This window comes from Motacilla alba, chromosome 17 (genome assembly GCF_015832195.1).
Source record: "Motacilla alba alba isolate MOTALB_02 chromosome 17, Motacilla_alba_V1.0_pri, whole genome shotgun sequence".
Lineage (NCBI taxonomy): Eukaryota > Metazoa > Chordata > Aves > Passeriformes > Motacillidae > Motacilla > Motacilla alba.
The window spans coordinates 3,076,798-4,230,230 of record NC_052032.1 but is presented as its reverse complement, the minus strand read 5'-3'; the positions used below and the strand labels follow the sequence as shown (position 1 = coordinate 4,230,230).

The 1,153,433-nt window shown below is 47.5% G+C and overlaps 4 protein-coding genes and 4 long non-coding RNA genes across 11 annotated transcripts in view; 1 reads left to right on the top strand and 7 right to left on the bottom strand.

The window, feature by feature from the left end:
• LOC119709173 overlaps nt 1–14,666 on the bottom strand; it is a 17,260-nt gene extending 2,594 nt beyond the window's left edge. The window contains exons 1-2 of the long non-coding RNA XR_005259293.1: nt 10,940–14,666; nt 3,990–7,660 (exon numbers count right to left, since the gene is read on the bottom strand). This is a non-coding gene — a long non-coding RNA (uncharacterized LOC119709173). The remainder of the gene's footprint in view (nt 1–3,989; nt 7,661–10,939) is intronic.
• Nucleotides 14,667–56,672: 42,006 nt separating this feature from the next.
• Nucleotides 56,673–88,349, bottom strand: LOC119709172. The gene is made up of 3 exons (XR_005259292.1): nt 82,239–88,349; nt 65,887–66,043; nt 56,673–57,247 (listed from the first exon to the last, which is right to left on the bottom strand). It is a non-coding gene; the product is annotated as an uncharacterized LOC119709172 (long non-coding RNA).
• Nucleotides 88,350–88,580: 231 nt separating this feature from the next.
• LOC119709171 lies at nt 88,581–95,142 on the bottom strand. The gene is made up of 3 exons (XR_005259291.1): nt 95,040–95,142; nt 93,100–93,428; nt 88,581–90,976 (listed from the first exon to the last, which is right to left on the bottom strand). It is a non-coding gene; the product is annotated as an uncharacterized LOC119709171 (long non-coding RNA).
• A 208,685-nt stretch (nt 95,143–303,827) lies between these two features.
• Nucleotides 303,828–311,046, bottom strand: LOC119709082. The gene is made up of 3 exons (XR_005259276.1): nt 310,851–311,046; nt 306,830–306,973; nt 303,828–304,833 (listed from the first exon to the last, which is right to left on the bottom strand). It is a non-coding gene; the product is annotated as an uncharacterized LOC119709082 (long non-coding RNA).
• Nucleotides 311,047–343,170: 32,124 nt separating this feature from the next.
• Nucleotides 343,171–352,083, bottom strand: TLR4 (toll like receptor 4). The gene is made up of 3 exons (XM_038156623.1): nt 351,880–352,083; nt 350,906–351,072; nt 343,171–349,629 (listed from the first exon to the last, which is right to left on the bottom strand). The coding sequence occupies exons 1-3, from the start codon at nt 352,075–352,077 to the stop codon at nt 347,373–347,375; spliced, it is 2,622 nt and encodes an 873-aa protein (XP_038012551.1). The 5' UTR covers nt 352,078–352,083; the 3' UTR covers nt 343,171–347,372.
• Nucleotides 352,084–439,446: 87,363 nt separating this feature from the next.
• ASTN2 (astrotactin 2) lies at nt 439,447–763,132 on the top strand. Its single transcript, XM_038156713.1, has 23 exons — nt 439,447–439,789; nt 493,746–493,933; nt 520,810–521,194; nt 537,045–537,194; nt 545,608–545,715; nt 559,621–559,767; nt 572,309–572,476; nt 581,277–581,361; nt 581,502–581,576; nt 582,004–582,141; nt 611,594–611,744; nt 624,055–624,221; nt 627,400–627,588; nt 645,390–645,514; nt 645,861–645,965; nt 647,397–647,576; nt 669,836–670,101; nt 681,427–681,560; nt 682,673–682,821; nt 732,755–732,896; nt 755,027–755,127; nt 756,342–756,525; nt 762,204–763,132. Exons 1-23 carry the CDS (start codon nt 439,447–439,449, stop codon nt 762,439–762,441), a joined length of 3,918 nt encoding a protein of 1,305 aa, XP_038012641.1. The 3' UTR covers nt 762,442–763,132.
• TRIM32 (tripartite motif containing 32) lies at nt 653,113–660,659 on the bottom strand. 2 transcript variants are annotated; one of them, XM_038156307.1, is made up of 3 exons: nt 660,024–660,659; nt 658,842–658,954; nt 653,113–657,995 (listed from the first exon to the last, which is right to left on the bottom strand). In XM_038156307.1, the coding sequence occupies exon 3, from the start codon at nt 657,926–657,928 to the stop codon at nt 655,994–655,996; it is 1,935 nt and encodes a 644-aa protein (XP_038012235.1). In that variant the 5' UTR covers nt 657,929–657,995; nt 658,842–658,954; nt 660,024–660,659; the 3' UTR covers nt 653,113–655,993. The 2 variants fall into 2 exon arrangements, with proteins under 2 accessions (XP_038012235.1, XP_038012234.1); XM_038156306.1 differs by lacking the exon at nt 658,842–658,954.
• A 7,243-nt stretch (nt 763,133–770,375) lies between the features above and the next one.
• PAPPA (pappalysin 1) lies at nt 770,376–950,724 on the bottom strand. 3 transcript variants are annotated; one of them, XM_038156308.1, is made up of 23 exons: nt 949,881–950,724; nt 923,068–924,136; nt 899,015–899,160; nt 894,138–894,431; nt 889,693–889,885; nt 883,530–883,651; nt 877,520–878,027; nt 860,295–860,423; nt 858,621–858,712; nt 846,173–846,369; nt 828,757–828,870; nt 828,219–828,354; nt 824,408–824,621; nt 814,990–815,161; nt 808,296–808,479; nt 805,459–805,669; nt 804,692–804,863; nt 801,158–801,305; nt 798,461–798,570; nt 791,804–791,875; nt 787,504–787,602; nt 776,528–776,631; nt 770,376–776,096 (listed from the first exon to the last, which is right to left on the bottom strand). In XM_038156308.1, the coding sequence occupies exons 1-23, from the start codon at nt 950,275–950,277 to the stop codon at nt 776,039–776,041; spliced, it is 4,941 nt and encodes a 1,646-aa protein (XP_038012236.1). In that variant the 5' UTR covers nt 950,278–950,724; the 3' UTR covers nt 770,376–776,038. The 3 variants fall into 3 exon arrangements, with proteins under 3 accessions (XP_038012236.1, XP_038012239.1, XP_038012238.1); XM_038156311.1 differs by lacking the exon at nt 949,881–950,724 and adding an exon at nt 949,475–949,546; XM_038156310.1 differs by having other exon boundaries at nt 770,376–776,631.
• Nucleotides 950,725–1,153,433: the final 202,709 nt, after the last annotated feature.

Here is a 1,153,433-nt window from a genome sequence, read left to right as displayed (position 1 = left end):
ACTTCACTTCCAATCCCTGAACGAGGCCAGGGCACAGAGGAGTTTATTATATCATAAATTAGAACATGAAAAGCTAATACATTTTATACATTTGTCAGAGAGGGAGAGAGAGAGGAGGAAAAACCTTTGCTGCCAGGTTCCTCATAGCAAATCTGTCACGCTGGAGAGAGGCTGCTGGAAGGGAAGTATTTACAGACAGACAGAGAGAGCCCTGGTGCAGAATAGCAAAGCTCCTGCTAGATGCTCCAGGGCTGTGGCAGGAACCAGGATGAAGTTCTCAAACCAAACCACACACAGCCCTCCACAAGCACCTCAGCTCTTCTTGTGTGGAGATAAAATGATGCCCCCATGGGGAAGCTCCCTGTGGCTGCTGGGGGCTTTGGGTGGCTGAGGAATCACGGGGTGCTGCTGGTCTTTGTGTTGTGGGTCTGAGTTTACCTGGTGCTGCTTTACAGAGAAAAAGGGGGGAAAGCATATGCAGAGATGGGCAACAGAGCTGGGGAAGGGGCTGGAGCCCCAGGAGAGGCTGAGGGAGCTGGGAAGGGACTCAGCCTGGAGAAAAGGAGGCTCAGGGGGGCTCTTGTGGCTCTGCACAACTCCTGACAGGAGGGGACAGCCAGGGGGTCAGGCTGTGCTCCAGGGAACAGGGACAGGAGCAGAGGGAATGGCCTCAGGGCAGGCTCAGGTTGGACATCAGGAAGCATTTCTTCCCTGAAAGGATTTTCAGGCATTGGAACAGACTGCCCACAGTGATGGAATCACCATCCCTGGAAGAGTTTAAAAGGCATGTGGATGTGGCACTTTGGGATGTGGTGATATCAAGAGATGGACTCAGTGATCTTACAGGTCTTTTCCAACCTTAATGATTCTCGGATTCTAACTCAGATCCAAGTAGATTTATACAGAGGAATTTTCTGGGAAATCTGTTCTACCTGCCAGGCACACATCCCTGTGGCTTTCTTGCTCTGTGTTCATTTCTAGGTGGATTGTCTCATTTTAATGGAGCTTTGGCCCAGTCCCACAGCACCCCCAGTCCCTGTGATGTTGCATTTCTGCTGCCTGGCAGATCCAGTGACGATGGGCTTCATATCTCTCCTTCCACAATCCAAAACTCAAGGCAGGAAGGCGTTTCCCAGACATCATCTCCCTTGAAACTCTCAGCAAGTCAGACTTAATTAAGACAAAGAACAGCAAAAAGCAATAATAATTAAAACTTAGAGTTGCCTGCACAGACGAGGAAGTAGAAGGAGCTCATGCTGGCAGGAGCATGGTGTCTGAGGCTGGCATTCCCCACAGCCAGGTCCTTTATCCACAAGGATTCACAGAATCACTGGGTTGGAAGAGACCTTCAAGATCATCGAGTCCAACCCAGCCCCAACACCTCAACTCAACTCTGGCACCCAGTACCACATCCAGGCTTTGTTAAACACACCCAGGGATGGTGACTCCACCACCTCCCTGAGCAGCCATTCCAGAACTTTATCATCCTTTCTGTGAAAAACTTCTTCCTAATACCCAACCTAAATTTCCCTTGGCACAGCTTGAGACTGTGTCCTCTGGTTCTGTCAGTGCTGCCTGGAGAAAGAGCCCAACCCCAGCTGAGCACAGGCACCTTTCAGGAGCTGCAGAGAGTGATGAGGATGAAGCATGGGAGATGGCAGTGGTGGTGCCCGCAAGAGTTTAGCTGAAATTACCCACAAAAGATGTTTCTCCTGGCTGAATTGTCCCTCAGGCAGCTGCTGAACTGGTGAGGGAAAGGCAGGAGTTGTTGCTTTGGTTATTTCAGGCTTGACCACCCCCAGGCCTCAGGACCCAGCTGGAGGCACAGCTGGAGGCACAGCTGGAGGCACACCTGTGGGACTGTTGCTTTTGGGAGCATTAATCTCTCTGGGGTGAAAGGTGCACTGGGACACAGCACTGGTTGGAGGAACAGCCAAGGAAACCCATCTAATCTGCACCGTGTCCTGACATCAGCTGAGAGCAGCACAGCAAGAGGGAAAGCGTGCAGCAATTCTTCCTCTGAATGCTCTTCCAAGCCCTGTAAAAGCACCTGGCAGTGGCTCCCTGAGCTTTTGCCACCTCTGGTCCTTTCTGGGTCCTGATTCCTTGGCTCCTGCCATGGCTGTGGGTGTCACTGCATCACAATTCTCAGATCCCTGCTGCTGCCATCCCAGTTCTCTTTGCCCAAAGCAGTCTCTTTTTCACAGAAGGATTTTACTCTCTCCACCCTTTAGACTCCCTCCTTTGCTCCTCTTCCCCAGCCTCTTTGCTCCATGTGGGAAAATGATCATTGGTAGTCCTGAAATTTGGGGCAGACACCAAAACACAGAGCTCAGGAGAGCAGGTGGAGCCAGGCTCCACTATGGTCAGATCCATCTCCCTCCAGAGCTTGGCTTGGCCCCCAGTGTTGTGTCCCATCTTCCTTGCCAGGGTAGCTTTTCAGGCACTCACAGAAGCTGTCAGACAAAACACTCCAGATTAATCCCACTCTCTTCCTCTCTCTTTTTAGAAACTTTTAATTAGTCCCCAACTCAGTACCATTATTAGTATTTGTTATTAAGTATTAAAACTGCTCACCCCCAGCTCCTTCTCCCTCTGCTTCCCTCTTGCAGCCCTTTGTTTTAATTGTTATATTTTTTCATCAGTGATCAGCCAAGCTTCCCTAATGATCTAGGCTCATTTAAAGGGTTTATAACTCCGGCACAAAACTCCAATAAAAAAGCGGCAGCCTTGCTGGGAACCTCCTGGGGCTACTCAGCAGCCAGGAACACAAACTCATTTAACACTTGCCTGTTCCCCCCTTTTCTTAGTCACCACCACCCCTTCTGTCAAAATATCTTCCTCTGCATGCACAGAAACCTTTCATTTTTCCTTTTCCACATCTTTCCCTCTCAATTCTTTTTCTCTACGGATCGAGACAGGAGAACTGGAAAAATCCTTGATTAGGCATGTGGTGGAGTTAACAGCAAATAGACCAAACCCACTGTTCCTCCCAGCCTTTTCCCTGCCAATGCTGCATCCCTGTCCCCTCTCAAGAGGAAAAACACAGAGAGTTGTAGTGAGGCTGAGGAAAGAAATGATCTGGCTGTATTTCTCCTGAAGTATATTTAGCAGTTGCAAGTTACCCCTCTAGAGAGCTTAAAAGCCTCTTTTACAAATCTGCAAGTTGGCACTGCCTTTCCCTCCTTGCTCTTCTCCCTTTGCAAGAGGTGTAGATTTACACACCGTAGACAAAGGCTGGCTTGGCAAACTCTCAGAGTCTTGGCCCAGCTTCCCGTCGAGTACAGATGTTGCTTCCAAACCTGTCTTTAGCCTTGTGCACAGCCAGCAGGAAATTCGTGGGGATCCAGGCAGGAGGAGGAGTGCAAGCTGTTCTCCAGGAACAGAGACCATGACCTAGACTTAGGTAGGCTCTAATGTGACCTACTGGGCTTCTTGCCCATGGCCTTGGGCACTGGGCCATTAGCCAGGGTAAGGGGCAAGCCAGGAGAACACAGTGACCTCCTTGTAGCAAGCTTTTTGAGGGAAACCTCACAAAAGCTATTCCATCTCTCTAATTATACAAAAAAACCCCTTCTGAAATGAGGAGGAAAGAAGGGGCTGTGAATGGTAAAAAGGAAATGAGTAGAGCAAGGCACGGGGTGGATTTATGTCACCTGCCTTTAGCCATCTGCCATGCGGATACTTCCATCTGAGCTGTCACTGTGCCTCTCCCTGGAAATGCCATAGGGAAAATGAACACTTTTAACACCCTGGTTACCCTGCCCTTGTAAACCAGTGGAATATTGACCTTTTTATACTGAAAAGACCCCCAGTTCTTCCAGCTGACTACTTCCCAGAGCCATCCATTTCAAAATTATGGAGCAAACGATGCCATTAAATGGTCTTGCTTTGAAGTCACTGTTGCTCCCAGGACAACATCACACCTGCAATGACCATGGGAGTCACAATTGCATTGATACACTTTACAAGCAGCCTTTTGTTCTCACTTGAAAGGAGCTCAGCTGAAAGGCCCAGCAATGTGTTCAGTCATCTTCAAAAAGCCAGAATCATTTGGTGGGAATAAACAGTCAGAGCTCCTCAGTCAGTCATTTGAAAAGGACAGCTTCCCAAGGAACTGCAGCACTATCCTCCCTTGTCTAGCTGCTGGGCTCCTCGGAGAGGTGATTTCTGTAGCTTCTTTGACACACATTTATCATCAGCAGTTTGAGTTTTGGGGAGAGAGAGAAATAGCAAAAGAAACAAATCAACCCACTGAAATATTTAATGAAAGGTGGGGGGAAAATCAGAAGGTTTTGGGGTATTCAATAGTATTGGGTTTTCATCTTGGGCTGAAAGGGCAGCACACTAAGTAGGATCTGTGGAGGATGCCTGCAATTAGAGACCTGCTTGGTGATACAGAGCTGTATCCTCCTTGTTTCCAGCTGCTACATTTAATTAAAAGAAAGCTAAACAATCCATTACATTAAATTACTTTCTGCACATTACTTTTCCACATAGACAACTGAAATGGTTGCCACAGGGATGCTATCTGACCGCAGGCTGGAAAGGAGATAAACCATTCTCAAAATTATTCTATCTTTGCTTGAAATATCACCCCAATGACCTGGTCAGGAGCCACTCCTGACTGTGTGAGGGCCTACAAAACTGGTGGTGATTCACTAGGAATGTGAGAGGCATTAATGGACTGTAATCCCAGCCTCATCTTGCTTATTCCTGCATCATGTCACAAGATGATAAGGATGCCAAATCACTCTAATGTTGTGGCAAACAAAAGGGTTTCTTTCATGTTTCCTCTCAGTACTCTCTGTCACCTTCACCACGGAATCTGCAGTAAATAAAATCATAACATGAGTTAGTCTCTACCTCAGCTGCTTCTTCAGAGTTTCTAATCAGTACCAAACAGTCCATATACCTTGTTTCACCTTCTAACTTAAATAGTCCTTTGATACTAGAAGTCAAGTATGCCAGAGATATCTTGAAATATCTCGTGGAAATTAATTTGTAGGAAAACTCCTTGTCCCTGTGGGCTTTTTGTTTTCCTTTCAATTCTTGTCAAAAAAGGACAAAAATGTTTGGAATCTTCCTCAATAATCCATTAGGCCACAGAGCAGCCTTTGCCTCCTGGAGAGGAGCTCCCTAGGAGCACAGCCCGAGTCTGCAGGCTGTGCAGCAGGGAAGGAGATGCTGGTTAAAGCCCTGCTCTGACAGCCCCTGTGTGCCGCCACCAAGCCCCTGACTCACCACTCTGCCATTTAAAAAACATTTGGGTCTTAAAGCAGCTCCCAAAGCGTGACCAGTTTGAGGCAAAACCAACCTGGACTGGCTTCAGGAGGAGAGCTGAACAAAAACAACATCCTGGCTTGCCTCTGTGCCACTGTCACAGCTCTGCCCTTATTTTCTGCACTCCACGCCACTTTCCCTCTGAGATAATTGTTGCCAAGTGGCTATTTGGAACACGGTTGAGTGCAGATTGTTAAAGGAGAGATAGGCTTCTGCTTCTGTCTTGCTGACTATTTTTGCTTTATTCCCCATCTCAGACAAAAACATTCCGAGGGTATCTGTTTACTGTTTGTGCATAATGCATTATGGTCGGCAATGGTCTCTTCCTCCCTCATTTTACAGCATTTGCACCTCATCCTGGGGTGACCTCCCAGCAGCAGCACAGACCTTTATGACCACAGAGCTCCAGCCCTATCACTCTCTCCCTGAGCCAGCCTTCCAGAAGGAGGATGCCACTGGCCTTGGGTTTGGGCGCACAGTGGGAAATGTGTTCACTGGCTGGACCGAGGACAGCCTCACTCTGTCTCACATTTGCCCTATTTGAAGCCTGTGAACTGCTAGACTGGGTTTGCACTTACAAACATCCTCTTAACCCCAGCAGCATGAGCTGAGTCGTTCAGCAGTCTCATCCAGACAAGCACCTTACTCAAATACCTTGGGAATTATCCCATCCTCTCTCTGAATCTGAGGTCACGGGGCATACGAGGCAGGAATCACAGATTCTGGTGATGGCCATGAGAGAGGAGCTTTATGAAAGAAGGAGGAAGGAAGCTCAGGCTATGTCTACTTTGTCATGATCATAGTAAATACCAATATTTTGGTTTTAAAAGAAAAAAATATTGTCAATTAATCGCCCCCTGGAAAGCATCCTGCTTCACTCCACTATGTCTTCATACAAGGAAGTTATTCCTGCAGCTTTATGGAATGAAGAAAACCACATCTCACACTGGGGACCTCTTCTCCACAAAAGACCCAGAAGCCAACCAAAAAGGCAGTAGGTCAAACACATTAACAACTAATTTGTATTATATGTAATATATTTTCTCTCTGACTGTTTTTAATTCTCCCCTAGCAGCATAAGCTATTCACCCTCAAAGCTTTCAGCCTCTTCTGAAATGTCAGTGGTCATCTCACAGGCTGTATTTGTATCTGTAGGTCCCCATCAGCGCTGGGCAAAGATGGAGTGAAAAGAATGATGTTTTTCAAGCCCTGCAGTCAGGTCCTCAATGTTCCCAGCATCTGACTCTTGCCTGCAGAGGTGTGAATCAAATTCTGGTTTCCCATGTGGTCACACCAGATGGTTGGCTCAAAACCCATCATTTCTTTACAGCAAAACTCACTAGACACAGACAGTAACCATAAGATATGTTGGAAACTCGGCTCTCGTATAATTTAGACTGCTGACACCCATACAAAGGATCCTTCACCCGACTCCTTTTGTCAGCTCTTCAAGAATGGTTTCTGTGCTGAAAACATCCTGAAACATTTCGAGGCAGCGACAAAAATACATTCTTATAGTCAGCCTGCATCCTCTCATTCTGAAAGGTCTTGTTGTTACTTCTGAACTTTGAGTGTCAAATAACATTCAAGGATCATTTCAGATGCCCCAGAAGGCAGCACTGCTCCCAAGGAATCCTTGGAAGCAGCTATGCAGGACAGCAGGTCACATTCCAATATTATTTCATTGTCTGTGGTCCATTGCAATGGGTTCTGGAATTTACTGGGGGTGGACCCTTCCAACCACATCACACTGTGCCTTCTACAAAAGAATTGGGAATGCTGAGTAAGTCCCTGCCCTGGTGAAATTGTGAAGGGAGCACTGGAGAGAACATTATTCACTAAAGCAAATAAAAATCTCGGAAGGAGACTGCGTTGAAAACGATCATATGCTTGGGAAATCTGGCTCTGTGTGTTTAGTGACCACAAGAGGTCAGGGCATCAGTTTTCCATTGCATCTTAAAAGCAACCTCTCAAAGAGCCTGGAGCTAGGATACTATTTTAGCTGAGACTGTTCAGCTCAGAAATTTCATCTCTAAACATTCCTTAACAGGGGTTACCACAGGAGCAGCAGCCCTTCTTTTCTTTGCACTTGAGTCTATCAGGATAATAGTCGGGTTTGTCTCTCTTTATGTTCCAGGTCTTGCTCCACAGTTTGAGGGTTTACACAAATATTATATTTTACACTAAAAGCCACAGTCAACACCTCCATTTCCTTGCCACAACCAGACTTCCTTCATTAGGAATAAACCATGTTGGTGACGAAGCTGTCCCAGGTGTGACCTCAGGTGTGTAGAGTTTCCTCCTGCAGAAGCTTTTAAGCATCAAAAGCCTTTTTCTCCCTTCCAAATCCACTTCTTCAGCATGAGTAAAGGTCAGTCTATGAGACAGAAAATGCATTACATATTTCAACTCCAAATTAAGACTATTTCTGCAAATGCAGTTCTCCATCTATGAGAGGTCAATGTCAGGCAGACAGAGGAAAAAGGAGATGTATAAAATGGTAACATATTCTTGACATATATATATATATGTGTGTATATATATGTATGTGTATATATATATAAATAAAACTATAGGAACCATGTACACACTTGCCCTCTGAGAACCACTTTCTGTGGCTCCTCTTTTTACTAATGTAGTTTTTCTAGAGAGTGTCCTGTCCAGGCGCTAGCTGGGCTTGACCCAGTTTGGTGTATAAAAACAGACATGATTGCTGCCTGGGATATTAGATGATGAATTTTTCATATTCAGCCTCGTTTCACTGCAAAGTCCAGCCTCAGTCCCCCCTCTGTCTGCAGCACGTCCCCTTTAGCAGGTCCTGCTTTGTGAAATTGCATTTCTTTGTTTACTCTGCATGACGCCAAGAAATGCCTTTCTTTCCCTTCTTTTTTTTTTTTTTTTCTTTTCTTTATTTTTGAAGTGAAAGTTATTAAGCTACTTCTGGCATAATACCTCTAAATGCCGAGTTCGTGAGAGGGAATTTTAACTTGGTTAATCTGACACAAATGAAAAACTATTCAAGGCTTGAGATGACTGGAAAGTTTAGTGTCATGGCTTTTTCAGGAGAAAAAGAGGGTTCTCAGCAAAATTTCATTTGAGCACTTGACGTTATTTATTTCCTTTAAAGCGTTGAGCATGGTTTAAAGACACAGGAAAAACTGAACTAATGGTTCTGCTCGCTGCTGGGGGGCACATGGGGCAGAGAGAAGGGCAGAGGGGATGGAGAGTGTTCTCCTTATTGATGTGGGACAGTGGGTAACTGCTCCCACTGCGAGCTGGATCCTGCAGGCTTGCTCAGGGCTGGAATGGAAATGTCACTCTCTTAAAAGTTAAATTTCAACTGCCATCATTTCTGTGACTATTAGCAGCTGAGGAAAATGGGAAGGAGAGGCTCACTGTGATACAGAGACCTCATAAGTCTGAGATCATTCCATTCCTTGTTCAAAGCCATTACATCTGAATTAAAGATGTCTTGGGATGATCCTCATTCAAAAGTTTTTTCCATTTTTTATTTGCATGTCTTGGGATCAAAAAGAAACAGCATCTGCCAGAGTTAGGCTATGCCAATGCTCAGAGGGGAGGTCCCAGGACAGTGGATAAACTTCCATGTCTGGGGGGACAACTCTGGAGATCTGAGGACCATTTTCAGAGCTGTGCTGTGAACTGGTGGAGTCCCAGCGTCTTTCCCTCCTGGAAGGAGGGAGTGGGGTGTGTGTTTGAGTGTTGCCTTCACTCCTGAGCAGTAGCTGGGATAAATGGGCTGAAGCTTCCCTCTACTTTTTGCTCCAATAACCATGTATCAGGTTTTCCACAGAGCTGAGCTGAAACCATGATTCATAATCAGTTTCGTTTGCGAAATGTTCTTCTAATTGATCAGACGGAGACCAATTTCAGTGTGGGAAACTGAACCCTGAGAAAATTAATTACCCGCCAGGCTAAACCCATTTCCTTTGGCCCAAGTACAGCTTATTGTATGTTACTGAGAGATGACTGGCTGTCGAGAGAAAGGCAATGCTATAATTCTTTCTAGGACACGCTACATTGGAAGCAGATAAAGTGCTGCTGGCTGAGGGCACTGCCTATGCAGAGTGGGGAGGTGGCACAGGGAAAGGGGAAAAGGGACAGTAAATACATGGCAAAAGGCTCAGAGGGAGTAGAGATAAGTGGAAGGAGAAAATACACCAATTTTAAAATCCCAGATTCTCCTAGGGATTAGTCACTACAGAGTTTGCCTTTGGGGACAAGGGGTTTTAACATTTCCTGTGCCTCCTTGGTGCTCATTTTGCACCTGTGAGATATGGAGGGATGTCACAGACCCTGGGCAAAAGACACAGGCAGAGAGAGATTTTTTTTTTTTTTTTTTTTTTTTTTGCTGTGATGCTCCAGTAATGAGGGTAGTGAACTTAGCAAGGCTCCACAGCCTCGGGGCAGGAAGGCTTAGAATAAATGCTGTAACTGAGCAGAAAGCATCAGGGAGTAAAAGCAGGCTCTCTTTCCTCCTTTAGGCTGAGGAGATGAGGAAGATCCAGGGGGTCACAGGTGGCTGCACAGGAATGTGAAGGAGGGTGTTGCATCCCTGCTCCCAGCACGGGAATTGCTGCTCTTGCAGCTGACTGCCATCCCCTTCTCTTCCAAGGGCTCCTGGCATCAGGATCCCAAACTCAAAGCCCTCCAAGACAGGAGGCATTACAGATTTTTTAATTAAAGCCAATTGGGTAATGAAAGTAGCAGGAGTATGTTCCCACTCTATGAATGGGTAAATGAAAGCTCCCAGCAAAGACGGCAGACACGGAGTCTGGGTGGGGAACAGATTTTAGATGGAAATTCTAACGGCTGCCATCTTTAAGCTAATGACATCCTGCCCACACAATTGTGCCATCTTCCAGGGTAGAAAAATAACCTCAGAGGGAACATGGATCTCCTTCTTTTTAGACTGGGCTTTAACAGTGAAAAACATTAGTGTTAGAGGATACTCAGGCTGCAATCCCCTGACAGTAAGAGCCAGCTACTCTCCAGCTGCTCCAGGTTAATAGAAATACTTCCTTGGCTAGACCCCAGCACAAAACAAAATAGGATTTACAGCCAGAGTAAAGCTAATCAAAGAAAAAGGACAAAGGTTTATCAGCAGCCAGAACTTTTCAGAAGCAAAGAACTTAGTGATGTCTGGGTCAACAATGTTCTTGTGCTTCAGAGAGCCCTCAATGCAGATTGCTTGGGGGATACCTTGCCTTGATGGGAAGTTTTAACCCTTTGGCTTTTGAAAGGACACGGTCTAGGTGTATTTATTGGAAAACCTCAAATTCAAACAAAATAATCTCTGTGTTGCTGCCAGCCTTTTATCAGCGTCTGTGTGAAGGTGCTCTCAGGAGCTCCGTGTAAATGCGATGTACTTAAGAAACAAAGGTTGAGTGGAATGACCTCTTCAAATGCAGATGTCAGGCGTCTTTAAAGCCCTGGGGTTCAAAGATCACAAAGCTGGGTTAAGGCTCCTACTCTGTTTTCCTTCCTATCCACCTTCTTCTTGCTCTAAGAAAGACGATGGCATAATTGAGAGTCAGGCTCAGTGAGATTCTCAGGGGAAAATACAATTCTACAGTAATTCCTTATGGTACATTGTGGAATTTATTTTTAATACAGGATGTTCCTTCTCACATACCCTGCATCAGAGACCTCTGTTCCCAAAATCTGGAGTGCTCTAGGGCTCCATCTCTCTAACAGGTCATCTGGGAGGAGGAAATACTCTTCTGTGGAAGAGAGAGGGAAACCTGGGAGCAGGGAAGAGGTGCAGGAATCAACATGTGACAGAGAAAATTGAAAAAAGTGCCCACTGAATTAATGATATTGAGATAATTGCTATTCTATTTAGGACCTCTTATTTTGGCAGTGACACAGCCAAGGTGCAATACAGCTGGAAATCAAAATGGATGGAAGTTAATCCATTGAGGTTTATGGCTACTGTTAGTTTCTGATGGATCCTGATAGTCTGCTAAGCAGACACCTCACTGCCTGCCTCTTAAACCAGAGTTCACAGCTCCTCCAATCTCTTGCAGCAGGAATACTTTTATTAACCCTCTTAGTGGGTTGGAGTAGACCCTTCTCCTGGGGGAAAAGCCAGAGCTCTCTGAAGTGAAACAGCAGTTTTGAAGGGGCAAATTCCATTGATATTGTGACTGTGAGCCAGTATTTTTACAGGCAACTATGCAAGTACAAAACCACTCAAAAAAATATTGGTCAGCTAAGTCAGTTTAGCATTTTCCTACCCATCAGCTGAGCCACTATAAGAAAGATTGTGTCCACTCATCCCTTAGCTCTTGGACCAACTGCAAAACTATATTGTTTGGCTCTAGCTTTTTTCCCCCTTCTCTGCCCCTCCACTCTTCTGTCTTTCCATAGGGAAATAAAAATAACAAAAATAATTAAAAAGACAAAAGCTATTTTCTAAATACTCATTAATTTTAACACCCAGAAAAGACTGATAAAAGATCAACATGCACTTGTAGAACAGAAATTCAGGAGAGCAGCGGGAGGTGAGCAGTGACTCTCCTGGAGAATGGTGCTGCTCCAAGTGCAGCTCACCTGGCCATTCATTCAGTGCCCACTGAGGGGGAAAGGAGATGAGATATTACTCCATTATAGTCTGAATGTATAATTCATACAATGCCAATGAAATAATGATAAATGACTGAATTGTTCACAAAGGCCATTCTTCACACTTTAGCCCATTTAAAAAAAAAAAAAATCTTTTATTCCTCTCTTCTAAACTTTCTGTTAATGACTCCCCTCCTTGCCTTTGCTTCTCTTGCAGCCACTTGGCAGAGATGCTTTCAAGAGGCAGAAAGAGACTTGTTGGACAAGACATAGAGAATTGGATGAGTGGATATTGGGAACTTTCATTCAGTGAGGGTGTGAGGCCCTGGCACATGGTGCCCAGAGAAGCTGTGGCTGCCCCTAGTTTCCTGGCAGTGTCCAAGTCCAGGTTGGAGCAACGTGGGATAGTGGAAGGTGTCCCTGCCCATGGCAGGGGGTGGAAAGAGATGATCTTTGAAGTCCCTTCCAAAGTGTTCTGTGATTCTAAATCTCTCTGTCTCAATGTGTTCCCCTGAACATCCCATTATACAGCCAAGTATGAATGTGTGTGTGAGCCAGCTCACTTTATACACATCCCTCTGCCCTCTGATCTGGTTCAGACAGCCTCTGGCCATGGTCTTCTCAAGAGATGTGTCTGCCTTTCAGTTTCTTCCCCTGTTCTGTGGACAAGGAAAGGTAACAGAATATTCCAACTCAATTCTTGGTTTGTTTGGTCAGTTGTTTGCCCTCTGTGAGATGACAGCAGCACGTGACAAACACAAGGTTCTCGCACATGCACTGCAAGACTTTGGAGTCCGCAAAACCAAACCACAGCACTTTGAAGCCTTGGGCTGGATGGGAAAGCTTCCATGCTGGTAACTCACCTGCTGCTCACTCACCTGGCCCTGCCGGGTGCTCTTTATCCCTGGGAAAGGTGAGACACAGATGAGAAACTGCTGGAAATAGGAGCTGGTAAAGGAATTGCACCTTGAAGAGCCCCAGCTCTGTTGTGAGATGGATTGGGAGTGGTGGAAATATCACTCATCCCTTGCTCAGAGCTGCTGTACTCAGGTAATCAAAACCTGTGGAAAAACTTGTAAAGATTGGAGCACACAGGTGGACAGACAGTGAGATAGATCATGAGCAAAAATAAGAGTTTTAAATTGCATTTCTGTTTGTTACCTGGTTTTCCCAAGTCCGGAGTGCTCTGTCCAGTGGCACATGCTGTGGGAGCAGCCCTCTGGGGAATGAGTCCAGAAGCTGTGTCTGCACTTACAGGCCTCTTTTTGCAAATTTTTCTTATGTATATTTGAAAAGGCGAGAAAGCACCAACCAAGGATGTTTTCTAAAGGTCGAACCTTTCTTTTTGCAGGAGCTTTCCTACTCTGCTTGCTTTTATTTCCAGGTACTCCCTAAGGACTGATTGAAACTCCATGGCTCTGAGCACATCCTTTGTCCTGCTTAATCATTGTTAACAGCCCAAAAAGATGAGATAATGGCGACCCATCTTGGGGACTCCAGGATCCTGATTGTTCAGAAAGGTCATAGAAAAGCCACGTTTCTAATCTTTGCAAAAGAAGAGATTAACAGGCCGCCTTGCTGAGATGTTGGGGGGAGGAAGGAAAGGAAGAAGAAAGGTAATAGAAGGCTCTTTGGGTTTGACTTGGATACAAGGAGTAGGAACTGTGAAACAAAGCCCTGACACCCCAAAGGAAGCAGGGAAAAAAATTCCTCTGTAAAATACACAGGCATCATGAGGAGCAGCTGGGGAAAAGTGTGAAAAGATAGAGGCTTTGGGGAAAGAACATTCGGTGTAAAATGAGTCAGGGTGCTCTTTGTTCCTCCAGCATTCGAGGCTGCTGGCCTTCACCTCTGATTCCTACAGGAGACTGGCACTGGAGCTGTTGTGGCTGAAAATAAGAATTGGACAGATGGGAAGACTGGATGGGATTTGTCCCCCATTATATACTCTACAAATTAAAGCTGACAGACTCAAGGAGTTCTCCAGGCTTCCTGGAGTCCATGGAGGAATCATCACCCACGACAGGCAATTCTACCCTACCCGCAATAAAAGAAGTGACCAGTGAAGAGGGAAGAGATGCCTCAGCTCTAGATGAGCTCATCTGTCTTTGGTTGAGGTAAAAGAAAATCAAACGGGATGAGGTCAGAATGGAGAGCTAATCCCCCCTCTCCTGAGTCAGAAAAATCCCATCCAGGAGCCTCTGAGAAGTCTTTTATGGCTGGAGCAGATCCTGGGAGCACAAAGGGCTCCTGCCCCATGCTCTCATCCCATGTTATGTGTTATGGAAGGACTGGAAAATACACAAGCAGAGCTAAACATGAAAGGCTGTGTCAGACAGCCCATGATCACCTTGTTCAGCTCCATTTTGTCTGTATTTCTTCCAAATGATTAAGGAATATGTTAGGGATTGTGATTCCTCTCCCAGTTTTGAGGACGTTCTGGCAGGTGATGAGAGAAGCATTTGGGGCCAAAGACTTAAAAAATTCAGGCCCAGATTTCAAGTTTCTGAGGTTTGAAGTTATTTTATGCTGGAAGTTTGGCTCGGACACATCTTTTAGTAGTTGCTAGAATCAGACAGAATCTCCAAAGATCTGGAAGTATTCCTAGTGCAAGAAATTACCAATTTCCATATTTTTGTTGCTCTTGATGTTTCTGACATCCAGGAACAAACGATCTTCATTTAAATGAGATGAGAAAAGTATCTCCTGCAAATTATGCCATTTCTTTTCCCCATTATGTTTTTTCTGCATCTTCTGGCAGCGCTGTTGCAAAACCAGCAGCAAACGGTCAAGTGGAACTGCAAAGACAATAACTTTAATGGAAAGAAATTGGGAACTGGAAGATGACACAGATTGCATTAGGGGAAAAAAAAAGTGAAATAATATTTAATTTCCTTGGTCATAAATAATATGTCCGCCCACATTACAAACACATCAAATATGACAGGAAAAATAGGCAATGACATGAGAAAATATCATTATTTCTTCATTAAATGTTTTATACATTTATATGGGGGGGGGAATTAAAAAAAACACCCTGACAAGCAAACATATAACAGCTGAAGGGCCATTAAAGAAATGAATTAGGACTCTAGAAGTGTGCAGATGTGGAAATTGAAAGGAAAGGAAAAAACATGTCATAGGCAAAACTTGGACTGTTGTTAGAACCCAGTTCCTTTCCAGAAAGGAAGTGGGGCTGTTGTTGTGGGGCTCTGGACAGTGGGCAGCCCTTGGTAGGGACTGAGTGATCCCGTCAGGGCTGGTTTTGAGGTAAAAGAAAGGGATCTGCTCTGCCAAGTATTTTTGTGTAGTGGTGGCTGGGCAAAGAGGATTTGTACATAGCACCTTGCAGAGTGCATCAGGCTGAACACAAAACTAGAGGCACTGGAAGTTTGATGTTGATTTTGCAGGAAGCTGCTGGAAATCTGGGAAGGTCGTAGAGGTTGTGGGTGTAAATTTACATGTCGGGTTAGGGCCCAGCAGGGGAATGTCAGGAGCATTGCAACTCCAGTTGAGCTGCTCTGTTTCCAAAGAGATTTACCTTCCATGAGCATCACTTAATTATTTTCCTGGGTTTCAGTTTCTTGTGCACACTATTGCTCACCCTCTGTGGACCCCAAAAGTACCAAAAGTCAGTCAAGGAGGGCAAAAAAGGAAAGATGACCTTTAGGGAAAAGGGGATAAACACTCCTGCATGTTGTTTCTTCACTACACTCATGGCCAGTACATCTGTGACAACTCAGCACTGAGGCTCTAATTGTTTGTGTCTCTCTAATGATCCATCCTCCCCATCCCTCTCCAGCCCCACGACCAGAACACATCCATTCAGAGGAACATTATCCCAGTTCTGCTTGTCAGTTCTGCTCCGAGACGCTCGGCATCGCTCATCAACGAGAAGTCAAGGTCACGACACCCCCTGAAGCAGCAGGCACAGCCTCATCTCCTCTGCTGCTGAGGAGCTCCCTGCTCACCCCTGCACTAATGGCAGCAGCACTGCTCCCCTCCAGATTGTTTAACAGATGCTCCTGATAAATGCCCGAGCAGCTGAAATTCTGCGGGAAATGGAGCGCGGCCGCCGGACTGCCAGTGAAGGATGGGAGACACTCACAAGGTCTTTGGGATGGGCTCCACACGAGCAAAGGTGTTTGGCCCTTTCACCAGGATAGAAGGGTCTGGAGCTGGGGAATGGGATGGGCTGAGTAGCAGGAATTTTATAATAGATTATCATCTCCCAGGTTGTAGGCAAAGGAAATATCCTGGGCTGTGCCAGCGTGGAGGGGTCCCAGCTGCATCAGTGCAAGTGATGAATTCACTGGTAGCCAACAAACAGAATTTACAGTTTGAATAAATACACACTGTGTGTGTGTGTATACATATATTTACATGTGTTTACATGTGTTTGTTTATATTTGAGTTCCACTCTTCTCAAATAGCTATCTAATGTATTTGAGAAGACAAAGTGTAAACAGTTTATTTGGGGGACAAGTTTGTTGTAGTCCTCTTTAGATACACAGCCAGAGAGGTTTTCCAGGTGTTGTCTCCACCAACATTTAGCAGTCTCAAGTAATGAATGTATTGAAGAATTAAGATTTTCTTCTCCCTTTTGACTTGCAAAAGACAGCCCTGCAAAATGCAATGTCCCTGTGAAATGTGTATTTCATCAAGAGAAAGGTTTTGTTTACAATAACAGTCTCTTACAAAGCTGTCCCCAGAAACAGCATTCAAGATTCAAAGGATTGAGCACTTGAACAAAATCTTACCCTGATGTTCCCATAGCCCCATTTTGTCTCTTCCCTCTACATTTGGTTTATTTCTACACCTTCAGTGTTCCTTTGAAGCACAGAAGATTTTTACTGAGTATAAGGACAGGAAGGAGAAAAGAAGAATGAGAAGTGCTAAAGACAGAGGGAAGAAGAATGGTGAGTATTCTGAGAAGGGAAAGAATGAGCTGCTGTGGTAGTAGTTGTAGTTAATAAAGTGAACTTCCATTTCTACAGGAAATTTCTCTTCTGAATGGGAAGCAGCAGCCTAAGTTCTCAAACCTTGCCACAGAAGAGAAATTGTGTTAAAAGAAAAAATCGCATGGAGACATCAAAATGCCATAATGTGTGGCACTCTATGCCATTACAAGCTATTTAAAATTAATGCTGAATGCAATATAAGATCCATACAAATTAGGTTAGAGAAAAATGTGAAAATCAAGTGTTTTTCTGCTCTCAAAACAAAGTTTTTTTGTCATTACCAAAATGAAGTCAAAACAATTTAACTATTCTTCATCAAACATTTTATTTCAATTGAGCTGGTTCTGTGAAACCTTGTGAAAAACACTTTTAGCTTCCAACAGCAAACTGCTCAAGTTTATAACAGTCAAAGAATGGGGAACAAATAGTTTTAATAAAAACTTTTGGCTATTGAAACGTGAGTAAAAGGTGACAGGCACTCTTGTGACAGAGCAGTTGGTGACAGAGCAGTTCTCTTGCTCTGGACTGGGTCATTGATAATTGCCACTCTAAAAGCCACAGACTGGTGTGTTCTAACCCATGGGAGGAATATCTTTGAATAAGATCCCTGCCTGGAAATTGCTCCTGCTAATCCTTTTCAGCTCAGCCCTGTTCCTCCTGCTCCTGTGAAACCCTGCAGGAGGATTACAAACACAGGCTCAGCACAGTCCTAGGGTGGCACAGAGTGCTGCCAGGACACACAGGGCAGCAGAGCACTACCCCTGCCCCTTGGGATGTCTTTGTGCAGGGCCCTGGTGGGCACTTGGCTCACCCTTCACATAAAACTAAAAATAAAAAAAAATTTAAAACACCTCTCAATTACCCCATCTCTAAATCAAAAAAATCCCCCATAATCCAACATGGCATGAGTTGCCCCTGCTTTGTTTGTATTTGTGACTTTTTCTTTGCCTTTTGAACAGTCTTTATCTCAACCCATGAGTTATCTTGCTTTCACCTTCCAATTTTCTCCCCCATCCTGCCAAGGGAGAGTGAGTGAGCGTGGGGGGCTGATTTGCTGGCTGTGGCTAAGCCATGGCAGTAACTCATCCTAAAATCCTTCATCCTAAAATACAGAGAAATACACTCAAGGCCGCAGTCATGTGTCAGAGTGAGACTTCTGGGTCCATGGACTGCACTCTTCTGGGAATTGGGCCATTAAGTATGGATTTAAGTGCTTTGCTTTAGGCACTTAAATTTAATTTGGGTTTGTTGCACAATTTCCCAGCACTTATGGTGCTGCCCAGGAGAAGGTGATGTGCCTCAGCCCCTGGTGGCTGCTCTCAGCAGTCTCTCTGCTCAAATTCCACACTCATTTCTGCAGTCACTGGAGCTCCTCTACACCCCAAGTCCCTGCTTCCCCCTCTTTCCACTTTGCCCTCCCTCTATGAGTTCTTTCCTGCCCATCCCAGGGAGGAGGGTGGAGCTCACTGTCCATAGCTGAGATTTCTGCTGCCTGGCCAGGGTCAAGGAGGTTTTTCTTTTCATTATCCTTTGTGTGCCAACAGCCTCTGTGTACAAGGAGCTCCATCAGTCAACCAGCTCAGCAGGCTGGGTGCACACAGATTACCAGCACCCATCAAACAGCACAAATGAGAAACAGGCAGCTGAGCACAGGCAATGAGAAGAGCTGTGTTAATAAAATCAAGAAAACAGAGCAAATGCAACAGGGGAAATAATTAACAAAAAAATACATCAGCAGCTTCCTACCATTGGAGACACAGTGGGAGATGGGGGCTTCCCAAGTGAGGAGTGGAATCTTCCACCCAGGGACTGCTGAAATTCTGAGTTGCACCTTCCCAGTTTCTGCAGCTGCTTCTTGTACTTCGCAGAGCCTCCCACGGAAATCAGCAAACTGATTTGCAGGCAGGAAATTGCCCCTGAGCACAATACTTTGATGTTGAGGGGCTGAATGGGACTGTGTTCACCCTGAAATCTCGTGGCTTTGACCATAGTCTTGGGTGGGTCTTATGTCCAGGACATCATCTCCCCTCAGCAGGACCATGTCCACGTTTTGGTTCAAAACAGTAATGGCATACTAATGTGAAAGGAGGCAAAGAGAAAAGGGATGAAAGAAAAATGTGTGTCAAATAAAATAGAAAGGAAGATTTTAGGAGAAAAGAGAGAGAGAGAGAAAAGCACTGCAGGCAACAGAAGGAGAGTGAAGGAGAAAAATGGGGAAGTGGGAGGACAGAATGAAGTGCTGAGGTACAAAAACAAACAAATGCATGAATACAAAGTGAAAAAGCCAGATCCAGGTTTTCCATTCATATGTGCTGGTACAGCTCCATCAATCCCTAGTAAGAATTCAGTTCCCTGACTTAGAATCATAGAAAAATTCAAGCTGAAAAAGACTTCTGGGACCATCAAGTTAAACCATTCCTCTAGCACTGCAAGGGCCACACCAAACCATGTCCCCAAAGGCCACCTTTACACATCTTTTAAATCCCTCCAGGCATGGTGACTCCCCCACTCCCTTGGGCAGCCTGTTCTAGTGCTTGATGACTCTTGAGGCAATGACTTTTTCCAAATATTTTTCCTAAAGCTCCTTTTATGGAGCTTTATGGATTTCATAGAGCTTTATGGATTGGCAGCACCTCAGCCTGTGGCTCAGGCCAGCCCAAGCAAGGAGAGCTCATACACAGCACCATTCCTTCCTAGGGCACAATCTCTTTATTGCTCCCAATTCCCCAGACTATTTGCTAAATATGATTGACAGGAATTTCTGTTCTTGCCAGCAGGATTCCCATTCCCAGCACCTCTCCAGACCACATCTTGTGTCAAGGACCATAGCCATGATTTCAGCGTCTGCCCATGCCCACTGAATTATTTGTCAGACCAATCAAAGTTATCCTCTAACTTGGTTTGTACATCCCACTCCTACTAACTTTCCCTTACACCATTTAACTATGGCTGAGTCTTTTTTTAAAGACTCACTTCTCAAAAAGTCATTTTGATTCTCAGGGAATTTTTATTTTCCTGAGAAACAGGTGAATGAAACTCTAATAGAACCATTCTAAAAACAAAATTAAGTGGGTCAAACCCTCCTTGTTTTTGCATAGACCCTAGTCCAGGCCTTCATTTGACCCATGCAATTAATAATTTCTTGAGTTCAGCACTATCAGACAACTGTTTTTCCCCAGATATTAATCTCAGGAAGTATCATGGAAAGGAGATGCAGCAGGGCATGCAATGAAGAGCATTAAGGAAGGAGAGCCTGCTTTCTGAGGTATCATTCCTGCACTATATTTGTTCCTTAGGCCTCATGAATAGCATCCCTCTTCCATGTGTGTAGTTCCTAAACCTCTGAATTCTGCATGACTCACTGCCTCAAGCAGCAATGATTTGTCTGCCACGTTGCTACTTCTGGGGTATTAACAGAATATTGAGAATCTCATTCTTGATCTCCCTTAAAACTTCTTGGTAAATGGATCCAGCTCAGAGAAAGGATGAAAATAATGTGTGCAATAAAAAGCCCCCCAAAAAAGGAGGAGAAAAAAAAAAAAAGAGAGAAATGAAAGAAAAATATGGGATTTTCAGGGAGTCCTGACTGATCTCCACTTCATTATTGAAAGATTGGACTATTAAAGGGATACAGTAGGCCTGAAGGAATTGTGGGATCATTTGTGCAAATGGCAATTTTAGTATTCAGTCTATCATATCCATAAACATAATGTGGCTGGGACTGACATGAGTGATAGCAAATCCCCTTCCCAGGAGGCTCTGTGCCACTTTGATGCAATGCCTGAGAACACAGAAAGCTGGAAAGAGAGAGATGCTTCCTCCCTTGTGTGCTTGCTTTCTGTTGAGCTGATGGGTGAAGCCACTCTGATTAGAGCAGATTTGTGGAATTAAACGGAGGAGTCACAGCACTGACAAAGAAACTGTTCCAATTCTGGAAAAGCTCCTCTTGCTCTTGTACTTACTCGCTCACACAACGGAACATGCAAAATCTGCTCAGTAAATAGAGATGTGTTACTGTGGCTCCAACACCACTCTGCTCAAGTGCTAATCCCAAGGGGAACGCCTGCCAAACACTTACCCCGCTCTGCAGATGTGCTGCTCGTGCCCTCACACTCTGCTGGGTGGAGGAATCCACGTCCTAGCACTGAGACATGGCTCTGCTGTTCTGTGTGAGCTCAGACCAGCAGTGCCAGCTGGGATTTGTGACTGTGCCCAGCAAGGCTGAACACCCTAATCCCACTGACCTCAATCCCAATCCTTTTGTAAACACCGAGCACTCCTTCCCTGCTCTGTGTTCTCAGAACCCCTGACAGGATCTGCTGCATGGTGGATGAATTGAGGTTAATCACTCTGGGATTCCTGTGGACAGAAATGGATGGACAGAAACAATTCCCTGTTGGGGTCAAGTGATCAAATCTTCCATGGACCCTTGGAAGAAGATCCCTGGAAGGTCATGGCTCCCATCCAGGCCAGGACCTGCCCACAGACCTGCAGAAATGTGGAATGTTTGCCTGTGTTTCCCCAGTCCAGGACTAAGACACGGCAGAGACCAGATCTGCACTGAACACTGACAACATCACAACAGCTCTTACTCATGGGCTGCCAAAGACAAATGCGTTCATGGAGCTGAGTGAAATTACTCGTGGGATTTGCAGAGTCCAACTGCGACACTGATGCACGCTCAGCAGAGTAACAAGATTAACAAGCCTAAAAAAAGGCAAAATGGAGTGCTGTGACACCCAGATAGAACTGATTGCACACAGACCCTACCAGCACATTGTGGATTCGCTTTAATGCACTAGAACACCAGTTACTAAAATCTAGTCCTATATGGGAATAGCCTTGAATTTAGAAAACAATCTTGTTGTCTTTCTGACCCGTACAAATGAGGCTTTCACACAATTTCTGCATTGAGATAAATAAACACACATTTTTCCAGATTTCTAAAGGCAAAGGGCAGAAATCTGTACTTTATATTCTTTCATTCTGGGAAAAAAACCTCAAATTTTTAAATGTCACAACACAATGTATTTATTAATATATGATTCAATTTCTTGGATTCTTATTTGTGCAGAATTTTTGAATAAGTTCTTTTTGAAGGAGGGGGCAACATTGCATCAAATCCTGTGGCAGTTTTTGTGTTTGGTTCACTGGATGAGCTTCAGTGAATTGTACAAAAAAGTGAAGGGATTTGGGGTTTTTTTTGAGAGTTTCTTAGAGTAGTGGACTCAAATAATGTTGTTTGCTTACTGATTCATCATAAACTCTTGATTACATGATGTTCCAGGTTCACATTTCACCTTGGCATCATATTAGCATCATAAAAAGTACTAAAGATATCATCCATTGCTCTGCAAAGGGGCAAACTTCATGATTCTTATTTGATCAGGCAGCATTAACCTTGAGTTTTCTATTAGTTCAGTCTGGAAACTCACCTTGCAATGCAAAGTACAAGCAAAAAAATAAAGGAAACAAGCAAGCAAACATCTTCTCTTTCATGAGATAAGAAACAGCAACCTGTTAAAAGGAAACATTTTGTTTGTTCAAGTGAATTTGACTGCAGTACCTAAGGGACAGATCTGTGAAGAGTCAAAAATGTTCCTCATGTCTCGGTGGAGTTGAAGACCTTGTTCCTCTGTACTTTTTCCCTATCTCTTTAGAAAGTTTATGACTTCCAAAGACCTATCTGTGTGTCCTGGAATGTGGTTTAAAATACAAACCCATTAAAAAGTGACAAATCGTCTTCGTACCTCAGGCCTTCCTGCATGTGGTATTTCTAATGAGATTCTGGGCTTCCTAGGGCAAGAACAATAAAACTCTTATAATTCTTGCCCCAAACATTCAGAGATGGCCAAAGACATCAACCCCACATCTAAGCTGATCCACAGATGATTACAGTTTGTTCTTTGCTGTGAACAACAGCTTGTGGCCTCACCAGAGAGCAGCTACTACAGGTGAGCTACTGTGAGCTACTATGGGATTTGGATTGATGACTACTGTAGGGAAAAGTCTGAGGAGAAACAGTTATTTACATGAAAAAATCAACATAAAAACCAGCAGTTATTTTCCACTCCCCCCCTTTCTTGATTCTTCCATCCCCCTCTTCCTTCCTCAGCTTGGTCAGGAAATTGCTGTACAACAAAAATCCACAGGCAGCTTCAGCTCCTTCCCCTCTCTTTTGACCTTTTCACAGTTCTAAGGGTTATTTAATGAGCTTAGAAAAATAATGCATCAGTTAATGGCAGAATCCCTGGAAGGGCAGCATTATCAAGATTTCCTTTCCTCCTCCTCACCCTCACTGGAGGCCCCATCACCCCCAAACTTCCACCTGCAGTTTTCTTCATTGCGTGCTTTAAAATGCCTTCAAATTAACACTACATTAAAAAAAATGGAGAAAGAGATCAGTGAGAGGCCTGTAAAAGAGCATTTTAATGTTTTGCTGTAGAAAACATAGTCACAGAGGCTTGAGAGAAGGAAGTGTAATTTATTTACCATCAGGAAACAGCCACACTCATATATCCCCAAAAAGATGTCACTTTTGTGAAATAGAGGGGTGACAGAATCACCCTTGGCCAAAAGATTGGTACCACTTCAACCCTGCTCTAAACAGCTCAGCAATCCAGGTAAAATTAAGAAAATTTGTTGTAATAAATCTAGACTCCATTTCTAGGAGCTGGAAGTCAATAATTCTGCTCTTTCTCCAACAGAGACAAAACCTATCGCCCACAGGCACTCTGAACAGCCCATCCTTCTTGCCAAAATTAAACTTCCCATGATTTCCTGTGACACCTGAGCCCATGTTATAATTCAGTGCAGAATCCAGAGACTCCCCACAGTTGAGACAAATATCTGTGGCAGGCTAACCCTCCTTTTGAAATGTTTTTGGGCCTTAAATGCAAGACAAGGCTGGCTGTGAAGGCGCCTCACATGACATCAGCATGTAGGAACTTTGCAGTGTCTGATCTAAAGGAGAACTGAGCTTTCAAAACTGTGCACTCGCTCTTGCAGGTAATCTAGGATATTGTGCAGGCACTCCATATAATATCCTTAAAATAATCATCCTTCATCTAAGAATTAATTGGGCCTTTCCATTTGCAGAGTCACCCATTGTTCTTTAAGGGTCCGAGGAACCAGGAGCGGATATGAGCCACCTTAGACCTCAGCTCAGTGTGAGGAGAGACCCCTCTGAGCTGATTCAACACACCCAAGGTCTGAGTCACACCCTGGAGGAGGCTCTTCACATTAATTAAACGGTGTTTTTTAGTGTGATAAATCCAAAGGGTAAATTCCTTCATTTAGTCTCTGTAGTTTGGTGGGAAGAATCTCAGCTTTTCTCTCCCCTGGACAGGCTTTGCTCTTTCTTCTGACTTTGAGTTGCCTGCTTATATTTTTCAGCTTGTATTTAATCGTGGCTTGTTGACATTCATTTCTTCTTGTGTCAATATTACCCTTGAGCTTAACAAATCATCTCCTTCTCTGGCATTTTGAATCCTTCTGTTCATCTTTTTCACATACCCCTCAACACTCTCTGTTTAGTAACAGCAGTTGTTTACTTGTCTTAAAAATTCCAGTCTTTGCCTCTCCATCCACTTGATTATCCCATCAGTCCTTCTCTGTACCCACCCTCATCTGGATTTGTCTCCATTAGGCACAGATGTCTGGAACAGTACCTGGCACTGCAGACAAATGTGTACCAGGCTCTGATACAAAAATATTTCCATTTCTCTTTCTTTATTAGACACACATTGCCTGAGGCATCTTAGAATTTGACTTTTTCACAGTTCCATCACATCTTGATTCCTCAGCACAGCCGTCTAAGCTTGTCTAACATCTCCAGGTATTCCTCAGGCTCACAGACTTTGCTTTTCCTACACAGATTTTTCAGGTCACTTGTCCAGTGTTCGTTAGGACTTCAGCACAAACAAATTCCACCCAGTTCATACCGGCTTTTCCCAACACCATTCATCACTGGTAATTCCCATTATTAATGAAAATTTGAAGTGGGATCAGACAAGACTGTTGCTTGAAGAATTTCACTACTAAGCACCCTCACAGAGATACTTTCCTTCTTGGAGAAATTCTCTTTTTGTAACACTCTTCTGATCAGATTTAACTTCACTTTACCTACCTCTGCCTTAGGGAGAATTTCTCACACTGCACATCTCAAATGCTTCTGGCTAATTTGGACACAGATCTAAATTACACCAAATAGATAGGAATTAGTTAAGTTCTCAAAGCATGGTACCACATTGTTCTCTCCTGATCTTTTCTGAGAAAAGGTGTTGTGATTCATCTGACACCGTTTAAATGACTCAGCCACTCCAAGTTGGTTTTGCAAACTACAGGGGTCGCACTAATGGACTTGCAAATGCCTTGGTCATTTTTTTGTCTAAAATCCATGTGCTTACAAATCTTGTATCAAATAATATCAACCTGCTGCTGCACCAACACTCCGTAAAGGTCTCTTTCAGAAACCAGAAACAAAAGCAGTTTGTTCCTCTCATTATCATCACATCAAGAAGTTTGAATTTTACTTTTACCTCAGCTAGAGTAATTTAAATGTCCATAATCTCCTTCCCATTCACACCCTGCCTTTATGCCACAGTCATTATCAACATCCTCACTGAATTTGAAAGAAAATTATTCATTTTGTTTCGAGGACAAATGCAGATCACTTTCTAACTTGGTCCCATTCTTCCTGCGTGGTGTCAGTGCTTCTTGTCTCATTATAAACTCCTTATTACTATGGGCAAGGAATTTCTACTGTTTGTTTTAATTTCCTCTACAAAGGATCTCCTTCACGAGGAAATTAAAACCTTGACATTTTACAAGTCTCACTTTATCTCCCCAGCTCATCTGAGATGTTGCTCTCCTTGCTGATCAGTCCCTTTCTTTATAGATTTACTCATCACCCAAGTGGGTATCTGGGAAACTTTGATTTTTCTGTTGTCACAGGACATTTCTCCTTTTGACTTTCTAAATGCACCTTGTTGTCTGATGGTTTTTAATCTAGAGAATTGCACAGGAGATTCTGTTTTATCCCAGAATCTCCAACCATTTCCCTTGTGCCAGTGTAATCAGTTACATTTAGAAATACTAATAGAATCATTTCTAGAGTTAGGAGAATAATCTTATTCCTCAGAAATTCTAGGGGAGGGAGAATCATAATAATTTTAAAAAGAGATACTCACTCTAATCAGAAATTCAGGTGCTGTCCAGGGTATTGAGTGCAGCTGGAGGGATTTCTCCTTTGTACCCAAAGGGTGGACACTGTAACACAGGTCAGGTTAATCCAAAACCCATTATTTTGAATATCAAGGTCAGATTTGCTCCTATAAAGTGAGAGAAAGCAGAAATATGCATTCATTCATGAATTACATAAGTTTACCCAAAATAAATTTGTAACATGTGGAGCAAAGATTTTTTTTTTTCATAGTGTTCTGTACAGACATGAATCTCACTTTAGTAGAGAAAGCCATTTTTGGCCTGTTGGTCTTAAACTGAAATACACTTCTAAGAACTAGATTTAAATGTGGTTATTACTTGGGAAAAAACCTGAGATCCACTCTAGATTTTAATTCAGACCTTCTGGATCTGAATTGCTGTTTGTTTTTTACACTTTAAACATGGTTTACAGCCAGCCCACTGCCCCATAACCTATTTTACTTCACCCCCCAGTACCTCCTTTATTTTAAGACACAGCTTGGACAGAGCAGCAACTTGATCACTCAGCCCACCTAATTTTTGTGTTTTCTGGGTTCCCCTGTTGAATTCTTGCAGTGGATACTTAGAATGTGCCCTGTCACTCATTCTTCACACCCCCCTCTATTTTATGAACTGGTACCCAGCACCTGCTCCTGCACACGGAGCTGTGCCACAAAGGGCACCCACTGTAAGGACTGGCAGCTGAATTACCTGGGGGCTCCTGCTCCTTGAATTAGTCTGCTATGAAATTCTCATCTGCAGTCTGCAAAGGGGAAACGACAGACAGAAAAGAAACAGCTTTTCCCTGTCCACACTTTCTGAGGAGTCTGTCGTGCTAAGTACTGGCCTGTCTCCTCTCGTTTGTGTTAACAGTGTCTAAATCACTCTTTCAACTTGCTGCCTTCCACAGGAGGAGCTGAGGCAGCAGCACAAATGGATCTTTAAGTACAAGGAGCTGGAACAAGCTATTTCCATGTGTACTTGGAGGTAAACACAACCCCCCCCCCCAAAAAAAAACCAACAAAAAAACTCACAAAAAACAACAAAACAAAACAAAAAACCACAAAACAACAAAAAAAGTACTTTTAGCTTCACATTTCCATATAACATTTCCATTAGTGCAAGCCTAGAAACCCCCTAGAAACAGCCACTTCTTCTTGTGTTAAGTGCGTCTCAAAAGAGCTTTGAAAATGGTGTCAATACAAATATCCAGAAACAATAACCTGGAAAGAAACTTTTTTCCACCCACCAGTGACCCGTTGATGTGGTGGTGTCTCAGTTGCGCCTGTAATGGGCTCCTTGCTCTGATCTCAGAATGAACTGCATGAAACGTGAAGCACAACGGAGGAGACCAAATTCTGTGTTTCTCTAGCAGTCTCCTGGCCCTTAAGGTGTTTGTCTCAGGAACCAGAGCTCAGGTGCAGCTGACAGGAGCTGTGGTTGCCACCACCTTTATTCCAAGCAGTAGATGAGTGTGAAGAGGAAAAGCTCTGTCACCCAGGGCTGTTAACACCAATGTCCTTCATCTACTTCCCATTAACAAGGGAAAATAAAGCCATGAATGGGTCAGCAGCAGAGATTTGGGGCTTTAATTTGGCCACTAATTCGACCCAGCTCAATAGCAAGGCAAAGAGAAGGTATTCCTTGGCTCTTTCAGCCTCAGGTGCTGTGTGGGACCTCTCTCTGTGTGCCTGTTGCTGCTGGAAGCTCCCACTTTGCAGTGATAGTCACCAAAAAGGAGACCAAGGCTGCCTACAGGTGCTCTTGCTAAAATTGCTTTCATTTAGAACTATTTATCAGCATTTTCACACCATTTTTCAGCCACTCTCCTCGGCAGCTCTGTGCAATGTAAATCCCTCCAAGCCATCGCCTGATAAAATATAATGCAAGAGGCAGGGAAATTCAATTACATCAGGCTGGCTGTGCCAGTCCCAGCTTTTTGCTGGGCTTCAAAGGGGGAGGGATAACGGAGACAGATTTTGTAGGCACGTGTGTGCAGTAATTTCTGCTGCTGATCTCTCAGAGGCAAAGTGATTGCTAAGTTTTCCCAAGACAGGGAGAATTTAACTCCTGGGATATGACCCATTGCAAAAGCTGAAACTTCATTTCAGTCCCACCTGAGCTCACTTTTGAGGACTCCCATTAGGCAAATTTCACCCTTAAACTCAGTTGAAAGTGTTCAGAGATTAAATTTAAAACAGTTCTTTGATTTGAGGTTGGAAGGGTTTAAAATATCTTCAGTCATAGCACCAGGGCAAGTAGGGAAATGGGCACATCTGCCTTATCTGTCATTACACCCAGGTAAGTAAAAGTTGTGAAAGTCACAAGTTCTCTCTGTGTATATGAAATTAATCCCAGAAAGTTGAAGACCAGACAGAAGAAATATTCGGTATTATATCAGCAATATGCATTAGCTGGATTGGATCAGCCCTCCAGCCATACACTCAACCATAACCTTTACAAATTGGCAGGACTCTCATTTCCTTACCATTGCTTGCCAGGTACACAGGAGACTGGAATGAGATTCCAGGGCAGAGCTGCGGTCCTCGTGTAGTTTCCAAAACCTGCAATGTTTCTCTGATGGTATTTTCCTAATTCACAGCCTTCAGTGTACAGCAGAATAAAAGCTGTCTCCTTTATGACATCCCTTTAAAACCCAGTGCAGTCCTGTGGCACACTTCAAACTGGTTTTTCAGAATATATATGTACACACACATGCAGTTTTTTATCCCTGTCCTTTCAGTAATTATTTTTGTTCCAGCAAAATCAGAACAAGCAGAGCAGCTACAAATATCTCAGAAGCTTTTAGAGAGCAGGCAGCAGCCCACACACCAAGCTGCTTGAAGAGGAAAAGCTGACATGGTGAGACTGAGATGCACCTTCCCCACAGAGAGCTGGAGCTGGCTGTGATGAGGCTCCCTGTCCCCTGTCCTGGATTCCAGCTCCCATGGACCTGTGGACACAGCTCTGGGCAGAGCAGAGTCCACCCCCACCTTGCTGGTGCAGCTCCATGGGGGCAGATAGGGAAAGGGACTAGTGGGAAAGCAGCATTTGGCTTCCAGTGCATGAAAAGAAGGAGCTGACAGCATTTGCTGCGCAAGGTTCAGGGTAACACTGAGAGCATCCCTTGCTTCTGCTGCCATGGGCCAGAGAGGCAGGAGCCTACAACCTGGAGATCCATGTCCAAAGGGGTGTTTCAGCATCATGCCTGAGAAGTTGTTGCATATTAGAGCAAAGGACCCTTTGGCACTAATAGAGATGAGAAGAAAGACAGAGATTATTGGAAGGCTGGAGCACCTCTCCTATGAAGAAAGGCTGGTGGTTGTTTACCCTGGGGAAGAGAAGGCTCTGGGGAGACTTTATAGCATCTTTCAGTAGTGACAGACAGGACAGGGAGAGATGGCTTTACACTGAGAGAGGGTGGGTAAAGTTTGGATATTAGAAAGAAATTCTTCCCTGCGAGGGTGGGCAGGCCCTGGCACAGGGTGCCCAGAGCAGCTGTGGCTGCCCCTGGATCCCTGGATATGTCCAAGGCCAGGCTGGACAGGGCTTGGAGCAGCCTGGGACAGCGGAAGGTGTCTCTGCAATGGCAGGGGTGGGATGAGATGAGCTCTGAAATCCCTTCCAACCCAAACCATTTTAGGATTCTATGATTCTGTAACAGCCCAGCTGCATTCCAGGGAGGAGCCCTGGCTGAGCCATGTGCTCTGTGCCTCTGCTTTATAGCCAAACAGCAGCCCAGAATCCCTGACTTTGAAACATCTGGAATAACCTCTGGCATCTGCCAGGAGCTCCCCCAGCCAAGCTGCACATGCTGCTGGTTAATTCTAACTGCACCTCGCTGCAGTGCAAAGTCTTAGTGCTACTTTCCATTACCTTGGATAAATTTTGGAAGAGCAGCTCACACACCATGCTCTGGCATGTAAATGTGGTCAGCCTCATGTCCTAAGGATCCTTCTGAATTTTTAGGCAGGAAAACTGCTCTTTGAGTCCATGGTGGTGCAAGAATTAACTCAGCTTCACCTACAGAAATTCAAGGACACTGAGATGTTGCTGCATTACCTGCTTGTGACAAGACTTAAGCACCTGCCTAATTTTAGTCTGGTTCTCAGAATTTGCACAAAAGTCCTTTTGTAGGGGCTGTTTTCCTGCCCTGAATGTCAATGCATGAGCAGCTACATAAAATCAGTGTCAGGAACAGAAGAGAATCCTCTGTGGGGAGAAAAGTTTTGGAAAAGCAGATGTAAAGGATCCACTGCCTGACGCTAATATTCCACCTTGGAAAGCCAATTTATTAAATCTACGGAATTGAATATTCTGTTATGGGAAAGCAGTTGTTTGAATAAATGTGTGTGAGGGAAAACACACACACATACAAAGTCTCACACATGAGATATTGATTCAAACTGTATTTATGATTCCTCAGATCTTTAAGAAATTGATTTTAGACTATTCTCCCTTTTTCTGTCTCACTCCAGCTGAAAATCAAAGCTCAATGTATGATCCCTTAAAGGATTTTTTTCTGATACAGGAAAAAAAAATTAAAAAAAGACTTTTTTTTCCCCAAAGTTTGTGTGGATAGGAAAAAAGGGCCCCAAATCCTGTGGATTTGGTGTTCAATATTCTGTCAACTGACTTTTCAAAGAAATAGAAAACTTAGAAATGACATTTAAAAATAAACAAGCAAACAAACACAGCTCCACTTCTTTCTTTTCAAGTAAAGTAGCATTTATTTTCAGTAAGTTCAGACAACTACTTGATTTTGCAATTCTCTCTCACCAAAGTCTTCCCTGGAATTCAGTGTTCTCATTAAGACTTTTTTTTTCTTTTTTTTTTTTTTTTCCAAGAGACTTACACAAACTAAAAGTTACAAAACAGCCCCTGTGCCAGCCATCTGCACTGGCACATATCTGCCAAGCTGAACGCAGCCTGAAATTCAGGCTTTGGACCTAAATAAACAATCAGTCTTTATTAGGCAAAGCACTTGAGAGTTTGCTCAACTTTAAGCAGAGTTTTCCATAGAAAGACAGCACTTTTGCTGAGCTGTAAGTGTTCTGGCAGTACCTGTTTGTGCTTGGAAGGAGTTTGTCATGCCAGCTGGTGTCTAGGAAGACCTGCGTGAGTCCCAAGGCAGCACAAACTCAGCCCACAGTGTCTGACCACAAGAAAGTATTCTCTGGGCATGGAAGGATGTGTCCTATGAGAATAATTTTTCTGGGATGAACCTTCTTCCAGCTCCTCCCATTTTTCTTTTCATGCCCCGCCCCTGCCGTGCTTTCTGCCCAAGTCAGTGTCTTCCCCATCGAGGGGATCCAGTTCATTTCATTCCAAGCACCAAGCATCAGCTAATTATAAACCAAACACAAATTAAACCCATCTTCCCATCCTCCCCTCCGAAACCCCTAATTGCCCATTACCCTGCATTGTGCTCTGACACAAAAGTAATTCTACTAAGTGGCGAGTTTTGTTGTTGTTTTTTTCTTTCATAAAAACTGTTAATTTGCTATTAAATCTCTTGTTGAAAGACTAATAGCTTAATGAATGCATTAAACGTGCAAATTAGGGTTTTTTTACTGCATTACTTCGTGGAAGATTGAAAGGATCCCATACATCATGGTTGGCTCAGTAGGATTTAATGAGGCATTAGACCATCCTCTGTCTTGGAGGCCAGACGTATGAATGATCCCAGAATTGTGCAGGCAACGCTTGTCCCAGGTCCCTCTCCTGCTAGGGACATATATTTTCCCCTTGCCTGTTTCTTCTCCCGTCACTGCTGATGTACGTGAAATAAAAATGTAGTTTCCAGATCAGTTTTATAATGAAAAGTAGCCCATTGCTGATGACAAATGTTGTTTACAGTCACTAGAAAAGAGGGTGGAATGGCGAGTGAATATATTAGAGGAGGAGAGGATAGCTTTTATATTCATTATACTGCCATTTTGGGCCTGTGAAGACACATAACCTTTCCCTCTCTCCCTCCATCATACAGTCACTTTCAGATGTCTACATTAAAAGAAAAAGCTGCAGGCAGTGTGCTTTGCATTACCTGCTATCAATGAAGAAGACATTTTCCACCAGTCAAATAGAGCTCCTTGTGGGAATACTTTCCCCTTAAACACACTTACCGAGGTTTTCTGGATGCTTTCCCTCCTGTGCCCCTCTCCAGGCATCTTTCCACAAAAGAAAACCTGCATGGGAAAAGGCAGTGCAAAATCTGGATCTTTTCCAGTTGGAAGGGAGGGTGGCGTGGCTTGGAACAGACTTCCCAGGAAGTGGTGGAGTCACCAATGCTGGAATTGTTCAGAAAATGAGTAGATGAGGCACTTGGTGACATGGTTAATTGACAAGATAGTGTTCAGTCAAAGGCTGGACTTGAGGATCTTGGAGGTCTTTTCCAACCTTAATGATTCCATGCTTACACCCTCAGAATGATACTGGACAGCAGCAACCATCAGTGCCTACATGAGGAGAGGGCAGCCTCTTCAGAGAGGGTTATTTGGGAAAATTTTTAGACCTCTGGGGCCTGAAGGGGAACTGACAAGCCTCATCTGCTCAGGAGAGAAATTTCATACCCTGCGCTCTACAAAACATTCCATTTGAGCTGTGGAAAGCCTGGTGGGGGCCTTGGTTGGACAAAGTTCGTAGAAACTTGAAGGTTCCCAGCATTGGACCAGGAAAACACTGCTCTGGAGAGCAAGATTTTGAGTGTGGAGAGTGCAGATAGGAACAGATTTGGAGGAGAGCCTCTCCTCTGAGGGCTGGTAGACTTTTGCTGCTCAGGGAGAAGTGAAGACAAAAGGAGGATGACGTTTGTGGAAGAAAGAGCTTTATCTTGGCAACAGCAAAAAAGAAACTTTATTTTGAGAAAAGTTAGAGAAATTAAATTACAGGAGAGGAAGGCACAGTTTTAATACTTTTGGGATTCTGTCTGTTAATTAACAGAGGAAGAGGTCTGTGGAGAGGAGGCTGCAGGACAGCCATGAGCTGAGACATGCTGGAACAAACCCAGAGTCAGACAGGCTGGCACCTATCCCACCCTCTTGTCTTTGCTTGTAACTGCTCTCTGCCATGATCAGAAGGCTGTCAGATACTAATAAAGTCTTAATGCATCATCTCTCATTCACACTGACTCGTGTGAGACATCCTGGGCATCCAAGTTTAGTGGGTCAGACTCCTCAGCTCCTTCTGTAGCCAGCAAAGAAGGATTAGCTCGTCCAGATTTGGAACAGATAAGTCAGGATCTTGGCATGGATTCCTTTTTTTTTATCCCCCAAGCCTTTCTCTGCTGGTTTTACAAGGAGCTTTAGGGGTTCCAGCCAGTTCTGTCAGACACCCAAGTCAGATGTCTGAACTTAAGACAGCAAACAGCTTCACAGGATCCTGAGTTTGTTCATATCTGCAAATCCAAGCATTTGAAAAGCCAATTAATGGCTTCAGGTTAGGCATTATCCAAGGGCCAGGAGGAGCCACAGGACATGGAATTTCCATTACACCTGTATGTTCTCACCTGAGCTGGTACCCTCTTGGCCTGAAAGCAGTCTCCCAGAGGAGGCACACAAGGGAACATCAGAATGGAAATGGAGCTCTGATTGTATGAAAGCCTGCAGGAATGTGGCCATGTGGCCACGGTATCATCCCTGGTGCCTTCCAACTGTGATTATCTTGGGTGGAACCTCCTCTGGTCTGCATTCAAGCCAAAGCAGAAGGAGGGAACCTGTCAGGCAGTTTCTTTCTCAGGGATTTGGCTTCTAGGGAATGGTGCAAGGACTGGAAGAACTGATGTCTGCCCAGAAATCACTCATGTTCTGCTGAGTACTAAGATTAGGCCACATATACCCCCAGGCCACTGACACATTCATTAATTAATTGGAGGGAAGTTTCTGAGCTACATGTAGCCGACTAAAATTTAGGGGTTTGTTCTGAGCAACACTAGAAAGGGAATCCAGAGGGTGGCAGGCAGCTCTTGCAGATTATTGGTCCGATCTCTCTGGATACCAGAGCTGGTGTGAGAATGAGCACTGTGAGGGGTACAATGCTGTGTACAGCCTTTAGATAGACCCTGAACAACCAGCCCAGACAAGGTCTGTAACTCCCAGGTGGTTAATGGAATGGGAGGGATCCCATCCCAGAACGCTGGAGAACACTTCCATTAGTGCTCTCTATTTATTCACAGACAGGGTAGAATAATACCATCAGCTAATCTTTGTGCACCTCAGAAGATATGAAAATGTTTGACAGGTTCAACAGAACTTACTGCACCCATAATTAGGAAATACTGGGTTTAAAAGCCTGAGTGGATGCTGATTGCTGCCCTTTAAAAATACAACTATTTCTGAGAGGAGAGAAGGCACTCTAGGTCCCTCACAATAGACCTGTTGAAGGCACACATACCCACACACAAAGAGCAGTGGAAACTCACAGTTTTTAAATTTTGAAGACCTCTGAAATGGGTATTTACAAACAACTCTTCTATTCAGGACAGTTAGAAATCAGAGGCATTCACTGAAACCTTAAAACACTGTGAATATTTGTACCTTGCATACAGGTGAACACCAACACATGCTCTGTGGAAGAGGATGGGTCCCTGCTATTGAAAATAAACATCCCTGTGTTTGCATTGCCCATCACCAGGGCTGCCATTGTTCCCTGCACACAGCACAGCAGCACAGTACAAGGTCAGTGGTAGACTGTGCTCCCATTGTTAGTGTTTGAAGAGGGAACATTTTATCCTTCACAACAAATCTACATACAGGCTATTGAGTGAAATACAATAGCCTCACTAAATTACTTCATCCATTAGCTGGATGCCTGTAAGAAAAATAAAACAGCATCTTTTTGTACGATCCATTATGGATTGTGTGGTAAACAACATGCGTTCAGGGAGAAAAAAAAACCAAGGTATCTGATCCCAAAAGCAGACAATATTTGGTATGCAGAGGAGGTGGGAAATTTCCTTAGGTATTACTTGGTATTATTTTAGGAAGCCAAGATGATCTGAATATGGGTGCTTGTGTATATACACAAGAGAGAGTCTCTGTCCCAAAGGGTCTGTGCTTGGAGTTGGTGGATCCAACATGCACTTCTCACCTTGAGAGACAATATCAGGGGGCAAACTGGGTGCAACAGGGAGCTGGGGCTCCCTGGGGGCTGGGAGCTGGCAGGGTGAGTGCCAGAGCCTGGCACCCATCCCGCCACCCCAGCCAGGGAGCAGGACAGTGATGGGGACAGGCAGGGCAGCCCAGCATCCCACAGAACCTTTGGGGCAGGGACTGGTGGCCCTGGGCTGGGCTGCAATGGGGCTCTGGGCCCATGTGGCATGTGTGGGATGAAGTCCCTGCATTGAGGGATACAAATCCCATACCTTAGAGATTTCCCAGATCTGGAGGGGAGGTGGTGAGGGGAGCAGTAGCAGTGAGCAGCACCTTTGCAGTCAGTGCAAGCAGCAATCAGTGCATTGCTGATAACACACTGCCAGGTCCTGAGGGTTATATCACAGTTCCTTCACTCTTTTCAGCCCAGAACAGGTAGTGATAGCTGTCTTTGATTTTTATTCTGACCCAATGGTTCCCAGGCACTTCTCCCAACATTTGCAGTTGTGCCCCATCAGGTAATAAGGCAAGATCCTTGCTGTTGAAGGGAAGAGGTTGGCACTGATATTTTTCTTTCTCTTCCTCTTTTTTCTTTTCCTCTCAGACTCTGCTGATGAAGCTTCTCTCTTCCTCCTCAGTATCCCCAGTCTCCCTCCAAACCCAGGACTCATCTGCCATTCTCCAAAATGTGATGTGCAGGTGACACTTCAAGGGTGTAATCAGAAAATGTTGTGGGGGATGGAGGAACAGGAGATGCTGACACAGAGAAACCATTCTATTTTAAGCAAACCAAGTGCATGCCTGTTCCCGGTTCTCGAATCAGCAGGGCTGCCTGCTCTGGAGCCATGGATTCTCCAAATCTGACTGGAGAAGTCGGATTTCTTTCCTCAGCCTTTGCAAAATACATGCTGTATGTTGGAAAGGGTGCAAGGATTTCTCCAGTGGGAGTTGGGGCAGCTGGATGGGCTGGAAGGGTCCAGCTGGAGCAGGAAGGGGATCCCAGCATCACTGAGGGATGTGACACAACAGAATGGATTTCTCTGGCAAGTAGAGGGCACCTCATGAATCTCTTGAAGATGTCACTGAAGGGACAGTAACTGGCTGAGAGCTCTTACATCCTCCCAATGTTTCTTGTTGATAATTTGGGCACACTCCATCACTGAGGCTTTGGCCTGTGAGAAAGGCTGCCCAGGGAATTGCTGGAATTACCCTGAAAGCGTTCAAAAAACATGTAGGTGTGATGATTAGTGGGCCTAGCAGTATAAGGTCCCTGTTTTGTCCAACCTTAATGATTCTGTGATCCTAAAGCACCACTGTATGGGCCAAGGGGAGCCAGGACTGGGCTGGCACTGAGGTTACTCCTCAGGAATCCCTGCTTCTGCCATGACTCAGCTGGAGGAGTGTGTGCTCCATATTTTTGAGCAGACAGCAAGTGATTCAAACTCCATTTATAGGAAGGAAGCCAGATCTTTGCATTATAAACATCCTAGAGATGGGCGAATGTTCCACTATTTCATATGCCCAGAGATTAAATCAAAACATGGGCCAAGACTGGCAGAGAAGCTCCCTGTGACCTGGCAGTCTTTACCTTGATCTTCAGAGCACCTAATCCTACAGAGCCACCTTTACTTTTGCCTCTTTTATTTGGGATTCAGAAGGAATAGCAAGGAGAAGGTGCTTGACCTTCCAAACAATGCACTGAAGAAACCCTTCCGAGTGCAGGGAAGTCAGAGCTGGCCCCAGTCCTGCTGGAACTGGTGCTTGCTGGAGGGCAAATTGTTTGCTTTGCAGCACTCGGCATTGTGTCACCAGCTATTGCATGTCCCTCCAGGTCCTTGAAAACCACTCCAAATTCCTAGAAAGAACAATAGGGGATGTACTTTCAGGAAGAATGGGATAGGAAGCAACCTGGGGCACCTATCTACATTGCCATTATTTGCATGCTCTGGGCAAGGAGTCTGAGGTGAATAAACAAAACCCAAGGGAAGGAAAAACAGAGTTATCACAACAGAGCTTGTTTCAAGGCCCCCAGAATGCTTTTCTTGTGGGTAGGAGATGAATTTGTACCAAGTATCACCCAATGTGAGGCAGAACACTTTGGAATGCTGTGTTCCAAATTGAGATATAAAATCCTGGGAATCTAGCATATACCACAGTACTGAGACAGTTTTCTGAGTCTCACTTAAAACACAAAACAAGTAAAATCAGGCAAACTCTATTGTATTTGCTGGGAATGTCCCGACGAAGGCAGGAATGATGCATCTGACTCCATGTCCTCAGAAGGCAAATTTATTACTTTATGATACTATATTATATTAAAGAATACTATATTAACTATACTAAAGAATACAGAAAGGACACAGACAGAATGCTAAAAAGATAATAATGGAAACTCGTGACTCTCTCCAGAGTCCTGACACAGCTTGGCCCTGATTGGCCCAAGAGTGAAAACAACTCCCAGCAGAATGCAATGGAACAATCGCCTGTGGGTAAACAATCCCCAAACACATTGCACATGAGCCCAGCACAGGAGAAGCAAATGAGATAAGAATTGTTTTCCTTTTCTCTGAGGCCTCTTAGCTTCCCAGGAGAAAAATCCTGGGCAAAGGGATTTTTTCAGAGAATGTGAATGCTACACAAGCTCCCTGTTTGTTTACCAGACATAAGGACCACGCACAGTCCTTGGATTAGAGCTTGGCACTGCCAGGCCTTCTGCTGCCCGGGCCCTGCTGTAAGTGCAGCCTGCTCCAAGAACACACTGCTGGAAAACAATGCCACGGAGCGGGTGGGCAAAGACAAATCCAGGTCCCAGGGCAGGAGGCAGGGATCCCACAGGCTGCTCTTGGCTTTGGGGCTGATGAATGCAGTGAATGGAGAATCACCAGAGCATGAAATCACCCCCTCCAAGTGCAGCTGCATTAACTTCGCTTCTCCTGCTCGTCAGCCAAGCAAAGGCTCTTGGATGGAGGCTGGCTTGACTAAACTTTGGCTGGCCATGGCCACCTTCTTCCCTTCCCTGAGGATCAGGAGCCTGAGCATAGAGGAACCTCACTATCAGTAATATGATTGCCATTGCAGTCATGCTGGCTGAACTTTTAACCAAAATTTATGCACAAGACACTACTGGCCAGCCAGCCATCCTAGTCATCCCCTCACATGCCCAGTTTAGGTTTTGTTAAGAGTTGCCCTTCACGTACCCTCTTCTCTGAAAGGCTTCCATGTGTCTGTTAGGAAATTCACTGGGAATATCCCCATATCCAGATCTCGTGTCTTGGATTCAAGTCTTTGTTCAATTTCCTCTCTCTCTTAACAGTTTTCTGCATGACTTTACAGTCATGTTTGTGCCTACAGCTTGTTTCCCCACCCTCAGCCCCTCTCCAGTTTCCATGGATCAAAGGAACTTCCACTGCATCACCTTCCCAAGGGGTAACTTTCTCCTGAAGCTTTTTCCATTGCCCCAGCATCACCTCCCTCTCTGTCTCTTTGGATCTATATCTTCTGCTGCAAATTCAATTAAAGCCTCTCTGGGAGACTCATGAGCAAGTCAATACAGTGACCAATGGTAGGATGGGTTAAAGTGAGGTTTAGGGTGAGCAGATCTGTGAGGAATTGATAGGAAGGCGGGCTTTGATGCTAGGAAGGTGGAGAGGCACAATCCATCACTCCTCACTTAGGATGCACAGTGCAGGGTCCTGCTTTTAAAGTGTCTGTGCTCCCACTGCATTCCTTAGAGATCCAACCAACACCCTCCAACTGCTGACTGCACTGGAGATCTCCATCAGGGATAGCCGGAATTGATCAGAGAGATTCAAGATCCATATATCACACCCCATCAACCTGGACATGTGATCCTGTCTGTGTGAAATGAGCTCATCTGTATGGTCTGTACAGGCTTCTCTCTCAATTCCCCTGCAGCTGTATCTGTTCCAAAAATAACAGCTAGCTCCTCTGCATTTTGTGATTGTGCCATCCTAATTAAAACAAATTCCAACCTTCGAACAGCAGTTGTAGGAGCCCATCAAATTTATGGGAAAGAATGGACAAATACCTTTTCCAAATTATCTTTCCTCCAGGTTTCAAATGGGTCCTTGATTCAGTTTTGTTGCTGTGGGAACAGTCATGACATCAGACCTGGGAGCTGTGATGTCACTGAGGAATAATCACACGCTGGAGAAGACAGCAGGAAAAAGGAAGTAAACAAATGTGTTTATCCACAAACCCTCCTACCACGAGGAACTGGAATCTCCGATGGTAATTTACCACACGTTGCTAATGTGTTAGTTATAATGCATTTCTTAATTCTTTTTTCCTTTGATTCTGGCTGCATGGGAAGGTTCATCAGGGCTGGAACAAGCAGGGGAAGCAGATTGAGATGAGCATTACAGATCTGCCGTGCTCTGGTTTATGGTTTGTTCCCAGCGATACACAGTAAGTAAAACAAGCACTGATTGAGTCAGCTGCCTCCTGGGTGTTCATTTGCTGGAGTGTGAGGAATATTAATGCTAAGAACATCCTCGTGCACCAGGAAAGGCAGGAGGAGGCAAGCAGATTACCCTGGCTTAGGGGTATTATACACGCGTCTGCAACTTCCAAAGACACAGAGAGGAAATATTTCTGTGGGGTTTTGTCTCTTATCTTCTTAGAGTCTTACAGATTTTGGAGATGCATTGCCCTGGAGTTTTTAATACTCAGAGTTTTCAGGCAGGATTGTGATTATTTCTTTTTTTTAAAATCCTCCTTTATACGGGGGGGAGGAAAAATAAAGGAAAAAATACAAGCGCTGAGTTTCATCAGGATAAAGAAAGAGCAGGTTCCAAGAGAAGAAAGAAGAGATGAAAAAGAGAAGTTTGATTAAAATCCCCTCTTGTTCCATGTGTTTGATGTAAATATCTTCACACCTTTCTCTTTTCCTTTGCAGCCTCAGCAGAGGGTTCAGCCCATCACCAGGGGATTGAGTTCCAAGCTTAGGGCTTTGTAGTTGCTGCTGCTCTTGCTGCTGTTGTCTAAAGGGATTATAAGCCTTTGTAAAGCTTGTGTTAATACCCTGGAGGGGAAAAATGAGTTTCCAAATAACCTTTGTTGTGCATTTCCTGTCTAAGGTACCCCAGGAAAGGAAAAAATCAGCAAGTGTTTTGGCTTCACGAGTAGGTCATTTAAAGTTCACAAACAAGGTCTGCAGCCTCTCTGACCTCTCCAAGTGCAGAGATGCTCCCTGTCCTTGTGCTGCTGACACCAGGACCTGCTAAGAATAGCAATGCCCTTCTCTGTTCACCAAGAAACTTGTTCGATTTTAAACTGGATTTTGAAAAAAATATCTGGAGAAACTGCATTGTGTGCTTACCTCCCAACACATCCTCCAGTAACGTTTGGGCACTTTATATTCCATACCATCTTCAGAAAATCCCAGCTCAGGATCCAACTCCACAGCTTCAGCCTGACTCTCTGTATCTTTTCAAACCTTTTTATTTTTTTTCCCCTTGCTGCAGGAGGATTGGTTTTGAGCCACATCTCCCTCCAGACGCTGTGAAGGTGCAGAGCTGTTTGGTATTCAGGGAGAGCTGGAGGCTGAGGGTCATTCAATATTCCAGGGTGAGGAGTGGGTTGCTCAGTATTCCAGGTGTGTGCCAGCACCAGCAGCCAGGACTGTGCAGCTGTGGATGGCTCAGCATTCCTGAGGTGTGCTCCAGGTGCTTCAAGGCTGTCAGGGAGCACTTGGGTGCTGGCCAGGGTGAGAGTCCCTCAGTATTCACAGCTGTGTCCCTGGGAAGGGCTGAGGACAGGCAGCCATCCCATTCTCTGCTTGGAGAATCAGAGGGTCAAAGGGAAAATTATAATGGAGAGAAGAGGGAGAGAGAAGTGGGCAAGATGAGAAGGGAGAGTGATGAAAGGGCAGCACTTCAGAAAATGAGACTTCTGAGCCCCTCACTGGGTACTTTGCAGGAGCCACACTTTAGGTTTAAATTAAAAGGGTGAAGGCAATGCATTCCATCTTTCTAAGGCTGACTTAAGAACCCAGAGCAAAGCTGTCCAGATACACTCATTATCACATCTATTTTTGCTGTTGGTCAGTGTTAGGTTCTATGATAAAAGATTCATCCCCACAAACACACAGGATCACAACAGGAGCAGGGGGAGAGCCAAGGACCTACACAGAGAAATGCAGCCCCCTAAGCCAGCTCCTCATGGGGTACCACAGCCATCAGCCCCATCCCTCGGGGGAAAACCATGAGGAGGAAATTCTGACATTTTGGGCATGAGGAAATTTTCTTTCAACTCCCCCATTAGTGTTTGTTTTTGTTTGAAGTTATGACAATTTCACAACAAAATTGAAACCCAAATTTATGACAATTAACAGATTTTTTTTCTTTTATTCACTCAAATATTCTTTCTTACAAATCAGGCAATAACAATTTTTTGCCTTCTCAGAATAAAAATCAGATTGAGCACAGAGGAAAAATGAATCTGAGGTTTTGGATAGGAGAAAATGTTTCCAACACAGTCCTTTTCATGAGGCCATCTGTCCTCCTTTACCAGGTATGGGTTTGTAGGTTATGTGCCAGCTTCTACAGATGACAAGCCAGCTCTGTGTGCAGGTACTTCTGAGGATGCCTAGCACAAGGCTGAGCAAATGGGCTGCCTATGGAAATTGGAGGAAAAGTTGTGTTTTGGAAAACCAAAAATGATACTGGACTCTAATGCCTGCTGTAAGGGATGTAACTTCCCAGAGAGTGGATGTGGCCTGGAGTCAAAATGGGCACCAGTTAAAACTCACCCTGCCATCAAAAAGTGTTGATTCTTCTGTTTACACGGACATGTAGTGATAGGACAGGGAGGAATGGCTTTAAACTGAAAGAGGATAAATTTAGATTGGATATTAGGAGGAAATTCTTCCCCTGTGAGGGTGGGGAGGCTCTGGCACAGGGTGCCTAGAGAAGCTGTGGCTGCCCCTGGATCCCTGGAAATGTCCAAGGCCAGGTTGGATGAAGCTTGGAGCAACTTGGGACAGTGGAAGATGTCCCTGCACATGGCAGTGGGATAGAACTGGATGATCTTTAAGTTCCTTTCACCCTAAATCACTCCATGATTTTATGAAATCTGCTTCACAGATTTTCTTCCTCTCCTCTCCTCTCCTCTCCTCTCCTCTCCTCTCCTCTCCTCTCCTCTCCTCTCCTCTCCTCTCCTCTCCTCTCCTCTCCTCTCCTCTCCTCTCCTCTCCTCTCCTCTCCTCTCCTCTCCTCTCCTCTCCTCTCCATTTACCTTTTCTTTCTCCATCAACCCTTGGCCTTAAAGCATGAAATCAGAGGTCTCTGGATCTGCTACACCATGAAATTATTTAGTGAATATAATGTTTATTCAAGATTCTTGATTCACTCAACCCACTCTCTAAAGGAATCTCTCCCAACATGCCCCCCAGTACTTAGCTATGAAAATTACATTCCCTTCCCCATGACTTTGTCAGTGCAGGGAACATCACAGCCTGCTTCAAAATGCTGCACTGTACTTAATGGTATTTTATGACACATTTTTCAAATCAAATTTAAAAGCATAACTGAGTGGAATTAAATTAATGCTGTCTGGTAATGTCAGCAGCAGCGGAGCTGTGCATGGCTGGCTTAGCTTCTAAACCTCTGGCAGCTTCCTGGGACTTATTTCTGACTGCAGGGTAAGAAGGAAGGCAGTGATGGGAATTTTTTTGTCTATGGAAGGGAGTGTGTGGGAGTAAATAGATGGCAGCTGAGGTTTGGGTAGAGTTTCCTAAGTTTGGATGGAGGTATGTTCCTGGGTGAAGGAGGGAATGGAAATTTAGGATATGTATCCGTGGGAGTTTTGGGGTGATGGATGCCTGTACAGGAGTTCTGAGAACATCCCTGTGTTAACCCAGGCAGATCTTCTTGGGTCTGGTTTTGGGGTGGTTCCATTTTCCCTTCACACCTGCTCACACAGGATGATGAAATACATCCCAGCACCCATAGTAATTATTGTGATAATGATTTAAATGGCAAATTGTTGTGTCACTGAGCAGAATGCAGAGTTTGTGGCTGTGTATATCTTGTCTGTGTGTAGTCAGGAGAGCCTCCTAGGCAGCTTTGGAGCTGGAAAACCAAATACAACAGAACTCATGTAGGATGCAGGAAGAGTGTGGGCATGTGCTGGTGTGTGCAGGGCCATGGAGGTTGCAGCCTGATGCATTTTGTGTCCACAGGTGTTGTAGTGCTTATTCTCATAACACAGAGCCAACAAAGACGTGTTTGAGATGGTATCTGCCTCACTTGTGCACATCATCTTCCTTTTCTCGCTTTCTGATTTAAAAGCAGCAATTCCAGCTTTTTTCTTTTCTGCATTGTGAAAACATCTCATAGTCATTTTAGCCAAATAGATCATGCTTGCTCCAAGACTACACAGCACAGGATGTACTTCATCAGTACCCAGAAACATTTTTTATTTCTCGATGACTTTGCATCTCCCCACCCCATTCAAAGCCATGTACTTCAACACATTGATTGTCTGGGCCTCTTTACCTTCCACACAGGCAACACTCAAAATGTTCCTTTCAGAGAAGAGGGAGAACATTCCCACTGAGAGTGCTGCATTAGAATTGCACAGACCCAGGTGGCATCCAAATGAGCTCTGCTGGAGTGTTCCAGTCTCCTCTTGTCCCCATGGAACATTCAAGTTGTCATTAAACTTGGGTTCACATTGTGGGGGGAGGATGGACTCTGTTTCTCCTGATTAAATAATGCAGGTGACAGCTGCCACTCACCCCCCAGGACAAAACTGAGTTTGTCTGAAGTAATCCTTCATGAAATATAAAAAAAATGTTGCCCACAGGCTGCTCTTGGATCCCTGGAAGTGTCCAAGGCCAGGCTGGACAGGGCTTGGAGCAACCTGGGACAGTGGAAGGTGGATAGTGGAGGGGGGAATAAGATGAGCTTTAAGATCTCTTCAAACCCAAACCATTCTAGGATTTTATGATCCTATGATAAAATGACCACTACTCCTCAGCTTCTCTTTTCTTTGTTTGCTTTTCATGTTGAAGGCTATAAAATGTTCAGCCCTCCCTTTAGAGAAGATCACAGAGCCCCAGATTGGCTTGGGCTAGAAGGGACCTTAAGGCCAATCTCATTCCAAACCCCTGCCATGGGCAGGGATACCACAAGGCAATCACCCTCTCCCAGAAGTGTTGAGGGTGGTGACCTCACCATCCAATGCCCTGGTGATGTTCCCATTCCTCCAGCTGTTCCACAGGCTTTGGTATCTTCTGGAAACTGAGAACACTTTGAGGGCAGATCATGCATTTGTACTGGTGTATAAAGCACCAGAGATATTTATGCTGCTCTATAAATAATAAAGCTCTCTTGAATTTACTTGGAGATGCAGGAATACTGAAAGAGGGGAGTGTAATAAGTCAAGGAAACAAAAAAACAAACAAACAAACAAACAACAAAAAAAAACAAAACCAAAAAACTCCCCAAAACAAGAACAACAACAAAACCCCAAAGGTCAATGAAAACTCATACTAAGCCTTCCTAAGTATGACAGATAATGATGAAGCCAGAGGAATTCTGAGATCTCTGTGATTCAAAAACGGAAGAAAAAAAGAGACTTTTTGAAGCTTCATTGCTCATTTTCTGTGCCCTACACAATTTTATTTCCAAAGATTGTTCTTTTTTCTGGGTGCCTTCCCTAAGCCTGGCTTGTGCATGGAATTTCCCTGGGATTACCAAAGCAACTTTTGGGGCTGGGGGCACCCCAGAATTTCTCCATTTTTTTTAATGTTGAAATAAAATGACTTCACAAGGATATTTTCCCCCCAGTTTTTGTTTCTCAGAACTTGACACAAGGTTGAAGCAGAATTTCATAAACTGCTCTTAACGCACAGAGATTTAAACTGCTGGAATTCTGTATGCCAGGCAGAAGGAGACTCATTTCCTTAATTTAAACATCTAGGTGTTCAACCTCTGAGGCTGATGTGGTCACACCAGGCTGCCTGTGCAGCCAGCAGCAGAAGGCTCCCCTGGAAGATGCCTCATTTCCCTCTCCAGAACAGGCTCTAATCTGGGTCAGAGGGATCCTCCTGGGAGGCACCCACAGCCCCAGCCTGGAGAGAGATTGGGGTGATTATCCCAGCCCTCTCCCTGCTCCACTTCTGAAGGGAAGGGAGATGAATCCCAGCCTCAGCAGCTATTACATCCCTCTGGGTTAAAGTGCTTAAAAATGTCTCTTCTTTGCCAGCTTGAAAGCCTCCATCTTTCTCACCAAGAGACAATTTCATGCTCTTAAACAAAGTGCTAAGGCATGAAAGCACGATTCCAGTCTGCTCTTTCTGTAGGGCTGCTTAAAGAAAAAGGCCATGTGATGTGCACTGGATTGAGCTGAGGAGCTGACACTGGTATCTGGGAAATGTTCCAGTAGACTGAGCAAGAGGGCTCTGCTCGGTGCCAGCATGAAAAGATACAATTTTCATGGAGATGCATCCATTTACACCTGGTCTGCATTTGGCATGGGGAGAAGAGAAATTGCCCCTTGATCAGGGCATCTTTGACATATTGAGTTATCTCTCTCATGAGTAATGGAGTAAAGATGAGCACACCTTTGATATGTTAGAGTGGCTTCCCATAAATATTAAAGTGAAAGGAAACTTCATCGACTTATGGGATGGGAGCACCTGCAATTCATCTCCACATGCTGAGGCTGAGGTGGCTGCCAGCTGCTGCCTTCCCACAAGGGTCATTAGTGGCTCTCTCTGGGCTTTTCCTGCCTGCTTTTCTGCTTTTCCAAGGTCTTTATGGATGGAAGGAAAGCTCTGCCTTGCTCAGCCTCAATTTTCAAGGTAGCTGAGCTCTCAGAGCTCTTTCTGCCGTGCCTGGGGAGAATGTGAAATCACCATCACTGGAGGCTTTTAAAAACACACCAGGCAAGTTCATGTCTTCAAAAGCATTGATCTTCCTGACCCTACTGGAAAGCAAAAGGGTTGACTAGAGGTCATTCAGGAACTTTCCCACTTCTCTTTACCACATTTGCTCTCTCATGGCACAGTCTCTGAAGAACTATTTCTCAGCCTGTGGTCTGCACAACACCTGGACATGGTGCATGAACTGATGGCAAAAAGCAGTTGAACTGAGAAATGAAAATGCACTTCCATGTGCTATCAACAAGCAAAATGGGGAGGAAACAAATTAATGAGGCTCAGAGGTTTGGCCTTATTTCTGTGCAGCTGTACGTTAAAATTGTGATGAAACTTTCATAGTTTTGTTTTGTTTAAAAAAAAAAATCCATTTGAAAAGAGAAACAGTGTCCTAAAGTCTATCAAATGGATTAAGAGCACAAAGCCTGAGAGGTGGCAAATCCCACAAGAAGCTCAGTGAGTTTCCTGTTATTAATCAGCAAATCATTGGTAGAACACCAGAAGAGCCTGGTACCCTCCAGCCTCTCCTTTCCATGTTTTTTTTTCATGTCTTTTCTGCTTCAGTTTGCAGGGTTATGCATCAAATAATCCCAAAGGAGGAAAACTCATCTTGGCAGGGTTTGCTGGTATCATCTGAAGTAATTTTCCTCCTCTTCCCGACCCATTCTCTTGCTGATTTCTTGCCAGGCTGTTTACACACCAAAGGTTTCTGCTGCACCCCTTAAGAGATGAGCAGTGGATGCTGATCCTGCTGTTAAATGGAAGCAAAATTTGGAAATCAGTAAATCACCTCCAGATGTTATCAGGACCCCAATGGTGCTGCCCGGCTCCTCCCTGGAACAGAAGGAGGGAGCCTCTCACACCAACGTGCTCCATTCTCTGCTGCACCTCAATAAAATGAAAAGTGTTCTTTTATGACTGCCTTATGTGTTGTCAGACACAAACAGCTGCCTGCTGCAGACACAGCCTGACCATGGCTCCTGCAGCCTTGGCAACAGCCAGAGGAAAGTGCACCTCTGCTCAGGCCAGGGATGAAGCTTGAGAAAACCCAATTGTTTCAGAATCACACAATGGTTTGAGGTGGAAAAGACTTGAAAGATCTCATTCCACCCCCTGCCATGGACAGGGACACCTTCCACTATCCCAGGGTGCCCCAAAACTCATCCAGCCTGCCCTTGAGCACTCCCAGGGATGGGGCAGCCGCCGCTGCTCTGGGCACCCTGTGCCACTGCAGTTCCAGTTTCCTCACTATTCTTCCAGATTTTTACCTGCAAGAGAGAAACCAACTCAGTCTCTTCCCCAGGAATGTGATTTCAGGTTTCAGTGCAAGACCTGGATGCCCTGGGCAGGTTCCTGGCTGTTCTAAGCCACGGAGCCTGTTTACATCCAGTTCAGGTGCCTGTGTTTTGTTAAATCAAAATAATTCCTTAGGAAATTAACACTAGGTTTCAACATCTGTAGCAGAGTGTGTGCTTACATGTCACATCTGCACCTGTGCAAACGCCAATTAACCCTTTTAATTAGCCGCAATTTTTCTCATTACCATTAAGATGAGAATCAAAAGCAGGATTCCCTTCCTCATTTTTCCTTCTTCTTTCTTTCAGCTGATGATCTTTCTATCACTACGGTAGACTTTGGGATGTGTGTAATTGTCTAAGTGAGGCCAATCTTAAGGAAAATAATACACTCAAATTAAACTCTCCAAATCAAATTTCCAAGACCTCAGCACCTGAAATGCTGATTTGATTTTCAGAAGGGATTCTTGCTTATTTAACCACCCAAAAGAAGGGGTAAATTAGTGCCATTTCTCTGCCCCTAGCAGTTTTACCATGATGCAGATTGTTAAGGGGAATCAATGCATAGAAAATGGAGCATTTTGGAGAAAATTTGACTCTAAGAGCCTTCAACCCTTCTGAAAATGGTGAAAGAATGTGGCTATTTCATCACTGCATGAGGCTTTCCTGCCCTACTTCATGGTTTGTAATAAATAGATATTATCTGACAAGCAACAATACTTCCCCCCCCATTATTTATCATTATTCATTAATCACACCTCAGTAATCATCTACATTATTTATTATTATTCATTACCTTTTGAATAAATAATAACCATGGCAGGGATTACCATTGTGAGGAGCATGGGGAAAGACAGGATGTTCATGTGTGGAGTACCAGACTCCCACAGACTTTATTTATGAAGAAATCTGCTGTGGGTAGGAAGAGTAGGAAGAATATTGTAGCTGCTATGGTTTAAGTGAGGAAAGGCTTGCAAGAAGTATTACTTCTTATTATCCCAAATTATATAATTGAGGGAAAAAAAAAAAAAAGCCAGAAGACGTTTCAGACACTGAACTCTTTTTCAAAAGTGAAATAGGAGCAGCAAAACTTTATTTTTGGATGTTATTATTTTACCATTGGATTGATAGGAATGGATTAGCACACATTGGTTGTTAATGTATGTACTTACAACTCCTCTGAGCACAATTTATTTTTCTTTAAATCTATTTCAGTATTGTATGGAGCTGCATTGATTTTGATGGAGTTTCTGGCAGAGAGATTTATCTCCAGGATGGTTTTCTGATCACTTCCGAAGACAGAGATTGTGATCCCAATTGAAATGGAAGTCACTTCTCAGCTTAAAGAAATGTAACAGCCCTGATCTAGATGTCCATCAACAGAAAGCTTATTAAAGTATTCTTTAAAGCACCCAGTAAAGGATAATTCATGGCTGTCCTTTCTAGTAGATTTAAGAGCTAAAATTTCTTACTTTAACACAGTTCTCCTTCCTGTTGGGAATTAAACCTCAGACTTACTGTCTTACACCCTCAGAACCCACTGAGGTGTCCTGCAGCCCATCACTGAACTGCACTGTGGCCTCTTTCAGTCTGTTTTTATTAAGGTTTAACCACTTCAGCTTTTCTCACTGGTCCTGTTTCCTGGAGCTTCTCCCCTCCTTGCTGGCATCTGTTTGAATCTCTGCAGTCTGTGCACGTCAGGAAATGGGTGCCCCAAGCCCTCCCTGTCCAGCTGAACCCCCCCAGTCCCAGCCAAGCAGCATGGATGACCTGCCTGGTGCTGCCTTCCAGAGGAGACTTTCCTCTCCTCACTGGAAATTCACATTCATCCTGGCGAGTACCATAACCCCAGAGCCTTTTCCCCAGTGCTACCATCAGGGCAGTTTTTCTCCCTTTCATGGACACAGCTGTGGTTTCTCCTTCCTGAGGAGTCATTTGCACCATTGTCCTATTGAATTTCATCTTGTTGATTTCCTGCTGCTCCTCTGATGAATCAGAATCCTTTTAAATTCCAATCCTGTCTCCCAAACTGCTCGCAGGCCCTTCCAGCAAAGTGTCACTTGCAAATTTTATAGATGTGCACCTCAGTACATCATCCACATGGATAATGAAAATATTGAAGTAATGTGGGACTCCAATCCTAATGTCCTTCCAGTTTAGAGGAGAACTATTCATGTGTGACTCCTCAGCCAATTGAGGGCCCATCCTGATTCAGGACTGCCACTAGATCATATTTTCCGTGTTTGCTTCTAAGAAAATGCAGTGGGATGATATTAAAATCAAGATACATCACAGCTGCTGCATCCTCCTAAACCACTCTGGCAGGTGGCTTTTATAAGGAAGAAAATTAGATTAAGATGACAGAAATTGTTCTTTGCAAGTCCATGTTGACTGCACCTTTTATTTTTATTATCCTCCAGGTGCTTATAAATTAATTAATAATTTAATCTATTATTTTTCTGGGTTAAAATGACTGGTCTATAGTTCCCTGGGGCTGCCTCTCCCCTTTCCAAATGTAGGAATTATGTTTGTCCTTCTCTGGTCCTCATACAATTCCCACCAAATGTTACTTCCTATCAGACATCCAGGAACCAACTTTAATTTGATATGCCATAAAAATTAGGACTTGCATAATTAGTTTCTTCAAGTCTGGCAGGTGCATAACTCAACTCTTCCATGCTTTCATCCATCTGGATCTGTTGCTGTATGTGCTGTAGGCTGCCATTCCTTTATGTTAAGTTTCTCAAGAATCACATAAACTACATCAAGTTAAAAAAAAAACCAAAAAACCTGTGCTAAAAACACTTCACAGTCATCTGGCTGCCCATTCTGGAGTTTCTTAAACTTTTTTTTGCCATTATACCACAATTAATATGCACAGAAAAATAATAGTAAAAATAAAATAGGAGAATTATAAGTACCCTGCTGGAGTCAGGGGGGTTTGTTCCCCTCACACCGCAGGTTTGGGAGCTCAGGGTGATTTATTAAAATATGGATATTGATCTAATACTGATATCCAACTGTGACGGACAAAAACTCTCTAACAGTTTAAAGTTAGAAAGTGTGTGTTTATTGCGACGCCGGGCAGCGTGCGGGATAGCTCCCAAATACACACCGCCATTTACAGGTGATTACAGAGCTCTTTTATCTATGCAAGTATTGAATACCCAAAATACAAATACATATTCATGATTTTGGTACATCCCATTCCCCGCTTCGTATGGTAATTAGTTCAAAAGCTATTAAGCATGCGCAGTGTTCCTTGAAACGGGTCGGTGGTTGCTTACATGGGGAGGGGTCCCAAAATGAAGAAGTAAATGTAGTCTTCCTCGTTCTGACCTTTCTACCTTTTCAATGCAAATATGACAAATGAACCCTTGGAAGAACTCCAATTCCTTGTCTTCAGTTGGTTTCAGAGCAGAGGAGGCCCACAACTGTCCTGTGTTCCTCAAAGCTATTTGTCAGTTTCTATATTCTTCATTATAAACCCAGCTAACCAAACATTATGTTGACAAGCAATCAATTATTAGTTAACTACTAACTTTTACCTTCATCAAAACCTACCTGTTTGTTTTAATTAGCTTCAACAAAGCTTATCTCTAACTAAAATCTTAGCTTCTCTAAAATCTCTAAGTTTTTAAAGTTTATGTTTCAAGGGAACACCCTTTGATCCTCTGCACACCAAACCCAGAGCCACTTTGGAGCACCTCTCCTGGCAGAAGGGCCTTTCCCCATCCCTGGGGCACAGCTTGATCCACACCTCTTCTTCCTAGAAGGCAAATGATGCTCAAGCAAAGCATTTTGAAGCTTCCTTACCCCACATTTGGCACTAATGAGCTGATGAGCGAAGTCTGCAGCCAAAGATGAGTTTGCCAAGAGAACCCAGGCTCTCCTTGCTGCCTGTGAATTGGTGCCTTCCCCAAACAGCCTGTGAGACGGGAAGGGCATCCCCTCCTGACACCATAAATCATCCCTTTAATTGGTGATCAGATGCTGTGCGAGAGGCCTGGCAGGTGTCACTCCATGGCTGTGTAATTGAAGGCAGCTTGCTCTGCTGCATCCCTGCCCCTCAATGTCTCCTCGATGTGTTGGAGAATCGACGCAAGCCTGAAGTGTGCCTCAGAGCAGCAGAGGGGAGACAAACAGGAGGATGCAGGAGTTTATCTCCCTGCAGAGCAGTGTGTGGGTGACAGCTGAGGCAGCCTGAGCTGAAAGGCACCTCAGATGAGCACTGAGGTGTTATCAGACATCAGAGACTCCCAGCACTGCTGTCCCAGCTCGAGTGGCAGGGTGTACAGAGGATTTCCACTGTAGGGACTAAAGTGAATGAAAGAAACTTCTGGGACAAGAACTCTTATCTCCTTCTCTTGGGCTAATGTCTGCTTCAGTTCACATGTCTTGTGAAAAATGCCAATAACTTGTTTTTAAAATTTTAAAAGTTTAATAGTAATAAAATAGTTATAAAAATAGTAATATAATTAGAGTAATAAACATTTGAACAATTGAGATTAGGACAATATGAGACAACAAAAACAAAGAGTTACAGACAGTCCAGGTACCTTTTCTGGGCAAAATAAGCCCGAAAAAGGACACATATTAACAGAGGATTAACCCTTAAAAGCAACAGCCTGTTGCATATTCATACATCTCATACATGATGCATAAATTCCATTCAAACCAAGGATTCTGTCTGGTCAGCGTCAGCTTCTTCCTCTGAATCCTGACGGCGTCTTCAGGGCTGAACAAGGCAGGAAGAAGTTAATTTCATCTGATAAGGGAGCAATAAATTCTCTTTCTCTGAAAGATTGAGGTGTCCTGTGGCTGCTCTCTGGTGCGAGTACCTCATTCCTTTCTTTAAAAAATATGCAACATACATAGTTTCTATTTTCACATTATGTTATGACCTAAAACTATATTTAACACACTACTTAAAAAAATTATTACAGCATCACTTTCTAACATAACACATACAATATTCATTTTAATATTTGCGAAGATACGAATTTTTCACGTCTGATATTTTCTTTGTTCTCTTTCTCCTCCTCTCACTCACAAGGGGTGCAGGTGCCCTGCCATGCATATCCCAAAGCACAGTTTGGTGTCATCACTGCTGAGAACCAGAAGGAACATGCTTTCCTTCAGGATCGATATTCAGGCCTAAGATATTTTGGGTTCCTCATGATATCAGCCATCTAACCCCTATTTAGGTGACTAACTCCTGTTTTAATCAGCAAAAGTTAAGTCCTTAAATATCTTTAAAGAGCTGGTCCCCAGTGTCTTCCAGGTTCAGATCCAATCACTGCTTCATCAGTCCCTGGGTCCAATCAGCAGTGATTGATTTAATGATGTCAATATTCCTTTCCACTCCTCCATAATTTCCTGTCCCTGCCCTTTATGACTTATATAGGAAGCAACCCATTATGATAATTCAGTATTCCTACTGCAGACAACTGCTGAAAATGAAAAGCTGAATTCTCCACAGCCCTGAGAAGCATCAGGAGCTGCAGCCACAGTGTTCAGGCTGCTATTTATTGAATTGTTTGTCTATAATGCAATGCCACAGTTTAAAAAATTAAATTAGTCTAATTATCCTATTTAAGGCGATAACTCTCCTGTTGCTACCACTCCCATAATTTTCTGCATTTCCATCTCCTAAATTATCCACTTCTAGGCTCTTTTTTTCTAGCCCGTATATATCTGAAAAAAAATATCCTTCGAGGTATAATTAACTTTTTCATTCAGAATCCTAATTTCCTCTCTCAGACATTTTCTGCAGTGTTTAAACTATTTATTATGCAAACTTAGAGAAGTCAAAATATGAATTATGTACAAATCTACGTACTGGAGTTCTCAGCTAATCACTACATCTTTGTGTCTTGTGGTTGAAGGGAACCAAAGTGCACAGAGTAGAAAACATCATAGTCCAGAGCTCAGCATATAATTTTTTTTCCCCTCCTTCAAAAGACATCCTTTTCCCCTTAAAATTAAATAACTTAATGCCATCCTTTTAATGATTATATTTTTTTTTCCTGTGCACTGGTTGTTTCTTTTCACCCACCACTGTGTTTGCCTCCCTTCACATCACACTTCCTCCATCTCCTCTCAGCTCTCCCCCTGCAATGGGACATGTGGAGACTTGCAATGACTTCCTCGGGCTGGGGAAGATCAGACACAGCTGGTGACTGATTCTTCTCCTTTTCCTGATTTTCCTCATCTGTTTTTTTCCTTTGCCCTTGCATTTCTTGGCTTTCCTGGTGGGATTTCTCACTGTAATTGGGAGGGTGTGGACTGCCTTGTACTTGTCAAAGGCACACATCCTTTAGGCTTTGGCAGCATCCTAACGCATGCTGATGTTCTTGGTGTGGTGAGAGCTGCACAGGGCTCCTAGCTAGACTGAGGCCTGAAAGACATCAGAGAAAAAGAGATTGTGGTCCCAAGGAATTTTCAATCCATTAATAGCACCTCAGTGGCCATCTATCTGTCCTGTCAGCAGGAAGATGCTCAAAACCCTCTGTACTTTTCAGTGCCATATTTCCTGTGTGTCTGTTGGAAATAACATGGAATTACATTGTGTGGAGAAACCTTTTTTCCCCCCTATGCATGTGAAGGAAAGGAAAAGGAAAAAGAAAAAAAGCTTCTATTTGTTTTTTGCACATGGGATTTTTATGATGCATTAGCACAGAAAATGGTCAAGCTTGTGGGGTTACATCCAAGGAGAGGATTGTGAAATTAATGACTTGGTAGATCTGGATCTTCTGATTGTGTAAGACTGGGAGGCTCCACTGTTCTGGTTGAGAGCTGGAGCTGGATTTTCTGTAATACAAAGAGTTCTCAAAGGGATTTGTCTAAGAAAATAAGACTTACTTCCCCTAAATTTAGCAGCCAAAAGGTCAGGCATTCTGTCTGACCTACCAACCCAAATTCAGTCATCCCTGACTAAATAGTTATTAAAATGGGTGGGATAAACTGTTCTTTTGGAATTTTTCTGTGCATTGAATACATGTAAAAGGAGACCAGACTTTATATGAACAGAGACTAGACACGTCTGACAAGCCTTGATTGTCCAAAGCTTGGAAAGGGGAGGGAAATACAGTCCTGAATCAAGGAGAAAAATCCATTCTCTAAGAAAATTCTGGGCAAGACTGTAATTTATCAGGCCCTTAGTAGCTTTTAAGCAGAGTAAATGAATGCATTGCTGGAGCTGTGTCCACATTCAAACACAAATCAAGGATGTTTGTGCTTCTGGAATGAAATTTGACCAACGGATAAATACTGCTGAGCATGTGCAGCTGAAAGAGGAATACTCCAGGTTGTTTTCTGGAAGACTCATGCTCAAAGCATGAGCTCAAACCCTGCTGAATGTACATTTTATTCCATGCCTTTGGCCACCAGCCCAGTGGACATATGGAAAAAGCTGGTAGGTGCAATTCATTAGGAAGCAGAGGATGGGACTTGTGAACGTGAAAACCAAAATACTGAGGTTCTGTCTGTGAAATCACAGTAGGTTTTTAGAGACTTTGGGATTTTTTTCTGGGTGGGGTCAGAGATCTTTCCCAGACAGATTCCTGTAGAGCTGGGAAAGAGAAAAAACCTCTCCAATGTGGTTTTGTGAGGAAGATGGTTCTTGCAATCCCCCAAAAAAGGAAGGAAAAGCTTTGTTAAATACTTTTATATCAGCTTCTATGTTTCTTCCTAATTGGCTTTGTCTCATTACCAAAGGCCTCTGACTGCTCTTTTCACTCAGGCACGTGGATGTGGGCAGGAGGTAGAAGAACTTGTTTGGATTTTTCCTTCTCCATCCTTTTGGAAATCAGCAGCTCCAGAAGAGAAGGATTTTTGCAGTAGCTTAGCTGTAACCTCTGTGTAACCTGAATTTAACTTCTAAGTCAGGTCATGGTACTCAAACCTGTAGTTTCAGAAAACCTAGTGGAAATTACAGATTTTGTGATTTGGTCCCGTACACCATCCCATTAAGTCTTGAAAGTTCAAAAAAGCCTGCACCAGGGGGAGAAATAATTGCAGAAGAACTGAGCTGGAACATCAGATGGAGATTGGAAAACAATCAAAGTAAGTTAAAAATACCTTCAGCAAAGACAGCTACAGGCTGATGCTTCAGAAAAGCTGAGTTCCTTTCTCATCAGGGATGCTCACTATTATTTTTATTTATTGCTTTTGACACCTGGTCTATCATATCAAGAAATCTTCTGGCTCTGCAGCCTCCTGACAGATGCAGCGTGCAGCAAATGCCTTCCCAATGCAGCTGCCTCTGTCCTAGCAACAGGCTCAGGATGCAACCAAATCCCACTGTAATCAGGGCTGGACAAGTTGAAGGATGGATAAGATGGATGCAGTGATGGCTGCTGAGAGGATGAGCCTGAAAACTGTGTCTAGGAGACTTAAAGACTGGCTGCAGCAAATAAAATATGCACGGCAAGTGGAACAGATAATGTCAGTTCAAATCTTATTTATCTCATCAGTAGGAGCTCTGTGAGTTTGTTGCTTTCCCTTTTTCTGCTATTTTTTGTTCAGGATGTCTCTCATTAACCTGCTTTTCCCTGGATTTGTTTGTGCCTAACTTTGGCAGCCAGCCAGCAGAAAGCAGGGCTTTAATTTCACAAACTGTAGATTGCATCCCAGTTATTAAAACATATTTGTTTCTCTCTTTCCAGGGTTTTGTTTTAGGCTTGTTTTTTTATTTTTTTCCCTCTCCCTCTCTAGCTCTATTTTTTTAAAAATTTCTATGTTGTTTTGCTTCTCTGATTCCCACCAAGGGAAAACAGTATCAAGATTTAACTCTTGGGATGCCCCAAAGACAGCTGCCATTCCAGTGGGCCAGCTGCTGCTCTGGAAAGGCTCCTGACCAAAGGGGTCCCTGACAGTGCCAGGGGCAGTGACACAGCCCACAGTGACACAGTGACAGAAGCTGCCTGGGGTGGAGGGAGCCACAGCAGGGCCGTGCTGGTGAGCTGTGATCTGGTGGATATTCTGGTCCATGGGGTGGGAGGTACTTTGATAATGCAGTGCCTTTTGGACACTTTGCAGTCAATGAGTGAGGTTTTAAGCAGCAGGAGGAACATCCATACCCCTTCCTTTCTCTCTCTAGCCTGCAGTGGTTTACTTGGCTGCTCAGCCTTTACACATGGTCAGTGAAACAATAAAAACCTTTCCCAGGAAACCTTTCCAGAGCAGATCTGAAGCTCCCCTTGCACAAACCCCTCTTTTTCTGAACTCTCAAGGAGCACCTCAAAGACAAGTTTTCTAAACTTCAGTGCTGTAAATCTCCCCCTAAGCAGGAACCAGTTTTGCAAATACAGACTCACAGTTCTGCATCTTGGAGTTTGAAAGAGAATTTTAGGCATCTGTGTCCTTATTGTAAATAGCTCTTGTGCCTGCTGGAGCATGGACCTGCAGATAGGAGCAGCAGAGCTGAATAATCCACATTCAAATCTGGGCTCAGGCCAAGTTACCACTGTGAAAATTCTGGTTGCACAACTCAGGCAGAACATTTAAACCGTGCTTGGGAGAGGGGCTTTCATTTCATGAACTTCAGCAGGAGCCAGTGATGCCCTTCCTCACTCACAGCTTGGAATGGGACAGCTCTGAAACTAAAGGGATGCACACTGAAGGCAAAGAGCTCTGTCTTGCTTAACAAGATTCTCCTGGACATCTACAGATATGTTTTAGCAGAGGATATAGTAATTTTATTTTTTTTTAATTGTCCATTTCTTCTCTGAGTATCATCCATATTCTGTAACTATGCAATATCTGAAAGTTCTGGAAAACATCTCAATTCTGCTGCTGGCAAAAAAAGAAAGTATCCATCCATTGTGCTTCGCCCAGTGATGTCTCTTTTCCCCATGGAGGTGCAAAGATGGCTCATTCAGTCAAGAGATATTGCTCAGAGGTTCCCAATCCATCAACCTGGCATAGAGAAGATGGATGGCAGATTCTTTTTAAAGACATGTTAGTGTACACAAGAACTCTGAGAACTGTATTTCAGATCAACCCATAAAAAAATAAAAAGAAAAAAAGGACAGGGATTGTAAGAGACAAAGTCCCCCTCTAATTTTCCCTATCACGAAGTCTAGCTAACATTTCTAGCACAGCTGCTATCCTAATTAAAGCCTAGGGTGTTTTAAAGCACAGGCAGAAAAATACCATTATATGCTATTTCTAGTCTCAACTGCACAGTCTCCGCTGAACCCTTGCCAATCCTATGGGAAAGAAGAGACACAGAGAGATTTGGGCCCAGACGTTCGATGTGCTCAGTCTCTTAAGCCCCCACTGAAATGGTGTCAGTGAGGATCCAGGCTGGAGGGAATCCGAAGCTGCAGAAAGGTCATTTCTGAGAACAAAAAAAGGTTTCTGTCTACAGCCTGCTCCCACTTCTTACGAATTCCTTCTGTGTTTCAGGACCTGTTTGTGTTTGCTGGCCTTTCCCTCCCCATTCATTCCGAAGTTCACTCCTGAGCTATGAATTATTGGTGTCCCCTCAGCAGAGCGGGTGTGGGCACCAGATGGTGCATTGCTCTTGGGCTGGCAGGGGATGCAAAGTTGAATTTCAATGTCAGTGAGCAGCTAAATGACTGAGGGCTCATCCAGACGCACTTTAGTCACTGGTCTGAAGATACTGAAACTGGGCTCTCACAAACTGTGCAGAACTGCTGCTCTCTGAGAGGGAGCTGCACTTTCTGCACTCACACCTCGAGCAAACCTCAACACAGAGGCTTCAATCTGGTACCTGCAATTGTTTTCCAGGTCACTTTTTACATTCTCAATTGTCCTCTAAACATCAGGCCAGCCCTTCTTCAAGTATGTCTTTTGGTTGATTTGTTTTTTAAAAATCCTTTTTCCTTTGCTGATGTTAAAGGTGTTGTCGAAGCACAGAAAATACTGTCAGAGAGTTCCCAGCTATCTACCTTTTTTTCCTTTTAGCCAAATCACTGGGTTCATAATAGCTTTCATCTTTGTGAGATCAGCTCTGGGTATGAGTGTATCTGTGTGGTTTAGATGTTATTCCATTTGCATGTGGCAACAGTTAAAGTCTATGCCACTTGCATCCAAACAGCTCTCTAAATTCTGGGACTGAATTCTCTTTATCTGCCAAGATGATCAGGTCTAGCACTATCCTCCTGTTGGATAAAACACTTTTATCCAACATTTTGGGAAATTCTCTTCTTTGTTTTTGAAAAAAAAATTCAGTATATTTTAGTTCTAGCAGCGTGAGATCTCCTTCATGGGCCATGCAGATGAAAGTCTTTTGGTTTCTATGTATAGCAGAGAGGTGTGTAAAGAGCCAGACAAGAAATCAAGTTTCTCTCTGGTCTGCAGTGGGTAGCAGAAAGGACCTGATTTGTTTTTTATTTGTGAGAATATTAATTCAGATTACTTACTTCTGAGATCTCAGAGACTCAGAAACATGAAATGCCATTTTTGACATAAGAATATTGTCCTCCTACTTTTATTTGCCTGTTTTTTCTTGCTGAAGACATCGTAACCAGCGCTTTTAACATTCCACTCATGCAAATCTTCCCATCAGGCTTCAGTAGCACCAAAGTAGGTCGAATTTGTGCTCTTATGTGAGGAATTCCTATTCCTCCTTTCCTACCCAGAATCTTCACATTGGTGAACAGGCAATTAAAGATTTTCTATTCCTCCAACTCTCCTGGTACCTCAATTAATCGGGCTCTCAACATCTTGATTTTGTGCTAAATTAGTGCTCCCCGTCCCTTCTTTTTCTCCTCCCTTTTGCTATGAGTGCTCTGCTCAGCCCCTCCTCTCACTGCCTTCTCCTCCACTGGACTGGATTTTCTCCAAGCAGCACAGCCTTGAGCTCACACAAGAATGACCAGTACCCCACAAAAATCACAGATATTTAACAGAGTCCCTCAGCAATTTCACATCCAAGTGTGTGTCCAGACTTGTGTGTAGCAAGTGAGTTATTTATCCTAAGACTCACCAAACACTTGTCAAGTGGGTTCAGCAATGAAGTCTTGCTAGTTTTTGTGGTTTTGGGAATGATCTAATCAGTCCTTGGATGGCCTTTCATGGTGGGATTGTTGGCGTGGCCTGTGCAGGGCCAGGAGCTGGACTCAGTGATTCTTTTGGCTCTCCTCCAACTCAGGAGATTCTATAATTTCTTGGGGGAGAACCTGGGAAAGGATCTCTCTTTTCTTTGCATTTTATTCACCTCCCCCCACCAATTTTTTTTTAATAGATATACACAATTTTCTTTTAATCTATGCTCTGAGTACATTCTCAGTCCCATGCAGATCCCGATTCCATTCTACTAATTGGATCATCAGAGATAATTTCCTACATAACAGCCTAAGAGACTAGAAACAACTGAACATTTCCAGTTAAGTGAAAATTATTCTGTTTTCCTTCTGTTTGGAGCTCTCATTCTCTGGGCAGTAGTTGTACGTAAGGTCACCAAATCCTTCTGGTGCTGAGTGTCCAACTGGGTAGTTCTGCTCTCAGCTCTTTTGTGAAGCTCAAGGGACTTTGTGCAATACTAATATCATAGAATCCTAGAAGAGTTTGAGTTGGAAAGAACCTTTAAAATCACCCAGATCCAACTCTCCTGCTGTGGCAGGGACCCCTCCCACCATCCCAGGTTGCTCTAAGCCCCATCCAGCCTTGGTCAAGTGCGGGAAAAGCCAAGGGACACTTCCAGGGATCCAGGGGCAGGCACAGCTTCTTTGGGCACCCTGTGCCAGGGCCTCCCCATCCTCACAGGGAAGGACTTCTTCTAAATCTGTAATCTAGACCTCTTCTCTGTGCCACTTCCCCTTGTGCTGTCACTCCAGGCCTTTGTTAAGAGTCTCTCTCCATCTTTCTTGTAGTCTCTTCAACAACTGGCAGGTCACAATTAGGTCACCCTGGAGCCTTCTCTGCTCCAGGCTGAACATTCCCTACTCTCCCAGCCTTTCCTGACGACAGAGCTGTTCCATCCCTCTGATCAACTTTGTGTCCTCCTCTGGACCTGCTCCAACAGCTCCATGTCCTTCCTGTGCTGGGGACCCCGGAGCTGGATGCAGCTCTGGGGGTGGGTTCTCACCAAAATTCAAATATTATTGGTGGAGCCTCCACCTTCCACTGAGTAAATGCTGCAGAGTTTGGAACACTTTTGCGGGGCTCTGAGTCATTGTGTTCTCAGGACATTCACCCAACCATCTCCAAACTCAGCTCACAAAATTCAGAGTGGTCCCTGGTTCCTCTGGTCCCTTCCAGGATGAGATTTTTGACTCCACCTACTCAGGGATAAGACACCAGTGCTGAGTCCCAGCAAAAGGTCCAGTCCCCAGCAAGGTGCTGACTCACCCAAGGGCTGCCAGCAGCAGAGACTTCCCTTAAAAACTCAGTACTTTAAAGAGCAGATGAATAATGAACTCGAAGCCACATTTCTGCAGCTCAATGGTGACATCCAGTGACTGGCTCACTTATTCCCAGGTGTGCATTCCGTAGGGGCTGGCCAGCCCTGCTCCTTGGCTATGGGGATGGCTCACATGTCTCCTGCAATCACATCATGTTCATGCTGGAAAATGCTTTAAAACGAAATCCCTGTTCAGATTTGCATAATCACTTAATTGCAGGGCCTCACATCTCCTTTGTTCCCATTGAGCAGCTCGCTGCAGCCAGTGCTTCGTCCCAGCCCTAATGTACCTGGAAAAGGGTTTAGCTCTGTTGATGAAGAAATCCCAGCCTTTTAGCAGGAATCTCACCAGCAGCAGCTGACAGGTAGCTGCCCTGTGACCTGGAGTGATCTGGAATGTTTTATAAGCCAAGGCTGGAAGTTGTTCTTTTGCAGTCACACCATGGCCAGCCTGAGGATGTGGGGTTTGGTGGGGCTCTCCTGGGCTGTTTGGGCAGAGAAAAAAAAAGGGAGGAAAGGCAGAGGAAAAGGGTGAAGTGCTGGAAAGGAGCAGAAAGAACAGGCACAAAAGGAAAATGGATGGAATGACAGGGAATGGCGCAAAAAAAAAAAAAAAAAAAGGAAGAAAAAAAAAAGGAAAGAAAATGTATGGAGGGAAAGCTATCAAAAGGAAGCTGAGGGAGAAGCAGAGATGAGGAGGAGGAAGAGCTGTCCCAGTCTCAGGGAGAAATGGTGTCATTAAGGGAACTGGTGCAGCAGAGATGGCGTGTGCTGAATAACTCTGTCAGAGCAGCAGCATCCGGCTTTCCACGGTGATAAATGTCACATGTCTTTGCTGACACTTGATAAAGGTTCTGTCTATCAGCAGAGCCAGCCAGCAGGGCCAGCTGGCTCCAGCTTAACCTTCATCACTGCTCTTTCAAAGAGAAGTCCCAGAATTTTCCTCTGTTTCACCACTCCCACTTCCCAGCCCATTCACCCTGCTCACCTCAGTGCTTTCTGGCACTCAGCTTAAAAAAAGACCATGAGCAGCAGAAATAAAACTGTCTGACTTAGCCAGCCAAGGAGAGACAGTCTGGGGCTGGGCTCATCCAAGCAAGGCTTGCAAGTAGGATGGAAAACACGGAAAAATCATGGAAATGTTAAAATAATAGAAAAAATAAAAGAAAGAGAATAAATAGTCTCACCCGTTCAACAAGGCTTGCAGCTAATGAGCCATGGAGCCAGGCAGTTCCTCAGGCAGTGTTAAAAGATGGGTGCTGATTTACACTACAAGGATTTGGCCCTTGTCTGGTTTAACCCCAGCTGGCAACAAAGAACCTCAGAGCTGCTCACTCCATCCCCTGCTACCAGAGTGGGATTGGGAGAATTGGAAAAAAAAAACAAACTCATGGGTTAAGAACAGTTTAATACCTGACACAAAGTAAAATATTATAAAAGTACAACAACAACAACAACTACTACTACTACTAATAATAATAATAATGAACAAGAGAAGGAGAGAATTAAAACCCAAGAAAAAACAAGTGCTGTCCAACACAACTGCTCGCCACCCCCTGCCCAGTGCCCACCCCATCCCTGAGCAGTATCAGCCCCTTGCAGCCAAATCCTCTCAGTTTCTCTACTGGACAAGAAGCTCTGGGTGTGGAGTGTCCCTTTGGACAGTTTGGGTCAGCTGTCCTGGCCGTTCTCCCTCACAGCTTGTGCACCTCCTCAGTGGCAGAGCATGAAAAGCTGAAAATCCTGGATTTAGGGAATCCACAGCAACCAAGCCATCAGTTTGTTATCAATATTTTTTCACATTGTACCCAAAATGCAGCACTGGGCCCAGCTACTGAGAAGAAAATTGACTCTGTCCCAGCCAATGTCTCGTGTGCCCACAAGGGGAGAGGAACATGGTGACAAAGGCACTGAAAGACCAGATCAATTAAACAGTCATTATATACTTAAATAAACTTTGGATTGGCTCTGAGAGCACTGGGAAGTAGCTAGAGTCATAATGCTTCCCATGGGGAGCCCCAAACTTCTTTTAAAAATGCAAACATGCTAAGCCATAATTGCAAAGTGCAGCCTGGCCACATTATTAGCTTCATTTTGGAGGTGAAGCCAAAAAGGGAAGGTTATTTGTCTAAGGTGAAAAATCAGCAAAAAGCCTAAGTGCAAAAATAGTAAAGCAGCTGGTCAGCCTGGAATCAGGAGAGGCAGCAACATCTGAGCTGCACAACAACATGAACCAATACAAACCACCTGAATTGCAGCTATTCAGGAAGTGAATTATTCAGAGAGGATAAGAATAAATCACACATTAGTACATCAGGTTAATATGGCAGCAAATAACAGGAGAACAGGGTTATTTAGGATATATATAAATTCTTGTCAAGTGAGGTCATTTTTTTTTCTCCCTCTGGGCTCAACGAGACAAACATTCAGTCAGTTCTGAGTATCTCAGCATCAACAATGTATTGACAACTTGGAGGGAGCTCAAAGAACATCTTCAGAGATGATTTAGGGACTGGAGGGATTGATTTACAAGGAAAGATTTTATGCTCTAAGTGGAATAGATTAATCTCTACTATAATTCCATTGATGTCAAAGGGCCAAGTTTTGCCCTCAATTAAAACAGTGTAGATGTGGCAAAACTTCACTGGAGTAAAATGTAAGGTCATGATTAGGGGAAAATAATGGAAAAGGAATATTCTAAGATTCTGGACATATCACTGTGGGGAAACAGTAGAAACTAGTGCTTGTGATATTAAAAATTAACCAAGATAATAGCATTGAACAATATTGTACAGAGACCTGCAGTGACAAGGGAAATAAAAATACATAAGTGCTATTTCCCCATATTTTTATTATGATGATGATTACTGTTATATGAAAGCAGGAATCCACATCTGAAATGAACTGCCTATTGGCTCTTTTAAACATAACATGTTTTAATATAGACAAAATATACCAGGGGAAAATCCATCTTTGGCAGAGCCAAAGAAAATAAAGATGGTTTTTAAAGTATGTAATGGATAAAGCAAACCCTAGCAAAAGTATCAAGCTGTTCCAATATACAATCAGCTTGGGATGGTAAAGCAGAGATGACAAACTGTTAATAACAATGGAAAAAAGGGAATTCTATTCAGCATTAGTTTGTAAACTGCAGCATAAAGAGATGGCTCTAGGAAAGGTTTAGAGGATGCCTGAAGTGAGCTTTAGGTTGATTTGTAATTCAAAGTATGAATCACAGAATCATCAAGTTTTGATTGCCCCCAAAATCATCAAGTCTAACCTCTGACCAATTTCCACCTTGTCACCAGCCCAGAGCACTGAGTGCCACATTCAGGCCTTCCTTGGACACCACCAGGGATGGGAGCTCCAAACCTCTCTGGTTTGGGAGGTTTGGAATTGGTTCCCAATGCCAGAACACCCTTTTAGTGAGGAAATTCCTCCTAATGTCCAACCTGAACCTCCCCTGGCACAACTTGAGACAATGTCCTCAAAGTCCTGTCACTTGTCCTCAGGAAGAAGAGACCAATCCTTGCCTGACTCCACCCTCCTGCCAGGGAGTTGTAGAGAGTGAGAAGGTCTCCCCTGAGCCTCCTTTTCTCCAGGCTAAAGAACTCCATCTTCCCCAGCTCCTCCTCACAGGACTTACAAGCTGGTGTAGTCCTCTGGAATCCCAGAATTTCCCAGTAGGTTTTATGCTGTAGAGCTAATACCTCTACTCTTTATCTCTGAGACAAAAATAACATCTCTAGCAGAAGAAAGCTCTGATGATTTTTGGAAAAGCAAGAGGACCTGAGCAGGTTTCAGAGAGCTTTTGTGTCTAGGTTTAGAAATAAATCAAGGCAGCTGATGTGCACAGAGTGTGTGGAGGAAGTGAGGCACAGGAATAGTTGTGTCTATCACAGTTGAGATCTGGAAGATAAGAGGCATCAAAATTCCATCAAAAAGACAGAATTTGCTCTCAAGCAGCTAGCTCTGTGTATGAGCATCCCCTCTGGCTGCAGGCTGCAGGAGAAGGACCTCTTCAAGAGGGAGGAATCCACAAGTGCTAAATTCAGTCCTGGGAATCCATGAGCTTCTCCCTACCCCACCCAGCTCTCCAGGAATGTAAAACAGGCCAGGGGCTGATAACCAAAGCTGATAAAGAGATGTTCTAAAAAAAAAAAAAAAAAAAAAAAAAGGTGCACTAATTGGAAAAGAAAGTCTTTTAAGGAAGTGAAGAATGGAAAAAGGAAAAGAAGGAAGAGAAGGAAGAGAAGGAAGAGAAGGAAGAGAAGGAAGAGAAGGAAGAGAAGGAAGAGAAGGAAGAGAAGGAAGAGAAGGAAGAGAAGGAAGAGAAGGAAGAGAAGGAAGAGAAGGAAGAGAAGGAAGAGAAGGAAGAGAAGGAAGAGAAGGAAGAGAAGACCAGGCTTACATGGCATGGAGATCTCCACAGAGAGAGGATAAATCAGCTGAAAGACTTTGGCAAACAGCCAGCTGAGAAGTTGATCTGGCTGGGACACAACCTTTGAACTGAAAACTGCTGATGGCAAGGAAGGTGAAGAGATCATTTAAGTTCACCAGTAGATGAACAACAACTATTATAGACCTGTCTGGGTACTTAAAATCAAGAGACAGTTTGGAAGATATCTAACCCATAAATACAAATAAAAGTCATAAATAATATGAAAGTTACAGGTAACAGGATGGTCTGATAACAATGTGACATTAAAAATAAAACTCACTGTATGGGATTATACGTTACTTTGGATTGCTAATTTATCCTGACATAAATGCAGTGAAAATAATGGAAGAGCTAATAGAGGAACCAATTAATAAAGAATTAAGGGATAGGAATAGAATTAATGACTGTCAACATGATTTTATGGAAAATAGGTTTTATCAAATAAGCCTGATTTAATTATTTGGGGAGATTCCAAGTTGAACTGATAATCACATTGATGGGCTTGGCTTCAGCAAAGCCTCTCTGACTCTGTATCATAAAATGTTTTGATTCTGAAAGTTAGGGCTACACTAATAGAAAAGTGACTAAACAGATTAAAACCAAACTAAACTTGGTGAGTTCAGCAAGAACTAATTAGTGAGGCTTTACCACACACATTTACTCCTTGGGAAATTTCTATGTATGCAGTGGGTACTATGAAATGCCTCTAGCAAAGACCCCAAATTATTATCAGTATATACCTACTGTTGCCAAAATGTGTCAAAGCAGCAAAGTTTGAGGAAGTGGCACGAGAGGATACTTCTAGGTTCTTCCAGACTGTGTTGGATTTATCTGACAGGTCCATACAATAAATTATCCAGCCATGATGGGGGCTGTTCTGGTGTCCATGTTCAGAGCTGACCTGGGATGGCAAGAGAGGAGATATGAAATGGGCTTGGACACAAAATCCTGACACTCCAGATCCCCTTTTCTTCTTTGTCCTGGATCCCACTGCAATGTCCCATGCCCTGCTGGAGGCAACTGCCTGCATTCTGGATTGGCTGATTCCTGCTTTTATTTTTCCAGTGCCATCTGCTATTGCCTGCCCTTGGATCCCCATGCCCTGGTTGAACCCCTGGCACCCGCTGACAGCCGCCTCTTTGCCAATCCCACCAATGACTGTGTTTAACTCAGAACCTTAGAACTTTGGTGTAACTCAAAGCCTTCTCCCTTGTGTTCTTCCAGATCACATCCCAAATAATTCTCCACACTCAAACAGCAGAAGAAGGCCACTATCTTCTAGAATCCATACAATCAGAGGCCTTTCTGGGGGTGTTTTTCTACCCTTCCCTTTTGTCCTCCTGGTAGATCTCTGTCAGGTTCTGTATGAAAAGCACTCCCAAAGAAAAAACGAGTACATATATTTCCCCCTCTCCTTTCCAGATCCCCACCCACAAATAAGTGGAATGCTTTTAGTGCACTTAGCTTTCTCAGATTATGTTAAAATATACCAAACATACACTGTTCTAGTCTTTCATGAAAACTTTAAATTGCTATTTTTGGGCTCAATTCAACCCTTGCCTCATTCTGTGATAAAAGGACTTAAAAGCACTGTTCTAGAATAGAATAGGCTTTGGGTTTTTTATAGAGTCTTTCACATTCCCAGTATCCCAAAGGGCTTTACAAAGCACTGATGTAGAGACTGGAAGTACAGCGAGCGTAGGCAAATGCGGCATCCATTATGTGCTCAGGGATGGCTCATGCACCCAGCACCCAGCCTTATGTAAGAGCAGAGAGGCTGGAAAGGGAGCGCAGCATCACTTGGGCACCAAAATCCTTTTAGGGGGCCACCACAGGGATGGCTGGGAGGCTGAGGGAGTAGGTGGAGTGAAGCAGGAGAGGCAGGGAAGCGTGGCTGGGGGGTTGCAGGTGCTGTGTTTGAAGGAGTCAGTGGCACTGATGGAGACTGCAGCTGGGAGAAATTGGCATAGGGGAGCTTTTCTGGGCTGGTGGAGGCAATCGGCACCTGGCTGTGTGAACAACCTTGCTGGATAAAGGGTTAGCAGGCAAAGTGTGTCCAGGATGGAGTGGTGAGGGTGGGAACAGCTTCTCTGTGGTCAGGGCTGGGAATAAGGTGTGGGAGAGCCAGAACGAGATGGAAATTCTGCATTTGCTGCAGGCCTGTGGAAGGAGAGCAGCAGGAAGAGGATGCCCATTCCCTGTGCCTGAGCTGTGTGCAGGTTACTTGTGCATCTGAGCAAGAGTGGGGTGAGAAATAATTCCCTCTGCATGGCGGGGAAAGGATTGCTCTGCGGACACTCATTGTCACTGAGGTACATGGGAACAACTTCAAATAAACACATAAACTCAAACTAATTCACAACCAAACCAATGGCCTGAGCTAATGAACAGCAGGGTGGCCACTGCGACAACCAGTAACAGGGAATTCACAGAATCACTGGGTTGGAAGAGACCTTAAAGATCATTGAATCCAAACCATGCCCTGAGAGCTCAACTAAACCCTGGCACCCAGTGCCACATCCAGGCTTTGTTAAACACACCCAGGGGTGCTGACTCCACCACTCTGGGAAGAATCACAGGTCTGGTGAACATCTTGGGGATGGGGTTACTACGGAGCAAGAACCGTGTCCCAAAGCTGCACCCACCCACGCAGGGGAGGCCTCTCTACCCAGGACACCCAGGAGGTCACAGCTCTTCACCCAAAGGGTAACTCAGGGATACCCAGGAGGAAAATAATGCCTCCCCCAGGGGTGTGAGGGCTCCCAGGTCTGAGGAGTCTCCATGGGATCCATCCCAGTCCCCAAGGGTGGTTCCCTCTCACAGAACTGCTGGTCTGAGGAAAATCCCAGAGGATAAAAAAGGGCTTTCAGCAGGGCCTGTGGACCACCAGGTCAGGCTCATGGCCACCCATGTTCACAACCCAGGAAAGAGAAGAAAATATAAACCAAGCTAAACTGCTTCCTGGAGAGCACGTGGCATGGAATAGCACAGGTCTGTTTGGAACTGGCTGTGGGATTGCTTTATGTCTGCATCAGAGTGATTCAGAAAGAACACATATCATTTTACTTCCACTCAGTCCTTTGTTCCTTTCAAAGTCTGGCTTTTTAGGGACTCGGCATTAAAAATAAATGAGAATTTCCCGCTAAAGACTTTTTTTTTTTTTCAGTGCATCACAAGGCATTCATTTAAATGTAGAATATTTTTAAGGATGTAAACACCTAATGGAAGTTACTTACTCTGATGGAAATGGATCTGTTTTAATGTCAGGGTTTTCACTAGAAAAGGAGATTAAATCAAGTTGGGAAAAAAATCAGACCACAAAGCACTTTGTAACTTCTCCTTAAACACAAACAAAACACAAGAATAAATTTTAAACACTCCCTCTTCTATCTCTTTTCTGAAGAGCTGTAGACCAAGTCATGCAATGAAGTGGTGAGGACTGAGAAGTCTTAAGTCAGAAATAGTAAATGATAACACCCTGCAATGACATGGAGCTTTTGTGCGTAAATCAGGAGAAACTGGTACAGGAGACAGAGACAGCATCATGGCTTTTCATGGGGTATAAAAACCTTATTTCAGACAGAAGGGTAGGGGGACTCACTATTAGCTCACTATGACTAAGACAGGTGGCAAAACTTTCCCGTGTGGATCCAGAGATCAACAATGCCTGCTACGTAAATGCTGTGGGAAATATCACAGCACGTTTCCACGACACATCCTTGTGTTGCTCCCTCCTTAACCCCTTGACAGGACTTGTTTTTAGGCAGAACTCTGTGAGGGAAATTTTGGGTTGGGAGGTTTGTAAAATCCGTGCTTGTTCTTGCACTTAAAACCATCCAGATGTTCAGCTGCAGCTCCTCCATGGGGCTCCACATGGCATTTGTTTCACTCCCAGATATCCCATGAATTACAGGGAAGTGTTTGCTGCAGGCCAGAGAGAACAAGTGTCTGTGATGCTGCTGGAGCCCTGGGACAGCAGCAACTCAGTCCCTGTGAGAGACAGAGAGGACAGACAGGGAGGATGGCACAGATCCCCGAGGCATCCTTTGAGAGGCAGAATGTTACACCACTCAGTTAAAGGAGACCTCACAATCCAGTGACACGGTAGCAGAAAGGCTTCAGCAGACCATCCTGCTATTCTATGATCCTCAGGCATCATTGACTGGCCTGGGTTGGAAGAGATCTTAAAGCCCATCCCATTCCACCCCCTGTCATGGCAGGGACACCTTCCACTGTCCCAGGCTGCTCCAGCCTGGCCTTGGGCACTGCCAGGCATCCAGGGGCAGCCACAGCTGCTCTGGGCACCCTGTGCCAGGGCCTGCCCACCCTCCCAGGGAAGGATTTATTCCCAATCTCTAATCCAAACACTCTCAGTTGGAAGCAAGCCTTGCCCATCCTGCCTTTCCCAGCACAGTTTCTCTTCCCTCCCAGGCTGCATCCCAGCCTTTGCTCCAGCCATCCACCACAGTGCAGCTGGGCTGCTCGTGGCTTGCCTGAGCTTGGGGTGGGTGACAGCAGAGGCAACTTCTGAGCAAGAGAAAAAGATTAAAGGGCAGGAAAACAGCAACATTCCTATCTGAAAGGACTGGTGGACAGCAAGTAGATAAGCCATAAAAGCAAGAAAATGTCTCCAGACTAAAGTAAATAGTAAGCTCTAAAAATCTACCTCTAAGAGATTATGTAGGTGGAACTTTACAAAAGAAATCTCTGGGTTTACCCCAGTGTGAGCCGTTGCTTTGAATCATTTGCCAGCACTCGAAAGTTTAATATCAGCTTTTGATACAGTATTTTTCTAAAGTGATTTTGAAGATTATATAGAGGGAAAAGGTAAAAATAAACCTGAATGGGAGGGTTTTGTAACAAAACCAGTTTTATAGCCTGACAGAAAAGTCATGAATGCCTTGGTTAAGAATGAAGCCCTGGCAGGATTGGATATCGTTTCTTAACTTGCAAAGTTTTACAGTGAACTGTCTAAAATACCAATGTGCTGCTGCCGAGATAGGCAGATGGAAAGGAGCTGATAAGCCAGAGACAAAGGAAATATCTTCAAATAACCTTTCAGAGAGACATCATTTAATGAACAAAGCAAAGAGATGGGCTTGGAGCAAAGTACTGAACCAAATACCTGTTGGAGAGCAACACAGAGGGGCTGTTTCACAAAGAATTTGGGGATGTTGGAATTTGCTCAAATTTCCTTAAAAATTATCCATGACAGATTGGACAGGGCAGGAAAAAAGTATGACAAAATTAAGTTCTAACAGTGTCAGTAGCTGATGGAGATCTAATAACCTGGCTTTTCTGGATGAGTGGCTAGAAAGGATCTCATCTTTTCTTCACTTCTAGAACCAAAAAGAACACTTTATAACTGACAGTTTTCAAAACATTCTTGAAAAATTATGGACATTCACTACACAGGCATCTCACTGTGGAAATACTTTTTCTTTTTTGAGTGGTTGAAATCAGTTCCCCCTCATATTTGTGCAAACAAAGCCCTGTAGACTGTGTGCAGCAAGAGGGAACTAATTCAGGTCCATTCCAATGATTTTAGTGCTACTGATTTGTGCTGGCTAAAAATCTGGCTTTACTTCTCCACTGTCCTAAGTTTATAGATTTTTCACTCTGCACATTAGATTTTTCCTACAGTAACAACTGAAAGATGAAACTTAAGCAGAGTTGGACTGAGACATGGGTAAAGCATAAAATTTGTGGGATTTGCAAAGGAGATAAAAGCCCATTTACCCCCAGGTTATGCTGTTGAAATGGGCTGCAGACTCTGGAAAGAGACATTTTTCTTGCAAATACTTTAGTTTGACTGCTCCAGCTAAGAAATACACTTAAATCTGAAGTAAACTCTGGTGGAATAAGCTATACCAGAACCTGTAATATATGTACAGAGGAGATCTCCATCCTCCAAACCAGGTGCATTTCCCTCCTGCGCCCTCCCTGCCCCTTCTGTGCTTCACCAGCTGCCCCTTAGAATAAAGTAATAAAAATTCAAATGAGTTTTCAGGAAAATATACCTGCAGAGGGGAGACACCTCCTGTCACTTTAATAACACACCAGGTTAATAATATTAAATCACTGCAGGCCAAGGAAATGTCACTGGAAATATTTAAGGCTTCCCACTCAGGAGTGATGAGACTTTAAAGCAGCTGGGAAAGAAGCAGAACTGGGTAGGAAGGACTGGTGAGGCTGATCCTGGCCTGCAGGGAAAAGCAATTTTGCAGGGCCTGTCTTCTCATTTAAGGGCTATCTAATATATTAAGAAAATAAAAGCTTATATAATGCTGGAATTGAAATACATGCTGGTGAAAAGGGGCAGGACAGCTCTGCAGGCAGCAGTCCCCAATTTATCCACCAAACCAGCACAAGACAGACAAGAAAGGGGCCAGATTTAACCTTTTGCTGTGCAGAGAGATTGTTCCTCAACTAATGTCAGAAGTGAGGATTTTACTGACGTGAAAATCACCGTGTCCATCTGAACTGGCCATACTCAGGCATGGGTTTGTACCACACCTTGATCCACCTGGGCATTTTGTTGAGGGAACCAGTCTTAAAACAAACCCAGCAATCCAAAATACACAAACCTCTCCTAAAGACAGATGGACAGCACAAGTTTAAGGCTGGCTGGGATTGCTAGAACGATACAAAGCTTTTTGACAGAGCTGTGGGATTTGTGTCACTTAAAAAAAAAATACTATTTCATTTTTTTTTTATTGATCCACAGATATAACTGGATAGTGTGAAAGTGGCCAGATCCTTAGCTCAGGGGAAAAAAAACCTTCCCTGGAGCTGTTCTGATTTATACCAGCTAAAGGTAAAATCCTCTTCCACTGAGGATAATCCACATTTGTTTGGTTCTTGAGTTTGCTGGACAAATGATTCAGAAAGAAGAGGGACTGAAGCAGGATTGTGATTTGAAGGACTCTTGTATCTCCTGCTGCTCACAGCTCTGCTTCTCTTCCCATCAGAAGGAAGCCTCAAGTACAAGTACTGCTTGTTCAGACTCCAGGCAAAATTTTATCCTTAAAAAGCCTCACATGATCCCAACGTGCTCAGACTCCATAAATGCAACTTCCACCTGGTGCAGTGATAAAGCCCCACGTAGGGATTGGAAGGGTTGCCCCTAAAACCTAAAAATGGTTGTGAAGAGAAAGACTGTGACAAATGGGGGATTTCAAAGCCTGAAATAAAGAGATTCCAGCCCATGTTGATCCTTCCTTGGCTGGCATCACACAGAGTCGTGCCAGCCACCTCCTGACCTCAGTGGAAAGAAATCTCCACACCAGAAGGAAAACTGGCAAATATAACTCCAGCATTAAAAAAAAACCAAAAAACCAAAAAAAAACCCCAAAAAACCCCACAAAAACAAACAAACAAACAAAAAACAAACAAAAAACCCCACAAAACATCACAACCGAAAAACAAAACAAAAATAACCCCAAAACAAACAAACAAAAAAACCAAACCCAACTCTGGAACCCAAATCACCAGGTCTGATTGCTGCACCAAGACAAATTATTAGAAAGTAACCCAAACAGAATTAGTGAACACATGGGCAGCACATCATTCTTTGGGAAGAGTCAATACAGCAGTTGTAGAGTGAAGTCATCTCTCACAAATCATTCCAGGCTCTTCCAAGTGATTAAGGAATATATCAATAAGGATGATTTAGTCAATGCAGAGCTCAGAAATTAAAAAACAAAACAAACGTCTCGTGGTAACGTCTCAAAGCTCTTAAAGCAGCTCTGAGCTCATGGGATGAGAGAAGTTTTCTTGTTAAATCACCAAAAAAGCCAGGAATGAACATATTTAATATATTCATAATTGTGTTGGGAAAGAGAGTTCACAGAAAGAAGATGGAGTTTGTGGAAGACACGAAATAACTGAGCATAGTCAAATGTGAACCTGACTGTAGAGGATCACAGAATACTCCTGAGATAAGGATTCAGTGATGACAAATGAAATTCAGTGTTTGATAAGTGCTAAGTAATGTACACAGGGAAAATAAGCCAAACTCCACATTTCCAGTCAGGAATGGGATCCTGGAGTCATTGTAATTACTTCTATAAAATGCTAGTTTAGTGCTCAGAAGTGCTCAAAAAGGCAAATAGCACGCAGGAACTCCTGGAATGTCAGAGGAAAAGAAACAAGGCACAGCGGTTACACATCCCATTCTCTGGGGGTACAGCACAGGAGGGAGGGACTACAGTCCCTGAGCTCTCCACCACACTCTGCTTCCCAGGAAATATTGCACCTTCCCATGACCCCAGCAACAAAGCAACATTTGTTTATGCAACCTAAACATTGAAAATAGGCTTTGTACCCACTGGTCCTTTCCCTGTGTTGTTGTGTGTCACAGCAGCACCCTGCTGGCATGAGCCACAAGGTGCCACCAGCACCAGTGTCACTTTTTATCATCATGGGCCAGATTCTCTGCAGGCATAATCAATGACATTCCCTCTGGATCAATAGTGAGGGGGCAGTTTGCTCCACATCAGGAGGCTGCTAAATAAAAGTGATGCTGAACATTCACTGAAATGAGCAGTTTTCCAACTGAGGACTGAAGAACGGGATCAGGTGGGTTTCATGTTCATCAAAACAGGGCAAATAAGGTTTTATTCAGTGTAATATAGACATTTCTTTCAGTGAAAGAAAAAAACAACTCTGCTTGCTTTTGTTTATTTGATGTTTCCCCTCCCTACTCAGCCCCAGAAGAGAAAATAAGCTGATAAAGCCTATAATAGCACTAGCACATGTATCAACAATACTGACATGTTTTCAGTTGAATTTTCAGTTCATTCTATTTTCCATCTCACAATGAAATTCAGTTCAATTGAAAGATTCAATAGTAATGGGAAATAAGCTCTGGAAATTGCATAATCTACTTCTCAAAGACCCAGGAATTAACAAACAAACATACAGAACACACACAAACCTAAAGGACCCACGTTCTGTAAAGATGTAATAAGTCAATTAAATTCATGCTCAATGTGATTCTTGGCTGATGGGAGAATACAAAGAGGGAGGTCAGATCCTGTTTTCAAAAAGAAGCCTCATGAAAAGGAAAGCAAATGGAAATGTCATTATTGAACATTATGATGAGAGATGAAAGGAGTCTCATCCAAGAAAAAAAAAAAGCTCCAAGGAGGTGAAATGTAAATTGTTCAGCTAGGAAGCAAATGAAAGGAGATGTGATAAGGTCAGTGATGAGTAAACATGGGGGAGAGCTGCAACTCAGGTTCAGGTGATAACAGTAATAAATAGGAGAGGGCCTGAGTCCAAAGCAGGTAGAAATCAGCAGAGTTTTATCCCCTTCAGTGGGGCTGCACAGATTCACACCCACCGAGTCCTGCCCACAGCAGCACTCAGTGTTTAGGCAGCTCTTTTATCTCCTGGTACTGTGCACAAATTATTGTCTTCAGTCACAGAGGGAGAAAGGGAGGGGTACAAAGGCCTTGGGGATTTTTATTTTTCTTCTAAATGTAGATGTGCATTTTGGTTGTTACGGGATTTGAGGACGTTGTTGAAAGTCAGAGCCAAGCCGTCCCCAAACAAAACTGAACTCTAGAGATAAGGTTTGCCCCAAAACAGGTGTTTCCCAGATGCCTAAAGGAGTCAGAGGGCTTGTCCATACTACACAACTCAGGGCCACAGAAGGCTGTTTAAGATCACTCATTGAAATGGCTTAAATATGGATAAAAAGAGTCCAGCATTGGCCCAGTCATCCCTTGGGAATGCCTAAGAGGTTTCAAGGACAGGCACTGAAAGGGCATTCTTTCATAAGAAAACACCCATGTTTAGAAATGTTTTTCCTAGGAAAGGGTTAGATTAGATCAAAATGGGGAATTTTGAACTATGATTGCCTAACTCTAAGTTGACACACACACATATGTTACCTTCAGGTATTCCAGACATGAGCACTGCTGAGAGGGGATTCCTAAGCTGTATTTCCTGCTCTGTTGCAGGGCTCCTGGTGGCAGCTCCATGTGAAATAAAATCCCTGCAGAGACATCATTTTCCTAGACAAGTTAATCATTCCATCAGGGCACTCCTTCCCCTTGCCATGAACTGGAGCACAGCTCCTCTGCCTGCCCCTAAACTCGGCTCCAAACTTCTTGCCACTCATTTGTGAGGAGGAAATCCCTGGGCTTGGCACAGCCAGGTTTGTTTAATATGTGGAGCTCCAGGAGATCCACTGGGATGGAAGGTTCTCAGTGGATGCTTGTCATCATCAAATGTAGGATGATAGTTAATTAGCTGGGATGTCTCTCGGTGCCTGGGAGAGCAGCCATTCAAGCCTGACAGAGATAACTTGTCTGAGGAGCAAGTAATCCTGATAAATGGAGCTCCAGAAAAGGACAGGAGAAATTAGAGAGGCAGGAGCAGTATCTCTCCATGTGAGATTAGGAATTTTGATCCCCCTTTACCACTGTGTAAGTGAACACTGACACTCCAGCTGGGCTGAAGAGATATTTGGTGCTCTCATCCTCACTGACCCTCAACATCCACAGCTAACCCTGCTGGAACAAGGGACATCAAAAAGGGCTTCTGCCCACTGTGTTCCAACACACATATAAAAAAGTAAAAATTTTGGAAAAAAAAAATGTTTTTAAAATAAGTTAGCTATAAATTGTCAATATCTGCAACAGTCTGGTCCTTTCTGGGGTCCCCAGCACAGGAAGGACATGGATATGTTGGAGAGAGTCCAGAGGAGGACACAAAGTTTATCAGAGGGATAAAGCAGCTCTGCTGTGAGGAAAGGCCAAGGGAGTTGGGACTGTTTAGCCTGGAGAGGAGAAGGCTCTGGGGTGACCTGATTGTGGTCTTCCAGTGCCTGAAGAGAACCTAAAGAAAGATGGAGAGGGGTTGTTTACAGCACCTGGAGAGACAGGACAAGGGGGAACAGCTTCAAACTGACAAAGAGCAGGTTTACATGGGATAACAGCAAAAAATTCTTTGCTGTGAGGGTGGTGAGGCCCTGGCACAGGTTGTTCCATCCTTGGAAATGCCCATGGCCAGGCTGGACGGAGCTCTGAGCAATCTGGTCCAGTGGAAGATGTCCCTGGCCACGGCAGGGTTTGGTACTAGAGGAGCTGTGAGCTCCCTTCAGACCCAACCCATTCCATGATACCCTTAGAGGTCTCTGAGTGAGTGCAAATGCCCTGCTACAGGCACCAGCAATTAAAAATTCCATCCCCTGGCTGCTCCATAGCAAACCCAGAAACAACAGCCCTTAATTTGTGCCAGGAATGCAGCATTCAGACATCCTACAGGGATTTGTTTACCATGGATGATGAAACTCCACAAGAAAACTCCTTAAAACCTGACATGTGTATCCCAGTCCAGGCATGAATAAAGATGCTTTCCAAGTCTGGGCTGCAATTTGTGAAACCTGCTGAGCAGAAAGGTGGTTTGTAAGATATTATTATTAGGAATTTTACAAAACTTTGAAGGTTATTATTGCTGCAGATTAGGTTGAAATGTTTAATTATGAAGAGAGAGAAGGTTTCTGTGCTTTTCAAAGGGTAGGAGCCTTTATTGATTTTATTAGTCAAAGAAGGTGATAATTTTTACCTTAATAACCAGAGAGCAATTTCTCCCTTAAACAGTGATTATAAAATACTAACGGAAATACCACTGGAAAAGTCTGAGGAAGGTCACTCTTTTTCTTATTTTTTGTAATCAGTCTTAGTCTATCAAAGGCTGCAGAAATACAGCAATAATCTAATTGGAACTCTGGACACTTCTGAACTCGTGGGCAGATGTGGCAATGCCTTTGCTTCTAATTGAGGCTGGATTAAATGAAAGCCTTTGGTTGGATGAACTGTAATTGCTTGCTCAGGAGCTGCAAACATGGTCAGCTACCTGAGGTGTTTGTTAAATGGCTCCAGGACTTCTGCAAAGGTGCCTGTGGAAGGCTCTGGAGCAGGAGGCAGATGGATGTGGCAGCAGCCCTCTGGCCACAGACAGCAGCACAACTTTCCCAGGCATTGTCCTGGGGAAGGCTGTGAGAAGATCAGAGAAAAGAACGAGAAACAATTCTTCACTTGCTGCACCTGGTGCTGTGAACAGGTGGAATGTGTTATGGAGATTTGTTCACCAAAGAGTGGTTCCTTAACTGGCCAATGGTGATGGTGTTTGGATTCAAGGACCAATTGTGTCCACCTGTATCAGACTGTCCGGAAGGGTGGTGGGTTCTTAATAAGTATGGTGTAATAAAGTGATGGATCAGCCTTCTGGAATCATGGAGTCTGTGCTAATTATTACCCTTTGGGGATGCCTGGCAACGACAGGTGGAGATTGGACAAGAATGGCTTCAAACCAGCTGAGCAGCCAGGTGTGATTCACCTGTGGGGGCTTTGTGGGGTTACACAGGGGGAAGGTGGGAGAGTGTGCTGGAACTTGTCCAGGAAAGGTGCCTGGGGCATCATCCTGCACTGGGAGGTTATGGTGCCCCAAAACCTCCCTGCACAGCTGGAAAGTCAGGATCAGCTGGAAGCAATGCCAAGAATCCCAGTTCCTCTGTGCCATGGGTACCAGGCCATGATGGCTCATCCAGAGCTGGCTCTGGGTTTTATTTTATTGCTACCTTTAGACAGGAGCTGCCTCACTGGGAGAGGGCAGAGCTTCAGGCAGCCCAGCACCCCCTGCAGCAGCCCAGCTTTGCTGTCCTGCCCAAGAAACCCTGTGAAAAACCATCCCAGGATGTCCTGTGCACCCAGCACGTCTCTGTCCTCAATTAACAGCTGCTTTATAACCCCAAAGCATGACGTCCTCCATCCTTCATGCATTTTTTATTTTCTCTAATAGAATTTCCCATTATTCATATGAATCTCTAATCCTTTTGTGAATCCTCCAAGGCTCTCGCCTTCAATAACGTCTGTGGCATTGAGTGCCACGTGTTAATTATGTGCTGTGTAGGAAAAGTATTTCTTACTATCAGTTTTAAATCATTTGCTTTAAAAAAATAATTTAATGGTTATACCAAGCATAATGGAATATAGAATTGCATAGATAGGGGATATCTTGCCTTAAAAATTAATTATGGTTTTTCTGAACATTGGGAAACTGAGGCATGAAAGGACACAATGTAAAATTGGTCATTTGCTGCTAAAGATAGAGCCTAGGAGTTCTGCTTCTTATATTTTTTCTACAAATAAATAATTAATATGTTTTGCCATAGAAAGAAAGCTGATTTAGACATTTCAAGTTTTCTTGTTTATTTTAAGGAACAATTTCCTTGCCTTGCACTCATAAGGAAAAAAATGAGATTCCTATCTGATAGAGAGACTGTGTTAGAGGAAATGTCAGGGATCAGATTCCACCAAATCAAGTTTGCTGTGATCCACAGGGAACCCAAGGTAAACTTCTAGAAAACAAAAGCTTTGAACATTGAAACTACTGGGAATTCTCAGTGCTGGACAGGATTAAAGTCATTCTGCCTCTTCTATTGCCAGTAATCCCTGAGAGGAGATTTCATTCTCACTCACCACAAATAACTTTATATATTTTACTTGCTAATATTACTGGGGTGGCATGATGAACAAACTTGTGCAAAATGTAACCTGTTTACCAATGTGTCAAAAAAAGGCTCAGGGATAAAATAACCACCCCTCCCCTCTGAAAATATACCTCATCCACACATAGAAAATAGCTGAGGACAGGGAATTACTCTCCTGCTGCTTCTCGCTCATGTGGTGTATATAATGATTTCTTGGAACATTTTTATCATGCAGGGATAAAGGAGATGGAAAATAATCATCCTTACTTATCTAAGTATGGTATTTAGATGACCCTCGTTACCCCTGCATTGACTGCCTCCACACTTTTGGAGTATTTGTTATACTCTGAAAATCCCATGATGCAAGATAGTGTTGACAGACCCAAGCTACAGGAAAAAAACCAGGAGAGAAGAGGTGACTTATTCAAGATTAGAGAGATCTGTAGCAGAGCAGAATCCTGAACCCAGGTCACCCAAGATTTAACTCACTGCTCTGTGTACTTCTGTAGCCTCCCTTATTGACCCAGGCTTATAACCTGTCTCATCTATCTATAAAGCAGGGATTTATTAGGACAGGGAAATGTCTCAGCAAATGCCACACTCTACCCAAGAAACCTTTCCTGTTGGAAAAGCAAGATCATGAAAACAGGCAGTTGTAATTTTTTTTTCAGCCCCAAATGGGTTGATTTTAATTGCAGCAAGAACTTCATGGGGTGGGACTGCCATCACATCCCAGCTTGGGTGGTCACATGTCCCAGTCAGACAAGGTGTTTAATGGAGAAGATTGTTGACAGAGGTTTCTGAAGATTCAGTGACCACTGAATATCATCTCCTCTTAGTAAAGAAGAAGGACTTTGAGAAGAGGTGGAAAATAGGGCCTGAAATGGTTTTGAGCCTCCAGATTTAAAAATACATGTGTCCCATATGGATTTAGGTACAATATCACTGCAATCAAATGTTCTGCAGGGCCTTCTCAATCCTTATGCACACAACATCTTTCCCTTGTTTACAGTTTAATTTAAATTAATGTTTTAATTTTTCAAACAAGCACTGACATTGTTTATGAATGCATTACCACTGAATAATCACTCCTGAATATCAATTAACTTCAGCAATTTTAAACTACAAAGCCCTTGCAGTCAAAAGCCTGTGCTCACAGGAACAGATTTGTTTAAAACCACCAAATTCCATCAAGTTTTCGGCTGTCAGCAGCAATCAGGATTGAATACAGCAAGGAGCTGTATTCCAGAGGAGGATTCTGATGGGATACAGAGTCTGCAGAGCAGCAGGTCAGTACAGGAGCAGGAAATGTCTTACACCCCCAAACACAATCCCAATGACAATTAGATGCCATTGGGGTCTGTGGTGAGATGAGACAGGCTGTGGGGGCAGTTACAAGGTGGAGAATGAGAAATTGGAATTAGAAATTGGATTTAATTCTAATTTCCAATTAAAAATTGGAAGTAGCATTACAGGAAAATAGCAAGAAATAGGGTCTGACTATGCACAACACAGGATCTGCCTGGTAGAATCCAAAATGAGTGTATCATCTTCCCTATCCTTGAGCCTGAGCAAGGAGAAATGTTCAGGGGTGACAGCTCAAAAACGAGTCCCAGGCTGGGGGTGCAGCAGTACAGCTGAATTTTAACTCATCCTGAGAAAAGGGAGCTGTGAAATTCAATAAAGCTCTGGGCTGAGGGATCTTGGTAGGCCTGACCCAGCCTCAGGGTAGAAGCATGGCCTCTGATTAAGCTCTCTGGTGGTTTGGGATTTTTGGGGTTGTTGGCTTTGGTTTTTGTTTTTTTTTTTTTTTTTTCCCCACTGAGATGGAAGGAAGACTTGGTTTCCACAGAATTCCTACTGGATGGATCATGCTCCATATGGAGCTGAGCAGGGACACAGCTGGGGTGGCTCTGGGGACACATGTGCCACACAGCTCCCATCCTTAAGGTTCCTTCTTGCTCTCAGCTTCACCTGCAGCTCTGGCAGCAGGAACTGCAGTGATCAGCCCTTGGAGAGGGTTTTCCCTCTGCTCTGAGGGAGCCTTTCCTTGGTACTTGTCAGCATGCAAACACAAGAGAGCAATTCCAGCTGCCAGGTGACTCCCCAGAGCACCAACAGCTCAGCCACAGAAGAGCCTAAGCCAAGGAGATCACAAGTTGTGTTCTGTGGCCACCATTTCCACAACCCCAAATTAGTTCAGCTCCTCACATCCTGCTCCTGAGGAAGCCACAGGCCGTGTGGAGTGCCTCAGCCTGCCTCACAGGGGCCCAGCTAACAAATGGAGGCTGCAATATTTCAATCAATAGGGAAAAAGAAAAAGAAGAAACGAAGCAGTCAGGGAAGACAGAGACATTATTGATGCTTCTATTACTGCCTGAAATTGGTCACTGTGGAGAAAAACAAGTAGCCACAAAGTGGACTTGGCCTGACCTTTTGCTCCTCAGCAGGCAGCAGATTGGTCATTCTGGTCACTGCCAGTGAAAAATGAGGCTGAAATCTTCTTTTAGTGGATGAGGGACCAGTGCTCAGTCCCCACAGCAGGAGGGAATGCACAGGTCAAGGAGGAAGCTGTAACCCTCACTGTGGGCTCCAGAGAGATTCCCACATGCCACGTTAGGACAGGGAATGCAGGATTGATTTGCTGCTTAACATGAGTGGTGTGTGTTCAAATGTGAGCAGACAGACTCCTCTGACAGGGAGAGGAGTTTCAGAGTGATGGACAAAGCAGGGCAGGGGAAGCTGAGAGACCAGCAGTGCAGTGAGGCAGGGAAATGGTGAAGAAAGGGATGGAAGAAAGCACAGAGAGGGATTTTGGCTACACAGTACTGAGCTGTGACAAAGTAAACTGAGGGATCTGTACAAATTCAAAAGGAAGGACAAACTTAGGACTGACCCACAGGGCAGAGTCTGGAGTGCTGGTTCTGTACAAACTCTGCTACCAACTTCCACATGGCCTTGGATAAAGACTTTCTCAGTTCCACAGCAGCTATAAAAATGTTTTCCTTGTCCCCCTCAGGGATACTACAGCCCCTAAAGCACATCCAGAGGGAGGACTTGATACCTTCTGGACTCAGGTCAGGAAATGGAAAGAGAAGATTTTCCAGCAGCAGAGCAAAACTTGTTTGTTGGAATTGGGCAGCAGCTGCAGGAGGCCCCATCTTGGTGTGGAGGAGAGCAGAGGAGAGATGGGGGAATAAAAATAAACTAACACAGAGTAGGAGAAGCTTTGCCAAGTGGGGAGCTGCTGGCCTAGAGAAAGGGACACCCTCTTCTGCCAGACCAGAGTGGCCCAAGGATGATTTGTGTATCCCAAGGGATGTGCTGGCATATGACAAACTGGCAGAGAATAAAAAAACAAACAAATACATAGCAATACTTCACCCTAAAAGAGGCTAAAAGCTCATGAAGGAGCATGTGAAATTTCTTGGTACAGAGACAGAAATTCCACATGGAGAAATGAATTATTTTTTCAGTGTGTTTTGTTTTTATCATACCTGCACATTCTGCAGCCTCAAAGAACACAAAGACCCATCATTTAAGCCAACCTGGATGGTAGCTCCCATAATAAACTTCAAGAAACAGCACTTACCTTGCCATTACCACTGTGACCTGACTTGGGTGGTGAACTCCAATGAAGAACAGACGTCAGAGAAGTGCTTTAAAAGAACAAGTCACAAAGACTCATAATAAACCTGTTTGGATGCACTTTGGGGAATGTAAATCACTTCAATTATTCAAGTGTCGAGCTGTTGGGACTCAGGCAGGTTGAGAGCTGGTGCACTGAAAGCCAAGGCAGCCCAAAGTGAGCAGGGCAAGGAGGGAGACAAACACGTTTTCAGTTCAAGCTGCTGCACATGAGCTGAAGCTTGAAAGCATCAACTGCAGCTGTTTGTCTTTACTTAATGAAGGACAGGGCTGAAAGGGTTTGGGCTGCAAGGTGAAGGAAGAGGAGGAAATAAAGATTGGACAGTAACAGAAGTGAGAGAAGGCAGCAAACCCTGATTGTGGAGCAAAGAGTGGGACAGGAGGAAGGTATGTATGACACAGGGGTGATGTAGCTACCTACTCTATTTAAAATCTGCTGTGATATGTGCAGGAAGGTACTTTGAAGAAAGGAGAATATCTTCTACATTTCCTGGAAATGCAGCAAACTGAAGGAAAAACTGTGAAGTACTTAAATCAATTTATTTGCTTGAGAATCAGACAGGGATGGAGTTGGATTCAGGTCCACTCCCCTGCCCAGCTTATGGCTGAGTGGGCTCCTTACCTGCCCATGCCTGCTGGCTATAATCCAGCTCTTCTGATGTTTAAATGCATTCTTCTAATTAATACCTGAATTTATTAAAGGCCTGTTTATTATACCCATTTGTTCTTTCAGCATTGTGCTTTTGATTTAATGGTTCTTTTCCTTCCCTGCTGCTACACCCTGATCTACTTATATATAACAATCCCTCCTCTCTTTCACCCTTCAGTTTTGCTAAGCTCCTTAGTCAGCTCTTAGAAGAAAAGATCTTCCTTCCCAGACCATAATTTAGTATTCCTTTGTTTGAAAAATACCCGTCAAATGTTCATTATTTCCTCCTCCTCTTTCCTTGGCAAAAATTCAGAATTCTGAGCAAAACCTACTGTAGCACTTTTCCCCCTGTCTCCTGCTACCAGCAGCAGCACAAAGACTGACTCAGGTTACTGTAAGGAGCAGCACAGGTAAACTGTGCAAGCAATTCAGCCATGGGGGAGTTTAATTCTTCCCACCCACCTGAAACATTTTTAATTGGCTTTTAAAACACATTTTTAAAGCAGCAAATCCTGCCTGTGACCAAAAAAACACAGGTAGCATTTGCAAGAAATAGCATTTGTTCATCAAAGTCAATGTGAATTTTTCAGGTTTATACAGCTCAGGTTCTATTCCTTTGCAGCTGGTGCAGTTCAGGGAATATCCAGGCACAGATAAATGCTGGACTTTGTTGATATGATATCTTGTGTCTCTCTGTACTTAAGGGCTTTAGAAATTGATTAACTGAAACCCTTATCAGGAAGGTAACTATTATAATACTCATTTTACTGACGAGGAAAATAGAGCACAAAAAAGCTTAGTGACAGCACAAGGTTACACAGTGAATTAGTGGCAGGAATACTGATTCCATCTCCCTGGCTTGACCATTAGATACACTCCCTTAATCTGAATCTTCCCCCAAGCCCTCTGCCTAATTTTATGTGCTTTTTTTTTCTTTAATTTTTTTTTTTTTTTTTTTTTGCCCTGCCTTTCTACTTTTTCTAGTCTGGCTGGGAGTTATGGGAGAAACCTTGCCTATAACAAAAAGTTGGGCTCAGCAATATTTTAAGTATGACAAGGAAAAAAAAAAAACCCAAAACCTCCCAGAACGAGCACACTCTCCTAAGATCTTCAGCCTGAATTTGCAGCTTCAGAGAATTGAGCTAAGCCAGCGAATAGCTGGGTGCTTTATATGAGGCAAACTTCTTAAGGCTTTGCATTCATGCATTATTAGTAGCTTCATTCTATATCTAAGTTACTTATATGGCTCCTAATTACCACAGGATCTTAATGCCTTGCCTTAGTGTGTTTATCCTTGATGCAGCCCAGTGGTGCGAGAGTGTTGAGCCTCCTGCTCCACAGGCTGATTTTGTGGTGCAGAAGCCTCCAGAAAATTCAGTCTTTGGGGGGATTTATAGGCTGAGTCTTCCTCTACTTCCCCTGCCAAAAGCAGACTTCATGTTAGACTTGGGAATGCCTCGGCCTTGTGGGACCTGCAGGCTCTGGGCACAGGGAGATCAGCCAGCCTGGTGTGGAGACGTCCTTGCAATCTGTATTTAAATACAAAATTAGACATTTCAAGGTGGCTATTTTTTTCTTTTTCTTTTTTTTCTTTTTTTGAGAGGCTCTATTGAGTTGCCTGATTTCCCTCAAGGAGTGTGTGGCAGAGGGAATTCCATCAGGAGTCATTAAGGTTGGGAAAGACCTCCAAGACCATCTAGTCCAGCCTGTGACTGATCCCCACCTTGTCACCCAGCCCAGAGTACTGAGTGCCACCCCCAGGGATGGGGACTCCACTACCACCCTGGAACAGCCCCTTCCAGTATTTCACAGCCCCTTATGTGAGGAAATTTCACCACGGTGAATTTGCTACAAGCACTTCCCTGGTTTATCACCAGTAACAAATCTTTACTGAAATTAGAGTGAAATATAAAAGAAAACACCAGCAATGGGAATCCTTTTCAGGGCTGAAATTCAGGAAAACTTAGAACAAAAGTTGTAAGACAACAACCTGTGATTTTTCATGAGCCTGAGAGAAGTTTCTTCTTGCTCTCATCTCCTAGCTCCAGTTTAATGATTAAAATGGATTTATGAGCAGTAGGTGCTCTGGATTGATCATCTGTACAAGGAGCCCATTTCATTGTAAGTTTAGAGACTGCAGCCTGTGCCAAGAAGTGTTCTGCAGGGCTTTTGGACACCTAAAATGTTGCTAAAATCTTAATCTAGTCCTTTTGCCCAGGAGCAAATTCTACCTGTAATTATTAGGACCAGGAATGCTCACCTAGTCCAGGAGTCTGACTACTTGAACATTTGTCTCCATAAGCTTTACACTTTAATAAATAATTTACCCCCAAAATGCACTTAAATTAGATCTATAATTCTACCATGAGGCTCTGGTGGTGTGAGGAGACCTCCTGACTTTGCTCCGATCATTTATAATGCCACCATAAGTCATCAGTGGAATTGCAGCATTCTTATTTATAGCAGCGCTTATATTGTTCCTTATATCGTTTATTATCCTCATTTGGAATGGCCTCAGCTCGTCAGGAGGAAAAGATGCTGCACAGCCACCAGCTTAGGCTATTTCTTAGCACAGAAATGGGCCTTCCTGAGGAAGCAGAGATGTTATCAGGGAAAAGATGGATATAAATTGCCTGGACATCCTGTCCTCATTTCTGCCGGTCCTTCCATTCAGTCTGGGGAGGATTAAGGGGATGGCACAGAGCCTGAAGCTTCTGGTGATCTTTTTGCTTCTACTTTCCATCTTGAGGAGGGCACGCCGAACCCCTGACACTGCTCTGACCTGTGAGGAACTTGCACAGGGAAGGGGAAAAGGAATGATCACACAAAGCCACACCCTCCTCTCCCACACTATTCAGGTTAGAGCCAGACCTCTGCAAATACAAATCACGTCCTCTTTCCTGCTAGAAGCAGGTTAAAATTAATAAATCAGGGATTTAAAAAAAAAATAATAAAAAGTCAGATTTAAGATCACCCAGGTATCCCCAATGGTTTTTCTTTCCAGATGCATTATGATAATTTTCAATGACATCATCTCACACTATTTTTACCAGAGATTTTTTTCCTTTTAATGGGTAGGAGATGAGCATGATCTCCAAGGTGGAGGTGGGGGGGAACAGAACTATGCTTCACTTTATCTGAAACTGTTCATGCAGAATCCAGCTTGCAGCAGCTGTTCAGCACGACACACCAGAGTCCAGATAATTAAAAGCACTTAAAAGCAGAGTATTTCAATGGGAAAAGTTGCAAGCACAGCCCCTAAGAAGCCATTGCACTGCCACTGTCCTGCCTTGCCGAGGGCAGTCCTAAACACAGGGGTAGAATTGGATGATCTTTAACTGTCCCTTCCAACCCAAACTTTTCTATGGTTCTAAATATGCTGGATAAATTCTCTTAAAAGCTTAGGAAAATTCTGCCTTTCTGGTTATTTCCCCATTGTAAGCTTGCCTGAATTTGTTCCTGTGGCCCACTGGTTTCCCTACATCTCTGTCTTGGTGCTGGCAGGTTTCTCCCTCCCCGATTTAACCATTAACTGTAGGGTTTGGCCTGGACAATTTATTCCCATGAAATGCAGGTTTGACAATGATGAGGGCACAGAGATGCCTCTGCAGACATCCTGGCCACCCTCCTGGCTCCCAGGATGTGGATTTTGGAGGCTGCTGTGCTGCAGCCCACAGGGACAACCTGCCAGGGGAACAACCCCACTGCACTGGGGCTCCAAAGGGACCTGTCCCTACCCCCGGTGCTTTCTGACTCTGTGACAGGCACCCACCCACTGCTCTCCCATCTTTGCAACCAAATACAAACCAGAAAGGAGCAGAGAGCGAAGCTGGAAAAGAATCAGAGTGGCTGAAAGTGGGAATAAAGAAAATGAGGAGGAAGGTTTTGAATTCCTGTATTTGCACTCCTGCACAGCCTAGCAAGGCAATGATAATGCAGCACAGAGCTAGTGAATATGTCATGAACATTAGTCTAAATTTTGGGACACAGCAGAATCCCACCAGGAGAGAGGGTTTAAATCTTGCAGCAGGAACACAGAAAGTAAGTCCTTTTATAACACTCTCTTTTCAGAAAACTTACCCACATGTTGGAATCAGAAGGCCTTTCCAGGTTAATTTAATTATAGTTTTTCTCTGGAGTTTGAGAATACCAGAGTTGAGCTCAGCAGAGCAACAACCCGTCCTCTGAAAGCAGCAGCAGCCAGGCAGAGTTTGGGGATTTCTTTCTGCTTGCAGAAAAGAAAGAAACCCAGGAAGCAGGGGGACATGTCTGTGCTGCTGTGTGGAATCATTCATTTTACGCTGATCCCCATCAGCCAGCTGAAGCTTTGCCTAAATAAACACAGAGACTGAGGCTTTCAGAGGCAGCTCCCACTTGTCTGCCCACATGGGCAGACCCCACTGCAGGACACAGGGAATGTAGGACAGGTTTGGGACAGGAGAATCATCCCCCTTTGTTTCTCAGGTTCTCCTGTTAATTGGCTCTTTTGGGGTTTTTTTCTGTGTATTTTTTGAGAATTATAAGTCAGACAAGGAAGTGAGGTAATAAACCAATTCTCACAGAGGGGCTCTGCATTTGGCTGTGGGGACAAAGTGTCTGAACAGCTGAAAAAAATCAGTCTAGAGAGAGCTAAAAATGATGAAGTTTTAGGGAGAAGGCTTTTTTTACATATCTTGCTGAATATTGCAAATTTGGTGAACTGAGCAAGTGACCATCTGGGATTTTCATGTGAAGACATACGTCAGTGAAAAGCTATTCAAATCAGCCCCAAAGCTGTCTGTGTCACACTTCTGATGTCTTTTTTTTTCTATCATTAAAAAGTAGTTATACTAAGAACAAAATATCTTGAAAATGTTTAAAAAGAAAGGTAATTTAAACAGTAAAAATGATTATCCCTTTCAGCCTCCTGTATATCAAAGGGTTTGTTTTGGCCCCTTAGCGTGGCTTTTGTCACTGTCATTAGCTGTGTCTGGGTTGGAGCAGGGCAGACAGAGAGGCATGTGTGAGTTCCACTCAAAGCCATTAAAGCCTGTGAAACTGGACAGTTGGCTATGCAGACAGCCCTCAGAAGTATTTTGAGCACTTTTCGTTCTTGGTTGAGGCCTGAAAATGGGGATGGAAGCAAGAAAATATCTCTATGTGTATATTGGAGCTTTGGGGGAAAAAAGGAAAATAAAAAAGCATTGGATGGGGGATATGGAAACATGGAACTTCTAGACTCTGCTAAGTCTTTATCCCTTCTGGAGTGTTTTTCCAGGTATGGCTCACACTACACCCCACAACACTTAACCAAACTCCTGATGAGATTTCACATTATGGTGGCATCAGGTATATGAACTTTCTTTACACAGAATTGCAGAACCAAGATTTCCATCCATCTGTCCATCCATCCCATCCATCATCCCTCCATCCATTCCTATTAATCCATCCATCATCCATCCCATCCATCCATCCATCCATCCCTCCCTCCCTTCATCCATCCATCCATCCCTTCATCCATCCATCCATCCATCCCTTCATCCATCATCCATCCATCCATCATCCATCCATCCATCATCCATCCATCCATCCATCATCCATCCATCCCTTCATCCATCCATCCCTTCATCCATCCATCCATCCATCCATCATCCATCCATCCCTTCATCCATCCATCCCTCCTTCCTCCAAGCTGAGAAAGCTGATTCCACTTTGTGAATGATCCCTGTTTGGAAAGACAAGCAAGGAAAAGCAGTTATGACTTTGCTCCATTGCTGTCACTGACCCTTCCATGGATTTCAGCCTTTCCCTCCTGTGATCCACTGCTCCTCTCATGGTTTCAGCCCAGCCTGGGAATCCCAGCCTGCTTGTGCCATCTGTATCCTCACTATATTAAAGGACGGGACTAAATTCATCAGCACTTTATGCTTTCTTATCCCATAGCCCTGCTCCCTTCAGTGTTTTTGGATTATGCTGTAGGTGTTTAGACTGTGCCCTTGCTTTGCAGGTGAACTTTGCTGTCAGGTACATAGAAATGATTGAAAAGCTCTGTTTTTTCTCCAGAATTGCAGGCTCTTTTTTTGTCTATTCATCTGCCAGCAGGTGCATTTTCTCTCTTGCTAACATGGAATATCCAGACAGGATGACATTTTTTTCTCTGAAACATTACCCAGCCAAACCCTGCAATAAATAGCTGTATCTTCAGAAGATTTTGAGATACTGATTGTAGGACTCTTGAAAAATCTCTCTGTAAGGAGCAAAGGGTTTGAAATCACGACTGTGATTAAGCAACTGACATCCTGTTCTCTGGTTTGGGGCACAAAAGTGCATGGAAAAAGTGCCATACCTTGTTATAAGAGCTGTTAAGTGATCAGACCTCACAGTCTTTTTTAAATGACCTAAATTTATATTTAAAATCATTAAATTTCCCTTACAAGATCAGACAGTACAGGGCTGTGTGAAGCACAGGAAGGGCTACAATGGGCATGGACTCAAATACAGCTGCAGGATGTGCCCCCAAGGCAGCAGGAGGAATTTGGGGCAGAAGGCTACAGCCCAGAGCATTTGGTTTCTGGTGGAATCATGATCCAGGGGCTTGGAGGGTTTCCCTGTGAGTGTTGAGCTATCTCAGAAGTCCTGCCCAGCAACAGAAGTCTGACAGCAAACTTCTCTGCCTTACTTTCTTGTTCTCTAAACCTTGAAAATAGCATTCACCATGTCCTATCTCCCCAAGTTTTTGTGGTTTTCTTTTACAAATCTCCCTAGATTAAAGTGGGATCTGATTTCCCTCAAACTCTTGCTTGTTCTGGAGTGAAATTTGAGGTGACAAGAGGGTACGTTTTCCTTAGAATGTCTGTTACCCTCTAGTCAGCAGGAATGAAATTGTCTGACGATGCCCTCCCCTTGGGAACCTCTCTGAAAATGAGATGTATCTCTCATGAGGACCTCTCAGCAAGCACAATTGAAATATCTTTGTGACTGCAGTAGCTCTGTAATGAATGAATTAATTGATTTCACCCTCAGCTGCTTCTTCATCGACCCCGCTGGCCCCACAGTGGGGAAGGAGCTTTGTTCCAGTTCCAGTTTCCCTCAAAGCCCTGTTCTATTTAAAGGCAGATGAAAAGGCTTCAGGGGCTCAGAATGGGAATCCCAAAACCTCCTTTCTGGATAGCAGCCAGATGGGTCATGAAGCTGCACACTAAGTTTGGAGAGAGGGATGGGAGCTCCACCCTTCAGCCACCCTCAGGGGCTCTGTTACAGGTGGAAAGTGGGTCTGAGAAGTTTGATGTCCTAACAGTTCCTCTGCCTCAGTCTGAGATTGTTCAAGGAGCTTGTGTGGACATCTCTGGGTCTCCAGGCAGCCCCAGTTCTTCCCTCCCTTCTTAATCCAAATTATCTTCAGGGAAACCTGTCAAGGACTCATGGATCTATCAGACTCCTTCCCACCTCTAAAATCTTGGTGTGTCCAGCTCTTCCAGTCTCCACAAACAGCAGGATGGTCACAGGTACCACACAGATGGGGCAGAACTCAGTGTCTAACCTGGGAAAAGGCAGACTGGGCACAGCAAATTGAAAAATGCACGTGAAATGAGCCCCCAGGGACTGAAAAGGGTGGTTCCCATGCCCAGGCAAACAGCTCCCCCCAACCCAAGTCAGTGCCTGGGGGTCTCATCCCCTCATTGGCACAGGCTGCTGGGGCAACAGGGTTAGACAGGACAGACAGACCTGTGGGACTGGGGTCACTGTAGAGCTGCTAAAATCCAGAGGTTATTCCCACACCCTGGAACATAAATCACACCCTGCTGAAGGTGTGTACAGATGCAACAGCTTCTCCTTGGCATGCTCCAGCCAGCAGAGAGCATCTCCAGAAGTTATGTCCTCAGGAATTTGAACTGTGGCTCCCAAGTGACTCTTCTGTGTCTTTGACAAGTTGTGTGGCTTCTGCTGTGCCTCAGTTTTCCTGCTGTCTTCTCCGCTTCTGCTCTCTTGTTCCACTGCAAAGTAGATGATCTCAAATATTGTCCTTCTTCTGGAAAGCATTGCTCCTATTTTGTCTGTTTTAAATTTATAAATGGAATATTTTAGTTAGTTTTCCGAAGGAACACCTGAATGTTCAAAATGCTGTTTTTCCACCTCTAACAAAAATTAAAGATTTTAAAGTTAAAGTTTTAAAATTAAATATTTTTTAAAAAATAGCTGAGTTTCTTGATTTTGTCAAGCGGACATGGACATTTTGCAGTTTCATCTTTGGTAGAAGTGAAAATATTTCTTGTCAGTTCTGGATGAAGAGGAAACAAGTCCAAACTCATTTGCTGAGGGAAGAATGGATGAATCTCAGGGAGAACATTGTGAAAAACCTTCAGATATCTTTGGACAGCTGCTTCCTGTGTCTCAGGCCTGTCTTCACTCCTGGTTTTCCCTTGTCCTGTTCCTGTTGTAAGCCACCTGGCCATTGCAAGGCTTGTCACTCGAGCTGCTGTAGAGACAGGCTTTGTCCCAGTGTCACACAGGAGCTGTGCAAACAGTAAATGAGATGTCCTGCTGAGGAGGGAGGGGGAATGCCACAACCACAGCATTCTGAGCTCTGGCTCCAGTGGTGCCATCCCCAGAGGGGCTCAGATTCAGCATCCAGAGCTGAGCAGCCAGGCCCAGCTCAGCCCCCAGAGCTGCCTCGAGCAGACATCAGCTCAAAATAGCAAAGAGCTGCTCCTCAGCCTCACTGAAGAACTTGCCCAGTCTCTTCTCACTCCTTCTCCTCACTTCTTTTTCTGCTGTGTTTCACTTTGGAGGAAGAGAATTGTTTTGACTGTATCTTCCTTGTAGACATTAAATACCTTTCAAAGCAAGGTCAGAGTCCCTGGAGCTCTGACAGCACACGAAGATAACAGCTCAGGCTGGGTTTGCTGCCCTGGGTGCAGGCAGGGAGCTGCTTCTCCCTGTCACAGGGAGTCTCTCACAGCTCAGCATCCTCAGTGTCCCCAGGAGGAACAAAACTTTTCCTTCCATGTGCACACCTGTGGGGCTGGATGGGTCAGATCTCCCAGGTGAACCATGAGCTGGATGCATGGTTCTTTGGGTTTCAGAAGCACCCAGAGGTTCTTGCTTCCAAGGAGGAATAAGGCACCCACAGCATGGAGAGACACAGCCTGGGAACAGGAGGAGCCAAGGGTCTGAGGAGGCACAACCTGGGCATACCCCTGCAGAGAACCTCACGTTCCAAGAGGGCTCCTGGCAGCTGGTTCATCTTCCCACGTCACATTGGATGTTGGAAAAGAGGGAAAACAAGTGAGTTCATTTCCAGCACCTCTCCCTGTTTGACTGGTGACCTGTTCAGAGCTCTGGAGCTCCAGGGAGAGGCAGCCTGGGAAGTGTTCATGTGGTGCTTGACAAATGAAGGTGCTAAACGAAGGGAGGGATGGCAGCTCTGGAGAGCCAGGAGAGCTCCAGCCATGGGAAGTCTGTCTCACCAGCAAGGGAAATGTTTGCTTTGGTTCCCATGCTGAGGAACAGGGGAAGGCTGGTGCAGGGGTTCAGGAGGAGCCCTGGGAATGGTTTATCCCAGCTGGCAGAGGAGGCCAGGCTGGCAGCTCTTCCTGTCTCTGTTCATAGCTCTGCCTACCAAGTGCTCAGGAGAGCTCAGAGGGGTTTGTGTTGCTTCATGCCTCCCCTCTGCAAGGTGGGGAACAGTTCTTCCCCCACCAGCACCATCCTGCATACTCCAAATTCCAACCTCTGATTGCCCACAGGTGACACCCACTGCAGGGACACCTGAGAGCCAGGTGCCAGAGCTAGTGTCACACTGACACTGGGTGTGGAGCTCGTGCAGAGCCTGCAGTGATCACACAGCCTGCTTTGGAGTCTTCTGTCCCCTTCAGTGACCACCTTAGCCCTGGAAGGGTGGAACAGCTCCCCTTCCTGTTAATAAACCTCAGTTTTGTGCTGGAGCACACAACCCACACCATAATCTATCCTCACCTCCCTTGCCCAGGAGATCCCAGCTGGCCCCTTCAAGACCTTCCCCACTGGTCTCTCCCATGCCCCAGCCCCATCAGCCAGCACTGTCCCTTGTGGCTGCTGAGATGGGAATCCGGGCTAGGAAAGGGCCTCTGGAGCCAGGGATAACCGTGTAAGCCCTGGCTAACCACGGGGAACCACCCAGCTCCCAAGTCTGCCTCACCTGATCCGTCAGAGGAGTTTGCAGCCTGACTGCTGCTGCCTCTGCCCACCCAGCCAGGCCTGAGCATGCTGGATGCAAACACAGCTTTCTGCTGGGTGAGCTGGAAGGGCTGGGAGCAATGCCTGCTTGGATTACACCCCACTGCAGCTCCGTGATTTGTACACAATGACAAAATTGGACTGGCTGTGGATTTGAAGCTCAAGGTAGCTCAGCTTCTTCTGCATCACTCGCTTCTGGGAATGGTCAAACAAGATGAGTTTTGGTTGAGCAGCTCATGTTTTCGAAAAGTTTTTCACGATGGAAAATGTGATTCATGAGTTGTGGATTTTCTGGCAAGATAAAAAGTTTGCAAACAGATCTGTTCGGCTCAAAATCTCTTCCTGGATTGCAGTTGTTCTAAAATAAAATCAGTCTATAAAATGTTCAGCTAAAACTTCAAGGCACTTTTTTAGCAGAACTCCCTCTGCCCCCTCCCCTCAAAGGCTCTCAATGACACACCTGGGGATGCTTTTTCTTTAAACTAAAAAAAGCCACAACCAGTTTCTATGCTGGTTTTCCATGGAAGATGGGAAACCAATGAGTTTTTCTCACTGGCTCTAAATAAGATTGCCCCCAGTTTCCACAACTGACCAAGGTGTGTAGGTATCATCCCCCTCCCACATGCCCCATGCTGGATCCCACCTTGAGGGCCCACAGATCCTTTGCTCAGCACTGAAAAGATGCAGCTGATTCCTTCCTCCTTTCCCTTTCATTGTCTCTGCCTTTTGGGGTGTAGCCAGCACCAGAAGGAGAATGAAATAGAGTGAAAAAAGCTGTTTTGTTCCTTGCCAGCTCAGTTGGAACCAGGAAGCACTGGAAGTCTCCCAACTAAGTCCAGCTTTGGAAGACCTCCAGCCCACTTTGTCGGGGCGTGAGGCTCCAGAGGTTCTGCAGAGTGACTGAACTTCTGGGAAATGCCACATACAACCCAAAGACTTTAGCTGTGTGAGCAAAGCAGGGTTGATGGGAACTGGAACAGTGTACACCTGACTGGAAAAAAAAAATCAGTCCAGAAGGTCTGAATTTATATATTCTTGTAGGGTCATGCTCAAGTTCATTTATGAGAATGCTGATAAGCTCGATTATAAATGATTTTAGGGAAGTCGTGGTTGTCTCTGTTCTGAACTTGGTGGTGAAGAGGAGGAGGAACAGAGAGCAGGAGCACTGACAGGCTGACCTCCCCACCAGCCCAGTGCACTGGACATTTATGCACCCTGGAAACCCACAAACCTTCAGACACAGATCTCCAATTAGCTCAAGACATGGGGGCACAAAGGCTCTTCTGGACCCCAGGCTCCAAGTGTGCTGCTGCCATTCCAAACAGCAAAGTCCTTCATGTCCCAAAGCTCTCAGGATCCATGGATGCTGTGCTGGTGCCAGGTTCAGCACACACAGAGCCTTGGGAGGGACTGCAGGGAGTTTTTACTCCTCCAGCAGCCAGTTTTTATTCTCTGGCACTATTGCTGCACTGGGGAGTTAACAGAAGTTTGGGGTTTTGGCATTTTTAACTGCTGACAGCTCCCTCTGATTTTCTAATCATGGTTTGAACCATTGCCCAGCCCAGCCAGGAAGGCTCTGGAGCTGCTTCCTGAGAAGTGAGACAGGACTTGAGCACACGGGAGCCTGGAGGGGACAAGGAATGGACAGCATGGGCACCCGATGGGAATTTTCCATCCTGTTGTGCCTAGATTTCCTGCACCCAGGAAGTCAAGTCACACTCCCACCTCCAGCCCCTGCTGCTGAACTGTCCTTTAATGCCAGGTGCCGGGTTGCTGTCTCTCCTTGGGCCGGTGCTGCCAGGCTACCTCTAGCTCCGAGAGCGTCTCCTCCACGAAGCTGTCTGGTACCACCCTCAGCCCACCTTCTGCCCAAGCCCGGATGTCGTAATGTAAAAGACTCACCACAGAATGAAGAGCAGGAGGACTTCTTGCTTGCTTGATCCAGAGAGGTTTATTGAGGGAGAAAGTAAAGAGCAGCAAGGACACAACCTTCTCTGAAGGGGAGCAGAGGCAAAAAGCCCTGACAGTGGGCGGGGTCCGGGTATATAAACTCAGGGGCAGGTAGGAGGGGTTTGGGGAGGAGCCAGGGTGGGGTGACACAACACGAACCAATAGGGGAAGGAGGTAGGAGTGGTTCCAACCTTGGAACCAATGGGGAACAGAGAACCAAGGAACCTTCTGGAACAGGGGAGTGGGGAGTGGGTGACTGACATGGTGATTGACATGTGAGCTTCCACTATACACATGTTGTCTCCCAAGGCATTCCCCAGCTTTCTTCCCTCAGGCCGCCTCCCACAGCCAGGATAACTTGTGGCAGCACTGACTGCACCTGGAATTGCCTCCACATGGCACAGGCAGGCCACGTGTGCAGTCCTGGGAGCAGTTGCTGTGTTGGAGCACCAGGGTAAGGCTGTGCCAAGGCTGCCTCAGCAGAAATGTGTGGATCCAGGTTCCTGCCCTCCACTCCCATGGGACACCTGCTCCCAGTGCCTTCCTGTGGCCATGGTAACAAACAAAATCCTGCTCACCAGGCACTCTCCACCCTATTGATTCATTGGGAGATTTATGGCAGAGACCTGATCTCAGTGAGGGAGCTAAATCCAATTCACTAAGGAATTACAAGCCTGTCTGATCAATAATCTATTTATCTCCTTCACTTTGCCATCTTTAAACACTCCAGCCCTGTCAAAAGAAATTGAAAGCTTTTTAAAAATAAAATTATTGGACTCTGGAATGGCTCTGCTAAGGCTTCTGGAAAGCTTCTTAAATCCAGGATGGATCCAGTTCAGATCCAGCACTTAGGAGAGATCTGTCATAGATCCACTGACTCGACAGCAATCCAGCAAGGCAGGCAGAGGTGGCAGGGGATCCTGGCACTCAACAGAGAAAGAATCCAGCCCAGGAGATCCCAGGTGTGCAGGAGACACTGATGTCCAAGAAGGGATCACACAGACTCTGCTGCATTGGAAGAGCCTGGGAGAGGCTCCTATACACGTGTGAGGGGCTCAGAGTAAAGCATGAAGTGTCAGCCCCTGCTGGAAATGCCTTATAGGGACCCCTGGAGCTGCAGGCTGCATTGGTTCATGACTTGAACACACCATGAAGCTGAATTTAATCAGCACACGGCTTCAGAAGCAGCCATGGAGTGTCCCAAGGGCAGAGGTGGGCTCCATCCCAGAAATAATGTTGGTTTCCAGCTCTCATGCAGCACTTCTAATTAATAGACCATAAAGCAGTTTGCATGGAAGCAAACCCAGGCAGAGAGGAGACAGGATGAGCTGGGAGCCAGTGTCAGAGCAGGAGCAGGACCAGAGCCTCTATGAAAAAGAGGAGTTTCCATCCATTTCCAGGCTTCCAAGATAATTTATCTGACAGATGCAGGCCGTTACCAACACAGGGGGAACTGCAGGATCAGCTCATACACATCAACTGCCTTCACAGCATGAGCTCCTTGCCAAAGCAATATTTGTGCACATAATTAAGCCTTTCTTCAGACCAACTCCTAAACAGAACATTATTTGCAGTCCCAGTGGGACTGATCCATATATTCTGCTGGCCAAAAGATGGGATTTTCTTTTTGGTAGAGTACAACTGGGGAATCACAAGCACAGCTGCTGGAGAGCAAGCCTGATGCTCACACCTGGAGTCAGAAGTGTTTGGGGAAGGGAGATCTGCTGACATTAATGGTGTTGCACTGGTGCCTGTGGGGGATTTTGGCCCTTGTGGGATATTTGCTCCCCCGACTGCCCCATTTTTAACAGGTTCATGTATCTATATTTCTGAAGTGGGACTCCTGTGCTGAAGCTGGGAGGGGCTAAAATTCTCCAGAGTGGGAGAGGGACCAGTTCCTCTCACTTCAGAGGTTAATGAATGGAGTCATCAGGATAATTAATGTTTTACTGATGAATTAGTCTCTCTCTGAAGCAGTTCTGCCTTTCCCTGTGCAGAGAGTCAGGGCCCTCTGGTGCTGTGACACATCCCTTGCTTTGTCCTGACTCTTGGAACAGGCTCCCGTGCATCTGCCTCTGCAGCAGGGGACTTGTGTTCCTACGGGAGGGAAACCTCAGAGCCAAGAGCTGTGCTGGAGTTTGAGACACTCTAGGCTGCCAGCTGCCAGGATTAAGCTTTTTCCCAAACAGAATTAACACTTCCAGTCCTGACTTGGAGCACTTTGGCCATCCCTGTCCTGAGCCTGTTTCATCACCACCCACCCACCAGCTCGGCCAAAAGGCCTCACTTTTCTTCTGAGCAACCATCTGTCCTTGTCCTTGGATCCCTTCTCCTTGAGATTTTCCTGCCTTCTCCATCCCCCAGTTTTACTCCAGCCCTGACCCTAAGTCTGTTTATTGATCCTAAGCCTGACTTGAATCACACTCCTTTTTTCAGGCCCTCTTTCTAAGGAGCACGACTGCAGCACTTCACTAAAGAGCAAGTGCCCTTGTTGTTCTCTTGTTATTGGAAGTGTGAGAAAGTGCGTGGTGACCATGCCAGAAAAATCAGTAACCTTTCAGTGGCAGTTTGTAGAGCACAGTGAAACATTGCAAAAAGCTGCCGTCACACAAGGGCTTTCTCCCTTGGCTGCGGGCACATTTGAACTGTGATATGCAGGGGGTGGAAAGCTGAGAGTGATTTCACAACATTGTTCCTGAAATAATCCTGCTAAAGTCAAGAGGCCTCCTTGAGCAGAGCCCCTGGAGTCCTACAGTGCTTGGAGTCACAGCAACATCATCTCCGTGTCCCACACAGAGGTTGAGGTGAAGAAAAGGCCTCTCTCCCCTTTGGGGTGAATCTGGCACCTCTCAAGATCACAGGCTGTCATCCTGGGTTGGCACGAGGCATGAACCTCATCACTGAGAGTTTCTGGCAGACTCTTTTAGGGAAAGGATTTTGTATCGACACCTTGGATAGGATGAAGATATCCTGTAAAAGTGTGGAAGCCTTGGGTTTTCTGGTCAGCTCATGTCAGAAGGAGAAAGCAGAATCGAAAACTTGACCTTTTTAGTGAAAAATGAATACTACAACATTTTGCTGTTTCACAGGGGGGAAAAACGTAGAGGTAATTTAAAAATCTTGAAGTGTGGCAAAACAGGGCTGCCATCCTCAGCCTGTACTCCTGAAAAGCTGAGGGATTGGAGGTCAGCTTCTCCCCTGGCTCACCCTGCCAGCAGTCACCTCTGCCCCCAGTCCTCAAAACCCTCTCTCCCCCTCCTGCCTCGCCTCCTGACGTGTTTACAGCTGCCCCTTGGACAGTCCCCTCCTCGGACACCCATCCATCTTGTGTGGCCTTTCCTCCTGTCCGTTTAAATGCCACCTGTGATTTATGGCCCAGCAGCTCCCAAGCACATCCTGGTGTGTTATATGGCACTGGTGTAATGCAGACTGCCCTCAGCCACAGAGCAAGCAAACACTGCTAATTTATGCCTGCCTTTTTTTTTTTTTAAATTTATTTATTTTATTCCCCAGCATAATTCTGATTTTAATGTTCCATCTACACCACATCAATATCCTTTCACCGCCAGCAAGCGAAAACAAAAAGTAAATATTTCATTTCCCATTCCCTCCCCTCCTAAAAGGTTTTGCCAGAGCTGGCTCACCCGGCATGGCCCGGGGTGAGACAAATGGGAAGCGACTGTGGGCTGCCACAGGGGTGCTTCATGGGGAGAGCAGTGCCCACAAGTGTCAGGTTTCCAGGATAGCTGCTACCTATTGGTGCATGAACAGAACAAATGCAAACATCCCCTGTATCAGGTTAAATTACTGGCCCGAGCTAATTCCAGGCTCCAGTTCATCGCTAATTTATCAGTGGGGCTGATGCCATTTGCTGCAAGGAGCTCTATTCAGAGAGCACATCAAAGTGCTCCAGGAAAAGAGAATTAAAAAAAAAAAAAAATTAGACACAGAGAGGAAGAAGGGTAACAAAACGTTACGCAGAAAGTATTAAAAGGCTAAAATAAATCTCTGGCCAGGGGCATTGACAAAATCTCTTGGCAGCTGGAGGGATTCGTATCCTGCTGGATCCAGGACATCTGCCACGAGTCTTTGCCTGTCTGAGGAGCATCGAGATTCTCTCAGAGCCTCACCCTGCTCCCCAGGCTGAGATACAAGCCCTGTAGTCCTGGGTCCTCTTCACATCTCCCTAAAATTGTGGGTCAGCGACAACCCACTTCACTGCCCCTGCATTTTTTGGACAGAGGGTAGAAAGACAGTGATTTTGTTAAAATTCCAGCTGAGTCCAGGTCCCCCAGAGTGCTGGAAACACAGAATAACGCTCCACTGGCCCAGCTACCTCAGAGTTTTCACTTTTTCTTAGTCTGGAAGGAGATTAGAGGTCACTGGGCAGACCCTCGACAGAGGAGACCTCTATGCACACATGGCCTGTGAATTATAAAACTCCAGCAACTCAAAAATGTCACTGCACTGGGATTACACCACAGCCAGAGACATCCTGCACCCCTGTGTGTGTCACTGTGGTGCTGAGCAGTGCTGAAGGGAGGATGACAAACCAGGGTAAGCCCTGACCCTTCCCTTCCCTGCTGAACACAGAGCAAAAGCCAGAGTTTCCTCTGGAAACCAGGCTCCTGCTCTGGAGCTGCTTGAGATCATCATTTGTTTTCCTCCGAAAAGAACTGTTGCAAGACAAATGCCTCTCTGCAGACCACTGAAGTAGGTCACATTAGGCAGTGCTCTGGAGAGCCTGTCTGGCACTTCCCCATCAGCAGCAAGCACTGCTCTGCTCATTTCTTTCCCTTTCCTCCCTCTCTCCCCCATCCCTCCTCTCCTTCCATCACTCTAACTCCACAAAAAGGGGATTCTGTGAAGGGGAAACTTCTCAAGGAAAATCCCTGCTCTGCCTTGGCAGCTGGAAGAATCGATGCTAACACGGCCCCTGCCTGCAGACAGCAGCTTGCACTGGCACAGCATCATCAGCCAGGCAAAATCCTGATGGTATGAGCAGGGCAACGCAGAGCTGGGCAGGGCTGGAGCCCTGTGGGCCCCCAGGGAGCAGGACTGGGGAATAAGGACTGGAATATAAGGTCAAACATTATTTAAGTGACAGGCATCAGGCACTGGAGCACCCCGAGGGATTTTATTCACTGTTCTCCAGAGCTGCTGGACAGACATGAAGGGTCCTCTGCTGCCAAGGGGGGTGACCAGGGACATCCCAGCTGGGCTGCTGCCTTTCCTCAGACTCAAAGGATGATCCCATCTCCTCCCTGAGGGCACTCCCAGCTCCAGCAGCACCTCCTGCACTGCTGTCTGCCCTTTCTCCCTCCCAGTGGGATGCCTAAGCCAGGACTCCCAGGCTCCGTGTTCGTTTTCCAGCTGGGAGTGATCAGCACCTTCAGGCAGCTCAGGGCTGGAATGCTGCAGGGATCTTACACCCCAGACAGGCAGAATGAGTGTGAGCTAAATACAGGTACTTGTTTCAGTTTATAAATTAGCACCCCCCCAGCTCACAGGATGGGCAGATAAAGCAAATTTTTTGATTAAATGATAAAATCTGGACACCACAGAGTAAGCTGGCTCAGGTGTGGAGTTACAATTGACCAAAAAAAGACAACAGGAGATTTTTTTTTCTCTCTTCCTTGGGCACTCTGCAGAGCTCAAGCAATAAACCCACTCTCCTCTCCCTGTAAAGGCTGTAACACATCAAAGCCCCACTGCATCCCTGCATCCAACATTCCCATGGCATTCCTGATAACCAGAGGGTCACAGCCAGAGCATTTAGTGCTTAGAGCCAGAGGAGAGAGTGATCCCAGAGCCAGCTGCTCCCAGGCTTTCCAGTGGGACACAGAGACAAAATCCTCAGGACCTCCTGCCTGCAAGAGGGACCACAGCTCCAGCAGTGTGTCCTGCTCCCAGTAATCATCCAAAATCTATTTTGGGACTGTCTGGTCTTGAACAAGGCTCTGCAGCTCCAGCCCTCAAGGAAATGCAACCAGGATTATACTAACAAAGAGCAAATTGAACTCACTGGCTTGATGCTGTCTGAATTTTGAAAGAATTTCATTCTGGATGTTTAGGAAGCTTCTGTCTCTTGCAGATGAGCTGCATCCATTGCCAAATGTATGTCCTCTCAGAGAGAAAAATGAGCTTGATTTCTGTTACAAACCTACAGGACTTGTCTCAGCTTTACATATTTCCTTTCTAAATGGGAGCATTTTAGAGGAATAGAAAATACTTCAAAAATCCTCCCCAAAAAAGTGACTCTGAAAATGTTTTGATCTGATTGATCCATCAAGCAGTGGCTGAGGGAAAGGAAAAGATGACAGCTGCTCCTTTTGTTGCATGCTGTTCTGATTAGCCTCAAATAAGATGCTCCCTCTCACCCCTGGCCCTCCATGCAGGGAATGCACAGAGCTCTGTAGGCTCCACTGAGGACACCCCATGTGGGAGCAGATCTCCTGCTGCTGGAGGGAAAAGATTTTTTTTTTGCCCAGAACTGTTTGGAAAACCATAGTTGGATTTAAATTCAGAATAAAAATAATAAAAATTTAGGGAAGGTTTAAGGGTTTTTTCCAAAAGTGTTCAAAGGTAGCTCTGTGCAACTGTTTTCCTGAGAATGCGGGTGGCTATTCCATATCAACTCTGGATGAATGGAAAGGACTTTTCTTTGCTTCTTTTCCTTCTTTGTGCCTCCTCTATCCCCAGCCCTCCACTCCCACCCAGGAGCAGAGGGGGATTTGTTTACTGGCTGCAATGAAACCCGCTTCATGATAAAGTCCATGGCTAAAGCCTGCGGACATCAGGGCAGCCTTAATGAAATTTCTGTGCCTGAAACACATTAGTAGGCACGAGCTGAGACTGGAAAAAAGATTAGACTGCTGAAGAGCTGGCAGAGCTGGAGCTTTCAGTGTGAAAATCAGCAGAGAGAGCACGGCACAAAAAGGAGCCAGACTCACAAGGGGCTGCTCTGGCTGTGCTAACATCCTGGCTGCCTCAGCCCCATGCTCATGCCTGTCCTTTTCCCAAATCCCTTCTGATCTCCAGCCCTCCCTGTGTGCCTGCAGAGCCTTCACATCTCCCCATCCTCCCTGGCCTGCAGCAGAGCTGGCAGAGAGGACAAGATCCTGTGATGGCCAAGGCAATAACCTGCTGCTGGTCTGGTCAGGCAGAGGAGCCAAGGCTCTGGGAGCTCTATTGTATTGTAGGGAGCCCAGCAAAGGCAGGAATGATGCCTCTGACTCCATGTTCTCAGAAGGCTAATTTATTACTTTATTTACTATATTATATTAAAGAATACTAAACTATACTAAAGAATACAGAAAGGATACTTACAGAATGCTACAAGACAATAATGAAAACTTGTGACTCTCTCCAGAGTCCCGACACAGCTTGGCCCTGATTGGCCCAAGAGTGAAAACAACTCCCAGCAGAATGCAATGGAACAATCACCTGTGGGTGAACAATCCCCAAACACATTCCACACGAGCACAGCACAGGAGAAGCAAATGAGATAATTATTGTTTTCCTTTTCTCTGAGGCTTCTCAGCTTCCCAGGAGAAAAACCCTGGGTGAAGGGATTTTTTCAGAGAATGTGAATGCCACACATTCTAGAGCTCTGCAGAGATCTAGATTCCCTTGAAGGTGAGGTGAAACCTGTGTGCTTTTGCTTGATTTCCATTGCAGTTGTGTCCTGGATTTGAGTCCATTTTACACCGAGGCAGCAGAGATGCCCAAGGGCTGTGTTTCTGTGCAGAGAGCAGAAGGGAGGTCAGACACAGGGAAGCCCTCAGGCTGTGTTAATGTCTCCCTGCAGACAGGGAGCAGAGCAGATGGCATCTCAGAGTGCAGCACTGTGCTCACACCAGCAGCTTTTATGACCCTTCAGCTGATGGCCTCACACAAGGCACCTCCCAGGTCTGCACCAGGACAGGGGAAGAGAACAGGGCTGGAAGTCCCTGCAGTGCAAGAACAACTTCACTGTTTTGAGAGGAGCTGGCAGCTCCTCCCATCAGTCAAAGGTTCAGAGCCAAGGCTGTGCACACAGGAATGAGGGAGCCAGCTGGGATTTGGAATGGGGCACTTTCCTTCCTGGACACCTCTGTCCAAGTGGCTCCAGAAATGCTTGGTGCTGTCAGACATGGATGTGGGGGTGATTTGCTGGGAAGTGGACAGCAGAGGACTTCTCTGTTTGGTGTCACACAAGGAGATGTGCCCCTCCTTGGGCCACCAGGTCCTGCTGGCACAGCTGGCATTGCCCAAATCACCCAGGGACCCTGAACTGCTGGGAATTGACACAGGCACAGCCAATATTAACCCTGAGTGTGGAGTGACAGGACAAGGGGGAAAGGCTTCCCACTGACAGAGAACAGGTGAAGATTGGATATTAGGAAGAAATTCCTCCCCATGAGGTTGGGCAGGCCCTGGCACAGGGTGCCCAGAGCAGCTGGGGCTGCCCCTGGATCCCTGACAGTGCCCAAGGCCAGGCTGGACAGGGCTTGGAGCAGCCTGGGACAGTGGAAGGTGCCCCTTTCATGGCAGGGGGTGGAATGGATGAGCTTTAAGGTCCCTTCCAACACAAACCATTCTGAGATTCTGACTTGCACAATTTCTCTGTGCCTTGAAATGTGGCCATCAGTCATAGCATCAAGAAACCCTGTTGCCTTTCTTTAAAAAGCAATGAATAATTATGAAACCATTGCAGGATTGGTCCTTCAGTTGCTCTATTTTTCTTTAATTCCAGCATAATCTGGCTCTGCCTCCCAGAAGACAAACATTTGACTTTTCTGCTGTATCCTTTCAGATGAGTTACAGACCTGTGATCTTGTCTCTGCTCTTAATGGCTTTGTCAAGAGATCATTTTTGCTCAAGCCTTGTTAGTCTTAATAAAGATTAAATAAAGACATAAATACATTTATGGTTTCCTTTTTGCGGGGCTGTAATTTGACTAACAAGTTAAATTAATTTGGAAGCTAATAATTATTTGGTTAGAAGTCGATGGAAGGAAGTTTAAGTTGAAAATGGACTTTCCATGGGAAGAAAAGGGATATCAGTTTTTAGAAATATAAACTGAATGTGGGAAACAGGATGAGTGACATTTTGAAAATCCTTTCTCATTAACTGGCTTTAGCTTTCAGTATATGTCATTTTTATCCCCATTTGTAAAGCTAATATTTCTTTCTGTCATATCTGTTTGGCAGACAAATCCATGAAGCCAGAAAATGTTGGTGAGGGAGATACAAAAGCAGGGAGATCATCGGGAAGATAACAGTCCATTTCCTAAGCTTGAATCCCAGAATGAGTTCCTTTCCCCTGTGATCTCCACATTCTGGAAAACAATGTACATGCTGTGCCACTACAGACCATCTTGTGATCTAAATGGAAAGAGTGTTTTGGCACTCTTTTTTCATTTGCTAATTGACTCCTCTCTTGCTTAAGATAGGAATTGGAGTAGTTTGTGATAAATGGATCACACAGTGCTCTTTGTTTCAGCACAAAACCTGTGAAATTAATGTAAATTCCTCCCCACACCACCAGCAGCACTGCAGCAGGTAATTGTGCACAGGGATCTGGGTGCTCCAGGGACCTGAGAGTCCTTTCCTCTCCATCACTGGTGTTTAACACAATAATTAGCTAAAAAAGTCAATAAAGAACTCATGGAGCACAGTCCAGAATCCGTCACTGCTTTTCCTGCATGATTTACAGTAATTCAGTCCCTGGGAGGGCTCACTGAAGTCCCTCACTCCCACATCCTTTACACATCAGGTCTGGCTTCAGCAGGAAGGATGGAGAGCCTCCAGTTTCTGCACAGTGCCCAGGATCCTGCCTGGAAGGGAGAATTTACTGGTGGGACACATCTCCACAATCTCCACACCCAATCTGGTGAATGGCATTGAAGGTCTCCCATTTCCCAAGGGAGCACTTCCACCAGGGAAGAGGCCTCAAAAGATTTTAAACAAAAGAGGGAGCCTTGCACAAAGCTCTGGCCCTCACTCCCAAGTGTGATTGCCAGAGAGGCCTTTGGATTCTCTAAACCTGACCAGAAATGCCCATCCTTTGGTCCTGCTCACAGGTTTCCTCTTTTAGCACTGGTATTTTAGATCCAAGTTCCAAAACACATAGTTCAGTTCACCTCATGTGAATTAAAAAAGAAAACAGCTCTGTGCCTCACTCTGTCCTTTACACTGGTTCTGACCCTCAGGAGCCAGAAGGTGCTGGCAAACTCTGCTGCGGCTCCATATGGTTGTTTTGTGGCTCCCTCTGCTCTTTGGAGGGGAAGGAAGACATGTTCTTGCTCCCACCCAGGCTCCATTGCCAGGCTCTGATCTTCCGAATTATCACCCTGCAAAGAGACCTTTAACAAGGGCTGGCTTGTCCCTTCTGCTGGGTCTCCAGCCAGCATTTCTTCAGTGTCAGAGCTGGAATGCTGTGTTTTTCTGCCTCCTCACTAGGATCTCCCCGCTTCTTATTCCCTCCTTCCCCTCACTCCTCATCCCTCTCCTCTCTTTCAACTCACTCCATCACCAGCACATTTTCACCGAGGAGGATCTCTCCTATGGTTTTTTATTGCCAGCCCATGTTGTCCTGACATGAAAAGCTAATTAAAAAGGAGACAACTTTGTCTTCAGAGGGGATTGAAGACTGCAGCCATATTATCAGCTTTGTGTGGGATCAGAGATTGCCAGAAAAACATAAATCATAAGAACTAGAGCTGATTTGCAACAGGCAAGGCTTACAGTTCCTGGCACAACAGCAACACGTTTGATTTTTGGCTTGTACTGAATGAGAGCCCTTCTCACTGATCCCCAGTGATCAGTGAGAACCAGTCTTGGAGATGGACTGACAGATGTGAGTGGCAGCAGAAGGGCTGAGGTTGTGCCCCACTCCCCCTTACAGCCTTTTCTCAGAGAAGCTGTATCCTAAAGATTCAAACACATCCTGCTTTTTCATCTCCCTACTCATTGTCTTAACTCCACCAAAGGCTGAGTTCATGGGAAATGAAGTTTCCCCCTTGCTGTGCATATTTCCAAGTCCAACTTTCTTTCTTCTGTAAGTCTTTGTAAAAAAACCAACAACAACAGCAAATCCATCTCCAAATAAACTTTGCAGAACAAATAAACAAGGAAAGTCCTTGTTGCTTCCACCAACCACTGCACAGGAGTGATGGAGAGATGAGACAGTGCTGTAACTCCCTGAGGGACGGCTGATGTGACAGCATAAGCAAGGCAGAAGGAAGCAGACATGGTGTTGAGAAAAAAAGAGAGAGGTTTCTGCAGATAGGAGGAGGCCTCATGTCAGTGCTCAGACTTGCCCTTGCCAACAGAAAAGGAGATGCAAGAGCCCTGGAGCTCTCAGCTCACTCCAGAGCAGAACTGCAGGGCTGTGAAATCCCGGAGGACAGAAGGAAGAGACACTTGCCTGCAGACAGCTTCACCTCACCCCTTGGAGCCCGGGTGAATGTGAAAGAGCTTCAGAAGGTGCCATCTGGCTGGCAAGTGCTCTGGCACTTGGGTTGGCGTTGAAATTCAGGGGAAACTTAGGCAAAGTCTCAGGCACCACCTTCTCCCTCCTCCCACGTTTCATGATACCCCACAGCTGAGCTGGGGAACAAGCTCTGGGCCCTGTGCACCCCATTCCCTCCCTGCAGCTGATCCCAGGCACGCCAGGGAGCTGGTTTGGCCCATAAATGATTCCTGCCTGTGGTACCCAAAGTCCTGAGAAGCTGTAATTTGTCATTCACCACAGCTACTGCTGCAGACACAAAGCCTGGCCCACAGGCTCAGCTGAGCCTTCTCCCCTTCTCCTGGGATCTCTCCATCCCTTTCCTCTCTCAAGTACCTGAAGTTAAAATAAAAATGGTAGGAACAAACACTGGGGAAAAATACCTCTAGTCAGATCAATGGATTTCATTTTTACAGCAGTCTTAAAAGTTTCCTTTTTCTTTAACAACATTTGTTTTGATTTTCTTTTGGTTTTCATCATAATAAAGTTACAACCTGAAACAAGGGGATAAAAAACCAACTTTCAAGCAGGGTTTTTCTTAGTTTCTTTTCTCACTTATAGCTGCTGCAATATTTAGAGTTCCTAAAATGAGGAAAAATTGCCCTTTTATTCTCACAAAAAGCCTGTTTCAAAGAATCAGCATTTTTCAATGAAAAATGGTTTGTTGAAATTTCCTAACAAGTGCTTTTCCTGAGAGCACTGAGCTTAGTCCAGCTAATGCTTCCTTTCCGTGTGGAGGGTGTGGGTCCCCCTCAGCCCTCACAGGAGATGTTTGTGGGTATCAGGTCAGACAAAGTCTACATGAGATTTGGAGCAGGATTTTTGTACTGGACTTCCCATTTTCTAGAGACTTCTGCAGATGTAACCTATCGTTATATATTTTTTTCACTTTCCCCCCCTTTCCTGAGCATTATTTTGTACCTCCATCATGACCAGCTCCAGCAGTGGAGGCAGCACTGTGTCCCAAATCCCAGCAGGGATGCTGTGCTCCCACAGCACATTTCTCCTGCAGACACGAGTTATCCCCCTGGGTGTAGGATGGAACAGACACCCCCCTCTTTCTCCCAGCTCTGGCAAGAGCCTGGATGTGGTCAGGCTTTACCAAAACAAAGTGCAGACCTGTCCTTGAGACTGTGGGGGTCACTGCTGGGGTAGTGACCCTTCTAACTCCAGCTAAAATTCTCCCTTTTGGGGTTTGGATAAGGTCAGAGTGGCCAGGCCACACCTTTCCTGCAGGATGATCAGCACCACAGTCCATTTTAAAGTGCTGGAGGGTGGAAAAGGATGGGATTGAATCCTTGGAACAGCCTCGCTCCCCTGCCCAGGCCCTGCCTCCACAAGCGGCTGCTGGCAGAAGATGGAGCCAATCTGCAAAATGAGCATCTCCATGGAGATAAGCTGGGAGCAGGAGAAGGTCAGAGCCAAAGCATCAGGAGTAGCAGAGGAGTTCTTCAAACTTCATTTCCTTCCAGAGAAATCACTTGATGGAGATTTGTTGAACGTGACACCTGGCTGCCTCGCCTTGCCGGCTCGAACGAGGAGACAAAAGAGGCAACTAATTGTTTCCAATGCATTCAGGTTTAATATGGTGTGGTTTTAATTAGGGCTGGAAAGGGGAAGGGAATCAATTACCTCTCACAGGGGCAGACACCACTGGCAGGTGATGCTGTGTGGAGAAAATAACTGTGGCAGGATATTGAGGCTCCCTGAAGGGGAGAGGCTGGGGCGCTCCTTGGGGAGTCTTGTGCCAGATGCTCTTGGTGGCTCCAGGGAAGCTTGCCAGGAAGTGGCACTGTGACACCACCCACAAGGACAAGAGCAGGAGGAAATGCTGCTGAACCACCCTGCCTTGGGGGTGCCCAAGGGGAGAGGCCAGGGTGCTCCTTGGGGAGTCCTGTGGCACAGGAGTCACTGTGTGACTCAGGAGTCAGGAGTGGCACTGTGACACCACCCACAAGGACAAGAACAGGAGGAAATGCTGCTGAACCACCCTGCCTTGGGGGGTGCCCTTGTGCCTGGGGAAACTTTAGAATCCCTTATCACTCTCTGCAGCTCCTGGAAGGTGGTTGTAGTCAGGTGGAGGTTGGGCTCTATTCCCAGGCAACAAGTGACAGAACAAGAGGACACAGTCTCAAGCTGCACCAGGGGAAGTTTAGGTTACACATCAGGAAAAATTATTCACTGAAAGAGTGATTGGGCATTGGAATTGTCTGCCCAGAGACGTGGAGCAGTCACCATCCCTGGATGCGTTCAAAAAAAGCCTGGACGTGGCACGGGGTGCCATGGTTTAGTTGATGAGGAGGAGTTGGGTCATAGGTTGGATTTATGATCTCAAAGGTCTTTCCTAGTTCATCCTGGGATTCTGTGATCCTATGGGATCGTCAGCTCTGGAGGAGGAGATAAAGACACTCGACAGAGAGCTCTGTGAACATCCTTTCCCACAGCTCTGCTGGGATCTAGTCCCCTTCAAGACACCCTAGAAGAGCAGGATGGGAGTAGCCCAGTAACTATTGTGTGGTAGGTGCTTGGTGCCCTGTCCTGGGGGAGAGGGAAACAAAGGCACTTTCATGGTTGGAGTGCAGATATCTGGAGAATTCTGTGCTTGTAGTTCCATGCCAGGGATCTGGAATTGAAGGGCTGCCAGTGAACAAACACAGCAATCCCAAGGACTCTCAGAGAAGCAAATGCCCATGGCACAGTGTTGAGACAAGCACACAGACCAAGGAGCTGCTGCTGCTGAAATCTTATGTTCAGATTTTTCAGCAGTGTAAAACTGAGGTCTCCAAGTAGTTCAATTTCATGCCTTTAATGAGAATTATATTTCCTAAAGGAAGCAGCCAAAGTCCTTCAATTCAGTGTAATATTTTGCAACAGCAGACGGGTCTCAGGATCCTGCATCCTCAGAACCTCAGACTCAGTCTTTGGCAGGCAGAAATCATTGCTCCTCCATGTCCTTCAGCAGGACACTTTGGGAAGGGTTGAATTTATTCTCCTTGGTTCTGAGTGACTTCAGTACCTATTGACATCCACACCACAGAAAGTTCTCTGCAAGGCCTAAGGGGACCAATTCAGCTGGCTGAAAATAAGATCAGTAGCACCATCTGAGGGGTCCTGCAGCGTCCTAATACCTGCATGGTACCCCTACAGCTACCTGGGGTGTTTGATGTTTCCCAAAATGTACTGGACACCTCTTCTTAGCCAGCTGGAAACAACCACAGCTTGGCCAGTTTGGTGGATGTTTGTTGCAAAAACCTTGGTCAGTTGTTATGCAGGACAAGGGCTGTACAATGCTGCAGTTTGAGGACAGAAATGATTTTCTAGAATTAGTTTGGGATATTTTGATTTTGAAGATGGAGCTACATTTGTATCTGGCACTGTAAAGCCAGAAAGAATAAAATATAAACAGTATCCATTAAAATGAAATGGTGAGTACAAAGTGAGTGCTAAAGAAATAGATCCAATGGTGAAATTCACCTTGCACGTCTGAGATTGACCTCAGGCCTTCATTGACAAGAAGAATTGAATTCTTTTTCATTTGTATCTTTCTATTTTTTCATATTTTCTCAATGAATCTCTGGAAGATGCTGTTTATGGAGAAAATGCAGCATGCTTCTTGAAAGATTTATTAATCAGAACTGCCAAGTTCATAATTACCTTCTGGGCACTGAAATTGTTTGGCCTTACCAAATAAATGAGAATAACCAGTGATTATTGTTTTTGGAGAAAGGAGTAGCTGATAATAAGGAAGAAAACATGCACACATGAGAAAGAGAAAGATAATATAAATGGCCAGAGATGTGTTCATGGAGAAGTTTGAGTGGTCAAATGACTCATTTGTCTGAAAAAAGAAACATAATTTTCATATTATGAGGCACTCAAGCAGTCAGTAGTGCTTTCACTCCAGCACGATGGATGGACTTCATTTGTTTCCCTGATCCTCTTCTGCCACTGCCTTTTTATGGAGCAAAGGTGGCTGGATTTTACTTCTGTTCATTTTAGTTCAAAAATAGGAACTTCTGTTCAGCAGAAATTACTGACATTTAATGCCAGTAAGAAACTTGTAAAGACCTTGAGTTTTTAAACTTTTTCCACCTGGGTCAGAGCAGCCACAGATGCAGCCCTACACATTTTTTTAGGAGTTTTAGGGGCTTTTTTCACTGGCCCTGAGGTTTTTGAAAGGTATAAAAACATGTCAACTTGCCGTTAGAAACTCCCACCACACCCCAAAAATCCAGCCAGCTGTTGCAGCAAACCTCATCCACAGGTATGGGACACCCAGCCTGGACTACAAAAAGTGCCACAGCCTTCAAAAAAGGAAGATTTTTGTGTCCACCTGCTTTTTAAACATGGGGATGGACATCTGTCCTTACTGCCATGACTTTCTTCAGAGAGAGGGGCCAGAACCAGGCGCTGTCCCAGGTGCTGCAGCCCAGCCCTTGGCTCTCTGTGCTCCTGCAGGGCCCAGCAGTGCTCCAATGGGAGCAGGGTTAAACTCTCAGGCTGCTGACTTGGGGTTTCCTCTCTTTCCCACTTCCCAGCTTTTGCAGATTATTCCCCTCCTCTCTTCCTGTGATGATTTATGGTGGGGGAAAGTACAATTCTAAAATGAATAATTGATATTCCTTCAAAGCTATCTCCTTTACTCTACTTGTTCTCTTAATTTACTCGGTTTATAGCGACTGATGACAGAAGCCTATTGTTTTGCTGAAACATTAACTTCACAAAGTCATTCTGCTCCCATCTGCAGCACTAAAATTAATGATTCCCTCTGCAACATCTGTTTAATTAACTATCGGCACCATAGAAGAGGCATCCAAATACCCCAGCGACTAAATCAGCCTCAAATTAGGGAAATACGATGTTAAATTGTATCAGAGAGAAGCAGAGATTATCCTTTGGAGTACTGACACTCATTAGCCACCAGCCACCCCATGTATCTTCTCCATGAAGAAGTGTCAGCAGCTCTTAGCCATAAAGTTTTCATTTAAGGGCTGTAGTCACGGGGAAGAGGAGGGGGTGGAGGGATGGGAGCCAGCTGAAACCAGCGCTCCATCATCTGTGCTGACAGATCTGCTGCTGGGATGAAAGACAAAGGTGAGACTGTGCTGCCACTGAGCGCTGCCATCGTACTCTTGGAGTCTTGTGCCAGCGTCCCAAATGCCTGACCATTCCCTGCAAAGACAGCAGGACTCACTGGAAGAGCTGCCACTGAGAGCAGGAATGTCCAGGGATGCTGCTGGAGGCTCCAGACTCTTGGCTACCCAGGAAGAGAGAGATGGGAGAAGGCAGAAAGAGGGCAGGACAAGAGACTTAGATCTCCACTCTCTGAAGTCCCCAGGGTAAAAAGGTTCCTGGCAGACCCCACTGCTGATGTAGCTGCATTGCCAAATTTATATGGGCAAGGCACAAAATAAGGGGCTGGTCCAAGAGTTTTTGGGGAGTTTTTTAACTCTTTTTCCCTACTTTGAACTCCCCCTCATGTTGCTGTGGCAACAAATGCAGCGTGAAATTGCAAGTTTGCAAAACACACTCAGTCAGCAGCAGCAGAAAAGCAGCTCCAGAAAGGGAAGGGAACAGCAGCAAGGTGGGAGATGGGCAGGGAGGGGACCTGGGTTCCACCACTGCCTGAGGAGAGGAGAGGGCTGAGTGGCTGTGGAGGGACGGGGTGGGCCGGGGAGGGAGGGTGGCACTAAAAGGGAGGTGTTAGGTGTAGCTCAGATCCTCCTCTGTAGTTTTTAAAATACACATCTCCACCCACACAGTCTGCTGCCTACCCAGAGGTGTTACCTCAGATGAACTCTCTCCAAAAAGGGAACCCTCCAGGGATTTTCACCACTTCCCAGCAAACTTGGGAAGCGTTAGGTTGTTCACTTTAAAGAATGAAGCTGAACTCCTGGAAGCACTGAAATAACTCTGAGGTTGTCTATGCATGAGCTCAGGTCAGGAAAGTGCATCCACTGAGTCCTCTGGGGTGAGATTTTTCGAAAGCACACCGAGCCCGAGGCTCAGTGCCCACAAGGGCCAGATTTTCATCAGAGCTCAGTTCCCATTTAGGCAGCTAATTAATCTTTGCAAACACCTCAAAGTATCTAAACTGCATCTGCAGCTGTGATGTTGCCCTGAAGAATGGCTGTGGCTAAACTAAAACCTCACAGTTTAAAAATCCATTCACTTCCTCTGGAAGAGTGTCTGCTGCCTTTCTTGGCAAAACTGAAATTTCTGATTGCTGTTTTTTGGCTTAAAGAATCAATGCACATCAGAAAGTCTGGTCTGAAATCTCACCTTTACATTGCCCTCAAATCAAATAGAAACTTAAGTACCAGGGAAAAGCAGAATTTAGCTCCTTTAAACCCACATGTTCAATTTAAAGGCAACATGTTGGCACACTGGGCACATCTATAAATGATGAATAAATTTCAAGAAGAGCAAGGAAAAACAGGATAAATGAGGCTGCTGTGAGACAACAAGCAGAAATACCACCCTTGATTCAAGAGGAGCTGAAGTCAATAGTCATTATTACTCTCATACAAGATCTGTCTCAACCTCAATTTTCACTAATAATAAGCAAATTTTCACCCCTTCCTTCTCATCTTTTCCCAAAGATTCATGTTGTCTCTGTCTCTCAGTGGACAGCTCCAACCCCACCAATAATTCAGGGGTTTCAAAGGTTCCTTTCCACAGTCCTTCATTCTCTTCTTTTCCAGCAAAGATGCAGTTGTTGATTTGGCTTAGCGTAGGGGCAGCCAGGGGTTTGTGTCTCCATGGAAGACACTCCTGAACATATCTTTGAATGAAGGTTCAAAGTGGATTTCTCAAACCTTATTCAAGTTTAAGACAAGTCTATATAATTCATGCAAGAATGTTTTAGACCGTTACAAGAAGTTTTGACTTGTTTGCTTTAGAAGTTAATTCAAACTAACACACACAGGCATCCTTTTATCCATGTCCTGTGGGTGCTTCTTGCTCAGGACAGAATTTCAGATGACTGACCCAGTTACTAAAACCCTGCCTTGCTGAAAGAGGCTCCTGTGTGGCTCCAGCAGGAGGAAGAGTTTCTTCCCATGTGACAAATATTCCCATTTGTGACATCCCCCCACTCCAGCACGCAGGGAAGCAGAGCCAGGAGCTGCTTTCCCAGTGCTCATGTGCTGAGGTTATTGGCAGAACTCTACTGACAGAGCATGTAGAGAATGTACCAAACCACATTTAAAAGTGTGACATGAAATTCAAAAGCAGCCGAGGGAATTACAATGCTCTGGAGCAGGATAAGATGCTAAAGGAGCATGAAACACATGCTATGCTTAATGTGATTTTTTTTTATAAGACTCTTTCCTTTCCAAGCTTGCCAAGGAGTACATGGAGCTGTCAGAGTACAACCTCAGACATGAGCAGCTGTGGCAGGAGTGGTGAGATGGATCCAGAGGCAGAGCCAGGCCAGTTTATGCCTCTCCTAGATAAGGGAGTCAGGTGAGCACAACACACAGGAGCCACTCCACAAACAGAGAGATGAGGAACAAAAGTGTTATTCCATTCTCCAACCCTGGATATTACTGATAATGGAGTGAGAAGGAAGATAAGGAGGTTGAAGGCTTCAGAGAGTGTCTCTGGAATAACCAGTGCTGGGAAAATGAGGGATCAATATTTATTTGGTTAAATGGCACATGGCTCTGAAACTCAGTAGATGGGGAACGAGACATTGCTTGGATGACACTCAGAGAAGCCAGCAGGGACTGAATTGCCAGTGTGATTGGGTCTGCACACACACCCAGGAGAGCAAAGGCACTGCCATGTTGTATTTATAATTTTAAAAAGATTGGTCGAAATAATAGTTGGAGAAGATATAAGGGGAAAAGGTGTCCCAGGACTACATAACAGATCAGTGCCAGAGCTGGGAATTGATTCCTGAGACTCACAGACCTCAGCCCATTATGACAAAACCCACTGAGCTTGAGGAGTCTCTCTCTTTGCTATTATTCTCAAGGTTTGGGTTTATGTATTTATTATTTACCAAACACAGAGGAATGACAAACAGAATGAGAAACACAGAGCACTCAAAAAAACTCATAAAGTCCTTTTCGTATCTTTAATCAATCATGACTAGTGTGTCTCCCGTCCATTTTTTTTGCAGTTTAAAATAGAATAAAGATGTCCTTTCACATCATAATCTGTCTCCAGGCAGCTGTGCTCCTTACATCAGCACAATGACCCAAACTGCAGGGCTGTATTAACAGATACCATCTAGGCTTTAATGGAGTTCAGCCACTGGGATTAGCTCCCTGGAATGGAGTTTGGGCTGTCAGGCACTGCACGCAACTGCGAGCACATTACAAGTTATAGGCATCAATTCTTTCTAAGTGAGAAGCCATTCCAAATTCAAAACACTTCAGGCCTAATAACAGGAAATTATCTTGATGGATCCCCTTCAATGGGTAAAACAAAAAAGAGATGAGGAGAGAGGGTCAGGCATCCGATCAAAACAAAATCGTATCTGTGCTTTTTTTTCCTCTAGTTCAGAGCAAAGCAGGAGTGTGGATTTAGATGTCAGGGAGGGAACAAATTGTGGAAATGTAGGGTGGAATGAGAAAGTTTTGGAAACTACATTTGAAAGGAGAAAGGGAAATTTTGCTTGCCTATTTGGGTCAATGTGTACCAGACACATCAGTCTGACCCAGCAGAGAATTCTCTAAGAATCCTGAAAAGTCCCTTGCAGCTCCTCAGAGTGTTTTTCCAAATGGAGTCAGGAGTTAGTTTTCATAGAATCATAGAATAATAAACTGACTTGTGTTGGAAAGGACCTTAAAGCTTATCTCATGCCACCCTCTGCCGTGGTCAGGGACACCTTCCACTATTCCAGGTTGCCCTGTCCCACCTGGCCTTGGACACTTCCAGGGATGGGGCAGCCAGAACTCCTCTGGGCACTCTGAGCCAGGACCTCACCACCTTTTTTTTTCTCTTAGCTTTCGTGTTTCAAGGATGTCCAATATGGACACCAATATGCACCCTTAATGAAACCAAACTTTTCAGACAAGAATACACTCAGTGCTTCATGAAAAGCAGGTCCTTTCTAAAAATGTCTTTGCTCACACACTGGGAGTGCACTCTCCAAAAGTGTTCAGTGTCTGAAAATATTGTCCATTTGCCCCTTTAATCCTTGTCAATGATCCAGGGCTAGAAAACCCCAGAGGAGAAGAGGAAGGGTCAGAGTTCCAGTGATGAACGTTGACAAGCTGAGTCACTGGTGAGTTGCATCCTATAATCCATCATTTTTAAACCTCTCTTGTCCAAGAGCTTTCTGTGGTGTTGAGCTGAGTCATTTCTGCCCATGAAAGAGGGAGGAAGGGAGAAGAGCCTTAGTTCATCTCCCAGCACTGTGGCCATGCACCAATCCTGCTGCTGCCCCATTTCCTCCACTTCTGTCCCACTCATCCCCATTGTGCATTGGCCAAGCAACCATCTGACATCCTAGAGAGAATAAAGCTTCCCCAAGCCAGCAGAAGAGTCTCCTGAGGAAAAGGGACTGAAAACAAATTGAAAGCAAGACAGACAAACCAAAAAGCAGATTTTCCTTTCAGCACATTTCTGGAAGAAGAAGGGAAGGAAATCCCTTAGGGGCAGAACCCTGCACTGCCATTGGATTTCCAGCTCAAGTCAGAGGCCCAGGGAAAAGACAGCTCTTCAGCAGCAGTCAGGAGGGACTGCAAACACAACAAAGCATCTTGTAGGCAAACAGCACAGGGAGGCATCAGGGACTGCCTCATTAGTCATACAGCATTTGCACATGCTGATGGCTGAAGGCAAAACACGACCTTAAGTTCCATTATCACACCAAACAATGTCTGTCAGTGCAAGAGGGGAACAAGGCAGAGCAGGTGTACTGCATGAGATGTGAAGGACAGGGCTTTGATGTTACAGCAGCTGCAACGGGGGATGTCCTTGGTTATCATCTCTAGCAGGGTGGTGGCTCAGAGCTGGGACCGTGCCAGCTACTGGAGAAGGGCACTCTGGAACAAACGTGGCCTTCTCTAGAGAGCTTTCACCCTAAATATCTAAAATCTCCCACTGGGTGAATATCATCAACAGACAAGGCAGACCAAGGAGGAGTGGGATGATACTAGAGTTGTTAGATATCAAATTCTTCATGCAAAAGTCAAAGCAGAAACTTTGACAGACTATGGAGGGGGGGAGTGTTTTACAAAGAGCAAACATCCAGTCCACTGAGAATGGAGAGTGCTCTCAAAGTCCCTGAAAATGGACTCTCCCCACCCACTGAAGGTGATATTTGTTTTCACACAGAGGTGAGCCCTGAGTACTGTTGTATTCAGAAAAAAGAGTGTGACTGAAGTGCTGGGAAAAGCTGGGTGCTGGAAACCTTCATAGAGATCAACTTCATGGGCAACTCTGCTGTCTTTTTCTTGTTTCACATATCACCTGGATAAGTCTTTCTTCCAGCATTCAGAAAGAAATGAAAGTACTAAACATCCTATGGCTTTCCATTAGATGACCCAAACTTGTTTTCTTTTTGCCTGAGGAAAACAAGGGCACTTTTTATATTTGAAATCAGATTTAGAGTAAGATTTCTCAAAGGAACCAAGGTTGCTAGATCTGGTGAGTTTGGGTCTGCTGACCAGATCAGCAGAGCTCTGTTTAAGTCTCTGAGGGCTGCAGATGTGAAGACCTCTAGCACACATTCAGCCACTCCATTTTCTTACTTAAGACTAAATGCATCACATATAAATATAATATAATAAAGAGGGGTTTAATCTCACAGAGTGAATCCCAAAGTTCTGAGGGCAAATTTGTAAAGACTACCTGAAAGTTTTCTCATCAGTAACATTTGCATGTCTCTTCTTCAGGGTCTTGACATATTTTACATCTCTTTTGAGGGCTTGAAACATAGGAAGAACAGATTTAATGGGAAGCAGTGGCCTCCTGCTTCCAGGAAGATATTGTTCGGGTTGGCTGAAATGAAGAAGGATCATCAGCATGTTCTCAGAGCTTCTTGCTGTGGCACTGAGGAAGATTTAGCACATTTGGATATCCATTTCCTTCCCAGCTTTAATCTTAACACCCACCTCCTGCATGCTAAATGAACATCCCAGCGCTTCATAATGGAGACAGGAAATTAATTCCTCATAAAGGGCTTTTTTTTTTCTTCCTACCCCTCTTATTAGGACTCCTCAGCCCTGTCAACAGCCAGCTGAACTTCCACAAGTCATAAAGGTGCATTCCTGCAGTCTCATTTCCTCAAGTCTCCTGCTTGATGGATTATGCCCATTAATAACCTTCACATTGAAGAGCAGCTGCTGGCATTCACAGGACCTTGTTGGATGGTGTAACCCCGACCTTTAGCAAGGGCACTCTGGAAAATGCAGACATGAAGCAGGGGGGCTGATGATCTGAGTTTGCTCTGCTCAGTCCCTACTGGAGGCAGAAGTTAGAGAAGAAAGACTCTCCCTGGTCTTGCTGACCAAGGATTCCCATCAAAACCTTCACAGCTGGACCAGCCCGCTGAACAGCATCAGAAACCAGGTCTTTGACCCGAGAGTCTGGTGTAACTTTTATCATTCCACATCTTTAGCACCCACTAAAGGCATGCATCCAAGTTTTCAGGATACAAGAAGTCCAGAACCAGGTTTTAAAAGGAAAAATTTCATGGACTTGTCTAAAAATCATCTTTCCTTAACATATAAATTAACCAAGAAGTGTAAATCCTCTATATTTTTTTTATCATAATTTTTCTCTCCAGCCCATAATCTGTTGGGAAATAATTTTTTTGGTGGATGTGACTAAAATTTGTGATCATTAAATGGACCAAGTTGCATTGAAATGGCAGATCTGGTTTAAAATTTTGCTGTTTCACCCAGGCTTGAGCTCAGCAGTGTCGGACAAGTGGAGACGATGTTTAGTGCGATGGATGCTAAAACAGCAGGCAAAATTCTTGTGAAATTAAAATGGATCATCTCCTTCTGATATGGATTTGGAAGCAAAAAGGGTGAGAATTTGGAGCAGATATCAGAAGCTGGAGGGCAGTAGAAAAGAAATAAACAAATTGCATCCCAAATTTTGGTAGAAACCTTAAAAAAAACGTAATTCATGTAACTCTCAAAAATAAAGCACAAGACCAATTCAATGATCTCAAAACTAAGGAAAATATCCCAGGAACACGATGTTTGGAGCTTCCCTCGGTTCCCTTTGCAAATTGTTATGTAACATTTAATTTTGATTTTTCACATACCTAAACCATGTAAATTACGGAACAGCAGCATAATGTGGCTCTTCACAGGATTTTAAAGCTTTTCTAGCAGGCCTAGATGAAATGTTCCGGAGAAAAGAACAGTTACGCTGTGGTTGCCTAGCAAATGTCTCTGAGAAAGTGTTTCTGTTTAAAGAGAAAAACAAATTAAGTATAAAGCGCCTGCAAGGCCACACTCCCCGGGGACAGTAGATTTCTGTAAGACTCAGAGGGCAAAACTGTCAAAATCTCTTGTTAAAATAGAGGCAGCACATAGCAGCCACGGACACCAGAGATATTAAAGTGAAAAACCCTACTAGTTCTGGCTCAAAGTCAGAAATAACTGAGTGCTTTGAGATCTCTTGACCCCAGGGAGTTATTAGTAACATTTTTAAAGTCATCTTTAACATTATGTGTCTTTTGTTTTTAATATATTAAGAAATTACACTCCAAAGGGGAATGGACTCCTCAGTTCTGTGCCAGTCCCTGAAATGCTAAGTTAGTGTCTCTAACTCCAGAGCCAAATCTGTGTGTCCATGGAGGGAAACACACCCTGTGTCTGCCTCCTAATGGGTATTAAACTGTCTTTGGCAAGGGATTAATGGACTGGTTCAGCATTTCAAGGTCTTTTTTCATTTGCTGAAATATTTCTTTAGAATCATTCAAATTCCCTCCTCCCTTCCAAAATCTTTTCCCACCTCTTAATAAAACAGAGAAGTTGGCAACGTGGAGTCTCTGATGTTGCGGCCTCTGCTTTTCACTCAGGGGGATCAGCTGAGGGCCTCAAGAGTCCACTGGGGGCTGTATTTGGAGAGAAACACAAGCTATTTTGTAGAAGGATGTCCAAAATCATCATCCTCACTGCCATGGAGTGGGAGCTGCAGAAAACGCACAGGACTCCCATCAGTGTGGCTTCATTCTGCTCTGGCCCCTTCCCCTCCAGCTTTTCTGTGCTTCCACAATGATTAGGTGGAGTGCCTAATTAATCAGGGTTAAACCTGATTGTCCACCCAACAGCAAAGTGTTCCTTAAACAATGTCACCAGAAGGCCCAAAAGAAAGATTTCTGGACTTCTCAGTGAGAGCCTTGGACCTGTTAACTGCCCACAAAACCCTTGCAGGACAGATCAAATCCAAGGACTCTTTATCCTTTAGCAGGGGACTCATTTATCCACCCGGGGCCTCAGCTCTGAGCTCAGATCATGAAGGTTTTGTCTGTCAAGGGCTATTGCCCACATTTCTTCATTCGTCCAGAAGCAGGGGATCATCTTCTTGACCTGTGTTTTTGAGAGGTTGGGACAAGAGTGAGAATAAATATTCTCCTTCCTTATCATTCCAGGGGAGTTTTAATTTACACATTTTATGTCTGGGAGTCTTTCCAATCCATATTAAGCTTGCTGGTAGGAAAGAGTATCATTTAAGCCTAGGGATCCAGGATGAAACAGCTCTAAAAAAAGGCTCTCTCTGTTCCTCTTGAAAAAATCTTGAACATGTGGAAGGGGAAAATGGCATGGACATCCCACAGGGATGCATAGGATCTGACAGGTTTCCTACTATGCATAGGATCTGACAGGTTTCCTACTTGCTGCAGAACACATAAAAACACAAAGTAGAGGATTGCTTAGAGCTGGAGACTCTACCCCTGCACTGCAGAATCTCACTGAACAAAGACAGGTCTCTGTGTGGTTTTTGCAGCCCCATGACTGAGGTAGTTGGTACTCACAGGCCTTTCCTAAACCCAGAGGAGGCAATTCCCGAATGGATCATTACTGCAGAATGACCTCACTGCCTGGGTGAACATGCTGGATGCTCCTTGAATAAACAATACCTTGGCAAACAAATTATTTATCTCATTGTAAATACCTGTTTCCAGCCTGGAAAATGGTTCATCAGTCTTGTCTGAAGCTTCTGATCCCAGTTCTTCAGCTCTCCTGGCTTCCAGTGGTTACAAGATGGGACATGCAGCGCACAGGCAAAGCTGCTCCATGTTTGTAGTCCTTCTCAGCTATTTACAGAAATGTTTAGATGTAGAGGGAGTTCGATTTATGTGCCTTATCTTCCTCAAACCAGAGAGAACTCTTCCCTTCTGCTACAAACACTGCTTAATGGATCTCTAACAGCCCCGCTTTCACAACATCAAATAGACCAGAAAATAAGGGGGAGCGGGAGGAACCAAACAAACAACTCTTTATTGTTTCCAGGTGTCCCTGATAATGGGTGGAGGAAGAAGTGGAGAAGAAAGAGGGGAGAGAGGTAAGAAAAACAGGACTGGGTCCTTGGCACAAGCTCATTATGCATAAACACGGCAGACAAAAAATCCTGAGTGTTAAAAGAAGTTCTTAACTCCTGAAGATCCCAGGTGCTGGAAGGATGTCTGAAAGCAGACCTGCAGTTCTTTGTAGGCCTGTTTGCCTTCTCAGGGCTCTGCAGAGAAGCAGCAATGGCCAGGGTGGTGTTTCCCCACAGGGGAGGCTGTGCTCCCTCCCCCAGCAAACCAGCCTGGAGCCAGCCCACACTGGAGGATGAACCAGCTGAGGAAACCCCCTCCCCTCCAGCCTCAGGAGGATTAAAAGTCACCCAATTTATCTTTTTTTGGGGTAACACAGTTCTCCTCTGGCGAGGGAGGCTGCTCATTACACACATTTTTATTGATCTTTGTGCATTCCTGCACAAAGCTATGCTGAAAACAGGTACAAAGAGTGTCATTTCCTTCACTCTGGCGCTGTGTTTCCTATCTCCTCTGAACCAGAGGGGTGCACAAACTGAGGCAATCCCAACTTCCACACACCCACCCACACAAAAAATGGCTCAGCCAAAGTGAGTTGGACATTCATTATATTTTAACAAAATCTTCTGCTGTATTTTTCCCTGCCTCCTATGCAGTCCCGTGCTTGGCTTCTGCCTTTTTAACTTTATAATAGCCTTCATTCTTATTTTCCCTTACGATTTTTTCTTCACTGACTTAAAAAAAACCCACTCAATTTGACAGCATTCCATTTGGAAAATCAAGGAGTCCATAAATAAGGCTGAAGAGAGCCCCAAATATAGTTGCTAACAGAAATGGTAACTTTTATGAGGCTGGACAGCAACTTTTCAATTACACATTTTGACAGGCAAATGCCACTGAATGGGATGGAAGCACAGAAAAGGGTATTTTTTAAAAATGAAAAGTTCAGGTGGTTTTGGTCAAAAGCATTGCATTTCTCCTGAAATGTAGGTAAGAAGTGGAGAGAAAAAATAGAACAAAATATGGTAAGGCGCAAAGAGAGGATTTCATCTGATTTGATCCAGATTCTTTGGTCCATTTCTCTCACCCGCCAATTTAATTTTGACTTTACCTGTTACCCTGATCCTGCATAGGAAAAGTTATTGACAGGTCTCATGTTGTAGAGGAGAGAGCAGGCAAGATGAGAATGCTCCAAAGCAGCTGGAGCAGTCCAGTTCCCTTAGAATATAAATGAGAATGAAATGCTCAATTCCTGATGGTGGTGCTTGAAATCCATCGTGGTTCTTGCTGTAAGGCAGGGGAGGGAGGGTTGGGGTGGGCCTGGGCTCACTGGTGTCTCTGGAGCCCAGAGCTGCAGATTATTGCAGTGTTTCTCTAATGCACCCTTAGCTCTGAGCACTCCAGGGAAACCTGTGGCACACAAGAACTCCCTTGTAAAGAGGTTTTTTCCGTCTCTTTCCTATGGCTTCTCTGGATCTGAGCTCAGTCTCAGCCTCTCCTTCAGTAAATTTATTTATTTAGAGAGATCTCTCTTCTTCTCACTTGTTTCTTTGTAGAAAATGAATAAAGAAATCAATAGCTTTTAGGAGTCCATCTTCCTGTCCTTTTTTGTTTTAAATGGGACTCTTTCAAACAATAATCAGGAGAAGAACATGGCAAAACAGTGCTTTCACGTAAGTTTCATTTTCTTTGAGAAACAAGCTTTTAAAAGTCATATTTTATTATTTTTTTTCCTGCAAGATAGGAATTGAAATCAGTAGATTTTGCTCATCCTGCCCAAAAGCTGTTTTCAGTGAGGAGTTAGGATTACTGTGTCAGTAAAAGCCAAGGTGTGGCAGGTTGACTCTCCCTGCCATGTCCACCTGCAGGAGTCTCAATTCCCACACAGGAGAAGTCCACACACACATTCATTTGTCCTTGATGGTTTAATTAGTACCTGAACCATTCCACCTCTTCACTTGTCCTTTTCATTCAAATGTCACCTCCCAAACCAGGCTCTCCTAAGGACTGAGAAGAAGGGGGAGAATCTTCAAATTAAGGAATCCTGCTTTTTCTTCTGGATTAACCACCCATTTAAAATGACATTTGCCCATCAGAGTCTGGAATGGGAAGGAACATTCCTAATTTGAGATATAAAAATGGTAAGAGAGAGAGAGAGAGAGGGGACACAGCTGAGGAGGAAAATGCTTGAATGATGCTCAGAGGGAATCCAGTGCAATGTGAGACCTTGGGATCCAGGGAGATTTTCACTAATGGTCTCTGCAAGTCTGATTATTTCATACATATTCTCATCCCTCTGACAGAGCTACTGCATAAATCACTTCCCCTTGTCCCAGGCTGACCCCATAACCTCTGAGAAATAATGAGGCACTGTACCTGGCATCTCCTAATGCTGCCAAGATCCAGATCAAAGAACATTAATTCTCCATGATAACATCTCTATTTATTAATGCAAATGCCTTTAATCCTTCCCCAGCCTCTGCTCTGCTTGCCACCTTTACTTTTATTACTGAAATTTCTTTGGAATTAGGTAAATTGGCTTAGTGTCCCCAGAAGGTGAATGTCACTGAGAGCTGAAGTCTGATGTGTCCCTCTGGCAGTGACACTCACCTCCTGGACAGATTAGCTCCCAGATTTGTTACAGTGGGCAGAGGCTACATGTTGGGGCTTCCCAGAGGTGCCAGTGTTTGTATTCATCCCACAGAGGTCAAGAAATAATTTGTAATGAAACTTTTTTATTAATTTCCCCCTTTTTTGCCAGCTATCAGTGAGCAGACTGTGATTTCCCTCTTCCCCCTCCAATCTTCAACATCACGTGCTGCTCAAAGTTATTTTCCAGGGTGTTTCTGGGGAAAACAGTGCAGGCCAGCTCTTCCTGCAGCTACCACGAGTGCTGGGATGTTTACTTTTCTTAGAAACAGACCAGGGAGCTCTGTGGATTTATGCTAAAAAAATAATCAGTTCCAAGCACAGATTTCCAAGGAAGTAGGAAAAAACTTGCCTTGACTCCACAAACAGGAAACTCCTTCTACTTGAGCTCCTAAGTGCTCAGTGGGGCAGGCACAAGGTGGGGTTGCAGAGTGGGAGCTCTCTGCCACAGCCTCACACACACTTTGGTAGATGGGGTCTGGAACAAAGAGTCACGGGGCTCTCACCCTGCCATCATGCACTGGTTGGGTTGGGACAGCCCTAAAGCCCATCTCATCCCACGCCCTGCCATGGCCAGGGCCACCTCCCACCATCCCAGTCCCATCCAGCCTGGCCTTGGGCACTCCCAGGGATCCAGGGGCAGCCACAGCTTCTCTGTGAGAGCCTCCCCACCCTCACAGGGAAGATATTTTTCCTAATATCCACTCTAAACCCACCCTCTTTCAGTTTGAAGCCATTCCCCCTTGTCCTGTCACTCCAGGCCCTTGTAAATCATCCCTCTCCACCTTTCCTGTGGGCTCCTTTCAGGTGCCATCCTTCCCTGTTTGAGTGGAGAACCACTCTGGGGGTCGTGCCTTGTGGGGGGAAGGTGAGAATGACCTTTTACACTGTGGGGAGCTGGGAAAGGAATGCAGCCAGCAGAGCAGCAGCCTGGGGGATGCTCAGCAGCTTCACAGGGGCCAGAGACAGGCAAGAGATCAGGAAACCCCACAGTGTGAAGATTGGCACATTGCTGCTTCAAAGCATGACTGCACCAAGAAGTGGTGGAAGAAATGACCCTGAGGAAGGAGGTGACAGGAGACTGCTGGGTTAATGATACCCCTCTTTCTCCAGTCAGTGCTGGCTGTACCCTCAGGCACAGGGGGACAGGGATTTAGGCTCTATGACTGCCACATGAAAAGCATGAAAAAGAACTTTGCCTTCCTTCCCCAGCTCCCTGCCTGTGAGAGAAGTTTATAAAACTTTCCTTCCTCTCCTTTTGCTTTGGCTGTTGTACGTGTCAGGGCCCACACCTTCTGCTATCAAGTTTCTGCCTGCAAGGTGCAGGACTCAAATTTAGTCTGTGAATGTGACATCAATATTACCACCTAATAAGCATTAGACATCAGCCTGTAAGCAGAGGAGAACAAATGCTTCCTTCATACAAACTGGGATTATTGTCCCATCAGGCACTGACAGACAAAAGTGGAAAATCGATGTAAGGAACTGAATATCTGGACTAAACTCCAATTTGTCCTGGTGTCCAATCTGGCACCTATTCTCCTCTTCCTATTCAAGCTTAAGTCCTATTGACATCAATGGAAGCTTTTTGCAATTATGGAAGGAGGGAAAAAACATAACACACTCTGTAAGGCTGCAGCTCCGTCACCTTTTCCTTTCTTGGCCATCAAATGCTGAAAGAGTGACCTTGTTTTCATTAAGAAGAACACCTCGTGAATGAATACAGGATGTCAGGTGGGAACAGAGGCACACAAGGCAAAGAATTCATTAGAGAAAGTTTCAGTACTGCAGAGTGGGACATTCATTATTTTACAACTAGTCCCTGTGAGTTTTAATTAAAGAGACCAGGCAGTTTGTATATAAACTGCCTCATATTGTACCTTAATATCTCACTAAATATGAATCCAAAGTTTTCCTAGTTTAAACATTTTTTTTCTATTGCTGCACAGTGCGTGGCTAATTCCACCCTGAAAGCTGAGAGACAAAGCAGTTTGCAGGGTGCAGGCCCTCAAGAAAAACTATTCTTGGGAGACTCCTGGCTCAGTTTTGCAGCCTCTGGAGATTTACATAATTCAGGACAACACTGGAGATTTCAGTGTATGGATGTGTAGAATGAAATCTGCAAACACTTCAGGCTCCCTGGCATTGCAAGTTGTGAGAATCACTATAAAAAAGGCAGTTCTCTGGAGCACTGAACTGGGCTGTAACCTGCACACACATCATGTGGCTGGATTGGAAAGCTTGGAGTGATGCTGGGGCTCTGTATTCAGGCAGCATCAATTTCCCCAGAGGCCTTGGCACATCACAGAATGGGATGGGTTGGAAGAACTTCAGAACTCATCTCATTCCACCCCATGCCATGGGCAGGGACACCTTCCACTGTCTCAGGCTGCTCCGAGCCCCATCCAACCTGGCCTTGGGCACTGCCAGGGATCCAGGGGCAGCACAGCTTCTCTGGGCACCCTGTCCCAGGGCTCACTGCCCTCACAGGGAAGGATTTCCTCCCAAAATCCCATCCATCCCTGCCCTCTGGCAGTGGGAAGCCTTTCCCCCTTGTCCTGGCACTCCAGACTCTTGCAAACAGTCTCTCTGCATCTTTCCTGCTGATCCCCTTTGGTACTGGAAGGCTGCAAGTATGTCACCCCTAAGCCTTCTCCTCTCCAGGCTGAGCAATTCCAGAGCTGCTCCATCCCTCTGATCCCCCTGGTGCCTCCTCTGGACCTCTGTAGCAGCTCCAGCTGCTCCCTGTGCTGGGCCAGGGCTGGGGCAGCTCTGCAGCTGGGGTCTCACCTGAGCACAGGGCACAGGGGCACAATCCCCCCTGCCCTGCTGCCTATGCTGGGCTCAGCCCAGGGCAGGGGGCATTTCTGGGCTGCTAACACACTGACATATGCAGAGACTTTGGGCTTTACACTGCAAGGGACAGGGATCTGCTCTGTTCAAACAGGCTCAGGCTCACACCCCTCTAACCCCACACAATTAACCTCAGCAGCCACAAATCCCTGCTGCCCATGCCAGGCACTGGGACTGCTGGATAAGCCCTTTGCTAAAACCAGCCTCAGGACTTCTGGATTGAATAATATGAATTCCTGCAACCTGTATTAACTGAGGAAGCATTCCATTAATCTTCCACACAGGTGACCTACCCACCAGTCACAGCTGCCTGTGATTAGTCAGGATAATTTTTGTGCTGGTAACTAAAACTCAGAGCCCCTGCAGCCCAGCCCCTCCGGGCAGTGATAACTCCTGGCGGGTGGCTGCTCAGCAAGGAACCAACACACAGGCAGGGGATTCAGGAACATTTTGTCAAAGAGATGCAAAAAGGAAGGATCATTTTAGGCTGATTCACCTCTCTGTGTGTGCGTGGGCGTCTCTAAATTGTGTGTGCATATGTGTGTCTGTGTGTTTGCCTTGACTGAGTGAATCACCCTACCTGTTACAGTGTAAAACAGCAAACATTAGTAAAACCCATAATAAGCCTAGTGGTGGTGATTCAACCAAAGCTAGCACATCTGTCACCGAGCAGCAGACTGCCAGGCTTTTCATCAGGGGAAATACAATTGAATAATAATGTAGGAAAGGTAAAGCAGCTTCAACAGAGCTTTCTGCCAAATTAAATACAAGGTGTGCTAAAGAAAAGGGGGGGAAATAAAAGCTCCACAAACGTATAACCCTGCTTGCATACCAATCCCTCAGCAATGGGGACTCCGTGGCTGGAGTCACACACATCACATCTGCAGTGTGAGCAGCTTGTTGGGGTGGGGGTGGATGTGGGTGGATGGCTGAGCAGGGAGGATGCTGACAAACCTCCAGCTCTGGGAACACGGAATCTTCCCTGTGCCAGCAGCCAAATAAGGAATTGAAGGGGAGGAGGAGATGGGCTTTTTGACTAATATTTGGTGGCCTGATTCTCCAGTGCCATCTGGTCACTTGGCAGTGCTCTTGGCAGTGCAGAGGAGACTTAACCCCATCCAAAGTGGTCTCAGAGGGATTTCCCTGTGGTAAAAAGTCTTTTGATGGCAAAGGAGCTCTGCAGTGCTTGTAGGAGACACTAAACCAGAGAGAAAAGACAACATTGCTGGAGGCCCTCTCCCCAGCCTTGGCTCATCAGATAAAGCCAAAGGAAGGGAAGGATGGGATGAGATCCTGGCCAAATCACTGCCTTTGAGCCTGCTTGGTGCAGAAAAAAGCAAACAGAGCCATGGGGTGGGGTGAACAAAGTCAGGATCTGTGAGCCAGAGGAGGATGGCCCATTTCCCACCCCTACTCAAGGGCATGGGGACCTCAGGCTTGTTCAAATCCTTAAATCTTAAGGGCTGCAATGGCTGTTGGAGGCAGCAGCACTGGCTCACAGGAAGGAGCCACTGAAGAGGCCTTCCAGACACTTTGGGGGTGTGTTACGGTGGCAGTGCCACTTCTCAAGCCAGCTTCTGTACCCCCACATCCTTTTTGTACTGCTGTGGCTGTTCTGAGGGCCTTTGATGGGGGAACATTGTGCATGACCCTGACTGAGTGTAAATAAGGATAATGGACCATCAGTCCATCAGCTACAAATGAAACATCTCTGTAAAGACAAAAAGAAAGGAAGAAGAGAGGCTTGTGGTACAGACACTTTCCTGTCTGCAGAGGTACTCTTTTGGGGCACTTCATTTTAAACATCAATTTTCTTTACATTTTCTCTTTTCCTTGTACACAGAGCATTTTCTTCTATTCTGTTTTTGTTCCCATTTGCTTCTTTCTCTTTTAACCAGAGGGACATTAAAAATCCCAACACCTTTTAGGCACTTGTGTTTACCATTCTCTCAGCTTTGAAAACCACTGCAGGGCTGGAGATAAAACCACACACAAATATCCAGACCCCTTCTGGCTGGAGCAGGGAGGCAAAATAAACCCTTTGGACTATTTAGAGATGAGACAGATTTGCAAAAGCTCTGACCCAAAACCCACAACAATCAGCACAGCCACAGGTCTCCCAGGCTGAAAGGAAGCCCTCCTGCAAATTTCATTGGAAAACGTGCCTTGCAATCACCTCTGCCGAGCTCGTAAGCAGCCCTGCCAAGCAGTTCCAGCTGAGTCACTACTGCAGGACCAGCCCATGCCTCTCTGCTTCTCCCCCTTTTCCACTGCCTGGCAGCAGAAAGATCAATGCCCTCTGCCCAGGCTACCAAACACGCTGCAAAAATTCAGGCTAATGAGCAGTGTTGGGTGAAGTGGGAGACAAAAAAGCCCCCAGAGCTCGTGCAGAGCAGGGCTGGGTTGGTTTTCTTCATTCCCTTCACAAGTTGGACGATGACAAGCAAGCAGCCACAGAGAGGCACTGAAAGGTGCCGTGGTAATTTTCTGGGGATGGGCAGGATGGTGAAGAACCCCTGGAACAGAGCAATCAATGGAGCAAACTCACAGGAAGGTGAGGAAAAGAACAATAAAAGCACCAATATTTCTGAGTGAGGAGCTCGCCAGTCATATTCCCTCATTATTGCATCCACATGCACATGAACTGCACTTCACTGCAGGGCTAAATCCCCCCAACAGCCAAAAACTCTCTGAAGAGAGAGTGTCACCCCCTGCCTGTCCCTCCTTCCCCAGCTGCAGCCACAGATTTATGCTCCACAGTGCCCACTCCTAACCCACCTCCCTCTGCCCATCCAAAAGCAATAATAATAATAAAGGAGAGGGTTTGGAGCAACCCAATCCCACTCCTGAGCTAGGAACAGCCACGGGATCTCACTGCTGGGCAGCTCAGGGTGGGTTTGTGCCATGGGCAGTGCCAACACCTGACCCTGCCAGGGGAAAGGCAAATAAACCTGTGGTGCTCTTCAATCAGCTGGGCTCAAATCTCAAACTGGGAGATTTGTCCCTGGTTTTGCCCCTGTGAGAACTGCAGCTGGAGGAAAGCAAACCTCAGTAAAGGCACCCACTGCCACCTTTCTGAGTCCACACAGCAAAATGCATCCACCTGCAGGAGTCACCAAGGAGTCCATCAGCAGAATTTGGAAGAGTTTGACCTTTTTTTTTTCCCCCCCTCTGCCACTAAAAAATTATTTAAGCAACTTTTTCTAAAAACTTTTATTTATTTATATTTTAGTTTATTCATTTATTTAAAAAACTGAAGAAAATGCCATTGCTGCTGATTTTTATCCTTCCAATTCTTTAGTTTGATAATTTTCCAAAACAATTATCTCAAAATCAAATGGTTTATTGAAGAGAAATTAAAAAAAAACCACAAAAACAAACCTATAGGTGTTTTCAGAAGCTGCTGAAACAATTCTTTTGTATTTCATATTTGAAAAAAAAGGAGGAAGAAGGAAAGGAAGGAAACCCAGCTATGATATTTGTGGTTTCCCTGCCCATCCCAAATGGCACTGTTCTCAGGATCTTCTTAGCTGGAAAATATTGGAGTGTCTTCATGCCATGCCATCCAACTGCTTGGCTCCTCTCACAGCAGCCAGGCCTGATGTCCTGGGCATCAGAGAGCTCAGCTCTGCCTTCAAACACCAGCTCTTGAGGCTGAATCTACCACTAAGAGGATGTTTGGGATCCAAAACCCCAAGTTCTTGCTCTTCTCTGCCAGAAATGACTTTCCATCAAGCAAGGGAACTGCAACCACCCAACTCACACTACCAAGGCTAAAATCCCTTTCCAGAATGAGCTCAGTACAGCTCCAAGCCATGGCTTGGATTTGAACCAGGTTTCTGGAAGAGAAGGGTAAAAAAAAAATAAAAAAAGGAAAACAGATGTAGTTTGGAGAAAAACAGAAGCATCTTGTCTCTGTTTTAAAGCAAGATGATTTGCCATGAAATATTACTGCTTTAAGACACACCATTGCATCATTCACTGGTGCTTTCAGACTATTGGCCTCACCCATTTATTTTCACACAGAGACCAGACTGTAAACCTCTTGGGGTAATGAAAAAAGGAAAAAGAGAAATCATCTGCTTTCCTCTCAATTCTTGCAGATAGATTATACCTCCTTGTATCTCAAAAGGAGAAAAGAAATCTACTTGGGCCAACCCTTTGCTTGTACAAACAGACTTGGGGACATCAAGGTGCAAATGTGAGAAGAAAGCTCTTCTTGTGCCACAGGTTGGGTAATAACCTGGTTTTTTTAAACCAAAGCATTAAAGGATTTTCTTGGCTGTCTCTTTTGCAAAAATAACAGCAGAATTCTAACTCTCCTCGCTTCTGTAAGAGGAAGGGGAAAGGTTTAAAAATGCAGCTCCTACATTTACCAAGGCGTGTTGTGCCAAATAAAAGCAATCTTCCATATGCTGTTCTATTTTTTTTTGGTACATTTCATGATTCTGATGTTTTACACCGCGATTTTTGTGTGCTTGGGGTTGGCAGTGTTGCAGCAGGGATGTGTCACTGTCAGCCCAGACAAGCAGCTTTGTTTTGGCCTGTGTTCTGTTCCTTTCCTGGCTCCTGTGGGATCTGAAACTTCACCATCATTGCCACCCAGACATCCCTGAGGTGACCACAGGGCAGGGGGTACAATAACTTGAGGAATCTGAGCCCTCCTGCTGCTGTTTCTCCACAGAATCCTGGCACAGGATTGGAGCAGCACCAGGGTTCTGCTGCTGCATCTTCCATGCCCTTAGTGCATTTTAAATATTAAGTAATAAAAATATGTATAAGTAAAGAGTACATCCATAAATAAAGCAAATGTATAACTCACTGAATTATTTCATTACTAGCAGCCACATTCTCTAGCAGAGTAACTAAGAGCAGAATTTCTCCTGACTTAGCTTCTCATTATTAAAATACTACCAGCGATTACTTGCAGGACATGCATTCCCAAGCTAATCATTTGAGGATTAATTTTATGTGTGCATAAATAACTCCTGTTTTGACTCAGGGCCTTGAAGCAATGTACTTGACAAAATACACTTGTGTTTGAACACCACTGGCTCAGCCAGCACACTCACACAGAACTCGTGCTTTTACGCAGCCATGGGAGGATTCATGTCCTTTTTCTCTCCTCTCTCTCTTAAAGAAGCTGTGGAAGTGTTCCTGGAAATGTTCAAGGCCACGTTGGACAGGGCTTAGAGCAACCTGGGATAGTGGAAGGCGTCCCTGCCCATGGCAGTGGGGTCAGAACAAGAGGATTTTTAAGATCCCTTCCAACCCAAACCACTCTATAATTTTTAGAAATCTCTAGATTCCACAGTGTGGTGAGGTTATTCATTAAAAAGGGCTTGCACCTTTGTTGCCATCCTGCAATAAAAATTCAGAATATTTAAAAGCAGCTTTTGAAATCAACTCCCAAACCCTGTTCCATTTAAGAGAGCAGCCTCTAACCACATATGCAGGACATAACCACATATCTTGTCGTGGCCAAGATACACCACAAGAACTTGGATGATGTGAGGACAACTTTTGACCTGCTGCAAAGCCGATGAGACACCAGTGCTCCACACACTGCTGCCACCTAGAAGGATTGAGCAAACTCATCCCTAGCACCTGCAATGAATTTATTTCTCAATGGCAATATGTTGGCTAAGCCTTTAGGTATCCTAAAGCCAGTCACAAACACAGCTGCACCTGGCTGGGCAGCTCCAGCTTTCCTTTGCCTCATCTCCTGAGATTTTAAACACTGGAACCATGGAACATTTAGCACAGAAGGGGTTCAGCAAATGTCAGTTACTATAAGTGATAATATTTATATCCACTCCCATATTCACACAAATATTTGTGGCCTTACCCCAGCACTTAACTTTACAGAAGCACAAGTTCTATCAGTTTCTAATCTGTTGAATAAATTATTTCAGAATTGTCAAGTAGGTTGTTTCTCACCTCTTTCTCCAAACCAAAATTACTTGGGTGGGAGAACGAATTATACAAAAAAAAAAAAAAAAGTCTGTCTTTTTATATCTGACTCAGGGAAAGAAGTTGAAATTTTTATATTTCTTATTGAAAAAAATTTTAGAGATGATTTGTTGCTTAAAATATTTTATTTCAATTGTGTTGCAACATTACATTTTAATAGGGAAATGGTCCATTTTGGTTACATTGAAGCAGCATAATATATTACAGAACACTGCCCATATATATTTATATTTATTACAGTGTGAACTGTCATAATAAATGCAGTTGACATTTTTTATTTCATCAAAACAGTGGAGTGGCATCAAAACAAAATCTAAATGACTTGTTTCAACTATTCCCAGCTGGAACTATCATTGAAACAGACTCCTTCCAGCAAAATATTTTGGTTTTGACGAAAAATTTTTGGACCACATACTATTTTCTCAAGATCCAGAGTGGAAGACACCAAAAATATCTTTGATATTGGCCATGATCTGAGCTCTGATTAAAAGAAAACTGAGTCAAATCAATAGTTTTGTTAGCTTTGGTTACAGTGAGAGTGCTCTAATGCAGGCTGGGAATATCCACACCTCTGTGAGATTCTGTGCCCTGGGATGGTCATCCTTGAGGAAATCCCCCTTAATTATTAATTCTTGTGGACCTTATTTATTTTCCCCTTGGGAAATTCTGGTCCATCAAATTCAGCAAGGGATTTCTAGAATGCTAAGCCTGGTAGACTGATCACTAATCTGTGACCTGTCCGATGCCATCAGGAATGCAGAGATGTTCAAAGCTCTGGAGATGGCTCAGCCCTGGGCAATAAAAGGGCAAAGCTCCGCCACAAACCAATTCTCCATCTTCCCACATCATTAGAATGAAAACAAAGGTTCAAACTTTTTTATTTTGGTTATTTAGGTTTATTTTGGTTTATTGGTTTATTTTGGTGGAGAAAGGCAACAGAAAGCTCTTTTTTTTCCCAGAGGGCAAAACCAGAGGGGTTATTCACTTCCCATCCCCTCCCATCCTCAGTCTCTCCATTAAGCACAGGGACACTGACAGAATCCAAAAGCAGAAAAATAAGGAGCACCCACACACCTTAAAGGCTACAGACTGCTGCTGCTTGTCTGCCAAGCAGTGTCTCCATGCCTCCAGCACTGTTTGTTTGAGGCAGGATGGGGGGAAAAATGGCTTTTGTAGTAAACACTTCTCAGCGTTTGCCTTCAAAGCCTCACCTGCAACCCCAAAGCAAGGGGGTAACAGCAGCGAGTTCACATTTTTGCCTGGAACCACTGAAGAGTCAGTAGTGAGAAGGCCCCTAAAGGCACTTTTAGCTGCTGTAGACCCTCTGCTCCTGGGTGCTGCAGGAAGGGAGCCCTGCCTGGTGCAGCTCCCACTGCTGAGACAACAAACATCCCCAGGGCTTTTAGCTCCAGCCACTACCACATCCATCACAGAACTTCCCTCAGTGCCACGCCTGCACCTTGCCTCCAGCTTCACCCTGGAATGCTTCATTGCTCTTCTCCTCCCTCCTGGTCACTGCTCTGCCCTGCACAAGGCAGGGGATGGGCCATGAGCAATGTGGCTGTGGCCACAGCTCTCTTCACAGAGAGCAGCAGGCACAAGTTTCTCAAGGATTTCTCCTAGGGAAAGGCAGCAAGAAGCTCAGAGAAGAAGATGAAACACTTCTTATCTCTACTTGCTGCTCCTGTTGTTTTTGCACATGTGGAATGTGTTATGGAGATTGTTTACCCAAAGTGATTTGGTTATTGGACACTGGTGAGGGTTGTTTGGATTGATTGGCCAGTTGGGTTGAAGCTGTGTCCTGGCTGTCTCAGACAGTCACCGGGTTTTCTTTAGTATGGTATCTTTTTAGTATGTAATTTAGTATAGTATTAGTGTAATACAGAGTAGCTTGATAAAGCAATTGTTCAGCCTTCTGAATCATGGAGGCAGAGCACAGTATTCTTCAGCTGGGGGTCGCCTGTTTCTACGATATGTGGCTGTTACTGCTCTGCAGGACATGGAGCCCCACATCTCCCACTGCTCTGAGGGGACAGCCAGCACTGTCCTCCACACCAAAGAGAGGGGTCAAGGGGTATTTCATGGCTCTCCTTCATCTCAGAGAAATGGCCTTTTACCTCAGGCTGTGGCAGCTCTCGGATTTAGACGGTGAGGTCTGCGAGGTCAGTCCCCAGCACTGGTGACTCACACGGCGCCGTCAGCTTATAAATCCTGCTGAACTTTGCAATGCAGAGCTGTTTGTAAACTGCAGAGCAGCTCCGCCAGCCTGGGGCTCTCACCAGCAAATCCAGGCAGCTCACCAGGAGCAGGGACTGGAGAAGGACTGGAGAAACCCCCAGGAGCTGGGGATGCACAGCCAGGATGTCTCTGCTGCAGTAACACCAGCTGATGCTTTCCTTTCTCTTACCATGAAATTCCTTCTGCTTGCTACTCCTACCTGCACCTTTTCCTTTGCTTCCAAATTGGCTTCCCAAGCCCATTCCTTGTCTTGCTTATTCCTTACCTGCACCATTGCCCCAGACGTGCTGCCTGCACCAAATAAACTGCAAATAGAAGGGTGGCACAGGAACTGGGGCAGCCAGGACACCCTGGAAGAATGTGTCACATCAGAGGCTGAGGTAAAGGAGTGGAAAAAAAAGGAGGAGAAAGAGAGAAGACTGGAAATGAATGCTTCTCTTGTCTCAGTGCCCCCACGGTGATGTGAAAAGTCATTAAACACCTCAGCAGACTGGCACAGTGGAGTAAACAGGAGCAGCTAATAGGACAAAGGCACTGGCACTTTATCTCTTGCCTCTCTCTTTGGGTTCAGAGCAATGAAGGTTTCACATTCTCACGGCATCCTCCTGTGTTTTTAATATTCTTCTATCAGCAAGATAAAATGCTCCTCACTCCTTTCCTTGAAAATTTCTTATTGGAAGACAACTAAATAAAAAAAAAAAAAAAGTCCTTGCTCTCACTTCTCACTGCATGAGGGATTTCAAAGCCAGAGTTGTTTATTTTCTCCCTGTCCCCCCACTTAAGAAGCTTGGTTGGAAAACAGTTTCACTACATGTCCTTGGCCTGGACTCCCTGCAAAAAGACAAGAGAAGAGCAGCAAGCTTCAACAGGAGAAAAACATCTCTAAAAACCCGCAAAGTGATTCCTTCTGGGGCCTTCTGTGAAGAGCAGCAGGGGCACAGGAGCAGAGGAGATGGAAGTGGGATCAGACAGAGAAAGGTTTCATCATGGGATGTTACTGCTGTAAATAATGACAATAATTGCATTTTCTTTTTTAGAAGTCAGAAAGAACAATCACATGTGAATCTCCACTCTGCTACATCCTGTGCAGAACTTACTCAGCATCCGAACAGAAAAAAAGCTCTCTTAAAAAATAAATACCCTTGGGAACCTGGCAGAAGGGACTGGAAGACCTGACTGCACTGGCAGAGACTTCAGGGTGTGCACACTCTGTGTGAAGCAAAATGAATGAAACTTTCCCACAAAACCTCCAGAAAGAGAATCAAATCTCATTTTCCCTGCAATACTCCACCAAAGCCAGACACTCAGGCAAGCTCCAGTCCTCTCTGTCCTTACTTTTGCTTACAAATATCTCATTTGAGCTACAATTCCTTTTTTAATATGGATTTTAGGCTGTTCTTTCTTGTATTATCCCTTTTCACTAGTAGAAAGTCACCTCTAGCATTCTTCCTGGTGAGTGTACCTCTGAATAACAGGGAACATCTCAGCTATATTTAGAGAAGTGGTGAAAGTCTTGAAAGCAGATGACTGAGAAATCAGGCATCACCTCTTTGCCTTGAAAGGAGAGTTCATGGAAAATATAAAACCATGAATATTTTACCCCAAAGTGCAGGTGTGAAACACTCCAGCATTCATCTCCTGTCCTTGGGCATGGCAGCAATTGTCCAGCAGGGATGGCTGGCCAGGGAGCAGGGTCTGGGGACAGCCCAGCTGGAGTGCAGCCACCTGCTCCTGTGCCTGTCCTGCAACACCCCCAGCTCTGCTGCCTTCAGGGCAGAGCACAGCCCCATGAAGTGGATCTTTCAGAGCCCATTCTCTCTCACTACTAGTTTTAATGCTCCTTTTAAAGCCGTTTTTTCCAGCAGGGAAATAATTTTGTCTCCAAGGGTGTATATCAGCTCTGCCTTCAGCTGTCCCTCAGCTGCCCAGAGAGCTGACTCCGGGCGAGTTCTGCTTCCATTCCCTACCAAGGACAACGGGGGTTTTGAAGACGCTGATGGTCCTTGACCAGCAGTATTAAGACACTAAATTACGCTGACATGGCCCATAAATCGCTAAATGAGGGACTCCCAGACAGGGATGTGGCGTGAGCCGAATGACTACAAGGGCTGCCCATTTCCTAGGACTCCAGCTGAAGAGCTGGCACACCAGGGATGCTCCAGGTGCCCTGCACGTCCCCAAGACCCCCTTTGTCATAGCAGGCATCCCCAAAGGGTAGTAATTAGCACTGACTCCATGATTCCAGAAGGCTGATCCATCCCTATTATACTGCACTTATTTAGAAACCCATCACCCTTACCAACAGTCCAATGCAGTTTTGACCCAACTGATCCTTTAGTTGAAACACCATCACCACTGGCTAGTTAAGAAACCACCCTTTGGTAAACAAATCTCCAGAACACATTCCACATGTTCACAACAGGTGCAGCAAGTGATGGTAAGAATAGTTCCTCATTCTTTTCTCTGATCTTCTCACAGCCTTCCCCAGGACAATGCCTGGGAAAGTTGTGCCTGTTGCATTCTGTGGCCAGAGAGCTGCTGCTACCCCCCTTCTGCCAGTGGGGGACAACATATCACCCCAGGACTTGGTCACCGCTGTGGAGGTGTCCCAGTTGTGCAGGACTTAAGAGGTTTGGTTCTATTTTCCTGTTAATGCTGGCTGTTATTTGCGTACGTTGGGTAAAGGACAACTCTCCGGGTAGAGGCACACAGAGACAGTCTCCACCTCTAAAAATAGAAGGAAATTACTATTTCTAAAGAGGAAGGAAAGCCTTTAATCGCCTTAAGATTGTGCCACCTGCCCACTAGCAGGCAGGAAAATATTATTTGGATATTTCTATTTTATTTGGATTTATAGATAAGTTGATAAAAGACCCAAAGCAGCACGGGGAACTCTTCCCAGAATGAAGGGGATGGGAATATGGGCTAATTTCCAGGAGGGCGTCATGAAGGTCTTGCATGTGAAATGAGACAGAACCTACCCTTGGCTGAAAGAAAAGCCCCAGCAATTACAGTGAGGTAAGACACAAGTTGTCCTAGCTGGAAATTACTCATAATTTCATAATTTTGGGGCTGTGTGAATAATAAGCCACTACCTGTACTATTGGCCAGATTGGAAGGAGCCCTGTGCAAGCTGGTAGAGTGGAAGGTGACCCTGCCTACAGCAGGGGGCTGGAATAAAGTGATCTTCAATGTCTCTTCCAACCCAAACCAGCCTGGGATTCTTGAACTGACCTTTATGAATTTCCTCCTTAACTGGTATCAGCCAAGAGAGAGCTAAATGCAAAGGACAAACAGGCTGTGCCTGCTATAAAAGCACACTGTGCTCTAACAATGATGTGTTCAAGAACATTTGTTCTTCAAGGAAAGCAACTTTGTCTGAAGTTACAATTATATAAAGGACTGTGTCTTTCCTCCTTATAGGAAAATATCAGGGTCTTATATTTTGATTTAGAATGAGGCAACACAAGAGATTTCTGCAATGCCAGGGGTTCAAGGATCCACAGCTGACCAAGTTCAGGGGTTTCAGTGGTGCCATGGTACTGGGGGAACATAAACCACTATTTACACCAAAACACAGGAATATTTCACATGGTGCACAGCACTGCTACTTCTGCCTGCTGAGAAATCAACTTAAATTTTATTTTTAGGATCTCCTATTTGCTGATTGCCACAGCTGGAGAAAACTGAGGAGAGAAAGGCAAATTTTGCTAATCTATGACCTGTCTAATTGGTACCTTGTTACAATTTATAATAGCCTCACCTCCTAGGTCCTGCTCAGGACTGAGACTTTAAATTATTAGAACTGTTCCTCTAAGCAGCCCCATTGTCAGGATCTCACAATCAAAGCTAAGATATAAGGAAGGGGGTGGGGAAGATACTAAGACACAAGCAATAATGCTCATTTCCTCCCTGCTAGCCTTTCAGATGATGTTTCTCTGCTCCACCTGCATTTTAGGCTGGTAAATGATCCCTTGACAACAAACCTAAGTGTGAAGGGAGAACAGGCAATCTCAATGACAGTAAAGTTATTTTTTCCCCACCTAAGCTATGTAAATTCAGATTATTTCTGCGGCATTCTCGGAGAGAATTGTTTTGTTTTGTAGTGTTTAAACTGAAGCAGATAACTACCCATCCCTCTCCCCCCCAGCCAAGATTGCAAATGCTATGGGAAAGATGTCCAGAGAGCTGATAGAGTCTGGCATCATTTACTCTGGGTACAGAGTGTGAGGAGGAATAAAAATGCACACTCAACACTTTCAGAAAAGTACCAGCACAGCAAGAAAGGCAGGCGGACAGATTGCTGGGATAGACTCCTTCTTAGCAACAAGATCTAAGGCAGCACAGGTTTTCTGTTTGTTGGATGGTTTTAAGAAGGATGTATTTTTGCTAGGATTAAATAGAAAGGAATATTCTGCTTTCCCTAATTCTCCGTTACCCTTCATCCGCAGAGGCTTGCATTCAGCTTGAGTAGAAGGAGAAAGATTATTTTTATGCTCCAATTTCAGAAAGCCGCTTTCAGTTTGGAAACAGCTGTTAATAACTCCAGCACCGGGGTGGGAAGAAGATTTTTGCTGTGGGAGGAAGGAGCTGGTCTGGGTCTCAGGAGCTGCTAGCTCCATTCCACCCTGCCATGCCTTCACTGGGCAGCTTGGAGCCAGTCTCGGTTTGAGCACTGAGGTTTCCCCACCTGTGCAGCCCAGAGAATGATCAGATTTGCTGCTTTTTCACTGCCCTTTGCTCATCATCAGCACACAAACTGCCCCTGGATTGCAGACACTGCCATTCACTCTGCATTCCCAGTTTTTGGCAGCAATAACCCCCAAACCTGTGAAATACCAATAATCTCATCCAGAGCAAATGTGTGCTCAGGGTGGATGTGTCCTGCTGGCTCCCAGGCCAGGCTGTATCACGTGCAGAAATTTAACATCTTATTCTTCAGCTGGTGAAATGCACTGCTGAACCTTCCCTTTATTTATAGGAATATCCAGCCTTGCTCCAAGCCCAGACATCCCATAGCTTGACCCAAACACCATCTTCTTCCTTTCCTGCCCTCGTGTTGAAGCATTCCAGGGTTTCACACGGAAACATGGATGCTAGAACCATCCCATGAATCCTCAGCTTTAAAGACCCTTTACACAGCAGTGCACACCTCCAGTCCCACTATGAAAAATCCCTATTTATTCTCCCATTTCAGTTGCACCCCACAGTGCAGCAGGGTGAGCAATTTAGCATTGCCTGCTGATGGGGTGGAAGGAAAGGGAATGAATGACACGACAGCATCATCAGTTCTGTGTTGTTGTGTGACTGGGTGTGAAGAGGATGGAAAGTCATTTTCCTGACTTGCCAGCAAGAACGTCTGCAGTCACTGCATTCAGCTGCCCTTCAGCAGAGCAGAATATTTCATCTTTCAGTACCATGGACAACATGCCTGATCTCAAATAGAAACTGTCCTTCCTTTTACACATCCCTCATAATAATCTGATTTATCCCAGACAGCTTTTCCATAGGATGTATCACATGCTGACTCTCACATTCTCTTTTGAAGGCAAAAAAGCATATTGCACCTGTTATGAAATATTCCTTTGATCTAAGGGAAATCATGAGCAATTTGTGTGTGACATTTACTAACTAATGTGCTGAGGGAATATTACTCCTAGAAAAACACTATTTTCTGGTAGTTTCAATATCTTGAATAATGCTATGCCAGTGGTGATTCATCTGGAAAAGGTAACTATTTCAGCATGATGAGCAATATTAATAACAGCACATAATACACAGTGCTTCTCAAGCAGACAGATCCTAAAGCCTACTGCAAACCTTTCCTATAAAGACCATTCAGTCATTCATTGAATTGCAGGCACCTGTGAGTAAAGGAGGAACCCCATTTCTGCACTTTCCATACAGCAAAAAGGAAAAGCAAAGAGGAATTTGGGTTGAAATACTAATAGAAGAAAGAGAAATGAATAAAAAAAATGTTCCAAGATGAAATCTGACATTGAGTAAATGCTCCCAGAACCTTAAAAAATGTGTATTGGGTCATTAATTGTCCAAAGTGGTCAGTGAAGTCCACAGGAAATATAAATGTGGCATCAACTTTAATTATCGCTTCCTTATGAGTTGTATACACTGCACAGTGACATCATTACTGCCATCCAAGAGTTTTCAGGATCCCTAGAAGCTATGCTCTAATACCAAAACACCCAATAAAAAAATCTGCTGCAATTTGAAAAACACATGAATGTATTAATGCATTGTGCAAGAGATAAAAATACAGCCACAATCCTTGCCTACAGGAATGATCTAAAGCTTTGATTCAGCAAAGTGCTTAATCAAGCACTTAACATTCAGACAAGCACCACTGCACATCCTTTGGGGCTTGGCTACACATTGGAGAAGTCCTTCCCCCCTTGCCTTCCCCCAGACTTTGCAAAGCCAACCCTCCTGTGCTCCCATGCTTGTAATCCTCCTGAAGCCAGCAGAGGATTTTAACTAATTGGCTGATCCACCCAGAGGTGGATTCAGGTCTTTGGAATGAGGTGGTCTGGACAGCTGAGTTCACTTGAGGATGACAGCACCCCCACAGGTACCCCACATCTGCACAACATCCAGAGATCAATGCCACCCCTGTGCTTTACAGTCATGGCCAACATCACCTACTGCCAGCTTTTCTGAGGGGATTCACCCCAAACCTGTGATTTATTTGCTTTTCTAAGCAGGAGAACACAATGTCCCTGCTTTGTGCCCCATGGTAAGGCACAGGCTTAGGTGAGTGACAGCTTCTAGTTGAGGGCTGGGGAGAGGTGAGGCTGAGAGAGATGGGCTTGTTCAGCCTCAAGAAGAGATGGCTGAGAGGGGATTCCATCCATGTCTGCAGGGAGTGCTCAGAGCAGGGACCAGGCTCTGCTCCATGGGGCCCAGGAGTTGGGCAGGAACTGATGTCCAGCAAGTTCCACCTGTACAGGAGGCAGAACTTCTTCCCTGTGCAGTGACCGAGCCCTGGACAGATCCCAGAGAGGATGTGGAGTCTCCCCCACTGCAGATGTTGCAGACCCACCTGGACACAATCCTGTGCCAGGAGCTCTGGGATGGCCCTGCTGGAGCAGGAGGGTTGGATCAGATGACCTGAGGTCCCCTCCAGCCCCAGCCACTCTGTGACTCTGAGGCACAGTCCGTGCTCTGGGCAGTGCAGCAATAGTAATGCCTGTCTTCCTCATGTTGGCTTTGAGAAAACCCACAAAAACTCCAGTCCCTGGCTTGCTCAGTGCAATGATGACACCTTTGAAGATGCACAGCACAGCAGGATCTACACTCAGCTGTGACTTCAGCTGCCAGCACCAGGCTGATCCCCAGGGACAGCCCCAGACCTTCCATACAACATTCTGTCCAGACAACCCAAGATTTTTTTTTTAGACACAGTCTATTTTCCAAAGACTATTAGCCAGGTTTTTGCACCTCACCTTCAAAGTTCACTCTAAAATCTTTGGTTTTGGCTGTCTAAGAGGAACCCTGAGTTTATTTTCCCATTGATTTCCCCTGCTCACTTTGCATGCTCAGTGCTGTTTCCCTTCCATGGGCTGCTGTACCCTCTGAGGAGTTGTTAAAGCTGAATGTGTTGTAGTTCTACTTTTGTATGTTAATTGATGCACTTTTTAATTTTATTTTTGCATATTATTTGAGTTTGTTTCATTGTAAATTAGATTCTAAGGAGCCCCTCTAAACAATTGCTGCTTGCCAGATCTCAGACAAGCACAAGCTCCTTCAGAGGAAATGTTGATGAAATTCAATCTTGCTTTTGAATCACTGATGCAAAAATCCCACCTTTAAGAACGAAGAAGGGAGGGGAGAGCCTCCATTAATATAAATACCTAATTTCCACTGACATTTACAGAGGTTATGATAGCTCCATGAAAGCAAAATATAACCCAAAGGATTATCCTTAAAATATCTCTACAAGTTTGAGCACTATGTTTTCTAGTGCTCAAACACTTATAAAAGGCAGTTCTCTTAATACTAAAAATTAACTCAGGGAAATAGGGAAATGATTCAAAAAGATTTGTTTTCAAAGTTATTTCCTCAGACTGGTTCATAAAAGAAAGGCTAAAATCCACTGGATTAATTGTCCTATTCACTCTGGTGTCTGACAGTGTCACTGCCAGCATTCATTTCTCCAAATTCACAGGGAAGAAATTCTTTCCTGTGAGAGGGGTGAGAACCTGGCACAGTTTGTCAAGAGAAGCTGTGGCTGCCCCATCCCTGGCACTGTTCAAGGCAGGTTGGATGGGGCTCAGAGCAGCCTAGGATGGTAGAAGGTGTCCCTGCCTCTGGCAGGAGCTTGGAACAAAAATATCTTAACAGTCCCTTCCAACCCAAACCATTCCAGAGTTATATGATTCTAAATATTTCAAAGAAATGGTAAAAAAAACCCCTTCAATACAGGATTGGTCACTATGATAATTTTATGTTAATAGTAACCTCGAAAAAAAAATAAAATTAACCTTTTCATCATTCCTATGGAGCAGTCTTAGATTGGAGCCCATCCTTCCAGGTTTAAGAAACAGAGCAGGCTGTGTGCCAGGCTGGAATGCAAAGCCAGTCTTAGGTAGATTAAAGCTGGTGCCTAGGCACAGCTCACCTCTGCTCAAACTCCTCAGAAACCCAATGCACACACACCTGATCAGTGATGAAGTCCCAGCTGGCAGTGGGCCCCTTCTGGATGACAGGTTAATTTAATCTAAATTAGGGAATAAGGGAGAAAACTGCTCACAAAGCTACACAAAGCAGCAAGGTTCCCAACTTGGCTTTCCTCTAAGACTCTCAACAATATTAAACATGTTAAAGGATGAAGCTTCCTTCCAAACATGTCCTTCAGCTCCTTAATGGATCCTGAGCACTCTGCAGGGAGCAGGGGAAGGCTCCAGCCAAGGGGGCTGCCTTCCAGCAGACCTAGCAAGGGCACTGATCTGCTCTGACAAGCACTAACAAAAACAGGGAAAGAACAAACTTTGTGATTCTCCCCTGTATCTTCCTCTTGCCTTGCTGTATTCAAGCTCTCACACAATGGGAGATGGGAAAATTCTCAGTGCTACACCTTACCCTTAGTTTTCCACTTAATTTTAAAGTTCAGTAGAAATCAAAGTCAGTGGAGCTTGAAGGAGATGAGATTAAACTAGAAAATATTTTGAGATCCAAGAAACAAGAGCCTGTCTGGGTACCAAAGTGTTTTATCAGCTTCTCATGCCACACTCTCCATGAAAGCAGCTGAACTGTATCCCTTCCAGCTGAAGATCTACTGTAGAGGCTGAGCTTTTGGCTCCCAATAAGGCAGATATTTAGAGAGAATCTCTTTAAATGCTCTCTATATGTACTGGGCACAGTAAATTAAAGAAAATAACAATTGGCTGAGCAATTATTGAACTCTATTTGTGTCTGAGAGCTGGTTTTCCAATACGCCAGAGGGCCTGGCTTGCTTCTCTGCAGTGATTCAGGAAATCTGAGCCTGGGAACAGCTCTGTGGGGGCAGGTCAGTGTGGGCTTTGGCGTGGATGGGAAGAACCCAGGTCCTGGTGGTGCTGTTTGCCAGGGGAATCAGGCTTTGCTTGTGAGAGCTTGTAGGCAGCCAGCTCAGTCCTGTAAATCTGACTCAAGTCTTTAGCTCCCTGTACTATTTTCAGGTCTTGTTCCCTCTCAGAGGGAAGAGCAGCTTGAACCATTTCCAGCCCCTCTATCATTAAGAGATAACTGGCTTTTCCTCAGCTGTTTCCTCATGATCTCCTTTCCCCTTTACTCCATCTGTAAACTGTTATGGCTGGACAGATTTGGGTTTTGCAGCATCTCAAAACTGGCTGCAAAGGACAAAATAGTGACTGAGGATCTTATACACTGCAAGATCATGTTTTCCTCTGGATAAATATTGTATTATCAGAGTAAAAAGACTCTCTGGGATTCAGCAGTTGTACTGACTAGAGCTTAGGACAGAAAAAGGGATGACAAAGCAAACAAGAGTGGAAACTCTTCCAGAGCTGTGCTTACTAACCAAATTTCCTTCCCCTCGGAGGCAAAAGATCCAATAGATTATTTTCTTTGCTCTCCACCTCCAAGATCAATAGGCAGGCTTTAACTAGGTCATAGATGAGATACCCAAAAAAAGAAAACTGCTTTCTAAGGAATATTTTCTCCTCAGCAAATAATTGGCAATTTCTTTGCCAAAGAACCCATAGAGGCAAGAAGCAGTGTTGCAGGTGGAGCAGTCATTTTGACCACAGAAGAAATGGAAGACATCAGCTCGGGTTCTCACCCTTTAATTACAATTTTCCCTAAATCCATTAGAGGCAAACCCCAAATAATTCTTTTCATATGGCTGAACTTCAAATCAGACACATTACTTCAAGAGAATTAGGTGTTCCTATAGAAATGGAACCAGAACCTTCTGCCACAGAGAGAGGGAGCTGCAAGTGTGGAGAGACACAAAAGTTTCTCCCTCCCAATGGAATATTTTCAGAGCTGGTTTTTCCTCCACTTGCTCATGTCCAAACCTGCTATTTGATAAACACTCCCTCTGCCACCACAACGTCCATGAGGTTTTTTTAACATGTTCAATATATCATGAGTCCAATCTTCTCTCTAGGTGCTACAAATACCCCAATTTAAGCCCATATTGTCCTGCCCTCTGTTAATTCTCAAATGTCTCCAGACCATATTACTCAAACTGCAGACCCAGGTCCCACTTCAAGCTTCTCAATAAAATGAAGTGTTGGATAAGATTAAGTAACTTAAAGAAAAGCCTTTTTGCTTTTGCTCTACCACATGTGATAGGACCAAACATGGTGACCAAGCAGCAGAGATGAACCCTGAATCCTCAAGCCCACCTCTACCCTGCAGCCACGCTGGGGTGTAGGATACTCCCATCAGGATGGGGCAGTAAGGAGAAGGCCTTCCATTAATTTTGAATGATGCATTTCTATCTCCAGCTATGAATAAACCAGATCAATGACACCAGCATGTTTTATGGGGCCTCCTGTGCAATGAATTGGGAGTGAGACAGACAGGGAGATGGAGCCGACATGCAGATGAGATTTGTAAGTGAGGACATATTGATTATTTCCATCTCAGTTCAGGCAGTAATTCCACACAACGCCTCTTCCCCTGTTTCAGCTCATTATTTATGCCATAAAAACACTATCTCAATGATAATAACAGGCTTCATTTACAAGGCAGAGCATAAAGCATTGATGCTTAAGATTTCAGGAAGTGAGTTAAAGGAAGTGAGAGAGATTTAACAAGTCCAGGAGATGCACAAAACTGCTGAGGCTGATCTTGTGGCTTTTTATGCCCTCCGAAAGGAAGATTGAAAGCAGGTCTTAGATTACCAGGTTTTTTATTAATAACTCCAGGCTTGTATGAGGGCTGATTGATGGCCCAGTCAGCACTTTCCCAGCAAATAAAACTCTCCTCACTTTGTGCCATCAGTAGACTGTCCCATCTCAAACAGAGAAATCGGTGCTGCTCCTGATCTCTCAAAGGAGGTTCCCCAGGAGACTCTTCCCTGGAGAAGATCCCATGTGATCCTTGCAGCACAGACAGGATTTATGGCTGTGATTTACCCACAGTGAGGTTTTTCCTTCATTGCAACCACCACCATCATAACCAGAATGACTCCACCAGCAACAGCCTCACCCTCCAGACCACCTGAGGAAACTCCTCCACCAAAATGGGTCCATGACAACACCTAGGCTGCAATCTACCTAAGGGAAGATCACTCCAGACATCCACAAATGAAAGGAAAAAACCCATGTTTTAGGAGATATTTCTTGTAATTGTTTTGCCTCTCCTGTCCTTTGCAGCTGTGTGTGGGAAGCAGCCTGCTTCCCAAACAGCCAAAGGGCAGCTGGGGTTAATATCCTCTTGGAAAACCTCAAGCCTTCAGTTCTCTCCCTTAATTGCTAGAAAATGGCCCTTGAGCATTAAAACACAACTGGTATTTCTGTGTTTCAGTCTCTGGAGTCATCATGTGGGCACAGAGCTGGGTACCCAGCCAGGCAGCCCAAAAGCTCTGGTTTAAACTGGGTTAAGGCTGTGCACATGTCAGGTGAGTCAAGACAAAAGGAACAGCAAAAATTCCTCTTAATGCAGCGAGAAATTGTTCACTAAAGCAAGATCTATTAAAGCACAGAAGTGGAGCTAAGGGGTCCTAAACACTGCTCAGCCACTGCCATCTCCACAGCCAGGCAGTGTTTGATGAAGGCTGTGGAGCAGCACAGAAGTTCTGGTGCTCTGCAGAGCGTGATTGGGGTCTGCTTCCCTCGCTGCTGCCTCACTTATGAGCCTTGAAGTGCTTAATGAACCCAGGTGAGAGGAACAGGGCTGAAATATTTATAGCTACAGCACTAAGCTGAGTGCACATGAGCGATTAGAACAATACTAGACAACATTATTTGCACAGTTACTGCCCAAGTCCTCCCATACTCCAAGACAAAGCAGCATCAGCATTTTGCAGGACAGTACAGGTATGGATTCAAATTCTTATTGGATTCATGTTCCTGACAGGATTTAAGGAATTCTTTTTCCAAAGTACATCAAGGGGTGCCCTTTTAACCAGGCTGTTGATAATTAGGAGAGATAAGAGGGTCCCCAGTTGCTCTAGGAGCTCTAACTTGTCCTTGCACATGACTTCAGGACTGTGATTCTCTTCAGACGTTCTTGAAATTTTCAAGTAAAGTTTCAGCCCAGCAGTCCCAGTACATTCAGGAAAGCACAGCAGGGGAGGAAGAATTTTCTTAAAAATATTTAGAGAAACATGGGAGAAAAGTATCCCCTCCCAGAAGCTGCTGATTTGCTCAGGGCAAACTTTGACAGCAGAGGCCAGGCATTGCTGAAGGGAAAGGGATGGCTTTGTCATTTCTCAGGCATGAATGACAACCCTTGTAATGAAGTAAAGATAAAAGCTGTTCCAGAACTTGTCTAGGAACCAGAGAGGAATCCAATCTCAAGTATTCAAGAGGCAAATCTCACATTTCCCCAAAGTCAGGAGAACGGGTGAGAAATAAATTATTGATGAAGGCAGGCAGGAACCACAGCAGGTTATAAATGCAGGTGGTCTTATTTAAAACCCTCCTGAAGATAAGGGATATGAGCAAAAAAACCTGAGAAATTCTAGATTTTATTGTGCCCCTGCTAGTCACCTGGGGGCACAACCTGGCCTCTTCTGAGTGCACAAAGTTAATAGGAAACAAAAGCTCACGGCATCTTTGCCCTTCCCTGGTCTCTAAAACATCTCAGGTCAGCGAGGCTCTTCAGGACATGTCATCAGCCACACTGCTGGGCAGGACACTGTAATTATTCAGCCTCTGTGAATTTTTAAATATGAAACCTGTGTGCATGTTATTACAGCACATCAGCTGGAAACCTGCCATCCCCAAAGGCCAAGCACAGCTCTGAGCTAAATTATGAGACTCAGAGCAATGAAAGGAACACCTCCCTGTCAGCTCCTTCCCTTACTGCAGCCTTATGCAAATGGACCAAATGCAGCCAGAACTGACCCCACACACAGAATAAATCCATCTAATAGTGGCATGGAAGGAGGAGGAGGTAAGGGGAGGATCTGGACTAGGGAGGTGTGCAGTTATAGAGAAACATCTGTGGTACAGCATGCCCTGAGAATCCTCTCTCTGACCACACCAAGCTTTTCTGATTCATTAAATCTCCTAACCTGGAACACGTTTAACTTTTGTGAATGTCACTTCAATCAGTGGCAACAGGGAAAACATCTTTGGAGAGAGACAGCAGAAATGATAATGGTTTTACAGCTCTACCCAAAGCTATTCCCTTCTCCAGGAGAGAAGATGAGAGTCTTGAAAGGGAAAGGAGAAGAAAGAAGGTGGAAATGGGACCATAACAAAATTAATCTTTACCCTCCTGAGCCACCCCTCTCCTCTAGACTAACCTGCTTCTGCCTTGCTGCCCCAGCTCTCTGCTCACCCACAACTGAAAGAGCACAGCCTGCTCTGAAATCTTCCCTGCCTCCTGCCCCTGCATGGAATTGGAGAATGAAAGAGGTCACTCAGAAAGGCTCCTGGGAACTGAAGTGGCCTTGTGATTTTGGTGTGGTTGGTGACATCTTTGCTGCCTTTCAGTGGCTGCCAAGGGGCAGTGCTGACCAATCTGATTAGGCTCTATTAAATATAGATGTATTAAATACAGCCTAATCAGACTGGTTAAACAGCCTCCCCCCAAGGGCTTGCCATGGGTGGGTTTGTGTGCAGCAGTTTGCTGTTCATTGTGATTAATACACGCCTAATAAATACAGGAGTAACACAAGGACAAGCCAGGGGCCTCTTCTGGCTTCCTCTGGCCCATAATATAAGCCTTGCATCCTGCTCTAAGAAACAAACTTGTATTGCTCTTTTCACCTTTTTAAACACTTGTGTAGCAGCAACTTCTGCTTTCTCCTACTTCTCTCTTCCCTTTTGAAAACAAAACTGTCAGCCATTCTTGCATAAGAGCTACAGAAATTAAACTGTTGTGTTTTCCTCTGGCCTCTGATCTCAGCTAAATCACTGAATTAAAGCTAAATACCCCTTTTGCAAAGCAGGTAGCCAAACCACAGTGCTCTTCAATTCTTACAGGGACTGCACGGAGTGACAGTTACCACAATATTTGTCATCTGCTTTGTTGTTACCCACTGGCACATCCAGCCTTAATTAGACAAGTACAAGTCAGCACATTAACTGCAACAGTGCTTCTTTTATTTTGGGTCTCTCCTGCCTGCAACCACAGCCCGACACTGCAAACCTCTGCGTGCAGATTTCTCCTGCAGCATTCCCACTGGAGCCAGGCAATTTGGATTTAATTAACCTGTTTGGAGTCACTGTCATCTCCACACCATCTCGAGCAAGGGACAGAGGTCACTCAGTACCAGGCTTTGCTTTTCCATCAGCAGATGATGAACCTCTTCATTCCTGTGGAATATTTGGTTTGCACAATCCTTTAGAAGTGCAGCAGGAGGATTTGTGCCATCAATCTCCATCACAAAATGCTCTGAGTGGACACACCAATAAAAATAAAGGTCCTGTGCACGCAGGCTGCTTCTCCAGAGAAAGACGTGAGCTTTTCAAACACCTTAAAAAGTCCCAGTCCTACTTGCACAAGTCTCTAAGGTGTCCCTGGGGTTAACAACCCTCCAGGAAGTTTGGGCTCATATTCAGCAACTCAGAATAATTTAGTAGATGACAGTAAAATTTTACTCCCTAGCCAGTTTCTCTTTTTCACATTAAATACTCCTATCTGTAAATGCTGCTCAGCTCTTATCACCCCAGAAAAGAAAGGCTGCTATCTGCTGCCTGCTGGGCTCTGCTCACCTCCACTCCCAGAGCCCAGCAAACTTCTCTCCACCTCATTTCCATGCAGTGGTGTCAAAGGGGCTTCTGCTCAGAATGACAAACCCGTCCACAAATCACTTGGGAATCTTCTGCACTCAATTTGCTCCAGCTCTGCCTGGCAAACAAGAGACAGGAGGCACATATACATTACTACTGATTAGTCTGTGTCACCAGTATCAGCAGCCAGGCACACGGGCTGACCGGAACTTTAAATATTGATAACCAAACTCATCTATCATAGGCCTGGGAGAGTGACAGTTTCAGTGCAGAACAGCAAAGGCTTTCTACAATAATCAAATACTCAATAATTCATGAAAATATATCCCTCCCAAATCAAATTGGAAGCTATTTTGTGTAATATATTATTTAAAATTCAATATCATAATGCACACAACTCCTGCTCCTACCACAGAGGACCGTTTCAAAATGTGATTATGTGCGGACTCTATTTAAAAGTGACAATTTTACTTTTCATTTGTTTAACAGCTTAAATGGAAGAGCTCAACTGGAACTAAGTCGTCTGACAATGAAACCAAAGCCGACATAAGCAACTTTGGAAACTTCATGGCAGCTAAAAAGGATGAGTCTTCCTCATTGGTAACACAGATGAGTTCCCCACTCTGATGCTCACATTTACAATTTTTTCATTGTTTAGTGAAAGGAAATATTCGGAAAAACTGCCCGATAGATATTTTCAGTTCTGCCGGTCTGTCACCTTGGACTGGGAAAAAAGCAAGAAAAAAAAAATCTTCTTGCACTGCAGGTAACAGAGAACAGCTTTGCCTTTGCATCTGTTTGTTCCTGTTGGAAAACCCATTTCTGTAAGGGAAGGCTGCCTGGTGCAAAGTGCCAAGAGAAAGGGGTTTTGCCCTTGTAAACTGAATGTACTGGAGCAGAAAATACAATCAAGATTTGTGACAAAATCCATGGCATGCAGGCATCATTCCCAGTGGTGGTGGGGCAGGGGTGAGGTGGCATCGTGTGATGGAGGGGACCAATCTTGTGATGTGGGCACAGAGGGAAGGTTGGCAGCCAGGAGCCTGGGCTGCTGCCTCCAGGGCACAGAACAGCTCTGAAGGATAAAACTCCCTTGGGAAGAGGAAAATCTCAGCCTCTTTATGGATCTCTCACAAGGAGAATCCACAAGAGTTCAGAGTCAGGCACCAACTCTTCAGTCAGGTCAAATGCCAGTCAGTCCTTGTATGTCTGCTGCAGGTTAAATCTGTCTTCTTCCCTCAAACACTGAGGTTTAATGGAAGCAAATTTGAGGGAACAAACACTCAACTCTCTCATTTATTCTTTAAAAGCAAAAGATGAATGAATTTTCTCTTCTCATCTCTTGCTCTGTAGTGACCACTCCCCACTCCTCTGGACACCTTGGATATTTGATGTCCTTTTGCCTATTTTATTTATTTTGCTCTGTTCTCCCAAACCAGAACAAAATCAAGTGTGAGCCCAAACATTGCTCCTTTCCACTGCAATGGGGGAGCTGAGCAGGGCTGTGTCTCCCCAAGGTGACCAAAAAAAAAAAAAAAAAAGGCAAAAGCAAACTAGGCATCATCCTCTCACTGCTGCTTGATAGAGGGGGCTTGAAGTGCTTGGACAAAGCTGGTGACCATTAGAAGCAACTGTTCCAGCTGGAAAGTTTTGGTTCAGGCTCTGCTCCCACCCCTCTGTTATTCAGAAATTTCTAAGTTAATTTATCTCAGCTGAAGGCACTGCTCTCTAGTGCAGCTCAGTGTCAACCAAACCATGTCCTGGGACCAGTCCTGGCAGTTTCTGCAAATATTTTAAGGTGTTTTTTGTACCAAAAATTCTTCCTTCTGTTTTCCTCTCATTATCAGTTTCCTATATACTCCATGAGACAATAAAATCAATAATTTAAAATACCTTGGCTTAGCTTTTTCTTCCTGTTCACCTCATTGGGGTTCTCAGCCTCACATCACGGATCCCTGGTGCTTTGCCACTGACATTCTGCATCATGTTAGAGCCCAGCACAAATGGAGGCACAGAGGGGTCAAAGTATCCACCTAAAGATCTGTTTTCAGAGCAGTTAAAGACACTTAATGTGTTAAAGCAAAAGATTAAAAGGTGGTGCCATCGGTGAATGAGGATTCTTCATAGGAACATGCCAGGTATAAAAAAAATCCTCTGACAGAGAAAGGCAAAACAGAAATAGTGACTTCAAGTTTTACAGAACATGTGAATCACCACCTGTTCCAGCAGAGAGATGAGCTGTTCAGTGCTCCCATCTCCCTGTGGATGTTTGACAGCAGCAGTGACTTAATAGTGGGGAAAGACAAAGAGGAAATAGCAAGAAAACACAATTCTGTGGAATGGCATCACCGGTTTGGGTGATATTTTGGAGGTCAGAGTGGTTCCTAAACATTCAGAAGGTGTAAGACTTTTTCATCAATGAACCTCCAGACTGCTCTTTCTCTAACAGCTGCCTCTGGGTTTCCCCTAGGAGCTATGAGCTGAATTCCTGCCACAACACTTGGAAAAGGACCTGAAGCACAGCAACAATCCCACACTTCCAGTGCCATGACCACGAGTGTTTAATGAAATTTCCATCGCAACAGGGCTTTGAAGATGTGTGCATGTGGGTGGAACCAGCAGAAGCATCCTTTCTTCTGCAGAGTTCCCAAGACCTAGGAAAAGCCCCTAGGAAATGGCAATAGATAAATACAAAAAGAACTTCAGAATTTTGGTCATTATAGCAAAGTCCACAAACCACAAGGCTGCAGACGTGGCAACAACGTGTCTACAAACCTCCTGTGCCCAAACAAGCTGAAATAACTGGGAAGAGGTTGTAGATTTGGGTACCAATATCCCCCTGGATGATGCAGACAGTGTGGGTGAGTGAAGAGCCTTGTCTCTGAAAGGCTGACCACAAAGACCTGCCCACACTGAAACAACCATCTTTGGGGAAAAAAACCAACCTGGAATCTGCAGCAAAGTCAGCATGTGAGCAGCTGAAACTCTGGTGTGATATGGCTCTATATATGCAGGCATTCACACATGGCTGCATCTCACTTTTAAATGTCTCTCAAGAGTTGTATATTAAACAGAAGAAGGATTTTTCTGGGAACTAACACAGTTGGCAGCCTTTTGTCTCTATTTTTTTAGAGTAATTTATGAAAGAAGGAAAGTAGCAGAGTCAATTTTAAAAAGGCTGCAGCCTGGACTTTGATAGATGAACAGATCTACCAACAAAACCTCTCAGTTTTCACCGAGCACTCCATCTTCTCATCTGCTAATCCTGGTGAGGCGAGAACAGGGAAAGCAGGCAGCAGAACAGAGGAAAGACCTGGTTAAAGGTTAAAGCAGGGAATAATCAGCTGAGGGATCAGCCTCCCTGCTTTTTTTCCAGATCCAACCAGATGAAGAGCTGAGCATTTCCTGCTCCCCTTTCAGGAGAGGTTGAGTGACATGACAGCGATTCACACCCCAACCTGTCGGAAGTGACCAGGATAATTCCTTGCAGAGCAGCCCTGGGGCTCCAGGGGAAGGGTCCCTCTGGCAATCTGGGATGTTGTGCCAGGGACTAATAACAGCTCCAGCTGTAATTTCTGGCAGGTGACAGCAGATAACAGCACTTTTCCCAGCTGGCTGTGCAGACCTGCTCTCAGGCAGCACTGGGTTTGCTTCTAAGGGTGTTGCTCTAATAGTGCTGATTTCCTGTGCTGATTCCTGGTGAAACAGCCGGGAGCAACTAGACCTTAAAAACATTGGAATTAATTAGGAAAAATGCCATTTCCTATCCAGAAACATAGTGAGGGACGCTGGGCACTTCCAGGCAAAATTTAGAGGAGCAAGATGAGATTTCTGGGGTTGGTTGACATCTATTGGGACACATTGGAAAGGGAACAGTCCTTTCAATGTTTAGGTGCCACCCTGGCATTGATGCCCACAGTCCCAGCCCCATCAGCAGTTCTGGTCTTTCTGCACCCTCAGCAGAGCTCCTGCTCACCACACAACCAGATATCCTCACACAGATCTCATGTGATATTTTTAAACACATTTCTCTTCTAAGTTTAAAATCTAAGTAACTTCCAAGGCTCAGCATTTTTTGTTCAATGAATGTCTTAATTTGTGACAAGTGCTATAGGAGGAAGCAACACACTTGTGCTTCAAAATCTGCTCCTGTCCCTCAAGTAGAGCCTTTCTCCTAAACGGGAATTTGTAACCCCATAGTCTTTAAAGCAGAAAAACCCTGTAGATATTTGAAAGGAAATAGAAATCAAGTAAAAAAAAAAAACCTACATTCTTCTAACTTCAAGGAGGTTGACTTCAAGTTCTGCTGAAATTCCACCCAAGAATCAACACCAACAGAACACACAACAAGTAAGGTAAATACATATGTCATTGGAAAAGAATCTGCTTGATGAGGATCTCCTGTATTTCTGTAGCAACACTGAACATTTCCTTGGCCAGTAAAGCCATTATCAAACCACACTAGGGTGGAAGAATCCTATGCAAGACTGGGTGAAAGCAGTTAATGCAAAAAAAAAAAAAAAAAAAAAAAAAAAAAAAAAAAAAAAAAAAAAAAAAAAAGAAGTAGTTTCTTGAGCAAAACACAAAATGAAAGTGAAAACTGAAATTAAAGGAAGCAGTCATTCAAGTATCAAAGGAACACAGCTCTGCTCCTGCTGCCACTGTGGCTGTGCTTCCTAAGCTCACATCTGCAGATCCCTTCGTTCATCTTTCTCCTAAAGCCCCAGATCCTGCAGTCATTTGATGACACAAGAGTCACATGTCAAATCAAAATTCACCCTCACAGGAAAGGAAAAAAGGCTTGGAAATTATTAAAAAAAAAATAAAATACAAAAACTAGTTCATGAAATAAATTATTTTTGAGCCTCCCTAAAAAACATTGTTCCCTCCTGCTGTGCTTGCTAGAGGCAAGAGGATGCCCAGAGCTGTTGTGCTCCAGCCTTTGAGCATCCAGCCAGTCCTTGCTCTTTCCCCAAATCCTACCTGAGCTCTAGGATCTGCAGCACAGCTTTCCCTCTTCCTTGCTCTGCACTGCATCATTCCACGAGGCTCCCTCCCTGCATTCCCTCCCCCGGCTCTGCACAGCTCCTCTGCACTGCAGCACTGCCAAACCCAGCACTGCCAGTCCTTTTTCCTGCTCTGGAGCCTTCCAGCCTGCCCTGCTCCACTGCAGCCCTGCCAAACCCAGCACTCCAAGCCCTTTTCCCTGCTCTGTGCCACTCTGGAGCCTTCCAGCCTGCACTGCAGCGCTACCAGAACCCAGCACTCCCTGCTCTGTGCTGCCCTGGAGCCTTCCAGCCTGCCCTGCTTCACTGCCCATCCCCTCCAGCTCCCTCATCTCAGCTCCAGGGTTCAGCTTTTCCACCACAGACCACCAAATCCCCGGGCTCTGCCACCTCCCTCCCGTGCTCCTCAGCACAGCCCAGCCCTGGAGCATCCCAGCTCCCGTTTTCTTTCTGCTCTCCCCGTTCCACACCAGGCTGCAGCACTGCTGGAGCATCCCACAGCTTTTTGTGACCATCTTTGATGCTCTTTAACCCACACCCGTGGTGCTACAGGGATTCCCCTCCTGCCTCAAGACAGCCCTCCACCCTTTAGCCAGATGTCCCATGAGCTTTACCCCTCTCTCCACCCCTTAAAAACAGCTTTAAAATGTCTGTATTTGTGCACAAGTCCACATTCCCTGCTCAGGGACATCAGAGCACCCTTGGTAAGTGCAGACTTCAGAGAGTTGTCCTGGATTTACTAACGGGAGGTCATGCCTAACAAACTTGATTAATTTCTTTGAGGAGGTGACAATGACAAGGGACTGGGCAAGGAAATAAAGCATAATTCAATCAGACTTCAAGAGCCCTTTGATACAGTACCACATAAAAGGCTAATTTATAAGGTTAATATGGATGGCATTGATAGCAAAACACTTATCCATGTAAACATCTTTCTTTTAATTACTCTGCAAAGAAAGTAGGAGGCAAAGCAAACAGTGGCTGATCACAAGAACAGGAAAAGGAAATTATCACAGGAACTTCAGCTGTTTGTGCACTCATACCCATGGCTGGTAGGGTTTTTCTTCCAGCACTTTCTAAGATGATTCCCTATAGATGCCTCTCATCTTGGTGACCAAACAGGCTACATAAGGTGAAGGGACAAAGTCACATCCTTATTGTGCCTCTCTAGGACACCTGGCATGGTGTCATTTACAGCTGCACTAATAGTGGTTTAATAAAAGGCAGCATGTCAGAGGAGCTGCTAGTGTTCCAAGCACTGAAGACTGGGCAGGTACACACACGGCGTTAAACAAAACCAAGAATGAAGACAAAAATCAAGACCCAAAGATCAGAGTACAGCCTTAGGCTCACCAAAGCAGTCTTACCTGTCTGTAGCTCCCCAGGGACCGGGTGTGCTCCTTCAGCTGCCTTGCTCCGTGGTTATCACAGGCTGAGGGTCACCACAGCAGAGCCGTTTTATTGCCTTCAACTGCAGCCTGTGTTCTTGGCCATTAAAAGATCACCTAGCAGAATGAAATCACCCTTCCTTCTCAGTAACTACAGAAAAGGAAGATATTTTCGCTGTCCTGGTCCAGCAGGAGGTCCAGGCGGATACAAAGGTGCTCCATGGAGCCCTGCACCACCACCCAGCTCCTCCACAAACCAGAGCCTTCAGCCTGGCCACTGCTCCCCTCTGCCAGCACAGCCAGTGTTTCCCTCTGTTTCCCCAGAAAAAGCACATCTGTTTTCTGTAAATGCTGTAAATTAGTTAATGTTTGCAAAGTGCTCTGCTCGTGTGAAGTGCTACATAATTACTACGTATTATCAATATAATTTGGCTGGATTGTGCCACAGCCGCCTCCTCTCTTCATTTGCAGCTTGGAGAGAGTTTTCTTAGACATCAGCTCTTGGTGCCACCCATCTCAGAACTGCCCTGACCTCCCCTGAAGAGCCCCAGAAGGGAAATAAACCCAGCCCTGAGGCACATCCCTGGGACCCTCCACCTCCCCTCCCTTCAGGAAGCAGAGTAAGGGATCCCTCCTGAGGAGGAGGAGCTGCTCTTGGGGAAGGGCTTGTAGTCCCCAATTTAATGACCCCCAGAATTTGTAACAGCTACTGAAAGTATCCTAAATATCAGGAAAGCAGCAGCCTGGCTAGTGATGGGCTCAGAATGTGGACTAGAAGTCCCTGGTGTGGCAGTCATTAATAGGAGTGACCTGTTCAGGCACTAACAAACCTTGCTACTCATCTTAATACTTCCCCTAAAATGAACCAAATATGAGCAACCATGACCTGCTTTTCCCAGCTCCCTGCTCCCTAGCACCCTCTTCCAGCAAATCATGTATTTTTCAGGCCTCAACAAAACAAAGCCTACATAAAACACTTCCGAGTTCCAGGCTAAAACCTGATAGAAAAAATAAATTTTCATATTAGAGAAATAAACTGAATAATAGGCAATCTAACTGTCCTAAAAAGATACAGAAAGAACTTCAAGAAAGTCTTAAAATTCATTGCTTATAGAAAATAGAACCCTAAAGAAAATAAATGCTAAAAACCACTAAAATGAAAATATTTTTTCTACAGGGTAGAAGAAGCCTGCTACTCGCTGCTTCTCCAGAGGTACTGCTGCCCATCCCTCCTGGATTTAAAGGGCTGATGAACAGAAGTGGTGCTGGCTGGAAAAACAATTGGGCAGAAAAAATCAACAATTTGAAGGTACTTTCTAGTTTCATTTCTAACTCCTGGGACAAATAATCTAACTTGAGGGCAACATTCCCCACAGATCTGTCAAATTATTAAAGTGGAATGATGGGAAAAATATTTGGCCTGTGACAAGATGTATTTAAAATTGCTGAAGTGAGAAAAAGAAAAAAAAATGTTACCAGAATATCTGTTCTTTCTAAAAACAAAAACTATCAGACTATGAAAAAGGCGTGATTGGAAAGCCAGAAGTTTTCTGGTGTACATAAAATACTTCACAAGGCACTAAATGAGCTGGTTGACCCAAACTTACATCAGTGCTTTTTTACAAGGGTTACCTGAGAAGGAAATTTTCTCCCAAGTTCTGTATTTCTGTGTGGTAGGAAGCTGTCCCAAATGTGGAGTCTCATGAAGAGGGAGATAATCCTGTCCAGGTGAGTATGGGCACTGATTCATCCATCCCAGCTTGCCTGAGAATCCCATGTTCAGGAGGAAATGTCTGAACTAGGCTGGTCAAAATCATGGAGAAGCAGATTTCCAATTCACATTTTATGTGTTTTGGATTTGTCTCATAAGAGTTTTCTATTTCAGATGTTTTAACACTTGAACTCTCACTTTCTGAGAGCTTTCCCTCTGTGCTCTGATGGGATGGATGGCAAGACTGGATTCAAAATGCCAAAATGCAGCAAATCAGGCTGATTCTTCTGGTTCAATCTGTAGCTGATAACAGAGCAGTATTTGAAGGTCCAGCAAATATAAATCTAATGTTCAAATTATTTCAGATAAATTTGAGAATATTCCAGTGTTTTTGAAGCATGTGCCATGCTATGGCCTGGGAGGTCTGTGCTGCTCTCCAGCTTTGCCAAATTCATCTGGTTAACCTGGACCTTTCCAGTTTCTCTCCCTGTTTTTAGTGTCACATGAATGGAGGGGTCTTGGTGCTCTGAAATCTTTCCAAGAGAGACAAGGAGTCTACAACACTTCTGGCATGGGTGTGATTATAAAGCAGTAGAGGGGAAAATGGGTCTATAAAACAGTGGTCCAGATCATCTGCAAGTGCAAATGGGTTTGGCTCTGTTGAGATCAGTGGAGCAACATCAATTTACAGCTTCTGAGGCTCCTGCTTAGTCTGCAGACCTGGGACACAGCAGCTGCAACACCTGGACTGCAAATCCTGAAGGAATAGGTTTCAGAGGAAGCTCTGACTTGCTATGGTGGAGGCAGAAGGAAAGATATTTCCTTGAGTTTTATTTGGTTGGAGGGAGAAAGAGTAGGATTAAATGTCTGTTTGAAGGGAGGAGGACTGGGCAGAGACAGATCCTTTGGAGGGGGTCTGCACCAAACCCCTCTCCTGGTGCCTTCCCTGTTGTCCAGCATTGCCTGTAACTGCTGCTTGAGGCTTTTTCTCTCTCAAATACACCCCTTGCTTCTCATTTTACAAAGTCAGAGGGGTTGCTTTAAGGAGAAAAAGAAAAGTTCCAGATTATGAATGCATCCTATCAGAGTTTCTTTTTCTTTCCTTCCAGACAAAAGCATTTCTGCTTCCAAGCTTGATGGACCTCCTGACCCTGCTGATGTGGGTGGATGGCTCTGCATGTTCTGAATCATTTGCTTCCTTTTCAAGTGTTACTTTCCCCTTATTTCAATTACCCTTCCTCTGTAATTACTGGGGCTGCTCCAGCGAGCAGAGGCTGTGGAGCTGACAGCCCGTCTCCCAGCAGGGCGGGCTGCCCGCGCAATCCACATCCTTATCCTGCTCGGGCACTGGGCAGAGTGGACATTTAATGGCACAGGAGGAATTGTTGGAGGATATTCAGACTCCAGTGCTTTGCAGAGGGTTCGGTGTATGATTGCTCTGCCTGTTCCTGCTAGAGTTATAAACCAAAGGTACAGGGATCGCCTCCCTTCATTCCCACTGAGTGACGGCCCTGGTGACAGCAGGAGGCAATGGAGCTCGGTCCCACACCTATTTGTGTCATCACTCTGGGCCCCTGGATTAATAATTATTGATTATTAATCAATAATTAGTATTGATTTTATCATTTACAGAAGGTTGATTAATTGATTTGTTATTAAATATATTATTCTTAAGAAACCTGTTGCTATTATAGACAGTTATGATACGCCTGGACCTAATTAGTCCTCCAATCCAAACACCATCACTATTGGTTAATTAAGAAACCACCCTTTGGTAAACAAATCTCCATAACACATTCCACAGGTTCTCAGCAACAGGTGCAGCAAGTGAAGATAAGAATTGTTTCTCATTCTTCTCTCTGATCTTCTCACAGCCTTTCCCAGAAAGGCCTAGGAAAGTTGTTTCTCTCTGTAGCCAGAGAGCTGCTGCCACGTATTTGAGCTCTGGGGAGTGTTTTCAGGACATTTCCAAAGGATCGTTTTAGTCCCCAAAAGGTTCAACCAGCTCTGATGTGAGTAGGGCAGGAAGGGAAGAGGGGACAAAAAGTGATGGTGTGGTTGGGCTGCTGAGGATGACATGTAGGGGGAGAACTGCTCTGGGGTCAGGGATGAATCTGCTTCAAATTCAGTTTTGTTCTGTGTGGTTTCTAGAAAACAAACAAATCCAATACATAAAATACCACACACCAAAACAAATGAACAAAACCCCCAAAAAACAAAACCAAACAAATGAAAACTAACCCAAACAAAACAAAACCAAAAAACCACCAAAACCCTCCACAAAACAAAGCAGTTGCCCCTAAAACCTCAAAATGAAAGCCAAATATCTAAAAAAAAACCCCAAAAACCCCCACATACCAAAACAAAACACCTCCCAAAGAAGCTCTCAAAACCAAACCAGACAAACAAAACCCCCAAACCAAAGGGAAAAGAAAACCAAAACAGACAAATAACCCCACCAAACAAAAAACCCCAACACCTCAACTTTTTAAATTCTGATATTCATCTCATTCACTACCAAATTTAAATGGTAGGTTTCATACAGGAATTCTGCAAAGTGGCACATTTTTGTTAAATATCAAGCTTTATTCAAAAGAGAGACAGAGGTTCAGCTTCTGTGTTACAAGTTGAGTTTCAAGAAAAGCTCTGCCCTATCTATTCTAAGAAAATGCTTTATTAGGTAGTTTTCCAAAAGTTAATATTATTTCTGAGGCTTCTTCCTGACTTCTATCCCTGTAAAAGCTCCTTTCACTGAATATCCCATCCATACACTCTGCTAATAATGTCATGCCTATTATTAGCACATGGGGATATTGGGAAAGTATCTATTCAAAGGGTCCTAAAGCCTCTCCCCAAATAAAGAGGAGCTGCAGCAGTTCAGAAAAGGCCCAACTGACTGGTGTTAATTGTAGAGAATGGGAATTTTTTAAAAGCCAACTAATTGCACTTTTCAAATTTAATCTTGTATTGAAATTCTGGGAGGCAACAGCCTGGAGAGAGGGTGTCAAAAGCTTTCCTAGCAGCAATTCAGGGTCCTGCAGGAGGGGCTGGAGCTGCTGCTGCTGCTCTGTGTGCTTGGCACAGGCACCTGTTGGTTATTCACAAACACAACATCATCTCTTGCATTATTTTAGCTCTCTCTGAGACATGAAGCTGCTGGGCTTGAGTGGCTGGGCAGCACCAGAGGATAAAAACACAAGATTATTTTTTCTCTTGATTCATTTAGGGAATTAAAGGTGTAGCAAATAACTTGTGAGACTCTGGCTTGTACTGAAAGTGTTTTTTTCCTTCTTTTTTTCTTTTTTTTTCTGCTACCTATGTGCACAACTTTCTGCTTGGTTCTGCTCTCCCTGTGCTCAGGCAGCAGGTAAAGGAGCCACAGATGTTGGCAGGAAGGATGAGAGAGAAAAGGAACAGGGCAAACAAGAAGAAAAACAGAACAGCCTGATGAGTTTGGGTCCTTTTTCTCTTTTTTTCTCCAACACTCAAAGATTTCTAAGCAAAATTAGGAGTGGTGAGGAAGATTGTTCCACTCTGGAGTAGGCAAGATTCATTTTTATTTGACTTTTATTGGAGCTGCCTTAAGAATAAAAGAACTGCACCATCTCAGACTCTGTACACAGCTAATCAAGGGATGCCACAGCTTCCCCACCCCAGAGGAAATGCCATAATCTGTGGGGTCCTTGGAGGCATGGGACCAAGTATGGTTATTTAGGGACTATTTTTGTATTTCTATACATATTTTTATTTTTGGGTGCAGCAACAGAGGCGAGGGACTGCTTAAAATTTCCTTTGACCTTTCAAAGTGTTCCTGGGAGCCAAAGGTGTGCACAGGAAAGAAACATTAAATTACAACCATGGCTCAGACCCCTAAAAGGGTCTGGCAGCTTCAGGAAGCAAAGGCAAATAATACCCAGGATTCTCAGAAATGGCCCTGGATCTTCAGACCTTTCTGAAAGCTGAAATACTGCTTTTAATTCAGTATAAACAGATTAGGTCCAAGCAAGCCCAGCACCATGGGCAAACCTGGAGGAAAAAGAAAGACTGATTTATCTTCAGTTTGTCTCTTTCAAAACCTGAAGGTTCGTGCATTGACAAAGTTGTATCTGCAAAGGGATCAAAAAAATTTCCTCATATTTCTCTTATTCAGAGAAACTTTGGGTTGTGGCAGGAGTGAAATCTCCTGTAGCACAGGCTCTGTGAAGAATGGACTGCAGCTCTGCTTGGATGCGATGGGAGGGGAAAGTGATGTCCCTGATTTTCTGAGAGCAGAGGAGCTCCTCTCATTTGACACTCACTGAGGGGGGGGTAGGAGAGGGCACTTGCCTGGGGAAAGGGTCAGTAGTCTGAGCTCTGCAACATTTTGGCTCATTTAAGGACTTTGGAAAAGCCCAGCTTGTGAGTGGCTGGCACAAAGGCTGAGCAGCTCTCTGTGTGTGCCACGGGGAAACTGCTGCTGTCAAACACAGCTCTTCTTCTCACCTCTGGCCAGCCAGAAGGTTGGTCCTACAAGCACAAAATTATGAAATTATGAAACAATTTAGAGTTGTCTCTGTGTCTCAGTTTCTCTCTAACTCTACAGCGCACAGGGTTTTAGTGTTTCAGAGCAGTCCAACCCTGCCCTGACTCAGTCCCACCCTGAGGATTTTCCAGCTTCACCTGACCCTGGGAAACAGCAAATGGGCTGCAAGCTTGATGTGGTTGCTCCTTCTGAGCCTTCCCTCATTCCTGCTGCTCTGTTCTGCCCTCCCTTGCCATCTCATCCTCCTGCTTTAGCTTCCTCTGGCTTTCACAGTTGTCATTCTTCAAAATCCAAGATGGGATTGAACTTAAACCTTGAGCTAACAGTGGAGTGCCAGGCTGGCATACATTTCTCTCCCAATTAGAATGGATGAAAAGCTTAGGGAGAATATTTAGTGGGTCTGTATGCCTGGAATTTACACCAGGAAATCTCTGTGCAGGTCCTCACCCCACGAATTGCCGTGGCTTTGCCTCACCTTTGCTCAAACAGCAGAAACTCATGAAATGCAAAGCCAGAGAGCTTTGAATGCTAAGCCACATGGAATATTTGTTCTTCAACCAGGCAAAACTTTTATATAATCAGGGTTCAGATGCAGATGTTTGCTGGATTATACTCTCTTTGCTGTGCACACTGGTCTCTGTTCCTAGGGCAGGCAGATCAGAAAGTTTGCTGGCTGAGCAATTCAGAGAGTGCCTAAAACACATCCGAATTAAGAGACATTTTACTTCACTATGATCCTCCAAGTTTCCTCTATAATGCTGTGTCACCAAGAAAAACAAAATAGACAGATGAAGAACATGACCATCACTACAAAATTCACTCCTTTCTGGAAAAAAGAATGTCCCCTGCATGTGCACACCCTTGCGCCTATTTGTAGATCACCTGGTGTGTGTTTTGGGACTTCCACTCACTGCGTTGCCCTTCTTCCCCAAGTCTGGGTTTTCCACTGCAATAAGAACCACCAAAATTACCTTCTGCACCTGGAACATGCAGATTCAGAGATATAGAAAAATAACCATGAGAGCTGCCAAAACATTTATTTTTCTTTTTTACTTTTGGAAGGCTTTGCCCTGGCAAATCAGTTCACTGTGTACCAAAAATTATTAGGGCATCTTATTTAAAACTTATGATCTAATTAGTGGCTTTAATGGTAGTTAATTACACAGAGAGCAACAAAGCAGTTATATTTCCTACCAGGCTTCTTCTAAGTCAAGGTGCAGGTACTTACCTAGGGCCATAAAGGAGAGTGGCTACCACACTTAACATCTAATTATACAAAATTGTCCACAGTAATTATGAGCAATGTGATTTTATTTATCTGGCTTAATTACTGGGGCTATGCACAGTCTGTGACCTGGCACGGTGACAGGGAGGACAGAAAGAGGAAAAGTGCCCTCCCCCACGTGAACACTGTGGTGGAACTGCAGCCTCCTCATCCTGAGCACAGAGACAGGCCCTGCTCACAGCCCAGCAGTGCTGCTGAGGGTTTGGGGACCCTCTGATCCCAGGGATTCACAGGAGCCAGGGATACACACACTGTGGACAAGGGAGTGCCTTTGCTGAGCCCCACGAGATGCTCAGGGTTGGTTTTCCCTCACCACAAGGAACCCACTGCTACCAGTGGGGATAAAAAGGACAATTCATGCTCTTATTCAGCAGAAGGGACATTCTATTCCCACCATCCACATCTTTAATCTTTCCCGGATATCATTTGTTGCTAAATACGCTCTAGAAAATTTCAGGGCACCTCCAAAAACTCAGTGTCTGGTATAAAACCACTTTTCACTCTCAGAGGGAAGCAGAGCAAGTGTTCTGGCTGACTTCAGCCTATTCTGCTCATCTCCCTAACTTTTAATGTGCGTGCACAGACAGAAACCCAGGTACAGCTTAATCCTTCCCAGTGACTCTCATGACAGAAATCTGCCCTGTATTGGGTTCAATCTCCATTATTTACAAATCCCAACAGAATGAGTAACCACAGTGCTTGAACCCATAAATACAAGAGTAGGTTATGATGAGTATAAGTGAAATGTGGTTCCTTGGATTTGTCCTTTTACCCCATTGGACCAGGTGGAAATTTGTTCGTGAGAGATGTGTCAGTGCTGTCCAAAAATCCAGCCAGCCTGTTACACTTCTTGTGACAGTAAAAGTAATGAGTGCTTAAACAGGAGGCTGAGACATTCTTCAGTTTATATCAGTATCTACTGTTGCCCAATCTCTGTCCTCTCATTAATTAATTACCCCTGATGAAAGGGGTACCTTTGGGTTGTAAAGTTTAAAGTGATAGATATGATTGCATGCCAGAAAGACAGCTGGCCCTGCGCCCACAGCCTTGAAAAACAGCATTTTCAAATACTTTCACTTCATAAAATTGCAGGCAGCCGCATGTACAGCTCTGCTTCTCAACTCATCCCCCCAGGACATTTCCATGTTATAGCAAATCACTTGTTCAGTGGCTCACTAAGATTTTGAATTAGTAGTAAATACATTTTGACCTTATTTTTCTCCTGATAATTGCTCTATTTATAGAGAAGTCACTTGTTGTCATGCTAATTTCTTCCATTTGAGAATTAGATTGGCTCCATCAGTAATAATGTGTGGTATACCCCATTTTAAAAAAGAAAAAAGGCAAAAAAAGGAAGCTGTCTCCTTAAGAGTGGGTTTGCTCTTGTTCCATTTTTAATGAAAGCTAGAAAAAGATACTCATTGTTGAAAAAAGCCATGATAACTTTCACTGACAAGTTAGGTCATTCTTTCTTTAGATATCAGTTCCCTGTGTTTTATGCCTTTGTTTTCCATAAAGTATTTGAGCATCAGCTTAGAGAGGAACGGCCTGTCATAGTGAGATGTTTTATAGTCCTCACATAACATATCAAAATATCTGTAGCCAGATTAAAAAAATAGCCCAACTTTTCAGCATTCAGGGCCAGAGTTCAGAGCTGGACAAGGACAAGACTTTTTTTTATTATTATTATTCCTTTTCAGAAATCCAACCACTAAGTCTACTTTATTTCCTTCACTCCCTCCCTGAGCTCACAGCACAGGCACATTTTGAGATGCCCGAGTGAGGAGTTCTCGACACACAGAGCACATCCACAGTGCTCTGCTCCTCTTTTCCATCATCTGAGCACGCCCCACGCTCAGGCCACCTCTGCCCTGTGGCGCTGAATCATCCACAGCTTGGTGGCCTCTGGAGGGAGGTCTGCCTGTCAGTGACAGCCTGGTGGCCCCAGCTTCTGTTTCTATTGACACAGCAGCTGGGCCAGCCATAAATCCAGGTGGGATTTGTGCTGAGAACCATCAAGCGGCCCCCAGGATGAAGAGGGATGGAGGGACCTTGATGTCCCCAGGGCTGCGCACCACCAGCATCACAGGGAGGTGGCTCAGGTTGAGTCACGGCAGGTTTCGTGGTTCAGCACCACGGAGCAATTAACAGCAGGCAGCGAGTGTTCCAAACCTTTGCTGAAACCAGGGCTGTTTATCAATGTGTCAGCCTGGTGGCAGATTCAAGAAATCTAAATTTACCAGGCCACTGCTTCCCCCGTTCCTGGCTGCAGCTGGTGGATCTGCAGGACACGCTGTCCCAGCTGGGCAGCTGGACCAAGCTGAGGAGGAGAACTGGTTGAATGGGACCAGCTCCAGAGTTCAGGGCAGGGGAGGCTTTTTTACACCACAGCTGCTTAATGACTTTTTTCAATTGATTTCAGCAGTGCTGCTTTTCGATTACTGATTCCATCCTAGTCACTGGGCAGAAAAATGGGCTTAGGAAAATTATAGACAGGAAAGAGGGGTAAAAAAATGCTCAAAAATTCAACAGCTTCCCCAACGCAATGACATTTGTCCAGATATTTTGTGCTGAATTGGGAAAAAAGAGAGAAATGGCAACTCCTCCCATCTCTCAGCCTGTGCTGGGAGGAGAGTGCACATGTACTTCTTTGCTTTCAAGCCCCAGTTCATCCATGCTCATTGACCTGCTCCTTGGTTTGGAACCAGCTGCAGAAAGCAGCTGTCATCCCCTGTTACTCTGCCAGCCCTATTCTTACGGCAGCCATCAAATCCTGGCACTGACTGAAGGCAATTCAATTAGCTGTGACGGTCAAACAGAAACCCAGGGTCAATTGAAATCTCTTTTTTTCCTCCTCCTGACCATCTCCTCTCTATTTTCATCTTCAATCTGGAGGTGCAGAAGTCCATCCCCATTTTGGAAGTGTTTGTGGGGTGAGGATGGGAGAAGGAGGGTGCTTACACAGGAGACCCTTATTACAGTGAGGAAAACAGGAGAAACGGAGGGGAACACACAGCAGGATGGGGGTGGATCTTTCCTCAGTCCTGCTCAGCTCTTGTGCTGCCTTCTTAAGATGGGATGAGCTTGGGAAGTGGTGCCTTGTTGGATGACTTGTGATGTGCTTTGGCTAAATTGGACAGTAAAGATGAAACCTCCCTCAGCTTTGCTGCTGCCAACCACAGCAGCCACTCCAGGCTTTGGTCAGACCCTTGGGCTCATTCCCAGCGCAGCCAGAGGAAGGAGAGAAGGTGAGAGGAAGAGGAGGAAGATGAGGAGGTAAAAGCAAGAGCTGGGCCATGGCACAGCTGCTTCCACAGCCCCTCTTTGCAGCCAGCCCCCACAGCTCCTCTCTGGTGTGCAGATAGCAGTAAAACTAAAGGTCGAGCTGAAAATCTTGATAAATATTTAATAGTTACTGGCTTCATGTCTCCCTTATTGCCACAGATTGAATGTCTAACACTGGTGACATCGGGGAGGGAGCACACACAACCTCACCTGGAGCAGGCATGGTGTGGGGACAGTCCCTTGGAGCCTGATGCCACCAGCTCAGCCCCCTCCATCCCCCTGTGGAGCCTGGCTGGTTGGAATCTGAAATGCAAGGAATTCTCACAACTTTGGGCCTGTAAGCCAAAGTTTAGAATTAAACCCAAGATTTGATCTGGGACCTGGGACCTTGGAAAAGGCTTCCAAACTGAGGTGCTAGAAGCAAGGATGTGGATTTATAGTTTAAAGCAGAGAAAGGTTGAGCTAAGGAAAGGAAAGTTTAGAGTTTTAGAGTTAGGGATACATAAAAAAATAAAAGTAGTTACAAAGGTAAACAAAGAGTTTAGAATGCAGCACTGTGGGTTTGTGTGTCATAACATGATTGGCTAAGAAAGCTCACACTGTAGCATGAGTCCATAAGAAGAAATATTTAAGGATTGGGTCAAAAACATAAATATCCTTGTTGGCAGTGCTTTATTGGTCAATAAATTCTTAAAAAGTCTTGTAACTAGGGGTCCTATGACCTTCTGAGCCACACAGTAAAGATGTGAGCCAAACTCACCCTTCCTGCCTATGTAGAAGATAAGAACAATAAATTGCATCATCTAAAAAACTTAGAGGTCCTGTCTCTAACTCATTCAAAGTTCCTTCCAAAATCCCCCTAGTTGCACAGGAGCAGCTGCTTCCAGCAAAGACCCATCTGCTTTGACTCAGAGAGGCCTCAGGTGAGCTCCAGTAAATCACCCTCAGGCCTTTGGGTGCCTTCATCCCTGTGTGAGTGAATCCATTAAAAACCATCTGCACAGAGGTAAATTGGATGCACCATGGCCAGGATTGGTGGCTTTGGGGTCACTGTGGGCTTCGTCCTCTAGAGGAGCAGGGATTAGGCTCAAGGGTTTATCACAGGCCTGAAGATGGGTTTCTGCCCTGGTGGGTTCTTCTGGACTAGTTCCAGGCTGCAGCAAGTCTTAGGGAGAATAAATGAGACTTGTGGTGATATTGTTGACCTTAGAATCCTCTCAGCCAGCCAGGTGGTTATAGCAGAGCAAATGCAAGCTGTGCTTTTAAAGGAATGCTGGCAATTGAGTGAGTTGGACATTTCCTCCTAGTAGCTGGTAAGAAATCATCCATCTTTCCCCAGAAGATGAATACTTAAAATGTTGTGGAAGTTCTTCAGTTTTCCATGCACTGATTCATTGTGATCAGTACAAAACTCAGGGTGCCCTGAGAAAGAGGAACATGGTTTACACATTTTCATAGGCAATTCCAACTCTGAGACTGTGCAGCACAAGGTCTTGGTATCATTCTCACTTCATGGAGAACCTGTAGGAAGGATTTTGCTGGGCTCTGGAAATGGCTGGCAGTAATGGATCTCCATATGGAAGAACTAATGACCTTGAATAAGAAATGAATCACTGTGATGAAAGGAGGGGAATCCAGCTCCACGCTCCCTGCTTTGCATGACCTAAGCGTGTGCAGCAGATGAGAAATGCCAAGGTAGAAGCCTGGCAATACATCAGCCCCACTTCAGTGCTGGAGCAATCAGTCCTGCTCTGGGCAGGGTAGCCCAGGGATTTGGATCCCTGTTTCAGCAGCCTAAAGACCCTCCAGGATGCCATTTCTGTCCTGAGTAGAAACTGGTCTTAAAACAAATAACTTTTTTATATTCCTTGCACAGAAACATGAATTTTGTTCACTTTTTTTTTCCCTTTCAACCTGTGCCTCTAAACACTCAGCCACACTCAGAGCTGTGCATGCCTCCTCCTCCCCCTGACCCAATCCAATCCTGGTCTCATTCACACTGCAAGGAATGTGTCATTAACATTTGACAGTGTCTCTTTTCCTTCTCCATTGCTACATTCAATTTTTTTTTCTTTTGTTGAAACTTTGCTACCCTATTTTTCAGGCTACACAATGTGGAAGTTGGCAGAAAACCAGGCTCAGCTGGAATTCAGGACTGACTTTATGTGTGAATTTAAGAGGTGCCAGCTTTGGGGTAGCATATCATGCTCCCACACAGCCTGACACAAACAGGGTAAGCCACAGTGGCAGCTGAGGACTCACTCAGATATTGTTTAAAGTCCTCAACAAGGAGAAAAAAAAAAGAAAGAAAAGGAAGACTGATGGTTTTAACTTCAAGTTAAAATAGTCTTCTGTCAATATTTTAACAAGTTGCTCAGAAGACACACTGAAAACTTGCATTGCTCCTGAAAGGCAGCACATTCCCTGCTCAGCAGCTAATGAACTCCCATGGTGTCAAGGCAGTAACCTCAGGGAGGTGCAAGGCAGATGCTGTAGCTGTAAAATATATATATATAAAGTATAAAGCAGTAAAACCTAGAAAATCTGGAGCTTATATGTGAAATTATGACTAATATGGTATTTTCTGAAAGAGGCAGGAACTCTGTGGGATTGGCCTACAAATGGCTATCAGCAATGTCTCCCATTGAAACGTTGTTCATTGAGCATTTTAGGAGCATAAGACTGAATAGTAACTCCTAGGTCAGCAAATAAATCTCATGTTCCAGCCTGTCTGTGATCATCTCCATATCCAGCTCTGTCACTCCCAAAAAAGCACCAATGACCATCCCAGTTCTCAGGTGGTGTTCCTGCTCTGAGCAGATAACCAAACATTTTAAAATTAGAAGTCTGTCGAATATTAAAGCATAATTGAAAGGACAGAAAGAGGAGAAAAGCCCTTATGCCCATGAAACTTTGCGAGAGCAGTCACTGAAAGCTTGTGGTACTTTTACTTTCTTGGCATTTACTTGAAACAAAGGCAAAAACTATCACTCAGTGATATCACAGTGTAACAGTAAAATAGGTCAGAAACACAACTGGAACAAATGTGTTTGAATAAAAGAAAGCCAAGCAAACATCTCAGGTACTGGAACTGTGCAAACACAGCAAATAACATAAAGCTTTCCCTCAGGAGAAGAGCAATATGCAGAAATCTTGATGCTTTTGTTCACTTAGTGTAGGGCCCAGCAGAGAGTGGGAATGGCTGTCCTGCTGTTAAACATCTTTAAATTCCTGGGGGAATCATTCTGTGAGTGTGTGCGTGTGCCTGGAAGGGACAGGGGGGAGGCAGTGAGGACATTTGTCTTGTATGAGTTGGAGCAGCCTCATGGCAGCTCTGGACTGGGCTGTGATAAGGATTTCTCCAGGAAGCCATGGATTATTGAGGTGCGTTTTGGGATAGGTGGAGTTATGCAGTCACCACCCATCAAAAATGAGGAAATCCCATCTATTATTTCAAGGGAATGACTTCTCAGGAGTGCCTGGCTTGTGTTCTTGACACTGCTTCAGTCTCCTGGCCCCAGTGGCCATCTCCCACTATGCTCAAACCAGCCTTGTGTCCACAAAAATGTGGTGTTGATGCCAGATGAGCCCACAGCTGTGGGAGCAGCAGGCTTTTGTGTCTGAGCACCTGGGAAAATCTCCCTTGTCCCGGCTTTCTGGATTGTTTACTTTGTTCTGAAAGGGGCATTGTTTGCCCTTCACAGAATCGTAGAGTGGTTTGGGTGGAAAAGACCTCAAAAACCATCTCATCCCACCCCTGCCATGGCAGGGACACCTTCCACTATTCAGGTTGCTCCAAGCCCTGTCCAACCTGGCCATGGACATTTCCAGGGATGAGATAGCCACAGCTTCTCTGGCCAGCACCTTGCCACCTTACAGAGAATAATTTTTTCCTAATATCCAAACTAAATTATCCCCTTTCAGCCTGAAACCATTTCCCCTTGTTCTTCCCGTACCACATCCTCACTGCTGGTCTCATTCAAGGTGTGTGAAGGATAAATCCTCACTCTGATCTTTGTAAGCACCTTGCAGTTCTATGTCACATATTAAAAAAAAAAAAAATAAAAAAAATACTCCAAGCTGGATTTTTTTTTTCCCCTTCTGTCCTCCAGAGGATGGCCCCAGGAGCTGCTGGCCCTGCCTGGGAGGAGCAGAGTGGCTGAGGGGCTCCCACTGAATCCCTGTCCCCAGCTCCCTCCATGCTTGCTGCCTTTCCCTTATTGAATTAGAATAAATTGGAACTTTCATAAAGGGTTATACAAATCATTATCTCAAGTTAGCAGATGCGGGCTCACCAGGGTAGAGCTCTGTTAATAACTCCTTCGGATTAGGCCTGATTGGTACAATTTGAAACTTGTTTCTCTCAGCTTGATCAGTCTCGTCGTAACTGTGGCAATTATCCCATTTCACTTTCAATAGCTCAGCACAGAGGAATTGCTGCCACCAATCCATCCCTCTGTAATGAATCCGCTGTGATATGTTCAGTCCTGTGGACAAATACACCCTTAACTCCCCCCTACTCTGAAATAAGCATTAAAAAAAATAAATCCTGTGTCCGAATGACACATAGAAATGTGACTTTTAGGGAGTGAGATTCTGAGTATCTGTGTAAATATCATTGAGGTATTTGGCCACAAAAAGCTTCCCTTCATTCTTACAGCATCATTTGCACTTTTTGGCAGTCTTCCTGCCTGGGAAATTAGATTAAAAAACAGTGGTTTATCCAAGCATTGAAGCTGCTTGAATAGATTCTGATGAATGTGTTACATGCTGAATTTGTAGGGTTCTGTTAAATAACTCATATGGTGATATTTTTCTTTCTTTTTTTTCTTTTTTTTCTTTTTTTTTTCTCCAGGAGTCATTAATAAATGATTTAATGAGGGAGCACAGAATTCTCATAATAATATATTTGACAACTATTTGCTTCCAGTCCTTTATTTGACTCGAACAACAAGGCTGGGTCTCAGTTTAACAGACTTATGAAGAACACACTTCACTTTGATAATAACTTCACAAATAACTTCACATTATTTTTTTTTTTTTTGGAAAGACACCTGAACAAATGTTTGTTTTAAGCCCACCTTTAGATCTTACCTGAGACACCTTGCTGGACCACGGGCATTAGCAGTAAGGTGAACCTTGTGCTTAAATCATTGAAGTGTTGGTTTTCTTGCAGTTACCAGTTCTGCTATTGCCTTTTTATAACCTTTCCATGTATATTAGGAGCAAAAATTGCAAATTATTTCCAAGTTCCCTGAGATCAGGAGCTGCACAAGTGTCTCTGAACCATCCCCAGCTCACAAGCTCTAAAAGTATTCCCTTTCTTTCCAACCATTGTTTGGTCTTTCTGCTTGTAAATTCTTTAAGCCAGGACTGTTGCTCACTTCTTGTTCGCACAGCACCTCATTCCATGTTTTATGAGGCCAATAAAATGCTAGGAATTTAAATACATGGGCTGATTTGTCTCCCACTTCCAGCACCAAAGCTGTGCGTCATTGCTGCCCACAGAACCGTGCCAGTGAAAGCAACAGTGTGATCCCACCCAGCTTCCATTCCTAAGTCTGGGAATTACATTTTTAATTCAGATCCAGTGCACACCTGCTTCTTGAAATCGTTTTAGGATGCGCCTCAAATAAATGCTGGTGTCTCAAAGTTTTGGAGGATCCTCCAAGCCCTTCTCCCTGCTCTTGCCAGCTGCCTCCTGCTTGGCTTGGAGTGCTCAGCCTCTTGCAGGGGCTTGGACAGCTCTGAATCACACTGCTTCCAATATGTTTCTACTAAAAATAATAGGAGTAATTAATGCTCTTGGTTTTAGTGCTGCCATCTGCCTTGGTGCCAGCCACAATGGATTTTTCCCTCTGTATTCCCCCAAGCAGGGAGAAGGAGGAAAGCACAGACAGAGGCAGCTGCTTGGGCTTTTCCCAGCACCTCTGTTTCAGCTGGCAGGGATTCTCCTGATGGGGACAGGGAGAAAGGGGGGTTGTCTGGTCTTCAGAGACAGCAAGAGGCACTGAACATCCTCAGAGTGAAGGCAGCAGAGATCAAGGAGATGCATGGATGGAAGGAAAATACAAGGAGATGCAAGGATGGAAGGAACCTCTCCTGAAGGTACAGAGGTAAATAGCCCAGCATCCTTAGGAGATGCTCTGAAGACAGGGAGCTCTGCAGTGTGTTTTCACAGAATCACAGGATCATTTAGGCTGGAAAAGACCTCCAACATCATTGAATCCAACCTGTGCCCAGTCCCTACCTTGTCACCCAGCACTGAGTGCCACCGGCATTCTTTGGAGACCTCCAGGGATGGAGAATCCACCTCTTCCCTGGACAGCCCCCTCTGATGTCTGACAATCCTTGTGAGTGAAGAAACTCCTCCTGATGTCCACCCTGAGCCTCCCCTGGCCCAGCCTGAGCCATTCCCTCTCCTCCTGTCCCTGTTCCCTGGGAGCAGAGCCCGACCCCTCGACTGTCCCCTCCTGTCAGGAGCTGTGCAGAGCCACAAGGTCCCCCCTGAGCCTCCTTTTCTCAGGCTGAGCCCCATTCCAGCTCCCTCCTGGTGTTCCAGCCCCCTCCCCAGCTCCATACCCTTCCCTGGACACACCAGCCCCTCCATGTCCTTCTTACAGAGATGGGCCCAGAACTGGACACAGCACTAAGATTTTGAAGGGATTTATCTCACTACAGATCACACAAGGTAATGATGAGAAAGGGATGGGTTTTGGTAGTTTGCATTATCTCAGCTGCTGGGATGGGATGGGATGGGATGGGATGGGATGGGATGGGATGGGATGGGATGGGATGGGATGGGATGGGATGGGATGGTCAGAGGTGATCAGAAGCCCCTCTCTCCTCTCCATCCCTGGAAAAGTTTCTTTCCTCAGGCCCTGCAGATGTCAGGAGCACACAGGCAATTGAACAGAAGGAAGTGGCAGCGTGCTTCACAAACAGCATCAAAAAAGGTTAACAAACAGCATCAAAAAGGGCATCTGTCACAGTGCATCACCTTCTGCTCCTCCCAGGCTCCTGCCACAGCCTTTCCCTTTGCCTTGTCGATGTCCCCTCATTGCAGGATTTACTGACTGTCCCACTGGAGGGCAAAAGAGCCACTTCAGGTTTGGAGGAGAGAAGGTGTTTATGGAGGAAAAAAACTCACCTGCCTGGGGGCACTAACTGCAGCAGTAAGAGTAATCCTTACTCCTGGCAGCAAGATTTGGGATTGGGCATGACAAAACTGTGGCAGACAGCAGGGCCCCTCAGCTCTCGAGACAGGGGACTTCTAAAGGCTGCATGTACAAAGCTCTTCTCCCTGATCCTTGCTCAGCAAGCTGGGGAGGCCTTTTCCTCCCATCAGAGGAGAAGAGCTATCACACGTCAGCAGCCACATCTCTCCTTCACACTGAATGACACTTCAGAAGGCAACCTGTTGATCCCAGTCCTATCTGCCACAAGTGTGCTCTGAGAAGCTTATTTTGACTACAGCAAGGAGAAAACAGTTGTTGAGGGATAGGAAAAAACCAACACGTAAGGAAGTGCAGCAGCTCAGGCTTTGACACATCTGGCTTAGAAGGGATATTTTTGATAATTCAAAATATGCACAGCTGCCCCAGGCTCCCAACCCTGCACAGCCCACGGCACCTTTAACCAAACTCAGTCTGTTCCCTTGCTGGGCCAGAAGCTTTAAATGTCAGGGTTTGAAAATTGCAGGGTTTGAGCAGTTTTTGTACATAGGGCTAATGTTCCTTGCTTACCTTCCTCCTTGCATCAAACCCTGGTGTCCTAAATGGGAACACATCTCCAGCTCCCTCCTTCCTCCCCCTCTCCATGAAGGGATTTAAGGTGAGAATCTCAGCCCAAACTCTTTTATTGCATCCCAGCAGTCACCTCCAGCCAGGGTCTTGGGTCACTTACTAAGAACTAATAGATCTGTAGCTCTTTCATCACTCTTCTTTGGTATTTTTTTTCCTTTTTAAATAAGTGCCTGAATAAAAATCTGGATTAGATAATAAATTTCTGGTTTTTAATGAAAAATCAAAAAAAAAGTTGTAACAAATGTCAGTTATGATTAACACTTCAACGTGGAGAAATGACATTATCACGAGTGTTGTATGGAATTGAACAGACATCACCTGGCATTTGCCATCAGGGCTTGGCAGCTCTCCAGGCAGGTTGCTACTTAGCTTTAAAGGTAGGAAAGTTATTCCAGTTTTAAAGTTTTGCCACATTCTTTTCACTTTGAAAAAAAAAAAAACAAGAAATCCATATCCCCCAGTTTATTTTTAAAAACAACAAAAATAATTCTGCTCCATCTCTGCTTTGAATTAGAACTTTTAATTTGTGGATGCCATCCATATTGGGTTTTAACAAGCTGATGTTGATGCCTCCAATGTCTCTCTGTCTTTGTACTTAGAAACAAAGGATGAATCATCAAATTGTAGAATCCTAGAATGGTTTGGATGGGAAGGAACCTGTAAGCTCATCCTATCCCACCCCTGCCATGGGCAGGGACACCTTCCACTGTCCCAGGCTGCTCCAAGCCCTGTCCAGCCTGGCCTTGGGCACTGCCAGGGATCCAGGGGCAGCCACAGCTGCTCTGGGCACCCTGTGCCAGGGCCTCACCACCCTCACAGGGAAGATTCTTTTCCTAATATCTAATAAATATCTAACATCTAATCTAAACCTACCCTCAGTTTGAAGCCATTCCCCCTTGTTCTGTCCCCTCAAACCCATATGTAGTTCCCAGGGATCTTGAACTAGCCCAATATTCCTTGTCTTCAACCCCAGCTCCATCTCCCCCCCTTCCCCTGCCTCGGCCCTGGAACAAGAGAAAGTGTAAACAAACACAACAACCTCTAAAGTATTTCAATAACAAAATAACTAAAGCAATTCTCCGAGGGGCTGGTAAATAGCAGCCAAGCTATCAGAGCCCAGAGGGGGAAAAGTTCAGCTGAAACTAGTTACAAAACCTCCAGATGCAGTGTGACAAACTCCAGCCTGCTCCTGCTCTTGCTCCTGTTGCCATTTTCCTGCAGAATGACAGTTTTCAATTACTGGGCTGTAGCTAAAAGCAAATTGTGCACTTCAGCAGCTGGAGTTCTCTCTCCTGATTTTCAGACGTGGCTGGGTAAAATGTACAGGGGCAATGGAAATGGCTTTCTGTGCACAGCTAACTGAGCAAGGACATGCCCAGAGACTGTCAGAGCAGGAGAAAGTCAAAAGGAGCTGCAGGCAGGGAGGGGGGATCATTCCAAACCCCCTCACCCCGCTCTCCTCCCCCAGCAAGGAGACTCCAGCTGTATGTGCTGCAAGAGCAGACCTGTGTCAACCTGTCTGCCTAAACCTTAAACATGATCTAGATTATTATTTTTCCCCCAAATGACTAATTCTCTAAATAGTCTGAGATCTGGATCACGTTATCCTCATTCTAACACGGGTAATACATTTCCCCTTTCCCCCACTGGAGCAGAACCTGGATTTCTGGATCTAAGGATGTACTTGAGCTAAAATACATCCACAGGGGTAAATCCTCCTTGTATGGCCCAGGCAGGAGAAGGAGGCAAACCCAGTTCAGTGGTGTACTGGAGGTGTTGCATGGAGGTACAGTTAAACTGATGTGTGAAATAACCTGGGGGAAGTTACCATGATAAAATATTTGTGCTAATAAAAGTCAACACAGAGAGACTCACCAGGCTTTTCCTCCCTGTTCTGTGCAAGGCAGTTTCACCTGAGCAGAGACACTGAAGTCTGGGGCAGAAGTTTTCCTGCTAGCTGTGGGACATCTTGGGTGTGTATCCAGCTGCAAATGATAGAATCATTTAGGGAAAAGCCTTAGGATTACTGGAACCATCAAGGAACAAATAGGGCTGCAGGGGACACCAGGCTGGCAGCACCCCAAGTTTGCCAATAGCTGCCTGAATGCTGTCCACAAAGTGGACTCAGTGCAATCTTTCCCGCTGGGCACTTTGGGGTCAGCCACTTGAATATTTATATTTTTAAATTTACAACAAATTACTGTTTTAACCTGACCGCATTACTTTTTTTTTTTTTTCCTGCAGGAACCTTTGCCCTCTGAAGAGAAGACAGTGAATCCCACAGGATTCTCTGTGTGGCATCACCTTCCTTCATCCCCCATCAGCCTGAGCGACACGGCTGGGGAAAAGAAAATGTTACAAGTGCTCTGCTGTTCCAGGAGAGGCAGTTCTTGGCTGAGCCCTGTGCCTTCCCTCATTACCATCCTCCCTCGTGCCTCCTGCTTGCCTTGGACAGCTGGGGAGCCTGTAATTCTGCACCCAGTGAGTCAGGCCAGTGCTGCTGTCCAAACAACATTAAACTGCTCTGACAAAGCTGCAGAAGCTGGAGAAACCTCCAGTCGCATATGACATGGTCTAGCAGTGCAGCCCTGCCAAACAGGAAGGGGGAAGGCAGAGGGTAGGGCTGGATAAGCACTCTTAGTGGTGACATGCCATTTTTAGGCATAATTATGTAAATTGCATAATTCATCTCTAAATATTGAGGGGTTTTTTTTCTGTATTTACTGCAATTACGTCAATTGACCTATTTATGTTATCTGACGTGCTTATCATTAAAATGGGACAATATATCCCATTAGATCCTCTTACTCCATTGAATGGAATGATGATTAATTATATCATAAAAAGGAGCTGTGCTATGTATCTCTGAACATAGAATTTGAGGCTTAAAATAAAACAAACTACTCTCATAATTTCCTATCTCAAAACTGCACCTTACCCACTTGGGAAATATGCCTAGGGTTCCCCACATGGCATCATTCTGGTCCACATTAATATCAAAAAGATATTTAGAAAGACAAACATATTTATTTCTTGTAGCACCTACTGCTCTATATTATGCAGATACAACATGTCTGAAGGAAAATCCAACAAACCTGGCTCATCTGTGAGTTCATTACTCTGAGAATCTCCTTCCAGAGTGGAGGAAAAGCGGTTTTCCCAACTACATTAGTTATAACTTCTTGGAAAGCACCTCCTGCTGTTCTCTCAGGGTCTGGGTCTGTCAGGCCCTGTCAGTGAAACTGTGGCTCTGGAAATGCAGTTTTAATTCCTGCCCTAAATATCAATTTGAAAGTGCACAACAGAGCAACTCGTTTTTAGTTTTTTTTTTCCTAAATAAGGGCTTTATCCCCATCCTTACATGAGCCAAGCTCTGCCAATTTCTCTGCATCCAAACCTTGTCCTCCTCCAACCTATTCCACTTCAGCAATATCTTTTTCCAGCAAGGCCATGAAAGCTTCTGAGCCCAGGCAGAAATCCAGGAGGTGTTTTAGATGTGTGCTGGGACTCAGGGTGACCACTCAAAGGCACCAAAGGTGGTAACACTCTCCCAGTTTTTGGGCCACTTACAAAACTCCTTTAGTTCTTCATTTTCTGGACAACGGTGCTGGTCCCGTTTTTTAATTCCTAACATTATAGTTCCTGTGCACTGCTTTCATTTGCAGAATGAGTAATAACCACATGTCCTTGGGGAACTCAGGGCTGTGAGGAGAAGAGCTCTCAGAAAGATCATGAGAGGGATCCAAGGGGCTCAGTGCTGGGGACTGTCTCAGAAATGTCTGTTGAGTTTCTTGGTTCTGTTCCTACTGCATCCCAAACTGTCTGCTGCTCCTTGGAACAGGCCGAGGTGATGGACAGAAAGAGGATTATTGCAATGGGCCCCTTCTCAGCTGATCTCACCCTCCCTCAGCAGCCAGCACGGGGTCCCAGAGGGAACAATTTCAGCTCCTTTTAATCCAGAGGAAAGGGCTCGAGTGCACCTAAAGAGGGTTTCATCCTCGTTTGTTTTACTCAATTAAAAACCTGCAGACACAGATTAGCTCCCTGCTGCTCAGAGTAGGAATTCTTTTAACACTGCAGTGATTTACGATCTACCAGGCAGCGTTTAACCAATGTCATCCAGAACCCAGAGCTGCTGAACACGGGGCTGGTCACTCGTGTTAATGAAAAATGGATTGCAGGTGACAGCCACTTGCGTGGCTGCATTTTGATAACGGATGACAGAGTGGGGCTGGAGCCAAGGGAGGCTCTGTAATTAATATTACAGTAGGATCAGGTATGTAACAGAGAGCTTGACTTGGAATTAAAATCGATACAACAGCTGTTGGGACGTGTCACTCCTGGTCCCTGGGCCCTGAGACATTCTGCCAGACGGAGGAAGGGCTGATGGGAAGGTGATGACACACACTGAATATCCATCTTGTGTTCACTTCAGGCAAGAGATTATGCTTAGTGGAATGTGTTGGCAGCTTGGGGATGTTATGTTGGCTTTTTGTAAAGGTTTATTTTTTCCTTTTTTTCTCTTTTCAGTCGAAGGATGAACAGGAGGGTCTATGGGCCACCTCTCTCTGCTGCTGTTGCTAATTTTCTTTTCAAACACTATTTTACACCAAGCAATTACTGTAGTGTTGTGGTAAGGGAGGTTTTTGAGTCTCCTTTACTTTCCAGTCTTCCTGCAAGTCAGAAAAAATCAAGTCTAGTGTCTGTGATGGTCGTGGCTCTTATGAAAATAGAACACAGCTCCATGTTTCTGACAAAGCACATTGTTCTCTTGTAGCAGCAGGGACATCTCAGTCTATTTTCAGCCTCCCTCTTCTGCTCCCTTCCTTCCTCATCCACTCCAATGGCCAAGATCACCTCCAGAGTTGCTGCTCTCATTTTAACAGAAGTTTACTTTGAGGCAGCAGAATGTGGAGAAGTGAGAAGATCAAGTGGCATCTGAATTAGGATACCAGTGAAATCATTTTTGTATTTCTAGAAAATTCTTCTAAAGAAAAAAGACATTGTAAATTGAAAATTCAACTTTTTAACCACTACCATGAACAAAAATCACCTGCATTGAGTAGGGAAATAGGTTATGGATGATCAAGATAGATGAAGCTTTGCATTCCACACCAATGCTGATCTTCATCCCAGCTTGGGGGTTTTGTGCTATAAACTGGAATTTCCAAACAGAAAGTGTAAATCCATTTTCGTTCAGAAATGCCAGTGGGAACAATATGACAATGATGGAGATTTCTCTGTACTTTCATAAATTCAGTTAAATTTAGTTGTGGTTATTTAGGAAGCTGGGCTAGTTTTACAACTGGTTTTAGCTCCAGCAGAACAAAATCAAGCCCACGGATCACAGTAACACTCCAAAACAGCTTCAGTCTTTTTGGGCATGTACAGTAGAGCTGCAATCTGTAAACATTATGGTTGGACACTGCAGCTACCAAATTCCACAGCAGCCAGAAAATGAGCAGCAACCTCTATCTATCAGATGAAGGGAAATCCATTATCTCTATGCATTGCCCTGAGGCTGGAGTTCAAAGCTCAAAGCAGTCTCAGAACAAAAAGAGATTCAGAAATGATGCCCAAATTCCTTCAGCCCCGTGAGTATGGCAGAGGTGTTTGTTAACATCCAGCCCCCAGATCAAGGGGGTGATTGCAACCCTGCAGCTCGGGGTGCCTGAATCAGGGCCTCCTCCAAAGGCCACCAAAGCCAGTAAAAAATGGCCCTGATTTCATTAAGTTTTGGAACTCCTCTTAATGAAAAGCCCATCTGCTACTCAATTCACTGAGTTCCCAAATCTCTCACCTTCTCTTCTACTGCCTGCCAAATAAAAATCATGCCTCTCCTGACACCAGGGAACTTTTCAGCTTATTTTGGACCTGAATTCCCATACTGGCATTCATTTAGGGTGGGTTCATTTGCAGGTTTCTTGCTGTACAAAGAATTCTGGACAAATGCTCTCAGTTTGGTTATTTCTCCCTACAAACTAAACCTTCAGCCACAGATTTGTGAGTGGGTTAATCCAACAAGCCAAGATGTTTCACTTTATTTTAATGTGTGAATGATCCCTAAGGGAGTTTAAGCTTTATCCCAACTTGTCATCTGTGCATTTTGCCAGCCCTAAAAGCACCAGAAACACCAGCTCTGATGTGCTGGAGCTGCACCTCCAGGAAGGCTGGCTCAGAGAGGGAATCAGCTGGGGATGCTCCTCTGTGGCACCAGAGGCAAAGCAGGAGCCATGGAACCCGTGAGTGTGAGGGGTGAAGGGTGCAGCACATCATTTACAGGCCAGACCGTTGCCAAATGTGCATTTTTATTCAGACCCATGACTTCTCCTGTGGGTTCAGGTCCATTATTGCTCTTCTAACTCTTTACTAAAGAGTCTTCATTTGCAGTATGTGCAGACACTGCTGTGCTTAAGATGTCTGGACAACTGGCCTGATCATCAGAGCAAAGCTCCCAGCTCCTCAGCCCTGGGAAAAGTGGCAATGACATCTGTTCATCCAAACAGCTGCTCTGGTGCTGCACCAGCTCCTTCAGGTTGGGTTAGAAGCACAAAGAAAGGGGCATGAGCACAGATCTCTGCTGCCTGCCCACCTCCTAAAGCACACTGATATTTGTGCCATCTTTAAGCATCACGACAAGATTTTGTCTGAACTCCTGGCTGGATTTGAGAACTCTGTGAGTAAGAAATGCAGTTGCTCTGTTCAGTTTTGTATGGGCAAGTAAATGCATGCATGTAGTCACACAAAATTAAGATACTTAACCTCTGGGGAGAAGAAAAGCAGTAGAGTCCTCCTGAGACACTCCTGACTCTACAGCAGCATAACTGGAGTGGTTACTGAAATAACAATTGATTTTGGAGGGTTTGTATACAAACAAAAGGAATCTGTGCTTAGAATAAATTGTTTCCTTTCATGGGTTAAGTCACAAAGTATCTGGAAGCAAAGAGTTGTCAGCTGCAGGAACTGGCAAATAGAGCCGAGTAACATATGAAATTTGGAGAACTTTGTGATCTCTTCAGACAATATGTGGATATGCATCAGTATGCCATGTTCTTTGAATAAATTATTCCTTTTAAATTATTCACTCAGTTCTAGTGATTGTTAAGATGAGGAGATTTTGACATAAAGTGCTAACTAGTGAGATTAAAAAAAAGCTGTACACTTGTTTTTTAAAAATCTTTCTAGCATTTTCTACCTGTATTAACATCACTTTTTCCTTTTCAAATAACTTTTTTCTTTAAACTTGCCTCTCTTTCTCTTCTTTCTGTCCATCCCTTTCTTCCTCTTTCTCAGCAGCACTGCCTGAAGACAAAACAATTTCTCTGAAGGAGATCCTTTTAGGCTATGAGGGGATTAGGCCTTGGAGCAGAGATCTTGTTTGGATCAGCTGTGGAACTCACAGGAGTCCTGTTAAAGGCCTATTAAAATTCCATGTAATACCTCAGTAAGTAACATGTGAATCCCCAGCTCATCTTTGGGAATTAGAGTATGCTGAGCTCCCCTGGCTGCTGGCAGGAAGGTTAGGCAGACCCAGGACTCATTTGTTTGAGGAACAGGACATCACCTGCCTGGTTCCTACACCTCCAAAAAAACGTTGGAGTGAAATATTGCAGAGGGAAATTGTTCTTGAGCTGAGGGACCTGCCTGATGGGCATCCAAGGCTGGCAGCTGACCACTGACCACTGCCATTCCAGGGGTGGCACTCAGGTACAGGAGACATGGGCATCTCAAAGGAAGGTTTGGAATAAGAGGTTTAATTCAGATAGCTTTAATCAGAAGCTCTCTATAGTATAAATTCAGCAGAGCACTCAGACTGAGCTGAAATTGCTCTCAGCAGGTTGGTATCTGCCTGGAGATCTCCTAATTCTGCTCAGACAAGAGACACGATAAGAAGAGACCTTTTCTCTGCTCTGCAGATGTTTTTTCTGCTTGGATTTGAGATCTGAAAGTCTTTCCTTTTCTTCAGTTTCTTGTTATTTTCAAAGGTAAAAAATTAGAGATAGCTCTCCAAATGTGTCTGGGTAAACACAATATTTATATGCTCTTATAAAGTTATATTCTGGTGATCATCCAGCACTGCATCAAGCTTTGGGGGTACTCTTATGCTGCCAAAGAAATAATTCACTCAACTCTACAGCAAACTGCCAGAGCCTGAGGGGGCAAAGGAAAGGAAAGGTGGGGTGAAATGTGAATTTGGAAAGAAATAGTCTTTGGTGTGTCAGAAATTAAAAACAGCTGATCCAAACCCTGTCAGAAGTAGAAGCCCATGCTTGGTGCAAGGCTGGCACTTCCAGCTTGGCTTCCACTTCCAGCTGAGCCCTTTAAAACTCAAAATTTCTCTCTTTTCCTATGGCATGGCCAAGGCTGCCTTGCCCTAATGTGCTTCAACACCCAGCCCTGCCAGCACTGACCTGGCAATGGGGCAGCTTATGCCTCCTCTCACTCACTCATTAGTCTTGGCTTATGCTGAAACCTTTTGTGGATGTGTTTTTAAGAGGATCTCAGAGCTTTTTACAAATCTTTATTGATTAAGCATCAAAACCTTCATCTGATGTAGATAAGTTTAATGCTATTATCCAGATTTTACGAGGCAGATTTTATTAAAGACAAGAAGAAGGTAACCAACTTGGTCAAGGTCAGACATCAACGTGTGGTAGGACAGGAAACAGAGCTGGGCTTGGGTGGAGACACTCTGAGCTCTTCACATGTTGTATTTCTAATTATTTTGCCCTTGGATTTTTTCAGGCAATGCTATGGATTTTACCAGGAGAATGCCAAGGGTGATATGACTTCAGAGCACCTGTGGTGTGTCAGCCACGGGTGCCATGGACCTGGTCTCCTCCACCTTTTCTAGGCTGGGTCCTCAGCTGAACTGAGGATCCTCAGCTGAACTGAGGAAGCAAACAGTCAAGGAGATGCTGTAAGAAAATTTAGCACTCATTGGGCAGCTGCTGGAGAGCCACGCGGAGCTATCGGAGGGCTGGGCTATGATGCTGCGTGACTTTCATGGATATGGGCATCCACAAAAAGAACCCTGTTGCCTTTTCCCCTCCGGTCCAGCCTTGCCTGGAGGCTGAATCCCCTCTCGGTGCTGGAGGAAGCCGCGGAGCAGCGGGAGCGGGAGCCGTGTCCGCCCGGAGCCGCAGCCGCGGATCGCACCTGCCCCCGTGAGCCCAGGGACGGCATCGCCGGCCGGCCGCCGCCTCCCGCCTTCCCCGGCTGCTGCGCCACGGAGAACGGCCCTCTGGGGCACAGTTCTAAAGGATTCTCCTTTTCTTTCCGCCCTCGCTGAAAGGCTGAGTGTTTTCCGTCTCCACCATCCCGTGCATCCCTGCCCTGCTGTGGTGTCCTCACCAGGACGTGCTGAGACAATGATTTTTCTTTTTTTTGATTCTTTCTGCTTTGCTCTTGGCTGAGCTCAGTGCCAAGTACACAATATTTTAATAGTTTAAATTAAGTGTTTGGAAAATGTTGTGAGATCCCTTGTGATAGTCAAGGGATAAAATGAGTAATAATTTAGACAGAGTCTATAAGAAACAGTGTGGCCCCTGAATGAGCTCCTGTCACCTAAGCCTCATATTGATCACAGAGTTCTTGAATCATTTGGATTGGAAAGGACCTCAAAGCTCATCCCATCCCACCCCCTGACTTGTGCAGGGACACCTCCCACTGTCCCAGGCTGCTCCAAGCCCTGTCCAGCCTGGCCTTGGGCACTGCCAGGGATCCAGGGGCAGCCACAGCTGCTCTGGGCACCCTGTGCCAGGGCCTGCCCACCCTCCCAGGGATGAATTTCTTCCCAATATTTAACATAAATCTACCCTTCTTCAGCTGAAAGCCATTCCCCCTTGTCCTTGTCCTGTCACTTCATACCATTGTAGAAAGTCCCTCTCCAGCCCATCAGATCCTGGAAGGTGTCCATCTTGGTCTTCTCTGATTTTCCCATTTCTGTGGAAGCCTAGCCATGTCTCATCCCTGACTCACTTTTTTTTCACAAGTTTATTCTCCTTCCACCAACATCCAAGAAAACTTCTGAGCTACTTCCTCCCCTATCCCCAACTAGTCTGAATAGTTAATTTGCTAATGCCTGGATATCAGGGAGAGACCCCAGTGTGTGTCAGCTCCCAGGAACTCAGCAGTTACAGCTTTACGGGGGCTGCATCCTTCAGGAACCAGCCATTGTGCCTACAGCTCACTGCTGCCTGGATTACTGCACACCACGTTGTACATTTTGATGAAGCAAATGATGCAGCATTCTGCCCTGGCAGATCATCTGATCCAGGGGAAAAACTGAATGGGTGTGATAAAACCAGTGATTTAATAGGATGTCTGCCCTGCTGTTCTCCGGTTTGGGGGATTCATGTAAGTGAGGAGCAGATGGGATCTCCAGGGGCAAATTCTAGTCTTGCATTACTGAAACCAATGTAAATTTAGTACTGTATTTCTCAAGTGTTGTTGGAAAGCAGCCAGGAGTCTGAAATCTATCCAAGGCTTTCACCTCTCTGATTCCGATATATATATATTTTATACATATAACTATATATAAAGTAAGTTACATATACACACAGTTACTTATTCATATGTTGTTCATGGGTGGGGATATGAGGTCTCATTCTCATGTGTTTCTGGTTCATCTTGCTTTAAATGATGCCTGACTCTCCATTTTACCCTTTTTGAAATTAGAGAGAACATCAAAGTCTTGACCAACTGCAGCTACCAAGGAAATGCTTCCACTGCTCCTGAGAACAGACTCTGGCAATGCTGTTGTAGCAGCCAAAATTTAATTTGTACCAGCCAAGTTTTAACCTTCCAAGTCCCCAAATCCCTCATGTAATCAAAATGCATAATGGCATTTGTCACTCTTTTGTGCCCAGCTGCCCAACAAAGTGTTGCTCCCAGCTACTGGATCATGATCCCTCTGCTGCTCCTTGAAGATGGCTGCTCATAAAGAAACCCTTTTCTGCTTCCCTGTCCATATTATACATTTTATCCAGATCCTGAAGGAAGGGAGGAATGCTGTAAACAGAGAATCTTCTCTAGAGTTTGTTAGGGTTGCACCCGGCCTGTGGGACAGTGCTGATTTTCATTAAAACCCTCTCAAGCCATGCTGGAGGCAGCAGCTTTCCTCTGGCATGCTCTGCATCCTGCCCCTCATGCTCCCTTCCCAGCGGTGCACTGAATGATGTGAAAGTACCAGAGCCAAGAGAAATCTTGGCCCCATCCTATCTAATCTGATCAACAGAGCAAGAGTGATAAAAATCCACAAACCCTGCCAGGAAAAAGGTTTTCTTTGGCTGGGGCTGACGTTTGGCATGATATGTATCTGTGATTAAAAAAATAATCAACAGGAACGTCCCTTGAAAATCAAAATGAAGACTGGATGATATAAAAACAGGAGCTGACATGAAACAGTCTTCTTTAGCAAGGGGTGCCAGGTCAGCTGACACTCCATATTGATTTTGGGCAAAGCCCAAGGATGGAAAAACTTTGTGTCACTACCTTCCACCCCCATTCTTGTTGTAAGGAACCTGCACCAGCACCCTCAAAGCAACAGGAGCCTTTCAACCAGCCCTGGCAAACAGGGTTTATAACAGTTGACAGTTGTGGCACTCTTTTGTTGTTTTTGTTGTTTGCTTTTTTTCTTTTTTTTTTTTCCTACAGGTAAGAATCACAGATGGGTTGGGTTGGAAGGGACCAGAGTGTGTCATCTGGTCCCAGCTCTCTGCTCCAGAAGAGCCATCCCAGTGCACAGGGCAGAGGAGTGTGTCCAGAGGGTTCTGGAATATCCACAGTGAGGGAGACTCTGCAGGTCTCTGGACAATCTGTCCAGGGCTCAGGCACTGCACAGGGAAGTTCTTCCTCATGTTCAGGTGGAACTTCCTGGGCACAGTTCCTGCCCATTCCTCTTGTGCCAGGGTTGGGCCCCATGGAGCAGAGCCTCAGCCATGCTCTTGGCATGCACTTTAGGGATTTATACACATTATTGAGATCCTCTCTCAGCTGTCTCTTCTCGAGGCTGAGCAGCCCCAGCTCCTTCAGCCTTTCCTCACAAGAGGTGTTCCAGTGCCTCCATCGTCTTCATAGCCCTCCATAAGATGAAGGCTTCTATGTCTTTTCAGCTGAAGTTACTACAGAAATGTCAAATGTGATGTGATCACAAATTTGCCAATGTGCAAGTGAGAGGAAGTGATCTGTATTGGGAAATGAAAAATCAGCATTTTTCCAACCCCCTTCAAAACCCTTATTTAGGTGTTATTCCTCAGGCTCAACTTAAATGACACTAAAGAGTTAAATTTAGCTTCTTGCTTTGTCCCACCTTGCATCTTGTAACTTTTAATGAAAGTCCTCAAAATTTTTTAAGAAATCAATGTACCCCTATTAAACATCTTGGTTCCAATAAATCAGCATTTTCCAATAGAAAATCTGTCTGCCTATTCTTACTTTATTTTTGATCAGTGTTATATTTCAGAAAAATGTATGTTGCAGGGCAGCCTCAGAAACAGGTGAATTGCTGTGCTGGCTCAGATCCATAGTTCGATTGGATTCATATTTTGCATCTGACAGTGCAGCAGAGAGGTCATTTCAGAATCCATCACCAGAAGCACAGGATGGAGTTTCCTTCTCTGGGTGAATTTCCTTCCCAGCCTGCTCTTCACAGCCAGGATGCAGCTGAAGCTTCACAAGCAGTCTCATGGCCTCCATGATCCTGTTCTGAGTGAATTCCCACAATTCTTCCTTTGGAGAGCCATTCACATTCCTTAACTTCTCTATTTAATTCTCCCAACAACTTTTGAGGTGACACTGATTGACCCCCTCTTGTGCTGAGTGCTGTTCATGGAGGTTCTGGGCTCCCCACCGAGTGACCCCTGGCTGCCCAGGGACCCTGACTCCACGGATAACCTTTCCTTCCCTGCTTCCTGGGACTGCCATGACCTTTCCTTTCCTACAGGGAGGAGACAAAAAGGCATCCACCTCCCCTTGGATTGAGCTGCTGGCTCGTTCAGCAGATGTTTGGTTGTGTGCCACTGAGAAAATGTCACTGCCTGCCGCCAGCTCCAAGCAGGTGATTAATGCCAGACTGAGGATTTGTCCCAGCTACATTTGGGTCCTTCTGTTCACTGCTGCTCAGTGAAATGACAACCTGGCCCCCATGCCACTGGAAACAGGAGGAAAGCCTGGCACACAATGGAAGCAGGGATCTTCCAGGTCTCATACGGGCAGGATGAAGGTTTTAGCAGGAGCCTGGTGAGCTGGAGATGAATGGATGGCTCATCTGGGGCAGTTCTGCAGCCATGGCTCCAGTGAGGGCTCATGGACAACACCCTTACTCTGTTAGCTTTGCCTCATCAGCTACAAATTGGTCATTAAAAAAATGGTGCTAATTATCTGTCCTCACCCTCCAGAGCAGGTGTTTGAGCAGGTGCTGTAGAGTTCCCAAACCATTTAGGATGGAGATGTTGCAGGATAGAAGTGGTGGCTGGAGTATCAAGGCCAGTATGAGAAAGCTTTTGAGGGATGGGGAAAGAAGTGCTCTTTGAGAGGTTTGGTTTTTATCCTGTTAGAAGAGAGAAATGGAAAGGGAAAGGTGAGAGATGAGGAAGGAGTGAGCATGAGAAAGTGGTGCCCTCTTGAACCAAAAGATATCACAGGAAGCCTTTGTGGGATCCTAGGGAATTCTTAGGCTTGTGCAGACCCCCACAATAGGGTGATTGCCCAGAGTCAAATACAGATTTGTCCCTTCAGGGAGTTTCTTTTCAGCCTAGAAGGGTCGAACACAATAGTGTGATGTCTTCTGATAGGAACAGAGATCCTTCCATCCTTCTAGTGGCTTTAAAACCCCATGTTTGTTCTAAAATACAGTTTTTAAGCAAGCAAACAGAAGAACGCAGTACTCTGACAATCATCCCAAGCACATTCTCAGACTTTTTTCAAGTGTTGGGGGTGAAATAAGGAAAAAAATCAGCACGTGACTTTCCTCCCTCTTCCCAGTTCCTCAATGTATTTAACTTTGCTCCACATCCTCCCCATGCTCAGCCTGGTTGCCTTGCCTGCCACACGTGGGGCTGTTCCTTCAATCTGGCAGTTCCTTTCTGCAGACTGAAGAGTTCCAGACTTGCTGGTGCTGCTGGTTTCTAAATTTTTCAATCTCGCGACTGAAACGAGTGAAAAGAAAATCAAAACTTTGGCCAGGTTCCCAGCCCTGTCACTTTCTGACCTTAAGCCAATCCCATGAACTTCTAATGTCAATATTCCCATCTGTTCAGCCTCACAAATGCACCGTAAAGCAAAATTAATAAATTGTATTGGGATATCTGCACTTACAATCAGGAGCGTTTCTTCCATGAGCAATCCCATTGACTTGAGTGCATTTCACATTGAACAAAGAATTACTCATCAGGAGCAAGGGGCTAAGAATCCAACCTTTAATATTTGTGAAAAGCTTGGGGATTTTTTGTGGGAGAATCTGTAATCCAGGCTGCAAATATGCAGCAATTCTTCCCCCATTAGTGTCAGAAAGGCAAGTAAGAGTCACTCTCTTGTTGTTGCTGACTTTCCATGCTCAAAGGAGTTTTTAAGACTTTTCCCATGTCTGATTAAAAGTCTGGCGGAGGAGGAGGAGAGACAAGGGAGGTAGTGGAATTAGGAAGCCCATGGAGAAGGGCTGTGCAACACCACATCTCAGATCTGATTTCTAACTCTGTTGGGTACCTGGAACACCAGGGTCTCTGATAGGCTTTAAAAGACCTTAAATCTCATGGCTGATAAGTTAATTCTAAAAGTTCACATCACAAGTGCTCCTTTATGGATACAAATCCCTCAGGACAACATCTCCTGTTAAAGCGGTGTTCTGGAGCACACAGGGGATGTTTGGACCAGAGCCAGAAGGTGGGGAAGTTATTTGGGTTATAGGATTTATATGGGATTTATGGGTTATATAGGCTATAGGGGTTATATGGGCCATAGAGGTTACAGGGGGTATGTGGATAATTTGGGCTATAAGGGTTATATAGACTGCAGGGGTTATTTGGGTTATATGGGCCATAGAGGTTATAGGGGTTATATGGATTCTTTGGGTTATTTGTGTTATAAGGGTTGTATAGACTACAGGGGTTATTTGGGTTGCATGGGTTATATGGGTTATTTGTGTTATGAGGGTTATAGAGGCTGTAAGGGTTATTTGGGTTGCATGGGTTAGTTATATGGGTTATTTGGGTTATGTGGGTTATACAGGTTATTCCTGTTATAAGGGTTATAGAGGATATAAGGGTTATTTGGGTTACATGGGTTAGTTATATGGGTTATTTGGGTTATGGGGGTTATACAGGTTATTCCTGTTATGAGGGTTATAGAGGCTGCAAGGGTTATTTGGGTTACATGGGTTGTATGGGTCTCTGCCCCCTGCATGGACTACAGGTAAATTTTGGCTCTGTTTAGAAGTGCAGCTTAGGGTACTTCATCTCTTTGAATCACCTGGGCAATTTCCTTCCCAATTTCCCAGCTATCCCAAGCCTTCAGACCTGGATGTGTCCCCTCCAAGGAAAGCATTGTCCCATGTCCATGCTGTGGGTCCAGAAGTAACAAAATGAGAAGTGACTTTATGTGCCCACTGTTCTGAGGTTTTGGGTTGTCATTTCTGCCTGTGCTTTGTTCCTCAGAGAAATTCAGGAAACTCTTGTTGCTCTTTGCCTCCAAGCTAACAAGCAGCTGGAAATGGCACAGGTTAGTTATGTTTAAAAAGGAAAATTGTTTTCTTTTATTTACTCTGTTTTCTTCTTAATTTTCTCAAGTGACCTTTTCTCCATTTAATGTTGAAAAGGACAAACAGAGCAGCTGATTGACCTGAATATCTTTATTCTTGAGCTGCTGAACCCAGGTGCTCACTCACACACAGTTCAGCTGACTTCTCTGGGATTTCAGCCTATTTGCTTTCGCATAAACAAAATAAAAATAATAAAAACCAAACCAACAAACAACAAGAACAAAAAAATCCAAACAAAAACAACAAGAGCACTTTCAATTTTTTACCTTTTCTTTCTTTTGCACTTTCACCATCTGGATGCCCTTGCAAGAGAGTGACAGGCTGGTGTTGACATTTTTCCTATGGATGATTAAACCTCCCCCCGTATCTGCAGAAATCCTTTCTTTCCCTTACCTCCTTTGGCCCTTCTCTATTTCTACAGTGCTTTCCTTACGTTGCTGCTCCCATGTGATGATGTTTCCCAGGGCAAAAACATGCAGCTGCTGTTGGAAAACAAGGGAGGAAATACAATATCTCTCCAAACAGCTTTACATTTCATCCAGCCCTTTGAAGATCACTGTGCATTGAACACATATCTTATGCTGGACTCCCCACAGCAGCCAACATCTTCTTTCATCTCAGAGAGGATACAATTCATTTGGATGTGAACAATTCTCCTGCTCTTCCCTCAGCCTCTTGTTGTGTGTGCAATCCTTAGCAGGAGGTTTTTTTGCCCGCTTGCATTCTTCTCTGAGGTCTCTCTTAAATTAATTTCTTGCCATCTTCCCCAGACCTGAGTGACCTAAAAAGAAGATGGGGGACAGAGGAAATTTTGTTCTTTGAACAAATGTTGCCCTTCTTCTGCCACATCCTCAGGCTCTTAAAACATCTCTTTAACAATGCTTGTCCTGGGAGCAGTCCCTGGAGCATCTCCCACTATTAACCTCTTTCCATGCTGAGAATTGGACTTTTTATTACAGCTCTTTGATTTTTATGTCATAGTTTGTTTTCAATCCATGAAAGAACTTTTGCCTCTTACCTCAATCAAGGTAACCCACTAAGCTTTCCTTAACAGCTCCTTGTGAGGGCTCATCTCAAAAAAAACTTTTGAATACCTAAATAATTCACCTCAGCTTGTCCAGTGATATCCATTATATTTGCTAACAATTTGAAATGCATTAAAATTATCATCGTGATTTACTGTGGCAGCTTCCATGCTGGTTTGTCCCAAACATTTGGGGACATTGTAACTCTGTCTTCAATGGTTTTCCTCTTATCTTTTCTTCAATTGAAACAAGGTTTGCCAGCCTGTAATTCCTTCACCCCCTTTTCCACCTTTATTTAAGGATGGCTACAACTCTGGCCACTTTTCAGCCCTCTAGCACGAGTTCTGATTTAATAAAAAAAGTGACAGGTTTTGTGCTAATAGCTCTACTTCTCTGCTCTCTCATTGCTTCTGAAGCTGTGTCTGGTCCCAGTGACCTATAGAAAATTGATGGTTTCATCCAGGAGTCTTTACATGTGCGAGCAGGTCCATTAACTTCCTCAGCCCCCCTCCAGCTTCAGAGAGCCCAGCTGCAGGAGTGAGCCTCTGATCAGGGCTGCTCCCTCCATCTGTCACACTGAGCACGAGTGTTTCCATGCCATCTTATGCTTCAGGAATTGTTGGGTGGGTTTTTTCCAGTTTTCCTCCCTTTCCTTGCCATTGTGGGCCGATGTTTGGCCAAGGCCTTTTTTTGCTGTATTGTCTGTACAAGAGCAGGTGAGCCAGTCCTTGCATGAACTGTGGGCCTCCAGCACACATCTTTATCCTCCATCATCTTGTGAGGAGAGCTATGAAGTGGAGACTTTTCATTCCTCCCTATGGAGATACGTATGATTTTGGCTTTTTTTTTAAAAAGAAATATTTTCCAGTTATGCCAGTTATATTTCCTCCTAGGGATTGAGGATGGGGGGAATTCAGTGAACCAGAAAGCAAAAGTGATTGCATCCTCAGAGTAAAATGGGAAAGGTATAAAAATACAGGAGAGTGAAAAGCTGTTTAGGTTAAGCAGCATTAGTAGCATAGTAGTTCCTGGATATAAAATGTCACAGGTGGACCAAACACTAAGAGAAATATTATGAGAAGGAGTTTTATGAGAAGGAGCGGAGTAATGCCTGGAATAAGGGAAAGGGGACAGGAATCCAGCTCTCTGTAAGCTGGTGTTCGATGTGTTTCAGATCAGAGTTCTCTGTGTGACTGCCTGAGAAGACAAAGAACTGGATTTGATGACACAACAGGTTTCTTTCACCTTTTTGTCCCAATTTTTCTGGGAGCTCAGGAAGGATGATGCCCTCAGTGGCAGCTGATTTGGACCATGGATGAAGAAGCACAGCTGGCAGACAGTGCCATGAACTCCTCTGATGTGAGAGTCACCTTCTGGGCTATGAAGTGTTCAACTGCACTGACTGATTAACCAAGCTGGATGATCCCCTCCAGGTCACAATTTAGGGTGGATGCAGACAACCCAAACCTTTGTGTCAAGGTTTGCAAGATGGTGGCAGAAATTCCCTGGAAACAACACCAAGATAGACAGTGAGAAAGGAGAAAGTGAGCAGCTGAAGGATGGCACCAGCAGGGAAGCATAAAAAGCATTTCCCCTCTTGCTGATCTTCTGCCTTTTGTCTTGACAGACTGTCAGGATCTGCTCTGCTCTCCTCCACTTTCTCACAGGGCACCTCCACAGCCAGCCCTTGACAAAGACTTTTTGGTGGCCATTTATTAATTTTGCTGTGGCCTTTAGTAATGTCATCTTGGCTCCAAAGCTTTCTTGAAATACAGTGCTGCAGATTTCCCCAAATATCCCTGGCATGTTATATGGCACCAGGGTAATGCAAGCTCTCTTAAAACAGAGATGAGGCAAACAGTGCTAATTTATGCCTTGCTTTTTATTCCCAACATAATTTTGATTTTAATGTCCCATCCTCACCACATCAATATCTTTTCACTACTGGCATGTGGAAACAAAAAGTAAATATTTCATTTTCCTTCCTTTGGCTGAGATGCTCACCCAGAGCTTCTGGGAGTATGCAAATGAGACGTGACTGAGGGATGCTGCTTGGGTGCTTTATGGGACATCAGGGCATGAGGATATTGCCCACGAGCATCAGTGTGAATGGAAAATTAGCTGCACTGGGAAGTGATGTATGATTTAATATAGCAAAGGATATTTACAGTAAAACAACAGCTCGCAAGGATACATTGCAGAATCGCAGGCTCTGCCTGAAGGATCAGAAAGGTTTATTTATTTAAGATATAAAAATCAAGCTGCCCTTCTGCTTTGCTCTGCTGGGTATTCTGAGCAGGCCAGTGGCCTGTTGCTTTAACCATGACATATTTCCTTTGTCCACAAAACCCCTGCATGCTTCTATCAAAATCTGGGATTTCTCATCATTCCAGCTGTGGGTGGTGTCCAGAAATCCCCCACAAGCGGCCACTGAATATAAGCAAGGCACATTGCCTGGGAGTGGCATTGAATCTGGCCTGGCTTCAGCTGCACAGCTCCCTTGTGCACCAATTTCATCATCATCCTTTTGACAGGCTACAGATCTGACCTAGTCCCAGAAACTGTGACCAAATGTGTGCGGATGCTGAGACCCAGGCGAGACTTTTTCCATCATACTCTGCCTGTAAGGAGAGCTCAAAGCAAAGCTTAGAAGCAGACCCAGGACTGGGCTTAGTCACCTGGAAATGACTTCTTGAAAAAACTTGCATCTGTCAGCCAAGATTATTTAAGTCAAAAAGAAAACCCCACTTTGGCTGAAACCTTGTGCCCGAGGGAATCTGCTACACTCACACTCCAGTGGGACAAGGGCTTATGAAGAAGCTCTGGAGACTGTCCCTGAGGCTCAGTTTTCCTCCCAAGGAAATGGATTTGGCTTTACTTTGGGGAATCAGTTCTTTTATTTTCCACCTCTTTATTATCTTAGTATTTGGAAAAATGGGGCTGGGTCCAAGCTCCAGGTAGTGCTGCTGATGGTTTCACATGCAACCAACCTCTTCCTGCTGTCACACAACTTGCAGAACGAGGCTGCTAAACAAATAGAACCTTGAGATTTCCATTTTTGAGAAAGAAGTGACTTTAAACAATGGGATCTTTTCCATCCCACCCCCACAAACCCACTGAATGCAGTGGCTTGGGTGTGCAGCCACCAGCCAGGGTGCGGGAGAGGATGGGGGAGCCAGGGCTGGGGCTGGTGGAGGAGCTCATGGCAACTGGGACCAACCTCCCTCCCCCTCCATCAACTTTCCCATCAAGGTCCTGCCTTCCTCTCCCCTCATGCTTTATTCCAGTGCTTGCCAGTGATGTGCACAGTGAAATAAAGCCTGGAAGAGCTCAGTACTTGTCACAGGCTGTTCGTGGGGATCCAGCACTCGATTTGTCCTGTGTATGGTGGGTAATTCAGTAGCAGCAGTCAGATCCTGGGGTGATAGATGCCTTGCAAATACAGCAGGTAGATTAAGTTATTATTGCAACAGTGAAAAGCATTCCCAGATGGGGAAGGTACTGAAGCTTTACCCCTCCACCCTGTGGAGGATGTCAGTGAATGCTCAGCAACCCCTTAACACCGATGTCCAAGCTTATAGCCAAGTCCAAAGCACCTCTGCACCGACTGTACAACATAAGGGAAGGAGGGGAGGCCATATTTTCCTTTTTGCCACTCCTGGACTACCTGTGTCTTATCCCATCTGCTACAATGGTATTCCATCCCCAGAGCTGCCACCAGCCCCTAGCAGCCCCCACAGAGGGACAGAGCCAGCAAAAAAAATAAGCAGTCAGGGGGATCTCAGTGTCCCCATGTCCCAGAGGGAGGGCAGTGAGAAAAATATCTCTGCTCAAGCAGCTGCAGTCTTGGGAGTGAAGGAGAAGGAGATGTAAAGTAAACCTGGGCCTGGTTTGAAGCTGTGGGGAGGAACTGCCTCCATGCAGCAGCTTTGCTGAGTGAAGTGTGCAGTGCTGGGCTCCCCGCGGTGCTTTTCAGCTCTGTCTGTACAGCACCAGTGAGACTGAGCACGGGGAAGATGCTGAACTTGCCACTCACCACAGGGGTGACCCCTGCTCGGCAAAGGGGTGGATTTCCATGATCCCACCCAGGGAAAGTGTCAGCTTCGCTCCATAGGAAAAAAGAAAAGATGCCAGGAGCTGCCAGCAAAGAACTCTGAGTTCTGTGTCAGAGCATCCATCCACTCCAGAGCTTGCACAGTGGGATTTGTGCTGGGGTGATGCACAGTCTGAGCTCTTGGGGCTGGGGAGGAGAGGCACAGGGAGCATGTGTGGCAAAGAAGAGCCCTGCTGATGCCACAGCACTGCAGTATCCTCTCCCTGGACCCCACAGCAGGAGCTCGTGGTCCCAGGGAAGGACCTCATCAGCAGGAGCAGGGCTGCAAAGCCTCAGTGGTGATTCTGGAATAAGGCACCACAGGGGAAGGAGGCTCACAGCTCCCTCATAGTGAGGAGCTGCTTTGTGTCCTTGAATGAATCTCTTTGAACATTGTGGGGAGGGTTGGCTGCTGAAGAGCTTCTGTTCTCACAAATCTCCATTTCTTATCTGAGTCTTACTCACTCACATCTTTAGCACTCAGTTCCATGTGCTTTTGTATAAATGCAAATCATAAAAATTTTAAATTTACCTCTTTTCTGTTTCATTGATGATACTCTTCTGTTCACTACCAATTCGGAGGCATTTCTGGTTAGAGTTGAAGCCTAGGAAAAGTTTGATTCCTTTGAAAAATAATAAATATTTCCAGGATGTGTTTATATTGGCCTTTTCATTGCACAAAAGAAAGGAGGAGACTGCAGAGATGTCAGACAATAATCTCTCTTGAGCATGAAGGCTGAATGGGAAGCTGCTTTTCCTGTTTGCATACAATATATGCTGCTCTTTCATGCAGCTCCTTTAATCAGGTTTTGTGATCAAATTCTGGCCTGTTTTGTGTAATTCACAGGGCTGGTTTTACACATGCTTTGCAAAGAGAAAATGTCAAATGCTTGTACTTGCAAAGCAGCTGTTGGGGATGTGCAGGCTGTGAGCAGGGCAGGCAGGGGTGAGGGCAGGGGCATCTCGGTGTGGCCACAGCACCATCATGGGGATGGGAAAGGGGAGATATCGAGTGGAACAAGAGGAGCAAAAAGTCACCTTCAGAGCTGCCTGTGGGAGAAACTTGGACTCAGCAGCAGCATCTTGTGGAGCTTCCTGGCAGCTCCTGGCTGCTCCTTTCCACTGGTGGGATGGCTCTGAGCTGAGCAGAGTCAGAGCTGGGTGTCTGTCAACAAGAGCGGCTGCCCGGATGTCTTCACACTCCTGCTGTGCAGGGAATGTGCAGGACGTGAGCAAACACAACAAATAAACCAGCCTGGGGGGGCTGTGAACTGTTGGGTTATCGGGTGTGAGGTTACAGCCAGGCCAGAGGATGAACTTGAACCAAACGAGATGTGCACAAACACGGCTCCAAAATTTGGGGGAGCATCAGCACAAGTGAAATCACATCATGGCAGTGTGATGCCGTGTGAATGTGACAACCTGGTCAGAGAGGGACAAAACTAGGTAAATTTTCCCAGATCAGCCTGGGAGATTTTAGGGAGCTGGATATAAACAATGAAAGCTTATTATTAAAAAAACAACTTGCAGGTGTTATTGTTCCTATCTGTTAGTATCTGTTTTCTTGTTATTCTCAAAGATTGTTTATAAAAGGGCATCTTGTTAATTAGCCAGTCAGGTGAAATGTATTAACTAAATGACCAATCAGGTCCACCTGGATGGAACAGTGTATAAAAGAGCAGTCTGAAGTAAATGGCACTCTATGCCAATCAACCTCCTGTTGGGTCTGTGTTATTTCTTACTAAACAGTGACAATGCCTTTCTCTTGGTCTTAAAATTAAGGGCCAGACATGGTTAAGGGATAAAGGGTTTTTATATTGGTATTTAATTAGGTTTTTTGTAGCACAACAATTAGTCAAGGTGGACCACACCAAAATGCACAACAATAGATTGCATATACAATTTTAGAGACCTTGCAAATTAGCATATCTAACAGAGATGTCGCAGTTAGAGGCTTGAATGAACAGCATGGCATCCCCCTATGTGGTAGCAGCCCCCAGCAGGGTAATAATTAGCACTGACTCCATAATTGCAGAAGGCCGAACCATTGCTTTATTCCACTGCACTATATTACACTATCTTTATAAGAAACCCATGACCCTTCCAGACAGTCTGATACAGCTTTGACCTCATTGGTCAATCAATCTAAACACCATCACCAGGGTCCAATTAAGAAACCACCTTTTGGCAAACAATCTCCGTAACACATTCCACATGTGTGCCACAACAGGTGCAGCAAGTGAAGATAAATATTGGTTTAATTCTTCCTCTGACCTTTCTCACAGCTTCCCAGGAAAATCCTGGAAAGTCTGTGCCTGCTCTCTGAGGCCAGAGAGCTGCTGCCACACCCCTATCCCAAACTATTCCCACTAGATGGTTTTATTCTTTGTTTACAGGATGTGTTTTATAGAGGACCTTGCTTTCTCAAGGTAGTGTAGGGCTTTGCAGCTTTGAAATCTGAGGTCTTTAGGATGTCTGGTCTTCTGGCTTAACAGCATACCAGGATATGTTAAGACATCAGACTCAAGGAATGATAAGTATGCATGCTAAGGGTACTGAGAACCTATCAGAGATATAAAAAGAAAAGGCAAAAAGTCATCGTGGCGTCAAGTGCCTCACATGGTGGGGAGCTTCTGGCAGAGAGTGCAAAGTGCTCAGGGTGACCCTACATCAGCCCTTTGCAAGGCTGACCTTCCCAGGCTCTGGCAGAGCCTGCCCAGGGTGGAAAAATAAATAAAGAATGAAATTTGCCAGAAAATGATGAGGAAAAACAGAGGTACTCAACAAAATGACCGTGAGAGCTTTCCAGGCAAATTCCTGTAGATGAACAAAGACTTCCTGGAACTAAATAATGGTGAGGCTTTAGGGCACTGCTGTGCAGGGCAGGGATTATCAGCAATGCATACGTATCTATTCCTCATATTATACATATTAGAAGTGCTTGCACCAGAAATGAGCAAGAAGAGGAGAAAAAAGGGGGGAAAAAATGAAAGGAGGACTCAGTTGGGCAGAGGAATGAAGGGGAAATGTATCAGGATCAGATCTCCATAAAATATCAAGGCAGCTCTTCCCATCCCAGGCATCCTGGTCCTGATCCTGACCATTTGTCTATCATTTATATCTGGGTATCCAGTTGGAAGCTGAAATAAGCTGAAATCACAGTTAGACCAATGGATGGGGGAGGAAAAAAGTCTTATGGTCTGCCTAAATCCCCAACATTCCCATAAGGGAATTTCTTTATTTCTCACAGGAAGGACTGGGAGGCTGAAATGAGCTGTCTGGGGTGGAGTATGGGATGTGCCTTGTAGGACAGCTGTGAGTGGGTTTGTCAAACATCAGGAGTGACACAACAGTGACTTCTCCCAAAGGAAAGGGACAGAACAAACTCCAGTAGCCTCTTCCTACCCTGTGACACTGGGACTATAGAAGAAATGTTATTGGATTTGGTTGGGTTTTGGAGTTGTTTTACTTGACCAATAATTTCCTGATATTAACCCAAAATAAAACACCAATAATCCCTCTATAGCAGTAGAAATTTACCAAACTGAGGAATTTCCTTTCAAAAAACATCCTAAAGTGGGACACTCATTGCAGTTTATGAGTTTAGAAAAGCCATCCAGGGAGCCAGTACAGGAAAGCTGCTCCTGTGACTGATGCCAGCTGGGCTGGGAGAGTGCTGGATTTTATTTGTATTGTTCTGCCATACGTGTCTTGTTTGCTTTTGAACAAGCCTGCTTGCACTATGGGTAAAATGCAAGCAGCATTACTTTCTGGTTTGGATATAATGCCTAAAACCTCTCTGAAGACTGCCAGAGACTCACATGCTATAAAATGAGGGTTCATATAAAGAGAAAGATAGAGAAATTCAGATATAAGACTCTGTAAGCATTTTTACATGGAGAAAACCTATTCCTAGCCTGATTGTCTGCCTTCAAACAGATGCTAAGTAAAATGGTTTATTTAGGATGATTGATTATAGGAACCTCACTCATACATCCCAAACATATTCTACAATCACATCTTCTTTTCATTTGCAAGGGCTGAAAAGAATTTTCATATCTCTTCTCCCCCTTGCGATTTATCAATTCTGAGGCTAAGCCTGTTATCAACATGGGTTCAGTGCAGAGCTCCCAGAAGCCACACACATTAGCATGTCTTATTAAACCCAGGCTCTGGTTGGAGCTGCAGGAATAGCAACGCTCTTTCTAAAGAAAAAGAAATAATAAAGGATCGAATTCTGCATTTATTAGTTCTTCTCCTGTCAAAGATCTCTTTGGATGTCGACGGGGCTTTCTGCTGCGCTGTCAAGGGCCATGTGGAACAATTTAGGTGGTATTGATCTCATCAGATTTAATCCTTATAAAAGTTAGAGACTTATTCTGAGACAGTTCCACTCTGTCTGTAGCAAGTGGAGAGGGCTGTGTTTCATCCCACTCGATGGTAGTGTTTAAGATGGATCAGAAGGATTGTCCCAGAAGTGCCTATCCTTGCAGCTGCTTTTACAGGAGTCCAGCTGCTCAGCCTGGCTTTGAGCTGACCAGGTTTTAGACAGCTAATGTCAAATATGATTAAATTCATCTTTAGAGCTTCACTCAGAGCCCACTGGAATAAACAGGAAATTTTCTGTTGACCCAAGTGAGCCCTGGACCAGGTTTTGATGCCAAGAAAATAGATAAATCCAGAACCTTTTCTCCCTCCAGATCAGGGTGTCAAGATGTTTTTCTCCTCTTGTACCTGTTTGTCCATTGCCTTTGGAATGATAAAAAGACACAGTAACCTGAATGGGAGACTTGTCTGAGGAAGAGCATCAGAACTAGGACCAAAGAGCCCCATTTCTAAATTAATACAAGGTTAAATGAAACTGGCTATGAACCCCATCAAAAGCAACAGAAATATTCCCAATGGGAGCTAGCTCACATTTTCTGTTAGGCGACAGAGGCGTTCATTTTACCTTTGCAGATGAATCATGGCTCCTGTGGGTTTGATTTTACAAACTTCCTAGAGAGATCAAAACCAATGTGTCTGAAATGTGTCCTCTGCATGACACCATGTCACTGTGCCCCAGTGGGACGCAGTTTCCTGTTCATTACAGAGATCCTGCTTCCAATCCATCCCTAAAAAGAGCTTCAAATGAAGTGATTATTACAGGTGGTCCTTCTGTCACTTGAACCATCAAAATTGAGTGCCAGGTTCCAATTCCCTTGGTGCCATGGGAATGGAAAGGCTCCAAACTCCTCTGGGAGGTGACATGAACTTACAGGAGCATTGACCCCTGTGCTTGCATTGCTCCCTCTTGGATTTTATTTCCATTCTTCTTCCTGAGACAGGTGAATTACAAGCCAGCATGGCCTCCTAGCTGCAGGTCCAGGGAAGGAACTGGAACCAGGAGAAGCTAAATGTCTGAACATGTGTGGCTCCATCTGAACAGCAGCCAGGGATGCTCTGTTGGCCAACAGTGCCCAGTTATCTCTTGGGATCAAACCCAATATATCTCGGGTTTGCTGCCTGGAAGTCAACCCACTTTGGCAAAAACCAAGGATTTCTAGACAGTGTAAAAGAAGCCAGTCAGATGTCTCCGAATCAAGCTGATCTGCTAAGCCTAGCTTCACCCTAACCAGAAATCCATGGCCTCCAAAGTGACCTGTGCCTTTCCATCAATGACTAGCCAGAGGAGGGGGCTGTGGCAGGAAATGAAAGCAGAGGTGGAGGGGATGTGCCTCAGCTGACAGCACTGTGAGGGGAGGGAAGGACGAAATGGTGGAACAAAAAGCTGGCTTCCCACGCAGGGAGGCACATTTGCTCCATCACTTTTGAAGCTTAGGATGGCTGATATTTATCATATTTATCACTGTAATGACAAGGAAGAAAATGAAGGCTGGGATAGATCCCAGCCTATTCACCTGCCCTTTCTCAGAACAGAAAACCCCTCCAGATGAAGGAACCAGGTGTGGCAGGTGTAAACAGAACCTGATCAGTCCCTGGGCTCACACTGCTCCACTCTCACTCAGCATTGGGTTGCTGAAGTTGGAGCTTTGCCTGAACAAGGGTGGTGGCCTCTATTCCAGAGTGGCACAGGGATGGGGACATCAGGATGCTGCTGTCTTCCAGGTGAGTGAGCTCCAGGCTCACCACACGTGCTCCAGGTGCCACAATTCCCCGATTGCTCGAACCCCTGCAGAGCAGCACACACTCTGAACAATCCTCCAGCTTCCTGCTCAGCCAGGGACCACAGGGAGCTTCAAAAACTGATCCAGGTAGGGCACATCCCAAGGTGAACAAGCCTGGCTGTCACTGGTTTCTAACTCTTTCCGTGGCCAAGGGCAGTGAGAGGAGCGTTTTGTACAGCAGCTCCTTCCCCCTGTGTAAATGGGAGCTCACAGCTGCCAAAGATCCTACAGCTGATCAGAGCCTGGGAGCTGCTGACGCACTTTGTTATTGTAATTTCTTGTTCATTGTTTCCCGTGGAGCACAACCACGCTGCCCAATCGCCTGTGGCAGCGAGCAGGTGAAATGAGGCATCAAGGTGAGAGAGAACAGAACATCTACAAAAAAAAAAAAAAAAAAAAAAAAAGTCCCACCAGCTGAAAACACATTAGTGCTTCCATTTTCCCTCCTTTCCCATCCTCTCTATTCATTCCCATCTTTCCCCTACTGCTGTCTGGGCCTTCTGCAAATGTGATGTGAATAGCAAACAGCCCCACAGGCAGCTCTGCTATTTTGGATATGACTTGTAAGAGGCCCCAGAATATCCTCCACAGCCAAGAGAAAACCACCTCCATGTCAGAAATTCAGGGCCTGTGTTAGAAACCAGACAAATCTTGGCAACTGAATAATCAGGATTTAAAAAGCTGGTCTTCCTATGGACTTGCATCTTGGGTATGACAGCCAGTGGGGAGTCTCTGATGCCTGCCAAGAGCAGCAATTACTCCTCTCTCTCAGCAACCAAACCTTTTCCTATCCCTCCTCTATCCAGCTGCTGCTTTGTCACACAACAGCTGGGAATATATGTTTGCTTACTCTACCCTTCCATCCAAATGGGTGAAATTTGGTGCTGAGGCAAAGAAACAGAGAAATGGGAAGATGAGGACACAGATGATTAATGTTCCATTTGAAAGAATGCACCTCAGCCCTGAATCTGCTTCTGTGCCACAGCACTGTTATAGGGCAAGACATGAATGAAAAGTGGTTCTGATAATATCCAGTTTGCACACAGGAATGTCTGGAGACAGATCAAAGGGCTGCTTCAGCCTTGCCCATGTATCAGGGGAAGGCTAAGCTTTCTTTTGACCCTTCAATCCTCTCCTATGGCCAGGTGAAACTGCAGGTCTGGGCTGTTTCTGGAGGACTGGGGGTAGTGCTGCCCTCCTGCTGGGAATGAAGGTGACCCAACGACTCCTGACAACAAACCTGCTCCAAGGGAAGTCCTTGAGGGATGAAATTGCCTCTAAGTTCACTGTCTTCCTGCCTCACAACCATTGCCTGAGATACTGGGAGAGGAGAAGGAGGAGGGCGAGGGAGAAGAAGGGGCTGGCACATCAAAAGTTTAATCCTCCACAAAAAGTTCAAATGCAAAATCTAAAGGTGTATCACAAACAAATCTCCCTGAAGCATTTGTTTAATGTTTATCCAGTTCTGAATCCTTTTCTTGGCAAACAGTCTGGCTTCCCTGTGAAGTGAAAGGGCTGGGACTGCCTGCCAAGTGTTTGAAGGCTTCAGAACAGCACATGGGAGATGGTATCACCAGGATGGATGTGAGGCAGAATCCCATTCCCTGCACCCCGAGTCACAGGTGAGGAATGTTCATGTTCAACTAATGCACAGCGATGGTATCAGGGAACACTTTCATGTGGGTGCATCTTGCATCTGTTCCTTTCTTGAAAGAAAAGCAACCTGGCAACTGTCTGGTGCATCTCTGCTGCTTGCCCCTTGCCATCTGTCTTCACTACTAATTATTATTATTATTATTATTATTATTATTATTATTATTAATAATAATAATAACAGTAGTAGTAGTAATAATAATTCTGTGCAAAGTTGCCACTGAAGTGTGGTTCTAAGATTTAAGCCCTTGCTTTTTGAATGACAAAGCTTTCATGGATCTGAGCCAAGAGCTGGCAACTGGAATTTTTTTAATGGATGAAGTTCTTTTTGCACTTTTCTAAGCAACAGAGGGACACTGAGTATTTGGATTTGAAGATATAAAAATGTAAAAAACAAATCATGTGCACAGCTACATTCTATAGACATACACCACTTTAAAATATATATGAAGGGCTGATCTTGCAGGTTTTCATATGAATGCAGAAAATACTCTTTTTTCTTTTTCTTTTTCTTTTTCAGATTATAAACTTCTTTTAAAAGGGAGGAGAAAGCAAATAAAGGAAAACAGCCCTCTCATTTTACTGATGGCTGGTTTAGGAGCAGTTATTAGTGACAACTTCTCAGGTCAGGATCCTTTGCACTTGAATGTCTGAAGGAAAATTAATTTCTGCAAGAAAATACACCAGAAGAAGGGAACAGAGAAAAAAGAGGACAGATAGGTTGAACCATGAGGGTAAGCTGGGGCTGACTTTATTTTATCTTTGTCCCCCAGAACAAGCAATATTTCTGAGATCACTGTTCCCCTTTTCAGCCTCATGTTTGTTACTCTTATTTTTTCCAAGACTGAGACTCCTCACCTCAGGCCACCAGTGTTGAAAAGATCCAGACACTCTCTCCTGTCTCGTTGTCCCGCTGCTCTTGGCTCTTCTCCCCCCACTCTGGCACTGTCATCCATGACAAAAAGGCACCTGGGACATCACCGAGTGTTGGGGCAGGCAGTATGACACCCACATTTCCAGAAGCATTTCCTGCTTTCCCTGCTGGTGCAGTTGCAAACCACATCAGCCGCTGAAAGGGGCTGGGGACCCTTTGCTCAGAACCCTCAGTGAGTCCCTCAAACAGAGAGCAGCACCCTTATCAATGGCAAAGCCCCTCTTCCCTCCCTTCTCCCTTTCCCCCTCTCCAGAGCTCCTAATTAGGTCATTAATTCCTGAATCAGGCACACCAAGGCTGCTGCCACAGCAGCGTGTCCCTGCCATGGGGGAAAAGTGGGCTCAGCAAGGAGAGGCAGGACCAGCTCCCTGCCCAGCTGCTCTGAGTGTTGGTAAAACATCCTCTGGTGAGGATCCTGCCTGGGGAATGGAAATGGTGTGTTTGCCACTTGTTGAGGAAATTTTTCTCCCTGAGCCACCTGTGTTTAGATGTGCATGTGAATATTTGGTCCTGTTTTCCTCCTGTTGCTAACTCGTGCGTGGCAATTATTGTAAGCGAGCCTGGGGAGCTGAGCCCAGGCCCCTGATTGGAGATCTGGAGCTGATAGCCCTCTTCTTGGCACTCAACCATTTCCTTTGACTTCAAAGCAAGAAACAAAAGATGTTTCAAGGACTTCTATAGAAAATCACCATTAGATATGATGAGGCTTAGGGCCGTTTCCATAGCGATGCAGCCTTTTTACATTGTGATCATTGCTGCAAAATGGAAATGTTCTTTTGTCTCTGAAAGTCTGTTCACTTATTTATATATGTGTGTGTGCGTGTGTGTTTCTTTCAACAACAAAAAAATAAGAAAAGGAATTATATTTCATGGCAGGTTCCCTAAACTGAGTCACCTTCTCATCCTGTGAGGCTTTTGTTAATCCTTCAAACTCTTGCATCAAGGAAAAACTTTATGATAAAGGTTTGATTAAGGTGAATATTAGTATTTAGGCCATCAGATTAACAGCGTTTTAGCAGAAGGTACTAACATCTTGTTCTACCAGAGGACTGAAAATGTCACGAACAGAAGCTGATCTGGTGACCCAAAAGAGAAAATCAAGCTTCTCCCTCTGACTTTTCCTATCACGTTTTCATCCTACTGTACTCAGTATCTTCATATCTGTTGCTTCATCCTGTTACTTTGCCACCACTGATATCAGGATTCACCTGAAAATCAACAATGCAATCAGAACACCAGGCTGCCCCAAAACTGTGTCACTTTTCTGGAGAGGAAACACTGCTGCCTTCATTGGACATGGAGGTGGCTGTTTGGGACTCTAAATTTCAGAGAAAAATATCCAAATTTTCTCTTTCTGCTGACAAAATTATTTTTGGGCAGGGTAAGAGGAGAGCTGGGGGAAGGTGACAAGTGCAGACTGGAGGAGAAAGTGTGTGCAGTTCCCAATGTTACTTTGCTTCCAGCTCATGTCTGTGACTAGAAATGTCAGGACCAAATGCCACATCTGGCCCAGCATTTGTATGCACTGCTCCACCCCATCTGGCCCATTCCAAACCTTACCCAGGTTATTCCTGAGAGCTGTGTGATGATGGGAGCTGGGCTGATGCCAGGGATCTTTCTGTCCTCTGTCCCTATGCCTGTATGTGGCTAGGTCGTGGCACAGCTCTGAATGGTGTGTAACCAACCCCCAAATCCATCCCAGAGCCTTTGCTCCCTTCCAGCATCCCTCTCTTGGTCCTCATCACCCTCAGATGTCCCCATGCCTTTCACTCATGATGGTGACTGAGGGATCTGCCCATAAAAGCTGTGGCTTAGCTCCTGCTGCTTCCCCATTTGTTGTTTTATTGTCATTTCACTGCCAGTTGATCAGAGTTTTCTTCCCCTCTCTCCTCACGCTCCTTTTGCTTGCATAAAACATGATGCTGTATTGTGAACAATGTAGGAATACATTACATAAATTTCCCTTTGATATCCAGCATGTTTCCTGCTGTAATGGAATCAGAACAGAGCAACCTCTCCTCCCCGACATGTCAGATAACTCTCTATCCACTCTCCATTAGGACAAATGTCTGCAAGCCTTTGAAGAGCTAAAATACCATAAAGCAAAAAAGAAAATGTTAAGGGTGCTCCAGTGGGTATCACTGGAAATAATTGGCTTGAATTAAGCGAAGGGAAAATTTAGGCCAACTAACGGGAATAAAAGACCAAAGTCTGTTAGGCTGAGAAGTTGTCTCCAAAGCTGTTAGCCTGGGGAATAATCTCAAAGGAAGATGGTGCAAATTTTAAAAAGCAAAATGCATGATTTAGGGAGACAGTCTATAAAGCCAGTTGGTGAAAAATGTATGGCTTTGAGTCATCCTAAGCTAGGCTGAAATGAAGCACTTCAGACCATAACACAGCAAAGAGCACTTTGTTAGGCTGTGTGGGAGATGCTGACCTGCTGAAACTCTCCCACACTGACTTATGCCTTGGTCCCTCAGGGACTTACTCCATGTGCACCTATCACAGAATCATGGGATGGTTTGGGTTGGAAGGGACTTTAAAGATCATCTTGTTGCAACCCCCTGCCAGGGGCAGGGACACCTTCCACTAGAGCAGTTGCTCTGTGCTCCATCCAGCCTGGCCTTGAACACTTCCAGGAACAGGGCAACCACAGCTTCTCAGTGCCTCACCACCCTCACAGTGAAGAAATGTCTCCTGACATCCAGTGCAGTCTCTCTGCACACTGGCTGCAGCCCAAGTATTCCAAAGCAAGCCACAAATCCTGCTTGTAGCACCAGGTGAACTGGGGGAAATGAGATACGTCACTGTCTCCCTGGAGTGGCTGCTGATTCCCTCTTGGAAGGCACACCCCCTGTCAAGCTGTTTGTTTCAGGCAGAAACCTGAAGGCAAAATTCTGCTCTTTGACTTATGTTCCTTTAGCGCTCTCTCCCACGCTGCTCTGGGCTGTGGCATAAAACAGCCTGTTAGATGTCACTGAGATGTGCCTGAGCAGGTTGGCATCCCACATGGTCTAATCCACGCAGATTCCATGAGAGACTGGGAGAAAAGCACTCAAGTGCCACCCACACTTTCTGATGCTGACTAGCAACCGAGGCTGGAAACGCTACAGATACCTTGAGAGAGTGATGGGAGCAAGATGCCTTCTTTCATTTAAAAGCTTCTGCTTTGTTTCTTCTTGCTCCTGCTTTTTGATAAAGCAATAGATAAAATCTTTTATGTTAAAACTTTTTTTTTCTCATAAGAAATTAGAAAAGCAATTTTTCTCCTTGGACTATTAGACTTCCTGACATGATATCCACAAATCCTTATCTCCATCTGGTGAAGTTCCAGTTCACGGTTCTTACCTCCATATCTGTGTCCTTCGTTGCCAACCTCACCTTATGTCTCCCTTAGATTTCTCATTCTGAAGACAATTCCTAAATCATGACTGCAGATTTAGGATGGAAAATTCAAGGCAGGCTGAGGTTGTTCAGGACCATGCATTGCTCCTGAGCTGGAGCTGGTTGATGGGATGTAACTCTCAGTTTTACCTTTCTCTCTAATTGTGTGAAGTCCGTGATTTTATTCCCAGCTATTCATATGAGTGAATTACATCCATGCTTTGTTTCCTGGGACTCTTGTATCTGGACATTTTGGCCAGTAACTGCATTCATTCATCTCCAGTGTCATGCATCTAAAGCTATTAGTACTCATGCTCTTTCAAAACTCTCTTGCTCTGGGACTCCCTGTCCCCTTTGCCATCATCAGCACTCAAAAATTCTTCCAGTTTACTGCTTTCATCCTCCCTCCTGGCTCGTGCTGATCAGATCTTCTCAATGACATGCTAAGTTGTTTTCCTGACAGTGATGCATTATGCTGGACTCCATCAGCCAGGCAACCTTTGGGACCAGTCCTGGGAGTCAGGCAGCCAGACAGCTCAACTTGTCTCCATCAATCAGTGAGTGAGACTTTATGGGCCAGAATGAGGGCTACAGGTGTAGGCCACTGTCACAGTTTTAAACAAACACAATCAGTTTGCCGAGTGCTAAGCAACTCTTTCTGAGAGCGTGTTGGTAAATGTGTTTATAAAGCATAAGAGTCCAATCCATCAGCCCTCAAAGAGCCTAATCAATATATTCCAATTTGATCTTAGAGAAGTTTCGCCTCTGGGAAGTTTAATTTATTTCAACTCATGGCCATGAAAAAATGAGCAGCCACAGCACTTTGACAAAATAGAAAAAGTGGATGAGGTTGTATCCAGCACCCGTTCCATTTCAATTTTCCATTTTACCTGAACAAATCACCCCTATGACTTGAATGACCATGAAAACTGATCGAGCGATGGAGAGGGACTGCAGGCAAACGGAAGAGAGGAATAAAATATGGATGGGAAATGTAAATTGCAGGACTTCTAAGATGCTTGGCTGCGTTAGTGGGGTATGTGCAGAGTATAATTGGAATGGAATACCTGGAACTTAATGTGCACAGTAAATGGCTTGGTTTGCAACTGCACAGAGCTGCAAAGCTGGTGTGTGAAATCCTCTTCCCTGCATCCATACAAAACTATTCTTCTATGCTCTTGTAACTTTGGCATTGAAAACCCTACTTCCCATTTCTCACAATCTCAACTTCAGGAATCAACTCCAAATCCTCCTTTAAACATTATTACAGTGACTAAACAAAACCATTCTGTAATCCACAGAATTCACAGAATTACCAGGCTGGAAGAGACCTTTAAGATCATGGAGTCCAACCCAGCCCCAGCACCTCAACTAAACCCTGGCACCCAGTGCCACATCCAGGCTTTGTTAAACACACCCAGGGATGGTGACTCCACCACCTCCCTGGGCAGCCATTCCAGAACTTTATCACTCTTTCCATGAAAAATCTCTTCCTAATATCCAACCTGTATTTCCCTTGGCACAGCTTGAGACTGTGAATTCTGCTGAGCCATCCCCAAGTGTTGCTGAGCAAATCAGAGCCAGGACTGAGCATCTGAGGAACACCTCTCCAGAAGACCCCTGCCTGGACACTGTGTCTGTGAATCCTGGCTTTGCACCTTCCTGTCTGAAGGTTTCCATGCTTTTTATTCCAACTGTCCTTTCAGCAGGAGTGGCAGCTGAAGCTTTGCTGAGATGATTGAGGGGTATTGCAGGAAATCCAGTGTTTACTGGCAGTGGCTCAGCCCTCTTCCGGAGGTTAAGATCACACTGCTCAGGTTAGATCAATGTACAAGAGACTTTGAAGTGTATTTAACAAAAAACACCATGTAAAACAAATGAAACATTTCTTTCACTAACCCTCTAAGGAGTTAAGCCAAGATGCTTGACATGCTTGTTATTTTACACTGTGGTGGGGCTTTTCAGTCTCGTTGGTTTCCAGCAGGGATTTGGCTCAGAATGGACCATGAGACTGTGTTATACAGGGATATCCTGGGTTTTCATTAAAGATGGAGGCTGGAGGAGGACAACAGGTATCTTCCCATTATCAGAGACAATCATTTTTCTTCCTGAGAACCATCCCTGTGTAACCAAGTTTGTTTTTTTTCTGGCCTTAGCCTATGTTACTAGAAAGGATTTTGGGGAAGATACTCCATTCAATGATAATTTTTAAGAATTGATTGTACTGTCCTCAGAAAATGAAAATCAGTTGTTTATACTGATGCCAGAAAATGTAAAATCAGAAATGAGTATGTTGATTTTCTTTCCTCCAACTGCATTTCATCCTAATGCTTCTGCTTTGATGCCTCTTCTCCAGTCTTATTTGATATAGCATCAGACCATCTTTTTTATGTCAAACATTTGCTTCAAAGCTTCTCATAGCCTGTGCTAGTTGTCAAAAGTTGGAGGCAACATGTTTTAAACATTCAGCAAGCATTCTTCCGAAAAGAAAACCACTATTTCTAATGAGCATTTGAAAGTGTGGTGCACTGCAGAAACTGTTTTTTAAGATCTGTCACAAATGATTTACTTTTATTAGTTTTAATGGCCCTTAGCTACAGGCATGGAATATAAGTGAAAATTAAGATATTTCTCACGAGATAAAAATAGATTTCCATCAGAGCTGGTGGGTATTTCCCTCCCCTCACTGATCCTCTCTTTAGTTCTGTTTCTGGATAGACAGCCCTGCTCCAAAGGAAAAAACTCCACGGTGTTATGGCAGGCACATATTCCTCTCCAAGCCTGAGATCTGCTGATTTCAGAGGCCCTTTTCCTAATCATTCCCAAGGCTTTCCATCAACAGCATTTGCATCATTCCCACTGAAGTGCTCCATAGGCATTGCTGGGATTTGGCCATGGGACATAATAAAAGTGTTCCTGCTCAGAACCATAGGTTTGTTTTTTCTCCTGATGAACTGAAGAACTTGTGTGAAACGAACATTTATTAATTCCCATTCACAATTTCACTCTCTCTCTCCTCTCCTCCCTCCCGTTCACATTCTCTGTCTCAGATAAAACCACGCTCTTCCTCTTTGTGTTTTGGCCATGTTGTTCTTTCCAGATTTTGTTAATTTAGGAGTTTTTTTTTTTCTTTTTTGGAATGTGCTTTTATTGTGATTTTATCACCTCATTTTGTTCTGTATTTAGTAAAGAAGGAGGGGTATAACTGCACTCACATCATGAGGGCTCTGCCTGAGACTCCCTGTGTGAGCAAGGCCTTGCCAGGCTTGTTCCAAACAGGAGCAAAGCTCCAAAGAGAAAATGCTTCTATGAGAGGATCTCTCCCCTCTGTGCCAACCCCCTTGCTTTGTTTCCAGCCACCATACTGTGTGATTCTTATTCAGCAAGAGATTTTTAGATCACCTGCAACCCATGAGAGCAAAGCAGCAGTCTGTGGTTCCTACTACAACTCCTCTGCATCAAAGGCTTGTGGACTTACTACTGCTGGAGCTGGTTCTTTGGTTTCAGTAATAGAGAAATTCACTGCATTTCTTCTAAAAGTTCCAGATCCTAAACTTCCCAAAATCCCAAGCATCTTCAGTTTCCACTTTCTAATCTGTCGCTGGTTTAGAGCTCCAGCCTGCATAATCTATCACCACTTGCAGCAAAGAGCTGTGATAGCTGAGCAAAGACACCAAAGACACCTGATGCCATGAGCTCTTCCTACACAGTAGCCTTTGGATGCAATTTCCAAACTAAAGCCATCACTGTTTTCCCCCTTAGGTCCAGTGCAGCATTCTCCATCTGGAATGTGCTCATTGGACTGGGGCTCTCCTGCCTCTTTCATAATCCTCAGTAATTAAGCTTTTACAGCTAGAACATAATTGATAACTTTATTGCTCATTAGAAAGACAGGCTATCTCCAGCTCCTTGCCCACAGCTTCATTGGCTGTGTGGTATTAAGAGAACAACACTTGTTCTCCCTGGGGAAGTGAGCATTTGGGATGGGAGCATGAGGAAGTAGCCAGATTGGGCTGTTGATTACCCCAAAGAACAAGGAGACTAATTTCACCAAGTCAGAGTAATTACTCTGGATTTACATCAACAGTGTTGGGAACATGGTTTGGTCAAGAGAGCAGATCAGTGGAATAAAACTGAGCTAATTTTACAGGATTTCTTCTCTGAGTGCAGCCACAATTTAATGGTCACCTATAATTAGTTAATTCATTTGCTACTATAATAAATGCTTTGCAGCCCTTATAAATGTCCATTAAATGTGTCAAATTCCTTCCTCCTTTCTTCCACACACACGCAATTTCCTTGGCAAGTGAGAGAGCACAACCAAACCAAAAGGTGAAAAGAAGGATGAAATATGAAGAGGGCATGTTTTCCCCTGTCACTCACATTCTCATGCTTGAATGAGTAACAACTGCCCTGTAATGGTGTTTTAAATGCAACATATTCCACCCTGGAAAAGGGAGAAGCAAACTCTTATCCCTTTTTTTGAGATTACTGTTTTCAGTGGAACCTTGGTGATTTAATCTGATGGAGGACCCAGTCCTGACTTAGATTGGAAATACCTCTATAGGTAAAGGATGGTGAATTAGTTGAAAGTAATTGGATCTTTTTAATGAAAGAGGTTCTGAATTTGATCTACATCTCATGCTTCAGGGTTTACATGATTGGTGACTCCTAGTGCCTGGGGGAACACCTGAAAATACGGGTCAGTCATTCACCTTTCTCTTCTGAGCTCTTGCAGCTTCTCCAGCAGCTCTCTCTCTCCTTACTGCACCATCTCTCTCTATTAAAACACTTGAACAGTGACTCTGCCAAACCCATTGTTCACAGATCACTCTGTATTTCTGGAAGGTCTGTGGTGAAACTCAGATTAAAGCAGTTTTGAAGGCCCATGCTGTACTCTCTCTGCATTCCAACTCTGATTGGCAAAACCTCAGCAAACTCTGAGTCTGGCCACCAGCATCAGCCAGGCAGGGGTGAGCTGGAACAGTTCATGGGTCACTGGTGGCTCACTGAGCAGCTTGGGGGACCCTCCCTCAGTGCAGTTGGGCACCACAGAAAGCCCAATTTTTCTTTCATCCTTGTATGACCAATGGAATAGAATAGAATAGAATAGAATAGAATAGAATAGAATAGAATAGAATAGAATAGAATAGAATATCCTGAGTTGGAAGGGACCCACAAGGATTATGGAGCCCACCAGGATCATGGAGCCCAACTCATGGCTTATCCCAGCACACCCCAACAATCCCACCCTGTCTCTGGGAGCGTTGTCCAAAAAACCCTTAATCTGTCACTTGTATAAATCTCCTAAATCCTGCCCTTATCCCAGCACTAGGCTCAGAGCATGCAGCATTTCTTGCCTTGCTAATTTTTCTCTATTTAAATCCATGTAACACGTGGATCAGGGGCCACCAGGCAGAATCTCAAGTTATGGGTTGGAGGGTGTAACTTCATCTGGGCTTGGAACCTCATATTTAAACATTACAGACCTTGCTGCTTATCCACTGAGATTTCCATTTAGGAAAAGGGGGGTCACTTCCCCTGCTCCCACTTTCACCATCTATTTCCTTCTCTTCTTTTGCTTCCCTCAAAGGAAGTCAACAGAGAGATGGTAGGAGAGTAATACAACAAACTACAACACATTGTGTAATTGAAATGGACCATAATCACTAATATTAAAGACAGTGAATCATTCTAATCGAGCCATGCTCAGCAAACAATGAAAAACTATGTGCCAGAAAAGCTAATGCTGGTTTTAAAATGAACAGAAATGAGGCGAAATGGAACCTCACTCTTTATTCATGAAGGTCAATTTAACGTGATTATTTTTTCCCTGGCATCATAGCTTTGTGATTACTGCTGTATACCTCAGTGCTATTTTCTAACCTAATAACAGTAAAAAATAACCAGCTGGTGATGATTCTGTTTAAAGCAGAGACTAAATGCTCACAAAAACCTGCCAGTGAACAGTTGCACATGCTAATCAGACACAGCTCAGCCAGATTCCCAGCAGAGTCCATATTTTGCACATTTCAACTGGTTGACTACATTGAGAAATTAGATTACGCCTTGGACATTCCAGGCTCGGAGTGATCCGTGTTCATTCATTCCTCCTGGGTCAAATCAAACCCTCCACAGATCAGGCAGACACTTTTCATTCATCCCACTCCACATCTCCCCAGAATATTTACCCACATGCAGTACAACCACGTTGGGAACTCGCTGTTCCAGGGGCAGCTTCTCCCCAGGTGTGTTTTTGTTTTGGAGCAGAGAAACGGCTCCAGCCTGGGGGAAATTACTGCAGGGACAGCAAGGGAAGGATCTGTCCCTGGCACGTGTGGCATTGGGAGAGGGCTCTGCTGATGGCACTTGGAGGAAAGTTGACACCGTTAATGATTGATAATTACCAGACTTGCCAACAAACGCTGTGAATTTCGAGGAGCGGGGCAGGAGGAGGGAGAAAAAAGTTAATTAAAAAAAATGTCCAAATGTTTCCCTGCTCAGAGGAAAGTGTTGTTGCTGCTGGAATGAAGCAATGCCTTTTGTTTTGGTTATTTCTCAGCTGTCTGTAAATCTCAGCAGCAGCAATGTTACTGGCATTTATGCTATACAAATATAGATCTTTTTAATACATAAATAAATGCATTTTTACACATACCTCTTTTTTAAAAAAAGAATTTTGCTAAAATCCCAGAGAGACAAATTAGTAAAGAGGCAGAGCTTTGCCAGGGAACCTTCATCAGCTCAACACTAATAACTTCTTTCAGCAGCCATGGATAGCTTCTGACATCACAGCTCAAGCTTGTCCGAAAGCTAATTATTTTCCCTGTTATAAAACAAAGGTTCTGTATCAAAGGCCCATAATGTGACACGGCACACGCTCCAGATGCACTGATTTGCAAAATAAATCAACTGTGTCAGGGTGGAATTTGGAGAAGAAATTACAACAAATTGCAATTATACTTGCAGTGGTACACTATTTAAATGCATTGTCAGTTTGTTAAATGCAATGCACCATGTGTGTCTTTTCCAAGTTGTTTGTGGGGGAATAGAAGAGGAAAAATTCCCTCCTGTCAAAGGGAAAAAAATCTCCGTCTCCTCCCCTTAAACCCTGTGCAGCTTCTTCCAGCCTACAGATACAGGCAGAGCAGGCTTTATAAAACATTTAATGGTGTCAGAGGAAGGCCGATATAACCAGCAGGAGCAAATGTTTGGAGGCCATCCCAGCCCAGACAGAGCAAATGAAGAGATGTTTAATAACAGAGAGCACTCAAACCTCCCTGATCTCCCTACCTTGTTCAAGCTCCTATGAAATCACCAAGTAACAGAGAAGGAGACTGGGTTTGCTTTGTTTTCCTCCTCCACATGGAGACCATTTTCTTCCCTTTCTCCCTTTTTCCTCCCTAAGAGTCTCCTCCCTGAGCAGTGCCCAAATCATGGCACTGACTGACCACCAGGCCAAAAGCCACGTGTCAGATGGTCAATGAGGCACAGGATCCACCAGATCCTGCCCACCCCAGCACAGCTCAGCCTGGCTGGATAAGAAAAGGACAGTGGGAAGATGGAAGGAAAGGGAGAATTGGTGAAAGAGGTCAACCTGCATGGGTGGGTGACCCCAAAATTTCCCCAGTACTCTCAAAGCACAGCCAGTCCTTGGAGCACTGACGCTCCTGGTCTGAATTCCCTCTCTGCCCTCATAAAGTCAGCCTCCTCCTCTAAATCTGTGACTGCAGTTTCTGTTTTCTTATATTTTTCCCCTTCCTATCCACTCCTTAATTTATGTACTTATTTCAGTCTCTTTTTATCACAGAATTATTGTAGAATCACTGACTGGTTTGAGTTGGAAGGGACCTTAAAACTCATCCCATTCCACCCCCTGCCATGGCAGGGACACCTCCCACTGTCCCAGGTCGCTCCAAGCCCTGTCCAGCCTGGCCTTGGGCACTGCCAGGGATCCAGGGGCAGCCCCAGCTGCTCTGGGCACCCTGTGCCAGGGCCTCCTCACCCTCACAGGGAAGAACTCCTTCCTAAATTCCTGCTTTTGCCTGGGTATTTTCAGCCTCTAATTCTTGCCACATTTCCTGTTTGAACTTCTATTGCCCCACCTCCTTCTCCATGTTGTCATCTGTTTACTCTTGCAAACACTTTTCCTTTCATTCCCAGCATTTGTTTCCCTTTGATTTGTGCTCTATGAGTGTATATTCACACATACACACACACACACACACACATATATATATATAAACATAAATCTTGCAGCTTTAGCCTTTTGCATTTCAAAACCGGCTTGTCCCTGGAGTCAGTTTGTTATTCCAGTCTCATTCTCTTTATTGAGTTATTTTCTTTGCTGCTATCAGTCTCTAAATACAATCCAGTAAAGATACAGCAATGATTTTTGACAACCTGACCTTTCTCTGCTTTCTTACACTTGTTTAATTAGGTACCACATGCAGCTGTGGCTTGATCTTTACAGTTTTCTTACCTCCCCCACCTTCTACCTGGAGGTGGGGGGAATAAAAAAAGAGAAAGATGTTGTTGAAAGAAGGTCATTTTTGACAGCTCTGCCAGTAATTTCAGGTGTTGGAAGGCTGTGAGTTCTGCAGGAATGGCAGGCCATGCTGTCTGTATTTTGCTTAACAAGTCAGAGAAAACATTTGGCTGGGGGAGGTGGGGAATTAGGTGATTTACTGGTTTGATGAGGGCTTGCAGTGATTTAACCTTCAGGTATCCAGTTTAAACACGTACCTGACAAACAAGAGAGGAAGCTGGGTAAAGATCTGCCAGGCTTTGCTTTGAAAAGCTGGGCTCTCTGGAGCAGCCAGGCTGTGGGGTTGTGTACAGAGAGGAGAGATTCTCCCTCAGATCCTCAGGCACAGGAACTCCTCATGCCATCCTTAGTGGGTGATGGTGGCCAATCTCTGTTAGCAGAATGTGGGTAAAATGTGTTAGTTCGGGTAGTGCATGAGTTCATTCATAAAATCAGAGAGGCTTTTCCAGTTCCTGGTGGATCAGAGACTCATGGAATAGTTTAGGTTGCAAAAGACCTTCACGATCATTGGATCTGTTAACCCAGCACTGCCAAGCCCTGTCTGTAAGCATCACACCCACACATCTTTTAAATCCCTCCAGGGAAAGGTTTTTGCTCCAGGATTCGGGCTCTCAGCAGGCACACACCCCCCTCCCAAACCCTCTCTCACTGGAGTGTCCCTCAGTGTCCTTGCAGGTAGGTCTGAGCCACGGGAACCAGGAGCCACCATGAATGATCTGCCCAAGCAGGGTCCTCCTGGCAGATTTTGCCCAATTTTGGCAGGAGGGGAGAACATATCACCCTCGTCCCACATGAGCTGTAACTACACACCCAAACAAAACGTGTTCATGTGGGAGAGAAATGAAGAAATGGCACCCAAGGATGGTGTGGCGTCTGTAGCCACATCTTTCTGTGAACTTATTACTAGATTTATTTTCCAGACTGCTCCTGGTTCAGCAGTGCTGGCTGCTGCATTTCCCCATTGTGACACACATTCTAACTCAAACAATCTCCTACAGGACCATTCAAAGCCCACAATTGGAGTCCTTCAGCTTTGCTGTGTCCTCCAGAACAGATCCTCCTGTCCTGACACAGGCAGATCCCCCGCTGATTTCCAGGTGCACGCATTACTTGTAGTTTGGTATGGATATTATTTAAGCAAAAGGACATGACAAACTGCCGGGTAACGCTGATTAATGGGTGCCCCTGGGGAATAGTGAGGCATGAGATGAAGTTAAATAACTCCAGTGTGCATTACTCACCACTGCCACACCACCTGAAGTGTCTCATTGTGCCTAAAAAAATGGATTCCCTTTTAAAAAGGAACATTTTTAATGTTTCGCATTAATTTTCTCCAAAGGCCTTACACTGTGAAAAAAATTCCCTGTGGAAAGCCCTCTCCCCACCTCCACCATCACCACCTCCCACCAGGTCTTGCCCTGCAGGTGTCAAATGTGTATTTGACAAGGTGAAACAGCTCAGTGCAAGCACTGATAATCCTCATGCCTACCTTGATTTATCCTGCATGCTCAGGTGGTGTCTCTCTGCAAACCAATCGACTCCTAATGGGATGCAAAGCTGACTTCATTGTTTTTTCATGGGGCAGAGCATCCAAAAATGGTCCTGAGCCCTTGGACTCCACCCACAACTACCCCAAAACACCACAGATAAACCAATTATGGAATTATAAGGTTGGAAAAGCTCTCTGTGACCGGGGAGCCCGACTCAACATTCACCACTGCCCTGTGTCCCAGGTGCCATATCCACAGGTCTTTAAACCCCTCCAGAGATGGGGGCTGCTCTGCTGCCCTGGGCAGCCTCTTCCAGTGCCTGACCACCACTTCTGTGAAGAGATTTTCCCTAATATCCAGTCTAAACCTGCCCTGGTGCAGCTGGGGGCCATTTCCTCTCATCCTGTTGCTTTTACCTGGGAGAAGAGCCTGACCCCACCTTGCCACAACCTCCTGCCAGGGAGTTTAGAGAGCAAGAAGGTCCCCCCAGAGCCTAAACACCCCCTCAGCCATATTAACTAACACCTGACCATCCAAAATTCTCTTTTGGTGCTAACACCACCACTTATGTGCTAATCCCCTCCTTTGGGGCACATAATCTGAATTCTGTGTGATTGTGCAAAAAGAAATGGGCAGCTCCCAACGTCCCAATGTGTCATAGGAGTTCATGGAGGAAGGACTTTGTGAGTTTTTCCAATGCCTTGCAATGTGATGACTCAAATGTTTTAAGTTATGCTTGTGCTTTTCCCAGATCTAGCAGAGAATCCAAGTCTTTGTGCTAAAAAAATTAATCTTCCTGATGCTTAGTTAAACAAATCATGTACTCATAGTAGGCCGTGGTTATTTTCCTTTTGATTTTTTTTTAAATTTATGGCTATTAAAGATCAGAGATTTATCACAAGGATATAAACCAGCATTCTCTGATTGCATTCACAAGAGATACCAGATCCTACTATCACACTGTTCACCCTCCCAACAAAAAGATCTGTGCACAGATAAAAACCACTTGGTCATTTATCACCCTCTGAAACACAACAGACCACACAGATAAATAGTGAAAACAACATTTTTCAGAAGAAAAAAAATGCTCCTTCGAAATTTATTAACCTAAAATATTGATGTGCACTTTATAATACAGAGTAATAATGTATGAACTTAAAAAAATTATAGTGTTGAGTTGAAGCGACACTGCCAGCATTTTCTTCCTGTAGGAGGAAGCACTTGGAACAGGAGGGTTTGATACCTAAGGCTAAATTTAGGGAAGGGTGATAATTGCTTCCTTGAGTCTCAGAAATGTGTCAAATCAGCCGAGGGACCCAGGGTATTTTAGACCACTGGAAATCAATATTTATCCCACCAAAATTTGTGGTTAACTCACTGCTAGAAAAGAATGGAAGCCCATTTGTTTCCAGTGACTCACTTTTAACCTCTGTCAGCTTATTAAGGGAAAAAATGAGCATTTAAGTAACAATCATTCAGCTGCAGAGTCCCCAGTGCAGGTGTGAATTCTGCACCACCAACGTGAGCCTTCAAAGGGGAAATTGCCCTTGTCAGGCAATGCCCCGGGCAGGCTGCGAATGGCTGAGAGCAACCAAGTCCCAAATCCTCATCCTAAAGCTAATATCTTGTGTGATGAATTCCAAAACTGAGCAGATTTGGGCAGTCCCGTGATGAGACACTGGAATTTGCGTGTTGTGGTGCAGGTGTGAGGGTGCTGTCACACAGGTGGTGGGGCTGGCTCTCGTGGGAGCTGTCATTGTCCCTGGTTTCACAGTGACTCCTCAGCAGCCTTTGCTCTCCTTAGGTTGGAGATGTGACAGTTGTGTTCCCTAAAGCCCAGAGTCACCAGCAGGATGCTGCTCCCTTGATGTCATGGAAACAATTTGATTTACAGAATCCCCACATTCCTCTATTTTATTCTGAGGCAGGAAGACTTCAGAAAAAGCTGTGTTTGTGGTCTCATCTTCTACTTCACTTGCTCAGCTGTGCTGCAGAGTTGAGGACCCACCTGCAGCAGTGAGGGTGCTCCACTGGGATCTGGCTGTTTTTCATCTTGGAGCTGGGGCAAAACAACCCTTGAGCACCTCAGCTCAGCCTTGTTAAAAGCTAAGGTAGGAATACAAACTAGAGGGGGCCTGTTTTCCCTGCCCATCAAGACACACTGCAGACCTCAAGAGTTCTGGGAGCTGGGCTGCTTGGTTTTAAACATCTCCAACTGGAGTGTTGCAATTAATCATTTATCAGCACAGAGGCAGAAGTTTTTCATAATTGGCCTGAGGAGCAGCCCTCAAACAGGGGGAAGTGCAGGTACAATTCCTTTGCACATCCTTTTCCTAGTCCAGGCTCAGGCAAACCCTCCGCAACATTCCTGAGGTTTTGAGATGTGCGTGAGGTATGTGCAAGGTCTGTGAAGAGCTGGCTTGGTAACAGAGCAGTAAAAATGCTGTCTTGCCTGTCAAATGCTCCGAGCAGATCTTCAAGGTCTGCAGACACTGAAACCACATATCTGAAAATGATTGAGTTACTCAAGTAATTATTAAATTGGATACCACTCAAATCTCCTCTGCTCTTTGTTGTACGCAGTGATTCACCTTTTATAGGGCCATAAATCCGTCTGAAAGAAGTACAGCAAACCCAGGCTGGGGACCTGCTGCAGAGCTTTGGGAACCAAGCTGGAGCCTCCAGGCTGGCTCCTTTCCAAGGGGCCACTCCAGTGAGTGGAGCTCTCTGATGAGGAACCACTCCAGCAGGACCTCTGCACCTCCCCAGCCACCGTGGCCTGCCAGAGCAGGGCTGAAAGGGCATGAAAAGCACATGTACAGTGAAAGAAAGGCTTTGCCCCTCTGCCACAAGTCTCTCTGTTCTTTTTCATGTTCCTTTTCCACTCTCTCAGCCATCCTTCCTGACCACCCTCCACCAAGCCAATTTTCCATCTGAAAATACATTTTCTTGTCTTCAAGCAGTTCTTTACCAAGGATTCACTTGTTTAGTCATTTCCTTTCTGTGAAATGGTTTAAATTATCATGCTTTGATAACTGATTTCCCCTCCCCACACACATACAGACAGGAAAAATAAAAAATAATTCCAGTGAAAACAAGGTCTATTTTGCAAACAACCTAATTTGGAGGGGGGAGTGTGGAAAATAAGTGGGGGGAAATGCTGAATCACAAATATTTTGGACATCCTCTTGTTTCCTCCTGCTCTTGTTCCCCTGACAGCTGGCAGAAGCAGATTTTAGAAAATTGCCATCCAGCACTTGGAGGCACCACTGGGCTTCGTTAGACTCCTGAGTTTCACCAGGCAGACACTGCCCAGGGAAAACATCTTGCTGTGGTAGTGATTTTCAGCTACAATACTTACCTCCACAAATACCTTCTGTGTTCTTATACAAGCCTAAATGAAAAACTTTGCTTTTTTGAGGCCTGGATTTGTCAGGTAACAGTCAGAGGTAACAGAAAGGAAATTTCCACCATATCTCTTGTAGCTGATGCATCCACTCAATTGCTCAGTAAAACAATCTGGTCATTTTTGCCCTGTACTGGCTGTTCTTTCTGGGTTCTACTTCTTCAACCTGCACAACCCCTGCTATGACTAAGAAAGGAGAAGAAAAACCTCACCCAAATCCCATGAATTACATTATCCTGCTAATTGCAAAAGTCTTTGTTTTTCTATCTGTCAGGGACAAGGACTCAGTTTTGCAAAACTGTTGGGAGAAAAAAAAAAAAAAAGAGGAATTGGGAGTTCTTTGCCAATGTGAATGTAGAAAGCATTAGTGAGTCTGCAGACTTGGATGCAATTCAGTTACATTTTGCACTGTGAACTTAAAACCTCAGTTTGGCTGAGAAAATATGTTAGAAAGTGAAAAAGCAGATGCTGCTTTCCAGGTCTGTCATTCACTTTTTAAATATATTGCTCAATAATCACTAAAACACAGCTTTCTCAGGTGTTACAACATCTGGGAGTCGACATCTCTCTTAACCCAGATCACTGGGAATTCAGAATTGATTCACCAAATTTCACAGAACAGAGAAACTACCTGGGCTGAATTTAATCCCATTAGCTGGATGTCCACGTTTCAGCAGCCTCAGCTCCTCGATCTGAGCTGTCAGCAATCATCTCCTCTGTGAGCATGGAGGAAGTTGGTGTTTTGCAGGAAAAATGCCACAGAACAGCCAGAAAACCCAAACAAACTGTGCTTCCACAGTGCCTGCAACACTGCAAGGGTGGAAACGTGTGGGCAACCAACTTGGAACTCACATCTGTCTGTGCCAGCTCTGCCTGGCAGCCAAACCAAAGCTGGGGGAGGTCTGACCCATGGGAATGGGTGCTCCGGCACTGGGAATGTGGGGGCTGGCACTGGGAATGGTGCTCTGACCCTGGGGATGTGGGGTCTGACCCTGGGGATGGAGCTTTCCCAGAGCTCTGGGGTTGTTCCAGGGCACTCCACACCCGCAGCAGGACTCCAAGGGTGCTGAATTTCGGCCCTGAATGCAGAAAGAAAGACCTTGGCCACCTCTGCCTCTTCTTCCTCCTCCTCCTCACCCTTCACCTTAAAATATTCCCAGTGCTGCTGCAGCTGACGAAAAGGGAGGCAGGAATGCTGTGCAAAATATGGATTTGCTTTTAAAAACAAGTAATTTGCTGGTTGCTGATTGTGTGTTAATTGGTATCATTGTGTCCCTCCTCTAAGAAAAATGATCCACAGGTGGCTTCAGCCTGGGAAAAAATGCAGTTTTTGTTCTAGCAATCCTGTTTGTTTCCTGCCACCACCCCTCCAGCTACCTTCTAATTGAACAAAGTGGACTTAATTTGAATTAAACTGTCAAAAGTCTTCCACTTAAATTGATTTATCAGCCTTCCTGGCTGAAATGGATTCATTTCTGCACAATATATATGAAGTGTGTGTTGATGGATTGCATTTCACAGAATGGAAACATTTTTTATGCATCTTCATTAGATTCAGCTCAGGTATGGAAAGGAAAGGGGGGAAGAAGGGAGGAGGGTGGGAGAAGGAAGAGTAAGTGTGCAAGAGCATGAGAGGGAGGGAGAACGAGACAAACAACAACTTGAGAGCAAAAAAATCATCTTTTCACTGACTTTGTGTGTCCAGAGCCCCTGCAGAGTTCATGTCCACCCACACAGGAGACCACAGCAGGTGTTTGAGACCCCCTGGGACAGCCAAATCAAACCAGTGAGACGCATTTGCAAAAGAGGCTTCTATGGAATGAGCACTGGAGAGAGGAAAACCCAAAGCTTCAGCCAGCTCCACTAACAGCCTCTCAACTGTAAAAAAATTCTATTGGTTTTATTTCTGCTGTTTTCCTGACCTAGAGTGTGTTTAATGCAGTAGGAACCATTTGACAAACTCAATTAATTTCCACTTAGAACAAGGTATTTAATCTGAGGAGTTTTAGATTAAGTGGGCCAGGTGCAGTTGGACTCTCTGATTGATTGAATTAAACTTCTATTCATTTCCTGCCATGCCAGATCCAAACATTTTTCAATAGTTTGAGGCTTCTGTTCCTTCTGCCTGGCATGTTTTCTTTCTGTCCTGCTGGACACAGGAATGGTGGATGGGATTGAAAAGGGGCAGCAGTTCCCTGGAAAAGGGTTGAAAGAAATGTCACAGGCAGGGAATACTGAAGTGGAGATGGCCAGTGTGGAGAAAACAAATTAATTTCTCTGTTTGTGGGCACAGAAGGCAGGGATGGGGAGAGGTTGTTTACTGAAAAGTACCTGAACAGGCTTGATGGCCAGGAGAGGGAAGGATTTGCATCCAGCCAACCAGAGCTGGAAGGGTTGGATTTTTCTGAAGGATTGATCATGTGGAGTGCTGAGAACCCAGCTCTGTTCCAGGTAACAAAACCCCTGAGAACAAGATCTGAGGTTTCACTGAAAATCACTCTCCACCAGCCTCACACAAGACTGATCAAAGCCATCAGGAATGTTCCCCGTGGTTTCAGTGGGCTTTGGAAAGGTCTGAAGTCAGCAGATGTACAATTCCTGCTTGTGAAACCTCCTGCAGAAAATCAGAGAGCTCTGCAACCGGTGAGGGCACAGCAACATCCCAGCCCTCACCAGAACCCGGCTTCTGATGAAGGTTGTCACAAGGAGATGCCAAAAGTCTGTTCCCCTTACACCCCCTCCCTCCTGCTCTTTCTCCAGCAAGAATATGAATCAAGCCCTGAAGAGAACTGTCAGTGAGGGATGATTTTCCTGTGATTATTGCCTGGGTGAGAGATTATGCCTTGTTTTTTTGCAAACTGCCTTATTTGCAGAGCAGAACACATTGGGCTCATGTCCAATTGATACATTCCTCTTCAAACAGCAGATCCAACTACAGAGTGAGATGCAAATTTAATTATTCCACATGTAGGAAACAGAAACGGAATCTCATTGTTAAATTTGTTCTCCTACGTCGGAAAGATAAAAAACAAAAAAAGATGCTGAAGTGGCCTGTGTGAGCTGAATACATTTCACTCCCCAGAGCTGGAGAGAAATGAACTCTGTTCCTGCTGCAGAAGCCTCACTGGATAGAATTCTCCTTTTTCTTTCCTTTCTTTTCCCTATTCAGAATTGCGATGTGCTGCTGAAACTTCTTCCTCATTTGCATGTGTATGTGCAATTCATGCCCCTTTTCCAGGGAGTGTTTTGGGACTACACCGCTTCCCTTTGAAAGCGGTCTCCCAGGATGAGAACCAAGCAAGCTGGACCTCAGACAGTGGGACATCTAGGCCAGAATTGACACAAATGGTGCTCCTTGAGGATTTGTTCCTCTTGTTAGAGCTCAGTGAAAGCTGCTTAGGGGACCACTGTGTCATCTGTTCCCTGCTGTGCTTTACAAGAAGGTGGGACACCTCTCCTGTGGTCCCATTTCTCTGCTGTGCCTACAGCTTCTGAGAGGGAAAGGGATCTTTCTGGAATATCTTGCTCTCTTTCCCTCTCTCTCTGCTAATTGCTGCATCTTTCTTCATGGCCTGCTCAGCTCTTGCACCAGTGGAGCACAGCTGTGCTGTGAGCATTACCAGTGAGAGGAGGTTTGTGGGAGTGTGCACCACCCTCTTTGGCGCTGGCTTATCCATCTCAAGTAATTGTGCAGGATGAAGATCAGCAGCTTTGAGGAGGAGGTGATCATCCATCAATCCACCTCAACAGCATCTGGCTCCAGGGACTGTTGCCCCAGCAGAGGAGAACCCAGAAGGTTCCTACAATCATCCACTGCAAGAACTGATGTGATTCAAGGGCAGCCTGAGCTCAGAGTTTGCTCTGTTTACCAAAAACGCGATCTTGTGCAAGGCTGTGCTCCAGCTCTGTCCCCTTGAACCTGCAGTTCAGGGGTGACAGATTTGTCTCAAGGACAATTTGCCAGATCTTCTTTGGATGGCACCAGGAATCCCATCCACAAGCTGAACATGACTGATGAGATCTGTCCTAGAGCCTGGAGCTGCTGCAGCTCCCCTGCCTTAGACGATGCCACACTCTGTCCAGGATCAGCCCTGCTGGACCTGCTCAGTACAGCTCTTCTCTCTGGGTGTCAGGAACAGGACCTGTTTGCTGTCACCCAGAGGAAAACCCCAGCTTTTATCTCCCTCCTAGCCATCAGCTGTTGAGTAACATTAACATTTCATAGGGATGGGGAAAACGGCCATGGAAGCAGCCTGTGTAACAGATAACAAATCACCCCCCAGAGCAGAGGCATTCCTGGGCACTCACCTCTTGCTGCTCCTTTGCAGATGCCCCCAGGATCACCTTTTTCCATGAGCTGCCTGTAACTCACTCTGGAGATGAGCTCCTTTCCTGCACACAAACACGCCAAGATCTGCTTTGTCTGAGCAGATTTCCCCACCAGCAGCAGAACTAGGGGTGAGCAGGACTCCAGGCCAGTGCAGGGGGTGGTGGGGTTTAAATCCATGCTCTGCACTGGCAGTGGCATTTTTAAGGGGATCCCTCTCCTGAAATGACTGAGCAGGATGTGAGGGGCAGGTGTTTATGGGTTTTAACCACGGATCATTTCTGTGATTTGGTTTGCAGCACAACCCCCTGACAGAGGCACAGGTGAGGGGGTGAAAAGCTGCAACACAAGGGCAGCCAGAGGCAAGGATTTTTTAATTAGTTTTTACACTGGAAAAAGGGTTTTTGTGGCCACACTTGCACTCAGGGGAATCCTCAACCCAGCCTTGCATAGCCTGAGCCTGCTTACCACAAAAAGGAATAGGAGTTAGCCAAACAGAGCAAATAAACATTGGGTTGCAGCTAAAAGAACATAATTTTCTCCCAAATTCTTTCTTTGTTTATGATATTAAATGATCAAAACATTTGCACTGGATCAGACTGTACAGATGGAGCATTAAAAGGTCAGCTGTTAACCTGCAGAAGCAGAGAGACTCCACATCTCCCTTTAAGATGATTCTCCATCCTGAATGGGTCCCCATGGAACTCCTATAATAACATTAATGCTCTGAGTGGCCATGCAGCAGCTCTCATTTGCACTGCCTGGAACCTCTTCATTAAGACTCAAATTCCCACTCCAAGGATGGGTCCTGACTTTCTGATGGCACTTGGACAACTGGGGAAACTGAGACATGAGGAGATTAAATTATTTCAATAACAACAATAAAAAAAACCCCAAATAAAAATAAAATCAGTCTCAAATTCCTTTCTCAACCTCTTCTCCCAGGCTTCAGGTTTCTGCACAGTAGAGTTTGTTGTAGTAAATATTCAAAAAACCACGGAACTGGGAAATCTTATAGATTGTGGCTCTCTTCTGACTGAATTGTTCAGCTGTATGGTCAGTAATTCTAAAAGAATTGAAATGAAAATATCTTTGATTTTTGATGGAATAGGAAAATCAGAGGCAATGAAGGACAAGGTTTTTCTCATGCTCATACTCATAGAATCCAGGCTGGTCTGCCCTCGGGGCCAGCTTACAAACTAAAATCTGTGGTATTACTTAGCCCCTTTGGGACAGATAAGAACTCTGTGCCAGGCTTGATCCTTAGAGCCTGGCAGGGTCATGGATTTGTTTACATTTGGGTTCAGGAGAGGATTTAAGTCCCTGTTTATCTTACAGGCTCCTGGCAGATGCACAAACTCCCAGGTATTTTTCATTGAAGAATGAGCCCCTCAGTGAATCAAAGCCTCCTTACATCCCCACAGCAGATGGAAGAGGTGAAAGCCTGGCCCCACCTTCCCAACTTGCTAATGGAGCAGCTCAGCTGCAATACAGATGTTGCCATGCTTGCCTCTCTTTCAGAAGGAGCCAGGAGTGGAAGGTTTGAGATTTAGAGCATATCTATACTCACAAGACTATGCAAATCATTTATTACTCTGGCTTCAAGCCTGAGCTTGGAGGTACAGTATAGGTTAATTAAAGACACAGGAGAGTGCAGGGAAGATGCACAGATTGGACCAAGCAATAGTGATTGGCCAAGGCTGAGGAAAGAAGTCCCAAGTTGATTCCTGGAGAGAAAATTGACACCACAAACCAGATTTGCCTGTTTTGGGTTTGTTTTTTTTCCCTGAGAGGAAAAGCACAGCTTTGTGCACTCAGCAGAGCTGCTGCAGAAGTGGAATGGTCACTGTTGATTGTGGCTATCCCCATGACTTCAGCAACATGGGGACACTGGGGTCAATTCCTATATGTGCTGTGAGTCACTCCCAAGTGGAGACATCCCATGGATCTGTGACTCCGTGTGTCCCTGCCCAGCCTGGTGATGAGTCCCGAAGGCAGAGAGTCTCACTCTCCACAAATGGGGAAGCAGGTTTGCCACTCTTCTGACAGAGGGAAATCATGAAGGTATTTGATGAGCTTCTGGAAGCCAGGCTTCACTCACACCCCTTCTGCTCCTTGGCTCAGAACAGGAGCAATCACTGAAATTTGGTGAGGGGTGCTGAGGAAGGAGTCAGGCTGAATGACCCAATATCTTGCCCGTCTCAAATAGTGGTCTTTGCATGCCAGGACTGTTTTGCCTCTTATACACACGTTCGAGGCTCAGCAAAGGAATTGGTATGAAATTGTTGTTCCTACTACTTCTACAAGCACTAAATCTTGCTTTGTTTTTCCTATTTTCTTTTCTTCATTTTTTCTTTAATAGCCATCCAGGCTCCTTTACTGAAGCTGTAAAAAAACACAGGTTATGAAAAGCAAAAGGGGAAGGCTGTTTCCAGGCAGAGGAATGTGTCTCTGGATATGTCTGTGGACTGAGCAGCACAAGAGGGGACCCCATCCTCAATATGTTTGTAGGATGCATCATACCACAGAGACCTGAATGGAGCCCTCCAGGCACAACCGTAATGTAAATATTAATTAACATTAATGATCTGTGGCCTTGCTTGTCAGCTGGAAACCAGCAAGGCTGTGTGTGGCTGAGGATATTAATTTGGTTTTGGAGCCTGAAGCAGAGGGACTGCTGGTACAATGAGCAGAGCGGCTTCATTCCCATGTACCCCCCTCACTCTGCCTCTGGGTCACCTGCAGAGAGGGAAATCAGGACTGGGATGGGATTCTGGGGCTGCTGCGGAGAGCACTGGAGGCACAGGTGTGAGATGGGCTCACAGCTGAGCTCTGTGCCCTGCTGTGTGCTCCTCATGTTGCCAGCTCCAGGCACGGTGCCACGGATCTGGCGTGCTGGGAGCGCCGTCTGCGAGGGGGAGGTCACACTTCCAAAAGCTTCCACACTTCCATCTCTCACTCTCTGGGCAGGTCTCTCCTCGCTGTGCCTCGCTCCTCCTGCAGCCAGGCACACAGCAACCCTCAGGTGCTCCAGCTGCAACATCCCAACTTGCTCCCACAGTGTGGGCCCAGTTCTCAGCATCGGCACCTCGTCTGCTCTCCCTCCCTCCCTGCCTCTCTCTGCAAGCACCTCCAATGAATTATTAATTGCAGCTCATCCAATTAAAGGTCTCCTTCATGTTAATAATTCATGGCTGTGGTTGGCTGGCAGGCTGTGCAGCACGAGGGCTGGGGCTTGGGTGAGCAGAGAGGAGTGAAGTGCAATAAAGAAAGGAAGAAATCAATAGTGGAGCACAGGCTGTACACATCCAGGAGACTCTTTATTATATCTGAGAATTGCTTTCTGTGATTGCTACCATCATTACTTCTGTATTTATTTTTTAACGACTCGTCCATCATGAAGCCCAAATACATAACGAAAATGGGCCAATTGCACTAAACCAGTTAAATTCTTTTAATGCCTGGCACTGGGTGAAAGCAGTAATGAGCTCATTTTGTCTCTGCTCCCACTTACAGTGGAAGCTCCCTCATCCAGGAGCCAGTTTCATTGCTCTCTTGGTCAGGACAGATCCACTGCTTTTCCCTCTGGAAATGGACCCATCGATGATGTTCATGGGAGTAACTTGCAGCTCAGCAGCTCTGCTATGAGTATATCAGGCAGTTCCCAGGACAAGGGAATGCCAGCAGAGTATTCAGAAGAAGCATGAGTGTGGTGCTACTGCAAAACCAACATTTATCACAGCAAGGAAGAGAGGAAATGGGACTGGAAACCTCTCCCAGGATTCGAGATGAGTTGGCATTAGGGAGAGGGTTGACAGCGTAGTCTGGGATGAGGGCCATGGAAGCTGTGCATGTTAGAGGGGATACAGCCTCCTGCAGGGCAGATCTGAAATGTGAAGGAAGGGACACTGTAGATTTTGGTAGGAGAGCACAGTCACAGGGACAAACACAGACTGGCAGACACCCAGCAAGAGGCACACAGAGAATGCAGAGTGGAGGAGAAAGCCAGAGGAAATCAAAGTAGAAATAGGATTCACCTTTTTTGGCCAGTGATGGCAGCCCACTGAAAAGAAATGCTCAGTGAGGCTTTCAACAAGGATGTGTGGAGATGGAAACCACAGTGAGACTCAAAGGCTCCTGAAAGGTGTGTCTGAAACACAGGGAGATGGTTTACAGCCAATAAACAACCCAGTAAACTGGTGAGGACTCCATTGAGCAGGAATCCAGCTCAAATCAAACCCCTGTGTCTGCAAAAGTCTTTAGTCTTCTTTCACAGGGGTCATGTCCTCCCTGTGTAAGCCTGGGGACTATGAAGGGGAGGCCAGACAGCTACTGGGGAGCTCTTTTTGTAGCCTCACCTGGTGGGGATATTCTCTTTTAAACCACATTTGATGGAAGCCATAAAACACCCATTGTTAGTGTGAGGCACAACCAGCAGTGCCTGTGGGCTGTGAGGTGATTTTAAAAGAAATCCTGACTCTGTGCAGCATCTGCTACAAGACTTCAAACCAGGGCTTTCCACCACTCTGCAAATGCATAACATTGATGAACACCATTCCTGCATGGGAGTGTGATGTGACTGAATCACACATTTTAAAATACCCAAGAACTTGTAAAATAATAGTTATTCTTTTTTTTTTTTTTTTAATGCAAGTGATTTTAGTGCTGATCTGAGAACCCTGAGGAGGATGTGGAGTTCAGTCTTCATGGCCCATTCAGTCTTTGGTCTCTCAGCTACAATTTGCAATTAGTGCTAATTTGATTGTGGTTTCTGTGGTGTGGACCATGAGGACCTTTCACACCCAGCTGATCTGGCACTGCAGCTTGGTGGATCTTCCCCAATGGACAGCAGGAATTTGAGACTCTGCCCCCAGCCCTGCTTAAATGTTTTTGCTCAGCCCCAGTTCTGGTTAGGCTGGCTCTGAAGGTGCTCAGGCTGACATCCATTCACTCATCATTTCTGTTTCCCAAAGTCACACCCTAATTCTTGGCTCCATAAACTAAAGGTGCACTCTGTGTGTGCCAGATACTACCAAAATAAGGTCAAAAAACTACAAATTGTCACAAAAGGAGGGGACAAATGCCATGAAAGAGCAAGGGTTGTTTAGTGGAGAGCTCTGGGTGGCTGAGGAGGCACCTCTGGTCCAACTCCTTGCATGAGTGGCTCAGTAATCAGATGCTGAACATACCCAAGGGAAAGTGAGGGTTATTTTAATATCTCAGGAAGAAGAGAGGACAAGGCATTGCCATTCCAGGCATGGGAAGCAGCTCCTCAGGTTTGGGGACAGGATCTGGGACGTGGCAAACTCCACTGCCAGCTTCCCCAAGCCACAGCTGAATCCCCAAACAGCTTTCTCCTTTAAAAAGAAAAAGGGAACTATGGACATAATTTTCCCAGTTTTTTTCAGTATCTCAATTTGTTCCCTGTGTACTCAAAGATCAATTCCACAGAATGAAACCAAAGTGAACTTGTAACATTGCTGTGCTTGTAAACAAGAACAAATTCAACAGAAAATAGCAGAGGACCAAATTTCTGCTTTGGTTTCTTTGGCTGCTTGGGGTTTTTTACCTTTAGTGATATTTTCATGGTGGAAAATTTATCTCACCTCAAATCTGGAGTTGAGTTCTTGGGAAAACCTTGCTTTCAGCTTGCAATAAAAAGGTGGAGAGATGGGCACAGATGATGCCCCACTTCCAAACACCTCTCTGGAAGCTCCGCTGCAAAATTCCCTTCCAGCACTGCTGTGTACAATTTGATTTTCTACCTGATTCTCTCTCTGCTGTTTGCTTTATGTGTCTGTTAATACATAAGTCTGCTCTTTTTTATCTTGCTTGTATTTTTTGTTTGTTGTTTTTTTTTTTTCCCCTTTCCCTGCTTAGCACTAAACTGCAGCACACGCATTGTGCTTTCAGCTGCCTGTGATCTGTCAGCAGGCCCAGGAGCTTAGTCTGAGCAGGCTATGTAAATATTGTCTCAAAATTACAAATATTCAGAATGGCAGTAATATATGGGGCTTTTGTTAAAGCATCTTGTTTCATGGGCTTAAGCACGGGGGGGAAGCACGGAGATGTTGATGTGTTATTTGTACAAGGGACACACACTCACGTGTACACAAAAGCACAACATTGTACAAATAGCAGTTCAGGCCATAAATATCTTGGCAAAATTGCTCCCGAATCAAAACAACCCCCAAAAGAGACATGATGGAAATGAAGTCAGACTGCATTGCTTTCGGGGCACACTCCCTGCTTGGTTTTTGTTTTTTTTTCCCCTCTGAAAATGGGTGGAAAACTCCCTGTGCTGAGAAGCCTATTCTGGAACAACACATTTAGTAACAAAATGTACCTTTGTATCTAAAAATCTGAGTGTCATGAATATTTAACGTAGGAGGAAAGAATGATTTTGTCAGTGTGTAAAGCAGTCCCAGAGAGGCTCGAATTCTGCCTGGTTTCTATTAACTCTCCTTCTCTGTAAACACACTGAGTCATTTGCTGCAGGAGAGGTGTGTGAGCACCGCGAGGGAAAGGCACATGGGTGTGAAGAAAAATCCCCACTGCCATGCAAAGGGAGAGAAATGGATTGGCTGGGCAAAGTGCTGCCTCCAGCCTCAGTCCTGCCTCTGCACAGCCAAGCCGAGCTGCAGGTTGGAGCCCAGCAACAGCACAAATTTGAAATGTCTCCTGTACTGCTAATAAAAAAAATATGAAACCTGTCTGTACACACTGACCAACCTCCCACAGGGTAAATCAGAGCCCCAGAGCCATCCAAGGGGAACCTCACATTGGTGAAAATGGGAATGAAAATGTCTTTCCTCTGCTCATCTCCAGCTGTTCCGCTCTAAACTTGTTCCCTGTGGAAAGGCATGGAGGTTGTTGGGGTGTGATGGGCACCCAAGGGCCCTGTGAGCCACATGAGCACCATGAAACCTCCAAGCTACAAACAGAGGGAGAGGCAGGAGCTGTCTCTGACTTTGTGCCCCTGCCTTGGGGAAGCCTCTGAAGTCAGGACATGTTGAAGGCAGCAAACCTCTAAGTTAAACATATCTCAACAATCTGGGTGTGCATCAGGGCACCAGCAACTTCAGTTTGTTGTTCTCCACTCTGATTTTCTCTGTATTTCAAATTCCTTAGTCCAGCCTTTGGACAGCAGCAGGGCTGGGGAGATGCTAATTTAAACCTCCCTGAGCTGAGAGCAGGATAACTTTTGGGCAATGTGGAAAGGGATTTTAATCTGGGGAGAGGAGGGTGCTGCTGCCTTGCCTTCCCCACTCTGCACCAGCACATCAAGGGGTGCCCAGGGTACAACAGCTTTAACAGGATTTGCTCCTTCCCTCTCTGCATTACTCCAGGTTTCATATGACAAGGGACACAGTGCTCATATATTCTGCCTGGACCAGTTGTGCTGTTTTGCAAAAGGAGCTGGTTTGGCATCAGCCAGCAGCTGAGATTTTTATCCTAAGTTGCTTTTTCCCTCCTGTCTCTACCATGCAGGTGCCTGGAGCAGCCTTTGAGATGGGCTGCTGGTACCAGGCTGCCATCCAGAGGGGAAAGACACAGTGCTGGGAGCACCAGGCACTCACTGGATAAGGCTCTGGCCAGGAAATCAGTGCCAGGTTTACAGCTGGGGCAAGGATGGGTTTTGAGACTGCTCAGGTGTTTAAAGTAATTTTCAAGATCCTGCTGGCTTGAAGCAAACACTTGCTCCAGAATCCTTCCTGATGAAAATGAAGATCATGAGCAGCAGCAAAATTTGCTAATGCAAGGAATAACAATATTGTTGCACATGGCACTTGTCATTGCAAGATTTCAAGCACTTTGGGTCTTTACAGCTCTGCTCTCTGTGCTTTGGGGGTAGTAACTCATCATCTGGCACAAACTTGAGCCTTTCCTAACCCTGGACTGTGTCACTCCAGTCTTTCCAGGCAGAGATGACCAAAGCTGTGACCAGGACACAGAGCAGCTGTTCCCTGCTGTGTGAGCAGGGCTGTTGGGTGTCTGCTCCCCAAACCCCCAGACCATGTCCCCCAGTTGCCATCAGTGAACAAGATGGACACATTCCAACAGGACAGACAAACCCATACATTCCATACCTGTCAGCCTTTTCCACCCATGGGCTCCGTGTGTCCATGTCTACAGCTGGACACATCTGTGCACACATTCAGGACCTTGGAAGTGTGTAAATATGAATATATGCCAGTGTACCTATTACAGAGAAACACAGAGCCAGCCTCTTGCTCCCTCCATAAATGCAATGTGATCAATAACACTTCTAGTGCAGGGGGTGAACAAAGTGCCTTGTTAAACTAATAATTGCACAGGAACCAAATCCTTTCTAATAAAATCTTTTAAAACCTTTCTAAAATTTCTGCTCCAAGGCCACTTTTCCTGTGAGACCTGTAATTATTGAGAGTGGAAAGAAAGGAGCATAACTGGCCTCTCTTAGCAGCTGCCCAATGGATACAAAAATGGGGCTGCACTGACAGAGTGGCCCCTGTGGAGTGTCCTGATTGAGACACAAACCTGTGGCTTGTGCTGCCCATCTCCTCGCAGGGTTTATAATTAAAGCTGTGTTGCTGTTTATATTCCAGCAGCACCTGAAAGCTCCACTGCAAAAGGTGCTGTGCAAACAGAGAGGCAGCAGCCTCGCTGCAAAGGATTTACAGCCCTGAGAGATAAAGTGTGCTGGGGGGAGGGCTGTGCACAGGGGTGAGGAAGAAGAAGGACAGTGAGTCCTTCAAGGCTGTGTGTTAACAGAAGAAAATGTCAGGGGCCAAGCAGCTGGCACTCAGCCTCTCAGATTTCATCTCCAAGAAACACACGTGCTGCTTGACCCAGGCACACACATGTTGTATTTACGTGTGTCATCACCCTACAGGGCAGCAGTGATGCCTCAGCTGCACCTGAGGTTTTTGGTACCTCTCAGGTGTTATCTGACTGCAGGAATCCCCTAAGGGAAGCATATTCAGAGTAGTGGAAACACCCTTGCCCCAAGCCCAGCTCCAAGGAGCTTCCCCAGAGCTGGGGAGGGGCAGGGCAGCTGCTCTGTGCTGCAGTTGCATGACAGGCAGGTCCTGTTCCTGCTCAGCAAGGCAAGGAAAATCTTGGAGGTCTGTGCCTGTGGTTGCCAGCAGCAGAGGATGCTGAAGTGGTCTGGGAGCCCCGGGAGGAGGAACCCCCAGGCTGGGGGTGTTGTCATGCATCTCCTACAGCAAATCCCATTGCAGTGGGTGCAGTGAGAATCACTGCAGCCAGAGCAGGCAGGGAAGTGTGCCAGTGCCTCATCCACAGCAGCATCCTGCCTGCACTCCCTGGGAAATCCACCTGTGAATGAGGCACGATCTTCTCTGGCAAGGCCATTGTTTCTGTGAGGCTTTGCAGTAGCTGGGGAGCCATCCATCCCAGGCAACATTAGTGCTACACGGAAGGAAGGCAGGAATCAGGAAAGTTAGCAAGTCGTGGGCTGTGTTTGGTTAAACAGTGTCTTCAGGCTTCAAAACTAATGCATATGGAAGGGGGTGTGATGTGGGGACACTCAGCTTCCTTCCTCCGAGTTAATTAACCTCCCTCACCTCCGTGCTGTTACAGACACAGGCACTTCTGCTGCATATGTCAAGGGCATAATTAGCACAGGCTGAGCAAACCACACACAGGATGGAAACGTGCCTGCAAGATGGACACAAGTGACAGCCAGCCATGGGCAGGGACAGCCAGCCTCGGCACAGTGACCCGGCATGGCAGGAGTAAATCTGCTGCTGGATGGAAAGATAAAGGCTGCCCTCTCTCCATTTCCTTCCTCTGCTGTCTGCTGGGAGGCTGCAGCCACCAAAGGAGAGCAGATTCACTCCTGGGGGATGACAGGGGTTAGGAGCAGCTCAGTGATGGAGAAAAGTCTTCCTCAATTTTTATTCATTTCAGACCCTCAGTATTCCCAGTGTCTTGGTGCCCAGCCTTCCTCTCTCACTCAGATCCTCAGGGGACCCTTCTCTGTCACACAGGAGAATGTCTGCACCCTCTGCAGCTTTGCCCAGCCCTCAGCTCCCAGCACCCCTGCAGCAAACACCCCCTCCACCCCCAAGTTCCACATTCCCATCCCTGGGGATTCTGACATCTCTGCTGTGAGGAGAAGGAGCTCCTTTGGCAGGGAAGACTGAGGAAACCACTGACAGAGGGAAACTGGGGGCAGGCCTGCAGGGATGGAGCCCTGGGGAGGTGTCCAGCACTGCTCATTTCCTGGGACCATTGCCCCTCACTCCTCACCCTCAGTGCATCCTTCCATGCCTGTAGATCAATTCCATCCATGCTGTCTCCTGTTCTTCCATCCCATTCATTTTTTGTTTTTCCTGAGACCCCTCTCCCATGGATTTCAAGCATCCTGGGGTGACCCTGCTCCACAACTGAAGATCCCTAGGGCCAGTGTAATGCAGATCCCCATGAGTGGAAGATGTGAGAGGAACAGAAATCTTCTGATTCCCTGCAAGGCCTCTCCTCTTCTACAGCTCCCAGCTCCTGGCACTGCCTCCTCCCTTCTGCCCAGAAACACAAAACACACATGCAAAACATCCCCAGTTCTTAAATGTTGCTGTTTTAGAGAAACTTAGTGCTTGTTCCAACTGCAGGCACTAAATCATCCCTCTCCCCTGGCCGTGTGCTGAGGAAGGGAGGCCGGTGATGAATGGGGCTGTCCGTGCTTACACTGGGAGCAGCACAGCTGTGTGAATCTCACTGTGCAGCCAGGACTCTGCAACCTCGGCATCCCCCCTGCTTCCTCCCCTCCCAGTGACACTGACTGATTGTCCACTTCTGCAGAGCACTGCCCAGCACCAGCCATGGCTCCCGGCACCTCCAGAGAGTGAGGAGGAGGGGGGAGCCTCACCCTGGAGTCGTCAGAGTTCTGCATTTCTTTGGCAAGCCATAATTCCTGTGGTGACTTTGCAAACAAGCAGGCCACAGACATAAAAGAGAAGTGCTGGAGGATTGCAAGTGAGAGGGAGGAGGAGGAAGGGTAGCCTGGATTTTTCCTGCAAGGAAATGCAGCCAAGATGTTGAGCACCTGTAGCACTTTTCATCCTTCAGACAAATTCTCAAGGTAAATATTGATGCCCTAATGGAGTGTAATCAGACTGCAGCTCTCTGCTTAGAGCTCTTCAACCGGGGGTTTAAATTGTTGGCAAGGCTTAGGCAATGTATGGACAACCCACCCAGGCCCCCACACCTTTTCCTACTGTTCCCAGAGCAGCTGTGGCTGCCACTGGATCCCTGGCAGTGTCCCAAGCCAGTCTGGACAGAGCTTAGAGCCACCTGGGATAATGGAAGGTGTCCCTGCCTGTGGGAGGGGGTGGAATGAGATAATTTTTAAGGTCCCTTCCAACCCAAACCATTGTAAGAGTCTGGGATTCTGTGTTTCATGCCTGCCTTGATTTACATGGCTGCTGCCTTCCCTTGGTGGTTCAATCTCAGCCCTAAGGAGACAGAAACATGCAGTTCTTCCAGAAGATCTGGATGCAATCCTGCCACTGAACTTCCCTCTCTCCTAGCAGATTCCAACAGTTGTGGACATTTCCTTTTTCCTCATAACCTGTGTGCCTGTAAAGCAGCAGGAAAGTTTCCAGAGATGATTCTGGTCTGTCAGGGGCTCCACTGCAATTACCACATCTCAGCAGAATGCTTTGCTTTCACCAAACCATGATGTTCTGAGAGGAAAAATAGGAGAGTCCCAAATCAGTCAGAACATTTCTGATCATCTCCCCATTCTCCTCCTTAGCTGATGGAGATGTGCTGTGTGCAACAGAATCATGGAAAAGGAAATGAGCTGTAGAGCTCACCCCACACACCTGGAGGGGAAACAAAGGGCTAAAGAAGGGAAGATGTTGAGATATGACCTTCATCCAGAGCTTTACATAAAAAGATTTAACTTAGAACAGCAGGATGGGTGCCTTCACTGCACAGAGGGTCCTGGGAATGTGTCTGAAGAAAGGCCCTTGGTCCTGTGCTTTGGAGAGCTAGCAGCTTGGGAGGCTCTTACCTGCTCTAAGCAGAGCCAGGTGCAGAGGAAAAGGTGAATAATCCATTTGTTCAGGCAGCTCCTGGAGCAGAGCAGAGGAAGGGTCACCTCGAGATCCCAAGGTAGGGTTAGCCCACAGGCGCCATCCACACCTGGAGCCATCCCAACCCGGAGCAGTGCAAGCTGGAGATGGACTAAAAGCCAGGGCTCTGCAGTCAGAGACACAACTCCTCCCCACCACCATGGGCTGAGTGACTCGCTGAAGGGGGAAAAGAAGGAGCTGCAAATGGAAAATGGCATTTTCAATATGCTGGAGTGTCTGGGGAGGGGAACTAAGGTAGACTCAGGGAAAGGCAATGAGAAGAATGGCAGGGAGCTGGGAATGGCTCCTTGCCTTATTCCTATGCTGCTCCACTCCACACTCAGATAAAGTGGTCCCTTCTCTCCAGCCTTCTCCTTTCTAGTCACACACTCTGTTGGTTAATTCTCTCCTCGTCGAGATCAGAGATTAGATAGAGCCTGGATTTATAGCTAGTGAAAATAAAAAGAGCTGCTCCTATCAAGGATTCAAATGATTAAATATCCCACCATAGAAATACTTTTAACTTCACTTACAGTACAATTTCACTTACAGGCTGATGCAGTTGACAGCATGAACAAAAGCTGCTTGAGTAATATGGGGCCTGAAGAGAGAGAGAAAGAAGCTGGAGGAATGAGAACAAGGGATGGAGACAGAAATGGAAGGAGAAAGAGAGAAATGGGATTAGATAGTGAGATGTAAAGAGAGGAAAGGAAAGGCAGGAAAAGAGAAGGAAAGAGGAGGCTGGCTCTGTCTGCTTGCAGCATTAAAAGTACAAGAGCTAAACCAATTAAACAATGAAAGGAAAGCAAAGGATTAAATGAAGGGCTATGTAAAACAGCTCCTCTAATCCAGCTCATTTACTGCTCTTTATTCTCCATTTCCTTCTCATGTTGATCCTCAGATTCAACAGCACCAGACTTGCTGTGCCTCGCCCACGCAGGTCCTGCTGGCACCGTGGTGTGCCCTGCCTGCTCCTCCTCCTCCTCCCCTGCCCTCCCAGGGCCCCCCAGGCTGGGGACAGCAGAGCTGTCTGGTGACAGCCCTGGCCTGGGGATGCTCCGTGGCAGAAGGAGCCTGTCCTGAGCCGTGGCCTCACCCAAGGCTGAGCTTCTACTCCCTGGCCAGGGACAAGCTCAGCAGAGCCTTTCTGTGGAACAGGGCTGCCCTGCACCATCCCTGCCAGCAGCTCAGGACAGGCACGGCTCCACTCCCGGTGCTGCTGGAGAGCCCCATTGTGGACAAAGACTCTGAGATGCCGTGGTGCTCCAAAGGACAAGGAGGAATTTTCAGGGCAGTTTCTGCTCCTGCCTTCTCTGTGGCTCCTCTGTGCCCTCAGTCTCTTCCTTCTCCCAGGTGCACAGACACAGGAGCTGTGGGATGGGATGGTCCCAGTCACACGGGATTTCTGCACCCCTGCCCAAAGCACAGCCTTGCACAGGTTCCAGCACGGCAAAGAGCATCTCCACTGCCTGTGCCACGGCTCCTCCAGGCCCTGCTGATGCTGGGATCCACCACAGCTCCCCTCATGTGCTCTGTGGGTCAGGGTGTCCTGCAGAAACCTCAGCACTCACGGGGAAGGTGACTGGTGGCTAAAACAAACAGGACATGGATGGGGACAAATGCCACTCACTCACCTTCTCCTTTCCCTCCTCTTTCTCCCCTTGTCTGATGGCCAGGAATTGTTGTTTCTTTTCTGGTCACTTCCTACAGTTCTGATCTCAGCCTCAGGGAGAGCAAAGGGAGCACAGAGTGAATCATCTGGGGAGGGACACTGGGGGAAGCATGGCTCCCTGGAGGAGGTTATCTGTGCCTGGTCACTGTCTGCAGGGATGCACTTCTATTTGGAAATTACTTTTTTTCCCCTTCAGCACTCCAGAGCTGCAGATCATTTGAATTCACCCTCTCCTTTCCTTTCAGGAGACAGAAAGGCCCCAGCCGTACTTGAAATGAGACAGATGCTTATGGAATTGTGGTTTTAAAAGCATTTTTCAGTTCAGTTCTCTCCTTTTCTACACACAGCAGTCCAATGTGAGCTGACTAATAAATGCATTATCTTTTTTTTTTTTTTTCCCTTTCCTGGGAGGTTTTGATATGGCAGCTCCATAGATCAGCTTGGTCTCTGGGGATATTTCTGCCCTAAACAAAATGGAAATTGTCTGCCCCCTCACAAGCCCTCAGTGACTCATACAATAAAGAGAACCCATAAATATTTGGGTAATTACAGTCCGTTCACCTAAATTCCATAAGAGGCAGAGCACTTTCCTACTGGGTCCTTGAATGGCTGCTGTGTGCTGCTGTTCCCAGCCCTGGCTTGCCATGGGCACCTAAATGGTCAAGCTCCAAAAGTCTCTTCCCAAGCAGCCAGCAAGGGTTGGGAATGTCGCATAGCAAAGGGGTGAAAACTGGGTAATGAATAATAAGTTAGATCATGGAATCATAGTTTGGGTTGGAAGGGACCTCAAAGCCCATCTCATCCCACCCCTGCCACGGCAGGGACATCTCCCACTGTCCCAGGCTGCTCCAAGCCCTGTCCAGCCTGGCCTTGGGCACTGCCAGGGATCCAGGGACAGCCCCAGCTGCTCTGGGCACCCTGTGCCAGGGCCTGCCCACCCTGACAGGGAACAATTCCTGCCCAATATCCAATCCAAGCCCACTCTCTGTCAGTTTGAAGCCATTCCCCCCTGTCCTGTCACTGCATTCCTTGTAAACAGTCCCTCTCCACATTTCTTTAGGGCTCCCTTAGGTCCTGGAAGATGCAATATTGCTTCATTTATTTTACATGCAGTTCACACAGAGCAGGTGCCTTTTGTCTCGTGGCCCATCATGAGTCACCAAGACCCCTGTGCAGCAGCTCCTGGAGCTGGAGCTCAGAGGATCCCTGCCCCTGGAGCCAGGCTGGGCTGGAATCTGCTGGAGCCAGGCCCTCCAGTGCAGTGACAGCCCTGGAGATTAATGCATTTTATAATGATGTTATTACTGCGATGGTGTTCATATTTTACTGCTTGTTGTCACCACTCTACGAGGCAGACCCAGCTGCACATATATCTGATCTGGGTGCTCTGCAGCCTGTTCTACCTTCCCTAGGACGGTTACACCAGGCTCGTGCTACAGCTGTTTGCTAAAAATCACCAGGGAGACCAAAATGGGGAATACCTGTTTCAAAAAGAATGGTTCAGTGAAAGTCTGGGCTGTTTTATTTCCTTCTCTCGCTCTCTGCCTCCTCAGGGAGGATTACAGGATATGCAAGAACCATTTTAAAAGACCCTCCTTGAAATCAGGAGCCACCCTGGCTGCACTCCCCAGCCCTCTGTCCCTTCCCATTCTCATCTCTTCTCTTTGATGACCTCTTGCAGCACAGCCACAGTGACAGGACAGTCACAGTTCCCTTTGCCCAACCCATGGCAGTCAAAGACACACAGAGTGGGTTTGCATGAAGTGTTTTACCTCCTTGACTTTCCATGATCCTCCAAAGAACACCTCCTGTGCGACTCCAGCAGGACCCTGGGCTGGCTGGGACCATCTGGAGAGCAGCAGAGTCACTGCTGCTGCCAGGGGAGGGATGTGAGGGCTACAGGAATCGCTTTGGGCTGGGCTAGAGGGGAGCTCTCACAGGAGCTGATGACTGGCAAGCCCAGCACGGCACTGAAAAGTTGTTCAGCCTTTTTTCCCATCAAGGGCAGCCTCCTGTCTCCAGGGGTAACCAAGCCCAACTCCCTCCAGAGCAGGTTTGAGCAGTCCTAGAGCCTGCTATCAGACCTCGTCAGTCACAAACTTTTTATACCAACCTGTTTTATCAAATGCTTCATTTTCTCTTTTTTTTCTTCCCCGCTTCCCTTTTCCTCCTGCTACTTGGGATTTTTTTCTCTCCTTGCTATGGGTGATGGTGCTTCTAATCAGCACTTTCCATGTCTAATTGCCTCATTGTGAGCTTCTCCCTGAACCTGTCAGACACCAGCTCACACTTCTTGCTTTACTTGTCACAAGAAAAATTGTTCTTTTAAATGTGTCTGGGAGAGACACAAGGACATGGAATGCTCCAGGGAGAGAGGAGGATGGAGGAGTGACTAACTGCAGTTACTCAGTGCATGGGATTTCTAAAAGCTGCCCCTCCCCAGCTTACCTGGAGATACACAAACACAGCAAAAAGACAATTCTGTCTCAAAGACATCACAGTCCAAAGTCTGTTGACACTGAAAAGTCCCTGTGGAAGCTGTGCCTGTTGTGATTATAGCACAGGATGAGTGGATTACTTGGTGAAACAAACCATCCATGGCAGGAGGGATTATTTTGCATGTTAGAGGGAGATCTGGGGACTTTAAATACTAATACCCCATTAACGATTAATGTATCTCTTGCATATGAACCAGCTTGATGACCTATTCCCTCCCTGCCTCAATCAGAAGCAGAGAAAAAAGTTTGTGTGTTTTTGCTGCACCAAGTTTGCATTTATGTGAGAAATTCCTGTCCTGTTCCCAGGGCTCTGAATTCCACCGCCCACATTCAAGTCCTCTGTTATCCACCTAAATTAGATTATTTGTGAAGCAGGTTGATGCTCACCCCTGGTGATAGCAGAGCAGTCTTTCAGGCCGAGGTATTTGTGGTTGTCATCTCCTGATAAGAAGATAACAGTGTTCCTCCACTGACACACGAGCTTCAGTGCTGGCAGAGCTGCCTCTCAAGAGCTGCCAGAGAGACAGAGAGGGGGTTATGTGTTTGTGCAGCTCAGCTCAGAGTTCCCTTGTTAAGATAAATGGTGACCTTGGTCTCACCTCCACCTGCTCTGTCTCAGATTAAGCAGGTGACAAAACTGATGTCGCATCTCCAGGTTTTGCCTGAAGTAATTTGGATGGTTCCACTTCATGGCAGTTATATGATAATGGTGACACATTGGTCTTGTCCTTACATTTACTCCCACGAGAATTTCCCTGTGAGACACTTCTGCCCATGGTCCCTCTCACCTCCTCAAGAATGAGTCAGGGGTAAGGTTTTATTCCCAGTAAATAACATCTTTATGCATCTGTGCCTTGCTTACAGGTGAAGAAATCACAGCAGTTTCCTTTCCAGCTTTCTCTTTGTGTTGTGGAGGACTTTTTGGGGTGAGGCTCAGAGGGACCCCTGTGGCAGTGGCATTTTCAGAGCCTGCTCTTGGCAACATTGGCAGGAGAAGGTGTCCAGGAGCTCTCAGGGACCACTGCTCTGTTCTTGCTGTCTCTCTCCTGGGACAGATTTTAAGAAGTTTCCCCAAGTTCTCCTCTACCTGCTCAGGATTTTGTGACTTTCTGACCTGCTGCAGAGTTGGGAGAGCTGGCTGCTGACAGGTGAGGTGGTTACAGAGCAGCTCTGACCTCCTGGGGAGCCACAAGCACAGAGATATTTAGCAGGGCACAATCAGAGGGCAAAGCAGAGAGGGGGAGAGATTGACTGGGGGCCATGGGAAGTGACACGCCTGTCAAAAACTGGCCAGAACCTGCACATTTAGGTGTGAAATTATTCCTTCAATCAAGATCTGCGACTCCCAAGGACAAAGCTAAGGCAGAGTCTTCTCCTTGTCTCAGAAAATTAATTTAGAATAAAAAGTGTGGAGAATTCCAGGGGAGGGGGGAAGGGAAGGGAAGGGAAGGGAAGGGAAGGGAAGGGAAGGGAAGGGAAGGGAAGGGAAGGGAAGGGAAGGGAAGGGAAGGGAAGGGAAGGGAAGGGAAGGGAAGGGAAGGGAAGGGAAGGGAAGGGAAGGGAAGGGAAGGGAAGGGAAGGGAAGGGAAGGGAAGGGAAGGGAAGGGAAGGAAGGGAAGGGAAGGGAAGGGAAGGGAAGGGAAGGGAAGGGAAGGGAAGGGAAGGGAAGGGAAGGGAAGGGAAGGGAAGGGAAGGGAAGGGAAGGGAGTGGCGGAAGGTAGGAAGGAAGTGTCGGAAGGAAGTGGCGGAAGGAAGGAAGTGGCGGAAGTGGCGGAAGGAAGGAAGTGGCGGAAGGAAGTGGCGGAAGGAAGGAAGGAAGTGGCGGAAGGAAGGAAGGAAGTGTCGGAAGGAAGGAAGTGTCGGAAGGAAGTGTCGGAAGGAAGGAAGGAAGTGTCGGAAGGAAGGAAGTGTCGGAAGGAAGGAAGGAAGTGTCGGAAGGAAGTGTCGGAAGGAAGTGTCGGAAGGAAGGAAGGAAGTGTCGGAAGGAAGGAAGTGTCGGAAGGAAGGAAGGAAGTGTCGGAAGGAAGGAAGTGTCGGAAGGAAGGAAGTGTCGGAAGGAAGGAAGTGTCGGAAGGAAGGAAGTGTCGGAAGGAAGGAAGGAAGGAAGGAAAGGAAGGAAGGAAGGAAGGAAGGAAGGAAGGAAGGAAGGAAGGAAGGAAGGAAGGAAGGAAGGAAGGAAGGAAGGAAGGAAGGAAGGAAGGAAGGAAGGAAGGAAGGAAGGAAGGAAGGAAATCAAGCAGGGCCTGTGCATTGTCCCAGGTCCCTGCCCCTCTTGTCCCTGCATCCCATTGGGATCATGGTACAGAAGTTTTTCCCAGTAACAAAATTTCTCCTTCATGCCCTAACCCACAGTTGAACCCCCAAAGCTGATGACAGCCTCAAAAGGGATTTTACCTTAAATCCCCTCCTGCCCAGGAGGACACCCAGAAGCCTCCAGCCCCACGCTCAGCCCCACAGCTCCTGGGAGCTGTCAGGGTCACTCCAGGGTGACACCCAGCTCCTGCCACGTTCCACCAGAGTCATGAGAAATAAAACAGAGCTGAGTTTGGCTTTTTTTCTGATTAGGCCAATAATTCTTTTGCTGCACTTTTCAAATCCCTTGCTGCCTGCATGTGGGATACAAATGACTCCACCTCTGCATTTCATGGCATTTGTGAATCATTAGGCCACACTTAAGGGGGTTTACATCACTCCATGCTCATCTTTCTCCTCCTAGCCTAATTCTGGGCTTTGGCCAAATAGCATTCAGGCTTCACTTCCATCTCTTTACCTTCTTTATGTATTATTGAATTATTCAGGCACTTTCCATTGGGATGAATTGGAAATACACAACGGAAAATGCAGTTCCTCAAAGGAAAAATTTACATTTGCTGGAGTTGGTTTGTTTATTTGGAAAAATCAACATGCAGAATAAACTTTCAGCCAGAAAAAAGACTGATTAAAAATAGAACCATGGCTTGACTGTTTCAATCTTCTAAATGCTTTGCTTGAAAGCAGTCAAACAAAACAATGAATGTATTTTAGTTATGACACACTAAACACCGCCTCATAAAATACTGGGAGCTGGACACTTCTCCAGCTAAGATCTCTGGAGAGGAATTGCTCTTGTACTTGTGATTCACAGTGTATCAGGCTCATTGCAGCACTCCAGGATATTTTTTGGATATTCTTTGGAATTCTATTTTTGCAGCAAGCTGGGATTCTACAACTCCAGCAAGGAATGCATCGCTAAAGACAAAGAGATGTTTAATACTGAACTATACCAAAACATTTCAGGGACATTCAGGCAATCAAACAGAAATATTTCATTTATTTTGGTTTTTGGTGCTGATTTGGTTTGTTGGGATTTTTTTCCCTTTAATTTTTCAAAAGTGGAAGTAGTTGCAATGGAAATATTAACATTTCAGTGTTTTGTTTTTTTTTTTCACTTGGCAGCTTTTTTTTTTTTTTTTTTTAAGATTTCCTCATCTATAATAAATGTCTAATTAAAATTTTTACTGCAAGCTAGGAAAAATCCTGGGCTAGAAATTCCAAATGGAGCTCTGTGCTGCTTTTTGTGATGACAGAAAATGAAGACCCAGCAAAAAGAAGAATTGCAATGAGACTCTTTTCCCACATGTTGATCACAGTGGGCTCCCAATAATTTCGGAGGAATTTTGGGTAGGTACAAAGCAGGGATCATCACTGTTTAGTCTGAGAACAGAAGCATGACAAGGACAGTCCTGCTTAGAGAAGAGCAGCATGAAACTTCAGCTGTGCCCAGGTTCCAGCTCCATCTTCACTGAGCTTTTGGCATTTCCATCACATGTCTGTGGTGCTGGGATAAAAGCCTGGCCCACTCCAGCGATTCCTGGGGACAGATGCATTTTTAAGATGTGCCTGGCAAAGTGTTCCTAATGACCCCAGAGAAACCCTGAATCATCCTCACCTGGTCCCTTCTGTATCCCATCTATCCCTCTTCCCACCCTGGACTCTGATCAATGCAGAAGGATTCTGTGCCCTCGGTGCTTTTGGGGGAATTTTATCACCACTAGGATTCATATTGATTTTGAACCAGTTTTGTTTGCCTGAACTCTGGAGCTGGCAGGCTCTGGACATCATTTCAATCTGTTCAGCACTCCCGGGGGTAGGGTGCCCTCTTTTTATTTTTAAGGCATGTAATAAAGAACAAAATTAATTCCACGTCTGATTTATGCCCAAAGCCACCATTCTTTGTTCTTCCAGCTGAGATTTGATTGGATTTCATTAGTTTCTTTCCCATAGAGGCAGATAATTTTCTTCAGGTTTAAGTTGGAGTGTTTCTGGGTTTGTCTGGGGTTTGGGGTTGTTTATTATTGTTAAATAGCTGAGAAGCAAATTCTGTTGTAATATTTGTCTGTATGAAGCCATTCAAACAAAAATAAAGAACACACCTTTTTAAAGTCAAAAGCACAAAAGTTTTGCATAGATAAATCTGTCCCGTAAGTCTTTTCTTTTGCTATTTAGTGACTCTCCTGTGCCATTAAAAAGTATTGTCATGAGATGCTTTTGGCACATTTATAACAGACCCAGCAAATGATTTACTCACCCACTGTCTTGCAGACCTGCATTTTCTAACAATTCCAGCTTAGCAGCTTTCCTCTAAAAAAAAAAAAGAAATAAAACCAGAGTAGACATGCTTAGATGAGCTGGCAAATGCCTTTCCTACCTGATGCTTCCAGAAGGAAATAAAATATTCCCCTGATCCGTTGGTCCCACCTTTGAGAACAGATTGGCTTAGGGATATGGCTGGGGTTGGCAAGGGCAGGCTCTGGGAGGAGAGATAAGAGGGACTGTAACAACTCACACCAGCTTATCAGAGCTGAGCCTGAGCACAGCCTGCACCAAAATCTGACTCCAGAGTGAGTCCTCACTGCTCCTGACTACTTAAAAGGAGTCTGAGTGTCACCCTCATGAGAGGAAAGGAAAAGGAAAAGGAAAAGGAAAAGGAAAAGGAAAAGGAAAAGGAAAAGGAAAAGGAAAAGGAAAAGGAGAGAAGGCTGGGGTAATAACTGAGGACAATTAAGTTGATGGGGGAGAAGCATCATAAGGTGAAAACAGAACTGAGTTTAACTCAGACTTAAATGCCCCTCTACATCACAAGACCAACCTGTCCTTGATGTTCTCATGGGCTCCAGCAGCCAGACAAAAGATTTTGATCATGCTTTAAGGAGCCCAAGGCAGTGTGTGTCCAGCTGGCGCAGCCTGCAAACTGCCAGAGCCCAGCCCAGATCCACCCTGCCAATGCAGGAAGGAATTTCATAGAAATCCACAGTTTCTTGAAGTTCTGAGACCACAGCTTGCAACTAATTATAGAAATAAATAACTAGTGACTGGATCCATCTGTTCTTTATTTGGCAGTGCCTTTCTTCTTCAGGAAATTAGCACACCTGCAACCTCTGTGTCTTCCTGAGGATGGGTCACTCTGCCCACCAAAGCGCAGACGAATTGCTGGAGCACAGGCAACCCTCTGGAGATGGTGCTGCTCATCATTCCTTCTCCTCACCCCCAGGGGAAAATAATTAATATGTTCAGTTGAGTTTCATTAGTTACTTGGGTTGAGGGGAAGCAGGGATGAGGAGGTACGGTGAATATCTATTTACTATATTTACTAAATAGATATTTATCTCCACAGTTTGAGCCCCATTAGCCATGCAGAGCTCGGAGGGTTTGGCTCCCCAGGCAGGTGCAGGCTCCCTGGCAGAGCAGGAGTCAGTAGGTGTGGGATAGACATCACCCAAAAACATCACCCAAAAGCAGACAATTTAACTCAAGGTTTCCCAAGTCTCCAGAGGAGGTTAAATCAGGGCATAGTGTGGGAAATTCTATTTTCTCTCTCTTTTCCCTCCCTGCTCTCATATTTCCCTTGGTTTAATCTTTGGCATTGAGGTGTTCTGTACAGCTACGATCATGGGAATGAATTTTAAAAGGATTATTAATTTTACTCTTTTTTTTTTTTTTTTGGTTTGACTTTTAGCTTAAGTTAAAAATATTTCAGGTCTTTAGAGACATAATTAGACATATTGTCCTTAACCAAATGCCAGATAATTTGTACGCACTTGAGGTAAATCTTTTGCTGGAAAAGTAGGCAAATATTGAAGTATGTAATGAAAATGAAAGGAAGCATGAATTAAAAAAAACCCACAAAAAATATTTTAAATCTTTTAAATTACTTTCTCTTCTCCCTCTCATTAGTAAATATTTTAGTTATTCTTGCCCTGAACAAATCCTCCTTTCAGGGTTTCTGTGTGTCTTTCTCCCTCATTAGCATTCTTCTTTTTTTTTTTTTTAAATAAGTCATAAAGACCTGGTTATTTTTAAAGTTCACGTCTTATACACGATGCAGATGCAGGGACCAGAGAGAGAGGCAGCAGCGTTGTTAATTCATTTTGGGAAAGGATTTTTTTCTTCCTACCTTTAGATGAGAAGGAGTTTGCTTTTGGCTGAAAACATTCAAAGTAAGTGCAGCACTTTGGGAAATAGCACATAAAGGGACTTTAGAGAGAGGGAGAAATGAAAAGCATGGAAAAGTCGAACAGTGACAGAGGTAGTCAGAGAATTTACGAATTATTTTCTCTGACAATGTAGACAGCTCCAGGAGGCTGCCTTCTCTTTCAGGATAAAGTCACTTGTCATTCCGTTCGGGAAAGACAAGAGATGTGTCAGGAGTTATTTGAAATGTAAAGTATTGTTTTTAGCTTCTTTCTTGCTCATTATTGTAGTAGCAAAGTGCTCTCTCTGTGCTGATGGAGAGGCTGAGATTGCAGCAGGGACCGAGGGCTGCAGGACCAAGGGGGCTCAGAAATTCCCAGGGCTGGGATAGACCATGGAGAAAAAAGGATTTGGGAACCCACAGGATTGAAGATATGGGGCAAAGGAGTAGGTTTGTGGCAGGAAATGAGGGGAAATGGGGATTATGGATAGCTCTGTAATGCTGATCAGCTCAAGAAGGACTGTGGGGAAGGAGGACAGCCCAGCATCAGGGACCCCCGAGGACATGGGGCTGCACAGATGAGGACACCAGGAGATACTCAAATGAAGGGGAGCACTGACTACTTGTCTATCACAGGGACCCCTTCTGTCCAAGTCCTCTCTGCCTCCTCCCCCAGACTGGGTTCCTTTAGTGCTCTGCCAGTGCTAAACAGGAATATTCTTCCCAGAAAACTCCTGGGTGAACTTTCTCCTCTCTGCACCAGTCCTGCCTGGGAGCATCACGTGAGTGCAAAGTGCAGCACAGACACAGAGCAGCATTGCTCTGTACAGCAGGATCTTTCTTCCCACGTTCCCTGACCATTTCAGACTAATCCAACTATTCAAATGAAAAATCCCCCCATTCTTTCTCTGGGCACTTCACATTTTCCACCTTCTCATCTCCAACCTACCCTCCCCTGCTCCCACTGCAAAGGAAGTTCCAAACCAACTTTCTATTCACTGCTGCAAACCCTGGCTGCTGAGGGACCCTGGAGCCAATGGCACGAGAAACTCCAGACCCTGGAAAAGCTGGTTTGTGGAGAACACACTCCCTGCTAGCCCCTGGAGTGCTCCGATGTTCCCAGCTATCCTGGCTTTCCCTCTTTAGCCTCTCCCTGCAAGGGCTGCAGTTAGCAAGAGCACACCGGTGGCTGATAAGCATCTGGTAACCCGTGGCAACCAAGTTCCTTCAGAAAATGGTCTTCCATAATTCCCTAGATGAACGGGCCTTTTTTGTCTTGTTGGAAATGGGGGAGAAAAGAGGATGAGAGGATGGAGAAAGGCACCAGGTGTGTTTGTATGGACAGGTGCCACAGGCATCCCTGGGTGCTGCAGGATCTATTTGCTCACCTGTGGGCACCTTTCTCTTTTCAGCCCTCAAAGGACCTGGAGGTTTGGATATCCCACCAGCAATTTCTTCCAAATTTCTCCAGAACAGGCTAAACCTGCAGTGAAAGGCTGAGAGGGACAGATGAGCTCAGGCAGAGGCTCAGCCAGGGCAGCAGACGGAGCCGGGTGTTTGTGCAAGTGGCTGTTACAGGATAAGGCTGATTATATTCCATTCTGGATTTGATTAGATTGCATAAGTAGACAGACCAGCAGAAATGAGCTGCCTGGGAGAGCAGGACATTTAACTAAAGGTCAGACAAAATTGCCCTGGAAACTGGTAGGTAGAGAGAAGTGTGGAGATGGAGGTGGAGCTGTGAGGGCTGGCTCCTGGTAGAGACACAGGAACAGAGCTTAATTGCTGGAATTTCTGAGAGCTTTGTACAAGCCTCACCCCAGAGGCGCCCTACATGAACTCATCTGCACTGCAGCCCTCACTCTGCACTGCTCCCTTCCCCATGGGAGAGCCCCAAAGCCCCAGGGCACAGCCACCAACACTGCCCACTCTCCCTGCGTGGCCACGAGCATCCCCTGATGTCCATCCCTTCTTTTATCCAGCTGACCTGACCACGGAAGAAGGAAAGCACAATATTCCACTCCTGCCTTCCACTGCTGGGATGGCAAAACCAGTTAACAGCCTCACCAAAGGGAAATATTTTTCCTGTTAACAAGACAAAAACTGCAGGGGAAGTGACACTCACAGACTGTGTTGACAGCACCTGTATTATTTTTAATATGTATTTTTCCCCGTTCTGAATTAACTTTTCCTTTAAATATATTTTTCCAGCAGGCCAAATAATTGGATTTTTCTTTGCTAAAAGAAGGGAACATAAATTACTCCTGTTGGGTGCAGATTAGGTTATGGGATTTCTTTTCTTCTGTCACCATCAATGCCCCAATGTCAGAGAGCTTTAATATTTAATGCATTCCTAATTAGTCTCCATTGGCCCAGGGCACTTAACAAAACCTGACACCAACCATCGAGTCAAGTTCATTTAGAGAGCACAATTACCCAACCATCATTTCCATAGTGCAGCTGGATTAGCCATGAAATTCCCTTCCCCACCCCCAGCCTCGCTCCCACCTTCCCACAGTTGCTAGTTAATTATTGGGAAAAAAAAAAAAAAATAAAAAAGAGGATTTGATTCCAGTGACAGAAGATACAAATTATCTCATTTGGTCAGGGCAGTGACATTTCCAAGATTCCTTTAATCTCCAGGAAGCTCTGCTGCGTTGAGCGGCATTTACCGACGGATGTTGCTGCTGGTGGTGCTCCTGTTGCTTTGCATGCTCCAAAGATCTGCATTTCATATTTTCCCAATGCCCTGGCTGATCATCTGGGAAAGAAGGGAAAAAAAAATCTGGAAGTCTATATAACTTTCAATAATTCTTATTTGCCCAGAGAGACTTGGCTTGTCTTGAGAGACTCGACAGGCAGGAAGGGGCGCAGGCTGGGAGAGAAGGTGATGGCAGAGGCAGCAAAAATGAACTGGGGATGAAGGGAGAGCCCAGTTTCACTGCACTCAGCAAAATATCCAGGCTGTTCAGCTTTTGGGACCTACCCCTGGTGTCACCCAGGTGCAGCTCCTGATAAATCAGAGTGAAACAAGCTCTGAGGCACTGTCTGGAATCTCCGACCTTTCGCTGCTGGCTCAGGGAACGCAGCAATGCAAAGTTCAGCTGCATGAGTTCCCATCTCCAGGAAGACTTTGGCACAAAGAGCCCTGGGTAGAACTGAGCTGGGGAAAAAATAAATAAATAAATAAATAAACAAGCAAAGAGGTGTCCCAGGACTTCGGCACTCTGGAGCACAATAATAAAACACAATAAAACACCCAAACTCCTCAGGTGCCAGCTCTTGTTGTCACCAGAAATGACTCTGTGTGGCAGACTTGGGCTAATAATCATCATTTAAGTGGCAAAATGTTATGAACTGACGCTTTTTAGGATGTCAGTAGCACTGAAACCAAACTCATTTATGGGCATGTTTTGGCTCGACCTTCATTTTCAAAGGATAACCACAGGGGCTCCTCATGGACAATAGCAACAATTACAGAAAAAAGAGAATATCTGTAAAATGTGTCACCCTTGTGACTAATTTCAATGACAATGACAAATGCAAAACGCATGTTGCATGCTGGAGAATAATTTAATTTGACACCTTAAAAATGGTCAGTTAAAAATATATATGGTAGAGGAAATAATTAATAGTCAATACCAGTTTCCTCCTCATACTTTCCACACTGGTCATTGATGATAAAATTTACCAAAAATACTTTGCTAAATAAACAGGCACAGGTTTCACACTGCCAAACTTTTAATTTCTCAGTCAAGTGCAACATTTGCAACCAAGCCTAAATTCAGAAATCACCCAGTGCTGCTGCTCTTTGTATGTTGGCGGCCCAAAACTGCAATTGATGCAATTGAAAATGTTTGATCCAAACTCATCGATTTCAATGGAAATTTCTTCTCACCAGTACCATGTAAATATTTTTTTTTTTCCCAAGAAGAATCACCCAGCTCTGCTATCTGTCTGTATCTGTTCAATATTCAGGAAATAAATCCTTCCACAGCTTCTAAAACTTCTTAAACTGAGCACCAAGGAAGCCTGTTCCAGGAAATGATGATATTTCTCTTCAGTGAGTGAGAAATAACCACTTGTTGTTGATCCTGTGAACTCATCTTCATCTTCCTCATGCAAAGAGGCAGCAACTGCAGGGTTAATCTGGAATATTAACTTGTTAGATTGTTGATCTGCCCTGGGGCCATCAGGAGCTTAAATAGCCAACAGTTAATTAAAAATAAACTGACACTTTACTTTAAGGATAGTTTTAATAACCATTTATAAATGTTACATTAAAAATTCATGCACTGTTATCAACTCCTGCTAAGGATTTACAGCACAATGGAGGTGTCATGAATGTTTTATAGCTTCTGTAGAAAACCTCTTCCTCAATAGACATTTTCAGAGGTCTGTGTGTCTTCCCAGGGCTGCAGCACACACCCAACACAACAGCAGCATGGAAAATACAAGGAGATTCCCAAGATACCAGAGCTTGAGTTTAGCCTTTGCTCTGCAGCCTACATGGCCAACACATCAGAGGCATCAAATACCTCAAGGAAGTGTTCAAAGCTCCAGATTTCTGCTTTAAAGCAGCTCATCCATCCATGGGCTTAAGGAACAGGCACACAGAGTTTCCCAGCATGGCCCACCTTGGTCAGAACCCCCAGGAGGCTCACCATAAACATTCAGGGGCCTCCAAAAGTGTGGAAAATCTGATTACAACCAGAGCAGGGAAAATAACCTAATACTGCAAGGTAATCTCCTTCACCAGCCTCTCCAAACTCTCTCACACACACACAATCAAACACCCTCCCAAACACAAACACCTCCTCCCTGTGCACGGGTACAAGCTGATCTCAGGTACATTTTCACTGCTGTTTGCAGCTGAGGAGAGGCAGCACAACTGGAATAAGTGATCCTTGACCTGCAGAGCCCTGAGAGATCTGTGCTGTGGAGTCAAGGCTCCTGGTGTTCCCTCCCTGCCTGGCTGTGGCTGCACTGTGGGGTGGCTCCTTCCCTCCCCATCTGCAGGAGGATGACAATCCCTCCCAGCCATGGTGTGTGGCATTCACATTCTCTGAAAAAATCTCTTCGCCCAGGATTCTTCTGCTGGGAAGCTGAGAAGCCACAGAGAAAAGGAAAACAATTCTCATCTCATTTGCTTCTCCTGTGCTGTGCTCATGTGGAATGTGTTTGGGGATTGTTTACCCACAGGTGATTGTTTCATTGCATTCTGCTGGGAGTTGTTTTCACTCTTGGGCCAATCAGGGCCAAGCTGTGTCGGGACTCTGGAGAGAGTCACGAGTTTCCATTATTAGCTTTTAGCATTCTGTCTGTGTCCTTTCTGTATTCTTTAGTATAGGATAGTATAATATTCTTTAATATAATATAGTATCATAAAGTAATAAATTAACCTTCTGAGAACATGGAGTCAGATTCATCATTCCTTCCTGCCACGGGGCACCCCACAAATACAATAATGGTGGGCTTGTACAGATAGACCCATCTGTGAAGGGGAGGTGACAGCACAATAGCACATCCTGAAATTATCATGGATAAATTTGGCTTACTGTCATAATCAGCTATGTCAAAATGAGCTTCCTTTGACAATGTTGCTGCCCCTTTTTGTTTTAAAACCACACAGGCACTTCCATGACTGAAGCTGGCTGTCTGCATGCTTCTGGAGAACAAATTCAAGCTCATGGTTACCTGCCTGTCTTCTCCCTCATTCTCACAGGGACACGAAGGCAGGGAGATGCCCAGTGAGGGAAGGAGGAGATGTGGCTGCCAAGGCCCTGTGTGGCACCGAGGCACAGAAGTGATTAAATCCACAAGGTGAGGCTCTGAGCACCTCCCTTGTACTTAACAGCAGCCATGCAAACACAGGTCCTCGCTGTGCAGGCACTGGTGGAGAACAACCTTCAGCCTCCTCAGCCAGCCACCAATCAAACTGCCATTAACCTTGCTTGCTTTTGCCTTGCTTTTTGATTTTTTTCCCCTGTTTTGCTATGCTTTAGGAGAAAGCTTCTCTGAGTATTGGCTTCTCTGGCATGAAAAAGGTTAAAAATTAATGAAAATTACTTGGTGTCAGGCAGGTGCCAAGCCCTAATTAGGGTAATTGATAATACAATGTTTGAAGGTAGCAGAAACCCTCGGGCTGCCATGCAAACACCCCTGAGGAGCAGATAAAGATGAAGCAGGCATTTGTCCAGGTTCATTTCAGCAAATTTGCACCCTCAAAGGCAGCCAAACCAAGGCTGGATTTTATCCTCCTGCCTACAGCTGAGGTAGGCTCCTGGCAGGATCTTCCAGGCTTTCCCTCTGCAGAACTAGGGAGGCTGAGGGCAGCATGCTCAGAGAGCACAGGTACAAAATGGAAAACCTCTTGGGACTGCAGGAGCTCTGGCCCTGCAGCCTGTCCCCTATGGCAGCACCTGGGTGGGCCTGGCCCTGTCCAGCTGCCCTGGCACTGCCAGCCCAGCGTGCCCAGTGCTCCCCAGGCTCCACTGACAGAGCCAGGGTGAGGAAATGGCTGATTTTAGTGGGTGGCAGGCACAGAGATCCTTTAAAGTGCTGTCCTCTCCACCCAGCATTCCCAGTCACTCTTGCTCTGTGCTGATCTCTGGATTATTTTCATTCAGGGCAACTTCTCTTCTTTTCCCTCCAGTGATGACGGTTTTGTTCTGGTGGAGTCGTGAGGTTCACTAAATCTAGTGAGGGGCTGTTTCTGCAAGGACTTCAAAAAGCTTGTTTCGTTTGCTTGGTCCCTTTCATCCTTTGTTGTCCCTGGCTGTGTTGGGCTCCCAACTGCTCCCCAGCCTCATCTGCTCAGATTTCTGCTCAGCACTCAGAGCCAGCGCAGTCAAAACCCACATGAGGTGCCCAATCTGAAAACTGCTGCTCCCCAGATCACACGAATGAACAAAGGCTCAAAGGGGCTTCATGTGACACACAGAGACACAGAGGGACAGACAGAGACACCAGAGACACACACAGAGACACAGAGAGGCAGAGAGACACACAGAGGGACAGATAGAGACACACAGGGACACACGGAGGGACAGATAGAGACACACAGGGACACACAAAGACACAGAGAGAGACACAGAGTGACAGACAGAGACACAGAGAGACACACAGAGTGACACAGAGACACCAGGGACACACAGGGACACACAGAGGGACAGACAGAGACACCAGGGAGACAGAGAGACCAGAGACACACACAGGGACAGACAGAGACACAGAGGGACACCAGAGACACACAGAGTGACCCAGGGACACACAGAGGGACAGACAGAGACACCAGAGACACACAAAGACACCAAAGACATGCAGGGGCACACAGGGACACAGAGGAGCACACAGAAGGACACTCAGAGACACAGAGATGCCACCACCACCCACTCCCAAAGAATTCCACCTGCTGATACAGGAGGATGATGTGTCTGTGGATATTCAGAGGATGCATATCCCACTTGCAGCTGCAGTGGCCACCCTGACTTACCCTCAGATCGGGTTTTTGGGGGATAAGGAGCATTCAATATCTGTCTCTGCACCCCCTCCACCATACTGCAGGCACCTGCTCTCTGCAAGTGCCAGTTTCAGCCTGCTTGCATGGGAACTGGGGCTTTTGGCACTGCCTGTCCTTGCAGAGGCCACATCACACCTGTGCAGCACTGCTGTGCACATCTCCCGCCCTCCATTTCCTCAGGAGCACAGAAAAAAAAGTTTGAAAAAGAAAAAAATCTACATAGCTTTGGGCTAAGACTGGGCCAGGACACCCATGCCATGCCATGCCATCCCACCCCACCCCAGGGTTATTGTACACAGGGCCAGCAGCTCCTGGCAATTTCCACAGCACCCCATTCTTGCTCTGACTGTGCTACAGCTGCTCTGAGCCAGGAAAAAGGGGTGTTTTATGGATCCAATCTGTAATTTTACACCAGAACCTGAGAAATTTGATGCCTGCACTTCTGCCATCAAACCAGGGCTTGGGATGAGCCTCTACCCGAGCACGGATTCAAGGCTTTCCCACCCAGAAAAACACACACTCTGCAGCATTCCCAGCCCCTACCTGGGCCAATCTGCTCCTTGTGTTATTGCCACAGGAGGATTGTTGCCTCGTGTTCACTCACCCAAATCTCCCTGGAGCATTTTTAATCTAATCCTCTCTGTAACTGCAAGGTGAGGGTCATTTCGAGCTATTTTTCATTAAACAGTATCTCAGTCCAAATAATAATAATGCAGAAGGAAAAAATAATAAAAAAAAAAAAAATTTAAAAAAAAAAGAGCTGGAGAAGTTGGAGAGGAGAAAGCAGGCCTGGATTAAGCTCAGAGGCTTGTCTCCCTCTACTGGCTCCCAGACAAGGCAGACAGGAGTCAAAATCCTTTTTAAGGAGAAAACCAGCACTAAACACACTGTAACATCATCCTTTTTTTTCCCTTTTTTTTTTTTTTTCACTTTATTAATGCACACACCTCTGAAAGAAACAAGGGCTCTCTGAAGAGGTTTTATGAAATGTGTCTCCAGTTCATTATTGCAAGTTAGGAACCAGCACAGGAATATTCCTCCCTGTGTTCTCCTGATTTTTTTTTATTTTTTTTTTTCCCAAGGTAAGATTGCTTCCTGCTGATTATTTTCCTAGTAATCCTCCTGATCTCATTTTCAAAGCTCCAGCTCTAGGTTTCCCTCTGATGTAATTAATGTGCCCTTGCCCCACAGCTGTCCTGCAGATCTGCTCCAGCATCCAGCACGGTGTGCAGCATCACTGCTGTGTTCCCCTCCAAATCCCTCACCCAGCCTCACAGGGAAAGGGATTTTCCTGCCCAGGATCTGTGGGAAGGCTCTGCCAAGATTTCCTGTAGGACCTTTGGTGTTGGAGGGAGGGAAGGAGAGGCAAAGAGCAGCCACATGCGTGGATCTGATTTCAGGATGGAGCCTTGGAGGCATTGGCACCACCTCTCCCTGCAATATATCATTCCCAAATGAGTTCTCTGCCTTGTGCCTTCAACATGTGGGAGGTGGTGAGGGAAGAATCAGAATCTATTAACCAAATCTATTTGGTATTTATTAATCAAACTTTTGTGAGATAGATTTAAAACTCTGGACTTAGCCACAGTCTGCACCAGGGTATGAGACAACCTGCAATTATTATCCCTGTCCTCGTGACTTTTTTGGAGTAATTCTCCATAAAACAATATTCCAGTCCAAATAATAATCATGCAGTAGGAAAACAAACAAAAAAATGCCCAGGAAACTTGTTAGAGAGGAGAAAACAGGCTAAGGCTGCAAAACACTGCTAATATTTTTATGTACAGGGCACAGGTTTGGGGTTCTTTGGTACAAAACTTGGCTAAACTTCCTGGATCTTCAACATTTTCTAAGTTTCTTTCTCCTTGAAAATCTGCCTCTTGAAATCTGTAATAAAGGGTGTCTATAATGAAATGAAATCTCTAAGAGTGTTCCCTGAGTCCTGTGATCATCTGTATTGCAAACAATTAGGCTCTTTCAGTGGCTTGACTCTCCAGAAATTACTCTTCCTCCTTCTTTCTTTTGGTTGAAATGTTAAAGGAAATCAATGCTGTTAAGAAAAAGACATCATAATTTGCAGGGGGAAGGGCAAGCCTGGTCATTTTTAGCCATCATGAAAACAAAAATTGCTATCCCTAGCTTGAGTAATATTGTGATGAAGTTATTTTTCCAATCAAAGCCCCATTTGTGCTGGACAGTTTACAAAGATCCTGGTTTGCCTGCAGGTAAGAGCTCATTGGCATTTTTACTAATGTGCCTGGAGGGGAAGCAGGACAGCATAATTCTGAAGAAAAATAGCTGAGAGTTTTGCCATTTATGTTGTTTTTGCTTTTCAGACATTGTCCTCTTCATACACCATCCAAAACTGCCCAAGAAACTTTTCAACCATTACACAGAAATGCAAAAAAAAAAAAGAGAAGAAATGAGAGAAAGAAAGAAACATGGAATCTTTTTGACAGTTATATAGAATGATAGAATTATTAAAGGTTGGAAAATGCTTCCAAGGTCATCAGGTTCAATCTGTTCCTGATCCTCACCTTGTCACCAGCCCAGAGCACTGTCCATGTCCAGGCCTTCCTTGGACATTTCCAGGGATGGGAACTCCCTGGGCAGCCCCTTCCAAGGCCTGACCACCCTTTCCATGAGGAAATTCCACAGCACATAGTGGAGGAAAGAAAAAAACTTGCCCATCTGAAATTGTGAAGGGCAGACTGAGGAAAAGACATTAAAGAGCCAAAATGGAGAATAATAGGAGTGACACCAAATTCCTCAATAAGGAGGTAGAAGAGAGCAAATGGACAACACATGGCAGAGAGTGGGTTTTGTGTTTAATATCAGGAATTTTCAGCCTGGATTATAGATGCTGAGGCATCCACAGGCTTTCTCTGGGAGATCTGAGAAAGCCAGCAGAGGAAAGTGAGCCAACTGCAAGGGCTTATTTTAGACTTCCACCTCCAGCAGGCAAAGCCTTAGGGGGCTTCAAATCCAAAGAGGATGGCAACGAGTGTTTTCTCCCCAGCCAGGTCAGCCGGAGCCCACCAGCACCACAAGGTGGGGTTAGTCCAGCGTAGATCCGCCGCCGCCAAGCGCCAGGTAGTGAATAATAATTGCGGACCCACTTCCTGCGGCTCCTTCTCCACAGAGGTTTGCTCCTGACCCAGCGCAGTTTAGCTGGTGAGATGCGATGAAATCAGCGCCGCAGGGCTGATGGCAGTGGCTGCAGGCTATTAAAGCTCAGATGCCATCCTTAACTTGTGCTGGGGGCTCTTCTTTATTCATGACATGACAGCCAGAGGATGAGGTGTCAGGAGTAACACTAACATTTCTTGGCACCCATTGGTTTGAATCGCTCACAAAAGTTTGCCTTATTTAGGAGCTGGTTTGTGTATTTATAATTAATATGGATTAGCTGTTATTATCTATGCAATATGGCAGGCAGGCGGTGGAGAGAGGCTCACAGCTGTTCAGCCATGCAAATGATGCCCACAGAAAGTACAGTTTAGTACTGGGATATTATTACCAGCACACAGAAAAAAAGTTCAGGACCAGAGGTGGGGAATATAAATAACCATGGCTTGGAAACTTTCCCAAGATCTCCCTGGACACAGAGCTGAGGTGCAGGGCATAGACCCAAGCATTGGTTGCTCCTGTATTCTCCAATGGTTCTCACTGTTTGCAGCAGTTATGAATGAATGGGGAAAAGAAATCACAGCTGGCCTCAAAACAACCATCTAAGCCTTCTGTGCTTGCTCCCAGCCAAAAAATTCCCAGTGTTTTGTTTGCACCTGGAGTTTTTGAAGAAAGGCATAGGATTTGACAAGCGTTTAGTTGGGAAGGTTGATCTGTTCTAAAAATAATCCTCAGGGAAGGCTCTGGCTGCATGGCCCATTCTCTAATATTCTTCTCAGTAAAAGAGGTGCTGCATTCCTGATGTGTATGGGGTGAGCCAGAAATCCCAATGTGCTCAGGATCCCTCCCAGGCAGTGCAGGTGAATGGGACCTGGATTGATGTGCTCATCTCTCTGCATGGGCTGTAAATCTGAGGCACTCTGGACAGGCTGCACTCCCTTTCTGTGAACCTCACCCAGCACAGCACATATTTCTCTCCAGGAAATACTGGATGAAAATCCTGGCTCTGTTTTTCTCTCCAGTCACAGAGGCTTCTGCTTCTAGAAAAGAATCTGCCAGCAAGATGCCCTAAGGAGAGGCTTCTCCCTGGATTTCAGGCTCAGTAATACCTTCAAAGCCATTGCTCCTATGTCCCGCCTGGCTCAGAAAATCCTTGTCAGCAGCACTGTATTAAAAGTCCCAAAAACTCCAGCTGAATTTTTACTTTATTAGAAACCAAAGCCAGTCAGTGTCTGAGAAGCCAGGACTCAGTGGTTCTTGTGCCTTCAAGATTCCTTAAACCACAAACACCAGGACCTTGTTCAGGAAAAAGTGCCCCTTTTCTGCATGGAGCATGTCCTGCTCAACCAGCACCTCTCTGACTAGTTCCTCTTCTGGTAAAGGACTGGGAGAAGATGATTTCCAGGCCTGAATCTGGGAAGTCTCAAGAGCAGTAAAAGTGAGGCAGAAAAGCACCGTGCTCCATACGGGTGATGAATGCCCGAGGGTTTGGCTTCAGCACTCACACAGCTCCTCTTGGGCTTGTTGAGCCTGCTTGACTGTATCAGATGCACTGACAGGAGTCCTGTTAACAGAGCAAATCCAAAGCAACTCCTCTGCCAATATCCCAGTAAAGAGGAAAGCAGTGAGAGAGAAGTGGGACACCACAGAAAGGCTTGGATTTTGCACTGCCTTGCACAGAAAAGGCTGTCTGGGGATATTGAGATGGGGTGAAAGGGAAGAGGGGAGCAGGAGATATAACAAAGTGGATAGAAATTGCACTTGTCTTCAAGTCTAAATCTGCACAGGACACACATTTATCTTCATGAGTCAGAAGCGCAGCCTTTGCCTAGTTCCTTCACTGAATCCTACTGCAAGATGCTTTACCTGAGCTGTGGCACCCAGTGACACCTATTTGGGGTGACAGACAAAATCCACAGGTCTCTTCTCCACCCCAGCCTGCAATGCAGCCTGTCCTGACAATGTGCAGCACAGGGAGGAGCGTGGCATTTGCCCAGTGCTGTAAATAAGGCTGTGCTTGCTGACAGCACAGACCAGGACTGACTATTGCAATGTTTGATCTGCTGGGTGGGCAATTTATTAAAACAGATATCCAGGGTTTAATCACTCTGCCAGGCTGCCATCTGCTTCCCTCATGCTCCATCCTGGCTCAGGCCAGGTCTCCATGTAGGAGAGGAGAGCTTGTGAGAGCACTTTGGGGTCTGTGTCATAATTCACTGTGTGCACACAGACTGAGCTCTTTGGGACTGTGGATCCTCCCACGCATGAGCAACCCCAGAGATCCTTCCTGTGCCATTAGAGGGGGGCTGGAAGAGCACAGGGGGTCCCACAGTTTGGTTTGGCCTCTGGGCTTAAGCTGGGAGCAGAAATGATGGGGGGAGCTGGTTCCCCTAACCTCACTGCCATGTCAGCAGGGCTCGTGGAAAACATCTGGCAATATTTATAGAGATGTTATTCACAGATATGAAATCAATTCATCTCATCCTCTTTCTTGCTGTGATTCTCAGTGGCAACAGTGTTGTCCAAAACCTGAGCTCTCTCCGTCCCGTGCACAACCTTAGAAACCACATTGCTGTCCTCCAGGTGGCTTCTGCCAACTGCAGACAAACAGGACTTCAGAGTGCTCCTGAGAGGGAGCACTGGGCTCAGCTTGACCTTGTCTTCTCCACATCACCCATCTGGAGCAGACTGACAGGACCCATATGTAGTGTGGCTGTGAGGCCTCCTGTTAGTGCAAACCCTGCTCAGAGCATTTCCAGCCAGCAAGTCAAGAAGGAAAGGTCCATCAAGGGCTCTTGCTCACCTGTGGAGAGCACTGTGCTACAGGGAGGAGAAGGTCCCTTTGACTCAGGAATCCTAAAGGTTACTAAGGTTTGAGAGCATTCCCCAAATGAGTTATCTACAGCACTGGCTGTGGACTGTGCAGTCTGGGAAGGAAAATTCTTTCTACCCTTGAGGATGGGGATTCACTGGAAGAGTTGTTTCAGAGAATCCTGCAGTGCTGAGTGGTTTGTGCCACTAAATGGCTCAGAGTCCTCACTGCTGTCCCCTGAGGGAACTGTAGGTCCCCAAGAGGCAGCAGAGAGGTCCCAAAGCATGGCCCACTTCCTCTTTCTTCCAGCCACTGGTGATAGAACCCAGACACAAACCAACAGTAGAAGTGTTCAATAAATTCAGATTCCCTCAAAAGACACGGGAAGGCTCCCAGAACCATATGCCAGAGGAATGGAAAATATAAATATCTCATAACAAGATAGGCACTGGAGTCTCAGAGAGATTAAGAGAGAAATACAGGAAAAGGAGCACAGTCTGCAGTGGGGCAGACGTGGAACAGGAAATATTTCTGCCACGGGGACTAAAGGATCCCATGGGTGACAAATTAAATGGGTTGTTATTCCTGGGCAGGATGTTTTTGTTCATGAGGGCTCCCAGTTTTCTACACACACTTTCCAACAGCTAGTCCACATGGGAAGCAGCCATGGCTGGGCTGAACCTCAGAAGGAAAGGATCCTCAGGTGGCTTCGTGCCCACTGAGCAGGGGATTTGGGTTGACTTGACTGAGAACAGACAGATGGTCTTGGAGTCTTATAGAGCTGAGAACAGGGATTAGTTAGAATCCCCTTCACTCCCCAAAGATAAATCTGAGTTTATGGAGATGAACATGAATCATGGGATGAGACACAGGGCACATTACTTAAGGCATCACTGCATGGAGATCTCTTGTCATCGTGCAAAAAGCAGTGCAACACTGGGTCAGGGCACAGGAGTCTGCCTTTGCTTAAATAAAATGATTAATGCTCGTTAAAAACAGCCATGGGGTTTTAGTTCCATGACAGCTGGTACCCACACAGTGTCAGGGACCAGGGGCACTTGGAAAGCTGCCACCTCCCTGCTCCCAGACCTCCTCCTGCCAGCAAACTCATCCACCCAACCTCCCTGAGGAAACTCCACAGATACGAGGATTAAGGAAATATTTAGCCAAACAAGCAGGAACACTGTCCCAGTGAGAAGTCCATCTTAACCAGTAGGGGTTCAAAACTAATTTGTCCATTTGATTTCCCAGAAGTTGACGCCTTCAGTGCTGTAAATGAGTCTCGTAAATGGAGGTCACAGCAGGGCCTGATGTTTGCTTTTGCTCCTGTCAGGAGCCAAGCAGAAGGGCTTTCACATGCCACTCTGCATTTCAAACCAGCAAGGGCAGCCTGGGAGCATTTAAGTGAGCCCTAATTAGCACTGATAGATTTCAGGGTGCTCTGAGCTGGCTGAGCAGCCTCTGCAGAGCTGGGAGCAGTCTCCTTCACTGCCTGAATGACAAACAGGTTCGCTGGGACTTGGGTTTGAAACAGCTCAATAAAAGCAGTTATGACATGGCCACAGGCCTTGAATTAACAGCTGATCCAACAAAGAAAAAGAGTTGAAACAGCAAACAATTAATGCTTTTGCTTGTGCCATTTCCTGAAGACAAACTCCCAGAGAGCTGCAGGTTTGGAGTTCAGCTGCTAACCTGTGTTTTCTCCAGTCCTTTGCATCTGCAAAGCTGCGGATGGCTCATATTTTAAAAAAAAATGTGCTAAGTCATACATTTCTGGTACTTTTAAAACTCTCTGTGTTTGCTTGATGTTTCATGAACCGTTGCAGAATTATTGTGATTAGGTTAAGTGTCTGTAGCTTGTTTTAAGCTTGGCATGTCTCCAGTTGTGACAAGGACATGTGGGTCAGAAGGATGTGACCTGTATGTCTTCTACTCTCAGGGCTGTAATTCTGCATGGCTTTTGTTCAGGAGGGTGGGGGATTAAGTAGGTCAAAAAAAGACACAAATCATTCCATAAGAACTAATAAATCCATATATTTGTGTCACTCTTTCACCCCCAACACTTTCCCCTCAGAGACATCTTGCCTGAGGCATTTTTGGCCTTAATCCCCCCCATTTCATAATTAGCTCTGGCATTCCTCCACCCACAGTAGCTCTTTCCTGTGAGCTGGATGCTTTCTGTGAAAGCTGGGACACTGTTTTATTCCACCTGAACATGAGGAATGACTTCCCTGTGCAGTAAAAACTGAACAGGCTGCCCAGAGAGGGTTTGGAGTCTCCCCCACTGGAGATACCCCCGAACTCTGTAGACACAATCCTGTGCTCTGGGATGAGCCTGCTGGAGCAGTGAATTTGGGCCAGATGGCCCTACTGTGGTGCCTTCCAACCTGACCCATCCTGTGATTCTGAGACATCTCTGCTTTTCTTTGTGCTTTCACATATCCTCCAGATGTAGCCACTTGTTCCAGATTGCAGGGCAAGATGTATTCTATTTGCCATCTGCATGGCAGTTGTCTTCTGTTCAGTGGGCAGTTTTCCTTATCTCTTCCACACCCACTCCTCCCTCCAGGGGGAACATCTGCTGATAACAGGCCATTGAATGTCACTGCATGGCTGATAAGAACTGCAGCATCCCACTGGGAGATGCTCCGCCCAGAGGGAGGAGCCAAGCATTCCTACCTGGATAGAATCTGAGATTCTGGAACACCAGCACGGCTTCTCAACTGGATTCCCAGAGGAACAGCAGCCTCTTCCACTGGATCTTCAGAGGAAGACTAGATCTTTCTACAGGATCCCTGCTCCAGCAGAGCCACCCCTGACACTCCAGGAGGGCTGCAGCCACAATTCCAATGGCACTGCTGCCAGCACCCTGACCCACAGGGTGTCAGGCTGTGTTCTGACTCTGTCAGTGTTGTTTTGGTTTACTGCATTGTCTATTTTATCTTTTTATTTTCTTCCCTAATAAAGAACTGTTATTCCTGCTCCCGTATTTGTTGCCTGAGAGCCCCTTAATCTAAAATTTATAGCAATTTGGAGGGAGGGGTTTACATTTTCCATTTCAGGGGAGGCTCCTGCCTTCCTTAGCAGACACCTGTCTTTCCAAACCAAGACACCGTTGGGAATAAATAAAAGACAGTCTGGAAATATTTGGGTAAACTCATGAGTTACCATCCATCAGTCTGGCTTCAGAACTGCTCCAGCTCAGTGGCCACGGTCACTTCAAGCCATGGGAGCACTCACCTGACCCAGCAGCAGCACATTCTCCATCCGCAGCTGGAGATCCCCTATGGCACAGGGCAGACATTCTGATGGCTGCACCAGTTCAAAGAGGGAACACTGACTTTCCAATGTGAAGTAAACTGTAATCCTGTGTTTCTGTCTGCTCACTGCAGTGGCATTAAACAACAACAACAACAACAACAACAACAACAAAAAAAACCCAGCAAAATAAAAGTGTGTTGTGTTTGGAAAGTTAGAGTAGAAGGGCAAAGGGCTTTATCTACGAATGCAAGGTGTTCAGGAGGGAAAAAGAAGAGCAAAAACCTCAAACTTGTGCAGCTTGGGGGGAAAAAGAGGGCAGTTAAGAAGGGATTTAATTGATAATGGTTTAGATAATGTCAAGTGAAGTTTCTATTCTCAGCCCAAGTGCAGATGATGAGGCAAAAGGACTAAATGTAGAAAATAAACACCCATTCAAAGCTAAACTGAGAAACCTTTTGTCACATAGAGAATCATAAGTGTGAGAAGTCCCAGCAGGAGAGGTTCTCAAGGCAAAATAACACTGGGGGCATTCAGGAAATAATTAGCTGACTTCCTGGAGGGAGCAAGTGAGGGAAGCAGGAGAGTGAGAGGAGAGGGAAGACTGGAAAGAGATAAAATTCTAATAGAAAGAAGGGATGAGGAATGTGAGGCCTTTAATTCATTTCATGAAGGGGGAAAAAAGTAAGCAAGTAAAGGAAGCAGCAGCTCTGTTGTGCTCGATTTAATGAGCTCCTCTGGAGTGGCGACCTGGATCAGAGGTGTGAAATGAGGCTCCTGCCCAGTCAGAGCTAAAACACCCCCAGCTCACAGCACCACCTCTCCAGGTGGGGTTGCCACTTAGCACAAACGAGGGACCCAGAGGCTGCTCCTGGTCCCCGCAGCCAGAGCAGGAGTGTTTGTGGGGCTTTGGTCTTGTTTGAGCCATCCCCAGCTGGAGCCCCCAACCCAAAGGGTTCCATGAGTCCATGGCCTGTGTTGCCCCTGCTTTGATCTCCATTTCAGCCATGGGAAGCTGCATTTGCCAGCAATATTATAACTGCTGTTCCTGATGCTGCTGAAAATCAAAGTTTTGCTGTAGGAGCTCCTTCCAGCCTCGTGGGAGGAGCCATCCGTCCCATCTGGCTCAGACACCAGGTGTTGATCCAGAGTTGCCTTCTAAACACACCTGTCCCTCTCAGCTGCCTACAAAAAAACCATCACACTGCCAGGGCCTGACTTTTGGGTGGTCCAGACTGAGAGAGGCAAATGTTCAACCTCAACCAAAGCTTCCAAGCCTTGCATTTTTTGCCTAGAATTTCTTTTTGGAGTACTTTCATGTCATTGCCCTTTTGCAAATAACTTTTGATTATTCTTGCAGAGGAAATTTCTGCCACAATTGCTGTAATCTCACTGGTTTCTCATTTTTTTTGCTATAAAAGTGATAAATGATGATGCTTTTAAAATTAATTTCCATTCTAGCAGCTCATGACAGCCCCTTTGTCTGTGTTACTCAGGACAAAGCAAAAACATTAAGAAAGGGATTTCATGGGTTTTATCCTCAGTGCTAACACACAAGGAAACCTAAAACAGAAAGGAAAAGCTAAGCACAGCCAAAAGGTGAAAGAACCACAAAAAGAGTTTTTTCTGTATCAAATACACCGTTTGATTTCCTCCCTCACGACCGTACCCAAACCAAAGGATGTTTTTTTAAAGGAATATGTGGATGGTTTCTGAGCTCTAGCCCTGAAGTTCCTACATCTCCTCCAGGCAGGATAGCAAACATCTTACCCTCACTGCCTGTCAACCCTTAATTGGAGCCCTCACCTTTAAGGAAAAGTGTTCACTGGTTGGGGGCTATTCCACAAGTGACTTTGCAGCAGTAACTGCTAACGAGGACACCAATTAGCACTAAACGTGCTCGTGCCTTTTGCCAGATAAGTAGAGGTCCACCAGGAACCAAAGGGAACCTGCCTCAGGATCAGACCTGAACATTCTGCTCAGGCTGCTGGGAGATGCCAGAGGCTGACCACTGTCCCCTGACCACCGTCACCTGATCACTGTCACCTGTCACTGGACTACTGTCACCTGTCCCCTGACCACTGTCACCTGACCACTGTCACCTGTCACTGGACTACTGTCCCCTGACCACTGTCACCTGTCCCCTGACCACTGTCACCTGTCACTGGACTGCTGTCACCTGTCCCCTGACCACTGTCACCTCTTACCATCTCTGCTGGATCTGAACCAGTGGCTGGGACACCCAGGGGTGCTCATGTCCCCAGACTGTTTGAAGCACAGTCTGTGCTTGCGTGCAGTGCTCTTGTTTCCATTCCTTCCTCTCACAGCCTGGCAGTGCAAAAGCAAAAGCACAGCCTAGCACCAGTCCCAGCTAGGAAAAGGTCACAAGCCTAAATCACACTCTGGCCATCCCTAAGGGGGTGAAGGGGAATAGGGCACAGTTGCTGCAGACTACAGATGAAATGGGACAGAATGATAGGAGAAAAGCCACAATCTTCCCCCGAGACCCCTGACAGGGGGCAAATTCACGGGGAGATACAGAGACTGGAGATTAACGTTTGGGCTCAGTGAAGGAGGGGAGATGGCAGGAGGTCTGGGAGGGGACAATAGAGAGGGCACAAACCCTTTAATCTGCCAGGAAGTGGCTGTAGGGGGAAGCATGTTCCAAACCTTCTCCATGACACTGTAGATCATGTTAGCCTTTGTGCTGCCTTAATTGGAGCTTTGCAGTTGCCCTTGGTCACTGCTAATTGCCTTAATTGGGACGGCGCGAGAGTGCGCAAGTGGGAATATGAGTCCGTGTGGGTTTCAGAGGAAAATCCATCCTCAGCTTTCCCAGCCATTGTCCCATGACTTGGGCTGAATTATGTGATTGCATCAGCTGCCTGCTGTGCTTTAGAAAAGCTGGGTGGATTTATTGCAAGCTTATAAAGACCCAGCTTTAGCCTGCACTGCTGGCACTTGATTACTTAAGGGAAGGGGAGAAGAGAAAGAGAATGAAGCAGTTGCTTGGTTTAGTCACACTCACCCTGCTGAGGTGGGATCTCTACATCTCTACCTGCAGCCCCTCTCCCTACACTCAGCTTGCCTCCACCAGATGGGAAGGTCTGTGTGGGCACCAAATGACCCCATTTCATGTCTGGGTTTTCTCCACCAAAAAAGATGAAATGGGGTAGAACTGGGAGCCCTCAAAGCACCATGGTATGTTTGAGTGCAGGAGGAGGCAGCAGCTTACCAGTCCTTTGCCTCATGTGAGCTCATCAAGAAATGGAACACACATCTCAGTGCACCTCTGTATCCAAACTAAGTGGGAGATAGGGTAATTTGCCTCAGCACAGTGGCAGGCGCCCTGACACATGTCCCTTGCTACAGCAAGTGCCTTTCCTGTAACCAAGTGTCCATACTGGTGTGGATCCCCCCAGAAAGCAGAATCCATCACTCCACCACCTCTCTAAGGCTCTCATCTCTAGGCAGTCACATGAAAGCTGTGACCTGAGCCAAAGGAGTTCCAGACTTTGCAGTGAGAAGTCCAAGCAAAGGGCAGGACTTGAGAATCACCCCTGCACATGGCATTCCCATGGTGGCAGCTGATTGCCTGGGAACATCCAGGGTCTTTTGTTGTCCCTCATTTCATAGGGAGATGGTGCAGAGCTCAGGGCCCTGGTCTCAGCAGGTGACAGTGACCCAGAGCTGGGCTGCTGTGACATCACCCTCCTGTGATGTCTCTGTCTAAGACTCTCCAGCACTGCGAGGGCCTGTGAGCTTGCACAGATTTTGGCAGAAGGAAGATTTGGCATCCCACGAAGATGCATCACTTTGAGTTAATTTATAAGAACTTGGACAGGGAGAGAGTTCATTTAATTGAAAGATGTAATTATCAGGTGTTGGAGGCAAAGGGGCTCATTAATTTCTGAGACATGCTGTTGACTGAGCTGTCCTCATTTTCATTTTTCATACCATATCAAGGCTGAATCCGTGTGTCAGAGAGGCCAGGAAACACCAGATCACTGTTATCTTCCACAGTGTTTCTCTTTCTCCCAGAAGGAACCCCAGGTATGCAGTCCTGCCCTGCACTGCCTGACACCAAGGGCTGCCATTGGGATGTTGGCATTATCTCATCACAGCCTAGACCCAAAGGACTCACAAACCTCTGGTAACAGCATAGTCTGGGCTCAGCTGGAAGGGATGGATTACCCAGGCCACCTCCAGTGAAGGGAAGGAATCAATGAACTCCTTTAACACATCTTCCTCTGGCTTTAGGGCTCCAAACCCTGGCATGGCCCAAGGCCAGGATGGACAGGGCTTAGAGCAGCCTGGGATAGTGGAAAGTGTTGGAGCAAGATGAACTTTAAGGTTCCTTCCAACCCAAACCATTCTGTGATTCTGTCCTTCAGCCCTGAAATGAAGAGCTCCATAATGCTTAGAGGCTCCTGCAGGAGGGAATCCCACTGGGGACCAGTGAGAGGTGAGGGCTTTAGGCTTGTTCTGTCCTATGGTGAAAAACTCCCAATCACAAACCTCTCCATCAGGATTTTTGCACCCATCCCACGATCACTCCCTCCTCACCCCTGCCCCTCACAGAAACCAAAACTACCCTGCTCATATTGGTATTCCCTCGAGCTTGCCAGTCTGCACTTAGATTTATGGTTTATTTAGAAGTGGATTACACCAAGGCTCAAGGCCAGCACTCCCTAATCCGTCACCGTCCCCACCATGGTCAAACACAAACATTTGTTTTAGCTGCATCAGCATCCCTGGCTCCTGGAGGATGCATTGTTAATTGCTATAGCAACCACGGCTCAAGGTTTGGGCTCTTTTCCTGTTTTTTTCATCCTCCTTCCCCTGCTGAAAAACACTGGCATTGTCAAGTGATAGGTATTTATAACTTCATATAGCAGTGGCATGTCTAAGTTATGCTGTTGAAATGCATCACAGCCAGAGTGGTTCTGTTATTTGTTTTTGTGCTGAGTAGAAGCAAGAGCTTTAAGTTATTGTCCTTGAACATCCATAAAAAGGAAAAAGAAGGGATGGATAACTGTTGCTCATATTTATAGCAATTGGATGCTGAGTGCTGGGGTGCAAGAAAGACTGGCCCCAGCAATGTCACCCAAAATGATCCTGAGGACCACGTTCCCTTCAAATATGCTGATGGTGGATGTCTATTTGGATTGGGAAATGAAGGTTTTGGGCTTGTATGAACGAACTGATTATGCCAAGGATATTTTTGGCCCCAGCTGGCTAAAGTTTGATGAGCTAAGATACGAGCACGCTCAAAAATATGGAACCAACACAAAAATAATGAGTAAGCCCTTTGAAATTACTGAGCAGAAGCACGAACCAGGAAACAATCCATCTTTAATGCACCATGAGGCCCATGCAAAGAGTTTGCACTCAGCCTTTCCTGACAGTTTTCCAGTCAAGGCCTTGTGGAGATTCATTCTTCACCATGCTCAGTGTTCTGACCACACACCCACAACCTGCTGGGACAACCCAGAGAGTGCAGGACAGGAAACCAGCAGGCTGTGGTCTCTTCTCATGTATTCTGCAGCTTATACAAGTCCACAAAAATGTCCTGTTGCAAGGACTGGAGGAAAGGCAAGAAAGGCAGAGTATGAGAAACAATCTGTGGCAAAACAAAGCTGGAGGCAACACAGACCAGGTGGCAGGAGAGGCTTAGAAGAGGAGCCTCCTAACAAGACTCTGTTTCACCCCTCTGTGTCTGGGGTCAGCTATTCATGCCTCATCTTCCCATGATCCCAAAGCCTGGATTCCATGACAGTGTTAGTGCTTTGGTGAACCAGACTGGTGGGGCAGGGGAGTCCTGCCAGACCTTCGTCTGTCTGGAGACAAGGAGGGTAAGGAGAGCTAGGAGGATGGACAGAGGCCATGGGGCAATGGCAGGGGATAACATGAGGACCTGCCTCAAAGAAAAGGAGAGCCATGCCTCTCCTTTTGGGATGAAACCCATTTGTTCCTCTCAACACTTGGAGGAAACCTGAGATAAACATGTTCATGTCTCCAGAGTGCATTTGCCCTTGTATTCACTGAGTATTTTATTGCATTTTTATTTATTTACATTTGCCCGTGTACTCACTGAGTATTTATGCTCAGCTTTATCCACTTGGTCTTCCCCAGTTTGTTGTGGTTTTGGGTAGTTTTGGGCTGACCAGGTCACCACCCTTATGCTGAAGGGGAAACCTCCCCAGCTCACGTGAGGCACCTGCTGCAATTTGCCTACAGCTGTGGGGTGGACTGGGGACTGAATGGGAGAGGGCACATGGATTTGGGATGAAACGAGGCAGGGTATTTTCCTAAACAGCTTTAAAACCCATCAGTGATTTGATTTGATTTGCTTCCTGAGAATGGTTTAGCTCAACAAACAATTGCAAGCTACACAGTGGCAAGGTAAAATGGAAAGCCCATGGGCATTAATTATATATATAGATATTAAAAAAGAAGCTACTGCTTAATTATTGTTTGCAAATCTCGGTATTTAAATTGACTTATTTGCAAATGTCTGTTTAGAAATTGACTTTGTAATTATAAAGTCGGTGCAGGCATATCACAGGCCCTGGAGGGGTCTCTAACGAGGAATGATAATGTACCAGGCAAAGTGAACTATCCTGAGCTGCATTTTAATAACCACGAGGTGCTTGCAAGGGGGAGTGGAGGGTCCACGAGAAATCCCAGCGCCAACAAAAGAAGAAGCAAGAGGCAGAGGAGAGAGAGCTGGCTCCACAGAGCAGAGGGCCAACGTGTTTGAGAAGGGGCTTCAGGGAACCACAGCTCTTCCTGCAGCCCCTGCAAGAGGGGTGAGCTGGCAGCAGGCTGGGTTTCAGCTCTGGAATGTGAATGAGGCTGGCTGCTGGCAGGGAACAGCAGCTGCAGCACAGCCCTGCTCCCTTCCAGAGGAAAAGACTCTGTCCAGCACAGACCAGTCCCTTCTCTGCCTGCACTCCCTGCAGCTGATGGTGTGGACTCAGGCTGATTATCCCTCGGCCCCTTGATGGGCACATTTGCACGACTCACACTGCCCATTCACCAAGATATTCATAATTACGGTGATTTCCAAAATTTATGCAGATTTTCTGGACTTGAGGCCGTATTCCCCAAATTCTGTGGCTGAGGGCTGTGTACACAAGGGTGTACAACAGAGCACCTATGGCTGTGCTCTGTCACGTGAAGCAGAGGATTTCTAGTGAGACACAAGGTTTTTTGGGTCAAGAGTGGCATTTTTTACCAGACCCCAAATCCTTGTCCACCCCAAAGAAATAACTCCTAAGATTTAACTTCAGCACCTGTCCAAGAAGTGTAGTTACACTAAGGGTGATACAAGACTGTTCTACCTTCTTGCCTCCATCATCTTTGACAACAGCACTGCTTGGTCTCCAGATCCACTGGTCTGGGGCATTTCTGCTTCATGGACCATTCACTATTAGCTTTAAAACCAGCCACTGGCCAGTGATTTCTTGCCATAGTTCATTAACTAAGAGGGAACAAAACTTGGCTGCTAAGCGGCACATTAGCAAGATCAACAGCTGGCAGGGTGCAAAAATAATAACAAAAAAAATTATCGTAGGCAAAAGCTCCAGGTTTCTGACTCATCTGCTATGCACAGTCATGTTATCCCTTATTCGTGAGCATTCAGATGGCGCCAGTATATTCATGAAAATGTGGCAGCTTAAGACAAGGTCTGAAAGTTAAATAGGATCCAGCATCCTACTGGAGCAGAATAATATTAGTCTTTTGAGTGAAATTATGAGTGAAAGTGTGGTCCTTGAGAAATCAAAGGCAAACACCCAGACAGTTTTTTTTTTACACCACTGTGAAGGCAAAGGAGCTCTGTGAATTAAGCCAGACTGCTTCCCTGGCCAGCAGAGCTGTGGCAGTGTCAAAGCACGGCTCTGATGGGCTCAACACCCTCCTGATGTGTCTCTCTAAATGCTGAAGAGCTGCTCAGTGTTTGCTGTCTGTTCCACTGTGCAGCCTGTTAAATACAACACAAATTCTGCTTGGAGCAGCACTATCTGCCTTGTTTGGGAGAGATAAGAAACCCCACCCATTAAAACCGTGACATGGAAGATCCAAAGTCCTTTATGTCTGCCTCAGCTGGCCAGAAAGAAGACCTGTCCCATCTGGGAGCCAGGTAGTCATGTTAGGACAGCTGTAAACACAGAATCTCCGTGGAGGGATCTGTTCATAGGCACAAGGCCCTGCACAGTTGGATCAGCCTGTGTGGGGAAAGCAGCCCGGGCAATGACACCAGGATTTTCTGCCTGTCCTGCTCACTACTCCAGTGCATTTGTAATTAAGTCAGTGAGGAAGGAAAAGAGGAAGAGGGGAAAAGTGAAAAAAGAAAGAAAGGGTGAGGAAGAGGAGAGGGAGAGGACAGGATAGGAGGGGAGAAGCAGCTTGCATTGAATCACCCCTCCAAGCAGCTTGATTAGATTCGAAATCGAAACATAAGCTGCTTGTTTCATTAGTTTGAAGAAATGTGCATTGCATCTCAGTATCAACTTGTCTGTTGTCCTCAGAAGATCTTTGTGCTGGGATGAGGTGTGTGCAGCCACAGCAGCTTTTCCAGGCAGCACCGTGTGAGCCTACACAGACTCACATGTTCCTTCCCAGGCAAGTTCTGCTCACAGATCTGTAGCATCTCATTTACTTTTATTTTCCCCATAATCCTTTAATTCAAGGGTTGTGTTAGGACAATAATTGTTCAAACAAGAAGCATATTACATCTCATATTCCTGCATTAATTAAAACCGTCCAAAATCTCACAAAGTTTGTCACTGATTCAGAGCAAATGGGACCTGCAGATAATTAATGACTCTCAATAACAGTTCTTAAAAAAACTGGTTTCTGGCAGCAGTCAGCACATACTGGATAGATTTCTATTTTATAAACCTGTTCAGCTCTTAAAGACACAAGAAATAGTGAAAGCATGCTGTTCTTTTCAATATTAATGAGGCCATTATTTATTTGAAAACGAGTTTTTTGGTGTCAGATATTTTTCACATCATCTGAGAATTCCACCCTTAAGTCACTTAATAGTTCATTAAGAGACTTTTGTGATGGCTAATTATTTATTACAAATTCAGAATCTGTTTATTAGATAGCTTTACTTCTGTTAATTAATCAGATTACCTTTTAGATCCCAAACTCATGATGGCTGCGCTGACCCTGTCATGAAACACAACATTTGTGAAAAGTGGTGCGTGGTGCATTCTCCTTTTTGGGTGGTTTGAGTCCTGCCTAAGGAATATGAGTGTTCTGTGCCTCACTGTGGGCATGTCACTGAGCCCCATTTCAGCTAACAGCTCCTAATAACAAACACTAATGAAGGCTTGATTTTACCTTGAGGAGCAATGGAGCTGCAGGCTCACTCTGCCCTGGCACAGATTGGTAATACCAGCCCAAATCGATGGTGACAAGTCGTGACACAGTGTGGCCATAGCCTGAGTCAGCCAGGTGGTGAGATAAGGCAGCCTAGAGCTCAGCTCAGGCATCTCCTGGAGTCCAGGTCCACCTAATAGAGCTGAATGACGGCTGAGCCAGGGGCCTGATGGTTCCCATGGTCCCCTGATTAAAGGAAGAATTTATTTTTTTTCCTAGGAATTTATTCACAAGTTCAAATCACCAGGGGCAGTGGAGGGGCAGGCACTGATCTCTGTGGGACAGGAGCCAGGGAACGGCTGGGGCTGGGCCAGGGCAGCTCAGGCTGGAGATCAGGAAAGGTTCTTCCCCCAGAGGGTGCTGGCACTGCCCAGGCTCCCCAGGGAATGGGCACGGCCCCGAGGCTGCCAGAGCTCCAGGAGCCTTTGGCCAGCGCTGCCAGGGATGCCCAGGGTGGGGTTGCTGGGGGGTCTGGGCAGGGACAGGGACTGGGCTGGGTGATCCCTGTGCATGCCTTCTATGATTCCATGAAATTTCAACCTTCTCCCTCCACACAGCCATTTCCCACATGTTTTTAACCTATTTTAAACTTCTACATCCAGGCTCAGTGCCTTGCCCTGATGTCCCAGCTCCTCCTCTCAGCTTGCTCTGAGCCCCAGAGCAGGCACTGAGCCACTGTCCCCACTCAGCCATGGCTGTGGCTGCCAGGACAGAGTGAGGGGAAGGGGACACTCCAGGTCCACCTGGCAGACACCTCCAGCCTGTGTTTGACAGAGCCTTTGGGACCACAGGTTCTGCTCCTGGCTGTGTGCCTTTGCAGTGGGGTGTGTTGGATGTCTGCAGCCAGCACTGGCAGCAAGGACAAGAGGTTTGGAGGACATCACCCTGTGCACCCAGAACCCACAGACCCTCCAGCCTTCATCCCCTTCAGTGGCTGACCTTGAGGAGAGCACCTTGGACTCTCTGTGTGGAGACAGCACCACGTCTAATGAAAATCCATACTGAGAGGGTATGCAAAGATCAGACTTGATTAATTCTTTCCAGAGGTACCTTCACAATGTCAACATTGATCTGCTTCCTAGACACACAGTTTTCTCTTGGCTGACAACCATATGCCAGTCAGAGCTCTGCTGTACTGTAAATTTAAACAGATATGGAGATAGGATCATTAAAATACCCTGAGAATACACAGCAAGTCATTGTTTTGCTGCTGGTGCTGAGAAAAATCTCACAGTAGCACCGAAGAAATAAGTGCTCTGGGCCACTCTTATGGCAAGGAAGTTAATCCAACAATGAAATTGGATGAAATGCCTGAGGATAGGAACCAGGACGTGGGTGTCTTGTGCTGTCTATGCTAAAAACTTGCTTTATAAAGGACAGATGCATTTTATTTCCAGCCATAGCCAGCCTGGTCTCTACAAGTGGTCCCTCCCTCCCAGAGTGCCTGAGTTTCAGACTGCCCTCGGATGTTTTTCCATTAGAGATGGTTTAGGGATAAATCATTTCATCCTGCCAGAAGGCAGCAAGCTCCACCACCATCTGTCTTCCTCCATATGCAGCAGGACCTTTTGGATTCAGACTGTATTTCCACAAGTCTGGAGTCCTGTAGGTACACTGGCTTTGGATTCATGTAACTGAGACATTCAGATTGACTTCTGACAGACTTCACCTGAATCTGGGGAGGGCTTTAGCCCCAGAGCCCATCAGCTGTTAATTTTCTAATTGAATTCAGGTGAAACCAGTCTTTGCTAATGGACAGGTTATCTTTCATTATGAAAACAGAAGACTGAACTCTGAGGAGGTCCAGTTGGCATCTCCAACTGGAGATTTTTATTAATTTAATTAATTTATTTTATTAATAATGTGTCTAGTATTATTGTCTCTATTAATAATAGTAACTACTATTATTAATAAAATACACAAGCCAGAGCTATGTAATTTTGATGTCCTTTTCAAGGCCAGCTTCACCATTACTTAGATGTCTTCCTGTTTATTTTTGTTCAACTTCTCTTCTGTTTGGTTTAAATTTAAGTAAAATTAAACTATAAAATGTAAAAAAAAAAAAAAAAGAGACTTCCTAATTAAAAAAAAAATGTTTAGAGAAAGAAAAATAGGAAATAAATACTTTTTTTTTTTCTTTCCTGGGGCCCAAACTTTGAAATCAAAGCTTGTAAATAATTACCACATGACAAGGACAATACATGCACCGAAGATGTATCGATGGCTCTGCTGTCCTAAAGGTCACAAGCACACATGAAAGATCTCCTTGCCAGGGTGAGGTGCCCAAGAAAAATATGTTGAGAATTACTCACCTTTCAAAGAAGTTGCAGACAAATGAGAACGGCCTTTCAAAGGGGCAGCGCGATTGGAACCAGATGCCTTCCCTAAAACGCCTCTAAAAGGCAAATTAAACCAGCAGTTCAGCAGCATCTTTGCCACCCATCATGCTGGCATTCTAGAGAGGGAGGCTGAAAAACAATCCATAAGGAGCTGTCTGTGCAGAACAGAGCCCTTCCCATGTGCTAATCTATTCCATCCCCTCCTCGTGCCTCACCTGTGCCTCCTGCCTCTCCCAGGCAGGCATTAAACAACACGGGCACGTCTGTGAGCCTTCTGCTCCAGCTGAAAACTGCTCTGACTGCCACAAACACCCGGCCAAGAAGACATCACAAAAGTACCTAACCTCATCTTGAGAGCGGGAGAGGAAGAGTTATGAGAAGAAGTTTAAAGGAAAAGAAAGAGAGAGAGAGAGACAGAAAGATTTTATTGCTCAAGGGGGAAAAAAAGAGATTATAATTGAACTGCAGAAAATTCTCCACATCACGGGTAATGATGCCTGGGTTACCTCTCTTTATCTGTGCAATAGAGATTAGCAGACGGGGTCATAAAGGGAAATTAAAGTCAAATAAATTCTGGGCCAGCACTTGGTAAGTACTGATTTCCTACCATTTTGAAAAAGGAACATCAAATGAAGTGGCACAGCATAAGGCAGCAGGCAGTGGAGAGAGCCACGCTGCCATAAACCTGGAGCTGAGCAGGGCCAGCCCCCTCCCCTGGCACAGGCTGCCCTGGCAGGGCTGGGGGCATCCCCCCAGCAGCAGGGATGCTCCAAGGGAATGCTGTCACACTCCACCCCTGAACCCTTCAGCAGCTTGGATCTCGAACAAGGCAGACATCAGGAGCAGCTCTGGAGAAGTGAGATATTCTCTCCCCACTGTTTTTTTTGCCCCTGCCCTGCTGGTTCCCACTTTTCCCTGAAAGACGGAGGAATGTAAAGGATCCATGTGCTGTGACAACTTCCATGAGGAACTGGAGACTTCACCACAGTCCCTGCCCAGACCCCACACACCCACCTTCCTCGGGCAGCTTGCTCTGAGCCCCAGAGCAGGCACTGAGCCACTGTCCCCACTCAGCCATGGCTGTGGCTGCCAGGACAGAGTGAGGGGAAGGGGACACTCCAGGCCCACCTGGCAGACACCTCCAGCCTGTGTTTGACAGAGCCTTTGGGACCACAGGTTCTGCTCCTGGCTGTGTGCTTTGCCTTTGCAGTGGGGTGTGTTGGATGTCTGCAGCCAGCACTGGCAGCCAGGACAAGAGGTTTGGAGGACATCACCCTAAGATTTCCCAATCCAAGGCCCCTTCAAGAGGCTGATTCTCTAAAATTGCTGGGGAAAAAAAATCTCTGGGAATTAGGTTTCTGAAGGTATCTCAGAAACTGAGTAAATAAAACATTTGGGGGAAAAAACAATCAACAAAACAAACCAAAGCAGGTATTACTACAAATCACTTTGGATCTGTTGAAAGCTCTTTCCTGCTCCTTTTAGGAATGACTGCTGCTTGTTACAAATATTTTTTCTTTGGCTTTCTTAAGTAACGTTTACTGACCTTCACAAAAATATTGCAGCATTGCTGGCCAGTAAAATATTCAGAGAACATTCTGGAGGAAAGGCAATGTCTGTATTGAGGTATCTTTATTCTTTTCTTGAAGTGTCAAATTAAATCAGCGTTCACCTTCCCCTCCTCGCCAGGTTGGGCAGTACATGAGGAAGAGGAAGAGGGTTTGGCTGTCAGAAGCTGTCAGCTGGTGAGAGAGCTGGACAGCCCAGCCCAACCTGTCCAGCGCCTGTTACTTTGATGGTGAACTGAACCTTACATCTCCCCAGCAGTGCTCGGGGCAGTTGAGCACGAAACAGGCTTGGCAGCTGATAGCAAGGGAAGATTTGCAGCCAGCAGCCTCATGCTTATTCCTCAGAGCTGGGACAGTCCTGCTCCTTGGGGAGTTCAGACTTTCTCTGCAGTGAAAAGAGCCTCGTTAGGTTTAAGTGGGGCAAGGAAATTGGTCTTGCAAGAGAGGACTGGGACAACTGGAGGAAAAAACCCGGGGTGTGGGCAGCAAAGATGGACAGAGATCAGAGAGAGGAAGAAGCCCATCTGCACTCATCACCACTCACTCCTTTCAAAGGAGCGTGTTCCCAGCCATTCATCCCTTCACTCCCTCCCTCTCCCCCTCTACAGATCCTCTCTTGCCTTGCTTGATGCTGTTTGAAATCAAGCACTTGGTTTACCCTTCTCGAGCGGAGCTGATCTCTCCCAGCATGACTCCGCCTGCAGCGGGAGGCGCAGCGGGACGCTGGCTATGGAAACCTGGCATTAGTATCACTTTCAGATGACAGCAGATCAGAGAGCTGGACCTAGGAGCGAATTAATATAGGGCTAGGATTCACTTGGAGGGTTTGCTGCTGTCATACTCCTCTCAAGATGTGAGAGAGAATTAATGTGAGGGGCTGGGATTCTCTCTGTGTGCTGCAGTGGCTGCCTGGCATCCTCAGGGAGCTCTGGGACCCGGGCTGAGAGTGAACACAGGGGTGGCTTTGCTCCAGGGCCAGCAGGTATCCCGGAGAGCAGGAGGGAGGGTCACTTAGCAGGGTCACAGGTCACTGATGACCTCTCTGATCCCAAATGCACCAGGGCAGGTGACTGAGGGTTGGTTTAACCCCAAATAAACAAGCAGTGGGCAGTTGTCATCTTGCTCTGGCATTTTCCTGAGGGATTCGCGCCCTTCCTTGGGGACTGATGCAGAAGGGGGTCTGGTGGAAAACCACAGCAATGCCCCAGATCTAGAAAAAGGCCCCCTCAGATCCACTGGGACCATCTTTAAATGCCTTTGGATCAAGGGAGTAGCTGATCACAATGGGCCCCTAATCCCTGACCCCGTGTACAGGCAGGGACAGAGCAGGTTTCTCCAAGGAGGCAGAATTGCAACTGAGCTTTCCACCTCTGGGTACCAGAAATTGGCTTCATGGGCAGGAGCTGCTGATTACCTAACAGCAGAGCTTTATCCATAGACCCTCATCCCTGAAAAAAAAACAAAAAAACAGTGTCTGGTGCTCTTAAACAATTTCTCTCACCCTTAGAATCACAGTGGAATCACACCTGGAGATTTCCTGGTTTTGTTTTCTGTGGCTCACAAAGCGCCTCCCCTCTCTGGGGAACTTTTTTGCCCAACAGCAAGTTGGGCACATTCTCAAGGACTTGTGCATTGGTGTCTTTGTAGCCATAGAAAAGGGTGCAGAAAAGATGGAGAGAAAGATCTGTCATTGCAATAGAAAGTGACCCACATTTTGGGGAGGTTAATGGTTTTTTCAAACAATACATCCCTGAGTCAGTGGCTCTGCAGGGCAGGAGGCAAAGGGAGGATTTGCTCCCTCTTTTCAGTGGGAGAAAGAGGTTTGGAGCCTGGAGCATAAACACAGCTGAGAATTCTGAAAATAGACAATATCCTTCAAATGCAGCCTAGGGATGGGATCAAATCACTGCATACACCAATTTCTCTGGAAGAGAAAACAACCCAGACCAAAAGAAAGAGGAAGCAGGGCCTTGGAAGCCAAATAAAATACAACAATGGGAAAGTGAGCACTGGAGGAAACAGCTCCAGATAATTACATTGTGCAAGCACCACGCTGAGGAGCAGCATATGCTGGAGGAGCCCTTGCTGGGGACACAGGATGAGCAGGCAGGAGGGTGGCCAGGCAAAAACCAGCCCCTTCAAAGCAGAACACGCCAGGCCAAGCTCAGAGCAGCTCCAGCTCCGGTGAGCTCAGCACAACCATGCCAGGGATGAAAATATCCCTGTGCTCGAAACAAAATCCCTTCCTTCCACTTCCAACAGCTCCTGGCAATGAGCAGCAGGAGAGGGGCTAATATTGTAACAGATATTTGGGTCACAAATATGGTGTGGCAAAGGTGAGTGTGTGTCAGGCACAGGTATTGTATTTGCAGGCAATGCCCCAATGAAGGCAGGAATGATGAATCTGACTCCATGTTCCCAGAAGGATAATTTATTACTTTATGATACTATATTACAATAAAGAATACTATACTAAACTATACTAAAGAATACAGAAAGGATACTTACAGAATGCTAAAAAGCTAATAATGGAAACTCGTGACTCTCTCCAGAGTCCTGACACAGCTTGGCCCTGACTGGCCCAAGAGTGAAAACAACTCCCAGCAGAATGCAATGAAACAATCACCTGTGGGTAACAATCCCCAAACACATTGCACACGAGCACAGCACAGGACAAGCAAATGAGATAAGAATTGTTTTCCTTTTCTCTGAGGCCTCTCAGCTTCCCAGGAGAAAAACCCTGGGCAAAGGGATTTTTTCAGAGAATGTGAATGCCACACATAGGCACTTGGGGGGCTGAGGAACGGCACTGAACTGTTGAGCTGGGGTCAGGGTCTGTGTTCAGCTCAGCCAGCAGTGACCTCAGGGGCTCTGTTCGGATTTCAGGTGTTTAAGCTGTGGCTTCCCAAGAGTTGACTATATGATGCTCGTATCCCCAGTTGTCTGTTCTGTTCATACTAGATAATAAGTTTTGCACCTTTAAGGCTGGTTCTGAGAGAGAAGAGGAGAGAGAAGAAACACACAGTTTGTTTTCAGACACTGCACTCACTCCTCCACATTCCTGCACCTGGACTGTGCTGTCTGCAGACAGACAGCAGGACAGAGCTCTCCTTTGCCTTTAGTTAGTTTTAGCTCGCTGAGGCAGAGAAGTTCCCTGGAGTGTGGTTTTTCTTTTTCCTTGGACCTGTTTAAACCTGCTCTGGACTGAACACCCAGAAGAGCACCAGGAGCTCACACCTGTGTCCCACCAGGCTGGGCTGGGGCTGTGGCATTTCCAGAGCCAGAGGAACTGATAAGAGACTGATAAGAGACTGATAAGAGACTGGGTGAGCCAAGCTGTAGCCCATGGAGGAACTTTCTGAGTTTGTCATCTCTTTTGGAACAGCAAGAGGTTTTATTGTTTAATATTGTTCAATTTTTTTTTTTTTTTTTTTTTTTTTTTTTTTTTTGTGCTAGTGAATGCTTTACCTGTTAAATAAACATTTTTTTCCACATTTTCTCCAAGGAAATCTTTTTCTCAAATCAGATGGGGGAGGACCCACTTGAATTTATTTTTCTAGAAGAAACCCCTTTAAAGGTTTTTCTACTAAAATTACCCTAAACCAGGACACCAAGGAAACAGGAAAGTTAGGAGTCAGTCCTTTGTGGGAGAGTTGGAAACAGTTTGTTGAGTAAGAAACTGGAGGCTGGGCTGGCAGTGGGCTCAGTTTGGGGAGCAGGGCTGGGTCAGGCCAATGCTCTGCTGGTGGTCAGGTTTGTGTTCCTGTCTGGAACAGCCTAACAAATGCTTTTGTGCCTTTTTGTCTGACAACTCCGTACATTTTATATTTAAGTTTTTTATTTAAACAAGACTTTCAACTATTTTGTTTTTATAATGGAAACATCTTGACCTTGTTCTCTAAAGATAACTAAGCATGATTTTTTGAGAAAGAGAAATTCCATCTTCTGTCCTGAAACATTCCACTTACATTTCAGATGCCTTTGTGGAGGGAGTTATATACAGGCAGCAACTAGAGATTTGGAGCTTTAGGGTCCAAATTCTGCTAAGCTGTGGGACTAGCACTGTAAAGCCACCCTGGGCATACCCATGAGAAGCAGGAATTTGCTGAATAGGAGCAGCCTTCATCCCAAGAAATTCCTTATCTCCCCTCCCTGTGAAGAGACTGGCACAGGAAAGGGATACATCTTATAAATAAATATTCTTAATTATTTAGTATTAATATTATTATAAATTCATAATATATATATAATAAGCAATACATTATTATAAAATGTTATTCTTATTAAATATTATTAAGAAGGGATAAATTTTACCTATAAATCTGTCACCCTGTGGTTTTCCACCTGGAGTTTGAGATTTCTTGGAGGCCCTGCGTTATTTTGCTGATGGATCCATGAGTGGTAACTACAGAGATCAAGTCTGTTGTGCCAGAGCTCACATCTGCCACGCAGGGTCTACGCCTCCCTCAAGGGAAAAATTAGGGAGCCAACCAACTGCAGGATGTACAAACCATTGCTGCAGGAGGGGTGGGTGTCTTCATCCTTTGTGCAGTTGTCCTGGATTGCCAAGCAAACTGTATTCTCTTTGCCATCTGCATGGCAGTTGTCTTTTGTCAAGTGGGCAGTTTTCCTTATCTCTTCCACAACCAATCCTTCCTCCAGAGAAACTTCTGCTGATAACGGGCTATGGAATGTCACTGCATGGCTGATAAGAACTGCAGCATCCATTGGGAGATGCTCCGCCCAGTGGGAGGAGCCAAGCATTCCTACCTGGATATAATCTGGAGTTCTGGAACACCAGCACAGCTTCTCCACTGGAGAAGGAACAGAGGAACAGAGCAGCTGCCTCTTCCACTGGATCTTCAGAGGAAGACTAGATCTTTCTACAGGATCCCTGCTCCAGCAGAACCACCCCTGACACTCCAGGAGGGCTGCAGCCACAATTCCAATGGCACTGCTGCCAGCACCCTGACCCACAGGGTGTCAGGCTGTGTTCTGACTCTGTCAGTGTTGTTTTGGTTTACTGCATTGTTTATTTTATCTTTTTATTTTCTTCCCTAATAAAGAACTGTTATTCCTGCTCCCGTATTTGTTGCCTGAGAGCCCCTTAATCTAAAATGTATAGCAATTTGGAGGGAGGGGTTTACATTTTCCATTTCAGGGGAGGCTCCTGCCTTCCTTAGCAGACACCTGTCTTTCCACACTGAGACAGCAATATAAATGTAATGAACCTAAACGGGCTCAGATGCCCCTTCAATACCTGTGTTTACTAACTCAGCCCAAAAACCCCAACTTATCCACATAGATTTACCTGCTCTGCCTGCCTGTGACAGCTTTCAAGAAGCACAGAAAGCAGCAAGTCCCACTAGAGGGCTTGAAAAGTGCTCTGAGAAATACTCCATTAGCAGCAAAAGCTGTCCCCAGAAATACATTAGTGATCCATGGGGCAGAGCATTAAGTTTGGACATTTTGTCAGGTTTTCTGAGAAGGCGAATGCCTTACCATGCATGTCTTCCCAGCCTCCATCCCTCCCAGCCTCCCCCCAGCCTGGCTCATCTTCCCTGGCCCCAAAATGAGGAAAATGTCATTTGTGCAGGACACTTCAGTGACTCTGCCATCAATCCCTGGCAGTTTCATTTCAATATCGACCAGCTCTGTGATGATAATTGATGAGAGATGCAAGTGATGGAAGAATGAAGAGAGCAGTGCTGAGCAGTTCTTCCAGCCCAGATGGCAGGAAGCCCCTTGCTGTGTCTCATCCCCATCCCATTTGCTGTTTCAGAAGGGAAAACTAAAAAGAAAAAAAATCTTTTTATTTCCCTTGGTTTTTTGGGGTTTTGTTTTGTTTTGTTTTGTTTTCCCCTAGGAAAAGGTCACTGCAATTTTCCTGATTCCAGTTTGCAATCAGCATATTCTGAATGTTGGAGTTAAAGCCTTTCCCTGAGAGGGAATAAAGCAAAACAAGGAAGGGCAGAGGGAGCAAGGTGGGATGAACACACCATTGACAAAACAAAACCCACACAGCTGAGCTTAAAGCTTGGAGGGATTTTGTCCATTTTTTGTCTACAAATCTCTCCCCCAGACACCCTGCTGGTGAGGGCAATCTGGAAAGCACAAAGTGACAACAGGTCAAGAGTTAAACTCCCCATCTCAAAAAGCAAGAGGGTACATGATCCAAAGGTTGCACTGAAACATCCAGGAGGAATAAACTTCCCTGAAAAGCACCTTGATTAATAGAAATAAAACAGAGACTGCAGCAACACAGCCTCTGCTTCCTCAGTCCATTTTAACATCCCAGCCAGCATGGATTTGTTGGTTTACATTCCTAATGCTGCTGCTCTCCAGCTGCTCAGGATGGGCTTTTAATATCCCCATCCCAAGAAACACTGCACCCAAATTCTTCTTCGTGGTGTCATCCACACTGAAGGAGAAATCTTGGGAGCACTTGGGAGCATTTCCCCCTTGGCTGGGAGAAGCTAGGATGCCCTTTGGAGCAGTGCCCAGGCCGTGGTGCTGCAGGCAGTGCCAGCAGCTCTTCCCCTCAGCCCTCGTGCAGGGCTCAGTCCTGGAGGGTGCTGCTTTCCTCCCCTGGGCTGCTGAGGCCACTGTGAGGTGAACCTTAGCAGTGAAGGATCTTAGAACCCAAACTCCAAAGTCAGCTCCCCTTGATGCCTTTTTCAGGCTACCTAAAAACAGAGGCCAGACAAAATTAAGGGAATAAAAATGAGTTATATTTATTGAAGGGCCTTCAGGTACATTTCAGGAAGATGAAGCCTCCCCTGGGGCTACAGCCAAAAATGGATGTCAGGTTTTCACAGTTTTGCAAGTTTGCTCCATTTGCATATTGGAGATTATTCTTCCAATTATGGCTTCAGGTAATGAAGTCATTGACCCCAGGTTTGCTCCCTTCAAAACTCACTTTTGTTTTCATCTCTGGGCCCTGAGGCAGTGAGGTGTCCTTGATTGCCAGGCCTGGAGAGGAATTGTTGTGTCTGATCAAAATGGGGAAGCAGCAGCTCACACTGTGTATGGAGTTGAGAGTTATATAGAATTATATAAGATAATATATATAAGATATTTTATAGATAGATAGAAAGACAGATAGATATAGATATATAAAAATATATAAGAATTGCAGGATTACAAATATATGAAAAATATAAAAGCTAAAATCCTAAGGCATCACCCTCAGAGCCAGAAGTCACTCCAGGAGTGTGTGAACGAGCAGATGGGGAGGTTTTATGCAGTTACACACACGTGTACACCTTGAGCTCCTCCAGGCTGCTCTCAGAAATGGCTCTGAAATGTCTCATAAATAGGAGCAGAGTAATTGGAAGGTATATTCTAATAGCTGCAGCTATAATAACACCCCCTCCTCCCCACTTTCCTCTTTAGGGGTGATCTGCCAAAATGAGAAAGAAAATTACTGTGTCTGTTCAGCAAATTCTTACTGACAAAATCTTTAAGAGTTGACAAGAGTAATACACTGAAAATTAGTTTACAAGTGTTTCAAGTTTCAAAAAATCAATCAAAATCAAATTAAGTTCTGAAGACACTGTCTGTAGAGTTTAAGGAAAATAGAGATCAGCTGCACCAACGTGAGATGAGGGGCACAACTTCTGAGCAGGAGGCTTGGATCTGCTCTGCCCCCTCTTCTGGTTTAGGGTAGAGTGTCACAACAGTCATGAAGGTTTGCTGATGCTCTGGAAAATCTGAGGATTAAACAAGAGCAAACCCAGCCTAAGTAATCCTCAACAGAGTCCTCAGTGTGGCACTTCCCACCCTAAATCTGTGTGCTAACCAGTGAGCCATAAATTGGGGGTTACAGATACAGAGATGGTGTTCTCTCCTGCTTCCTGAGCATTTCTTGCATTCTTGCATTTCTTACATACATTCCCAATGACATAGAGAGAAAAAAAAATTAAATTAAAGCTCATAAAAATTGTCAAGGAGGAAAATCAGTTTATAAAACAGATCTGTTGCAGAAGCTGGCAGAACCAAGCCTGGGCTAACCTAAAGCAGGGCAAGGGCAGAGTTCAAGTCCATTTAGCATTGGAACCTCTTCATGTTTGCTTCTTGGCTGCATGATCTCAAATAACTGAAGCCTGTGCTGGCCCTGGTGTCAGTGAAGAAGCCTGGGACTCAATGTCTTCTTGAGAAATTGTGAAAAAAAAATGGTGTGAGAGCTTGTGGTGTTCCTGAGCAAGCAGAGCCTTTTTGGGGAAGCAGGAGCAGGGCTTGCTCAGATGTGTTGTCTTTTTTGCCCTTCATCCATATGGTACCCTGACCCCATCTTGGCCCAGCAGATCCAAGAGCTGGTGACCTACAAATCCTCAGCCATCTGCTTTGCAAATTCAGCCTCCACCCAGATCTCCTGCCTTGCTGTTTCAGCACTCGCTCAGAGTCAATGGGCTTGCTTTAGGTTTCCAATTATGTCTTACTTAATTATATTCCTCCTTGGGGTCCTAGAGGCCCTGGAAATTTTCCCCCACTCTGTCTTTTCCCATAACTGTGAGTCAACAGTTCAATTATAGTCTCTTTATACAGGCATGAGAATTTGTTTCTTGGGCAAAGTTCCTTGATAAGATGATATGCTACATAAATGTCTCTAGCAAAACACATTTCACAGTGAATTTATCTCTGCACAACTTCCCCGCCTTATAGCACCTTATCATTCCAAGACGTCTCAAGGCACTTTCCAAAAGGTGTGCAATAATAATACTTCACAGTTAGACACAGCCTTTCATGGGAATATCTCAGGGCTGTGTGCAGGGAAGCACTCAGCTCCATCAAACAGCTGGGATCACCGAGGCCAGGGATGTGGGAGAGAGCTGCCCCAAGGAATGAGGGACATGTAGGGCTTGTGCCGGGCTCCAGGACACCAGGAGGCCTCTCCTCTGCCCCTGAAGTTCTCACAAGTTCCACCAGCATTGGGAAGCAGCCACGCTGTGGAGAGGAAATGCATCCTTGTCCTGTGGCCATGGGATGGGCACTCAGCTCCCTGTCCACCTCATTTATCCTGCACCCAGCATGTGTGTGTTAGGCAAGGAATAAAAACCTCCCAGGCTGCAAGTGGCAGAAGGTTTGTGATCTGCTTTGTGTCCCTTCCTGAAATGAAGATAGTTGTGCTCTGCCCAGGGTCCTGGCCTGCAGCAGAGCTGAGGAAAGACCCTCTTTTCTCTGGGGACAGAGCTTGGAGCACTGCTGGGATTTCCTGAGAGAGGCATCCAGATCCAGCTCCTGGCACTGGGCATTCCCTTCCCCACCACACTTCCCCAACCTTGTGTTGAGCTGTCTCCCATCATCTCAGTGTCCTTGTGCCAGCCCTGCCTGTCACCTTCCTCCTCATTCCATCACGTTCAGCAACCTCTCCTGTCCCTCCTCCCTCCCAGCCCAGCTTATATCATCAAAAAAATCACTTTGGCACCTCCACTGTCAGCAAGCGGCTGTTTATCTGCTGTATCATTGAAAAGATCTCCAAAGCCAGGCTTGGAAAACAGCCCTTTTTTCATTTGATGCAGGATCATCTGAAAGGAGGATGAGAAGCAGTGAGAATATGTTTTCCTTGTACAGATCAATAGGAGTTTAACCTTCCCCCACAGCAGGGCCTGCCTGCCCACCTCCTTAGCTCACATATTTCTCCCTCCTCCCTGCTTTGCTCCCCCTTCCTGCACCCCAGTGTTTCCAGCACTCCTGGCAGGCACATGGACCTCTTGGTCTGTGTGCATCAGGGCAGCATTTCTGCCTTGCCAGAGCAGCTCCTTTTGGTCCAGGGAAGGGTTTTCTCGTCAGCCAACTCACAGACTCAGTCACCCCACGGATTTCAGATCCTTTTGGTCTCCTCCTTGCTCCACTTCCTTCCAGCTCCCATACTGTGCCCCACACAGAACTCCTCTTCCAGCTGCTGGGAGTCACTCAATGAATTTTCCATCTCTTCCCTTTCTTCCCCCGCTCTGGGGAAGAAACAATCGTGTCCTTCTCTCATGCCCCCTTCACCTCTGCCTGTGGCAGATTTACTCCTGCTTGGCTTCCTGGCAGCTGCTGCAGCTGCAGCCCTGAGCAGGGGATCCGGCACCTTCCTGTCCCATTCTCGCTGTGCTGCCTTCTCAGGGGACCAGGAATAGGGAGGGGAAGTGGTTTGGGTCCTGTGGTGCAGCTCTGAAGGCCCAGGGGCAATCTAAGAGCCACCTTGATACCAGATCAATATTATCATTTTATACACAGGGAAACTGAGGGACATTTTGGGGGGAGGACACAGCCAAGGTGGCACCAGCAGGAGGTCACTTCCTCCTGGCTCACACCTCACAGATGTCTTTGCTAACAAGGCAGAAAGTCTGAGCCAGGGTGGTCCATGCTGCTCTCACCTGACAGGTACAGATCAACCACCACTCCCTGGGCATGGCCAGCCGCAGGAACCAGTGCCAAATCCATTTTTAAAGAAAAAGGGAAAAGCCCGAATCCTTTCCCAGCTCAAAATCCAGCAGCAAACCCCATCCTGCTATTCATACCCAGAGACAGAGAAGCACTGCTCCCTTCTCAGGAGATGGAGGGGAGCAGACAGGTTGTTACTATAATAGCAGGAAAGACACCCTCCACTGTGCTAAATGATATATTTATATGTACCACGTAATGAGAGACTGCTCCTGTTCCCAAAGCACTGACAGCCTGAGGGAGAGATGCCAGTGCCTTCTCCAAGGTCACAGGGAGGGCATCCTGCTATCAGACAGCACAGGGAAAGATCCACTCCCTGTTCCTCTCCACCTTCTTCTTCACAAGGAATGTGCTCAGCTAGGCTCTGAACCCAGTGACTACTGTGTCCACACTCAGGAGATGACATTTATTCAGACAGACAGACAGACAGACAGACAGGGAGAGTGACCAATCCATTATCCGGGTCCTTCATCCCCCACCCAGGGCCCTCATCCTGCAAGAAAGGAGCTGAGAAAACATCCCTGCAAAGTTAGCAAAGGAACAGGAAGGAGCCCAAGAGCCAACAGGCACTTTAAAATCTCACACACACACACACACACAAAAAAAAAAAAAAAAAAAAAAAAAAAAAAAAAAAAAAAAAAAAAATTAAAAATACAAAAATGGGATGTGTTCTGTCCACATCCAGCCAAACCCAGGTGCTGTCAGAGATTAGATGCTCTTGCAGATAAAGGCAGGTAATAGGGACCAGATAAGGACAATAAGAGGAGAATAAATGGAGTGGGAAAAAGGCAGAGATGAAAGGCCAGAGAGCAGAAGGGACAGCAGCAGATCAGGCTGATGGACTCGCGGCTGGGCTGTGCAGAACCAGGGTTGGGAGCCAGGAACTGAGGCACTTGGGACATGTCCTGGTCCCCACAGGAGCACTGGGGCCTCCTGTGCCCCCCACCTGTGCTGCTCCAGTGTGGGACACACATGGCACTCCCAGCAAAGCCAGGATTGCTGCTGTCCTGGCCAGGAATTGAACAAGAATCACTGGTTCTGGTCACGCTTCCCAGGTGCCCAGCACGAGGCCACACTGGAGCTGCTGTAAACAAATGACAAAAGTGAGGGAGATTTCTGGGGGAGATTTCTGTCCTGCCCACAAAGAAACAGCCAGCAGTGCTCTTGAGCTCTGGCTGCAGCAGCTCCATCAAGGATGACTCTGGCTTTGGAAGTCAAGCATGATCTAAGGAGTGTCCTGCTCTCCTCCATGCCCTGCCTGCTCTGCCCTTGCTCTTCAGGGCCCAGCCGGGTCTGGGCAGAGCAAACACAGCTCCTCTGCCCTGTGAAACAGCCTGAAGGTGTGACCAGTGCCTGGGGCAGCTGCAGTGCCTCAGGGAATTCTCTGTTCAGCAGGAACAGGGCAGTGGTAAAGCTGCAGGGTCACTGTCCCTCAGAGGGACCTCATCCCTTCCCGTGGGATTGTCTTGGGAAAGCCATAATGCAATATTTGCTATGTGGATGTGCTTTGGGGTCACACTCACCCCAACACCTGCTGCCCCCACACTCCACTGCAGGGCTGGGGCTGTGGCAGGAGCCCATGAACACATCACATTTGTCGCTGTAGCTCTGCTCAATTGATTCAGCTATAGATTTTCTCATGTATTCTGCTAGTGACCACTACCCTCACCTCTCCCTGCCCCTGGAAATCTCAGAGTCCTCTGGGACAGGTGCAGGGACAATTTTCCATTTTATATCATTGCCCAAGCTCATCTGAGGGCTATCACTTCTAGGCCATGGTGGGAGCTAAGCACCAGGCAAAGAACAATTTGTGCAAAGCACCCTTTAAATTCAAATTACTGGGCTCGCCTTGGCACCAAATAGGCTGTAAAGAAACTTCGAAACTTTACTGGGGCACAGACATCAGGATCAGCTTCTCAAAAACCACAAAGGAAGATTTATTTGCCAGGAATGACCAGGACTGTGTTTGAAGCCTCTTTTGAAAGCAGTTTTCACCACTGAGGCTGCCAGCACAGTGTACAGCTTGCTGGGAGAATCCAGGTTTTCAGGATCTTTCCAGGTTTTCAAAATTTTCTTCAGAGCCTCTAATATTAAGTTGTCAACAAGAAGTCTGGTAAGTGAGGAGGATTGCACATTTGTGAGAAGGAATCGTGGATTTGGGAATTATCAGGCTGCTCAAACACAAGATAAATCATTGGAGGAGGTGGATATTCCTCTGTTAGGGACAAACCACAGTCCCCAGCAGTGGTGGGCAATGCTGGGGCAGGAATGCAGTGTCAGGGCTCACAGCCTGATCCTGCATCATGCAGGGGAAGCAGCACAATGTGCTCCCACAAAATCCAAGGCAGGTGGTGTCTCTGCATCCCCACTGAAGTTTTTCAATCCCCTCACCAACAGTTTAAGCTCACTGCTGAATCCTTCAATGGGGATTTAAAGGAAATCTGTTGCAGAGCAAAAATTGAGCGGAATTCAGTGGTAGCTGCCAAGGAAAAGGAGCCTGTAGTCAGGGGAATTAAGAAGTTGTCTCCCCTTGGGGCTGTTCCCTTTGCTGGGCTGAGGGCCCAGGGTTTATTACCCTGCATGCTGAGTTCCTGCATCCCATGGAGATGGCAGGGATTTGAAAGAGAGAGAAAAGCAACCTGAACATGCCCCTTTCCCTCCCAAGAATAATTAACTGCAGAAAATGAGTGGCCAGAGCTGGGGCATGCCATTCAGGGAGGCTCTGAGAGCCCATCTCTCACAGACCTGGGCCAGATTCTGTAACAGAGTGAACAGAATTCCTGGGTCACCCCATGGCACTGGAAGCTCAGCAAAGCTCTGGAGCAGGGAGGGAGCAGGGAGGATGATGATGCTGCAGCTTTGCTCTTCCTTTCTTACCCACTCACCCATTTTTATTCAGAGGGGTTCACGTGGGGATCCTTGTCCTCAGGCAGGTGGGTGGTTGGGATGAGTGTTCTTGGATGCTGAAAACATCCAGGTTTTTATATCCGTGTAGTTGATATCTGCATATGTATAGGAAGGCAAACTCCTTAGCAGTACTTCTCAAAGAGTGGTACCAAGATACAGCAGAAAAACACAACCTCCAGTACGAAACTCATTACAGCAGCAGATTTTGGAACATAAAATCCCAGACTGTGTGAAGTGGTAAGAAAGTGAAATAAGGTAATCCCTTGGAGCAGCCAAGTGTCCCTGTCCTTTCCTGACCTGGGGAGCAGGGTTTGAAAAACAATGACAGGCTGAGCCTGCTCCAAGCCTCTGGATGCAATGATGGGATTTTTACCAGGTAAGGCATTGAGTGCTCTACAGAGGAAAGCAAAGTTCAGCTCATTCCTACAGAGATCCCCTTGGTGCAGGATGGGATGGAGGGGGGATACAGCACCACAGAGAGCCTGGGGAACACCTGGGCCCTCACACAGGAGCAGCCAGGGACCAATTTTCAAATTCCTTCCCTCCTCCCATGTTCACAGACACTTCTCTGTAGCTGGGAAAGACAGAGACCATGGGCTCATGCAGCATTTGACAGGAGACCCAGGTTATTGATTCACAGCTCTACCTCCCTGAACTTTTCTGGAGGAAAACAGGGCTGCTTTGCATAAGGCAGGCATATGCTGCAGCTTTGGCATGAGGAGAGCCGCTTGGCATTTCCTTGCCAGACTTTTCCCACCCTCCTCTGATGCCATCTGCCTCCGTGAAACACTGAAACTCCCATCTGTCAATTTTGCTGTAAACACACAATTATCCAGGCTGCTGGGGGGGAAAGTGGCACAGCCAAATCTCGGCCAGTCACGGAGAGGGACAAGTTGGGAGGAGTGTCCCTCTCGCTGTCCCACCAGGCAGCTTGCTGCAGGGAGCCATGCCTTTCGTTTTCCTCCTTCCTTCTCCCAGTGGCACACGAGCTGTGGCTGCCACCAGTCCTTCTCCCCACGCCCTGAGCCTCTCAGAGCACGGGGGCAAACTCAGAGCTCAGGCAGGGGGTGGTGGGGAGCTCCATCTGTCCCCAGCACCTAGGTGATGGCACCCAGGCCATGTTGTTGCCATTCGCTTCTCTTTCTGCCGTGTCATGGCAGTGAGGACAAACTTGCATGTGGCCATCCATGCCCAGATCCCTGCAAAATCCCAGAGACAGCATCCACCCAAGAGCAAGGTCAGCACCAGGAAACAGCCTTCCCTTGCCAGTTCATGTCAGCAGCATCTCTGAGACCATCTCTGCCTGTCTCCCACCTCTGGGTTTCATTGCAGCAATGCCCAGATCCAGCAAGCTCAGATGCCAGAACTGCAAGGGGTTTTTTTTTTCCTGCATTCTCCCTGGAAATCTCCCTCTTTCTGGCTGGGGGCAGCTTTCTCTGACCACAGCAGACAGCAAACTGCTGACAGCAGCCTGTGGTGGGAGCTGAGCCCTGTCAGCCCAGCTATCAGCAGTCAAAAGAGCTCCTCATCAGTGCTCTGAGATGCTCTCAACCCTTGCAGGGGCAGCAAAGCCAGAATTTCCCAAGCCCAGTCAATCTGCAGGATGAGCAAACAAAGGGTGACAAGTGAGGGGAAGAGAGGGGGCTGCAGACAGCCATGGGCTGGGGGATGTTTTGGGGGGTGGGAGGTGATTAGGCTTTATTTTATTAAATCTTGGCCCCTGTGTGGTGTCTCCAGCCCAGACACCAGCTCCAGCAGCTGTTGGATTGAGCCGGGCAGAGGGTGGGGGCCGTGGGGTGGCAGAGGAGCTGGCAGATGGCAGCGTGTTCCCGAGAGAACACAGGCTGGTTCAGAGGTCACTGATTGGGTTTCTGCTTGCCTTTCACATTCTGCGTGGATCCAAATGAGAACAAGTGGTTCAGCACACACAGAGCATCCTCCTTCCCCCAGGCCCTCTGCCCCTGCCCTCACCCACACACCCTGGATCCCCGAGGTGTTCTCCATCCATCCACCAGCCAGAGCCAGAGGGAGAGCAGGGAAACTGCAGGGAGGGCAGAGGAGAGGCAATCAAGGACCTCCTCATCCAGGGCAGAGCCTCAGGGCAGCAAGCAGCCCTTCTGTGCACACAAGATGCTTGGGAATGCCACACCACGGGTAAGGGAGGTGGCAGCAAGGCCACCTCAAAGATTAACGTGCGTGCAGGAGGACAAATTGGTGGGTTCTGGCTTCAGGCAGAGCCAGAGGAGCCCCACCCAGAGTGCCCCACATGTCCCTTTGGTGGCTGCCCCACTGCACTCATCTTCCTGCTGTGGCTGGAAAAGGCTTCAAAGGGCAGCGTTTGGGGATGATGGCAGAGCTGCAGAGTGGAATCCAGCCGCGGCACATCTGGGCAAAGCACACAGAACCACAGAGTGCTACCATGGCTTGGGTTGGGACCTTCAAGATGATCCAGTCCAACCCCCTGCCGAGGGTAGGGACACCTTACATTAGACAATTGTTTAAAGGTCACTCAAATGGACCCTGTCCTTTCCAAGTCCATCCCCGACCTTCACCTCTGGCACAGGGCTACCCTTGAGAAAAAAAACCTCAAAATCTTTAAAATGTGCCCCAAGACTTGCGACTTGCTTGAACCTTTGGCTGCAGAGGAAGGCTCACACCCAAAGAGGACAGCTGTTACCCTGGCTGAGGTTTGGGGAGTACATCACCTTTGGGGAGATTTTTTGGCAGCCCCTCACTCCGTGGGGTGTCTCATGCACATTTTGCGCTGTGATGCATCTCCCAGGCAGAGACAGGGAGAGATACGCAGGAATAGAAAGCAGGAAATGTGCACAAAACCTTGGAAGGGGGAGGAGGATGGAAGTTAACCGAGAAAAACACAACGCTCTTTGAAAAGGAAAAGAAAGGGAAAAAAAAACCAAAAACCCAACTCTTTTTCAAAGCATTTTGCAAATATTGCTTTTCCTCCCCTCCCTCATTTTCTGACAAGCTGCAATCAGCATTCAATATTGTCACTCGGTGCCCAATTTCTGAGGGGATAGGTATCCACGGAGCTCTTTAAATGAAATAAATAAATACATCTGGCCACGTATGGCAGGGGCTTAGCTGGGAGCTCAGCTCTTCTGAAAATCTGGTCAATCACGGTGACATTGATTCAGGACAATTACTCCTGATTTACACGGGTGTAAATGAATAGAATGGCATTAAACTGCTGACTGGGGAGTCCATACTCAGGCACAGCTCATCAGAAAGCTGAGTTCCCATTCTGTAAAAGATTGAGATCAGCTTCCCCATCCAAATCAGGACAAAAATGGTCTATTTTTCTTAAAATGGAACAGAAAGAGGGGGGAAAAAACCTCACTTGGGTTCAATAAAAACTTTGGGTTTGAATGCCTGGCATTTGTCATTTTGACTCTTTAAAAAGTTATTCATATCTAACAAAAGTAGGGAAGGCAACTTTTCCTGGTATCATAATGCAATTCTTGGCTTTGAGTCTTCCTTTTGCCCAACTGAAAGTTAATTGGGACTAGGAAGGACAGAAATCTAGGGGTTTTTACCAAACAATCAAACCTGTCCTCCAGCTCTTTTCCCCTCCTGCATTTTCCACTGTCACGCTGTGTCAGTGAGGTTTCCAAGCTCATTCCCACCCCAGCCAGGTGCAATCCCTGCATCACCACCCTGGCACGAGCAGGCAGCTCTGGAAATGCACTCTAGGCTGGGTGAGGAGAAGGAGAAACCTCAGGAACTTTAAAAACTCAAGTTTTAAGGGATAAGGGGTCTTCTCAATGTAGGAGCTGCAGGCAGAGGGGCAGAGAGAACAGCCATGGGGAGGATGGAAGTCACAGTGGCACCCTGGCATCTTTTCAATCAGGATCAATTTGTGGGGAAGGAGAGGAGGGGAAGAGGCTAAAGCTCTTAGAGAGCTCCCCCCACAACAAGTTTTTAAAGTACTTTGTGCCTGGATATGTGCTCTGGACATAAATCACTGTAGCTCAGGATAAATGGGAGCCCGTAAGTGCCACGAACACTAATGACAACATTCATCAAAGCCTGAGCTGCTCCATATTGCACCAGTCTCCGGGATGCCTACGGACATATGGACCCAGCTCGCTCCAGCAGCCCCCACTCCCCTGCACCCCGCACTCCCTGGCAGCAGGCACAGAGCCTCAGCCTCCCCTCAGCCAGCTCGGAGCAAAGCAGGAGACACAACCAGGCACTTGTGTGATGTCTCTTCAAAAATAAAAAAATACAGAGCAGCATTTTCCCATCCCGGTGTCCTGAGCCAGCAGCACTCCAGATTCCCAAAAAGCAGGTCTTAATCATGCACCAAAAAGAAAAAACAACCCTCCATCCAAAGCAGCAGAGGGAATATTGCCTGAAGCAATCAGGTTACGGGGACTCCATGGACAGTCTCTGCAAAGTGCACTGCATCACCCTAATTGACAAGGAAAGCTGGGCAAAGCCCTGAGAAGGGGTTTGAGCAATCCAGAGCTGCTCCACAGCAACACCAGGCTGACACTGGCATGCCTGACGGGAATTGAATCCCAAATTTATCCTCTCACTGCTTAAGTGCCTCCCATGGACAGGGCAATCCAGCAAAATAGTTTTCATAAGTCTGTGGCAGCACTGGGGCTCTGAGGGAACATGGGGAGTCCTATAGATCCAACCAGGACAACCACAGAAGCAGTGAGCTGAGAAAAGAAAGGGCAAAGGCATGGGAGAGGGAAATTCTTGCATGGGAAGAGGCCCTTGAATGGAGAGAAGGAGATCCTTGCGGGGGGAGAGGGAGATCATTGCATGGGGAAAGGCCCTTGCATGGGGAGAGGTCTTTGAATGGAGAGAAGGAGATCCTTGCATGGGGAGAGGGAAATTCTTGCATAGGGGAGGTTCTTGAACGGAGGGAAGGAAATCCTTGCATGGGGAGAAGAAGATCCTTGCATGGGGAGAGGTCCTTGAATGGAGAGAAGGAGATCCTTGCATGGGGAGAGGGAAATTCTTGCATGGGGGGAGGTCCTTGAATAGAGGGAAGGAGATCCTTGCTTGGGGAGAGGGAAATTCTTGCAGGTGAAGTACATTTGGTGGTGCCTGTGTAACAAGTCTGAAGGAAAAGTGAAGTTCCTGGGCCCGACATTTCACAGCACAGCCTCAATCATCAAATAGGTCAGCCTGTAATTAATTCTATTTATTGAGAGATGTATTAAACTGAAATTTCTCTGCTGATGTGTGTCAGGTTCAAGAGTAAATGTTCTCAAAGGGGAATTGCTGCTCAAAACTCAGAAGGACCAGAAACCTTTCAGGATAAGGGAAGCCAGGTGATATCCATTGCATGATTCACAGCAGGAACCTAAACTGGGTCTCTTTCATACCCCCGACTGAGCTGATTTCTTGCTAGACCAAACTCTTTCCCTCTGAAAAAATCTGAAGGAACAAGTTCTTATTTCAGCCCTGGATAAGGAAAAAAAAAAAAAAAAAAAAAAAGAAGAAGCAGTGTAGCCTTCTCATTTCCTGGCTTTGAGCTTTAAGGACAAGGTGAGCAAGTGATTTCCTCCATTCCCTAATTTAGTTAAGCATGTTGCACAAGCTGGGTTCAATTTAAACACCGAAGGAAAGGCTCCATCCACAAATGACATGATTTCTACTAGAAAAGAGGGAGAAAAGTACAACTCGAGTTGTACCCTAAGGTAGGAGTTTTCATAAGTCTGCAGCAGCACTGGGCTCTGAGGGAACATGGGGAGTCCTGCAGATCCAATTAGGACAACCACAGAAGTAGTGAGCTGAGAAAAGAAAGGGCAAAAAGGGGGTGTCTGCAAAGGCAAAAGGGAATTTGTTTGCTTGCTCACTTGTTTTCTTAAAACCTCTCAGAAAGTTGATTTTGTGTCTGAGTTAAAGCAATTCTCTCTGGAGATGTTTATCATAGTCCTCTCACTGCTTTTCCATGGGCATGGAGGGGGGAAATGTCAGCACAGACTGAGGGGGAATGTGGCTTCACCCCACTGAAAACTGGCATTAGTTTTGGGCAGTGCTCTGAATCCCTCAGAATACTCATGAACAGGAACATTCACTCAAATAGAAATAAAAAAGTTTATTGAAATATGAAACTGCAAATAGAAATGGCTGTTTGGGGCCCTTTGCAGCAATTATGGAGGAGACATTCATTTTCTGGCTTTTATATGCAACTCAAATGGTGCTTTAATGTAATTTTATAATTTATTTACTCAGGGAAATCCCAGCTTAGTTGTAGCATCTGTTTTCCTCTTCCTCCTCCCTCCAAACCCCAGTGCAGGCCATTATGATTCCATACCCAGTTAGAAGCTGGAAGAAAGGCAGATGATGCTCCTGAGGCCATGGTGAGAGCTAAAATCACCAATGAACTTGCAAGACCCCCATTGCCAAGGTCATTTTAATGTCCTCTCTTCATATATTTTGTCTTTAGAGTTGTCAGACCTAGGAAGGGATTGGGCAGGGGGGGACCCGAGGCACAGGCTGTGTTTAAGGAGGGCAGGATGGAGTGGGGCACTCGAGTGGGGTCAGGGTTTTTGGAGATGCAGAAAAAAGGGAAAAAAAGGTGTCCTGGTGGGGTAAAATTAGGAATTAAAAGCCACTTTTTTTCCAGGTGTTGGGCAGAGATCACATCTGTCCAGGGGGATTGCAGCTCATACAGGCAGGGAGCAGCAAGAGGAACAAAGGCTGGTCCAGGAGGATGCACATCACTGGCAGACCCTGAAAACCAGCCCAGAAATCCCAGGGCAGCAGCAACTGCAGCTCCAGTGGATATTTCATGGCGAGGGGCTGGAACTGCCAGCATTGCCCAGGGGCCAGACACCAACACCTTGAGAGCACTGTCAGTGGGGAGGGCTGGTGGAAGCAGCCTCCTGCTGCATTTCCAAGCCAGGGATCTGGGGTTAGAAAAGGGACTTTGTGCAATACATTTCCCCTTTCATCAGAACTGCTGCTCAGGGAGGAGTTAGAGAAGTCAGAGATGCAACATAAGGTTTCTCCAAGTTTGAGCCCAGCTGCAGCACACAGATAGTTTTAAAATATAAATATCTATAGGTGCCTACCATCTTATTAGACTGAGCCAAGTCAAGCTGAGTTCTCAAGACAGTTAATTTCATAATTCCCTCATTTCATGGGTGAATTTCATGGCTAGAAATGCAAAGAATTAGTGGTATGAGTGCTCTTTGCGGGTATAAGACCAAATGAAATCTGGATGGAAGACATTTTCTTCCATGAAAAATGTCAAGTTATTTTTAGAATTCTAGGGAGAAAAGAAACTTCATCCTGGAAGGTCAAAAATTTTATTAAAAAGTCATGAAAATAAATTCTTAGAGAATGAAAGTTTTCCTGTTTCTACTTCAGGAGAAGTTTAATAACTTTTTAGCCACTTTCTGCTATTGCCCCTCTGAGTCACGTGTTCTGGGGAGTCTGTGTGTTCCCAGAAAGAAAATTTCTCCAAAGGGTCTGGGTTTGCTATTTGCTCAGTGAGTCAGTCCCACAGACATATCCAAGGTGGCTTTGAAGTTTAACAAAAGCAAACATTGCAAAGATTGAGGTACAGATAGTTGCAAGCTCTTTCCCTCAGTCCAGGAATCCTGATCCTTGTCACTCCCCTCCACCTCCAGCCTTTCCAAACTGAGGCAGATTTGGTCTGAACTGGCTGCCAAGATGCAAAATAAAATAAAATAAAATAAAATAAAATAAAATAAAATAAAATAAAATAAAATAAAATAAAATAAAATAAAATAAAATAAAATACAGCTACCTACACTCAGTGCAAATCCCAAACAAGCAGCCTTTCAAACCCAAGAACATTTCCAGGGCCATTAATCACACACAGCTCACTGATACAGCAGGTGACCACAGGTTAATAAAAAGGAGCTGGAAATCAAACCCAAAAGTGAAGTGCGATGGGAAGCAAACTCTCTTCCTCATCCTTGGATGGCAGGAGCCTGAGCAGTTCTGTTGGTTCAGGTTTTTAGGGAGCAGTATAAGGAGTTTTATTCCTCGAGGCTGGGTCCTTCTGGCCACCAGAGCATTTCTGTCCCCTGCTGCCAAGCTGGACAGGGCTGTCACTGCTCCCTGAGCACCCTGCACCCCTGGCTCTGACCCCAAACCTCTCTGCATCCAAAGGAGGTGTCTGCCCAGCACTGAGGCTTCCTTCCCTGCCTTGTAGGTGTTTCAATCTGGTTTATTTTACCATGGCCATACCTCTCCCTCCAGAAATTCTCCTTCCAGTGCTCAAGCTCCACAGGCTGTGTCCAGCTGGGTGGGATGTCCTCTTCTCCTCTTTTACGTGGGCCTGGAGTGACAGGACACAGGGAATGGCCTCAAAAGGACAGAGGGCAGGGATGGATGGGAGATTGGGAAGGAATTCTCCCCTGTGAGGGTGGGCAGCCCCTGGCACAGGGTGTCCAGAGCAGCTGGGGCTGCCCCTGGATCCCTGGCAGTGCCCAAGGCCAGGCTGGACAGGGCTGGGAGCAGCCTGGGACAATGGGAGGTGTCCCTGCCATGGCAGGGGGATGGAACAGAATAATCTTTAAGGTCCCTTCCAACCCAAACCATTCTGTGGTTCTGTGGCTCTCCCTGCCTCTCCACCCAGCCACAAACCTGCCCTCCTCCCAGCGACCACACATTTGAATATTGACTCCATTTCAAGCAGCTCTTTCCATTCATACAGAAAGGGTTCACCAGGGAAAGGTCAGAGATTTTCCTTGGGGAGCATGACCTGAGTGGAGCCATCCCTGTCCCCCCAGTGCTGTCTGGCTGGGCAGTGTGGGGGAGAACCAGGGGAGAAGTGACAAACAGGGGCAGGGGAGGTGACACCATGCGTGTGTGTGTCAGATCACATTTGTTTCACTGAGAACTGAGGGACAGAGCAATTGAGAGGAAGGGAAAAAACACATCAGTGGGAAAAAAACCACCCAGATAATAAAAAAATAAGTGCAAGTGACTGAGAGAGCACATGAGGCACTTGTGAGCAGCACGGCCTCTAATCTCATCATGGCCTTCAGTCCAGGAGGCTGATGGACCCCTGGGGACAGGCTGGCATTTGGATGCTCCTCCTTAGGGAAAACACAAACTGGGAGAAGCTGCATTAACAAGGAAATCAATTTATGGTTGGCTGGCACCAGGGTGAATCTGGCTGTTTGTCACAGCACTTTGCTGGTGATGGATGGACAGGGGGAGCTCTGGCAAAGATCTCTACCCCCTCCCCCAGGGCTTGGTGGCAAGGGAGAGGGAAGGCTGTGGGATTTCTGTGGATGTCCCAGAGAATGGAGCTGAACAAACCCATCTAAAGGTGAAAAATGAGGGTGTTTTTTACAGTGCACCACTGCTGAGCCAGCACCCAGCCAGCCAAAGCCCAGTGCCACACACCCAGCAGGGAAGTATCATTGAAAGAAAGAAAGAAAACATCTCTGATTTACAGCAAAAGTCAAAAAAAACCCTGATTTCAGCCTAGCAGGGGAATAAGAATAAAACTCTCTAGTATCTGCACAAGGATGATGCTGGCAGGAGCATCCCAGGAGGCAGGCAGGATGGATTCCTGGCAAACCTTAGGAGGATCCCTTGGACCCTCCTTTCCATCATTTTTCAGGCTCAGAAGGGCTGAGAGGGGTTTGGGACTTTGGGACCTCTCAGGGGAGAGGCCTCGCTGGGGTAAGAGCATCATTCCAGGGGGATCAGTGGTCAGGAGGGAGACCAGCAGTGATTTGTAAATCCTTGTTTTTCCTGCTGAGGTGAGCTGCTGTCTCCAGAAAAATAAAACTTCAGAAGATCTCATATCTCTACACTGCAAATAGGGGAAAAAAAAACCAAAACAAAAACCAACAAAAAGCTGTGAAAGTTGGACTTTCTCCACACCCCCTCCAGCAAAGGAAACCTCTGGCTCTGAAAGCTTCCTCCAAGGCACCTTTTGCAGAACAAGGATGTCAATCACAGGGTTTTGTCTTGCTCTTTCAGGATCCAGATCAAAACTCACCGAAGACAAAATCCTTTTCACAGACATCCGTGGCGGGTTTTTTTCATGGCACTGTTATTTTCCATTTAGGAATCTGATTGAATTAAACCTTCCAACCCCTCCACAAGGGAGAAAGAGAGGAACAGCCAGTACTGAACTGTCTCCTGGAGGCTTCAGGGAGAGACTGGCAGCAATTTAGCACTAAGCATTAGTGCAGAGGGGGCTGTGGGCTCTGATTCTCTTCCCACCTGCACTGATGTTAATCGGGTGTAACTCCACACACTGCAGCCCCATGGGCCAAGGGCACAGCCAGGCCACGCTAGCCTTTCCACCTCCTAAATACTCTGTTTTCCAACCAAGCTGAAGTGGGAATTTATAGGAATAATAATGATGATTAATCATGATTTGCACTTCTCCAGCGTTTTTCTTCTTGGGAACTCGAAGCTCTTCTGAAAGTGAAATTAATTATGCTTTATAACCCCTCTCTGGAGTAGGTCAAGGACAGTTAGGGGCTGTTTCCACCTCCCAGGGAAGCAAAGGGAATGTGTGAGCAGCTCCAGCTCAGGCTGAGACCGAGGACCTGGCACTGAGCAGAGACCACGGGGGGCTCAGGGGAGCAGCAAAGCACCACGAGCAGAGGCTGGGATGACCCTGAGATTCCCAATTCTCCTCCAGCCAAACAAGCCTTGGCTATAGTTGCAAGTAAATTGTTTCTCTTGTGAGAGATGAATGAAGTAATGATATTAATAATAATATCATTATTTTTTTGCTTCTATGGTGGAATATAATGAGACCTTTTTAATTTTCTTGTAACACTTAAGGGATAGTTGTCCGTGCTACTGATCCATGTGCTGGGATGAAGAGGAATAACTGAGTTGGGAAAGATGCAGATTCATTTCCCCTCTTCTTCTAATTAAGACCAAGGATTCAAGGCAGGTTCTCTGGTGCTGCAGGTGAACATCTCCCTCCAGAGCTTCTCAGGTGTTCTGCTCTCACTCTCTTTCTTCTTTAACAGAAATTTGACCAAAAATATGAGAATTCTATTCCAATATTCAGGCAGAGTCCCCCCAAGCTTTGCACCCCAGAGTCTGCATTTCACAACAGAAACACTGAGCCTCTCTCAGCCATTCCTCCTAATCAGGCCCCGTGTTCCTCATCCTGGTGGAGCTGAAAATACACTTACAAGCCAGTAGCTTATTTCACAAGTGCTCAATTAATTCACAGGGAGCCTAAAACCAGCAGAAACCTCAAATTTCACAGGTCTTGTTGGCTGTGAAGGAGTTTAGGAAAAGCACAGCACTATGAAACCAAAGCAAGCAAGCCAAAAAGTTATCAGCAGGCTGAGTCACCACAGGAAGGCTCCTCCGTGCCACAGAAGCTCAGCAAACCCCAACCTCCCTTCTCAGCCCAGATTTCACCTCCTCCCTCCCAACTCTGCCTCCTCATTTCCAGCTCCCCACAAAATGAATCCTTTCGTTTTAGTTGGAGTTCAGTTTCCGACTGACCAGGAGCTCAGGAAATGGGTGAGGTGCTGCATGGTAAATGCAGGGCCACCGACGAAGGCAGGAATGATGCATCTGACTCCATGTTCCCAGAAGGATAATTTATTACTTTATTATAATATATTATATTAAAGAATACCATACTAAACTATACTAAAGAATACAGAAAGGACACAGACAGAATGCTAAAAAGCTAATAATGGAAACTCGTGACTCTCTCCAGAGTCCCAACACAGCTTGGCCCTGATTGGCCCAAGAGTGAAAACAACTCCCAGCAGAATGCAATGAAACAATCACCTGTGGGTAAACAATCCCCAAACACATTGCACACGAGCACAGCACAGGACAAGCAAATGAGATAAGAATTGTTTTCCTTTTCTCTGAGGCCTCTCGCTGCCTTTCAGCTTCCCAGGAGAAAAACCCCGGGTGAAGGGATCATGTTCAGGGAATGTGAATGCCAGAGAGCTGGGTTCCAGGTTTCTCATTATCAAAGCCCAGGTGAGTTCAGCTGGGTCACAGTGACTGTGAGCAGGAGAAGGGAGGGAGGGAGCAGGGGAATGAGGAGAGAGGAGGGAGTTCCCTGGGAAGTCCCTGTGCAGTCCGGGGGTTGCTGCAGGTGGTGGCACTGAGGTCCCCAGGGAACAGCTCCCTATGAAGCACTTTAAGGTGGAAAGCAGAGCATTTAGTGAACAAGGGAGCTCTCCTGCCTGCACAGCTTGGGGTGTCTGTGGGGACACCCCCTGCAATCACCAACACTTGCTGGAGCTCCCTCACAGGCAGCTCCACACACCCAGCCAGGGCCTGGGGTTTACAACAGGTGAATCAAGAAATAAACACAAACCCAGTGTGATGAAACCTGCACCACAGGGAACGCTGTCCTCCCATTCCAGGTGACAGGGATGTGCCCAGCCACACCCTGCAAGAGCTGCACAAGCAGCACCATGGAGAGAAATTCTCTTTCTCACACCCAAATTCACTCACAGCCCCCGTGGATCTCACTCTGTCAGCACACCCCCATGTGTGTGTGTGTCTCTCTGATTTTGGGGTGTCATGGGAGGGACACAGTGAGATGGGTGACAAAGCTGGAGGCAGGAGAGGAGCCCACCACAGGCAGCCACCTTCCCCTGGGCCTTCCAACTTGCAGGGAATGGTTATTGCTGTGCTCAAGCATGAGAAACTTCCTTAATAAAATTAAATTTGCAGGAGACAGGCCTTCATTTGGTTGATTTCCAAGGTCCTTCATATCTCTCCCCAGCAGCATTTGTGCCTTAAAGCTCCTTCAGCAGCATCCTCCTCAAAGCCCTGCTCCTTGGGAAGGGCTGAAGGCAATGAACCCATGGAATAACTGCAGGATACCCCATTATTACATTACACCTGTTAAATCATAATTCAGCAGCTGGAAAAAAATTAAATTAAAAATTAATCTCTAAATACACACATATTTATACACAAATATTTATGTATTGCTTCATTTAAAAGCAATATTATAAATTACAATTCACCTGGACCTGAAAATTGCATACGCCTCTGCTCTTGCCATGGCAAATGAAAATCTAAACAGAGCTGGGTCAAAAGTTGCTCCACCAAAGGTATTTTCAGGCAGTGGATGCTTTTCCATGAATGCAAAGTGGCTTGCAGGAACAAGACAATTTCACTTCTGTTTTATTGTTTTGATAGAGTTCTACTTTTGCCATTTATTTTGGCTTTTTTTGGACTCTTGCCACCTTATCAGATGTCAAGATGGAAGTGTCAGAATGAGCTGTCAGCTACCAAAAGCCCAAACAGTTCAACACTGATGCTAATTGTTCTAAATACAAGTATTTATCTCCAGGTTATTCTGCTCTTACAAAGAGACAAAAAAAAGGAAAAAAAAAAAAGAAAGGAAAAAAAAAGTTTTATTCAACTTAGAAATTAAATAAACCCTGGGAATTTCACAGGACATAAAATCTGTGCTCAGTTCTATTCTACTTGCTAACTCCTCTCATGCTGATGCAAACTTTCCCTCCACATTCCAAAACAGCAGCCCCAAGTGCCATCCACTTCTATTCCTGGGAATATTCTACTCCACACAGAGCCAGCACTGTGAGGAAAACACTGAGACTTCTGCCAAAATGCACCCAAGCCTGTATTTCATCCAAAATTTCATTTCTATATTTAGTTTTAGTGCAATTCTTACTGCAGTGGTTCTGGCAATCTCCCCACAGCTTTTCTGAAGTTGAAAATTGAACTGTGTTTAAAAGCAGAAGAAAAATAAATAAAAATTTAAAAAATTAAAAAAAAATGAAAGCACAGCATGGTTTGGGTGTTCCAGGCTCTCTGCCTGCAAATCCTGCAGAGTCAGGATGGAAACACAGACAGTGAGAGTGGGGCTGTGTGTCTGTGTGAGATGGGTGACACTCACAGAGAATTCCACACTCCTTTTAGGAGGTTTCCATATTTTAGAAGTGGGATGCTTGCTCAAGGCGTGACTGATGATTTTCCTGAGTACCGACAGATTTCCAAGGAATGTAGGGCTAGGACAAGGGGGAATGGATTTAAATTGACAGAGGTCAGGGTTAGATTGGCTCTTACGGAGAAATTCTGTATGCTGAGGGTGGGCAGGCCCTGGCACAGGGTGCCCAGAGAAGCTGGGGCTGCCCCTGCATCTCTGGAAGTGCTCAGACCAGCTGGAGCAACCTGGTCTGGTGGAAGGTGTCCTTGCCCATGACAAGGCTGTTGGGTTAGGATCATCTTCAATCATCTTCCCACCCAAACTGTCCCGTGATTCCACAATTCAGCTGAAACACCCCCAAACAGCTTTGTCTGGGAAGAACAGCCCACACACACCAACAACCACCACAACCACAAAGGGGAGAGGCCGACAAACCCCAGCGCTGCCGCGGGGGCAAACTCGGGCAAGCACAAAAAACTCCCGGTGCTGGCAGAGACCGAGCCCCTTCCCCTCCTCCCCGCCCCGCCAGCGCCTCTGCACATTCCCCAGCCCCGTTCCCACATCCCTGAGCCGCATCACCATATCCCCGCATCCCTGAGCCCCATCCCATCCCTGAGCCCCGTCCCCGCATCCCAGCATCCCTGAACCTCATCCCTGCATCCCCGCATCCCCATCCCTGCATCCCTGAGCCCCATCCCCGCATCCCTGAACCGCATCCCAGCATCCCCGCATCCCCGCATCCCTGAACCGCATCCCAGCATCCCCATGCCCGCATCCCTGAGCCGCATCACCACATCCCCGCATCCCTGAGCCCCGTCCCCGCATCTCTGAGCTCCATCCCAACATCCCTGAGCCCCGTCCCCACTTCCCAGCATCCCTGAGCCCCATCCCCGCATCCCTGAGCCGCATCCCCGCGCCGCCCACCCGCGGCCGCCCGTCTCCCGTGGAGCTGCGACGCCACCTGCCGCGCACGGGGCTCGCCGGAACGCTGCTCCCAAGGCCACCAAAGTCCGGCCAGGAAACGCCCAAGACAAAACTGCCCGATTTCAGGCAGTGCCGGGAGGGGATTGTGGAGCTGTAGGGGTGGGATGCAGCCAGCCCGCTCCTGGGACAACCAGAAAGCACGATTTTATATAAACATACATATTTTAATATCTATCTATCTGTGTGTGTATCTATATATATATACTCACATATATACATACACATGTACATGTGTGTATATATATATGTGTATATATATAAATATATTCATACCTATATATATATATATATATATATATATATATATAATTTTTTTCAATGAGTCTGAAGGATCTCAAGGAAATCCACCACAGGAAGAGCAGATGGAGACAGGAGGGAGGGCTGATCCTAATTCAGTGTGTCCCAAAAGGCAACGGGAATTGAGACTTCCCTGAGGTGGGAAAACTCCCTTTGTGCAGTGCTCTCTCCCTCTCTGTCTCTCTGCCAGCCCAGTGTCCCCGCACAGTGACAATGCCACTGCTCTTTGTGGGGTCACCCAAGCCCTGTCTGTGGAGCTGAGGAGCCCTGCAAGGAGAGCCAGAGGAATGGTCTCCATGCAGATGTTTTCCTTCACGGGGAAAAACAAGGATTTCTTTCATGGAGGTGTCTTTCCCTGTGACTTCTGTGTGCTTTCTGGGCCAGTGTGGCTCGCACACTTCTCTGAACTTCACTGCTTGGCCCAGCCCACAGCACCCCAGGGCTGTCCTCTGCTTGTGCCCACACTGAAAACGAGACACAGGGAGCCTGGCAAGGGAAAAGCAGGGAAGCAGGATACGTGTGCTCCCCACTTTATCCATTTCATTGTTACGTAGGACAGGTTCCCACTTGGGAAATGCCAGGCAGCCCGAGCCCCCTTTGCCCCGGGCACAGCAGATGTGGGCAGCAGGGCTGCAGGGTCTAAAGGGAGTTGGTTTTTAACAAAGTCCCAGATGTGGGCAGCAGGGCTGCAGGGTGTCAAGGGGAATTGTTTTTTAAGTCCCAGCGATGGCCAGGCTGGAGGCAGGAGCCAGGCAGGGCACAGGGAGCTGCTCAGCCCGGTCACAGCTGCATGGCCACAGTGAAACACACAGACAGGGCAAGTTTGGGTCAAGCTTTCACAGCCACCAAGGGTCCCTCTGAAAGGCACTGGCTGAAGTGGTTTGAGGTCAGCATGGTGCAGGAGTGCTGCTGTGCAGGGAGGATGTGCTCCCCAGGGCTGGCAGAGAGCAGCAAAACAGAGAATTTGCATCAGGCCAGGGCTGATGGGCAGCCACAACAGAGTCCTGACCACAGGTACCAAGGAATTACACGGGGATGCTCAGGGAGTGAGGGTTTTCACCACCATCAGTGGGAGGCACTTTGCAGGGTCAGGTCTTCAGGTCCACACAGAAATCCTGGGCACCCTGGCAAGCTGGAGAAGGAAACACCTGGAATGTGTGGACTGTTTCACTGCATGGTGTCTGGAAGTTATTTAGTTCTCCTGTTTGATGCGGCATGGACAGCTCTGAGAGCCGGGGATCTCTGAACACAGAAGGCCTTTGCTCTTGGGGGCTGCTGCTGTCAAGGGAGTTAGGAGAGTTGACTTTGTTTGCATGAAAAAAGTGATTTCAATCCCGAAGTTTGCTGGCAATTTCCTTAGGGAACAAGGAGGGAAAAAAAATCCCACTGTCTCCAGAACAATGCGCTGGAGGTATTTCTTTTGATGCATCAAGCCTTCTATGCTTCATGATTAGTTTTGAAGGGGAAAACAACCTTAACCCAACCCGTACACCAACCTCCCCAGCTTCCAGCTCAACCTCAGCAAAACAGGATCATAAACACTTCTTTATCCAGTAGGCATGTTAGTGAGGCTTCATTAACTCCAAAGCTCAATTAAAGTCTCTAAAAGGCTTTGAGCTGCTTGACCGAAAGGCTCTATGAAAATTAATTTAGTGCTTTTGTATCTGCTCAGCACCAGGACTGTAAGAAGAGGCTCTGTTCCCCCAGAATGGGTACAGAGAGGTGATGGCCAGGGAGGGCATGCAGCAGGTGGCTTTTCTGAGGGCACATGGTGGCCAGAGGGCAGGGCTGGGTGCAGGGAGGAGGGAAGAGCTCTGATTTTTAAACACTGGGTAGCTGCCTTGCAGCTGGAGGCTGAACACAGCATGCTTATCTCTTCCCAGCTGCAGCCTTCGCCCGGCCCGGGAGCCTGATGAGACAGTTTGGAGTAGGAAGGGGGGGTTAATTGCACATTTTATGGCTGCTAAGAGTCCCCCTGAGCCACAGAGCTGCCTGCTGCACGGGCAGAGAGTCACGTCCAGGCTGAGCAGCGCAGAGAATCCCCAGCTGCACACGGGGACACTCAGATAAATGCCACCCCCGTGCCTCGGTGGCAGATTTACCAGGCTGTTTGCATCTCCGGTGTAAATCCAGGCACTTAGAGATAAACTCAGTCCATGGCAAGGAATTGTTTCAACAAAGCAGGGCCTGTCAGGAGCGGGGTTATGTTGACAGAGTGGCAGTCCCTGCTGTGCCAGCTCCTGGCATCCCCCAGCTGGAGCCTTTATTTACAGAGCCCTCTGCGAGGAGCACGGCTCATCCGAGCACGGTCACTCCCTCCCTGAGGCATGGAATTAGAGATGTGGGAGAGCAGCAGCATCCTCTTGGATTTTCCCAGATGGCCAGGAGTAGAAAAGAGTGCCTGGAGCCTTGGGAATCCTCAGAGTGTGGTCATTTCCTCAGTTTCCCCACCTACAGCTCAGCCTCAGAGTCCATGCAGAAGGTGGAGGGTCTGGCACCTTTGTGTGCAAGCAGAGTTTACCAAAGAGGAAAAGCAGAGGGAAATGAGGAAAAGCAATGAGAGAAGTAAAAAGGAAAAAGGTGGGCCCTGGTGAGATGCTCTGCTCTGCTCTGAATGCACACGAAGCCCCATCTCTTTTCCCCAGTCCCTGACAGTTCTGTCTGGAGGTTTGCATTCAGCACAGGCTCCTCAGCAACAAATACTGAGAGCTTTATGCAACAGAATAATTGTTTAGTGTTGAATAATTCTCTCCATTTGTACCCTTCAAGCCTCAGAGGCTGAGCAGAGCCGACACTCGGCTCAGACACAAAAAGAGAAAAGCTGTGGTATGGGGAGAGCTGGGGGGAGCAGCAGGACCCTCCCTCTGCCCACTTTGCCCCAGGCTCCCAGGTTGTCTGGCTTTGCCACAGGGGCACACAGGTTGCTCATGGTCAGCCTGGTGCCCAGAAGGACCCTCATGTCCTTCTCTGCGTGTGCTCTGCCTGGGGTGATTCCTCCCTAGGGAAAGGTTTCTTCCTCTCCTGTTTAATTTCTGGGATTCCTGCCGGCCTGTTCCCCCAGAATGGTGCCACAACCGTGCAGTCCATCAAACACTCCTCAGTTTCTCGTCTCCTGCATCCTCAGAGGTGCTCTCTGTGCCATCCTCCTGCTCTGCGAAACAATGCTGACCCCAGGACTGACCTCTGTGCTCCCCCGCAGTCTCCGGGGTCCTCTCCATCAGCCGTGTGAGCTCAAGGTCTCACCCCTACCCCTCACAGTCACCCCCGTGGCCCCACCTGGCCAATTTGCTGGAGACCCTCCAGAGGTGGATTTTTATTCTCCCCAATATAGAGGCTGGGGAGATTGGGACCAAAACTTTCCAAAGAAGTCACTCATAACAAATAAGCAGGGGAGCTCCCGCTGGGGCTGGAGTGGCTGTCTCAGAGAAGCAGGAGTGGACAAAGCTTGACACTAAATATCCCTCCTGGCAGAAATTTCTGCACTTTCCCAGAGGCCAGCAGCATATTAGTTTCAGAGGCAAGAAGTTTCTGCTGTAGCTCACAGCTTAAAAGAGCAGGCAGAGCCAGCAGCTCTGGAGACTTCAGCACTGTCTTAATAGAAGGCACCGCAGTAAGGGAAATGTTATATTAAATCTCTATACTTATACGTGTAACAAAAGTGGTATCAGCAAAATCCTCCAGCATCAAAGCAAATCACTTACCTATTTTTAGCTGTGTGATTTAGTCACACACTCCGAGGAAATAAGGTCGGGTTCCTTGCGACGTCTCCCTTTCTCCCTGTCTCCTGCTATTTTTTTTTTTCCCGTCCTTATTAAAATTCTCCAGCCTGCAGCAGAGCTCTGCGAGACGGAGCCGTCGCCATCTGCAGGGTCAGGCTGTGCCCTGTCCCAGCGGGAATCTGTCCCGCTGTCACCGCAGGTAACAAACGCGGGGCACTGCCGGGATTTGGGTCCCCGCCGGGATTTGGGTCCCCGCATCCCCAACACTGCCAGGGGCTCTCCGAGCAGGTCCCCGGCACTGAAAGGATGTCACTGGGAAATGTCACCCCTGATGCCACCAGGGAGCTGGCCTGGGAATGCCCAGCTGTGACACTGCTGCCTCTCCCTGCAGCTTTTAACCCCAAACCGCTCAGTGCCTCAGTTTCCCCAATCCCAGTGATTTGCTTTGGTCTCTCCTTCAGAAATGGGCAGTTCCTAGCTGTAAGGAGAGAAAATTAAGTTTGGACCCCTTTTAAATGCCATTAGAAGACCAATTCCAGCAAATAAATAAATTAATAAATAATCCCTATTATTATTATTTTATATAATAATAATAATTATTATAACTGTTATTAATTAGGTATTAATAATATCCCTCTTATTAATATTAATTAAAAATATCTTTGACTATTTCGTTCTGCAAGACCGTTTTTTTCTAGGAATTCTTCTGGCAGATTTTTTTTTTTTTAATTTGAAAACAAGTTCTAATTTTTATATTTAAAAGAGTATTGGCAAAATTCCCATACAGGAAACACCATTTTCTACCCATCTGTAAGAAATGTCACCTCAGCATTATAAGGAGTAACAATCAAGTAATGGAAAATAATTTAAGGAATTCAAATTTGTTTATTTATTTGTTTGTTTGTTTGTTTTCAGTGAAATTTTATTTGTTCTGTTTTGGTTTCTGCTGCTGCCAAGAGGTCTAGTTTGGGAAGCAATAGTTCCTCCATCTCATAATGCAGCTGAACTTTGAACTACTTGGTCCAGCACATAAAAACTTTCATTTTTTTCAGTTGGATAATTCATGATTATTTCTAAGTGCTGCACTAACTGCTGTCTAACATACTTGGATATTTCACCTGTTGAGCACTGGCCATGGTTTATGGCCTCACTGTCCTGTGAGAACAGCTCCTGACCCCCGAAAATTCCATTCTGCTTTGCAAGTGGCAGTAATACACATAAAACATTAACATTGGCTTAGACTTGATTTCTGGATCATGTAAAATCAAATTTGTTAATAAGAAGATATCAAAATCTTCATAAAATTGGTTTTTCAGTCAGTCTGAAGTCAACTGAAAATTTCTTCACTTTAATAATCTGCAATTAAGAGCAATTTTAGAAAAAAAATCTATTTGTTTTAAATTCTGAAACTGTAGAGGACCCCACAAAATAAATTATTTCAGTTTCTCAAATCAAAATGATGCCACAGTTGCAAAGATAATAGAGCAAATTAAATAAATAATAACAAATAAGATATTTTCATTGGACCTACTAATATTACCAACAATCTATTATGAAAAGAAGAGCCTCAATAATGTTTCCAATTTTAGATGTGGGCTATAGTCCCTAGCCCTTAAAATGAGTTATTTTACAGCTCTGTATTGATATTTGCTCAAAACCTGCTGCTGTTTTCTGTGTTCATTATTTACCACTGGGAGAATGTATTTGGGTGGTGTAAATGATGTTGTTTTGGGTACTGCTGCAGAGTTAAGGTTATTGTTGAAACTTTAATCAATACCTTTGATGCTTTTTGCCTCTGTTTTTTGACCTGATGCTGCTGTATTTGTTTTAAATCTTGCCATTGAATAACAACAAAAGAAATCCAACTATTTCCATGAATAACTGCAAGGTACTAATTATGTTCTGTAAATTAATGGTCTATTTACTGCCTTAACCTATCTTAACAAAGATTTTGTTTGGGGATATATTACTAATGAAAAAGCCTTGACATCTTAATACTCTCCTGGGCAAATCGTTAGAATAGATCCCAAATGCAATTAAAGAAGGACTTTTTTTAAACCACTGTATTAGGAGATAAATAGGCAGAGTCTCCTCTCCGAGTGCTTGTTTGTAAATCTACAGAATTCCCATTAATTCTGTGCTTCTTGCCTCAAAACTGGGCTGCTGCAGGTGGAGCAGGAGAAATGGCTGGGACGGGAGTAAGGGTTTGGTTTATTTTTATTTGTTGTATATGTGGTGAAAAATTGAAATGAGGGAAATGCCCAGAGCAGCAGCAGAGGAGGAAGTAGAAATAATGACCCGGGGTGGGAATCTCCTGTGTTTGAGGATTCTTTACCTCAACCATCACCAAGGCTTTCTCCAAGCATCCACAGGTGTGGAATAGCCTCCCACCCAAATTTCCAAAACATCTTTTCTGAGATCATTTCCAGCTCTGAAGATCTTTTCATAGTCGTGTGATTAGGGGAGAAAAGGGGGGTTTTCCTGCAGTTCCTGATCACCCACACCGAGCCATTTCTCTGTGGCTCTTGTGAAGCAGGAACTTTATAACCTTTGGGGTCTTAAGGAGAAGTTTTAGAAGGCCAACCCTGAAACTGCAAATGTTTGAGAGAAACCCTGGGTTATGATTTAATCGATCTTAAATATTTTCCAGTGGAGACACAGCTTTGGGAGCACATGACCCTTGAATTTGAAATGAAAGGAAATTGTTGTTTTCTTCCTTTCAAGGAGTCCAAATCCTTCCCTGACAGTCTCAAACCTGCAGCCCTCAAAAATTTAGCTTCCCTTTTTCTTTCTTTTTTTTTCTCTGCATTTATGGAGACAGGAACTAATTTGAGAGAGAAGGGGGCAAAAGGGATGGGAATGGATGAGAATAGTCCATGATCCTTCTGAGATGGACAGACATGGGAGAAAACAGAGGACAGACAAACTCCTGCACATCCCCACAGTCTGAAACACCAAGAGGAGGTTTCTGAGCACATGGGGGAAAGCCTTGGGACCAAAGCCATTTCTTCTCTTGGTTTTTGTGCCCTTTCCCTCTTTGTTGTCAGGAGACCTTTCCAGAGCAAAGCCAAATAAAGAGCCTTCAAACTCTTCCAGGGGAGGGGAGGGAGGCAGGGAGAGAGGGAGAGGGGAAAGAAGGGAGGGAGGAAGGGAGGGAAGGAGGAGGTTGTTGCTGCCTCTCTGCCACACACTGGCATTCAAGCAGCTGAATTAATCCATAGTTTCATGCCTGCTGGTCCCCCTGATTGGGCTTTTATAATTAGAACAATCTTGTTCCCCAGCGTTTATGAAAAGACTCCAGTGCTGGCTCCCAGGTTTTCATTACAGCTGAATTTAAGGGCATTTATTTAGCTTATTGCTACCACTCCCCCGTCCTTATTTGCTAACAAGGGCTTTGTTCCATGCTGGGGATTTCGGAGGGGCAGAGGATTAGGGCAGCCCCTCCTCTCTCCGTCCCAGATCTGTCTCCCCAGCCCTCCCTGGCTCCTCTGGATTACGGCACGGTGCCATTCTGCATCCCTCCTTCCAGCAAATGGATTGATTTGCCCCTCTCAGCCTGCTCACTCTCCCTCCACCTCCCTCCCAAAGAACAAACAGCATCAGATATGCCAGAGCTCCTCATGTCAGCGCTCAGGGACTGTGCTTTGTGAAACAAAATCCTGGAACTCCTGGCCGGAAAGCTGGAGTGACAGGCGGGAGGGAAAACTCTGGCTGAGGAGGAAGGAGAGAAAAAACATTTACAAGGGAAGGCTTTGTGGCTTGGAAAGGAGCAGAGCAACACCCAGGGCTGGGAGATGTGGAACCACTTTTCCCTGCAAGTGGGTTTTGAAGGTGAATGTCCAGTCTCCATCCCATTTTCCAGCTGTGTTGTCTCCCCAGACTTTCAGAGTTGTAGTTGTGCCATGTCCATGGTCCTTAAACTGCACAGCCCAGATCCTGCCTCTCCACAATTTTCTGCAAATGTCTGCAGTTTGAGCCCTCTGTGGGTTGGGGCAGGAGTGAAAGTTGTATTTTCTTTAAAAGGACAGCTTCAGCCTTGAAGAAGGCATTAGAAATCTCCATGTTCAGCCGCTCACTTTCTTCTCACTTAGGTTTAGGTTTTTGTAGATTTATTCACCCCCCTCTGGTGATTTTCCCGGAATTTAAATATGTGCCAGCAGTTTACAAGCCTTTCCCGACGCTGCCCTAGGCAGTACTGTGTGTGTTCACCTTCCCTGCCTTCAAGATTTAGCTCGAGGGTCCGGCCCCCATGGTAAAATACCTGGCCCTTGAAATTCCAGCCTGCTGCCATCGATCGCAACAAATCGTCTTGGGTTTACTGCTCAAACTGAACAAAACCGAGTCTTTAACACACCAAATGCCAAAGCCATAAATACAGGGCTCAGAGGGACAGGGGAGGGGATGGAGAGGGAGAGGGAAATGGAGGGAAGAGCTGTGGCACGTGCAGGGCCCCAAATTAGGGGCACAATTCCCCCAGCCTGGCACGCTGTGCTCACCCCACACCAGAGTTGCAGAGAGCAATTTCCAGCAGGTTGGCCATAAATCTCTTGTTTATTGCCTTTTATTATGTTGTTTCAACAGCTCTTAAAGCTGGAACAGCGACCGATTGATAGCTGCTTTAAATCTCTTTCATTTTCTGCACATATTTCTTTATATTTCGGGGAGGGGGGCATCCATCTTTTTCTCAGCTCTCCACCATCTCTTTCCCTTCAGGAGTCAAATGCCAGCTCTTTCTCTTTAGGAGTCATGTTTTATAGATCCCCCTCCACGCTGGAAATGCTGCTGGTGCCTGGGAAAGGGCAGCCAGGGAGCAGCCCTGGAAGGGAACAGAGTGTTCGTGTTTTGCTAGGAAATGCCTTGAGTTTGGATTCAGACCAAGAGGGACAAAGTGGAGACAGAAGAGGAGAAGAGACAGCCTCGATGGAGAAGAATTGATTGCCATGGAATGAGGAGGAGAGAGCCACAATTAAAATACTGTATTTTATAGCAGACTATTACAGCCTGGATGAATTTTCAGGTGTGCATGCGCAATTGCATTGCCTCCTCTTGAACGACTGCCCTACAGGGGACAGGACAGCAGGTGCAGCCTCAGAGATAATGCCTGATGAACCCAGAAGATCTTTGTGGAGATGCCAGAGAATTGTGGATTAAATCCCATTATCTCTATGGTGTGGGGAGATCCAACCCTGAGCACAATTGGGATCCCCAGCACAGGAGGGATATTTGGAGTGAGTCCAGAAGGGGCCACAAAAATGACCAGAGGGATGGAGCAGCTCTTCAGTGAGGAAAGGTTGAGAGAACTGGGATTGTTCAGCCTGGAGAAGGCTCCAGAGAGACTTTCTAGCACCTTCCAGGATGTAAATGGGGCTTATAAAAAAGATGGGGACGAAATTTTTAGCAGGGCCTGTTGTGGTAGGAGAAGGGGTGATGGTTTGAACTGAAAAAGTGTCAATTTGGATCAGATAGAAGGAAGTATTTTGCAACGAGGGTGGTGAGGCCCTGGCACAGGGTGCCCAGAGCAGCTGTGGCTGCCCCTGGATCCCTGGCAGTGCCCAAGGCCAGGCTGGATGGGGCTTGGAGCAGCCTGGGACAGTGGAAGGTGCCCTCAGCAGGGGTGTAACAGGATGATTTTTAAGATCTCTTCCAACCCAAACCATTTTGGAATTCACTGATTTCAAGCAGCCTCTGTGTGGCCCCCTCACAAACCCCAAGCTTTGGGTCACCAGGGACCTCTGAGTGACAGAGGTCAGTCACAGCAGCAGTGCCAGAGCTCCCTCTGCCAGCCAGCCTGGAGGCAGGATGTGATTGATGGCAGCACTGAGGAACCTCAGGCATCGCTCTCCCAAAACCTGTATTTTTCCAAGAGCTGATCAAAATCTTATTACGTTGGTCAGGGTAGCTATCTACTGGAAAAATAGAGTTTTCCCATGAAAACATTTCATAAGGATATGTCCACAGCACTGAAATTTATAGTGGGGGGGAGAAAAACGAGTGAATTATTTCAACAGTGTTTGCTCCAGTTCTCATTTTGATTACCTTCATTTTGACAGGTATTTTAATATATTCATATTTTCATGCTTTGACCTTATCAGGACGAAACGTTTCATTCCATCTAAATGAAGGGATTACAAATGGGCTGGATGAAACTCTTGGCTGTTCTGAATCTGAAAAATGTGACAACTTCTGTTCCATACAAAAGTTCCAAATTTCCACATCTCATCCGCATTCAAAGCTAATTCCCCAAAGAGTGAAAAGGTCTTGCATGAACACCAATTAAAAGTCTGGGACCACTCACCACACAGCAGCCCTTTTAGGCAGGTTTCCAGCTTTCATTAGGACTTCTAAACTCAGAACTAATTTTCATGCTGGATTCAGACTGGTCACATCTGAAAACTGGCTTTAATGGTGAAAATCCAGTCCCAGGTTCTCTGGGCACATCTGATTCCACAGCCCTCAGCAAATCTTTTCAAACCAGCTTTTCTGGCTGGAGGTGAGGGCTTTGAGCAGCCCATCAGCTGAAAGCAGCCCCTTTGCAGGGATTTGAGAAAAACATTGAATACCAAAAGAACCCTGAGCTTAAAAAAAGATCCCCTTAAAAAAAAACCAAAACCAAAAAAAACCCAAAACAAAACAAAATAAAACGAAAAACCAAGCAATGAGCTTCCTTCACAGCCAGAGTGTCCCAGGGCTGTGGCTTGTGCTGTGCAAGGAGCCAGCCCAGCCAGCAGGGTCCCTCCCACACCATCTGGGAGGGCAGAAAAACTCATCTTCAGGCACCAATGATTATGTATTTCCACCCAGTGCAAAGGGATTTGTACCAATAATTCCCAGAGGCCAAGTGTGAAATAACTAAATCATGTGCACATGCCAAAATAACTAAATCATGTGCCATGAGGAGGGGGTGAAGGGGAGCAGGGTCTCCAGTCACTCCTTCCCATCCAAAATGGGAATTAACTGCTTTATTTTCTCTTTAAATTAACACGAGGGCACAAACCCCAGCATTTCCCAGGGTGCAGCTCCTTGTTTTACAAGAAATACTGACAGGTCCCACGTCTTGACTGCCCCCACCTTTTCTGATGTATGTGACAATTTCCTCCTGGGAACTGTGACAAAACCTCAGCACTGCTGATGGATGGGATGTCACCAGTGAGCAAATTCTCACCTGGGAGCTCCAGAAGCCAGGGCACACCTCTGGTCCCACATCTTCATTTCAACACTCCGTTATTGCAGGTTTAAAGCCTCTCATATAAAGGCCAAGTGGACATGTAAATGTTTGGCCAGCACGAGCTGTATCAGTTAAAAGGGTGAATAGCTTTTTTTTTAATGATTTCATTTTTTTATGACTCAGATGTGCCAATAAAACTCTTGGCCAGTTTTCCATGGCTTTGCTGAACTGAGAGCAAATTAAACTGACAAAGCAATTTTTTTTCCCAGGGATAGAAGAGCTGCTTTCGAGGATGGCAATCCAGGCAAACCCTTACCCAGAGGTAGAGTTGGGGTTTGTAAAACTGCTTTTCTTGCTCTCAGAGACATCAAGTAAGATTCTCTCTTTTACACCATGTGAAGGAAAAACCATTCCTTCCTGAAAAGCCCCACTGCAAGGAATTTACCAGGTGATGCAAACAAGGAAGCACAGAAATATATTCAAGAAAAGGTGGGACCTAATCTAAGAGAAACCTGCCTGCAAACAGGAATAAGGGTGGCACAGAACAACCAGAAGGTTCAGGGCTGAAACCATCCATCTGTGTCTTAAATGAGCATGGGTGAAAATTCAGAATAAAAGGCAGATCCCACCCTGCCTTCCCATCAGACCCCGTAACTATCAAATTACTGCCCTCAGCCTGGGAAATCTCGCTGGGATCTGCTTGTGCTGAGCTGAACAAGAACGCTTCTAATCATGGCTGGCTCAGCAGGGCTTTTTTAGGGCACATGGAACCCAGTGGTGTCCTCACCCCTGCCTGCAGCCTCATCTACACTTGACAAGAGCTGATGGGGCAAAGTAGGGCAGCTCCAGGGCCAGCCAGCACCTGGCTGTGGGCATCTGCATCCCAAACCAGCCCCAAAACACAGCAATACATCCCAGCCAGAGCACTAACAAACACGTGGTTCTAAGGTTTTTTGGGCTTTAGGGGTTTTTTCAGTAACATCAGCAGCAGAAAAAAACGCTCTGGAAATCCTTGTATAAGGAAAAAACCACACAAGGCAGGTTAAAGGTGTCTCAGCCAGGGATGAGCCTACTGGCACATCTGCAGATCTACCTGTCCTAGGCACTGCCTGAGCAACCTGGCATCACAGTTTGAACCCCTGTGCCTCAGTTTCCTCCCTTGGGAGTCTAAGGCAGCAATATTTCCCCCACAGAAGCCTCTCTGCATTTGGGAGGTGGCACAGAGGCCACCGGTACCAGAAACATTGCAAAACTCAGGCTTTTGGATCCAGGGTACTGCTGTTTTCAATTAGCCAAGTATTTATTAATCACCACTGGCACAGCAATCAAATATTGTCCACAGTGGCTTCTGTGGCTGCCACAAACAAGAACAAGCCTTGACAAAACTTCTGTCTAAATCCAAGTGCCAGACTGCCTGCCCTGGTGACTCAGTTTACTATTTCTGCCTTTAATAGCAGCAGCTCTGATAAGATTGCTGGGAGTAGCCCACGCTCAGCAGTTTAATGGGTATCAGCCCAGACAGACTAATGGATCTGGAGACCAGCAAAGAGCAGGAAGGTGAGCTGAGTGGAGAATATTGAGGCTTTTAAGGCAGAAAAGTAGCAGCTAGACATGGGGTAGCTGACTCACAGAGCCCTGGTGGAGACAGATATCCTCGCTGGGCGTCCCCAGCCATCCATCAGCCCAGACAGGCCCATGAAAACCGGGCATTTCTTGAAACAATTTGCAAAATGCAAAGCAGAGCTGGGAAGGGATCCTGGGGCGCAGGGCCAGACACACAGCCAGGTGAATTATTGTCAAGTCTGAGCTCACAAGCTTCTCCCTCTCCTGGAGAAGTGCATTTCCATTCCTGTTGCCTCCTGCCACCACCGAGGCAATGTCAGCGCCTCAGAGGAACCAAATGTTCCATCCAGCACCATCCATTTCTCTGGCTCTGAGAGGTGCAGACAAGAACATTCCGCTCCTCCTCCTCCCCATAACTCTCAGAATAAACAAGTCTCCTAATAAACAAGTTCTGCCAGGGAGTGGGAGGTGTTGAATTCACCCCTGTGCAGGCACTTGGCCAAAAGGTGTTTTACCTGTATATTGTCACTGGTCACTTTTCAGAGTCTGAGCCACAGAGGATGAACTTCAGTCTACTTCAAGATGCACTTCCAGACAGTGGGCTCAGTGAAAAAAAAAAAAACCAAAAAAAAACAACCAACCAACAAACAAAAAACCCCACAAAAAAACCCCAAGAAACAAACAATAACGACAAAAAAACCCACACAAAACAAAAACTAAAAAAAACCAGAAAAAAGTACCAAAAAACCCCAAACCATTTAAGGCATCTGCCATATCAGAAACTGAATAAATAGGGAAGGATTGGATGAAAATTGCTCTCATGCTCTCTCAGTGAAACCTTTAGGATTTTTGTTTTCTTTTTTATCAAAAGTAAACCCTGGCTACCTACAAGAAGACAGAATTCAGGGCCACTACATGTCCTTCTGCAAAAATATTTGTAGGATGATATTTATTGTTCCCAAACTGCCTGTGCAGGAAAGGACCCTTCACCCTCTCCTCACAGGTGTTAAGTGTTCTGAGCAATGAAAAAGGGTTTGCACCAGCAGGAAGGTGAACTGAGAACATCCAGAAATCATTGGAGTTGCCAGCAGAGAATGAAATACCTCCTGGCCTCGTCACTGGAGTGATGCAAGGGAGGCCAGGAGGGGCAAGGGACTGCAGAGAGAAAAGGAGTGATCCCATAATTAAACAAAAGGCTTTCTCCAAAGCCCCCCGTGATGGATGTGCTCCTGCAGGCTGGCAAACAGCTGGTGTCGCTCAGTTTTGTTGCACTGGCCATAAATAAGAGCTCCCCTGGGACGTGTGGGGAGGGTAAAAATGGCATTTGGCAGAAAAATTGCGACAGGAACAAGGATGCAATGGAGACCTCGAGTAAGGGATGCAGAATCCTAGGCAGAGACAGAGTGCTGATTTATCCTGACCTCCCCTGGGGACCTTCCCTCCCCCTTCCCCAAATCCAGAGTGAGCAATGCAGGAATCAATAGCTCAGCACAGCCACAGAGGGGAGGAGGAGGAGGAAAGTAGCACATGTACAGGGTGGTAGGTGGGAAACAAAACCTTGAGGGGAATGCAGCTTTTCTTTCTGACTTGGGCATGTCTTCCCCAAAGGTTGGTTTCCAGCAGCCAGATGATGATTTGCCATCCCTGCAGTGTGTGTAGAAATCTTCTGGTTGGAAGTTGTCCGGGTGTTATCACAAGGATGTGATGCCTTAAGATTTTAGCTTGTATACTTTTCATAAATTTGTAATCATGAAATTCTTTAGTGTGTAACTCCAAACACACAGTGGGAGCTGCTGCTTTCCCATTTTGGGCAGACACAATTCCTCTCCAGGCCTGGCAATCAAGGACACCTCACTGCCTCAGGGCCTGAGAAATTTAAACAAAAGTGAGTTTTGGAAGCAAACCTGGGGTCAATGACTTCATTACCTTAAGCTGTAATTGGCAGATTAACCCCCAATATGCAAATGGACCAAACTTATAAAAATGAAAACCTGTGACTCATTGTCCATTTTGGGTGCAGGCCCTGGGGGGCTTTGTCTGCCTGAAATGTACCAGAAGGCTCTTCAATAAATATACCTGCTTTTTATTGCCTAATTTTCTCTGGACTCTGTTTTTAGGTAGTCCCAAAAGGCATCACAGTCAAGAGGTCTCTCAAACAGCAACTCCACAGCAAAGTGCCCTGGTCACACAGTGAGAACCAGAGACCCTCAGACACCCCCCATCCCTGATCCAGCACCTTCCTGAGTGAGGCCAACGTGAGGCTGTGCAATAATGCAGGAATTTGTTTAGATCACGAGCTGGCCTTGACATCTTTGGCTCAAGCCAGAGAAAAAACCTTCATGGACACACACACACCCCCTACAAGACACCTGTGAGCAGATTGCAGATTCTGGGGATTCTATCAGACTCTGCTGCCACTCTGCTGCTTGAGGAGGCGGCTTTCCAGGAGACTTGTCCTTTGGAGTTGAAATCCTTGGATCATACCTGCAAAGCTGAGCTCAGGCTTGCTGTTTGCAGTCATCTGCATTTCTGAGCAGTGCAGGCACGGAGTTTGTGGTGATTTGGAGTGGGGCTGGCCCAGCCTCACCCCAATGGGCGCAGCTGTGAGAGGCAGGTGAGCAGCACTGACAGCAGTGAGCCATGGAGTGCCCAGGGGTGCTGAGCAGCCACCAAAGGCAGCAGAGGGACACAGGGGCAGTGCATGAACGTGAAGGGTGTAAAAGGTTGGGCTGAAGATCCAGAAGGGTGGACACTTGCAGCCTTCTGATGAGCTGTGGTGTTGCCTTGTATGGGTTGAAGCTTTCTGGTATTGTATGGTGACACTCTGTGTGTTGTGGCCATCTCAACTGTGACATGTGCTGTGACAGAGCTGTGGTTCTTTGGACAGAGAAGTACTCCTTCTCCTGCACACCTGAACTTCTCAGCTAAGGTTCTACAACAATGTTGTGCACCTTTCACTTTAGTTACTCAAAGTTGTATCTCATCCCTGGCAAATTTAAAAGCAGCTGGCAAACCCTCCCTCCCAAGAAGAGCCATGATGGAATTCAATTGGTGTTGACTCCAGGCTGGCAGGGGTTTACAGATGAGCTTGATCCAGCACAACGCACTTTATTCTTTTTATAGGGCAGCCTGAATGCAATGGTGGAACAGGCACTTTGAGGAGCTGAGCAGGGGCTGAAGAACAGGAAAGGCATTTTATGGGTTCAACAAGATTTATGAAGGAAGATGTTTCTCAGGAGTGGGAAGCAAGGGAATTTCCAAAAGCAGCAGAATACCTCTGCTCTTCTCCAGATGCCTTTAAGGGTGAGAGGAGTCCATTGTGTCCTTGAGGGTTTTTATCCTCAAATAGAAAGGAGAACTAAGTAGTTATTCTCCAGTGGCACAGGGGTGCCCAGGGTCCTGGCACCTTCAATGCCCCAGTTCTCCACAGCACACACTGTCTGCTTTCATGGGGCACAATTGTTTGCTGACTTCAGGGATGGTGAGGGGGAGGATTTTAGGTCTAGGAAGATATGGTGGGAAGGCATGACCCTGGCTGAACAGAGGAGAACATGCAATGCAAACACTGCTCCCACTAATGGTCCCATCAGAGGAGCAGTGCCTTGGGGCTGTGGGAAGTTATTAACTCTCAGTAACCCAGCAGAGAGCCCAGAGCCTGCTTCTCATCTCAGCTGTGAACGTGACTTAGCAGAAGAGGAAAATGTCAGCTGAGAGTGTCCTCCCTTGCAGGGCATCCTGACACAGCTGAGGCTGCTTTGCATCCAGCTCCTAAACCTCTGTTCTAACTGCAGTGAAATCTTCACTGGGCTGCAGGCAAAGCCTGAGCAAAGTCTGGGATGTCAGAGCACTTCTTGCACGTCACTCAGTTTCCTGTAAAGTCAAGATGCTGATATTTACCTATGAAATCTGTAAAGCACTTGGAGAGTCTCAGCTGTAAAGAGATGTGGGGGAATGGATCTCTGCTAAGCACTCTGAGTGAGAGCTCTCCCCCTCCAACAGGCAGACAAGCCTTGTAAGACCCCATGGGGCAGCAGAATATCCACACCACCACAGCTGCTTCAAAGTGCATCTCGGAAATCATGGGGAACCCCCAACAGCAAAATGTCTTCTGAGATCCCCTAAATACTTTTGAAACCCTCAGTCCCACCATTCAAGCTGGCACAGGACCCTGCTGTCCTTTCCTTATGGCCACCCCCCTTCCCAGCTCGGCTCCACTGCTCCAGCTGCAATTAATTGGAATATCTCCCACTGAGTCCTGATTAGCTGCTTTTGATTAGGGTTTAATGCCTTCACTGGACCCCTAATTCACAGGGATGAGCCTGGAAATGCCTGAGGACAGCTCAAACACAATCACATTTTCTCCCACCTTGGAGCCACCACTTAAGCTCTGTACACATGAGCCCTGCTCCTGTGAGCCTGCAGGACCTGCCTTGCCCAGCCCTGCTGCCCCTCCCTGTGCTGTCAAACCACAGCCAGGGCTGCCAGACTCTGCCTCCTGATGGTGGAGGGTAGAGCTGGAGTGAAAAATGGATATTTCAAAGCCACCTCAACACTCAGATGTAAATTCAGGGCTCTGTGTGCGGCTTAGCCACAGAGTTAAAGCATGGCTGGAAAAGGCAGGCTGGAGTCAGGATCCCGTGGGTGGCTATCCTAATGTCTAGTGGGATGTTCAGGGATGGCCAAGACAGACCTGTACTGCACCTTCAAGGAAGGCAAGCACTGGTGTGATCTGGTGGAGAGGAGCAGTGAGCTGCCCTGTGGAGCTGGACATCTCCAGTTGCTGCGTCCTGCTCCAGGATTTAGGGCAGCAACAGTCTCAATATCTGCATAGTGCTGAATCCTGGGCAGGATTATTGCCTTGCTCCCTCTCCCTAATTCTATCTTCCCTCTCTCTTTCCTCCTCCATCCCCAAACTCTCAATCAGAGTAGGCAGAGGCAGGGGGTTTGCCCTGGCAGGGATTAGAGGTAAACCCAAATTCTACAGGACCAGGATCTGCATTTCTGTTCGACCTTGGAAGCTAAACTGGAGGTCATGTCATGCCGCCTGCCTTGGCACCAGCCAAGGAGGTTGTAAACACTGGTTTCAGAGGCTGCCTTGCCTTTTGAAGATCTGAAAGCGCATTTATCTTCCTGAGACATGCATTAATCTACTAACTACCCGAGAAGATAAGGGGATGAAAAGAGGCTTGGTGGGGAGGAAAAAATAATGAAATAAACCAAAATAAAGTAAAGTAATCAAATAAATAAAATGGAAGAAAGTAAAAGACTCATTTTCATCAGTACTAAGAGGACCATGGACTTTTTCACAGTGCCTCAGGCACTGATGTCCCATCACACAGCTGCCTTATCACAGCTCTCCTCTGCACCAGACTCACCCTGGCAGTGTGAGGTGACAGTTTACAAAGTGTCTGAGTCCCCTCACTGTGCCCCAAGCTCCACAGTTGATCTCTTTAATCACCACATCTCAGTGACAAGGCAGTGAAGCAACTCAACTCCCAGCAAGACAAATCCAGAGCAGGTTGTTTATTTTCTCTGCAGGCAGCTTCAACTCTGTGCCTGGGCAGAGGCAAGCAGGGCCAGAGCCTGGAACCTTGGAGGAATAAGCCCTTGGTTCTCTGCAGCTGGACCTCAGCTCCTGCTGGGGGAGTCTATTAAAGAATTTAAAAGAAGAATTAGAAGTATTTAAAAGAAAAGAAGCCTGGGTTGGAGTCCCAGGTACAAAGAGCAGAGCATCTCCTTGCTCCAAGCCTCAGTTTCCTCAGCTGGAGGAGAAAATAAACATCAGACTTCCATGTGAAGGAGGCTGGAGATCAAGGACTTCTTGGGCACTGTTTTGAGTCATTCCCTGTGTTTGGCTCCTCTGCTGAACCTCCCCTGAATCCCCTGCTCTTGGTGGCAGAAGCCTGGTGGGTTCAGGCACTGAGGGGGTGCTGGCAAAGAGGGAACAAAGGCCAACAAGCCTAACTCGTTATGGAGTCAGGCACACTACAGCTGACAGGAGGGGAAGAGGGACCCCCAAAGCTGCTCCCAAAACCTGTGGGAGGCAGCACCTCCAACCAGGGAAAGGAGGGCTCCTCCACCATGAGGTGCAGGGGTGATTTCATCAGCAGCAGGACCTGGGCAGAGAGGTTTCAGGGCTGCCTTTTCCCTCAGCTGCATCCTGAGGGACTCGGGGAGATGTCACCACCTTCACAGCCCAGGTGACATCTCCAGCCAAGCCTGGCCAGAGCCCTGGGCCATTTGTCTGCAGGGCAGATGAAGAGGAAGGTGGAATTAGAGAAAGAGCTGGGGGTGGGGGAAGTGCTGCAGAACTAATAAAGAGCTTTGAAGGGGATGGGGAATTGAGTCAGGTTCACATTAAAGGGCAAGGAAATGAATGCTGAGATGAAGGCGCCTGCAAGTTCAAATGCAGCAAGCTGATAAATAAATAAAGTTAAAAGAATGACTTTTAATTACATTTAAAAGCGAAAAATAGGGAGAGCTGGGGGAATGAGAGAAAAAAACTCCTCCAAACCCAGACACTCTGGAGCTCTGGTTGTGTTTTGGGGACACTCCTCTGGCCTGCCCCATGAGCCCAGGGCAGCCACCAGCAGTGGTAGGGCTGGGGGGACAGCAAGCTCAACTGAACCTGGGTTTAATGCCTCAATTAAGGTCCATTCTGATCAGCTTTAAAAAGCAATTTAGCCCCACTAAGCTGCAGCAGGTCAGGAGCAGGAATAGATGGCAAGACTCATTTGGAAGCCCAACACACACGTTCCCGTCATTAACGGTCCCATCCCAATAATGACAATAATATTGGTGGCTTAAAATGTTGCTTTCATTGAACAACTGGAGAAGAATGAAATGCTTTCCTTCGGTTTTTGGTCTGGTGCCAGGAGCTGTCTGTAAAATCCAGATAAGAGTTCTCAGCACAAAGTTCTGATAAGGGAATTAGCAGGTAAACTTTAAACTTTGGTGAAGGCGAGGGCGAGGAGGGGAGCAAAAGCATTTGTGATCTCTTCAGTAGTGTCAGCTTGCCAGGCTGAATCTCACCAGATCCCGATGCCACATTCCCTGAATCCTCATCCCCATTATCTATGTGTACTGGGAAATTACCTGTTTCCATAGCTGAGGCCAAGGCCTCATCCCCATAAGAATCTGCCTTTTTCCTCTCCTTTCTATTTTCTCACCCCCCCAGAGACCATCCTCCGTCCTATTCCTAGCACTGCCTTTCTCTTGAGTTGAAGCTAATTCCATGTCAAACCTTTTGGGGTTCTTTCATCCCAACTTTAAAAAAACCCCACCTAGATTATCCACAAATTCAACCAGAGCTAGAAATGAGAGTACTGACTCTGGATAAATCTTCCTCTTGCAGATGCTGGGTACAAGAACATCTGTCATGGCCAGGATGAAACACCTCAATGAAATGCCTTCTGGGGAAAGAATCTCTCAACCTATCTGTCCACTTTGCCAAGGCTCAAGTTCATGAAATCTAAAGCTGATGCACCAGAAATCCTGGGACACCTGAAACTTGGAAGAAGAGGTTAATATAGAAATTATCCAATCAGTTCAGTCTCTACATCCACTTGGTTCAGGAGTGATAAAATCTTTGGTCACCATTTGGATGGACAGGTTAACTCCAGGGGTGTTTTGAATACTCACTCCACTCCTGGAGAACCTATATCCAAGGGGGATTAAATGAGCAGCTCGTGATTGTGGAACAAATTCTGGTCAGAAGAGCAAAGTTTAGGGCATCAAGTCATCTCTGAAGCTTGGAGTGGCTCCTAGCCAAGCTGTGCTTTTTATTTTTTAAATAAAGTGGAGATACAATCAGCTGGGCAGCAAAAAAAATTTCAGTGATCCTTCTAACATTAAATTAATATTTTGCTTTCCCATCCCCATTACCCCCTGCTGTTGGGGAGGTGGGTAAGGCATTGGAGCAGGATGGTTCCTCCCAGAAGCACCAGGATTTAGCAAACTGCTCCTTCCTGCTTTCCCATACTGGCACTTCTCCTCAGGAGCTGCAGCCTGAGCCAAACATTGTTGTGAAGGCAAAGCCAAAATCCAGCCAGCCCAAAGAGAAGTCACAGATTTTTTCAGAAGCTAAAAGGAATCTGTTAATTTGCCCAAATTTTCTAGGTTTTGACTTTAATATCCTGAGAGGGAACACCAAAATAACACGTCAAAGGCCATTCATGAGAAATTTCCTGCTTGCACCCGGACAGGCAAGCTGGGAATCCCAGAGCTTGATCAACAGCATTAACACACCCATCCCTTCGTTTTAGGATTGGTTAAGACCTCCAGGACCTCAGAGTTTGGGAAAGGCTGAAAGTCTTGTCACCTCTGGCTCTTTAATATTTCCATTTTACATTTTGAACCCTACTTCTCCCAGAATTTCTGTCATCTGCACTGCCATCATCAGGCATCAGTATCCCAAGAAACTCACTATTTCTGGAACAGCAAGAGCCAGGTAGGAATATCTTGTTAAAATATCTCTTCCAGTTTGGAAAAGGCAGATACATCTCTGTTGAAACTCTTGGAAGAAAGAGACCCAGTTTGATGAATTTCTTCTGCTGGGGAAAAAAAAAAAAAGACAACTTATTTCCACTTTTTATTCAAAGTCATTTTCTTTTGAGACTTAAGCTGATTACAATAAAAATATATTTCAAAAATGAAAAACAGGTCATGCATGAAACACTTTGATGTCATCAAAATGAAGTATTGCAGGCTATTTATTTTTATTTTTATTTTTTTTTGTCACAGCTCACAAAAGTCTCAGTGATTTTGACTTTTTTTCATACCGGGACAAGGAATTTTAAGCTTCTGTTTCTTTCTGGGATAAGCAATCATTTATAGTAATGTAGATTTTCTCAGAGAAAAACAGAACCAGCCTTTTCGTTTCTAGCTCTGCTTTGAACTGAGGCTGAGAGTTAACTAGAGTGATCCAAAGTTGTTAAAAACCAAGAGAAAAGCTTTCATATTTCAGACTTCTATCTTCCTCTGCTCCCAGCGGCCAAAGAAAATGCCATTAGCCCTGGAGGTACTTTTGGTAAATAAAGAAAAGGAGAAAAGAAAAAAAAGGAAAAGGAATTTTAAAAAAGATAGACAAGAGAATAGTCTTTATCTTTTATTTTTCTGTCATAAATATATTATAAATCATTTTCTCCAAGGCGTGAAATTGTCTCACTTCAGCCCCACAGAGCCAAGGGAGTCCGAGCTTTCAAAGTCGCCTTTTGGAAGGGCGGGTGTGTTTTAAAGCCCGGCTGGAAGGAGCTGGTGAAGAGGGGGCAGTTCGGCTGGGTGGGAATGCTCCCGCAGGGCTGCCGGGATGCTGAGGGAGCCTGCGGAGAGCAGCTCAGCGAGCCTCAGCCGCTCTTTGCTCGTCAGCCCCAGAAGGAGGGGACAAAGCCTCGCTTATCGCATCTCCCCGCTCCGGCTCTCGCTGCTCTCGGTTTTTGGAAGCATTTGCCGGGGGAGCTGTTCCAGGGAGGGGAGCAGGTCCCAGGGCCGTCCCTGCTGAAGGGATCGGGGATTTCAGGGGCTCGCTGGTGACTTTTGCTTTTCTAAAGCCGGAGCTGCTGATATTGTCACCGACAGCTCTGCTGGCCGCACACAGTGACAGGACTGGGAGCTCTGTGCTGATTTAAAGAAAGGCTGTTCGAGAAGTTTGGTTCGTGAGGAGGCCCCATTTGGGTCTGTTTGTTGTGGGTAGGTGAATCAGGGCACATAGGAAAAGCTGATCCATCCCTCTGTCCTTCAGGATGCAGCCAGTTAGGCTTTTCCTTTTATGCTTTTTAAATTAGTTTTACATTTTTGTCAGTCGTTCTATCCATCCATCCATTTGATGTGTAATGAGATGCAGCTCATGGAGGGATGGGAATATGTTTGGGACCTAAAGAAAAAGAAATAAATTCATGACAAGTAAAGGAAAAGAAGGAAGGGAAGGGAAGGGAAGGGAAGGGAAGGGAAGGGAAGGGAAGGGAAGGGAAGGGAAGGGAAGGGAAGGGAAGGGAAGGGAAGGGAAGGGAAGGGAAGGGAAGGGAAGGGAAGGGAAGGGAAGGGAAGGGAAGGGAAGGGAAGGGAAGGGAAGGGAAGGGAAGGGAAGGGAAGGGAAGGGAAGGGAAGGGAAGGGAAGGGAAGGATCTTCTTTCTACTGACAAATCCATCCTCTGAGTAATTATGAAGTGTGGCAAGTTTTGCATTAAAATAAATTTGTTTCCCAGGTTGCAAAGAAATACAGTTACTGATTTCCCCTATTCACTGCTATTAAAAAAAAAATCCACTCTTAATAAAGAGGATCCTGTAAATGAGTGTCCTGGTGTCTTGCAGGTCCTGGTAGACAGAACAGGTTTTCCTAAACCACAGGCTGGCTCACACCTTCCAAGAGCCTTGTCCAGGATCCCTCTCCTGGAGGGATGGATGCAGATATTTAAAATTTCTTGAGACAGCAGTGATTTGGGAACAAGTGTTGTGTTGGAAAGTGATTGCTACGAGGATGCTGCATTCCCAGTCCAGGAGAATCCCTCCTTTGCTTGTCAGGAGAAGATCACAGCCACCCCACTTTGTGCTGAGATGCAGGAAGGGGAGGGAGGAGCCCTGTGGAACAGCACCCCAAGTAAAACATAACTGAATACTTTGAATGCTCTGCAAGAGACTGAGGCACCTGCTGCTGACTCTCCCTGCTGTGCTCCTCAAATGCCAACAGCACAGAATTCAATTTGGACTCGGGGGCAGTTTTAAACCCAGCTGAGTAGAGCCTGGGATTTCCCCCTTTGCTGCAGGCAGTCACAGCAGAGGGGAGCAGGGCAGAAGGGGAGCCACAGCCTGCCCCAGCTCAGGGACACAGGAGCAGCTCAGGGCACAGCTGCTGCGCTGTGCAAACCCTGATTCACCTTCAGCGAGCTGCCTCCAGACATCCAGCACTGACAGTGCCACCAGAACACATTCTGGGGGGAAGAAGCAGCACAACTACGCTTCTCCTCAGAAGGGAAATACACAGAAAAAGAATCTTGTGAAGGGCATGACGGTGTTACTTCTATTGGTGAAAAAAGGACACTGTTAAATATTCCCATTATGGTAAAGGTTCCACTAAAAACAGGTGTGGGGGCTGTTCACATTACAGAAGACATTCCCACATGCAAGGACTCAGACATGCAGCTCCAAACCAATCTGGTGAGGTGACCATGGACACCTGAGAGAGCAGTGGCAGAGACAGGGTGGCTCCATCCCACTCCAGCCATGCCCTGATTGCTTTGGCTTTATTGGTTTTCTCAGCTCAAACGGGGAATGGCTTCAAAGTGACAGAGAGGAGGTTTTGATTCAACATTGGGAAGAAATTGTTCCCTATGAGGGTGGTGAGGCCCTGGCACAGGGTGCCCAGAGCAGCTGGGGCTGCCCCTGGATCCCTGGCAGTGCCCAAGGCCAGGCTGGATGGAGCTTGGAATAACCTGGAACAATGGAAGGTGTCCCTGCCCGTGGCAGAGGGTGGAAGAAGATCCTTAAAATCCCTTCCAACCCCAACCACTCTGGGATTCTATGGAGTGCAGTCTTTGCTAATGGAGCTGCTGCAAAGCTCTGCTGACTCTGGAGCCCTCAGGGAGCCCCAGCCCCTCCCGTGACTGCAGAGCAGGAGCAGGCAGTGCTGGTGGCAGCGCTGCCCCTGCAGTGCCTGGGTGGCATTTCTGCACGTATTTACAGCTGCACTCCCAGGGAGCCTAATATCCCATCTGGAAACATCAGAGCTCAGAGAGGGCTGGAAATGGCTGTAGCAATTCCAAGCAGCAGGAGGTGGATGGATGTGGCCCCATAAAAGTCATTGCAAGGATGTGACACAGGGAGTGCTCACCTCCCGTTGCTCCAGGAACAGGGAGAGGAACAACGTGGCTCCTAGACTGGCAATGGCCTGGAGGTCTGCTTTCTACCAGCCTTGTTCAGCTGGGTTCCTTGTTCCCTTGTTCAGGGAGCAGGGAAGAATGGGCTCCCTGATGGCTCTGGACTGTCCTGTTGGGCTTTGGGAGCAGCAAAAGCAAGGGATGGCAACACCACAACTGCTTCTCATCTCCTCTCTAGGGTCACACTGCCCCAGCCTGAGCTCCAGGGTGACTCTTGCTGCATTGATTGAGTTTTTCACATCCCTGACAAGCAGAAAGTTCCCTGTCAGCAGCTCTCCCACCCTCTCCTGGAGCACTTGCATAAACATGCAGCTTTCCATCCTCTTCTGCAGGAGTGGACACCTCTCAGCAAAGGAACAGTCTCTGTTCACCCCACCTGTCCACTTCCACAGCCTGATCCTTCCCACCACACCTGGAGCACATCTGGGAGCCACTTGTGCCGAGCAAGCACGAGCCCAGCTTCCTTCCACCAAGCCAGCTACATCTCACCTTGCTTGTGGTGTGCCAGCCCAGGTCTGACTGCCAGCCACCCTCCAGGGCTCAGGATGGCTATCACGCCCCATTTGCAAGGTTTTTGCTGGGTGGGAGAAGGGAAAACAAAGTCACTGTAGAATGAGAGACTCCCTCCGGGTGCAGGTTTTATCATCACAGTTGTGACTGTGGTGGCTCTGTCGGAGAGCCACCTCTCTCCGTGGCACCAAGGGACACAAAAACTTTGGGACTGTCCCCCAGGGCTGCTCGTGGTCACTCACAGCTCCCAGTTCAGTGGAGCAGGCTCAGGCTTCCAATCTTTTAGGAGTGCCACAAGAGAGATTTGAGCTGAAAATTTCTATCACCCTCTCCTGGCTTTGGTTGGTTTTGCAATCAGTTCAGCCCTGAGGTCACTTGTGATTAATAAAAGGAAAGGAGATGAAGGAGGCCTTTGCTTTTCACCCAGGTCTGTGCCAGGGAGCAGCCTGGTGTGCCTGCCTGGGAGGAAGAAGCTGTGCAAGTGTTTGTTTGGATAAGACAACCAAGGAAATCACTGCCTAAATAGGCTCCAAGTGGTCACAGATCTCTTCTGCTCCCTCAGGAATTCTGCTGGATTTGGGCTGTTGTGCTGTGTTTTCAGACAGAGCAGGGCTACAGCTGCTGCCAGGCCAGGATCAGGGCTCTGCTTTCCATCTCTTCCATGGTGCTTCAGTTTCCTCATCCTGCTGGTGCCAGCCAAGGAATTTGTGAAGATGATCATGGTATCAGTTGAGAGGGGTTCTCAGACCCTTTGAGTGAAGAGCTGAGTACAAATATAACATAAATAAAAGACTTTTTTTTAAAAAAAGTGAAGCACAGAGAGAGGATTTTTGCAAGCCAAGCAAAACAGGCTGTGCTATTCTCATCCCATCCCTGCCATGGCAGGGGTACACTCCACTATCCCAGGTTGCTCCAACCATGTCCAACCTCACTTTGGACACTTCCAGGGATGGGGCAGGGATGGGTTTTCTCCCTCCCAACACCAGTTTTGCTCCCCAGGCTGGGCCAGAAGCAAAAAGGAGCACAGGGAAAGGCACAGCCCCACACTGCCATCAGCGAGCCCAGAGAGCCCTTGGAACTTTGGAGGTTTTGTTGTTCCTTGATGCAAAATAAAACCAAGAAGAAAAAATTGTCAGCAAATTGGAGGGGCTCCAGCAAAAGGAGATAAAGATGATTAAGGGTTTAGAAGGATTGACCTATGAAGAAAGATTAAAGGAACTAATTATGTACAGCTCAGATAAAGGATGAGTAAAGAGGTGATTTAATAATGCCCTGCAAATACTCAGGAAGGTGTCAACAGTAAGGCAGGGGGAGGAATTATTTAGAGTCCTTCCCCAAGGAACAACACAAGTGATGCAATGAAAGGGGAAGGTGACATGGGACATCAGCAGAACACAGACAAAGCCAGAGATGTCTTTTGGGAGCAGCAAGTGAGTTAGGAGCACAAATCCTGTGGAAACTCTGCCCTTCAATCCCTAAATGATCAAAGAATGCATTTTCAAAGGTGTTTAGGTGCTTAAAGGTGCAGGCAGGTGCTCTAATAGGATTTTCAAGTGCATCTAAGCAGGTTTCAACGGGAATTAGGCACTTAAATAACTTCAACAGTTCCACCAGTTGCTTACTCAGATCCTTGCACAAAACAACTGGAAGCTCTGGCTGCAGGACTCAGCAGAAATCCCCCAGGAGGAGAAGATCAGCCCTGAATCCCAAGCTGCTGGAGCAGAGTGAGAGTGGTGCAGGAGGACGTTCTGTAGGAAACCATCCTGCCTTGTCAGGGCACTGTGCATTGATCCGCACAGCGATTTGAAAGTCAATGAGATTTAGACTCTCAGGCCCATTAAAATAAAAAAAAATTTAAAATGCCTTTGGCACTCCAGCACCTTGGTCAGTTGGGCAGGTCCTTGTGCAGGTTATCAGTGACAGAGGCACGGTGACAGAGCTGTCCCAAAACAGGGTGGTCACCTTGTGCTCCCCTGGAATGTCACCAGCGCTCCAGGGAAACATGTCCTATTTTTTCTGTGCTGCAATTAAGCCATCCGTGTTTTCTTGGGGACAGGGGGATATTTTTCCCCTGTAAAAATAATCACCTGGGTGGAGGAGGGCTGGGAAGGCAGGATGATGATGGAAATTGAGAGTCAGGAGAGTCCCAGCATGAAAATGCCACATGAGTTTGCAGCTAAAAACACTGCAAAACACTATGTGAATATACTGGGGGGCAATTTCAAGTGTGAACTTAGAAGAGAATTATTGACCTCAAAGCTTTCTCCCCAGTGCCCCATGCAGACAGAACCAAGACTTCAAGCCCAGTCTGCTCTCCAAGGAGCTCAGCCAGCAATGCCTGCTTGGAGGGGCTCTCTGGGGTCAGGCATGGTCATTCCCCAAGGCTGTCACTTCCCTGGCTGCTCTCCTGGACAGCAAAGTCCCAGAGAAGTCATTGCATTCCCACCTAAACCCCTCCAGATCCTTGGGACAACTCTGTCAGTGCACTGTCAATGTCATGGTGAACTCACATCTCTGGCCCAAGCCCAGAAACACAAAATTTGTGAAGCAGCTGACAGTACCCAAATACACATACAAATAGTTAAAAAAACCCCAAAAAAACCAAAAAACAAACAAACGAAAAACAACAAAAAAACAACAAAAAACCCAAAAAAACAACAACAAAAACCCACCAAAAAAGCCCCCCAACAACAAAAATATCAAAAGAAGATGAGAACCAGCCCAAATCACCGAATCTTGAGCTCAGCCAATCCCCAGCCAATCCCACAGCTCTCACAGCTGCAAGTTTAGATTCCAGAGGAGAATTTTGAACACAGTCATAACACAAAGAAAGGTGAGAGGAGAGAGGCTGTGACTGGTTCTTGTTATTGCCCTGAAGGGTTTTTCAGGGCAAATATTCCAGCGACACTTTCCATTAAACCACAAACTTGTCAATTTAGCCTAGTGTATATATAAATATACATACATATATGTATTTTCAAGTAATTGCTTCAAAACAGGCAGCTGTTTGAAAGACTGGTTTAACCCTTTTGTAGCACTTGAGTCCACTTGAAATGATATGAGAGAGGAAAGTTAAATATGAAGATAAATGCATAAATGGCCGGAGTTGCTATGGAAATGGGAGAGGATGGAAATTGAAAGTCAATAGAGGACTAACTTACTGTTCAATTTTAAAAATAGTCATTCTATACAGAAAGGGAACATTTCTCAAATCCCTGTTGGCCTGTATTATACAAAATGGGAAGGGGTTTTGTGGCTGGGTACATCAATTTAATGTTGCACGCTCCACCTGCAGCCCGTGTGGTCCATGGTACATCCTAAGTGGGACTTTTGCTCAGGTTAATGCCAATCTCCATTCCAGCTCCAGAGCCCTGGTGCTATGTGCCAGCAGGAACAGAACAGATATGTGAGTCACACTCTGATTTCAGGTCAATCAGGTCATTTTTTAACATAATTCCCCACAGAAAGAAGGTTTACCACGTTGGGCTTGTTGCCCCATGGGCACTGCACAGTAGCTTTCCAAACCTGGCCTGCAATCAGATTTGATGGAAGAAGAGGCATCTCTGAGGAATGAAGTCCTGATAAGCTTTCTAAAGGGGGATATTCTCCAATGAGCACTTCCTGCCATTGCCCTTCCATTTTCCATCCCTCTCCCAGGGTGTGACATGAGCTCAGCCAGAGAATGCTCACAGGAGACAGCCGTGGAAAACCAGAATTCCTCTGTTCCACTGCGTGCAAAGCCCCTTGTTTTATGAAGATAAATGTAATACACTTCCCTGGTTCCATTCAGAGAGGGAGAGCAAATTATGTTTGAACAGCATCAACTCCCATCCATGAGCAGCATATCAAGAGGACAGTGGGGCTTTGCTTCCACTGGCCCACACTTCTCACTCTCCATCCCCAGACACTTCTGAGGCTTCTTGGTACATTTATTCACCTCCAAAACGTAGGTGAATAAACCCTTTTGGCACTGGCAGCCCAGAATTCACAGCTCATCATATCCCACACCCCAAGGACTTGACTCTTTCAGCCTCTTGGTCTTCTCTGCCTGTTTGCTTCCCTCACCTCTTGTGCTGTAGTGCCCAGAAGCTGCAGGCAACCCCTTCCCAAGCCCTGGGATCCATTCCTGCCCACAATTCCCATGCCATGGACCCCTGTGCCCCTCTTTTCAAAGCACACAAATCTCTCTCAGCAGATTTCTGACAGCTGGAGATGTCTCACTGAGTCAGGTACAGCAAACCTAAAAAAAAAAAACCAACTCAACAGACCCAGAAGATGCTGAAATTCAGCCTCCCAAGGCAAGGAGCTGGCACAAGCTTCAGACTTGGCAAGAAGATTCTGCCTCTTCCTTTCTCTGACTCACATTCCCCAAGTCTAGCTCCATGCCCTTCTGCAAGGGGGGTTGAAAGAATTCCACAGTACCAGCAGGATTCTCACCATCCCCATTTCCCAGCCTGCTGGAAAAAGGCCTTTAAAAATAGTTCTGTTCTGCTGGGTGGGATTTTCTTCTGCAGGTGCTGTGTGACAGAGAGCGAGATGAGATTCTAATCATAGCTCCTTGGCAGAGGGAAGGTTCAGAGTTGAGCCGTGCAGCAGCAGCCTCATTTTCACAGCAATATCACTTTATTCTCTGGGTGTCAGGGGGACACACATTGCTGCCACTTCCCTGCGCCATGTTTGTGTAACAGATGCAAAGAGCAGCCACAAAACATGGAGCTGTCACTGCTCCACCACATCCAGGCACGGAGAGCAGCCTGGGTGGTGCCTGATGCTTCTGCTCTGAGCCCCCAGAGAGTTCATCCCACAGGGTAGAGGGTCCCTGGGCTGGTGTCTGACCAGCACCCTTGTCCCTGGGTGGGTGCTGTCCCCTCCAGCTGTAGCGGGGAGAGGACTTCCCATCCAAGCAGAGAAATTGGAGCCCAAGGCTGCATTTCCCCACTGCATGCCTCTGCACTCACCACTGAGGACTGGCTCTTCCCCACCACAGCCCCAGCCTGCCCCATTAAAGATTCCCCAAGTCATAAAACAAGTTTTCCCAAAGATGAGTCAAACCTGCCACATTTCTCTCACAGCAAGTTGCCACCACCCTGTGCAAGCTGTGGGACCTGCTTGGCTCGTTTTCTCTGTCCCCAGAGCCTCCTGCTGACCCTGAGCACTCTCTGCCAGGTCCCTTCACTCCGAGCTGTCCATCCCCAGGAGCAGAAGGTCCCTGCCAGAGCCTCTGCACCTGGATCTCTGCAGAGCAGCAGGCTGGAGGCCTCCAGACACCAGGGCATTTCTGGCAAGGTCTCCCAGCACAGTCCAGCCAACACCAGCCTCCCCCTGCTGAAGTTCAGGCGACTGCAGAGCACTGGGGAACTGCAGCACCCCCACACACAGCAGCACCTTCTCCTTTCATTTTCCCCTTTATCTGGCACCAACTCCACTGAGCTGTGCCCACTGCCCTCTGCCAGCTCTCACCATCAGGGCTGCAGTTGCTCTGTGGTAGTGCTGCCTTGCCCATTGATCCTTTGCTGTTTGAATCCAGGCACTTACAGCTTCCTGGAGGCATCACCATCTGATTTGTAGTTTTCTAAATGGGGGCCCAAGCCAAAACACCACTCAGGGACCCTCCCCAACATGAACAAATCCTGGGGCAGCTCGAGAAGGGATGCACTTTGGCCCAGCATTTATCTTCTCTGGATGTTTTGCCTGCTGTTCCTTCCTCTCCAGGCAGAGCTCCTTGCTGAGCCCCAGGTTTTATGAGGCCATTCACTGCAGTAATGAAGTCTGTGCTGCTTTCAGGACATGGAATCAGCCTGGGTGCACTCAACCCAACAACCTGGCATGATTGAGGAGCTTTTGGGGATGCCTGGACCCACGCCAGTCCAGCCCTGAGCTGGATGGGTGGGTGCCCAACCTGGAGCATCAATCCAGCCTGCACGTGCCTTGGCGTCCCGCGAAGCCACCCAGGCTCCTGCCTGCTCCCTGCAGGATCTGCAGAAGAGTCTGCTGGAGCCATGGTGAGGAGTGACAGCCATCAGCTGCACTGGAGCAGCCACCTCACCCTGGGGGGATGTTTTCTGACACAGAGATTATTGCTACATAACAACACCTTCCTGTCACCACAGCCAGGAAACCACAGGTGACAGTCACCCCAGCGTGACCACACCACCATGACATCTCTTCACTGCACCCTTCCACATCCACAGATGTTTTATCAGCTGCCTGACAGGCCTGGCACCCCCTGTCTCAGAGCTGTGCTGTCCTCACCAGCAGCAAAGCCCTTTGCAGCCCCATATGCATTCACTTCATGCCTTTAATCCTGACAGCCCAAGTAAATTCCTCCTGAAAAGAAAACTCTTGTTCCCCCTCCCCGAGCTGCTGCTTTTTGCTAAATGTCATTAAAAGCAGAACCCACGGTAACATCAGTCCTTGCTGAAGGTTGAAACCACCTTGACTGTAATCTTGGCTTGGCACTGGATGGAAAAAAAAAAAAACAGAAAAAAAAAAAAAAGCAGATACTTCTTCCACTTCTCTGTCAGCTTCACTTTGCATCAAAATCTCCTTTGTATGTCACAGAGCTATTAAAGTTGTGGATTGTGGCTGGGCTCTGTGTGTGTGGACGTGTGTGTGTCTGTGCCTGTGTCTCAGAAACTGGGTCACCCGGAGAGCGCTCCATGAAAACGCTGCCCTGACAAATCCAGGCTGGCAAGACTCAAAGATACCCCTTATAATGTTTTTCTGCCTCCCATCATGCTTTGAAATGAGCAAATAATACTACTTTCTACTGTATTTTTGTATCTTTTATTCAGAAGCTTCCTGAGGTAAATAACCTCAGGCAGGCAAATCCAAGGGGATGCTCCTATCCCTCTTGCTGTCTGCTCACTCTGAAATCATGATATACTTTGCTTTCATGATGCTCTTTATAAAACATTCTTTTTTTTTTTTTTTTCCAGGAGAAATGGCTATCAAGGAGGGCAAGAAACTTCACACATTGGGCTCAGGTTTCAGTCCCAGCATTTTGTCATCCTTCTCTCCCTGTCACTGCCCCAGAGGTGACAGGAGGGCACCTCCAGAACCCACAGCACCTCCCCATCCCCCAGGGCACCCCTGTGGCCATCACCCCAGCCAGGGCAGAGGGTGGCTTCTCCCCAGGGCCCTTTTGGCAGGCAGACATCCTGTCATTCCCATCAGGGCTCTGAATAGCACAGCTCCGGCAGTTTGTCTGAGGCTGAGGGGTGAATCCTGCCACCACCCACCCTCACTGGGGCACTGAGAGCTGGGGAGCAGCAGAGCAGAGAGTGGGGCTGGGTGCTCAGCACCCAGCAAAATCCAGGCTGCTGGAGGGGCCAGAGATGTGGAACTGGAAGTTGCTGACTCCATGCAGGACAGAAAGCTGTGGGCCACGATCTCAGGAGGAGCTGAGAGGGGGAAGCCTGTGGGTTTTCTTATTAGCAGCTTATTCTAATATTTACAGTATGAGAGAAGAGATGGCAGGAAGAAATATCTGGGCAGGGAAGGCTTTTCTGCTAAACAGAACTGCAAAGAGGGGCTTGGGGACAAAATACTGCCGCCTTTTTTTTTTTTTTGGGCTACTCTCAGTGCACTTATTTGCCCTAAAGAAAGCAAAACTTCAGTGACCACAAATAGAACCAGTGACAGGAAAGGGGATGGAAGGCTCTGGCTTCAGACAGATGTCTGCTGGCCTGGGTGAGAGCTGTAGAGGAAGATTTCGAAATCCCAGGCAGAGGGAAATGGAGCTGAGGAGCAGAAAGTGCCTTTTCACAGGCTCTGACCCAGACTCTGTCTGTCTGCTGGTGCTCCACTCCTGTAAATCACAGCGTGCAGGTTGTGAACCCCATTTCACCAACAGGAAAGCAAAGCAGGGCAGAGATAACAGGCAGCATTCATCATCTGAGGGGGCTTGGCAGCATCCAGAGCCAGGCAGGGCTGGGAGAGAGCCCTTCCCAGCTGTCGAATTTGCCGGCAACCCCAACGAGGGGAGAGATGAGTGAATCTGACTCCATGTTCACAGAAGGCTAATTTATTATTTTATGATATTATATTATATTATATTAAAGAATGCTATACTAAAACTGTACTAAAGAATAGAGAAAGGATACAGCTAGAAGGCTACAAAGAATGATAATGAAAAACTTGTGACTCTCCAGAGTACTGACACAGCTGGACGGTGATTGGTTGTCACCATGATATTTTATGAAAATCCCTTTGCCAGGATTTTTTCTCCTCAGAAGCTGAGAAGCCTCAGAGGAAAAGAAAAACAATCATTATCTGCTGCTGTGGAATGCAACAGGTGTATCTTTGATTGGGCCATGTGAGTTGTTTCTACTTGATCACCAAGCATTGGTCCAGCTGTGTCGAGGCTCTGAGCAGTCAGGAGCTTTTCTTGTCATTCCACTCTATTCCTTTCCAGCCTTCTGATGAATCCTTTCTCTCTATTCTTTTAGTATAGTTTTAGTACAGCATTTTTAATATAATATATATCATAATATAATAAATCAGCCTTCTGAAACATGGAGTCAAGATTCTCATCTCTTCCCTCGTCCTGGGACCCACGAACACAACCACAATTAGTCATTAAGTTAAAATAATTCACATGTTGGATAAACAATCTCCAACCACATTCCAAAGCAGCAAAACACAGGAGAAGCAAATGAGATAATATTATTTTCCTTTTTCTCTGAGGCTTCTCAGCTTCCCAGGAGAAGAATCCTGGGCAAAGAGAATTTTTCAGAAAATGTGACAGTGACACCCGGCAGACTGCACTGCTTGGAAAAGAAAACAGAGGGATTGCAGTGTGGGAGCAGGAGAGGGGCACAGGCTCCCACCACATCCATGGCGAGACATGGAGAGGAGAGGGAATTCCAGGGGGCAGCGGAACCACTCAGAGCATCCCACGCCGGGCAAGTTTGGGGTTGTTTTGGGTGGCTAAGGAGTAGAAGTGCTGATCCAGGAGCCCGTGCTGCATGGGAGGGTGTGCTCAGCTGGACCTGCGGGCTGTAGGGAGGGGGGACACGGGATGTCACTCCCCCCAAGCCTGCTCCTGGTTAATGTATTCAGCGGTGAGTTTAGGGGATCTCAGGAGAATGAATTGTCAGAGCGTTGGAAGCAAGAGATGGCAGGGGAATTACTGCTAATCCTTTCTTGTGGGACACAACACTCCAAAGGATTTAAAGGCTATTCAAAAATGTAGAAAAGAAGAAGCGACAAGGACACCCCTCTCTCTTTCTTACGTTTTAGATTGGTCACTTGCTGCTGGCTGGGAAAGACAGAAAAGAGAAACTTCCAGGAGAGGGAAGGGATAAGAGGGAGAGAAGAAAAGATGAAGAATGAAGATTAGATCTGCAGAAAAGCCGATCTTACCCTCTCAGGGAGTGTAGGCTGCAATTAAATCTCTTTTGCCTAACAATACCCTATTGTTATTTGCTGAGTAGTACTCAAGATGTGCGATAAGGGATGTAGGAGCTGCAGGCAGGGGAAGCTGCAGTTGTTATCCTTGAAAATCCTCTGGCGGGAGGGCCCTGGGCCCCAGTCCTATGAGGTGACCCTTTGCCTCAGCTGAGCCTCTCCCCATCACCAATAATAAATGTATTTTGAACAGCTCTGGTGGAAGGATTTTGGAAGTGTGGGGTTTGAATATCCTCTCCCCGCTGTTTGATTTGTAGATTTGGTCAAGGGTTTGGTCACACAAAAGGTGTGTGACCAAAGGTCACTCCCTCTGTATTTTGGGTAGGCTGGCAGGCACCAAGGCAGGTCTGGGCTGGGCTTCTTGTGCCCTCCAGAGATGCTGAGGTTCTTTCATGCCAGTCACCTGTCCTTGCTGGACCCAAGGGCTCCATCCTGTCCCCTTCAAAACACAGCTGGTACCCACGCAGTGCTCATTTCCATCCCTCTGATTATCATTATGCAAAAAAAAAAAAGTAGCACTTACAGACTCACCACCCTTCTGCATGCAGGTGCTTTGGTTAGTGCTGGAAACCCTGGGACCAAACCACCTCCAGCATCTGGGATCCACCCAGCTAAACTGTGGCCTCTTTCCCACCCTAGGATCCTGGTATTTGCTGGGTCCCCAGGACGAAGGAAGGAATGATGAATCTGACTCCATGTTCTTAGAAGGCTAATTTACTATTATATATTATATTATATTATATTATATTATATTATATTATATTATATTATATTATATTATATTATATTATATTATATTATATTATATTATATTATGCTATACTAAAACTATACTAAAGAATAGAGAAAGGATACAGACAGAAGGCTAAAAGATAATAATAATGAAAAACTCGTGACTCTCTCTGTCAGAGTCCCAGCACAGCTGGCTGTGATTGGTCATTAAGTCAAAACAATTCACATGTTGGAGAAACAATCTCCAAACAGATCCCAAAGCAGCAAAACACAGGAGAAGCAAATCAGATAATTATTGTTTTCCTTTTTCTCTGAGGCTTCTCAGCTTCCCCGGAGAAGAATCCTGGGCAAAGAGGTTTTTTAAAAAAATATGATGGCGACAAGATCCTGCACTAATACCTTCCCTATTCGTTAAATTCCTTTTTCTTGCTTTCCAGGTGTTTCAGCAGCGCTGCCCTCAGTTATGCAATGTTTCTCTGTGTGTTGAGAGCAGCCCAGGGATATCCAGCCTGGTGCATTATCGACTGTGCCCTCTGGGTGACCTTGAGGCTGAGGAAGGTGAGAGCTCCTGGCAGATGGGCTCCTCTCTGAAAATCCTGCTTTGCTGTCATTTGTCCCAGTTCCCAGCCTGAGCTGGGGATGGCAAGGAACAACTTATTAAGGAATTGCTTCTTTCCTCCCTTGTTCAGCTGCTCCCAGGCAGGTCCTATCGATCCACTGCACCTACTCAAGATGTTTTGCAAAAGGCACTTAGAGAAATTCATTCCAGGGGTTCCTCAGTGGTTTTTGCTGCCTGGACTGCATGTGGGGCACAGGCAGGTGAAGGTTTGACTCTGAGAGGGTCACGGTAAAGAACTGTCATGGAAGAGGAACTTCTATTTTATCAAACATAGTTTCTAGCATGTTACAAACAAACAAACAAAACCAACCCCCCCCCCAAAAAAAACACCCAAAAAAACCCCCCAAAAAACCCTCAAAAACAAAACAAAACAACCAGAAAAAAAAAATAAGAAAAACAACAACAAAAAAAAAAAGACCACAAAAAAAATAATTCCCCCAAAACAAAGTCCAGGGTTTTTATTTTGGCTGTGTGGGAAACATGGAAACATTTTTATGTTTTGGTGTTGTTTTGGGAGGCTACTCAAATTGTGCAAATAGAAACAAATTTTAAAATGAAAAGGTACTCTGAAAAACAACAGCATAAGCCTAAGCAGACATTTTTTAAAATGACATTGTGGAGCAATTTAACTTTTATTAGAAATCCCTTTTTCAGCCCCTCCAAACCATTTTTTAAAATCACTGTTTCCATAAAAAATATCTGTCCCAAAATTACACGCAACAGTAAACCAGAAACTCTGCTGTGACAATTCCCATTCCATAGATTCACCACGCTCCCTCATTAAATTGCAGAAACCACATACAAAATAGCATTTCCCAAAGGACAAACGCTCTCCCTGAGAAGTTTCAACCTGTTTCTGTCAAGTACCAGTCGGCCCAGGGAAAGCAGCTGCTTTTCCTCGTTCTTCTGGGGTTTAGGTGACACTGGAAATCTGTGCTCCTGCTCAGGGGGGCCAGGGGAGCATTCCTGCAGTGCTGCTCCTGCAGCCAGCCCGATCCAGCTGGGAAGGGCTGCACATGGCTCTGGTTCCCAGCTTTTCCAGCTGCTGCAGTGTGGGGAGCACCATGGGGATTTTTGAAGGAGTTTTGAATGAGTTAGAGACGGGACCTCTGAATTGTTTTTGATGATGTGGTTTATTGTTCTTCTACATAGGCAGGAAGGGTGAGTTTGGCTCACATCTTTACCCCATGGCTCAGAAGGTCACAAGACCCCTAGCTACAAGACCTTTTAAGGATTTATTGACAAATAAAGCACTGCCAACAAGGATATTTCTGATTTTGACCCAATCCTTAAATATTTCGTCTTATGGACTCATGCTACAGTGTGAGCTTTCTTAGCCAATCGTGTTATGACGCACAAACCCACAGCACTGCATTCTGAACTCCTTGTTTACCTCAGTAACTGCTTTTATTTTTTCTATATCTTAAACTCTAAAACTCTAAACTTTCCTTTACTTAGCTTTACGTGTCTCTGCTTTAAACTATAAATCCACATTCTCACTTCTAGCACCTCAGTTTGGAAGCCTTTTCTAAGGTCTCAGATCAAATCCTGGGTTTAATTCTACAGGCCCAAAGCTGTAAGAACTCCCTGCATTTGGGATTCCAACAGAGCACCAAGGCAATCACACTAATGAGGGCATGCTCTGCTCAGAGCCCTCACTGCAAAGCACAGCTTGGTGACAGTGCCAGTGCACCAGGATGTCCTGCCCTTGGGACAGCACCCTCCACAAGGCAAGGAAGTCCAGAGCTGCAGCTGTCCTGGCATTTTGCATGGGTTAAATGAAGCTCAGAGTGGAATCAGGGCATGCCTCCACTGCGAATGGAATAGCTTGGATGCTACAGCCCTTTGGAGCTTTGTCTCCATTTGTTTTTGTGACCTGGACAAAAGAAATGCTTTAGCAACTGGGATACTTTCAGATATTTACATGAGAGATGAATGCAGACCTGCAGGGGTGTTTGCTTGGCTGCTCATTTTTTCACCCAGCAAGTAAATCCTATCAAAGCCACTTGCTGCAGAGTGGGCAGTTTCAAACAGTGCATGCCAGCAGCTTTGGAAACATGAGAACGTTGAGTTTTCCTTTGGACATTTGCTTCCTACAATAAGGCAAATGAGTACGTGTCTTTCTGTGGGAACAACAATATTCCCCCATTTATAGTATTTGGGAAAGCTGTTTTGAGTCTTCCAAAAAAAGATCTACTGTTTTTCTGCTGGGTAAATGGTGAAAATACAATCCTTCACACAGTCCTGTCCATCTTGGACTCATAAGCCTTAGCACTGCCTGGGCTGGTCACAGAATTACAGAGTGGGTCAGGCTGGAAGGGACCACAGAGCTGAAGTTATGATGGGTTTTGTTGCTTTTTCTTGGACAATAAGGAAGCCAGGGGCAACTCAGGTACTCACGTCTGCTGTGGAGACTCTGAATAGGAAGAGAAAAACAAATGACCAGTTTCTTTTTAAATTGTACTGTAGGAGCCTTGCCTCAGCATCACTCCAGCTCTCCTAAAATTGCTTTGATATTCAAAAAAACACTGACTTTTTAAACAATACTGTCCTAAATCCCTTTTATAAATGCCCAGAACCACTCGCAGGCTTTCTGAAACTCATTGTTATAATTACAATCAAGACTCATAGGACTCTGTGCTTTGTGCCAGAAATACACATCCACTGAATTGTTTGCAGAGGAGCCACAGAGAGAAAGAGTGAAGGAGAAATGCAGCTTCAGTGCTTCTCAATTCAGGAGCAGGAACTCCCACTCTATTTAATTTTTCCTCTTTTGTTTCCCAATTTAACTTGGAGCTGCTGAAATTCAAGCTCATCTTTGCTTTGTCCACTGGGCTCTCCTTGGGCCTCAGTGCAGTGAACCTCGAGGTTCACTGTCCCTCACCATCCCCAGCAGCCTCCTGGAGGAGCAGGAGGAAGGTCTGCAGGACCCATCAATGCCAGCAGAGGTGAGGAGAACTTCAATTTGGGAATTGCTGGAATAGTATTTAGCAGATGCAGAACAAAATCTTTGGGCAAAGGAATGCGGCATCAAGAGTAGTTTTATTAAATCTTCATCTCCTGGGTCACAAAAGAAGCTTAGGGAGGGCTGTGGGGGGTTTTTGGTAGTATTGTCTGACACAGCATATAGGGAGGGAGTTGTGATTCAACTTTTGCCAGCACAAGGCCTGGAAGTGGCTCTCTCATCTCTGACCAGCAATGTCTGATGTTGATCCCTGATCCTGCTCCCATGGAAATGTCCCTGTCTGGTGCTTAGAGAAGTGAGCAGATAAATATCAGATCTGATTCACCACTCAGCTGCTTCTGTTTTACCTCTGCAGAACATCCCTGATCATAGAAGGATTTGCAAGATTAACACCAGGTAATTCAGTGATGAATCCCAACCAAAGCCTTTGGCAAAAAGAGAGCAATACTTCTGCCCATGCCATACCCCACACATCAGTGGTGTGCTCTGTGAGAGGATTCCATGGCATTCAGACTTCCCTTCCCTTGATTCAGGACAGTGCTGGGGTACACTTAGTTCAGCTAACCCAGACTTTTCCCCTCTATCTCTTCTCCCTGCAAAATGTCAGGCATGTTCTCAGTGAAACAAAAGCAAAACTACCCCACCCAGTGCCGTTCCAGGTGGCAGCTGACCCCTGGGAAAGGCTGAGCAGACAGGCAGATCTGAACCCCATTTCAAACCCTGGAGGCTCTTGCAGCACCTTCCAACAGTGAACTAAGGCTGAGAGAGAGTGAAAAAGCTTAATCTAGAACTGGCTGGCCATAAACATCAAAACATTTCATTCAGGCTCAGTTTTGCTTGCTTAGGGCAGTCCCAGAGCATATCCACAAACACTGGATGAGGAGAAGCAGTGGGAGCAAAGAAATATTTCAGTGTAGAGGTGTTATACATTTCTTGTCCCCTCAAGCCATCTCCAAAATGCCCTCTCAAATGTTATATAATCTGGATATAAGTAAGATTTTCAGGCGATGGTTTCAATATTTGGCCTTGGTCTAAAGAAAACTGAAAGAAACATGTTGGGCAAATTTCCCAACCACAGAAACCTCCCTTCCTGATGACAAAACTACTCAGGTTCCCCGAGCAGCTGCCAGCTGGGCTGTAGGATGCCCATTGCTCCCTGGAGGGTTCGTGCCCTGAGTCATGGTGCCCATGGAGGCAGGCACAAGATTTTCGGAATCCAAATCTTGTTTCTGTTTCACGAAGTTTTTAGAGCTGAAAATCCCATGTCTTTACTCTGCCTTTGAGATTCTGGGGTCCACTCAAAGCAGCAGACTCTGCAATCCCTCTGAGTAAATGGTCTCATGACCCAAATCCAGTTTCAGAAGCAGCCAGATGTCAGTAAGAGCACTGGTCTGTTCCTACACCCACCAACCCTGAGGTATTGCTGGGCCACCTGTGGGTGACAGCCGTGGCCAAACACAGAGCTCAGGCAGCTCTTCGGGCCCTTGTCACTCCTTAACTTGCAAATTTCCTTGAGAGAAGGTGACCAGCAGGGCAGGAATTTCTGTAGTGATGTGGCAGTGCCTCCATCCACTCGCTCTGCCTCTGAACAGCAACAGAAGAATCAACTTCTGAGCACCATCCATCAGGCCAGCATGGCAAACAGGGCAGGAAGAACCCTTCTGTCTCTTCACATGAGTTTTGCCTCCTCATGATTCAATTTTTTACCTTCCAGCAGCACTCCTGTCAGCTGCCTCCAGAAGATGTGCTTGCTTATTTCCTTGTTTTTCCACTCCAGGTAGGTGTTCCTCCTCAGGTACCGAGACAGCCCCAGCCTCTGCCTCAGCAGGGCCTTATTCACATCTTCCAGCACAATCATGATGATCCCAACCTTCCCCTCCACCAGCTGCCAGGACTGGGCAATGTCAAACTCAAAGCTGCACCACTTGCTCTCCAAGAAGTCAGTGGAGATGACCGCGATGACATTCCTGCTGCTGAGAAAACCCTCCTGGATGATATTGGTGACAATGGGTATCCCTGGCAGGAAGTCCCTGTAGTACAGACACAGGTGGAAAGGAGGCCTTCCTCCTTCCAAGGGCTCCACCAGCTCCTTTGTCACCCATTCCTGGTCTTTGCTGGAGTGGATGACAAAGGCATCGTAGGTGTCACCTCTTTCTGCATAGTGTTTGCACCCACTGAGCAGCATCACGGAGTAGTAGAGCTGGAAGTAGTACTTGTAAACCAGGAAGAGGAGCACCACTACACAGAACAACACAACCACCGAGGAGGAAATTTTGCCTACACTGACGTGGCAGGAGGACAGATCAAAGCTTGGCAGGCTCACGTTGGCCACGTACGAGGGGGTGCGGCACAGCATCAGCTCCTTGTTGTGCAGCAGCTCCTGCTTCTCCTTGATCCATTCCAGAAAGTCCAGGTACACACAGGAGCAATCAAACAGGTTTTGAGAGATATCCAACAGGACCAGGCTGTCAGGCAGGATTTCCCTGGCTGAGTCCAACAGAACAGTCAGCTGGTTTCTGCTGAAATCCAGGACTCTGAGGGCTTGGAGTGGCTGGTAGACTCCAGGATCAAAAGTCAGGAGCTTATTGTTACTGATGTTTAGCTCTTTTAGCTCAGAGAGGGCATCAAAAGTACTTTGATCCACATGTTCTAATTTGCAGCTTGAAATATCCAAGGTGTGGAGGTGACTTAGGTTTTTGAAGTTGTTTGCCAGTTTATTGTCTGCAAAGGAGTTTCCTGCCATCTTGAGCACTTGCAAAGAGTTCAAGCCACAGAATGTACACTGGGATTTAACTTCGGTTTTGGTGTGGGAAATATCGAGGTAAATCAGTCTCTGAAGGGACAGAAAGACAGGGTAGGAGCCAGGACCAAATAACGTTGTGTGCTGAAGGTCCAAATATAACAAATTCTTTACATTAGTGAACTCTTCAGTCAATCTGATATTAGAATTGAAGCTTAAGTTCAAGTGTGTCAACTTTGGACAATTTTGAAACTGAGGGGAACAGCACCTGCTGAAGGTGAGTCTATTCTCACTCAAATCTATGACCTCCAGGTTACTGAGACCCTTAAATTTCTGCTGGAAGTTTTTGAGACTTCTGTTCTTGGTAATACGAAGCACTCTCAGCTCCTTGAAAAGTGACAGCTTCAGGGCAGGCACATCCTCAAAACCACATTTCTTGCATTCCAGCTGCTTCACTTGAGACCACATAGGAACCTGTGGTATCTCCTCAAGGTCGAGGTCTACCAAGCGAATAGTGGAGACGTTTCCCACGCAGTTAAAGAGAGTGTCTGTGTCATCATCAAAGCCCCTGAGGCAGATTAGGACAAACTCTTCCATCTGCACCTGGCACAGTCCATTCAGGAGCCCCCTCTCAAAGTCCTGCTGTCTCTCATGGTCGCGGTATGTCCCAACTATGAGTCTGCTGACCTGCAAACCAGCCAGGCCTTGCAGAGAAGTTTGCATCATGGAGCTCTCAAAAGCAGACCTGAGAGCCAGCTCAGCGAGATGAATGTCTGCAAAGGCCCCCGGCTCTATGGATTTTATACTGTTCAAGGAAAGCACCAGGGTGAGGTTGAGCCTGTTCCCTTCCCTCAGGGCATCAAGGTCTCCTCTGGAGATAGATGTGATCCTGTTAGAGAAGAAGCTCAGGTGCCTGAGGGAGGTCATGTTGGCAAAATACTTGGGAAGCTTCAATGAAGTAATGCTGTTGTGGCCTAAATTCAGCTCCTCGAGAGTATGCAAGTGGCCAATAGGCAGCTCAGACAAAGAGGTCCTGTTGGTTTCCACCAGAACCAGTTTTTTCAGAGATGTTAAGCCAGAGAAAGCTGCTTTCTCCAGGTGCTGGAGAGAATTGGCAGTTAAAACCAAGGTGGAAAGTCTATGGAGATCCATAAAGGAGTTATCTTCTATTGTATGGATGTGGCACCTGTTGGGCATGAAAAGAAAATATAAATGCACGAAACACTGTCCCTTCCTTGCTCTCTGCTTGCTGCTGTGACACCCTCAGGCTCAGCCTCACACTGGGGGCTGGTTTGGCTTTGCTGTGCTGGGCAGAGGCAGCATCCCTGGATGTGCAAAGGGAACTCTCCTCCAGCAGGAGACCTCCTCTCACCTCCTCCTCTCCTCCCTCTCTAATCTTAAATTCAAAGCAAGAGACCTGGAGACCTGGTGAAGATCAAAAATTCGTGCAGGCAGCAGGAAAGAAGAATCTTAGCCATCAGTTTAGGCCAAAGTGACATTGTGATGACATCAGTGATGGAAGAACCAACCAGAGCCAGCATTCCCTCACACTTGGCACGTCCCCAGCCCTCTGACTGCCACCTCAGCCACATCTGGGTGGCCCCACTGGCACCAGAGCAGTGCAGCTGTGGCAGAGCTCACAGCCCTGTCAGCAGCTGATATCTGGTGATAGCTCAGAGGGAGCAGACCCCGGGCTGTGCTGGCTCTGGAGGAGAAAAGGAAGAGGGGGAAATGAGCGTGGCCCCCTAAGGTTTGTTTGATGTGGGAAGAGCCAGAATTTGAGACCCAAATCCATTCTGCAGTGAATCCCAGCAGAATTAGTTTAATAATCCAGGCAGTGCCTCCCAGCACATGTGCTCTGCCACTCAGCCACTTTGGAGCTAGGGCTGTGACGGGGCTGAGTGACATTTCTCAGTGAAACAATTTACCCAGAGAAACTGTTGTCTGAAGTCAATGGAAATTATACATCAATTCAAATTTGCTAATAGGCCTCCCCCATCTCCTCCCCCAGATATGTGAGGAGAAGGCAAAAGAGAATCAAGTATGTTGATATTTTAAAACAGCCTTTTAGAAAATGAATGTACCTTCATGTTATTTTTTTTTAAACTGTGATTAGAAAAACAGCTCACCCAAGATGTTCCACTTCAGAGTTTTTGTAACAGTGAAAAGCCTGACATTTTTCTTGTTCACAGACAAGTGAAACATCTTCCTCCTCCTTCTCACATTCCAACCTACAAGATCAGACTGACAGACCCAGCTCTGAGTGGAGGGTGTGGGCTCAGTGACTGGACTAAAAGCTGCACAGCACCACGGGGATGTGCAAAATGACAGACACAGGGACAAAGTCACAAGACAAAAAAAAAAAATAAACAGGCAAGACCAATAGACCCCAAAATAAGCCACCATTGTAACCCAGCTGGTGAAGAAAAATTTACCAGTATCCACATAATAGATCCCATTACCTTGAAAGATCCAGAAACTGCAGCTCAGGGACTGATGCAAAATAATTTGACCCCAGTGATTTCAGATTGCTGAAACTGAGGTCCAGGTTCTGGGTGGTGTTTGGGACTCCATCAGGAACTCCAGAGATGTTCAGTCCACTGCATCTGAAAGTTGTGTTAGGGGTGATCTGTAACAGAGGCAGATCCCATCATGGTCAACATCTGCTCTTCATGAAGTGCCAGAAAATGTCACTGTCAGGAAAGCAGGAGCAGAATGACCTCCCCCTGCAGTTCATTTCTAAAGGAACTGCCCTGGGTTGTAGGAAATAATCTTACATACCCTAAACATTTTTTTCACTCTAATAGAACCAGTCCTACTCCCCAGGAAAAGCTGCATTTCTTGCTGATTGAAGCTGGGACAAAACCACAGGACAGCATTCCTTGAGCTTACAGATGAACCAGCAGCAAGCTTTGGGAGAGCCAGCAGGACAAACACTCAGGGATGCACTGCATGCCCAGGAACAGCTCTCAGCTCTCTTCCCCTGCACATAACCAGGCAGCTTGAACCAAAGTTATTCTGCAAGCAAATAATTGTCAGCAAAACTTTGCAAAAGGCAGTTGGTCCGTGTCAGGTACTTGGTGAAATCACTCTACTGCACAAACCAGGAAAAAAATCTGTGTTTTGTAGAAATTAGACAAAGTTTGGATCCCTTCCAAGGGAAATATAATCTATTACAATAACTGCACTGCAGCACCCTCAGAGCTACAGAAAGCCAACAAGAAGAAAAAGTTCTTGCTGCTGGTTCTGGTTCTCAGATGTTTTCGAAACTAGAATTTACTTCAAATACTTCAATCACCTTGATAACAACCTTGGGGGAAAAAAAAAAAGCAAAAAAAAAAAAAAAGCTGGGCTTTCCTAAGAGGCTTGAGGCACAAATCTCCCAAGCAAAGGGAGAGAAACAGAAGGATTTTGTGCTCACTCAGAGCTCACGTACCTCCAAACAGGAATCCAGGAGGCAGCCTGCCAGTGGGGACGGGACAAATGCCATCTGCAGCAGCACCAGGAGTGTCCCCACAGGAAGGACTCCTCTCCTGGGCATCTTCAGGAGGCCAGGAGTGCAGGAGAAAGGAGCATGGAGAGAGAAACCTGGAGACAGAAACCTCCTGCTCTGCCAGGAGTTGTGTTTCACCATTCCTGCTTCTCACTGCACATCTCTGAGGGTTGCAGAGAACGAGAAGGGAAGTGAAACTTGGTCACTGCCTTGTTTCTACACACCCTCTGGGTGAACAATTTCTTCTTGAAATTGTTAAAAAAAAAAGCCAACAAGGAAAAAAGAAGTCATGACAGATATAATTTGAACTAGAAATTAAAGAGGAATATGGGTTTCATCAGTGCCACTTGACTTGATTGCCTCTGATTAGCTCAGGTCAAATTGGCAAAAAAAACCCCAAACCAACAGAATATTTTGTGCAATTCTGAGTCCAGTTTCATCCTCCACATCCCATAATTCAAATGCACTGGTTGGAGAGGGTGACTCTCTGCACTCCAGCTTCACCCTGGCAAGCACTGGGGAAGAGCTCAGCTGTGGCAGAGGTTTTCTTAAGCCAGGTAAGCACAGGTTTATCTCTGGCCAAGCTCCTGTGAGCAATCATCCAGGTTTTATCCATCTGGCTGGACCTTTATTGCAATAATTGCAGGAATATGGCCTGGCAGAAGGAGATTCACAGAGGGATCAGAGTTGTGGTCACAGCAATTCTACCCCTCCCCCCCTTTCCTGTGGGAGAAGTTGCTGGGGCAGCAAAAAGAAGAAGCACAAACACTCTGAGCTGGGCTTAGAGCTGCTCCCTGCCCTGGTCATGCCTGAATCTCTGTTTGATTCCTGGCTACAGAACACCTCAGTGCTGAATTCCCAATGCAGACTATTGTTTCAGGAAAAGAAAGCTTTGTAAAACCCCACTGTGGGCAATAATAATTTAAGTCAGCTGTGAGCCTTCTAATAAAGCTCCCTGCCTTCATTTAGTCTGATAAATGGTCATGCATTCATGTATCTCCTCCTGTCTTCGTGGAGATAACGAAGAAATGTTACTGGGGATCCAGCCATAGGGTCTGGGCATTATCAACACCATAGACAGAGAAGTGGCAAAAATTGGAGACAAGGGTGGAATATTGGTCTAGAGGAAGATGGAATACAGGGTGACGACTCAAGAAAGTCTGTGAAAATTGATATTAAATAGAAGATGCAATATCAGCCCAGCGAGCAATCCACTTATAAAGGAAAGTTTAAAATATTTCAGAGGTGGGGGTTAGACTTTTTTGACAGGTTAGTAGAGAGCCTAGGAGAGATGGGGAAATCCTAAAATAACTGATGATCTCTGCAATAAAAAACACATGGCAGCACAATGGGAGCTAAAACCGACACCCTGATGTGCAGCCAGATAGTGCCCATTAAGCCAGCAGACAAAAAGTTTGTTGAAATTGGGCAAGTTCTACAAAATCCCTGCTCTGAAAAGCCTCTGGTGATTGCAGGTATTTCCTTTTATAGATGGAATCAAAAGTGAATGGAAACAATTGCTGACTGCTTCTGTGCCTGGATTAAGGAAATTGGCAGAGCTTGGTGTGTCTGCAGAGAGAACAAATGAGTGCATCCCTTAGTATTCAATATGCAGGATGAGGCAATCCACATTTAATTTTTATCTAAAGCTGAGATGAGCCTGAAGTATGCTCTAGAAATTACCATTTCAATGGAGACTTACTGAAGATGCTGAAGAGTTTGGGAGCATCACAAAATCCCTCCCACAGCCACGCTCAGAGGTCAAGTGGGAAGTGCAGCTTGAAGGGCGTTCAAGGGAGGCACTGCTGCTGTCACAAGGGACATTTCACAACACACAGCGTCACTTGTTCAAGGACAAGCCCTACACACACTGCAAGGGACGGGGCACCAGCAGAAAACATGCAAGTTAGCAGGTCAAACCCAGCCACCAGTTTAGAAAGTCAGTGCTGGTTAAGTTCATGTTGCTCAGCTGGCACACAGCAACGTGGATAAAGCCATAATGTCTGTGTGATTGTTACAAACACCAAAAGAATGATTTGGAATCCCTTAAAGAGACAAGAATAGCATCTAAAATCAAACGTGATTCACTACTCTGGCAATTTACCGGTGGGATCATTAAAGATCTCTCAGCAAGGAGGTGTTACAGAGAATGTGTGTTTCTAAAAACACATGTCTGAGTCATCTTTGTGCTTCTGAACAATATTATAATATAAGTAACACAATGCAGACAGTGCATATGCAGCCTCTGTGATCTCAAGCAAGGTATTACAGAGCATAAGACAGCCACAATGTAGCTGGACTGACAAAACATCTGGTACTTGCTTATTTCAAAAGAAAATTATTTGTGACCTCCAGCCAAAAAGCAAAGTTAGCTAAACTCTTGGACAAGACAAGTGGTGAGAGCCATAAGAACAGGATTGTCTGTCCCTAGGGTGCTTTCAAGGTTGCAGTTACCCAGTACCACATGGAGGTGAACAGCTCTCACCCTGGAGAGAGGCTCTGTTTGCTCCAGGAGTCATCTCAAGCAGCTCCCCAAGTCTGTCTGCAAACAGAGGCTGAGGAACATGACACAAACTATTTCAAGATTAAACAAAACCAGGTCTTATTTTATATGAAAGAACCATCTCTAACAATTATTTGGTTATGAGCTATGGATCAGAGGGGAGAGACTGATGGATCAAAAGGGGGGAGCATTCCTGAGGTGCTGACACTTTCACAGCACAAGATTTTGGAGCTTGGGGAGCACCACAAGAGGTTCCAAAGGTCCTTGAGAAGCTCAGGATGCACCAGGTGAGCCAGCATTGCTCTCAGGAGTGTTGGCCACATGTCCCTTCCTAACTATCACAGGGTCAACCCTGCAGTCACCTGTGGTGAATTAGGCTGAAATCAGCCACTCTGCAGGAGGGATCCAGGCTCAGGGGCTGCAGGCAGTTACCAATCCTTGGGCTTCACCTGACAGTCCTCATACTCAGCAAGTCAGTCACTGTCCAGGTCTGAAAGGTTGTCTGAGTGGAAAGGAAGAGTGACAGGAAATGTGGCACAAATTTAACAGCAAGCTGAATTTTCCCAGCTATTCTGCCGGGAAAAACAATTTATATAAATTACAACGAAAAATGGCGGAAAGAATAATCTGAAAACATCTTCAAGATCTTTCTGCTGCACATTCCACAAACACATTGCTTCCTGAACCTGGGGAATCACTGCCTTGCACAGTAACCCCTGCCTGACCTGGCAGGCACAGGACAGAGGCAGTGCTGGAGCACTCAGAGCCTGCACCAAGGCTGGGGAGGGAGCTGAGACACTGATTTCATCAGAACAGCTCCTAGAGAGCCTGCAGCCCTGGAACTCTCACTTGTGATGCTTCCCCATGTGAAGCTGATGCCTAAAGAGGCTGTCCTGGAACAGAGGCTAGACAGAGTTAAAGGAATAAAGGAGGTATTTATTAACTGCCTTCAAAGGAGACACCTTGGGCAGTGCAAGAGCCCGGCTGTGGCTCTGCCCAAGATGCACCCCAGTTACAAGTTTTCACACTTTTTATAAGTTTTAGTCCATTTCCATATTGGAGTTAATTGTCCAATTACAGCTCCAGGTTATGCAGTCCCATCCTCCCAGTTTGCTCTCCTCGATTCATTGTTGTTTGTACTCCTTGAGCCTGAAGCTGCAGTGGTGTCCTTGGTTCTCAGGCTGGAAAAGGATTGTTTTGTCTGACTGAACTGTGAGGAGAACTTGCTAACCCTTTTTATGAAGTCAGAGTCACAGACTTAGGCAGCACAGAATCTAAACAATATGAAAGTTAAAACTTAAGGCATCAAAGTGAGTATAATAATGGAATCACAGACTTGTTGGATTGGAAGGGACCTTAAATTTCATCTTATTCCAACCCTTGGCTTGCTCAGAGCTCCATCCAACCTGACCTTGGACACTTCCAGGGATGGGGAAACCACAACTCAACTTGATGGAAGATCAGCCTGGAAGATCTCCTGCCTTTGCTTCTGGATCTCCCAACTTTGAAAAAGAGAATGACAAGAGGCTGAGAAACTGCACGTTCAGTTTGGGGTGTCACAGCCAAAGACCCAGCACCACTTCTCTCTGTCTGAGCAGCGACTGACTCCAGCTGCAGTTCCAGAGCAAGGAGCAGCTGTAATGCAGGCTGTTTGTGGTGCCTCTGAGTGCCCAGGGAGGCCATGGAGGTGCAATCACAGTCTGTTCATGCTGCCCAGCACAGCCCCCTGCCAATGGTGGCACCCAGCAGAGCTCAGCATGGCTGAGGTGTTTCCCAGCACAGAGCAAGACTGGTGTACGCAGGGGACAGAAAAACATTCCAAAAGCCAGAGTCCAAGTTGGCTTGATGAAAATCAGCCAAGCCTGCACTGAAGTAGGAAATGTGTGCCATCAGATGGGCTATTCCCCAAAGCCAAGATCAGATGAACACCCCAGAACTATTCCAAAGCTATTAGGGAAGAACTGTGTCAAGTAACCAGGGACAAATACACTAGTAGGAGAAGTGATTAATCAGTGTCAAGATAGTCACTATCTGTGGCAGCTACTCCATATGGATTATGTCAGGTCATTAGGAGCCCTGCATTTTAGTGTTTAATCTAAATGGCTGGAAGGATTTCACACAGATGGTGGAGGCATCCAGCCTCGCCTGCCAAGCATTCGTGGGCCGGCAGTGAGTGACAGTGGAGCTCCCTGGACCCCGGGAGAGAGGCAGGCTGGCACCAAACAGCCCAGCAGCACCTTGTCCTTCTGCCTGGGATGAACCACAGTCACCCCTGGGCTGGCCAGAGCCAGGCATTCACTGAACCATGGGGGTGAGGGTGTCCACATTCCTTGGCATGGAACACTGTGCTTACAGGGAATACAAATTCCTCCCGCAGCCCTGAGAAAGGTGGACTGGCCACCTCAGACTGGTGCAGGCTTTTCTACTGAAGCAACAATAAGACTTATTTTCCTTTTCTTTCCGCCTCCATTACATCCTTATTATGGTGTCTCATAGCCTGATTTACATATGTTTTGTATTTCTGCGGCTTTGACTTATCCTGCTTATTCTACCTCCTCTCCCCCACTTCTCTTAATGAGTCTGCTGCAGGGCAAGGATTTACTCAGACTGTCAAACATGAAAGGTGCGCAGGGCATGGAGCACTGCAGAGCTCAGACTTTTTAAACTGGACACAAGAAAGGTTGATCTGGGGACTCAGTGCCACGGCTGAAGCATGGTTAAATATCGAGGCCCTGCAGCACTGCCGTGACACTCTGGGAAAGCTTGAAACAAGGGGCAGCTCTAACGATGATCCGGGAGAGATTACAGATCCCTGCTTTGAGGGAAAACCATAACATAAGAGCAAAAAGCTGTGCAGCATTCCTGCTTTCTGTGAATACTGAGAGCACTGCCACGGGCACTGACCGTGCTAAGACTCCTGAGCCTCATGTTTGTGGTTTCACTGCCAGGACTTGACACGAGATGACAGGAAAATGTTGCAATGGCTGCAGCAGAAAGTGCAGACCCAGCTCCTGCAAGCAAAGTTCTTGTGTACACATCACCCCAGTGAGAAAATACAAACCCTCCCTGGGGTTAGCTCATGGCGTGCTTTAGACATCAGCTCCCAGACATGAACACTTTTATGGCATTTGCCAGGAGAAGAACAGAGAATATTAATTGGCTGCACTGCTGAGAGCCCACTTCCATTCCTTGCAAAGCAATAAATTCCAAAAGAGGGGGTGAGGCAGATCCAGATGCAGGTTTGCCTGCACTCGGAGGGCTGTATATTGGGATCTACAAAACCTGGGTGGCTATTCTGTGCTTTTTGGACAGCAAAGACTGCTTTGTGCACAGAGTAAAACCTGAAGCAGTGTTTCTGATGAGGAATTTAATCAAACACCCCTTTTCTCTCAGTTCTGTTCAGTTTGCATGTTTTGGGGGGATTTTTTTAAGCATTTCTTTGGCCTTGAGTTCTCTGCACCAACCAAGAAAAAAACACTTCAGTTCCAACAGAGGAGGAACCAAGCAGCCACAGGCAGTGGGAGCATAGGAAGAGCATTAACCCTTTGCAGATCACAAGACTGGGTGCTATGGAAAGCTGTCAGGAAGCAGGACTGAGATGCCAGAAGGGAAGTTACCCAGGAAAAGGAGTGACACAAAGGGCAAGTGCCCTGACAGCCTGACCACAGTGAGGGGAGGAAGGAAATGTGAGGAAAAGCAGAAGTTTCACCTCCCATGGACATAGCAGCTATATGGGTGCTGTACTGATGTTCCCACACCCCAAATGAAGCTGCTGTCAGAGGCACAGCTTGATCTGAAGCAAACCAACCCCACTTTTAGGGTTTACCCTCTAAGGGCTGTGCAGGAGGAGTCTTCTTCCCAAGGAACACCCAGCTAAGAGGCTGCAGCAAGGTGCTTGTACAGCAGCTTGCAAATCCACCACTGTAGGCCCTTTCTGCTGCAGAAGCAGCATTTTGGAGAGGTTGCAACTGAGGTAAACCCAGGAAGGTGACAGGCCAGGAATAAAGCAGCAACAAGGGAAGTAAAGAAGGGGAAACATAATGTGAACATACCATAGCTGCATCCTGGAAGAAAGAAGAAGAGCGTGAGATGATGTGGCTCCAGAGGGGGAATGTGGACAGGAGCCAGCACGTGTAAGTGGCGCTTTAAGGTGGCTCCTTAAATGTGGAAGATCTTCACCACACAAAGACTTGGCAGGGTGGATCCATGCTTAAAACAAGCTGGAAGAGACATGGAATGCTCTGATAGCATGCCAAGGAAAACAATAATAAATAAAAGCAGAAGGGTCATGAAGCCATGGGAAGACTTCAGAGGAGATATGAAGGTAATTTTCACCTGTTCTCACCCAAATTCCCTCTCCCACAAGACTTTGTCACCTCCTTGAAACCAGAAGTGCACTTGTTCTCAAACAGAACAATGAAAAAAAATGTTTCTTGCTCCTGCAGACAGTCATGTTTCCCAACAATTAGCAAATCACTGAAATCTCTGAGTGTTCAGCCTGGCCCTTTTCCAAAGGGATGAGTATGACTTTACCTCGCTGCAATATGTTTAGGGAGCAATCTGAAATCCCATGGCAGGTATGGCACCCATGCCCCCTCCCTTTCTCAGGGACTAAGGATGGGCTTTTAGCATCTCATTTTGGTGCTTTTCCCGAAGAACTGAGGAGCACAGGGTGGCTGCTTACAAAACAGGAAGGGATTGCCGCCCAAGGTCTGTGTGACGTCCCACCCTCCACCTCTGCAGTCAGCAGTGGAAACCAGGGGCCAGCAAAGTGCTCTGAATCTCAGGGCTTCATCTCCCAGCCCACAGGAGACAGGACAAACTGTGACCTGTCAAACCTGTAGGTTCCCTATGGAAAACACCTTCCTTGGAAGGGGAGGGATTTTCCATCTCTTTTTCACCATGAGTGACCCATATTGCAATAATGGCTTGGCGCAGTTTTGTCCTGGTTTCCAGGGTAACCAAAATTTCAGCATTGACCTCTGGGCACATATGGAGGGTTTAAGTCCAAAGCAAGGATTCCCCTGGTAGCAGATCTCTGGGAAGGGGAAAGAGCCAGCATTTGTTCAGGATTTCAAACTCATGTTTTTACAATACTGGCCTCTTGCAGCTGGGACCAGCAGCTTCTTCCACACTCAATTCATGAAAAAAAAATATGTAAATAAAACAGGGCAGGTGCATGGACAGCACCTCCAAAACTCAAACAAGGAGCATCTTCTGGAAGGGTGGTCAGAAGATGAGGGCTCATGAACACAGAGCCTCTGGGTTAGTGAAACACAGAGCTCCAGGAGTCAAAAAGCTTTGAATGGAAGAAACCACCACACTTTTTAACAAATCCTGCAAAAAAACAGTACAGTTTTAACAAATCCTATAAGAAATCAGCACAGTTTTAACAAATCCGGTAAATCACCACACTTTTCAACAAATCCTGTAAGAAATCACCATAATTTTTAACAAGTCCTGTAAGAAATCAGCACAGTTTTTAACACATCCACATCCACAACAGGGCCTGTCCAAGGTCTCTGCATCTCCCTCTTCCCCATGTGCCTGTGAGTGTGTATTCCCTGCTGGCAGCCCTGGTGTGACACCTCACTTTTAATCCACACATTAAATGCCTGTCCCTGCCCCGTGTGCTGCAGAACCCGCTCCTGCTCATGCAAAGCCAACACAGCCAAATGCAAACGCAAACACTGCCCTGACAGCTGTGGGACTGAGCAGCGCAGTCACCACGCTCCTGAACACCTCCCTGGTCCCCCAAGCACTTCACATTCCTCGCCTGGATTACCCCACTTCACACTTTTTAGCAGAGAAATGTATTTTTTTTTACAGCTTTGCTTCACCAGGAGACTTGGCACCAAACCTCAACCCAGCCAAGAGTCACTGTGTGACCTTGCACAAGGTTATTTTACCACACCAGGCCTTCAAGCTCCTGCTGCATTTGTTGCAGGTTATCAACATCCTCGTGGTGCCTGGCAGGCTCAAAGTTAATTAAAGATTGCACAGCACTGCCACAAAGATCGTCAGCACCAAAGACAAAGTATCATTAGATCCATTAATGAAATAATCCTCCATCATGCAGCGATGGGAAAGCTGTGCTCCAGAAGCAGTGGGTGTAACAGGCAGCCCCAGGCCAGAGAGCTGGGAGAAGAGAGTGTTCTAAGGAATGCCAAACAAAATTCCTCTCATTTTACACTAACTAATTATCAGTAATGGTCTTCAGGCAGGGAAAGCACAGGAACACGTGTGAGAGGGCTCATCCCGCACTGCTGCTCAGCAGCAGAGAACCTCTCAGGTTGTCTGAGGTGTGGAACCACAGGCAGAAATGTAACTCTGAAAAGGGATTTGATTGCAGAATGGTGGCGGGGCAGACTGGAATGAGAATTACACTGCAGTGCTGTGACAGGAGGGGAAAAGTTTTTCTTTTGTGGTAGGGACAAGTCTCCAAACCTGAAGCAGGGTTTTATATCTGGTTACTCTTCTATCTGTGCACATTTGGGGAGCACTTATTCATCCTCCCATTGTTTGTCCATAAGAGGAGAGAGGGGCTGGATTCCAGTTCCATTTCTAATTTCATTTATTCATTCATTTCATGACAGAGCTCATGACAGCCATGACAAAGCTTCACTGTGCACAGATCAGTTGGACAGTGCATCTTCTGATTGCCCTTCAGGGGACATTTTCCTCACTGTCTGCATCCCACATTCTGCTGGCCTTTTGGCTCACTTGCAATGGTATCCAGATGCCAATGGGCAACACTTAACTGAATTTAACCCTATTTCCTTCCCTCTTTATCTGCACACAAACCCCAGGCTGCTGCCACCCATCAGCAACCACTGAGACACTGATTCCTTCAACAAAATTCCCCAGACACACAAGGCATGGGTAACAAACCTTCCAAGAAAGTCTTTTCTCCACACAAAGGATGCTTCTGTGAAAGAAACCACGTTCATTTCATACCTGCCCTTCCTAAAGGCTGTCAGACTGTGGCCTGAGATGCAGTGATAGCTCAGGAGAGTCAGTGATAGCTCAGGAGATCCCTTACAGAGGTCTGGAAGTGCAGGTTATTGAGCTCATGACCATTTTGTCCTGTCTCCTAGCTCCTGGACACTTCAGTTCCATGAACAACCAGCCTCTTCCCAAGCACATAAAGAGCTCCTCCACAGAGGAATTAGGTGGAAACAGATGAGAGCCACTGCCAAACTTATGTCCAACTGTTCAGGACCTTGAACAGCTTGAGTTTTAGAAAATCCTTGGCCTCAGGTATGCCTCATTTGTTGCTCCAGATAAAGCCAGGCAGTGAACAGGCTGTGCCATGGGCACCAGGCACTCTGGAAGTGACCATCAGCACCTGGGGATCTGCTGCAGTCCAGCTGAGGCATCTCCATGGCACAGACTCTGCTTCATCCTGCTGTCCTCCAGCCACATAAAATATGCAAGGGGTAGAGGAGCTGGGTGGGTCAAGCCTTTCTCTCCCTGTTTTTCTGGATGCTCTGACACACTGAGACAATAAACAACGACCTAAAATCCCTGCCAGACAGGTCCCACTGACACCCTGAGCCCAAGAATCAGGCTCTGGAGCAGAAAGGATGCTCAGGATCAGCACATCTCCCAGCACCTGCACAGGGCCCTTGCTCCTGGAAGCACTGGAGGCACAGAACTGCTTCCCAGGGGTCTTTCCCCATCACACCTCCACCAGCATGGGAAGGAGCCTGCAATTGCTGCTTTGACTGCCAAGCACTAAAATCCTGTGATCAGCCCTGCTAAGCCATGGCGTTTTAGAGTGTTTAAGTGTCTGAGTGTGACTGACAGCCTTAATTATACAGGGACAGCATCACAGCTCAAAGTGACAATTGCTGGATCAGGCTGGGGAAAGGCAGGAACAATATTCTGCTCTCTGAGAGGGAGGGTGCAGAAAGTGAGAGCTCAGCTTCCCCATCTGATGGTGATCATCTAATTATCCCAAATGAGCTTGATACAAATCCCAGCTTAGCAGGGGGAAGCACACCATGATGCTCTCAATCCACCTATACCCTGGCCTGGAAAAAGATCTTTGGAAGTCTGATTAATCCATCCAAGCAAATCCACTGCTCACTACCACCCTCTGGAACTCAGGGCTGGCAGCTGCTCCCCTGGTCATGCTGAGCAGCTCCAGTGATCCCCCAGTGGTTGGCTTTAAAGGGGCAGCCCTGAGAGCCTGGTGTGCTTTGGGTGTTTTCCTGCGTGGATGGATGTACTACAGGGGGAAGATATTGGGAGTGTTGCCCAGAAATATCTTAGAGAGAACAGGCTGATCTCTGCTGGCTGCAGACCTCCTGCAGGCACAGGACTGGAGTGAGGGGGTGCCCTTCACAGGCTGCTCCTTTGGATTAAAAATGTAAGAAAAGGCTTCTCTTGGCATTTTTCCTCCGGACCAGGCTTGCAGACTCACATTGTGCTCTCCCTTATAAACAGGGCTTCCCCTTCTTCCTGCACTGCCAAAATTTGCAGTGAAAAAAACAGATGTGAATCTTTCAGCCTGTAACTCCACACTGGGAGAAGAACTTCATGTCTGAGCAGTAATTTTGTACTTGCAGCTCCCCATCCCTCTGCTGTGTGCCTGGGGGTAGGGCCAGCCTGGCACACTGAGGGCTCTGGCTGTTTGCTCAGGACAGGCTGAAGCCCAGGGAGGGAGAGCAGGTACAAAGAGTCCCATAATCAAATGCAGCAACCACAGGGAATTAATTTAATGTTTTGTGCTTAAGTGAAGGAAAGAGAAAAGACCAAAGCACTAAAAAAATTCTGCTTTCTTTTTATTCTCAAGACGTGATCATCTAAAGCCTTTCCATCTGTCCTGCCCCAGGACTGGAGCACAGGCTGGAGGAAGTGGAGGTCAAGCAGTTTGAGACTTTTTCTCAAAAAGGTCTTTCTCAAAGCCTGGCTTTCACCAACACCTCCTTGCCTTGAGCAAATCAGTCCCAAATATTTATATTTGCATATATGTAAATGCAGCCCGGCTGCCAAAGGGCTTCATTTGCCCATTTCAAGCCTCTTAGGATTCTTTTCACAGAGGCTTTTCCTTTTTCTGCATGGGTTTTTTTCTCCCATTTTAATTAAAGTATTTGTCTCCACAGCAGGAAATGTAAACTGTGCAGCAGGCAATCTTGATATATATTTTAAAAGAGAAAAAAAATCTTTAGCTAAGTTATTATCTTCAGCTATGCACAGAGGCACTTCCTAGCCCTTTTTCTAGAAGCCAAAAAAATTAAAGACAAAAGGAAAAAGAGGGAGGCTGATCCTTTAAAAAGTAGGAAAAAAGTAATAGACAAGTTTTTATTCTTTGTCTTGAAATGAAGGGTCAGATTTTTTTCACTGCCAAAAACATTTCCTCGTAGCAAAATATAGGATTTTTTTCTCTAAGAAACATCAAGAGCTGGGAAGTAGCTGAATTATTTGGAAAACCTGCTGCTCAAGTTCTGGCTGCTAAGCAATGGTGAAAAATCTCATTTTGTCTGAGTTTAATTGAGAGATGGCAGTGCTGAAGGGGGTGGTTTGTGTGTGCTGACAACATCCTGGATTTGGAAATCAGTCCTGTTCCTGATATTGCTCTTGGTGATTGGTGATCTGAAGGATCTGAAGGACTGATTTACTACTGATTTAATCCTGATTTACTCCTCTGTGCCTCAGTTTCCCCACTTGCAAAAATGAAATTATCATAGCTCAAGCTACAAACCTGGAATTATTGACAAAGAGCTACAACGAGTCCCTGCAATAGACCAAAAATAACACAGAAACCCCCAAAAGATGCATCACTCTCCATCCTTCAGAGAGCAATGCATGAGCTGAGCTACCCTGTGCCTTTTGTCCATCAGAGATTCCAAACTTGGAGATAAAATGCCTAGAAAATGTGAGTGCATTCTGGCTGATTCTGTTTCACTCTTCTCATACCCCTCCCAGCCTCTGTCTCTCTTACTCCAGAAAAAAAAAAAATTAAGAATCAGCTTCTCTAAATATTGTTTCTCTCACATCAGCCCAGCAGGAGAGGCAGAAATCAAATTATAACCACTGAAATAACCATCAGCGCTTGGTGCCAGAAGGGTGGGTGGAGACACGGGAACATTTTGCTTCAGGCTTCCAAATAAAATAAATCTATCTTTATTAAAATAAACAAGTGCAAAAGAAGAAACAGAAAGAAAATCAATCAGCTGCATTTACAACAGGGAGATATCAAGTATAGAGTGCTCCATCCAGCGAGAGGGACAAGAGCTGCAGGAACAAAACCCCCTCTGTCCTTCTCTCTTGGTATAGGGTTTTTTCCCTCTCCTCTCCTGATTCTGAGTGTGTTTTCTCCTGGATATATTTCTTCTTGCTTATGGAAAAGTCCTCCTGAGAACTTTTTTTCCTGTGGGGACAAGGATAAGAAAAAGCAGAGCCATTCACCTTGTGCCCACCAGACAATTCCAGACAATCCCCATGAAGGGGATCACACTGTTTTCGATCTGACAACAATTTGGGCACAACTCGCTGCGTTTATACGTCTCAAAATCTTTGTAGATAAGACCAGATAAATACCAGGATTGTCATTTCCAGATATTTTAACAGAGTTTCCTCTCCTGTGGGGATTATTTCAGGAAAAAGCCTGTTCTGTATGGAAATGCTGTTACAGCTTTTCTCTTCATCCCTACGGTGCTCCCGGGTTTTTGGCTGGAGGATCTGCACCTTCAGGAACAAGCAAAAAAAAATTATATTAAAAAAAAAAATCCAGAAAAACCAACAGAAAAACCAACTAATTCCTCTTTCTCTCTCTTTTTCCAGCCAGCAGCCGAGTATGTTATTGTCATGCAAAACCCGCAGCGGGGCTTCATTCTGCCCAGCGCCTTCGGAGCCCATCTCTGTGCCTGGGGAGCTCAGGAGGTGACAGCGGAGATTTGGCAGCCACGGGGGCTGAGCCAGCCCAGGGCAGCTTTCCTCAGCGCTGGAGGAATTTGGGACACTCTGCTGCTGCCCAAATTAGCCCTGGACTGGGCTGTGCTGCAGCCAGGCGGGGAACAGGCGCACCTTTGGGGAAGGAGGGAAAGGTCTCAGCTCCGTTCAGCCCGGAGGAGTGGAGACCGAGGGGAGAACTCTTTGTGGTCTTCACCATCCTCAGGAGGGGCAGCAGATGGGCAGGCACTGATCTCTCCCCTCTTGGAATCAGTGACAGGAGGCAGGGAACAGCTGGAGCTGTGGCAGGGAGGTTTGGGTGTGTGGAGCAGCGGGGAAGCAGCCGCTGTGCATCGTGCAGGTGCCAGCCCAGTGTCACTGTCGGGCCACGCCGCAGCTCTGTGTCCCCTCTCCTCCCAAGGACATGGGGCATCCCAGCTCCAGAAAGCTGTGCCCTACCCGGGAACGGCAGAACTTTGGGTGCGGCATGGCTCGGTGTCCCCGCACGCTCTATCCTGGCAGGCAGCTCCCGCACGGAGGGAGCGAGAGGAGCGCAGCGTTGCGCGCTCCTGCAGTGCCATCAAGTGCTGCAGGTGCACATTGCACAGCCTGCGCTGCTGCCACAGCCTGAGGGCCGGCCGGGGACAGCAGAACCTCCCCGTGCCCGCTGCCGGCTCCGAGCACCCGCTGCGGCCACCCTGGGGCAGCCCCGAGCGCCCTGCGGCCGCACTGCCCCGGGGACAGCCGGCAGAGCAGCTCCGGGGGACCCAAGGTGTCACCAAGCCGTGTCCTTCTGCACAGGGCTGAGCCAGCCCGCACCCCACAGAGAGGCTGAAGGCTATGGAGAGGTCGGAGAGGAATCGATAGGGATCCCTCAGCAAAAGAGACATGGAGTGGGAAAATTGGGGAGTTTGCCTTTTATTTCACCTGGAATATTCTTTATCCTGGAGATTCCCTAGCAGGCCCTTCTTGCTGCTTAATAAAAGCTGCTCCAACCATGGCAGGTCCCCACTCCTGTCACAGAGTCACAGAATCATGGAAACATAAGATTATTGAAACAGAATCACAGAATATGCTGAGCTGGGAGGGACCCACAGGGATCATCCAGTCCCACTCCTGCCCCTGCCCAGACCCCCCAGCAACCCCACCCTGGGCATCCCTGGCAGCGCTGGCCAAAGGCTCCTGGAGCTCTGGCAGCCTCGGGGCCGTGCCCATTCCCTGGGGAGCCTGGGCAGTGCCAGCACCCTCTGAGGGAAAGACTTTTTCCTGATTTCCAACCTAAACCTCCCTGCCACAGCTCCAGCTATTCCCTGGCTCCTGTCACTGATTCCAAGAGGGGAGAGATCAGTGCCTGCCCATCTGCTGCCCCTCCTGAGGATGGTGAAGACCACAAAGAGTTCTCCCCTCGGTCTCCACTCCTCCAGGCTGAACAAACCAAGTAAATCAGTCATTCCTCACATGGCTTCCCCTCCAGACCCTTCCCCATCCTCGTGTCCCTCTTTTGGATGCTCTCCAATGCCTTAATGTCTTTTTTATATTGTGGTGCCATGGCTGGGTTTGTTGCCTCTTCCTGTTTCCCAAGTCCCCTCCAAGGCACAATTCCAAGTGAAAGCCTCCTTCCATCCTCCTGTTTTCTCCAACTCCTCTGACACCAGCTTTGCAGCCCAGAGGTTTGTCAATCCCTCCTGTAGCTCCAGCCTGCCTTACCCCTGAACCTCAGACATGCAGCAAGGATGCAAGCAAGCCCTGGAGCCTGACCAAGCCCTAGGAAATTCTGAAAGGACAAAATGAGCCATTGCAGGGGGAAAATGAGGTCATGCAAGGAAACCCCAACCATTCAGGGCACACTGCCTGGGCTGGGGGATGAAATCCCAGGAGCTGACAACACTGACCCACCAAAGCAAGGGGGTTGTTTTAAGGAGAAGCTGCTTTTCCAGGCTCTGCTGCTTCATCCCCAGCCAGGTTTTGTGGGAAGGAGTGGGCAGAGGGTCAAAGGCCACCCCACCACACACCCAGGGTAAGTGGGCTGGCAGGAACAGTGTTCCCCTGAACACTCAGACAAAACCCTTCCTCTGTCAAAGTCTTTCTCAGAAAATCTGACCTTTTAAATCCAACTAACAAGGAGCCAAACTATTTAGGCTGAAAGTGTTATGATTCGTTTTGGTGATGCCCCCATCTCATCACCCAAAATATTCCAGTTTCCCTCTTACACCCCAGCTCTGCCTTCACTGCAACACGAGGCTATGGCTCACCACCTTCTGTTATCACTTTTTAATGAAAAAAGAAAAAAGATATTTGGGAGAAAGTTGGTTCTTTGCAATCAAATAATAAACTAAAGGATCTGCCCCAATCACATTCTGACAAGAATTTCGATTCAGAGAAAATATATTCCAGCATAAGTGGATGAAAAAGTATTAGAGAGGAATCACAATATTTTACTCATTTTTACTCAATATTTTATTCATTTTATAGCAGTCTAAATGACAGCAAAACCATACAATTAGGGATGCTCATACCTTCACATTTCCTTCCTCTTTGCATTTCCACACTTTTTGTAGCCTGCTCCATCTGGAGGAAGGTTTCCAGCCAGGCATGGCTGGCAAGGAGTCAAGGGCAGAGGGACACCCTCAGAGCAACGTCTAGGGCTGATTTTGGGTAGCAAGAGAGAATCTCTTTAAGCTCATGCTCTTTGTTAAAGCTTTCTGAGAAAGGCCTGTGGTGAAGAGGACTCCGGCACTGCCCATCCCACGAACACCCCCCATGTGCCTCACTGTGAGCCAAAAACTTCCCACAGGCAACATTCCCTCAGTCCCTTCTCTGCTGCAGCACGTGTTCCACCACACTGACAACGGTGGGATGCCACTGGTGCTGCTGAGATGCTGTCCTGATGTGGGTGTCTAGCTGCTGATCAGCCCCATCCCTTTTCCTGCCCCCACTTTGAGTCACACTTCCCAGTATTTTGCTGGCAGCGGGATCTATTTTAATAGATGGGAAAGTGATGCCTCTCCAGACTCCCTGTGCTTCAGCTCAGACCTGCTGGGTTGCTGCTGTCAAATCTCCCCTTCCATACCCCCAAAACCTGCAGCTGGTGGCACAGGAGGGGTGAGGTGGGTTTTCAGGTTCTTCCCATGCCTGGAAAGGCAGCAGGCAGCTCCACTGCTCAGCATCCACTGGTCCCGCCAGGGCCAAGCCTGTTGCAATGTTTTGGCCCAGAGGCAGAGAAAACCCAGCTTTGATTAGAGATAAGCAGGATGTTTTCCAAGCAGAACTTCCAAAGAGACATTAGGCAGGATCAGTGGAGCAAACTTCTCTTTAAACAGCTGCAGAGGACAGAGGGATCAGGGGAAAGAGCTGCCTGACACCCAAGTGCTGTCCTTTGATTTAATTTTATCCCTGTGCCAAAGCACAATGGAAACATCCTCCTGGGGCTGAGAATTTGCACAGGGGCTGGGGGAAACCTGCTCTGCCCTGGAGCGGACCCACAGCAGCAGGGAGGGATCACTTTGCCCCCACGGGAGTGCTCCTAAATTCCATTAACCCCTCTGGAAAGCAGGCCAAGCCCTTTCCGTACAAGCAGCAGCTTTTGGTTTGCGTATTTACGCGGGAGAGCTAAACCAAATCACCAGAGCAGACCGAGCTGGAGGGCTCTGCCGGGTGTCTCCTGGTGGACTGAGCTGAGATGCTGCATGACCCTGGCATGCCCTGCGTGCTGCCACCCCAGCAGCAGCTCTGCTGCAGCCCTGGCTCCCCACACGCTGCTGGGAGAGGCAGGGGAGGAAGCAGGAAGGCTGTGCCTGCGAGCTGCCAGCCAGCCACCCACGCCTGCCAAACTCCAGCCCAGAGGAACAGTGTAGGTTTGGTCACGCCAGCGAGGAGCGTCAGCGCTCCCCGTCATGAGACCGGCTTAAAAATAATAAATGGTGCTAAGTGACAAATGTTCCTTCCTCTTCATTTCCCCCGGGGTTCAGGAGGCTTTCGCAAGTTGTTAGAGGTGGTTTCCAGGTTTTTTCTGGGATGGATGAAAGTTTGTGTTTGGATTAGTGAGAAGTTATGGTTCTGATGTAATTAAAAGGTCCCAATAACAGGACTTAGAAGTTAATAAAACAAAATAAATCCCACCAAATATCACAATATTTGCAAGACAGGATTCAGTTTGGTTTGCTCGTATTTACAGGATTCTTTGAGGTGACTCTCACCAGAATTACCTTATGCACTTCCAAAAATCCATGATACAGGTGAGGACTGGCTCCCCTCCAAGCACACAGCTGTAGGAACCAGAGGCAGAAGGAATCCACAGGCACGCACAAGCTGACTCCTCTGGAATCAGATGGTCTACTGCAAATTCCCAGTCCTGTTCTCCATTAACCCAGGCCTCTCTCTGCCTCTCCCTGTTTTGTGAGCCAAACATGTTCAAGGGATGGGAGGTGAAGAGAGAATGATTTTTCACTGTCTCTTTAATGCAGGGACTGGGAACATCGAGTGAAATTAGAAGGAGATATGCTGAAAACAAAATAAGATATTCAGCTTCACACAGGGGCACTATGGGACTATTTAAGTGAAGATTTTTTTGTGGATGCCCAAAGTTTGCATAACTTTAAAAGATGACTAGGCAAGCTCACGGAAGAAAATTCCAGTTGGAGCTAGAAACCACAAGGATCTCCCTGAGCTGCAGATTGCTGGAGGCTGTAAGAGAAATAGCATTTTATGACTGAATTATTCCTAGACATTTCCCAAAACATGAACTGTGGGTCACTGCTGGAACTGGAATACCTGGCTGGATGTAGCTGTGCTCTGACCTAGCCTGATCATTCTTTTTCCTTACTTATTCCAGTGTACAGCACTGCAGGAGGTAAAATCTGTGCCATTGAGAAGCTGTTTGCCTGTTTTCTGGAAAAAAAAGTCCCTCTCTGAAGGCTGAATTTGCTCAGAAGTCAGTGGTGGGACACGAGGATGGTAAATCAAGGGTCCAGTGACTGAGCAGGAAAATCCCCACGACAGCCAGCAGGGTTTTATGAACAGACAGCGCTGTCAGGTAGCTGGGATGGAAAAACACATTCCTGCTATCAGCTCCAAAGGCTCAGCCTGGCAAAGAGTGTGACTGCAGATTGTGAGTGTCTGTTTCCTTTTCTTTGTTTCCTTGTTGTCTTTTTTAAACAATCTGCCAATTCATCATTAAGAAATTAAATATTTTATAGCTGCTGTGATGCTGATGACAGGTGCCAGATTGATTGGTTCTGGCAGAGGGAATTTGCTGCTCATTTCTTCCCTTTGCAGCAAGAAGTTGTGTGCACAGGGGTAGAGAGAGGGAAGAGCTGAAGTCTCCAAGCTGTCCAGATCTGACCCAATAAAGAGTTTAAAAATAGGTACAATCTGGAAACATATTGGTGCCAAGAACCACGACAACAAAAGCCCAGCTCGAGTGGCTGCATTTGCTAGCCCTGCACTCAGTGGCTGGAAGGGGAGGCTCCCTGGAGTTGTCAAGGTTGCCCTGACTTACAGGACCCCAGGACAGAGCTGCTTCCAGCCAGCCACAGAGCTGCAAAAGGAGAGATCATGTCAGAGCCAGAGACCTTGAGCTGTGTTCTGGTCTCTGCCACTGACTTCCCACACAGCCCTGGCTAGCTCCTGGGCAAGAATACACCTCTCTTTTTGTGGCTGTTTCAGCTTCTGGTTAGGAATGAGCTCCTCTGAACATTGCCATCAGATGTGGCCCAGCTGCCCTCCCCTTCCCACAGCCAGCCCAACCTTCCTGCCCTGCCCTTGGCCCTGTCCTGAGCGGAGCTCACCTCATGCCCTGGGAGGACCTGGGGGTATGGGAAGCTCTGGGGGACATGGGAAGCTCACACCCACCTTTGCTCACCTCCACTCCTCCTTCCCCCCAGCTTTTCCACAAGCCCAGTTCCCCTGGGGCAGCCTGGTTTGTGCAGCACGGGGCTGAGGAGACAGACGAGCCGCGTTCCCAGGGATGACACTAACAAGATTTAGTACGTGACTGAGGCTTGCAATCGCTGGTGATAACTAGAGAATTACCCTGATAAATATTTGATATGATTTGGAGAGTAATAATAGATTTTTCTTGCCCGCGATTTCCATCAGGAAGAGGCAAGGGGAAAGAGCTGCTGAAAAGGGGAATGTAATTGTGGCATCCATCTTTCTGTCTGAGGTTACCTGTCCTTTGCAATAGATCAGTGGGGAATAGGGCAGGAGGGACGTGGAGGGGCAGGAGGTGACAGGGCATCCCTCAGCCCCACTGCATTCCAGATCTGCTGGCAGGCCCCAGGCTCTGAGAGGATTGAGTGTGTGATTCCGTGCGTGTGTGACAAACCAAACTGAAAAACGGAGGGGGAAAGGAAGGAAGGATGAGAAAGAAAATAGGATGGAAAAATCCAGAGCAACAATGGAAAAATGTCTGGGCTGGTGATGGGAAAGCTGGGATGCAAAGAGAGCTTTCTCTGTGTTGTTGGATATAAATGTAATAACAGCACCCAACACCACCAAATCCCAACAGGATTCCCACCCCTCAGAGCCAAGATATTTTGTTGGCATGTAGGTGAGAGCAGCAGATATTTTTGTTGAGGTCAGTGACACACAGCAAGGCCTCAAAGAGTGGGAAAGCAAATCTCCCCCTTCTCCCCCGGGCATGGGCTGGTTCCAGAGACCCCCCAGCTTTTGCTGCAGTTGGGTATCACAGCAGGATGGCAGCTCTGTCCTGGGGTCACAGGGCTCCAGCACACCCTCAGCAAAGACCCCAAACTGGCACATAAATGCTCAGATTCCACCTTGCTGGATCCTCCACAAAGCCATGTTTGAGACCATAGGTACGTTTTCACTTCTGAGGAATCACTTTTCCTCACATTGGCAACAGCACAACCCTGCCAGGACTCTCCAGCTGAGGATCTGGGACACCCAGCACCCAGAGCTGCTTTACTGGTGGTGACACACAAAGCAAGTCACTTCATCCCTCCGTGCCTCCATTCTCTTCCAGTGCTTCCTCTGCTGATGCAGCTGTCCCCATTGGAGCAGTGCAGTGGTGCCTGGATCCTCAGTTTCCACCAGGACAGACATCGAGGTGTCCTGGTTTCCAGAGGATCTGTCACTGGTGGAAGCAGCACATGCTGTCTGCCTCTGAAACCATGGGCCTCCATTCACTTTGGTGCCCGCTTTGAGGCCCCTGACAGTAAGTGTTCACCTCATTCTTTATTGCTGTCCTTATTTTACACTCAAGTCATTACTCAGGCTGCATTCAGTGGCATCAGCTGAAGGAGATTTTCAGATAATGCAGGCAAAGCAAGTGAGAACAAAGATCACAGCAAGGAAAGTGGTTCTTTGGCATGTTCACATAACAGCTACTCCATCAGGTAGAACATGACAGTTATTGTAGGAATCTCTTCATAAACCCTAATACACACTCAATTATATACTCTTAAAACTCCCTTTTTGTTCTGTATCACTCATCTAGAGAAGTGTCAGATGGAGAAAGGCAATAATCCACAGAGACACCAATTCATTTCATCGACATGCTCAGGGATGGTTATTAATAGCAGAGCTGCTGGCTAATTGCACATGTCCTGTTACAGGAGATCAATCACACACAGAAGAGCTTGAAAACAACTTAGTGTCATTTCACACAGAACTGTTTAGTCAGGGCTCCACTCCTGTCCTTGCTGGGCTTGTGTAACCTTTGTGAGGGTTTGGGTTTGCTGTGGTTGAGCTGTCCTGGAGCTCTGCTTCCCTCCCCCAGCTCCAGCTGCACAATCCAGGTCATCCTTTGAGCTTTGGTGGTGGCACAACCTGAGGGGCCAGGGCTTCTAATATGGATAGGCACAGCCTTCATGTCCTCCTTATTAAAAGATAATAGGAAGAATAATCCCAAGGGCTTTTTATATGCCAGAGGCTGTGGACAACGTGGTTGTCTCCTCTCTGAGCCAGCAGCAGAAGGAGAGGGAATGCTCAGCAGGTAACAAACTAAACTCACCACTCTGCTATTGATAAATCACCCTGCTCTTATTTAGGACCACATGAAGTTCCCAGACAGAGATAGGGATCTTACTGTATGAGTTGCTGCACACACATACAAATAATACAAATGATACTTAGGCTCTTAAATAAATAAAATAATCATAAATAGGTTAGATGAATAAATAAATAAATGCATACATAACATATTTTTATAATAAATTATTGTTATTGTTATTAGTATCCTAAATAATAATCCTGGCATGAAATCAACATGAGGAGCCCCATCAAAGACAAACTCCATTCCCACCTCTCCTCTGTGGTGCCAAATCCCAGTCCAGTTTCCTTCACTTCCAGCTCCCGGCAATCTTCAGGGGCTCTTGAAATGAACAACAACTTCCATCATCACATCGTAAAGGTTAATCTCCCCTTCAAGCAATCATCTTGGTAAGAATGACGAGTTTTAATTTAAGGATAGTTTCTCGACAATAAAGCTACAACATCCATGGCTGTGCTGAAGAGACAATCAGACAAACAAGGCACTGTCTCCAGTGATGGATTCATTCAAACCTGGAGAGCTGGAGTTGAAGGAAAAATTCAACAAAGCCTCTGTGATTTTTTGCTTTCCTGTCCATTAAGATGTCACAAGATGCTTTAATTAGATATTGTTATTAACAAGAATGTAACACGCAAATTAAACATACTCCAAGCTTCATCTCAGATTTCATTTTTGGCCAGAAAGGTAATTTTACCCAAGTGGGTTCTCCAGAGAGCTTTGTGTATTCTCCTTGCTCTGGAACAGCTCTGGATCTGGGTCCCAGTTCTGCATCTGAGCATCTCTAAACCTGTGGGGTGGAAACTCATTGAGTTTACACAGACAGCAAAGACCTTCATGTCTTACCCTGAAACCAAGACATTCAAAAATCACATGGGAAATACAGCTGCTAGGAGCCTGGGCTAGACAATTTGGGTTTTGTTTTTTTTTTCTGATCCATACACCTGCAGCCTGTTTTTGTAATATTGATGCAGGAGGAAAGATAATTCTCATCCTGACACAGAGTGAGATGTAGATGGGCTCTGAAAAGCAGATATAATTCAGATTTTGCTTTCATATCAAGGAAATACCTTAGCAGGGCATCATTTCGAGAGAGGCAGAACTGTGCATCACTTGCAAGTTCAGTTCTGACCTCTTTTCATGCTCCCCAGCAGTGGGCTCATGCAGGGCACTTCACAGCAGGCAGTAAACCTGTCCCCTCTGCTCCACAGCCTTGGGTCAGGTGAGGATGGACAATGAGATTGGATGGCTCAGATGGAGAGGTCAGAAATGGATCCATCTCTTACAGCTCCTGTGTGGGGGTGGGACTCTCTCAGCACCACGGAGGGGAAAGTCAGACCTCTGGAGTGTGATTATAAAACGATTGAAGTGCTCTCAAAGAGTGTGGAGGAGGTGGAGGGGACCAACAAGGACTATCCAATCCCACCCCTGCCCTGCCCAGACACCCCAGCAACCCCACCCTGGGCATCCCTGGCAGCGCTGGCCAAAGGCTCCTGGAGCTCTGGCAGCCTCGGGGCCGTGCCCATTCCCTGGGGAGCCTGGGCAGTGCCAGCACCCTCTGGGGGAAGAACCTTGTCCTGAGCTCCAGCCTGAGCTGCCCTGGCCCAGCCCCAGCCGTTCCCTGGCTCCTGTCCCTGTCCCAGAGCAGAGATGGGAGCTGCCCCTCGGGAGGAGCTGCAGACCCCAATAAGTCTCCCCCCAGTTTTCTCTTCTCCAGGCTGCACAATCCCAGTGCCCTTAGCCAGTCCTCTCATGGCCCCTCCAGACCCTTCCCCTTCCCCGTGTCCCTCCTTGGACACTCTCTCACAGCTTTAGATCTCTATTTTATATTGTGGTGCCCAAAACTCCCCCGGCACTCAAGGTGAGGCTGCCCCAGCCCAGAGCAGAGTGGGACCATTCCCTCATTTGACAAGCTGGTGATACTGGGCCTGATGTCCCCCAGGACCAGCCCTTTGGGCTGCCAGGCACTGCTGAGTCGTGCTCAGGCTGAACCAGAGGGCTCAGCATCGAGGGCTGAGCGCTGCCTCAAACACCACAGCCCCACTGAAGGCACTGGCTGTAAAGCAGCTCTGAGCCACTGCGGAGCTGTCCATGAGCATGTCTGTGTCTGGAGTCTTGTACATCCTGCCACAGGACCAGAATCCTGGAAAGGCTGCCAGCTGCCCTCCTGCCCTGGCCTTTCTCTGCAGAGCCCCTGCCATCTGTCCCAGCTTTGAAAAGTCGTGGTGCCATGGCCCTCGAGTGCTGGGCATTGGCCTTTGCTGGAGGGGACAAATACCAATGCTGGAGTTTAGCCACCCATCTGCCAACACAGAGATCCCAGAGCAAAGGGAGGAGGGCTTCCTGCCCTGGTAGCTCCACGCAGGCAGGGAGAGAAAGCCTAGCACTCTACATGAGCATCCGAAAGGGAATTTGGGCAGGAGCAGAGCTGTGCTCCCCACGCAGACCTGCTCTAGGGAGAGCTGGGGCAAGGACAGGGGCAGGGGCAGGAGTAGGTGGCACAGAAGGCACCAGGCACATATGTGTGGCTGGAGTAGGACACCTCTGATGGAGTGGGGAAAGGATGCTCCTGTCACGTGGGAATTGGATTCATTTAATGTTGATTCAAGCACCAACTGCTAAAAACTCCAGAGTACTTTTTATGTTTGTAAACACTGCCTTTGGACCACTTTCACTGCCTGTGCCTGAGTTTCCTGCTCTGAAAAATATAGATTGTGGGGGTTTTTAGGAGGTGTGGCAAGGGTGGATCCAGGAGAGTGTGCAAGCCACTCTGTGGACACACAATTGCCACCAGCTGGCACAACTGGCTCAGCATGAGAACACATGGCAGTGAAGGTGCCCCTTGCTGCCCCCACTGCCTGTCCCCAGCCCCTCCAAAGCTGAGCCCTGCCCACCAGCCTCTCTGCCATGCTGTGCATGAAAAGAACTTGGGTTACAGAAGCTGGGAGCTGCAGACAGAGAACAGAGCAGTGACAATTAGGGTTTAGCAGAGCTCCCAGCACACAGGGGAGCTGGTACGCCAAAAGGACTGCAGGGCATCATGTTAAAGAGGTGGGGCAGACAGACAGACAGACCCATGTCCAAGGCATGATGCAGTTCTTGAGTTGCATTATTTAATAGGTAACAAGTCACTTACTCAGAGTCTCTAAACCTCAGCTCCTGCCTCTTCCTCCCTCAGGGCCCACCAGGCTCCTCTGTGCCTGGCACCTGTTAATGTAATCATCCCAGCAGGGGGAAAAACTTTGCAAGAATTTCCCTTAAACAGCTTTCTCCCCAGGACACCAGCATCTACATGAAATTACAGCATATGTGCTGCTGGCCCAAAGCTGAGAAGGAAAACCTGCAGGCTCACCAAAGCCTTCCCCTGCCTCCCTCCCAGCCCCATCCCGGGATGTATCACCTTGATTGCTCAAATCTGACTGTTTCCCAATCTTCTCTCATCTCACATTGACCTCCCAGCATGGCAGGAAGCAATAATCAAAGCTGTGACACGTGTGATAGCCCTGTGCCAGACGAGGCATTAGCAGTTCCTTTAGATTTAAGCCCAGTTCATACCCACCCAGTAAATAGCTTTCCCAGTGAGCTCTGCAAATCCATAGTCAGTTCATCAGGAAGCACTTGTCCCAGTTTCACAAAAGGCCTGAAAATGAGGCAAATAGAAAGCCAAAGAAAAGAGCTTGTTCGAGTTAAAATGACTCTAATACAGAAGCAACAGGCAGGAGGGGAAAACATGCACTGCTCAAATGTTATCAGCACGCTGGGTTCCAAATGCCAGTTTACAGCTTTAGGCAGCTTTAGACAGCAAAATACAGAGGGGATTGTCCTGTTTTGATGGAAAGTAGGAAGAATGTGGCAGGAAATGCTAACAGGGAGCAGTAAAAGAGGATAGCACAGGATAGCAGGCAGATCACCAGGAGCCTGGACAGACAGTTTGTGTTCTCACACCCGGCTCGCTCCTCTCCTGACCCGGTTTTCCTGTTTTTCTCACCTGTTCTGGCTACATTAGACTTGAGATTTTCTTATGTGTGCTGCAATCATCACTTCAGTTTCCCACGCAGATGTTCTGAGTCTCTGTCAGGAGCCTGGAGGGATTCTCGGGAGCATCAGGAATGAGAAAGCTGCTCAGAATATGGGGAAAACTCGAGGGAGAGAGCCCTGCCTGGGATAAAGGGAGTGTCAAGGACATTCTGGCTAGCAAGGGTGCTCCTTGTCATTTCAGGTGTGAGAGGAAAAGCTCAGAGCTCAAAACCTTCTCTTCTGTCTCTGCATCTTCCACCGGCCAGCAGGGAACCTCCTCCCCTGACATGTTCTGACTGTGTTCATGCCACAGCTGCTTCAGGAGCTGTATCCCAACAGCTTATGGAGCCATTTTACCTCTCTGGAACTTTTCTCCCATGTCAACCTGTCTTTTACCAAATTAAACATGCTGTTCCTGACTCTTCTGACCTCCTGCAAATGTTCTGTTTTCCGTCTTCCAACCCTCCCCTGCTTTCAAGCAAGATTAAGCTTATCCACCCTGACCTTAAGAAGCCAGACATGGTCAGTGGCTCCATTTTTGTCTTTATTTACTGAAATATCCCTCCTGATACATCCAAGGATAGCATTTGCCTTGCTTTGCCTGACATCTCAGTCAGGCTGCAGTCACTCAGACCACACAGTCCTCGACCATTTGCTGCTCATCATCTCCTGTATTATATCTCAGACTATCACAAGTGCTCACATTCCTGACCTGTCACCTCAAACTTTCTCTTTGCCCTCTCATTTCAATTACTCTGATTCTCAAGGTCACTTCGTTCTTTCAGCCTTGTACTCTCACTCTTCTCTGCGTTGTCAAAACTTCCACTTCTGCGTCCTGGGCGATTTTAGCCTCAGGATCTTGCTTTCATTGCCAAGATCATCCGCAAGAAGAAAAGATCAGTTCCCAAACTGTTCTGTGAGAAAGTCTTTTGGCAAATACCCTCCAGAGAATTGCACCTCACCGTACAGTTTACTAATCCTCCTTTCCTTCAGCTTCACTAATAATTTCCCACATGGCACCTATCAGATACCTGAAGCCTAGATAAAGGAGATCAGCAGCATTCCCTTTGTCTGGAAAATCAGGTATCTTATCAAAACAAAGCTATCATGTTCGTCTGACACAATCTACATTTCGTAAACCCATGTTGCATCTTATCTCATTTCCCGTTTATCTCTGCGTGTTTAATTGTTCTTCCCTTCAAAATTCACTTTGAAATCTCCAGTCAAGGTTAGACTAAGAGGCTTGGAGTTAACTGGGTAACTTTTTCTCTTTACATTGCTACTTCTACAGTTCTCTGATCATGTGGCTTTTGGAGACAAGACATTATTAATGACCTTTTCTGCTGGACCTGCACTTTAATGTGATGATTCTTTCTGACTTCAGCTGAGGTGCAGGCCAGTGTCAGGGTGTAACACAAAGGAGTGCCTGCATAATCCCAGAGGTCTGGAGAAGCGCTGTGGGACCCGAGTTCTGCTGGGATTCACTGTAAAAGTGAATGGGAAGTAGGCTGGCTCTGTGCAAGCAGGGAGCAGAGGGGATTAACGAGGTGAGACCGGGCTGGTTTGTTTGTGAGCAGCTTTAAAAAATGTGAAACTTCCAGTGATGGTTGTCAAAGTGCTGCTTGCAAAGTTCCCCACCCTCACAAGGCATCACAAGCGACTGCCAGAGCTTTAATGTTAATTGGACAGATTGTTTCTGGTTTTGAAGGGAAAGCTGTGATTAATGAAACAACTGTTAACGAGGCTGGAGCAAAGCAGACCCTTCACCTTCCTTCTTTTGAGAGGAGGTAAACAGCAACTGCCTTTGGCTGCCCTTAAGAAGCAGCTGACTGAGAGCCTTCCTTAAAATCACTGCCAAGCCAAGCTGCAGAGATGAATTCAAGGAATGGAGAGGCAGGAAAGTGCTTCATACCTCCAGGAGGAGGCAGGAAACCCACAGCCTCTGTGCTTTAATTCCTGGGCAAGTTTTCCTCAGTTTAGACATTCAGAGCTGACTAGAATGCACAGTCCTGGACCTTAGGTGTCTTTGGGCCCACACAGGTTCTCCATGGTCTTTTGTAATCTGTGATTTGCAGTGACCTAATATGGGGACATTTTGCTCTCCTAATTCAGAAGTGGCTTTAATGTTTTAGTGGCTGCTGAGTTCCATATTTACACTCACAGAATTTGCCAAAGGAATAGGTATAGATCCTCCTTGGATCTAAAACCTAATGGAATAAGTGGGCTTTTTTTAGTCTTCCTTAATCATTGTCTTTCCCTATCCATGCACCCTTGATCGCTGCCTTCACACCCTCTGCTTCTACCACCATCCCTGAATTTCAGACCTGCTTCCTAAGGATTCCTGCAGATGTCTGTCAGAACACAGAGCCCGAACCAGACAGGACCTTCCCCCTCTGTTACAGCCCTTTCCCTGCCCTCTCCAGGAACACCGTGTCTTAACACACACAGGCTAAAATATTTCCTATCGTTTCCGGAGTGAAAACACATGATTGTGCACAGGAGTACCCAGCTCTCCTTTGACTTTTTTATTCAGTTTGTCTTCTGCTGAAGGAAAAGATTGGAGCATTTGGTGCCTGAGCCCTATGGCGTCTTCCTACTTCCCCAGTGAATTCACTGGGGCGTCTCCATGGAGCCATCCAGCCCCATTATTAACGCTTGGATCTTAATCTTCCTCTCACTGCAGCCAGCAGCACACCAGGCTGGACTGGAGGGGACACAGATCAGGCCTCCAAAGTCTGCCTTGAGCAGTGAACTGAGAGCTCTCCCCCCTCTCACAATGTGCTCGCACTCCGAGGTCTCCGGTCATTACTCTCCTTGCTGCCTCATTACCAGAATGTGCCATTAAAGTTTTGCTCACTTGAAAATGATCTCTTATTATCTCTCCATGGAAATTGCCCCGGCAACAAGCTTCCCTCAATATCTATCAAGCCAAAGAGAGCCATTAGGGGAATTACAGAGAGCTGCATGGATGCTCCTGCCCCATCCCTGGCAGGTGGGATCCCCCGGCTCTCCGGGGCTCTGGCTCCATCCTGAGGCCACTGCTAGAGCAGCCGAGTGTCCTTGGCAAGGTCTCTGTGAGGCTGGGGTGGATGAGACCTGCAGCCCAAACCTGGCACCCTTGAGGCTCCCCCAAAAAGGAGACCTGGTGCTCTGTGCCAGCACCACGAGTGGCAGCAGCTGAAGGAGAGGGGAGTGCCACAAACTATCCATGCAGAGGTGTGTAAACGTGCCCAAATAACCCTTCCTGACTGCTTTCTCTTCGAGTGTCTCTCACAAAGAGCCCAGAAAGTCTCCTCTCCTCACTCTGGATGTCCACAGTGCTGTTTGTCTGGCTCCGTGGCACCAGGCTGCCTTTTCCAGCCCAGGGCTGCACGAGGCATCTCAAGGGCATGATTCATTTCCCCGGCTCTGGACACCAGCACAGGATAGATTGCACCCCAGAGGTATCAGTTTCTCTCCCCTGCCTGCAAAAGAAGAGCAGATAACTCACTGCTGAGGGTATCTGTGTTGCCTGATGCAGCAGATTCTCAGAGTATGGTTTCTGGAGGTGCTAAAGCATTTGGATTTGGAACCTTGGGGAAAAAAAAAGAAAAGTAACACTGACGGTTTAACCATTTCCAAAACACAGCCCAAACCTGTGCAGAGAAGACTTGGTCTCTTGATATCTGAGGGCTTGACAGGCAAATATCAGACTTCATTAGACTACCTGAGGCTGTATTTGATATCTGAGATGTTACAAAACCCTCTGGATTCACACAGGGTGGCAGCAGATGAGGTCCCAGGTCCTCCTTTCTGCTGTACTGTCTGCTGTGACTCCGAGTCACACTGGTGGCACACGGTTGTTTTTTTTTTTATTTTTAGTTTTATATTTTTATTTCTATCCCTTGGCAGAATAACAGCGCTGAACTGTCTGCCACCTTTGACAACAGTGAATGTCTAAAGCGCTCAATGCATTTTGAGACAAACAAACTGTGGGAGGCAGGGCCCTGCTCTTCCCTTTCCATCCCCAAACTCTGCAGGTTGTATTTCTGCGTGTCCTGGGCTGACTTTGGGATGCTTATATCCCATTCATCTGTTTCGCCCAGAGATGAATTCTGCACCTTTAAGGCTGGTTCAGAGAGTGAAGGGGGGGAAGAAGAAGCACACAGTTTGTTTTCAGACACTGCTCTCACTCCTCCACATTCCTGCTCCTGGACTGTGCTGTCTGCAGACAGACAGACAGCAGGACAGAGCTCTCCTTTGCCTTTAGTTAGTTTTAGCTCGCTGAGGCAGAGAAGTTCCCTGGAGTGTGTTTTCTCTTTTTCTTTAGACCTGTTTAAACCTGCTCTGGACTGAGCACCAGAAGAGCACCAGGAGCTCCCACCTGTGTCCCACCAGGCTGGGCCGGGGCCGTGGCATTTCCAGAGCCAGAGGAACTGATAAGAGACTGATAAGAGACTGATAAGAGACTGGGTGAGCTGAGCTACAGCCCACCAAGGGAACTTCCTGAGTTTGTCATCTCTTCAGAACAGCAAGAGGTTTTATTATTTAATATTGTTTTGGTTTTGGGGTTTGTTTTTTTTTTGGTGGTTTTTGTTTTGGTTTGGGTTTTTTGTTTGTTTTTTGTTTTGGTTTGGTTTTTTGGGGTTTTTTTTGTTTCTTTTTTGGTTTTTTGTGGGTTTTTTTGTGCTGGTGAATGCTCTGGCTGTTAAATAAACAGGTTTTTTTCCCATTTTTCTCCAAGGAAATCTTTTCCTGAACCAGCTGCAGGAGGGGCCACTTGAATTTGCTTTCTAGAGGAAACCTCTTTAGAGGTTCTCTCCCAGATTTGCCCTAAACCAAGACACTGCACTTGGGAAGAGGCTTGATTCGCTCCTTGCAGCCCTGAAAATGGGAAAGGGAAGAAAGAGCAGGGGCCTGTCTTCATTGCCAGTCAGGGATCTGCATTCAGGGGGTTTCAGAGTGGGAGCTGCTCCCAGCAGCAGAGGTGTCTCCAGCAGCAGGTACAGCTCACCTGGAGCGGGGACAATGGGAGGGAGGGTGGCCCAGGGTTATGTCCCAGGCTGGTGACAGCAGTGATCATTGTGCTGGGAGTGTAGAGTGACCCCAAGGGTGTTGCATGTTGGATATCTGCTTTCCTTACAACCTGTGGGGATCCTTCCTGTGCCATGCAGCTCCCTGCTGCAGGGGCATTCTGCTGCCTCTCCATCACAAGGCCCTCCTCTCCTCCTTGTCCCTTTTGCCACCACCTCATGCAATTATAAGGCCACAGGGCTCTGCTCCAAGCAAGGGCTGGCACATATTTGTCAGAGCTCCAAGGAGATCTTTACTGCTGTTTTTCTGGATTTTATCCTGGTTTTGTCACCTGTGCAGGACGTTCTGGTCCCCACAGCCTCCCCCTGGACTGGAATAGATGCTCTGCTCAGTGATGGACCCCAGGGTTCAACCCAGGCCTCCAAGGGCTGTAATGATTCCACTAAAAAATGACCCAAATTCCACGACTGCCCTTGCCAAACAGCAGAGTGGGGGCTGTGGCTCAGCCCAGGGGAGGAGGAGAAAAAAAGAGACTGAAGGAGAAAAAGGAAATTTATAAATGAAGTGATGCCAGTCCTGAAAAGCAAATGGGAGATAAGGGCAGAGAAAAGAAATCCATGGGCATGTGTCATATTTTGTAGGGTCAGCAGGAGCTTTTCAGAGCCTGCCTGGTGCATAGGTGTCTCTTGGTGACCTGGAGCTGGTTTGGATGGTGTGTGCAGGGGGAGTGTTGGGAAAACATTTGCATTATCCACACAGAAGCCTCAGAACCCCTGCAAGTCTTTTCTTGGTTGTTTCCTTTATGAATGCCACTGAGGTGAGTCCATTAAAAAAAAAAAAAAAGGAAAATAATAAAGGAAAAAAATCCCTAGTCTCATGGAAGGAAGGACACATTTTGATAAGCACAAAGCAGAAATAGGGTCTCTGGGAGTTCAAGCACTGTTTATAGCACTTGGTTTGGACTTCACAACCTGCTCAGCTGCAGCAAAGAGATGTAGCCCAAGATTTTTGTTAGCTGACTTGGTCATAAAGCAGCCAATTAAGTCTGGAACTCCCCGGGGAGGATTTCATTTCTTTCAGCAGGGCCCCACATGTGCTCTCTTTCTCTGGCTGGCCAGCAGCCAGTCCTGCCAGAGCAGCCCAGGCCTTCCCTGTACCTGGAGAGACTTTTAAGCACTCGGTGGGTTCCCACTTACACTCCATAATGGCTCTGCAAGTCGGGACTCCTGGGCTCCTTCCCTGCCTCCATCTCCGCCTTGAGGGACGACTTCAAATAAATCATTTCCTTCCCTGTGCCTGCCAGCTGTGAAACATGGCTAATGACACTCTCCTGCCTTTTCAGATTGCTCTGAGATTCCCTGCAATCTCAAGGCAGTGTTATTGTAGAGACAGCACTGGATTGCCCAGCTCAAAAATGCTTTTAGGAGACCTGATTGTGCTGAAGGAGGGGTTTGCTGACAGAGGCAGAGCGGGCAGAGGGTAAAAGATCAACAGACAGGATAGGAGAGGTCTGAGATTTGCAAGGAGCGGAGCAGGAGGATGAGCAAAAGGAAATATTATATTAAAGGAAATATTATATTATAGGAAATATTATATTACTGGTTAATACTATGGCAGGAATAATCTTTCCAATGTGTTATTCACCAACAAGAGGATGGGGTCACCTGCTTTTTGGAATATTTTGGGAGTTCTGGGTTTGATGCTCCAAAGTGGGGAAACATCCAGGGCAGTACTGGGCTCTTGTAAAGTTAGCCCAGGAACATATTCCACTCCAAGCAAGCATTTGCTGAGTAGATCACATTGGATCATCAAAATTATTGTACCAAAGGGGCTTTCAAGTATTTCTCTAGGTATGAGGATATCAGGGTGCAGTCACAGGACAGCTCTGCTACTTCAGGGAACAGAAGGAATTTGGGAAACTGGATTTGAATTTTCTGCATGGGGTAAAGAGCCTGTGCCCATGGCTCCCAGGTGTTGAAGGAAATATTTGGCCAAATCTAGCCTGGATATACTTAGACCCTAGCACAGGGTGTTCTGGGCCATTTCACACTGGGGAAGATGTCACTGTTTAATTGAGATTGAAAAATTGAAGTGAATCAAAAAGTAACAGAAGACCTAAATGGGGTTTGTCTATGGACACCCCACGTGGCAGGAATTCTCAGAAGGTATTTAGCCTGGGGAGGAATGTTAATGGCAGGAGTACTGCAGAATTATGAGAGTCTTAGTGAAAAGGAATTTATTGCTTTTCTTGCCTTGGAATCATAATATGGAAACTGTGATCTTATTCGATTAGATTAATGGCTAGGCAAATTTAATACAGGTCAATAGAAAAAAATAAAAACCACCACCAGAGCTGATGTACTGTGCAGTCAGTTCATGTAATTCACTGCTGCAGGAGGTCAGAGAGTGATGTGCTGGAGCTGGAGTTAAGAAAGAGCTCTGTAATTTTACAGCCATTAAGAGCATGTCATTATACCTGTGAATGGGAGAATGGAAATCTCAAACCTGAGAATGCACAGGAAGAATAGCCTTAGGAAAGAAATTCCCCCATCTTCTTCCATCACCTCTCACACGCCTGGGAGCTGTATCAGGCTGGGTTATTGCCATTACCCCTGGAACTGCCTGCTGGCAGCCCTCAGAAAGTGTGCAGCTGCTCAGTGGTGCAGTGAGGCACGGCCAGGAGCTTGACTCCTTCGGTTTGCTGAACAACACTGGCTTTCCTTGCAGGCTCCCATGGCCTCCTGCTTTGTTGGGTTAAGGCAATCCTCACTGCCTGCACCCTAGGATGCAACAGCCACAGAATTCCCCAGTGCTCCAGCCCCGGGGGACTGGCCAGCAGCAGACAAGGGGAAAGGCAGTGCTGCTTTGGTGGCCTCCAGCTGAAAATCCCTCTTCCTATAGAGGATTTTAGTTGACATCTCACAGCCTGGGCCTCATGGTTTGAATGAGAGCAGGGCACTGTCCCCACAGGGAAGCAGTGCCACAGAAGGCAATACCTCCTAGGCTTCCGAAAAGCAAGGAGGGAACTCTATTTCCATAGAGGCAAAGAGCATCAGGAGCAGCCTAACGCCTCTGTGCAATCATCCTCTAGATTTTCACAGATCCATGAGAGAGATGAGCTGGGAAATCTGGAGCTCCTGTCACAGTTTGCTTTTTCCCAGGGAGAGCCATGGCATTTCATTCCCAATGTCGTGGCCCTGCTGTCTACACAGAAACTCCTCGTGTTTAGGTGAGGAAGGCGATGACAAGAGGGCATATTGAATCCAGGAAAGATGTCATGGGTGTGGCAGGCACAGAGAGCAACTGGGACACTCTGCTGGGTATCTCCATCTCCCTTGGTTTGTGGTTCATCTGCACCATCAGGTGCTGAGCTGCCCCTTCTCCCCAGCAGCCAAATGGAGACATTCCTAAGAATGTCACATTCCTAAGAATGTCACAGTCGTAAGAATTAGACACGTGGGAATTCAATGCATTTTCCACCTGCCTTTACATTCAAAGTTGAATTAATCTGCATTTAAACAGGCATTGTTTTCTGTGTTGTGTGAGGAACTGGGGAATAGATTCATGTTTTAGTCAGGTTCTAATTTGGGGGAGAATTAAAGTCTCATAAATAAGGCACAGTATTTATGCAGCACGTTGTTGAAGATATCCATCCTTAGCTCCAATAGAACCCTTTTTCATCTTTACAAGCAACACAGTGAAACGTAAAACATTTTGTATGCCATGAGCACACAAAACTCGTGGCCCAAGTGCTCAGCTGGTGCAAACTGGCACAGATGAGTGGCTGGCAATGCAGCAGCATCCTCTGATGCTGCACAGAGAGGCGTCAGAGCTGACCTCGCTTTGCTGTCACGTCTCCCTAACATTGCTCCCAATCTGTGCAATCACACCTGCATCTCCCCACGGCTTCTCCGTGCCACGTGGCAGCCTTTGCCAGCATGTGGGATGTGGGGAAGGGGCTCCCAGGGCGAGTCCCCTCCTGCTCTGCATGGCTGGAAACCTGCTGTGCCACTGCCCGTGCTCATGGGTAAACACGGATTGATGTCAAGAGTGCAAATGTGCTGGAGAGCATTTCCCAGGTGGGAGATTACCTTTCAAGCCACCCAAAAGGCCTTAGGCAGGAGCAGCCAGCTCAGGACCTGTAGTAAAACATCCTTTGTCCATCCTCATGGCTTGAATGTCAATTCTTGCTTCTGTGGGTTTTCTGGCAGCGCTGAGACTCCCAGAGGAGCACACACCTCTCTGCTCCGTGTGCTCCTGCCCCCGGATGTTGGACTCTCCTGCCAGCATCCCGGGGTCCAAATGGCCTTTCTCCAGCTCAGCTAATCTGTCACTGCTGAATCTGTCAGCTGGCACACAATGGATGTGCTCTGGCTCTGGGTGGGCAGGGAGGGATGGCACAGGCCCAGGATTTCCAATGCATGTCTCAGAGAAAGGGGTAAAAGCTGCAAATGTGATGCTTTTCCCTCCCCATTTCCAGCAGGCTCCCAGCCCATTTCAAAGGGAATGGCCCACAGGAGGCTGGTGGTTTTTTAGAAGATCTGCTGATGCTGAGCTAATCCCAAATTTTCTCAGTTTCCATGAAAAGTCCCCCTGCCCTCTGTGCAACCTGCATGGCCAACTACTGCCAGAAAAGGAGCAGCAGGGTGTTCAGGGCAGAGCCAACTTTCCAGGAGTGTATCTCCCCCTCTCCTGGGTGGATTTGGATGGCACCTGCTGCCAGCTCCCAGCACTGCTGTGGGTGGGAGGATCGGCTGTCCCAGGGTCCCCCTGTCAGACTGGTGCAGCGCTGAGAGCCCACCCAGAGCCCCCAGCTCCAGCCCATCTGCACAGCAGAGAGGAGCTGCAGGCTGGACCCTGCATGGCAGCAGCCCAAGCTGGCAGCGGTTCAGCTGGACACCTTCCACCAGTGACAGCCCATGCTAGGGCTGTGTTTCACAGCTTGCGAGTCCCTGTCAGTGCCTGGGTGACTCTGGACTCTGCACAGCGACCAATGCCCTGCTCACACCTCCAGCCTCTGGTTAAATAAAGCTCTTTATAATGAATCATCTCCAGACGTCCTGCCCCTGCACACAGGCCACTGTCCCCTCTCTACGGAACAAGCTGTGCATTTCAAAGGCACGGGTCAGGCACCAGGCAAGACTTCCAGCAAAACATATTCCAAGAGATGCTGTGGCAAGTAATTATGGTGATCCCTGGCTCAGAGATCAGCCACGGCACTCACGACACAGCAAAGCTCTTTGTATCTGTGGCAGGAGGAACATGAACTCCTGCAAACCTGTCCAGTTACCTGAGGCATAGAAACACAAACCAGTCTGGATTGGAAAGGACCTTAAAAATCATCTCATTCCAGCCCCTGCCATGGGCAGGGACACCTTCCACCAGGGCCAGCTTGCTCCAGCCTGGCCCTGCTCAGGTCCCATGCCAAGATGAATGCACTCACCCACACTCCTGGAAGAGCAGGAGCTTTGCAGGCTGTGGCCCAGAGCATTGCCTGGAGCACAGGGCAGGGCAGCTGAAAGTTTTGACATGGAGCTCACGAGCCAAGTGACAGAGCCTCAGTGCAAACAGCACATCCCCCAGGAAGATGGGCCTTGCCTTGTCAGGCACAGCAACTGCACAGAGCTGTGACAGCTCTTGTGGTGCCACCTGAGCTATCCTGTCAGCTGGTCACCTGTCACCAAGAAAATAATAAACACTTGGAAGGAGGGTACAGCAGTGCTGGGGTGGCCTTCAAAACACACTTAGATACCCCACCAAAGCAGCAGGGGCTTCCACCTGATGCTCTTGTGAAGCCAGAGAGGCAGAATCCCCCTGCATGCTCCTGGGAGCACGGACAGTAAACAATAATTTACCACCCACACTGCTCTCATGTCCTTGCTTGGGGCTTGGGACCTGACATTACCTCCCCGAGTCTGACAGAAACAGGGAATTGCTGCATGGCAGCCTGGTTAAAACTGGCTTGAGGACTTCCTACCTTCTGTGGTGGCCCCAAATGCTGTCATCCTTCGTGTTTGGATTGGAGGCCAGGGGGCTTTGCTGATCTACACCTGCAGATTTAGTGGAGATTTGAACATTGTGATTACAGGTTTTCCCATCCTTGACACTGAGCTTCCCCAAGCACCTGTTCCAGGTCCTCTCTCCAGTTGAGATGGTGGAGAGAGGTGGACCTCCAGGTCCTCCTCCTCTCTCCAGTTCCAGCTCTTTGGAGCAGGTTGTTGTGTATCTTCTGCAGGATTGTTTCCACGCAGGGTCACATCCTCAGTGGCTGGGGGGAGAACTGACCCATCACCTTCACACGGTGCTGCTCCCTCGGTGGATCCCTCCCCTCCAACTTCAGCTGCCCAGAAATCAAGCACATTAAACATAAACCAACAGTCTGGCCTTTTCCTGTGATCACTGGAGAAAGGTTGGCACTTCCCAAACTATTGCCATCACCCAGTGGGTGTCAGGGAAGGCAGGGTTCAGGTACCACCTCTTTAGTGTAGTTATGATATTTTATGAAAATCCCTTTGCTAGGATTTTCTTCTCCTGAGAAGCTGAGAGGGCCTCAGCTTCAAGTGTAAACAATTTGTTATCTGCTGCTGTGGAATGCAGCAGGTGCTTCCTCCATTGGTCAGTGTGGGATGTTTCTGCTTGGTGGCCAATTGAGGAGGCAGCAGCTCTCGGACTCTCTGGGAGTCACAGAACTTTATTATTAATTCCTTTCTATTCCTGTCTCACCTTCTGATGATTCTTTTCTCTCTGTTCTTTGTAGTATAGTTATAGTGTGGTCTTTTTTAATGTAATATATATCATAATATAATAAACCAGCCTTCTGAAATGGAGTCAAGATCTCTCCTTCCCTTCACCAGGTCCTGACTGCCCTGAAGACCACCACGTCAAATAATAACCCCAAACATTAGGGCAAGGAAAAGTGCTTGATTTGCATGAAAAACCCGATCTGCCCCTGGGGTGAGTTAGTAAAGCTCCTCTAAACCACGCCAACAGCACATTTGGATTGATCAATAGCCCTGGCTCAGCTATCCTTGCTAGGCAGTGGTGCTCATCTACAGCAATTACCTAAAAGCCTGGCGAGGGGAGGAGATCAAGCAATTTAGCAAGGGGACAGGGCCTTTGCATTGATTAAAAAATGTAATGGGAGCTTTGCAGTGGCTTCAAAGCTGCCCCTGAGGGACCTGATGAGCCAGGGGCAGGAGCCACAGCACTGCTGGGCTTTGCCTCTGCCCGCAGCCCAGCACACCTGGGCACCAGGGACAGCTCCGAGGAGCTCGGGGGTGGCTCCACAGCCCGGTGACACGAACAGAGCATCCCAGCCCGAGCAGAGAGATGTGCCAGAGATTAGAGCGCCCGGATAGAAGGAGGGGCAGGGCCCGCATGTCTAAATCGATGGAACAATCAGTGGAAAGCTAAAGCAATTTCGAGATTAGGCCTCCTTTATGGAAAGCAGTGATCTCTTTGTGATGAAAAGCCATCCCAGCCTATTGCTGTAATCTTACCTCTGCTAGGCAGGTTCCCTGTGTCTGTGCCTGACCCACTTCCTTCAGCTCCTGCTTGCTTCCTTCAAGTGCAGTTTTAGCTCCACATAAACACCTTGTTTAAATTGCTTTAATCTCCAAGTGCTCTTTCTATTGATTTGAAACAGTTTAGCTGTCAATCAGCCCTTTCTCTTCACACTGCGGACTGGGAGGAAGATTAAAATAACAAACAAACAAGAGGTGGATGAGCAGGGAAGTTAGTTTGGGTTTTGCAGGGGCTGCCAGCTTTGTGGAGTCTGGAAACAGGGGGAAACAAGGCCATTTCAGGTGGAAGTACGGTCATTTCAGGTGGAAACAAGGTCATTTCAGGTGGAAGGAAGGTCATTTCAGGTGAAAATAAGGTCATTTCAGGTGGAAGTAAGGTTTTGCAGGTGGAAGTGAAGTCCTTGCAGGTGCTGAACTCTGCAGAAAGGCCCTATTCAGGAGGGAGGGCAGTGTGTGATGCCCTGCAGTGCCCTGTTCTTGCAGCCTGTGCAGTCACAGGGCTGTGGGTGTCTCTTCCAGCCGAGTGTTATGCAAATATTTCCAGGAGTCAGCCTCAGTCCTAATGGAGTTTGCAGTCAGCACTAACAAGACACACACACACAGAGAAGATAGCACAGGTAAACAGGTGCACAGAGGCAAAAAGTGCTTTTCCCAAGGGCAGTGCATGAATCCAAAGCCTCCTGATGAGGATCCAGCACCTCACCAAAAAAAGTAATAAATAAACACAATAAGCCCATTCAATAAACCCATTCAGAGTGACTTTTCTGTGGGGTACTAAGGAAGGAATGGGTCTGGAACCACTCTCACATGGCTCTGGAACCCTGGCTGCTGGCAGCTGTGTCCCTGAGGGCTGTGCAGGAGTGACACTGAGGAGGGACATTGCAGCTGGACCAGTGAAGCTGCAGATGCTCCTGCAGACAGCGATGCATCCCCTTGGAGAGCACACCAGGCCATCTGCACTCAGGACCATCCTGATGGCAGGCTGGAGGCAGTGAGCTATTATTTCATCGTTCCAGCAAGGATAATGACAGGCCAGAGAGGCTGATTGCTGCTGGAGAGGTCAGCGGTCAAGGAACCGAGAAGCAGAATAAAGATGAGGAATGGCACGCGTGGCTTTGGAGGAAGCGTGTGGCCAGCTTAGCCTTGCTCCAGTCAGAGTATTGATCACTAAAATTAAGCTGTGGCTCTCTAGTTAGAGTCTTCAAAGTGGAAATGCACCGAAGTCCAGTGCAGTGCTAGTCACACACTCTGAAATTCCATCAATTAATCACATTAGGCAAAGCCAATATTAGACACAGCCACATTCAGATTACTCTGCTGCCATGGGCTGAAGGGAAGCCCCTCTAGTGGCCTGCTTGTTTCTGCCCCTTCCAAGAAAAGGCTTTTTATACAGCCCCATGAGTGTGATGAGGACTCACCCTGCTCTCTGCCCTGATGAGAGGGAAAATTTCCCAGCACTCTTCTCCTTGTACCCAGTGCAGAGGGATTTTCAGGGAAATACATTTGTCTGCTAAAATCCTCCCAATGCTGAGGCCTGGGAGGGACAGGAGACTGGGGAAATGACAACCCCAGAGGGGCTGGAGGGACGTGGGGGGGTGAGATGTGGGGCTTCAACCATGCTCTGAATAATCCAAGGCAGAGCTGCCAGTCCTGCAGCTGGAGCGCTCAGGGATTCCTGGCAAGGGCTCGCAGAACAAAGAGGCCTGAAATCGATTGGGTCATTCATTTGAATGTTTAAAATAATAATAATAACTCTCTTTGAATGGCTTTCTTTCCCCTCAAGCAATTTAAGCAGCTGCTCAATTTCCATTTGGCCTTGAGATCCTTTTATTGATAGGCTGTAAAAATTTGCATGTGGTGGAAGGGCTGCTGGGGGGTTTGGGGAGGGAGGGTCACACCTTTGGAGCTACTGGGGCTGCGGGGTTTTCACTTTCTTCTGCTGACTTTTGAAAGCAGGAGCAGGAATAAAAGTTGGAGCCAAGGGGTCACAGAGGAGCCAGCACAGATCAAAAGAGAAAAGATCACTGTCTGCACAAAATGAAACAACTGTCCCACAATACAGTCTCCTCTGCTGTCAGTCCACTCTCAAAAAATTCCAGTGTTAGATACAGGATAAAGTGAAAGTCCTAGGGAGAAAATATTCAGTGATCGAACGAATAAAGATGGAATAACGAGTTTAAATACAGGGAAGATTTAAGGTTAGATGGACAGCTGGCCTTTCAGTTCTGCCTATACAACCTTTTAAAAATAATATTCTATCTTTTCCTAATATAATAATGTTCTATATTTTTACTAATATAGTAATATTTTAATATTTTACTAATATTCTTTGGCCAAATGGGAGAAGAAGAGGAAGGAAGGCATCAGAGGGACTCATGTGGGTTTTTTGCATGATAGGCAAGGCTCGGGTGTGAGGTGAAAGTTGCTTCTGCATGGGGGAGCTTCAGAATAGCCTGACAGCTCAGAGAAAACCTTCTGGAGGCTGGTAAAAGACAACTTACACAGGGAACAGTGTAATATGGAGAAGAGAAAATATATGTCAGCAATCCCTTTCTGATGACAGAACAAAGTGTCATTCCAGGAAAACAAGCAAATTTGAAAAGGGAAAAGAGAGAGGCTATAAAACAAGTAGATTTTTTTTTCTTTTTATACACAAAGCAGAGACAGGATTGATTTCATGATTTTAGAGGGCTTCAGTCCTATGAATAAAGATGTCTTTCCCCAGTTGTTCACAGCTGGCTGGCAGCCACTGGACACAGCAGCGAGGGGCAGAGCACGGAATGGAGCAGCCAGGAGTGAGTGGTGGATGAGGATTGTGGACAGCCAGGGGCCTGGGGAGAGGTGTCAGCTAAAATAGGACAGGACAGCAACAGCAGGGTCACAGCACAAAGACTTAATTTGTGGGCTTGTTCTCCTCTGTAGGGGTGGGCTGATGTGACACCCACGCACTGAGCAACAGCTGGCAACATCTGCCACAGCTCCTCCCCTTCTTCAGCTTTCAAACACTTGCTGTCCTCATCAGTTCTTCTGATTTCTCCTCCCCTTGCACTTCCTGACTGCTGCAGTTTGCTTTTTCTTAATGAAGTCCCTTACTGGGGCTTCAAAGGGGAGGTGCACAGAAGTCAGGAACAGGAGGGAGTGGTGCCTTTCTGCCTTCCACACACACATATGCATACACAAAGCAAAGCAAAACAAAGACGGGAATCGATAGTCCTGGTCAAAACTCATTTTCAAATCTGAAGTTTGTGATTAGTAGAGCCCCGCAGATGTCACTGTTTCAGTCTTGATCTGATCCTTGGATGTCAGCCTTGCAGAATCACAGCAAGCTGGGGGTGAACAGGACTTCAGATGCCACCAAATCCATCCCCTCGTCAGACAGCCCCATTCACAGGAGATTCTCCAGCAGGGAGAAATGCCAGGTCCTTTTTATGGTTTGGTGTTGTGTTTGGATAGAGAAATGCAATGGGCAGAACCTGCTTTCTTTATTGAGTTTACCTCAGCCCTGACACCCAGCACGACCCAGGATCTCCCAGATGAGCAGGGCAGATCCCAAACTCAGGCTTTCCTCATTACCAGCTCTGCCAGTAGGTTTTAGCATCTTCCCCACTGGGTTCAGAATGGCTGGGGAGACTTGGGAAGGATGATCACGAAAGAAGAAGAAGGAAATTCAGGCTGTTCCAATCTCCTCCACAAAATATGCGATTTTTAATTTTAATTTGTATTTCATCAAATGATCACAGGTGGATGAGAGGTAGGTGGGGATGTGAGAATGTGAGAGAGGAAATGAGGAAAATAAACTTTGGCCACCTGAGCCTGTTTCTGAAGCTGGACATAACCGGTGATTAGCAAAATCCGAGGGAACCACAATTACATCCTGCCTGGCTGGCATGTAAATGTCAAGAGTCCTGCGGCTGGGAGAGGACCACGAATGTCTGCAGCACAGCCAGGGGGGTGAGGAACCTGCAAATGAGCCTGACATTTGCTTAACCTGAAACAAAGGGCAGGGAAGGGGCCCATCCCAGCCACTGAGAGGGATGTAGATGAGGAGCAGCACCTCGCTGAAACACAGGCTTCTGTCGTGGCTGTGGAGCTGTGACAGAGGGTGAGCTGTGGGAGTTTGCACTGGGAGGGGGTGCCAAGAGGGTGGGTGGAGGAGCAGATGTGTTCACACTCCCTTTTGGCAAAGGGAATAATAACATTTGCCTCCTTTAAAGGGAAGGCTGATGAATAGTTAGTAAGCCTGGGCTGGGCTGCTTTCCATAGGCTCTGTCTTCTCTGAGGGCTTTTCATGCAGGAAGATTTGAGAAGCAGGACCTCCGAGCTAAATAAAGAAAAGCTACGCAGCAGGGATGGTTCCCTTTCTTGCAAAACTCAAAATTCAAAGAATTTTTTTGTCTTCTTCAGGGCAAAAATAAGATCTCAAAATTTTATGGGCTGAACCGAGAGGGGAAGCACAAAGAGCAGGTTGCCTCAGATGAGTCAATGTATTTGTGATGAGCAGAGTCATCTGAGGCTAGATAAATGTAGGTTCAGGTCTGCCCCCACCTGCTTCAGAGCAAGGCTGGTGTCAATCACACCTCAGTCATTCTTTGTCACGTGTCCCACCTCAACTCAGTTCTGCATCCTTGTCCATTAGACTTGTCTCCAGTTATGAACTCATCCAAGCTGGCTCATCCCCCATTAGAAAGAGCTGATGTCCACCCACGAGTGTTTTCCAGTTAAAATCCATTTCAGAGAAATGAAGTCATAATAAAGGATCCGTGGTGCTGTGTCAGACCAAAGGTTCCTTGGCTCCAACCTCACAGAGCAAAGCTTCAGAGAAGGTCTAAGATCCGGAATAAAGGAATACCCTTTAGGTCAGGCAGTTTCCAAGTACATTTCTAACTACAGCTGGTTGGTGCCACTGGAAGGACACTTGGGTTTGAGGCACCTCAATCCTTAGAGTCTCCTGGAACTTTCCTTGAACCAACACACAGCCATCCCATCACTTTGCTGCACACACGTACGTGCATGGGTTTGAAAAAGCTGCTTATTACAGTTCAGTGGAGGAGGATAGACCATATTTTATCACAGATCAGTTTGTAAGGTTCATTATTGATTTTAATGTACCTGTGCCAAGAGGCAACGACGGGCACAGTTTTTTAAAGAGAAGGAAGGAAGATTAAATATACTCAATCCTTGTCACCTTAGCAAACATTTATCCATCCGGTTGTGTGTGATGAGAAGTCTCTATTCCAAAGGAGGAATTAAATTTTAATAGGACAGAAACATGTTTCTGGGGCTGTCATGGCCAGGGATTGGAGCATTGAAGGGAAACACCAGTGACTGCTGACAGAAGGAAAACAGAAGGTGATAACTTATGCCTGAATGACTGATAGTGGGGAAGGAGGTGACGCAGGACAGGACTGATGTGGAGTGTCCTAGCCAGTGATGGGAGAGAAATTCTGCTCACCAAGGAGGCAGAGAACCCCCAGCAGTGCTGTAGCTCACAAATGTGATGCCAAAGTCAGGATGAAAACCAGCAAAGCTCAGTAGAGACCAGAAGGCTCCTGACTGGTGCACACTCAGTGCCACAGGTTCCCCAGCAGCAGCACTCAGCCTGCTGGACTGTGTTTAGCATTCAGCTCTTCCCTGCTTTGCAGGCGGGCTCTGCTCTAGCTGGGGAATATGCAGTCCTCCCAGGAAGGGCTAATGAGAGGGTTAATGTCCTTCAGCAGGGAAAGGCTGGCACAGCAGGTGAAGCCTTTGCTGGGCTCTTCAGGGCACAACCCGGGGTCATCAGGGCCAGAGAGCAGCGTGTGGCACAACCAGCTCTAATGAACTGGGCCAGTGGAGGCTGGGAAATGGTTTGGGCAACCCCTGTGCCACGCTGGGTACCCCTGAGTGGGCACAGCAGAGCTCTCCCACCAAGGTCCCCTCCACACTCCACTGGTGACCTCGCTTTACCTCCTGCCCTTCAGTGGCCTTAGCAGCTTCTTACTTCCAGTCATTACCAGCCACTGTCTGGATTTAATGAGGCCAGAGTTCGCCGGATGAAATAAATGCAGGTTCCTGAACCCTCTAAACCAAAGCTAATGAAAAATATATGCTCCCTCACTCCTGCTCTCATTTTCACATCCTGCAAATTATCTGTGCTAATGCACGCAAGGCGCTGCTCCTCCACGGCTTCAGATGCTGAACTTTGAGTCTTTGTCACATCAGCCAGCACCAAGTAATTCTGTACAGAAGTCTGACATTTCCAGTTGAAAAAAATAAATTGATTAAAATTCAACAGGCATGTAGTGTTCAGTTTTTAAAGGTCGGCAAATCTAAGGAACTATCAACTGTAAAATAATTCAGCATTTAGAGGGGAGGGGCAGCTGGGGGGAGTCCTGGGAAGAGGGAAGGAGCGTGGAATGTTAGGATCATTTACTGCCTGCATTTCACTGTCAAGAACATAATTACAGGCAATTTAATTATTGTATAATGGAAAGGGTCCGTGTTCCTGAGAGCACAGCCAGATCCTCCTTTGCCTCCCCGGCTCTGTGCAGTGCAGATGTGGGGAGGGCTCTGACTGTGACCGGGGGGAGTGCCTGCACAAGGACCTTGGAGAGGGAAGATGGAGACTGGGTGAGGCTCAGCTGAGGGACACTTCCAGTTGTCCTTCTGTGTAGAATCACATAACCATTTGGGTTACATCACCCAGTCCAACCCCCTTGCCAAGGCAGGGTCACCTGGAGCAGGTGACACAGGAATGAGTCCAGGGGAGTTGGGAATGTCTCCAGAGTAGGAGACTCCATGGCCTCCCTGGGCAGCTGTTCCAGAGCTCTGCCACCCTCCATGGAAGGAAATTCTTCCTCAGGTTGAGATGAAACTTCTTGTGTTGTAGTTGATGTTCATTACTCCTTGTCCTGTCACTGGGCACCACGAAAAGAAGGTAAAAGGATCAGGCTGTTTGGAGCAACGCCCCATCCCTGGAAGTGTCCAAGACCAGGTTGGATGGGGCTTGGAGCAACCTGGGACAGTAGAAGGTGTCCCTTCCCAGAGCACAGGGTGGAAGGAGATGATCTTTCAGGTCCCTTCCAACCCCAGATCATAGTATAATTATAGAATTGCTAATTACTAAGAAACCTGGAGGCAGAAGTCTTCAGTCTGAGCCTTCTTTGGCAAGTTGCAAGTTCTAATCAGGACACGCTCTCTTCCCTGAGGTGCACTGTACATGTATAAATCATGTTATCCAATGCATGGCTTCTTTTCTTCTCCCTTTTCCCATTCTCTTGGTAAAGTCTTTCTTCTTCAAACCCTTTTGTGCATGAACTTGAGACCTGTTCCTTCCAGCCTGGAACTTGTTTGGTTTTACTGCTCTGTAAACTCAAGGAATATATCCCATGGGAACATGTCCAAGAGCTTAGAGGCACAGAGAGCAGAGGAGGGTCTGGAGAGAGGGATATTCTGTCTTTATCACTCAGGACCCATGAATATCAGGGTACGGTCAAAATGCTTGTGATTTATTATTCCTTGTAATATCAAATTCTCCCCTCACACCAGTGTCAGGCCATTGATTTTACTGGGGACAGGAACATTGTGACTGACAGGAAGAACATGGCTCATGAAGTTACTGTTGGATTGTGGTATCCAAGCCAAAGACCACCAGAAGGACTCCAGGGAGCAAAAAATCCACATCAAAGGAGAGCAAGATGACTCCTGCTGCAGGGGGGCTATAAGAAGTTTCTCCAGGGAAAACTGTGACTCAGCAGCAGGCCAGTGCAACCTTTAAAAGTAGAAAGAAGGGGAAAAGAAAGAGAAAGAAGGGCCAGCAGGCACATTGCTGTTGCTGGATAGCCCAAATGCTGCTGTAGTCAGTACAAAGGAGAGGCAGAGGAAAGGGAACATTGTGTTGTCTTCATTTAAAATGCTCCCTGCATAATCTCTGCTAACACAGCTCCATCCCTGGGCCTCTGTCTTGCCTTGTCTCAACAGGAATCCATTCCAGTGCATCACTGCAAGCTCCTTCTAAGCTTCTGATCTCTCTTATACCACTGGAAAAGCCTCCCTGCCCCTTACCCTGGCTGGTGAGCCCCTTTTGCAACGGGACACCCACATCCCCACCCATTATCTTAGCCAGCGCAGGGATCCAGCTCTTCCATCACCACATACAAGACCTGGACCCCACCTCGTGCAGGACCACAAGCTCACAGCCAAGTCTCCAACATGCTCTGGGTTGATCAAGCCTACCACAGGCACCAGCCCACCACCAGGCTGCAGGGGCATCTCCCCACGTGGTCAAGGCTCTCCAGATCCTGCCCCTATGGATTGAAGCCTGTGCCAGGGAAAGAGGGGGAGCCCCTGTGGAGCTTGGGCAGGTGGGGCATCCCAGCTCCCCAGCGAGCAGGGCCTGCTGATGGCAGCACGAGGGCTCGTTCATGAATCAATGTCAGCCAGGCTCTGCACTGCCTCCCTTCCCCTCCCACCGGTACCCAGCAGCCAAAAAGCACCATGTTGATTATTCAAGAGTGGGCTCTTAACAGCTCTAATCAGCTGATAATCCAATAACACACTCAGCTGAGCTGCACTCTCAGCTCCCAGGTCCCTGCCGCCGAGAGAACATTTACAGCTGCCTCGTGTTGATAAAAACTGCCCGGCTGGCAGGAGGGGAGCGCAGCAAGTGAATCACACTCCCTGCTTCCTCCTGCTCCTCAGCCAGGCCGGCACACTCTTCCTCCCAGCCCAGCCTTCCCCAGCCCCTCTCTGCTCCCAAATGTTGGCACAGCTGGATGCAGGGGGGTCCTGCCTTGCCATGTGTGCAGCTCCCACCGTCCAGCTCCTGGGATCCTCAGCAAAGCAAGGTGCCTGTTCTCTAGAGCTACGCCCCTGGCAAAACTGCTTTAAATGTAATAAATAAAAGGGGAAGCATCAAATCCACATTTTGAAGGCATTTGAAATGCAAGATGCCAGGGACCAGCCAGCACAGCCTCAGGCCCTTTCAGTTCTCCAACACTTCAGCACAAACTGTGAGTGTTCAGCCAGGGTGGCCTGGAGCCAGTGCAGGGAGAGACATTAAATGCAGAAATATCTCTTCCTCTGCATCACCCCAGCTTTCCATCCCAACCCCATCCTGAGGCAAGCAGAAAACCATTCACACCTGCTTCTCACTGCTTTCACAGCTTTATTTCTCAGATGGAGTCTGGCTGAGCCTCCTGGCAAGGTCCTCTCTCTCCTTGTCTCACCTTCCATTTTGCATAGCTCCTCTTGTCCACCCGGCTCCCTCCCCGCGGCTTTGTCCTATGATGGGGTCATGCTCAGCCCCTCCTGCCCCACACAGCAGCTCCCTGACCCCCTCTCATTAATCAATTCCCCTCATTAGCCATGTAATTACAAACAACTGCTTTATTCCTGCAGGTGTATGACAGGGCTGCACTAGAAAAAAAATGTGGAAAGCCAGTTCTAGACCTAAGCACAGATATTCCATTAGGAAATGAAACCAATTTCCCCAAGCACTGAAAGGAGTAGTTGCATCTGTGTGTGCATGTGTGCAGGAGTTTGTGCATTCAGAGCATATCACCCTTTATTTCCTGAAACACTTTAGCTGGCAGATTTACTACTCAGACAAAAGGGTGTGAAGAAATCTGTATCCCCTCTGTAGCCCTTTCTTGGGTACCAGAAGAATGGAAGTAAAGTGGAATAACCCAGAGCAGGGTGTTTGCTCCTCACCAGCTCTCCCAACCCATGGATATCTCCAAATGGTAATTTTTCCATGGGTGCCCCTCTGGAGCAGGAAAGAGCATGCATGGTTTGGAGTCATATTGAGATGTTCAGGTGTAAAGGAAACTAAACTGGGGTTGTTGGTCAAAGAGCAGAGCAGGACCAGGCCTCCTCCATGGTCAAGGGGCAGTGGGCACCACACACCCACAGTGCCATGGGGTCCACGCTGCTCTTTCTCTCTTGGGACAAAACTCTCCCTGTCAAACCCCGTGGTGGGACAGGCTGGCCTGCTTTTCCTCCTCTTCCTCCTGGGATGCTGGTTGCCCTGGCAACCTCATACCCAGCAGGAGCAGCACCAGCTGCCCATCCTCACCAGAGCCTCCTGCAGCCACCCAGGAGGGCTCCCAGTGGGGGCAAGTGTCACCCCACACAGACCATCACGTACCTGTCCCCCCACCCCAGTTCCACCTCTCCCCAAAACCAGCTCGCTCCCCTCTACCCCTTCTCCTGCCTTCTCCCCTTTCCTGCAGACCCCAATTAATCCTGGGAGTCATTTCCCTGGCCCTGCATCAGGAATGAGCTGTGCCCTCCTGTTCTGGGAGTTTCTTTCCCATCTCCAATCTTCCCTCGCACACTGCAAAGCCTTTCCTATGACCAGTCCCAGCCAGCAGCTCCTTCTCTCCCAGTGCCTTTGCTCCCTGCCCTCTTTGTAGTCTGTCTCCTCCATGCCAAGCTGCCAGTCCTGGGTGCACTTGTCTACAGCTGGACTTGATGATCTAAATCATCTTTTCCAACCTTACCTATCCTGTTGTCCACAAAAATCAGATTTGTTACCAAGTGTTCAACCAGCCAATCTTCCATGATTCCATAATATCAGCAGCATTCAGTGCCATGGGATGGGACATGCACATCCTGATGCAATCAGAATTCAGGGAGCAAAAGAAAAGCTCATTAAAATCCAGAGCCCAAACCTCCTTCTTGCCTCCACAGCAAAGTTAGTTCAGTGCTTCCCCTTGTGCTGCTGATTTTGGGTGTAGAGCAGCTCCAAATACCTTCAATGGAGCTTCTCTGCTCTGCTGTGTGTGTAATCCCCTCCCTTAAAACAGCCCTGATTATATGCTTAGGGAAGAGGCTGGGAAAACCCAAGGGACACCAAGATTCTCTGCAGAAGGATCTGGGAAGAGCTGAGGTTTTGGAACTGAAAACAAAGTGCGGAAGTATCGCTGCCTCACTTCTCCCTCTCTGTGCAGAAATCCTCACAGCAGTAATGATGTGTTTGGGGAGCTGAGGCCACTGCAGGCACGGCTGGGAGGGGGACAGGATGGCTGGGAAGGAGGGGAGCTGGTACAGCCTGTCTCCAGGGGAGCACTGTCCTGGTGGAGGCTCTTCAGGGCTCCAAAGGCAGGTGGCAGCCCCCAGTGCAACATCTGCAGGAGTGAGCTGGGGCCAGATGTGACCATGCCACCCGTGCTCTCCAGGTCCTGGCTGCTCACTACTCTCCAGTCCTTTCAATTCCACATTAACTGGGCCAGTGCACAGCAATTTAGAACGATCCCACCGGGCCATGGAAGGTCCATGTAGGTCCTGACCAGCCTCATTTCACACTCCAGGCACAGGGATATGATGAACTGCCTCCTCTCTCACCTTTCAGATCCTTCTGGTCCATAAGGACCTGAGGGAGTGGAAAAGACCCAATTGTGCATCAAGGTCAGCCCCTGCCCAGGTGCTTCTCTGTACCAGAGCCTTTGAGTCCTTTTTCTGAAGTGTTTTTAGGCAGTGTGAGGGGTGAGGATGAGCAGAGGGTACATGGGCAGCACAAGAGCTCCACACATGACCTGATGGGCTGGAGGGAGCCATGGACAGGGCATTGAAACATGTCCAGGCCTTCCTCAGGCCCTTCTCTACCTTTGGCCCTCGATCTCTGGGGTACATTCACTCCCAGCCTTGAGGAGGAGGTGCCCAATTAGCAGGAACAGCTTTCCAGTGCAAAGCACTGGGCTGGGACTCCCAGCTCGTTTCACAAGTCGCTGGCCCTGCAGAGCATCAGTGGGTAATGGCCCAGTCTGAGCACTCCAGAGGGAGCCAGGAGCCCTGAGCCAGGGGCTGTGTGCTCTCTTATGGTCCCTCACACCCTCAGCCCACCCCAAATACCACCCTCTGTGCCTGAGGCACTCCTGCTGGGAAGCAGTGATGGTGCACAGTGGTTTGTCCAGGGGCTTTGCAGAGACCCCCCCTCGCACGGGATTTTCTGGAGCGATGAGGAATAAAATCCATCTCTTCCTGGTGGTCATTTCCACTGAGCACCCTTTGGGGCATGCTTGATTTGAGGCTGATGATCAGGTGTACGCCAGTCCCTGGCAGGCAGCAGCTCTTCCTGAGGAGAGTTTGTGCTGAGAACAGTAAAAGCTGGGCAGGAACCTCCCAGGGTCACTGTGCTCACCACAGCTGGGGCTGGCAAGGGCAGCGCTGGCTAGTTTGGGGCAGGAGGCACAGAAAAAGGGAGCACCTGCAGTCAGAGACCTGGCAGCAGAGGGGAGGTGTGGGATTCACATTCTCTGAACCTGAGAGAAGCAGTGAGAGAAGCAGAGAAAAGAATGATCAAAACAATTCTTATCTCATTCGCTGCTCCTGTCTTGTGCCAAAGTAGAATGCAATATGGAATTGTTTACCCACAGTGATGGTGTTTTGTTTCCTTGGCCTGTCAGGGCCAAGCTCGTGTGCAGACTGTGGGTCAGCAGACAGGCACAAGATTTTGTTCAGCTGAGTGCTTGTGCCGTTTCAGTTCAGATGTAGTGAAATATAGTGTAATATAGTATAGAATAATATAGCATAATAAAGTAATTAATTAGCCTTCTGATACCATGGAGTCCTCCTTGTCATTCTTCCCTGGCACGGGAATCGCCTTGGATTCCAGCATGGAGGTTTTGGGACAGCACCCCAGATATTTGGTACCTGGCTCCATGGGGACCTGACCATGCTCCTTCAGCCCTGTGACAGCAGTGTCAGCAGTGTCCCTGCTGCCACCCCAGTGCTGGCTGCAGCGAGGAGCCCTGCAGGGACTCTCTGGATGTCACCTGGTAGGTTGAGCCCACGGCTGGGCTGGGGTTTGGCACGACCTGGCCCTCTGTGGTCTGTTCCACCACGGAGCATGCAGGGCTCCCAAACAGAGCTCGGCATCGCCTCCCCTCCCTGCTCTGCCCCCGCCTTCCTGTCATTCGGTGACATAATGGAATCAAATTAAAGCCCCATTTACCAGTTTTATTGCCTATTATTTATAATACTCCAGCTCCAAAGTGCTGTTTTATAGAGTGCTTAAGCTGCCATTGCTGGATAGAGTTTGCCATAAATGTCTCCACATGCACGGAACATAATGTCCTTGTGTCGTGCAGGAAAAGGGAAGAGATTATTCTCAATTATTTCATATAGTCTGTTTTATTGTCTTATTGTAATAAACTGTCATACCCTACAACACTTTAAAATCAATAGTTTGCATTAAAAGTAATGAAAAGTAGTTATTAATCCTGCTTAGTGCTTCCGCTCTTCCGCTCACCGCGAGCCCCTGGAACAGGGAGCGGGTGATAATTATTCATTTCCGATCAATAGGAACATTTCCCAGCGCTCCTCTGTGTGCCTCTGCTCTCACAGCCCTGCCAGATAATAACACAGGAGGGCAGGGGTGGAGGCTGGGGATTGGCTGTGCCTCAGTTTCCCCCGTCCCCTGTGGCTGTGAGACAGGAGGGTTTTGTTTGAGAGACAAGCCCGGGTTTAAATCAGACCAGGGGGATTATTGAGTTTTGTTTTGTCTCCCTGAGAGCTGACAGATTTATGGCACACCAGGGATTTTTCAAACACAAATCAGATCTGTTGGCTCATGACAGGTTTTTGCTCATCCCTGGACTAACTCAGTTAGCATCAGGCCCTTCTCATTGACCCAGCTGTGCATCCCAGACATTTCACCAGCTGTGGCTGAGCCATTGCTGGGCATTTCACCCAGCAGTGCCAGCTGGGAGGGATGTGCCCCAAAACAGAGTCCAGTGGCGCTGGGTGTGTGGTGGTGTCTATTCATTTACTGCCTGCACCCTCAGCATGGTACCAAAGGCCTTGCAGAGGTTTAGGGGGATGCTGGAGCTCTCACACCAATGGAAAGATAGGAAGTGCCAGCCTGAAGCACACCCAGCTTCTCACCAGCACTGAGAAGCATCTAAACAGCCACCACCAGCTGTTTCCAAACCGAGGCCTTAGGTCTCTCCAGCACCTGGTAATCCTCCAAATCTTGGATTTGAGCTCTGAGGTATAGAATTTATCTTCTTCAGGAACAATCCACCAAGCCACATCCTTCATCCGTGGTGTTCCCTTCTCCCATTGCTCTGGGACATGCAACAGCCAGGCAAGGCAGAGTTAGGCAGACACATGTTTTTGCTGGTACTGGTGGGCAAAACATGAGTATTTATTAGGAAAAAAATTGAGCTGGAATCAGGTTTCTTTGGGATCCTGCAGTGAGGCATGCAAATCTCACACTAGCTGGGCCAGATGAGCCGAATTTGACCTTATTCACATCACTGTCTTTGATTTGTGACCTTCCATGGGACTGTGTGGGACATGGGAGTTGCTCCATGGATTGTTGTTGCTGCCAAAAGGTGGCATGGAGGCCACAGTGCAAATTGGTATTTTGGAAAAGCAAAGTGGCATTTTCCAAGGACATAATTTTGGGGTCACAGCTCACTGCAGGCGTGGTAGAATGCAGCAAAATAAAAATTATTTGCGTTTTCTAAAACCCGAATTTTGTAAAACCAAGGTGATGAGGTTATGATTACCTTCCCCCAGGGCAGTGTCCTGCTCCAGGCTGGGGCTGTGCTGGTACACGTGGCACAGATGGGAACAGATGCTGAATTTCAGCTTGGGAAGGATGGAGAGAGCAAACAAAGGATAAAGAAGCACATTAAGCATCAGGGCCATTTCTTTACATTCACTATTTTTAATCATATTTCAAAATAATAATATTTTAAAATTTTTTTTCAGTGGGAAGGCCCAGTCAGTTGTTTGGATTGACTCTGTCTTGGATTCAATACAGTTGTAATAGAAAGAGTGCAGTAGCACATTAATTGTCTTGATAAACATCAAAATCACCCCTCCACCTGCACACAGAGGATTGTTCTATCAATATCAGAGCAGCATTTCTTCACTGCTGCCACCTGTGATAGCCGAGAAACAGAACAAAATACTAGCAAAGCCCAGGAAGAGTTATCAGTGCCTGATCAGATCTCAAGAGATTTTATTTTTATTTTTAATAAAGTCTATCTTCCCTCCTGTTTGTCAGAAGCACTTGGCTGTAAATGTTGCATGAGCAGAAGCAGGAATTGCGTGTCTGTGTTCACTCAGGGAAGAAGGTGTAAGCAGCCACATCCACTCCTTCCAGACAAAGATCTCAAAGCAGTTAAAAACACCCTTACCCCAGCCAAAAGGGTCCATTTTTGCAGGACCCAAACCTGCAAACTTGGAGAGCCACAGGCAGCAGGAACAGGAGTTGGAGCAGGCTCCTGGAGCTCAGCTGAGCTGACTCTGACCCAGCATGCACAAGGGAGAGGCTGAGGGAGGAATAACATTAAACCACCAAAGAATGACTTCCCAGAAAGGCAAAACACCCTCGTGCACACTGCTTCTCATTAGCTGTCAAGTACAGAGAGAGGTGTCTAATTTAGGGGTCTTTTTCATCTGATGATGCCATTCCAAGTGTTCCTAATTTCTGTGTGTCTCTGGCACAGGCAGGAATAAACCTCTGAAACCAAGAACCCTTTCTTGCTCTGCAGGCACCTCTGGAAGGACACTGGGGAACAGCCAGGCACAACAGGGAGCTCTACAAATGCTGTTTTCACTTTATTCTCTAGTGGTTGACCCAGTTATTCCTCAGCTCTCATTGCTTTTCTCACACTCTTCTGCACTGGAACCTCATTTTCCCAGTGTCCATGGCTGACACCACATCTCTGCCTCCAGATTCCTTTCCCTATCCCTAGATAAAGCACCTTGACACCACACAAGCATCATGTCTGGAGGGTCAGGGGGCTCTGGGTCCAGGAACAGGATCTGGGAGGAGATGGGGAAGGGATTCCAGCCTCTCATGCAGGAGCCTTCATGGCATGCCCTGACCCAGGAGTGTTTGAAGGGAGGGATGGAGGGATGGCAGTCCCTGTCCTGGCAGCTCAGGGAGGTGAGGGGGAAGGATGGGTCTCCTTTCCTACCTGGAAGATAGGGCTTTAATCTGGCTTTGACATTATCTGAAATTAAAATCAATCCTGACACACGGACAGTGGCAGAAATGAATTACACCTCTCCTGCTGGTGGATAATCCCCTTCTAATTCCCCCACTTTATTCAGATGGGTGATGGTTTAAGGAAGGAGCAGGTAAGAAATAGTTCCCTTCTCAGCCTCTGCAGCTCATCTAAAGCCTCTCCCTGGCACAGCCCTCCCAGGACACATCTTCCAGCTGCCAAAACCACACCAGCACATCAGATCACCCAGCAAACTTCTCCCCCCACGAGCAGCATCCTCATCTCTCAAAACTGAGACACCAGAGCAGAGCAACTGAGAGGGCAGCATGGGAGAGGACAATGCCTCAGTGCAAAAGGGAGCAAAGACACAAACACCTGAATGCTGGAACAAAGAATTGCAGAACGAGGACACCAATGTTAACACACAACAGCTCTGTGTCCTCTCACCTGCCTTTCCCCACCCCTCAGCTGTGGCTCTTTCTTGCACAGCAGCATCTCATAATTTTTTCATTTTCTGAATTACTGTGGCTGTGCTGGCAGGGTGTTTCTCTCTCTCTCTCATCCCTCCCTTCCTCACAGTTTCTGAACCTGAATGCCAGTGTCAACCAATTTAAGAGGAGCTAATGCAAAGCTATCACATTCCTACAGGTTGCATAAGAAATAGGTGCCCAACTGGAGGAAAGAGATAGGAGCTTTATCAGGCACTGGAGAGGCCACAATCAGCAGCACCACAGGAAACCTGGGATCTTCTGTCCTGCTGCCCATGCAGTGAATTTCTCACACTCCCCTTCTCACTACACCCCTTGGGTGGGGATGTGTTACCCCCTGGCCCATCCCTGGCTCCAGAAGGGCCTCAGGGTGTGGGAGTGAGCCGACATGAGATTGATGACCTGTTTGCTCGACTAAACCCATCTCAGAGGAGCCCTGAGAGAAAGCAGGGGACAGTCAGAGCTTTTGGTGGCTGTACAGCACCTCTGCCTTCCTCAGACAGTCTGTGGTGAGCAAATACCCCTTGAGCCCCTCCAGCACGAGTGAGCACTTTGGCAGAGAAGATCTGAGTAAGGACAGTGAGACATCCTCACTGTCCCCAAACACCAGTTCATGGTGAACACATGGACTCAGTTTGGCTCGATGGGTGCAGAGTCTTTTTTAGTGTGGTTCTTTGTGTGTCTGATGAAAGATTCTGCACGGGAAGAAATGACTTTCAGAGCCCTCCTTTCCAGCTGGATCCCCTCCTCCATCCCCCCTTTCCTCTTCCCCAGGTCTAATGCAATCCCTGCCCGTCAGCGAGTGTGGGGAAAATCAGCGAGGAATCTGCAGCACAATTCAATTTCAGAGCCATTCCAGCCAATAATAGCTCTAAACAAAATGTAATATGTAATTCACATCGTAATATTACCTTAATTACATTTTTTGGAGCAGCCTTTTCTCTCTTGGTCTCTCCACCCTCCAGCCCCAATAAGCATATCTAAAACTAGAGAAAGAAAGCCATCCATCTCTTAAAGCATCACAAGGGATGGGAGGGAAATTGCAGGAAGAAGAGATTAGAATTGCAGGGAATTTTGCTTATTTTGTGAAGCAGTGTTCTCATCATCACCTTCATGTGCTGGGTAATTGATTTTCCATGGAACTCTTAGAGGCTTTTTTTTTTTTTCCCCCGATTTACTTTTTAAATTTTAAATTAATTTCATACCCATCAGCTGGACCTGCACGTTGAAGTCTCCTGTGTCATCCTCAGAATAAGCATGGAAAAGAGACAGTAGGGCTGATTCTTAATCCAGCAGCTCTTCCTGAATCCCAGAGGAGAAGCTGTGTAAACACTGGAGTTCATTGATTCTCAGGGATCTGGCCTTGGAAATGGTAAGGCCATTCTGCCCTACACAGCTCTTTGATGTGTTCTTCTCTTGGAAATATAGATTCTAAGGCCAAAGGGATGACCTGGTCGGATCTCTGGTGTAAGAAACCGTGGTATTTTCCTGCAGTTTTCCTGGAGTATAAATGTTGGGGGGAAAAAAAAATCCAGTCTTGATGGATGAGGATGGAAAAATCACGGACTAGAGAGTGTGAAGTCTTCTAGTCCTGCACCATGGGAAGGAGTCACACTTTGCAGCAGATATCTCACATAGCTGTGTCATGCCAGCTCCCTCAGCAGCTCCTGAGGGGAGAGCACAGGCTCAGGGATGAAATCCAGAGGCAAAACTGCAGCTCTGCGTGGAACTCCAATGGATTGCAGACTCTGGGAGTCCCCAGAGCCTGAGATAAAAGCTGCAAAACCTCAGCAAAACCTGCCTGGGGCTCAGCAGCAGCTCCGTGTGACCCTGGCAGCACAGCGAGGGGCGATGGATTACAAGTGCACCTTCTGTTGGAGCAGCTGATCCACCCATGGAGGCAGGAAAACAGCTCCTCACACCTGTTGAGGGAGTGCTGGAAGGAGCAGGGCCTGACAGCAGCTGCTACACACGGGCTATTTTCCTAACACGGACACAAGTCATAATCTTGAGTGAGATTCCCAGCAAGAGGCTAACTGGGAGCCTACAGCTAGCAAAGCTCACAGCTGTGACTTGCCAAGGAAGAGCTGAGCCAAGAGCAAGAATCCATTAGAAGGTAATAGTGTGAAAACACTAATGGCCTTCAGCCAGATTTGAATTAACAGTCCAAGTCCAGAGAAGCCTATCAACGTTTCTTTGTTTTCCCCTTGGTTTCTTATAGGGTTGCAGTGCTGCCAGAAATCTGGGGGACAAAGGGGGCTCATCCTGTCAAGGATGCTGCCCCCAGCACTGCAGAGCATTAACCTCTGCTCAGAGGATCCTCTGCTCACCAGTCTTCCAGGCTGGGAGGGGAATGAGGAGAGGCACTGAACAGTGGACCTGGAAATTAAAGAAATTAAAGCCCATTAGGGTTTCCCATATGAATTTAAAGGTGACTTTAAAGTGTATTCCTTTTCCTCTCCATCCCCTACACACCTCTCGGCCAACCTTTGCCCTCTGTTTTCAGACCCAGAGCTATCTCCTTCCACTTTCCACAGGTGGAAAACCAAAACCACTTCATATCCCAACCCATGTAGCAGCAGGGCAGGGAGGCTGTAAGACCCCCAGCCTGAGAACCCTGATGCTCTGGCTGTAGAAACAAAGCACAGTCAGCACGCCCTGTCCTTTCCAATCCCTGACACCACCAGCCTGTCCCTGCTGTCCCCTCACAGCCTGAGCCATGTGCTCCCCACAGCTGCTCTCAGCATCCCTGTTGCACGCTCTCCCTGGTGCCAGATAAATGCCAGGTGCTTTCCAGCTCAGCCCCCTCTGGGTGTGACCCTCCCAGGCCACATCCTGCTAGACAGTAGCTATAGCTACACAAATTTGTTCAAAACCACAGCCTGACAACGTTTGTAATCTCTGTTGTGCCTTAATAATGAGCTGAGCAAATATTCCATGTTGAGTAACAACTGTCTTTGTCATTTGATGAGGTAAAAAATCTATTCAATGATAAGTGAAGGGTTGGCTGTAGTAGGGTCCCACTGGAACATGGCATGTGGCTGTCGTGAAGGATTTAAAAGGATTGGTAAAAATGGAAGCTCAGGAGCCCATGGTGAGGCTTGCCTATGGGCAATAGACCACAGATGGTTTCTCCCCCTCCCCTGCCTCCCCTCCCCACAATAAATAAGAGGTGTCTCTGGTGTGACCGGCAGCACTGGGGTGAAACCACTCAGCACAGATGGCAAATTATCCTGCCCAGCTGCTCCTGTGTGGCGTAGACCTTCTCTGGCTTCATCACTCCTCATTCCTGCTCCTCCACACTGCCAGTGGCCTGGCTGAAACTGGATTCCAGTCCTACTGCATCTCCTAAACTCCCAGTGATCTTGGTGGGGAGCCTGGCATTCAGGCTGAAAGGACAAGGTCCCAGCACAAGCTCTCTTTTGGCAGGAGGAAAGGGAGTTTCCATCCTGTAGCCTATGTTTTCATCTCTTAGTTTTCATCTCTTTTCAGAAGTTCTTCAACTTCTTTCTTGGATGCACGGGGTTCACAGAGGTTGTCAGGGTGGACTGCAGTCTTGTAAATACATGTGTGACATCTTATGTCTCTTCTTTGAAAAATCCTTTTTTTTCCCCCATCAAAACAAGTCAGTAAAACACAGAAAACATCTTCCAGAGATGCCCTCAGGGCCCCCTTATTCTGCCTACTCTGAACATTTCATCTCCTGCTGACGCTTTGTCTGCCTCTCTCTGTTCTCCATCTACACTCAGTCGTTCTTCAGCTGTGGTCCCAGCAGAGCAGCACTTTCTGAGAAGATACAACATGGCCTCAAGTGGTTTTATTTATAGTTAAAACAGTCCTCTTCTTTCCACCCCAGCAATGATGCTCTTGTCATCGCTCTGCTTGGACAAGGTGACAAGGTCTCAAGATGAAGGACTGGTGAGAGGACAGATTCTGTGCCTCATGAAAGGCTGAGAGAATTGGGATTGTTCAGCCAGGAGAAAACAAGTTTTGTGACCCTCCAGGACCCAAAGGGAGCCTGCAAGAAACATGGAGAGAGACTATTTACAAGGGTCTGGGGTGGCAGGACAAGGGGGGATGGCTTCAAACTGACACAGGGTAGGTTTAGATTGGATATTAGGAAAATAATCTTCCCTGTGAGGGTGGGCAGGCCCTGGCACAGGGTGCCCAGAGAAGCTGTGGCTGCTCCATCCCTGGAAGTGTCCAGGGCCAGGCTGGATGGGGCTTGGAGCCACCTGGGACAGTGGAAGGTGTCCCTGCCCATATCAGTGACATCAGAATGAGACTGAAAGATCCCTTCCAACCTAAACTATTCTGTGAGTCTTTGATTCCATGAAGACACTCATCTGCTGCCTCTGCTAGGCAAGAAAGCCCACCAGTTCAAAATCCCCCAGGAAGGCAAACTGCCACTACAGGTGCAGAGGGGTAAACTCCAGAACACCAAACGTGGGGTCTGTTCACCCCTGCTGAGGAGCTGGCCCTGGGAGCCTGCCATGGAGGAGCACCCTGAAACTGGCCTGTATCCTTGAAATGATGCTCTCTGCTCTGCTATCTGTTCACATGGCCCAGGGACACCCCAAAGAATGCATCATCCACATTCAGCTCTTACTTTTCCTTCTTTTCCCAGTGCTGGAGGCATTCCAGAGCCCAGGTCCGTGCTGCCTCCTCATGAACCCACACATAACCTCTGCAGCACAGAGTGCTGATGGCTCCCTGGTGTGTGCTTGTGCCAAGCATGAGCCAGACTGCCCTTTGCTCACATTTGCAGCCTCCCAGATGGAGACAACGATGCCCTTGAAAGCCGGCTTCAAATAACTTTGCAAGACACAACGTGCGCGCCAGTCCTCTAGGGAGACTCTGCCTCCCATCCTCGTATGGCGTGGGTCAAAGTTCCAGTCCACATTTGCTCAGATAAAAGCAAATCTTGGGAAAACAATCAAGAAATGCCATTCATTATTGAGTAGGAGCTGGGGAATAAGTGGAAATTACTGGCAAAATGCCTTGAAAGCCCTCCCGTTTTCTGAACATTTCTCTTTGGTTTCTTGCGGATTTGAAAGGTCGCTAGGAGCTAATGAACCTCAGATAGCAAAGCTGTCTCTTGTTTGTTTGTCATTTTGAGTTTTTCTGGTTGATTAAGATCCATGCTGGCAGTAACGTGTAAAATAGCAAATTTCTGTGAGTACAGCGAGGTCACGTTTCCTACCCTCAAAAACTGCTGAACTTACCAGGAAAAACAGTAATTCCCAAGGACTGAAAAGCCAGCTCTCAGCAGAGGAAGCTTCTCAGCATTTCTGTTGCCTGCATTTTTTTTAGACCTTCCTGGTTCCGTAGGAGTTCAAGAGCATCCCCCAATACAGTAGGGAGACAGATAATCTGCACCCCAAGACAGGCTCATTCTAGAGAATCCCAGAATCCCACAATGGTTTGGGTTGGAAGGGACCTAAAGATAAGCTGGTTCCAACCCCTTCACCATGATCAGGGACACCTTCTGCTAGACCGGGTTGCTCAGAGATCCATCTGACTTTCCTTGAACACTTCTAGAAATGGAAAATCCACAATTTCCCTGGGCAACCTGTATTGTACATTTGAGAATGGTAAAAGGCATTTTCTTTCTCCACCTGAGAACTTGATCTGGGGTGAGTTTGTGGACTTATTTTTGTCTGCTCACTCACTGCTTGGAGTAACACCCACAGAATTCCAAAGACACAGATGACCTCCACAGCAGAGGTCAGTGAGTCCTGCACATCTGGACACATCAGCCCTTTCACATCTGCGCTGCCCAGCTCCCTGGTGAATGCACTGTGGCCATTGCATCCATGTATCCATGGACTTGTTGGAAGTGACAGCAACACCAAGCTGAAAAAGATGGAAAATGATCCAAAAACATCCATGAGTGAAGTCTTCTATAAATACCCAATCATCTGAAGTCTTCTAGAATGCATACTTTTGAAAAAAAGAAGAAGTCATTATATCTGCATTAACCCAGTATAAAATAAGACTTCTTGGAGACCTCCTTAGTTTTCCAGAAAAACAAACTGTGATGCAAACAGGCTCTGCAAAAGAAGTCCTGCCTGGAGAACCAGCTCTGCACAGGACATCCTGGGCTGCACATACTCTGAGGATGAACACGAAATGTGCCCTAGCAGAAGCTCTGAGTTCTACATTCTGGTAACTCCCCAGAGCACAGGAGGCTGGATGACTCTGGATTTGTCAGATTCATTCTGCTTTGCATTCGTGCTGGCAAATGTTAGCCAAAAGTATGTTAATACTCCCAGCACCACCATGACTGATGACTCATGTGAGTCCCAGCCCACTGGAGAGCCCTTGAAGGCTGATTCTCCTGCTTTTATCAGTAGAGTCATGTCTCTCCTCTTACAGCTGCAGCTCTGGACCCAAGTGACTGTGGCAAAAATGGAAAAAAAAAAGAAATTGAAATTCCATTTACCTGCTCCTGGCCTACTCAGAGCTAAAAGGCAAACACATCACTGTGCTCCTTCCTTTCCCCTCCCTGTGTTGGAGAGCTGGGGGCTCACAGCTCTGAGCAACACCTGATGTTTCTGCTGAGACCCTGGAGGAGATGAAGGAGCCTCAGCATTTGCTGAGCATCAGATCCCTCCCAAGAGCTGTTGACTGAAGTGGGAACTTGCTGTTTCCATTCATACCACAAGTGAAATTACGCCAGGGAAGGAAATATGTCTTGATGGAAGCTTTTCTGTCTTTTTTCACTCGAAATGCACCAGTTTTTGCAGGCACTTCAGGGGACCCTTCAGACAGGGCTGTGGCGTTCATTGCTTTGTCTGTGTCTGAGCCAATGCCCACTGCAGAGCCAAGAGAAGCCTAAAGCAAGTGAAATGTGACTTTACACACTCAACTCAAAATGTGTTAAGGGTTCAGGGCTGTTTACACCAAAGAAATTCCACCAAAGAATTGAGGTCCAGAACTTGGCCCACATTTCAGAACCATTTCCATCCCCTACCACAAGGCCCTGTTCTCATTTCCCTGTGACCTGCAGGGGTGATGTGCCCAGGGATTTCCATGCACCCACAGTCACAGAGCTCGCCAGTGAAACACAGGGAAGGCTTGGCCACAGTGCAGCCCAGATCTGGGCCAGCACACCATGGCCAGCTTGGCTTCATCTACCAAACCTGCAAAGTGTAGTGGGCAGGGATGGGCAGCTTGAAGAGAAATATCATGAGTCTGAGTCCCCTGTTAATATCAGCATCTGATCAACCCATTATGGGAGCCACCACTGTCGTGGGACTCCCCCCCTCTACCCAGAGAGCATCCACCAGCCTGAGGGTGTGCTTGTCCTCCAGTCCAGAGGCTGGTGAGTGTCGCCCTGTTCTTCTAAGTTCTTCTAAGCCTTCTGATGTTTACATTCTTGTAATGAAGTTTCTCATACACTTTTAGGTAAATAATTATTATTTTTACATTCCTGTCTGGATGGAGGAGAAATTTGATGGACTGTTGGTTTGTCCAGTGCCACTGGAGAGGTGGCCCTTTCATCCTCCAATCCACTGTCACTTTTGAAAGTCTATAAATGTTGGAGTCAGAAAATAAACTTCCCTTCTTCTCACCTTGGAGTTCCAGTGTCCAAATAGTTTTATTTCGTGTCCTGTTGCAACAGGTGAGGAGCCAAACATTGGTCACACAAAATCTGGAGCTTCTTACGGACTCCTTGCCCAGCCCAACGTGGAACTGTGAGCAGGATGGAAAAGCAAATCCATTTCCAACCACTCCATCCACTACAGCCTCAACACTGCTGCCTTTCCCTGCTGTGGACAGAGCTCTGTTGAGAGGTGTCACCTCAGCAGCCCTGAGCCACCACTGCAACACGTCCCCTGTCCCACAGATGTTTGATCACACGTGGCAGCACCGCAGAGTGGTGGAAGGGCGATTCCACACTCCAGTGGAGCTGCAGGATGGATTTGGGTGGACAGAATGCAATTACCCAAATCATAATTTACTCAAGACATAAATCTCTTGAAACACTAACAGCATCTAGCACATATGAAGCATTATACGTGTTCAAAGCACAAATGTTAATGTTTATGCCAAAAATATTTGAACTTGAACTTAATTAATAGCAAGCTGGGAAATTGTATAGTTGAGAGGTGTTTCTCCAGCTTTAATTCATAGAAACAGCTTTTTATTTTTTTTTACTAGGAAGATTTTGCTCAGTCTTTTCCCCGTCTTCTGCAGATCCCAGCTTTCCTCCCAAGCTGAGTCAAGAAATAATAATAAAAACAACCCTCATCCTGTAAAAAAAAGACTGCTGAGTCTCAGAAAAAGCAAGGAAAATGAGAGGAAGATGTGATTCTATAAGTGAACCACTTTTTAAAACTGATATACACAAATTAGTCACATACATGGGCAGACATACATTTTTAATAGACATGTAAATGTATTTATATGCATAAAAAGCTACTCAAAACTCACACCTTGGATATGAACCTTTGGTCCAGCAGAGCTCAGATAATGGTACCTAGCTCACGGTGTTTTTTCCTGTTTCCCAAGGTGTGGGGCCCAAAAAGGAATGGCTTTCATCACCCCATAGCTTGAAAAAAAAATTTAAAAAACCCAAAAATTAAAAGAAAAAAAAAGCCAAAACCAACCAACCAAACAAACAAAAAACCCAGGGAGAAGATTATAAAATATAAGGGTTGGTAAGCTTCTCCTTCTGCCTCCTGCTGCCACCTCTACTTCCAGAAAAACATTGGAGTAATTGGAGTAGCCAGTGTGGGATCAAGCCTTATTCCTGTGGGGACTGGAGCAGCCTCAGTCCCCCATCAGTGGGTTGGAATGGGCACATTCCTTGAGTTTTAACATTGCCACGAACTGCTCCTCTGCCAATTCCCGCACCTCACATGCAGAATTTGGTAAACAGAATTTGCCTGCCAAAAAACCTGCTCTGCTTCCAAAGGCACATGAGCAGCCTGCTTCTCTGAGCCTGGCTGGGATGGGGCTGGACAGCCATGGCTCACTGGAGCAGCTGGCGAGGCTGGGATGGCTTTTCAGGAGAACAGTAGGTATCACGTTGGAAAAAAAGAAAAGAAACCATGTCTCTGGACAACTCTTGGAGCCAGAATTCATTTCTCTCTCTCTGATCTCCTAAAGCATCAACAATGGCCAATATTTGGAGCACTGGTGGCTCACTGGCAAACTCACCAGAGCTCCAGGGCTTCTTTCTCATTTGTGTATTTACATAAATTTCCATATGGCATGGAAAACCAATAAATAGAGGCAGGAATGTAATTTTGTAATTTTCCATGGATTTGGGGTTTTTCTCCTGCAAGTGACCAAGCACTCACTGCCCAATTCAGCACAAGGGTCTGAGGTTTAAATTAAGGATGTACTGAGGCGTGTGGGGCTGCAGGGCTGAGCCTCCTGCAGCAGCTCAGGATGACAGCATGAGCACAGGCATTTTTGAACAGCTGGATACATCTTCTTAGAGATGCTGCAGGGATAGGAACCTTGGAAACAGGCTGGGATAGAGAGGGAAACTGCTGGAGGAGCAGCCAGGACCGTGGTCTTGCTGAAATGCAGTTGGTGCCTGGTGCTGGGCGTGCTCAGCAAGGAGCTGCAGCCTGGCCTTGGTCTGGCAGGGAGTGCACCCCCCTCACTGACACAGACACCACAGACACACAACACTGCACCAGGCTGGCTCCCTGGGCCATCCTCTTCCCTCAGCACATTCCTATCAACAGGGAATCTCAAAGGGAAGCCTGCAGTATCCCAAACCCACCTTCCAGACTGGGAAACACATTGGTCCTCACCTCCCCCAGGATGCAGGAGAAGGAAAGGCAACATGAGGCTTTCTGGATGTGGGGAGGGAAGAGAGATGCACTGTGTCCTGAAAGTATTTTTCAAATTATAATCCAGGGAAACAAACTAAATTTCCACCCTGCCAAGGCGCCCTCAAGAATTCAGCTTAAATACTTTTCTCTGGGTGAAATTAAACAGAGCAGACTGTTTGAACCTTCCCTGCAGCAGGGTCCCACTGGGGTTAAGGGTTTCTGAACTCTCCCTGCCCAACTTTCTCCCCCTCTCCTGCTCAGAGCTGGAGGGGAGACTGACTCATTTGGTTAAAAATAAAAACACTGCTATCTAAACTTTAATGGCTTTGTTTCTGATTGCTGCAGGCAGTGGTTCATATGCATTCCAAACAGCACTTTGACTGCAAATGTAGCGTTTTGGAAGCTATTCCACCTGAAAAACAATATCTTCCATCTCTCTGCCTTGCTCTGTTGGGGGCTGGGAGCACACCCATCCTGGCTCCAGGTTCAGCAAGGTGCTGGTGTGGAAAAGGGAAAAGCTGGCTCTGCTGCAAGGAAGGTGCTGGAGACAGCGAGGGCTGGGGTGGAGAGCAGGAGTGCTGATGAGGAGGGCTTCAGCCTCTGCTGGGAGAGAAAGGCCTTGAAATGTTGGGGCTGGGGGTGATGCTGAACCCTGCCACATCCTCATGACTTATGAGGGGCCGCACCAGCTCTCTCACTCTGGCTCTGCAGGTCTCCCAGCCACAGATTTCACTGCCCAGAGGCTCCCCTGTGCACCCAGAGCAAAGTTTGACTGCTGCATGCGCTGATGTGCACGCCCAGTGGAAGCTCCCTCACACAAGGGTCGGTGGCGAAGAAGATGGGACAGATGGAGCTGGAGGTGGCTCTGCTGCCCAGCACTCACACACCGTGCCAGCACCAGCTGCATGCTCTGGTGGCCCCTGTTGGAGCCTCTTCTATGGCACGGAATCACAGAATCTGGACTGGCGTGGGTTGGAAGGGACCTCCAAAGGCCGTCCAGTCCAACCCCCTTCCACCTCTTCAACTAGAGCAGCTTGGTCAGAGCCACATTCAACCTGGCCTGAAGTCTCCACTGCTGCTTCTCTGGCCAGCAGAGCTGTGACAGGCCATGTGTGACAGGCCATGTGTGCCATCCCCTGTCCAGATGCACACACGTTCCCCTTGGCTGCAAAAATCCCCCACACACCACAGCTTTGCCTGTGTTTATGGAAGGGAATGGCCATGGTGAGGTCTGGGATGGGGATTTGTGGAGCCACCATCACTGCAGCTCTGTGCTTTCAGCAGCAGCGTGGCTTGGCTGGTGGCCTCACTCCTAATGTTGAGTTGTTCCATTTGTTCAGGTCTTTTTGTCCAGCATTTGAGTGACAATTCCCTGCATCGCTCCCGCTGCCATGGAAGTCAGGGATGAGCCTCTCTCCTGGTCTTACATCTGGTTTAAAAGGGACAAAGGGATCCAAGTTGGGGGTCACAATGGGATGGCCGGATAACCTGTCCTCAAAGGGGGTAAGGTATTCATCTCATGCCTGGAATGACTTTGTGGGGTTGCCCTGGCAACCAACGCTCGGCGATGATGCAATCAAATTTGGGAAGGATGTGATTAGAAATTACAGGCAGGGGAAACAAAGGGAAGCAAAGTTGCTGTGGCAGCTGGGATGCAGCGCTCGGTGCGTGATGCGCGGATCGGGCTGAGAGACATTATTCCGAGCAATTACACTAAAGATCATATTCTATTTGCCAGCTAATTACAGAATATCACTCAGCGCCTGCCGTCCAGCCCGTCCCTGCTCTCCCCACTTCGGGAGGCCTGGGAATGGCGCTCTCATTAACCCGCCTGTGTTTGATCTGCTCGTACATTTCCACCTGGCACCAGCACAAACCACCATTTGCTGCTTCCGCTTCTTTGCGTATTCCCTGTCCCACCTCACAGTCCCCTCTCATCCAGGGGCGTGCTGCTCTCCCTTGGCACCTGCCCAACCCTGTCTTTGGCCACCTCCAGGGAAGAAGTGCTGATGAACATCATAAGCGGGAGTGCTTTGCTTTGGGCTGTATGTGCCTGGCTGCAAGTGCTCAGCCACATTTTAACCCCAGGTGGGACAGCCCCAGAAGGTCTGTGCACCATCTGAGGACTCATAACTCTGGAATATAAAGCCTAAACATAATTCAGAACTGTGGTGCTTGAGCACAGCCGTCCAGATGTTCTGCCAGCTTCACAGCCCCACAGGATTTGGTGCAGGATGCTTTGCTAAGCCACAAGCAGCTTCCCTGCACAGCTGAGGGGACACCCTGCCACCCTCCAAGGGACACCCTGTTTGCTGTCACCCCCCTTATCTGGAGCAGGTGGCAGGGCCAGGGGTGCAAGGTGTCCATGAGCTCTGTCAGACACTTTGGGCGGGGTTTATTTACCTACCACGGGGCCCTGCTGTGTGTTCCTGGAAATAATTGCCCTGGAAAGGAGAAAGAATCAAGTGGAAATATAGGGAATAGGGATTTGCACTGTAAATATTGCTGGTGATTCATAATCCCCTTTTCTCAGAATTTCAGCTTTCTTAACTATTATCCTTCTCACAGGAAGCCCCGACTGTTCTTTTGACAGTTTTCTGTGACCCAGCAGGCACTTCTCATTCATTTTCACTGAAAAAACAAGGAGCTCAATTCCCTGTGGCAGGGTACCTGGTGGTGTCATTAGCCCAGTGCCAAGGATGAGGAGGGGCCATGGGAAGAGGGAAGAATCACTGCTGCTCTGATGTGACACCTCTTTACAGCCATCCACGCCGTCCTCGGCCGTCAGACATATCTGACAGCAGCCAGGTGTCACCTCAAGGGTGCAGAAACCAAATGTTTTCAAAGAAGCACTGAGAAGGACACAAACCTGATGCCATTTCTCTCCCAGGCCCTCCGGCCTTGTCTCTGCTGCCAGAAAAGACAGGGTGGTTTGAAATATGCATAACCTGACATGTTTTAAGATCCCCTGGTGACAGGGTACCTTGGTGGATGGTCAAGATGAACCTTGATGCTGTCTCCTGGTAGCACATGTGTTCAAGAGAGAGCAGGCAGTGCCTAAATGTGAGCCAGCCACTGGGTAAATGTGACAAAGGTGCATTTCCCACCTCCCCTGCCCCTCAGTGTACTTTCCTCTGGTTTTAGCATCCCAAAAGAATCCCCCCTCCTCCTAAATAATTTTCCCCCAGGTGAGAGCTGAGGCCAGAGAGAGGAGAAGGAGGTTCTGATTCACCTTATTTCATATATTTTCAATCTCTAAAGCTAAAGCTCCACCTCTTCTCACCCTGTGAGGGCACTGTGACCTTGTGCTGGCAGGGAGAACAGACAGACCTCAGCGTAACCTGCCACATTCCCAAAAACCTGTCTTAATCCTGGTGATAACATCAACAGGGTGTGAGAGGAGACAGTGAGGGTGGGGACCATCAGCTCCCACCTGAGGGTCATGCTCTGGTCCCACCCCTACATCGTCCTTGTGTCCCCAAGGGGTGACCAGCCAAGCTCTCCTGGGCTGATGCTCTCTACAAATACCTGACAGGAGACTGGAGCCAAGTCAGGGTCAGTCTTCTCTCCCAAGTACCAAGCCATAGAAGATGAAATCTCCTCAAGTTTCACCAGCGAAGGTTCAGATTGGATTTTAGGAAACATTTCTTCACTGAAAATATTGTCAAGCACTGGCACCCAGGGCACTGGTGGAGTCCCCATCTTTGAAGATATTTAAAAGCTGTGCAGATGTGGCACTTGGGGGCATGGATAATGGTGGCTTTGGCAGTGCTGGGTTAATGGCTGGACTCGGTGGTCTTTGAGAGCTTTTCCAATCTAACCAATTCCATTATTCTGTGTCTTGGGCTCCACTTCCTTATTCTGTGTCTTGGGCTCCACTTCCTTGCAGCACAGCAGTGGGGAACCACAGCACCTCCTCTTTTCTGCTCCTGCAAAGCAGCACTTGAACACCAACCTTTTCTCCCCAGTCGTCTCCTGGGTGTGCCCATCCTGCATCCAAGACCAAACTGCTGGAATGACTGGGGCTGGGATGCACTGAGCCCTAGAGGTGGCTGTGAGCACCCAGGGACTCCAAAATCCAGGCAGATCAAACCCCCGTGGGGTGAGAGGGAGGGAGAGCAGCTGAGGAGGCAGCAAACCCAAATGGGGGAGCTGCTCTTGCCAGATGGGGCACAGGGAGCAGAACTTCATTTGAATTGCTTGCAGGCTTAGCAGCCAGGCAGAAAGAAATCATCACAAATCCATCTAATGCAAACTAATGCTGGTCATTAGGAGGCAGGCTGGGAGAGCGCTGCCTGGTCGGGAAAAAGACATTAGGGGAAAAGTTCCTGAGCAGATTTCTGAGCCAAAACAGATCATCTCTGAACAGCTTACTCTTCATTTACTCTTGTTCTCCAACCTGGGCAATGGAGGGTTGATATTTCTAATTGTTTTTCACACAAAGTACCCCAGGGTGATCTCATCTCTCATACATTGAACCAGGTTTTCAGCAATCACAGAATGAGGGAATCATGGAATGGTTTGGGTTGGAAGCAACCTCAGAGATCATCTAGTTCCAACCTCAATGCCATCCAAACTGGCTGGGGAGGAGGACACGGCTTGTGGCTGTCTGCAGAAGGCCCAGTCACTCAGCATCCCTTCGAAGCAGAGCAGGTTTTCCCTTCCCAAGGGGCTCAGGGGTAATATCTGATGCAGTTCTGGAATGGAAAACAGAACAGCCCTGTCTGTGCCTGGCACTGACCACAGCCCCCACTCCACAAGCACAACAGTGCTTCAATGAGAAACAAATGCTTTTGATGCCTGTTTGTAAAAAAATAAAGAAATCAATAAATCCCTCTCAGCTGCAGACACTGGATGAGTTCTCCCAACTTTCCTGTCTGAGGCACACTTTACTATTAAAAAGTGATCTCACAGAAATAACCCTTATTTCCCCAAAACAGCCCTTTCAATTATTCAAAGCGACTTCAGTGCCAAGGCTCCTTCCATCACTTTGGAGCCCAGCACGCTCCAAACCTGCCCTGCACCCCAGGACACCCTGCACAGGCTCTCGGCAGGGAAGGAGTTAATATGTTTTCCTGAACAGCCCGATTGAAGCCAGGCTGGGCTCAGCTGGAGAGAATCACTTCATCAGGAGGGGTTATGAGAAAAAGAAACTCTTAAAAGACTCTGGAGCAGAGCGTGGAGCTGGTGGGGAGCTGTGTTGTTCAGAAATGTTGGGAAAGGCTCTGCTGCTCTCCTGGAGGGGCAGGTGCTGGTGCTCCCTGCTCCCCATTAAAGCTGCAATTGGGGGTGGGGGCACTGTGCAGCCAGGCACGACTTTTGATGTTGTTCTGATGGGGAACTGCTGAAAACCTCCTTGTTCTTCACAAAAGTATTTCCCAAATCAAAGGCAGGTTTTACTTTTTTTTTTTTTTTTTTTTTTTGTTATTTGATAAAATGTAAAGGTTTTTTTTTTAGAACGAGTTAATGAAATGCTTGTGTTTTGGGTCAATCTGAGGGTTTAGTTTCAAATAAAGAGAACATCTGGGATCATGTAAATACTGGTTTATTTCTTAGACTTTCCTGGTGTGATATACATGAGCAACAGCTCTGCTAAGCAGAGGGTTTTTTTCCTCTAATTTAGAAAACATTAAATGTTTAAATATACATTAAAAAAAAAGCTTGGAATTGAGAGAAAAAGTCACATTGAGTCTGCCTTTATCAGGAGCTGTAATGACAGGACATAAGCAAATGACTTCCCACTGAGAGAGTGCAGATTTAGATTAGATATCAGGAAGAAATCCTTCCCTGGGAGGGTGGGCAGGCCCTGGCACAGGGTGCCCAGAGCAGCTGGGGCTGCCCCTGGATCCCTGGCAGTGCCCAAGGCCAGGCTGGACACGGCTTGGAGCAGCCTGGGACAGTGGGAGGTGGCCCTGCCCATGACAGGGGGTGGGATGAGATGGGATTTAAAGATCTCTTCCAACCCAAACCATTCTGGGATTCTATGATAACATGGTGATCCCATTTGAAGGCTGTCACCAATCCTCAGCTTCAAACCTCACCCTTTGTGGGTAAGATCAGGCTCACAAGCATTAGGATTTTGGTTTAATTTCTTGACTGTTAGTTCCTGGCTGTTCTGCCACTGCTATTCACTCCCCCTCCTCCTTTTCCCTGACATGCCAAAAACCAAAAAAAAAAAAGAAAAAGAAAAGAGCTTAAACATATTTTGCGGTTAAACCACTTTTTTTTCATGTCTGCTGGTTCCCACTGGGCTGAAAAGCAATAAAAAGTCAGGAAGAAGTATGGGCTCCCCTCTCAGCTTTGTCATGTGGATGAATAGCACAGTAAAAAGCACTGAATGCTATCGGTTAAAACGAACTCGCTGCTCTTCCAAGTACATTTTGCAGCGCTCTGATGCAAAGGGGTGGGGGACTGGATGGTGAAAAACCTCTCCCAGAGATGGAGCCTTTGTCAGGCTAGAGGTTTTTGCATTAAAAAAGAAATTCTTTTTATAATCACTTTACCCGCAGCAACATTTTCGGTCCTCGCCTGCTCTGCCTTCACCTTCCTCACTTTTCCAAGGCACTGGAATAAATCTCAGGGAGCTGTGACCTGCAGCGAGGCTATCTGCGAGCATCTTGGAGGCTCTGTCAATAAGAGGCCAGGCAAGCACACAGGAGTGCAAAGATCTTCTTATTATCTCCCTTCACAGCCCTTCCTGGGCACTTCTCTCCCTTGTGTTCCTCATCTGGTCCCTGATGATGCTGATAAGGGGAGAAAAGAAAAAAAAAATTTAAAAAAAAGGGGGGGCTAGGATAGCAAAACTGGATGACAAGACCTTGTGCTATTTACACCCAGAAAATATTCTGGTCTGCAATGTTAATGTGTAATTGCAGATAAAAGTAGATGAGCAATGCCTGGAGACTTTCCCATTAAGATATTCCGATACCTAAACATCGCTTCTTATTTGGGTTTTGATCTCCTATTGCTGAGAAAGCTGAAAGGCTTCACTTCAAGGGAAAGTAGCTCTGTTGTCCAAGATCCCTTTCCAGCAGTGACAGCCATACTGCAGTTTTCAATAAAGCAAGTTTTTTGTTTGTCTCTTATTTTCTCCTACTCCTCTCCCCTTTTCTATCAACTTCTCAATCCCCAAACCTTCCCAAAGCACATCTCCACCCTGATAAGATGGTTTAGCCTGGCCAGGAGGGATGTGTGGTTAAACCAAAAAGGAGGAATGTAGCAGGAGCCTCAGCCACTGCTGGGGGAAGGAAAATGCTGCACTGCAAAACCACAGACCGAAGGAAGCTCTGAAGGGTCCCAGTCCTGCCCAAAGCAGGTCTAACTTGGATCAGGCTGCTCAGGCCTGGCCCATTCGAGCCAAGAACACTTCCAAAGTTGGAGCTTTATCCAAGATCTATTCAACCACCCCTGTTGTAGACTCCTGGAATAGTTTGGGTTGGAAGGCACCTGGAAGATCATCTAATTCCAGCCCCCCCATCATGGGCAGGGACATCTTCCATTGGGCCAGGCTGTCCAAAGCTGCATCCATCCTGGTCTTGAACTCTTCCAGGGTTGGAACTTCATCCAAGCTCCACTCAGTGACCCTTGGGAAAGCTTTTTCCTCATATCCAGTCAAAATTCCCTTATTGCTACTTGTGCCTGATGCCACTCATCCTGTGCTGCTGGCTCTGATTACAGAGGAATTTGGGTGTGAGGAAGAGTCTGACTTGTGGAGCTTGGAGCTTGTGGAGCTTGGTGCTACAAAAACCCCACAGAGGGCAAGGGCTCCAGAGTGATGGACAGATAATGGACATCCATAGATAAGGGGATAAAATGTTTACAAGGGATATAATCCCTTCTGCTCCTGGTGATAAGCCAGCTGCTGACTGACAGAGGCAAGGAGGAAAACCTTCCTGGGAAGATTATTCCAAACCTGAATTTAAGCCATGGATACTTGCAGAACTGGTTATGAATCTCAGAGTCAATAGTGATTTTCCCTGGATGCACCAGAAGATTGAATAGAGACAAAAATGCCTAACTTTTGTAAAGTATTGGGAATATGGGGAATTACAGACCCACCAGTTTATCTTCAGGTCATCATTAATCCCAGGGACTGGGGATGCCACAGCAGAGCTCCATGGCTGCGGGAGTTACCGCACGGGAAGGAAGAGGTGGGAGAATGGCAGGGAAATCAGGGGGAAGCAACAGGAATGATGAGAATTGGAAGAAATTATTCACAAGGAAAAAAAGCAATCTGGAAAGGAAGGAAAGTGGAAAATGTTGGGGGTAATGAAAGGCTTGTTTACAGAGCCAGTTTTGGAGGGAGAAGTTCATAGCAATTTCTTTTATGCCTGGGGTTTGGATTGGACTAAAACTTTTAACCAAAGGTAGGGCTGGGAAGGGCAGCTCAGGGGAGACCTGAGAGAAGAGGCTGAAGACTTATCTGAGGATGAGTGGGTGGGTGTAAATAAAGTTTAGGGTGTTCCCAGGCTCTGCATCACTGGGAACTGCCCTGTGTGGCCCCAGCATTCACTGCTGCACTACAAACAGTGCAGGGAAAATGTTTAATTTAATGTTTTTCCTTTGGTTAAACGGCTCCTGCAGCTTTTGCAGGCCTGGCAGGAGGGGGAAATGCCAGAGCCATGGTCACCTGGGAGGTGACAGAGTGACAACCCTCTGAGGTGGCATGTGAGTCCTCACCCCTACCAGCATCCCAGCTGCTGCTGGCTGCTCTGCAGCACCAGAGTGGGATTTGAGCAGAGAAGGAAAAACTTTTGGTTCATCTGCTTGTTTTAGGAGTCTTTTATTTTATTTTTAAGGAAAGACATCCTCCAGCGCCTGATTTTCTGGGTCAGGAGGTGAAGAGGTACAGGAGAAGGCATTCACCAGTCTGGCAGCAAGACTGGAAGCAGCATCTCCACCAGAGAGCAGCAGACAGCAGGGAAAATCCTGTTGGGCCATCCCAAATGGATCCCCGGAGCCTGAACAGAGAAGCCTTCGGGTGCAGGTGGCCTGCACAGAGCAGCGCCAGCCCGGAGAGCCTCCCTGCCGTGTGCCTGCAGGAGAGAGCTGGGTTTTCCTCTGCGGGATCACTGCTTGATGAAGAAGCAGAGCACACAGTAGCTGCTGGGAGATGGGAGAAGCCAAGGAGAGGAGCAGAGACAGGGCCCAGCCCTCTCCAGCCCCTCAGCCCCGTGTCAGGAGTGGCGCCAGGCAGCCCGTGCTGCTTCCAGGATCCAGGCAGAGCAGAAAGCTCCATGCCAAGCGAGCGTGAAACGGTGTGCAGCCAGTCAGCCTCCCATTGTCTGTGTCCTTGGGAGGCTGCCAGGCCCTGCTGCCACGGCCAGGGCACGGCAAGGAGCCCAGCTTGGTTGACATCTGCTCTGCTCCGGCCCCAGCAGAGCAGGAGGCTCCAGGACAGCGTCCTGCCCTCCTTCCCTCCCACCCGGGGTTCTTCTGGAGATGCCAGCTTTGCTGGTCCTGAGAAGCACCTGCTGGCGGCACTTGGCCACCTCCAGTCACCCAGCAGATTGCTCTGCCCTCAAATCTTGGTCCCAGCTGCTGGCACTCGGCCACCAAACCCACGGCGGGTGTGAAATCCGCTCTGGGGTGGTGGCACAGGCACAAAGGCTTCGTGGCTGTGGGGAGCTGCTCCTCTCACACCTCAAGGTGAGCGAGCATCAGGCACACCTTGATGGCAGCTGGGGGCATGATGGGGACCAGAGAAACCTCTGGTGTGCCTCAGAGCCCCTGTAAGGGAAAGAGAAGAGCACGGGGGTTCCTACAGCAATTAAGGGGATGATATCTGCACTGAGGAAGGAAATGCCTTGGAGCACTGCTAATGTATGCCATGCTAACATATGCTAAGTCATCAAAAACATGCCATTTTAAAAATATCCGGGATGCTTGCCGTGAATATCAGCCCAGCTTTGCCAAAGAAGACTTTCAGTCTCATTTATGGAAATCCAGGAAAGATTCTGCCTTCTGTCACCCAAGGGCAACCTCAGTATCAAAAGAGATAATATTCATGGCTAGGAAACACTCTGAATATTTATCTAGGCCTACAAGCCATTTTTCTAACTTCAATCTTGGTTTGCTTTTCAATACTTTTATCTTTTTTTTTGGTTATATTTTGGAAAATATATAAGGTTTGGTTATTGGAACATGCATCTTTGTGCAAAATATTTAATTGAAGCTCTTAATTGCAAGCTGTAAATGTAGCACTGGTGACAGATTGTAAAGCCAGAAACCATTTGGTCAATGCACAACAACTAACAAGAGGGAAAAAAACCCCAACAAACCAGCATATAGGACAGTAATTTAGAAGAGATGTGCGTTTTATTGCAAAAAAAAAAAATAAACCTTCCAGAAAAATTAGGAAAATGTGTTATCATAGCCATTTGATAAAAAAATCAGGCTTTTTTTTCAGTTAGGGAAAAATATATACTTAAATTCAGTCAAAAGATGTGAGACATATATTATTCTTAGTGAAAGTAACTTTGCCTATAAACACATTCAAGACTTCAAAGCAAACCAAACCGAGGACAGGAAATGAGGCTGTGGAAGGTGCTTGTTACTCCTGTTCAGCTCATGTTCCCTCTTGTTGCTGTAAAGCTTGGGTGATTCCTTAAATGTTGGAAATGACAAGTGCTGTGCATCTGGGAGAGACATTCCCAGCTCCTCCTCCCCCTGCACTGGCTTTGAGGCTGGGGAGATGCTCCAGGTACACACGGCAAGGTCAGGTGCTGCTGCAGCCAGGCACTGATATGAAAAGAAGATTTATGTTAATTAGGGAATTAGCCCTCTGTCAAGAGGCACCTTCATAAACGTTGCTAAGAAAAAAGGGACAATAACTTCTTTAATGGCTGCTCAAGTTTCAAGGCACTCTTGAAGAATTAACTGAATTAAAATCTATTCAGAGAGCTGGAAGGTTTCTGTACATGAAAGAGAGGTTGTCTGAGCTTATTGGAAACAGGATTTCAGTTACTATTTAACTCTGGTGAAACTGGAAGAATTACTCAGAAAATTGACTGAATAAATGAAAAAACTCTTAAAATTCTCTGAGAATTTCCCAGAGCAGCTGTGGCTGCCCCTGGGTCCCTGGCAGAGCCCAAGGCCAGGCTGGATGGGGCTTGGAGCAGCCTGGGATGGTGGAAAGTGTCCCTGCCCATGACAGGGGGTAGGATGAGAGATCTTTCAGACCCCTTCCCACCCAGACCATCCCATGTTTCAGTTTTAAGGAGATATCAGATGCTTTTGCAACTCATGATACTGAGGGTTTATCCAGGAAACACCAAATTGGTTAGAATTTTTTTCTTGCAATTGAGAGACTGCCCAAACTTCAGTCACAGGGCAAGACTGTGATTTTATTCAGATATAAGCACTGTTTTTTTCTTTGATGTGCCTTTTTTAAGGTCCATCTTGCTGAATAAATGACTTAAGTATTTGCACTGGATTCCCAGGTTTTACTTAAGATTATTCATGTTTCTGATTATCAGTTATTTGGGTTATCCTTAAAATACCAAAATAGGATTTGCAAGTTTCCCCCTGCTTACAAATAGACAAGCCATGTCTGTGCCTTGTTTTTTATCTGCCATTAAAACAAGATTACAACTCATTTTAGGAAAGAGGTACTTAGATCCCCTCCAAGGGTAAATCCACTCTTACCATATATAATCTCTGTTACAAAGTGTCCTCAGAGAGAAGTGCAGTGGAGACTGTAACTGGAATAATGATCATTTATTGTTTATGATTTCCTCTGGTTCAGAGTTTGCTTTTGCTTTCCTTGGCAATAAAATACCCACAAATCATTCACTAAAATTGCTGTGTTTGTTTTTTATTGTCTTTATTTTAAAGACAGCTGTTGAGGATGGGGTGAATGGTAGCATCACAACTTTGTACTGCCACGAAAGGCAAACTTAGAGATGATGCCCTCCCTGTGCCTCTTGCTTTTAGCTTTTAGCAGTGCCTAAGGCAAAGCCCAGCAACTGGAGACATCACCTCTAGCCCCAGTCTGAAATGTTCCCTCTCCCTGCTCCTGGGGGAAGGGGAAATTCAACACCTACAGCTTAAAAACCTTCCCCTGCCGATGGAGGGAATGGCAATGAGCGATGTCACACATCACATTTGTGGGACCCCCCCAATTCCCAGGGCAGTGCTGCCCAGAGCCCCAGGACCCTGCACAGCCACACTGACCCTTCCAATGCCTGGCCAGGCTGTGCTGGGAGAACAACCTTGGGAATAGCTGATCCTCCTCAGGGGAGACTGAATGACAGCCACCATCTGCCTGTGACGCACATGTGGGCTCTGCAGTGGGGGCAGGGCAGGGACAGTCAGTGTGCCCTCACAGCCCGATCAGCCCCACCCCAGCACCATTACAGTGACATTGAACCCCAGCCTGATCAGCCCCATCACAGTGACATTGAACCCCAGCCTGATCAGCCCCACACCATCACAGTGACATTCAACCCCAGCCTGATCAGCCCCATCACAGTGACATTGAACCCCAGCCTGATCAGCCCCACTCCAGCCCCATCACAGTGACACTGAACCCCAGCCTGACCAGCCCCACCCCATCACAGTGACATTCAACCCCAGCCTGATCAGCCCCATCACAGTGACACTGAACCCCAGCCTGACCAGCCCCACCCCATCACAGTGACATTGAACCCCAGCCTGATCAGCCCCACCCCATCACAGTGACATTGAACCCCAGCCTGATCAGCCCCACCCCAGCCCCATCACAGTGACATTGAACCCCAGACTGAGTACTTGTACCTCCCTGGGGCTGTCCCTGCACTTGTCATGGCTATGCTGCTCCTCTGTGTCCCACCCAGTGGCCTCGTGGGTGGATGCTGGATCTGCCTGTCCCTACAAACCTCTCCAGTGCTGGGCGTTCTCAGCAGCTGGCCCTGCTCAGGTATACCGGGATGGGCTGGGAATGCCAGCAGCTCCTCATCTCCTGGCCCTAGGGAGCAGCAGCCCTTGAGGCACCTGGAGACTGGGGCCAGAAGTGCCATTTGCATCGCTATTTATTGACCACCAGCAGGGCTGGGTGGGCAGGCAAGGCAAAATCAGCAGCACTGTAACCCATGAATGGGGCCTGAGCCAGGCTGGAGTCCCCAGGTGGGCTCTTTGTCCCAGGGTGATGCTGCACACTGGAACTGAGCCCTCCAGGTCACCTGCTCATGCCCAGCCTTTCTCCAAGGAAGGATGTGCCCTTCAAGATGTGTCATGGTGAGCTCTGGAAGCGTTGAGCTGGTTTATTCCAAGATATGGTCACACCCCAAGCCTGAGGGAGCTCCAGGAGTGTTTGGACAGTGCTTGGGCACAGCGTGGGATTGTTGGGGTGTCCAGGAGTTGGATGTGATGATTCTCGTGGCTCCCTTCCAAATCAGGGTATTCCATTATTCTGGGGCCTAGAGGTTCTCCCTAAAACTGTGTGTATTTCCAGGCTCCTCCTGCAGTGCCCGTTCTCTGCCAGGAGGCACCAGCCTTGCTTTGGGGTGCATGGGGCAGGGGGAAGCTCCATCACAGCTCAGCAGTTTCCCAGCCTGCTATCCTGAGTGGCAGCACAAGAGCCGGGAGAGGCGATGCTGCATGTTCGGGGGTTTTAAACACGTGTGATTCAAGGGCTAGAGAGGAGAAACGCTCTCCTGCAAACTCTGTTCCTGCATGCTGCGATGCCTGCTCGTGCCTCGCCGCCTTCCTCCCCCCCGGCGCTCCCTCTGCTCCTCCCTGCGGGGATCTGCTCCTCGGGCAGCCCGAGCCCCTGCACCCAGCCGGGAGGGCTGGCCCGGCATCTCTGCAGGCTGCTGGAAGGCTGGGCAGCTCCAGCTCCCGCTGTTCGCCCTGCTGCACCGAGCAGGGTGTGCAGATCTCCATCCCCTCGGCGCTGCGGGGCAGCGCTGCTGGCTCGGTGGGTGCCAGGGCAGGGGCTGCTGCTGGTTTGGTTTGTTTGCTGCTGCTGGTTTGGTTTGTTTGCTGCTGCTGGCTTGTTTGCTGTTGTTTGCCGGGCACACCAGCCCGGGAAACAGGCGGGTTCCAGGGATGCGAGCTGCCAGCCTGTGCGCCCGATCATGTTTCTGAAAGATGCCAACAGAGGGCATCCGCTGCCAGGCACAGCCTGAAAATTCCTGCTGCATCCCGTTCCTGGCTCCAGATAAAGAGCATCGCAGGGTTTTTTGCTTTTTTTTAACCCTCTCCCACTTGGGCTCAGGTTCAGCTTTGTCAGAGGTTTTTAAGTAGGTGGGCTTGTTCTGTGAGTGCTTTCGTTTTCCTTTGGGGAAGGGAAACAATAATCCACAGCTGCAGTCCCTTGGTCGAGGCAGGGCTTTGATAATTAATGGCTCCCCACAGCCTGGCAAAGCAACAGCCAGGTTCAAAGTGAAGGTTGGTGCTCTGTTGTCCTGTAAACAAAATCAGAAGCACTGCTGTGCTGGCGTTGGAGAAGAGCAGGAGATTTCACAATGAGTGCCCTGGCTTTGGTGGATTTAAATAGTCAGTTTTATTTATAGGTGCTTATTCCTGGTGTTTAATCTCCTTGTTTCATGTCTGTGGACAGCCAAAAAGAAATGGAACTTCTGAAGCCTGCTGCTCCCCCTGGTAAACACATATTGGTGTTTGGGCTGCGGGGCAGCTCACCCTGGGCATGTTATCACTCTTATTTTGTGAACACCTCACACCCAAACATCTGGCATGTCCAAAGACCAGGGAGCCTGTCTGATGGCAAGATCATTAATCCAGTTTTGAGGGGGACAGATCCTAGGAGGAGGACTGGTGCTAGGCAGGGCTCGTGGGAGGGCTGGAGGGAGCCCCACAGATAAAACCAGCAGAGGGATGATGGGCACAGGAGCTGGGAATTGTGCCTCTAAGAGGCCTAGAAACAAGGGTCAGTCTGAGCTGGGCCAGGGCTTAGTGTGAAGGGAAATAAAGTAAGGGTAAGACTGATATTCTGCTGCTCTTGGTTTTGTATTTCTTGTGCATCAGCCCAGAGGGAGCAGGACCTTTTTGGGATCCAGCTGAACTTCAGCAGGGAAGAGATGCTGGTTACTGGGCTCCTAGAAGTATGTTCTGTTCCAGGGTTTCCAGCTGCTTGGCACACAAAATGGGGCAAAACCCTAAAAAATCAGAATGGTTGGAAGGTCTGCCTCATCAAACCTAATCTAACCCAAGGTGTGTCATCAGTAGCTGCTCATCCAGTAGCTGTTCTATGTCTGATTTAACTCTGAGTGTGGGAATATACACATTTTACCTTCCAAAAAGTGCATGTATTCTCAATAGTGAAGCTTGAAACACATAAACCTTCTCCTTATAGAAAAAGTGTTCACTCTCTTTAATCATTTAATCAGAGTTTCCCAATTTGCCATAAAAAAAAACAAACCCTGCTCTGTATGTACAGGTCATCTCTACTTCCTATTATACATTGAGAAAGGGCCAGTAACATCCAGCCAAATTTGATTTATGGGCTGCCATAGAGATTTAAGAAATTTATGATTTGATTAATCCATCCCATATATCTTTTTCTTTATTACCGGTAATTCGTGCCATACATCAAAGCCTCCTGAGCAGGAGTTTGGCACAGATCAGGCAGCCAGTGTTTCCAAAGGGTTAAATTCTGTGGTAAACCAGACAGAAAATAAACCATTGTGACCTGCTGGCTAAAGATGCAATCAGCAGTCCTGGGGTCTGGCTGACCCAAGATCTGTTCTGGTTTATTCCACGAGTATTTAGGACAGGTAAGATGTGCAGAGCAGCATTGCTGGGGAAATAGGGGCAGGCACTTGGAGAAAATAATGTCAAAACTCTCATGTGCCAGGGTGGTCATGGCAGTAAATGAACAGGCATCTGCAGTGCTCCTAGAAATATATATTGAGCCAAAAGATGGGCTGGCTGACCAGTGGTCTGGATGACCAGTGGGGCCACCTGGAAAAATCTTCTCAGGGCTGGCTGTTGAGCTGGGCCCTGCTGACAATCCCTGTTTTCCCTCAGAGGGAGGTGGGGGCTTGGCATAGGGCATGGAAAGCAAATCAACTCATTACCTCAATGAGGGAATATGGAATAGCATGCCTTGGATTGGATGAAGATGTGACCGGAGACTGTAGATGCTTCTGCTGCTGGTAAACAAGTTTTCTGTTTTTCCTGGAACACTATTGACATTTTAAAATGATCCGAATATTTCAGAGCACATTTACCCAGACAGAGTACTGGATTTCAATACCATCAACTCCAGAAAGCAAAAGGTGGGTCCTAAATTACCTTCAGAATCATAACAATTTAAAAAGTGGAATAATTTCTCATCTGCCTTGTGTTTTTCCAGCTACTCCAGGTCACCCAGCTGGCCTCCTTGGAGAAGGAGGAGGCAGAGGAGTGATTCCTGCTGGGGGAAGCAGCAGCACACACCTGAGAGCCCTGGAGCACATTCCCTGTGCAGGAGCCAGGTGTGCGAGCTCCTCCTGCCTGGCCCTGCCCCGGGGGCCCGAGGGTCCCTCTCCCCAGCCCCTGCAGCCCTTGATCTCTGCTGCTGGGGAGTGGGGATGCCACTTAGCAGGAGCCCTAGTCACATTTTGCAACGAGGACTCCGGTTTGGGATCAGGGAGAGTCGAGTGTGGTTTCACCCAGCAGCCTTTAATAATGTCTCAGCTCTGTTAAGCTGCCCACAATTTCATCCAGCCATCTCTTTCAGAAAAGCCCTGCATCTTCATTACCTTCCCCTCAAGCCATCTGGTCTCCCAACCTGACCTTTTTAAGAAAGATTGGTTAAAAAAACTGGAGCAGTCCCTGAACAGAAGACCTTGTGTGTCATATTTAAGCCCAGAGCAAATTTTTACGTCCAAGCTGTGAAACCTTGAAAATAAAGATTTATAATTGAGATTCTGGCTGAAGCAGAGTGAACAGAGATGGTCTAATTAAATTCCGTGGTGGGTATAATTAACAGATTTATTCATTTATTACCCTTTATGCAGCTAGTGCAGGCCCAGCCATTGCCATTTGTTTATGGGGAATGTGTTACCTGCCTGCTTGGCTGGGGCTGTGGCAGCCAGGCCCATGGTGATGCTCTGGAGGGGCTGATGGTTGAGTACAAGCAGGTCTGAACTGATGGATCCCTTTTCAGAAGCCAACACAGCTCCTGAATGAGTCAGCTGGGGAGGAGCAGGCAGGAAAGCAAAGACTCAGGGTTCTGCCTTGGGCTCCTTTGCAGAGTTGCCAGAGGACTTTGATCAAATGTGATGGTTTGGGAGAAAAAGGAGGTTTGGGGTTTTGTCTAAGAGCACAGTGGCTCTCTGGTGCCAAACACACCTGGTACCGTGGCACTGAGTCCTGCTGTGCACGAGGAAGGGCTGCAGGAATATCCACACTGACTGTGTGGATTTCTGCCTTCCCTTCTTCAGAGCTGAGCGTGGAAATGGCACTTCCAAACCCATAACACAGATAACTACTCACACATCCTTTGGGAGAGCCTCATCTGACTAAAAGCCTGTCTGGCTTTTCCAGAAAGGAGCTGTTTCTTTTCACCCAAGACTCATTTCACTTCACTTTCTTGCAGCCATCATGAGATTAAAAAAAATAACAATGAATCAACCAGAGATTATTTTTCATGAAAGTTTAATCAGGCACTGTCCCCTTCCTATGCCTGTATGAGCAAACCTTGATGAGCATGTAGGGCCTGAACATGGAGCAAAATCCACCTGCTTGAGAGGCAAGGAGTGCAGGGAATGGCTGGCTGGCTGGCACCTCTCTGCCTGGGCAGGCTGTCCTGCTGCAGATGTGCTGCCTGCAGTTCAGCCCCTGGCTCCCTCAGCCCATCCATCTCTCAGGCAGTGAAAGCCAATACCTCCCCCCCTCCTTCCCCTCCCTGTGCTGCTCCTTAATATTTCATGCATCAAAGAAGTTTCACTTGTAATGCAAAAACTGATTAATTAAGTAGAGTGCAAGAGTTACATGCATTGAAGGTTTCTTTCATCTTGGCAAGGAGAGGAGCCACACTGGAGGCTGTTGCTGCTCATGAAGTCGTGTCAGAGGGCAGGCAGTGATGGAGTGGTTATGGGGTTCTGAAGGAGGGGATGGGACAGCCTCATTTCCTTGGATTTTTGGTTCAAGCAACAGGTTGCTTTCCACTTTTCCTTGGCTTTTCCCTTCCTCTGTAAGGGTTGTTGACAGCCAGGCTGGCCCGTGCCTGGCAGTGGGGCTGTTTGGGAAGGGGATTGAAGCAGGCATCTGCCTGACTCCAGCCTCGGGGTGTGCAAGGTCCCTCTCCAGTGTGGCTTTGGTCCTGGACATGCCTCAGACCCTGCTGCTACCACACACAAGAGATGTCTGGCTGAAACCCCAGTGAGCCCCAGGGGAGTTAAAAAGAGCAGGCAGTGCAGGATGTCACAGGAGGACAGCTAGAAAATGCCACGGGCACCTGAGCACAGCCCTCCCTGGTGAGTGAGGCTGTTGGTTTTAACACAGCCCAAAACCTGAGCAGCCTTTCCCTGCTGTGCAGATGATGCAGCTCCCTGTTCCCGCTGCAGCCCTTCTGAGCCCAGTCAGGGGCTGGTTCCCAGTGCCCTGTGGTGGTTCACAGCTCTCCTGTAAAAGGCAGGAACCAACTACTTGTACCTGAGGAGGGAGGAGAAAATTCAGCCTCTCCTGGCTGCCAAAGCAAGGAGGCTAAAGCTGGCAGAGTGTCCCCTCAGGGCACTTCAGTGGAAGTGGTCAGGAAGCTCCCGTTTTGATGCTGTGTCAGAAAGCAGCATCTCCTGCAGCTCTGAGCACAGCGAGGGGCCCTTGGCTGGCTGTTAACCCAGAGGCAAGAACCGAGTTGCAACGGGCACTCCGTGCACCCCCTCCTCTCTCTGGAGGTGTTTCTTGGAATTGCTGACCCAGCCTGTCTCCTGTGTCTGGCAAAGCACAGCTTGAGGCCTGTGGTCACCAACCACAGCCAGGTACCCTGTGGCTGGGGAGCAGCGTTTGTACACGGCAGCTTGGAAACAAAATTAATTTTGTGGCATTTACTTCACAATAATAATAATAAAAAATCTTTCTTACTCCTTCAGCAGAGTTATTGATGCTGATGTGACCCTGGCAGGGTGAAATATAAACCACTGATTACATCCGAGCTCTACCAGTGACTTTCTCCTCTGATTGCAAGCAGCAGGATTTTCAACATACAGGCATTACAAGCACAAATTGCTCTCTGTATTGTAAATACATAGTGCATTTTAATGATCCCTGCTGTATGTACATGCCTTTAGTAATAGGGCCAATTGAAAACCACTTCAGAAAGCTGCTATTGGTATCTTTGCAATAACCTCCTCATCTGTGCCAGCCAATAAAAGGTACATTAGTTCTGGGTGTCCAGAAATACAGCTCACGGGATTGAAAGTCAAAGAATGCTTCATCTGTGACCCTTTAAATGAGAATTACTTTTTTTTAGCCCTTCACCATCCATTTTAAACTTAGATCATACAGATACTTTAAGCACTTTCCAGAAAAATGTCTTCACAAAGCTCTCCACAGAGGCACAAAATCCTGGGTTTGCCTCAATCCCATTTGGGGTATTGTCATGAAGAAGGAAATAACCCTGGGGCTGAACTGCTCTGCTTGGGACTAAGAAATAAATTGAATGTCTCAAAGCTCCTGCTAAAAAAATCCACTCAGGTGAAAATCAGGTCTGAATGTGGGCAGAGAGAGGCATAAGGCATATAGAGGCACAGCCAAGGTTCCTGGTTTGCATGACACACAACATATGCTCTGCTTTCTCCTAGAGGCTGCTCCACCCGGGAGCAGCCCACTGCTGCCTCTCAGTCGTGGAGAAGCTCCCAGCTCCTACTGAGAATGTTTCTGCTTTCTGTGTGGAACCCCCCACGCTTGGGACCAGTACAGATATAATTTCCACAGCCCTCGGTGTGTTTTTTTATCCATTTTTATCCAGCAACTAATTATTTTCCTTGCATTCCTGTATGTGTGAGAGGATTAAAAAAAAAATAAATAGGAAAACGCATTGGGGACAAAAGAAGGGATTTGCCCCCAAGCTGCACACTCAGCAGCTGAGGTGAGAATGGAGCTGGTGCTTCCTGACAACCCGTCAGGTCCCCCATCTCACCCTGCCCAGATGGGTCTTGTCAGTGCAATGCATTTTCACTTGTAAGACGATTTCCATTTCCACCCGGAGTTTTTGCTGGGAACTGCAGTTTTTGCTGCTTTCTTGGCCCCAGTGCTATCGAAATTGACGGTCAGGCAGGAGCTGGCGTCCCCAAGGAAAGGCTGGATCCATGAAGCAGAAGAAAAAGATATTAAAAATAGGCCTCATTTAGAAATAGCAATCTGGGTTACGGGCTATGCAATTGGCTTGAAAATCCCCGGTTTGCTCAGGTTTAAAGCATCTCCGAATTTGCAAGTTAGACAAACTTCTGTGAATGCTCCTAGAATATTTTTTCAGCAAGTGAAACTCTCAGAACTCTGTTCATGCCATTTGCTTTCGTGCTGTAAAAGGGGGGGATAATAGAAACCTGTTACCTCAGTTGTAAAGCAGGATTAACACATTCTCGTTTGAAAATATGACTGATGGTTTTCAAACAGTGAAGTTCTGCCTTTAGCTCAATCCTTTGGAAGGAAAAAGCAGGTGGAATCCTTTTCTCCCCAAAATGAGAATGGAGATTTGCATTTACGCCGGGAAGGATCCAGACTAAATGGGAGCTGAAAGTGCCCATTTGCAGGCAGTGGTTTGCAGAACCTTCCCCTTGATCATCGAGTCCCTGCTTGTACAGGAGGACTTGAGAAAATCTCAGTGTGCTGCTCAGCAGAGAGCTGTTAGCAGAACTTTGTCAATCTACAAAAATAAGGCGAATGGAGCAAATGATGTATACAGAACTGCTGGACCACTGCTTTCTCATACCTCAGGACCTGCCTGGAGTCAGTCTGTAACAAAGCAGTGTGTCAACCTGTGTCTCCTGACCTTTGCTTCCCAGCTCTAAGCCCTGGAGAACATGTTCACCTCACTGCTTGATGGCATGTGCTAGGTCAGGGAACATCTGGATGCACCGAAAACGTGTCCTGCCCCCCAATTCAGCTGCATCCTCAGCAAACTGAGAGAAGGAACCACATGGCCCAGAGCTGGGACAGCAGCAGTGGGGATCTCTAGATCCCCTTCCTCGCCCAAGGGCAGCCCCTTACCAAAATCTCCTGGTGCTTGACAGCAAAAATTCTCTGTTTATGGCAAATGGATGCAGTTGTGCAGCAAGTGGCTACAAGGAGATAGAAGTAACAAGGATGGAGCCTTATAAAGAAAGAGATGTTTCTCTTTTTTAGGATTTCCAGTCCTAAAAAAAAATATTTAAAATTTACTTCTGTTGGCTACTCGTGTGTCACTTTGTGTATCTGTGTTGCACTGGTTCTTTGCACTCCTTGCCTAGAAGAAATTTTTAAAAATAAGAAAAAGAAAGGAGCATATGTACCAATACCAGCCTGAGATAGCCCAAAATCTACCCTTTCTTCCTTAAAAAAAAAAAGGGAAAGGAAAGGAAAGGAAAGGAAAGGAAAGGAAAGGAAAGGAAAGGAAAGGAAAGGAAAGGAAAGGAAAGGAAAGGAAAGGAAAGGAAAGGAAAGGAAAGGAAAGGAAAGCTTTTTCCTAGCATTACACTTTTCTCAACAAACATCTGACAGGGCTGCGTTTTTCTCTGATTATTTTTTTCCAGCATGCCTAGAAACTTCACTTCTCCAACTTAGACAGATCCAGGGTCCCACATTTAATGTTTTGCAACAAGTTGCCTGTTTTGCTGGGGAGAGCTTTTTGCTTTCTCTCTATTCCTGTAGCTGGAAACAGTTCCTGTTCTCACACCACAGCGGGGCTACAGCTTGTTAAGGCTGGAAGCTGGAGCTGGGAATGGCCCCTGGGAACGGGGCTGGAGCTGTTTGTTTGCTGGATTCCATATTCATTGCCATTCTGCCCTTGTGGTTTTAACATTTGATGACCTAGGTATCTCAGAAGGCTGTTTTGCCTCAATAGGCATGTGATGAATTGCTCTTAATTAGCTTGTGGAAATAATATAAGCCTGAGCATTAAGCGTGCTTTGTTAGGGTTTTGACATCTTCCTTTTATATGTACATCTACAAATAAAATCAGGTAGATTAGCAGTCACTAGGAAATTGTTGTTGTGAGTCACTGACTCACAGCTCCTGTGGCTGTCTCTCCTTGCCTTTGTTAGTCATGCAGGAGTTCACGGGGCTCTGGGGCTGGGGTCAAATGTGTCTATTTTGTCTGTAGGGACAGGGTTTGCCTTCAAACTCACCCTCATCATTCCAGTTGGAAGAGCCAGGTGGCTCCACCACAATTCCAGACAGAGTGTGAGCAAAATCACGGCGGTGCAGCTCACCTGGTTTTGTCTTCAAGCACAAACTCCAGCCTTCAGGTGGCACCGAGGCATCCGTGTGATGGAGGGATATCGGAATCTGAGATCAGACCTCAGGGTCATCTATCCTTCTGGTCCCCATTTAAATGCTGGCTAGTAAACAACAAATCTAAAATCTTTGCTCTAGGTCATAAGCTTGTCCCCTCCAGGTTTGTCATTGCCAGCCATCCCTGTGTGCCCTGGATGCCGGAGGTGCCTGTTCACTTAGGAGAAGATAATAATTAGTAAAAGCTCTCAGGAAACTAATTTCTGTGCTCTTGCACCCTGGCAGTTCCCTGAAAGGAAAGAACAGCGTGAGGAAGGAGTGGCAATGAGCTGGATGGGGGAGAGGCAGAAGGGACAGTGGGATTTTCATAAAATCACAGAATTCTAGAATGATTTGGATTGGAAGGGACCTTAAAGACCACCCAGTTCCACCCCTCCACCACGGGCAGGGTCTTCAACTATCCCAGGTTGCTCCAAGCCCCGTCCAGCCTGGCCTTGGACACTTCCAGGGATCCGGGGGCATCCACAGCTCCTCTGGGCCACCTGTGCCAGCGACTCGCCCTCCTCACACGCAAGACTGTCTCGCCACCACCCCGTTTAACCCTTCCGTCCGTCCCTTCCAAGCCGTCCCCCTCTCCCTGTCACTCCATGCCCTTGCCCAAGCCCCTCTCTCCCGCCGCGCAGTTGTGCGGCTCGGGCGCGGCGGCGATGCGGGAGCGCTGTGGCGGCGGCGGCGGCGCGGGGCCGGGGCCGGGGCCGGTGCCGAGCGCATCTCCCGGCGCGGGGAGCGCGGAGCCCGGCGCGGGGCGGGCGGAGGGTCCGCGGGGAGCGGCGGCGGGGCCGGGGCGGGGCGGGGGGCGGGCCCGGGCGGCGGCGGCGGCGGCGGCGGGGCTGGGGCGGCTCAGAGCGCCCGGCTGCGCTCGCCTCCCGCTCCTGCGCCTGGCTCCGGCCGGCATGGCCGCTCCGCCGCGCCGCCGGGCCGCCGCTCCACCCCCGCTGCCGCCGGTGCTGCCGCCGGTGTTGCTGCTGCTGCTGCTGCTGCCGCCGCCCGCCGTGCTGCTCGGCGGCGGGCCCGGCGCCGCGGCGTCGCGGGAGCCCCCCGGCCCCTGCCGGGTGAAGACGGTGACGGTGTCCACGCTGCCGGTGCTCCGGGAGAACGACATCAGCTGGAGCGGCGCCCCGCCGCCCGCCGCCGCCGCCGAGTCCCGCCTGCTGCTCTTCGTCCGCAGCGAGCTGCCCGGCCGCGTCGCCGTGCAGGACGATCTGGACAACACCGAGCTGCCCTTCTTCACCCTCGGTAGGCGCCCGAGCCGCTTCCCGCCCCGTCCCGTCCCGCATCCCGCCCCGCCATCCCGGAGCATCCCCGAAGCATCCGACACCCGCCGTGCCGGCTCTGTGTCCGCCCTCCCCGCTCCGCGGGCGGCTCGATGTGCTTTGGGGCTTTCTAACCCTGCCCCTGTGCTGCATCCTGGTTTTTGGGTTTGCTTTTTTTTTTTTGCCTTTCCTGCCGGGGAGGGATTTTTTAGCAGGGCCTGAGGCTGCAGCCGCTGCCGGCCCCGGGAGGAGGAGAGCATTCCCCGGGAGGAGGAGAGCAGCCCCGCGCAGGCTGGAAGTGATGGGGGCTGCCTCGTGTGCTCCAAGTTGAGCTCTGAGCCCTGAGGAGATGCCGCTGAGCCTGGCAGAGCGGGAGGGGATGTTTTTTTCTAGCCAGAGCCTGGTTTTATAAATGCTTCGTGTTAATTCTCGAGGCTCGCTCTCGCTTCACGCTCAACTCCAGCGCCCGGGTCTGTGCGAACGCTGCAGACTTTCCTCCGCTCTCAGCTTTGTGGGGAGGGGGATGGGAATAGAAATAATTCTGTGGTCGTACTTCGGTCCTGATGCCGGATCCTGCTGTCTCGGATGGGGTGCCCGAGCTGCCTCTTGTCACTTTTAGCCATTTCTGTGCCGTAATCAGCCAGTCCTCCGAGAGAACTGTTCCGAATGTCACCTGGGCAGTGCAGTGTTTACTCTGCCAGGTCACCGAAGGGTTTTTTTGATCTTTGCTTTATCCATCAGCTGTCCTGTTTTTCGGCATCCAAACCTAGGATAATTTGAGTACCTGCTTAACTCGGGGCTCAGGTATCTCTTGACAGGCGGGATTGTGACTTCCAGCGCATCTCTCTGTGTGTCTCAGGTGTGTCGAGGTGTGCCCATGCCCAGGCTCACTGGGGACAGCTGACCCCAAGTCCCTTCCCATGCCTCATGGAGTGATTGCCTTTCACTGGGTGCAATGAGCAGGGGTAGGGAAATGCCTGTCTGTGTCCCCCAGCTCTGTCATTTTACCTTGTGTGAAGCTTTGCTGTAGCAAACACCCTAATAAATAAGTTGGTGGTACTTCCTGAGGCTCTCGGGCTCCAGCTTTGCAGTTTCCTTAGACACGGTTGGTCAACTGCAAAAATCCCAAACAAACCAGGTACTCTGTTTCTGCTAACAAAAGTGACAAATCAAAGGTTTGATGCAGTAGGAATGACGTTTACCATACAGTGGTTTAAAGTAACAAGAAGTTTCATGGTTCACTGCGTTAATTTTCAGATTAGAGTACAGTTTCTTCAGGGACTAGGTGTGAATTGCGCACTGATCTAAATATATCAGATAGCAAAGAAACCCCTCAGTGTGAGCTTAGATAATAGCTCAAGTTGAAGGAGAGAAATTTGTCTTGATAGATCAGAGGCACGATCTTGTATAGCAAATCCTATTTCTGTGAGTGCCTGCCAGTAAAGAGACCATGTCTTCATCTAAAAATTTATTTTACTTGCCTGGCATATTGGTTATGTGTGTAGTCATGAATATGAGCCATGTCTCGTGCAAATCTGTGGGGGTTTTCCTGCCCCTTCATGAACAGAAGACCCCAAAAGATCCCCTCCTGTTCCCTTGGACTCACAGGCGTCAGGTAGATTGGAAGACAAACGGAGGCTGTGCCCATGGTGGGATGGCTTCATCATGGTCCTGGAATTAATCAGTCTGTTGCCTCCAGAGAAGGTAAAACACTTGTCCTTCCCCAAGGTCTAGCTCATGAATTGCTGTGGATGTTCTGATATTTGAAATTTGTTGCATTTCTCCCCATCTCCTGGTGTGGTAACTGTTTCGCTCGCAGTTAACTCTTCTCTGGGTGAGGGCTGTGCAGGATTTCTGCTGCCTGGTTTTCCTAGAGCAGGAATCAAGGCTGTAGTTTTCTGTGGTGGTTTTTTTTTCCCTCTCCATCCTTTCCTAACTTCATTGACGGCTGGGAACTGAAGAGCAGCTGCTGCCTCGTAATGGGCTCTTGGAGGTGAAAATCACGTTACATGCGGGAGGGCTTGGGAGTGAGCTGGGGACAGAGATTCTCTTTGGCAGAATCTTTGCAGGTCCTTATCTTTAGCTGATTTGTGATGATTGTATCCCTTTATGCGTGTTGCTGGACATGTTTAGTGGCTGTCTGGGCATGAGCTCAGGAGGACACGTAAGAGCTGACGTCCTGCCGGCTGCAAATGTGTTGAGGACTCCTGAATGTCCTGGAGTGCAGGATCTTGCTGTGAGCAGAGATCACTTTCTGGCCTCAGCGGGGTAAGGATGGGGCAGGACGACCTCCTAAAGCACATAACTCAGGACAGCCACGCCAACTGGCATCCTGGAGGGATTTTTGAAAGGGAAAAAAAAGATTAAAAAAAAAAAAAAAGGAAGCATAAAGCTGGCAGAGCTGAGACATGGTACTGAGGATGCTACTGACTCTGAAGTGAAATAAGTTCAGAAGAAAATTGAGGCCACTCCGTTCTGCAGGGCTCAAAAGTCTCTCCAGGCCAGGAGGCAGGAAAGAAAATGCTGCTTTTTTTGATGGCAATGAGTTTAAGCAGCTAGGACTGAACTCCTGGGTCTGCTCAGCAAGTCCCAGCTCAGTAGATCTCCCAGTGCTGCAGTGGTTCCTGAGCTGCTCCTCACTCCTTGGCATTTAAAGGAGGGTGGGTGATCTGTAGCTAAAGGCTGGCAGGTGCCAGAGCCTTGTCTGCAGTGGTGTGAAACTTGAAGTCATGGAATCATGTAGGTTGGGAAAGATCTTTAAGATCATCAAGCCTAAATGTAAACCTAACACTGCCAAGTCCACCACTAAACCATGTCCTGAAGTGCCACATCCTCCAGGTAGATGCCCTGAACTGGTGGCTGGTACAAAGCACGTGGAGTGCTCTGTGTCCCTTTTCTTTAAAGGATTCCTCCTTCTAGGGAGGAAACAACTTTACCTGTTCCCTGACTGTATGAGATTTTATTCTCTGAAGTGCATACAGTGAGAGCTTCCAGTGTAGCATCCCTGCCTGCGGGGCTGCCTGGTCTGCAGGAGCCACTGCACGGCTGAGACAGAGGAGAAATCAGCACTAGGAAACATCCACACAGCTGAGCCTGGGCCCGTGGCATGCTGGCAGTATCAGGAGCAGCAGCAGCAGCTACTCGTGGAAGGCAGGAGCCCACTAGGGGGTGGTGGGTACCCGGGGATGCTCCACAGCAGCTCCTCTCTGTGTGCCCACAGGGTACCAGGGATGCTCCACAGCAGCTCCTCACTGTGTGCCCACAGGGTACCAGGGATGCTCCTCAGCAGCTCCTCTCTGTGTGCCCAGGAGAGTACCAGGGATGCTCCACAGCAGCTCCTCTCTGTGTGCCCACAGGGTACCCGGGGATGCTCCACAGCAGCTCCTCTCTGTGTGCCCAGGAGAGTACCAGGGATGCTCCACAGCAGCTCCTCTCTGTGTGCCCACAGGGTACCAGGATGCTCCACAGGAGGGTACCCGGGGATGTTCCAGCTCTCTCTGTGTGCCTGTGTGGGCATTTCAGGATGCTGGACAGCAGCTCCAGCTCTTTGTGCCTCGGTGGGCACCCAGCACCTGCAGGAAGGTGGGGAGCACTGGCTGGGGATGGCTTCATTCTCTCTCCCAACAAAAGTAGAAAACTTTGATTCTTTGTGCATCCCTCCTGGGCTGCAGTGGGGACCTGCTGCTGAAACACCCACTGGCAGCTCCCTGTGCTCGGTGTCCCTCCTCCAGTGGGGTGTCACAGCTTCTGTGTTTCCTACGCCTGGGTTTATTTTTTCCCTCGTGCGTTGGAGACAAGAAGGATGCTTCTCCCACTACCCCCCAGTTACGTTACTATAAAATTACTCAGCAAAGCCCAGTGGTGGCAGGAAATGACAAATGTAGGTGCCACCAGTGCATTATGAATTGCTGCGCCTCCCCTTTCTTGAAAAAGCATCCTGCCCTTTCCTTAACCTTGGATACCACTGATGCTTTGTGGCTTCTTCCCCCCGTCTCTAATTCTCCTGGAGTTACTCTGCTGCAAACGGTGCAGCCTGTCACTGACTTTATCCTTGCCCAGTGAGGTCTGTCTGAGGTGTGGACCTTGGTTCAGTCAGCAGCCATGTGTTCCCTACAGAAGCTGCTCCGCCACGGCGTAGCCTGCTCCGAGTGCAATTCAGGGAATGAGGCAGTTTGCTTCCGAGCTAATTTAGATGAGCTCTGTCTATGTGTGAGCAGCTTTATATAGAGGAGAGAGAAGGGAAGAGGCAGACCAATTTTCACCACTGCTCTTACCCTGTAGTGGCTTACATAAGAACAGTTTACTACACACTCCTCATAAATGGCTTTAATGGATGCTGTTTGACAGTGTCTGCAGCGCTTCAAGAGGCTTTGTTTTGGTGGCTGTCGCAAAACAGGCTCGTGTGTCTGCATTCCTGGTGTCCCCCTGTAGCCCCCGTGTGTTCCTGATTGATGATTGTCCCCTGCTCTTCCCGCTCCTCAGCAGTTCAGTGCTACTTCTGTCTTCTTTCTTAACTTCTCCCAAAGTCATCTTGTAACTTGCACTTCTCCTCTGTAGGGCTGGAGTGTTGAGTCCTGAAGGAACACCTGGATGTGGCACTCAGGGCTCTGGGCTGGGTGACAGTGTGGTGGGGTCACAGGCTGGAGGCCTTTTCCAACCTTAATCACTCTGAGTTTCTATGAACACCTCAAAATAATGGAAAGCACTCAGTTCCCTATGGGCTGATTGTATTTATTGCTGTTCCTTGAAAGGCTTGAGCAGGGTTTTGCCACCCTCATTTTGGTCACCAACTCCTGTTTGTACACAGCAGGTGGGGAGGCTGAAGGGTCACCTGGGGAGCCTGGGTGTGACTGCAGGTTACTGATGCTGCTGTTCAGAAGTGCCCTTCCCTGCTTTGAGCTGGCCTGTAGGGTCTGGAGCAGCCCTGTGTGGGTGCCCAGTGTGCAACCCCATCGTCAGGGCTTGGCATCTAATCGTGGGGTCATCTCTGCAGAAAAGCTGATGAGCAAAGTCTGGTTTCTGCTCCTCCCTTTGCATTAACTGCCTCCTGCTAGGCTTGAGATGCCTGGAGTATCAGCTCAGAGGTTGGGTTAATCAAGTGTTGTGTTTTTTTCTTTTTTTTTGTTTTATGATTTTTTTGTTTGGTTTATGTAGGTTTTTTTCATTTTTTTTTCCTGTTTATATTGTTTCTGTTCCCCAGCTAATCCAATGGGTAAAGAGTCATATCTTCCACCCTGAAAGCCTCAGTGAGATGGTGTGGTGAGGACGAGACAGGTTGGTGGCACCCTGGGACAGGGGCAGATGCAGACCTGGCAGTGGGGCTGCTTCCCTGCCCTCCGTTCCTGTCCACAGCTGTGTGTGCTCTGGGGTCTGGGCCAGGTCCCTGGTGGTGGGGGCTGCCTGGGGAGGGTGTAGGAAGGAGGAAAACCTGGCAGAAATTTCTTCCCCTTCTTGTATTACCGCGTGATTACTCCGGCTTTCCAAGATGTTGGATTTTATAGCTGGGAAGAGGAGGGAGAGCCCAGCTCAGAGTGGGGTTGTACTGGTGATGTGCAGGTCTGCAAGCACTATAACCCCCAGAAAGGCTGTAGGCAAAAAATGCCCAGGAAAATGGGTCAGTCCTGAGGCCATGCCTTCCCTCCCCAAAGGTGAGGTTGAACCTGGCTTGTCCAGCCCGGCGGGGTGAGGACTTGACAGGGATTTTGCTTCATCTCGGGCATTTTCTGGGCTGATTATCCCAGTTAAAGCTGGGAATGTGTAGCTGAGTGCAGGCTGTGCTCGGGGAGCTGCTGCTTTCCAAGAGTACCCGCGTTGACCAGCTAGTGGCAACAGAAGATTAACTATGGAGGGAGAGAGGAGCTGGTTGCTGCAGCTGAGCTGCCACGGGAGGAGGATGGTGGCTGGGGATCCCCCCTGCTCCCCCTTCCTCCCAGCTGATTTTCCACGATGCCTGTGTGCCAGAGGCTTTTGTTGCTCTTTTTCAGGAAGAAATAATGAGCTTTTATTCAGAGTTATGCAGAGAGCTCGCAGTCCTCCGTGGGGAATGGGGTGGTGAATGACCTCCGAGTGCCACCACGCAGATGGATGTTACCTCCCAAACTTGCTGCCTGTTCCCTCCTAAGCCCTAAAAGTGAGAATCTCAGCTGTGTGATGGGCCAGCCTTTGCGCTGCCTTGGTGACACGGTGCTGATGTGTGGTGTTGGCTGGCTGTGAAACAGGGCTGAGCCCTGGGGCTTTCCTGGTGTGACAGGAGCTCGGGCACGGGGCTGGGACCACGGAGAACAGCCTGATGCCGTGTGTGGGAATGATGAGATATTGATCTCATGCTTCTTTAGCACGTTTGCAGGTGCAGGTGGCTTGAGAAGCATCTGCCATCACACCAAAATGCCGTGTATAGCGTGGGGCAGGCTGGGGATGGAGCTGAAAGAAGAGAAGGTGTCTCAATGCCTTTCATCGTCTGAAATGCCCACAGTACAGCCTGTGCCCAAGTGTCCTCCTCCTGTAGCAACCATTTGAAATGGAGGATGATGGACCTTGGCCTGGGTTCCCATGCTGCTCCCCAGCCCTGCCCCATCACTACCTGTGTGATGGCATCGAGCAGAGATGGTTCTTGTGCATAACCAGCTTAAGAATGGGGCCACTTAAAAGAATTGAATGCTTGTGCTGCTGCTCGGGTCTCAGCTAATGCAGTTAAGGTTTCCAGTGTCCAGACAGCATGGAGACACTTAATGGTATTGAAGAAGCAGAATGGCATGCAGAGGGGACGAGCAGTGATCTTGGCTGCATCTGCACTGACTGGGAGAGGCTTTCTGGTTGTCTCCTGGGAAGGGGGAAAGTGGGGAAAAACATCACAGAGTTTTGGCCCATTGTGCCTTGGGGTGCCTTCCCTGTTTGCCCTGCAAGAAGCAGTGCTCTTGAGTGCTTCCAGTGTCCTGCTGCAGGTCAGGGGCAGGAAGGGATTCCTTGCAGGGGGAGGTTGGGCTGTGGCTGCTTGTGAGAAGATGGGGCAGACAAGATTTGGAGCCAGGGCTCTGCCTGTGGGCACAGGTGGCTGGTGGGGAGGGGCCAGAAGCACCAGGTCCCTCTATTTCCCATTCTGTGTCCCCCACCACTCCTGCACTCCTTTCTCTGTGCTTTTACCTCTCCTGTGTTAGTGCAAGACAAAGTCTGTAGGAAACCTCGACTGGCTTTGAAAGCAGCAGCAAAGGGGAGAAATTTTCCATTAGCAGCATCAGCAGTATAAGAGATTTTTTCCCAGTCACCTGGTAACTGCTGTATTTAGGAAGATTACTGAGCTGATGGTGCTGCTCCCAGGCATATGCAAGGGAGTGATCCTGCTAGGAGAGGGAGGCAAGGGATGGTCACACACAGTGAGATGGGCTGCTAAAGGTCAGCTGTGCTGGGAGACAGGGAGAGGACCCGTGGAGCCGGGCACCTGCTGTGCTCCACCCTCTGCTCCTCCAGAGCAGGGCAGCGGCACAGAAGGGGCACTGCCAGCTGCACTCAGGGGCTGCCGTGGGGACAGGCAGGGGCTCCCCAGGGCTGGGCAGGAATATCCTCGAGTGGAGGAGGGAATCAGGCTCCAGCCTGATTTGGGGTCAAGCTGGGGGTTGTGGTGCATGGTGCCTTTCTGTGGGATGGGTTGTGCCTGCAGAGGGGCTCTGCCCTGCCTCTGCTGTGCACTCACTGCAGAGGTGAGCCCACCCTCCCACGGCTCCAGGTCTCTATAACTGGGTGCAGGTTCTGGGGACCCCAGCTTTGCTCCCAGCCATCACCAAGAGCTCAGCTGTGCTGGTGCCTTTGAGGCTTTGATTGTTTTTCCTTTTTTCCCTCCCTTTGCTCTCTCTAGGGCAGCGGGGTGGCCTCGCCTGGGGCTGGATGCCTGCCCTGGCTGTGCTCTGTGAGCTGGGCTCCCTGGCCACCCCAGGGCTCCTGGCTGCCCAGGCACTTGCCCAACAGGAGCTGGCATCCCCGAGTGTGCCTGGGGCTGTCCCAAGGCCGTTCACAGCCCGGGTCCTTCCCTTGATGCTCTCTATGGTTCTCAAGCAATGTCCTTCCAGGGAGCACAGCACATCCCTAACCTGTGGGATCAAGTGACAGAACATCGGAGCTGACAGCTGACGACAGCACAGGAATGTTTTTGTTGCCTCAAGCCAACTGCTCAGCAACATCAGCTTCCTGCTGCAGTGCTCCTGTGCTGGGAGCACGGGGTGGTGCTCCTGGGATGGGGAACACGGGGTGCTCTGTGTGTGTGTGGGCAGGGAAGGGGGCTGGAGCAGAGCACGTTCACCACGGTCTGCTGCTCATCCACCCTGGCCAGAAAAGCCTCTCCCTCAGCTCACTCTTGCTGTGGATGTTGCTTTTGCTACCAGGGAGCCTGATGAGGTAAAAGTTGGTGCCACTGACCTGACAAATTCCTGGTGCAGGTGCCCCCAGAGCAAGGTCTGCTCCTCCAGGCAGTTTCCCACTCAGGTGGGCTTCCTGGGATGTTGGGGATCTCACAGGAGGTGCTGCCAGTTGTCCCCACGTCACTCTGTTACTCGGCCCTGCCTTGCCCAGGCTGCTCCTTGGTGTAAATGGTGATGGGAACCCTTTACCTTGGCTTGCTGGGCCTGAGCAGTCACCTGTGTGGTGGGTTCAGCTTGGGTGGGGGCCCTGGAGAGCTTTGGGGGCTTATTGGGACATCCTGATATGTCCCTTTTCCTTCTGCCTCTGTCACATTTCTTCCATGCCCTTTGAACCTCCCATCCATTTCAATTTGAGGGGTTTAAACTCTTTTCTCCTGCCCTGCCCAGGGAATTCCTCCCAGCCTTCTTGTTGCAGCCACACTCCTTGTTCCTCTACCTGTAATATCCTGGGAAATCTGGCTAGAGAGAGGTGCCCAGGCACAGCAGCGTGTTGGGCAGGTGATCCAGAAGGAGCTGTAGTCCCCCCCTCCCTTCCATGCCATCCAAACTGGGCAGCCCATGGTCAAGCTGTGTCCACAGCAAACTCCTCCCTTTATCTTCTGTCTGCAGCAGATGTTCAGGGTGGGCAGCTCAGGGTATTCAAGGGGATTCCAGCTCTGGGTGCCACTTAATTAAGGTTGGCTCAACTGATGGGGCCTCCTGGCCCTTACTGGGGATGCCTTACAGAAGGCTCCAAAGAAGGTCCAGCAGGAAAGGAGGGATTCTGTAGAGGAGCCAGTGACAGCAGTGGCATTTTGGGAAGCTGACAGGTATGGGAGTCAGACATGCTGCAGGCTGGAAGCACATCCAGCAGAGGTGACGCTGGCCTTATCTGTGCAGGCAGGTCCTCGCCCGCTGCTGCTGGCAGGGCGGTGGCTGCTCTGGCTGTTGCTTTCCCATCAGGGGCTTTGGCATTTTTCCTCCCCCTCAGAGGGGAGGGAGGGCTGCAGGGGTGCATTCGTCACCTGAAGAGCCCCCGGGCTTCGGCTGAACTTTGTGTTCCAGCAATAAAACCATGCTAGGAAATGTGTGCTGTAACAAAGCCCATGGATATAATACATCCGTATCATACTGTACCTTTCATCTTGAAGGATTCCCAAGGAGCTTTACAAACTCGGTGTGCTGCAGCCTGCCAGGGTGACTGAATGTTATCGGGAGCAGCGGCAGTCTAATCTCTGTGGTAGTATTTCCCCCCCTTGCAGGGGGAACTTTATGAAGTCTGGTCTCAGAGTAGCGCTGCGATGGTGTTTTCCTCTAAGCCTGAGTTTCTCAGGAGAAACAGGCAAGCCGTGTAGCTGTTTGTTATGCAAAACCACCAAAGAAATATTTTTTCCTGGGGCAGTAGGAGTGGGTGGGAATTACTTTCACACAGCTTCAACAGCTTTGCATCTTGACAGAAGAGGCATTCGCAGGGGAATGTGCCCTCCGTGCAGCCCCGGAGAGGGGATGATAAAGTTTAAACGCTTGAGGAATTGCTTCTGGGCATTAGCAGGGTGGTAGAGTTCAGCTGGCGGGGCAGTTCTTGGGAGGGAAGCTCTAAATGTCTGCCTGAAATACTTGCTGTGTGAGTCTTTTGTCACCTAATGCTTCCTTCTGCCTCTGCAGTCGGTCCCTGAGCCAGCGGATGGCTCAGGTCCAAATCCTGCAGTAACATCTGGGCGGTCGGCCTGTGGGGTGGGAGCAGGGAAGGGTGATGCCTCCATCACCCTGCTGGCCTCTACTTCCAGCTGGGGGTATTTTCACTGTTCCTGACTTACCTGGAGCTGTGGGAGGCATCTGAAGGTGCTGCCAATGGTGGCAGAGCCTAAAAATCAAACTGAAGGCAGGACCAGGGGCCCAAGCGGAGCTGTTGTCAGAGGCATATGCTTGAAGCACGGCGGGTAGCTGGAATCTGTTTTGTTTTGGAGTGGTACATATTTAGCCTGTTTTGTTTAGCAGTTTGTTTATGGGATGTATTTTCCCATTCTGTGTAGCTCCCCAAATGTGTGCTATAAACAAAGTGTAAAATCAAAAGCAGCCTCTACGTGTTGCCATCAAGTGCATCACAGGAGAGGCAGGGTGCGTGGTGCCTGCCAGCCTCAGGTCCCCTCTTCAGGAGGAGAAAGCACACCAGTGAGGGAGGTGATTCTGTCAGGTCTGAGTATGGGAATTGCTGTGGGCACTGCTGGGATGGAGCAGGGATGTCTCAGGAGCTCACCAGCCTTTTTGTCCATTTGCTCTTGCTCCAAGCCTCCCCAAGCTCATCCCCGAGGAGTGCAGGTGTTGGCTCCTGGTGCTCCTTTAGGTTTGCTTGCTTCCCTGAGCCCCATTGAGGTGGTTCCTCAGGCCCCAAGGAATGGGATGTGCTGTTGCCAGCATCATTCACAGATGCTGGACGTTAAGAACCTTCAAAATGGATGGAGTTTCAAAGGGCATTAGAGGTTTGTAGCTGTCCTTACTGTAGCCATTGCAGTCTCATCCCTTACCCTGGATCAACAACCGTGTGTTTCTTGCTTTAATTTTCCTGAGCATGATCAGAAGAGCTGGAAGCACATTTAATCAAACAGCAACAGCCTTGCCTTTCAACACAATTCAAGAAGGCAGAGCTGTTTGAAGACACAAACTCCATTACATTGCTTTACATCTCCCAGCCCTTGCCGATTCCTCCGCTGGCGTTTGCTGCTCTCCCAGCCCAGCAGTGCCGTTGTCCTCTCTGTGTTCCTGGCTGAGGAAATCCATTATCCGGGGGAATGGCAGCTGGGAGGGAGGTCGGGGGCGCTGCCTGTAGGGGCTGCTCGCAGCCAGCTTGGGGTCTTGCCGGAGCAGCAGTTTGCGAGGCAGACACGCTGCTCCTCGTTGTACTCGATTTTATTCTGCTTTTGTAGCAGCTGCCTTTGCTGCTCCGCTGACAAGCTGTTCCTTAATGTGCCGTGGCCCAGCGGTGTGTGGGGACAGGGACAGGAGCTGGGATTCGGGCAGGATGGGAGCTGGAAGTGGCCTCAGGGATTCTGCCAAGCTCGGATTTTGCTCCCCAGGAGTGCTGCCCAAAACTGTGTGTGCTGAAAGCAGTATCCTCTGCTGCCTGGGCTTGCTTTTTAAAGACTGTTGTAAAACCTTTTCCTTCCTTGGTGATGAAGGGTTTTACAGTGTGTTGCAATGAGCCACTTAAAAGCAAAACAGGAGGAAAAAATCCTGTTTGCAACACTCCTCCTGCCTGAGTTGCCGTGGTGTGAGATATGGGGTGGTTGTAGGGGATGCTGCAGGAAAGTTGAGCTTTGTGAGAGCCTGTTCCTTCCTAAAAAATCCATTGGTGTTTCTGCTGTGGCATCTGCCAGCTGCATTTCCTCCCCAAAATCATGTTTCCCACTGCTCAAAGGCTTCTCTGGTCTGAGATGTGCTTTAAGTCATGTAAAGCCAAATTTTACTAGGCTGCGGTCTCCAAAGCTTTTTTTCCAGCAGAAATGGTGCAAATTTATCCGTGGATACCTTGCCCACAGCTGCAGCAGGTCTGAGGTCACCTCCTGGGAAGGGCACTCCAAACCACCCCTTGTCCTGCAGCCTAGCTCTCCAGGGCCCTGTTCTGGCAGCAGAGGGGTTTGGGTTGGGAAGGAAGGTGATATTTTTGCCGTGGCTCAAAAAGCAAAGGCATTTCTGTGGATTCTGGGCTGTGGGTTTTAATCGCTGCTTGTTTTGATCATCTCTCTACTAAACTCTCTGGATGTGCCTAAGGGCAAACAAGCAGGTGTTAATGTTGATATTCTGCTCATTTTTTTGCTGTTGTTGGGTGGGGGAAAGAACTTAGATTGTAGGAAAGCTGTTGGTTGGGATGGTGCTTCTCTCAGCCGTGGTACCAGGGCAGGTGAGACCTGTTGAGAGCAGACCAGTGCAGGACCTGGCTGGGAACAGCATGAGCCTTGAACTGGCTGCTAATGGCTCTGCAGCTTCCCCACTCTTCTCCAGCCTCTCCTTCTTCCAACTCTGCAAATATTTGCAGCAGTTAGGGGACTGCCCAGGGACGTTTTTATTCCTGTTATGAGCTGAATTAGAGGGAAAGGCTGGGCTGGGAGAGTGGTCTCATAGTGGGCAGCAAGATCTACCTTGTCCAGCAGTCTCTGCTGTGCTGGCAGAGGGTGAGGAATGGGACACAGGTCTCTGGAGCATCCCTGGAGCTGTTCCTTAACACACTGTGGCCCCAAGAGCTGGGATTTGGGCAGGAGGGAGGCTCCAAGAGCTGGAGGTGCTGCCAGCCTCAGGGATGCTGCTGGCCTTCAGCTGCTCCTGCTGCAGTAATGCCTGTCCTGACTGAGCTGAAAGGCTCCCACAGCCACGCTGAGGGGCTCCTGCATCTTCTCCCTGCATCTCCCCAGCACTGGCCTCTCTGGGAAATCCCTCTGGTCCCTGGCATGCTGCACCGTGCCCGCACATGGGGGATGCACTGAGGGAAGAGGGAGGTTTTTCTTTGAGGTCTGAGGGATGTGCTGAGTGCTGACCAGGGGCTGGCACAGAGGGAAGGATGCTTCTGTTAATTAGCACGAGATGAAAGGAAAACTTGTCTTTATTCAAAGAGCAGCTTGTTCCAGTTTCATCGCAGTCCCTCAGTTCTGAGCTTTAAAGTTTGGTGAATGTGTGAACAATAAGTTTGGGAAGATGTTTTGAAGCCAGAATGGCAGCATTGTTATGAAAATGCTGAAGGGGAGTTGTGACACTGTTTTGAAGATGAAAGTATTTTTACAATCTTAAACTGACACATTTCTAAAAGAAAAAGAAAAGAGAGAGAAAGTTTTCATGAAAGACAGCTCTCAACAAGATTTTCCCTGGCCACAGTCAAATGTGGCTGTCCCTGAAGGTCCTTGAGGTGCTGCTGGTGACCCCGTGTCCAGCATGCTGGGGTGGTTTTTGTGGGTGTTACTGGTGTGTGCTGGGCAGGTGGGATCTGCACAGCCCTGATGGAGGGAGCAGTGAGTGTGTCCTGCTCTCCAGGCACTGATGGACCAACAGAGCAGCAGGAGAAGGGCACAAAGCTGAGGAGATGTGCATGAAGCATGGACACCTGCCAATCCCATCCTTGCTGCTCCTCCAGCCATGCCCTCACCACTTCTGACCCCACAGCACTCACTGCGCTTTCGAGCTGGCCTGTAAAAACAGATTTCCCACATGTTTAGCAAGCATCTGTTAATAGCTTAGCCAAACATCACCCTGCCAGTGCAGAGTGGAGGGGAGGCTGGAGCTGCCCATGCCTGGCAGCAGCTCTGGGCTGCTTCTGCCCTCAGCTGTGCCACAGGACTTGCCAGTTTGTGCTATTCCAGCTCACCCGGTGGCACTGGAGGAGCTGGGCTGGGGGTGGAGGCTGGCGTGGCACACTGCTGGCACGACAGGGAATGGCTTGGGGTGTCTGGGGACGTGCAGCAGCCTGGGCTCCATCCAGTGCGTGGCTCTCCATCCCACTGCTGCATCCTGCCAGCTGGAGCTGCAGCCCAGCCTAACCCATCTCCCTCTCGCTGTTGCCTGAGCTGAGCAACATCTTGGAATCATAGAATGGCCTGAGTTGGAAGGGACTTCAAGATCATCTCTTCCCAATCCCCCTGCCCGTGGATGTGGCACACCAGAGGGTGTCCAGGGTGTGAGGCAGCTGTTCTGAGCCCACCTCCCCTTTGCCAGCTGCCTGCAGTTCCTCTTGGCAGGGTTAGCAAATGGCAGCCTTGATCACACACACTGACCACTTTTTCTTGGGATTTTCTCTTCCATGAGCACCTGAATGCACCAGCTTGTTCTGATGATTCTTTTTTATTCCTGTAAAGCTCTAGTTTCCAGTACAGTCCCTTGGACACCCGGGGGCCTCTGAGTGGGTGCCCTGTAATTAAAAGCAATCTATTGCCATGTCTGAGGGGGCTGTGTGAGCTACGGGGCCATGAGCTGTGGTCTCCTGCAGCAGAGCTGTCAGGCAGTTCCTTCCTTAGAAAAGAGACACCAAAAATTCCTCTTCCACCCCCAGCTTTGTCTTCCTGCCAGCCCTGGATTCCAGGTTTATTTCAGGGTCTTTTCTTTTGGGCTTGGGTAGGTGCAGAGCATGTATTTTTTGCCATGTGAGTCTGACAAGCCCTTGGGGAGGATGAGTGGGTGTCTTGAAGTGTAAGGGAGAAACTTGGCAAGTGTTTCAGATCCAGGATCTCTTTGCATTTTTGGCTGCATCTCCTTTTAATTCTGCTGCTCTTAAACTTTTCTGAACCAGCAAAGTCAGCCCTAGCAGCTCAGCCATCCAGGAATATCTGCTCCCATTCCTGGAAGGTCAGGTCACAGTGGCTGCCTGGCTTGGGGCTTCTCCCAGTGGTGCCAGGCCTGGACTTCCCCTGCCCAGCACTCCCAAATCTGTGGATGGGGATGGTCTTACCTCCTCTCCATCATGGGGAAGGGTCCTCTGCTTGTGCACGTGGGCAGGGAGGTGCCTGGAGCTGGCTGCCGCTACACTGGATGTGTGTTCCATACTTGGGTGATTCCCAGAAGAAGATGCTCTCCTGAGCCTCTTGGGGTGATGTATTTCTCGTTGTGTCTTGTTCTGTGCTCCCAGCTTGGTTCCTGGCCTTGTCTATGGGATTTGGGATCTGGTTTTCAGAAGGTGAAAGCAATCTCTTAACTGTGCTGGAGGCTGGGGAAAGAGCTTCCCTCCAAGGTTTTTCCTGAGCTGCAATTAAAGGAGACATCCTGGGGTGTGGGGATTCAGCTGGTGCAAAATCCAGCACTTCTGGGTCGTTCTGGCATTCTCCTCTTGGCTTTGTTATTTCCTCATGAAATGACTTTGAGTGAGCACAGTTCCTGCACCTCTTTCTTACCCACTGTTGGCAGGAGCCTGCCGGGCTTTGGCATTGGCGTTACTGAGGTGGGGTGAAATTCCCATGTGGAGGTGGGAGGGAGGCACAGACCCTCTTGGCTCCCTTCCTGCCACACTGCCTGCAGGCTGGTAGTGCAGAGAGGGCTGAGGAGAGGAGATCAGGGCAACTGCAGAGCCAGAAGTGAAAGAAATGGGTGAGTGGGCTCGATAGATCAGGATCTGCTGCTTCTCTGAGCTGGGGAAGCTGTTTGTCCATGCTCTTCTCCATCCAGCAGCTCTTCCCATGCTCAGCAGGCAGCTGAACAGTGGGACAGTGGCATGTGGCTGTCTCTGCCCATGGCTGTGACACACTGTCCCCTCAGGAGATGGGGTTTTCTCTCTGCTTTAATGAGCTAAAAATGTTCTGTGTGGTTGGAAGCTCCCCCACGTGCACCCGCGTCTCCTGATCTCTGTGAGACAGTGACAGCTCCTCTAATTAGGCAGCTGAGGAGGTAACCTTAGCAACTCCAGGCTGCTCAGATACCCCTGGAGATGGTGTGTCTGGTGTTCAGATGGCCTCTCACAGGACAGGAGAGCTGGGGATGCCTGCACACCATCCTCCCTCCCCATGGCTGGTGGTCCCTGTCACAGAGAGCAAGAGCTGGCTCAGGTGGAGGCACCAATGTCCCTTCACTGCTTGCTCTGTTCTTGATGGGCATTCTACCTGCCACAGCTCTGGGGAGAGCTACTGGTGCAATACTGGGAGGGAACTGTGCAGAAGAAGGTGCTGAGCCTACTGCTGCACTGCTGTAACCTGTGCTGCAGGGCCTGGGGTCTTGCACTGCATCAGGAGGAGCTCTGGACCTGCAGAGAGCAGGAACCTGCCCTCCAGGAGCAGGAGGAACCTGCCCTCCAGGAGCAGGAGGAGCCTGCCCTCCAGGAGCACAGTGTGGGCCATGCTCTTGGATAGTCCCTCTCTTTAGTTTGCAGGTGGAGGGAGCTGATGGCCTGGCATCAGAGCAGTGCTGGGGCTTGGAGGGTGGTTGTGTGTGAGCTGAGAGCATGGCTGTGCCACAGCGTCCCTGTGCCTGTGCAGCATCCCCATCCCTCACACTCCTCCCCATCCCTCATCCCCCTTCCCATCCCTCATCCTCCCGTTTCACCTGACCTGCAGCTGCAGAACCAAGCCCTCCCTGAAAGCCTGAACACGCCTCTTGCCCCCTGGGCTCTGGAAGGGGCCTTGGCTACTCAAACCAGTGCTGGGAAATACTTTTTTATAGCAGCTGGGAGTGAGCCAGGGCAAAAATGAGCTGAGGCCGCTGAAGGGAGATAAGCTGAGACGTAAACTGTGATTTTCTGCCCTGTGAGCCCTATGCATGGATTTCATCTTTTAATGGAAGTGCAGTAAATAAAAGCCATTTTCACAATAAGCCGAGCAACAGGTCATAAGCGTCTGAGCCACTGAAATTGATAGAAGCGAGCTAAGCGTAACAAATCTCCCAAAATTGCACAGACTCCACTTGTATCTAGTCCCTTCCTGCATCTCACCAATTATAGCAAACGGCAATTATTTCTGAGCCAGAGCTTTCTCTGAATAAAACCTCAGTCCAACTGTAGATGCTTTATCTTCCTTTCAAATAGATTTGTACCGGAGGAAAAAGCCCCAGTGGGGAGAAATCCCATTTGAAGGGGTTTTCCCTAGCAGTGTTCCACAGACAGTGCATGGTGGTCATGCATGGAGGCGTAAATTTGACCAAGCCATACTTTGCTGGCTCTGGCTGAGAGGGGGATTTGGGGACAAGGCAGGCACATTCCCTTTTGGTTGTGTCTCTGTTAGGATGAAGTGTGGGCTGGGCATGTGCTGCCATCAGGGGTGGATATGCTCGCTCCTGGGGTGCTCCTGGGGATGGAGCACTGATTTTTCTCCCTCTTCCAGTCAGATCCAGTGACTGTCTCTTCCCAGTCTCCACCCCATGGCTCTGTGCTGGTGCCCAGTGATGCCTCTTGGGTGTAAAGCAGAGTGTGAGTCCCCTCTCAGACTAAATGCAAACACTTTTGTCCCTTCTAACCTCTGTGCTTTTTTTAGAAGCCTCTCTGCCGCAGAGCCTTGGGGATGCACCTGCAGCAAGGAGAGTGCGGGGGGATAATTTCCTTGTCTCTGCACCAGTTTGTCCCACTTGAAGGGGTTACTTAGGAATTTATTTGCCTTTATTTGCAAGTGCTTGTAAAGAGATTTTATACATAGAGATGTGGCAGTGCTGGCTTTACCTGCTCAGTCTCCAGTGCACAGTCAAAAGCCTGAACTTTTTGGCTCTGGGTGTTTGTGCAGGACATCCCTGGTGCTGTACAGACCATGAGGGCCACCAGGGCGTTGTGGAGGTGGCCCTTGGTGTGTGTTTGGTCACTCCTTGACCAAATGGCTGTGCTGGGACATCAGACATCTCAGGCCCCATGTTTTCCTGTCGGTAGGATGGAAGTGCCTTTGCTTGGGATTTGCTGGAAGCATGTTCCTGCTGTCAAATGCTGCTAGACATGCTGATGAAGAAATGTCACAGGGTAGTGGGCGTATGAAGCTCAACTGGCTTTCTGATTGATGTCATTAGTACTCCCTGCTGGAAAACCCCTCCAAGATGGACACGTTCTGTCTCTGGATTTCTCCACAAGTTGTAGCTGAACAGCTTCTCCATAGGTGAGCAGAGGCTGCTAATGTGGCACCCTCCTGGATGCCTGGGAAAATGGCAAGGTCTGTAATTGTCCAAGGACTGATTTGTGTCTTGTGGTGGTGTCAGTGAAGTGCCTCAGGGGCTTTGCAGTGCCTGGGAGCCTGTGGGGTGGCACAGGGAGGTGCATAGCCTGTGCGGTGGGACAGGGAGGTGCATTTCCTGCATGGCCCTAGAATAGGTAGTGATGAGAGTTGCCCAGTGGTGCATGCTCCCCTGTCATGGGGGAGCAGGGTTTGACTGATTTACTCTGTCTTAGCTTCTCGTGAGCAAAGCTGCTAGTTATTTTTTTTAATAATTTTTACCTGAGACTTGGGAATTACATTCCCCATCTCCCTTGGAGGGTTTTTAATGAAAAGCACTGAACCAGCTTGTCTTCAGTTTAATTTGTCTGAGCTGGCAGCCCCCCCCAAACACCTCCCAAAATACATCATGGAATCCCAGAATGATTTGGGTTGGCAGGGACATCTCCCACTGTCCCAGGCTGCTCCAAGCCCTGTCCAGCCTGGCCTTGGGCACTGCCAGGGACCCAGGGGCAGCCACAGCCTCTCAGTGCCAACACCTCAGTACCCTCACAGGGAAGAATTTCTTCCTAATATCCAATCTAACCCTGCCCTCTGTCAGTTTGAAGCCATTCCCTCTTGTCTAGGGCTCTTGATACATCCCACCACAGGGATGCAGCCTCATCGTCCACCTTCGGAGCCTCCTTTATTGGCAGTATGGGAGGTAAATCAAATAAAGCACAGGCTCAGCATGGTTATTCAGTACATCCCCCTTCTCCTGGTGCGTGGTTCTGCAGGCAGAACATGTTCATTTACTCGCCTAAACAAAATTTCATTGTCCACCTCCCGTGGTGTGTAATGAATCCAGCTGGAGATGCTCGGCCCCTGTAGCCACACAAACCCAAGCTCCTCACGATGCTGCACAAACTGTGACTTGCTCTCTGCATCTTGCAGCATTCCTATAATGCAGTTGTCCCCCACAAACCTCTTAGCAATTTGGGAAGTGCTGTCTTTGTTTCCTTTTGCCTTACCAGCTGTAATCCCTGCCTGCTGCTGCCCCTTCCTGGGTAGCTGTTTATTTTCCTTAATCTTTTATGAAGTACTTTTATCATAAGCTCTTTGAAAATCCGCTGAAATTAGACCCTCCAAATCACCTTCATTTATTTTAAAGGCTTGCTTTTGCTGATAATAGTGCCAGGTTGCTTAGCACACCTCTTTTCCACCCTTCCTTAAGGAAGTTCTCTTGACCTTGCTCAGATTCCACTTTGCTGCCTTCTACACTGGCTGACCCCTAATTAGACTCTGAAGTTCTGGCTCCTGCAGTTTGGTATCTAGTTCTTTGGTCCTGGAGCCATGGCCTGCTGCTTTTTACAAACAAAATAACAATTAAAAAAAAAATAAGGCTGCGGCTGTTTCGCTATTTACCCAGCTTTTAGGAAAAGCATCCAGGGCTTGGCAGATATTGCAGGGATTGTATTAGAGTTTGATACAACTCTGCACCTGAGCTAAGAAGCCTTTTCAGAGGTGTAGGAGTGAAATTGGCTTGGCAGCCGGGATGCACAAGTTTGGCTAAGTGCATATAATCCTAGAATGGTTTGAGATGGAAGGGACTTTAAAGCTTACCTCATTCCAACCCTGTGCCATGAACAGGGACACCCTCCACTATCCCACGTTGCTCCAAGCCCCATTCAACCTTGCCTGGAATTCCCAACACGTGTGGTGTAGCTTTTTTGGTTGTTTTCGCCTCATTTGACTAAGAAGGGCTTTTTTCCCAGGAGATGCTGATCCCTGAAGAGGCAGAGCTGTGAAAGAGCTGTTTGCCCACAGGCAGCAGCCCTGGGTCAGTCCTGTGCACAGGGAGGCTGCAGCATAGCCCAGCACTGCTGTAGGGAATCCTTCTTTTCTTCCCTGGGTGGGATGTGGCTGTGGCCTTTTACCTGGTGTGAAAGCTTGGGGGAAAATCACACTGCTTGAGCAGCTTTCTGTGTTTGGGAAAATCAGGCTGCTCAGAGCAAAGCCCCCACTTTGCAGGCTCGGGGAGAATGGTACCCAGCTGCTGGAAGCTGAAATTAGATAAATCCAGGTGGAAAATGAAGCTCCAATCCCCAGATGAAATCAGGAGGCTGCTGTGGGGCGGGAGGTTGTGCTGTGGGATTGCTCTGGTTGATCCTGTATTTGGGAACAGCTGGATCCTGGAAGTGCTGCTCAGCTGGCAGCTCCCTCCCAGGCTCAAAATGCTGGGAGTCCTCGACAGACTGGCATATTGCTCTTTTTTTATGCTTTCTACAAATTAAACCAGGTTCTTCCTGGGCTCCTCAGGAAGGGGGGATGCAGGAGGGCTGTCTCTGAATGGAAACATCCATCCTCCCCTGCATTCCTCCTCCTTCTCCCCCATCCTCTCACTCCTCTCTTCGAGGTTAAATGCCACAGCAGAGAAGGAAATTGAGTTTCAGTGTCTGTGCTCCCAAAGGCTGCTCTCAGCTAGGGAAATGCATCATCCCTCTGGGCTCTGCTGCTAATCCCTCCTGGGGATTGCTTGGTGCCTGGGAGGCAGTGACACACACCCTGGGGCTTGCAGCTGGAGCTCCTGGTGTCCTCAGGTCAATGGGATACTGGTCCCATTATGCACTTGTAATGGAGAGGATATCTCTAAAAGCAAGGATTTATTCACTGTGTCTGGCCTGGCAGGGGTGATTTGGGATTGCAAGGAATAAGTAATCAGATTTCCATTTTCTGAGGGCAATGCCAAGTAAAAATGTATGAGTCTATTTCCTTTTTTTATTATTGTTTAGAAATAACAAAACCTTGTGCCCTGCACACAGGGTGGGCTCTACATTAAAAATAGAGGTTAAAGACCTGGAGCAGAGCTACAGAATCCTTGTGAGAAAGAATCCAAGACATTTTGCTTGGGAATCCCAGGGTGCTACTGATCCCAAGGTGGGCTCGCAGAGAAGGGAAAATTGTGTTGTCCCACATCCTCCCACTCTTTCCTGTGGGACTCAGGGAATTATTCTGCACTGATCATACAGGTTGCCATCGGCTGATGGGGAAATTTGTCTCCTGCAGCCATTTGGCAGCCTGTGGTGCTTCAAAGAAAGGTGCTTCATAGGTCTCAGTTTTCAGAAAGTGGAGGGAAATTGAGCCCACGCTGCCCATCAGTGTGTGTGTATATGTACACACATATATGTGTGTGTGTATAAAAAAGCATATTTAGGCATGTTGGCTGATATATTAAAAATAATTTTTATTGGTTCCACAAATTACTGGCAATATTGCTGTAGCTGCATTACAGTCTCAATTTTCACTTGATTGCCACCACATAATTTTTAAGCAAATAACCAAAGCATTCTAACTTAAATATTGTCACAGTATCCTTTTAATAGGCAAATGAGGTAATTATAATCTCCTTGGATAATAGGATAGCTTCTACCTACCAACACGCATGTAATGCATTCTGCTGATTTCAGGACGATTGGGAGAGCTGCGTTTTCTTTAGTGGTAGCTCTGCAAAGCTAGAAAAACCCTTCAGCTGGCTGAACAGGGAGAATCCTAGAATCATACAGTATCCTGAGTTGGACGGGACCTACGAGGTTCAGAGAGTCCTGGCCCTGCACAGACACCCCAACAATCCCACCCTGAGAGCATTGTCCCAACACTCCTGGAGCTCTGGCAGCCTCGGGGCCGTGCCCATTCCCTGGCGAGCCTGGGCAGTGCCCAGCACCCTCTGGGGGAAGAATCTTTTCCTAACATCCAGTCTAAACCCCCTTGACACAGTTCCAGCCGTTCCCTTGGGTCCCCACAGAGCTCAGGGCTGCTGTGACATCTCCTGGCCGCTCCCTTTGCAGTGCCCAGTGGAGCTGGATGTGTGTCCTGGTGCTGAAGTTCATGGGGGTTTCTTTTGTGTGGGAAGTTTGTCCATGGCCAGAGGATAAGCTCTGCAATAATGTGCACCGTGGTGGCTGGGTTTGGGATTAGTGGCTGAGTGGAGCTTGTGGCAAAGCAGGAGTTTCTGGCATGGTGTTGCCTTCTTAAAGGGAACTCGGATCTCTTGCAGCCACAAAACCTGAAACATTCTCTGAGTGTCTTCCTAGCTCTGCATGCTGAATTTGGGCTTGAACAGCCGTGTTCAGCTCCAGCTGCTGGCGGCTGGGGCTGCAGGGAGCTGTGGGCATGGACAGAGGTTGTCATTGCCACTGACAATGCCCACTAGCTGGCTGCTCCTGCTCTGTCACCTTCCCCTGGAGTGCTCCCTGTGAATATTCCCTCCCTGTGAAGGGTGGTGTACAGGCAAGGGCAGGGGCCAGGGCTTGGTTTTCACTTGTCTGTGCAAAAGTTTTATTGGCCTGGTCTGCAGTTTCCAGCAAGGTGTTAGAAATGGTTTTTGGCACTTGCATCTGGAATTGGTGGAGGGACAGCTGGCAGCTCTGAGGCCATTCCTTCTGCTTTCCGAGTGAAAGGATGGGTGCTGGGCTTGGAGCTGTTTTCAGTGCTCTGCACAGGGAGGCTGGGCTGGAATGCTGCCCATTACCTGCATCCAGGGACAGGAATTGGGATGCAGAATGTGCCTGTGAGCAGGATGACTGGCTTCCTTCTCTCTGGCAGCCCAGGGGGATGTGGTGCATGCAGGGGAGCTCACAGGAACCAGTGATCACAAAAGATTCCCCCCAAATCCATCCCCCTCACTGTCACCGTCATATTTTCTGGAAAAATCCCTTTGCCCAGGATTTTCTCCTGGGAAGCTGAGAAGCCTCAGAGAAAAAGGAAAACAGTAATTATCTGATTAGCTTCTCCTGTGTTTTGCTGCTTTGGAATGTGTTTGGAGATTGTTTACCACAGGTGTATGTTTGATTGGTTTCTTGTGAATTGCTTTTGACTTCATGACCGATCACAGGCTGTGTCAGGACTCTGGAAGGAGTCACCAGTTTGTCATTATCATTCTTTGTACCCTTCTGTCTGTGTTCTTTCTGTATTCTTTAGTATAGTTTACTTTAGTATTCTTTTATATAATACAGTATTATAAAATAATAAATTAGCCTTCTAAGAACACGGAGTCGGACTCATCATTCCTTTCAACAGCGAGGGTCTCTGAAAATACCACAGTTCACCATCCCCTACTCCTCCAGCCACGGTTTGGGGGCTCCCTGGCCATGCAGTGTTCACCAGAGCAGCGTTTCATGAACCAGCATCCCCTCTGTCCGCGGTGCTGGTGAGGTGGAGCTGACGGGAGGGGAATCGCAGCTGCCAGTGGCCCTGGCTGCGGTACCTAAGCCATCACCTAAGCGACACTTCCCTGCTTTCTCCACCCTGCCTCCGGTGATTGCAGCCGGGAGAATGCCTTGATTGCCGACAGCTTCTCAGGAGTTGCGGCACAATTGAATCAGTTCCCTTTCAGTGCATAGAAGCCCTTCAAATTGTAATCACAGGCCATTCTGCATCTCTGCATTGTGTTCAGCAGCCAGCTGCGAGCCAGCCTCTCCTCCTCCTCCTTCTCCTCCTCTTCCCTGAGCCCCCTGGGCTGTGCTGGCAGCAATCCCCTCGCTCACCCCTGTCAGGATGCAGGAGTTTGCTCATTCTCTGCAAATAAGGCTTGTGATGGGCTGGGATAGCATGGAAAAGCCTGTGGGAGCAGGTGAGGTGACTTCTGGGGACAGCCAGTGTCATGGGGCACAGGGGCTGCAGGTTAGGGATGCTGTGTGTGAGTATCTGCATCCCTCTCTGATGTGGAAAGGGGAAAAGCCCTGGCTGGAGGCAAACTGAGGATGCTGCCAGGCTCCTGCCCTGCCTGCTGTGCCCCTCGAGGCAAAGGGATGTAGCACTCAGAGCTGCAATCCTGGCTTTGAGGTGGGCCCTCTCCTAGGAGAAATCCACTTTTTTGGGGGGAAGCTCCAGCCATGAGCAGAGGGCAAACACATCCCTCTGTCCAGCCTGTGGGACTGGGTAAAAGCCAGAAGAGAAAGTAGAAACAGCCCCTGTGGTCTTTGCAGCAAAACCATCTGCATCTGACCCTGCTGCTCTGCTGGATGTCCCAGGAAAGCGTGACCAGGAGCCATGCAGGGCTGAACTGCAGCTGCCCCAGGTGGCTCCTGGGGCCAGGAGTGTTCCCCTGAGGCGAGGCTGTGGCAGTGCTGCTGGTGCCTCCCCCCTGGTGCCATGCAGCTCTTTTATCACCCATTTATCAAGCATTGCTACGTCATTGGCTGGATTTCTGCTGCTCTTGCTCTTCTTTCTCTTCCCCTGACCCTTCACTTTCTTTGTGCTGCATCATTTTTTATTTCCTTGCCTTTCCTTTTGTTCCCCATCTCCCCCTCGGTGTCTTTCTGCTCCCTTCAGAGGCTTCCCAGGCGATTCTGTCCCCCAGGGCTGTGTCTGTGCTGATGCCAGCAGGACCAGGAGGTGCCTGGCCTGCCCCTCTATTCCCATTCCATGTGGGCAGGGGAGGGAATGCTGCTGCTTCCTGCCCAGAGCGAGCAAACACAGCAGAGGGTCAATGGAAAATTGAGTGTGGAGAGAATTAGGGCAGCAAGGCAGAATAATAAAACCTATTGCTATTGAAACTGTGCCAGGAGAAGCTATAAAGGGAGGGCTGGGTGCCAGCTCTAGGGAAAAAGATATGATGCAGTGTGACCCGGAGCTCATCTGTCTGGAAATTAGGATGGGGCTGGGATGAGCTGCTGGGCATGGGGACAGCAGGGAGGTGACACTGGCTGTGGCAGAGCCCTGGGATCACCTCCCTTTGAGACCCTCACTCCTCTGCCACAGTCGTCAGTGTTCACTGGTGGAGCTGGCTGGTCTGGATTTGGTCTGTTCTCTGAAGGGCTGGAGAGGTAAATCTGAAAGGTAAATAAGTATTTAGTGGGAGAGAAGAGCTTGAGGGAAGGGGACAGATTTTGTCCTTCTGTTTGTTCTCGCATCTCATACCTTCTGCAAGAGGAAAAACTAAGACTTGTTAAATTAAAAGGCCTGGAGTCCCCAGAGGGCAGTGTGGCTGGGGGAATGACTGTCCTGGCCTGTAATGGTGTGAATTTGCTTGTCCCCATTGAGGAGCACAGCCCAGGCACGTGCTCAGCTTTCAGCACCACCACTCCTGAGGCCTCAGGTCCATGCTCTGCTGAAACAGATCTGACAGACTCGTTTGCTTTGTTTGGATTTTTTTTTTCCCATTTTATTTCTTTTTTTTTCACGTTGGGAAGAGGAACTCTCTCAAGGTGGCAGTCAATTAAAAATAACAAAACTCCAAACCTGGCTGCTGTGATCCATCACTCTCCCTCTGTTCTCTCTGAATGCAGAAGAGATGTTAGCAATGCTAACAACATCATTATCACAGGATGGGTCTTTAAGGCAGCCTGGTTTGTCTCCAAGGCTTTCAAACTTTCTTTTGTCCCAAGAAGTCAAAGTAAATTGTAGGCAGCCAGCTAGATGTGTGTCCCTGGGGGATCCTTTCCCTGGCAGATGAGCAGGGGATTTGTTCCTTACCGAGGTCTCCAGCATTGCTGAGCTCTCTGATGGTGCAGCTGTCACCACGATGGGAAAGGGCCGGGGAAGCAGAGGCATCCCTGGTGCATCCCCTGCATCCTTCTTGACATCTCACAGCACAAAGGCATCTCCAGGCTTCACGGGAGCATCCATGGGGACCCTTTTGCCACAGGAGCTCTAGTTTTACGTCCTGCTGGCAGGAGCATGGGTATTCCCAGCAGGATGGCCAAGACCTTGGATAACCCTGTCCTGGAGCTGCGGAAATGACCAACCTTCCTCCCGTGCCAAAGCTGGGAGACAAATGGCCCTGGCTCCAGCTTAAAGATTGTGTCCTCACATCAGCTGGGGCACAGCAGCTCATACATTCTCATTTCCCTAAATGAAGGATGCACTCAAGCAATTGAAAACAACTTCTGGGACAATCTGGTTCCATTATGTCTAATGGCAGCGGGTGCACGTGGTGCGTGCTGATATCTTGGAGAAACAAAGAGGGATTTTCCCATTATTCAGAGAATGGATGAGACGTGAAATGAACTCCTCAGAGGCGTTTCAGTTTGTCACAATAGAGCGAAGTGAGTCACGTTTGGAGGATTCAGGAACAAAATGTGTGCGGTTTCTTGTACTCTCCTGTTTGTGTGCTCCCTCCCTCTTCTGTCCCACTCCTCCCTTCTCCTGTTCAAATTCACCAGCACAAACCCAAACTCAAGGCACACTTGCTGCACTTGTTGAGTCATCTGTGGAAGTGAGACTCTAGCACTCTGCTGGAATGGGGCTGCAGGAGCTGATCTTATCAGCCCAGGCATCAGCAGATGCTCCTGAAATGGGGTTCCATTTGTCATTTTGTTTGTGAGCCCAGAGGAGGCATCACCTCCTGTCTTAAAAGCTGTGACCATGAGGAGCAACTAATTAAAGGCAGAGCATCTCAGCTCTTCTGGATGTTGTAGTTGGAGCACTAAAAAATGACCAAACATCTTGTGAACTGGAATAATTAATCTCATATTGATAAGTAAGCTAATGGATTCAATGGGCTGTGGGATGTTGTATTTGTAGCCCTGGGGTTTCTTGATATTACGCAGCCAGAGAGGAGCATCCAAAACTTTTCTCACAGCTTTCCCTTTTGAAAATATAATTTCACTGGGAAAAGGGAGGGAGCATGGGGGAACACTTAATTTGTCGGCTGAATTAGAATTTAAACTGCCATTTTACTTCGACACGTTGTTTTTCGTGGCTGAATTGCAGGAGGTTTAGGATTCTGCTGGGCAGGTGCCCTACTTCCAGCTCTGCTCTGTGGCTGCAGCTCTCTTCACAGACAGCAGCAGGCACAACTTCCCAGGATTTTTCCTGGGGAAGGCAGTGAGGAGCTCAGAGAAGGAGAAAACAACTCTTATCTCTGCTCGCTGCATCTGTTGTTTGGCACTTGTGGAATGTGCTATGGAGATTGTTTACCCAAAGTGATTTCTTGTTTGGATTGATTGACCAGTTAGGTCAAAGCTGTGTCCTGACTGTCTGGACAGGGTCACGGGTTTTTCTTTAGTTTAGTACAGAGTATAGTATAGAATTAGCATGTAGTATAATACAGTATAGCTTAACAAAGCACTCGTTCAGCCTTCTGAAATCACTGGAGTCACTGCCCGTTATTCCCTGCCCTGCTACAATACTGCTCCATCCTGAAAGAGGGATGGGGAGGCAGTTTGCCATCAGCAGAGGCCCAGGGAAGGCGAGTGGCACCTGTTCAGGAGCAATGCCTGCCTGAACCCCATTGCTGTTGTGGCACTGAGAGGTTTCCAGAGGACAGTTGTGCCCCCCAGAAGGTCTGTCCCAGCTCAGGCAGGGTAGGTGACAGGGGCCTTGTGCCAGACCCAGCAGTGCTCCCAGGGCAATGAGCTGCTTACCTAGGTCAGCACTCGCAGGACATCCCTGCTTTGGGGTTATTTATGCTTTTCAAGTGGAGTTTTTCCCCAAAGCCAGGCAGGGAGCTGGTGTGGGGATGGTGATGCAGAGGCTGGTGGGCAGCAGCTCTCCTTGGTCAGATTGCACACATTTGGGAAGGGCAGCACAAAATACTGCAGTTTGTCTCTCCTAAGCTACGTGTCATTTAATTTTCTCCTGGGGAAATGCTATCCAAAACCAAATCCTTTACAGGTGAGACTTCATTAGTAAGCCTTGGGCACAAATCTCTTTGTGCCCCCCATCCCACCCTGGCCACAGAGACCCCTGAAAGCGAGGAGGGGAGAGCTCTCTTGCCACACTTTCCCCTGGAGTGCTTTCTGCCTCTTGTTGAGCTCCTCTTTGCTGCACCTGGGTTGCTGATTAGAGAATTGCCTTGAAAGGCATCTTGAAACTCTTAAAGAACTGTTTCCCGACTTACCAAATCAATGCATTAAAATCTATAAATATTTAATCACTGTTTGCCCTCCAATGAGGCTGGCATGATGCCTCTTCACCCCCCCAGCTCTCCCCTCCTCTGTTAAGACCCTTCCCTGCAATGCCCAAATGATCAATTTATTAATGACCACTGCATGACTGTTCCAGTTCTTCTCTGCCAGCACGAGGTCTGTGGAAGGAACAGCCCAAAAGTGCCTGGGAAGACCCTGGCCTGCCCAACTGTCCACCTCTTTCTCTGCAAGCCATGGTCCTGAATTGCAAAACAAAACCCAATCCCCGAGCAAACTCTAGAATTATTTAGAAAAGAGACACAAATAATGTGGTTTATGAAAGGGGTTCTTTATCACTCTGAACATTTTTTTAAATTTTATCTTTTTTTTTTTCCTCCGCTGCAATTAAATTCAAGGTCTTGTATCATCTGCTGTCATCATTCCCAGGGAAAAAGCTCTGGATGTGACAGCAAGAGTGTGTTGGGAGGAGGGGAGCAGGCTGCACCTTGAGCTGGGGGAGCAGCCTGTGCTGGGTGCTGTGCCTGGACCCCTCGGAGCTGGGAAGGCTGCAGTGGGGCTCTGGGGTGAGCTGGGAAGTGGTGCCCGAGCTGGGATGGCCACAGGGAGCAGGGGTGCTCTGTGGGCACAGCCAGCCCAGTTTCCCAGCAGAGCTGGTGAGCCTCACATTCCCAGTGCCCACACGAGCTGGGGTTTTGCTGCACAGAACTCTTTGTTCTGTGAGGGAGGGGGAACAGGGTGAGTTTCACAGAGAAAAACCCCACGAACCTTCAGGGAAAAGCTGCTGGTGAGTTCTGTAGCAGAGGAGCAGAGCCTCCCATCCTGAGCTGCAGCTCTGCCTCTCTCCTCTCTCCAGCCCCACGGCTTTGTGCCACGCTGCTGCTGCTGCCTGCAGCATTTGTGTTTTCCCTGTGACTTGTCTGGAATATTTTGGGGGCTGTTGGCCTCAGGGATGGGAACAGGCAGGCACTGGAGCAGCACTGTGGGGCTCTTCTTGGGCAATCTCCCTGTTCTCATTAGTCTTTTCCCAGCTCTGGAGGTTTGGCAGTCTTCCCCTATTCTACAGAAAATAATTCCTGAAAAATCCTGTAAAAAAATTATCCTTTTTTCAAAGATGACCAAGTGAAGGCTTAAAAAGGGCAGGAATGAGTGGCTTGGTGCTGGTCCTTCTCCAAGCTCTTCCCTGAAGGTGCTTCCCAGCCTATGGGTTAGTGCAGGGAGAGCCTGTGGGTAGCAGGGTGGATGTTGCTGGCTCTGTGCTTGTCTGCTGGGAGTTTGAGAATCCCACAGATGTGGGCTGGCTTTTCTGCATGGCTGGGGAAGGTGTGTGTCCCGAGGTTCAGGGCTGGATGTCTCTTAGTGCTGGGTCCAGCAAGAGGCAGGAGGATGCCTTCCCCTGTGGGAACCTGGACTGTGAGTGGTTCCATCTGGAATCTGCTTTATTTTTACTTCTGAAAGTCAAAAATAAGAGAGAACCAAGTGTATGAGGCTGAATGATTCAATTCTGGGGGCTTTTGTGGAGGGCTCCAGCCTGCAAGGAGCCTGGGGAAGCTGGAAGCAGCGTCAGGAGCTATCCCATTTTGGAAACAATGATTTCTCCCTCCTCCCTTCCTTGAAATGGGAAGGAAATTCCAAAAAATCTCATAGTGACAACTCTGACAGTTCTGTTTCCATTTGCTCAAAAATTACCTTTCAAATATAGTTCAGTTCTCTCCAGCAGACCTGTCAGAGGAGCTCTTCCAGGACAGATGAGGAAGAGAGAAGTACTAAAGCAGCATCCATCCCTGCTATCTCTAAGGGAACTAAACGTGGCACATTTCAGCTCTGGGTGCCTGTGCTGTGCTCTCTCCTTCTGCAGCACCAATCCCAAAGGGAGACAGTGTTCTGAGTATTATAATTTGATGATAATAATTCAGCATTTACAGAATCTTCTATCTCTGAATAACAAAGCGTGTCAGGGAAAAAATGTTATCCCTGCTGACAGGTGTGGGGGGGGGATGAAGGTGAAGCCGAGGGAGTTGAGCTGAAGGTCTGGAAGGGAAACTTGGGGCTTCTGACTCGTGACTTGGGGGTTTTACATTGCTGATGTACTCCAGCTGTGTTGCAGGGAATGTCACCAGGGGATGCTGGCGGGATGTGGGTCAGGATGGGTTTGGGTGTGGAGGGATTGCTGAGTTTGCAGCCCACCTTCGTGGTGGGCTCTTGTGGCATTCCCATTCCCTGAACATGATCCCTTCACCCAGGGTTTTTCTCCTGGGAAGCTGAGCAGCCTCAGAGAAAAGGAAAACAATTCTTATCTCATTTGCTTCTCCTGTGCTGTGCTCATGTGGAATGCGTTTGGGGATTGTTTACCCACAGGTGATTGTTCCATTGCATTCTGCTGGGAGTTGTTTTCACTCTTGGGCCAATCAGGGCCAAGCTGTGTCAGACTCTGGAGAGAGTCACGAGTTTTCATTATTGTCTTTTTAGCATTCAGTAAGGATCCTTTCTATATTCTCTAGTATAGTATAGTATTCTTTAATATAATATAGTATCATAAAGTAATAAATTAGCCTTCTGAGGACACGGAGTCAGATGCATCATTCCCTCCCCTCCTGGGGTTGCTGCATTTACAATAGGCTCTGCTGAAGGTGAAGATGCCAGCTGTTTGAGAAGGGTGTCCCAGGGCTTTGGAAACGATGAGCACTTTTTTTTTGGTTTGAAAAGCAAATGAATTCAAGCTTCCAGGAGGGATCCTGGTGGTGTTCCTGACACATAAGGAATGGCACAGCTTCTGAGGGCGGGTGGCTTTGCGGGGCTGCCCTTGAAGCCATGTCAGGCATCTGTATGAAAGCCATGTCCAATGATCATTATCCCTAATTGTTCAAACTCCTCCTTGGCTGCATGATTTCACTTCTGAAATGACCGAATGGGAGGGTGGGGGGAGAGGAGAAGGGGGGTCTGCAGCAGTGAGTCAAAACCAGGGATTAGAACAGAAATTGTCTTATAATTAAAGTTATGGAGCTGCTGCAGTGTAATTACTAATGGGGATCAGTGAGGCGCAGATGAGGAAGTGTGGAGATACCTGGCTGTGGTGAACTGGGAGCAGGGCTGAGCAGGCAGCACGATGCTGTTTGGGAGGACAGCTGGGGTGGATTTAGGGGATGAGCAGGATGACAGGAAAGGGACAAGGGAGAGATCCTGTGCTGCTGCAGCTCCTGGAGGTGTTTCAGGCTGGAGGCAGGGTAGGGGACGCTCTCTGACCTGGTTTGTGTGTGCACTCAGGGACACTGAAGCACCTTGCAGTCCCTGCTGCCACATGCATGTGTTTTCCTCCAAGAGTAGCCATCCTGGTGTTTGTGTGGAGGGAACGTTTTATTTGGTGTGCGTTGGCCTCTGCTGCTTCATTTCATGCTCAGTGCTCAGAGATCAAGGGCTGTTCCTTCCCCAGACCTTTATTAACTGCCTCTGGGTTACTGGAGCTGGTTGGTTAGCCCAGGGAGGTGGATTTTTCCCAGTCCAAGGCTCTTGTCTGTTTTCTTGCATTCCTCTGCCCCTTCCAAGCACATGCTGCCTCATTTTTATTTATTAATATCAGCCAAATATTGTTTTGGGGAGGGTTCTCGGTGGTGGCACAATTAGAGCTGCATGTCTACAAGCACTCAGGAATGAGAGTTATCCCTGTCTGCTCCCAGCAGAGGCCACGGCATTGCTGGCCACCAAAATGAGCTTCAGTGACCCCAGTTTGGCTCTTGTGCTCCAGGGTCAAAAGGAGTTATCTTCATTTCTGCTTCCTGCACAACCAATACCATCCCTTCTCATTTGGATGCTCTTCCTGCTGGTCTCTGCCCAGTTCCTGCCTGGAGGCTGGAGTGGAGCTGGATGTGGCCCAAACCCAGAGGTACCAAGAGGTTTCCCGCCTAGGGCAGGAGTGTGGGATGTGCTGTTCCACAGACAGGCATTACACTGCTGAGAGCAGTGACTGTTTGTTGTGTTGTACTTCTTAAAACCATAGAATCACAGAATACAGAATGGTTTGTTTGGAAAGGGCCTTAAAGATCATCTTGTTACGCCTCTCTGCCATGGGCAGGACACCTTCCACTACCCCAGGTTGCTCCAAGCCTGTCCAACCTGGCCTTGGACACTTCCAGGGATCCTGGGCAACCTCTGCAAGGGCCTCACTGCCCTCACAAAGAATTTCTTCCTGGTATCTCATCTAAACTTACTGGCAGTGTGAAGCCATTGGCCCTCGTCCTATCACTACATGCCCTTGCAAAAAGCCTCTCCCCACCTTTTTTGGCATCTCCCTTCAGGTGCTGGTGTGTCCCCTGCACGGGATGGGAGTGTGGAGGGTGACTGGGATGGGGGAGTGCCAGGCTGCAGGGACTGGTGCTAATGCACATCCCTGCAATATGCAAAATGCTTACAGGAGCAGTGGGAATTTCTGCCTGACCTCAGCTGGTGTGATCAACTGATGCCCTGAAGCATGAAAATAAATAGCTCTGACTCATAAGAACAAGTGGTGCAATTACTTTAGCTAGGATAAAATATTTGTAAGTATCTAATCCTTCTCTGCACCATGAGCAGGAGCGAGTCCTTATCTCCTCTCTCCTCCCTCTTCCCTCCAGCAGCACAGATCCCTGTGAACCAGGAGCCTCTCCAGCTCCAGGGGCCATGGTACATCCCTGGGCAGCAGCAGGGATGCACAGCCCCAGGGGCTGCTGTTAGGAGAAGTCACATCTCTTCATTCAGGATTATTTTGTATTTTCCTGTTAAAAAAACAAGACAGCAGAGAGTGCCTGGGGAGCTGTGAGCAAAAGGGAAGCTCAGAAGGAGCAGGAGCAGTGAGGTGAAGCTGGGGAGGGTTCCCTGCTCCTGGCTGGCTGTGCAGGGTGCTGAAACAGCAGCTTTTTCCTGTGGCCACTGGTGTGTGGAGAAGGGGCTCATTCTGGCTCAGAACAGGGAGTCTGGCCCAGCCAAGGGGCTGGCAGCAGCGGGGTTTAATTTGGGTTGTGTTTAATTTGGGTTGCTGATCGCTGCATCTTGGTGGAGCCCTGTGGCAGCTCACACCTCATCCCCTGACCCACAGGGGCAGGAGCTTTGGGCCAGTGTTAAACCCAACCCCTGGATGTGTGAACTTGGAAAATCCTTACTGGGCAGGTGCTGTGGCCAGATCCGTGCTGACAGATGGACACAGGAGCTCTGGGAAGGGCAAGGGCAGGGCCATTCCTTCCACTGGCCAAGCTTGGATGGGTTTCCATCCTTTTTTCCTTTCTGGTGCCCAGGGCTCATTCCCACTGGGCTGATCCCACAGCAGAGCTGAGATTTTTCTGACTCAAGCATTTCTTTTTTTTAATAGGTTTGGCCCAACAGTGATTTAATGATCTTTTTCTAAAATTTAGGGGTTTTTTGGCTTGGTTTCAGACATTCAGTATTTCAGAACTAACTGTCAAACGAAACACTGAGTTCACAGCAAAACATTTGATGTTGTATTATTTTCCTTAGTGCTTTCAACAACCAAAAAATGACTAAATCTCAAGGCTGTGCACTGTGCCTTTGGTACTGCTGTGGCTGGACAAGTGTACATGGCGATACATTTCTCCATTTTTTTTAACACCGATTTCACAGTCAGCAGGAAAATAGTCCTGACTTCAGCTCTACTCTTACAGCATTAGCATCTTGCAAGGACCTGGCCCGAGCAGCTGGAGGTGTCAGGTCACTGCTGCGTCTCTGTGCTTCCAGGGCTCCCTGTGAGACCAGGGAAAGGGGCAGCTGTGGCAGGACAGCTCTGTACCGAGGTGTTTAAACCTCCCCAAGGTGACCTGAGTTTAGCTTGGAGCAGAACTGGAACTGAGCTTCAGCAGCATGGCCAGCCTGTGTGGAGGGAGGGGATTCTCCTACTCTGCTCTGCTCTGCAGAGCTGAGCCAGCCCTGAGCCAGCACAGGGAGGAGCTGGAGCTGCTGGAGAGATCCAGAGGAGGCCAAGGAGCTGCTCCAAGGGCTGGAGCCCCTCTGCTCTGGAGCCAGGCTCTGGGGAGACCTTAGAGCCCCTTCCTGTACCTAAAGGGGCTTCAGGAGATCTGGAGGGAGACTTGGGACAAGGGCCTGGAGTGACAGGACACAGGGAATGGCTTCCCACTGGCAGAGGGCAGGGATGGATGGGACATAACAGGAAGAAATTCTTCGCTGTGAGGTGCTGAGGGCCTGGCACGGGGTGCCCAGAGAAGCTGTGGCTGCTCCTGGATCCCTGGAAGTGTCTAAGGCCAGGCTGGATGGGGGTTTGAGCAAACCTGGGATAGTAGGAGGTGTCCCTGCATAGGGCAAGGGGTGGAATAAGATGATCTTTAAGGTCCCTTCCAACCAAACCCTTCTGTGATCCTATGAACTGGTGGTCCAGCAATGCCCTCACTGATGTTCCTCACCCTCCCCTGAGTCCTGGTGCTGCTGGGGCTGTGGCTTTGCCCTGTTCCCAGTGCTCCCAGGCTATTTTGAGCATGGGGAGGTGCTGCTGGTACCTCAGACCTGGTGAGCTCTGCTTGGGAAGGGAAACATCATCTCCTGGGACTGGGGGAGCAGAATTAATCACTCCTCAGTAATAGGATTTGTGGTTTTTTTTAAGGAGACTAAAATAAGCTATTTCTCATAGCTGTTCCTCTCTGGAAGTTGCTTGTTCATGGAAAAAAACAACCAAACAAACACAAAAAACAAACCAAACCAGAAAAAAAAACAAACAAAAAAACCCAAAACCCCACAAAATCAACAATGCTTTTTGGATAGCAAGTGATTAGTGGGACAAAGCCAGTTTTGGGGACCTTGAGGCCAGCATTGCACCAGCTCAGCACCCACCATCAGCTCTCTAGGTCTCTCGAGGGCACTTGCTGCCCCAGAGCTTGACTATTCCTGCCTGGCTGCCTGAAACCCAAAATGCCTCCAGTGCACACAAACTAATTACTGTCCCCAGCCCCCGGAGAGTGCGCGTGAGGAGAGCTGCAAACCTGCTATCTCGATTGTTCCCTGGGATAGAAACAAAGCCAGCCTTGTACCCGAGCTCCCTGAGGACTCGGGGAGATGTGTGGCTCAGTCATGATTGCATTTCCCCGTCTGCCAGGCGATATTAAAACATCTCACAAACGCTTCGGGAGCGCGGCAGGCGCGCCTGCGCCGGGGGAGCTTGGGGAGCCCAGCGCTGAGGATCACTGCTGGAGTTGTTTCCTCCTTTGGCCCCAGCATCGTCTGGTCCTGGCCATGAGGCTGCCTGACACTGGGAGTCACCATTTCCCAAGAGAGCAATTTCCTGGAGCCTAGTGCTAAAGCTGGTCAGGAGGGGATGGGGCTGTCCCATGGCAAAGCTCCGGGCTTCGGTGCTTCCAAACCCTTGGGAGGCGCATGGATATATTTTGTATTTCCCTTTCAGAATGGGGCTGTGTTGGTCTGCCTGCATCACAAACGTTGTGTTTTGCGGTTTACTGGGATTCTTTTTTCTGCTCTCTTTCTGATCAGAAGTGACAAAAGCCTCCCAGTGGCACACCACAACCTTCCCACTGAAATGCAAACACACTGGGAAGATTTTGGCTTGAGCAAAGCATGCCCTTCTGATGGAAACCCATTAGCTGCTGCTTTTTCTTTCCTCCCTCCTCTCTTCCTTTGCTAGAATAAAGTGGTTTGCATCATTTTTTCCCTTGTTTCAGCCAACAAACATGTTTGTTTCTCCTTAATTACCTGGGTGTCAATGGGGTGCTTCATCACTGTCTTTCCTCAGCTGGTTCCTTTTTGTTTCAATATGCAGTAGATAACCAGAAGCCTCAATTGCAAATCCCGCAAAACCCTCCAGATCTGAAGCTGTAAAATAACCCAGAAATGACCTTGAGATGACTTTCCATGTCCGTGGAAATGAAAATTAACTGGACTCATTTGACTGGCCTGAGGGGAAGAAGGTATTTTAAAAAATAAATAAATAAATAAACCTGACAAATGAGCCAGGAAAGTTTCGAGTGTCTCAGGTGAACAGGAACATTAGAATATGTATTAGTTATAAATGCTCTAGCGCAGGGTGCCTGAAATTGTTAGAGGAAAATAATCTGTGTGACTGCATGAGGAATGCATGTGAGATGTGCCGAGGAATGTGACCCTGGGAGCTGGGAGGGAGCAGGAGCTGGGTGGGCTGGGAGCTGCCTGGAGCTGGGGTGAGTTGGCTCGTGCTCAGCTCTGCTGGCTGGATGAAGATTCATTTCAGCAGTGCTGGCAGCTCTGCCCGAGCTCGACCCTCCCTTCTGCTGTGTTTTGCACAAACCGAGAGCTGCAGGGTCTGAGCAGAGCACAGGGACCCTGTGTCCTGTGGTGAGCCACAAAATGGTTCATGCAAGGTCCTGTGGGATGGACCTCGTGGAGATCATGGAATCAGAGAATGGCTTGGCTTGGAAGGGACCTTAAAGATCATCCTGCTCCAACCTCCTGCCGCCCACTAGGTCACACTTCAGACCATGTCCCCTGAGCTGCCCCAGCTCTACCTCTCCTGTGAGGCATGTGGACAAACCAGCTGGTGAGCATGGGATGGGAGCTGACTGGAAGATGTGCACGGGGCTGATCCTTTGGGGATTTCCCAGGCTCTGTGCCTATGTCCAGGGTGACTGTGCTGAGGTCCGTGGAGGTGCCTGTTGGAGGCTTGCTCCAGTCTGAAGCTGCTGGAGAAGAGTCCCCCTTGTGCTGCAGCAGGAAGGGTCTGTGCTCTCTGGAGTCTGGGAAGGTCCAGCCTGTTGTTTGTCTCCACCACTGCTTCGTGTTTGCTGATGGACTCTCTTGTCATCTGTGAGCTTGGGTAGTAGAATTATCTTGACGGGAGAGAGAGAGATTTAGAGCTCTGTAATCCACGCTTGTCCATCCTAATTATTTCCCTTATCAGCCTTCAGGAGAGTAACTTTACAGTGGTAATTAGTCTCTGCAATCCCACCCTATCTTAATAATTAACACAGAGTTAGAATGGCAGAGGAGAATCTGTTTTGGGCTGAAAAGGTCCTTCTGGGGCGAGAGTGGCACAGATTTCTTAAGCAGTCAAGTGCAGCCTGGAGAGGACAGCAGTGGGGATGGCAGCGTGTGCCGAGGACCCATGGGATGATGACAACAAGTGGCAAGGAATGTGTGCCAGAATTGTGTTTGTACAGTGTGAGTTCGGATGTTTTATTAAAGGAAGGGCTTGGCAGGAGCTGTGGTATTGGAGCAGTGAGCATCTGTGGTTTGCGTGGGCTTCACCTGGAGCTGTGAGCGTCCAGCCCTGCGGAAAATGAGCCCATTCATCATCTCCAGTGCTTGAGACACAGCACAAAAAGGGCAGTTTGACCTAATACTGCCCTATAGGAGCTGCAATTACTGCAGTATAATTCATTTCAAATAGATCCAGATATTTCCTTCCCTTAATATCCAGGGTGAAAAAAAGAGCAAGCAGGCAGGATTTGTGAGCCAAGCAGGGACCAGATCGATTGCCATCACACGCAGGGGATGAGCTGGGCATCTTGTGGAGGTGAAGGGCAGGCTTGGAACGAGCAGAGCTCTGGTGTGCACCTCTGGAGACACAATGCTTTTAATTTTTGAGGAAATTAGGATTTTAACCTTGGGTGCAGGTAGCAGTATAGTGTGTGATGTGATGGCCGTAGTGGCAAATAGATGGCCAATGTTGGCCATAGTGGCAAAGCCCTTGCGGGAAAAGTTGATCCTCAGCTTTTTCCAAGTTGAGTTCAGTTAATAAAACTCACGTCTTTGGGGCAGCGTGTTCGTTTTGGCTATGGCCTTTTCCAGAAGTGCAGGCACGGAGTTTGTGGTGATTGGGAGTGGGGCTGGCTCAGCCTCACCCCCAATGGGCGCAGCTGTGAGAGGCAGGTGAGCAGCACTGACAGCAGTGAGCCATGGAGTGCCCAGGGGTGCTGAGCAGCCACCAAAGGCAGCAGAGGGACACAGGGGCAGTGCATGGACATTAGGGGTGTAAAAGGTTGGGCTGAAGATCCAGAAGGGTGGACACTTGCAGCATTCTGAGGTGATGTTACTGTGTATGGGCAGACACCTGAAGCCTTCTGATGAGGTAAGGTGTTAGTGTGTATGGGTTGAAGCTTTCTGGAATTGTATGGTGATAGTCTGTATTGTGGCTATCTCAGCTGTGACATATGCTGTGACACAGAAGGTGGCCTCCAGAAGAAATTTATAAAAGAGAATCAAGTCTGACCCTGGAAACTCCCCTGTTCTGATCAATTCTGGGATATGTTTCTGGATCAGGATGCGCAGAAAGTGTGGAGTTACTTTGGACACTCAGTGCTGCCTCAACTGGAAGATCTGGCTGTGTGTGTTGATTTTGGTGTTTCTTTAAAACTGTTTTAGACTCAGTTCAATGCTGTTATGTGTTTCTTGGAATGCAGCCATTAACCAGCAAGGTGGATTTGGGAGCAGGACGTGGTTTGCATGCTGCTGCCATGCTGGGATGAAGGCAGCTGTGGCACCCCTGCTCTGGTGCTGAGCCCCCCCTTCCCCCCATCTCTGAGGAGCTTGCAAGTAAATGTACACAAAAGGATGGGTGGAATTGACATATTTTTTCAGGCTGTTCCTTTAATTTTCAGCTATCTATCTAACCTGGGGAAAATACATTTTGGGTTTTATTGCAAGCCCCAGAGGCCTATGATAACAGGTTGTTTTAGAGCTGCCAGTAATATGTTCCAGAAAGTGTCTGTGAAATTCTCTGGAGGCTGGATTCTGTCACCACCTTCCCAGGATCTCTGTCCTCACTGGCTTTTTCCATCCCTTCCCCCAGTCTGTTTCTTGTGCTGAAGCTCCAAGGAAGAGCTGATTCTGCCAGGTCAGCCAGTCCAGGTCATCCAGCAGGCATGGCCAGGAGGGGCTCAGTCCAGGGTTTTCAAGCAGGATGCAGGGTGATGAACAGGGTGTGAGGAGTTTCCCTCCCCTCCCTGTGGAAGGTGTATTTCCCTTGGCTTCCTCCAAGATGGATTTGATCCCCATTGTGCCAGGCAGGTGTCAGGCTCTGATGGATGGGCAGAGACACTGAGTACCTGGGTAAGGATCCCCTTGGACATGGCCCTTGGCTCCCTGCCCTGCTCCTGTGCCGGGGACACGGCCCCTCTGCAGCCTGCATTTCCCTTCCATCATCATCATCATCATCATCATCATCCTAAACTGCAGTGACAGCTCCATTCAATAATTCATAATCTCACAGAGTCTTGGTAATAGTTAAAGGAGGAGGATAAAAAATACCAACCTGTGGGTTGTCCCTCCTCCAGGCTGAAGGTGGAGGGGCAGAAGTGGTGGAGGCTGTTGGGTTTTTTGGGCAATGCTGTTTGATGGATGCAAACCCTTCCCTGCAGACCTTCAGCATGGTAGGGATGTGGGGCAGGAAAAGCTCTCTGAAGGTGTGAATGTCCTGCTGGGTGGGGAAGGCTTTGCAAGAAACCCGTGCAAGGGCCAGAGAGAAAGCTCCAGCTAGGATTTCACTTTTTTGTTTGGTTTTGAGTGTGTCTGAATGATTCTCTTGCTCAAGTCTGGCTTTCAAAGGGGATTTGATCATTCAGAGACCAGGATGTATCTGAAAGCCAACAAAACTGGCTCTTAAGGGATTCTGCAATGAGTTTTGAGCTGTTTTCTTGTCTTCCATGTAACTTATGAAATGACTGTATAAGCTAATTCTGCTTCCTTTGGCTCTAAGGTGAGGTGTGGGTTTAACTCCTGTCCCTACTCAGGCTCATTCTCACTCTTGCACAGACTTTTCTGGAATCCAAGTAGAGAGTGCTGTGCAGTTTGATTGTTTAGAAGTCACTGGAGTATCTCATGTTCACTATTTTAACAATTGGAGAGAGGCTTTTATTTTCTCCAGAATCATAAACACAATCTTCAGTGTGTTTTTTGGAAACAATAAAGCTAAACTCTAATAACCACACATTTTCCTTGCTTTATGTGCACACATCCTTGGGGAACAGGCCCTCAAGGACGCTGCTTTTAGTGGAGTTTTAACTTGCTCAGGTTGGAAAGTGCTGGAGAGCTGGATTATGAATTTGCTTTGGTACCTAAAGAAATTTTTTTTGCCTTTAAAAAATGCTCAAGGTGAGCTAAAAAAGCACCTCTGGAAGAAAAAGGCAGTGACGTAACGTGAAGATATTAGCACCACCATCTGAAAATCAGGCTTCATTTAAATGTCATATCTTGCAAACTCCTCTGTACAAGCACTAATTAGCTCTCTTCCATCTCTTTCCCATCCTGTGAATAATATTGTTTTCTTTTAGACGAGATCAGAGGCTCTCGGAGGCAATTTATAAAGGAGGATGCTCTGCTACAGACAGAAAACCACAGCAGGGAGATGAAGGGACACAGTTCCTAAAGTATTTAGCCACCTAATGGTGTTTTATTTTTTGAGTGCAGAAGTAGGTTAGGGCCTGAGTTCCATCTGTGGTAGTGATTTTTTGATGGAGAACTCACTTAATAAGGTAGTTTTCATCCAGAAGTGTTGAGAAATCCAAAATGCCACGAGATGCTCCAGTTTTGAAGACTCTTTTGGGGGAGGTGGGGGGAGAAAATCACATCTGCTCAGTGTGACAGGGGTGAGCACTGCACAGCATCTCTAGGCTGCACCTATAGAATCACGGAATTATAGAATGCTTTGTTTTGGAAAGGACCTTAAAGCCCATCCCATCCCAGCCCCTGCCATGGGCAGGGACACCTTCCACTATCCCAGGTGGCTCCAAGCCCCATCCAGCCTGGCCTTGGACAATTCCAGGGATCCAGGGGCAGCCACAGCTCCTCTGGGCACCCTGTGCCAGGGCCCCACACCCTCAATAGCAAAGAATTCCTAATATTTAGTCTAAATCTAAACCTATGGCTGAATCCTTGTGAGCCTCACGTGCCAGGAGCAGGGACCCCAGCGTGTGGGACATCGGGGGGACAATCACATCTGTAGATCCTGAAGACTCAGCACCAAAGGGCTGAAGGAGGGTGAACCTGTACACCCAGTGCACAAAGGACCTTGTGGGGTGGAAAGCTGGCGGGGAGGAAAGAGGAGGGGATGAAAAGTGCTGCTGCTTTCAGAGAGAGGACAGTGCGTAAATGCAGGCAAGGGCCTCTCTTTTTGGGAAGGGAGATCTGATCCAGCAAAGATGGACAGGCTGCGGGCTCTGCTCACTGTCCCAGACAGCAGGAGCTAATTACCAGGGCTCTGTCACAGCAGGGACGTTTGCCACAGCAGTCTCTCAAGCTAACATGGAGTTTCCACGTCCCAAACCCTTTGATGCTTGTCTGAGAGCATCAGGGCTCTCTGCTTTCCAAAAGGAGCTCTCCGTGGAAGAGTGATAAATGTGCTTAATTTTTGCAGAGCTTGTAGCCTGGTTTTATCCCAGGATCCGTCTCTGGAGGTTTTATTAGCTGATGGTGTCTGTAGGAAAAAGTCAAAGCGACTAGACAGGAACAGCCGTGGAATTGATGTAGGAAGCAAGAGCGTGTTTTGGAGATAATGCTTCTCATTCTTGCCACGCTACGTGCCGAGTTTGGGCAGTGCATTTCCAGTCCTGCTGGAGTTTTACAGCTGCTGCCTGCCAAAAACCCCTCTGGCTGGCCTCCCACGGGGCTGGGTGTGAGCAGGGATGGGTGCCCTGCTCTGGAGCATGGGGACAGGTGACAAACATCCCTGTCCCTGCGGGTGGCTCTGATGAACCTGGCACAGAGGGGGCTCTGCCAGGTGTGCCCGGGCTCCAGGTGTCAGGAGGGGCCCAGGAGAGTGGGTGTGGGGAGATGATCACCCTTCCTTTGAGTCTGGCAGAGAGACAATTTGCAAACATGTGTTGATGCGTTTCTGGAGGAAGCCAGGCACTAAATCATCACCTTGCATCCTGCATGCGGATTCGTCCAGGGAACCTATTTAATTAGGGGATAAATTTAGAAATCAATTATTTGCAGAAACAGTTTCTTTCCCTCTAATGAGGCTGCAAGATTCATCCCCCTCTGCCACTTTCCCATGACCTTTGTGTATGCAGATCAAGGGGAAAAGTGCTCTGTGTCTCCTTTGTCTCGGTGTAGGTGTCCCTTTCTGGGCAGCTCCTGTGCAGCTTTCACTGAGGCTCTTGTTAGGACAGCAAATGAGACCATGCTGCTGCTGGATCTAATAGTGGGGGAGCCAGATAATGCCATGGATTACCCTTTCCTGCTGGGGAAGCTGCAGGAAAAAGGCTGGAATGGGGTGGCTGGGTGGTGGCTGTGTGTGGTGTCAGCTTCAGGCTTTGGTCTCTGCCCCTTTGTTGCTTCCAATCTCTGACAAATTGCTCAGCTTCTCTTATGCCTTACCCGCTTTTAAATGGGGAAAAATTGTTTTGCTCCCAGGCTTTGAGAAGCCTTAATAAATTTGGTTGCTTTTATTATTTTGGGTTTTAACGTCTCCTCATCTTACGATGCCACTTTCTGAGCCCTGCAGGACTTTGCTGTGCTCTTACATCAGCTGCTTCCAGTTCACTGCAGTGGGAGTCAGTCCAGAGAGAGGTGAGAATTTTCACAGCTAATCTCAATAAACCTTTTTGCTTCTGGCAGCCTGAGGGTTTGCAGCCTGCAAGGGCAGCCCTTGGCTCCAGGGCTGAGGCTGCCCAGGGGATTTGTCCTGCTCAGCGGGGTCTGGCACCCTGGATGGCATCTTTAGGAGCAGCAGTCTGCTCTCCCTTAGACCTTGCTGGGCTTCTTTCCTGCAGAACTCTGGTGGTGCTTGGCTGGTGGGAGGATGTCGAGTGTCCTGGGCTGGGACACGCTGGGCCATTCCTGTCAGGGTGTCCTGGGCTGGGACACGCTGGGCCACTCCTGTCAGGGTGTCCTGGGTTGTGACACGCTGGGCCATTCCTGTCAGGGTGTCCTGGGTTGTGACACGCTGGGCCATTCCTGTCAGGGTGTCCTGGGCTGGGACACGCTGGGCCATTCCTGACAGGGTGTCCTGGGCTGGGACACGCTGGGCCATTCCTGTCAGGGTGTCCTGGGTTGTGACACGCTGGGCCACTCCTGTCAGGGTGTCCTGGGCTGGGACACGCTGGGCCATTCCTGTCAGGGTGTCCTGGGCTGGGACACGCTGGGCCATTCCTGTCAGGGTGTCCTGGGCTGGGACACGCTGGGCCATTCCTGTCAGGGTGTCCTGGGTTGTGACACGCTGGGCTATTCCTGTCAGGGTGTCCTGGGCTGGGACACGCTGGGCCATTCCTGTCAGGGTGTCCTGGGCTGGGACACGCTGGGCCATTCCTGTCAGGGTGTCCTGGGAGCCTTGCTGGCTGCTGGGGTAGATAAACATGCAAGGTTGCTCCTGGTTAAGGTGTCATAATCTTAAAGAGAAAAAAATTTTCTGTGAGATTTCAAGAACTCATTTCTGGAGGTCAGAGCTGGATTTGGGGTTTATTGAGTATCCCAGACAAACCTGGGTACTTGAGTGGTACCTTGGATAGCTGGCAGGCTCTAGGGGCTTTTCAGGGAGCACTCAAAAGCCTGTCCTGGAGATGAGGTAACATTCTTAATCCTTCGGCAACCACTGTGGATGTCTGCCTTGGCAGCAGAGAAGGGAGTGAAGGAGCCTCCGTCACAATCCAGGTGGAGGGGCAGCAGCAACTGCTCATTCCTGGTAACTGATATTTTTGCCTTTTTGGGCAAGGGCATACCCAGAATTTTCAGACTGTTTGGCTTTGGATGCACGCACCTGGTGCTCCAGGTGACACAGAGGCAGAAGCTCCCAAGTAATCCACTAGCTGCTTTTTTTTTTTTTCTCTCCTGAAAATACCCAACCAGCTCCTTCTCCTTGGAAGAGGGCGTCCATCTCTGAGCAGGTGGAACTGTTTTAGTGTTTAGTTAGTTTAGAACTGTTAGTGGAAGGCACCAGACCTCCTCTCTCCTGTTTTCTCCTCCTCCTCTGCCTGTTCCACCCCTCCCCTTTGGGGGGGCAGGTCCGTGGAGGAGCCATTGTAGAAAAATTACTAAAATTACTTCACAGTCTGAGCAGAGCCCTTAAGCTATCAAACTGCCTTATCATTTTAAGAGGTCTGTTTCCCAAAGAGAGGTTTAAAAATGCAGAGGACTTACAAAGCTCTTGGCTGGTTCTAATGGAGCTCGGAGCCGTGCTCACCCCGCGAGGCTGGCGCTTGCTCCTCGGCAGCTGTAAAGCAAATGCACCTCTCTGCTTTGTCCTGGAGCCTGCCTGGCTTTGCCACACTCTTCAAGTCACCTGAATAGGTCATGTTGCCCTTCTGCTCCTGTCACAGCTTGCAGGGAAGACAAGCACGTTCCCTCTCTGTCCCTTTGTGACAGGTCTGCTCTGCCCTGATGCCCACCCTGCTGTGCCGGGCTGCCCTTGCCCTGCTCCCAGCTCCCAGCTCCTGCAGAAACTCGCAGACAAAGGGAAAGTTGCTGTTGCTGCAGTTGCCTGCACAAGGAAGAGGCCATAGGGGTGGCTTTCTAAACATTTTCCCTTTGCACAAGCCTTATCTAGTGCCATCCTGACAGTGCCCTGCTGCCGTGGTGTCTGTGCTTGAGGCTGTCCTGGGAAAAGGCATCCCCAGCCCAGCCCTCTTGGTGCCCAGGAAAGGGAAGCAGCAGCAATGCAGGCAGGTGGGGCTGACTGGGCTCCTTCCCCCTCCTTCTGTGGGTTATGGCACCAGCAGAACCCATCTGGCCCTGTTTCCGTGTGCCAGCATTTCCTGTGCCCTGGGAGCCGTGTGCTGCCCCTGCAGGTGATGCACAATGCCCTCCCCGTGCCCCTTCCCCAGCCACCTGCCCTGTGGTCCCTTGGCTGCAGTGAAAATTCAAGTTTGTGGTTATCAGAGGCAGCAGCTCTTCCCAGCAGCCCATGGTTGTGTCATTGGATGCTTCAGATCCATTCAGGCTCCAGCAAACTCTGGTGTCACCTTAGAGGCACAGATGGCTGAGCTCTGCCAGGCCTTGGGGATTAAACAGGGTTTTTTTCTTACGCAGGTGCCTTGTGAAGGTTTTCAAAGGCCATTCCTCTGGATGTGTGGTGGGAATAGACTCTCTAAGGCTTGTGGTGGTCCCACAGGAGCCAGGCTGGGTTTTCAGACAGGCTGGAGTCCCATACAGGGCTGGGACAGTGTGGAGAGGTGTCCCATGTGGCACCTGCAGCGGGGCAGGCCAGGTCCATGCAGGGCTCAGGGCTGGGTGTCATTGCCTGTGCTGATGCAGCAGATCTGTTCATTCTCTGCCCATCACTGGGTTTTCTGAGCCAGGAAAGCCCCACAGTCTGCACGAAAATCTGTCTCACTTGATCCACCCTGAGCACGGAGCCGGGCCAGTGTTGTGTGCCCCTTCACTTCAGAAAAGCTTCACCGTCAAAGACACGGATTTCTTTACCAGAGATTGATAACTGGACCATCACAAAATGATGCTTTTGCCTTTTAGGGAGACCTCTTTCTCCCCATTTATCAGGTCTGTCTGTTAGATTTGAGGATCTGGAGCAACTGGGAGCAGAGGGCTGTCCCAGCTTTCCCCAGGCACTGCCACGAGTGCAGCTTTCATGGGCCAGCAGCTCTTTCCCCTGTGACATGAGGAAAGAGCTGGCTCTTTCCTCTTCCTTGTGCCTTCAAGTGCTGCTTCAAAAGTAAACACTGCATTTCTCTTGGGTGAGCCAGGAGCCTCCAGAGAAGTGGCAAAGCTTGAGGCTTTTGCTAAAACTCTGAAGAAAACTCCCATGCCTTAACAGAGGGTGAGGACTGGGGCAGGAGAGGGAAGGAGTGAAAATCCATGCATCAAGGCACCTCCTTCACATACACCTCTCTGGCACCTTGGCCTTCACCTCTGCAGAATACATGAAGGAGGGGCTTTGATGCTTGAAGTCACTTTCCTTCACCTGCTTTTTCCTCGTGGCAGCATCACAGAATCCCAGGATGAACTAGGTTGGAAAGACCTTTGAGATCATCAAGTCCAACCTATGACCTAGCACCTCCTCATCAACTGAACCTTGGCACTGAGTGCCACGTCCAGGCTCTTTTAAACACATCCAGGGAAGGTGACTCCACCACCGCCCTGGGCAGACCATTCCAGTGCCCAGTCACACCATGGAGGGGCCATGGCTGAGCACCCCTGGTGCTGCTCTGAGCCTGGTGCCTCCTCTCTCTGAGACAGCCTCACCCAGGAGTGCTGTCCCCCTTGCTCTGCCATACCTGGTGCTTCTCATTCCAACAGAGATGTCTCATCCATGTGCCAGCAATCCCTGCAGGAACAGATTCCAGCACTGTCTGCCTTTGGCTCCCGCCACTGGCCAGGGGGAGCCTCTGCTGACAGGTGAAGATGGAATTGAACGGAAAGGAATTGAAAGTCAAAGAGTACTGTAATAATTTCAGAGTGCCTGAGGCACCACACGGAAGCCCTGGCATTATAAACAAGGGTAATGTGCTGGAGCCTGAATTGCAATCAAAGCAGCTGCAGGAGCACACTGTGCTGAGCTTCTCTGGGGTTTGTGGAACCAGACTGAGATCTGTGGGCAGCACAGGCAAATCAGTATCTGCTCCCTGATGTGTCCAGGGGCCCTAAAGCCAGAGATTAGAAAGGCCAAAGGGATGTGGAGGTGGCACAGAAGGCTCCAGAGCTAAGACCAAGAGAGCTGAGTTGGAGCAGCCTGACCCTCTGGTTGTCTGAAGTGTTTTCAGGGGCTGGGCCTGGAAGGGGCTGGCTCTGTCCTCCCTGCTCACCCTGGCTCATCTCCTGGATGATGCAGACTGCAAGCTCTCCATCCAAAGTGAGGAGGTTTTCTTGTTTTTTGGGTTCCTGTTGAGCTTGGGATCTGCCCTCACCGTCAGTTGCATTGCTCTGGTTGTCATGACCCCTTTGGTGGCAGCTTAGTTCCTCCCACATCTGTGTGGTTTTGAGGTGAATGGTCCCAGGAGCATGCCTGAACCCTGCTGCTTGTTCTTGTCCTTCCAGCAGAGCCTGAAAACAGCCAAACCCCCTTTACTGCAAATCCCATTTGGCCTAAACAGCCAAACCCCCTTTACTGCAAATCCCATTTGGCCTAAACAGCCAAACCCCCTTTGTGGGGTTTCACCCCCGGATTGGGGTGACCCCAAAAGATGGAAAAGTCCCTCTTCCAACCCGTGCCTTCGAAGAAAGACTCAGTAGTCTTCTGTTGTCTGTTCTCAAGGTTGTTTATTGTTGGTTATCTAAAAGATTCTTCTCCCTGAGCTGCTGTGGCCCGTTCAGCAGGTCAGACAAAGGCACACTGCCCTCCCAGGGGCTGCTGCCATCTTTTATATCATATATTACGTACTATATGTTTATGCTTTTTCCCCAGTACCTACTATCTATATTGAATGGTGACTTTCTACTCTAAACCAATCTGTGAGTGCCAACATCACCAAAGACATGGAGGCTAGGAAGGAGAAAGAAGGAGGGCAGGGCACACCCAAATCCCTCCATCTTAGAACTCCTGACCCCCATGTACAAAACTTGGACCCCTGCGTACAAGGCTTAAAACCCCCCCTGTACAGCACTCAGAAATCCTTCCTTTCACTTCGTGACCACTTCTACTACAATGTCTAAACTTTTGTGACTTCTTGTTCTTCCTGCAAAGTTGGTAAACTGTTCCATGGGTCAGATTCAAAGCCACAGGGGTCTCTGGCTGCATGCCAGGGTCTCAGATGCTTTTGACCTGGGTCTGGAACATCCGAGAATGTCTGCGGGACATTCCGAGTTCCGACATCCTTTACTGCAAATCCCATTTTGCCTAAACAGCCAAACCCCCTTTACTGCAAATCCCATTTTGCCTAAACAGCCAAACCCCCTTTTCTGCAAATCCCACTGGCCTATCCGAGGTCAGGTGTGTGACAGGGAATGCAGGGAATGGCAGAGTGCTGGGAGGGAATGCAGAGTGCTCCAGCCTGCACTTGGTGCCAGCAGGACCCCCCTTGGACCACCCCAAGAGCAGGCTGTCCCTAGCCCTCCTCCAGCCAGCATCATGCCTTGGATTTGGCACTGCTGGGATCACGACTGGACTCGATGATCTCAGAGAGAGTTTCTAACTCAAACCATTCCCTGATTCTGTGTCCATGCAGCCCCACACAGCACCGGAGCTGCCCCCAAAATGCCCTGCAGGTGCAGCCTGTGTTCTCACAGACAGGAGCTTTGAAAGGAGATGATCAGAGCGAGGTTGTCATCCCTTTTTTTCCCCTCTTTCTTAAATTTCTGAGCTTCTCTATTACTTTTTATGATCTGCAGCTGCGTTTGTGTGCTGCCCCAGGGAGCTCTGTGAGGGGAGAGCAGGGGAGGAGGTGTGTAAGGGAAGGAACAGGAGTGGAGGGGAAGGGAAGGAAAAAACCTGAGCTAATGATTCGGATAAAAAACTCCACCACATTGCCACCAAAAGACCCAAACTCTTAGAACTCTTAGGGCCTGTTTGACTGCAGAATAGCCCCCCTGGGAGCATGGGGGAAGCCCCATTTCTAGAGTAATTTTGGAACTAGTCTGCACAGAGTGTGATAATCTGTTCCACAGGGAGCAATCCTGCGCTGGCAAGGGCACTGGGGAGAGCTCTCTGTTTATGACTTTCTGCATAAATTTGCTTTATTAGCATAAGTGGTAGCTAGCACTGAAGAATCTCTAAACTAACACTTTATCCAAGGTCGGTGCCTCTGGAGAACGTTAACTCAGGAGAGCCCCTGGAGTAACAGCAGATGGAACGGGGTGGCAGGCAGGATGAGGGGTGTGGAAGAAGGGGGCACAAGCTGGAATGGTGTCTCTCTAAAAGGAAATACAATCACTGAGCAGATCCCCAGCTTTTCCTCTGCCAGGTTAGGATGCTGAGTTGTGCAGGTGGGATGAGGAAGCCTGGCTGCAGGGTGCAGCTCCTGCTGGCATGGAGCAGGTGGGGAGGAAAGAGGCCAGAGGAGCCTGGATCTGTGCACTGGAAATTACTCACTGGCTCCTTAGCCATCTCCCCAAGCAGCTGGTGCTGAAGGAAAGGTGCCCAGCAGGTCTGAGCAGTGCTGGGGAGCCAGGAGGAAGCACCAGGAGCGTTTGGTTATCTGGGGGCGGGGAACCTTGTGGGGATGAGCTGCTTTAAGCAAAAGGGCTTATTTTAATAATGGCCTTCAAGAATGAAATAAAAATACAAGAATCATGGTAGATTAGCAAGAACAAGCCAATTAAATACAACACAGGCTTTGTAAAGCACCATGACAGATAAGGCAGGGCTGCAACCTCCCCAGAAATGGTGAATGTTGAGGCATTGCATAAGGTTGGGGTGGGGGCTTGGGAGAGCTGGTGAATATTTCAGGCTTGGCAGGCTGCCCTGGAGAAGGCAGAGGTGAAAAGGCTGTCCCTGGCTTCAGTGAGACCAAGGGGGAGAGGAGGGAGGAGATGGGTAGGGTGGCCAGGAGCCTGAGGCATGGAGTAACAATCCTGCAACTTTAATATTGGCTGTTTCATTTTGTATTCATCACGTCAGCATAATCTGCTTTTATGGGAATCGTCTTGGTTCCCAACCAAATGCATTTAGGCCCCTTTGCTTTTAAGTTTGATTGTAATACAAGTTGAAGATTTCAATGAAATGTTTATACGAAAGGGTTGTAGCAACAGCAAAGGGAAAAAAAAGGGGATTAGAGAGTTGGTTGGAAGGGATCTTGCCGTGGTCACTGCTGTCCCCTGCCTTGTCCTGGATGGGTGACCTGCTGATGGGCACGTGCCCAGGTCAGAGGCTGAGCCCTGGGGAGAGTTTTGTTTGGATTGCTTGTTTGATTTCCAAGGCAAATATTAAATACTGTAGAAGCTGTGTAAGGCACAGAGCTTAAGGAAGAGCAGAAATGCTCTGTGTGCCTTTTTCTTACTTCCAGACCATCCTCAGGTGGTACCGAGGGCTGGCGGGGGCTGCCCCTGGGCTCAGCTGAGCTGTGGGGTGGGAGGTGATGGCAGTTGTGAGGTTCGGAGAGGCACCTGGGAGGGACAGATACCTGCTGGTGTTGGGGAGAAGAGATTCCTCAGATCCTCTGCTCTGGGTTGGAGGTGGTGCCTGCCTGGGGTCTTTGAAGGGGAGAAGTCTGGCTGCCTGCTGTGGGGAAGGAGGATGCTCCTTGTTTCTTCATTGCCTCCTCTCTGCTGAGCACAGTGAGCAGGTAGGAAGGGGGCATGGCAGATGTTTGATGATCTGTTTGGCTGTTTCACTTGGTGTTTTACCCACAAAGGGCTGTTTGAACCCCATCTGATAGCTCCCCATCCACTAGATACTGAGATTTTCCACAGCTATACACCACAAGTGCTTTTCCATTGCCGCACATTTAAAACCTTAACTGTATCTCATTCAGTTTTGGTGCAGGAATGCCCTTAATCTGTTCCAAAAGCGTTTGAAAGCTCTGATAACAGCCAATCTTGCTGCAGACTATTACATTCTGTCTGATGGACGGGCTTTCACTGCTGTAACTACAGCAGGTAGTGGAGTGACAATGTGTGTCCAGTGAAACACAGGCAGAGCAATATCAGTGTCAGGTATATGAGGCCAAAAAACTTCCTTCTGTTTGGGGATTGAGGGATTCTGCAGCTACAGGGCTTGAAAAGCTTTTTTTATTATTATTATTTTTTATTGTGAGTGGTGGATCTGATTGAAGGCTCGTGGTGTCCTGGGGGTGCTGGGGTAGTAACCAGGTGGCCTGAAATGAAAGCTCAAGCACACAAGTGTTTATAAGAGTGTGGGAATGGGTACCCAGGCTTGGCAAGTCCATGTTTGTCACAAATTTCCTGGCTGCTGGGTTTGCTTAAAATTGTGAAATGAATGTTAAATTGAAGTTTCTACTTTTGGAAGAGACCTTTTGAAAATGAAACAGGCTTATCTTCAGTCTAGGCTAAAATCCAAAAAATTGCCTATATTTCAGAACTCCTGAGAAATGTTCTCTGTGATCCTTTTAAACATCCCATGCAAAAATGTGTGTGTGTAAGGGAAAAAAATTGGAGAAAGGTTGACCCTGGAGGATTTTTCCTTGCTTCCCTAATGTGATGTAGCCTTTGGAACTGCAGCAGTGGGGTCCTGGTGGCATCCACGTGGTCTGTGCTGTGGGCTGGGTGATATAACCTCCTTGCTGAGCTCTTCAGGAAAGGTCTGCTGCAGGATATGTGTGTGATGAGTGTGTAATGCTGCAAATCATCCCCTCCTGTGGGTGACTGTCCCTCTGGATAGAATTAAGATTATGGCTTTGCATAACAGACTCTTTCCCTTGATGCTTCCCTGCTCTCCCATGGCCTGTTTGCCTCTGAGGATGATCTTGGATTTCTGCTGCAAAGCTGAGTGAGTGCTTTTGCTCCTAAAAGTAACATTTGTTTTGATTTTAATTAGACAAGGAGATGCTTTTCAGTACAGACCTTTGAAGTATTGCTGGGAAGATGACTGCAATTAAGCAGCCTTGATATTTCTCTCATTTTATTCTTATTTTTACTGCTGTAAGAAACCTTCTGCTTGAGCCTTGCTTGGAGGGGGGACAGACAGGATTCCTTCCCTGAGGTTCCCAGGTCTTGAAGGAGCTGCAGGGCTGCTGTGATTTACAGAGTACAAGCAACACCCTCTTGCTGCTGATTTGCTGCAGCAAAGAGCCTTTCATGTCACAGGAGAGCAGGGTCCTTAGCACGATGTCAGGTGGTGACAGGGATGTGACAAGGAGCCCGTGCATCCCCTCCCAGGCACAAGTGTGAGCTCCTGCTGGATCCAGGTGTGGTCAGGAGCTGTTTGGTTTCTCTCTGAGTGCTCAGAGGTGCACAGGGGTTGGGGATAAGGAAGGTGCAGTGCTGGGGGCAGAGGCAATGAGCAAGCCCCTCTGGTGAGATGGAGGTGACACAGTGGTGGCTCGGGAGTGCCACCAGTGAGGTGCTGAGTCAGGGATCTGGCAGTAATGGGGTGGCCTTGGCCCTGCCCTCAGCCCTGCAGCACCTGTGGTGTGATGGGTCTTCTCCATGAGAGCTTGGTTGGCTCTCTTTTGGTCCATGTTGGGAAGCCAGGAGCTTGCTCCTGGGAAATATATTGATTTCAGGGGTGAGAAAAACTGTTCCTGAAGGATTGAGAGGTTTTTCTGTTGGGCTGGGTTTGTAGAAGGGCAGGTGCCTGGTCTTGTAGCCTGAGTGGCTGCTCACCTCCCAGGTGTCTTGTTGAAGCATCGTGTCCTGCAGGGTGTGGGTGGCTCCTCAGGACAGCCTCAGCTGGGCTCGTTCCTTCCTTCCTCTCCACTGGGAGCTGGAACTGGATGTGCTTTTGCCCAGCTGGGCTCAGGATAATAAAATGCAAAATGCCACCAGCATTTCCTGGCTGCTTTGCCCCCAGAGGAGCCAGTGCTGTCCTCCCGCTGACCCTCTGCAGCCGAGGAGGAGGAGGAGAACTTTGTCTCTGTTCCCACTGTGGTGCCAGAAGCACCTGAGCTTGTGTTCCTGACTGTTCTGGGGCAGCCACACCTGCAGACAGTGGGTCAGGGGCTGACAGACCTGGTCTCTTCCCAAATAGGAGGGAATTGAATTTGGGTCTTCCTCAAAGCTGCTGAAGCTGTGGGCTCAGTGACTAAGGAGACCTGTCTTGCTTCCCATTGCTTATACTGGAAATGGAAAAACAAACACAAAAATATGTGGTGAAGGAGAAATATTTTGGCTCATTTTGTACTAGTATTTTTTTGTTTTGTTTTGTTTTTTGGTTTTGATTCAGCTGCCAGACCCATTCTCTGCAGAGATCTGTGTGCAACGTGCTGGGCAGCTGTGGAGCTGTCAGTGCTCCTGGCCCACTCAGGAGCTGCAGCTGAGGCTGGGAGCTGTTGCCTCCACAGGTCTGGGGGTCTGGGGGTGCCCTTTGGGTTCTGCAAAGCCCCAGTTCAGTGCCCTAGGTCAGGGAAGGCTGGTGGTGTGTGCTGTAATCCAGGGTGCCTGTGCTGCAAATCAGGACTGGGGGATGTAAAACCACCAGAAGCTGCAGAAGGTGACTGACAGGGGCAGCTCCAATGTCAATAGATATTTGTCAAGGCTGGAGGTTTTCCCTTGCTGCTGGAGCTCACAGTCTGTGCTGAGAGTGTCCCTATTAAATACAGCTGTGCTGCTGCCTCACAGCTGGAAGAAGGTTTCCATTGTAAATGCCAGAATAGTGTGTTCTGGTGTCTGCAGCCTGCCTTGTCTGGCACTGAGTGGCCTCCCTGAGCCGTGAAACTCCCTTGGGCTTGGCTGCAGCTCCCTGGGAGCTTCGTCCAGCCTGTTTCCTGGCAAAGCCACAGGAGGTTTAGGGCATCCTGTGTGATTTGCTGTTCTTGCCTTTCTATTCTAGAAATCCCCAGGCACTCTGTAGCCCCTTGATTTTTATTAAGAAAGACAAACGTTTCTGTTCATATGTAGGGGAAGTAGCAGGTAGAGGCTAAAATGAAATAGAAGCAATTCTGGGGGTGTAGGAGCAGCAGGGGGTAGGATGGTCGGGATGGATGGAGACCAGAGATCTCTGAAGCCAGGTCTGGGAACTCGCGGTTCATTGCCAAGGGCCTGGGGGCACGGCCCTGCTGGGAGCTGCCAGACCCAGAGAGGGAGAGACAGGGAAAGAGAGTGGGAAGAGGAAGAAGGCCAGAGAGTGGTAAAGAGGATGAGAGACAGGGAAAGAGAGTGGAAAGAGAAAGAAGGCCAGGTAAAGAGGATGAGAGAGAGCGCCATGTTCCCGTTACAATACCATAAATCTTCTGTGTTGAATATTCTAATTCTCACTAACCAATCTAATACAAGATACAAATCCTATAGCATTTACACACATATAAGAATCATTACATTACCACACTGTGTTACATTTTAAACCCTAAAAACTCCTCGTTGGGCCCCCTCTGCCAAGCTGGTGGGGTCTGCTCTGGCCCTGGGACCTGTCTGCAGGCAGAGGGTATTGTTTCATCCAAAGGGGATCACCTTCAGCCAGCCATACCATTGTTTCCCAGTTGTTCAGTAACTAAGGTATCTCAAAGCTTGCTTTCATTTCAATCTCACCTATAGTTTCCATATTCTCAAACTCTTTTGCCAGGCAATCATATTTATAAGGCTTTCCTGTTTCATCTTCCCCAACATGGGAGTAAGACTCAAAAGTCCCAAGTTCCTTGATAATTCAGAATAACGCCTTTGGCACGGTGAAAGCTGACCCTGAGCTGTGTGTTGTGTCCCTGCAGAGATGTCGGGGACGGTGTCGGACATTTCGCTGGTGCACTGGAAGCAGCAGTGGCTGGAGAATGGCACCCTGTACTTCCACGTGTCCATGAGCAGCGCTGAGCAGCTCTCCAGGGCCACCCCACCCAGCCTCCAGGAGCCCTCGGAGATCGTGGAGGAGCAGATGCACATTCTTCACATCTCAGTCATGGTGAGTCCCAGCTGCTGGTGGCATCGGAGGGGATGGAGGGACCCCCTTGGAGGAGGGGGGTGAGGAGCAGGGTGGTGAGTCTGGTTTGCAGGTGTTTGTGTCCCTTCTTGGTTGGGTTTCCAGACAGGGAGAGATGTGTTTGAATAGGCCAGGAAAAAAAAAAAAAAACAACAAACAAAAACCAACACAGTGCTTGATCTTCTGAGAAAATTAAACAAAGCAAAAGAGTGTGGGGAAGAAGCTGTTGGGAGAGGAACAAGGATCCTTGTAGTTCCTCCTGTCTGTGCTGGAGAGTGGTGAAGTGCCAGTGGAGGTTTCTGCTTGGTCTTTGTGTTTGGGCATTGTGCAAAGGCAAGCTTTTGGGCTTGGCCATTTCTTTCTGAAGATGAAGTTTTATCTTTGAAGTGAGTAAGGGCTGCAGCATTTCTTGCAAAGGACAAGTCTGACCTAAAAGTAAAAAGATGATCCAGTGCGTTGAATGTCTCCATCTGGGGTGTTTGTGACCTTTTAATAATGCACTGTTTATGTGCTGTGCTGCCTTTTAAAGTTTCAGTATCATATGAGGTGCTTGCCTACATGTTTGGATCTGGTCCATGGTTCCTCCGTGTTTTAGAGCTCCATCTGTAAAATGGGATTCAGTGTATTGTCCCTTCAATCCCACTGGGATAACATACAGAAAAAAAGGAGTAGGGTTGGTATATCCAGTGTGTATGCGTGCCATTCATTTGCCAAAGCAAGTCTTTAAAGGGCCTGAGGATCCCACACAGCAACCCTCTGCAAAAGGTGAACCTGTTCATCTCTTAGAATCTGGGTCATCTCCACAGCTCTGTCCTTAGTTTTGGAAGGAGGAACAGAGACAATGGCTGCACAAATCCTTTATTTTTAAATTTTTTACTTTATCTGAACAAGCAGCTATTTGGCTTTTACAACTTAAATCTGGTTTTTTGAGTGTCTCATCAGTGGGACTTCAGATCTGGCACTGAATGCATGTGAGAGAGGAGAGAGGCTTTGCATTGGGGCTGTTGGGCAGGATGAGATGCAGGATGATGGAAGGGAAAGGAGCTGGGGGCTGCATCTTACTGAGTTGGATAGGGAATGTTTTTATGTCCTGCTGAATTGTCAATGGGATGGAGTGTTGGAGAGGGGGAAAGGGTTAGAACTGCACACTTGGAAAATGAGCCTGGAAATATAAGTGAGAGACAGAACAAAGAAAGAAAACAGCACAGCATGTGTGGGTGTGAAAAGCTCCATCCCTGGCAGGAGGTTTGAGTGTGGGATTGTTTGGCTGTTGTGGGCAAACTGAGCCCTGCAGAATTGTCCTGTGTCTGTGAGGTGACTCTTTCTCTGCAGCCTGGTGCTTCCTGCTTGAAATGCAGATTTTCTGTAGAAGGGAGAGATTCTTGTCCTCAGCCCTTGCTGAAGATGATCTCTAGAATACAGGAGATGATTGTAATGAGTGGATGCTTGGGAAGTTCCTTTGAGAAGCTCCTGGCCAGAGCCTTCCTTTGCTGCACCTCAGAATGGGGGGGCAGTGGTGCCGGGGGATGGAGCTGACAGCATTGCTGGCCATGCCACAGAAATGTCACAGGAATGGGTTTGGCCTCTAATCCCAGCTTAGCCAGGGAAGATGTGCTTTGCCAGGGGTGTGTGAGCGCCCATGGCTTTGTTGTGAGAGTTAATTCCTGCCCTGTACCTCTCTTCCCTCCTGCAAAAGCAACAGGAGAGAAGGAGTTGTTCCTGCCACACACAGTCAGCTGTAATTCCACTGTCTTTATACATCCTGACATTGCCTGCAGCAGGAGCTGAGGTGCTGGACACGGATCTGGGTCTGGGATGGCGTCTGGGCTGCACATGTGTCCCTGGGGAGGCAGGAGCCCTGCAGATCCCTTCCCTGGGTCAGGACTGCAGCACAGGCTTGAAACTTTGCCCAGATTTTTCAGAAGGTTCATTAACTTTTTGAGTGAACCCAAGCCAAGTTTTGAGTTACCAGCAAAGATGATTCTGTTTTGTTGGTTTGTTGCCTTTTTTTTTTTTTATTATTTTTTTTTTTTTTATTCCTTGAGGCCTCATGGAGTTCTGTAGGGGAAATAAAATGGGCACAGCTATTTGTTTCTTGGGTGGAATATTTCACCCAGGTCCCTGGGCTGCTTTCCCACTCCTTTATTTCCTTTCCTGTCCCCAGCTGGAGCACATCTCAGAGGGCCCCCATCACTTGAGCTCCCCTGCCCCAGCAGTGGGGTTCCCTGGCTGTGCTGTGCTTGGCACAGGGGGGCCCTGGCTCCCCTCTCCTGTCCCCACACTCTCTATGTCCATATCCTTTTTCCCTTAGGATACAACCTGTGTCCTCCTTCCCAAATACTTTCCCTTCCTCTTCCTGCCACGAAGCCCAGTGTCTCCTGTGTGCTTTCTATGAGCTGAACACCATCACTGCTGGGGACAGGATTCCAGCCCAGCGCTGCCTGGGCATTCAGGCTCTGTGTGCCCTGTCCATCATCAGCCCAGCATCCCGCCCCAGGGGACAGGAGGGGACATGGCAAAGTGCTTCCTTCATCTCCTTTAAGTGGCTCTAACACTTTTTTTTACCTCTGTGCTCGTGCTCCAGGTGTGTTAGAGGAGGTGGGGAAGGTTGGCCTGGGGGGATCTGGCTACTCCCTCTCCTAGGGAGCACTTGGCACAGTTATTGGGCAGTGAGACATCTCCAAGCCAGGGCCTGGTTGGGTTTCTGAAGGTGTTTATGGCCTGGCTGGGAGCTCCTGCTCTGCCTCTAAAGCCAAGACCCCCTCTGTGCTGCGTGGGGGCTCCAGGGAGGTGCAAATCCTGGGTCTATTCCTCCTTCCAGTGATTCTGGCTGTCAGTGCCTGGCTTTCTGCTTTGGGATTGGTTTGCTTCCAGTGCAGCAGGGCCGTGTCCCTGTGGCCACCATCTACCCCTGCAAAGCACTGACTGACTGTCACCCTCTTCACACCTCCCTTCCCGAGCTCAAGGGCATTTTTGACAGCAAGATAATACTTAATTTTTATTTTTTTTCCCTTTCCTAACTGTTTTTTCTTAATCTCTCCCCAATGAGACATAACATTAATTACTGCAGTTAAAGGGAATTCAGTCTCCATTACTCTCTGCCACCCATTTCCTCTTGGCTTGAGCATCTGAAATTTGTCTCCCAAATGAAAAGAAGGGATAAAGGGAAACGAAAAACAAATATGCAAATGCGAGATTTTATTTATTTACCCTTTTTTTAAGCACAGTGTCAAGTAGAAAGGAATCAATATTTTTGTCATTATGCCTGTTGTGTTTTTTCACCATAATCTCAGCTGTCATTTGGGTTTAATTGTGTTGTTTCCTGTTGTGTGGAAGTAAATCTTATCTGTTTTGGATTAAAATTCAATGAAGGTCACAGCAGCTCGAAAACTTACCAGGCTGCAGCAATTAATGTTCATTTGGCTTTGATAAATTGGAATGTTCCCCACAATGGGACTAGAGTGGATTTCAGAAGCAATAATTCTTCCATTAACTCAATGATTCCCTGCGTGATGGAGCGTCTTGTCACTGCTCTGTTTGTCATCTGTCACTTCAAGGATCTGGGCATATGCCTGATATGATTTATCATGATTATTGGGGCTGCTTGTGTCAAAACATTTTAAACCACTAATTACTCCAGCCTTGTAAATTGCTGAATTTAACAAAACATAAGAGAGATTTATTTTTTTGTTGTTCCCCACCGCCGTGTCCCGGTTAATTTATTGTTTTGTGTGGTGTTAAATCCAGCCCTGGGCCGTGTCTGGAGGCTTTGGCCAAAGAGGGGTTGTTTGTCAGGCTCTGAGGGGTGGGTCTGGGTGGGACAGACAGGTTTTATCTCTGCACTGACCCTTTGATCAGGCATCAGTAGGGCCATTGCACCCTGGCAGTGTGGGGATGCAGGTTTGGGAAGAGGATGCAAAGCCCCCTCCTGTCCTGCGGGTGGGTTGATGGGATTTCCTCTCTTGTGAGTGATGCCAGTCAAAAAATAAATCTCTCTTATATGGGATACCAGAGCCAGGACCATCCCTGCAGCCTGGGAGGTTTAGAAATGTGCTCTGTGCTGTCTCTGCTCCAGCAGAAATAAGGTGGGTTTTTGGAGAGTGGTCATGAGGAAAAGCCTCGTTGCATCTCATGCCATCACCTTGCAAGGGACCATTAAAGTGTCTGGAGAAAAAGGTGACCAGACCTCATCAGGCTGCTTTTAAAAAAAAAAAAAATTACTATTTTTTATTTTTAATGCCCACTTTCTGCTGGCTGTGCTGGCAGCAGACAAGTTATCTGCTGCCTTCTAGGTCTGCCAGAGGACTCTTTAACTCATATTTGTGGAGTTTTCTTTTTTCCTCTTCTTCCCATACATCCTGATGTTTCCCTAATGATCAGCTGCTGGTCCTGTGCTCCATCAGCCCCTGAGCTGGGCGTAAATTGTGCTCTTAACTCTGCCCTCTGCTTTCACATCCTGCTCTGAGGTGGAGCTGGGAAGGAGTCCTGTGCCCCAGTTCACCCTGTGCTGTGTCCTGGGCCCCATCCTTGGGGCTGCCTCAGGCTGGGGCAGCTCTCCAGTTCCTTAAGGAAAAGAGCAAGCAGGTTTTTGGGACCTGTGACCACCTTCAGGAAAAAAATCTTTCCTGTGAGGGTGGGCAGACCCTGGCACAGGGTGCCCAGAGCAGCTGTGGCTGCCCCTGGATCCCTGGCAGTGCCCAAGGCCAGGCTGGACAGGGCTTGGAGCAGCCTGGGACAGTGGAAGGTGTCCCTGGGGTGGCACTGGATGGGCTTTAAGTTTCCTCCCAACCCAGGCCATTCCATGATGCTATGATTGCTCTCCTTCCCACAGGTGGGTATAACATCATACCAGTGCAACTGGGCTTAGCCAGCTTGAATGGCAGGGGAGAGGAGGCTGAAAACCTTCTCAGGGCTGGGCTGATTCCCATTGTCCTCAGCAAACAGCTCTCAGGGGTGACTCCAGATCCTGTGGCCTTTGGACACATCCCACTCGGGCTCCTTCAGCCCCAGCATTGCCTCAGGATGGCCATTCTTTGTGGGGTTTCTCATTTCCCTACCCTGCAGCATTTTGTCCTCCTTGGTGCAGAACTTCCCAGTGGATTCTGTTCCCTCCCTTGTGCTTGCATGGTGTCCTGTGGGATTGCTGGAGCACCCGGCTTCTCCAGAGATGCAAAACCTTGCTCAAGCCTTCCTCTGGCTCCTTGCAGCTTGTCTTGCTGATGGCAGCACTGGAGCTCCTGTCAGCCAGCTCAATGGGAGAAAAAAACCCTGGTGTGACATGAGTAATGAGGTGGTGAAGAAGGCACAACATCTGTGTCATCATTTCTGCACCAGGAGGTCAACCAGATTCATCAAACATGCACTTCCAGCTTGTGATGTGTTTAGAAATTAATTAAGATAGGGAGAGAATTGCTGCTGCAGCAGATTTTCTTATCTGAAAGGTATTAAAAAGCTAAATTGATCTCCAATGAGCTGTTTTTATTTAAAAAAAAAAAACAAAAAAAAAAAAACCACAAACCAAAACCTAAAAGAAAAGCTCTAAAACCCCTGGGTTCAGCACGTCCCTGTGTGAGAATCACATGTGGGGAGAGGAGATGGAGCTGCCCACCCTGATGTGGAGGTGCACAAGCATCCCCAAATCCCTGGGATGGGGATGGGAGCTGCAGGCTCTGTGCTGATGGCAGACCCTCAGACCTTCACCAGTCCTCCCCACGCTGCTGAAGGTGGCCCTCGGTTCTTTCCTGGGCTTCTTCAGGGTTCCTGAGGGACTGCTGGGATCTCTGCAGGCTCAGGGGGCTGGAGCTCAGCCCAGCTGGCAGCTGAAGCCACCAGTCATGCAGGAGCACTGGAACTGGGGCACAGAGGAGCTGTTGCTGGAAGAAAGTCCCACTCCCGTCACCCTGGCACTGTGGTGGCATCTGCCCTTTCCCAGGATGGGACATGCTTTGGCTCCAAGTTCCATTTCCATTTTAATGTGCCATTAACCAACTTCTTGCTGTCGGGGAGAAGGAGCCTCTTCCATCCACCTTCCCCCTCCTCTCCACTCTCCTTTGCAGAGCCAGTATAAAACGGGGACTAAATGTAGTTAATGATGTGCTCTGATATTTAGGGAATTAATTTTGAGGGATTTGTCTTCAAATTGTCACTTTTGTGACAATGACACCTGTTATGCTAATAATTTTTCACCAATCCCTCTCAGTTTTCCACCTTAGCTCCCGTGAATACATTAGACCCTCTGTGGCTTTCTCTCCATCAGACTTTTTCCACCCCACTGTGTTAAAATATGTAACTGGAGTATTTGATTTGCATCTCTGATAAAGGAAGGCTGAATAAATACTCTCAGTTCATCTGAACTGAGCAGCAAACTTAACTTTCTCATCTCATCCCCAGAGCAATTGAACACTGGGGGGAAAAGCAGCCCTGGGAAGCACTGGGATGGGGTTTGGATTTTGCAGATGGCATCGAGGGTGTGGGAGGGATTTGCAGCCTGAGAAGATTTCCCCAGCCTCGACGTGCTGAGAATCGAGCACGGAAGGGAAAACCTAAAAACTCCCATTGGAAAAGTGGCCAGGGTTGTCAGGGATTTGAGAGATGGGAAGGAGGGTGCTGAAGTCGTGAGGAGATGGAGGAAAAAAATGCCAGAGGGAAGATTTTGGGAGTGGGGTGAGGAGCACCAGAGCAGTGTGAGCTTGTGGCACGGGGTGGGACACGCTCTGTGCCTGCCTTCACCCCTGGCCAGGTCCCTCTGTGCTGCCAGCCCTGTGAGGGTATTTTTATCAGTTTGCTGATCTCAGAGGCTCGTCTTGAACTTGTTCCCTTCCTTCCTCCTCCTCACTCTTCCCCTTCCCACCATCTGTCTGTGAAAAATACTCACATCCACAGCACTGCAGGGTGTAGCTGGTGCCTGACCTTTTGGTGGTGTTTTTTTTCTTTCCCCCGTGTGGGACAAGCAGATGGAAATCCAGGCTTCAGTGGCGTGGCTCTGCCTCAGCTCCTGGTTTCCATCCCTCTCCTCCACGGGTTGCTTCTCACCGAGCTGCTGGGCTCCTGGAGAGAGCAATTCCACGTGGGAGCCCCGTGCTAATCCTGTGTGTAAAGTGCTGGGAGTACTGGATTGGTACCTTTGAAACATTGATGTAAACACAGGAATGCTTTGCAGCTCCCAGCCTGGATCTAATTGCTTGAAACTGCCAGGCTCCAGAGTACATATGGCATTAAAATTGGCAAGAAATGTTATTCCAGGAAAGCTCCTGTGGATGCTGCCTTCTCCAGTGATGGCTGGGTGTGGGTGTCCTCTGGCTCTGAGGTTGTACCTCACAATGGAGAGTGTTTTCCTGGGAATGCTGGCAGGGTAGAGGGTGTTGTCTCCTCGCTGCTGAGGCTGGGCTGTGCTGGGGGATGCCTGACACTCTTTAGTCCCAGCAGGAATATTGTCATCTCCATCTTTCTGTTGGTACAATATGGGCTCTGACCCAGGGCGAGGAGCCTCACCCAGCTCTCAAATCCCTGTGGGCTGAAAGCTGGGCTGGTCTTCAGGCAAGCAGCAAAATGCCTTTTATTTTTTTCTTTCAAACCTTGTGTTATCTGCAGTTCTCGCTCCTCTCAGTTGTTCCTCGTGTTTGGATGTGAGCTGGAAATGTTTGCATCTGTTCAAGTGTTGTCAGTGTCAGGTGCTGGCTCCTGTGAAGGTGAACTGTGCCCAACCTCATGCAGAACAGCTTCAAGGTGCTTGTGAAAGATGTTCCATCACAGCACCACGAAAGGCTGAATTCTCATTTGATTGGCAAAGCCCAAAGATGGGAGTAAAGTGTTAACGACAGGATGAAATGCAATATCATATTTGTCCCCAGAAATATATTTGTTCTCAGTTTGGGCTTTCCTTTTTTTCCCATTTAAAAATAAATTGGACTTGGTTTCACAAGGCACTGCGATGCCGTGAAAAGGCAGAGCGCTTTTTGTTCAGGGAAGTGTCAGAATGAAATGTTTCTACTCTTCAACACTTTCTATATCCTCCCCAAAACCACTTACACTTTAGTTTCAGCTGATGTGAAACTGTCTGAGCAGATAAACCCTTCCTGGGGAAAAAAAAAACAAAACAAAAAACCAAAAAAACACCTTTCCAGGCTCTGTGTGGAGTACCTGTGCCTGGAGCAGGGGAGATGTGGTGCTGAGGGTCTGATCATCACCCTGGGTGAGTACCTGTGCCTGGAGCAGGGGAGATGTGGTGCTGAGGGTCTGATCATCACCCTCGGGGTGCCTGCAGCCTCTGCAGTGCCTGGCCCTGGGGCAGGGATGCTCAGACTCCCACCAGCAGGAAACAGAGGGAAGAAGCTCACACTTCCATGTTTTTCTCTGGCCATCGTTAGGCTGCTCATAGAACAGAGCACTTTCTGTGTGCGTCTGGGTCTTGCTGCTTTGGAAGTTGGGCAGAATTCCCACTGGCTTAATTGGGAGCAACATCAGGCCAAGTGTGGTTATTTTTACCTGTCGCTGCTCCCACTCCACCTCCTCCCTCTCTCCCCCATCCCCATGGGTCAGGGGGAACGAGCTCTGTTTCAGCTTTGAAAAGGTCTCTGCCAGCTCCAAGCAGGAGCCTCGTCATGAAAGTCTCAGGATGTGCAGTGAAGGAGAAGGGGAGAGAGAAAAAAATGGAATTGTGCTTATTGTTAAAATCCAATTATATAAAGCTGCAGGAAAATAACTGTTTGTGAAGGGAGCTGGTTGACTGGCTCAGCTTTGCCTCAGGTGGGTGCTTCTGGGGCTGGATTTATGGCAGCGGCTGGAGAGGCAGTGAGTGGGAACAGCAGCCCCAGCCCTGCTGGGGTGCACTTGGATTTCAGGGCTTGGATTTTTTTTTCATTGTGTTCCCCTTTATCCAACAGGAAAACTGGAGGCTTTCCTTTCTTGCTGCTTCCTCTTTAGCTCCTCAGGGGAGAGGAGACCACTTTTTATTCGGATGGAAGGTGAGGAACCCAGCAGGTGGATGGCAGCAGAACCACTGATGCTTTAGCAGTGCCAGGGGTCTCCATCTCCCCTCCCAGAGCTGGAGCTGGGCAGCAGCTCCTCACCAGCCATTCCTCAGGCAGGTTTGAGCTTTCCTGCTGCCCTGGCTGTGGTTTCCCTCATGGCACCAATCTCGGGCTCAGGGTTATAGGCAGTCGACCTTGCCTTGAGGCATCCTTGGGACTGCTTTAGGGCCACCCTTTCCCAGATCCACCTGGGACACTGGTGGCTTGTGCTGGGATGAGCGCTGTGATTCTCCTCTTCCTCTCTGTACTTGAACTGCCTTTGCCACAGAGCCCAGCTCCTCCTCTGGCTGTCTGGGGGCCGAGGGGAGGAGGAGGAGTCCGAGGCGTTCCAGTGGCTGCTGCTGAGCCCTGGGAGCTGGGGAATAGCCTTGTCAAGCCAGAGAAGGGAAGCGACCTGCTTCTTCTCCCCCCTCTGCCCTGCGTGCTGGGAAGGGAGGGATGAGCAGTGGGCTGTTCAGTGGCTTGTGTTTCTGCTGTCCCCCCACGACAGGGACAGGGGGTCCACGTGAGCATCTCTGCAGCCTCGGTGTGCTCTGCAGGGAGGGTTTACTGACACAAAGAGATTTTTCAACCAAGCTGCTCCTGCCTTAGGATCCTGACTGCTTTGGGTTTGGCTGCCTGGATCCCTGTATGCCCCACCCTGGACCTGGGAGCTGGTGGGGTGCAGGTGAGCAGGCTGTGCTCCCAGGGCAGCCTGGAGCACCCCAGGTGTTGCAGGGACAGCTGAGCCTGCAGAGGAAGCTGGAGCCCAGCTGCTGCTGTGATACAAAAGGAGCGGGTCAATGACAGTCGTGTGCTGTGTGCTTCTGCCAGAACAATTCACCTGACCCTGCCTTTGCTGGGATTTGTGTCTCTGCTGGCATCCAGTCTCCCTCCTTTCCATGCTGGAGTGTTTTCCCATCACCTGTTCTGCTGCAGTGGCTGGGGGGGCTGGTCACCCCTCCTCAGGAGAACCCCCCTTGCTCAGCTGTCACCCTGACAGGGGCTCTGTGTGTGAGGCCTGCCATCAGCTTGTTCCTGGGTTGGATGCCTGGGGTTGTCCCCATGCTCTTCTGATCAGTCTCCTTCCTTCTCTTCACCTTTGAAAAAAAAAGGTTAATTAAATATTTGGACTCATCCTGTCATTCCCTGAGCTGCTGCCATTCTCCAGCACAGGTTTTTCACCCTTGGTGTTTTCTGGGTGCTGATGAGCTCCTTCCTGAGCATCCTCAGCCACCCCCGTGGGGTCTGCACGTGCTGGGGAGGGGAGAGGCTCTGCCCACCATGCCTTTTTGGGCCATGAAATTTTGAGGCAAAATCCCTGTTTCCCCCCCATGCACTCAATCCTGTTAGCACAAGTGTGCACCCAGCAGCATTTATCATTTATCTCTGTGGGATTGCTGGGGGTGAGTGCCAGGTCCTGCTTTTGGGGGCTCCATACAGCAGTGTGGGGTGCAGGGGGTGCTCCTTCCTGTCTTGCTTTCCCTCTGCTGGCTGGGAGGGTGATGGCTTCATCCTGGCCTGAACAGAGCAATGGCTTCAGGTTATGTCTGCTCATGTCCTGCCACAGCTCCATCCCCACAGCCTGGACATAGCAAAACAAGTGGTGTGGGGTTTTGGGTTTTTTTCCATTTTAAACCTTTTTTTTCCCCCCATGCTCTTCCTCCTTGGCACACAGATCAACAGGGGGAGGGGACCTTCAGCCAAGCTCTCCATCACATGTCCCTTGTTTTTTGTGTGTTATTTTTTCCCCACTGCTGCCCTTGCCAAGGGAAGGACATTGTAGAGCCGCTGAGGCTGGCAGGGGCTGTAACACTGCCTGCCAATAGCCTCAGTGTCTGAAAAGACTTAGGAAATGCAAGCTCTAAATTAGCTCCCAAATCATCTTCTCCCCCTTCTCTGGCTGGAGAGCCCCTCAGAGCCAGCCCTGGCTCCCCTGTGTGGTGGGGCTCCCCAGGAGCAGCCGGCTCTGCTGTGGGGCTGGAGAGGCTTGGCCTGGAGAAACAGCACCATGCTCCCATGGGGATAGCAGGAAGAGCCTCAGCATGGGTGGCTCAAGGCAAGCTGGAGCACTGCAGGGACAAATTCCTGGTGTCCCTCCTCCCCACATGTCCACGCTGCCCCCCTGCCCAGCTCCCTCCTGGTATAACCCCTTGGGAAGTGTGTTGGGTGTCATTGTGGTATTTTATGAAAATCCTTTGCTAGGATTTTCTCCTGAGAAGCTGAGAAGCCTCAGAAAAGAAATGTAAACAATAACTATCTGATGGCATGTGGAATGTGGTCTGGAGATGGTTTACCAACAGGTGCATTGGTCTCATGTGGATTGTTTTTACTTGATGACCAAGCATGGTTCAGCTGTGTCGAGGGCAGTCACAGGTTTTTATTGTTCATTCCTTTCTAGCTTTCTGATGTATCCTTTCTCTCTATTCTTTAGTATAGTTTTAGTACAGCATTTTTAATATAGGATCCTAAAATAATAAATCAGCCCTCTGAAACATGGAGTCAAGATTCTCATCTCTTCCCTCGTCCTGGGGCCCCTCAAACACAACCACAACTGGGGCTCCTGGCTGTGGTGCTGGAGGGCAGGAGGGGAAGCTCAGAGCTGAGGGACATCTGCTGAAAGCTTCCCAGGGGAGGTGGGAGCCCCATCCTGTGCTTGCCCCAAGGATGCTGCTGAGAGCAGCCAAGGTCATGGCACTGTTGGCAGCACACAAGGCAGGGACATCTGGGGCAGCAGAAGCTGGAGCAGAGGAGCGGGAGGCGTGCTGGCTGTGTGTCTGCTGGGGAGGGGGACAACCTGTGCCCTGGCCAGCTGTCCCCTCAAACACCCCATTTCTGCCCTTGCCAGGTCAGTGGGTGAAGGCAGCAGCTGCTGTGAGGTGGGAGCAGGAGCAGCTCTGTGTCCCTGTGCTCTGCCTGGGCACAATAGCTGCAGGGCAGAGCTTCTCCCAGGGCCTCTGGAGAGAGCTGGCTGTGGAGCAGCTGAGCCTGGGGAGCAGCACTGCTGTTGGACAGTTTTGGTACGGCTGTGTCTCAGAACTTTGTCTTTGCTTCTGTTGTCGCCTCTCAAGAGAGGAACGGGAAGGGCTCAGCTTTGCTGCGTCTCCTGGAAATTCAGGCTTCAGCTCCACAAATGCCCTGCGGTTCTGCATCCCCCATGGCACTCCAGCCTCCACACTGAATGCAAATTGCTCTTTAAATGTCTCTGTAGGTGGATTTTAGCGCTCAGGTGCTGCGGGCAGAGCACAGGCATCACAACTGTTCTGCTCTGCTAGCCCCAAACCACCCCAGAAAGGGCTCTCATGCCGTGGGGCTCTTGGCATCCCGCCTGGATTTGCCGTGGGTGAGGATGACAATGGTGAGGATGACAATGGTGAGGACGACGATGCTTCCCCACAGGGCTGAGCATCTCCAGGATGTGTTGTGCTGCTGTGGCTCAGGGAGGCCAGGCTGCTGCTGCCAGCATTGCTCCTTCTCCTCCTTCTCCTCCTTTTCTGGGCCCTTGGAGGCGGCACGTGTGTGGGAGAGGGAGCGCAGAGCTGCCTCGGGCACTGAAGTCTGTCCCTTCATCCTAACAGCAGGCACCTTGGGAAAGAGCAGAGGAAAATTCCACTTCTACAGCAGTGCAACTTGGGTTTTGTATTACTATTTTTTTAAAGGCTCTGTCAGGCTCCTGCTCTCTCCCTCCCCGTGCTGTGCAGCCAGCTCTGAAGCAGAAGTGATATTTTCTGCCAATGCAATGATTAGCCTTTCTGCTAATGACCCACGAACAGTGTCCAAAATAAATGAGCCCAACCTGCTCATCTTATTAGCCAAATGATTGCATAGAAAGAGGAAATATCTGCAGAAACAGCTTAGGCAGCTGTAATTTGGAAGCGTGGAGGAGTCACTGCTTGAAGTATGGAGAGGAGCCATATGTCTTCAAAAAGCTGGGAGAGCTCTCGTATTATTGGGGTGCTTCTGCTCATCCCCTGCTCCCCCTTTTGTGAAATAATTGTGCAGGGCTGGAGCTGTGTCTGTCCTCAAATTCTCTTGGCTCCTGGGCCTGGGAAGCTGGAGATAGGTAGGTATTTCTCCTCCTGTCTTCCTTGTCTGGTTTTTGGCTTCCCCCATCCTGTAGACGACAGGCAGCAGCAGTGGGATGTTGGTCAGGACAGCAGCTGATGCAGTAGCCAGTACAAAGGTGCTCTTCAGGAACTGTTCCTGCATCCTTCAGGCTCTTCCCAAAGCACTTGGCAAGGCTGTGGAACATCCTTGTTTGACATGGGGAGGGATAAGGAAAAGGGAGAGGGGAAGGCACGGAGGGTTTCTGCAGAGAAGGGAGCTGAAGGGGGTCTTGTGATCCCCCTCACAGATCATGGTGATGCTGAAGTGGAACAAGAAGGGATTTCAGGCTTTGTGGAAATGCAAGAGAGAAATGGGGCTGGGTGCAGGACAAGAGTAGAGAATGAGCATGGTGGGTATATGGAGAAGCTGAAGGGCTGAGTGTGAAACCCCTCCTGATTTTGGGAACAGCTTGACCTTCTCTGGGAGATGTACTCCGTTTGAAAGGTGGGTTGTCTTCCCAGATCTGCATCACTCAGTAGGTCTCTTGCCCACCAAGAGGCCTGTCCCCAAGTGAGGTGACAGCAGTGTGGCTGTCCTGGAGAAGGGCTCTGGGAGCTGAGACAAGCCCTGGAGGGCTGACCATGTGGCCTTGAAGCTGTATCACATGTGAGGATGTACACAAGCTCATGTTTTGTATAATAGTAGAGAAAAACACGCTTGATCCTCTGGTCTCCTGGAGGGAGGGCAGCTGGAGACCTGGCTAATGATGCACCAGCCCTAAAAGCTGCTGAGGAGGGTGAGGTCATCCTCTTCCAGCACCCTGTGTGCAGGCCATGTGCTTCCCTGACCTTCTCTGTGGTACATCTGGTGTGAGTTCCCACATCAGTTCCCTTGTTCAGCATCTCACCTTTGGGGTCCCCCGAGTCCCCTGGTCCCACCAGGACCCTTCAGCAGCTGACTGAGACCAGAGCCCTGCTTGATAGTCCATGTCTCTGTTCACATGTGTGCCTGTATAGCCATGAAATAGAAACTCCATATAGCTGCATGTATATATTTTTTTTTTTACCAAGCTGGGATCTGAAGGGTGCAATGCACAGAAATAAGAACCATGACTTTAATTTTCAGTTTAACTACATTCATGTGTAGCTACTTCATTGCTCCTTTCTGTTTCATGCAGACAAATTCTGGACTTCTTTCTTCTTCTCCTAATTAATGGGATAATTGCAAATCGTGCATTTTTTTCTCCTAAGAAGTTTTGGCTTTAAACGATTATCTGTGTTTGCAAAACATCCTGACAGTGCAAATATTGAAAACTGGAGCATTGAGTGGATGAGCCAATGACCCTGGCTCTCCTTGCACCTCTCAGTGTCTCTCACTGCACTCAGGAATGCTGCCCTGGGTCCCTGGGGCTGGGAGGTGGCCGAGACAGGGGTGTGGGTGTGGATGGAAGGTTCACCTGCACGCCCCAGGCTGCACGAGTGCATCTGATAACTTTTCCTCCTTGTTCTCGTAAACAAGTTTTTCAGGTTAACGCTGCAGTGGTTTGGCTGTGGAAAGTGTGACTGCAGGGTTTTGTTTCTTTGCTTTTTGTTCTGCCTTTTTTTTTTTTTTATTGTTTTTGGCTTGTTTGTTTAAGTGGGGGAGTTGCTTCTTCAGAGTGCCAGCCCTGTCCTGTCGATGGCACTGCCATCCCTGGGGACACTCCAAGGAGCGCTTCATTCTCAGGGGTTTTGCAGGATGAAGATTTGCTTTTCCATAGGATCTGCGGAGCGGAAGGGATTTGGAGCAGTCATTGAATCCAGCTCAGTGCCCTGGGCAGGATCAATAGCCCTTTGTCACTGGTGATGGATGTTTCTCTGTCCTGTTCTGCAAGAATTCCCGGCCCCTGTGGGCGCTGTTTCAGCCTGCCTGGTCTGACACGGATCAGGGTCCAGCAGTGCTCTGCCTCCAGCTCAGCTTTGCGGCAGCCCAGGATTTCAGAAAGCTTTTGCACCGTGTGGACAGATTTAAATGAGCAGGAGGTTTGAAGTGATGGATGGAAACCTTTTCCTGTGAACGTTTTGCTCTGAGGATTTCGCTGCAGGTCTCTGTCTCCTGGCAGCATGCAGGGATGCAGGCTGGCATCCCCCCAGGGGTGGAGGGTGACCAGAGCTGCTGCTTCTGAAGAGGAGGGGTCTAAGCACTTCTGTTTTTCTTTTCAAGCTGCCCTCTGAACACTGGGTTATGGCCCTGCTCTGTGATGCCAGGCCCATTCCTCTCTGTCCAGCAGCCCGTCCCTGCAGGGACAGGGACACTTTGTGCCTCAGGCAGGAACAGGACATCTGGATTGCTGAGGCTCTGAGTTCCCTGGAGCTCCTCTTTGGTCTGTGCAAGGCACATTCAGCCTCTGGTTTTAAAACCCACGCTCCTGTCCAGCTTTCGTGAGGGCCCCTGGTGTTAGATCAGTAACCGTGCTGCTCTTCTGTGCTTGCCAGCACACTCTACTGCATTTATCCTTGCATTTGTGGATTTGTTCTAGTCCCACTGCCATGAAGCACGGGTGGGGCTGCTCCCTGAGGGAGCTTTTCCAAGGGCTTATCCAGGGATCACAGCCATGGACCAGAAAGGCTGAACCACCAAGTTTGCAGCTCTCTGTCTGTAGCATGGAGTAGAGACTCCATTCTTTTTTTGGCTTCCTTTGTTCTGTGGGAAATTACTCTCGAGTGATGAGAGCCTGAAAGAAGGTCAGATGTTGAGGACAACAGCTGAGTCCCTGGGGAGTAAGAGGCTTTGGAGCAAGGGGAGGGTTTGAAAGGTGGGGATGTTGTGCAGGACAGTGCTGCCTCTCAAGGGCACTTATCTCCACCCCAGAGCTCCCTCCTCTCCTTGCCACCCAGGTGAGCCTCTCTGAGAGCACACAGGGCTGGATCTTCATCTCCCAAACATTCTTTCCCCTCAGGCCAAGCTGTTTCTTTTGCAGAGCTCTCCTGAAGGTGGGAGCGTTGAATAAACTGTGAGATGGGAGCTCAGGCCAGCCGCAGGATGGGCACCACATCGAGGAGATGCAGCTGGGTGGAAGTTGTTTTCCTGCCTCCTACAGGAAGGAAAGAGGGAAATCTAAAAACAAACTGCTGGGGGATGCCTGTGCATGTGGGGGGAGTGAGCAAACTAAACTAAAGCTCAGTCCTCAACAAACAAGGAGTGGAGAGGAGCTTTGAGAGCCCAAAGGTGTGGGCAGAAGGACTTTATTATTTGCATTTGAAACATTTTGTCTCCATTCCCGTTTAGCTGTGGAATCTAACTTTATTTTAGCTTTACATTTAAATTTTCAAAACAGGCCTGTCAAATTAGTAAAAGGAAATTTGATTAGAAAATGGCAGCAGGATTGAGTCTTTGTTTTTCTCTGTTAACAATTTGGCTCAGCATTTGCTCTTAACCAAAAATACAACATTGGAAAAGTGGGTTTTAGCTAATCAACACTTCCCAATTGTAAGGAAAAAAGCTCGGGAGCAGAGATGGAGAATTCCAGGCCCTAGCTCCCCAATTGTTGCCCCTTTTCTGGGACCTGGAGAGTCAGGCTGTGCCACCAGGGCTGAGGTGGCATTAGTGGTGACGTGGGGACTGGAGGGAACGAGAAAGGTGGGATAGCTTTGTGCCTTCCCTTGCTCTCTCCTGCTGGCTGCCATCCCCATGGCTGGGTTCAGCTCTTTGAGCTCCCAGAGGACATCAGGGGCTGAGCCTTGGAGCAGCTTCAGGAGCCTGGTTAGTGCAGGATGCTTCAGTGGGGGCACTGTGCTGGTTTGGGGTGAGGTGCCGAGCTCTGCCCATCGATCTCAGCACCTTGCTGGGTCTGTCCCAGGCTGTGCTGGGTGGGAGAACATTCTAGAGGAGAAGGACCAGGAAGGCAGATGAGCAGTAGAGTTAAACACTGGCTAATTACTGCCAGGGGAAGGGATGGGGATGGAGAGCTGGGAACTGCCATCCCAATGCTCAGGAGAGCTTCCAGGGAGATGAGGGAGATTTTGGGGTTGGAGGAGCAGCTTTCCTTGCCCAGAGCCCTCCTGGACACCTGGGAGCAGTAATGGGGTCTCAGACTGGCTCGGGAGTGGCCATCCTCACCTGGTCCCTGCCTGCTGCCAGGGACGGAGCTGGGATCTGCTCCACAGTTATTCGCAGCTGCTGCAATTAGGCTGCAGACACGGTGTCAAAAACCTGTGTCAAAAACCTGACAGCAGCCCCGGTGTGTGCACGGGGAGGGGGTTCTTAGCCTGTTATTATCCATTTACCCAGATAGCCCAGCTAATCAGCTTTCAGATGGGGAGAATTAATTGGTTTCGATTGGAGCAGCAGGCAGGTTTAATTGAAATGAATCCTTTCCCGCTCAAAGCAGGCACTTTCTCAGCTGCTGCTGCCTGGGGAGGGGGGGCTGCAGCCTTCCCACCACCACCACCCTCATGGCGTGGTGCAGCTGAGCTGGGTGAAGCAGCTGTAGCAGCCATGCCCTGCAATCCTCGCTCCATCTGGGAAGGAGCTCTCGGTTCTCCATCCGTGCATCCCACTCCAAACCCTCTGCTCCCAGGTGGGATGGAGAGTGTGAGTCTCAGATTGTCTCAGCCCCTTGTAGCATACCAGGGAGTGTGGCAGGTCATCTTGGTGGCACCCAGGTGGCATCACTGCCATGCTGTCACCTCTGCTTTCCTCCTGTGGGCCTGAATGTTCTGCATCCATATGGGGGGAAAAAAAAGGACTTGAATTTCAGGAGGCTGGGGATGAGGACTGTCCTCAGGATGTGCAGAGCTCTTCAGAGCTGGGGGTTCAAAGGGCCCTTTGGGAGGTGTAAATCCAGCTTTTCCCTTCCCAGCCCAGTGGCAGGGTGCCTTGTCCCCCCTTCTCCCAGGAAAGAGTTTGCTGCTCTCGCACCCTTCAAATAACAAGAAAAAACCAAATCTGGTGCATTGCCATACTTCTATATTCCCAGTTGATGCAGCAAGAGGGCTGGGTGAAAAAGGAGCAGTTTCATCACAACGTGCTGCAGAACAAACAGGTTTCTGTGGACTCATGTGAGCAGTGAGTATGGGAGCTGTAGAGCAAAACCCATCCCCATGGGTTTGTTTTTCCTCTGTGCTGAGCCCCGAGGTGGTTTGGAGGCATCGCATGGAGAGCTGGATGAAGGAACTCTCAGTTCTTGTCAGGGAGATGAAAAAGCTCTGGGAGATGAAAAAGCCCTGAAACACGGGATAAATTTTATCTGAGTGCAAGGTTCCAGTGAAGTTAATGGGAGTTAAGTGTGTGGTTAAGTGCTGTATTTAACTGGGCTTTTAAGAGCCTGCTGGGAATAGCTGTGGTGTTTTGGGAGAGGAGGCTTGTAGGGCTCCTGAGGTCTTGGATCTTCTCTTTAAATCAAAGTCTTGGATCTCCCCACTCTGTTCTACATGGAGGGCAGCACAGTTTTCAATTTCTTATCAAATCATAAATGAAAATTGATAAAAATTAAGGTTTGGTTTGTTTTTTCTCTTTGGTGTGTGATGCCCCAGGTACCAGTGGAGGCTTTGGGGGGCTGTGGTGTGTAACTCCTGTAGTGGGACTTATGATACCAGAATTCCAAGGTACCTTCAGATGCCAAATGCCACCTGGGCACGTGCAGGGAGGCTTTATCCCTGATAATGTGTTTGAATACCCTCCCTCTCCTTCTGGAAAGCTGTGTTTTGTGTTCATTCAGCTGTGGATGTTCATTATGTTGAAATGTTTGCACTTTAAATATGGTAAGGCAGGGTTTGTTTTTTGCGGGTTGTTACTTCTGATTTTTTTTTTTTTACACAGTAGGCTGGATTGTTCCCAAAAAAACCCAAAAAAACCCGAAAACCACAGCCAACAAAACAAGCTTTTTTCCTTGTTGTCTGTGTGTTCAATAGCACCTTCTCATCATCTCCAGAAATTGTCTGAGAAGTCCATAAATGAATGCTAAACCCCTTTTCCCCGTCTCTCTCATCTTCACCGTGGGTAGAGCAGCAGCACAACCAGTGCAGAGGAGACCTGCACTCTCAGTGGAGTTTGGCTCTCTAAGAAGTCCCTGTACTTGTGGTGAATTTCTGCACCTCTGCCACGTTTTCTGGACAAGTGGCCAAGGTCTGGCAGCCCCAGAGGTGGCTGGTTAATTGAGCAGAACGGGTGTTGTACCGTGTCCCTCCCAGGGGCTCGGGAGCCGCAGGCACGACGTGATCGTGTTCGTGTTCCCTCACCCGGAGATGTGCATCTCTTATTAGATTAATCTTTTTTCTAATATATGCAGAATATACAGTGGGAACAGCATTAATTCGCACTAATGGTTGCGAGATCCACTGAGAATTAACTGCATTTTTTTGCAAATTAGTGAGGAAGCGGATAAACACAGTTATTAAAAAAAACAAGCAAAGGTACTTTTGCAACAGCAGTACGTGTTTGTCATTTATCTGACAAGTGTTCTTTACTTTTAATTATATTTCATTACTTGCTAGCAAATGCTGTGCTGGCGGATATTGTAATAATCCTCCTAATTTGAAACCTTTCTTTTAGCATTTGCTAAACCTTTGTTTGGAAAGGGTTGGGGAGGTCAGGGATCCTGCAGTGGCTGTGACTTTGGGAGGTCCCATGGCAAGTGCCTTCCAACCCTGGAGGTGTTACTGTTGGATTCAGTGAAACCAGGCTTAAACTGAGCCTTGGAGGGCTTTGCTGCTTTTCACTCTCAGCTGGGAAGGCATTAGGGCCACCCACAGTCTGTTTGGGTGGGTTCCCACTCGCCCTTTCCCTGGCAGGAGCTGCCTCTGCTGGGCTGTGGCCGTGGCTTGGGGATGCTCCTCACCTGAGCTGGGCTCCCATGGACAATCAGGGTTTGGGCTCTTGCTGAGGATGGTGCAGGGAGGGACACTGTGTCAGGGGTGGCCCTGAGGGACGTTCCTTTAGCCTTGTGTTTCTCTGGGAGGTGCTTTCTGTGCTGCCACAGCCCTGGGCACTCTCAGCCTGCAGCATGTTGTCCTGGCTGGTGAAACCTCACCTGCACTGGGAGACACTTACAGCGGATGGGGCGGCCTCTTTTATTGAAAATCCAGGTCGTGTTCCTTAATTCAGGCGAGTTTCCCCTCCTCTTTGGAATGGGGATGGCACACAGTTCAGGGTGGGGTGGAAATGAGCTGAGTGGGATGGAGACGTGCAGGGGTCTCTTGTTGGCTCAGCGTGGAGCACGACTGGGGCTCTGTATCTCAAACTCCTCGGGGGCAAGGAAAAGCTTTTGTTTTTGTCTCAGCTTTGTGCTCCCAGGCTGCCCAGATTAGGAAAACATGAGCGCAAGCGCAGGAGACCTTATGAATTTTAAAATCTTCCCTCTCTGAGGGCAGGCTCTGGGTTAGCAGGTCAGCCCATTCCGGTGAACCGTTTAGCGCGCATTAAAATCACAATTTATGCAATCTGCGCCCCGGCTTTAAAAAGAGCCAGCAATCAGGTACTTAATAAAATCACCTCCAGCCCTCCTCTTTCAGCTTGCTGCAAATAAATGCCTTTTTTTTACATAATAAAAATGGATTAGGAGTCATTTTGAATTGTTATCCTAGCGAGATGTGCAGTTCGGGACACGCAGGCACGTTGGCTGTGATTGAGGGTTGTGTGTTTTGGTGCTTGCACACAGCCGGTGCCTGGGAGACCTTTCAAATAAACATTTACTGGAACATCACATTGCATGTCTGAGCAGCACAGAAAGGCTGATTGGCAGGTTCACTCCTTCTTTTGTTTCCCTTCTTGGATGAAACAGCAAAACAAAACTGAGCGTGGCTTAAAAAAAATATTATATGAAAATGTGACTTGTCTGACTTGTGTTTTTTTTGTTGTTTTGGTTTTTTTTTATTTTATTGTGGAAGAGTCAGAGATTTTAAAGTTATGGTTCCCACAGCAACTGTAACTCTCATTGCTTGTGTGTGTGTTGTACTTTACAGGACTGTATATAGGATGAAATCTATGCCCTGTGTGTGGGTGTACAGCATGGTCGGAGGATCTGCAGGCCATGGATGGAGCCATCCTGTGGGAACCCTTCCTCTTAAACCCCTGGGACACATCCTGTGCTCCTTGCACCCATTCAGAGAGGGTGGTTCAGGGGTGCTGTCACCTCTGGGCAGGCTCAGGTGACACAGTTGTGATAACAACACCCCCAGAAGGCAGTGCCCCGATCATATCTGTAGCTCAGGGAGGTGGTGAGCTGTGGAAAGAAGGGAAAAAAGAGATGTAATACAGTTCTCCTTGGGCTGCAATTCAAGGAGCTGTCCCTGCTCAGCAAAGCACTGAGGCATGTGCTCTAGGCTCGTGGACTGTAATGGGAATTAAACACATTCTTAAAGTCGATTGTGTGGTTAGGCACCTTGGTGAAGCTGTGCTAGAATGGGGATTTGAAATCTACAGGGAGAAAATGTTGGATTTTAGGAGATTTGCCCTGTGTATCATCTTTGTCTCTTAGAGACAGAGGTGGGGTTGACTGGTCTGGAGTCAGGACTGGATCCAGATATTTTTGGAGTACATATATGTATATATTTTAACCCTGGTGTTTGTCTCTTCCTCTCTAGCCTTCATGCTGGCTTGCTGTCTGTCCTTGGTCCCACCCCCACGCTCTGCCTCAGTTTCCCTGCCTGGTGCCCACTCATCACTGGCCCTGCAGCATGTGGGGCTTTGGGCAGGGGCTGGCTGTGATTTGTGGATGGGGGTGGCTCTGCCTGACCTCTCTTTGCATCCTAGGTCTGGTGGTGCTTTGTGTGTCTGGGTTGCCTGGGAGGGGATGCAGTGCCCCAGAGGAGAGATAAGATGCTGTGGAGCTGAATTGTGGGAAAGCCAAAACTGGGGTGAGGGGAATTCAGGAAAGGACCATGGGATCATCTGTTGGGTGAGGGGAATTCAGGAAAGGACCATGGGATCATCTCTTGGGTGAGGGGAATTCAGGAAAGGACCATGGGATCATCTCTTGGGTGAGGGGAATTCAAGAAAGGACCATGGGATCATCTATTGGGTGAGGGGAATTCAGGAAAGGACCGTGGGATCATCTCTTGGGTGAGGGGAATTCAAGAAAGGACCGTGGGATCATCTGCTGTTCCCTCAGAGCTGCACAGGGTGCAAGAATGCTTTGAAGCCTCTTTTTCTCATTTGAAATAAAGTATGACTTTCAAAAAACATCCATCCTTGATTTAATAAAAAAAAAAATAAAATTGACAGTGATGGATAATGCATTACACCCCTTGGTAAATTGTGCTAGTGTTTAATTACCTTTACAGCCAAAAAAGAAAGGAAAGGTGTGAAGAGCCCCGAGGGTGGTGTGGTTATTGCTGGTACCTGATTGCTCACCTTGGCCTGCTGGGCTGATGCAGGGGGTGAGATGCTCCAGCCCTGGGGGCTCATTCAGCCCTTGGGGCATCCTTGAGCAGCCCTGGGGGACTGTCCTTGGAGCCATGTCCGGGGCTGTGGGAGCCCTGCTTCATCCAGCAGCAGCTCACTAGCCGTGGGGCTGGTTGCCAGCACAATGTTGGACAGTAAATGGCCTCAAGTTAGGAAACAAAGAGGGATATTCTTGCCTGAGGACAAAACCTTGCATTGGTGTTGGGAGGCAGGGACCTAGGTCAGCAGAGACTTGGGTGCTGTGCTGTTTAGCACTAGGCGTGCTTTGACCTACACAAGGGATGCTGTGGTAAAAGAGGTCTGCCCAGCCCAAACTATCCCCTCCAGCCTGGGGTTTTCTTCTGTGACTTCAGCCCTTTTGGTGTGGCAGCTGAAAGACTGTCAGGGCTTGATTTCTGAATAGCTGGGCTGTCACTGTGTGACTGCAAGGGAGAGGGGATTCCTGCAGGAGATCACAGCACATCCCACTGCTGTGGGGAGCAGAGCTGGAAAGGCCACAGGCTGCTGCAAGGAAGTTGGTCTGGACTCCAGAGCAGCAGTGGGACTCCCTTGTCTTTCACTGGCTTGGTAGGGCAGGGTGGGGGTTGTGTTCAAAGCAGCAATGTGTCCTCTTGCTGCCCAGAAATTGTTCAGCATCTCAGGGACTCCCACAGAGTGATGGCCCTGCAATCCAACAGCTTGGCAGCCTTCATAATTTATGTGAGGGTCCAGTCTCTTGGGCTTCAGGATGGCCTCTCCCATTGATTTTCCTTCTGGGCTTCAAATAACTCCCAGCCTTGCTGCTCTTCAGCTTCAGCTGAGCTTTGCTCTGGTGCCACAAGCCCTGCAGTTCTTTCCACACGTGGGTTGGTCCCACCATCCCTCTTCTCCCCATCTTCCTTCTCCTATTTCTTCTCCTCTCCTGTGGGTCTTGGCAATGCTCTGGTGCTGGTGGCCCCTGCTCGGCCGGCCCAGGGCAGCAGGAGCGTGGCAGGAAGGACATTACGTGGGAGAATATGCATGTTCACAGCTCAGAGGATTAAAGGCCCGTGTTCTTATCACTGCAGAACAGAGTATTATAAATCCAGCCTTAGAATACCAAATCCCCACGCGGCTCGGCCATTGTTTGGGAATATTAAAAAGCTCGGAGACAGAAATAATCAGTTTCCGAATGACACGTTGTCAAATAAAACATTTCTCATATTATCCCTTCTTTCCCCTTTCTCTCTCCCGCTCCCTCAGTTGGATAATTTAACACGAAAAATAGATTAAAATGAGGCTGGCTTGAACGCCTCCTAAGTTTGACTCTTTTTTTCCCCCCTTTTTTTTTCCCAGGAAGCTCTCCAGGCATGTGTGGTGTTGTTAAACAAGCAGCTGCCAGGAAGGGGTCAGGGACGAAAGGAGCACGTTGGAATTGAGCTGCCTGTGATGAGCTCCTGGCAAGGCACCCCCAGCCTTTCCCAGGGGCCACTGTCCCAGTGACTGGCAGAGCAGAGATCTCTGGCTCATCCCCAAAGGGTGTGGGAGCTGGAGCTGGGCTGGGAGCCCTTGAGCCAGCCCTGTCATTCTTGAGTCAGAGGGGGAATGGCACACCAGGAACCTCTGTGCCTTTATGTCTTCTTGTAGGTTCTCCCAAGCAGAGAGATCTTTATTTAACGTGCCAACAGGTTTATTTTCCCCAGGACATTTCCCGGGGGCAGATACAAGGTGAGCCCAGCCAGGAGATCCACACTCCAGGCCTGCCTGGACCTCTTCCTTGGCTCCAGCTGGCACAGCTGCTCCTCCTGCAAGGCTTTTTCTGTCACTCTGACCTTTTTTGAGCATCTGGGATGTCTTTGGTTTTTCTTTTCCATGGAGAGTGAGTGCCTGTGTGCCCATGGGTGCAGAGTGCTCTGCCCTGCAGCCCTTTCCAGTGGCAGAGTGCACAAAGGAGTGACACCCAGCTGGGCAGTCCAGGGATTTGGTGGTGAAGGCCTTGGAGAAGATTTTTTCCCAGCAATGACATCCAGGAATGTTGTTCTGAAGCCCTTCAGGACCATGAGAACCCTGTCTCTGCTGTAAAGATGCTGGCACATGAGCCAGACCTGGCTTTGCAGTGGGGTTTGTTGTGTGGGAAGTTTGTGGCTCTGCTGTGTCCTTGTCACCTGGCCTGGCCTCCCTTCTGGTGTGCCATGGTCTCTCTCCTGCAAACTGGGTTTCTGAGGAAATGCCAGGGGGTGTGGGTGGCTCAGGCCAGGGAGCTCCTGTGGTGCTCTGAGGTCCCCGTGCATCAGGCATGGTGCAAATCCAAGGAAACTCATGTCTGCTCTCCCCGGCTGAGGTGTCCGTGCTGGTTCTTGTTTCTGGGCATGGAAGACCATGGTGGGTCTTCATCCCTCTGGTCCTTGAAGTGCCCAGGTACTGCAGGGCATAAACCTGGGCAGCTCACCCAGCCCTGCTCCTCTGCCATGCAGGGATCCCTGAGCATCTCCTGGACAGCAAAACACCTTTCCTGATGGTGCACATCGTGCAGATTGGGCAACTCAAGCTGAGCAGTGTCCTGAAACCCGAGTCCTGCATCTCTTAGGAAAATTTTGCAGGAGAGGAGGGGATCCTGATGTGGGGCGTGCTGGGCTGGGCCCCTCCTGGGGCAGGTTGTGGCGCAGGGAACTTCTGAGGCAGCTCATCCTGTCATCTGCACTTTGCACTGCCACCTCCTTGCAGCTGCTCCTGTTTAGGAGTCAGGGCCGTGCTGCAGGTGCTCTGTATGGAATGCAGAGGGAACATTTCCACGCCTCTGCTCTGCTGTAGAGCTCAGTGCAGCTCTGGGCCGTGGCATCCCAGGTGCCCAAGGAACGCCTGCCCTGCCCTGGCTGTTCCTGTCATGCTGCAAAGCCCTGGTCGCTCGTGCTGCTCCTGATTTACATGCCCTGCCTTGCTTGTCTGCCACGGGATAAAATTGCTCTGATGCTGCAGAGATTAAGAGGCTGGGAGCTGGCACAGGCACAGCTCTTGTGTGTGTAGGGATGAATTTAACTTCCAGAGCAGCCAGAGGCAGGGCTGGCTCCCTGTGGTACTCCCTAGCCAGGCTCCCTTGAGAGGATGTGCTACTTCCATGTACATATAGATATTTGGAAAGTTTTTTTTTTTTTTTCTAAAGATTTTTATTTTTAATGTTAATGTTGTTGAGAGCTGTATTGAATAAAATTTGGAGGAGGGGAAAAACAAGAGCTTAGTAGAGAAGGTCTGGGTCTGGAATATGTTGTGCTTTGCCCCAGCTTTGCAATTGATCTTGAAACCACAGGGAAATCAGACCAGAAATGTTGGAGCTGGGGTAACCATGCCTTGGAAGCATCACCTGTGAGGGGCCGTTGTTGCACCATCATTTTTGGGAAATATGTGTCTCTACTAAGGCTTTATTGCTCCTGGGTGATGGTTGGGTTGTTTTAATGAGTTTTTTCTCCCAAGTGGTGGGCTGTGATCATCTCCATTCCCCTTCTCTTCATGTGTAGGGGGCCTGGGGGTTCCAAGGAGTGAGGTGGAAAGAACAAAGTCCCTGGCAGAATGGTCAGAGTTGAGCTGGGGCTCTCACTGTGCTATTCCCAGCTGAAAACCATCCCTGGCATCCTCATCTACCTGCCCATGACCTCACACCTGGGAGGTGGCTGTTCCACGGATCCACCTGTGTGTGTTTCAGGGGCTGTTGATGGAAGGGTGCTCTGGGGGTTTACTCAGAGCCAGCTGAAGCACTGGAACAGATTGTCCAGGGAAGTTGTGGGTGCACCATCCCTGGAAGTGTTCGAGCTTGGATGGGGTGTGAAGCAGCCTTGCCCTAGTGGATGGTGTCCAGCTCCGGCCCCTCAGTTTGGGAAGGACATTGGTGATGCTCGAGCACGTCCAGAGGAGGCAACGGGGCTGGAGAGGGGCTTGAAACACAAGTCCTGTGAGGAATGCTGAGGGAGCTGGGGGTGCTCAGCCTGGAGAAAAGGAGACTCAGGGGTGCCCTCATCACTCTCACAGCTCCTGAAAGGTGCCTGTGCTCAGCTGGGGTTGGGCTCTTTCTCCAGGCAGCACTGACAGAAGCAGAGGACACAGCCTCCAGCTGCACCAAGGGAAATTCAGATTGGATATTAGGAAAAAGTTTTTCTCCAAAAGGGTGATAAAGTTCTGGAATGGCTGCCCAAGGAGGTGGTGGAGTCACCATCCCTGGGTGTGTTTAACCAAGCCTGGATGTGGCACTGAGTGCCAGGGTTGAGTTGAGCTGTTGGGGCTGGGTTGGACTCGATGATCTTGAAGGTCTCTTCCAACCCAGTGATTCTGTGATTCTGTGTCCCTGCGCATGGCAGAGGGGTGGAATGAGACGGGCTTTGGGATCTCATCCAGCCATCATTCTGTGATTCTATGACCCTGCACCCCTCCCCGCCCCCCGCGCGCTCCTGACAGTGCCGTGTGCTCTCTCTGCAGGGCGGGCTGATCGCGCTGCTGCTGCTGCTGCTGGTGTTCATGGTGGCCCTGTACGCCCAGCGGCGCTGGCACAAGCGCCGCCGCATCCCACAGAAGAGCGCCAGCACCGAGGCCACCCACGAGATCCACTACATCCCCTCGGTGCTGCTGGGCCCCCAGGCCCGCGAGAGCTTCCGCAACTCGCGCCTGCAGGCCCACAACTCCGTCATCGGGGTCCCCATCCGGGAGACCCCCATCCTGGACGACTATGAGGACGAGGAGGAGGAGGAGACGCCGCGGCGGGCAGAGCCCAGCACCAGGGAGGATGAGTTTGGCAGCCAGGTGACAAGGACGCTGGAGAGCCTGGGCCGGGGCGGGGAGGAGAAGCCCGACTACGAGAAGAAAGGTTTGTGGCTTTTCTCTCTCTGCTCTGCTGGGGAGCAGCGCGGTCCCCAGGGTATTTCGGCTAACGCGTACTCGATTGCTTGCATTTCTAAAATCTGTCAGAAGCTGCTACACCCACCTCTGCTTATTGAAATGTTATTATGAGCCATTTAATATTGTTCACCTGCAATGCACAGTAAAATGCATCTGAATAAACAAAAGCAAAGCATATTAGTGCTGTGAGTGACTCCAGCAGGAGCGAGGAAGGGATGTGCTGGCTTGCTCTGTGCAGGGAAAGGATCTTGGGGTGGTGCTGAACCATCCTTCCTTCCTTGTGTGGGCTTTCCAGACAGACCTAGCAGCCACAGTGGCAAGGATGGGGACAGGGACTCTTTTTGGCTCCATGGAGGAGCCAGGGACAGCCTAGGTGATGCAGTGTGTCTGGAGAGCAGCTCCCTGCCCTTGTGATGGTCATAAGGGGTGGCTGAGGTTGATAATCTTCCACCCTTAAAATGCTCTTTACTCTTTCCTCTCTTTCCCCCAGCAAAATACTCCTGGCTGTGATGATTGTGATGGGTATTGTTGCTCAAACAGATTCAGAGGTGCCCAGGGATCAATCTGCCATCCTCGAGTGCTGCTCTGAGCATCCCTGTTGGCATCTCCTGGTGTGTGTCTGGCTGTTACCAGCCCATGGGGTTAAGAGATGTTTCCTCAACCCTCTGCTCAGTGAGAATGAACAAATGAAAGCCTTCATATCTCATAACCGAGCTACCTTCTTTCTTCTTTCATATTCTCTTCTTTGTTTTGCTTTTCTATAAATTATTTAGAGTTGTGTGAGTGGGGAAGACAGCAGTAACTGCATTTCAGTGCTCTTCAAAACAAAATAGCAAACAAGATCTAGAGCAGAATATTAAACTATCCAAGGGCTTCAGGAACTGGCAATAATGAACTTACACAGACTGGACCTCCTGCCCCAAGCTGGAAGCTGCCTGTGGGATACCTGAGCTGGGAGAGATGTTCCCAAATGCTCCCACAAGCTCTGCTTGTGATGCTGTCAGGCTTTGTGCCTTGGATCGAGGCAGGTTTGTGCCTTGCCTAGTCTGATCCTTCCAGACTGTGCCAGTTCACCGTATGCTTCCTCCCAGATGGGCACTTTTCCCTCTTGGATGAGGCTCTGCTCAAGGAGCCAAGCTATGGTTTGTGCTGCTTACTCCTCCCTGCTGAAGCTGCTTAGAGCCTGCACTGCCCAGGATGAGGTGGCTGTGGTTCAGATCCAGGGTTTCTAGACTGCAGGTATGAATAGAAGTGCTGTGGGCTTTCCACTCTGACCTGGTGGCACACGCAGGGGAAACGTGGGGACTCAGACAGGCTGCTCCCCGGTGCTTTTGGCCTGCACATGAGCAGCAGTCACAGCCGGATTCCTGTGGGGACGGGGCATGTGGGGTGGAGAAGCTGCAGCTGGTGTGAGCAGACACCAGGCACCTGGAGATCCCCAGGGGCTGGAGGCCAGTTCAGCTTGGGCATGGCTTTGCAGCTGGCTTGAAGGTGGAGGCATTAAGGGACACCCAGCTGGAGTGTGGCTGTAGTGCCACGATGAGATCAGCCTTTCCTTGGTGCCCAGCTGGCACTGCCAGGTTTCGTTGTGGTCACTGGGGATGGCTGTGGAGCTGTGCCTGCATGCCAGGGAATCCACCAGCTCCCAGGGGAAAAGCTCTCCTCACAGCTCTTGCTGAGCTGCCTTGTGATAAGGCATCAGCGGGGACTCGTCAGCGGGCTCCGAACGGGATCGTCACAGGGGCTGTCAGCAGAGGCTCTTTCAAGTGTCACTTCCCAGCGTTAATTACCAGGGATGGCAAACCCAGTGGAGATGGAGCAGTTCTGCTCACCCTGCACCTGCCTGTGCTGCAGCTTCCCCCTGCGCTGGGCACTGGCTGATGGCAGGGGCTGGGTTCTGCTCTTCCCAGCACTGGGGATTTGCACGCCCCACGCTTGCTGCCTGTTGGGTCAGTTTTTCTTTCTGTGAGGAAGACTGTGGGGCTTTTTGATTCACCACTTCTGGATCTATCTAGTCAGGGAATCAGGCAGGGAATTGCTCTGGATGGCTCTGCTCCATGCAGTCCCTGCCCAGGAGGCCTGAGCAGCACAAATGTTCTGCAGATCACGGCTCAGCAAGCCAAACTTTCCTCCCCAGCTCAGGCAGTGATGTGGATGGGAGGGATGCTCCCGTGTGGTGGCAGAGCATCTGAAGTGAATCCCAGCACAAACAAAACACAGGAGTGATGTGCTGAATAATGACATCTAGCAACAAGCGTGTCTGAGTGATAAAGTTAATGAAATTACAGGTTCTGACCTGATACCAGGCTCTGCTGTGGGGAGATAAACAGCAGGGCAAAGATGAGATGTTTATTTCTCCCTAGCTGCAGTTGTAATCTGGATGCACTGTGCAGGGCCATTAACGTTATTACTGTTATGCAAAATCATTTTTGACTTGGGGGGAAAAGAAAAAAAAAAGAGCAAAGAAAGAAAAATCTCCCAACTGCCTAGAAAATGTAAAGCTGACAAAATTAGAATTGCAGCAGGAGCACAAGCTGACCTGGTGACATTGTACAGAGCCCAGATGAATTTAGACAGAAGAAAAATCCAAGGCAGTTTAGGAAGAAAAGTAGAAAAGTAGTCTTTTTTTTTTATTAATAATAAAATGAAATGGAGCGAGGCAGGAAGCGATAACCAGGCTGTCCTAATTATCCAGAAGGATCCCGTGAGCTGGGATGGAGCAGGGACTACTCTGTCTCCTCGTGGGTTTGGGTTCTCCCTGGCAATTAAAAGGTCTCTGGGGTTTTGTGCTCAGTGGGTGTGCATGGTGCCCAGAGGTGTCTGCTGGTGTGGGGTGCAGTTTCTGGGGTCTTGGTCTTTGCTGGGGAGACCCTCCCTCTCTGAACTCAGCCCCAGTATGTACATGGGGTTCGGTGATTATGGGAATTTGGGTACCTTTGTGCAGGTGTTGTCACCTCCTCACTGTCCTCACTTCACTGAGGAGTTTCCAGTCCATGCTCCTCATGAGTTCTGCTCTCCTGCTCTTCCCAAGCAGATGGCCTCCAGCTCCATCCCTTTGGGAGTTCCTCACGTGCTTTTCTCCTTTGCTACACACAGCTCTCATCCTCACAGACACAGCTTCATCCTACAGCAGCAGGAGCCCTTTGCTTCTGTCCATCAAGCCCTGTTGGAGGGACTTTGGCCCCAGTCCATTGCAGGTGGCACTGCTGTGTCCCTGTCTGGGATGCACTGGATGCACAGTGATGGAGTTGGTGAACAAAGGCAAAGTCCAGGAACCTCAGTATGGGATTACCCACAAGTTCCTCAGAGAGATTTTGCCAAACCAAATCTCCTAAGGATCAGCAAGAAATAGAACTTCTGCCTGGTGAAAACTGAGGAGAAATCAGACTTGAAAATCGACTGTCTGCAATTCCACTCCTGCAACAAAGGACCCATCTTTATTTCTCAGTTTCTTTCATGTTTGAAAAAAGGACATTTCAAGCAGGCCTTTGTGCTGGCTTCACAGGCTCTGCAGTCTGGGTATGGCCTCCAAGTCTAGACAGGAGACAGGACTTATTACTGATGGTTCCAATGATTAATACCATGGGCATATCAAAGGTGTGGTTGGGCACTCATCTTGAATTCCTCTCCTGGACTTACTTCTCCCCTGCTGTGTTGGCTCAGGTAAACCTCTGAAGTTTCTCTTACTTTATCCATGGATGCTTTTCTCAGCAGTGGTAGTGAGATGCTTTTGAGCATTCCTGAAATATGCTCTGGCTCCTAGAGTGCACCTGGAGATGTGGATCCAGCTCCACTCTGCCACTGGCTGCTCTGATAGCCCTGGCCATGTCATTTAATGGTCCAGTCCTCATCTGGGGGTTGGAGAGGGAGCCAAGTCAGACAGCAGGCAGGGCAGCATAAGGAAATACTGAGAACTGCTGATATCAGGACTTGTGGTCCCCCCAGGCTCCCAGCCAAGCTGCTCTGGGTGGTGCAGCCCAGGAGAGCTGTGGGAGAAGGGATTTAGGCAGGGAAGACAAATGACTTTGAGGTAACAGCAAAAAGCAAGGGAAGGGTCCTGATGATGGCAGAGAGAGCTTCCTATGCCCCCCACCAGCACTGGAGTAGCTGTTCTGGTGGCTGCATCTCAGAATTGTTTTTTCTTCCAGTGGAGACTCCTCTGGGGAGAAGTAAGGCAGTGCTGTGGCTGGAGGGCAGGATGTTGGGACTGTGGAAAGGGCATTTTGGGAGCTGAGCTGTGCAAGAGGAGGACAGGAAGTCAAGCTGTTCCCTAGAGATGCCATTCATTGCAAATACCTGAGCTCTGCAGTGTCTTGGAGAGGAGATTTGGAAATGGGTGTGAGTTGGGGGCGACACCCTCACAATGGACAGGAGGTGATGGTGCTGCTCTCCACGCTGGAGAAGGGAGAGCACTTAGGCAACAGGAACAGGATGTTTGGCTTGATAATGATGTCCTTGAGATGAGCCTGGTGCCCCCAAGGGGACACTGGTGCCAGGCTGAGCTCATGGCTGTGCCAAGGTGTGCCATCCCTGGTGCCCGTGCTGGGGCTGGGAGCCCCTGTCGCTGCTGCTGTTGGCTCGAGGAGTCAGCTGCAGTTCCACCCTGATTCCCAGCATTAACCAGAGGCTTTCTGAGCCTTTAATAAATAAAGTGATGGCTTAACGTTTGCTGGGGCTGGAGGCTAAAATGGGACACTGCGTCAGGCCAGCATCTGATGTGTCTTGGGGCTCTTCTCTCCAGTGACCTGATGGGATCGTGACCCTCTTTGTACGTGATCAGCTTTTCCCAGCTCTAATCCCAGCCAACTCCTTCTGTAATTTATAGGGACCTTTGAAAATGTATATTCTCATAGCTTGCCAGTGAAAAGTGGTTTTTTTGCAGTCCTCTAGTCCTGTCTGAAAGAAGCAGCTGCAACTTTCAGCTTTAAAGAAGTAAAAAAAAAAGCTGGGGGCTCGACAGGGCAGGAATTGGCTCCTAATTCAGAGAGGCACTTCCAGACATGCTTAGGTAGTGTCTCTAGTGAATGAAGATGTTCAAGCTGTTTTAAAGCCCAGCATATTCAATTGTAACTGAATTGAATGCATTAATGAAGGGAGTGAGGGCCCCAGTTACAGAGGTTTCACCAGCCATGCCATTGGGTCTTTGGTTCTGTGGTGATGCCAGCTCAGGCTTCAGGGTGGATTTGAAAATGTCCTGACCTGCCAGGGAAAAGCTGTGCTTTGCAGAGATAAACACAGTCATAATTAATATATTAATGTATTAACTGTCTTTGGAGATCTCAATGGAGAGGTGCCAGGCTGGAGTTTTAGGTTTGTTTTGTTCATCCCATGGAAATGGTTACCTCCACCCCAAATCTGGGTTGTCCTCCCCAGTGTGGGGGGAGGGAATGGTGGGGCTGTGGGACACGGTCCCCCTCCCTTAGACCCCCAAGAAAGTGGCTCAAAGCAGCATCACAGATGTGTGGGAGCACACTCAGGACATCTCTCCCACAAGAGCCATATCCAACACACCCCTGCCTCTAAGGATAGCTCAGAAGGGGCAGGGAAGCTCCTGGGGTTTGGGGCTTTCCTCTGGTCCTGCAGCCCCTGGCTCATGGGTTTTGTGGCCCATGCTTAATGACTAATTAAAGTTTGAACACCTAGGGTCAGCCAGGGCTCTTCCTGGCTCATGGCAACTGTTGCTGTGGAGAAGAGGCTGCTGGGGTGGGCTCCTGATAAGTTTTAATGTTTTTCTCCCCTCTCTTTGCTACAACCTGCTCATTAATTTAATGAGACAGAGGAGGGAAGAAGCAGCTGGAAGAGTGGCTTTGAATGGTGCCATAGGGACTGAGATAGAAACAGGGTGGTTTATTATACCAGCATTTTGCTGAGCATCCTGAAGAGGTGCTGGATTTGTGAAGTCCTCCTGCTTTGCAAGGCTTGGACTGGTCTCACCCTGATACTCCACAACATCCCAAGTTGAAGAAATACCCTTGGTTGCCCCCACTTCCAGCCACAGCTGGGTGACTTCTGGCCCCTCAAGTCAGCAGCAGCTCTTGAATGAGGAATTTTGTGGAGTTTTGTGGGGCTGCAGATGCCCAGTGGGGATGTCATGGCAGTTTCATGTGCAGTAGTCCTGATTCCCCAGGTGTCCAAAGTGTTTTCCATCCAGGCAAAATCACAAGCTCTCAGAAGATAAGCTGTGAAGTGTTGGCTGTCCAAGGAAAATAAGCCATCAGGAACTATATTTATATAAATGCCAGGCACATATTGTTCATCACTTTGTGCATCACTATGAATGTTTGATAAAGCACTACATTATTTAAAAGTGTAGCTGGGCTGTGGGACAGTTGTGTTGACCAAGATTAGCTTCAAGATGACTCTTTTTTTTTTAATCCTTTTTTTTTTCCTTCCCCTGATGGAAAACCTAAAAAAATAATATGATGGTTGTTTACTTGCCTTGGGGGATCTCAGGTGTCCTTGTCTCTCCTGAGTTTCTCAGCTGGGTTGCATCTTGTGTGCAATGCAGAGGTCCTGGGAGAGCTTCAGCTCTGACCGGGGCTGTCACAGAATCCTGGAAGGGTTTGGGTTGAAAGAAACCTAAAAGGCCATCTGGTTCCAACCCCCTGCCATGGGCAGGGGCATCTTCCATTAGACCAGGTTGCTCCAAGCTCCATCCAACCTGGCCTTGGACACTTCCAGGGATGGTGCTTCCATGGAACCAGCATGGAGTGAAAACCTGCCACTGGTTTCTGAAGTCAGACTGATCAGAAGAGGATGTGGGATGAAGGAGAACAACCCCACAATGTTCCCCATTCCTACTGGAAGTACACAGATGCTGGTTAGCATCAGCCCTTGGGATGTGGGGCTCAGGCTGCTCTGGATCCTGTCACCTGAGCGAGTGATGGGTTTGTCTTCAACCACAGCACTCAGCCCTTTTTCTCCTTGGCTTTTAGTGGCATTGTGGCTCCACCAGTTGGCATGTGGAGATTTTTGCCCATCATTCCATCCCAGACTTGTGGGTTTTATGGGGAAGGGAGCAGGGAGGGCAGCTGCAGCATCACCTCTTCTCTCTGTTTGCGTGTCCTCTTCCCATCGGTTGTGTTTTACCTGGCTACGGCACCGAGACGGTTTTGTCAGCTGGCTCCTAAGGAAGATGGATTGAGCCTGGGCACCTGTGCTGATACTGGGTCTGCAGGCACCTTCCAGCCCCATTTATCATTAGGCACTGACCTCCCTGAAGGACCAGTGGGAGAGGAAACTTATTAACAAGGTGCTTCAAATCAATCCTTTCTGACGGCCCCGCTGAGTTACGGCGTTTGCCGCGACTCTCCCACTGGGTCCTGTGAGTGTGGCACTGCTCAGCCTCACTTCTTTACCTGCGTGGATTGGAATAGGTTTGGTTTTGATATCCTGGGCTTTCTAGGTGTTCCCAAAAGTTCTCCTGAGCCAACAAACCAGCTCTCAGCTCATTCTCTCCTGCCTGCTGTCTCCACCCATGTGCTGCCCAGTACGGGAGGTTGTTGGTCCTTTTGGACCAACTTTTGCTGCTTTTGTAGCTGAAGCTCCTGGCCACCTTGAGCGATTTTGGTGGTTTGCCCTTCTCCTCTGGGCTGGCACCTCTCCCTCATTCATCCTGGCACGTGGCACAGCATTGTCAGTACTGTGAAAAATGTCACCTTGTCCGCTGGGCAGAGGAAGTGTATTTTCTAACTAAAAAGTTAATTCTGCACCATGCTGCTGAGCACAGAGCTGGGGAGTGGTGGAGACTGGCCAGGGGCCACTGTGCTACATTTCCCATCCATACTGGCCAGCTGTGGCTGTTCCTGGAGCCCTGTCCTGCCCACGTCCATCCTTTGGGGTGCTGGCACTTGCTCACACTCACTTGACTAAGTGCTGCTGCCTCCAGGTTCATCCCCCAGCAGTGGCTCCTCAGACAGATGGGGATGGGACTTTTTCCTGCCCTCAGCGAGTCCCTGCCCCAGCTGGCTCCATGGGGCAGCGTCTCCTCTGGCTCTGCAGAGCTGCAGGAGCTGTGTGGTGGAGGGAGGGAGCTGGAGGTCAGCATTGTGCTCTCGAGCCAGTGTCTCTCCTCCACGCAACATTAGCCCCGACTGCTCCGTGTGCCCATTAGCACCAAATCGGGAAGCTTCCTCCAGAGGGTTCTTATTTAACTTTTCAATTATTTGATAACTTGAGGAGCATTAGCCGATACTGAGGGTCTGCCCGTCTTCCCTCATCCTCTCTGCTGGCTGCCTAAGCAAAAAAGTTATGATGTCTCATAAAACCCCTAAGTTAAGGGGCTTATTGGAGCTGAAAAAATGGGAAATAGAGTCTCTGTTGGACTGGACCTCCTCAGTGCTGGGCTGGGGGGAGATGGGCCAGCACCTCACCACCAAAGGTTTCTCCTTGCAGGACAAATGGGATAAAGAAATAAATGCCCTGTACATGTTAGGGGAGGGGTGTGCTGGAAAGCCTTTGCCCCGTTGAAGAGCTGAGGGTTTCCTGGCCAGAAACAGCCCCTGGGAAGGAGCAGCTGGAGCAGCCCCAGGAGTGCAGGGACCCATCAGTTTTCGGGAGGTGCTCTCCAGGCAGAGGTGTGAGGCAGAGGCGGGACTGTCGGACCGCGGCTCTTCAGCGTTTGATCTTTCCTAATATGTTTGTAATTACATTGCATTATCTTAATTACCAACAGGAGAAGTGGGGGGAGTAGGGGGGAGGGAAAGGAGGGAGCTGGAGAGGCAGGGAAGGTGCAGGGTGATGAGTAACTCACAGCCTCCATCTGCGGGGCCACGGCTGCGGATGGAGTTGGAAATTATGCTATTAATACAATGCTTATTCATTTCCCATCATAAAAACATGGACGCGCATTCCGAATGAAATTAACATTCCGTGACATTTCCCGGTAAACGGTGAGTTTGCACACATGAGTGCAGGCAATTAGCTGGGAAGTGACTGAGCGCCGTGACTGGAGAGAGGATGAAAAAGGGTCAGGGCAGCCGGTGCCGGGTGGGTGCTGCCGTGGGCTCCAGCTCTGCCCAGCCCTTCCCAGGGGGATGGGGGTCCTGCCAGCTCCTGCCCACCCAGCTGCAGTGAGCCTGGGAGCTGCAGATGTTCTCTGCTGCTGATGGGGGAAATGGCAAAGCTTGCAATAAAGGTGAAAAGCAAAGAGTGAGTGCATGTCCAGAAGGGTTTTGGGGTGCCCTGGGGTCCCTGTCCCCACTGCAGGATGCTGTTCTCTATCCCCCCTCCACTGCACACCAGCCTTTCCCAGCATCCCCTTTCCCGTCACGCTCCTAAAGCTTTATTAGAACCCAATGGAGACTGTTCCCCAGATTTGTTAAACTACTGAAAACTTCTGATCCTATCAGGACTTTTTTTTTCTCTGCCTCGTACCAGATAAGGGCTGCGCTGGCTCCGAGCCCGGAGCTGAGGGTGGTGGAGAACAGGGTAGGGAAGCAGTCATCTCATGAATATATGAAGGAGGAAAGTACATTTGTTCAGTTTCCTTCAAAGGAGACATCTTGAATAAAACTTTATCTCTTCTTCTGCTTCCTTCCCCCTCCAATTTGCAATTGAAATCAGACTTTTACGTATAAAGATCTATTTTTATAGTGACAGATTTATTAATGTATATAATAATCTATTAATGTATTAATAGCTGTGTATTAATAGCTATGTATTAATAGCTGTGCTAAAAAAATGTATACAGCCTCTATTTTAAAACTCAACAAAAAGGGCCAGGAGAGAGAAGAAACAAAAAAAGTCAACATGGAATATAAGGCTGTTTTCAAAATGCTCCTGGGTTCCTCTCTCCTTCTGTTGCTGTGTGAGAGCCCCACTTCATCAAAGAGCTATTTGGAGATCCTCCGTCATCCTTGCTTTTGATGTTTTTTGTATATATCCATATATAGAGAGAGATATACATTTAAATGAAAGTATATATATGGAGATATGTTTATATACATGTATTTAAATAAAACAGATATATATATATGTCCTGAGTAGGTTGTGGAATGCAACCAGCAGCTTCCCTGTGTTTCTTGGACACAGTGGCTGCATGTGGCACTTGACATGGGCTGCTGGAGATCAGAGGACCAAAGGGGACAGGCTCTCCTGCTCGAGAGAGGTTTGGTGGCTGGAGAAGCACATGGAGAGGTGAAGTTCCCAGTGTTCCTCCTGCCTTTGCCATATTCCCGTGCTCTGTGGCAGGATGTGGCTCCCCAGATGTGTTTTCCTCTGAGTACGTGCGAAGCTGTTGTACAAATCTCTCCCCCTGTCATCGCATCAGCATCAGTGTAATTACCTAATTTTATGCTACTAAAGCTCTGTGCTTTGTGGAGCTCAGTACCTTCAGGGTGGCACTGTTGAAAATCAGTCCACATCCCAGTCTCTGAACAAACACCGTTAGTTATTTCATGCTTCGGAAAGCAACAAACACCCATTATTTAGAGCTGGTGAGAAATCAGGGTTTCCACCATGTGGAAAACTTCCAGTATTGTGAAATTTATGCTTGTTCCAAAATAGGATCAGAAAGTCAATTTCTTGAAATACTTTGTGGAACAGAAATTTCTAAAATATTGATCCAGAAACATCAAAATGAGCTTGCTGAATATCAGGGAGTTGATTTGGAGGAAACAATTATAACGTTATTAAACTGGCACTTTCCTGGTGTTCCCGTGGTGTGTTGGGAACGTGATGATGTATCAGACCTTTAGAGCCCACGTCAGTGGTTCCCAGGAGAGTCCCCTGCCCTGTGCCTAGAAAAAGCAGATGTGAAAAATACTGGAAGTAGGCAGTGAAAGGGTAGGAGAGTCTTTGAGAAGGGCAAGTGTCTGAGGTGAGGGGGCTGCATCCTCCACGTGACCATGCAGGGCAGGAGGTAGAAACCCCACTGATCTTGGCGTCTAATTGTGTCCAAACTTTTTCTATTTAATCCTTGATTGAGTTTGTCTTGTTGCAAAATGCTCAGTCGAGCAGCTCTTGAGATGCTCCGTAGTTATTCCTCTCCCTGAAACTCTGGGAGTGTTGTGGCCACTGTTAATATTGAGGGATCAATAACTTGCCTTCTGACAGCCAGAAATCAAAGAGAGAAATGGGAAAACCAGATGCTTAAAAACCTGTATTTTATAGAAATGTGTTTTAGTCCATGCCTGGTGTGGGAAGCTCTGATAGAAGCTGCTGTTGCCTTGCCAGTCATCCTCCTGCAGCTGTGGGCATGCAGGTGTTGTGTGAGGAGAGCACGGATGGTTGTGGCTCCAGGAAAAGAACCTTTAAGCCAGACACCAAAGACTTTGAGGCTCAGGGAAGCTGGCACCTTTGCAGACCATAAACCTCACTGTTCTGTTTTAATAAGGTGTAAAACCCACGCTGTAGGACTGTCCAGCTCTGCCACCACCCAATGGCACCACGAGGTTTGAGCCTGGTTTGGGGAGAAGCTGCTCCACTGGGGTCCTCAAGGCCATGTCTGAAGACTAAAACACCTCAGCAAATGTGAAAGCTTTTTTTTTGAGATCTAAGGGGTATTTCCATCACTGCCTGGCTTTGCTGGCTGGGAACAGGTTGCATAGTCAGAAGGGTTTTGGTGCAGCTGGTGGGGGCTCACAAATAGTTCATCTCTCAAATAGGGGCTGTGGGTGATGGTACTGATCCAAGCCTGGGACTCTGAGATGTGGAATCCCTCTTGGGATGGTGAGATCCTGCTTGTGGCATGTCCCCAGACCAGCCCCCCATACCCACCCAGCGTGTCTGGAGGGTGCAGCTCTCCTGGCTGTGCTGGGATGAATGCTGCTGCTTCCCATCTCCATTGCAACGCATTTTTACCCAAACATTGCTCATATTGTTCAGCTGATGACTACTTTTTTTGTTGTTGTTGTTGTAATTTTTAAGCCAAACAACATATTTTCCCACTGCAATTTGTGCCAGCAGAAAGGAAGGAGGAGAGAATGGCTCTGGGTAGGAATTGTTTTGTGGGAGACGTGCAAACGAATAGGGGAGCCATAAGGAGAGCAATTCGCTTTTCAAATAGAATATGGGGGTGGACAGGAGGGAGGTGTTCAGCAGGAATGTGTGCTGTGCTTTGCAAAGGTAGGGTGACCTTCAGCTGTGTCCTTAAAGAGCTGCCAGAGAGGGAAGCTGATTTTGTGGGGGCTGGAGAGCCTCGTGATTCCCCTGCTCCTGGGGGGAGATGGAGATCATAGCCTTGTGCCAAACCTCGGGGTGGATCCCACCACCTCTGCCTGGCTGGATGGAGAATCTCTCAGCACAGTGACGAAGATGTGAGCTCAGCAGCCCGGGTGGATTTATCCTGGGAGCTGGGGAGGGGAGAGAAGGCGTTTGGCAAGCTGTGCTGGAGGGGAGGACAGTCCTGTCGCCTCTGGAATGTCTCGTGTTCGGCCAGCGCTGGGAGGAGCTGGTGCCTGGGCACTGCTGACGTGGCTGTGTCGTGCTGGGGAGCAGCATGTGGGAGCTGTGGAGGTGCCAGCAGCTGCTGGCTGAGCCTGTGTTTGGCACGGGCAGTCCAGGGGGGCTTGCAGGGTTGTGTAGAACAGAGCAGTTCAGTTGGAAGTGATCTACGAGGATCAGCTAGTCCAACTGCCTGACCAGTGCAGGGCTGGTCTGTAGTTAAAGCAAATTATTAACGCCATTGTCTACCCTACAGTAGTGCTTCTTCCCATCCTTTTCTGACCAGTTGGAACCTCCAAGGGCTGCTGAGGGGAGGCCCAGAGGGCAGTTTGCTTTGCAGTGGCCTGTCTCTCTCGTGGATGTGATGAACAGCCCCAGCAAGTGCTGTCTCATTCCATTATGGTGCAGTGGTCTCTTCTCTCTCCTTTTTGGCACTGCTGGCAGTGCATGAAGGGCTCTCCCTTCATCCTTCAACCCTCATGCTCACACAGTTGAAGCTCTGCTGTCTTTCATTTGTCACTGAGGATTTTTTTCTATGCTGCCCACCCATGCCAAACTCTGCCTGCTGACATCATGTCAACAAGGGTATTTTCTCATTTTCCCTTCATTTTTTCCCCCTTTTTTTTTCTCCCTGCTTTACTTTTCTCTCCTCCCTCCTGCTTCCCTTTCTCGTTTCCTTTTTCCAAACCCCTGAGCTCAGGGGCTCAGAGAAGCCAGCGATGTGCTGGCACACCTGTGCAGAGCAGAGAGCTGCACCAGCCCTTTGCTCCCAGTCCCTGCAGTATTTGTAGCATCATCCCAAACAGCTGATGGCCGAGGGACCCCGTCCCTCCCTCCCTCTTGGTGTTTGCTCCACTGACAGGTGTGGGAGCTGCTGCCCCAGGATGGCTGTGCCAGCCAGATGGGTACAGTCACCACGGTCCCATCAGCCCAGCAGGAGCCACGAGACTGCTGTGACCTCGCTGAAAGCATGGTCCCCTCCTCCCTCTGTGCTCTCCTCCTGGCCTCCTTTTGGTAAATAAGCCTCAGCTGTGCAAGCCACTCCAGAGCTCCCTGCTCCACCTCCACAAGTCCCGTATCACACAGCCCCAGGGTCTGGCTAACTCTCCATCTGCTCAGGGGAGGCTCTGCCACACATTCTGCTGGGCAAGGGAGCTGCAGGGTCAGGCTTCCCCCTGTGAACGTGGCAGCAGGAGGCTGAGCCACCTCAGTGCTGCCACAGCATCCTTCCCTGGCACCTCAGGGGGAATGTGTGCTGTGGGGATGGGACTGGATGCTCTTTGGAGACCTTTCCCTGCTCTGGATATATTTTTTTCCTCTTGTGATGCTGCCTGCTGGGGCACCTGACACTGCAGGATTCAGCTGTGCCTGCTGTAAATGTTGGGGGCTTTGGGGAGCTCTGTCTTTGGTCTGTGGTTCCTGGGGGAGCTTGGTACTGGAAAATTCAAAGATATTACACAGCTGGTCCCTTAGCTCCCTCTCTTTCTGGAGCTTTCCTGAAATGGCTCCCCTTGCTGCTGCTTACCTCAGGCAGGGTGTTTGATCCTTGTTTCCCTGTTGCCTGGTGTGGCTGGGTGGATGCTCTCCCAGCACAGCAGCACTGGGTTGAGGGATCCTCTCCCAAGCCCTCCCGATCTGCTCTCTGGTTCTCCCTCTCCCAGTGGCCCCAGCAGAGTTCAGAATCATCTCTGCAGCCCAGAGGGGTAGGAAAGCACCCTGGAGAGGCTGAGGACATCACCTCATCACCTGTGGGTGTCACAGCATATGCCACAGTTGAGACAGCCACACTACACAGAGTGTCACCATACAATATCAGAAAGCCTCAACCCATACAGAACAACACCAGACCTCTTCAGAAGGCTGCAAGTGTCCACCCTTCTTGTTCTTCAGCCCAACCTTTTATACCCCTCATGTCCATGTACTGCCCCTGTGTCCCTCTGCTCCCTTTGGTGGCTGCTCAGCACCCCTGGGCACTCCATGGCTCACTGCTGTCAGTGCTGCTCACCTGCCTCTCACAGCTGCGCCCATTGGGGGTGAGGCTGGGCCAGCCCCACTCCCAATCAGCACAAACTGTGTGTCTATGTGTGGGATTTAGCAAGAAGGAAGGGAACCTGCTCCATGGCCTGGTGTGGCACTGGGTGCTGAGGGTTCCCTGCAGCATGGCTGGCTGTTGGACTGTGTGCTGCAGATTCCGTGTTTATGTGAAATCCTTGCCTAGAATTTCAAATGCCTCATTCTGCGTGGCCAGCTTCTGTTCTAACTCTAAATTCCCTGCGCCACCCTGGGAAGGGAGCTGGTGTCTGTGGTGCAGAGCAGTTCTGCACCCTGAGCTTGCTGGCTGCCTGAGGAGCGTCGTGCACCTCTGATGTCTCTGGATCCAGGAGATGTGATGGGGTGATACATAACAACTCACGGCAGGCTGGCAGCTCCAGGGTGCTCACTTATCCCTTCTCCAGGTGGGATATGTGGTGGCTCTAGGACCTGGCATCCCTCCCTGCCATCTCCACACAGCCATGCTGCAGGGGGGGAGCCTCTGGAGCTCATGGGGGGGACTTTATGACTCTGGAAATGGAGATGGGACAGAGGTTATGTTCTGCTAATGAGTTTTAAGGAGCTGACAGAAGCTGTACCAATGTTGAACCTGGGAGACCTCTGTGTCCTTCAGGACAGGCCTTTTGATCCCAAATTTCATCTTTGTTTTTTGTGACTGGTTTCAAGATTTCCTGTTCCTGCCCATTGTGCAGGTGGAGAGGTTCATTGGAAGTTCTGGGAAATTTTTTGGCATTACTGAGTTGAGGGTGTATGAGAGCAAGAAGAAGAGTATATATCAGTATTATGTGGCACATGCTGTGGGGCACTGCTGGAAGTTGTTTCCTGACATCAGGTGCTGCATCCCAGCACTTGGGTGCAGCCTCTGGGAGACCCCAAGGAATCCTGCTGCAGCTCAGAGCATTCCTGGACCAGCTGCTCTTTGCCTGACGCCCACCCCAGCCCTCCCAATAATCCCAAACTTGCCTGTTGGAGAGTTCCTGCTGCCCTAAAAGACTGCCAAGGTTGGGGTACAGTTCTGAGCTTCTGGTGTCAAGTCAAGCCTGACCCAAAGCCAGCTCAGTGCCCTGAATGATTTGGACCTTTCAGGCTGGATAAGGGCATGACACTTCCAAGTGCACATGGGGGAGAGGCAAGGAACAATCCAAAATGCTGGCAAGCAGTGTGGAAAATGCAATTTCTGCAAACTCACAATTTTCTAGCATGGGTGGCTTTGGTAAGATCTGAAAAGTGCTGGATGGGTCCCAGTGGGTGAAGTCAGAGGTTCCTGGCAGAGCTCCTGCCCCAGGACTCATCTCCAGCTTCCACAAGGAAGGGTTTCGTGGGCAGTGGGGACGCGGTGGCCCGGCTGTTTAGTAACCACAGCCCCTTTGCTGGTGTTGCAGCTCCCGAGGTGACGCAGGAGACGGTGGAGTCGCTGATGCAGAAGTTCAAGGAGAGCTTCCGCACCAACACGCCCATCGAGATCGGGCAGCTGCAGCCCGCTCTGCGCAGCGCCTCCGTGGGCCGACGCAAGCGCCGCAGCCGGCCCCGAGGTACGTGCCCACGCACTGGGGCTTTTATGGTTTACACATCCTCTACTGCCGTAGTGTGACTGTGTTCCAGGGGTCCCAGGACAAGGGAAGAGATGAGAATCTGGACTCCGCGTTTCAGAAGGCTGATTTATTACATTATGATATGCATTATATCAAAAATGCTGTACTAAGACTATACTAAAAGAATAGGGAGAAAGGATTCATCAGATCATGATGAGAGGTCATCATGAGAGATCTCTCATAGAGGGAAAGGATTCATCAGAAGGCTGGAAAGGAATAGAAAGGAATGAATAACAAAAACCCGTGACTCCCAGAGAGTCGACACAGCTGAACCATGGTTGGTCATTAAGTAGAAACACTCAATGTGAGACCAATCAAAGGTGCTCCTGTTGGTAAACAACCTCCAGACCATATTCCACAGCCATCAGATAGTTATTGTTTAGATTTCCTTTCCGAGGCTTCTCAGCTAGAATAGGAGAAAAATCCTAGCAAAGGATTGTCATAAAAGTATCATGGTGAGACATTAGTGTGGTGAGGACCCCAGGACGAGGGAAGAGATGAATTTGACTCTAAGTTCTCCGAAGGCTGATTTATTATTCCATTCCATTCCATTCTATTCATGCTATACTAAAACTGTACTAAAGAATAGAGAAAAGGATACATCCGAAGGCTAGAAGAGAATGAATAATAAAAACCTGTGACTCCTCAGAGAGTCTGACACAGCTGGCCCATGATTGGCCATTAAGTTAAAACAATTCACATTTTGGATAAACAATCTCCAACCACATTCCAAAGCAGCGCAACCGGGAGAAACTGAGGCTTCTCAGCTGCCCAGGAGAAAATCCTGGGCAAAGAGGATTTTTCAGAAAATATCATGGTGACACATTGGTGTATAAGTCTGAACTCCATATGAAGCGTTGACAACTGTCTTCACGTTTTGTTCAGAAAAAGCAATCCTTCTAAGCCTGAGATCCAAGGGCACCCTCTACCTCAGACCACAAAAAGGACAAACAGAAGTGAATTGGGGTATATTGGGGGTGTATGATGTCATTATCTGAAGCTGTAATTGGAGAACTGACCCCTGATATGCAAATAGACCTAATTTATATCTGTCTGAAGAAATTATGACCATTGTCCAGCTTGGGTGCAGCCTCTGGGAGGCTTTGATTGCCCAAGGTGTGGCTGTTGAAGGCCTTTAATAAATACTTATCACCCAAGGGGTATCAGGGACAGCCAAAGGTGATACGGAGACTCCATCAGCAGAAGGCATGGAAAGACACTTTATTGTTAGAAATCTACAGTTCTTGTAGAAACAATGGTGGTGATTGGCCTTTAGGAATCTCCTCTCACACTCTTGGTGAACTATGAATAGCACACTCTGGAGAATCATATCTATAAACAATGGTTACAGAAAGAGAGATAATAATTGGTTGAATTCTTTCTTCTAAGTTTCCCCCAGCTTCTAAAATCCTGAGAGAACTATGTCTCTCTCTGTTCAGAGGATATGTAATTACTACAAATACCAACTCTTATTATCTTAATCCTGTCTAGCCTCTGTTCTAGGCAGCCACTCCAAGGCATCAGCCATGGCCAGAGGAGCTTGGCTGGAGAGGAAGGTGGGAGCCTCCTCACCCTCACTGCTGAGCGTGGGGACACCTGAGCTCGTCTGTGGTGGGGTGAGAGAGGGACAAACCCCACACAGCATCCTCTGGGGGGCCTGGTGGAGGTTTCTGTGAGTTGTGTCACACTGTGTCCCCTCCAAGGATTCTGCTGAAAGCCCAAAGTCCCCGTCAGCTGCCCCAGCTAAAACACAATGAAAGAGTTCCTTGTCAGGTTTTAGTTTCATGAAGAGGTGAAATCCATTTTGGCTGTCACTCACATTGTTGGGACATCTCTTCTTTCTGCTTTCCCAGTGTTTGGGAGCTTTAGGAGCCTGGATCTAAAAGCTGTACCATGCAAAAGGCTGTGCCAAGGGTTTGTGTCCAGGTCTCCATCTCTGGAGGAGGAGGAGATACCAGATCCCTTCAGGGGTGATGGTGATGAAGGTCCTTTGGCTATGATCTGCCCAGTGCACTGAGGGTCTTTGTGTCAGCTCTGGGAGCTGGGAAGGAAATAATTTTCTCTCTGTTTACTCTTGGTTTTGTTTTTCATTTATTTATGAGTCTGAAATGTGATCTTTTATTCCTGATATGTTTTCCTGCGATACAGGCCTGGAGAGGGCTTTTTTTTTTATTATAGCTCTGCCCATAAATTATTTACTTAGTGTGAAGAAAATGTTCTGACTCTTTAACTGGTTTAAATTATTTGGTTTGTTTTTTAGTAGTTATTCAAATACATGTCTCTGGATTTTAGTGTGGGTGCTCTGGGGTCCACAGGGACTGTCAGGGAAAGGTTCCTTGATTCCCTGCTCCAGCTTCTTTTTTTTTCTTTTTTTTTTCTTTTGAGTGTGTTTTTATTTCATTTCTGAACTGGAGGTAAGAGGCTTTTTGGTCACTAATGGAACAACTCAGTTAATCCTTGCAGCTGAGCTTAGGAGGCGACACAGTGCCCAGCTGCAGGCAGAGCCTCTGGCTGAGTGGGAGCAGAGTGGCCCTGAGCCAGCCTGGCTTGTCCCCAGTCTCTGGAGACACCCCCACCCCACTTCCCACCTCCCCAGGGCTCCTCTGCCTATCAGTGACCATGGGAAAACCAGTGGTTATCAGGACAAGAGCACCGTTGGTCTCTCTCCATCTCTCCCCACTGGTGTCCTCAGTATGAGAAGATGAGATTGCTTTGTACCCAGAGTCTGTGAGGGGTGAGGAGCCTGAGGCAGAATGTACCCCACAGGCTTCAGGAGGGCACTCTGACTCCCAGTGTCTCCAGCCACGGGGATCCCTCACCAGCACACCCTAAAGAAGAGATTTCAAGCTCTCACTCCTCAGAAACCCCCAAAAAGCCAGGTAGTCCCAGTGTCTCCAGTGGAGATCTCGCTCTGCACAGCCCCATCCCATCCATCCTCTTTCCTCTTAATCCAAATATCTTTTTCCTTGTAGAGATGGCGGCTGGGTGCTGTTGCTGAGCTGATCCATGCCTTTCCCTGCCCATTCCCTGGCTCCTTCTGTGCTGGAGGTTTTGTTCTTGCAGCCTGTGGTTACCCGTGCCTCCGGCAGGCAAGTGGCTGGAGTGCAAAGAGCCCTTCAGGGTAAAGGATGATACCACAACTTGGGATGTTTACATTTTCCATCCCATTGCAAGCATAAACCCTTTGCCTCATTAATCCATTGCAATCCATGAGAGGTGTTTTTTCCTCCCCCTAAATGAAATTGTCCATTTGGGATACATTCATTTCCTCCTAACGGCCTCGTGACAGTTCTGCTGATGGAGTTTGCATCCAACTTTGTTTCTGGGTAGTGACAAGTCAGCCTGATGGATGCATGTGTGTAATTATTTTCTTGTGTTTTGATTTAATTAATGTTTAACCTCATCAAAGCCCTACAGCTGGAGCACTCTCCCTGCAGGAACTCCAGACAGCAGAAGGATTTCCTCCTCTATGGAAAGGCCCTGAAAGGGTTTCTGAGTGCTCTTCCTTCAGAAGGATGGGATAAACCATCCAAACTTGATCCCCAGCCCCAGGGAAACAAATCTGGGATAAACTTTGCCTTGCTTTTCTTCCCTGCTCGGAGTGTGCATAAGCTGCTGCCCATTGCTCCTCATTAAATCTGATTTAGCCCTGAGTGTTTCCAGCAGCTCTGGGAAAGGTGGTTTTCCCAAGTAGATTGACTTTTAAAAAAACCACCACCAAACCACACCACCCTCTCTATTTACAGTGCCATATAACTTTATTTTGTCTAATGACTCTTTCATACAACCTTTCTCCCTAAGCACTTCTGTGGAGTGAAGCACATTCAGAGCTCATAAATAATTGAGGGAGAGCGAGGCTGGAGAGAGCCGAGGGTGGGAGGGGAGGGCTGGAAGGAAGAGGTCTCTGCTGGGGGCTGGCAGCCCTGCAGGGAGGGATGCTGCATTCCAGAGCGTTTATTGATCCTGAAACGCAGCCCCGGAGCATCCCAGCCTGGCTGCCCCAGAAGCGGGGAGCGATGCCCTGGGCAGAGGCAGCAGGGCAGGGGCTGGGGTGTGGGTTTGGCGGCCGGACCGTGCTGTGTGCCCAGCCCGGGGGCTGGGAGGTGGCCTTGGGGGTGGCTGCTGTGCACAGAGAGGGGGTCTGGTGCCCTCTCCTGGGGCAGGGCTTTAAAAACACTCTGGATTTGGGAAGAAATAACCCATAATGGTCCTTCTCCTGAGACACGATGTGCTGTTCATCGGGATGTGCTGCCTACTGGGGATGCAGTTCTTGTGGTGTGGAAGTCTTGGCTGTGCCCCGAGTTAGCCAGAGCTCCCTGAGGGAGGAGAGCTGAGGCTCAGCTGGGCTCATCCGTGGTCCCTGCTTTTGCCAGGACACCTCTGCTTTCACCTTGTCCTGTCTGACTGCCCTGTGGTGCCTGTGGAGCATCAGTTTTGCTGGTGAGGCTTTTCTGGAGTTCACCTGGGAGCTTTCACCTCACCTGAGTCGTAATACCGTGTCCAGCTCTTTGAGTCGGTCCTTAGTGACAATAAAACCCTTCAGGCTGTGCAAGGGCTGCTGTCTGGCATCGGCATGATCCCAGTTTTTCACAGTGGAAGTCCATGGCTCTGTCACCTGGCTGCTGCACCTCCTGCACTGCTGGGGTGTTTTGGGTAGACACAGAAGGAAGAGGGAAGGTCGGTGAGGAGGAAGAGTTTTCCTCTGCTGTAGGTGAAGCCAGTGTGTGTGAACATACCCCTGCCACAGGGTGCTTTGTTTTAAAGGGCTTTTTTTCTTTATACTTTCATGGTTTTGGAGTTGACTGGGTAAGTTTCAAAAAAAAAAAAAAAGTTAGTGTATTTTTCTTTTTCTCCTTAAATCTGCATCTATTTTACCTTTCTCTGACCACATTTGGTTGTTGTTTTTTACCAGTTTTCTGGTGCTCTTTTCATGGTTGAATTAATTGAACTGAAAATTTCCACTTAGCTAATTGCATTGCCCTTCCAGCTCTTAGTGCTGTGCTGGGGAGGGCGTTCCTCACCCGGTTTTTCCTGGGAAGCCTGGGAACAGAGGGCCTTGTTGTACCCCCAGAAGGCAACATTGCATGGGGTGAGTGAGCATGGAATGGGGTGAACTCAACGTGGTCGATGAGGAAAATTGTGGGTCTTGAATTCTGTGGTAGGTACAGGGATTTGCCCTTTTTCTGGAGGAAAAGGAAGCAGAGAATGCTTTTTCCATTGTTAGTGGCTGCAGGGCAGAGGGATCACAGAGATGTCACCCAAGGTGGCACCGCTGGGGACAAAACTAAGCTTCCACTTCTATTATAACATCCAACTTTGCAGGATTAAGTAGCTGAGGTCAGCTTGGCCTCAGATAGCAGTTATCCAAACAGCTCCTGTTAGTTATTTCTTTATTTTAACTCAATTTTGATTCCTTTTACATCTATAGCTCTTTCCCCGAGATGTTCTACGAGCTCCTGGCTTCAGGGAAAGGATTAAGAATGTCATGTTTGTTCTTTATGTCCTCTTTACAGACAAAAATCTCACTTTTGAAAATACACACGTGGCTTCAGCTAACAAAAAGTCGTTGGGGATGACTCTGGTTCCTGAATTTTATTTCCTTACCCCCACTCTGCACTAACGGGACCGTCTTTAATTACACCATAACGAGGTGTTTGCCTTGGCACCCCGCCCTGCTCCCCGCCAAATTAATGCTGCACTCAGAACAAGCGCCCTGCCCTGGCGCCTGCCTGAGCCGAGATCTATTTGAAGGGATTAACGAGTTTGTAAATCTGCAAACAGGATTAGAAACACGAGCATCTTCCTTGAGCTCCCCTTCCCTGCCTGCCTCCTGCCCCACTGCCTGCTGATCGAGCTGGGCAGGAGATGGGTTGGGTGAGGAAGGGGAGCTTTGTTTTTTCTCCAGTCTCAAAAGCAGGAGTAAACTGGGTGTAAAGAGGGTGTATCTCCCTGTGAGAGCTGCTGGAGAGAGTTACAGTGCATTACTGATGCCCAGCCCTTCAAAATTGCCATTTCCCTGTTCTCTGTCTTTAAAGCATCTTATTCCAGTTTGTAACTGATTGCAGTGATTAGGATCTTTTAGTTTTCTGATAGTGGGTGTTCTCCCTGTTTTTGAAGGAAAGGGAATGCTGAGCAGGCAGGACTGCTTGGCTTTATCTCAGTGCTGTCCTTGTTCATCAGTAATTGCTCGTGGGTGCTCTCTGCCGTGAGCATCCTTGGCCCCATCATGATTATGCTCAGCCCCATGCCCTGGTGAGCAGCCTGTGATCAAGGCTGGTAATGGACCTGGAAAAGGAGGCATTGCCCCAGTTGTAAATGTCTCACGGGGCTAATTTGGTCAGATTTTGGGGCCAGTTAAACATGAAATCAGGTTCGTGGCAGGATTACTTGAGGATTAGTGTCCCTGTGTCCTCAAGATTGCCTCAACTGGGTTCTGAGATCCTCAAAACCACCACCAAGATGTGGTCCAGCATCCTTGATGGCACGAAGGTGTAAAAGCACATCCTGGCAGCCGTGCGTGTGCCCCAGGCTCGTGTTGCCAGGCTGACCTCTGGCACTGCATGTTGGGTCAGAGGAGACGTTTCCTCTGCGGGCTGGGGACCCGCGCCGGGTCTCGCAACTGCTGTATTTATACATCCTGCTCAGTGCTGGGTAATCAGAAAATGCAATATCGCTGTCACCAGCTCTCTGAAGACATCCAGCCTGAGTAATTTAACATGTCAGCTCCATCCATCACGGGGACGCAGCCGGCACACAAACGCAGAGTGGCCGGAGGGGGCTGGGCTGGTGGCTGGCAGAGCAGCTGCTGCCTGTGCCAGCTGCCCGGTCACCTCAGAGGGGTGTGACAGCTCAGAGAGCACCACGTGGCTCCCTCTGTCCACCCCAGCCATCTGCCTGTGCAAAAGGGGCCAGCTCTGGTGCACGGGAAGGTGACAGAGGGATGTGCCACGTCCTGCCTGCACAGGCAGCGTCCAGGTCCCTGTCCCAGGCAGGGGCAGTGGCTGTGCTGAGCTCTCAGCAGTGAGGGGACTCTCCCATGGCTGCTGTCTGTCCCCCAGCCCTCACCAACCCTGCTCAGTGAGAAGGGGATTTGCAGCAGCGCTGCAGCCCTGGCTGGTTGCCCAAGGGCCTGCATTAGAAGCCCAGGTTAATTAAGATTTTCCTCACTCATTCAAATAAGTCTCATTGGTCTTACCGCTCTGCTGTGTCTCTCACACCCCTTGTGTGGGTGTATCATGGCACTGGATGTTTTTTGTGGTGTTTGTGGCTGAAGAGGGGCTGATGATGGGTCATGGTTTGGAATCTTTAAACCCCCCAGCCCTCTGCCCAAGCACTAAATGCTGCTGCGTGCAAGCACTGACCCTTCCTGCTGCTTCCAGGAGCAAAGGAGCCAGCAGAGCCCCTTCCTGCCCCGCTGCTGAGACTGCCCTGGAGGGCACTGCTCGGCCAGGGCAGGGCATGGCCAGGGCAGGAGCCACGTGCCGAGCTCCTGCTGTCCCTCTGGCTCCTGCCAGCCACCTCTCATCCCCGTGATTAAGGATTCCAGAGGGCAGAAGGCACCGCTCATTTTCTGTTCTCCTGCCAAGAAATGGGGAAATTGTTCTGCTGCCTAGAATAAAAGATTTTTTAAAAACAGTAAAATATTTTAATGGCAGTTTAAAGGGCCACTGTCAACCCCCAGAGGCCTCTTTTCTTTAAGCTCTGCAAAGATTGAAGGACTTCTGCCAATTAGAGTCTGTGGTGCTTTTTAAGTATCCATTGCTTCTTGGTGGGTCTGGGGATGGAGCCAGCTGAGCTCCTGCTGCATCCCACACCAATCTGGAGAGGAGGAGGCCGGGTGAACCTTGGGCCAGCCCTGCTCCTGTCAGTCCTGACTGCTGCTGTCACAGCAAGCTGGGGGAGCACATGGGTCATTTTGGGTGCTGAGGAGCAGGAAAAACCCTCAGGGGGTCCTGGGTGCCCCCCAAGGGCTGTATTCCCCCTGTACCATTTGTCCTTGCTGGGTTTGCTAACATTCGCTGCATTTCACCATGCAGGTGTCCTTGGGGAGAGCAGCTGCCACACTCAGGGGTTTTCTTTGTAAGTCCCTTGAAATATATTTGTGTTGTTATTTCTGAGGGTAGAATGTGTCTTCTTACATTCACATCACTAAAGGCACTGGGGGGTCCTGGTTTTTGATGGAATCATGAATGGTAAAAGTTCCTGATCACTACTGGTGACCCCAAGCAAAGAACCTTAGCAAGGAGTGGGGGTTGCTGGCCAAATCCTCAGCTCTGCTGAGGAGCTCCTGGCTCCACCTGCTCCTGAGCATCCCAGCTGCCAGGGCTGATTCTTTCCTCTCTGTTGCCTGCAGGTGGGATCGGGTTTGGACGTGCCAAAGGCAACTCTGGCTCAGAGGCGGACGATGAAACCCAGCTCACCTTCTACACGGAGCAGTATCGGAGCCGGAGGCGAAGCAAAGGTACAGGAGTCACAGTCACACCTGTGACTGCACACTGGTGTCAGGGGAAAGAAATGCTTGAGCCCCTTGGCTGTCCCATGGGTGACGGTGTCTGATGCTGCCCAAGTCTAAAGGACAGCCACGCCAGTCTGTAGTGGTAAGCACATCCCAAGATGTGCTGTTAGTGTGATGCAGCACCGTGCAGGAGCCACAGATCCCATTTCCCAGTGATATTGCTGAGGTTCTGGGTTTCTTTGATGATTTCTAATATCAGTTACCCTCCACATGCCCTGGCACTTCCCCAAAGCTGCACTAGTGGGGAGTGGTTGTGTCTGTCCTCATCCTGGCACCAGTGCAGCTGTCGGGGATGGTTACCCTGGCGATTCCTTGCTCCAAACTCCTGTTTTCTGCCCTTTATTTCCCATGCAAAGCATTCATTGGATGAAAATTGCCCAGCATTCCACTTGGCACAAAGGCAATTAAAAAGAACAAATTCAAAACGAGGGTTGGGGCAGGGATTTGTAGACCCAAGTCCCTTTAGGCTCTTTTGTGAGTTAGAGAAGCCAAGAAACTGAAATATCATCTGGAGTTTGAAATTAGTGTCCGCATTTCCTCTCATCACATCACGCCGGGTCGGTTTTTTCGGGACTCTCAGCCCGAGCCGTTTGGTGGAGGAAAGGACGAGTTCTGCTGCTGCTGCTGCTACTGGGTTTGAAAAATCGCTGTCGGGAAATAACTCCGTTGGGAAGCAATTTAAAAATTGCACAGTGGGTCTGCTCCCTCCATTTGTTTTGTGCAGGGAGCCGGGCCTCGGCAGAGCGCGGCAGCCAGATAGATGCCGGTGCCCACCGCGGCAGCACGCGGCCCCATTTGTTTCCATGATGAGCCATTCCCATAAATGCTTCCAGTGTGTTTATTTGAATGTGAAATTGCCTCAACACCTCTGATCAGCTCCGGGAATAAACACACACATGCACAGGGGTGTGCCGCAGTTGTTCCTGCTCAAAGGCTGGGCCTTCAATTTTATGAGTCTGGGCTTTTTTTTTTTTTTTTTTTTTCTTTCTTTCTCTCTCTTTTTTTTTTTTTTTCCCCATGTGTTTTAGAACCAAGAGAAATCATCACCATGATGATTTCTTTAAAATGAGCTTTCGATGAAAAGAATTAGAGGATTCGTGAGTTCCTTACCTGTTGCAGTACAAACCTGTGTTTCAGGGGAAAATGATAAAGTCAGAATCCCAGAATGGTTTGGGTAGGAAGGGACCTTAAAATCACCTTGTTCCACCCCCTGCCATGGCCAAGGACATCTTCCACTATCTGAGGTTGCTCCAAGCCCTGTCTAACCTGGCCTTGAACACTTCCAGGGATCCAGGAATCCAGGGGCAGCCACAGCTTCTCTGGGCAACCTGCGTGAGCATGTTCCCACCCTTATGGTCAATAAATTTTTTCCCAGTAAGCTTAAGCTTAAACTTTCTTCTAACCCTACCCTCTCAGAGTTTGAAGCCATTTCCCCTTGTCCTGGTGCTGGATTAGCTTTTGCAGTGTCTTATTCAGGAATACTGGCAGCCTGTGACAGCCTTTGGGTACCTTGGAAAAGCCACTGAAGTTTGGGGTTTTTTCAGCTTCCCCTAGGGAAAGGGGTGATAGGGCACAGGGAAGGTATGGAAAAGTGTGTTTTAATGAGAGGCAGATAAATCTTTTCAAGGATGCCTTGATGCCATTTCCCTTGAGGTCAGCTGCTCTGTAAGTCCCTTGAAAAAGGCTCATACTGGATGTCGGGTACAAAGATATTTTTATTGACGTCTATGTTGGTTTTTGGTTGTTGGTTTTAGCTTCCTTGTAGGGCAAATATAAAGGAACAGATGAATGGGAAGAATTCCTTTCTTTCCCTGTGAATAAGCTGTTGTTCACCTGGGCAGCTTTGATGGCTGGGTTTGAAGGGAATTCAGGAGGCAGAGCTGCCTCGCGCCGTCGCACAGGGCTGGCTGTTAGATCTGCCTTAGTGTTTGAGCAATGCTGTGAAAACCTGGTTTGTTCGTGTTCACTGGGGGCTAACTGAGGGAATTGTCTTGCATAAAGTGCCCATTGTACTTCCCCTCCTGTCTAGATAAATTTGGCCATCACTGCATCCTTGAAAGGAATTTTCCATTATCCTTTCATTGACTCTCCTCTCCCTCATGGAGGCAAAGCAATAGCAGAGTGGGAAGTCCTAGTACCGAACTCATAATTACAAGTTCAGCCAAGATCCATAATTGGACGGGCTCGTAACTCTAATAGAGAAGGATGCATCGTCAGATACAGTTAATTCTTACAATGATGTTCCCCTATCGATTTCGCCAGGCTTGCGTGTCGTTGCAGGTGCCTTTGGATAGTTATCAGGTCCAAGGAGAGGGATTCCTTGGGGTTTCTCTCCTCGGATAAGATTTTGTAGGATTGAGCCTAATTACTTGCACTGTCAAGGCATTGATCCCAGATGATGCGATGGGAAGTTTCCACTTAGGAGGTGTGCAGGTTTGCTTTTATTTGAGCTTGGTTAAGTGGCCTCCTGTGTCTCCTGGAGAAGGAGGGGACAGCAGGTTCTCTGGTGCTGTGGCAAGGCAGATTAGAGAGACATTCCCACAGGACAATATTCAGCAAGGGAGAGTTTGTTCTGGTAGCTCAGGAGCAGCAGAGCCACTGGTACCTGGTTTTCAGTGCAGGAATACATGGAGAAGGAAGAGGCAGCACCTTCTGTGGTCACAGCATGCTGCACCGCTCACCTCCCCGGCCTCTGGGGCTGTGGGATGCCCTTACACTGATGTTGTCATGTCTTTGGAAAGTCTCCAGAGAAATTACAGAGGAGAAGAGTGTAAGGAATAAAGCAGAGGAGGTCTTCTCCTGGAGTCTTGGTGTTGGCTGTTGGGCTCAGCCCCGTCTCTGGGATTTGAGCTGGGAGAAGCATTGCTGGCTTATGCCAAGAAGTGCTCTGTTCACTCCCAGATCTTCAGTGAGACACCCCTTCTCTTCACCACAGTCCCTTGCTTGTGCCCACACCAGCTCCCCAGTCTCCCCTTTGACGGATCAGGGTGCGCTCTGCTCTGTGGCATGCAGTCTCAAGGGAGCTGGAACTCAGATTGCTTTTCCAAGTGAAACACGTCCTGAAGAGGCTGTCAGGCTGTGCACAGCTCTGTGCTCAGAGGCTGAAGTGACCCTCAGCTGGGGCCAGGGATGGCTGGTTTGCTCCTTCCTGCTGACCCTCAGCGCTGACTCCTCGAGGATTTCCAGAAATCAGATTTTCTTGCAACCTATTTGCAACAGGTTTGTGCACCACAAAGCTCTGCTTGCTGTGGGGGCTGGCCCCCCTCTCCCATTTCCCTGGGAGTGCCAGGAACTGCGGGAGCTTCTTTTCATTCTGGCTGTGGTGCACAGATGGCTCCTGTCTCCGGGGCTGTCGGTCATTGCACCTTCCACCAGCGCTGAAGTCTCTGTGAGAGAGAACCTGACAGCGTTGTAAGGATGTCAATCCACATCCCCCGCTGGCCATATCAAAGCCTTGATGCTTCAGGGTGGGATGTGTTCAGTCAGGTTCCACTCTGAGTTTCAGAGAAAAATATTAGTAGCAAAAATCCCCCTAAAGCAAGGAGGCAGAGCCCTGTGCACAAACTCCACTCCTGCTCCATCCCTCTCATTCTGGGGTGAGGTTTGCCCTGTGCCCAGCAAAATATGTTCAGCTCCAGGTGTGACTGTGCAGTCCCGAGTTCTCCTGGTCACAGGCAGCACCGAATAGTGAAAGGTGGGGAAGCAGCAGCACTGTAACTCCAAGGCTGTATCAGCTCCCTGCCCATCTCATTGAGGATTCCATGAGTATAATGAGCCCCACCTCCTGGAGGGGAGGCACAGACAAGGTTCCTGCACCTCCTTCTGCTTTCTCAGGCCACAAAGCAGCTGCTCTGTAACACAAAAAATCTGCAGCAGATGCTGTTCAGCTTCCTGGGTTGGGGGAAACTGAGGCAGGGAAAATGATGATGCTGTTTGGAGACCCTGCGAGGGGCTGAGCCATCCCAAGCCCATTTGTCTTTTAGACCCACAGACTGTCTGCCCTCCCTTGCACTCTAGTCTGAGCCTCTGTGACCTGCTGGGAGGCCCTGGGACCTGGCAGGGGGTTCCCATTACTGCTGCCAGACCCCAGAGTCAGGGGCTGATGTCACTCCCCATCCAGCAGAGATCAGGTACAGAGCTGCCGGGCACCCAGACACAAAGTTGGGGTTCAAAGGCAAAGGGATGATTTTGTTCCTGTGATGGTTGAGGTATGCTGGAGGGCACCCAGCACAGTGTCCACCCACCTGGGGTGTCTCATGGAGTGTCCTCAGCTGGCTGCTGCTCCTCACGCTGTCTCTGGTATCTGCTTGAGCTCCAGCTGCACCACCCTGAGCCTGCTCCCCCACGCTTGGGTCTGGGATTGCTTCACCCCTCCTGGCATCTCCTGCTAAAATAGGAAGGGGGGAAACATCCCACTCTGTTTTCCTGCACAGCTCCCGTTCCAGCCCCCCAGCACCTCAGGGAAGGGAGGGCATGGCTCTGGGATGCTCCTCAGCTGAGGTCTCGGTGAACAAGGCACCTGGCTGTTTCCATAGCGCGCGGTGATGGTTTTGACAAATTAGCAGAGTTCAATTATGTACCTTGGATTGGTGTCAGCCCCGTGTGTGCGTGTGCTGGGCTGGCTGGCGGAGCCTTCTGAGGGCTGTTAGAGAAATGAGAAGCTGAGCTTTGATCTGCCTCTGTATTTGGTGTTTAAAACAAGGCCTTTTATAAGGGAATATTAGGTATTCGGAGTCTACTACATATGAGGAAGCTTCGCTTTGATCCTCTCCCATCTCCAGAGGCAGCAGGCAGTTATTATTTCATGGGGAACTAAACGAGGTGCAGAATGAAATTTGGGCACTGTTCTCTTGGCTGATGCCTCTGGCCTCACTGGGGCTGAGTGAGTACTGCAGGCAGGACATCACCTCACTCTTCCACACTCCTCAGGGGATTGCCTCCCCGCTCTGCCTTAGGCTTGCCTCGCCTTCAGACTGGGGGAGACAAAAGGGGATAAAGCAAACATGTCAATTTGGGCTGCTTCCAGGGGCATGAAGGAAGAATGGGTCTGTCTGTGTCTGCTGCTGTCTGTCTGTCCTTGAGGATGCTTCTCCCTTCCTGGCAGCCCTGTGTCCATCCCCACCTCGTGTGATCAGCTCTGGGCATGGACAGGTTAGGATTCCTCAGGAAGGGACACAGAGCCTTTAGGATCCTTTAGGAAGGGACACAGAGCTGTTGGGATTCCTCAGGAAGGGACACAACACTGTTAGGATCTCTCAGGAAGGGACACAGAGCCTTTAGGATTCCTCAGGGAAGGACACCGAGCTGTTAGGATTTCTCAGGAAGGGACACAGAGCCTCTGGGATTCCTCAGGAAGGGACACAGAGCCTTTAGGATCACTTCTCAGGAAGGGACACACGGGTGCTCCCTGCAGGGACAGACAGACAGGTCAGCCTGGGTGGTGCACACCCAGCTGGTTCATGGCTCATGGAGCTGTGCTGCTCTTTGTGAGGCCAGGAAAGAGCAGCCCAGAGGGGACACCGCAGCTCCCATGTGGCCTGCAGATCCCCAAATGTCAGGAATGAGTTGCCTTCATGATACCAATCTTGTCTTTATGCCCCAGAGCACCGAGGTCCCTCCCTCCCCGCAGGCTGCCCCCTGCACCACAGCCATGCTCGCACTGAGATGTCCAGGGCAGTGTGACAGTGGGGGACGCTCCTTATTCCCAGCCATTCTCTGCTCTCTGTCATGGATGCTGCTTTTCCAGCTAGTGAACAAATGCGGTGCTTTTTCATGATGGCTTATTTTGCCTGCAGAGCAATGAGGCACTGCAACAGCCCATAAAACCCATTCTGAGTCCCTCTCCGTTCCTGCTGGACTCTGGCTGTGCAGGGAAGCTGGGCTGGGCTTGCTCCAGCCTGCTCTTGGCTCCCTTCATGGCTGGTGGCTGTAGCTGTGGGGTGCACTCATGCTCCTGCCCTTCAGGGGTGCACTCATGCTCCTGCCCTTCGGGGTACGGAGCTGCTGCTGGAAGCTGGGGCTGGGCAGCCCCGGGGGCTGCAGGTAAACGCTGCTGGAGCTGCAGCGGCCGCAGGCACTTTAACTTCCCTGGACTGCGCTGGAGATAAAGGCTTTTACATCTGTTCCTGGAGGCAGTGCGGGTCTTCCTATTTATTTATTTATTTATTTTCCGATTGTATCTGATACAGCCTCAGCGAGTAATTGAGTGTTTGAGAGTGAAAAATTATCTCTCCGGCTTGGCCCTTATCTTGACAGCAAAGCAGCACTTTTAATTTAATTTTGTTCAGAGCATGTGGGTAACAAATTTCACTAATCGCTCTGCTGTCGCCCTCCGCATGGTAACGAGCCTCTTGTTTCCCAGGAAGCTGAACATAAACACGGAGCTGGATGCAGGCGGGAGGAGGGCGAGGGCTGGTGCTGCTTGGGAAATGAAGATGCCTTTGGTTGTGGATTCCTGTGGCACGATGGATTTGTCTCCCGGCTGCAGCAGGAAAGGGAGCAGAGGGTGGTGGATGTCGCATTTGTTCCTGCGTCATGTTTGGCTGTGGGGGAAACTGAGGCACAAGGGGATGTGCCCCAAGGCTGGGGAGCTGTTGCAGAGATTTGTATTCTCATCCTGTTCTGTCAGTTTGCATCTATTCCAAAAATAATGGATGGAGGCAAAGGATGGTTTGGGACTTTCCTTTTTATTTATTTTTTTTTTTTTTGAGACTGCAGCCCAATTCCCCAGTCCCAGCTCTGCCTGCAGGATGACAATGGGACAGCAGGCAGTGTGGGGTGTGGTGAAGGTCCAGCCAGGATGAACAACTTGAGTCCTTGGACATCTCTTGCCACCAGTCCCTGGGACATCTCCTGCCGTGTCCTGAGTCCTCCCTCCCACCCTGGCCTCCATCACTTCTCTCTCCTCCTGGTTTCTAAAATCAATTCATCTGTCTGACCAGCCCTTCCCTCACCGAGCACAATCCTCCCTGGGCTGTGACTCAACACAAACTATTTCATAGATAATGATTACTTTTTTTCCCCCTTTTTTCCTGTAGGAATAATGTTTTTGCTACACTGTATTGAAAATTGCTTTCCCTTCTCCTTAAAATGAAACCTTCCACTCCGATTTGCCTTTGTGCTTGTATATTGTAAAATTGGGACTCATTTGGAGTGTAAAACAAAAAAAAAGATCAGGCCTTAATTCCAGGAGAAGTGCTTTCATTGATTTTCATGAAAGAAAATTCCAGTGCAGGCAATATCTACCTTTAAATATGTAGCTGTTTCTTTAATGTGATTTTATCTCAACCAATTCAGCACTGAGAACATGAAAGCAAAACTGACTTCATTGATTTTAATTGTCCCTGCCCAGAGAAATGCAAAAAAAATATAACAGTGCCAGGAGAGCAAATTGAGTTTGCACAAATTCTTCCCTCGTTTGCTGTGCCAGAAGGTCTGAGATGTGTGGGCAGGAGAATCTGCCCCTGTGACCCTGCTGCTGGTGGGGCTGGTGGATCAGCATCTCAGCCTGTGCCACTTTGGTCATCTGTATTTCCCCCTTCTCCTCAGCTGCTCATTCTTTGCCCAGCCTTCAAGGCTTTGCATTTGCCCCCTTCCTCCTCGTGGTTGGAATTTGCTGGCGAGGTCTCCCTGCCGGCCGCAGCACAATGCCTCAGAGCACAGGGGGAGCACCACCAGCAGCTGTATAATTAGGAAGCAAATACATTTATTCAGTACATAAGGCTTTATGACTCCAGGAGCACCTGAAGAGCCGAGGCTCAGGCTGCTGGAGGAGCACAAGAGCTCACTGGGAGCTTGGTCAATGAGCCCTTGACCTTGCTGTGGGGTCCAGCAGCCCAACCCCAGCCTCCCCACAGTGCCCAAGCCACCCCTTGGCATCCTCCTCCCCCTGACCCACAGCCCAGGGCTGCCTTTCCTGCAGCTCCCTGTGCTGTGCTGTGCTGGATGACACCTCGGCTAATTGCTAGAGGATAATTCATAAATGTTAATAGTATTAATCTGATTCAGCATGTGCTCAGCAAGATCTAATCCTCTATAAATCCAGAAGCGACTGATCTCACCCTTCTGCTGCACAACGTGGCTGCCTTTCCTCCTCCTTTCCCCCATCCCTTCCTCTGTGCACCCTCTGCGTCCTTGGAGGGTCTCCTCAGGGGTCTCCCCCAACACAGGGGGAGCAAAGCTGCCACTTCAGGGCTGACCCACATCCTGCTGGCTCTGGGATGAGGCCGGAGACTGCCCAGTGCCCAAGCTCTGACCCAGATCTGGGCTGGAGCTGTGAGCACCTTCATTGGGATTTGTCCAGGGCTGCAGTGGAGAAGATGGAGATGGAAGACTCAAGAAGAGGCTGGGACCAGGTGTGGTGTAGATGGTGTGTGATGAAACTCCTGCCTGTGCTCTCCCCCCCTGCCTGGGGTGGGCTCATTGCATCCACATCCCTCCCCTTTAGAAGGAAGGGGCTCTGGGGCTGGGTACTGTGGGAAGGCTTGGTGGGGTCATGGTGCAGGAGAGCTGTGACTGACTGGAAGAAGGATCTGCCATCCCATCCCATCCCGATTTCCCATCCCATTTCCCATCCCATTCCATCCTGTCCCATCCCATCTCACCCCCATTTCCCATCCCCATTTCCTATACCATCCCATCCCAATTTCTCATCCCATCCCTATTGCCCATCCCCATTTCCCATCCCCATTTTCCATCCCAGTTCCCCATCCCATCCCCCAGAGGGCCCATCCTGCTGAGGAAGAGGAGGCTGCAGGGCAGGAGGGGACACAGGCAGTGCCGCTCCCTCCCCGTGCAGGGCTGCTCCCTGTCCAGCGCCTCCTGCCAGCAACCACTGCTCATCTTAATTGGCGTTTGACTTGATTGGACACGATCTGCCCCTCGTGGAACACCTCGGGACGTGTCTGTGTGTGAGGCTGTCCTGGAAACGCTGCTCTATCCTATTAATGAGCCTCTGCTGGAGCAGAACGGCGATCATTAGGAGCCCGATTCCTCCAGCACGGCAGCGACACCGGCGTGCTCCGGGAGCATCCCGGGGTGTCGGCTGGGCTGGGCTGGGCTGGGCTGGGCGGGCTGTCCCCCAGAGGTGCTGCTGTCCCCCAGGGGTGCTGCTGTCCCCCAGGGATGCTGCTGTCCCCAAGCTGGGTTGGGCTGGGCTGGGCTGTCCCCCAGACGTGCTGCTGCCCCCCAGGGATGCTGCTGTCCCCCAGGGGTGCTGCTCTCCCCAGAGGTGCTGCTGTCCCCAGGGGTGCTGCTGTCCCCAGAGATGTTGCAGTCCCCAGGGGTGCTGCTGTCCCCCAGAGGTGCTGCTGTCCCCGGGGATGCTGCTGTCCCCCAGAGGTGTTGCTCTCCCCAGGGGTGCTGCTGCCCCCGGGGATGCTGCTGTCCCCAGGGATGCTGCTCTCCCCAGAGGTGCTGCTGTCCCCCGGGGATGTTGCTGTCCCCTGGGGATGCTGCTGTCCCCAGAGGTGCTGCTGTCCCCAGGGATGTTGCTGTCCCCGGGGGTGCTGCTCTCCCCAGGGATGCTGCTGTCCCCAGAGGTGCTGCTGTCCCCGGGGATGCTGCTCTCCCCAGAGGTGCTGCTCTCCCCAGAGGTGCTGCTGTCCCCAGGGATGTTGCTCTCCCCAGGGGTGCTGCTGTCCCCGGGGATGCTGCTGTCCCCAGGGATGCTGCTCTCCCCAGAGGTGCTGCTGTCCCCAGGGATGCTGCTCTCCCCAGAGGTGCTGCTGTCCCCAGGGATGCTGCTGTCCCCAGCGGTGCTGCTGTCCCAGAGGTGCTGCTGTCCCCAGGGATGCTGCTGTCCCCGGGGATGCTGCTGTCCCCAGAGGTGCTGCTGTCCCCCGGGGATGCTGCTGTCCCCCAGAGGTGCTGCTGTCCCCGGGCTGGGTGCTGTGCATGCAGCCCAGCTCGGCAGGGGTTGCTCAGCCCTCCCAGCACTCGCTGTTCTCCCGCTCGCCTTCCCCAGCCCCGTCTTCTCGGGAGCTGGGAATACATTTCCATATGCGAGTGGCCGCGGAGCGTTCCGGTGATGCTGGGATGCTTTTGTCTCCCGGGGGTGGGGAAGATTGCAAAGCACTTGGCGTTTAACACCCACATATGGTTAACACCACGGGCTGTGTGCTGATAAAGAGGGGGTAATTAAAGTTTATTTTTTTTTATAGACTAATCTCCCAAGCATGTATTTATGAGCCTGATTTAGAAACATCTTACTGAGAACACGGGATATTTGTGTCACTCGTAAATCCATACGTGTTCTGAACACACCTTTTCTCTTTTTTTTTTCCTCTTTTTTTTTAGTTCCCCCCCCCCCCCCCCCTAAATTTAGACAGCACTACCAATATTAAGAAGAATTGAGCCCAGAGTTTTGTTGGGCTTTTTCCCCCCTCCTTGTCTTCTGGGCGGGTGAAGGAAAGTGTACAAAGCAGTGAGTAATTAAATGCACAAGGAAATGATATTTCAAAGGAGACACGGTGCGTTTGGAGGGGCTGTTTGCTGAGTGTTTACTCCAGTGCCTTTGAATTTATCTTCATCTTGCAGCAGGTGCAAAATCTTCAGGGGAATGTGGTGCTTTGCAAGCAGTTTCTGAGCAGGGACTCGCAGCCTCACCAGGATAATTTGCACTGGGGTTTGAGGGGAGACAAAAAATTCCTGGGTGGGGAAGGTAGTGGTGGCCAGAGTCCTTCTGACCACAGTGCTGGACCCTTCACTTGTTTTCCAGTCTAATTAAGCCACCCTTGGTTCACCAGCAGAGAGCATGTCAGGTGTGATTCTGCCCTGAAATGGAGCACTTTGCCTTTCCTTTCCTTTCCTTTCTGTTTCTCACTCCTTGGATTTTGTGGGCTGTGGGGAGAAGTTGCTTCTCTCTGGGTAGAAGTAATTTTTTCCTATGTTTCATCCTGGTGCTGTGCCCTGCCCACTGCTTGGGTGCAGACTCCCTGGAATCCCCATGGTCCAGGTTTTTCCCTTCAAAACTGCCTGAGTGAGCACACAGAAATTCATTCATTTTGTTGCAACCTCTCAGAACACTACAGAAACATCTTTGATTAAAAAAATATAGAGAGATCATCTTAATGTATGAAGCATTTATTAGGGGAGACAGATCTGGGGACTGGGTTTGGTCTCAGCCAGGCCTGGTTACCATCTTCCTCCTGGGATTTTTGGACCCCACAAGACCCAAACCAGGAGATCTGTTGGGTGCTGGGGATCTCAACCATCCATAAAGGTCTTGTATTCCCCACCCAGCTTCCTCCTCTTGGTAAAGGACATTGATACCAAATTGTTTGGTGCACCTGGAGTTTCAAATCTGCTCTTCAAACACTTCCCTGAAAGCCTGGAGATGACAAGGGAGAGGAGGGAAAGCCCAGGCTTAGCCAGGTCAACCTCTGATTTGTGGCATTGGGTTTATTTGGGGCTGCCTGAGCTACTGAGCTGGGTTTGGATCCCCTCCCTGGGCTGAAGAAGGAAGGGATCCGTTTGTCTCACCTCTGGACCAGGGTGAAGCTCTGGAGAGCCTGCTGAGGTGGGTTTGGTTAGCAGGGCCTTGCTGAAAATGCATTTGCCTGTGGTTTTAAAGGCTTGGAGTGAAGCTGATTATCTCCAGATAGGTGTTTAAATGCAGCACAGCAATGCTGGAGCATCAGTGGTCTGCAGAGCAGGGAAAGAGATGGAAAACAAAAGCCCAGTCCCTCTCTTTAAATGCTTTTCCAGCAGTCTCCCTTGAAACCTGGCAGCTAACTGGTCGTGAACAATAAAGAGCTGAGCTGGAAACCCAATCTCTGCTCGAGCAGAAGTCCCCTTGTTTTGGTTCAGTTGGTCAAAACCAAACATCAAGCACTTCTAGAGGTCAGTGATTAGCAGTGATGGAAATAAGAGAGTGCAGGAAGGAAGGGAGTTACAGGAGACTTGGAGCAATTGTCCCTTTCCTTGAGCAGCCAAGCTCAAACTCGTGGAACTGTAAAAGGATTTCTGCTGTTTCAAGCCCCTGTGCTGCTCTCTGGTGAGTCACGGGGAGAGAGGAAGCCACATGGACCGATGGGGATGTGAAATCCTAATTCCTCCAGCTCCACTCTGGCTGCAGTTTGGTGAAAGCTGCCATCATACCTGGGATTTGGGCTCTTTGTGAAAAGGGGATAATACTTGTCTCACTCGTAAGGGATTTATGATTTAATGTTTGCAAAGCACTTTAAGACCCTGGATTGAAAGGTGATTTAGAAGGGTGAAATCCAGCGTTGTCTGGTCCATTGTATATTTGATTTCGTCCACTTATCTTCATGGGGGCTTTTTTTCCCTGTCTTTTTTTTTTCCTTTTCCCCACACCCTTTTTTTTTTTTTTTTTCTTTTTGCATTTATGTCATAACTTCAAGCCAAGCAGGGGTTGTGGCAGGCACAGTATGCCCAGCAAGAGGAGGATTTTGCCTCCCATGGAAGTGCTAACTTATGCTGATGATATGAATAAAGATTGGAAAAGAAAAAAAGAGGATTGCAAGGTGAGGGGCACAGGGAATTGGCAGTAAAGCTGTGAAACAGAAGTGGGATGGCTGTTTAGATGATCCATGCATAAGGAAAGATGCTTCATAAATAATCAATTTACTTGCTCCCGTTGGTCTCAGTGATAAGGGTATTTTCCAGCAGATCAGCCACTTCTCCTGTCCTACAAATCCTGGTTGGATCATCCCCTGTGCAGGCTCCAGCCTGGGGATGCTGTGGTGGGGCTTGGTGTCCTGCCTGGGAAGCAGAGGTTGTGCTGAGGATGAGGTCCCTGGCCTGGCCCCAGCAGCTCCAGCAGCAGCTTTAGGCAAATCACAGGGTGTGCAAGTGGTGACTTGGATCCATTTCCAATTCAGTTTTGAAACTGATGCTTTTTAAATCTCACTTTGCTGATGAGGTGACAAGGGCTGGGGTGCAAGTGGGGAGAGGCTGCTTCCAAAAATCAAGAGGTGTCCTCACCTGAATCCTGAGCTGGGCTGTGGTCACCTCTGCCAGCAGCTGGGTCATGTCAGCTTGCACCAGAAAGGGCTGTGCAGTCTCTGGGTTCATTGCTGGGCTGTGCCCTCTGCTTGCTATGGGCACGCTCTCCAAGTGGTGCATCCCAAGCCCTGGAGAAGGAGCCTTGTGAGGTGTCTGTTGTTATCTTGGAGCAGAGCGGGGTGCTGGCACAAGGTGCTGGATGAGGGGGCTGTGGGGGATGCAGTGCAGTCAGAGCAGCAGTGGGGCACCCCCCAGGTCCAGGGGGATCAGAGGTGCCTCAAGGATGCAGGCTTCAAGTACTCCTTGCTTGGGCAGTGGAGACCTGTTGTTGGTCTGGGGCAGTTCTTGGTCATCTCCATCAGTAGAAGGGGTCTCATTTGGACACCTGACATTCCCAGTCTGCATCCAATAAGAGCAGCTGAATGTTCTGGGGTCTCTCTGTGTTGCACAGCTTCCCCACATTCCCTATGAATCTTGGGGATTCTCTCCCACCAGCTGCTGGTGATTCAGCCATCCTAACGCTGTCCTGCCCCACGAGGGTTTCACAGTGGGTTGCCAAGCCAAGCAGTGTTGACAAGAAGTGATGGTGGTTCCAGCAGGGGAGCACGGCTGGTGTGATGAGTGATTCCAGGGAGGAAAATTCCCGGGGAGAGGGTCTGTACAGGGCTTTGAGCAGGTTTTTTTGAGAGGTTCCCTCCTCTAGCCAAATGAAGCCCCGTGCCACGGGAGCCCTGGGGTGTGCAGACTCCCGCTGAGCTCCCATCCTTGTTTTCTAGTTTTCCATGCCTGCCTTCCCCGTGCTGGTTCTCCCCTGCCTCTGCTGACAAAGCCCCGGGTACAGCTTTCCCTTTTGGCCCCCCACCCACCGCTGTGTGTGCCTTGCAGGTTCCACGAAGAGCCCTGTGAACAAGACGGCGCTGACGCTGATCGCGGTCAGCTCCTGCGTGCTGGCCGTGGTCTGCGGCTCGCAGCTCTCCTGCCCGCTGACCGTCAAGGTGACGCTCCACGTCCCCGAGCACTTCATCGCTGATGGTAAGACCCTCCTATCGTGGCATGGCATCCCCGCTGCGGTAATAATTAACATTGACTCCATGATTCCAGAAGGCTGATCCACCGCTTTATTATACTAATCAAGAAACCCATCGCTGTGGCATTCACATTCTCTGAAAAATCCCTTTGCCCAGGGTTTTTATCCTGGGAAGCTGAGAAGGCTCTGGAAAAAGGAAAACAAGGAAAACAATTCTTATCTCATTTGCTTCTCCTGTGCTGTGCTCGTGTGGAATGTGTTTGGGGATTGTTTACCCACAGGTGATTGTTTCATTGCATTCTGCTGGGAGTTGTTTTCACTCTTGGGCCAATCAGGGCCAAGCTGTGTCGGGACTCTGGAGAGAGTCACAAGTTTCCATTATTAGCTTTTTAACATTCTGTCTGTATCCTTTCTGTATTCTTTAGTATAGTATAGTATTCTTTAATATAATGTAGTATTATAAAGAAATAAATTAGCCTTCTGAAAGCATGGAGTCAGATTCATCATTCCTTCCTTCATCAGGGCACCCCACAAATACAATACATCTCCCTAACAGACAGTCTGATACAGTCAGACCAGATAGGTCAGTCCATCCAAACACCATCACCATTGGCCAATTAAGAAACCACCCTTTGGTAAACAAATCTCCATAACACATTCCACATGTTCACAGCACCAGGTGCAGCAGGTTAGGATAAGAATTGTTTCTCATTCTTTTCTCTGATCTTCTCACAGCCTTCCCCAGGACTGGGAAAGTTGTGCTGCTCTCTGTGGCCAGAGAGCTGCTGCCACACCCTCCTGCTGCCCCTCTGGATGTGTTTGGGACATGGAGATTCCTCTCATTAGGAATTCCCCAGCTGTGTTTGACTGCAGGGATCTCCCTTTTCACAGGCACATCTGCAAGCCTGAGGCCAAAATCTCAGTCTTGTCAATTAATATTATCGTTGTTATCATTGGTGCTAATTGTGTCTGATGGATATTTCTGTTCTCCACCAAACTCGCTGAGGAGCTCTGGGAGCTGCACAGACAGGCAGCAGCAGAGCTGCTTGTCCTGCAGCAGCAGAGCTGCTCATCCCAGCCCTTGCAGCAGCATGGAGGGGAATTGCTGTGGTTTGAGCAAAGGCAGAGATGCTTTGATAAATTAGACGAGTGCTGCTGTCACTATTTATTGCTTTCTCCAACTGGGCTCCTTGCATTTGTTGTGTTTCACTGACCTTTTCTTTATAATGTGCAGTGAGCGTTGAGTGCAAGTTTTCAGTAACATGAGGGCAAATTTCATTTTCTTCCAGCAGACAGGACCCATTATTCAGTCGGTTCCAATTCCTCAGCTCCTGCACTCGTCTCACTGCTTGGGGCATGCAGAGGGGGCACTTTCTCTCTGCCAGAAATGTGCTGCATGCAGCCAGTGCATCACCAGCTGCTGGGGTGTCCTGGTGCAGTCAGCTCTGGGACAGCCCCTGCTTTGGGAGCTCTGGAGGGGAGGGCAGCTCTTGGGGGATAAATATTTTGGGGAGGGAGAGATGGCTAAAGACACACAGTGGCATGAGAGCTGCAGGGACCAGTGGAGAGGGGTTGAAATCATCACCCCATGGCAGAATGGCAGTCACCAGTATGTTTGAAGTGGGATTAGCCCTGCTAAGTGTGGTCTCTGGGTAGCTGGGATAGCCCAGAGGTCACAGCTTGGCCCTTGTAGGAAAGAGGAGGAGAACATCTACTTTGTGTTCACACACTGGAGGAACTGCACATGAGTTCAGTGGAGTGGAGACATGAAGATGACATCAAGGTGCAGATGCCCCACCCCTGGAAGTGTTCAAGGCCAGTTTGGATGGAGCTCTGAGCAACCTGGTCTGGTGGAAAGTGTTCCTGCCCATGACAGGGGGTTGGAACAAGAGGATGCTTGAAGTCCCTTCCAAGCCAAATCATTCCGTGATTTAAGGATTTGAAACAAGGGACTTGTCTACAAGTTTCTAAAAGGTTTTAATGATTGTCCAAGCCACACATGAATATTTGAAATCTTCACAGATGGTTCCAAGTATCTGGAGAACAGAAACTCCTGCATTTGGGGCATGAGGTTGCGCCAGTGGTAACTTGTGTCCCCTTGGGATGGGCACTGGCCAGTTCAGCACTTGGACTGGGAGTTCACACTGGTTCTGGTACTTGCTGAAGGTCAGCCAGGAAGGCAGGGATGCAGACAGGACCTCAGCATCCTGCTCCCAGCTTGTGGCTCTGGCTCAGGAAAGACAGTGTATCCTGAAAAGGAAAATAAACAAAATGTAATGAGACTCCGTAGAATGAAAGTGGAAAGCTGAACCTGTGCTTGTCACCAGGAAAGGGGTGGCAATGCAAATTATGCAAATGCAGGGAACACTCAAATGAAAATGACAATGAAATACCAATAAAGCAGATTAATATCCTTGAAACTGGGGGAAATGGGATGATCTCCAGTCCCGACTTAATGACTTTTCTGAAGAGAAAGTGGCAAGAGGACTGGTAACAACGGTTTGGAGAAGAATTAAAATGAGCTTTGTAATGAAACTGTAAAATATAATTACAAACTGCGAAAACTTTTTAAATATTTTTTATGAGAAACAGTCAAATTCTTCACATAGAAGCAGCCAAGACATTTTGCAGTGGCTATCACTTTCCCTGAAATCTCAGCATTTTATGTGATGACAGTCTCTTGCTTGGGAAGAGAAAAGTATCTTGAAGTTGTCCCTTCTTTTTGAATAACAACAAATCCCAAGGCACCACCCAACTGGCAGCAAAATATTACAAAGCATTTAAAGACATCGCAGAACTGAGCTGGGTTGGGAAATTTCAATGATACCCAGGAAAATGTGGCTGGATGTGTTTGCCAAGACTCAGCACCTGCAGTTTGATGCTGATGGAGAAGAGGGGACCTGCTCCTCCCTGGAGATCTCCCGCGGGGGATTAAATCTGCTTTTTACAGGGTGCTGAAGGGGGTTGGCATCATCATCCCTGTGGCATCGAGGTGACAACAGAGCTGACGTGTTTGGCCTGGCAGAGTCTGGGAGCTTTGATCAGTCTTGAAGCAGCTTCTGGCGTGGCACCCGACGGTGGCGCCGTGTCTCGCGGGTGTCGCCGTGCGCTGAAATCGTCTGGGTCCCGAAGCTGTTCCCTTTGGTGCTGCACAGGAGGATAAGGCAGGTTCTGCGAGAAGGCAGCCATGGTGCACTCATGGGAGATGCTCCCATATGAGGGAGTGGTGCCCTCTCCTTCCCTTTTGAAATGTGGAATTTCAATAGGCACCAGGAGCCAAGGAAAATCTGAAAGCGGAGCTGCTACCGGCACCTCTGCAGGAGAAGCCAAACAAAGGCAGAGGCTGAAAGAAATCTCTCTCCGAGACGATGAGAACTCGGCTTTGAAGGAAACTTTAAATAGATGCCAGCCAGTTCTGGTGTGCCAGCAGCCAGAGCCAAGAACAGAAAGAGGGGGGAAGCCTCCCCAAATGTCTCCAGCTTCGGAGGAGAGCAGCTTTGCCTGCTGCAGCAAGAATGGCGTTAGAGAAAGCAGCTCCAGAGCCTGCTGGAGTGGCAGGGTGGGAAAGGGGAGGGGAAGGACTGGGACCAGAAGCCAACTGGCAGCCAAGCTGGGAGGATATATTCCAGGCAGCAGTTCTATAATAACCAGCCTGTCTCTATTGCCCTTATTTCTCCCCTCGGTTTGTTTTCTTCCTTTTGTTCATTTGATGGGGCGCCCCTGCCTCGCTCCCCACTGAGCAGCTATTGCCTGGTTTGCACAGCTGCTGTGCCTTCACTTCATGGAGCAGAAACGAGTTGGTGCCTCTAAATCCTCTCTATTCGAACGCAGTGCTTGGAGCATCCTCTCCTCCCTTCTGCTGCTCCAGGGTTTGTGAATCGAGGCAGTCCCTGCCCGTGCTGAGCAGGAGGAATTGTTCTGATTTCAGAGGTGGCTCAGATTTATGGAAAGAACCGTAGTGGCTTTTATGAGGATATGGAAATGCAAGGCATTATTTAGAGGACCCTTTAGCTATGTCAAAGGGGGGAAGAAAGGAAAGAGAGTCCCTCCATCTGAGTAATAAAACCTCTTATGAATATGGGAGCCACTCAGCTCTACATTCAATAGTTGTTTTTTGGTTTTGTTTTTTTCTTGTAAGTAATAATTCAAAAAAGTAGAGCTGGAGCAATGGGAATGGCTTGCAGGGAAGGCAGGGTGGAGAAAGATACTCTGGAGGGCTCAGCCTGGAGTACGTCCTTGCTGCACAACAGTATGAAATATAGTATCAATTAAAGCTTCCCATTTTTACAGCCTGTGAGAGGTTATATACGGTGTGGGTGGATGTTTGTACTTCAGTGGGAGAGGTGGGTGAGATCCTCCAGTGGTGCAGAGGGAAGCAAGAGCTGCCTTTAGCGAGGGGCTTGTAGGGCTTTGTTTTATAAGTGGAAATAAAGCAGAGGGCATAAAGCAGGTTTTTGTCAAAGACATTTCAGGGCATTTTCAGCTTCTTCCCTCCTCTTCTGAGATGTGTGCCAGGGAAGTTTTCGTGATCCCTCTGCACCTCACTGGGCTGTGGGATGGGTGTAGAGTGGTGCACAGAGCTCGGTGTGGGCAGGCAGGGATCCTGCTGTGGGATCAGAGCTCGGTGTGGGCAGGCAGGGATCCTGCTGTGGGATCAGAGCTCGGTGTGGGCAGGCAGGGATCCTCTGTGGGATCAGAGCTCGGTGTGGGCAGTGTCCCCACCCTGACGAGCTGCCCGTGTGTTGGCTCTGTCCCTCCTGCAAGTTTGGATGAACTCTCCCTGGATGAATGCTGCCCTGAGAACAAACCCAGGTCCCCCCTTGTAAAGCCAAGAGGCCAGCAGAAGTGGAATTTCTACTCGAGACTGTGTTTTGGGTTGGAGCATCTGAGAAGATGGCAGAGGTGGAGGGAGCTTCTTTTTGTTTATTCTTTTAATCTCCGTGCATCTGCGTCTGCCTGCCTGAACAATGCCGTGCTGTCCTTGCCACGCAGCTGATCAGTAATTGTTTCATCTGCAGATTATTTCCTACCTTCCCCCACCACTGTTTCCTCCAAGATGCTGGTGAATTGGATGCTGCTATTAGCAGCCTGTGTTAATTTTCCCTGAAGACTGCTCTGCAGACTGCAATTGTTGGGACTCACAACAACTTCTCATTTTGGTTTTAATTAAATGTGTTGGTTTAAACTGTTTGTTTTTGACACTACCTGCTCAATCTTCTGCAGCTCTTGGAGGTGACCAAGCGTTGCTTCGTGCCCTCAGGGCACTCAGGATGTGCTGCACCTGTGGCCACACAGAGATGAGCCATGGGAGTGGGGGGCTGGCTGTGTCCCCATCCCCTTTGGCAGCAAGGAGAAGCTGGAGACACTCTGATTTACAGGTGAAGCTCCTCACGTTTGTACCAGAAGGATGGAGAAAGAGATCTGGTCTCGAAGCTATCTCAGGTCAGACTAGGTGGAGCTCTGAGCTGTCTGATCCAGTGGAGGGTGTCCCTGCCTGTGGGAGAGGGGTGGAACAAGATGATCTTTAAGGTCCCTTCCAACCCAAAGCATTCTGTGATGCTGTGATCTTTTCAGGCTTTCAGAAAGATTCTGAAATTGGGGTCTCCCTTGTTCACCAGCTGTTCCCAGATCCATAAGTCCCCTATGAAATCAGCAGAAGGAATTGGTTTAAAATAATTTTTTTCTTGTGCTGTTTTCTCCTCCCAGGGTTTTTGCTCTATGCAGACCTGGGTCAGGGCTCTGACAGAAGCAACACTTTCTTGCAGACTCAGTGTCACGTCTGGCTGCTCCAGGCCCTGTGTGTTTCCTGTAAGGTGGCTGTGTTTGGGGGCAGCTTTACAAATTGCATTTTATTTCAGCAGCTCGTAATCACCAGGGTCACCTCCGTGCCTGTGTTACAGCTCACTCCCGCTCCCGTGTCTGCTTGCCTGGCAAGAAAATGTGAGCAAATGGCTGCAGTGTTACCAGACATGAACTCTAAATATTAACATCAATTTATGAACTGTATCAGCGTGGATCAAAGGGATTCCAAGACGGTTTTACAGCGCGAACGCTCTTTGCATGAAGAACTAATAAGGTTCTGGAGGCTGAAGTACATCATGTTTTTATCGTGGCTTTGACAGGCTCGTGAACCTGCTCAGCTGCTGCCCAGCTCCCCAGCCCTGTGCCTGCCAGAGGCATTCCCAGCTCCTGGGGCAGCTCCCTTTGCAAAGGAAGCCAAATGTTCTTCCTCCTCCTCTGCAGGATTCACTGGAGCAAAGCCAGCGGGATTGGAATTGGATTGGCGTTGGCATTTGGATGGTGTCAGCAGGAGCTGCTGCAGAGCTGGGACGTGTTGCATCCTGAGAGAGGCAGGAGGTGCCCACCTCTGTGGGGAGGCGGCATCTCCTGGCACCTGCTGAGCTTTACCAACACCATTTACCCTTTATTTGGGAGGGATGGCACATCTTTGACCAGCTAGCCTGCTCTCCCTCCCATAGATGGAGATGCAAACATTGAATTTTGCATTCATACCACAAGCTTATCACAGCTCCTCTGTGCTTTGTGATGTGATTAGATTTAGGTTGGATTTCCCTGAACCCTTTTCTGATATCTGGAGAGCATCACTGTTAGAGAGCCCTGGGCTGCAGCGTGGGAGTTAGAAGATGCAGAGCATTAAGGAGAAGTTTTTGTTTGTTTTTTGTTTTTTTTTTTTTCAGGAGTCTCATTTCTGTCTCAGCCACTGCTGGCCCAGATGACTTCTGAGGACAGAGATGTGCTCTTACCACCACCTCCACAATTACCGTGTCTAAAGCTGCCATGGGAGATCTCATGGCAGCATGAGCTTGACCACAAGGCAGGGTGGGCAGATTCCTTCTTGCTTAAGTTGAGGAGAAGTTGGCTGAGCCATCGCCTGCCTTATAAATAAATTTGTTGTTTGTCAGGAGCTCAGCCCTGGAGAAATCAAGGCTGACTGACAAGAAAACCCAAAGAAAGAGTGTGTCAGAATGATCAAGGTAGTGCAGTTTAACACTTAAATTGTAATCCTGCTCCTCCCACAGGACAGGTGGTGCCACTTTGAGCTGTAATTGCACACAGACATGAACTGCTAATTGACGTCTGCTTTGCCAGGGTGGAAAAGCTTTGGCAGGGTTAATGGTGTTTCAAGGGGATGGAGGTCTCCAGGTTTGATCATCATTGGGTTGGGCAGGTGAGAGCCCATGGGTGCAGTTCATGTGCTGAAAATACACCCTGGAGTCAAGCACTGTGAGATACAACCTGTGAGTGCTTCAGCTGAGGGAGGACTGAATGAAAGATGTGTCTATAGGATTGTGCTGTTTTCTAATCTTTCTACTGTAACTTTCTGTTTAAGAACTTCACATTGTTCAAAGAGACAAACAGTTAAAAAAAAAAAAAAAAAGAGTAAAGAGGGTTGTCTTGGATTTTAACCTGGTATAATGCTGTCCCTGGATTTAAACTAGACTATAGAACTTAGAGTTTGACTTAAAACTATTTAAATTATTCCCAGATCACCTGGTTTTGTGCTGGGCTGGAGAAAGATGGTGAAGCTGAGCACTGTGTTAGTCTGTGGGTGCAGTCCTGCCCCAAGACCCATTTCCTTGCTTAAGTCAGTACATGTGTGTCCTGGGCATCCCAAGTCTGTCGGGTTCTTTGGCATTTTCTGGGAGAAATTTAAGGAGCAGAAGTTTTCATGTCCTGGGCCCAGGACAGGAGAGGAAGAGATGATCAAGGGGAAGAGCTGATAGGGGAGGAGTTGTCTCTTTGGGCAATGTTCTTTCAAGTTTAACAAGGGGAAGAAAAAGGTCTCTAAAGAAATCAAATAGGGTTATTTTTTGTACCTATAGAATGAAGCCAGAGGGATCATCTTTCCTCTAGTGTTTATAAAAACTATCTGGAACTGGATTATAACTATATGATAGCATAGGGCTGGATACATTAATAGCAACCCATAGTATGACCTCCCATTGCTTCCCAACACAAAATACTAATTTTAGATGAAAAGGAGTTTTGTTGGCCAAGAAACAGTGAATGGACCAAAGATGACAAAAAAAGAGCAGTGAGGAATAAATAGATGTTCTTCAAAAAAAAATTATATTTTGATCTTTTGCCTTGAAAAGAAAGAGAAAGGAAAAGCCAAACCCTTTTGGCTGCCTTTTGGGTGCTTTGTTCTTTTCCCTTGTTAGATATCTCTTCTGAGCTGTTTTATCCTGTTGTGTTCTTGAAAATGATTTTTGAAATGTCAAAACTTCAAGCCTCTTTTGTCAGGGCTTAAGCAATTCCACTGAACTTTGAAGGAGACCCCAGCATGAGAGACATGAACTTCTGACGCTGCCTTAACTCATCCGGCTTTGATCAGCGTTGGGGAAGGAACGGGGGAGTGGAAAACACACACACAGAAACCCAAACAAATCAATCCCCTGAGGGGCTGCTGGACCTTATGGAGCTGGGAGGGGGTTGTAGCTGTGTCCTGGTGTTCTCCACGCTGCTCCATGGCATTGGCTGGCTTGTAATTCCAACAGCATTTGAGGGACATGTCCTGGTATGGGATATTGTATTTGCAGGGAATGCCCCAATAAAGGCAGGAATGATGAATCTGACTCCATGTTCTCAGAAGGCTAATTTATTACTTTATTACACTGTATTATATTAAAGAATACTATACTATACTAGAGAATATAGAAAGGATCCTTACAGAATGCTAAAAAGCTAATAATGGAAACTCGTGACTCTTTCCAGAGTCCTGACACAGCTTGGCCCTGATTGGCCCAAGAGTGAAAACAACTCCCAGCAGAATGCAATGGAACAATCACCTGTGGGTGAACAATCCCCAAACACATTCCACATGAGCACAGCACAGGAGAAGCAAATGAGATAAGAATTGTTTTCCTTTTCTCTGAGGCTTCTCAGCTTCCCAGGATAAAAACCCTGGATGAAGGGATTTTTTTCAGAGATTGTGAATGCCACAGGTATGGGTTTCCTGGGAGGTGGTGCTGGTGCAGAGTTGTCATTCAAGGGAGATTTCAGCAAGACTTTAGGTGGGAAGCTTGAAGTTTGTGTCTAGGAGGACACCTGGGAGGTTGGCAGCGGGGACAGCAGGGTGGACAGTCCCTCCAGGTGTCTTCAGAGTGTCTGTGCTGGAACCTGCTCTGGGGACTGCAGCTGAAGGGATGCTTCAAACTGGGTGTGGGGGTGATTTAGTAGGGTCTGAGGTCCTCGAGGAAGGTTTTAGGAGGCTGGTTTGTAGTGGGTTCTACCCCCCTCAAGTTCCCCCATCACTCCCCTTCCCTCCATCCAGAGACTGCAGTTGTGGAAAGCAAATCCAGGTGATGTTCCCAGCAAGCTGAAGGTGTTTGAAACAGCTCTTGCTTAGAAAAAAATGTTTGTTCTTGGTAGTTTCTAAAAGGATTTGTTCCTCAACCTGCCCTCTCTGAGCTTTTCAAGGTGGTTTTGATATGTACATGATGGTGACTTTTGAAAAACTGTTTTCTATGTGTGGATTCTTTGAAAGTGAAGAGAAAAAAATTGTGAAAAGGCTTTGAAATAATCAGAATTTTAGCTTTCAAAATATTTGTAGAATGCCTTTTTCTATTATTTATTTCTCCGGGAAGCTATAAAGGGATCAAGGTTGGGGTGTTTGCTTGTTTGTGTTTTCAGTGGGAGCAAAGGTGATGAGGGCGTCTGTGAACGTCTCTCAGAGTCTTGCCACACACTCAGCTTCAGAGATATGAGAAGTTTCCTTGCTGGAAGTTGTTCCCTCCCTCCTCTAAGGAAGGAAAGGGAGGAAAAGAAAGGAAGGAAGGAGGGAAAGAAGGAGGAAGGAAACTAAAACCTTTAATTTCCACAGGTTTGGTTTTTTTTCAGACTGAGGTAGAAAAATCTCCATTTTACACTGAGCCTGAATTCAGGAATTTTGGATTGAAATGTTTTCACTGCTGCTTTTCAAACAAACAAATAAACAAACCCCCTGAAAAACCTGATAATGAGGATGATTTCTCAATCAGACTTACTAAAATCAAAATAAGTAATTAGTCTTCAAAATACCTGGAGCTAGGGAATGGGCTGGAGCACAAGTCTGATGAGGAGCAGCTGAGGGAGCTGGAGAAAAGGAGGCTTAGGGGGAATCTTCTCATTCTCTACAGCTCCCTGACAGGAGGGTGGAACCAGGTGGGGTCTGGCCTCTTCTCCCAGGGCACGTTTAGGTGGGATTTAAAGAAAAATTTCTTCAGAGTAAAGGGTTGTCCAGCCCTGGCACAGCTGCCCAGGGCAGTGATGGAGTCCCCATTCCTGGAGGGATTGAAAAGGTATGTGGATGTGGCACCTGGGGACATGGCCTGGTTGCCCTGGCAGTGCTGGGGGAACAGCGGGATTTGATGATCTGAGAGGTCTTTTCCACCTGAATGATTCTGTGTTGGGGAGCTCCAGATGTCACCCCTCCATCACCCACCTGACCATGCAGCAGGTCCAAGATCCTCTGCCAGCTCCAGCCACCCTCATCCCTCTGAGTACAAATGGTGTGTCTGGTTTGTGTCGGGTTTACTTCTGCTACTTCCAAGCTGTATTTTAACCAGAAGTGGGGTTCATTAAGTAGGGATTTAATCAAGAGCTGCTGGTTTTGCTCTTCAGTCCTTGGGTGCAGAGGGAGTTGTCTGTAGCTGAGTCTCAGAACAACCGTGCGTGCTTCCCAAGCCTTGCTCTTTATTAGGGAGCCGTGGAAATCAGGAGGAAAACAAAATTGACAGGTTACCACTTAGACACATACATGTAAATAGTAAACACTCCCAAAGGGTGCACGCTGCATTTCTGTTTGGGAAAAGAAACCAGCAATTGCTCTTATTGGTATGTAAGGCTATCTTTAAAAATTCATTGAAAAGAATAATTAGAGCTAAAACCACGTGGCTCTGAGAAACTTCTTTGTGCTCAGTGTTTCTCTGCTTTCCAGTGGTGCTGGGGGATTTACCCAGTGATTTACTGCTGCCTTGTGTCTGATTGAGATGTATCCTGCAGCCTTGGTGGGGCAGCTCCTGCCTTGCTGTGTCTCCAGAGCTGCTGGATTCTGATGTCTAATTCTCATTTGCTTGAGCAGTCAGTAGCTTGGCAGCCTCCATTGGCTTTGGGTATAGACATGTGCCTGTGAATATGTTTATGGTATATAAACACTCTGAGTGTCAAAGACCTGAGTTTATGGGAAATTAGGGCTTGGATTTGGATGGTGCTGAGATCTTGGGATGCCTGAAAATGAGGTCACTCACTGGGATGCTTGACTCGAGGCTCTGCTTGTTTTATCCTTTGCATGGCTAATGTGGTGCAGGATGAGGGTGAGAAGGGCTCCCTCTTGCTAAGCATCAGGGATCCTCTTCAAAAGGAGATGCAGAGTTTGTATTCAAGCAGGTTCATGTGGGGTGGCTGCTGCTGCAGGCTTATTGTCCTGCTTTTTTAATCTCTTGGCTTTCATCAAAGTAAGTTGGTGCTTCAAAGAATGGTGTCCTAGTCCTTTACTAAGGGCCATAAGCCTTACAGTTTCATGGCAATAGGCCCTGGATCTGTAGACTTGCTATCCCTGGGTAATCTCTGAAAAGGATTTCAATGTCCAGACTGTGGTTGCAAATTTTGCCCCTGTTGCAAGCCCTCAGACTTCGTGGAAAGGTGGCTGTGGGCTCCTGCACCACCTGGCAGTTCCCCTTGTCCACTCCTCTTTGCAGGTTTCTTCTTCCCTCTTTTTAGAGGCTTTTACCATGTTAAATTTTGCAAAACACCACTTAATGGCAGAGGTTTTTTGGCTCCTCTCTGATCTGTGCAGCACTGTTATGGAGGCAGTCTTATAATCAATGTAATTGAAGATCAGAGTTAATGAGGACCTCTGTGCCTGCAAAATCCCCCAAGCGATGCTGGGCCTCAGATGTTAGATAAGGAAATGATTGGGCTGAACTGAAAATCTATTTGGCTAATTAGATGATGCATATTCCCAGATGCCAGTGGGGAAAAATACATTTCGCAAAATAAAGAAGCATAAGATTTTGTAAGAAAATATTTTTTGGCAGGAGTTCACTTCTAACTCACAGGAGGGAGAGGGTGGGGGAGTGTCTGGTATGAGACAACTGACACCAGGAGTTGTGTGCTGGGCCAATCCACTCACCTCCAGCAAAAGATGAACAGGCCCTGCTGCTGCTGCTGCCCACCTGTGCCCTGACTCCAGGTGCCTCCAGGACAACTCCTCCCTGAGCTGGGGCAGTGATGCTCTGATTACAGACCAGAATAATTACACGTGTCCTCATTCCTGCAGAGCCCTGGGAATCAAATCCCGGTAGGGAAGTGTCTGGGCCGAGGAGCTGGTGGACCATTTGCTGGAGCACACTGCTCTGGAGAGGAATGGTCGATTGAAGTTCTTTGGAACCAGCTGTCAGTGAACTCATTATTATTTTACAGATCTTGTCATCACAGCAGCTCCTGAAGAGTGCAGTGCCCTGATGTTGGGCCAAAATGCACATTTGGGGTTTTTCTTTCAGATTTCCACACTCACCTAACACACTTTTTTCCCACTTTCCCCAGGCAGCAGCTTCGTTGTGAGTGAGGGGAGCTACTTGGACATCTCTGACTGGCTTAACCCAGCCAAGCTGTCCCTGTACTATCAGATCAATGCCACGTCCCCCTGGGTGAGAGACCTCTGTGGACAGAGGACCACTGATGCCTGTGAGCAGCTCTGTGACCAAGACACAGGTAAGGGAAGCTGGGCAAGAGTGAAAACCTTGGAAAGCTCAGAGATGTGAGGGAGAAGGTCTGTCACTGGGTATTTTGATGCCCTCTTGGCTCACCTCTGCTCTAGCCTGCTGGTAGGCCTGGGGGACTGAGAGGTGCTAGCAGGGTCACAAAGTGGTGACCCTGACCAGCAAAATGTGAAGAAGATGGGCACAGGATGGGGATTTGAAATGGTGGATCTACCAGTTCTCTGGTGTGACAGCTGCAGGCACATGGAGTTTATCTGCTTCTGAGTTGGGTTGTTCTGCTGTCCAGTCTGGAAAACCTACTCTGAATTTACCCCATCTCTATCCCTTTCCTTCTCTGGCCATTGTCACTGCAGATCACAATTCCCATTAGTGCCTGCTCCTGCCTGGTGGTTACCTAGGTTGGATCTGTCCTCCAGCCCTTCCTGGTGGAGTTGTGAGCTCTGCCCTCCTTCCTCCTCTCTGGATGAGCGTGTTCTGCTGGTGTGCAGTGCCTGCCTGCGGAGCAGCAGCCAGCCCTGCTGGGACCCAGGTGTGGGGCTGGGCAAAGGACAAGTGTCACCTTGCCTCCTGTCTTTATTGGATGACACATGGGAGTGCTGCAGTCTGCAGTGAGCCGAGGACACAGCACAGCAAACCACACGGGGTGACAGGACCTTGCATAAGAGGGTGACCTGGGGGCTGTGCTGGGTTTTTGTGCTGTGACTCACCAGTGGCTCATCAGCCTTGGGTTGGGTGCCTTCTTGGTGGTGTGGAGACAAGTGTCCCTGGTGGTCCTGGCTTGCTGAGTGTCTGAAGGGCACCCAAACCCCTGCAGGGCAGGAGTCCTTGCAGAGGGGAGCCATCCCAGCTTAGTCCCAGCTCTCCATGTGAGCTGCTTCCCCTCAGCCATGAGCTTCTTCGCCTCATGTGTGTATGAGATTCATGGCTGCAGGTAAGGATGTTGGTGTCTGGTTCTGCCAGAGGGTTTAAAGGATGGCTCACTGTGGAGAAGGCTTTTCCTAAGCCCCTCAAAGCCCCTGACTGTTGTTAATACATGGATTAGAACAAGAAATCCTTCAGAGTCATGAACACCTCATGGGCTGCTGGGGGTGACCCTGCTCAGTTGAGATGCAAATACTGAACTTGGTCTTACAAACTCCTTTTCCTGGTCAAGACAATCTTCTCTTCTTAGTGTTCCTGTTCCTCAAGGTTTGTCTGCGCGGAGGCACTGGCAGGCATGGCTGCAGCAGAAGGGTGATGCTGGATGAATTCCCTGTGTAGACAGCCCTGGGCATCACCTAAAGCCCCAAGGAGGGCTGGGAGGTGCCAACAGCCACGCTGACAGATGGAGGTGGTCCAGGAGGAGGCTCTTCTCATCCAGATGTTGCAGAGCAGAAGGATTTTTGTTTCAGGCATTGGCAAAACGCAGCCACCTCAGTGGGAGAGGGAAAATGCATTCAGCTGTCCCCTGGTTCAGAGGAGGAGAGGAACAACTCTGCCTCCAGCAGAAACCACGAGGGGACTGTATGAAGCCAGACCACGACTCCCCTGTTGGGAGAGCCCTGTGGCTCCCCTGGCCAGCCCCATCCTTGGCAGTGAGCAGGGCTGGCTGCTCCTGCCTGGCCTCGGCCGTGAGGAGCGGCTGCTCTGCCCTGCTGGCCCAGCTGCTGCTCCTGCTGTGACCCCGGCTCCAGAGCAGCTTGTCGCTCTCGCTGGATGCCCCACGCTCGAGCAGGATGTGTCAGATCTTGTTTGCAGGGAAGGGAGAGATGCTCGTTATCCTGGGAGATGTGCTGGAGCTGAACCTCGGCAGCTGCTCTGCGTTCCCAGCCCTGGTGCCCGTGGTCCCTGCCTGCCCATGGTGAGGGCAGAGCAGCCTGCATCTCAGCCTTCAGGTCCTTTTCCTGAAATCTGTCCACGGGCTCCTTCCCCCTCTCTCCAACCTGGCAGTGTGCACATGAATAAACCAGAATTTTCCTCCTGTTTCTGCCAGTTGGATCCACATGGATCGAGCAGGACTGGCTGATGGGGCTGCTGACCTTCATAGCCTAAATCTAAAGCTCCCTTAAGAGGCCCAAACTTCACAAGAACTGAAATGAGGCCTCTGGAAGTACCTGCTTGACCCTGTACCCCAGGACATAACCCTGTGCACCGTGTCTGTTCATCACCATTGACCAGCCTTTAACTGGAGAGAAGTTTCCCCACCAGGCTGAGCTGACTGTAACCCCAGGATACACTGCATGTACTTTCAGATTTATTTTTATTAATGTCGTTCTATTTTTAAGGGTGATTTATTTTTATCACCATGAGAGAGGAAGGCCTGTGGTTTTATGGCAGCACATAAATCCTGTCTGGATTTCAACCTTTTCGGGTCAGGGATTTTATCCTCTCCGTGAGCATCCCAAGCTATGGGTGCCAGGGATTCCCCTGTCCTCTGCCTTCTCAGGCTGGATAGAATATCCATGAGAATGATGGACTGAAGTTTGTCCTCTCTGGAGGCTGAAAGCCTTCAAAGTTGCCCCTGTGAAGAGCAGCAGAGCCAGAATTGAAGTCCTCCAGCACATTTATGGCTAACCTGCCTTCAGCCTTTCCCTTGGAGCCACTCCACGGCAGTGTGGATCCAGCCTTGTCCCAAGCTCCCTTGGGTGTAGACAGACCTCTGTGGCAGCACCTATGGTGGCAGCGCCATGGGCTCCTGGCACACCTTTGGACAGAGAGCCCCAGGTCACACATGCTCTCTCTGGTGCTGCTCAAGCTCTTACCTCTCCCAGCACACACTTTGGGTTGGAGTTTGGGACAGGATTTGCCTGCACAATGTATTGACTTGTGACTCTGGACACTCCGTACTCCTTCAGTGTGGAGAATAATTCCCAGTGAAAACTCTGAAACACTAGGAAATGCCAAAATCCACTTTGTTGCCTGACCTTAATTTGCCTTCCCTTGCGTCTCTGTCGTGTGACTCACTCTGTAATTAAATGATTGCTGCCCCCCTGACAAATTTGAAACCTGTGTTGTGAAGCCCCAGCTCATCAGAGCGTTTCAGAGGGAGCACTGACATCTGCACATGAGCAAAATGTCATCTCCCTCATCCCTCCTGCCTTGGAAACAGCCAGGCTGGTTGGTCTGACTGCAGATCCAGAGACAAGTGGACGCTGCTGCGATGTGACACAGTGACCATGTCCAGCTGCCACATCAGAGGGGACAGGCGCCTCTCCGGGACAGGATGTGCTCCTTGGCTGGAGATGTTCAGCCAAAATCCCCCATGCTCCTGGCAGGTGCTGCCTGTGCTGCTTGAGACCAGAACGGGGAAGGTTTGTTGTCTTGTGGGACTGGCTGTCAGCTCTCCTCTCTCTCCATGTTTTGAAGAGATGTGGGAGCACTGCTGGTGCTGCTGCTCGTGCCACGCACTGGGATACCCCTAGGGAAAATCCAGGAGTGCTTGCTGCCTCGCTGGCCTCCCTCACCAGCCTCGATGAGAGCATCCCTTTCCAGCAGCATATGCAAATCCTGATTTGTGAGCACAATTACCTGCTTTGTATGCACAAAACCCATTCACTTGCACATTCTGTGGGCATTGCTGAAGAGACCTGCTGGAGAATCAGTCCCTCAGGGCCAAATGCTGGAAGAAACAGCCTCTGATTTTGTGCTGTCAGGCTTGCTGGAGCAGTGGCATAAATGTGATGGATAGCTACCTTGATTAGCAGGTGCAAATGTGTTGAATTTTTTTCCCCCCATCTATAAATCAGGCTTTTCTTCATCAAAATTCTCTCGTTGCATCCACAATTGGTAGCCCCCCCGCTTCCCCCCTCCCCAAAGCAGTAAGCACGAGCTTGAATGAACCAGATGAAATGTAGGAGCAAAGGTTCTTTTCTGGAAACTGGCAGGAGGAGATAAAAGAAAAAAGGTTTCCATCATCATCCAAATAGGCCAGTTTGTCACCAGAGCCACAGATGGTACTGCTGTCTGGGTAGGACAGGGGTGTGTGGTGGGCAGGAGGCAGCTGAAAGTCATTTTACACAGAGCTATTTTTTTAAAGGCAACCTGTTAAGGGGATTTGGAGTTTGCAGAGCTGAGCATGTAAATCAGGAGATGACCAGCCTTGGCAGGGGTGTATTTGTGTTTATGGAAACAGCCACCCCTTCCTATAGTTCAGTTTAATACCATGCAGGTTCTGTGCACATCAAGTAATATTTGTTTGTTCTTGTTCTGCTGTTTTTGCTGTTGGAGGATCCTGGTGCCTTTATTGACTTAGACTTTTATAGGAGGAGGTTCTGTCTCTCTAAGGTATGGAGTTTAATAACTTGGTCAAAACCCATGTAATATCCCATTCCTTTTCCTGCGGTGGCACAGCTTGCCTCGTGCACCAGGCAGGGCAGGAGGCAGTTAACTCCCAAGCTAATTTAGCTCCAGGCTGAAGTGTTATACATAAACAGCAATCAAAACCCGTGCCTGCGAGGGGCCGAGGTAAGGTTATCTCTGCTGTCTTTGCACTCTCATTTTCTGCCATTAGAGTGTTTAATCCTGCAGCTGCTAATGTTCTTGTAATGGCATTTTCTGTGCTTGTCTAAAGAGCACAGGGAGGAGGGAAGAGGGATGGGTTTTGCCTTATAGAGCTGCTCCTGAACCCATCCCTCTGACTGGGCCATCCAACCAGGGCTGCAGGGGCTTCTCGCCCCTCCATGGCCAGCTCTGGGGCAGTGCCCAGCCCAGAAGGTGACAGCTGTGGCACACAGGCCACCCTCAGGACCTCTCTGCTTCCTTGCATCAGCTCATGCGTTCCTTGGAGGTGCGGTGTAGAAGCTGAGCAGATGATAATGAGAATTAAATCTGTGCAGAGCTTAAACCCAGGCACAATCCTTGGAGGTTAAGCTTGCACTTAAGTGCTGTGATGGATGAGGGTGAGGAGGGTGACTTCCAGCAGGGGTAGAGGAGGGATAACTGTCAAATTCACTCCAGGTTTTCCCTCCATGCTCTGTGCCAGGTCGGCAGGGCAGGAAGCCACTTTCTTTGTCTTGTTCCTAGAGTTTAAACTGCTTCTGGAAAAGTTGCATTTCTCATCAGGATGAAGCAGATGCTCAGGTTTGGAAAGTGCCACCCCTGAAGAGCAGGAGCAGCAGGTGCCAGGGGTAGAAGAGGAGCTTTTCAGAGAGCTTCACTGGGAGGCTGGGAATGTGGTGCTGCAGCTGTGAGGCTCAGTGGCACTGAGGATGCTCTGCAGGAGGTGTGTGTGTCCAGAGAGGAGAGGACACAAAAACTGGGGCTGAGCTCAGTATCCCTTTGGGTGGGAGAGGCAGCCCAGAAACGGGTGTGAGTGTGTTTGTGCCATGCCCACACAGCTGGGAAGGTGTGTGTTTATACCCCACAGCCTTTGGGATCAGGCTACCACCCAAGCTGGGGTTGGGACTTGTCCCCAGCACGTACCTGTGCAGCCGGGGCACAGCCCTGGCACAGCAGGGCATTCCTCCAGGACAAGGGTGAGTGCCAGCACTGGAGGTGCTGCCAGGAGGGAGTCACGGACACCAGCAGTGCCAAGGGAAGGCTGACAAGCAACAGCTTTGCTCCACCACTGCCAGAGCTCCTCCAGCTCCTTAAATGAAAGTGCCGGTGACAGCACTGAGCAGCTTCCCTGGGAGCACAGGGGCCCTGGGATCCTCCATTCCTGCTGTGCACTGGGTGGATTAGGGGGATTCTTGCAGCATTATCACCAGGGATCACTCTCTCCATAATGAGGCTAACAGGCTTATCCTGGCGTGCTGATGGTTCATCCTGCAGCCCTGCTCTGCTGCTCCCAGGCCCTGTGGGGCTGGGCAGGGAGGGTGTGAGTGCAGCGTGAGACCCCATTCCCCGTTCCAGCAGAAGCAGCAGCACATTGTAGAGACTGTAATGAAGAAATAGTTCAGCAGCTTCCAGCTTTTCTATTAAAAAAAAAAAGAAAAAAAAAAAGAAGAGAGAGCTAAAGCCTCCACCTGTTTAATAACACACTGGAAACACAGTATTGGACCTCCAGAGCTGGGCACTGGGACCTGCTCTCATTTATACTGAGCGAGCCGTGATCCTTCCTTTGGCTGTAACAGCTGAATGATTGCCATGGATTACCCAGCCTGGTTTGTGGCTTCTGAATCCAAAGGCAGAGGGAGGAGTGTGCGTGGCAGGGGCAGGGTGGTGGCAATGGGAGCAGGATTCTTGTCCTGGGGGTTGGTAGGTCCTGGTTCATTTGTGCTCCTGCAGCAGCTGAGTGCTGCACAGAGGCGTGTGCAGGACCTGTGGAAATTGCATCCAGCTCCAGGTGCAGTTACTTGTCAAACTTGGTTACTTTGGTTGACTTTGGCTTCAAGCTCAGCTTGCATCCTAACTCAGCTGCAGCAGGGCTGAGTGGCTAACTGTGTCCATCTCGGGTGCACTTGCTTTGAACAAGGACTCTCTAGTTTGGCCTTTTGATGCTTTGATTCATTTCAGCAGCATGTTGAAAAACGTACAATAAAGAGGGCTTAGAGGTATGGGAACCCTATTTCCCCCACTCCAGACACTTTATCAGGTGTTTCCTATTCCGTGGGGGTTAGCCAGGCTCAGCATCCTCAGCATTGTCGCTGGGAAGGATGGGGACAGACTGAAAATAACAGAGTAGTTTGGGGAGCCCAAGAAGGAAGGTGGATGCTGTTGGGGAGAGGGCAAAAGCTCCTGAGAACCTGTAAGAGCACAGCAGATTCTGCTGAAATTTTTTGGAAGCCCCACTTATTGTCAGTTCATAGTTCCTGACAGAGAAATAGATCCTAAGACATCTGACCTGAGGTGATGGATTCCTCACTCTTCCAGCAGACTGCAGCCCTCAGCTGATCCCGTGCTGGGAGCCATCCTGTCCAGTTTCCAAAACCTTGCCAAAGGGGTGTAGGTCGCCCTGGGAAAGCTGTGGAAAGCTGATCCCCACTCTCTCCTGCCCTGGGTCTCCTCCCCAGCTGGTGGCACCACTTGCCCTCTCACTTACTGAAATAAACCTCCCAATAAACCTCCCAATAAAGTCTTGAGCACCGGCTGTAGCTGCTGAACCTCCAGGATTGGAGTTGATAAAATCAATATTTCCCCTGGTTGATAGAGTTCCTCTTTCTGATGCCAAACTGATGGAGCAGTAAACAAGCCAGCAGGCAAAATAAACCCTCCTGCACCGTGGCGAGGGGGTTCACCACCCAGCACCCCCAGCCACAGATATGGGGGAGGCTTTTGGGCCATGGGATGCTGACCTCTCTTGGTGTTTTTTCTTTTCTTGCTCTAATTTCTGTGGCAGGAGCCAAGAGCGAGCCAGTGCCCCAAGACTCCCAGCTCTGCTTTGCAAGCACTTTGAGATGTCTCTCATTTGCAGAGCATATATTTGTTATGTAATAAGCGCCAGGAATTAATGATCCACAGCACGGCTGGGGAAACTTGCGTACTAAGCACCCAAGGAAAAAATAACTTTTCTTTTTTTAAAATCACTGATGGAGCCATTAGGACCTGTGTTTTCCTGCACTGAGACCGCCCCAGCCCCCGGGCACGGCAGAGCCTGAGCAGGGCCAAGCGCTGCCATCTCTCTCCCAACTCCTTCCCTTTGGAGCAGCAATGTTCCTGCCGCTCCTGTTATGAATCATGAGGTTAGCAGCTTTTGACAGATCATAAATCAGTGCTTCGAAGTCGCTAGGACAAATCCCAGGACATTTAATCTTTAATATTAGACGCGTTTGAGGCAGTGAATATTTCATGAAGGTGCTGTTGCATTTTAGCACATCATTAGCCGTCTCTTTTTTCCCCCCACTCTTTCCTTTTTTTGCTGCCTCTCCCTTCTCAGGCGTCTCTTCCTCAAAAATCTCAGTGGTTGAATCCCCGTCTCACTCCCTCCTGACAATAAAGCTCTTTACTGTAATCCTTGTGAGGCATTTTAAGAACTTGCTTAAGGAGGAGCACGCAGGTAGCTGCCAGTCTGCCTTGCCACTGTGAGGGGGGTCCCCAGCATCCCCCCAGGTCCCCACCCCAGCAATGTTTACAGCTCAGCTTTGCTGCACTGTCAGGCACGATGGGGAGAGGAGGGGAGGATGGGGGAAACACTGGCAGCAGCTTGTAGCAGAAACTCCACGTGCAAATCCAATTAATCTTTTGATTTTGCTGTTTCTTGCTCCGGGTTATGTATTTCTACCAAACACTGAATCAATGTGGGCCAAGTGCAGTCGGGTTTCTGGTGTGGGAAATGTCTTCTCCTGCTGTCAAAATTGAGGAGCAGGGTGAGGCAGCACCCAGAGAACCGAGGGGAGCAGGGCTGAGAGCCCCTCCTCTGTGGGATGGGGACACAGCATGGGAACTGTCTGGGGAGGGTGGAATTTAGGGGTTCTGCACCTTTCAGTGGGAGTTTGGGCTGCAGGAGATTCTGCTCTCTTGTCCTGCTGCCAGATGGCAGAGCAGAGTTGGGAAGGGGATGTGGGATGTGTTTGTGGTGCCCACCTTGGGCATTGCACAGGGTGGACACTGGAAGGTCAAGATCCCTGCTGAGGAGTGAACCCCTGGCTGCAGGACTGCACAGGAACACTGGTTAAGGACAGACCTTCTGCATCATTAAACCCCATCCCCAGCTCCTGTGGGTGCTGCATCCTGTAATCCCCTTCCTGAGAAGAACCACAGGTTTCTTACAGCTTTCCACATCTCCTTCTCCACACCCCCTGGGTTTAGAGTCCAAAGTGCTCCAGAGGCACAGGAGGAACCAGAGGTGGGCAGCAGGGGAGGAGGGTCTGACTCTGCAGTCACTGCCATGCCTCTGGGCCAGAGCCATCTCATCCTTGCCTGCTCTGTCCTAGGAGAGTGCAGCTGCCACGAAGGGTACGCCCCGGACCCCGTGCATCGGCACCTGTGCGTGCGCAGCGACTGGGGACACAGCGAGGGGTGAGTGGGGACACCGGGCTGGGGGTCTGCCCCGGCTCCTGTGCTGCTGAGGAGCGCAGTTCTTCTCCCCCTGAATGATCACCGTGCCCCTTGCCCAGCCCAGTGGTGTGCTCAGCTGCTTTTGCCCTCTCTCCTGCCAGGCCCTGGCCCTACACGACGCTGGAGCGGGGGTATGACTTGGTCACAGGAGAGCAGGCGCCAGAGAAGATACTCAGGTGAGTCAGAGCAGGGTTCAGCTGGGACATTTGGGAAGGGAGAGCCATGAGGATGTCCCAGTGGGTGCAACCTTTTGGTCAATCCCAGCTCATTGTTGTGCTGGTGATGGGACAAGTGTCGTTTGTCTGTGACAGACCTGAAAGATTTGTCCGTATTTGGCAGGCAGAGAAGGGTTCCTCTCTTGTCCCTGCAGCAAACGTGAGGGCAGCATGTACAGAAACTCCTTCTGGAATAAAAAGAAGATTTTTCCCATCCCCATGTTCTCCTGTCACATCTCAAGTCATTCCTCTCCTGTCTTCAGGACAAGACTAAATCACTGACTTATCTCATGGTGCCACCACTGCTCTGCCTTCCGAGCAGGCAGTGCAGGGCCACCATTCCCTGTGGACACTCTGCTCCTGTGTGACACGTTTGTCCTTCCTCCAGGTCCACCTACAGTCTGGGTCAAGGGCTGTGGCTGCCAGTCAGTAAGAGCTTTGTGGTGCCCCCCGTGGAGCTTTCCATCAATCCCCTTGCCAGCTGCAAGACAGATGTTCTGGTGACTGAAGATCCAGCAGACGTCAGGTAGGAAGCAGATTTCTCATTTTCTTCATGCTTGAGTGCCTACACTGCTCTTTAAATTGTTATTGAGGATGCAGTAATTTCTGTGATGATAAGTTTGATTAATTTCCTTCCAATAAGAAATCTGCTGTGATTGCTCTCCAGGCTCTTTGGGCTGATGGGTCTAGGCCAGGCCTGAGTGTGTAACTCTGAAATCTGCCAGTACAGGCAGGTGAATTGGTAGGAATCTGTGGCAAGGCAATTTGAGACTGGCTTAAATGTAATGTTAGATTGCAGTGCTTAAATGGATGCATTTACTGGGATGGAGGGGCTGTCATCTTTCTGAAACTCATACCTGTATCACATCCACCTGGCACTGGTATCTGCTGGGATGCTCATGAAGGGTGAAAGGCCATGTTGCTCATCCAATAATGACACAATTAGAGGGGTTTTTTTGGGTTTTTTTCCCCTTTTTGGAGTTCAGTGAATGCCTGGACATTTTGCTGATCACCTTGGTGGTGGTTATCCTCTTTGGTCTGGTTTACAAGGGTTTAACTGTAAATTATAAGGGTTTAATTCTGAACGTATTTAGTGTGTATTCCCCTCTCCCATTAAATTAAGACTGAGCATGTGACTACTGGGTGCCAGGGAGACTCCGTGCTCCCTCCTTCCTTCACAGAATCACAGAATCACAGAATTTTTTAGGTTGGAAGAGACCTTTAAGATCATCAAGTCCAACCGATGTTCTAACACCTCAACTAGATCATGGCACCAAGTGCCACATCCAGTCTTTTTTTAAACACATCCAGGGATGGTGACTCCAGCACCTCCCTGGGCAGATGATTCCAGTATTTGACCACTTCCCTCCCTTCCTTCTTGCTGCTTTCTCCGGTTGACTCCAGACACAATTTCCTGACTTGAGAATCCTTGGTTGAATTATGAATCATCTCCCTGGGCACCAGCAGGATCCCTGTGTCCCCCAGCCCCTTCTATCTTGTCTTTCCCCAAAGTGATGAGGAATGGATTTCCATTCTTCTGTCCCATCATCTTGGCAGGGCTGTAGTTGAAGTGTCTACAAAAACTATGGCAGAGCCAGGACTGGCATCCAAGATGTCCTCACTTCCAAGTGTGTGTGTTTGTGTTGCTAATTAGTGCTTGTTCCCTTTCCTGGGAAAAGGGAACAGTGGTACATATCCATCACAGTTTGGCTCTTTTAGGGCCGGTGCTTTTCTTGTCTGCAACAACTTCTGCTTTTCATTTGAGAAGGAAAGGGGTTTATGCTAACATTTTCCAAGCCAAAGTGCCAAGAGAACATTATTTATTTCTTTCCTCCTCACATCTTCATTAAAAGTGCCTCAGTGAAGGTAGAGGCTCAGAAGCTTGTTTTCTGCTCCAGTGCAGTAATTGTCTCTGGGCACTGCTCCTTGTGGAAAAGTCTCTGTTGGGATGGATGAATGCCAGGCAGGAGGAGGGGAGGTTTTGGCACAAGGCTGTCGCCTGCTCCCCTCATAAATGGAACCTGTGCTGAGAATTCCAGGTATAAATACTGGAGTGGCTCAGGTGGAATATGGGAGGTGGGAGTTCACGGCACTTGTATCTTACACACAGGAGTTGCTGAATTATTAAAACTTTAATAAACGCAATAATAAATATTTGATGTTGAATTATGGAATGTTTCACAGATACAGTGAGAAGTGAAAAGCAATCTATTATTTCTACATTAGAACTGAAACACTTCTCAAATGAGCAGCTGCAAGCTGGGGATCCTCAGCACCCCAGGGTGGGTGGAACCCTCTTCTGAGGTTCTTGGGTGCTTTCATGCAGTGAGAAAGGTACTTTCAGAGCTGCTTATCTTGCAGCCTCTTTGCTTTATCTCTGGACTGACACAAGCAGCTTCTCAGGAGAGAAGTTTTGGTGGTTCAGATGTTCAGGTGGTGATCCAGCGCGCCAGGCGATCCGAGGTGTAGGTGTTCAAACACAGCCATCCTTCCCTCTGTCTGGAGGGGTTTCCTGGCTTTGGGACTGTGGCAGCACTGCTGTCCCTCCGTGCTGGGAGCTCCTGCAGGTGAATCACAGAATCATTTGGGTTGGAAAAGACCTCAAGGATTGAATCCAGCCTGTGACCAATCCCCACCTTGTCACCCAGACCAGAGCACTGAGTGCCAAGCTCAGTTACTTTTTGAATATTTCCAGGGATGAGATTTCCACCACCTCCCTGGGCAGCCCCTTCCAACGCTTGACAACCCTTTTCCAATGAAGAAACTCTTCCTGAACCTGCAGTGCCTGGGCTTTAACACAGCCCCATCTCCATGCCACGGGGCAGACCCTGGGCTGTGTTCCACCAGCTGCAGCACAGCTTTATCTCAGCACCCACCATGCCCCGTTTGCTGTCCTGTGTCACTGTGATGGTGGCTCAGTGCTGTGCTCCTTCTGTGTCTGTAATAACGAGCGTGCTGCTTTCCTGCAGACCTTTCATTAGTCTGACACCTTTGGCTCTGGGGTCACTTGTCTTGAAGAGTTTAATGGAGGAAAACGGCAGAAAGCCTGCTTTGGAGAAAACAAGTGATGAAGTCTTTACAACTCAGCGGGTTAAAGGTTCAAATGTGGTCTGGTGTTTTTATGAAGATGCTTGAGATGCAGAGGGACAGGTGGGGCTCGGCCTTTCAGCAGCTCTCTGGGGAAATGCTGCCTCCAGTGCTGTTCTCCGTGTGCTTCACTGCTGGGCAGTGCAACAAGCTGTACTTTGGTGGAGGGGTATGAAGGACCCAAACCTTCCCCTGCTGCAGCCAAGGCATTAGAGAAGCTTCCAGCAAACAGAAGCCAAAAGGCTTCGTGCAAACATCCCCCTCAGGATGCTCCAGGGGCTTCAGGGGACAGGACACAGCAGTGTGCAAAACTTGGGGCTGGAGGTTTTAGGGCTGTGCGTCATAAATTAGGAATGAGAGTGCTTAGAGTTAATGAAACTTGCATATATAATTTATCAGTGACCATATTGAGCATCCCTTCCTCAGCCCCAGAGTCTGATCCTCCACACAAGGATAGCATCAGTCACAGCCTGGGACTGTGACAGCCACGCTCACGGTGACGTCTTTGTTCAGATGAGCTTGGCCAGCAGTGCTGCAGGGCTCTCCCCACAGCCTGGGCTCCCGGGCTGGGCAGACTGTCCTGGCAGCACATCCCCTGCCACGACAAGAAATACATCCCACCTTGTCTTGCTTGTTTTCAAGACCCCTCTTTGCTTCCCTTCCCATCTCTTTCTCTTACCTGTATTTCTCCCATCACCTGGTGTTAAACACAGCAGTCTATACAATTTTGTTAAACAAATGACTGTTAGGTGTTCAGTCCTTCTGCTGGCCTTCCCTGGACACCTTGCCATCTCTGTTTGAGCCTTTGGAAGGTACAGCTTGTCCTGTGGGTCAGGAATTGCTGTAATTGTGGCGGTGTATGGGAAGGACCCACAGCCACAGCTCCCAGGTCCTGCTGCCCCAGCTCCGAGCATCCCTGCAGGGATAATAAAAGCATCCCTGCAAGGGATAATAAAAATATCCCTGTAGGGGATAATAAAAACATCTCTGCAGGGGATAATAAAAGCATCCCTTGGGGCACATAGAGCTGTGGGGGACCAAGAGGGGACTAGCCCTGGGGGCAGAGCACGGCACTGGCAGACACCCAGTGGTCACGGTTCACTGTGCCACCCGCTCTGCAGAAAAGTTGATAATTTCTGTTGAGCAGCTATAAATCAGAGGCACGAGCCTCAGCTGCTGCCTGACATGACATACAGCTCTATCGTTATGGCAACCATAGAAACAAATAAAAGCCTTGCCTTCGCTTGACAAGCCTTTGAGATGTCCTGATGGAGAGACAAGTGTTCAGCAGCAGAATGAATTCTCTTGAACTTGCTGTCGATTTATCTTCGTTTTGCTCCCAAGTGTGCCCCTTTGCTCTCTGAATTCTTCGCCAAAGTACAATCAACTGGATTTTTTATTTCTGGTTTTTCTTTATTTGTTTGTTATTTTTATTTTCAATTCTCTCAGAGGCAGAACACTCTGCTCCCCCTCTCTGTACCCTCATGAGTCCTGTCTTCTGTCAAGGATGGGAGCAAGGCTTTTTCTCCCTGTCCATGGCATTCACCAGCTCAGCCATGCTGTGCTCTTGCAGCCTCCCTGCTGCCCCAGCCTTACAGGCATTTAGAGTGATATTTTGAAGGGGTTTTGCAGTGATTTGGGCACTTGTGATTCTGCAAGTCAGTGGTGATCACTGTGGTGTGAGGCTCCCTGGGAGTGGAGGAGGATGAAAAATGAAGTGGATGAGAAAGGCAGAGGGTATCTGGAGAGTGTGGAAACAACTTTGCTGTCCCTGCTGTTTGCAGCAGCAAAACTCATCTGTCTGTGCCTTAACCTCCTTGCTGGTCTGCAGGAGCACAGATGAATGGGTGCAGCTGCAGGTGAGCATCCCTCAAGGTCAGGAGGTCCGTGTGGGATGGGATATGGCAGGCAGGCAGAGGGCACCCTGCCAGCTCTTCTTGCCATTTGTGCAGGGGATGCCATGGGAAATTGATCTTTTTTCCCCTTCTCTTCTTTCTTCTGCAGCCCTGGAGCAGAGCAGGCTGTGATTTTGGGGTGCTCAGTGCCATGGGGACCCTCGGCCAGGAGGCTGTGGGAAAGGAGAAGCCCCCTTTTCAGGCTGTTCCTGAGCAGGGGCCCGTGGCTCTCCTGCAGAGCCTCCTGCTCCGAGTGGCTGCATGATGGCCATGATGAATGGACAGCTTTGCATGATGGAGCAAATTGATCATTGCATCAGCAGGCACAGCTTACTCATTTCTGCAGAGAGGGCAATTCATTACTGTGCACGTCACAGAGACACCATCATCCCCACAGATAACATCCCCGGGCTCTGGCCTGTGCTTCTTATCACCTCATGAGAATGGGGTGTTGTGTTGTCTCCCAGAAAGTGGTGGAGAAGCATCTTTTGGTGCTTAACACTGGAACAGAGGCAGCCTTTGGCCTCATCCTCTGGAGAGCAGGGACAGATGCTTTACAGAGGGGCAGCCATCAGCCCCTGCCCTGCAGCTGTCAACTGAGCTTCCTCCTGGCTGCTTACCAGGATTTTTCCTCCTCCCTGCCTCCTGCTGTGATTTATGAGAGCAGGTTAGAAGAGTCAGGTACTTCTCACTTCGCCACGGGGGGACTAAATGGAGATGTAATCTTGCGGCAGGCACCGAGGGGTGCGAGCAGCAAAATAAGAGAATTAGGGGAGCAGTGTGATGGGGAAAGAGGGGAACCTCCCTCCAAGAAATGGAGCTGAAATTATCCAGGAAGGTGTAGGTGTAGGGTAGGTCAGAATCAAAATGTGGATCAACCCAGCACCTCTGGGACAGTGCAGGAGTTTTACTGCCCTCAAGCTGTCTCAACCTGCTGTCCATCAGCAGCCTTGGCATCCTTCATGCCCAGAATCCAGGGAACAGTTCAGCCTTCCCTCAGACCAGGCTTTTAGTAACTCCTGCTGCAATAATGCTGAGCTTCACTCTCTGTGCTCTGCTGTGTGAACTCACTGCGTTTTTGAGGTCTTAATGCTGCGCCGTAAAACTGCACAGAAAATGATCAAACCTCTTAGGGACAGGGGATGTAAATTTGGGCCTGGCTCGTAGGCAAATCCTTCACAGGGAGCACCAGCTACAAGTTTGGCAGCTGAGTGATTGCAGTTCCTCTCGTCCATGGTGCTGCAGAGCCCGGGAGGGAAAAAACCCCCAGCGAGTGAACAGATTTTGTTTATATGTTTATTGAGACAATTAAAAATACCCCACACTTGCCAAATCTGCAAACGCTGTCTCACACCCAGAATGATTCCCTTTGATGTCTCCGGGATCTCCTGCCACAGAGAAGGGTTTGGCACTGGGCTCTGTAGCTCCTCCACATTCTCCATATGGATCTGCTGTTGTAGCTGTGTGTCCATCCACCCGTCCACGTGGGATCTGTGTGGAGCAGGATCCTGACAGGGCTGAGACAAGCAGTGGTGGTTTGGAGGGGGAGGCTGGGCTCTAACACACTCTGAATGCTTAGCAAAAAGGGTGCAGCAAGGTAGCAAAACCAGACCTTGGGTTCCTGTGTTGAAAGGTGTTTTTCCCTCCCTGTTTGATGTTGTTATTTGTTTTTATGTCGCTGCCTTTGCTTTCTGTTAACCAGCGGCTGGAGTGTGCTTTGTAGCTGCCTGTTCAAAGCACAGCCCCTTGGCCTCTCTCTTTATACAGCCTCTCTGTACTATTTTTCATGAATTACAATTTTGTACCCCTATTTGAGTTTTATTACCTTTGTTTTTGTTTGCATTTCCTGCCTGAGGAAGGGACTGGAAGGTTTGCAGGAGGAAGAGCCAGGCAGCTCCTACCCTGGCCCAGACAGGATGCTGGGAGGATGCCTGGCTGGGGCAGTGACACTGGGAAATGCCTTTTCTTCAGTTATTTCTTAACACAACTCAGTGGAAAGAACTGGTCCAAAAACCAGCTCTGATGAGATTCCAGTTGCCTAAAACCTGCCTGATGTGGATGGGATCTACTCTTCCTTTCCTGTTTTTATTTCCTGTAACAATTGCTGGATCACTTCAGCCAAAGGACAAAGCTAATAAAATTCAGTGGAGCCAAAATGTTCCTGGGAGTGTGCCAGGAACCTGTGACAGCCTCCACAGCCAGGGAGGAAAAACCACCTCTGTGGAGATGACAGGAATGGAGATGGACACAAGCAGGGCAACTTTGTCCTTCTTTTAGGGCACTGCAAGAAGACAGTGTCCCTTGCAAGCTTGGGAAGGGCTCTTGGAAAGGGCTGGCAGCTCAGGGAGAGTCCCGGACTCCCTTTTTCCTGGTAAAGCCAGGATATGCTGCACCATGGAAGAGAGACCTCCAGGTTGATTTCTATGGGGATTTATTAATTGCTAAAGGCAAAAGGGGATGCAGGTGCTGCTGCAGAGGACATGGTCTCACTGTGGAGGGATGAGGGACGGCAGCTCAGGCCAAGGGGCAAAGCTCCCGTTTGATTTTCACCCCAGGGCAGCCAGGGCTGGCCACAGCCAGTGACCCAGGACAGCTGTGCTCCATGAAGACAAGTGAAGTTAATTAGTTTCAGCTCCTGCTCCTCAGCAGCAGAGCCCGGGTGATGTTTCCACTCCTCAGTGCAGTGCCCTGCTGCTCTGGCTGCTGCCCTCCGGGGATTTGCTCCACTCCAGGATATCACCCTGGCTCTTGGGGTGATTTATTAGGAAAAGATGCCCTTTGTGGCTTTAGTGCAGCACTTTGCAGGCAGCTCAGAGTAACTTTGCTCGTGCAGTGCTGCTCCTTCTCATTCCACATTTTCCTGATGCAGGAGAGAGGCTCTGCAGACCCTCCCTGGCCCTCTCACCCCCAGGCAAAGCAGCCAAATCAGCTCAAAAGGAGTTTAGAAGCAACAAGAAGTTCAATTCATGGCTTACAGGCAATGCCAGCATTGCACAGGGTGGGAATGGTGTGTCCTGTGTGACCTTGCCCACTGGCTCACAAAACCTTTTCATCTTTTGTCAAGGCTGGATCAGACTGAAGATCCACTGCCCTTTGCCTCCAGTCTGCACAGATTTTGTATCATTCCCTTTTTGGTCTGTGCATTTGGTCTCCTTTTCTGATTTAGATGTTTTGAGTTCTTGTCAGGGCTTTCTCCAGTCTCCCCAAAGTGCCAAAAGCAAAATCTGCCTTGACTTTTTCCTGCTGCACATGTTTCAGTCCCGGCAGTCTGGGGGGTGGTGATGCTTTCCCGGGCACTTTGCTGGAAACTTAACTGTGTTAAGCAAAATATTGTTTTCAGGGACTAAATCAAAGAGCAGTGCAAAGCTGGAGAGGTTTGGAAGGAGGGCTGGGGAGTGAGCGGGGGGAAAATAACATCAAGAAAATTAGGTGAAGCCTTGCAAAAAAATAATCCCATCTTGGGAATTGCCCTGCTTTCCCTGCCTGAAGAATTACTCTGCCATAATCAATTCAGCTCTTGATGTTTCCTGCGGTGTTTTTGATATTATGAGATGTTATTGACTGCAACCAAGTGCCTTTTATCAAAAGTTAGATGGGTGCAGTTGGGGACCCACTGCCACAGGCTGTGCCACGCTCAGGGCTGGACTGATCTGAGTGCAGGCAGGGCAGGGAAGGAGGGATGGGGATGGAGCACAGTCTGTGTGGGATTATCCAGGGCCTGTTCCACCTCCAGCAGAGGGAACAGAAGGGGCTCACGTGGAGCAGGCTGGAGGGGAGGCCTGCAGTGGATGGAGAGCCCCCAGTTGCACTGGGAGCAGGCTGGAGGGGAGGCTGCAGTGGATGGAGAGCCCCCAGTTGCACTGGGAGCAGGCTGGAGGGGAGGCTGCAGTGGATGGAGAGCCCCCAGTTGCACTGGGACACACTCAGGAGCGTTGGCTCAGCAGCTGGATGAGTCTGGGGGGAGAACCTGCCCCTGTGTCCTGCAAACAGGAGGTCTGGGCAGTGCACAGCAGAGTTCATCCCAGGTGCCACAGGGCTGAGTAGCCAAATGCAAACTGATGTTTCACCTCATGTGTAAGGCAGAGCTGTCCTCTGTCTGTCCCAGCTGGGGAGTGTCCCCTGCTGCTGCTCTCCCTGCTGGCCCCTGTCACTGCCTCCCACATCCATCCCAGCCCTGCCACAGGGCTCTCTCCTGGCAGCAGCTCGTGGAGAGCCGTGCAGAACCCAGCAGCACACAATTAAACCCCAGCTAATACTTCCCTGCTTCTGCCCAGGGCTTAGAGTGACACAAATGAAGCAGCTGAGCATTAAGGCAGGATGCTGTGTAAATATGCACTGAGCTTTTGCAGAGAGAAGTCTCTTCATTCTCTTCAGTCCACATTTCCTTTCTTTTTTATTTATTTATTTTTTTTTAATCAGTGTGTCTCAAACACAGGCCAGAGCTGGAGGTGTTAGTTCTGACTGTGGGTGCTCTGGGTTTGGACTGTGGGTTCTCTGGGGCCATAATTGAGGAGTTTTAAAATAGTTATGATAAAGTTGTGATTGAATAGATGAATGGCTCATCATCTGGTGGAATCACAGGACCACGGAGTGGTTTGGGCTGGAAGGAACCTCACAGATCATCCTGTCCAACCCCCCTGCCCACGGTGGCTCACACCCCCCATTCCTGCTGGCTCCTGAGGGAAGGGGGAGCTTTGGGGGCAGGGATGGCCCCCTGCTTACCTGAGCCAAGGACTCAGAATGTGTGTGTTGGGACACCTGGCTGCTTCTCTGCCCTACAGGAACTTCTCAAGGACTTGAGAGAGGAGCAGATCATTCCTACCTGATGTGACCACAGGCAAATCCAAGCCAACCCCTCCCACCCTCCTGCCTGGGTGCTGGGAGCTGGGTCCAAGGGGAAGGAGCTCTCCTGGGTTTGTGTTGATTTGCCTCAGTACCAGACCAGGGGAGTAAAATGACTTTTTTGGGAGGTAAAAGCCATGATTTTTGCCTGAACAGAGCTGATAAGTGATACTGATAGAGGAATAGCATTGGCAATGCTATTGACCTGAAGGGCTTTTCATGGCATCTCGCTGGGAGCTCAGAGAGGGTTACAGGATCCCTTCTTCCTGGTAAAATTGGGATATGCTGCATCACAGGCAATTCATTATAAATGGAAACCTCCTATTTTTACAGAATCATAAAATACCAGGTTGGAAGTGGACCCCGAGGAATTATTGAACTTGCTTTATATAAAGAGAAAAGGAGCTTTTAGTATGGAAAACTTCACTGCAGTAAAAATAGCACCTGGCTTGCTTAGAAAAGCACAAGTGGGCAGCAGATGGGCTTGGAAGCAGCAGGGGTGGCTGGGTGGGGGGACACCACCTGTAACTGGGGAGCAGCAATGCAAAGCTGCTGCTTTCCAGGGTGGGAAAGGAACCACAGAAAATCCTGCCTCGGAATGGGAGGGATGGGAGGCTGCTCCTGTGGAGGCTGGACACTGTCCTCCCTCTGTCCCTGTCCCTTGGTGTCATTCCAGCTGTGCAGCTGTGGGTGACAGGGCATGCAGAGAGTTGGGAGCCTTCCCACAGATACTCCAACACCTCTCCTCCACACACACCTTTCCTGAATCACCAGGTCAGGCAGAGCATTCCCAGAATAGCCCCAAACAATCTCATTTTTGGGGAGGGTGTGGGTTTTCCTGTGCACAGCCCAGCTGGAGGAGCTGCAGTGATGTCCCTGAGCTCTGGCCTCTGGCAGCAGCTGTGACAGCATGACCTCTGGCAGCAGGTCACCTGCAGAAATGGACTGTGAGTTTTGCAAGGTTCATCCAGCCTGTGCTGGCTTTGCCAGTGGGAGCAGGGCTGGGAGAGGTTTGGGCTGGGAAGGCTGGAGCAGCTCAGAGGGAGCTGAGCTGGTTTGCAGGGCCAGCTCGGTGTCTGCATTCAGCACCAGTCCTGCAGGTCAAGCACTCACACAGGCACTTCCTCAGAGCAAAGCCCCTGAAATAAAACCCAACAGCAAGGGCTGGGTGACCTGTTGAGGAAATCCAGGGCTCGGCTTGGACTTGGTGCTGCACAGTCCCAGCAAAGTCAGCCTCACAGTTCCCAGGTGGATGAGCTCAGGGGATGTGGCCACCGAAGGCAGGGGAGGCCACACCTGTGGGTGGGCTCTGCCACAGGGACAGCCTCCCCAGCCCAAGGGGAACAGGGTCTGTGCTGCTCACCCTTGCTTTGGATGCAGGAGCGGGACACCTGTGGCATCTTTCAATGGCCTTATATGCCAAGGAACTCAGGGAATTGTAGATCCCTGCCCACCTAGGGGGTGGAATTAATGGGACAGCCAGCACATTGGTCACAGACATGCATAGCTCTGGGGTGGGTGGCCTCACTCAGCCTCAGTTATCCTGTGGCAAATCTGTTTTTGGTGGGATTCCCTGTGGCTTGGCCGAGATGCTGTTAGCAGGGAGATGGCCTTGGCACTGAGGATGGCACTGGGCACTGCCCCACCCTGCTCTTGCTCTCTGAGCTGGGCAGTGGGAGCCCCGTGGGGAAAGGAATGAATGAAGTCTCTGACTTCAACGCAGACACACTTTGCTGCCAAACTCCTCCATTCTCCAGTGAGATCATTAGTGTGAAAATCAAACAGGATCAGGGCCCAAAGGGCTTGAGAAACGGTACAAAAAGCTCCCTGTCACATCTCCCAGCACAACTCAAAGGCTGTTTTTGTACAGTCTCTGGGCCACCTCGTGGTTTCATGTCGATCCTTATCCACATTCCTTTACTCATAACTTCCATGCACAGCTCTATCAAGTTATCTGCTAAAGTCCAGATAGATCAGGTACTTCCCTTTCCTTAAAAAAAGTAAAAAAAAAAGAAAAAAAAAAGTCTTAGAAAGATAAGGGGTGAATCTGATATTCTTCAAAATCAAGAGGTAGTCATGGAGGGAGGGGACAGGGACCAGCGTGTCTGGCAGGAAGTGTCACCTCTCTGTCACTTGTCCTACCTGGGTGTGCCTGTGGGTGGGATTGACCCCTGTGGGAATGTGCCAACCCCCCCGCTGGGTCCATGAGCTGCACAAGCTGCCATTGGCACACCCAAGAGCTTCCAGAGCTTCTACCAGCTTCGAGCCCTCCTGCCTGACCCCATCCCAAGGTCTCTGGTGTCCTCAGTGTCCCCTCCCAGTGCAGATCCCCCCGGAGTCCCCCAAGCAGGAGGAGTTCCTACCTTTCCTGGTGACAAAATCAATACCAATGGCTTCCATTAATATTCTGGGAATGGCAGAGAAGATTGACTGCCTCATTAGCAGGCATCGTGTGAAACTCTGACAATAATTAACAACTCAACGGTCTTATTTGCTGGCCTATCACAGAAGTATTCAATCAAAAATGTAATTTGCTCGACGCTCCCATTTACCATAAAAAGAATATTCCTTCAAAGTTTTAAATAGACTAATTAAGAGGGAAGAAATACAGGGGAAAAAATTATTAACAGTATAGTTTTAATGGGAAATTACTGGAGCGTATTAATAATGCAATAACCATTTTTAACAGCTGTCTGTCAGTTTGTGGGCCGGGGTAATTAAATTAGTCACCAAAGGGTCACTCAAATTAGGTGCCAGAGAGCTGCACCAGGGTTAACAAAGGCACGCCAGGAGAAGTGCTCTGGCCCAAGGAGAAGGGGAGATGCTGGTGTTGAAGTCAGGGATCCCCAAGGACCCTGCCGAGGTGGGAATCCCTGGGCACACGAGGCAGCAGCACCTGCTTGGCTCAGGTGTGCCAGGAGAGGGGAGGAGCGGGGCACAGCTTTGTGCTGGCAAAGGCTGGGAAATAACAAGGAGGAAGAGTCTTCTGTGAGCATGAGCATGGCCCGGGGTGGCCTCTGTGACGTCTGCTTCAGCCTGGTGCTGCTCAGGTTTTTAATCTCTTTTCCAGAGCCAGAAGGCAGCGATGCAGGGGATTTTTGGCAATTTCTTTCAAGGCTTTTATATTCTGCGGGTTTCAGGCTTGCGTTCCCCCTTCCTCCACCCCTTCTCCCCTTCTGAAATGAATTGCAGTTAATTTTGGATGTTGTTGAGCCTGGAAACACATCTTTCTTGCCGCCAGCCCATTAAAAATATATATTTACAGTTCCATAAAGCAAAGCCAGCTGCCAAGGTAACGTCCTGCTGGCTCCCTCGTGTTCCAGGCACAGAGTAAGGATTTGGAGAGGTTGGATTTGGATTTGCTTCTGTGAGTACAAGGAAGATTTTAAGCCCAACAGAGAGGTTTCGACCTGAGAAAATCATTCTGTCCTGCCTGGGGAGGTCTTGTAGGGAAGCAGGGTGCACAAGGGACCTGGGGTGCTTGGGTTCAGGGCCAGGGGATGCTGCTGCAATTCCCTTTCCTTCTCCCTTCCATCAGTCAGGATGTGGATGCCTCTGGGTCTAAGCAGGAGGGGGGTACACCTTCCAGCGTGATTTTTTAAAGATTTCATCCATTTTCTCGATTTTGTATTGAAGGAGGACCTTTTCCCTAGTATGACTGTGTGGAAAAACAATTGGCCACAAAGCAGTAATCAAACCCTAGAGGAAAACCTTCATCCATCAAGAGGTACCAAGCAAAGTGGTGGTTGGGGTGTTTGGAGGGCAGAGAGGTCTCTGACACCATGACCTACATCATGCAGAACAAGGACATAAATTTCCATATATTGGCTGTACATTTGGGCTCTTTTGGGCACCTTTCCTGCTCTTATTTTACATTTTCTCACTCTCAGGACCTGCAGGTGACAGAGGGGATGGCAAAGCCTGTGTGTTCCCCTGAGAGGTTTTGATTTTCATGAATCAACAGAAGGGTTTTTCCATAATTCTTCCTCACATCATACCCATTTGAAATTTAACTGTGCAGATGCCCTGATCTCTCTGAAGTGCTTGGGGCTCTCTCCTGCTCTTTTTCTATCATTAAGACATGTATAAAGCTAGAAGTTGCTCTAGGTGGGTGATATGGGCAGAAAATGTGCTCCACATGGCACATGGGAGTTAAATACTACCCAGTGGAAGGACCTCTGCTTCAGCTGTTGGCACCTCAGATCACTTCATGAGGAGCACGAGGAGCATCCCAGGTGAAGTGAAATAGTAAAACCCACCAAAACCCACCAAAATATCCCAACAACAGAAAGAAGCCCAAACCTGTGCCCACCCTTCCTGCAGCCTGGGTGGGCACTGGGGCAGAGGCAGGCCCTGCTCTGTCTCCACATGAGGGGGAATTACAAGCTGTATAGATTATTTTAATGGCCGTATTACTTCCAACTGTGCCTCCACCATCTGTTCTTCCCCGATTACAGATGCAGAAACCCAGCATGTTTCCCCATTCGGGCTGTAGAGGATGAAATAGAAGCCTTGTAAAAGGGTGTATATTCTCCCAACAATGCTGTTGGCACCTGAGAAGTTTTCCTGGTGCTTCTCAGCCCGATCCCTCTGCTCTGCACCCCGGCCCACTCCCCTGTCCGTGGTGGCAGAGGGAGCTGTTGATAAAAGGAAGAGGCTGTTTTGCTACAAGATTTGTCTAAGCTGTGTGGGGCAGCTGAATTATTAACGCTGACCAAGCGTCTCAAGTGCTACAAAACTCAACAAGAACCTCTTACCTCCGGCACAGCGATAAACAGGATTGAGGCACGGCGGGAGGGAGGGAATTAAGATAGGACATCAAAGACTGGATTCCATCAAGTAAATCATGCCATTGCTCCAGTAAAAGAGCCCCTAAATGTTTTATTAGGGATTTTCAACAACTACCAAAATTAAGATGGAAGGGATGAATTATTAAAAAATAGATTAACTAAAGCAGCTGCTGAATTAAACATGAAAGGTGCGTGTCGGGAGGAGCACAGCCACTGTGAGCTGCAGGCATCTCAGGCCTTCAGCCAGGCAGGCTGGAAGGGTCTGCAGAGGGTCAGTGGCAGTGCTGGGGGCATGGAGAGCCACAGGCTGCTCTGCCAGGTCAGGACTGCAGTGCCAGGGCATGGAGAGACTGGCTGCAGGGTCAGCAAAGCGGGATTCCAGGTGCTGCAGAGGCGTCAAAGGATGGGGTTCTACCTGGGGGGATGCAGGTTGAAGGTGTGCAAGGGGCAGCCTAGGAAATAATGCTGGTCCTCTGTTAAATAATGCAGGAAACCTAGGTGGAAAAAGGAGACTTGTCTGAAGTACTTGAACCAGGATCTGAACTTCCTCTTCCTGTGTGTAAATCTGGTTTTACCAACTCAAAACCACCTGTGGCTGGGCAGGGACTGAGAATGGGACTGGGGCAGGGACTGGGGATTGGCTCAGGGGTTGTGATGGGCACTGCACAGCTGCTCCTCCAGGTTTGATGCTTATGGCATTGGATTAGGGTAAACAAGGGTTTTTAGGGGCCAGAGAGCCCCAGGGTGAGGGGATGAGTGAGAAGGGCTCCTGTGGCCCCTCCCTGCAGTGCCCCTGGGAGGGGAGGACATGATTTGGGTGATGCCAGTATCTGGCAACAGCTGGAACAAGGGGTCTGTCCATGCCCCTGCATAATCAGGCCACATTGCCCCTGGTTTGCTTCTTGTGCTACACCTCTCCCACCCGTTAAAAACAGAGACAGTCTCCTAAACTCTTCCTAAAGCAGTGTGATCCCAGTTTGGTGTTTCTGTACAACCTGTCCTGACATTCCCCATGCCAGGATATATCAGCCTGGGCAGGTGAAGCACAGGAGAGAACAGGGGGTGCAGAGATGCTGCTGTCTGTGCTTTGTTTTGTTCCTGCCCCCAGGAGGGTGGGAGCATTGCGGGAGCATCATCTCCAAGCGCGAAGCACAAAACCTGGTGGAAATTTCTGCTTGTTCCCTCTCTCTTTCTCCTTCCCCAAGATGTTCAAAGCTCTTACTTGGAAGTCTACAGTCAAAGCCCTGTGAATGCCAGCAGTAGTGGAACTGCTGGGAGCAATTCCCAGTGTCTGCAGCAGCACTGCTTTAAGGGGCACTGATGGAGTGAGTGGAGGCTTCATTCATAATAATAAACCGCTATTTTGTGGTTTTACACCGCTTTTAATCTTCACAACTCAAAGGAACATTAATTAACTGTGTGGCACAGTGGGAGGCAGGTAGCTGCTGCTGTCCCTGTTTTACAGATGAGGAGGCTGGAGCACTGGCACATCCTGCAGCCTGCCCACAGTCAGACAGTGTTTCACCCTCTGGGTCTGCAGATGATCCCAAAATGCCAGCTCCTGCTCGGAGCTTTATTCTTGGGAATGCTCTCCTGTGGCAGAGCAGGCCCTCAGGAGTTCTGATGTCATTGGCATTTCTTTACACCCAGTTTGGTTTTGGATAGATGGAGGTGAATATTGCTGAAGTCAAATGAGAATCTTCTAATATGAATTAGTCCAAATGCCAAAAGCAAGTTCCTTGCCCTCAGGCCAGTGACCAGGCAGTGTTCCAGCTCTGCAGTGCTCCTTCCACTGGGAGAAAAACTTGGAGAAACATGTAAAGCTCAGTCTTTGCTATGATCTCTACTTTTCACTAATACATCTGGAGAAGCCTATTTGGATGTAATGGCAAAAATAGAACCACTGATTGTTTTCCTGCTCAGAAATCCCCAGGTTTGTCTCTCCAGTGAGCTCTGCCTCCAAAAACCTCTAGTTTGACTCTTTTTCCAAGAGTCACATTTGCAGAGGTTTGCTTCTGCTGCTGCCTATTGGCCAAAAAATCAATGTTTTGGCCCTTGTGTGTGTAGTCCAGGGGGAGTCTTGGCTTGCATTTTGGGCGAGGCTCTGGGTAATGCTCACCTCTCCTCGCAGGGCACGGGGCTGGCATGGCTCTCTCGCTGCTGTGAGGTGAGTCAGGCTGAGGGATCCCCCCTGATGACAGTGGGGTTCATCTGCCATGGGCACTGGGGAGGGGATCAGCCCTGCCTTGCTCCCTCCCCACTCTGAGACCCCTCCTGGTGCTCACACTGCCCTCTGTACCTGCAGGCTGCCCTGGACTATGAGGGATGCTCCTGGCATCCACCAGGTCTCCATCCATTGCTCTCCGGTGGTTTGCGGGGTTGGTGGTGGGACCATGGAAGGCCGTGTGTCTGTGTGGCTGTTTCTAATGTCTTCCAAAGGAAGCAAATGACATTTGGGGCATCCTCCTCAGCCCCTTGAGGCAGACCTTGGATTAGCATGGAGGCTTTTCCATTTAGTCTCCTTAATTAAAACAGACACTGAAGTAAAGGCGGTGAGTGAAGTACGATGTGCAGGAGAAGGAGGGTGGTCCTGCAGTGTGCAAACATGCTCTTGTCTTTCTTTTTTAGCCTTTTTTTAATCTGCTGTCATCAATCTCCTGTTGCTAAATGTGCAGCTGGAGAGAGGGCTCCTAGGCAAAGTTCCTGCTGATGGATTCTGACAGATCTAATCAGGCAGGGATGGTGACGACCACGTCCTCCACCGCTGTGAATTGTGGTTCAAACCTAATATCCTTCACCATGACACGCTGTGGCGACTGAAAGGAACCTGATGGCTGAGATCTGGTTGGCCTGAGGGGAGGAATGTCCCCATCACATGCACACCTGCCTGTAGCTCTCAGCATTGCCTGTGGGACTGGCTCCCTGATGCATTCCTTGCAATCTCTGCCATCATGCAGCTCTACTGCAGGCCTTCAATGTCTCTCCCGAGGGGTGCTTTACCTGTCTGATGCTGTGGGTGATCTCAAGGCCTTACTCTTCCATCTCCCTGGCATCTATTACCCGCAGTTCCAGGGCTGTAGGCTGGGGCTGGTTTGGTGGTGCTCAGGAGTAGCTTAGGGCACCTCTAGTTCTGTACCTAAGCTAATCCCCAAGGCTGCCTTCTCTAACCATTGGAGATGTGCTCTGTGGGGCTCAGGGCATGGAGCAGCTCTTTCTCACTGCCTCAGGGCAGGGGGATCACCCACAAATGAGCCACTTTCTCTCTGTGAGTTTGCAGGAGCCCAAAGCAGCCAGTCCTGTGTGTATCCGTGGGTGAGCTGAATCCCATGCTTGGCCTCTCAGGTCTGGGGTGGGGTTGCTCCAGGAGCAGCAGCAATCAGGTCTCAGCCCTGCACAGGCTGTGCACCCGTTCTGGACAAAGGCACCAGCAGATGCTCAGTTGCAGGAGTGCAATCCCCTGTCATCTCATCTCAGGATTTGGGTCTGGGATCATAATTTTAAACGCATCAGAGCCAGTCCCATGGCACAGTTCCAAGCCTGGGCAGAGCCAGCACAATTCCTGCCTGCCAGTGCTGAGCTCCCAGGTGAAACACCCTGACATGGGATACAACCATGCCCTGCTTCAGCCTCTCTGCCTTTAACCCTCTCTCCTCCTCAGGCAAATGATGATGTTCCCTGTTCCACGTCCAACTCCCCACTCAATTTATCTTGTTTATTGACCCAAGCAGAAAGTCAATGTTTTCTTCATCTGCCATTTGCTTCAATGGCAGCCAATTTGGTTCACCCAAAAAAACAAAAAACAACCCTGGATGCAACAGAGTTTAGCATCAGATTTTTCTCCCCTTTTTTTTTTTTTTCCTTCCTTTTTTTAGATGCTGATTATTCTTTTTTTTTTTCCTGAACACACCTGGCCCTGGACACAGCTTGGCAGCCTTTGCTGTATGATATGGCTGCAGGCAAGGCTAAAAATGTGCAGCAATTACCCCACGAGCTGCAGAGCCAGGAGGGAGCCTGTGGGTCAGCTCATTACAGGCAGGGGATGCTGCAGCCAGGGCTGCCCGTGCCCTCCTGTGGGAGCTGTTTGTTTAGGAAACTCTGGCCTCTGGGGCTTTCATGTGCATTTAGAGCTCTGTCTCTTCCTCAGAAGTCCAAAGGTGATGCTTTGCAGCCATTGCCTGGATCAGAGCTTCCCAGGCTGTGGGCTCCTGGTTTGTGCTGGGGCTGGCGTGTGGGATGTGTCCCTGATGGGAAATTCGTGGCACTGCAGATCAGGAAAGGCTCCCTGGAGAGAATTGAAGGGGTGACTTAGGACTCTTGGGGGGAGAAAATTGGTTCTGGGGGAAGGTCTGAGGTAATTTGGGGAGGTTGGGCAGAGAAAATCTTGTGATAAAACCCGAGGTCATTTTTAATGGCCAGAATGAACTTTTTTTGGAGTAAAATCTAAGGTAATCTGCAAGGGACTGAATGAATATTTTGGAAAGAAAATCTGAGGTAATCTGTAAGGACCACAATGAACACTGGGGGAGAGATGTCTCCCCAGGTGATGCTGCAGAGATGTGAGGGTCACTGAGGGAATATGAGTGTCACTGAGGGGACATTTATCCCTGGGCTAGTGGCAGGTGTCCCATGTATCACTGCAGGAATAACAGGTTCACTGAAGGGATGGCCAATTCCCCGAGAATTGAAGCCCTTCTAATGTCTTTTAAAGGAAGCAAGTGACATTTGGGGCATCCTCCTCAGCTCCTTGATGCAGACCTTGGATTAGCATGGAGGCTTTTCCATTTAGTCTCCTTAATTAAGACAGACACTGAAATAAAGGTGGGGAGTGGAGTGTGATGTGCAGGAGAAGGAGGCTGGTCCTGCCCTGAGTGCAGGCTAAACACAGCCTCTGCCCCAAGAGTTTGCAAGGGTGATCAGTGTGTGGCTGCTTTGAGCTCTGCCCAGGCAGTGTCCCCAGCCAGAGTGGCACAGCTTTGCAGGGCAGGGGGAAGAGGAACCCTCCCGGCAGTGTGGGTGCAGTTTTAGGCCAATAACCAAAGTGATTTTATGAGATGTGCCTACTGCACAGGGTGGTCCAGCCCTTCCCCAGCCACCAATGCAGATCACCTGCCCTGAGCCAGCCGTGATGTCTCCCTGATCCTGGGCTGAGCTTGCCCAGGGATCCAAACCAGCACAAACCTCTCTTTTTCTCCAGGGTTTGTTCTGAGGTGCCAGCCTCTCCAGGGAGGGGTGGGATGGGTGCCTACTACAAGCAGCAGCAGATCAGGTTGTTCCTCACCTCTGGAGACCCAACCCATGGAGGCAGTGTCCTCAGAAGGGCTCATTGGCCAGTGGCTTCCAGAACAGAGTGCTGTCCTTGTGACAAAGCCACCTGTGCTCCGTGGAGCTGCTTCTGGATGCTGGGCACCTTGGAACACACAGTCTGCTTCAGGTGCCTCGATAAGAGCCAAGCCCTTTTGAAAAACCTGCCCAGACAGATGGAAAACCCAATGCAAATCTCTCCCCAGGTATAAAATTAATTGGATTCTAACTTCAAAGAGTACTTCTGGAAATGAGCTGTAAATAATCTGGTTGTGCCTCAGTTCCTCTGTCTGTGGACATTCATCTGGCTTTTTTTGAGCCAGTGAGTGTTGCTGATGGAAGGTGCTATATATAGCAGCAAAGCTATGCATATATGGATGCATATGCATAAATGTATCCCTAGTAACTGACCCAGGTGTGTGATGTTTTCTGTAATACAGCTGACAGGTTTGTTTCCCCAAAAAAGCTTCATTTTTTCTTCCTGTGGGCTCTCACCCCTTTCATTTTGCAGCTGTGTGAAGTTCTCTGACGTGGGCTGCTTGCTCGCCCTCTGCCATGGCTGGCAGCCACAAAAGTTGGCATCTGGTGACCCCTGGGATGCAGAGGGGCTGCTGAAGGTCACCAGGTGTGGGGGTCTCAGCAGGGCTCACTGGATGGAGCTTTGTGGCAGAGCTTGGTGCTGCTGCTGAGCTGTGGTGCTCAGAGCTGGCTCCTGCAGGGCTGTCCTGCCTGCAGCCAGCATTCCCCAGGGATCTGCATTCCCAGCAGCCATTCCTGCCTCTGTGGGGATGGCTGCTCCCTGGCACCCAGTTTGTGAGGAGCTTGGAGCTGGCTGTTCCCAGCAGGTCGATAGGAACATCTGTGAAAAATCAGGACATGGATATCTGATCCAGCAGCCCTGGCTGTTTCCTGCTTATCCAATCTAATTCTAGCAGCGTTCCTGAAGTGCTTATCAGCACCACATCTTGACACTTTATCTGTGTATTGGAAACCCCCCCAGTGGCTGGGCAATGAGAGGGGCTGAGTCTGGGCTGTGGCCCCTCTCTCTCCCAGTTTCCTGCAAAATCCAACTTTTCCTCGTGGCCCTCATGAATTTCTCCAGAATCAGATCCACAAGAGCCCACTAGGACAAAAAGCTTGTCCAAAATACCCCAGAAAGGTGTCAAAGGGAAGGAGAACCCCAGTGAGTCGTTCATGCCTAAGCAGAGGCAGACTTGGCAATGCCAGCTGAGTGCCAAGCTGGCATTTTCCAGCTTGCCTCTGCAAAATGCTTGGGATGACCAAAGCCCCACACTGGATCTGTCCCATGGGGCAGTGTAGGACATCTCTGCCTCTGTGGGGGGCCATGGGGCCCAGGAGCAGGGCATGGATGCTGTACATGGGCTGGAGTCCTTCCACCTCCTCTCTTGTCTTTCAGGCCCCACCAGCAAGCAAATTCCCAATTTCTCAGCCAGGGAAGCAGGGTGGAGAGATGGAAACTGGCACAGCCAAGTTCCTGTTTGGGCTAGAATATATATCTGGTTTAAATGGGAAAATCCTTTAGCTCATGCCTTGGGAATGCTGAACGAGCTGGGACATGAAATCTTGGTTTGCTGATGGCTTGGAAGGGCAAAGCCTGGGGAAGGGAGGCTGGATGCTGCTGTTCTCTCCAGCGTGTGACCTCCCGTGCTGGGAGTGGACACAGGGGAGGTGGTGAGGAGATGCCCAGAGCTCCTCACAGCCCTGAGTACAATGGCAATTTTGCCTTTAGTGACATGTTTTGCCATGTCACGTGGAATCCATGTGAATCTGTGCTGTATTTGAACCTGCCTAGGCAGGGCTGCAATCACTGCCTGCTGCTGGAGTGCCCTGACCCATCTCATGATGTTTTCAGCCTGTAATAATTTAGGGTGAGAAATCTCAGGCCTTCTGTCTCCCTTTTGCTTGATTGCTTGTTTTTTTCTGAGATTTCTGTTTCTCCCCCCCCAGGCAACACAGTTGCAGAGGATTGAGGCAGGCATTTTGTGGAGGGTCTTTCTTTTAGAGGCAAGGAATTGCCTTAATTTGTCCAGCTCAGAAGTGCTTTTTGAAAAAACTTGCTTTTTGAATTGCTGCACACAGTGTGAAGCCTTGTTTGGTTTTAGCCATGAAAGCCAGCAGCAATTGTCCATCCCTGAGCACAGAGACAGCAGCTGGCCAAAGCCACCCAGTTTGGGGCTGGTGGGGGAGCTGGGAGAGGGGGGAGACGAATGGGACATGCTGACAAGCAGTGAGAGGGCAGGGAGCAGTCAGGGAGGAGCCTGCCGGGTGATTTTGCCCCAGGGAGAGCTCTGCCCACCAAAGGTGGAGTGATGCTGCATCCTGCTGCTGCTGCTGCTGGAAAATGTCCTCTTTGTCCAGGCTGAACACCCTCCTCCCTGCCCGGAGTAAAACCCCCGACAGCTCATCTTCAGCAAATGTTACCAAGTTTGCAGAACTCCAGAGCTGCAAGTGCCAGGGTCAGTTTGCTGTGCAGCCTTCAGGCAGCCCCTCTGTGCATATGCATTATGGAATCATCTTTAATGGCATGATCATATCCTAGTTTTTCACCTTTGCCTCACTCAGCACAGCTGATGAACCTGCTCTGGGAATGATCTGCATTAATGTGAAGTTGTAAAAACTTCAGCTGAAGTCAATGAGATCTGTACTTTGAGCAGGGAAAGTGTCATTTAATGCTAAGCACTCTGAAAAATCACATCTAAATGTCTCAGATTTGGTGCACGTAACAGAGTGGATGTTTTTTACATCACTGTGCCTGTGCCTTGGCTCCCTGTCTGTAAAATGGGAATGATAACAGGGAGATTGGGAACTTAATCACTTTATTTGTTGTGAAATACTGCTGCTTCTTGGTGTTGAGTAAAGCATAAGCAAGCCACGAGGAGCTAAGTAATTGTGCATGCAGAACAGTGCCTGGATAGAGTACAATAAAGTAGGAGCTATGTGTCCTCCAAGGAAAAGAAAACAAGATACTGAGAGGCTGCAGAGGAAGTCATTTGCAGGGGGCTGGGAAGCTGTGGGTGTTCGTAGGTACCCAGGGGTGGGTTTTGGGATGCCTAAACAGCTCTGGACTGTTTCAGGCATCCCAGGGCTCATGGCTGCAGCCTGGCACCATCACCTTTGGCATTTGGGGAGAGACAGGTCCTTAGGATAACCCTCCTGAACGTGATCTTGGAGTCAACACCCTCATCAAAGGCAAAATTACTGGAGACTGCGTTAAGGTTGTCCTGGCATCGCCAGTAATTTCATGCATTGCACTTTTTCTGTGTGCCCAGGCCAGTGTGATGGCTCTGTTCCTGGCATGCCTGATGGACCTCGGGCACCTGGCACTGCCCGTCTTATCTGCTCAGGTGGTCTGGGGGAACACAGTGCTTGGCAGTGCTGGGTTTCCTCCTGGCTGGTGTCCCCTGGGGCTTGTTTTGGGATTTCTGTCCCACTGAGAGCACCCGCAGTGCTCCAAGCTCCTCTCCCATCCCATCCCATCCCATCCCATCCCATCCCATCCCATCCCATCCCATCCATCCCATCCCATCCCATCCCATCCCATCCCATCCCATCCCATCCCATCCCTCCCCACATTTTGCTGCCGAGGTTGCTGGCGCACAGGAGCATCCAGCACACTGGAAATGCCTCCTGCTGAATTTGGGATGCATTACAGACTGCAGCAGGTACCAGCACATGCAGTTCCCAGCACACTCCCTGACCGTGCTTTGCCATCCCTCTTAGGGCTCATGTGCCTTTTCTTAACCCTCCCAGCACTGACGTTGCCTGGGAGACTGAGCCAGCACCTCCTGCATTTCCTTTGGCTCGTGCAGGGTTGAAACTGCAGCCACAACCTTCCCTGAAGCAAGAAAAATACTCAGAATTAAAACTGTCTAGTTTAATTCCTCTCTGATACCCTGGTCCTTCATATGGCAGAGCTGTGCTGGCTCTGAGGGGCTGCAGAGAGGTGCAGGGTCCTTGTGAACCCCAGCATCCCTTGGGATGTGCTTTCCCAGCTCACTTTTGTCCCAGTGTGTTTGTTTTTGCTTTGCTTTGCTGTAATTAAATTCCTGGCCCTTTGCTTGCAGGAGTGAGCTTCAAAATGCTCCGGTGCAGGGGTGGTTTTATTGAATCTCCAGCAAATTATTGATGCTTGGTGGGGAATTTTTCACACTTTCAACCTCAAGGTTTTTTGGGAGAGCGTTTCTGAAAGTGTTTATTATAGTATTGCCACAAGAAGCGAGACTACCCAGAAAATTTATAGCAAGCAGCTCATCAGCTGTGGAATGTCAGCACAGCACCGTTGAAATGCCTTCTCCAGTGTCACTCAAGTGAGGATGATTTCTCCCAGCTGAGGACCTGCATAGTGGTTTTGCTTCAAAACTTCCAGCACTGTTACAGTGGCTGGTAAGTGGTTGTCGGTGTACTGGGCAGAAAATCACTTTTTTCCTACATGAAAGAATAAATCTGATGCAGGCACAGCTCTGGGACACCTGGTTAAAGGCAGGAGCTGCAGCGTGCCAAAGTTTCAGGCTGTGAAGTCAGAAGCTGCCACCACCTCATGAGCTCCTTCAATGCTGGGGATGGACATCAACTTTTCCAGAGCATTCCAGCTTGGTCAGTGAATGGACTTGCTTGGCTCATGGCTCAGTGCTGTAGGAGATGGTGCTGCATTCCCCACAGATATGGATATCAGGAAGAAATCCTTCCCTGGGAGGGTGGGCAGGCCCTGGCACAGGGTGCCCAGAGCAGCTGGGGCTGCCCCTGGATCCCTGGCAGTGCCCAAGGCCCGGCTGGACAGGGCTTGGAGCAGCCTGGGATATAATGGAAGGTGTCTCTGCCATGGCAGGGGTGGAATGAGGTGAGCTTTAAGGTCCCTTCCAACCCAAACCATTCTGTGATCCATGCTTAATTGTTGTAGGGCTGCAGGAAAGGGCTGTAGAGAGAATGGTCTCTTGCTGCAGGCAGAATAAAAATTGAAAGGGTTGAAATCCCAGAAAAAATACATATTCTGCTGCATTTAAATTGGAGACTATTTTTCTCAGGTGATCATTTATTGCATGTTCATTATAATTTGGGTGTTTAACTGCATGGCTCTCAGTACAGAACAGCTGAGCCTGTAGTGCAGCAGGCCCAGCTGGAATTGTAGTGTGAGCGTGGGAAGTGCTAAAAGTACTAAAAATAACTTGGAAAGCATCTTCAGTTGGCCATCCAGCAGCGGTGAGCCCTTTCCATCCTCTTCTCTTGTTGCCTGTCTAAAATGTGAAGAAAATCATCACCCCCAGTGTACAGAAGCTGGAAGCAAAAATGAATGTTTGTGACACACAGGGGGTCCTGGGAGGGGACTCCCCTGGGGAAGGGGTGGCCCTGCCTCTGCTGAGGGCAGGAATGCCATGTGCTGAGTGTGGTGCTGGGGCTGCAGGTGATGGCACCGAGGGGCCCCGAAGGCTCCACTTGCAGCCAAGGTCCCAGTCCCATGTGCTGATCAATTCTTTGCTTCTGAATCTAGCTTTGCAGCTGCAGCTTGGGGTTTTATTGGTTATATATAATTATAAAAAAAAAAAAGTGATTATGAGTTTTGCAGTACACCCTCAGCTGGGATCCATGTGTTGCTCCCCCTTCGTGCCCATTTCTGTGGTGAATTTTCCAGGCCATCGTGGGAGAGCTGCTCAGAATTGCTCAGGCAAGCAGCTGCTGGGCTGAAAAATGCAGAATCTGGGTGAAAATTGCTCTGTCCTGGTTTGCAAGTGCAGCAGCCCTGAAGTTCCCTGCTCAATAGAAGTGGGAAACAGCACAAGGTGCTGGGCATGAGCCCTCCTGGCTGGGCTGTGCTGGGCAGTTCTGGGTGGAGCTGCAGGTGACACAGCATCCCACCCTGTGCTGCCAGTGGGCCCTGTCTCTAGAAACTCCTGAACCTCGAGTTCCCACCCTGATCCCTCTCCAAACCCAGCTCAGGGAGCAGATGGCACTGGCTTACTCTCCAGCTCACATTCTTTTCTTTATTTTTCTCATCGATGGTGAACTTTGTAAGGCACTGAAGTCTTTAACCATTAGCAGGCAATAAAAAGGGGCAGCAGAGTTGGATAACACCCAGTAATCCCCTTCAGGATGAGCTGGAGAGAAGAGCCACTGCAAAGCTCTGGAGCTTATTCTGGGATGAGTGCTTTGGAGGCTTTGAGAATTGCTTGGTGTTGGTATTTCATGAATAAATAACCCCCAGCGGTATTTGTCAGTGAATCTGCTTCATTAAGGAGACCTGGAACAAAGGGAGAGAGTGGAATAAAAGCGGTTTTGAGGGAATCCAGGCAGGTGGTGGGAGGTGGAGCGGGGCTGTGTGAGGATCAGTGCCATGGTCTGCACCATGGGAGCAGAATCAGGAGGAGAGCCCTGCTGTGCTGCACCACGCTGGACATTTGTGCCGTGAGATGTTGATAAAAAAATGGGTTTTACTGGTGCTGGGTGTGTATTCAGAAGGTCCTGGCAGGGAGGGGAGTGTGTTTCTTTTGTAACTGTATTATTTGGGTGTCTGCACATGTCTTTGGAAGAGCTGGAGAGTTAAAGTGTGTGTGTGTGTGTGTGTGTGTGTGTGTGTTCATAGATGTTCATGGGCTTGTGGAGAGGATCTGGCAGCAGAAATTAGGTTGCTCTCTCCAAAATGCCCCTTTTGACAAGACCTGGCTTTGAGTCACTGATGGATTGCCCCATCCTCCCTGTGCCCCAGGTGCTGAGCCCTGCCTGCTCCCTGGGGCTTTGTCACCTGGGTCCAGCCAGGGCCACCAGCAGCTTCCCTGGCTCTTTGATGTACTCAGGACATGGAGCCTGTCCTTCTCCATCCCGCCCTGTCAGAACAGATCCAGGGCTTACTCACTGAAATCCAGCAGCAGGAAGAGATGGAGAACCAGAGCTGTTCTTTTGCAGGCAGCTTGTTACTGCAGGGCAAGTGATTCATCCATCAGAGCTGGTCTAATCTGGCACCCGGGTGATGGTGGGGCTGGCTGTCCCCACTGGGCTCCCTGCAGTGGTGGCCAGCTGCTGCCATCGCTCCCCAAGTGTCCCCTGCCTTGTTGGCACTGCTTTCTCTCCGGGGCTGGCTCTGGAATGGGAGGGCAGGAGCCCCATACAGTGGCCAGGGAAGGACAGGCGGGGCTCCCTGGCAGAGCTGTGTGGGTGGAAAGTGATCTGCTCCACGCCACGTGTCGCTGCAGAAGGCAGGTAATTAATGACTGCTCTTCACTCCCACAATTAACAGGAGCTGCTGAGGCTGGCAGTGCCAGGGGCTGGGCAGCCCCTGCCTGCACTGAGCTGGGCTCCTCCAGCCCCTCCAGAGGCAGATGAAAGTGAAGTTTGCTCCCAGCTTGCTCTGAGCATCCCATCAGGCTCTCATGAGCTGCCATCCCTGTCAGGGCTCTGTGTCGGAGCGAAGCTCCCCTAATGGAAGAGCCAGGCAGAACTGATCCTGCAGAGCATCTGCCCTCACCCTGCTCCTCTCACAGGTGGCACCTGAACACCTCCCAGCGAGGTTAATATTTTAATATGCTTAATGGCTCATTCCAGCTCGCCAGCCCTTCCTGGGCTTTGGCAGGGGTCATCTATTATGCCAGGCTTTGGAGAGTGAGTTTCCCATTCCCATGCTCAGCCCTCCCGAGGGCAGGAGGTTGGTTTGTGCTTCCAAGTTTTAATTAAAGCATGACAAGCTGCCCTTGCCAGCCCCGGCCCGGTGTCACGTGGGATGAGCCAATGTCTCCTGACAGAATTCTGTCTCTCTGGAGCAATCCTGTGCAAGGACCCAGCCCCAGAATCTCCTTTCCACCACCCAAAGCAGCTGTAGCTCCTCACCTTCTCCTTCCAGGCATGTGGGTTTTTTGGTGGCTCAGTGGAAAAGCCAGGAGGGAGGATGGGAGCATGGTTCTCCTTGCTGTCCACCCACGATAAGAAACCCCCTGGGAGGACCAGATGGGGCTGAGCTTTTGGGGTGGGTGGTGGAGGAGCTGTCACGGTTTGTTGGTTTTGGCTTTTCTAAAATAATTCTCCCTACATTAATAAACAGTGGGTTTAGTTAGTAAATAATATCCCCTTCCTCCCCCCCATCTCTCCAGCAGAAATATGTGCCCTGATCTAATATATCCTGCCTTTCTCACTCCCTCATTTCAGAGGAGCTGCAGATCCTGGAGGGAACAGAGTGCCAATAGAAAACGGCCTCTGAAGATATTTGAAACATGACCAGGAAAGGACAGAGGGAGATTCGTCTCCAAATATGCTGGAAAATCTAGGAGGTGGGCCAAGAAAGGGAGACTATCAGGAGCTGGATTGCTACGAGTGAAAAGTTAATTGGGAAGCATTAATTGGGTGAGAGCTGGCAGCACAGAGATGAATTTGCTATGTGGGACACCACAGTGAACACAGAGCTGCCCCAGTGCTGAGATAACTCATCCACCCCAGCCCGTGGGGATGTGCCAATTTACTATTTCTCACTGCTTTTAATGGTGTCTTCCTTATTGACAGTCCCAACTTTTGGAATCCTGTGATTGCTTTGAAATCCCGAATCTAAAAAAAGCATGATGTCAATACAGCATAGGGCTTTATTTGGGTTTGGTCTCTGAGGAGTTTCTAGCCCTTGAGTTTGCAAGGAAAAGCTTGGTTAAACCCTAAAGCAAATTTAGGGGAGGAAAATATTAAAAAAAAACCAAAACAAAACAGCGCAGCAATTGATTTATTTTTAAAATCTCATCGTTTTGGTGCCAGTTGCATTTTATTCTGTTTTAATGCCTGACTCATGATTTCTTGAGCGCTCGGTGTTGGCAGGGCTGTGTGCGTGAGCGTGACGGCGTGTGAGCTCAGGGGCCCTCTGCTGATAGAGAGTGCAGGGCTGCTTCCAGGCAGCACTGCCGTGGCCCTCCGGGGCTGATGAATATTCCTCTACTGCCGTTTCATTGCCAAGCAGATCGTTTTCACGTTAAACCCCCCAGAAGAGGGACAGCAGAGCTGGGCATTGGGTCATTGTGCTGATGGCCGAGCAGGAGAGAGGCTCAAGGAGAATAAACCAAGCTGTGACTCCCAGCATTGCCTCAGGGGTATTGAGGTCAGAGGGGTCAGGGTTAATTTGCAGCCTCCTGTGGGTAAAGATCTAATAAACAGCCTGTGGAGGTCAAGTCTGTCACTATCAGTGACTTGTTCTGTGACCTTCCTCTCTCTCTGATCACTTTGTCTCTCTCCTGTCAGGTGATGGGTTCTGTTGACCAGGATGCACTGTGGGTATTGGTTAACATATAAACTGTGCTTTGAAGATGAAAAATGTCTTGGAGATGCTTAAAGCTCTTGACAAGCATGTGTGCTCCTTTTGCAGGAATCCAGCAGAAGGCAGAGTGCCTGAATGCTTTGTCACAGGCAAAATCTGCTGCGTGTGCAGCTCCGAGAGGCAGGGCTGGGAGCTTCCCAAGGCTTCACATGGCCTGGGAATTATTCCTGGGTGCTCGTGCTTCTTGCTTGAGGGGTGTCACAGCACAGCAGTGCCTGGGGCTTTGCCCATCGTGGGCTGGAGCAGAGCAGCAGAGCTGTGCCTGCACCCATCCCTGCATTATCTGCTCCACATCCACATCCCAGCAAGCAGGAAGCCAAGTTCCATGTGTCTTTCCAGCTTTGGCAGTGTCCCTGAGCTGGATGTAGGTGATGGTGATGGACAGGGTGTGGATGTTAAGGGAGGCTTGGTCCAGCTGTGAAACATTCAGGATGAGTTTTATGGCTCTGGGTTGCTGTTGTCTAGTGTAGGGTTGGATTCACACCCAGCTCCAGGCTACTGATAAAGCATCTCCAAGCTACTAATTTGCATAAAACTGGTGGATAGTGTCTTTGAAACCCCATGACTGGTTGATTCTGTGAAGGATGCCAGAGTAAGGCAGCAAATTTATTGTACAGCATAATGACAAACCCCTCATTTCCTTGGGAAGTTTCCTTTGGCTTGGAATCGCTAAGCAGGGATTTTGCCAGAGCAGTTCTCCGTGGATTGCCCTGCCCGTGCCCGTGCCCTGCCAGCTCCCTGCCAGCCCTAACGGTGCCTTTTCTCTCCAAGGGAAGAAGCGATGCTGTCCACCTACTTCGAAACCATCAATGACTTGCTCTCCTCCTTCGGGCCCGTCCGCGACTGCTCCCGCAACAACGGCGGCTGCACCCGCAACTTCAAGTGCGTGTCGGACCGCAAGGTGGACTCCACGGGCTGCGTGGTACGTGCTGGGGCTGTGGGGTGCGTGCTGGGGCTGTGGGATAGGTGCTGGGGCTGTGGGATAGGTGCTGGGGCTGTGGGGTACGTGCTGGGGCTGTGGGACAGGTGCTGGGGCTGTGGGGTACGTGCTGGGGCTGTGGGACAGGTGCTGGGGCTGTGGGGTATGTGCTGGAGCTCTGGGGTAGGTGCTGGGGCTGTGTTGTAGGTGCTGGGGCTCTGGGGTACGTGCTGGGGCTGTGTTGTAGGTGCTGGGGCTGTGGGACAGGTGCTGGGGCTGTGTTGTAGGTGCTGGGGCTGTGTTGTAGGTGCTGGGGCTGTGTTGTAGGTGCTGGGGCTGTGTTGTAGGTGCTGGGGCTCTGGGGTAGGTGCTGGGGCTGTGTTGTAGGTGCTGGGGCTCTGGGGTAGGTGCTGGGGCTGTGGGGTACATGCTGGGGCTCTGGGGTAGGTGCTGGGGCTGTGTTGTAGGTGCTGGGATTGTGGGGTACATGCTGGGGCTCTGGGGTACGTGCTGGGGCTGTGTTGTAGGTGCTGGGGCTGTGGGGTACATGCTGGGGCTCTGGGGTACATGCTGGGGCTCTGGGGTCCTCAGAGCTGTCCTCTAGTTTAGGGACAAGCCGGAGGGAGATGTGACCTGCTCTTGCTTCCCATGGCTGAGGGGATGTGGACTTCCCCCAGTCCTGGGGTCTTCATGGCAAGTCACAAATGCCTGTAGGACTCCAGGGAAGCAGCCCATGTGCTCAGATGAGCAAATGAAAAAAAAAAAAAAATTGTTTGAGGTTGGTGTTTATTTTCCTGCTTGTCATGAAGCCAGGGTGGAAAGCTGCCTTGTTTTTTCTCCTGCTTTGTGCTTCCCAGTGAAAAGAAAGATGAAGCATCCCCCCAGCCTGTCCACCTCTGGGCTCTGACACCCTCAGAGTCTTGATTTGTTTCTGAACATGCTGATGTGTTACCAAACAATCCACTGAGTCCCAAGTCCAGAAGATCTTCTAGACCTTCTAGACCCCAGACCCCAGTTTTGGGCAGAGGCTCTGAATCATAGAATCCTAGAAGGGTTTGAGTTGGAAAGGATCTTAAAGGTCATCTTGTGCTAACCCCTTGCCATGGGCAGGGACACCTTCCACTGACCAGGTTACCGGAGCCTGGCTGTGAACAGTTCCAGGGAGAAATTCCCAGGCACCAATGCCCACAGGGGTTTTGCTGCTTCCAGCTGGGAGCAGCAGAGCTCAGCACCTCACGCAGCTCTAACCCATCTCACCCTGACATCCAAGTCATCCCTTCCCTGCCTGAGGAGCCTGTGTGAATCCAGGATGAGGGGCAGAGACACAGGACAGAGCCTTGGGAAGGGAGGCAAACCTGGAGCTTCCTTTTGTGTCTGCTGTTGAAGGCCCTGCCTGCCAGGAAGCCGTGGTGACCCCCGAGGGGTTCCAGAGCTGTCACCCCCCTCCACCAGCCCCTCCACCACACATTCACTGCTCCAAAACCCCTGGAACCCCTCACCTCACTGCAGGCAGGCCCCCTCCCCACATCCCTCCCGTCTCAGCAGAGACAGGAGGTAAGTGTCTCTTTATTTATTGAAGATGTTTGTACACGGCAGCTGGGAAAGGTCAGGCTGGAGCCGTGCTGTCCCGGGGGGGAGGCGTTTTCATTATCCCCTTCTCAGGTTGCTTGTTAAGGCCATTTAGCATGACAGTCTGATGTGTCACCAGCAACCTGGTGCCATCTCCCCCTTGCTGCTCCTCTCCCCTTCCTCCTTTCTTTTCCCATTGCCATTGTTTTTCTTTGCCCCCTTTTCCAGGGAACTGCTGCCTTTCTAGTCTTTTGGGGTGTTTTCCCCCTTTTTTGGGGTGTTATTTTGCTCTGAATGCCAGCATCCTTGCCCACTGTCAGAAGCAGTCAGGTCACTGATCACCTCATGCCTCTGGGAGTTGGTGCCTCTTTTTAAAGTCAGGACATATTAAGATAGAAGTTGTCAATAAATTATTAGAGCCCTAGTGCTGGCATGTGGAGAGGCAGAAAAGGAAAATCGTGTCACTTGGGGAAGATAGACCCCAGCTTCTGTAATGCCTGACTGAGGCTGTGTGTAAAGAGAATGGAGCACGGATGGTGAGGGGGCAAGGGAGGAGCAGCAGGAGCATTCTCCTGGAGGGCATCCCCTCCCCGAGAGCTGTGGGTGAGAGGTGACACTTGGGGACCACAGGAGCCCCCATGCTGCATATCACAGCAGGCTCCTGGGGCTGTCCCATGGGGACAGGACACAGTCTGTCCCCACTGGGCTCTTCACCCCTTTTTCTCCCCACTGCAGGAGCATGAGGCTGCTCTGTCCCTCGCCACAGCTCCCAGTCTTGGGGGGAAGCTCCCCAGTGCCAGCCTGAGGCCAGCAGAGCTGAGCAGCCCAGGGCTGTGTGGGGACAGCCACTGCATGCCACCCCCAGCTCTTGTCTCCCTGCTTCCCCTTGGACTGATACCAGCCTAATGGGTGGGCTGGCAGCACTGCCCCCAGCCCTGGGTGGGGCTCATGATGCTCAGGGGGATCAGAGGGGCTGGGAGTGGAGTCTCAGAGCTCACACAGGCTCAGTTTGAGACTTTCTGGTACTTTCTTTGCCCATTCCTGTGCTGCCCCTCCTCATCCTACTCCTGCTCCTGGAGCCTGCTGGGTGTGAGCTGGGCTTCCAGTGCAAGAAGGGATGGGGTCATGTGCTGCAAATTTTCAGGGATGTCAGTTAGTTTTGAAGCTGAACTGCTGTGAACTCAATTTGCCAATTTGGTAAGTGCTATGGGCAATATTGGGATGTAATTTAATTAAGCTATCCCCTTTTTATAGAGTTCAGGGAGCATTTGCCTACTAATTTTAGCACTAGGTTTGCTCCAGCTTTACTCTGGACACAGATTCACAAATCATGACATGTTGTTAATCTCTACCAGTCAACAGTTTATTAATTTGCTGAGGACCACAGAAGTATATAATCAGTGGTTCATCAATCAAGGCTAAATCCAACAAATGTTCCAGGCAGGTACTGAGCATAAAATATACATGCAGCCTTGTAAGCAATTAATACACCACAGAGCTGGAGCCGAGTGGCTCAACCAGGGAGCAGCACAAATCTCAAAGATTTCTTATTCCTTTTATGTATAATCATCATCTGTTACCAGTTCCTTCATGCCCTTAGTACAGCTTCCAGTAATTCTGCGAGGACTGGGATGCATTTATCTCTGGGTTTTTAGTGGTGTGGGCTCTGCCATCACCTAATTGTTTGCCCTTAAAAGGTCTCAGTTAAAAAGTGGAGGGTGGATTGCTCACAGCTCGTGCTGGAGCCTGGCTGAGGCTCCTTGGGGACTGATGATGGGGAGGAAGGGGTGAGTTGCTTTGCTCAGTTAAAATCCTCCTTTTTAGGCATCACCTGAAAACCCTAAAGCCTCTCCAGCAGGGTTCCCACCCACAGGGGTGGCAGCTCCCCACCTGCCCACCCCAATGGGATCCCTTTTTCCCCCCTCTCATGGTTTTCTGTTAGTTTTGTGAGTACCCAGTAGATGGCATGAGTGCATAAAGGGTTTCTGCAGTTCTTTTCTTATCGGAGGCCTTTTTTTATTCAGGTAATTTTTAGGATTATCAGCTGCAACCTTGCCAAGACCTTGGCATGGCTAACTGGAGCCTTGTGTTTGAGCCCTAACATAACCAAACAGCCCCCAAGCTCTAGAAAACCTGCTTCCATGCTGCTTTTTCTTGCTGCACTCTTGAACTGCTGATGGATCTCGTCAAGCTGTGGGAATTTCTAGAGAAAACAAAATCCCAGTGAATTTCTCTGAATCCAGTGACTCTGCACATTGAGTCCTGTGTGTGTTTTGCACCATCTGGCAGGGATCACAGCAAACCAGGAGAAAGTGTGCTAGAGGAATAGTTCAGACTATATCCTGTAAAGGAAATATTGCTGATCTTTTCTGCTGGCACTGTGGTAGCTGCATAGCCTGGAGGGAGGATGCTGAAGGAGGGAAAATGCTTAACCCTCATGTGTTGGTGATTTATAATTTGAGATGAAAACCTGTGAATTGGCCCTGAGAGACTGAAGGAAACACCTGCATCATGGCTTAAATTCAGGTTTCCCCAGCTGTCTCTCAGATTGGCTTCGCTCCCTGGTGCCAGTCCTCTCACCCACCTGAGGACAAGGGGGGTTGCTTTGCTTCCATGCACTGCCCTGTGACCAGGTGCATTTTTGAGCCTAGAAAGGCAGGACTGCAGCCTTATTGAAAACAAGATGGGTGAGGTTTTCTTCCCCAAAGGAATGGGAGCTTTGGTGTTGGCACATGAGTTGGGCAAGGAAGTGCTCTGTTCTCTCCCAGTGCATTTTGGCACCCTCAGCATCACTGCAGGAGGAGGCAGCAGCAGGTCCAGGTGTCTGAGCCCCATGGTGCCTCCAGGATGGGGTCTCCTCACTGTGAGGACCACCTGGAGAAGCAGGAGGGCATGAGCTGTCTCACTGGGGGTGAGGAAGGCAGCTCGGGGTCCTGGGCCAAGAATTACCAGAGTTAGTCCCTTGTTTGATTCAGGTGTGAGAGCCTGACTGCAGCAGGGGGGCAGGTGGTGTGGGCTGATGGCTCTGCACCATCTGAGTGCCTGCAGAGGTTCTGAGTTGGTTCTTTAAGTCATATTAGAGTGCTCCAGGAGCCAAGGATGTTGCAGGTGGATGTGGAAGGGCTAAAGCAGTGCTGCGCTCCAGGAGCCATCCCACCCTGGGAGAGGTGTTGGCCAGAGCTGGGAGAGCCTTGCCCAGCCTGAGCACTGGCTGCTGCTGTTTTGTACAGACATGAAATCCTGCTCATCCTCACAGGCTCAGGTGCCCCTGGCAGAGATTTATTTCTAGTCTGAGCAAGAAGACAGGGCTGTTAGCCTGCATGAGTGACCTGAGCTGCTCCTCCCTGTGATGGGGGGTCAGCCCATCACAAAGGAGGGAATTTGGCTCAGCAGGATGCAGGAGGGAGAACATCTACCAGACAGTCACTTAATGAAGTTGTGGCTTGCAGTGACACCGGTGTGGTGTTGGTCCCAGCCTCTTTAGACACAGAAGGAGGAGAGATTTGGCATGGTCCACACAGGCGTATAAGCCTTAGCACAGCTTGTTAGGGACTAATCCTTCCCTTGCTCTCTCCCACCTCAGAATGATGGGCTGTTGCTCACTGCTGCAGAGTGTGGCAGAGAAATGGTTTAATTTAGGAGTGTAACCATCTCGGGGAGAAATGGGATTAGAAATGAAGGAGCAGAGCAGTGCTACTGCTTTTGTCTCCTTCCAGCACAAGTGTCATGGTTTGGCATGGGAGACATTTAAGGAAGCCACTCAGAGGTGGCTTAGGGACCATGGAGAGATGCTTTAAAATTATGTGGGTGATGCTGAGACCTTTTTTTTTTTCCTGGGGGGAAAATGGGGTGATTGAGAGTTTCCACCCAAACCAAAATGCTGTGCAGAAATGCCTTCCATACGTGAAAATTCCAAAATACTTTGGTTCAAAGCATTTCCTTTCTATAAAGGAGAGGGAAATGTTTAATTCCACCGTTATCATCTGGAGCTTTGTTTTATATTGCCTTATCCCAGTGTACAGCCTGAAATAAAAACAAAATTAGGTGATGGAAACCAAAACATTTCAACCTTGTCAAAATTAAATGCTCTTCTAATTTCCCAATGAGTTTTGAGATGTAATTGATGGGATCCCACAAAGCACTTAAGCTTCATCAAATCTGCATTTTTCTGACAGACAATTGTTCATTGAAAAATAAAAACTTACCCGTCCCTGCCTTGAGAGGCACCTAGCTAATTATGGGAGAGATGCACACTCCAGGGGGGGAGATGAGGAAACCAGGCTCTCCTAATCCCTTTAAAGTCTTGCTGGCTCCCTGGAGCAGGAGCTGACTCCTTTTGCACGTTGTGGTTGGAAGCAGAAGCCCCCTGAGCTCAACAGCAAGCCCCCTTCCAAGGAACCTGTGGGTTTGGATTCTATCTCATTAATCCAGGTAACCACCTGTGCTGAAAATGGGATTTGAGGAGGAAAGAGGAGGAGGAGGCTGTTGGGGTCAGGGATGGTGGTGGGTGGGAGCAAACCACCCATCTGCCCGTGCTTTCAGAGGGGTTTTGCACCTCGTGGGCAAGGGGTGGCTGGTTTAAAGCAAGGGGAATAGCTCAGGAAGCACCGAGGTGAGCTGGAGGTCTCTGCCTGCGCAGGGAAGGAGAGGTTTGGATGATAAAAGCCCTGTTTTCTCTAGCAGTGGCTTTTCCAGAAGTGTTCCTTGAGGGCTTGGCCAGTGCTCCTCTGCTCCTCACCAGACTGGGATGCTGTGTGTGCTGTGATCACAGCTGGCTGGGGACTTTGGGATTGGTTTGGGATATAGGATTTGGTCTGCAGGCTGGGCTGCACCCTGCTGGGTGGGTCAGGTGGGGCAGGAGTTGAATTTCTGTTTTCCTGAAGGTTTTTGGAGGTGCCAGCTTCTGCTGTGACTGAAAATGCCCTGACAGGCAGGAGATACCAGCACACCCCAAAATGGGCTGTTGGTGACTTCTGGAAGGAAAGCAGATTTCCTTGCTCCGGGAACACTTCTTCCTGTGTGCAGGGCACCCCACCAGCTGCTTGAAACAAATCCCTCCCTCTTGGGACTGGGGTGCACACGTGCACAGAGTGACTTGCCTGGGAGGGTTCACTGCAGCCTGGCCAGAGGTGAGGAGATGCTGCCTCATCTCCCCCATGGATCCCCCATCCCACTTTCACAGAGGGACCAGGCTGAGAAGCACAAGCAGCGTGTTCTCAGGAGCCTGCAAGACAGATGGGTTTGATTTGCTGAGGCTAAAATAATGATTGATGATCTTTAAAGGGAAAAGGAAGCAGGGGAAAAGGAGGGAGGGGGGGGAAAGAGTGGGAAGATAATGACTGTTATTTCAGAAAATGGCTGTAATGTTCCCCTCTGGGTAGGATGTTCCCCACTCAGTGGGGTGTCAGGAAGGGCTCTGCCACAGCTGGGGTTGGTGGGGACATCCCTGCCCTGAGGAGGCTCTGGAGAGCCCTTCAGCAACCAGCATTTTGGCCCTGCTTTATCAAAATATTGGTAGAGGAGGGATAAATCTCACACACAGAGAACTGAGCTGCATACAGCCAGGCTCTGTCCTGCTGCTGCTGAGGAGCTTTGCTCACCAGGGGCCTTCTGAGTCAAGAAGACAAGGCAGAATAAGCTAGAATTGTCCATATATATATATATATATATATATATATATGGACACAGAGGGGTTTACTGCATTTGTGTCATTTCTGAGCTCCAACAAGCAAATAAACACATGCCAGTGCATAGACAGGAGCTCATTAAAATGCTGGCACTTGCTTGTACCTTAGCAGTGTCTCAGATTAATGTTTTTGTCTCATGCTGAGGAGGTTCCTCGGTGAGGACTCGGCACAAAGGGGGGTCATTAGGGCCTTTGGAAATGCTCCTCGGTGCTCTCTGGCACTCAGCCACCAGCTGATTGTGCTGCCTCAGCCCAGCAGTGCTAGGGATGCAGCCTGGGGTCCTGGGCCTCACTTCTGGAGGCACCCAGGCATGAGAATGGGGCCTGGAGCAGCACTGGGAGTGGGGCTTGGTGGCAGCTTCCCTCTGTGGCTTTAACAGACTCATCTGTACCCAGAGCATCACCTCCAGCACCTGACACAGAAGGCTCTGACTAGAAGGCTGCTGTTGCTGAAAAACAGAGTGGAATAACAAAAAGGGCAGTTTACTCTCTACAGAAACACTTAATAAAGTATTCTGGTTTTTTAAACTTAATAATGGAGGAGAGGAGCTGAGCTGAGCAGCTCTGGCAGGCAGCTCAGATGGAGGAGAGTGGATGTGCTCCCACCTGGGGGATCCGTGTCAGTAATGATTTGCCTTCCAGTGACCCCTCACCCATCTTGCTGCTAACGAGCTTTGCAAACGAGAAAGCGAGCAAAGGCTCCCTTTTTACTTTACAGGGGCAGGGACTTGGCCAGGTGTTTATTTTCCTGAGGCACAGCCTCACACAGCTTCTGGTGTGTGCTTGTGTTCCTTCCCCAGAGCTGATCCCCTCCTGTCGTGTTTGCCCTGGCTGTGCTGGGGATGCTGCTGGGGCAGAGGGGCTGTGCCCAGTCCTGGTGGCCACACGGTGCCACACGCTGTGCTGGGGTGACAGCAGTGGGCACAGTGGGCACAGGCATCCCATTTTGTGGTTCCAGACCACAGCCCCTGTGCATGGGTGAGGCTGGATCCGGTGTATTCCCAGGGCTGGCTGTGGGCATGTGGCAGCAGGCCCTGCCAGATCTGCCACTCCGTGTCACCTTGGAGATGTCATTTAAAAGCGAAAAAAGCCTGTTTTGCAAAACAACAGATAAAAATAGCACTTCCTATTCAGCACATCCATTCCCTGTGAGTACTCCAAATTCATTTGCTGACTGCAGTCACAGGAATAAGGACCTGTGTGCTCTGGGATGGGAGGGGATGGGCTGGTGTCCAACTGTGCCACGTGGAGCTGCTGGTGGCTCCTTCTCCTCAGACCCCTTGGCAGCAGCAGGGTCAGAGCACTGGAGCTCAGGGTCATGTTTAGCCTTCAGGACCTGTGTTATCAGTGCTAACACACAACAAGAAAAGAAAGTTTTCTTTTCCAATGCCAAGAGCAATTTTCAGGGTTGTCTGTTGGCACAGAGGAATCAGTTCACTTCAGCATAGATGGAGTGGATCTGCAGGACCTTGGAATTATATTTGTATGGTAACAGCTTCTCCTTGGATTTTGAGCTGGAGTCTCCCCCTAGGTCTCCTTTTCCTCTCCATAGCATGGATTAAGCACCAGACCCTTTTCCCAAGCTCTGAGCTGTATTTCCTGGCTAGCTCCATGGATAAAGGACGGGCTGGGAATTGGAGGTGAACACAAGCAATATGAGTCTTAACGTGGTAAACAACAAACTGCTTTTTCTTTTCAATCTCTGGGTAACAGTGTGTGGGATCCCTTTTCTTCTGTGGCTCCATAAATCCACGTGTGGATGAGGGGAGTGCAGAGGTGTTTGCCCAGGACCAGCTTTCCTCCCACCAGGGTGGGACGTGCCACCTGTGCTTACCCAGACAGAGTTATTGACCCAGTTGCTTATTGATTTTGTAATCATTTTCCAACAGAGCCCCCCGTCCTGTGTCACTGCCAAGGCAGATTGCAAATTGAACTGCACCTAAATTGATGAGGCATTGATTAAAACTCACCGTAATTATTGGTTCTCTGCTGCCCAAGCCAGGCAAATCAATGTCAGCAAGAACAGATCTGCTCCTTTATAAAAGCACAGTGTACACAGGGTGAGTGCTGGCTTTCCAAGCTCATCCTGAAGCCCAAGCTGATCCATCGGGGAGTCAGGATTAGCGCAAACTGCCTTTTTCCATGGTCATTTCTGACTCCTGTGGGCAAGAACATAGCTGCACTCAAATGGACTTCAGTTTTTCCCCAGTCTGATCTATCCGTGGGGCTTCCTGATGGGAAATCCTCTGCTCCAGGGGCAGGGAGGTGTGTTACAAAGATTTATAAGCCCAGAAAAACTGTGGCTGCCCCAGGAAGTATCCAAGGCCAGGTTGGAGAGGGCTTGGAGCAACCTGGGATAGTGGGGGGCATCCCTGCCCATGGCAGGGGAGTTGAGCTGATTTTTAAGGTCCCCTCCCACCCAAACCATTCTGTGATATATTGTGCTCAGTAGTTGCTTCATCCACCTATTCATCCCTGCAAAACCCTCCATGGGGAGGCTGGCATTGCCTGGCCAGTACTGATTGCCAAGTTTGCTGCTTCCCCTGGCTCTCCCAGGCAGGGACACATCCTGAGGTTTCCCGTTGGCTCCCAAAGCTTTCTGTCCCTGGAGAGCCCCGTGCTGCAGCACAGCAGCTGACAGGAGAGCCAGCTCTGCTCTGAGCAGGGATGGATGTGGAGAGACAGGAGCGCTTTCTTTTGCAAATGCTGTGCTGAGCTATTTGCCTGCTGTAATTAATGACTATTAGGATGCATAATTATGAACTGAAAGGAAACACGTTTTGTGGTGGTTAAGAGCCAAAACTGGAGGAATATCCCAAGGGTGGCCTCAGGCTGAGCAGGACGAAGGGAGGGAGGGCTTTGCTGACCCACTAACCCAGTCACAGGGAAAGAACCATCTTCTTCCTCTGAGAGCTGGAGAAGGTGCTGAGCTCAGCACGTGGATCTGTGCCCAGGCAAGAATTCCAAGTGACAGTGCTGAACAGCCGTGACTGATCCTCTGGCTGTGGTCCTGCAGCTCCTGCTGCCTTACGGTCCCATCCAGTTGCCTTCAGCACCCTGGAATATCCCACAGGATCTCCAGAGGGAGCTTGAGCAGAGCCCTGGCCCCCCGTGCCTGTGGATGTGGGGAGAGCAGCAGAGGGGAGGATGCAGTGCTGTGAAGCAGAGATGCTGTTTGCAGCCAGACCTCCCCGTGCCCTCCAGGGAGATCCTCTCTGCCAGTTTGCACAGCTCTGCTCTTACAGCAGACAAGGAGGAGAGCAGGGGAGATAAGAGCTGGATCTGCACATTCACAAACACTCATCCTGGTGCTGTTTCCCAGGCAGCTCCGGGGTGGTGGAAAACACAGATTGTTGTGTCCTCTCCTCCTTCATTGTTCTGTGTGCACCTGGAAAGCCTCCTGCTCCCAAGTCTTCTGCTGCTTTCTGCTGCTAATTGCAGAGCTGTGTCTTTGGGACCCTGCCTGCTCTGCAAGGATGGACAGCCCCCCATTCCAGAGCCCTTTGCTGCCAAGACCCTTAGGATGGAAAAGCCTTGTGCCTTCCCTTCTCGCCTTACCCGGTGTCCCCAAGGATGCTGCTGAGGTTTGCAAGCTTCAGAGCTGAGGGCACAGGAGGCAGTGAGGGATCTGAGGGACAAGTGGCACAGAGATCAACACATCCTAGTTGCTGCAGGTGGGGCAGAAGTAGTTTTGATGCTGCTGCTGTAGGGAAGTGGCACAGGGTTTCTAGGAGGGGGGGAGAAAGATGGGGAAGAACCTTACGGCAGGGTAGGACAAATGTGATGGTTTTAAACTGAAGGAAGGGAGGTTTAGATCAGATGCTAGGGTGAAATTCTTCCCTGGGAGGGTGGGTAGGCCCTGGCACAGGGTGCCCAGAGAAGCTGCCCAGGATCCCTGGAAGTGTCCAAGGCCAGGCTGGAGCAACCTGGGATAGTGGAAGGTGTCCCTGCCATGGCAATAGGATTGGAACTGGATGGTCTTGAGAGGACTCTTCCAACCCAAACATTCCAGGATTCTGTGATCGCTCAGAGTGGGCCAGAGTGGGCCCTTTCTGCTGTCCAGGGCCTCCTGAACTTTTATTAATATGTACAGCATTTGGCTCACATAGAAAAGTGATTTTCTTTTTTAAGCACGAAGTATAGCAGTTTTATGACCTTTCTTCTGCTTGACAGAGGCCATTTATAAGCTGCCTTCATCCCTACCTGTGCTATCTCCAGTCTAACTCATCTTCAAGAAATTCCATAATGTATTTTTAATTGTGAGCTGCTCCCAGACAAGATTTATTTATTTTTTCAAGGACTGGCCTTTTTGTTGTTTGTGTGCGTGTCTGTTTGGTGAGAAGGGATAAATAACAAAAAATGGAAGTGTGCTTTAATCTGGGTGACAATTTATTGATGGCATTTGCCATCTGCTGGCTTTTATCTTTTGGGGCAAGGAAAACAAGCTGGGGAACTGGAATTAGAAATTAGAGGCATGGTTCCCTCAGCTGTGGAAAACTGATGAGCCTGGGCTGCCATCCTGGCTGCCCCCAGTCCTGCTCCTGCCATGGGCTGGTCCTGCCCACAGTGGGCATCCTTTCGGACATGATGCCAGGGCTTGCTGACCTGCCTGGCATGGGTTGAGATGGATTTCTTGGTCATTCCAAGCACTGAGATGGTTCTCTGGGTTGGTCCCAGGTGTTGAGGTGTTTATTTCTGGGCTGCACTGGATTTTCCTGCATTTTGGAAGAACAAGGAGCAAACATAGAGGGTTGCCACATTTTGCTTCACTCTGGCTTAAGGCTTTATTGCCCTGTAGTTTTGCTGCCCCAAGGATTTCACCCTCTTCTAGAGGGAGGATGAGGGGGAGGCATTGGCAGCAGACCAAATCCTTGCCCCTTTCCCAAGGGCTGTGAGAGGTGATGCAGGGCTACCCCATCCACCCCTCAGGACAAATTCATCTCCTTCAGATGGAGGAGTTCAGCAGCACTGGCTCTGGGACGGGCTGTGTCCTGGGAGGACACTCCAGGGTGGGGGAGGATGCCCAGGTGACCTTTCCTGTGTCCTGTCTCCCTGCAGTGCCCCGAGGACCTGCGGCCCATGAAGGATGGCACTGGTTGCTACGACTACTCCAAAGGGATCGACTGCTCCGACGGCTTCAACGGCGGCTGCGAGCAGCTCTGCCTGCAGCAGACCCTGCCGCTGCCCCACGACCCCTCGTCCAGCACCATCTTCATGTTCTGTGGGTGAGTCCCTGGAATATTGGGCTTCTCAAGCCAGGTCTCATAAGCTCTTGGAGATCTAGTTCACACCCAAGATAGCTCAGCTACCTTAGAAGGCTTAAATCAGCAGGATGGCTTCTGTGGTAGTGTTGGAAACAAAAAGGTTTTAATAAAAGGCAAAATAACAAAACTCTTTACAGAGAAAAACTGAGCTTCTTATAAGTCCCTTCTAGTCAGTTGTCTTAGCTGAGATGGTCACAATACAAAGCCACACTCCATTTTCTGCAGGCTTCAAAATGTTTTTATTCTAGCCTGCATGCTTTTTGTACATTCTTACCAAACTCATCAGTTTGCACTTTACTCACTGGTCACAGAGACAAACAAAGTGCTCATTGGGACAGGTAGTTGCAGTTTCTCTTATTTCTCCTTCTTTCTTTCTTGGTTTCTATGTCAACGACCTTGGTAGGAAATTCTTCCAGGGGTGAACATGGACCCTCTTAGCAAACTTCTCTCTGGCTCTCAGAAGTCCCTGTAAAATCTCTTGCACAGTCAGTCCCCTCCAAGGCGCCTCAGTGAGCAACCCCTTCCTATAATTATTGTTTTGTTACTATACATCAAGCTGCAAGTTATCTGTGGTTGATCACAGCCAATGTCCTTTATTCCAAAACCAGCAGTTTCCACATCTGCACGTTCAAACAACACTTGCTGATCTTGTATTGGCATGACTTGCTCTGTCGTGTGTGCTGGTAAAGGATTAGCCTTGGCAATTGGAGTATTCTTGGGAATTACCAATGGTGGGCTCAAAGCCTGAGATAAAACAGTTAATTCTTCATTACAATTTGCTAAAACAAGGGATGCATAAATTATGAGCCCCAAAGTACTGCTTCTGTCTCTACCTGTAATCAAAAATTCTTGTCTTTTTCCACAAGGTTCCAGTAATTCCTGTGGGAATTACCACATGACTTTCATTCATCTCATTTCATCCCAAACTGTGTCAAGGGAAGTTCAGGTTGGAGATTAGGAAAAAGTTTTTCATGGAAAGAGTGATAAAGTTCTGGAATGGCTGCCCAGGGAGGTGGTGGAGCCACCACCCTTGGGTGTGTTTAACAAAGCCTGGATGTGGCACTGGGTGCCAGGGTTGAGTTGAGGTGCTGGGGCTGGGTTGGACTCCATGATCTTGAAGATCTCTTCCAACCCAGTGATTCTGTGAATTCTGTGAATCTCCATCCCTGCCACCTCCTGTACCACCCATCCCAGTCTAGCCTAGAGCTGAGTGTCCAAGAAAAGGGCTGTTGATGGAGCTGATTTCCAGCAGGGAATAGGGGCACCTGGTTTTCCTGAGGGAAGTGTGAGGAGCAGTGTGAGCAGATGCACCTTCCTTCTCTCCCCCACTGTGTGACAGTACAGTTTGATCTGTGACTCACTGTGAAGGGACACAAAAATTATACATTGTGTGTTGGAGGGGAAGGTGTAGGATTTGTTTAAAAAATACTACTTTTATTTTTTTTTTTCCCCTCCCCTGTACCTCCCTTAAAAATAGAGTCTCATGCCTGATTTTGGCCAGGATCTTATAATCCTACACAGTTTAGCATTTTCTCTCAGGAAAATCTCCCTGGCTGCAGTGTGCTCTAAAGGGAGCTCAGTGATTATCTGGCTTTATGCTGCACAGCTGCAGCCATCCACCGCCCGCCCCAGCCCCACGGCTGGTTCACACTCTCAGGCACACTCAGGAACTTACTCCATGTCCCAGCGTGACAGATTAGGATGAAGAAAGGGGAAAAAAAAACCCAAACCCTTTTGGAAAGAAAATGCCCACAAGCAAGAAGGGGAGTGAATTGCTAGCAGTAACTCCGAGGAGCATCCGTCAAGTCCCGATGCCTGCAGGTGCAGCAAAGACCTCACACAGCTCTGACTGCTGGCTGGGCCCTGGGAAGAGCAGCCCAGGGAGCTGTGCCTGTGCCAGTTTCTCCTTTATTTATCCCATTTTCACTGCTTTGTTGTTTTTTCACCCCCACTACCTTTTTTATTATTGTTTAGCAGAGCAGAGTGACTGAGTCACCAAAACAGAGCACGTTTGCTGCTCTGTGCCTGAAGAAGGGGTTAGAAATTCATGCAGGCACCAACATCCTTTGTGGGGAAGGTCCAGAAAATCTTGGGACGTTTCATGGTCTCCACCCACACGAATCTTCATTTCAGCCTTGTATCCTCAAGGACAGAGACTCTTTCCTGGGTTTTTTTTTGTTTGTTTGTTTGTTTTTGTTTGGTTTTTTTTCCTTTCTTTTTCTTTTTTCATAATCCCTTTTCAAGGCTGAGCTGTGCTTTGGGAACAGGCAAGGAAAAGTGTGACAGACGGGTGGGAGTTCTGCTTGCAGTAAGATGCAGTAGAGGAAGGGGAGAGGGAAGCAAGCCTGGGGAGAGGTGGGGTTGGTGTTACAGCAGTGGGGCTGTGGGGAGGAAGGGCAGGGAGGGAACAGAGGTTACACAGTATGGTTGGAGCTGACAAAAAGGCTGGTGGAAGAGAAGGAGAGGCAGGATGGCACATTTACAAAAGATTCCACCAAGGTCTCCAATGTCGGCAGTTAAATCACATCCCTGCTGCCTGCCTCAGTTTCCCTTCCTGCCAGGTGAAGATGAGCATGTGAATCTAACCCGGAATAGGCTTGAAAGTGGGATCAAAGAGCAGGGGAGCAGCCAGGCTGGAGCTGCTTCCTTGCAGGAGGGTATTTCTAGGTGGAAGAAGGGGCAGGAGCTTGATTTTGCTTCGCTGTGGTGTGGAGAGTGTTAGTACCCAAGCAGCAGACACACAGTGGGCTCAGCTCTGCTCTCCAGCATGGGGGCAGCTCCGGGCAGGACAGCATGGAATCGTGGAATGGTTTAGGTTGGAAGGGACCTGAAAGCTCCTCCTATTCCACCCCCCTGCTATGGACAGGGACACCTTCCCTCCGACCAGGGTGCTCCAAGCCTCCCCCCAGCCTCACTGCAGGCAGATGGGCCACGCTGCTACAGGAGGGAGGGGAGCTGGGAGCCAAGCCCCCATTCACTGGTCACCCAACCCAGCCGGGGCAGAGGATTTGGGCCCTGTGACCCTCCACATGTCCAGACAACTGCTCAGGTGTTGGTGGTGCTTGGCTGGGCTGGCAGAGGCTCGTGGGGTGGTTGCTCCGTGCCTGGCTGACCTCACGTGGCCTGTGGTGCCCCACAGGTGTGTGGAGGAGTACAAGCTGGCCCCAGATGGGAAGTCCTGCCTGATGCTGTCTGACATCTGCGAGGGCCCCAAGTGCCTGAAGGCAGATGCCAAGTTCAATGACACCCTGTTTGGGGAGATGCTGCACGGCTACAACAACAGGAGCCAGCACGTCAACCAAGGACAGGTGTTCCAGATGACCTTCAGGTATGTCCTGGTTCTGCTCCCAGTTTTGGGAATATCAGGGTGGTGAGATGGGACAGAGGTCCAGTGGGACAGAGCCAGCATCTCTGATTTGCTCGTGGGGGGAAGAGAGCAAGAGGACGAGGAGCACCCATGGCTTTCCTGCCTGCTCACCCTTCCCCCTGGCAGCAGCACAGGACCCTCCTGGGCTGGTCTGTGTCTTGTCAGGATGAGACACATCCAGCTGGGCTCTGGGGGCCTTTCTCAGGAGGGCTGCCCCATCTCTTTCTGAGCACTGATGTCTTCCACCTCCATGATCTCCTGCACCAACAAGCTGTCTGGTTGTGTGTGGTGTGAGAGAGCTTTTCCTTTGCTGTGTTTTCAGGCTGTGCCAGCTGGTTTTATCCAGTGCCCCCTCACAGTGCTGGGAGGAGCTGTGGATGTAGCATGGTAAATAATGTAAATGAGCTGAAGGTGAATGCCTTCACCGTGCAGGGCTCACAGAGGAGAGCTTGCTGAATTCAGGGCTGGCAGGTGAGATATTTAGTTATTTTCTCTTCAGGTCTTCTGAATGCAGCTGCGTTTTGATCAGGTGTAAGCCAGGGTGGCTCTGTGAGTTTTTGAAGCACTGATCACAGTCAGGAGAGGCTCCAGCCCACACCCCAGCCAGACACACCAGACACAGCTCTCCCTGCCCAGCACCAGTTTATTCCCTGCTCAGGCACCAACACCTCATTGCTGCCTCTGATTTCAGCAGGAGCTGTGGGTCCTCATCCCTGCTGCCCACAGAGTTTTTCCAGGTGTTTTTGCCCAGCTGACCAAAACTCCCCTGGCTGTGGATTCAAGCTGAGCTCTGGCCTTCTGCTCTCTTGATGACAGAGGCATTACGAGCTGCATCAGGAAAAGCTTTTGCTGGGAGTGAGAACCGACAGGACACAAAGGCAATTTTCCCAGCAGACTCCTCTTTGCTTTCTCTCCCTCACATCAGAATTGTCAGTGGAATCATCAGAATCACCAGAGCAGAGCCAGGGCTGCAGAGATGAAGTTTTCCGTGAGCTGGTGGGTCTAAGGGATGCTTTGTTGTTTCCAAGTAGCAAATGTATCCCCTGTTCTCAGGGCTGAATTCCGTCTGGAAAGCACACAAGGGTTGTCTGTGGGGCTGGTTTATCCTGGGGCACGTGGCTTCTTCAAATCTTCCCCCTAGGGCATCCTGAGGATGGCAACTTTGGGCAGTCCTGAGCAGTTCCTGCCGGGGTTCCCCTTGGAATAAAACACCTGAGCTGTTGGGATGGCACCTTGCAGGGGCCAGCAGGCACCCCTGGGGCTCTGCCTGCTGGGTTGTGTGGCTAAAAAAGGAGTGTTAGTCCTCCTTCGCAGGGCTGGCACCACTCCTGCCGTGCTGGCCGGGGTGTGCAGTGGGGAGAAGCTTTTCCCAGTGAGGAGCAGTGCAGTGACTGCCAAGTTCTTTGTACAACCTGCTGGGTTTCAGTCTCTTTAGTCCCAGAATTGGAATTATTTTAAAAATTAGAGGTTTTTTGTGAATGATGAACACCGGAGAGTTCTACGGATTGTTTGTTTGCTTAGCGTGGCTTTTTTTGTAATTGTTTTATACTAATTTTTTGAGACTATTAGTTGGGTTTTTTTTAAGGGGTTACTGGTTTATTTATATTAGGTTGTTTGATTTCTAGGTTAATTTTAGGGTAGTGAGTGCTTTTGTGACTTCAATTAAAAAATGTACTTTTATTTTTGTACTCTATTGAGACAAGAGATTTTTTTCTTTACATTGTGACGGGCTTTGTGTATAAAAGGGATGAATAGTTGTGGTTTTGTTTTCTGGTTTTGTAATGAGAATTATATGTTTACTTTGTAAATACAAGGTAGTTCTTTTAATCTTTGCGAGGGAGCTTAAAAGGTATTAATTTTTATTTTTCAGGCTCAAATACGTAAGAAATAACTGTGATGTTTGTGTTTGTGTCTAACACGTTTATAATTGTAATTGTTTTGTTATTCTGTGTTAAGTTAGCAGCAGTGAGGGGCAGCAGGAAGCGGGTCTGGAGCAGGAGCGAGCTGCCCAGCTGCCCACGTGGTGCAGGCTGTGCAGAGCTCGCAGCACATCGTGCTCCAGAAATGCTTCCAGCAGCCTGGAAGGTCGGCACAGCTGCCCTTTTCCCATCTGGGTGAGGCTCCAGAAGCAGCAGGCAGTGATGAGAAGGGCTCAGCTCCCTGCATGCAGTGTCCTCCCCCAGGGCCAGGCTGCCAGGGGTGCTGGCGGGTCACGGTGTAGAAGCACCATTACATCATCCCTTAACAAGGGAAGAGAAGGAGGTTAATGGAGAAGAAATTATTAACTAAAAGATGTAATTTGCCTCTGATTTTCATAGATATTCAAGAACCTCTCTGAGCATTAAGACACCAGCTGTTAGAGAAGCCCTTAATTTGGTGCATTTGAAACATAGCAGGAAGCTGCCTAATACTAGGGATTAAAAGCCTGTTTCTGCGAAGTAGGAGCAAGAACCTGCCATCAGAACAAGGGGCTGAGTATTTTAGAGGGATTTATGACTGCTGGGATCCTTTAGCTATGCAGATGTGACAATCTCTTGAATGGTGTCTGCTTCCCATGTCGCCACATCTTCAGTGTCTTTAATAAATAGGATATTCTCAATCTGCCAGGCATGTCAGCATGGGGCTGGGAGGGAGCCTTTGTGCTGAAAAAGCTGCCTGGCACACCCCGGCCTGGGCAGCACTTACCAGTTACTGCAGAATTTCCATCCCCTGGGGGTCAGGGAGATCTCTTTGCCACCTAAAGGGCTGCAGACTGATTAATTAGAGTCTCTGTCCTTCTGGTGGCTGCAGAATTGGCCAGGTTCCATGGAAGGAACCACTCGGGGTTATCTGGCCCAACTGGAGCACAGGGCACAGGATTGCATCCAGGCAGTTCTGGAATAATCCAGTGAGGGAGACTCCACACCCTCTCTGGGCAATCTGTCCCAGTGCTTGGTCACTGGACAGTGAAGAAGTTCTTTCTCATGTTCAGATGGAATTTCCTGAGCAGCAGTTTCTGCCCATAGCCTCTTTCTGGTCCATTGCTGGGCACCACTGAGCAGAGCCTGGTCCATCCTCTGGGCACCTCCTGGCCATGCTCAGCACAGCAGTGGGATGGATCAGGTGATGGCTTTATGGTATCTGACCAGCTGGAAAGGCTGGGGATGTGCAGTGGGTGCCTTTAGGATGCAGAGTGCTGATGGATGTGAAGATGCAGCACAGCTTGGGAGGTCTCAGACCTATGTGTGGTAGCAGTCAGTGCTGCTTCAGATTGTGTGTTTCCCCTTTAATAGATGTCATTTTATCCTAGGGGCTCAGGCATTATCCAAAGACTCCAGCTGTGTGACTGAGGAGATGGCAGCACCCAGGGATGGGTGGAGGAAGCAGATTCTGGCTGCTGAGGCCAGTGTGCCCCAGCAGGGCTGGGCACAGCCAGCCAGGTTCCTGCTGTGTGCTCCACACGTGCTCCACATGCACCCAGCACTGATGGAACGCCTCGTTCTGCTGCCTGGAGCCTGTCCCTGCTCACGTGGCCCTTTGTGCTGGAGCCAAGGACCCTTTTCCCCATCCCTCAGTGACAATGCAGTCCCAGCCCAGCAGGATGTGAGCTCCACAGCATCCCTGCAGCTCTGCTCCACCCATCAGCACCGAGGAGCTCTGGGGGCAGCCTCTCCGGTACTGAGGTGGTTTAATAACCACTGATGGCTTGTGTGGAGCTTGGGGTGCTCAGCTGCTCTGGTGGACATGCCAGCATCAAGGTTCCTGCTTGGAGGAGTGCACCATGGCATCGCTGCTGCTGCTGCTTTATTGCAAGGATTTAAATCAAAGCACTCCTCCAGTGATGCTTCTCCTTTGCAGTCCCTCGTGAGCACTTTGGGATAGGACTGGAGAGGGATCTTCCATCACTCACCAGAAGCCTCCCTTGGTCTTTCCACTGCTGAGCCAAAAGCACATTCAGAGCCATCTTCTTCTGAGCACCCCTCTCCTCTCCTTAAAGAAGGTTGTTCCCGTTGGCAAAGTGCTCTGTGAGGTTAATAAATAGATGGGATTGGAGCTGATCTATTCCAGTCACACCTCCTGGTCTAGCTGGGAGGCTCAGCAATGGATGCAGCTCACTAAAGGCTAGATTAGAGCGATTTTCCCCCCGTTGCCTCACGGTGGGGCAGAGCCTGAGCCCTGTGCCGTGCCCAAATCACTGAGGAATTATTTTCCAAATGGGTTGTTTGCTCATTCTTTATCTGTTTTTGTGCCGTCTCTTTGCCATGAGGGAATAGATATTTTTGTTTAAAAGCTGTTTGCAGTTTCAGACTGTTGCTTTTATGCCATTAATATGTAGAAATCCCAAAATACTGCCCGTGGAGCCAGCTTTATTTGCTGGGTTATTGCTGCATGGCAAATGGGATGTCAGGGCAATGCATGGGAGCAGCTGTCTGCCCTTACCAGAGTCCCTTCCCATCCCTACCTCTGCCTCTCATCCTGGCTGTTGCTCCAGCCTGGCAAAGCCCCAGGAGGACACAGGAACACCCACACAGCCCCTGTGGGATTCCTCCCAGCAGAGATGCAGCGACTCCAGGGCGTTCTGAGGTGTTGAGGGCAGGTAGGGAGCCAGAGTGGTCTGGTGGCAGGAGGCAGGGAGAGCATTCATGTTGCTGCTCCTTCCCTGCTAAGCACCAAGTGGTTTCTGGTTTCCCTCCTCCATATCCAGGGAGGATGGCTGTGGAGGACCCAGGGCTGCTGTGCTGTGCCATGCCAAGCACCTTCCTGCAAATAGGAATCACCCTTCCCCCTGCAACTCAGTCCCTGGAGGATGCTGTTCCCCCCATCCCCACTTACAAAACATGGCTGCTGCTTCTTTGCAGCCTTGGGGAAGGGAAGGGAGCAGGTTGGAGGGGTGCTGAGGTGCCAGGGGTGCTGCAGGGAGGGGTGGGCACTGCCCCAGCTGCTTCCAGTAGGTTCTGCATCCACACAGCTCTGTTCATGCTGTCAGGACACTGAGGTGATGTGGGCAATTCCCATAATATTGATGGGCAGCTTGGCCAGTTCATTTCAAACCTGTCTCTTCTCCCCCTCAATGCTTCTCATCCCTCAGTAAAGCAGCACAGAGGTGGCAGGGTGAGCTGGCAGCTCAGTGCCATCCCTGCCAGGGCTGTTTGGGAAACACCTCCACCCATCCACTGTTCACCTGGTGCCCTCCCAGCCCTGCCAGGCACGGGGATGGGGGCTCAGCCTCACACCTGGGAGTGAGAGGCTGGAGGGGCTTTGCTGGTGCTCCTGGCTTGGAGCTCATGAGCCAGCCCTGGCAGGGACATCCTGCTTCCCCCTCAGCAACACGAATACCATGTCTGTAAGGGGTTACATTAACACCCTCCCCCCCCCCCCCCCCCCCCCCCCCCCCCCCCAGTATTTTCCTCCCTCTCTTTGAAACCTCCAAGCACAGGAGTTATAATTGTGCTGTTTATTATTCCTGAGCCCAGCACCAGCCCGTGCACCAGTGCCTTGTTTACCTATTACCCTTCAGGCCAGGATAATGGATGGATCTCTTTTCCAGTGGCTGCCTTCCATTTCATTCATCTTTTTATTGTTTGTTGCTGCAGTTCTATTACCTGTTCACAACTTTGAAGCCTCAGACACGCTAGTTGGAAGCAATGATGTCTTTCCAAGCCCGGCTAACACCTCATGCTGCAGTCCTGAGTAGCAGCTGAGGGGTTATTAGGAGTTCAGCAGCTCTGTGAAGGTGGGATCTGCTGTGGGATGTACGGGATGTTTCAGAGCCCACAGACACACACTGTATTTTGAGCACATCTTCACTGGCCAGGCTCAGCAGTGAGGTTTTTTCCAATCCAGTGTGTAAATGATTAATGTAATTAACACGGCATTCCATCAGTTAGTTAGGTCACTGTTGCATCCCTTTCCATTTCACAGTTCTCATCCCACCAAAAAGGAGGACAGATTGTGTGGCTTTGAGCTGGTGTTGCCCAGTCTGAGCCCCGTGCTTCTGCAGCAGGTTGGGAGCATTTTTTTATTCTACAAAAACAAAAGCAGGTGTGGTGTCAGACAATGCAGGGGCCCAGGGTGGGAGAGATGCCTTTGTAACAGAGATTGTTCAAATACTGGAGTTCTCAGAGCGGTTCTGCACCAGCTGCAGGTAGGATTTGGGAAATGGGCTGTCACATTCCTGGTGAACATGGACACAGCCATCACAGCCACCTCCTGCTCCTGCTGCCCCATCCCAGCTCTGGATGGAAGCTGCTCCATTTCATTCCTGTCTGTGCAGGTAGCAGGATAACCTCACAGAGAGGCAGCCTCTGCTGTTTGCTCATTGCCTGTGAGAGCCCCACTGCTCCCAGCATGTGCCTCAGCCCCAGGGAGGAGGGAGGAGGAAGAGGAGGAAGAAGAGGGATGGCCTCTGTGGAAGCTGCCCCTGCAGCCAGAGCCCAAAAACAATTGTACATCCATGACTGTGAGATTTAGATGAGGAAGAAGTTACTCAATCAGAGGGTGGGCAGGCCCTGGCACAGGGTGCCCAGAGCAGCTGGGGCTGCCCCTGGATCCCTGGCAGTGCCCAAGGCCAGGCTGGATGGGGCTGGGAGCAGCCTGGGATAGTGGAAGGTGTCCCTGCCATGGCAGGGGTGGAAGGCTCTTACAGACACCAGCACAGCCCAGAGCCAAGGCACTGCTCTCAGAGACAGTGCCAGCACCCACTGGAGCTGAGGGAATGTCATCCACGGGCTTCTCCTGGCTCAGGAACCAGAACCTTCCTTTCCCTGGCAGTGGAGCTGCTGCCCCTGCAGTGAGGGATGCCAGGGAGCTGTTCCTCCCCTCCAGCCCTGCTCCCCGCTCCCCCAGCCTGCACAGATGTTTGTATTCTCCACAGCTGATGAAAATATTCATTATCTTGTTAGCGCTGCTGCGGCGGGGGAAGCGCAGATTTGCATTCGCGCAGCTGATCCCGCAGCACACGCCACGAGCTGCCACGCTGCAGCAGCAGGGCTGTGCCAGGCAGGGCTGTGTCCCTCCTGCCCTGCCTGCTGCCACGCTGCAGCAGCAGGGCTGTGCCAGGCAGGGCTGTGTCCCTCCTGCCCTGCCTGCTGCCACGCTGCCAGGCCCACGAGCAGGCAGGGAGCCGTGCCAGGGCCGTGCACAGGCAGCACGGAGCACAGGAGGAGGATGGGAGAGGGATGTGGAGGAAGGGAGAGGGCCCTGGGGCTTGGTCTGTGGGCTGGGAGGCGGTGAGGAGCAGTGCTGGTCCCTGGGCAGGGGGATCTGAGTCTGGGGATGCTGCTGTGCTGTCTGTGTGTGTATGACAAGGTTGTGTCTCCTGGCTGTGGAAGCTCCTGGCGGGATGGGAGGTGCAGGGTGTGGGGGAATGCTCATCCCTTGGGAAGCTGGGCTGGGACATGGGCTTGGGACATCTCTTCCTGCAAAGAGCCTGCCCTGCTGTGGCCATTCCACACTCATGTCCCCTGACCCATGTCCCCACACAGCTGTCAGGGGGTTCCCTGAGGTCTTCTGAGTCCACCTGGTGAAAAGTTGATTGTGACACCCATAAGGATTTGGCAGAGAGGCCAGCAGTGACCCAAAAGACCAGTGGCATCTTGGTTTTTACCAGCAATAGTGTGGTCAGAGGGACAGGAGCAGTGATTGTCCCTGTATAGTCTGTGCTGGTGAAGGGCGCCTCAAATGCTGGGCTCAGTTCTGGGCCCCTCACAAAAAGAAGGACATTGAGGTGCTGAAGTGTGTCCAGAGAAGGGAATGGAACTGGGGAAGGTTCTGGAGCACAGGTCCATGAGGAAGCTGGCGGTGTTTACCCTGGAGAAAAGGAGGTTCAAGGGGAGACGCTGAGAGGTTGGTCTCTTCTCCTGAGTGACAAGCAATAGGACAAGGTGAAACAGCCTCAGGTTGCCCCAGGTGATGTTTATACCGGATATTTGAAATATTTCTTCACCAAACTGGTGTCAAGCCCTGGCACAGACCGCTCAGGTCAGCAGTGAAGTTATCCCATCCTTGGAGGGATTCAAAAGGCGTGTGGATGTCACACCTGGGGATGTCATTTAGTGGTGGCCTTGGCAGTGCTGTGGTAATGGTTTGACTCTGTCATCTTGAAGGTCTTCTCCTACCTAAATAATTCCCTGGTTGTATGGACAGGAGAGGAGCGATGAGAGGTTGGCACTGGGTACTTGCAGAACCAAGAGCTGGGCTCTGCTCCCCTCCTGGCTTCGGCAGAGATGTGGTGATCCATGTGCCACCCCTCCTTGTCACTGCTCCCTTCATGGTGCCCAGCCCTGCCAAACTTGCCTTCACTGAGCCAGGCTCTGGTGGCACCCAGGAGCCTTCCCCTTTCCCTGTGCTGTGGGGAGCAGTCCATGGGATGGCCTCACTGGCCTTTCTCATCTCTGACTTTTATGATATTAATTACAGTGGTGGTACTGCACAGTTAATCTGCATTATTAAGAGATGTGGTGGAGATTGGTTTTATGATAACAGCTCAGATTTATGGAGTACCTTTCATCCCAGGGGGTCTTTATGGGCTTTATAGCCTTGCAGAGAGGCACTGCTCCTTCTTCCTTCCTCCTCTCTCAAGAGCTGCAGCTGCTCCTGGGCCATGGGAGCTCTGTACCCACTCAGGACACATGAAAATACAGCTTATGTTCCGCTGAAAAGCAAGAGGAGAGTGAGACAAGAGGGTTTGAGGCAGTAAATTGTGACTTTAGGATGTGATAGCAGCATTTTTCCATCGTCTTATTGGCTCTGTGCTGGTCCCCTTTAGCTGGGCTGTGGGTTTGTGCTGCTCACACCATGGGGCCCCTTCAGTGTCACCTCCAGGGACAAGGCTGACGTTCAGCAGCCCGTCACTGCTCTTCCTTGCTAGTGCAAGCGCTGCTTGATGGAGATTCCCCATCCAAGAACTAAATCAGCTTGACATTGACTTAGCAATGTGAATCCTTGCTCCAGGCAATGCAGCCAGGAACAGTCACCAGCGTGGGGACATCTGAGCACTCCACAGCTATGCCAGCTGTCAAGCCATACCTGCTTCCGAGGTAGCAGCAGGGCTTGGATGCAGTCCTCAGTGCAGCAGAAAATCTTGTCTTCCCCTTTCCCACCCCAAGTGTCCTTCCCAGAGGTGGAGGATTTGCTGCTCTGCCTGTTGCAGTGTAGCTCGTGACTGCATAACCCTGAAAGCAAGTGCTGGGTTGGGGCTTTGGCCCCATCAGTTGTACCCAGTGTCCCAAAAGTGGTGGACAAACTCTGCTGGGAGCCCTCCTGTCCCCTGTGCCACAATCCAGAGCCCCTAAATCTTCCTCTGCTCCTGGGCAGTGTGACCTGGTTTGGATGCTGGTGGCTCTGTGCAGAGGAAAGCTGGAGCAGGGGGTGGGGACAGGCCCAGCATCGCTCACCCTCCTCCCTGTGCCCCAGCGATGCTCTTTGCTGCTGTGCCCTGCCCTGCAGGAGGAGTGTCCCAGGGGCTGCTGCCTTCAATAACACCTCCCTGGAGAGGAAAGCTCGAGGTGTTTGTGCCAGCTCATTTCCCCCAGTGTCACTAGAGGACACGAAATAACATGACCTGGACACACAGCTCTCTCAAGGCAAAAAGAGAATTTTTAGTTTCTGAGTCCAATATTTACAGATTTCCAGAAGTGACAGTGGATTGGAGGGTGACAGTACCACCTCTTCAATGACACTGGACAAACCAACAGTCCATCAAATTTCCCCTCCTCCACAAAAGAATGCAAAGCAATAAGTTATTTACATAAAGTGTGTGAGAAAGTTTGTTACAAAAATGTAAACATCAGAAGGCTTAGAAAAGCTTAAAAAATCAGGGCAACACCCCCAGCACGGGCTGAAGGAGCCCAGCTCAGGCAGAACAGCCTGTGTGCCTGGCCCCAGCTTGGCAGGGCACGCTGTCACTTGCTATCTGTGCCCGTGGGCAGCAGGCAAACATCTGCAGGGTGTGCCAGCACTGCCACTTGTCATCTGTGCCCATGGGCAGCAGGCAAACATCTGCAGGGTGTGCCAGCACTGCCACTTGTCATCTGTGCCCGTGGGCAGCAAGCAAACATCTGCAGGGTGTGCCAGCACTGCCACTTGTCATCTGTGCCCATGGGCAGCAGGCAAACATCTGCAGGGTGTGCCAGCACTGCCACTTGTCAGCAGGCACCCGGAGCATGATGGCTGCAGAGCTGGGAGGAGGGAAGGGATGTGGGCACGTCGCTGAGCCCAGGACTGGGGCTTGGCTCCTGGCACCACAGTTCCCTGGGAGGGTGGCAGGGGTGAGGTCACTGCGGGTGCTGTCACCTCATCCTGTGCATAGTTTTGTGGTTCTGTAATTAGGGTCACACACAGAAACGCAGCTCTGCAGCTGCAGTGACAAATCCCAGCTAATTCTCCATGTGTTCTGGCTGCCTGGCAGTGCTGCTGCTTGTGGAAGTGTCCCCTGCCTGGGTAGTGCCTGTCCCTGTCCCCTGGGGACACCAGGCTGGCGATGGTCTGTGCTGGCAGAGCCGTGGGCTGGCCAAGCACCCTGCACGGGCACTTTGGGCAGGCACTGGGGTCACCCTGGGCTTGGGATGGTGGCACAGGGATGCTGGCACAGCTGCAGCCCGCACTGGTGTACGGGAGGTCTGCTGTGGAGGGGAAGTGGGAGCAATAACTGTGCTGAAATGACATTGTCAGAGTGCCAGTATATGAAATGTGTGGTGGTATTGCAGCCCTGCTGTTGCCTGTGGCTGTTTTTCTTCTGCTTCTAATGACTAATAGAGAGAAGACAAAACAATTTCTATTAGTTTCTCCCACGCCGCAGTGGGTTTCTTATTTTCCAAACCTCATTAGAGTTTGTAATACCATGGTGGTAGTCAAGAGCAGTCCGAGTCACCCTGGAGGGAGAGAAGAAGTGAAGAGATATGATGTGCAGCCCAGTATTAACACTGCTCCTGGCTCATTTCCAAGGTCCCTCCTGATTCCTTTCCAAACCTTTATGCCTTATCTTCATCTTAAAGGTTAACAGTGAAGCTTAGGAGAGGGGAAAAAAGAGAAATGTTTAAGATCTCAAATTGTTAAAGAGAATGGATGTGTGTGCTGAGTGGAGAGCTGGGTCTGAATTTACATTGGAAAGGCAAATATTAATATTAAAAGGCTGTGCTTGTGCTTCCCAGGGCACCACAGCTGGGGTGAGTTTCCCTGGAAAACTGGGGCTGCTGGTGCACAGGGAAGCCACTGGCTGCAGGATGCTGTGCCCAAATCCCAGAGGAACCTGGATCAAGTCAGGCACCAGTCTCCTTGGGAAGCCCCAGTGGGTAGTCCTGGCTCCTCTGGAGTCAGAGGGAGTTTGGCATTTGTTGTCTCCTCACAAACAATGCCAAGGAAAGCGCCAGGAGGAGCAGCAGTTGGGAAAGGATTGCAAACGGCACCCAAACAACCTGTGGGAGAGGATCCACAGCCCTGGCTCAGCTCAGCACTGCAGTCTGCACCCACAGGACGTGTCCAGCCTGGCTCCAGCTCTCTCAGCTTGGACAAATCATTCCCATAGGGAAGCTGTGCCCAGGTCACCTCACACTGGCCACAGCCTGGTGGGCAGGAGCTCCATGAGCTGCTCCAGGAGGTCTGGCTGTGGTCTCCATCGAGTCCTGAAGAGCTGGAAGTTGCTGAAATTATGGGAGCTGACAAGGTCAGAGCCTTTGGCTGTCAGTGGTGACAAAGCTAATTCAGGGAGACACCTTAAAGAGCAGATACATGGAACAAGACATGGATCCTGCTGGCAGACTCTGAGCAGCTCCAGCCCCTTGCAGATGGGCAAATTTCTGCCCATCCACAGGTGTAGGGTATTCCCCAGACCTCCCACTCAAGGAGGGATGGCACACAGGCCAGATATCTCATGGTGCTCCTGCTACCAGGTTCTAGGCTCAGGACAAGGCTGCTGAACCACTGGGAGGGTGGGCAGGCCCTGGCACAGGGTGCCCAGAGCAGCTGGGGCTGCCCCTGGATCCCTGGCAGTGCCCAAGGCCAGGTAGGATGGGGCTTGGAGCAGCCTGGGACAGTGGAAGGTGTCTCTGCCATGGCAGGGGGTGGAATGGGATGAGTTTTAAAGTCCATTCCAACCCTGTTGGAATCACAAATCCGTGAGCCTGTGATTCTTTTGCTTTTCTCCAGCCACGAGTGTTTCTGATTGTTGCTCCCAGCTTCTCCATCTCTCCTCTCAGAGCGAATTCCTTTGTGTTTCCTTTAGAAATGGCTTCGGGAGAGGATGCACTTTTTCTCCATGGAGGTGGTTGATGAACCTCACGTTCACTCAGTGCCACAGTGGTGGCACCACTGGCTGAGCTCCCTTCAGTGCTCAGTGCCATTGCTGAGCCCGTGTGGCTCTGGGAAGGGCTGTGGTACCTGGGGGGAGTTGGGAGATGCTCTATGGGAAGATCAGGTGGTGTTGGCAGAGCACAGTGCTGATGGGAGCACAGGAGGTCCCAGCCCCAAGGAGGGTTTTGGGGCTCAGCCTGGGGTGTGTGGAGGGGAAGGTGCTGAGCAGCAGCCATGCAGACACCTCACACGGCCCGGGAGCACCAGGGACCTGGTGTGATTTACCTCCTGAAGCACCTCAATTTAAATGCTAATTCTCCCTGAGCCGGGGGGTAAGGCAGCTGTTGGAGGTGTCAGGCTCTTTACTGCTGGCACTGAAGGGGGACACGGGGGCTGGTCCTATCCACAGCACCAGGGGCTGCTGCAGGGATGATATTGGTGCTCTCCTTTTCCTGCAGCCTGGTCCAACCACACTTCATTGCAAGCAGTGGTTCAGGCTGAGGGGTGGGGAACTGAAGGGGCTTCTGAACTTGGCAAAATCCAGCTGGCCTCTCCTCTTTTATCCTGCCTTGTTCTACAGGAGTGGGGCCTCGCTGAAATTAATGCTCAGTAAATTTGGAGTAAGTAACTGCTGCTTCACAGGGTTTGCATTAAACCTTTATAATTCACCAGTGCCTGAGGTCATGGAGACATGCTGGGGCAGATTTACAGTGTGCTTACCTTCTCCTAAGTGGCTGTGGCAACAGGACACCCTCTTTTCTGTTTCCCAGTGACTCCAGATGATTTTTTTTTTTGGTGATGACAAGCTAAAAGGAAGCTATTTCTCAATGTCCCCGTGTCAGGCTGGGCTCTGCTGATCTTGCAGCCACCCCAGCAGGCAGCTTCTCCAAGGGAAATTTGGGTGCAAAGCTGGCACTAAATAACCTCAAATCTATCGTGTTCTCCCCGAGCCATTGTGGGACAGAAAGAAGTAAGATTAATAACTAATTTTTGCCAGAGCAGGCGTCCTCTCAGGCTTGCATAGCAGAAAGGAGTAGTCACTTTGCTGAACATAAGCTTGCTGGATGATAATGTGATTAACATTTGTAGCTGTGCTGGCTCAGATAAGGGTAATTAAATCTCACGCTTCAGGGCATAAGCTAATCACTTGTGGGGTCACTTTATATATAACATTTATGTATCTACCCCTGCATGAATATACTTGCCCAGGTGCTGCGGTGCTGGGTGTGCATCCTGTGTCGGTGCTGGGTGGAGGCAGGAAGCCCCGTGTCAGCTGCTGCTTGGAACGTGCAGTGGGAGTTGTACAGCTGCAAGGAAGGGTTGGTTTGCAGAGTGCATCCTCAAGGCCGTGCCCTCTGGGAGCAGAGTGCCAAGGGAGGAAGCCACAGCTGACTGAGCTAAAGAGGAGAAGCTGCTCCTTCACCCAGCGGTGTTGCTAACAGGGAAATGAAATGTCAGGCACCAGCTGATCTTTCCCTGCTGCAGGCCAAAATCCCTCTGCCAGCTTGGCTCTGGCTTCGAGCATCTCAGCAAGGAGACATGGTGCCCCAGGGCCAGCAGAACCGTGCCCTGGAGCAGGATCCAGCAGCCATGGCTCAGGCCTGGACGACCACAGCAATCCAGCTCCTCCCCAGGGCCTGCACTGAGATCTCCTGCTCCCCCAAACCCCATTTTGCCCTGGGACACTGGTCCTTGCTGGAGGCTTCCCGCGGGCTGGGTGAGCTGCTGCCAGCACTGCGGAGCGCAGCGATGCAGCCCGGCCCTGCACCACGGCTCTGCTGCATGACCTGGGCTGCTAAAGTTCACAGTCCCCAAAAACACAGCTGGTTTGTGCACCTGGTTTCAGGAGGACAGGAGAACAGGGCCACAGCAGGCTCTTGCTGCGGGAGCCCTGCTCCTGGTACCTGAGCAGTCGCTAACTGCTGTCACCGCAGCAGCACCCGGAGATGTGGGAGCTGCTCTCAGCTGTCTGTGTCACCCAGGCAATGGGTGCATTGTAGAACTCAGCTGAGGATACACCAAGTGTCCATCAAGGCCAGGATTTTGAACTCAGTTTAATCCAGGCAGCTGCCTTCCTCCTCAGCCCAGTATCTGATCTCATAAAGCCTGTGGCCGTTTGACCTTTCCCAGCATCAGGCTCGTTTAGATGGACTCAGTTCCCTCCAAGGCAGGCACGTGCTCTGGGTCAGATGCTGCTGGGAGAAACTGCATTTCCTCGTGTAATGACTCAGTATCTGCAAAATGCCTCAGGAGATGCTCAGATGCCCATCGGGAGAGTGCTGGGGAGTGGATTCCGTGTGCATGGTGCTGGAGAGAGCTGCCTGCTCACTGCTCCAGTGAGTCCTGGGCAGCTGTTCCTATGGGGAGATGCCAGGGACAGAACAAGGGACACAGGAGGATGTTGTGGGGCTGGCAGGTTTGTCTGCATCCTGATCCCACTGGAATAACCCTGTGACCCCCACCCCTGGCCCTGCACCCTGCAGAGGTGCCTGTGGCTCGGCCGTGCCCCAGTTGGAGGCACGTGTGACAGCTCGTGCACAAGCTGCTGTCACATCTCTCCCCTCACCGGTGTCCCTGCCCCTTGCACAGAGCCTGCTGGCTTTGATCACAGCTTCCAAAGAGCAAAAAGAAGTCTGTCAGGAACTCTTTTGTGCCTCCACAGTGAGCAGCGTGCAAGCCACAGGGTTATTTAGAAGGCCCTGTGGAAGAGGAGCTGCAGCCCTCTGCCAGCTGCCAGTCCATGGACGCTGTGCCCTGGGCACACCCCAGCAGCTGTGTGCCCTGCCTGGAGTGTCCCCATCACCACCCTGCCCCTGCAGGCACTGAGGACTCTGCAGAGGGACAACGCTGTGCCCAGACCCTCTGCCCAGCGGGTGCTCCCCCTGCATGGCTTTGGCTCATCCCTGCCTTGGGATGGCAGGGAGCAGGGCCTGGAGGTGGGGAGAGCTGGAAGAGATGCAGGAAGGGCTTGGTAGCAAGAATTCATCGTGGAAGTGCTCATGAAGTCCTGCCTGGCACTGCTGCTCCCTCCTGTGATGGAAGCACACTGTGGGCACGTGCCCACTCCTTGGCTCCCACTTGCCCCTGTTTTTTTCCTTGGCCTTTTGAGTGTGGAACAGTTGAACAAATGGATAACAGGAGTGGTCCTACAGAATGTGGTTGTTCAGTAAATGCCTTCTCAGAGAGACAGCAGCTCTGAGCAGCAGCTGCTGTCTGTGGGTCCCCTCATTCCTCAGCTTCTCCCTCCTGAGCTGCCCAGGCATGGGCTGCCTCATGGATGAGCTGGGACATGCCCAGGGGCAGCTGTTCCACACTCCCCAGTGTGGAACATGCATGGGTCATGGCATGGGTGGGTGCTGCTGAGATGGCTCAGCTGGGGCAGGAGGAGATGCTGCCTCTTTGTGTCTCCTCTGCCCCGTGTCAGGGTGCTGGATGAACAAGAGCTTCTGGCGCCTGTCATGCCATCCCTTTGTGTCCCTCCTCTCCTATGGGACAGCCCTTGGGAAGGTTCCACCAGCCTCCTCCTGGGAACCCTGGTCTTCTCAGAGGTGGGATATGTGGCTGGGCAGGCATGACGCCCCTGGCCCCTGTGCTCATCCTGGGGCAGGATGGGGAGCTGACCTGTCAGGAGAGGCACAGTCCCACACTGCAGGGTGCCAGGCAGGCTCGGTGCAGCTGCATCCTGCTTTTCCATCACGCTTCTCCATGGCTTTGGGATTTGGCAGCGCTGATGATTTCCCTTTTCTGCTGAGGCAGAGGAGCAGAGACACCAACATGCTTCCTCCCCTGTTCCCTACCAACCTGCTTTATTTTGCAGCCCGGTTTCCCACCACCCACACGGCTCCCAGCTCCAGCAGTAATTGCAGCTCCCCATTTGGAATTGCTGTGACAGCAAAGGGCTCAGAGCAGCAGAACATTCCACCATGGGGATCCCGTGCCCAGCGGGATCAATCGGAGATTTGTGAGCATGCTGTGAGTGAGAGGCTTCTCCCCTCAGAAAAACAAAGTACTTTTTTTCTTTTTTGCACTGAAGCAGTACAGAAAGTGAGGCTCCTGAGATGCAGTCAGGTGCTGGTGGCTCTGAAACAGGGGTGTAGCATGAGGCAGGCTGCCTGTGCAGCCAGGGAATCATGGAATGGTTGAGTTTGGAAGGGATCTTAAAGTTCATTTTGTTTCAGCCTTCCTGCCAAGGGCAGGGACACCTTCCACTAGAGCATAGTGCTTAAAGACCCATCCAGCCTGTCCTTGAACACTTCCTTTGCCCCACTCATGTGTGCCTACCTTCAAATGCTCCTGTCCTGCCTTGGGGCTGGGAACATCCCCAGGCTGCTTGCACAGGGCTATGGATTCCTGCTCCCCTCTGGTGCAGCTTGCAGTGGCCACATCTTGGCCCCAGAGCAATGAGAGGACCCCAGGAAAGTGTTCCCTGAAATCAGCATCTCGCTGTGCTGGGACCCATGGAGGTGGCCAGGGTGTCCCCAGTTGTGAGATGACCACAGAATGACTGATCATCCCCCAGGGACAGACAACAGGGGGTAGAACCAGGGAAGGTGAGTGAAATCAGCAGCTGTTTGAAGGAAAATATATTACAACAAATGCAGCTGGGGCAGGCTGTGCCAGTCTGAACCTCCCCCAAGCTCCTGGGGCTGACCTGATTTCGCAGGAACCTCCCTTTCTTCTGCTCTGCTGCCCTTTTGTCTCCACGCCCGGAGGATGCAAAGCCTCCTGGCCTATATTTTGGCTCTAAGATCAATATTTAAAATCCCCCCTCCTGTTTCCTGGGCGCAGGCGCGAGGCATTTCGCTCACCGGGGGAGGCTTGTCTCCCAGAGACCTGTCTGTTCACCATTTCAAATAATTTCCCTGGTACCGTTGTTCTAGAAACAATTCATTAGGGGCCTATTATACAATGTTTTACCTGCCAAGGTTAGAAAAGATCCTGCATGTGTGGTAAAATTGCACTGTGAGCTGCACACGAGAGTGGGTTTTTTTGTGTCTGTCTGTAAAATATACTTTTTCTGCCTTTTGGAGAGTGAGTCACTGGAGGGGAGGGGGGGAATGTAGAGGTGATGATGCTGCCTGGGGAGCCCCAGCAGAGCTTGGTCACTGTCCACATGAAGATGCTGCAGCTGTGGAAAGGGGCAGCTGTGGGCTGTAGCAGCCATTCCTGTTTCCTTGCTCCCTCTCCAGGGGCCCACTTTGAAAATCTGGGCCAAACCCAGTGGCCGGGTCCCCAGGCTGAGAGCAGTTCCATATTTCTGGAGTGCTAATGGAGCTGCAGTCCCTGGGGAGCTCATTAAGCGTCATCTCAGAGGGCTGCACAGCCAGGCTGGCTGGTGGGGAGGCTGCAACCCCCATCCCCTGGCAGGGCTCCTGCTCGAGGAGATGTCCCCTGTCCTCCTGAGCCGCCTGTCCCGCTGCCACCAGGGTGGCTCAGCCCTGCTGCCCAGCTGTGCTCTGCATCGTTGCTTTGCAGTTGTCTTTTTCTCTTTGCAGGGAGAATAACTTCATCAAGGACTTCCCCCAGCTGGCTGATGGCCTCCTGGTGATCCCTCTGCCCGTGGAGGAGCAGTGCCGTGGTGTCCTCTCGGAGCCCCTTCCTGATCTGCAGCTCCTCACAGGTATGAGCTGCCCTCAGGGTCAGTGTCCCAGGGCAGAGCACAGGAGGAACGACCCCTTGGACCCCAGTGTGGCTTCTGAGGGGCATCAGCACCCCCTTTGTGCCAGGGGCAGAAATCATCTGGGGGATGTGTGAGTCCATCCCAGAAGCATCTCCATCCCTGTGAGCTCCCAGCAGTCACAGCCATCCCAGTGCTGGTCCAGGTACCCCACAGCATCACCAGTGAGGCTTCCAGCCCTTCCACCACCCCATTTCTCACCCCTGCAGCACGTAGCAGGGTGGGAGGGAGCATTAAGCACTCCCCAGAGCATGGTCAGCAGTGTCACCCGCCTGCTTTGCCTTTGCAGGGGACATCAAGTACGACGAGGCCATGGGCTACCCCATGGTGCAGCACTGGCGGGTCAGGAGCAACCTCTACAGGGTGAAGCTGAGCTCCATCACGCTCTCTGCAGGTGAGGGATTCCAGGGGCAGGGAGAAGATGGGTGTCTGCATGGCTGGGTGGTGGTTTCCTGCCCCAAGCATGCCCCTGACATTCCCACCTCCATGCTCTGTTCCCAGCACTGCTGCAGAGGCAGGCAGGGAGATTCGCCTCCTTTTTTTTCAGAGGGGAAACTGAGGCAGGGAGTTTGTGCAGCAAGAGGTGAGGTCAAAGCCCAGAGGAAAGCAGTAAGCAACGAGCAGGAAGGATTTGTTTTGGGGTGGCTGTGTATATGTGTATGTACAAAAGCCAGTCAGTCCCTTAAAAAAGGTGGTTTCAAAAGGAGCTGAAGCACTTGGAAAAGCAGGTCATATAAAGCAGGGAGTCACAGATGAAGAAGGGGTGGGTGGGAGGATCCTGCAAATGTCAAAACATTTCACTGCCACGTTTTTACAGCTACGCATTTTGTTTCAAAAATGCTGAAACACTTTGTTGCGACCTGAAATGTTTTGCCTTTTCATTTCAAAATAGCATTTTTTATTTAAAAATCAACGAGTTTTTACATGGTGAGAGAAAGAAAAAAAAGATTTAGTGCTAACAGGCTGCACAGTCCCAAAATGAAATAACCCGCTCAGAGCTGAAAAAAAAAAGTGGGTTCAGCTCAAAATGAATTCTTCTGGCTTTTTTATTAGAACAACCTTCTCTTTCAATAAACCAACCGAGCAACCAGCCAGATAATCTCATTTTGGTGACAGTTATGACGTATTTTCTTGCAGTATGTTTTCCGTTCCACCACTGAACCAAAACGGGGCTCTCAGCCAGCTCTAAGTGATGCTGAAGTGCTGTGAAGTCACCAGTGTCTCCAGGATAGTTCACCTCCACAGAGCAGCAAGGGCCCATGTCCTTGTCCCGTGCCAGAAGTCCCTGCTGTCTGTATGGATGTTGCTCAAGTGACGCCTTGACCTTTGCACATCCACAGAGCTGCCACCAGCCCAGCCCTGCTTGTCCCCCTGGGCTGTCTCCAGCTTTCCCAAAAATAGCCACCGGTTGTGCTGGGTGTTTGCAGTAGGGATGGAACGTCTCTGGTTGTGGATACAGCCAAGCAAAGGCCAAGCACATCCTCTGGGGAGAGTGTTGATGTGCCAGCAGGCTGAAGAGCAGACGAGCTGGCAAGGATGGAGTGTGTGTGTGTGTTTGTGTGTGCACACGTGTTCATGTGCACATCCCTGTAAAATGATCTGAGAAATCTCTTAGGGAGGGGAATCATAGAAGGAAGTCAGAGCCTCAGCCTGGGTAATAACAGGTCGTGGATTCCAAAGGATCAGGTGGAGGCAAAAGAGGAGGAACTGCACCCATGTGGGGCCTTGTACGACCTGAGCAGGGAACCTCTGGGGCTCCTTCCCCTGGGCTGTGGCTGCCAGCCCTGCCTGGCTGACCTGCCCACCCCCTGCCTCCCTCCCGCAGGCTTTGCAAACATCCTGAAGATCCTGAACAAGGACAGCAGCCGGGAGGAGCTGCTCTCCTTCATCCAGCAGTTTGGCTCGCACTACATCGCGGAGGCGCTCTACGGCTCCGAGTTCAGCTGCACCATCCACTTCCCCAGCAAGAAGGTCCAGCAGCAGCTCTGGCTCCAGTACCAGAAAGGTGAGGAGGGTGGTGGGAATGGGCAGGGGCACAAACATCAGGTGTCATGTGCTGGTTTCCATCCATCACCCCCTTTCCCATGCATACACCATCACCATGCTGGCGGGCTCAGGCAGGAGGCTTGTCCCAAACTGAGTGCCCAGTGTCAGCTGGCACGTGTCATTGGCAGCATCCCTGAGCCACCCTGCCTGCTCCTGCCCTTCAGCTTCCACCCTCTGGCTCCATCCTTGCCCAAGGTGATTCCCTTCCCCACGGTGGTCCTCCCCTGCCTGGGGTCAGCTGATGGAGATGTGACATAAATGAGCTGTCTCAGAATGGCTTTGTTTTATTGCTTGTGACAATGACAGTCTTTAAGGAAGTGCATTAAATCAATTGCAGACTCATTGTGCTACACCATAAATAACGAGACACATCATTAAACAGGGCAATAAACTTCAGGACTTTGAAGTAATACAATTAGGTTATGTTTATAAAAACTCCCTTATCGCTGTAGCCTTCCATTTGCCAATTCATCTCTCTCCTCCAGGGAGTCGGGGACATGCCTTGGATCTGATATTTTCTATTCAAAAAATATCTGTGGTGTATCACAGAGCCCACCTTAGGGCTGATGGTGACAGAGGTCATCGGGGCACTTGCGTCCTGCTCTGGTGGCACTGCCAGGAGCAGCCTCACTCTCTGGAACCCAGCAGAGAGAGGTGTTCTCCCACACACTGCCTCCCTTGCTCTTGGCTCATTTTCTTCTCTGTTCCCCCAGTGTAGCTGGTCTTGTAAGCATATTTATAACAGCCTGTGCTCGTTTGTTTGGGTTTTAAATAGTGATAAATGAAGTTTGCCATAGCAATGCCCCTGTTTAGCAGGAGAAGGCACGTGGAGGTGGGTTGTTTATGTACTCATGATGTTATTAATCACTTGCGAGCACTCCCTGCAATCCAGGGGCAAATGTGTTGGTGGGGAGCAGACCCCATGGTCCCAGTGCCATCGCCTGGGACCAAACCAAACCCAGACAAGGGTTTCTCAGGAGAATGAGAGGTGGGAATGTGAGGCAGCTGCTGCAGTCCAGGCCTGGCATGAGCATTGCTGCTGTTCCACGATGCTGGGGCCAGAGGGGACATGAGCAGTGCTTGATCTGGTGGAGAAATATCTCCCATTCCTTCACTCCCTGTCAGGGGCAGCAGTGGCTCAGCGCTCAGCCACAAAGCCCTGGGGTGGCACAGGGCCTGAAGGCAAAGCAGTGCCTCAGTGACAGAATAATTTCCTTTTTAGTCCACGATATGCAGCTGGCCGAGGTGGATCCCTCGCTCCCCACCTGGGTCTTGCCCCCACTCCTGGAGCTGTGCCTGGCTGCCCTGGCATTTGTGGGGCATCCAGAGCATCCTTTCCCAGTGCCTGTGAAGTACCAAAGCACTTGTAGTACTCCAGGGATCCCCTGAGGGGTTGCATGTAATGCCTGGACATAAACTTTTCACTCCTGATTGTGCAACATTTGGGCACCAGGTGCTGGCCCTGACCTTGTGTTTTGTGCATGGCTCCATCAGTGCCTTTGGTAGCTGGTGGGGTCGGTGAGGTTGGACATTGGGGCTGTGGGCAGTGCAGAGGTGACCCAGTGTTGTATTCAGCTCTTTGGTGGCCAGAAAATGCTCTTGGAAGGACATTAAGGATGTTCAGGACTCTTGGGGAGATCAGCTTGTGGACAGAGAAGGTGTCATGGGAAACCCAGGGCTCTGTCCCAGGGAAATCCCAGTTAGCCAAGAGAAAGAGCTTGTTGTTCATGGTAGATGAATTTTATTCCCAACTTCTCTACTGATTTACCCTCGGTTTTGCCAGCGACATAAGGCAGAGAGGAATAAATAGCTCCAGCTAGACAGTTCTGGATGCCTTCTCCTCTCAGAACAGCTCTGGCCTGCCGGGCTCCCCGCTGCTCACCATCCCGTTCTGAGCTGCTCAGTGAGCACACATATGCATCAGCTCTAAGAAATATAAAAGCAGGGCCAGAATAACTGTAATTTGTTAGTGGACAAAACAGGTCACAAAAGGAGGGAGAGAGAAGAGTCTCAAGCTAATTGGAACAGCACCAGCTCTGAGAAGAATGCACATTACGGGGTGTTTGCAGCACTGCACAAAATTATTTTAATATTTTAATCAACTTCATAAATCAATCGCCGGGCCTCAGGAGGAGGCCTCCAACAATAAAGGCACAATCTGCGCTCCAGCCCTAATTGAAAACATGGTTTTGAAGAGAAGCTCACGCTGCTGGTGCCAGGGCAGGCACTGGCTCTGAGCCGGCCTGGAGCTGCCCCAGAGCCTGTGACGTGGGACAGTATCTGCAGAGCTGTCCCTCCTGCCAAGGGCAGGGACAGGGCTCCACCTCTGGCCAGGGACAGCGCGGAGGGGACAGTCTGCTCTGCCCGGAGCAGTGACAAGTGTTCCCTTCCTGCAGGTGGATGAGGAGTATGTGGGGGGAAATGAGGTGACAGAGCAGCCTGCCTTTGTTCCTAAGGGTTTGCAGGAGTGCATCCTGCCATGCAGAGCCAGAGAGGCACGGTGGCACAGCTGTGCACACCCAGCACTGCGCTCCTTCAGGGCAGGCGTGGCAGCATCCCCCAGGCTCCCTCACAGGAACAGCTTCAGTCCGTCAGCACACCAAAGCAAACTCCAATTTTAATGCATGCAGAGTGATTAAAAGCCCATTTTTTTGGGCTGCTTGCTCTGGCTCTGTGCAGCCAAGCAATGCTTTGACACATTGAGTGGCCTCCAAGCAGGGACCTTGAGATCGACCCAGCCATTGATCTGTGCCATGGGAGCCTGCATCGGTTTTCTTCCCCGATGGAGCCAGCATTTAACACTGATGGTGCCTCATTAAGTTGGTAGCAGTTGTGTGAGGACCTTCATTTGGCAGCTGGGACAAACATGATGTCCCCAGCCAGCTCCAGCTGTGTGTAAGAATGTGCTGGGCCTGGTGGGATGGAGGAACTTTGTCACAGTGGTGCTGTGGATTTCTGGAGAAACCAGTGTGGAGAACACCCTGGAGTGCTGGCTGCTGCTGAGCAGTGCCTCCATGGCATCCACACTTCTTCTTTTCCTCTGTTCTGTCCCCACAGTCACTAGGCTGGGGTGGATGAGGTGTTGGGAGATGACACAGGCAGGACAGCTGACCCAAACTGGGCTATTCCTCAGCACACAGTGCCATAATAATAAACCTGAGGTGTAGGCTGGGAGTCACCTCACCTCAGAGACTCAGAATTGTACATCAGGCAAGAGAGTGATCCCTCCATCCAGCAAATGCCCCTGCTGGGAACCATTTCATTCACAGATAGAAGTTCCTCAGAGGTTGGTTGGTCTGTGGTTCCTCGTTCTGGCTGGTGAGGGAGAGAAGAGCTTGCTTAGGGAAGGGGAAGAGCTGCTCTGAGAGCAGAATCTGACAGCCCTGGTGAGATTTCTGCAAGAGCTGTTTCAGTTCCCACTGGAGAAGCCCAGCTGGGAGGCAGGAAGGGATGCTGATGGGCTCAGGATGTGTGTGCCTGGGTGGGGGAGATCCAGAGGGTTTCACTGCCCAGCTGGGAGGTTACTTTAGGTCTGCAGTGAGGGAAATGTTTGTTTTTCTTGAATTTCCTATGATCTCTAGATAGAGTTTCCTTGGCTGAGGCTCCCTGGCCACATTGAGTGCTCAGCAAGCTCAGCCTGTGGCTGCTGCAGATGGGAGAGATGTTCATGTTCCCTCTCAGTAATCGATCATTTATGGGAATAGTCCCTGGAGGGGCTGTGTTCTGGCAGGTCCTGTCACGTTCCCTAAGCCTTTCTGCTCCCTGCCCTGCCCAGTACTTGCTTCTCTTCTCTCGGACAACACTCCATGAACTGCATTTACCTGTAAGAGGTGACAGCTTTCATGCTTTCTTGTGAACTCAGCAGTTTTGACAGGAGATCTTCACAAATACCCTTCACGAAATTAAGGACAGAGCCTGGAGCTCTGCTAAAGCAGCAGTCCACATTCCTCGGAGTGAGGCCTGTGGCTCCCTCCTGTCCTTTCAAGGCTCCATTTGTCTCCCTTCAGGCCTGATACTGCCATTAACACAATTAAGATTGAACTAGTCTGCAGGAACCTGTAGTTTTCCTTTCCTAGATGCAATCAGGTGCATTTAGAAAGCTGTAAAGCTACTTTTTAGCTGTTAAAGGACATAATGGGTTTCCCTTATATGTGTTTGGTCAGAAGTAGAACACACAGAATGTCCCTGGTTTTGAGATCTGTCCCTATGTACAACCACTCTATTACCTTCTTAACACTCTTAATTGCTTGGTTAATGTCATTGTTTCAAACCCTCAGATTTCAACATTTTGTTTGGAGGAGGTAAAACAATCTAGCTGGTTGTCATGAAATTTAGTTTAGACTAGAACATGTGCTGTGAGTAAGTCTGCTAAATGACCTTCTGCACTTCTCATTGTAATCCAGAATTGCCAGGCAAGTTGAGTAATTAGTTGTGCAAAATGAAATAACTTTAAATCCTCACATTGAGTAATGACCCAGAAAAATCACTTAAGCTATACAATAGGAACAACTCAAAGCATCTGGCTTTATTTTTACTTTTGTAGCTCTACCCCCTTTGATGAGGAACAGGCTCTCCTCCTCATGCCTTCATCCCCTGGCTCCTGGTTTTGCCCAGAACAATGTCCGGGGCTCAGCTGTTCTGCCCTAAGAAATCAAAACCCCTGATAAAGCTACAGGGTAGGTGTAACAGCACCACACGAGGGTTGAATAATGTTTGATAAACCAGAAATTCATACCTGCTTAAAGAGCTGAGATGAGCCCAAGTGATGAAATCCTTCACCCAGATCAGGCAGGTGGCTGCCGAGGGAGGAGATGCTGTGGATGTACCTGCAGAGGAAATGTCCCTGCTGACCATCCAGGACCCCCTCTGGCACCATCTGAGCTGGGGTCAGGGCACCTTCACAGCCACACCCTCCACACTCAGTCACAGCAGGCTTCCCCACCAGCTCAGCTCCCATGGCAGAGTTTTGATCTAAAAATAATTTAATCACGGTGCAACATCAGAACAGCCTGAGCTGGTGCCTCCAAGGAGGGGGACTACAAACAGAGGAACCCAGGTGTTTTATACCCTCACAGTGGGGTTTTCTAGGTGAGCTCCCGCTGTGTCCAGTCACCTGGCTGCACCCCAGGTCCCCACTGGCAGACCATGGATGAGCCAGGGACACAGGGCATGGAGTTTTCAGCCAGGCTCCCACATAGAATTGAGCTCCTGGAGCCAGTGAACTCAAACCAGACTTCTGAGACATCAGGCGACAAGGGAGATACTGCCCTCGAGGCAGTGTGAGTTAAGGTACAAAACCACAGCATTTGTTTATAAAGGTGGGTAGGGAAGTGTCAGGAAAAGTTCCACGAGCCTGCCAGGATCAGATTTCTCCTTGGCAACCCGACACATAAAAGGGTCTCGTAGCCACTGTGTTCCCAATCTAATCCCTGCTGGCTGTAAAATCCAATCTGCCACCGAGGGGAGAAGATGAAGTGTTTTAATAAGAAAATGAGCCGTTTGCAATGCACTTTTAATTGGATCAATTTTTCCTTTATTACACAATCTTTAAAAACCAAACACATACGTATGACCAGACAAGCTCTTCCTCCAGATACAGAGCAGGAGCCAAACTATTTCAACATAATCCTTAATTACTCCATTTCACCTCGTTTGGCAGATGATCATGACACTGTGCGGGAGCACCACAGCAAGCAGAGCTCTGTAAAATCATCTCAGTCGAGTTCTGTCAGGGGATGTGCAGACCCTGGGTGATGGACAGCAGGTTTTTATTTTTTTCCCTTTTCTCCCTGAAACCTCAGACTGGAAGAGCTGCAGGCAAGACAGAGCCCCAGGCGCCGACTGCAGTGTCCTGGCCCAGCAGTGCCTCACAGGGTGGTGTTATTTTCTTAATCCTCTGAGTGAGAAACAGATGACAGACGCTTTGTTTGAACTCTGTAACCAGGAACAGGCTGGAGTAACCAACTGCTCAGTTTACTGCACCAGCTTTTAATTTTTTTTCCTTTTAAGTTTTTCCTTTTAATTTTTTTTTCAAGCACTCCAGGAAATGTTATTGCTAGTAGTTGTGCTGTTTATTGCAAAAAAAAAAAATCAACGGGAACAGAATATTACAGAGGTACATATTATCATAGATAATATTGCTTTAATTATTCAGGTCCACAGTAGTCTCCTGTGTGGAGCAGTTCTTGGAAGCAGGAGAAATGTTTAAAAGAAACCAGAAGGAGAGGAACTGCCACTGCCATAAGATTGGAAAAATGCCTTCAGTTACAATGTCATCAACTGCAGCACAGCCCAGTAATCGTAATCATCACCACCACTTCCCCAAAACACATATCCAAGATGAGAAAGGCTCCTCAGATTGCTGTCACATGCCTTGGGCAACTGCCCCCTCCCACCAAAACAGATAAGCAGGGAATGTGAATAGCAATGTGAAAGCTGGCAGCCTTGGCAAGCACACAGAGCAGCTCAGGAGGGAAGGGGGCTGCCTCAGCACCATCAACCACCTCGTGTCTTAGCTCCCTTCTCCACAAGCTTTTTCCAGTACATTATAGCAGGAGAAACTGGAAGTTGCCCTGATGGAAGCTCCATCACACAGCTGTGTTTGTGTGCTCACTCCTTCAGCACTGGCTGAGCATAACAAAGAGAGGGAAAAAAACCCCTCAAATCCCACTAAAATCTGCTTCCTGCATTTTTTCTGCAATCCCTTTAACTGCCAAACATCCAGCTAGAGCAGCAGCAGCTCACCAACCTGTTTCCCTTTGCAGTTTCAGCAGGGAAAAGTATATGGGCTGAAAGAAAAAAAAAAAATCACCTGTTGCAAACATGTTGTAGGACAAGTAGCAAACAATTTGCTGGAGCATGGCAGCCACTATAAAAATAGCTTTTATATTGTCTGTCGTGGCCCCAAATTTGCAACTACGCTGTTGATGGCAACAAATAAATGCACTGCAGTGTAACTATTATCTGTGGCAGATTAACATGCTACCACTGTGCCCTATTTAAATGCATCTTTCCTTCAATAAACTATTCTGGGCGAGCAGCACCACACTGAGGTACACATTTATCAGCCAGGAGAGCAGCACTGTGGGGGCCGTGGTTCACACAGCTGCAGTTTTGTGCTTCATTTGGCCCAAAGCCTTGATGAGCAGAAACGCTGGTGCCTGCTGGTGTCGTGGAAAAAAAAAAAGAATTATAAAAAGAAAAAAAATCTGAGGAATCTAGTGTTTTGCTGTGCAAGGGGAAAAAAGGCATCCCCACTGATGGATGCTTCCAAATCTTAAAAAATAAAAAGTGAAATGGTCCCCCCTGCCCATCCCTATCTCAGAAGTGAGGAACTTGCACAGAGGAGGTGCAGATGAGTGGAAACCTGTTGCTAAATGCAGTGGTCTGGAATGCAGAGTAGTGAAGGTGAACATACAGTACGTTGCATTTAATCTCATTTCCTACAATCTCCCAGTCTTATTCCCCCAGCTCTTCCCCCCTTCCCCAGGAAGTTTTAGGTACCAGATAAACCTTCCAAAGAGAGTTTCCAGGATACATTTAATAGTGAAACAACAGTAAACAGCAACCCTAGGTTTCCCCTCGTTTTTTTTTTCTTTTTCCTCCAGCCCCCTCCCTTTTTAACCCCCCTCTATCTAGCAGAACTCTGATTAGTAATAAAACCCCTGTCTTCTTACAACTCAGGAATAAAGAGGGCAATTTTCTGGCTCAGCTCGGTCTCCCACGATTGCACAGTACTCACTTCACACAGAACAGACACAATTCACAAATGGCACGACGGGGCAATCTCCTGAACACCAGAAAAATGGGAGAGACAACCCTGCCTCGTCAGCGTGGAAGCAAAGCTTCATCTCCGTGCAGCTGAAGTGGCCATTTCGTTTTATGCAGTGCTGCAAGCACAAATTGCTCTCTCTAGGAGTTGCCCAGACAACTGCTACCCAGTTCCTTGCAAGTGCCACAGGATTGCCTCTGCTAGTTCTCTAAGGGAAGGTGATTTAGAGCAGTCAGTCAGTGTTTATGGCACAAAGAAAGATGCAATGGTTGAAGCTGGAAGTGTAGGAGATGTGTGGCATAAGGAGGTGAAGAGGTTTACGGAGTGACTAGTCACAAGAACCAAGACTGCAAAGGATGGATCCTTTCCGTCACGCTTGTTCTTACTTGTAGGGGTTTTATATAAAAAAGAAGAAGAAAAAGCAGACCACCACCACCACCACAAAAGCTATTTTGTTTCTAAACACAGAACGTGATGACCTCTATGCCAAATCCCCTTCAGCTATGGCACAATCTTCCCGAAGGCTTGACACTGGTTCCTGTCGGATTGCAAGGAGGCTGCAAGGATCTCCACTGCCAAGACAGGCTTTGCTTGCAACCAAGCCTTTAAGGGGTGGAGTATCTTCTCAGGTGGTAACTGTAGATCTTAATGCAATGATCCCAACAGTCCAGCACCAGCAGCTGCCCTTTGGGAGTAACAGCAATACCTACCGGGCAGGTGAGTCCCTCCCGGATTAGGATGTTGTAGCCTCCTCCTTTCGGAAAATGCAGGATTTCCTTACGACTGCTGTCAGCAACGATCAGGTCTCCCCTGGAATCAACACACATCCCAGCAATGCACCTGAAATCCTCATTCTCAGAGAAGAAATGGCTAATCTGGCGTCCCAGCTGCCCATCTGGGCCGACAGAGCCGATGGAGAAGCCTCCTTCCAAGTGGTGCTCGTACTGCCGGTTCTCCAGGTTGAGCCCCAGCCCCTGAGTGAAGTAAATGGTCCCTTCGGCGTCGCAGGTGACAAACTTGGGGCGCACGGCGCTGCACAGGCAGCTGTACTTCACCACCCCCACGCCACGGTCCACGGTGAAGCACCAGAGCTTGCCCCCTTCCACGTCGGTGACGACGAACTGGCCCGAGGGCAGCGCGGCGATGCCCCAGGGCTTGCTCAGCTGGCTGCGGTGACACGCCACGCAGTGGCCATCCATAGTGTACACCTTGACAGAGTTGTCGTAGCTGTCTGTCACACCGATCAGCCCGTGGCAGTTCATGGTGACAGAAAGGGGGGTCAAGTTGGGCAAGTCTGCTCCAAGGAAACTCAGCACAAAGCTGTCGATGCCACTGGGGCTCCGGCGGATCTCCTTCAGGAAGCCCTTGCGGGTAAAAACCTGGATTCGGAAGTTGCCCCGGTCTGCCACGAGCACCTCGCCTTGGCTGGTGACGTGCAGGCTCACAGGGAGGTTGAACATGCCTGGCAGGCTGCCCTTGGAGCCCATCCTCTTGATGAAGGAACACTGCTGGATGCTGGTGGCCGCTTCAGGTATCCTTGGCTTGGCTGGCGAGGAATGGGGGGTGCAGCTGGGCTCCTCCTGCACCAGGTCAGGCTCCCTGAAGGAGGATGCAGCATTTTCCATGAGAGATTCCTCCACGTTAACGGTCCGGGGTTTCTTCACCACCTGCCCAATCTGCAGTGGTCCCACATGGCTCACCTTAAGGAGTTCCACCTCTTGGAGAGTCAGCTCCCTCGGGAGACTGTTGGTCAGTTCTGGTTCTTCCTCATCTCCTGCCTCCTCCAGGAGAGCTATATCCCCCTGCTTTATTTTGGCAAGGAAATAGTCGCAGCGAGACATTATCTGCACTTCTGCTAAGTTCAGCAGGTAAGCCTGCTCTTCCATCACCTGGTTATTTATCTTCTCCACTTCGGTCAGAGAGGTGGTGAAGAACTTGCGTGACCTGGCCAGTTCTTCCTGGATCTTGCGCTCCTCTTTGCTGTACTCCTGCAGAACCGCTTTGTATCTGGATTGCAGGTCTCTTGAAACATCCTCCAGAGCAGCTTTCCTTTTCTGAAGATCACCCATGAGCTCCCGAAGCCTGGCAAGCCTCGTCCCAAATTCCCTCCTACGCTCCTCAGCAGCCTCTTTGATAGCCATGACTCTGTGTCCCGGGGGCACGTGCGAAGCCTCCTTGCACGGCTCACACAAAACCAAGCTACAGCTCTTGCAGAAGTGTCTCGGCAGCCTCCTCCCGCAGACCTTGCACATGAGGAGTCCCACCACTTCCCCCAGGCCGGCCGTGTCGATGATCTTCAGCACGGTGAGGTTGTCGGTGAGCTGAGCCAAGCTGGTGATCCGCGTGATCTTGCTGCAGAAGGGGCAGCGGATCCCGTTGATGCTGTTTGCCAGGAGCTTCTCCAGGCACTGCTTGCAGATGGTGTGCCCACAGTGCAGCAGTTTGGGCCTCAGGTGCTCCTCGGTGAAGGACTCCATGCAGATGGGGCACTCCAGGACCTCTCGCAGCGCGTCCGAGTTGAGATACGGGGCGGCAGCCATGGTGCTCCAAGGCAGCTTTATCCTGCACAGTGCCTTGTGCTCACATCTATTCCAAGGTGCTCCGATTCTGTCCAGGGAGAAAAAAGGGAAATGTGATTTATGTCACCACCAGCAGTTATGTATACATGCAATTTATTTCTGACTTATCGCCTAACCCTGCAGAAAAAGAAACCCAGTTAGCTTTTCCATGTTGGGAAGGATGGATTAGTCATAGCCAATCTCAGGGTGGGCAAATTTCAAAACTAACTTGCAGCTCCCAGTGCGATGAATTATTCACTCGCAAGATTTGTAAAGGAGCACTGAAAGAAGTGTAATGGCACCAATATGGAAGCCCAGTAGATATTGATGACTGAATCATCTCCTCATGGCGCCCATCTCCTGCTGCCAAGCCTCTGAGTTTACATAATTTACTGAAACCCAGGGAGATTAAACCAGGCATTCAAAATGTTGCACATCAAAGGAGGAACCAGATGGTGCGATGCTTTAGGACATTAATAGATCACCTCTGGAGACCTGCATTCAGATGTGACATCAGATACCAACAAAATGAATGTGCTTGGTTCACTCTGCTTTGCTAGAGAGCCAAAACACATTTTCAAGGTTTCATACATTTGCTTTCATAGAGGAAGTGAAAGTAGCAGGAATGCTCTGTCAGCTTCTACTCATTCTGGGGGTGACTGTGCACGCTGAAAACAGAGAAGGTTTGATGCCAGTGCATCTCAGCAACCTCTGCCATGCTGCACCATGCTTCACGCCAGTTAAACACAGCTCAGGCAGGTATTAGCAATAATGGAGCTAACAGACAACTCCAAACATCTGAACTGCAAACATACTCCCGGCGTTCACTATTAGCTCCTGAACTCAGCTTAACTGCATTTAATTTCTCCTCGTTTCACAATCTCACAACGCTGACCTCGTTCTTGTCCCCTGGTTCAGTTTTACACCGCTCCGGTTGCTGTTCAGCTTCAATCCAGGTTTCTCCACCCTCACATCCCTCCCAGCAGGGAGCAGATCCCAGCAGCTCTCCTGCCAAAGCAGCCATCCATTCAAAAGGAACAGAACAGGGCTCACATCATTAAGTTATTATTCACTAGACTGGGTTTCAAATCCTTTGTTATTGTACTGGTTAGCCACTAAAAAATAGGGAAGAAAACCTTTCTTCTAGGGAAGAGGAGGAGGAGAAGGAAGTAGTTAAGTCTTTGAAATGAAGAGACAGTGGCAGAGGGATGTGAACACACAGCTCTCTCTCAGAAATGGCTGCATGCACACAGCATTCTCACTTCCCTGCTGGCTCTGCTGCCTTTCTCTTTGGGAAAGACTCTGTGTATTTCAGTTTGCTGTGTGCTCCTCTGCAGAAAAACAGCTGCAAGGAAGAAAAGTTCTTTATGCTCATGTAGAAAAGAAAAAAAGCCCCCTAATTTTAATTTGTCAGCTGCAGTTCAGAATCATTAAAGCCCGTATTTCAGGAAGGGATTCAGTGGCATGACAGTATCTCCAGGCACCGCTGGGATCAGCCCAACAGTGGCAGGTTGAGTAGCACGGCCCTGGCCCTGGGGAAGCAGAAACCTGGGCACTGCCATGGAGAACAGAAACCTTCCTCTGAGGGAGGAAAAATCTGTGATTTTAAATGGTTTTAAATAATGAAACACGGGATACCAGGTTCATTATTCTTACTTTCCTTGGAAACACGTCAAAAGACTCGCTTAGGGAAGGACAAGGGAGCAGCACAGGCACCAAGTACTGAGAGTTACATTAAAAGCTACCTTTAAAACAAGTATTTTCATTAAAGAACAACAGCAGATGGGATTTTAAATCAGGCTGGGCTTTTTGAGAGCTGATTTGTATGACATTCTTTTCATATATAACCCCCTTTATTGGAATGTCAGCATGCCCTAGTAATGGGACGTGGTTTTTTTCGTTTTATCTCCCTCTCACACTCGGCTGTGCCTCCATGGAAGTTTCCTTAACAGCGAGTTGTTCTAGCGTGTCGGTCCCTCCCGGGGCAGTTCCTCTGACGCAGAGCAGGGTATTAGAGAAAGCCTCAGCTGAGGATCAAGCCATAAAACCGTGAATTATGCGAGTTTGGTTTCCTTACATTGGGAAGAAATTTCCTGCCGTGGTTTCTCTTGTCACCCGGTAGTTTTTAGTGAGCGTCTGCGGTGAGAACACCGGCTCCACTTGTAATTCAGAGCTCGTGCCATTAACGAGGGAAAATAACGGGGTAATGCTGCAAAATAAGCGCTGCTGACAGCAGTTATCACAACAACAAAACCAGCAGGACAGCCCCTGGGTGTGCGGGGGAGGGGGGGTTTCACTGAAAAATCCAAGGGTTTGGGTCGGAAGGACCTTAACCTTGTCGGGATCGCAGCCGTGCCGTGGCAGGGGGAACGCGTTCCACCAGCCCAGGCTGCCCGGAGCCCGTCCGGCCTGCCCCGGGCCCTGCAGGGACGGGGCGGCCACGGAGTGACCCGAGCCGCAGCCTGCCCGCCGTGCCCGCACAGAGCCGCCGCCCGGGCTCCGTCTGCCCGCAGCCGCGGGGGCTCCATGGCAGCGGGCCCGCCGGAGCCCCCTCTGCTCGGCCGCCGCGCTGCTGCCGGGGGCAACGGGGCGAGGCGGCCCCCTCGCTCCTACCGCTCAGCGCGGCGGGGCGCGGCCCGGTGGCCCCCTCCCCTTCCCGCCGTTCCGTCCCCTGTATTCCATCCCCTCCACGCCATTCCCGTCCATCCCGGCCCGGCCCGGCCGTCCCCTCACGCCGCCCCCCGGGGGTCCCGCCGTGCCCGCCCCGCCCTGCAGGGGGCGCCGCCGCCGCCGCGGCCCCGCGCGCGCTCCTCACCTGCCGCTGCTCCGGGCCGCGCCGCTCCCGGCGTGCGCCGCGCGCCGCGCGTCACGTGAGCGCGCCCGCGGGGCCTGCCGGGAGATGTAGTCCGGGGTGGGGGGACACCGGGGGGGACAGCGACACCGGCCCGGGGGGGGGCTGTGGCGGAGGGGAGGGGCCCCGGGACGGAGCTCGGTCTGCCGGGCCTGTGCTGCGGCTCGTTGTGAAAGGAAAGCTTAAAAGTTACAAAGGGGAAGCAGGAATGTCTTTTCGGATTGGGGTTCTTTTGGTTGTTTGGTGGGGTTTTTTTTTTTGGTTTTTGGGATTTGGTTGGGGTTTTTTTTGTTTGTTTTTGTTTAATCCGGTTGTTACGTGTCATTTCGGCACACGCGAGCTGTTCACTGCCCTTTCCCTGATCAGGCAGCACTGCTGCAGGATCAGCCCCTTCCCCTTCTCTTTCACCTTCCCTTCCCTTCCTTTCCTTCCCTTTTCTCTACTCTTCTCCTTTCCCTTCGTTTATTTCCCTTCCCTTTGCCTTGCATTGTCTTGCATTCCCTTTGCATTTCCCTTCCCTTTTCCTTCCCCATTCCCTTCCCCTTTCCCCCTCCCCCTTTCCCTTTTTCTCTCCCCTTCCCTTTCCCCGGCAGGTTCCTGAGTGTTCCATGGGTTTTGCATCACCTGCTGAAAGGTGTGTTTCTGTCCCATGCGGTGCCCCGGAGCAGCCCGTGGGCTCCAGGACAAAGAGGGCTGTTTTGGGGCACAGCTGCAGCCGTGAGCAGACGCTGCAGGCTGGCAGGGGTAGCCAGAGGCAGGGATTTGTCCCCTGGCCTGTGCCTGGGCTTGCCTCGTGTTTCCTGAAGCTACTATCACCATCAGGAGCACCGACCCCATCCCAGCCCCATTTCTGCTTGATGTCATGAACCTGCTTTAGGGATGACAAAAACCCCCTCTGCTGTGACCCTGCGGGGCTGCGGGGCAAACTGAGGAGTGGCAGGGCTTGGGGCTTCCTCTGGGATCAGGGGAAGCCACGGGACCGTGTCCTTCACAGGCAGCATCCTGTGCTCAGCCCTGGGCTGACGTGCAGCCGGAGCTCTGGAGGCTCGGGCTGGCAGGAATTCAGTGCCTGGGGAAGAGGCAAGCCCTCAGTTTACCCATTTCCCCAAATGCCTCCGCGTGGCCTCTCTGCCTGCAGCGCTTTTCCACTGCTCACCTGCTCCAGCCGCCCCGACCTGCATCCAAGGAAGCTCTTGCATAATGCAGCAAGTGTGGCCACCGTCTGCTCTTGGTGGCTTTTCCACTTTGCTTAGAAAAGAATAGTTCATTTGGAAGGGACCTACATCCCTGGAGCAGCAGTGTGGGCAGCGGGTGCACTCAGAGGCAGCAGGAGCAGAGGCAAAGCCTGGCCAGGGTTGCAGAAGAAAACGAGGGAGATTTCTTTTTTTTTTATTATTTTATTTTTTTACTGAGTCCCCTGTTTCAAGCCCCAGTGTCTCCCTGGGGGTATTGCTATGCCCAGGGAGGGAGCACAGGGTTCACTCCCAGTTCCTGGCCTCACCAGGGAAATGCTCTTTCAGTCCCTGATATATGGGAAGAAAAATGGACGTAAACATTGAAACCAGGGTGGTCTGGCACATTTTGTGAGGCCACCCACACCTGAAAATGAACAGAGTGAGGAAAAGACAATGGCAGAAATAGGAAATAATCTTTCAAGGCATCCTGGGGAGAAAACAAAGGACTCCCTGGATTTAATTAGAGGTGACAATGACCAGCTGATGATGTTATCCATCATGTATGAGTATGGGGACCCTACATGACTAGGAAGGTTGGGAAGGTTGTCCAGCCTAGGACCCCGGTCACCCTGCCAAAATTCCTTTGCCAAAGCTGCGTTACAGGGGATACTTTTGAAATCCCCTTTTATGGAGGGTTATCAGAGGTCTCTAAGAGCTCTTTTTTTCTTGGTACCTTGGGCTTGCCAGTGTGTAAATGTCTCATCTGAAGCTGAGGTGAGATCCTGCCTGTCTAGCCTGCAGGCAGCAGAGGTGATCTGCCCCCAGATTCTCTTTGCTGCTGATGCCTCAGGTTTCAGCTTTTCTATTTTTCAGATTCTGTGCTGCTTTAGTGGGTGGGTCTGGGCTTCATATGAGTGGATGGTGAGCTCTGCACAGAGCAGGGAGACAAAACAATTCCTGCTCCAGCTGGGCACCAAGGACAAATGATCCAAATCTCAGCCCAGGAGCACAAACAGCGTGGGCTGAGGAGAGAAAAACAAGCAGGATGGGAGTGCATGGGCTAAAGCTGGAACTGGACAATGAACTGCAAGGTGCAAATGGAGCAGAACTGATCCAAGGGAGAGACCCCGGGAGCGCTCGTGCATTTTGGGACCATTTTGGATCATCTTGGGTGCAGCCCTGGCTGGGCTCTTGTGCTGCCCAAGGTGGATCCATGGAGGAGATCCTTTGAATAAATCCCTGCTTTATTCTTTAGCTCTGTCCAGCCTCTGCTCTAGGGCAGCCTGCACAAGGGGAGCCTTTGGGATCATCCCCAAGGCAGTGAGGCTGTGGCAGGCCAGGGGTGCCAGCAGTCACAAGCATGGTGGTGCAGCTCGCTGTTCACACCCTGTGTTGGACATCAGGATCGTGTTTAATTGAGTTTGGTTAATCAGCTGGGAGCAGAGCATCGTCAGGGAGAGGGGGTGGGAAGAGGGGCAGAGGCAGTGTGGACATAAAGGCACTCTTCCCCAGGAACTGTGGTGACAGGACAAGGAGTTATTGGTACAAATTGAAACAGGGAAATTTAGATTAGGTATTGAGAAGAAGATTTTTATTGTGAGGATGGTGAGGCACTGGCACAGGTTTCCCAGGGAGGTTGTGGCTGCTCCATTCCAGGATGTGCTCAAGGCAAGTTTGGATGGGGCATGGAGCAACCTGGTCTAGTGGGAGACGTCCCTTCCCATGGCATGGGGTTGGAACAGGATGATCTTTAAGGTCCACTCCAGCCCCTTCACATTCTATAAACAGGAGATTAAAAGGGGCCACAGAGCCTCACACTGGGCAGTTTACCAAGCACTGACACCCAGGGGATGTTACACATCCGCTGTGCTGCACTCCCTCCCTGAGGATGGGGTGAGGACGGAAGGATGAGACCCCACAGGTGGCACGGAGGGGCCATGGGGCGAGAGCGGCGGGATGTGGGGGATGGTGTGCCCATGCTGGGATGGTGTGCCCAAAGCCAGGATGGAGTGTTGCATCCTGGGATGGTGTGCCCATGCTGGGATGGTGTGCTGCATCCTGGGATGGTGTGCCCATCCCGGGATGGTGTTCATGCTGGGATGGTGTTCATGCTGGGATGGTGTGCATCTTGGGATGGTGTGCCCATGTGGGATGGTGTGCTGCATCCTGGGATGGTGTTCATGCTGGGATGGTGTGCTGCATCCTGGGATTGTGTGCATGCTGGGCTGGTGGTGTGCTGCACGCCAGGATGGTGTGTATGCTGGGATGCTGTGCTGCATCCTGGGATGTTGTGCCACACGCTGGGGTGGTGTTCCCAAAGCCAGGATGGTATGTCCATGCCGGGATGGTGTGCTGCACGCCAGGATGATGTGCCACATGCTAGGATGATGTGCTGCATCCCGGGATGGTGTGCCCATGCCAGGATGGTGTCCCCAAAGCCGGGGTGGTGTTCCCAAAGCCGGGGTGGTGTTCCCAAAGCTGAGACGGTGTTCCCCAAGCCTGGGACGGTGTTCTCGAAGCCGGGACGGTGTGCCGCACGCCGGGAGGATGTTCCCGAAGCTGGGACGGTGTTCCCAAAGCCGGGACGGTGTGCCGCACGCCGGGATCCCAGCGCCGTCCCGCCGCGGTGCCACGAGAGGGCAGCAGGGCCCCACGGACCGGCACGGACACGCTGCCCCGCAGGTTGGCACGGACACACTGCCCCACGGACCGGCACGGGCACGCTGCCCCGCAGGTTGGCACTGACACGCTGCCCCACGGACCGGCACGGACACGCTGCCCCGCGGGCGGGCACGGACACACTGCCCCACGGACCGGCACGGGCACGCTGCCCCGCAGGTTGGCACGGACACACTGCCCCACGGACCGGCACGGGCACGCTGCCCTGCGTACGGACACGCTGCCCCGCGGGCCGGCACGGACACGCTATCCCGCGGGCTGGCACGGACACCCTGCCCACGGACCGGCACGGACACCCTGCCCACGGACCGGCACGGACACGCTGCCCCACGGACCGGCACGGACACGCTGCCCCGCGGGCGGGCACGGACACACTGCCCCACGGACCGGCACGGGCACGCTGCCCCGCAGGTTGGCACGGACACACTGCCCCACGGACCGGCACGGGCACGCTGCCCTGCGTACGGACACGCTGCCCCGCGGGCCGGCACGGACACGCTATCCCGCGGGCTGGCACGGACACCCTGCCCACGGACCGGCACGGACACCCTGCCCACGGACCGGCACGGACACGCTGCCCCACGGACCGGCACGGACACGCTGCCCCACGGACCGGCACGGACACGCTGCCCCGCGGGCCGGACCCCGCCGCGGGAGGGTCCGCGCCGCCCTCGCAGCGCCCGTCCTGAGCTCCGCGTCCCGCAGCCCCCGGCTGCACTCAGCACGTGGGAATGGCAATCCCACCTGGGATTCGTGCCGCGAGTCCCAAAAGTCGCCTAGCGATTCCTGGAGCAATCCCTTGCCCGGCCCACGCTGGGCTCCGGGGCTGGGGTGTTGGTGGCTGTTTGGTGGTTTGGCTGGGGCAGTGTTTCCCCCTCATCCTAGAGTGGTTTGGGTTGGGAGGGACCTTAAAGCCCATCTCGTTCTACCCTCTGCCATGGCAGGGACACCTTCCACTGTCCCAGGCTGCTCCAAGCCCTGTCCAGCCTGGTATTGGACACTGCCAGGGATCCAGGGGCAGCCCCACCTGCTCTGGGCACCCTGTGCCAGGGCCTCTGCACCCTCATTGGAAAGAATTTCTTCCTGGTATCCCATCTAACCTTGCTCTCTGCCAGCCATTCCCTCTTGTCCTGTCCCATCCTTCCCGCACACATGCATGGATGTGCCAGACTGACTCCCCTGGACCCTGTGCCCATGCCTTCCTCACAGCCCCAGCAGTGTTTGCCATCACTAACAGCAGGCAGCATTAAATCTGTCCAAGCTCTTCACAGACCTGGTGGACACTGCACTGACAATATCTCAGTGCAGGAGAAATTCCCAGGCAAACACATCCATTGATTTCCTTTTTAACTCCCTTTGGATGGACTTGCCAGCAAAAAGGGTATTATTCTGCCAGGTGATAAACAGGCAGCCTGTGTCAGTGGATGTGTTCTGGCCACAAGTCCCCACTGTCCTACCTGTGGTGGCACTAGGTCTGTCCAGTGAAGGGTGCTGTATGGGGGAGGTGGACCAGAATTCCCTCTTCCTTGCATAAAATGCAAATCCCAGGTCCTAAATCAAGCCCAGCTGAGCAGCCTGTTGGTGTTGGTGGGGTTAACCTGCTGAGCCTGTAGGAATCCCTACCTGGGTCTGTTCCCACTGTTCCCTCTACAACTCCAGCTGGAGAGCCTTCTCCTGTCCTTGTTCCAAGCATTTCTGCTCTTCAGGAGATATCACATCCTACCCCTGATATAGCTGCATTCTTGTGGCAAGTGGAATGGTTCCCAGTTTTGGGATGACTTGGGGATCTTTTGGAAGAGGTGTTTTATGAAATGCTGAGCCACTAGGAAACCCATCTTCTCCTGGGAGCTCTCAAGACAGGACAGCACTCCAGCACAAATTAGACATTATGCTGTTGTTTTTGTTGTAGTAGTGGTGTTACCCTGCTCCCTCATGTCCAGGCACCAGGAGGTGCTGCTGGTAATGCTGGAAGCATTTTCCCACATCAGCAGCTGCTGCATCCTGAGCAGGGACCCCTTTGTGCAGGCACACACCTCGTGCTGTGGGATTGTAAAATCCTGGTGGAGCCCAGAAATGGAGCCAGGCACCGCAGCAAGCAAGCAGTACCTCTGTACGCCCTGTTCTGCTCATTCTCCCTTTCCTGCACAAGGCCTGATGTCTGGCACGAGGCTGTTACGTTATTTGTTTGGTGGTAGTGGTAGTTTTTTTGTTGGTTGGTTGTTTTTTGTGGTTTTGGGTTTTGTTTTGTTTTTTAAATCCGTATTTCAGACAAACAAACTAAAACTCTCACAAGTTGCCATGATGTGTCCAACTGCATCCGAGGCTCTCTGCTCCCAAACAGATGTTGCCAGGGTTCAGCTGAGCTGCCAGCAGTGTTAGTGACAGCATGTTCAGATTCAGGGGCTGATAAGGGATCCTCATATCCTCACTGCTTCAGCCGAGTCTCCTCCTCTTCCCAGAAAGGACCTTGGGAGTGTCCTGGCAGCAGTCGCCTCAAAGCCCTTCCTCAGGAGTGAAGCAGAGGCTCTGCAGGAGTGTCCTGGGAGGTTATCCTATACTATATTGGTAATAAAAGCCAGGCTGAGCCTACAAGAACTTGTGGGGCCTCTCCAGTTCACTGCTGAGCCCTCTTCTTGCATGCAGGTAGCTGAAGAGAGAACCAAAACTCATGTCAGATGTAAGGCAGGGGGAAATTGAGGGACCCCAATCCCATCTTCCCAGGCTGTAGCTGCAATGGCAGGTGCAGGTGTGTGTTTTTGAGGGAAAATACCTCTCAGAGCTGAAAACCTCCTCTGTGAGATGCCCTGAGTGGTGGGTGGGGGATGTGGGTGGGATGAGAGGGAAGTTCTGTGTCCAGCAAGGAAGCCTCCAGCTTTCTAGGGACGAGGCACCTGAGCAAGCAGATGAGGAGCATCTCCTCCTCACGGCCTGTCTCTGGCTCTGGGGAGCTGGCTCACAAGCAGGGTGTGCTGCTGGTGCTCCCAAATGGGTTCCAGTAGCAGAAGGGGGGGGGGGGACTATTTTGTTAGGGCTGTATGTAAGCACCCCAAACCCATCCCACAAAAGCTACCAGGAACTACCATCCAGTGCTGATGCCATCTAAGTGTTTGTCTGGATGAGAGCTGGCAATTTTACAGTGAAGCCAGTTTCTCTCTGCTAACCCACATCCTATTTCATTTTCCTCCTGTGGAGTTGTACCCAGAGCCCTCATACAAGGGAGCACCATGGATCTTTGTCAGTCTGCAGAGGAATCCTTTTCCCCAGTGCAGCTGGGATCTGTTCTAAAGAGGATCAACGGCAGACAGCCAATTCCACCTCAGCCATGAAGCCTGCTCTGCTCACAGGTCTGCCATGAGTCACCCAGCTTCGTGGGTAATCTGTCACTGAGCCCATGGCTGCTGGGGAAGGGCAGCTGCTCTGCTCACAGTTTTCTACCTTATTCATTTTCAGAATTCTGGGCCTTCCCCTGTGCAGCTCCACCTGAGCATTGCAGCTCCTGACATGGCTTTGTTCCCACTGGTTGGATTATAGTGATCTCTAATTCTTAGCCATAAGGCAAATAATTCAGAAGGAAAGTTTGATGTCCTGTTGCCAGTTATGAGATAACTGATTCCACTGTCTTTTCAGCCCTGTGTTCATGTCCTCCCTTAAAGCATGGCTCCAAAACTTCCTTCTCCATGAAGGATCTCTAGAGCTGCTTCAGCTCTGGTGAAGAAGCTTTGTAGCCCAGAAGTGTAATTATCTCCTTTCTCTTCTACATGTACTTCAGTAGTGATGTTAAAACATGCCACTCTTATTGACAAGTAAGAAGAGGCTCATGGTATCACCCTATAAATTCCTTCTTCCTCTGCCACCCTGTTTTTCAAGGCTTCATGGCTTTCCCTTATGAGACTTGGAAGTTGCCTGGAGCTGATCTTCTAGAAAATAATCTCTCCAAGAAGCAGCTCCAACTCCTGTTTCCCATGTCTGTGTACACCAGTGTCTCCCTAGAAGCTGAAACCTTCTTTTCATTTATCTTTGCAATTGCTCTCCTTCTCTTCCACTAAAACATGGGTTGGTTGGAATTCGCTCGTTCTCCCCGTGACAGCTTTGATTCCTGTGCACAGAAGTGTTCCCTGACAGCCAGACAGCGGGGAAGGGCTGTCCCTACCCTCGAGGGCTCTGGGAGGCATGAATGAATGCTGTTTACTTGTATTTCCAAATGGCTTGTGCCTTGCCAGATCAGCTGCATGTCACTGCAAGCTGAGCGTGCTGAGACAACCCTTGCTCCTCTTCCGCTCCTCTCAGGACTGGGAATTTGTTGCTAGAGGCAACAGCCATAAGATGAAGAAAGCCTTTTCTTCTGTAGGTCTGTCACCAGGTTATAAAAGTTGGGCCTTCTATAGACAAAGAATTTAAATGGAAGTGTACAAGGCAGACATTGGAGTCGTGTCTCCTTTGCTCAAGTGTGATACTTCCCTTGGCCTTAGCCAGTGTTTGGAGGAGCACAGAACAAAGTAAAGGTTCTCCAGGTTTATTGCCTGGTCTTAGGATCACCAGGGGGTTTCCCAGTGGGTTTCAAAGGCCTGAATGTTCCCGAAAGCAGCATTGGCAGTTCGGTTTTGGTAATGCCACTGTCTATTTTCCATGCAGTGAGTTTGTTCTCATACCTGCTTTTCCCCACTGCCAAGGAGCTCCATCCCTCCGTGCAGTCCTACTGCAGCCTTTTGGATCCATTTCACTGCCCTGGATAATTTGTCACCCACAAGAGTGACCTGAGGACCACAAGGACTAGAGGGGGCTGGTTTTAGGGTGGGGATAAAGGGCATTCAGCTCCTTGGCCTGGTACATTTGGGGATGTTTCTCTTTGGCGGGGAAGATACATTGAGCTGATTTTGTCTCATTTTGGAGCACAGAAAGTGGATATACATGTTAGAAAAAAGAAGAACATGAGTTAGAAAAGAGAAGAACATTCAGTTCTGTCAGTTTAGATATGCTTGTCTGGAAAAGCTCACACTTCCAAGGAGTGACCTGCAAGTCCTGTTTCTCTCCTTCTCTCATTGACCTTTCTTTTTTTTTTTCCTTTTCCCACCTGGCCTACACCTTCAGCAGCTGCATTTATCCTGGCTGCAGCACAGTTTGGCTTTGGGAAGAGTCCTGAGCTTTGTTTAATACTGTTTGGTTTCTTCCCTCTCCCTAACCCAGAAACAACTGAGCTTGGGAACAAGAAGGAGCTGAAATCCATGCCCTTCATCACGTACCTGTCAGGCCTGCTGACAGCACAGATGCTGTCAGATGACCACCTCATCTCGGGTGTGGAGATTCACTGCGAGGAGAAGGGGCGCTGCCCGTCCACCTGCCACCTGTGCCGCCGGCCCGGCAAGGAGCAGCTCAGCCCCACCCCGGTCCTGCTGGAGATCAACAGGGTGGTGCCTCTGTACGCTCTGATCCAGGACAACGACACCAGGGAGGTGAGTGACGGGCCAGCCCCACCTCTGTGACCTCACTCAGTCCCCTCTCAGATCCCCTCCTGCAGGGTCCCCGGAGCGAGGGGGGTTTTTCACGTGTGGGATGGTGTCAGGGATGGAGCTGGCAGGTCCTGCTGCCCACAGCCCTCTCAGACCTGCGTCTCCCTGCCTTCAGTAGGTTCAAGGCAATGCCATAAGCAGCCAAGGCCACAGCCATTCCCAGTGTCCGTGCTGGAATGCAGGATGTGTCCTGTGGAGAGGTCTCAGGAGCCAAGCACCAGCTCAGTCCCTCACTCCTGGCTCCAAGGTCTAGGACATACCTGTCTGAGGGGTGGCCAAAGGCCTCCAGGGCTCCAGTGGGGCTTTGCAAAGGTGCAGAGGGAGGGAAGAACCATCCGCTTGGGACAGTCCCACAGCCACAGGAGGTCCCTGTTACTCCAGGAGAGCAACCAGGCTGGAGGTCACCAGTCCCTGGGGCTGGGCTCCTGCAAGAGCTTCAGTGTTAATCCTGTGGAGATTGAGTTCCCACTTTCTCTGTTCGCTGCCACTCCCACCCCCCTCCACAGCCCTCTGATCCCAATCTCAGGCCCAGAAATGACAGACCTGCTTAGAGTCACTTTTTGGCACTGAGCCTGTACTTGATTAGCATGTCTCAAGTGAGACAGCGTGCAGCAGCTGTGGGTGGGCTGCAGAGGGCTGCAGGTCAGGAAACAATCCTGGCACGTGGAGGTGTGAGCACCAGGAATGATGCTTCATCCCCTTCCCACATCCACAGGGAGAAGAGTCCTCGTGCTTCTCCTGGTACCCAGGTTTCTGGGTGCTGTCTCTGGGGAGTCACCCCTTGCCTACCTCTTGATCTGGTTCCTGCTTTCCCATCTATCAGCCCTCTTGGTCCTTGCATGAAGCCATGCCTGACTTCCACACCTCAGTTAGCCTCTCTGGGTCTTTTCCTCAAGCTCCCTTTCTCCCACTGTTTCCTTCCTGCATTCTTTCCCCCTGTGCCTGCTCTTCCCTCTGGGCAGTTCTTGTGTAGAGGTTGGCCTGCTGTTGTCAGCGTGTCCAGGGCAGTGCTGGGATGAGGCACTACAGGTACAGGGAGAGCAGTGGGACAGCTGGTTTCCTTCAGGCAAGAAAGATGTGCTTCCCAGCAGCAATCTGCCAGAAGACATTCTTTTAGGGATACAAGAGGTACGTTAGCCAGCAAGGAGGGGATAACAGTGAAGAGCCCAGTAGGATCTTAAGGATTTCCATGGACCCTGCATCACCCTGTGCCCAGGTGACAATGCCACCCTGCCTCTTTGGGCCTGGCTGCAAAGTCCCCCCTTCTTCCTCCTCCTCATCTTCCTCCTCACCTGTCCCCCCCGTCCTGCCAACACTGCTGGGCTCGATTGGGGCTCCTCCTTGTCCTGAGGAGCTGTAGTCTGTTCCACCAGCAGCCTCCCTCCTTCACTCCCTCCCCTGCTCCCCTGGCCCCATCAGCTGCAGCTGGAGCCCAGCCCGCATTGTGCTTTCTGCTGAGGCTCTGGGAAAACCAGCAAACAAACAAAACCCCAACCACGGAGAGCAGAGACACCCCAGCAATATCCCCTGGGGCTGTGCTCCCTGCATCTCTCCTCCTCTTCCTCTTGCACCTGCTTGCCCGGGGTGGAGGGGCATGCCCCGGGAGCCTGTCCTGTGTGAGGGTGCTGTGTGTGAGTCTCCCCTCACCCCAGGGAGCTGTGCACGGGCAGGGCTGGGATAAGAGGTGACAGGCTGAGGGCTCTGGGAGCTGCAGGGTGGAGGGGGATGCTGCCAGAGCAGGCACTAAGGGAGCTGGCAGTGAGCAGCAGATGCCAGGACAGGTCACTCTGTGCCATCCACAGTGCAAGGTGCTGGGGTGGGCAGCAGGTGGGATCATGCTGTCTTGTCTTACCACCCCCTCCTGAGCTGGGCCTGGTTGTTTCAGCTGTAGGCTTCTCTAGACAGCAGGCCCTCTCATCCCTTCCTCCCTACAGCCCATCCCAGACCATCCCCATCCTTGCTCCAGCAGGATGCAAGGGAGTGTTTTCTGCCTTCCCTGCCCCTATTTCTATTTCCTAGTCATTCCCATTCTCTCAGCATGAATCCCTTGTGTTGCCTCAGCTCCATCACTTTCCCCTTCTTGCTCACTTTTGATGGGCTGTCCTGCTCCCTCCATCCCTTCACCCCAGCTTGTTTCTCCCCCTTCTCTCCACCAGCCTCTCTTCTGCAGGATTTTTATTCTCTCCCTCTCCTTCTCTTGCTGTCCTTGGCACCACAAGCAGGGAAAATTCCTGGTTCTGAAGGCTGAAACCCGCCACTGCTGAGGAACTTGCTGCCACCTGGGCACAAGCTTTGGTTCTCCACCCTGGAGGTTTCTCCAGGCAGCCTGGGCTGGGCAGAGCTGTAGCTTTCCTCTCTGGAGGAAGTGGAGCTCATGGGGGCCATGTCCCTCTCCTGGAGAGGATGGTTTGGTGTGGGGTTAGTGCTGCCTCTGTGGAAAGGTGTCCCCATCCTCTTGTGGCACCATGAGCCCCAGCGCGATGGATGCTCGTGGACGGCAGGGGCATTGTCTCTCCCTCACCTTCCCCTGTGAGCAGGGAGGGTTACCATGAAAGGGATTTAGGGGGGGGAAGGAGCTGCCACCACCATGGGGACATCAGCCTGTCAACCAAGACCCAGCAGAGAGCCAGAACACCACTGAGTTTAAACTGTGACCATGCTGTGTGCACTGAGAGACTCCCACAGGGGGTGTCCCACCAGGAGCATCTCATGTGTCATCTGGGTGATGAAACACCCATTTTCAGCACCAAACAGAGGCCAGGGGTGTCCCAGGCACTGCAGAGTGGTGTTCTCCTGTGCCATAAATAGGATTTTCACTTGTCTGGGCTGAACCAAGTCCAGCATCTCCAGTCCTGAGTGCTCCATTGCCTGCTTTTCTCCCTTCATGTAGATGGTTCTCAATCAATGCAGTGAGTGCTGACCTTAGAGGAACTGCAGGCACATCCCAACTCCTGTAGTGTTAGAAAAAAAGAAATTGTAAACACAGTTCTCTTTACATATGTGTCCACAAAGACAATGCTGTGCAGACAGATAACAAGGTCATTAATATTGACTTCTATGAACTTGGCTGAAGGTTTTCCTGTATAAGCTGAGCAGCGAAGATGAAGCAAAACACAGGTAAAGACATTTTGCCCTCTCTAACATGTGTATTTTTTAATAGGTTTGTCTTTTCATCTGCCTTAGTGCAGTGAGTTATGAACTTTTTAAAATTTACAGCTACAGCCCTGTCCAAGGCCGTGCTCTCGGTTGCTGATGACCTTGCCAGACTCTTAAATGCTGGGGTTTCAGTTTCCATGCTGGGTGTCTGCTGTGGACTGATTTGTGATATTTCTTTGTGTGCATGTTTGATTTCAGCTAAAACTGACCATTTCCAAGCAGGAGATGAGGTGAAAATATATTACTTTGCCCACGTGAAATGAGTTAAAAAACTCTTTATTTCCATGTCAGTGGAAATTGCTGTTTTCTTCTTGCTTTGAAGCAAGGGCCTGAAATGTAAAGGGCTCCAGGAATTTTGCCTTTTGCTGTCCAGGGAGAATTTGTCCAGAGGAAGTGTCCTCAAGATAAATCTCAGCTCTGTGTGATCTTTCCTCCCAGCCCAGCTCCAGCATGACTCCTGCTCCCAGCAGTGAGGAGAAGCAATCTCAGTACGAGGATATCAGTATCTCAGTATCAGGCCCCTCTTTTCCTTCTTGTGTGCAGTGAGAACTATGGGCTGAGATCCTGCTAGGAGTTTCTTTGTTTCCCCCGTAGTTTAATAGTGTTGGACAAAGAATTTGCACCATCACTGGTCACTGCAGCCGGCTGGGGACTGTGGCAGTGCTGGAGCTTGCCAGGGTGAAGGAGATGGATTCGGAGGTTCAAGCAGCTCTTGAAGGGCTTTGCTGAATGTCTTTTCTGTAGCTGTCACACTGGTGTGGCTGTGGGTGGCAGGAAGGACTCTTGCTGGAGCAGAGGCAGTGCTGGAGTCCCCTGTGCACCAGTCCCTGTCACCTGGTGAGATCCAGCTGATCCAAGTACAGGACCATTACTGTCACAGCTCCAGTGCCCTCAGTCTGAGTGCTCACATTGGCACTTCCAAAGGTGTAAAGAGACAGAGAAGCTGTGACCATGGCTGTCATCCCCCAGGGGCTTCTCTGGAGCTCTGTGGATCCAGCATCAGTTCTGATGGATGCCAGTGTCTCTCTTGTGCTTCCTTTGTGCTCTGCAGCAGCACAGACACCACGGTGGTCCCTCCACATGAAGCTGGAGGAGATTCTCCACCTCAGGGCTGTGGAGAAAACCTCCACCAGTGTCAGTGGCTGGCCATGCTCAACAGCAAAGAGCTTCTCTCCGTGGTGGGGCTTTCTGCTGGCAAAATGGTCTCTGCACCTCAAGGGCTGGATGCTGTTGAGTGCATGTGGTGGGAGAGAAGGGAGAGGTGGTGACCCCAGGTGTTTTCCCTTTGGGGAACATCCTAGAGTCAAAGAGAAGAGCTGCTCCTCACCCCAGTTATAGTCCCCCCAGGTTATGGTGACTCCATGGTTTACTCCTCCACCTTAAACATATTTCTACCAGCCCTCTCCCCATAGGGTGGGCACCATCTTTCTTACTGCCCAGCACAGCCCTGGAGTGCACCCAGAGGCACAGACTGAGAGTGAGAGCACAGGTGTGCATGATCTGCATGGTCTGCAAATGTCCTTGTCCCTCACAGGCAGGCAGGGAACACCCTGCTTCCCCAACCCCTCCCAGGAGCACCCTTGACAGGGATGCACATGGGCATGTCCAGAGCCACCATGGGGCAGCTGTGGCCAGTGGAGGAGAGAAAAGGCAAGGTATGCTGGGCAGTGTGGTCCCTCCTGTTCATGGTCTGTTCATTTTCCCCCCAAAAAACCCTGAAACAAGCTTCTGTGGAGCAGCTCAGCCAGCTGCAGAAATGCTTAGAGGGTGGTGTGGTGAGGGGGGTGTGGAGAAGGGAGGCAGGAGAGATCAATCTCGCTCCAACTGGGAAATGGACTCAAACTCCTGCTGTGTGTATTTAAGGAGACAAATGGATGTGGAGCCTGGATTTTTAGGAGACCCCTAGGACCTTGCTTTAATTTGAAAATTGAGTAATCTCAGCATTTGCTGCAGCCATGGCCTCCTCACAGCACACATGGCCCAGCCCATGGTGTGGGGGCTTGCTGGGGGGCACGTCCCTGTGCTGCTGGTCCCACTGGCCTCAGCAGGAGCCCAGAGCGTGCCTGGGACCCTGGCAGGGCTCTTGGAGACAGCTTCTTCACATGCTGGGGGTCACCAGCTCGGATGACAAGTGAGGCTGGAGCAAAATTCCCCATTTTTTCTCCCACTCCTTGCCCAGGAGCCATCTCCTGCAGAGCAGAGCACGGCCACTACTGTCCAGTGTCTCCAGGCTGGCAGGCTGATTTTAGCCTGTCCAGTGTCTCCAGGCTGGCAGGCTGATTTTAGCCTGTCCAGTGTCCCCAGGCTGGCAGGCTGATTTTAGCCAGGGTGAAAGGTGTCCCCCAGGCCATGGGCTCGGTTTGACCCCAATCCAGCTCCGATGGCAGAGCTGCTGGAGGACACACAGCTTCCCCAAAGCAGCCCCTGAAGGCTTGGGGACACAGAGCCAGGGATTTCTTCTTCCACTGCCAAAGCTGGCAGGGAGCCTGGGCCAAAGGGGACAGTGTTCTTGTGGTTGAGGTGAGTTTTTTGGTTTGGTCGGGAGTGTGTTCCTTTTTAATTGCTGTTGCTTTGTTTGAATACCTGCTAATTGGCCCTTTTCCTCCTCCCCTGGCCCCGGAGCATCGTGCTGCAGCTCCAGCCGCATGCAGCTCGCCTTTCCAGGGGAAGAATGGCCGCATTGTCAGCCTGGCTCGGGCTAGAATGGGGAGCTTTGTGCCGAGGTGTGAAAGCAGAACCGGCTCCCCAGGAGGGCTCTGATTTTCCCCCTGATTTCCCGGGTTTTACAGTGTCCTCTGCCGCTGCCCGGGATCCTGTTATTCTGTAAATAACAGCAACCAGGATGCTGCCCGCCCTGGGTCCCTCCCAGCACCCTGACCTTTCCAGCAGACCGCTGATGTCCCTCTCCAGGATGAAGTGCTGGTGATGCTGCTCCCGGGGGAGAGGCAGCCAGAGGCAGGGAGGGTGTGAACAGCACAGGATGGGATCACCTGCCAACAGCAAAACTCCATCCTCCTTTGCTGTGGACCTGGAGCAGCAAAACCTCATCCTCCTTTGCTGTGAACCTAGAACAGCAAAACTTCATCCTCCTTTGCTGTGAACCTAGAACAGCAAAACCTCATCCTCCTTTGCTGTGAACCTAGAACAGCAAAACTTCATCCTTTGCTGTGAACCTAGAACAGCAAAACCTCATCCTCCTTTGCTGTGAACCTAGAACAGCAAAACCTCATCCTCCTTTGCTGTGAACCTAGAACAGCAAAACCTCATCCTCCTTTGCTGTGAACCTAGAACAGCAAAACCTCATCCTCCTTTGCTGTGAACCTAGAACAGCAAAACCTCATCCTCCTTTGCTGTGAACCTGGAACAGCAAAACTTCATCCTCCTTTGCTTTGAACCTGGCCTTTCAGACATGAACTGCATTATCCTGGAAAGAGTCTCTGGCCTGGGAAATTCTTAGCTTTCCTCCCCTTTCTTGTTCTTCTTCCCCTCTTCCAGAGGTGTCTGGACGAAGGAGTGGCATTTACCTCCTGTGAACAGCGCTGAGCATTGCTGAAAGGGCATGGCAGGCTTTTCCTCCAGCCACTCTGCCATCATGGTAGCCTCCTGTTCAGGCTGTGAAAGCTCTTCCGGAGCCTTCATCCTCCTCCAGTGGCCCCTGCCTGTGCCAGAGGGCAGGTGGTGGTGGTGTGCAGGCTCCATCTCCATCCTGCCAACAGGAAAGGACTGGATGTGTCCATTTGCTGTAGTGTCCCTGGATATGGGATGGAGCCATGCTGGCTCAGCATGCTTCCACACTTCCTTCTCTCCTTCTGCATTGAGAAGAACAAAAAAGCAAACAGAGATTGGGAAATCAGTGCAAAATCCAAAATGAACCTAAGCTCCAGCTTCCAGATCATCTCCTTTATCTGCAGCCCATCTCTGTCCAGCCTACATATTCACCTGTGGTTTTTTTTTTGTTGTTTTTTTTTTTTTTTTTTTTTTTATTCTCCCTGTATTTCCTTTTGAATTTTTTTCCAGAAACAGATGTGCATCCTAGACTCAGTGAGCTAGATTTTCATGTCACTGTCAGCCATGGAGAAGACCAGATATTCACAGACAAGCACCCAACACGCGCCCTTTCCAGTACCCCATCTGCAAACGCCAGCCCTGTGGTGTGTGCTGAGTCCTGCAAATGCTGATCTGGAAGGTTCCTTCATGTCCTATCACTTTCCCCTCCCGGGATGTCAACAGACAACCCACAGTTAGGAATAATGCTTCTCCCTCCATCAGCCAGGTCTAACAGAGGACAAAGGAAGTGTTCTTCTCTATTCTGCTACAGAGTGTCTCAGCTATAAAATGGGGCCAAATGGCCTCCCCCTGAGCACAAATAACAACAGGAGAAAGATCCATATGCAATCGAGTGTAGGATAAATGTGCTTAGCTGATCGTTTGTTTCCCTAATATTTTTTTTATGAATAGGCTTAGCTTATGGTAAGATGGGACTTTATGGTCCTGTAAGTCTTGCTTGTGTCAAAACAAATGAACTAGCCATCCTAGGGGGGAACTATCAATCCAATATATGTGTGTGCATGGGTGTGGGGAATCAGACCTATTATACCTTTAAGAGCAAATTAGATGCTGTTCCTATGATTCATAAAGCTATATATCTAATGGCATGACTCGTCATCTAGAAAATAAACGTTTCGAGCCAGTTTCTCATCTCATAAATTTCCCCTCTGGCACTGAAGGACATAAACTAAATGGGCTGACTCACAGGGAAACAATACAATTTGGATACTTTTAAATGAGAGATAAAATTGCCTTAGGGCACAGAGGGGTGTTGGGGTCCCAGGGAGTGGTTGGCAAGCACAGGACTGGGGGCCGCTGCCATTCCCAGTGGATCAATCACTCCTGGGAAGCCCTTCATGATTCCAGACCCTCTTGGGCCTGTGGAAACATGGCCACCATGATGAAGCATCCACAATGGAAGTGGTCCTGTTTGGGATGGACTTGTGTAGGTGCTGTCTCCTGGCAGGGAGGAGAGCTCTTTCTGCACGTTCTGAGCACGGCAGGGAAGGACAGGAGATGTGGAGAGCCCAGCCCAAGGCAGGAGGAGAACGTGGTTCTCAGCCACCAGAGATCAGGAAGGTCCCTGTGCATTCATTCCCTCCTGAAGCTCTCCCAGAGGCTGCAGCTTCCCATGGGGTGGATCTCAGCACCTTCCCTGCATCCTTGTCCATCAGTCTTGGTCCTCCTGTGCCAGTGGGCTCCTTGTTTGCGTGGCAGCTGCCATTTCCTTTTCCTGTGTGATCTTACCCATTTCTGCTCCCCATCAATTTGCTCTTGCTGCTTCCCCACCCCTCAACACGCACTCCCAGCACCAATGGGGAAATCCCAGGAGCCACTGTCTCAAAATTCCACTGGACAGCAAGAAAAGCCATAGAATCCCAGAATCATTGAGGTTGCAAAGACCTCCAATATTGAATCCAACCTTTAACCAATCCCCCCCTTATCACACTGCAGCACTAGTGCCTCATTCTGCTGTTTCTTGAACACCTCCAGGGATGGGGACTCTGCCATCTACCTGAGCAGCCCCCCAATGCCTGACCACCCTTTCAGTGAATAAATTCCTCCTGGTGCCCAACCCAAACCTGCCCTGGCCCAGCCTGAGCCGTTCCCTCTCCTCCTGTCCCTGTTCCCTGGAGCAGAGCCCGACCCCCTGGCTGTCCCCTCCTGTCAGGAGTTGTGCAGAGCCACAAGGTCCCTCCTGAGCCTCATTTTCTCCAGGCTGAGCCCCTTTCCAGCTCCCTCAGCCTCTCCTGGTGCTCTGTTCCCTTCTCTGAACACACTCCAGCCCCTCAATGTCTTTCTTGTCATGAGTGGCCCAGAACTGGACTCGGCAGCCAAGGTGTAGCCTCACCAGTGCCTAGCACAGAGGGACAAGGCAGGGACAAGCCCTGGCTGCCTGGCTCTCCCAGCCTGGCCCTGACATGAGTCAGGACAGAGGCAGGAGCCAGCAGGGGCAGCCGCGCTCCCAGTAACCTGGTTAGGGGGTGGAGGTGTGCTCGCCGTAATGAGCGCTGCACCCATCCCCTAACCTCGTTTGTGCGAAGGGTGACACAAGGCAGATGACAGCTGGGCACCTGAAGGATCTAATTAAAACCTATGCGAGGCTGGGCAGGCAGAGCAAGGGGGATTGCTCATCCAGCTAGTGCTTAACAGCAGGAAAAAAGAAAAACAAGGAGCTGACCACTGGATTTACTGAAGGGCATGGATGGGGTGGGTGGGCATGTGCAGGGAGGAGCTGGGTTAGGGGACAGGGAGGGGGTGTGCAGAGTGACAGGGGCTGGGGGACAGTGGAGCAGGGGCAGCAGTGTGACAGTGCAGCTCTTCCCGGGATCGCCCACATCTGTCTTCGCCTGCAGCGCCTGTCTGTGCACACAGGTACCTCAGCAGAGGGTATTTATCTTGCTTCCTAGGGAGAGCACATGCTTCCCCATCCATCTGCACACATCCTTTGCTGTTCCTCTCCTGCACGGACCCACTGCTCTCTCTCTCGTGTGTCTGCATCCATTTATCTGGGTGTCAGATAAACTCCTCTCTTCATCCCGCTCTCCAATTACTTTGGATGCCCTTTCCAGCCTAGCACTTCAATTACTTTCTAAAGAACAGAGTAAAATAATGTCCCATTTTCTTTCTTTCACCTGTTCATTCCTTCCTTGGGTTTTTTGGGTTTTTTTTTCAATTTTTTCCATCTGGAACAGTCCCATTTTGTAAATGCCTGGAAGCAGAAAATTCTGCAGACGCAGGAGCCTTGAGGCGTCTTGTTAAAGGTGCTGGGGGTGTTTGGGGCGAGCAACAAAACCCTGGACAATGGCAGCCCTGACGTCAGGCTCTATTTTTACCTCCTCCTTTCAGAAACCTCCCTGGGGCAGCGCTTTTCCTAGAGTTTTCTGCTCAGTGCTGCTGCCTGAGCTGTCCCTGTGCTCCTCAAAGGGCACAGATTTATTTCTAGGCGTACCCTGGCAGCACAGGCCATATCACCAGGGCCAGGCTTCCGCAGTCAACTTCTCATGGGAAGAGCTGTGTTGCCACAACTAAGGCTGCTCCATGGGGATGGGGACCTGTGGAGGTGTTTCAGCTCCCAAATGTGCCTCTTGAAAGGTCAAAAGCGTTACAGAGCTTTGTTCTAGTGGCTGGTGTTTTGGTGTTCTGATTATTCTAGATGGGTGTTGTGGCTTTGCAGATGTTGGCTCTGTGTGTGTGAAGGAGATGTTTTTGAAACTGGAAGTTTAATTACAGGCGAAGGGAAGTGGGAGAAACCACCATAAATCCATGTGGTCCAAACTACAGCAGGCTATGGAATGAGGGATGCCCCATCCTCTGGTGTGGGGACTGACACCAAGCTCCTTGAGCAGTGGGATGAGCACGGCAGGGACACTGAGGGGTGAGACCTGCAGGGCTTTGCCAATTCTGACCAGTTATTATTCCAGGGATTCATTGGTATTATCAGGAGCAGTCAGGGTGGCTCCTGGGGACATCCTGCAAGTATTTTCCAGGTTTTATTTTTTCCTTACAGATACTGCTGTTTTGCTGGTGAGTGTTACTTAGACAAGTGAATAAAGCAGCAGTTTGCTTGCAGGAGGGCGCTTTGTGTGAATAACGAACCTGTGAGAAGGATGGAAAGGGTGTTGTTGGGAATTTGGGCATTACTTTATTCTCAGAGGGACAGAAACAGCTGGGCAGAAGGGCACGGGGAGGAGTGGAAGAGTTTCATTGTCCACAGCAGCAGTGTGCAGGCACTGTGTGTATTCTGTTCACTGTCACAGAGGGACTTTTGCTCGTGCTCCTTCAGGCAGCTCAGTCCTCCCCATCCCCACTCCAAAAGCATTCAGGGATGAACCAGCATCACTCAACACACGGGAGTTAAACCCAGGGAGGTGAAGGGCCATGCCCAGGGCCATGCAGACAGGCCGTGGCAAAGCTGGGGAGGACACACTCCCCCAGCCCATCCCGTGTTTCCTGATCTGATCCCCGGGCTCTGCATGCTCCCCGCGATGCTCAGCCCCGAAGCCCAGCCAGATTTCACTGAGTCTTTAGCACACGTGTTCACGCTTTTTGTTCTCACATCAGGCCTTCAAGGGAGCCCTGATGAGCTCATACTGGTGCTCTGGGAAAGGTGATGTTATCGAAGACTGGTGCAGGTGCGACCTCAACGCCTTCGATGAGAACGGACTGCCGAACTGCAGCCCTCTGCCTCCGCCTGTGTACGTATCCCGTGAGCCCTCCACGGATCACCAGCCCCTTTCCCGTGGGTCACAGCCCCCAGAACCACCCCATTTCCCAGGGGCTCGGCCCATGGGCACCTCCTTCTGCACCCTTGGGGCTGGGGGCTGCAGTCCAGCCCTCCTCACTGTGTGACTGATGTCTTTAGGATATCCTGGCTCTGGCTGTGGCCCTGGAAGGTTTCCTTATAGATTTTCATCACCTGATTAGCAGGGTTTGTAGAATGGGATTTCAAATGCTGAAAGAAATGGAATTACAGTGCAATTCATTGTGGCTTGTCAGAGCAAGAGCAGATCAGGAGCAAACTGATGGGGAATTAGCTGAGAAAGCAGGAAGACTGGCTCCAGCGAGCCACAAGGAGCAGAACACCTTCTTAGTGAGCCAGTATCCTCAGAGGGGATTCATTTCCCATCTCGAGTCCAGCAAACATGCTGTGTGTTTGGAGCCAGACTCTCCATAGCCCTGTACTTGGTGTTGTCATCTACCCCGGAGCAGAGGGGGTGGACGCCTCTGCGTTAGCACAGCCAGGAGCACAGAGCTCCTCTGCCTTCATCCCAGCCCACGTTGTTCCTGCTCTGGGCAGGAGCTCCTGCACAGCTGCCCTGCTCTGGCTCTCGCCCACGCCCCTCAGAGGTTTGCAGCTGGGTGAATTCATGCTTCTTCTCCCCCTCTCTCCCTCCCTCACCTTGGCCTTGCAGACCTGACCCTTCCCTCCTGTGGACTCAGCCCTGCTGGGTTTCAAGAACCTGGATCTTCTCCTGTTTTGCTCCTGGGGTGTTGGTCCTTGCTCACCTTGCTGAAGTTCAGCAGCTCTCCAGACAATGAAGGACCCTTCAGATGAGATATTTGGGGTTGCATGAGCTTGCCTTCTCCAGGAGCAGGGGGAGGCTCCCAAGGGCACACACAATAGGCTGGACTCAACTGAGCTTCAGCTTTTTGATGCTCATGGCCCCTGTGACCTCTGTCCCTGGGGCTTTGTGGGCACACCCACCTGTGTGAATGTGGGCCTTTCTAGGGGTCATGCTGCTTAGAGATATGGATTCCTCCCCAGAAAGGGAGCTCATGTCTTGTTTTCTCACTGTCTCCCGCCCAGCCTGCGGCTCTCCCCCAACGTGGAGCCCTCCAGCACCGTGGTGTCTCTGGAGTGGCTGGATGTGCAGCCTGCCATCGGGACCAAGGTGTCAGACTACGTCCTGCAGCACAAGAAGGTGGATGAGTACACGGACACAGACCTTTACACAGGTGGGTGTGGGGGAGGGCAACCTCCTCGTGGTGCAGAGGGCTCCTGGCCTTGCTTCCTGTGCCCTACCTGGCTGGGAGCAGCTGCTTTGGTGGAGAATAGAGCCTAGGTGTTACGTGAGCTATCAAACCCACTCCATTTAGGAGAGGTTTCTGGAATCTTCTGCAGACATGGCGATTTGAGGGAGCGGGGAATTACAAAAACACAGTGAGGCAGAGGGAAATTATTTGCCCTTTTTTGGGCAGGAGAGCTGTGAGTTGGAGTTTCTGAAGTGGGTATTGATCTGATCAGTCTGGAATGCCACAGGGTTGCTGATCAGTCTGAAATGCCTCTATGCAGCAGAAGCAGAATAGAAGGGGGAAGATCATCCCTCAACAGCTCAAGGGCTTTACTGGTCTGTTCCAGTGACCCATCTTTGAAAGGACATTTTCAGTTTTCTTGCACACCTATCAGAGGAACTCAAAATCTACAATATTTAGGAAGATTGCTTAAAGAGCACAAAATTTCTTCAAGAGAACCTGAAACTTCCCTGGGTTGGAGTCTACTTCTCAGGCTTGTACTAGTGCTCTACACCTTAAAAAGGCTTTGTCAGCAGCTCAGTCCATGCTCCAGAGGCTGCTGGACAAGGCAGAAGGCTGTGAAGGATGGGACTTGATTTGGGTGAGTCAGTGATGGATTTCAGAAAATAGGACTTGAGATCCTGAGTGATAGCAGCGCTGCAGGGAAAGCCAGGCAGAACCTACTGCTTTTTGCTTGAAGATTTTGGATGTAGTTTTTTAAAGAAGCTCACAGAAGTTGTCAGGGGCAGCTGGGCAGTTGATGAAAGCAGAAATTTACCTGAGACAGGGCTGGTGTTGGAGTGCAGAGCCTCACAGTCCACATGCAGATTTGCATGGACTCCCAGGACAACCTGGGAAGATGTTTAGCTGTGTTTCCCTGTTGGGAAGACAGGCTCAGGATGAGCATTTAGACCTCACAGCCACAAGGAAGTTTCTACCCTCTCTGTTCACCTCAAGCCCATCTATCCTGCTTCTGCTGCATAGAGGCCACCATATCCAAAAATCGTGTGCTACAAAAGCTGGCCTGTCTCTGCTGGAAAGAGCCACATCCTCACCTCCTGCAGGGTCCAGCTGTTTGTGGAGACCCCTGAAAGAAGGAGCAGGGGTCTCCACAAGCAGGAGACCTGCAGGAGGTCCCTGGCTCGTGCACCAGTCCCATCCCTTGGGACCTTTCTCCTGTATCTCGCCAGCATCCCCTCCCAAAGCTGCCCAATGTGGCCGTGGACTCTGGATTATGTCTCTGGTTTCACAGCATGGAAGAAGGTTTGCTCTTTGTCTTGGAGGGGCACCTTGCAGTAATGGAGAAAGAAAACAAGCCACCAAAGGAGGGTCTTTGTTTTGGATGGGGATTCCAGATTGCTCACACATCAGTCAGGTGAGGCCAGACCAGGGAAACATGGGGTTTCTCCTTTGAAGTGGCTGGATCTTTGCCTGGCAGCCAGAGTAGGAAATACAGATTATTATTATTATTATTTTCCTTTTATGACTGCCATGTGTTTGACAGGCAATTGAATTCATTGTGGGGAGCTTCCGTCCCCTCCGCCTGCTCTGGGGGACTGTTTGGGACAGAATGACCCTATTAACAATTAAAGAGAAAAGCCAATCCTAAATCTCTCCCTTTTTATTTCTGTGTTGTTTATAACCAAACAACATTCCTGCCTTCATTCCTTTCTTACCCTTCAGGCCTCCAATGCCAGATGACTTGATTCCTTTAAATACCTTGTGTAGGTTTGCAGAGGTGCTGACTGCTACAGCTCTCTACAGCCAAAAACCCTGTCCTGGATATCCCCTGACCACCATCACCCACCCATCCTGCTGCACCACAGCTTCTCCCCTCTGAGCAGCATCCACAAAAACAATAACTCAGCCTCCAAGGGGGAATCTTTGGGGGGGGAGTGTGGGATATGAAATTTGGATGGCTTTTGATGCATTTGGGCAGATCTTCCTTCCCCGTCGGTCTCCCAGCTGCTGGCAGGGAGGAGCAGGCTGTTCCCATTGCTGGGAGGTACATCACAGGTATTTGCAGAGGGGGCCAGCTGTGGGCTGGGAGGATCTGGCAAGGTTGAAGGGCTCTTGAGAATGCTGCCACTCATCCCTTGGAACTCTTGAGTTTAAATGAGTGGGTTATTTGTACTTGGACAGTGCTTTTGTTCACTTTATTGCAGTTGTAGACATTTCTTATTGGGATTCCTGGTACTGACAGGGGCTAGAGCTCTGCCAACCTGCTCTTCATTCCTGTGGCAAACTAGGTGGTACCTGGTCCCAGCCTCACCTGCCTTCTGCCTTCCTCCTGCCTCTCAAAAACCTCCAGTCTCTCACCCTTGCAAAACTCCTCGGCCTCCTCCTTGTTCTGCAACTGGAAGATGTAACCATTCCCTTGAGCCAGAAAACATTTGTTCCTCTTCCTCCTGGAGCAGGGTCAGGAGGGAGTTTTGGGACTGGTCGAGTGTGGGTCCCCTCTGCTCCCTGCTGGGCTCCACGTGAGACAGGGATGCTGCAGGACAGGGCCCAGGGAGCCAGGAGCCTGCGTGGCTCGGTTGCCCTCAGCTGCATGAGGTTTTTTAAGAGGCTTGTTACTGGTGCTTAGAAAAACACAGCCCTTGGCCCATCTGAGGCGGAGAGGAGGTGAACTTGTGTGTGAAACAAACCACGCTTTCAACACCAGCGCACGGGGAGCGAGCGGCTCCGTGCTCGGGAGCCAGCCGGGGAGGCGGGGAGCAATTACATCCCAAACTGTTTATTAAAACTTGTGGAAATTACTCATAACTCCATGTGTGCGAGGGCTTTGTAGTTGAGTGATGCTCTTTGTTTGAACGTGGGGCTCTCGGAGAGGGCGTGAGCCACACATGTGTGTGTGTGTCTGTGTGTGTGTGTGCGCAGCCAGCGCATTATGTCATGGACCAAGCAGGCGCTGCACTTGAGAGAGGGAGAGGGAGAAATGTGTTTTACAGGGTGAGGTACAAACTGAAATGGCTGTGAACATCTGGAACTGATATTAAGCTTGGAAAATGTTTTCTGTCACTCCAACACTCCTCTGGAGGAAGGTTTCTGAAGTTAAGAAGCTCCAAAGAGGATGAGGGGGAGGAATGAGGGGATAACATGGCTGTGATGCAAAGTGCTTTTCATGTCTCCATTCTCTAAGCTGGGCTGTGTCCCTGCATCTGCCAGACTTGGCACCTGGGCTGTCACCACCTCTTGTTGTTGTGGCCCTGGCTTAGGAGGTCCCCTGGACTAGCTGAGCCCCCCTTACCTGAGCCAACCCTGCATGGGGAGTGCAGCATCTTCCAGCCTGTGCTGGAAGACAGAAGGATCTTTGCCCTGGTTTTAGGGTTGGGAGATGGGGAGCTAAGCTGAGGAACCTTGTCTGAAAGCTGAAGGGTGAAATCCTCAGGAGGGAACAGGCAGACCTATGCCTGGTTTAACATCACCTGGACTTTCTCCGATGCCCACCTGGGAGGTCAGACCCACCTGCATTTGGGGAGGCTGCTGTTTGTGTGCTGCAAGGCTTAGAAGTATAAAAAGTGCTTTGAATGTGTTCTTAGAACATTTTGGGGATGGTTGGGGAGGAGCTTGGCTTGGCTGTGTGATGGATTGGGGTTTGTGGGTTGGGTTGTGTTGCTCCTGGGGTGGTGGCTGTGTTGCTGCTGTGATGTTCCCAGTCCCTTTCTCAAAGTTCTCTCCCTGGTGCAGTTTTCTTCCCCTTGTGCCCACATCTCTGTTGCTGCTGGGTCTCTGAACACCCATCTCTGGAGGTTTGGGGGGGCTGCCATGGGTCTGCACAGGGCACGGTGAGGAGGCTGGCGAGGGGATGGTTTGAGGGCATCTCAAAGAACTTTGCTGGTGATGAGTCAGACCTTGCACACTCTGACACAGGAATGGACTCTCTCTTAATCTGTTAATGGAGGAGACAAAACAAGACAAAGAGATAAAATTCCTTCCTTGAGGTCACAAGAGCTGTGAATTAATCTCAGCATGGGGCAGTGCTCACCTGTGAGGGCAGAGACAGCTGCAGGTCCTGCATCCCCCAGCTTTGTGCCCTGTCCTGTGGTCACTCCTCCATGGACCCTCGGGCACTGAGCCAATCTGCATCCCCAGTTCTTTCACCACCACTGGGGTGAGCAGCCCTGGGCATGAGCACAGCACAGGCAAGAGCTGTGTCCTTGAGCATGAATCCACCTCTTCCTGCTTGTGCTTCAGTATCAAAGTGGCTTCAACTGGAGAGATGCAGGGAAAAAAACACTTGCTGTCCCCACGGTTGAGGGTGACAGCCAGTGTGAATGAGGTGTTCTCCCAGTGCACTGCTGTGAAGTACCACAGAAAAGGGACAAAACCACAGTGTGGGAGCCAGCACAGAGCAGGACAGAAGATGAAGGGCTGGGAGAGGGGCAGGGCCTCCTAATCCTTCCATGATTTGCCATCAGCAGCACAGAGCCAGCAGTGCACTGGGAGAACACCGATCGGGGTAGCTGGGGATGTTGTGGGGTTTTGGCTGAGCAAAGTGTACAGCAAACAGGTAAACAGCTCACCTGTTTCTGTACAACACTCAGTTTGGCATGCCATGTCCAAGCAGGACAGGTGAGATCTCAGCAAAGACTCACAAGCATTAACTCTGAGGATGTCAAGGGATCCTGGCTGCTCTGGGGTCTTTTTGCCAGGGCAATGACCATGTTCATAAGCAGAAGCAGCCCTCATCCAGAACAGCTTGTAATCCTCACAGAAAGGAGAACAGGAACACAGCCTGCTGAGTGAGCTCGTTGGAGACCTCAGAGCAGGAGAATGCAGAGTCTGGCTGCTGGCTCAGAGCCTTCTGCTGCGCTGGGACCCTCGAGACACAGGACTGTGGTGTGGAGCAGAACCAGCAGGTGACCTGGGAGGGTGTCTGGACACCAGACAGGGCAGGGAGATGTGCAGGAGTGGAGAGAATGGTTCTATAAAGCCTGTGCACACCTCCACGCCGGCATTACAGACTGCTCTGGAGCAGAGCTCTCTGCAGAGGAGCCTGTGCTCAGCATCATGTCTATAAAAGAAAGAGGTCAACTCAGAAGGCTGAGTGTTTTGTACACTTGCAAGTTGTCTCTGAATTGAGGCTCGGGAGTGTCTTATTTATAAATAACTTCACAGTTGTGACATGTCTGGATGGCTGGGGATGTATGGATATAGCTATGGCAACCAGCTCTTCCAGACACCCTCTTGTGTGCAAGCTGTGCTGCTACTGCTCCGTGAGAACCTGGGCTAGGCTGGGAGGAGAGGAGAAAAGGCTGTCTGGCCAGAGCAAGCCCTGTTCCTGTCAGAAAGGAGTCAGTGCAATCTCCATGCAACCACGTTGCACTCCCATTATAAGCCTTACAGTCATCTTTAAGAGTGCTGACTGACAAACTGGCCACCACAAAGAGCAGCAGGAGCCGTTGACACTGCCCTTAGGAAGCTGTAGGAGCTTGAGGTCCAGCCAGCAGCTGGGTAAATACGTGAACACTGCCCCTGCCTCTTCTGCAGCTCACACATGGGTAAAGATGTTTCCAACACCCAGAGTGCCCTTCTTGAGTGCTGAATCCACTTCACTTGTTAGCAGAAGGAAAGATGATTCAAAAAGAAGCCTTTGAAGTGAAGGTCAGATTTTTGGAAGCTGCTTCCTGGGATGTGTTGTGTAATAGAAACAAGCAAGTGCTTAATTTTGGCCATTACCCTCACTGTGAAGCTCAGATTTCTCTCTCCCTGGGACAGCTATAGTTATTTCCACCTACCAGTGTCATTTTTGTATCCTGGAAAGCAGAAGGGAGGTGGAGGGTTCTCAACTCTCAATTAGGGTTGAGTCAGTTGCTGAAAAATTTCATTAATTCACATTTCCATATGGTTGTTCCAGGGTTTTTTTATTTTTATCTGCCCAGACACCTTTTGGCCAGAACTGGGCATTATCTTTGCTTTCTCCCAAATCACTTTATAGGTGGAGACCTGGGACCGTCTGCCCTTTTCCTGCTGTCTGCAGAGGATGGAGCAGCCTGGCTGGTGCCACGAGTGTGTCATGCACTTCAGGAGCACCGTGTTTGCCAAGGGCTTTGTGCTGTCTGCTCAGAGCTGCCTCTCCCTCAAGGACAGCTGTAGATGCTGCCTTCTAGCTAAGAAGCCTCTGAGCTTCTTACATGGCAGTTAATGAGGCCAGTCGTGGAGTTTTTTTACTAGTCTGTAATTTTATCCTCTAGGATTAAGTTTCTCCTGATCTGGAAAAGTCAAGGCCACAAATCCATCTTGTCAGAAAGCATCAAAAGCCAAAGCTGCTAACACAGCCAGATGGATAACGGCATGTGAGTGCAGAGCAGTGGAACTTTTTCACAGGAGCCTTTATTGACTAGACAGGCTTTTTTAATCAATAAACTGTGGCTGGAATTTGGAGGGAAGCTCAGTCTGTGTTTGCAAAGCTGGTGCTTGGCAATGCAGCCCTGAGCTATGTGGAAAATACAGGCTCTGGGGCATCTGTGGATGCAGCTCAACCTACTCTGGGAGGAAACTTGGGCATTCTCACTGAGCAAAGAATCTGGGTCTTCCCTTTGGATGGGCTCTCAGTGACGCCCAGACTGAGATCCTCTGCCAGGGTAGGATCTTCCTGGAGATTTTGTGTATTGCTCTCATTCTAGCCAGAGCCTGGGATGATATCCTGAATGGGATGGGGAATCTGCTTTCCAGTCCTCTGGCTGCAGTTGAGGTTTCCCATGCATTCAGCGTTGTCAGGTGGCCGAAACGCAATCCAAAAAGTTAGGCAGGGTCCCTCCACACTTCTCTGGAAGGAAAAAAGGATAGAAAGGAGATCCAAAGAGGCACAAAGACTGCCTTGGGACAGCCTATTCTGTTTGAAACCTCTCAGCCCCAGCACAGGAGGTGCTCTGGGGATGTTGCAGTTGTCCTGTGCTGCTGTGATTGTGTCTGGTGCCAGCTCTGTCCTGCCAGCATCAGCTCTGCTCTAACCTTCACCATTCCTCAGGCACGTCCCTGTTCAATGGCACATGGTGGCACCAGCCCATCCCCTCTGCCTCTGCCAGGCTGGGCTGGGCACACTGTGTGTCCTGAGAATCATCATCCTCTGCTCACCAAAATGATGGGGCCTCCTCTCATTGGGCAGTGCCTCAAGGTGGGGTCTGTCATCTATTCCCCGTGTTGTTCCAGTGTGAGGGAAGTTCAGTAAAAATGGAGAGGGATTAAATCTGAGTCAGGGGATTTACCAGTTAAAGTATCTGCTCCTCCTGCAGGTTTCATATGATACAAGAGAGACCCTCCCCATCTCCCCTGTGACCCCTTCCCAGTTTGTTCAGCTTGCCAGGGATTGAGATCTGGCTCTTAGAAGTAGGGGGACAGCTGGGTCTAGGTTACATTTTGTGCTGTTTAGATAGGATAAACCTTTCCTCCCTGTAATTGGGTGATTGGGCTTGTGAGGTTTCCCAGATATTAATCTGGAGACCCTAGAGGGGGTCAGATTAGGTTATGGAGACATAATAGGAAATAGTGCTCTGGCTAGTTTGGGTTATGGGGGATAGGGTGGATACTCTGCAGCATTCCCCTGCTGGCTTCCCTCTAATGGGGCCTGCATGGTGGGGTCAAGGAACAGTCTTATCTCAGCATCAGGTTGACTTGGGCTTTGCTGGGAGTGACTCTCTGTGAACTCTTTCCACCCCTGTAATCCTGCTCTTCCAGAGGACAGGACCATGACCCCTCCTTTGGAGAAGGGAGGGGTGGGTGGTGCTGACCTGCTGCTGCAGGGGCTCGTTCACAGGGGAGAGGGAGTCCTTTTTCAATTGGGCTTCATGTCCCCAGGATCCTTGGGATAGCAAAACCTTTGTGCTGTTTTTTGGACCAAGTAAAGATCTTCATCATTGCTCCCCCATGTAGTGCCAGTAGTGGGGAAGGGGTTGATGCAGCCCAGAGGGGATCATTTAGTGAGGATTTAAGTGCATGTGCCCCTCTGTCCCACATGAGAGATGGATTTGAGGAAGGGTGTCATGTTGATCTAGTCAGAGCCAGTGAGAGGAGCTTGTCCTTGTGGCCAAAGAAGTGTTTTGGAGGGTACTGGTGAGGAACCCTGCACTGAAGCAGCATCCCGAGGTGTCCTGGAGAAGGGAGACCCACCACATTTGTGCTGTGTTGGTTATGTGGGTTAAAAGACCCTCGTGTTCCTGCTGTGTTCTCCTCCTGTGTTTGGGAGCAGGACACAAGTTCTGCAGAGGCAAGGCTGGCTCCAGGCACCAGTCTGCAACGCTCCTTGCAGCCCTCATTTCTTTTCATTAACAGTGAGATGACAGATAGGGGATGGTCATTAATTCAATAAAGAACGTTTCTGATCACGACTGCAGAAGCAAGATCCTGAGGTTTTCCATGGTGGTCTGATGACTCACCCTGATGAAATAGGGTGAGGCTGGGATAGGAAATACCTCACTGGAGCTTGGAGTATGGCAATAGCTCTTCCCACAGAGCAGCCAGGCTTCTACAGTCGTTCTGCCATCCTTGGCTGGGCTGTGCTAGCACCTTCCCAGCGTGATGATTACCCCCACTGGGAAGAGCTGGATTTCAGCTCCGGAGATACCCATGGAGCCAGTGCAGCTGGGTGAGGCTCACTTTCCTTTTCCCTGGTGCCTGCTCTGAACACCTGCCTGAGGTGATGGTGGAGTCAGGGAATGTTGAGGTGTGGCTGGGGGACCCCATTCCCCACCACCCCTTCGTGGCACACTCAGGAGGGCAGTGCAGGCTGAGCTGTGAGAGGAGAGCTTGTACAGTGTAACAGATAAAACCTGGCTTTCCTTTATCCTGTTCTGTCATCTGTGGAAGTCAATAAACCTCACCAACTCCATTGTTCAGATTAGGGAGTTGAGGCCAAAAATCATGTGTGGACTCTAAATCCAGAAGAGCCAGTTAAGAGCAAGGGCTCACAATTCATGTACAATTAACAGTTACTGTGCTGGCTGCTCTCAAGCCCCAGAAGTTCAACTCTTTGGCTGCAGAGTTTTTCAGATCTCACTTGACAGTTCCTGTAGAAAGCCTTGGAGTTGTTCTGGTAGACGGAGATTGTCAGACACAGGTGGATGAGTCCATCCAGCTGTGACACAGTGAGCAGGAGTGACAGCTACCCCCAGCACCAAGGAAACCATCGTGTCTGCCCCACCCTGATGCTGAGCTTTCACGACCAGGACGTGGCCACCCCATCTGCCTGCCCTGGGGTGTGCCGCACGCTCTGGGGACAATGTGCAGTGGCTGCAGAGGTTGTTCCTCCTCAGCATCCTGACTTGGTTGTGGGTCTTCCCACAGCCTTGTGGCTGTTGGATACCCCCAGGATGGTGGGATGGTGTCTGTAACACAGCCCCATCCCAGCACCCTCCCCTGTGGGGATAAAGGCATGAGCCCATTGTCCCCTTTTTGAAGTTAAGGGACTTTCTTTGGTATCTCTCAGACCTTTTACAGTCCTCACAGATGAGCTCAGAGGAGCTGCAGTAGCTGCTTAAAATTGGGTGCTGCGGCCCTCAGACCTCAGGAGTGGCTGTGCATTCCCTTCCCAGGGAAGCTGGGAGGATTTTTGGGGCTGGCTCTGCCTGGCTCCAGCTCCCAGCCTGCCTGCTCCCTCTGGTCCCCTGAGCAGGCAAGGCATGTCAGGGCTTCTTGGGACCTGGAGAGTGCATGAGCCAGAGAGATGGCCTGTGATAGGAGAGGGGACACTGGAAAGCCACCAGTTTGCTGGGATAGTGCCAGGGGTAGGTGGCTGGACAGGCACTGCAGCTGTGTGAGGGTCGGCTGCTCGGCATCTGCTGTGTCCTCCAGCTGCAAACAGCTGGAATTGTCCATGGGAACACTGCAGTGGGACCAGCCCCACTCCGGGTCAGCCAGCTCCCCTAAGCTCCCTGGGGTCCCAGCACCCTGTGTGCTGCAGGGAGGGTGCTCTGCCCACAGAACTGAGATCTGAAAATAATCTGCAGCCAAAGTGAGAACTTCTGGGGCTTGAGAGCAGCCAGCACAGTAGCTGTTAACAGTGCACAAATGTAGAGCCCTTGCTCTTAACTGGCTCTTCTGGATTTAGAGTCCACACGTGACTTGGCCATTACTGCTGAGTGCCTCAGTTTCCCAGTCTGAACAGTGGAGCTGGTGAGATTTGTTGGTTTTCCTTCTCTGAATGGTCAGTGGTGGGCACACAGTGCTGTGGGTGCAAAAGCCGGGCTGCAGGGTCAGGATGGGAAATGCCTTCTTCCCTGCCCCTGTGCTCATCCTCAGGCACATTCCTTTTATCTGCTAATAAATATCAGTCATAAAACAATCCAGATCTATCCATAATCCTGTTAGAGCCTTTGACTCTTGCTCCTGTGACTCCCGGCAGCTCTAATTACGGATACTCACGCCGGTGATTAATGACTTGGTTCATCCTCAGTGGCACCAATTTTACATGTGCAGCCTGGTTTCCCCCCACAATGATTTGTGTGAGGGGGAAATAATCCCTGTTAAAAACCAGCAGCACAGAAACGTGGTGTTGGCATCGTGCCTCCATCTGGCCCTTCTGCATCCTGTCCATCCCTTCACTCATCTCCCCCTCAGCCTTTTATCTCCAAGAGAACGACCCTAATTGCCTCACGCTCTAATTTTGCTGCACTGTATCCCATAAATCACTCGGACACGCGGAGCATTTTCCTGCTCCTTAACAAAAGGAGTGGGATTTTCTCCTCTGCTGCATGTTTTACAGGTGACTAATTGCATCAAGGCACCTTTGAAGCAATGACTTCATCAATTGCTCGTCCTGCAGACACATTGCTGGGTTTGTATGCCTGATCAGAATCCTGCATTTATTAGGACTAATTTATTCTCCAATCATTTTTCATCCACCACAAGGACAGGAAAGTTGAGTGATGTTACTTGCTCAGCTACGTAAGCACGATTTCTTGCCTCATTACTGAGCCTGAGATATTTTTGCTACACACTGAAACTTCTCCAAATGAAAATGAGTAATGTTACATCTCAGGGAGTGCTCCCAGAGCACTAGAGAAATCAAGTTATTTCAGGTGCCTACAACTTAGCTTTGGGTCTTCATCATCTTCCTTTCTAATTTTGCCCCCCTCTTTTGTCATGGGGCATGTCTGTGTGAGCAGTAGCACGTCTTGGGCTTCAGACAGAGGGAGCCAGGGGTGGGTAAGAGGATGTTTCTCCCACCTAGAGACCATCCAAAATGAGAGGTTCTTGCTGTCCTGTGGAAAAAGAGAGCTGGGGTTGTTCAGCCTGGAGAGGAGAAAGTTCCAGGGCCCTTCCTGTTCCTAAAGGGGCTCCAAGAGAGCTGGAGAGGGACTTTGGACATGGGCTGGGAGTAGGAGGACAAGGGGGAATGGCTTCAAACTGACCGAGGTCAGGGTTAGATGGAATATTGGGAAGAAATTCTTGACTATGAGGATGGGCAGGCCCTGGCACAGGGTGCCCAGAGAAGCTGTGGCTGCCCCTGGATCCCTGGTAGTGCCCAAGGCCAGGTTGGACAGGGCTTGGAGCACCCTGGGATAGTGGGAGTTGTCCCTGCCCATGGCAGGGGATTGGAAGAAGATGGTTTTTAAGGTCCCTTCCAACGCAAACCATCCCATGATTCTGTAATTCTGTATGTTAGCAAATCCTTCCGAGGCTGCAGGAAGCACTCTGGGTGTATGGCTGAGTGCAGGGTGTGGCAGGGCTGGCAGAATGGAAAGGGATGCAGTGGACACAGGCTGAGCATCTCCAGGGAGGAGGATCTGTAACTGCTGGGGACAGAGAGCAGGAAACACGGGCAAATCCACACTTATTTTAAAGGCTGTGGTCAAGTTTTTGTGGTTGTAGTGGCTGATAATGACAGCCAGAAGACCTTGACTCAGCAGCTAACCTCCCACCCCCACAAAGGCTCTTCTTTTGGGAAGAAAGGAGCTTGTTTACATCCAGGCAGGAATTTTGCCTCTGCTACTTCCAGTCTGGTGTTCATGAGTTCTCGGGGGTGGATTCTGCAGTATAGGTTATGAACTAAATGGGGTTGTTTTGAAGCAAAACTGGGTTTAGGACTGGTTTGGGGCAGATGTGGCAATGCTGGGGAGCCTCACCTGGATGATGTGCAGAGCTAGGATGAGGAGGTGCAGGATGAGGAGGAGCAGATGAGTTCCTTCTGTTGTACTGGGAATAAGTGCACCATGGCACCAAGGGGCTGAGAAAGGGCTTGTGCAGTGCTGGGGAGCTGGGTTTGGCAGGAGACCAGGGAAAAATAGGTGATGGCTTTGGTGAGCCTGGAGAGAGGACCTGGGAAACAACCAAAGCCTGGTGCTCTGCAGGGTCATGCTTATTTTATTTGCTTATTTTATTGGCAAGGTATCAGGTCTTCTGATGGCAAATCTGCTGTCCTGTGGGATGCCCAGCCTCAGTCCACATCACGTGTAATGGGACTGGCTGTAGAGCCCTCGTCCCCAGCTGGCACCAAGCTCTGCAGCCTCACTCTCCCTCTGGCCCCGCGGTGGGGCTTGGGTTGGGATGGATTAAGAGGGGTCGGGGTGGACAAAGAGGGGGAGAAAAAACGTGTCAAGGAGCAGGATAAGCTGGTAACTGTGGGTCTTTGCCTACAGAGGGGGCTCCTGCACTGCCCAAGGCCATCCGGGCTGGGAAGGCAGGAGAAGGGATGCAGCGGCTGCCAGCTGACCTTTCTCAAACAGTTCATGGGTTTCCAGAGCAGCCGAGGTGTCAGCGGTGTAGAGCAGTCACAGCTTCCCAGTCGCTGGAGGAGGAAGGCAGGGGGCACTCGAAAGGGGAGGAAAAGGCTCCGTCCTGGAAGGGTGGAAACCTCCCAGCCCATTAACTGTTTCTCCACGAAGAGCCGTGGAAGGCAAACAAGGGGCTGCTTTTCTCCTGCACCAGCTCACCCACTCCCATCCTTTCTGCCCTCCTCTCTTCTGCCCCTGCCTCGCTTTCCTTTCCCTTTGTAAAGGCAGCGCAGTGCCAGTGAGGATTTGGGTGGAGAATCAGCTCAAGCCCAGCAGCCCTGCCCAGAGCAGCGTGCTGGGGAGCAAATTCTGCCTCAGCACCGGAGCCCCGGCGTCCCCAGCGTTGTGTCTGTGTGCAGAGCCCTCTGCTTTGACCAACTCTCTGCAATCACACCTAATTAGTAGGCAGGGACCCACAGAAAAACCTCTCCCAGCCCTTTCTAAGCAGCGTGTAGCGGGGTGCTCTGTGCTGTCAGATCTGCCTGAAAGCACATTTGTCTCAAGCCAGGGAAGGAGCCATGGCAGCCTAAAACTGAGACACTTTCCCTCGCAGATGACAAAGCTCGGGAGTAAATTAGCAGGCAGAGTCTATGAAAGGAAATGTTTCCTTAAACGTTTCCATAAAAGCTAATTGGCCTGTAAGAGCAGCATACCTGTGGGCCGCTGCCTCCCGGGGTTCAGGGCTTGGGGAATCTATTCCTGGCTTGACTAATAATTTTCAGTGTGACTTTGAGCAGGTCATTTCAGTTCTTTGTGCCTTGGTTTCCCTCTCTCTGAAATGAGGAGAATACTCCCTTCCAGAGCACTGATAAGGTTTAAGTACTAAAATTTTATTGCTCCGTTGAAGATCCTTGGCAAAGGGATATTACGCAGATAGAAGGTTAATGATGATGATAGGGAGAGAATAAAAGAAGAAATTGCTGTTTTATTTTTATTTTGTTCTTTAAATGATGTTTAATAGCCAGTTTTCGATTGAGGAATAAAACCCAGTCCCCTGTGACCACCAAATTATCTTGCAAATGCTGGATTTTGCATGCTCTTAAAGCTTGCAGAGAGAATGAGGAGCCATACTCCTTCTCTCTGCTGGTAGGAGCAATCAGCAAGAGATTGCCTTTTCCCCATTAGGGAGATTGTCTGGATTCCTGGATAATTGAGGGAGCTTCCCAAGAGTCCTCCATGAAGTGTCGTGGGTCTGTTAGGGGCTGGTGGTCCCTGCTGGGACCAAGCATGGTGTATGGTGGGGCACCTCCTTGCCCATGGCCTGAGTGGCTGGAGATGCCTGCCTGAGATTATTGAGTAGGTCAGGAAGGTCAAGCTAACAGGATTTTACCTCTGCCAGAGGAAATTAAAGGCTGAACTAAGCCATTACCCCCCACAAATTCACTCCACAGCTTTCCAGAATAATTTCTGGGCGAGCACATCCCAGCAGTGTGATGAGCCATAGAGCCAAGGCACCCACTGCAGAGCCTGTGAGCGTTTGCGGCGATGCTGAGGGCTGGGAGGGATCCCTGCAGGGTGGGTGCCCACCAGTCCTTCACTGACCCCACAGCCCTGCCCTCGGTGCCCTGCCTGGCAGCACCACTGGCCACCCCGGTTTGTCATCCTCACCACAGCCACCGTAGGCTGTAAATGTCAACCACAACGGAAACGGCGCAGTCTGCGGCCGGGCCCTTGCTTATTTATTCCTTCTTTCATTTGCTTCTTTCACAAACATCAGCTATGTCAAGAATGGCATGTTCGGCACCCCAGACTGTTACAAAACCTAAGGTCAAATTCATGGTATAATTGTGGCTGGGGAAAAGGACAATATAGATGTGTTGGTCCCTGGTGGGTGAAGCGTGGGGGCTGGAGGATGGTGTCTCCTCTTTTTTCCACTGGTTTTGTGGATGAGGATTTCCTGTCCTGTCCAGCCATGGTGTGGAAGCTGCATCTGTGAAGATGCACTCATGGTGCCTGTGCTGACTTTTTCCTGCTGAGTTCCATTCTGGAGGAATACTCAGTGAGATGGGGTTTGCTAGGGAAGTTTATAGCTGTTGTTTGGCCAACTGTTCTGCCTGGAGAAGAAAATGGGAAAAAAAGGGTCAGGTTTTGTACACATATTCCTCTGTGTTAGCTGTTAGCCAACATCTAATCCCAAACACCATTCCCCCACCCTCCTCATGCTGCAGTGGCTCATCTGGGAGGTGTGAGACCTCTGCCTACTTTGCCTGTCTCCTCACACATGATCAGACCCCTCTGGCTGGTGCTGTCTCCCCTGGGAGGTTCTCACTGTGTGTTCACCATCTGCCCATGCCAGGAGCTGAGGAATTGAGGACAGGAGAACTTGGGACTCTTTTCTGGGAGAAGAATCCCACCCCAGAGCCTGTATTAGGATCATGGAATGGTTTGAGTTGTAGGGGACCTTCACAGACCATGTAGCCAAATTCCCCTGAAGTGAGCAGGGACATCTTCAGCTCAACCAGGCTGATCAGAGCTCCATCACTCAACCCTGTAATGTTAGTCCATCCCTTTCCCTCTTGGATATTGACCTCTTTAATATTTCTGAGTTTCTTCTCAACACTTTCAAATTCATCACCTCCACCACAGGCTCCTCAACAAGGATCCTCTCACTGTCCCCATCTCCTCATCATGTTCTCTCAAAGCTTTCTCCTGAAGCTTCCATGTGTACACAGAGCCATTTTTCTCTTCATCCTTGTGCTCTCTCCCTCCTTCCTCCTCCTCTCTCTGGATTCTCCAGGCTGTGACTGGGAGAGGTTCAGCTCAAAGTGCAGGGTCTGTGCTGGGTAAAAAGGCCATGTTCCCCTTAACCCTCCCACCTCAATAAATACCATTGTGGTAAATTTGTTGAAGACATGGGTTCATTTGGATTTTTTTTTTTTGTTTTTTCTTGCCATCTGTGTCTGAGCTGTGATGGTGACAGTATTTCACAGAATATTTCAGGTTGGAAGGTTCCCATAAGGACCCCTGAGCCCAGCCCCTGAGGCAAGAGTTGCCTGCTCTTATGTATGCACATAAAACCTCGCCCAACAAGACCCCAATCTCTCTTGGGACCTGCAGGATGAACCAATCGATACCACTGCCCAGGAAAAGGTCACTTTGCATCAGTAAAACTCCTCTTTGTAAAGAACAGGAGCTCAGTCTGTCTCTCTGTTTAAGAGGCAGGCTGCAGGTTGTTGCCAGAGGAGCTGTTTGGGTGCTTGGTTTGTGTGATGGATGATGGGGAAAAGCTGGAGAGAAGGTCCCACAAGGTGTGGGTTCACCTTCTGCCCCTCTGCAGCCTCCCTGCCCTGCTCTGGATCCTGGTGCTTATTCATAAACCCAGCCCTTTTTTGACCTTAACTGATGTTTTAGGATTTCTTTTATTTGTGGACCTTGCCTTGGCCTTCTGTCACTATTTGTCTCTCCAAAAAAAGGATTCTGCTCTTTCAATTTCTGTGTCCAATTTGAAGGGGGAAATATTACCAATGGGGGTCAGTAAATAGCTCATCTCACTTCATAATACTTAGCATTTAGATAGTGCTTTCCACTGCCAGAGCCCTCTGCAAACTCCCAGTAATCCTCTCTGCACCCCTCCAGTTAGGTAAGTATAACTAATCCCAAACAAATAGCTTCAGTGTGGAACTAATGCAGAGAATGCATGAGAGTAATTTAAGGTTTAAAAGAAAACTAGTGGGTAATCTCACAACAAAATTAGAAAAAAGGGGCAGAGAGAAGGAAAAAAAAAGGGCCAAAAACCTGAGTTATTCAATGTGAAGGTTAAATCAGACTGGAATATGTTGTTAATTTGCATTTCAAGTAGCCATGAGAGGCTGTAGATGTTACAACTACTCAGTGTAGGCTGTTTGGAAGTATGAAATACATCAAGGCTTCAGTAATATGTAAAGTAATAAAATGTAAAATGCCCTCAGGTTTAGTCTTTTTGTGCATGTTGGATCTTACCAGGTTTTTTGTGTATATATACATATATATATATATATATATATATAATATATATAAATATATAATTTTTTTTAAAAAAATCCTGCAAGCATTACTGAATTCCATATTTTCTATGTGTTGATATGCAATAAACTGTAGACTTCAGATTCCAGGAAGTGCTCAGGACCAGGCTGGATGAGACTCTGAGCAACCTGGTCTGGTGGAAGGTGTCTCTGCCCATGGCAGCCATTTGAACAAGATGATCTCTAAGGTCTCTTCCATTTCTTGATTCTGTTTCCTTACTAGAATCCAAATTTCCTCCTCTTCCTGCCTCTCATCTCTGATGACTGGGACCTCCAGAAGCTTGCACACCCTCGTTAGTAATTTCAGCAGACTCTTGGCATTTGACTCCTTGCTTCACATTTTTCCAGGTTCAGTTGAACAGTTGCATTTGGCACCAACAGACCTAATCAATCCATGCTCCATTTGGGATAAGTTTTTGAAAGGGCTCAAAATCAGACTTCCTTTGGAAACTGAGAGCCTGGTCCTGGCTCTCCATAATGACCTGCCTTCTTGTGCTACCTGCAGAAAATCACACCTGAAGGGCTTGTGAGGAATCACAGAATCATGGAATGGTTTGGGTTGGAAGAGACCTTGGAGATCATATTTTCCAAGCCCCAGCCATGGGCAGGGACACCTTCCACTAGACCAGGTTGCTCAGAGTCCCAGCTGCAATTAGAGGCTGAGACTTTCAGGCTGATGGCTCAACAGGTCACTTCTCATCTGCTTTCCAGTGTCAGCCCTGGTGCTGGACCAGACCCAGGGCTCCAGACCAAATCTCCTGTGAAAATGCATTTGCTTGTACAGTTATTTGCCCACCAGGAAATCTCCTGGCAGACTCAGGGACATGGAGGCAGCAGTTTCCCTGTGTGTATTCTCGGAGTATGGGTCTTGTATGGACTTTAAAGGATCATCTCTGTGTAAAGACACCTTTTTGGATTTCTTGTGCCCAGACCCTGTGCTGTGTCAGATGTCACACAGTCCATCAGGGTTTTGCAGAGCCATTTAGCTGCAGATGCTGTTGCAGGGGCTAAAAACATCTGCTAGTGCAAATGCAAACCCAAGGAGCCCTCCAGGAGATCCAGAAGATCTTTTTGCAGCATGTTTTGTTCCCAAGAATTGCCCTTATCTAGGTCCCTGCCACTCACAGCACTGGTGTGGCAGTCACAAGTGTCCTTACTGAAGGGGGAGGTTAGATTAGATCTCTGGAAAAATTCTTCCCTGTGAGGGTGGGGAGGCCCTGGCACAGGGTGCCCAGAGAAGCTGGGGCTGCCCCATCCCTGCAGGTGTTCAAGGACAGGTGGGACAGGGCTTGGAGCACTGTGGAAGGTGTCCCAAGTAGGGGATGGGAACAAGTGGAGCTTTAAGGTCCCTTCCAACCCCAACCATTCTATGATTCTCTGATAAGATGCTGATCTGTGACCCTGTATAAATGCTGACGTGGTCCTGCAGGGCAGGGCCAAGGTCTGCTGGGGGAGCCTGGCACAGGAGAGAGCACCAGGAGGGTGTGCTGGGGCTGGGAGTCCCAAGTGAGGCATCTCTGAAGTGGAGACTAAGGGTGAGGCAAGCTGTGGTCCACGGCAGGCTAAGCAGTGATAGCAGAACTGCAGTGGATGCTTTTCAGGGGCTTCTGTCCCTTATCCTCACCTAAATCCAACATCCACTGCCTCCTGCCCCAGGTATTTCCAAGCAATTACATATTTACTCCAGACTTCTCTTCCCCTTCATACCCAGCCACATGTTTTGAAAAGAGAGTAATGAACCCTGCCTGAAGAGGACCAAGCATGACCATTTCTTGCAGAGATCAGGTTCAGGAGAGGCAGGAGAGAGCCCACCCCTCCCTCGTGCCCCCTACCCTCCCCTCTGCCCGCTGTACCCCTCTGCTGTGAACTTCTCAAGATGAAAGAAAAATAAAGGTTTGGCAGGTCTGTTCAGACAGGGTAAAATTGAATTAGTGGAGGTATGTGAGGAACATGGCTCAATTTCCATGGGGATGAGGAGATTTTTATCACCACCCCCCTAGGATTATCCTGTACAACACAAAGCTGCTTTTGGGGCTGGCAGGTGGGCATTCCCCCCATGAGCCTCCTTGGGGTAAAATCAAGGTGATGTCTGAGTTAGGCTGGCCTTGCTGGGCTGGGGGCTTAGCCAGGGTGGGGAACTGAAAGGGGAGAATGGAACTCAGGGGAAGCTGGAATGAATGTCTGCAAAGGCGAAGGCTTAGACCAGGTGAGCAAAAGAAGCTGGGAATCTCCAGTTGTTTTCTGCCTCCTCTCCTTTGACGAGGTTCAGCACCTTTTGATGCTCTGTGGGGTTTGAGAAAGTTCTGAGCCATGGCCAGCGCAGGAGGGACTGTGCCAGAGGCAGGCAATTGAGGAGATTGCATCCTAATCCCAAAAATAACAGGACTGCTTTCCCTATCCACTGCTGATGAGCTCCACCCCCTCGTGTGTTCAGTGTCAGCCGAGAAAATGTCCTGGACCCAACCTGAAGAGGTTCCAGCCCTGTTGCACAGGGTTTATCACCTGTCTGTCCCAGAAAGGTTCCTGCAACCCATCCTGGGCTTGTCCAGCCCAGCACATGCCCATCAAACCTCAGGGAAGGGCTGAGGCTTCCACCCGAGCGTGTGTGGCAGTGCCACAGGACAGATGTGACGCTGTGAGTGACAGGGGAGCAGTGGGAAAGCAATCCCAGCTTTCTGAGCTGATGGGCTCCACGTTCACTGCCCTGGACAGTGACGTGCAAAATGGAAAGGAAAAGGGAGAGGGAAGAGCCCTGTCTGCACCCGCCCCAGCGCAGGCAAGCCAAGCCAGGGGCCAGCCAGCCCAGAGCGGCCTCCGTGCTTCCTCCCTCCCCACCCTGCAGGGACGTGGCTGGGTGGAGATCTGGCCAAAACTCCTGTCCTCTTTCTCGCCAGCACAGCTGAACTGGGGCAACTGGTATCCAGCCCCGGCGTGGTTCCATCACTGGCAGCAGGGAGAAGAGCTGTGCATCCCTACACGGCAGTGGGGACCAAGGAAAACTCCTTGAGTGGGATGGGAGAGCTGTGGGATGGAGTGCTGTGGCTTTAGACTCTATTTAATGCAGAGTCCCACTGTGCCAGGTGGGGAGTTGTCTCCTCACTCCGTGGAGAGCATGGGAGAAGGTGCGGGGCCAAGGGAATGGGCTGCTCAGGGCACAAGGGCACCCAGAAAGAGGAGAGGGAAACCATGCAGAATCCCCCAGGAGAACAAATCCATATAGAAGGGGTGGGGAGCAGGGAGGTCCAGCATGGCTCCAGATGGAAGAGGAAGGCTGGAGAAGCTGCCCAGCCCTTGGGTTCTCCCTCCTCCATCAGCTGGATCTGCCACTCACAGTGTCTTTTTCCCACCTCAGGGATTTTTCCTCCCCTTCCTGCAGAAGGGCAGCAGCCCAGTTCTCACGAGGAGCCCTGTCAGGTCTGCTCAGCAGCATCTCTCCACCCCAGACTGGGAAAATCAGGCCCAAAATAACATGGGATGAGCAAATATTCCCCCTGGGCTGCTGCCCACCCTGGGTGTCCCCCAGGCACCATCAGCACAGCCCCATGTACTGCACACCAACAAGCCTCATCTTTATCATTTGGGAGAGGATGTTTCATTTACGTGTGACCCTATACCATCTTAAAAGTTAAATTTCTTATTTTCCAGAGACTTGGGCACATCTCTATGGCTGGGACAGTTCCTGACTCAGCATGGTCCCTCAGGGCTTCGTTCACACCTCTATCCTCCCCAAAAATGAAAACCAAGGGCTCTGAACACTGGTGCTTTATTTTTCCAGCGAGGAGCTGCTGATTACCCTACATTTCTCCTGTACAGAACCTGTGTGCAAGGATCATGCAAACCCTGACATCCAAGCATTCTCCAAAATGGGTGGGAAGTCTTCAAGGGGCATTTGGGGAGCTGCTGCAGGGGTTCAGCCATGGAGCCACTTCAGCAAGATGGGGTTACAGCATTTCAGTTCGTCCCCACACACTGGGGCAAGGCAGAGCAGCTTGTCACCCTGCTCTCTGGTTTCTGTCACTGTGGCAGTGACAGCAGCAGGCTCAGGAACAAAAGCCATCCCTGCCTTTGGGTGCACTGGCTGCTCCCTCTCCCCATCCAAGGCAGCTGTCCCTGTATCCCACAGCCTCACAGGACTCCTTTCTGATGCCAACACACGGGCTCAGGTGGTGAAATGTTCAGTTCCCAGACTAGCAGAGGGTTAAAAGCAACCCTGTTTGTGGGCACAGCGCTGCTGCCCAGGGGCCCCTGGGTGCTGAGCCAGCCAGGATGGGGAGCACAGGCTGCCCAGCTGCAGTGCCAGCTCAAGCTCTTGGCATTTGCCACCACACGCCTTCCCTTGTCCCCAGGCAGCAAAGCACGCGACCCTTTTGCTTGTTTGCTTTCGTCCTGTAACCAGTCTGTTTATTGTTCTGAAAAGGTTAAATTGGTCAGGGGAAAAAAAAAAAGATAGACTTTTTTTTTTCTTCCCCTTTCTAATGAGAGTCTGGGGACCTTTTCCCTGCTGACGTCAGAGTCATATCCAATAGCCTTTGCAGTGAGGCCTGATTTGCAAAGGACACCCTGGGGAAAAGCAAAAATCTTGGTGAAACCTTTAAAAAGAAAAAGCACCCTTTGAGACAATTTTCTGCTTCTTTTATGTCCTGATTTCACCTTCTAATTACTAATTCCTTATTCCTTCTTTTTTCCCCCCCAAGCTGAGGGAATGTAGGAGGGGAGGGTGTTTGCAGCCCCCTGTGCATGCACACACCCCCTGTCTCTCCCTGTGCTTGGCTCTCCCCCCCAGCTGCCATGCAAGGAGAAGCCAAGCCCAAGCAGCTGGGCTGCTCCGTCCTGCCTTGGCCGGGAAGCCGAGGGGGCCCCGTCTGGGTCGCTCTGCACTCAGGCAGCCCTAGCCCTGCCATTCCCCGTGTGCTCCTTGCCTTTCCCTGTCCTGCCTTGCCTTGCCTTGCCTTGCCTTGCCTTTCCCTGTCCTGGCATCCCAAGGGACGTGTGGCACCATCGCTCCCTCCCTCCCTCTCTCCCTCCCAAGGCAGGTAGGCAGGAGCAGGCAGGGCTGAGGTGCAGTTGCAGCTCTGCCTGTGTTCCTGCCCATCCAGGCTTTCCAAGCAAGACGGGCACTTCTGGCATGGCGTCCAGGCCGTGCAGACCCCACCTCCCCATGGCTGTGCCCTGTCCCTGCAGCAGGACCAGGGAGGGTGTCAGAGGTGGGGACATCATTTTACTGACTGTGTGTCCCTCTGGGGAGAGATGCCAGAACATCCCAGCTGGAGACTGATGTCCTGTGTGTTCAGTGAGGCTGTGAGAGATGCCCGCACACTGCTGGGGGGTCAGGGGGAGCTCCTGGCCAGAGGTGGCATTTCTGAGGTGCTGCTGTGCTCACCATGGCTCCCTCATAGCCACAGCCCATGGGTGGCTGTGGTTGTGATCAGGAATTTGACTCAATGCTCTTCCTTGCACCCAGCACAAATGGTGATTTGTGATCCCACGTGCCCAGGATCCCCAGGGGTGAGGGGCTCCTTTGCACAGCTGAGTCATTCAATACCCCTTGGGCAGAGTTTCTACTTTTGCATTTAAATGTTTTACATTTACCATTTACTGCTGCCTCTTCCCCCTGCATGTGCTGCCCAGGGATAGAGGATCCCTGCTGTTGAGAGATGGCCTTGGAGTGCTCCTCTCTCCTCCTGCCTGACTGCAGCAACCTGGGATGTGCAGGCACACCCAGCCCTTCCAGATGTGCCTCTTTGGTGGCTTTCTGGGTTACCTGCTTGCTGGTTTTGAGGATGTTCAGGGGAAGATGTGTCACATCCTTGTTATATCTGACCTTGGTGAGGTTTGGTGGGCTGAGAGAGTCCTTGTTCACAGAACAGAGTGATGCTGGCTACAGGGTGAGGGCATCTGGTTACTCTCCGTGTCCTGAGCATGAAGTGTGTTGGAGTGGTTGCAGTTTGGGAGGGCTGCAGTGTGAGTTTGGAGGTCCAAACTGCCATCAGCAATGGATGCTTCCTCATAGGATGGGTGCCAACAGAAACCCAGCAGTACAAACTCAGTAGGAGTTTAGTTTTGGGTCCAAACTTCATGGCCATTCTCTTCCTAAGGAGCTGAATCTTTTCCCAGTTGAATACATCCAAACTATGAGTGAGCTCAGCTCCTGGTCTGGCTCTTAAGCCAAGCTTTGCAGATTCAATCTCTCCTTTCTCCTGCTTTGCTCTGGACGTATTTCAGCACTAAGCAGGAGATCTGGGTCCAATAGCCATGCTGTCCTCATCCTCCCCAAAGCTTTTCCTCTCTGGCAGCAGTGGAACCACTTGGGTTTTGTGTGCTGAGCCTGGTACTACAACTCCTTTAGAGAATCACAGAGTGGGTCACGTTGGAAGAGACCACATTGGATCATCTGGTCCCACCTCCCTGCTCGCACACAGCCTTCCCAGATCACATGGCACGGGATTGTGTCCAAATGGTTCTGGAATATCTCCAGTGGGGGAGACTCCACAGCCTCAACCTTTGCTCTACTCTGGTGTGCAGGGTCTGGGCACACCAGGGGGAGTGGACAAGTGTCTGGGTGTCCTCACAGGACAATGTATGGGACACTTGCACTTCACTGCAATTAGCAGGACTTGCAATTAGTATGGACTATGCAATTAGTAGGACTTGCAATGAACCTCCCTAATTAACATCTTACTGCTTCCTGAGTGCAGGCTGTGGCCATGCACTCGACTGGCTGCAAACATCCTTGGTTGGACAGACCTGCTTGTTCCTCTGCTGAGTTCCCCTGGTGAGGAAATCCTGCTGGCAAAAGGGGTCTCCTGGAAAAACAAGTCTCTCTGTGCCCGGCTACCAGGACTGCCTGTGTACAGGGGCTCTGAATGTGGTGTTTTGGTGATATGCAGGACTCTTTGTACCGCAGATGCTTCTGCAATAAAACAGGTACCCATGGGGGGTGGCAAGAGGATTCACAAGAACAGAGGACAAGGCTCCAGTATGATGGAAAAAAGTTTAGCATCTCGTGTCTATTTGAGGTCAAGATTTACATCATCGTGTTTGTGTCAGAATATCACTCTTTGGGGTAAAAGAAACAAGTGGGGAGCAGCATCTGCCTCCAACAAAAACACCCTGGCTGCTGTGGTCAAGCAAGAGGCTGGACAGGATGAATGTGGTGGTGTGACACAGGTGGTGAGGAGGTCCTGGGTGACAGCTCATCCACCCCACTGTCCTCTCACTGCGCTTGCTCCTTGCTGCAAAGCCGCTGCCCAGCCAAGTTTGTCTTGAACAGCCACAATACATTGGGAAGGTTGGGAGCACCCTCTGTCTGCCCCTCCCTCTTGTTTTCCCTCGTGTCTCTTGTCTCATTCCTCCCCCTCTGCCCCACCATCCCTTTCTGCCACTGCTCCTCACTTTGTTACCTTCAGCAAACCCCGCTGCATCCTGCCCGAGCCAGCGCTAAAGCAGCTCCAGCCCTGTGGCCAAGAGCAGGCTTAGAGGCAGAGCACAGACAGCTCCATTAAGCCAGGCTGAGCCTTACGGGAATCGTTCCTGGCCAGGGCTTGAAAAACAAATATAGCACGTTGGTTTGCTTTGGCTGCGCCAGGAGGGTCACGCAGGGACGCAGGTTTTCTGTTCGGATGGGAGGCAAGGTCCAGAGAGCAGTGTAATAGGCTGGAGAGCCTGGAAATGGTATGTCATTATTTACATGTCAGGGACGGAGCCAGCAGCAAAGGCGGAGGATGTGCTCGGAGGGACGGCCCGCGTTCGTGCTCGTGCTCGTCACGTGCGGGGAATCGTGGAGGCTGGAGGGCTCTCAGCCACGTGTTCAGCCACAGGAGGTCCTGTAGGGCAGGAGTGGGCAAGAGCCAGGCCCCACCCTGGAAAGGAAGGGCAGTGTCCCATCCACTGGCGCTCACTCTGCGCCTCTACACCCGCCCGGGCGTCCCAAAGCGCGACAGCTCCGCTTCAAGGCAAAGCACCCCAAGGTTTCCTGGGTTTTAGCAGAGGTTTGTCCACCTTGAACATGTCCCAGCTGCTCCTCCTGCCTCGATTCCAGCAAGGGCAGATGTGGAAGTGCTGGCAGAGATGGTTCAGTCCTGGAGGCTTGCTTTGAGCGCAGCATTTACTCTGCCCCTGGCCGCACAACCTGGGCAATGCGACTTTTCTCCCAGTTTCGCTACATCTAAACTGTTTAAATTGCCAGTTCTTTGGGATAGGAATTATTCATCCATAAAGCATCCAGCATGTGTTGGTTATTATTTGGATATGTTGTTATGAGTCAAATAGGCAGCAATAATTTATGCTGGAGCTGGAGCTGACCTTTGTACACCAGGGAAACCAACCTGAAGAGGGAAAACAGTGACGACATCCACTGTGTTTACTGACATTTTGGCTTTTTACTGGCATGTTTTCAAGCACCAAAAACAGTCAGTAAGTGAATTCACTATAAGTACACTTAGATGTAGTGTATAAACATGATGGATAAGCATGGGGTTTGGGTCTATATCTTTTTTGTGTGTGTGAATACATATTTATATATACATAAAAATGCAGGCGTCAGGTTTGCAATATTAATATCTAAATGATTTTCTGTTTGCATGTTTTCTATTTATGACCAAAACATTATTTCTTTTTCTTTCATAACCCTGCATTTAAGTGAAAAGCAAAAAAACCATAAGTCTAGATTATATATAAAACATTTTCATATCATCTTAGAGAACACTAAGAAGAAAAAAAAAACTTTAAAGATAATTTACCATTTTAATTGCCATGTTTGAGGTGATGGGAGGAGGAATATGGGCTAGTACCAAGTTCAGCCTCTGATTTTCATTCTTTTCTTCACACCTCCTCTGGGTGATTTCAGAGGTGGTTGCTGGAGGTGGGCATGGACGTGCCTGTGGCCATGCACACTCGCACAGCCCATCTCTCTCCTCTCTTCCATGTTCACATCCAACCCAGCCCATGTTCAGCTGTTCAGTCATCACCTTATAAATAGAAATAGCTTTTCCTCCACGCACTCGGCCAAGTGCATAATGCACTGAGTGATACCCAGAGCTCCTTGGATTCTGCTTGCAGGTTTGCTGCAGAGCTTTTTGAGGGGATTGAAGCTGTTGCTTTGCCCTTAGATCCTCATTCATCTTTTGGTTTGTTCTTTGGGGATCAGGAACTGTCCAGGACAGGGATCATGTCTACATGCCCAGCACAACCAGGTATTAATTAAACCTGGGGAGGGCCTGGATGTTGAGTCTGGAAAGAGGTGTTTATGGATATATACATGTGTATATATGCACAACATGAATGTATTTAATTATGACCAAAAGGAACAGTTCCCTTTCTTGCCTTCTAAAATAACTCGAAATATTCCATTAAATAAAATCTGCCCTTTACAGCCCCTACCTCCCATCCTTGCCCACTCATAAAACCCACTTAGAGCTAATTTAGAGGTTTTGTTGGGCAAAAGCAAAAAGTTTTTCTCTTCCTGACCTATTAAAAACTTTGTATTTTTAACCATTGGTGATTGTCTTTAAAAAAGTAATTTTGAAAGCTCCAATAGCATTGTTCCATTCCAAAAATGTCATAATAGGGCAGTTTCAATGCTACCAGAGGGATTGCCTCACTTTGTTTCCCCCCAACCCAAAATTTCTTTGACTTGTATGTCTATTTCTAAACCTATTACTTTTAATAGAAGGACTTTTTCCCTGTGCAGCTGTTTTTGACCTCAAATTCCTAACTAATCCTTCTCATAACTGCTGCCTGGTCTCTTGGGAGATCCTGGAGTTCCTTGGGGATGATGCTGGAGGTGGGACACCACTTTTGGGATTGTTTGAGTTCCCACCAAAGCTGCAGAACAGGGGAGGCTCTCAGGCTTGGACATGGCCATGTTCCTGCCAGGTCCCACCAGCCCAGGTACTCAGAGCTGCTCTGAGCTGAGCTGAGCTGTGCCAGCCCGAGGCAGAGGGGACTCAAACACCACTGAGAACTGGTGGCCCCCAGGCATAAACTGGGAGCCCCCACAGTGTGCCAGGCACAAGCACTGGTGTGCAGGTACATGCCTGGAGCCTTGGTTTATTCTCATGTGTTGTAACCACGTCCCCAGGTTAGCCAAGGACGTGTCCTTCTCCTCCTGTGCCTCAGCTCCCTGTTGGTTTCCCTCACATGAGGGTTTTTGTGTTTGCTCCTGTGATCTCTCCAGACAGAAGGGCTGGGGTTTCTCCAAGCCTGAGATGTTTTTGTGTTCTTTTGCTATAATTTTTTTGTTGTTGTTTTGCATCATCTTTGCAAGGTGAGCTGGTCCAGCTGACGGGCCATGCCTTCAGACTTCTCCTTCTCCTGCCCATTCCTCATGTGGACCCCCTGCCATCCCTCCCTGGGTGCCTGTGAGCCCCAGGAGCCCCTCCTGGCTGCCCCCAGCCCCATGCTTTGAACGTGCTTGGAAATAGCTCCAGCAGCACCTTTCTTAAATCACATGCCTTGCATCCAGCCTGGATGTTCACTGGGAGGCCACTGCAATGGCTGGGAGGGATTTACCAGGTCCAAATTCACTTGACAGAAAAACAAAATTCCAGCGTAATTTTAACCAGCTGTGGTGGGAGAGTGAGAGAGAGAGGGAAGGGGAAGGAGAGCGGGAAGTGGGGGGAGAGTGGGAAGGGAGGTGGGAGAAGGGTGGTTGTTGCTCTGGAGAAGCCCTGGTGTGGGCTGGTGACCGTGGGGACTCCATGTCTGCCTTCCCCATGGTGGCCGTGGCCTCTTTGCTGTCACAGGGGGTGGCTTTGTGCAGCTGAGCCATCACAGCCGTTTCCCTGTAGGGGTGATGGGCATCCCCCTCTGGACAGAGCAGATCCACACCATGCTCATGTCATCTTCAGTGCCACGGTGGAGAGTGTGCATATGGTGTTAAAAAGATTGTCTAAAAATCCAGCTGATGTTTTAAAAGAGGAGAAAAAAAAAAAAAAAGAGGTGAAGGAGAAAAGAGAGCTCCATGAGTTCAATATTTAGCTTTATTTTTATATTCTTTGGTAGTACAGGATGAGGATGACATGTCCCCTAAATACACATGGCAAAAAAAACAAACCCATTTAGTTTCAGTATGATTTTAATTTTAAATTTAATTTAAATTACATTGAAGTATATTTTTCAGTGAAATAATGTATTTTATACATGTAAATGTCATGTATATTTTGTAGGTATAATTGGAACAATGCAAATTTAAATTAAATAAGAGCTACTTCTCTGTCTAGCTTTGTAAGAATACATGTTCATGATTTCAAAAGTTCGGGAACTCACAAAGAGAGATTCTTTTCAATAACCTGAAATGTTTATAGACATTTTTATTACATTTTATTATGTTTCCCAATCCGTTTCCATTTTAGACTGCATGTACCAAGCAAGTCAAACATCTGATGGATCTGGGGACTCCTGTTTGAACCCTATTGCTATGTAATAATTTTTCCAGATCCATAAAACATAAGCACAGCCTCAGCCTCTCCAGCAAGCTGCTGCTGCTGCTTCAGCAAGCAAGCAGCAAGCTGCTCACTGGAACCAGGAAGATCTCAGGCATACACAAAGCTGTGCCCGTGTTGAGAATTTGCAGGATGAGGGCAATGTGTTATGATGCATAAACGTTGGTAAAAATGAGTTCTTGTAGGACATAAATTAAGGAGAATGTTCACACCATTTACAAGGGAAAGATGCACTGTTCATGCTGCTAAAAGTACCCAACTGAATGCTGTCCTGTGGGGACCAACATCCTGCTCAATTGAGGTGAAATTCATTGGAGATAAATGAGCTGAGCATCCTGAGATTCCCGCTGACAATTTCCATGGAAGTATAACAAGCATTCTTATTTTATTTTGTTCTACTTTTTAAAGAGGAGCAGCACAGCATTGTGTCACCACATTTGGCTGAAGGCACATTTGGTGAAGGCTCCTGTGGGCAGCAAATTTGATGGAGGCAAGAAATGGGGTGTGGTGGGGTTGGGCTGGAGCAGGAGGGCAGAAGGTTGGTGAAATCTGCTTAATCTGTGCTCCACAAGAGGCTGTTGCTGGGGCAGCTTCCAGGATGTCCTGCAGCATGTCGAGGTGGTGAGAGTCCTTGCTCCTCCTGTCTCCCCACACTGTGTTCTCCTGTTTCCCCAGTGCTACTGGGGAGGTGTGGTTTGAGACGGGTCCATGTACCCGTCTCTAAGTGTGGCAGTGGTGTCTGGAACCTTCTGAAAACCCCAGCAGACACTGTTTGTCCCATGTACTGTGTCCCCACAGAGCCCTGGACTGTGTGCCTTCTCCGTCTCTCGTTCCTCTTTCCTGTGCATCACATGTTTCCTGACAGATCAAATGGCCCAAGCAGGTTTCATACAAGCATTTTTTTTACCCCAAAATACACGACTGACTTTGTTTCTATCTGCTCCTTCATGGCTGGGGAAGACATGAGAGGACCTGGGGAGGTCAGCTCTGTTTTACACAGGACTGTTTTACCTACAGTCAACTCAGTCCTGTTCAGCACCCAACAGGTCAGAATCAGGGAGACTGAGACATGGCAGCAAATGAGTTGGGATGCAAATTTCCCATGGATTTCTGAGGTGCCCCTTTCCTCCAGCTGTCCTGGGGATGTTGACATCACCGCTTCTGGAGATGCTGCTGTCTTAAATATGATTTAATGGGAAAAAACTGAGCTTAGATCTAATATGTCTAAAAGGATCTGCCTTCCCCTTAGAGCATGGAGGTGTTGACTCTCTCTGATCACTCAGTCCTGGGCTCTCACCCATGGGTAATTACGTTCTTCCATGCATGATGCAGAAGGCCAAGTTCTGCTGGAGCCGGAGGATGTGCAGGTGGGCAGTGGTCAGCTCTTCACCTCGTGCTTTGTACAGCTGCTGCTGCAGCCACTCTGGTTTTCTGTCTAGGGAGTGTCAGAGAAGGGAAAAGAAAACCTTGATGTAACTGTCCCTCTTTTCCCTGTTCAGTAGCAGTGAAATTCATTATCCATTCCTGTTGGCGCTGAGCTACCCTTGATGGCTTCTCACAGGAGCACTCAGGACTTTGGCTCAGCCCAAGGGGTGACACAGAGCAAAACACTTTGTACCTCAGCCCACAGCGATCCCTGGATTTGGAGCCGGGCTGCTGTGGTGACCACCTCCCTCGAGATGCTTAAATCAGTAAGGCAAGGACACATCATCTCTGGTCTCTCAACTTTTTCCCAGTTGCCCTCCCCCATCCCATCTCGCTGCATGTTCTGTGCGGATACCTACCACTCCCAGCCAGTAATGACTTCCACATGGGGCTGGACCTTGTGGACAAATCCCCTGTAACAATAGGAAATGTTCCTTGGTCTCTCATTGTGTCTGTCTTTGGGAAGGAGGAGAAGGCGTTGACGACAAGCCGAAGAGCTCTAATATTCCTCCCGGACAGCTGATTAATTCCATCCTCTGCATCCGCTCTGGACCATCCCGCCCCGCCCCGCGCCTCCTGCTTTTTATTGTTCTCTCCACCTGGTTCCCTCTGGCAAGGAAGCCGATGGGAGTTTGTGCCACGTGGAGCTCCAAATGGAAAACCCAAACTGCAGGAGCCTCCGCTCCCCCCGCAGCCCGGGCCCAGTGGCTCTTGCTGGAGGAGGAGAGGCTGCACCTTCCTCACAGCCAAGTCGGAGCACTGGAACGGAGACGCAGCATTCCTCCCCAGCACGTCTGCTCCTGCCTGGGAGAGACCAGACCCTGCCTTTTCCCACTCCTTCCCCCACCATCAGGGCAGCTCCTCTCTTTGAGAATAGCTACAGACTCGCTCTCACACTCAGACCTTCTTCCAACAGTTATGGGCACATCCCTCCTTAGAAATGCCCAGGATCATGCCCACCCTTGCTGGCTGAAGAGCCCCCTGTGCTCATTCCTTCTCCTGCTCATGTCGTTTGTTTGCTCAGAGGTGACATGGCCAGTGCTGTGGTGGCTCACACATGCACAGGGGTTTGCACACTCCCTGCAAACCCACAGCTGAGCTTCACCTCCAGTCTTTGCCATTCCCTCCCACCAGACTCCTGCTCCAGCCTCACCGCTCAGCTGTGATCCATGGAAGAGGAGGGAAAAAATAGAGACAAGGGCATTTTGATTATGGAGTTGATTTATTAGAATCATTTTAAAACACAAAGCCATCTGTGTGCCTCTTCCCCATCCAAGATTTATAAAAGACTAAACCATCCATCTGACCCCCAGCTCTCCCTCCCTTCCTCTTCCCCCGCCTCATCCTCGCCTTCCATTCTCCTTTGGGGCTCTCTTGCCAAAACACTTGCCCATACTTAATTCTCCTCCCAGAGAGACAATGCTTTGCATTCTTGCATTGGAAGCCAAAAAAAAAAAGAAAAAAAAAAAAGACAATTCTATTCTGTCTCTGCTCTGCTGAGTTACTTTCCCAAGAGTCTGTGTTAAAAAAAAAAAAATAGATAAAGGAAAAGGAAAAGGCAAGTTGGTGCTGAAAGGTGCTGGAACATCATTGTGTGGGGGTAACTTTTCCATTCACTCCACATATCAAACAGCCACTGGCAGGCCATCCCCAGGCAGGGCGTGTGGGACTGCAGCCTCTTCCAAAGGGCTCACCTTTAGGGCGGAAAGACACCTTGGACTCTGTCTCCCATCCTTCCTTTGCTCTCCTTTGAGGGCCCTGGCTCAAGCCCCAGTTTTCAGGGGTTGAGGTGTGCTGACAGATTCTCCAAGTCGGAGGAGCCAGTGGCTGAAGTCCAGAGCAGGAGGAGAGCTGAGGTCCGAGTTTCCTGGACTCGCCTTGTGACAAGCAGGAAGAGGCTCAGCCCTCCTCTTCCTCACTGCTCTGCTTGATGTCAGTCCAGCATCCCTGGGGCACTGGTGTCAGAGGAGCTGTGTTGAGACCCCTCCTGTCCAGGCCCCACCACGACCAGATCTTTTCACCTCTCTGTGCCTCCATGTGTTCCAGATCTCCAATGCTTTAGGCATTTTTGTGGTCACCAGAAAAACTGAGGACTTTTATGTCACCCTTCTCACAAGGTTGGAAGTTTGGAAGCAGATCTAGAGCTCTGGAGCTCCTGGAGCTAAAGGGAGTATTAGCATGCAGTTAAAGGAAGTTTGAAATTACCTAATGCATGTTCAGGCTTTTCTTATTTACACATCAGGGAAGCATTTTCCTCAGTTTCAGCAAATTAACTTGTAGCCGATGTCCAGCATTCAAAGTCACAGTGACGGTGGGAAAAGGCCACAGCTGATGGTGATCTCAAATCTGAACAGCACTGTTTTGACTTTGATTTTATTTGTGTGTGCTTGGGTACAAACAAAACCTTTCTGGGGTTTGTAACTGTTCTTTTGAACTTCATTTTTCCATATAAATCTCATTTTTATGTTGTTAGTGATTCCCATATGAGATCTGACATTTGTTATTTGATACTGGCAGAGGAGAATGAAACCTATTAGCAGAGGCTCATGGGTTCAACAGGATCCCAGGGAATAAGAGCAGGGCTTGTGAAGAGGCCTGAGGATTTAGTGTCACTGTCATCTGCTCAAGCTTTTGAATCTCTTTCCTGACCCCTTTCCATCCACAGAATTGTCTGTCTTCAGTTTTCCTGGTTCCAGGTGTATATTAATTGAAGCTGATGACTTACCCACTTTGTTGGACACTAAATCACCCAAGTGCTGAGTGTCCTCCAGGACCTCTTCACAATTCCCTTATGCCTTAGAAAAAATAGGCATAACCTCATGTATTTCTTTTGGAAAGAGGCAAAAAAGGAGCACAAAACTGCCATGGCTTGTGTGGCACCTCTTTGCACCAAGGTTCCTCTCACTCCTCTTCAGGAAGGACATCTTGTAGAGGAAAGGCACTACTCCTCTGGCCTACAAGCTATCAGGAATGCTAGGAAAGAGCTGGAAGTCATAGTCTTCCAGGCCTGGAGCCAAATAACCCTGCTTAGACCAGCTGTGACAAAGGTCCAACCAGCAGCTTTCCCAGAGCATCCACATCTACATTGAAAAACCTGGACTGGAGGAGGCCTTACATGTGATTCCCCCATTTATAGAGCCCAAAAAAAACCAGTGAGGTCATGAATCTTATCGTAGGATCAGAATGCAGAGATCCCTGCTTGCTCCATGAATGCAGATGGAAGAAAGGGAATTTCCAGGCTGTATTCCTGACATTCTCAACTTGTCCCCTTTGCTATCTCCCGAATGCACCACTCATCTGCACGTCCGGCCCAGTGCTGCTGGCTCGTGGATTAAACAGCTGCCACGTCCCACCCTCGAGGCAGCTGTGCCTCGGGGCTGCCTCAGGAGCACAGGGCTCTGTGCCCTGGTGCTGGTCCCACTGTTCCAGCAGGATGCTGCCATGCCACGGGCGCAGGTTTAGCTGGAGGGATGGGACAGGACTGTGCCAGGCCATACCCTGGTCGTCCTTCACACTTTACAGTCTGGTACACAGATGCCTTTTCTCCTCATTTTCTTTCCTTTCTTTTTTTTTTTTTTTTTTTACTTTATTTTTCTCTCTTTTTTTCCTTTTTTTTTTTTTTTCCTTTCCATTGGTTGTTTGGATTAAGGGGCCTTAAAGGGGCCAGACATTTTTTGTGTTCTCTCATACCCTATAAATAACCGGCACCTCTCCAGTGCTCCAACTCCACCCTTCAGTTGCAGATTCCACTGTCTAGCTGCCACTGCTCCGCATGGCCTTTCACACTCTTCCTTTTTATTTAATATGGAAATATTAGTAAAAAAAAAAAACCCTTACTGTCACCAGTCCTCCAAGAGGAGGAGGGGGGAAAGGGAGAGAGAGGTGGGAGCTGGGAGGAAAGGACACCAGCAGCCAAAAAGAGTATCCGAAGGAATGTTCTTCTCCCTCCCAGGTTTACAGCAATGCCTTTCCATCCAGAGTCATCTGTTTTGTTTTCCTTCTCCCTCAGCCTGAGAGTGCTGCTGCATTATCATGTAATGTTGCTTAATGGGACGAAGGCTTCAAGTCGCCTCACGGACCGCAAGCATAGCCCAAATTCCAGGCCAGCAATGTCTTGATGCCTGCGGTGTCTCATGAAAGCAAAAGACTTGCAGCCCTCTGTCTGCCCCATGAATGGTCGGTTGAGGTTTTGTTTTTTTCCTTTTTTTCCTTTTCTTCTTTTTTTTTTCTCCCCAAGGGCATGCCGCCACCCTATCCGGGCAGGGATTTTGTAACCGCCGGCGTATCTGGGAGGTATGCATGGAATCTTCCAAGTGCTTGGTCAGTCCTCTGTGGTTTCCTTTGAGCAACTGCCCACCCTGCCAGCTCCCGCCACCCCTTCCCAAGCCCCCTGACATGCAACTGGTTGCGCCACTCGTGCCAGAGTTTCACATGACAGTTGTCTCCTCTGGATTTCTCTCTGCTCCTTCCTCCTGGCGCGCTTCCTGGTGTTGGTGAAGAAGCAGAGGGTAGGAGCCCTGAAGACTGGAGCTGTCTTGAGGACCACAGAGCAGACACAAATAAAGAACAAGCTGTTATTTACCAAATGTCCCAATTTAGTGAGTGAGGTGTAAGCCCCACTTGGTTCTAGGTGGCACCAAGAATTTGAGTGAGGGAAGTGGGATACTCCAGGAGATGAATTTCTTACTTCTTGCTCTGAGGCATCATTCCATCAGCATTTAATCTCTCATGACTTTTTATTTTTCTGAGCACCCATCTCTGGGACAGGGAACTCTTGTAATTCTCATTTAGGGAAGGCGGAGTTGAAGCACACAGCCCTGAAGAGTTGGATTGAGTGTTGCTCTTTGCCTGGGCTTTCCAGCCCAGCTGGTGCCCACAGACCAGGATGGTGATCTCTGATCTTGTGGGTGCCAGCTCTTATGGGGCAATGTCCACGTGGCTCTGCAGATGTGCTGCTGGGTTATGCTGTCTGTGATTTTGGTCTCTTAAGTGGGTGGCACATGGGCCTGTGGGATGGCATCTGATGGTCCTCCACCCTCCTGCCACAGGCAGGGACACCTTCCACTCTCCCAGGTTGCTCCAAGCCCCATCCAACCCGACGTTGGACATTTCCACAAATGGGGCAGCCACAGCTTCTCTGGGCACCCTGTGCCAGGGCCTCCCCACCCTCACAGTGAAGAATTTCTTCCCAATATCCCATCTAACCCTGTCCTCTGGCAGTTTGAAGCCATTCCCCTTGTCCTGTTGCTTCAGGCCCTTGTCACAAGTCCCTCTCCAGCTTTCTTGGAGAAAAAACACCTGCCTCAAAAGACCCAGCCCTAAGCAGTGTTCAGCTTTTCTCTTCCTGCCCACCACATCCTCGTGCAGATGCACACTGTCCCCATCACCTCCCTGGGAGCCACCAGCTGTCCTGTCACCCCTCCCTGCAGGCTGCACAGGATGATATGTTACCACAGACAACCTGAGAGATTACTTTTGTCAGTTAATCTGGCTTTCCTCCCCTCCTTCTCTTCTATTTCCATCCCAAAAGCGTGGCAGAAAGCACCACTTGCTGTCAGGTGGTTTGCATAGGCAGGGTGGCATCAGCTCCTTTTCTTTGGGATAATGTTTTACAGCCTTGTTTTTAGGGCCTATTAAAAGCAGCTTTTGAAAATGGTTAAGTAATAATTTGCTAAATCAGGCCCTGAGGTGCTCAGTTGAACAAATTGTTATTTATTTTTTATAAGGAATACATGCAAAGGGAATGAAAAATGGCCAGGTTGGAGCAGGCTGGATGTTAATTCCAGTTCAGTGTCACCACCATCTTTATGGTCATGGTTCAGTCATGCCCTCCTTTGCATATTAATTAAACTGATGGGTCAGTAAGTGTTACAAGTACAGATTTGGACAGTGGTTGTTTTTTTGCATCTGCAGTGTTGCTTTTGCAACATTTGTTTAGTTTTCATTCAATGCATAAAATATGGAGAGAACAAAAAGCTCATGCACATTGTATCGTGTAATTAGACGAGTTACCAGATGTTAATTAATATATGAATATCGTTTTTATTTCCAATCGTCTGGCTGTGGTTTGAGCAAACCTATGTCCCCCAGCTGTTGCTACATGAGACACAGCCAGAGCAAAAACAGAGCTCGAGTTCAGCTGCTGTGTTCCCAGAGCACAAACCATTACCCCTGCTGAAAGAGGAGATGCTTCGGGGATGTGCTGTCCCCAGACATGACACAGCAGTGTGACATTCTCCTGCTATCCAGTGGAGGGCAACAGGGGACATGCTCCCAGCTGTCTCCTCCAGCCAGTTTGGGAACCCAGAGGTGCCCTGGACTTTCCTCCTGGACACCACAGTCCAGTGGGATTTCAGCTCCTGAAGAGTTCATTATGGTCTCTGCTGGTTTTGTCTTCTAGAAGCAACACAAAAGAATAGTGATTGTAATTAATATCAAACTGCTTTAAAGCTTCTGCTCTGTTTGCTTGATATGTAAATGTTTAAAACATGTTAACTTCTTCAAACACTTACTGCTGATATACTGGTTTACGGTGGTTTTAAACCTATTGGTGGTTTAAACACCAGCTATGTGGCTCATGGATGAGTCCCTGAAGCTTTCCAAAATTCAGCCCCGAGCAGCCATGCCCTGTGTCCACATTTGGTCCCACTTTGAAGAGACTGGACTGGAGACTCTGTGATTTTCTGTCGAGGCACATAGTGGGCCACCACATTCAGCCTTTTGCTGTCAAACGCTTTGATTCTTCCTAATTTCACCTGAAAGATCATTTTAAAGAGATCCAAGAACTTCTTTTCCTTTTCTCCAGTTCCCATGTGGTTTTGCTGAGATCAGCCAGTGCATCCAGGTATTCCTCCGTCTCCTCCTTTCTTTCTGTCTGGAGAAGTTCCTGCTAACAAAAGAACTATTTTATGACCATCTTTAACCTAATTTGCATTTTTTAAATATTAAAATTCATTCAATTTCATTGCTATAGCCCTCAAGTTATTTTAATTTCTTTTGACTGATCCCCTGCTGCCTTAATAATGCACCACTTCATCGGTGCTAAAACTATTGCTGTATTTCCAGGGAGAAATAAGATTGATTACAAGGCTGATCATTGAGGAGCTCTGGTAGTGATAACTGAGTTCCCATCACTCTCTTCTCAGCATTGCCCATTTTCATCTGTCCATGCTCAGTCCCTTACCTGCTGTATAATTCTGCTAATTCCCATCTTTTCAAGCATACCTAATAATTACCTGTGTTGCATCACGGTGCCTCTGGATACCCAGATAAATGAGATTGTACCTCAGCTCTCCTGTCTAGGGAATGAGCTGTCTCGCTGAAGAAATGCATCAGGCTCATCTTACACGTTTACTAAACCTGGGCTTGTGGTTTATTCTCCTTGTCTTCATCTCATTAAAAGGAGGAAAAAAAAAAAAAAAAGAAAAGAGGGCTCTATAATGACATAATTTCTCTCTCAGGGCTACACCTGTGCCTTGAGTATCAGCCAGGAAGGCTGGGCTATCCGGCCTCTTTGCCCATCATGTGTCCATGGAAGCACTGGCTTTCTCCAAGCATCTCATCTCCTGCTAAGCCAAGATGAAAGCCCGTGACTCTCTCAAAATTGTCTGCAAACTCCTTGACACTCTTTCACTTTTCTGCTTTTCCTTCCCTCCTCCCTCCGCTCCTCCCTCCCTTCCAGTAGCTGGCACAAGGAGAGTAACAGTGGAATCACCCACATTACTGTGGTCTGAGCAGGTTTGTCTCATATTATGTCTAAATAAACATTAATAAGAAAAATGGAATAAGAGGTCATTGACAAACTTGGCAAATATTTTCCTCGCCTTCCCTTTCCAGCCACTTGGCTCTCACAGGAAAATTTTGCCCTCAGACCAGCACATTCAGGAAATAATCACTTGGTTTATTTTCTTGGGGGGAGGAGGAGGAGAATGAAAACAGCATTAAGGGGTCTGAAGTCCACCCCTCACATTTTGGGTGGCTGGAGACAACTGCCACCTTGAGCCATGGCTTTTGTCTGTGCTTTCCAGTGATAAATTATCACAGAAGTGGCCAGGATGGTCTTAAATGGTGCCCATCAGCCCACCTTGATGACCTGCAGTGCTTTTCCATACCCGTGGAGGAACTGTGTATCTAAAAACCTCCCAGAATTAAGAGAGTGAGGCTTCAAGCTGATCACTGCACTTGAAAAATTGAAACAGCAGCAGTGGGCAGAAAGAATGAAGAGAAGGAAAAACAAGGATGTAACAGTGCCTGCTCAGTGGCACTCAGTTCTCTGGCCCAGTTGACAGGGTGGGGATTGGTCATAACTTGGATTCAATGATTTAGGAAGTCTTTTCCAATCCTAATGATTCCATGATTCTGTTAAGCTTTCCTGATACCTGGCCAAGGCCACATGGCATCCCAGCTCCCTGCAGCTCCTCCAGCCCAGCCTTGGCTGCTCCCTGCCATGGCTTTCACTCCAGGTGCTTGCTGGGCAGAGAGTGGGCAGAAATTGTTCCTGGGATCCCATGTGGAGGCATTCTCCAGTCCTCCAAGGATGGAGCAGTGCATCCCACTGTTCTCTTAACAACACTGACTAATCTTTTATTACAAAGGAGGTTGCAGGATTCTAGGGTGGAATCTACTCCCCGGGCCACCTAACTCACACCTCAGCAGCCCAGGCTGTTTTCAAGGCACAGCACACGCTGCAGAGATCAGACCTGCTGCTTTTCAAGGCACAGCACACGCTGCAGAGATCAGACCTGCTGCTGGCAGGCTCCAGGAGTGGGGGCAAGGCTGGTTTATCCATGTGTGTCTGTGGTTCTGTGTATATATATGTATGTGTATAAAAAGTGCATGTGTGTCTGTGTGTGTGTGTATTTTACTATGTTAAGCCATAAACTGTATGGGTTAGGTATGAATTAGAACCTTATAAAATGTGTTTACTCATTCTGTGTAACTGAAAGCAGGGATTAAACAGTAGGAAAAACTGACCGGGAGAATTTTCCAAGCAGAAAAAGTTTTACAGCTCTCATTGTGAAGTGCAGAGGGAGGACTTTTTTTTTTTTTTTTTTTTTTTGTTCCCCTTTTTTTGTGTTCAGTTTTGGTTTTTTGGTTTTTTTCTTTTTTTCAGGGCAAGTATTTTCTGTTTGAATTTTTATGCTTATTAGATAAAAGGAGGGTGAGGAGGAGGAATGGAGGAATAGCAGGAGAGCATTCTGGCAGGCAGAATTCACCCCAGGTACCTGAGCCTCATACTCTCCATCTCTTGTGACAATGTACTTTCTAAGCCAGTGGCATCCAGGAGGGCCTCCCCATGACATGCTGTGTTCCTAAATAGGCTCTGCTTTTCTCATCTCCTTGAAGGCATCTTTTATAGGGAAAACAGAATCACATAACGCTGCTGAATTTCAAGGGAATGGGTGTGGGAACGGAGCAGTGGAAGCAGAAGCAACAGGGAGATGAGGCTCTCAGTGAGTGAGCATCTCAGAAAGGGGGAGAAGAGAGAGGAGCAGGAAATGGGGACGCATTGAAGTCTTACAGACTGTTGGTTGTCCTTCTCATAAGGAAAGTCTGGACAAAGCACCCAGTGAATAACCTCACCATTATCAAGTGAGTCATCTTAGGTCAGCTGAGTGATGTTTGATAAAGAGCAAGGTGTCTTGACCATTTAATTTATTATTTCCTTCTCTTATTTGATACAACTTTGGTTCTGCATCCTCTGTTTGGTCTCTTCTACCTTGTAGTTCTTGCTGCCTTGTGAATCATCCCTGTCTGCAGGGCCGGTGATCCTTGCGTAGTTAACAGAGCCTGACTCATTCTCCTCTACATGTTATTTCCACAGAAGGTTGGGTTTGGGTTGTTGGGGTTTGGGTTAGGGTTTTTTGGTTTTTTTTTCCACTTCACTTCATGAACATTTTCCAGAGGACTGGGGAAAGGGAAGGGAGAAGAGAGACCTGGAGGGTTCATTGTTTGGGCAATTTCCCCTACTGCTAAATGTCAACATCTTATGCTTGATGCTTCAGATACAGAGTAGCAGGGCTTCTATTTCAGGCTTTGCAAGGGATGGGAGAGACTCATCTTATCTCTCTAACATGGCCCAAGTGATGTTTGGGTTCTATTTAGGGGTTTGAAGAAAAGAGGGAAGTGATAACCTCACTGCATGAGCTCTGGGTTGGGTACCTGCCCCTGGCTTCCCTCGTCAGCACAGATCCTGGAACAGCCCTGGAATCCATTTACCACTTGGCTTAATCCTGCTCTGTTCATTCTGGAAATCTGTCTTTTGTCATCTGAGTGGTCAGATGTTGCACAGTTGCTGGCGATGACACGTCTCCAACGAACCATCCTAGAGGGATCAGTGGTCCTGGGGGTGGGAAGTGTGCCCAGATACCTCACTTTGCCAAGGACATTTAGGAGTCAAAAGGCTGTTCCCACCACAGCATGCCTTTGGTGAGATGGGCTCCCAGGGCACATCATCCATCAGATCTGACTACTAACATCTCCCCTTGCCTGTGCAGGACAGGATTGATTTGCTGTGCTTTCTAGGATGACTTAAAATTGGGAGCAGAAGGCAATGCCACACCAACATCCTGCTGTATGCCACTGGCAGGTGTCCTCAGTGCCTGGAGGTTGCACACTTGTAAGAAATGATTAATAGTCCTTTAGGGATGAAAATCAGCTATAAGTGGTGAGAGAGCAGGATTGGGCCTCTAGTCATAGCCTCAGATTTGCCTTTTCCCTGCTATATTGGAAAAGCGATTTCTCTGCACCCCTGCTCCTTTGGCTGTGGTCTGTCCTGACCCTGCAGCCTCTGTGACACAGGTGTGGCACAGCTCGAGTCTTGGCTGATGGGTGTAAATGACACTGTCAGAGGTATTAGTGGCCTGTGTGGAGTCTCCACCTGTCAGACACCTCATTGGCACTGGTTTGGTCCTTGAGATCACCTCAATTTAAGAAATAAAGGATTATATTCTGTTCTTGTGAGCAGGGGGTCTGTGCAGGGGGACAGGAGATGGAGGGATTGCAGAGGTGATGATGGGTGCTGAGGTTGACTCCTCACAAACAAGAGTCCCAGCTCTTTCCTCATTTCTTGAGCCTTCTAATGGATGAAAACTGTGAAGAAATGTTAACTCCATTATTGGAAAATCAGTAAGTGAATGATTAATGACCTGTGTTAAGAAAGCTGCTGTGCAGGTACTCCAATAATTTAGGTAATTCCTTGTTCAAGAACTGATGTCAACTCTTGCATACGTTAGTCCTGACCAAGTGGATCTTTTCTAGCTTCTGAGCTGGGTCAGATAATGGCTCATTTTTTCAGTTTTATCTTGGTATTGCCTTTGGCTTCTCTTGTGATGCCTGCTTGGATAGATGGAGAGTTATGGGAAGAGGCACAGCCAAATGAGAGGCTTTCTCCTCTGAGTCTGAGGTAACAACGTATCTACAAAAATATTTAGAACTCACTGTGTTTGCACAAGTTTTAACCTCGGTTCTGCAAGCATGTACATTAGTTTATCTGGCACACGAGTGTAATGGAACAACTCACATGAGTAAAGCTAAACATGTGTAAATGTTTGCAAGATACGGGTCAATAATTCTTTGGAAATCACAGCAAACCAACCCTCTATTTTCTTACACAGTGCTGTTCTCTAGTCCGCCTCAGACAAGTGATCAAGAATATCTGTAATAATCATTATGGTGTCCTTGTTCCAAAGAGCTCACAGCCAGGATGCAGAAACTCAACAAGTGTAAATTGTTATTGTTCCATTGACTTCAAGGGAGCTACAGGAGATTTTATGAGCTGAGGACCTGCCCCCCCATTCTCAAATGTTCAAAACTGCAGAGGAGGGCCAAATAAGAGGTCTGCTTCCATGCAGGTTCCTCCATAAGGACCAATTTTTTAAGTCTTGGTTGGGCAGCAGCCTGCAGGTTTGGCTGCAGTTAGGTTTGCTGAGTGCTTCAGAATGTGCTGGTCCAAAGTCTTATCACTAATTCATCAGCATCTCTGCACATGACCTCTCTTTAGAATAAATGGGGCCAAAAATATTTAAATATTTCAAGTACCTAAAGACTTTCTTTGAATGTGTTGCCATTACAGGTAGTGGTTTGGTCCACTTTCCAGAACTAGGCTATGAAGTGTAAGAAGGGACTGAGAACAGAGTCAGGCAACTCTGGGAATATAAAAGCCCAAAAATTCCACTTTCCCAATAAGTGCAAGGAGTTATGAAGCACAGACCAGTTGATGACTTTTCACCATAGGTTTACATGAATTTGATTTGACAAATTACCCGACATAATTATGGTTTCAGCAATTATTGCACACTGAGTTTAATTCTAGGGATTGTTCCTTTCCCTTCCTGCTGCTGTGGTATTTCAATATTTGTGGCCTTTCTTTAGGAAGCTTCCCAGGATTTGTCCTCAGACATAGCTCATGGTGAAAACTGCTTCACTTCAGATTTAGCCATGTGAATCCCAGCAGAAGATGGAACCTCCCAGCCCTCTGGACTGGTGAAGCTCAGGTCCTTGGTGCAGTGTTTGCATCCAAAATTTGGCAGTAATTTTCAGATAGTAGCTCATTCCTCCAGGAATTGGAGGAAAAAAGTGCCCTGGTGCATTTAAGGAGTGAGATTATTATTCAGGTTTTGTTGCCATCTCTGCAGTGTCTGACACGTCAGTTAGTGCTGGAGGAAGTGGCTTTGGGGCTGCAGCAGGGCTGGTGGGATTCCTGGGGAACGTAAGGCTCCATGCAGTCCTTGGATCTGCTACAGACTGCCAGCTATGGGCCTTGGGGACCACAAGGGCTGTGGATCATTGGTGCAGTGTTAGAAATCTCTAATTTAAAAGAAGCTAAATATGAAAAGAAAGCAAGAATAAGGGTGGGAACGAGATCTGTGGCGATGAGAGTGAGAACTCGCTCTGTGCTGATGGACACAATCCTCTGCCAGACAAGAAGGATCTGAGGACAGAGCTGTGCTTCATGCCTGCACAACTCCCAGTAGAAATGGGCTCCCACTTTGCCTTGAAATCAACTTACTATTTTAACATGCTGCAGAGCCCGAGACAAGCTCCAGGGAATAGAGACATTCCCTTGGACTCTCCAGCGTGCTAATGTGAATACGTGGCTTTGAGATTGGAACTGGCTCATGCCTGGATGTCTCTGAGCGCAGCAGAGTCAGCTCGTGTCTGGCTGGGGCTGACCCTTAGCAACCTAGTGAACCTTGAGAAATCCTGGAGGGCTCACAGCACAGAATGAAATGCTTTAATTCCCCCTCTTCTCCAGCAGCACACTGCTTTGGGGATGTGTTTTTACATGAGTAAAAGCATTTTTTCTGAGGTCTTGGACATTGACTGTGGAATATCTGTGATAAGCAGTCTGTGAAGAGCTCAGATGAAGGAGCAGGCAGTCCTATTGATGAGCCTGAGAGAAGAATACATTCATGTTTAACCTTGTGCATCATAGAACATTGCAGCTCATGCAAATTAAGATAATTTCCCTCTTTTTGACTGGCTCTCTTGATGAGAACAGCTCATCTTTCAGCTCCACTTGGTGGCTTCATGCAATTCCAGCCCTGAAGAGCACCAGTGAAGGCATTTAAGTGGCTTCTCTGACCCTGGAATGCAACTTTTGCTCTCAGCTCAACTAAAGCCTTGCTCCTTAAATTTAGTCATCTGCAAGTGCTGTCTTCCATCACCAGAGGACCTGGTGATGGAAACCTAGAGGAGATGCAGGTCCAGAGGAGATGGAAGTCCAGAAGAAAACTCTTCATCATTATTAACATGTCTAGTAGCATACACACATAGGAAGAAAATTCCCCCAAAATTCAGAACTTCAAAAAGGTGAAGCTGTTCAGGGAACTGCAGTTTGCACCTTGGTACAGGTTGGGAAGTCAAGCACAAGCTGTGCCCGAAGTTGCAGCATAATCACTGGCTTTTCTGCCTCAGCCTAGACAACCTGTGCCCAGCCAGAGAGATTCCTGATGGATGTGTCTTTTAGAAAAGCCATAACAAAGACAATATTCTGAAGCTACAGGGTTTTGGGGCGTGGGATTTAGGCTCCCATCTAACATGAGAGGCTAGTGTGCATGGATGCTCCCAGAATGTGGGCAGAAAATTTTTAGTAATAACTGGGCCTTTTTTACTTCTTTTATTATCTGGCAAGCCATGTAGGGAAGGAGGTTTTGACATCATTCCACCAGGATCAGTAGGGATGGTTTGCTTTTAATGATCTAGGCAGCGAGACAGACCATCTGCTGATGTAAATCGGAACAGCTCCGTCGCCTGAAGTTATGTTACACTAATTTAAATCAGCCCATCATTTCCAAGACAAACCAACCACCTATCACTGCCTTCACCCACTGAGTGCCAGATCCAAAGCACGTTAAACCCAGGTACAACCTCACGGTGGAGGAGCCACCCTGCAAACCTGTGCTCCACATCCACTCATCCAAAAACCTGGTCCAGGCCTTCTGCTCACAGCCCTCCTCTGGTCCTCCCCTCCTTCAAGGGAAAGCCCCAGGAGAAGAGGAGGGTGAGGCAAGGACCCCCAAAAGGTGACAGACTTGGAGGGCCAAGCATGCCATTTGTTTCTTCATTTCAGGAACCAAAACCTGGCAAGGGGAAGTGGAGTAAGGTCTCTTTTTCCATCTGCTGCGCTGGCATTGCTCTGGAGGTCACTGCTGGGGACGGAGGTCCTCGCTGGGCCCCATCTGCCTTCTCTTGGCTCCCTCATTTATGCCCACTTGGGCCTCTGACATTCTACTCTGTTTTTCTTTCCTTGAAAATGGATCGGGAATTGGGAGCTGCTGCGCAGGAACGCGCCTGTTCCCCATTACAGCTCCACCGGGGCTGTAACACGATCGTGCCTGCTCCATACCCACACAGATATTTATTTATCCATACAGCCTTTCTCCTTGTTTTCATTAAGTTAGGCAGAAAAGGTTAATCTTTCTTCTGCTAAAGCTTCAAAACCAACCAAACTAAATAAAATATGATTTCTTTCATTTCTTTTTTAAAGGACACTCTCTCTTTTTTTTTTCTTTTTTTTTTTCCCCTTAAGTACCAGAATGAGGTCACAGTCAGAGATGCCACAAGAGTAAATTGAAAACAGGTTGAAAAAAAGCAAAGGGGAGAAAGACAGGGAGAGAAAACCACAATCAGGGGAAAGCGCCTGGTAACATTGCAGGGTTGGTTTCATCCAACCCAGTAAAGAAGCTGTCAAGACAGAGACATTGGTGCCTTCCTACTTTCCCCTTTGTGCTCTTTCTAGGAATCTTGAAGGTGAATGGCAGCAGGGAGGTCTCCTCTCGTCTTAATTTCCACTTTGGTTTGCAGCGCCTGGGTTTTCTCCATGCTGCTCTTGGCACAGGCGCGTGGGCTGAAGGTGTGGGAACGCCTGTGAGGGTCCCAGAGCTTCCTTTTGCTCCTCGAGCCTCCTGGAGGCTGCTGGCCTCGCTCTCTTGTTTAGTCTGGTTGAACTCAGCGCCGTAGCTCGCCCTGCCCTCGGTGGGATGGTTGATAGGTGATTCATCCAGCCTGCTGTCCGCAACTGCAGGGCGCTGGCACGGCCGCAGTGGAAGGACTGAGGCAGGCTGAGGCTGCTGGATGCTGTGTGCGAGCGGTCTGAGCCTGCTCCCAGCCATTTCCATTCCTCAGCCCCCGTTCCTGCCCGTCTGAGCCTCCTGCCACAAGAAGTGTGCTCTCTGGAGAGCACACTGCCAGCTCACCCTTGCAGACAGGCAGCTGAGCTGGGGATGTCCTTCTCCTCCTCCTCCTTCTCCTCCAGAGATGGCCTTGAGTTCCTGGGTGGTTATCCCAGAGTGCCACCAGCGGGATGACCCCTGGCTATGCCTGCTGTGGCCAGGAGAAATCTGCAAAGCCCTTGCTGTTATTTTCCTCTGTTTTATGAAGAGCCACACCACCAGAGTCTATGTAAAAGATGCTTAGAAAACCAAAAAGAGGAGATCTGCAAAATGCCACAGCCATGCCTGTGGATGAGGACAAGGCAGTAGCAAGGAGAGAGAAGGGAAATGCCACCTGGAGGGAGCTGCATCTTCCTGACAGTTATTAGTAGAGCAGAGATGGATTTTCAAAAGCTGCCTGGGAGGTGGATGGTTTGGGGTAGATCAGCCCTGGGAAGGCATGGAAATGAGGGAGAAGAAAGTCTTGCAAGGATATTAACTCCTTGCACTTAGGAGTGTCAGCATCCCATTGCTGAGCAGAACTGCCCCATGATTTGTAATCAGTGAGCAGCAAGTGACATTTTTTGCTCTGTGCACAGCATTTTCCATAGTGATTTTGAGCTCTGCTTTGGGTTTTTTACTACTGAGAAGTGAACGCAGGTGAGGCATCCTCATAGGAGCCAGTTATTTGTCCTTGATATCTGTAACAGCTTATTGCTTTATTTAGTGTGACATCAATTATTTATTACTATTAATGAAGGACACAGATGTCTGTCTGGTCAATAAAATATCTCCTACTCCACAGAGATGATCTACTTAGCTATCATTTACTCTGCAGAGAACCTTTGGATTCTTTCTGAAATTTAATAACACGAGCAAAGATACTCAGGCAATCTAGAAGGTTTGTGCTTCAGGGCTGCTTTGGGAGGCTGAAATCCTTCTTCATATTTGCTGGCGGGATGTGTAAGAACACAAGTCCAGATGGGAAAAGAAGCCCCTTTGCTTTCCATCACGAGCTACTTATCCATATAATCCCTTTTATAAAGTGATCAAACTCCTTCCTAAAGGATGGTTGGGTTATTTGCCCTTTGCAGGAGTAGACCATCCATTTATCCATGTCCAATTTACATCCTCTTGCCATTACTTCCCATTAACCTAACTATTGCTTTTCCATCTGAGTGCCTGCCCTGTTGATGTGTTCACAGTCATGTGTCTCTATTTGGCCTTTTTTTTTCCTCTGTTTTGATTAGGGAATTTGGGCTTTTTGTTCTTTCCCTGTGAAATCTTCTCTCCTTCTTTTCCTGTGCCTTGGTCTTGAGCACAGTTGAGGAATGCAGTGCACTTAGTCCTCCCGTGGCCTCATGCAGCTGGGTCAGTGTTCTCCTGCTGCTTCATGATCCCAGGATCACTTTTTCTTGGTAGGGCAACATTACTGGTCAATCAAGTGGCCCAAGTGTCCAATGCCAGGTTGGAGAGGGCTTGGAGAAACTTGGTCTAGTGGAAGGTCCCTGTCTGTGGTTGGGGTGAGGTGAAAGGGGATGATCTTTCTTGTCCCTTCCAATCCAAACCATTCTCTGATTTATGATAATCCTCTCACCGTTCCACCAAAAGCAGTTGTTGCTTCAGCTCTGTTCTACTGACAAAGTCCCAGTCTAAATCTAGGGAGTAAATTGTTTTCTGCTCCTAAAGAAAGCTTAGGAAATTTCATTCCAGCTGCTCTCAGGCCCTGAGGACTGAAGGGTCTCTGCCTTCTCTTTTGTGAGATGAACAAATAGAGTCTCTGTGTGCTCTGCTTTGCCCAGGGGAGAGCAGGGAATAGCAGCTCCCTGCACTGGCTGCAGACTGACAGCTCTGGGTAGCTGCCTTGTCCCCAGGGTGTCCCTTCCCTGCCACTGCTCCATGGTCTGTGCAGTCTGGCACCACCAGTGATCTCACTGCTGCTTGTAGAGGTACAGAAAAACTCCCAGCCTTGGGGCTGAGGTTCCAGCATCTTTGTTAGTATCTATTTTTCATGATAACCTCTTTGCTTTGCAGAGCCAACAAGAGGGGAGAGTTCCTCAGATGTTCAGGATTGAGCAAAAAGCACCCTCTTGCTTTGCGGACTTTATTGCAAGGTTTTTCGCTCAATCCAAGTGGAGACATTGTTGGCAGACCCTGCAATCTTCATTTCCTCCTGTGCAGGGGGACAGAAATGCACTCCACTCCGTGGGCAGGTCTGATCCATGGCAAACCAGACCACCGTGGGAAGCAGCTGCTGCTGTGTGTCAGGGCAGTGCTCCCTGCCAGCCTGTTCCCTCAAAACTACCCAGAAAGACCATGGAAGATGAGCTTTCAGATGTTAGTGCGTGTCCTAGAGAAAGTTAGCTGTGCACTTTTAATCATAGAATGGTCTGTGTTGGAAAGGACCTGAAAGATCATCTCATTCCAACCACCCTGCCTTGGGCCTGTCCTGCCCTTCCACCAGACCAGGTTGCTCCAAGCCCTGTCCAACCTGGCCATAATACATTCCTTGATTCAATGGTTGCTCATGACATTTTCCATCTCATTTCCAGTCTCCTGCAAGTCTGCTTCCACCCTCTCCCTGTCTCAGCCCATGCCATCTCTTGTGCTCCCTGGCACAGATATCCTGGCTGATCCTCCTACCTGGGGGCTGCCCAGTCCAGATCTTGGACTCCAAGTCCCCTTGGCCTCTCCCAGCTCTCACTGCAATCTCTGCCCAGCTATTTTCTTTCCTAGCCCTCATCAGATGCTTAGAGGAAGGTGTGAAATCCCACAGCATTCATCCATGGGATGATCTGTCCCCCCAGGAAACTTCTTCCTGGTCAGAAGAGAAGTTGCTTGAGGCTGGAAGATCCTTAAAGCCCTTTGCTCTACTTCAACACCACATTCTGGTCCTGCTTCTTTGTTGGTGATTCATCAGGTTTGGAAGTCATGGCAGAGTCTGTTCTCAATGACTCCTGGTGACAGGGAGTTCCCCAATCCAGCCCAATGTTGTAGGAAAAGGGATGGAAATGAAAATTGGAAATGAGCAATAGGGGTTTGTTTGTTTGCTTAAACCATAAACCCAGAGCTGAGGGACTTGTTGAAGGCCGGGCAGGGCTCGTGACTTCCAGGCAGGGATTTTCCTGCTGCCAACCCAACCTGCCTGTTGAGTTGTCTTGGGATTTGGGACTGACCTGCGTCCAGGAGCTGGGTTGAGCTACAGAGACTGGTGACAGAGCTGCCTGAAAAAGTTTGGAAAGAACAAGTCGTGCTGGGAGCATTAAAATGAATAATTAAGGCTTGGATTCCTTCAGGGAGGAAAAGAATTTATTGCTGCTCTTTTCTCTAGCCAAGGGGGATATTTGTTACTGAGTTGTGTGTTTTGAGACAAGACGCAAATGCGGTTTAGGGGGCTGGGGATGAGGGGATTTTTTCTTCTACCTGGATAATGCAGCTTCACAGTGGGATGTTCTGGGCTGGTTACACCACTGGCTTGTTCTTTAGGGTCTGTACCAAGAACTGGTGCTTCGTTTCAGTACTCCTCAGTCACTTTTGCCTTTAGAAAAACAGAAGTGCTGAGAAGGGAATTCTTCTCCTCCCTCTGCTGCGATGTCTTGACATTTCCACATGCACAAGGTACCCAGCACAGCAATCTGGGCCCAGCTAGGCTTACACCAGCACAGCTATCACCTGCAGCAGCCTTGCTCCGATTCCCACCACTGGGAACAGGGCACAGCCTGGGCAGAGTCTCTGTCTTCTTTTCCTCCGTGGTACCTCAGGCTTTCAGTTACACCAGTGTGAAATGGGAATTAAATGCAGTGAGCTCTAGCCAATAGACAGGCTGCCCACTGCGAGGAGACAGGTTGCACAGCAGTGGACAGCCATACCCAAAAACCTTAATAAATGGAGCATTTTCAGTTTCAGCTGGGTTATGATCTAAGTCTTTAATAGGCTTTATAAACCAGAAGATTAAAAGGAAAATTTTTTTTCAGTATTTTTAATTAGTGGGTTTTTTTCTTTGAATGCCTTTAAAAAAGCAAGTGTTCTTCAACATGACTGAAGGAGAACCAGTCAGAGCTTCAGGAGCTGGCAGAGTGCAGATGAAAGGGAATGCAAAGCTACTGGCTGTCATTAAATTAAATTAAAAAAATAAAAATAAAACCATCACATTGAGAACAATTCCTCCCAAGCCCTAAATATGTATTTTTTGCTGTCAGTCCAACATAGCAGAAACACCTTTTGCTGTGGCAGGTAATGTTTGTAAAAGGCCATGCCTTGTTTAAGAGCTGGACATGCAGCAAGGGCAAGAGATCTGTGTTTAGCCAGGCTTCCAGATCTTCTGTAGCCCACCTCTGGATGGTGGTTCTGCCTGCAGTGTCTGCAGCGAGGCCACACGTCCCCTCTGTGCTGTGATTGCCACTGGCTATGCACTGGCTTAGCCCTGGCCCCCATCCCTGCAAAGCTAATGGCTCAGGTGTGTTTCCTCCTTGCTTTGTCCACAGGGGACATTCTCCACACAGACTTGGGACATGCCACAGCCAGCTGGAGTTTGTTGACTGCGTGTCCTGCGTAGAGATGTGCCTACAGTGATTTTAAAGTGTTCAGCAGTAGTTCTTCACCTGTGTTGATGTTCTGGTCTCGCTCCTCTCTTTGCTCTGCAGGAGAATCCTTGAGCTTTGCAGATGATTTGCTCTCTGGCCTGGCAACCTCCTGTGTGGCAGCGGGTCGGAGCCACGGAGATGTCCCTGAAACCAGCCTCTATTCAGTCATTTTCAAGTGCCTGGAACCAGATGGTCTGTACAAGTAAGGAGAGCTGCTGGGGGCAAGGAGGGATCTCCAATGCTGTTGTTGAATTGTTAATCACCTTTTGGGTCAGCACTGTGTCACACCAGACACGGGGCAAATGGTCAGACTCTTCCTGCTGCTTTGGGTGTGACATGCAGCTGGTGAAATGGAAAAGCAGTGTCTGCCAGTACAGTGCTGGAGGCACTGTGAGTCCATGGGACACTCCAGGATAACACCTACTTTCAGAATTCTGGGTTTGCAGATCCATGCCTGGTGGACAGGGTTATCTCTGATGGATGAACTCAGCTGATGTGATCAGATTGGAGCAAGCGGCCAAGTGTCTGGTGGGATGAAATAGGTGTCAAAATTGTGAAATGTGTTTATAAGTTGCTGTTTCTCTTAGTAGGACATACTTCAGATCAGAGAGACACCAAATCCTTCTGCCCCCTGCCCACATATTGTGGACATTTCACTCTTCTGAGATACTTTTTGGGGGTTGAATTTTCTGTTTGAATTTTGTGGATTAGTGAGTTTCCAGAGCAAAGGGATAATATCAAGATCTGAATTTTAACTTCTCCTTTAGTATCATTTGAACAGGGTCTGGGCTTTCCAATCTGGCTCATTAGCCAGGGCATCCTCTGTCTTGAGAGGGATATCAGGAGTCAGATCAGTAAGAGAGGAAAAATAGAGCAAAGAGGCAAGGAGACAGAGGAGAGACAGAGCAAGCAAGAGAGAAACACCCAGGGCTTAATGTCAGAGTGACTGCAATAATTAAAACACATTTTGTAGTGAGTAATGAAACTTTTTATGGGACCACAAAAGCATTTAAAGTGAGAGCTGGCAAATAGTCTGTCAGCGAGAACTTTTTAAGACCTTGATTAATACTTTCCCTCCACCGCCTCCCAGTTAAGTATGTTGACAGCCTCCAAAGCCTTTATTGCACATCCCTGGAGCAGGGCTGTCTCCAGGAGTGGGCTCCAAGTGATACCTCTTGCCATTTAATAATATCAGACATTTTCTTGTTGAATATCTATAATGCATAAATATAATTATTTATATCTCTGGGAACTGGACTGCTCTGAAAAGGTGTCAGAGACAGGCTGGAGCAACCACAGAGCCTACTAATAACCCAACGCCCATAAAACTGGCCTGTTGTGAGCTCTCAGTTCCCAGCTGCCAGGGGCACTGGGAGAGGGAAGAGCCACTGGTTTTGATGGAGGCTGCTGCCGTGGTGAGCACACAGAGCTGGGAGCCAGCAGGTCTGGCTCTTGGGCAGCCTGGGCTGCCAAGTCATCTTCCCTATCTGCCAGGCAGGGGTGATTGCACTCACCCGTCACTTGAGGGGCTCTGTGATCTAATTCCTGGTGTCTGCAAAGGCCTGGGAGATCCTTGGGTGGAAGGCAGAGGGCTTTGTCCAGGGTTTTGTCATCCCTGTGGTCAAAGCCAGTCTTGTGCTTCCCAGCCCCAAGGCACATTGCCATGGAGGGGGTCAACAGAGCTGGCAGTGCCCTGTGCCCTGGGCGTGGCTCCTGCTCTGTGCATGCCCCTGGGCAAGGGACAGCAGCTTTTGTGGGGAGCCACGGCTGCAGGCAGCCAGCAGGCAGCAGTCCCCTGGCACCAGGGAGCTCTGGAGCTTGTCCTGTGTGGGGACAGGCCCCAGGGTGACGCACAGCTCTGGCTCTGTCCCACAGCTAATGCTCAGCAGGGCTTGGCTCTCCGCTCCTGGGGCGGTGCACACAGCACACATGGACGGGCACGTGTTCGTGTGGGCACCTCTGGGGCACAGACCCACGTTCCTGGGCATCCAAAAAAATTACGTGTGGGCACACCACAGCACCCCCTCCTCGCTGGCTGCTTCTGTCTGCCCCAGCACACAGCATGGGCTGATAAACCCCTGCTCCACGCCGGCATGAGCTGCCGTGGGTCCTGCCTGCCCAACACACACGCTTGCTCCAACCTGGGCCCTGCCCGGCATGTTTACTGAGCATTCTCAGATGCACAGGCACCCCCATGAAGTATTCCTCTGCTCAGATGTCCACACGGTTGCAACACAGCATGAAGAAAGCCAGAGCAGTGAAATGTGAGGCTAACGCTGCTCTGCGCCCGCACAGACAGAACAACAACACAAACACGGGCACGGGGTCATTTCTTAAATTGAATTTCTTCTGCTTGTTTCATTCGTTTCTGTGGAAAAATAGCTATCTATAATAGCTCTGGGCTGGGTATAATCCTGATTATAGCCACTCGCAGCACTCTGTGCTGTTCTCTAGGCTGGGAGGTAAGCACATAGTCTGTAGCATCAGAGCTCTTCAAAAACAAATTCTTTGCTTCTGCAGTAGTCTGAGGGTATCACATAACCCTAGCAAGGGGACTGGGAGGTCATGGAAGTCTCTTCTGCCCTGTAAATGTGTTGAACGTCCTGTCCTTTTCTTCTGTAGTACCTACAGCAATTACACTCTGCTGTGGACCATTCATTTGGAGTACTACCAGCCTGAGATCAAAGCTGGGCTGGAGTATGAAAACAAACCCAAAAAATGTTCTACAAGCAAACAAATAAACAAAGTCTGATTGATTCCTTTGCTTTTAAGACTTCTGTAATTCCAAAACATAAACGAACAAAAGGAGAACTAATTTCTTTGTCCTTTGCAGTTTCAGTCTGAGGAAAATATGTTGCCTGTCAGCCCTTTTCTTCCCTTGCCTTTAACACACTGGGGCTAAGGTGCCAGTCCCTGCATGGAGGGTTTTCCAGGGCAAGTAGATCACGTCAACAAAGACACATGCTGCAAAGGCTTGTGTACAGGTGTGGACACCCCTGCCAGTGTGCCACACACAGGCACCCATCCATGGAGATCCATGCACTCATGGGAATATACACCCAGGGACCTATGCATGGGTACCAAGGATGCTTCTTGAAGACTGTTGAGTTTGGCTGCAATTCTTAAAAAGCAGAAATCTTATATTCTTGTGAAATGGAGAAGGGTTTGCTCTCCCCTGAGGTCAGCTGGACCAGAGCTGTCTGTCAAGCTTCCCCCCAGGTTGATCTGTAAGAGAATGAGGTGAGGAGGGCAGAGGGAGAGTTGTTGATGAGTCTGTGAAGTGCTCACCTTTCTTGGATCAGCCAGCCTGGACAGCAGCCAGTGCCACTCAGACGGATGGTTTGGGAGCCTTGGGAGCACCAGACTTTGACAGGCAGCTTGTGATGAACCAAAAACAAAACAACAGTGAGGAGAAAGGGTTCTGGCTTGTCTCAGAGATCAAACTCAACTTGGAGGACTGAGCACCCCTCAAACCCATCCAGTCTCTTCACTGTGGAGGCAGGAGCTTCCCCTGGGCACCCCACAGCCTCCCTGAGCCTTCAGCCTAGCTCATCCATCTCAGCTCTCACCCCATTGCTTGGGGAGTGCCTGGGGATGCCTCATGGCTGAGCTGTACCTGCTTGGCTACCAGGAGGCAGCTTTGCCAGCCCAGTACGTTTGCTTCAGATACTTGGGGAGACACTAAGTATCCCTCAGCCAAAAAGGGAAATTCTGGAAAGGGAAATGAAAACCCCCTCCAGCTCCTCAATGGAGCTGCAGTGCAAACACACCAACCTCTTCCCTGCGCCACAGATACTATAATTATAGATTAGATTAAATCCCAATGTTTCACTTTATTTACATTCCTGACCTAGCCTATTCATTTCCAGTGTTTGTGCCAAGAATCAGCACAAAATTTACTGGAAATAATATGGAAGTCATCAGAATTCCTTCCAGAGCCTTTCCTTGGAGTGTGTTCATGTGCTGTGAAGAAGCCTTTACATTCCCTTTGCTGGCTCAGATGGGGTTTCCCCAGGGTGATCATGAACCAGCCCAAAGGCTCTGGGAGAGCACGTTTCAGGGGTGTTGGAAAGGTGGAAACCTCTTCCTAGAGGTTGAAGATTGAGGATTGCTGTTGGAGGGAAAGGGATTCATTCAGAGCTCAGAATGACAACACAAGGCTTCCATCTGAGCCAGGACCCACCAAGTCCTGCCCAGGCAGTGTCACCCTCTGTGGGGTCTGCAGGCCATCGACAGTGTGGCCAGGCTCAGTTTGGGATAACATGGAACATCCCTTTTTTGGTGAGCTTCAGGAACAAGGCAGGGGTGTGGAGCAGGGAGAGCCCATCAGAGCACGGAGAGGCAGCGGCTGCAATCCCACAGGCTGAACGTGCTGAAGGAGCTGGCCCAGAGCAAGGCTGATTAATGCAGAGTGACCTCTGCCGTGTGCATAGCTGGGATAAAAAGTGGAACAGAAAACCCTTGGTGCTCAAGAGTGTGTTAATGCTGGCAGCAGTCCCCTGCTCCTTATATGATGCTAATTGTTGTTGTTGGTCTTTCGTCAGGAAGACACGTGAGTGAGCGCTGGAGCAATTGGAGACAGATCCCAAATAGCTCCGTGGCATGGGTTAAAACACATCTGTTACAGCCCTTGGCCAGGTCCCCTGTGTGCACAGGAGCTGTGCTGCTTCATTGAATCCACCTCTCCCGTTCCACATGCTCTCCAGCTTCCCAAAGCTGACTCGTGCAGGGCTGTAGTTTCTCCTCAGGCATTCCTGGCTTGCAGAAGCTCAAACAAGGCAAGTCAGGAGCTGATTTTGCTAAATCCTAAGCCTGTACTCCAAATGCAGGCTCATTCTTTCTCAGCACTTTGGGGTTGTGGCAGAGCCAGGCTGCCCAAGCACTGGCTCAGGTGTGGGGTTGTTTCTGCTGAAGCGAGTCCAGTGCAGAAGCCTCTGGGCTCACCTGGGCTGTGTGTGGATCACTGGCTTGCAGGGGGATTGGGCCCATGAAAGATGGGCTGTACAGGGAGCTCCGGGGCTCAACAGAAGGGTATCATCTCTGCACTCATTTCCGTGAAGTCCCATTTATGGAGGTGGGTTGAGCTCCTGCTGAGGCTCCAGCATCAGGAGGATACACATCTAAAAACCACAGAGAAGACATTCATGGTTTTTTCATGGCCAGTCAAATCTGAGGGCTCTTCCCAACTTCACCATTTACTCTGTTGAGTGATTTAAGGAGAACATTTTGTCTCTCTTCCATCATCACCTGTTTACCTGTCCCCTTTAAAAACTCAGTTTTTAATCCCTCTTGTGCTGTCCTTGTGTCCAGCCTGGCCTGGGTGGCTCAGATCAAGGCCTCCAGGTGCTGCTGCAGTGCTGCTATGCTGACTATTTGCCATCACTCTTCTAAAAGTTGTGTTTGTACCTGAATTTTCCTTCTGATCTGTCTCTGCCACCAGTGCTCAACCACCTGGGACAGGTGTGGAGTCGGGAGATGCGTTTCTCTGACCTCAGTAGAACCTTTCTCTTTAGTAACTGCCAAGTTTATGGGTGTCTCACACCTTTTTGCTGAAAGTCCAGGTTTTCCTTCCCAAATTCTCTCTTCTGCTTGTACCTCATGCCACAGAGAGCAGCAGAGCAGCTTCTGCAGCCTCCCCTGGCTGTCTCCCCTCTGCCCTTTCCTCAAGACAATCAGACTGAAACAACATTTTTGGTTTTATCCCTAAAAACTGCCAGCATCTAAATCTCAGCCGTCTGGGTCCAGGCCCATGCACATTGTCCCTCTGGAGGTGGCTGGAGGAAGGCTGGCAGTGGCGTAGTGAGGAAAAGGAAGGAGGAGGCATGGAGGGGTTATTTTGCGGGGTATGGCAGCTGGGGGAGTGTGCCAGTATAGGATTCTTCCTGGGAATGACAGTGGGGTGGGGAGGAAGATTTTGTCCTCTTTGCCTGTTGGTAGACAAATGGATCTTTACAATTCCACCTTTTTCCCATCAGCAATCCCGTATCACCAACCCCTTTTAGTCACAGAACTTGGAGAGTATTCTTACTCCTGACTGTGTAGAAACCTAATGCTGCTCCACGTCCAAGTCTTATCTCATGGACTAATGGGAGAGGGAGTGCAAGAGCTGTGATATAAATATCAACACGGGCGTTGCTGGCTTTGATTTGCTCTAAGCCAGCCAAACCTGCATCGTGCTACTGCCTTGGAGCCATTTGTTTTGTTCATCTGGTCTCCATGGTGCAGAGCACCCTCGTCCTGAAGGCTGGAAAGCTGAGGGCCATGTTGGTTTGATTCTTCCAGCACAGTTTGAACACACTCCAGTTCCAGGACACAAGGAACACTGGGCACATCCTGCTTTTTTTATCTGGTAGAGAAGAAGGGAGTGAGGAGAAGGACAAATGTCCTTGTTGGCTGTGTCCTAGCAAGGGAAACTGGAAGGGAAAGGTGTGACGTGCCTGGAGCTCCTCGGTGATCTAGAGCTGAGCAGAGGTGAGGGCTGGCCATGCTCATGTTTCACAGAAGCCCCACTTCAGGAGAACACTTAGAATTGCTTTTTTGGTCAGGTAATTAAGAGATGCCTCCTGCAAAGAATTGTATTCTCTTCCTAATTTCCTTTTGCAGTCTGGGACCCAGGTATCTGAGAGTGGGAAGATTGACAGCTGCCCAGTGCCCATTGCAGCTCTACCTGATATTTCCAGACAACTCAAGCCCATAATTTGGGCTTATTTAGGCTCTAAAGAGTGGCCAAAAGCAGCACGATTCTGTCCACAAACATGGCCGAGGAAGGACGTGACCAGCTCCTGTGCTGCCCAGGTGTTCAGTCACTGCTGAGCCCACAGGTCTTATCTGAACCCAGACCATCCCCACAGCCCGGGGGTTATCAGCTCAGACAGACTCCGGGTGTGACCCCAGGTCCCCAAAGGTGGAGGTATTTGACAGTGATACTTCTCTGAATAAAAAGGGTAAGTCACAAGCTAATCCTACCTTGCCCATCTTTTTGTCCACTCTCAAAAGCAAAGTTTGGATGCCATGAGCTACAAGTTCTGTCCCAGCTCAGCCCAGCAATGTGCATTTCTCTCATATATGGCTGCAAGTCCATAAAACTAGTCAAACTTTTCTTTTTGTTTCATTTTTCCAAAGGACACCTGCAGTACATCCCAGCCCATCCTTTTCTTTTAACAACAGCACAGAGAGTCCTTCACCAGCCTTGTCTCCCAGAGAACACTTTGTTACATTTTCATTTTCCTTTTGTTTGTGTGTTATTTGAAAAAAAATCTCTTTTAATCTCTGACTTGTGCAGAACATTACATCAGTAAGCACCCACCTCCTGATCATGCCAAAGTGGAGTTTATCAGCACAAAGTGACCTCTCCAGCTTTGCCACCCCTTCTCCCCCTCAGGGCTATGGCTCTTTCCCAGAGAACTGGGAGTTTCTGCAGGGAGTTTGTCACAGGAGAGCTGCAGGCAATGGAGCCCCTGCCCAGATCTCAAATGGCCTTTCATTTATTCCTTGGGGTTTGGGTTGTTCCCCCCTGCCTGTGTTTGCAAATGTAGCCAGTAAATTGAGACATCTCCATTTTGGGAGCATCATGTTCGAGGCTTCACAGTCAGAGCCACAGCTCCTGTTGGCTCCAGCTGAATCTGTGACACAGCAAAACAGACATCAAAAAAAAGTAACCTCAAAGTAGCTGCTTCTTCCTGAGTTTTCCCACCTGTAAAACATGTATTAAAATTAAACCACACCCTTTGCTGGGCTTCCAGTACAGTGAGGAGATCCACAGTAACGTGGGAGAAAAAGCTGAGGAGCATCTCTGCTGGGCTGCAGAGGTGGCAGCCATGTGGGGAGGTGGGGCTTGCTGTGGGTGACGCTCTGTGCTGAGCTGTGGCCCATTGGTCCCTGCTTGGGCACCCCCATCTGCTGCCACTCCCAAGGATATTTCCTTGGCGTACCTTCAGAGCAACTGCTCCCACCACACGTGCCCTCATTGCTCCCGCTCACCTCACACACACACACTTGCCTCCCTCATCAGGAATGAGATAAATTTGATTATACAGCAATATGGTTTCTGTTATGAGAAGGGGAAAAAAATACCCTGGCTTTCAGTAAAAACCCTTGGAGCCAAAGCTTATGTCATGATGTAAAGGTTTTAAAAAAATAAAAAAAGAAGTAGGGGTCTGTGGGATGCTGGTGCTGGTTGTTCAAGGGGTGGTGGGGTCCTGTTTTCACTGGATGGCGTTGGGTGTGGAGACACTGCCCTGGCAGGATGGGTGTGAAGGGAGCTCAAAGGTGGGTCACAGGGACATGCTTGTCCAAACACCTGCGCAGTGAGCTGGGCTTGGACACATCTTGCCACAGCTCTGGGCTGTCATACCCTTGGATCAGGGTCTGTTGCTTGTCTTCCATCTTTTCTCCTCTTGATTTTTGCCAGGGAAACCACAGGGCAACCCATGGCAGCAGCAACCTGAGCTAGGTCTGGAGCGTGCCAGTTTTCTCCTTCCCTCTGAGCATCTCCCACTGCCCTGCAGCTATAGGAGTGGCCTCCCCTCCTAATCTCATTGCACAACCCCAACCAGAAGGGCTGGGATACTTTCATGTTTTCCTTCCCACTGGTTTGCATCATTACAACATCCCAGTCTTCCAGCCCTTCTGGGCAGGGTCTGTGGGGATGTGTCCTGCACACCCCAGTTTCTCACATGGGGCAAGGGATGTTGGGGAGGGCTGGTTGGTCTCCAGGACACCCACCCCAGGCTGCTGGGGAAACCTCTCAGACAAAGCAACTGAAACCAAAATATTTCTTCAGTGTTTGGACACGTCACTGCTGATGTAAGGGGAAGGATTTCAAACCATTTCAGCTGCCACAAGTTGTACTCTTGGCCCTACATTGCAGGGTAGTCTTGGCCCCTTGCGCCCCTCCCCTCTGGGTCTGAGAGCTTTGTTAGGTTGGTGGATGTGTTGTGGTGTTGCATCCCCATGGTGCTGCCCTCCTGAGGGCACAGAGGTGGATGGATGAGGAGCAGGGTGCACTTCTGTCCATGCTCTTTATAGCTTTGAACTTGGCACTGGACATCTCAGGACTAAGGGACCTGCTGTGGTGCAGGACATCTCACTTTGCTGAAGGTCTGTCCTGTACCACAGCAGGTTCCTTAGAGCTAACCCATGGCCCCATAAACACACCAGTCATCCCATAACCCTACTCCACAGCCCACAGGTAAAATCACAGCCAGATCCTGGTGTAAGTAGCCTCTGGGTGTGCAGGTGAATTTAGAGGTGTTCAGTGGAGCAGTGTGGGATTGTGTGGCTGCTTAGACCCACCCTGGCAGGTGAAGCAAACTCATAAACTCCGGGCTTTCCACGTTGTTGCAGCTGAGAGCACGCAGAGTACAGGATGTCCCAAACACTGGTGAAGCCCAGCAGAGTGCTGCACCTGGGGTCCCCCTTGGCAGTTCCCCTTGTGCCTCCCTTGCCAGGCAGCAGCTTGCAGTGACCCCTGTGGCTTTTCCATTACCTATCCAAACCCTCCTGATCCCTGCTCCAGCAGAGCCACCCCAGTGAAGAAGAGCTGCAGAAGAGACACCCCACAGCATGAAGCCCACCCCACAGCATGAAGCCCATGGAATGAAGCCCACCCCGCAGCATAAAGCCCACCTGCATCACCCCACACACAGCTCCTGAGCTCTCCCAGGCCACCTCCAGCTCTGGGCTCTGTCCCTGCCTCGTACCTGCTGCCCCGCCACACGCTAAATTGTTTTCCAAGTGGAAACATGAGTTGAAGGATTAACTCCACAAGGGCCTTTCCGTGCAATGCACCGGGATTAAATATTTATGTTGGCAAAAAGCATGTAATGGGCAGCTCCAGATCAGAGATAATGAAATTGAGGTGTGTGGAGAAAGCAGGGGGAGGCAGGAGCTTGCAGGAGCAGACGGGAGAGGGACCCAAGTGGGTTGTAGTATGTGTGCCTGGGCAATTACTTTTGGTTTTATTAATACCCCACCTGTTTGTGGGGGAGCCCCAGCCCCATTGCTGGGAGCTCTGCAGCACACAAGGGTGTGCAGAAATCGGCCATTCCCATTCCTTGTGTGCGCACCAGCGTCAGGCAGGAGGAATTATCACCCAGGTGGCTTTCACTTAGAGCCACCTGAAGTGAGGGGGTGCAGGCACTGTCCTGGAGGAGGTGGCTGGGTGTGGGGAGTAGGCATGAGACCCTCTCTGTGTCATGTGCAAATGATGCACAATCCTAAATCATTAATAGCAGTGATATAGGATCCCTGCCTCTTCCAGACCGCTGCAGTCAAGGTTATTTACCGGTGACTGTATCGTATCAGGCAGCAATGTGGTTTGGATTAGAGAGAGGGTTCCTGATCAGGTCAGGAGAAGGCTCATGGCAGCAGCCACAGCATGAGCAGGAAGGTCTGTGAGAGAATCCATGGTGGATGTTAGGGAAGAGCCCTGCCAGGATGAGCAGCAGGGGAGCACAAGGAGCCTGGCAAAGGAGAGGTGGTGCAGGAGGGAAGACCTTCCTCTGCTGCAGGAGGAAAACAAGGAGTGCATGCAATGGCAAAAGCTGCTGCTCTTTCTCAACTCATCATTTTTATGAGACAACAACATCTCCCTCTTTCCACCCAACAACAAATATCGCAGAAGGCGGCGCAGGGGGTGGGAGTCCCGCACGGGGCCGTGGGACCCCGGCCAGGCTCCAGTCTCCAGGGAGGTATGAAACGAGGCATGAATGGAGTGCTAGGAGAGAATGGAAATCCACTGGCTCCCAGGCCGGCTCTCCTGCGGGGGGTCCCTTGCTCACGATGACAGCGCTGCCTCTCATAAACACGCATTTCCTCATCCCCATTTGTTTCTCTCTCTTGTGCAATCTCTTGTACCAGACGGGGATGGGAGTGAGTCCCACTGGTACGTGAATGTGTTACAAAAAACCTTCCCACCCTGCCACCAACGAAGCGCTGAGAAAGAACAACAGGGTTTAAAAGGAAAAAAAAAAATAGAGACAGAAAAGGAAGATGGGGCAGCTGGATGGATTTGCTACTGGCCATGACTTATGGTTCTGAGTGTAAAATCAAGGGCATGGCTGTGCTGGTAGGTTGCAGCATCAACCAGCACTCAGAAGCCCCACTGCACTTGGTGCTCTGCATCCCTCTGGGAAATGGATGCTCCTTCCCCAAATAATTTTCCTGGGCGGAAAACTTGTGACAAAAATAGAGGCAAAGTAACTTGACTGAAATCCCATAGTGCTGAAATTAACAGATATCCCAGCTCTAGCCTGCCCAGCACCATTCCTTGTGCTGAGTTGTTTCACTTGGGGTGTGTGAGCTGCACTGCTGCTGCCAGTCCCTGGGCATGGACCAGGCACCAGGCTGCCCTTCCCAATCCACACTGCTGGCACAGAGCGCAGCTGGGGTGAGGTGTGGCACTGAGGTGTGGGAACAAGGGCGAGTCCCACCATCAAACACATCTCCTGGACTGGTGGTGGAGGTTAGAAGGTCTCCTGAACCTGGGCTGCTGGAGCAGGGATGGAGGATCAGCTGTAGCTGCAGAGGAAGAAAAACTGCAGGGAGTTACAATCCTTTCCTGCAGAGTGAAAAACAAGGAAAGAAACCTGCAGGGAGTTATGCCTCTGGAGCAGCATTTGCAGGAGAGCAGGGCTGGCTCCACACCTCTGGAAGCCCAAACACAGTCACTGACAAGGGGTTCTCCTGTGGCACAGGACAGAGGGTCTCCAGTCCTGGCTTCGAGGGTAGCAGGGCTCTTGCTCTGAGCTTGTTGGCTGCATAGCCATCATTTCAATAAAGAAGTGATTAAAAGAGGGCGGGGAGGGGGGGGGAAGAAAACCCCAAAACATCTGTTTTACTTCAAATCAGGGAAGATTCCTTTGCTTGCAAGGAATGTGTAAATCACGCCGGGCTGGGAGATGTGCATAACCCTGCCTGAAAGCTCCTCTGCACTTCAAACGAATTCTAACATGCTTACTGGGATTTTGTTTTTATTATTTGTTTTGGGCCCCCCTGCCCCCCCCCATCCTGCCCTCCACCCTCCTTGTCTGCCTGCTGGACCTGTGAGAATCTCCTGCTCACTGCCAGTTCCTTGCCCTGTGCCCCTGGATTTGGGGGCCTTGGGGCACAGGGACAGTGGGCACTGCACATCTGGCTGGCACCCTTCTGGCTGGCACACAGCATCCCTGCCTGCCACCATCTCCGTGCCAACACTGAGGCCATTGCAGGGCCCTGTTGGCTGCCCTTGAGCTCCCAGAGCCCAGCTGGAGTTTGTCTCATTGGGATCCTGCCTGGGATGCTCAGAGGGTGCCCCTCTCCCATGCGTTATTGCTGGGCTTTGTTTCACTCTGCTGCCTGTGGAAGGTGAAGCCAGGGCTGGCCAGTGGTGCTGGGGACAAACTCAATGGAGACAGGTCAAGATCTCTGCTGTCAGGGATGCACAGCTCACTAAGGTGACTGTCCCTCAGGCCCAGGACCAGCCCTGCTCCCTGTGGTCAGTGCAGCCCTTGCCTTTCTTCTGAAAGCAGGGGGCCCTTCTGTGGTGCCTTTTATAAGAACAGTCAGCCATCAGCTTGCTTGCCGTGGACCACCCACTGCTCCTCAGATGACACTGCCTTTTGAAGTCACTACCAGCCCAGGCTGGATTTCAACCAGCAGTCCAGATGGAAGCCAAGCCCCCAGGAGAATGAGAACAAGCCCTACCAAGGGGATCTCCAGGGGTAGCACGCTGTGGAGTGTCTGGTTCTTGTTTAGAGGAACTATGAGGTTGGGAGGGGCAAAGATTTCCCAATTTGCCAGGGGTCACAACCTTCCTCTCGCCCATGTCCCCAGGGCCGGTGATGGCCAAGCTCTGCAGAGTGTTGGTAGGTTGAGCAGCAGGGATGGTTAGCTGTGAACATTCCCATTGTGGAGTTCCCTGCAGGAGTCCAGGGCTTTGCTTGTCTCTCCTTTCTCCTTGGCACATCTGGAGGAAGAGTATTCATTCTTTCTCTCCTTCTGAATATTTATTCCCTCTCTCCTGCTCATCCCCTGCAGTCACAGCCACCCCGAGCACTGCTGTCTCTTCTCACAGAGGAGGATGGCAGCCATCCCATAAGTGGCTCAAGGAAGGTACTGAAGGGATGTGTCGCTCTGGGATAACCCACCTGGCACCCAGGACCAATGCTGTGAGATGAGGCTGAAATCCACCCACCCACAGATCAGTGCAAAGACAAGCAAAACCTCCCCTAAAAGCAAAACTTACCCTCCAAGTTCCAACCTCAGCAGAGCTGGGCCTGGGGGCTGTGGGGTGTCTGTGGCTGAGGGAGCAGGGCTGGGTATCCCAAACTGATGGGGACAGCAGCAGGTGTTGCACAGGAGGAAGAGAGGATGCAGGTGCTGCCAGGGAACACCCTGCCCTGAGGAGCTGGAGGGATTGATGTGCATTGCAGTGCCCTTGCAAAGGCTGTGGCAGGGCCTCAGGGACACAGAGGATGCAGAGCCTGAGGAAAGCCCTCCTTTGCTGCACCAAGGACAGCTCGATCCATCTGCAGCTCTCACTGATCCTGCTCTGTAGCCCGAGCAGGATCAGCCCTCAGTTGGTAGCTTTGGGCACCAACCCAAGCTGTGTCACAGTAGGAATTGTTCCAGCGGCACAGGGAGTCAGAGGCAACTCATCTGACCTCCGTCCAAGGGCTTTGTTGGGCATCCCAGCAGAACAGGGACTCTGGCACTTCACAGACTAATGAGCTGCTGTTGCTTCACTGGAGACAAAAGCACCAGCCTGCAGTGGCTTATTATCACCTCCTTCTGGTTCTTCACTCCACCAAAGGATGTTACAATTCACATTCTGCCTAAAGTGGGACCTTCTGTGGCCTTTCCAGGCAGTGGGGGGAACACCTTGCCTCAAGCCTGAGACAAACAGGGAATATTGGGAATAGCTGGGCCAGTTCTCACTGCATTGCCTTTAGAAGCACATCTGCAAATCTTCATCCTCACAGCCAGAGGACGAAAGCAAGGACATGATGACTGCCAAGAAATATGGACCTCAAACACTCTCTATCCATCCTCTCCAAAGCTGGTAATTCCATGATGGTCCTGCTTCTTCTGCCACGGTTCTGCCTTCACAGCTGGGAGCCATCGCTATGGGACACCATACAATTCTGCTGGGGCATCTCCCAGCTAATTAAATCCTCCTTGCTCCTTGGAGAGTGCCTAGGAGCTAAAGCCCCAGTGTTGCAACATCAGCTGTGTTAACGTTATCTCGTGTCAGGGTGGCTGTTTTGGGTGTGTTGTCCTGCTGCCACGCCAAGGAGCTGCTCTCTCATCCACATCCCATCTCCATCAGGAGCTCCAAGCTTCTCTCCAGAGAAGATTGCTCTGCTCTTCCTTCTGCAGTGGGGTAAAGCTGCTCCTGGAAGGATGTACTCAGAGAGGGAGGGAAGGGGGAGTCATTATCTGCTTCTTGCAACAGGGGCAAGGATCACGGGGGACAAAGGAGGAGATCATAAGGCAGAGAAAAAGGCAAGGAGGGACAGTGGCTCTGTTGGAGCTCTCAGCCCCAGGGTGGTGATGAAGACACTGAGGGGATGCAACAGCCAGGAGGGTGGCAGTGACCTTCCTGCACCTTCTGGATGAAGCCATGGCCTGTCTGGCATTTTCCCCTCGTTTCCAGTGAAACACGTTTTCTCCTAAGGCAGTCTTGGCGCTGCTGCTCACAAGGTGTCCGGCTGGCAGAGGGGCTCCCATGGAATCTTGGCCGTCCAACACAGGTATCATTCAGGAGCAGGGTTCTGGGGAACAGAAGGTGGCCTGTGTATCAAGGCCTTCTTTCACAGCCATGGCAGTAATGGGAATCACTACTCTGATGGGTTATTGACAGTGTTTTGAGGGAAATCTTGGGAAATTGAGATGCCCGGTTGAGGCTGGGAAGGTGAATGCCCTGCTGGGCATTTCTTTGTCAGGGAGACAATAGATCCAGGCAGTAGCAAGGAGTGGTCAGGATTTTTAATTAATTTCTTTCTTTCTTTCCCCTTCATCTTTTGTCTGGATCCTGTTTAACAAGGATCTGAAACAAAAGGAGGTTGATGAAGTGCTCAAAGGAGGGAGAGCTGTGCAAATCTGGATCACAGCTTGGCTCAGGTGCAGGGCAGATGCTGCTGAGGGGTTGAGGGGACCAGCACCCAAACCTGCCTGCTCCAGGTTTTGGCCCTCTGCGGCCTTACAGCTCAGAAGGCAAGCTCAGGAGACCTGGGGCAGCACGGTGTGGGATGCTGTGACACCAAAGTGACACTGTCCCACACTGCAGCCCTGTAATTCATCAGCAATCACTGGCCCTGCCCTGCTCCCTGTGAGAAGTACTATGCTCTCCAGTCACTCTTTTTGAGCATGGCCATGGCATCTGCTGCAATTCAGGCAACCTTGCAGCCTGGATAACCCTGGCTGACCTTCCCAGGGTTGACACAAAGCAAAGATGGACCTCAAGCTGTGCAAGCCTGTCCTCAGCCCCACAGCATCTCCACCTGCCCTCACTGTCTCAGAAATAAGTCTCCTCTGCCCTTTTCCCAAGGTCTCCCTGATCAAACAGCTTCTTGCTGTGCAGAGCAGCCTGTGCCTTCCTCCTGCCTCCTTCCTCCAGTAATTGATGGGCACTGTTTTATCCACTTCCAAAAGGCATCAGACACCTGAGGCATGTCCTGGCAGGTACATCTGACAACTGTGGTCTGGTTTTGTTGGGAGTCATCTGTTGAAGGGTAATGATTAGTCTCACAGCATTTGCTGTCCTGGGAAAAAAAGAAGTGTGAATTGTGAGAACAGTTTACTGACAGCCCCATGTATTGGTGTAATGGCAAGGTTTTGATACTCCAGTGTGGCACCAGTTGCTGCTAACCTGTTCCTCCATCCCGCTGATGGGAGCAGGTCAGCTGTCACAGATGGTTAAAAGCAGCTCAGTTATAAAAGGTGCTTTTCTTGGTTTGTAGAAGAGCTTTCTAAAGGATGGGATTTTTTTCAGGATTGCACTGTCCACTGTTTCCTTACCATGGAAAAGCAGAGCTGGAACCAAAGACAATGAACAACAGAAGACACTTGTGGCAGTGCCAGCCCCAGGGAGATGGCACAAGAGTGACCACTGCCCTGTGAGGCTTTGCCCAAATCCCAGGGCTCCAGCAGGGCCCAGCAGGGATGCAGTGTGGTCAGTCCCCTGCCAGGACACCAGCCCTCCCCTGGCACCATGGACACGGGCATGGCATGAGCAAGCCCAAAGCCAGAGCCCAACAAATAGACCAAGAAATCCTCTCCTTCCCAAAACCACCCCTTGCTAATTGTCTGCTCAGCATTTGCTGCAGAGACTGGGGGGGTTGCTCTCATTTACCTCTCTTAATTCTTGCAAATCACAGAGTCGTCAATAAGCTCAGCTGCATTCCTGTGGCTTGTGTGGACCGGCTGCTTTTTATTTGATTTGATTTCTTTTTAAATTCTAATGGTTTCTGAATTGGGAATGCTCGTACTAAACACACACACCCCTTTCCATGCCTGCCCAGGCAGCTGCTGGCAGGCCAGCCCCACTCCTGCTCCATGTTCCTCAATGGAAGTGGCTGGGAAGCTCTGCAGGGGATGTACAAGCCCACGGTGGGGAGGCAGGAGTGGGTGGGTGGCTCCTGGACCACTCACAGCCCATGGCATGTGGCTGGGGGTGAAACACCCAAAGCTCCACCCTGCAGCACCCCTGGGCTCCCACACTGCTCAAGAAGACTCTTTCAGGGAAGCTGTGTGTGTAATTTATGGATGCTTTTAGCTCCAGTAAATGCTGGGATGGAGGTCTAATGCTGCTCATGTGTGGGTATCAGGACAAGGAAACACACTCCCCACTCAAGCCTCCTGAGAGCCCCTCACCTTGGTGTCTGGGAGCTGGGGACACTCCCAGACTGGAAGAATGGGAGAGAACAGTTTGTTTGGGTCCCATGAGCACAGCGCAGGGTCTGATGGGTTTGTTCCCACCCATGTGTGTTTGGGGCACCATTCTGGCAGCTCCATTCTGCACGTCCTGGCACAGCCCAAGCCCGGCCCCCATCCCTCGTGCCCAGTCTCCGTGCTGAGATCACTGGGCAGCAGGGAAGCATGGAATGCCAAGAGCTGCTCCGCTGAGGGCTTTAAAAGGGAGGCCTCGGCATTGTTTTTCAGCTGGAACAGGAAGCGAGAAGGGCTGGCAAGGCAGGGTGTGATGTGTGTGTGTCAGCACGCTGGAGCTGCCTCGGCGGCGTGGGGCTGGGTGCGTGCGAGCCCCGCGAGCCTGGGCTGTGCAGGAGGCACGGACAGGCTGTGGCCAGCCAGGGAGCGATGGCAGGACGTGCGTGTAACACCTCAGCCAAGGCAGGATTTGTGTTTTCAGGCTCGGCGTGACGGGTGGTGGTAGCCACGCTGCCAGGGGAGGGAGAATCCATCACGCTGTGTGTGGGACGCCGGCCAGGGTTGCCCTCGCCGAGCTGCTGGAGTTGACAGCAAGAGTCTCGTGGCTGCAGGAACACGGCACCAAGCCCAGGCAGATCAGCCAAGCTTGAGCCAAGCCCCACTGGCAGGAGCATCTTGTGGTTGCACCACTTTGGAAAGCTTGAGGCCGTGTTTGTGCGTGACACTGGGCTCTGGAGCAGCACCTCTGCCCTGTCCTTCATGCACATACGCTCCTCTCAGAGCCTGGGTTGGCCACACAGCTATTGCTGCAGGGTGCAGCCAGCTCCCAGTGGACACATGCTTAATTAGCATGGGGGCTTGGCATCTGGGGGAGTGCTAATTGAGCTCCTTATCAGAGCCTTTCTCTGCAGCCCAGGCAGCCCATGTGGTACAGCATCTCACAGAGCAGCTGCACCAGCCCAAAGGCCTCAGGAAGAGCAGACAAGGCAGACCAGAAATGCCTGTGGTATCTCTCAAGGGTATAAAGAACTCAGCAGCCGAGCTAAGGAAGGTCAGACTCAGAAGTCCTTATCTCCCTTCCCGCAAATAAGGATCATGAGTAAAGCACTCAAACGTCATGAGCATCATGAGAGGGAGTAAAGAAAACATGCTGTCTATAAATAAGTAACATGTTTTGAGCTTCCATTCTCAGTCCTAAGAGTCTTGTGCCTCTATAAATTTGTGGTTTGGGTTATTTTATCTGCATTGAGAAAGAATATAAACATTCTTTTCTGGGTTTTAAATCTCTTGAAATGCAATGGGCAATCTCAACAGCCATTGGGTTCCAGGAACCAAGGCATTAACATCCCCCTCTTGCTTTCTCTTCCTCCCCCCAGAAGCATCTTGAGCCTGGTGATAAAACCCAGCCTTCAGCCAACATTGGGTGGGGAAAATACGAGAAAGGTATTGACATTTCCTGAGGCAAATGTTGATTGGTTTCTGTCTTTCCCTGAAAGTTCCTTCAGGTCCCAATAGATTTGAATTTAGAAGTAAACATTTAGGCAGCATTACTTTATAGCACTTTGTATGCTGTGATTTGAGGCAGAGGTGGCAGCATTTCCAGGCATGGAGGGCTGATCCCTGCCAAAAGCACATGTGTTTGGACCTCTTTGAAACCTCTTCAGGTAAAATACATTCTCGTATTTCTAGAAATACAAGTTTTCGTGTAGGATCTTACTGAAGGCACAGGTGAAGAAGAGAATCAGCTGTGAGACAGTAGCAGGGAGCCTGGAGCTCCTTTGGAAAGCACAGGGACAAGATGAGGAAATGTGGTGAGGAAAGTTTATCACTAAACAAAACATCTCCAGGGTATAAAGGAGCTTCTGCCAGAGCGTAGCTACCATATGGCATTCCAGGTTGTCTGACGAGGTTTCGTGCAATGACTGTAGGTCTGAGACCTTTTAGTTATTGGCTTTGACTTCACCCCAGAGATCTCTGCCTTGGGCAAAGCGCTCAGAACTGCTCTTCGGCCTCATTTATTTACAAATTACCAGGGTTGGCCTCTCCAAGTGCAGCTCTATCCTCATCAGTGGGGATGATGCCTGGCTTGGTCCTTGGCCCAATGCTGAAATAGATTTAAGTGGGGCAGGAGGATCTCCATGGAGTGCTGCAAAATCCCACCTTGTCCTCAGCTTAGCTCCCTCCCTCAGTGTGATCACTTTGATTTTCCCCTGGTGTGTCATGTAGGTGCAGAATCATGGAATGGTTGGGTTAGAAAAGACCTTAAAGGTCATCCCATTCCCACCCTCTACCATGGGCACCTTCCACTATCCCAGGTTGCTCCAAGCCTTGCCCAACCTGGTCTTGAAGACCTCCAGGCATGTGGAGTCCACACCTCTGGTAACCTCTCCACCCTCATTGCAATGAATTTCTTCCTAATAACTTATCCAAACCCACCCTCCTTGAGCTGAAAGCCACATCCCCATCCCTCCCATCACTGGTGGTCTCTCCTGCCACTGGCCACCCCACTGCTGTCCCACTGGGTACTAGGCTGCTCCTTGCCTGCACCTTCTGAAGGTTTCCAGCAAGATGTGAGTGCTGGGTTTGCACAGAGACACAGAGACACAGGTCTTTGTGTGACCTGTGCAAACCCAGCACTCCCTTCTCTTAATTGTCCATTTCCGGGAATAAAAGAACAAAACTAAACCCCGGCACTCTGCACAGTGCCATTAACTGGCCATAAAAGTGTTTTTCTGCAGAGGCTGGGTGGTCAAATGGTTTGAGAACAAGATTGGAAACCATCATCTCCCGAGTTTTCAAACTGTTCATGTCACTGAGCCTCTCCGGGGCACGATGCTTCACCCCATATGTCTCTGTTTACTGTCGATAAAACAGAGCTATTAATACTGCTGTGCTTCAGGGTGATCTTTTGGACTGTAATTAATGTTAAAACCTTCTGAGGTCACTGGCTGGAAGGAGCTGGAGAGGTGCAGAGGCTGTGTGCTGCTGGGCTGCCAGCCTCCACCCCAGCTGGGGTGATTGGTGCTGAGTCCAAAACATGTCATTCACAAGGAATGGAGATGAAAGAGTTTCCTCTAAGGTTCTTGAAAGAGGACTGGCTCCAGGTGAGGTAAAGCAGTTTGGTTTGTTATCAAAAAAAGAATTTTTGAGAAGATCAAAATCACTTTGATTCTGATGTTTTTCCATTTACATTGTTGGGTTTTTTACCCCTTACATAATTAAAAAAAAAAAAAAATGAAATGAGGGCTTGTTTTTTGACATCTATTTTTTAACCCAGGCCTGACCAGGAGAGATGCTCTTGGCAGCTGAGTGATTTTGCTCCTGAGTGAGCTGGGCAGAGGGGAGAAGTGTAGTCAAAAGGCTCACACAGGTCTTCAGCATCACCCAAAGGGGTGGATGTGCTTCAACAGCCAACCAATCCTCCTGACCCCACTGGCCATGGAATAGGTGAAACGGGCACTGATTGCTGAATATTACAATTATGTTTTGATAAAAGTCTTCTGTTTTCCAAGGAAAGTGCTCTGGCACTGATTGCCTCAGAGCTAATGGAGCCAGCCTGAGCTGCTGCAGGCAGAGCAGAGGTTACACATTAGCTCTGCTCACCCTTTTCCCAAAGCAAACACATCAGCACAGCCACTGTGGCTTGGCAGGGGACCCCAGGATGGTGATGGGGAGCAGCTCCCAGCAGTACCCTGATGTTGAGCCCTCTTACTGCTTGTTGTGCTTCTGCTGATGAGCAAGAAGAGCCCTGCAGTGGGTGGGCAGCTGGGGGTCCCTGCCCTGTTCTCCTGCTGCAGCTCCTCATCTCCCGGGGCTGGAGTCCCCCTGCCCAGCACTGGATGCCCCTGTTGGTGTTGCTGAGACACAAACCTTCCCTGCTCCCAGCAGGAGACTCCTCACTCCCCTTGGAGGGAGGGAAAGGGCTGGTGGCACCTTCAGGGTGGGATGCAAAGCCCTGCAGTCAGATTCCTGCATGGAATTCTGTGTTGCCCTATTGCTCTGTGTGTCCCTCAGTGAGAGCAGCCTGTGTGTGGTGCTTGTGAAGTGGCACAGTGTGGATGTCCTTCTGGAGATGCTCCCACTCTGAGCAATGCTCCTGGTAAATTAAGGAAACTGATGTCATGCCAAAAGGATTAAATAGCATCTCCTTGGGTGAGCTGAGCGTGTGCATCCCCTGTGTGCCCAGCTTTGTGAGAATGGGAGTTGTCCCTGCACACAAGCGAGTTCCTCGGCAGTCTGCTGGCATCCTTTCAGACAGCAAGTATTGTCAGGGAGCTGATGCTAATTGCTTGGAGGGAAGATGTCCTGTGCTGGGAATTGCTACCGTGCAGATGTCAGTTCTTATCAGCCACATGTGGGATGTGCAGGGCCTGCAGGGAGGAGAGAGGGGGCTGGCAGTGCTTGTGTGTGGGGTGAGAAAGAGGGAGGCATTGCTTCTGTCACCCCCAAGGATGCAAAGGACTTAGGACCATTACTTAAATAAACAGACGTCAGGGTCTCAATCCCATTTAAGCTTCAGCTGCTTTTATAATACTCCTTACACTCACTTGCAAGAGCTGGTCAGTTTTACCTTAGGCTAAGGAGGGGTGGCATGTTATTTCTCAGGCTGGGAACCCCACCACCAGGCATCTCAGACCTCTGAGGGGTTCAAACCAGCCCCTGCACTTTGTCAAAGCCAGCTTGAGTTGCCATGCCCAGCTTGGAGTGAATAAACATGAACTGATGCCCTTTGGGAGAGTGGACAGAAGATTGTCACCCCTGCTGCGAAGAAGCATTCTCATCTTGGAGCTTTGATGCTCTGAGCAGGACTCTGAGCTCAGCATCCCAGGACATTCCATGCAGCCACAGCCTGTTTATTCAATGCTCCATCAGGCACAAAAGCCATATTTTACTGTCAGATGCTCTCCATTAGCTTCAAGTGTGAAATTATCATTCCCACCCTTTGCCAGCCCCACCCTTGTGAGGAAATGAGGGAGCAAACAACTCAAGGGCCGTTCACAGGACGAGTACGAGCTGTCACTTGTCAGCACAGAGCCCACTTATGGCAAGAATTACTGCCCTGCTCCCAGAAGGGCCAGAGAGGAGCCCGGCTCACAAACACCACGGTGTTATAATGTTCACATCAGGGCATGTCAGAGCAACCCTGAGGTGTTTGCATCCCTCTGCAGTCAGGAGGGTTCAGGGTGAAGCCCCACAGGGGTGCCTGGGGTGAGGGCAGAGGAAATGGAGCCCCACAGATTCCAGACAGGGATGAAGTGGCCTGTCCCCTCAGCCCTGGCTCCCATCCCTGGGTTCTCCTCTGTTCCAGGAGATCATCTCACATCTCCTTGAGATGCCAAAACTGACTGATAGTGCCTGGACCACATTTTTCCTTTATCTTCTGAAGGCTGGTTCCCTTAACAACCTGGTGCTGTGGGACTGAGGGATCAGGACAGTGTTTTCCTTTTGCTTCCTGCCTTCCAGATTTACCCTGTACGCCGTGGATACACGAGGGAGACACTCAGAGCTGAGCACAGTCACCCTGAGGACAGCCTGCCCGCTGGTAGACGACAGCAAGGCTGAAGGTCAGTGTTCAGGTGCCTTGTGTTCCATGCCAGGAGACATTTCCTGCTGATTTTGATTTTCCTCTCTTCACTGTGCCCCCACAAACCTGCCCAGGCCATTCTCTCCCAGTGAGAAGGCTCCTTTCAATTCATCCATGGGCAGAGGGAGGTTCATCTGGGGGTGGGTGACAAATTGCAGGAGTGTCCAGGGGCGAAGTCTCCTTGGCTGGGCAGCTGATGACTCTGTGAGGCCACACAGGCATCCTTCCCATGCATGGCTGTGGGAGCTGGTACTGTGTGTCTGACACAGGCCCCTGGAGAAGAGCAATCCCTTCTCACAAACCTGAGGGAAGCAGCCCTGGCTGGGCCATGCAGGGCACCTTTGGCTCTGGGTGTTTGAAGGGATGCTGGGGGCAGCTGGATCAGTTTGGAAACAGAAGTGTTAATAAAATCCCAGCTACTTTTGCACATTTGCATTGTTCAGTTTTGAAACTGATCCCACTTGTCTTTTCACCCAAACCAGAGCACCTGGCTGCTTTCAGGTTTAAAAGGATTCCTGTATGTGAACATCATGTTACCTGTTCTCTTTCTTGCTTGCTTTCCATTGGGAATATCAAACAGAAAAAAAAAAAAAAATTGGTGCCTAATTCCATGTTCAATAAGAAAAGCATTCCCAGGGAAAAACAGCAAGCAGGATACTAAGGAGAAAGAAGGAGATGCCATTTTGTGCATTTCTCATCTCCAAAAAGAGATTTTTTTTTTTTTACAGCAGACAGTTAATGTCTTGTTTAACACATCTGAGCTGCTCCAGCCAATGCCCACAACGATGAGGGGCTGCATTTCTGGCTGAAGGGCCATCCTGGGGTCAAGTGTTGATCTCTTCCCACTCTTTAGCACCATAGCTGCCAAGGTCTTTTGGTTTGGTGAATTTGGGAAAAGCTTGCCTGCCCTTCCTGGGAGGATGAGGCTGTCTGCCTGTCCTGGCAGCTTTTTGCCTCTCCTCCTGCTCCTTCATGGAGTGTTGGTGGAGTCTTTGTGAGAGCTTTGCTCATGCAGGGCGCCCACTGCAGGATCAGCCTGAGGAATTGCTGACTGCTCTGCAGTCACTGACCCACACTGCAGGCAGCCCCAAGGGACTGCCAGCCACCCCAGCTGCCAGCCAAGGGCTCTGCTCCTCCTCTTCCCATGTTAGCACCTTCAGCTGGTCATTAATCCCGTGCCCTGATCCTTTCCAGAGATAGCTGACAAAATCTACAACCTCTACAATGGCTACACGAGCGGGAAGGAGCAGCAGACAGCCTACAACACCCTGATGGAGGTCTCTGCTTCCATGCTCTTCCGAGTCCAGCACCACTACAACTCCCACTACGAGAAGTTTGGAGACTTCGTCTGGCGCAGTGAGGATGAGCTGGGGCCCAGGTACCTGTTCCTTCCCTGTGTCCTGCCCTGCCCCAGAGCACCCCTCTGCTTGGCCACTGGGGATGTGACCCCCTAGTCTCCTTGTAGCTAAGAGAAGGCCCCTTTTTGGTGTTCACCAAGCTGTCCTGCATCCTTTTGGAGCTCCAGGTCCTGCTCAGTCCTTGGATGAATGCTGGTGGGACACCTGGCCGCTGGGTGGTCTTTGCATGAATGTTTGTTTCACCCAGCCTGAACCAAGTGGGTGAGCTGGGGGCTTGGAAACACCGAGGAGTGGGGGGCAAAGGGTATAATATAGGCCTGGAAAAGTTTTTCCTTCTCCCTCTGTCTCCTCTCTGCTTGTTGGATGTGCTCTCCATAGTACCAGGATGATGCCTCACAACCTTACACCCCTTCTGGACATAGATCCAAGCTAGCCTGGGGCTTGTCCTCCTCCAAAGATGACCTTGGTCATAGTTTCTTTGGTAGTTCAGTGGCCTCTGGAACAGAGCCACTCTCATCTTCCCCCTGCCTTCCCTCTGATGGCACTGCAGGCTTGTTTGTCCTTTGCAATTGTTCCTTTTTCTCTGAATCCCTGGGAGCCATCAGCTTCTTCTTACACATCTTTATTTCCCCTGTTACTTGAGATCCTACCCACTGAAGGATGCTGCCTAACCTGATACCTGCTTCAAGCTGTGGGACAGCAGGGTGACATTTAAACTGCCAGTTCCAGGTCCCAGCTACATCTGGAACCCATGGTCAATTTGGCTGCTGTCTGTTGTCCTCACTGAGCCAGGGGAAGCTCCTCCCAGCACTCCTCTGCCCTGAGAAATACGTGACATGCAGCCAAGGGGATGAATCTATAAAAGCCAAGGCAGCCAGGGCCAGGCTCGTGACAGGAGCAAAGCTCTGCCATCCAGCCTGGCTTCTCAGGGAGCTTGGACAGAAGCAGAGCCACTGACACAGCAGGAGGCAATGAGGACTTTTTTTTTTTTTTTTTGCCAAGGGAGGCCATCTCGTAACAGGATTTTAATTGACAGGCTGTTCTCCTTCCCAGGGGGACATGCATTTTTGTACCTTGAGATGTTTGTCAGATGAGCCTCGGCTTCACAGCGAATGTTCGCTCATAAAACGGAGCGACAAGAGGGGAGCCGGCTGCCTCTGTGTAATAAATACATCACACTGAGGTCCTCGTGAGCCCAGTTTCCATGAAAGCCACAGGTTACTGCAAACAGCTGCTGGCAAGAAGACACACTGACAGCCAGATGTCCCAACCAGACCGTTTACATTAAGGAGACATTAAAAACTTAGCTCATAGGTGGCCCTAAACCAGGATTTTCCGTGGTCAGCAGCATCTCAACACCTGGCTTGCTTCATCCTGCTCATCTCCTCTAGCAACAGCAGCCCCTTTCCTGCTCCCCCCATTCCTCTCACAGACACTGAGTGAATCTCACACAGTTAATTTGTTCCAACAAGACAGAAGAATCTGTCTAAATCAGTGAACTTTAATGCTACTGTGCACCTAGACCTCTGGATCCATGCAGCCAGCATGCTTCCTAACCCAGCCACCAGGAGATTTCACTATTATTTTCTCTTACTGTGTTTTCAGGATGATTCCCATGACCACTGCAAGCAGGGTATGGCTTTTAAGAGGAGGCAGAACAAATAATTAACCTAAAATCTTCTTTCCATGCTCCCATTTGTGGCTACCAGCAACACTGGGGTCAGTACATGGCATCAGCCCAGGGCTCACAACCTGTCCCCTGCTCCAGCCAGTCACCCAGGCAGGCAGCTGGGCTGGCCAAGGGACATGAAATGCATCTCCAGAGCAGCTGCCTTCTGGTACAAGGGGGAATGCAATGTTCTGATGGGACACTGTGATAAGAAGAGGCCATCAAGTCCTGGACTCACTGTCCTCAGACACAAGGGTCTGAAAGACCCAGGTCAGTTCTCTAGAGTGGAAAATCTGAATTTATGACAAAACCACCTCATGCAGGAGCACAGCAGCCAGGCAGCCACCCCTCCCTGCAGTCTCAGGAATCTCATTCTTCCTTCCAGCCAGGTATCATTCCTTAATGGCTCCTTCATGCTGCTTCACCCTCTTTTAGTACCTCTCTCCAAGGGAGGGCAGGGTTTGGCTGGCTCTGGATATATTTTCATCCCATATCAGCCCTCAAGGTGAGTGTTGGCTGTCCCCTGTGCAGCTGGAAGGCACAAACATCCCAGCAGGAGCACCCCTGGCACTGGGCAGAACAGGAAGCTCCTACTCTTGGGCAAATCCCTGCAGAGCTGGGGCTGGCAGCAGGGACCTCAGGGCCCTGTCTCCTGTTCATGCAGGAGCCCTTGGAAAGTGCCCTGGCAGCAGACACCCATTTCCCCTCCCATTTTCTCTCCCTCTTCACGCCACGAGGCACCGCAGAGGGAAGTGGCTGCTTAGAGCTGTCACTATTTTTAAATCCCCCTCTTCATCATTTGTGACTGTGCTGTGACCTCCTAAATCCACCACCTAGGTGCAGTCCAGAATCAGTCCCTGGCTCCTGGGGTGGGAGAGAGGGCACTGCTGGCCCACACCAACATGGGGGCATCCCCATCTGGGCTGTGGGGTGAGGGGCAAGGGGGTCACTTCATCCCTTGGGGTCCAGCCACAGGCAGCCAGGAGAGTGACTCCCCTCTCGCTCCCCTGGTGTCCCCTCCCAATTCCTGCCCTTTAATAAGGCAATAAATTGCAATGTCTGGCAGGGATGAGGTTGGTCAGCATTTAGGAAGATTTCATTTCCAGTATTTGAAAAGGTGGTCGTTCTGACCCGACAGCCCTCCGTAGGGAGCACTTGGGTAATACCCAGGGCTTGATTTATGGTGTTAAATTGGCAGCCCAAGAACTGCTCCTGTAATTTATTACCCCGTCTTCACCAGAAAGCCTCTCTCTCTTTTTCACCCCTCCCCTCACCCACTCTGTCTCTCTTCCTCCTTATTTTTTTTTAAGAGGGAACAGCTGACAGCCGAAAGCTAAATCTAACATTTACACATGACTTCATTACCCTGCTAAAATAAATGATTTAAAGCAGTGAAACCCGTCAAAACTGGAGCTTTGGCACCGGATATCAAAAGCGAGGGGCCTGATTCCCTCTGCCCCATCACCCTGTCTCCTCTGTGACCACAGTTCAGTGTGTTTTCAGTATCTCACAGGGCCAGCCCATCCTGTGCCACATCCCATCCTTAAACACAGGTTTTTCCTGGGGCTGGCTGCACAGAGTGAGCTGTGGATGCAGCAGGTGTGTGGAGACAGCTCCAGGAGAATCACAGCCTCTGGCGCAGCAGGCGTCAGCAGGTTGGCGTGGTTTGACCCCTGAATTTCTTGCCATCCTTGAAGTGCTACTCACATGTAGGAATATTTGCCTGGATAAGAGGCCTGAGCAGATATCAAGGAGCAAGGACAACATGGTGAGTTCTAGCCATATCCAGGTGATCATTAAAGTGTAGCGCAGCAAGTAATGAAAATGGGAAGGTAGAGAAGGCCAAGGGAAATGGAGGGAAAGGCAGGTTGTGTGGGAGAAAAGTGAGAGATGGGTGAGGAAAGCTGTGGAGGGTAGGGTAGGGGAAGTGGTGAGAAGGGAATAGAGGAAGGGAAGAGTGGAATAGAGGAAGGGCTAGCAGAGAGCCACTGGCCATCTGAGATATCCACTCCTTGTGTTGTGTGTTACCCACCATGAGGGTTTTCCTCAAGGGCTGGTCATGGCCACTCTTCATTGCTGCCCTCTTGCTGTGGCTGGGAGAGGCCTTGTGGTGAGCTGGAAGTGTTCAGGTGCATGGACACCAGCACAAGAACTAGCTGAAGGGCTGGGGAAGTGCCAGCACCCCATTTTGGCAGTAGAACTGCTTTGGGATAAATCAGGGTGATCGTGGAGTTGTGGCCTTAGAGAGATGAGATTTCTCCTTTGTGAAGGTGTTCTGGCTGAGTGATCTCCTCCTGAGCATGGCCAGCTGACATAAAAAGTCCACCCCATGAGGTGATGTGAGTCCTGTGCTTGTTCAGCCTTCCCTGAAAGGGAGAACCAGGGCAGATGTTAAGAAAATTTCCCAGCATGAGGATGGGAAGCACTGGAAGGATCACCAGCTCCTGACTCTAGGAAGAGGTGAGAAGAAATTCATCCAGGCAGGTTGATCCCAGCAGGAAGGGGCACAGGTGATGGCTTTTGGTCCCTTCCAGCTGCAGTGACTGATTTGCTGAAGTTTGGCAGCTGTAGGGACAATCACTACAGAGTTCAGTTTGCTGCTGAGCTGAGCTTGAATCAATCAGTCTTCACCAAAAGCACCTAATGCCATCATAGAACTTGTGGCTCCAAGAGGCACACACCCAGCAGCACAGGACCTGCTCCTGGCAGTGTGTCAGGTCTCAGTGTGTGGTGGGAGCACCAGATGCTGTAGGTCAGGTGGCTGCTGTGGAGAGTAACATGAGTAGAGGTGTTGTGTCAGAGCTCAGCCCATGACGTCATTATTATAGATGCGTGTGTAGCTAACGAGGCTCAAATTGCCCTCAAATTTTTATCATTATAAAATTTTCATTCTCTGCCTTGTGTCTTTGTGGATAAAATCCATAAATGGATATCATGGAGAGTTGTCCAGGAAGGCCCAACTTCCTTTGTTCTTCCTTTGCCCTCAAAGCTGACCCAGAGCGCATCACCCTGGGGAGGAGTGGGACAGTTTCCCATGTGCAGCCCTGGTGGAGCAGTGGTTTCCTACAGCCTTTCATCCAGTGTTCCCACTCTGGAGGGAGAGGTCCGAGGTGGCTGGGGGTGCCAGGATGCCCTCTTGCCTCCTGCCACCGTCTCTGCCCTCTGCTCTGGCGCTGAGGTGACCCCGACCAACCCTTCCCTGGCGTCCCATCCCCGGACATCAGGCTCCCGACACTCCCCCAGGGCTGGGAGCTCACCGCCCGAGCTGCAACACCACTCAGCTTTCATAATCAAATAATCCCCATGTTTATGCCTTGCTGACTGACAGTGCTGCCCCCGACATATCATTATCGGGAATTTACATTCCTGCAGGAACTGTGAAATCCCCAGCTCCTGAATTCAGAGCTTTCCTGTGGCACCAGAGGGAGAGGAAATAATCTGTGATCTTGAAACTTTCAAACCACTGAAGTAAAGCTTCTTCCCTCCCTTTGTTTGATTTAGCACTTTGCAGACTCCCACAAGGGGATTCTTGGTTTCTTACGGGTTTATTTTGTTTTGTCTTGATGAGTTGTGCTTTTTTTCCTCGCTCTTCTAGTGTCAGTCCTTTCGGCCTGTTTACCTCCTGCAGTCTTGAGAAGTCAGGAAAGAGAGGGCTGTGCTCATCAGTCAGGGACAGGAAGGTGCTGGGGGTCTCACCAGGGTACGAGGTGGGGCCAGCACATGTGTTGGAGCTGGCCAGGATCATATGGTGGTGGTTACAATCTACCTGGGCAGAGTGTCTCCAGGGCACACAAGCTGCACCGCTGGGCCAGACCTGAGCTCTTGCTGCTGTGAAATGATATATATACCCAGAACTTTGGGAAAAACAGAGCTTCTCTCCACGTGGAACAGGAAAGACAATGTCTTAGGCAATGGGTCTTGTCCATTCTTGCCACAAGACAGAGCTGGTGGCAGAATGCAGAAGTTCTGACTCCTGGTCTCCCCTGTGCCTTGCCTGCCCTGCTCTGTTCCCATCTCTGTCCCCTGCAGGAAGGCTCACCTGATCCTGAGGAGGCTGGAGAAGGTCAGCAGCCACTGCTCGACGCTGCTGCGCAGTGCCTACATCCAGAGCCGCACCGAGACCATGCCCTACCTGTTCTGCCGCAGCGAGGAGGTCCGGCCGCCCGGCATGGTCTGGTACAGCATCCTAAAGGACACCAAAGTCACCTGCGAGGAGAAGATGGTCTCCATGCTGCGCAACACCTACGGGGAGTCCAAGGGGCGGTGAGGGAAGGAGCGGGCCTGGAGCTGTGGGAGGCAAAGGGACTCCGAGGAGTCGAGGACTTGTGATGTGCTGAGTGGCTGGTGGGGTTTGGGGTCGGGTGATGTTCAGAGGGGGTGGAAGGGGACAGCGAGGCCAAACAGGACTTTCTCACACAGACAGCAGAGAAACAAGAAATGAGCAAGTTGGACTTTAATTTCTTTTCCTTTTTTTTTTTTAATTTTTCAAGAGTGAAAAAAAAAAAAAGAAAAAAAAAAAGAAATTACCTAATTTGACTCAGCATAAAAGCCTCTCCTTTTTAATCTTTTCTTACTGAATTTCCTGGACTACACGCTCCAAAACCCTGGGAGGAGGAGATACCCACTCGAGGCCAGGGCCAGGCAGAGGGGAGCTGATGGGTGCAGGGTGATCCCCTCCCTGCCTGCCCTGCCTGCCCTGCCACCGGGCAGCAGCCGTGGGGCGAGGGGCCCCAGTGCCGTGGTGGCCGAGGACGCCGGAGGAGGTGGCACGGGTGGCCGGTGACACCGCGCTGCCAGCGAGGGGCCCGGGGCAGGGAGCCAGGCAGGTGCCCGTGACGCTGCAGGCAAGCTGGGCTTTTGTAGCACTCCGAGGGGACGGGGTGGCTCCGTGTGCAGCCTTCGTTCGAAAGGCTCCCGGCAGCTTGTTCTGTGCATTAAAGATTCATATCGAGTCCATCTTCGCTGCCTCCCTGGTGTTTCTTCCTGACGCGGTCTCGCCTCTGCTTGGGCGTCCGTGGGGTTTCAGTTCTGGTGTGGCACTCCTGGGATGTGGCTGAGATGAGGGAGCCCAAGATGGATGCACAAAAAGGAGGGAAACGTGCAGCCTTTCGCACAGGGTCCTCCCCTCCTCAACACCCAGCGTAGCCACTGGTCCCAGTGGGAGCTGGAAGTGTGTGGGAAAGCCCAAGAAGAAAGCCAGGGGCTAAAAAGACATGAGAATCTGGTTTCTTTTACTGTCAGATGTGGGTTATGCTGGCCTGGGCTCCTGTGGGTAATGGATTTCTCAGCCTGGTAGCCAAACCAAAAAGTGCAGGAGGGTGAGAGGGAAAAAAATACAAAAATCAGATCAGCTCAAAGCTATTGCTTTTTCCTTTTTAAAGCAGAACAACAAACCTGGAGAGGGAAGAGAGAAGAGTGTGGGTTGAATTAATCAGTTTAGTCAGCCCAAAGCAAATAGATTTGTTTAGTTTTTCAGGTTAGTTAACCCTTTAACATCAAATCAAACAAACAGGACGTGAGTTCAAAGCAAAAATGTTTTCAAACCAAACAACGGTGCAGAATTTGATGTGGAGAAGGTTCTGCCAGAGACCTTTTTCTTCTTGAGCTAAACGTGTTTGCCTGATTTGCACCTACTCAAATAATTCTGATTGTTCCTTCTGAACTTCTCCTTTTTTCCCCTCTTTGGTTATGTCTCTTCATTTGAGCCACATTCATGTGCTTTGGGAAGGACGCCAGCACCTGGTCAAAATCTGCTGAAGTTCACAGAAAACTTGGCTGTGACATTGCAGCCTGTAAGACAAGCGCCAAAGCATTGCAGGTTGCCTGAGGTCTTAATTTTTAAGCTAAATTCCTTTTTCTGATGGAGAGAGGGAGGAGGATGACACTGAGGGCTCTGGGCTATGGCCTGTGTGTCACTGATGGTCGTGCCACACTGAAAACATAGACCAAAGGGGGACCATGACACCACCATGTGTTAAAATCTGAGTGCCCAGCACTGCTGCTGCCTCTTCTCCATCCCTTTGTCCTGTGGGGGTGAGTGGTGGCATTGGAGTTTGGTTGTGGGGGTGAAGGAGATGATGGTGATTTGTTGCAGTCAAATGAAGACTTTGGTTTTGCCTGGTTGCAGCTGCAACAACACACAACAAAAGCCTTGAAATGCCAGTGTGAGGGTGCCTGGCCAGTGCCCAGACTGGTTTCAGACCGAGCCGCCCATTTGATGTGCTGCCAGGACCAGGATGTGCACTTTGGGTGAAAAACCCCCAAATCTCCCTTTGGAGCCACTGATGCAGAGTGACTGGGACTGATGTGCAGTTTTGAGTGCCACAATAAAAGAAAGATCTAAAGCCATTGGAGAATGTCCAAAGCAGGGGCACAAAGATGGTGAAGAATGGAGGAAGCCATGCAAGGAGAGGCTGAGGTCACTTTGTTTGTTCAGCCTAGAGAAGAGGAGACTGAGGGGAAATGATACCACATTTTGCACCTTCCTCACCCAGGCCAAGGCCAGTGGAGGTGCAGGCACTGATCCATTGTCTGGTGACCAGTGACAGTTCCTGAGGGAATGGCATGAATATATGTCAGGTTTAAGTTATAAGTTAGGCTGGAGATCAGGAAAAGATCACCCCAGAGGGTGCTGGCACTGCCCAGGCTCCCCAGGGAATGGGCACGGCCCCGAGGCTGCCAGAGCTCCAGGAGCCTTTGGCCAGCGCTGCCAGGGATGCCCAGGGTGGGGTTGGTGGGGGGTCTGGGCAGGGACAGGAGCTGGGCTCTGGCCCTTTTGGGTCCCTTCCCACTCAGAATATTCCATGATTCTGTGACTCTGTGATCGTCCCCTCCTGGCATCTGCAGAGCAGGCAGTGCCTCTGCTGCCTGTAGGACAGGTCCCCTGGACACTCAGCAGGACACAGCTCAGGCCACACTGCCAGGACCAGCAGCAGCCACAGGGAGCTTGGCTGGTCCATCCTGTCCCTGCTGCTCACCGGGTGCAGCTCCAGGTGCTTTGAAGCTGTCTTGTTTTCTCAAGGCTCTGGCCCACAGCTGTGCCGTTCCCTGTACTTTATAAACACAGGGGTTTATTTTGTTTTTGTTTGCTTGGCTCGGGGATGATTCATTTCTCCTGGAAGCCCCGTGCAGCACACAGTGATGGGGAGCAGCTCTGTGGTCTCACTGCAGCCAGTGTTGACCAACCTGAGGGACAAATTGCCTGTGTTCTCTGTAAGTGACTGGGCTGGAGGTGTGACAGGGATAATGCTGCCCCTGGGATTCCTCTCCATTGTGAGTGTGGTGCTAGGTGTTAGGAACAGGAGATGCCAGCCAAAATACAAGGCAGCTGGCTGGCTGACTGCCCCTCAGCATGTTTTTCTCCACTCTGACACTGTGAAGTCCCCCACAGTGGTGTTTTTTACACCTGGGATGTGCATCCCTCACAGAGCTGCAGCATGGGGATGTTTTGTTGCAGATGCTGATGGAAAGGAGACCTTCAGCTCTGGTAGCCCTGACTGGGAATACAGCAGGAGCACAGGCTGGTTGTCCCCTGGATGCACAGTGCAGCTGTGTCCATTGCAGAGGCTTAGTTTGCTTGTTTTGGAAGGCTGCTGAGGAGCTTTGCTTTGCATCCGTGGTGAGACTGGCTGCTCGTATGGGTACATGTACAGAGCAAGTTGTGTGTGAGCCTGTGTTAATATGTACAGAGCAGGTGGAAGAGTCTAGACTCTGGGCTGCAGAGTTTGATGGCCATTAACCTGTCGTGAAGCACACCTAGCTCCCAGATCAAAGCCAGGAGAGCCTCTGGCCAGTGATGCTACCTGGCACAGTGCACCCAAGCCAAACAAAACGGAGGAATTCATCGAGGTTACACATCCTCCAGCACACAGCTGAAAGGAAGGGTCTGTATTTTCTCCCTGGAAACTTTGGAGAATGTAACCCTCTGGCTTTCAAGATAAACACTTGTAGTCATAGCCCAGCAATGCTGACAGATGGACCTGTGCTTTATAGTGTACACACACACACACAGACCCCTGCCACTCCTCTGACTCCCTCAGGAAAAGGGACCCCGGCTCCAAAGCAAATTGCTGCTGCCCCAAGAGCTGGTTCTTTTTGCCAGCCAATACCCTGACTTTGCTGTACCTGGGCTTTGGCAGACCAGAGGTGATGCTGTCCTGGGTGGGAGAGCACCAAGGGGTGGATGAAACATGAAAAGCAAATGGGGAGAGGGGCAAAAAGATGCCATCCTCCATAGAGTTTAATAGATAAACTTCCCACATCCATTTGAAAAGCTGAAATTGTTTCCCTAATGGCATTGCTGGGAAGGGTCACTTGGCTTCAATGGCTCCTGGATGGAGTGATCAGCTTCAGGATGAGCTAAGGTCAAGAGAAGAAACCTTCTCCATGTGTGTTTGGAGTGAGTGTATGTGCAGGTAACAGCACTGGTAGAGCAGCCATGGGTGCATCCTGCACAGCCTGGCCCTGCTTCTCCCATCCATGCACCCCAGCGCCTCATAAACTCCAGCTGAGCATGGGGAGAGGGTTTCCCTGCAGAGAAACCTTTAACAAGCATTCACTGCCACTTCCAGCATCCTATGAGAGTCCCACCGGGCACACGCCCTTCTTGAGGGCACCCCAAATCTGCCACTTGTCTGGCAGCTCGGAGCTGGTGACAGCTGCAGGTCCCTCCCAGGGCTGCATGGGGCTGTTCCCCCGGAGGAGCATTAACAATCCCCATTGTCCCCACGGCCATTGTTCCCCGCCCCGGTCCCGGCCGGGCTGCAGCTGGCACGGCACACAGAGGGGCTGATTGTTTGGGTTTCTGTGCTGCTGATGACACACCACTTTGGGACAGCTTCTTCCCACGGCAGAGGCCTCTGGAGTCAAGTGCTGCATTTGCTCCTTTATTTATTTGTTTGGTTTCTGCTTTTCCTCTTTTCTTTCTTTTATTCTCTTAAAAAAAAAAATAAATTCTTTTCCTTGGTTGGATGGGACTCTGCTGAGGCTGGGGAAGGAGCCAGGGGAGTGCCAGTGGCTGTGCTGTGTGGGCAGCCCAGGTTCTCATCATCCCAGGGGACTCCTGGGGGGACAAAGCCTCACAGTGCCACTAATACTTAGCCATGGCAGTGCCCTGTGCTGCCACAGATGACTCAGTAGCCTGCAAACTCACGCCTTGTTGCCCTGGGAGGATGTAAACCACACGTTGTACCTGCTGGGCGTGGGGCAGGATTAGCTGTCCAGAAGCTGAGCATCATGGCATGAATTGATGTGTGCACTGTGAGACACAAAGGAAAAGGTTTCTGGTTTATTTTCCTAAGCACACATGGCCTGCCTGCCTCCCAGAGTGTTGGTGGTCATGATGTTAAACCAGGTCCATGGCTCACAGTGTCACCATGGTGGGGTGACATGCCCTGGGCAGCTCTGGCCTTGCCAGTGCCCCCCACAGCACTTGGCTGAGGCTGGGGGGCACAAAGATCTGCCAACAGACTCTTGGTCCTGGGCACCAGGAGCTGCCAGGGCTTCAAGGATTGGTTTGAGCCACTGAGATGTGCTTCAGCTTAGGCATTTCCTGTTGTGCTATGAGTGTTGGGGGGCTTTAAGTGCTTGGGTGGAAAGTTTGAGCATTGCAGTTGTAATAAAGTGTGCAACAAAAATAATTCCCATTCCCTTCCCTGCACCTGCCCACCCTCCCATCTCTCCAAGGCTGTTTAGCTGACACTGTGGCATGGAGCCTTATGGAAACACAGCAGCACCAGGGCTTGGGAAAACCCATGTTATTAGGATGGCATTTGGAAAAGAGCAGGACTGAGTTACAAGGTCTGTGTTACAAAGACATAGGTGGGTTTTGACATTCAGCCAGAACCATCCCCATATCTCAACTCTTTCATCAAAAATGCCAATGGACTTGAAGCATAAGTTGGTTCACCCCTATGGGCTGGATAAGGATCAAGGAGAACTGCAGTGACCTTAGGTATGGGGCTCTTAGGTTTCTTTTAAAAAACATATAACTGGGGAGATGATTTATAAATAAAAAAACTGGCAGATAACATCTTAAAAGCAGGGCAAGGAGGGTGACTACAAGAGATGATGCTGCTCTTTGGATTAGTTGGGATTCATCATAAGCAAAATGATCAAAAAGTTGTGAATAACCTTTTAGCTGAAAAAAAATCATGGAAGTTGTTTTTAACCACTAACAATCCTCCCCAGGCCCGAGAGAAGTCAGCCAAAAGATTGTCAAGACCTTTAAAACTATTTTGACACAGTATTGCCTCACTTGTATTTTAAAAAAATGAAGACCCTGGCCCTTTGGCTGCATTCTATCAGAGAACTTAGGCCAGTTGTTGACTTGAGCTGTTACTCCAATTCAGGGCAGAGGCAAAAATCTGGGGCCATCACAGTGTTGTGGCAGTTAATGATCAGCAAAAAGCAGAATTCTGGCCTCAGATCCACTCACTTTTCTTCACCTTCCAGATGTGTGTGCCTTAGAAACTGAAAAAATGAGGAGGTGGAATAAACAAGTCCAGGAAAAGGCAGTGCTGGACCAGAAAGGGGTTTGTGTGTCTACATGTGTGCAAGCAAGTGAACCCATGGGCACAAACCTGCCAGCCTGAACATTAATTTGATTTTCAGATGTCCTTGTTTACATGGAAGGGCGTTTTTTTTTTCATACTTGTGAGTAGTTTTCTTTATATTCCAGTCCTCCTACAGAAGTTTTTTAAGCCTCTGTGTCTTTCTGACATGAAATTTTTCTGCTGCTAACTGCTTCATTTTCCCATTACAGGATGATCTTTAAGGTCCCTTCCAGCCCAAGCCATTCTGTGACTCTGTGCTTGCCACAGTCACCAATGCCATGCCTGTCTGAGAAGCTGTGACTTTGAGCTGAGAGAGGAATTTTGCCACATGAATTCTGAGCAATTTCCCCAGAGCTTTCTTTAGTGGTTGATCTCAGACAAGACATGTAACCTGGATGTAGAAACTGTTGTTCAGACTGTGCATTCCGATTGATCCTGGGGCGGTTTTGCATGTGCAGGAGGAGTGGAGCTGAGCAGAGCCCAGCAGGAGCGAGCTGCCTGCTACTCCCTGCCTCCATGGCTGCTCCCACCTTCAGGTCTTTATTAATCCCTGATAGCTAGTTCAACACACAGCCAATTGATTTGTGCATTGCTATAGACACAGCCCCTTTAATCCTTCATTCCTGGGCCTTTTTATCTGCAGCATGTGCTATTGATAGGGCTGTGTGACGCACTTATACTCCATTAATAATGCATTGACCAGAGACAAGGATAGTATAGAAAACACAATGCATTTTTGCTCACGAGATTTCTGTCTCTCCCTGCTCAATATATTGCAGTGGTTTTTTCAGAGGTAAAAATACAAAACGTTTTTTTACTGACTTATTTATGCCAGAGTAAAAAAAAACCCACAAATTATTCTCATCCCTCAGTATATTGCCCTCACCACACACAAATTATTGGTGCACACCTCCCAAGGCCTTGGTCTGGTGGGGAGACTGCAACCCCGGCTCTCTCTAGACCACTGGAGACTGATTTATCTTTAGCTGTCTGGTTTTTTTGTGTGTCCAAAGGCTCTGTGCATCAGGATGTTCAGCTCTCTGGCTGCACAGAGCTTGCTTCCAGCCTTGCTTCCCTTCTAGGTAATACCCCTGAGCCAAGGCAGGCTCCCACTGGGAGTGGTTTTCTGGATGAACATGTTCTGCATGTGATGAATAAGCTAAGAAGAATATGGAAAAGTTTGATTTTCGAGCTGGGTCACACCAAAACCTCCACCAGCCTGCCTGGAGAGAACAGGAGCTGACCTCCCTTGGCAGAGCCAATCCCACTGGAGGTGAAATGTCCTCTCAGGGCCCTAGCCAGCGCTGCCTCCCGCCACCCGCTGCAGCCCTCCAGCAAAACACGGCAGTTTTCAACCCTCTGCCCCAAAAGCACAGAGCTGGAGCAGGATGCTGAGCAGCTGTGCAGCCAGATGTGGGACCCCACAGCAGTGCCCACGCTGGGTACCCCCATGGGCGTTGCTCAGGACTGGCTCGACCGAAAGCAAAGGAGACGTGGCAAGAGCGAGGGGTCCAGTTCAGAACTCTTTAATACAAGCTTATATTGTTTGTGTTTCTGATTCTCTGTTCTCCCAACATCTGGGGACATTAACCCTCATATGTGTGTGAGCATGTGTATGAAGATATATACAAAATCACACAGTTAAATATTTAAGCATACAAGGTATTATATATTTATATAATATAGAACTTTAGGGTATAGGAATCAACAATGGCAAAATATTTCTGATGAATCTGACATAACTTTTTTTTTTTTTTTTGGAGTGAAACATGACCTGTTTTTGAAAGACCAGAGGAAGTTGTTGCTTATTCAAAGAAAGAGAAAAAGCTGTATAAAGAAATTCTGTGAAAATGATTTAAAAAACATCATGAACCAAAAAAGGACAACTGTTAAAAACTGTATTGAAAAAAAAATAAATTAGATGAACAATTGTGTAAATATAAATTAAAAAAGATGACAATCTTAATAAATAAGCTTTACTATTTACATCTTTATATATTGCTTGGAGACTTAAATTAGATCCGTTAAAAACAAACGAACGCAAAATAAAACCCAAAATTGGAGCAGCAAACGTACAGGCGTGAGGTACAGAATTAAGGGTTGAACTGTATTTTGCTTGTTTCTTTTTTTTTTCTTTTCTCTTTTATACAGTAGACCAGTAGAATTCTTGTGAAAATAGATCCTCAGCACTTCATTGGAGTATTGGTTGACGTGGCTTCCAAAAGGTGCCAAGAAAGATTCCATAATAATAATAATAATAATAACCATAATAATCATAATAATTATAATAAAAAGATACAATATGATACATAAATATGGAAGAGCAGTTGGTAATATGAATACATTTTTCTCTAGACGAGATCACAGTTTTATTTGTAAATATTACACTGATATATATATAATATTATACATATAATATTATATATATATCACATATATATTTATATATATATTTATATATATAGTACGGCTCAATCCTGCTCCCAGTGAAGTCAACAACAACCAAAACCTGTGTTGACTCAATGGGAGCAAAATTCAGCCTCTCATCTGCAGACAGGTACGTAATTACAGAGGCCGTACAATGCAAACTCCACAATGGTTCCAATTCCCTCTTGAATTGCTGGTGAAATGTTTTGTTAAAGCCCTGGTTCTTTGCACTCAGAAGATGGAAACTTGGTGGTTGAATGTGGCCTCACCAAAAGAAGGAAAAAACAAAAGACTAAAAACTAAGCCAGAATGGGAACCAAAAGACAACTTGGACTCGTTAGCTCCACATCTCGACCCAACAGGACTGAAACTACCAACAAGTAGCACCAAGACTCCTCACTGAACACTTGAAGCCAACCCAAGCTCTTGAGTGTGGCCTCAGAGGAAGTGATTCTCATTCTCAATGAATCTTGGATGTGTAGATCGGTGAAAAGGGGAAAACTCAGTTTGCCAACAAAGACAGAACAAAACATTAAGCCTCGCTTTGTTCCTGCTAAAAGGAACAGGGGGATTTGAACCCCCCAGGTGGCAGGAACAGCCCAACACCAAGTCCCTATTGCCCAAATTAACCATAGCTCCAAGGAAATACATCTTGGGCCACCTGGACCTGCTCCTGCTGATGTTCTGCTCATGCTCCTACTGAACTCAGTGGTCAAGGTCCTCCAGGGAAATGGGACTGTTCTCGGGGCTTCAGTATGCCCAGCATATAAGGTCACCTAGAGGCAGGAGTGACCTCAGGAGGAGACGGCCCTCCCCAGAGGATGGGGTAACATGGAAAAAATCTAAAGCAGATCAGCTCAGCTGCACCACTGAGACCGAAATGGGGCCCATAACCATAAAGATATCTGGAGATTTCTGGAGCATATCTCTGCAAGGCATGTGGTCCTTTCCCAGTGATATGAACATGCCCATCCACTCTCACTGGGGCCTCCAGGGGTTCGGCAGGGTAGGGCAAGGTGCTGCCAGAAGGCTGGGAATTTCCACAGCATCCAAAATAGTTCAAAGGCCAGACTTCCAGCTCTGAAACCCCTCTGGGCACCCCAGCCTTGGCTGACTTTACCCCTTCCCCTCCTGTCTTCTAGCTCGGCCTCGAATGGGCACAATGGGCTGGAGTGTGGGAAGGGGGGGGTCAGCACCCCACTTCCCCAAAATGGGAATCACCTGTCTGCTCAGGGAGCAGCTTTCTCCATGCCCCTTCACCCCCAGTCTCTCGCAGCTCTCCGGGATTCAGACTGTGCAGTGCTTCTGAGTGCAGTAATTAGAGCACAGTGAAATACTGATTAAATGCGTATGTACAGTTGGATAACGTAAAAATAAGCACAAATACACACTTAAAAAAATAATCTGGAAAAAAAAATAACAAACTCCACCCCCTCCCTCCCCCCCCAAACAACAATATACCTTAGCCTTAGTTCCTGGACTTATCACAACACACGAGGAAAACAAAACCAGACAATGTTATAAAACCTCACGGTACTTCTAGGGAAATCTACACTTAGTATCTAGCTCTCTACTCAGCTGGCAGAATCGGTGTTTTCCTTTCAAACACACAAAAATAGGCTTTGCTCTTCTTGGATTTGGATTATGCAGGTTTTCTTTTCTTTTTCTTTTCTCCATTTTTTATGGGTTTTGTTGTTTTCTTTTTTTTTCTCTCCTATTCTCTCTGTAAAGCCTCACACATTGTTTTTTCCCCCCACTTGAATCACTTGCAGCAAAAAACTTTTGTTGGCTATGGGGCTTTCTTTTTTCCTCTCTCTTTTTTTTTCCTTTTTTTTTTTTTTTTTTTTTCTTAGACACAGGTAAAACCTAAAACACACCGACAGTTACAACCAAGTGAAACTGAAACTAGAAGGGAGGTAGCTGGAACCCGATTCCAAGAATCCTCTGGTGCCATCCTCCTTTCTCAGCCTGGGGGTGACAGCGGAAGATGCAAGAAAAGCAGGAGGACACCAGCTCAGCCTGTCTGCGAGATGGTGGGGAGGGAGAGGGGTAGCAGCTGATTGGAGTTTCCCACCCCACCGTGCACCATTCACCACTTTCTGCTCCAGCTTTCCCTCCTGCTGGCAATGGATATCCCCCACAGCCTGGTGGCCCCACATAAGGTGCAGCCCTGGCTCACTATCTGTGACAGAGAAGATCTTGGCACTAATGTGAACTGGACCTCATGAGCAGCTAAATGTCATCAGCCCTCTCTTCTCTTCCCCCAAACTTCTGGTTTGATGTTGTCCTCTGCTGCTGGCTCAGTGGGTGGAGATGGGGGGTGATGTCCCTCTCGCCTTCCACCCACTGGCCACCACAGTCAGGGAGGGCTTTCCTGGGACTCCACTGGGCATTTGAGGCCCACAGTGGTAGATGATGTGAGGATACAGCCGGCCTTGCCGAAGGTTGGAAGCACAGGGGACAAGACCTGAGCATGTGTCCATTCCCCATGGCTCCCCTCTTGGCATCTCTCTGGGTGCTTGGTACAGCACCTGAAAATGCAGAGAGGATTTGCCCCAATGGAAAAAAAAAAAAACCAAAAACAACAAACCATTGGATTTAACATGACTCAGAGCAGAACTTCTTTCCACTCCTGATCACATCAGCCCTACTGGAGGAGGTGGACAGGGCCAACATAGTAGTTAAAAATAAAAATCAAATAGCAGCATGGAAAGCCTGCCAGTGGGAAAGGGAGCTGGGGCACACCAGGACTGTAGGAGGAAAGCTGAGGAATGAGGCTGTGCTGGTGAGAAGCCACTGTCCCTTGAGCTGAGGTCTCCAGCTCAGCAAGCAGGGGCTGGCCCTGGCTGGCCAGCGGGGCTCAGATGGCCTTGAGCTCCTGTGAGCCCACATTAGCAAGTGGCAATAATGTCTGTACAGACCTGTCTCTCCTGGGCACTGTCCCAGTGGAAAAGAAGATGGGAAATCTCCATGCTGAGCTCTGCACTGGGAAGGGCATTTTCAGCATGCACTCAGGAGCTGAACTGAGGCTCCCTGCTGGGATGAAACCCAGGTGGGATGGAGAGGGGAAATCATGCCAAGATGCCTCAGGCATCGAGGACATGAAGTGTCAGTCTAAAAGGCTTTTGAGGTTGTGAGCTCTTCTGACAGGCTGGGTGGCACATGAGCAAACTGCCAACAAAACGGGATGGCAAAGGGACCAGAAGGAAGCAGCAACCTTTGCACAGTTATTTACATCCCATATTAGTTAGAAGGTGAAGGGCAAAAGTGGAAGTTTATGCCACTGCTCTCTACGGTGGGGGATGTTCAATCTAATTCCATGGCAGGAACCCTGATCCCACTGAACCTCCCTTTCCAGGACACTCCTGCACAGAGAGGACAGAGCCATCCACACAGCTCCCATGGCCAGGCCTTCTCTAGGGATAGCTGGAGCTTCACAACAGAGAGCTCCTCACCTTCCTAATGACAATCCCCTCTCCAGGCCTCTACTTCAGTTCTTGAGATTCTTCTCTGGTTCATTCCAATAGAAACAACCCCAACAGTGGGTAACAAGAACCTGGCTCCCTGCACCGATTATTCTATCATTTTTCCATTTCTAGTTCTCCAAATCATTTTTATATCCATCTCCATGAGCTAAATGACCCCTGCCCTTCCCCTTCTGCCTTGCTCCAGTGCCTAAAGTGGGAGTTAGAAAAAATCTTCTTCTCTTTACCCAGTACATTGTGCAAGTCACAACTGTTCCAAGGAACAAACAAACTTAACACTGGGAGGGATGCTCTTTTGGATGTGTGTTCTTCTCAGCAGGAGCTTGGAGCACATGCCCAAGACACCTTGGAAAGGTCTCTGGGATTTCCCTGGGATGGGCTGCAGCAGCAGCAGCACTGGATGCCCTGGGTATCTCAGTGACTCCGTGTAATGAACCCTGTAAGAAAGGGAACCACCGAGGGTCTGGCACATGTTGCCCTCTGGGCTGAAGCAGGAGGATGACAGGGAAGTGTGAGATCTGCTGCAGCTAATGCCCTTCTTTCTGGAAGATTACAAACAGCTAGGCTCCTGGTCTATCCCAAGTGTCTGGCCCACTGGCCTGGCAGCTTAATACTGACAAATATGGCCAAAATTCTAATACTGTCTCCTATGGACCTTTCCTCATGGCAGGCATCTCGTCCTCCTCTTCCCCTCGCCCAAGAAAACAGGAGCATGAAGCATTTGTCAGAATCAGCTCACCCTACGAGTGGGGTGGAGGAGGCTAGAGAGCCACTTGGCAGGGTGGAGACCAGAAAGCAGATTCCTTTGGCTGGCTGGTGTCCTGTTTTCTTGCCCCAGTGCTGAGGGAGAGACCAGAGGGTTTGAAAGGCAGGCTGTAGGTAAGCTTTAAGGCAGACTGTTTGGTTGCGTGGGGTTGTTTTTCACCCTGTCCTGACACAGTAAGGAAACTATTTGTATGGGACATAGCAGCAGGAGTAGCAGCAGCAGACATGCTCAAATGACAAGTGCGGGTGCGAGTTCCCCTCTCTGTGCTCCTCAGAAGCAATCATCCATGTTCCTCAATGCCAGTCCTTGGACTCCCCACTCCCTCACTCCACCATGGGACCACCTGCCCAGCTCCACACAGGAACACCCCAGAAGCCCTGCAGGCTACAAGGGGGCTTTTTGTTGACTCTTTGAGGACAGGGGGAAAAGGAGGAGCTGTACAGAAAGGCCACTGCAGTCTGCTGAGCTGCCTGGCTGGAAGTAGCATTCCTGTGAGGAGCAGATGCATCCCACATCTCGAGCTGGCTGGGTGCCTGGCAAGTCACTTGCCAAGAGGCCCAGCCCTGTGGAGATCCCACCCCAGCCACAGTGCCCCGAGCATGCGATACCTTGGCATTCAGCATCAGAAAAGGCTCAGCTTGGAGTCCTCCAAGAGCTCAGCCTCTTCCACGAACGGTCTGAGTTGTGAGTGCTGGGGAGGGGAAAGTGTTTTTGCGTTGATCATAATCTCTCACTCTTTCTCGCTCTCTTTCTCTACTTATTTCTATAAATATGTGTACATAAATAGTTTGTTTCTCGCCTTGAATCTAGATATGAGCTGTTCAAATTAGGTGGCCATAACATGCTGTTTTGATACATGAAAGTCATCTTGACTTGACTCTTGGTTGTTTTTTTTTTTCTCATGATCACTATTTAAGATATAATTAATACATAAACCCCTACTTTGAGAGTTCTCCTTGGACAAAAATTAAAGGCAGACTGGGTGAATTCTAAGGGTCCCTGGTGCAGAAATGCCATCCAGTTGAGCAGCTAAATGTTAAAAACGATACCAAAAGGGATGTGGTGTCTCTCCTAGCCTGCCTTGAGCAGTGTGGTCCTCCTTTCCACGTCACTTGGCTTTACCCAAGACTGAAGCCACGGAGGTCTTTCTGGTTGTGCTCTTGGGCGTTGGGGTCCCGGCAAGCACACTCTCCTTGTAGGTCACAGGACATAGGAAATGGTGTCACCTGGGAAAGAAGCCAAAAACACAAAAGCATGAAGGAAGGAACACACCTACAGCAGCCTGGAGAACAAAAAAGATCTCTGGGGTGAAATCTTCAGAGATCAGCTGCAATCTTCACTATGTTATTTTTTACAGTGGCTTATGTTACTGCTGAGCTGGTGCTGCAAGGAGGTTCCTAAGGGCCTATAGTTTGGGTGCTGCTGCTTTATTTAAGTCCATTTGTGCACTTAACTATGAATGTTCTTGGGTTCAGTTCCTCAGGAGCTGAACCAAGCACTGTCTCACAGATCAGTGAAGCTGGAGTCCAGCAGAGACTTCTCAGAACACCTCTTGTGTTTGAGGTCAGGAGGTGCAGCTAACAAGCGCTGAGGCTCAGCAGAGGAATGCTGTGGGAGACTGCTGCATTCACCATCTGTCATCTCTCTGACCCCTCTGGAGAAGCGTGGGAAGGAGCTGGAACAATAGCCTGTGATGCTTGCCCACTGGAAGCTGATTTGGGTGTCTTGCATCACAGTATTTACCTGCAGAAAAGGCAGTGGGACAAGTGTCTCACTTGCCCTGAAGTGAATTCCCAAGAATTTCTCCCATCTGCACAGACTGAACAAATGACCTCATTCCCCTCCTTTACACTCCTTCCAAGGCAGTGCCACAACCTGTTCCGATGTTCCCAGTGAGGGCTGCACACGCTCTGTCTGCTCCCCCTGGCCCTGCTGCCACACGTTCACTCTCCCTTTCACAAACACTTTTCTCCAGGCTACGATGCCTGAGTCTGCCTGTTCCCTATGCATCACCCACAGCCCATCTAGGAATGTGGACCCAGCATTGTGCTGTCATCTCCAGCTAGACCTTCCACACAAGTCCCTGCCTGTCCCTCTCCAGGATGCCTTTCTCCTGACGCACACAATTTGGGAAGGAGGGGTGTGGAGCTTTATTTCACAACTGAGTAGCTTAAGGCAGGGACATGCTGACAGAGACACTAAATAGCCAACGTTCATCACCAAATCAGGGCTTAGAGAGCCTCCTCCCCTTGCTTTTGATTCCATTCACAGAAGACCCGACCCTCCAGGTGGAATAGGGTGATGACTCTTCATGAAGCCATGGCCTCGGTGACTTATAAACTAAATAACCAGTGAATAATCTGAATCTGCAATTGCACAAATATGGAGATGGCAAAGGGAAGAAAGAGTCCAAAAAGTTAGAAGCTAATGAATCCAAATAACTGGCAACTGAATAAGTTTATAAACTGCAGAAAACAATAGGAGCTTAAGGGTCACTTGATCCAACAGAAGCCAGCCCGAGCAGGACTGTCTCATATCACAGTGCTATGAATATTCTTAGATAGGAAAACAGAGAAGTCTGTAAACAATGGGGTTTGGGGAGGAGGCTGAGGAGAGATTGTTTTATGACTGAGTTAAAATACTGGAAAGGAAAAAGAAAAGATACATGCAAAATAAAAATTGAGTTTTTCTGTTCAGTGTAGAAGGAAACATTTTGGTTTAGATTATCGGCTACATTTCAGGTTTGACCTTTCCCTTCAAGAGAAACAAACAAAAAAGACTATTTCACAGCAAAAGTTATGTCTTGAAACAAAAACTAGTTTCACTTAGAAAACGCTCAAACAAAACATTTAAGTATGCCTGGAGTTTTCCGCTATTTTCATTTTTTTTATCCTGAATCATTCAGTTCAATCTGGATTTGGCAATGATTTTGACTTAAAAAATCCTCCCCGATGTACAATGAAGCTACTGGTTGGAGGCGAGACCTGGGAACCTGATTCTTTCATTTGTCTTGATCAAGCTTTTTCCTCTCCCTGGCCCGGATTCCCTGTGTTTGCCTGTAACAACCTGACAAAGGAGATTAAGTAGCCCCTTCATTCAGAGGAGAGACAGGGAAGATGGATCCACACTTTGCACTGAACACAGGTCAGCCACACACCCAATTCAGGCATTCCAGTAAAGTGTCTGAAATTAGTGGTGACAGCCTACAGCACTTTGTCTCTGCTGCTGTCCAGGCTTAAGCAGGATGTGCTGCAGGCACGGAGATCCCAAACATGCTCCCATTTCACCTGCGGGAACATCAGAGCCAGGAGAGAAAGCCCTGCATGGCTCTGTCTCCAAACCACCAGCTCACATTCCCCTCACCGACTTGCTGCTGAAACAGCAGCCTTAGACACCCAAACTGGCATGAGTTTGATGTTGCCTGAAGTGCTCTGCTTCCTTCATTCTGTCTCCTCCCATTTGTCCTCGTGAATCCCTTGTTTTCCTCTTTGCTTTTTCACAGGCTGTGCTCAGCCCTGGAGCGACCTGAAAAGGTGCACGTACGAGAGTGGATTGCTGCTGCATTACAGCCAATTCCTGGGGAGATAGAGCAACCAGAGAAGAAATGTCTGGCTGTTTATTGTCTTCCAATAGTGGTCATGGTAGAAGAGCAGAAGCTTTCTCTGAGGCAGAGCCGTGGCCCCCAGAGCAGACAGCTTTGTGGCTCAGCAGCAGTTCCCAGCAGTGGGTAGCCTGATGGAGAAGGGTTTCTTCCTGATCAGATCAGTCTTATTCACTTTATGTCCCTTATGGAGGCTTTTTATGCAATTTGATTTTTACAGTGCTATTGTCCAGATAGATGAATTGTTTTGTCTTATGGCAGTGAGCTCCAGAGATCAGTTTTCTATTGTGTGAAAAGGCAAAGATTTCTATGGGTAATAAGCACAGTCACAGTCACATTAGGCATGACAAAATTCTCCAAAAACTTAGCAGTAATACAGGGTTTTCCACTTTAAACAACATTTACAACAAATACACATTTGAGTTCCCCAAGGACCTGATTTCCATAGGTATTTAGGGAATTTAACCCACACACAGAATCTGCTGGGACTGTCTGAAGTACCCAGCTCAGGGAAACTGTGAAAGCCCTTAGAAGAAGGACTGTCTGTTGCCTTGGGCTCGCACAGTGACAGCCTCTGGAGTACACAGCCATGAAATAGAGCTGCTGGATGTGCTAGAAATAATAAATGCTGAGCCTTTCACTGAATGATAGCCCATTTAGGTGTGGAGCCCAGATATACATACTCCAAGATTAACTACCTCTTTTCTTTTTAAATAGGTCTGTGAAAGCCCAACTCATTACCAGAATACACGACCTGCATTGAAATTTCCAGATAGCCCCATTGTAGAGCCAGGAGTAAGGAATCAGCTCCTCTTCCTTCAAAACACCAAGCCCTGCATTTCACCTATGTCCATCTCCCCATGTAGAAAACCCAGAAAATGTCTAGGAGGGTGAGAAGAAAAAGTTAAAAATTAAGCTTAGGGCCTGTCTTGAACATTTGATAAAATAATGGAAGATACTGTATCCTCAGACCAGCTAAAGTAGATTGAAAAAGACATAAGTGGAGAACACAGCTCCACACACCTACGCACACAGCTCTTGGAGATGATCCAGCACAGTCATGGCAGTGGATCTACAGTGCTCAGGGGAATGTGAGTCACACCACAAGCACACTGGACCACAGACTATCCATCATCAGGAGAAAAGAGACACAACCTCCACCACTCCTGTCACCTGGAGTGTGCAGGACATCACACATCCTGCTCTGGACCTAGAGGAGCAAGGGCAGCAGGTGTGGGCTCACAGGCTGGGCAGGAGGCTGGCACAGACACCCAGGTGTAACTCATGGGGCATCCAAAACACCTCGACCAACTCACCACCATTGCTGTGCAGTGCATGACCTCAGACTTCCTTCTCCACCAAGGCATGGGAGCCCTGAGCATCCCCTCCCACACTGAGTGAAGAGACTTTGGATAAACTCAAGCTACCTCTTAGAAACAGGGCTAGATTCGTGCTGGATGCTGTGCTCCCAACTGTGGGAACAAAGGCAACAATGCGAGAGAGCAATGCAGAGCTGGGATGCAGGTCATGGAATGAGTGAGAGGTCATAACTCCTCGCTACATGCACCTATCTGAAGAGGCTGGTGACATCCCAAGGCTGATCCCTGCTGAGAAAGGCCAGTCTGTAGGGAACTGGTGGGAATGTTGACAGGAGAAATCCCAGACAGGTAGAGGGAGGGATGGAAAACAGCTCTGCAAAGGCTGCAAGCTTGTCCCTCACAGAGTCTGGTATCAGGCTGACCTGGCTGTGCCTTCTGCCCCTGCCCGGGGTTGGCTCACAGCAGCACCAGGGCAGGCAGGATCAGGCCCAGGGAGGGGGAAGCAGGGAAGGAGGGCTGTAAAGTGTTGGGAAACAGGCTGTTGTTAGATTTCAGCCCTGAAGTGTTTGCGAAATCTCCCAGACAGGCCTCACTGGGGCTGCGGAGGCCCTGCTGCAGGCAGAGCCTCGGCGGGCAGTGTGGCCTGGGAGATAAGTGTGGCAGCCTATGCTGAGTGTCACAGCCCTGTGCCTCCCCAGAGCCTCCCAGCTCAAACACCAGGGACTATTCTGTTCCCTGACAAGGCCCTTGTGGGATAAAAAAGCATCTTCGAAGGGTCTTCCCAGTGGTTTTCAGCATTGAGGTCACCAGTTTGAGATAACGGAGCAAGAGTGAGCTCCCTTTTAGCTCTGAGCGCTGGTATGTGGGTTCACACTTAGGGCACTGCTCCAGAGGGCCTGGGAAGACAAAGGAAAGGCAGGAAACCTCCTCTCTACGCAGCACATGCAGTTCTAAAAGCCTGAGCTTTTGTTAACTACCCCACTATAAACTGAACTTTCCCCCAGTGAAACCAGCAACTGTGGTGCATCAAGTTGTAGCTCAGCTGAACCCAACAGATGCTCTGCTCTCTCCATCGTGTGCAAAGTGGGAGCTGCCTCACCAGAACCAGTGGGAGCAGGATGGCCCAAAGCCAGCAGGGATTCCCGGGAAAGCCCAGCCCGCACGGATCCCGCATCCCCGCCTGCCCGCGGAGCAGAGGGAGCCCGCTTGCCAAACCACACGGAGCTCAGTTGCTCAGCAATCAGCTGTGCTTCCTACTCTCGTGCTACTGATTGTGCAAACATGAATGTAATTAGTCTAAATAATCACCAAAGATTTAATAGGAGCCAGACCACCCAGAGGCCAAATAGCTGGCGGTGGAGCAGGGAAGGTTTGTTCGCTGTTTTTTGTAACACTTGCTAATGAAGTGAGGTCGGATAGCAAAGCAAACACCCTCCACCAGCACATCCCCTGGGAATGCCGTATGTTGTGGGAAGCCCCATGTCCCTTGAAGCCAAGAACAGTTCTCTCAGGATAGGCAACATGTGCTGCTACCATCACTGCTTTTAATTTATTGACGCCTGGAAAGCCTCCCTGAAGGATTATGAAACCAAGCTCTGAGCCCCAAAATAAGCTCCCATCCCAACCAACCCTGACTGGAAACGCTCCTCTCACATGGCAAACAGCTACAGCCACTGAGCCTGTGACCGAGGGCTGGTGGGGAAGTGAGTTCACCCACACTTTGGGGAGAACCCGCGTGCTTGGAGCGCTCAGCCGCTTCTGGAGGCATGAAGCAACCCTCAGCATTGTATCCTGCCTTCCTCCCTGCTCACCCACCATTCATTCTATCTCCCTGGCTAATTACAGAGCTGACAAACACACCCAGCTGGGGACAGGCAAGTAGTTAGGAGCAGTGTCGTGGCAGGAGCATCAGTTCTTCTGGATAAACAGAATTTCCTCAGCTGGGGTGGTCACTTAAGCTTCTAATGGCACCAAACTGCCTCAAAACCATGTTGTGGCAATGGAGAGAGATCTGAGATTGCCTAAGACAGGTCTGTGTTGCAGTCAGAGAGCTAGGAGAAGCTCTCCTGTTATTTCTCCAAAAAACCAAGAAGTGAAGAAGTGGTTACTTCTGTTGGCTTAGGGCTAGGAGTGCAGACTCATTCCCCTCCCTTCCTGGGGAGACACGGACAGCCTTTGGAAATCCCTACTGGAGCCAGCAGCAGCCCCTCAGTTCAAAGCTCCTTTCTTTAGGCCTTGAATTCTCGGCCATAAAGTCTCTGAAGAGGTTTTGATAACTGGCCTATCTTTTAGATAAGCAAAGCTTTGGATGAATCCCACACAGCCCTCTATCTACCACAAGTCCTCATTTGTTTTCCGCCAAGGCACTTGCTGGTTTTCCTCTCCAAGGTGTTGGACAGAAATGTCAAGAGGCTGAAGGGACAGGACAATTTTTCTCTTTTTTTACCAAGTGCTATGGGGCAAAGCAGTTGAAGGAAAACCTGAGTGATAATTGAGTGAGGCAAGTTTTTCTCATGGGAGCTGTAGGTTTATCCCTAATGCGACAAAAAGGAAAGGCAGAGAGGAAAGACAGATGAAAGTTCACCCTTACAAATGGCTGTAGTTGAGGGAATTTTAAAACAGCAAATTCAGTGTATTTAAATCTACAGGGATCAGACTGCAGGACCTCCAACCAGGCAAATCTGTGATCCCAGTCTGGAACAAAGTACGTAAGCAGACCCTAAAGAAAGAATTTCTGATTTCTGTGAGGCCTTTCTAGACAGTCTTGTCTAGGGAAAACTTATAAAAGGGAAGGGGAAGAAAAGAAGTGGAGGAGACAGTTACTGGAGAGAAGATTTCCTGAAATGAATCAGAGGAAACAGCCAGAGCCTCTCCCAGCAATGCTGCACGCCCCACAAACTCCTCACCGGCGGCCAAAAGCCCAGAGACAGCCAGTTGTGCCCAGGTTATTTATTTCCCTCACTCTGGCAGTGTCACGTATGTAATGTTTTAGAAAATAGTGTCTTCTTTTATCTGCGTCAGGATACAAAGCAAGAAGCAGCTTCCTAGAGCAGCCAGGCAGAAGGGAGCTGGCAACCTGTGCTGGGTCAGGAGGGGAGGAAGATTAAAAGGAGATGGGATTTTGCTTTGTCCTTCACGGAAGACTTTATCCCCTCCAGATACACAACAGAAGCTTTCTCTCCCTTGGAGGTTGGCCGGCAATGGCCTTCCTGTCTCTCAAAGCTGCTCCTGGGTCATGAACTGCTATGAGCAGCAGGGCCCCATCCTCTGCCCCAGCAACAGATCTGCCGTCAGCCCCCTGATCCCCACATTGCCTGCCTGTGTCCCTGCTTCCTTGGGTGGCACTCGTCCCTGTGCCAGCCCTGGCTTCTCGCCCACTGCAGGGCGACGCTCATCAATTAACGCACAACAAATAATTAAGCTGATGAATGTCTCTTTTTTCCTGCTTTCTGACTGCACTTGCCTCAAATTTATGCCCAGATTATGACTGAATTTATTCGTTGCCACTTGAAGCATTCAAAAGAGGCCGTTAATGATTTCTTTTAAGCTCTCCAGCCTGATTGTGAACAGTGCAGGGCAAATACTCATTATTTCCTATCTAAGCAGCAGTGCTGATTAGTTGGTGCTTGGTCAGATAAGTCACACTGCTCCATTCCCCACTCGCTGACGGAATCCACAAGGTCATTCCCTGCTAATGCTCAAATGCAAAGGGAAAACATGGGATAAGCATGGAAGTCCCTTGTGCATTTTCAGGGCAACAAAACAGGAGTGTGCAAAGTCTCACATTAAGTAAGAGGGCTCGGATTTAAAGTGAACCTTGCTTGAAGCATTTTGCTTTCAGGCAGCTTGTTCACAGCACTGTGTGCAGCCCAAAGTGTGTTTGGGAGGGTAGTGGGACTGCAGTGAAACTTAAGTCTTGACAGTTTGCGGACACTAAAGATCTGAAGCCAGCTCTTACTCGACTGTTAACTCCTGAGTCTTCACATGGTGCAATGTTAATCTTCAGCCCTTTCCCAAAATAATGTGTGGAGTTGCTATGTTCTCTTAAATGTGAACCATGTGTCACCCCAGCAATGGCTGCTGCGGGAAATGATGATAAATCTAAAGCTTTTAAAATGTCCTGTGACATTTTGGGAGAAAAACAGGTGTTGCATAAATGTTGGACATTTATGGGCAAACTTGCAGGGGCTTTAAAAGACTGACACATCTGCCACATAGTATGTAACCCTGAAAGAAAAGGAGCAGAGCAGTCTCTTTCATGTGTCTCACTCTCTCTACAACCGTATGAAAATACATCCTCATCTGGTATTGGAATTAACAGAGCTGGACTCGCCCCTCCCTATGTCTCCTCCAGGTTTTTGGCTTTTACACCCAATGTGTATTTTAAAACTGTGCCTTTTTAAGTAGGTGGCAAACTGTGCTGGAAGGATTTGGTATGCGGAGTATTTTTATTCAGCTCCTTTTTCTCTCACCTTTCATTGTTTTTCCCTTTGGAATATCTCCTGTAATGCTCCACTCATAAACCTCTTCAAAGGGAGGGCTGTATTTGAACAGCCTGGCCTGAAATCTGGTCTCAGTCAAAGGCCTCAGATGGGAAAATAACTGGGAGAGCCAAGCCCCACGGCCCCACGGCTGCTGCCGCAGGTGTCGGCAGCCGCTTTGCAGGAGCGAGGTTCTCCGGCTGCCTCCTTGACTCTGACCCCACAGCCCCCCTGGCTGGGTTATTATTCCCCCTTTTACCCTATAAATGTAATAAACTGGGACTTAGCATCTCGCTTTTAGGGTGGAAGATCCAAGGAGAAGGTGGTTTTCCTCACTCGTCCCAGGCCTCTCATTCAGCTCCTGGGATGTTGTTGGTGTTTTGGGAGAGAGGAGGAGACTTTGGAAGCTGAATGCCTGCCAGGGCTCCATGGCTCAGCCATCCACCTGTGTGATCTTGAGGATGGGGGATTCTAAACTCCCAGTCTAATTAGACTGGCAAGTCTAATTCCCCAGCTGATCCAATTCCCCTAATGATCCAGCTCCCAGGGAAGTCTGTGAAAGCAGACTTATCTCCAAAAAGCTACAAAACCTCCCCCTCCATGGAGAAAATCCATCAGACGTGTGACCAGCTGCCCTTCTCTGACCATTTGCCCTTTGCATCGAGCAGTTTTAGCATAGAAAACAGTAACCCACTGGGCTGCAAAGTGCTTCCCCTCCTTGGGAGGTCACTTGGTTTCTGGGTGGCAGGGAAGCAGCAGATATTTTGAGCGTGAGTCGCCTGGCTGGTAAGTGTTCACAACTCCGTGCAGATCCCACTTGGTCTCAACTCCCTGCCCAGCAATAAATTCTGCTCCCAAACCTTAATATTGTCCCTCCCCACCCCCCTCATTTCAGCTCTCACATCCCCCTTGTTTCAGTTGTGCCCTCAGCTCCTGACTTGATGAGGCTGGTTTGGGTCGGTCCCCTCCCAGGCACCTCGCCTTCGTTCTTCTGACACTGTTTGGGATTTTTCATCGCCTGCTCTCCAGCCTGCAGGCAGTGAGATAAAGTTTCCCAGGCAGGCTGTTTTGGGAGGAGAAGACCTACACCATGCTGAGCTACCGGGCACTTCCAGCTCTGCCCTCCCGGCTGGTGGGAGGTCAGCGAGCAAGCTGTGCTGCTGTTGGGCTGCTCCTCCCAAGGAGGTGGAAAATAGCCAGAGATAGGAATCTCTTCTTGGAGACAGCTGATGAGCCCCTGTCTGTCATCCTGCCCATCTCTTCAGAGGTTGTTTCACCAGGGAGCCCCTTTTGGGGTCTCCATGCCCTACTCCACCCGTGGGGAGCTGAGGAACTGCCCTGCCTAGGCTTCCCTGCATGTGGCTCCCAGGACTTTTTTCAAAAGGAACACCACAATAGAGGAGAATGTTTGTCCAAAATGAGCACAGCTAGGGAAACAACCTCTTCCCCTACGTTTTCCCCAGAGGAGAAATTAACTCCTTCCACTTGCCAGGGCATGCCCATCTCCCTTCCCCAGTGTTCCCAGATGGATCAGAGACAGCCCACAATGCTGAACCAAGGTAAAGAAGTCTCCAGCCATAGCTGGCTCCTCTGCAGAGAGGACCTCCTTCCTCAGCTGAGTAACATGGATGGTGTCATATGTAAAGTCCAAGCTCCCTCAGGTTTTGTTATTTATTAACATGTACCAGATAATTAATGCAGCTGGATTTTTAATTCTGTTCTATACATAAATCTGGAAGATAAGGTAAAATATTCACCTGGCAGAAGCTAAAATTTGCTTTATTTTTTGGGAGTAACCTAGTTCCAAATCCCTGCTGGTTAGAAACCTACAAAATGTTGTACTGCTCCAAGCCACAAGCTCTATCACTCCAGTCACTGTCTCTAACAGTGCTCAGAAATGTGTGTTAAAGAAGCAGAAAAAGGGGGGATGTGGGTGGAGGGACTCTTCCCCAGGCTCAAACAGCCAAGGGTTCAAATATTCCTCAGCCAGAAACTGCATCCAGATCACAGTGTCTAATAGGCTCTGATGGACCAAAGCTCCACAAATAGGCCTGGTTTTTTTTTGATTTCAAATATATTTCTGTTCTTAATAATACTCTGTGGCAACGCATCCTTTTACTCAAACATACACTGGGCCAATAAGGATGTTCTTTTGTCTGTTTGGATCCTGCTTCCAGGAAATTACCACTTCACCCTCTCAATGCTGAGTGATAAAAAGTGGATTTTACTTTCCTAAGCATCATCCCTACCTTAAGTAAAGATTTTATAGGTCTGTGTCACTAGCTTGTCTCTTTTTGCAAGGCTCTGGTCTATGTGGTCTCTGTGCAAAAAATATTTGACATCTCCACCCAGCCCTGCTGCCCTGCTCCGCATTCTTCTCAGTCTCACTCTGGGATGAGACAGTCAGCAGCAAGCCAGGCACTTGTGGGTACACATGGATCAAAGAACAGATCCACAATGATGCTTTCCTTTAACTCTCTCCTATTTTCCTAATGACTTCCAACTTTTAGTTTCCCTTTGGAGCCTTGAGGATGGATGATAAATGAACCAGCAAGAACTCAGTGCCTATGGTGAGCTGATGCCAGGGCTGAAGATCCTTCGGAGACCTTGAACCTTCCTTTTTTGAGCGAAAATACAATATACACAAAGCAGAACTCAACAAGGAATTCCCACAGGAAGAGGAAGGGGCATCTCTACCTTTTTGGTCTTGACTGTTGAGGCGCAGCAGTCCCCACCATCATAGTTGCAGAAGGCTCTGTTGTTGATGGAGTCACAGTAGTTGTCCCCCATGAAAGGCTGAAAAAGGAAAAAGCAGGAAAAGGCTGAGAGTGTGGACATGGATAAAACAGTCCCCTCCTTATGGAGACAGAGTGAGAAAGCCATGGCTGGAGAAGAGAAGGTTGTGTGGAGACCTCACAGCACCTTCCAGTGTCTGCAGGGGCTACAGGGGGACTGTTCATCAGGAACTGTGGTGACAGGACAAGGGGAAATGGCTTCACATTGAAATTTAGGTTAGATGTCCAGAAGAAATCCTTCCCTGTGAGGGCAGTGAGACCCTGGCACAGAGAAGCTGGGGCTGCCCCTGGATCCCTGGTAGTGTCCAAGGCCAGGCTGGATGTGGCTTGGAGCAGCCTGGGACAGTGGAAGGTGTCCCTGCCCATGGCAGGGGATTGGAAGTGGATGGCCTTAAGGCCCCTTCCAACCCAAACCATTCTATGATTCTATAACCCTGAAACCTGTAATAATATTTCAGAAGAAAACCACAACAATTTGAAGGAGCCATACAGTTTGTAACATACCAGCTGCCCTGAAAAGCAGGAGATAATTATTCCCCTTTCCCTTCGAAACAGACAGAAAAAAAAGGACAGTAGATGGAAGGGAAATGAGCCCTTGTTGCCTCTTCACATCCCACATAAGAGGATGCTTCAGGAATATTAATTTAACTAGGCCCACAGACAGCATCCAGGCATCTAAAATTGTGGCACCTTTGATAATTTTAAGCTAACCTTCCTAAACTGTGTGGGATAAGAAGAAGGTTATGTATTGCAGCAAAATGGGCTTGCTTTTAATAGCTGAGCTTTTCACCAGAGTTCTCCTGACTCCACAACACGTGTCAGCAACGAGGGCACAAAACAAATCACCAGGAGGAATGGAAGAGGTCTGAGCTCAGCACAGGGACCATGTTCTCCTGTTCTCTGAACAGCAGTGACTGTGTGGGACCTTGGCCATGGCACGTGATCTTCCTGCACTCCACAGCTCAGAGCTGGGATAATGGCAATTATTCAGAGGGACGTTGTGGAGAGCTGTTAAGTGAAATTCATAAATCACCTTGAAAATGTGCTCATTAGGCTGGGCAATGTGATCACTAGTCCATGTGCTGCACAGGGCCTGAATAATAACCACGATTCTGAAGGAAAGGCCTGCAGTCTTTCATTGCACATTGGAGCCCTTTTGGTCTGCAAGCACAGAAGTCTTCCTTGGAAGTCTAAGCTGTACCTTACAGTATAAAAGGTCCATACCAGGTGTGAGAATCCCAGGCAGCAACGAAAGCTCAGAAAAATGGATGATCAGCAGAGAGCAGAGTGATATCTCTGTTATTCTCCATGCACAGACTCATGAGGCCATTCCCATTTTATCTGCTCATTGAAAAAATCACTTATTTTGCACTGAGAAAAACACACCAGGGACTCTCCTGCAAGAAGGCATCATTGCAGAGCAGGCAGGATGTCTTGGGGAGGTTTCCTGGGAGGATTTTGCATCAATTGCAGACCCAGAGTGTCCCAGATGATGGATACCTGAAGAAGCAGTCATGAGAGCTGACCATGCTCTCCCCAGAGCTCACCATGGCCACACTCATCAGAATTGAAATGAACTCAATGGAGCGGGGAAAATGCACATTTTTACTGCTGATGTGCTGCAAATTTAAATATTTCTATCAGGTGGAGGAAACCCAGGCAATGATGGCAATATCAGACCACAGCAGGACTACCAGGAGGGGACAGACTCACTTAGTGTCATTTATTTAATTATGTGCAAATACTGCAAATGTTGACAAGGAAGTCAGAGTTACAGTGCGAGGCTCCTGTCCCTCTAAACTGTCTCAACTTCACTGATTTCCACAGATATTGATTTATTTATACAGGCAAAGGCTTTGACTTGAAAGCCCCCTTCCAATTTAATTAATATTACAAGAGTTAAAAGGGAATGATTTATAAATACATGAAGAGATATTTTGAGGCCAAGCTGGTCATATTTAAAACTGTGAACTTTGCTCAACCTCACAGGAAATTCTGCAGGCTTCTCCATGTTTCTCTTGTGTTGCCTGGCTGTGCCTGCTTGATGGGAAATCTTGACTTTAAATTTCCATCCCTATGCCTGTACCCTACACCTATGAATGCTGGAAAATCCATAAAGAAACTCGTGGAAGAATTTGCTCTGGCACAGAGTAGACAAGCCAGTCCTTTGGAGGAGGAGAAGAATGGGACAAAAAGCATCTATTCTGATTTGGGACCAAAATCCTTGCTTGGGAGACCCTGGAGGCCTGGCTGGGGAGGGTGAGGTCTCTGTTGCTCTTCATGCACGTCTTAGTGCCCTGATATTTTTGGAGGACGATACATGAAGTCCAGAGGGACTCGTTTGCTACTGAAACACCCAAGTTAGGTGCAGACAAGTACGCGGCTGACTCATAAGCCTCTGTTCCTGCCACTAGGGAGCGACAAAAAATCACATTGCAGCAGCTGCAGGGGTTCCCACTGCGATCACCAAGAGCCAAATAACGCCCCACTTACAGCCTCCTGTTCGGGGAAGCCTCCCTAATGCAAAGGATGTTGGTACATTAGGGGTTGTATCAGCTTAATGGCCCAGCATAATTGACCTACTGGCTTATTAGTCTCTGTTTCCATAGTCATGGGGAAAAAAAAGAAAAAGGCTTGGTGAAGATGGCATTTCTTCTGAAATCTTAATGCCAAGCTCTGGCCCATCCGTGGATCCTGGAAGCATCATGATCTGAAAATGATGCTAGAGGCCATTATCAATTGTCTGGGCAAAGCCTTCCCAGATGATGGATTAGGATGCAGTGACACTGCTGAATGAATGTTGAAAAGAAGAAAGTTCCTGTTGATGCAGAGGGCTCTGGCAATTAGCAGTGATGGAAAGGAAGAAAATGCTGAGAAGAAGCATGTCAGTAATAATGGCTTCTGGTAAATTATTACATCATTGCAAAGTTTGTCTCAGTAACAACTATCCTTAAACAGCAGGAGGATGGATACCCAGCGGTGCATCAGCACCTGAATGGCATTTTTTAATGGTGGCTGGATGTTATTTCAGCTCTCTTTGGAGAATGGGGGCACCCAGCCAGCCTGCATGAATGCGATGCGTGAGACAGCTTATGACATTCAGAGCACTGACAGCAGAATGCTTTTCATTTAGGGAACAGCTAGACAGAAACTATTACATTGTTGGAGAGTTATTACCCTCTTGGGCCCAACATTTGTATGCGAAGGAAACCTGTCTTTCCCTTCAAGACAAATCACATCCCACAGCAGTGTGGTCTGGAGCTTTGTGTCATATTCAGGAATTCAGTCCCATGTTCTGACACTTTGGGCAAATAACTTCAGTGTGCTTGGGTCACTGGGTGCTGAGAGCCTGGTCAGTGTGGCAGAAAGGCAGGACACGTGGAGGGAAGACACAGCTCTGCCCCTGCCTGTGAGCTAGCCCATTTCCAAAATGGGCATGGAGCTTCCCAACCTCCAGAGGTACCTCAAGGATTGACTTCTTGCTGTGGGTGAGATACTTATGGGCTGGCCTGATGGAAACTACATGAGTGCCATGTCACAGACTGAGGTGCTCCAGCCCTGTTTAACCACCAGAAGCATCTTCAGTCTTCTCAGGCATTTCAGAAATTGCTGCTGGCAGAAACAACATCCTTCAAAATAATTACTTTTTTCTCAAGTAACTTGCAAGACTCTAGAAGTCTATCACAGCTGAAATGTAACTGCATGTTTCTGATTATTCTTTTCTGGTTTAGACAGAGGTGGCCAGTGGAAGGAGGTGTGATTTGCTCCATGTCCAGCTGTGCTGTCCACTCAGTGGTATCATCTCTGGCTTTCCTAAACTTTCTCTGCCCACACCAATGCTCAAAGCTTAGCTGGCCTTGGAAAGAATTGTCCCTCAAATAAGTCAAGATCAAGGAAAAACAAGAGAAGGCTTTTGCAACTTCCCAGAAACTCCCAGATTCTGGGAAGTTCTTTTGGTCAACCAATGTTTTTGAGCTGTTTGATCATTTAACTCCTGTGAGAGTCACCAACCATCATCTTTGGGAAAACCACCAATTTCCCTGAGTGTCAGAACCCATGCAGGCAATCAGTCTGTGTGATAGGGTGGTCAGGGCAAAATCCTGCTCGCCCCACTTAAAAACAAGAATTTACAGCCTGCAGTGATTGTTTCTGTGAGATTTAGGAGAGTCACCATGGACCACCTGAGCTAAAGCCAAACTCACCTCACAGCCTTTAACACAATGAATCAGGGAAGGGTGAGGGTACCACTTGAGTCCTGCCGTGCAGACAACACTCTGGAGGGAAGAAATAAAAAAAAAGCAACAGGTTAAGACAAAGAAATCAGTGTACAGAAAGTCAGTGTGCTGGCTCCTATGGCTCTCCAGTACTTAACCAATGAAGTTCAGCTCCTAACACCTCTTGTGTTCTCAGGACCTGGCTGTCCTCCAGGTATTTACAAGAAGTGTTGGACTTGACACTTGCAATAACAGAGCATTTGAGATTAAAATAATATTTGAGGTTCTCCTAAAATGTCATGCCCAATATTTCACTCATGGTGGGGGAACGTGGCAGGGAAAGGCAAAGGCATAGGTCCACTTTTGCTCTTGGGTAGGGGGGAGGCATTCTAGGAATTAATTTAGGGATTTGTTTGGTGCTGCCAAGAATTGCTTTCTTTCACTGCCCATCATACCTTTGATTCTTAAGTTTGGAAGTAGCTAAAGGTGGATTTTCAGACACATTTTAGCACCATCTTAAATGAAAGCACCTCCTACCACACACCTTCAGAATAACACCCGGACAGGACAGCATCCTTGGCTACATTTTATGAACTCTATAATAGTTTCTCTTCCAACTCTGTCTATAGAAAAAAGTTGCACACTCAGTTTTGGGCAAAAAATGATAACCAGCCTCCTAGAGAATGACACAGACAGGGGCACCCAGATTTAAAGAGTGGATGAAAGCTTTGGCTGGTCAGTGGAGATGGTGGTTCCACACCATGGGCATCCTGGAGATAGGGCTCCCAGCAGGAGTCCATCCGGCAGGACATCAGGCACTATGTTCCTTTGGGGTGGTTGCCCATGGATGAAGCACTACAGTGTCCAATTGAGCAAGATGAGCACACAGGGACTCACCTAACGCGTGGGGTTGGGGTTGGATAGAGGCCTGGGGAAGGAAGGGATTAACATTTGGGAAGACCCAACGCACAAGCCATCCCTTCCCCTGTTCATCTGAGGGCTAATTTATTCCACCTGCAGGGGAGCCTCAGCTTGTTTTTACAGTTTCTGTCATTTGAGGCTTACCTGGCGTGCGCTAGAAAAAAAGGACTTTTATACTATCTGACTCGGGCTGTTTATCTTTCCGATGCTCTTGGATTTTCCACTATTAGTCAAGCCCAGCTTGCCCCACCTGCCTCGCAACAGGGCCTGTCTGTGTGAGCAGAGAAGTGGCTGGGGAGGGGAGGATGTTGTTTATCCCCTGGGAGGGAGGGACGGAGGCTGCAAGGTGCGGGGGCCCCGCGGTGTCACACATTCCCCCGGCGTGCTCCTGACAGACAGCTGGAGATTTCCAGGCTGCTGCCTGCCACAAATGGTGAGGGTTTTTCTCTCCCCCCACCCCCTTCTGTTTATTGCACTTCAGAGGGGAAAGAAAGGAAACTTTTCTAGGTTTGAAAATAAACAAGGCCAATCAACAGAGCGGGAGCGGGGAGAGTAAAGGAAGCAGTTCAAGAGCATTTGAACCCAAGAATTAGAACAAAGTGGAAAAAACTCAGGGGTCTGTCTCCTGTATCCAAGGCCAGCAGACAATAAGTGGAAGAAGTGCACTTCCAAAGAGCACCTCACATTCCCCTGGTAAGAAGCATCAGTATTTACAAAACCTCACACTCTGTGTGAGTGTGTGAGCATGCAGAGTGAACAAAAGAAACCAAATAGCCCTGAACCAGGCTCTTCAGAAAGGACCTTTCCACATGAGAGCAATCCCTCACAGAGGATGCACTGACTGTTTTCCTGAGCCTTCAAGTATTAAAACACCAGCACCTCTCTGAAAGGAATGGATGGGAGGTGAAGTCTCTGCTGAGACAGTTCTCTCTGAGTGCTCACTCAAGGTCGTCTTCAATCCCAAACACAGCCTTGGGCTGAGCATCCTCCAGGGAATGGGAATGAGCCCGTGCTCTCCACAGCACAGGAAAGCCAGGAGCCAGGTGAATCACTGGATCAGTTGGATATTCCATTCCTCTGGAGTGGAACCTGCCAACAGCTTCATACCAGTTACTTTGTCCTCCTCTTGGATCATCCTTTGCTAGCAAAAACCACAAGAGCTGAACTCAATCCTGCTAACGTTCCTGGAGCTGGAAGCAGAGGGAAGGACCCTAGGCCATACTCCTGACCCCTTTTTCTGGTTTTCCAAGCCCTCAGTTCCTACCATCCAGCCTGTTTGTATCCTCAGGCTGCTGCTGTTCTGTGTGCAGTGCACTGGGAGAGAGGATGGGAGTAGAGGGAGAGACTGAGCTAGAAAACCTAAAAAAAAAAGAAATTGGGAATGATTTGGATTGGCTGAGCATTGTTTCTGCCTCCTGCAGTTCAAACAGGCATACAGGTGCCACAGGGTGCTGCATGGGGCACCTGAAATGAACAAGTGTATAGGAAGCAAGCAAGGATGGGTGAAGGTGGTGCATGAGGACAGTCTGATGGTGTGCACAGACAGGTGGACGCAGAATGCCAGCAAAGGATGGCATGGTGTATGGAAGCACCACATCCACCACATGCCAGGTGGTGCCTGGGGAATAAAGCCCATCTGGCCACTGCCCCTGGGAGCCTTGTCCCTTCCTCGTGCTGCCCTGTGCTCCAGGCCCCCATGGTGACATCTGCTGCCCTGCTGGCCCTGGCTCCCCTCGTGCACCAGCTCCTGCAGCACAGCTGTGCAGCCAGGTGGGGTGACTCGGGTCCCATCCCCAGCCCAGGAACATCACCCTGCCACATCTGCCATGGGTGGCTGGGACTCCATCTGCTGTGAAGGGAGAGGGAGCCAGGCTGTGCTCCCACAGTAGGTGACAAAGAGCCAAGGAAGCAAATCAAGCTGTCATTTTCTCCTTGTGAAGGAAGACCCAGTGCCTCCGGTGCTGGCACTTCCCTCCCGTGGTGGGACTAACACAATGATGTCAACCCTTTGCGGGCTGCAGAGGGGATCAGGTTTCCCCCAGAGAGGCCAGTGGAGAGCTTTCCTCCACCTTAGATGGGTCAAGTGTCCCCCCGGGCTGGAGCCCAGGGACTGGCATCTCCTGCTCTCAGCTAACTGGCTCCTCAGGCACTAAAGAAACAGGACAATTAACCGTGGGCTTTATGATGAGGGGATCAGCCACTGCTGCCAGGAAAGGGGACTCCTCCTGTAGCCACAGATGGAATGGGACGTCCTGCCTTCCCAGGAGGGGAGCTGCTGCACCACAGTAGGTTGCATCACTGTTCCGTGACTCAGTTTCCCTGCCGCAAAATGAGTTTGAAACTCTCCAAAACCAGAAAACAAAAATAAACCAACCAACCAACCAAACAAACAAAAACCTACCTACCACCAAACAAACAAAAAACCCCAAAAAAACCCAAATCCACAAAGCCCCCACAAACAAACAAACAAACAAAACCAAGCAAAAAATACTGAGAGGGGAAGGAAGGAGGAAAAGTGCAAAGCTTTAGTGATTATGGCAGTATTCAGGGAGCATTCCCACTAACGAGTTCTGGACATTTTTAATCCCAGGGCTTGCAGTCTGCATGGGAAGAGGGGCCATGGTCACGCTCAGCCCAGCAGAGCTGGGACATGCAGAGCCTTTGAAGGCTCTCCCAGGCATGCACATGCCTGCACACTATTTAGCCTGTCCCTACTCAGCACTAAGGCAAGAACCCAAGTTCAGACAACCTAAGAAATGAGGTGTCTGCTCTGTTTCTCTGCAGTCAATGGAAAAGAGCTGTCAAGCTGTCTCTTGGAGATATTTCCCTTTTTTCTCCCCACTGCCTGCACAGTCTTGGCAGCTCTATCCATCGGTATCTTCAGCAGCTCCATGTGCCACACACAGTGAAGGGAAAATCGTGGGGACAGCACTGGCTGCTCTGAACACATCCCACAGCAGAACAGAGGCACAGAAGATTTCAGGTAACTTTTTTTTTTTTGTTCTTGCTGAAAATACTGATTTGGAAGACACTGCCAGCTTATACTGATTTCAGCAAACTGTTTCAGACCCAATAAAGCAACTCAACCTAAACCAATTCTGAAAAATACAGAAATATTTAGACACTTTGTGAAATGAAATATCTGTTGTTGTTTATTGTTTGAGAGGACATTTAATTTCTAAGTCTTTGCTGTGTTTTTGTTTTTTCTTTCATTTTCACTAAACAAAATGTTTAAAAAATCTCCTTGGAAATGAAATGCTACGTTATGTTCAAACCAACATATTTTTTCTTCCAATTTTTTGGTTCACCAAAAATCACAATAACAAAAGAGTCCCTTTGATTAGGGATTTTTTTTTTAAATTCAACAGAACTTTGAGTGAACCGAAAAATCAAGTGATTTGCACAGCTCTGCTCTAAACAACCCTCAGAGAAGGGATAGTTCCTTCTTTCCATTTTGCTTCCATAACAGATGTTGCTTGAGCTGCTACAGACAAATTATTTATTTTTTCTTGTCAGCTCTCCCTGTGTTTTCTCTGTCTCCATCCCCTCAAAGGTAAGCACCACAGATCAGTCCTGCCTTTATCTTCTTCCCATCCTGCCCTCATTTGTACTTTACTTGTGCCTGAAATTAAAGCAACAAAAAGTGTTTCCTTTGCGTCATTCAAGTGCTCTGAGATGCACAAAGACTCGCCGTGTAAATGCAACCAGCTGCTCCCTGTGCTCATATGGCACAACAGCAAAGCTGTCACTGGCCATAAACAGAGACACGGGTTATTAATGATATATAACACATTGCCATGGGGACCTTCCCCCAAGGCATCCCAGGCCCATCTCTCCAGGATGTCCCCACTCCCACCAGAGGCAGCGTTTCTCCTGGTGGCTCCCCAAGAGGCGCCGCTCCCCGTGGGTGACATCCCATTATCTGCAGAGTTGGATAAGATGGATGTTTTACAGCTACCAATTTTTTAATTAAGGATTTTTTCAATCCCTTCCGGCATGTCTTCCCTCCCAGCACAAGTTCTCCAGACCAAATCTCACCCTCTAGTTACAAAGCATTTGTGGAACCTGTACCTACTCAGGGCCTAAAGCTCTTGCAAGATCTTCACCAGCGGGGGAAAAAAAAGGCTTATTTACTGCTGTGCTCTTGGAAACCATGATTTCTCCACCATCCCTCACTCCCCTTGTCTCCCCCTTTACTACTCTATGTTTTCCCTGCTGCCTAATGAGCCCTCCAGAGACCTGCAGGTATAAAACTCGTTACAGCTCCCTCCACGTACCCGCATCAATAAGTGAAGGAGTGCAGAGAGAACAGGAGGGAAGCTGTCACTTTATTTCCCCATGAATTACAAACCACTTTAAAGTCTGGCACTCAGGAAAGGGCCAGTGAGAAATTGCCCCTCATACAGAGATAGGGGTTTTCTTTATGTTTCATGCCAGAAACTTGGCAAAGCCTTGGCTTAAGGCAGTCACAGAACCTCCGCGTCAGGAACAAATGGGAAGCTGGGAAGGACATTATGAGCTTGTCATATTCTCTGGACTTAGGTTTCCCACTCCTTTCCCAGATTTATTCTCTTGCTCTGCATGAAACAGTGAAGTTCAAAGTGGTGGAGAGTTCTGGAGCCACTTGCTACCCACAGCCAAGGCCAAATTTCAAAAATCCCAAACCCTAGGCGTACATTTAGGCATGTAGAGAAGCAAATAGACTGTCAAAGCTGCTCAAGACATGCTGGGGCTGTGTTGGCTGCTTGTTCTCCTTCTTAATGGAGTTCAGGTGTGTAAAACAGACTCCTGCAAAGCCAGGACCAAGTATGTAAAAGCCAGAGGTGTTTGCCCAAGCACCATCAGTAACTTGCACCCTGGTGACACCTGATGTGCCACCGTCTTCCACCACATGCTCGAGCGTGGCCAGTTAGACTTCTACACCTGCTGAAATGCCATAAAGCCACAAACACCTGGTTTGTTTGTAGGAACATGAGGGTTTCCAGGAAGAGTTAGGTGAGTGTGCCTCCCACTGACACCCAAGCATGGGCATGACACCCAGCAGCTGTTTGCTGCCAGCGGGGCTGAGTGTGTGTGTGCAAGGCACTGCACATGGTGTGCACGTCCCCATCAGGGCACGCTGCCACTTCTGTGTGCTGGAGGACGCTGAGGACAGGGGGCTGTGAGCAGCTAATGCTGGCTCTGCGTTTGCAGCAGGCAGGAGGGAGAAGTGGTGACCTCTGGAAGGGGCTGTGCTGAGCAGGCAGCTCTCGCATGCGGGCAGAGGGGCGGGGGGAGCACTCAGCCAGCTCCGCGGGGTCGGGAAATGAAAAACCCTCTGTATCAGCTTCTTTTGTCATCCCAAAGTGGCGCAGAAAAATCCAACCCTGCCACCCAAAGAATGCAAAGTACGGAACAGGAGGAAGAAAATAAAGCCTGGCCAGTGCCCTTTCTCTGGCTGTCCATCACATCTTCCTGTGGCATGGATCCCATTTCCAGATCAAACCTCGCTGATGTGAGGCCTCTACCTTGAACTGACTTTCACTTGGTAAACACAGAGAGAAAGCAACTTGGAGAGAAAGCCACTTTCAGAGAAAGCCACTGTGTTACTGGAACAGACACGAGAAAAATCAGGAATTCTTTCCTAAAGGTCCAAATCCCCCATTTTCTACAGGTAACATTGATCATTCACTGCTCATAAACATGCAACAAAGGATGTGGTTCATGCAGTCGCCAGGCACTGACCTTCACTCTCTGAGGGTTCATCCAGTGCTGGATGTCTTGCACAGTCTCGTTCACACGCAGGAGGATGGGCTCATGACTGTGATCCAGACAGGAGGTGGTACACTCTGTGCCTGCTCAAAACACAAAGGGGATAAAGCTAAAGGATAAAGTAGACAGCTTCTGACCCTTCCAGCATCCTTCCAGCTGAAGGACAGGATTACGGCTCGTTTTTCCTAAATTGCAATTAGCAGTCAACCATTACTATCACATATCTCCTAGCTGCACGTGAAGTGCTGAGCACAGCCCTGTACTGAGCAGGAGAGCGTGGGGGTGGCAGGTTTTCCAGGGCCTTTTTGAGCAAGCTGCAAATCTAAGTGTTTCTCTGGCTATTAACTCCAAGAAGGGGGTGAGGTTTTGGGCTTTCAGATCATCAAGACAGTGTGAAGGTTTTTCCATTTCAACTGCTCTTTGAAGCAGTGGGGCTGATTAGGGAGAGGTTATCAAACTCATCTCACCTGTGACATGGCAGAAACCTATTGTTTGATCGGTCAGATTTACAAACATCCAATAATAATCTTCCAAAGGGTGACCAAACCTAATGATATTGGAGACCAGCTATCATCCAAGTCCCACAGTCAGTAAGAAGTACGCAGAAAGGTAATGATGGCTTTGTTCACACATAAACCTGCTTTTTCTCTGATTAACTGTCATGCCCAGTGGGAATCCTGTCCTTTCTTTATTAAAACATGCTGTGATACTCTGCAGCAATATCCCAGAGCCCTGTGGTGACACAACCATAAGCCCTTGTGTGTTGGACCATTACCATTTCCCCCCTGGAAAATCACTCTTGAATGGCACAGCTGCTGCAAACATGTCATTAGGATTTCTGCACTCCAATCAGCGCTGGGGGAGGAATTAATCTCTGCACTGGTTTGGAGAGCTGAACCTTTGGCTCAACACACGCCTCAGCCTGGAAGGGCAGATTAGGTGTCTGAGGAATTACTGAAGGTGTGTGGGATTCATAGTGACCACGACTGGTTGCTATTATTTTTCCCACCTGCTTCTGCCTTCTCACATTCTCCACTTGGAGGAGTCAGTGGGAGCAGCCAGACCTAGGCTGGAAAGATGGGGAGTGCTTGAGGTTTGTTTTGCTTTCCCAGGACACCTGGAAGTGGCTCCAAGGACCTACTGGATGAGGCCTATTGACACCACCCCCAGAGCGAATGACTGCCTCCTCTCCATGAGCGTGGTGGACGCTTTTTCAAAAGGACATTGGTCAGGCTTTCAGAAAAGCAAAGGAGAGAGGAAAACCCCAACATCTGATCCCAAAAGTTGGTGCTGGGTGAGCCTACAAAGTGTGTGGTATGTCTCCATCTGCTGAGAATGAGAGCCAGCATCCACTGTGCCCTCTCTGAGCTCTAAATCCCTCTCCAGAGAGAGCCACACTCTTGTGGGGGGTCTGCCCCATGCATCCCTCACCTCCATGATGCTGTGTGGTCCCATCCTAGGGTCAGGCCCACCAGTCCCTGGGATTGGCACCTGCTGACAGTCACTGTGACAGGAGCCAGAGCTGGCAGGCACCCAGCACTGAGATGCTCCCCTCCAAACCAGGAACTGGGGTTTCTCTCCTTGCAGAAACCTGTCTGGCCCTGGAGGTAACCTTGTCTCAAGGGTAAAACGCCTCTCCACATTAAGAGTCGCCGCAGCCGCTCACTCTGCCGTGCTCCACCACGCTCGTGGAGAGGAGCGGGTCGGAATTGTTTTGATATATGATCTGTAATTGGCATCATTACAGAGCGGTGATCTCATCCAGGTCGTGTTCTCCTCCCCGGGGAGGGAACACAAGGAGGCTCGTAGTCCTCCGCATGGCTGCGATATAATGAGGGAGCCGCGCAAGGAGGAAATTTCTCCAAGTTCAAAGGGACAGGAGGAGGCAGGAGGGGGATGGCAGGGGCTGGGAGGGGGGCTGCAGGAAGGGGCCTCACAAACCTGTGTGGGCTGCAGGCAGTGCAGCTCCTGTTGCAGCCCTTACAGCAGGGAGACCCCCAAAATGGGGGCTGAAAGTACAATATAGTGTGCACAGCTCGGAGCGTCTGTCCCTCCCTGTACCTGGGTGACACAAAGCCAAGCTGAGCACAGCAGTCATCACCTGCTTGCACAGGGAACAGGTACCCCAGAAAGAAGGAGGAAAACAGACCCTTTAAAACAACTCCTAAACAACTGTCATACCAAAGGGAATGCTCAGCTGGTCTCATACTGTTTCTGGCGAGACCTGAATTATCCTAGTGCTGCATTCTACTGTCAACTCCCTGCCTTTCAGCTTCTGGAGCGCGGGTTTGTGCAAATGGCTGAAGGAGTGGATCATTACAAAACCATCAGAGCAAAAGCAGGTACAATCCATCCCTGTATTTTGCAGACTGGATGTGTCTCTGGCACAGCCTGGCATGCTGCTGCCCCTGAAAACCAGCTGGCCAAGAAGACACCATGAAACTGGAAGCCCTGCAAGGAGCCTGTAGTCAGAGCATGTTACATGATGCCTGGCCTCTCAGAGCTTCAGGTTTCCTAAAAGCATTTCCCTGAAAATACTCCCGTAGCAGGCTCTCACTCGGACAAACAGGTTACTTGAAGGACTCCTTCCTCCCTCCCTAATATTCCCATCCTCTTCCTGGTCTCCTGCTGCCTGCTCCCATCTGGGGGCAGGCGTGGGTGCTCACCCACCTATGCCGTAGCCGCCGGCGCACTGCAGCTTCAGGTGGCTGTTGAGCTGGGTGGGCAGAGCACACTGTCCCTGCATCTCCCTGCACAGGTGGAAGGACCCGCTCCAGGTGCCATCCTTCCGGCAGTGGATCACGTTGCTCCCACGGCCCTGGGAATGATGGAAGGAGATAATGAGGATTAACAAAAAAATAGCAAGGAGAGGCTGAGAGATGGGGAATGAGCAGAGCTGTGCTGGGAGAAAAGTTCTGTTGGAGTTGAAAAGCCCCTGGTTGGGACTGCCAGTCCTAGGAGGGGCAAGAAGGAGTTTTCTTCCAAAGAATAAAGAGAAGGAAACTTACAGTGCTGGCACACACACACTCTCACACACACACAGAGAAATACACACATCTCTTCTGTGCAATTCAAGGTCTTTACAAGCCTCTTGCAAGGTCTACACCTTAGAACAGCCCCACTCCTCTTGCAATGAAGGTGCCTTCACCCTGTTTGCCTTCCTCCTTGTTACAGAGAGGTTGGTGTTGAATGCAGACAACCTTTTTCCTCTTCACATTTTCTAACCAGTTACATCATCTCTCTTGAAAGAGAAAGAATCCCCAATGGCCATCTGAAGGAGGAAGGGAGAGCGGGACATGAGCTTAGCAGGGCAGAACGTGCTCTTTAGAGCTTGGCTGCCTTGAGTGACAGCAGGCGAAGGGGCTGAGACAGACACGCACAGAGGCAGGTGGGAAGGATGAAAAAATCCTCTGGTGTGGGAATGGGCAAGGAATAGAATATGACATTTCTCTTATAGAAGAGATTCTTCGTATGATACTGAAGAATGAATACCAAAGTCCGAGGGGAAATATCATGCCCTTTAAAAACAACAAAGGAGTGCACAGGCAATCTTTTGTCAGATCTATCCACATGGCATTGGGGATTTCTGTGCAAACATGCTGTTCTGTGGGATCTGCGAGCCCAACTGCCATGGGGCAATGTGGGACATTCAACAGGAGGATGTCTGGTGTGGTTGGGCTCCAAAACTCTTGTGGGGGCCTTACTGGGTGGGAGAATCATGCAGGATCTCTGCTTCTCCTCACCCTATTTTCATGCCAGACACGTTGCCTGCAATCTACCCACCCTGCTCTTGAACACTGTGATGGATATCTTTGGGGATCCTTTATTGTACTGTCCATGCTGGGATCCCTGCAGGACTGCTGAACTTTTTGGAGGAGCTCTGCCCCACAATTCACACCCATTGTTGCACAGGGACCTGCACAAGCCCCTGGTACCAGCATAGCAGAGGGCTCAGCCTTCAGTGGTAGAGTCGTCCTTAATATCCTAATGCTTCCCCTTTTTTGCTCAGCTTTGTTAATGAACACAGTGTTTAGTGAGATGCAAAGTGCTATTAGCAGCAGACTACGGTGTGGGACTTGCTTTCCCTTCTCTAGACATCTGGCCATCGCCAGAAGTAATAAGGAAATCATATGAAAGGAATAATGGAGCAGATGGACTCAGGGTGAGATCCTGCTTGGTGATTCTCACCTAAGGGCCAGTTTGGCAGAGATTGATTAATTTAGATCTGACTGTTGATATGATTTGTGTACAATATGCAGAAATGGAAGACCCTTGCTCTGGTGCCAGGGGAGGTACCTGCTTAAATGACCATTACATTCCCGGTGATTAAGAGATACTGTATGTGCAGCCAACTAATGGTCTTCCAGCATGGTGACAAAGTCAGGAATAAATTGCTAAATTATAATTGAGCACAATTTGCTGTTTTAGCAAGTGTGGTGCGTTTCCCTTGCAATTTTCATGCCAGGGTTAAAATGTGATTGTCAAAGATGAGCCATGAAACCTGATTTATGTTCCTGGAGCTGGCTGTGCTTGAAGGTACTCTTGTATAGTTTCAGCAACATACTCAGAGATCCCAGGATATCTATTGCTATAGTAACATACTGTCCATCATTCCCTGACCTGCAAAATCTCTTGTGAAAACCCCTGCTGGGTTTCTTGCTTGGATGCAACGTGTATTATCACCTTATATAGCTGAGAGAGACTTAGTGGGGTTTAATCCTTAAATAATTAACACCTCTCAAGTGGTTCTGGCTTGTGCCAGGAGCCCTTGCTCTTCTTCTGTAGCCTATTTTCTAAGATATCTGAAAATACTTTTCACTGTAAATACCTTTCTCAAGATTTTATCTGCTACTTTGCCCAAGGTGCTTTCACAGCTGAGCAGTCACTCCTCTCCCTCCCAGTGAATAGACAGAGTTGTATCTCTCCCTTTCCAGAGCTGTAACCCTGACTCCACTGCTTGCTCCTCTTCCTGTTCACCTCGTCTAAAAGCAAACACAAGCCCATTCCACCAGCTGTGATAGCCCTGGATGTCCCAGTTTCCCCACACTGGCAGTGCTGGAACACGGCACAGACCAGGCTGCCCCTCTGAGCAAGTGGTGGATGCACAAAGCCACAGCTGCTGTGTCCCAGAGCTCCCAGCCCCCTACACCCATGCCTGCAACTTCTCATTTCACACTGCTCATAACCTCACTCCAAGTCTTAAACAAGGAAAACTTTCCCAGGTGCCCTGATGTGAAACGCTCTGTGTAGAAGGCAGGCCAGAGGACAGGGAACAGGGGCTTTTAATTGTGGAGCAGGTACCAGAGGTGTCTTTCACATAACTGCCCCTAGAGCAGGGTTGGTACCTTTTTAAAGGTTCTCAGATTCTGGTCTGATGATCTGATGGTCTGAATTCTGATGATATGAAACAGCCCTTGTCAGAGCACACCCTGCTCCAAGCAGTGCCTGCAGTTGCTGCAGCTTCCACACCCCCACTTTCTCTTCCCAAGCAGAGGGAGCAGCAGCAGCACTTCTGGGAGAAGTTACTTATCTCACAAACTATAATTACCTCTGGTGAGGAAAACTAGGCATTTCAAATAAGATAGTAGAGGCCAGACCTTCTCATATCAGTGAACACAGCTCCCAGGAAGCCAAAGGCAACACGCTGATTTGTGCCAGATGGGGATCTGACCTCTGATGCCAAATGACACCTTCACAGCCAGAAAAACATGGAAGTTTAGAGAGAATTCACCTGAATAGTTGTAATCCCTATGGCGCTAAATTATCACACAACACACAGACATAAAATGGTAAGAACTGGAGAGAAAAGTGAGGTAAAACAGAACAAATAAATGGGATAAGTGTAGGTAACTCACATTCTACTCACTTTGATTTGTTGCTCCTGGTTTTCCATCCACATCATAAAGCCACACAGATTTTTCTGGCACTTACTATCCAGAAACAGTAAGTCAGTCCCTTCTAATCCTCCACAGGTAATAGTTAATACTGTTACTACTGTCATAAAAATAATATTTCCAGGAAAAATAGTATTTTTCCATAAAAATATTATTTCCCTTCAACTTTAAATATGTTTTTCCTTTCTGTATTTCCCTGGTTTTGGAAGAGCTCAATGTCCCTTGGCCTCTCCAGGATCAGTGTCCTTAGGGAAGATATGAAAAAGCCAGACTTGTGTGGGCTGAGGTGATTTGGGTAAGGGAGACTCACCGACTGGCTGTCATCATCCTCGCACTTGATCCGGCACTCGCTGTTGAACTGGAAGCCGTTGGAGCACTGGTAGAGCCCGTGGAACTTGGAAGGTGGAGGCTCACAGGTGACAGGCACGCAGGCGCCTGGCAGCCACGTGCCATCTTGTGTGCACTGGATCTTAAAGGCTCGCCTTTTTGTGCAGAAAAAAGCAACATTTAGTGAGTGGCTGAGTCAGCTGGGAGCCTCTAAAGCCTCTGAGCTCTGCTAGCAGGTTGCAGGAGATGGGTGTGCTCGAGCTTTTAACACTTGGGGAACAAGTTGTGGATCTGCGTCATGAGGTCTCTGAGCAAAAATAGCAATTATTTGCAAAACCAACATTGAGCTGCCCAGCCTAAACTCCTCTTTTGGCCTTGGACACATCTCCCAAGAACTCAGCTTCCCAGGCTTGTGGGCTGTGGTTGGTTTGAAGTGGGTTTGTGCAGAGTCAGAAGTATACGACAGCACTAACCCTTTTCTGCAGGGTTTCAAAGGGGACTCCCCAGGCTGCATATCAAAGGGGTATTTCTAAGGTAAAGTCTGGTTTTTGAGCACTGGTCAGGATTTTTAAAGAAGCCTAAGTGAGCTGGGTGCCTAAACTGACACTGCACAGCTATCTGCATGAAGGAATTGCTCCATGCTATTCCCTACAGCACACAGAGTCTGTGACAAACAACCCCTTCCCAAAATCATTGTAACTCATGGCTTTCTGAACCAGGCTGATGGCATAGCTTTAGTCTTTCACGTACTTTCTTGATTTTCTGGAGGATCCAGGGACGTGGTAACCTGGTTTGCATTTGTACTTGCAGAACGAGCCCACTTTGTGCCTGTCTTCTCGGCAGCGCGAGGTCTGGAGATCTGCGTTGGGGACGATGGAGGGTGCTCGACACATCAGCTCACACAGAGCCTCAGGAAAGGACCACAGCCCATCCTCCATGCAGGTCAAGTTGCTGTTGTTTCCTGAGAAGAAGAGTGAGCAAAGTTAACAATGTTCAGCGGGACCATTTTCTTTTGACATGTTGTTACACCCATAAGATATCAAAAGCCCCCTCAGCCGATTTGAGAAATTCAGCTGCATTGAACATTCATATGTCCTGTGCGTTCTCTCGCTCTAGATGATGTCATTAAATCATTAAGGACTCTGCTTTCAGGTGACAGGCAGGCAGTGCTTATTTCAGGAAATGCTATAGCATAGGGGAAGCCACACGGGCTTTGTCATCTTTTGTATTTCTCTTCCTTATTTTGTTCCCCTCTGAAAGGAAGCTTGTTTCATGCACCAACCCCCTCCTCTCCAAAGCCGTGGCTTTAACAGAGGGTTTGGTGCCATCACATTCTTCATTCTGCTTCTGTGTTATATCTTTTCCCTGAGTCTGTCCCTTTTATTTTAATTTGGAACCTTTTGGAGCAGCATCTGTTAGTATTAGAGTCACTACTCCAACACAATGAGGAGCCATTCTCAGCTGGGGACTCTCAGTCCTTGGGGACTACTGTGATAAATATGATTCATAATACTCATTAGAGACTCATTTTCCTCAGGCAGCTTTCTTGGCCAACACCTCAAAGGTAAAAGGTACAATAGATCTATTTGCCTCTGCTATGACCTACTTGACTTCAGAAGGTTAAGCTAAAAGTAGCCCAGTCTCAGTGTATTTTACATTCTTTGCTATTTTATACCATATGTTGAAAAGGAATAAGCTTTTCCTAAGAAACAAAGCACAGCTATGAGCCACTAACTCTTCAAAAATCCCTAATATTCCGTTGAAATCCCTGAGCATTGCTGCAGGAACTCTTCTCAACCCACAAGGCATATTTTCAACAGTGAGCCAACTTCGGAGTTATCCGAAATAATACTGACAAACTGCTAACCCCGGAGCAATGCCATCTCTCTGCAAGGGGAGAAAGAGAGCTGGGGCATGAGGCTGGAATTCAAAGAAGAAGAAAATAAAAGGCTCTGGAGGGCTCAGGAAGGTATGTGGAGGAGCCCTCCTGCCCTGGCCTCAAAGATAAGAAAAGCCATGTTAAATCAGCCCTGGATTTCTCTCTTCCCTCCCCAACTGCAGATGATTGCAGAGGTATTTTGTGCAGAAGGGAGCTCTTTTCTGGAGCACCAGCATGTTCCTCTGCTCTGACTCATGCAGCAGCTCCAGCCCAGCCGTGGTGATATCATACTTGCCACTGCAAAGCGATAAGCTGTGACATTACCAACAGTGGCTGTCATGACGTCAGTGATTGAATTAGGCATGAGTCATTCCAACGCTGTTCTCCAGAAGCTTAGTGGCAACATTTATTAGTCATCAGTGATGGCTCTACACCAAACGGAGCCTTTACCTCATAGCTCAGTGTTTCTGGACAAAAGTGAAGCGATGCTACACACCAGAGCTGCAGCCCCTGATCTGGGGTTGGCTGCCATCCCTCCAGCTACCCCTGCCTGAGTCATCAGCTCTTGTTGGTCATGATGACTATAATTATTTTCACCACCTGCTCAAAAAAATTTAAAGCATTTAAAATGAAAAAAACACCTTTTGTTGAAGATAGTCCTGTGAGTGTATAAACAGAAAAAGGGAGATTTTTGCTAAAAAGTAGTGTTAATTTTCTCTTAACTATCTTTTGAGTAGTCGTAACTTTGACTGTGTGTTGGCTCTTTTTGGTTATCTCCCATCAGAATTAAAAAGAATTAAGCAATTTGCTTATATATGAAGAAATCAACATAGCCTTTCTCTGAAATGAAGAATACTTCCCATGCCTTCCTTTTTGGGGTTTGCAATAAATCCCAGCAGAGAAGGAGATACCATGGGTACAAGAAAAGCTTATACAGTGTTTGTACCTGACTAGACAACAACAGTTAAGTTTATTTACAAGATGGACAAGTTCCTTCAAATTAACAATGTTCTTGTTTCCTGAGGACCAGATCAAAAAGGGAAATGTGCAAGTGAGCAGGAGAGTTGATGGTGATGAGAAGAGGATGGGGATGTTAGCAGAAGAGTAGCAGGGAAGAAGATAGAGGAGGAAAGGACAGAGGGTGGCAAGCTGTGTAATTTCTAGGGGAAAAAATAAAAGAGAAAAGGAAAACACAATGAGTGCCAAACAAGAAGAGGACAGGAAGGTCAGAGTAGAGCAAAATGAGTGTGGAAAAGGAGAAGGGTGGTGTTGAATTAGGAAAAAACAGTGATGGGGGTTTGTACCATTGGGACGTGGGGCTTTTCAGTCTTGTCTTGGCTTTCCAAATACATGGAGGAGGCATAGAAGGGAGACAGACAGTGGAAATAGACAAAGCATGGGAAAGAAGATGAGAGAGTTCAATCTGATTTATCCCCATGACTTTTCCATGTTTTGGTTGTATGGAAGCAATATTCCCTGTCATTACTGCCTGGCCAGCTGCGATCAAGGAAAGGTCAAATCAAGGTAATAGAGAGATGCAAAGGAACTTAACTTCTATCATAAATAAACCTTCCATAGAGCCCCATAATTCTTCCTACTTAAAATATCATGAATAACTCTAAACCAACAGCAAGAGCAACATGTATTCCTAGGAGCAGTCTGTGTTAGCTGTGTCTCTCAGGTCGCTGCACAGACACCCCCCTGATACCTTTCAGAAGAGCAGGAGGTCGGCAAGTGAAGGAGCATTTCTTGCCAAAGGTGGTCCCCTCGCTGCAGTTGAAGGTGGCTGGGTAGACATGGTACTGGTCTGGGACACCACAGTCCACGGGCTCACACGTCACCTGCTTGTTCCACTTCCCATCCATGCAAGTCATGGTGACGCTGGACTCCGTCTGGAAAAAGACACATGGCTACAGCCACCACAGCCAGCAAGGGAGAGATCAAAACCATTTCAAGCCTAATAGCCACAATTTTGGCTCACAAGTTAAGCACAGCCATGTCTGGTCCCTACCATCATCATTTGGACAGCAGCTACCAAACCCACCAAGGCTCATAAGGAACAGTGTCAGAGAAAGAATTTTCTGCCACCTCTGGGGTGAGACACCAAAGCGCTTCCATAGAAAGAGTGCAGCTCTACAAATAATCCAAACTCTTGTCTGGCCTCCTGAGACAAGGAGGGAACCTGCTGCTCTGCCCTGCCATCAGAAAGGAGCACAGGCCTGATCTGTTTGGAGCTGACAGCTGTCCCCCTTCCCTGTCACCTTTGTGGTGACAAAGCCACTCCAAGGGGATCCCCCTGTGCTTCCAAGGAGTCAAACTCATTCTTGGGTTTGAAGTAAAAGCCAAGCTGACATGAAGCCATTTGGGACACTCATCTGAGGCTCTCCCGAGAGGTGTCAGTCACCCTTGGATGGGGATCTCAGGGGAAGTGCCTCGGGCCACATCAACATTGTGTGCAGATACTGACAGCTGCTGCTGTGGCTTCTCTGGCAGAGTGCCCCAAGGCTCCACAAAGAATCAGGGCCCTGCTGTCCTGACACCACGGACGTGAATGCCTGAGGGACAGACCTCTTCCAGGAGGAATCTGCCATGTGCAGACCCAAGAGCGTCCTGCCCATAACTGGCATCTGGATCTTGAGAGGCTGTACACACAGTCAGTGCCTGTGCTCCAACTTCCCCAAAGTCACTCTACCATCACAGCTACACAGAAACTAAACTTCTGTGGATCTGAGGAATAATCCAAACTGCACAGCATGCTGGAATCCTGGAGTGCTAGGGACAAAGAAGAAAAATGGGGAGAAGTAAAGAAGCCACCCATCTAAAGCTAAGATGAATTTAGTGGGTGACTGAAGAACAAACAGATGTTGGCAAATAGAACTAAGTAAACAACATATCCACTTTCTAATTAAAAATGGAAAATTATTAAAAGCTAGAAGTGAAGAATCTAACTCTTCCCTTCACACCAGAATAAAGAGAGGGACAGAGGTTAAGAAATGTGAGAAACCCAAACATGAGAAGGGGAAGATGCTGGCGAGGAATCTGACCAAGCCATACAGCAGCACTCCTCTGCCTCCAGGGAATATTTTATTCAGGGCTGGTATGCTCACAGGAGATTTGCACCGCCGGCCATTGATCTGGGTTTATAAAAGGAAAGGGAATTTTTCTAGCACACATCAAAGGGACCTGGATTCCCTTTTTGCAAAAACACCCTAATGGTTTCAACAGAAGTTCAGACCTGTCTCCCTTTGATATATGGTTGCATTCAGAATGGAAAAAGCAGTCCCTGAGCTGGGAAACTGGACACTTCCCAAGTGGGCACAAAACCCCTTTTCTAGACCGTGGAGTTTATTTAAACAGGGAGCACTGCTGATGGAAAAAAATGTCTTTTCAACAAACTCAGAGTAGCACATTCTGGGATACTCAGAGCCATCAGGTGAAGTGATACTGTGTGTTCTCATTCCTAATCATTGCACTCCCCAGTGGCTGTTAATTCTGCCTTTGTTGCTTATCAGAATATCTGTACCATTAAAACGTGTATATAAACTGTAGGCAGTTGATGTCCTGAAGATTCCAGGGTGTTGCAGTGTGATGGCCACAGAAGAAGGGATAATGAAGTGTATTCCCATGTCTTGCAAACCATCAGCATTCCAGGAGGAGCTGCTCCAGCATCCAGCAAAGCCATCCATCCATTTCTCTTTAACAGATACTGTATCAAATAACATAACAGCAATGTGGCTGCTGGAACTTAAAACATAAACCCAAGCTACTGATGTCAATAAACTCAAGCTAATGATGTCAGGGGCTATCCAAATGTTATGGAAAAGACATAGGTCTTGCATAGTTTTATGTTGGATACCAGATCCATGATGAACATAGAGAAGCTGTATCAATGGCAAGAGATTCAGCTCCAGGAATTAAGTTATTGGTGTTGCTGTGATCTAGTTTAGAAATAAATGAGTGTTCCTACTAGAACTGCTGAAACACAGTGTGGTGCACGAGGAAGTTTCTCTAACGACAGGGTTGCACACCAGATGTACCTCTGCAGAACACCAAAGAAACAGAAACCAGAATACAACACAAAAATTTAAACAGAAGTAATATCTGTGCATGACAGTCACACCTTACAAAAGGATTGTTTTGCCCAAGATACCACTTGGGAGAGTATTTTAGCTGCAGCCCGTGGCCTTTGTTAGGAGAAAGCAGCAGTACACCAGAGCCTGCTAGAGGTGCTACAGGCCTGGTATCCCCTCTCTTTGGGAAGGATCCCTCTCCACAGCCGTACTCCCACTGTCCTTTGTCTGTGCCCCTGCTCTAGACCTTAATATCAAAATGTTAATAATTAGTGTTTCCACATTTTCATCTCTGGGTTTTTCCCTGGGGTACTTTCCCCACAAAGCCCCTAAACTAATCTGCAAGAGTCCCCTCAGACCTCTATGGATTTTCCTCTTCCTGGCACACTGGGAAGGCCATTCCCAAGCAGAGAAGCTGTGCCCTTGGAGGTAAGGCCCTGGCTACTCAGCTTTTCCCAGTAATTTGTTCCATGTTTGGTATGATGGAAGCTGAGGTTTTCAAGGTCAGACATAATAATGGCACATTTTAGAGCATGTCTATCATGTCATCACTTGAAGCACATGCAATTCTGCAGCAGGACACAGCAGAGAGCGTTCCCTGCAATGGAGACAAAGACCAGTGGCTCTGATTGGAAGCACAGAGGACAAACCTACCACAGAAATTATTGCTGATGGCACCCACCAGCTTTTGACTTTTCCCTCTTTCAGCATCACACCTGAGGGTGGGATCTCTGCAGTGCCCAGGGACAGCACCCCTGGCTGCTGAGCAGGATCCTGTCCCTCCCTAGCTCCATGCCACACCCTGGAGGTATTTCTGATAGACTCAGCCCTTGGATCTGGTGCTGGGTCTTAGTGGCAGCATCTGCCTCTGCCTTTGCAGCTCTCTCTCCCACCCGGGGCTAAGCAGGCACGTGCCTGTTTCGCCTGTCTGATCTGACAAGGTCACCCAGCTCACAGCAGCCCACACGAAGCACTTGGCTTTCTCATCTGGTTTATTAGCTGTCACTTTGGGCACTTTGTGCTGCTTTGACTGGCATCACAGCAACTGCTTCCCTTCATGTCCTGCCTTCCAAAAGAGGCTTAAGCAAGGAGGGAGGGTGGGCAAGGAGGAAAGAAGGGGGAGAGAAAAGGGGCCTCCAAAGATACAGTGAAGAGGATGCAAACTTAAACAAATCTGGTGCCAGAAAGATTTGTTTCTCGGGACTTTTTAACAGCCTGGGAGAATTCATGTCTCCTTCCTGCTGCCCAAGATCCCAGCCAGCCCCTTCTTCAAGCGATGCTTCACGTGTGAAGTTTCCTCTCCTTAAAAATGAACAGCTGTGCCCTCCCCTCTAAGTATTCTTCCACTTCTGCCCACTACTGTGCCTCTAATTGAACCCACATGAGCCGTGCTTTCTTTTCCTGGCATGATTGATGATGCCTTTGCACAACATTAGGGAGCTGCTGGGTTTTAAATAACACCTCTTGACCAGAGCAGCAGTGGTGGTAGCTTCAAGGAGAGATGACAACAAGTCACTGAATGAGCAGGGCTTTCAGTGAAGGACAAGGGGGAGGAAAGCAGTGAAAGACAAAGGGGGGAAAGAGGAAGAAGACAAGAAAGAGTAATGGAGTTGTCGGGGGGGTGGGAAGAAATCAGGGAGGGAGAATGAAAACATCCTCAAGATCTTCTTTGTGAGAAAGATGCATGAAGGATTTTGCTCCATCGCTATGCAAACCCCTTTGTTGTTGTTGTTGAAGTCCCTAAATGAGGATGAGAGAGAGCCCAAGAGTCTGTAAACAGCTCAGCTTTCATTTTCTTTTCAAGCAGCAAAGAGTTTCTGCTGCATAGAGTGCTGACGAGTTTTAGGGGTTGGTGATTTTACAGGGTTTTAACAGAATTTGGGAATGGGAGTTTCTCAGAGAGGGAATGAATGAATGTTTTGCCCTAAAACTGATTAAAATGGTGGCTTCAGAAGACACAGAGTCTAGAAAGTGCAGAAACTGTTAAAAAGACTTTTCAAAGACCCTTTAGATGTAAAAGATTGATTTGAAATGTGACTTGTGCCCCTACATCACCAAGATGCTTTTGAAAATATCACTTTTTGTCGCTCTCTTTGCCTTTTTTTCTGTCTTTCAATGAAATAGGGAAGACAAATGGGTTCAGATGCTAAACGAAGGTGTTTCCACTGGTCTGTGGGTCACCTTCACCAGCATGCAGTGGTCGTGGGCCACTGATGGTCAGTCTGCTCCTTGAGACATTGCACCTCAGCCCAGCCTCCTTCCTACCCAGGAGTGTGAAACATCAACATGTGCAAAGCTACTTCTTTCCTCCTCTTCCTCAGGCAACCCCACACACTGACAGTTAAATGAGAAGAAAAGTATCTTTATACCCTCCAATTAGTCAAACAAGCGAAATAACCAATTAAATGACAAAAATGAAACAAGCAACAGCTTCATGCAAGGTTCCTCAGCCGTGACAGAAAGTCCTTCTGGCCGTGGACAACCACCCATGTGCCCTTTCTCACCCCCAAACGCTTGTGACTGGAAGAGGAACTGAAGCTGGGAAACAAATAAGGAAGAAGCACAATGCCTTTTGATATGAGAAATCCAGACCATGGATTCTGGACTTTCTCAGGAAATTCATTTCATGCCTACACGTTCCACAGGTTCTGGTTTGAAGCACCTGACACAAAGAAATAAAACAAGATGATAGTGGAAGAAACTGTCTGCTCCTTTCCAGAGGATTGCTGAAGCCCACTAACAAAGCCTTAAAAGCACGTGTTTAATGTGCTTAGCTAGTCATGAGCATCTTTAAGATGCTCCACTCCTTCCCTGATTTGAACAGTGAATGCACAGCACTGAGCAAAACAAAGCCACTGGCCTCAGGGGGTTTTATTGGTGGAAGAGACAACGAAGTGCAATAGCAGAGCAGGGTGAGAGGAAGCGTGTTGTAATAGGCAGTGAATCACATTAGTGAGGGGTGCTAAAATCCTCTGCTCCTGTCATATGAGTCTGATCAAGGCTCTGAAACCAAACTTCTCCCAGAGAAACCATGCCCAGCTGGCCGAGCCTCCCCAAAAGGTAATGCTTGCCTTTAAATAACACAGGGCTGGTGAAGCATGCTCAGGCTGTTTTATTTAGTTTGTGATCCCTGCGTGCTTCATGTACCCCATGTACAGATCCCTTCCAACAATTTCCTGGTTCAGGCACTCAAGCTCCTTTTGAGAACTGGTTTTCTGTTCTGTAAAAATGCTCAGCTGGAGCTGGGGTTCTGGTGCTGATGCCAATTAGGATGGAAGAGGCCCCAGCTCGCGGGGTCCTGTATTTGTTTTGTAATTGAGTTGAAAGAGTTGACTCATTCCCCTCCACTCTGTCTCCCCCCTCTGTGAGCTTATGAAGAACACAGTATTTCACAAGTACAGACAGGCTGCTGAGTGTTGCTGCCCCAGCCCCCGGCCCAGATGTGAGTGCTGCCCCAGATGTGAGTGCTGCCCCCACAACCAGGGAGAGAAGGTGCTGATGGGGGAAACCACCCCCATTTCTCACCCAGAGGATATGGCAGTGTTAGAGATGAGGGCACAAAGTGGCATGTCAGCCCTGCATCCCGCTGTCCCCAGCATCCTGCTCCCAGGGCCGTGCTGCACGTGCACCTCATCCACCTCCCCCAGCACAAAGCACTTGTATTTTTTTTTTTTTTACGTTTAAACAAATTGCTAGTTTTCCTCAATACCCTCCTCACTGCATGAAGATGTGCTGCTTTTGTAGGACTGGATTACTAATTACTGGATTAGAGAGGATGGGGAGCATTTTCTGCCCTGCTGGGGGGGTTTTTGGTGATTTGTCTGGAAGCAAAAAGGTTTGGGTGCTTCTTCTGTGCCCTCCATTTTGTACATGTCAGGATGTAGTTGGGAGCAGATGGACTGAAACACTGCAAAGGAGTTAATACGTTGTTAGCCCCAACCTGAGGACTAAAAATTAGGTATTTTACCCAGAAATTGGTTGTGCATAAACACAAACATCCTACTCCCAAAACACCAACCCCTCTACTCCCTCTACTCAACCAAACCAAACGGTTTGGCTGAGTAGAGCCAGTGAGATCAAATAGGACTGAACACAAACCTTTTGATTTGAAAATGTCTAAATTCAGGGAACATTTGAGCTTTGCTCATTGCCAGTAACTCTTCCAAAAGAGTCAAAGGGCTCCTGTTCTGATGACAAACGTTTGGACAAGACCTTATCCCAAGCCTGGGCTGAGATTTTAGGGTCCACCCTGAGTTATTCCTCAATTTCTCCACAGCTGTTTGCTCATCCTGGTCTTGTGCATCATAAAAAAAGCGCCGTGGCAGGACAAACCTGGCTCTTGACGAGATCATCATCTCTGTGGATGTGCAGGATGTAGCCAGTCCTGCAGCTGACGTTGCACTGGGCGCCGCTGTCCCAGCCGCTGCCGCCGGTGCAGTTCAGCACCGCGTTCTCAATCTCCAGCCTCTGGCAGTCGGTGGCTTCACAGGAGTAGTGGACACAGCTGGGAGGGAGACAAGGAGTGGTGGTGTTGTTATATGATGATTTCAATCCATTCCACAAGAGCAGTGTCTGACTGACAGATTTTGGTCGGTGAGTTCTGAACCCAGCTCAGGAAAGGGCTCCACAGCCTCTTGGTGTGTGTCCTGAAGGGCAGAGGCAGTGGGCACAGCGATGACAATGACAGCAAATTACAGGTGTTGTAGCAAAAGGGAAGAGCCTGCCAATTCTGCAGAAGTATCTTCTGTTCTGTAATATTCAACTGCACTATGACCTCCCTACTCCTGTATTAATGTCCATTTCTCCATCCATCCATCCATCCATCCATCCATCCATCCATCCATCCATCCATCCATCCCTCCCTCCCTCCCTCCCTCCCTCCCTTCTTCCTGTGAAAACACTCCCTCCAAGAGCAGTCCTCATGCCCCATCCAGTTTTAAATCTGTTGAATCCATGAGTGCTGATCTTGGCAGTGATAACTGGGCCCATGTGAGGGGGGGTTTCTGCGATAGACACTCTTATCTTTGAGAAGCTCAATTGAAATCATCACATTCATTTTATTCCACTTCACGAGGAACACCAAACACCAACTGTGTAGCTGTGTTGATAAGCTCTTATCAAGCTCAGCAGCATGCTGTCGTTTCAGATCTCTCCAGTTGCTCTCCTGCCATCCATAAAATATCTTTCCCTCATGGAAACTGTCTGTTCTCCCTCTGGAAAATTATTGTAACATTTAGCACAACTTGCAAAAAGAGATTTTTGTTTAATTTTTATATATACAGAGATGTCTGATTGACACAAACGCTTTCACCATCTCTGATGACCTGAGTCAATTGTAGCACATCGTCAAATGTGAGTATGGGGTAAACCCTCCACAAAACAGCAATAAAAATGTTGAGGGTCTTAAAGCATGAGGGGAGATTTAGCCTAGAGAGAGGGAAGAAATATTTTTACAATGAGGATGGTAAAACACTGACACAGGTTGCCCAGAGATGCTCCATCCCTGGAAAAATTAGTGGCCAGGTTGGACAGGGCTCTCAGCAGTCAGATCTAAAGATGTCTCTGTTTACTGCAGATGATCTTTAAAGGTCCCTTCAACACAAACCATTCCATGATTCCATGTGCAAAGTGTTTCTGGAACAGACACAAAATTTCTGGGATAAGGACCCCTACAAGGTGATATTTATCTGATGAAATTAAAAATTAAAATAATTTTAATACAATTAAATTAGTTTTGGAGAGGGAAAATGATAACTTATTTCACCATCTGCTTGTTTAGGGAAGAACTTGAAAGAGAAAATTATAGAAAGAAGGGAAAGCAATGTATCAATACACATTTTTTGAAATAGATAACAAGCAGTTATTCCTGTCTACTAGAAAAAAGGATTAACAGCCACTACAGCCCTGTTCAGCTTAGTAAGCCCTGACTTAGCATGTACGTGGTGTTTTGCTGTGTTCAAAGCACCGTGCAGACATTATCTAATTAATTTTTGTGACACCCCTGCGAGACACCTGGGCTGGTGTTGTTATCCCCATGTTACTGATAGAGAAGCTCATCTGCACATGTCTCTACTGAGCTCTAGATCAGATTAAATGACAGTATTTATGTACCTGCACAACTCATTTCTCTGTCCCCGACTAGTGCTATATGGGAAGCGCCCACTGCTTGTAATTTAAGGTTGCTTGTTCAGTGTTGGCCCTTCCCCGGAGTGTGATGAGCCATAAACAATTTCCACATTCAGAAATATTTAATTTCCTCATGGTGCACAAAGCATCGCTGCTGACAGAGTCAAGGAAGGAGAATTCCACCTCTGTGTTGGCCAACTCCATACCCTTGAATGCAACAAACACCTGGCTATCAGCACAACTGTGATGCTCATCACTTCTGCAGGATGGATGATCTCTGCCAGAGCTGGCCTATCAGGGTGATCTTGCTTTCAGGAGGATCCCCACCCACTAAACAAGGACTTCACACATTTTCCAGTCCCTGCATCTCACAGCCTGGCGTACAGATTTAAACTGCCATGGATTTCACTCTGTAAGGATCAACAAGGCTGTGGATGGAGCAGCAGCAGAGCAAGTGAGCAGCACATCCTTGTGCCCAGGTGGCCATCACCTGAGAAAACAAGGTGAGGAGAACAGCCAGGTGCTATTGCCTGGCAAATGCCCAACACGAATCACCCAGGGGTGTGAAGCACAGGCTTTACACACTCCTTTACACACCACGAGCCTCACACTCTGCAGGTCCTCAAGCAGAGCGCGACCTCAGCAACCTCTTCCTAACCCTATCAACCTCATGGTCCTGCTGTTTGAGTAAAGTCCTCAGCTGATATCAGCGATAACATTTGATGCTGGACCTTGAGTGAGAGTGTAAATGATGGAACAATGCTTTGTGGAGCCCTCCCTGTTACACATCCCAGCTACACTGGCCCATGAGGGCCAACTCTCACTTTGCTCCCCTCCATTTCTCAGATGGTGAGGCAGCAGCACGAGTGTCTCCTGTGCCAGGGCTGCAGTGCTGAGGAAGTTGACTCACTGGGGGAAAAAAAAAAAAAAAAAAGAGCAGTAATGCCAAGCCACTCTCAGAAGCACATATTGCAAACCTTGACTGCCCATTGCAAAACTGCCTCAGAATCTGAAAGCCTTCTTCAAAGTTGGAAAAATAAAAAAAAAAAAAAGAAGCAGATTTATTTAATCTAATACTTATGTGAATTAGTGGAGCACTGAATTCAGACTTGAATGGCTTCAGAGGGAAGGATGAGCCCAAGAAAACCCTTGTAATTTGCACAGAGGGAAATCTGAAGCAACGTCACCGCAGCCAGTGGCATCGCTTTTCATTTCCATCAATGTAAAGGAGAAAAATAATCTGGTTTCTGGAGTTCAGATCAGGACACCAGATGAGCAAGCCTGGGCTTAGAAGTCCTACAGAACTGAAACGCCACAGACAAAGGCATTAAGAAACACTTATTGTGATGTTCTTCTTTCTGTTTACAAGTCCCCTTGTGGTCTTCTGAAATGGCCAGGGAACATTTTTAGCCACCCCCTCCAGGCTCCAGATTATGCCTTGGTTAGCAGATCATCTGGGCAGCTCTCTCTGTCTGTAACTCTATATGAATGACTTCAGTGACAAACAATACAACCATTCACTTTTTGTAAAAAAACAACCACTGCCACCAAATGTTTCTAATTTAAATATTTCTGGTTCTCTAGCTACTGGTTCCAATTTGGTATCAGCTACTGTCAGCCATAAATCCCAATGAATTTTGAAGTCATGATCCTGAATTGAGCTCTGCAAATGCAGAATTAGGAAGGAGAAATTATTATCTCCAAGTAGGAAGTTTAGACAAAGAACCCATCACATCCATTTGTGGATTACAGAAGCTCTTGCATGGGTACTGCCATTTAGCAGTGGTCAATCATCACATGTTCCAGAAAATGTGCATTCCTCAGGAAAGAAACAATATAATGGCATCTGAGAATGAAATCGCTTCAGCTTTAACTCATGTTGACTCCTGGCACAGGACAGTTCATCCCATTTTCTTGAAGTCAAAATCACGTGACTTCATCAAAACGAACAATTTCAAATCATCCCTGGTCTATCCTAACTCCCAAAAAATCCTTGATACCAAAGTACAAAGTAGTCTGGAGAAAAGCTACACAAAGGACCCAAGGACCACTCTAAGGATTTACTTGAACAGGTGTCGGTGTCTGGGACATTCCCTGACGTGTTTATTTTACTAGGTCCCCTTCAGGATCCGCTGGTTCTTCTTCTTGCCCTGGCAGTGTACAATTTCCTAAAACAACATCTTCACACTGGGCTGAGTGCAAGGAGCAGTGGATTTCTAGCACACATTCCATTGCATGTTCAAAACAGATCAAGGAAGGCTGTTTCAATGATGTAAAAAGCCCTGGACTAAGTTAGCTTCCACATGTAGGCTGAAATTCTGAGCCAGTTCTTACTTGATTCAAATCCATTCTGCCCATCCCAAATCTAAATGAGCTCAGTCATTAGGCTCTAAATCTGTACTTCTCTGTGCCAATATTGGCCCCAATTCAGCAAGGCACTTAAATATGTGCTTAACTTCAAAAGCACAGTTAAGTCCCACTGATAGATTTGACTACAGGGGGATGTAAGCAAATAGCTCAGGGCTTTGCTAAATTGGAGCTTTAGTGACACAATCCTAGAAACATTTGTATTTTAACATGTTTATAGAAAATTATAACAATTAAGTGGAGCTCTTCCTTCCTCACATAAAAACAATCCAGGACTTCCTCTTTTGAAAAGCTTGCAGCAGCCAAACTTTCTTTTCCTAACCCCGAGGTCAAGTGCTTTTCCAAGAACTCATCTTAATGTGGTGCCTTAATTATTTGTTTCCTTCGTGGTGGTTCTGACACGTATCTAAGCTCAGGTGAGCCTAAAAGCTCATGGTGGGCACTTTTTAGGAGAAGGGCTACAACACTATCTCTTGGACACAGCAAATAACTCTCTTTTCCACAGTCTGGGCCAGCCTGGGCTGCAGATCTGAAGTGCAGTTTGGTCTTGTCCTATGCCACCACCCACACAGCTCACACACATGTAGCTTACTGAGGGTTTTTCTAACATATTTATCCTTACAATGGGTTTGTGTTCTCTTCTCCAGAGGCTACTCTAAAGGCAAGAGCAGGTTCTCTCTCTCTACATGTATGCAGAGACCCGCTAGTCATACTTATTGTTGCAGAAATTTAAAAAAAGAAAATTGAAAAGGCAGCAATGACTTTGTCTTCTTCAGTCTCCAGCTAAAGCACATTGCCTCCCTGTATTAACACAAAATCTCGAATATCTGCCCAAATCCATGGGGCTGGATGGGGACTGATGAACCTGTGCTGACTGGAAGAAGGATCAAGCCCTTTCTTAAACAGGTGTTTGCCTTCAAACCTGATCCATGAGAGCGACAACACGAGTGGTGTCACCTATGGTCCCTTCAGCGATGTCACCTCAGTACTGCTGGGTTTGACTCTGTCAGTAATCCCAGCAAGCCCTAATTTCAAACTGAAAGAGTCAAAATGAAGCTAAACCCTGAGGTTTACAAAAAGCCTTGCTCCAGCCCAAGGTAAGCCCCACGGAAAGGAGAGGCACGAGCCAGCACGTCCCCTCACTGTCCCCATCACTGGCAGGGCAAATTCTCCTTGGGGACCAGCTCTGCCTCCAGCCTGCCTGCACCCTGTGGTGTGAGCTGCTCCTGCCAGGGGGGTCCATATTGAACTGATAAAGCACTCAAAGCCACATCACCCTGCCAGCTTAGAAGTGGGACCGTGTCCCTGGGCGTCAGCAGCCCCACAGGTCTCCCTGCCAGAGTCTGTCCAGGCAAACAAAGAAAATGCATTGCCTTCCACTTTAATAAAAGCCAAATGATGCCGTTTGCCAATTACCAAAACGGGGCGAAGGTTAAAAACCCATTGAATTATAACACATGTCACGGACCAAAGCTTCTATGATTAACAGTTCTGTGAGAAATTCATTAATTTCACCCGAAGCAAGCTGACAGAGATTGTGCTTAATGACAGAATGCAGGGCAGGGGAAAGGCGGCTGAACTGGGAAAGAGAAAGCTGCATTAATTCACAACAAAAAGAGACGAGGAAACCCTTTTTTCCCCCTTATGAAAAGGAAAAAAAAAATAAAAATAACCAGAGTTGTAAAGAGCGGTTGCATTTGTTCTGCTGCTGAAGATTTATCTTCATCATTTCTTGTTGGGGAAGCTGACAGCAGGCAAGAACAAGACAAAGAGAAGAGCTGGAGTGGGCTATGAATCCCTGGGGCTTGTTTGGGGCAGCAAAGGGTGCAGCTCAAAGGGAATCTCTCCACAGAGGCCAGGGCAGGTGATGGTGTGGTGGCCAGGGTGGGTCTTGATCTCCAGTGTCAAACACCCAGATATGCCCACTTACAGAGGGAGAAAAACCCAAAATCTCCCCCGCAGAAGGAGTTTTGAAGCCGTAGCAGTGAGGCTGTGCCAAGGTTTAACCAGAGAAAGCAAAGGAAAATCCTTTTGCTCCACTCATTAGAAAGCACAAGGTGGTGACAATGTGAGGGAAGAAGACTGGAGAGCTGTGGGCAGCCAGGGGGACCTGCCTGCAGTATGAACACAGAGTTAATGGTGGATTAGAAAGATGGAAACTCCTGAAATGCACAGATCTGACAGCTGGATTGAGTAAATTGGGCTTTCCTACCTGCAGTTTGCAGGAGGGGTGGTGGAAGGGACAGGTCTGGTGACCATGGCATGGAAATGCACCTAAGGAAAAGCCGCACTTCCCACAAACTGCTTTGCCAGGGATGGGTGACCCATAGCTGACGTACCCAGTGACAAAGACAAAAACCTGATTTTTGAGGAACCACTGTCAAAGGCAGCCACAGCACATCAGGCCCTCTTCTGCTCGAGTGACTGTGGGGTGGGAAATTACACCTCTGCTTCTGCACACCCAATTTCACCGTCCACTGCATGGGGCTACACAGGAAATAGTAAAAGTGTAATAATTCCAGCTATAAAGCACAAGAGGAGAACTAACCAGGCCATTATATCTGCTCTAAGGATGCAATGTGGAAATAAAGAGTGTAATTTTTACAGCACATCTCCAGCAGTGAGGTAAACTTCTGCTGAAAACAAAAAAAAAGAGCCTGTAATCACTGGCAGCAGAAAAAAACAACAACTGGAAGAATAAAACTGGAAAGGACAGAGTAGGAATTTTCAAACTATAAATGTTTTCAGGAGGATGGAATGGATTTTCAAAACAACTAATGATGATTGAGGACAACTACCCATAAAGTTCAATTGGACTTTTAGATTTAAGCCCATTTTTCTCTAAAATATTAACTATAATACATATTTTAAGAAAGAAGACTAAGTGCATGTTTTACTTTCAGTCATTAAGCTGTCACTAACCCATGGGAGGGATCCATTCACCTTTAAAATAAAAACTGTGTTAACTTTTAAGGGACAATATATTTCTTTTCCCTTACAATTTTAAAGTCTGCATCCTTGCCTAGAAATATCTGTATCTGGCTGTAAATCCTCTCCAAGCAAAATAATTCTCCTTAAAAGAGAGAAATAATACCTCCCATAGAGAGAAGACAAAAAGCAGTCAAAAATATCCATATTGACCTAAGGAAAATGAAAGGGGTAAAATTGATGATTACACATAGGAAGGCAAGTTCCTTTAAAAGTTCAATCAATGCCTTAAAAATCATATTAGGCAATGCAACTAGTGAGGAAAGGGAGAAGGGAAAGATGGGCAGAGTGGAACTGGCTCCTCAAGGGAATCTGATGGGTAGACTGTGAGCAGGGGAGGCAGAAAACCCACCTCCAGCCTCTGGGCTGGTTAGGAAATAATTTTTAAAATCTATCTTTCACTGTTTTTTCTGGATTGGGTGAAGTAACCAAGGAAAAAGACAGCAGGTGACAGCAAAGGTGTCACCTATTTCCTGGCTGCACAGCTTATGCACAACTTTTTCTACATTTTGGGTACATGATCTGCTTGGAGTTTTTTTGTACAGAATAAAACAGATCTGGCCACCCCAAATGATCCCAGCACGAGGCAAACTGGGGACTGACTCTCCACTGAAGCACTGTCATCAGTGGAAATAATTCCAACTGATTTCAACTGCCTTTGGACCAGGGCTTTACTTTGGAGAGTTTCTAGTTCCCTGTCAGACATGGGAAGCTTTATGATCAATCCAGTGCTGGAACCTGCAAGACTTAGAACACAACTTTGAAAGAATGAGGCTCGGATGGGGGTTTGGGAGAGCAGGGGGCTGAGAGGGTTCAGTGCATCCCCAAAACAAAATGATGCCAAAAAATCAAGAAGAAACATAAGAGGCAAAAGGCAGGTGATTCTTGCTCTAGGGATTTCTAAAGGTTGGGCTGCTGGGCTGCAGAGGCTCACTGAAGCTTTGCCTAAGGAGGATGCATTTTTTTATTAAGGAAATAACTTTCCAAACACAGAGCACTTCAGGTTCAATAAATGAACAAATGGTTCAATTCCTACTGAAAACTTGAGAGGGCAGTGGAATGTGGCCCTGTGTCTCAGTCCTCCTGAGCTCCCTGTTGCTCCTCACCATCTCCTTCCAGTGGGGCTTTCTTGCCCTTTTTCTGTCCTGCTTCAGCGCTGGGATTTGGCCACACTTCCACCACCAGACTTCTCATCTGAAACTTGATCCTGCTGTCTTTGGGCCTCTGAATTTATACAACCTATTGCACACAACGATCAGACGCTTTGAATCTAGGTCAGAACACACTGACTGGATTGATTTAGCTATAGATATACTCCTTTTTTTAAATGTTATTTTCCCTTCCCTCTCCCCCTTCTCACTCTCCCGCCTTTCCTGGAATAAAAGCAGGTCCTAAAAACAAGCCAGAACATTATCAAAAAACCTGACAGCTTGCTTAGGAGGCTGAGCAGAGGTTTGCTGGGATATGCAACTTGTTTTACTATTGCTGCCGCTCTGGTATGACAACTGCTCACAACTTTGAATTCACAAAGGAAGAAAAAAATATATTCTTTCAGGGGTTTTGCTAAATTCTCTCCTCTTCTTTTCAGTGCCTCGCTGAAAGGATCCATGAAGCTGCTGCACCAGAGGCCATGAAAGGTCACAATCTCTGTGGGATGCTGTAAAGCAGAGACTGAGAGGGGTTGGTGGTGATCTATTGATGTGTCTGTAATAACAACAAGAATAAAACGGTAGCCATAAACCTTTCATCCTGGGGGGTCCCACAGAGCTTTTCAGAATGGGGGCCGGATCCAGAGAGGTGCTGAGGGCCTGACCCAGCCATAAAAGCACAGCAGATGCTGATGGCCAGGGCTGAGCACCTGGCAGGATCCGGCCCGTCCAGGGCACAGGCGTCACTCTGTGTCCATGCAGTCCCTTCCCTGGGAGGTCCCCGGGCACTCTGGCAGCACAGCGGGGTTCAGATTGAACTGCTGTGTGAGTGGCCAACAGGACACTGAGCTGGGGAATGTGTGCAGAGTGAACGGGCCCCAATTCCAGGCTTGGCATAAAGGAAGGAAGAGAAAGGAAGAGGAAATAATTCACTAACGGCATCCCATGCGGGTTAAATGTCCCATCCATCCTGATCAATGAGAACACTGCCGGTTTTTTACCCGTGACACAAAGGGGTCAGCAGGGTTCAGCTGCTGTGCCCCTCCTGCCTCCTCCCCAGCCCCAGCCGGCACTGGGGGTGGTGGGTGTGAGGCAGAGGGAAGCAGGGCTGACACGCTCACCTCTGCTCCGCAGGGCTGTAGGTCTGTCCTTGCTGGCAGCTGCTGATGGTGATGGGGTCGAAGTTGTGGAAGGAACGCAGGGCCACCCCGGAGATGGCCACAAACTGGGAGCTGAAGCTAATGAGGACAGCCTGGGTGTGATAAAAAGGGTGACTGAGGTCATGGATGACGGGGATAATCAGGGGATTGTTCCTGCAGCTCAGGACGTGGACACCTGCCAGAGGAGAGACAAGATCAGAGGAAGGGTCAGGCTTAACACAATTGCTTCCCGAAGCCGTGGGCACTTCAGAGGCATTTCACCCAGAGGAATGGCCCTATAGAGCTGAAAAGTTATGGTAAGCTGCCTGGAGGGGCTTCCCAAATTGCTGCAGAGAGCTTAGCAGAGAAGCAGATCCCTCCAGACAGCTGAAGAAAGGCTGCCATTCTCTCTGCGAGCGCGGCAGGCCCTCGGAGCCGCTCCTTTAGACCACAGCTACGTTCCTATTGTGCTCTGGTAAATCAGGAGCAACCAGCACGGGGGAAGCAGAGTCACACCATTGTAAAACGGGTCCTGGAGGACACTTGGAGCCTTTATATGCAGGATCAAACGGTGCCGGCAGGCTGGGGGGCTTTGTGCACCAGGGCTGGGGCACCAGCAGCTTGTTTGGAGCTGTGCATGTCATTAGCACTCAGTGTAAAACTTTTTTTTGCATGAGTTTTCCCTTAAATTTGCCCAGATTTGATTTTTCCTTCAATACTTTTGAGCCCTAGGGTATCTTGTTCTTTGCAAGAAAAGGCAGATTTAGTCCTGGAGATAGAAATGAGGGTGATGGAGCCACTGAGGATTTTACAGGTGATCTCACTCGAGGAGAAAAGAATTGTATTCTGGGGAAATAAAAGCATCTCAAGGTTGCGGTGCACAGAAACACCAGAGAGGTGGCAAGGAGACTCCTGAGTCCCTTTTGTCCAGTGGATAAGGCACTCAGTGACAGCTGGGAAGAAATTCCCACATTCAGGTAGAAGCAACCTGAATTCAAATGGGCCAAATCCATCTCAGGGGGAAGGCAGAGGACAGACAGCTGTTGGCTGCCCTCAAAATTCATTAATTGAGATTCGTGGCCTGCTGGCTGCCTGCAAGGCTCTGCCTCCACAGCTCCATGGCATCACTCCGAGGATCAGCTTGGCTCCAGATCCATTTGCTTCACTGGAGCTCCCCCAGCAATGGCTTTGGCCCAGGCCCCTTGGCTACCCTGAAACACTTACAAATTTGAAAATAAAATAAATTCTATTTGCATGTTTAACTGGCTCAGGGATTTCTGTTATTATTTTTTTCCCCAGTTCAGATTTCTTGACTCAAAAGGGAAGGAATAAAAAGGGCTTTCATTTTTCTCCTTAGAAAGTGATTTCCTGTGAATTAAGACATGCTTTTTAAACATCTATCTCCCACCCTCTACTTAAAAAAAATCTTCCTGTAATAAAAAAAAATAATATGAAAAAGCAAACCTCTTTTTGTTTTGGTCTTCACCTGACCCTGAAATAACCTCCCTGTCTACTTGCCTCCCAGAAGTCTTTTGATATCAGCTCCTTGTGGAACGGTGCACGTTTCTCACTTACAAACAGGTGCAGTTAATACTCAAAATCCCGGGTTCCCAAATTCCTTAGAAGTTTCTGCCTTCTCTGATGGAAAGCCAAGACCTTATGGTATGAGGCTGTTTATTCACTTCTGTTTCATTCCTTGCACTCAGGTGGTGTCCACAACAGAGCAGACCCTCAGAGCTGTGCTGCACTGCTGGTTATTTCTGACCCTGGCCAGGAAAATGGTGGCTGGACAGGTGAAGGTTTCTTAATTCCCATGAAATACCCACGAAGATGGTACAGGTGCCCATGGGGGCAGTCAGAGCTGTCTCAGGATCACTCCTGTTTCTGTGGCTCTGCCCCCATCTATTCAGCTCAGCAGCTGAACTCTGGTGTCTCTGATGGCTCTGAACCAACAGCACTGAGGTGTTTGGCATCCCAACCTCTCCATCTCCTACCAGCACTTAATAGGAGCTTCACATTATTTTCTGGGAGTCCACTTGCACTGATCAAGGCAGGAAACTGCATGTCTGGATAGGCTATTCTTTGCTCGTGGCAGTGTCTTCAGCACACTGGGGATTGATTGAGATTTAAATTATTGCTACTTCCTTTTGGATGTACTTTTAGTTTGCCACGAACTTCTGCTTAAGGCTCATTGAGTGTCTCAGTCAGTCCTGCCCCCAGTGCATGCCAACATTTGCATCTCAGCTGCAGTTTCCAGCTTGCCATGGTGATAATTCAAACACATGAAACACAATATCCAGGAAAAGGACTTCATGTCCCTGTCAGAAGTCACACAGAACAGCAATGGGGAGCTCTGCCTGAGCGAGAGCTGCTGGATAGCCCACCTACACCTCTCCTCTGCTCCAGGCAGCCTCTTCTGAAAGGTCAAAGGAGCTTTTCCATGATGAAAGCAGCATTTCAGCTGGGAGGACATCCAGACATCAGGCTGAGCCATGCCAAACTCATGTTGCAACTTCATTGAAGATTTCAAAACCTAACCCTCAGTTTCCTCTTTGCTCCTCTTTCTTGTTCTCTTTCTCTCCCAGCCTGCCTGTCTGTCCCTATAAAATGTCACATTAAGTACTGCTGGCATGCTCGTGTCTCCATCATTTATTTCTCAGAGGGATAGAGCTATGTGCCACTGTTTTGCAAAATGAGGGTAAGATTAATCCAAGGGCTCTGGCAAACTGGGAGCCATCCTGACTCAACCTGCAGAACTTGCTACAAATTTCAGTTTGTTCTTGGACAACAGACACCACACATATTTCCTTTGTTCTCCTCCACACCCCACCAAATTTTGTATTATCCTGGATGCTCATCCAACACCTGTCACTCTCTGTCCCCTCTCCTTCTCATCACTAGTGAGAAGCTCATTTGAGTTTCAGCTTGTTAAAACTGAAATGCTATGGTAAAACAGAAAGCTGGGGGATGGGAATTATGTTTCCTTAAGAACTGCTCTCAAGGTGACCTGGCCAGCTTTCTCCTCAGTGAAAAAAAAACAAAACAAAACAAAACAAAACAAAACAAAAAAAAAAAAAAAAAAAAAAGAAAAAGGCAGAGAACATCTGGAAAGGGATTATGCAAGTCCTACCCTGACACAGAGTTGGGAGCTAGGGAGAGCTCCTGGGTTGTAGAGTTAAATGCAGCCTGGATCAATTCACCAGGCACAACACCCCCAGTTTAGGGCCCTGTGCCAAAGGTAGAGACAAAACCTGTCTATGCCAGCACTTCAGCACAAGAGCAGGTCCTGCCTCTGTCAGGCACATCTGCTTGAGGCCATGCCAGGAGCCTGGCAGGACCCTGGGGCTGGACCTTCACCACCTGAAAATCTTCACCTGGGGAATGTTGGCCATTCAATGGCTCTGGAGACCCAGCACTCCCTGTGAAACAGAAGCCTTTGTGCAGCAGCTGGTGCAGGTCCCTCACTCCCTGCTCCCAGGGGTTCACCTGTAGCACCATCAGTGTCTCTCCAGGGCAGTGCTGGGTGTGAAGCATTGAGATAGTGCTGATTTTAGTGACAGCTCCTGAAGAGGAGCTGATCACCTCTGAATGGATAGTGAACAGCTATGGAGTAAAGTCTGTATAAAATAACACATCATTTTCAACGAACTCTAGTGAGACTCAGGGCTTGGAGCATTGAGCAAGCACCTTTTTTGTTTAATTCTGAAAAAAACTGGGCTGGAGTACTGGTGAATGGGGGCATCACCAGACTAAGCAAGCAGTAAAGAGGGAGTTTAATACAACACAGGCTTACCAAGGTCGTGGCTTTGCTCTTTGGTGTCAAACAGCTGCACACCGATGGTCTCCTGCTTCTGGTCCAGGTAGTAGGTCCCATCTGTGACCAAGTGAACAAGGACTGCTGCAGCCACCATAGGCTGGGAAAAATAAGCCTGGGAAAACACAAACCCCACAAAGCCTGAGGTGGAGAACTGTGGTGGGCTTTTAAAAATCCCCAGGAGCCAGTCCAGGACTTTTAAAAGAAGAATTCCCATCCCAGGTCACACAGAAATCTTCTCTTCCAATCTCTGCTACACAAACTAGATAAACTCAAGTCAAACAGCCCTGAAGCTGAACTCTCTCAGAAATTCAATAGCCTTGTCACACACGAGGGGACTTCACTACTGACTCTCTAGGCAGTGCTCAAAAACATTGTTTTGCTCTTTTGCTCTAAACATACTTCAGAAAGGAGCAGCTTGGCCCTGGGAAGGCTGGCCCATGATATTTTGCCTGCTGGAGGATCTTTGTAGAGGCAGTCAAAGAGGAAATTTCTGAATGGTGTGTGCAATTCCTACCTTCAGCCAGAAAATGGTCTGTGTCATGTGGGAGTACTGGAAGTTGGCTGTGCAGGGATACCAGGCATACTGGGACACACCATCGTTCAAGTCGATCACCTTGGTACGACACATCTGCACCAGGAAAAAAAAGAAACACCAAAAATGACCTAGAGGACAGCAAGGAAGGGTTCTGACTGCTTGAAGTGGGGAAACAAAGCCCAGGTGCACTCCTAGGATAAAGTAATGCACAATAACTGTGCTTCTAAATACCATGAGATCATTCAAAATTAAGTCTCCAGGTCTTCCACCCCAGTAAGAAAAACTGAAACATGAACAGGAGCTAAAGAGTCACAGCAGCAGGATGGCAGCCAACAATCTCTTCTGAATTTGGTACCAGGTTTTTGACAGCATTTAGAACAACTTTGCTCCCACCCAAATGGACCAGGAATCTTCCACTGGAGTGGGGAGGTGAGGATCACTTCTGAACACCTCAGCTCCCAGCACAGACAGTGTGGAGGTGCCTCCACGGTGCTCCAGCACTGCCCTATTGAAACCTGATATTCCTGTAACCCAGAGGAGCCACGCATGGCCCTGTAAACCTGGAACCAGGTGTAGCCAGGAAAGTCCTGCCTCTGGAACCCAATTTGAGCAAACTGGTTTCCTCTTTTGCCAACCAGTTGTGTAAGTGGAATCACCTTCTTCCTACACCTGCAGCCTTTCCATGGCAGGCAGCGGTGAGACTGGAGGCAAACTGCCCTTTTCAATGAAGTACATGATTCCCAAGTCCTGTTATGGATGAAAAGCAAAAAAAAAAAAAAAAAAAAAAAAAAGCCAGAATCTAAACACCAGAGAGCCTGAGAGCCTTGCACTGCCACCAGTATGTCAGATATGAAAATGAAGCGGCAAGAAATGGTCAGAATTACCTTGAAAACACTCTGCTCAATGAAGCTGATTCAAAAATGAAGCATGAAGGACCACAGCCTTCACCTCCACAGCAAACAGAAAAAAGGGAATGTCCACCATGGAAAAGGTTGCTACTGCATTAGAAGGATGCTTATAGTTGAAGCTCCTGGAGCATGTGAAAGGTACCTGTTGGATTCACTACCTTTAGTGAACTCACAGATTGCCATTAACTCAGGAATACATGGAATTCCTTGTGCTGATGTGCTGTCAGTAAAGCTGTTCCCATCAGCAATTTAATTATTAAATAAAAAAGAGAACCCTGAAGTGAAACAAGAAAATTAGCAGCCATCCAAAATCCTATGTCCACTCAATAATTCTGCATAGAAATTCCCTCTTGGTCTTGGCAGGCAAAATCTGGGCACTGCAAAGAGAGCCTGGGATGCCTGGGAATGAGAAACCAGATTGGCTAAAAGTGAGGTAATCCCCTTTAAAATCTGAGTCCCTCAAGATCCAGCACAGAGGAATCTTACAGGCAAAACATAAATCAGCTTTAATGGGCTGGAAGAAGATTTTTAGTTTATTTATTTTTTGAAACAACTGGGACCAAGCTTCATTGAGGCTAGCCAGTGGATAGTGTTACATTTTACAGCAGAGCAAGGCTTTACATAAACTATCTTTGGCATTTGAAATCCAGGCCAGCAATTCGACATGTACCGTTTCGCAACTCTCCCTTCTTGCGTTTTCAGCAGCCTGTCTCTTGTTGGGAGCATGGTTTTTATTTTAATACCTCTCCAGCTAGGGGATTTATCTTACCCACATCAGCAGTATATATGGTCAGAGAGCTCTTTGACATGAACAAAGGTCTCATTAGTTTTATATGATTTTGTTCTTATTCTGACTTCTCCTCCTGCTCTGTTGGCCCAAAAAGGTGGCTGAAAGAAACGCAGGCACTGACTTTCAGTGCTTTTAAAGTGCCACTTAATGGATGAGTGAAAACTTGTATTAAGAAATCACCCAGACCTTCACCAAAAGTTTGATTCTAACCCAAAATAAACCCCTGCTGAGGTGGGCTGGAAATCTCTGATAACTTTTAAATGCCTTGTTTGATTTGTGTGCGTGTGTGAACCCTAGCACTTTCTGCTTCTTCTGGAGAATATTAGCAAAAATCTGAGCATTGCATAAAGAGCCTGTGTTCAGGCCACGTGGGCTGTCAGACTGGCCTGGTTTGAGCAGGTTAGATAAGCTTCCCCCTGCTGAGGCTGATCCATTGCTACCCAGACAGTGTTTCAAAGTGGTCCTGGGGTAAAAGGCTCTTTTAGAACAGTCTAATTGAGAAGTGTGGGAAAAGTCTAAGACAGATGAATGGCTAAAAGAGCCTCTTCTCCACTTGCTGCTGGCCAGTAAACTTAGCTAATGACAAAAAAAAAAATTCTTTAAGTTTCTCTGGAAACAACTGGATTGGATAAACAGCTCCTGTTACCTACGCACTCCACCATCTCTCCAGGCTCCAACACAAGTGATAAATCCATCCCCGTTTCAATTCTGCACAGGCACTGTCACATCACACCTGCCAAGCCTGGGAATCATCTGCTGGAAGAGTCTTTCACACCTCTGCTTTTGAAGCATCCCTAGACTGTGGCAGCTGCCCGAAGGCCCCTATTAATTAATTAGGTAATGGTTGGACTCAATGATCTTAGAGATCTTTTCCAAGCTAATGTGTTAGGTGATTACTTCAGTACCAACACTTCTAGAAGTACAAGTTCCAATGATCTGGAGAACAGAATACCATCTCTCATCATTGCTATTCACAGGAATTCACACTTCTGAGAAGCAGACTGTACCCGAACATCCTCCAGTTTGCTACAGTGATGCAAAGCAGCAGCTAAAGCACCTGACAGCTGCAGAGGGAAGAACACATCGATAGCCTTCTCATTTCAGGGTGTTACCCAACACTGAAGTATTTGCTTTGAAGAATGACAGCATCACACAGTGCTCCAAACTTCACTCACTGGGGCTTATCCAGATTCTCAGACCCACACAGCAAGTGGGATATCCACAGGAGCTTAGTATGTGCTCCAAAGTATGCGGCGACTATTTGTGTCTAGTTACTGGAAGCCCATGTCATCCCCCACCCGAGGAAGCTGCTTTCAATTAGAAGAGCTGATGTCTGTTCCTCTCAGAGGTTCAGATCCAGCTCGTCTCCCACCCACACATTTTGTACACAAACATCGGCAGACAGAACGATCAAGGCCAGGGAGCACTGTGGGATCTTCCCACAAGAGGGAATGCCTGGAGGATTCCCTTTGACTGATTTATACAGCCTCTTGTCAATCAAAGGCACAACATGTTCCTCAAACCGCCTCTCCTGTTTTCCTTCTCTTACTCAGGGGGACCAAGGAATGTGTCAGCAGAAAGGGAAAAGTGATATATTGGGAGCACTTAGATTTTTGCCACATCAAAAACACATTTACTATTGCAATCAACTCCATTTCCTTCAAAGTAATATGGGAAAATTTGCTGAAGAGCAAATTTTGGAAGGCGCCCTCGTGAATGATTCCCAGCCATCCCGTGACTGCAGGCAATGTGAATTTGCGTTGATGGGTTCCTGTTGCAGCTGAACTACATGTTAAGGATCACAAATCCCCTGGACTGGGTACTGGACTAGATCCCAGTCCAACTGTGGCAGTGCACGGCCCAGTACAACCTTCTGGGCAGCACTGGGCTTCTCCAGGCCTGGGCTCCCTGTCTGGAAGATGAGGATGATGTTCCCCCACACCCCACACCACACAGGTGTGCTGAGGATGAAAGCTATGAGCTATGAGCCACACAAAGATGCTCAGATGTCACTGAGAGCACGCACAGGTGTGAGGATACAGCTCCCCACAGCAGTGGGCTCAGCACAGATCCCATCCCACTCTGACCTTCCCACCGAGCAAGCACAGTCAGACACCACAGGCTTTGCACACACTGGTAGCTCTCAGCAGTGTAACATCAAAAGAATCCTAAATGCAGACAGAAAAGCTGCTCTTTGAGCTCAGATGCTGCCCTACTCAGCCCTGGCACCATGGTTGGAGTGGACGTGTCTGTCTGCATGCCCAGGGGCGGCTGCAAACAGAGCAAACCTCCAGTGAACAGATCTGTCTGCTCCCAAAATCCCATCTGCTGAACCATGGCAGGGCCTCCTCCAGACCGTGTCCTCGAGCTCTGTCTGGCTGTGAGGGGCATCGTGGGCACTTGGTCAGGCAGTGGCAAGCATCCTCCTTCTGGAGAGGAGGGTGGAAGTGGAGATTGTGCTCCAAACGCTTCCTCTCCCCACTCCTCTCTACAGGGGGCTGTGCTGCTGACACTTCTGCCCCCAGACAGACAACTCAGAGTGTTTCTGGGATGAAATGGGCTGTACCCTGTCCTATTGGCAAAACTTCAACCATGGAGCAGGCAGGAACAAGATCTCTTGGTAAAACCCACAGTACTAACTATTTATTGAGCACAAAACATCCTCAGTGAGGCTGCACAGAAAAACTCACAGACTGATACAAAACCCATGGAGGCACAAACAGAACATATTCTCTTGTTTGAAGGTCCAGCTAAAGAACAGGTTTCATCCATAACACTGAGACCTACAGTATTCTACAGTAATCTACAATATTTATCTGTTTGCTCTGCAGAATGTTATTTGTATTTAACTCAACACATGCCAGAGGATCCCAACCATGACATAAGCAGCATTTTAACACATCCCTTACAGTTGAAAACTTTCTCTCTCCCTTGCCAGACCAGGGTGCTGGCAGTCACCCAGCCCTTTTATTCTTAAATACGTTATTGTTCTTGCTGACCCAAGGTTAATCTTACCCAAGGATGAGAAACTATGGTGCAGTTGCTAAATATCAGAAAGGTTCCTGCTTGTTTGTTGCCCAATATTGTAAGGCAGCTTGACTGCCACATGGACACCACCCAGTTTGCCGGCTGCAGCACAGACCTCCAATCTGTTCTCAAAGCTGTTGCACTGCTTTTCTCATTTAGGCTGGGAACTGGGTTGGAATTAGGGAAAAATGAAGTTGCCCACAAGTGAGCACCGAACCATTAAAAGGCCTCCAACAAACACCTCAAACCCCAGCCAATTTCTCTGAACGTTCCAAACCTCAGGAGCCCACAGAGCTCAAATGGAAACTGTACACACAGCAGCACAAGGAATTTTGCTCTGGGTTTTCTTCTAGATTCTGGTCAGAAGTGCTTTCGGACAAGTGTCTTTATCAGATGTCTTTGTCAGTGGACTTATACCATCAGAAATCTGAGTCCAGAGTTGCCTGCCCAGCCGTGAATGTCAGCCTTGGGTCATTCTAGGTTGGCCTCTAAAACTTAAGGAAAATATTCAAAGCTACTTTTCCCAAACTGGTACACATATTTAATTTTATGTGCTCTACCAATGCATTTCTGTTGCAGAAAATAAAATAAAAAAACTAAAACCAAATCTTAGATTCAGCAGCAGAGAGTCTAAAGATAAAACAAGGGAAGAAACCTGAATCTCTCTTTCAACAGCCACCTTACCTTACCAGTCTACTGCTACTTCCACAGCAGCAAATTCCCCTCATCTCTGATGCTCATCAACTGCATCTTCCCCCCCAGAACTCTCCTTGTCCTCTGTGTCTGATAACACAGTTTTTCTGTTTCATGTTCTTTGTCTGCTTTTGCCAGTTTTCATTGGGGTCTCTAAAGGTCTGATGGCAAAAGATGAAAAACTGCAGTGTGTCCTGCTCCAGGACAAAGGCCTGTGGGCAGGTGACCCACAGAAAGGCTTTATCAGCTGGAAGCTGATGAAACTCCCAGGGTAACACACTGATGCTATATTACTCCCAGATTCAGTTGGCTCAGAAGTCAGAGGAAATCTCATCTGTCAATTTTCCCTGTGTAATGAAGAACAGGATTTGGCTGTGGGATTGGGAAGCAGCTTTACATCTCCTGCAGGATGAACTAAAGCCCCGCTGCCCGTCCCTATGTCGTGTCAGTACAGCCATGTCCACTTTGAACCTGGAGCAGCTGATGTGTCTGGACCTTGCAGACTCAGTATCCCATTAGCATGATATTACAGCTTCCTCAGCACAGAGCCACGATTTCCAGTTGAAGATTTGGCTGGATTTTTCAGTAATTGGAAAGTGACCTTTCTGTGAAAACACCACGGACAGGGCACCAATAGTTTGCCTGCAAAGTGACATGATGATAAATTCCTCTACTTTACAACAATAGTGTTCATCTCCAAAGGGAAATTTCCTCAGAGTTTTGGATGTAACACAGGGCTGTGATTCAGAAATGAGTGGGAGATGCAAGGGCTATTTCATTTTGTCATATAAGTTGGTTTAGTTCAAGGCAAGCGAAAAGGAGCTACAGGGATTTCCATTAGATGATGGCCCAGATTGCATGTGTATTCAAGGTGTGTTATTAACTTTAGCTTTCTCAAAAATGCAGTTATTTCACTTCCAAAGAGCTGGTATGAACAATATATTTCCATTTTTAAATCGTGCAGACCTGCATTCTTTGAGCTTCCCTTTGAATTTCTGTTATCTCCAGATTCAAAGCAAACTTCATTTAAAACCAGTGAGTTCAAATCAAAATCACATCAAACCATAAACTTCACATGGCATACCTGAAAAAACTGTAAATCAGTTCTGACTGGCCCTATCCCAAACTCACATGGGCTTTGACAGCCAGCCAGGTGTAATCAAATATCTAGGATGCTTGCTGGACTCATGGAAAAAAACAATATGGAGTTTTGATTTTCCAACAAAACCCTAACCAGATGATCTTTGCACGGTTCAAAGGATCACCACGAGGATGTCAGTTAAGCCAAGGCCAGAAACTACAGAAAAATAGATCAAGAAAAAGAAGAAATAATTGCACTAATGGGATTTAAAAATCAACTCATCTTTTATGGCAGCTCACAAGCAAACCCCAGCATCTGGAGCTCCTGGGTGCAATTTGCACATGCCCCTGCTTCTCTTGCCATTCAGAGATGCAAACTGAAGGGATGCAGAATGAAGAGGTAGTTCTGAGTGCACAACACAGTCTCCTGTGCAGCACATGAAAGTGCAATCCAGTAAATTTGACATGTGCTCCTGTTTATTTCTGTCAGTCCTCTGCTATTTCTTCAGCTTGGCAGCATAAAGATGCTGCTCTCAAAAAACAGCATCTTCCACGCCAGCACTGCCGGGATCCCACCTCAGGATCAAGCAGCAGCCCTCAAACAAGAACTTATGCCTTCAGTTCTGCAAGTATCAGCCTCATTAAAACTAAAAGACATTTTCAGGCTGCAGCACAAGCTCCTGTCTACAACTTCCACATTACTGCTCACAGAAGTGTGAAGGCATTATAGACTGATAAGTGCTTTAGCAGACTGTATATCCATCCACTGGAGAGCAAGGTTAAACAAATACAGGAGCCAGAACATTATTGTTGGCTGAGCGCTCGGGTTCCCGAGCTGCCCGTCTCTAACTCGAGCGGGCCAGGTCCACTGCAGCACAGCTTTGTGGAGCTGCAGGCCAAGGCTGGCCGTGGGGTGCTGCAGCAAAGCAAAACAATCCCATCCCATCAGCTTTCATCACCGAGGAGCTGAGCAAAAGCGAATTTTTTTTTTGTTGTTTGTTTTTCCTTTGACTGGAGCATTTAATTCGGGAGCAGCTGGCACCAGAAAATCAAACTGTCAAAGGCAGAATGTGTGCCACAATTTAGGAGGATCTTAAATATATTTTTGTTATTATATTCATAGTTCTGGCTCACTAGATTCATTGTACTTTTGCAGCTCCTGTAAGGCAAAGCAGGGTTGATACAATCCACTTGGTAACATCCCCTCCTTCCTTCCCAGAGCTGGTGTCATACATTTGTTTGGATGAAGAAAGCACAGAGCTAGGTAGAAAAAACCACAAAAGCAACAACAAATCCCTCAAGAGCTTGAGTTCTCCAGTGATAACACACTGGCTGAGGTGGACAGAGATGCTCAGAAACACATGGACAATGACACTAACAAAAAGAGAGATACATAAGAAAGAAATTAAGCCACAAATTTTTCAGCTCTCAAGCAGGAAAAAAACCCTACTGCTTTTGTTTCCAGTATAGTAGGAACAATCCCTAAATAATGCCATGCCTCACCCCAGCTCCCTGCACCACCCTGAGTGCTCAGGGGGCATAGGAGCCACTTCCCAGAGATGTGAGCCAAGGCAGGTGCCACCCTGAGCCCTGCAGACCCCTCACTAAGCTTTGCCTGTGCCTGAGGCAAACAGCCGTGCAGTGGTTAATGTCAGCCCCGACCACATGATCACACTCAGAAAAGGTCAAAAGAGTGATTTTTCATTTAAAAACATCTGTGTGTTTAAAGAACAAAACTTTCTCATGTGCAGAGAACCAGGGGTTTCCAGTACTTTTATTTCCAGAGTTAAAGCCATGCTTTTCAGCTTTGTTTAGGGTTATGGCCCATGTAAACACGCTGTGTAAACCACACACTACACTCAGCACACAGCGTTTCCACAGGCAGGGATAATTGGGGGTACAAATCTCCCTCTCCCTGTCTCCTTTTCCCTCTCCAGGCTGCTCAGCTTTCCCCACTGTGCTTCCAGGGAGCCAGCCAGACACCCTGTTGTTGTCCTTCCCTATATGAAGACGTACACATGCCTCTAATCCTTAGGGTGTAAGTCTGCTCTGGGCTGTCAACAGGCCTTAATTGGATACATCCAGGGAGATGATGCATTGGGAAGAGGCCCTGAATTTAATAGGAAAAGGGAGGCTGCAGAGAGGCACCAGGGGAATATGGAGGGGGGATTGGAGGAGCTGCCCTGTGCTCCAGGGAGCAGTCACACCTCAGCTGGCAAAACCTTTCGGTTCTCATCCAACTATCAGCCCTACATCAATGGGTATTAATCGAGATTCAAACCCTCTGACTTGTTTTTCAATACCTGAAGACATGGCCTGCAGTATGCAAATCAAAATGTTCCCTCTTGCTTCACTGGGCTTTTCCCACTGAAACTACAGAGTAATGAAACCACCATGCTGCAAACAAACTCCTCTGAATGAGCCCGAGCATCCAGGCAGATCCACAGAGCAGCTGCTGCCTCCAATCCCTGCACATCTCCACACAAGAAAAAACTTGTCTGGGAAAGACTGTCACTCCCCTCTCACCTTGGAGCAACCCTGGTTGCTCTGATAAACCCCAAACTTCAACAAATTAAGCCAAAATACTTGGAGCATTTAGTCCTTGATGTCCCAAGTTTGTAGGGGAGTTCAGAGGAACTCCCAACTGCTCCCGGAAGAAGTTACTGGAGGAATTAAAGTGTTGTGTGAAAGAGGAAGCTCAGCTTCTTCAGCCCCACTGCCTTCCACGATCAGGCTCTGAGAAGATGGACTGGCAGCAGAGGGGGTGGAAGAACACCCAGCTGCCAAGGCTCAGCCTTTCTCACCAGGAACAACCTCTGGGGAACAGGTAAATTTCCACAGAGCCAGGCTTTCCCTCTCCAGCTGGTCCAGCTCACTGTGTACACACAGTGACAGAGCAGCTCTGCTGGAAGGCCAAATGTTTCAAAGGGATTTGGATGGAGAAAGGTGTGAGGAAGGTCATCTCTACCCTGTGCTTCACCTTCCCTCTCTGAAGAGTGACTTGTCTCCTCTGAGTGTGATGATGCAAGGGTTAATTACCAAAAAAATGGAAAAATGACATTCACTGCCAGCAATGCTAAGTGTAGGGATTTTGGCCCAGTTACCAAAATGGCTGAGCAGAACTTGATGTTCTCCTGAGCTGAGGGCTTCTCACAGAGAGGAGGTACATGTGGGGACAGATAATAGCACTGATCCTGCAAATAACCATTTCCTGGCACATGTGAGAGCTTGGAGCCAGACCCTGAGATGACAGTGGAAACCCAGTCCCCAGGAGACTCCTGCTGATAGCACGGGGGAGCTGGGCCACTTACCAGATGTGAATTTGAATTACCAGGGTGAATCATGTCTTCTTATCAGATTCCCCACTGAAATGACCTCAGAGGAAAGAGCAGTCCTCCAGCTTTGCAGGCAGCACTTCCAAAAGTGAGCACAGATGTGGGGTTCCTCCATAGTTACAGCTCCAACTAAGGCAGCACAGCTCAGGAGAGACTTGGAGCAGCTCAACAGGGTATCCAAATGGTCCCCACTTTGTTGTTCGTTGGTTTTTTTCCTCATATATTTATTATTATTATTATTATTACTATTATTATTACTATTATTATTACTGTTATTATTACTATTATTATCATCATCATCATCATTATTGCTGATTCCTATTTTCAGGTGGGGACAGAAGGATTGATTCAAGACACTTTTAGGACAGTACTGGGTAAACGCCATCCTCCAAAACCATGCCTTTTAGAGACATCTTAAGATGAACATCCTGAAATTCATTGGCATTCAAAATACGAGGTGTCTTATGACAATGTGGGCTAAAATGCCCACGGTACTCCAAACAAGTGGTGCAGACAATCCTTCATTTACAAGAAAAAAAGAAATTCTTTGCTCCTGGCATGAGAAAGTTTACTTTCAGCTTAAAGAAATGACTGTGTGGTTTTGGGGATGGCATTCCGTTCTGCTGGAGAGCAGCACCCTGCCTGCCTGTACATCCGTGGTTTTGTAGCTACATTACAACCCTGGAGAGCTCTGTTTACATATTTGACATGTTTCCTTGTGCAGAACATGAAACCAAATTACAGTGTAAAAGCCATTATGGCTTTGCTCTTGCACCCTTTTCCATCCCCTTCTCCCATTGCTTGGTTTAGATCTACCTGGGCATTTTTAACTGCGCCGGCTCTCCTGGCACTGCTTCAGGCAGGTTCATTTGGTGTTGCACAGGGAAATCAAGGAAAAGCTGGTGAAGCCACATGCCAGGGAGCAGGGAGAAGACGGCGGGGCGGGGGTGGGATGAGAAATGCCGAGAACCCTTCATGCATGAACAAAGCAGACGTGTCGATGCATTTATGCAAAACCATTCTGCTCTGAATGGAGAGGGACCCAAGACAAACAACCCGGATGGGATGCAGGGGAGCTATCCCACGCTCACGGCTGGACATGCTCTGCATCCCAAGGCTTGTGAGCACCAGCAGCAGACGGGGAGAGTGGCAGGTTGAGGGGCAAGGGCCGAGGAGGGGGGGGTCTCCTTTCAGAGGAGTGCATGTTAATGAGCAGTGCCTCTGTCGGGGGGTCCGGCTGCCCGGCTTGCCGATGCCAGGGGGGTCCAAGCTGTTCTCTATTGAAGCCTCTAATCTGGGTGGGTGGCTGGGTGTATAGCAGATATGATCATAAAATGGTAATTTACTTCCTAAAGAAGCACATAATCCCTATTGCTGCCCAAGACAATATTCCTTTCTTGCCTTTCTTCTTGCTTCTAGAAACAACAAATGGCATGGAATTCTGCTCTCGTTTCATTAGTGGTAAATCTCTCTTGGTTCTAGGAAGATGGGACCAATTTCCGGCACCTGAGGATTTTTGGTTTGACCTTCATCTCTGAAAAAGTCGGATTGAACCTCTCTGAGAGTACGGTTGGCTGCTTTGCTCTCTGCATCATTCTTTGTTTCTTTTATCTATTTTCTCTACAGTACACAAAGGGAACACAGTGTACCAGCCCCTGGTACTCACTGTTCTGTTTCCCTTAGATGACTTGCATATGTGCTCTTGAAAAATTATTCTAAAAACCAAGGGGGGGAAGGGAGTGGAAAGAAAAAAAATATATCCCTTGAGTGTTTGTCAAAATTGCTTGGAATCTCCTCTGACATCTCATTGTGTTCTCTCCATCCTTCCCTTACACAAATCAGCCAGAGGCTACAACATTAGCCATGGGGTCTGAGCTTTACTCCAGCCAGGAGCAAAGGAGCACTGGAAGCCATGGGGGTGGAGGGGATCCCTGTCTGTCCTGGCTGGGAGCAGGCAGCCAGGTGAGGGGCAGCATCCTCCAGCCAGCTCTGAACTGATTTTCAGGGTAATGTTCTTCCTCAGCCAACTCTCTGCAAATGAGCTTTTTCCAAGCCAGCCTACCTAGAAATCCCATTTCTCATTTCATTTAGCTCCCCAGAATGCTGAGATCATTCCTGAGTCATGGCACTGATGGCATATGACACATCCTTGTAGCATCCCTCACCTCGGACCCTTGGCATGGACCACCTCCTCCACTGAGGCAGGGCAGCAAAGCAAACGTGCAAATAAGGAGCAGTTGAGTTCCTTTGGCAGAAAGGTTGCAGAATCCAGCTTTCTCAGCAAGTCAGGTGGGAAGCAACATTTCCAGCCATTAAAGCAAGGAGATGGTGGGACAGTTTTCCAGTCCTTTTGTACTGGGAATGAACAGCCCAACTGTGCCAGGATCAAGACTGATTAATTCCCAACCAGGATGATGTGAGGGGGCTGACAGAGCTAAAATGCAGATTTAATGACCTCAAACCCCTCCAGGGCTCTGCTCCCAGGCAGCAACTCCCAGCAAGCCCTGAACAGTTTTCTTTTTATCCAAGATAGGAACATTTCCCTTTCAAGACATCCTGAACTTCCTGGTCCTTGGGAGGTTTAGGCTCAGTAATGCCCAGTGCCTGCAATGTCTCTGAAGGATTTTGAGGTCTAATCCTCAAACAGTAGCTTTACCTTTCTGTGCTCCCATTTCCACCTCTATTAAACAGAACAGAAACCAAGCAATGTGGCTGTGATAAGGTTTAATTAATAATTGCACATTGAAAAAAAAAAATAAAAAATGAGGAGTATCATCACTTCATCCAAGGAAGGAGCATTCCAGCCTGAATTTGCCTGACAGTCAGGGCCAGGCTCATGACGCAGCTCTCCAGCCTCAGGCAAAGGACCAAATTGGCTGGTCTGTAGTTTCCAGGGGAAATGAAGACAAAATTTTGGACCCCTGGAACTAACTTTAGACTGGGAGACTGTGTAACATAAGCTGAAGCCCTTTAGTGGATCAGCCAGTACTGGAAATGAGCTCAGCCACGTACAGCAAACCTACATTCCTCCTGTGACAGCCTGTGCACAGTGTCCAGTTCATCTTTTTCCAGAACTGGTCTCTGATCACTCATGGTTCCTCCATTAATGGTTTTGCTTAGTGGGATTCTGCCCTCATCCTCCAGAGCTTAGTGGTTCAAAGTCTGGCTCGGCTATAAATAACAAAGACATTTGCAAAGCAAATCATCTTATTAAAAATGGGGATTTTTTTATCCCTCCAACCACAACAAAACTCTTACCGTTGAAGAGCAACAGGACTTGGCTGTGAATTGGGAAGTTCAAAAAGGGCCACTTGCAGAGCCGACAGACAGACACCCTCCCTCTTCTCAGCAAGATCACCCCAAAGGAAAGGAATGGCTTCTCCATTAAAAGTTGCAGGTTTCCTCTCTTTCCACTCCTGTTCAAGATTACTCTATTTGCTGGCTCTGCTGGATCTTTGGGGAATTATCTTCAGCATTATATTTATTAGACAGAATAAAACTGCATGGCAGAGAACTTCATCATATTTCTCTTTAATTTTCTTATGGTATTTTCTTACCACTGTTGGAGCCCTTGCTCTACCATGCTATTTCTTTTAGTAGTCAGGATATTTTTGTGCTCCTGTCTTCTCCTTTTGTGGGCTGTTCCAGACATACTGCAATTCTAGACATCTTTGCTGCTGGTGGAAGGTTTGCTGCAGCAAGTCTGGATGAGTGCAATTGTGGGAATGGTAATGGGGCAGGAGGGGGCCTCTGTTTGTGGGAAAGATGTAATAAGAATCCTCTTCCACAACTTCTTACTCCATAGAAGCCCCTGTGGGGTACCCAGAGGAGAACAGGGTGTGTTCTTTAGTCCGGGAATGAAAACGAATCCCAGGATCTGTCTGTGCCCAGCAGCCTTGGGAAAGAGTCCCCGTTCTGTTAACTGTGCCTGGGCTGTGTGGCTTTTTCCATACACTGGAAAACCAAGCTCAAACAATGGCATAGGGCAAAAAAAAGTTTTATATATATATATATATATATATATATATATATATATATATGTATGTATACATGTATGGTTACTTGGTCTGAACAACTTCTGTACGGCTGGGAGGAAGTGCGACAAAAGGCAGTTCCTGGGGCACTGTCCCTCTAAATCACCAACCCACACCAACAGCCAAGTCTTGAGCACACATGGCTGTGACAGGAGTAACAGGGTCAGGAATCAGCCACCTAAAGACCCACTAGTCCCTTCCTATAGTTCTCTGTTGTAAAGGCCCAAAGGGAAGCTGCAGACGAATCAGTTCTCCAAAAGTGGGAGTGCCACCAGCAAGGGGAAAGGAGAAATGGCCTCTCCAGTGTCCTGTGATCAGCCTGCACTCATCTGCCTGGACTCTGCTCACCCCAGCTGGAGCATCCTCCTGGAACAGGCCTGTCAGAGGCCTCCTTCAGAGGAGCAAAATATCCAAATCCCCCCTGCTCCGTACAACTGACTCCAGCAAGAGAGACTAACAGGAGCTAATGCACTCACCCAGAGTAAACTGTGGCATAAGAAAACTGATGTGCAAAGAGAGGCTGTTTGCAAACTCACAGCAGAAGCAGGAGGGGGAAAAAAGCAGCTCAAGAGTGAGCAAAGCCATTATTGCTGAATTCCTCCTGCAGCTGAGAACAGGTAAGTGAGCAGCATCTGCTCCCAGGTCTGTGGAAGACACGAGATTAGAAATCAAACTGCAAAACTACCCTGCACTGGTGTTTGCATTTCTGTGCTGGTGCAATGTTGCTGACTGGCCCTCTTTGGCTCTGAATATGATGCTGTCAGTACTGAGAATATTTCTTAATCAGCACTGAAGGGTGGCTGCCAGGAAAGTAGAAGTGGCTGTCTCTCAGTCTTGCTTCTGCAGAAAGGGCGATTGTTTAAAGGGGGGGCTGTTTGACCTTTCCATTTTTCAAATCTGTATCTCTTCGCCAAGACTGTGTCATTCTTTGTAAGCGTTTTATTGTTCAAAACAAATCTTATACTGAGAACTTTCTTTTTTATCTCCCTTACTATGTTGCCAGTCGGCAGCCTCACACTAACAAGTGATGTAAGAGCCATCTCAAACTAATAACTAAGTATCTAAGGAAAAGCCAGCTGCAGACATGGGCAATGTCTGCAGTGAACTGAGCAAAGAGGTCACAGAAACAGCCCTACAATAACAAGAAAGCGCTCTCCAGCTTGTGCTTATCAGCAATCCCCCAACAGGTAAACAAGGCACATGGACAGATATTGCTGAGAGATACCATGACAACCAACAAACTTGGGATGCAAACTCCTCAGAAAAAGCCTTGACAAAACTATGACAGTCATGCAGAGAACCTGGTGTTGAGATATCTGACGATGAGAAACATTTTAAGTCAGGACATGCTTAAAATGTTTTAAAGTGCCTTGAGAATGCTGGGGCAGGGATGAGAGGCAGGGATTGCTGAAGAACAAGCAGCTTATGTATTCTGTATATTGCTGGGCACTGCACTCAAACATATCTTTCATGGCATTCCTGATGAGAAGCCAACACAAATACCACTCTGATTAATCAGGAAGCTACCCAGCAACAACACGAAAAGTTTGCACAAGACCAACGAGCACACAACCTACTCTGAAAGGTATCTGGGTGAGGAAAGGTGCTCTTTTCATCAATAGAGAAAACCCCTAAGGCTCAGTGCTTGTGCAGATAATGAAGCCAAACATGTTTACACACCAGTGATCATTACATGCAGCGATTAGAGGAGATCTTAGGTTAATTTTCATCTCCACAAGCTAACACACTGATGACCTGCTGCCCCAGCTAACCTCTCCAGAATGACAAGTCAGGTGCTTTCCCAAGACAACTGTCTTGTTCCTGGGGGAAACAAAAATTTTCCCATCATCTATATGATTAAAAAGGTCAGTGAACCTCATGCACTCAAACTGGTGTAATAGGACCAGATGAGCTAAAGCAAAAATTCTTTTTGCTGGAAGTAAATAGCACACTGTTATCTCCTCAGGGGCCAGGCAATAACAGGAGGCATGTTCCCATTCACTCTGCCAGTGTGTGATACACCACTGCTCTGCCTATAAATACAACAGCTTTTTTTTGCCTTTTTTTTTTAAACAGGGCTGTGACAACTTCATCTCATCTGGGCACAACAAACACGCCTGAGTTGTGGCTACACAGCAGGGCTTTGTGTTGTGTGTGTGCGTGGTGGTGGTTTTTCCACTACAGGACCATATGTTACCTACTGTGTGGTATGGCTGAGCTCCTACCAGTGCTTCAGAGAAAACCAGGGCAGCTCCGGAGCAGCTGCAGGGGGACAGAATGCCTGGGGACGTGCCCAAAAAGCAGCACCTGAACTGGAGCCATTGGACTTGGGTCTGCACAGGGAGCTTGAATGAGAAAGTTGTGAAGGCACAAGCAAGGGTCCAAAGTAAAGTTCCTTTTACAGTGTGAAATAATAAATGAGACCATGACAAAAAGTCAATACTGGGCTTGGGATTCTGTCCTGATTCTCTGCCAGCTAACCACGCTTTGTGCATTTAGAACTGACCTGGTCATTAATTTGTTACAGACTTGTGCAATGTGAGCAAGGCCAAGTCTCTTGCATAAAGATGTTTTCTCTTGCAAGCCAACTGGAAATGCTTAACATTTACTATTCACAGAGAGATCTGTTTGTCATATCTGTGACACGGCACTCCTCTCTGCACTGCCCACTCAAGACACCTCTTGGATAATTAGATTCTTAGAAAAACTTTTCTGCATCCAACCAGAAGTCAGCCAAAGTTGATTAGTGTGATAAGTTCTCTGTCTCTAGTAAGGGACAACAGTGGAGGCTGAAGGAGGAATATACAAAGCAGCTCTTATGTATGAAGAGCCTTTCCCTCTAAAAATCATCACAAGCAATGTGGGCTTTCCCAAATCAGGTTGCATCTGAACTGCTGCATCTGCATCATGCACAGCTCTGTTTTCCAGACATCTATCTAATGTTTCTTTGAACTCATTTGGATCTAATTCTCTCAAAGAGACAAAAGGTAAAGTTATGGTAACTGGAGCTATTTATGTTACAAAGGAGACATAGGAGAAGGGGGTTAAAGCTAATGAATGGCTTTGGGAATGGACAGGACCTTTCTCAGAATAGAACAATAGGGTGCTTTTATGGAACTGGGAGGCAGAAAACACAAAACTATTAAAAAAGAAAGAACACTCTTTTGTACTATTCGGCATTAGCCTTCAGAACTCATTGCCACAAGCTCGTTCCCTGTGCTTGCTGTGAAGAGCCCGTCTATCTCTGAGGTGATGATGGTTGGGAGAGGTGACTCCTGCACAGTTCATTGAATCAACCCAGCCACAACTTCAGCCAGTTCTAGTTGGGTGACTGGGACTGAATTTCAACTCATCACTACTAATCAGGCTCAGAAAGAGAAGAGTTGCTGCCAGAGGCCATCTTTGGGTAAAGCAACAAGCAAACAGGCAGGGGCAAGAGCACCCCTGGACACTGACCAGTGAGCTCCACCTGAGAGCATTGCTCCTTGCTGGACTCCCAGGAGAGGAAGAGGAACATGCTGGCCTTACCTGGGTTGCTGCTGGCTGACCAATGACCACCCACCCTGGGCACTGCTGGTCACTGTGGTGTGAGACAGAAACGTTGGAAGCCCACTGATCCAGGAAGCCTTTGGGAGTGTAAACGCCACAGTCTTTGATGCTGGTCATTTGCTCAAATTCCTCACAGACTCCATCGCCGTCGTGGAAATAGCACCTGCTGGGTTCATCTGCCAGGGGAAACAGAAAACAAACTACACGTGTCTGCAGGGTAGTTCCTAGGACCTGATACCATCAGTGGTCGTGTATCTGCTGTGTCAGGTCACCTTGAGTGGAAGCATTGGTCACTTCTAGGTCATACCAAGGTGATTTAAATAAAGCCAAGCAACAATGGCCAACTTTTGTATTGGGCAATTCCCTGAAGATATTTCCTAATGTTAGGGGGGTTCTGCTTATTTTCATCTATCTCCTTTTAAAGGAGATAGAAGAAAGCAGAGATAGAAAATACATAGAGAGGCAAATGTGGGTGTTGGCATAATTCCACCAGCTGGGATGGAAAAATGCCAGCAGAGGGTTTGGTCTAAAATGTTTCCCTTTTTGTTTTTAAAAGATATCTGCAAATCAACAACAACAACAGCAACTGTGGCTGTAGAGATGGTGAAAACCGCCAAGTTCACAGTTGTAGTGACCAAAGGGCCAAACAGATCTGTTTATCCAAGGCAGATACAGTACACACAGTGTGAGGGTGAGTTTGCCACATAAACACACGGCTTCAACCAACATGACTCAGATTTGACCTGAAAGGATCAAAAGCAGCAGGAGACTTTATTATCCTTGCCCATTTATTCTGTGGCTTCTCTAATGAGACTGCCAACAAAGATGCCAAATTTTTGAGGTTGTTTCTGTAACACTGGCCCATTAAAAACTGAACTGAGATCCATCTACTCTTTTCAAACAGACTGCATAGCAATAATGACTTTCAGTCATTAGAGTACTCTGTGAAATGGAAACCTTTGACCTGTTGGTATCCTATTTTGTATTGTATTATCATTGCCAGTCCCCAGAGGTATCCAGTTCTGACAGCCTGTTGTATTTTTGTCTGGCAAATAAGCCTGTTGAAAAAATGGTAGGAAAATAGCCAGAGCTGCTAGCTGGACTGATGGAAAGGATCCCTAAGGAGAATCCTGTTGGTAGCATTGGGCTATCATGAGCTAGGTGTCAGAAAATCCAAGGGCTGCTCAATTTTGAGCTACTTCCAATCTACTAAATCCCCTGTTTATTTTTTCTCCTGGTTTACACAGTGAAATACCATCATGAGCCAGAAAACATCAGTTTATTGCTATTCAATTACTTAATGACTTTCACTCCTTTTCCTCCTGTGCAAGATTCCAGGTCTTTAAGAGAGGGTGGCTTTGAAAGAATAGAGAAATCTATCAGGGAAAAATGTCATTATGGTTTGATTTCATCACAGCCTCTGTGGACAACTTGTGTATATGGATAAATGTAGGGAACTGTGTATTTGACAGGCCAGAGCTCTGAGCTGGTGAAAAGGAGCACAAGTCTGGAAGTGTTTCTTCTGTATGAGTGCAGTCCTGAATGAATATTCCCAGAGTGGCCAAATTTCTTGCCCTTACATGTCACAACTTAACATCTTCATTTGTCTGGGAGCCACCAAACATATATCCCACCCCTCAAAGAGCTCAGAGGACGGCTTGGGGGTGTGTTTCCCAGACAGGAGATGACAATGGCTCCTGGGGTGTCTGGGTGGATGTGCTGATGGGCCCTGAGGCAACCCAGCAGTGCCGCCCCCATGGGGCTCATTCATCCCTGGGAGAGCCATGCCCTGTGTCTGGCCAGCTCAAGGAACGGGTGGAATGAGAATGTCACTGTGATGGCCATGGAGAAAAAACTCTTGGTTCCCTCACCTTATCCTTCTGCATCTCCTGTTCTGCTCCTCTCAGGCGTAAGTCAGGTCTCAGGACAGTAGGATAAGATTAATTGGCTTACCCACTACGTCCCAGTTAGAGTGAGAGGCCCTACAGAAATCTCTGAGAAATATTCAGCCCTAAAAAGACTGAGATCAGCAATCAAAGATCCTCAAAACCAAATGCCAAACAGATGCAAATATGTATTTTTGGAAAAAAAGCATTTCTTTGTCATTTTATGAAAAGAGGCTTATTTCTGTAAAGAAAAAGGGGGGGGGGTAATGAAAGGAAAATACCTATCCTGTTAAAAAGACCTGACCTTCAGCCTATAATCATATGCACAGTCAGATATGCACACGTACAGTGAAACATCACCAGCCTGCTGCACACCCACGCTGACAGAAACACTGACACACAAACGCACGGGCGCTCCCTTTGCACATCCCCGACTCAGCCACCCCCCCATGCAAACACACACCCACAAACTCACAGCCTAATTTTAGCCACATGCATTTAGACAGTGTTTCCCGGCCTTCCCAAAGCGCTGACTTCTTTTCACGACAAGCACTGAAGTAAGCACAGCATTTATAGAGCAACATCCTCCTGCACTGGCTCCAAATGCTCCCTCCTAATGCGATGATAAACGTAATGGGCTTCTGATAAGATCATGTGTTTGGGATGAAAGAATACTCAAGGACTACTTCAGCCCGATGACTTAATTCATACTCACATGGAGGGGAAAGCAGCCTTTGAATAGCTGTGATCCAGGACAGTGTGTGATCCTAACAGAGGCTAATTTGTTCCTGATTATGCCTAAGACCCCAATAAATCTGTCTGCTCAGAGTCTGCAAAACCCGAGGGAGGAACCGAACGGAGAGCCTGAGATGTCTGAATTAAATGGGGGCTGCCTAAATGATTAACCAAGTCCTGCTGAGCTGCACTGTCATGAGCTCGGGAGCTGTGCTGGCCCTGGAGAGCCACTGCATCCATGGGACAGCACCATGCACAGAAGCTGGGGGATGAGGCACCCACTCGCCTTTGTGTGCTCTGAAGAATGATGAGGAAAACTGGCTTTAGAACCGTGGTTATTTTTAAGGAAGATCTGTTGGTCTCGCTATTGACTCAGTGTGCAGTGCTCTGCATTGAGGGGAGTGCTGGTGGGAAGAGGGAAGGCCTTTCCTGCCAGTGGGCTTCCCAATTCTGAGTGACAGCAAACAGGTTATTGTCATTAAATCCTTCCCAGACACGAGGGCACCAACCTTCAACAGCCAAATGTGGTGCATTACTGTGTGGGCTGCCAAAAACTAGCAGAGGTGTTTCCTTCAGGTGTTGAGCAGCAGCTCTGACTCCGGATTCTGCAGGTGGTCTTGGATGACTGGCAGGTTACATGTTGAGCTTTACATTTTCATGGGCAAAGCAAAGAACAACCAGATTGTTTCTTCCTACAACTGCCCTCACAAAATAAAACCTAACAGGCTTTTTCCCTTTCTTCCATGCTGGGAACAGAGCTCAGTTATATTCATAGAGTCCTACAGGCTCAGAGCCAGAGAGGACAGTGTCAGGAGCGGTGTATTTCTAGGAATGAGTAGCTAATGGATTTATTCCTTTAATGATGCAAAATGCTTTTTCTGTTCTCTTCTTAACTACTGTGGCACTAAATGCATCTGTGGCATGAGCTAATTTTTGTCTCCACAGAGGTCCAGAGGCTCCCAAGACCTGGTGATTGTCAGGGATTGGTCATGCATGATCTGCACCATGGACTGTGTTCATCAACGCCGTGGACTTTGCTCTCCAAAGATGAATCTGATTTGAAGGAGATACAGAAGAAAGGAACATAAAGGATATCTGATTTGTCCTCAAGGAAGAAACTACTTCAAAAATTTAAAAAGAAGTTGTCTGGAAATCCAGCTTAAATCTAGAACAGTAAAATGTCTGCAGGCATAGCACCTGGCAGCAGGAGAGAGCATCTCTGGGGGATTAACAACAGATGCTGGAGGATGCTGAGCTGAACTCAGGGAACACATTTTCATTCAGGCAGCCCAAGCTCCTTTTCCCTTAGAAAGTTCTTACTGAAGGCAAAAAAACATTAGGGCCAAACCAAAGCTCCTGTCTTGCCCTTGTTTTGGGAAAAGGAAGCCTCCAGTTCAGCAAAGATTTCTGTGGCATCTGGGAAACCTTGAAGGAGGCTCTGTGGCAGCATCAACCTGGAGAAGTGTGACTTGAGGAAACAAATTGGCAAGACCTGTTTTGCTAACTCCTGAAGTGAGGCTTTAAGATCCAAAATAGTCTTGGGGCTCTTGTGTGTTGCACCAGAAAATTATGCAAACTCCATCTTTCCTGGCTCCCTAAGCTACCTAAACACAGTGCAAGAAGCAGCTTTTTGTACTGAAATACAGATCCCTCCTCTGGGGTTCAGAAATGGAATAACGCCTGAGATGACAGAGATGGTTTAGTGAGCACTGGGAAGCACCTTCGAGAGCAGACCTGGATAAGCAGGTAGGTCCTCATCTCCTTTACCAGTTTGAGGAGAAGCTGGAAAATCATCAGCAAAAAAACGAGGGAAGCCTTATAGAGGCCAGCAAGCAGACATGCAGGATATACACTTATCTGTGATAGGCAGCCTTCCACCTCATGAAATAAAGAAAAAAAGAGAGATAAAGAGATCCACTTCATGGCACAGGGCACATCCTCAAACGAGGCTTTGAATGCCCGAGCAGGGTCGTCAGAGTGCTGGGGACAGACACTGGGGGCAGTTTCCTGTTTTCAGCCAGGAGGCAGTGACTGGCATCGGCATAGTCTTCTTTTGTGCAGTAACTACCATTTTTTTAAAAGGCCAGACAAAAAAAAGGAGTATTTTTAAGCTCAGCTGTTTACTTAGGGATGTTTCCAACTATAACAAGCCTCATGCCACATAACTATTTGTCCAGAAAAAAAAAAAAGGAAAAAAAAAAGGGGGGGGACAAAAATGCAGAAGCATTGTCTCAGAGTAACAAATTCTTGGAACAGAACAAGATTTGCATTTTAACCCCTGAAAGGTCTGTCCAGAGGTGTGCAGGATTTCAGACACAGCAAAGGCCAAACCCCAGGCTCACCAAAGTCAGCAGCTTCTGCAGAAGCAGGGTTTTACCACCACGTCACTTAATCGGCATCTCCAGCACTGGTGTTTATGTTCACACAGAGGAGGAGAATTGTATCCAGAGGTTTCTATCACAAAAAGGGAAATAATTCCACTGCAGATCACATGAACTCAGCGGCTGAGTGACCGCAGAACCTGCTCCATTTATTTCTATGGGAGTTTCACCTTTGGCTTCAGTGGGAAGAGAGTGAATAATATGGCCTGCTTCCAGGATATCTGCTAATCTCTTCTTTAATATTGAAGAAGGCAGAGACAGAGATATTTCCTGCTACAGTAAAATATTCAAGAGTTACTTTCCTTCCTGGATGTTTTGATTGAAAGGAGGAAAACCATTACACGGAGCTTGGGCAGACCTTTCAGAATAAAGTTGCATATCAATAAATGGTGACGTCTTCCTTCAATGAAATAAAACAGACACCTTGGAAATGAAGGCAGCGTGGGTGTCGCAATCTACTGCGGAACATCCAGGGGCCTCGCAGGAGGCTTTCTTTCCGTGGAATATGACAATCATGTCTGAGCATCTCCTGAGCAGAGCAGGCAGGGATAATGCCTTTGCAGAGTGAGGCTCCCTGGTAATTCAGCTGCTTGTGGAAATGCATTCCTGGGCGTGACTGGCTTTCTTTGTGTGGTGGGACTCGGCTCCTCGCTATGATATAGCAGTCGGAGCACCAGAATTATGCAATTGATCTGCCTGCTGCAGACAGATACAATTACAATTCCCTCGCAGTGCTCGGCACTGAAATTTGATATTTCACCTCCAAGAACATGAGTCTTTGTCACTTAAGAGAAAGGATATTTCCCAAGGCTGGCAGTGGTAGCAAGACCTTGTCTGAGCTATCACTGCCAAAGTGGCCATCCCCAACCCTGGCAACCAGGAATGGCCAGCAGGACCCAACACAGCCCTCCCCAACCCTGGCAACCAGGAATGGCCAGCAGGACCCAACACAGCCAACTCCAGCCCTGGCAGCCAGGTATTGTTGTAGGAGCACTAACATATATGTTCTCTTCCTACCTCACCTTGTCTCCCTCCCTGGGTGGTTGGATAAAACAGTGCCAAGAAGATTTTGATACTACGCAGATTAACTTATTTATTATTAAATTATCAGCTTAACTTGGAAACTGTTCAACTGGAAGTCTTGAGGTTTCTGCCACACAAGGGAGTAACCATTATGGCCATGAGAAAGGTGGCCAGCATGGCCCTCTGAGACACCTGGCACACTTGTTTGGGAGGAGGAACACAAGAGTAAAAACCCAGAGGTGCCATTCCCCAGGGAAAACAAAGTGCTTGTTTGTGCATGTGGTTGGATATTACTGCAAAGGAAGGTTTTGTGCTCAGCCTCATCCTCTGAGCACAGTTGTTGCTGAGTAACAAAGGATGCCCTGAGGATGGGAGTCTGACCAGCTGTGGAAGCCTCTCAGATCCACAGAGAGTAACGTGTGAGGGATGCAACAAGAAGAGGAGTAGTTCTCCTGCTGGACTCTCACTGTAGTTGTGTCCTAAAAACTAGAGCTGGATTGAGCTGGGTTGGAGTCACTGGCCTAGGGAAAAATGCAGGCAAATACCACTCCAGCCCACATTCTCCCCCACAAAAAAGCATCTGTCCTTTGTATTTTGCTGCCCGAGATGTCTGCTCTCTCTGCTCTGTGGCTCAGCTGGCCTTCCTAGGATTGCACTATTAATGATGACAGTCTGAAAATCACTTTAAGAGACTTTACGAGGATGCTGTGATTACTAACTTGCCAAATGAGTGCTTAGACATTTCAGAACATGCAGCCACACTTCTGCAAGCTGCAGGAAACACTCAGCTTCAAAGTATTTGCCTTAAGCTGAAGGAGTCACACAAATATCATCTGAATAACCCCGGCCAGTAAATTCATGACTATTTGCCATGAAATTCTGTTACAGAACCTCAGCTGCTTTAACAACAGCAACACTCTTTCCCAAGCTCCTTGGTCAATGCTTTCACCTTATTGATGCCCTGGGAGATGCTGAGCTTCTCTTGCAAGGTGGCTCTGTTTCTCCCGTGCTGTTGTTCTACTGAAAGCCCTCAGCAGGGTCAGCCAAGGCCTATTTAATGCTGGTGAAAGAAGGCAAAATCACCATTAGCTGCTGCATGGGGCCACGGTTTGGGCAGCCAAAGCTGTGTTCCTGTGCACTAGTATGAGGAAGGGAGGGGGAGAGGATGGGAGAGCTCTCAAAGCATGCCCACAATGAATATGGATGGTCATCCATCAATTTATTTTAAGCACATTACTTCTCTGTCAGAAAGGGAAAAAAGGAAAAAGAAAGAAAGGAAAGAAAAGACATATAAAATTAGGTTTGTGTCACTCATTTAACACTGCAATTTCCCCAGAGGATTATGCACCAAACAGAGATAGCAAGCTCATGAATATTAATCATTTCCCTGAATGCAATGCAGCCCACCAAACAATAAGATTAGGGGAAAGTGCTATGCTTAATTTATGGATAATGGGAGAGGTAAAGGATAGAGCTCCCACAAAGGTAAGGCTCACAGCTGGAGGGAGAGGCCTCTGAGGAGGAGGAAGACAGATTCAGATTTGTAAGGTAGCAGAAAAACATTTGGGGCCAAGCAGGAGCAAAAGAAAAGGTGTTTAAGGATCATTGTCAAATTAAAATCATACTTCTCCCTGAACAACCACTGGTGACTAATGTTTCAAGCATGCCAGAAATTGGTGGTAAATTCAAGAGCTAGATATATTTATTTTCTTTTTGCCTCTGCTCTCTGTCTTTTCTTTGTATTTTATATCCCTGAGGGCCTGATCCCACACACCACTGAGATGTGTGTCTAACCTGAAACATTCCCATTCTTCAGGGTGACCACTCCCATCTGGAAATCAGTGGAAGCGCTGCCCTGTTTTGCTGTAAAAAGGCCCTAACCAAGAGTCCCTTATAAGCAAAGGAGATAAAGTATAGCAATAATAACACCAATAAGATGTGACTGAAACCCCTATAAATTACCTGGCAAACTTAAGGGGAGATAGAAGTTCTGGAGCTACTTCCCAGCTGTGTTTCAATGTGTCTATCAGTCTTTACTCATCTCTTTTCATATTACTTTCTCTCCCCCTCCCTCCCTTTTTATTGATCTCTGCATCTTTTTTATTATATCCTTCTCTTTCTTCAGCACTGGTGAGCTAAATCAATGCATAATGCACATCCCACTCTACAAAAGGAATGCAAATGAAAGCCGGGCTCTTTTTCAATGTCCCACATCTATCTGGGTGTGCAGCGCTGGTGTGTGGGAGGGAGCACGCCAAGGACAAGGTGCTCAGCTGTGCCTCAGACACCCATTTCTCAGCACTCCTCTGGGAATGGATCAAGTGCTAAGCCCCGGGTTCCCACCACTGCGAATCATAACTCTTCCAAATGGGGTCTGTTTTACACAGGACACGTTGGGTTGAACTTGGCTGAGATCCGTGGTAACCGCAAAAATCTGTCATCCCCGGAGTGATAGGGGCAAGGTGAAAGGAAAGCAGCCCAGAGGTAGGAGAGGGGTACATCAGTCACACCAACATGGCTTGGAATCACCTGTCTCCTACTAATCAAAAGGCAAAGTGAAACTTTCCCCGTGGGACCAAATTCTGAGTGGAAGAGATAAAAATGTGCAAAAAACCACTACAGGAAGCGGCTGTGGGTGTGGGGAGAAAAGGTAGAGATGATAAATTTCATGATGGGGAAGGGCAAGAGTGCTGCAGAACTCAAAAAACGGAGCACTGCCAGATGCTTCCATTAATTAATTAATTAATCTCACTGTCGCTCTTCAGCATGTTGCAGAAAGAAAATGCTATTAATCTTTTCTGTTTTCTGTTGCTCGGCTTTGTGCTTGGAGAAGGCCAGGACAGCCTGACAGTGAGACCACACACTTTTCTTCCCTGCCTCCCTCCTTCCTTCCCCCCGCGCCCCTCCTCCCTGGCAGAGCAGATTGATCCACTGTTATCTGATTAGAGAGGAAAGAAGGAGGAAAAACAAAAGCAAGACAAAAAAATAAAAAGAAGTGTAATTTTATTACAGGCACTAGTGCAAAGTGTCTTGAGAGCCTTGTGCCATTTAGTGAAAGGAAAGTTGGACCAATTAAAAAAGACCATAAACCCCATGATCCTAAAAGGCAAAGGGAGTGAGAGAGGCAAAGGGACACCTGCAAACAGGCTGCCTCCATCCCTGGAAATATCCAGAATGCAGCTGAACATGACCCTGAGCAACATGCTCCAACTTTGAAGCTGGCTCTAACTTTGAAGTTGGCCCTCCTTGGACCAGAGACCTCCAGAGACTCCTCTGAACCTAAATTATTCTGTGATTCACGGCTCTGAATCTAAAGCCTGGTGGTGCTTGCGGGCTCTGTTGTATTTTTCTCCTACCAAGCGAGGTGACTCGTGTGGTCTCTGCTTTAGGAGGCAGGAGCCCACTTGGGCTTTGCTATCAAACCTCCTCCTCTGGAACCCGCCCACGACGCCCCTTCAGCCCCGTCTTTAGCAAACAAAATGTTTAGCAGTTCTTTCCAGCCACGTGGGACCCAATCCTGCAGACAATTTGTGACAAGCATTGCATTCACTGTTGTGGTTAGATTTGCTGAAGTCTAAAGAATGCCTTGTGGTAGTTCAGAAACATGCCTGGAAGAAAGCATTTGCAAGATCAAACCCTGAGGCCCCCGATTCAACAAAGCCTCTGAACATGTGTTTGAGGCTCACTGAATTCTTTGGTGAAGGGGAGTGATTCCCGGGGCTCTGAAGAGCTACATAATACAACAAGAACATCACTGAAAAAATAACAGTCTCTGAAATAACTGCTTGCTGTTCTACAGGATTATAACATGTGTTATCCTTGTAAACATGGAAATAAATTACACTTATTTTTCTGTGCTCCTGAAATGGGGACCCAAGAATTCTGTATTTTCCAGGAAAACACCCCACCAATATCAAAGAAGACTTTTGTTCAGCTTAAGGCAGAGGATTAGGTGTGATATTGTTAGATTGTGGAGAATGCTGAATTTCTGTTCCTTTTTACTATTATTTATTATATAATATGCACAGCCACTCACATCCCCAACATCTTTATATTTTCTGGTGAGATTTTAATGCTTGATATGCCAAGCAGAATATAAATCAGTGCTGTTCATTTGTCTGAAAGACAAACTGGCAGTGTCTCCTTAGCTCTTGGGGTCATAATTCACGGTGGTCCAGCTACCACGAGAACCAACAGGATGTGTTTCACAGGTATTGGCTCCTCTGAACCTCTTCTAGAGACCTGAAGGCAGTGTTTGCCTGAAAACAGCAGTGGGGCTGCCCTCACAGACCCTGCAGAAACACTGAGCCAATCACCACCACAGCAGTCACCCCAGCACAACTGTAAAGTCACACAACCAAACATTTTTAAGGTCTCTGTTCCTGCACCTTCCCTTTGATTCAGCTAATTTGATTCATCTGAGTCCCTATATTCAATATTTCACAAGGAATTTGATATCATTTGTTTTGTAATCCAGGATCTGTGCAAACCACAACCTTCCAAAGCCCGTGACAAACAAACAACTTTTTTTTGCCCCTGGAATTCCCCTCTCCTTTCCAACACAAGCAAATCTGAAAACCCACTTCCTCTGTCATGGAGTAGAAAAATCTGTATGTTTTAGTTGCTTCATTTTCTAGTCAGACTGCTGTCTGACAGCTTTGTCCCACACTCTCAGGAAGCTCTGTTGCTGCTCCTGGAGCTGGATGGGGGATGAATGATTGGATGATACAACTGGACTCCATGATCTTAAAGGTTTTCCCTTTCCCCAACATAACCAATCCCATGATTTTATATAAAAAAACGTAAAACAGAGTGTTGCCTACCCCTAGGACACATTTGGTCCAAGGCTTGGGACACTCCACTCTTACTCTTTCCTGTCCATGGACTAATTTGGAGCTTTTGCAGGTCCCACCCAGCCCACATCACCTGGCTTCCTGAAAAACTGATGGGCACAGGGGAGGACCTGGGTCATGTCCTAATGAATTGCTGGAATGTGGTCAAAGCACAGACCTGGACCAAGGAATTCAGCCCTGCTGTGGAGCAGGGTGCTACAGACACAACCACCCAGCACCAGCCCAAACCCTTGCTGGAACCGGCCTCACACCACGCCTGATGTCTGGGGAGCCCAAAACATTTGCCTAAGTGTTTATCCCACTTTCAAAATATTATGACTAAAATCTTGCAGTGCTTGAGGCTCTAAGGCAGCATGTTACTTGAAACACAAATGTAACTTCAAGACCACCAATTGTTGCATTTAGTCTCGACCATAAATATCCCTGATTTCAATAGAACTATTTACATATGTAAATAAGTACATCGCCAAATCAGGCCTCAAGTCTCACTCGCAGTGTGGGAAGCTGAAGTTAAAATGTAGCTGTTGAGATGAGTCAAGCAGTCCCCAGTTTACCACCCAAGGTAAGCATGGTGCCTGTGAGGTCCATTCTATGTTGCTCCAGGCACAAGAGATAATGGTCAAATTGCCAAAAAGAGCAAATTTCAGACTTGCCAGCATTACATTATCTGCTGAGGACTGATGCCCTGAGCTGAAGGCATGGGATCACTACAAGGGGCAGGGTGCTTGCTTGGGCAGTCCAGATAAGGATTCTCATAAAATGTCTTGAGAAAAAGCCAACCCTTTATAAACATTAACTTTGGTTCCTGAAGCTCTGCATGTTTTGTTCTTTCCCAGACCTCACAGACCCCTGGGTGGAAAAAGCAACCCCACAACGTGGGGCTACTCCACACAAGGTGCAGTGTAAATTGGTCTCCATTTCCCTTCTCTGTCCCCAGCATTCCTAGAGAGTTTAATAAATATGTAAAGCTTGAAACTGCAGCCCCGATAGCTCGAGCATCTTCCGGCCATTGTGCTTACAGGTTTTGCTAATCAGAGCAAACCAGGCTTGCAAATGAAATCTGATTAAGTAGTTTTCACCTCTGAAAAAGGGGATTAGCCAGACCTTTGATCCTCAGATATTGATTTGCAACTCAAAGGAGGTGTGACCTCAGCTGGACTTGCTTCTGGTCTCAGTCCCTTCCCCTTTCACTCCTCCTCCTGTTTACCAGAAAAAAATCAGTTCATGTCTTCTCACGTAGTCAGATCTAAAGCCTATTGAAGCCAGTGGAAAACCACCCACTGACTTCAATGGGCTTTGGATCAGTCCCACAATGGCTGACTTAGCCCTAAGTCCTGGGCTGTTTCAAAGCCAGCAGAACCAATTTCCCATCAAAATGACCAGAAGCTGGGAAGATATGTTCACCTTTCAAACCTACAAATTCCACCTTTTTTCTCTCTCCCATGACAACTCTTCAGCTAGAAATGCTGAAAGTACTGCTGTTTTTTCCCTTGCACTCTGCACTGAGTTGTTGCCCACCGTGGGTCTGAGGGCTCTGAGCCAGACTTACCGATGCAATTAAAGGACAGCTCCTGCAGGCAGAACAGGGAACAGCCATCGCCGTTTATCTTGTTCATGTCATCACATTCTTCCCCCAGTTCTCTGCAGGCAAAAAAGCAGTCAGCTGGCAAAGTAGCATCAACCTGATGGTCTGTGCAATCCCTCTGAAGAACCCCAAAGCCCTAATATCTGGTACAGCAGCTTTGTGTGCCCACCCCTAAAATACCTCTCCCTTCCTCCTCAAGGGAGCCTCCTGGCTTCCTCCTTTTCATCATTCCTCGTTCATAGGCTCGCCTGGCCAGTTCCCTCCTGCACATGTGGATACCACTTGCTGTCCTCTGATGAGGATATGAGCAACTTCCTTCATAGCTGGTGTGGCTGTAGCTCAGCAGGTGGGGAAAAAGAGAACAGGAATCTCTGAAACTCTTTGTATTAAATCTGGAAGGGCCAGACTGTGACCCCAGCATGGGAATAACAAGGCATAAAGCCTGGAGCGTGGCTATTCCAGGTGGCAGCACTCGGAGGAGAGCAGTCAACAGAGAGCAAGGGGTGTTGGGGACAGAGCCCTGCTTCGTGCCAACCCGCACGGCTGCGGCAGCGTGTGGGGACAGAGTGGGAACCAGATGAGAAAGGGGCTGCCACAGCTGCAAGTGGGGCCACAACCAACCAAGCTGTGACACAGTCTGGTTCCTGCTCGCTCCTGAGGCAGCTCAGCTATTGTTTGACACTTGCTGCAAAGCCACAAGTGATGTTTGAGGAATGTGCAAACATAACAGTAGCAGAAAAGTTATGTAAAGCAAAATTAATCTGTCTTTCTCCACCTCTCTTTCCAGGATTGCCCTGGATTCATATGTTGTTTGATTGTTTTCTTTGCTTTCCTTGCCTGTTGGGCCTCTTCCTGCAAATATTTGCTGCCAGGTATATCATCTGACAGAGTTGTGCTGTGTGATTGCTGATCAGCATTATTTCAAGCAAATAATACTGTCTGGATTAAGCACTTGCTTGTTGTTGCTTCCATAGTTTAAATAATTAAATTACCTAATGCCAGGAAGCTTTGAAGCAGCAGCCTTAAGGGCCAACATAGTAAAGGAATAAACTCTAACATAGTTGTGAAGGATTGTTTTACATTTTCAGTGGCCTGGGGACTGGTGAGAGGGGGGAGCTGATTGAGAACATTCAATTCCCAGCACTCTCCCTCCGAGGCCAAATCTATCACTTCCAAATGCATCCCAGCTCTGGTGGTCAGTCAAACAAGGGGTTGCACCAGGACCTTGGCCCCAACACGTGGCAGGGTTTTACCCAGCTGCCACACACATGGGGCTGCATCGAAGGCTGTGTGAGTTTTTCCAGCTCCAGGTCTGTGCAGGAAATGTCACATCCATGTATAAAGATGCAGATACACGGGCAAACAGCACAAACAGCACAGAGCGTCCTTGCCTATCGATCCTGCTGTCTGGACTCCATTATCTGTATCTCTGTCTGTATCTCCTGGTGCCAGGAGAGAAGGGCCTACGGTACAATTAAATGTCATCATCCTGGTAATCATCAAGCACGTGAGTCATTATCTACAGATGAGAGCCAGCCTAACCTAAGGAGACATCAGAGGTCATCCATTCCTTCCTAGCCTCAGATTCTGGCTGAGGAGATGTGCCCAGATTTATCTGTTTGCTCGCTCCAGACTTACATTTGGATAATCCCGTCTCCACAGTATCCACTCCCAGAGATATAAACGAGGGCAGGGGACAGCTCGCTCTCCTCCATCCCGGACACAATGACCACCTGGTATCTGTACGTGGTCCTGTCGCTCAGCTCCCTGTCAGACAAAGGGAAAGTCAGTCATTCATGCAACAAAGGCAGCAGCAGCAGCAAAGGGCAGAGAAAGAAGGACTGAAGCGGGGCTTGGCTGCCAAAAAAGCAAGGTATAGTTCAATCAGCTCCTCCCAGCGTTCCTACCTTGTTTTGATGGGATTAATTTTGAGTTGGGTGTCTTTTTTTTTGGTGAGCACAATTAGCACTACCTTTGTCTATGCTTGATTTATGCACAACTCTGAAATAGGTGCAGTTCTTGACCACCTGACAGCTAAACCATTTCCTGATGAAAACCATGCATTTTGGTGAGTTGCTGCTTACATCTCTACCTGGTGCAGAGAAGGCATTCCAGTGACACCGTGACCCTCAGCATGAGCAGTGGGAAACACTGAGAGCATCCCCAGCAGTCAACAGTACTTCAACACCTGAGGAACCAGCCCTGTGCCTCACTGTGTTCAGCCTTGGACACTTCTGTTCCACATCAGGGACAGCAAGTCTGTGCCACAGTTAATTTAAGGAATTTTAAATGCCCTGTTATTCATTATTATTATAAATACTCATTATTTCCTGAGCAGTGCTGAGCTCAATCCAACTGCACCTGGAGCCAGTGTGAATGTGATGATTAGTGTAAGCTGAGGATGTTTCAGTGATGGACAAATAAGTTATCCACATCACATATGGGCATTAAAACAGAAGAGTGAAAAAGTTGATTTCTTCCAGAGCAAAAAATAGGATCCACACCACAGCACAGGATCAGGGTATTAGCATTGAAATATTCACAGAAAGAATTAGCAAACTGTTACATATTTATGCAAAGCCATAATTACCTAAAACCTGTGCATCTGTAAATGAGGGATAATATTTTTCATAAGTAATATGGGAATAATACAATCCTAATAAAAATGTTTAGCTCTTTCACAATGTCTTTTACACTATCAAGACTCAAAACCTTCCTCAAAGAAACTCATTTGTTGTCCTCATTGTGCCTATTTGTAAAGCCATGGAGTGGCCAAGGCAAAATGATTTGCCCAAAGTCATCAATCAGGTTAATTGCAGAGCAGGAAAGGCAACCCAGCTCTTCCCTAAGCCCGCCAGTCCTCTGCTCACTGTGCTCACATTGCCCCAGTTACTGACAGCAATACAATATACATGGCTTTTTGTCACAGGAACTTGGTCAAAAACCATCTACTAATGAAGTGTGTACTACGAGGAGATAAATCTACTACGCAGAGCAGCAAAGCCATTGAAGTGGATATCAATGAGTTACTGAAATCTTCAGGTTCATGAAATAAGTATCTCCTTACAACATTCATTAAATTAACAAGCATGACTTAAACTCCAATATCCCACATTATATTTTACAACAAAGCTGTTTCTCATGGGTACTTTGCCTGCAAAAAAAAAAACAAAAACAACTGGCATTGAATGAATTGCACGCCAACAGCACTGGGATCAGACTCTTTGTTACTGCACATGGCAGTGGAATGGGAGTGCAACTCAGTGGAAGGAAAACAGAACTGGCTTTCTCATTCCTTCTGCACATGATTCCTGTCAGCAACAGTCCGTGGCTCCTATTAGCTAAATTTGAGAGTTCATGTAGCACAAACAGTATCTTAATTCACCTACAGGCTGGGGAGATGTCTACCCAGATATTGGTAAGACTGTTTATTCAATCAAAGTGAAAACTTTCAAACTTCTGCCCCTTGGGGCTTGTTTAAAGCAACTGTTTTTCTGGGGGAAAAAAGAAATTATAGGAAGTAACTAAAGTGGCCAAACATACACTGTTGTAAAATAATGAGGGTTTTCCTCTAGATTTCACTCCCAGATAAATCCACTTACTAAGATGGGAGGTTTTCATATACACTGATGAAATCAAAGCAGAGCCAAGCTTTGATTATTAAAGAGCAGTTATTTCTCAAGTTCTGTCTCAAAACCATCTTAAAACCATTTGTAAAATATTTAAGATTAACAAGTACACTTGCAGAAATGTGGATTTTGCCACTGGGGATCTGCTAACCACAAAAAAAAAAAAAAAATCAAAATTCCATTTTTTGAAAACGGTAACAAATGAACAGTTGGGGCAGCTGCAAAATAAATAAGGCCACGCTGCTTTCTGATGCACTGAGATTGTGGTCCTGAGTGCGAAATAGGAGTTTTGCAGATTCTGATTTTCGGTGTGATTTCCACCAATACCTCCAGGGGATGAGGCAGGCTAAGAGCAGTGAGTGTGCCTTGCACATGGGTTTTACTGGAGGGAAGTATTTGTGTGCACATGTAAGCAAAGGGACAACAGGAGAAGCTCACATTTGTTTGGAAGTTTGCAGAACACAGTGGAAGAAAACCTAGAATCAAATCAAGCTCAAGGGAGAATGTGGTGGTTATGAATTATGAGGTGGCTGGAGATGAATGTGTACATGGGTGAATAAGACAGAAAATTGGAAATTGAAGTTATTAGGTGAGGAGAACTCTGACCTATTTAATTGTATGGATCAACAATGGAAAACTTTGTATGGAGTACATTGGCTGCTGGCTTTGTGGCACTGGGCTGTGCTCTAACCCTGACCCCTGCTGCACATCAGGGAGGGAAGATATCCAACTTTAACCTGCTCAAAGATGGAATGCTCTTGGAACTTTGTGTTATGACAGGCAAATGACCCTTCAAATTTAGTGACAAAAAAAAAAAAAAAAAAATAGACCCCAACCAAACCTAACCACTTTATTCTCCAAAAAGAAGATGAACAAAAATCTCTGCCTCCTTAGACATTATTTGCACAGTCTGGTTCCCCTTACTACTCTGCAGTTTGGGTAGAAAATAAGACAATTAAGTTATTCATGCTCATGATACCCCAATATCCTGGTCTTAGGTTAAAATACAAAGAAAGGGAAGACAAATGCCTGGAGACATGTGGTCCCTGTAGAGCAATGGCAGGTCTCCAGAGGGGCCAATCCTCATCCCAAATTCCCTTCTGAGCAACCTGAAGCTTCACAGTCTTCCCTGCGGGAACAGCAGGGGAGCCCCAGGATGTGACATCCAGGGCAGCACCAACAAACCAGCTGTGCCCAGAGGAGCTCAGAAATGGGATGTCTGCTCCAGAGGGGCTCTTCAGCACCACACAGGTAGAACTGGAGATGTGGCTGGACTGGGACATCAAAAAAAATACCTCAGAAACTCAAAACTGAAGCCCTCATGCTTTCAGTTAACCCTGGCGTGACACAACGAGTGACAAAAAGCTGACTGAGATGCATGTGGCATTTCACGACTCAACAACTGGAACGTGAGGTACTTATATCCTCCTGAACTGTTGAATGTGTCATATTGGCAGCAACTGGGAGTTTCAGCATTTCTTCACAGTGCCCACATTTTGGAGAAATAGAGCTGCTAAAGGGACGATATGTGCAATACCCCAAGCAGTAATCCAGTCCCATAGTGAGGGAGGAATGCAAGGGGAAGGTTTATTCCCTTTCTATAGCTATAGGAACCAAGGTTGATAGTACAGACTGTATCTGGAGGTGTCAGCAAGACAAGCTGTGCTCCAAGTGGTGATAAAAGTGTGATTTTTGACCATTTATTTCCTCTGCTACCTTCCCTGGGAGCTGGTGGCACAGTGACAGCAACAAGGGGCACTTTCCACTCTGCTGCCGGACAGGACCCGGCGCGTGGGGCTCTGTGAGATGCAACTTAAGGAAGTGAGAGAGAAGAAAACATCTTAAACATCAAGGATGTGAACAAACACTCTTCAAATGTATATCTATGGTCTTTTAATGACCTTTTCTAGAACTGGGTAAGCCGCATTGATCGCTGCAGCTTCCGCCTGTGGGGAGGCAGCCTTATTAAAAGGCAATGACTCAAGCCCTCTGCTTAGAGGGGGAATTAGGATGTGCCGTGTGAAATACCACGAGGGCAACTTTCCTGTCTGTTGTGGCAAGTGACAGATCCAGGGTCAGGAATATAGAACCCTCTAATTCTTCTCCTGTTTTTACTGGGGAGGCTGGGCAGCGGAGTTAATCTTGCTCTCTCTCTCCCCCCCAGGCCAGGGACCTCTGCTTTCAGGTTGGGTGTTCCTGGAAAATTTAATGGGAAAAGTTATACCTGTGGGAAGTTGTTTTTTACACAGACTGAGGTGGGTTTAAAGGATCATTGAATTTACAGAAGAAACACTCATGCCCTTGGGTTCCAGCAGACCTGCTAGGGCTGACACTGCCCCAACCACATCTGCTCTGTGCATGCTGTAGGGTTTCAGCATCTGAGGACACACTTGAGATGCAGTGAATGAGTTGAGGGAAAGCAAGCCTCCTATGCCTCTTTTCCTACTACCATGGCATGTATGTTTTTCTTACTACAAATAACAGCAGGAGGGTTTCTTATACAGCAAAGACTTGTTCCCAACATAATTGAAAATATACTTAAGGCTAAGCCCAGCTTCTGCCCTATAAAAAGACAAACGGTCAGACAGCAATGAAAGCAGACAGTGTTCCTCTTATTTAAGGACAAGATGACACAGGCTTAAGCATCCCCAATTAAATTATGGCTGTCGCAGCCAGTGTTGTGTGAAACAGGCAAATTCTACACCTGAAGTGTCCTCATGAAGGACCCATCTGTCTTTGACCTTAAACAGCCACCAAACACTTGAGACAAAAGATGACATTTCCTTGCCATCTCTCTGCAGCCCAGAATGAGCCCTGGTCTGCTGGTGCCAGCCCTGTTTCCCTCTTAACACTGTCACCTTTGGTCTTCTTCTCTAGCGAGGAAGCCTTGCCGAGCAAAACAGGAAATCTGCTGGCAGCAAACAACATCAACCCCACATCCTCCCTCGTTGCAATGCTTTAAATCAGTTGCCAGGGTGGACTGGATTACAACCACAAACAGAAGAGCTGAAGGTCTACACCATCCCTTGCCCTGTCAGACGCTGCCTGGAGCTGTCCAGTCTGTCCCCACATGCTGCTCACAGCCTCCGAAAGTGCCAGTTCCAGAGGTCCTGAATTACCCCAAATATCCACTAACACCATGGTGTTTACAGGCTTTACTATCCTCAGGTGCTCCAAAAGCAGCTGATAGAGTAAGCCAAGGGGATGTGGTCACTTTAGGACAACCCAAACAGATCTGCTCCCCAACTTCCATTCTTTTCCTCCCATTGTCTCTGACTAGACAAATACAACTGTTTTCTTCTTCTTCTCTCCTCTCACACATGCTCCCCCTTGCTCTGCCTTTTTTTAATAAAAATGGCATGAGAAGCACGGCAGAAGATAATGAAGAGAATTCCTGCCTGGCTCTGCAGCCGGGAGAGAGGAGGGGCGGGATGCTGTAAACACAAGAAGGACGTCAAAAATCCCGAGCTCTTGCGCCAGGCTGTTATTTCAGCTGTGGTCCAAGCTCTCCCTGTTTGGATAAGCCCAGCAACATGGCAGGTGCAAAGGCCTCAAAACAACTCTCTTGCCTCTCTCTCAGATACTGAGCTGACTCAGAAGACACAAATGCCAAGGAAACAGCCTTGGAGAGGTTTTTCTCTCTCTATGAAGTGCCAACAGGGGCCATGGGTTTACTCTGTACCCTCCAGCTTTTATATGATTTGTTTACAAGCACAGGATTTGTTTACAAAACTGGGTAGATGAACACTCAGGGGCTGGATGGGTGACTGGGGATTGTATGGTGGATTTCTGCTCCCAAACTCAAACCTGAACTGGGTGTTTCCAAGGAAGAACCATGGAACAGCCAAGGGCCTGAACAGATAATCTCAGCTGGACACTTGGTGGGTACATTCTGTACCAGCAGGACTCAGTGCTTTCTGAAGCCCGGACTCAACTTTTACTTCTGGCTGTGTCAGAAAGCTTAACTAACAGCTAAACCAGCCATCTTACCCACTTATGCAATAACCCATGGGCTTGGGACTGAAGTCAGAGGTTAACAGATCCAATGTATTAGAAAAGGAAAATATCCTTTGATCCTTGGAATATTTCTAGGAACCAAAGCCACCACCAACTCTCATAATCACCACAAATCCAAACTAGGCAATTAATCTGCAGCTCTGCTCTCCCTTCCATTGGTGTAAATCTCAAGTAACCCAGCAAAGCACTGCAGGTTTAAACCACTGCAATTCAGCTGTTCATCTGTCCCTCCGAGGTGCATTTGCTGCTCAGAGCTCCTCCATGCCTACACAAGGTGCCCTGGGGCAGGATTACATGTCTGCCTGTAGCACCTCTGCTCTGAAACCCAGGTCCCATTTAGAACCTTAAACACATTTGATTTTGCACTTTATTTAACGCATACTGCTCTCCTCTGTCTTTCATGCAAGAAATGTTAAGTTTTCTAAGTAGCAAACCTATAGATATGTATGCAACTGATTAACTCCTGCAGACTTTGATATAATCCTCCAAACATTTGCCCTGCTATCAGTTTAAAACACAGTAGCATATTTATTAAAAAACAAAGTTTGCAGCCAAGGCCTTAAAGATAGTGCTTAAAAAAAAAACCCAAAAAACCAAAAACAATGTCAAGAGACGGTTTTCTCCTCTCATGTTTAACAAGAACAAAAATATGAATTTTTAGGGTGGCTGATATAAATGGACAATCTCACTGAGATTAGGTTACAAATCCTGGGATAAAGTAAATCCTTGAGGCCCTGGGCCTCACATGGGTGTTTGCACCAGACAGGCAATTTCACGGCAGCACACAGGTTAAGTGTCAGAGCACCTGGTTGCTATTAGAAGCAGGGAATGAAGGAAGGAAAAAAATCTGTTGTGTTTTCTTCTTCACTGCTGCACTCAGACCCTGAGCAAGATGGGGGCACTTCTCAGCGTGAGGCTCAGATGTGGCCTCCGCAGGAGGGCAGGCTGGTGTGGTTGATTTGAGGAAGGAAAGACTGGGGACATGAAATGGAGAAAAACCTATTTCCAACTGGCAGAAGCCAGCAGTTCTCCATCGCTTTCAAGGGAATGATGCCAGTATCCTCCACCTGAGGACACCGCTCTGGTGTCCCGGTGCAGCAGAGAGAAAACAGTAACACAGCCAGCAGGCAGGCTGGGGCAGGATAACTGCTGTCAAGGCCGTCACTGTCACTGACGAAGCTCTGCCTGTTGCATCATGCCTCTGTGTGAGCACTGCCTGGCTCCTGACACCCTTAACCACGTCCCGCTTGTGACGCGGTGTCTCTGTAACAGCGCCAGCCTGGCTACACACAGTGCAGGAGAAGCGCCTGATGCACACCCTGCCCACCACACCCTGGGAGCCAACTTTTGGATCACCAAAAAGAAGCCAACTTTTGGATCACCCCTCAACTTTTGGATCACCACTGGAACTGGGGGCACTTCTGCTGCTGCCCTCAGCCCTGTGCCAGTCCATTGAGTTTGGGCAGAAATCTCTTCCCATTATAGGGTGGTCAGCTTGGCAGAATAATCTTCTTCACCTTCTCTGAATCCAGACCTGACTTCTTGGATTTCTTTTCAATAGGCCTGAGCCAAGACCTGATTTTCAGTACTCAATACCCTCCTGTTTCCCTGTAATCCCACCAAAATGGTGAACAGAGCCATGGGAGCAAACACTCACAGTGTCTGATCCGAAGGCTCCTGGAGCCAGTGGAAATTATTTCGTGCATTTTCAGTAGAGCTTAGATTGGGCCCCAAGTGAACACAGATGTTTGCAGAGTTCTCTGGTTTCACATGCACCATCCCACCTCACCAAGACCTATTTTGGGGGATCCAGGCAGGAGGGCTGTGGCCCTCCTGCTCCTCAGGAGGAGGGAGGGATAACAGACAGGAATGTGCTTTCACACCAAGAGCAGAGCAGAGCACAGACATGGGTGAGGAGATGAGGCAACTCTTCCAGAGGAACATTTTGTCATTTCCCTCCTCAGGGGTTCTGTGTTTTGCCGTAAACCACTGCAGATTATGAGAAATCCTACTGGCTGGTCTCCAGTGGGATCTCTAATGGTTTAATAACTGAACATTACTGAACATACTTCCACTAGCCTCTTCCTAAAATCCCATCATGAGCTAATTTCCTCTATTGTCATTACATCTGCAACTGGTCTTACAGTTTAAAAAAATGCTGTACCACTGTGAATAAATGATCTGGTTTACTGCACTGGGCTTTCAGGGACTGATAATTTGGGGTATCAAATTCCAGGCTCCATCTCCGAGGTACAATTTGAAAAGAAGAAGGAGATTTCTTTCCACCTTGCTCTTGCTATCACAAAAGCGCCAGGAAAATGCTGGAATTGGGATATCAGCATAGAGATGCCCAATGCCACCATTCATCTAAGGAGATCCTGACAAAAAAGACTGAGAGAAGTTTGGGTGAAACAATCACAAGATGGGTGCCCTGGGCCCGCAGCAGGATCAGCAGGTTGTACACCTTGCAGTGGCAGATCTAAAGTCATGGAATTCCAGAATTTGGGTTGGAAGGGACCTTAAAACTCATCTGATTTCAACCCTTCAACTAGACCACATTGCTCAGGGCCCTGTCCAACACAGCCTGGACACAGTTTTGTCTTGTGTGTTGCCAGGTCCCACAAGATATAAAGGACAGCGCAGGTATTTCAGTCTGACTGCAGCATTCTTTCCAAATCCTTGCCTGCTTGAGTGTAGACTCAACTTTAACAGAGACTTGGAATGCCTTTCCTAGGAAAATATATTAAAATAAAATGCCCAGGAAATGATCAGGCCAATAGTTCAGCAAAAGTAGCTGAGAAAAGCTGTATTGGCTGACTGATAAAAAGGTAGGTAACACATTTCTGCTACTTCTGCGGTATTTGAGGCTCACTCCAAGTTTTACAAGAGAGTTATTTTTAAATTGTTGCATAACACATGTCTGTCCAATATTTATTTCCTCAATCAAGCAAAGAAAATGCATTTGTTATTCCTGGGAGATTTCTGGTGCTTCTTATCTTATTTAGAGCCCAAAATAAAGATGCATACAAGAAGCCAAACATCAGAGAGAAGTTATTATCCATGAGATAATGCACAGCCTAATTTACCACATATCTGAGACTGTTTCACCTGCAATAAATTATTTTACCCAGCAGGAAAAGTCCTGTTTGACCTTCTATTTTTTTTTTTTCTCCTGCAGCTGAAAACTCTGCTACTACTTCTGGGTCATGAGTTCAAATTCCACCCTAGCTGGGAGTGATTAAATACATCAATTCCTAATAGTATCTATTTGGATAATAATAGGACAGCTGTTCATGTTCACTTTTTTAGGGACACTTGCACATGGCTAAGTTGTAGTCTACAGGTTGAGCTCTCTCCAGCCTCTGTGTATTGCCCAAGAGGTACTTTGGAGATGGGAATGCAATGTAGCAGCAGTGCCTGGGGAGTCCCTGGCTGGAGCAGAGCTGATCCTGAAACCAAATGTCACTCCCCAGACGGGGCAGTCCCTTTTTCCTGAAATAATTTATTTAGGAGTGGCAGCTGTGGGGCATTTAGAGCAATCCCATCCTTCAAAAATACACCCAGCCTGAAAAATTCCTCTTGGGTGCCTTGTCTCAGGATCACAAAACCACAATGATATCAACCCGCCCTTACTACCTTTATTCTTGCATCATGTGCAGCCGAGCCAGAACAGGAGCTACGGATTCTGTCAAGTGCCAGCTTTAGTTACAGCGTTACATAAGAAACCGCAACAGCGAGCAACCACAAATCTATCACTACAGCTGGCACCAAACGGCCTCTCTGCACAGGCTTAGCGGAAAAGCTGCCTCCTGAATGGGCAAAGAGTGTCGAATTGTTCTTTCTCCTCTCCAGGGCAGGGTTAAGGCAATTTGGCAGAGGGTGGTAAGGGAAAAAATTGCTCTATCTGCTCTGTGTGTGAGGTCAGGAAGCAGGTTTTCTTCTTTCACAAAGATAACCTGGCACCTTGAATGAAGAAAGCAGGGAAGAAGGAAAGCCATGAGAATGTGGCTTCCAGCTGTCAAATCACATCAGCCAAGTGCAGATGCATCACCTCTGAGAGCAGCAGCACCATTGGCCCCCAACTCTTCATTGGGAGCTCTTTGGATGGAGGCACTCTGTATATTTCCTCTGTGAAACACCCAGCACGCCGCTGGCAGCTACAAATAATAACAACCACTACCTCAGGATTTAACAGCATGTCACGTGAAGGGGAGAGCCAGGAACAGGAGATGGAATAGAAGCAGTTTTCATCTTTTTCCTCTTCCTGGCTCACTGAGCCCTCAGAGCAGAGCTGGGCTGTGTGCTCCTACCTGGCACAGGGAGCAGCATCAGTCACCCCTGTGCCTCCCTGTCCAGACCCGTGCAAGCCACAGGTGAGGCCCCACTGCTGGGAAAGGAAAGAATTTCCCCAAGGGGTGTTGGCAGTGGAGTTGCTACTGTGTGGAAGAGTCTCCTTCCCACAGCACGTCACCTCTGTTAGGGGCAGGTGAACCTATGAGCAGTTTCCTGATGCTGGGAGGGAAGGTGTGGGACAGGCAATTGTCCCGTATTGTTCTGTTCTTGCATCATGGGGGATTTCCAAGTTCATTAAGCAAGAGCAGCAATCTATACTGGCTGCACGAGGAAGGAGCTGATGACACAGACAAGGCCAGGCATGGCCTTAGAGCAGCACAGGGACAAGCCAGCCCCTTGCTGAGCATCAGGACTGCAACACTGTCCTACACCAGCTGCATATCACACATCACAACTTTGCCAAAACTGACTACAGGCAGCTCCAGCACACTCAAAACTCTTCACTGACAAGGTTTTCGTGCAGTGGCAGCACAGTCACTATTCCTGCTGGGAAAGTAGGATCTGCAAGGGAAAAATGAAACATTTACTCCTTAATAAAAGGACTCTGGATGAAGAACTAGGCAAGTTCTTGAACCTGAAAGTGGAAATTACAGGGGTAAGAGAAACCTGGGACAGAAAGGTGTTTGCTTCCTGGGAAAGCTCAAAATAGCTTTGTCCATGGAAAGCTAGCATGGAAATCTAATGATAGGGAAGCTCTTAAAAATGATCAAGAAAGTGTGAATAAGAGTAAATCTGTTCTTGCTGAAGCTTGGTAAAAGTGTTTCTACTGGAGAGGAGCTGTAAAATGTCATATGGATATGGTCAGGGATCTCTAACCAATTACTAAATAAAAAATAATATGGACAATCATGCAATTATGGGAAAGAAACCTCCTAGTTGGAGACCAGTGAAAAATGCTTTCAATGACAACAGTTCCCTGGTAGTGTGTGATGTGAGAGTGGGCATTAAATACTCAGTGACTCAACAACAGACACACTGTTTTGCATTTACATCTAGTAGCAGCAATAGGTTGGATAGAAAGATAAATTTGAATGAAAATGGAATTTTTTCATTCAGTTACCACTTTGAGGCTCCCTAACAAACATTTCCTGAAAAAAAAAATCAGAAACCCAAAAGTTCAAATATCCAGAGACATACAGAATTGGTAAATAGGCTCAGTCAATGCAGAGAAAGATGGAGTTATAACGCAGAAATGAATAATTTATAGGTTTGGATGTCTTGAAATGGTCCATATATTGGTATAAGACAATATTACACTTGTTATGACCAGGAAAGTCAGAATAAACTGGAAACTCTTTATTGCAAGTGAGAGGTGAAGAGAGCAGTTAATTGGAAAGACAGGCTGGATGGAGCTCTGAGCAACCTGGTCTAGTGAAAGGTGTCCCTGACCATGGCAGGGGTTGGAATGACATGATCTTCAAGGTCCCTTTCACTACAAACCATTCAATGTTTCTATGATTCTATGATTTATTCAATTGCAAGGCACCTATGAACCATCAGGGGGATGAAGAAGCATAGGAGGTCCTTGCACACATCAAGGCAAGGCCTTTCCAGGGTAGCTGGGTAAGTGCTGATGCACAAAGACAGCTGGAATGCCATCTACACTTCTAACGCCAGCTGAGAATCCAGATGTGTAGCACACCAGCATCACATCGACAACCTTGCAGATAAATCTGTGCATGCAAAGAGTTTTCTTAATATTTCAGTCCTATCTTAGATACTCCCCAGTATTTCCTGGCATATCAAGAGAGGTTTGGCATAGTAACTGTGGAGGAGGGATGAGCAGAAGATGGGTGATAATATGGGCTTCAGCTTTTGGTGTCGGGAGAAAAAGCACCCAGTGATCTGTATCTTGTTTGGGTGGAAATATGGTGTTAATTATCTTCATGACAGATAGATTTGGCAATTCATTTTAGCTGCTTTAGATCATACATTCCTCTGGCTGGTAGATCTTCAGAAAAAAAGAGAAATAGATCTTTGAGGTGAAGGAAGGAATGCCATAATAGGGACAGATGTCGCTGTGAAGTTTTAGTGCTGTATTCTGCAGGGACTTGGGTTTAGATATCATTAGGGTGATATTCATATTTTCCCAGTCCCATTCAGCTGGGCCAGGGTCAGGTAAATGCACTCTTCTTCTTGAGTTTAGGGGCTAAAAGGCACAGCAATAAGTGTCTGTAAGGCAATTAAGGGGTAAGAGAAACCTGGTGGGGCAGAAAGGTATTTGCTTCTTAGGAAAGATCAAAATAGCTTTGTCCAAGGAAAAATAAAATCCTTTGTCTTGCTCATTATGAACAGCTACTGCTGAATCTCCAGCCTCTCTGATTGATCATATTTGTAGGACCCTTCAGACTAAAAAGTCACTTTCCATTTTACTCACCTTCTCTTCATCTGAGTCACTGATCATATGCCCCTTCCAGCTGAGGACCAGTAACAAATGGTATATGCATCAATAAGGCAAATTTGGAAACAAATTATTGTGTTGGATGAAGTAGAGGGCTAAAGCACATGAACTGCTAAGGACTCATGAGCAATGAAACACCAAGGACCCACAAAGAGTGCCACAGGAGCCCTCCAGCCACCTGCCATCCTGAGGGTGGCAATTTCTCTGTCATTCTGCAAACACTCCAGGAAGCCAGAGTGAGATCTTAGTCCACCACCTTGAGGTGTTAAAACAGACCTAAAACCCAAGAAATGACATGGATTTTACAAGTTCAGCACTGAATGGAAGTCCTGATTCTAACAATGTATTTTAAAATACTGTACTTACTTCAACAAGAACTGCTGTTTACACAGATGATGATCAGTCCCCTGCAACTATTATCAAGCAACAGAAAAGGTTTAGCCATAGAATGTCAGTGCAAAATAGCCAAAATTGAGAAGAAAAACCTATTCTCTGTACAAGAAAATGCAAGCTTCTCTCTCAGTGTTTCTTTTTTGAAGTCTGAATGCAGGATCTCTATGTGTCAGCTCGGTACCAAAGCTCTGGAAGGAATGGCTCAGAATAACATATGACAGGACTGCAAACTGGCTTCTCAGCGAAGCTCAATTCTGCAAACCCAAACCTTGTACCAAGGCTTCGTGCTGAGATTCTTTCTCAGGTTATTTCAGTCAATGCCTTTGTCTTGAAAAAACCCTACTGGTTAACACCACAAAGACAACCTGATCCAGTGCTGTCCACCACACTTTGAGGCTTCTTACAAAGTTTGTGGCAGAAAACTTGGGAAAATTTCCAACTCTTTGAAAGTTTTTCAGTTACTCTGACAACTTTCCAAAACCAACCCCAGTGTCTCTTGGCTTGGTCTGCCAGAGGAGAGCACGTAGGTCTTGTAAGAGCACTCTGCTCCTCACTGCTCACAAACTGGGACACTGGGAGTGCCACAGGGAACATGAGTTGCTCAGCCCAGACTGCCCTGGTGGGACTGACACTATCCAGAGAGCTTTGGGCACTGCCTGCTCACTGAGCTCTTAAAAAAAATCAGCAATTATTACTCTCCAACACAAGAATGGGAGCATAAAAAAGCTCCAGTAATGGCGAAAAGCCACTACCTCACTTGCCATTGTGACCACGTTACACAGTATTTCTAGAGAACAGCCTCTGAGCATGTGCACAACCCACACATTGCATTAAATTGTGAGCTGAGACTTTGAGACTTGCAGATGAGGCTCCTTCCTTATCAGTTGCTGTGGTGTGAAGACTCAGCACTTCTATGCTGCACCTGGCCTGACCTCTTTTTTCCCCCCACTGATTTATTTAGGTTTCTTCTCTTCTCCTAGGCTCTGACTCTCATTTTGTATCCCAGATACCAGCAATTCTGGCTGATCACACACAGTGGAATTGAGTGTATCTTGCCTGGTTTCTATAAGGTCCAAGGATAAGGTCCTGGATAAGGTCCTGTCCCTCAGAAATTAATGTTTAAGCCTCAACTTGAGCCAAGAGTTGAGATTAAAATTCAGCTTGAGAACAGAAGGTCTGGCATTATTTTGCATTTCTTAATAAAATGTTTCCACTGTGGTAGTTATTTACTCTCCTCTGTGGAGCACCCAGTGCTGACTAGGCAAGGGCTATCCATTAAAGGCTGTCTCTCCTCTCAGCTTAAAAGGAAGTTTCCTCTCTTTGACAGGAAGAAGGTAGAAGAAATTAATTTTTCTTTCAGCATCGCCACACCTGGGGAAAGGATCTTGCTTACAGATAACAGTGCAAGCAAATATTTTCTTTGGGAGAAAAAGAGAAAGTAAAGATCAAGGTCAGAGGAGGCAAGAGTAAAGATATGTGACTGCCTTCAAAATAGCCTTCCACAGAACATGTGGGGGTGTTGTTTTATTTAATATGGAAAACATGCAAGGGCACCAAGGAGGGGCAACTGGCTTGGGGCTCACAGAGAGATAAAGGGGCTGCAAAGTCTGGCTGCACAAAAATGCTGAATTCCAGTGGTGCAGAATGAGGTAAACAGGCAGATGTGAACAGGGGAGAGAGACAGCATTTACCTCTACACACATTCATAAGTAGGGGCATGGCCCAGTGCCTCTGTCCCTGAATTCCCTTGTCCTTTCCTTCCTGCTTAGGGAGTGCAAAGACTCTGTCTAGTCTTTACACAGGGTTCCAATGGGAAATTCATATTGCTTTTGCCTCTACCAGAAAACCACAACCCCATGCAGAGTTTCAAGGAGTTTGTTGTGTCTCAAGGTATGGTCCAGCAGCAGCCTCTGGGTCTCCCCAGCAGCAGGGGATACAGATCAGGGCTGTGCCCGGATGATATCACAAAAAATTCATCTCACTTCTCAAAAGTTCAAACACATGCAGAAGTCTTGAATCACACAACCACAGACTGGTTTAAAGACCATCTTGCTCCAAACCCCCTGCCATGGCAGGGACCCCTCCCACTGTCCCAGGCTGCTCCAAGCCCTGTCCAGCCTGGCCTTGGGCACTGCCAGGGATCCAGGGGCAGCCCCAGCTGCTCTGGGCACCCTGTGCCAGGGCCTGCCCACCCTCACTCAGCCAAAACAGTCTCAAAGCTATCTATGAGTGTTTAAGAATCTGCATATCTCCTCACCCAGTGACTAAAACTTCACTTCCCAAGTGTCCTGCCAGAGCTCACTGGCAGGATTTTCCCTCTGATCCCTGGTAAGACACAGAAGAAGTGAGCCCAGCTAGCCTGGAGGGCTTGGAGGGGATTTGGTTCTGTGGTTGGCTGTGCCAGCTTCCAGGAGCATCCATTTCTGTCCACTGATCACAGGTGGAGCCCAGAAAGACTAAATTAAATTTTCTGTCTGGTTTTTAGCTGGCTGTGTAACTGCCTGAGACATACAGACAGGGAAAGTGCTGTTACCCAATGTGATTTAATCAATGACCCTCAGGAAAACTGTCATTAATTCCTGGCTACTGATTTAATTCTTAGAGCACTCCTCCACTTGAGCTAGCTGTAAGCTAGAAGTGACCCACAAAATCATAATAAAAGATGAAGAAATAGAATTCAGAATGAAAGTTATGTTTTGGGTTTCTCTTTTTTCTTTCACATTGTGTTATGAAGTCAAAACTGGACCTGTTTCTGTGGGAACTTGTGCTAAGGTATGCAAATATTTCAAACCAGTCCCATTTTCCAATGAGAGTGGGCTAGGTTTCAGGCAAAGATGCTTTCACAGCAAAATCTTGGGAAAATTCACCACTTTCCACATTTCCAATATGCCAATATCCATCTCATGCTAAGTGCCAGCAATTGTTTGAACAAGGCTACAACCCAAGAAAGCACTTAAGCACATGCTTAACTTTCAGCACATGAGTAATCTTGGTGATGTCCTGGGTTTTGTTTTTAGATTCACTATTGTTAGTTACCTTAATTTTTTTAATCTGTAGGGACAATTTGCATCTTCTGAGATGCATAATTGGGCCATGAAAAGGGATGGTAGCTTGTGATTACTGAATTGTTAATTAATCATTTTTATTCTATTTAAATATGCTTTAGAAGATCATAATGATGTATGCTTCCTTGATATTAGCTGTACTAATTAGATCATCTCTTCTAAATTAGAGTGCAGTTTTCTTAGCAGGTTTCCTTTTATCTGGTGTTCATTTTTCAAAAGAGCTTCGTGTTGCTCCCACAGATGAATGAATCATTTCCAGGGAATCATGTTATGCAAAAGATGTTTTTCTTCCTGGCAAATGCTTATGGGTAGATCACGGATCTCCTTGAAATTAGTAAATATTTTGAACTTTCCTCAACAGTAATGCATCCTTTTACTAGATGACTGTAACTGTATCTGGGATGACACTCAGTCTCTACAAAGTGGTGCATTTGCCATGTTTCACATTTCAGAACAATCTCACACCAACACAACTTGGTTTAGTGACCCATGAAAGCAGAAAATGGAAGTGGGTGAAACACATTTATATACCTGAACATGCACATGTATTTCTTTGCACACTTTCGTGAGCAGTTAATTGGTGCTCCAACACTGAAAGCCCTGCTCTCTCCTTCTCCACCAAAACATTACTTTCAAAAGATTGCCAAGGAAATGATGACCATGTTATTCCAGAGGTCCTCATTTAGGTCAGCTCAAACATTTAATTCGTCATATCTTAGGTAGACTGCATTATCTTTTCTAGTAAAGGAAAGCCTGAATGACACATCTCTGTACAGCCATCCCAGAAATTTCTCAAAGACTATCCATGAAATCTCAGGCTATCTCATTTGGGTTTAAGGCTTCTGGTTTCAGAGACAAGCTATGAGGACATCCTGTCTTGGTAATTCTTGGCTTGTCTGTCTAATTCAACACCTTAACAGTCACTTGTAGTGCTGGACATTAGAAGGATGAGAAGAACAGGGCATTGCTTTGATCTCTCCAGCTCTCTGGAAAGCAGCTACTTACGTATCAACAAATCTCCTGCTGAGGTTTGAGATTACCACTGGAGATCCAGACTGGAAAGGGGGGTCCCGAACCACTTTGTACTGGATGGGTTTGCAGCCTGAGCACAGGGTGCTGTGGGGGACCGAGCTCAGCATGGCAGCGTCGATTTCCAGGTGCTCATCCAAGGTGTAGATCTGGATCCCATACACCTCCTCTCCCACTTGTCCCACATCCAGCTTTATGGTCAGTGGGATGTCACAGAAGACGTTCTGTGGGCCGAGAGAAATGTTCTTCCCGCTGACCGTGAGCAGCTTGATGTCATTCACAGCTCCACTGGAGTCCCAGTCTGGGGAAACGAAGGTCACCCAGACCGTGAGGGACTCTGGAGTCAGGGGGTAGCGAAATTCCAGCTGCAGGTAGCAGCCCTGGGGCTCGGGGCAGGCGGGGGGCACCGTGTGTTGGTTGACGGCTGAATTGGGACTCCATGTCCTGACACTGGATTTACAGGGCTGCTCAACATCAGGGTGCCCTGGAAAGGAAGAAGGGATCAAAGAGAAGGCACAGAAGAAGTAGAAGTTAGAGAACATGAGTTTTCACTGGCATCAGTTTAAAGGCAGACTGGTGGCAGGAGAACATATCTGTCCAGGAAACCAATTATTTACTTCATCAGAGCAGGCGTGGCCAGCACAGGGAGGAGGAACAGAACACCAGTGTCTCATGGCCAGGTGGGAGACACAAACCCAGTTTAAGTGCCCAGTTGGACTGGGCACCACACAAGACACTCTGTGCCAGTGCAGCTGGGCTTGCATTTCCTATTTCTAGTATTTTTCCCTGTACCAAACAATGGTATTTTCTACCTCTTCCACTTGGTAATTTACCTGATAAACAGAGTCACTTTGCCTCCAGTTCACCTCCTACTTATTCCCTTGCCTCTCATTTGAAAATACAATCTTTTTCCCTTTAACAAAGACAAGAAAAGAGCCTTTGTTTGTTCCAAGAAGCAGTTGTACTGTTCAGGGGCAGCTCCTGTGGCATTTACAGGTTGATCTAGCATGTTGTGCAAGGCCCCTTTTTTGGAGGCACATGGAGCACAGGTCTGAGCTGTCTCTTTGCTCTCATTGTGATGAAACAACAGGCACTTGTGCTTTTACTCTTCTCACCATTGGCTGTGTTCAACTACATGGGAGGTAGTACTAAAACATAATGAAAGCCACAATGCTTGCTGGGTTCCCAAATACTATGGTAACATTACAACTTGGCGTGGAGTCATGGACTGCAAGATCCAGAGGGGTCAGACGGGTGGAACAGTTGGTAACAGAATCCAGTGAGAGCTATAAATTCCCTTTTCCTTCCCAAATAATCACACAAAAAGGGAGGCAAGCATGACAGGGAGAAGGCAAAGTACAGAAAAGAAGATAAAGAAAGGTAATGAGAGGAGAGAAATGCAGAAGGCAGAGGGGAAAAAAAGGACAGCACAGTTGTTTGCAACTGAGGAAAAAGCAAGATAAACTACTGTGCATACATGGACAAACAGGACATCACTACTAATTTAAAGAGAAAAGGGCAACGTGTGAAGGTTATTCTGATTGTCTGTGATTCAATGAAGTGTTAGAAATGTGTCTCTTTTGTCAAGGATAAACAGCTCAGGGAATTCTCCTGTTCATACCCAATGAACCCAGATGCAGAATAGATTTCCTGGCAGCCTTCCTGCGATTCAACGTTATTGTCCTGCAGATGCCCAACTTTTCATGCTTCCCCTTCACCTCCCATATCCCAGAGCCCCTCTCTCCTCCTCACATGGCACAGAGCAGCAGGAATGCCACTAAGACCAGCATCTGGAGCGACCACAGCAGTGATACATTTTGAAGAGAGCCAGAGGTCCATTTAACACGCTCAAGTTTCTCCCCTGGCAAGTGTGCGAGCCCTGTGGATAATCCCAGTGAGCAGCAATGCCCCATTCAGCTCACGTTATCTCACCCTCGTTGCTGGCTGGGTGTGCTTGGCCAAGCCCTCTGATGACTTTCTCAGACCCACAGCAAACTCCTGACTGCAGCCCTAAGGTCTTTTTTAACTCCAGTATCTCAGAGGGCTTTGGAAAGATGTGTGAATTTTACCACTGCCCTCTCGCAGAATAGAAAATGGAGCTAATGGCTCACAGCCCAGTACGTCCCCACCTGGGATCCTGCAAATTCACCTCTGTCAGTTCAAGGCTCAGTAAGACTTAAATTCCAAACAAACCTGCATGTTTTGGTAGATCAGTGTGCAATCCCTGGAGATGCATGAATTGGACTCACCCTCCAGGGAGCTTAGCACACAGAGCATTACCCCAAAAGAGGTGGCAGACTGTAGTCACTCATAAACTAGAAACCTCAATGAAGTTGAGATAGAGACTCTTTTAAATATTATCTAACACCTAGACCTGCATAAGAAAGAGTCATTTAATCATGGAAGAGGATGAAAACCTAATTTCATATAACTGGATTTCTAGAGATAGGTAAATACTCTGAAAATTACAAATATTTGTATGTAGAAAGAAAGGGTGTAGAAGTTATTCTTCCCTCTGCACTCAGATTTTGAAAATCCTTTGCCTTATGAGACAGATCAGACACAGAACAGCATCTCATGCAACATCATGTCTTGCCTAACACAATACAAAAATGTGAGGTTTGTGAGGTTGAGCTAAACCCCATGTCCTGGTTGGAGAGAAGGAATGGCAGGTTAGGAGGGTGCCTTTCCCTGAAATGCTGTCCTACGGCCTGGGGTGTTCATCCTTCATTGTGCAGTTAAGTGCAGTCCCTGGGATGAATCCCTGGCACAGGGACAGAGCCTCAGAGGCCATCTGGCATCAGGAGTCTCTCAGGATATTGTGCCTGCTACAACTGCAACTCACCTGCCACATTTCCTAGGTGGTCAAGATAAAGGAACCACCCAATGGGATTCCAGTGTCCAGCTGGGACAATCAAGATACAGAAGGAATTGCTCTCAAGGGAAATATTAGACCCAGGAAAAGACTGAGCTCTAGAGCAGTGCAAGGCAGCAACATTTTTATAATAATCTCCCACTTCTCTCAGTCAGCAGTGAGCCTGGCAGGAGGAGCTGACAGATATATGCATATATTGCACAGCAAGCAAAGGTACCCACTGGGCTTGAGCCAAAATCACCTTTCTTATATAAAACCCCCTTTTGACAGAGTTATGGAGGTGCTGTAAGGTTTGTTGACCTAGCTGGTGCTGCTGGTGAGAATCCAGGTAGCTTAAAGCCTTCTGGCTCTATGGTGAAGATAAAGAGAAATCAGAGCTGCCTGATCTCATGAGCCTTCCCACAACCCGTCAAGGAACAAGCAGCCCCTCGTGTAGGGGCCACAGCTGGCTGAGAAAGAACCATGAGATGCCTCAGCCTCAGTGCTGGATCCCACCATGCTCAGGAATGAGCAGGGAATTAGGAAGGACACTGCCCACAGCAGGGTTTTGCAATGGGCACAGCTCCCACATAGCCCAGACCACTGCTGGTGCAGCTGCCTGGGGTAGGAGACCTCAGGAAAATGAGATCAGACCCAACCAGAGCTGCTCCAGAGACACGTGGGGAGTGTGGTTTTCTGCTCAGAAGCTGTATGAGTCCTACAGAACATTTTCCATGAGTGTCATCTCATATTTTAAAACAAGTTCATTTTTGCTGTGCTTGTGCCTCCTTTGTCTTCATTTTCCATGGACATTCAAGCAGTGGAGATTTACACCCAAGAACCCCTGCAGAAAGTGAATTTAAAGCTTGACGGCTTGAGTACTCACAGATAGACAATTAAAAAAGGCAGACAACGATCTAACTGCTATTTGCAACTCAGACCAAGTGCAAATAGGCGGAGGGCCTGAGTGTCAGGGAGTGTGGAAGTGGAGACAGAAAACCATGGAGCAACAAACACCATACACTTGGTATATTTTCTTCCCTAGAGTAGCAACAACTCATTAATCCTGAGGACATGATTACCAAACTTCTGTTCCATAGAAGTGGCACAGGAGTGACTAAATGAGACAGATATGGATCAGACTGCACCCTTCATAGTTAAGAACATGCAGGCACACACAGCAAGAAGAGGAAATTAAGTGCAAAATGCTGCTGAGTAATAAATCTTAGAGTAGCTTAGTTTCTCTAGGAATGATGCCTCTGGCAAGACGTGTGAGATCTAGAAGTTTTCAAATCAAACCTCTGTGGAGAAATTTTGATGGAACTGCATATTTCAATGGAATAGACAGTCCTTTCAAAATAAAAACATTTTGCAAAATTTGGTTTATTTGGCCAAAATTTTATCCTGGAACAGAAAATGGCAAGAAATTTTTAACACTATGGGGACATTGTGTTTTGACATTTTTGTGAGAAACCTTTCCACTTTTGCACCTTGAAACACTTTCCATTTTGATATTCAAAGTTGCTTTTGCCCTAGGTTCTATACTAAAAGTGTATATTTTCAAATGTCATAATTTAACCAAAGTTCATACGAGCTAAACAAAACATTTTGGCCGGCCTCAAACACTTCTTGTTTTTAATTTTCCTTCATGGAGAATTTCAAAAGTTTCAAGTTTTGTTCCAAATGAAAACAGGTTTCAAAGTCTTGCAATCCTTGGCTAAGTGGAAATTCCACCTTCTGCTCTGAAGTACTACTGCAAGGGATCCAAACTTTGCTAATGCTGTTTACTGGGTGATCCAATCACCCTCATACCCAGAGTGCTGCTTCCCAGGATGGAGCTTCTACCCACAGGCCAGGTGTGCTCTGGGCTGTGCCCAGCAGCCTTGGACGTCCTAAAACCATGGAATGGTTTGTGTTGGAAGGGACCTTAAAGCTCCACCCCTGTCATGGGCAGGGATACCTTCCATATCCCAGGTTGCTTCAAGCCCCATCCAACCTGGCCTTGAACGTTGCAGGAATGGAGAAGCCACAGCTGCTCTGGGCAACCTGTGCTAAATTTAGGGGGTGAGTTGGAGTAAAACACAACCTCTGCTGGGCCCCCACCCTGGGCCCACACCCCCACGGGTGTGTGGGGCAGAGGACATTGTCCACTGTCCCATCAAGCAGCTGGGGCACAGCTGATTGCACGTGCTGACCTTAGGACAAGGGAGAGCTCCTGGGCACCAGCCCAAAGAATATTCCATGCAAAATAACTCCCATGTGCTTTAGTTGCAGGACAAATAAACCCTTAACATAAGGAGGTATTTGTATAATGAGTTTGCAAAATCCAGGATTGTCCTTGGGACTCAGTGGGCTCACCTGTGTGCTCGTGGTGAAGTGTGACTGCTCCGGAAGGAAAAGCTCGTGAGGGACAGGCTGAAATAATACTTTGCTCTTTCCAAACTGTGATTTGGGATGACTGACCTTTGCCTGGTACAATCTTAAATATGCTCCACCACATACACCCAGGGACGTAACGGAAGGGACGTGTGGAGGAGTTAATGATGGAGATCTAATGGCACTGCACAACCAGCCCTGCAGACCATTCTCCCTGCCACAGGCTCCAAGAGAATGACTTGCAAAACACCCTGAACTAGAGGGCTTGACGTGGTCACCTGCATTCCTGCTGCAGGGCACTTGCCAAAAGGGCAACCTCCTTCCAGCCTGGCTGCTGCTGCAGCCCACTGCTATTCACCACAAGTGAAGGCAGCACAAATCAGGCCCAAATAAATAACGGCTCCTCACTTTTGGAGTTGGAGTAGAGGGAGAAAACAGCTCCCCTGAGGAATTCGTCAGGCAGATGTGAATGTTCAGCATTTCTTGGCACTCTGCTGCTTTGGGAAATTCATGTTCAGGTCCTGGAATTCACTAAATTCATGGGCAGGGGCAGGACTCAGGGGCCAAAACACAGGTAGGTATTTGAGCCAATGGCATTCCTTCAGGGCACAGTGTTCCTCTGCCTGCTAGCTCTGTCCAGGTTACATGCAAATGTAACCAATCACTCCCAGATTTTCCCACTGTCTTTGTGGCTCTCCCTTTGCTCTGTCCCACCTTCTCTCCCACCATGAGCTTGTTCCCATCCCTGTGACTCACCTTCTGCCTCCCGTGGGCTCCAGTGCCCCGAGGGATCGCAGGGCATGGGAGAAGAGGCGCTGAAGGCGTATTGCACCAGGACTCTTCCTTCCGCACACAGATCACATGCTGATCCCACTTCTCTAGGAGGCCAGGAAAACAGGAAAACACACCAACTTAGTAACAGCTGAATGAGCTGCTTATTCAACTATATTAAAAGCAATAAGACTTAGAATTCAGGTCCACTTAACCCCCTTTTCTCAAGGCACTGACAAAAGTGTTTTCTGATGCTGACCTTCTGTAGATTTAAGTCAAGAGCCTGTGTAGAAAGCATTTTTGAGCCCTCTATCCAACACAAAATGACAGCAACCTGGGAAATCACATTCACCTATTTTTTTCCCCCCTGCACTGGACCAAACCATGACAACAGAAAACATACATTGCTTAGGGGTTAGAGCAGAGAAATTTGTCTCAGGAGTTTTCAGATCTATTTCTGCTCTCGCCAGGATTTATGTATTGCTTGAACTTGTAGTGTCTTTAGGATTGTCCCACCAGCAAGATTGTCTGAGCAGGGATATCCAGATAAACATCAATTCACAAATCACAAACTGGTTTGGGTTGGAAAGGACTTAAAGTTCACCTAATTCCACCCTCTGCCATGGCAGGGACACCTTCCACTGTCCCAGGCTGCTCCAAGCCCCGTCCAACCTGACCTTGGGCATTGCCAGGGATCCAGGGGCAGCCCCAGCTGTTCTGGGCACCCTGTGCCAGGGCCTGCCCACCACTCCCATAGGGAGTAATTCCTTCCTAACATCTAATCCAAAACTACCCTCAGTCAGTTTAAATAGTTTTGCTAATACATTCACAAGATCAGGGTTTAAGTTGATGTAGACTGCAGTAACTCTAATATCCTCCATAAAGTTAAACTGATTTATATCAGCTGAGGATGCAATTCACACAGTTCAGACCTGTGTTCCTTGGGGTCACAAATCTGGAACTCTGTATGACCCAAAGTACATGGTTATTTACCCCAGAAAGCTGCCTACTATTCAGAATTAATTGTTCTGCTTTAAGGAACACTTTCTGCTGAAATGGAAAGTTAAAAATTAATTATGCTAATGATTAAATGCACCGGAAAGGACAGAAGTTTTAGGCAAACAATTTGTGTGTAACACAGCATACTCTCTATGCTACTCTAGTAAGAACGGCTTCAGTCAATTATTAAATAATTTATATCAACTATTATAATCAGCCATGCAAATTTTAACCATCATAACCACCACTGCATGATTTATTTCAGCACTGCTTTGAAGAGAGGACTGTGGTCCTCCGGCAAACGTTATTTGGGGTCCTCAGTGGCAGAGCCACCCTGAGAGAGACAGTAACTGGCTGAATTGTGCAGTTCAGGAGGGGCTGCACCTGCTGAAAACATCTGAAAAATACAACGTGGCAATGGGGCAGAATAAAGAAGAGGGAGACAAAGGTGGCCCTCTCTTCCTTTCATGGTCTGTAACACTGGTAATGAAAAAATGTGGGCATGTTATGAGTAACTTCTCTTCGTGTCTCACTTCACCCACCTGCACCACTGGCATGACACGGCCTCCCTATTTCATTTCTCAGTTGCCTATTTAGCAGTGGTTTAGGTGTCTGACTCAGCTTGCCGGAATAATACATGCAAAACCAAAATTAAAAAAAAAAATCCTGAATAAATGGTCCTGAGAAATCAAAATGTAGAATTATTGTTGTGCAGTTGTTCTTCAGACACTTCCACAACCAGTCGGGATAGAAGTCCCTGCAATAACAATCCTTCAGTTTCTCTACAAAGAGACTCCTGCATTAGCACTTGGTCCTGGATGAGGAGAGGGCTCTGGAAGCCAAGTTTCCACAATTAGGACTGCTTTTTACTCAAATTAGCAGCTATACAATTTCATCACAGGCTGCCATGGTGGAAAAAAACTGTAGGCTTATGGGCAAACATTTCCTTTTACCAGTGAGGACTTGGAGGTAAGAGAGAAATCACAAGGAGCATCATGTGGGAAAGGCTATGAGCAAACTTTCTCTTTTTACTTTTCCAGTTTGGGAGCCAAACTCAACCCTGATGTAACTCCACTGGCTGAAAGGACCTACACAGGGGATGACTCCTGGGTTAAAGTTTTTGGTCTGCAGACTCTTGCACACAAATCCTATAAAGAGCCATGAATGTCAAATCTAATTATGGAACTGCATTTACAGGCTTATGAAAACCTAAGCCAGGTCCTTATACCTTATGAAACCATAGACAACAAGAAAAAAATGAGCATAAATTGGTTCAAAAAACACTATTAATTAGGAATGATAGCCATATATGCCACCTTATACATGGTGGCACATAACTACCCAAAGTGCAGGCTAATGGAAAATCTACACTTCTCTGTTTTCTAATAAGCCAAGTACTGGGGAAATTCCAGCTTGTGAAGTTCAGGGCACAGGAGGAATTCATTCCTACAGCATGATATTTCAGTGAAGTGGGTTCAAAATCTAAAGATTACTGGTGAAAAACAGACCATTTCCTTCAGGGCCAGCACCAGTTCAGTAGGCAACTCAAAACCACTAAAAATCTGTCATTCCTTTAGGTAAAGAGTGCCTGTTTACAGACTAAATTTGAGCTGCTGTACTTGAAATTCAGGATAGGTCCTCTCCCCTCTAAGGCACTGAAACTTTCCAGCAAGGTTTAAGAGACTGATTATCAAGCCCAGCCATCTCTGGGACACCACACTGACCAATATATTTGCTTGCTAAGAATGAGGTAGAATCAGATTCATGGAAATTAATGCTGTCACCTCAATGAAAACTTGGAGAAAGATGCATTGAAAGATTTCTGCCCAAATTTGCTGCAGAGCCCCATGACAATAACTGTTCACATCTGCCCACGCATCTCAGACAGGACGTGCATGAATGGATGTTCAGAGACAGCAGATGAACACATCCAATGGAGGCAGTCAGGAAATGAAGAGACTTCTCTTTTTCTTGCTTGTTTTCACTTGCTTAATTTGCTTTATTGTTATTTTATTATTACATGTTATTGTGTGTGTATTTTTTCATGCTTTTTTGAAAGGAAGGATGGAGAACGGGAAGGATTCCAATCCTGTGGAAAGGAGCTACAAGAAGAAATGCTGGTTCTTGATATATTTGATTATTAGGGATGTCTGGGAGCCCAACCAGCTGCTGGGGCTTAGGGTCAAAGCATCTTGACAAATTTACATGCAGGTAAGTGACTCTCTAGAGTGAGAGAGCAAATATCAGTGGAACACTCTGAAGAGGCCAGGAGGGTCCATCAGGAAGCAGATTTTACTGCTCTGCACAACTCTTGTGTCTACTTCTGCTAAATTGTGAGAACACAGGAGAGCCACCCCCAAATTTACAAGAACTAGGAGTTAATGTTGCTCTCTGCCCCTAAATCCATGTAAGTAATCAGGTAATTTGAAGACCCTATGAGGAAAGCACCTAATTCACCTTTGACAGAGTTGCATCTAAGCAGAGAACAAACACACGGTCTTTACTTCCATGCCCCATCTCCCTTCAACCTGTCAGGACCTCCCACAGATACAGCCAGCCCAGTGCTACGTTTTTAAACAGAAGGCTAAATTTTCCCTCCCTGACTTTCATTAAGCAGAGGTCACTGCCTGTGCACAGCTCTGGAGAATAAAAGAGACATAAAAGGAACTTGAGTTACGCCGAGCACGCCCACAGCAGCATTGTAATTGGGATCAGGAGTGAGCTCTGGGAGTGAAATTCCTCCTGTTCCCTGCTTCCAGCACTTGGAACAGTCCTGGAGCAGGGAAGCTGGACCCAGTTTTGCCAGGAACCAGAGTGGAGGTGTGCTGCAGAACCACACCTGATGTGCTCCTGTGGGAGCACGTGAGCCCCCAGCCCCTGCGGTGTTGACGTCAGGTCTTCATTAACAACTGTTTTGCGCTGGAGATCTCCTTCTATTGGGCCACAACACTTGCTAATGTAGCCAGAGCCATTCATCCTTTGAAGGCCCTTTTACACTGTCAAAACAGCAAGGAAAGGGCCTCTGTGCATTAGAAACCAGGCCCAAGGCACTCAGCAGCTGAGTATCAGTCTTCTGTTTTTTACATGAATAGTCCCATTGAAGTGAATGAGTTTATTCATTCAAGTGAGGCAAGTAAAATTTGGGCCAATGGTGTGCACTTTGTGTAAAAATATCTGCAAAGATTTACAGTATTCCCACACACAGATAAGATTATACTTGGCCAATTTTACCTCCTACTTGTCTTGCACAGTGACCCAATTTCACAAATTGATACAGGCATGAGTCTCTGACCAAGCAGTGCTGGACACGGCGGTTCTGGAAGTTCAGCACGTGGGCTTTTCCAGGATTAGTCACTAGAAAAATACTATCATCCTTGTTTTGATTAGCAGATCAAAAATTTGGGCATGCTTTAGACAGGATCATTTATATGTTTCAGTGACATTCTTAAATGGTCACGGCAACATTGCTGTATCCGTTAGCAGTGGGAATCTCATTTTAACAAGGAATTGGACTCGAAGTATTTGAGGCTGTCTCTTTAAATCTCTTCAGTAATACTGAGCACACAGATTTGAAAACCCAAAGGACTTTTTTTTTCCTGGAAAATCATTCTTTATTTAACATATGATAACTCTGTTATGAAATTTTAGATTTAACAGGCTATCCACTGTGTGTTATTTAAGAAGCAAGTAACTAGAGGTTATTAAGAACATATTGATTGAGTTATAAGAAATATGTAATAAAGTCATATTTGGTTACAAAACAATTAACTCTGCATCAATGTGTTTTTAGAGGCAGATGGCATTTATTTAACACACAATAAGCATCTTCTGAAATCTAAATTAAATTGGAGAAACTTAATTTACCTAAAAATGATTATGGGCTGAAAAATTCTGAATTAATTTTCAGAACTATACGAGTCCTTTTTGCAGGTAGGGAATAAAAGGATTTGGTTACAAAACTATAATTAAAGCAAACACTGTTCAGAGCACAAGACCTCTCTTTATCAATTCCTAACAGGATTTGATTTCCCTCCCCATATCAATCTGCTATAAGGGTGGAAAATCTCATTTGAGCAGAAAATAACAGCTCTCTGCCTAGTGGGATAAAGCACAAGCTGGCCACTGAAATGGCCACGGTGTCCTAGCAGTGCTGGAAGGAGTTTCATCCCTGATGGAGGCGGTGGTTTCAAGGTGCTCTCCCAGCACAAAGCAGCAGTGCTGAGGCAGCTTTTTGGGTGCTAATACGCTTGTAAATTTGGCCTCCTGTGCTCTGAACTGCTGCGGTCTTGAAGGACGCTCCAAGTTTGCTCTCTATAAAACAACAAAGCAAGAGGTGGAGAAGAAGGGCAAACGGGGATGTGAGTTAATGGTAATGCGAGAAGGTCACTGATTTGGGAAGTTCTCTGCCAGGACTCATAGCTCCTGCAGCTCATCCAAGAGCTGCATAAGAGCATTTAGATGAACTACCCAGTTACTCAGGTCATACTGGGGCAGAATTGCTCTGAATGTGGTGTGCAATGAGGTGCAACTCCTGCCCAGAGCCCTCCATTTTCCATTATTGATATCACATAGCTGCACGCCTGCCAGACAGGAATACACACCCCTACACTGACCTACAGGATGACATTCGCATCATTTCCAGGGGTCTGGGACTTTGACTCTGCTCAATTCCCATCTCACATCTACAGCTCAGGGGAGAAGGCAGCATTTGTTCCTGTCCCCAGTCCAGCCACCTCCTTGCCCATGAGCTCTGTGTCATAAAAACAAGATCCACTTTGTCCTTGCAAAGGGAATATGCAAGGGGAGGAGGAGGGAATGTGCAGGCACAGCCAAAGCCCACAGGTATTCGTGAGCGACAACAACAGCAGGAATCACAGGGCCAGAATCTTTGATTGAAAATTCCTCCCAGAACATATGGAGAAAGATTTGCCCTTTACATGGCAAATCAATGGCCTTCAACTGAGTGCTACAGGCCAAGAAAGGAAGAGCAGACAACAGATCAATAACCTGCTCAGTGTGAACCAATTTAGGAAAGAGCCTTAAGCCAGGCTGAGCACAGCACATGACCAAGCTGTGCTCCTGGAGCGGGGCCTCCGGTTCTCCCCTTCCCATTTATCCAGCATGAAAGTACAGAGCAGAGCATGATCACCTTTCAAAGAAGTGGCCATCGATGGGTGGAAACCACTCGAGGGTGACAGAGGTGGAGGTACGAGCCACAATCTGGGGGGCAATTGCCACGGGAGCCGGTTTCTTGGTGGGCTGCCAGCTCTGGTAGACGAGGTCCAGGTAGCAGTGCATCCTGGCCACCTGGTTGGGCGTGAAGGAGTCGGTGCAGTCATCGTCTGGAATTCAAACAGAAGCCTCGTCAGCCAGGTGGGACAAGAGGTGGGAGCAAGGGGAAGAATTACGACCTGGTGAATGGCAGCTCCTTGGAAAAGCCGGGCTGGGATCCCACAGCACTCCAGAGTTAATGGTCTGTGAAGGAATTAGCGCAGCCATCACTTGTGGAGGCAGGTGAAAGGAAACAATGGTTAAAAAGGAAGGAAATATATCAATAAACGTTCCCTCCCCCTGACCTGGGATACACCTGAAGCACCCAGAGATCATCTCTAAATGAGGCAGACATGGAGGGAAAGAAACAGAAAGCTTCAGTGCAGCACCTTCTGGGCAGGATTTGAGCCACCAGTGGAGTTCTGGGTTTAAAAGAATTTCACATTTAAAAGAATATCTCTGAGAAAGAGATAAGGAAGATGGAAGGGTAAAGGAGAAAATACTGACTGGTAGTCATGCAAACTAAGGGTGAACTCAGACTGTCAGATCTCTTAGATTAAAACACAACAGAATTTAAAAATACATAACTTTCAAAGTTCTTCAATTTTCTAATGAGCAAATAAAAATGTTCTGAAAGATCAATTCAAAATATAATTTCCAACACTGATAAAAACATAAATTTTTGGTGCAGAAAATAACTTTAGTTCTATAAAATTCTCCCCCATTACCAATATGATTCTAACCCCTTTCTGAACTTTTCACAAACATTTCTTGATATTTCTTATTTCTTTTTCATTCAAAATGGAGGAATAATTGTGCTGGATGACTTCCCATAAATACCCATTTCTCATTTCATCTTGTTTTCCTCAAACATGATTTGGCAACAAGCACACATCCAGTGCCCTCTGAACACCATACAGCTTTACAACTACAATGCCCCAGAGAAGCAGAAAATTGCTGTTTCTCTATTGTGCAGATCCCAGAGGGGATAAATACATTGTGCAAAGTCACCCAGCAAAGCTATGCTGCGGAACTTGATGCTAAGCACTTCAACCATTTTTCTGGTGTTCTTCCGATCAGATGAAAAGCTCTTGAAAACACAGAGTGTTTCTTCACATGTGCCTGCAGAGTTCCCAGCCCAGCAGAGCTCGGTCCCAGCTGGGATCCAAACAACAATGACAGTTCTGCACAGGTCAAGTGCTGCACTTCTCTGGGAAGATGCAGGTCACCGGAGGCTGCTCGTGTAAGTTCAATATTGTGACAGCATTAGGAGGTGCTCTGATGTTTGCAAGTCCGTGCCCTGTGGTACTCCAGAGGAACAAGAAAATATGAATTTCTTCTCAAGATAAATGAGTATTTGCTGGCTAATTTAAAACCTGGCCACATCTTCCCAGAAATGCAGGCAAAAGGAGACGGCTTCAGTCGGGATCCTGCTCAGACTCCAGCCCTCCCACAGTAGGGACACACCAGCTCACGTGTTTTCCTGTGTCTCTCCCAATTCCACTGAGCAGTGACACTCCTCTGATCAAACATGCACAGCAGATAGACACACACCACCCGCTTGATAGTATCTACAAATCCCTGTGGGTATGCAAAAAGCTGCTTTAATGTGACATCTCTGGATTTCCTCAATAATTATCAATGGTCTACCCCTGAGCACGCTGTAAAAGCCATAAATATTCTTCACGGAAGCACAGAAGGAGACAAAGGCCCTTAATAGCCATCATAAAAGAACAATAAAATATATATAGGACAAAGCAGTGGGACAATGGCACAGGAGAAAGATGACCTGCATTCTCAATCTGTTTAAACACCAGCACAGCCTGTGTCCAGGGGGAGGGGAAGGGAGGAGAGGCAAGGGGGAAAGGTGTCCCACTCAATATCAAGAAAGGTTCAAGATCCTCAGATAAAGCAATAATTAGAGAAATTCTATACTTTGCCGGGGTGATTACTCCAACAGAATTCAGAGGACGAATTCCTAATGATTTCATGAAAAGTCATCCAGAAGACTAACTTATCTTTTATTTGGGAACACCACAGCTATTTGGACTTGTAAAAATAATTTACAAGTCCTATTTCTCACACTACCTAATATTTTGGCCATTGTAACTTGTTATTCCAGGAAAAATAAAAGTTATCAGTTAAAGTCTGTGCTTTGCTCAGGGCTGGGGGTAGCTGGATGGATGGATGGGACAGGAACAGACAGACAAATACAATAGGATCAAGCTGTACACGAGCAGCAAAACAGAAATGAAAGAAAGGCAATTCCTAGAACTGCATGACCTCAACCTACATGTTTCAAAGGTATTTTGACAGCAATTTGATATCCTGATATATTTTACTCCACTGGCAACAACAGAAAAGCAAACAGATTCATGCTTGAGCTCTAGAGATATCTATCATGTCGCTTCACTTAATTTTTCAAGGAAAAAGAAGAGGTTTCAGCTCAGAACACCAGCACACATGTAGCTCCCAGGAGCAGATGGGTATCTCTGTGGTCTGCCTCTGCCTTAGCTCCTGAGTCAGCTGGCAAGACAAGTTCTCTTTGGAAGAGCTCAGGGTTTTGAAACAGGCACATTCCACCCCTCACCACATCCACACGAGCAGATTTGGTGGGGTGAATTTTGTCATCTGGAGTGGCCCTGTCTTATCTGAGGGATGTTACCACGGGGCTGGACTTGGTGCTCAGGCTCCCTGCCTGACCACAGGCACCACAGCACAGAGCACACTGAGGAGCTGACTCGGTGTGTTTGTCCCTGAAAGCACCCTCTAAACAAATAGAAAAATAGAGAGAAAACTTGGTGTTGCTTTTAGCTAGTGCCACAAAGGGCATAAAAGCATTTTAGTTATAAATCATTTCAATCCATGCCCCAGATGACATTAAACACTTTGCTTCTCTACAGTTTTATTACAGAATAAGCACTCCTGTGACCTTTTGAGTGGGGAATCTGTGTTTTTGCCTGGAGTATAAAGGTGCCCTTCAGTGTCTGCAAGTGTATTGGTTGCCTTTAAAATGTTGTTGATTCTGTCAGCTCAGTGTCATAGATTGTCACCACAGAGAGACCCTGGGGCCCAAATTAAAGGGGAAATACAAGTCAAGGTACCCCCTGTTCCTTCTCTGAAATAACAGAGGAGCTTTCAGCTCCCCTTGAGCTTCCAGAGGCGCATCAAGGACCCCACTCCAGCCTCATCCAATGGACAGGGTCACAGGAGCAAATGCCCTCTTTGGGATATGCTCTGTTGGGAGAATGCACATCTGGGCAGCAGAGCTGAGCCTGCAGAGTTGTAACCACAGCAGCTTTTGCTTTGAGGGCTGGTTTTGCCACACTGATATGGAGCCTCTGTAGTTGCATTCTCAGTACAAACCAGCACAGCACACTGGTAGTCCTTGACCAGGCAGAATCCCACTATTCACATTCTAAAGAGAGAACTGGGATGTGATTCCAAATCAAACCTAAACATGGCATTTCAAGAGACACCTGGAGGCATGGGCAGTGCCTCATTAATTTACCACTTGTCACAGGGTTATCTGACAGCCTTGATGGTATCAATATTCATATGACATTCTATATCTCCTTGGGAGAGTATAAACAATCTCTGGATTTGAGTTTTTCAAAGACCTCATAGATCAGGCATCCAGACCTCAGAGAAATAGGGTGTCAGGTTTGCTGTAGAGCCTTTAGAAGCTGTTTTCTTAATGCTTATCTCATTTCTTCCATCCCCCAAACCTTCTGCCTGGTCTTCGCATGAAACCCTGTGAATTTGGAGAAAACTGGGATAAAAGAAAAGGAGAACTAGAAGGGATTTTGGATCTATCAGGTCTGATCCCTCATCAAGCCAGGACTAGACCCTTATCAGCATAAAGAAATGGACTGAGAAATCAGGGATTGTGGTATTCACATTCTCTGAACAGAGACATAATTCTCTCTCTCAGGATTTTTCCTGAGGAAGGCAGTGAGAAAACAATTCTTACCTCTATTTGCTGCTCCTGTTGTTTGGCACATGTGGAATGTGTTATGGAGATTGTTTACCAAAGGTGATGGTTGTTTGGATTGCTTGGCCAATTGGGTCAAAGCTGTGTCGTGGCTGTCTCCAGACAGTCACGGGGTTTTCTTGGGTATCTCTTTAGTATAGTAATAGTATAGTATTAGTGTAATATAGTATAGCTTAATAAAGCAATTGTTCAGCCTTCTGAATCATGGAGTCAGAGCACAGTATTCCCTGGCTGGGGGATTACCTGTCTCTGTGATAAGGGGTGATACCACAATTCCTTGTTCCTGCTCAGTAACAGACCCCCCCGGCAGCCCAAGCAAAGGCCAGTACCTGCATAGCTCATGAAGTTACTGAAGGGCGTGTTCAGGAAACTGTGGAAACCACAGGTGTCATTGCCAGGCCCAGGGTCCCCACACAGCTTGTGCTTAGGAGCAGGGTTGGTGTCACTGCAGAGGTCCCCAGTCTCGAAGGAGGGCTCTGTTTCCATGCACGGGTCGCTGCAGGACAGGATCTCAGAGATGCCCCTGAAGACGTGGTAGAGCCCCAGGCTGTGCCCAATTTCGTGGATCATGGTGTGCGTGTGGCCGGGGATTCCGTAGAAGGAGGGATTCAGCACGATGCCACCTGCAAGGACAAAGAGAACAGCTTCCAGGTTTGTCTTGTGTTTCTCAGGACAGCAGGAGAAAGGGGAAAGAACACCTTCCTAAGGGTAGGTCCTCTGGCAGTTCATTGGATCCTCTGTAGCACAGACAGTTTTGTTCAGAACCAGCTACATTTCCTGCCCAGAGAAGTTTCATCTCACCCTTAGTCTGGGGCTCTAAGGAGGAGGAACTGTGGGACAAAGCTCAACATCCCAAACCAAAACCACTGCAACAATCATTCTTTCAACTGAATAAACTCAATGTAGGTTTTTTTTGTTAACTTAGAGGAAAATCCTTCATGAAATTACTTCTTACTATGCTACTTTTTAGATAATTTTGTATGCTTAAAGAGAGTGACTCTGCCCAGAAAGGTGTAAGCAACATATTTGACACCAAGAGTCAAACAAAACACACCTGGAACACTCTGTGTAAATTTATTCCCCAGGGTAAAGATGTGAGAAAAGCCTATTAACTTCTGGAACACCCTGAGAATTGGAGAAGACTCCACCAATACTTGCAAATTAAGAGCTGGGCAAAGCAAATTGTGCACACCCAAGGCTGGAGCAGTTTTTTCAGGGTGTCCTGGAGGCAGCTTTGAAGTAATTGTTAGAAACACACTGTTCATGTACTCAGACAAGCCTGGCTTGATCTGAACTGCACAGTCCACTAATGAATATGCATTAAGTCTAAAGTGTCAAAAAAATATGAAATCCTGGAATGTGATAACCCTGAAAGAACTATGTGGTTATTAAATGTTTGCAGAGAAAACTAACGGTGTTTTCTGTTGTATGAATTAAGGGGTGTGCAAATAAGCAAATGGCAAATTAGTAAGGATTTGCAGTACATTGAATTAATCATATGAACTACATTTTCATCTCAGTTAGATGTCCCTTTGTATTTAAAATATGCTTGATATTTTCATTATTTAGCTTGTTGATCTCAACTTTTCCAAGCCCTTTATTTAAAACTCTTTTTGTGTCCTGCCTATCATGAGAAGAGGAGACTGCTTTGTAAAAGTTATAGAGGGAATATAAATCTTGGACATGGTACTCTAATAATTTAGTGACAATGAGGAGAGAAAAGGTTTTGGCAGCAGGAACTTTATCAGTGGCTGTAGCACAGGGAAGATGAGATCACCGGGTTCTGATGCACCCTAGACCCTTCATCCTTGTCTGCCTGGAGACTTGGTTGTAAAAACCATTAAATTAGAGGAAAATGAGACCATGAAGTTCTTAAGAAGTCCTCTAAATTCCACTCTCAAACCAATTAGGTCTATACCATCCCTCACACACTCTGGCCTGTTGCCTCTCCACAACCCCTGATGACATGACTGCCCCAGCAATCAATGTCAGCACTCAGCATCCCTACAGCTGCAAGGATTTAACTCACATCTAATCTGAATTGATTTTTTGGCAATTTAAGTTCATGACTTCAAGTCGTTCCTCACACGGATATGAAGAACAGAAGATTCTCCTCCCCTTTCATCAGCTTTTATGAGATTGTCATCATCCCTACTTCAGGCTCTTTCCCTTCAGTCTGAATCACTGTAATCCCTTCAGCCTTCCCTTGGAGCTCAACCCTTTTCCTAGACCTCCCTGACTGTGGTTCTGCTTTGATTTTTCCCCATTACCTCAGGTTTTCCTCTAAGAACAATGTCCAAAACACAACATGCAGCACTTCATTCACAGCTCTGTCAGTGCTGAAGGAGCACTTTGGATGTCCTGAAGGGACACATGCACAAAATATCAGGAGAAAAAAGATTTTCTCTCTGAGCAGGGGCACACATGAAAATGTGCACAGGGTGGAGAGGAGTCCCATAGGCAGGTACAAATACATAAAAACTATTTAAAACAAGAGAACATAAAATTTAAATACGTACACAAAAGAGTAAATAAAATCTGCCATGCTGCAGCATCTTGTCTCCTATGCCACACATAGACTCTGCACCTCCTTTTCACAGCACTGAACTGTTCCTCACACCAGTTCTCCACATTCCCAATTAATTATATTCAGACCTACCAGCATGCAGCACAACAATAAACCCACGATTCTACTCTCTCCCCCTCTATACAATACAAGCTCTGATTCCTCTAGTACTTGGTCTCTACCCAGGTGGAGCCATTTATATGCAGAGAATACCCAGACATATTTTTTGGGGTACTCTATACCAAAAAGAATTCCAGAAGTTTGGGGTTTTGGGTTTTTTTGTTTGTTTGTTTGTTTGATTGGTTGGTTGTTTTATTTTTGGTTTTGTTTTTTTTTTTTTTCCAGTGGCAGGAATATTGGTGAAATTCCTCAGCAGGATGTGCCTCCAGTAAAGGCTGGTTAAATTGTTCTGGCATTGGAGAACCCTGAGGCAGCTGGAGAGGGAGATTTTACTTTTGCCTTTGTTGAAAATTTATATTTTTTATAGCTGTCAAGAATCTAAATCAATTGCAGTTTTACAGAAAAGATAAACTCCCTCACCCAGACAATCTCTATCCCAGCCTTTAGATCTGCACCACAGGACATATTTCATATTTTTTATTAAGTACATATTGGATTTATAGAAGAGAGTAAAAAAGATTAAAGATGAATTCTTACAAACCAAGCACAGGTCTGGGAGGGCTATTATGACAGGAAATTATGAGCATTATTTATTTATTTTTTCTTTTTTTTTTTTTTTCCCTAGCAAGTCAAATTTAATCTGCTGTCCAATGTCTATTTTTTTTCATGAGAGATCTTTTTTTGGTCAATGAACTCTGTCAATGCTCTGTAGGAGCTGAATTTAAATTGTTTTGCTCAGGCATGATGCTGACAATTAGCTTAACGAAGTGACAGAAGAGCTCATCAGGGCTTTGGGCGAGCCCCAGCCCTCTTGCAGAAGGTTTTCCTCGGCACTCTGGAGCTCTCCCCTTGTTCTCTGCTCCCTCCCATGGCAACACCAAGGGAAGCTGTGAAAATCCTCATTTAGGGAAGGAGCAGCTCTGTTGCAGCCATATCTCACTTGTGCAGTGACACTGGGGCTAATGTTTCACAGAATCCCTGAACCTTCTGGGCTGGGAAGGGACACACAAGAATCATCAATTTCAACTCTTCAGCAAACGGCCCATACAGGGATCAAACCCACAACCAGCAATCCATGCTGGTTGTCATCACAAAGTGACAGAAATCCCATCACTGTGGGTGCTGGTCAAGGCTGGGGTTAAGATCTGTCTTTGTTTTTGCCAGATGCTGTCTTGGGGAACGGTCACTGGTGGGCACTTACAGAGCCCTCTGGTTTGGGTGCTCCCAACAGGAGCCTGCAGAGATGAGGCTGCAGGCAAGCCAGAGTTGAAGTGGTTTCAGTTCCAGCTGAGCTCAGCAGGAGTGTCAGTGTGTAAGTGCTGCTCCTTGGGAAGGGAAGTTTGCTCACTCTCCTTCCAGAGCAGCTGCAGAGCTGGTTGTTGTAATAAAACATCTAATAAACTGAAGGAGGGCAGCCAGTGCCAACTGCTTGGCCTGACCATGGAGCCTCTCTCTGCTGCAGAGACAGGAGACCATAAAGACACGGTAATATCCCATCTTTGGGGTATTTTTGATCTTGGAAAAGCCCCCCTGACTTGCTATTCCTGATGGCTATTCCATACAGCTCAACTTCCATTCTATGTTTAAGGATAATAAACACTCCTTGTTCTCTTCATCTAGGTTTACTGCCACTGCATCTTTTTTATTTACCTCAACATGGGGTTGGGTAATATAAAAACTGGCTGAAACAGTCTATCACAAAGATTTAACTTGGCTCAAACTGGATTTCACTTCCAGCCTAGATGGTGAAATATCTGGAAAACCTATGTGACCTCCTGCTCAGAGGAGATGACGAGACCAGGTTTGCAGCTCAAGGGAGGTTTGTGAAGTTAGGAGAAGCTCATAGTGACTCAGTCAGTGCCTTCTGAACCTTGTGAGGCTCCTCTGACGTTCTGCAGGGAGCACAGGTCCAGTGGCACTGCAGGTGGCAGTGAGTCATTTGGGAGCTGCAGAGCTTTGTCTGGATCCCCAGGTTCCAGCAGCAATCTGGTTATGAAACACACCAGGCAATCTGCAGGGTAGTGAACTCCTTCCAGTTCCACTCAAGTGAACATTAGAAATACAATCCCTCAGCTGTTTGCTCTTTTGCACATTGGTAGAGAAAAATAGCAGCAGATTTTAGCTACAGTCTGTGAGCTAATTGAATACTTGCTAACGAACTAAAGATAAGAATGTAACAGGCTAAGGTTAAAGATTGACCTCTGTCTCATCCCCACACCTATCCCCCAATCTTCTGCAAACTGCTCCCATGGAGTGAATGCCCTGTAAAGTAGCTTCACTGAAAAGGTGAAATACTTTCAGCTTGACATCATCTACAAATACCATAATATGCTTTGGGTTTATAACCTAATATTTTCCTGGTTGTGAGCCAGTATCTGGGAATCGTGAAATACTTTTTTTCCCCTGACTATATATTAGAGGAATGATAAGAAATCAGAACAGAGCTTAACGCATATTTGTCTTTCCTTCTTAGTGCCTCAAAAGAATGCTTTGCAAAGAAGAAACATCTTTATCACTCACCTAGATGCATCAAGGCTTCTTTGTCCCAGGGCCAAGTTGCCACTCCAGCCAGCTCTTCCTCAGAGGAATTGGCAAAAAAGATGTTGAGGTGTGTGGATCCATCCAGTTTGAGTATGTTCTTGAGTTCATTGACATCCAAGTATGCCCTGTAGGAAAAGAAAAGCATTTTTTTCCTAAAGGTGACACAAAAGCAACAGAATACTGAAGAAGTGCTGCAATCCAGGCAAAGGTCTTATAATACCCTGCATATCAATCACCTGAAATGTTTTAATAACCCGCTCCCAAACTTTGATTACTTTGCATTCATGTAGTGAATCTCATCTAAAACTTCAGACCATTGATTAACTAGGGCCACAAAATCCAAGGTAAATACATAAAGCTGTCCACATTCTCAAGATAAGTATAGGAATCTCTTTATTATGAATGTAATTAACCAAGTATTATGGTCAGTAAATCTTTTTACACCAGCAGTTAGCTTGCACATTTCCTCTAAGCTGTTTGTTGTTGTTACCTCTAATTTTCCTTCACAATAACAAGTTTCACATCCTCTGGCTGGCACCACAACTAACACCAGCTCACAGAGCCACTCCTTTAGCACCAGTGGCAGTCACTGGCACTGAAACCCACGTGGCCTAACCCTGACATCCCATAGCTGGTTGGGAATTGCTGTTCCCAACAGGCAAAGTTGTGCCAAGAGGTTTCCTTGCATAAGCTCCCCCCAGGAGTGGTACTATACCATGAAATAAATTCCTAAGGCTCCTCAGGTTCTCCCAGGGTGAGCAGCATTTCTCCTTAGCTTTTGGCATGCCTGGAAATCACAGAGCAATCTGTTTGCAGGCAAGCTAAGCCAATCCCTTAAGTTGATGGCTGGTGGAGGTAATTTTGCTCCTTTAAAGGAGTAAATTTTCCAATACTGGAATACAGGAGCTACTTGCCAGTGCACATACCATAGTGCCACACTGCTTGCACTGCTCCAGCTCACAGTAAAGCTGGAGAAAACAAAATGTAAGATTAAACCCATTGATTCTCTATTTCCAGCTCACGCTGGCTTTTGATAGGAAGTGTTGTGATAAGAGAAAAGCTAGAAGGGGATCATGTTGTAGTATGTTCCCTTCACAGGTGGAGACCCTAGAGAGAGGGATCACACTGAGCCAAGCACGGTTCAAAGGCTGTAAGCAACAGACACCACCATGGTCATGAGCAGGCTGATTCCTGCTTCCTGGAGTCCCTCTTTGTGAGTGTGCATGGATGTGTGTAAGGCTCACATAGCTCTCCCAAACCACACACCCCCATAAGCTCTGAGAAGGGTTCCCTGCATACTTTGCGAGGCTTTTGCTCCCAGAAGGGTGAAGAAAAAAATGGGGGAGCTGGCTCAGCACCAAGATCTTTTTGTCCTTCCCCGGAGGACTCCCAAATGGAAAACACATTCATATTTCCACAATAGCTTCCCCTGCCACTTGCTGAAGTCATTGCCTCCAAAATAGATCATGGCTGGGTGTCCCCAGGCCCTGGCTGACTCATGGAGGAAGATGTGCTCTTTGGGGACACCAGTGGAAGGGGATGTTTCCGTTCCATACAGTGTTTATCTTCCAATCAAATGGGGATGACGTCCTGAAGGACAGGTCAGCACTGTGACCCTTTACACATTTCTCATCTCTCCAGTGTTCTCAGCACATCCATGGAAAATACACAGACCTTCCCCTTAGCTCCTCAAGCTTGTCCTGCCTGGATCTGCACAGTGCTCTGAGGCTCTGCTCTCCCAGGATCTTCTTTGTGCCTTAGAAAACATCTTTTGCAAGCATGGGCTCCTACATAGACACATCCATGAGCAATACCTTGAAATTACACGTGAGGACTGATGTGCACTTTCAAGTATTCTCAGTGTGAGAGCACTGGGGGACTGTGTGACAGGGGCTGTGACCACGGGGAGGGGACAGTGTATGCCTGCACCTATGGCAGCATCACTGACAGTGAGCAAAAGTGTAACAGACAATGTGGGAGTGATGTGATGCTTCGTGCAAGAGAGAGGGGCAGCAACAGAAGCCCCTAGTCTGATTAGAACAATGTTTATGTGTTTGTATCCCAGCAGGGAAGAAGGTCCTGCTGCCTGGAGTGACGGTGCTGTTGGCTCTGGATGCAGATGCTTTATGCACATGCAAATCCCTGTAGGAGTAACCATAATCCAACTCCCCTCCTGAGATTACCATTTTTATCCTTCTTCTTCCCTCATGGTTTCAAATAATCTAAATTAATATTTCTTTATTCTCAGCTGTCTCTTTGCTTATCGTTTACACAATCCAATCCCCATTTATCTCCTCACTGTATGGCCACAGTTGCTCTTTCTCTTCCATATGGCCCATGTGCTCCAACATCCAGGGCTACATGGATTATTTCTGCAAAAAACATCCAGAGCAGACAGCATTTAACTAATTGGCCAGTGATGGCAATGCTTCACTGAGACTGGACTCATGCCTTATGTAAATCTATCCTACTAAGTCCTTTGAACTTGAGTTTCTGATATTTCTCTGACCACTTTGCTAGCCAGGGGAAGGCTGTGAGTGAGCAGAATGCATTCAGTGGTGGAAGAATAGAATGCCAAGAGGATTTTTAGCAAAGGATCTGCCTGGGTGTAGGTGTAAGTAGATCATGCTTGGAAGGCAATAAATGCAAACTCCTTCATGGAAGCAGCCAGCAACCCCCAGCACGTAAACATGCCTGAGCCCAGGGCTCAGGCAGAGCCCCGGGAAGTGTGTGAGTGCGTGCCTGTGTGAGCGTGCAGGAGCAGAGATGTGAGTGTGGCAGTGAGGGCTTGGACACTGCACACACATGAGGCAGGCAAGAGAATGTGAGGAGCCAGTGTGTGCGTGTGTAAGAGATAAAAACACGAGCTGGAATTCCTTCCTCTCCTTCCTCCCCATGTTTCTAATAACCTCCCATCCCTATCCATCATCGCCACATTCCTACACTCAAGGAGGCATAAATTAACTACTTTTGCAGTTCATGTCCAACTCCGTAGCCGCAGGCAGCAGACCCAACAGTTACCAGGTCAAAACAGCTCTCAGTTATTGCTTTGGACTAGGCTGCCTCCCCCCTGCTTCATTATCAGCCCAGACTATCTGACCCAGTGCAATCTGTGAGCCCTGCTTACACTTCTCAAGGTTATGTGGGTCCCCTGACAGAGGACATTATGTCTGTCACATGGGCTTGTGCCAGAGAGAGCCAAAGAGCCCAGCCTTTCCAGCACTGCCAAACTCGCATTTCAAAGACATGAGTGCAGTCTTGGAAAGGGATCAAAGCCTTTCCAACTGTCATTAGAATATTTCCTTTATGCATCTCTCTGTGAGCGCCAGCAACATATTTAATAAAATTCATTGGCTCGAGATGGTACCTCCAATATAAACCTGAATGGGGGAACTGTCAGGGCAAGTCTATGTGGAAAACAAAACAAAACCCAAAGCACAACAAAACACGTGTAATTCCTGTAATGGAAAAAACATACGATGTTGTGAGCATGCCTTGCTGGAGAAAGCCTAATGAGCCTATTAGTGCATCATAAAAGGTCTCCTTTGCTGGAATCTGTTTTAGACATAGAAATTCTATGGGCTGTTTAAGGCCATTTGGGACACCAAATCATATCAGACAATGCTCACATTCCCACCCAGATCTTTTCATCGACTTATTTGTTCAATGCACAGTTTTTGTTTTCTTTGTCCCTCTTCTGCCATGCAAGGAGCCCTCTGAAACTGTTCTGTGCAGCAGCTCACCATTATCCAGTGAACCCCAGCCCTCAGTCAGGGATATGGATCCCATGCAGTGCTCCAGTTTCAGTCTAATGGAGTTTTTAGTTCACCCAGCAGTGTCTCTCAGTGGCCCTACCCATCACACAGCCCACCCCATCAGTCACCCAGCCATTATCCCGGGGCCTGTCTCATCTGTCAAACCCATTTCCTGTCCATTTGGGCTGTGACTCGTCCCCAGGCGATGAGGTGAAGCCCTTGGCCACCAGCCCCACCTGCCTGTGGGAGCCACTGTGAGGAGCTCCCTTTGCTGGACCTTCACTCCTCATCCAAACCCAGCCACAAACCCCTGTGCTGAGCCACAAACACATTTGGCAATGGCTCTCAAACTCAGCTGATATTAGGTTTACTTATATTAAACCTGGTTTTAGTGACTGGAGTTGATCAGTTTTGTTGGAGGTTGACTACTCTTCTTCCTTTTATTTTCTTCTAGGTCAGAGAGAGGTTTCCTCAAGTTTCCCTGATGTGGCTGGGCTGCAGCCTCTTGCACTCCTGGTTGTTTTAGCAAGGAACAGAGAGTCTTCCCGACCTTATTGTTAGGAAATTTCCTACTGTTTGCTCCCAGTTATTCTCTATTTGCCTTTGTTTTGTTTTGTTTTGTTTTGTTTTGTTTTGTTTTCCTTCCAAGACAAGTGTCACTTTACAGCAAGAAAACAAACAGGGTACTTAAGAGATTATTTGTAAGATTCCATCCAAACACAGAGTAGGAACTTTGCTATCTGTTCACGATGGAGAATGGTCTGCAACTGCCTGGTGAGTTTGTTAGGAACAGAAGGCACCACATTTCATCCTTAAAAGAAACCCAACCAACAACAGCCAAAAACCAACAGCACCTCCTGAATTGGGAAGTCAGCCTCAAAATATCTCAATTTCCAAAATTGACATAGAGTGTCCTATCCTTTACCTACTGTGTTCAGCACATGGCAGGACAGGGTAAATCTGCTGGAATCACAGGGCTCCAGTGAATCACTCTTCTTCCCAAGACTCTTCAGAAGTGTCAGCCCAGCCTAAACCACGGTGCATGGTTTAGACAAAGAAAGCTTTTTTTTTTTTTTTTTGGACAGCCCTGGAACACTCTCCATAAGCCTGTGACAGATCCTGGTGTGATTCCCAACATGGTGTGGCTGACAGGTCTCAGTGGTGTTCCCTGTGTCCCTCCAGGTCTCATCCTGGCCCCAGGATTCAGTGGAGCAGCAGTGACCACAGCAGTCAGTGTGTGCACGTGTCTGTCCTGGCTGTCCAACCCACACAGAGTGCCCAAGGTTTCAGGGTGCAGTGTACACCTAGAGATTCTCAGTATCTGCAGTGAAGAGCAACAACAGTTTTGAGATAAAGGATATTCTTCCTGAAGATAGTGGCAAGAGCCACAACTGCAACAGCACTGAAAGCTGACCTTGAAATGGGACCATTTGGCAGATGTGCACAGCTGTAATTTATCTTTTCCTCTAGTGATTTCTCAGTCCTGGGTGGTTTGACAGCTAACTGTCCTTTTGGAGAGGCAGTGTTGATGCCAGTGTGAGAGCTGCCTTTTGCCCTCTGTCATAGGGTCACAGACAAGTGAGTCTGGAAAGGATGTCCAGAGACCACAGCTGCCAGCCCTTCACCCCTAAGCTAAAGCATCTTCCTGTGTCACCAAGCAAATTTTTATTTAGCTCACTTCAAACCACACATAACAGGGACTGTGTCACTGTCCCAGTAACCTGCAGACCTTGTTTCAATTCCTTTATGGTCAGAAAGTTGTTGTTGTTGTTTTGTTTTGGTTTTTTTTTTTTTTTCTAAAGGTCAACCTAAATATTTTTTGCTCTATTAGAGGAGTATTTGTGCCATTCAACCCCTGACAGGGAGATTTGATTCCCTTCTGCTTTACCAAACCTATTACTTATTTGAAAGGCTATATCTCCTGTACATCATTTCATTTTTAGGCTAAAACCATCCTATTTCCTCAGCCGTTCTCACTGCTTTTAAGACCTCTGCTTGTTTCTGATGCTCTTATCTGCACTCTCCACATCTTTCCCAAAGGCAGGTCATCAAAAGGGGACACAGCCCTCAAGCTGAGAGTTTATCAGTGCCATGTAACTGCTACGTTTGTCCTGTCTGTCACCTCCAACCTGACACAAAGACACAGGAGAGATTTCAGACCTCCAAATATTTCTAACTTCTTTTGTTTCTTTTTTTTTTTTTTAACCTGAAGTGTTACAGGTCTATAGAAAACTGTATAAAAAAAGACAATCTACAAACTCTCTTTAGCAGTGGACGTGCAATAAAATTTCTGTCTGACCTGATGTTAAAGATTTGTCTTTGCTGGCAAATTCAATTTTGCTCCTCATTTCAGATGGATTGCCATAAATCATGTGCAGCAGGAAGCGTGCCTCATCTACACTGAGTTTAGTGTTAATTTAAGACACTGGTGTAAGTGTAGTAAAAGTCATGATAATTTATTGATAAAGGTATAAATCTTTCAGTGATTGGGACGGAGCCTGAAACAGAGCAGAACCAGAATATTACAAGTGAGAGGCTTCAGGTCCCAGTTTGGATCCAGATCACTGCCTGTGTTCACACTGGAATCCAAGTGTGCAACTGTAATTCCAGCCACATCCAACCCAGGCAGTCGCTAGGTCATGTCCACAAGCATAAATTGCAAAGCACTGTCAGCACATGCAGGCTTGGCAGCTCTGAAAGAATTTCAGTTTATCTGCTGTAGCAAAATGTCCTCTGCAGGCCCCAAATCTGATCTTCTGTTACAAGAGAGGAGAAATGTTTTGGCAAAAAAATATAATGATGATAAGAATCCAAGAAAAGCCACTTAGGATAATTGTTCAAATGTAAATCCAGCTCCTTGGGCAGATTTGTGGCCCCTGCTGAGCTCTGTGGCACTCTGTGACACTGTCAATGCATCCAGGTGAGCCTGCTAAAGCTGGACCAGAGGTTTGTACATCACTGACAGGTTTTACAGTCAAGACTGACCCCTAAGCAAAAAATAATGCAAAATAAAAGCCAAAGTGGCTATAAAACTCTGGGTGTTCATTGATCCCAGGTTTCCCTTTTCCAAACTGAATTAATTCTACCACTAGGATAGTGGCTTAGGCTTTACTCACCCAATTAAACAAATATGTAAAAAAATTATAGAAGAAAAATAAGAACTTTACTGTACAAAATATGGGAGTCCTTTGGATCTGGCTTTTCTTTATCCTGCAACAGAGTCTGAGAGCACCTCCTTGCTTGAAAGTAGAGAATTTTTACAACTGTCAGGTTATCAATTTCACTCCATTTGCTTTGAAACCCAGGCTTTTCAGCAGGACAGTCCTAGAAATACACAAATTTCTACTGTAACAATAAATCCATAGGACTGAGAGGAAAAAAAGAACACATAAAGGAAATTATTTGCTGTTAAGTTCTAAAATCAGGATTAACATCTTAGAACACTAAGGGTGCATCCTTGCTCAGCCTTCTGTGACCTCAGAAAAGACTTTCAATAAATGGTACAGCTTTATTTCATGCAATCACTTAACTCCTGGAGGTTATTAATGCAGGATCTACTTAACTGGCTGAACCACAGCAAAGGGCTGGAATAAATTTGGTGCCTGGACTACTCCAGACTTTGTTCTGGGTCCTCTCTTGGTTTGTTCATGTGAGCCTGCACTCTGAGCCAGCCTCAGCTCTCACTGGGCTGCACACAAATATCAGCACTGACTGTGATGTATTTGCTCCAGTGTAAATCTAGAGTTAGAGCAAAATTTGATTCTCAAAGTGCAGCTTCAAGTTCAAATCCAAAAATCTCAAAGGAAACATCAGTTGCAATGACCAATTTTTGCCCAATTTCTGGCCAAGGCAACTTGCTCTGTAAAGGAGGGAGGCGGGTTTCCTTAGATCTCCACACGGATTCTCTCAAAGGTTTGTAAATCCTTGCCAAATCCTTCACAAACCTGGGCTCAGATTCAGAAATACAGTGAAAACAGATTTTTTTTTTTCTTCTCTTTTTTTTCCCCCCGGCACTTCTCCTGCTGGTTCTGGCCAGGATAAGAAAGAGCAGAGGCTCAGGGAAAAAGATGATGCAAAAATTTTCAAATGTCTAACATGTTCTGTCTGAGCTCTGGGCAAAAACTTGGGATGGCTCTTCATGTATATAACATTATATGTTCCTTCTTTCTCTTTATCCTTCCAGGCTTTACTGGCCAGTTCTTACATCCCACCTTTAGATAACCTTTACGTAGGTTTAGAAAGAGTTGCAGAGCTACAGACCATAAATATCTGATCACTGAGCCTTCTGCTTTTGCAGGGTCTACGTCCAAGAGTGGAGCAACTTTTGAGCTCCCTCAAGCAGCAAGAACTGAAAAGCCCCATTTCCTTGCATGACCATAACAAATTATTAAGCTACACAGAACTCCATAATATACTACAGAAAATAACCAACTGCACAGAACTAGGAAAAGATACTCTGGCTGGCCAACTTGCAGGGAGGAAAAAACCCAGAAAACAAAGGGAAAGCCTTGGCAGAGAGAATTGTGATCTTACTGTACAATTAACTTCTGAGACAGTGAGTAGGATTAAAGGATGGAACATTTCATTTAAAACAGCAGAGCATTATGAAGCATATATGCACATTTCACAAGCCTTTGAAATCAGCAACACTGGCAGGTTTATTTGTTTTGATTGCCTCTTTTTCTTTCTTTTACAACTTTGGATTTTTTTTTTCTCTTCTTTTCAAGACTAGAGCCAAATGACCCATGAGAAATGTACTGTAATTTGCCTCTTATCTATCCCTCATCTCCATCTGATATTCCCTCTGCCCTGGTTACCCTGATGTTTTTCCAGACTCTCCAGCCTGAACCATTGTAACAAGGAGAAAAGTCAAACCATAAAGAGAGAAGTAGCATAAGGATATTTTCAGGAACCTGTTCTGTTAAAACAGATTTCCTTTGCCACTTCATGAAAACCTCTTTTGGCTGCAGCCAACCTCATTCACGTACACAGGAGAATTCAAACCCATAGAGGAAGGTGTATAAATTTCAGGCTAGTTTAACTCTCACTTGTGCTGCTTGGCACTTGCACACTGCTTCCCCTCTGGGCCTCAGAAAGCTTCCTAAACATGAAGAGAGAAATTCCATTCTGGTCAAAGCCCTGACACCAGCCCTGCACTGCTCCAAACCCCCTCCACCCGCTGAAGTGATGCTGAAGCAGGACAAAACCCCTTGTGCTGGGCCTCCCCTCAAGAAATTTTACCATGAGTGAAGAAGCTATGAAATAGGCAAACAGAATATTTTTCCTTGTCTTCTGAATGGGAAAACTGACAGCGAGGATTAGCTCCTCTATCCCTTGAGCCTGCATTCTCTGATAATATGGATCATCTTTCTTTTTAATAAGTGGTGTCCTGTGTTGCAGATACTTGAAGTTTTCTGCTGGTAGCCACTAATCATATTTTACGAGCCTTCACTCATATTTTACAATCTTTGGCTTGTATTTTACAATCTCCAAAAAAGTCCTGAAGGTCTGGTGCTCCACAGATGGAACATCAGTTCTCCCTAAAATAAGCTGGTCCTTCCCAAATCCCATAATTTCACCATTCCTGAAGGCAAAGCAGCACATGCCCTTCATAAATAGATTCTTGTGGAACCAGGCTCTGCTTTCAATGAGGGAGCAGCCACTGTTCTAATATTTGGCATCTACCACCTCTCAACCCAAAACTTTCAAGAACATCCAACAGATATGGGCACAAAACTGCAAAACAGCACAAGGGACATTTTGGTTTCAATCAACCTCAATGTTTTTATGAAAACACCAGAGGTCAGGAATGCAGCCTGTCATAACTCCATTGAACTGGGGAAAGAGTAAGGTAGAGCCTCTGTAATTTAGAGATCTAGAGGAAACCTGTGACTAAGACAGATTTTTTTTTTAAATAATGAGATTAAGAGCAACTTCTATATGAAAATTTTCAAAAAAATTTATAGTACTAACACTCAAGTCCAGCCTGCCTTCCTCATCTCTATCTTGGATCAGGCTTGAGATCACATTTGCAGCCTGCCCAAACGTCTGCCTTGCTGGTGGGACTCGTGGGAGCCACAGTTGGAGTGACTTTGGTTTGGCACTTCTGGAACACTGGGAAACGCTTTGTGTCCCCTCTGTAGAGTACAGGAAAGCATGGAATTACCCCATGGACACAGCCCTGTCCTGGGCTCCTGCTCCCTGTGCTCTCTGCCCTTGCAGCAGCAGCCTTTTGTGGGTGGAATGGGTCAGGATTCTGGGTAGGCTCTGTGGGTGACATATGTGGGAATATTTGGGATTTTTAGGATTTTTTTTCACATATTTGAATATTTGGGATTTTTGGAAAGCAGCACACAGGCCTGGGTTGGCAGCACTGTGGCCATGGGGTGCTCACAGTGCAATTACTGCTCCTGCAGAAGGGGACAGTGGCACTGTCCCTGACAGTGCTGCTGGCACTTTAAGGGGCTGCTCCTTCAGCATCTTCCCTAATTACCACACAGCAAAAAATGCAGGGTGAAAAAAGAACAAGATCAAATTCTTCACTCCTTTCATACCAGTTTTTGACACTAATCCTCCCTGCACATAAACCCCGTGCCACAAAGAGAGATATACATTGAGATTGGAATGAAGAGCGACTTGGAATCAGGCCGACATCAACATAAAAAATAAAATAAAATCACATAAAATCACAAAGGACCTAGCATGTTTATTGCAGATCCTTCTGGAGTTGATGGGCCAAAATAACCACTCCAAATATGCAGCTTGCAAAACATCCCTTTTGCTTTGGAGATGCCGCTTCTTTTCTGTTTTCATTTTTACAACTCATGGACTTTCAAATCTCCTTTCTTAACCTCCTGGCAGGATTGTGCATGAAGTGGGTCCTGCTGCAGTGGGAAGACCATCAATGGTTAGGATAATCCAAATCTTCCTCTTTTGTGAGAAAGAAATGAAAATCTGATTTAAATGCGACTGGCTGAAATTTCTTCTTATTTCATCTTGTGTAGAAAAGTGTAGGAGACACCCAAGTGAGATCACAAAGAACACGATCTGGTGATGGAGACTTCAGTTCAAGGAAACCAAGTGTCCTGCAAGAGAAGCCTCACATTTTCAAGGTTCAGGAGATTTTTTTTTTTATCTCTGTCACAACAAAGGAATTATATTTCTCTCTATTTGGTTTCTAGGGAGTTTTTTTCAGGGGATATTGATGGATCATAACAATAAATCTTTATCTTCAGCTGTGAAGCCTTGAACACACTTTTTAAGGAAGAGAAAAAATTGAATAGTCAGATGAAAAGGACTACTAAATATTATGAGATTTACAAAAGCTGGTTACTCTTGTTCTTTCCCAGCCATGACGAGATTACAAGGAAATAGAAAATGTCAGTCGCTGAAACAGAAATTGTACATGAGAATATTTAGCTTTGAAGTTCCCAGAATCCACAGTCAATTGCCAGGTGATCTGGCAGAAACAACAACACACCTGCAGTGAAAATAGTTCAGAGTTGCAAAAAGAAAATATTGCGGACAGTCTACTTCCTAAAGCCAACTTTTTTTTTTTTTTTTTTTTTAATTTCTACTCTTGCTCTCTAGGAAAACAGAAAGAAATGAATAAAAGAGCAGGAGAGAGGTGTAGTAGATCATACCTTTGTCAAGGAGACTGCTGGGAAGAAAAACATGCCAACAGCGTCGGTAACAGACACCACAAACACAATGAACTCCTTGACATTGAATTCCTGCCCCTCATTTCTCTCTGCTGAGCCCAAGACAAGACACAGGAGGAAAGATGTAAACGAGCCTTTTCCAAACACGCAGGAACTTTCAGAATTTCTGTTTTTTAAACCTGTGCAGGACCCACAGCTCCTGCACAGATCCCTGTTGTAAATTTGTGCTTCCCAGACTGGACAGTTCCTGAACTGAAGGAAGTAGCCAGCAGAAAATCAGCAGTGGGCAGCAGCCTGAGCCAGTGCCCAGGTCAGGGGTTGGATGGAAGGACGTTTGGATTTCCCCACATATGGATCTGCTAACGTGTGTACCAGAAAACAGGCACTATCAGCCCAAAACACAAGGCTGATTGTAAGCGTTCCCTGGGGGACACATTTCCCCAGACCCTGCTAAATTGGGCTGGCAGCTTATGAAACACACAGCTCTGATCCAGCATGTAACTGTAAACTATAGGAAATCATACCCATATATTTGGCCTTCAGACATGAGTACAGAAATTGCCTGTTTTGGCACCACAAGGCTGTGGATCCATGTGAATCAAACCCAGACCTCTTGCAGAGGGCTGTGAGAATGCAGAGATCTGTTCTCCACTGTCAAATGATAGCACAAGAAGGGGAAAACTCTAATTTTCCTTTATGGCAAATTTCTTGAGTAACTTTTGTCCTGATCATGACTGCTCTGGACAGGCCATGCAGTTTAATTTTCCCATAATTTTGCACCGTATTTGCTCATTCAGCTGCACATCAGCCTTTTCTCTGGCTCGCTCCTGTAATTTTTTGGTGATGTGTCAATACAGCACTTAAGATCTCAATGGCTACAAAACCAACTCTGCAAAGGGTCCAGCAAAAACTGCAGATTGTTATTTTTTGTCTCTGCACACAGACCCCGAATTACACAAACCCATACTTAGAAAGTCTTTGTTAGCATGAGATGTCTTGTCCTAGGCAGAGGGGACTGTTATGAATTCCCTCACTTCCACAACTCTGTGCCAGCCCAAGCACTTTGCAAAACCTGACGTCATGCCTTATTCAGTTGTGAGGGAAGAGAAGGCATCCTGCAAGCACTATTGGACTATCTCCTCATGATGGTTTTATAAATCAAAAACAATAAATCCTTCAGGTATTGTTCCCAGCAGGATATAAAAAGAAATTTGAGTCTGATCAAGATGAGAATAATTGAAGGTTTGAGCCTGAAATAAGACATAATCACTAAGTCAATTAAGTTGAAAAAGACCTCTGAGGTCTTTAAGTCCAACCTATGGCCGAACACCACCTTGTCAACAACACCATGGACCTAAATTCCACCTTCAGTCTTTCCTTAAGCACCTCCAGGCACAGTGACTCCACCACCTCCCTGGGCAGCCCACTCCAGTGTCTAATCACCCTTCATAAATAGGACATTTTATAGCACAAACACGAGAATAAATCTATCCCCAAAAGTAAATCTGTCAGAAGAATTCTGAGTGTATGAGAAGGGAGCCAGGAACTTGCAGCCCTTTTCTGAATCAAATTGGATGCAGGGAGGGAAATCAAATGGCACAGATTTCTCCAGGCAATCTGGGAGAAACACTCTGATGTGTCTGAAGGAAGTATTTTACTCTGTGTTTGGAAGTTTATCATGACCGATCAATTCTGGAGGAATTAGTGAGTGTGTTCTGGGTTTTGGCACTGACACAATCGTGGTAAAAATGCTGGAGGCAAAAGGGAAGTGATTTTTATAATGCTGTGAACTGTTGCCATCAATCCTTACCCAGAACATTTCTCCTGCTTACTCCAGTGCAGTTCTGTTCTACAGGAGCTTTGCTCTGAGCTATCACCCTTCGTCTCAGGGAGGCTCCCAGCCTCTCATGTTCTCTGGATGGGGAGATCGAAGCCAAAGACCAAGGTCTTTGGGAGTTCAATCTTTCTGTGGACTTCAAAGAGTTTGGGATATGAGCTTAGTCCAGGCAGAAAGCAGAACATCCATTTGGAACAACATTACGTACTTAAAAATAGGAAATTTGGAATGATTGTCAAGGAACACAGCATGATGGGGGAGCCTGATGTGAACTGTGAATTAATTTAGATTCCTGTTTTCAGGCTCCAAACTTGATGCTCTAAATCCTAGTAGAAGGATCTACCTTTTCCCAGCAATTATAAAGACTTTTAAGATTTAATTCTCTCAATCATGTCTATACCTGCAGTGAACAGATGGCAGGAACCGTTCCCTGAGGAACTGAGAAACAACTACAAATAGCCAATGCTCATCCTCGGCTCTCAGTGCAGTAAGAGTGACACCTCATATTTTGGGAGGAATCAGCATGAAGGCAAAATAAAACCCCTTAACCAGAAATGCCAAGCCCAAACTTATTCAGGTGTTTTGAATAATATAAGTTTATGCAATTATGACTATACCTCAGGCATGCCTGTGTTTGCCTCCAGATCCATTTTCAGGGATTGAGGACAGGAATAGAGCATCATCAAGCTCATGGGAAACAGGAGATCACAGAAAAAATGTTGTTTTGTAATTGTTCTCAGCCAGTTGTGCAAACCTAAGCAGTTCAGATAGTTTGGAAATATTTCCATTCTCTCTCACACTCACGTGAATCAAAGTAAGCCCTGGCTTTTCTGGTGTCTACCCACATTCTCTAAATGAGTACAGCACTCTTTATTTACTTGGAATTTGTCACTAGTTAATCTCTCTCTGTCTCTTTTTCAATTAAAAAAATCAAATTAAGTAATTAAGGGAACACAAAGCAATTAAAACCAAAGTTTTTCAAAGTGTAAAGGGGATTTTTATACCCACACTCTCCCAATAGTCAGTAGATCTTTTCTTGGCTGGGGATGTAACTCCCCATTGTGCCTTTGGAAGGTGCACAAAAAATGTGCAGATGATTACAGTGATGGGTCTATTAATTGATATCATCTGGATTTTATGATATTTAATCAATGTCTGAGTTCTAACTTCAAAAGCAGCTTTAATTGTCTCACTTCTCTCTGCTCAATGCTCCCAAACCTATCGTCTTTGATACACAAATATGATTTGTGGGTATGACAGGGCCACCAGTCTCATTACATTGTATCATGGAAATTAGAAATGAATCAATAAACAGAGAGGCAAAATTCTGATGAGCTCCCTCCATCCACACATGTGGAATTCTTCACATTTTACCCCTAATCCCATGTCTGATCAAAATGAAATGTCTCCAGGGTCAGGAATGCCTCCGCTTCCTTTTGGTATTTAATCCCATCTCAGAAAAGCTGATATTTCATGTCTATGTGTCTTATCTTCATCCTCTGTACACTTTGTGCCTTTTAATGCTGAAGAAATAATTCAGCAACATGTTTCATGTGATGGGGCAGATCCTTAATGGAGGAGAAATGCTGGCATGGCCCAAAGTTACAGACTAAATCCCCTTCTTGGCATATTCATTTTTACTGTGTCTTCCAGCATAATTTCAACATGGAATTTTCCTGACATAAATCCCACAGGTTTCCCTCTTCCCCTCCACACCACACTGCGTAGCTCTGTGTTTTGGTAAATCTCATCTATTAATAGTTGCCCTATGTGGCTATAAAAAAATACCTCAGTAGTCAAAAGGCAGCCCTTGGTAGGGAGCAGCTGTGGATGCCTGAACACACGCAGGACCCGGCATCACACAGCAAAGCCCTTTCTTGGCTCCGTGTCAGAGCAAACCCATTAAATATGGCCATGGAAAGCTAATGGAAAAGGAGCCCCTTCCCTGCAAGAGGGAGAGAGAGACTGGCTCCAGCACTAGGCTGGAGAGCATCAGGGTATTTCCATTTTCTCACTGACATTTTCTTTTTCCTTTTTTAACTCAGCAAACCCCCTCCCGTGTCTTCCTCACTTCACCCTTCTGCCAAGTCTCAATAAAATCCTGCACTTAAAGAAATAGGACAAAGACGTCATCGCAGTGAGTAGCAAAGGTTGCAGGGTAAATTTTAAGTTCTACTCTACCTTTTTTTTTTTTTTTGTTTGATTGATTTAACTGATTAAAGCATTTCTGCTCTTCCTGTGCTTTCAGCAGCATCCTGGGTAACTCAGGGGAAATTCAAACCAACCAGCTGTGATCTGTATTACAAAGTCGAGGCTGGAAATACAACACAAGGATGTTGATGGGGCCATACTGGAGAGGGTGAAAGGAGAGGAATATTGTCTCCTGCTGAAGTGACAAAGTACTTTTATGTGTTGGAATGAGAAATACTCAGCTTAGCAAAAGATACAGGGAATTGCTCCTCCTCTCTGGTGCTTCAGGGTACCGGTCCCAGCATGGAGCTGCTGGTGGGTGACAAAGGACCCTGTGGCAGGACTTGTCCCCAGATTTCAACTTGAATTTTCATTTGCATAAATGAAAGTTGTTGAAAATCCTCAAGAACTTCTGAATTTCAGGATTATCCATGCAAAATGTGCAATGCCACAGTGATGGAAGGGAAGGGAAGGGAAGGGAAGGGAAGGGAAGGGAAGGGAAGGGAAGGGAAGGGAAGGGAAGGGAAGGGAAGGGAAGGGAAGGGAAGGGAAGGGAAGGGAAGGGAAGGGAAGGGAAGGGAAGGGAAGGGAAGGGAAGGGAAGGGAAGGGAAGGGAAGGGAAGGGAAGGGAAGGGAAGGGAAGGGAAGGGAAGGGAAGGGAAGGGAAGGGAAGGGAAGGGAAGGGAAGGGAAGCCAGGCTGGGGCTCTCCACTCTCCCAGCATACCCAGCCTGAGGTCAAAGGAACTCACAAGCCCAATACCACATAAATTCAGTATTTTGCCAATTTCCCTGTAGACATCTTGCTAAGATAAATTCTCTGTGCAAAGCTGATGGGAGTGATTTGAAAAACCAAGAGAGTCTTGAGTTGGGAAAGCTGACTGCCACAGCTCCTCAGTGAAGCCCACAATTTATTGACACAACAAGGTTATAGAATAAGAAGCAAATTTATTCTGTATTGTCTACTGGCAATGTAGCTCCAAAATGCAAAGATGCATTTTGAGGCAGCAGAAAGGATTTTATTCTCCAAAGCCTTGTAACTCAAGCCTGCTGAAGCTGCCCTCACACAAATCAGTGATGACACATCTTTTCAACATCTAGGGCCAAAATTATTTTTAAAAGCATTGCAGGTAATTGCCACTGCTCTCATTCCAAACCACTGCTGTTTCCACTCTTTTACCATCACTGATGTAACCAACAAGTGTCAACAGCAAACATGGCCTGCTGCTGCAATGACTGAATTAATGGAAATAGCGCATTTCACAACAAGCAGCTCACCCCTGTCAATGGCCATGGCCAGATCTCTAACTGCAGTTTACTGGAGATATTCTATATTTCCAAGGTTTCTTATATACTACTCAAACATCTGGGTTCCTTCTAAAATAATTGGTCTGCAAGGTGTGGATTTTATTGATATTTTTCACTGGGGTGGATTGGCCACAAGAGTCTTTAAAACAATGGTAGGGGAAAGAAAATGCTGAAGGTGGTTCTCCTGAAGAATTTCAGAGAGATCAAATTAGGCCAAACCCTCTAATTTTGGTTTCAGTAGGGTCCCTTTTTAGTAGGGGTCCTTCTAGCAAAGTCCCTCCTTTAAAAGTGAAAGGAAATTAAAAATGAAAAACAGCACCGGGGAGAAGTTAAGCATGTACTTCAAACTCACACATGCCAGGAAATTTAGAGTTAAAGGTGAAACTCCACCCTAAAGAGTTCCACATTGGAGATATTTCAGTGAACAAACGTAACATGTTCTGAAATACAAAGACCCAGTAGGGTGCACTAGGTATGGAGTTTCAGCCTTCACTCCAAATTTCCTGGCTTTTTGGAGGTTTATTAGAGTTTCATATCCCAAGCATTTAACTACTCCAAGAAGTTTCCTCAGTGCAGCTCACCCTGATACTTTTGGAAGCTGAGAGCAAGCACTCTGATGGTGTAGCCATCCATCCATTATTAATGAACCCAAAAACAACTTCTTGCAAATTTATGGTAATTTGGAGTGCTGAAATTACATGCAAACTAGGTAGTCTCAGTTGAGTTACCCTGAGAAACTTCAAAATTGCAAATCCACTCTGAACCAAACAGAAGGACAGGATTTCATTGACCCCAGTAGAGCACATGCTCTTAATCTTCCTCCACAGTATGTGGGTGCTGGAACTCTGCTCCAGCTGCAATGGAGCAATCTCACAATTGCTTCTGACAGCAGTGGTTTGTATTCCTGGTCTAAGCACACTGCTGTGTTATGGGGTGGGGATGTGTCCATCCTACTTCCCAATGAATCTGCCTCTAAAGGAGGAAACGTGACAGTGGCTATCAGCATCACACTTTTTTACAGCACAGCTTTCACTAACATCTTGCAAATATGGTCGTGGTTCCTGCATATCCCAGTAGCCCTGACAGGTTTGTTTGAGGCTTTGTGTCACTGCATCCCCTCAGAGCCCTACAGGAATTATGATCAGCATCTCTCTGAAGCCCCTCCATCCTTCTGAAATCATCCATGATCAAAGTTTTAGGAGTATATTATGATGTCAATGGGTGTCTTGACCTACATCTAATGGAGAAGGCATCACAAACTGTGAAATTGGCTAACCAGTCGCTCTGCACAAGCGTGCCTTCATGATGGGCAGGTACAAAAGTGATGGGACAGCTCCACACTGTCCTGATCCTGGGGTGTTTGAGGGACAATTTATTCACTTCAGTTAAGAGAAGACAAACCAAGACATCCACTCAGTTTCCCCAGCCTCTGCAAAAAAAAAGCCCAGCTGAAATCCTCTTTGCCCAGGTCTAACAGTCCATGAGAGGCAAAGTCAAATGCACCCTGTTTGTGGGTGCTGTACATGGAGCACAGTGGAGGTGGCTGCTCTGTATTTCCCCAAGGGGCAGCTATTGCTTGCAAGAATTGGGCTTAAATCCCTATCAGAAAAGAAGTCTGAGGGATAGAATGGGAATTGCAGATGTGTTACACCTGGCTAAGCTTGCCACAGAACTATGCTATGCCTCTTTTTCAGTGTGAAAGGTGCATCCTCCTGAATTTATACAGAAGATTCAGCTGATGTTAATTAAAAATGCAAAGGTCACCCCACAACCAGAGCTGAAGAGAAGTTGTACACCAATGGCTATGGGAGAAAACCAGGGGGATTAATACAAGGCCCCACAGCATTGAAAGAGGCCTGGACATGATCAAACTGTGGGTCTGTGTGAGAAATGGTACAATTTGAATTGATCAGCAAAGAGAATAAACCAGCTCATACTCATGGTCACATTGCATATTGTGGGAGGGAATGAGCTCCACCTCATTTGTTTAAGCAGAGATGGTAAGGTGCTGCTGGAAAGCATCCATGGGGCAGCTGATCCTAGAGGATGTGGTGCTGCCCAGCAGCAAGGGGAAAATTCAATCCCTGACCAATCTGCAGACTCTGCACTGCAAATCTTTCACGTGAGGTTTCAGAGACAAACAGGTCTACATCAACACAGGGGGGTACAATAATACTTTAATCTGTTGTCTCCTACAAGGATTCTTAATGATGTCTGATAGTTTACTCCATAGATTTTATAGACCCCCTTCATCTCAAGCATCCTGCAGTTTGACCAGACAGTGATCTTTTTCCTTAATGGATAACATCCATGAAAGAAACCATGAGTTCTATGAGTCTTGGCGAAAAAATGTTTCTTGAAAAAAGCTTTTGGAAAAGTTGACTGTGGGTCAAGCTAAATTGAGCAAACTCCTACTGTTTCTAGGGTGTGGAATCATATAGAAATAGTTTCTTTAGCACTGCAGTCCTGTCTGTATCAGAATTCAATACTAGACTTATAAATGTCAGTTGCTAGCATGGGAACAGATGCAACTCCTCCCAGCTGATTAACATCCCTGACATCTGGAACAGAGGACAGAATAAACAGAGAGAACAGAGGATTTCCTGTTGGGACTTGGCTTTTGGGTGACAACTACCAAGATACATCAGCTCTGTCCTTGACAGCATTACTCTTCACCTCCTAAACAGCCCTGGAGCTGCTAATTAAAGAACTGGACATTTAACACTGAATCCCTGGACTAAAACTCAGGTATTTGCTATATGTCTGTCTGATACCTATGTGAATGCAGGCATCCTTGATGTCAAGAGCTGCACAATGGTCTCTTCGAGGCAGGGGATTAAGTTCTCAAGCTCCCGGAACTGAAGAGCTTTGAAGAATTTCTTCTGTTCTTTTTAGTGTTTAGGATTAAGTGGAAATTAGTGCTTTATTGGGAATCAAGGAGTGTTTCTTACAACTTCAGCTCCTGGAAAAGGGCATTCAGTGTGCCTCCCTCCTCCAGAGTAAGCTGACCATATTTTTCAAGTATGTCTCATGAAGAGATTTCCAGCAGAAGAGAAGGAAAAGAAGTTGAGCTGGTACTCCATGGAAGAGCCCCGAAGTGCAGCTCAGTCACCTGTCTGAGGCTGCCTTGGGCTATGGATTAGCCACCACCTCCTCCTCCTGTTGCTACTGCTTTGGCCCACATGCCCTAGCCCAGTGTGCTCACACACAGCTCTGTCACACCCACTGCTGCTCAAAACCACTATGGAAATTCCTACAAATGGGTCAGGCATGTATTTTAAGTCTAATTTATGTATGCCTGGAATGTTGTGTGACACGATATGAACAGAGCTGAACTGTCCAATACAAGTGCTAGAAAAGGACTCAGAGTTTTCAGCTCTCAGGGAGGGCTGGAACTGGATGATCTTCAAGGTTCCTTCCAACCCAAATCATTCTGTGGTTCTATGATTCCTTGGTTTGGTGCCAACCTGAGGTTGCTGCAAATGGACCAGAGCTTGTACAGCTCATCCTGCCCCTTGTTGAGGCAGAAATGAAGGGCTGTGAGCCTTTGGGGCACACATGTGAATGCTGAGAAAGTCTGTCCCCAGGACAGTTATTCTGGGGTGATTTCCAGCAAGTATTTGGTAGGCCATATGGATCAAGGGAGCTTGAAGAGACTCCAGTACTTTTACTGCTTCAGGAATTTCATCAACGTTTTCCTAAGAAGGCACCAAGGGGAATGCTTCCTTATCTGTCCATGGAATCCTGTGGTGAAGCCTGATGTGCAAGCCCAATATTACATAAAAGGAACGTCTCAGTTAGCCATAGGATGGTGCAAGAACTCACCACATCAAATGGCATTTACTGAGCATGATTTCCTATGATCCCTTGCTGCTTCTTTCAAGTTCTTTGAAAAGCAGCCATGGTAGGTGTCATGAGCTCAAAGTCTTCCCTGTTTTGTAACCAGCAATATACCAAATAACACAAAGAATGAGTCTTTCTGGCAAGGGTGTTTATTCTTGCTCCTTCCCTTTGTATTGGGCCAAACTGTATGATCTTAGCATGTTCTAATTTCCCAGAATTGCAGAAAAGCAGAACAATATTTGTAAACCTTCTGCTGGGACAAAATACATTTTGTCCCACTCTCATGAAATTAATGAAAAGAAGTGAGGCAGATATTCTTGGATAAAGCCTGCTGTGTGGCTAATGATAACCAGTCCTTTGTTTTTTCCCTGCAGGCTATTAAAAAAGAGGAGAGATGATCTAGTTGGTACCACAATGTTTACGGCTTTTCTGCTGAGCAGCTCTGAGAGCAGAATTCCCATTCTTACTGCTGTCCCTCTGACAAACTTAAATCTCTGCCACCTCACTATGGCATGGAACATCAGCTTTTTGGAGTTAAATCTTTTTGGAAAGGTGCCACAAAGGCAGGAAACAGAAAAGAAACCAACCAGCTGTGCTGCTGGGATCAGCTCTGAAGTCACCACAGTTTTACCACCACAGTGGCTGAATGACACCATCAAAGTACCTGAGCCCTTTGTCCCAGGTGCCCAAAAAGATCACAAGAAAATTGTAACACAGATCAGAGGTGTCTTGGAGTTGTTCCAGTGGTATCACTTAGTCACAAAGCACTCACAGTGTTTTTTGTATCAAGGCTCAGAGCAACTCTGTCCCAGGACGGAGATTCATGGACTGGGACTCAGAAGAAGGAAAGTGGCTGGGAACAGATAAATCATCTTTTGGGGATAAAGAGGCACTGAGGAGGGTTCCTGTTTATTACAGCATAAATCAAGCATTAGCGCTTTTTGGTTGGTTCCAGAGGACAGAAGTATTTCATGAATAAGCTCTGCTTCGTGAACAGCTGGCTGCAACTGCTGACACTGAGGGTGTGAAGGAACAAAGCCCAGTACCAAGGAAGATTCTAAAAAGTCTTGATAAACAAAGTTCAGGAAGATTTTTATTGGTACCATTTAATCTTTCTTCCCTCCCTTTCCTCACCAGATTGAAGGATCTTTGCCCTTTCTTCTGCTATTGTTGGACTGAACTTTGGTAGAGAAAATACCTGAAAGGAGATGTGAGTTCTCCATGGCTGCAATGGCTGCACTGCTGTGGTGCAAGGTCTGCACCAGAGGGGACTGAGGCCTCTTGGCCAATGAAAGCGATGACAAGAGGGGCTGGGGATGCAAAATACGCCCAGATGGTGCCAACCAAATTTTTACTTTGTCACTAATTGACATGGAAATCTCTCTCTCAGGGGATGATGCTGACAGCAATAACAAAGCCAAACACAGGGTTTGAATCTTCACCCCTGTAGTCAGTGAAGGCTTTGCTGCCAAAACCACTGCCCTAAACCTGTATTTGTTAACCTAAATTCCCAAAGCAGTATGAGTCAGGCTTACAAACTTCAGTGATAAATCCACAGGCCTAACTGCTCTATTTTGCCTACTGAGTACAAACACTCATCACAGCAGTGAGGTTGAGCTCAGCCAAAGCACATCAGCCACCAAATAAAGGCTCCAGAGACATGGAATTTCTCCTACCGGCCTTTGTGGTTTCATTGCCAATGATCAATGCTGCAATACCATGTCTGTGCAAAGATAAATAAATTAAATTTGTCTGTTAGGAAAAAAAAAAAAATCTTTGGAGTATCTCTGGATTTTCTGAGGCTCTAGGCTGTAGAAGAGGATCTTCAGGCCTCCCCTACTCTTTCAGGTCAAGAGGGGGTTTTTCCTCAAGTCAAAATGAATCTATAGAAGATCTGTGAGATCAAGACCATGACATCTAAGTCCTCCAGACAAGCTCAGCCAGGTGGTTGTCTCCAAATTGTACCATGCTGGTCAGACAACAAGTGATAAAAGGATACTATCAGATTAAAAATAATGTATTTTTTCCTAAAAAATTTACTAGTTGCTATAGCTAACACCGTGAATTCTCAGAACTACAGTGTTTAAGCAATCCAATTTGCATTATGCCTTTGATGATATTTGCTTAGTTGAGTTCCTCTCCATTTGAACAGTATTAAAAATTGGTATTTTTCCTTTCAATGTTTTTAAGCATTAATATTTAAAGAATTTCCTCATTTGAGCTTTGTTCACTGGTAAGTGACTGAAGTCAAACTGAGCTAGAAGGATTTTTTAAACAACCTTGCTGGAGTAAAAAAAAAAAAAGGCTTTTCTTTCCAACTTAATTATGTGTATTTAAAGCTCCAGTAGAGCTGATAATGTTGTTTAAAAAATTCTCTCTATTAAGGAAGCCATAAATATAGCCTGAATTACTGCAATGGAAGGGACTCCTGAAGAGCTCGTACTTTCCTTCTTTAGCTGAACTTTAGTGTTGGGTATTCTGACCGTTTAGAAGTTTACCCTCTATGGCTCCATGAATTGCCCAAAAAAAAGCTGTAGTATGAATGCAGATAACAGAATTTCAGCTTTAATTTCCATATTTTCTGTGCTTGAAATACTTCTAACTCATTCACAAGAAACACCTTATTACTTAAACATACTAACTTGTCTGAATTTGGAGTAATTGTAGGTACATGGTACCCACCTGATGCAAGTTATTTGACCATGCCACTCCTCAAACTGCAGCCCAAGGAAGCCTGAGTTGAGGAGATGAGGATTTTATGAACTCACATCCACCCACAGAAAGCTGCCCTGCAATGAAGTGGCATTACCCCTGTTCTCATTTATACGTAGAAAGGGGCACAGAAGAGTTTCGTTACCCACCCAGAGTGTGCAGCGGGAACCTGGTACCCACCTCCCTCCTCACAACCCCCAGACTCAGCTGCCCCTCCACAGCAGTGCCCACAGAGAGATGTACACAGCAATAAGAGTATGGAGTTACCTACCTACCTTCAAAGAAGTGCTACAGAATTAAAGTCTACCTAAAAGTATTCATGCTCTGTTTCATGCCTGAGGGCCTTTTCCCTCTCCAAATACACGTGAGCTTTCTGTGACATCCAATCCCCACTCCTCAGAGTCTGGAGTTAAAATAAACTGTGCACTGTTACAATATGCTGCTCATAGCCAACAGCTAATGGGTCTCTCAAAATTGGCTGCTTCAGTCTTTAGCACAGATTTTCCTTAGCCTGGCTGGAGAATACCAGTTCAGGGGTAAGACACTGCTGAGACCATTACTGAGATTGCATTTGGGGAGCTGCAATGTGAGCCAAATACTGAGGAAAAAAATAAATTCATTAAACTCCAAAGTCCATAATAGAACAATGAAAGGCTTCAACAGCCAGCAGGATGATCGATATCTAGACAGATATTCATCAATATCATCATAAAAAAAAAATTGCCTACCTGTAAGGAGAATATGGGTCAAAGCAGGTCTTGGTGACTTCTGTTATCTCTGGGTTGCAGCACTCCCCCCCATCAAAGTTGTACCTCTCGTAATTACAATCCATGTCACACACCCCGTTCTGCTTCTTCTTGTTGAAGAACGTGTGGCGGACGTGCCGGCAGTCGCCGCCGTCGTACCCTGTCAGGGTGTGGTTGCACTCGGGGTCACAATTCTCATCCCCAATCTTGCTGATGTCGCAGTTGGCCAGGATGAGCCGGTGGCGAAGGGAAGAATTCTTCACCTCCAGCACCTCCAGCTCCCAGGTGATGTTGTAGCGGCTGAAAGCCTCGTTCAGGTGCTGGTGCTGGAACTCGATCTGCTGCTGGCTGACGGTGGGGTTCTGATGTTTGTCGTCGTACAGGTTCACCACGCGGTAGCGCACGGTTTTGTTGCGGCGGAACCTGGGCAGTTTGTTGTAGCTGGCGATGACGTCCGTGTTGTCACACACTGTCTGCCCACAGAGAGGAGGCTCCAGGCTGGTGTCCAGCAAATAGCCGTGGTGGTAGCTGAACTTGGTCTGAGGGCTGCTGCCATCCTTCATGGGAGACCAGGTGCTTTTCACATTCAGTAAACTGTCTTGAAGAACGAGCTGAGGTAGGGGCGTGTCTTGCCTGTGAGTCGCCTGCTCCATATCCAACAAGATCTCCTTTTGAGACCGGGCTGTCCTCCAGAGGCTGAAGTGCTCCACGTAACCCCGATAGTTCTGGTTCAGGGCATTTCCTCCCAGCATGAGCACCTTGCACTTCAAGGTCAGCAGACTGAAGATGCTGCCCACTTGCTCTCCACTTGTGGCCACCTGGGCACCGTTGACGTAGAGTCTCATCAGGCGCCCGTCGTAGGTGGCAGCCAGGTGCACCCACTGGTTGGGGAGGTAGCTGCGGTGTGCTGCAATGGTGGTGACTTTGCGAGCACGGTCCGTCTTCAGCGAGAAGAAATAGCGGGGGTCTCTGTTCCCCTGGTCACTGACGGTGTTAATCCCCAGGACCCAGCCTCGGTCACGGGAGGTGTAAGAACATTTGTCATACAGTCCTATGTGCCCCCAAAAGAGAAATATGAATAAATAAGGATGACAGAATGAAGGCGTTAGTCTTTAAATTGTGTAAATATATCTCTCTAAATGTATATACACACACTCACCTACATCTGTGAGATAGTTAGTGCACAAGGAAGACTTTAAATCATCTAGAGCACCATTGTGGGAGGTCACGTCAAGACTTCCTATTAAAGGTAAAGATTTGCCAGTGGCGTGTACAAATGGGATTCCCTTTTCCTGACCAAAGTCCAAAACTATTCTGCAAATTCCTATCAGCAAAATGTTGGACTGTGCATTTGGTTCTTTCCTTCCCTCAAGCCATTCATCAGTGGTTGAAAACAAAAACAGTCTAGAGAACCAATCCCTGTTGATGTCACTCATCCCTCACAGCCCTGAACCATGTGTCTAATAAGGTCCAGAAGGAAAATAAATACAAAATCTAAATTCTGCACACTTTGAGAAGCACTGAGCAGCTGCAGTCACCTTGTTTAGTTCAAGCACACAAATCCTACAGAGAGTGAATGGGAAGTGTTCAGGCTGCCTTCAGTCATACCCAATAAAAGCCAGAAGGCACATGGCATAGACTGGTACACACCACATTGGGAAAGGGCAAGAAATACAGACAGATGGACATCCCCAGAAAAATGGACATTCAGAAAGGTTCCTGCCCCCTCACAGGAACACTTCCTAACAACTCAATGCACCATGGAAAGATTTCTCTCCCAAAGTGTAGATCCATACTTAGAGCTCTCTCACCCAGCCCTCAGACAGCTCCAGGCCGTGGACAGAGCCCACTCCTCCCCAGTTTGGGACACTAGGCTCAGCAAGTTAAAGACAGACGTTTCCATCCTTAAGTTCTCAAAGGCCAAGGGCTGCAGGGACACCCCTCACCAAAAACAAAATCATTGGAGCTTTCAGCACCAAATGGCCTTTCTACTATCAGCACATAGAAAACAATCCTTCCCCAGAGCCTCCACTTCCAAAAGCCTAAAGGAAAATCATAAATCTCTGACAGTTCAGTCCTCGTGAAAAGACTAAATATCCCCTTACCTCACCCCTGCACCCTCACCCTCCCCTCACTACAACCAAATAACATCTTCTGCTTCTGACTAAGTTGCTCAAGAGCCATCTGTTAACAATCACTCATTAACAGTGCAGTCTTGTCTAGTATCAACAGAGCAAAGGTTACAGGAGCATTCACTGTATTTTTCCTCCCCTCTCCCAGCACCCACCTTCCCCCCTTCTCCTCACACCCTGCCCCTCTCCACCTCCTCCCCCTGTAAAAAAAACTCTTCTGATGGGAAAGTTAAAAACATTTAAACGGGCCTTTTTTCTGCACACTGGTATTTTGCTAGGGATTCTGAGCTCCCCCTTTTCCTGTTTCCTTTGGAAGAGAGATCCCAGAGTTCGGAAGGTAATGTGTTTATTCATCTGTAGGGTGCACTCAGTTCAAAACCTTTTCAAGACCAGCTTCTGGTTTATACTGCTACTTCTGATCATGAGAAAGGAGAGGAGGAGAACCAGGCAAGGAAAAAACAAATGTGCTAAAAAAAAAAAAGACATTTGCTGCAATGGTTTTTTACCCGAGGAACTTGTGATACAAGAGCCAAAGCTACCAATAACCTTCTGGAATCTGTTTTTGAAGCATTTTTAAGTTTTTCTTTAGGAAATAAATGCTTTTACATAGCATTCATCTTCAGATGGATGAGAGCCCATAAAAGTCTGTATTTTTATGTATCTCAAATGAAGGTATTGTCCAGTGATAGTGGGTGGATAATACTGCAATGAATAAGAAGACAGCTGGCAAGACAAGTCCCTCTCCCAAATAAGTCATAAAAATCTCAGCTTATTGTAATAAGACCATTAGAGCTGATCAGGCATTTTGTAAGAGAGTTTTTGCCTGCCAGGAAATGCCAGCATGGTGAGAGAAGAAAAAGTGATGCAGAAATGGGCTTGTCCCAGCAAATCCCTCTGAGAATCTGCATGTCTTCAACATGGCCAGGGGAACCCCAGGGACTCCCTGGGCTGTTTTGACTGAGGCACAGAAGGACAACTCAGCCCTACCACAATCCCCATCATCTCCAGTCTCATTTGCCATCTCCAGTGACCAAATCCTCCAGGTCTGTGGATCACAAAGCAGCTGCACACACATAAGCTGCTCCACCTGTTTCTTCAGGCATCCAAGATCCCCACGGTTGGATGGACAGCTGGAAGTCCTGGAACAGGTCTCCAGTTCCAGGAAAGTCCACCATACAGTCTTTAAGGGTCAAGAGTTTTTGCTCTTTACACTGACCCAGGCAAGAAATGTTACCCCAAAGAACTGATAAATTATTGTGGGATGGAAATCCAGTTTCCCAGGCAGCATTTAAAGAATATCTTCGTCTCTCTGAAGTGCTGCCTGATGCTGGTGATTGACCTCAGCTGAGCATGAGGAGCTGCTGGAGGAATACTACAGAATAGTAGCAATCCTCCCTTGCCTTTGAGCCTTTAAACCCTGATGTGATGCAACGTGTCTTGAGTTGGGCTCAAACAGCTGCCATCAATTCAAGATTTACAGGGAGCCAGAGAAGGACAGGAAAAGAAAAAATCCAGTGACAATAGGGACACCACTGAACACACCAGTATGAAAGCTAATGAACTAAAACACTCTACTATTCCAGTTCCTTGCATTTTCTAGTTTAGGGCAAAGGCCATTACTGAATCCTTATGCCACATACAGTATTATTTTCTCAAACTTTTACTGTTGCAGACATCCAAATCTTGATGAAAAGATGGACTGAGCACAAGCCTTTCAGCAGCAAGAGTTTGTTTTATTCTTAAGAGAAATGAAAAAAAATGTAAAAAAACGGACAAGAAACCCACATTCCCTTGTGCTGGGATAAGAGACCCAACTCCCTTGCAAGTTGTACTAGTTCCTTATGACCCTCTTTTGCTTGAATACTTCACCTATTTTCCCAATCCTTCACTTTACTTTTGGCTTTGGACTGAGGATCCTCCGGCTAAGGGAGTGTCACTTTTCCGTTTTGTCCCCAGCACAATGAAACTAATTTCAGCTGGGACACTGGATGTCATAATAAAAGAATTTATTGCTTCTTCTATGACAACTAATAAGGGCAAAGCCATTGGAAGAGGGACATGTGAAATAATTGCCAGAACTTCTGAAAACTGAATAATTTGATGTTTTCACAATTTATTTCAATTTAGTAAAAGGTTCCATAGCCGTGAGTTATTTCTCAGACATAATTAAGAACATTTTAAACAAGAAGAGGCCTCTTTTACCCCAAACAAGGCTGGTTTTGAGCAAAATCACCCCACATAATGGTTGACACTCCAAATTTCAAGTCAGCTGTGACCACAACCAACATTTACATGAAAAATGTACAGAGTTTAAATTCTCATTTACACTGAGAATTCTTTACAATAATGCAGTAAAGGACATTTTTAGCTACTTAATATCTCTTTACCAACCAAAGAGGCCTCATGGTAAATGAGACACAGCCAATGACTGAAAAACCACAATTTGGCGAATGTGCCTGAAGTTTCTGAGCCAAGAAATGGTGTGAAATAAAACTGATGTTTGTTTTCCCCACAGAAATTAGATTAAAAAAATATGTACAAGTTTCATACAGCAGTTTTCTTTGCTTCTGCTTGCCCTGAGTTGCTAGAAAGGGATGGAGCTCCAGCTGAGGAGAACACTGACAGCCCTTCTTACTCCTTAGTCTGAATGATTTTTTCCTTCTAAAGCTCTTGTTCCTGAAGCCCAAGGGATTGAAATGGAATTTTGTATTTAATTAAAAAGAAAAAAAAAAAAGAAAAAACAAGAAGAGGTGCTAGTTCAGCTTTCCAGCAAGAGGCTCTGGAAGCCTCCCTTCCCCACAAAGGAGTGAGTCACTTCTTGGAGGACTTTGGAGAAGTGCACAAACAGAGGAAGATGCCACATTCCTTTATGCTTGGCCAGAGACAGACTTCAATGGCCCACAAGGCTTCTTCCAGTCCTATGATGTTTGTCCCTTATAGGAAAAGTAAATTCCTAGGCATCAAAAGAGTGGGGAAAGCTGGATAATTCAACTCCAGCAGCTCAAAGCCAAAAGCCAAACATGGAAAATGAGACAGTCTCCCTCTTTCCTTTTACCAGCAAAATCTCAGTTCTTTGCCTACTGACCCACAATAGCTCCACCATCACTGTCCATCTGACCTCTTCCAGGACCCCTTAACCAACACCATAATTTATGACCCACTTTGTTTTCAGGACTTTTCTGGGGATTTAAATAGAGCCACATCCTCTGAGCACTGGCAGGGTTTGGCAGCATGAGCACAGCACGGAACATCAGCTGCTGAACTTGTGGGAGACAGCCCTGGGTGAGGACAGGAGGCATTGCTGTAACTGGGATGGGAGCAGAGGAGCAGGAACTCACAGCTGGAGGCTGCTGGAGCCAGAAGCAGCCCTCTGTGGGCAGAGTTTGACCGAAGAGAGGCTGGAGTAGCCCATCCAAGCTGCTGTAACCCACTGTAATGCTATAAATAACATCCTCCAGGGCCTCCTTCTCTCACTTCAGTGCCATTTCGTATGTCTGGATAACAGCAATCTTTGCAGCAACCAACCCAGCCATAGAATGAACTAAGAATTTCATTCTTCCTGCAGGAAAAGTTTCCTCTCTTTGCTGAGCAATGGGAAGTGGGGGGAGAGTGAGAGGGGGAAAGGCAAAAGTAAAAGTTAAAAAAAACCCCTTGTTATGATTTCATTTCCAGGAGGGTGAGGTGGGGGAAGGGGAAGAGGGAGCTCAGTTTGACTTTGAACACATCAGGTGCTGCGGAGCCGTCAGAGCCACGCAAGGCAGAACAGAAAACAGTGCCCTGCACTTCTGAAAGTTGGCCGTGCCTGTTTTGCTGGGAGACTCCAACCAGAGGTGACAGGACTCAGTTATGAAAGGGGAATTTAGGTCAACAATCAAAGCTGCAGTCAGGGGGCCCAAGAACAGGGAGCTAAAGGTTGGGGCTGTTTTTTTCTTTAGCATGCTTTAATCGTTCAGTATCAAAGCGCAGAAGAACGCTTGAAAGAGCAAATATTCTACAGGAACCTATAGAAAGCTTTTATCTGTCCAGAGGAAAATAATTAAAACCGACAGATTTGGGTTAAGTATCCCCATGTTCCATGCAATTGGATAAGTCAGTGAAGATCCACTGGAGCAGTTCTTGAGTTCTGCACTGGATATTTCATGGTGTGACGTTGAACCCAATATAGTTTTACAAAGGGGAGAAATAATCTCTCCTTTCCTTTGCTGTGCTTCCCCCAGCCCCACTTCCTTCCACAACAGTTAAATAATTCAAAGTCCAGAGTACTTAAGGCAACATCTCTGTCTATACCATTTCCAACACAGCTAAGAGGCCTCCTGAGGTCACCCCCTGAGACAAGGAGTGGTTCAAGAAAACCACCTAAGGCTTGCTCAGGTGGCAACATACTACTTAAAGAGCAAAAAAGGGGATGTTTGCTGCTGCTATCAATCTAGCTGAATTCACACCAGACAAGCTATGCCAGAGGATTCAGACCTGAGAGAGAAGGACAGAGTTCTTTTTGTTCTGCTGTGAAAGACAAGAACTTCTTCGTGTAGAAATACAGAGTCTAATACAGCCATGCCTAATTAACATTGAGAATTTAGCCCAAGGCTCTTTAAAATCAAAATCTTTATATCAGTGCAATTTAGCATCAAATTAAGCATACATTGTGTACTGTTTCTCAAATTCCCAGTCACTCATTTGCTCAATGAGATACCTTGAAGTCTGAAAACAGAGAGGTGAGAACAACTACAGCAGCAAGACATGAATTTATAGCGGCTGGTTAGTTATGAACATTACATAAATCCTTCCCTGTTGATAACAAAATCATGTGGGCTGCAAGAGAGCAGCCACTGGCATGGACAATCATATTAGTGACACTCTAGCGAGCCTATTGTGGGAATACACCCGCTAACAGTGTAGAAGAGCTTACTGCAAATACATCTGGTAGGCTGGGCTTAGTGAGAAATTACAGATTGTGAGGGTTTTGAGGTGTACACACAGCACAGGGCAAAGAATGAGCTGAGTCCTTGCAGTACTATAACAGGGCCAGCCCAGGGCTGGGTATGGCTTTTCCAAGGGCTCCTTCATCTACAGCCTCAGCAAAAACAAGGGTTAGTGGGAAGGTTTGCTTCTTATCTACATCTCCTTAAGCATTTCACAATAAAGCTGCTGGACCAGTGGAGACTGGTGCTTGGTGAATAAACTATTTATGATCTAATAACCAGCTTTAGGCAGCCTTTTAGATGGACAGAAAAATGTACATCCTTCACAAGGGTCAAACTTCAGTACCCACTAGGAAGTCTGGGATCACAGGAACATTCCAGGCAAAGGTAAGGATATTGTAATACCTGCAAAATTATTTATTTCTCCTGCTTGTTCTGAGAAAAAAACTGAATATTTTTGGATGAAGCTTGGAAAAACAGTATGTGTACATGTTATTACAAATTATTTTAACACACACAGGCATCGGAAGAGTGAAGATCGTAGAGACAGACTTCTCTAGGATCCTGGTTAAAGTCAAACTCTGATGTTCCATCAGAGAATCACTTCTGTATGTCACAAATATGGGAGGCTTTGCATCCAGCTTGATTCAGACAAGAATTCAGGATTTTGGCTGCTAATTTAGACACTCTAGGGTTGCCTTATTAAAAAGTTGAGTTTAGTGTTTATGAAAACCCAGAAAACCTTCAAGTATCAGGAATGGATACTCAGCACTCAGTAAGTTTGTTGGTTTGGCTGAAAGGGATCATCACCCACCTCTGAACTCCCAAGCTTATCTCTGCTCACTGCTCAGCAGAAACAGATTACAAATTAACCCTCCCATTGTACCTGAGGCAACTGATTCACCTCCAGAGAAATCCAGCATTAACACCATTCCCACTTGAAAAGCAGGTGTTGCAAAACACATGGATACACATCAGGAGGAATGCATGGAAACCATTCATCTTTCACAGACACATGCACAGAACACACAAACCTGAGAAAAAGGACACTCAGATAAAGGCACAGCAGCAGAAGGGTCACTTACAGAGATGAAGGTACCCAAACAGGCAATGTTTGGTGGAACACAAGTCACCTCTGCTTCCACATCTCCTCTTCCTCCCTGTGCTGTTTGCCAAATGCTGATTACCTATCAAAGCTCTACAGAGAAAGTCACTCTTGCTCACACTGAGTGGCTTTCCTCCCCTTTGTAAGAGTTAACACTTGAGAGCAACCACAGAGTATCTTCTGTGGAAAGAACAGACACGTAATACCATAACTTCCAGGCAATCTAAATGATAAAGAGATATTTCTGGGCTCCTTTTAGAAAACAGCAGAGAGAATTGATCATAAACTGGGTCAAGATAGGTCAGCATACCTCAGAGCAGATCAGATGGCCAGAGCATCCCAGGAGGAAATATCCTCCTGGAAGGATTATTAGGGGCACATCTGTGCCATCAGATGACCGTGCACAATACCCATCAGCTCACGGGGAGTTCAATATGGCATTTCCTTTCAAAATGTGCTTTGTGTCTGACAAGCAGTGCAAGTCAATCAGCTGTGGCAGCACCCGAGCCCGGAGCGGGGCTGGAAAAGTGCCTGACACGCTGCCCTGGACGGCCACAAACACAGGGCTGGGAGAAGTGGAGCCCTGCACAAGAGGTGGCTTGTGGTGCTGATCAAAACACACAGCCAGGATTAAAGGGGGGACAACAACATGGCTTGTTTTGCTTTTTAGAATTCCCTTGTCTCTGACCTTTACAGCAGCTTTAGGGCAGCGCTGGAACCAGCTGAGCAGTTACTACTCCCAGCTGCAGCCAGGAGAGCTTTTACACCATTGCACAATGCATGTGTGTTTGCAGGGGGGAGGTTAGGGCTGAAGAACAAAGGAGGAAATCTAGTGGCACCTAAATCAAACATTATGATCAATGAGGGAGTGGAAAGAGAACCTGGGGAGCAGGGACAACCTTACAACCTTTCCAGGATCAGACAGATGGCCAACATCCACATTATTACAGAAACAAAACAAAAACAAAAAATTCCATGAATGCAAACTAGGGCACCCTGCGAGGAGACTGTAAAAATCACATCATGATAGCTTAGACTTGTCTTTGTAATTGAGGGGCATTTCCACATGAAACAGTTCTAGTTATTTAATTGGATTTTGAGAACATTCTTGGGCAGACACTTTGTGAGTGCAAAACTGAGTAGTTCCAGTGCATTTACGCTGATTTATACCCTGCAAGGACTTTGCCTTGTGAAAATTAAATATCTTATTGTAAAAATATCTTAGATCTTATCCAGACTCAAATATCTTATTGCATCTGGCTTTCCCATATGACTGCATCTTTGCTGTACTAATAGAAACAACTGGGGCATTTATCAACCTTCAAAGAACTGACTCCAAAACAATCCACAGAGGAGGAGGCTGCAATAGCAGTGGGGAGAAGGGAGCTGATCCTGCCTGTTTTCTGCCGTCGCTTATGAAAGGGATCCAGGCCTTCACTAATCCTGACTATTTCATGCCTCAAATTCCCTGCTCCATACTTGCACACAAGTTCCAAACCCATACACAAACCACAGAGATATTTCTGCTTTCTAGGAAACGTCCTACTGAAAAAAAACCCTGCCTCTCTAACATGATATAACTATTATAGTATGCATTCCAGATAGGCTGGAGTCACCACATACTAACCTAAGTATAGCATTTTAGAGCTTTATTATTCTGCTCGGTTTGAATCCAATTTCATTTGTTTTGGTATGATTTTCCTCCTGGAAATACCTGAGCCTGTATTTCTGCTCCACAAATACCAGTGATCACTTGATCTGTGAGCACAAATAAATAGACATCTAAAAGCAAATTCTCGCACAGATACTCATGATGTCTTAGAAGTGCACAGAAACAAATTCACACCTATTAAACCGAAGACTGTAGCTGTGAAAATTCAGCCTTTAGTTCTTAAAGGACAAGATGGGACAGCGATGGGCAAATCTCCAAAAGGTCACAATTCTGCTTCGCTTTCCATAAGTGTTGCCAAAGCTAAATCCTTCTTGAAAGTAATTGACCTTCTCAAGTCTGCAGAACGGGGAGAAAAATGTAAAAGAAACAAGCTACCTTGGAAGATTTTTGGCAATTCTTGTATTTAGCTGAGCAGCAGGAAATATCATATGTCCAACCTTTCTTATGTTATTTCAGCCCTTCTACTTCTGGTTAAATTTGGAAGCAGAGCAATGAAGACTAACAAAATACCATGTACAGGCAGGATTTTCTCTGTGCAGGGGCCTATATATACATGTGCACATGACTTGGAGGGAGCAGACTGGGGCATTTGGAGCACTTGGCTTAAATTTGAGTTTTGAGGAACACTCTCCAGCTGGGGATGGCTCAAATGAAATGAAATCCTGTCTCAGAACACTAATTACCTTTGACAGGGTTTTGGTCAATGTTTGCAACTCAGCTAAAGTCACAAGAATAGGTCATTCCAGTATCCTGCATCCCCTGGACTGGTGTTCTGCCCTGAGAGTGAGGCAGAGCACCCAGCAAGGGGATGAGAAGTCAAAGTCACCCCCAAGTCATTCTCTGCTTTCTCACCCACTTTGTTTTTAAGGGTCTGCTGTGTTGGCTTCACATTCCTGGCATTGTCAATGATCCTGCTTCCTGAGGGAAGCCTTAATTTTTGCTTCCCCAAGTCTGTTCTGAAGGTAAACTCTTGGCATCATTGAGGTCAACAATAAAGCTCTTACCACCTTCAATGAGAAAAGATTTCAGTCTTGTTTTTCAGGTGATTTTCAGACAGTGCACTGGACAGTTACAAAGGGGGGGAAGTCAAGTCATTGCTCAGCACATCATTCTGGAAAAAGGTGACAATATCTAAACAGGATTAAAAATACCATATGAAACAAAGCCTTACAATTCAACTTCAGTGATGATGAGGGAACTCTACAATCACCTGGAATTATTGTAGTGATCGTAAATATCCTACCAGTGTCAAGGAGAGCCCACAGAAATTAAAAAAGAGAGAAATTAAAAGATTTGAAATTAGTATCTTAGTGCTGCTTGTGCTTTACTGTTGGCTTCAACCATTTTTCCAGTAATAGCAAAAAAAACCTCAGAATACTCTGACATTAGAAGTTCTTAGACACAATATGAGTGATCACTGAATTAATTCCTCTTTAAAGACTTTTCAGTTTGGAAAAACAATTAGTTCTATATTGAAAGTTATGGTGACAGATATTCCACCACTCTGCTCAGAAAGGTTTTTCAATTACGGACTACTCTCAAGGCTAAAACACTGCTAAAATACTCTGCTCTAAAGTTGCTTTGTCTCCACTGAATCCATTGGATTTACTCATATCCTCTAGAATTCATTTTAAACCCACAATTATCAGTTAAATATTCCTAAAACATTCATGTAAAGATGATGGTGATCAAGTCACCTCCTAATCTTCTTGAGTCCAACATTTCAAGACTTGTTACAAATCATATAATTATCGTCACCACTGATTGTTTTCTCTCTAAATCCTCTTCCATACAACATCCTTCTTAAACTGTAGACACCAGAATAGGACAAAGTGCTTTGGCAACAGCCACTCCAGTGTCATTACAGGGGTAACACAACCTCCCCAGTCCTATTCAATATCTCCTTGTTTACCCAGCCAACGATGACTCCAAACCTTTGGCCACAGCCCCACATTGGCAGCTCACATTTACATGCTTTATCTATTCCAACAGGCAGTTGCTGCTCCACATTCAGCTTCCAGGTGAAAGATCCTTTCCTCCCATCCATCCTTTGTGTGTGACCTGCTGCCCCTCTCTCTATATGAATGACTTCACATTTGGCTTTACTCTAATGCATAGTTTTCATGTTCTCAGCTTTTGAAAACACCCAACTGAGAGTCCTGTTTTGGTCATTGTTTACCACTCCCTGCACTCTGCAACATCTGCACATTTTATCAGCACTGATTTTGTTTCCTTGCAGGTTGTTGACAGAAAATATTAACTAGTAAAGAGCCAAGATTGCATTGTGCTGAATAGGAGGGAATGTGGCCAGAGTCACACTGTTCAGGCAATGGCTCTGTTTTCCAGCAGGGGAAAATAAATACCTGTGATACTCATGAATACGAGCTTACACAAGTCAAGAGAAAAAAAGATGGGACAAATAGATAAGTAGGAGATTGGCAAGATGTGCCCCCTGTCTTTCTGTCTCTTTGGCATTCCACAACCTCAGTCTTCCCTTTACAGCAGCACAGGAACCCAGCACGACCCTGGCCAACAGGGCTTCTTGGCTGAGCATTCCAACCTGTTGCTGCAAAGGAGTGGCATTTGTCATTCACTGCTTCATTCATGAAGCACTGCACTAATGACATTTCCTCATTCTTACAGCAGCATCACTCTGCAGGCTGCTGAGAGCCATTATCTCACCTTTGGAGCTGGAAAGGACAGAGCTGAAGGCACCTCGCAGCAACTAAAACGCCAAAGCAATTCCTGTGCACTTCCACTCTGCTACAGAACCAGCAGCTGGAATTAGCAGGAGAGGGAGTCTGCTTCTCTCACACAGGAGTTGCATCACTGCTGAAACAAACACCCTTTCTTTCTCCCCAAGCATCTAATTTATCGCTGAAGGAAATCTCTGTTCTCTTTCCGAAAGCACCAGTCAAGAAGGAACCTCTACCCTTTGCAACAGCCTCTGTTTTCTCCTCTGCCAACTGGTCTCTGTCCCCCCTTCCCTTATAGAACATCTTGTTGTAATGCCCTGCTAGAATAATGTTCACATAAACCCGTGTGCCTGTTCCAGCTTGTCCTGTCACCAGTGTGTGACAAGTGTCAGAGAAACCCATAAAAGCCAGGCTGTTGGCTCGACAGGGCAAAGGACACCATGTGTTGAACACATTGACAGCTCTCAATAAATAACAGCCCTGCTGAACAGCTGGTTGGATTGCTGGGGTTTGGAAGAATGTTGGCCACATTGCCTACTTGCGTGCGTCCTCCTCGGTGAGGGACAGAAAATCCTGCATGTGGGGAGCGGAAATACATCACTCCCAGAATATACCAAAGAGGAATAAAAAAAAGAAAGCGTCTGAACACAAATTAAAATCTCGACTCAAGTCTTGTGGCCAATTTTGGACATACAGAAATGCAATAGGTTGTTGGTTTGTTGATATAGGTGCAAAAGATGTTCCTCCTGAGGGAGTGGAGAGTTAGGCGGTGGTTGGAGGAGCTGTCCTAATCTCATTTCCTTCTTCCCTCTCTCATGGAATACATAACTCCCATTTCATTCCGGCTGAGCACTCTTAAGTCTGAGAGCACTGTTCACAGAACAGTTTGGCCTTCACAGTGTGAGGCAAAATACAAGGTTTTGGCAAAGAAGAATTTTGCTTCTCTGCCTCTACCATCAGTGTTTGAAGCTTAGAGAAGAGTTTGGACCAACATTCAGCCTCCCCCTGCTGCAAGGTCTCTCCCTCCAGGAGTGCAAGGGCTCCCAGCCCACCTTTGCTGCCAAATCCCAGCCCTGCAGAAACCTCCAGAGAAGAAACACGGCCCCCTTGCTGTCTCATTTTGCCTCTGTGAGACGCAGCTGCTGTTGCTTCCCTCTCTGGCCTGTTCCATGGAGCCTGCAGGTGTTTGCAGATGGCCATTTCCCAGTAAAACTGGTGGTATGCCGATGTTTAAAACAAAATAAAATAAACCCCCCATGCTACAGCGTCCAGTTGAAGACCACTGCTGTTTGAGCATTGCCTCTGCTGAGACCCAGAATGTAAACAGTCTGTTTGATTAAACCATCCCTAGCAAGAGGACTGCGGGGAATTCCAGCCTTTCCCAGCAGAAGTTCCTCTGCTCTTCAATAATTCAGAACTCCTCAAAGGGTAAGAATGAATTGCTCAACTTTCCTGTGAGGAGAAACTGTTGATAGTTATGCTGGAATTCTTGGAGGAAGCTCACCAGTATAAACCAGGTCCATTTCCACCACTGCTCCACCCTCCTCCTTTATTTAACTGGCTTGCAGGCAAAGGGATTGTGCAACAATTGATAAACTCTGTCCATGCTGCAACGCAAAATGCTCACTTCTGATTATCTTCCCCCCATTGGGATGGGAGGTGAAGAGACCACACTGGGGTAGCCTTACAGATAAGACTTGACAGAAAATATTTGTTCAGTCAGAGAAACTACTCTTTCAAAACCCCAAAAATCAAATATCTTATCAATAGATAAGACTATTTTAAACCATTCCATTTTAAGGTTTGGAGATTTTGCAAGCACTGGACACCTTTCCTAGTACACTTCTAAAACTTCAAGGCTCTTAAAACTAAAAGTGGGACCACAACTTCCACATTGATTATATCTGTAAAAGCTCCCTTAGCCCCAAATTCCAAACACACTCCTTATGGAAGAGAGGGAGCCTGGAACAGTGACACAAGCCCTGCATGGACACCCCAGCTCTGCCCAAGTGAAGAACCATAGTCCTGACCAGGCTACCTCCCTTACTGCCAGAGCTTTTCTATATCTGATGATCATCCTGTGCATTTTGAGCGGTCAGAAAGACTTATTAGAGGATCCAATTATCTCCTGGAAGGAAACAAACACCTAATCCACTCACCTAGTACCCGAGACCAAGGTGCAGTGCTAAAGACACAAACCAGGAGCAGCCACAAGAAAATGGACTATTTATTCAGTTGCCCCTGTGCTGTCAGAGTTTTGTGGGACCTCTGGAACAAGTCAAAAAACATCCTGTGTTTTCCAGCTGCTGGCACCATTAGCATGCTTTGCTCATGCCCAGGATGACCACAGTCCTGTGTTACCCACTCCCCTGGGTCCTGGTCACTCCTGCCTCCTGAAGGGGTGGTTCTGTGAAAATGGTGTGCAACACCAGATGTACCATCAGCCCTTGCTCAGACTATAGTGGACAATTATCCTTTGGGCTATTTTAGTCCTTTTACAGCCTTTGCGCAACTCAAGAGCAACAGTTTTGCCAGGAGCCAGAATCTAGATTTTGATGTTAAAACAACAACAACAACAACAAAACAGACAGAATCAGTGTATTTACCAAGAAGAAAATCTACAGGGTTACTGAAGTCAACCTTACTGCTTGGGGTTCCCACATGCTGTCCGTGCTGATTTCAAAGCAAATTTAGACCACAATTTTTCCCCACTTCTTTATATTTTCCATAACGATGGGAAAAGATGAGGAAGACACAGAGTTAGACAGGCAAACATCTCATCAAAGAAACTCCTACAAGCAGATGCAGGGTAGGAAACATCCAGCAACCCTGCTGGCTCCAACCCACAGCCTGGGCCTGGGTGCGTGGTTGATTTTCACTAACTAACTTTTCTTCCCGTGAACTTCCTCTGAGGGTGCTTGTTTATAAACAGAGGAGGGAATATTATTGCTGGAGATGGGACAGTACGGGCGGGGGTGAAGGAGTTGAGGCCACAAGCCTGGAGAGCAGAGTTCAGGGGTGTTTGTTGCCGGAAACACAAAGGGCTCACTGTAACACTGCTACGTGGCCCAGCTCCACAGCCTGGAGGGATTACGATATAGGTATATGCAGAAAATACTTCAAAAAGCAAAAACAGCCCCACATTGTACAAATGTTTCCCACTGCATCACCATAACCATTACACACCCAAATAAAACTACCGACAGTGGTGACGGTGGTTGGAGGTTGTTCTCCACAACATTCACCTCTCAGCTTGGTCAGTTTCCCCATTGCATGCCCTCTGTCTGTGCCCCAAATTCTACACATTCACAGGTCTGGAGCAGCCCCCCTCCCTGATTTCCTTTCCAAAGGAGTTACTCTAGGTTTACATTGGTGTGTTCAACAACAGAATCTGGCTTGTATTGCTCGTCCTTCCCTCTGCCAAGTATGTTTCAAAACTGTGTGTGTAATCCATTTAGTTAACATTTGCTTTTTCTCCCAGTACTCCTTTTCTCCCTGAACCTCTCCATTCACGAGCTACAGCACAGGAGGCTTCCAATTCTTGTCTAGTTTACGCTGAAAATAATTCTCATTAAATTATCACTGGTGAAAGGTGCTGTTTTGACCTCCGAGAGGCTGCTCTGTTTATCCACAAGACAGATGACATGTAAGACAGTAGTAATGCAAGCTCCAGATTTCAACTTTAGCACCTCAGACTTTACAAGCACAGATGCTGCTGCATTCAGAACGAACTCCCGTGGATTGGATGCACAGCCTCCCTGGTGATGCTCCTGACAGAAACACTGGCTGTTCAGCCACGAGGGTGTGCACTGGGTGGGGGATCCCTCCCCAAAAATCCTCTGGGGCCTCTTCTGCAACCTCTCACCTGCTCTGGATTTAACTATGGGGTAAGCTTTATGGAGTTGCTTTTGTCCTTAATTTAATAACCTGAGATATACAGAGGCAGATTTTCAGCATTTCCCAAGAAGATAAGCAGTTACAACTTCAATGTTTAACAAGCCATTTCAGCAAGTCAATACAATAATCAATGTGCAGACAGATAAAAAATATCAAAGTATTCTAGTTTAAATTGGAGTACTCTGAACTAAGGGGCTTTGCTGATATTTGTTTTTCTCTCCCATTGGGGGCTGCACACATTGTTCCATCTGAGAAATACAATAATTTGTGGGGATTCAACCATCATCAGTGTGTCTGGCTCAGAGATATGAATTCCAGACCATCTGACTTTCTGCCATCTCCAAAGAGCTCATGTCACAAATTCCAAGTGCCTTCTTCCCCCAGCCCCTGTGATGTCACCAGCAGGATGTCACCTGGCAGGTGACAGACTCCATCACCAGCACTGGCTCAGTACTGCCATCATCCACTGAAGAACCATCAACAGCTGCAAGGAAACATCCTACAGGAATTAGGGCCTGTGACTCCACGTGGAGAACAATCTCAGCTGAGGAATAACCATCATCATCCCTAAAAAACAATAATAAAATGTAACAAAAGGGCTGCAGGTGGGTTTGATTGCTGACTTTGTCACCAGCACACTGCCACATCCAGGACAAATCAGATCGCCCCTCTGTTCCTCAATTTCCCTGATTTTAAGGAATGTGTTCTCTCACACCTGAGATGTATCACCATCAGCAGCAGGAAGTTTCGTGGCAAGTTCAAGACAATAAAACCATAATCTTGCTGCAAAGATAAAGAAAAATAACAGCACTAGGATACATTAGGACAGGAGAAAAAAACTCCATTCAAAACTAAGCAACACTGGTAACAGCAAAGGCCTTTCCTCTCCATTTCGTTCCCTGTCTTAAATAAAACAAACAAAATAATGGTGATAAAATCTGTTTCCTCAATCCAGTGGATGATCTTTGTGAATATGTTTCCAACACTAACAGCAGAGGACAGACAAGGAAGAGAATGAAGGAGGAAAGGAGCCTGCAGCTGATGCTCGGTGTCGGGAACAGGGCTGCTCTTCTCCCAGTTCCATGACGACAGAAGACTCCTGGGAATCAGATGAGGGAGGGGAAGATGGGTCAGAAGAGAGAAATCCATATGGGAAAGTGATTTAAAGCAAACAGAGAGACAATAAATTAGATAAGGAAAAGGAGGGACAACACGACAGAGGGGAGGAAGGAGGAGATAAAAAAGCCTTAAATATCACCCAAAAGGAAGACTCGAGAGCCCACCAGGCCCCAGGAGGTGCCCAGCACAGAACAGAGTGGTTTGTTTCTCTAACACAGCAATTCTTGTGCTTTCATGAGCTGGTATCATATCTCTCAGCTGCTGCTTCCCCAGGCCAACTCCAGATGCTTCTCAGTTTCACTTCCCCCTCACTCCCTCTCTGTGAGAGCTCGCTCCTTGTTTGTGCACGGCGAGGATGGATATATAAACAGAACAATATCAATAATTCCCAGAAAATAGGCGAGCCCGTGAGCCTGGCTGAGCACACAAGCACGCTGCCTGCTTACCCTGTGTTCCCACAGCGCTTCCAACAGCAGCTGGCCAGAGCCACCAACCTGTGGCCACCCTCGGAGGGGACACCACCCTCCCGTGGCACAGACGACGGGAGAGGAGCAGGAAAACAGCGAGTGTGCAGAGAGGGAAGGAGGGAAAGCAGGGGAATCAAGGACACCAGATAGTAGGGGAAAAACTGAGGCTTGGATGGCGATAAGAGAGGGTGGAGGGATTGGACGGGAAAGTCACACAATTACATCACCCTGCAGAACAGAAAATCGGAGAGTGGGTTTGGAATAGAGGAGATTTTATGTTAAAAAATAAAAAGGAAAAAAGAGAGGGGAAGAAAAAGAAGAAAGGTTGAGAGACAGAGGCCAATTTGAGATTTGGAGTACAGCAAAACCAAATAAACATGTCTCCTTCCTCTGATGTTAGGGCTTCACAGCTTTTGTTCTCTCATGTCTAAAGCAAAAAAATCTTCAAAATAAAGGATACTGAAGCAAGGACCACAGACAGGTCCAGGATGTGGAGAAGGGGTGTGGAAAGCTCTCTGAATTCACAGCCAGATTCAGCCCAGCTCAATGGTATTTTTCATGATCTTGACCAGGTTTAGGATCAAGTCCACGCTTCCTGTGTAATCCAGCCCCATTCTGCCAAGGGATAATTGACCTGTATTCATATTTGATCACTTTTAACTGAGATACACAATGTACCCTCACTTGGAGCTGCCAAACTTACGGATGCTCAATAGTCCTCAAATTGTTCTGATCAGCGTCAATGAGGACAGCAGAAAGCAAATTTCTGTGGTAAGATATTTCACTCCTGTCCTCTTTTTACCTTGCCTTTTTGAGTTCTGCTCTGCTCCTGCTCAGAGTAAGAGTACTTTAACTTCATGGATGGCTTTGGGGAGAGTAAACTTTATAATAGGCACTAACATCAAATCAAAGCAGTTTACAAGATGTGCCACTTGTGTCAGGATATGTGGGGAAATAAACAAGCTGCTCCTCCTTGATCATTGGAGTTTAAATGCTCTATTGATCTGGGAAGAAAATCAAAGGGGCTTTGGAAATGGTGTGTGTGTGTGCATGCATGCTCACAGCAGAGAAAATGAAGAGAAATGTGGAGAGACAGAGAAAATAGCACAACTATCAGGTATTCCTTTTCCAAAGAAAGGTGAAATAAAATCAAGAATCATATCCAGATGTCAGCAACCCCCAGGTGAGGAAATGGGCACAGAGCAATTGAAGGGTGAGGTCAGGGAAAAGGTTCATCTTCATCTTCATCTTCAGAAGCCTCTTTTTTGGGAAAACAAAGAACCAAAATGCACAGCACAGCAACTGTGCCCAGAACAATGCATGAAGCAAATGCCCAGAACCCAGGCAATAGAAGAATCCAGTATATTTTGCATTTATGAAATAGGAAGATTAATCTATACTGCCCATGTAAACAGCACTAGATGGAAAAATTTGTTCCACTGAGAGAGGAGGGTAAATGAAGAAAAAGATTATATTAGACTTGCTGATGCACTTGAGAGAAAAAAAAAAAAAAAAACCAACAAAAAACGTAGAGGATTTTGATCAAACAAGTATTTTCTGATGTATTTTCTCAATCATCTGCAATATAAGATGCAAAGAAGTAAAAACACAATCAAGCATTCATTCCTACTACAACTGTAGGGATGTAGGAACTGCCACACAGGCTAAGAGCAGAGAAGGGTGGGAAATGTTTGATAAAATATTTTTCTCAGGAAAAGGGGAAATTAATCAAAACAGACTATCTGTGGGAAAGGATCAGTTTTGGCAAATATTCCAACTTAAAATTTCAATAGAAGTTTCGTAACTGTCAAAACACCTGATTCATTTTAACTCTCTGAAAATAACAAAGCTGATACCTTTTACCAGCCAATGTTTTCCTTTCTCATACTTAACAGTTTTCTCAACCAATGTTTTGGATTTTAGGTACTTAAGATGTTGTTGATCTGTCCTTCTCTTTTCCTGTCTTACATTAAAATGGTGACTCCCAGTCTTAACTAAAGAGCTTTGGTTTATAGTAGAGCACCGGGAAATCTTCTGTGGCCTGTGCTATATCAGAACCTACAAAGTGGATTTTCTGTGAATGTTTGGACTAATTATCTGCTGTTATATCCCTGACACTGCAGGGGACTGAATTTGGCAACCCAGGTGGTCCCTCCTCTGCTTCTGCTCCTGTAATTTCTACTGGGAAAAAGAAAAGAGGAGCTGAAAAAGCAACAGATAAAATTAGAAGCAAAACTATTATATGAGAGCATTCCAGTTGACCCCAGTCATGGAAGGGTTTATTTTTGTTTTTTCAATATGTCTTTTTGAAAAAAGACACTATACTTTGGCTCTTTTTTCTTTTTTTTTTTTTTCTGGCTCAGGCCAGCATGAAAACCCAATGTGAAAGCACTTGGTTAATCCTGTGGCCTTGAGAGCATCTAAACCCTGTTGGTTCTACAATATTTTTCATAAAATGTTTTGGGTTGGAAGGGACCTTTAAAAGTCATCTCATCCCACCCCTGCCACGGCAGGGACATCTCCCACTGTCCCAGGCTGCTCCAAGCCCTGTCCAGCCTGGCCTTGGGCACTGCCAGGGAACCAGGGGCAGCCCCAGCTGCTCTGGGCACCCTGTGCCAGGGCCTGTCCTCCCTCACAGGGGAGAATTTCTTCCTAAGATCTGATCCAAAACCTATTTTCTTTCAGTGTGAAGCCATTCCCTTTTGTCCTGTCACTCCAGCCCTTTGTCAGAAGTCCCTGTCTAGCTCTCTTGTGCCTCTCCAGGCACTGAAAAGCCACACTGAGGCCACCCCAAAGCTTCTCCTCTCCAGGTGAACAATCCCAGCAGAGCTGCTCCATCCCTCTGATGCCCCTGGTGCCTCCTCTGGATCTCTGCAGCAGCTCCAGCTGCTCCCTGTGCTGGGCCAGGGCTGGGGCAGCTCTGCAGCTGGGGTCTCACCTGAGCACAGGGCACAGGGGCACAATCCCCCCTGCCCTGCTGCCCAGACTCCTCCTGACACACCCCAGGACAAAACTGGCTTTCTGGGCTGCCAGGGCATGAAGCACTTTTGAGTTAAAGGTGCTCCTGAATGCATTGTGGCTTCACCTCTCTTGTGAGAGACCCCTGTCCTGGCAGAGCCAGACCCAGGCTCCAAGGAAGGCATTTCTGGACCAAAACTCCCTGCTCCCCTCAGCTGGCTGCCTGTAAGCTGAGCCAGGCCCCAGTGACCAGCGAGGTGTCCACGGGCACTTGGATCCTTGCTGGGCAATGTGCTCAGCCAAGGGTTTCTCCCACCCTTGGCAAAGGTGAGTGGACTCAAAGACCATGGAGCTGCCTCAGCAAACACCTGGGTCGGCTGTGCAAGCAGAGACCTGTTCAGCACTGGAAAGCGGCACCTACTTGTGTGGAGGGTCTGGGTTAGGGTTCCCAGGGAGCCAGCATCAGCGAGACCCTCTGGGATTTGGAATTTAAGCTCATCCCTCCCCATGCCACGTGTGGCTGGGGCTGACAGGGGCCACTGTGCTCAGTGCAGCCACAGCCTCAGCACCCCTTGGCCACCTACAGCCCCCTCCTGGCACCGTGGGGTGGGAGTGGGGGCTGGAGAGCAGCTCCAGCCCGATTCCCAGGGTGCTCCATCCCCGCCCAGCGCTGGCTTTGGCCATGGCTTCGCGTGCGAAGGCTCTCCAAGGGCTTCCCCTCGCCCTCAGCAGCGAGCCCGCCCTGCACAGCTCTGCTCTGCGCTCCTCCAGACATCCCCCGCAGTCCCTGAGGACAGCCCTGCTCCTGCTCTCTCTCCAAACACCATCCTCGCCTCTTGCTTTCTGCCTCACCCAAGTTGTTCTGACTGAAACAGCCTGGCTTGAAATAAATCAGGCTGAAATGAAGCTTGGAGAGGCAAACTCAGCCTGGGACACAACCCTGGGCCTACAGGAGAAAGCCATACATCATTTAGGAATCTAAATTTGCCACCCTTCACACACAGAGTCAAATTGCCCTCACTGTTTTATTACCATTTAATTAATTAGAGAAGCCTATGTGTAAGTGCTTTAAGGGGAAAAAAACCAGCTTTCTTCTAACTGTGCTGTTCTGACTCTAGAGTGTAGCTGGTCAAAAGAACAAGACCAGATTAAATTGGAAATGGTACAGAAAGAAAAATCAGTTTCTGATTTTTGTCACAGCTTCCACAGGCTGAAGGAAATATGCTGTTCAAATGCAAATATTTAGTAAATGACAAGCTGTGAGGGTATTTTGTTCAGTGACCTATGAGTCAAGCCATGTCCAGATCCATAGTCATGAAGTGGATAATCATTGAACCCATCCATAGGGAAGCCAAACCCACACAGCTTCCTCCACCCTTCAGGATGGCATTTTAGAGATTTGTCACCTTGCAGGAACATCTGTGCAGGTGTTCCAGCTCCTGTCACTCCACTCTGCCCACCATGGCCAGCACCCTGGGACCTTGCACATGCCAGCACTAATTAAACAACAGAACTACAAATTTTATATTTGCCTTCTCCTTCACTGTAGTTCTTCATAACAGAGCACAACTAGAAAGTTCATACAACTGAAAGTAATTGAAAGACAATAGGCAGTTGAAAATGCCACGTTATCTACCTGCCTATTGTTTTAACACCAGTGAAACTCTGAATAAACTCTCTGTTGAAAACATCCTCAAGTTCCCAGCACACCCAGCACGAGGATCAGCTCTGGAGATAGGACCCATCTCACCAATTCTACCTGAAGTGTATTAAACCAGTATCAGAGTCCAAAACTTCAGAAGGAAACAACTTCCTAATGCAAATATGTATTCTTTAACTGTGTAAAAGGACTAGACCTCTGCAGCGTCAATTACATATCTTTATAATTGCCTAATTATTGGGCTCTGACACCAATGTTTCTCAGTCCCTTCCATGCTAAAGCTGTGGCTTTAAGTGAGCTCCACCATGCTGATTTTGGCTTTTCCTTCCCTTTGGTTTCTGCTGCAGTTTTATGTTCATCAAGGACTGAAGTTGGGAAAACACAGGCACTCCCTTACATATGAAGCTCTGTTAAGTTGGGATCATGCTCCCTGTTGGCAGGCTGAGGAATAGAGACACAGAGGGGAATGAAACCAAGAAGTGGGGAGAAAAAACAACAAAACAAAAACAAAACAAAACAAAACAAACCCCAAACTTTCACTCTTCAGAGCAGGCACGCTTTCTTACTCCGGCTCCCGCTGCCGATCATTCATCCTGCTCCTCTCAGCTCCCAGCCAGTAAAGAGTGAACATCTCGCTCCTGTGAAAACATGAGCCACCCCCAGCCCAGAAAACACCCTGACAGGGACTCGGGAGGGTCCCTTCTCTCAGGGTGGGCTTGAGTTTTCACAGCGGGACCAAAACACCTTTGATTACAACAGCAGCAAGGCCAGCAGCGCTTTGAAGCCCCTCATTTCTCATGGTGTGCGTGCATTACCTAACCCAGCACAGCCCCTCCTTAACCCTTTCCTGCCCCAGCATCCACAGGCTGCGCGGGGGAAGGCGCCCGAAGCCGCCGAGTGACTCCAAGCGCACATGTGCGTGTTTACAGGCGGGATGTGCTGAGCTGCGGGCCGGGTGCGCACATCCCAGCAGGGTTTGTCCGAGAACTCTGCGGCCCGGGAGGGAGGGAGGGATGGAGGGATGGATGGAGGGAGGGAGGGAGGGTGAGCGCGCAGGAGCCGGGAGCTGCTCCGGGAGCCGCACGGCGGGAGCCGCTCCGAGGAGCGCAGCCCAGCCCCGACAGGGCTCCTGAGCTTTTGCGTAACGCAGATCAATGGGTCAGACTTCCAGTTTCCCAACAGCTTTCCCTCTGACAAATGCCAGAGCAGATATCAGTGGAGTCAAACAGGGCGGCAATAACATCGCTGCCAAGCAGCGTGAAAATTGGCAGAGCCTGGCACCAGGACTGCCTCTCGTCAGACACAGGGCATGGCCCGGCACAATGACGAACCCACTTAACAGCGCTGTAAAATTAGCCATTTATGAAAACAAATTGAATACTGCAGCAGAGGGTGACGTAAGGAGAGTTGGCTCCAGACAGAAACTCCTGTAGCCTGGATTAGCAGAAGAACTCCGTTATGTCAGGGCTCAGGCACAGGAGCTGATAACAACTTGGGTCCTGCATGAAATTTTTAACAGACACAACAGGTTTCCCCTATAGGCACACATGGGGCTGCTCCTGTAGCACTTGCAGTAATTTCTTATATGCCAGCAGAGAGTGGTGCAAGGGGAACAATTGTCACGGGCAGAAAGCGGGGGGCAGAAAGTAGGGGAAGACACAGGAGCAACTCTGAAAAAGGGGTGTATTCCAGTCAATCCCACTCCTTTCCTCAGATCTGTACAGCCACACAGCTTCCCACTTTGCAACTGGGACAAAAGTTGGGAGAAATTCACTTCTGGCACTGCCAGCAAATGTGCCCCAGTCCCTTCCCCTCCAAACACCCAGATGGGCTCTTGATTTCAGTGGGGTCCTACAGATGCAAATGCAACAGCAGAACTGAGCTCCTCAGTCTGTCACATCCCAAAACAGTGAGAATGTGAAAGCCAAGAGTTTTGGCAGCCAGAACCCTTGATTTCCTCATTGAGGGAAGCGTAATCTCTCCCTAAGCTTGCTGCAGGTCTGGGAGGCTGTGGTGTGCAGAGGATACTCCAAGTGAGTTCCTCTTGGACCTCTTCCAGGTGTTTACACACAGAGCCAAACCTGGCTCCTCTTCAAGAGTGCGTGCGAGGGGGGCAGGGGGAGCTTAAAAATAAAATAAAAATCTCAAAGTCCTCCCGAGCTGAGCTGAAGCTCTAAGGTGCAAAACTGGGGCATTTCTCTTCATTTTTCACAGTGGAATGTTATTTCCATGCATAAAATGGGTCAAGTGTTTTATACAGGCAACAACCTAACCTCCCCCATCCAATTAAAGTATTTTACTACAAATGATCTTTGTGTGTGTTTGTCTAGGTTCCCTGTCGTGAGAATTAGAGATACTTGCACCAAAGACAGACATGGGGTCCTAGGTGTTGGATTAAGCACATTAAAAAAAAAATACCCTGACCCTGTTTTGGGACCGATGAGATCTGTGTAAACCCCAATTCTGCCTTTCCCAACTTGAAAGGGAAGCATTCGAGCCCTGGGGTTTAAGTTAGGGTTGGGAACCACAAGAGCAGAGTGTGAGAAAGCCAGGGGGAATAAATCAAGGAATAACGTGGTTCACATATGAAATCACTGCTCTGAAGGCACACGGGACCAGCCCATGCCCGGCACCTCCTGCCCACCCCGGCAGCCCCGCGCACACGGCGTCTCCCTGCTCGCAAGCGAGCGGAGCAGCTGCGATTGGGGAAAGTTAAGGAAAAGCACGGCTGAGTCCATCTCAGGTTTTTTGTTTTCTTTAGGACAAAGCAACTTTCTTGCGAGACAGCGGCCGCGCCGGTCAGGGCTGGGGCAGCAGAGCCGGGGATGTGGCAGCGGGAGGGTGGCAGGGACAGCGAGCGGGGCTGGCGGGGCAGGGCGCCCCGGCACAGGCAGCGCTGCCTCCTGCGAGGAAGTGACTCCGCTTAAAGGGAAAGGGGAAATCCTCCCTGTCTCTTTAAGGCATCCTAGGACATGGAAACCTTGTACTTTCAGGGAATCTCCTTGCCAAAAGAACTGTAAAACATGTCCTCCCCCCGCCCCCCAATACCCGTTTCTCTTTCTGACTTGTTTCCTTTTTTTTTTTTTTTTTTTTAAGGGCATTTCCATTTTCTATGACTTCCTTCAGAGCAAAGATGGATGTGGCGACATTTATAAGGGTTTGTAACCCTCCGCAAAGTATCCGATTTCACGACAACTTCGCTGCACTTTATCACTAAAGCGAGGAAAGGGCGGGAGGTAGAGGGAGGGAGGGGGAGAGGGAGCGAACGCGGGGAGAGGGACCCAAATTCAGGATGGGCTCATAAAATTTAAATAAGAAAAGTGCAATGCTCCTTGTTATTGTCCAGCTCAGACAGCTTAGACTGGGAGCTGCTTTGAGTACTAAATGATTTTATAGGGCTGTTTGACCTTAGAATCATTGATGTTACACTTGCCATTTCTAAGGGGAGACAAAAATACTCCACACATCCTCTAGCTGCAGCGCGAGTCCCAGCCGTAGCTGAGTGTCGAGGGGTTGGGAACTTTATAAACTCATTTGATTCATTTGAGGTTTCACAATAGCCAAAAAGTTCCTTTATAGCTTTTTGGAAACCACATGCTAACACTGCATCTAAAGAGCGAACAGTGGAGTACACTAAAAAGCCAATAAAACCAAGGAAATCGTAGGGGGACCTTAGATATGCGTTTCTTTGCAGCCACACACCAGTCGCATACATTTCTTTCCATACATACAAACAAGCCACTTTCAAATGCTCTACTTACAGTTTTCCAACCTGAAAATTAGACAAAACCCCACCGTAAGAGCTGCCTCTTCTACCTGCACCTCAACCCGCGCACCCAGCGAGACAGAAACCACCCCAGGGCACTGCCATTTCCCCTATGCAAAAGTTTACATAACTTTTCCTGCGAGCCTACACTTCCAGCCGGTCCGCAGAGCTCCGGGATCTCCCGGAATATCTGGCGGGGCGAAGGCGAGCCCGGCGTGCTGGCAGAGGCGCTGCCATCCATCCATCCATCCATCTATCCATCCATCCATCCATCCCCCGTGTGCCGCGGGGCACTCCCGCGGGGCTGGGTGTGCACAGCCCGCTCCCGGACACACGCACGCCTCCAGCCGGCTCCCGGCACGGAGCGGGGATGCTGCAGCCACAGGCACGGCCAGACCTACCTGCAATGACAGCCGGAGATCTCTGTCCGCCTTCGGCTTTCAGCCACACTTGCAAAGTGAAGGCATCTCGGGGCAGCTCAACGTCTGCCTTCAGCCGCAGCTGATCACCTTGGCCACTGAAATAGAGCGCCCTGCTCGGGGTAAGGGACTCCTCTTCGTCCTTTACCTCCCGCTGTTGCCTCCTGCGGGGGACATGCCCAGGCTCCAGCCCAGCAGTGGAGCGCCTTCCTCGGGCTAACCTGGTGGCACAGGTGCCCGGGGCAGTGTGGAGGAGCTGGCGGCTGTGCCTGGTGTCCCTTCGTGCCCTGCGGGAGCGCTCGTCCATCCCACATTCGGGTCCACTGGCTAGGGCTGTACAGAGAAGCGCAAGAGGCAGCAGCAAACTCCAGAGCTGCATTTCCAATCTTCCCCCCCCTTCTCCCCTGCAAATCCTCCCGATCTGCCAGCTTTGGGCTCCTCCTTGCCTTGACTTTCTTCTCTTGTTCACCCTTCTTGGTATTTGCTCTTTTTATAACCCTTCTCAGTTGCTTTTTCTTTTCTTTTTTTCTTTTTCTTTCTTTTTCCTGCTTATAGATTTTTTTTTTCTCCTTAAAACAAATAAAAATCAAATAAATCAAAACTCCTTCTTGGTTGAAATGTATTTCTCTGTTCTTCCTTCTCTATCTGTCTTCTTCTCTATTCCTCCACAGCTGGAACTCCTCTCTCTCTTCTTTTCTCTGCTGAATTTTCTTCCCTTTATTTTTTTTCTTCTTAAAAAAAACACACACACACACTCACACACACTCAAAACAAAACAAAAAACCAAAACAACCCCCCAGCTTTCTCCAAGACTCAGACCCACTGATTTCCCTCCCCCCAAAAGATGCTCTAATCTATTTATTTTTTTGGCCTCCTTTATAACATAAGCCACAACCCCCTCCTTTCCCCCAACCTCCCCCCCTCCCTTCTTCTCCACAAAATGAAAGAAAAGAGAAAAAGCCCCTCAGAAGATGAGTAAACAAGAATATGCTAATCTACTCTAGGGTGCTCCACCTTCCCAATTGAATGATTCCCATTAAAACTGCAGGGATCATGACTAATCAATCAGCTTGAAGGAGCAGATAGCTCCAGAGGTTCAAACACTTTTGCTGTTTTCCTTTTCCCCCCTTCTTTTCCACTCTTCCTCTCTTTCCCCCTATCACTTCTCCTCCCCCCACCTTATTTATTTTTTAAAGAAGACAATCAAGATGAATGGATCAATGTGACAAAAATCCTGCACCCTCCTTTTTGCAATCTCCCCAGCTTTCTTTCTCAGTCCAGTCCAAAACACACATTCCTATTTTTTTTTTCTTGGCAAAAGAGAAAGCTATTTCTCCTCTCAGACTCCCCGTTGCACTTTGCTGGTAAACCTTATGCTCCTCTGCAGCACATAAAGAGTCTTGAAACTTGAGTCTCAGATATTTTTTTTAATTGCTTTCTTTCTTTCTCTCTTTTCCACTCTCTCTCTCTTTCTTTTTCTAATTCCTTCTTTTCCTCTTATTATTTTCTCAAAGTTATGCAATCAGCCAGGCTCCCCCTTTTGTGGTCCCCCTCAGTGCAGTTGTGTGCAGCTAATCCAAATGTTGCATCAAAGGTCCCCATCGAATCATCAGGAGCTAAAAGGAGAGAAGCTTTTTGAAGAGCATTTGCCTTCCAGAAGCTGTAGCAACAGAGTAAGATTTGGCTTTTGAGTGCTCCAAAGACTTCTTGTTTGTTTTTTTTTTTTGAAATAATGATTAAAAAAAATCAATTATTAATTTTATTGGTGGGTTGAATCAAAAAATCCTCTCTCAATATTGCTAATTTTCAGCCTAAGGAATTCAGCTCCCCTGGTTTCCTTGGCTTGGTTGTAGCCACAGGTAAGCTCCTGTCTGCTTGCTGGTTTGTAGATCTCTGTTTCTGAGCTGGGACGTTTCTTTTTTTTTTCTTCTTTTCTTTTTTTTTTTTTTTTTTTTTTAATTTTTTTTTCACTCTTGAAAGATCTCAAAAGCTCCCCCTGATGGCAACAAAAAGGATTTTTCTAAGTCCTTAATCAGTGGAAATGACTTGGCAGTGGCGCTCGAGGAGTGTCGGGGCCACTGCTCTCCTCTGGAGAAATCCAGTAAAACCAAGTTAAATCACACCAAACCCAGTCACAAACCACTCACATCATCCTCGTCTTCCATCTCTAAATTGATCATTGTCACATCTTACTTTCCTATATATTTTCAACGGGAGTTATGCACCAGAGTTTTACTGAGACTGGCATCTCTCTGCTTCTGCAGGCTCCCCTGTTAACATCGCTTAGTTCTGACAACTTCCACTTAAAATATACATTATAACAGTAATGAAATTCAATTTTTCCAATGAGAAAGGGCTGTTGCGCGCTCACAAGTCTTCAAAAAAAAAAAAGTTCTTTTTAAGTTTCTTGCTAATTTGAGCACTCCACGATACATGATTGGCATTTTCAGTGGTGCTGGGTTTATCCACAAAGTCCCACCAGAAGTAAACCAGAAGAAGCACAGCCTTAGAGCCCCCCTCTATTCTCCAGCCCATCCTTCCACCACAGCTCTTCCTACAAGAAAGACAAAATACTGGGAGCATCTACAAAGTTCATAATACAAGACCTCCAAGCCATTAAGCCTCTCAACAGCTGAGAGGAAATGTTTAACTGGGAAATAAACGGTACAAACTCCTATAAATGTCCTGAAGAACTCTCAGGGATATGAGAAAGACATTTCTCTCTCTGTGCCTGTTTGGCAGAAACAATTTAAGATCAGAGCTAAGTGCTGCACTGCACTGTACTAACTTAGCTTGTAGAGGACACTGCAAATCAACCAAAAAATCCAGAAGTTTAAAGTGAACCTGTTCAACTTCAGCAAGAGCTAAACCAAGAGGAATCCTGCTGCCAGGACACTGCTTTCTCCACATGACAACTCCTCTGAGGTCCCTGGGAACTCTGCACATGTCGAGGCTGGAAGAGCAGGCTCTTAAAATAATGCTGGTTCCACTTTTTCCAGGAGAAAAAGCTAATTCTGTGAAATCATGGTGTTTCTTAGGGACATCACGATTTTGCTGAAATCATCAAGGAAAATTACTGAAACACTTCAATTTGATAGCACTGCATCATTTAATTTTGGGCATACTTGACCTTCCATCTCTTACAAAAGGGTTTCACTGTGACCAAATCACACTTCAGTGCATCAGCCTGCAGCTCCAGTGACAAATTCTGGGATATTCTTGCTGCAGAGGAAAAGCCCAGAGCTCTGCTTCCTGTACTTATAGAAGACAGAAAAAAGTATGGAAAGATGGGATTTACCTCTAGCCTACAAATTACATCTTCAATCAGTTTTATTCCGAAGACATGGTGAAAGCATAGAGAAAATGTAATATATAAACTCTAGATGTGATAGAAAATGAAGTGGAAGAGATTTGATTTTAGCAATAGTGAGTAAATCTTGGATTCCTTAAGTCTATGGGTCAGATCTAACTTCCCTGACCAGACGAAATTCTCCCCTGAACAGATGGACATTTATTCTCTGCTTAAGCCAGTACTTAAATGATGAACAGACCTGGCAGAGAGGTTCCTGCCCAAGGAGAATAATCCTACTGCTGCACTTGAGTGCAATATTCTCCTCAGGAAAGGAGAAGGAGATTGTATTGCATCTAGAGGTATTTTCATGAGAAAAAGGCAAAATAAAAAAAAAACATCTAACCCTAGTAACACATACAGAGAGAAGAATTAGAATAGATATTTATGACACTATGCCAAAAAATAGCATTGAGCTAAATGCTGCATGCAGTCATTATAAGGAGAAATACTCAGCAGGAATCTTAGCTGAAGCTGCCAATAACTCCCAGGTTCAAGACTGGAGCTGAGTGAATAAATCATAACAAATAATGGTTTTGTCAAATTTTGACTTTTTTCCCTCCTATTTGCAAGTAGACTGCGAAACCTCTCAAATATGTTTGAAATTACATGGCCATTTCTTCCTCGTCGTTCGTATTTCTCCGAGGCCAATTAGCACACAATTTGCTGTAATGTACACATTTTCACATTTGTTCTGTGTTAATTGGGCAAGGAAGTCACACAGCATTATTTTTGGCTCTCTGGGGGGTCAGGTTTAATCACTCATGATACAGTAAAATTACTAATTTTACATACGATGGGAGTTTCCATTCTTGAAACTCTCCTTGCGAAAATCAGCGCTGGCTCTTCAAATTACTCACATGAAGGTCAATTAAAAACAATATTTCTTGAAAGTTGAGCTGAAAAGTCTGCCAGATACAACTGAATTGAGGCCCTACTATTCTGGGTAAGTATTTGTGCATATTTGTCCTCTCCATGCACAACTCCATCAATCACAGCAGAGGTTTCACAGTCTTTACCCCTCACCGATATCCCAATCAAGTCTCTCCCAACTTGGCTTGGGTTAAGGATGGCTGGAACACAATCCAACAGCTACTCTGCTCAGAATCAGACAGGCCCCAGACACCAGATTTTAACATAACGTGTTGGATTCAGGGCATATTTTATGCAATCAGCAATGGTATGATTGGAATCACCCTGCCTCCACAGAACAGCACAGAATGAAACCCAAAGAGCTGAGAATAGCTTCAAAGAAAAAGGGATTTGGGCACCCCGGCTTGTGAATCCCATGAAGTCCAGCACCTTTTAGGAGAAATGGAGTCACTTGCTTGGTGACATAGTGGTGGTGCAGGGGTTGCATTCGGTGGAGTGTGGCCCCAGCTTCTCGTGAGCCTGAGGAAACACTGATGAATGAAATGCTAATAACTGAAAAAAACCAACAGTGAAAACATGTGAAGCATGTTCTGTCTTAGAAAAGATTTAACAGAAGGCCTAACATGGACTCAGTAAATCCACCAGATTTTTCATTGTTTTCTCTATCTGTCATTCCTCCTCTTGCGTTAAACAGAGTGATTAAAAGTCTGTGTTCTGCCTCCACTGTCGCACTCCATACTGATAACAATCCTGATTTCAAGGATTTATAACTATTGCCTGCACACTCATCATTCCACACAACTCCACTCACTTGAAATCACAACACCAGCTCTGTGTTGCCTTTATTAGTGGATAAGAGACTCTTCTGCTGCAGGTCCCTCAGCTGCCCCTTATGTAAAATACTCTGGTAATTTACATCAATAAAACAGCCCCATGTCAATTTGAAACACACCCTTTAATCCAGAGAAGTTTACTGAACAATTAAGAAGTGCAATAAATGACAATCAAGACTAAACGCATAATTGATGACTTTATGAAGGTTTCAGTAATTTTATAAGGTAATTTGCAGTCAGTGGCTATAAATTCCTATTTAAACCTGGCATGCCACTCTTTTTTGCCCTGCAGAGAGCTGTATTTCCTAACAATACTCATGCCTGTTTGCCTGGAATTCAGTTACTTTATCCTTCAAATTTCCCTCATGAAATATTGTCTTTCCAGAAAAAGTTACATACTCTTTGTATTTTTTTCACCACATTCTTGAAATACATTCTGGGGGGTGGGGCAAAACTCTCTGTTCTACATTGTGGTGAGAGTGATAAGCCACAGTAGATGATGTCAGCAAAGGGGTTTAATCTTCAATTAAACCATGTAAATGCTGATTAAATTAGTGGATCCATTTTGATTTGGACTGAGTACTCCAATGCTAGGTGCTCAAGATGGGCTGTCCAGGTCAAGTCCTGGCACTGAAATCCTGCCCTGACTGAAATCTTTGCTCAGGTATGAAGAGAGAACAACCATGACCTCATCTGCATGGTGTCACTCCAAGGCCATGTGCCTGTGACCCAAAACATGCACACGGGGATGCACCAGGTTTATGGGATCAGCCCCAGAGAGTCCCACAGGGTGAGTTTTGGACCAGACCCTTCACATCCCACTTCTCCAGGGGCACATCTGGATGTGGAAGAGCACCAGGCAGGTTCAAAACCAGCAGACTGTTGGGGGCAGCAAAATCACAGCCTAAAGCAAAAGGTGCTGAGAGGAGGAAGGACCTCGTGGGTCTCAGCAAGTGCCCACAGCACCCTGCCCAGCCAGCCCCACACCCCCCAGCCCAGGGCATCCCTGTGTGCCCTTGGCAGGGACCAGCTCTCAACACCTTTCCCAGGCCTTCCTGGCATTGCCCCTCCATCAAAAGCACTGCTGGGAGCCACCTGCCCCTCTCACACAGTTTTAAAATCCCAACAAGAACACAAAACCTTTTTGCTCTCCTCTTTCAGTCAAGAAGCCTAAAATGACACCTCTTTTAAAAGTCTGGTCACCCAGAGATTTCAATTTCCCAGATGAAATCACGATGGTGAGAGCCAGAAGTGCAGAACACTGTGTTTATCTCTTCTGCACTGTTTGCCCCATGAAGAATTCTGGAGATGCCATGAAAAAACAGGGAAAACCCTGTGGAGTGCCTGAGGAGATCCCCTGGTTTTCCATAATGCAAGATGTGCTATGTGGTTCCCAAACCATCTCATCTAAAAGCCACACATCCTCCAGTACTTCTGGGCTTGGATCAAAAGCTGGAAGAGAACAGGACCTGGCTGGGATGGAATAGGGAACATATGGCAGTCATCTGCCCAGGAAGGAAACAACTCCTGGTGATTTCCATCTCCTGGTAATTTGCAGACACTGGTAGCTGGTTTATGGCTGGCAGGAGAGGGACAGAGCACTGCTTTATGAGCACTGTCACTGTGCTTGGGCTCCCTTGAGAGAGCTGTGTCCGTGACAGGACCCACAAGCCCACCCTGAAATCTGCTGGGGCCACCTCAAATCTACCTATGGAATGCACAGGAGTAGCTAGGCTACTTGGCTCCCACAGCAGCCAAGACTAAATTGTGAGGACTGGTCAGAGAAAAGATTATTTCACTGAACCAAAGATGTATCTGACAGCACCAGACAGCCAAGGAACTCTGCAACTGAAAAAAACATGGTTTTACTTTTTACCCAGGCTCTGTAAGCACAGAGTGCATCAGCAGATGTTCCACCCGTGCATCCACACACAACCCACACCACTGCAGTCACTGGGCATTAGTCACCTCCCCACAGCAAGCCTCAGCCCCAAGGTCAAGGACTGGCTGAGCTCTGGAGCCTAAACTCCTCTCCTAGACCTGCTAATGTCTTCCCCACAAGATAAACAGCTCGCAGGGGCGCAGGGACAGGAGGGGCTGCCTTGGGAAGGCACAGGGGGCCTCTGCTGTCTGGGTACCTGCGCAGAAGATACACGGGAGGTCATCACTCTTCCAGGGCTTTGTTCTCACATCTTCCTCGAGTCATACATCAATTCAACAACATTAATGAGAGCAAGGTCAGCGGCAGCTCTCCTGGAGGAGGAGCCCAGGAGAAGCTCTCCAGCCCCCCACACAGGGTGGGCTCCCTGGGGCAGAGGGGCATCACTGGGGGAGAGCTGGGTCTAGGAGATGGGGATGGAGAAGAGGGTTCTGCTTGTGTTGTTCTCTCAGAAGAGCCACACAAGCTGCTCTGAAAGCCAGAAGGGAGGTTTGGTGCTGGCATGTGTCTACACACAGGGAGAGATAAGGAGCAGGACCCAAACAGATGGAAATGCAAGGCTCAAGAATAATCTAGACAATTCAAATATATCAGGCCATGCATGATTTGGTATTCACAGGCAACATCGTCAAGAAACTTTAACATACCCAAATGTTTTTCCTAAACCAGATTTCTGCTTTAAAGCCAGTACTAACAGGATTAACAAAAGAGACCTGCCATGTCTTGCTATTGGAGATGATAATCAAGCAAACGATAAACAAATTGATCAAGAGAAAGACACCATGTGTCAGTCTGCAGCAAGGTAGCCAAAAGACAGAATTCAGAGGAAAAGCTGCTCGGCATTTGAGAGCTATTCCCAGTGAAACGGGATTTCCCCTCTCTGCTTTCATTTGAATGGCATTTGAAAAACACAGCTGCAGAGTCCCATGCACACCAGGGATGGAGCCAAGAGGGGAACCCTCCCAGCCCTCAGCAGCAGATCTGAAGGGAGCAGTTTGTCCTGAATTCACAGCACCCAGAGCACAAGTCAAGCCCTTCCCTCAAACCTTCCCAGACCTTCACAGGCAGCTGATCCCCAGCAACAACTGGCACCCTGAGGTGCCCCATAAATCAGCTAAGGGCAGCTTCTGCCCCAAGCTGGCACAGCAGGCTCCCTCAGACCAAACAGCACTCCTGGCATCAGAACTGACCTCTGCCAGCTGTGGATCATCCCTTGGGCCTGGAGCCCAGAGCAAGGCAGGACCTGGCACTGCAGAGTGAGGTGCTTGCCTGCCTGCCTGCCGGGAAGGTATAGCCAGTCTCTGCAGTCATGTGCTCAGCTACAGAATTTGAAAAATCTCATAACTTTCTGTGTCATCCCCTTGCACCTGAAGCAGCCCCTCCCCAGTCCTCCCTTCCTGATCCCAGCCAAGCCACCCCAGCCTCATTCCAGCCCTGCACCCCAGCTGCTTCATCTTCCTGTGCCCCCCAATGCTCTGCCCCCAGAGCCCACAGATATTAATTGACTTGTCAAAAGAGAGTTCAGGCAAGGATGTATTAAATCTGAGCATTCCACTCATACCTCCCGGGCTACCCAGTGCAACTGAGATTCCTCAAACATGGTAAAAAAACAAAACAAGACAAAACAAAACGGAGGAGGGAAGAACAGAAAGAGTGGAAATAGAAACCAGACAGATGAAAAGCAGAAGGGAAAAGAAAACCAACAACAACATACAAATAAATTGGAGGACAGCCCTCACTAAAAGCTGCAGGTTGGGGTTTCTTTGACTAAAAGTTTGGCATCTGTGGCCTCCTGTGATATGTCAGGGGATGACATAAATATAATATAGCAAGCTGTATAGGAAACAATTGCCATATGTGAGGGTGGTGGCAGCCTGTGCTTTCCCCGCCACCCCCTATAGCTTTCGTCTGCACTAAAGCTGAGTTTAAACAAGTGAAGTCCATGTCTAGCTGTCTAAATGTATAAATACATTTGCAGCCAAGACCCACCACTGGCTGCAGTTGTATGGCAGCTCTCAGTCGAGATGTCTAAGCAGGATTTTGACTTCATCCCCAGCTCATTGTTAATGCATTTAACAGCATTTTCAGAAATTCCCTTTGCTCTCGGAGGTGACACCCGGGTCTCCAGCGTCGCAGATCCCTCTGATGCAGCACAGCTCACCAGTGGGTGTCAGCCCCTGTTTGCCCACGAGCATAGAAAACCAGAAAGCATCACATGGACAGCTATAAAAGCTGCAGAGAACTGGATCTGAGAGAGGTACAACCTTGTTTGTGTTGGAGGAGATCTCCTGTATCCTTCTTTTAAAGCTGATGGTTATTGCTCGAGCACATCTGTGTGCAGAATTGGACACGCTGCATGGGCTGTGCTGCTGAAAAGGCAGCTCAGCTCTGCTGCTCAGGCAGGTAATTAAACCCATCAGTGAGTGAATGACCTGGTTAAGAATCTCAAGAAAATAGAAAATTCCTCAGGAGGCAAAAACTGGAATTGAAATATCAAAATTTATCCTGGAGCAAAAAATAGCCTCCTTTCATTCTTTTGCCACCAATGCTTTAAAAAAGGATGAGGAAAATGAAAAGTGCACCAAATAATACATGAAAACATTCTCCCCAACTAAATAGACATAGAGGCACAAAGCCCTGTATATATTCAGTACTATTTTTAGAAAACATTTAAACCTACAGACTTCAAAATTAATTCTCCAAAGTACATTTCTATAGTGCAATACAAATCTCATTAAATTCCATAGTTCATAATATTTATACAAGAAGGTACCCTTTGTTATTAAATGCTAAAGGACCTGCCCAGAAAGGTTAGCGACTCTTTCTAGGATACCAAAACCTTTTCAGATCAGTTCATCTCTAAAAAAAGCTGGGGCTGATTTTAATTTGATCAGCCTTGAGTTGTTGTCAGAATAGTTTACCGAGCAGCTCCTATGAAAAACAGTGAGGTTTTTTATTGACAAATGAAATCAATTTTCTTAGGAGTATTCACAATATTTCAGCCCTTAAAATGTCATGTGCTCCAATTCAGCACAAGCTTTGTGGCAAGGAGTGCATTGCCAGCTTTTAATAGGAAAAGCTGCCTGTGGAATTTACAGCAATGACTTCATGGGGAATGTGGGGAACTTTCTCACTCAAGGTGAGTGGGGTGATGAGTCCTGCTGCACAGGTTGGGACAAATCAATCAAAGTCAAGGTATGCTGGTGCCTACTTTTCCAGTTATGTCAGTAGAAGAGAAGAATTTAAATGGGAGGTGGCATTTACATATTCTGTATAATTTTCCACCAGGTCACAGGGAGAGCTTTGCTAACCATGGCTATACTTGACAAAGGAATGGAGCTGATCTGATCCTTTTTGATTGCCTCGTGTGACCCCATTTGCTGGAAAACATCAAGGGCCTTCACTCCTCCAAACACCACCTAGAATCCACCTGAACATGGGAAGGAGCTGGAGCCACTGGCAAGATCCAGAGGAGGCTCCAGGGGCATCAGAGGGATGGAGCAGCTCTGCTGGGAGGAGAGGCTGGCACAGCTGGGATTGTTCACCTGGAGAGGAGAAACTTTGAGGCGACCTCATTGTGGCCTTCCAGTGCCTGAAGGAGCCAAAAAGGAACAGGGAGAGACTTTTGACAAGGGCCTGGAGTGATAGAACAAGGGGGAATAGCTTCACACTGACAGAGAATAGGGTTAGACCAGCTGTTAGGAAAAAATATTTCTTTAGAGATTAATAAAGCCCTGGCACAGGGTGCCCAGAGAAGCTGTGGCTGCCCCTGGATCCCTGGAAGTGCCCAAGGCCAGGTTGGACAAGGTTTGGAGCAATTTGAGATAGTAGAAAGTGTCCCTGCCCATGGCAGAGGGGTTGGGAGTAGACAATCTTTGAGGTCTCTCCCAACCCAAACCATTCTGCAATTCAGATGGACCAGGGCAGAGATGCAGCAGACAAAAACCTGTGCTGACATTTATGACACAATTTCAAGCCTCCATCCCATGTGTAGCAACTTCAGCCAACACAAAATTCACCAAGGCTGCCATCAGAGAAATGCAATTGAAAACTGAGAAAGATTAGCAGGCCCAAGAACCATTTCTTTAAACCGCATCCTATATTGGGGTTTTGTTCCTCATTCCACCAGCTTACTTCTACTGAGGCTGATTGTAACAACAGCATGAAATTAAGAGAGGGAGAGGGGGAAAAAAGGGAGAAAAAGGAAGAAAAAACACTCTGTCTGTTTAGATTGGGTCACATTGTGAATTTAGGTTTCATTTTTCTCTTAATTTTTTGCAAAGATTGGCCTTAAGAAGAAACACATTTCTGGAATTGGGAACCTACAGCATGGTACAGCTTTCAAGACACCATGCCAAAGTGTCTCTTTAATTATTTTTTAGATGAATTTTCCTTGTTCTGAGCTAATGGGTAACAGACCATGTCACAAAAATATTCCACATCCCTATTTATTCAGCAGAGGAGAGCTTTTTCTAAGAGTTTTCAAGGGGTCTAAAAAATATAGGCAGAGACTCCTTGGAGCAATACCCCAAAGGCTGTAGGCACCTACTTCAGGTTTACTGGAGCCCCATTTAGCCCAGGACTTCTCATTTCAGCCGCAATTAAAGATTAAACTCAGGATGCTCATGAGGCAACAGACCTGTCTGCGTTCCTGTTCCCAGAGTAAAACCCTAAGAGGGCTCCCAGAAACTACAGGTACAGCACCAACAGCCCTTTAAAATGCACAAAATAAACCTGCTCGAGCTATTAAGATGTTTTTGATGTTGAAGATCACTGAGAACATGAAATTTAACAGATAGCCCTGAGTTGTCTTCAGCCAGAACAGCCATAAGAAACCCTGGAGCAAGGCATTTTTGGCTTTAAGAGGCGCCAAGGTCCATGGCAGGAGGGACTGTGGGAAGCTGGCTGAGAAAACTGGCACTGGGAAGCTCTCAGCTCCTCCAGGATCAGCCCTAACCTTCAGGAAGCACTGTCAGAGCACTGTGTTGGTTTGGGGCACCCCAGATAAGAGGGATGCCCCAAACTGGTGTGGGATGCTGATGCTGGGGAGAGGGAGGTGCAAAGCCCCAGCCAGGCCCGCTCTGAGGGACAGGGTGGGATCCTCTTTCCACAGGAAATACAGCTTTTCTCTAACAGAAGCCCTTCCCAAAAGGGCTGCAGAAGCCAGGCTGCTTTTTGTTCTCAGTAATCACTTTACCAATATTTCAAAGGCATTATGTAACTGAAACAGTGTAAAGTTATTGCTACCGACATTGTCAATAAATCATTAACATTTCTTAACAGGAACAGCACGACTGTTCATGTCATGGCTGTCTCATTCACTTTCAAATCAAAGCTTTCAAATTAAATATTCATTTAATATTAAAATATTAATGTAGACCCAGTGTTTCTGTAATATTAATTTCTTATGGCATTTCCAGGCAAATGCATATATTATAAACTTCATCTCCCACAGGAGGTCCCTCAGCCTTCCCTTTCCTTCTCTCAGCATTATCCTGATCCTGGGCCAGGAAGGGACTTCGAGAGAAGGAGGGGCTGCCTGATGAAGGGGAAGCAAGGTGGATAATTTAACTTAAAGTATCCCGTTCCTCCCCTCCCACACAACCTCCCCACCCTTAGATCAGGATATTGAAGGCTGCCATTATATCTCCCGCCTCCAGAATGAGTCATTCATACATTCAGCAATTCCTGTTGGAAAAACAGTGAATGCCTCTGTCACCAGAGCCCATTACAGAAATTAAACTTTGCAAATCATCAGGGAGGGGCAAGATTTGAGGCATTTCAAGGCACACTCCTGGTCTCCCCAGGCTCGGTAGGAGCAGAATTGATTTGACAATAAGCTTTTACAGCCTTAATGCCTGTGGTAGCAGGAGGCACATACCAGGGTGGGAGGCAGGTCAGAGGAACACAGTGCTGCCCTCCTGGATAGTTTCTTCCTTTTTTTTTTTTTTTTTTTTTTGGTGTTGCTTTGTTTTTGTTTCTGTTTTTTTTTTTTGGGGGGGAGGGGTTGGGTTGTTTTTGATTTTGTTTTGGGTTTTTTTGGTGTTTGTTTTGTTTGTTTTTGTGGGTTTTTGTTTGTTGTTTTGTTTTTTGGTGTTGTTGTTGGTTGGTTGGTTGGTTGTTTTTTGTTTTGTTTTGTTTTGTTTTCCTTTAATTTTCTTTCCCAATGGTTTATCTCAGGCAAAATGACATTGAATGGAAATCCAGAGAGGCTCTTCCATGGCTGTACCACGCCTTACCCCTCATCCATCTGGCCCCTGCTGGGTGTCCCTGCATGAGGCTTCCCAGAGGCACCGAGCTGGAAGGAACCTGTGGCACCCCAAGGAAAGCTTGGCGCTGTCAAAGGTTTCACCCTATAGGAAATAATTCTGCTTGGGAGGATCCAAAGGAAAAGTTAAGAACATTCACCGACAATTTGTCAAAACAAAACCCCTCTCAGAACTGCTGGTTTTCTGCACAGTTGTGCTGGTTCGGGCTGAGGGAGGAGTCAATTTTCCCCATACTAGCTGGTGTGAGGCTGTGTTTTGGATTTGTGCTGGAAACAGTGTCAATAACTCATGGAAAACTTTTTTATTTGGTATCACTGAGCAGCAATTACCCAGCAAGGCCTTTTCACGCTTTTACTCTTTTCCACGGAGGCCTTTTCTGCCCTTCACCCACCAGTGGAAAGGCTAGGGGTGCCCAGGGAGTTGTGGGGGACATCCCCCAGCACAAGGCATCATGCTCAGCACACAAAGCTGGGGCAGAAAGAGGAAGAGGAGAACACTCAGTGGGATGGAGTTTGTCTTCACCTTATGCACACCAGGGCTCTGCTGTCCTGGGAATGCCTGAACCCCTGCTGGGATGGGAATGAATTCCTCAGTTTGCTTTGCTTGTCTGCATGGCTTTTGCTTTACCTATTAACTGTCTGTATCTCAACCCATGAGTTCCTCTCCAGGCCTGGCAATCAAGGACACCTCACTGCCTCAGGCCCTGACAAATGTAAACAAACCTGAGATTTGGGGGGAGCAAACTTGGTGTCAATGACTTCATTACCTGAAGCTGTAATTGGCAGATTAAACCCCAATATGCAAATGGACCAAACTTATAAAAGCGTGAAAACCTGTGATCTATTTTTGACTGCAGCCCCTGGGAGGCTTCATCTGCCCAAAATGTACCTGAAGGCCCTTCAATGAATATAGCTGGTTTTTATTCTCTTAATTTTGCCTGGCCTCTGTTTTCAGGTGGCCTGAAAAGGGCACTGCTCTCACTTTTCCTCTTCCCATTCTCCCCCTATCCCCACATGGGGCTGGCAGGGAGCGCCTGTGTGGGGCCGAGTTGCTGGCTGGGGTTAAACCACAACAGTTTACTATAATTACTTCTGCTGCCTGGAGCTTCCTTATCCCTCCTCCTGAGACCATTAAACCTATGCTGCTCTTCTTCAGAGCAAGGAAGAACAGCTCTTCAGCCTTTAGTCTCCTTGGTATTTTCTCTCGCTCTTTCCCACTCATGAGACATCCTGGGGTTTGTTCGGGGATTTGGGTTGGTTGGTTGAGGGGGTTGTGTTGCTCTTTTAAACTAAGTATATAAAATTTGCATAAAATTCATTCATTTGCATTCTTCAGGGGAAGGGAAATTATTTCCTGTCTCAATTGGCCAATGGCTCCAGACCTTCCTATCTCTGCATTGTTTCAAGGCCTGTGGGGTCTCCAAGACAGGGACAGCACTATCAACACCAGCTTCCAACAGGAGTACACACAGGTTGCAACTGAAATACTCTGGAGCTGGATTTCAGATTAGTTGTTGGTTGCTGACTTTAAAATGATGGGAGATTCACAGAATCCTAAAATGCTTTGGGTTGGAAGGGACCTTGAAGACCATCTAATTTAAACCCCCCTGTCATGAGCAGGGACACCTCCCACTGTCCCAGGCTGCTCCAAGCCCTGTCCAGCCTGGCCTTGGGCACTGCCAGGGATCCAGGGGCAGCCACAGCTGCTCTGGGCACCCTGCGCCAGGGCCTGCCCACCCCCACAGGCAAGAAAAAATTTCTTATCCAATAAAAAGAGCGGGAGGTGCCAAGATGGAGATACCACATCTCTGTGTCCTTCTAATCCTGCTACATGCCAAGACTTTGTGTCTGGATATTCCTGGCCCGAGTGCTGAGTGGGATTACAAGAGCCACTTTCTCATTTATTCTGGATACAAAAAAATTTGTTAGCTCAAAAGCATTCTTGCCTTTTTTTTCTTTTTTGAGGTTTGTCATCACAAGGCACATTGCAGAAGCCATTTCATCACTTAGTATTGAATCCACAAAGGACTATCTTTGAGGTTGCTAACTTTTGATATTCTTATCTCTGCGAGAAGAGTCTGGAAGCTTGGTCTACCTGAGGGTTCTTCTGCTTATCAATCTTTCTTTCCATGAAAGTCCTATACAGAGATCATCCTTGGGAACTGCATTCCTGATACAGAAACTAGTGGTGTGACCAATAAACTTAATATTGGAATTGTGTATTCTTAAATTTCCATGAATCACATACCAGGGTACAGCCATCACCTCAGAAGAAGCAGAGAAACCTACCAGTTTTGTCAGCAAAATCTCTCTCCCAGCCACCCTCCCTTCTCTCACAGCCCTGCCCCTCTCCCTCCCCTCTCAGCAGCCACCTCCCACTACCCCATCCTTCTCTGCTCCTGCCCAAAACTGTTCTTCCACATCCAACCCCAAATTTCACATTCACCTCTCCTCTTCTTTCCCGTTCTCCGATTGCATCCTTCAAGTCTTGTATTGTCCAGCTCCTCTACATTCATTTTCCTCCTTCCATTACTCTCACTTTCCATTCTACCCCCCTCAACCTTCCCACTTGTAAATGGTATCTGTCCTTCTATAGATACCACTTTGCCCTTTCTCCCTCCAAATCAGCATCCAGCCCCTGGAAGCACTCCTTGTCTATTTTACCTTTTTTACCTTCTCCCTGTAAAATTTTTCCTAACTTTTCTTCCTTCCTATTTTTTTTTTAAAGGATGCTCCATAAAAATAAACTATCTTCTTTTTTGAAAGTCCCTGTGACCATTAAACCACCACACTCAGCAGTGAGTTTTTACAGCTCCTCATAAAGCCTCCTGCAGTCCCATTATAGTTGACTGAGGGAATAAAACATGGTTCAAAAATAATCCCAACTGTCTCCCATTACTGATTTCCTCCTGTGCCTCTTAACCAGTTAAAAAAAAAAAAATCAATCAACATATAAGAAGCACTCTGTCTCCAAATTTCAGAGCAGTGCCCAAAGGGAGAAGAGAGCCTCCAGGGCAACTCCTGAATCCATCCTGATGCTTACCTTTCCTTGCCCCACACAGGGAGCAGATAAAACCCTCCCCACCTCCCCCCTTGTCCTGCACCACAGAGGTGTCCAGCCAAACCTCTGCTTCCCACCAGGACACCTTGGAGTGGCACCCATCCAGAGTTTTGGCCAGAGATCATGGAGGGGAAGGGACTCAAGAAACTGAGAAAGAAAGAAAGCACAGGAGAAAGCCCAGGAGCAGCTTCAGGCACAGAGGACAATGCTGGAAGAGGCCCCAGGCTTGCCTTCAGGAGCAGGTGGCCAAAGGCACTACTCCACGGACGTGTTTTGGGATGGGGGAGCAGGAGGAAGTGACGCAAACACCAAGGGTGAGTCAGAGCCACACCTCACAAGGGGCTGTCCCCAACCTCTTTGACTGCTGTGCACAAGGCTCTGGCCTTAGCAGGAGTTTTCTGGGTTGTGGCCAAGGAAGGGATTGCTGTGAAGGGTATTAGGTGTAACAGGATGTTTTCCCAGAAAGGGCTAAGGCAGAAGTTATGTCATTGCTTTGACTTCCTTTCTTCCACACCTCCACCAGGGATGAAAATGGATTCCAAGGTGGGAAAAAAACTTTGAACATGCAGTCAGCAACTGACTCTCCCTTTTTTTGAATGAGTTATTTAGAAGTACTAATAAGTGCATTAGGGATGAGCACATTTTCTGGCTGTCCAGCTCTCTCTCCTTCCCTCATGCTGGCGTTCCAAATAGACTGTTGGACAATTATACCATTACTAGATTAAAAGGATGTCACAGGCAGATTTGATGATAAATTCAAGTGATTGTAGTACCTGGAAAAAAAACCCAAAAAAACCTCTTTAAAATAATGATGGCTTTATAACATTATTCTCTGAAGTTGTGGCAGAGAGCAGGAGGGTGATAGACCCATATCAGAAGATAGGTGACGTCAGCCCAAAGTATCTCTCAGAATCACAGAATCATTAAGGTTGGGAAAGACCTCCAAGATCAAGTCCAACCTTTAACCAAACACTCCCTTGCCCAATAAACCATATCCCAAAGTGCCACATCCACTCATTTTTTGAATACTTCCAAAGGTGGTGACTCCAGTACTTCCCTGGGCTGCCTTTTCTAATGTTTACCATTCTTTCAGTGAAGAAAATTTTCCTAATATCCAACCTGAACCTTCCTGGTGCAACTTGAGGCCATTTCTTCTTGTCCTATTACTAGTTGCCTGAGAGAAGATTGATTAATGGTAAGAAAAAGTGTAATCTTTAATCAGCTTGTCACTTCTCAGCAATTGCTCTGCAAAGGTAAAATGCAAAGTGTATTTTAATGATAATTATGAGGGGCAGACATGATTTCGGGTAGGAACATTTCTTCCCAACACTTGGAAGTGAGGGGTTACTCCCCACCTTTGTTCTCTAGTTTTCTCTAGTTTGGTTATCCTTATATGAGAATAAGGACATTTTCCATAGATCATTTATAAACCCCCAGAAATTCAGAATTTTGTTTGGAGGACCATCCTCAAAATTTAGATGTTTTGCTGCCTCTGCTATGGGCTCTCCACAATTCTTCAAAACTTAAAGGAGGGCAGGAATTTTCCCTAGGATTCATGCATCACTTCTGGTTAACTCTGACATCATCCAAAACCCCCTGATGTTTTGATATTCCTGGTGCTGAGAAGCCAGGAGTTACACTGGTGTATGGAAACGGAAGCTTTCTGCAAAGGTAATGTGAATCTCCTCTAAAACACAAAGTAAATTAAAGCGAAGATTTGGAGGAAGAGATAAATTTCCTTTCTCCAAACTTGCACCAGCTATCCTTAGCTGGCAGCCTGCAAGAAAGACAAGTTTAGACCTTCCTCCTGTGCTCTGTGTCAGCTCAGTGTAGGTTAAGGATGATGATGATCCACACGGAGCTGCCATGACAGAGCTGCAAGAGTTATTGCAGCAATGAGTGGCCACTGCCTAAGAGAATCGAGTGAACTGTGAGCTGTCTACAAATATCAGCAGAGATTTTTACAATAGTGAATAAGAGGATTGTATCTTACAGCCAGGTAATGCCAAATACATGTTTACACCAGAGCCTGACACTTCCCCACAGTGCATAACGTTACCAAGTCCCCAAGACTCTCCATTTTTTCCTCTTTCAGTTTTTTTTGCCTCATCATGGTTTAAAATCCCAGCCATCTGTTGCAATTACAGCACTGAATTACACCACCACAGATGGGAGAAAATTCATAAGGCTGCAGAGTCAAGATTTCAGTGATTAGGAAATCTCTGAATTATGCTCGACCAGAATTTGTTCCCCCCACTACGGCAACATCACCAAAGCTACAACAACGTGCTCTGTTATCACAGCAGCCTCAGGGCTGCCCCTCTCCCTGCACAGATCCCTGATCCAGGAGTGCACTGCAGAGCAGATGAAGCTGGTTTTGGCACATGAACATGGACAGGAGGCTCTTCCTCTGCCATGCACTGATAATTCAGGAGCAGGGGCTCCAAAACCAGGCAACAATGCACAGTTGGAGGATTAGCTGCAGATTTAGGAGGAGAGAAATGCACGTCACAAGAGTGAGGCCCCCACAACCTATTAACAAATGTCAAGTATTTTTGTGTGGATGTTTGAGAGTTTCACATTCAAACAGCTGTGAACTTGTTTGGCCTTTTTTTTTTTTTAATGGGTAATACAAAATAATTTCCTCCCAATTTGTTCCTGGAAAGAGAAGATGACTTTGGCTCAAACGTTTTAAGAGATGAACCAGAAGGAAAAATTTCAGCCTGCATGAGTAACTGAAAAAAAATTCATAGTTTTATATTGACAGGACTAGAAAATCATAACCTTGGCCATTGTCCTGCACCTGGCCCATGTTCAGAAGCAGCTACACCTGAAGGCATTTGTTTTAATGCAGGTTTGGGTATTGCTTTGGTTTTGTTGGGAGTTTTAAGCTGCAAGTGGAATTCTGGACCATTCACAATTCCTCTTGAAGCTATATAATATTAAACTAATAGTTCTGGCCAAAAGAGATGAAAATTAAGAGAAAACAAAAGCTTTTGAAAGAGTCCAAATATTTCAGTTCCAACTTTGCACAGTGATGGGAATCAGTTTTTCACTCCATATGAAGTTTGGGGACCAAATTTACCTCCGTTTATGTTTATAGCACTGAACATTCAATGCTTTATTTGGAGCTACACAAAAATTGTTGTCTAACCAGATGCCCTCCATATCTTGAGGGAGAGGCACTTCACAAGGTGGCAAAGACAAGAGGCCATTGCATCAAATATCAGCAGAACTCTTCTGCAGGCTGAAATCTTTTCAAGATCTGCAGGAGTCTCTTTCCAGGACTTTTTGCATACGTCTTAGGGAGAGAGAAATATTTCCAAGACTCTGGTTATCTGAGGCTCTGCTTTCCCTCTTAGGGTGTGGTTTGGAAGATGCTTTCCAGAGGCATCCTCCTCAATCCTGCAGGCACTGCTGTCTGCATTAACACCTCCATATTTGGCTGAATTGCTGATCCAAGGTACTTTCTGTAAGTTACTCTGGACTTCCACAGTGGAAGATGTCTCTGCCCATGGCTGGGGCTGGAATGAGATGATCTTTAGGGTCCCTTCCAACCCAAACCATTCCATGACTTGCAGCACTGGCTGTTCTCTGCAAGGGCATTTTGGTTCATCTCTGGGAAGCTTCCAGGAGACTGGGGAAAAGATATTCATTAAAAACATGTCAATGTGGTGTTTGGCCTGTCCTTGGAGCAGCCCAGAAATCTCTTCTTTCAGGGGTAGTCTCTTGTCTTCCAAAAACTACATCAGAAGTTATTTCTGGTTTTTTTTTTTCTCTCTGGGCAGGGAGAAATTTCCCAAATTCATTGAATCATCCTGATTCTAATTTGAGCTATTTATTAACAAAGGCATCTGTCACCTTGCAGGAGAGAGCTCAGCTCCAGACTGAGGGAGGACGCTTCTTCCCTTTGCCATGCAGGAAGCACTGGCCAGATTGTGCTCCACTATCAATGCACTCAGTCTCTTTTTCAGGACAAACTATAAATTTTTCCAGCAAGTGCACTTATTATGTTTGTTTGCCAAGTGGAGAGGTGTTGCCTCCCTCCTTGATTATGGTGATATAAAAGTGTTTCTGTTTCAAATGAAAAACAAATGGAATAGATTCCCTGGTCTTCCAACCCTCGCAGGCACCTTTGGTAGGAGGTTTATCACTCAGCAAGGGTGAGGGGGAGGAAATAACTTTTTTGGATGCCCCTTGTTATGCTACGGACAGCTGATCATGCAACAAGGTAATCCACAATGAATTATTTCTGACAATGTTTTACAAAAGTGACACAATGGTATGCAAGGCAGAAAAGAGCTCTAGGACAAATCCCTAGAAAACATAAATTGATTTATACTGGAGAAAATGCCCCTTTGTCTGTAGCTCACAGAGTTATTCATGCCAAATCAGTTCATGGAGAAGTTTAGGCTTTTTTTTTCATATTACTGGACATACTTTGGGATAGTTTTGCTGATTCCTGCACATGAGGAACCTCATGATCAGAGCCAGTCTCCACCCCATACCCAGCTGTGCCCAGCACAAGGACAAGAAGGTTCATCCACATGACAGAACAAGAGGTGAGACCAAAGGTAAACCAAAGCCCTCTGCTTTTTATCCCAAAGGAAAAATGAGCCAAGTACCTGCAACACAGTGTGGCTTTTGGGGTGGCAGCCCTCAGGGACTGGATTCCATGTTTCCCCACCAACTTTCCTTCACCAGTCACGCATCCATTCCTACCTGTCACCTTCTGCTAGATCCATGCCCATAAAATCTGCGTGTGCACCCATGGAATGCCATGGGCCCTCGCTTCTGGGAGCTTAGATGGAGCAACCATATTTCACTGGCAGAGTTAAAAGAAAGCATTACCTAGTCCTCTCATCTGAGACTGTAAGGAACATTCAGAGAGGGATTTCTTATCTCCCAAACATTCCGAGGCCTGGCCTGAAGGACATGGGCTCCGTCTCCTTGAAATAGCACACAGCGTATTACATCAGGCTCGCGCCTGTCCCAGGCTGAACTACAGAGTAACTGGAGAATGGAAAAATGCTGCCAGCGCCCAAGTTGCCTGTTGCCACCTCCCACTGTAAGCTCCTTATCTGGGAAAATGCCTCGTGAATTGCATGGCAGATTTTCAACTGACGAGCCACTGCCCCTTCTCGTGCCCATCCTGCCCAAAACTGCCCCCCATGGCATCAGAGCTGACCCCAGGCAGGACAGTCCTGACCCTACAACCCCACAGGAGGAGGGTTAGGGTGAAGGGACAGCTCTGTGGAGGAAGATTGCCCTTTCTGGACTTTTGTAGCTTTACGTGTAATGCACCAGGATTCTGATAAGGAGGGAGGGGGAATGGCTATTTTGCCATCAGCTGGAATAAAATTAGCTTAGGTGAATAAGGGTGTCTGGCTGGCAGGCAGCCTATTTCAAATACAGCCCAGTGAGCTCAGCTCCACGGCCAAGAAAACAGTGGGATTTGTATTTTAAAGCGCTTCGCTAGATCAAGTGCTCGTAGCCAAAGCCGAGAGAAGTCGGAGGGGGAGGAATGGGGTGGTGGCAGCTGGGAGTCTGGCAGCTGTGTGATCTCTGGGGGCTACAAATGAACATGTAAATTTCTATATTAAGCAGCAAAAGCATCTATTAGAGTAAAATTGCTCCAGCTTAATTGTTAGATAGGCATGTTTGTTAAAATACAATTTAGGCAAGATCGTATCATTCTTCCTCACTCAGGAGTGTATTCTCGATAACGTCGTTTGTCAGCAACTGCCTATTATGTTAAATAGCTGAGGAATTGCTGGATAACTTTCTGCTTAGATAATAACATTAAAGTTTCTCGAAGCATTTTAGAAGTCTGACTAATCTCGCTGTCTCTCTATTTTATTTTTCTAAAGTGAATTTAGTGCTGGTGAAAGGTTCCAGATTGACAGCCCTGGAGACAGGAGCTGATTGCTTATCCACATAATAGGTACGGTCCAGACAGCTGCAGTGCACACATGGCTCCCTCCCAGCCACAGGCTCTGGTTCCTGCACCTTGCAGAGTCATCTTGAACACTGGAGAGTGGCTTCAAGGCACAGCTGGATGGGTGATGGTGAAGGGTGCTCACACAGGGCATCCATGGTTTTGTCAGGTTAATCTTCTTGGGTTTCCTTTACAGACAGTTATTTATATATTTATATATTTATATAATGATTCACCCTCCAGAAAACCCAGCAGGAGCCTACCTTTGTCTTATCCATTTCCTTTTGACCTCTGAGGGAGCCTTGGGGCTTCAGGTTCACAAAGCTGAAGCCATCTGTGTGGCTCACTCAGATGTACAGGGAGTCTCTGTGGCTCACTGACCATCTCGGGACTGACAGCTTTTGTGCCTTTCACCACTTGCCAGCAAACAGCCACAACCTCAATCCAGCCTTGAAGCCCAGGCCTTGAGAAACACCTGCAGCTGAGAATGGGCAAAGGCATGGAAAACAGTCTTCGGTCAAAACTGGCTTAAAGTTGGAAAAGAGTCTTTGGTTAAAGCCGCCTAAAAGTGCAACAACCGCAGCCAGACAAATGACAGGGGATTTGTTTGCTTCTGACACATCCAGAGCTGAAACCACCTGGGTGCCTGGACAATCATCTGCTGGCAACAACGTTCAGACAGCAACAACCCAAGATGCCTTTGAATGACAAACTGGTTACAGGAAACCTAATGGCATGTGCTGCTAAAGCTGTCCAAGTCCCTGACTCACAACCTCACTCCCCATTCAGCTCTCATTCCTGGGCATTCCCACATACTGAAAGATGGATGCATTCATGAGAACAATATCACCCTGCAGGAGACATGACAGTTTGTGAGAAAGCACTTGGTTAAGGGTGAAAGGTGGAAAAGGCATTTCTAGAAAATGGATTGAGCTAGAAAAGTCCTCTTTACAAATTGCACCAACACATTTTCTCCTGCTGGCAGCATTGGAAGGTCTGCTTTGGCAAATCCTACTCCAAAATGCAATCAGTTATGTTGAATCCGTGCAGATCATGCAGCAAACAGGCTAAGAAAGCAGCACATCTAAGCAAATTGGGTAGATCTGGATGATATTCCAACTAAATGAGGGGGATTTTTCATTTTACTGTCATTCCTGTTCTCATTTGTAGAAATGTAGAAATGTTTTCTCTCTTTGGATGCTGACATGACAAGCAAAGAGCTATGGCTTCTACACAGAGGACAAGGCCTTTCCTCTCTCCAGCCAGCTGCCTCCAAACATCCACATTCAAGCTCAGTGCTAGCAAGTCATTCCTGTAATGAATTAGGGCAGTTTCTGGCACCAAATCCTTGTGACAGCCAGGGTGAAAAGCAATTCTAGGGAAAGCCATGCTAGATAAATGACCTTTACTCAACAATTCTTAGGTTGCTCTTGAGAAACTGTAATTGTTGGAGGAGGGAGGAGGAAAAACCACAAGCCTCAACAAGGAGAAAGGGTTTATGCAATAGTTCCTTGTTTTCCAACATTCCCCCAAACAAACATCGCAGTGGCAAAGTCTATACTTTCATTTCATACTCTTTCAGCTCTCAGAGGGGGAATATCTACATCCCCAGTCTTGCAAAGGTGTATGTACATTCTAGATATGTACCTTCTGATTGCTGCTTCTTGCAGCTACTCCCAGGGTGCAGAGCTTTGTTTTCACACAAAAGCCTTTCCAGAATTGGGGGCTTGTGTTCTTCTGTGCTTATTCAAATGCAATCAGACATTATCAGTTTCATTTCCTACCACTGGAGCATTACAATTGCAAATAATTTCTTTTTCATCCCAAATATTGACTGTTTCAAGCCACAGAGTGAAATTGCAAACATTGGAGTTATAACTCTAAAGAACACACACAGCATAAGAGCTGAGCTCAATCCAGTCCCAAAATTGATTTGGCCTCCACACTTTTGCAAATTAAGTTACGTATTTCCATGCTCAAGTGAAAAAACCAACATGTAACTTTAATGCTTAATATTTAAACAAAGTGCTCAATGTTTACGCACTAAGTTCTTTTTTTTTTTTTTTTCTAAATTTAAGCATTTGCCTAAGTTAGACAGAAAATAGTAAGAGGTGAACCTCAAACCATTGGAAGGTTGGGTCCAATTCAGAAGCTTATCCAAACGCCTTCTGTGTTTGAAAAACATTGGCTTGAAAACTTGCAAGAACATGAGTCATCTGGATGTCACTCTGACTTATTATAGACCATCAAACTTTGAGAGATGGTCCTCAAGTTCTTTCTGATCACCTGTTTGGCCATTGCTTTCAAGTTTAATGATGCTGAGTCACACCAATGATAAAATCTTCTAGAAAACCACTTTCGTCTGTCGGCAGAGCCACAGCCAAATGAGGTCTGTCTGAGCCATGGCCCGGTTTGCTCCCATCTCAGCCTGTTCCAGTCCACCCTGGAACATTCCCCAAGGCTGTGGCTGATGCAGAGGTGATACAAAATTAATAGATCTGCATTGGACTCCCCAGTCCTGCTGTCACCAGGGGTATTCCAGAAAGGCCCTAAGATTTCACCTGCAGCACCTCTCTGTCAGTTCATTTTATGTTAAGAGCCACAGAAAAAATATCAAATCAAACCTTGTGGCTGATGCAAGATGTAGATGTGAGAGAGTTATATAAAGTGATGAACAATGACATTCACCCCAACTACACCCCAGGGCTGGGCAGTGCACCATAAGAACAGTTTTTCTCCAAACTAAATGTGTATCCACTCTGAGGAGAAACCTTCACGGTCTTATCTCTAGAGACTGTCCAAAAACATCACGTGGATCTCTTGTTCTGTTAAAACTCACCAGTAACCCACCACGTTGGGGCTCCCATCTCCTTTATCTGTTTATTGTAGGATGATGTGATCCACCACAAAAATCACAGCAGCCCTCATAGACCAATAAACAATTGAAATATTCTTAGCTCAACAGTCCAGGAATAATAACCATTCTTATCACTGAGAGATAAAGGGAGACAAGAAAAGATAATAAGAGGATAACCAGGGTTTCTGGAGCCTAAGCAAACCTTGATACCACTCAGAGTTTCAGTAAAGTAATGTTTTTTTCTGCTTTAGTCTAAGTGAAAATAAAATGCCACTGAGTTAATAAAAACCAAAACCATCAGAGCAGAGGATGTTTTGCAGAGAACAGTAAAGCCTGATTCTTAAAGAAAAAACAACAAAACCAAAAAAAAAAACCCCAAAAAAACAAAACAAAAAACCCCCCAAAAAATCCTGTTTATGCTCCTTAAAGACTACATTCAAGTCTATCAGTGTCAACAGAACCTTCACTGACTTTATCATCCTTTCCTGCAAAATTGCTTTTCCTTCATGGAATTACCTAATTGGCACCCAGGCCAGCCTCACCTCCTGCTGTTGTTCATGTTAGGGCAGAAGATTCTTTCCACTGGCAGACCACTGGGTTGCTCTGACTTGAGGAATGAGCTGGGGATGCAGACCACCAGGTGGGTGGGAATTTGCCCTTCAGTATTTCTGCTTGCAGTTATATCATTCCAAACAGAGACAGAAAAGACCAACAGAGAGAGCCAGAACGAAAAATTATAAATAAATAAGTGCCTTTAAGTAATGGCAGTAACTTAAACCAAAATTATCCATCACCTGTGATGCTCCTCCAGGAATTTCTGGACTCATTCCTCTAACAACTTCAGAGAAGAAACCCAGACTATGAAAGGACCAAAGCTGTGTCCTCTGATGGCGACATCACAGAGATCAAACCCAATTAAGGAAACCCAGAAAAAAAACCCTATTTTTATTCCTGCAACCTCTGGTAAATTTTATTTCTGTGTCTTGAGGTGATTATTTTTCCCTTTTGATACCATTTTCAGTGCATGCCCTTCATCTCCCCTGCGGAGCCAGCCCAAATGTCACTGAGACTATTAATGGTGTGTACTTAACACACATACTTACAGTATGTTCATTCTCTGGGAGACTAAACATTATTGAAAGGTTACCACATTTATTTTGATGTGTGTCTGTTTAACCAATTCTAGCAAATGTTACACAAACACAAAATGGGTTTTCCTTCTCTGTTACTCACAAGCCACCCTGTACCAGAGGTTTTCAAACAGAAATCCTCCCTCAAATCAATGAGGAATTAGAAAAACCCTGATGCTGTGCTATGGCACATGGAGATATTTTGAATACACAGCAAAGAGATATGTAAAGGAGAAAAGAAACATTTCATCCTTGCTCCCTGGAGCCTTACTAAAGTCCCTTTCCAGCATCAAGTCCACCAGTTTCTATCAACTTCTGGCTGAATTCAGGGACCACCTCTCCAGCAACCATGTGATACTAGGAAGAATCAGTAGGTTTGTTCCCCACTGCCTTAATTCTCATTTAATGGAGATTTGGATAGATTTCTTGTGATTCCTCAATATTTTCTGTTTCCGTTGGGTCTGGACACAAGAGTTGGTAAGTACAGCCCTTTGTGTGGCCCAGTCCTAGCAAGGAACAAAACCATGGAGAAAACACCAAAACCACTGCAAACCACTGTTGAGAATTTAAGTTTTTGATTATCCCAGCTGCAGTTTAGAGAGGATTCAGCCATGCATCCATTCTTAACAGTAGCCACTGCTCTGCAAAAGTGAGATTAATAATCCCCACTACAGCTACTAACAGCTCTATTGACTCTTACGTGTTATTTCGAGAGAGACCTTTAGAAAGAAAAACCAAAAAACCACAAACAAACCCAACCACGCAGTTTCCCCCTTCTTACCTCAAACTCTGCATAAAGACACAAAGATTTAGTGCAAGGGAAACCCCACCTCACACCTCATCTGACTGCAGAGAGAGGCAAGGGGCATGTGAGGCCAGAGCAGAGTCAGGTGGTTGTGTTTATCATGTGCTTGTTCCACCTTGTTTCACTGCACCTCAGGGGCTGCTCCTGGGGAATACATCCAGTGCCATCAAAGCAGAGAGCTCACATAAACACTGCTCACACGAAACCAGAATCAGAGAGCAGCAGCAGCAGCAGCTAATAGGCAGAATATTAGGAGAGCTAATGAATAGGTTCCCTCAGTGTACAACCCCAGCCCAAAAATGCGACTTTCCACTGCCAGTCATCAATTAAACTCAGTGTCTTTCTTTATGCTGGAACGAGTTGGACTGACTGGATTCCTTAACCAAAAGGGCAAATGTGAAAATAAACTAAGGAAAATCAGGCTGTCCTTTCCTCAAGCATCCCAGTCCTGTGACACCTTCTTCTTCAACTCCAAACTGCTCTTTTTCTCAGCTACTCTTCTTCCAGCAACCCTCTGCTCACCCCCTGGTTCTTACCTTCCTTCCAGCTGCCAGCCAGCACAGACAGCTGCCCAGGCACTCTGAGACCTGGAGAAGCTGGAGCAGCAAGGAGATTTGCTGCTGCAGGCAACTGGGAAGGGTGTCAGAGACCTCAGGGCTGCCTCTAATTGCTCCCAGAGAGCTCCTGTAATCCTTCCAGTGCCTTTTCCAAGGGGATCACAGCAGTGTCCTGGGTGATGATACAGGGTAAAGGAGGAGCTTGGAGTAGAAGTCGTAGGAAAGAGCAGCTGGTCCTCCATCTCAGCCACTCTTTCAGCTCCTCAAAGTCTCCTTGAGTTCATATCCATCATGTCCCAGCTCTATCAGTAAGCCAAACTGGGAAGCTCTCAGTGCACTGCCTCCAGCCAAGCAGCTTTGGAGGGGGAAAGAGAAGAGACTGTCCTCATTTGAACACAGGAATCACTGGTCCTCAGGAGATGGCCTTGAAAGAAATGCTCTTCCCAGGGCAGACAGCCTAGAGATGCTCTGGAAGGGAGCTCAGCAGATCCTGCACAAACAGCCACTGGCATTTTCCTATCACTAGGGCTGCAGCCTGACAAATAAGTAAATAAAATAGAAACCCAGTTCTAGCCTTATCTCCATTCCTTGGTCAGCCCCTAGAGTAACACAGAAGGTTCCACACTGTAGAAGAGGGTCACTGGGGCAGCAGTTTCCAGGTGTTTTGCCATTGGCTTCACTTCCACCTGGAAGCATCATTTCATGTGAACATGTCCCAGATTTATGAGCACCCATTGTGCCAGATCTGCTGAGAACACACCAACCTCCCCTGGGACCCGTGCACAGGGAGTTCACAGTGATCCTTTCTTATCACGGCATCCCATTTCCTCTTCACAAAGGACATAGTGGGCTGGACTTCTGGGGACACCCCAAGCATAAAGAAATGCCCTTCTCTCACCTTGAAAGAGAAATGACCCAGAAAAGCACAAAAACTCCAGCCCAGCTGGGATAAACCAGGAACTATTCCCAAACACTACACCGAAGCTCCCACTGAAAGTTTAAAAGCAAATATTTTCAGAATTCATTTTTCGATTTCATGCCACCTCTCCACTAATTGCTTGTGGCCAGGATCCTGCCTGCCAAGACATTACAAAACGCTACCAACCGATGCTAGGAGAGAAATCTTCAGGGGGAATTCTCACACAACAGCCCCTCAGCCACAAGGAACAACGGACACAGACACACTTTGAAAGAGCCACCCACTTCCTGGACACCTCTCCAAAGCAGGTCCCCAGCCCGTGGCGTGCCCTCCCTCTCCTGTGCCCCCGTTTGCAGCGGGATGGGCCCTGCAGAGGCTGCGTTGCACAGTCTGTAGGGCCCTTGGGGGTGTCAGAGCTGCTCAGGCAGAGCAATCAAACAGCTGCAGAGTTTCTGACCATCTCAGCATAACAACCCCAAGTCAATGCGCAGGGAGGAATGCAGAGACCTCGACGGTGCCTCTCGACACCCATCTGTTTTTTAGAGTCAACTGGCCTGAACTCCTCTGCAAGCTATTAGCTCTGAATGTCCAGTCGAGGGCTGTGTTCTCTGGGCGTGCTTTAATTCCAAAGTAAACTCTTTTGCCTCGAGAAACATGCAACACAATAAACTAATTCGAGTTGAGCTTAGTGTAATCTTTCTGGGCTTTTTGTTGTTTTGATCTGATCCCAGAAGTGGAAGTCTGGTTTAGGTATCGTGTTTTTGTTTTGTTTTGGGGTTGAGGGGTTTGGTTTTTTTTCACTCTTTCTGGGATCTGCTCTCCACAAGCCAGATTCCTGGATTTGACAAGTTCTGTTTTATTCTACTCACACTGCCACCTGCACAGCAGAGAGATTTAAAAGGCTGGCTTCTCTGTTGGTAAAAGCAACAACAAACAAACACAGAGCTGTGTTCAGGACAGGCTGAAAGGAATTCCAGCTTCCCTTCTTCATATTAATTTATAGTGTGTCCTTCCCCATTTTCCTATGCCCTATCCTTGTACCTGGCCAATGCTTTTCCTCCATACACTGCACTTAAGTTGTTCTCCTGACACATGAGATTTGTTTAATAATCTTTTTTTCTGCACTTTGTAATTTTGCCACTGCTTGCAGATGACATGACAAGGAGCACACAGGTACACAGGCTGCCTCAGGGCCACTGCTGTGCTGAGCAGTGTCACCTCCTTGTCCTCTCACCAGGCCAGCAAGACCCAGAGACTGCAGCAATCCCATCCAGAGCCTGGTGATGTCATCTGATGCAATTTGCCCAATATTCAGACAAAATGAGGCCAAACTTTGCTGACGGTGAAGTGACTCATATTGTACAGAGAGTCCTGCACAGGGTCAAAGGGAGGTTCAGGAGCCCTGATTCAGGATCTCTTGTGTGGCTGACCAGACCACAGCTCAAACAGGAAGGGTGGGAAACAGAAAAGAAGGAGTTTCACTGTAGCCCCGACCCAGCAGCACCAGCCTGGGTTTTCAGGCGATAAGCCCAAGGTACACAGTTCTGCTGCAAACTTTAATTTTGGAAACCCAAAGGTCAAGGGATTGGAAGTTTTGCTCGGCTCCTGCTGAGGTCTGCCAAGCACTGCTGTAACAACACTGCTTTCTGAGGATGTTGCAGGCACGGTAACGCAAAAGGGAAACCAAGATTAATAAAACAGAAACAAGGAATCCCTTCATATAAAAATAACAGCAAATAATGCACTGTAGAAGCTATTTGGTGAGGTGAGATCTGATGTTATAACTCAGTGGGATCCTCCAGCCCAGTGTAGAGCTCACAAAACATCTAAGGAAAACCAGTTGGTTTTTTTGTTTTTTTTCACTTTTCATCAATTTACAATCATATCATTATTTAAAAGAAGTCCACAAAGTAAGAATCTAAAAAAGTAAAGTTCAACTGTTTCTAAACATAAGCAGGTCTTTCCCTTCAATCTGTGCACCCTTCCCACTCCCTCCAGGTTCCCTCCCTCTCTATTGAGATAAACCAAAGTGAATAAGCACACCAGGATGCAAGAGCAGAACAAAATGACTAAGACTCTGATGTGTAATAATATGTCTGTACTGTAACTAGACATAAACCTTTTAAAAATTCAAAATAGGTGACTCAAAGCTATGGAGAATTTTCCAAACACCAGATGGAACAAAGAACCTCACATTAAGATATTTTCAGTTAAGGCAATTACACTTAAATAAAGCTGCTTATTATTGTAATTGCAGAAAAGCTCTACAATGCAGCTTGGCTTTGGTGAAGAGGCTCTGCCTGAGAAGCATTCAGGGCACACTGCCATGATTTGACATCTGTCTTGCTCCCATTCTCTCATCTTCACTCACTGGAGAACAGAATCATAAAATGGTTTGGGTTGGAAAAGACCTTAAAGCTCATCTTGTCCCACCCCTGCCATGGCAGGGGCACCTTCCACTGTCCCAGGCTGCTCCAAGCTCCGTCCAACCTGGCCTTGGGCACTGCCAGGGATCCAGGGGCAGCCACAGCTGCTCTGGGCACCTGTGCCAGGGCCTGCCCACCCTCACAGGGGAGAATTCCTTTCTAATATCCAACCTCAATTTCCCCTCTTTCAGTTTGAACCCATCCCTCCTTGTCCTGTCACTGCAATTCCTGATGCAGAATTCCTCTCCAGCTTCCTTGTAGCCCTTTCACAATAAGAACAAGACTGCTATTTCAATCAACTGCAAATTAGATGCTGTTGCAAAAGAGCTTTGATTTTGGAGAAAAATCACAGCTCCTTGTGAGTATTATAGTGAGGGAGTCAGTGCCAACAGGTAGGAGGGGATAAGGACACTGCTGTGCTGCAGATACTGGGTAAACCAGGGACTAAAAGCTTGACTTGTTTGTCTGAGCTGAGTGCAGGACTGAGACTCAGAACTTAAGTGCCAGACATGAGCAGAATGCTGCACAGCTTGTACTATATACACACCAAATCCCTCAGTCCCTTAGCAAGGCAGCTTCACAAACCAAATTCTACAATTATCAGCTTTCAGCTAGAGAACTCATAGGATGACCCAAACCCACAAAATGCAGAGCAGGGAATAACTGTATTCAGTATCAGTTGATCAGATGGGCCCTAAAATACCTTTTAAAAAAAGGAGTAGTTTAATTGAATATTCAATCTACAGTTAACAAAAGATAACTCCACATCAAGGTACTTCTGGAACGCAAGAATGCCAAATATTCTGCTCCAGGCCTAATCCTGATTAGGTGCCTTGGGCTAAAAGGAAATACTTTTTATTTCTGTTACAAAACATGTATAAACAGAAGGCCTGGGTAATGCAATGTGAAAACCCCTGAGCAGGGATTCCAAGATTTACCCCATTAATCATAAATTACTAAGAAAAACAAAATATAGAATAGCTTGCTTTGTTTCCTTTGGTTTCTGAAAAAAGCAGCAGCCACAAACACGTAGGTAGGGATGATAAACCCGCAGTGATGGGGTAGAAATCACATCCAGTGTGTGCAGGACTGATTGTTCATGAGGGTGGCTCACTTCCGACGGGGAGGGCCGGGTTGTGCAATGCTTCCTTACCCAGGGAAGAATTCCCAGCACAGCCGTGTCCCCTCGGCAGGGCGGGGGAACCCGCCAGGAGCGTGGGGAGCTCTGGGTCTGCCCCAGCTCCGGCAGCCAGCGGGGCCTCAGCTCCCCTCCTGGAGCTGGACAAGCATCCAGCTCGCTTCCCTGCCAGCACAGGTTTGTCTTTAAGGACGTTTTCTAGGATTTTGTCCAGCTGCTCTAAAGAAGTCCCAAACAATGGGATTCCACCAGCCCTCTGCAGGGACAGCTTCATAGCCCAGCACCCTTCGCTTGTAAACATTTCCCAATAACCAAAATTGGGTTTCTCCCCTATTTTCCTTTTTCCTTGACTTCCCTTTCTGGCAAGGGCATGGCACAGAATGAAAATCCTTCAGGAGTCACCTGGTTGGGATGGCAGCATTGTACCCCATGGCAAGACAAAGTTTCTCTTTTAAGGAGATATGTACAGGATTTTGTTCCAGGAAAGCAGATATCCCCTGTACCTTTATGGTCTTAGGAGAGCTTGGTTATCAGCTCAACAGATCTGGAAAAGGTTGCTGCAAGCTTTTTTAAGTCCTACTCAACACCTTGCCCCCTTGATCTTAAGAATGGTCAGGAGTTTTTCCCTCTGTTCCCTTTATATCCGTATCCCACAGAGACATTACACTCTCACCTTGGATTTCTTGCTGTCTCTACAAATCCTCCTTTGGCCATGTCATTCCCAAATTATTTATTTATTTATTTATTTATTTATTTATTATTTTGGTCTGGATTTTGAGTTCACACCCAAAAGTCCACTACACACAGTGTAGCTTCCTCAGGCACTTTATCAAGCAGTTCTCACCACAAGGCTGTATGAATCCTCAAACTCTGACTGATAAATAATGCATTCCAGCAAAATATAAATCCATTTCCTCCTATTAGCTACAATTACAGCCTAAAATAGTAATGGAGGGATCGGGTTACCAAAGCAGCCACACTTTCATTAAGAGCATTCACCATTCACGTTGCACTTGGAGCCGAAATAGGATAATTTCACATTCACCTTTCCTTTGGTCATTGTCTCCCTCCTCTTATTGGCACTGAGAGGTTTTACCCAGTTTTGTCCTGCACCGCTTCCAGATCCTTGTGGGGGCTAATGACTGAATCAAGCCTTCCTTTGCCTGGGTTATTTAATCCCACCTGGGCATAATAAATGGGAAATCCCCAGCTCTCTTTACAGTATTTGTAGCACTGGGACGCTTTTACGACATTATTACAACTGGAGCATTGTTGTACCTTGAGATTTTTTTAGAGAGGTCTCACTACAAGGAATTTTCTCTTGATATTTGGCCTGAGTTTCACTTATTTTCCTTCCGCTGCCTACAGATTTGCTTCTGTTGGCTCAAATGAGACATTTCTGTTTCTCTCTAGTATTTATGTGTTTGAAGATAGTTATCATATACCTACTTAGTCATTTTAAACCAAATTTAACAATATTTAACTCTTTTTAATCTCCTACTCATAAATCATCACTCCCTAGTCTCCTTTGCCAATGTCAGGAATGTTTTCCTACAGTTGCAGGAGAGAAATATGCCCCTGTTACAAAACAGCTTATATCTGATTGCAGCAAGAAGAAAAAATCAATTCAGAAATTACAAGAACAGGAAAGCCGAATATCCTCTGGCAGGTAAAATTCCCAGCAGCCCAGAGCCTCATGCCTTATGTTCCCTGCTTCAAAATCCTTAAAGAACCTCAGAACTAAGCACCGGCATCTCAAAATACCCAATAAGGCACCTAATCATTCATGTCACTTCTGACCCTTGCCACTTGAGATCAGGGCACTTCCTTCCTTGCACTTTGTTAAATGTGTTTTTAATCTGCTTAAATTGCATGAAAACATGGCACAGTGTGAATGGGCGCCCGGCCCAGGGGATTTTTTAAAGGCCTTATTACAAAGGTGGCTCTTTCCCTCTGGGTCAGTGAGATGGATTGGGCCACATCTTGCCTCGACCTTGTTTAGGGTCTGAGTGAGGGAAGGGAAGTAAAGTCCCCACATCCTTTGTTCACATTGCTGACCATGTGCTGCCTCCACCTACCCTGGGATTTGCTGCAGGATCTGGCTCTGTCCTGCCCCTGGAGCAAGGCCAGTGCTGCCCCAGGACTCTGTCCCTTCCACCAGCATCCACAACACATCTGGGAGGCAGAAATGCTTCTGTATTGCTCTGCCTGACCCCAGACACAGGGATCCACACACTCCCACACCACACATTGGTCCTGGTGCTGCTTGGGTCCCTTCCTAGCATTCATCCTCACTTCTCTCCTGGGATGGCAGGTAGGGAGCTGGGTTCCCAAGGTAATTATTCAGTAAAACAAACCACTCTATCCTTCCTTTTCCCCCACCTCCTCAATTTTTAAAGAGTTAATTCGCTGGATTTCCGTCTGCCATCAGCCAAACATTGCAGTACAACTCTAAAGACAAAACAAGGGGTTTTTTTTTTTCTTAATACATTTCTCCCACTGTTCACTTGTTTATAGGATTCAGTCATTCTCATTGAGCCAAACCTGGCACGACTAACTCTGATCCCACGTTCAACAAAATCTCTGCTGTGTTTATATATCCAGGGGGACTTTTCAGAGGGGGAGCAAAGCACCTCTAGTATGTTAATTCCCAAGGACTCAACGATTAATGAACTAATCTTATTACACGTGCCGGGGGCGGAATCCTGGTAGATGAAACCTGAGCTAATGAATTAAAGCCCAAAACCTCCTTTGGCTGCATAAACGTGCTTTTAATTTCAGCTAACCTTTCAATAATAATCCTTCAGGATTTTTTTTCCATGATGCTTATACTTTCTGAAGATATGTGACTCCTCTTGGATACAAGCTCCTTTGTTATTTTATTTCTTGGAAATATTTAGCAACGTCCCAATAACTTTCTTGTTAAAAGTGTATTTGCCTTTCCTGTCCTGAAGGTTGTAGCTGAGTTTTCCTCCCTCTATGGAAGGCCCTTGGCTTTTTACTGATTTTTTACTGCTGGGAGTAAACACAGAATAGGAGAAATGTTTGCCATATGTTGATATAATGGTCACATTGTGGGAGGGGAGCAGAGAGGAAGGCTGGGCCCCTGACATCATGGTAGAAGTGCCCTTTTTTCACAGTTAAAAGTAGGTAAATAAATTATGGTAAATAAAAACCAACCTGAACTTTCACTGAGGACTTCAAAGGAAACCTAAATACCGTGTGATTACAGAGGTTGAAAAAGGCTCAGTTAACATTCCACAAGTTTAGAGACCTTGGTCAGAAAGACATTCACATTTGGAGCAACTTATGTTCACGCAAGGACACCTAAAAAAGTCACTTTTTCCTGTGAATACCTCAGATGCCGTATTGGACAGCAGCAGAGGAAACACAGAGGGGGAGATCTTCAAATATCATTCCCATCTCTCTATTTCTGTTCAGTTTAGATCCTTAGCAATCTCCTTCGATTCACTGCCTGGTTGTTGTCCTTCAGAAAGCACACAATACTCTCTTAATCCTTCTGTATATTCCCATCATACATAATGATTAATCTAAGATCCTGTACCAGAACATATTGATTAACCTGCTGCCTTGGTCTCTATTTGAAACAGTTTGAAACTTTGCTCCGGAGTAACAAAAAAAATTATTTTCTTACTACACAATACAAGAGGTCAATGAATAATAAACATGAACAACCCTCTTCCTCAACTTCATCTATCAAACAGACTGCCAAAGTTTGGAAATTTTACCTTAATTTTGCCTTCCCTTGCTATTTTACACCAAGACATCAGCTCCCAATGATGTGCCAGAAGCCAAAGCTCTGCTGCCTGTCTCGGGTAGGGCAGTGGTGGGGAGGTTTGCATCCCTGAACACAGCAAACCCCACACAGAGTGGCACAGCCACTCCAGGCCCAGCAGCTCCAGCAGCACTGAGGAAACCCCCTCACTCAACATTCTCTGCCCTGCCACACACGTATTTCTTTTTCCAGGCACACCTCTACAAAACATCACTTCTAACAATATTCCTCTGCTACAGAAGGTTACAAATCATTCTTTCAGGTGGCACAGTAGCCACCCCAAGTTCTTCTCATGGGCACTGCATGGGCAAACAGTGTTGTTTGTTGGCAGGCCCAAGGTCTGAGCCCCTCAAGCTGTGAGGAAGATGGAGGGAGAAGTCAAAAGCCACTGCAGACTTTGTCAGGCTCATGGCAGCTGACCTTCCTTGTGAGACCTACACACACATGGGTTTATTCCACATGCTGCCGTTGGCTATTTTGGCTATTTTTTCCCCCTAGATTCCCCCTCTGTCACCTCCATAAAGTAATACATGAGTATGCGATACCTCGGAATTTGGATGGGGAGATTGCAAGGCAGAAAAACCCCACTATTTTAAATTCTGTGGAAAAACAGGTTAGAGATTCTATGTTTAAATAAAGGTTAGAACAATAAAACGGCCGGGTTTTTCCACAGTAGCTCTCACCTCAGACAGCAAATGCTGAGTAACCGCTCAGCCCTCCTCGCCTGCTCCCTCCCGCGCCCCGGCCGTGGGGCTCTGACTTCCCTCGTGTTTACTGAACGTCTGCAGCGATGGCGAGGCAAAGCCACAAGGCCTCTCTCTCTTGGAGCCCGTTCCACCTTGTCACCACCTTAGAAAAAACACAAAAAGGGGGAGGGAGGCAGGAGCAGCCAGCCAGAGCCCAGCCCTTCCACACGCCTCCAGCCGCGATGGGGCACGGCGGCACTGCCAGCCAGGAGCGCGGCAAAGGATCCCTGTGGACACAAGAGGGGCACTGCCTATTTTTAGGCAGCTGGAGTTTCCACGAGGATTCCTAAATCTCTAGTTTCATTAGGCTGTGTGGGGCTTTTTTAAGAACAGGTCATTTAAAGTTGTGGTTGCGCCGTTCTACTTCTTTCCCTTCCACGGCGCAAGCTCAGAATAGAAATAACAAACTGATGAAATCAATGTGTGAGCCCAGCATAGAGCAGGGATAAGGCCTGGCCTAAAGGCTAAAACCAGGGTGAAGAACAAGGATGACAGTGAAGTATGGCCTGGCACAGGGACAGGGTGGCAGTGGCTGATGATGTGTGGCATGTACAGTCCCTGGCCATGGCCAGTTGGTTCAGTGATGGACCCTTCCCTGCTCTGGCCTATTTTTCCAGGACAAAATAAAGTCAGATTTACCCACTCAAGCACTCATGGTCCAAACCCGACTGTTTCCCATATGCACATGATTTCTGTACATTTTGAAATAAACAATGTACATTAGGCCCAAGCTCTCACGCCAAGGACTGCAACATTCTCACTGAGATCTCCCAGTTTTAAGGCTCACACAGCACTTACAACTGTGCAGTGATTTGGCTTGTCAGCTCACTGGCATAGCCACTTGTGCACATTACCCTCCCGACCCCAAAATAACAATTCCCCCCCTTTTATTTTTCATTCCCCCCTTCCTTGACGAGGCTAAACTGTCTACTTACCGTTCCCCACACAGCAGCAGCAGCTGGGAGCATCTGGCATGGGACATATGGAATTTAATTTCCCGATATTTACATAGATTGAAACAATTCCGACTCCAGACTTCAGAAGGCCCATTGCAGCAGACCTCAAGGCAAAAGCTTTCAGTTCATTTCATTTTCCTCTTCTTCTTTTGGCAAATGAGCTGGGAATACCAGTTTAAAGTCTGCACGGGCCTTAGGATGTTGAAAGATACTCAAGTCCTTGATCTATAAGGCTTACAGGGTAAATGCTGCTTTTTTGCTTCTGGGGAATCCAAAAGGACTTTTAAGAGCCCTAGCCACTTTAAAAATATCTTTTTTCAGTGACCTTGAGTAGATTTGAAACAGTCCATTTCAGAGTTTTGCACATGTGGCTACAGATAAAAAGTTTCTTTGGAAAAAATAAAATAACTGAAGGCAAGTATTCGGTCATACAAAGGAGAATGAAAAGGGACACATCTAGTGCTGAGTGCAGGGCCAGTGTTACTGCTATGCTGCTGTTGAGCAGAGAGTTAAACGAGGACTTGCTCCTGAGCAAGACAGATGCCATATGAAAATGGCAAAGCAAAAATGTGGCTGAAGCACCACACTCCTCCAAAACAGTTGGTTGTCTTTACTTTGTCTGTCAGTTGCCATCCATGACATTTCCAATAATTGCAGAAACAGAGACTTTAGAGGTGGCGGAGTCCATTATCAACAAAGAATTGCCAGGGATGGCAGCACACCAGTCCAGCTTTGCAAAATCCCTCTAAAATCCCTCTTGTAACAACATTTGAAGAGAATGGTTTAAAACTCCCACCTTATTTTAAGGACGTCCACAACAGATTCAACAGTTAGAAAAGCTGAGAAGACAGCTCATCTTCTTTATGGCTATAAGCGACCAGATTCCTCAGATGGCAGTGGTGCAAATACAAATAGCAGCAGTATCAATTGTGGAGCTCCTCCAACGTGCAGCATCTGAGGACCTCACACATTGAGTTGTCATTTGCCAGTAAAATCCCAGCGGCTGAGCTAGGAAGATACCATGGTTTCCTGGGAGAGTTCATCCAACAGAAAATATGTCTTGCTGTATATGCATTTTTTTAAGACCATGGCAATTTTTTTGAGTGTGTCAGGACAAGGCCAAAATAGGACTTGGACCTTCAGATTTAGATTCTGACTTTGAATCCCTGTGCACAAAACATTTCTGCCAACCCTAAGGGCACCTTACTCAGTTCCTTTGAACTCCCCAAGTTCCTCTTGGTTTTGCTTCTTTACTTGCTCAGCTGTGCCATGGGAAATGCTTTAACAACCTTGGAGTTACAGCTGGAACTCAGGTCTCCTGTCATTGGCAAAGATACTTTTACAAGGCATCAGGTTTTGTTTTCTTCCTCTCCTCCTTATCCAATGACTCCTGCATTCTGACTCAGGGACCAGTAAAACCCACTGCCATTCTGGAAAACTCACCCAGTGCAGAGGAACCAGCTCTCTGGTCAACGATCTATTTAAAAAGGAGATTTAGGTCTGAATTCTCCCAGGCAGAAGAGAAAGCTGAATGGGGGTCTCCAATGTTCTGGGTAAGCTCTCAGAGACAAGGGTGGTATGGAAGGAAGGGTCACTTTGGGGAATCTGACCCACCATGAAAACCAGGTCTTCTCTTTTTTTTGTAAAAATACCAATCTCTGGTAACCCTTCAGGTACAATCATCACCAGTGAAAGTTTGCAAAACACAAGGCAGATTTCCACTTGTGCTGAATTAGAGCAACTGAGACTGGAAAAGAGTTTAAAATCCCCACTCCTAATTGCTTATTTAACTTGCTTGTTAAATTTGATTTTGTACTTGTGTGCCAAAGGATCTCCTTGTTATGGACTTCTGAAAAAAAAATCTAATAATATATAGGGTTTTAATACTGTGTTTGTTCAACTTTTGTTGCTCTATTTAGAAGACCTTATTATACTTTTATTGCCATTAAAGAACTGTATACTCCTTATGATTATTTTACAGGGCTCAAGACAGTTGATCTGGATGCTGTCTTATTAACTGTACCAGGTGGTAGAAATACCATTTAATCCTCTTTAATATCAGTAATTCAGACTACATGGCAAGACTGACCTCAGCAACTCTCATACCCCTGGAGGAACTACATTATATCACTGCATAAGGGGTCAGAGATGAGAGTGCTTTTGGCAAGGGACTTTCACTTTGTAGATGAAACATCCTGATTAAAAATGATGCTTCCTGCATAACACTGCTGTTCTCAGCTCACAGTTTCCAAACCCACAAAAGCTGCTTTCTAAAGATGGGTAAAATGATCCCACTATGGTTTATGTAATATATTTACTGTGTCGTTTTAGGGTTTTCAGGACGAAAGTTATTGGAGTACAGTCAGCCTTTTTGGACAGGTCATTTAGCACCCAAAAGAAGTTGGCACTGAGGAGGAATAAAAAGCTTGAGATACCCTATGGCTGCTCTAAAGTGGATGCATGGGATTTACACTCTCTATTAGCTTAGTTCCCAAACACCATTTATAGCATTCATGCATTTGCCCTCACAAATCCATTGGAGGCAAGAATTTTAGAAGGCAAACAAATGCCCCAAGAAGTCAGAACAAACCAAATGAGAAGGCGACTGAGAAATGCCCGCGTGCCTTCGCTCCCCCTACCTCATTTGAGAAATACACCAAAGAGCAGAGGCAGGCCTCAAAGACACGTCCTTTCAGAGCATCTTACTTTTAGAACTCAAAAGCTGCATCTCTTCCTTTTGACCCTCAAACATCCCTTGAGCAGCCTGAAACTCCCAGCCAAAGACACTGAAAGCAGAGCAGGGAAGGAAATGCCCATCTCCCATATTGGAGGCCCCTCACCACTTCCTCCCACAGCATCCCACAGGATGCCACGCCAGCCCCCCCACTCGCCCTGGATGGTGTCACACTGGTGGAAACCCCACAACCAACAGGCAGAACCAACCCCGAGGTATCCCCAAACATTCCTGTTTGTCCAAGAACAAGAAATTTGAGGCCAGTTTTCTGCGAGCCTTGAGCCCCAGAGTAGACATGAAATGTAGACTCTATTTTCACAAGTGTTCAGCACGCAATCTGTGGAGCTCTTCTGAAAATCTGGACCTTATTTAGACGAGTAAATGAGAGCCAAGCTCTTTTTAAAAAAGAGGGTTTAATAGAAATGTCTGCCGCCTCCTATTCTTAGGCCCCTAAGTAAGTGGTGCTGGCTGTGGTGGGAGCTGCTGGTGCATGACTGGTGACTGGCTTTGTCATCCCAGGAGCTCTCCTGGGTTACTGAAATGTTCATGGAAAAAAAACCCAACAAAAATGTGCACGGACGGAGCAGACAGGGGGAAAAAATCAGCTTCACGCTACAGCAAATGCTCAGTGAAAATGTTTGCACAGGTCTAATGAGAACTGGTTAAAAGTCAAACCCAAGTACTGCTCTCCTGGCAGCTGAACATGGATTACAAAATCCCATTGCCTCAGTTCACTTCAGAATTGTCTCAGCTACTCATTCCTGTATCAGTGGGAAATTTGGAAGTGACTTTGGATTTGCAGTTTCCTTTTGATAAATGTATTAAAAATACCAATATAACAGCTTTTTATATCATAATAAAAATACATGGAGTATTAAATCCTGCCTAACTCTTGCTGACTTGGAAGCAAGTTTGCATGCTTTCCTCACATCCAGATTCGATTACACTAACTCTTAATGCACAGCTTTGCCAGAAATGTTTTTATTAGAAGAAATTGCACTTGGTCCAGAATGTGGCAGCAGGAATGATCTCTGGCATGCATGGTAACAGGCTTTTTTCACCAATCTGAGATCTCTACATGGGTTTCTAATTTCACTCAGAATTGAGTTGAAAAATTGACTTTTGGATCAGCAAGAGATTGGACATGATTATAGGTAATGCTGGACTTTGGAAGTCTTGGACAAAAAACTTTTGGCCAATAGGCTTTTTGCATTATATTCCTCAGCTCTCTGCCAGAGTGTACTCACATTCACTCTGGACTTGCCTCCTCTAGTTACTGGTGTGTATTTTACTCCTTAAAACATCTTTTTAAACCCTTTCTTTCCCAAAATAATTTAGTTGCATCTGGAATTGTGCTATCTATCCCTAACAGCTCTTGGAAATATTGATAACTTGGTGAAAGGCTTTGAAGTAGCAGCTGTGAAAGATATTGCAGAGATGAAAAGAGATTGTATGATTGACTGTCTTGCCTTTTTTTTTTTTTATTGGCCCACTTTGTACTTAATTTAGTCAATCAACCAGACATCTTTCCATAGGGCTTTTTGTCCAAACACCTTTGGCATCATCCACAGACCATATAAAGTGACCCAATGATGTGTTTGAACAATGAATGATGATTATTGCATTCATCTTTCCATCAGATGAAAAATTTTAAATAAAATGTACTAGAATCATTCCCATTGCATTGCTGGAAGTGAGTGAAAGCCAAGGGAATGTATCTCCATGCATTTGGCACAGTGATTCTTCAAATCTCCCTTGGACAGCAGTCTACCACCACTAAAATGAGGCAGTTGCAATGCAAGACTGGAATTAATACAGAGCAGACTGAGCTCCATTTAAAGCTGACTAAATTCTGCGTGGTTGTAGACTCTGAGGAGGCTGCAAGACCTGCAAGTAACTGCAAGAATCATGTTGGGAGTTAAGATTAAAATGAAGGACAGATTGAGGTTTCTGAAACCAGACAAGGAAGCCTGGGTCTCAATCTTGCTGGATTCCTGAGGTGGGCAGAAGACACTTTAATTACATGATCAATACAGTTTTAAAGTAAGCACAGAAGCCACAATGACTCTGAGGGCACAAACATTATTTGAAGGGTAAAGCGAAATCCCGTTGAAGGAAAATGAGAGATCTCTGCCTCACAGAAACCAATCAATGCCTTCTCAGTCTCCTATGTGTTAAGTTTAGAAACATTTGAAGACATCTGAAATGGAAGTGCAAAGACAATTCTGCCAAAGCTCAGCAATTTCCCAGATCCCTGAGAGACTGTGCAGTGGAACAGTCAATCAACAGCAGCGAATTCATCTTCCTGAGGAAAAGCAGGTGCCTGAAACATGGCTTTGCTTGTTGAAAAATCATGGGACTCCTCTCATGCAGAACAAGCTTGAGAGTGGCTTGTCCCCTTCCTGCACAGCCTGTTGCTTCCAAATTAAGGAAGATTTCCTTTCTCACTGAGAAGACTCTGGAGCCAATATCCCAAGAGAGAAATTAGACTGAGATGCTGCAGCAGTGAATTCATAACCTATCCTGTCTTTACCAATTAAGCTGATATTCCATAATTACAACATCTACAGCAAAGAAGATAAAGGAAGAATATCAATGATTCCTGTTGACATTTATTTGTTTTTAGAGAAAATCTTGATTTCTTGAAACAAACATTGTAGTGATAAGTTTCAGCTACAGTATTGTTTTAAAAGAAGATCAAGATGGAATTCATAAATCTATTCCAGAATGCCCTCTAATGTGATTAAGGTACCCACCTAGATTTGACTCAAGGCCCAGATAAAGAAAAGGAAGACTCTGAATTTGAGTCATCTCAATCCAAGCCACTGGACAGTGATGGTTTTGGATGGATGTAATTGGATCCTTCCATCGCCCCCAACCTGAAAAATGTTGAAAGATTTAAATCCGAGAAAAAATGAAAACAAACATTAGAAAGTCAAAAAATGTTTTCTGTTGAACTGAGTTCTCCTTTTTGGGCCAACTGTAACAAAAATATTGTAGAAGTACATGAGCAAAGCCCAGGCTTTTCATGCTGGAACTCAGCATTGACCCATCAAATCCAGGCCATCAGAGTCCAGCCTCTCCTGCAACACCTGCATCATGTACTGACCTGCAGAAATCAATCCTTCTCCAAACAACAGCCACTGTGATTGTCAGCAGCAAAGTGATGCCATCACAGTGAAGTGCAGAGCAGAGGTGTCAGAAGGAATGACTGCAAAGCTCAAGAATTAAAGACATTTAGTTGATAAGATTTAAAAAAAGGGCAAGCTGGTAATGAAGAGCTTTTTCCGGTATGCAAAGCCATCTGACTTTGCATTCCCTGTTCCAATCTTTTTTTTGGGTTCTACCTACTTGAGAATAAAAGTCTGTGGCAGGGGTATCAGACCATACATCTGAAGCAAACAGCTCCATCCAACTCAACACTCCAAGTCTGTCTCAAGAAGTCTTTATATGCCCAAAAAATATACACACATCCCCCTTGGTCATGCCCCATGAGGTTTTGCTGAGGCTTTGAACAGAGACAGAGGAATTCTCTCTAAAATTCAATCAGATCCAGGTCCCAACTTGTTTAGGCTCCTCAAAATACCCCCTCTAAGTATAAAAGTCAATGTACTTTTTCCTTCACAGTTAATTTCTCTTACCCAAAACGAGTCCAGAGTTAAATTTTATGGACTACAGGCTTAAGGGCAAACACACCAACAGAATGATAAAACATGTCCCTCCCAAGGTGTCCCTAATTCCCTGCGATTACAGAATGAGGACACTGCAGGTTTTTATTGCTGATGCACTCCAAGAGCAAGAAATTTTCTCTGTACTTATTGAGAATGATAAAGATGCAGGAGTGATTATTAACGTGCATCTCATGCATTTGCAATTATGCAAATACACATGCAAATGAAGCACAACCTTTGGGCTCCTGTCATGTTGCCAATGCTTCCCTCTGTGGCGCAAATTTTGGATACACTCCCTGCTTTAATATCAGGAATTACACACAGGGCTCAGATGCCATAGCATTCTGAGCATCTTCAAGCCAGCCCTTAATGGCATGGGACACCCTGTGACTTCACCAGGTGCTCAAGGCTCTTCATACCATCCTCAAACCACAAAACTTCTCTTGGGCAGGTTAGGAGGGCACAGAACTCCTCACTCACAGAGGGATCTGTGAGGCACATCGCTGCTGCGTGAAGAGAAGCAGAGAGCAGTGGCCCAGTTTGCTGACTCTGACATCATTCAGATTAGTTAATGCTGTGGCTCCCAGTGAAGCTGGAGCATATGCCCACCTTTCTGTTTAATTAAGGCACAAAATGTAATTGGTAATTTATTTGGGGGTTCTCCTGGGATGCTGAAGAGCAGAGCTAAGGAAGCCAAGGCTTTGCAGTGCCGAGGTGAAGCTCATCGGAATGCACCTCACAGCGAGCTGCCCTGGGTGTGCAGGAACAGCTCTCCTGCTTTCCCCCAGCCCAGGAACTGCTGAGGCAAGATTAACCCACATCCTAAAGGAATCAATGTGTTGGATTTATCCCTTTCCAGCCACACGCAGATAGGAAATCTTGATAAATGAACATGTTGTTGTAAACTTCCTGCAAGAACTGCTGCCCGTACATCAAAGTTACGGGACTCCCATCACCCCAGGGTGGGAGAGCCACAGCTGGACAGACCACGATTCTCTACATCCAAAAGCCAGGAGGGGCTGGAAGCATGTCCCAAGCAGGTTTTTCTGAGGGTGAGGGCTGATGAAGTGACTTGGGCTGAGCCTGCAGTGATACAATGTCCTCGCTTCCATTCTTCAGCCAAAAGCACAGGAGGTTCTTCGTTCCACAAAGGTGGACTCAAAACACAAATATCAAGCCATAGTTTATTCCAAAAGTTGTGAAAAGCACAAGAAAGCAGAAACAAAAGGCTTCTTGTTACACCAAAGCAAGAACTCCTCTGACTTTTAGTCACTGCTCTGGTTCAGTGATGTTACTCCTGAACTGGAGCAGAGTCCTTAGACTCAAGGAACAGTAAAAACAAAGTGAGGAACAAGCAGTGAGTAGGCATATGACGTGCTGGGATTTTTCCCTGCAATGCAGTCAGTGCCGTGTCTTCCCTCTCTTCGAGAGGTGTTGAAATCCAACCTGATTTGATTCCCATCAAGAAGTGCTAAATAGAACTCCCAGATCACAAATGTGCACAGAGAAAAGCACTGGCTGTGAGTACTTGCAAGGTGACAACTACTAAGGCAGTCTCTGTGCGAGTCTCCCACACTGCCTAAGGATCATCCCCCAGAATGGAAATTTTCTTAAGGGACAAAACAAATCAATAATCAAAACAGGGGTTAAATACTAAAAGGCCTAAAGAAATTAACTGAGAAAACATTTGGCAGAATATTTGAAAACTTTAGTTGGTGATTCTGGGACTGCAAGTGTGGGTGGAGGTGGAGAATAAGCCCTAAAGAAATCCTTTCCCAGCCAGTTATCTGTGAGGCAATGTCAGTGCACAAAGTTTTCTACTGTGCTCAGGACAGCAAGGGACTTCAAGTCCTAAGCCAGGGCCAGGAAGGATTGTGCAAGAGTCCTCTGGACCGTGCTCACTTTGTCCCTCTCATCACAGCACTGGTGGACCAGCCCCTTATTTCTCTGGGGTCAGAAATATGCTAACAGTTTCTTTTTAAAGCAACCTGGACCTGGGAAGAGCTCCACCTCCATAATATCCCCCATAATTATGCCTGGCTCCTAATTCCTGCATATCGGGAATCTTTCCTTGCTACTTTAAAGCCTGCAATGCCATTGCTTTCCCTCACAGTGCTGGGGTGACTAAGAAGGCTTCCACTCTCTTCCCATCCCATCAGCTCAGGTAAAAACAGATCAATCAAATCAGTGCCAAACTGAAGAAAGTAATGCACATCCTTTTCATAACTTTCCCAACCATTTACCTTTTAATTCTATTAACAGTGAGGGCTGTTGAACCACAACTCCTTTCTCTTGCTTTCCCTGGTACTGCCACAGTGCCTCTTGCTCCTCCAAGAGTGTCACCACCAGTGAGTGCCCCATCATCCATCAGCAATGCAAAAACACATGGGGGAAGGAAGGAAAAAATGCAGAAAAATAAGCCAGGAGTCAAGAAACCCTTCTCACACAAAGACCAGACGCGCTGCTGCCAACTGCACTTAGTCAGGATGGTGTCTTCCTCAGCTATGCAAAACAGCTGAAAGGAGAACACCATGCACCGGCCAAAATTCTTCATGTAACGAGATGTCATTAGTAAGGCCAGAGACATCAGAAATGTGCCAGATGACACCAGAATTTGACCTCTGAAGCACTGGCAGGCACCCGTCAAGACAGTCCCTTGGATCAACGTAGCTCAGTGTGTGCTGAGAAAGCTGTCATAGGTTGAAATTCAGAAGAAACTGGCTCTGTCTGCTGATATCCTTTGTTGAGTCTAAACTTCACAAAATATGCAGTGGCACCATTCAAACCACGAGCAGAATAATCCATCACTAGCATATGCTTGAGTAAAGGAGATGATTTTGCCTTCACAAACCCAGGTGCAGCAGTGGCATACCCTTGCCTAAAACTGTCAGAAATGTACTGACTGCTGTAAATCAGGGCTTGAAATTCTAGACAGAAAAATATCCTACTCTTCATTGACCATCTAAGAACCTCTGTCTATTAAAACTCCTGTTTTGCCTGTGTCCCTTAGAAATATACCAAGATCAGAAGAGAAAAAACAGGGCACAAACCAAGATTTTCAAAGCTCTTCCAGGTCTAATTTCAAGAAATTATAACTCATTGTTTGTTTTTTCAAAAGAGCTTGGAAACTGGACGTATTTTTTTTTGGTCCCATGCAACCAACTCCATTAGTCAACCATTCTTCTTGTCCCAGCAAAAGGTGTAGAGTGCTGAAACCATGAAAACACACAGATGGTTTCAGGACATAGGGTTGGGAAACGCCAAACTTTTTTTCATCAAAGCAGTCGGACTTTTCTAATTTTCCCTTAAAAAGGGGGAAATAATCAGAACTTTAAACTGAAGCCCCCCCATCTTCTATCCCTTTCAGAAGTGTTTGATCCTGTCCAAATCAGCCGGCTCAGCTGCTACCACCTCCTGTTGAGACACGACCTCACGTTCACAAAGAGCCTCAAACATGCAATGCCACACGGACTTTGCTGGGAAAAAAATAAAACTTCGGGAACCAGAACAATGCCAACTTCAGCCTTGCAGCTCTTTCACGTTCACTTTCAAAAAGGAAAAGTAACAAGCCTGGGAAGCTGCATTACCGCAGGCACGGGTCCCTCAATATGCATGTGAACTCAAGTAACCTCCTATTCATCCAGGCCCTAAAATAGGAAGGCACAGTTCTGGACAAGCATATTGATCTGGATTCCTGTAACTATCCCTTTGAAACACAAATAAACTATTGTTAAAAAACCCCAACAGATCTCAGTGTGTGCTCTGGTTCCTTTGCAATGTGTACTATCTGACTACAATCCATCTTGGCAGTGGAGCAGCTACGCAGACGTTCTTCTGAGCCAGCTCTAATGTAAAGGGATGCCAAGTATGTCTTCCTTTTGTATTTACAGTAATAGTCTCAGCTTTCCCCACCGCTGGGAGTGCTGTTGGGGATCAGCTGGCAAAAGTACACTGATCTAAAAGGACCACTGTAATTCCACTTGAAGCTGAGCTGTTTTGCAGGGGTTGTCGGCAAAGACCTTCTCCCACATTAATCTACAACAAGTAACGTCGTGGTGCTGTCACTGGCATGGAGCTGACAGCAAATCCTGTTCCTGCCTCCTCCCAAGCTGGACTATCTGTTGACAGACCCCTGGCCTCAGTCTGGCTCTCTTACGCTGGTCTATATTTGGAGTGAGGCTCTCTGGCATGTCTGAACTGTGCTGTCTGCTCTGGAAATGGAAAAACAAGGGTGATCTATCACAGAAGCGGGTGCTTCAGAGGGGCAGGTACACAAGTGTTGGAATCAAAGAGTGCTAGAAAGCAGCTGGGGTATTCTGGCCTCCAGGAACCATCAAGGAGAGGGGAGGGATGCAGGATGTGCACCCCATCACTGAGAAACCTGCAAATAGGGCTGGTTTGTGGTAGGAAAATTGACCAACTTTAGGGCTGCTTCACTCTGCAAAGCCTCAAGCAGGCCTCCAGCTGCCCTGACAACACAGCTGGCAGGTCACCTCGAAGCAGCCAGTTCTGCAGGGACAGCAGCACTGACAGACAGACAGACAGACAGACAGGCCACTGATTCATAGTAGGACTTAGAATATCTGGGAATAGGAGAAAGGTTTGCTGCTGATCACAGAATCCCAGGATGGGTCATTCTGGAAGGGACCCTAATGGGTCATCTGGCCCAAACACCCCATGCAGGTAGGGCCATCCCAGAGCACAGGGCACAGGGCTGAGTCCAGATGGTTCTGGAATATCTCCAGTGAGGGAGACTCCACACCCTGTCTGGGCAGCCTGTTCAGGGCTCGGGCACTTCAGAGGGAAGAAGTTCTGCCTCTTGTTCAGGTGGAACTTCCTGGGTACAATTTCCTGCTGGTTCCTCTCATCCTCCTGCTGGGCTCCACAGAGCAGAGCAGCGTCCCTGCCCTGAGCCCGCCCTGCAGACACTGACAGACATTGATGAGATCCCACCTCAGTTATCTCCTCTTGATCATCTCCTTCAAGACATTGCTACACTAAAAACAAGAGCTGGAGACCAGTTTTCCTTTAACTATGGATGGGCCCACAGGTGTGAGAACTGCCCCAAGCAAAGCACCTGAGGGGCTGCACCTGACAGACTCTGGGTTTGCCTGCAGGAGAACGAGCTGCTGGTGGGGGCTCAGATTTGGCAGAATGTGGAATAGGATCAGGATTATCATTTTTCCTACAACATAAATGAGCAAATCTGCTCTAGATCTTTGGGGACTTGCTGCAGCTCTCTTGCATATCTCTGTCACATCTGCCCAGCTGAGCATTGCATTCCCTCTTAATAAAGCAGATAGAAGATTACCCTGCATAGAAGCCTGAAGGAGAGGGAATTTATTTCATGTTTCCAGGATATATTCCTGGGTGTCAAAGCTCTGCCCAAGCCATTTTGAAGACAAAGCAATCTCTCAAGTCTGTGGAAAAGAACTGCAAGGAGTGATTTCCCACTGCTAACAGCAAACTCAGCTTAGAGAAGTCAGGAGTATAGGAAGTCTGAAATCATCATGGAATCATAGAATGGTTGGAGTTGGAAGGGGCCTTAGAGGTCATCTCATTCCAACCCCTTGCCATGGCAGGGACACTTTCCACTGTCCCAGGCTGCTCCAAGCCCTGTCCAGCCGGGCCATGGGCACTGCCAGGGATCCAGGGGCAGCCACAGCTTCTCTGGGTAACCAGGGCCAGGGCTCCTCCACCCTCACTGGGAAGGATTTCTTCCTGATATCCAATCTAAACCTGCCCTCTGTAAATTTGAAGACACTCCTCCTTGTCCCATCACTCCATGTCCTTGTTAAGCATCTCTTTCAGGCTCTTCTGTAGCCCTTTTAAGTACTGAAAAGTGCTCCAAGGTATAAGAAACCAGCCTGTAACTTCTTCCTTAAAACAGGGCACAACCTCTATAAGACTGTGCTGTCTTCTCAATACTGTAGAATAATGAACAGTTTTTGCCACAAAGCTAAAACTCCCACCAGGATTTCAGAAGGACTTTGTTTGTTTTTTTTAACGTGATAATTCATGTAAATAAACCACCCCTCATGACCATTTAACATTTAACTTATTATACCATTATCCTAATTTATATTTTGTTAAGCCTAAGGGGATTTAACTGAGAGCACAGATCCATTGCAGCAAGTGCTATAAAGACACAGTAGAAAGCAGTCCTTGCTTCAATGAATTTACAGTCTGAATAGACAAAAGGCAGGAGAAAAGCAAAATTATTCTCCAGGCCCCACCAAAACAGCCAATAAACTTACCCTCACTTCCTGCTGACTTGTGCTCCAGAACGTCAGCTTTCATTAAAAAAAGCAACAACAACAAAAGCCATTTCTGGCTCCCGTGGTTGTAAAAAGACTCATGAAGACACATTAAATCAGTGCAATCTCATTCACCCAACTATGCAAATGACTTCAGAGAGAGACACAGTCATTCATCTCTGACAAGGAGCAAATAATTACACATTTCTGCAGCCCCAGAATTCTCCACTGCAATCCAGAAAACCTTAGTCCGTATCTCCCTGTCTTACTTCATCCAACCTGAAGTGGTGACTTATTCTCCAGTTTCCCCACCCCCAGTCCACGGGAATATCCATATTTTCATCACCATTTTATGCAGTCAGAGACTCAAAGCTCTGTCTGTCACAGCTGGTGTCCTTCTTACCTTCTGTAGTCGAAGCACAGCACAGTTGGAAGAGGAGTCGGAAATTAACTGGAACCAAGGCCCAGTGGGAGTGTGCAGAGAGGGGGAAAAAAACCCAAGGAAAGCCTCCACCTCCCACAGCAATATCGCCACCTGAGAGCATATGTCCATGAAACTTCCAGTCTTGGGCACAAGTGGATTACATAGAAAGGAAACAAAGCATTACCATACTCATGGAATCACAGAATGGTTTGTGTTGGAAGGAACCTTAAAGATGATCTGGTTCCAATCCCTGCCGTGCAGACCAGGTTGCTCTGGGCAACCTGTGCAAGGGCCTCACCACTCCTATTTCTTCCTAATATCCCATCTAACCCTGTCCTCCATCAGCTGGAGGCCGTTCCCCCTCATCCTGTCACTCCACATCCTTGTGTGTCCTTGTCCGCTGTCAGGTTTGTACCACACAACACAGAAAGCACCTTCAAGCATCCCCTCGTGCAGACAGAGCTTTTGTCACTTCAAAGTCAGCTCTTGTGCCAAAACTTGATCTTCCTGAGTGAAACCAGTGGTGTCTCACTACCTCATCCTCTTCTCCAACAGCACATGCTGTGCATTAACAAACTTTCCATGTAAGTATTGAGAGCACAGGCAGGTCTTCAAACAGAACCAAACCCCAGCCCTGTCTTCACATCTTGAAAGGACATGGCCAGTCAAGGTGGTGTTGGGAGCACTGAAGGTTTGGGAGCAGACTGGTGCTTCCCCCACCTGCTGGCATGCTCCAGGCAGATCCAGCTCTGAGAACCTCACCTCCCCTGCCAGCAGGAAATAAATCTTGTGGTTTTAGAGTTGGAGAGTGAATCCATATTCAGTTAGGAATTTATGGTGACTTTATGGATCCCACAAATGCTTCACTACCACCATTTTCTGGAAACTGTACAATTCCTGCAGTTCATTCACTGTGTTCAATTGCCTTTTTTTTTAAGGGAAGCACTTCTAATTGCTTTTTTACAGATATGGGTTTCTGTAACGAATAGAAGATGCTCATAGTGTATAAAATGTTACCATTGTCTTTTCAACTATATATAGCTTTACTAGCCAGTTTTAATTTGCCCAGAGTATTCATCCCAAAGGGTCAAATCTGCCCCTCTTGTGACTCAAGGGATGAAACCCAAAGTGTATTTGACACAATAATCGTGTTGCTGCAATTCAACCAAAGTTTTCCCATACAATCCTACAATTTCACAAGGGTCCTTTCCTCTCAGCTGCAGTGAAATGTAGCACTAAGCACAAATACCTGTGCAGTCTGCTCTGATTTACAGCCCTGCAAACAACTGTTACCAGCCCCTGCGTCCCCATGGCTGTTTGTTTGTTGTTGGGTGGGTATTTTTTGGCTTTTAAATTGCATCAGATTGTTTCACTCTTTCCCTGGGAAGCATTTGTACACGTTTCTGCACCGCAAACACTGCAAAGACAGTATCAATTTTCTTCCCCTCTATTAGCCCCTCTGGTACCTTTACATTAACCCAGAATGAATCACTGGCCTCCCAGTCATTTCTTGCTATATCCAGCATTTGAGAAATGGTGTAACTCACATTTTGGAGCAGGCCTGGTTCCTGCAAACGAGTGTGATGGCTCACACTTCCTCTGAGGACTCAGCCCCTCCACACAACCCCTGGCAGCTCCTTGAATTTTTTTCTCCCAGCTCTGCATCCAGTGTGCTGCCAAAAAATCTCCACTGCAGCCAGTGCCATGCACACAAGAAATGGTGACGTGACTCCAGTCCTCCCAGGAGCATTATTTGTTTCCACCAAACAGGGGCAGCTTGGAGTGTCACCTTTCAGGGCCAGGTTCATGTCCTTATTCTATCCAAATTGCTTATCTTTATCATCAGCCCGCTGTTGCCCTATACAGAGGGAGGCACTGTACCCTGTGATGGGGACAACACCAAAAGGCTTAGCACACACAAGATGAGACAAAGTTTAACAAGCTGTCCATCCATGGCAGACTCTGGGCAGGCTAATAACATAATAGAGCCCTTAAATACCTGTATTGGAGCAAGCAGTAAAATGTGAGTTTTGTTTAGATTGTAGCACACTAGGTGGCTGTTTCCCAGTGGTGGAAGGACTGTGGGAATACACAGGATGTATCAGTGACCTGAGGATTCAGATTCTGCTTGATCCTGTCCTGCGTGGCCAGCAGAAAACAAAAATCCAGCAGTCTCTGCTCTTCTCAATGGGGGCCCAGAGCAGACAAAAACCATTGACAGTTAAGACTGAATACTTGTTGTCTTCCTCTGCATCACCACCAGGTAACTGCAGAAAGACCCATGTCATACTTGTTAAATTCAGCATCTCCTCTTGGCCCTGTCACCCTCAATCTCCAACAAACACTGTGCCAGGTGACTCTTTCCCTCACTATGGGAGTAGCAGCATCAACACAGAGAGCCACTAAACAATCCACAAAGCTGGAGGTTGCCTACTAGGTGTGTGCCCTTGCATACCAGAACACAACTGAAAGGAAATTCAGTCACTATTTCAGGAGCAATGAAAACAGCAAAAAAGGAACAAATTCATTTAAACAAAATAACAGGGCCTAGGAAAATACAATTTTTTCCATCTTCCTGGGCAGAAGTCTCCTTATTTCATCGGCCTTACTCACTCCACTCAGAAATGTTGTTATCCCCACTTAACTCGTGAGAAACTGGGGCGTAATAGAAGCAAGTTGTTTTTGAAAGGCCATGCAAGGTTTGTGTGGCAGAGCAAGAATAAAATATTTACGGTGTTAAACGCCCAGGCCTTTTTTCCTTCAGGCACTGGCGTGCTGAGGTATTGACTTCTACAGCAAATCAGCCCTGACAACTCCAGTAAATCTGTCTCACGACAAGGGTATTAGGATCAGCCCACTACAAAACATGGCATAAATCTGTCCCTTACAGTCTGAGGAGAAGGTGTGGATTTGGGTATTCAAAGCCATTGAAATCTCCCATTAGAGACTCACAAGCCTCATGAAACCCATCTGTTCCTCTCAGGGCCTGACTTTCAGATCGCTGAGGTCCACACAGAACTTATTTTGAGTTAATACATTTGGAAAATACAAGACTGAGATGCAAGAAATGCAGCTTTGGTCCACAGTTTTGGCAGGAGTCTTGTGTTGCTTTTGGCCAAGTGAGCCCCCTCTCCTGCCAGGTTGGAATAGCTGCTGTCTTGTCTCCTTAGCTCCTAAGTTCTTCATGGAAAGGTTCATCCCTACAGGAATACACAGGCACTGGAGCTCAAGCCTTAAACAGGAGGATCTGGGAGTCAGGTCACTTAAAATACAGCTTGAAATTACCTCTGTCATATTCTGATATCCCACAGAATTCCAGTGTTAGCTAAGGTTTGGATCAGGGTTTTTTTTTTGGTGAAAATTCTGGCTGGAGTCTCATGGAAAATGCCTGAGGGCTCCCCACGATGAGGAGTCAGCGTGAAGTGAAAAAAACATCATCCCTGAGCCCACACTGGTGCCTCAGCCCCTCCGGAGCCACCGTGCTGGTTCCTCCCTGAGCCCTCTCACCTGCACAACACACCCACAGCCACAGGCAGCACCTTCCCAGGGGGGTCCAAGGAAACAACCCTGCACATTTCAGCTGGATGTGTTGCTAGGAATGCAAACTGCATTAAAGAGCCTGTGTGAGCACTCCACTGGCAACACACTGCTCACGTTTGTCAACCCAACACAAATCCATTTGAGTGGAACTCCTGTGGCCTTTTATCTATGAGGGGAAAGTCTCCCCCATTCTCTGGGCTGATGAGAGCCTCTGCTTTCCCTTCTAATCTTCACTGCCTATTATTAGCATCCCCATTTATAGAATACCCCTTTGCCTTATATATCCCAAGTACCCCAGTTTTCCATGGGCACGTGGCAGGGGAAGACACAGAGCACTCAATTAGTGGCATTTCAATGTGCCTTTTGCAGCACACTCCTACACTTGGGATAATCTAATTACACAGGGCAGAAACCTCACACAACCATATATTTTCCTTATACCCTGTTGCCACCAGCTACTTTTACTCCTCATTGAAACAGAGTCCCCCTATTTTTTTTTTTTTATTTCTTCCTTCTTTTTTTTTTTTTCACATCGTTAAAAATTTATTATTTAGACTGATGATGACATCATCTGGAAAGGGACCCAAGCTGTGGTCATCAGGGCCTTTTTCTGCATTACAGAGAAGCAGTTTCTCCTCTCTCCCTTGCAGGTCATTAATTTTTAAAATAGGGCTTTGCTTTAAATATATACAGCTCATTTTGCTTTCAGCTGATGAGTCAGAGGAGCTGTCTTTCAACCAGGTCAGGTGCCCCCTGTGCCATGCTTCCTGCCCAAACCAGCGCACACAGACCCCAGTGAAGCTCTGCCTTCAGGGCCCTGCAAGGAACAGGAGGGAGTATCTGTGTAAATAAACAAATAATTGTATTTACAGGCTGCCCAGCTTTACTCTGCTACTCATCCCAAAGTGGTTTGGAGAGCACAAGCCTGGCCCTGCAGATGCTCCTCAGAGATGGGATCTCATCAGCTTTGCCTGCAGATATTTTGTTTAAGGGAAGGCTCTGAAATACAGCTCTTCCACAAGGAATGTGAGCAGGTTTCAGCCCAGTATGGGTGTATTTCACCACAGCACATTGAGATTTCGTGGGGACTCTTCCATGAATCCTGACACTGCCCTTTTCAGCACTGTGGTTTCCATTCCCCTGCAGGCACCAAGTGAGGTCTCTGCATTATCTGGAGGATTACACCAGGGACTGACAAAGCAGATGTTAATTGTGGCATGCACTGCTGGCATCCTAAACCACATCCCTTCCAACCAGATGGAGCTGGCAGACAGGCACGGGAGCACCTCTGCTCTGCAGGTTAAATGGGAGGAGCAGCAGCCCCGGAGGCAGCACACAGAGCCCTCCAGGAGATGATGGCATAATCTGACATGGGCACCTCACAGTGGGACCAAGGATGGAGCAGGTGGAGCCTGGAAATGGAGAAGCTGCAGAGAAAGGTTGGACTTGTTCTTGAAAATTTCTTTCAACCTCAATGATTCTGTGATTCTGTGAGCTGTATGTCTGTAGTGCTCTTGTTTGCAGGGAAACACGTCTGTCCCTGCAGAGCCCATCATCCAGATCTTGCCTTGATGGAAGCAGGAGCTCTGGGTAGCACAAGTGCATTCATCCACCTAAACTTTAATTCAGCCCTGAATCTACAGGTGCTGGTTGTTCCTTGTATTACCTGGGGGGAATCCACAATTTTTCTCAACTGCAGCTATTTCTTCACCTCTTATACACACAAACCCCTGGAAGCACTTCTCTATTTAAGGCAGTATTTTCCTGTTTCTTCAGATAAAACAGATTTTATCACCCCCATGCACATCCAGGTATTCATAGAAGCACACAGAGTCAGGATGGATGTGCAGCCACCCTGGAAACACTTTAACAAGGCACAGCAATTGAGGAGGAAGGGACAAGATGTATCTTTTCTGAATGAGGATGCAGGACACAATTAGAGATCTGGGTATAAACACCACTTACATTTAGACACCTACCTTAGCTTCCATTGTGCAACTCTTGTACACTAACTGATCAGGAAAAAAACCAAAAAAAAAAAAAAAAACCAAAAAAAAAAAAAAAAAAACCAAAAAAAACCCACAAACCCAAAAACAAACAAAAAAAACCAACCAAAAAACAAAAAAACAAAACCAAAAAAACCACTTGCAGGAGAGAAGTAAGAAAAGAAGCTTAATTTAGATGTATTCTGCCTTCATAGACTCAATGGAGAAAGAAAGTGATGGAGAGAGCCTCCTAAATAAGGTGTTATAAATAGCTGCCATCAACACATAGGAGAGACTCACTTGAATATGTGTCTGACCAGGGCAGGGTTTGCTCATCCAGCACAGTGAAAGCAGCCATGAGTTCTTTAATGAGTGCAAGTGGCTTCAGCTTTGGTTTTAGGTTTACTCCAAGCACAACAGCAGCCCTCAAACTGTGCTGGTGCACGGGTTCAGGACAGGTCCATGAAGAACAGTGCTCCCCATTCAATCATGTCCAGCTATTACCTTTTTTAACGCCTTGTTTTTCACTGAATTTTCCACATCTTAGAACAGGCCCATCCCTTAACTTATGAGCATTCAGAAGCTTTGAAACCCTAGCATGGAATGCATGGGTTTTGGTTTAAGAAAAAGGATTTGATAGTCCTTTATGACGTTATTGTATTATTTTCCATAACTCTCCAGTGGACAAGGAAGGCTGTCAGAGCACGTACATAGAAACCAGTGTCACACTCCTCTTCTGAGAAGCAAATGAAAAGGTCAGAAGTATGAACTGGCTGTTACACTGACATGTGTTGTAATATTTTCTTGGCCTCAGTGATCCAGTAACACAGTTCAACAAACTCTGTCAGAACAATCCACAATGCGTTGCTCGCTCTCCAAATCCTGCTTTCCCCTCCAGCATCTCCACCTGACTTCTTGCAGGTCCTCAGCTCCCTCCCCACCCTCTGAGCTTCCCAGGGATGAGCTACAGAGCATGCAATAACCCTTCCTTTTGGGCTGAAACAAAGCAAAATGGATGGGAGATGGAGATAAAACAAAGAACAAAAGGAGACAGCGAGTCAAATGTGTTTCACTGCACTTAAAAACTACAAGAACTATTCTCCAAACAAAATTTCTCCAGGGAATAGCAAGGGCAGTGAAGGGAGTGTAAAATGCCATATGGAAGGGAGCAACCTCTATCAGAGTGCAGGTAGCCTCTATACTATGGACATTTAAAGGAAAAGAAAATAAAATCTCTAATTCAAATGATAGCAGGGCAGCCCTTTCAAAACCCAGCATTTTATCTTTACCCCGGCTCTGATTCTCCTATTGACTCCTCAAACTTTGAGTCCCTCTTTCCTAGATGTCCTGCTACCTTCCACAGAGGACCTCTGCCACCTCTACCACCACCCCTCTGCCCTTGCCCAGGGCCTGCTGCTCAAACCCTCTCAGCCCCACTATGCAGGAACCCTCCCATTATCTGCCACGAGCCTGTGAATTGGGTCCTAATTGTGCTGCTGGAGGAGAGAGGAAGGTTTTATATGCAGCAGAAAGAAGTTAAAATGAATTAGATTATGGTCATATTAATTCAGGGCACCCACCCAATCCTTTCATTAGCTTGATTCTCCTGCTGCTGTAGCAATCTATAAATGTTACAAGCTTTAAATGCTCTATGTACTTTAAGCTTTACAGGAGACTACTACTATTAACAGTTCCACAAGTTGGGAGGAAAGGGAGATGCTGTTCAGGGTTATATATGAGCCTGTCAAGGCCATGAATGTACAATCTTATGCTAAACGTTCCCAGAACTTGGGATGAGGCTTCCAGATACTTCATCTCAAACAGCTCCCAAGGTGACATCTAAGGCAACATTTCCAAGACTGGTCATGTCCCACCAGCAGTGTGTGTCACTTTCCACCTTTCTGGCCATTGCTTGCCTGGAATGAAGACATCACATGAGTGTGACCACGTCCCAAGCACCGAGCAATTCAGCCGAGCTCTTCCGCCTGCAGCCCAGACAACCACAAGCGTGTGGTTTTCAGGAGAGCTCCTTGAACTTCTGAACTCTGCTTTTTTTTCTCTTAGGGGGGGAATTAAGTGGACTTAGTCACACAGAGCTTCAGTCAGGGGTCTTTGAAGAGAAGAGCTGGCAGTGATAACACTCTGTGTGGATGTGTGGGGAGGCATTTTTTCCTCTTAGTCCTTAATACCATGTTCAGCTTCTCAATGAGAAATAAAACAGGGATGAGGGCAGCAGCCGTCCCATGGAGATGAAATCACTTCTTCCTAATCACCATTGGAGCCTCAGCAGTAGGAGACCATCAGGTCACAACCTAATACCTTTTCCAGTCATAAATTTCTAGATATGTCTAATAATGGGATATATCAATTTACTGGAGCTGGGCTTTTGTCTGTTTGTTTTTTTTTCAGAACAGTCTTATGGAAAAACAACTTCTTCACAGGCTGCACCAAGAATTTAGGGGAGCTTTATCTCCGCCACTGACCAACCATAAATTCCATATTTACACCTATATCCAGATGGCTAAACAAGTAAGTGCAGCCATTTGAAAAGTCAAATCTCCATTAAGTTTTCTGTAACTGAAGATAAGATGGAAATACATCAGCATCAAATCTCAGCACGCTTTCCAGGAACATCACTGTGCTGCTTTTTGTTACCTTCCATAAACAAATCAGGACAAAGATTAATCAGCAATAGTTTCTTTCCCATTTTATAAATGAAGAGCATTTCTCCAAGCCAATGGTTTCTGTCATTACCAGCAGCTGCATTATAATCAGATGCCCATTCCCAGCCTTCCACCTCAACAAGAGAAAGTCTCAAAACACCCAGAGACTGGTACGTTTCAGAGTAGGGTACGTTTCGTAACCAAAACACACAACTGCAAGAGGGGAAAAAAACCAGAAGCACTTGCTCACAGTAATAACTATTTTCCTTTCCTCTTAAAGCAACACAATGAAGCAATTACTGTACTCTGGGATTCCAAGGGCTTCTGCAGCCAAAGCAATTGGCTGGGAGGCTCGGAGGGGGCTGGAGCTGTGGCACAAGGAAAAGAAACAACTCCTACCAGATATGATTCACTGACAACAAAAACATCCCCATGGTACCTCTTGCTTTTCATGGGATGAGGGCAGGTTTTCCACCAGCGGGGTTTTTCAGATTAGAGGAATTTTTCTGTAATGGGAGTGATGACATAGGTGTCGGTATGAAAATAGGAAGGACCTCAAAAATTACAGCTAAGCTGGGAGTCTCCTTGTACCTGAACCATCACAGACCCTCAGAAAACTCCTTGTGGTCCCAGGAGGACACCCTGCATGGGAAACCCTTTAATTTACTTGAGAAAGGAGAGTACAGTCATGGGTAATTATCTCTCTGGAATTACGGAGAACGTAACGGAGAATATATGAATAAACATAGACTGGTCCTTGTTAGGAGCCTATTGCTGGACACTCGGCACAGGGAACCAACCATTAGACCAAGGAACATCATATAAATTAGAAATAGATTAAAGAACATCGTGTAAATGTATTCTGTCTCCAGGCAACAAATTATGTGACTCATCAGACCCACTTTATATGTATATATTCTAAAACATGTCTTCAGTTCCGATGGCCTTTGGCACACAGCTTTGCTATGAGTGTGCCTCTAAATCTGTATTTGTTTTAAAAGTATTAAAAAGGCAGAATTGGCAGCAACTTCTCCATTTAGCTTGCTTGGCACTTTCTTTTAGAAAAGGTTCATTAAGTCTTTTTTTTGGAAACTTCGAAAAATTATGAGACAACCGCTATAAAATTAAATTGAAGGACAGGCAGGTGGGAGAGAAATACTATTACCATTTTTCTCCATGTCAGCAGGCACTAATGGTTCAGTGTTTTATATTATAACACATGAGCTTTCGTAATTGTCTCCCAGAGATGAAAGTCTGATGAGACAGAGCCGAGGCTGGGGGTGTTTGAGGTTTCTGCCTGTCATCCTGTGGAAGTTTTCTTAATATCCAGGTTGTTGTATCTCAGTGGGGAGTCTGATTCCGCAACACTGGATGCAGTTAAAGGTTGTGTTGGTCTGACAAATTATTCAATTATTGTATAATACATTTGAAGCAGGATTTCAACATGAGGTTACGTGTTTTTGTGACTTTGACTCACACATGGTGCTCCCAGCTCACGATGAGTTCAACCAGAGATGTGAGTGGCTGGTGTGTCTTGGAGCCAGACTTTTTTAAACCATCACTCAGTGGGTGCTATTTTTATGAACAACAGCAGATCATTTCTTCTACCCCCCAGTCATACCAACACAATAAATGGAATGGTCATTTTATACCCAAAATGTGCTTTGGAGGAGTAAACAAAGAGAAGCATGAAACTAAGATGCAAAATGTGAATATTGCCTGACCTTTTTTTTTTTTTTAACAGACAACAGAACAATGTCAAAAAGCAAAAACACTAATTTAACTGTCATTTCAAATTAATGAATTAATCAGAAATAGTAGGTTTAGATTAGGTAATTGGAAAAAAAATATTCCCTGTGAGGGTGGGCAGGCCCTGGCACAGGGTGCCCAGAGCAGCTATGGCTGCCCCTGGATCCCTGGCAGCGCCCAAGGCCAGGCTGGACAGGGCTTGGAGCAGCCTGGGACAGTGGGAGGTGTCCCTGCCCATGGCAGAGAGGGGGATGAGACGAGCTTTAATGTCCCTTCCAACCCAAACCATTCTAGGATTCTAAGTTTCTATGAATCTGCCATGGAACAAAGGTCTATTAAGCCCAGATTTCTAGTACTGGATAAAATCAGACCTAGACAGAACAATTCATTAAAGAGGAACCCATGGCATAGGCAGAAATAGCACAGGCTGTTGAAAAAGGGCAAGAAAATGATTGTAAGCTATGTTATAGCAGCAGTTTTAAAGACTGTTATCTTATAAAAATACAAGGAAATATAAGAGATTACAACATCATACAAAAATTAAAGCAAAAAAATTCCATTGCACGCCAACATTTTCTATCCCATCTGACACTGCTCACAAATTTTGTACACTGAGGAGCAGGAAAGCAGAGAAAATGGGAAAATATTTTCTTACTTTTTTTCTTTTCTCCAGATCTCATAATTTTGATGGTATTTAGAAGAATGAGAAATTTCTATCACCTCAGCTCATCAGCTAAACAACAGTCAGTGTAGCCTAAACTTGACATTTTTCATCTGTGGATGTTTCCCCCTCCTAAAACAGATGTGAAGGACCTAAAGGATTCTCATGCAAATGGCTACGTCTTTCTTTTATACATTTAACTTTGAAAATGGTGTCTTAACTGAGCAGCAAGAATCCCACCTGTCTGTCACCAACACATCACCTGCTGATGCCAGATTGAAGTGGAGCAATACACAGCACCGTCTTAAAAGATTTTCTGATTCATTAATGCTTATGCTTTCCCTTCAATAGCAAATATCTCCTTTTGTCTCAAATAAACACATGGAAATAAAGCCACCCTTAATGTCAATAAATTACATTTTGTGTACTTCACTCTCATGCCGATGGGAAAGATGTTGTGAGAAGAGTAGTTTGAGAATGGTCAAAGAGAATTGCAATTAATCTGCCAGAAAGAGTTATGGTAAATATTATTATTATGGTTATTAATGAGTTGTAAAGCACTGTAAATCTCCATGACAGTAATTATGATGTTTTGTATATATAAATTTGGCATTCTGCATATACAAGCACTTGGGCTTGAACTCTTCCTAGATCATTAGGAAATTAGAGGTCATATCATCGGTCACTTGAAAAGTAATTTCCTGCAGATTTTCAGGCCATTCTCAGATTTATCCTTGCTGTAAAATGGTATCAGTGATTTCTCCCCAGGCAAAGGAGCTCACACAGAGGCTGTAGGTAACAGTGCAGCCACCCAGCCCTGCACAGGACACTGGGCTCTGGGTCCCCTCTGGGCCAGCCACGAGATAAGACAGAGTGGGTACAGCCTGCCAGGGATGAGGAGGTGGCAGGCTGAGGGGCCATGCTCATCTTGGTAGAGTTTCCCAAAACAAACTGAATCTGTGGAAAGCATTAATTTCCAGGGGCCTGCTCTAGGCTGTGTGTCACTTGATGCATTGAGAGGAGCAGACTGCAATGATCTGCTGCTCTCATGCCAATCCTCCATGTGAGAAAGCTCTCCAAAAGAGGGTTCTGCTGCTTCCCAGCTCCATTTCTCAAGGTTTTGACTCAGATCTCTGGAAATCTGTGATTCCAGGTCAGGGATTCCCATAAAGAATGACTTGCTGCTCAAAGGGGTTGCCCAGAGCAGCTGTGGCTGCCCCTGATCCCTGGCAGCTGGATCCAAGGCCGGGCTGGACAGGGCTTGGAGCAGCCTGGGACAGTGGAAGGTGTCCCTGCCCATGACAGGGGGTGGGACTGGATGGCTTTAAGATTCCTTCCAACCCAAACCATTCTGTGATTCTATGAAAGCAGCCTCCTCTCTCCTCCTGCAGGGAATCAATAACCTTTCTGCTGGCAGTGGTTCAGCTCAGTTTGGTGCTCTGCCCTCTTTTTCAGTAGATTCCTCCTCTGGTGATAAGTAGAAAGGACATTACAAGTCAATTCCATTGCAGATTAAACCAAATCACCCTCAGCTCAGCTAAATCAGCAGTTTCTGCAGTCTAAATGCCAGCCAGAAATAATTCCTCTATTCCATCTCTTCCACTAGAACACCCTACCTTTCATCCCAGCCAGCAGCGCTGCTCCCTGCACTCCTGGGAGCAGCCATGGGGTGTGCAGGGGGATATAGAGTTTGCAAGCACTCAACAAAATACAGCTTCTATCAAGGAATGTTCACTTGGAGGTTCAACCCCTGGCAGCAACTTAGAAGCCAAGCAATAATTCTGATGCTGTATCTCACTGTACAATGGCAGGGAATGCCCAAGCAAGCTGGGATCTGACATGACATTATATTGTCTATCAAAAAATAAAAATATAATAAAATCAAAACCACTGGGAGCACTTTACCCACTCTATTATGACCGAGTTCAATAGCTCTGTGATTCCAAGCTCTGGAGTGATGGCTTTATGAGGACATCAAAAGCACTGAGCCCGACCAAGCCTCCTGGATACACGCAGGCTTCTCCTACAAGGAGCCACGGGTGGCTGCAGGCAGTGTCCACTGGGAGCTTCCCAAAAGAGAACCCTTCCTGAATTATGAGGGCCCACACACACACACACACACACACACACACACACACTCAACTTCACAGCCCATTGCTTTCCCAGGAGCGGAGTCTGTGCTGTCTGCACCAAGGCAATATATCTCTTTATGGCCTGCCAGTGACTTTACAGAGAGATAAACACAGCTTTTAAATCAAAAGGAGACGGAGCAGAAGAAAAAGTTTGGCACCCCAGGACATAACGCTGCTGTTTGTGCTTTAACCCTTCATGAAAAACAGGGGAGCAGGGAGTTTCTTGTGCAGGATCTGCCAAGGGAATGACCACAGGAGAAATGGGAAACCCTAGGGTGGAAATTCAAGGAATCCTCCTAAATGTTAACAATTACTGTGTTAATATCTGTGTTCAGTGAAGGGAAGGACCTGCACTCATTTAAAATACTCTGAGAAATGGATATGGCACCAAGCTGAGCTGCAGGAGGTGGCAATGGTTTGAGCTGTAGGATAAATGGCCTTAGAGCAGAACAGCTGGAATTTTCTATTAACCAAGGACACGCAATAAATTTGCCTTACCTGTATTGACTGTAAGTTTGTGGAGCAAGGAGGAACATCATCTTCATGCGCACAGCATCAAGAATGAGACTGCCATCAAGGTGAAGTCTGTGGGGGTTCTGTGAAGTAAAAACAGCAAAATAATGCTAAATCACCACATACTGTCCTGATCTGCTTTCCAGCTGTGGAGCCTTTTGGATAGGCTATGCCACATAGATCCTCCAGTAGCTCCATCAATGTTTAATCATTTCAGAATTGAATGGAAAGTTGAAATTTTTAAAGGAATAGAAATCCAGAGCTACTACAAGGAAAGAATCAGTAGGATCCAAAGTATGCTAGTGACTCATTTCTTTAAAACTTTCATCATTTCCATGGCACACAACCTGTTTCATGGATCTGGGCCATAATTTGTACATTTGGTGCTTGGAGAAGTTTTAAATCCATTTAATAAACACCTCTCCCTCTTCACCCATAGTATCTGAAAATCTCTTCCCCATTTCACTGAAAGTCGATGTGCTTGAGGTTTCCCTTCATTCCCACCTAGAAAATGTCTGTCTGTAAAGGCAAAAAATTCTCCTTTGTATCCCAAGAGGAACTAGTCAAATGTTGCTCAGCAGCTTCTGCTGTACAGAAGTGCAAAGAAAGTTTGTGTGGACAGAATTCACAGGATCAGCTCACTCAACTTCAGGAAAAAAACAAGAAAAAGAGCGTGAGAGTTTGTCACTCATTTAAGCCAGGGTCTGCTTTTTTCTACCAACTAGATCATGCCAGATGCTTTGAGAGGTGTGCACAAAGTGTTTGAAAAGCCACTCACTTGTACATGAAAAATGTTATTTGTGCTGTTATTTATTCACCTTCAGCCCCTCATAGCAGGCAAAAAACCTTCCATAAAGAAGAGAATATTTTCTAAGAAGGCAGGGACTTTCACTAAAATTCTAAACCATGTGAACCTACCCTACATCCACCTTCCCAAATCCCAACCCAGGCCATGCTGCTGCATTAAAAATCTTGTTTCAGACCAGGTTCCTGCATAAGATGATTTGCAAAATTCAGAGCTAGAATGGGAATTAAGCTGAAAATCCTTCCCCACCTGCTGGGATGCTCAGAGCATTCCCTCACTCCCACTGCACAGCAGCTGAACCCCACCAGCTTCAGTGGGGACAGATCCTGTTCCTACCCAGGTAAAAGTCCAAGACCAGAAGTCTAAACCCAGACCAAAGTAAAACAGACTTTCCCTTCTGGGTCTGACCACAAATCTCTCCAGAGCAACCCCATCACCTCAGAACAAAAAGCTGCCTTTCAGTATTTCTACCTGTTTTCACAAGTCTTTTCATCCCAAACTCGAAATGCATAAAAGCAATTCCACATTCTTCTGTGTTTTCTTTCTTTTTAAATTATTATTTGTAGAATTTTGGGGTGGTTTCTTTCTCTGTGATCGCAGCTGAACTTCCTACTGGCCCAGGGGGACTAGAGAGCAATAACTTTAAATGGTCTCATAGATGCAGCCATGGCCTCAAGCCAGCACTAATTTCCAATCTTGTTATGCTGAAGAAAGAGGGTGAAGGGGAAAAAAAAAAAAGGAAAAAAGGTAGAGACTAAGAATGCAAACCAGAAAAACCAGAAATGTCCCATAATGTTAGTGAGAATTGGAAAGTCCTGTTGGTGGTTTCAGTGACAGGTTTAAGTTTCTACCAAAAAAAAAGAAAAGCAGAGGAATTTGGAGTGTTTAAAATGAAAGTGAATATTTTTCCTCAGACACAGAACATCCTTGTGACATTCAGGTCTTTGCGTACTGCAGGCAGGATGGAATTTTACTGACCAAATACTGCATCGTCACTCCATGAGTACAACAAACATTTGTAAAAACATATTAAACATGTCATAAATTAACCGAATTTGGGAGCTGTAAACACTCACTTGAACTTACAGCTCTTTGATTTCACCAGCATATCCAGATACGTGGCTACCCAAATTCACCCCTTAACTTGGAAAAGGAGTGCCTTTTTAACTCCTTTTGCATTTTCTAAACTCCACTGGGCCCATTTAGTCTGCTCCCCAACCCCTTCCCTGACAGCGGATGAAAATTAAACACATTGGGAACAAGGAAATATTCTGCAACACTTTCCCCAAAACCTCCCACTTTCCAAACTCAGGCTTTTACAACAGTGCGGAAAAAAAATGGATTTTCAGCAAGTGCTGTTTAAGACTAACTAAAACTTTATATCACATGAGGAGCAGACACAAATCAAAACAAAACTCCAAGAGGAATTTAGCAAGGAAGTATGGAGTTACCCACATGTATATTTGGCCAAGAAAATGGAGATACTCCTGTAAAGAGCAGTGTGACGCAGTGGCAGGCTGGCAGAACCGTGGGCTCAGCTCTTCTCCTGCCAAAGGAGTTGGGGGCTCGAGGCTTGTGGTGCCTGAGGAGGAGCCATATTTCCTGCCCAACAGGTCTCTACCACGGTCCGGTGGTGGGAGGATGGCTGGACTGCTCATAGCACAGGACCAGAAGATATTGGCATCTTCCCATTTGTTTTCCCCCACTGTGCTGCCTCCCCTCCACCTGCAGTGCACATCCAACCCTCCCATCCAGCACCACGGCCCAGGAGGAGCCAGCACTGCTCACCTCATGGTCTGGGCTTCTGTGCATGGGTGGAGTCATGGAATCCCAGAGTCACTGAGGTTGGAAAAGCCCTCCCAGAGCACCAAATCTAACCTGTCACTGATCCCCACCTTGTCACCAGCCCAGAGCTCTGAGCTCTGGCCACATCCAGGCCTTCCTGGGACACCTCCAGGGATGGGGACTCCAAACCTCCCTGGGCAGACTGTCTCGATGCTTAACAGTGAAAAAATAGGCAGGGCTGAAGCAAAACAAAAGTTAGAGTTCAGCTTAATGCTACAAACACAACACAGAGTTAAACCTAAACTGAGGAGGTCTGGCAAGTAATTCAGATTTGGTCCAAGGGGAGCTACACAAAGCAGCATAATATGCCCAAAGGTGAGAGGAAATGCAGAGTATAAAAATTAACAACTCTTTCTATAGTATCAAATAAGGGGCAAGGGAAAGAGATCCCCTGTTCTTGCACTTTGCTCTCTTTCTGTACTGCCTTCAAGCTTTCCAAATTCACTAGAGAGAGACTGACAATAAATGATGTTTTGGTTTGAGGTTGCATGGCCTGCATCCCCTGGAAAAGGCAGCAAGCCACATTGTCTCCTTTTAATCTCAACAATTAGTCTTCCGGGCCTTTTATTGCCTTAGGTGACTCAAAGCTGAGTCTAGATTCCCAAATCAGGGCCATCAGATCCAAAGTTTAAGTGCAGATGAAACAACCCATGTTAGATCCCCCAAAGGCTGCCACTAAAGTAAAGGAAATTACTGCTACTGCTTTTAGTTCAAAGTTCTTCCTGTCTGCCTTGGACAACCCTTGTCAGGACTAGAAAGAGACCCAGAACAGCAAAGCAGTAAAATGTGGTCGGAAACCACCATACCAGGAGCTCCCTGGAACAGAGCTGTAGGGCTGATGGGACAATTAATGCTGAGTGACAAAGTGCTTCTGCATTGTCAATGGCACACGAGCCACTTCAAGCCTTCAGTAGGAGAGCAATTTCCAGGCATCTCACCCCTATTGATTTCTCACTGATCTGAATTGGAATCAGAGCCCAGGGAGCAGTCAATGAGTCCCTTCAGCTTCAAGTGCATAATGAACGTTTCAAACATGGGGACAGGAAAATCTCAGGTGCCCAGTTCCCTGCCCGAACTGCATTTTGTTTGCCTGCCTTCTTTCTTCTCGACTTATTTGACAGAGAATAACAATTAAAATATGGGTCAGGGTGCCTAAACCTCCCCAGAGACCCCTGTTTGCCCCCAGAGACCCAACCCCACATGCAGGAGGACAGTGCAGAGGCAGCATTTCTTCTCTGTGGCAGGAACATGTGGCCCTAGGACCTCCTAATGTGCACATGCATCTTTTCCCTCCAAATGCCAATTGCTCCTGTTGGTCTGATGCCAAAAACCCCCTCAGGAGACACGCACACCCCCCTCCCCTGCTTTTCACCTCCCTGCACTGGGGTAAGCTGGGAGTAATTTTTTAAACATCATAATTGCCTGGGTACAACTGCGAGTAAATCCAGCTGGGTATGCCAAAATGAACTGCAGGTTTAGGAAAATATATAAATAAATAAAATCAAAACACCCAAACAACAAAAATAGTCATAATTTCTCAGCATTTTATATCAGCTGTGGGCCCATGCAGCAGCTAAGGCAATTTGGTCAAAAAAACAGATGTTAACTGAGGAGACGCATCCTGCACTGCAGGTCCTTGGCAGTAATGAACAAGCTGTGCTAAGAGTCTTGTGCATCTAAATTGCCTTTAGAGGAAAATTATCCCTGAGAGTGAAGACTGGAAGATATTTGGGGCAGGGACTGACTCAATTGCTCTTTGTATAAGGATGCTGATGTCCAGGCATTAATTCCTAATTGCAAACAAACAAACAAACAAATCAGTATCAGAAAAGATCCTATTGCAGAGGCATTCTCTGAAGGAGGGTTGGGGGTTTTGGAGGTGCCATTCCCAGTCCTGCCAAGCACCCTTTAACAATCACGTGAACACTCTGAACAGGATGTTTTTGTGCAGTCTCATCAGATGGCCTCACTTCACTGGAAATCTTGGGAGATTTTTGCTCCCAATGCGCTTTGAGATCCCCAAATAAATGTGCTCAGAGTGCACAAACAAACAAGAGGGTAAATTACTGCTCACCAGCTTTAACTTTCTGCTTGTAAACCAACCCTGAGGAGCACAGGAGATGCTGCCATGTGAGGGAGAAGGACTGAGCAGAGGCACATCCACCACAAAGCCCTGTTCAACCAGGAGCACCCCTGAGAGCAGTGATGTTGCTGGGGGACACATCTCCACCTCTCTGGTTTTTTGGAAAATGCCTTCCCAGGTCCTTACTTTGCCAGGCTGATCTGAGGGCAGTGAGGAATATGGTAATTGTTCCTTTTATATTTCATCTCTCCCATACATCTCCTCCCTAACAACCTTGGCTGCAGCCACATTCTATTTTTTCCCCTTACAATTGTTTCAATAGATTCTTTATGGTTTATGGGTTGGTTTTTGGTGTTGCTTCCCCCCCTCCCTTTAAACTGAAGCCTGAAATATGCTCTGAATTAAGAAAAAGCTCCATGTCACTGGGGATTGGACTGCTGCTGAACTGTTCCGTGTGTGAGTGTGTGTGTGCACACAACCTCCCGGCCAAAAATGCCTCAGGGGCTCTCCCTAACTGTTGGGGTCCTAAAAAGGGTCCATTTCTCCCGACTGGCCACCCCCTGAACTGGCTGGGAGGGGGGCAGAGCTCTCTCCACCCCCACTAGCACCACGCTCCCTCTCTAGCACATCTGTCCAAGCTTGCTCACTGCTGGCCCTTCCCTTCCCCATATGCTATAGGCGTTTTTGGCCTGGCTGAATCCTCAGTGCATTAAGCAGGAGGCCCCTGGTTCAAGAAATCTCCCCCACTTACAATGTGAAGTGCAGCAGAAGTGATGTGTGCAGCAGCGGGGTGAGAAGGAGGGATCAGCAGGGAGGACTGAAAAAAAAAAAGAAAAAAAAAAAAAAAGGTGTATGTGGGGAGGGGGAACATCTTGCCTGTTATCTTTATCCGAAAAGCAGTAAATCACTGCAGGGAAGTAACACACAGCTTTGGCTTTTAACCTCTTGTGTTCCCCAGGCAAAGCGTGAAGGTGGGATTATTTTAGAGAGTCTTGCAGCTTGGGAGCACCAATGCAGGGATCTAGAGATCTCCTCTGTCCACAGTCTCTTGTCTCCAGTTCGGGTAGTTTATTCTGGGATGATGCAGCTGTGCAGCAAAACACCCATAGTCACTCAGTGCTACCCCCTCCAAACTAGGAGCCTGCTGGATATTGTTGTTCCCAGGTTTAAAGCTGGAATTTGGGAACTGGTCAGCACAGCTGGACTCTCCTGGTCCAGCCCTAGCAAGGGTCGTGCTGGGGCAGCCAGAAATGCTGCACCACCTCCCTCCAAGCCACCATCAGGCTACCTAAGGCTGCCTCCCAGCTCCCCAGGCACAAAACCAGCAATCCCAAGGCTAAACACACACATCAGGGCTGAGCATTCTGCTTTTGCTCCTCAGACAAATGCTTCCTGCTGCTCAGACACACAAATAACACCACCGAGGGGAGACAGGGTGCTGTGAAAGCCGAGGAGCTGCAGCCGAGAAGCCTCTGCTGCTTCTCCCAAACTGTCCTTAGGGTGATCTCTTAACAAAAAAAATTAACTCCAACATCCAGGTATCCAGCACCCTCCCAGGGCTGTGCCAACATGACCACAGGTATTTTGTGGGGATGGAAGCCTTGCTGTGCCTCAGTTTCCCATAACTGCACAGGTTCTGCTTCATAGAGCCATGAGATCCCTAGAGAAACGCAGTTTGGAGTGGGATAACAGTGCCAGCCTGCCAGCCCTGCTCGGCTCCACCTCACCTGGAGATCCTCCCACCATGGCAGCACAGGCCTGAGGAAACACCACACAAACATGTCATGTTGAAAGGTCACAACTGTGTTTTCTTGTTTGTTTTCTCAACAGCATTGTGGAATTTCAAATGCCGATGGTTTTAGGTATCTGACCTTTCTAGAGGCTGCTCCCGTGGTTTGACTCAAAACCATGGGCAACAACTGCCCACGTTCCTTTGTGCCCATTTTAGACTTTGGGGTATGAACAACAAACCCCATCCCATAACATATATATTCTAGTCACAGTTCTAAAACACATCCTAAATTATCCTCTTTTCAGCAATGAGCTGTTCATCCATCTCAGGAAGTTGAAGCTCTCTGTTTATGTATCACTGCACCTCTTCCACTCTCCATGGTTATCTCACAGTCAACTTTAAATAACAAATTAAGCTATTTAAAAACATAAGCATGTTAATTACCAATCACAGCAACATGAAGAAGTAAAACAAAGGTAGAGAAACATGAGGAAAGTACAACTGCGAAGGAAGACTATGAACATAGTGAACAACTATTCCAAATTATCTACTGTCCAAATAACCAGAGATAAAGAGCAGAGCTCTTCTCACAAACCTGAGGATATGTAGATCAAAAGGCACGTGGCTGGGTTACACAAACCAGTGAGATGATATAATACAGATCGACCTTGATGAAACCACTTACTCTGCCTTGTTCCTCACCCGCTGTGAGAAGTGTAGAATTCCCCTTGCACAGATGCTGGTTGAATAAAACCTTTCATGACTGTATGAACTCAGCTGCAACTACAGCACCATGTCCCTGGAAAGCAGAGTGGCCAAACAATCAATCCTCCAGCTACCTGTCAGTTACTAATATTACATTCAGCCTGATCTTTAAATGCATTTACAAACTAAGATATAGGAGACAGCAGATAGCCAAAGCTGCAGCCTGTTCCCTCATACAGAGGGCAGCACCAAATCCTCCCAGGCCATCCCTGACAGATGAGTAACTTGTTTTTAAAGACCTCCAAGGAAGTAGTTCCAGTAACCTTCTCACACAGCTTATTTGAGTGCTGAAATGGCCTTGAAGCTGGGAAGCTTTTTCTAATATCTGAACTAAATCTTTTCTGCTGAAAATTATGTGAATTCTCTCCTCACTGCTGCTCCGAAGACACAATTCATCACCATTCTCTTTCTAGCAATGTTTTACATATTGGAGGAATGTTCTCACATCCTGTCAGTCTTCCCTTCTCTAGACTAAACAAATCCAATTCCTTCAATCTTTCCTCATAGGTTGCATTTTCCAAACCTCTTATCATTCCTATGGCTCTCCTTTAGTCCCTCTCCAATTTGTCAAGATTTTTCTTGAACTGCACAACCAAAGGAGATCATAGCCAAGGCTGTATGAAGATTGCCTGAAAAGTAAAATTTACCTCTTTTCTTTAACCCACAAGCCCCACTCAAACTCTTTGCTGCATTAATTGTCATTTCTGAAGCAGTTTTATGATCTTATATTCAGTTCAGCATTTTCCATCACTCTGCACTGTCTTCATTGTTAAACACTTCTTCTTTCTGGTTTGCATTCTATTCTGCACTTGCATTTATTTCACTAGCTACTACGATTTGGTTTTATCCCATTTCAGATTGCAAATTTCATATAACCAGGTATAAAAATTATTCACAGCTCTGCTTCTCTTTTCCAAAAGGCTGAAATGCCACCCAGCATGACCTCAGGTAGTTTTATTAATGTGCACTTTGTAATGCCACATGAGACAGCCACTAAAACCCTGAGCTCTTCCCAGCCCAGGGAGACCCCTGAGGGACCCCCTTTGCTGTGCCCTCCCACCTTGACAGGAAATCATCTACAGCTACTTTTTGAGCCTTAATTTACACCTGGCTGTGCTCTCAGTTTGAAACAGAGTATGTCCCTCTATTTAGACTATGAGGATGCCATGAATTCAAGCTCTTACTAAAATACCAACAAACATCATATGCACCTCTTGGTTTTTATTTACCAGTTCATCTCCCCTGAACAGAAATTGTACTGGTTTGACGTGATTTGCTCTTGACAAATCTCTATTTGCTGTTTCTTATTAACTTCTAATTCTCTGAGTGCTTGTAACAGCTAATTCTAGAAACTTTTTGGGTATTGAAGTCAGTTTTACTGTTCCATAATCCCCCTGGTTCTCATTTTCCCCCTATTTAAAAATAGACCTTGTGATTACCCTTCTCTGGGCCTCTGGCTCTACCTTGGTCATCTTGAACTCTGAAAGATAATCTCTAATCACTCTGGGATTGTTGCAGCTAGAGCCTGAAGTACCCCAGGGTCGATTTCATCAGGTCCTGCTGAATTGCAGAACATCTAAATTACCCAAATTTTAGCCAGCATAGTCTTTAGCTATTTCAGATGACCCCCTTGTTAAAACTTAATGCATTAGTACACAGCCACAATCAACCTTTTTTTTTCATTTCTGGGAGAAGCAACCAAAAATGGCATTGAATACTTCATTCTCTGCATTTGTTATTTCCTTCCTTTTTAAGTCACGGGCTAACTTCCTTAACTCTCATTGTTTTTATATTTGCATTTATGTTTTTAAGGGGTTTTGACTCAGAGACAGATTTATGGGGGGTAATGTAATGCGAGAGCAGGATGTGTATTATCTTGAAACTCAGATACTGTGAGCAGATGAGTTTATGTTCAATTTTTGGCTTCAAAATTAACTCAGAGCCATTTAAATAAAAAAAAAAAAAGGACAACATTTCCTTAGAAATTAACAGAAGTTTAAACAATATAAATACAAAAGCAAAAGTTTTTGCTGTTCTTTAAGAAAGTTTATCGTGCTGTTTTAACCAGTGTACACAAGCCCATGTGTGTGTTTGCATCTCTGTATGAGCTGATGACCCAAAGCATTTGGAAACCCAAATTTACACGCTAATGTACTCAATATATAATTTCTCATCTAACTGACCAAATCATCTCCAAACACATTTTGTCCACAGATGTCACAGAAAGCAAAGGAAGATGAGGAAAAAAGTACACAGTGCACTTGGAAAGCAAAATAACTTAAAGTACTTTTCTTTTCTTCCAAGCGTGGCCATTAGCAAGAGATCCTTGGAAACCTTGAGGGTTTTATGAGGTTTGATGAGCTCTTAATTAGAAATGGCTGAAATTTGAACTGAGGACTTCTGAACACTGTGTCTGGCTGGAAACAGAAGGTTTGTTTCTGCCTGATTTCCTACTTTAAACAGGCTTGTGTGCAAATTTGAATAAACCTGGCTAAGAATGATGATGGTGAAGGGGTCTGGTAGCACAGGGCCACGTGTTTCTGATACAGACTGACTAAAAATAATTTCTTCCCAAACACAGACTGAAATATTCTTTGATCAGAAAAACAGGTAAATGGTTCAAGAAGCAGGTTAGAGGCACCGAGAAAGGAAAGAAGGATGAGGCTGGGTCAGAGGAGGCCAGGGGGGAAAACGTGGAATTTGAGAAATGGAAAAGAGTCAGGCAATCACAAAAGCTCTGAAAAACATCTGGGAAAATATCCCAGATTCTCAAAACAAGCGAGGTGCCTCACTTTGGAGGTCTTCAGGCTGAACTCCTCCAAAGTGGTGCCGACGAATGTTCTGGAACGGAGGCAAGAGAGACCCTGCTGATTTCCAAGGCAGCACTGCTAATTCCTTCAGACAGCTTGTATCCTAGGCACGGAAGAAATCTGGCAACTGAACTTTGCTGGCCTGCAGCAGGATGATGGAACATCTTCTATCTCCTCTTTATTAACTCACAGACCCCAGATTCAGGAACCAAGCTGAGAAGCCCCTGAAATGGCTGCAGCTCCCACAGGAGTCACTGGATGTGCTACAGCAGCTCTGAGAAAATTCCCTCATGGATCTGATGATTTTTTCCCTGTTTCCAAACTGTACCTGAAATCAATACATTTATCTCCTGCATGAATATCTTAACTGTTCTCCTCTCCTTTGAATTTCAGGTTGTATTTGATTAACTCTGCAAAATATTTTGGGATGTAGTGTCTCTGGAAAAGCACACACAGAATAGATGATGATTATGCAGGGTGAACTGAACATGGGCCAGATTAGCAGCTACACCAGACAGCCAATCTATTTAAGTCTTCTGCATTTCATTGTGATTTAATTTAATTAAAATATGGTGGGGTTTTCCAGACTATTATATAAAAATAGGATTTCTTATTTGTCTGGAAGATTTGCCGTATTAAAGGGTCCTGAACAAAAGCATTTAATTTTTTTTGTTAAAACGCTACATTTTCAAGTAATTTAGTCTTCTAAAAATTACACCTGTGACGAGGAGTATTCTTGTTCTCCCTCCTAAGCTGCAACACAAAAGAGCCTTAGATATTCAAGGTTAAAGTGATAGCTAGTGAACAACTTCTTAAAAAAAAATTGCAGGCCTAGAAAGGAGATATTGTTATTTCTACTCGAAATATTAATGAAAACTATTTGCTAATTTCACACAGCCCTTTGGTGTTGAAGAGCTGCGCTTGATGATTTTCAGAGCCATCTCTATCTTACAAATTTCTCCATTGCTCTCTCATTCTCTGAGCAGAACCCAGGATCTTAAGGGAAAGAATCTCAGACCAATGATAATGTTCCCAGATCGCCAAAGGACAGAATTGTCCTGTTTGCACACAGATGGCCTTTCCAAACACCCTTCTTCCCCTCTTCAGGGCACTTTGTCCTATTGCAAGCTGCTGGAGGTAGTTTAGGGAGACCCACTGTAGAGCAAGCTGGGGGGGTTGCACAACCAGCAGAAGCGCTCTCCTGCATTTCTGGATTTCAACCTTTTATTTCAGAAAACTGAAGATAAGCACCAGCAGCTGGGCCCTGAGTAAATCCCAGCCACGGAGCCTGTGTAAATACTGAGGTTTCTGGAGGGTGAGCTCATGCCAAGGAGTTTTGTGCCGGGAAGGGGGGGGCAGGAAAAATCCGTGTTCAGAGAGAAACTCCCTGTTCTCAAATGGTCAGTGGACATGTCCAGACAGGCCCGAGCTCGCCGCGGCCAAAGCCAAACAAATCCCTGCCCTTTCAGAGTGGCCCCTGTGCTTAAATCGGAGTGATGAGATCAGAGGGAGTGAGGGCTTGGGATGGGGAGAAGGAGGGAGCTGCAGTGCAGCACTCAGCAGCTCTCACACACCAAATACCTTGGCTTTCACTCCAGCACAGGCTGGCAAGAAATCCAGTGTTCAAACCATGGCCGGAACAGAAAAGCGATTTGATTAATGAGCAGAGACACCTATGTGAGGGGAAGGAAGATGAGAAAGTGTGCTCTGGAGGCTCAGGATTAATTAAGGACTCTCCAAAGAAATACCCACCTACAGAACCGTGTGCTGATTGCAAGGCCTCCTGTAACAATTTCAGCATCTCCTGTCTGTGCTGCTGCAGTTCTGCACATTCAAGCAGCCAAAGCTCCCTGCTAGCACCTCTGTCCTGGGGCCATGGGGTCACACAATCATCAAGCACAGCTCTTCAACACCAAAGGGCTGTGTGAAATTAGCAAATAGTTTTCATTAATATTTCGAGTAGAAATAACAGTATCTCCTTTCTAGGCGTGCAATTTTTTTTTAAGAAGTTGTTCACTAGCTATCACTTTAACCTTGAATATCTAAGGCTCTTTTGTGTTTCAGCTTAGGGGGGAGAACAAGAATACTCCTCATCACAGGTGTAATTTTTAGAAGATTAAATTACTTGAAAACGTAGTTTTAGCAGGGAACAGGACAGCCCACAGGGGACCCTGCAGGGATTTTAGGGAAGAGGGGTAGTTACAGTCACTGGAAACCAAGAGCCAACAATCAAAGGCAAATGGGAGTCAGGCTCCCAGTAAACATCCATGAGAACTGTGGGATGGGCTTTCTTGTCCTTAAATGTGCCCTCTGCAGCACAGGGATTGACCTATGGAAGGCATGCCCACTACAAGATAAAACCAGTTATGTGACCAACAGGTTTATTAGTTTGTTCTTCACTCTGAAAAATCTTTAAGCCTCCTTGTAACTTGGTATATTTGGGTACACACCTGCACCTGGTGGAAGTCCTCTCTGAAAACCAGAGGAATCCGTATGAGAACAGGGTCTGCCAAACGGATCCTCTTTCAGGTCTTCCTTGGCCTAATGTCAAAAAAGATTATTCAGTTGTTGGAATTTCATGAAATTTAATTTTACTAGAGGTTCCAGCATCCCCTATGATCATGGTAGGATTAAGCTTTACCTGTCTAGTAAGATTTGCTCTGCTATTTTGCAACATGCTGGGCATTAATTACAACGTGAGGGGAACTAAGCCAGTTCCTTTTTTCTACTCTTTTTATTATTATTATTTTTTGTTTCTTATATAGAGACAACAGACAGAATCTGCTTTAAAAGGCTGTAAGACAAGTCCTACACTTTCATGTAGAATACGGTCCCTGAGAAAGAAAGTTGCTCTGGCCCAAAAAGGTCACTTTTTTGTAACATTATTCTAATTCAAGAGCTTTGTCCTAATTGTTTTGATCAGTAATAATTTCTTCTGCATTGCCATTTTATGGATATTATGTAAAATAAAAGGACAATGAAGTAAAATGGATTTTGTCAAAGCCACCAAACCATTACAAAAGATTCATTGCATAATAGATGCCCTTTTCCCCATAGGGAAAGAAAAATACCCTGGCTTCAACTTAATTTTTTTGTTTTGTCTGCTTGATATCTGATGCCTACCAGAAGGATTTGTAAAGAAACCTAAGGCATTTAACTTCCAATTTAATGGGATTTAAGCATTTACTTCTGCTGGAAATGTTTGAAAACAATATGCTAAGGACCAAATGAACTATTGAGTTTTAATCACCTTCAAACTCTGATACCTTCAACAATAACATATTGAAAAGAGTAGAAAATTATGGGGCTGGAGGTAGCAGAATGCAGCTCGTGCCCTGACTTTCTAAAACATTCAGGCTATTTAGTCTCAATAATTTCATCTGGGGCTGCAATTACTAAAGACTTCTGAAAGTCAGCTGTCAGTTTTTAAAGTGTTTTGTGGTGTTTTTGTCCCCAGTAATAGCAGATGGTTTGGAGACACAGTGGCTTTAAATGCTCACTTGAGGGGAACCTGAAAATTCCAGAAGTAGGAGATTTTTAAAGCTGACAGTCAATTGATAAGATTTGAGACTATTGTGTGAAGCTGAGAAAAGGCAAAAAGATCAGGAGGAGACAGCGAAAGAGAAAATATGGACAGGCTCTCTCAAAATAACCAGAGCTCTGTGGCAGTAACAGGAGAATAACAAAACCTGCTCGGTGCCTGACTCGGCTCCTTCTGCCCTCAGTCCTGTTGAGTAGTAGCATTAGTTTCACTGAAATCAATCAGGCTGCCCCTGGAGCTGGCTGTTATTTAATTTCACCGAAGAGAAAAGGGCAGAATCAAGCCAGTAAATACTATCACGTTTATAGATATGTTTTGTTATGTTATATGAGAAATAGTAGCATGGGACTGCTGGGAGTTCTCAGACTGATAAAGCTGTTATCGGATTTCCATTTTTCACTGGGGAGCTGCAGCACCAAGAGATCAAGGTCACGTTTAGCAGAAAGAGCTTAACGGGTATTTTACATATGAAGAACTTTAAGCGTTTGGTTAAGTGTTTGTCTGAACCAGAGCCTCTGCAAAGGGCCTCAGACAATAGAGACCAGGCAAAGTCCACAGCACAGAGCTCTAAGTAGCTGTTCCGGGCTGTAATTGCAAACCCATAAGCTCTTTGCAGGGCCAGTTCTATTAATGTCACCATCTTCTTGCCCCTAAAGAACATTTCTGCCCTCATAGCCCACTTGGCAAAGGAAAATAAGGAGACACGAGCTCCCAGTTGCTCTCCATTTCTTATCTAAATACAGCCTCTTAGTTCATCAAGAGCATCACACTGTCCTAAGCCTCTCATTTGACAAGACATGAGTTTTACCTGGAGTGCTTCAGCGACTCTCTTAGACAAGTCTGAAGCTCTTGAGACTAGTATTAAATGCACTAGGTGTTTCTTGTGCATTACTCAGATCCTTCAAGGAGTCAGCGGGAGAAATGAATATGTATTCTATATGTCAGCTGGTTATATCACAGCCTATCTGTGCCTAATTATGGAAAACAATCTGCCTATGTGAAGTTAACGGGGAAAGCTCTAAACAGATGTTGATTAAAGAGTGCCTCTGTAGAGTACTTTTTGAGAGGTCATTTTGCTGAGTTTAGATTGAGATGGATGAAGGTGAGGCATTTGGCAGGGAATTGCATCTTTGAAGTGAGTGACGAGATCAGGTTTGGGGGTGGCAGCACAGAGGTTGCGGTGACATTCAAGTGGAATATTATGGGAATGAACAAACTAATTCAGGGGAGTGAAAAACCTCTCTGCAGTTAGTTGTTGCTTTTCCTTTAGAGCTACATATGGGTACAAAGGTCAGTCCGAGTTCTGGGAGAGAAAATTAAGGAACTTTTTGCTGGATATTCAGTTTCCGATGAACGTCTCTTAAACAGTAAGCCTTTAATTCAGAATTAATTCTTCCTTACCTTGTCCAACATGAGGGAGAATACATTCCATTAAAACTTCTTCACAGCCCTGAAGGTATTCGCAAAGGCCAATCAGCTTACTCAAGAAAAGTATGATACTCTAGTACCTTAAACCACTGAAAATAAAGCATGGTGCCACCCTAAACACTTTGGTGCTGGAAAATGGCAAATCTGCTGGGCAGAGCATTTGGTCTGTGTATTCAAGCCTTCGTGATGATGATACCTGAGATGGAACAAAAGAAATGCCCACAAGTTCCTCTTTCTCAAGTGATGTTGGCACTCCTTGTGACTATCCCAGCAAATTTATTACTTCTCTGAAAACATCCTCCTGTGCTTTATACCTCCTTGTGGAATTGCCACCATTTACTGGTAGCCAGAAGCCATTAGGTGGAGATGTTCCTTTCTCCTTCCCTTTGGTTTCCACAAACAGAAATCCAATGTAGAACAAAGAGCCGTGGATAGGAACTCCACTGAATGTTTGACTGTAAATGAAACCCTCAGTAGCTCATTGCTTGGAAGTAAGAGCAGAGGTTGAAAAGTAAATGCACTTTGTTCAGGGCAGAGCATTGCTAAAATAATTTCTGACAGCCTGTGCCAAAAAACTGAAGTCAACAGACTTGGCTAATCCACCCTGATAAATGCAACAGTTACAAAAATAAATATCTTCAAAAAGCAGCTGGGAGCTGGCCAACATGAACAATCAGACAGCCATACTCGACACCCCTAAACCCCGAAATGGGAGACAGGGAAAATCACCTTTGCAGTGACATTCCTGTCAGACATGAACAGTCCCTGCCCGCCACCAGCCATGGACACCTCACTTGTGACTCTCCTATTTCTGTTCCACAGCGCTTTCTGTGGGTACCAGCTGTACAGTCAGGGTTTATTTCTATGAGATCCTGCATCCAAACAATCACCAGATCTAAAACAGACCCAGTATTCCAACTGCTCCAGAGGACCTTCTGCCTGCTTCGCTGCTTCTTTGGTGTTGTCGTCACCTCATAACTTACAGAGATGGGCAAAATTTGAGGTGATTTCTGAAGCCACTGCAAGAACACTAGAAATAACATGATGCTCATATTTACTAATTCCTGCTGTATTATTTCACACAGAATGGAGACTGAAAATATAACTTAACTATTTTCTGGCAGTTAATCCTACTTTTTTGGCAATCCAACTTACTTCAAAGCATATTTGACTAAGTACAGTTGCCATGGGGAGAAGTGTATAAAGGAGAAGAGTGAAAGAGATAATGTATTTAAGAACTATCTTTCCCTTTGGCCTGCTTCCCATGGAGTCTCTCCACCTAATTTATGTGGCACTATGGATCTCCAAAAAGTCAATGGACCTCTTTGCAGCTTCCAGAAGAAGCCAGGAAAGAAAGATGCAAGTACTTGTAAGGAAATCCTTGAGTTTCCAATAGCTTTCTATGCAGTGGCTTAATGTCTAGACTCTCTTGGAATGAAGGCTGGTCATGATTTTCCTTTTTTTCTCCCCAAGTACTGCCCTGCATGACGACCCAGCCTCTCTCAAACTGTACTCAGTGCTTTCAGTAAACTTCTGTCTCACCTGAAAACTTTCTGAAGTCGGTTCTATGACAAAAAGATATATGGAAAGCCAGAAGGATATATTAATCTTTGGGCACGGTAGTAGCAGGACACACCATTTCTCAATAACATTCAATTGTTGAAAAAACAAAAAAAATCATATCCAAACTCCCATCTCCAAAACCTCAGCAATGCTACCCCAACACATCCCTGCTGCACTCAGAGAACTGGGTCCCACCAGAATAACTGAGCCCTGTAAAGCAGTTTAATGGACATTGGCAATCGTGGTGTCACTGTGCGTCCCCGGTAGGAGCTTGTGATGATTTAACAACCAGACGTTCCAAACTATTATTTATTTTTCATGGGTTTCAAATCTGAAGTGTAGAACAAAGTCATGGTGGCAATGGGAGAACATGATTTGTCAGGCAGCCCTAAATCTGGGATGCATTATTGGTGGTTGGAGACAGACTATTTATGAATTCATACTGGAAGTTCACAGAGTTGTTGTCTCCTAATCTATCAATTCAGGGAGATGCTGCTCTGAACTTGAAGGAGTGTGGGATCATCTGGAGAGTGATTCCTCTGACTAAGGCAGTGATGAAAATGAGAGGCCTACCTGTAGACAAAACCTGTGTCAGCTGTGCTGGAGATGCCCATGCTTTGGCAGTCCTGCTTTATTCTCTCTTTATGACTCCAGCAGCAAAACTTTGCAGAGGTTTCTCAGCCATCGCCTCCCTTTAGTCACAGATCCTTATCTGGGGTATTAAACCTGAAATAGGATAATCAAGTTATGAAAGGCCAAGTCCAAATTATCTCCTGCCCATAATGCACTCCTTGGGATGAGCCAGAGTGCCAGGACAGAGCCCTGGAATACATCAGGCATTATGGATCATTTCTTGCCTCTCAGCACTGCATTCTGACATCACTCCTTCGAAGGAGGCATGAGAGAGGCACTAATATATGCATGTCTTAGCACAGTGTGTAATGCAGCGAAGGCCTGACCTTGTTCAAAGTTACTAAGGGCTATTAATACATATATAGGAAACAAATATTAGCCTTGCTTTGCAGAGAGAACAACCCGAGACACAAGGCCCCTGAGTGGTTTGGCAGGACAGACAGAGGAGCCAAGTATTCTGACAATTCCTTTCACTCGGAGCACCTGACAAAGTTCATTCCCATCCATCCCAGGGCTCCTGCAGAGGGGGAAAAATCACCTCTAAAAATGTTCCTGCTTTATCAGCAAAACGAGGGTGATAACAAAAACAGCTCAGGCCAGACAAAAGCTAATTGAAGCACATGGTCTCGTGCAGATACATAGAAGCCTGGCCTTAAAATAGCCCAGCCAGCCTAGGATGAATCTTCCTCGAGCTCTGACAAGGAAGCAGCAGTCAGCAGTAAGGCTGGAAATGAACCACAAGAAAGCATATAGGCAGGTCAGGCACCTGCTTCTGACTTGGGGAAAGGGAAACAGGGCCCAGGGCTCTGAAAGAGCAGTGACAAAGGGCAAGGGATGTCCTCAGGGCAGCCCACACCTCTCTCGCGGGCAGAGCAGGAGCTGCTGATCCCCCTCTGGGAGCCAGCAAGAGGACATGAGGAAAGGGAGTGGAACTGCATCTGGGGAAGTTCAGAGCAGACATCAGGGAGAGTGGCTGATCCCTGAACAGGCTCCCCACAGCACTAGCCCTGACCAAGGGTCAAGGAGCATCTTGGATGATGCTCTTACCTAAGGAGACCAACAAGAAAGATGGAGAAAGACTATTGATAAGAGCATGTAGTGACAGAACAAGAGGAATGGCTTCAAACTGACAGAGGGCAGGGTTAGATTAGAGATTAGGAAGAAATTCTTTCCTGTGAGGGTAGGGAGGCCCTGGCACAGGTTGCCCAGAGAAGCTGTGGCTGCCTCATAGCCAGACATGTCCAAGGCCAGGTTGGACAGGCTTGGAGCAGCCTGAGATAGTGAAAGGTATTCCTGACTGTAGCAGAGGCTGGAGCCAGATGGTCTTCGGGGTTCCTTCCAACCCAGACACTTCTGTGATTCCCCTGGGCAGTCCTGGGAGAAGCAGAGAGTTGGACTGAATGATCTTTATGGGTCCTTCCAACTCCAGACATTCTGTGTCTCCTCCATGAAACAGCTGCCTAAACTTTTTGCTGGATATTCTGAGTCCTACTGTGCTCCTACCTTAGAGCCAGCCTCAAATCTATGCATGAGATCATGGGTATGGAGGTGCTACTGGTGCTCCACTGGAGTGACCTTCCCTAGGACCTTGAATATAAATGTAAAACACCAGAGGTGACCAGAGAAAAATTTCTCACATTGCCTGGAGAGAGAACAGACTGTTTCAGTGCTTGGAGCAGGAATGCTGCATGGCAGTAAGCAATAGGCAGCATCCATTAAGCAGGATCTCTTTGGACACAGATCTGGGGGATAAGTTTTCAGTGTGACATTGAATTCTTCAGACACTGTGGTAGGCTTAGCTTCTTTAAAGGAAATTTGCTCAGTGGAATATAAGCCATTTCCAAGCATGAACAGAGTACATTAAAGCACTGACTCAGGCTTTGATTCAGAAAAGCACTTAAGCACCCTTCTTGTAAAGGGATACTGCTTGGTGCTCGGACCTTGGAAAGGAAGGTGGATTGTGGTCTCTTTGGCTCAGCGCCACATTTCAAGCATAAAATAAACCTCAAACTAATGCAATTAAGGAAGAATCTTTCACAGTGGACATATTTAATCCATTACTGCCCACTGCAGCAGTTCTTGCACCTAGAACCAGTCATGGCCAGGAGCACACGCTGATTAGACAGAAGAATGACCTATTTTGATAAAAGCATTGTCTGAAATATTTAAGTAAAATAAAAACCACCCTATTGCTTTGCGGTGTGAATTTGAAAGTAATGACTTGGCTCCTCAGCTGTGACAGTTTTGCATAACACAAATAGTTTCTTATGATGTGACACACACAAAAGTGGAGATTCCATGGACAAAAGAGCTTCGTGCCAAGGGAACTGATGGGTAACAGAGTCCCAGAGGTCTGTAGAATTTTTTCCATGAGTGGTGGGGTGTGGGAGGAAGAAGCAGAGGTAGAAAAAGGTTGACTTTATAAAAAAATATTAGATCTAGAAGAGGAGAAAATAAGCAAACCAGGATGAAAAAGCACAAAACTACTCTTATTTCATAACTAGCTGGACTTTTAGGAAAAGGATTAATAAGTATCTCACCAAAACTTACTTTCTAAAAATTGTGCCAAAACTCCCAAAGTAGAAGGAAAATCTGTCAACTGCAGTCCTTTTTACTATGAAAGCATCAGTGCTATTGATGTCAAAGCTTCTAAATCACAGACTCATTCATCTTAAGAGCAAAATTCATTTGTAATTCCCCAGCATTTTATTTTGCGATGCACTCGTAAGTGTTCAATAGTGCATTTTGCAATAATAATAAACTAAAAGCAACATGAGATGTGTGATCTAGCTTGGCTGTTAAATCTTTCCTTGAAAGTGCTATGAGCTTGCCAGAATACTCAGTAAGAGATGTTGGGGTTGCAAATTCACACGAAGAACGGACCAGGTTCACACTGCAAATTTTCTTTGAGATGTTTTTGTTGTGATTAATCTCCCAAACCCTTGTAGATATTTTTTATTACAAAAATCATTATTGACATTAATATTCTTAGTGCAGGACACTTCTAGTTTTAGCACAAATCTGAGTTTGAATGGGATCCTCACAAGTGTTGCCACAGACACGACTTGCTTACAGCTCCGTCCCCTCAAAATATAATTGACACAACAACATTATACAATAAAATGAATAAGGTAGGAAAAAAAATTCCTTTTAGATGAGAAAACTGATCTTCAGCATCATAACCAGGGTTACAGGAAGAGTTAAGAGCAGAATTAGTTATTCCTGTTCCAGTGTCTTAATGATGCAATCATCCTTCCCTGGCAGTTTAGCTCTCCTCGTAATTACCGTGTGCAGTGACGCATGTTCTGAGAGGACAGACAAGCACTGAGCTAAGATCAGGGTAAGTGGGCTCTCAAGGAACTGCATCAGCTCTCTCCAAGTCTGTGCAGTCATGGAAGCTCTCAGAAGAGTGTGACCAGGGCAGCTGTGGATGAAGTCAAAGTCTTTGCAGCCTATTTCAGCTCCTTTCCGTAGTTCCCAAGGAAACAGAGAGGGTTGTCTCCAAGGTGTGAGGAGGGCAGTGCAGTGTTTCCCCTTAGAGCACTGGTGCAAAGTCAGTTGATGCTATTCCATGGAAAAGAACTCAGATTTAACCACGTCCTGGGAAGTGTACGGACTGAGCTCACCCATCTGTCACCAGGCGCTCATCCCTCTCCAGCTTGTTTCACATTTCTACTTTTGGCCCTGGCTGCTGCACAAGAAGGGCAGTTTGGCTTTGAATTCCTGAGGATCTGTCCCCTATTTTTAAGTTTACATGACAAGACAGAGCAGTGCAGCTGAAGGTAATGTCCTGTTCCACGAGCAGGAGGATCCTCTTTCACCAGCAAACACTCCTGGGCACAACCTACCTGCTGGTGAGAAGTGCCAGCTTAACAGTTCCTCCAAAGTCATGAACCCAGATGAACCTTCCTGCCTGCACTGACTTTCAGCCTCGTGAAATACTGTGCAAAATTACTACCATTTCTCTTTTAGATGCTGCAAGAGCAAGGCTTGGCTGGACAGTATCTACCCTTTCATGCCAGCCTGCCAGGACCATGTTCTGCAGGTAAAGCACCAGCTCTCCCCCTCACTGGCCTTGGTGATGCCTTGAACAGCTTCTGGACAGACCTCCTTGCAATTTAAATTTGCAGCTTCCTGCCCTGTTCTTCTTCTCCAAAGATAACACGTTTTTTCTTGCATCTACAAGCCTTTTATGCATTTGAAGGCTTGTCATATTCTTTCTTCCTTTTTTTTTTCCCTTCGATAAAACAAGCCTAATTTTTCAGGATTTCCTCAGAAATCACACATTCTCTCTCTGACCACCCTGCTGACTAAACCAGATTAACTGGGGAAATGGGATAGGGAATCATTCACATCTATGCCATGTTATTAAAGATTTCTAATGTCTTTGCTGCCACTCAGGCTCTTGCTAAAGGTCTCTGAAGAACTGTTTCTTTCTAATTGAACTTTTAATAAACTCTTCATGCTTCTGACTTGGTCCCCTGATCATTAATGGCCATTTGTCTACTTCTGTAAGCCCAATGAACAAACATTAATAGAAACTACTTGATCTGCACAAAATGAGATTTTACTGCTACAATAAATGGATACCATAATAAAGGCTGAACCAAGTTATATTAAGTGCAGTAGAAATACATGGAAAGGAGAGCTCCTTCTAAAAGATTTAAACTAAGTCAGAAAACACAGGAGATTTAAATATCATCATCACTCCAGTTTAGCAGGTGAAGAACAATGAACATTTAAAAGGCTTGTAGGCAGTCAGGATAACAGGTAATTTCTTAATTGGACCCTAGCCTTAACAAGTTGCTTTGGTGATCTACTCAGTCTCAGATCAACACTTCAGCCACACGTTATCCAATCCTCTGCAGTTTCAAGGGAAAAGGTTTGTTTGATTCTTCATGAAAACAGCTCCATTTTCAAAGCCCACAGAGGCTGTGAAGGCCATAAACTCTGTGAAGATCACACTGAGGAAAGGAACACTCTGCTGAAGCAATGAAAGGTATGAAGATCATCTTGTGAAAGGCTGAACTAAGATCATGCCCCATATGTCAAAGAAAACTCTCTCAATTTATCTGTCAATTTTTATATCCCATTTCTTGGGGCTTTCCGAAGCTCTGCAAACCAAGTCCAGAGTTTCATTATTTATTTGGGATGCTGTGTGTCACAGTGACACATTGAGAAACTGGCATCTGCAATTTTCACATGTCAGAAAGACTGTAACTTGAACTGACAAAATAAATTGCTGTTCACACACTCCCACTGACTTTGTTATGTCCCTGAAGCCCCAGGCCTATTTTTTCAATTAAGATCCCCCCTTCTTTCATCCCCCCTCTTCCTACTGCAAAAGCACAATGAGTGGCTGGCAGGAGGGAATGTGCCTTCCACAGCTGGCAGTAGTTGACTGGGAAAGGCAATGGCATTGCTGATAGAGAGAGCAAATAATTCTCCTTAGCTTTTCAGGAAAAGGCACACATCCTTCCTCCATCAGTTAATGCCACCAAACCCCTCCGAGAAGAGGAACAGAGCTGTGTCAGGTTTGCTGGAGCTTTTTGGCTCACAAAATAAGTGGAGCAGTTCTACCAGGACAGAGCGATTCCCAATTAAAACCAGTAGAAGATTTCCACAATGGAAGATTAAATTGATTTCTAGATCACAGGAATGTCAGAGATGTGATTGAGTTCAGTGAGAAACCTGTGAGAGGTGGAAATAAAACCTCCCATATGGGGACATCTCATTGATTGTATGGTCCAGCATGAGAAAATAATCCTAAATATCTTAAAGACCTGAGAGCCCCCTAAGCCTGGCTTAGTGGAGGCTCAACATGAGCATGAATCCTCTCCCTGATTTCCCTTTAGTGAGCCTGAGCCATGACCTCACTTCCAACTTCTACCTTCATGCCTCCTTGTCCTGTCACAGCAGGCATGGAAAACATTCCCTTCTCTGCAGCAGCACAGGCCAAAGAAAGCAAGGAGAAACTAATTTCAAGCACCAGAACTAGCAAGGCTCATGAAGCAACTTACTTAGGCCTGTGTAGGTTAAACCTCACCTGAGCCCCTGACTTAGACTCCACACTGTCTTCTCCCTTTGGCAAAATGTGCCACACACTCCTGGATGCTACTGAAGGAAAACATATTTTGTTTAACACTCCAGGTTGACCCAAGTTGTTCCCTCACTTTGTAATCCTTTCCATTCATTTGAGCTGAATTTGGAGCAGCAAAACCACATGTGGCTGGCGTGACATTTAATTGTAAGTACTTCACACACTCCTAAATTCCTTCCTTTTGTGTGCAAGCACTACATATTTAGTCAAGGACACATTGGGGAAGGTCAGTGGGAGGGGAGAGAGAGGAGAGGAGATCTTCTGATGCACTGGCCCTTCCAAAAAGAGCCTTGCTCACCACCAGAGCAGTCATCCATATGAACAATCCCATATTCCTGCAGGCAGAGCTGTGAGGGTGAACTCAGTTATCCAACAGCAGCCACTGGCCAGGCAGTCATCAGCTCAGGGATGTATCCGGGTGTCTTGTGGCCTAGGAAGTTCTGAGAACATCCCTGGATTACAAATGGGGTCACTCAGAGGCCTCAAGGTTTGCGGTCATGACTAGCTCCCAAAAAATCCTCCTTCGGGGCTCTGGGACTACAAACAACAACACAGTTCTGCCTGTCCCAGATGAGCCACGAGCACTGAAAAGAGCAAGGGAAGCAAAGAGGGAGAGAGCCCAAATCTCCACTCCAAAGTTGTGGAGTATCAAATACAGGAGAAATGGGTGATATTGAACTAATGGCAGTTATTCAGTGAAGTGTGCAAGAACAGTTATTGTGTTTCCTAATTGTAATTCTAAAATTATATGGGCAAAACCAAGGGAAAAATCAAAGAAAATATTTCATGCTCCCGCACAGCTAAGCCCATGCCTCAGCTCAGATTTCTAAGCTCAGGAGTAAATGATTTAGTCTCCGGCTCAGCTGTCACCCCACAATTTCCATGCTGTCAGCTCCTCCTTAGCTTCTTAAGGACCAGCCAGGAGCTTTCCAGCTTGTTTCCATTTCACTCCAATATTTAAACAGATGGAGAGGAGGAAGTAAAATGGGACCAATTGTTTTCCATGAAAAATTTCAAATTTCTATAGTTTTGGTTCAAAGTAGGTGCAGGTTTTCCTTCCCTCAAGGCTTTCCTACCTAAGAGTTATTAACCTCTGAGTAACTCTTGTCCATCTGAGATTCCTGAGCTGAACCTGCCTCTACCCAAAGAGTGCTGCTTCCCCGTGCTCCTCCCAGCCCAGTCCCAGGTGTTGTCCCAGCCAGCTGGGTGTGCACAGACAGGTCTCCTCTGGCCTGGTTCTGCCCTGATTTCCACCACAACAAGTGGGAATAAACAGCCTTTTTAGTTAATGGAAGCTTGCACAGGAAGGAGGGGAGATGAGTTATGAACAATGTGTTCTGCTCACCAAAGAGCCTGAGCAGGAGCTCAGTAACAGCAGCTGAACAGGTGCCTGACAGAGAGAGGAGAGTTCATGAGCAGAGACATCTCAAATGGCAACAGGAGCCTCATTTCACACCATGGGAGTGAAACTTCTTCTCAAGAGGGCATCAGCAGGGCCTTGGAGACTTCAGGTTTCCTGCTAAGGAAACAAAGTTTTCTCTGCTTTCAAACTTGAAGTGAATCTAGCAAGAACAGAAATTGCCAATTTAAGAGTGGATGAGAGACTATTCCTCTGCACCTACACAGCAGGCAGGACAAAACCAGCAAGAGCATGAAGCTCTAACCATCAACTCTTCTCTCCTCATCACTCACCTTCAAAATACCTGTGGGTTTTTACTGTGCAGGGAAGGCTTGTCTGTGTTCCCAAACCCCCACAGGGATGGTGGATCAGTGGCAACTGCACACAGGAGAACCAGAGGAACAAGCACAGAGTGGAGCAAGCCCACAAAACCCCCTCCTGCAGGCAGGCCAAAGCTCTAGAAAATTCCCTGAGAGCTTCTGAGGTCAATGTGTCACTGTTCCCTTACTCACCCCTCTCTGATGCACATGAAAAAATTGTTCCCATATGAAAGCATGAACAGCAGATGCACAATAGAAATTTAAACAAAATTCCTCTGCAGGAGGACTGCCCAAGGAAGAATGGTCTGATTCATGCAACTTAATGATGACTAAAGCCACTGTTTGTGCTTTGAAAATGTGCTGAGGTATTGGCAGCTATCTCAGGCCTTTGTAGTGTGTCAGCAGGTTATGGATTTGAAGACCAACATAAATCTTTCAAACTTCCATTCCAGAGGAAGGCCTTAACATTTGACCTCTGCAACATTCACTAGAAATATTTGAAAGAAAATACCAATTTGTCAAAACCAAAGCTATTTTCCTGAGGTTCTGCAGAAGCAGAGAGATGTTCCTTCCTGCCCCCACATTCACATTAAGCAACAGTAGCTGAGCAATTACAATACTCAAATTTGGGCAGGTTGAAGATCTGTCAGGTTTGCAGAAAACACCTGAATTCAAGTGTTCACCATGATATGTCAATGTCCTGACAGCAACCACAGATCTTTTTGGGCTGGGGAGTGGAGGAAAAGAGCAAAGACCCTCTTTGGAAATAAAAGGATGCAAAATAAAAAAGAAATCTGGTTTGTGATCTCATTCTGCAGCAGAACACGTCTGAACCTCTGTGACACCCAGCAAGACCATGTGTTGTTCAACAATCCCCTGGAGCAGAGGCACAACTTTCTCATTAAGAGGGCAGTCCCTGGGAATTCAGCAAGGCTGAGACTGCCCCGAGGTGCTCCCAGGCACACAAGAGATCCCAGCATTACTGGACAACTTCTACCAAACACATTCACATAATTTTCTCCAGGATGCAGCAAATTTTGTTTTCCTACTGCAATGTAAGTTACACACAGATGGTAGTTTAAACATCATCTCTTCTCCACAGAAAACATTCATCCTATCCCAAATTTTCCTTGACCACCTCCTCTGGAATACAAACACTGTAATAAAGGTCTCTGTTCCAGGAGAGCTGGGCTTGCATCTGCTCATCTCCAGAGATCCTGCTAAATCTTATTACTGCTTCCCCCTTCTCCTTCCAGAACAGAGCTGATTGAAGAACAAAAGAGAACTTCAAGGTGAATAAAAGCCCTGTGTTAAGCATGAGGTTATACACAGGGGTTGCAGTATCACAGCAGCCTTGGAAATGTCCATGAATCCCCAAAGCTTTGATTTCAGCATTAAGTAATGCTGGCCTGAACATTCATCCGGAAATGTGCACTGCACAGAATTTTTTATGCATAAACTTTTCTTTTTCAAAAGGTTCACTTCTCCCTTCAGGTCGGGAGACTAAAAAAAAAGCCAAGAACATCAGATTCACTATTGGGGTCAGTCCAGCAATACATCTCCTTCGGCTCCATGCCTGACAGATGAGGTGAGCCAGCACCAGCTGCTCCAGTGGTAAATGTGAATCTCTGCAGTAGGCAGTTATGAAATAACCTTGGTGAGAGGAGGTTTCTTGCTAGCCTCATCCTAACCCCTATCATTTAGGAGTTGGCTTCCACCCAGAAGTCCTCAGCATCCAGAAGGAGCATATACACCTTTGAAATTATCCTAAAAGAATTGGATGTTCTCTCATTAGCCCTACCCATTTCTATCGTGGTCAATCATCCTAGAAATCAAAATGCCAACTACTTATTTACATGTCGGGGCAGAATATTCACAATATTTAATAAACATCAAGTGTTTATATTCCATCAGGCCTCCCAGTCCAAGTCTGGCCATGCTTTCCACAGAGTGGGAGACAGTGTCTGCTCAGGCAGGAATAAACTGTCCTGCCTGAACAGCCGAGCAGCATCACCCCTGTCGGGAAAGGAGGCACAGGAACATTCTGGGCAGAATTTGCTGTTCACACAGCAAGAAACTGGTCAAGAAGAGCATTTCCCACGCCATCTAAACCAACAACATTTTTGCACACTCTTTGTGGCCACCTCATCACAGTCTTTGGGAGCAGTTTCCCAGCCTGGGGACAGCTGGAGTGTGCAAGAGCCTTCCCACCCTGCGCAGTAACCTCGAGGCAGACAGGCAGGGAAAACTGGGATGAAATTATGGACAATTTGGCAAAGCAAACAAGGTTTAAGACACCAGGAATATTTTTCAGAAACGGTTCTGAAAAAAAAGCTGGTCACAAATGGAATCAGACTTGTCAAATATATCCAGAAACTCCTATGCACACACGTGTGTGCATGTGCATATCTGAATCTATACGTATTTATGTGTCCTGGCTTTCTCAACCAGGTGAAAACAGTCCAAGCAAAACTTCATGGTGTTTTTCTCTGCTGTCATGTGGATGTTAATGTTGATGAAAAATTTTTGCTGCTTTCCTCCTTCTTAGAAAAAAGTTAGAACTGGGTATTTCTCTTGCCTTGACAGTTAAACACTGTCAATTACCCTCCATTTGTCTGCAAAATTCCTAACAAACACTTCTAGTGGGTTTTGAGCAAGCTTTTTTTATTTCCTCTGCCTTTCACTCCTTCTCCAAAGCAGAGGTAAAAATAAAATTATTTTCACTGTCTTTCCAAAACAGGTAAGATTTTCCTTTGCTGGCTGGGTGCTCCCCCACTCCATTTAGCACTTTTTTCCACTGCTGGGAAGATCCATCTTTCAGCAGAGCTACTTTTCCTGGTTTACATGGAAAGTATATACAGACAAAGGCAACAAGCCCTGATAAGAAGAGTTGGGACCAGAAAGGATCTATCAGAAATTCAGCATTTATATTACAGTAACATAGAGGGCACTGAGGAAAAATCAGAACATTCCTGGGACAGGAATTTATAACAAAAAGAGACAAGGAAATAAAACAGTGAAGCCCATTCTCATTGTAAGAAGTCAATATTTCCAGAATGAGAAACTTGGTATTATTTTTGGGGGGCAGAATGGGCTTCCTAAGGATTCACTCAGATCTCCTAAATGCCTTATTATTTCATCCTGACTCAGAGGAGCAAAAATCTTTGAATATCCTGCTCTGAGTCTTCTCATCCTGAACATAAAAGGCTGAGCCCTGGATCACAGAAAAACCTGGAAAGTACAGAGAAGGTCCAGCTACAGCAAGCTCAGTTCACCTTCCTCTCTGTAAGAAAACAAATAAAGAGCCCTTAAAGCTTTTTTGAGACCCAAACCTTTGTTAGAGGGTTTAACTTCACTCTCCAGAGTGGGTCAATCCTTCCATGGAAGCCCAGTTTTAGCCAAAATTGTGCATGCATGGAAACCAAGGGAAATGTGACTGGAGGAGGGGGAGCAGTAGGATGGGGAAGAAATGAGTTTTCTTCTGGATTTAAACATGCAAACTGAAACAAAAGAGGCTGCGAGATGCCACCATCACCTTTCCTCACAGCTCTGAAGCTGCATCAGCTCCCAAGGCAGGAGAGGAAGAGCTCTGAACAGCTCCGAGGTATTTGCAGATGCAGAATCAGTGGAAACACCTCATGACCATAACACAGCAAACATCCCACTCGCTGCCATCGAAACTGCAGGCCTGGGAGTTGAGAGCAGAACTCTTCCTTGCATCTCTCCAAGATGTAGAAGGAATTTCAACCTGGCTGTATGATTTTTTTTTTTTTCCCCAAGTCTCCCACCTCCCTCCCGCGTTCCTGAACAACAAGAGCTGTTTTCCCTTTAATCTGCAATGCCACCTTGTGGCTATAAACAACGAGGACACGGAGAAGACACCAACGCTTAAACAAAATTCTAGGTCACTTTCACCACAGATTCCAGCACCACATCTGCAAAGAGAAACCCCTAATGGAGGGGGACAGAAGTCCTCTCAGAATGGCTGTGTTCTATCAAAGCTGGTGTGTGTGGGTTTCAGTGACCCAAATTCATAGCAGCATGAGGAAAAGCAGCTTCTAACATAAATTCTGGGATGGCTGATTGCATTGCAGGGAATCATGGGGTCCCAGAATGGTCTGGATTGGAAGGGACATTAAAGGTCATCTATTTCCAACCCCAGTGCCAATGGCAGGGACACCTTCCACTGTCCCAGGCTGCTCCAAGCCCTGTCCAGCCTGGCCATGAGCACTGCCAGGGATCCAGGGGAAGCCCCAGCTGCTCTGGGCACCCTGTGCCAGGGCCTGTCCGCCCTCACAGGGAAGGATTTTTTTCCAATATCCCATATAACTCCTGGCAATGGAAAGCCATTCCCCCTTGTCCTGGCACTCCAGGCCCTTGTCAGTTGTCTCTCTCTATATTTCCTTTAGCTCCTTCAGCCATGGTAAGGCCATAGATGAGACCTCTGGTCTCCTGTGCAGGTGAACAATCCCAGCTGTGCCAGCCTCTCCTCCCAGCAGAGCTGCTCCATCCCTCTGATGCCCCTGGTGCCTCCTCTGGATCTCTGCAGCAGCTCCAGCTGCTCCCTGTGCTGGGCCAGGGCTGGGGCAGCTCTGCAGCTGGGGTCTCACCTGAGCACAGGGCACAGGGGCACAATCCCCCCTGCCCTGCTGCCCAAGGATGTTCCACCTGTAAAAACAACAATGACAGACACAGCTTTTAGCTGTGTGCTATAGAAAGCTCCAGCTCCAGTCCTCCCCACCCCTCTGGGTGCAGGCTGTCCCATCAGCCAGGCTGGACCTTTCCTTCCTCCATCCTCTCTGAAAACATCTCTCTCTTTCCATCCTTGCTGAAAACAGCCTATTTTTTCAAGAGTTTGTGCCTTCATTAATGGTTCCTTCAATCCCAGACTGAGTGAAACACCCCCAATCCTTGTTCTGCTATGCTGGGAGAGGCCCTGGGTCCCTCCGGACTGAAAGGCCTGGCTTAATCCCAGTTGGACACTGCTAACCTGTTGCAGGGTCCAGTATCTAAAAATCTGAGTACAATTCAGCACTTTTCTTTTGAAGGCCTCAGAGGCATATTTTGAAATAATTCAGCATGTCTCTGAGTTGCCTCTTGAGCAGACAAGTATTCTTCCCCTCTCACGGCTGGCAGGCCAAGGCACACAAATACTAAACCCTTCTGGGTAGGGAGTAGCTGCCCTGCTATGCACAAAAATTATTGTATTTTTAAGCTTTAAAATATGATTCTCTCAGGAAAATTAGGAGCAGCTGTCCCTCCCTGGGACAAGCTGGCTTCTCACAAATATTTGGCATTTGGAATACTCTTGTCCTTTGACCACTGGGCCTGGTTTTCAATTAGGCCTGATTTTAAGACTGAATAACCAAGCTATTGCTCGGGGTTGCTGGGGCACAGGAGGCAGCACAAGGCTAAATTCAGCAAGAGTGCAAATCAGGGCATTTATACAAATTGGGAGCCCACACCTCGATGTCACTCCAGATCCCCAGTCCAACAGTGGCTTCGTTCCCTACTCCTTGCACCCTGTGGAGCAGTTGGCACCTGGGGAGCTGCTGGTAGAGATTATTTCCCTTCACACTTCACTGTCTACTCAAGCAAGGTGCCTTCAGCCCCTGGCAGCAGGGCAAGCACAGAACACCCACAGAGGGGTTCCTCTCTCCTGGGGAGCATCCAGCTCACTGTATACAGGATGGAGGATGAGGAAATCTCCATTCATGGCTCTGCTGGGAGCTCCTTTTAAGTGACAGCACTAAATACTGGCCTAGATTTATCCCTTTTTACTTTATACACTTCCTGAAGCCTTTAAGTGGAAGGTCCATGAGGCAAAGCCTGGGGTAAGCCTCCTAGATCCCCACTCTAATCAATAAAGAGACAATAGCCCTCCTGAAAGTAATTAAGATCTTAGGCAGACTAAGACAATGTTTCTGTAACTTATGATGTCACTGAGAGGCTGCCAAAGCCCTCACTGAGATCTCAATACACAAATCTGCTGCTGCTCCTCCGTCCACAGAACCGAGTGCTGCCCTGCACAAGGAAGCTGGATGGCTTTGATGAGATTTTTGGCATTTTAAAAAGGTTGCTGAAGTACTTGTTCATGTACTTTTTCAGAAACTGATGTTAAGTTGGTGGCTTTCTAGCTCCCCAACTCCTCCTCTTTCTTCTTTTTTAGGAACACTCACTGTGCTGGTCTTTTCACAGGCTTCTGATTCTCTCCTTTGCAAGTTAACCCTACTTGCAGAACTGAAATATCTTTTCTTCTTTTTCTTCTTTCTTTTTTTTTTTTTATTTTTTTAAGTATTCTAAAATTATATTCACAATTCCAACCCATTTGAAAACACCTAAATCATCCAGGTTGGCCCTAACCCATTTTCCCACACCTAGGTTGGGACCTTACTGCTTTATAACTAGTCCTAATTACAGAAATCATCTAATTAGTGTTGAACCTCGAATGAAGAGAAGACATTAAACAATTATCTGCAGTGCTGATGTGTTGATATCTCCTTTTCCTGACTGTAGAGCAGAAGAGCCTCCTGTAACAGTGATACAGAGCTGGATCTCCTCACTGCCAATGGCTCTTGAATGCTGTATCTTTATTTAGTTCTTTGGCCTTTCTGATTCTGTCTATGCCCCTGCTCCACTTCTGTTCTCATTCTGGGAGCCTGACCTAGTTTCTCCTTATTGCATAGTCCTTTCTTTCATTTGAGGTCAGCGATGAGCTCATGATTAAACCTCTCTGGTCACCTGCAATAGCTTCTGAATGGGATAACTTGAACTTGGGGCCTTCAGGCTCCCTAAGGCTCTGCCAGTTCTCCTTATCTAATTCTTCCCTTAGCTCACTCTCTCAGGAGATATTTTTTCCCAATTCTTACAGTGTGTTCCAGTTACCCGTTGCTGCTGAAAGCTATTTTAAGTTTTGCTGTGATTTTTCACCATATAATTACACCTGTTTTGTCTTTACTGTCCCTATAAATGGCATACAATCAATAAACCTTTATTGACATGTAATACATGCTTAACAAAATGCAGCAGGGAGGAGTGAAAGAACAGTGGTAAAGAGCAGTAAGAGGTGATACTGTGTACACCTGAGCACTTCAGCTCCCAATAAATGACATTGTAAAAGTGCAGTGTTTGCCAGAGCCATTTGTTAGGCACACACAGAGAACAGCTTCAAACTGGCAGCTTGCAGTGCTCTGGCCAGAGGAGAAACCTCCCCAGAGAAGGAATCAGTCATACCCCTAACTCAGGCAGTGTCATTCTGAACTGATATTGGAAGCAAACTGTGCAAGAGCAGAGGGGGGCAAAAAAACCCACTGAAGTAATTGATGTAATTAATCAATTTACCAATGTTATTCTTGCTGAGCATCTGAACAACTGAAGTGAATTTTAACAATGCACACAGTGCATATTTAATTCACAGAATGGCCTGGGTTGGAAGGGACCTTAAAGCTCCTCTCATTCCACCCCCTGCCATGGCAGGGACACCTTCCACTGTCCCAGGCTGCTCCCAGCCCTGTCCAACCTGGCCTGGGACACTGCCAGGGATCCAGGGGCAGCCACAGCTGCTCTGGGCACCCTGTGCCAGGGCCTGCCCACCCTCACAGGGAAGGATTTCATCCCAATATCCAACCTCAATTTCCCCTCTTTCAGTTTGAACCCATCCCTCCTTGTCCTGTCACTGCAGTTCCTGATGTGGAGCCACTCTTTAGTTTCCCTGCAGCCCCATTCAGATACCAAAAGGAAATTTGCCCACATTTAGGGTACACTGGATGCACAGATCCACAGAAAAGGAAAAGGCCAAGAGTAGGAATGAAAGGAATCTGAATTAAAAAGGGCACAAGGTCTTTCTCAAACTATCCTGCATCAATCCAGAACTGAAACATGAGGAGTCACACTACTCTTTGAAGGCTTATTCCATTCATCCTCCTCAGATGCAAATAATCTCACTGGCTCTAGTGGAACCAGCAATCCCCTGTGTCACCTGGAACTGCCACAAGGCTGTCAAGAAAGAAAAGGAAAGCTGGGTAAATTCCAGCTTCTTTTTAACGAGATTCCTGTGGTCCCAAGGTGGCCCCTCTGCCCCACTGATTTTCTTTGCAGCCACCCCTGCATTCACCTCACTGGTGCTGCAGCAATTTTCCTCTCCAAGAGAGCAGCATCTCGTCTGTAATTAAAAATCAGTAAGGTATTCAGCTCAGCTCACCCATTTACTGTGATTTTATGCCCTAGACAGGAGTAAAGCTCCTGCTTTCCAGGTCTCTGAATGAGATGGCGACAGTCCTTTCTTCCTCCACCACCTACTCCTTGCTCTGACCCTTATGGCTTTAACAAGTGGGTTGATTGCCATATAATTTAAACTTCACAAATGAAAAACCACCTTCAACTGCTCTTTTTATTATTTCCCTACTTTCCAAAAGAGCATCCTCACACTTTATTCCTTATCTTCACCTCCTGCCAGGTTGCTCAAACCCTCTTTTTCCTCAGGGACAGGGGTAGCCTGTGCTCAGCCCCAGGTGGTGGAAGCCTGAATGAGGATCCAGCTTCCCAATTCAGCACCACCAAACTGAAAGATTTACCAACTGCCTACAACCTCCTTCAATAGCTTCATCTTTCAGAGGGATCACAGAAGCAGCAAGAGCAACTGCTTTTTCTCACTTATTCTGTGATTAGGCATAGATGCCAAATCCTAGACAAACATATGAGTTATTTGGATAAAGAAAAATCGAGAGCCACTCAAGCTGGCTCAATTACAGCTGTTGTCAATGAAGCATCGAAAAAGTGCATCTGGGGCTGTACACAAAAGTCTCTGCACTTTACAGTCACTGAACGTCCTTTAGCCTCCCCAAAGAGGTCAAGATGAGATCGACAAATAAACGCCAGTCCAGCAAATGAGCGTATTTACTTTTTCCCAATGTGTTTTTTTTTAAGTGCTGGATCAGCCTTGTAAACTCTCTCATGCCGAGTGCACTTATTTATGCAAAGTTTGATTGGTCTCAGCCTCCCAGAGACACCTGAAGGGGATGCTGAGATAAGCCAGCCCTGGCATTCTGCTGCATCCCTCATAGCAAAATGAAGCATTAATTCTGAAACCTTCAGGAGAATGAAGCAGGATAGATTCACTTGTCAGTAATGTCCATACTGATTAATATAAATGCACATGGCAGCCATATCAGAGTGTGCTATGTGGATTTATTTACATAATTATTTGAGAATTCACCCTCCCCTCCTTGACTTTGATGCTTGGTACATATTTATTTACACAACACTGCACTGCCAAACAAGCCAAATGTTTCCCAGAAAGACATCAGAAGAATTGCAATTGTTTGAGCAGTGGTTATTTCAGGATGATAAAAAACAAACTCAACTCAAATCCATTTAGCAACTGAAGTGCTTTCCCCAGATGACAAACAATGCTGCTGCTGTCCTTGCATGGTCACTGACCTTGAGTGGCTCTGAAGGCACCAAGGCAGCTGAGGAAGGAGCTGTTGTAGGTGCAGCTCGGGCAGAAAACAACTGTGGTGTTCAGCAAGGTGGGAACAAACCCCCAGTGCCCTGAGATGGTTTGGGCAGGGAAGGAATTTTGAGATATTCCATCGTATTACAGGGAATAGAGAGACGAGAGTTGAGCAGTTGTATGAACCTGTGTCTTTACCACAGCTGATATGCAGATCTCCTAGATCCTGCCAGCTGATTTAGAGACTAACTTCCATCAGTTTCCAGATAGACAGTGGCAGAAATAGATACAGACAGAGATAATACCTCACCAGTTACCAGTGGGCTCCCATTACACCAGCAGAGTTCACTGCTTATCTCTGGTTCTTGACACCTTATCAAATCAGACCACAGGTATCACTTGCTGATAAAGGGACATGCTGTCTAATGCCCTTTCTACATCCTCATCATCACCTCAGGGTGGCAGAAACCCACTCTGATGGGCACAGCCCCACTTTCACTGCACACATCAAGCCTAAAGCCACCTTTGCCCAACAAAAATCCAACCGGTGCAGCTCGCAGGGCTTAGTCCTGAGCAGTGTGAACACAACCCTGGTGCATTCCTGGCATGAAACTCAGAGGTGTACCCAGTCAGCACTCACTTGATATTCCATTATTTTTATAATATATCTCATTCGTTTACTGAAATTAGGGGCAAAAAGAAAACAAAAAACAACAACAACAACAACAACAACAACAACAACAAAAACCAACATCAAATCTCAGCAAATCAAACATAGGGAAAAAAGTTAAATAATCTTTACAGAACTTCCCAAGGTATCAGTAGGGGTTTTTGGCAGGGAGACTCTGTTTTACATTCATCTGGACACAATATGTTTTTTTCCAGATCCTAACGGATCACTAGAGTTACTCAGCACACAAACAATGCCTGTTGTTTTGGAGCTGATTTCTCAACCTATTATGTGTATTCCTGTTTACAAACAGTGGCTGAAGCATGCAGAAAATCTGCAGGCAACTTCACTGCACCCACTTAACTCTTCTGCCCGCATGTCGGCAAGCCTCAAGTAATTTTCCATGGTCACACTGATCACAGAATCCCAGGATGGGTCATTCTGGAAGGGACCCTAATGGGTCAGCTGGTCCAACCTCCCCACTCAGGCAGGGTCATCCCAGAGCACAGGGTCCAGATGGTTCTGGAATATCTCCAGCAAGGGAGACTCCACACCCTGTCTGGGCAGCCTGTTCAGGGCTCGGGCACTGCAGAGGGAAGAAGTTCTGCCTCTTGTTCAGGTGGAACTTCCTGGGCATCAATGCTTGCCCATTGTCTCTTGTCCTATTGAGCAGAGCCTGGTCCAGCCTGTGACACCCTCAAAGAACCAAAGACTGGGCCCACAAACCTCAAATGGTGGAAGGAGCTATGAGGAGTAGAGGAAAAAACATTGCAAAGCTTTTAATAATTGTAACAATTGTCGTAATTACATGAGATGGTGGCATATGCTTTAAACATGTCAGGCAATTTATATTGTGGAGCATATGTGGGCTCCTGGGGGAAAAAGGCAACCAAGACTTCAAGACATCCAACCTATAGCTGGAGACATCGAGAAACAGGGAACAAAGCTGTATCCATTAGCTGGGAGTTTTGGGTTGTTCAGGATTGTGGGCCCAGAGTTTCATCCTCGGCTCAAATGAGAACAGAAGTGCTCAAAAGCCGAGTGTGAAAAATCAGCCAGAATCATGAAGTTTTGCCTGGCTCAGGAGAGAGATCAGATTCATGTAAAATTATAGTTCAAATTGGTTTCCACCCAACATCATAAATCCACCTAGGTTTGCCAATAGGATTCTGACTGTCAGCAAATCCTTTCTTTTGGCAATGCTGGATAATTTCAAGAGCTTCAGAGGAAAACTCTGAGGGTTTGCCTGAGCCATTGGTCTTTGGGGGAGAAAAGGGGAGAGGACCAAGGACATCCCTGAGGACAAACACCCCAATAGGCTCCTCACAGTGTCCCTACAGTGGCAGGGACGTGGTCTCTGGGGCATCTTTGTTCCTGGGCAGCTGCCAGAGAGGACATCTGGGGACCAAAGCCCTGTGACATTTATCCTGAGCTTCTCCTATATCTGCTTCACCACTGGCATCTCCCCTTAAGAGGCTGTACAGGTAAATCAACAGCTGACTCCTAGGAGAATTAGAAAGCCACATTTTTAACCTGAGGTCCTGTGGATATAAATGATAGAATTATTTAGGTTGGAAAAGACCTCCAAGATCATCAAGTCCAATGGTGAACCGAGTACTGGTGTAATCATCACTAAATTGTGTCCCCAGGGGCCACTTCCACACAGTTTTTGGACCTTCCTGGGACAGCAACTCCCCTGTTGCCCTGAGCAGCCTGTTCCAGTGCCATTCAGGGAAGTGGTGGAGTAAAATCCCTTCCCTTAAATCCCACCAAGAGACTTTCATCCTCAGAAAAATACATCCAGTGCAATCATTCCAACACAGACCTGACACATTTGGCCAGTGACATAGGCCAGCACTCAGCAAGGGAAATAGAGATTGGGCCAGTGGGGAGAAGCTGGGGGTTTGAAATGAAGGGATGATTAAACAAGATAAAAAATCACTTCTCAGAGCTACAGGGATTTACCATTTTGCCTGTAGCTTTGGAAGCTCAGGGAAGAAGCATTCACAGTAGTATTCTCTCCTGATAAGTGCAAAGGGCCCTCTCATATTTCTCCTTCTTTCTGCAGTTTAATACACGGGGGCTGAGGCTGTGACCATGACCTCAGCTGTCTTACAATGCTCCCCCTCCCTGGGGAAGCCCCACACTTATCCTTTAACCAAGAATTAAGTCTGCACGCAGCTCTGTGCACTGAGGAAAATCCCAGCACACATTTCTCCGCTTCCACCCAATGCAAAACGAGGATTGATTTTGCTCCAAGCAAGGAGGAGCATTTGGAATATAATGAAGCTGGAAAGGGTGGAGTGGGAGTACAAAGAGATGAGTCCAAGCTCAGCATGACAAATGGTACACAGGACCACTTGGTTTTATTATACACTATCAAATATCCCTAATTTAAACAGCAGAGCTAATAAGCATGCCAATGTATATATTTACATTGCCTGAAATGTGCACAACCCTGTACAAAAATTAGAGTGCAACTGTTATGATCAAGCCATTAGAGAAAACAAAATCAATCCAAAGCATAGACCAGCCTTGCTAACGAGCTCCCTGCTTTGCTGCCTCCCCTTTCCTCAGAAACTTTGCAGCAGAGTGAAGATTTTCTGACCTCAGAATGAAGGAACTTGAACAGGAAAGCTGAAGAACTAATTGTAATGCTACTTCATCGAGCTAAAATGCAAATAAAACTGCAGTGCTGGAAATGCAGTCCATGAACCAGCATCAAGGGCAAGAGGGAAGTCAATTCTCTTTGCCATTCGGTTGACAAGACTTTGTGGAGTGTTTTGGACAGCGGACATGTCCTACCTGTCTCCTCTCTGTAAGCCAGAGTGATTTCTCTCTTGCTCTTAGCTCTGGACAGAAAAGGGTTTCAGCATTTTGAAGATTCCCATGCCCAAAAACGTTGAAATTGCAGAAAGTTTCTATGGAAAAAAAGCTGATGAGGAAAGGGAGAAAATTCAGTTTGGCTAAAGGAGAATGCTCTCCTTTTAAAGTTTAAAGATATCCTGTTTTGCTTTAGATCACTTTTACTTCATGTCTCTTTCTCTATATTTAGCTTAATTTCAGCTATTATATAATTTAGAATTCTTTGTTGTTGGATAAAAGAATATCTATAAAAAACCAGAGCCCTTCTCATGAGAAATTTGGAAAAATCCAGATTTTTCATGTCCATGAAGATATTAATATTTTTACTGAAAATTTTCCAAACCAGTCCTGCCTCTCTAGGCAGAGGGAGAGCTCTTCATAAGCTCAGTTTTGCAAGCCCACATGGCCTTTCAGTTCTTCAGGCTTTTATTTGCAGTAAGTTATTTAAACAGCGCAAACCTGTCCATAAAACCCTCTCCAAAGGGGCAGAGGGGCCTGAATGTTGTGTAGGTTCACCTGTAGCTCTGGAGAACTTAGGGAACTCCAGGCAACCAGGACTTCCCTGGATAATGCTCTGGAGAGTGAATCATGTGAGGAGAGGCTGAGGGAGCTGGAAAGGGGCTCAGCCTGGAGAAAAGGAGGCTCAGGGGGGACCTTGTGTCTCTGCACAGCTCCTGACAGGAGGGGACAGCCGGGGGGGTCGGGCTCTGCTCCCAGAGAACAGGGACAGGAGGAGAGGGAGCGGCCTCAGGAGAAGGCTCAGGGTGGACACCAGCAGGAATTTCTCTATGGAAAGAGTGCTGGATTAGAATTGGAAGGGGCTGGATTCCCCATCCTGGGAGGTGTCCAAGGAACAACTGGATTTGGCACTGAGTGCCATCACAGAATATCCTGATCTGGAAGGGACCCACAAGGATCATCCAAGCCCAGCTCCTGGCCTTACAGGGCACCCCCAGCAATCCCACCCTGTGCCTGAGGACATTGTGCAAACACTTCTTGAGCTCTGCCACACCTGGTGCTGTGGTCCCATGGCCTGGTTGCAAAGGTGGGGATTTGCCAAAGGCTGGATTCGATCTTGGAGGTCTTTTCCAACCTGGATGAGTCTGTGATTCTGATTTCTCCTGTTGCTGCCATGGGAGGCTGACAACCAGCCTTGCTCTAGGATATTGGCAGACAGGAGGATATTGCAGCTTCCACACAACAGAGTCCACTCTGTGCCTGCCACAACAGCCCAGGGGACAGCAGCACCATGCAAGGGGCAAATAGAGAACAGGGAGCAATTTTAAAGGTAACTGTCTCTTAGGCCAGCCAAGAAAACCTCCTCTGGACTCAAAAGATGGTTCAAAGGAAGAAGCAAATGCTTGACAAGGAAGCTAGAGACAGGTCCCTGCCTGCTTACACCTTGAGCACTACCACTGAAGAGATCCTAGAGGGACTCTTGGCAGATAGACATGGGCATTCACTAATTTCCATCTCCTGAGGATCCACTTCTATGCTATCGTGTCAGCTGGGATATATAAAAATCTAATGTAAAGAATACAGTTCCATGGTATTTTTATCTGTGAGGACCCCCATGGAACATATTTAGCATTTTTCCATCAAAACATAGTTGCCACAAAGGCCAAGTGCAGCAGCTTCTCAGGTACAACACGATGAGTGAAGTTCATCATTTCCACTGGCAACTGCACCGAGGAAACACAGCAAAACCATAGTTTGTACCTTCTGGATCTCAGCAGGTACCCTGGGAGTAAAGCTTTGACATTTGGAAAGACCTCTCTGCAACCTAGAGGTCAAATTCTGATTTTACAGATTTCCAAGGTAACTCCTACCACTAGATCTATTGATGGAGCATCCAAACCATGAAGGAAAATAGTTTTGCTGTTCAGTAACTCATGCTCCCCTCATCCCATCCATAGCTCATGCTGTAAACATCTCCTGTCCCAGTCCTGCACTGGCCGTGGTTCAGGCTCATGTGCAAGCTAGGCAAAACAAAACACATTTTCTCCTGGCTCCAGCCATATGCCAGCAGATGTTTGAGCTGAGATTTTCAAGATGCATACAGACTTTTGGGTACGTAATCCCTCATGTTCCAAATCCCTTGCTTCCTAAAGCAAGCCTTTGAGCCCTGGAATCACACAGTGTCCAGAAAGAGGCATCCAATGCATTTTAAGGACAAGGTGTTTTTATCTGAAGCACTAAATCATCTTTTCACAGCAGTAAATTACTGACACTGTTATTGAGCAGTTCCTGAAATGAAACAGAGTTCTGACCTCTACAACGTCTCCAGCAAATGTGAATTCAGGCCAACGAGGTCAACCAAGAATCACTTGCACCCTTTGCATTCTCCCAGCTCATCAGGAAACACTGCTAAAAGAACCCTACAACAAGCTTGTAACTGATAGAGGAATTCAGGGGAAAAGAGAATGTCAGGTAATTTCATTGCACTGTTATCCTCAAGGAGTACAACTCCCAGAACAGGCCCTTGGCTCCGAATTCAGAGGAGCAGTGAGAAGGGCTGAAGGGCTCCCAGAGCCCTCTGGAGCATTATTCTATCAGTCACTTAAAAAAAGCTCCCACTGGTTACTTTTCTTTAACTTCCTGAGTCATTTCCATCTGTTACCCAAATTGATCTGACTTCTTATCATCCCCATTTTTGATATATCAACATAAAATCATAATATCAAAATCAAGCAAAAGTGTTTGCTGTAACAATGAACAGCAGAAATAAAAAGAGGTGATGATCTATACTTGACTGTAAGTGTTCCTATAGAAAATTTTAAGGCCCATGTTTCTACAGATTGAAAAACATTCACTGCCTGCAAAGCCAGTTGGAATTCTGTTTTCAGGAGGTTCATAAACCTAAACAACACTGGGCAATGTTTGACTCACATTTTTTGGCATTTCATTTGGATTTTTCATGGCATTAAAGGTGAGAAGTAAATTAGCCATTAAACCATCCATTCTGAGCAGATGTCATTTATCTCTTCCACCAGATCTTGGCCACAAAGAATTTCTTGAGAGCTGGGTTAAGGCAGACAGAAAATGTCCCGATATAACCTTAGTGCAGAAATAATTTAGATAACTGTGGCAGGAGTAGCTTGAAAATTCAACTTTTTCACAAATATCTGAAAGTCTGGCATTGCAAGGACCTTCCTGCAAGATACAGGGTTGAGATATTTCAAATATGATTTCCTAAATGATATATTCACACCAATCTGAGTCCTCCTGGTGATACATCTAACTCAAAAGAAGTGGCACGAATAGCCCACACTTTGATCCAGCTTTCGCCCTTATTATGGCTTTTTATCTATAAAGTATTTATAGAGTTAAGTTCTTAATAAATGTTTAATTGCTGCTTAAAATTAAGCTAAACCAGCTATTTAACAGCTCTCAGCTGCTATTAATATTCATACCAGAGCTCTGTGATTAATGCATACAGGGTTTTTATGACCTTTAATTCAAATTCTGAATCACTGTTTGATTTGGCCATTGTTAACATACTTTTTGTTGGCTACTCACAGCTTGTTTTACAGTTTTGAAAGCATTTGAGAAACACTGTTTCTCTGTGCAGAACAACTCAATTTAATTAGCCCTCTTTTAAGAATGCAGTCTGCTTAAAATTTGAAGTGTCTGAAAGGCAACAAGGGACAATGATTGTTATTGCACAACATTTCTTTCACTCCAGTCCTAGAAATCAATCTGATCAGTATTTTCACAATGCTAAGAGCTGTATAAATACATAATAAATGGAAGCCCACCTTGCAAAGAGCACATCTTCTGAAAAGAACACAAATACAAAACGTCTGCTGAGACAGCTCTGCCTTGGGCTGGGCTTGGCAGAGGCAAAGGACTGGTATTAAATGTGACTCCAAACAGAAATGGTGTCTTAGAACACACGCTGGCTTATAAATATGCTAATACCTTAAATTGTGTTGCTATCAGAGCAGGGACTTGACGGTTTACAGAGGATAAATGGAACAAACTGCCTTTTCTTATGAAAGAAGAATGGCTGGGCCATCACAGCCCAACCCCTGATTGCATTTAGGAGTGAGGAATAACAGCAAAGAATACATTGAGCTAAGCCAGCACAGCATCTGCATGATCAATATATTGAGTGCTGCATATTTCACATCCAAATATAGCTATAAATCTTTAATTGTGCATAAATACTGGTTTCTTATAGATGCCTCTTTGGCCACAAGGGCTCTAAGGCCCCTCTTCAAGGATCCACCAGTTTGTCAATCAGAACAGGAATCCTGCTGCCCCAGAGTGTTCCTGAGGAGAAAGGATCCCATCTGTGGAGCTCTGACAGCCTGTGCTGTGGGACACCCATGGGACTGGCTTCACAGCGAGCATTCTTGGAAAAAACAGCCTGGAAAAAAGGTGGTTTTGGGGTCACCTAAATATCCATCCAGAACATGGAGGGAGCCCAAAGAAAAATGGAGATGGCTGTTTAAAAGGGCCTGGAGTGACAGAACAAAGAATGGACTTACAGAGAGCAGAGATGGTTGGGATATAGGGAAGGAATTGTTCCCTGGGAGGTGGGGTGCCCTGGCACAGGGTGCCCAGAGCAGCTGTGGCTGCCCCTGGATCCATGGAAGTGTCCAAGGCCAGGTTGGATGGGGCTTGGAGCAGCCTGGGAGAGTGGAAGGTGTCCCTGCCCATGGCAGGGGGTTGGAATGAGAGGAGCTTTAAGGTCCCTTCCAACCCAAACCATGCTGTGAGATTCTGTGACTTTTGGAGGCTGATCCTTGCCTTTCTATAGTACATTACAACCTGCAAGTTATGTAAGGAAATAAATAAGTAATCGTTTCCAGAGAATTTTTTTTTTTCCGAGAGAATGCAGATGTCAATATCTATACAAAAAATAAGTTACTGAAACACAAAGCAGTGCACTTGTAGGAACAGCGTAGGAGGAACTGTGAGAAACTATGTCACCACATTGCTCTCTGGTTTAGGGCAGTTCCAAGTTCCCCTCCCAATTTTTGTTTCAATTCTAAGCATTTTAAGACTCTCAACATTAGATGAAAACAATACTCAGCATGCCAAAGGCCAGATTCCCATCTGGGACTCAATGATATTGTAATAATCATCTCAATACTGAGCGATATTATAACACAGAAACCCAGCACGATGGATCTTTTCCCATCCCTGGAGGTGCCCAGGCTTACAGATAAGAGAAACGTGGGAATTCAACTCTTCAAACTTCATGTGTCTCATTAAAGAAGTAATTTATAGTCTCTCATTAGAGAAAGTGATTTTGTTTTAAATTGTTGTGCATGAGAAAAAGCCAACAATGAGCAAGGGAATTACTGAAGGTTATGCTTGTTCCTTTATCCACCAACTCCGAGTAGGATTAAATTGCCTTGATACAGATTCAAATTTAATTTCAGAAGAATGCAGCATATTTCTCTGTGCAATACCAATCTGAAAAAAAATAAATTATAATAAGCAAAAAGGATATAAAAATATGATATCAGATATGACTTGTCTCCACTTCAGCTGAATGACTTTATTGTTGGTCAAAAAAAGAAGTTGAGTTATTTCTCTGTCCCCTGAACTTCTGACTCTGATACATTTCTAACTCTGATGCAAAGGGATGGGGCTCTGGGTGAGTCCATCTGCCTCCCTTCCTGGAAAATGTAGAGGTTTTGATGAGGACTATAATGACAGCAAGTTTGCTGGTGCTATTTATTCAATCATCAAGTCAAATTTTCCCTCCATAGCCATAAATCTGAGCAGATTCTGTGAAAAGGCTTGACTAGTTCAGCAAATGATTGGCACTTTTCACCACCACAAGAAATGATTTAAGGAAAAAAAATGTATTGCCACAGTAATTATACTATTTGTGTGCTACTATTGGAGTGAATAATAATATTCTTCATGTTTAGAAATATTCATATTATTCCTTCCCAGCATTTGTTCAGACTTTGATTTAATTCATGATACAGTTCAACAGCCTCAAAGAACTGCAACTAAAACAATTTACATTTGGAATTGCCATGTTTGAAGTATTTCCAATGTGTCCCTGGTCCTGCTTCCTCAAGTTAAAGATGACACTGGAGATTGATTTTAGTGCTTTTTAGTTCACTTAAAGACAGGATTTATTCCTGAATCCTGATTATTCCTACCTCAAACACCTTTGCTCCAGGAGCTACCTGAGTGAAACTTGCCTATCCCACAGAAAATGCAATTCCATTCCTGTTCCCTGCTAAAGGGTATTAGTTTAAGCCAAGTAATTCATGGTTTTAGTTTCTCCTTCACAGTTATGGCCCCAAGCTTTTGGACAGAGTTTCAATTTCTACTAACAGCTTAAATTGTGTCCATCACAAGTGTGGCTGTTGCAGAAAAAGAATTGCTGTGGAATTCAGTAATTTAGGATTAATTTCTTTTGCCTAAGAGAAGCAATAATTCCAGTGTCTCTAAAATATTTTCTCCCACCCCCACAAACCATGTGCCATGGAAAATCTCAGTCAGTCATGACAGCTAAAGTCACCTCCTAAATCAGGATGCAAGGACACAAATTTTGATTTCATATCCCACTGTTCACAAGCAACATTTGCACATCACCAATCGCTTTTCCATTTGATTCTCACATCAGCAGTGGTTTTGTTCATAGAGGATAAACAGCAAGGCTCTAAAACAGATAAAAACTAACACTACACCAATGTTTCAGGATTCAAACTCCTCCCTGCTGCAGGGTTGCACAAAGATTCTGTCGTGGTTGTCTGCACTCGGTAATTAATTGCTGTTTCTTTTTTAAACAAACATGCAGTAGTCTCAGAGAAGAGATAACAGGAACTTTTAGTTTCCAATAAACTCAGTCCCTTAGGTTGCAAATGCAAGATGTGGCTGTGGATGTGTATTCTATCACCATCTGTCAGAGCTGGGGCAGTTCTCTGCTGTCCATGGGGCAGGTTTCTTTATCTCTCCCACAGCCAATCCTCCCTCCAGGAGATCTCTGCTGTCCATGGCCACTGAGTGTCCCTGCATGGCTGATCAAATTCCACCATCCCATGGGGAGATGCTGCGCCCAGGGCAGGAGCCAAGCATTCCTACCTGGATACAATCTGAGCCTGGAACAGCACAGCAGCCTCTGCCCCCTGCATTCCCAGAGGAGCAGCTTTCTTCTCACTGCATTCCCAGAGGGAGAGCAGGCCCATCTCCAGCAGCCCTGGAGCTTCAGAGGAAAACTCCAGCCTTGTCCAGGATCCCTGCTCCAGCAGAACCACAGCTGGCACTGCAGGAGGGCTGAGCCACCATGGAATGGCACTGCTGCCACCACCCTGACACACAGGGGGTCAGGGCATGTTCTGACTCTGGCAGTGTTTTGTTTTCTTTTTTGTACTAGTGCATTTTTATTTTTCCCTATTAAATAATAGTTATTTTTATTCCCATATATTTGCCTGAGAGCCCCTTAATTTCAAAATTACAATAATTCAGAGGGAGGGGGTTTACATTTTCCACTTCAGGGGAGGCTCCTGCCTTCCTTAGCAGACACCTGTCTTTTCAAACCAAGACACTCAGGTTATTGCAGGGTGAGGTTTGTACCATACCAGAGATGGCTGAAATGATTTCTCAGATTAAACAGTGTTCTTATGACTGGTGGTGCTGGGTTGGACTTGATGATCTTAAATATCTTTACCAAGCTTAATGATTCTGTGATTCTAAATGTTTTTCCAAACATAAATGTTTTATTTTGTGGAAAACTGTTAACACTGTCAATGGGAAGAAGAATTGCAGCTTCACCTCCTTGAAATCAAGGTGCAAAGCTCTGTAAAGGTTTCACTCTGCTCATTTTGGACTGTTTTGCTTTTAACTGCTTGGACCCCTCTTTGGGTTTTGTGGCAAGTGTGACAGAAGATCCACACCCAAGCTGTGACCACTACGGGGAGATGCTGAAGTATCTGCAGGAGTGAAAAACACTAATCTTTAAGAACAGGTGTGAATATGCACATATGTGTAGAAAACGCTCCATATACAGCTCTCACCCACCTCTGGTGGGTCAAGACACTGAAAGTTGTGGCTTTACATGAGCCAGAAGCATAGAATGGCTTGGGCTGGAAGGGTCATTAGAGATCAACCTCTGCTCAAGTCCCAGCCTCACCTCCCACTGTCCCAGGCTGCTCCAAGCCCTGTCCAGCCTGGCCTTGGACACTGCCAGGGATCCAGGGGCAGCCCCAGCTGCTCTGGGCACCCTGTGCCAGGGCCTCACCACCCTCACAGGGAAGGATTTCTTCCTCATATCCAATCTAAAAATCCCCTCTGGCACCATGAAGCCATTCCTCCTTGTCCTGTCACTTCAGGTCCTTGCATGCAGTTTCTTCTCTCTGCCTTTCCTGCAGACTACCATCAGGCACTGGGAGGCCACAATTAGATCACTCCAAAGCCCTCTCTTCTCCAAGCTGAACAATCCCAATTCTCCCAGCCTTTCCTCATAGCAGAGGGTGCTCTATCCCTCTGATCACCCTGGTGTCCCCCTCTGAAGTCACTGGATGGTGAGCAGGAGATCCATAGATGACCAAAGCATACATTAAAAAGTAAAAATGTTCCAGGCTCTCTGCCAGAATGGGCAGAAGCCTCAGAGTAAGATCCCCCAGAACAGAATTTGAGATCAAAAAATTGTGCAGCTCTCAGCACAGAGCTCAGCACTAGAAATCTAAGTTTTGGTGCATTTTACTAAGGCATGTGAAGATAAAGCTGCTAACAGAACTGCTGCTCGGGTCACAAAGCCCCCAGGGCACAGGAGGAACAGGGTGGTAGGAGCCAAGAGCTCTTGCACATCTCTGGATAACCAGCACGCCCAGCCTCGCAGCTCCCGGCCCTTCCACAGGGCAATTGCTGGGGAAATCAGGGCACAGCTCATGAGGGAAACAGGAATATTTTCATTCACAACACCCTGCACTGCTGTGAAACCAGCCTGGGTTTAACCAGCTGAGGCAAAGCTGCCTGGTCATCACTGCCCCGGCCTTGGGGATGCTTCAGTCCCTGGGCCACCACTGACATGTGAGCAAGATGCAGTTCAGGCACCAGAGAGGGAAAAACTCCAAGGAGCAAAGGGAAATAGGCTGACAGCATACAGAAAGTCTGTCTGGCTCTTTCCAACAAAGCAGGAAACTGCCCCCCCCAAGCTTTGCCTCATGCAGACACTCTCAGAAAATGCAGAGATTGGGATTAGCAGTCCCCAGAAAGTGGCTGGCAGCTCATAGGCAGGGCTGCAACTTCCCTCAGCTCTACACTCTTAGCTCAGGGAGAATTCTTTGTGCACAGAACATCCAAAAGGAATAAACCCTCCTGGTGCTCAGAACAGGACTTCTCCCCCTCTTGCTGCTTTGTGCTCTCTTCCTCCCTTTCATACTTTCAGAAATAGAGAATATGTATTTTTAATAATACAGATTTCTGAAGAACTGAGTATGCAACATTTCCTTTTCCCCCAGGAACGCAGCAACCTCCGCACTAACACCGACACAGAGGAGAATGTGTTGGAAATCCATCTGCCAGGAGAGGCAAACCAGAATTACATTGACCATAAACGCTGCAATTATGCCTTGGGGCTGAGCATTAGTGCTCACCTGAACAGTCTGTGCACGGCAGGGATGGCGTGACTGCAGAAAATCCTCCAGCTCTGCAGCGAGCTGGGCCACAGAGCCATGAATGTTTCATCTCCCTCTGGCCCTGGAGAGGAGGAACCACGGGAGCTGCGGGCTGGAACCGCGCGGAGCAGCTGTTAATGAGCATCGCCTTCAAACCCTTCTGCTGCTCCAAAGGGGCCTGCAGGGAACCAGAGAGAGCCCCAAAACAGGGGGCAGATGTGCTGGGGCTGAGCCCCTAAGCTTAGGAGATGGCTGCACGCTGTGGAGAGTGATGCCAAAGAATTAAGCTTCATCTTACAAGGCTAAGGCTTGACCTGAAGCTTATTAAGGTCAGTGGAAAACCTTCCACTGATGTCTCTGAGCTTTGGTCCAGGTACACAATGTACTAAATCTCCACTACCATCACTATAATTTATTTTTGCCATTACAATTTCATGCACTTAATTCAAGTTGTAGTTGTTGGGTTCTCGTGACCTTCCTAAGCTAAAATTCCAAGTTGTTTAGGTAGAAAAAATGGCTTCCAGATTTTCAAAGGCATTCTGATTGTAAAGAAAACAAAGAGCTGAAACTTTTACCCAGGATAAAAACAAAAAAACTAAGGGAAAAAATAGACATTAATCCTAAAAATCTCCCTTCTTTGACAAAGAAAACAGAGAAAAAAAAAAGCCGAACCAACAAACCCAAAGAAAATAAACCAATTCTTTTCTGTGGTATTTGGCTAAGGAATTGGTTTCAAAGGTTCTCCTAAAGTATTTTTGTGCTTTTACACTTCATACTATAGATAGTATTGGCTCAGTGCTTCCATACCAGAAAAATAGACTAAAACACCTTTTAGCACATCATCAATCCTGATCAGAAAAGGACAAATTAGACAAGTTGCTGGGGAAGACTCCAGTAAACAAACTGGAAAGCTTCACTCTGCTGAGATTTCAACCCAGCCACCTGGGTACCAGTGCAGAACACGCAGCACTTGTGTGGCTTAAAAATAAATGCATATTTTTTCTTTGGGAAAGAAAAAGCAGACAAATAGATACAGTCTGTGCAAAATTAAACCCTAAATTTGAAAAGACAGGAAGAGGGAAATGGGTGGGAAGAGATGGATAATTCTATACAAACACAAATATATGTCAAGTAGCCAGAAAAAAGTTCTGAGCTCAGAGAGGAGCATGGGGCCAGATCCTCAGGAGAGATAAATCAGCTCAATTCCACCAAAATCAAGGCAGACACAGCTCATTGCACCAGCTGCCAATCTCATCCACCAACCAGACTCTCCACCAACTTGCATTTTGGGTCCTGCAAAAAAATTTCCTCTTGGAGTATAAAGCCTGTATTTATCCATTGGCCTTAGAAAGTATGCACAGCTGTGACATAAGTAACCCCTGCTCTGTTTTTAAATGTATGCAAACATAAAACGAAGAAGAAAAACGACATTAAAATAATGTTAAGGATTTGGCTGGGAGCCATCAAAGCTAGGACATTCCAAGTTAAAGCTGAAACGACATCCTTAACCTTAAGTCACCCCATTGTGCCTGGGTATTGCAGCTGCTGAAAGGGGAAAATCAGAGCGGTTACGGTCTGGCGTGTGAATGAGAGCTGAGGGACTCTTAAATCCAGGATTATTTGGCTGCCGCACACCATGCACTGCAGCCACGTGCTAGCAATCCTTATGCAATCTTCTCTGGGAGAGGGGGAAAATGAAATATCCCTCAGGCTGCATGTGCACGCTGAGGGGACTTTGGAGAAAGCAGAAAGGGCACTTTTTTAATTAAGGTGAGAGCTGTAACTGGGTTTGGGGAGGGTGTGAGGAGCAGCAAGGACCTGAACCACCAACTCAGTTACCTGAGACTGACAGAATCACTCCTGCACCCATTGACTCTGTGGAAGCAGCAGGTGAATCCCTCACCATCCAGAAACTTTTCAGAAGAGGAACTTTTTGACAAAAAAAAAAGTTCCACTTCCCAGAATTTTTTTTTCATGGTTTCAACACACCAACGTCAAATTTCCTGAAAATCAGAAATGCTTTTTTGTTTCCAAAAGGAACACACTGAGACATTGGACACCCCGAGGAATTGGTTGAATTGGATTTTTTGCTTCTAGGCATTTACTAGTTTGGGCATAGATTCCTTCTCTTTTCTCCCATTTTCTTTTTATACCAATGCATCTCTTCTTTCTTTCTCCACCCCTAAAATGGCAGAAATAAAGACAAGGAACAGAAAAAGCAAAACTAGAAGAAACCATCGCGGAAATCCTTCCAGTCCAAACTTGGTCAGTGTCTCAAGAGTGCTGGAAGCTGTAGGTAAAACCAATTGTAAAAACCACTTGTACACGCACATCTGCACGCAAATAAAGAGCAATACATAAATATTTGCAGTTTAGACTAATATTTGCTTGACTTGAGCAATAAACAACTGGAGCAAAGCTGGTTAATATAGACTTTATATTTTCTTGAAGTAGTCCAGATAGTCCTCGAGTTAAAATAGTGGGTGAACTGTCAAATTCAAAGGCTCCCAAAGCCCTCTCCAGCCCTGGTTTTCTGCAGTTCTCCGGTCCATGGGTTTAGCACATCCAAAAGCACTCGGGTTATTGAGGACAGTCATTAAGAACTGTGGCTGAAGTGCAAACTACTATGACAGTCTCCAGGAACTTGTTTCTACATCCAGTTTGCCTTTGTTTCAAGCAGCTGCCAGCACCCACCAAGGGCAAGATCCTTGGCCCTGAACTCTTTTTTTTTTTTTTTTTTTGTCTTGAGATGTAAGAGAGATGCTTCCCAACAACTGTATTTTCCAACTCATTGTTTCACCTTGCAGGAGAAAGCACAAGAAAAGGTAAAAATGTTATTTTTATAGAACATGTTACTATGTCTGAGCCCTTCTGCTCCAAAGAGATAGGAAAATAACCAAATGGGTACAGTAAACTCTCACTATATTCCTCTGCTTGCACAGTACCAGTACATTTCTGCCCATGTGAACTCAGCCCTGATCTCAGGAGGGACAAGAGACAAGGAGCAATGGAAAGACCTGAGGGTTCTGATATTTTGTTTTGCCACAGCCTCCAGCAAGATTGTGCCCCTTTGAGTGCTGTGGAATTGGGATTGTTCAGCCTGGAGAAGAGCAGGTTTTGGGGTGGTCTGATTGTGGCCTTCCAGAAGTTGAAGGGAGCTGACAAGAAAGATGGAATGAGACTATTTACCAGGGCCAGGGAGAATGGCTTCCCACTGAAAGAGAGGAGAGTGAGATGGGATATTATAAGAAATTTTCCCCAGCTGAAGCCCTGGCTCAGGGTGCCCAGAGCAGCTGTGGCTGCCCCTGGATCCCTGGAAGTGCCCAAGGCCAGGGCTTGGAGCCACTTGGGATAGTGGAAGGTGTACCTGCCCATGGCAGGAGTGGAACAAGATGATCTTTAAGATCTCCGCCAACCCAAATAATTCTGGAATTCTGTGAAATTAGAGCCACCTCCATAACACCTACACCCTGTTGGGTGACACATTTACTAAGGACTGGTTCATTCATTTAAAACATTTATGCAGAATCTCCACCATCTCCTCACTATTCTCCATCCCCAGTCTCTGCTGCTGCTGAGAACACTTCATTCCAATAGGAAGGCAGGGGAATGGCACAAGGATGGATTGCAGTAATAATATAATCATGAAAAATAAGCTCCACTGGAAAATACTGATGAGTGGTCATACTTAAAAGTCTGGCGATTATGTTTGATTAAAGTAGAGTGCAAAAATATTAATTAATTGGGCTAGTTACATAGACAGCTTTATGTCCTGCAGCAATTCACATAATAACAAATTGATTTTTAGCTAAGCAAGCTGAAGGAAAGGAGGAACTGGAAACAGTGCCTGAATGCATTAAAGTAGCCTGAGTGTGTAGTTATAATGTATGCGTGGCATAAAAGGCTGGGGAGAAACACAGAGAACAGTTCCTTCAGTGAAAGAATGAAAGTTAATTTATTTAGTGCCCTTTGCCTGTTTAAATTCCTCCATTTCACATTCATGTCATTTTACTCTTGCTAATATTCCGTACTGGGCACACTGTGATATTAAAAACCCCAAAATAAATCTGGAATACAGCGACAAGTTAAAGAAGTTTTCTATGGCCTCCAGCTGGAGTAAGGGACAGCTGTATTTCAGCTCTGCACAACCCAAGTCACTTCCAAAAATAACAGCACCTTCCACCACTCTTGACAAGCAGAGCCAGAAATAAAGGTTATATAGATAGACATTTGGTCCAGGTCCCTAAATCGAGTTTAATGGGTTTGTACCATGATTTCAGTGGGATCCTGAGTCCCATGGTGGGGCTGCTGTGCAGAGAACCCCAAAAGAGGCTGATGTCTGCACACAGGAATCCCATGCCAGGCTATCCTATGGACAGCTGAAGCTGGGGCAGCAGAGCACACCCACAAATCTGGATTTTGCTGCATTTATGCCCTAATCCAAGTCACTGATCTGCTCTTGAGTTTAGCTTCAGCCTGAGAAGCACCTGAGGGAGAGAAACACCTGCTTGAGAGCACCTGAGGGAAAACCCCACTGTTATCCAGAAGGTGGGAGATGGATGGGGAACAGTGAGAAAAGCTGCAGGATTCTGCAGCACTGGTATTACAGGGAGAAGGAAGATGAGAACAGATCAGCATGGCCAGGGCAGAAGGCAGCTGCCTCCTGCCTCACTGATACATTCCCCCAGCCCTGCCTCTGCTTTCCACCAGGATATAGGGTTGTTTTTTGTTTTGTTTTTTTTTTTTTTCTTTCTGGTTGGTTTTTTTTTTTTTTTGAGGGAAAACAAAGAGCGCTGAGAGGCCAAAGAGAAAAGTGAGGGGTTTCAGAAGAAAGAGAGCACTCATGTGAAAAGTGTCACAGCTACTTAGGAAATTGAAAATATTTTCCATCCTTGCCCGAATGATCATTTCCAGATTTTAATTATTTCCCGATTGTCTCCAAGAAGGATACATGGCCACTGACCTCATTTGGGCCTGAGGAAATAAGACTGTCAACATTTTAGGATAGATCTGATCAGATTAAGAGATATTTCGGATATTGAACATAAGAATTTGACAAGCAAGCTAGAACAGAGGATGTGTTTGGATACGTGCAAAACCCCAGAGTATTTCTGCAAGCTCATGCCTACTTCCCTGGGCTGCTTGCACTGAGTTATGAGAACAAACAGTTTGAGCACATTTTCCCCTATATTTGATTCTTTTCTCTGTTTCTACTCCCAGCAACAGCCGGTTTCAAACAATCTGAGCAGAGCTGAGCATTAGCAAAATGAAAGGACAAGAGAAAGCCTTAATTTATACTCAGTTAGAAATGGGTCTCAGGCATAGCCATGGAAAAAGAGGGAAAACCAAGGTCAGTAAATCAAGGCTGAGCTCAGAGGAGAGGTTCTAGGATGGTAATAGAGAGGAGAATTAGGTGGGATATCGGAAGAAATTTGCCCCTGCTGAGGCGCTGGCACAGGGTGCCCAGAGCAGCTGGGGCTGCCCCTGGATCCCTGGCAGTGCCCAAGGCCAGGCTGGACAGGGCTTGGAGCAGCCTGGGACAGTGGGAGGTGTCCCTGCCATGGCAGGGAGTGGAATGAGAGGAGCTTTAAGATCTCTGCCAACCCAAATCATTCTTGAACTCCATGAAATTAGATTCACCTCCATGACAAGAAATACAAAGAGCAGTGAGTTTGCCCTGTTGGAGCTAAAGGCATATCTTTTCAATCTCCAAGCACTGAACAGGGAAGAAATAAAGAGAAACTGAGTCAAACTCTTCCCAGAGATGCACCAAGAGCAAGAGGAAACACACAGATTGCAGCAAGAGAAAGTTCAGCTGGAAAAGGGGGGAAAACAGCTCTAAGAGCAAGCACTGGAACAAATTTGCCCAGAGAGACTGCAACCTTCATCCCTAAAGATAACCCAATCCCAGCTGCACAAAGCCCTGAGCGAGCCCACAGAGCCTCAAGGAGTCCTGCTGGGAGCAGGAGGGCTGGACCAGAAACACCAAACTCCCCCCTCATACCCAACCTAGTTACACTCTATTTCATCTTCTATTGAGACAGTACTTTTCCTAAAAGAAGAGGGAGTCGGTCTTTTAGCAAGAGAAATGAATTTTGAAAATGCCTTGACTCGAATACAACACAATTGAGTCCAGCCCCCACAAGCCCTCTGATGTTGCTCAGTGAACAGCAGTGCCCCTGACTGTGAGTACACTGAACAGAGCCTCCTGTGAAATCAGGATTCTCTTTCTAGTGCAATTTGATGCCTTTGGTTTGGTGATACAGACAGAGCGAACAAAAGCAATTTGAGGAGAGATTGGCAGAGAAGCTCAGCTCTCACATGTGCCTCACAATGGCTCAGTGGTTAGTTCAGATCGTCTCTGAACAGCGAGAGCACAAAGTCCAAAACTGCCTGGGCAGGCACTGGCTCCACTTCAACAGCAGCCAGCACAAAGGGAGGACATTTAGGGAGTAAATGAACATTTCTGAGGGCTCAGCATCTGATGAGTTTGATCAGAAAGCAAACGGTAAAGATTCCATCCTCAAGGCTGGCCCACAGCAAGCTTTCCCAGAGAGCTCTGATGTTATATATAAGTCCTGTGCAGGGAGGAATGTGGTGCTGGGGGTGCATTGCACAACCCCTGCTCCCTGCACCCTCCTCCTCACACAAGGCCTTCATTCCCCAGAGGAATTTTCCAGTCTAAGGAGCAAAACAAGCCAAGAATGTGTTAAAACAGGTGTTCCAATCAGCTCTGGGTGCAATCTTAGCACAACTGAGGTTAAAAATATTTGGGAATGATGTCATATAAAGATAATCAGTTGTTACTGTATATTCCCTTCCACCCACCTCGAAGGAAGGTCTGTGTGGAGGTTGTCTCTCCTTTCCCAAAGCCTGAGCTCAGGTTCAAGGGCCAGCACCAGCTCTGAATTTTGCCATATTAGGCCAGACCAGCCAAGGCTGGTGAGGAACCAGCGACAGCAAGCCCAGACTTGGAAGGAAGGAGGAACTCTGATAGCACAGCACTGTCTGGGTGCCCTCCTGTGCTGGCTGTTCACACCAGGAGCAGCAGGAATAACCAAGTAAGCCTTTGGAGCTGAAAAGCTGTTTCTTCAGCAAGGAATAAGGAGACACCCAAACACACCATGCCATGAATTCCAGCCCCTGTGTGCTCCAGTTTCACCAGCCAGCCATGCCCCTTAGAGAAAATGTGATGCTCCTTCTCCAGTCCCACTTATTATGCTGCAGGAGAGAGGTGCTGCTGACTGGCCTGGTTAACATGCAAGTGTGCTGCTGCTCACATCACTGTGGCTGCTACAGAAACCCTGGCAGTGCCTGAGGGATGATCTCTGTGCATGCAACTCAGGCAGAATAACAGCTCTTCACATTCCCCCCTCTCTGCCACAGGAGATGAAATCCTTGTGAGCTTGCAGTCAGTTTTCCTGGGGTGGGAAATTTGCAAGTCACAGTGTACCCCTAAACCAGTACTGAGGGGCTGTGTGCATTATTACTGCTCCATTTGTTGCCCCCATAGCTGAGCTATTGTGTGTTTTGTCGTGGCAAAGTGCTTAGGGAGACTCTCAGCACAAAAGGCACAATAGCAAGGCCAGTTCCAGCTGAAATGAAGGCTGTTAATAGACAGATCATTTCCACCCTGTATCCTGATTTCATGAAAGATCAGACTGCTTCACTTGGAAAATATCACATCACTTTACATTCCACTCTCCCCAGCTATAAATCATTGGTTAAGACCTACCTGATTTAAATTTGGAAAGCATCCATCTGTCAAGCTCCACATCGCCAGCACCTTTTGTGCCAAACACCCCCAGGTGCTCTTATCAAATACTCACATTAACAGCTCAATTAATTATGAGTTAGCCAGATCAAACAGGCCAGTCTCAGGCTTGACAGGCATCTGATGTTCAGATATCCTACCTATGCAAACTTCACAAAGTCAAACAAATTCAAATTCCACAGGGCTCAGATCAATACCACATTAAGATGCTGAGCTTATCTCCTCACTTGAAAAACTCGTGAGAGTGTGTGGAGAATCTGTTTTTCGATTCATCTGTGGAATTAAAATGGAAAAACAATCCAGTAGATCTTAACAGTTTGATGTGGTGGTAAAGGACACAAACCAGGAGGCAGCAAAGTACAAAACTCCATGAAGCCAACAGAAAGCAGGAAGTGGTGCCTGCAGAATGAACACAGGGATGAGAGTTGTTCTCAGAGATATGGAGCAGCTGGACAGAAGGCAGGCGCAGGATTTGCAATGAAGTCTGCCCACCCAGCTCTGCTCCCCTCTGCAAATCTCAGCCTAGAGAGAGGGAAAAGCTCCATTGAAAAGTTCTTTTCTGAGCACCTTCCTCTGCCTTCCCCACCTAAGACACCCACCTGGGGGCATTTCCCTCCCTGCTCACCAAAGCTTCATGAATCAAATAAAATCATCTCCTTCTGAGTCCGTCCCATTCCCCCTCCAGGCTGGTGATGCTGGGAAGGGGTTCAACACAACACTGCTCCAAATTTAACCTCTCTACATGGAAAGAACCACACAGTCTCCTGCAGATATCTACTGCTTATGGCTCTCGGGTCCTTAGAAACCCTCAATGCTCACAGAGTTTGGGATATCCCTTTTTTTAGATAAGAGACCGTATAAAAGCCAAACTATTAATCCTGGCTGCAGAGAAATGGTAGGAAAAACATACATTGAGATAGAAAGCTCAAAGTCCTCAGCACTGCAGAGCTCCAGGTCTCAGACTTATTCAGAAATTTGAGGATCTTTTTCCAGCTCATGCTTTTAATTACTTAAGCTTTGTCAATTCAAATTTGTCAGCTACGGATCCGTAGCTGAGTAAGCCTTTACGCATTTATTTTGTTGTTGTTAATGACATGGGCTTTTATTTATTTCAAACTAAGGAACTGAGTCACAGATGCCACAGTAAGAGCTGTACTTGGCATTTATGGCAAATAACGTTTCCCAGTTTCCCAGAATTTTACAGGCAAAGAACGGGTCAATCTTCCCAGCATACATATGAGATAAGGAAGTATTATCTTGCTAATGTATTATTGGTCAGATCTCACACACTTAAGGGTACTGAGCAATGTTCCTTCATTTCAGTCACTCTATCCAATTGCACTGAGGAAAACCTCAGGGGAAATCACAAGTGTTTACACATTTCCATAATCTGTTACACTGTTTGTATTCTACCTCCCAGATGGCACAAACTAAAGGCAGGACTTGAGCAGGAACTTAAGAAGTGGGGAAAGACCTGATGCCTCAGGTTTCAGCTTTTCTGTTTTTCACATTCTGTGCTGCTTTAGTGTGTGGGGCTGGGCTTCACATCAGGGGATGGTGAGCTCTCTGCACAGAGCAGGGAGACAAAACAATTCCTGCTCCAGCTGGGCACCAAGGACAAATGATCCAAATCTCAGCCCAAGAGCACAAACACCGTGGGCTGAGGAGAGAAAAACAAGCAGGATGGGAGTGCCTGGGCTAAAGCTGGAACTGGACAATGAACTGCAAGGTGCAAATGGAGCAGAACTGATCCAAGGGAGAGACCCCGGGAGCGCTCGTGCATTTTGGGACCATTTTGGTTCATCTTGGGTGCAGCCCTGGTGGATCCATTGAGGAGATCCTTTGAATAAATCCCTGCTTTATTCTTTAGCTCTGTCCAGGCTCTGCTCTAGGCCAGCCTGCACAAGGCATCAGACCCCCCCTGTGGCTGTGGTCGGTGGGCAGACACAGCAGCAGTGGGGCTGTGCTCTGAGGGGACTGTGATTCCCTCATCAGCTCCACACCTGGCACAGCCCTCAGCAGGTGGCTGGATCCAGCCCAACCTGCTCCAGTGTTTTCCAAAGAGCACACCTGGCTTGACCTCAGGTGAGAGCTCTACCTGCAGCTCATCCTGCCACACCCCTGTGCTCCTGCTGAGGGAATTACAGCTGCACAGCTGGAATTCCTCTGTCTGCCTGGATTTTATGGCACAGGCCAACCTCTAATCTGTCCAGAAAACTGAAGGGGTTGAGGAAGCACAGAAGGTTTAGGGTTGATTAGGGACCTTAAAGAAAATCTGTTTCTACCCCTGCCATGGGCAGGGACACCTCCCACTGTCCCAGGCTGCTCCAAGACCCATCCAACCAGGCCTTGGACACTTCCAGGGATTCAGGGGCAGCCACAGCTTCTCTGCACCCTGTGGCAGGGCCTGCCCACCCTCCCTCACAGGGAACAATTCCTTCCCAATATCCCATCCATCCCTGCCCTCGGGCAGTTTGAAGCCATTCCCCTTGTCCTGGCACTCCAGGCCCTTGTCAATTGTCTCTCTCCATATTTCCTGTCAGCCCCTCCAGGCACTGCAAGGCCACAGTTAGATCACCCCTGGTCTCTTCCCCAGGCTGAACAATCCCAGCCTCTCCTCCCAGCAGAGCTGCTCCATCCCTCTGATGCCCCTGGTGCCTCCTCTGGATCTCTGCAGCAGCTCCAGCTGCTCCCTGTGCTGGGCCAGGGCTGGGGCAGCTCTGCAGCTGGGGTCTCACCTGAGCACAGGGCACAGGGGCACAATCCCCCCTGCCCTGCTGCCCACGCTGGGCTCAGCCCAGGGCAGGGGCTTCTGGGCGGCAGACCCTCCAAAACTAGTGTGCTGTATTGCAGTTACAAACATCTAAATTAATACACTCACTCAATACTTGGGTTTGAATCCCTCACAAACAAAGATACAGAGAAAGCAGTGATCAACAGCTGAGCACAGCAAGGTTGGGACTTCTGCAAGGTCACCCAGGGATTCTGTGGCAGACCCTCCATCCATTCCAAGGCACTGGAGTCCATTGCTTTGAACACCATCATCTCTTCTCCTAATTCCTAGGATTTGATGCACCTGCTTTTCCCTATTTAAATGCAATCAAATGCCAGAGCACTTTGCTGGATCTGGGTCTCCTGACTGACCCTTGCCATTGGCAGCTGCGTGCTGAGATAGCAGAGAATGAAACACACAAAGGCTGGAAACATCAAATGGGGCTAAGGTATTTTTATGGCCAATTTTTGCCAAAAAAATGTGGAATCCCCACTGGGCCTCTTGAAAATTTCAGCTCAAAGATTGCACAGCAGGGCACAACAGAGGCATCAAACCAGTCTGGACCAGAGAAAGTTTCTGCCTTACAGTCAATAGAGAAAGAGAAAAGATTGTCCACGGGGTGATTCAGAGCTCTGGTGGGCCCTTAAATCTCTTTTTAAAAGTACATTTACGACAGCAAAAGATAGTCACAAACATGCTAATTCCACCAGAGACATCAATTTCGACTGCCACGGGAAAGTAAGTCAAGTGAAATGAAAATAAAAAGAAATAATTTTCTGTTAAGTTTAGCTTTTCCTCATTCTTGCTTGTTTGTTTTATGATGCATTGTCTGTTATGATCTTCCACTAAGAACCTCGACTTCATCCACCAGGGCTTTCCTCGAGGCTGAAAGCACCATGGTAATTGTTTTCCTCTTCCATTATCATTTATCTTTTATAAAGAGGTGTTAACTATGACACTTGCCTATGAAGGGCAGTTTTTCTTGCTGAAAGCCTGGCTTCAGAATAATGGGAAAGATTAGCATACCTTTAAGTTGTCTCATTTCTTTACAAAGCCATGACAGATAAATGATACTTCACAGAGCCGATTCCCTCATTTTAAGTACTGCATTTAATTAAATGAAGGAGCACAACTGTATTTCTTAAAGGAAGCTTTTGAGTTTCCCAACTACAGGTTACTCTCAAGAGTCTCCATCTTCAGTTTGCTTGTCTCTAAGACACAGTTCTGGAAGAGAGAGCTTTCTACAAAAGTCAGGAGTGAAAAAAAGAAATTATCTATGCTTCTGTGAAAAATACAAAAGGCCAAAAACCTTTTTGAAATGGAACAAGTAGAATATCTGTTTCTTCCCTACAGAAGATTGTGATGACCAGATATGAGTCTTTCAACACACACTCCTTTAGGTCTGTCTCTTAATCAAAACCATCTAAGATGAAATCTTCCCCAAATAACTTTCTTTCTTTTCAATTTGGGGCTGTTTGTTTCTGTCTCAGGAGGGGAAAATTGAGGTTGTACCACTTGAGGAGCAGCAGCTTAGTGAAAACTGTAACTAGATACATCAGACTTGTAGGAAATGAAGAGATGGGAATGTGATTTACCCATGTACCTTCTCCAAGGCAATTAAGCAGGACATTTCCTTTAGCAAATTTGAAATCCTCATATTTACTCAGCTCAAAACACCATGCAGAACTATTTGTCACAACAATTCCTAAACATATAGAAAACAATGATAACAAGGAGAAAAGCAATAAATTGGAAGTTTTAAGTTGTGGTTCTTATGGAAACACGAAGAATCAGATTTGACACACTCAAGAGAAGCAGGAGTCACAGTTTACCCAACATCAGGCTAGAAAAGATGCATCATGAATTGAAGCTCACTGCAAAGAAATTTCTTTGATGGACATCACGAGGGTGGGAAGCCAAGAGCTCGGATACAAAACTGATTCCAGAGACAGAACAGGGGTAAACTAAAAAGGCAAAATCCCTTTTCCCTCCAAACCCTAACCCATGGCAGCACCTCTGAAGGTCATTTGTGTAACATTTTCAGACCAAAGTGCTTCTGACAGATGTGTGATTTCCAAGTGGGCTCCGTGTCTCTCAGTGAATCTTTGTCTCTGTCCATGAACATTGTGTTACAGTTCTAAGGCACGAGGCATTGTGACTTTTAACAATGGGATTAAAAATCACTGGGATCGTAAAAGCTCTGGAGCAGGGGGCATCTCTTTGGCATTTGTACAGTTCCAAGTACAATGTGGGGGTCTTGTCTGTGGCCAAAGTCCCTCAGAGTGACCACATAAATGGAAGTTAAAGTCCCAGAAAAGTCCAGGTTTCGGCAACATCAAGCACCTGCAGCTTCAATTAGCACAATGGGGCGGTGTGGTACTAATTACTAATTACTGTCATGCTTGGAATGCTTTGGTTGCCCAATGGGGGAGCAAAAAGGATCCCACGTCAGTGAGGGGAATAGGAAACACATTGGGGCCCCGAGTAGGAATGGGACCCCTCGGAGCCGCCTCCAGCAACTGCACAACAAATGCTCTGCAAGCAAAGCAGCCCTGATTTGCAACCTCTAAACGACAAGAAAAGTTGTTAATCCTGGTTGTAATGAGGGGTTTGGCCCATTCTAGGCTTGAGCATTCAGAGCTCTTGCAAACAGCTCCGTGATCCCTGCCAAGCTGCAGCTCTGCTAATTTCTTCCTTACATCCCTACCTCCCAATTCCATTATTTGTAGTAAGTCAAATGCTGAGCTGGAATAAGCCAGACCAGATCCATTCGTTTATGGAAATACACTAATTTTTACCAGCTGAAGTCTCTGCTCTCTGTGATAAATGGTAACTACATGAAAAATGACTTAAATTAAGAGAACCAGTGCTGGCTTTTTTAAAACGTAAAATATTCATCACTTCTTCTATTTTGCACTTCCAGAAAATCTGAAGCATTTTCACTGAGCTAAAGCTCACGTCTCATTTCTTTTTTTTTTTCCCTGGATATCCTTATTCACAGCCCAGTGGAGCTGGCACATGTGCTGTGCTCACCACAGAGGTGACTTGGAACCACGGAGGCTGAAAGAAACTCGCTGTGTGATGGAGCTCTCACTTCTACACAGGGTATCACTTTTCATCCTGCTTCAGCTAGAGCCTGGAAAACAGCAGACCCCAGAGTTTCTGTGGCTCTGAGTTGTTAGGCAAGCCACAGGGCCAGGTAAATAATGCCATTAAAAGGAATTAGAAAGAGCAGGCAGGAATGAAATGAATAGGAAGAAAGGCCTGGATGGGCAGGAGGGGAAGTGGGAATCATATATTTGACTGCAGAGACTTCATGTTAATTCTTCACTGATTTTTTTTTTCTTTTGTTAAGCACTCAAAATTATCTATTTCAGTATGGGGCTCTTTTGGCAAGCTTCTTTGTTGTAGATCTTTCTGGAAATTGACTTACAATTTATGTAGAACATAGAATTAGCAAAAAAAAAAAATAATTCTTTGAGCAGTGCTAAGATGCTTCTGATAGCAGAGAATTGTATACCAGGATAGGAGCCACCCTTTATGGCTTTCAGTTTTATGTTATTCCAGAGCTTTATGTGTCTAAATTTCAGTATACGGAGAGGCTCAATATCCACCCAAAACCTGTAACATCACTCATTAAACACAGTTAAGGGACAACGAAAAACGTTCCAGAGCTCTGATTATGCAACTGAGCACAAAAGAATCAGGAATTTTCTGGTAGGGCTGAGATCCAGGGAGAAATTCACCTTTTCTCCTGGCAGACACAGCCCCCAGGAGCAGCACAGGTCAGGCTGCTGTGCCCAGGGCTGCCTGGAGCTGCTTCCCAGCCAGCTCTAACACAAGTGACTCCAGCATCTGCTCTGTCACTGAGTGCTGCTGGCCAGGCACTTCTGCCTCTTCAGCTCCAACTGGAGCTCGTGTGAAGAAATGAAGGTGAGTGTGAGGATTCTGCTAAGCTATGAAAAATATGAACTGTCTAAAGGCCTCCTGGCACATTCCAGACCAAGTTAAAGCAGCAATAAATAAGAAAAGTACAGCCAAAGCTATAAGGTACAGACAGTAATACAAAAACAAACAATCCCAAGCTACCACTTGGCAACGCAGCTGTCCCTACCACACTCAGTGTATTCCCTGCTTTAAAGAGACCATCTCCACAACTTAGCATACCGTTTTTTTATTGTTATTATGAATGCCATTATTGCTTTAGATCACCAAAGCATTTTAGGGAACAAATAAAGCCTTTGCAAAGGTGGATGTTCCATGATCACTAATTGTCAGGCTCACAGAATTAAAACACTTGAATATTCATCCCACCCTTATGCCATCCCTGTCTGCCAGCTTAGTCTGCAAAGATTTTGACAATGAACCTTTCAAAGCTGCCTTTTAGTGTCTCCCATTCCCAGGAGACTGAAAAGATACAGTGAAAAGTAAAGCAGAGAAATAATGAACATCAAACAGTCCAAAGAGAAAGAGAGGAAGTAATCCCCAATCTGGAGTAGCCCAACTCTGTATTTCTTATATCCCTAATGATTCTTTCTAAGAGTCTATCAGATTCTGGGAGCCCCTGACATGGCAAAGGTGAGGAAGGTGCCCAGCATAGCTTACCCTCTGGATGAGGGAACAGGAGAATTCCTCAGCTCCAGAGGAAAAATGTGAACCCTCACCCACGAAGAGGAGTTCCCCTTAATGCACAGTCTGCAGGGAGAGTCCCCCACACGTTTCTGGATCCTAGCAAGAGGCTGAGGGTCATGTTCTTGTCCTGCCATGGCCTTTGCATGGCCAACGTGGGAAATGAGTAATGGAAACCATTTTTGCCTTCTCGCAAAACCAGCTAAAAATAACAAATAGCTTTGTCAACTGACTTGAGGGAGAACCCCCCTCCCAGAGGACATGAAAACATGAAAACTATGGGGACAAATCAAGTGGATTCCCCAAATGACATCCCTGCTCCTCCCTGGAAACTCTTCCATTTTCAGAAACAAGAGTCACAGGGTAAACACGACGCTTGCTACAGTGGCACCTCTCCGCATTGAAAACTGACATTCCTGGGAGTCCCTGAAGAAAATGTGGGAAAAAATAAACACAAGTGAGACGTCAGCACTCGGGGGTAAAGGCAACATAACCAGAATGGGATATTTATAAAGAAAAATATATAGGGAAAAGGACTTTCCCTCTGACCTACAGCATCCCATCGAGAGAGATGCCTGGAAAAGCTCCCCAGTCTTCCTATAATGGAGTTGCAATATAAAGTACAAATAAAATAAGAGGTTTGTGAAAAGATGCTAAAATAACCCCAAGGTGCCTGGAGAAAGCCACAGGTTTTGATCCATTCTCTGCAGAGGGGTGCACAACTGAGTATACACAGAAAACTCACTACATTATTGCATCCAGCTGCCATCCTGGTGATGATGCCCAGATCCTGAAGGTTTGAAAGAGCTGCTCCAAACCACATCCATACCTGTGGGCAAGGAGGAGGAAAGAACTCATCTCTGCCCTCCCAAACCAGGGAGAACTTCACACAACACAGCTTCAAGCCAGCGTGGCCATGCATTAATTTCATTCCTTGAGCAGCAGCCCCTCAGCCCAGCCATGTATAACCTACATTTCCCTACTCCAGTTCTCTCTAATGCTAGAATTACTGCTCTGCACCAGTGTGAGACCAGATCAAGGATGCAAAGCTGCAGTGCCCACCCTGCACCATCACCTCTTGTGGTGCAGCTGGTGGTTACTCTCACTTTTGACACAGTAACACAGATCTCAGCAATGATTTGCTCGTGGCAGTGTTGGTACAACTCCTCTGGAGTCTTAAAAAGCAGTGGGACAGGCTCCTGTCACCCAGAACCACCCCGCTCCTCCCTCTGCCCATCTGTCTTGGTTTGAGAAGAAAAGGGTCTGCTAAGGAAGGCAGGAGCCTCCCCTGAAATGGAAAATGTAAACCCCCTCCCTCTGAATTATTGTAATTTTGAAATTAAGGGGCTCTCAGGCAAAGATATGGGAGCAGGAATAACAGCTCTTTATCAGGGGAAAAAAAAAAAAAGTAATAAAAAACACCGCTGCCAGAGTCAGAAGAGGCCCTGACCCCCTGTGGGTCAGGGTGGTGGCAGCAGTGCCATTCCATGGTGGCTCAGCCCTCCTGCAGTGCCAGCTGTGCTTCTGCTGGAGCAGGGATCCTGGACAAGGGTGCAGTTTTCCTCTGAAGCTCCAGGGCTGCTGGAGATGGGCCTGCTCTCCCTCTGGGAATGCAGGGAGAAGAAAGCTGCTCCTCTGGGAATGCAGGGGGCAGAGGCTGCTGTGCTGTTCCAGGCTCAGATTGTATCCAGGTAGGAATGCTTGGCTCCTGCCCTGGGCGCAGCATCTCCCCATGGGATGATGGAATTTGATCAGCCATGCAGGGACACTCAGTGGCCATGGACAGCAGAGATCTCCTGGAGGAAGGATTGGCTGTGGCAGAGATAAAGAAACCTGCCCCATGCACAGCAGAGAACTGCCCCAGCTCTGACAGATGGTGATAGAACACACACCCCCAAAGACATCTTGTAAGCTGAGACAGCATCCCACCAGGGGCTCTGCAGGCATCACCACGATGACACCGAGGACACCGGTCAGGGCCCAGCAAACAGGAGCCTGCCACGTGCAGATGTGTATTTTAGCAAAGTAAATAAAGGGAGTGTGTATGAAAGATGCAAGATAATTCCCTGCAGCAGCTCCAGTGTAGGAAATTAAAAAGCTGGAGTGGGGGCTGTTCCTGAGCCCACAGCAGTGCCACAGAGCATCACTCACCCTGCAATGAAGCTTCCTCTCCTTGTGCTGGGGGTTCTCCTGCCTTGGGACTATTTTAATTCTTTTCAGCTTGGATAAACCATTAGAATATCAACTCCAAATACATGCAGTCATTTCTAACACTGTTTTTCCCTTTATTCTGTTGGGGGAGGGGTATTCTTATATTTATTGTTGAAATTCAGGCTTTCAGGCTTTTTTTCCACCACAGAAAGCTTTTTTTTTCCTTTTTTTTTTTTTTTTTTTTAATTTCCTACTACACAGACAACCAAGCTTATCTGCTTTACAAAGATGAGTAGCTGAGTCAACTCTGCAGGGATTCAACCCTCTAGGCTTAAACATCATGAGTGCTTCCTCTCCCTCATTATCTAAAACAATTAGTAGGGAGGAAAGAAAGCTGCATTAGAGCTGGCATTTCCTGTGCTCATCCCCTGGTAAGACATCTCTCAGCAATGCCTGTATTTATGTGAGCTGATCTTAAGCCCCAGATATTGGATCCAGACAAGGATTCAGATTGCCATCAATCCCCTGAGCTGGAGGCTGGGCAGGAGAAGTGATGCAGTTGAGGCACATCAGTAAAGGGGGGCTGAAATTCAGTTATTTGCTCCTGGCTGGCATTTTTGGGAGAGGGGCTTTCTCACATCTCTAATGATTCCCCTATTAGCACACATTTTCAGACCACTAAAAATTCAGTACTTTCAAATCCTAAAAGCATTGCAGGGAAAGAAAGCACAGCTACGATTCAAAAGCAGTTCTGGGCCCAGGAACACGACTACTACACCTCATGTGTTTTCAAGGCTTTTGCCTTTGGGTTTAGCACACACCAGGTTCACTTAAACTCTGTTCTGAAGTTAGGAATAGAGCAACTTGGGCTACAGGATAATATTCTTGACGAGGTATATGTTAAGGATGCTTAGAGACGTCACTTTTCTGATAAAAAGTGAATTTTAGTCCCATTTAGAGCAATAAAACCACTTAAGCAGTATCTTTCTTGGAAGGCTGAATCATTGCTCAAGCTAAGCCTGATAAGTGTATTGCTTAAAACTACCTCTTTCTGCATTTAGAGTTTGTAAGCAGAAAATAGAACCTTCATTTCTCACTGAAGGCTTAATGTCCAGTCCTAATTTACTGCCTTGGAAACTATTGTCAGGAGAGCATCAAAGGGAGGCAATGAGGGCTGTCAGAGACTGTCAATCATCAGAACATCTCATTAACTGCCCTGCTAGGACAGGAACAATACAATTTATTCTCAGGCTTTAAGGAAGGGGATCTCCAGGCAGATCTTTAGCTGAAAGGTAGCAGGTTTTGAGGTCTCTCTGCTGGACTTGGGAAAACTGGACAGAGTTACCTTTCCTTCAGAAAAGGGCTGATGAGGCAGGGAGCAGGATATGGAGTTGGCCTGTGGTTTGTTAATTATCTGCAGATTCCCCAACCTCTTTTTATTACCAGGACTTAAAACCTGCAAACCCAGAGCCAAAGGAGGTTTGAAGTTCACTCAGCAAACCAGCTGACTTTGATGGGAATTACTTAAAGTTCACATAAGGGCTGCAGGACTGGACAGAGAGAGGGGGAAGCGTGGAGGAGGATATTATACTCTTGGATGTGAGTTCTGGCTGAGGAACACATGAGAGGTGAATAGGCACTAAAGAGCACATTCAGGCTGCTGAGATTTCTCCCGAGTCCCTTTGCCTCTTGGCTGGCTTCAAATTCAGGTCTTCAGATCTTCCTTTGGGTCTCCAGAGGATTTCAGTAGTGCCTGGATTTTGATAGAGCTTAGGCAGAGAGATGGAGGTGAAATTTAAACTCTGAATAAGCCTGTATGTATCATTATTTTAACCTCCCCATGAAGGGCTTTTTGCTCTTGAGGGAATGCTTAAGAGCAGAGCCTTTGCACATTTAGCAGCTTCATGTGCTTAGCAAAAAGGTGAACTTTTTGCTGGTCTACGCAGACTCTACTGTTTTGGGAGAAACTTTGTTATGGCCATTCCTGCAATATTTTTCACACCCCTGCTGCACGACAGTGTATTCCCTAGAAAAATAGCAAAATATAGCTCATATTACCCATAAGAAAGGTAGAAATAAAGCAGAATTCAGTCAGATTATGAACAAAATAAATAAAATAATACACTAACCAGAGGAGTTTATGCACAGCCTCTGTGCAAGCCTTGTCTGCAGCCTCAGACTTTACACACAGGCACTGACCCTTAGCCTATGGGGGCCAGGAGCAGAAGCACTGAAGCACTAGACATGGTGCAACTCAACATTCCTGGCTGTCTCAGGCTGGAAATGGGGCTGTGTGTTCTATCACCATCTGTCAGAGCTGGGGCAGTTCTCTGCTGTCCATGGGGCAGGTTTCTTTATCTCTCCCACAGCCAATCCTCCCTCCAGGAGATCTCTGCTGTCCATGGCCACTGAGTGTCCCTGCATGGCTGATCAAATTCCATCATCCCATGGGGAGATGCTGCGCCCAGGGCAGGAGCCAAGCATTCCTACCTGGATACAATCTGAGCCTGGAACAGCACAGCAGCCTTTGCCCCCTGCATTCCCAGAGGAGCAGCTTTCTTCTCCCTGCATTCCCAGAGGAGCAGCTTTCTTCTCACTGCATTCCCAGAGGGAGAGCAGGCCCATCTCCAGCAGCCCTGGAGCTTCAGAGGAAAACTCCAGCCTTGTCCAGGATCCCTGCTCCAGCAGAACCACAGCTGGCACTGCAGGAGGGCTGAGCCACCATGGAATGGCACTGCTGCCACCACCCTGACACACAGGGGGTCAGGGCATGTTCTGACTCTGGCAGTGGTTTGTTTTCTTTTATGTACTGGTGCATTTTTATTTTTCCCTATTAAATAACAGTTATTTCTATTCCCATATCTTTGCCTGAGAGCCCCTTAATTTCAAAATTATAATAATTCAGAGGGAGGGGGTTTACATTTTCCATTTCAAGAGAGGCTCCTGCCTTCCTTAGCAGACACCTGTCTTTTCAAACCAAGACTCTGCCCACACCCAGCACTACCAGGGCTCTGCAGGGAACAGGAGGTTTGGGAACCATGAGTTCAGGACCACTGGGCTGGAATTTAGGAAGAAAAATATGAGTTAGGAAGCTTTATGTTGCCTGGTTTTGATTTCCATCCCGATTAGCAAGCACTGAATGAGGAGCAGTCTCACCCAGGTGGGGTTTATCTCTGTACACACTTGCATCCATGATTTGCCAGATGTTTTCCAGGAATTCAAGGAGATTAAACCCGGCTCTAAGAAATTCACAGTTGAACAACATAAAGGGATATGTCAGACACAGGAGAAAGAAAAGGTGGCAGCATTTGCTTCACAGTAATCACCACTCTAAGTCTGCATGAAAGTGTGTCTGTTACAGGGAGGGGGAAGGTGTTAGAGCAGAGATACACACGGTATCCTTAATCTGGTTTGCTGGAATACTGGGAGCAGTGAAGCAGCAGCTGCCAAAATTAATCCTGCACATGCACAAAGCCCCTCAGATTCACTCTGTGCACCTTGCACTGAAGCCTGGACCACTAAGGCACGGATTTGTCAGCCCTTGAGCTGCCTGGACTAAAGACACTCTGTATTTTTGATTCCAGAGCTGAGTCCCTTACACCACAGGTGGAAAAGACGACTTGCAGTAACTGTGCTGAGTATATTTTGCAGTTTAGTTAACCTTCCATTCACTTATTTTTATGTCTATATTTCTCTGTTCCAAACTCAGTCTGCTTTTCACTAACCATCCTAACACACAGGGGCCTCCAGCAGCAAATACCTGCCCAGCAGCTGGGTTGGACACCTAAAAGAGAAAGAAGGGGTTTTCCCTCTGGGGCTGGATGTGATTGAGGCCTCTGCCCAATGGCAGGTGCAGAAGCAGCTCTTCTCCTTGGGCCCTGAAACTATCCTTGTCCAAGAGGAGAAGGGCTGCTGAGAAGAGCTGTGCTGGCCCTTTTTGACAATTGATGCCACAATAAAACTTTTGGCCTGGTTCCTGGGCAAGGCTCTGCACTGCATGCAGGTACCATGGAATTCTTTAGGTGTTCATGCTCTTTGGATCCTTCCTGGCATCTTTTATGGGAGCTCTACAGACAGGCACAGATCTTCCCCTGAGATTTAAGACAGTGCCATCACTAATATTATTTCTTCAACCCCTTACACAGCAGACAGCTTTAAAGGAGCCACGTGTGATGCAAGCGACCCTCTGCAGACATCCTCCCCCGTGTTGCTGACTCTTCTCAAACAGTTCCAGCTTCACTGGATCCCCAGTGTGGACTCTGTCACCATTCCCAGTGGGAGAGCATTCATTGCTGTGTCTCTGTTCAGGCAAATCAGGAGGAACAGCCCCAAAAACAGCTTATAGAGCTGTACATGCTGTTTAGGTTTGTTTTACTGCAGAGAACAGTTTCCTGATGACCCTTTTGCCTCACAAAACATTTTCCTGTGTGCTGGGGTTGGCTCAGAAAAGCGGCTCTGCAATGTCCATCCATTCCATGCAGGTGTGCAATGGAAGGTACCTCTATCACTCATAAAAGGAATCACTGCCATGCCAGGGTCATGCCAGGCAGGTGAAGGGGTGAAATACATCCTGCTCACCCCATCCCCACACAGCTCCCTCAAGCACTTTGCCAACTGAACAGACAGAAAAGGAGTACATTTTCCTCACTGATTTTTTTTTCCTGTCCTCGCTGTCTTGAGGAAGAGGAAGGCACAATCCTGTTTTGGTTTTTTTTTTCCCTCCAAACATCCAAATCATAAACACTCTCTCTAGGAGACAGAACATTTCCCCGCAAGAACTGACAAATCTACAGTCTTAATAACCCCACAGGTGCCATCGAAGGTGCCATCAGGACAGGAGCTGACCACCCTTCAGCAAAGGAAGGGCAGAGTGAAGGGACAGGCCACTGCCAGGGTCTCCAAGAATTCAATCTGTGCCATAGCTTGGCAGAAGCCAGATATGAAAGACTTTATAACCTGGTTCAAATTTAGCAAAAATCTGAGCAAGGAGCTGACTAAAATTTTGGTCGAAGCAAGTTTTGATGCCTCAGTTTTAGAAGAAGGGATCTTTGCAATCTGCTTATGGATTTTATAAGTCAAGCTGGGGCATGAATCATTTCAACTGTGTTTTGTAATGCAGTAATACATAAAGCTGAAAGAAAGAGTCTGCATTTCAAATACTGCACTTCAATGAAAACCTCCCGTATTTTCTCTTTTAAGTCTCCTTACTTTTCATTTTCAAAATCCAATAAATGAATAGACACTAAATGGGGCTGATAGTGGGGAGCTATTGATTCTAAGCAAGATCTGCCTGTGAAAGAGAGCTAAAATGGGCTAGAAAAGAAGAGAAAATGGATATCTGATGCTTCAGACAGGCATATTTCCAGAGAAATGTAAGCCAGGCAGGTAATGCTGGGCCAGCAAGAGAAGAACATGTGTATTTTTCTATATACCTGACTTGCCCTTAACACAAGGTGAACAACATTTAGCTCTGCCTCACATTCCAGCTGCAGGATCAGCTTTTTCAGGCCAGCCTTGCTCACATCAATTCCAGCCCTGCTCACACAGACCAGCAGGATGAAGCCCTGGCATAATCACAGGCAGGGCCCTCACAATGCCTGGTTTTCACTCTGAGCCAGCCTGTCAGGGGGTGTAGGTTATCAAACCTTCCCTAAAACTGGGGCCGGATCTTTACCCCAGCAGCAGCTTTGGTCCAACACAGGTAACAGAACCCATTCTGGCCACAGGCCCTTTTAAGGGCTTGGCTTAGGTCTCACTGGCTCATAGTGAGGCAGAACTCCCTTACAGCTCATTGCACAAATTCTTAGCTCATATTCAAAATCCACCTCCTTTTAACAACACGAGCTGTGCCCGCGGAGCAGCACAAGTGTGTCAAGACAAGCATTTGAGTTCCTGCCTTAAAAAACAAAACCAGTCAGTGTATCCCTCTGTCATTGTGTTTGTGAATTTGAAGGCTGGGGAAGAACATCTGCACTGCCTCAATGCCTACTCTTCAAAAACTTCTCTGACAAAACCATCAGGTAGCCAAGAAAACTTTTGAGCTCCCTAAATTGCTTTCAGCCCTGGGTCTGATACTTGTTGTTACAGAGGTCTCAGCACAGAGAGCTGTTCCCACTTTGTTTCTCAGTGCACAGAGTTGTTCCAGTTGTTTTTAATCAAACTGCTTAATTACAAAACACTGGGGAACTCACTGCTTGCTTTTCAAGTTTGCTCATTAATCTGTGTTAGATTCTACCCAAATGACTGTGGCACCAAGCCAGCCTCTGCCTCACAAACCCAACATTTAAGGAAGTAAATAACCGAAAATGGCTAAAAGGCATAATTATTTTTGTAATGCAACATCTAATTAATCCGTGAAGCTCACTGAAACAAGTGCTAATTGACGAGAATACCTTAACAAGCTTTTCAAAAAGAATGATTAGGCATGGTTAGGCGGAGCAGAAATCAAGCTGCAAAGTCACTTTCCCATTTCTATATTTAAGCTGAGTGCAGGCAGGGCTGGGGAAGGCTCCTGTCTCCTTGCATGAGCAGCCTGATGCAGCACTTGGCTCTTTGCATCCGTCTGAGGCGTGACACGTTCACCATTATCAGAGACAAGGTCCATCTCCTCTGCTATCATTCATCTGCCTTTGCTCGTGGCAGCTCCAATATTGCTGCGTAACATCGCAGGAATGTGATAATGAAGAACTGACTCATGATGAAGCCATCATCTCCCAAAACCTCCTATGCAGCTAAATGAATCAGGGCTTGCTCTGAGCAATATCTTGATGTGACTAAGCTCCCACCATAACTCAACCATTCAGCCATTAGGAAGCAAAGTGGAACAGCCCAGAATGAGATTTCTGGCAGAGCACCTTCAAGGTAATTTCCCCGTGGCAGGCGTGACAAGCATGCCCTCAAGAGATGTGATCCTGTAGGAGAAACAACCCAGAGAGGACAGGAGTTATTGAAAATACAGCTGAAATGCCTGATCCGCCAAAGCCCCAGGAGCTCTGCCATCTCACAGGGATCCTAAAATCCTGTTCCCTGCTCTGCAGCTTGAGGAGATCCAATAGTTATGTGCAGAAAAAGATCAGCTCCCCAGCATGAGCACCAGGCTTGGACAGGGTTTCTTTGTCCTGTGTGGGGGATCTGCCCTTCGAGGTGTCACTGCTCTGAGTGCCACTGCAGGGAGGACAGGGATGTCACCAGGCTGTGCCCACCTGCTGCTCCCATGACTCCACAAAACCAGGGCCAGCTCACACTTTCCTGGGAGAAGAGAAATCTTTGAAAAACCCTGATCATTTGAAAGCAAAATAACTGCTACCGCCTGCAAGTATTCCTTTATATTTTTTTTTTCCTCAGGAGATTTTCCTCTTATCTTCAAATTCAACCAAGCAGTCTTTTTTTTTTTTTTTTTTTTCTTTTTCTCTTTTTTTTTTCTTTCTTTTTGTAGTAACAACTGACGTACAAGATCAAACCAGCCTCTGGTACATGGTTCTGATTTCAGCCACAACCCACTGATTACTCTGCTTTGCTGCTACAAGCCAACTATTATGACACAGGAAAAAATATTGAAGTGAGTTCAAAAAAATCTTAGAATACACACCCAAAGTATTAGCTGTTTTCCAAATGAGTAAACATAATAAAACAAATTTTGTTTATACAGTGCTGGAAATAAGGAGCCCATGGAATCTATGCTTAATTGTCCCAAAGTGAAGAAAAGCTGTGACAGATCCATTGGTGTTTGACATGCACACAAATGGATGGGTATCACTTGAGATGCTGCAGAATTGTTTGATTTTTTTTTAAGAAGCCTAAAGTACAATAGAGCATCTGAATGTCTCATTGTTTTATTGTATTTTAAGGTGTTCTTTTGTCCACATTTCTAAGAAATGCTTTCCTCAGGATTGCCCTCCCTCAACTGATTCTGTCTGATGGCGAGGATTAAAATAAATGTTTTTGCAGATACAGCTGCTCCCTTCCAGTCTCTCTTATCACAGAATTATTGGCCATGAGGGCCCTCTCCTTGTCCTGCTCAGCGTGGGCCCATGGCCAAGGCTGGCTCAGATTTAGCCAAGGCTCCACATCCTCCAAGGATGGCGCTTCCACAGCCTGTCTAGACAGCCCATCCCAGGCCTGGCCTTCCTTTCTAGGGAAAATTCTCTTCCTAATATTCAACTCTAGGAGTTTCCAAGCAGCTCTTTTACAGCCCCTGCACTCTTGTTTTACTATCTGGCACTGCAGCATCTCCCCCAGCTTGGTAACACCCCTCCAAGGAGCTGTGGGTGTTTGTAGGGATCTGCTCTGTCCCCTCCCTGCCCAGCCTGATGCCTTAGGATTCAGCTTTTATATTTTTCACATCCTCTACTGCTTTAATGTATAACTCTAAAACTCCATAGCCTGTCAGCTACTGTTCTCCCATTTTATTCAGACAAAACAATTTCTCTCTAGCCCTGAAACTCAAGGACACCTCAATGTCTCAGGCCCTGAAAAATGTAAACAAAAGTGAATTGGAGGGGATAACTTGGAGTAAATTACTTCATTGCCTGAAGCTGTAATTGGAGAATTAAGTCCAGATATGTAAATGAACCAAATTTATAACTGTGTGAAAAACTCGTGACCATCATCCAGCTTGGGCGCAGCCTCTGGGAGCCTTTGACTGCCCAAGGTGTAGCTGTTGAAGGCCTTTAATAAATACCCACTTTTATTCTCTTTATCTTGTCTAGCCTCTGTTCTAGGCAGCCATCCTGAGGCATCAAGTCCAGTCCTTTTGTCTCTGATAACCTCAATGGCCTTGTCCTGGATCCTCTCCCTTACACCTGGAGAAGAGCAGCTCCCTGTTTCCAACGACAGGAAACCCTTGAAGAGGAAGGAAATAGCACTTTCACTTAAAGAGGAAGGAAACAGCACTTTCACTTCCACAGCCCCCCTCCCCCCTCCCTGAAACTGGGTCTCACTAACAAATTTCCCACTTTTTAATTTGGGCAAAGGCAGGATGCCAGCAGCCAGTCCTCCAGCTGGCTGTACCTGACAGTTTGCTAATTGTGCATTATCATTTTACAATTGGAATTACGTTGCCATTGGATCACCATGTACCCAGTCCATTCAGGAAGAAAACAATGCAATAGAGCTGAAGTGGAATAAATGAGTCTTTATTCCAGTTTGCTCATATGGGCCTTTTACAGCTGTTACAGTAACATCCATCTGTCTGTCGTACTTCTGATGCCATTCTCTGCTGTGATTTTTGCAGCCACAGTCTCCTTTCATCCAAATGAAGGATTTGTGTGGGAACAGCTGGACTGCTGCTCACAGCTCCCAGTCCATCACTCCCTTATTTCTGTGGAGCAAGGAGAAGGGAGCATAACTTTGTGTGCTGCTTCACAGGACTTCAAAGAGAAACCTGGCCTTCCTCCAAAACCAGTTTATTGTGGTTTTACCAAACCAAAAAGCTAAAAAAACCTCGCAAATAAAGCCAGCCCCAAACCATGCGATTGATTTATTTCGATGCTTCATTCAGCAGCTTTAAAATAGGAAAAAGATGCTGGAATTCTTCAAGGATCTGGACACAAATACCTCACAAATGATACTGAAATCACCCTCTGCCAGCATTTAGGGAAGTTTTTTTGGTCTCACTTTATGGATTAAGGGTTGAATGAGAAATGTCAACAAGGTCTGACAGCGCTGGGGAAGCCAAACCTTTGCTCCCCTCGATCTCTGTGCATCAGTTCAGATCCACACTTGCATGTGACCCTTCCTCCTCCCTGCTCCATCAGCTGGAGCCCTGTGCCAGGAGACATCTCAGGAGCACCAAACAGCAGGAGAAATGCCTGGGCTCCAAACCCCTTTGTGTTCTCAGAGATTATGTCATCTGAGGAGGCTGCTGTGCACAAAAGCTGGAGGGGGCACTCACCTTGACCCACCTACACCAACCAAGCCAGAGCTCCACTGGTTCTGCCCCAGCAAAGAGTCTCTGTCCAAAATAATGACATAATCCCACAAAATTGGAGTGACACTGCCTGATTCAGTGGGGTGACTTCAGGCAGAACTCCCCTTTGGATTCCTTGCCATCCTCCTCACCCTGCTATAAACCTAAAACCTGCAGCTAAAGAACAAGCATTTTCTATTGAATAGTTATTTTAATGTATATTCTATATATACTTTTGTAGACTGACTACTTTTAAGGAATATTATTAAAGAACTAGAGCAGAACAGGTATAGGTCAGCTTCATGCTTAGGGGAAACCACTAAGGACCAGTTCAGTACTGGTCTGAGTGGTTCCACACGCAGCAATTAATGCTGCTTTCACCAGTCAACACACAGGATGTTTCCCTGGAAAGTTCTCAGCATTTAAAAATTGGCTTGCAGTTATCAGCTCAGTCTTGTGGCCCAAGGAGGGACCAGAGAGGAATGAAGCTTTTTCTATTATTATTTTAGAAGGAATCCTCAATTTTGGGGCTGTCTCCAGTACTTCCTTTGAGTTCCTTATTTCCCTTTGAGTGGAGCTAAAATTATGTACTGCCTTTGGACCAGGATTCATGAGATGTTAGGGAAACAAATTCCTGCACAAAGCCAGGCCAGAGGTCTGATATGGGATCCTGAAAGACTGAGGCAAGTCAACAACCATTCCAAGAAAAAAAGAACCCACAAGGTGTCCAAGCTTTTACCCACAAAAAGAGCAGGCAGCTGGGGAGACAAACATCCCTTTACCTCCTACTTCCCCAATTTATAATCCAGTCCAAAGTTCCAGGCACACTTGTGCCCCTTGCAGCCCCAGCAGAGCCCACAGCAGCAGGAGCAGTGCTAACACACAGCTTTTCCAAGAGCACTGGGCACAACTAATGCCACATTAATTACTGTGTGAGAGCCCTCGTTAAATCAATAAAGATTAGAGCACAAATCTGAAAACTGCAGTAACCAAAAACCTGCTCAATGTGCACTAAGTGATGCATTTACCCAGCGTGGCTCAGTCTCTCTTACCCTCTCCTGACCTCTCCTACAATCTCCCCATACATATCGTTCTGTAAAACACAAATTAAAATTCAGTTAACATTCCTGGAGACTTCAATCACAGGGCTCCAAACCCCTACATCTCTCAGCAAATGCACTCATCTCCCAGTTCTGAGATGAGCACAATTTTTATTTTTATTATTTTAAATGTTCTTGCCAGTTTCCATTGCAAATCGTGCAATGTCTGGTGAGCAAAATGAAAGGGTAGAATGTTCTCATGCTTTGGGGAGGATATTCAGTGTGGGAGAAAAAGTTTCTTAGAAGAAGTTGAACTCTTTCTAAAAAGAAAAATACAGTACATGCTTGGAATGGAATGAATAGAACAGAAAAGATGACATTAAGACAGGAGTGCAGGGAATATTTTGATGGTGGCCATAAGAGCTGAAGATGTTTCTATGTTACACTGGTAACTGAGAAACATCTGGATGGGGAAGGAATCAGAGAAAGGAGCCTTTATTACAAACCCTGGCATGAAATGAGAGTGTTTACTTGCTGAAGAGAATACAGCGAGTTTTTATGCCCTGTTTACACAGAAAATCACGACTGCCACCCTCACATTATGGCTGCCCCAGGCACATACACTCAGGCTCCAAACTAAACTGAGCTGACAGAAATAAACTTCACTTTTCATGTGTGGCTTTGCACAGGGCTTCAGCTGTTGCCTCAGCACTGATTGTGCTTCAGGATCTGGGAACAGCAGTCATCAGGAGGGATGGGGAGGCTAGGAGTTAAAAAGCCTCCTCTTTTAATAGGATTATGGAATGGTTTGGGTGAGAAGGACCTTAAAGTTCATCCCATCTCACCCCTGCCATGGGCAGGGACACCTTCCACTGTCCCAGACTGCTCCAAGCCCTGTCCAGCCTTACCTTGGACACTGCCAGGGATCCAGGGGCAGCCCCAGCTGCTCTGGGCACCCTGTGCCAGGGTAACCCACCCACCCAGGGAACAATTCCTTATCAATATCCCATCTATCTCTGCCCTCTGGCAGTTTAAAGCCATTCTCCCTTGTGCCATCACTCCAGGCCATTGCAAATTTTCTCTCTCCATCTTTCCTGTAGCTCCCTCCAGGCCCTGCAAGGCCACTCTGAGGTCCCCCCAAAGCTTCTGCTCTCCAGGTGAACAATCCCAGCTGTGCCAGCCTCTCCTCCCAGCAGAGCTGCTCCATCCCTCTGATCATCTTGGTCTTTTGACTGCCTAGTGTGCACAGCCTAAATCAGGCACCATTGCTGGATTTTACTAAGAAGCATTTACCCCTCTACTTGATAATCCCTGACTCTGCCGAGTCTGGATTGCAGGCGTTTGTATCAGCATCTGCTCTGTGGGGCCAATTCCCCCTAATGTTTATAGGGAGTGTAAGTGACACATCTTCACCCTGGGAGCTGCAGCACAGTCATTTACATTAAAGTGAGTTTAATTATCCACAGTCAAATTTAGAAACACTTCTGCTTTGATGGATGCAACTACTACATGCAGTGCAGCAGAAATTCATGGCTGGAGCATGGTTAGGCATTCAGAGAACAGAACAGCAGGGCACAGGTTTAATGATAATTGTACAGTCATCTCTAGAACATTCTTTTCAGCCCCTCCTTATTTTATAACCAATGTATATAACCTATACCATGAGCAAAAGCCTCAAAAATATTTAAAAGTAGAAGATTTGTGCTCTGTAGAAGGTTTAGATTGGCATCTCCCAGCAGGAAGAGAGTGAATGAAACTAGACATGTTTTAGAGCAGAAGCAGGGACTGGGGATGTGGGGTTTTTCCTATTCAAAGCACTGTGATCAGCTTTGGGAGCTAAGCACAGGCTTAGAGCAATTTCACATAAATACAGGAAGAACTGATGACAACACTTGGGAATAATCACAATGAGTCAAATCTGTAGAAGTCTTCCCAATGCTGCAGGATCACTTGGAAAAACAATCTCTCATTTTCCAAGGACAGTAAGTGATGATAAATGAGGACTCATTTATTAAGATTGAACTTTGCATCCAATTTTCTTCTCTGAAATCACAGCAGAGGATGGGGCTCTCTGGATGATGAGCACCTTTCCTAATGAAATAATCCAAACTTGTTCATGGAACAAAGAGGAGAGTAAATCTTATTGATAGCTTTGTTTAACACCTTGAAGGGCTCTGCAGCTCCAGAAAAGATAGCAAGAAGGATATTTATTTTGAACACAAGTCATCTTCTCATTTGACCTCACTCTCCCGAGGTTCAAACAGAAGAATAAGCACATCTCAGGGGAAACCCTTAAACTCAAAAAATGTGTAATTAAAACTGGAACATATGTGAGTGCTGAAGGCTGTCCATTGCCTCTGCCAGGATGGCCATGAGCTTTAGTCAATCAAAGGATTTATTTTTTTCCCCTACAATGCAGTTAAAGTGCAAACCAGCCCAAAATCAAGTAGGCAGCTGAGAAGACATCTCCCTCCTGCCATGGGCTGCCACCGAATTCATGCACAGCCTTCATCTCTCTCCCTCCTATTTTTCCTCACTTACAGGACATAATCACACTCGGTTCCCCACACAGGACTGGTGTGAATTGAAATTCCTTCAGGCTGGTGCAGAGATGATGGGGAATGCAAAGCATCCCGACGAGCTGCAGCCAGCCCTGTGCACGGGAGGAGAATTACAGTCGGGTGGTGGCACAGGGGAAATTATGAAAGCAATTCAGAAGCATTGTAATAAAGTACAATGCACTGTAGTGCTGCTCAAATTCAAACCAGGAATGAATTCTTTCATATGTTAAGTGCTCCCTGAAGTACAGCGCTGCCTGAAGCGCGAGGCCCTGGCTGGGGGCACAGTGGTACATGCTGGAGCTGGGGCTGGGTGCCTGACACAGGGCTGCAGCTCAAATTCAAACTGACATGCCCACAGCTCCTTAGCTGTCTGAGCCACAAAAGCCAAATTAAACATTGCTTCAGCTGCAACTTACCCTTTATACCTTCCAAGGCATTATATTAAAGAGCAGTGTCATTTATGAGCTGGCCGTGGGGAAGGGCAGGTGTCTAACACTGAGAAATCATTGTAGCTAGGGGTGATAAATCCACTCTATAAACTGCAAGCAACAGAAATGAGCTCCACATTCGAGCCCACCCCTTCCCTTGCTTTTTGCCTTTGCTGGATAGATGCTGAGCTCCAAACCTGAGCAGCCTCCTTTGGTGGCAGTGGCACAGCTGTAACCTGAGGTCACACCAGCATGATCCTGGCAGCTCACTCCAATACCTGCTGAATTCAATGGAAACCTTTCAATGGGCTTCAGCGAGCTTTGGTTTACTCCCTAGGTGACACTGCATGTCTTTTTTTCCCCTCCTTTTAAGCTTCACAGTATCAGGCAGTTAAAAGTGTTATTTAATCTCTAGCCAGCTTGAGTTGTCTTCTCAGCAGGAAGCTCCATCTCACCAACAGACCTTGGAGCCTTCCCTGTGAAGCAGCAGAGAGGAACACATGTCACTTGGGGGCTGCTTTAGTCATCCCTTCCTTGGGGGTGCTTCAAATAGATACTGATATCCAAACAACACAAGTTCAGCGGGGCACAGGAGGCACCTCCTCACCTCCCAGCTCAGCCCCACAGAGAAGGGGGAGCATTAAAACACTCCTGGCTGTTGTCTCAGCACTGGGGCTTGTCACACTCCTCCCTGGGCATTTAGGGGGTGGGAGACACCGCAGAGCCTCTTAGCACTTTACCTTCAGAAAACACAGCAGTGATACTGCTGATAACAGCAACAACAACAACAACAACAGGTGCCCTCAGCCCCTCGAGTAGCTCAGCCGGTCAAGGTGTTCTGTTCATCCATCCTCAAGCATTCCCAAATTAAGCCTCACTTCCAAAGGCCTGGCAGCCACGTGTGGCACGTGTGTTCCTCATGAATATCCAAGTGCACTTCTGCTGCAGGAAGGTTATGAACATACAGAGCTTGCAGAAGCAGAATACAAATTCTCTTTGCGAACAACTTAAAAACTACATGGAAACTGGGGTGAAGAAGCAAACCTAACTAATGTTTTGGTTTGTTTGTTTGTTTGTTTTGGTTTGTTTGGGTTTTTTTTTCTATCTAGCAAGCCAGAGGAGTGATCTGCTTCCAGAGCTGGAAGCAGGTCAGCAGCAATACCAGCCATGCTTCAGAGGAGTGATTTTCAGACCATTTCCTGAGGGGACACCTCCCCAGCAGCTCCATGTTCCTCTTTCCATGGTGCTAAAGTGGGGAAGTGAACTTGGCTGCCTGGGGCACTCTGGCTGCCCCTGTCCTGCCACCTGCAGCAGCCTGTGACACTGCTGCCCCAGCCCCTGCTCAGCTCCTGAACACACCCCAGCACTGCTTCTTGAACACGGGGCAGGGCTCCATCACCCACAGATTTCTAGTCCTTCTTTCCTAGGGAGGGAACTCTCCCCTGGAGTGATCAGTATGGAATATTTATCCAGGTTACTGCACAGTAAACTACTTTTGATCTAGAAATAGATCAAGATTTGCCTGCTGCTCCAAGGATATTCAGATTGGTGTTGGTCACTCAGATCTTCCCAGGAGCATGAAGTCAACAGAACCACAAAACTGGGAGTGGATTTACTTTGGTGCTTGTCCCTGGCACTGTTATTTGGGGTGCCACCTCTCAGGCTGTCACGAGCCAAGTGCAGAATCCTCTCCCACCTGTCTCACCCCCCTGCATGACAGCTCTTTCTCAGAAAGGTACTTGGGCTCAGTTTAAATACGCTTTGTTCTACACAGCCTTCCTGCAGAGTGCTTGCAAAATACTCTCACTGCCTGAACATGGTCTGTAAAACACAAACTGTGTGTCAAACCACACACTTACAGGGGACTGCTGCCCGCTGCTTTGAGTCTCACGGTGTGCAATTACTGAGTAGCATTCTTAGGTGTCACACTAGGCATACATTATGCCCATCTGCATGAGTGGTCTCATTTCCTTACATTTACAACCTGCAAAAACCATGAATAAACTTGGACTTTATGATTTTTCTTTTTCTTAATTTTTTTTTTTTTTTTTTTTTGCTTTCCAGTAAATTTCAGGTTTGTAACTTGGCAGAGGGAGCCATTGTATTTAACCACCTGTGCAGACATTAACTAAACACTTGAGCTTTATGACCAAGAAAACACAAAGTGCTAACACTGCTCACTGAGATGTTTGGGCACCTTCCAGCTCTTAGCAGGACAAGGTTGGGAATGTGCAGCACCTCCGTGCAGCCTCTGCTCTCCCTCCCTGTGCAAGGGGTGGGAGTGCTGCCTCGTGCAGGAGGATTTATGGGGTTAGAGCCATTCCCAGGCAAAATCTGTTGCAAGGAAAGGTGCAGGCAGGGCTTTAGGGAGGTCACAGCCTCTCTGTGTGCTGTGCTTGACAAAGGTTGCTCATGAGCTGGAAGCCACAGAGGCTTCCCAGCGCCCTCCAGCAGGAGTTTCCACTCGTGTTGTTGGTAATATTTCATTGAAAAACATCCACAGGCCTGGACAAAGCAACAGCCTGGTTCTGTGAGGGGCTTCACAGGCAGTCAGGTCACGAGTGGCCCCATCCCTGTGCTGACAACAGGCAAAGCAAAGCTCATCCACCACATTTCCTAGGGGGAAAGTTGAAACTCCCAGGGAATAAATGACTTTACTGATGGCAGCCCAGGTCACAGGCAGCACCAGGGTCTGAATCATTGTACACCAGTTCCAAGATTCACTCCTTAGCTCCAGCATTCTCCTTAGCTACTGCTGGAGCAGCAAAGGCCACAAGAGCTGGTGCAGAAAAACACTCACATTCTTCCAAGCTAGAGACATAACACAGAGTGAAGCCTTAGGACTGCAGCAAAGGCAAATCTATACCATGGCCTAGCTCTTCTTGGACCCTCTCCAAGCCCTTGCTGTTGAACACTCCAGGGATTTTGATTTCAGAGCTGTCAGGTTTCAATTAATTCTCTGTATTTTTCTGGGCTCTGGTCTGCCTCATTTCTCCTGTAGAACCCAGGGCAGGGTGTGCTGTGCCCACCTCTGGAGGGCACACGAGCAGCACAATCTTTCCACCCAAGCTGATTTGACAGGGTCAGCTCTAAGGCTTCAATCAGAGCCCTTACCCTGTGGCTGGACCTCCCCAGCCCAGGGCCCTGGGCCTGTTGTCCATAAAATCTGTGTCATTCCAAGGCTCTTCCCTCGCAGAGCAGAGCCCAGAAGCCCCCATGAAATGGTCAGTTCAGAGTCAGTACAAATAAACTGACATTGCTCCAAAGTGAGATCATTGGCAATTTATTCCTGCCTGAGCCCTACCAGAAAGAAAACAGTGTTTCATGTTGGGGCTTTTTCCCTCCTCTCTCCCTCTCTCATTTCTCATCTCTCTGCTATTTCCATGTGCTTCCCACCACACTGTGATTAATCTTTTCTAAGGCCTAAGGGACTGGAGGAAAGAGGTAAGTCAGGCTCTATCAAAGACCCTACACAGAGGCAGCCAGGATCTGCCCCAGCCTTTGTGGGGCTTGCAGCATTCCAAGAAACATTTTCCATCCTCAGAAGTTATAAAGAGTCAGAACTTTTACAGCTCATTAGTAAATCATTAATGAGATATTCCCTTTACCTCTCAACGAGCTCCTTGCTGCCCTCCCCCAAACCAATCCTAAAAATCCTCCTGTGAAAAGGAGCATTTTGTTTTCAGGGCCCTGTAAATGCCCAACTCCTCCTTTTCTTCCACTCCCCAGCACAATATTTTCCAAGAGCTGAATTCAAACCTACCAAAACTCCTCCAGGGAGGTGCAGAGCTGGAGCCAACCTGCCTGGCACAAGCAAAGGGATTGCCACACATGAACCTACCATGCCCAAACTGTGGCTTTCTAGGAAAAAAAAAAAAAAAAAAAGCAAAAAACCACCTAATAATTAAGAGCTGAGACCATGGTGGAAGCCTGGGAAATGCCTGACTCCAGCACAGATCCTAAATCCACACAGGGAATTTGCCAGCCTGGCCATCAATGAGGAATAGGAGCAGCTTTTGTGGTGTTTGTCAGCAAAAGCTCCTCCAGTGCAGCCCTAGAAAAGCGTATTTCTCAGCACTTCTCACACACTGGTGGTTATCAAGTGACATCAGCCGAAGCAGTTTCTGTCAGTATAAATTATGCCTATTCCACGAGGATTGTGGAAGCACAGGTGTTTTAGAGGAACAGGTGTAAAACAGGTCTGGAGCTCCTGCACTGAGAAATAATTCCAGTGTTTTCAAAGGAGCAGTTGCAAAAGGGTTCTGTTCAGCCCAAGGGCTGCAGGAGATGGAGACTTGGCTGAAATACTTGAAAAGAAACAGGTTTCCAACAGATTCAGCTCCAAGAAAGTCATCCACCCTATCTACAAAGATTTGGGGTCTCTATTAGATCCAAACCTCACAATATTGCATTTGGCTTTGAGAAAAAAAGAGAACTTTAGAGAAATAACTTTTCTTCTTGTCTTGTGGCTTCTAGTTTTCTTTATTTTTTATTAAATAAAAGCATCTGCCATATGTACCTCATGGCGTGTTAAGACTTATTCCTGTGCTTGCCATGGAGTATCTGCAACCATTTACAGTGTTTTGGTGTGGTCATTCTTGCAAAATTATCAATAATCTCACACTACTTGACTGTATCCCTGAAGTCTGAGCTGCTGACACCTTCTGAATGAAACCAGAATTCCCTGATAAAGAAAAAAGGCTGTCCCTGGTTTGAGAGAGGGAAGTCAGAAAGTATTAGGTTGCTGAAAGATTAGAAGGAAAAGAAAAGAACTCCAAGTATGTTCTATATTTCAATATCACAGGGAATATGGTACTTGGCTGTAAAGCTTCAACATATCACTGATAATAATGGGACACATAAGAGCTAAGCCCAAGTCAGAAAGCATCAGGGCCTAGGAGATGATTAGAAATTCAGAGTTCAACTTGTTTTGTGTTTTAAATTTAAATCCAAACCAACTCTATTCCACGTAGATTTGCCTGAGCAATTTTAACAGAGATATTGTCAACACCGGAATATTTCACTCAGGAGGGGGTCTCCCATGCCATGACCCCTCTCCAGCTCTTCCAGAGCTTCCCCTGTGCCTGAGAGTCGGGGAAAACGTGCTCAGATCTCACCCAGGACAGAGTTAACTTTTGTGTGGGGCAGGAAGCACAGCTTTGGCTGTTCAGGGTAGACAGACCAATGTTGTCACAGCAGTGCAGTGACCAAACGCCACATGAACGTTCACCAAATCCCTTTTTACATCTGAGGGAGGAAAGAAGTCAGTGTGAAGATGAAGTGTTGCCCTACAGCATTTCAGGAAGGAGGGTCTGGTGCTGAACTGGGACCACATCACAGTGCCATCACACCACCTTTCTCCAGCTGCTCCTTCTGCAGTCCAACCTGGGCCCCAGGGCAGGAATTTTGCCCTTTTCTCTAACATCAGGTTGTCATCTTTGCAGAAACTAAGAGCTGGAGTCCAACCCCAGCAAAGCAAGGTCTTGTGCATCCTGGTAAAGTGTCCAGCACCCATTGTACTCACCATTTAATTAGAGACTGAATCCTACAGAGTCCCACCTTAATAAATGAACACAGCAGCTGCAAGTCAGCAGAGGCAGAAAAAAAGGTTTGTGATGCTTCACTTTGAGAAGATTGAGACAGCAGCTGGCAGCCTTTTATTTTTAAGATACTACTGAGATGCCCCAGTTATTCAATGGAAAACACACAGAAAAGCAAAATATTTCTTTACTTGCCAAAGTGCAAAGAGGGAAACCAGACAAGATTGAAATCAGCAATTTTACCCTGCCAGTGTTATCAAATCTTTCCTAATGGAACCACATGCAAGATAAAAGTGATCCACTGTCAGGACAAGAGTTCTGGTAGATTTCAAATCAAGCTAATTCCAAAACCAAGGCACAACTGGTGGAACCCTTGTTTATGTGTGGCAAGAATTAAATCCAGAACCACTCTGTTGGAAACTCCATACTTACTCTTGCCATCGACGCTTTTTAGGGTTTACCTTGCTTTAATCTTTCTGGGTTTTAACAGGAACTGGGTTCTCTGGTGAAGGTGGACTTAAAACACTGCTGTGCCAGAAGAGCTAACACAAGGGCAGACTCAGCCCCCACAGTCCTGGTGGAGACCAAAATGAGCTTTTTTTTTTTGTGTAAGTGGCAAGGTCCAAGCCCATCGTCCCTGGTCATGGTGCCCAAGTTTCCAGCACACAATCCCCTGCCTGCCCTTTCCCCCAGGCCCCTGTGTCCCTCCACCATCCTCTGGGGCACGGGGTTGTCACCTCATCCATTCTCTGTGTCCCTTGTCCTTACAGGGACAGCACCTCCGTGTAGGGACGTTGTTTGGTGGTGGTTTGGCAGTGTCAGGTTTGGACTGATGATCTTAGACTGATGATCTTGGAGGCCTTTTCCAACCTAAATCATTCTGTGACAGAGGGGAGGAGACAGCAAGGGGGACAAGCTGCAGGGAGGATGGAGCTCTGAGCATCCTGGTCCATGGAAAATGGCCCTGTCCATGGGAGAGGAGTTGGAATGAGAAGGTTTTTAAGGTCTCTTCCAACCCAAACCATCCAGCAATAGCAGAAACAAAGAGGTACATGAGGAATAAATAGTTTTGAATTAGGCCATGTTTATGCAAACTAAATGAAGCAAGAACAGCTACAACTATTTAACAGCCAAGCAAAACCTGCCCATTAAGAGATATTTGCATTTTAAAAGGGCCCAAAGGGACCTATTTTTCTATTTTATTTCTTCAAACATCTTTTTTTGAGGGAAAGGGTAATTTAGCTCAAATTTTCCTTAGGTTTTTCTTTACTGAACACGGTTTGGTTTTTATTGGGAAGAGAATCATCTTTTCAGGAAAGTTATTAAAAAAAAGAAAGCCATATACAGTCTATTAAAATTTTAAATAATATATGAATTCATTTGCAAAATGTGAAGCACCAATAACCTCGGCATATTTCAGCCAGATGCACTTTAAGAACAATTCTTTTTCTCCACAAAAAGCATTTTCTATGAACAACTTAAATCAGCTCTATTAGCAGTTTTAGAAACAGGAATGTGGCTAGGAAGACAATTCCAGGCAGAAAAGAGCAGACATTTGTTGGGGAAAATTAAGGGAATGTAAATCATTTTCCAATAAATATTCCATACAGAATATTCTGTTCTGTGATATACAATACTGTCTTTTTTCCAGAGATATTGCATTCCCTCCCTGTGGATGCTGAAAGGGATTGCAGTATTAGGTTTCAATTGATTGTTAACAAAACCCCGAGCCTGTTCCTACTTTTGATTCAATCCACTTAGAATGGCAGGCTGAGCTCTCCTAATCTCATTTTAATTTTCCATGGGGGACTAAGTGTCCAAAATCCTTGTGAGGGGGTTGGAAATTTCAGCTGTAGGATGCAACAACCCAATTCAAAGTCAACGGAGAAAGGCACTCGTTTGGATTAGGTCCCTGATGGCCTTGGAAAATGCCCTGAATTACCATTTTCTCCTAAAGCAGGATATCATTCTGCCCATATCAGGCCTCCAAATACAGTTAATGCTCAGCCTATGGAAGGAAAAGGATGCCATTGGAGTAGCCCCACGTCCGGTTCCCTGGACTGGTTTTCCTCAGTTTGCCATTCTTGATGCCAGTTTGGATTCCCCAGTGCCACATCACCTTTCCAGACTTTAAATATCTAATAAGTGCCTGAACCCTGCCCCATGCTTCCTGTGCATGCAAGGACTGCAGGGAAAACACAACTATAATTCCCCAAAATTTTATTCTTGGCCTGCCCTGCTCTACCTGTATCATCCCATTCTTCTTCCCTTTTTTTATCCCCTGCCCACCCCATAACCTGGCAAGGTTACAAGGAGTTTCCAGCCTGAGCAGATTCTCTCTCCTTTCACTGGATTTCACCTTCAAGAAAAACAAAAACACAAAACCAAAAACAAAACACAAACAGCCACAAAAGCAAAACAAATAAGAAAACGAGTCAGCCCAAGCACTTTGGATTCTCTAGTCCATCCACTCACCCTGGGAATCTCATCCTGGCTATTTCACACAATCTCTGTGGTCCCACCAATCTCAAAAGTGCCAGGCTGGTGTTGAAGGAGGGGTAGGCATTTGGGAACAGCTTCCAAAGCTTTGTTTCAATAGCCCACATCCATGATTAAATATCAAGCCCTTAACCTGCCATTTCACTGTCCTGCCCTACCTCCTCCTCTCCCTCCCTCCCTGCACCCTATTCCCTGCATTTTCAACACTGGTGCCATAAATCCAGGAAATTCCTGCTGTGTGTTCAGATGAAGAGGTTTTCCAGTAATGGTTCAGACCATCATATCAAACTAAGGATAAATATATTTTACGGGTCAGTGCTTGACCATGTACCCAACAAGACAGACAACAACCCCAGAAGTCAGTCAACAACTCAAGAACCAATTCCAGAAACTAGTCCCCAAACCCACACCCCAAAACCCTGCTCAGTCCCTCTCCTCAGCAGCTTTATTCTTCAAACTTAACGAGACAGATGCAAACAGCAGGCACTTATTCTCTAATTAACCAATTTGGCTGCCACTTTATGATCATTAACCCAATGTTGCTGGGTCAAGATTGCACACAAAGTATTCCTTCCTTCTCTCCCTTTCATTCCTCATCTGTGCCAGGCTTGGAAATCAGCCTCTTCCCTCCATTCCCCAATCTGAGTACAAACCATCTTTGCTCACTCACTGCAGCACCTTACAAGATGCATTCCTGAGATCTAAAAATAAGCTTGTTAGATTATTTGACAGTCAAAAATTAAATAAAATTGGAAGTAGTAATTATTTTCTTGATTATTTAATGTGGGCCAGACTTTTATCAAAATATTTTGACATGAGAAGATTTGTGAAAATAAATAGGCAATCAGCAAGTCATTGCTAACGGAAAAGGCTTTTTTTTTTCCAGGGAAAGAAGTATATATTACCTGTCAGAGCCATGGGAGACTCTCATGCTTTAAAAGATGATGTGTTAACAGCACTTTATCTAGAAGACAGCCTAACAGACAGCTCAGCATCACCAGGTGACAGATTCATGCAGTGCCACACTGAACATGGCAGAAACACTGCACTGCTCAAATATCAGTGAATTGTAAGCATTTAGGAGCTCCTGGGGGGCAAAGCCTGGAATATGGGTCTGAGCTCACACTGATGAGAACCCAAATCAACAGTGTAAGAACACTGGGGGGGGGGGGGGGGGGGAAATCACCATCATCCATCCTCCTCCTTTCTTATCCTAAAAACTCTCCACAGAGGAGCCACAGAAGTGTTTGTGTCAGATGTGAAGAAGGGAGCTTTTCCTGCCTTGTGCCACCCACCAGGTCAGTCCTTTGCCTAAACTTGTGGAGTTCCATCTCCTGACCCTCTCCAAGATGGGACATCTCCTGCTCAAGCCAGATCTCTGTCCTAGCTGGTTTGCTCATCTCGGCTTGCCATTTGTACAGCCAGTGAGTGCCAGTGTTAGTGAAGCATTTCTTGTTTCCTATCCAGGCAAACCTGACTGTGGAGATGATCTTCTGGAGAGTCCTGGGATCTGCAGCAGCTCTGCTGTTCAGTGTTAACCAGGAATACACAGCGCCAGGTTTTTATAGCACAAACAGCTGCTAGAATTATTCACTTCTCCTTTCTTACAAAGAAGAGTAATAACATATGAAATGGATTTTATCTGCTTTAGGGACAGAATTAATATCATTTTCCTATGCTTGTCTCTTTTTTGGAACTGCTCTACATAACATTTCCTAGAAACACTCTCCATATGCACACCCAGCTCTCCACACCAGTAAGACACTTCAGCTGGGCTGACTGGGATGCAGGGGGAGGAGAGAGCCATCCCCACACATTTGTTAGCACCAAGACACACCAGGATGGGCTGTGGCTGGGCCAGGTGAATCCCTCCAAAACAGCAGGACAGCTCCCATCAGGCTTCCACAGAGAGGGTCTGCAGAGATCACGTTCAGCACACAAAACACACACACCTCAGTTTGGAAAGGCCTCATTTAGCATCTGGTGTGGTGTGTCAGATTCCATTTGAGATACTGGGCTCCAGAGAGCAGTGGGAGAAAACAACACACTGCAGAGTCCGTGTGTAACATGAGGAGTTAATCCCACACAGGCATTCATCTTTTCAAAGAATATATTCCTGACAGTTTTGGAAAGCACGCTTACAATTTCCATAATGTTTGAAAACATACAGACACTTTCTCTCAGTGTCACAACGTCTTGAACTTCTGAGACCCTTTTCGTGACACCATAAACTTCTCCTTGGAAGCACAGTATGATGTCAGAGGATGTAACAGTACAAGAGGTGAAGAGGAAAGCTGTGGGAGCATTCAAATAACTTTTTCTGGCCTAAAAAAGAAATAAAATAAAAACTGGAGTTTGATCCAAGAACATTTTGTTCATTTGCTATACAGGGGTGCCTTTTGTATGAGCACAGACTGTTTTGTGGTCTCTGGTCCTCTGTAGTCACCATGAAACAGAAAATATACAATGAAGCTAGTGATGTGTTATCATCTGAGATTTCTATGAATGCTATTTCTGTCTTATGTTCACAGAGAACTGCTGGTCAAATGTTCATCCACTACAACTTGATAAAAACAGGGGTTTAAAGAATTATCACAGATATTTATAGCTTATTTTCTTTTCTCTCTTTTATCTCATCTGCACTGTTGGCACAATAACACTCATTAGTGTTCAGGTTTAAGTGAATCATCCAAAATAGCTTTTTAATTTTTTTTTTAAGCTGCTTATTTCTCACACATTCATCAGGGTTAAAAATATCCATACTTTTAATAAATACATAGCCTTTGATATCATCCAGGTGAGCCAAACAACTTTTACGCAAGCACAGCTGAGCTGCTGTGTTTGTCACCTTCAGGTTTGACTTGTGCCATGGTTCCAACAGAGATTTAATGAACAAGTCAAATTTGATGCAAACTTTCAGAAGTTTCACAGCTCTAATCAACTAAATAGAAGTGTGCTAGATAATTACTGGAGTGTTATGCTGATATTTCTCTCTGTAATCCCCCAGATGAAAGAACCAGATTTCACAAGAACAGTCTTTACTTTTAATACCACATGCAAAAATAGACATTATAGCTACTGATGTTAATGAACACTGGACTGTTCACACCTCCAGCCCTGCTCACCCCTGTGAAATGCTTCTCTCACATGACCACAGTGGCTGTCACCAGGATCAGGCTCAGGGCTAACAGTATTCACATCTTCCTCTGCCCTCCTTCAGAACTCCACTTTCCCCCTTCCATTTATCTATTCCACACCCATCAGCCTCCATCCTCTGTTTCATCCCAGCCTTTTCTGCTGGAAATGGTCAGTTTAGAGAGCGATAGCTCACAAATTGCACCTTCCTGCACCTCAGAAAAGGCCCGCTACCCACTCAGAGAGGGCACTGAGAGAGAAAATCACACCCATCACTGGGAGTAGCCTCCATTAAATTAAATTGGAAGAAGAAATTGTGTAGGGCTGGGATTGGCTTCAGACCTGCTCTGGTGAGGCTGAAGCTGTGAATGTTTGCACATCTGCAGGATGGAGCCTGTCACCAGTTGTCAGGGCCTTCTACTTGTTTCAATTACTGCAACCCCCAAAGTTAAAAATATAATTTTAAATTTGGGGCAAAACCACTTCTCTCTGTCCATATGACAAATAGAATAGCTGCCTAAAGATTGCTGAAAAATATCCTCCAAATGACTGCCACCTCAGTATATTTATTGGCCGACAGACACAAGGCACCACTGGTAACAGTATTGAACAACCTTAAAAAGAGCTGATGTTATTTTTTTTTTACTCAGTTTAACCTTGAGGTTTTTCACAGACTCACCAAAAACAAAGCCCCAGAGGCAGAAAAACGTTTTGGACGCTTTAGCACGAGGTCTTCAAAAAAGAGTGAGCACGTCAGCTCCACCAACCACCTTCCATTGTATCACTACATTGATATTCACACCTACACAACCACACAAACATTGGTGATTAAAAAATTAAATATAACTGAAACAAAAACAAACATCTCAGGGGGAATGTATGGACTTCAGCATTACAAAAAAATGCCTCCATATGCCCAAGGAAGGAAAGGAGAGAACAGATGGCTTTCTTGCTTTGTCTTCATGCTGCTTTCATACTTCTACAACTTCATGCTTTAGGTTAATATTTTAATCCAAACTCAGTGATTAACAATGGAGACAGACGGAGGATTGTGTTTCACTCTATAATTAGGCAGACACAATGAGGTGACTTCTCAGTGAGGTACAGAGGGATATAAAGTGCCTGTAGCTCCATCAGTGATATTCCCAATGCACAAGGGAATAACTTTTATTCCACTACAGGCAATAGATTTGAGATTTTAAAAACCCTCAGACAGACAGAACCCAGGGTTTGCAGTGTTATTAGTGAAACAAAATACCACAAGGCCTCCTTTCTAGGCAAGACTTAACTCTTCCCTAACTTCAAGCACAAGGTGGGCACATGGAACAGAACATGGCAGGAGATCCAGTGACTGACTCGTAGGGAATCCCACATGGAAAACCAGTGAAGCAGCTCTGGGAAGGGCACAAGGATCTGCAAGCAGGGCACACCCCAGGGGCTGATCTGCTGAGATTCCTGAGCTGTGCACAGCTGGTCTGGCCACCAACACCATGAGAACATTTTGCTTCTATGGGTTTGCTCATGACTGAGGTGCTGACACATGAGTGGGTCAAGAAAGACCAATTTGTGGCAAAACACTTGAGACTAAGTACAGAAACGGGGGGGGGCGGGGGGGGGGGGGGGGGGATGGGAAATTGCCACAGTAATGAAGATATTTGTGGTTTCAGCCTGAAGGTAAAGCCCACACACTTGCATGACCTGGTTCAAGAGACTTGGAACACTCAAAGGTTGCACAAGAGTGACCACCCTGGTCACCTGAACTCAGATTAAAAACTGATGTGTAACCAGGACATAGAAAAAACACCTGTGAAAGGGTCTACAAGAACACCTGTGAAAGGGTCTACAAGACTCTGGTCCCATCAGAGGGACCAGATGCCGGGGCAGTGATGCTGGGGCAGTGTCTTGGGAAGCCAGGCATGCATCTCATCTGCTTCCCATGACAGCTTTGCTCTCTAACAGCTCGTATTTATGAATGACAGAAAAATGATGGGGAGTTTATTATTGCTAAGACAAAAAAACCACAAAGGAGGTGCCAAAAATAACACAAGATGTGTTGTGTGCAATGGAAGTAGCAGGAGCCCACAGCCTGGACAGGGCAGATTCGAGGAGCAGGACCAGATCTGATGAGTCAACTCTTCCAAAAAAACTCTCTGCTCTATTTACAGCAGGAACATGGCAGCAGGACAGAGACCTCTCACGTCCTGTCCTCTCCCCTCCTGGAAGCCCAGGGATTGCCACGGTGGCTGATTGGTGGCCAACATGTTTAATGACCTGCTGTCAGCAGGAGCTGCTGCTCAGGGCTAGAGAGGCCAAGCACAGCAGCTCCAGTGCAGGGGGAAGGCTTCCCCACGTCCTCTCTTGCCATTTGGGATTGGTTTATGGCTTCAGGAGCAGCAGGCTTAGAGCCTGCCCGAGGAAGGGTTTGAAGACAAACACAACATTAAACCTGGGCTTCATGGGCGTGCCCACATCTGAGAGACTGCAGTGAACAGAGCATTTCCCTGCACACAACCACGGTCCTGAACCACAGCTCTGGGGCTCAGGACATGAGGGCTGGGTCTTTCCCTGCCAGAAACACAACTCCTCTGTGAAGAACGCCCGTTCCTAGCCCGTAATGAGCAGAGATGCAAAGGCAGCTCTTGGTCTGACTCAAACACACAAATCCACAGCCTGGGAGCTGCCCAGTGCAGGAGCTGGACATCCCTGCACATACACTCCTTGCAGGAGGAGGTAACCCACAAAAAGATAATTTAAACTGGAGTGGTCTGGGGTTATCACTGGCTTTAGCCAGATTTCAAGGGCTCAGTCTGTGCCCTCAGCTGAGGCACGTTTTCCATAGGCTTCAATTCACCAGAAATCTGATCTGGAAGCCTGGAATTGTGTGTCCAACACCAGCACCAAAGTGACAAACAGCACTGGCCCAGGCAGACATAAGAGGCACCCAACTCTTACAAAACTATTCTGGACCAAGACTCCTTTGCCAGTGGTGATGGAGAGCTCTCTAAGTCAAATAAAGCAGCATATGGAAAACCCCCAGCACTGCATGTTCTCATAATTTTTGGAACACTGTAAATATTTGAGTCAGTAGATCTTAATCCATAAACACAGCTGGACTCAAGAAACAATGATGGTAACTTATTATAATTTAAACAATTGTGTAACAAAACAAACCAATGATAATCACTTTGGTTTCCTAAGGACAATAGGCACAACCTTTGCACCAAGTTAACATGATGGTACATGTAATTACATAAAAAATAAACTTACATATGCTAAGATAAATTATTCTCAGCTTTTAAAGAGCACTGTGGAGGAACGACAGTGGAAGAGCAAAGCTGTGTGGTGCAAAGCCTGCATTTCATATAATGTACAGAGCTGGGATGGTAACTGCCAAAGGACATCCCCCTTCCCTTCTATCCTCTTCCAGGACACATTAGTTTAATTGCTTTACAACCAGGAACATCATTCCCCCAAGTTCACCCTCAATGTAAGCCCTGGTGCACAAAGTTTACACACAAAGCACCAGTGGCTGATCTCTACTGTGATTAAGGAGAGGAACATTCATCCAAACTGCATCAGAACAGATCTGGGGACTCATCTCACGTTTTATATAAGTTAAATGGGGCTTAAGCTCTTTCCTGAAAGTTCAAATAAGTTCACTTCCTTCTTATTTCTGCTTTGCATTTTCACAAGTGTTTGCATTCAGCAATAAAACCTAGAGACAGAAGTAAACACAATATGGTTCAAATCCATTTCAGAATTGTTCTAGGCAGGGTGCTGTTCTCAAGTTTTTACTAGACATGTAAAGTGGATTTGTCTACCACCAAAACACGTAGTCAAGACAAAAAGTACTCAAAAACAAAATAGGATTTAAAAGCACACACGTTTTATAAGTAAGATCATGATTATGGCCATAAATTCTTTATGACTTGGCTACATCAACACACATACAAAAAAAAATCCAGCTTTCATATTTTACACCCAATAATCAAGAGATAAGATTCCTGCCCAAACCTTTAAAATCCAGAGTTCAAGTGAAAACTTCAAGTAAGGCTGAAGTTCTTTAGTCAAGCATAATAAAAATTTGATATTCTACCACAGCAGCAGCCACACCAGAATTTGGCCCCCTCAGAAAGTAGCTAAGCCTCTACACCAGCCATATAGAAATACTCTGAGCCACAACTTCCAGCTCCTGAAGTCACCAGTGCCATGGAAAATGAGAAAGCTGACATCTGAATTAATTCCTTCTACCAGGAAAATCCCTACTTCTAAAATTGCCAGTTCAAAAACGACCACATGAACAGCACAGGGTATTTTCCAGCTCCCTCCCTTACAAGGAGACAGATGAGCCATATTAACTACAGCTTACCAAAAAAAAGAATCAAGTATGGAAAACGTCAGCTCCTCAGAACAAGTCTGGCAAAGTTATAATCAACTAAAATCAGGTTCTTATAATGGGAACTGACAGGGAAATTCTAGCTACTTGTGCTGCTTAGAAAGCTTAACATTGTCTGGCAAAGGGACGAAGCTGTAAAGCTGAGCTCAAGTTCTGGGGTAGAACTTGCCCAGCTTTTCAGGGAATTTTGATAAAGAAGGTCAGTTTGGTCAAGGTGAAAGTGTACATAAGCCTCAGAAAAATAAATAAATAAAATATCTAAAACTAGAAATACTGCCTGCGTTCAACTTGATTATAGAAGAACAGTCCTTTTAAAAAGGGAACAGTAAATCTAGAACAATGACCACGTGGATCCAGAGCCTGTTTGGCAGGGGCTGCCAAACAACCCCTAACAGGCATTTGTGCAAGTTCCTAAATGGAAAACCATTCATTGGTGATGCCACCCTTCAAATGATGGGACATTTTTTGCCTTTGCTATCCCATTTCCTCAGGGATGCCCGGTAGGTAAACAGAATTGCACTTCAGCTCCCTACAGCTTAAAAAGTAAACCAAAAATAACCTAAAGTCTATCCATTAAGCCATTAGAGATTTAGAGATGAGTGTTCAACATTAGCCACCTAAATCCCAATTTAGGAACTGTAACATGGAACCTGGTTTTTAAAAGTCTTTAAATAAGTATTTTATGCTCCACAGTGTTTTGCTGTTCCACAGAGTTTTTCAGTAAGGCACTCGAGGGGAGGGCAGAGAAGGGGGACGTGGGGATATGGACATTTATTGTCCTCCAGGATTCAGCCACTTGCATGGCAGCAGGACTGGCTAGAGAACAGCAATTCTGCTCCCCTAAATCCTCTAAGATTTTGAAATTTACCTTCACATCACCTGTGCAGGAGCAGAGGAACTGTTCTGCTGGAGATTTAGGGGGAGGCAAGGGTGATTGCAATGGTTGAGAACAGAGACTTCAGTCTGCTTTAATCAGACAAGGAATTGCCTCTTTCCCACCTTCCCAGCCCAACAACTGCCACAGAGCTGCCCCAAACCTGAGGAAACCCCTCCTGGTGAGGATTTCAGGAAAACTTACTACTGCAACTGGCTGAATGCTTTCCAAACCCAGGAGATGTCAAGCAGTAAATGATGTTTTAATTAAAGCATTCTTGGTGATGTCTATTTAAGGGACACAAGTGGATTTCCCAGTTAGGAAGCTCACAGATGCAAGGTGGGACCTGTCAGGAAGCCAGCACATCTCCAGCACTGCCACCACCACCAGGAACTTGGATGCAGCAACATATTCTCATCATTTTCTTCACAGCAGATCTGTGGTGAGGGCTCCAGGGAAAAGAAAGGAAGTTGCTGGAATGTTGAGAGTGGGAATGTCAGAAGCACTCACCCTACACCCACTGGGGTCAGAGGCAGGAGAGTGGGCCAAAACTTGCAAAAAAATGTTTGCCTTATTTGTATCAATTTCTGCAGCCAAGAGGCTGGGAAGTGATCAAAGGATGTCTCCTCAGCAGGCAAACATGGCTCTGGTGGAAATCCCATCCCTGCTGCCCATCCAGGGCAGGGATGGCTCCAGACCACCTCAGCACAGGTCTTCATTCCATGCCCCCCCCCTTAGACCCCTTCAGTGGTCACTGTAGGGGCAAAACCTCTTCTCAAAGGATCTTCCCCAGGGTCAGGATGTGCACACCTACCCCATGCCTCTTATCTCTCCCAGGACCCCAACACTACCAGCACCCAGCAGCAGTGAAATGCCAAAAACTAAATTAATGCAGTTATGGAACTAATTCTTCCTTCTGCCATGCAAAAAAAGAAACTTTTTTATCAATCTATATCATCAGCACTGACCCAGTTTTAAGTCTCCAGGCATAAAGCAATGGGGATGTTGCTACTCTCTTCAGTAGGATCAGATTTAGACCAAGACTAGCATTCAAACAAGAGTTAATTGGGCTACATTAGGCTCAAAGTACTCTCAAGTCAGTTGTTCATCACTTTGTGGTTTAAATGTTTAGTTGCCTAAACCCATAGACATTGCAAACTGCAAACACTTCCAGCTGACCCTAACTTTTGGCTTCTTCCTTTTCATGTCTTGTACTTCTCCTTATTTAGTCTTCCCTCATTATTATTTCTCTAAATTATTGACATCAGGAGTAGCGAGACACAAAAAAAAAAAGCTGCTTATGTCACAGGCCAGAATCCCTCAGAATTTTCAAATTGTGATTGCTGGGTCTCTGATTCGTTATTTCCAGAGTGTGCTCACACAGCAGCCCAGGCAAACCAAGCTTGGGAAGGGGGAGGGCATTGATTTTTTACTGAAAATATTCCAAAGCAAAACCTAGCAAAAAGAAACACTGCAACTTGAAAATCTGTAATGGCGCATTGTCTCAAGTCAGTCAGATAATCAGATGCCATTAAGAAATAAAGTGAGAAGGAAACAATGCAGGGAAATCTGAAAATCCCAGGCCGGGTAGCTGAGAAGCAGCACATTTTCAGCTCACACTCAGCACTGTGTGCCCAGCAATTTCTCCATATTTCTGTGTTCAAATGGATCAGTAAAACAGAGTGAGGAGTGTGGTGATCTGCAACTTTGAGACCCCAAAATCCTGCTTTGGGATTTCACCTCTGCTTAGCTGAGCTTTGATCTCACGTGCAGCTTTTGCTTGCAGCAAACCTTAACAAGGCTGAAGTTGACCATGGATTTAGGAATTAATTTAATTTGTATTTTATGCTCTGAATTCATACAGGTGCTTTGAATTCAGGGTGCTTTGACCCTGATTTCCACAAGAGCAGATTTGGCAAGGCTGCTGTTCCCAACAGGATGGTCCAACACAAGGAGGGTACAGCTGGGATCCCAAATGGGAACTTCATCTCCTGCTTCTCTGGAGGTCACATGGACCTGACAAATGTCAGTCAGTCGGGCCCCTCTAAGGCTGGAGTGGCATCAGCTGCCAGGATGTGGCCACCACATCATCCCCATTGAATTCTGAGGAGAATGCATTGGCTAGGACTGCTGGGCTAAAATCAAAGGGATGCCCAGTACCCCAGAGGCAGTGATGGGATGTGATGGGATAACAGTGGAGAGGAAGCCTCCAATACCCAGCAGGACTGTGCTCTGACTTTGAAGGGCTTCCTCCCCTTAATGCTTATTCCAAAATGATCTGCAGATTTTTATGGAAGTGCATTGGGGAGGAAAAATTAAGCATTACCAAAGGAGGGAAAAAAAGAAGTGAAAATACATTTTCAGTGAAGTTTTGAAAAGTCAATGAGACAACAAAATATGGGAAAGTTGTTCCAGATGGCAAGAACATACTTGAGGAATTTCATTTAATCACATTCGTGCAAGATGTTTTGATTTGGATGACATATATCAATTGCATACTTAAATTAACAGCCCTTCCTACTGCAGCAAATGGAAAGCTCCCAGGAGCAGGAAGGGGTCTCAGTGCTTTCAGTTCAAGTGCAAGCACAGCCTGGATGGGGCTGAGAGCCTTTTTGTTGTTTTCTTGAGGAAAAAAAATCAATGGTTCCTCTTGACACAGCAAGAAAGTGTCCACTCAGAGCCTTGGGGCCACCTGGGTCTTCTGTTCTTGGTCCACTGAGCTGTACCAAGACAATTCCCATGCACCAGAGAGGTGGGATGGCCAGGTCCCAATGCCCTGGAAAGAATCTGGTGGGCTGAGAGCGAGAGGGAATCCTAGACAAGTGTGGAAGTTTCACCTCCTATAATCTGATTCCCCTTGAACAAAGCCTCAGTGCCCCATCCCAAAGGAATTCTCTGGAGGTGTCAGCAGGGCAGCCCAAGGCACCAGCTCTCCTCAGACAGACAGGGAGGGTGTACAGGGCCTCTCAGAAAGCTCAAACAAAACATTGAGGTTCCACTTGGAAGGGAAATTTCATTCTCCACACAAGTTTTCCTCATCCCACTGTTATTTAACCCATTTATCAGGAAAAAACTGATGGTCCCAAGATGACCATTTCAATACACACACATATATTAATAGATATAGGTACAAATATAGACATTATATATACACACATGCTGGTGAGGTTTCAAAGGTCCTACTTGCCTTAATAATTAATTTAAGCAAGGAAGGAACACAGGTAAAACAACCCAACCATATGAACAGAATCAAAATTCTAGCACAGGTTTTCTACAGTTATTTAAAAAAATGAAATTTAAAAAAATAAATCTATCTTTGAGGCTATAGCACCCCTCAAACACAGCATTAAGCACAGATTAATTATTTACCAGGGATTTTTCATCAGGATTTGAAATTCAGTTTACACCTAAAGGGCACATCAAAGTTTTTTGGGATGTGGAGAATTTCAGTCCCATCCCAAGCACTGCAGATACAAAACTGTCTTTTTTTTTTTTTTTTTTTTTTTTTGCACAGCTTCTTCCTGCAGCTGTGCTCTGGAGGGAGCCATACATACACATACAGGTATGTATATTAGTTATTGCTAAAATAACTGCACTAAGGCCCTTTGTTTGGCGACTGTCTACTTCTGAGGAGTGAAACATGAGGAGCTGGAGCTTGCCAGCTGCACATTTCACTTTCTCATCTCCCCAAACAGAGATTGAAAATAGCCTGTTTATCAGATGTGTATCTAACTCCTATTCCACCGTGGGGTCTAAAAAGGAATTTCCAGCCTTACAAATGTGCCCCTGGTGGGGCGTTACCGTCTGTTCTGATCTGCAAAGGGTCCCTCTCCCTCTCCAGTCCCAAGCCCACTGAGGCAGCTTTTAATGACTATAAAACAAAAGGCAAGAGGCTTTCTTGCCTTAATTTATACGCAAATACGCTACCAATTAAAAGGTAACTGTGAAAAATAAAGCTGATAATTGAAAGCCTTCTGCAGCCCGAACTGTAGCATTGCTACCATGACATTACAATAATTAGTTAATCTACCCCCTAATTTGTCTCAATTTGCATTGGCAGGCTGGAAGCCACTGTCTATATGATTTCTCATTGAAAACTGTGGTAGAAAAGAAAAGAAGGGGGAGTTTCTTCCCACGACCCACCCACTCTGTGCACAATCTTTTCCCTCTTCTCTCCAGCACCACTGTAAATCTGGAATCCATCTCCATTAAGACAAGTGGAATTATACTCCAGATCCACTAGGAGAGGAGAATTTGGCTTATTACCCCCTGAAATACACCAAACTCATGCATTGAAAAATGCCCTTCCATTGCCCCAGCCTGCTGCTGCCCATGGTCCTGTTGCACTGCCAGGTCTGGCACAGGGAATTTGCAGGACACTCCTTCACTTCTCCATCTCCATCCCTGCTTGCAGAGAGTTTGATCAGTCCATAAATTCCCTGATTTCTCCTCTTGCCACTCAAAGCAGCAGAGGCAGATCCCCACTTCTCCTCACCTGGATGGAACATCTTGGAACATCTGTGCATCCCAAACAGAGGCAGTAAAGAGGAGCTCAAGGCAGGATTCCACACTTTGGGAACACCCTCCTCTGACTTCCATGTACATCTCCTTCCTCCAGGAGTCAACTGCTCTGCTCCCACACCTGTCCAGTCAGATGTTGGACAGCAGCAATTCAGGCCATTAGAAAGAAATTTTTAAAGTCTATTTGCTTAAGAATAAGACAGGAAGACAAAAATTGGTAACGATAATCCTTTCCAACTAGCTCAAGACTTTGACAAAATACATATTGCCTTTCCAGGAATTATATTTACTTATCTGCACAAGACTTGCAATACCCCCTATTTTTCAAATCAAGTTCCATTTTTGCTCCCTTCCACAAGCTGAAACCCACCATTATCTAAAAAAACAAGGACAAATTGTACAACTCACAGCAAGCATTTGCCAAAATGTTAGCCCTCAGCACTTCTTTTTAAACAAACATGAGGAAATAAGATGACCTTTAAATCGCTTCTTGACATGTACTAAATCTACAGAAATTAGGAGGATTCTCTGGAAAGAGCTGTATAATTTTAGTACTCAGTGTATTTTTAGCTAGGAATATTTTGTATACAAAAGAATGCTGCATGCAGTAACACTTGAGGGATTTTAGGGAGGTTTGAAAGGCTGGAGTTTAGGTTAAAGGGCAGTAGAAGTGGTAGGTGGATGGCCTGAAGAAAGCAGAAAACACCCACCATGAGCTGATCAAAACTTGCATCACCTGGTCAATACATTTTTATTGCCCCCATCATCTCATCCTTTAAAAGCAGAGCTTGAGGATTGCATTAGCAAATAAATTCCTTTTTCACCCACCCCCTTCTGCTCCTGAGACACCGAACATGCAGGGCAGGTGAGCAGAGTCTGAGCTGCGGCTGCACAGGTAGATTGGAGAGGGCAGCTGGATCAGAGCCCTAAAAAGGGAGGAGCTCAGTCATCCTTTTTTTTTCCAGTGGGATGAATTCTGTGACCACGGGGAGGTGGGTGGCCGAAGAACAAGTGTCCCAGGAGCTGGGGATGCTGAAAGGAAGGAAAACAGGCAGTGGATCTCCTGCCTGCTGAGATATTTGAGAGGCCTGTGGCAGGGACAGGCTGAGGCACCCACACATCACAGAATCACAGAATTTCTAGGTTGGAAGAGACCTTTAAGATCATGGAGTCCAACCCATGTTCTAACACCTCAACTAGATCATGGCACCCAGTGCCACATCCAGTCTTTTTTAAACACATCCAGGGATGGTGACTCCACCACCTCCCTGAGCAGATGATTCCAGTATTTGACCACTCCTTCTGTGAAAAACTTCTTCCTTAATTCCAGCCTGTATCTCCCTTGGCGCAGCTTGAGACTGTGTCCTCTTGTTCTGTCTGTTGTTGCCTGGAGAAAGAGACTGACCCCAGCTCAGCACAGCCACCCTTCAGGAAGCTGAAGAGAGTGATAAGGTCACCCCTGAGTCTCCTTTTCTCCAGGCTAAACACCCCCAGCTCCCTCAGTCATTCTTCACACGGCTTGTGTTCCCAGCCCCTCTCCAGCCTCGTTGCTCTCCTTTGGACACTCTCAAGCATCTCAACGTCCCTCCTAAACTGAGGGCCCAGAACTGCACACAGCACTCGAGGTGTGGCCTCACCAGTGCTCAGTACAGGGGAAGAATGACCTCCCCGCTCCTGCTGGCCACACTATTCCTGATTCTGGCCAGGATGCCATTGGCCTTCTTGGCCACCTGGGCACACTGCTGGCTCATGTTCAGCTGACTGTCAACCAGCACCCCCAGGTCCCTTTCCACCTGAGCGCTGTCCAGCCACACCATCCCCAGCCTAAAACGTTGCAGGGGGTTATTGTGGCCAAAGTGCAGGACTCGGCACATGCAGCAGGATTTACTGAGCCCTATGCAATTTATCTCAGATTTATTTCATTGGGAAGGGAAGGACTGCAGCTCAGTGTGAGCACTCGTTTTTCTGTATCCCTGGTGGAGTGTGATGCTCACTCCCAGCCAAGCTCCACAGAGCTGCACTCTCCCTGAACTGGGTCACAGCACCTCTGAGCTGTTTGAGAAGGGTGTAAAGGGGCATCTTGTACCACAGCCCAGGACACAATGGTGTAAAAACATCCTGGAATTCCCCACAAAAGAGAGATGAGACCCAGATCCAGCACATTCTTGGAGTCACCCATATTCACTTCCCCATATTCAGCCAGCTCAGACTGAACCAGACAGGCTCAAGAGCACCCCTAAATCAGAGACAGAGCACTGCAAGCCTGAAGGAAGACAGGCAAGGACGAAGTAGAACACAAGGAGAATTTGAAAGCGACCACATCTCCCAGACCATGACAACAATTCTGGAGAACTAAGGGGCACAATGAGCTACTTTCCAGCTCATATCACTCAAGCCCAGCACTGTGAAGACCAAGGCAGATGCAGAAAAAGTGTTCGACACCATTCATTGAATATGTAATACTTAATGGTGAGAAATTAAGAGCTGCCAACACATTTCTCCCTATTTCTCACTCACACGTGCATGCATTCCCTGCAAAACTCACACTGACAAAGCTCTGAGTTTGGAGAGACAGGCTGGGCTGGCATTTGCTCTTTACTAATGCCAGGAATTGCTCTGCTCCCTCTTCCCAGAGCAGAAGTGCTGACACACAGGTTTAGTAATGCCCAATTCAGCCAGTGGCAGCTACAAGCTCAGTGTCTGTTTTCCTCCCTCTCCTCAGTGCAACCCCAATTAACAAACACCAGCAGCTCCCAGCTACTCCCTGCACTGGTGGCTGTGGATCCTCCCATGGAATTCCTCTCTCCTGTGCACTGCACTCAGGAATTTCACTTCATAGCAGATGTTTGAGTAGGTCACTGCAGTGGGCAAACTGTACAGGCAGAAACACCAGGAAAAAATACACAGGATTGAAATGCACCTGACCTGATCTCCCAGGCTGTCCCAGCATACATCACAGTTGAGATGGCCACAATACACAAAGTGTGACCATACCACAGAAGGATGCTGCCCATGCAGAAGAACATCAGGCCACTCCAGAATGCTGCAAGCATCTGCCCTTCTTGTCCTTCAGCCCAACCTTTTACACCCCTCATGTCCATGCACTGCCCCTGTGTCCCTCTGCTCCCTTTGGTGGCTGCTCAGCACCCCTGGGCACTCCATGGCTCACTGCTGTCAGTGCTGCTCACCTGCCTCTCACAGCTGCACCCATTGGGGTGAGGCTGGGCCAGCCCCACTCCAAATCACCACAAACTCAGTGCCTACACCAGGCCTGCAGTGTACAAAGTTTCATTGGAAATAAACACTTCAGGCACAGTGACAGAGTGTCACATCTCTGGTTTTGCCTTGCAGGATGACAAATGCCATCCCAAGGACTCAGCTCAAAGCCCCCCTTTCAGAACAGAGCCAGCTCTCTGAGCAAGCAGTGCCTCTTCAAGAGGCAACAGTGATGAACACAGGGTGAAGTTAAGGCAGGGAATGTTTTGCTTGTTAGTTCAGGATGCTCTGAGAGCCCTGTGGTGCCCCAGCTGGTCATTCCTGCTCTTGTTTGTCCGAGCAGCAGAACATGCCCAGCCCCAGTGGTTATGAGTAAGCGAGGATGGAGCACTGCTGGTGACAGCAGCTTCCCAGAAATGATCCCCAGTACACACAAGTTCTTTGGAGCTTCCCAAATATGTATACACATCTATAAACCTCATTTGAGGCTTTCATCTGAAATGAGATTTGTTTTCCTGATCCTTTTGATAGCCTCCCGTAGACAGGAGATGTACAGAAGCTGCTGCTGAACACAAGGTGTGCTTATTGCACGTATTTAAGGGCTGCAAATGAGTGTTCCTTAGCCAAATATTTCCACCCATGAGGTGATGTGTTTACACACCCTGTGGTTCAAGACCAGCAGTTGCTTGGGATAGACTGTGCCTCTCATGTTTGAAGCCTCACAAGCCACATGCTGGGAATCAGGTAGCCTCAAACTGTTTGACTTCACTCACAAACACAGCTCCAGATGTGAAACAGCATCATCCTCCCCTTTTAGAGATTACTTCCCCCATGATTCCCCTTCTGCCCTACCTAGAAATCTGAAAACTCAAGTTAGCAGAAGAACAGTGGGGAAATAGAAGAAATTATATACCTTGCACAATATGGAACACATTTGAATAAATCAGGAAAAAAGCTACCAAAATAACTACAAAACTTCCAGTTCTCTGGAAATAAAAGGGCTTATTTTTCAGCACATGGGGCTGAACAAATGCATTCCTATGCAAAGGGATGCCCAGGGAAGGAAGTGTATACATTTAAATTGATTTTGCCATCCCAGCCCCTCTATTTCTACGTCTTTGGTGAGGCAGAGCAAGAGGCATTCAGCTGGTACATATTATGGTACATTCAGAAGGAATCTTGGAAAGAATTCTCTTGTGCTAAGGAGTCACTTGTTTCCACAGCAAGGTGCTCTTCCTTTCCATCCTCTGCACCAAAGTGCTTCCTCAGGGAAGGGGTGGATGCAGGAAACTCTGCAGATACTCAGATTCTGGATGAAGCACTCACCCAGAGGATTTAACCTCATTTCAGTTCAGAGACAAAACTGACACTGGCCCCAGATGACTTGTCTGACCCTCCAGAGTTCATCTCCATCATGCTTCCCCGTCCTCTTTTCCTGCCTGAGCACACTTCTGGGCAGGCCACAGCTCTGCCTGTCAGCCATGCTGGTGTGTGAACATCAGTGGTAAAGAAAATTCCCCCTCCTATCATCCAGGAGCTGGCCAGTATTTTAAACTCAGCCAGACACCTGCCAGCTTCTGAAACCCCAGAGTTCCACCACCAGTGGGTCCTTATCACATCACCCAGATGCCCAAAAAAACCAACATCTCTGACTCTATTTTGTGACTTTATTTGATACAGATCTTGGCACCCACTGCTTCCTAAATAATGCTGCTTCAGAGACTTGCAGAAATATCCTATGGTTTAAAAATCAGTGTTTACCTAAACACTGGAGTGTGGTGTCCATCACACACCTTAATTGCTCAGAAAGGCTGGTGTTACCAACCAAAAAAACTGGTAATAGGCATGAGAAAGGATGCTAAGAAATTGATTCAGAGAAGGCAGGAGCTTGGAGCAGCCCTTGTAATTGTGGCTGAACACAGAGAGCTCCTTCAGAGCAGGCTCAGTCCCTGTGGTTGAAGGATGCCCAGCTCCACACCAGGAGTCCCTGAGTGGCAGAACAGACCAAGCTCAGCCCCTGACCTCCTGCAGCAAACACAGAGCATGCCAGGAGGAGCTGCTGGCAAGCCCAGAAACGTGGGAATCAGCTTGTGAGCCCATGTGCTGGCATCCCAGCACAGACAGGGGCATGTCCAGGGAACGGATGGCAGCCCAGCTGCCCCAGATGAGGGAGTTTCCTTTGTGCACCAGTCGCTGAGTTAATCCAGCAGCATCTGGCAGTGATGCTCTTGTTAAGGCTGCTATTTATAAAGCCTGATTGTTCCTTCAGGGACGGCTCTTGGCACAGGAGACCTCAGGAGAGCTGCAGTGATCTGGTTAACAAAACATCCAGCAAGCTGGGAAATCAAGTCTGCTTTTGATTTATAACCCAGCAAACTAAAATTACAATTTGCCAGGCTCGTTTTGGCACTCTCATAATTCAACTATAGTTCTGATTATTTTTAAAAAATAATAATTAAAAACCCACGGTGTTTAATTACCATAATTATGGGAATACTCAGAGTGAATAGGACATGAAAATAATGAGGCAAACGTGTACAGCTCCAACTCCACCAATTAACAGGATGTTAAGTTTGTGAGACAAGTCTTAGCAGGGAAAAACTTCTCCACTGGCACCGTGGCAGCAGAAGGGACAAACCCACCTCGTGTCTAGGTTTTATCACAAACCTATTGCACCCTCTTGTGCCACAGCATCAGCATTACTTTGGCTTGGCTGGAAATGAATTGCTCTGCAGCATTTGACCTTCAAATCCACTCTCCTGCAGCAGAACTTGGGGAAAACGTGCAGTGGTTAAAGGCTGCGAGTGACGAGCTGGTTTTCTGTGCAAGAGTGAACCTTGCCGACTTCCAGGCTTTTGGGGATTCCCTGGATGTCTGCCTTGCATATGTCACCTCAGGACTTTGTTGGACAATGACAAACTGAATCTGAGTCAGCAGTGCCCTGGAGCCAGGAGGGACATCCCTGTCCTGGGGACATCAGGGACAGCATCACTGGTCAGGCCTGGAGGGATTGTCCTGCTCTGGGCTGGGGCAGCCTCAAGTGCTGGGGGAGTTTTGGGCACCACAATAAAGAAAGGTCTAAAGGTGTGAGAGAGTGTCCAAAGGAGGGACACGGGGATGGGGAAGGGTCTGGAGGGGCCCGTGAGGAGCAGCTGAGGGCTCTGGGATTGTCCAGCTGGAGCAGAGTGAGGGCAGAGCTCCCCGGGGCTGCAGCTCCTCCCGAGGGGCAGCTCCCATCTCTGCTCTGGGACAGGGACAGGAGCCAGGGAACGGCTGGGGCTGGGCCAGGGCAGCTCAGGCTGGAGCTCAGGGCAAGGTTCTTCCCCCAGAGGGTGCTGGCACTGCCCAGGCTCCCCAGGGAATGGGCACGGCCCCGAGGCTGCCAGAGCTCCAGGAGCCTTTGGCCAGCGCTGCCAGGGATGCCCAGGGTGGGGTTGCTGGGGGGGTCTGGGCAGGGCAGGGGCTGGGCTGGGTGATCCTGGTGGGTCCCTTCCAGCTCAGGGTGTTCAATGATATCAGAAACTTTGCAGAATCCCTTGGTGTATCCAGCATCCCACAAATTTGCCTGGCCAGACCTCACCTGGCCCTTTTCTGGGTTCTCTAGGAGAGGAAAGACCTAAAAACCTACAAAGAGGATCCCTATAAAACATATATCATCCCCTGCTCAGGGAAGTCAAGGCAGAGGAATATTTTTTTTCCTCAGGTGCTCTGTTCAGTGTTTGTGCTGCATTTTAAGCAAAGCAAGGAACAGGAGCAAGTTTGAATAAGAATAAGATGTATAGAAAACACTCACAGAGTCAAGGCAGAGCCATCAGGGACTGTCCTGCCTAGGAAAGATCAAAGAGCTCCCCTCAGCCCTCAACAAGGCAAGAGGGAACAAAACCCATTTTTTCACTCTGGTCCTGGTTGATAGGACAAGGAATAACAAGGCTAATTTGATCCATGAGAGATTAAGGTGAAATATTAGGATGACGAAAAAATCTCCTCAATCAGTCTCTTCAGGTAGTCCCTCACTGCAAATTAAAAGCAGCTTAAGCAGGTATGTCAGGGATAGAACACATCCTCCAAGCAGCAGAGTGAATTACACGACTTCTCAAGGTCCTTTCCAGGCTCAGCTCAGCTCTGGAATTGTTCCTCTGATTAACACCGAGGTTTGTTTTTCAGGGGATCAGGCAGGAGCTTGTCCAACAGCTAAATAACAAAGTGCTTCTCTGGCAATCACGTCCCCAGCCCCAGCACTGCCTCTCTCCTGCTGGGAGCACTGGGCTAACGCTGATCTGCAGCTCCTGATCTCTGTGAGAACACAACATTTCTAAACATTTCACTGCCTCTACTGCAAATTTTAGCGTGAGCTAAAGCTGCTTCTGCTACAGCATTGAAAAAATATTTCAGGTACAGGGAAGTATCCAAATCCATAGATTAAATAGCAAGCAGGATCCTCAGCTGCTGCTGTCAGCACAGTGCCAGAGCTTCCCTCAAAGCAGCTTTGGCCCCTTCCTTGCTGAGGATGAAATCTAAAGAAAATACACTAAAAAACAAAGCTAAAAAAAAAAAAAAAGGGAAAATGAGAATAAAAAATCACCACAATGCCTTGGTTTAACAGGGATAACCTTCCCCGAATATTTTCCTCAAAAAGACACGTGGCTGCAGCAGGAGTGGGGGATCTGCTTGGATTTGCCAAGTGCTGATAGGGAAGTTCCCAAAGCCTGGCTCAGGGGCTGTAGGACAGGCCTGGAACAATTGGAGCTAAATTACACTGTGATCCATGAATCAAACTGCTGGCAATTACCATTTCAAGGCAGGTGAAACAATAACAAATAATGAACAAAGAGATGTTTGAAGCCCTTGCTGATGCACGCCCTGTGCTCACTGCTCACTGGACACATTTTACCTGGAGCCAAGGAGAGCCTGTGATAGCCCCAGTTAATCACAGCTGAGAAAATGAGGGTGTAATCTCCTGGACTGGAAAGCAGCATTTCAAACCTCCTCCAGCGTGCACCCAATAAGGCTTTTATAGCCTCTGCTCAGATTTAGAATGGGAGAACAGAAAACAGGTATGAATTGGGCCAAATTGCATGTTGGCTAAGAGGCAGCACAGCCTCTGAAACCCCTTGGCAGGGGTTAAAAACACTCCTAGGCAGGAGCAAACTATACACATCTCATTTTATGTGCGTTTTAGTACGCAAGATGAAGCACTCTGCATTGAAGACATGACATTTTTGACAAGATTTATATAAAAATTCGTATTACAGAGTTAAATGACTGAATTGGGTTCTGTTTTGTATTATTATTATTATTGCAGTTCCTCAAGCACAGGTTTTTCCCCCACAAGGCAGATCTCTGCATGCTGGTGACAGGTTCCTCTAAACATCTCTCAGCAACTCCAGAGAAGTGGCCACAAACCACAGGTTGAAAACTAGAGGTTTCAGTTATTTCCTGGCCTGTTTTCCTTTGTCTCTCAATCCATCCAACCTCTGGCCACAGCCCATCTCCCACAGCTCAGCCACCTTTAATGCTCCAGCTTTCTCTTAGCAGCTCCAAGGAGCCACAGTTTGGAAGACAAAGAATCCTGCTTGGGCAGAGTTCTGGGGTTTGGTTCCTCCTGGCCTTGCAGCTGCTTGGGGTTGTTTTGTGTATATTTAACCCTGTGTTTATTAATGAGTTGCACACTGTTCTCTCCTGATGATCATCCATGGGGTGGGTTAGTCATTGCTGTGATTGCTCTAAATTCCTTAATATTTTTCTTGATATACAATGTGATTTTTTGGGTTAGAACCACACACTTGGCCAAAACTAAGCAAAACTGAAGTCAGAAGAAGTTAAACAATAATGTAACCAAAACTTGGCTGAAATTACAGGACAAACAACAGGTATCTGTGTCATGGTTTACGCCCAGATAGCAACAAAGCACCAGCAGATGCTTGCCTGTTTCTTCTGCTGCTGAGCTCTTGCCTTGTGCTTGCGACAGGAGACTGAGCTGTCAGCATCCTAACCCTAACCCTAACCCTTACCTACAGGCAGCGCCACGGCATCCTATGGCATTCACATTCTCTGAAAAAATCCCTTCACCCAGGGTTTTTCTCCTGGGAAGCTGAGAAGCCTCAGAGAAAAGGAAAACAATTCTCATCTCATTTGCTTCTCCTGTGCTGTGTTCATGTGGAATGTGTTTGGGGATTGTTCACCCACAGGTGATTGTTCCATTGCATTCTGCTGGGAGTTGTTTTCACTCTTGGGCCAATCAGGGCCAAGCTGTGTCAGGACTCTGGAGAGAGTCACGAGTTTCCATTATTAGCTTTTAGCATTCTGTAAGTATCCTTTCTGTATTCTTTAGTATTGTTAGTATAGTATTCTTTAATATAATATAGTATCCTAAAGTAATAAATTAGCCTTGTGAGAACATGGAGTCAGATTCATCATTCCTGCCTTTGACAGGGCATTCCCTGCAAATACAATAGCATCCTGGAGTCATTAAGGCTGGAAAAACCTCCCAGATCAGAGTCCAACCTTTGCCCAGAAACCTCCATGCCCACAAAACCATATCCCAAAGTGCCACATCCACTCATCCTTTGAACACTTCCAGGGTTGGTGACTCCTCCTCTTCCCTGGGCAGCCTCTCCCAAAGTTTAACCATTTTCAATGAGTATTTTCCTAACATGCAATCCAAACTTCCCTGGCACAACCTGAGGCCATTTGCCCGCATCCTATCACTCGTTCCCTGGGAAAAGGAGCCTTTCAGCATCAGCCAACCTTCAAACTAGGATCTGAATTCAACAGCAAAATGACAGAGCAGTGCCCAACTCCCTGGCAGATGGCATTTCTACCCTCAGACATAGAAAGGAACTGGAACAGAGAACAACAGAGGAAAAAATGAGCCTTACACCAAAGTGGGAAGAAGGTTCCAAGATGTAAGTGGAGCTATTGAGGGCTTCCAGCTGCCAAATTTTTCCCTGTTTTTACCTCCAGGTGCACTGCAAGGGTGGCTGCTTGCACCACTGAGATACTGACTCTGCCTGACCCCACGCAGCAACTCCTGTTGAGCAGTGCAGAGTCTTTGGCAGGGATGGAGATTCTTCCAAACTCTGGTTTTGTTGTTGGGCTGAATAGAAACAGCCCCAGGAGTGGGTTATGGAAGGGCAGGTACAGACACCCAGGGAGTGTTACTCAGCTCAGCCTGCTGTTAGCACCTGCTAAATTCCCATCAACAGCCCTGGAAGCCAAGCAGGTAAACTGGAAACAAAGCTGGGGCCTGTTCAGAGGAGCTGAAGGAATAGGAGTGCCTGCAGGAGAAGAGGAACCAGCCAAGCCTCAGGCTCCAGGGAACCCATGGCTGGACCATTTCTGGGTGCCTACCCTGCTCTTGTTCTCCTGGACCATTAAATTCACCCATGGAGAGCTCAGGCTGCTCTGGAGCTGGTGACAGTGCCTCCCCCCGTGGCAGGGAGGGAGTGGGGGGTCAGAACCCAGAGATGTCCCTCTGCAGCCCTCACCCAGCTCTCGGCCTTTGCTGCAGGCAGCAGCTGAGCTCAGCGAGTTGCATTTCCAGCACCACTGCATCCCCATTCTGCACTGGCAACGAGACTCCTGCTCCAAATGCCACTTTCTCCTCCATTCCCTGAAAATGGGGAAAAGGAGGAGCAGAGAGAAAGGGAGGCTGATTCTCACCACAGCTGCAAGCTCCAGCTCTAAACTGCTAACCCCTCTGCTCCTTGGAAAGCTGACTTCCAAATCCCTAGGTGTTTCATTATCTCTTCCACTCTCCCTCCCAGAGTTTCTCTCAGGTAATTGTTCCCACCATAGCATCTGCTTCAATTTGAGCCTGTTTCCTCCCTCACTCCAAGGATTTTCAGCACCAGTGAGGTGATGGCTTTGCCTCGGCTCCCTCATTCCCTGAATAAGCAGTGAAAGGTCTGAGAGGCAAATAAACGAGTTTGTGCAGGGACAAATCTCCTGCTCACGTAAGAGAGGGGCTCACCAGCCCCTGGGGAAGCAGTAACAGGTAACAGACTAAGCACAGAATCAAAAATTACCTTCCACCAGCCAGACAACCTGAGCAGACACTCATGGACTTGGCCTTTAGACCCATCCTGCTCTCACACACAGATTCCTCCAGCACCAGGAGGAACAAAGGAATTGCCATCCCCACATCACTGCTGATAAACTGCTGGTTTGCAGACAAGTCACCATTCCTGCTATGAGCAGCAGTCAAAAGATGCTGCAAAAACTTGCACCTTCAGTGCTGGTTAGGTCATCATTACCCTCACAAGAGAAGAGAGGAATCATGAGCTCATCCTTTGGCAGGAAGGGATTGACTGTAGTTTGCAATATTCAGAGTAATTTGTGTAATTTAATGCAGAGGATGAAGTTCTCAGCCAGGGTAAATCAGAGCAATGTCAATTTTACACTATTGAAGCAGCTGGGTCAGCCTTTTAACAAAAAACTTCACTCTTTTTAAAAATTTCTTCTGTTCACCTTGAAGACGCTTCCTTTAAAGCCATATACTGTTTTCAGGTTGCAGCAACTGTCAGCTAATTGCTACCTGGTCAGTGCTGTAACAGCCAAAGTGTTTCCATCACAGCTTTGATTAAACCTGTGTAGATGGAAAAAAGCAGAGAAAGCCCAGAGAAAAGGTATTTCAATCAATTAGGAGGTACGTGGATAATCATGACTCCCATCAGGAAACTAATTACAGAGCTGACTCAACAACTGGCTTTTTAAAGTGTAACAAAGTTCATTGGGACAAATTCAACACTGCTGCAGGCTCCTGGAAGCACCTCAGTGGCAGAGGAGAGATGGTCTGCCATCTCCAGCTTTTGCCACAACAAGAGATTTAAGAGCAGGCAGGAATAACTTATCCTTGGTTTCTGTGTTAAGCAAGAACTATTGCTGGAGAGCAGTGCCATGGAGAGCCCAGAACAGACCAGGATACTGACACTGTTTTCAGAGCCCAGAACAGACCAGGATACTGTTTTCAGAACTCTGAGAGGAAGGAGAGCCTGCTGCCTTGGGCTGGGACACAGCTGATTCTCCTCACAGCAGCTGGCACAAGGTCGTGCCTGGATTTGTGCTGGGAGCAGAGTTGGTACCTCAGGGATGTTTGTTTTTGCTCAGAAGTGCTCACACATAGTCCAGGACTTTTCTGCCCCTCACCCCATCAGGGCAGAGGCTGAAGATCAAGGAGCTGGAGGCCACAGCTGATCCAAGGAATATCCCACGGCACAGCGCTTCATGCACACATATAAAGCCAGGGAAGGAGGAAGAGGAGGATGTGCAGAGTGATGGGATTTGTCTCCCCAAGCTACCACTGCTTATGATGGAGCCTGACTGCCCTGGCATGGATGAGCTCCTGCCCATGGGAGCCAGGAAAGAATTCCTGGGTTTGCTTTTCTTGCCTGAATGGCTTTCACTTTACCCATCAGTCTCCAGCTCGACCCAGGAGTTCTCCCTCTCACTCCTCCATGCTCTCCCTGTCCCACTGAGGGAGGCTGAGCTGCCAGCTGGGGTTCAGCCATGGCAGAGCCTGAGCAATGCAGCATGTGCTGGGCCATGAACAAATCCTCCCGTCTGGCCATTCAGGCAGCATTTCTCCTGCTACAAGGCAACAAATCAAGCTCTGCTCGTGGGTGTGTATGAGTCCATGATGTTCCCTGAGTCTGGGCGCACATCACTGAGTTTGGACTTGGGTCCCAATTGTTTCCTTCCCCACCCCCCTGCTCAGACAGGCTCCTGTGGAAGCCAGAAGCATTGTTTCCTGACATGCAGACATGAGGAAAGCTCTGTTTCCTCCTGGACTAGCTTATGGGAAGACCATACTCTGGGCCAGCTCTCTTGGAGCAGCTTTAGGATCACCTCCCAGTGACATGATTCCTCCCACCCCTGCCATCAATCCAACACCAGCAGCACTCCAACCATGGCAAAACCACCTCCATTTCCACACAAAAGGCTCAGCTCCAAAGGTTTTATACCAAGCCCAGGCCCTACAGCCAGGACGTACAGCCACCACCGTGCCTGGGAGCAATTTGCTTTGGTAGAAGCAGGATCTGCTTTTAAACCCAAGTCCAGCAGCCAAGTAGGTGGTCACTTAATATCTCTGGGCACTTTCTGGGAAGATTAGGTGAAAGTCCAAATCCAGGTTGACATTCCCTCTCTCAGAGAAACAGGCCTGCAATAAATAAGGCTGCGTGCAAGTTGTTGTTCCTGCTAAACTGCTCCACTCAGCCACTTAGAGCCAATGTGTTCCTCATTAGCACTCGGGGAAGCTGTGAGTGCACAGGGCTCTCTGTGCAGCCCTGATCCCATTCTCCTCCCAAACACATGGAAACACTTTAAAAGTAAGAGCCCTGGGACCTGTGCAAGGGCGACAAGTGACGAGATGAGGAGAGGAGACCAGAGCCAGCCCCTGACAAATTTGAACCATCCCGGCTTTAATCCACAACAACCCCCCCAAAAAAAATTGATGCTAAACAAGCCTTGCCTTTTCCAGAGAGGAGATTACACGTGTAATGGAAAAATTATGGGTATGGGGAGTCTGGCCTACAAAAATTGGGTAATATTAAGAGCCTTCAGTTTTGCTTTCCATGATTAATGGAACTTCCCCTACATGTAACTCAGTCAACATTTCCATCCCCCTCAGAGCCTATTGAGAGCCCCCTATTTTTTTTTAATTTAAGGAAAATGGAATTTTAAGGCTTTGTAGCATTTCCATAACTTGCTGGGAGCAGGTGATTGGCCATTTCCCCTTTCAAACACCATCCCCCTCAGGAGGCAGAGCAGGGCAACAGAGGGGAACTGCTTTCACATCTCCTACCTGGGACAGCATTTGGGGCTTTTCAACCTGAAAGATTCCATGATTTCCCTCATTGTAGCGAGGGGCAGGAAGAAGCCACAAAGCCAAGCTGAGCTGAACTGGCTCTCAGGGAAGGGGCCATTGCAGTGCTGCAGGATCTGATGGATCACAGGGATGCCCAGCTCTTCTCCAGAAGTGAGGAGGCATCCACAAATGTCTAATGAAAAAGCTGAGCCCCAGCACTGGACAAAGCAGAAACCGGCCATTAATGCCAAACCCACAGGACTTTAAAAGTTAAAGCTGTTGGAAGAAATGTTTGTGCATGTTGCTTTCATGCCAGTGGAAACATAAGAAAAAGCTGAAACTCTCTGCACTGGCATAGCAGGTTCAGCTTTGATCTCTCAGGAGGTTCATTTCCTTCATTAGGCTTTTCTTAAAATCCACTTTTATGAACCCTTTTAATTTCCCTCCTGCATCTCACCCCCATAAAAGCCTTTTTAGATTCATTTGACAAAAGGGCAGGGTGGGGGAGGAGAATCTCATTTAATTGCCACTAAACATTACCTGAAGATGCTGGTTCTGTATGGGGATACTGGAGAGCCACAGGCCCTGAAGGAGGGGAAAAACCCACTAAGGCAATAATAAATCATTAAAAGGAACACAGGGAGCAGAGAGAGGAGCAGATCGTCAAAGCTCCAACACAAGGAAAGGTACAGGACAGAGAACAGCAGGGCCATGTCCAGCAGAACGTGGTTGGTCACTGCTGCAAAGCAACCCCCACAGTCCCTGTTTGATCTCTGGATCCCTGGGCAAACCAGGACCTGGCCACAGTTGTGGTGTCCACTCTGAAGATATAGTCCAGTGGCACAGCCTCTTCCTCACAGTGGGACTGCAAGGCTTAAAAATTACAGATTAAAGGAGTTCCAAGGGGGTTCAGCATCCTACAACTCAAATTCCAGCAGCAAGCTGATCCTAGCATTTGAGCAGGTGGTTTAGGGGTGCTGTTCCTATAAGGAGAAGCATGGGATCAGAGGGGCACCCTTTCAAATGCCTACAGTGGGGAGAATTTGAGCTCTGCATTTATTTCTAGTGGAATTTTTGAAGAAAAACAAACAAACAAGCAACAACAAAAATACCACCAAAAAAAAAAAAAAACCCAACAAAAACCCAACAAAAAACCCACAAACAAAAAAACCCAACCCAAAACAACAACTAAAAAGTGTGTACACATCATTATATCCACCCTACATGGAAGCTACAGGTAACAGTGTTGAATTCACTCCTCCAAAGGGAAATTTGGGTCTTTCTCAACATCAGGTCACCTTACACCATGAAAGCTTTCAGCAGCAAGGGCTGGACAGGTGTTGCCTGGGTTGCTGAATGCAGTCCTCTGCTTGTGCAGTGGACTGGGCTGTGTTATTCTATCCATGAGGAGCAGCTTCATTTTAACAGCAGTTTGTGGGTTTTACCCTCACTATCCTATTAAGGGTTAATTTATGAGTAGCCCATTCCGTGGAGTGAATTAAACCATGAAACAAGCGGAGCAAACTGTAACCAGCTCATCTGCGTAGATGAACTTGCTCAAGTCCTCAGAAGCAGATACTCCTCTTAATGAGAAAACTGTGTCCAGATCCCTGCTCAGGCTGCTCTGGACCCTCAGGGGTTGTGTCCTCTGGCAGGAGAGAACAATCCCCACTTTGCACTCTCAGCCTGCTCCCGCTAGAGAAGGTTGTCATTTCCAGACAATTTCCAAGGGACAGATCCTGACCTTGCATAAAACACAAATCCACACAAGGAAGGCTGTTCAGTTATTCTGATTTTAAGCCTGGCATAGCACAGAAGAGGTTCTGCCCTGCCTTTTCCTTTCTGATGTTCACTTAACTCCCTGTAACATGAACACAACTGGATTTAACAGGACTCAACAACTGCAATAGCTCGCTCTATTCTTTAGTCCTGGAAGAACAGGCCACTGCTTTTCTGCTACATCAACCCCAGGCCTCCCCCAGCCCAAACTCAATTTCAATTACATTTAACAAAGCTAGGTGGATGGACAGCATAAAGTCAGATGAAGTTCAGTGCAGACAAATGCCAGGTAATGCACTTAGGAAAGGATAATTTGAGCTACACAGGGAAAAAAAATAACAGAATGCTTTTGCAAGATAATCATCTGCTGTGCACAGAGAGGCAGGGAACTGAAAAGACTTTAATGGGAAGGGATGGCAAGTCCTTCCTTGGGAAGCTGCTCGTCCCAGATTGCAGCAATCTGAGCTCAAGCCCAACTCCTGCAGCACTGCAGCAGCAGCAGAGCTTTGAGAGATCACAGAGACTCTTCCAAAAGTAAAGCTTGAATGGAGTTGGAGTGTGGTGAGTGCAGGAAAGGATCCATGAACTCTTTGTGCACCTCTGAGTCAGTGTGCAGAGCTTCTGGGGACCCAGCTGCAAACAGCAGGGCACAGAAACATCTCCCCCAAAACCCCCTTGAGCTTCAATCCAGGCATGCTGAAGCTCTGTACAGACACATTCCCTGCTGGTGAACAGGAGCCATAAAGTGCCAGCAGTCATTTCTCAGGGAGAGAGCCTGTGCCAAGCAGATTCCCCAGTGAGACCCTCTGCACCTGCCCTGCCTTTGCACATCAGCCCCCGTGGAATCCCAGGCTGGTCTGGTGGGAAGGGACCTCAAGGCTCATCTCATTCCACCCCTCCCATGGGCAGGAACACCTCCCACCACACCAGGCTGCTCCAAGCCTCATCCAACCTGGCATGGAGCTTCCAGGGATGGGACAGCCACAATCCTAACCCTGTCCCTCTCCTTACACAGGAGCTCAGCTCTGAGACTCAAACCTCTGTGTTCTGGGGAGACCAGGGCACCCAGAACAGGGCCACACCTGGAGTGCTGTGTCCAGCTCTGGCCCCTCAGTTTGGGAAGGACCTTGGGACACTGAGTGCATCCAGAGGAGGCAACGAGGCTGGAGAGGGGCTGGGAACACAAACCCTGTGAGGAACCACTGAGGGAGCTGGGGGTGCTCAGCCTGGAGAAAAGGAGACTCAGGGGTGCCCTCATCACTCTCTGCAGCTCCTGAAAGGTGCCTGTGCTCAGCTGGGGCTGGGCTCTGTCTCCAGGCAGCACTGACAGAACCAGAGGACACAGCCTCAAGCTGCACCAAGGGAAATTCAGGTTGGATATTAGGAAAAAGTTTTTTACAGAAAGGATGATAAAGTTCTGGAGTGGCTGCCCAGGGAGGTGGTGGAGTCACCATCCCTGGGTGTGTTTAACAAAGCCTGGATGTGGCACTGGGTGCCAGGGTTGAGTTGAGGTGTTGGGGCTGGGTTGGACTCCATGATCTTGAAGGTCTCTTCCAACCCAGTGATTCTGTGATTCTGTGATTTTGTGAACAACTCCAGCCTGCACCCTGAAAAACAAAACCCAACCTCAATCTCAAGATCTCTAATCCTCATATAGGATCTAGATTTGCTAGAGAGAAGCAAACACATGTGCAGCCCCTCCCATTGGGTTCTGCTGCTCCCCACTGCTCCCTGCCTGTTTCCCTGCTCCAAGGGAGAAGCCTCATCACTGGATCCCAGATCCACAGCAGGGTAAAGGTGGTTGGTAGGGGGTGCTGGGCACTGCCCAGGCTCCTCAGGGAATGGGCACAGCCCCGAGGCTGCCAGAGCTCCAGGAGCCTTTGGCCAGTGCTGCCAGGGATGCCCAGGGTGGGGTTGGTGGGGGGTGTGGGCAGGGCCAGGGGCTGGGCTGGGCTGGGTGATCCTGGTGAGTTACCCCCAGCTGAGGATACTCTGATTCTGTGAAGGAGAACAAGCCCAGCTCCTCACTTCCCCCACATCTGGTGCCTTAAACACCAAGACCTTCCCTTCCACACACCTTCGGAGGACAAAACCCGCCGGCACAGACCTGGGAGATGCAGCACTCCCTGCTCTGGGCTCTGCCAGCCTTTCCCGAGTGTCTCCAGGCTGTCAGAGCTCACAGGAGAGATCGCAGACCCCACGGAGCCCCTGGCAGGCTGGAGCCGGGGCCGGGAGCACATTCCATGAAGTGTGGGGCCATCTGATGGCAGCAGCAGGAGCGCCAGGCTCAGCATCCCGGAGGCTGCTCCGCTCTGCTCCATTCATCTTCAGTAATTGAATGCGTGCCCTGGGGGGGAGCGCCGCGCAGGGCGAGAGCGAGGGGGGAACAGTATTTATATTTGTCTTCCCAGATTTAGTTTGTCTTTATCTCGAGCTATTTTGAATGTCATGGGGAGTTAATGAAGACATGTTGTGCATCTGCAACGCATGGAGCAACTTCTCTCCTGTCTCAGCATATTAAATTCTTCCTTACTTACATTAGGAATTACAGGGAAAGAACAGACACAAACAAAAAGGGAGGGAAGATAAAAGGAAAGTAGAAAGAGATAAGAGTCGAAGAAAAGGAAGAGGAAGGGGTTTTTTGTTGGTTTATTTTTGTTGGGTTTTTTGGGGGGGTTTTGTTTGTTTGTTTGTTTTAAATTTAGCTCTCAAAGTTGCATCACAAAACATTTTTCCAACCCCTTCACCATGTCTGTCCTGATCAGAGATGCCAGCCCTGGAAGAAATGCCCTGGTCCTTTGGGGATGACACAGGAACAGCCTCTTAAACACCTCCTCTAATATCACTCTGCCCCACAGTGCCCATGGCAAATACAAGGTGAGGGGACACAGCAGAGATGCCCATTCTGAGCTGCAGTATTGTCCCCAGGGGCAAGTGGCACGTCCCCAAGCCCTGCTGTAACCTACCTGCAGCCACCAGATCCCCCTCCAGCACCCAGGAAGGGCATCCCACACAGCAGGACCTCAGGCACGGGTACTGCTCTGCTGTTGGGTATTTTTAGTTGCTTTCCCTTCACTACAGACAGGAAACTGAGGCAGACAGAAAATACAGGCTCAGATCTACAAAGGCTTTTGGCCTCCAACCTCTGTTTTTAGACAATCCCTGGCTTAGATCTCATCAGTCCTTTCCAAAAGAAGAGACAAGGCAGTGACAAAAAAAGCTCTTTCCCCAGGATATCCCTTCCTCAGCTCTCCTCTCTCCCTTCTGGGAGAGGCAAGAACACAAAATTGCCTCAGTCATGGGGCTGTTCTCTCAGAAATTAAGATCTTCCCTTTCCTGGCACTTCCCATCCTCTCTTTCCCTGAGGCAAGATCTGGCACACCTTAGACATTCTGGTTTGGCCCAGAGTTTTATTTAGACTGTTCCTTGCTTAGGGGATTCTCTGTTTATATCATTGGAGGGTGTTAATAAGGGCAGAATGGTTTCCAGACCCACACCAGCTGACTGGATTTCCTGAACCCACGCCATCTGTAAAAACAGAAATGTTCCCTTCTCCTTGTACACACAGATAAATGCACTAATGCTAAACCTCCTGGGGCAGGAGTGCAGGAGAGCTTGGGACTTCTGGCCAGCTGAAATCCCTGCAAGTTCTGGAATGAGGCACACAACCACCATTTTTATTATGGGGGCTCAGCTGAAGACATAAAGATCTCCTCACCCTGTGGAACAGACAGAAGAGCTTGACATTTTAAAAGAGCACACTGAGGAGCTTCTGGCACCTCTCTCAGACACATCTGGCACCGGCCACCCTCAGAGACACCAGAATGTGCAAACTGAGGCCTGGCTGGTATTACAGCACTTGCATGTGCCTATCAGTCAGCTCTTCCACCTCGTCTTCCATCTCAGTGCTCACAGAGCTCTGATCCAGATCCTTCCTGACACAGAGAGGCAGCGCAGCAAGAGGTGCTTGGAAGATGGGATGCTTGGAGACCAGTGCCTGGGGTCTGTCAGTCAAAAGCATTTGTGCCTTGTGAGCCTGACACCAGCTTGATAACAAATTCCCAGTTTGGACTGAGCTGGAAATTCCATGTCTCAGCCAAGCCCCTCTCACCAGGCTCACACAGGAACTGTGGCATTATCTGAGCCCTGTGTGCAGAGCTGAGCACAGACCTGACCAGCTTCACATTCCCACTCTCTGCTCTCCCCACCCAGCACAGCCAAGGAAATGTTGCACTCCTCAGAAAGAAGTGGCAGCTGCCAGTAGAGCCAAAAAATTCATCATTCTACAAAACAAAATAATTCTCACAGGAAAGCAGGCTGAGGCACCCAAGAGCTGGTCTGGCTGAAGCAGCAGCAGCAGGTGGGTGTGAAATACCCACCAAGAGAAAACCAAGGGGTCAAGGAAGGAAATCCCTTATCCAGGGACATCCAGAAGAAGTGTCTACACCAAGAGGGATAATTTGGTTTGCTCAACAGACAAAAAACCCCAAAAGGTTAAGATTCACATCCCAAAGCACCTGATGAGCTTTCAAGGAAGGGGAATACTTTAGAGCCAGGAGCAAGAACAGAGCTACTCAGCTACTCTCTGCCTGCAGCAATGTGTCCTTCAGGCTCAGCCACTGCATGTCCCTGCCTTCACCCCAAGTTCCTCCTGTGATAAAACTCTCCCTGTATTGTATTTGCTGGGATGCCCCTTCGAAGGCAGGAGTGATGAATCTGACTCCATGTTCTCAGAAGGCAAATTTATTACTTTATTATGCTATATTATATTAATAAATACTATACTAAACTATACTAAAGAATACAGAAAGGATACTTACCGAATGCTAAAAGATAATAATGAAAACTCGTGACTCTCTCCAGAGTCTGACACAGCTTGGCCCTGACTGGCCGAAGAGTGAAAACAACTCCCAGCAGAATGCAATGGAACAATCACCTGTGGGTGAACAATCCCCAAACACATTGCACACGAACACAGCACAGGAGAAGCAAATGAGATAAGAATTGTCTTCCTTTTCTCTGAGGCTGCTCAGCTTCCCAGGAGAAAAACCCTGGGTGAAGGGATTTTTTCAGAGAATGTGAATGGTGCATCCCTGTCTCAAGAAATGATGAAGATACAACAGCTAAACTGGAATAGGAGTGAGCAGCCAAGGGACCTTAGGAGTGCTCCAGGCCATGGGCACCCCTTGCTGGCAGGAGCACAGATCCACTCCCTCTGCACCTGCCCATGGAACCAGGACACTTCTCTTTCCTCTCCCTGAGCAGTGCTCATGTCTGAAATGTGGTTTGGGGATGGGAGTGGCCTTCACTGCCCAGTTCAGAGTCACCTCTCAGCTCAGGAAGCACCACTCACCTGGCAAGGCTTGTTTCATCCCCTGGTGCCATCTGCTCCATGAAATAGCAGAAGCCCTGACCACACCACATCTGCCTAAACCTTTTTGCTCCCTGACAGGTCTGAAAGCTCACACCATTTAAAGTCAAGCCTCTTTTTTAATCACAGTGGAAGTGAGACTGTTCCCCTTTGGAAGCTTCCTCCCTGGCCCAGCCCACTGGAACTCAAACACCTCGTTATTGTTTTCTTTCCTGTGACTAGAAATGCTTCCTACAACATCCATCTCACACAGCTACAAGACTGCAAAGGACACAAGGCATTAAGAGCCCAATTCGCTCCAGTTTTCATTGTTTCAGCACTGAACTCAGGGCATGAGAGCTTGCTCTTGGCTTGACTTCCAAGTGACACGAATCTGTGTGTGTTCACAGCAAACCCAATCACCAGCGTGGTGCTTCTGAGCAATTCTGCTTTGTGCTATCAGAAATGCTGCAATACTCAGGTTTTCCAAGGTTTTTAATCCTTGGTATGTTCAGAACTGCAATTTGGGGCCCAAAATAGAACAATACAGCTCACATTATGCCAAAATGACAACTATTTACCTCAATTAAAAGGAGCAATTTTCTACACATTCTTATTAGAGTCACCAAGCTCTGGGAGAGCAGCCCTGCAAATACTGGCCAGAATCCAAAAGCACACTGCTATAAACATTCTTATTACAGACCTACACTAATGCATATACATGAGGGTTCAAAACAAAAATCCATATTCTTTTGCCTCCATCCCATCAAATTAGGCAGAGTTGACAAATGTAATTATTTCAGATTGCAATGCAATAAATGATCCTCATTATGACTGTGTGCTTCACCTTCAATAACAGAACCCCTGACCTCCCAGTTTGATCTCGAGAACTCTGAGATTCAGGACATTCCAGAAGCCATTCATTTTTTGATAATTCAGTTTGCTGCTCTCCATTGTGTGTTCGTCATAAAGGGCCTTGGAAGATTGTACTTATCAAAGAGCATTCAATAGTAATGGACCATCTAATCCTAAAAATCCTCTCTCGAACAAAAGCCAAGAACAAGCATTCCCATTTTCAGCTTCTTCATACTCCAGTCAGCCTCCCAAAAGTCACTTTATATGGTTCACGGTTTAATAGGAGTTTAAGCAGCATTCCCTCTGGGGGTTTTGTTTAAAAAATTACCAAGTTTATTGCCTGTGTCAGAAGCTTCCTTACCCTGTTTTTATTATCTACAGCAGAGCTCTGATTTAATCTCTGCCTCAGTTTCCCTGATGCACGAAGCACTCAGGTGATCTCTCAGTAATTGCTATGGTGGCAGATCCAGCAATCCCCGTTCTGGCCATTAAAGCAGCTCATTGTTTCACACCTCGGGTTTGTTCTCTGGAGTAATTGAGAGCATGAAAGACAGGAACGAGCCTCATTAGCTCCCACAAGCACAGGCACCGTCCAGCTCCTCCGTGAACCTTTCCAAGGTGCAGCAACTCTCCGTGGGTACCCAGGGGCGGGTCAGGCTGAGCAGGGAATGCAGCTTGCAGCTTTCCTCCAGCTCTCTGATGATGATTTACATGCGACACCAAGCGCAACAGCCCTGACCACTGAGCTCAGCTCACTCGATGCTGTCCCAACAAAATCCCTGTGTTCCAGCCTGCACAGATCGGAAAGACTGGGAGGGAAATGCTGTGAGAGCTGCACAGAGCCATCAGCTCCAGCTTCTCTCCCTTTCCCTAAAGCCCACTGACAGTCTCTCAGAACAAAGCAAGCCGTTCGCTGGATCTCCCTTATCTTATTGTACATCAATTTGCTGAAACATTCATGGGATCACTGCTCATTTCATTTACCCTTAAGGCCAGCCCCTCTGCTTATTAAATTAAGAAGATGAATGAGAGATTTTCTCTCTTGCTAGCAGCCCAGGGGATTCATTAGTCAAGTAAATGATTGCACTTGCCTCAAGTTATGCTACTGCAATGTTTGTAATGTGTCTTCTGATCTCGGCTCCCCATGCAGTATTTGGAAACAAGGTTGGCTTTCAGACAGGTCACATTTAATTCCAGTCATCTGGCTTCAGCAAATGGAATAAAAAAGCCCTCAAATTCACTATCCTACAATTCCCTCCCTTTGCTCAGCCCTGCAAACGTTTCACAGAGCAGACACATGAGGGGAATCAGGAGCTCCATGCAAGGCACCAATATTTGTCCCATTTATGTCGGTATCAGGCACAGTCACCACTCTAACACTGGCAGAAAGCACAGATTTGGGGACAGTGACAGAGCTGCTCTGGGCAGGAGGGAGCAGTTCCCCCACCACATTGGATCATTAATTAAGCACAAAGGTAGCTGTTAACAAGCTCCCTTCTGCCTTCCAGAAAGGAGCTGGCTCTGTAACTGCAGCCAGAGGACAGCAGCATTTCTGAGTGCCATAGCAGGAAAGCAGGAAGGAAATGGCATTTCAGAAAAAGGTTAAAGTCCACATCCCAATTAAACTGCACCACGGCATGGATGGAAAGGAGGCTGAGCACAAATGAACTCTGGGGAATAGCTGTCCCCAATTCCACAGGGCTGCTCCATGAAAAGCAGAGCCTGGATGAACAAGCCCCACCAGCAGGGCTGGGTGAGCACTTCAGAAGTGGGATGAGCAGCACAGAAGAGATTCCCTCTGGTGAGCTGCAGGCTGCACACCTTGGAAGTGACTTCCAAGTTGTGTTGTCACATCTGTGGACTCAGTAGGACACAACCTGCCACCTTTAACACCAGGAAAACATCACAGCAAAAGCAGTTTCCATGTACTGGAGCTGCAGTGAAGCACATTCCCTCCTTTAGGAATAGCAGCAGCAAGAGCCGTGGTTCCTGTCACCCACTACAATTCCTAGACATGCCCAGGTGACTTCACACTCTGCCACAAAGCTACACGGATGAGTCTGAAACACCAGGCATGAGCAATCTGCCCAGCCCCTGAAGGTTTCCCAGCAAGCCTGGAAGCAATCAGAAATGAAGGATACTGCTCCCTTCCCAGCATTGCACCTGAGCAGAGCAGCACAGCAGGCAGGCACTCAGAAATGCTCCCTCCCCTGAAATGTATCACAGCTGCAGCAGCAGATGAAAACACCTGAGCTACGAACCAGCCTGCAAAAGGAAGAGCCAACTCCAACAGCAGCAGCTGTGGGAAGGGAATTAAGATGTCTGAGCCAACACAGCTGTCCTCCCTCTCCTTGCCCATGAACCAAGGGCTGATTTTCCTCCCAGCTTTGCTACAACTTTCTCACCTGACCTTCAGCGAGTCATTTCTACCCTGTCTATAAATAGCAGAACGTGACAATTCTGCTGCCTCTGCAGAGGGGAGGGTTCAGCCAGCACTGATTTCACACAGTGAGCGTGGCCAGGGTTCACACAACTCCAGGCACACGTGGAGCTGCTCTGCCCCACTCCACCACAAAGAGCCACTCCAGGGAAGGGCAGGAGGCAAGGCTGACCAATTTGCATGGATAAGTGCTCCCATTTACCAGGCAGCATAATTAGGAAAAAGTTAACCTTGGAGTAGCCTGTAACATTGCAGAGGACTTTAAGGTGGTCACAGATGGCTGCAGAACTCCCTCACTTACTGCTGGATGCTTGCTTCAAGAGAACTCATGAATTGCAGAATGGTTGGGTTGGAAGGAACCTCAAAGCTCATCCAGTGCCACCCCTGCCATGGCAGGGACACCTCCCACTGTCCCAGGCTGCTCCAAGCCCTGTCCAGCCTGGCCTGGGACACTGCCAGGGATCCAGGGGCAGCCCCAGCTGCTCTGGGCACCCTGTGCCAGGGCCTGCCCACCCTCACATGGCAGGATTTCCTTCTAGTATCCAACCTAACCCTGCCTTCTATCAGTGTGAAGCTATTCCTCCTCGTCCCATCATCCCATGCCCTTATCAAAAACCCCTCTCCAGCTCTCCTGAAGCCCCTTTCAGTATTGAAAGCCTGCCTCCTTCATTCTCTTGGTCAAATTAGCAGCTAAGAGCCCCAGCAGCCCCTCACAGGAAAGGGTTCTAAGTGGAGAATCTGCCTGACAGAAGGTGAGGGGCAGGAGCCACCCAGCCTGTGTAGGTTTGGGATGGAACATTCCTTGCCCTAAACTAGTGAGATTTAGTTACACTGCCACAAATCTGGGATTGGGCCTCAAATCTACTTCCTACTCGGGATGCAGCTACCTCTGATAACCCAAAGATTAATCCTGAACCACAGCAGAAGTCACAGAGCAGCCGCTGGGGCTGCTGGAACATTTTGGCTGCGAGCTGAGAACCCAGGGCTGGTCCAGCCCTGCAGCCCTGCCCTTGCCGGGTGGAAACCACGCATACACACAATATTTACTCGCCTTTTTCATCCTTTTTCAAGGGCTTTAAGCCCAACTCCTGCACAGCAGCACCTCGGGGAGCTCACACAGCCCAGACCCCCCCCCAGTAAAGCCCAGTCTGGAGGAGCGGGGAACGCTCAGAGCACTCAGAGGCAGCCCTTGTTTGAGAAATTACACATTCCAGGTCTCCAGCTCACTAAAGGAACTGATTTTAACGCAGGGACACCATAGCAGGGGCTGCCCCAGGATGCGGGAAGCCACAGGAGCTCCATCCTCCGCTTTTTCCATGCCAAACGCACAAATTTAAGGAGCTGCCGCCATCTAGTGGGTCTGATAGACCCTGTGATAGATGAGCAATGAGATGGCTGACTCTCACAATTAAAAGACAAATATCCTGTATATATGTTAGGAGAAGTTTTGTAGATTTAGAGGTATGTTTTATGGATTTATAGTTGTGTTTTATAGATTTATAGTTGTGTTTTATCACAATTAAAAGGCAAATATGTATATATGTTAAGAGAAGTTTCATAGATTTATAACTCTTATCACAATTAAAAGACAAATATCATGTATATATGTTAGAAGTTTTATAGATTTATAATTATGCTTTATCACAATTAAAAGGCAAATATCATGCATATATGTTAAGAGAAGTTTTATAGTTTTATAGATTTATAGTTATGTTTTATCACAATTAAAAGGCAAATAGCCTGTAAATATGTTAGGGGAAGTTTTATAGATTTATAGTTATGTTTTATAGATTCATAGTTATGTTTATGTTTTACTCCTCTTGTGTTGTTATCAGGGGTTGCCTGGGTTTGGGACATTTGGGAAGGCTGGCTCATTACTATGGCAACACCTGACCTCCAAAAAAGATACAAAGAAGTGATCTCCACCCCTGGACAGGGAGGAGGAGTCAATGGACAGAACTTTGGGAGGGGCTGAAGGGTTAAAAGGCCAAACCTCCGTTGTGTGGGTGAGCACATGGTGGGAAAAGTAATATTGTCTCTATTCGGTCTTCTGTTGAATTTTTTTTGATAGGATTTTAATAAACTTTTTATATTTTTTGGAAGTGAATCTCATTTCTCCCAAACCCAACCTAAGCCCACAACGGATCCTGGCGCTGCTCCCCTCACCCCAAACCACGGGAGTTTCCCCTGCTGGGTTTGTCACCCCTCCAGCCTCACTGGTGTGACCCACCACAGCCACCAATAAACCTGAATGGGCTGGGCTGGCATCTCCCACACCGGCTCTTTAAAGGAGCAAATGCCCTGATTCCCCTGGTAAGGAATGTGGAAGGTGTGGGGCTCAGGGTGGCCAAGGTCAGGGTTTGATGGCAATAGTGAAAAAACTATGGAGAAGGAATTTCCTGTCATGCCTGAGGAGGATGGTAGGTTCTCCTTTTCCTTGTTTTAGGATTAAGTTCTAGTTGTAATCCCAGGTCGATGGCCTGAGGAGATGACATGAAAGGAAAAGCTGCATCTTAAAAAAAAAAGGTCACAGGAGGAAATTGTGTTGCTTCTAAAATGTGGGATAATACAGGATCCTTTCTGAGGGAGCCAACAGGAAGGATGGAGAGAGGCTGTTCACACTGGCCTGGAGGGACAGGACAGGGAATGGCTCCCACTGCCAGAGGGCAGGGATGGATGGGATATTGGGATGAAATTCTTCCCTGTGAGGGTGGGCAGGCCCTGGCACAGGGTGCCCAGAGCAGCTGGGGCTGCCCCTGGATCCCTGGCAGTGTCCCAGGCCAGGCTGGACAGGGCTTGGAGCAGCCTGGGACAGTGGGAGGTGTCCCTGCCCATGGCAGGGGTGGCACTGGTGGCACTGGATGAGCTTTGAGGTTCCTTCCAGGCACAGCCATTCTATGAATCTTTGGTCCCCAAAACTGACTGATGTCACCAGAAGAACCAAACTCCAGGGCTCTGTGGCTGAGGCCAGGTGAGTGTCTGGTTGTCCTGGCTAAGCTAGACAGAGTGTAAAATTCCGTGGAATTTTAAAAGAAAGGCAGATGCCATGAGAAAAATGGATGTAATTAAGGGACTGTGCTTGGTAGTAGGATTTTAGAGAGAGCTGTATGGAGAGGATGTCAAAGATAAAAGAGCAAGAATTATACAGCATAAATATGTTATTTCTGCTAGAAAAGCAGGTTTTATTTCAGGCAACAACCTGGCTCTGCAGTTTTGTACCAAGTACATCTGCAAGGGCTCTAGTGTGAGCCTGAACCCTGCACAGCACGGGCTTTTTCACAGGGTTTGGAGATTACTTTGTTATCCTGGGAACAAGGAAGAGATTTGTTACAGGTGAGGAGCTTTAGCTGCAAGTCACAAAATTCAGGAGCTGGTATTGGTGGGACAGAGTATTTCTAACAGGGCTAGTGTTGGTAATTTTAGGGTGTCTCCTGAAGAGAGACATAAAAGGAACTCCAAGGATTTAGACTAAAGTCTCCTCTGCAGCAAATGGAAAATTCCAACAATTTTCAGTTGTGTTGAGTTCAGTGAAAGCCTCAAACAGGCCAGACACCACCTGGGCCAGAGGGGCCAGTCAGACAATCCCAGCTGTGCTGGGACACAGGTGCTGCCCATTCAGGCAATTAACTAATTAGGGACATCTTCAAATAGGGAGGTTGCTGTGCTGTGGTCTGGTGTGGATTGCCAGGGCTCTCCTGGGGTTTTGCTGCAGACATCAGTGCAGTGTTGCAGGGCAAGGTGGCTCTTTTTCTGTGGGGTCAGCTGTGTGATGGAGCTCAGCAGCTGGGCCAGCAGGTTTAGAGTGGTCCTGATTCTGAGAGGTGTGAAGCTGGCTGCAGGTTCATGTTGTGGTAGCTTTACAAGCCAAAGGGACAACTTGATACCACTGCAAGCACTGAAAAATGAGTCAAAGGGCTGATGCTGCTCTTGGTAGTTACAGCTCTATTTGCATAGGTTGTATCCTGAGATTGAAGCTTATTTTGTGGGAGAAAACCCAAAAGCTGCCAGTCTTTTGGCTGGGATTGATTGCATCTGGCTTCACATGCCCTGCTAAAAGGTGAGTGATAACAGGAACTGCCTGTGCTGACAGCAGGCAGCAATTTGGTGATCACTGAGAGCAGCACTGGGAGACAGATACTCAATTCCTGCCTACTTCAGGAAGGAAAAACAGCCTGGACCTGATGTAACATTGTCCAGTGGCAGCAGCTGCCTTCTCCTCCCTGATCAGGGTGCCTGTGGGACTCTGATGGGTTTTAACCAGCTGACACAAACCTTTACTGCAGCTGCTCTCAGAGCTGTGCAGGGTGGAAAGGACCCCCAAAGATCCCAGTTCCAGTCCCGGTGCCCTGGGCAGGGCTGATCCTGGGGGATAATGGGGATGCTCAAATCACCACCAGGCTTGGGCACTCACCTCACACGTTCACGTTGCCCTTGGGGTTCCCTGCCCTGCAGCTCTCTGGGCTCTGCCCCATGTGCCCTCAAGCTTTCTGTGGCTTTGGAAGGTAAAGAGGTTGATGGTAGTGCTGTAATTAAGGTGATGCCAGCCCAGATTAAATGACTTCCCTCATTTGCCTGTGTGGTGCAATCACCACCTTGCCTCCAAAGCTGATGGAGAAGCTGTGCTGGGAGGGAGGGAAGTCCTGGTGTCCCTGAGGAGTGAAGGCAGTCCATGTCATGTCCCACCTTGCTGACACCAACAAAGGCTGCAGGAGGTTCAGGCTGTTCTCAAAGGCCTCAAAAAGACTTGAGAGATTGAGGCTTGTTCTGAATCCCAGAGGTGATAAGGGTTGCACATCCTGGGACCCAAAATAGATCTATTTGTATAAACATTGACTTCTATTTCTTGAAGGCAAATTTGTGTTTGCTCTTTGTTTTCCAAAATGTGGCTCTTCCACGTGCAAAGCCAAGAGCAAAGCAGAAGGAGAGGAGTGAAACAACCTTCTGCTCTTGAGGACCAATGTACCACTTCTGGATCTGAGGGCAATTTCTGCCACTCCACCAGGTGGGCAGGGGAAACTGAACTAATCTGAGGTGCCTGATCTGAGTTTCAGGCAAGTCAGGTTTAACCAGGCCAGAAAATAAATGACTTGTAATGTTCAGAGGAATTAAATCATATTGTATTAGGGATGAGGTTGCATCCTATATGATGCCTGTACATGTTTTTTAAATTCATGTCTGGGTACCAGTAATTGGGGAGATGCTGGATGCAGATCCTGGCTCCAGCAAAAAAGTCAAAGGAGTATTTGTTGGCAAGGCCAACCTTCTTGGCTTGCTGGCTGCTTTCTATTTCCATTATTGTCTTCTGCAGGATTTGCAGGTTTTTTGAAGCTTGCAGGAGTATGTTACTGACCTTATTTTGGAATAAACCCCATGTTTAGCTGCTGTCAGAAAGAAGAGCAGTGATTTCCTCTCCAGTGATCCACTGACTGTTCCATTGAGCCTGGGGCTTCTTGGGGTGTGTCTGAGAGCAGTGTCCCTGCTCACTGCAGGAGAATTTGGATTTTTTTTTTTTAATTTTGGGGTTTTTTGTTGGTTTTTGTTGTTGTTTTTTTTTAATAGCATTATGTTATTAATATGTTGTTGATGTTTTAGAGGGGTTTTTTGGTGTGTAATTTGGATTAGTTTATGGTAAATGGTGGGGCTATGTTTTTATTTTTGGGGTAGTTGGTTTTAGGTGTACTTTTTGGTAATGTTTAGGGTTAGTTGAACAGTTTTGAGTTTAGTGAGTTGGTTTGATTTTTTAATTTTTATAGTAGTTTTTGTGATTTGTTGTGTGGGGTTTTATATGGTTGTTTTTTATTTTTGTTATATAATGTGGTAAGAATTATTAGTAAAAAAAGTGTAATGTGGGGTTTTTGTTGGTAGTTGGTTATATGGTGGTGGTTTTTTTAGTATGTGGGGTTGTAGGGTTTTTTTGGTTTTTGTTAGTGAGACTAAAGTTTTTCTTTTTAGGTTAGTTTGTAATTAATTTTAAAACTTGAGGGTGATTTATTTTTTTAATATGAGTGAGAGAGAGTTGAGCACCTGGTGAATGGGCTGAAATTCCCATTTCACAGAGCAGCACTGGGAGCCTGGACTAATTTTGGGGACTTTGAGAGCTGTTATCATACAGCCAGACCAGTAAAGCTGTACTGAGACTGCACAAATGTCTGTTCAGACACCCATCACAAATGATGGGCTCAGCTAAAAAATCCAGGTAAAATAAAGAAAATTACAAATATTTTACTTTGTATGCTGTTTTGTTTTAATTTCAGGTAACAAACCCAGGCAGGTTCCCATCATTTCAGCAATATTATTCAATGCCAGCAGGATTTGGTCAGGAAATCTGGATTTCCTAATCCAGAGGAAAAGCTCTGAGCAGGGACCCTGCTATAGCACATGTGCCTGTGATGCCTCAAGTGCCCATGGTTCAGTCCCTTGTTGAAGCCCCATAATAATTACAGCATTTTTTTTTATTACCGTGGGATTTTGGTTTCCTGTTCCTATTTATTAGAAATCTATGCACAAAAATTTATTAAAAACCTACAACAAAACCCAAAAATATTTAACACCCTCAGCCTGGCATCACCTGGGCAGGTGCATTTTCCCCCGGGTGTGGAATCTGTTGCTGGGAATTGTGCAGGGAGGGGACAGGGTACCAGCAGTGTGTAGGTGGGGCTGGGAAAACAGAGGAAGGATGGATGGATGGATGTGTGGCATTCACATTCTCTGAAAAAATCCCTTCACCCAGAGTTTTTCTCCTGGGAAGCTGAGAGGCCTCAGAGAAAAGGAAAACAATTCTTATCTCATTTGCTTCTCCTGTGCTGTGCTCATGTGGAATGTGTTTGGGGATTGTTCACCCACAGGTGATTGTTCCATTGCATTCTGCTGGGAGTTGTTTTCACTCTTGGGCCAATCAGGGCCAAGCTGTGTCGGGACTCTGGAGAGAGTCACGAGTTTCCATTATTAGCTTTTAGCATTCTGTAAGTATCCTTTCTGTATTCTTTAGTATTGTTAGTATAGTATTCTTTAATATAATATAGTATCCTAAAGTAATAAATTAGCCTTCTGAGAACATGGAGTCAGATTCCTCATTCCTGCCTTTGACAGGTCATTCCCTGCAAATACAATAGCATCCTGGAGTCATTAAGGCTGGAAAAACCTCCCAGATCAGAGTCCAACCTTTGCCCAGAAACCTCCATGCCCACAAAACCATATCCCAAAGTGCCACATCCACTCATCCTTTGAACACTTCCAGGGCTGGTGCCTCCTCCACTTCCAGCAGCAGACACAGCACTCGCAGTGGCCAGGAGGTGGCAAGCTTTGATTCGCATCGCTCTCTGCTCCCACTCTGCTCCCAAAGCCGAGGATTCACGGGAAGCAAAGGGCTACAGAGCCCTGGTTCTTCCTGGGGTGGAATCCTGTGCCCCAGCGTGTGTGAGTGAGACAGGCACAATCCCCCCTGCCCTGCTGCCCACGCTGGGCTCAGCCCAGGGCAGAGGCTTCAGGGCTGGGGCAGCTCTAGCTCTCACCCCCAGCACCCCCAGGTCCCTCTCCAGGGCTGCTCCAGCTGTTCGTCCCAGCCTGGATTGGTCCTGGGGTTTCTCCTGACCCAGGGGCAGCACCTTGAGCTTGGTCGAGTTAAACCTCAAGAGACTGATAAGACATTCATGCAGTGTGGCTCAGGTTGCCTCAGACACACATTCAACACAAACACCATGCCAAAAATCGCCTTTACACATTCCTGCTCCCTGTATCACCCAAAAAGAGGAGAAAAAAAACATTTCCCTTCTTTTCCTGCCTCTAACCCACTGCAAGCTGCTGGTCACATCACTGAACACAGGAGTGCAACTGGAGACACTTGAAAATATTAGTACAGCTTTTGTGTGCACTTGGAGGTGCATAATTGTATTTATTACATGGTCAGTAAAGCCTACAGCCCAGGCTGCTCTTCTTCCCTTCCTACAGCCACAGAATTTATTTTCCTTCGATCTTCATCCTTTCCCTCATTCTATGAAATCTTTCCCAGGTGGAAGATGTATTTAAATATGCAGTTCGAAGAGATAGGCAGGGCAGACCAAAGGAAATAGCTGCTAACAGGCAGGGAATCACCCTTTGGATTGAAAAGCAACCAGTGTGGGGCAACTTTCACCGAAGCTGCTCCAACAATCCCAGCCTGAGAGCTGGGATTATTCATGGCAGCAAGACACGGGTTGTTAATTGTATGAGACACTCGGGAGCAGCCCTGGCAGCCCTCCAGCAGCTCTCACATTCCCTCCTGTGCCTGGAGGGCTCCCTGCTCCCTCTCTTACCACAGACATCAGCGTGTGAGCCAGAGGAAACAGCATCACCCAGGACGCTGAGTGCCACGGGCCCTCCTCTGCCCCAGAATACCCAGAGCAAAAAGGGGGAAGCAAAACCTCATCCCCTGAGCGGTCCCTCCACTGACTGTCACTGAGCTGTTCCCCACTTTTCTATCTGGATTACCCACAGAAGGAGTCAGTCCAAAACTCCAGAGACGAAGCCCAAGTCCTGCAGAACGCAGTGGATGGACCTGAAAGAGCTGTAAGGTGAACCCTGCTCAGGTGACTCTGACAGGAGTGAGAGCAGGGACACAAAGTCAGGCTCCTCACAGCTCTGTTCACATTCACTTGCCCCTGAGCGGCTGGAAAAAAAGAAGAGAAGAAGCCATGGCTCCAGCCATGCCTGTGCTCCTGCCATGTGCATTTGCTAGGCTGCAGATTTCAAGTTTTAGCTACAAAGGAAGTAAAGATTTTCAAAAAGTTTATTTGTCAGTAGTTTCAAACTCAGATTTCAGATGAATTCAGATGCTGCCCATGAAATGTTACAGATGGAGCTGCTGGGGACTGCCTGCCTGGCCCAGGCTTGAACCTCTGTTAAAAATCTGCTCTTCCACATTATTCAGCAGAGATTTAAACACATCAGCTGTCCTTTTCCATCTGCATTCCAAGGTAAAGCTCAGCAGCAGGCTGGAGTTCATCTGACAGCTGGCACGAAAGGCAGGGTGCTGAATGTGCCTTTTCCCTGCAAATACCTGAATTTGGGGTGGATCTGAGAGGGTGGGGCTGGTGGGACTCTGCCCTGGTATCCCCTGAGAGTGTCTGCACTTCTGTCTGTCCTTAGGTCTCGCTCTGTGCCTGGGGCAAATTAACTCAGAGCTTTTTCCTGACAGGCATGGAACAGATGCGAGTACCAGCATCAGCTACTGACAGAGCCATCAGGATATCAGCAAATGATTGCCCCCAGAATTAATTGTCCTCAGTGAGAAGCCAGTCCAGCCAGACTGTCCACAGGAAGCCAATGCTGCCTATTTATAGCAAGTGAAAAATTTGGACAGACCCAGATGGGGAACTTTGAATGTGTGGGTTAAAGGCAGCAGCTGAGATGTTACCCTGGGTCTGGGGAAGCCCAGCACAAACCCTTCCTCTGCCTCAGCATCTGCCCAGGCACAGGGCACTGGCTGGCTCCAGGGTTTCTCCAGAACTCACAGCTCAGGCAGGGCAGTCTGAGATCAGCCTGGGAGTACCTGGAAATCCTGGAGAAAGGCCCCTGGAGCCCCCTCAGATGAGCCCTGGTGTTTGTGCCAGGGGAGATCCCTGCCCCCTGCTCACTGTACTCAGGTCAGTCTGTCGGAGATCCCAGCTGGGATTTTTTGGTGTCCTCACTGCCTCATTCCTTTAGCAGTCATCTCCAGGGCACAGACCTGTCACTATCATATTTTCTGGAAAAATCTCTTTGCCCAGGATTCTTCTCCTGGGAAGCTGAGACGCCTCAGAGAAAAAGGGAAACAGTAATTATCTGATTTGCTTCTCTCGTGTTTTGCTGCTTTGGAATGTGTTTGGAGATTGTTTACCCAACAGGTGATTGTTTCATTGGGTTCATAAGAATTGTTTTGACTTAATGGCCAATCACAGTCAAGCTGTGTCGGGACTCTGGAAAGAGACACAAGTTCATCATTATTCTTTCTAACCTTCTGGAAGTATCCTTTCTGTATTCTTTAGTATAGTTTAGTATAATATTCTTTAATACTATATAGTATCATAAAATAATAAATTAGCCTTCTAAGAACATGGAGTCAGATTCATCATTCCTTTTTTCTGGGAACCCAGCAAGTACAAGACAGAGCTCTGCTCCCCACCCTTCAGCCAAGGACAACTGGGAACTTCCCTGTGCAGTGAACAAGAGGATTTAGTTAAAATGCCCAAGACACCTTTCCACAGGCAGGGATTGCTGTCAGCATCTCCCTGCCCATCGCTGGGCCCAGAGCCACAGGGATACAGGCAATGAGGAGCCAAATCCCAACATCTGGCACTGCCTGGAGTGAAAGACCCACCCTAAGCCTCTGGAGGGGATTTCTGACAGCTGTGACACAAAACCATGGAGTTCTCTTCAAAGTGAGACCAGATCACCTCTATTTGCCAGTCCAAAAGTGGTGTCCAGGAGCTGAAACCAACTCCTGAAGTGCTCTGAATTTTATAGACTAAACCCGATGACTTCATGGTAAAGCAGCATTTGATTCCTGCATGAAATATTACAGGAGGCCATTTTGGTAATTTCCTCCTCACTTGATCTTGATAACACAGTCCCTGAGGCACTGGGGAGGCAGAGAAAATGTGCCAAGTGGAGGAGATGGAAATGGGAGAGTCGCCAGTAAAACAAAACATCATTAAGGAAACAGAGTTTGGGAGAGATTGTTGTGTGATAGGGAAGGGTTTGTCTTATTCTCCATCCATCACTTGGAGTGGGAAGTGAAAATATTTTTTTAAAGCTTCGAAGCAGTTTTGGGGTCTGCTTTGAACCAGCATCTAAGCTCACCCTGGAAACCCCTTCCTTTCTAAAGTTCTAAATGGAACAACAACAATAATAATAAATATATATAGAAAGAGGCCTTCCCCTATCCTTGACCATTCAAAATTTAATAAGATCAGAAAGCACAAAGAATGCCAATGTGGTTTAAATATTGCTCTGCCAACAGTGAAGCATAGGAAGGGATCCTGCCCTCTCCTCTGCCCTGGCCTGCTCCAGGAGTGGTTGATGTGTTCCTTTGCAATGAGTGCAAGGCCTGCAGTGTTTGACTCCAGCTGCCTGCAGTGATAATGGGCTCTGCTGTTGGAATCTGAAATGGAGGGAAGGAGGGAATTCTCACAACATTAGGCCTGTAAGCCGAAGCTTAGAATTAAACACAGGGTTTAATCTGAGACCTTGGAAAAGGCTTCCAAACTGAGGTGCTAGAAGTGAGAATGAGGATTTATAGTTTAAAGCAGAAACACGTTAAGAAGAGGAAAGTTTAGAGTTTAAGATATAAAAATAAAAGTAGTTACAAAGGTAAAAAAGGATTTTAAAATGCGGCACTGTAGGTTTGTGCGTCATAACATGATTGGCTAAGAAAGCTCACACTGTAACATGGGTCCATAAGAAAATATTTAAGGATTGGGTCAAAAACATAAATATCCTTGTTGGCAGTGCTTTATTGGTCAATAAATCCTTAAAGGGTCTTATAACCAAGGGTCTTGTGACCTTCTGAGCCATGGGGTGAAGATGTGAGCCGAACTCACCCTTCCTGACTATGTTGAAAGTAAGAAAAATAAATTGCATCATCTAAAAAACTCAGAGGTCCCATCTCTAACTCATTCAAAACTCCTTCAAAAATCCCCATACTCTGCTAATTGCAGGTGGTTAAGAAGATGCAAACTTCCTGTCCATGAGGAAGTTTATGCACAGTTTAGCACCTTTCCCAGAAGAGAAGAGCACTCAGATGCCTGGAGCACACATTTAATGCACAGGCTTCTCTGAGCAGCTGACTGCAAACACACCTGAGGCTGCTGCAGTGCTGTGTCTGCAGAACCATTTACATCAACCAGAGCAGGAGCTGGGAAAACAGAGACCTGCTGCCATTTCCTGGGGCTGGGAAACAACCTGGGGTAGTGGAAGATGTGAAGAAGGAAGTGGAATCCTGCCCCTGGAAGGGGAGTTGGACCAGGATCCTTTAAGGCCCCTCCCAGCCCAGGCCATTCTGTGATTCCACAATCTCAGAAAATCTCCAGGTGACCATGAAATGGGTCCAAACACCAATTTGAGGGAAAAAAATCCTTGCAGGTGCAACTTAAGCTTGATCCACAATGCTCAGCCCCAGTTTATCCCAGTTTCAAGAGAAGTCAGTGATCCTGTGGAGCGCAGTCTCCATAGGTAAAGCACAGGGGGTGCTCTCCTGCCTTTTGCAGCAGATTCCCCCTTCCCAGGTGCCCAAAGGCTGGCTTTGAGAGGAGCTTAAGCATGGAGCAGCTCCAGCTTGATCCTCAGGAAAGCTCCAAGGTTTAGGCCCAGTGCTGGCGAACACTGTGAGGGTTTAGGAGCAGTGCCAGTGTGAGTTTGTGTGCTTTGCATTTCCCTCCCCTCAGGCTGGTGCATTTCTCTGCATTATTTCCCACTCTGGGAGCAGAGAAGAACCTCTGTGAAATGTCACATGTTGGAGTTGCCCTGGCTGGATGGCTGGTGAGAAAAACCTGCCAGGGATGAGCACATAGCCAAGGGTCAGCCTATTCTGAAATTATTAATAAATGCTTTCCAGTTAATCTCTCTTTGCACATGCAGTGATCCAGGCCTGGCTGAGACCCTGGGGAGCTCAGAGGGGAATCACAAGATTGTCCCTGGTTTTCTGTAGTGCTGCTCTTCTAGGGAGCCCTCCTGAGGAGGTGGCAGCCCTTTTCCATCCCTGACAGGGCTCATGCCTGTTCCTGTGGATGGCAGAGGAGCTTTACCAGGGCAGGAAAACTTAACTTTATGTGTTTTTAAATATTCCTTCAGCTCTGGGACATTATCACTCTGGTGGACTCAGAGAGGGTTCTGGGCTGGAGACCAAGCTTGTATCAAGTGAAGAAGCCATGACTGCCTGAGCCAGGCCTTGGTTCTTCCCCGGCCTGGGTCTGCCTTGGTGATAATCCCTGGGAATGCCAACAAATGCCTGTGGCCTCTCAGAACCTGCAGCAGCTGCCCTGAGCAGCTCAGAGCCAGGCACCAGCCGTGGCAGCAGGAGATGTTGTGTTTTACAGCCGGGGAAGCCAAGGCTGTTCCAGACACACATAAAGTGCCTCCTGTGTGGAGAAAGCATCAACTTCCAGCCTTTGGCAAATACACTGAGTAACAGAGGTGTTTTCATAGAATTATGGACTGGTTGGGGTTGGAAGGGACCTGAGATTCATCTCATCCCACCCCTGCCATGGGTAGGAACACCTTCCACTGTCCCAGCTGCTCCAAGCCCTGTCCAGCCTGGCCTTGGGCACTGCCAGGGATCCAGGGGCAGCCCCAGCTGCTCTGGGCACCCTGTGCCAGGGCCTGCCCACCCTCCCAGGGAACAGTTCCTGCCCAATCTCCCATCCATCCCTGCCCTCTGGCAGTGGAGAGCCATTCCCTGTCCTGTCCCTCCAGGCCCTATAAACAGCCTCTCTCCATGGTTCTTGGCAGCCCCTTCAGGTGCAATGCAGCTGAGGTCTCACCTGGTCAGGGCAGAGTGCCTACCCTGCACATCATATTAGATACCTAAAGAAACAAAATGCTAAACAATAGCATCCTTTTCCTGGCTTAAATGTCTGATAAACTGCACAAGGAGGAAGGTAAGCAAGAGCTTCACGTCCTGCAGGAGCTCAGGGACAACACAGGGCAGAGAACAGAGAGCTTCAGACTCCTTCTTGCCTGGATCATCCCCATCCTTCAGGGTGTTATTCAAGAAGGGATTTATGGTGAGCTTTAGTGAAGCGTGCTAGAAATCTGGCATTGCCTCTTTGGGCTCTGACTGCTCTGACTTTGCTCCTAGTGCAGCAATTTTTATAGGAAATCAGGAACTTATTTAGCAGCTTTAGGTGGGTGTTTCAGAGAGAAGTGGAACTGCTGGGTTAAGCTGCTGCTTTATATGGGATCTGGGATACTGGTGTTGAGGGACCTGACCCCAACCCCTACCATGAGCAGGGGGGTTTATGGGGACCCCGTGCGAATTTTATAGGAAGGGACTGGCTGGGGAGCTGGGATGGAGGAGGGCAATTCCTGCAGCACAGCTTCCCACAGGAATCCGGGACTGACTTGGAGGTGCTCCATGAGAAAGCAAAAAATCTGTGTGGTGAGATCACAGCCCCAGCTGAGCTGATAGGGAAGAGGGAATCCTTCCCCAGCTGGAGGCTGATCTATACATGTAAATATGTGAAGTCACAGCTTCCATTAAAGTCTGTCCATCTTGGCATGGGATAGCTGCTCTCAGCCCCAGTGATTCACAGGATTAACCCTGATTTCAGCAGCCAGGGAGAATGTGCAGGATCTTACCTCGGCAACTGGCAGCACCCAGAGCTCAGTAGAGGGATGGAAATTATGGGCCAAGCAGACAAAAATGTGGGGGAGGACGTGTGCAAAAAACAGCTTGGGAGTTTAGGAAAATATCCAGCCTCCCACCAAGTTGCTATGGGATAATTAATGAACGCCTCATTCTCTCCATTTTTGCTTCCAATCTTCTCCTCCCCAGGGCCATGAGCTATCATCAAAGAACGTTTGGGTTTGGCATGGTGGGTTAGCAGTGATGGATGGCTACAAAGGAGCAGCTTTGGAACCCATCTCACCTCCCCCTGTAGGAAATGAGTCACAGCACAGGTGGCCAAAATGCAGGTACGGAGGGACCCAAGGCTCCCTGGGGCTGTTGGTGTTACCAGGCCCACGAGGGCAGGGCACAGGGACAGCCACGATGGGACAGGAGCAATGCCATGAAGGCTTCAGCCCCTGTTTGATACCTCCTGGTTGTTTTGTGGGAGCTGATGGATCACCTGCCAGGCTGCTCACACCACTCCAGCTGGCAGAACTCCTCAGCTGGAAGCACCACACATCACAAGAGACAGGAAAATCAGCTGGAACAGCTCCAAAGCAAAGAGAAAGGAGTGATCCGAGCCCTAGAGAATGTGACCTGTGATGAAAGATGAAAGAGACTCGGTCCATTTAAGCCTGGAGAAGGCAAAGGGGAAGATGTGATAACAGTGCTCAAATATGTGGAAGGGAATTGCAAAAAGAGAGGAATAAAGCGTTTCCTGAATAATTTAGGGAAGCTGTAGATTTGCCAGGATTGCAGTTTCCAAGCAGGTTGGGCTGTTATCAGAGAACAGTTTGGATATAGCAAATTCAGCCCTGAGCATGGGGCTGCTTAAACCATTCCTTGAGGTACCTTTCAGATTTTTTCTACTATCTGTATTTAAAAAAATATGAGTTGTGTTGCTCCAAGTGAAGAACACAGAAGAAGCAAACCCAGCAACAACAGTTAACATGGGCAAAACAACCAGATAGTTATAGCTGAAGGATAGCAATACCC

What these genes read in the sequence shown, in the direction of transcription:
- ASTN2 (XM_038156713.1), top strand. Translation starts at nt 439,447, where the DNA reads ATGGCCGCTCCGCCGCGCCGCCGGGCCGCCGCTCCACCCCCGCTGCCG. An exon ending in GAGCCGGAGGCGAAGCAAAG is followed by an intron (nt 545,716 to 559,620) that starts GTACAGGAGTCA and finishes TGTGCCTTGCAG; the next exon opens with GTTCCACGAAGAGCCCTGTG. An exon ending in TGGACTCCACGGGCTGCGTG is followed by an intron (nt 611,745 to 624,054) that starts GTACGTGCTGGG and finishes GTCTCCCTGCAG; the next exon opens with TGCCCCGAGGACCTGCGGCC.
- TLR4 (XM_038156623.1), bottom strand. Translation starts at nt 352,077, where the DNA reads ATGGTGAAACACAACTCCTGGCAGAGCAGGAGGTTTCTGTCTCCAGGT. An exon ending in TCCTGGATTCCTGTTTGGAG is followed by an intron (nt 351,073 to 351,879) that starts GTACGTGAGCTC and finishes CCTCTGTTACAG; the next exon opens with ATCACCCCTAACACAACTTT. An exon ending in CAGTTTCTGGATCTTTCAAG is followed by an intron (nt 349,630 to 350,905) that starts GTAATGGGATCT and finishes CATGCCCAACAG; the next exon opens with GTGCCACATCCATACAATAG.
- PAPPA (XM_038156308.1), bottom strand. Translation starts at nt 950,277, where the DNA reads ATGCAGCTCTGGAGTTTGCTGCTGCCTCTTGCGCTTCTCTGTACAGCC. An exon ending in AGCAGGAGATTTGTTGATAC is followed by an intron (nt 860,424 to 877,519) that starts GTAAGTAGCTGC and finishes TTTGTCTGACAG; the next exon opens with GGAGCTGAGCGACAGGACCA. An exon ending in CTCCGTGGCTTCAGTCTTGG is followed by an intron (nt 776,097 to 776,527) that starts GTAAAGCCAAGT and finishes TCCCCTCCCCAG; the next exon opens with CACTCACAACTCAGACCGTT.
- TRIM32 (XM_038156307.1), bottom strand. Translation starts at nt 657,928, where the DNA reads ATGGCTGCCGCCCCGTATCTCAACTCGGACGCGCTGCGAGAGGTCCTG.